General features: G+C 35.5%; 12 protein-coding genes and 2 long non-coding RNA genes across 38 annotated transcripts; 7 read left to right on the forward strand and 7 right to left on the reverse strand.

Annotated features, from left to right (window-relative positions):
• The first annotated feature begins 1,588 nt into the window (after positions 1–1,588).
• Positions 1,589–53,428, forward strand: LOC138710513 (zinc finger protein 569-like). The gene is made up of 11 exons (XM_069841462.1): positions 1,589–1,902; positions 2,964–3,086; positions 3,194–3,577; positions 10,329–10,434; positions 15,323–15,436; positions 16,645–16,791; positions 23,980–24,218; positions 25,465–25,677; positions 34,146–34,307; positions 39,054–39,304; positions 49,857–53,428. The coding sequence occupies exons 1-11, from the start codon at positions 1,840–1,842 to the stop codon at positions 50,521–50,523; spliced, it is 2,469 nt and encodes an 822-aa protein (XP_069697563.1). The 5' UTR covers positions 1,589–1,839; the 3' UTR covers positions 50,524–53,428.
• A 3,125-nt stretch (positions 53,429–56,553) lies between these two features.
• MED15 (mediator complex subunit 15) lies at positions 56,554–148,706 on the forward strand. Of its 4 annotated transcripts, XR_011335251.1 has the most exons (15): positions 56,554–56,842; positions 77,806–77,893; positions 85,871–85,922; positions 90,564–90,659; positions 93,348–93,428; positions 116,714–116,808; positions 121,849–122,115; positions 136,583–136,725; positions 138,856–138,938; positions 141,760–141,924; positions 142,188–142,309; positions 142,496–142,668; positions 143,168–143,270; positions 144,644–144,737; positions 148,284–148,424. XR_011335251.1 is itself a non-coding variant. In XM_069841463.1 (14 exons), exons 1-14 carry the CDS (start codon positions 56,781–56,783, stop codon positions 148,614–148,616), a joined length of 1,863 nt encoding a protein of 620 aa, XP_069697564.1. In that variant the 5' UTR covers positions 56,555–56,780; the 3' UTR covers positions 148,617–148,706. The 4 variants fall into 4 exon arrangements, 3 of the variants coding, with proteins under 3 accessions (XP_069697564.1, XP_069697565.1, XP_069697566.1); XM_069841463.1 differs by lacking the exon at positions 144,644–144,737 and having other exon boundaries at positions 56,555–56,842; positions 148,284–148,706; XM_069841464.1 differs by lacking the exons at positions 77,806–77,893; positions 144,644–144,737 and having other exon boundaries at positions 56,555–56,842; positions 148,284–148,706.
• A 9,279-nt stretch (positions 148,707–157,985) lies between these two features.
• Positions 157,986–173,511, forward strand: LOC138710516 (uncharacterized). Of its 2 annotated transcripts, none has more exons than XM_069841467.1 (3): positions 157,986–158,337; positions 158,688–158,828; positions 171,498–173,511. In XM_069841467.1, exons 2-3 carry the CDS (start codon positions 158,703–158,705, stop codon positions 173,013–173,015), a joined length of 1,644 nt encoding a protein of 547 aa, XP_069697568.1. In that variant the 5' UTR covers positions 157,986–158,337; positions 158,688–158,702; the 3' UTR covers positions 173,016–173,511. The 2 variants fall into 2 exon arrangements, with proteins under 2 accessions (XP_069697568.1, XP_069697567.1); XM_069841466.1 differs by having other exon boundaries at positions 157,987–158,337; positions 158,612–158,828.
• A 7,936-nt stretch (positions 173,512–181,447) lies between these two features.
• Positions 181,448–195,164, reverse strand: LOC138710523 (zinc transporter Slc39a7-like). The gene is made up of 4 exons (XM_069841475.1): positions 194,224–195,164; positions 190,435–190,637; positions 188,422–188,491; positions 181,448–186,547 (listed from the first exon to the last, which is right to left on the reverse strand). Exons 1-4 carry the CDS (start codon positions 195,044–195,046, stop codon positions 186,372–186,374), a joined length of 1,272 nt encoding a protein of 423 aa, XP_069697576.1. The 5' UTR covers positions 195,047–195,164; the 3' UTR covers positions 181,448–186,371.
• Positions 195,165–195,366: 202 nt separating this feature from the next.
• neb (kinesin family member nebbish) lies at positions 195,367–524,003 on the forward strand. Its single transcript, XM_069841473.1, has 17 exons — positions 195,367–195,426; positions 196,019–196,087; positions 199,580–200,383; positions 207,903–208,218; positions 209,914–210,021; positions 214,291–214,407; positions 220,724–220,852; positions 482,736–482,896; positions 488,133–488,339; positions 495,925–496,194; positions 498,553–498,789; positions 501,829–501,940; positions 506,391–506,540; positions 506,626–506,787; positions 508,692–508,832; positions 516,422–516,533; positions 523,540–524,003. Exons 2-17 carry the CDS (start codon positions 196,035–196,037, stop codon positions 523,920–523,922), a joined length of 3,462 nt encoding a protein of 1,153 aa, XP_069697574.1. The 5' UTR covers positions 195,367–195,426; positions 196,019–196,034; the 3' UTR covers positions 523,923–524,003.
• LOC138710517 (uncharacterized) lies at positions 228,886–248,235 on the reverse strand. The gene is made up of 2 exons (XR_011335252.1): positions 247,837–248,235; positions 228,886–233,101 (listed from the first exon to the last, which is right to left on the reverse strand). It is a non-coding gene; the product is annotated as an uncharacterized lncRNA (long non-coding RNA).
• Positions 350,964–412,897, reverse strand: LOC138710518 (uncharacterized). Its single transcript, XM_069841468.1, has 2 exons — positions 412,450–412,897; positions 350,964–357,493 (listed from the first exon to the last, which is right to left on the reverse strand). The coding sequence occupies exons 1-2, from the start codon at positions 412,547–412,549 to the stop codon at positions 357,216–357,218; spliced, it is 378 nt and encodes a 125-aa protein (XP_069697569.1). The 5' UTR covers positions 412,550–412,897; the 3' UTR covers positions 350,964–357,215.
• Positions 413,500–416,779, reverse strand: LOC138710042 (uncharacterized). The gene is made up of 3 exons (XR_011335033.1): positions 416,600–416,779; positions 415,812–415,876; positions 413,500–413,578 (listed from the first exon to the last, which is right to left on the reverse strand). It is a non-coding gene; the product is annotated as an uncharacterized lncRNA (long non-coding RNA).
• On the reverse strand, positions 522,489–527,186 carry Pyroxd1 (pyridine nucleotide-disulfide oxidoreductase domain 1). The gene has a single exon (XM_069841474.1). The coding sequence runs from the start codon at positions 527,184–527,186 to the stop codon at positions 525,747–525,749; it is 1,440 nt and encodes a 479-aa protein (XP_069697575.1). The 3' UTR covers positions 522,489–525,746.
• mRpS18B (mitochondrial ribosomal protein S18B) lies at positions 522,489–533,531 on the reverse strand. 2 transcript variants are annotated; one of them, XM_069841477.1, is made up of 6 exons: positions 533,390–533,531; positions 529,485–529,629; positions 529,101–529,198; positions 527,435–527,565; positions 527,213–527,348; positions 526,716–526,855 (listed from the first exon to the last, which is right to left on the reverse strand). In XM_069841477.1, the coding sequence occupies exons 1-5, from the start codon at positions 533,492–533,494 to the stop codon at positions 527,219–527,221; spliced, it is 609 nt and encodes a 202-aa protein (XP_069697578.1). In that variant the 5' UTR covers positions 533,495–533,531; the 3' UTR covers positions 526,716–526,855; positions 527,213–527,218. The 2 variants fall into 2 exon arrangements, with proteins under 2 accessions (XP_069697577.1, XP_069697578.1); XM_069841476.1 differs by having other exon boundaries at positions 522,489–527,348.
• A 174-nt stretch (positions 533,532–533,705) lies between these two features.
• Positions 533,706–732,903, forward strand: PNUTS (Phosphatase 1 nuclear targeting subunit). 4 transcript variants are annotated; one of them, XM_069841469.1, is made up of 15 exons: positions 533,706–533,845; positions 533,951–534,105; positions 534,722–534,804; positions 635,014–635,111; positions 657,104–657,190; positions 657,348–657,535; positions 658,195–659,748; positions 719,436–719,662; positions 721,163–721,292; positions 721,415–721,687; positions 722,075–722,158; positions 722,529–722,691; positions 725,847–726,204; positions 729,510–729,933; positions 731,731–732,903. In XM_069841469.1, exons 3-15 carry the CDS (start codon positions 534,802–534,804, stop codon positions 731,844–731,846), a joined length of 3,705 nt encoding a protein of 1,234 aa, XP_069697570.1. In that variant the 5' UTR covers positions 533,706–533,845; positions 533,951–534,105; positions 534,722–534,801; the 3' UTR covers positions 731,847–732,903. The 4 variants fall into 4 exon arrangements, with proteins under 4 accessions (XP_069697570.1, XP_069697573.1, XP_069697572.1 ...); XM_069841472.1 differs by having other exon boundaries at positions 722,532–722,691; XM_069841471.1 differs by lacking the exons at positions 533,706–533,845; positions 533,951–534,105 and adding an exon at positions 534,206–534,550.
• An 8,556-nt stretch (positions 732,904–741,459) lies between these two features.
• Positions 741,460–1,020,590, forward strand: LOC138710526 (glycerophosphocholine phosphodiesterase GPCPD1-like). 11 transcript variants are annotated; one of them, XM_069841478.1, is made up of 21 exons: positions 741,460–741,579; positions 846,178–846,491; positions 853,388–853,554; positions 853,638–853,798; positions 859,713–859,856; positions 861,000–861,110; positions 871,346–871,511; positions 873,445–873,586; positions 883,488–883,713; positions 898,819–898,896; positions 921,213–921,368; positions 924,270–924,400; positions 931,332–931,467; positions 936,476–936,636; positions 947,025–947,172; positions 953,444–953,590; positions 987,050–987,210; positions 992,315–992,525; positions 1,000,892–1,001,007; positions 1,005,201–1,005,341; positions 1,020,121–1,020,590. In XM_069841478.1, the coding sequence occupies exons 2-21, from the start codon at positions 846,337–846,339 to the stop codon at positions 1,020,224–1,020,226; spliced, it is 2,964 nt and encodes a 987-aa protein (XP_069697579.1). In that variant the 5' UTR covers positions 741,460–741,579; positions 846,178–846,336; the 3' UTR covers positions 1,020,227–1,020,590. The 11 variants fall into 11 exon arrangements, 10 of the variants coding, with proteins under 10 accessions (XP_069697579.1, XP_069697586.1, XP_069697587.1 ...); XM_069841484.1 differs by having other exon boundaries at positions 741,505–741,579; positions 846,316–846,491; XM_069841479.1 differs by lacking the exon at positions 741,460–741,579 and adding an exon at positions 763,090–763,347.
• Positions 1,020,264–1,025,052, reverse strand: LOC138710528 (tetratricopeptide repeat protein 19 homolog, mitochondrial-like). 3 transcript variants are annotated; one of them, XM_069841490.1, is made up of 4 exons: positions 1,024,960–1,025,042; positions 1,024,672–1,024,760; positions 1,023,340–1,023,602; positions 1,020,264–1,021,104 (listed from the first exon to the last, which is right to left on the reverse strand). In XM_069841490.1, exons 3-4 carry the CDS (start codon positions 1,023,573–1,023,575, stop codon positions 1,020,597–1,020,599), a joined length of 744 nt encoding a protein of 247 aa, XP_069697591.1. In that variant the 5' UTR covers positions 1,023,576–1,023,602; positions 1,024,672–1,024,760; positions 1,024,960–1,025,042; the 3' UTR covers positions 1,020,264–1,020,596. The 3 variants fall into 3 exon arrangements, with proteins under 3 accessions (XP_069697591.1, XP_069697589.1, XP_069697590.1); XM_069841488.1 differs by having other exon boundaries at positions 1,024,672–1,025,052; XM_069841489.1 differs by lacking the exon at positions 1,024,672–1,024,760 and having other exon boundaries at positions 1,024,960–1,025,038.
• Positions 1,025,053–1,025,121: 69 nt separating this feature from the next.
• LOC138710529 (transmembrane protein 268) lies at positions 1,025,122–1,117,267 on the forward strand. 5 transcript variants are annotated; one of them, XM_069841495.1, is made up of 9 exons: positions 1,025,124–1,025,340; positions 1,025,491–1,026,043; positions 1,034,034–1,034,149; positions 1,041,403–1,041,636; positions 1,045,395–1,045,541; positions 1,046,085–1,046,255; positions 1,060,470–1,060,656; positions 1,088,161–1,088,217; positions 1,102,666–1,117,267. In XM_069841495.1, the coding sequence occupies exons 2-8, from the start codon at positions 1,025,500–1,025,502 to the stop codon at positions 1,088,202–1,088,204; spliced, it is 1,443 nt and encodes a 480-aa protein (XP_069697596.1). In that variant the 5' UTR covers positions 1,025,124–1,025,340; positions 1,025,491–1,025,499; the 3' UTR covers positions 1,088,205–1,088,217; positions 1,102,666–1,117,267. The 5 variants fall into 5 exon arrangements, with proteins under 5 accessions (XP_069697594.1, XP_069697596.1, XP_069697595.1 ...); XM_069841494.1 differs by having other exon boundaries at positions 1,102,669–1,117,267; XM_069841491.1 differs by lacking the exon at positions 1,088,161–1,088,217 and having other exon boundaries at positions 1,102,669–1,117,267.
• Positions 1,117,268–1,127,796: the final 10,529 nt, after the last annotated feature.

Genomic DNA, 1,127,796 nt, shown 5'->3' on the forward strand with positions numbered 1-1,127,796 from the left:
TGAAAATAAGGGGCATCAAACGTAAATCATGTTAATTCACTCCGTGTCCCTGAACGTTATGTTCTTCCGAACTTTCGAAGCATTTCTCACAAGCCGACAACAATGATGGGCAACTTATTTGGCTAAACTAACTTTGAGATAGTTTCCTTCGTATTCCCCTTATACACCTTGCATATACGAATCTGTGACAGGTCAGGTTTGGTTGGTTTAAGCTTCTATTATGCCTAGACATATACGATCAACGACTAAACTAGCGTTGAGGTAGTTCCCTTCGTACTACGCATATACACCTTGCATATACGAATCTGTGACAGGTTAGCTTTGGTTAGTTTAGTATTTGTTATGCCTCGGATATACGATCAACTGCATCTCCTCAAAAAATCAAAGTCGACGACTTTCACTTCCGAAACTACCTCAGCGCTAGTTTAACCCAAGCAGCTGTCTCTCCACAAAAAAAAAAAAAATCCTTACAAATGCAACGATTTTCACATCCGAAATCGCCGAAACTACTTCAACGCTAGTTTCACCATCTTATTATGAATGATATAGTGATTATACGATTAAATAATAATACCATTGGTTACCAATACTTTATCTTGTGTAAAATTCTGTCTGAACAACCGTTTTGTTTTGTAATTATTTTCCATTGTTTTTCCGAATACTTATGTTTCGTTAATTTTTATTATGACTCAGCATTATGATGTTAATGCACGACTTAGAATAATTTATCCATTATATTATATACAATAAAAAGGATCAATTTTTAAAACGATTAGGATAATCACATAACCTCAATTTCTCCATACCCACCTACATTAAAAAATTATCAATTGATTCTATATCTACAATCAATTACGATATAACATCTTGGTATATGAGGTTAACTTTTTACATGTTACTGTTCAGTTAGATTAGTATTTATTTGTTAATAGTACATGTACATAAGTTATTTGTTGGATTTTCCCATATATACCACTTATATGTGGCGTGTATAGAGAAATCGTATTCACATTGCACTGCTCTTCAATATTTCCTGTTAATTTTTATCGGTGTGACAAAATATCGGTGTAATTCATGCATATTGTGCTTACTTATCGATATAAAATATCGGTGTGACAAAATCACAGGTAAAAGTCACAGATATTTAATTGTCACAGTCACAGTTGTCACAGATACTTGAAAATATCGTTTAAGCTCAACCACAGTATAGAGAACATATGTTCTCTATACTGTGGCTCAACTCTAGTACTGTCATTCAAATTATGAACATGGAGACAAATAAGTGTACACTAAATGAAACATTCTGTAGGGCAAATCTAATTTTTTAAGTGGTCATGCAGTGTTATGTTAATTTGCTGTGTATATATAATGAACAAAAAAGCGAATACTGGCATTTAATTAAAACATCGTTTAAGGAAATAGCCCAAATTAATTATTATGTGTGGAATAAATTTTTAATGATTAATTTTCCCTAAATTTTTACTTTTAGTGTCTTTTAGGTGCCTAGAATTCAATTTTTAGTTCCTTTTTAGGAGCCTAAAATATCACTTTTAGTGTCTTTTAGGAGCCTAAAACACCATTTTTATAGTGCCTTAACTTCCGATCTCTAATAATAAGCCATGATCTAGGTAATAAGTTATGAAGCCTGTTTTTCATTTTTAGCGGATTTTTAACGGAATTTCACCAACATTTTAGCGGGAAAAATTTAATGTGTTGGCAACACTGTCAGTCCTGGAGCCATATTGAGTATTGACGTATCGAGGAGTGGTATTGTTTTTATTATAATAGCTTGACTACATTATTCCGATTTAATATTGTTACAAATAAATCTCTTAAATTATGACAATTTGGAGCGAAATGACCCAAGAGTTACTGAATTTCTTTGACAGATTTCTTTCGTTTGTGAGTATGTGCATTGGTACATTCCTAACCTAACCTGACCATATTGCTATAAGCAATTGAACAGTGTTATTCACAAACTTTTTCGTAGTCTTCAGTATCATTCAAATGGTTGAGCAGTTTGTCAGTAATCGTTTTGCGTTTGTACATTTTTACATTTCAATGTTATTACCGTACTATTGTTAAAATAGGCCTATTCTGAAATATGCAATTAGTAACCGATGTAAAGTTTATACTGCATTGGCATAAAGATGCCTATCGTCCTGAAATAAAAGTTACTTAGTGGACTGACTTTGTCTTCGACTTTTCCGTAAATTAATATAAATAGCCTATGACTTAACTTCATTTTCTGTGAGGCTACCATTGCTTAACTGGATGGAATGTTACTGAATAGCTTGTATTGCGTGTGTTGAGGGAACTGAAATTACGTACCTATTGCTAAGAAATTTTCTATTCATTTAAACTTGATCAAACGAGCAAATGCTGGGTAACTTTCGGTGCTGGACCCCGGACTCATTTCACCGGCATTATCACCATTTAATTCAGACGCTAAATAACCTAGATATTGATACAGCGTCGTAAAATAACCCAATAAAATAAAAAAATAAATAAAACTTGATCAGCTTACTTAATCAGGGAGATAATTTAAAAAATAATGGAATGTCATCTGTTAAGAGACAACGGCAAATTGGGATTTTGGTATTTTGTACCGATTTAATAGTTACGTAATATTGAATTACCAATATCACAGCCAAGTCATTTCTGCAAATTTATCTGGGATAATAAATTTTCACTTAGAGAATTATCAAGAACCGAAAATCAGAATGTTAGCCTAAATACCATAAAACCATATACCGGTATTATCAATCCCTTATAAAGAAATTCGGAACTAGCTCGTTTTACCATAAATTGTATGTAATATTGACTTATGTGAATGGTAACATACCGGTACCTAATAAACCTCAAAATAAATTGGATGAACGAGCATTAATAAGTGCTAAAATTAATTTTAGTGTCTTTTTTATTACACTCTCTTGTGTCATCATTTTACTCTGTGTTTGCAGTTAAAAGATGCAGAAGTATTGCAGTCTTACTCCTTTTCTCATTCAACAATTGTTTCTATTTTGGAAACACGTAAAGAAGAAGAATTCTTAACAAGATTTATTTCATTTATGGAATGTTTGAAGGTGAGGTTATTAGGCCTACAGTTGTTACACTTTTCCCGTAAAGCACTTGCATGAAATTCATATTTCTACAAATAAATATATGTTGCATTTCTCTTTGTACTTGGTAGACTACTCTTCGGAAATGTGAGAGAATACAGTCTGCTGCCAAGCCTGTGGATGAAGACGTGATAACTTTTGAAACAGATATGAGGGAGAACATTGAATGGCCTCTGAATAAAACTGATAGAGATGAACCGAAGATTATCAACTTGGATGAAAAAAGTCATACCACTTGGTCAGAATTTGCAGATCATAGTAATGATAGTTTCCAGAATCACCAAGAAGACAAAGATAAACGTGAAGATAATATTGATCCGAACAAGTCAGATTTACCAGAGCTCGACATGGTGGTTATGGCTAGTGCCCACAACGAAAATCTCGAAGAATTAGACTGCATAGAAAATTCTTCTTCTGAAGCAAACAGGACACCCAGCATTGAATCAAAGCAAAAGGTAAATTGAACGCAAGTGTTGTTTATTGCTTTTGCTTTTATAATGGCATGCATAAAACTCGGACATGGTACCAACTGTAGGCACATTGTGGTCGCTTGCTCCATAGAATAGTCATTGTAGGTATATCATGCCAGTTAATCGACCTAGACCTACTTACTGTCCGACTAGTCAACTAACTGATAAGGTAGCAGATCAATGAACAAACAAACCAACTGACCAACCAGGTGACTTGTTTAAGTATTGATTTATTGATTGTTTTTTTTTCTCATACTCGTATTCGTTCGAAGGTCCCGCACTCTAAGGCATTTCCTTTGAGTGAGAAGTGCTCTAAATCATGCTGATGATCGCATGGAAGGAGATTAGCAGGAAGCAACTGGGTAATTCCATGATAACAAACGTAACATTTGCAAACCAATTTGCAGCACTTATTTACTAAAATGTTGCAGATAGAATGTTTGTTGTCCACACCTGTGGAGTAACAGTCAACGCGTCTGGCCGCAAAACCAGGTGGCCCGGGTTCGATTCCCGGTCGGGGCAGGTTACCTGGTTGAGGTTTTTTCCGGGGTTTTCCCTCAACCCAATATGAGCAAATGCTGGGTAACTTTCGGTGTTGGACCCTGGACTCATTTCACCGGCATTATCACCTTCATCTCATTCAGACGCTAAATAACCTAAGATGTTGATAAAGCGTCGTAAAATAACCTACTAAAATAAAAAAAAGGAATGTTTGTTTACCACTTTTTGCATGTAGTCGTGAAAATTAAAAATTCTTGCATCTAACAGTGTAATAGACACTAACAATTTTCATGCACATCTCAACAATCAAGTCACTTAAGTCTGTGTAATAAATGTAACAAATTTTGCCACTAAAATTTTGTAGTTTCAAGAATGACTAACAGTTAAGGTCATGTGCATATATTCTGCTGAATTTTTTCACTTTGCTGTTGTGATTCTTGCTCATCTTTTCACAGTGGTCAAGGTGAAAAATATCATAAGGTCCCAAAGTTATAAGACTTAATGTAACGAATGTAACAGTCAAGACACAAACAGTTTATTAAGGAATTCAGAGAATATTGACATTTATTCATTGTAAGAATGTGTTACATAACAAGTACCGTAAATCTATGATAGGAAGTTTGTATGTCTCTTTATTAAACTCGTTTTTTTTTTAGGAATATGTTTCATAAATGATGACATTTTAGTGGATAAAAAATTAAAGTTAATAATATGTACCATTATTTAAACAAAAATAATTGAAATAGCCCTAATATAATAAATTCATGTATACACTTAACACACATGTTATGGTAAGCCTATCTAGTATGCTTCAAATATCAGAAAATCTTAAGCAACTTTGTGCATTAGCCAATATCGGTGGAGCAGTCTTCTTTATAACGTCACATTTAGAATAGAATATTTCATTTCTCACAGTAGGCCATCTGAAGAAGTCACCAGATTTCACCATTTTGGAAACCTTTGTGCCCACAGTGGTGGAAACATCAGTGATCTCTCCTGGGTAATGAACTTTTGTCACATAACACAACACATCATTTCCCAACATTCAATAGCTTGTCTGTGACAGGTTGGAAAGTTTGTGTATCGTCTTCATGGTCAGAACTCCTAGAATCTGCTGTTTGCTCTGATAAATAAGCAAAGGACACAATGGATGTTGCGTTTTCATCACTTGTATTGTTATACAAACCAATGGAATTGTGGTTGCAATGCTGAACACATCGGGTTTTCAAAATGCCATAGATTGGTGGAATATTCTTCCATGCATCTCTCAAAAAAACAGTTTCCTGCTCAATTTCTGATTTTGACATACAGTAAAATCCCTTGTATCCGGCACCTAAATGACCGGCAATACCGAAACAATGGCACTTCTGGCTAGGCCAAAAGAAAATAGTCGTTCCTGCAAAAGGGAAGAGTCGGACGAAGATGTGAGTGGTTTTCGTGGATCGCACATGCTGCATATTGTGTTTACTGTTTATGTTATTTACGCATGAAAACAAGACTGAAAATCCCGTTATGTCCCTGAAGTAGATCGGGTAGCATCGGTAAGCCTTGCAAACTTGGGCCTTGCAAACAATGTGCAAAGACGATATCTTTAAATTTACCACTTGAAGTTGTTCGTTTCAAAGAGGTGTTGAATGAGTCTAAATAGAAAGTGAAATTCTCTGTTCCTACAGCACGTAAAAGTTTCATTTGAGTGATAGATAATATATATGAACAAGTAGATATTAGAGTATGTTAAAGAGATTCAAATCATCAAGTGCTACATTATCATCTTCATAGTTGCGACATTGGCTACACTGTTCTTCACGTCACATGGCAGCTCTTTAAAATTGTCACAAGATTATGAAAACTTCTAGTATTTTTTATGCTATTATGTATTACTGTATTACAATAATTTTGAACTGATGAATGTATATTACCGTATTCAGTACTAAAGATAAACATTGTACGTATTTTAAAACTTTATTTTTAAATATCTATATGGAAATTACTAAATTTCAACATGGAAAAAAATGTTCGTGCAGTACAGTATGTCTTTACCTATAAACGTATTTTCCAATTAGCCCTATCTGACAAACCGTGTGTTTTTAAAGCACTTCAGTAAAGTGCTTCACGCCTTTGCTGCAGCAAAATGAGGGTCGAAAAAAACGCAATTAGGTCAGCTGACTGCAAAATGGTGGACAGTTAATATTGGCTTCTATTACTGCAGTAATAAATTTAACCCTAAAAGAACTGAACATAATTAAATAGTTTCGACTTCCATGATAATGACATGGAATTATTATTACTAACGATTTTAACAATAATAAACGTTACAAAAGACCAAAACACGCATTCTGCCATGATGGATCATCCAGCAAACTCGTAAAGCGATGTTTTGATTTGCAGCATGGTTGCTGCAGTGACGGTGAAGCAAATGTAATAAAAGAATGGTCTTGCTGCAATGCTTTATGTCTTGCTTACAAAAAAACGCACAGAAAATGAGTTATCCGGCACTGGCTTTGTCCCACAGTAGCTGGATACTAGAAATTCTACTGTATATTATGTGTTTACAGTGTGATTTTCAACACGATGGAAGAAGTCCAAAGCATTTCTCACAACTGCTTTTCCTGTAAGAATGGACTTCCAGACTTCTCTTTTCAAAGTAGCTCCAACTCCATCATGGGTACCCTTTCCGTGACAGAATTCAAAGAAGTCATGGTTGCCAAGGTGTAGCAATTTTTAAAATGTGCAGCAGTCCCATCATTCCAAATAATTATTTTCACAGTCGCCTGAGAAGTTATTTCAGAGAAGTGGTGTATGATCTTCCTGTGGAAAACAGCAACTTCTGTAGAAGTGTGTTTTTGAATATCTGAAATCATAGCAAAACTTTTACTTCATTGTTGGGTACACTTTTACATTTCAGTTTATCATCGATGTCATCCCTGTAATATATGAAGATGTGTAGATTGTTACAGATGATGTGAAAATGGCAGATGTAGTCCAGTGTGCCGCCATGACAACGTTGATGTTTAATAAAAATGTTTTCTGCAAAGTCAGTCAGCATTATGATTGTGACAGGTTGTAAGTTTTCTTTCGGACAGTGAACCTCAGATGCTTGTCTGGATATATTGTACATGTGACTTTTCATTTTAATGATCTGACTAAACAATTCCTTCTTAGCTTCTGTTAATAGCCATTGTTTCTTCTCTCCAAGACCTCCCACACCACTGATTACATGTAACAATTACCTGTTCCTCCTGGTTATCCTCAGTTTCCAAATATTTTGAATTTGTAACTTCAAATGTGATCTGTTCGATGAAGTCATCAACCCTGCTCAAGCATTCATTACAATCAGAGCTTTTCATACAAGAAGAGGATTCTGTACTGCACACCAAAAAATTAATCACTGCTTGTAAACTGTTTGTATTTATATCATGAACATTGTCGACTACTTCCTTTAATAATAATTTCATGTTCTCGCAGTGTGACAACAGCACACTTTCTGCCAGTGTGACCCAGTGAGTTGGACTTCATCTGATCGCAAGCTGCAAAATGTAGACAACCCTATTTTCGTCTCTGGAGATCCTTACAAAACAGTTCATATCCCTCTTTCAAGCCTTTTCTGAACTAGTACTTTCTTTTTGGTTGTACAACTGTTTTAAAATCTTTCCATTTTGGAGAAACACGGGACAATGTCTGCTCTATAAAAATCTTTCACTTTCTTCTTCACTTCATCATTATCACAATCGGATCTCGTTTTGCAACTATATTGGGATGAAGATGGAAACAGTTCACGAATTACTCTGGTTTTCTTCCTTGGGCTTGTTGGAAAAGCCTCCTGCACTCGCCTGACAGCTCTTTTAAGGAATCTCATGGATTTGTATGGTGATAATGAAGCTGCAAATGAGGGTGCTTTTTGTGCCTTCCTCTTTGTCCTTGTCTTTTGCATTCGTAATTTTGATGCTTCCTTTGCTTTCTTATGGTAGGCCTTGTCATTCTTTCTCTGGTCATGTAGCCTTTTTATTTGTAACCTGGCATATTCCTTTTCTTTTCAGTTTCTTCATATCATTTTGTTTTTCCCCCATTTTCTTCATACAATCTTTTGCCGATACTGAAGCCAACTGGCATGAAAGGATCATAATCGTCAACATTATTTAAAGCATGATAGAACAAGAATATTAACTAAGGATTAATCTACTGTCCAAATCATTGCTGTATGGCCAATGTAGTGTACTAAGGGTGCATTTCTCAGTATAAAGCAGCCTAAATATGGTGGCTAACGAATGTAACTACTTTATTCTCTTACATTCATTACATATATATATGCTACATTAGTCACGTCCGACCAGCCGGCTGCTGGCCTCACGTTCACATGCGGAAACAGAGGTGGACGATCATCCAATCAGAATGGAGGTATCGTGTGGTTAGCACGATGATCCCCCCAGCCGTTATAGCTGGTTTGCTGAACCGGATTTTCGCTACCTATCGTAGCTCCCAAAGTGCATCACAATGCTGGGTGGGCACTGGTCCCACACACTGGCCGAAATTTCATGAGAAAATTTCTTCCCCCATGAGGACTCAAACCAGCGTGCATTCCGTAATGCGAGTCCTAGGCAGGATGCCTTAGACCGCAATGCCATGGCGCGGGACACAATTTGTTTGTATGAATATAAAAAACTGCTTATATTCGTAACGAATGTAACAACTGTGGACAGCATACTTTATTTCATGGTACAGGAGGGCACTGTTGACTAAATTAATTCATATGTATTTTAAAACAATCCTCACAATTCTGTGAACATATCAATACTCAAAACATCAACAATTAAACTGTATTCTGTTTACCTTTTCTAACAAAGTTGTTAACAAATTCCCATAAAAAATTACGTTGTACAACAGTCAGACTTCAATTCCCTCTCAATTGGTGGTGACCATTTTATTTCAAGTTAGGATGCCAAATACCAATAGTAGAGAAATTTCACTTTCCAATGATATATTACAAGCCATAGTACACTCTCTTTTAAAATTCACTATCTAGTGTCCATTTACCATGGAAATACCCAACTAGGAATAATTAAAATTTTTACTTGGAAACGCACGTAGCCTACAGCACTCTTTACTATGACCTAATGAATTAGATATGTTGTGTGAGATAACGAAGGATAAAATAATAGAATAATATTTGCGTTCGTTCTGACTCGTCATTCTATTTACTATGTTTTGTGTTCAATTTTACTTCTCATATTTCAAATGCTGTATCAGTGAAAATTAATTGTACATTTTCATCTTGTACATTACACGAAACTTAAATAATTTCTACATATTAAATTGTCTTTGGATCAAAAATAGAAATGATATACGAATAAATACCAAATACCATACTAAATTGTGCCTTTGGTTCTAAAATAAAAAATAATAATACAAGAATAACTGAGAGCAATGAGATTAAATAATGATTTACATTTTGTTCTGTAACTAATTTTTCCCCACACACCATTTGTGAGGTCTAATAATTTGTATTTGTAGCTTAAAAGTTTAGCCTTCACAAACTGTCTAGTTTCCCCATTCATTTTTACTGGGGCAACTGCCACAAGTGTGTTTCACTTGGCTCAAGCGTCACTGGCTCTAAGTTTAGTGACAAGTGATAACGATTCATACACTCGCAACATATAGCAGTTTAATAGCCAACCAAATGATTTTGTTTCTCACGCTCTAATAAAATTAGTAAATGCAGGACTCTGACTCGCAAGATACTCGTGAAGTAATCTCTCGGACATTCACTCTTCATTTCTGACACAGTTCAGGCAGTTTTCTTCTGAAAAATGAATATATTCCTGGTCTTGGGGATCTCTTCCAAATGGACCTTTTCCCAGTTCTATTCTCGTCTGTCTTGTGTTCTATTGAATGAGTGTCACTGAACATTTAAACAAAGAACTTTCCTGTTTCTTGGACAAGAAAGATTTTCCATCTTTTTACTTTCTCTTCTGATCCATATTTGTACCATGTCACAGATATAGAGATATCCAACGTTTCAGAGCTACTTACTTGGTCCTTCATCAGGGAAGGCAGGGAAAGGGGCAGAATGGCTCTTGGAGAACAGATCCAACAAATCTGTTTCCTGTTTCTCTACATCTGTGACATGATAAAAGCTTCTAAATTTCTGACACCATGTCGAACACATTGAAAGTCGTAAATCATATATAATTTAAATTTGTCTATCTAGTAGATCTTTCAATGATATTATTTCTTGCAGTGCATAAAATTTGTGCGTCTCCCAAATGGAATGTATAGCTGTCCAGCATGTGATAAAACATTCAACACTCGATCTGCAATTGTTCGACATTACCGAACTCATACTGGTAAGTTCTAATGCAATATGTCATTTGAACTAGAAATGACAGTTTATATGTTGGTTTATGTAACAAATAATAAGTAATTGATTATATGGCGATCTTATGTTAATTATGTAAGCATGTGCAGTGCAGTATGTGTGGTTAGCATTAGTTATGTGTTCAGCATAGAATAACATACAATAACATAAATACAGACATGAAAATCCTACACATACAACCCAAAAATCAAAAACTCAACACACTAGAACAATATGAAATATACAGACACACTAAAACATACCCTAATCAAATTCTCAACACAGATCAATTTCAGAACACACACACTATTTGACACAACTCTTCATCACACGAACGCACCCACACAACAGGCAGCGAAGTTGAGATAGCGCCGAGATCTAGTAGGCTCTGAGGATTGCGTCAAGTAGCACCGAAACAGCTGTAAGCCTCACATGCTTACATAATTAACACGAGTAAGATCGCCATTTAATCAATTATTTATATTCAAGTGTTAAAAGTAGTGTACGAAAGATTCAACATGAAATAATAAGTTTTCAACTCATTATTTTTTTTTTAGGAAAGATGCATTAATATTCGGTATTTAAAATTCATATAATTACTATATTTACTTCCCATGCGAAAGTGGTCCTCACTGAGTATGATCTTGTTTTTGTAATATTAATTAATGCACACATTAACACTGCTTTTAAAAAAAGTATAAAATACTGAAAATTAAAAATAAATGTCGCCAAAACCATTCTGGAGCCATTAGAGCATGAAAGATGTATCTGTACATGAGAGTGAACTTTATTTTGTTCATGAGTAAGACAGCGATATATTTGTGATATGACAACCCAAATTTTCTACCAGGTGAAGCCCAGTTTCAGAAGCAAGAGTATTTACTTTTCTGACACTCACTACATAAAAGATCGCAAAAAAAGATCAAAACAAGACCAAAAATAGGCAAACTTACAAAAAAATAGATGAAGACTGGCTGTCATTGGCTAAGGCAGTCTACATTACTTTTTTCAGATTAAAGTAACATCTGGTCATACAGACGTACTTTTTATTATCTGTCTTTCCATCCATATGTGTAAATCTGTCTCTCTCAAACTATGAGACGAATTTTGTTTATATTCATAGGGTGACCAGACTTACTCTTTTGTCCGGACATGTCCTTTTCTTTAGGTCTTTGTCAGGGTACAGGTGAATTTTAAAAAAATCAAGAAATGTCCTACTTTTCGTAACTTGTATGCCTGATATTTTGAAATTATCTGAGTTGATGCTTTTTCAAGTAATTTGCCTCTAGGTCGCAGCAGCATCGACAGAATATACTCTTTGCCAATGATCATAACTCTATTTGCTTACAAAGTAATATTAAATTAACATTTTGTGCGGTCTTTTTGATGTATTTTGATAATAATTATAGTTCACTTGGCTTTCATGTAGTTAACTGTAAAATCGTTTTATATTATTTTTATCATAAGTATACTATAATAAAGTAGATATTAACGTAATTTTAAGTATAATATAGGCCTAAGCCTAAATCTAAATAGATATTTTCTGTCCTCTTTAATAATTATAGTTCCCTTGACTTTTATATGTAGCTAACTGTAAAATCATTATTATCAAGTTGTACCATAATTATTTTGTAATATTAACATACTTTTAAGTGTGATATAAGCCTAAATCTGTACTGTAAATATTTTGTAAGAAAATAGATATTGACGTAATTTATAGCATAATATAGTCCTAGTCCTAAATCTACAGTAGTTTCTGTCCTCTTTCTTCGAACAATGACCTTTTTGAAGCTTTGTGTCCTCTTTTCTATCGATGTGAATATGGTCATCCTATATATTCAGTATCTACATACTATATTATTCTCATGAAACATAGTACGGTAATTTTAGTAAAAATGAATAGTCTTTTATTCAAGATCAAAATGGCGATGAAATCTAAATTGGCTAAATTATATCATCATGAACCAATTTGCCTTAGGTCCTCCAAGACCTGTTCCATAAAACTCTTGAAAATGTTTCTGTTCTTTCCTTTGTTGCTGTGATCTTCCTAAGTCTCTCTTGCCCATAGGTTTATATTGTAGAGCTAATTTTGGGATGCAATGTGAGTCCATTCTTTATTTTATATATTATATTTTTTGAAGAGAGAAATTAAAAAAGGCTAGGCAGATGCCTCCAGATTCGTATATTTCGGAGAAACTGTTTTAGAGAAATTAGTTTTATTAAACACAGAATTATTTTTATCTTTCGTTGTGAATTGTATTAGAGTTCCAAAATTCCCTAGATCTCACCAGGCCAAGCCAGATAGTCAGTCACAACCAGTAATGAAGAGCTGTTCATTGTTACATTATTAGCAGTTGTTACATTTGAGTGAACAGCTGGTCTTGTGTGCAATCCAGAAAACGCAAGTTGGGTGCATAACATTTATTTATATATTTCGAATAATTCAGTAAAATACCATATTTTATTGTATAATCGTCGCCATCGCATAGTGGTCGCACCCTTTTATAGACATGCTGATCAGGATTTCAAAATTTCACCGCATAATTGTTGCATGGATATTTCTGTTTCTCACGATCAAGAATTTTTTAAAAATAACGTGCCACTGCTACAACACAAAGTATCTTTATGCTCAAGGTCGAATATGCGAAGAACAGTAGTGGCAGTTTACGAAAGTGAATGGACTGTATAAGCGAGATGTTAGCACCAAGCCAATAGCCATAAATACCTTCAGTTCAGTACAATTGAATAAGGGTCTAAGTACATAGGGAAATAATGTACCATGTACCCTTATTCGGGGGGAGGGGGTATTCAATTGTTGGCTCTGAGTGGCTGTTTAGGATATTAAAATATTTTTTAGACCTAAATCAAAATTATCTTTCTGTGGACTGGTCCAGTATCAGATGTACCGATACATGTGATTCAACAATACTGTGACTGTTTTTAGGCAATAAAAAAGTGTTTTTAGTTTAATAAAACAGTAATTTTAATTTTTTAAGGTATTAATTATGTTAAGATTCCAGCATCATACACTAATACGAATTCTCCTCCTTCCTCTTCTGCTATGAATCACCCAACTTGGCCTTGGTTGCCCACACACACTCCCATTATATGGAAGCTGATCACTGAAAGTTCATGTGACCAGTCATTACCATTTTAATTTATTTTTCACATAATGATGACACAATATATTTTCACGCCAAAAAAGTAATAAAAAATGCGACGATTATGCGATGAAATACGGTATACTATAAATAGTAATATCATTCATTGCCTGACAAGGAACTGAATTGTCAAATCTACATGAAACTCTTAATAAGGAAGTATGTGCAACTTTGTGACACTCATTTTTTATGGTGTGTAAATAATGTTATCCATATTTTTAGTGTATATATTGTAACTTTTTATACTGAACAACAATGTAACTTTTATTTAAAGCAACAATAATAATCACTTTCTACAGTTTAATTCTGCTCCCGTCAACAATGGGATTTCCACTCCACACAGTATTCGTTATTGCACTCCACAGACGACAATGACAATTTACTTGGATTATTGAGAACAACAATGTACTGCTAATTTTAACTAATGTTCACAAAGCACTATTTACAAATCAGACTGTCAGTTCTCAGTTCACAGTTCGTTTGCCTTGGCTAGTTCTTCTAGCTCAGTCACTCGAGTTCACAGTATCTCGAACCCCAGACCTTCAGAGACAATCCGCTGAACTTCGAACTCAGGTCCCCCAACTGCGGTCCACTGCACTCAAACTCAGGACTTCCGGCTCCACAGTTACGGACACAACTCAAGTCGAACTTCGGTCCCAAAGCTGGCTTCACTGCTACCCAAGACTGGCTGGCTTGCTGTCCACTGACTTTAACAATACTGCTCCTACTAACTTGCGTCTCTTCTTATATAACCAAACCATAGTTACGAGAAAGTTCGCGGTCAGTCAACAGATGCATAGAAGATTTCCATGGATGTCAGGCTGGCATTCTCGAATAATCTGGATATCTCCCCTCTTTGCCGCGGTCGCTCTCTCTCCTCTCCCCCCTCCTTTCTACACCACAGCACATGCCACAGGAAGCAGAGGCGCGCGCACTTGAGCCGGACTACGGCCGACCTTGTAATCCTTCTGCCGGTCGTGAGATCGTATCCCAGCTCTGTCACAATATTTTAAGTTTTTTAATTTATTGGAATAAATTAGGCTACAAAATTATACATATTTAAAATATTCCTACAGTTTGTACCCAAAAGAGCAAAATGCTCTTACTGTGGGACAGTTTCAGTTGCATCATAATATACTACAAGTTAAATGACATAGGCTAATTAAAATTTTAAGCCGAATTCAGAAAAAAAACAGTTAAAAAAAAGAAAAGAAAGAAAATATATATATACGAAAAAAGTTAAATAGGACATTTTCGGTTTAAAGAAATATAATATTTAATTTTCTTACTGAAAATGTTGTTGTTAAAGTTACCTAATTCTGGATTTACTTTAATAAACTGATTGTATAAATCTTGGTCTGTAATATTAAGAATGAATGAATGTGCCCAGATTTTGTATTGTAGTTTGGTTCAAGTAAAAGAGGAAACATATTTCTCCTAGTAATTATGAAATGTTTCTTCCAACTCATCTTGGAAATAATGCATTTCTTTCACATCCAAATAGTTCCTTGATGATAAACGAGCATTATTGTATGAGTGTAAGTTTGCCAAGGTTGCCACAGCCCCTTAAAGTTAACATTGTCTGTGAATGCCACTGTCTGAATTTGTAAGTATGTCAATTGTTATAGATATAATGAAAAAGATAAGTTAAATAGTAGATTTTATAGAATAAGTGCAGGCATCTGCCGACAGTAAAGACCATGTTTCATGTTGCAGGGGAGAGACCTTTCCCATGTGAATACTGCCACAAGATGTTTGCGTCGAAATCCAGTGTGGAATCTCACCTTCTGCGGCAGCACAATGTGAACACAGAATCTGCATTGGCTTGCCGTGAGTTTGTTAGTTGACAGGTGACTGTGCCTGAACACATGTGTTTTTTAATTGCTAAAGAGGTTACAGTCATGATTGATCGGAAGTTGCTGAAAGAAATTTATCATCAGAAATCATACATAGAAGCCTAATATCCATTGACTTGGTCTGGTTGTACAAAATGTGGGTTAATTAAAATCTGTTCTCTCCTGTAACTTCTATATTCGTTAACATTGTTGTGCATTATAAATAGGATCCGCTATAGTTCCATAACCAGTAATGTGCATGCCAATTCAGTTTGAATTCTGTAAAGCTAAAGTGAACCAAATGAAGAATGCATGGGGAAAAATAATCGGTCACAATTTTCATAAGGGTGATGTTATCACCTAATTCAGTATATTACTGCAGATTTTAATGTTTTTCTTGTCAAAACCAGTAAAGGACAGATGACCATGGATACAGTCATCCTTTTCTTTTCCTACTTTTTATTAGGAACAGCTATAAATTTTGCAGTAATTTACTGTATTTGAAGATGACATCACCATTAAGAGAATTGTGACTTTGATTGTTTCTCCCCTGTACTCTTCAAATGCATGTGTCACATTTTAAGGCAGCATTTCAATGTATGTATCTATTGAAAATTCGTAGAATAGAGTAGATTAAAGGCTCTTGTGATTACTTCTCTCTTCAAATATCTGCAAACTGTTGCATTTTCTCAGAAATAAATTCGTGAATATGCATACTTTCAAATATTACATATTACACAATCCTATTATTATATCTTATTTAATCGCTTATTCTTCATTATCTTCTTCATCCTGGTACAATATAAATCTGTCTTGCATGATGTACCACGAACACCAGCTGACTGCAAACATTACTACAGTTTCAGTTTGCCACTCCCAGAGAGAGGCAGTTGTTCGTGTAACTGTTACAAGTTAAATTATCTTACAGTAACAGGCAGAAACATTAATGGTTAAAAGATAAATGTTCTTTATTAGTGATTCACAAAGACAACGTGAAGAAAAACACATAGGTATAAACAGATAACTATTCTCTGCCATTCGTCTTAAACTAACTTGTTTTAGTGTAATGGAAAACTACAAGATCATAGTCTGTAGAGTAGTGCCATAAAGTCAATTCAGAAAGGCTTGGAGTGGGGCATTACCTATGAAAAATTGTTTTTAGCGTAATGTGATTTATAACAGTGTTTCCACATTTTATTTCAGCGGATTGTGGGAAACTGTTTGCTCGTCGTAATTCTCTGGATGTTCATCTGGTGACCCACAGAAAAGAAAAACCATTTCCTTGTGATATTTGTGGAAAAACATTTTCACAGAAAGTGACTCGTGACATTCACTTGGCTACACATACAGGTATGGCTATATAATCATAGCACTAGAGTCATTTGATAATACTGGAATATATGTGATGCTAATGGAAATATTTATAGACATACAGTCTTTGTATGTGACTCTAGTTGTCAAGAGGGGTAAAGGATATGTACCAGTATGTTTAATATACGAGGCAATTAAAGCTTGAAAAGTAAACTAGCTTAAGTGTTTACATAATACATGTATGACTGCCAAAATCGTCCCATCACAGTATTATCGATGTATTTTTCATTTAGGAGGATGTTATAACTGCATACAAAAATTATTTAAAATAAATGTCATAGCACTATTATTACTTACCACTTGCTTTGTATTCATTCTGGAACTTCTAGCATTGAAAATTAATGAGAATATGTCATTGTAGATTGTACTTAATTAATGAGAACAACTTTCATAGCATCACAGCACTATTCATATTTATCATTTGCTTTGAATTCATTCAAAATTGTTACATGAACTTTTACAGGTTTGAAAAACTCTCTGCAAGACAAGTTGAAATCTGTAACAATTTGTAATTCAGCCTCAACTTCTGTTACTTACATCAGTCCACTTGTTACTCATAATTGAAAACAACCTTTTTATGGACATGGAATGCTCATTACAAAACACAACACTTTTTAAAAAAATGGCACATTAATTCCTCTGTTGCTACATTCATAAAAAAGAGCCACCCACCTCTGTGAAACATTACATGCAAGATTAACTCTAGAATTTTATTCAAAATTTTTCTGACACTACACAATTTATTATACATTTCATCTTCATTGAGCTGAAATTCATACATTTTTTAAATAACCTGTAATTCACTGAATTGAATTTCTTTGTTAAGGCAAAAAGGAAAAAAAAAAAATTAATATTCATATTTTGTAATATATACAGAGTGGAAGTGAAATAACCTTGCAGATTGAAAGGGACAATAAGGTATACTTCAATGAATAGAAAACCTATGTTACGTTTTGTAATTAAATGCACAATTAATTAGAAAATTAAGTTCGAAGTTTCAGCAGTCTGGCAACATCGCCGCTAACACACTCTACTCGTGATACAGATGTAAGAGGTCAACGAACTCGGTGTGTCTTGGTAGGTGAGCTGCTCTCTGCCACAATGTTGCCACTTGCTAGCATTGTGCAGTGGCTTGAAATTAGAGGTTTTTAAAATTAAATTTACACGAAAACCGTTCACACTATTGAAATATGCAAAAAGGATAAATTATTATTTATTAGATTTTCTATCGATATGGGCAAAAATCACGATCCTACTCGCAATAGTTACCAAATAAGAGGTTGTTAAACATTTGCGGGGGAGGAAACATTTTTTTGCTGAAGAAACTATTAACTTTCCACCAATATGATATTATAGTTTTTTGTTACATACAACATGAGCTATTCGCTCTGAAAATCTTTAAGGCTATTTCACTTCCACCCTGTATATATTTTTTTTACTAATGCTGGGTATCCATGTATTGTGGTTCCCTATCACCACAGCATGGCACGTCCTCAGGTTGCAGATAGAGAGGAGACGGCCTCCAGATATGCGAATATATTGAATTAGCAGTCGCGGACAGCCAATAAGGGGTGGTCCTCCAGCTTGGGGGTTGGGTGAAGGGCCAACAACCCATCACCATAAAAAAATAGCTTGTTATGAAACCACACAATAAGCCTCGGAATGGGACTGATTCTCTGGCATGAACACAGCAAAGGAATAAGGCTATGAGATTTGGTACTTGGAATGTTACAAGTCTGTATAGAACAGGAGGTGTAACATTAGTAGCAAAAGAACTCGCTAGATATAGAATAGACTTTGTGGGAGTACAGGAGGTTAGATTAGATGGGAACAGCATATCACAAATAGGAGATTACTTGGGGAAGGAAACAGTAATCACCAATTAGGAACAGGATTCTTTATCCATAAAAAAAAGTAAAATTAGCAGTAAAAAGGTCGAATTTATTAGTGACAGGTTATTGTATTTAGTACTTAAGGGTAGATGGTGCGATATATTTATAAATCTCACACCCCTACAGAAGAGAAAGACGACCATATAAAGGAGAGCTTCTATGAGGAATTGGCACACACTTTTGATCAGTTATCTAGATATGGTGAGGATTACGTAAGTGTAGTTCCTAAAAGTCTAATTTGGCCGTCTCTTCAGTGTTGCCAACTAATACCAGTTATCACCAAAGAGGAAAAATCACAATGCTACGTACTGAAATAATAATATAATAATAATAATAATAATAATAATAATAATAATAATAATGATAATAATAATAAAGTAATTAACAATAACTACATATCTTACTTATTTATCACATCTCATCTTTATGTTGCGAGGTGTTTTCTATATTATTCAATAATTTATGAAATAGGATATTTTCCTTCTGGAATTCTCGCATATTATGTTGGTAATTAGGCTGGCCATATGAAATTCAGTGCTTTAACTAAACAGTTTACGATTCACGAGACTTAACCTAAAAATGGAATTTGATCACGTGAAATGATTAGTATGAATTGCGAAAACAGAACACCACTTTAAAATGTATAGCTTACTTAAAATACTTTCAACATTTTAATAAAAATATAAATACGAAAGAATTTCATTAAAATGTCAATATATTTACATACATGCATGTTTCATATGAAGTAGGTCTATAAGTTATTTCTTATTTAATTACACTTACCTGAATATAGAGTTGTATTGGAATCACAACGAATGAATTGTGTATTGATATTAATATTAGTAGCGGTATTACTAATTAATTATTAATTCACAAGCCTAGGTACTTGCATTTTCATCAGTTTACTTTACTGCAAACCGAAGTTATAGTCAGAGGCACCGATTTTGGCAGATGACCTCGATGACATTTCCAGTAGGCGAGCCAATATTGTTTGTGTAAGCTGCGAGAATGAGATGCGATAACATTCTGAGTCGTTCATATTTTCATAACAGTAGCTCATATCAATTATCCTTATTATGAAACACACCACAGTACAGTCCTACTCAAAGAATACCTTTAATAAATGTAAATGATTTCCGTTCACAATGATTTTACAATACGTCTCCTACATTTTCTAAATTAAATTAATTCTTAATTAAAAGGAAAAAGCATTGCATTGCGCATATATATATATATATATATATATATATATATATATATAATCCTACCCTTACCAGATCAATATACAAGATTTGTCCAGTAATAATCTAGGGATCGCCTACTGGTGGTGCGACAATTCAAGTTAATAAAATTACAATTCTTCTTAATAATCAAAATATAATTTGGTTAATTGGGTAAAATTGCATGTTGCGGAAGTTAGATTTATATAAGAGTATAATAAATAGGATTGTAATGGATATTACAAGGGCAATAATTTCTTCACACAGAAGAATAGAATAGAACAGAGAAGAAAGCATTTTAAAATTTTCGAAATCGTACAAAATATCGGAGAAACCAATTTTCCCTGCACAAATTGCACCAATTGAAAAATATAATTACCATTCACAATAAATACTGTATTTTATGGATTCTAAAAAGTTGTTTATTAATCTAGAGATATTGGCTGATGACTATACTAAATTCCAGCACAACATTCATTCAGAATATGTAAAAATTACACTTTGGATTTTACTAAATGTATAGGCCTACTATCAAAAGGTGTTACATACCCCCTTAAATACTGTACATGTGTTACCTGTGCTATATCCGATGTTTAATTTTTTTAAATATAATTCATAGTACTGAAACTGCCATATTGAATTCGCACAAATTGTATTATTCGTAATTTTCGTCTCGAAAACACCTAAGATATCTAATTTAATTTTTCACCCATTTTTGTCCCACTCCACCTCTTTGGGAACAAAGTCGGACTAAATAATACCTTATTCATATTCTGTGATCACAAAGATCCCCAGATATCGACTTTCATCGAGATCGGATGACATGAGATTTCTCACTCCCTTCTGCCTTTTCATCAGTACCTTAGGATATGGTATTTAAAAAATCTAAGAATGTTTAACCAATATTGTAGAGAGTAACCTTCATTTTAAATTTTACGTCTCTAGTTAAATATAGTTCAGTGAATTTTTTAAATCATCGACTTCTTTCTCTCTCCTCTCTGCTCGGAAGTAAAAAAAAAAAAAAAAAAACTGAAGTTATTTCAAGGGAGTAGCCTACATGAAAGTGAATTTTTTTACTTTCCTTATACATTTTAGAAACAATTCTGAGAGATGAGATGAATAGTCTAACCCAATTTTATAAGTGAATCTTTTTTTTAAATTTAAAGGCTGCATGTCTGCTGGTTAAAAAAAATAAATTAGTATAATTATTTTGATCATTACTGCCTCCCATTTTCCATCCCTTAATGTTCGTATTTCGTAAAACTCAGTCTTATCTATTTACTAAGGATTAACATATTTCCATATAGATATATATTTCCATATATATAACAGATTATATTTCCATTTCGTACAATATTCTGGTCACGAGACATAATCATATACTTTGTCTTTTCGGGATTTACTACCAAACCTATCGCTTTATTTGCTTCAAGTAAAATTTCTGTGTTTTCCCTAATCGTTTGTGGAGTTTTTCCTAACATATCCACGTCATCCGCATAGACAAAAAGCTGATGTAATCCGTTCAATTCCAAACCCTCTCTATTATCCTGAACTTTCCTAATGGCATATTCTAGAGCGAAGTTAAAAAGTAAAGGTGATAGTGCATCTCCTTGCTTTAGCCCGCAGTGAATTGGAAAAGCATCAGATAGAAACTGGCCTATATGGACTCTGCTGTAAGTTTCATTGAGACACATTTTAATTAATCGAACAAGTTTCTTGGGAATACCAAAGACACATATAGACTACTGTAATATTTGTTTAGTTTTTGGAGGTGACTGTCCAGAGTGCACAAATACTCGGGCGTGCATGTTTACTCTTATGTCCTACCCATTCCACTGCGACAGAGATAACAGCCGATCTTGCAGCGGTGAGGAACTCGCTCTCCAGTTCACATTAAGAAAATCCATCTGCCAAAATCCCTGGTGCGACCTATACTGATGCCAACATAACAGTTAGAAAATAACTGCCAGTTGTAATATTTTTCAGTACCTGAAATTCGAAACGAAGTTGGTGAAAGAAAATTCAACATGAGAGCTAGAAAATCACTATAATCCATCAGCATATGTAGTAATAGGGAAAAAGTAGTTAGGTTTCATCCTTAGGGTATTAAGTAAGCTGACCCAGACTATATCATCTGAAAATTCTATTGGGGGATTTCAATGCTAAAGTAGGACAGGAGGATATTTTTAAACCGACTATTGGAAAAGAGAGCTTACACTTGACTAGTAATGATAATGACATTAGGTTAGTCAACTTTGCCAAATCAAAAAATTTAATTGTCAAAAGTACAACATTCCCCCATAAGGATATACACAAATATACTTGGACTTCTCCAGATGGATTGACACACAACCAAATAGATCACATCTTGATAGATAAACGAAGACATACTAGTATAGTAGACATTCGAACTTTCAGGAGGACAGAATGTAATTCTGACTATTATTTGGTAATTGGAGAATCAGTAGCCAAGCAAGTAAAGCAGCAAGTTAATATTAGGAGATTCAGTATTCCGAAATTAAAGGACAAAGAAACTAAGCGATATTATCAGGTTGAAATTTCAAATAGGTTTGCCGCTTTAGAAAGTTCTGGAAGTTCTGACGAAGTTGAGGAAGAATTAGATGTTAATAGTGTGTGGGAAAATATCAAACATAATATCAAAATTGCAGCCGAGCAAAGCATAGGTTATTATGAAACTAAGAAAAAGAAACTGTGGTTTGATGAAGATAATATAGTAGCAGAAAGAAGAAAACAGGCAAAATTGAAATTCTTACAGTATCCAGTTGAGGTGAATAAAGATATTTATTTCAATGAAAGACGGGAAGCAAGTCATATATTTAGGAATAAAAAGAGAGATTACTTGAAGGAAAAACTCAATGAGGTAGAAAAAAATAGTAAGAATAAAATCATTAGAGATTTATATAAGGGCATAAAGGAATTTAAGAATGGATATCAGAGAGGGTTTGGAATTGAATGTGTTACATGATTATGTCTCGTGACCAGAATATTGTACGAAATGTAAATATAAAAATTGGAAATTTATCCTTTGAAGAGGTGGAAAAATTGAAATATCTTGGAGCAACAGTAACTCGGGAGAAAATTAAACCCAGAATAAATATGGGAAATGTGTGTTATTATTCGGTTGAGAAGCTTTTATCATCCAGTCTGCTCTCAAAAAAGCTGAAAGTTAGAATTTATAAAACAATTATATTACCGGTTCTTCTGTATGGTTGTGAAACTTGGACTCTCACTTTGAGAGAGGAACAGAGGTTAAGGGTATTTGAGAATAATATGCTTAGGAAAACATTTGGGGCTAAGAGGGATGAAGTTACAGGAGAATGGAGAAAGTTACACAATGCAGAACTGCATTTTATTCATAATTAGGAACATTAAATCCAGACATTTGAGATGGGCAGGGCATGTAGTGCATATGGGCGAATCCAGAAATGCATATACTGTAGAGTGTTAGTTGGAAGGTCTGAGGGAATAAGACCTTTGGGGAGGCCGAGACGTAGATGGGAGGATAATATAAAAATGGATTTGAGGGAGATGGGATATGATGATAGAGACTGGATTAATCTTGGACTGATGGCGGGCTTATTTGAGGGCGGCAATGAACCTCCGGGTTCCTTACAAGCCATAAGTAAGTAATGCTGGGTATTTGACTTATCTTAATTCACTCATTTTTGGTAAAATATTCAGGTGCTGAATTAAGTATGTAAAGTGGTGTAAAATATTGTGTTTCGGGAATGATATAGAATTTTTAGCTATAAAATTTAATCATGAATAATAAAAATAAATAAATTAATACAAATTTATGAAATACTGGGGAAAAAAGCAGTATCAAATGCTTGAGATTGAAGATTGGAGAAAATGTTGGTAAAATATGGGAGAACCCATAAAATACATAAGGCCTGGCAACCTTACCCTGCATGTAGACACATAAATATATACATGTGCATGCACACATACATACACACATAGATTTATGCATATGCACATATGTATGATGTTAAACATAATATGATGCTAGCGGCAGTGTTTTTCCTTTCAAGGTAACTATGAATATTGTTGTAACATCTGCAACAAAAAATTCGCATCTCGTGCTAAACTTAATGATCACATGCATCAACACCGCAGTCCAAGATTCAGTTGTGAGGAGTGTGGGAAACAGTTCATACGTCAAGATGCCCTTCTTACTCATAAAAGGGTGCACACAGGAGAGCGTCCTTACCAGTGTCCTCTCTGTGACAAATCATTTCACACAGCTTCGAACCTTCGTCTTCATGAGCAGGTATATATGATCTTTTTGTACCTAGAAAACTTTCTTAAATTTTCAAATGGTTTATTTTCATGTACGTAAATGTTGTTACTACATCTTATATTTTCCATATGGATAAATATGCGAAGATAGTTTACAGACAATAGAGACCAATAAAATGACACCTTATGAGCCTTTAAAACATCAACAAGTCATTATTTAAAATGCCAAATACAAGTAAAAAGTATTACTGATATCTCTCGTATTTCTGAAGAACAATGTAGTGCGATATTAGTGGTATTATTTACGCAAATAGCACACATTTACAATTACAGTTACGCCAATATAATTTAATTTTCACACATTCTGACACATAACCAGTAAATAATTTTCATAAATATTGTAAATATTTTAAAGCAAATCATTTAACCCACACTGTAAAAACAATTCCGAAAATAAAATCTAGCCACATATAAACTTCTTTCTCTTAGGTTATATCATTCCTTAACATTGTCACATTGATTTAATTTAATGACAAATTTAAATCCATTACATGTCTCTTAGGACTTCAACAGAAAAGCTTAATAAATGCTGAAAATTCAATAGTCATCGAATTGTGTGTTTTGATGGGACACCATGTTTGTTTACCAACTTCGAAATTGAAATTAATACTTAAAATGCTTTTAGATGACTATATCACAAGGATAGTGGGCTCTGAAATGAAACACTTAGGTGCATGATTGTATACTTGAGACTGTGAATTCTAGTAATTCCAAAGATATGTACCAGTGCGTGATGTAATGAAAACGATTATTAATGGGTAGAATTTTGACGATAATCATATTTAATGGCATTCTGTAGTCAATGGCTGTTGGTAGAAACTACTGTAGTCCAAGATGATATTCGGAGCTCAACTGTATTGACAAAAAATATGTGATTGAATGATAGTAATGTTATGTGTAATATCTGAAAGTGTACTTATTCACAAATTCATTTTGAGAAAATACAAAACAGAGGAAATTATTTCTGGCTGGGAGAACAGTTCATTAATAGAGACGGTTTTTTTTTTTTTTAATTGTGCAGGAAAAGCTTCCCTCATCCTCACTCCACAAATCACAACTGAGTCACAGGCCTGGTGGTGTCCTTTGTTGCAAATCTCATTTCTGTGAAAGTAGAAATACTGTACAGTATGCTATGCAAATATTAGTAGTCTTACATTCTTAAATTACAAATGAAAGTGAAACTCTTTCTTATATTCCAATTTGATTTTTTTTTGCAGACACACAGTGAAGCATCTAACTATAAGTGCCATCAATGTGGATCCAAGTTCAAGCATAAGTCGAGTCTCTCTGCACATGCGAAATGTCATGAAAGTTCAGGACTCTTACCCTGTCCAGTGATTGGTTGTCGACGGGCTGAGAGAGGATTTCTCCTTCCTCGTAGTGTACAGGCTCATCTTCGCAACCAACATCAAAGATTCTTGTGTGCCAATGTAAGCACTCACTTCTCTGTATTTAGTAAGAAACTAACTTGAAATTAATTTAGTGTGGATTTTGAAAGAACAGACAGTAAGGCCATCCTTGCATCTTTATATCTTCATTATCATTCTTACACATATATTGTTTTTAGGTTTAAAATGATCAGAGGACTTTTGATTTTTAAGAATAATAAAAATTCTTACTGTGGTTTTCTTCATTAAGAAAAATGAAGAGTCCAGCTTTTGTCATAGATTTGTGGCACACAAAAGAGTCCTATTTATTTTGAAATTGTTAACAACTACATGCACTGATAGGCAGGAGAATGTACCTCAGAGGTAACATATGACAAATCCAAATTGTTCAATTTTGAGATTATAACACAATTGAATTCCTTAGGATGAGATTTATCTGAAGATATACTGCGTTAAGTCCTAGTTACAACTGATGTAGAATTGAATGCGTTTTTTAAGATGATCATATGTTAGGAACATACTATGATAAATCCCAAAGAAGTCTATTTACTTCTGTGTGTGTCTTATAATTTTTAAAGTATACTATGGTTTCACTATACCAAAATTAGAAGGCATAGGTTCGTAACTTTACCAGCTATGAAAGAAAAAGAAAACAGTAATTTGTTTTTTGTCTGTATCTTAAAGTTTATAAAATGGACTTATTATACAGTATCTTTGAGGTACAGCTGTCAAAAAAAAAAAAAAAAAAAAAAGTGGCTGCACTCGTGCAAATATTTTCTAAATCCACTTCAGGTCACAGCAATGTTACATTATGCATGTGCTTGTAGAAGCAGTTCCGGAAGTATGGAATTATTCTGTATATGCATCTCTTAGACCAGCGGTAGAGTGCTCGCTTAATGATTTGAAGGTTGTGAATTTGGGTCTTGGTTCAAGTTTTCATTTTATTTTTTAATCATTATTTAGCAATATAAATAATATTCAAGTTATCATTCATATTCTGTTATCTTTCTTTAGTGATATAAATAATATTCAAGTTATCATTTGTATTCTGTTATTCTTTAGCAATGTAAATAATATTCAAATTATCATTTATATTCTCTTATTGTTCTTTAACGATATAGATAATATTCATGTTATTTATATTCTGTTATCGTTCTTTAGCGATATAAATAATATTCCAGTTATCATTTATATTCTGTTATCGTTCTTTAGCAATATAAATAATATTTGAGTTATCATTTATATTCTGTTATCATTCTTTAGCGATATAAATAATATTCAAGTTATCATTTGTATTCTGTTATCATTCTTTAGCGACATAAATAATATTCAAATTATCATTTGTATTCTGTTATCATTCTTTAACAATAGAAATAATATTCACGTTATTTATATTCTGTTATCGTTCTTTAGTGATATAAATAATATTCAAGTTATCATTTGTAGTCTGTTATCGTTCTGTAGCAATGTAAATAATATTCAAGCTATCATTTATATTCTGTTATCGTTCTTTAGTGATATAAATAACATAAATTCAATATTAGGTTTGGAACAATACAGTTGCATAATACTGATGATAGTTTTTTCTTTTTATATTATTACATTATACTATCTTGAAACAATAAAATGAAGAGGAGTGACAAGGAATTGAACCTGAGACTTTGACATCTAAATTCCTATGTTCTTTGGACTGAGCTAAGAGGGCACAAGTATAAACACATTTGCGGAGAAATTGGCCCCATGTCCCTCCAAGATTTTCTGATGATTTGTAGAAGCTCGTCCAGGATGTGGGGGTCAAGGGCTAATTGGGATTTCCCGGTCTCTGATCGGATCAGAAATCCTGATAGAACTAATATTTAACCCTTGCAGTGAATTTCGGTGAAGTCCGGAGGGCCCAATTAGTCAAATCCTCTCTCCTCACCTCCACGCTTGGGCACTCTGGGATCTATTAAGATGCAAAAGAGACAGTGGTGTGTGGAAAGCAACGGGAAGTTACTGCATTTATCCTTCCCAAGAAAAACTGCAAACATGAGCAAAGGAAGCTTTTAATAGAAAAAGGAGCATGTTCTGCAGACCTCTGGAAAAAGAACTAAGGAAGAGACTAGCGAAGTGCTTTGTGTGGAGTGATATTGTATGGTGAAGAAACATTACGACGAAATGAAGAGAAACGAATAAAAGCATTTGAAATGTGGATGTGGAGAAGAATGGAGCGTGTGAAGTGGAAAGACAGAATAAGAAATGAAGTTGTGTTGGAAAAAGTGGGTGAAGGAAGAATGATGCTGAAACTAATTAGAAAGAGAAAAAGGAATTGGTTGGATCACTAGTTGAGAAGAAACTGCCTACTGAAGGATGCACTGGAAGGAATGGTGAACGGGAAAAGAGTTCGGGCAGAAGAAGATATCAAATAATAGACGACATTAAGATATGTGGATCATATGCGGAGACTAAGAGGAAGGCAGAAAATAGGAAAGACTGGAGAATGCCGGGTTTGCAGTGAAAGACCTGCTCATGGGCAGAACACGTATGCATGTATGTATGTATGTCAAAGATGCCTGGGATGTCGTGGCTGAGAACAGTCGCTATTTGAAAAGACTACTCGATTCCTTGCCCACTCGACTACAAGATGTGATCGAGATGTGGGGAAGATAGACTAAATATTGAATCGTGGCTTTTTATTTTGTTTTTTGAACGCATAATTGTTTGAATGTTCCAAGGCAGACACCAGTAAATTTGTTTTGTTTATGGCACAAAAGATATTTTTGTTGAGAATAAATTTTTTTTTCTTTCCATTTGCAGCCATAATGTCATAATAAATAATAATAAAGTCATGGCATAATACATTCATGAACTGATCAGTCAATCTTCTTAATGTATCCAGCTGTTTGCTGACAACATAAAGTCCACTGTAGTCTATTCAGTTGTTTTTCACGAGAAATGAGGGGTATTTTGATCGGTGTTCATTATAGATGCCTGCTGCTAGTAGCCAGAGTTGGGGTGTAGTCAATATAATATACTGCAGGGCTGTGTCTTCTGCAACTGGTACTGATGATTTTAATTTACTTCTTTTGTGGTTTATGGATGGACAGTATAGAAGAATGTGTTCCAGATCTTCATCATGATTATTACACCACAGACAAGTAGGATTATCAGAAATGTGAAATTGGTGTAGGTACAATTGAGTGACAATGTGACCTGTTCTGGCTCTTGTTAAAAATGTTTGAACATGTCTGGGCAAGTTTTTGTACATTTCTAGGTCATTTGGTTTCTTTTGTATAGACTGTAAAATTTTTCTTTTGTCAGAAGAGAGCCCATTGTTGATCCATAAGTTTGTAAAATGAGACTTTACTGAAGCAAAAGCACTGGATAGAGACATCACTTGAAGAGGTCTTGGTTGCAAATATGTTGCCTGTTTTGCAATATTATCGACTTTCTCGTTTCCAGGTATACCACAATGACTAGATATCCTTTGAAATGTTATTTTCTTTTGGAGTTTTTTTAGTTTACTTAGTTGTTTCTGAATTGGAATAATTCTATATGTATATAGGTTTGGTACATATTTAATTATATTAAATATAGTCCCCTTGGAGTCGGTAAGTATGCAAATAGATTTTTCAGAAATTTGAGTAACACACTGAAGAGCAGCATCAATAGCTAGCAATTCAGTGTCAAGACTGGAGGAGGATGAACATGGTATGAAATAACTTTCTTGATATTTTGGAATATAATACCTGCTCCTGATGTCCCATTATTAGGATTTAGAGATCCATCTGTATAAATTTGAAGGTGATCCTTATATATGCTAGAGAGTAGTTCCATGGCATCTAACTTAAGAATGTATGGAGGATCATTTTTGGAATGATTTCCTGGAATTTGTATGCTATGTTCTGGAATCATCCATTTCCATGGAGGAATTTCGTTCACAACTGGAGTTTTAGCAATGAGTGTGTCTGTGATATAGATTGGTATTTCTTTTTTTTTTATTTTATAGAAATTACACAGGATATCATATGACAGTTTGAAGAACATCTGAGATCTGGATGAGGCTTTCAATTTTAAATGTATTATTAGATCCTTTTGTAATATATAGTGTCTGATTGGTTGTAGGGCAACAGTTGATATGGTGTTTGGTACTCCTAGGCATAATCTTAAGGCTGAGTTTTGAAGAACAGAAATTTTTTGTAGATGAGTTGCTGATGCTCCTCCCCATATTTCACATCCATAGGTAAATTTTGATCGTATATAAGAACTGATGTTAATTACTAAAATAATCATAAAAGAGACAGGGGCAATTATGTATATTTTCTCTCTCTCTCTTAAAAACAAAACATAAAAAGCACTAGGTTGTGTTCGAACGCAGGACCTCACGAATACCAGGCCAGAACGCTACCATTACGCTATAAAGTAATACACAGAATACTTTAATTATAACTGTAGATATCAAGCAACGTGGTCCAACAACATGTAACATCACCTTTCTCCGAATTGTAGTGAAGATACCCGAAGGGAACTTTGCTTCTAGAGAGTGGCCACTTTTTCTGTTGACAACTGTACATTTGAGGGCAACAGCTGTAGTATGAATAATAATTAACAAGAGCCATAGATAAATATTTAACAACTTCATAAATGAAGGGTGTATCATAGGAAGTGTAAAATTGTAATCTGTTATCACTTACGATTTTCTCTTAATACAGCTTGTCTACATTTGATTCACACTGATATACACTAATTTCAGAATTTCTTCTCTTGTTCACCATCATGTTCAACATGTGAAAGAAATCTTTCCTTGTGGTGTGCAGAACTTGGATGCACATTTCTTGTGGAATTGCTGAAATTACATTCATTATTCTCTCTTGCAGATCATCAATATTACATGGTTTGGTTCCATATACACGGTCTTTCAACATACCCTACAACCAAAAACCGTAGGGAGTAACATCTGGCGAACATGTTGGCCATTGCATTGGTCGTCCTCATTAAAATATTTTAAGATATGTTCGGACATCCCGAGTAAAATGCAGTGGAGCACCATCCAAGATTTTCCATTCAGTTGACCTGGAAAAACCAATCTCATGTACAGCATCTATATTTTCAAAGAATCAGCCTGTACTTGATCGACCGCTGTTCATTTTCTTATCAGCAACTGAGCCGGTTTCGACGAACTTGTCATAAATGTGGTAAATGGTTAATGTAGATGGTGAATCACTGTTAAAGAAGGTTTAATCTTTTTTGTGAGAGACTGAGACACTTTGTCTGGCCATTGTCATGAAGCAACACAACACTCTAAGCATGATACATTTTTGTTCTGAATTGCACGACACAGTTTATTTATTGTTTCACAATAGATGTTTCTGTTGATTGTTGTGTCTATAGACAAGAATTAAACAACCTAAACATCTTGTCTGTCCCAAAACACTGTAAACATGATCTCACGAGTTGAAATGATCTGTTTGGCTTTTGTCTTCACTGGTAATTATATGTGCCCCCACTCCATGGCCTGCTGCTTCGATTTAGGAGTCATATGCTACACATCTCGTTACCTATAGCTATGTAGCTTAAGAACTCATCATCTTGCTCACTGTATCGTATGTTTCTCGGTGAGCAATTTCGCCACTCAGCAGGAGCACAATTTCCGAAAATCTGGGTGATCTGACACAATTTCGTAAGAAGCAACCATGAAATTTGTGGCAAATGCAGGAAAAGTGACGAAATTGTGAATCGTCTTTCCTCATGAACTTTCTCTTCGACCGCATGCACCAAAACATTATTGACCATAAACAGTCAGCTGCGGATCATCATGCACAGTTTCACGACATTCATTAAAGTTCCTAATCCAACTCCTTACAATTGAATCACTTATATCATATTTTTCGTACACTTCACGAAGTTTATGAATGTCTGCCAGTTTCACATATATTGGAGAGCAAGAGAATTAATGGATTTATTGCGAAGAGCTTAGCATTAGTTAACAACTTTTTTTTGCATTCAGAAAACAATAATAATGGATTGCATTTCAAAGGCGGCATGCCACTCGATTGACTTGAACATTTTAAACACACAGAATAATGTGTCCATGCAATCTGCAATTGGAACTCACTTTGTGGACACGCTTCGTATGAAGAGTACTAGATGTTCCTTCTGGTTTGAAGGATTCAAGTTTCCTTGTTTAAAAAGATTTTTTTTTATCTAGTAGTGAATAATTGAAATAATTGATTTTGCACAATTCACCGAAGCATCTTCGTCTAAGAGTGGTGAGCCGAAGCTGTGGTTCTTTTTGCCGCTGTAGGTGTTGCTTTCAGTACACTGTGAGAGACTAACTACACAGCACTGCACGATAATGATGATTAATGGAGCAGTAGTGGGCTGCTAGTAGGGGAAATGGGAGTACCCCACAAAAACATACCACCATCTTTGGACTCCCCAGGATAGAACTCTGGTTACTAGTGTGGAAAGCCAATGCTTTAGCCTTTTGGCTAATGATAGTCTGCAGCATCATGTCTGTGTTACAATGAGATGGGAATATTATTGAATAAAAATAATGTAGTGACATTAAAAAACAATTAAATTCATTGTGTGACAACCATGAAGGGCCAAGACTGACCAGTCAGCTGCTGGCCTCACGTGTCTCAGCAAAGATTAATGATGATCTAACCAGAATGGAGGTAACATGTGGTTACCATGGTCCTCCCAGCAGTTATGGTAGGTTTTCATAACTGGATTTCACTGCCATTCTAGCTCCCAAATTCATCATGATACTGCATAGGCATCAGTCCCATACATTCCTTCCCCGTGAGAACTCGAACCAGCACTCATTCTGTATCGCAAGTCGTAGACATGATGCCTTAGACCAGTGGTTCCCAACCTTTTTTGACTGATGACACACTTTACTGAACGCCCATGATATTGCAACACACTTATTTGTTTTTATTATTAATAATAATAATAATAATAATAATAATAATAATCATCATCATCAGTGCATTTCTTCTTTCTTCTGGAGAAAAAGGTGATAGAAGTCTGTAGAATATTTTATAGCAGATGGGGAGATGATTACTGTTCACTGCACGAGAATTTTGTCGTTTTTATCCTCCTTTTCGTCCAAGTAAAACTTTCAAAGTCTAAGCGGAATTCAAAGAAAAATTATATTAAAAACGTAGATATTCACACATATTTCGGTTCCATGTTGAAGAATGCAACAAAAGGAGCTGGAACGCCATTACAGTGCGTTCCACAAGAAAAAAAGCCCTGATAACTTGTACCTAGTGTCGGACATCCAGTGTTGTAGATAGGTTGATGTTAGCACGCAATCGAAAAAAAAAAAAAAAGCAGCAAATTGATTGGCATTAGAAAAAAACAAAGGTAAGTATCAAAAATCCCAACCTATCTATGCTGGATGTCTGATAAAAGATTTTTATTATCGTTTTTGACAACTCACCTATTTGAATTGATATGAAGTCAGCACTTTGTGGATTGCACACAGTTGCTATATATGTGGTCTTTTGGTTGACAGGCCAATACATAAATCATCTTCAAGATGCGGCAGTCTGTTTCTTTGTTTAGATTTCACTATTCTATGGAATTGGAATATATCAGTCCCCTAACTGCCCATTGTGCAACTCAAACTAAGCAATGGATTCGGAACACCTCAAAATCTGTGCTTCGTTGGCTGACGATAATATCTTTGAAAAGTATTGGAGTGCAAGAGGTCAAATGACTTTATTGTCAAATGTCTGGCATTAGAAAACAACAACTATTTCTATGGTAGAAAAATGCTGATTTACACAAGTATGACGTTGAAAACGGCAGTTCTAAATATATTTCTAGTTTATTCGGCACCATCGACTAATTTGACGAAACATTTCCATATATAAGACACTAGGGATTTTGTTTATATTCCTCTCCACGACACATAAAACCATATTGCAAGTATTCATCACTATATTAACGAAACGCAGGGAATATTCACTCACATTATTTGAATTAGCAGTGCTGTCATCTAACCCAGAACTTGATTCAGATTGTCTTTTTCTAATTAAAAATTTGTTCATGATAAAATCTAATTAAAGCACTTTTGATAAAAAGTCGCACTCGCACTATTGCCCGCTCAGACTCATATACTGAAACTGACCAAAATGTTTGGACGATTTTAAACTCTGTTTATTACTAAGTGGGGAGAATAAACGAATTACTACGCATTGTTACAGGTGTTGACGTTTCATTGGTAAAGTCTGTCTCAAAATAAAATGTACCATATCGAAGACTTCGTTGTAAATAAAAACTGCGTTGTAAAGAAACTTTCTGGAGGGCATAAAATTTATTTTTCGATTCCAAAATTTCGTGACACACCAGTGTGTTGCGACACACCGGTTGGGAACCACTGCCTTAGACCATGATGCTACAGCATGGGACAGTATAGTGACATAGCAGAGGAAAATACGCTAACTGATCAAAGAAGTGCACCTACATATAATTTTGCTTGATTCACATTAGAAATATTGGAATTTTTATTTCAGTGTGGGCGTGAGTTTGGAAGCAAGCAAAGCTTGCTAGAGCACGAGAAACTACACAGCAGTCAAGTACCTCTGGAAGAGAGCAGATTGCATGTTTGTCACCTTTGTCCTAAGAGATTTTCTCAGAAGACAAAACTAAGTGCACACATCAAGACGCACTTACAGGTCAGTTCTACTTGTTACAAATTCCTCTTAAAAACACCATATTGTTATGCAGTAGCCATCATGTGTGAACATTTGTAAGTTCAGCTCCAATGAAATTTCAAGCCTATTAATCTTTTTAGCATAGAGGTATAGTATTAACTGTTTAATTTTATACGAATTTCTTCTTACCAAATATTTTTAAACACAATAATTTGAATAATTCAATTTATTTAGCGTTTTTATAGGATACACCTGACTTTCATTTATAGTGCTGCTTTTTATAAAATATGTTCCGAATTTTTGTTTTGTTGAGATTTGTTATTTGAACTAACCTTTTGATACCTTTCTTTTGTTATTATTATAATCCTATTATAATCATCTTCATCATCATTATCATCATAATCATCATCATAATTATCATAATATCTCGTTCTTACTAAGGAGATTATTATTCCTATGAATCTTTTTTCCGTTAGTTATTTAATAATGCCCTATCAACTGCTCGATTAACTAGTATTTGTGGAACAATTGATGATGAGATGGTATTTGATAAGATGAGCTCAAGGATTCATCATGAGATTATCTCACGTTCGCCTTACATTTTGAAAAAACTCCAAATAATCTGAACCAAGTAAAATCAGCCCAGTAGGAACTCGCACAACAACATGATACAAGAATTGGGAAGTGGAATAATTATATATAATAATATTGTATTTACTTTCAACAATAATACCAGAAGTGTTGATAGTCTCCTGGTAATTCAATTTAGCTGAATGAAAGTTTCTTGTTATGATAATTATTTTAAGATTTCAGGTCGAGAAATAACTACCTCATAACAAGAAACATGCAGCTTAAAAGCAAAATTAAATTCATCATCACCATCATCATGGTCAATAGACGTTTCTACTCAGTTGTGGATCGTCTTAGAATGTATCTCCCCCACAAAGTCCTGTCTTACCACATTAAATTACTGGTGAAAACTATTTTGCATATGTGAAATTTGGCGAGATAACTCCTAATGGAAACAACTGGATCCTAGTACATGCAAATGAATGCATTCAAATATTTTCTCTGTGTAAGCGGAGATTATAAACACATTCCAGTCTCCTGCAAATATGAAATTCTTTCGTAAACATTTGAGGTTATAATATCATAACTCTTTATTGTGAAATAGGCATTATTAATTTATTTTTCAAAGTATTAATATTATTGTGAACTCATTTTCGGTAAAACTCAGTGTATGGATTGCTCACTTCTCCTATACCATCACCACTTACTTTTCTCTTTATTCTACCTGAAGCTGTAATTAGCTTTCCTTCTCCCACCTACACCCATTCTCACATGATCTCAGCTATCACGGGATATCCCATGTTCACTGTAAGTTGACTCCCGCAGTAATCTGTATACTGAAGCTTTTATCCTCATTTACTTCTTTTAGTGTTAATTTATATTTTCACATCCAAATCTTGTCATGTTTGCATAACACTTTGTGTTAACCACTAATAACTTCGAGAGCATAATCGAGAAAGTACCTTGGAATAAAACAGATGAACATAAGATAAAGTACAGAGCATTGAAGCCAAGATGTCCACTCACTACCGGTGGCCACGCGGCCTCTGCATGCTATATGGGTCGCCTGTCTCCCGCCAATCAACCGTAATTTGCGGCAAAATGAAACTCATAATACTGAAATAAAAGGCTTACCTTATTGTAGTAATTGCTGAAAATGATGACCTTCGGCATTCAAGCATGCTCGACATCGCTTCAGCACATTCTGGACAGTTTCTGTAGTTCCTTTTCACTTATGTGATGCACTACACTGGTTTTTGTACGGTTTTAACTTCAATTTAGTGGCATGTTGAACTGAGGTTTTTGACATCCCTACTTCCTGGGCTAATCTGTGTAAAGATTTCTGAGGGCTGTGTTCTGAACAAAAACCTATTTCATCTAATGTTTCCTCAGTTAAGATCTGTTTATTCACTCGACACTTCCTATTTTGAACTGAACCTGTCTCATTAAATTTCTTTATGAGTGTGTTTATTGTTTTCTTATTTGCCACAGGACCATCAGGGAAACGACATCTGAATTTAATGGCAACACTTTCTCCACATATAATTCACGGAAATCTTGCATATATAAATGCGTTGTTCTATACTATACATCACAACACAAACGTGCACAACAGAGAAGCACTGAATATTGACTTGAGAGCTGTGGAAATCTGCCATAACTAGCGAGAGCATAACACTGGGATTTGCATCATTCCCACCCGCCAACCAGTTTTCATGGTGGTGGGGGACATCTTCACTCGGACACTCTGTACTATCAAATAATATTTTTTGCACGATCGTGTTTTTTTTTTTTGTTGTTGTATTTATAGCTATTGTTGTTAGGCCTTGAATGTTAGAATTCCCACACAGAAACTTGTTGCTAGGGAAACCATTCTTCATAACATAAAACTATATTGAAATAGACCCATTACAGTGCACTTATTGTTACTTAGTTACTATTGCATATACTAATGGAAACACTAGTGTTGCCCCACTTTGATTATTTATTGACTGACCTCAATGTTAACCAGTCGAAAAGATTACAATGTGTTCATAATTCTTGTGTTTGCTTCGTCTACAATGTCTGTCGCTCTGACCGCATTACCCCATCCTTTCAAACTCTAAACTGGCTATGGCTTAACGAACATAGAAATTTTCATTCCCTAGTCTCCTTTTCCAAGTCCTTCACATTTCTACACCTACCTACCTTGCCTCCTGCTTCAGTTACCTATCATCATACCACAATCTCTTCACATGCATGCAAAATAGCTGCATACTAGCCATACCAACACACAAAACTTCATCGTATTCATCATTCACTATCTCACTATTGTACTTGTGGAATACCCTGCCCAGTGACATCAGAGAGTGTCGGAACTTAACAGTATTCAAAAACAAACTTATTAACCATTTTCTTTACTGCATAGAGTGCAATGCAGTAAACTGAGTATTCTAACTTATTGCAAATGTTTCGAAATTGTTATTGTTTCGTTCTGCATCATATTTGCACAGTGTGCTAATTATTTCTAGATATTTGATCATTTTTCTTAATCACTAATACATCAGGTAGACAATATATTGTATTAGTACCTTTTGTGTCCATTGTGATCTTATCTTCCTACTAATATACATACTTTTTTTTATTCTCTCATTCTTTTTGCATTTGTGCGTTCTGTATTTGTATCTGTAATTTTATTTCTATTTCTTATTTGCTTCTTCTGTCTGCATTTGTTTCTTGTATATGTGTGTTTGTATTCTGGTGGTGTGGTAGAGAAGACCTGATGGCCTTAACTCCGCCAGATTAAATAAATAAATAAATAATATTACAGTTCAGTTTTGTGAATGTTTGGAAATAATATTGCTATAAATTCTCAATGCAAAATATATTGTATTTGCAATTTTAAAAATATGATCGTGCAAAAAATGTTGTACAATACAAGTTTGTGAAGTGCATTACAAAATCTAGGAGATTGAAAAATTCAAACTTTTCCTCAATTTTGTAAAAAGCACTTACCAACCTTGTATCGCAATATTATACTATTTTAGCACTGCGTTTGGGACTTTCTGTGTAGTATGATTCTCATTTGCCATTGATTTCACGTGGAATTATCACATTAATATTCCTCCTAAATCCTTTGTCAACCATTAGAAAAATAGACAATCGCCTTGCAGTCAACAGTGTAATCAGAAAGCTACTATAGTCTGAACTATGGCCAACGAGATGATTGTGCCTGTACATACAGGTAATATTTATAGTCTATTGTGTGATACAACATCACATCCATTTTCTGATGTCTCACAGAAACCTGGATTAAAATATAGTATTATCCGCAATAAAGAGGTACTTTGATTAAACAATAAATCTTCCTCTACTAATAGGGATGATAGAATCTAATTTAAGGATAAAAAACTATAGTGCTTGTTCCCCAACCACTCTGTATTATCATTATTATTTTCTTCTTTACAAGATATTAGCCATTGAAAACAGAAGTGGTGTGAGTAGAAAATGGATAATGAGGGTTAAAATAAGTTTCGTAAAATACAGTGCAAGGTAGCAATTTATATCTCCTTTGTATATTTATATCTCCTGACTACTAATAGTTCAAGTAAAATTGACGATTTTACTTAAAAAAAAAAGTGTTTTTATCATGTTAATCCAGACTGTCAAAGAAATTACCTATGCCTCTTCTGCTTTAAATGGCTCTTATATAATAATCTTATGTGTTTATTCGAAGTGTATTTTACTTTACAGTATATAAAACATTTTTGTACACATATTCTTTTACAGCACTTCAATATAGGAGAAGTAGCAATTCAGGTTTATTGTATGCATTCAAATATTAGTCCTAGTGAATACAAATTTAAGAGTTGTAAATTCTTCTATATTCAAAAGTTCTCTTGTCATGTAGCATGCATTTATTATGACTACTCTCTGTACTTCAAATCTTTGTTCTTGACCCCTATATGATTTCACTATTAAGATTATTGTAACCAGTTCCTGTTTCTAAATTCGTCTTAGCTCTTTTGTTAGTGTGATAAGTTGTTATTCTGCTAAACATAATATGGAGTTAAGTACAGATGTGTTTATGAGATCCACTGCAGATCTGTATTGTCTTCAGTATGATATCTAGTCGATCATTTACTTCTTATGTATATAAACACTCGGTTTTCAAAAATTTTGGGATGACAGTGATTCAGACTTCTTACATTTTTCCAGGAGCCCAGTCACGCATGTAATATTTGTGGCAAGCGCTTTCATCGTAAAGATGTCCAAACAAATCACATGTTTCTGCATTCTGGACAGAGGCCATTCAGTTGTGCTCACTGTGGTAAAGCATTTGCATTTAAATCCAACTTGAGCACACATCTGGCAACCCATCCAAGTGATGCTGGTCATCAACAAGTCGAGTTTGTATGTCCCGAATGTGGCAAGAAGTTCCGACATCGCAGTTCTCTCACCCTTCACAGGTATGATGTTCAGCACGACTCACATATTTCGCATAGAGGTGACTTTTATTTGCATTTAATACATGGCAGATTACATCATAGCATTGCTTCATAAAATTAGAGAAGATACAGGAATGCTATGTTGTAATCTGCCATCTTACTTGTCAATCTTGCCAATATAATTGACAGTCATTTTTGACAAGCTTGTTAAATTTTAAGAAACAAAATTTACTCACCTTGTCACTTATCACTGATTTCCTTGCCAGCCTGTCACAAGTTAAAGTAAGTAGTCATTTTTAAGAAGCAGGCCCCATGGGGTAATCGCTCTTTAGAAAGAACTTTCTGTTCTAGATTTGCATATAGTGGAAATATAAATAAATATAACATCATAGGGTAATATATATTCATATATGAGGTCTCGCCGTCCTCATTGACTACAAGTAACCATACTGTAGATATATCTATGAAATTGAGAAAAATTCGTTCCGGCACCAGGAATCGAACCCGGAACCTCTCAGCTCTGCGCACTGAATGCTCTTTCCAACTGAGCTATGCCGGGACATAATCCACGATGCAGGCCAAACTCTTCTCATTCATATCATCAATAGCCTACTATCTGCATTTTTATGACATGCAAGTCACATATGCAGGAGCGCATATTTAAATGACTTTCTGGCCATTTTCGACAACAGTTTATGAATACTGTTAACGTTTGACATATACATATATATTCATATATGAGGTCTCGCCGTCCTCATTGAATACATTGACTACAAGCAGCCATACTGTAGATATATGTATTAAATGATAAAATACACATATTTGGTCAATAACACAGTGTTCATGAAGTCGATAAAATACATTAAAGGAGATATATCACAGTTATATGAACACATAAGTTTATTGAAGATGTTATTCAGACATGTTTCGGAGAATGCTTCTCCACCTTCTGTGATAAGTTACTTCGACAAAGAGGTTCAGATGTTCGAACTGCGTTCTTGCTTGGCTTAAAGTGGATTGACTTTATCATAGTATAAGTTGACCAACTTTTCTTCACTAGCCATATTTAAAGATAAAATACACATATTTGGTCAATAACGCAGTGTTCATGAAGTCGATAAAATACATTAAAGGAGATATTATGTCACAGTTATATGAACACATATATATCTATGAAATTGAGAAAAATTCGTTCCGGCACCGGGAATCGAATCCGGAACCTCTTAGCTCTGTGCTCTGAGCGCTCTTTCCAACTGAGCTATGCTGGAACACGATCTGTGATGCAGGCCGAACTCTTCTCATTCATATTATCAATAGCCTGCTACCTGCATTTTTAAGACATACAAGTCACATATGCAGGAGCACCTATTTAAATAACTCTGGCCATTTTGGACAATAGTTTATGAATACTGTTAATGTTTGACATATACATATACTGTATATTCATATATGAGGTCTCGCCATCCTCATTGAATACATTGACTACAAGTAGCCATATTGTAGATATATCTATTGAATTGAGAAAAATTTGTTCTAGCACTGGGAATCGAACCCGGGACCTCTCAGCTCTGTGCGCTAAGTGCTCTTTCCAACTGAGCTATGCCGGGACACGATTCACGGTGCCAGCCGAACTCTTCTCATTCATATCATCAATAATAGCCTACTACCTGCATTTTTTAAGACATACAAGTCACGTGTGCAGGAACGCATATTTAAATGACTTTCTGGCCATTTTCGACAACAGTCTCATATGAATATGTATGTATATGTCAAACATTAACAGCAGTATTTCCCAACCTTTTTAAGTTCGCGGCACCCTTGGGAATAACATTAAAAACTGGGGGCACTCTTTCTTGCATTAAAAGAAAAATTGAAGAGTAATATATTCATTTATTGAAAGATGAAATAATAAGTGACATAGATCATAACAAAATAACTTTACTACAATCCCTGAGTAAAAATACGTCAATAGAGTTTTGTTCGATTAATCATTAATGTGAAACTTGTGATTGATGCTTAGAGCACAGATACGTGATATTGGGCCTTACACTTGACAATGAAACACACACATCATCCTCAAGGTTATTCAGTCTATTTCTTGCTTTGCATCTTGTCACCATAGCATAGAAGGCTTGCTCACATAGATAGGATGTTGAAAAGGGCAAAAGTGCCTTAATTGCTTTCTTCATTAGGTTAGGATACTCCTATCTCAGTCGAAGCCAAAAAGCAGCAACCGACGCCTCACTCTTGGTGAACTTATCTTTGAGTGTGGAATCAGCGCAAAGATCAATAAATTCATCTTCGTTCGCAAGCACTGAAATCTATTTTCTCTGCACTATCTACGAAATCAAATGGTGAGACAACCCAGTCGAGATTCATAGTGGAAATAGATGGAAAATACATCTTGCAATCTTGATAAGTTATCACAAATGTGGTCTTTCAGCTTACCCATATCTTTATCTCCTGCCAGATTAAGAAGAGATGGAAAGTTCGACAGATCTCCTTTCTGAACTGTAGATCTTCAAGAACTAAGTTTTCTTTTAAAACCTTTCATTTTATTGGTTGAGGAAATTGTTGTTTCCTGTCGACCCCGCATTGCAACATTCAGTTCATTCAGTTTATGAAAAATATCTGCCAGATACGACAGTTCCAAACATCAAGAATCACTTAGTAACAGCTCATGAAATGTGTCTTGATTTTCATCATTTAAAAAAGTTTTCACCTGTTCTTTGAGTTCGAGAAATCGGTTCAATACATGACCCCGCGATAACCACCTTACTTCTGTGTGAAGTAACAAAGAGGTATGAGCTGCATCAGTTGCGCGACATAACTGTTAAAAAATCCTGCACTTTAAAGGTCGAGACTTCATGTAGTTCACCATTTTCATAACTTGGTTAAACACTGGAGTAAAATCTTCATTACACGCTTTCATGACTAATGTCTCTCTGTGCAAAAAAACAGTGAGTTATAATTATGGATGGATTTTCATTGAGAGCTCTGGCAGTAAAATATTTAAATTTCCCAGACATAGATAGTGTACCAACTAAACATATACCACAACAGTCTTTCCATGAAAGATCATGGTCATTGAGAAAGGAATTAATAGAAACGAAAATATCGTGGCCTGTGGTTATAATCTCCAGCGGTCTACAGAACAGAAACTGCTTACTAATATCTTCATCATCACTATATCTGATAAAACCAAGGAGTTGCGGTTTGTCACCAATATCGATACTCTCATCTACTTGCAAAGCAAATATTCTATCAGTTTTTTTATTTTCTCCAGATTTGTTCGTTGATATTGCATGACACTTCAGATATCCTGCGGCTGATTATATTGTTGGAGAGAGGAATTTTCGAAACTTGATCAGCTGATCCTTTGTCAAGAATTGTTGAAATTATAACTTTACATGCAGGGCCTATGATTTTCTCTCCAAGAGTATGAGGTTTCTTTTTTTTTTTTTAGCTATCAGTTCTGCTACTTTAAACGAGGTTTCAAGAGCAGTGTCAACTATGGTCAGAAAAACACATCACACTTTTCTGTGACACACGAGGATGCTTAGTTGTAAGATGCTGCTTCAGTTTGCTAGGTACCATGGACTCGTTGCTGAGTGTTTCGCCACAAACTAAACACACAGGGATAGGGTTTTCCTTCATACGCTTAGTAACTGACCAGGTATGATCTTTTCTTTCATTTGTCTTCTTTATGTGTTGCATTTGACAGTCTGGGAGAAACTGTAGCTGAAGGAGCCGACTGTTCACTTTCACTGTCCTGGCGTTAATAACAACAATAAACTTATCCATAGCAAAACTCTGTGAATCAACGCGAAGAAAACAACTGAAAGCGGCGGCAGAACTCGTACAATTTTATTATATATTGTTCTGTCGAAGTCTCGGGAATGTTCGTGAGGAAACGAGTAGTCTATACTAGTATACTGAATCTGGAATGTTCGGCAGAGATTGGCTGTAATGCCATCTGCCCGAGCTGGATACAAGTATAATTGAATCATTGAAAAGAATCGGTCTGTAGTGCATGAGAGTAATTAATTTGACTTATTTTATTTCAAGACCTTACAAGACTTAAGTAGACAGTAATTTTTTTTTTTTTTGTTTATTTCAATATCTCGTGGCACTCTAGGGTGCCGGGGCACACTGGTTGGGAACCACTGGTTAACAGTATTCATAAACTGTTGTCGAAAATGGCCAGAAAGTCATTTAAATATGCGCTCCTGCATACATGACTTGTATGTCTTAAAAATGCAGGTAGTAGGCTATTGATGATATTAATGAAAGTAGTTCGGCCAGCACTGTGGATTGGTTACCAACAGCATAGCTCAGTTGGAAAGAGCGCTCAGTACACATAGCTGAGAGGTCCTGGATTCGATTCCCAGTGCCAGAACGAGTTTTTCTCAATTTAATTGATATATCATAGGGTAACTGAAGTGATGGCTGAAAAATGTGCACATAGATGGAAACCATGTTTTGAAATAAATAACAGTGGAATTTCTCTTTATTTATTTATTTATCTATTTATTTATTCATTTATTTATTTATCTATTTATTTATTTATCTATTTATCTATGTATCTATGTATCTATCTATCTATGTATCTATCTATTTATCTGTGTATCTATCTGTATCTATCTATATCTATCTATCTATATCTATCTATATCTATCTATCTATCTATCTATCTATCTATCTATCTATATCTATCTATCTATCTATCTATCTATCTATCTATCTATCTATCTATCTATCTATCTGTCTGTCTGTCTGTCTGTCTGTCTGTCTGTCTGTCTGTCGTGCGTTACAATGTTGAATGACAGCATTGACATCCGGTCATATAGCTATCACTCACTTATCAACATACAATTTATTTATCGTCCTATTGTTAGTAAAACCATTTAAGACCAGTAATACAAGTTTTGTAAAAACAGGAATTAAAACTTTATTAATGCACGAAAAATCATAATAAATTCTTCAAATAAAGTAATTGGTTTGTTGCCTGTATGCAACATTTCGGACTTATTTCATTTTAGTAGAATACAGAGCACGGAAAGACAAGTCGGGGACTGTACTTAACTTATTTTACACAAAAAGTGGATTTAATTGGCTTTACTAGTCATCATCATCATCATCCTTCACGAATTAGGCCTCTGTAGACCTGTTTCGGCCCCATCTAGCAGTCTTCTTAACGGTCTTCCTGGTCGACGATGTCCTCTAGGTTTATATTGCATCATAATTTTTGGGATTCTTGAATTTTCCATTCTTCTTACATGATCTTTACTAGTAATAGGACGATATATACATAGGTAGACCTTACATTATATGCACACATACATTTTGAAATTTATTTTACATGTCTTTTAATTTATTTATTTCCTTCATTCATTTTTCTCTTACTTTCTAAAGGTATGTTCCTAAGGATTTTATTATCTGTTCATTTGTAATTCTTGATAGCGTATTGTATACCTGCCGCCGCGAGAATAAATGTTGATGCAGCCGAGCATAACTAGAATGTCATGACCGCACTGGTAGAAAAGGTGGATGGGGTAAGAAAGGGGAGTAAAGCAGTCGCTTTCAGGAGTTACAGTTCTGCAGGTCTGGACTACACCAACCCAGAACTCACCACGAGGAGGGGGTTGCAAACGAATTCCAGCCATCCCTCCCACCCAACTTATTTTTTGCTAATTTAGAAGTTATTTCACTTTATTTTCTCTACTTTCTGGAGAAATAACTCTCTTTGTTTCTTAAGAAGGTAGATCTTTCCTTGCATCCAGTCTTGCTCATATTTGTAAGTCTCACGCTTTTGCGCCACACACTGTAACTGAATCATCACTCACAACTTTCACCAGCCTCTCAGCTCCTTGAGTGTGGCATGGAAATGGAGGGATAATTTTGTGAGCTACATTTCTATCAACAGTTACTTCTTCCAGGACTTGAGAACTAACATAGTGAAGTCTCTATGGTTCTGTGACTTCACACATATTTCAATATACACTATTAAACTGGCATAATCATCTGCTTCAAAATTTATTGTAGGTACCTTAAAAAGGCGGACTGAATGAGGAATTTCTATTGCATAAGTTCTAGCATCCAATATTCTTCTGACAGCTGTTTCCCTTGCATGCTTCCTCTCATCAGCTAATAATAATAATAATAATAATAATAATAATAATAATAATAATAATAATAATAAATATCCGTGGCACCATAGCCCTTGAAGGGCCCAGACCGACCAGCTGGCTGCTGGCCTTACATTCACATGCCGAAGCAGAGGTGGACGATCATCTAACCAGAATGGAGGTATCATGTGGTTAGTTCGAAAGCAGTTATAGCTGGCTTTCGCAACCAGATTTCGCTAGCTATTGTAGCTCCCCAAGTGCATCACGATGCTGTGTGGGCACCGGTCCGATACACTGGCCGAAATTTCATGAGAAAATTTCTTCCCCCATGAGGACTGTAGCGGATTCTGTAATGCGAGTCCTAGGCAGGATGCCTTAGACCACGACACCACAATGCGGGACCTCTCATCAGCTAGCATTGTAATTAATAGATTTTCAGGGTGACTGTAACATGCATTTCTTTCTATTACTTTGTTTGTGACTTTTCTTAAATTTCCCTCTAGAAATTGTGATAATTTGATAATTGAAAACAGCTGTTGGGAACCATCTTTGCAGGTTGATATAGATTTAATTACAAACCAGACTGGTGCATAAACAAGAATTACATAATTGTCTGTAGACACACATAATCGAAGAATGCAACTAACAGTGGTCAGTCAGCGTGCATAGGATAATTTACCTGGTTTCTCATTTGCTAAGTTTGTCTTATATCTTCCATTTACGATGGCTTTACTTATTTCCAATAAATATCTCTAATCTGTGCTTGTCCGTTGTATTAACATCAGGGATGTCAGAAGAAGTAGCTTCAAAATCGATTACGAGGAGGTCTTCACAATTCTGTAACAAATTTCCAATAGGTCCTGAAAATAAATATGGACCTTTTATTTGTCCATCAAGTTTCCGCAATAGGTGACGAAATGATAGCTCATTCATGTGAAGCAAACAAATACACCATAGCAATTGAGATGGATTTCAAGTCGACTTATGATTCCATTTTGCACTCCCACATTAGTGTTTGTTCCATCGCACCTACTGCAAACAAATTTGTTAATTCAACGTTATTGTACTCTAAAACCTTTAACATAGCCAAAGATATATTGTTAGCAGTTGATGGTCCACTTATTGATGCATGTCCTGTGTATTTACAACCAGGTTCTTCCACAATCACATAGTGTTCTTCCTTAGTCACACACCTATCTTCTTTCACTTTCTTCCTTCTAGAAATAGCATATCATCCTTTTTACCATCAAACTATAGTCCTTTAAATGCATTTACTCTATTGTGCTCTTTCCGGTATACAATTTCTCGGGTTTTCTTAACTTCCTTTTGAATATTAGATTTATCAATTACATTAACGTCATCTTCCCTTGAAATTAAATTGAAATCTTGCAATACAGCAGAGGCAATAGCTGCAACTTTCCGCACTGATGCCCCTGTTGTGTCTACAGTTTTTGCCACGTTAGGTAAGTGCTTCCTCATTTACGAACTATCAGAATCCTTTTGTTTCGATTTTCTTTTCTTTGCTTCTACAGGGTACGACCACGTGAAATCACTATCAGAAGGCTACTTCACTTCTGTACTGCTATTTCCTGTTTGAGTTTCCAATGACTCTTGTAATGTTTCGGACCATTTTCGTTTTCTCGTCTTCCTTTCACTTCAATGCAGAATTTGTTTCGTTGCAACAACGTCCACACCACTGATAACCGTTCTCCTGTCAGTCCTCTGATTGTTAAGGAAAAGTTTCTCTTCTTTTGGCACTTTTCGTTGTTTATCACATCTACAAAGATTGAAGTCTACACATTTGCACGCAGCAAGATCAAATAATTTCTTGGCTTCTGATTGAACATTCTGAAATTTTTCCTGATTCTCCTGTTTGTTTTTCAAAAGAATTCTATCTTGTCATGATGTGTAGTAACTCGAAACATTGAAACTGTTGGTATTGAAGCATGTGACCAGACTTTCTGAAGTTTATCGGCCACCTCTTCCGCAATTTTCCATGCAGCAGGCTCTTTAGCTTTATCACCTCTCAGCTCTAGTCGCGTAAATGAGTAACATCTCATTACATCCGAATAAGTTGGTAGATTTCTGATACTGAAGTCACATGGTGGACTAAAAAGACTTTAATAACTAATTGCTGTCTTCTGTCTTGTCTGCACTGATGATTCTGTCATCTCGATTCACAAAACACATCCTTCGTACAACACTTAGCTGTCGCAACTCACATATAAATGAGAGCCTGTATTGTATTTGCAGTGAGGACAAGGAAATATAAACAGTCCCCTCCAACCCATTGTATTCTAAGGCCGGGTGCACACAGAATGAGACTACGTGGTGAGGCGAGATGCGATGTTTTGCTTTAAAATGCCTCGCGACAGCTTAACACATTCTGCTCGCGACAACTGATTTGCTGGCTGTGTGGGTTTGGAAAACTGGCCTAGGCTAGAAAATGTCGTCAATGAAAGAGGACTGTCTATATGAGAAATTCCATTGTATTTTTGGTTATTATTTCCTAAGATGCCTAATATGCCTAAAAATTTATAGAATTGAAAGAATTTTAAAATTAAATATTACTAATGTAGTGCACAAATGTCATTTTGTATGTTTATGACTACTTCACGACTCACAATAAAGAAAAATAGTATATTAAATCAATAATGAATGAAAGTATAGAGCATAGAAGTAGGCCTACTACAAATTATTATTATCTATATTATTATCCACCTGGTGCTTTCATCTCATTTGCAATTTCTCACATATTTTTGGAAACCACATTATTGTCGTGATATTGTTACAAAGATTTTATAAAATGTACATTTCCTGTACTAAAACAACTAATTTATCCACATCGAGCTCCATTATGAATAATGTGCACTACACGACAACAATAGTGTCTGTATATGGTGAAAGTGTACAATCATAGCCACTGCTAACGCATGTGCAGCATACTGCAGCTATCAGACAGTCTTCTCGCGACGAACTTCTAGCAGTCATTCAATGTTGTCTCTCTGTGTCTCCTTGTGTCTGCTCGCGACCGTCGCGCCGCATCTGATTCTGTGTGCACCACATAATAAGAAATCAATGGGAGACAAGTACCATGAGACAAAATGTCGCGTCACTCTGCGCCGCGTCTGATTCTGTGTGCACCCGGCCTAAGCCGTATTATTTTCCATACACTCAGATAGTGCCATAAAGTTTACTGTTGGCATGCCCTCTTTATTCCAGCACACACATTTAGTTTATGTTATCGCATTATACTTGTTAAAGCTTTAAAACTTTAGCAGCCTAGAGGCTCGGTGAAAAATTACATAAAAATCCCCTCCAACCCACTGTATTGTAAGTCATATTTATTTTCCAGACACTCAGATAGTGCCATGAAACATACTTTTGGCATGCCCTCTTTATTCCAACACCCATATTTAGTTAATCAATGTTATCGCATTATACTTCGAAATATTGTTAAAGCTTTAAAGTCTACGCCTGTGGAGTAACGGTTAGCACGTCTAGCCGCGAAACCAGGTGGCCCTGGTTCGATTCCCGGTTGGGACAAGTTACCTGGCTGAGATTTTTTCTGGGGTTTTCCCTCAACCCAATATGAGCAAATGCTGGGTAACTTACGGTGTTGGACCCTGGACTCATTTCACCGGCATCATCACCTTCATCTCATTCAGATGCTAAATAACCAAAGCTGTTGATAAAGTGTCGTAAAATAACCTACCAAAATAAAAAATAAAGCTTTAAAACTTTAGTAGCCCAGAGGCTCGGCGAAAAATTAAATTAAAATTCTGAAAAAATTACCACTTTCAATTCAAATAGTAAGGCAAATTTTAAGCCCTATAATTTTCTGAATTTCCAAAAAAGAAATTTTCGATACATCCTAATTATAAGTTCCTAAAACATGAAATAGTCCTGAAGGATAAGTAACTACCATCATTCTGCAGCAGAAATTAGCTGCTGCTTGATTAAAACAGAAATTACAGAGATTATATACAAAAGTATGGCAGATAATTTAAACTGATGAGTGGAAAAAATGCACTTAAGTTTATGTGGCTTTTTCCAGTCACCACCTGAATTGTTCTTTAGGAAGGATTTCTGTATTAGGAAATCCTAATCAGGCACTTTCAGTATTGTTTCTCGGACTCATTTCCCCATGTCATTATCATATTACACCCCGGGTTAAGTTCATGGTGCAGCATGCTGTGTAATTGTTTGGCAACAACAGTCATTCATAGGATCGAAAATGGTAACTACAATGAGCTTCAGGCTGAGATGCAAGCCTTTGAATCCCTCCTTCGTAGAAAAAAATGGCATCCTACAAACTCTTTAACAAGCAAGGAAATATTTAAAAGAGGAAGATTTTTTACGTACAAATTTTAATTAATGGAAATATCAGCTTCAAAATAAATCATGGAATAGTAAATTTACTTTCCTCTTCCCTTTCGTTTTAGGAAAGCACATTCCGGCCAGTTCAACCACACTTGTGCTGCTTGTGGTAAGAAGTTCATGAAGAAGAGTCACTATGAGGGACATTTGCGCAGCCATGACCCAGAACGTCCATTTCAATGTCCGACTTGCGGTAAAGGTTACAAGGAACGCAAACATTGCCGAGAACATATTCGAAGATTACATCCAAACGACTTCAACTTGGAGACTCTGTTTGCTTCAATCACGAGTGAAGATGCTCAGGTTGCCGATATGCTCTGTTCAGAGCAGTCTGTGACGACTTTGCACACAGATCAGCACACTCAACAGAATTCAGAGCAGCATCCTGCAGCATCAAACCTTCATTCAGATTTCATGCTGGACCGACAGTCTTCCTCGTCTTTGAATCAGGCTTCATTAGTAATAAACACATCCACTGTACCTTCTCCAGGCCTTCACCTATTCCCACCTGTTGCGCTGTCAAACTTTGAACCTATTTTACAAGAAATGGGTCAGTTGCATCCTCAGCCAACCCAGTTTTTAATCTCAACAGTGGATGAAAGACAGGGAATGGCTGGATCTGAGACTGTAGTCCAAAATATGCAGTGCCAAACAAACAACAGTGCCCAGACTTTGGCAGTTCTTTCAAGTGAAGAAACCACATCTGTTTTATCTCAGGGATTGGAACCATAAAGTAATAAAATGTAATAAGTTTTTTTTTTAATTCACTGATATGTAAAGAATAATGAAATTCCTCTCTCATGTAGACTTAGAAATTTAGTAATTACATTTACAAGGATGGTCAAAAAGAATAAAGAAGATTTTTACTATTTTTAAGTCTAAACAGTGCAGCCTGGTGAAACTAACCATCATAAGAAAAAATCTGTAGGAATGATATTCACATCATGCAACAGATGGCAGCACTTTGAAACTTACTGATGAACATCCTCTCAGGAAATTGTGTGTTACAGAAGCAGCATGCTGTTGTCAGAGAAAGTAAAACTCAGGAATATTCAATTCATACAGAAAAGTTAAGTAGCAAAGTAGTGAGAAGTGTTTAATAGAAGGAAAGGCTATCAATGTGTAGAAAGATTTAAAGAAGGGAGAATGTCCCTGACACCATAATGTACCCTATTGCTCTTCTTTTATACATTTTCCTAAAGAGGTGGCTATGAAGTTAATAATAGTTCTGTTATTTGCTTCAGAAGATTCATGTCATTTTTACAAATGCCTTACATGCCATATCAGGTTCACAAACTTGCATTTATCTGCTTGAAACTAAAGAATGGAGAATATTTTGTTCCTTTTTATCAAGTATTTTGCATTGCGTAAAATTGGAGAAAGAAATAATGACTTTACTAAAGTAGACATAGAACACTTTTATTTTAATTCTCTAGTCGGAAATTAACGGTTTTATTAACACAAAAAAATCTTCATCGTGTGACTTAAAAAGTAATCCTCTTATAAATCAAGCATATAAATTATTCATCACATGAAGTGAAGAAAGTATGTGCAAATCACAGTTAATCTGGATGTTCCACCACAAAAGTGTACAGTTATTTTCACTTCAGGTTTTATTCTAAGATCTGTTACAAAATGCACTATTGTCATGTTAATTAAGGTTTAATAAAATTCAGTTTTATATGTTGGGCTTTCAAATCCCTGGAAGTATTGAATTACAAAATATGTTTTAAGTTTTGTATGTTAGTGCACCATTAGCTGAATGACTGATTAGATCGTCATTTTCCATTTCCAAAAACATCAGTTCAAGTTCTGGCAGTCCACACCTGTGGAGTAACAGCTAGAGCATCTGGCCGCAAAACCAGGTGGCCTGGGTTCGATTCCCAGTCGGGGCAAGTTACCTGGTTGAGGTTTTTTCCGGGGTTTTCCCTCAATCCAATATGAGCAAATGCTGGGTAACTTTCGGTGCTGGACCCCGGACTCATTTCACCGCCGTTATCACCTTCATCTCATTTAGACGCTAAATAACCTAAGATGTTGATAAAGTGTCGTAAAATAACCTACTAAAAAAAAGTTCTGGCAAATTCAGATGTGAACATAGATGGTATTTTGGGCAGAGTTGCTCAAAGTTCTCTCATTTATTTTGCCAAAACTGAAATATTTCTTCATTAATCATCATCATCCGCAATCAATGGTACATCATGGACAATATCTGAAGATGGTAAAGTGATCTAGTCAGCACATTACATTAAATGATAAGCACAGGAATGTCATTTTGTAAAATCACTCAAGTAACCTAGAAAATGGAGCTGCTCCAATTAGCCACAGTAGTGTGTATTTCAGTCATCTTATCACAAATTTGATCCACGTAAAATACCAATTTTTATTCCATTTGTATTTTATTTTCTTCTGGAACAAAAATACAATACAATAGAATAAAAATAATGCACTGTGAAGGTCAAAGCACTATGAATACTTGGGTCAGTTGTGATCAGTTGGAATCCGACATTTTCGTCAAATTTTTCGACATGCGGAATTTTCGCCATACATTACATTTTCGACACAGACCTCATCGTCACACATTACATTTTCGACACTTAGTACTTTATTGTTACTATTTACTACAAATTAAATGCTTCTAATAAGGGTAATGGCACCGCTACTCACTTTATGAAGAATGTGACAATAGGGCAGAGCTCAGAAAATTATAAATTTTACAATAAGCCTGCCTGTGAAAGTTCTACTGAATGTGATAAATATGACAATGATTTTTTTTGTCTGTAATCCTTAACTATGTTGAAGATAACTATCAGAGGTCGTAGATGCGATAGAGGATACCAACAATCAGTTTTCCCTCCAAATATCTGGAACTGTTATCAACGTACTCTTTACAATTTACCAAGAACAACTAATACTTGTAAAGCATGGCATAGGAGAATTAATATCTTGATGTGAAAACCACATCCTTCATTTTTTCATGTTCTTCAACAGCTATAGGTCGAGGTAAGGTAATTGATCGGGACATCAAAAGATTGCAGTCTGGCTTCTCACCCACGAAGAAGAAGAGAAAGTATATTAACATAGATGCCAGGATTTCTAGGATTGTGAAACACTATGAGAATTATAAGAATAGTGACGATATTCTTGGTTATCTGCAAGCGATTGGCCACAATATTGCTGGAAATTTTTAGTTGTAAAATGTACAACCCACTCTGAAACAGTATAAATATTTATCTGTGACCATCTATGCCTGTGTTGAATTTTCCTGTGACGAAAAACAACAAACAACATTGTGCCTATTTTACAATGTAACTACTTGCCCAACGTGACCAAAACACACAGTGTGACCACAGTCTACTATATACAGTCGCGAAGCTTGAGGTGATTTTTTGCAACTCTCGTGATAAAGCGCTCCAAGCGGTTAGCAACTAGAAACAATAGACTGTCCACGGTCGACTTTGGACTGTGTTGTATTTCCATCGAGTGCTAGCTCGTTGGGTATTTCACATTGATGCTTGTGAAATGTTCGTTATTGGTTGTAATGAAAATGTTAATGGCTAAAATACAATAATTGCAATAATATTTTACTAGAGACGTAGAAAAATTAAGTTTGTTTTAATGAAATTTATTGATCACGTTTTATTTTCAATTCTGGTGGGATTATTATTGCTTAGCCCTACTTTTTTTTTCAAAGGATGTTTTTAATTATAGCTGTTAATTTTGTTGTTATTTTTATTTGTTACTTTACTAGAGATTTAGAAAAAGTCTGTTACAATAAAATTTATTGATCACGTTTTATTTCCAATTCTGGTGTATTGCTTAACCTCATCCCACTTTGTTAACTACGTAAGCCTACACTACAAGTACCGGTACACGTAAGTTACTCCATTAATTCATATTTCCATTATTATTACTGTAAAGGGAAATTCAAATTAATATTTATTGGTTTCATAGTTAATTATCGCTATAATCTCGAATTAGTGAAGCGATTATAGTACATTTCAGTTCGTTTTGCACAAACAAAAATAATATTAACCTATTTCTTGCAGGTATCTTCGAGTTTATGGTGGAATTTAATATACTTAATTAAAATAATAAATTAACTTCATGCATTTAATATTTCAATAATGGAAGGAAGGTGTTAATATTTCCAAAAGAACACAACGAAAGTGTAACATATTTTATCGTCTACTAGGAGAGAGATCTGCGATGATGAGGCGATAGTAGCGATCGGCAACTACCCATGTTTGCATTTTTACTACATATTGAGCTTCACGACTGTATATAGTAGACTGTGGTGTGACCATATATACCTACTTACTTACTGGCTTTTAAGGAACTTGGAGGTTCATTGCCGCCCTCACATAAGCCCGCCATTGGTCCCTATTCTGAGCAAGATTAATTCAGTCTCTATCATCATATCCCACCTCCCTCAAATCCATTTATATTATCTTCCTATCTACGTCTCGGCCTCCCCAAAGGTCTTTTTCCCTCAGGTCTCCCAACTAACACTATATGCATTTCTGGATTCGCCCATACGTGCTACATGCCCTGCCCATCTCAAACATCTGGATTTAATGTTCCTAATTATGTCAGGTGAAGAATACAATGCGTGCAGTTCTGTGTTGTCTTTCTCCATTCTCCTGTAACTTCATCCCTCTTAGCCCCAAATATTTTCCTAAGCACCTTATTCTCAAACACCCTTAATCTATGTTCCTCTCTCAGAGTGAGAGTCCAAGTTTCACAACCATAAAGAACAACAGGTAATATAACTGTTTTATAAATTCTAACTTTCAGATTTTTTGACAGTAGACTGGATGATAAAATCTTCTCAACCAAATAATAACAGGCATTTCCCATATTTATTCTGTGTTTAATTTCCTCCCGAGTATCATTTATATTTGTTACTGTTGCTCCCAGGTATTTGAATTTTTCCACCTCTTCAAAAGATAAATTTCCAATTTTTATATTTCCATTTCGTACAATATTCTCGTCACGAGACATAATCATATGCTTTGTCTTTTCGGGATTTACTTCCAAATCTGTGTGACCATACATACTGTGACTAAAACAATGTGTCTGTCTATACCTGTGACAAAATTTCCGGTGGCAGAAACCCCTAGATCCGATCAATTAAGTAACTGAGTGACATCTTCCTCATGTGACATTAATGGAATTACACCCAGGACAGACAGTAGAGATACAGTATATGAAACAAAGCTGTATCCATTATTTTTACAAGTTAACTTATGAATCAAGATAAATCAAGATCAATTAAGCTTAAGTAATGTACGATTTCACTTCTGCCCTGGAATTCCTCACATTAGTGCTTTGCACAGTTGCCAGATTTTAAGGAACAATCCTATATACAAGAGAAATGTACAGTATCCTTTGTAATACATTCATGGAAAATGCAGAGATGTATGGGGAGGAATATGTATGTCCATAGCCCTTTTCTTTTAGGGCTTATCCCGACATTTATCATAGTGAATTAGGAAAACCACGAAAAACAATAGGCACAGGATGAGTTGTCTCAATTTAGGAGACTAGCCAATTTGCTGTGAGACGATTCTAGTAAACTATGGCCCAATTGACCCTGACGGCATAATGTGGGGTAGAATGGGTGTTATCTCAAGGCACAAGACTCTGTCAACAGATGCATAGCATTATATAGCACTACTTGTGGATGCATTATTATGGTCTTCAGAAACACTTTAAATTAAGTTTCCTTACTCGAACAACATATAAAACATTTATAAGGCCCAATCTGATGTACAGCTCTGAATTGTGGATTGTGTTGCAGGCCAACATGCCATGTCTACTTAGTACATTTGAAAGTAAGATCTTAAGAAAATTTTTGGTACAGTCCAAGAACATGGAAAATTGTGAATAAGATATAATTGTGATTCATTAAATATGTGAAATTTATATGTCACCTATTGTAAGAGCTATTGAGGTGAGCAGGTCATGTGAAAAGAATGGTAGAAACGGAACTATTCAGAAGGATTGCTGTGTCGCAGAAGTAGTAATGTGTCACCATACTTAAAATGGTTGGATGGAGTGGTGGAAGATCAGAGTTGAATCGAAGTTGAAGATGATGGATGGTTAATAATTATATATAATAAATTTTCAGTCAAATACACTTTTCAGTTTGTGAGGTCAGAATTTGACTGAAAATTTATTATATATAATTATTAATTGCATTCACACTTTTCTGAACCAACATGTCTTTTAAATTCATTGATGGATGGTTGCCAGAGAGGGAATCCTGGAAGAAGTTCTTTAAGAAAGCTGAGGCTCAAACAGGGCTGTAGAGCTGCTACTATAATAACAACAACAACATTGATCTTTTATTCAATCCTTTTAATTGAGCTTGTCACAAGTAGTTTAAACTTCAGTAATCCATAAGTATCTGTAATTCCAGTAATGGAGGGGAATTATGAGCTCTGGATTCATCTGATTGCAAAAAAATGCTAGAGGGCTGGATAACAATAAATTTATATCATTTTAAAATTATTTTTGGTGGTTTACAAAATGTTGGTATGTCGCAGTTAATTTGTATAGGTTGCCAATGCGATAGTGAAATATAAATTTAGTCTCTTAAATTTTTTTTCGTGGTGACATCTAGTGGTGAAACTGTAAACTATGTCTTCTGCAACACGGCCGACTTGATGTTACCTTCGCTTAGCGAAGCGAGCATCAAGTCGGCCGTGTCTGCAAAATTATCTATAATTCTTTATTTGGTAGCACTGAAGCTGAAGTTAAGCAGTTGGCAGCAAGGGCAATTGTCACTTGTCAGGTCTGGTGGTTGCATGTTTGCAATTTTGGTAGATGTTGGTTTTGTGTTGTGTTGCAATACGCGTAGTTGCGGTGATTAGCTATAGTTTATGTCAACAGTTGTAAATGGTGCTTATGGTGAGATAGGACAATAGTAGAGTGTCTTAATCAGATTTATAGCAGCAAAGCACAGGAAACAATTGTGACAAATAATGGCGACCGATGAAAGTTCATGGAGGACCCCAGCTTTTCGTCAAAGTGTAGTTGCAAAAATGTGAGTACAGCATGTAATAATATGTCCTAAGTATGCTAATTAGTTTAGGTTGCATCTAAATAAACTGCTGGTGAAACTAGCGCTGAGGTAGTTCCAGTGATTTCGGAAGTGAAAGTCGTTGAATTTCTAATTTGTGGAGATATAGTTGAAGCAAGGCATAACAAAACGGGCTGAAATGTGAAGCCGGAACGGGCGACATGCCTGCACCTTAAAAAGTTGTGATGATGATAATAATAATAATAATAATAATAACAACAACAACAATAATAACCTAAACTTAGCCTGTCAGGTTCGTGTATGCAAGATGTATAAGCAGAGTACGAAGAGAACTACCTCAACACTAGTTTAGCCGCAACTATATACCATGTCAATTTGAAATTAATGTAGGCCGTGAAAAAAATTCCTACATTTCATGTTACCAGATTATTCGAATGAGAACAACTCAAAAATCCTTAACAAACCAAACCTAACCTTAGTCACATTAACCAACGCTTCCTACCGAATTTAGTATTTAGAGAATTATTATACATATTAACATTACTTTTGACGACTTGATTATGTTAGCGACATTGATTACATACAATTGCGTACAAAAGCGGCATAACTGCAGTAGTGGCAAATGGTCTGAAGAATACCCCCGACTGCTCCTATGTAGCCTAAATTGCAATAAATCGTCCAATCTGGTAACCCAGCTCAGAGGTCGGGGCAGGCAGAACAATGTAAGAAAATAAGTAAGAATTGTCGATTTTCAAATATAGAAAATAATACGGTTAAAATTAAACCATCGCTAAACTTAGTTTCATTTATAAGCTAAATAATGTCCTGTTGCTGCTTACATAGATAATTTAATGTTCTGCCAAATGGCAGGTCTTTCACTACAAACCCAGAATTCTCCAATCTTAGCCTATTTTCTGCATCCTTTTTAGTGTTGCTGTATAGTGAGTTAATATTAACATAATATGGTGCAATCAAATCGACAATTGCGAATATAAGGAAGGGAGGCGGTTGACGACCATTGTTGCGTGAAGCATAATTACTTGCAGGTTAATTTCAACAAAAGGAAGAGGTAAAAGGTATCATTGAAATACATTGTTGTATTTATGCCACTTTAAACAGAGACTTACTGTATATTTAAATGATTTTCCGAGCGAGTTATCCGTGTCAGAATTAATTACATCGTTCTAAATTATAGTGGTTACAATATTCAAGGTTTTGTCCAAGTTATTCAACTTAAAATTAATTCTAAAACACACTTCAGTAGAATTTTAAAATGATCTCAAGTAATTGGCTATATAGGCTATTAATTATCGTTATTGAAGGTTGGAATTTCGGAGAAGATAGCCTGTTCCCACAGTCTAGTATATACAGTAACGAAGCTTGGGATGATTTTTTGCAATTCTCGCGATAGTTGCTAGCCGCTTGGAGCGCTGTGAGTACTAGGAACAATAGACTGTGCCACTGCCATTGTGATCTAATCGTTGCTTACGAGATTATACAGCCCTGTACAGGCCGTAAGGCAGACCATGTAACTCGCTTAACCCGATCACGAAGGGCGGTGTTTCAACCATATAAATTAGTTGGAATGCATAAACAATAACATATGTTTCTCTAAAATGTAGTGTAATTCCATTAATAAAATTTAAAACAATGATTATGAGACACTTCAGACATAATTCACTTGCGAGTTAAGATGTAATATTATTTATGGTGTGAAAATTACGTTGTTCGTATGTGTAATACCAGCCTTTATTTCGATCAAATATTGCGAAATTCTTGTACATTCATTTATGCTCGATTCAATAATTTTCAATTGCACCGCACGGATATTTAGATATGTTGAAATTATAGCTATGTTTACTGTACCAGTTGCCCCTTTCTGTCTAAATTTAGTGATCTCCAGTGCTTGCCATTCAAATGAAAATTATAAGTTTATTCTTACTATATTTAACTTATATTCCTAAATTCGCAATCATACCTTATAATTAAGCATAATGTCATGTATGATACCCCGGACATTCAGTTTGTCTGTATTTTAATACTACAATTGAGTACTGAATTATTGTATTTATCTACTACTTAAGAGACGAAGTGACACAATTGTACGTAGACTAATTTCATAGGAGTGATATGGTAAATGTTTGTCTAAAATTAAGGAAGGTAGATGTGCTAAATTGAAATCACAATATAAATTCTTTTTTATTAAACCTCAAAATAGCTTCCATTCTAAACTTAAAATGTTGACGCGAACAGATTATGTTAACATGTAAAATTCTCTTCACATTAAAATAACACAGTTTTGTAATTATTTCTGCAACATATTATGCAACAAGAAGTAAACGGAACTTATGGACACATTATACTAAATAAAGCTTAGCAATGATAAGCAATAAAGTTATAATATTTCACCGAGCTCCATACACTGAAATAGAAAACCCCCAACAAACATTACGGCCTGGTCTAGATCGAAAAAAGCATTGACTGTGCCGTATTTCGCATTTTTGTGAAAAGCTATGTAAACTGTGAAATGTTCGTTATCGGTTGTAATAACTGTAAATGGCTAAAATACAATAATTTAAATAATAATGTGGGACAAGGGGACGTTTGTAGTACTATAAATTGTAAGAAAAATAGGTTAGAGTTATCCTTTTTCTGAAAGATCCAGGAAGGTTAGTTTATAGAATATAATATATATTTTATGAAAATAATATATAAACCTTATGTATTTCATATTTCAATAGTGGAAGAAAGGTGTTCATGTTTTCAAAAGAACACGATATCGAAAGTACAATACATTTTATGGTCTGCTAGAGAAAGAGTCTGTGATGAGGCGATAGTAGCGATCCTGGTGAGCAACTGTGTATGGGATGCATATTTCAACTGTCTATGTTTGCATATTTAGTAAGTATTAAGCTTCGTGACTGTATAGAGGGTGTTTAAAAAATACAGGGCTTAATTTCAGGTATGTATTTCCCACATGTAGACAGTCAAAATAGTTCATTACAACATGTGTCCGGAAATGCTTTATTTCCGAGTTATGACCTTCACAACATTGAAATTAATTCACTGGAACATTTTTTTTTTTCCGCAGGTCGTTGCCATCAAAGAAGACATTAAGAGGGCACTCTGACAGTTCATTCAGAGGCGAAGGTTACATTCAGTGTTGTGTAGGCGTTAGACTGTGCGACATGTATTCAAATCAAGAGCTGGCAGAGATACACTTCATGTACGGTAAGGCGGACGGCAATGCTGCGCTGGCTCGTCGTTTGTACCAGGAGAGGTACCCACAGTGACAATGTTCAGATCGGAAGACATTTATACGTCTCCATTACCGTCTGTGCGAGTATGGAAAATTTAACTCTCCTGGTTTGGGAAGGGGACGACCAAGATCTACAACTCCAGAAGTACAGGAGGAGATTCTGGAGGCTGTGAACATGACTCCTTCTATCAGCACATGAAGGGTAGCGTTGCAAGTCAATGTTCCTCATACGACTGTCTGGAGACTGTTGAAAGAGTATCAATTGTATCCTTATCATTTGCAACGTGTACAGGCCCTGTCACCAGCAGATTACCCTGCACGAGTTAGGTTCTGTCAGTGGTTCTTGCAGCAGTGTGGTGTAAATCCGAACTAGTATTATTTACAGATGAAGCACAGTTCACACGAGATGGCATAACAAATTTCCACAATCAGCACGTATGGGCGTATGAAAACCCACGTGCAACTGTTCCATCTCATCATCAGGTGCGGTTCTCCCTCAACATGTGGGCCGGTATCATTGGTGATCGATTAGTTGAACCCCATGTACTTGTAAACAGACTTACGGGGCAGGCATACACAAACTTACTGGAAAACACCATACCTCATGTTTTAGAAGACACTCCACTGATCAATCGTCAACACATTCACTTCTTGCATGATGGCGCTCCTGCACACTTCAGTCGTACAGCTCGCCGATACTTGGATCGAAGGTTTCCTGATCGATGGATAGATAGAGGTGGCCCAATTGCTAGGCCTCCATGCTCACCTGATCTGAACCCTCTCGATTTAAAATCATTGGTTTATTCGTCTCCGGTGCCTGATTTGGAATCCCTTCGGAATCGAATTGTGGCATGTTCTGAGGACATACGCAATACTGCTGGAGTTTGGGATCGTGTTCGCAGGTCAATGAGATATCGATGTGAGGTCTGTATTCAAGCAGGAGGTGGACATTTTGAACATCTTCTGTGGTGACAACGACCTGCGGAAAGAAAAATGTTCCGGTGAATTTCAGTGTTGTGAAAGCCATAACTCGGAAATGAATCATTTCTGGACACATGTTGTAATGAACTATTTTGATTGTCTACATGTGGGAAATACATACCTGAAATTATGCCGCATATTTTTTTAAACACCCTGTATAGTATACTGTGCTATTCCTTTGACACTATTTTCATTATTCTTTCTCTAATGCAGTGTTCCACATCCTTTTTATACTCACAGCACACCGTAGATGGGCCTGGACTCAACACGGCACACTAAAATGTTAATCCCCTCAAAAATATATGATGTGACTCTCTTAATGTAATTACGTAATGTAGTCAAATTTATTATTATTATTATTATTATTATTATTATTATTATTATTATTATTATTATAAAACAGAAATCGACTCTTGCATTTATTAAGAATTTATGAACTGTAATTTACTGTAGAAAATACATTTCTATTACTAATATTAAAGTGAATACTCACACTTTCAATGTGATACTTGGGCCTGCTTAGCTGCATACAGGTGGCTGATGTGTGTCGGAGTAGTTAACAGTGCAAGCCTCATTTCTTCATCGATGAATTTGAGTCTCTCCCTCTTTGATGTTTTAATTTTCAGTTAATGTCGAGAAGCCCAGTTCACACACATATGTAGTTGAAAATGGCAATAACATATTAACTGCCATCTCGAATATAGCCGCGTATTCACTTCTTATTGACAACCAAAATGTTTCCAAAGGCACTTCGAGAAGTTTTAATTTCAATATTCTGTCTGCTTTTAAGTCTGCTAGTTCCTCTTGTACCAGTATATTATTCGGAAGATGTTTTGAATTCACAGTGAATGGATCACGAACCCAGTAAAAATCTTGTACACTTTCTCCGAAATAATTCTTGCACTTCTGCTGCAAGATTACTAAATGTTCTTTAATTAAGTCCATCAACACTTTATTACCGTCAGCAAGGGGCCATACAGTTGGGAAAATCTGAAACTACCCATTTTCATGCATTAACAATGTTTCAGCTATTATGTGTGTGTGTTTTTTTTTACGATAAGTTCGGCTACTTTATAGCTAGCTTTCTATACTTTTTGTGAAACCTGTGCTGACATTGACATGAGCGTCACTTGTTTTTTTTTTTTTTTGTTCCAATAACCGACGATAATAATATACATCTTTGTTTGACAGAAAGGAATGTTTTGTTAACAAATGTAGTTTCAATCTACTGGGAACCATAGCATTAAGACCCATTCACAATGAAAATTAAACATAACCATAACATAAACACAGAAGTTTGCGGCCAGGTTATCAAATGGAATCTTTCACAATGATTCACATAAACATTGCGGTTAGACGTTAACATGAAAGTTTGCAAACTCCAAACTTTCATGCTTATGCTTACGTGATTTGCAAACAGTACACAATCGTGGAGCGCTGATGTATACGACAGAATATGAGGAAATGGCGTCGTTGTTATGTTTTCATGGTTACCAAGTATCTTAGTGGTTATGCTTATGTTCCCATCGTGAATGTTCTTGATTTTACCGTTACATTTTTAAGTTAACGCTTACGTTATGTTCAATTTTCATTGTGAATGAGCCTGTACTGTGATTTTCACAGTGTGCCACGGCACATCGGTTGCGGAACACTGATCCAATGTATTGGAATATACGTACAATTAAGTAACCTGTATTCAAATACGGCTTACCAATCTGTGTCTACAATTTCCTTCTTGTGGGTATCTCTGTATTTTTTTGAACTCATATCGTACAATGTAGGATGATTGGAAACATGGTTAATTAAAGTTTCATAATTTATTTGTAAGAAATTGCTAAATACACTATGTTTTGCAGCCATATTTGTGATATCGGCACTCGTTTGTTTTCTAAATGAACGACGAATATCGCTGTCCATTTGAAGCCAAGTCAATCCAGAGCGATGAGCGTCAACGTAGATTCCTGCAGCCGACACAGGACATAGTAAAGAAACCAGCTCCATTTATTTATATGTAGAGGTAATCAAGCGGTGATGATCGCCGTAGCGGAACCATACCAAGACAGGGATGCAAAACTGTTCTACAATTGAAGCACATATGTCATAAGCTGGAACAAGTAACTCATCTCTTCCCTTCAATCCTCGCGTCATTGTATGGTAAGGGGAGAAGACGAGAGAGAACTTGGAGCGTATTCTGAATCTCAGCACCGAGCAATCTGATGGCATCACGGTGTTCCGAATTTCAACGATGACGTCACTGATGCTCTACCGGTTCCATCAGCTTGCAGAGGTGGTGGCAGTATCCATCAGCCGCTATCAGTGAATCTGATTGGTTCTTGTATAGGGCGAGAATTAGCAAACGAATGACAGCATGCACTGGTGTCATGGCGGTGTGTTCTGCTGTATTGTTTGTAATGTGCACAACGTAAAAAAATGACTTATGAACGAACATGTCAACAGACCAGTTTACTACTGATTAAAGAAATAAATTGTTTATGCTCTTTATTCTTTGACCGAGATGACAATATGGAAATTTGGAAAATCTTGCTACGTAGCACGTACAACAACTTTTACAGCCGCCATGATAGCCATCCAACCTTTCAACAGTTTTGTTTCTATTTCGCTGCAACGTGACGTCATTGATGTCCACCAGTCCGGTGAGATTCGGAAGACGCTGAGTGTGTGTGCCAAACATCACACAAATATCATTGAAGGCTCCGGCCTTGTGGATGGGGGAACGAACTCTTTCCCCAGCTTTCACCTCTCTGTTCCCCAGTTTTGCAACCCTGGCCTAAGACTACATAATATGTTTGTCTGAAAACCATTGTATGTCGTAGTACACATATAATATAATGAAAATTATGCGTGTGTTCCATCAGAGCCTTCTTCAGTTACAAGCCTAGCATGGGTAGGTTTGGCAACGCTGAGTGGAGGCGGGCGGAGGTGAAATAAAGGCATGACGTTTGTTGTTTTAATGGTTTGATTTCGTTGTCACATGTGCATTTTCGACATTAATTGATACAAAATTAAGTGCATATGATCAAGATTCACTGTATTCATGTACTGTACGTAATTTATTACGGAAACCGAAATGGTATTTTGAGTTTCAGAATACCGCGTAAGTACTTGCATACAGCCTCTTATTAACTTAAAAAAAAATTAAAAGCATACGTGTTTTTTACTTATGGTACAAGGCAAAATAAATAAATATTTAAAATTTAAAGAAATGTTACTTGTACCAAGAATAAATAAAATAACGACGTACTTTCGCAATACCCTATTCCAATCAATTAACCATTATGTGGCTAGTAAATTGACAATGTTTTTCCGCTTAATGTTGTTTTATCTCTGACGTGAAAGGTCTAGGATAACATATAAATTTTAATTTCATGTGATTATCTGTCGTGCTTTTCTATAAATATTTCAGATGCCCAAGAAGCCAGTTTTAGCTTGAACCTGGCCAGTCACCATAACAATACTTTTATACTTTATTGTTTGTTATAAACTTTTTAAAATATGGTATAATTTTAAATGAATATAACTACAGATAACAAGCTAAGAGTGTAAATTATGCAAATAAAATAAAAATGTAAACAGAGGAAACTATTGACATATTATAATAAAGTATGAGGATGTAAATACAGTTAGGCCAAGTATAAAGACCTATGAAAAAATGCAGAAACATACCTTCAACATAATACGTAACAAAACAACACATTATCTAGTAAGTATGTGCCAATTAGCGTAAACTCAGTGAACTTTAAATCCTGTAAATACGAAGTGAAAAGAAACATGTTTATAACTAATTTATTACAAAAGAAATATTAATAAACAAACCTTGAAAACCAACAAATTGAGTGTATGCACCTACAAATTATAGGTAGTTCTGACGTATAGCAGGCATTCCGAATCTTCAACAAAACTGCAACATTTATGGGATCACAAAACAGCTGTTTACAATGAACTTGAAAATGAACGGCATAACTATTGATATAGCAGGCGAGACCCAACAATTTGGCCAGAATTCTGATACAACACAAACCACAAGTAAGACTATAAAAATGTAGTTTATACAAATATTTAATATTTGTAAGCATTCTGGTTTTTGTATTGTGTTTGTGTTTAGTAAAAGATTTTAGATAAGGGCGCAAGTAGCCATAGTAGCTGACGCGCCCTTTTTAAACCCCACTAACTAACTAACTCAATAATAACCGTAAAAATTGCAAACGACTGCAGCCATATTTTCATTTATTGTCTTGTTTTTATCGCCAACACGCACGCACTTTATAATATATCAACAATTAACGTTTGATACGACCGCGAACATAATTCCCTCGACACACACTTATATTGTAACATTAATTTACATTGAAAATCGGCATTAGCACAAACGCGTGTTCTGGAAAGTAGGCCTCCGGTTGACAGTTAATTACAGTGTTGCCGACGTATGGCTTCGGCTAGTAACTTAAGAAGAATCTGGTTCCATCCATTACAAAGTATGATGCCCCACCCATACGCTTTAAAAAGCCTTTAAATAATAGTTTTCTTAAAGTAAACCTATAACCCATCAACAAAACCTTACTTTTAGAAAGTTGCATGATTTTGTACCCATTCATTTTGTAAATATTAAAACTTGTATACTTTTTTTTTTGTTATGGTTGGGACACACAAATCATAAATTTTCTAAAATTTAATAATAATCTTTTAAGATCCATCAGAACAAAATTATTTGCACAGGTAAATAAGTAATTGTCTCCCTTTCTTTAGGAACATACGTATCAGTTGATTCTTAATGCAGGAAGGTTGCCAAATTAGCCAAACATATTCACAGGGTATATTTACCTGACGTATAAGTCGAAATGTTTAATTTTTTAGTGAAAATTATGAACTAAAACAACTGACTCATGTCAGTTGACATTTTAAATTAGTGTCAGAAGATATTTTTTTAATTAGTTTTATTTTTTTCATTAAGGTTAATATTTAGGCCTGTATGGAATGGCTGTATTACTGTCTAGAGTGGACGGACTTTCTTTAGGCAGTACTGTTGCATTTGATGAAACTAGAACCTGCGTCACAACCTAACATAACCCACCTTTATCATTTCGCATATAATGCGAGACTTGCCTCGCTCTTTCGTAACCGTACAAAGATATTCTGTAAATGCATAGATATATAAACATTATTTTACTGGACATTTAATAGAAGCACTTGCCATTGTATTAGAGAGATCGGAGTCTGTCCTGTAGTGTGGTGGACTCTACACAGGCAGCAACATAAGAGTTAAGATGACTGCGTAATACAATTTTCATTTAGTTATCAAATGTTTATTTACCCCCACATTGTTCGTGTGTGGAAAAATTGGACTAATCATCAACAAGGTACTATAAAAAATTCATTACTTTATAGAATCTAATGCCTAGTAACCAGTAGCGGACGGTGGGTTTGAAAGTTGAGGAGGCCAAGACATGAATGATGAGAATATAAAAATATAAGGCCTGTGACGTACCTCATTACCAAGCGCAGAATTTATAGATTTTAAGGAATTAAAATTAGGTTTTCCAATTTATGTTTTAGAATTTTAAATCTTATGTTTAGGAATTTACATGATTTTAGGGAAAAAAATAAATATAAACAAAATACTGTTAATATATTACAACGGCTTGGTAAAGATTGCCACTCTTTGGGACACTTTAAGTCCTAACTTACGAATTAGGTCTTTTTTTAGGTCATATTGCATTTAAGAATGTTACTCTTTGCTACATAAAACGAACAAGAAAAACAATATTTCCACAGTAACGATATAGCAACAAAATTGATTCGAACCTAAGAATCTGGGGCTTGCTCATTTCTATTACTTAGCCTAATTGTACAGCAAATTAACTGGACGTTCCTCTTTCTTCGCAAACCGATCAAATAGGCCACAACATATTGAATAACTGCTACTAGAAGAAGCTAGAGACAAATCTGCATTTGTTTCTAAACTCTCGATATATTTAAAATACTGTATAAGTAAATACATCTCGTAACATAAAAGAATAAAATAACAAGAACACCCGCAAACAAGAGAAAATCTAACAACATAAATGAAAACTTTTATGCAGGGAGAGAAAACTAACAACACGTGACTCAATTTTCTAAAACCAAGAACAGAGAAAGCTTCCGAAACCGGCCGTGACTAAGCAGTACAGTTATCAGCGGTGGGTAGGACGTCTCCAAATCGGCTTCCTTCTCGCGTTCTAGTCAAGTTTAAACACTCTTCTAACCAGCTATCTTATTGGTTGAAGTGCTGTTGTCATGGTTACTGGGGAGTAGCGTCATGTAGTCGACTCCTCTCTCCCGCTCTCACATAGACACTGCAGGCTGCTAGATATCGACTATGCAGGTTACAGCGCTATCTGTTATTTTCTAGTACGAATTATTTGTACTATGTACAGTATAGTGAGCAGGTATCACCAACTGGATGTGGTCGACTTTACGTAACTTACATCTTAGTCGTAGTGAATAATAAGATTAATATAAAAGGAAAAATGTTCGTCATTTGCTGTAACTTGTCTGTGATCTTAATTCAGCTGAAATTATTACTGCCATATTGTGTTCTGTTAAAATATTAGGGGAGGCTCGGCCTCCCTTGCCTCCCATGAAAATCCGCCGCTGCTAGTAACTAAAAGTAATTTCGTAATTCCCATATTAACAGACTGTACCAAACGCACATGGAGAGTTCGCGCTCTGTAATAAGATGACAAATCACGTTACGTATCACAGCGGCATAATATTGTACATTTTACATAAAGTGTCGGTTTACATCAATTTTCTTGTCTGAAATTTAGTAGGCCATAGTATCTCGTTTTGTTTACCTTTCATTACTTCGAACCCGGAACATGTACCTTCTCTCTATTCCTTTGCACAGAACATCCTTCTACTGAAATCTGATAAGAAAAATATTCAGGTAAACAGACATTTGATGCCAAATGTATTATGCCGCTGTGATAGTTGACATGATTTGTTATATTATTTGCAGCACAGGAACTCTATGTGCGTTCGATACATTCTATTAATATGGAAATTAGTTTCGGTTAATATGAAGGAAGACATGCACTGAATTCTATACTGCATTTTTTATAATACCTTGTTAATGATTATTCCGATTTTTCCATACAAGAACAATGCGGAGGTAAATAAACATCTGATAATGTATGAAAATTGTCGTCTTAATACTATTGCCTGTACAGGGTCCACCACGTTACAACACATTCCGACTTCTCTAATACAGTGACAAGAAGTGTCCTGTTCATTGTTTATGTTCAGTATAATATTAAATGCATCTTGATTACACAACTTTCAACACTATCACTTCGGAATATGTAGTTTGTTTTCGCGTGTTAAATATTAGGTATGGTACCTTGTTGACTAGTTTCAGCATGTTCTGGGCTATTTTCAGAATTGGTTGGTCCTGGTCTTTGCGCCTTCTGTTTGCTTTCCCTTGGGGGTGTATTTGTATAGCGACTTCACATTACACTACACAGACACACCCCCACAGGAAAAGCAAACAGAAGGCGCGAAGACCAGGACCAACCAGTTCTAGAGATAGCCCACAACAGGCTGAAACTAGACAACAAGGTACCATACCTAATATTTAACACCCGAAAGCAATAAACTACATATTCCGAAATAATATTAATATTACATTAATATTACGTATTATATTTCATAGTGACACAAGTAACATTTTCGAAGTAACTGTGATCTTCGCAGGATATTTAGGCTGTGTCTCAAAGCTACATTTTCAGTTGAACACTGACATTGTATTGTATTACCTTCTGTACAATGTTTCAAACATTGTACAGAAAATACTAACAATGTCAGTGTTGAAAGTTAATGTGTTATTCTACATTATATTTACATTATTTAACTTCCAAAGCATTTTCAGTTTTCATAACCCCAATTGCTGATGAGGCATCCATGTTTGTTTAGTGAACAAGCCAACAATCAAGCAAACATTTTCGTTTACTAGCTACTACGGACTTGATTGCTATGCACTATGTAGCTTTGGATCATAACTTCTGACGTCACATCCGGCTATTTAGTCAGCAATCTAGTTCACTTCAGCTGAAAATGTAGCTTTGAGACACGGCCTTAGCAGTTCATGACAAAGACATTACTGTCTTTTAACATAAGCATTCCTATATATAAACACAAATTCTTAATGAAAAGAAACAATAAGGCCAATAGAGAAATATGAAATATTATATGGTGGGACACACGAACATTTTCTTGCCACTTAATTTATTACCAAAATGGAAAATGTTCATATTATTGTGCCAAATGACATAAATGCATTCAGTTGTTTTCCAAACAATTAAGACACGTATGTAGTACATGTAACTGCTAAATCACAAACTTTAAAAAAAATAACTGTGCCATTAACAAAATATTACAAATATTTTGTGACTGACGAACATTTCTGTCATGTTGATTACCAATTCTTTTAAATGCACTATAATACATAACTTGTGAAAGACTTAATACACTGTGCCTACAGTTCTTATTATACAAAACAACTTATACTAAAATACACTTTCAGATTTGAAATATTCACGGTTATTCACAACCATACGTGGTGATATCTCCTGTGTAATGTCATGTGACGAATATACCAATAGGTCCGCTTTTTCTGCCATTTGTAGTACTTCCCTTCCTTGAACATCACAGACACTTTAAATTCTTCGCCACCATAAGCTTTGTAACTTCTCCTGATTATTTGAGGCCTTTTTTTACTTGCTCATTTAACGACACTGTATCAACTACAATACTAGGTTATTTAATGTCAATGGGATTAGTGACAGCGAATTGGTATTTGGGGAAATGAGGCTGAGGATTCGCCATAGATTGCCTGACATTCACCAAACGATTGTGGAAAACCTTGGGAAAAAAACCCAACCAGGTAATTAGTGGGAATCGAACAGTATCTATTCTTAAAATGTGCGGCTGCATGATCCCTTCCAGGCAGTTACTTTCTTTATTGTTCTATTACTGCAAAAATCATCAAGTGTTGCTTTGTTCAAAATTTATGCCTAAGATGTATATTTCGAAACATTAGATATAACTGCGTAACACTGAGTGCATAGTTCATCATGTTGCCCCATGTTTTTGTAGTAGAGTATGCCTACTGCACCGTTAATGGTAACTGAAGAAGTTGGGTCAGTGATCCAGTGGGCTGAGATTACCTCATTTTTTGTGTTACCTCAAACTAAATTTATCTAACTTAAATTCTTGAAAATACTATTATAAAAACGTTCAAAAGTTATAAATATTTATGACATCAATAGAACAACTAATAATCAAGTTGTGTAATCAAGATGTATAACTAATATAGATTTTAAAAAGCTACATTTTAGAATTGCTAAATGATATCTAGGGTAAGTTAATTAATATTATTAAATAAAACAATTTTAAATTAATATCAGAAATTTAGTACCATTCACCTGATGTGCAAATATATACACCAAATTATTTATACGTAGACCTACATGGTGGCTACCTACATACCATAAATAGGGGCAGCGGCATTTCTCTAAGGTTAGAGCCCAGTTCAGGTATGTGTGTGTATTAATCGAAAAAAAATGTCATATAAACATGCATCCTATTCTCAATATTTTCTAGCCCTTAATTTTCGATTAACACACACACACACACACACACCTAAACTGGGCTCTATGCTGCCACCCCTACAAGGAGGCGTGCCCACTTTTTTTTACATGAAATAAATTAACATAACCAATTTTTGTAATAGGTTTGGAAGCTTTTAATTGAAGAAATTAAAAATAATAAATATTTTATACAAACTTAGGCATAAATTAAATGTTTTATATGAATTTTAGGCCTAGACACTATTATTTTTACAACAATTGTTGTTGTTTGGTAACTGTTCGAAGACAGGTGTGAACCTCACAAGTGATACCAAGAAGGCACCACTTATGAGCCAACTAAACCAGAAGATAATAGGGTAGGGTGGCCAATTCCTTTCCCCCTTACAGCAATTATTGAACACAAATTTTCAAGAATGTTTAATCTACAGTATATGTACTTAAACCATGTATTGTGGGTCCCTATCACCACGGCATGGCACGTCCTCAGGTTGTGGATAGAGGAGACGGCCTCCAGATATGGAGGGTAGCTGCGAATATATTGAATAAGCAGTCGTGGACAGCTGATAAGGGATGGTCCTCCAGCTTGGAGGTTGGGCGAAGGGCTAACAACCCATCACCATAAAAAACAGCTTGTTATGAAACCTAACAGTAAGCCTTGGAATGGGACTGATTCTCCGGCACGATCACAGCAAAGGAATAAGGTTATAAGATTTGGTACGTGGAACGTAACTAGTCTTTATAGAACAGGACGGGTAACATTTGTAGCAAAAGAACTCGCTAGATATAGAATAGATTTAGTGGGAGTACAAGAGGTTAGGTTAGATGGGAATGGCATATCACAAATAGGCGATTACTTATTGTATTATGGGGAAGGAAATGATAATCACCAATTAGGAACAGGATTCATTGTACATAAAAGAATAAAGTCAGCAGTAAAAAAGGCCGAATTTATCAGTGACAGGTTATCGTATTTAGTACTTAAGGGTAGATGGTGCGATATCATAGTTATAAATGCTCACGCCCCAACAGAAGAGAAAGACGACCATATAAAGGATAGCTTCTATGAGGAATTGGAACACACTTTTGATCAGTTACCTAGATATCACATGAAAGTTTTATTGGGGGATTTCAATGCTAAAGTAGGCCGGGAGGATATTTTTAAACCAACAATTGGAAAAGAGAGCCTACACGTAAGTAGTAATGACAATGGAGTTAGGTTAGTCAACTTTGCCACATCAAAAAATTTAATTGTCAAGAGTACAACATTCCCCCATAAGGATATACATAAATATACTTGGACTTCTCCAGACGGAATGACACAAGCAGATAGATCACATCTTGATAGATAAAAGAAGGCACACTAGTATAGTAGACATTTGAACTTTCAGGGAGGCAGACTGTAATTCTGACCATTATTTGGTAATTGGAGAATTAAGAGAAAGAGTATCAGTAGCCAAGCGAGTAGAGCAACAAGCTAATATTAGTAGATTCAATATTCTGAAATTAAAGGACGAGGAAACTAAGCAATGTTATCAGGTTGAAATTTCAAATAGGTTTGCTGCTTTAGCAACTGCTGACGAAGCTGAGGAAGAGTTAGATGTTAATAGCGTGTGGGACAATATCCCAGATAATATCACAATTGCAGCTGAGCAGAACATAGGTTACCATGAAACTAAGAAAAAGAAACCATGGTTTGATGAAGATTGTTCCATTGTAGTAGATAGAAGGAAACAGGCAAAATTGAAATTCTTACAGGATCCAATCGTGGAGAATAGAGATAATTATTTCAATGAAAGACGGGAAGCAAGTCGTACACTTAGGAATAAAAATAGAGATTACTTGAAGGAAAAACTGAATGAGATAGAAACAAATAGTAAGAATAAAAACATTCGAGATTTATATAAGGGTATAAAGGAATTTAAAAACGGATATCATGCAAGGGTAAACGTGATCAAGGATGAGAATGGTGACTTGCTTGCAGACTCTCATTCAATCCTGAACAGATGGAAAAACTATTTTGGGCAATTACTAAATATACATAGGCCAAATAGAAATGATCGGGACGAAATTGAAATACAAACTGCTGAGCCATTTATACCGGAACCCACACTTTGTGACGTCGAAATTGCGATAGAAAATCTGAAAAAGTACAAGTCTCCAGGTATTGATCAAATTCTAGCAGAATTAACACAAGAGGGTGGAAGGGCATTATCTAGCGAAATTTATAAACTTGTACTTGCAATTTGGGAAAAGGAAATTGTACCAGAACAATGGAAGGAGTACATAATCGTACCTATTTTTAAAAAGGGGGACAAGACTAACTGTAGTAACTTTCGAGGAATACTATTTTTGTTGACGTCGTACAAAATTTTGTCGATTATCCTTTTGAGAAGATTAACTCCATATGTAGATGAAATTATTGGGGATCACCAGTGTGGTTTTGGGTGTAATAGATCGACTATTGATCAGATTTTTTGTATTCGACAGATATTGGAGAAAAAATGGGAGTATAAGGGTACAGTACATCAGTTATTCATAGATTTCAAAAAGGCGTATGACTCGGTTAAGAGAGAAGTTTTATATAATATCCTTATTGAATTTGGTATTCCCAAGAAACTAGTTCGATTAATTAAAATGTGTCTTAGTGAAACTTACAGCATAATCCGTATAGGCCATTTTCTGTCTGATGCTTTTCCAATTCACTGCGGGCTAAAGCAGGGAGATGTGCTATCACCTTTACTTTTTAACTTCACTCTGGAATATGCCATTAGGAAAGTTCAGGATAACACAGAGGGTTTGGAATTGAACGGGTTACATCAGCTTCTTGTCTATGCGGATGACGTGAATATGTTTGGAGAAAATCCACAAACGATTAGGGGAAACGCTAAAAATTCTAGTTGAAGCAAGTAAAGCGATTGGGTTGGAAGTAAATCCCGAAAAGACTAAGTATATGATTATGTCTCGTGACCAGAATATATTATGAAATGGAACTATAAAAATTGGAGATTTATCCTTCGAAGAGGTGGAAAAATTCAAATATCTTGGAGCAACAGTAACAAACATAAATGACACTCGGGAGGAAATTACACGCAGAATAAATATGGGAAATGCCTGTTATTATTTGGTTGAGAAGCTTTTGTCATCTAGTCTTCTGTCAAAAAATCTGAAAGTTAGAATTTATAAAACAGTTATATTATCGGTTCTGTATGGTTGTGAAACTTGGACTCTCACTTTGAGAGAGGAACAGAGATTAAGGTTCTTAGGAAAATATTTGGGGCTAAGAGGGATGAAGTTACAGGAGAATGGAGAAAGTTACACAACACAGAGCTAGGACCATAAAATCCAGACGTTTGAAATGGGCAGGACATGTAGCTCGTATGGGCGAATCCAGAAATGCATATAGAGTGTTAGTTGGGAGGCCAGAGGGCAAAAGACCTTTGGGGAGGCCGAGACGTAGATGGGAAGATAATATTAAAATGGATTTGAGGGAGGTAGGATATGATGGTAGAGATTGGATTAATCTTGCTCAGGATAGGGACCAATGGCGGGCTTATGTGAGGGCGGCAATGAACCTCAGAGTTCCTTAAAAGCCAGTAAGTAAGTATATGTACTTAAAAAAACGCACAGGTGCGTGTACACACACAGAATTATCTAAATCAACAATAAGAATTTCAAATACTTAGTGTTGATTTAGATTAGCTAATGATGTTTAGGCGTAAAGACTTCCAATAACAATAAAAATTGTAACTGGATTTGAGGATAAACTTTAGTGACACATGAACAAAAATGTTATGTTTCTTATGTCACAGTCATTGCGTTACGTGTGTCACGAGTTTTTCTTGTAGAATTTGTACATAAATCAAAATGTTGTCCATATAAGAAGTTGATTGTTATGTGATGTCTCACTTTTACATTTATAAAATATTAAAAAATGAAATGGTTTTGAAGAAATATAAACAAATGTCCATTTGAGTGTGACACACGAACTCTCAACCATTCTTTGTAATAATTGTAATCAAGCACGAAATAATCATTATATTACAGTTCCTATGCATTATAATTATAAACAAAGGTCAGCACTTCATAATTAATTGAATTTAACATACAGGAGTATTTGCCTTAAATGTGTTTTCAAATATGTGATTTCTAATCGATAATTTCGCGCACTTAAATCACAGACTTCTTTATGCTTTTTCTTCCACATATGTGTTGTTACACAATAAGTATTGTCAGATTAAAAAAAAATTCTGATCATAACGAATAAAATTACATAATATCGGTTTCCCCCGTTAAAAATCATCGACATGACACTTGAGGGCTCCGGGATTTGCGTGAAATATGTTTCCGTCGCTTGTACCGAACACATTCAATAGGCTTGTCCTCTTAACTACCAACCCCTGCCGGCCCACCGCAATTTGCTAGTGGACTCTCCCAAATCCAAGGCGGAGGATTACATTTCCTTTTCAATAGGGCCTACATAGTGTTTCGTGGAGAAACTTTCGTCTTTTCGTTGTCATTTGTCTAGTAAATTCTGTTCATTAGTGTTACCAGTGGACAATGGACACGTAGAAGCATAAGTCAGGAGCTGAGAAGCGCAAGGTGAGACAGAAAAATTGGAAGATATTAAGAAAGGGAGTAGAACTTTGTTTGAACTTGGTGTGAAATTGAGCGACCTTGGAAAACTAAAAAGTAGCAGACAAATTGTGTCATTGAATGTGTTGTTCGAAAACAAGAGCCTTTCCAAAAACAGTATTGCAGTATTTTCAAAACTCAAGAATAGAGAATGTATTCCTAGAGACTGGCTAGTGTGGAGTGAAACAAATCAGGGAAAATAGTACAGTGACTGATTTGTTTCGCTCCACACTAGCCAGTCTCTGGGAACACATTCTCCATTCTTGAGTTTTGAAAATAATACTGGAAAGGCTCTTGTTCCGTCACATAGAATGTTATTAGGCAGGTTGGGAGTAATTTTTCGAACAACACATTCAATGACACAATTTGTCTGCCACTTTTTAGTTTTCCAAGGTCGCATGTTACTTGCTATGACTCAGAGTTAGGAACTGGTGTGTGTAAATTTGTTTCACTTGCACATATTAACACATCATTTTTACTATTGTTTGCTTGTTCTGATTCAATACTACTGTTATCAGAATTTTTTTTTCTAAACAGCCACAACCATCACTGATGGTCCATCAGTATTCACTTCTAAGCATGAACTGTCTTCATTTTTGACTACCTGAAGAGACAGACTTGAGATTGGTTTATTTTCTGCACAGTCACTAGCAACACTCAAGTTCACACCAACTTGAAATAAAATGAAGGAAATAAAAATGTATTCAGAGCAACAATGTGTCAAGAAAGATTGAGTAACCTTGGCCTCCTTAGTCTGTAGAGCTATCTTGCTAGGTCTTTAAATTTTGATATAATTGATGATTTTGCATCACTGAAGTCAAGGAAAGTTGTTTGTTAATGTTGGTCTGCAAGTCGGAAATTACAGCTGTTTAAGAATAGTGTTTTATGAAAACGAAACGAAAAAAACGACAATGAAAAGACGAAAGTTTCGTCACGAAATACTATGTAGGCCCTACTGAAAAAGAAGCGTGATGACTATAAAATATTGTGCTAATGTGAAATTTTGCTAAATGTTTTCAATGTAACAAAAGTGTATATTTTTAGATTCATATAGGTGTATAGTGTTATCTTTTATTTATTTTGTAAATAATTATTATGGTCAGAAAAATTGGTAACTTGTCATTTTTAACTTTTTTTTTTCAATGGGGCCCGAGCACAATATTGCACAGGGGCCCATAAATCCTGTCGGCGGCCCTAGCAGTGAGGGTAGTCCTCTTTTCCTAGCAGAAGATGGTCGGTAGAAAGTGGAGTGAGGTGGGAGTTTTGTAAAGTTATGATAGAAAACATAGTTCCCTAAAACTGATGTATAGTTTCAAATTGTAAGATTTATTTTATTTTACGTGTGTAGCCTTAATGAAATGAAATAAATATTGAAAGAATAATAGTTGAGAATTTTAAGATCACATTAGTGTAATATAATACTAGAAAGCTAAGTAATGATATATTGTGGTTTGGTAGTAACACAGTGTGAGAGGTAACTTGATAGCACGACAACCACCTTTATACTAACCCATACACTCCTATTCTATCCCAAAAAGTAGGATGGTCCCTAAGGAAGACAAAATGGGTACTTAGTGGATGCCATCATTTCAGAATTGGATTACTTATTATACATAGATACCCATAGCAGATTGACAAATATGACAAATTAGCTGCCTATACTGACAGTACCGGCAAGATTGCGAAATTGAAGCTTGAGTGAATGTAAAGTAAAAACTGAGCAGGCCCTGTTCTTGAGTGGATAGTGCTCATTGAGCTGGTGCAACACATTGTGTGCTTCACATGCCATGTGACAGTGTAGAAATTCATGGAAAAAGCCAATCAGCTACTCACTCTGTCCAAGTATGTGACATTGTTTCTTAATATAGCATTTCAAGAAAGTTTTCAAATCATTACAGTTAATTTTTTATATTGTCAATCTGCTCTGGAGGTCTGTGCCCGTTATTTGAGATGAGTTTCTGACATGAACTCATTGAGAGTGAAATTGAGATCTTTTCCTACAGGTAAGATGGAGTTACAGTATTCTTAAATGGATAAGATATGAGAAACAAGAAATTATTATAATTATTAACTCTTAAGACCTCCCACTCCAGTGGATCCATTGTGCCCTCTTCAATATTAGGACAGAGTTAATAACCTTAATCATTTTGAAAATCTTAGAAAAACGTATATTTCGTTGATATTCTGAGTTCTGAAATTATGATCCCAACCAATTCATACCTCTGACGATATTTAATAATATTATTTGAGTACACACCAGGCAGTCGCACTTTATTCGTAATTATAGATGCTGGCTGGCGCTGTTATTGGTAAGTTCAAAATGTAATATTTGTGAACGTGTTGAGACCTTGCCCAGTGAATACTTATGTCATGTGTTATGTATTACCCAAAAAGGATACTATATACATTATAATTTTACTGTATAAGGTCTTATGTTTCATGTTTTTCAGAGAGGAAGCTATTCGCAATTCTGGTATGCCAACAACCAAAAATAGCATGGAGATGGAGAGTCATGTTTTTCAGAAAGCTAAATCAAAGGTTAGATCATGTAATAACTTGTTATTTAAGTTTTCCATTCCTGTTACATTTGGTACAACATGAAGTAGGTCTTCTTGAATTTTACGTATTTTCTTTGAAGAATTTTCATCCCATAGCTAGGCCTACTGTGTTTACATTAATTACTGCTTTACACTGATGGTAGTGGTACATAACTTATTTTTACTTTCTCAGTATACGGAGTGTAGATAATAAGATGAAACTTAATGTTGCGAAAAGTAGCCTACACCGGATGGAGTCTTCTTTGCCTTCATTTTACGAATTTCTCTATTCACGCATATTTATACTCGATTTTCATAAACTCAGTAGGGCATACTTGCAGTCAGATCAGAAATGCAAAAGGCAGTAGTGTGCCTGATATATTAGCTCAAATAGTTAAGATGTCCAACCAATATGGGTTATGGGTTCAAGTCTTACACCATGTATGTTTTTTAATGTGAAAACGAAGATTTCTTTAGTGTTAATTCTATATTACCATATTTCAAAACGTCATATGTATTATAAATTCCATTGGATTGATATGATTAGACTTCGTAGAATTGCCACATGCAGCATACAATCAGGTTGCCGATGTAGAGGAGGTGAGCGACCTCCCGGTTTCGTAGTACAGCAGTTCATGTTAAGAGTTATGACCGGTCCAAATAGATAGAGCAGCTGCAGCTAATGTATACCTATGTAAGCACTTGTTTTTGCATTACTGTGGTTGGAGTAGTCAAAGTTTAACATTTGTTCAGTGCAGACAAGAATTCAATCAAACATACTAAAATGAGAGTGTTGCTGTTCCAAACAATTGCTCCTGGAATACCCTTACCCCCACAGCCAGTCTTGACCTGTTAGGGAACGTGGTTGGATGCTGTTAATTATTATGCAGAACATTACGGAAAAATAATGGAGGTAATTGATGCATTGGATAGCACAGAGAGGTTTCGCTGTTGCAGCTGTAAAATCATTGCTTTCTGAACAGCTATTGGAAGATATTCTGTTCATTGATTCTAATTTTAAAATCGTGTCCAAAAGCAACAGCTTGTTAGAATCGTCTAAACTACAACTCTCAGAAGCCCTTAATATAGTGGATAAGGTATCACAAACCGTTATCCAAAATAACAATTCACTAACTTCAGAAAAAGTGAAATGTAAGTTGAGAAACATCATTGCTAAAAATTCTCCTATTCACAACTTCGTATTATAAATGATGTACTATCAGGTCACCACAAGATGTCTGAAGTTGGTGTACTAAAAAGTAGTGACTTTCCGTTCTTCAAATATGCACGTATTACATCGTGTGATGTTGAACGTACATTTTCCCTATATAAAAACTGTTTAAGTGACCATTGGAGGAGGTTACTTTGCAGTCGCTCAAAATGTATGTAACTCTTCACTGCAATGCACATATTCAAGAATGATGTATCTTACATTATATTTTAAGAGTTAATATATCTCACTATAAAATAATTGTGTATTTACATGTTTAGACATTTCCTACTTCATTGATCATTCATTATATTTCTTGAATGCAGGATACAGGTTTTATTGTAACCACAGTATACTGCTCAGTGTTTACATTAGAGGCATACTCCGTCCGTTGCACGCCCCCTTCTCATACAGTCTATACCGCGTGCACAGTAAACCTTGCGAATCTCGTGGAAATTCCACGAAGTCTAGATATGATTAATTAAATTTAAAGAACAATGTTAAGCAACGAAAATACCTGGGCATTTGTGGTACTTTAAAAGACGCAATTTAAGTACAGAGGCTGACTGCAGAATGTGCAACGTTTAAAAGAAGACACTATTGCTGCTTGCAATTACATTGGGGTTTACACCCTGTGGTTTTTCAGGTGCAATATTCTGGTGAAGTGTTATAAACGTATTATAGAACAAGGCCAGTGGAATGTGGAACAACTAAAAGAAGACACTACTGCTGCTCGTAATTCCATTGGGGTTGACACACTGTGGTTTTTGAGGTGCAATATTCTGCGGAAGTGTTATAAATGTATTATAGCACAAGGCCAGTGGAATGTGAAACATTTAAAAGAAGACAATACTGCTGCTTGCAATTCCATTGGGGTTGACACATTGTGGTTTTTCAGGTGCAATATTCTGGTGAAGTGTTATAAATGTATTATAGAACAAGGCCAGTGGAATGTGGAACATTTAAAAGAAGACAATACTGCTGCTTGCAATTCCATTGGGGTTGACACATTGTGGTTTTTCAGGTGCAATATTCTGGTGAAGTGTTATAAATGTATTATAGAACAAGGCCAGTGGAATGTGGAACATTTAAAAGAAGACACTACTGCTGCTTGCAATTCCATTGGGGTTGACACACTGTGGTTTTTCAGGTGCAATATTCTGATGAAGTGTTATAAATGTATTATGGAACAAGGCCAGTGGAATGTGGAACATTTAAAAGAAGACACTACTGCTGCTTGCAATTCCATTGGGGTTGACACATTGTGGTTTTTCAGGTGCAATATTCTGGTGAAGTGTTATAAATGTATTATAGAACAAGGCCAGTGGAATGTGGAACATTTAAAAGAAGACAATACTGCTGCTTGCAATTCCATTGGGGTTGACACACAGTGGTTTTTCAGGTGCAATATTCTGATGAAGTGTTATAAATGTATTATGGAACAAGGCCAGTGGAATGTGGAACATTTAGAAGAAGACACTACTGCTGCTTGCAATTCTATTGGGGTTGACACACTGTGGTTTTTCAGATGCAATATTCTGATGAAGTGTTATAAATGTTTTATAGAACAAGGCCAGTGGAATTTGGAACATTTAAAAGAAGACACTACTGCTGCTTGCAATTCCATTGGGGTTGACACATTGTGGTTTTTCAGGTGCAGTATTCTGATGAAGTGTTATAAATGTATTATAGAACAAGGCCACCAGAATGTGAAACATTTAAAAGAAGAAACCTTTGTTGTCGTTCTATTGAGGTCGAGACTTTGTAGCTTGTCAAGTGCAGTATGCTGAAGAGATGTAAATGCAATATATAACGAGGCCAGCTGCTGTTGTTCAAATGCCTAGGCATTTGACAACGAAGCTCTTAATCCTCTTGCACTTCAGTATTTCTGAGATAGAGAATCTTGTTTTCGTAGTGTTCTACATCTTCCTAAATGTTCTAAGTTATTGGTTCATTTGAATTGCATAACACACAAAAGGGAGAGTTAAGTATTCCAATTCTATGTATATGTTCTGCCAGACAGTCATGGCCAGTAATTAATCGCTACATTGTAACTGCACATTTTCGTGGTAATTGAGAAACAATTCCTGGATTAGATATAAGAATTTGCCACTTCTTCCCTTCATCATTGTGTTTTCAGTTTTCTATGTACAGTACATAGATTGAAATTTTCTCTTGATTAACGGTTTATATAATGGTAAGAAAAACTTTGTGGATGAAGGATGGGTGGAGCGGAGAAAAATTCTCTCCGGCACCGGAACTCGAACCCGGGTTTTCAGCTCTACGTGCTAATGCTTTATCCACTAAGCCACACCAGATTCCAGTTCTGATGCAGAATTTAATCCTCTGAGTTTAAGTTCCATCTCCAACACACACTATGTGCAGAGGTACACTCATTATTAGTGACTAAGTGGTGGGGATCCGATGAAATGAGCGCTGTCTTAAATCACTAAGTGATTATTTATGCATATCATATTATTTTGATGTACCGAAATACATATATTTCCATGCAGGAATTCTGCATTACCATATGATGAAGGATGGGTGAAGCGGGATGGTAACGCAGAATTCCTGCATGGAAATATATATACTTCGGTACATCACAATAATATGATATACGTAAATAATCACTTAGTGATTTAAGACGGTGCTCATTCCGTGGGATCCTAGCCACTTCGTCATTTGTAATGAGTGCACTTCTGCACATAATATGTGTTGGACATTGCGTCACTGTCACACATCTGTGACACAGTAGACTATATGAGGGTTGTCCACTAAAAGGGAAACTGAGAGGTGGAACCAGGGCTGCCGAGAAGGAGGGGAAAAGGGGACGAGTGCATATGGGCCCATGAGCAATAAGGACCCGTCAGATTGAGTCTGATTACTTTTTATTATCATAAATAATTATTCGGAGATACATATGGGTACTATAAAATTTTGTAAAAACATGTATTACATAAATTTGACATATTAACTCAACAATAGTATAATTAATATAAATTATCACTTCATATGTAAATATTTGACTTTTATATAATAAAATAATATTTTCCCATATTAACGTTACCGACACGACACTTGACGGCCCCGTCATTTGCCTGAACTTTGTTCCCATCACTTGTACCGAACACGTTCAATTATGTGTTGGCTTGCCCCTTTTAACTACGCTGGCCCACCGCAATATGCTAGTGGACTCTCCCAAACCGAAGTCACAGGATCATGTTTCCTTTTCAGTACATTGTATATTTCATGTCGAAACTTTCGTCTTTTCATTGTTGTTTGTCTAGTAAATTCTGTTCATTAGTGTTACTGGTTATAGTTTAACTACACAATGGACAAGTATAAGCATAAGTTGGGATCTGAGAAGCACAAGGAGAGACAGAAAAAATAGGAAGATATTAATATGGGTGCTAGATTTTGTAAAAAATATTATGAAGACATTAACAAAGCGATCAGTGATGAACCGAAATATTTAAAATCAATTCATGCCTCTAACTTAGGGTAGTTCCCACTGAAACCTATGAATCTCCTAAATAGTCTGAGGGAATTAAAACTGGACAGTTTATTTCCAAATATCTGTACAGCCAATAGTAGGGTGACCAGATTCAAATTGATAAAAAAGAAAAAAGTTTGAAAAAGGAGGATATTGTTCGATAAAAGAGGACAAAAAATATGTATTTAGATTTAGGCTTATTATACTTTAAATTACGTCATTATCTATTAAATACAAAATATTTACAGTACAGATTTAGGCTTATGTAATACTTAAATATATATTAATATCTATTTTATTACAAAATAATTATGAACAAATTTAATAATAATGATTTCACAGTTGGCTACATATGAAAGTCAAGGGAACTATAATTATTACAGAGGACAGATAATATCAATTTAGATTTAGGCTTAGGCCTATATTATACTTAAAATTATGTCAATATCTATTTTATTACAGCATACTTACGATAAAACTTAATAATATAAAATGATTTTACAATTAATGAAGGCAACGGCCGTAACAAGTAGGAGTAAAGAGATTTATGATCGTTGGCAAAGAGTATATTCCGTCGATGCTGCTATCACCTACAGACAAATTACTTGAGAAAGGCGTCAAATCAGATAATTTCAAAATATCAGACATACAAGTTACGAAAAAAAAAACGTTTCTTTATTTTTTAAAAATCCTCCCGGACCCCAGACAAAGGCCTGAAAAGGAGGGCATGTCCGGACAAAAGAGGATATCTGGTCATCCTAGCCATTAGAATATTCTATACAATTCCTGTGACAGTTGCTGATGCTTAAAGATCCTTCAGAAAAATGAAGGAAATACATAATGTATTCAGATAAACAATGTGTCAAGAACGACTGAGTAACCTTGACCTCCTTAGTTTTCTTTTTTATTTTATTAGTTTATTTTACGACGCTTTATCAACATTTTATGTTATTTAACGTCTGAATAAGATGAAGGTGATAATGCCGATAAAATGAGTCTAGAGTCCAGCACTGAAAGTTACCCAGCATTTGCTCATATTGGGTTGAGGGAAAACCCTGGAAAAAACCTCAACCAGATAACTTGCCCCGACCGGGAATCAAACCGGGCCACCTGGTTTCGCAGCCAGATGCTCTAACATTACTCCACAGGTGTGGACGCCTCCTTAGTCTGGAGAGTGATCTTGGTAGGTCTTTAAATTTTAATGATGTAATTGATGATTTTGCGTCAATGAAGTCAAGGAGAGTTGTTTGTTGATGTTGGACTGCAAGTTAGAAATTACAGGTGTTCAGGAATAATGTTTTATGAATATAATATATTGTGCTAATGTGAAGTTTTGCTAAAAGTTTTCAATGTAATAAAAGTGTATATTTTTAGGTTCGTATTTGTGTATGGAGTTATCTTTTATTATTTTGTAAATAATTATTATGATTAGAATAACTGGTAACTTGTAACTGTTACTTTTTTTCAACGGGGGTCCGAGTACAGTATTGCATAGGGGCCCATAAATTCTGTCGGCGGCCCTGGGTGGAACTTAAACTCAGAGGATTCAATCCGGCATCGGAACTGGAATATGGTGTGGCTTAGTGGATAAAGCATCAGCACGTAGAGCTGAAAACCTGGGTTCGAGTCCATCCTTCATCATATGGTAATGCAGAATTCATGCACAGAAGTATCATGTACTTCAGTACATCACAATAATATACATACATACATACATACATACATACATACATACATACATACATACATACATACATACATACATACATACATACGTCCTGCATCTCCCTATAGGGAGCATAGGGTCACAACAAAAGAGCGCCATTTTGACCTATTTGTGGCCAAGGCTTTCACTTCTCTCCAGTTCTTCCCTAGATTTTGGGCTTCTTCTTGAAAAGACCGCCATGTTATCCTGGGTCTTCCTCTTCTCTTACTCCCCTGAAGATTCCATTCAAGTCCTTCTTTAGGAATGTTTCCTTCTGGATGTCTCAGGATGTGTCCAATCCAGCACCATTTTCTTCTTTTTATCTCCAGATCAATGGGCTTCTGTTGCATCATCTTCCAGAGAGAGAGGGAGGGAGGAGAGAGAGAGAGAGAAAGATATTGATTTTGTTCAATATGGCCAGAAGTCTAATACCTTTCTAATTATCACACAGTGTTCTATCACCTTTCTTTGGAAGCTTGATAAGGAGGCCTTTGTTCCATTCTCTTGGTATTTCTTCTGTATTCCAGATGTTTGTCAAGAGTGGATGAAGTATATCCGCATAGTTTTTGTGGTCTACTTTCAGAACCTCTGGGAGTATATTATCCAATCCTGGTGCTTTTCCATTTTTCAATTGTTTCATGGCTTGTATGATTTCCTTCTTGGTAGGAGGATCAATGTTGATAACTTCATCTAGCTGTCCTTCTTCTTCTTCTTCTTCTTCTTGACCTTATGTTTCTTTAACAGCATCGTCCAATCACAATAATTTGATATGCATAAATAATCACTTAGTGATTTAAGACAGCGCTCATTCCGTCGGATCCCGCCTACTTTGTCACTCGTAATGAGTGCACCTCTGCACATAATGTGTTGGACATTGCGCAACTGTCACACATCTGTGACACAGTGCATGAGGATTGGCCACTAAAAGTGAAACTGAGAGGATTCAACCCAGCATTGGAACTGGAATCTGGTGTGGCTTAGTGGATAAAGCATCAGCACGTAGAGCTGAAAACCCGGGTTCAAGTGCTGGTGCTGGAGAGAATTTTCTCCACTCCACCCATCCTTCATCATATGATGGTAACGCAGAATTCCTGCACGGAAATATTATATGTACTTCGGTACATCACAGTCATATAAACTTCGTTGATTTTTTTAGTAGAATTTCTGTGCATTTCTTAGCCAGCTGTTGAGCTTATGTATTATTATAACTTCGGTGTACTTTCGATATTGATATCTTAAATACTTAGAAATAAACATAATATGTTATTAAAATTTATTATTCTTTCATTAGCACTTTTAAAGCTAAACAAGTGCTAACATTCTTTGGTCACCCAAAGAAATGTGTAGTTGTATTGAAATACTGAAATTTCGAGGACATGCTATAAATTGTAGCACTGCATAAAACTGAAAGAAGGGACAAGTGAATCACTCTGTTTTTCGATGTTTTGTACATTAACTCATTCAGCATTAATGACACCCACTTTCACTTCACGGATTTACTTATACATTTGCTTGTTATTTATTTCTTCTTTTTCTTTCCATGCTAAGTGAATAATGGTTTTGATTGCAGGAAGAATATCTTGGATTTGTGGCACGGTTGATCCTTCATGTTCGAGAAATGAGTAAGTTAAAAGGAATGCTTTAAAAGTATTAGCTAACACTCCAGTATTTATATGAAAAATAGTGTATTGCTGCTTTGTAGTATTATGTCTTCTCAACTTAAATAATTTCACTTCAGTTGAACATAGTTTAACAGAATTTCTAGTCCGGAAGTCATGAAAATTGTAGAGAGATCATAGCATTGAGTACTAACAGTATATCATACATACCTCATAGGTTGAAAATTCTAATTTAGGCACTTCATATTCGAGTCCTATAGTTCCAAAACCTGCCTTGTCTGCTTTTTCAATTTTTCATGTATTTTAGAAAAACTGTTTCACCATATTTTCTATTGAATCTTAATGAAGGATTGTGTTGTTTTGAAAGATATAATATTAAAAACAAATATTCCGAAGTGAAAATGAGGGTAATATCAATAATATAGACACAAGAGAGAAATTAAATATGGAAAAGGTACTGTAACTTTTGGGATGGACTGTTGGATAACGCAACATTTGGAATAAACACATCAGAATAAGGCAAGTTTTGGAACTGATGTAGAAACTTAAAGATTAAAACTAGTGTCCGTAAGGAGAACAGTATAATAAAAATACCATGTCTTGGGATTGATCTAAACTTTTATGTGTAGGCCTAACTTTTGCGAATAACAATTAACACACAATACTGCACCAAGCTACTGAAAAATGCATTACAAGAAAATCATCTACTGTACAAAGAATGATCAGGGAATCTGTATGAAAAAGTCATTATTATACAGTACATGACATTTCCAACTTCATAAGGCCAATCTGACAATATCATTTTTGACCGAATTTCATTGGGAAGTTGCTGTTTTCTCTGTAGTTTATAAAATACTCTGTCAACCCTCAGCCACTCTTTAATTTAAAATAATGGCAGCACTTTTTATTTAAGGGACCTTTAGTAGAAACATTTTATTCACATTTTCAGATTACCAACTTCGTCTTCACATCCACTTTCACACAAATCATCATTGCCATTACTGGAACTCATGTAACTGCATGAATCATTACAAAAGAATTGCTCCTCCCTGATAACTACTTTATAAAATGAAATCCATATTCTTTTAAACAGAATAAATAGCTGTAATATAGGTATATGTAGCATAGTAATCTGTGGATAAGGCATGCTATGGAATAAACAAGCCAGATGACTGAATCCATCTGTAAGAATAAGGCAGCTTTGAAACGGGCCTGGTATAGGCAAGTTTTGGAACAGTCCTATTGAGGATAAGGCAGCTTGTGGAATAAAACTAAATTTTTCATCTTAGTTTTAAATAGGATCAGATTTTTTTGGAACAGAAACGAGATTAAAATGCTCGATTTTATAATCAGGGTGTTTTAGGAGGAATAGTAAATATTTTAGGGGGTGATAGTATGGACTGTTCTGAGTAAATAAAGTTCATATAAACATGTATCCAATTTTTATTGGGTCCAGAAATACAGCTGTTAGAATGTAACCCAAGAAGGTGTTAAGCAAAGTCACATGATATAGTTCAGTGTACTTTCGTTTTGTGCGTTGCTACTCCAGTTACTATGGGCTTACTTATCGATTGTCATTTTTGTTTTGAAGGTCAAGTTGTGAAGTTGTGCTTTAGTTTACATAATTGAATTTTTCAACTGTGATTGTGATTTGTTGGCCAATTTTACTGTATTGTTTAAGCATGCTGCACATATTTACAAATGCTGAATATGCCGATATGGTATTTGTGTATGGGTTTTATAATGGAAACGCTGTTGCTGCTTGTAAAGAATATGGCAGACGATTTCCTAACCGTAGAGTTCCAGATTCAAGAGCGTATATTTGTGTTTTCACTAAACTGTGTGAGACTGGTGCAGTGCCCAGCAGTCATATTTCATCTGAATGTGTAAATGAACAGAATGTGGATGAAGTAGACATTATTCAGTTGGTAGTACGTAGTCCTGCAACAAGCACACACAGAATTTCTGAACATATTGGTGTTCCACATACAAGAGTATGACTGACATTACATGTGCATGGGTTCTATCCTTATCATTTACAGCAGATTCAACACCTTCGAGCAGGAGATGAAGGTAGACGATTCGAATTTTGTCGTTGGCTACTTGTAAATTGCCGAGTAATCCCATTCTTACGCTTCACTGATGAAGCCACTTTCACTCGTGATGGTATCAATAATACTCGTAACTCACATCAGTGATCCGAAGAAAACCCATATGCCATTGTGGAGACACATTTTCTAGAATGCTTCTCTGTAAATGTGTGGTGTGGTATGATAGACAATCAGTTGCTTGGGCCTGTTGTGTTATCGCATCGTCTTACAGGGCCCTGTTATCTAGATTTTCTTCGAAATGAGTTTCCAGCATTATTGGAAGAGGTCCTTTGACTACAAGGATGGATATGTTCTTACAGCATGATGGAGCCCCTCACATTCTAGTCGTCGAGTGATACATCATCTAAACCTAACATTCCCCAGAAGATGGATTGGCAGATATGGTCACGTTTCTTAGCCACGAAGGTCCCCGGACCTTATCCCTTTAGATTTTTGTCTGTGGGGATGGTTGAAAGGCGAAGTCTACAAAGAAAAAGTAAACACGAGAGCTGATTTAATCGTTCGGATTATGAATAATGCTGCCCTCATAAAAGGACGCCAAGATGACCTCAGAAGAGCTACACATGGTGTTGTCAAGAGAAGTCGAAAGTGCATTGAAGTCGGTGGTAGAATTTATGAAAATGAACTTTGAACATAATCATTTGCCTTTGTTTAACACCTTCTTGGGTTACATTCTAACAGCTGTATCTCTGTACCCAATAAAAATTGGACACATGTTATATGGAATTTTTTAACAGCTGTATCTCTGTACCCAATTAAAATTGGTCACATATTTATATGAACTTTTTTACTCAGAACAGTCCATACCTCCTAAAATGTTTACTATTCTTCCTGAAACACCTGTAGAATGCACTGGCATTGTTAACTCATTTTCTGATTTTTGAGGAGAAGACAGGTTTTGGAACTATAGGACTCATATATAACATAATCAATTAAGTGATATCTAAAATTATGATTTTACGTTCTTAAAATTAGATTTATCTGTTGAAATAATATATACCAATACCATTAAAATTCGAATTTCGAAATCTTTGTGCAAATATAATTTAAATATCTTGAATGGAATTACTACCTATTATATTTATAGTTTTGTGTGCAGTGTAATACTAGCATTTTCCCAAAGTTGTATACGATAAAACTTTGCCATTTCTGTGTTAAAATAATTTTGTGTGAAGAAAATTATCTTTCTGCAGAAGCCAAAATTAGCGAGGCATGCTGTAAACTGAATTATGTTAGATAGTTTGACGTCTTGGGAAACATCTGTGTCATCTCCTTCATAGCCAATGAATATTTCAATATGGAAAGTCCTGAGCTCTTTTCTAACACATTAACCACTTTTCCTTGACTTTACCCTAACTTCATTGTCTGCCAGCACTTCATCCAGAACAGAGACAATGTGTCATGTAAAGGCCATTTGTTATCTCATGAAACTTATCTGGGTGTTAGTGGACTTGAAAGCTTCCCTCCCTCTTTCTTCATCCACCCTTTCCAACACAGCTTCATTTCCTATTCTGTCCATTTCACATGCTCTGTTCCTCTCTATATCCACATTTCAAATGCTTCTATTCGCTTCTCTTCAATTCGTCGTAATGTCTATGTTTCTGCCCAATACAATGCCACTTCACACAAAGCATTTTACTAGTCTCTTCCTTAGTTCTTTTTCCAGATGTTCGCAGAAGATGCCCCTTTTTCTATTTTCTATTAAAAGCTTCCTTTGCCATAGCTATTCTCCTCTTGATTTCCTGGCAGCAGCTCATGTTATTACTTATAATACACCCCAAGTATTTGAAGCTGTTCACTTGCTCTACTGTCTCGTTTAAAATTCGCATGTTAACTTTTTTTTTTTTTTTTTTCCCAATAACCATGGTCTTCGTCTTGTTTGCATTTATCCTCATCCAACACTGTTCACAGCTGTTATTTAGCTCCTGTAGCATATCCCTTAATATCATCACCCCTTCTGCTAACAGTGCTATGTCATCAGCAAATCTTATGCACTTTATTCTTCTGTGAACAAGATACAAGAAGGAATGTAATATGACCCAAAGACATCATAATTTAGAAATCTGGAGCAAAAATTCGTAATTCAGAGTTTGAACTTAGAAGCACCTGTCTGTCAGTGTTTTTATTATATTTTCTTCTTTATTTAAGAGAACAGATTTTATTTGCAGCAATCAAGTTTCTTTAATTCTTCAAACACATTTTAAATTAAGAAACAAGCTGTCCTTAGAATCTCTCGAAGCACTTCAGAAAATATGACTTTATTCATAAAAAATGTGGAGTCATATAAAGAGTGTGATGTAATTGATTTTAATGTTAGGCCTGCAATAAACATCAGCACATGAAAGGTTCCTCCCCCCCCCACTTACATAGTGGTTCCAATATTATTGTATACTGCAAACTTTTTCTTTCCCCCTTTTTTATATAAATGAACTTATAAAATCTTGAATGTTATCTTTAGAAAGAGTGACGATGATGATAATTTTATGATGCTAAAATTTTGTTTCTTATACTTTACATAATTTTTTCATTGCAGATTCAAAGAAAGGGGCAGGAATGAATGTGCCGGGTGGTGGAGGTGGACAAGCTGCACAGGATCCTATTGGTGCTCTTCAAACTCTGGCCCGGCAAGGTATGCTAAATGTGTGCATGCCTGCAGACATGCAGGTGGCTTTAAATGTATGTTTTCTAAGATATTATTGTGAATTATCACTGCTCTTTTATTGCTGCGAGGCCAGCTTTTATAAATGTAGTTTTGTTATCAGTAATGTAAAGTGTTTGGAAAGCAACTGTCTCACTATTTTTCATATTATAGACAGGTTTTCTTATCAAAATCATTTCAGGGTTTCCAAAATCTATCCCAACTAAACAGTTTTGCAGAAGTTTATGGTGAATTCCCATTGCGAAATCCTTGGTAATGATAATGTACATGCTTGCCAGAAAAGTTTCCACATCCCACAAGAACTATACATTTATTGCAGTCTTATCATATATGTAAGCACAGGAGGTGTGGGTTTGTATGCATCCTCCCCCCCCCCCCTTACAGGATCTGATTTTCTCTATATGTAGGATAGAACACTTAAAAAAAAAAATGTAAAAAATTGCACAAAATTGTAAAAATTGTAGAAAATTACTAAATTGTAAAACTATAAAAATTTGTAAAAATTGTAATTGTAATATTGTAAAATGTTGACTTGTTCCACATCTTAAAGCTTCATTGCTCATGTAAGATCTATGGAATAAAATAAATGAATGAATGAATGAATAACAAATTTGTGTACCCCTAAAAATGAAAAATTTTATTCGAAAATATTGATAAAAATGCGAATAATTTAATCATTAATAGTACATTCACATCAGAAACCACCATTCAATACATTTTCCACTTCCTGCTTTCCCTCCTCTCTCTCAAAACTTTCATGACCTCGGCATTAGGGTGTGATCTGATAAGCATTGGCCTCGTTAGTGTTGGCATATAATATTGTAACATCAGCAAACTAAGCTTTGACATTTACATTATGTAAGTTGTTTCCAAATTGTCTTGTTTATCTGGAATGTAATTTTTGCTATACATATCCAGATGGTGTAAGCATTTCTTCTGGAAAATTATTTGTTGAGGTGGGAAATTCAATATGTTCGTTTGTGCCCCCCATTCAAATTTGTCCTCTTCTCCCCTATTTCCGTGAATTATAGTTTCTATATTGTTAATTATTGAATTTAGATTATTAATTATCATTATAAATACTGATGTATTTTGCATTCATTCTGGGACACTCTGTATATCCAGAAATGTATTAAAATTATAATAACAATAATTCTTTCCATTACCCCAACAAATTGTATTAGATATCAAAAAAAAATAATCAAACAAATTAACTGTGATATAATTTCTTCTACATCCCAAAAAACTGAAGCCATAATTTCTGAGCTGATTTCTGTGCTTTGTACTTTTTCCTTATTGGAGAAGAATTGTACCACTGTTTGATTTATTCTTTGTTTCATGGTCTAAGTAGTGGACCCTTATTTGGTCCTCTCCAAAAATGTTTCAATCGTGTCGTCTACGGAAGTGCATTCAGAAAACTCATTGAAACCAAGGGGTGACCGATGCCTAGCAATAACTGATTTATTTTATTTTCTTTCGAATTTATTTTAAATAGTTTTTAACTGCTTATTAGGCCTAATTTTTGGTCCTAACAAGGTCATGATGAATAATAAAATAATGTAATTTACACAGGCTGCCTTGCAGTGTCCAGGCCGTCCCATGTGCATATGTAGGAAGATGTGTTCCCAAGAAAGTCATTCAGCGTAAACCTGTAGGGAAAAGGAATGTAGGCAGCCAAGGTTGAATTCACTTAGCTCATAGTAAAATGTAGCTTCAGGCTTAAAAATTTCTGTCACCAATAGGAAAAGATAATATAAAAGACTGTTAACATTTATATTCCTTAAAGGACAACTATTCAACTAATACACAGTAAATAAGATAGCTTGATTATTACTAAGGCTTGCAACTTAAAATATTTTAACAGTATACTCAACCTGATATGTGAAGGTTGCTGATTGGTTTTTTTAATTCCAATGACTGGAAGAAAGAGAAAGTGTGTTTGTAACTGACTTTTTGTTTGTAAAATAATCACATGTATAAAATAAGTTTGTGTGTGTGCGTGCGTGTGTGCTTGCGCATACATATACACATATATATGTACAGTGAAATGCCGCTATTATGAATGCCACAATTACGAATTTTTCAGAATAACGAAATAATTTTTTAGTCACGGCCATTGTACTATTAATTTACATGTTAAAATTGTTCTGTTTAAAGAATGCATAAGTAACGAACTATTCAGTTTAACGTAATAATAATTCATCCTGCTACAAAAAAATGCTAATTTAACGAAATTAGTTTCATTTCTTCTCACCATCATCATCAGCAGAACTGAAGTCCAATTTGAGTCTTTGCTTGGTGAATCTGGCCCTTACAGCTCCAAAACCTGTCTTCTCCTCAAAAATCAAAACTGGAAATACAGTACTTCCATGAAGAAATCTAATTTTCATAAACTTCTTTAGGCTTCCTTATTTTTGGTAACCATCCAACATCGTTTAATTCCAAGCATTCTCAGATCTTCCAATACTCTGTCATCCTTCACAACCTTGGCTGGTCGGAGGCAGGAAAGGATAAACTGTTGTCTTGAGATTGTCCAATGTTTCAGAAAGATGTTTTTCACTAGTAGGAGATGTATGTATACATTTTAATTGTGTTTATTAATTTCGATAGCTTTGAATGGAATAGATGAGGTACTTTAAATGTGAAATTCTTTTACAGGAACTGGGAATCAAATAATGGGATTGGGAGGACCTCCAGGAGGAGGAATGGTCCAGCCTTCATCAATTGCTGCATCAAATTGTGAGTGTGCCTTTTAATATAACATCTGTTTAACACATTCTTATCCACTAAATAAATTTCTTATGAATGTTAATGTGTTAAGTTTGTACATCTTTTGTGTATTGTATGTTCAATGTAACATATTGAAGAAGCTGCAAGTCTCGTTACATTTTGGGGCTATCATTTTACTTTAGTCTGACAGTGGTAAATTTTCGTATTTCTAACGGACTAATCATTGAACCATGAAACACCTACAAGTAAGATCTTACATTCTACATCAGTATATTATCTTACTGTATTTACTCGCTTATTGGATCCCTTCGCATATAAGATTTCTCCTCTACTTTAAGAGCAAAATGTAATATATAGAGTATATCTGCATATTAGATGTGCTCATGTAAAGATTGTAAGGCAAAACCTACTTCCGAAATCATCCTCTGTCCTGTTACTCCTTCAATTGTCTCCATGCTGACTAAGAGGTAAAACACTCTCTTTCTTTATCATCATACTACCTACTGTACTCTCTGTCTTGTTAGTTCTTCCATTGTCACAGCACAGACGGAGAAACAAATTCTCTTTCTTCTACTGATGGTATTGGTTTCCGAAGTTAGTCATTCAGAGATAGAAATCAGTGTGAAGATTAGTAACAAACGAATGAGTTATTCTGTGTAATTTAAATTTAATGTGATTGACTTCACAGAGAAAAATGGATTGAATGCTGCTGGTCGCGAATTTTCAGTGTAACTCAATATGACTCGGTACTGGAGAAATCAAAAAGAAAAACTTCCCATTACAACTTCGAAAAGAGAGCCATTGGCATAGCTCAGTCGGCAAAGGTGTTTGTCTTATGATCTGGAGCTGCACTCGGATGTGGGTTCAATTCTCACTTAGGCTGATAACCTGATTGGATTTTTTCCGAGGTTGTCTCCAGTCATAAAACGAATTTCAGGTAATCTATGGCAATTCCTTGACCTCATCTTGCCAAAATACCATAATTCACTTTTACTTATGAAACTTAACTTCTGTGATCATTTTGACTGAAAAAAGGTTCAGAAAGGTGATGTGCACTAGTAACTAGTTTCTTCAAAATTTTTTGGTTGACTTCATGTGAGGACTATCTTTTCAAGACATTTCAAATGTTATTTCAGCAGGATGGTGTACCAGCACACAATGCAGCAGTTACCATATTTTCTCGAATACCTCGCACACTTTTTTTTCTTTTTTCCAGAAATAAAGTAAAAATTGGGGGCGCGGCTTATTCAAAATGAAATTGGCAACATTGCCTAGTTTTCCTCCTGTGCAATTCCTAAAGTGGTAGCATATGCCATTATCTTCCTGTGTGGGTATTTTAGTTGTTAACATGTTAAATGGCATTTGGATTGGCAGTACATGTGTCAGAATCAAGTCCAAGTGTGATAAGTGTATAATTTGTGCGTCTTATATTTTCAACTCTGAAAATGAATACCACTAAAGGTATGAGATTGCGATCCTTTACTTGCAGCATAAAAAAATTTAAAAAACTAGAAAAGATCCTGAGGAACATGGAAATCGTGCTACAGTCCATAAACTTGATGTAAGTGAAAGTTGCATGAGAAACTTGATTATCATGTTATTGTTAACTGAACTGTATTTGTGTTTATTTGTTTTTAATTTGTCTTGAAAGAATTTGTTTAATTTAATTTTCTTTCTTTGTCTCTCCTTTAAAAGTGGGGTGCATGGGGTATTCGAGCAAATACGGTATTTGTGAATATCTGGGCAAGGAATTACTACGAAGGTGGATTGGAACCAGTGATAATAAACATACCTGATCATTGCATTGTTACAATGTTCAGTTAAATAATTGTAGTTGTGTTGCCAAATAAAGAAAAACAAACAAAAATCATGGAGCTGTAAAAAAAAATTGGAAGTTATACATTGAGGATGACTCACTTTGCTATAACAATATAGCACTGAATGAACATTCATGTTTAAATTGAACTGCAATCGGCAATTGTTATAATTAAAAATCAACAGTCGAAATATTACAAACAGCTGACGCCTTCCTTCACCCCTGCCTGGGAATGATAACCATGTCCATCCATGTCAGAGAGTATCACAGTTTAAACTCTCTGATACACGTGCTTAGCAAATGAAAACACAAATCAATATTGCACATGTACTGTTCACAGTATACCAGACTCCACAAAAGTGAAGTTCCAGCCATGTCCTAAAGAACGAAACAAAATTTGAAAAATTGACCCAACTTGAAATTTTAAAAAAAATATTATGCATTCTACGAAATGTTGTGTAGTTCACAGAAAATACAATTTATCGCAGTAATGTCAATTTATAGAATTAATTGGCAATAATGAAATTGGCTTCAAATGGTTGCAGTGTTCTGAAATGTAAATAAAACTGAAAAAAGAAGCAAAAAGCATGCTTCTTATTTTTATTGTGTTTATCACAATTGTGATAGTTTCATGTCTCTGTAACGTTACTACAAAACTAATTTTAGGGACACTGTAATACACTAGTTATAGGCTCCATGCTTATAGCAATGTGCTGCTACAGGCGGATACTATGAGAACTGCTTGTAGGTTTGTCATCAACAGCTGTGTGTGCTCTGTGTTGACAGCTGACTGCTGACTGCTGGAAGATTCGAATAGGAGTAATTTTATGTGCATTTATTCAATCTTTCATACAGTGTTGGCTTTAGATTAGTATTTTGAAAATGCCAAAGCAGTCCAGCAAAATTATGTGCTGTGTTTTTGGCTATAATAATAAATATTGTAATATAGAACAAACTGTGAAGTTTTATCGTTTTCCATCACGAACTCACTAAATGGATTTGAAAAGACGGATATTAGGAGTAAATCGGAATGAGTAAATTTAAATTAAGTATTTGGGATTTAAGTATCCTAACTAATAGTAACTATTACATGAATTGTCTAGATTCAATTTTTACACATTTTCATGTTTTTATACCATTTGAATCTGTATAATGAATTCTAATACCGTTTTAAATATTGAGGTTGAAAACCTGCTCAATTTGGCTGAAATAGAACGATGAAAATTGACTTTAGTTTCAAAATCCTTTATAGAACGTAAAACTTACAAAGTTGTTAGAATCAAAATCCACTATGAACAAAAGAACCAATCGGTGATGGTGATGGTGATGATGATGATGATAATGATGATGAAGATGCGGTTACATGCCATTATGGCGGTCATGCATTCTGTTGTAGCTTAAATACGATCCTGTTGTGAAAACGTAGTTATGTTTTTCGTTGAAAATCGCAGTAAAAATGAGCGAATTTAGTGCACATGCTTCTCTTGTTCCACTGGATAGATCCATAAAGCGACAGAATCAAAGAGAAAACTGGAAAAGAAATAGAATGCGCCAAGATAGGTAATTAATACAACCTCCAAGTTTGTTTACATTCGTATTTTTATGTACCTACTATTATTGCAGTCAACATCGATGCGGTAATTATTTGGCATTTTAATTGTCACAGGTTTTCTCCCGTTCCAAGCACAAGACGAAAATATTCTGGTGTATAACATTATGAATGACTGATATAATGCAGTTCCATAAGATATTTTATCATTCTAAAGAAAAATACAAGAGGATAATTGTATTACTACTCGTGTAAAAAAATTCAAAGAGTGGATTAACATTTAAATACAATATTCGTTGTTCGTTTGCAGGTTCCCTAATTCCTATTTGGAAGATAAAGGTTTCCCCGGAATAAAAACTGTATTGGAGCAGAGCAATGCAATTTTGATAATGCCACTTTTTATGAATGAAGGTCAACCTTGAATCATTGTTATATGTGGGGATCCGCGTGAAACTGCACACTGTGCTGCTAGATGATCAATATCTTTTGGGTCCTTTCTAACAGTGATCTAATGTTGCCCAATTTCACTTGTTAAAATAGCCCTTCTCCTGTTTGCTTCCTTGTGCAACACCAAAGCAGTACCAGTAGTGCAAAACTTCTTATGAAGTCTATTGACTAGTACATTTAGGCTGGTATTCATAGTCGACACTTTCGATTAAAGTGTCCTTTGGAAGACGCAAAGTATCACTTTTCCGTTGCACAGTCGACACTTTGGTGCAAAGGAACACTTTGGATGAAAATGTAGTTCCGACCACACTTTGAGCCGAAAGTGGCACTTTGTATAAAAATGGCGGACGTCTTGGAAGTTGTCGAATTATTAGAACGTGCGGAAGAGATGGCACAATTAGTGGACAATGTACAAATTAGAGATAGGCCTAAAGACAATCCCGTGGAATTTTATAATGATATAGAATTAAAAAAAACGGTTCCAATTTGATAAAGAAACTTATTGAGATTGCTTATATTTTCGATGACTGGTTGACAAAAACGAATAATAGACGTTTGCCAGTGCCTCCAATAATACAGTTATTGACTGCATTAAAATTCTATGCTACAGATATGTACCATACATATATATATATATATATATATATATATATATATATATATATAATATTATAGTTCAGGTATTTCTGTAGTAACATTCGTATATTTATAACCTCAATTCGATGAAGTGATATGTAGGTAAATATGCCTATATAACCTACTTTTTATTACTGAAACGAATTTTTTAACTTAAATAATATTAAACTAACTTCAATCTAATGTAGGCATAATTATTTTAAATTAGCATTGAGAGACCTCACGTGCCTGCCTTCTAAGCAGATTCCATAATTATATTGGGTTTAAAATGATTTTGATTTTTGTTGACTACCTGTATTTTGAGATAAGATTTATCTTGATGTTGATATAATCATTACTGTTTTGATACCGGTAATATATATTTTCACGCCGGTAAGCAATACATCTACTGTCTCTAGTTCATGTGCAGTCATAACCTCACCATGAAAAGAGATCTCATACTATTAGGCCTATTTTGTTTTGCATTATAGAAACATTTGGCATTCAAAATATTCCTGAAGGGCAGGCAATAATGGAAACGAGAGAGAGAAAATAGTAGTAGTAGTAGTAGTAGTAATAATAATAATAATAATAATAATAATAATAATAATAATAATAATAATAATAGGAGTAGTAATGTGTTTATCTCATTCTTTTTTTACTTCTATTCACTATTCACGAAAAAGACAAAAATGAAAATAACGGAAATAACACGATATATCAATGAAGCAGATACGTATAAAACCTAACCTAACGATATAAATTTAATGATTATATATATATATATAAACTTAACCTACTCAGTCCAACTTAACCTAACTATATAAACTAATAGAAGATATGTAGGCTACAAAATCTAACCGAACTGTATAAATCAGTGGAACGGATACATACATAATCTAACTTAGCGACATAAATCAATGAAAAAGATATGTACAGAACCTAATCTAACTATATAAATTAATGGATCAGTTATGTACTGTACAAAACCTAACCTAATTTCACCAGCAGTATCACTAACTATTTAATAAAATGTTATATATCTGAACTGACTGAAATAATCTAAACTATCGGCAACAAAAACTAGAAACTGAAATAAAACAACTTTAAATATATATTTTCTTCCTCGCGCAATCAATAGGCTCCCAATTCAAATCACAAGCATTGTAATTTGTAGGTTATACGTAATTAATTTGTTATTGTTTGTTCACTTGTTTTGAAAGGCATTGTGGGACTTCTATTACCAACCAAATTTTAACTCTACACTTTGCTGGCGTAAAGTGACACTTTGTGAAGTGCACTTCTTCAATCGTCTATGAATACCACTAATATGAAAGAGCCACTTTCGTCAAAAGTGTCACTTTGCAAAGTGGTGATATAAAGTGTCGACTATGAATACCAGCCTTACATCAGAAAATGTTCTTATTCTGTAACTTATATGATCTATACTTAGCAATTAATAATACGCGCTGTTCCTAATTTTTAACCAAAGAATGGAATGTAGCCGTTCGATCTTGGTGCACTCCTCAATGTATAAAGTACTTATATGTATCGAATATGAATGAGGTCTCGCCCACCTCATTGCATATTACATGACTAGTGTGAACTAGTCAGTTTGTTTTATTATCATTAAGTACGAGAAAAATTCGTACCGGCACCGGGAAACGAACCCAGGACCTCTCAGCTGTGCGCGCTGAGTGCTCTTAACCAACTGAGCCATGCCGGGACATGATCCACGACACCGGCCGAACTCCTCTCGTAGTATTATGTTACGGCCTTACTACCTGCATTCAAGACGATACACATCATGTATATACAGGAGCGCATATTAAATGACTTTATGGCCATATTCAACAACAGTTTCTGAAAACTGTTAACATTATATATATGTATCGAATATGAATGAGGTCTCGCCCACCTCAGTGCATATTACATGACTAGTGTGAACTAGTCAGTTTGTTTTATTACCATTAAGTACGTGGATCGTGTCCCGGCATGGCTCAGTTGGTTAAGAGCACTCAGCGCACACAGCTGAGAGGTCCTGGGTTCGATTCCTGGTGCCGGTACGAATTTATCTCGTACTTAATGGTTATAAAGTACTTACATGAGTAATTATCTGTGCAGAGTAATGATGTGTTGTAGCCTGCCTCCCTCCCTACTTGTTACAAATATACGTAACACTTGAGAAATATGTTAATGAGGTTTGGTGAAATTGGCCAACAATTAGAAATATTAAAACACATATTAATGAAATCATTTTATATTCAAACTCATATTATTGAAATTGATTTGTTTACTTTTTCATTGTTTGAAGTTTGAAAACAAATATATATGTATTTTTATATTTTGCAATAATTCATATTTTTATTTCACATTTCCCTGAGGTACCACTGGTAGGGCTCATACACCACTAATGGTACGCGTACCATAATTTTAGAATTGCTGCATTACACTATTAACTTGTTGCTTGTAGCTTTGTAATGTTTATGAAACAGGCCCCTGAATGCAGTACTAGGGAAACTGACCATTTCTCTAGTGATTCGTCCTGGACTTCTCGATTGTTATGTTGGTAATTATAACTAGTGGGGAGGGGGGTATAAAATGTGTTATACACTTTCACTCCTTGATGCAGCGTTCAATGTGGATCCGCACACTAGCAATATTATAAGTATCATCAACTTGATCATGTGTTAATGACCTTTATTCATAAAGGGTGGCATTACCAAAATTGCATTGCTCTCCTCCAATAGAGTTTTTATTCCAGGGAAACCTTTACCTTCTATAATTTGATCTCCTGGTTCTATGCGTTTCAAAATTCCACAGTCATTTGTGATAAAACTATCACTGGCTCTACCTCAATAATATTTGGAAATTAATGTTACCATACCACAAGATGCAATTCCAATAAGAACTTTTGCAGTATATGCAGACTTATAATTAGAGTATCTATATACACGCTGACTGATTTCAGGAGGTTGTTCTGTTTTAACTTCAATGCAGTCAACAAGAGCTCTACAGTTTGGATAATTATCCTTGAAAGCAGTAGGCAATGTTGCATTAATAGTATATTTGCTGGGCCAGAACGCAAACTTTTTAGTTACCTGTGCAAGTATAGGTAAAACAGATTGGAACATTATAGAAATAGTACTACAGTGAACATTGAAAATTACAGAAATGGCAGAAAATGGCAAGGCTGACATAAAAGTCTATTTTATTTACTAATTTTGCGTTGAGCAGTGTCTAACAGTAAGTTCAAAAATAAATTTAAAAGGTCTGTGTTAACACCAGTCAGGACATTTAATTATGATTCATTAGCAATTTAACTATAACCACTATATTCTCTTTCTTCATATGGGGAGTCAGGTTCATACAGTTTACTAGCATACTAGGTTTAGCATATAAAGTGTGGAAAGCTCATATACATGGTTGTGTGCTGAAAATGTTCACGTAGAACTGTTGTTCTTGTAAATTCAATACATGACCACTTTATGCAAGTAAACGACCTTTCTTAGAAGATTACTGTCATATAAAATACTTTGAAATACCAATGATATTGTGACTTTTAATTCAAAACAATAATGTAACTTTTATTGTCACAACAATAATGACTTTCTATAATTGAATTTAAACACTCCCGTCAACAATGGGTATTCCACTCCCCACAGCAATACAGTATTCGTTATTGCACTCCACAGACGACAATGACAGTTCACTTGGATTATTGAGAACAACAATGTACTCCTAATCTCAACTAATGTTCACAAAGCACTATTTACAAACAAAACTGTCAGTTCACAGTTCGTTTGCCTTGGCTAGTTCTTCTAGCTCAGTCACTCAAATTCACAGTATATCGAACCCAAGACTTCCAGAGACAGTCCACTGCACTCGAACTCAGGTCCCCCAACTGCGGTCCACTACACGTCGAACCAAAGACTCCGGATACGCCGCATTCGCCAGGACGCTCCCACAGTTGCAGACGCACTCAAGTCAAACCCAAGACTTCTGGAAACGCCGCACTCGCCTGGTCGCTCCCACAGTTGCGGTCGTCCTCACGTCGAACTCCGGTCTCGAAGGCTGGTTTCCACGCTCGCTCATGGCTGCTCCACAAACGCTGTATTAGTCCCAAATGAATACTTTGATATGAAAAACATAATATCCCTTAAGGGGACCAGGAACCTCTATCTTAACACATGTTAAATTAGTGATATTTACTGTACCTTTTCTTTAAAACTGTTGGGAGTAGAACAATGGAACTTTTACAGCTTATTTCTGACACTGTTATAAGTAATCTGATGGAAGGATTTTCAAAAATAATACTATTTTATAAATTTATGAATTTTTTTAATATGTGAATTTTTACCTCATTTTTTACTATATTATTTTTCAAGAAATCTGCTTTAAAAAACAATTATTAAAAAAAAAAACTCCTGTGTCAATTTATGCTACAAAACCAACTAAATACACACAGAAAATATGAAATAAATCTAACCATTAGAAGCTGTGAAATTATAGTACACTTTATAGAGAAAAATGCAAACTTTCGGAAAATGGCTACCAAAGTTGTCAAAACACCTCAGCTGCATAATCTTGATCTTAGATAAACATTTTAAAAATGTATTTCCATAATAATAATGTACAGTAGTAGCAAAAAAACCGAACCGACCCTTGTAGCTGATTTCAGAGCCTTGTTCACTCCAGAGCATGATAGACTGGTAACTAAAATTTTCGTGGTTTGAATCCTGCCTGGGAAGGAAACTTTTTTTTTGTTCCTAATTCAAATTTATTTCCAATATTTTTCGAATCCAGCGATATTTTACTACTTAATTAACTTATTATTCCCATAACATGAATTTTACGAGCAGTAGAAAAGTATTGGGAATAAATTTGAATAAGGAACAAAAAAAGAAATTTCCTTCTCAGGCAGGATTCGAACCACGAAAGTCTTAGTTACCAGTCTGTCGTGCTCTGGAGTGAACAAGGCTCTGAAATCAGCTACATGGGTCGGTCCGGTTTTTTTTTTTCGCTACTGTACATAAATGATATACCGCTGGATTTTTCAGAAAATATAAATCAATAAAAAAAATAAAAAAAAGCAGAAATTGAAATTTTGAGCATATTACAGGATCCCATTCCCCTTAAATGTTCTATTCAACGACAATAACAATTCTGATTTTTACTCTTATCATTAGAGAAAATATTTTACAATTAGTTTTCTTATGGATTGAACTCAAAATATTTTCATTATATTACAGAAAATGATAATGAGTTACTGTATTTACAAGAATGTAAGACGATCCCTTATTTTAAAGCAACTTCCTAAGAATTTTCTTTATTTATTTATTTTTACTCAGCAACCTGGCTATATACTATGTAATGTAAAAATACTGATTTTGAGGGAGGGTAACAATATTCCTTAATCTGCTATTTTAAGATGTCCCCCCTCCCCCCAGATTTTCGGATTCGAAAATTCGGAAACAACCTCGTCTTACATTTGGGTAAATACAGTATCCCTTTGCAGTTTTTCGATAGAATGGATGGCTTTGTTGCAAATTAAATAAGATTTTTTTCCTGCCATTACGAAGTCTGGCAACACTATCAGCAGTTAATAAAGGGACAGAATGCTGCTATTCATATCTGAGTTCGGTGTATTTGTAGGTGAGCCAGTGATGTGCTGTTCCTGACTATGTAGACTTTTAGCCTAATTTTCTAATTAACCATACACTTAATCACAAAACGTATAGTAACTTTTTAAAATTCAATGTAAAGTACTATTCTATTGTCCCCTTCAATCTGCGCAGTTATCATTTCTGCCCTGTAGATGTAAAGGCTCATTTTTCAAATGATTTGTGGAGGCCCTTGTAGCTCTTTCTCTAGTTGGTTGTACATCACAAGTTAATTTGTTAGTGTACTCTGATCCTTTCTTTCTGCGTGGCTTTTCGATTTAATTTTTAAGGTGATGATTTTCATTAATAATATTTTCTACATTCAGCCCCTGTGGGATGTTTTTTTTTTTTTATGAGGTCCAATAATGTACATTTCCTGTTAATGCTTTAATAAACTCGTTTCAGCTGTCTGTTGTCCTTTTAGTTGCATGTTTCAAAGCATATGGTAATTCTGAGAGAGTCAACGTGTTCAGAATTTTAAAATAGTTTTTGATCTTACATTTCTGACTAATATTCTCTTTCTATTATGCCTGTGAGCTGCAGGAATTAGGTAGTTTAGTTTATTCTTTATTGAGGAAATATACGAGCTAAAGTAGTCAGTGAAGTTTAATTGTTCATGAATTTGTTTCTTTATTGCAATGTTTATTCTCATTGACGTCAACCCTAAGAAGAAGATCATGTCATAACTTCAGTTTTGTTAGTACATAATTTTATTTTATATTGATTTTGTCCATATCTTGTACACTCCATTGTATATAGACTATGTTACTCTCATCTGAGAAATTGTGGATATTAAGGGGAAACTCAACAAAGAATCTCGTTTGCAAGTTTGCTTCTAATATTCTCAGTATCTCATTTACGTACAGTAACATAATCTAGTTGACAGTTAATTAGTAACAAAAGCAATATTTCTTGTCCCTAACTGAGAGTGTGTGGTGTGATGCCATTATACGTGTTAACTGCAGTAGGAACCACATTCGATGTATGCAAGATAAGCTAATACAACCTGGACTGATATAATAGTTTTTTTTTCTAATGATGTGTACTAGATTGTTCATCATTTTCCCATATGTAGCCCATTGTGCAGACCAATTTACTGACAGAGTTGTTGTCCAGGGTGTGCCATAGAAGACTGGTCTACGTTACATCCACGATGAGATATAATGTGAATGTTTGTTAGGAAGCCACAGGAGAACCGGAGTTCCTGGAGAAAACCCTTGTGTTACCTGATCATGGGTTTGCCCAACACAAGTTATAAATCAGGAGTATGCCAGGGATCCACAGGATTATAAATCCAGCACTCTAGCCACTGGACCATCATGGTGACTGACATAATGCATTTTACTATGATGTACCGAAGTACATATGGAGTTTCAGTGCAGTAATTCTGCATTTCCATATGGTGAAGAATCTGTAGAATAGAGAAACGGAGAACCCCGGCCACTTAGTCATTCTTAATGAGTGCACCTCTGTACTTGGACATTGGGACACATACTGTGACATGGTACGCGAGGGCAAGTCAACAAAGGGGAACACGGTAGGACTTAAATAAGAGGGATTCAATCCAGCATCAGAACTTGAATCTGCTGTGGCTTAGTGGACAAAGTGCCAGCACATAAAACTGGAAACCCGGCTTCAAGCCTTGGTGCTGAAGAGAATTTTTCTCTATTCTACCAATTCTTCACTTCATGATATAATACATTTTAATGAATTAATCTTCACTTTAATTTTTATTGCTTCATAAGAGTTTTCAAGTATTCGAAGTATACATTGGCTCATTAGCTGAGAGCTTCTTCAGCAGGTCTGCTGTTATCGTTTTTATCTCCTCCATGGACTCAAAAATGTGTCTCTTTTAATAAACTCTAATATTTGGAAATTATGAGAGAAGTTCAGTGCCCGCCATTTTATATATACAGTGAAATGCCAGTATAACGAACTTAAGGGGATACTGTAATTAATTTCGTTTTAGTGAAATTTCGTTAAACAGAAAATTGATTAAATTTGCCTACAAATTGTGTCCCATATTATACAGGGTGTAAGGGGTACAAGTGCTGTCCTTTTCACAGTCGTCGGGGACTGTCTACAGGATCAAAACTTAGGTTCAAAACTTGATAGTTTTCCCAGAAAAAAATATTTCTTCTCTTATTTTATTTGCATTATACTGCTTATATCGTTAGTAAAGTTACGAAAACAATTACATCAGTAGGTATATCTAGCAAAGAGTTAATATTAATTTAAATACATATTTGTGTGTTCTATTACATTTTCGTGAAATTAAATAAAATTGCATGCTTAAATTTGTTAATATTCTGAGGTGAGAGACGTGGCAACGTGTTCAGCACGCAGTACTCTGCACAGACATACATACATGTCATCTGAGTTCAAGCTCCCTGTCCATAGGTCTACTGCTGAGCGGATGACAGTTCAGTACCAGGTATTCGATAAATAACTTGCAATGTCATTCACAGTTTAGGAATATCATATGTTATTAATGCATGGAGAAAGGCGTCATAATTCAAGTGAGGCAAGAAGGTGTACTGTCAATGTTTTCCGCAATGAAGGTTACCTGATCGACGAACTATTGTAGCGGTTTCTCAACAATTATTAGAAACTAGGAGTCTCTTATCTCGTTTCGAAAATCACACAAACAGAAATTTCTTTAAAAATGATACTGCTTTATGGAAGTGGGAGAGATTAAAATGTTGCATTTAAAAAAAAGTTTGTGTGATTTTGTGCAGCACGTTCAAATTATGTCAATACTATGTTTATTATAGAGAGACCTACTGCCTAGTACCAACCTTGTAATAAAATGAAGCTGATACAATATGAAATTTATCTTGTTGGTTGTTAAAAAGTGGATGGCTGTGAAAAAATTACGTTTCAAAGATTTTATAACGATATTAATAAATATACCATAACATAATAACAATAATAATAATAATAATACAAAAAATTAAAATACCGATAATGTAAATTGTAAACAATTTTAATAATAACCCCCCCCCTTGACAAATTTCTGCGTATAAGACAGTCTGTTTTCTACAGCAAGTCATATAGTCTCGTTGATGTGAATGGCAGGCACTACTATAACGTTTAATTAATAAATCAGTGCTATGTAAAATCATCTGTATCCATGCATGAAGATGCACGCATGATTTTTATCTCTTAAAAAGCTGTTTAGATTTTGATGACCTTTACACTTTTGAACTTCGTACTCTTATCTATGCACATGCTAAAGAATGAAATTGGTGTCAGTCTTTGAATGTTCAGTGACCTATGTGTAGCATTGCTAATAGAAAAACATTTGGAAGCTCATCAGTTCCAATTCATAAAGAAATATACAAACCAGGAATGGCGTTTCTAATCCCAAGTATGTTAAGCATTTTAGTACAGAACTTTAGAATGCTAATTGAACATCCAGGATTTGTGTTCTGTGTGTGCACTTTTCATGCATACATTGCCTCCCATCATGTGCCATCTTGCAGCACGCTTTCAAGATCTATCTCAGTGATGTAAATAGTTGATAAACATGTGAAACTTAGTTTTGTTACATCAAAGCTCTAGGTGGTGTTGGTCATGCAGTCTTAATATAGACCGTCAGCCTCTCTTCAGTTTTTGGATTGATTTTGAAATGCTAATTTTTAGAATGCTTTTGTCTTGTTCTTCATTCACTGTAAGTGTTGTGCCCTCATTTTTATGAGACATTTTCTCTTTCACATAGTTTTAATGTTTTCCTTACAATGTGATTTCTTCAGTGTTCTGATCTTGTGAATACTAATAATGATCTCAGAAATCTTAACTTTTCAGTTCTGGTTTTTAAATATTCCCTTGAAATAAAACACATCTGTATTGTTTTTAAAATTTATTCTGTGATCTTAATTTTGTGCTATACCGGTTAATGTGTTTTCCATAACTACACTTAATAAAATTGTTCCATTGATTTTGTCGAACTTCTGTAATTCCACATCACAGTTATTTGTTTTGAGTAATGTCATATTTGCCACTGACTAATGTCAGGAATTTTTTCTGATGTTTGATTTTCAGTTCCTTTGTATGCTTTTACCACTTTAGTCTTGGAAGTGCAACTTTCACCTATATACTTACTATATGTATTATGTGGAAGTGTACAGTACAAATGTACTTGTTATTTTTTGTTGTTTGTGTGTCTTTTATAACATATATTTCTAGAGGACAGTGATTCTACTTTAATTTCAGATTTGATATGTAGTTTACTCAATCCTCGAACTGACGTGTTACATTAAATTATTATTTTTTAACTGTATTTTGCTAAACACGTGGTAAAAAGAAATAAACACACTGTACTTCTGTATCCTGTTTGCTGTATCTGTTCTCGCCTTCGAAAGAAAGAGAAAGAGCTACTCACCCCTCTCTTATGGTGAAAGCAGGAGTGTAGCAATGTCACCTGTGGACATAGTGATAGATTGTGACTAGCTGTCGATCATTTCATCTTCATTGGTGAGGAGAGAGTCTTGTCAATTTCGTATGTCCTACATTTATCTTTAATGCCTTTAGTGATTTCATACAACATGGGTTTAATAGAACAGGAATCATAATCGCAGTTGTGTTTACTAAGCATTTCTGCATAACTGTTTTTAGAGTGGAAGAAATTTGAGCCTTATTTAGTTTAGCTGAATTGTAGGGGACATTGTGCATTATGATAACTGAACTGTGAGGTATGTTTGGAAGAATGCATTTAAGATCTTGTTTTTAAAGGCATTTCCGTCCATTTCTTCGTGAATGTCTTTTGTTGGCTTCTATTCGGAGAACAACAAGTTGTTTGGGACAAATCCATACTCTGACCCAACATGAAGCACTATAAATCTTTCGCCTTCACCTAGAGGAGGCATGTAAGGGTGACTTTAACTCTCTATCACAATTTTCACACATTCATATTTTTCCTTTGGTGTATGTATGTATGTATTTATTTAACTGCAAGTGGGCAAGCACTTGGTGGCAGTGGTACAAACAATATAAACAATACACAATACAATTATACCACACACAATACAATTAGGTGTGTTGTCATTGATTCAGCCTCGTCTAAATAGGTAATTAATCATTATGAATTACTTAAATCTTTCATTCTTCTCAAGAAATAAAATTGTTTCACAACACGTCACTCCTTTCCAGCAACATTTTCGTTATTTGATTGTTTTTTCACATACCGAAATTCATTTTATATATACAGTAAAATCTCTTATAACTGGCACCCAGTTAACTGTCAATACCTAAACAACAGCACTTTTGACTGGGAGAAAAAAACATGTTTAAATCTGTCACATTGTCTGGCCATCAGTGTTGCCACATTAGGAAGTTGCACGAACTTTCATGTTCAGTGAATATTTGAACCTAAAATCAGTTTATTACTTGTATTATGTATATCACATAATACAAGTAATAAACTGATTTTTAATAAAGAAAATCCACACAGTTTTAATGTTATTTAGTTATAATCAAATGATTGAAAAACAATTTTCACATGGCTGCAGTTTCAGCAGTTGGCATTATAAAATACAAACAGGTAATTTCTTTAATATCTATTCAATTATCCAGCAAATCTCGTATTCGGAACTAGCCTGGTCCCTTTTATACTGCTTGAGAGGGATTCTGCTATATACATATTTCACAGAGAGCTCATTTGCAACCGTCAAACAATCCTGCTTTCTGGCTTAGCACACCACCACTCTACCGACTGAGCTGCCTAGGAATTACACCCGACACCATCTCAATTTTTCTCTTTATATCCACACACCTCAAATAGGCTGACAAGATGCCAGAAACAACTTTAAGTGCACACTAACTCTTTGTTACTTGAATTGTGGCTTTCTGTTAACGTATTTACAGTGATGTATATATTATGCAAATCTGGCTTTCAGGTATAGCTCCCTGTGAAACAGACTTGATACCCAGCTCCAGAACAATTTTTCCCTTGAAATTATTCAAGTCTGCTTCACAGAGAACTATACCTGAAAGCCAGATTTGCAGAATCCTGCTTATCTTAAACTCTCAGTCATATCATCCAGACTTACAAAAATTGTGATTTATATAAATCCTCAATTCTGCAACAAATAGCAGATTTGGTAAATGAATCTGTTGTTTTCTTTTATGTTCTGTTGGGTCTTTTCTTTTCCAGGGGTTATCAAACCAGTTTCACTTTCTTTCCAATTTCTAAGGATGATGATGATGATGAAAATAGCAAATATACAGGATCTGGTGTCTGCAGTTAACTCTTTATGTTATGTGGAAAATTTAAAACAAGCTTTGATGAAATAGAACCTCTATATCGCCCTCATTTGAGTATTAGGCTGGACTATTGATGACAAAAATAATTTAAATATTGATTTATTGATACTGCACAACATATTTTATATATCTTTCGTGCCAGGGACTAATAAGTATAAAAAAAAAACAGTTTTCATGAGTCTTCACAATAGAAGTAATATAACAATAAGTAGAATTAAAAAAAAAATGCTGTGCAGTGCAAATAAATCATATTCACAAAATATTTTGGCATTTTATTCATTTCAAATCCTCACGAATTGTGTTGTCACTGATTTGGAAACTTCTCTGTCCTGAAAACAAGCTGTTGTTTACTTATACTCTTCCTGGCATGAAAGATATATTGCAAGAAATACATCAGTGTATTGCATATAGATGTATCTATATTTTCCCACTGTTAATCATTAAACTAGTTACTAAAATGTTCAGTACAAAATTATTATTATTAAACTGAAACACATAAATTTTAATGTTCCTGTTGAACTTTTAATTTCACAATCATCATACAAGTGAAAATGATGTTAAATAAAACGTTACACTGAATGTGGTTTATGATCAGCCTCCAAATATCTTTTTTTCAACAGAAATAAAAATGACGTAAAAATTTAATAATCTTAAAGAAGAGTGAAACAACATGTAGGATTTTACAAGTTCGTACATAGATAAGCTCATGGGCGTCATGGCCATGGGTAACAAGGCCCCCTCCCCCAATAATTTTCCATAAAACAATTCCGAGGAAAACAAATTACTTGGTAAAAATAAAATAAAAAGTACGTTTTTAATTGGAGGCACAGTGATTTGAAGAGAATAGTTCGTCCAAACCTTGTTTCATAGGATTTTCCCAAATGCTTTAACCACTGGTGAGGCCATAGTATCACTCATTTGAGATGCTATCACTAGTTTACACCGGTCGAGGTGGGTTCCTCCAAGTTTGTGACCAGGGGGTGCAATGGTGGCTCTCATGCTCTTCTTTTCGGCCATTTTTCGTCTTATCGCCAACCCCCCCCCCCTTTTCGTTCTCTCGTCTTTGTCATTACTCTGTTTCTCTCCACCAGCCACCATTGCATGCGGAACACCCACCACATCATCACAGCCATTTTCACCTCTCCATCCCCGCTGTTCGTTTTGCCACGTCTGCCACCGTGACGGGATTTTGTTAAGGATACCTTGTTAGGTTTCATTCCTCTTCCTCTTTAGTTTTTTATATACATTATTAGGTTAAGTCTCTTAGGCTTATAACTCCCGTCTCACCAGCGGGGATCTTTCCTATCTCCATGGCCCTGTCCCACAGTTTCCAGCGCAACTTCCAACTTCTGCGGCCCGACAGAGCACCCAGCAACGAAGCAATAGTGAACCCTTCATACTGCCCCTATTTGCAAGTTTAGGTGCCGAACCCGGACCAGAGATCAAATACATTCACGTAAAGCCCCAATGGGGGACCGGGGCGATTTAGACTTCCCGGTGACCGACTCTGCTCGCCGGGCCGGATATATCGCTCTGACGTGTTGCTGCTGACTGATGGGTGTCGCAGTGTAATCAACCACAAGTCCCCTAAAGCTGCGTGTGGTCTCGGATTGCTCCGGCTTTGGTGGGTGGGTCGGAGTTTGCCGAGTAATCTGGCAGTTGTGTTCAGTGTAGAGTGGGGAGCCACAGGTGGTTATTCCCATGGTAGGGGCATAAAACTGCGACATGCCTCTGGTGTAGTCTACAAAAGTTAGACCAATAACAGAAAGAACAGTTTCGTTAATAAAGCATGTTTCAAAATTTTGCTTTAATCCTACTAATAAAGCCGTGACTAATGTAAACTTAAACTGCATGACCAATGTAGGCCTAACTTGTGAGCCTAGTGAGCAACACTTGCTGAATTCTCTTGGACATTTGAGTTGAGTGGTTAATATTAATCATATTTATTTGAACTGTCAGCAATAGGGCTTTCTCTTACACTCAGCCAGTTATTAATCTTTCAAGTAGACATATAAATTATATTTTAATTGAAAATGTAATAGGTCTATTATTAAAAAGTAGTAATAATAGTAAATGTTAAGCATTATAATTAATTATACAATATACGTCTAAATGCTACATTGATATCCTTACATTTATACAAAGTAAGAAAGACAGTAGACCTTATTACAGTAACAGGAATCATGTTAACTAAAGCAAAACCCTGTTTAAATTATTTACATGATCATACATTTAAGTCAGTTTCGTTACTAAAGGAAGGTGGATATCTGTCCATATCCACCTATCGACCAAAATGTGTATGTACAAGGCTTACCAAAATCTGAATTAATCACACCTAACCTGTCACTGACACTCAATCTTACAGAAACGTGCTTTCTATTTATCTGCTACATACCAAGGAGCTTAAATGCAGGGCATGTGATCCTGTCTCTCTGCCGACCACCACTTTCACAGCAACTTCCCACTCTTATTCCAGTGCGAAATTTGTGGTGCCCCTCAATTTCGCTTTTATTTACGATACATATGACTTTACTAGATGCCAAGTACATAAATACATGCTACCTGTTTTGGTAACGCAATTGTAAAGACATACCAAAGTCAGTATTAATGTTACCTATATTATTTTACAAATATAAGTATAACTTACCAAATATATCTCATATGAGAGCTCACAAGGGTCCGAAAACAATTAATACTAATTCCTCCTTTTTCCATTTTATACCAGATCATTTCCCTATTGATTGATTTGAATGCTTTCTCTGCACCTATGAAGCACTAATACTTATTATATCCTTTCAGAATTCAGATATTATTTGTCATTAACATTCTTTGATCAATTTGGAAGCTAGAATGAAAAATTATTGTACAGCAACCAACTTGCTTCATACACTGAAATTGGGTGATTAGTAGTGTCGTATGGTTGTGTGAAAGCTAGCACTACCAGGTGAAGTCACAATTGATTGTAGCCAGAAGTAAGTAGGGGCTTCAATGAGGATTGTATGTGTATCTTACTTCAAATGGCCTTAGTCAAAAGATAAAGTCTTTACAAAGAAAAAAAAGTGGATCCTCCAATAGTTGCTAATGACAGAGGTTATTTTACATTTCTTGATGAAATTTAAATGGGTGTTATGCATTTTTATTGTTATATGCCTTCAATCATTTTCTATCATTTATAAAAGTAATTTATAACGTATTAAATGATCTTATGATACATTCTAATAGTGTTATCACAGTCTAGTATATACATCACGAAGCTTGGGATGATTTTTTGCATTTCTCGCGATAGTTGCTAGCCACTTGGAGCGCTGTGAGTACTAGGAATAATAGACTGTGCCACTGCCATTGTGATCTAATACAGGCCATAAGGCAGACCATGTGACTCGCTTAACCTGATCATGAAGGGCGGCGTTTCAACCATATAAATTAGTTGGAATGCATAAAGAGTAACATATATTTCTCTAAAATGTAGTGTAATTGCATTAATAAAATTTAAAACAATAATTATGAGATACTTCAGACATAATTCACTTGCGAGTTAAGGTGTAATATTATTTTTGGTGTGAAAATTACGTTGTTCGTATGTGTAATAGGGCAACCTGCCTTTATTTCGATTAATATTGCGAAATTCTTGTACATTCATTTATGCACGATTCAATAATTTTCAGTTGCACTGCACAGATATTTAGATATGTTGAAATTATAGGTTTTGTTTACTGTACCACTACTTCAATATTCGCATTTATACATTATAATTAAGCATAATGTCATGTATGATACCCCACACATTCAATTTGTCTGTATTTGAATATTACAGTTGAGTATTGAATTATTGTATTCATCTACTACCTAAGAGACGAAGTAACACAATTGTACGTACACTAATTTCATAGGAGTGGTATGGTAAATTTTCTATCTACAATTAAGGAAGGTAGATGTGCTAAATTAAAATCACAATATAAATTCTTTTTTATTAATCCTTAAAATAGCTTCCATTCTAAACTTAAAATGTTGATGCGAACAGATTATGTTCACATATAAAATTCTCTTCACATTAGAATAACACAGTTTTGTAATTATTTCTGCGACATATTATGCAACAAGAAGTAAACGGAACTTATGGACACATTACACTAAATAAAACTTAGCAATGATACGCAATAAAGTTATAATATTTCACTGAGCTCCATACACTGAAATAGAAAACCCCAACATACATTACGGCCTGGTCTAGCTCAAAAAAGGCATGGACTCTCCCGTATTTCGCATTGTTGTGAAAAGTTGTGTAAACTGTGAAATGTTCGTTATTGGTTGTAATAACTTTAAATGGCTAAAATACAATAATTTGAATAATAATAATATGGGACAAGGAGACGTTTGTAGTACTATAAATTGTAAGAAAAAGAGGTCAGAGTTATCTTTCTTCCTAAAGATCCAGGAAGATGAGTTTATAAAATATAATATATACTTTATGAAAATAATAATAAACCTTATGTATTCATATTTCAATAGTGCAAGGAAAGTGTTAATTTTTTCAAAAGAACACAATATCGAAAGTATACATTTTGTCGTCTGCTAGGGAAAGATCTGTGATGAGGCGATAGTAGTGATCCTGATGGTTAGCAACTATCAATGGATGCATATTTATTAAGTATTGAGCTTCGTGACTGTATATACTAGACTATGGTGTTATTTTAGAGTGCATGATGTTACATTAGTCACGTTCGATAGTCACAACCCTATGTCAGAATATAATTTTTTTTTTATTGTATTATAATTTGTTTCACGTCTTAAGACTGTGTTTTAATAGTTTAGACATTAAATTAATTACTGAAAAAGTCTGTACTAATTTGAATAATAGGCGTTTCATTACTAAACTATTTCATTGGAGTAAGCTTAGCATAAAATGTTACATTTGTCAAATTAACAAAATAGGATATTAAATGAAATGAATATATTTTTTCCTGCATTGTTGAAAATGTTCATAGCATGAACTGTATGTGTTGATTATTATTAAAGAGTTAAAAATGTTTAACATTTATAAAATCAGTGTATATAACCCTTTATCTCTTAAATGGATACTTCAGTTTGTTACATTAGTCACCATGGAATGACCTAATAGCCTTTTTGAGATCGGATGATTCATCTTCAGAGTGGCAGTTGCACCACCTCTGAAGGCACTGATGTTATCAGACACATACTTCATTCCCAACCTGTACAATGCTACAGGGTCTTGAAAATATAATTTTCTTAATCTTGGATCCAAAAGTGTGGATGAGGCCAGCAAAAAGGACTATTGCTGTAACTAATTTGAAGCTCAACCCAATCAAGCTATGGAATGAAATTATTGTTATGCGTTAGATTATGCATTCTGTTTGAAAATAGTTGTCCTCAGTGTGCAGTAGTCGGATTGAATTATTTTAAAGTGATGAAAGGCAAAGTAGACATAGACCGTTTTCGTTATGAAAGTTATCGCCACTAAAAAAGTGCCACTGCATAAGCCTGTCATTTTCAAAATAGTATTAATATTGTTATGTATTTTATTAAATTTCGTTTCCTGAAAACAATTTTAAATTTAATTACAATTGCAAAGGCCGCTAAAAAGTTAATCTCCACTAATCTGGTTACTTCCACATATGTCGAAACAACTAACTAAACCAACTCGGCCACTTCTCCTTTGATAGATTTTCACTTTCATGATCCCATGTTGCCAAAAGCTTCTCATCAGATGTAAAGTGCAAGCCTTTCAGCTTCATCTTCATTTCTAAGAAGAGTCCGAAGTCTTCAAGACAGGGTCAGGACTGTAGTGAGGATGAGCAAGCACAGTGAGACCTGAACTTGCAAAAAGTCCATTGTTTGACGGCATGATGAGCTGTCTGTGACCTGTGGCAGACAAGTCTCACTATACCACTTGGCAGTCACTATGCACTGAGTTTCTAGCACAAATCGAGTGATGATGCCCCATGCAGTGAAGAACACCACAATTTTATTACTCCCTTCTTTGCTGATTTTGATTTTTTCACAGTCACAAGAGCACACTCATCATCAAATAACCACACTTTGTTCTGAGCTTTTATTGGGATGTCATAATTAAAGAATTAAGTTTAGTTTCATGACCTGTAACAGTACTCTTCACATTGCAGGAATTTCCATTCTAAAACTATTTTTGAAACCATTCCACACAATTGCCCTTTGTTCCTATAAAAGTGATTGGGACATCCATAGAGAACAAACAATTGTAACACTGAGATGATCATGTGGAATTGAATGTTTAACTGGTGCAGAGATGTGCAGGGCCTCTTCTATCTGTTGATATGTCAGACTTCTTTCCTGCTGCAATATTTTCCTCACGGCCTCTTTGTTTTCTTGGGTAACTGATTTAGAGAGTGTCCGGAACATGAATCATCTTCAGTTTTAACATTTCTCCTCTGGAACTCTCTGTGTCAGTGGAAAATCGTTGTCTGATGTGAACAGTCTTTCCCCGGCACAAAATCATTTCCTTCAGTCACTGATCAACAGTAAATTCTCGGGCAAAATTGTAGCTGAAAATGAATGATATTCACTCTTAGATCACTTTCACTTGCACTGCTCGACTAGAAATTCTGTAGGTTGTATCCTATTGTCTTGGAACCAGTTTTCACTCTTCTTTCCATCCCTCACGATGTCAGGGGTGTCTGGCCAACTGTTCCGTGTACTACAGAACTGGAACTGTCACTTTATAGCCTCCGGAAAAACATGAAGTTGCTGTTCGAAATACAGAGGTGGACTGAAGATCAGGGAAGATGGGAGTGTCTAGTTTTCTTTAACCTCTCAAAGTTTTTTTTTTTTAACCTAAAGATGACCCAATCCAGGATGTTAAATGTATTTTTTTTATATAAATCCGAACTCTTTGTATTATTTATTGTGAACTGGTTGTACTATCTCATATAAATATGACTTTCAGTGTTGCAGACCTTAAACAGACCACAAGGCATTTCAGGCATGCAACCCATGCAAAATAAAATGCCACCTGACATGGGAATGGGTCCAGGACCACAGGTAGGTGCAGTCACAGTAATGTAAATAGGTCATTCTGACGAAACCCGTCACTTTTGGAGCCCAAAAAGACAACAACTGAAATTGTTAGGAGATTATTGATTATAGGTGTGAAAGGTAAGTGAGGTGTGTTAGCGACCATGTTTAAATCTTCGTGTGCTACGAACAATAAAACAAATTCAATTTTCAGATTCCATGGTGTCCACAGAACCTCCACGGTGTCTACAGTTTGAATCTGGGAATTATCCCTATGGCTTGGTAAAGACAATTTGATTTACACACTGACTTGAAACCAATATTGTAAATGAAATAAGTCACAAAATTATGATTCAGAATAATATTAACTGATTTCTATTAGATATAATGCTTTTGAGCCATATTACAAATGAACTAAGTATTATTCAATTAATAATGTGAATGGTATCACTAACAATGATACAGACATTAATTTATATGTTTATAAATAATAATACAATCTAGATTACACTGATTCCATCAAGATATTTAAATAGAACTAAAAAAATGATTCACAGTATATAATGTCTGAAACATAATTGTTTCAAGTACCAGTAACAGAAATATTATTAATTCTTTTTTTGCATTAACAGACAGCATTTTATACAATAAATATTATAATAATAGTAGTAATAACAATATTGATAAATATATGTAATCAATTACCCTTCAAGTCTGATTGTTTCATAAGTATATACACACATACACACACTTATACACACTTTATATTTATATATATACACACACACACATACACACACTTATACACACTTATGCCGTACAAGAAAACAAGCTCTTCTTTAAGACACAAACCAACTCCTCTAAACAACTGGAAATTTCCAATGACCCATACCATAGTGAACACATTAAAATTTAAAGATATAACAACTCAGTTCATTGAAAAATAACATATTTGGATTATCTTCACACCATTGATATTGATATACCTCCACTGTGCCATGGAATGCTTATACTCTAAACTGTGGCTGTTCTTTTGTCTGTAGGGATTATTCTGATGAACAGCTGTGCGAGAAACTATTCTCTTACAATGCTGCAGCACTCTATATTTCTTAATTATTCTGTCACTTAAGATATTTGTTTACTTTTATATCCTCCATAAGAAAATTAAGATTTTAATTGTTGTTCTAGCACCTCTCCAAGAATCATTTTCTTCATTATATCAGAAGGAACTGGACGCACTTTTAGAAAAGTGCGAATTGCAGTGCAGTAGTACAAAATGGAGTAGAGCATAGGACCATTTCAGTTTTTTTCTTTATACATGAATAACGCTTTTTTCATTTTTCTGCTAAACATTTAAGCTTAATGTTTTCTACGTTTAGTTTTCGAATAACTTCATAGGCCTACTTTTTTATTAGCAGGAAGTGTTTTTACATCCTTTCTCAAATTAATATGATTACATCGTTGAATACGTTTATTCTTAATTTTCTTCCGATATTCTCTCATCCATTCTCGTTTTTTCCTTCGTTTTCTTAATTCTCTATTAGTCATGATCGAAACTGTCTTAATTGTTCTTAATTCTCTATTACTCATGACCGAAACTGTCTTAATTTATCTTAATTCTCTATTAGTCATCATGGTCAAAACTGTCTTAATTTTTCCTTGCTTCTTCTTCTCAGCCCATCTTTTACACTCCAACGCTAAGTAAGCAGCGTGCTTTTCACAATCTGCTATCATTTTTTTCTGTCGTAAACGTTCTGCTTCTCTTTTCTTTGCAAGTTGCACGTTTCGACTTCTGACATTTTTTGAATCTCCAGATTTTTTACTTTTTAAAATGTTTGTCTTTAAGCATTCCTTTCTTGCCCTTTTGTTATTTTCATTATTGTTTTTCCGTTCCCTAGTTAGTCTACCATCACTCATCCTGTAATTCAATTACATGATACAGTCGGAATATTGTATCCATATAGAATTACGAAATTCTAGAAATAGTATATATTTCCACCTACATTATAGACATCACGTCAGTAATAATTATCATTCCCTGTGAATTAAATATCCCGTCCTAAATAAATGCATGGTGTCCGCTTCCGCGGTGTCCACATTTCAGACTTTGCACTAGTGTGTTCTAATTACTTTCAAACATATTAATTTTTTCGAACATAATTGAGAAGTAGCCTATGAATTCATTACTTAACCAGCAGTTGATAATTTCCCCTTACGTAGTTGAGCTGGCACTTTATCCACTTAAAAAATGAACACTTACTATTCGATGTTGCTTTTGAACTTGACATGCAAGTACTGATTGCTGTATGTCTGAGAAAGCACTGGCAATTCACCGTTCATTCATTCATTCATTTATTTTATTCCATAGATCTTACATGAGCAATGAAGCTTTAAGATGTGGAACATGTCAACATTTTACAATATTACAATTACAATTTTTACAAATTTTTATAGTTTTACAATTTAGTAATTTTCTACAATTTTTACAATTTTGTACAATTTTTTTACATTTTTTTACATTTTGGCGAGATGTAGTAAGATGAGATGAGGTCCGAGGATTCGCCAAAATATTACCCGGCATTTGCCTTTTCGGTGGGGGAAACCTCGGAAAAACCCAACCAGGTAATCAAATCAAAGGGGGTAATCAAATCAAAGGGGTTGATGCCAAGGACTCGCCATAGACCATCCGGCTTCAGTCCCACGGCTGGGGAAAACCTCCGAAGAAACCAAAGTCCAAAAGGGGATCCAACCCAAGCCCGAACGCAGCTCCGGATCAGCACCCCAGCGAGTCTGTCGACTGAGCTACATCGATGGCTCTACTAAAAGTATACAATACATAGCCAATCAGATTATTAAATTTACAAACGCAAACGATCATTCATAAGTTGAGCTATATTATAATACAAAACAATTTAATTAAATTTAAGGCATAAACAATTCAACCAGTTGTGATATACAGAAATTGATAATACATATCATGCAAACTACTTCAAATTACAAACACAAACAATTTATCAGTAGAGCTATATAGATTACTATTCAATTTAAAGCATATACAATTCATCGGCCAAAACTATACAAATATATACAATACAAAGTAGCATACTTTCATTAAGCTATACAAATTTGTGCAATTAATATCAAGTAGATTAATTCAATTTATAATCATAAACAATTCATCAGTTGAGCTATACATATTACCATTCAACTTACAGTAGGTCTATATACAATTCATCAGTAGAGCTACACAGACTAGTAATCATTTTAAGAACATATACAATTCATCAGCCAAACTATACAAACATATACAATCAAATTAGTTCAATTTACAAACTTATTTTCGTTAAGCTATACAATTCATATGAAGTAGATTAATTCAATTTATAAGCTTAAACAATTCATCAGTTGACCTATACAGTATACTATTCAATTTACAGTACATACAATTCATCAGTTATGCTAAACAAAAAATACAATACATAGTAAACAGATTAAGTCAATATAAAAACATATTTTAGTTGAGCTATATAAAATTGTACATGTCATTTAAGTAGAATAATTCAATTCACAAGCATAAACAGTTCATCAATTGTGTAGAAGGTATGAGTATGTAGAAATTTGGTTAATTCTTTTCTGAACCTTTTCTCGTTGTTCTTCAAATCTTTAAGATAATTAGGCAGTGCATTGAAGACTGTTATACATGAATAGCGAACTCCTTTTTTAAAACAGCTTAGACTAACAGAGGGTAGATGAAGATCTGATTTATGTCTTGTATTAAAATGATGAATGTCTTGATTAGTACTGAATTTATCTTGGTTCTTAATATACAGCATCATTAGGGAAAGAATGTATTCACAAGGTAAAGTCAAGATTTCTAAGTTTCGGAAACCGTCTTTATCTCCCGAATGTTCTGGTCGCACCACATTGAACTTCTTTTTCAAAGCGGAAAATTTAAAACGAAAAATCATCCATTCCATGGCAAAGCCTAAAACTCGTGGACAAAACTGCACTCCTGTAGTGACACTGAACACTTTGATGAAGTGGTTGTATATGAGATGTTTATTTCCTTCAACATACTTTTCAATACAATGTGTTTCATTAGAATCGGATTTATAGTTTAAAGATGATAGTTATTCAAATTTACATTTTGTAGTGCAGGACATCCACGGTGTCCACATGTTTGGGTATTCCTAGCTATGCATGGTAGTAAGAAAATGTAATATCGACCTATGTTTAGGGTGGGTAACTAGGTGTAGTAGTCCTATATTACTTCCAAAGGAAACATTTTTCAAGTTACAAACCATTACAGAAATATATCCAAGGGAAAGAAATGTGATGGGTTTCGTGAGATTGACCCAAATCTTTTGTTTGGTTATGATGTTTTTATTCCTGTACATAATTACAGGATTTTGTAGGTTTACTGTTCTTCTGATGTAGGCCTAATCATATAAGAATATGTCAGCTGTTGATTTCAAAGTCTGTAAACAAGCACTGCTTCTCAGCAAAACCTAGAATTTAGTGATCATTGAGTTTTACAACATTTACTGAACTTGTTCGTTAAAGTTCTATAAGAAATGTACTGCATTTAATCATGTTTTATTAAATTAAATCAATGTGATAGTGTTAAATGATGATACTTCATGTAATACATAATGTTGATCAAAGTTACAATCTGAAATAAAACTGTTTCTATGTGGCTGTTTTGTTTTCGAAATAGATTGTTGCTATAACTTGGACTTAATGATTAGATTAATATTTCAATGACCTTCGTAATGTGGTGGAACGAATTAATAATGATAATTGAAGTTTTATTGTATGTATTTAATTCTGAACATGGCCAAAAGAAGTTATATGTTTCATTAAGAGTAGTAGAATTGCAGCTGCAGGAGATGCCACTGGTTGTTTCTGTTTAAAAAAATTGTCATAGTCATAGGAATTCGTGGGTTATACCAAATATGCATCAATTCCTTGCGAAAATACCAATTTTCTTTACTTTTTATCAAGCACTTTATCTCCCATAACATATTCCTTGTTGTTTGACTAAATAGTGTGTTTCTTCCCACATAGGTTGGACCACCTATGGTTGGATTGCCTGGACAGATGCAGACTGGACCAATCCCAAATGTTCCTTGTCCAAATCAGATGCCTGGTCAAATTCCCACCCAGATGAGAGTTCAGCTTCCTGGACAAATGGGTGGGCAGTTACCAAACCAAATCCAAAGTCAATCTTTGGGTCAAATGTCTCAGATCCCAGGGCAAATGGGTGGTCAAATGGCACCAGGCCAGATGCCAGGTCAGATGGGTCATATGCCTCAGATGCAACAGGCAAGAAAGGTAAGATACTACCATTATCATGATTATTTTATTTCATCCTTAACAAGGGTATCCCATAGGACTGTAGCACGCTTTCCTCTTAAGGCTTTTTTAAAACTTATTTACAACATGTTTAAACTTAAACTGATAGTCCTATGTACAAATTATATTAATTGTATTTTATTTGGTGATTAGAATAGCTCAGGCAATAATGAGTTTGCCTATTGATCAGAGACTGCTTTTGAGCCTGGTTCGAATCCCACTGGTCAGTGACTGTGACAAAATCTTGTTACTGCTGTTTCATGGTCGAAACAAGATGGAGTGGGGATAAGTTATTTTAAGGTTTGAAAGATCTCCATGAGTACCAGACAATGTGTTGAGTTTCTCTTGTTAAAGTTACACAGTAATGAAATGGCGGCAACCTCCAAATGGATGTGGTGTTACCTGTTCAGGGATATATCTCCAGTGTCCACACCTGTGGAGTAACGGTCTGCGCGTCTGGCCGCGAAACCAGGTGGCCAGGGTTCGAATCCCGGTCGGGGCAAGTTATCTGGTTGAGGTTTTTTCCGGGGTTTTCCCTCAATCCAATATGAGCAAATGCTGGGTAACTTTCGGTGCTGGACCCCGGACTCATTTCACCGGCATTATCACCTTCATATCATTCAGACGCTAAATAACCTAGATGTTGATACAGCGTCGTAAAATAACCCAATAAAAAAAATATATATATATATATATATATATCTCCAGAATGAGTGACATAGCTCAATGAACCAAAAACGAAATCGTAGGGAATGAATGTCTTTATTGTTTAAAAGAATTAAAATTTGGGTTTGAAAAAAAAAAAAAAAAAAAAAAAATGTGTATATTAAGAAGAAATATTTTCATAGGACCACAAAGTTAAAATGACTAGCAAAATAGTAAAAGAAAAGCAGCGAACATACCAGAAATGTAAAGAACAGGGAGAAGGGAAGCCAAAAAGATGGGGAAAAAAAAAATTTCAAAGACTAGCGCAGAAAGTTCAAGAGAGTGGAGAGCCCACAAGAAGATGCACGCTTGAGACACCTCAGCCAGCTCAGCCTATTAAAATGGATACATATACAGCAGAACTGGCTTAAATTGATGAAACTACTGAGGCCGTCGCCCTGTCTCGGCATCTACGTCGCGTTAGGTGACTAGGCTGGAAACCTAACTCACGCGACGATTGGTGCCTCTAGTTTCCGCTCCGGCTGCCAGTTCCACTTCTGCTGGAGAAGCTGACTCGAGGTGGCGAAAATGGTGTTGTTTTGTTGTAGTTGGGCGCCAGCCCCCTCGAATCAACTGCAGTAGATCTGAGATCTCAGGTGGCTAAGGGAATGGTTGGGACGAGGAATTCAGAAGACCGTAACATAACGTGAGAAATTATGAGATTAACACGTATATGAGTTTATGTCCATACTCCCAATGGGACGTTTATTCTCAATTATGTGATGTTAATTAGCGTAGCTGAACGCGTATCCAAGACTGTTAATTTCACTTGTAATATCAATCGACAAATTTACGGTGAGCGTAGCTAGACGGGTGATAATAATGGTAGTGTTCGTCGAATTATCAAAGACGTTGATCATAGAAAAAAAATACTTGTATGATTCGTTATCAACAATACTAATATCTCGGTGGCGTGCGCGCTGCTTATTCAAGTATATTCCCGAACTTATATGACGTTGATTCTTCTTCCAAATACAATTCAGAGTTCGTACTTAATATTGTACGGAGCCTGCAGATTCTATAATTACACTAATTACGCGACTTTATGGTTAACTTGTACACTCTCTTGACGTATGCACTATTCACTGTTTCAGTAGATTATCGCACGCGTATATATTTCTTCCTACACAAAATTAATAAATCGAGCGATGTATTATCTCACCGACGACTTTCTCGGACTGACTTGCTCACCCGTCGACGACTATCCTACAAGTAGTGACTTGTTCACCCTCCAACGACTATCCGAGAGAATGACTTGTTCTCCATCCTACGACTATCTGAAAAGTGACGCTACACACACCTAGCAGCTCTGAATATATCAAAATTACCCACGCTATTACTAGATCATCTGATCTCTCTATAGCCCCCTCTAGGCTTACAAGAGCCCTACGTCATCTCGACGCTTACTCAAAGAAAAATATCCGTTGTAGTGACGCTATAACTCCACTAATGGCTACTCTATAAATTCTTAGAATTTGGAAATTCCCCCTGCTCGGACAAAGATGTAGCTTGGTTTTCCTACGGACGCTTTCTGGAGGTTACTTGAGTTCAGTCCAGCTCAATAGCCGATTTCACGCTTGAGTACGTAGGCTCCTCAAGTCTGCTCGTAACAACACACTCATGCTTAACACCTTTTGTCCCATTGTCCTCATAGCGTGGCTACCATGCTACAACTAACGCTATGGGTTTAACTTATGAAATCTCAACCTAAACTATATATGTAAAACTAATACGATAAAATATCCTAACATCTAATCCTACATATAAAAACTAATTGAACCAATAATCGAACTATACCTACGCTATGTGGAATGAACAGTCTCAGTCTTAAAAGCATTTGGCATTGAGGGCGATTGCATTTTCTCATATGTTTAATTTCAAGGTTCATTATTATTATTATTATTATTATTATTATTATTATTATTATTATTATTATTCATCACTACCATCATCATCATCGCTATTCATTCATTCATAGTGTTCTGCCCAAGGGCAGGTCTTACTTTGAAAACCCAATATTCTTCAATCTCTCCTGTTTTCTTGCTTCCTCTTAGTCTCCACATATGATCCATATATCTTAACCTTGTCTATCATCTGATGTCTTCTTCTGCCCCGAACTTTTTTTCCATTCACCATACCTTCCAGTGCATTCTTCAGTTGGTAGTGTCTTCCTAGCCAGTGGCTCAGTCAATTTCTTTTTCTCTTTTTGATCATTTTAAGCATTATTCTTTTTTTAAGCACTCCTTTTAGCACAGCTTCATTTCTTATTTTGTTTGTCGATTTCCATTCTTCTCCATTGTAATGAGTAATTTAATGGCGCTGTATTAACTGCAGAGTTACTGTATTGGCTAATTTCAATTTCGGAAAAAGTATATACAATTTCGGAGAAAGTAATTTCAGGAAAAGGAAATTGTTTCGGGAAAGATAATCTAATTTTGGAAAGCTTTAATATTATTTAAATTATTTTTATTTTGAATAATGTTTTAAATTAGATGTAATTGCACAAAATTAATATAATTTATTATAATATTGTCAGTAAACATTCATTGAATGGCTGTGCAGTTACATACAGTATTTCTGTTCTCTTGAGAGAATATGGAGAACGAATTGTATTTTAACTTACTTACTTATGCCTTTTAAGGAACCCGGAGGTTCATTGCCACTCTCACATGAGCCTGCCATCAGTCCCTATCCTGAGCAAGATTAATTCAGTCTCTGTCATCATATCCCACCTCCCTCAAATCCATTTTAATATTATCCTCTCATCTACATCTCGGCCTTCCCAAAGACCTATTCCCTCCGGTCTCCCATCTAACACTCTATATGCATTTCTGGATTCGCCCATATGTGCTACATGCCCAGCCCATCTCAAACGTCTGGATTTAATGTTCCTAATTATGTCAGGTGAAGAATAAAATGCATGCAGTTCTGTGTTATGTAACTTTCTCCGTTTTCCTGTAACTTCATCCCTCTTAGCCCCAAAATTTTCCTGAGCACCTTATTCTCAAACAACCTTAACCTCTGTTCCTCTCTCAAAGTGAGAATCCAAGTTTCACAACTATACAGAGGAACTAGTAATATAATATTGTTTTATAAATTCTAACTTTCAGTTTTTTTGAGAGCAGACTGGAGAATAAAACCTTCTCAATCGAACAATAACAGGCATTTCCCATATTTATTCTGCCTTTAATTTCCTCCTGAGTATCATTTATATTTGTTACTATTCCTCCAATATGTCTGAATTTCCCCACCTCTTCGAAGGATAAATTTTCAATTTTTATATTTACATTTTGTACAATAAATATTCTGGTCATGAGACATAATCATATACTTTGTCTTTTCGGGATTTACAGTACTTCCAGACCTGTCTCTCTACTTGCTTCAAGTAAAATTTCCGTGTTTTCCCTAATACTTTGTGGATTTTCTCCTAACATAGTCATGTCATCCGCATAAACAAGGAGCTGTTATAACCTATTCATTCCAAACCCTCTCTGTTATCCTGGACTTTGCTAATGGCATATTCTAGAGCAAAGTTAAAAAGTAAAGGTGATAGTGCATCTCCTTGCTTTAGCCCGCTGTAAATTGGAAAAGCATCTCACAGAAAGTGGCCTATACAGACTCTTCTGTACGTTTCACTGATACACATTTTAATTAATCGAATTAATTCCTTGGAAATGCCAAATTCAATAAGAATATTATATAAAACTTCTCTCTTAACCAAGTCATATGCCTTTTTGAAATCTATGCATAACTGATGTACTTTTTTTTCCAATATCTGTTGAATACAAAAAATCTATCAATAGTGGATCTATTACACCTGAAACCACACTGATGATCACCAATAATTTTATCTAGATATGGAATTAATCTTCTCAAAAAAATATTGGACAAAATTTTGTACGACATCAACAAAAGTGATATTTGTCGAAAGTTACTACAGTTCGTCTAGTCCCCCTTTTTAAAGGTAGGTACAATTAACATGTAATAATAATCTGTGGCACTACAGCCCTTGAAGGGCCCAGACCGACCAGCTGACTGCTGGCCTCATGTTCACATGCCGAAGCAGAGGTGAATGATTATCCAACCATAATGGAGGTATCGTGTGGTTAGAATGATGATCCCCCCCCCCCCCAGCCATTACAGCTGGCTTTTGCAACCGAATTTTGCTACCTATCATAGCTCCCCAAATGCATCACAATGGTGGGTGGGCACCAGTCCCATACACTGGTCTTCCCCCCCTGAGGATTCGAACCAGCACGCATTCCGTAACGCGAGTTTCTAGGCAGGATGCCTTAGACCATGATGCCATGGCATGGAACATTTTAACATGTATATAACAAAATTATATGCAGGGTGTGTCTTGCTTTCTGGTCTGTTTCCGTGTGGGTCGAGATGCATAGAAGAAGAGTGAGAGATTGTGTAATGTGTACTGCATGTGCAGTTAGTACTGCTGTATGTTCAACACATCCTTTTCAATATTGCTTCCGTTAACTATGGAGTAAAGTCAGCCATTGATAAGCCATTAATTTTATAAACTTAAAAAAATATATATATGATAAACATTTTGGCTGTTACATTTTATTAGTATTTAATAATATTAGTAAATGACTGAGTTGACTCAGACAGTAGTGTTTGAGATTCGCATTCAGAATGTCCTTTGGCCAACCAATCTGACTGGAGTTTTTCATGGTTTCCCTCAGTCAGAAAGGCAAGTGCTGGATTGTAAATTTACATGCCATAATTCATCACTGCCTCAATCACCAATATCATAAGCATTCATCAAAATCTATAATCAGTTTCATAAACACAAGCCATCTACAACACATGATAGAAACAGGAACTCAACAGTAGTAAAAACGACCTACTGGTATACCCACATATCCTAAACACGTGATATGAGCATAGATGTTAAAGTGTGTATAAATAAACTTGACAAAAAAAATACATACATACACAAGTGAGAACTAGTATTTCAATAATTCTGTTCAGTGGGATGAATGTATTTGTTTTTCAAGTCTGCAGAATTTATATATATATATTTGGTTTTATGACGGAAAGTTGTAGCCTCATTTCTGCTTCTGCATATACTCGTAGTTTATTTCAGTGGACACATACACAGAAAATCCAGAAGTGATAAATATTATTTTCCGTTTTAGATGTTTAATAATAATAATAATAATCATCATCATCATCATCATCATCATCATCATCCTCATCCTCATCATCATTTCCACATATTAGACCTAGTGGTCTGTTACAGTCTCTGTCGATTGTTTTTTTAGGTCTTCTAAGTTTCTGCGACCTCTTGGAATGTAGGATAGGATTTGTTTTGGTAAACGAGTATAATTGAGTCCATTTTTAATTCCTCATTCCTTCTGTGGTCGAGCAGGGAATAGCCATCAGTTCTTCTCAGAAACCGTATTTCCGCCGCTGTAAGTCTTCCTTCATCTGCCCTCCTGATAATCCATGCCTCTCTGCCATATGTAAGAATTGGTCTTGCAAGAGTTTTGTAGATCCTAAATCTGGTGTGTCTTTGCACTTGAAAAGTTTTGAAAACTTGCCACTGGGCAAGTATATTTCGAAATGGAAATTTGGAAGTGCTGGTATACTTTATGAAGATAAAATTAGGTTATACCATACTCGGTTACTTAGGTCTACAACAGATCTATGTAACAAAAATATAAACATATACAATACAGTATATTGAAATGCAGTTACACTTGTACAGCCATAGCAGTGCTTTATATAGCTTCCATTCTAGGGATGTCTTCCGACTTCCTATTTCATTGAGCCGTGATCTGCTAGTTGTGGCAACATTATGGCATCTTCCTTGTCCTTTCAAGATCGTTACATGTCCCTCTGGATGAAGGGACGGAGAAGGTGTTCATTATTTTGGAGAAATATTAAATTTGCTATGGTCTGCAATAGTGCAGAATTTCTTCTTGGTGTACACACTTCATGGTATTCCTAAGAAACTAGTTCGATTAATTAAAATACGTCTCAGCAAAACGTACATCAGAGCCCGTATAAGCCAGTTTCTGTCGAATGCTTTTCCAATTCACTGTGGGCTAAAGCAAGGAGATGCTCTATCACCTTTACTTTTTAACTTTGATCTAGATACAATGGTCTCCAAAAGTCTACTCGTGAATAAGCCCCTGAATGGAACCAAAGCCAGTACGTAATGAGCACGCTCCACCTCACCTATCCCCACCTATACTATACTCTATAAGTATATTCTATTATCCATGTGCTAAAAAGGATAAATGTTCATCTCCCCTCTTGCTTAAAAAAGTCCCTTGTGCAGACACTTGCATTTCCCTATTTCGACTATGCGGACATTTTACTGACTGACCTCTCCAGCGACAACAAAATGAAACTTCAACGTGCTCATAATTTGTGTGTACGTTTTGTAAGCAATGTTCGTAAATATGATCATATTACCCCATCCCTGGAAGCAATAGGTTGGCTTAAACTAGATAAGAAAAGAAATTTACATTCACTTCTCTTTCTCTTCGAAATCTTGAACTCTTCTATTCCTTTGTACCTGTCGTCTCGCTTCACTTACCTTTCTTCCCACCATAATCTGAACACACGCTCTCGTCATGAAACAATACTAACAATACCATCCCATCGCACCTCCTCATACTCATCTTCTTTCACAATAGCCCTGCCAAGATTCTGGAATTCGCTTAGCATCAGGGACTGTCGAAATAAAATTGAATTCAAACGAAAACTTACTAGGCACTTGGTCAGTAATTGATTACTTGTAAATAGTTTCTTTAATCTATCACAAAATATTTCAATATTCAGTAATTTCATCACTATACGATTTTGTTATTCTAGATTTAATTTGTAATTCAGTAAATATAAAATATTCTTTGTTTCTCTATGATAAATTATCTAGCTTTAATTATTCAGGTAATCTTTTCGTACTTTGATTTTATTGTAATTGTAAATTTAATACTAATTGTAATATTATTTGTAATTGTAATTGTAAATTTAATACTAATTGTAATTTTATTGTTGATATTGTAGTTGGAATCTCCTGGTAGAGGGGCAGAGAAGGCCTGACGGCCTTATCTCTACCAGGTTAAATAAATAAATACTAAATACTAATACTCAATGTTTATGCACAAACGAAGAGCAGTGGTGGACTGCCATTACCATTGTGTTGGTTGGTATGTTCGACCGTTTCACAATGTCTTGTAATCAAGGACGTAGTACATTCAAGGATGAACAGGAAGAAAAATATTTCTTTTGTTATCTGTCATACGGGATCTTTCACATGATTTTATGTTGGTTACTTTAAAAAAAAAAAACTGTTCACAAATATATGTGGAACCAAACATAGCTGAGATTTTCAAAGCAAAGGACATTAAACACGGATATTTACATGCATCAATATTCCTAGTGAAGAGGCTCATTCGCCATCGATCTGAAGAAATGCGACTTCGATTCCGAGGAAGAGATAAACAGACAACAGTTACAAGCTCCGAGTCTTTGCACCACTGGGAACAGTAGTCAAGCAGTGCGGATTCTGACTTCGAATCAAAGCCTTCTGTTGCTCAGGCTCGCTTGTCTCTACCAAAATTACCTTCAGCAGCCTTCAGGACAGGCTCAAAGCCTGGGACAGAAGTTACAGATCTGCCATGTTACACTCAGGCCGTTGAAAGATGTGTAAAAGTGGTAACTGATGCAGGTAAATCGGTGTGTGGACAAGAAGCTAGAGGGCAAGACTGCAATCAAGAAAAGAAATGCCATGTTTCGAAATGGAGTCTAACTATTCAGTGTAAAACTAACAGTTGACACCGCAATATACCTACTACTATGGGTGGGTGGAGAGATGGGGCTGTAAGTACAGTCACCTCCTCGTGGTGAGCCCTGGGTTATTTCTGAGTGCAAATTTAATGATATGATCGAAGAGCTGCACTACAAAAAAGAAATCTGAAAAAACACAATATGCGTTAGGCTCACGAAACTTTGCGGAGAGACAGATTATTGTCAAATTACTTTTTTTTTTTTTCTGCGGTCTTTCTGCCACAAGTCGCAATTTTTCCGCACTAAGCCACCTTCATTTTTTTTTCGAAAAAAAAAAAGTAGAAGAAGAAAAGAAAAAAAAAAAAGAAAGAAAGAAAAATTCGATACACCCTAATGTGGGTACTCACCATGAATTTATTTTTGTCCCCAATGATCAATTTGGCCCTGTGTGGTGATTTCATTTATGTTATATACTTATATTCTAGATTTGAAAGCTGCAGTAGTATAGCATTAGAGTTTGTTTTACATAATATCACTTCAACCTGTGATCTCTCGCGTCATTAGATAAAATCTAACAATTTTAATTTTTATGTTGTTACTTAATTATTGTTGGAAATGTGAAGCTATTGCTCCAACAATACCTTCTTCCATGCCTCTATTTTTATTGTTGCTAATTTTGTACCCAGGATTTAATTACAAGCTTGTTGGCAGCATTATTTATATGACGCACCAAGTTAGATTTTTTTAACACAGGAGTTATTGCGTTAATCTTTCTTGAAGTTCAGTTCAATGCTGGTAAATGATTATTATTTGCATTTTTGATGTCTTGAACACGAATCATTGGTGGTTTATTCTTCGTCTGTTGTCTTTACGTTGAATGGAAGTATATACGTTGTCCCCTCTGTGGCTCAAGTACTAGCACGCTGTTGTTCCATCCAGATGTTAGGTTTCGATTCCCGGCCATGTAATGATGAAATTCGTTTTGGTCAAAGACCTTTCAGAGGTTTTTCTCGAGATACTTCCGTTTCCCTCTGTCATTCCACCAAGAATCTCCACTTCTTCCTGATTTCATATATCATATGCAATGGTAAAAATAGGCTGGAATGAAGTCTTGGGGATAGTAAGTGTTTCCAATGCTAATATAGTAAGGGCTTGGGGCTCCGTGCCCCTGGGGCTTATCAGACTGGCTTTATCAGAGACTGAGGCAGGATGGCCTATCTATTAGTATCAAGTCAGGAGATGGTGCTGGTCATGCCACAGAACCCCATTTCCCAATCCATCACCCAGAGAAGAGCTGATTGGCTGTATCACGTACCACGAAAGCGAAATGAACTGGGCATCCATCCTGCTAAAGCCACATTACTGCTCGTATCGCCAGTGGTACGTCCTCCAAAAGCTGATTGAGGATGTTCTTAAGAAATTCAGCATACATGACACTATTCAGAGCTCCTTCAAAGAAATAAGGTCCAATGATTCAGTGTCCGAACATGCCACACCAGACATTGACACTCCACCTATGCTGGTTGTCCACTTCTCTCAGCCAGAGATGATTGACTTGAGACCAGTAGTGAGCATATTATGGATATTGACATTTCCATTGCTTTTAAATGTCACTGCATCTGTGCAAAAAATACTGCAATGAACCCGACAGTTTTTACCTGACAATCAATAGCAGAAAACCACAAGACTCTGAAAATCTTCTCCTTCAAGTTGCTGGTGCATATTGATGTGGTAAGGATGGTACTCACTGCCATTCAGAATCCTCCACACCAATATCTGACTAATATCAGATTCCCTAGCAATTCTCCTGGTCGAATTGTGAGGATTGACAAGAATGGCAGCAATGCCATCAGCTGATCTCTCGTCTTGCACAGGTCGTCTGTTACATCTATTTTGATTATGGTTAGGCTGCAGCTGTCCAGTTGCGTGTACACAAGCAGCAAGATGCATGAAAACATTGAAAGATTGACAAGCACTTTGCGGGTACAGACGCTTGGCAGTCCGGAAGTTTCTACGAGATTCGCCCAATATCATCATCATATCAAAACCTTGTGTAAACCATTACAGTTTGCAGTACTAGGAGGTATTTGTAATCACTCTTAACTTTTAGGTACTTATTTTATTAGTCACAAAAGTAATTGGAAAACTTGAAAAATGTATATACGTAGGTACAGAGAAAACAAAACACATCTTTCTGAATTGCCCTACTTTGTTGGGCAATTCCACCTGAGCTTATTACCTGGCTAAGTACATATATACTGTAGGTACTGTAGGCCTATTGCGGTTACTAAAGGAAATGCTGTTGGGCGAGCAAAGGGGAAGAGTTAATTTACTTGTATTCATCCCTCGACGGTGCTGCCGGTCACCAGGTCTACATTCAGCCAGGTAATTGTGCGTGTGTACTATGTCAACATTAAATGGACGTATCTTGTTTATATTTTCTTCCTGTAACATTTCTCAATATTAATGACATTGCCTTCTCGTACGTTTTTTCATTGAATGAGTAGGAATTAATAAAAACGTTTCTTATTAAAGTTGTTTGTTTTGAAGAGCTCTATCAAATGGTACCTACCCTATTTGGCCTGACTTCCATTTGAAATGTTAAAGTGATACGACACTGACTACTTCCTCTTAGAGTTGATTGATGAAATCAAGCTCAAGTGAAAGTTTACATGTGGTTTCGTTATAAATATTTTTGTCTCGAAAATTTTAAAGCACTAGTTTCCGAAATAAATGACTTACGGATGGTCCAATCACCCATTGCTTTTCGTACGTTTTCTGAATGAAAGAGTAGGAATTAATAAAAACATTTCCTATGAAAGTTGTTCGTTTTGAAGAGCTCTATCAAATGGTAGGCCTACCCTATTTAACCCCGACTCCCATTTGAAATTTTAAAGTAATACGCCACTGACCTTACTTCCTGTTAGAGCTGATTTATGAAATCAAGCTTAAGTGAAAGTTCACATGTGGTTTAGTTATATATTTTTCTAAATTATAGACATCAGCTCAAAGAATTTGAGTGACCACAAGGGTCCTGAATACAATAAACATGTACAATATAATGTGATGTGATACATTAAAGAAAAAATAAAGTTAATTGTTGAAGACAAATATAAGTGGATTAATTGAAATAGAGATGGTGATGTAATATTTGAAGAGAATCCTTGATAATATTTATAAGAATAGACATTACATAATCAAAAGGAATGTGAAGTTTCTTAAGATAATTCCATGTGAATTTTGTAATTGAACCTCTACTGCCAAACAGCAAACCAATGACAGACCATTGTTTAAGAGGGACGTTGTACTTTTGAGAAAGATATGGCAGACAAGGGTCATATATAGATTTCTTCTCAATATCAACTTCGGTGGCCTGATTGAGGTTTCTTTCGAAACAGATAGTAGGGTCAAGAACAAGAGCCCGTTTTAAGCGTCTGTTGATAGCAATAATGTCTGCCCATCTAAAAGAACCGTCTAATGATACGCAATGCACTTCCTCATGAATCTCCCAATTTAAAGTTTTTAACGATGTCGCCAAAGTATGTCGTACATGATGATGTCTAGCATTGATCAGCAGCTCGCCTTTAGGGCATTGTCTCGAAAATTTTCAAGTACTAATTTCCGAAATATATGACTGTTACAAGTGGTCTGAATCACCCTGTATTATATTTGTGATTGAACCAGTAAGTAATAGGATTATTATTATTATTATTATTATTATTATTATTATTATTATTATTATTATTATTATTATTATTATTATTATTATTATTATTATTATTAGGTGCATTGGTATTATCACACAGTAAACAGGTTTTGTGAATATTCAGAATATGTTAAAACTTGCTTTCATTCCATTGACGGAAATTTACAAACTATATAACATTTATCCAAGATAATTGATTATTGTATTTGACGTAGAACATATTCAAATTTCATTTGCTTTAGTTAGGCCAGCAGTTCCCAACGTTTTCAATGTGACGGACTCCTTAAAGCTCATCCTTCATTTTCACGGACTCCCTAAAATGTATTACATATTTAGGCTGATTACATGTTATATTCATTAAATAGTTTGGTAATGTAGTGAATTAAACATCTCTATCAAATTGATGGCTATTTAAATTTTAGTTTTTGTTTTGAAGGAAATCTGAAAATGTATAAATAGAAAGTTATGTTACGTTGTAGCATGTCTTTGCTAGGGAAAATAAAACCAGTTTTTCAGACTCACAATAAAGTTGCCAATGGGATGATTAGTCTTACCTTGCAATTGTCCACTTTCCAAGTTTGGTTGAATTGTAGATACTGTGTATCACAAGTCTGACTCCACATTAAGTTTACGTCTATATTATTTTGCTCTTCAAGAAAATCAAAGCAGGTAATTCACACAAGTATGTTGATGTATATGACATTGAGTGTTTTATTGCAATTCGAGAAACATCGTGCATTCAAACAAAAATCAATAGGGCCATCGTAGAAACACAATTTTAAGCAAGAATTAGAAGATAGTCCTAACAGCTCTTCTTCTTTGACGGGCAGAAAGAGGGTTTTCATCCAGTTATTTTTTCCATTGCAGGAAGATAGATAATCTTTAATTTTAATGTCCATGAATCAATGCTGTCTGACAAGAGAGCATCATTTGAGTCCACCTTGGTAGCGCAGTTGGTATAGTGCTGGCATTCTGTGCTGAAGGTTGCGAGTTCAATCCCGGCCCAGGTTTATGGCATTTAGGTGTGCTTAAATGCCACAGGCTGATGTTAGTAGATTTACTGGCATGTAAAAGAACTCCTGTGTGACAACATTCCGGCACACTGGTGACACTGATACAACCTCGACAATTGCGAGCGTCGTTAAATAAACCATAATTTAATTTTCTAAAAAGTCATTGATAATGCAAAATTAATGGAATGCTCGATTGATAACTTACTGAGAATAAAAGTTTAATTTCTTTAGCATTGTTTCAATCTTATCCTGAATGGTGAACACTGTTGAAGTTGGGCCTTGAAGATTGCAATTTAGACAATTTTAAGAACTGAAATATCAGATAGTTAGGAAATCTTTCAAGCCAAAAAAAAAAATCCCTCAGGCAATCTCATTCGTGTTAAAATCTGTCTTGAAAAGTCTGAGATAAGTAAATGTATTCCAACAATCTGAGATAAATGAGAGAACTTGATAAAGTTCAGCTTAATTGAAATACCATTTGAAAACACACCGTGGTTCCACAGACCACAGCTTGGGAACCGCTGTTAGACTATCAAACTGCGTGGAACAATCCTAGAAAAATCTATTTGCAAACTTTATGAATATATTTAATCATAACACAACATATGAATTTTACTTTTGTTCTCGAGTCATGGTGCAATTTCAATTTCTTACCTTTTACTTATCATGCAAGTTTTATCTTTCCAGAATAAAATGGTATCAGTTGCATAAGAATTGTTACTTAACCCTTGGCTCATCTGATTGAATTTTTGTCTTTGTCATGTTTTCTGTCAAATGCTGCTTACACATGCGTCCTGTTTTAAGATCCATAACCAGCACGAGAGAAATATTCGCTTATTTATACTGATAATAATGAGTAATGTTTATAATTGAGTCTTGGAGTAGCTGTTAACAGTAGTTTTCCACGTTACATATTTGCGAGAACATTCTTTCCAGTGAGTCAATAAATTGGTGAAAGCAATACAAATGTGCTGTACTTCTAATTTATTTTCGAAATCAGAATATTTCATGATAGTACTTAAACTAACATTTCACAATTTTGGTGTGTGTGTTTTCCGCAGTTCCACTCCAAAATTAGTACAGTATTTTATTCTCATATGTTAGTATAGCATATCATGTATAAAATGTATTAATGCTTCACTATTTAAAAAAAAACTATAAAAATAGAACACAGCAATCTAGGATATGTCATATGCTAAATCATAGGTCCAAAATAGATGGTATATTTTTGTTGACATGAATTGCGTTTTCGTTTATTTTTCAGGGAGGTGAAACAATCATGATGACTGGTCAGAATGCAGGATTCTCTGGTCCACGCAATGTTGCTTCCAATGCTTTTTTGCGGCAAAGTCCATCACCATCTGCTTTACAGGCATCTCCAGCAGGCCTAGGTGCAGCCCCACCTAGGTAAGAAATATGTACATATTAGGTCATTCAGCAAATAGACGAACGTATGTTATATCTCTATTATTACTGAGAGCCATTTGTCTCTGAAGTTATTGAATGGCCTACATAGTTTGGCTTGAAGATCAGTATTATTAGCATCTAGGAACAGGTGGCACGACTTTTTTCTCCCATGAACTCCAATTTATCTGTAAAAAATATATATATATATATATTTAAAATTTTTTAATTCTTTAATCTGTGTTATATGTACACTTAACGGCAAACAGAATGGGCCGACTCTTGGTCGATAGAAATGCTAAGTTCTATTGCTTGGTTCACTCATGTAAATGCATTACACTTCAGGCATTGCTGTGATGTCTCTTCATTGTAAGTCGTCCATCTACAATGTATTCAACCTTACGAGCTTTGTGTGGCCCAGTGGTAAGGTGCCTGACATGCGTACCAGAGGTTGTGAGTTCGCCTCCCGGTACGGTAAAATTATTTTTTTTTACTTTAGTTTTTAATTCATAAAATATGAAGTGGTATTTTTTTCATAAACTTCGTTATGCCTGCTTTGTAAAAATATTATTGCTCATCACGTGTGAGCTATTAATAGATTAGACCTGGCCTGTATAAACAAAACCACCTGCGTCAACAACTGCCCTCATTCTGCGCGGCATGGAATCCATAAGATTATGGAACAGGTCTAAATTCATGGCCACCACCTCCCACGCATCTAGAACTCTGTCCCACAATTCGTCAGCTGTTCAAATGGGTGGTTGTTCTGCCCAATTAGAGCGTAGGATCCATTTGACTGTAGCCCACAAATTTTCAATCGGATTCATATCTGGTGATTTTGGAGGCAAGTCGACCAAGTGATTATCCTGCTGGAAGAAAAGTGTTCCTTCTGGATATTGTTCTCGGGCGGAAGGTATCATTACATTTGCCAAAATGTGTTCATTTACTTCTGCTGTAAACCGACTGTGAATGTGTTCCAGAAATCCTGTCCCATCGTAAGACATCCACCCCCAACACGCGACGCAATAGCTTGTTGACGGATTTTTTTGTCTCTCTGCCATCTTCAAGGGTAATGACGAGACAGAACGTTTTATTAACAGACAAGAGTATTTCTTGAAAGAGAGAGGGAAGTTTATTATTTATTAGAGTTTGGGCATATTCTAAAAGATGTCGCCACATAAATATAGCTTTGCAAGACATATGTGGTGGCAAATTTGTAATTAAAAAAAATAAGATTGTGGGAGATTCGAACCTTGAAGTACTACTATTAACTCGTTTAATAGATCCATGCCGTAACGACTTACACTACCAAGACTGTTGATATTGTTTCGGCATAATATGTGGTTTTCCTGTTCGTATTCACTTCGGTTGACTTTGTATTTAACAATTTTATTATAATTTCACTCTTCAGAGGCACCGATTTATCTAGAATCAACTCTCCATTCGATTTTATAACATATTTTAGATTCTTAAACAAAATACAGCAAATTTAAATGGCTTAATTATGTGCTACCTGGTGAAATACGGCTTTGACGAGACGAACATGCGCAATGTTATGTGTCTGGGACTTTTAAATTGTCGGCGGCCCATTCTTTTTGCCGTTAAGTGTTGTTGTTGTTTTCTAATGCCAGGCATTTCACAATGAAGTTAAGTGTATTGTTGTCTATCCCTCTTATAGCTGCAGCAGACTGCTGACATTTTTACACCTATGTTACACCATAACAGATTTTGTTGTTTTGGGAGTGATATGTGAGAGGCACAATAACCTCATGACTGATAGTTATGTTAGGTTGTAATCAAGTGATTCACGATTTGAGTCGATTTTTCATACATTGCTGTGCTTTTGTTCAGAAGTGCAAGTGGTTTTTCACGCAGGTCATTTCTCTCTATTCTCTGTTTAATGGTACTCGATGTTTTCTACACAATAGTCATGGAAGTATTGGGTATATGGATTATATAGTTACATGAATATCAAACAAAATACACTACATTTCAGTGTTAAAGAATGTATATATTGTGTTTTATTACTTCTATTCGAGTATAACATTTCACGCAATCATTGGGATTTCCTTAAATTCCCTGTCACTTTTCTTTCAAGACATGTTACTTACTAGACTAAAAATTGCATTCCAGCAACCAAATGGCCGCATCACCAGCTCTGGTCCCATCACCAAGTTCACAGCTGACTCCTATGTCCACAGCACAGCGATCTGGTGGTGAGTTGTTTTGTTTTTCCTATTCTGTATATGTGGTAAATTTCATTATTTCTTATGACTCCTAACCATAAGAGAAGTGTACCATTGAGAGACGTTATATTAAAAATTAGGTCCATATTAGAAGGCATAGACTTAGTGTGTTACCTACATGATACTCCTTTGTTTGATTTGTTTCATGCTATGAATAACCTTTTTTATTTTACATTATTGTGTAGTTTTTGTATTCACAATTTTTAAACATAATGAAATTTAGTAAAATAGTATATATCAGTATGCAGGTAATGAAAATCATAAAGTAAAAATAATCATACAAATAGGCCTGTTTGATCAAGCATACATGTTTACGTTTTTATCTATTCAACCACCCTGACTGCTGACTAACAAGCTGCGCTTTTTGTGTAGTTATAAAACCTGATGACACCTTATCTTGTATGGCTGATCATTTACATTTCCAACTTAAAACTTAGGCTAATTGTCTTCACATCCTATAATTTGTTGTGGATGTGGATTTCATTAAAACGTGACTCTTCTGTTTGTGGCATCCCCTTTTGAGAGGTAACTATTGAACACATAGTATATAACTACTAAAATTGAAGAGAAAAGAAGAAAATATCTCAAGCAAGAAAATTGTTCTGCCATAGTAAGATTATATTGTGGAGTGTCCTATATGAAAATGAGCTGACAAGAAATAAAATGAAATTACACTTCATTTAGTGTTTTGCCTAAGGGCAGATCTTTCACTGCAAACCCAGCATTCTCCAATCTTTCCTATTTTCTGCCGTCCTCTTTGTTTCCTCATATGATTCATATATATCTTAATGTTGTCTATCATCTGATATCTTCTTCTACCTCAAACTCTTCTCCCTTTCACCATTCCTTCCAGTGCATCCTTCAGTAGGCTATTTCTTCTCAGCCAGTGACTCAACCAATTCCTTTTCCTATTCCTGATCAATTTCAGCGTCATTCTTTCTTCCAACACAGCTTCATTTCTTATTCTGTCTGTCCACTTCACACGTTCCAGTCTTCTCCATATCTACATTTCAAATGCTTCTAATCGCGTCTCTTCACTTCATCGTAATGTCTATGTTTCTGCCCCATACAATGCCATACTCCATACAAAGCACTTCACTGGTCTCTTCCTTAGTTCTTTTCCCAGAGGTCCGCAGAAGATGCTCCTTTTTCTATTAAAAGCTTCCTTTGCCATTGCTATCCTCCTTTTGATTTCCTGATAGCAGCTCATGTTACTGCTTATAGTACACCCCAAGTATTTGAAGCTGTCCACTTGCTCTACACTCTCATTTAGATTTCGCAATTTTATCTTCTGTATTTTTCTTTCTATGACCATACTCTTTGTCTTATATGTATTTATCTTCATCCCATATTGCTCACAACTGTCATTTAGCACCTATCAGTTTGTAATATGAATATATTACAGAAGACATACTAAAACACTGGACTTTTTATATTTTAATATTTTCGTTGTTATATTTTATTTACTTTACATTCTTAAAATGTTCGTTTTAGAAAGTGATTCTCATTAATCCTGCTTAGCGCCAGTAAGTCAGAGAACTGTAGAATATATAGGCCTACCATATTATGTATCTAAAGGGTGTCCTAACAGAATCGCAAGATTTAATTTTGTAATAAAACTCGTAACATATTCAAAAAGTGTTGATATTTTATTTTAGTATAAACATACACTGTGATTAATAATTATTGTGAAACACAGAATCTGACAAATGTTTCCATGACTTTGCTGACACACTCTTCCTCTTTTAACGAAATTGCTGCATAATTGCACGTCGAATCTGCACCTTGAGCTCGGGAATTCTTTGTGGTTTGTTGACATAGACACAAGGGTTCATAGAAAGAAGCCACTCATGTCAAATTGCACGACTTCAGTGACCAGTTTTATTTCTCTCCTAACAATTCATTGTTTTATATACAGATGTCTTGCTGAAACCACATGTTGCAATAACACACACTGTTCACTGCTGGTGCATTTTCGGTCTCATTTTCCAAAAAGTATGGCCCAATTACTCCGCCAGCCCAAAATCCGCACAAAACATTGGCTTTTGTGCATGCACTGGATTCTCAATGCCCCAAATCTTGACAGTTTTGTTTGTTCATATACATATTAAATTAAAACTGTGCCTTATTACTAAAGAGAATTTTCTTCGAAAAATTGCTGTCCACTTCTTGGTTTTTCAACACCCAGTTGACAAATTTTTGGCACTGGAAATGGCCTGTTTGCTTTTATTTTTGCGTCAGTTGAATCTTGTAAGCATGCAGATGCAGATCATTTGCTACATCGTACTTCTCGAAATGTCCAATTTTATTATTGTTTGTGTAGTCAATGACTCCATTGGTCATGTACTAGTCATTTGTAAATTAAATAATAAAATATTGTGAACGATGGTGAATTGAGGTTTCTGGACTCTCAGCAACACTTCCAGTCACCACTGCATTTGTCGAGAGATCAGGCTGTACAATGATGCACAGATGATTTAATGTTCATAATCGAATTTATTAATAAGTCTTTAAACTGTTGACTGATCTGGTGCATTTCATCAACCGAAATTACCACTTACTCTGGGAACTCTTTATACATAACTTTCCCCATATTCATAATGCGTTTTCACAATAATAACTTGTTCTTCCTTCATGTAGCATCCCATAACTACTAATAGCAATGTGCCTACATTTTCAGAGCAGAATGACACTGATATGCAATTTAAATCTTATGCTCTTGTTGGGATTCTCTTCAAAAACGAAAGAAGTAGAGTGCATGAACATACAGAACATGTATTGTGAATTGAAGGAATGGCTCCATCACCAAGCAGTTCGTTGAATACTCCTGGCCCTGCAGTTCCTACTCCTAGTCCGTGTAGTTTGCAGGAAGACCAGGCCTACAGGGAGAAAGTTCGCCAGCTTAGCAAATACATTGAGCCCCTACGACGTATGATCAACAGGATGGGAAATGATGGTAAATATGTTATTTTATAATGGCGTAAATAGTAATTTCTTCTTGTTTTTGCCAATATAATGCAGCATTTTATATTTTCTTTGTCGAAATTTCCACACTCATACACACAAGATTGTTTATATTTAGAAATTGTGGTATTATTCCTTTCCTACTGGGAGATTCATAACTATCTCCCTGGTTGTGGGATCATTTACCAGATCTGATATGTCATGTTTGTTTTCTGCTTGAGCATGATTAATGTTCATTTGTTCTGGTATTTGCAGATGTGGAAAAGCTGAGTAAGATGAAAAAGCTGCTGGAAATTCTGTCAAATCCTAGCAAGAGGATGCCATTGGAAACTTTACTCAAATGTGAAGTTGTTCTGGAGAAATTGGATCTCAAACGGGTAAAATTAAAAAAAAAAAATGTATACATACATACATACATATTTTCATATTGAATATTTTGTTCAGAAGTGAGATTGAAATGTTTAAATTGTATTTTTGGAACTCTAGTAATGTGAATTGATTTGGTACTGTTATACTTCTGAAAATGATCTATTACAATAACTTTGATTAATTTTCTGGTCCAGGGAGAAGGTAGTGTTGCACCACAAGCAACCCATTTGATTCCCTTAAAGGAGCATCACATCTTCAATCCACTGCTAGAAGCTGTGAATAATACTCTACAGAGTCCTGTGGCAAATCATACACTCCAGCGCACTTTTGGTCCTTGTCTTGAAGCATTATTTGGTCCAGAGATAAAGTACGAAGAAGTAGTAGCAGTAGTAGTATTTAGTAGTATTTATTTATTTAACCTGTTAGAGATAAGGCTGTCAGGCCTTCTCTGCCCCTCTACCAGGGGATTACAACTATAATATGAAGAATAAAATTACAATTAATATTAAATTTACAATTACAATTACAATAAAAATTTAAGTACGACAATATTACCTGATTAATGAAAGCTAGACATTTTATCATAGAAGTTAAGAACAAAGAATATTTTTGTATTTACTGAATTACACAATTGTAAAGAAATACATACATGTGTTAACTTTTTCTGAAGTGGAAATATAGTCCACAACTAGAAATGTTGACATTCCTCTATTTCGTAATAAGCTATAGAAAGTAACAACATTTCTTGCATGCTGTTGTTTCTCTGCATTTATATAGGGAAAGTATTGATGACAGTGAAGTGTGGTATATACTGTCTATGTGCTGTGGCAATAATATGGAAAAGTTGATTAATTTTCTTGTTGCAGGATGCTTCCTCCTCCACTCAAGAAGAAAAAAGTGGAGGAAACACCAAACGACATACCTGATGTATTGCAAGGGGAAATTGCCCGTCTTGATCAGAGATTTAAGGTATGTTCTCTTTCAAGAATATAAAAGTAGAGCATTGACTTTGTAAAAATTACATGAACATAGACTTGACAGAAAAATGATTACTATTGTTAAAATTTCTCTCTGTTTTTATTCCATCTACCTAGAATTAACCTTTTCATTACCACAAAGTTTGAGTGCTCATTCACCCATATGAAGCCAGTTGGATAGACGAGCGTTTTTCAACCTTCTTCAACATGTGGCACACTGAAGGTGTAATGTAAAATCCCATGGCATACTCGTATAATCTAAACCAGTGGTTCCCAACCAGTAAGGAGTATTTGAGAGTTTTTATAGGGAATGTTTTACTGAATGTTGACTCTTGTGGACTCACTTTTTTACTACTTTTTCACTTTGATTTTTTCAATTTAATACAACAACTTTTGCTATTTTTATTTTCTCGCGGCACACCAGTTGAAAATGGCTGGTATAGACCAATTTACCAACAGTTCTTGCCCAGAATGTGCCATAGGAGGCTGATCTACACTACAGATGAGATGATGGAGATTTGTTGGGATGTCACAGGGAACCGGAGCTTCTGGAGAAAACCTTGTGTTACCTGGACCACAGGCTTTTCCAACACAAGTTATAAATTGGGGGTATGTCGGGGATCGAACTCGTGTTAACAGGATTAAAAATCCAGTGCTCTAGCCACTAGGCCACTGTGGTGGCTCTGTGCATGAAATATTATAATTGTTTATAAAAAAAGTTGGTTATTTATTTGAAATGAGAGGTATAAATAAGTACACTTTTCAAAATATTTAAGTTAAGCATTGGAGATTGAAGTTAAAATTCCCTTTTATTCAATACACGGAGAGTGTGTGTGTGTGTGTGTGTGTTACTCAAACAGGTGCTGCATTCTAGTGGTGTAAAGAAAAACTACTTCATCAGGCATCTCTTTGGTTTGGAGTACAAGGAATATGTCGCAGTTATATTCATTGTGCTCCATTATTGCAGTTTGTTTCGATCTACAAAAAAATCTCCAGTGCCAGTTTCGAGCTGTTACAGAGCTTACTATGCTCGGCATTTATTGACGTAAAGATGGAAATGCAATAATTGTGTTAGTATGGCATGAAAGCCAAGAGACAAGAGGTTGCAAAGAAATTGCTTCCTATTTGTTTAAATTCATTACGACCTTGTCATGCAATGTCACTTTCATGTTTAGCGATAATGCAGGGGGAAAAAAAGAAGAACCATTTCATTGTCAAATTGTGGCTCTATGTTGTCCTTAACATCAATATTCAGGATGTAAATAACAAATCCATAATTTCTGTAACTCATTCAAGGAATGTGACCAGAATTTGGAATAATAGAAAATGCTAAGAAGAATAGTGATTGAAAGGTGTTTGTTCCAGAACACATAGTGTAGCTCCCATGGATAGATAGCACCTTGGTGAATCGCAGAATCTGCGGTGGTGCAGTCTTTGGGGTCAAAGGATGCAGCAGAACGTAAGCATGTGAATTGCGAACAATTTACATCAGTCTGAGGAGGCAGCATATTTACAGGGAAATGGAGGGGCATTTGCGGACTTCATCAGAACTGTATGCCATAATCAAATCGATAAGATGGCACCAAGCAGTGAATCACGTACTTGATTCTAAGGACTTCAAAATCATTCCAATGAAAGAAGGTTGCACAATAAGATAAGGCTGCAGTTCTTGCCTATGGGTCCTCCTCCAGGGGAAAAAAAAGTTTATTCTTGCTTTTCCATGTACATTTAAATTTTTTAATCGACTTTCACTAACTACCTTACTTTTCTCATCTTTTGTTTTATGTTTTGTTTCTCTTTCTTCTCTCCCTCCCCCCTCTCCTATCTCCTGCTCCCTCACTCTCCCTCTCTCTTTCAATGAATCAAAACATATCGAGTGCTTGGCCATATTGTTTTGTATTTTTAGTTGAACATTATAAGTGACATCAATAAGGCAACTAAGCCAGGAGTTAATGAGGGAGGGTGACCAGTTCCTTTCTCCCTCCATTGCTGACTAGTAACATAGTAGTTCACTAATCAGACATCAGATGTATACAAACAAGTTCTTCCTCTGACACATATCGTCAAGTGAGATGTACTGTCTGATAATAGATGTATGAGCCAGAACCTTAATCAGAGGTATTGGCCATATTAAAGTAGTTAAAAATATATTATAAAAATTCAAACAAATAAATTTGGCAATGGGATGGATTTGCTATTGAAGTACAGTAAAGTTTCATTTATATTTTCACTTATATGTTTTTCATACTTACACGTTTTTCACACATACGTTTCTTCTAAAGTCCCGCCAAAATTCCTATACTTGCCATGTTAATTTATTTCAGTTATATGTTTTTCGTTTATAAATTTTTCTAATGTATACAATCATATTTTAAACCCCAAGAGGTACAAAACTTCATTTATACATTCTAATTAAATTTTACTTGAAATTAGGTTTGCCGTGAAAATGTAAGAACAGGAAAATACCGTATTTACATAATCGAATATAATATGCACCTGTATTAAAAACCACTCAAGATTAAAATTATAGTATCAAGATTGGTTATAAAGGCACTCCCTTACCTCTAACTGTACATTCGTCCTCATTTGCAGTACCAGAACTAGAAATTGCGTTCAATAGGAGTGGGTTGGTGTCAGAACATTGATTGAAAATGACTAACGTCATGCTACTCTTTTGTAATAATTGGTAAACTCTTTTGGTTTAATTACAGATGCGCAGTTGTTGAGAGTTGTATTTATGAAATCTCACAATAAAAGAAAAATATGTTATTAAGTCATTTTAGTAGTTCAAAATATTATTTTTATTAGTGATTGTTGTCAAAAATAGAAAAAAATTACTAATAAAAAGTCCGCAGTAGACGAGAAAACACAAACTTATGGTGGCTATTTCTGTCAGTTGTTTCCCACCATATCTCATAACTAGAGACGAGAATTCCATGCAAATGCATGTTTTTATAGGAACATAGCTCAAACTTAGTACATACCCATTTCATTACTTTACAGTTCCAAATATGTGTACTTTTTCCGTGCATATTTGCATGTTTTGGTTTTTTTTGGGATAAAAACATCCATAATGCATATTTAAACAATTTTTAGCTTAATCATGCATATAATATACATTATATTCAGTTTAAATGCATATTTTAATGATTTTGAGTGGACACCTCAGTTTCTCGATTTCTGTGTTCTTATTTTAGCTTCAGGAATCAGGAGTGAAGAAGGAAAAGAAATAAAAGAACTAAATAACAGAAAAAGGTTCATTTACATTTGCACCCATAACTTTTTGCGATGTAGAGAGGTCATTCTCTACCTATACCTAGAAACATTTTGACTGACAAGCGCAGAAACCTCACAGAAACCAATTTAGAAATGTTGATATTTGTTAACTATGCAAAAAAAGTGAAGTGAAATAAGAAATTTAGAACAAAAATTAAAGTGCATATTTTAGTGTATTTTTTGCTTGATTGTTCATGTTTCTTTGTTTGATAGTACATGAATGCGTGCATATTTTGGGATTTTATAGTGCATTAAATTCTCGTCTCTACTCATAACATAAATAGAGAGTTAATTTTAATTTGTTCGAGTCCTAGTGTGAATATAATACACACCCCAGTTTTCAAGACGAAATTTAAAAAAAAAAAATTATAATTACGTAAATACGGTACAGTATGTGTTCATTGTTAAAATGTGGCTGATTTTGAAATTCCTGGAAATTCAAAGCTGCCTTTTCTTGTCTCCACATGTACTAGTTTCAGTAAATCAGTTATGTGCCTATGGGAAAATTCAGAAAGGGGAGAGAAGTATGTGCAGAGGAAAGAAATTGAACATTTTAAACAATGAGAATCCAGGTCCAAAGCTATGACCGCACCAAATATAACTATCCTAACACTCCTCCAAACTGAAAACATTTTGACAGTAGTCTCAACGTGATATGACGAGAAGGTTGCTCATTGGGTTTTTAATTCCATTGAGCGGAAGAAAGAGGAAGTGTGTTTGTAACCGACTCTCTGGCTGGCCACATCTTACATCGTCATCTCTGTCTCTTGTTCCCTTGTTCTACCTACTAACGTTTTACCTGTAGGCATATATTTGAGCACATGTTTTGGCATCTGACAGTCTTTCATTCTGTTAACGTGATCCAGTCAACTTTTTTTGCCCCTTGCCATTATTTGCCCCAATTCTACTAGTGTGGCTCGTAGATGCAGCTAGTAATCACACACCACTTAGTCCGTCAGAGACTATCCAGAGTGCACCACAGGCAGTGTGTCTACATTACACTTGTAATGAATGACTATGGAGAATTGTTGGGATGTTACAAGGGAACGAAAGTACCTTTGTTGCCTGAACCACAGGCTTTCCCAATGCAGGGTGGAACAACCAGGATTTGAATTGAGAGGGGTTGACTGGGATTTGAACCTGGGCCCTCTGGCTTGTAAGCCCAGCACACTATCACTGAGCCACCATGGCAGTTGCACTTCTTAATTGTGTCCATTAGCTTAAATATATTTAGTTGTGCTCTAATTTTATTCTACTTTTTAATCCCTAAGTGTACAGCAGACTGCACTTCTAAGGAATTTCATGTTCACTGTTTATGTCCTTTAGACATAGTCCAAAATTCAGAGCTATAAAGAAGTTTTCGAACTGTCATTACTTTATGTTTTCTTTATTGTTCCGTATAGGTGATAGATTGTATTAAATTGATTTAACATTTTTATCTTTATTATATTTTTGGGCAAATTATATTTAACTTTCTGAAAGCTATTAATTTTGTTTTGGTTATGGACAGTTTCATATTATAATTTGTACTTATATTGTGTTGCTGATTCATAGTCCATCTTTTGAGTTTGCTATAATAATTTGGTCATCCGTGAATAAAACTATATCTAAACATGTACCATCTTGAACGATGTTGAAGTTAAATGTTCTTTCAGTTTTATCTGCTAAACTCCACCTTATGCTACTCATTTAAATGCATGTGCACAAGAATGCTTCTTCATTGTTACAGGTTAGTCTCGACCCAACTCAGCAGCCTGGCTCCCGTTCTGTACAGCTGTTATGTTGGTTGGATGATCGTCATCTGCCTTGTGTCCCACCTGTCTCTCTCTCTGTTCCTGAGGATTATCCACGCACACCACCACGATGTCACATGGCACCACACGAACATAGTTCCACCCAATTCTTGAGTGCAGTGCAGAAAGCTCTAGCATCTAGAATACGGAAGCTTCCAAGTCGTTTCTCTGTGTCACAGCTGCTGGACACATGGGAAATGAGTGTCCGTCAAGCGTCTGCTCCAACCCAGACTCCAGTGTCTGCTGCCACCGTTCTCATGGGACTGTGATATGTACTGTACATATGCTTTTATAAAAAGCTTCTCATTTAAAATAATAAATATAACAGCTGAAAAACTTGTTTTTGTTATCTATGTCAATAGGCTTTCGATTTTGAATCATTTGTTCCCTTTCCAATATTCCCTCCAAGTTTGGTAAGCATATGTCTGTATAATTATCCATGGCACTACAGCCTTTTAAGGACTCAGACTGACCAGCCGGCTGCTGGCCTCACGTTCACATGCCGAATCAGAGGTGAACGATCATGCAACCAAAATGAAGGTATCGTGTGTTAGCACAATAATCCTCCAGTTGTTATAGTTGGTTTTTGTAACCAGCTTTCACTACCTATCAAAGCTCTCCAAGTGCATCACGATGCTGAGTGTGCATTGGTCCGATACACTGGCCAAAATTTCTTTCCTCATGAAGACTTGAACCAGCACACATTCCGTAATGCAAGTTGTAAGCAGGATGTCTTAGACCACAACGGTATGGTGTGGGATGGCATGTGTCTATACAGGGATTTAAATGCTTCTATGAACACACAACTTTTTCCTTGCAGCTGGAATGTTATTTTAGAATATTATGCGTGCATGCAATCGAATTACTTTTGTCAAACTTATACAGCACTTCTCAGATTGAAACAGGTCACATTTGCTTAAATAAATATCTTCGAAGAATGGGGATAGTCTCAGGAACAGAGAGGATGTAGCTTCAAACAAGGAACACCTGTTACACTGTAAATGACTGTAGCCAGGGAAAAATACCGAAAATACCTAGTGGGATTTACTGGGGAGCACGAGAACCAGTGATGTGAAACCAAGCTCCAGCCATTTGAAAACAACATTTGTACGAGGGGTGTTCCATATTGATTTACACTTTCAAATTTCCCACCATCCATGGGCTGGCATTTGGCGTGTCATTACAGTTGCAAGCATGTAAGGAGTGTCCCAGTCTTCAGTAAGAAATTTAAATAATAATAATTTTAAAAAACATGCGTTACAATCTGATAAGAAAGGAAAATGTGGCCAAACCGAGATTCGACAAAATGTTTTGGAAAACCAAAAAAGTTAATCAAGAAGATTATACAGTAGACAATAATGGAGTAACAGTTTCTTCCTGAATTCTACAGAGAAGATTCAAGGAAATGGGGATATAATGTTTTCGATTTTTAAAGAAAACAATGAAGCAGAACAGGTAGTATAACAGAAGAAGAATGAAATAATATAAGTGCATATGGCTGCATATAGCTCCTGTTCTTCATTGCAGCATATTGAATATTTAGTAGTATATAAATTCTTTTGACAAGTTGTATGAGTGACAAGCTTTTGATTCCATTTTTCTGTCAAACAACTTATTTTGAATTTGTAGATGTTAAGGAATAATAAAAAAAAATGCTCTATAATTGCAATTTAATTGAAAGCATTGCAGCATTACTACTGTATGATTTGAATTTGTTGTTTCTGAGGTTAAGAGTAGTTCAAGGACTTCAATAAAGTCACTAATTTGAAGTAGCCAAATTTCAATTGATGTTGATATGTATGTAACATTTCAAGCTTCAAGTGCTGAATGCATATGTAGGTTTAGTGTCAAGAATATGATAAAGTCAGATCTGTAGAAACAGACTGGAAGGTTAACATTTAGATTATCTTCATAGAATTAAGGCATCTTTCAACTTAACAATGTTTACAGGTATAGTGAATGAATTTTTCATAAGAACAGAGAGGAAAAGTGAAACTTTTTTATTATGTTGTATTTTTATTTTACCATTTAAATGATAAAACCAGATAAAAATAAATATGCGGTTTTGCAATATAAACCTCTGATTAGTTCTGTCAAGATTCTTATTGGTTAAATCATGTTATGGTGTCCATTTCAAAGACATTCTCTAGTAATGCTTTGGATAATTGAGGACCGTTTTTGCAAAACTTGCTAACTGCAAAATTTGCAAAATTGAGATTTTGATGGATTCGTTAATATAAGGCAGGCATGATGTTAAAGGGGTCTTAGTAAAATTGGATTATTTCTCTTCATTGTAGTGTGCCAAAGTGTGATCAAAACTTGCTTTCTCCTAAGTGAGAGTTAGCAGCAAAATTTGATTACTACAGTGTTTTGTCTCTCCTGTAAAATTTAGTTTTTTCAGTTAGCAAGTTTTGCAAAAACGGTCCTCAATTGAAAATTATGGTGTCTGAAGTATTTCCTTGAAACAGAAAAACTAAAAATGAATTTGATTTTATAATTCAAGGTGAACGCCATAGAAATATGAACATATAAACCTCAGTGAGATTTCTCTTTTAAGATTCCATCGACAAGTTGTGCTCCAAAGAGAAGTTTTCCTGTTTAAAAGAGGTTTTAAACGTATCTCAGGAATAGTTTGTGCAACAGCATGTTGACATCACGTCAACGCAAACGCTAGCAGACGACCGCCTTCCGAATTGCCGTCGACTCTACATTATGTCAATCATGTAGTGATAACGTACTGATTGAAAATAAAGATTAGAAACCTCTGTAGAAGTCAAAACTTTTTCAAATAATAATACAATACAGTAGAAATATGTTACATCTTGTTTGCACAACTTTTAACATTATATCACTTCGGAATATATACTGTACCGGTACTGTATTTCTTTCACGTGTTAAAATTATAGGTATCTTGTTGACTAGTTTCAACCTATTGTTATCTTCAGAACTGAGTGTTCGAGCACATTATTTCCAGCAAGCGAGCACGCAGGGGAGCCATCAGCGCTGCCAGCTTGGAATCCGTCACAGAAACAAGCACCGTGGGAACCGGTTTATTTAGAAGAGGGATGGATGTATGACTGAGTAGTCTAATGATTCATATGTGAAAGCCTGATCTCATATATTCGTGATCAGTGATCAGGAGTGAAAGATGCTGATTCAATGATTCTCACAGGTTAGGCCTCTCCCTCAAAGTTACTGCTCCAACACCCATAAACGATGGCAACTTTGATTGACACGTGACGAGTCGCGAGCTACAGCTACAGTAATATAATCTTGGTTCTTCCCCGCAACGCGGAGATTTTCCACTCCGAACAGACCCAAGGCAATTGAGTTTTGGAATTTTGTGCCAACAGTTCGTGTGAAGCAAATAAGACTGAAGTTTTTGCTGGTTTTAATATATTTTTATATATTTAAAAGTCCACACCTGTGGAGTAACGGTCAGCGTGTCTAGCCGCCAAACCATGTGGCCCGGGTTCGATTCCCAGTCGGGGCAAGTTACCTGGTTGAGATTTTTTCCGGGGTTTTCCCTCAACCCAATACGAGCAAACTCTGGTAACTATCGGTGCTGGACCCCGGACTCATTTCACCGGCATTATCACCTTCATATCATTCAAACGCTAAATAACCTGAGATGTTGATACAGCGTCGTAAAATAACCCGATTAATATATATATATATATATATATATATATATATATATACACCGTGTTCCGCTTATAAGTATAATAAAAGAAATAGTTATAATTTCATAACAATGCATGCAAATGGGTTAAGATTGGTACCATTGTAAAGAGGAAATTGGGAAGTTTTAATCCATTGTTGTTACTTATTTTTAGAAGACTCACGCATGCGCAGATCATTAAATAAGAGAATTCGTATCGTATCTTTAGTCAGTCAGCATGTGGACGCCACAGCAGAAAGCCTTTTGTGTGCTGTCATTAGCAGAACATAGATCCATAATTCGTGTACAGCGCTTGTTTCGCCGTCAGTACAATCTTAGACCGAGGGAAGCTGTACCGACGTACGTCTCAATAATGAAATGGGATAGGCAGCTCAGAGAAACAGGAAGTTTGTTGTCTAATGCAGGTAAACATTCCAAGCGTAAAGTGTCTGACGAAAATGTCGAACGCATTCGCGAGGCATTTCAGAGAAGCCCGCGGAAATCCATTCGACAGGCTAGTGTGCAGTTGAACATCCCACCAACAACAGTGCATACAGTGCTCCATAAAAGATTGCGTTTGCGAGCGTACAAGCTGCAACTTCATCAGATGATTACGCCGAATGATAAACTGGAACAAAAACGCTTTGCAGAAACAATGTTGGATAAAGTGGACGATGACGACACATTTCTAACTCGAGTCTGTTTCTCAGATGAGGCAACCTTCCACGTCAGTGGAAAAGTAAACCGACACAATTGTCGCATCTGGGGGTCGGAAAATCCAAGTGTCGTAATTGAACACCAACGGGATTCCCCTAAATGGAATGTTTGGTGTGGGATCATGCGTGACAGAATCATTGGTCCCTATTTCTTTGCTGAAAAGACAGTCACTGCAAACACGTACCTGGATATGTTGCAACTGTATGCTGTGCCACAACTCCCAGATGGAGCAATTTTCCAGCAAGATGGGGCTCCACCACACTTTGCCAACATGGTTCGCACATTCTTAGACGAACAATTCCCTGCAAGATGGATCGGAAGAGGATCACCGTACATCACATGGCCTGCCAGATCACCAGATCTAACACCACCTGATTTTTTCCTGTGGGGGTTTGTTAAGGACCAGGTCTACAGGACGCCAGTACGTGATTTGGCAGACTTACAAGAAAGAATTTATGCTGCTGTCAACAATGTTACACCACAGATGCTTCATAACACTTGGGTCGAGGTTGAATACCGGTTGGATATTTCCCGTGCCACCAATGGAAGCCATGTTGAGGTTTATGGAACATAAGGTAACAAAAATTCCCAGTTTTCATTCTTTGTAGCAGTTGGTTTCAACTATATACTTGTATTAATTCAGAAGTTATAGCTATTTCTTTTGTTATACTTATAAGCGGAACACTCTGTATATATATATATTGTGAATTTTATTAGTAACAACAATGTAATTTATTCGTCACAACAATAATTCCTTTCTACAATTCACCTTAAACGCTCTCGTCAACAATTGGATCTTCACTCAACACAGTATTCGTTATAGCACTCCACCGACGACAATGATAATTTACTTGGACTATTACGCACAACAATGAACTGTTAATCCTAACTAATATTTACAAAGCACTATTTACAAATCAGAACTATCAGTTCTCAGTTCACAGTTCTTCTATCTCAGTCACTCGAGTTCACAGTATCTCGAACCACAGACCTTCAGAGACAGTTCACTGTATTCGAACTCGGGTCCCTCCAACTGCGGTCCACTGCACTCGAACTCAGGTCCCTCCAACTGCGGTCCACTGCACTCGAACTCAGGCCTTCGGATGCTGACGCAGATGCGGACGCACACTCGAGTCGAACTCCGGCACACAAGTCTGGCTTGCTTGCCCTGGCTTACTCACTGACTGAATAACTGAAAACTCTAAACTACTGTCGTTCCTTCGCGTCCGTAATTTATAACCACAGCGACGTAGCCTCGAAGGTTCCACGCGTCTCTAGAGATGGCACTCCAGAAAAAGCCAGAGCCCTCTCCTCTCTACCAGCACCAGATGCGCGCGCACTCTCGCTCCACTCTCTCGCCGCGTTGGCCCTTTCCCCTCTTCGCCGCGCGCCATTCCACCGTGCTCCGCGCGATCTGCTTTCTTGCGGGACGCTGGTCGTGAGTTCGAATCTCACGTCGCTGTCACATTGCCCCCTCCTTAGGACTGCTCGTCTCGGGCAGTCCCTTGGTAGGCTGCTAGTCGGTCCAACGTTTGGGTCCTCCGGCTGCTCCCTCCTTAGGTGGTGCCACCCCATCCTTGGCTTGGCTGGGCAGCACTCGTACTGCGTGGGCGCCATCTTGCTTTTCCACTTGGCCCTCCAAGGAGAGCTCGCTGGCCACGGGTTGGTCCTCGGCGTCCATCAGGAACACTTCATCCCGACCAAGACGGAGTATACGGCGCCGGACGTCCACCGTCGCGTCGAGTAACCGCATGGCGTCGAGTCCCAGGACGACGTCCTCGGTGATGTTGGCGACGAACACCCACATCTCCAGTGTCCTCTTCCCCAAGGTCAGGTCCAGGAAGACCTCTCTCTGGATGGGCAAGCTCTCGCCTGAAGCAGTCCGTAGCTCGTATTGGCGCAGCGGCGTCCTCCCAGGCAGGCCCCGCACGACGTCTGGTCTGGCGATAGTGAGCATCGCCCCGGTGTCCACCAGTACTCTGCATGGACGGCCTCTTATCCGTCCTTCAGCAATCAGCCCATCGTCGCACCTTCTGTCGACCGGTTTCAGCACGAGCCGAGGGGACGGTGATGACGGCGCCGACGTGCTCCTCCGAACATCGGCCCCCTCTGTCTCCTGACTGTAGCCAGGTCGGTCGCAACTCCTCCGCAAGTGCCCAGGTTCACCGCAGGACCAGCAGGTGGGCACCCGTCGTCCCCGTTGCTCAGGCGACTGTTGACTCCTCTCGGTGTCAGCCACCTCTCTCTCCGGCCGGTGGCCAGAGCGGTCGCAGTCCCTCCTTAGGTATTCCGGTCTGCCGCAGGACCAGCAGGTGGGCGCCCGTCGTTTCCGCCGCTCCGTTGACTGCTGGCGCTCCTCGACGTCGGCCACCTCTCTCTCCTGCCTGTGGCCGGATTGGTCACAGTCCCTTCTCAAATGTCCCGGTCTGCCGCAGGACCAGCAGGTGGGCGCCCGTCGTTTCCGCCGCTCCGTTGACTGCTGGCGCTCCTCGACGTCGGCCACCTCTCTCTCCTGCCTGTGGCCGGATTGGTCACAGTCCCTTCTCAAGTGTCCCGGTTTGCCACAGGACCAGCAGGTGGGCGCCCGTCGCCTCCGCCGCTCCGTTGACTGCCGCTCGGGTGGCTTCGGTTGGCGCCCCCCAGCATCCGTCGCCGTGACGCTCCTGATCCAGTGCGGTGCTGAGACTCCCGCCGCCGACTTGGCCGCCTCCATCCTGAGGGCCGCCGCCAGAGCTGCGTTGATGGTACGATGCTCTGCCAGGAGTAGCTGTTGTCTTATTTCCGGGTCTCGAACTCCGCTGCCGAAGGTGTAGGCCGCCTCTCCAGCGATGAAGTCAGTAGGCAGGCCCCTGAGGGCCTTATGGGCCAGTTGTTCCACCGCCATCGCGAATTCTTGCAGGGACTCGCCTGACTGTTGGACCCTCGTTTTCAGTTGGGTCCTGAATGCTGCAGCAAGTTGATGGTCACCATAACGTCCCTCCAAGGCCGCCATTATCTCAGCGGCTGTCCCATCTTCTGGAACGCTGTGAAGAATCTCCGACGCCTGTCCCTGAAGCGCGGTCAGCAGCTGAGTAGTCTTCTCCGCTGGGGTCCACCCATTATGTGCTGCGGTGGCCTCGAACTGGCGACGGAATATCGCCCAAGACGTCGTACCGTCGAACTTCGGCGTCTTGACGTTATGATGTCTGGCTGAAGGCGATGATTCCGCAGGGCCACTATATGGAGTCCTCAACTCTGTGGCCGCTTCTTGCATGGCACGTCGAACCTCCTCGGCAACTATCTGTTTTTGTTCTCTAGCCTGGCGATCCACCAACGCGAGGATGTGCTTGTTTTCTTCGGCATGTTTTTCCGTCACCTCACTCGTCTTGTCCAGCAACTCGCTCGTCTGCTCTTGACGGCGCTCGAGATCGCGGATTTTGCCGTCGAAATGGTCTACCTCCTGTCTCAATTCGGTTACTGCCTCGTTTATAGTTATAAAATTCTTGTTTAGGTTGTCAAGGTCGACTTTGAGTTCGTCTTTCACGATGGCGACAATTCCATCTACGTGGGCTGAAACGCTTTCAATTTGCGTAGTGACGTCATCTTTCACTCCGCTTATGTCGCCCTTCACTTCACTTATGTCACTTTTCATCTCCGTTTTCACTTCACTTATGTCGTTCTTAACCTCACTGATGTGCCTGTTCATGTTATCTTTTACTTCACTAATGTGCATGTTCATTTCTGCGATGGCTTGCAGGATCTGCTGTAGGTTCTCCATTGTCGATAATATCCCACTTCTGACACCAATGTGAATTTTATTAGTAACAACAATGTAATTTATTCGTCACAACAATAATTCCTTTCTACAATTCACCTTAAACGCTCTCGTCAACAATTGGATCTTCACTCAACACAGTATTCGTTATAGCACTCCACCGACGACAATGACAATTTACTTGGACTATTACGCACAACAATGAACTGTTAATCCTAACTAATATTTACAAAGCACTATTTACAAATCAGAACTATCAGTTCTCAGTTCACAGTTCTTCTATCTCAGTCACTCGAGTTCACAGTATCTCGAACCACAGACCTTCAGAGACAGTTCACTGTATTCGAACTCGGGTCCCTCCAACTGCGGTCCACTGCACTCGAACTCCGGTCCCTCCAACTGCGGTCCACTGCACTCGAACTCAGGCCTTCGGATGCTGATGCAGATGCGGACGCACACTCGAGTCGAACTCCGGCACACAAGTCTGGCTTGCTTGCCCTGGCTTACTCACTGACTGAATAACTGAAAACTCTAAACTACTGTCGTTCCTTCGCGTCCGTAATTTATAACCACAGCGACGTAGCCTCGAAGGTTCCACGCGTCTCTAGAGATGGCACTCCAGAAAAAGCCAGAGCCCTCTCCTCTCTACCAGCACCAGATGCGCGCGCACTCTCGCTCCACTCTCTCGCCGCGTTGGCCCTTTCCCCTCTTCGCCGCGCGCCATTCCACCGTGCTCCGCGCGATCTGCTTTCTTGCGGGACGCTGGTCGTGAGTTCGAATCTCACGTCGCTGTCACAATATATATATATATATATATATATATATATATATATATATATATATATATATATATATATAAAGTGTTAGATTTCACAAACAAATTTGTGGTCAACCTGTTTTTTCTGAAGACGGGACATGACAGTTGTGCTGCGATCGGAGAAACAGTGTCACAAAGCGTGGGAAGCTTGTTGCTATGGAAACCACAGTTGTGTTGCCAACAGTTCGCACGTGTTGAGATCTTACGAGCTCTCTTGGAACTATTTGTTGTGCACAAAATGTTAGCATTAATGCGTTTCGTGTTTCATTCTCTGTCGATTTTTGTACTGTTTTTTGCTTTCGCGTCAATTGTCAAGGAATGTTTTAATATCAGCCATCTAACGAAAACTGCTATACTTGTTGTTTTGAAAGATGGGACATGACAGTTAAGCGGCCGAACTTGGAACTACAGTGCCAAGTTGCCAATATGGACTACCACGCTGCCAGCTGATGGAAGCCAGCAATTGTCGTGAAGATGGCTGACGTTAAAACATTCATTGACAATTCACGCGGAGGTAAGAAAACAATACAAAAATCGACAGAGAATCAAAGACGAAACGTATCAATGCCAACATTGTGTGCACAATAAATGTCGCCAAGCGAGTTGTTAAGCACTCGCCAAGGGGAAGTGTAAGTTGGCAACTCAACCTTTGTTACCATAGCAACAGGCCCACCACGCTATGTGACATTCAGTTGCTTTTTCGATCGCAACGCTCCTGTCATGTCCCATCTTTCAAAAAAAGTTTTTTTTATAGCTCACATCAGCTGATCGCGTGATAGTCTGTTTTGACAACATAGCGCTGTAGTTCTAAGCTCGGCCGCTTAATTATCATGTCCCATCTTTAAAAAGAAACAGGTATAGGTGAAAATTTCCACACGTACAATTTGCCAGAAAGTGTAGTGTCAATTATTGGATCAATTGTAGTGTATTCACAATCAGCTGTTCCCACACCTTTCACCTCAACATCACAGCCGCCAACAATACAACCAGACTCCGCAGAAAAGAGTGACGACGAGGAAATGATAATTTTTCTGCGAATATGTATGTTTTTTTACTTCTATTTAGTGATATTTATTATTAATTTTAGCGACATTTCTGAGGATTTCTTAACAAACTTTGCAGAGATTTAGCTACTTTTTGTTGAAAAGTTGGCGAGATTGTAGGGCGATATGTTGGCTACAGTGTTAGGGGATCTAAAAAGCTTTCTGTACCGTAAGCAACGTTCTGTACATCTGTAAGATGTAATCTGAAAGTTGTGGGGTGTTGCAGTTACATTGAGTAAAAATGCATGATTTTGAAATTTATTCTGTTTTAGAGAGAAAATTATACAATAATGAATAGGATATTGCTCAGTGTTTGAGATGCTTATTAAAAAGCATCGAATGTTGCAGAAATAGTTCTTCATAATGGAACATGGGCATGTAATAGATTCAACAATTTGTCAAAGAGAGAATGTAATGGAAGTTGGCGAAAATATTTCGCATCTTGAGACGCTGCAGGTAGAAGATGAAAATTATTTCAGAGTGAACAAGGTAGGCCTAACCATATTATATTATTGTTCTTTTGTAGGTTATGGCTACTTTGCTCAAGAATAATGGTTTCGTTACTGAGACATAATTGTCCAATACGTGGATGTTACAGAAAATATTTGCCTAAATTAGCACTGAGGTAGTTCCCTTCGTACTCCACTTATACACCTTGCATATACGAATCTGTGACGGTTAAACGACCGCTAAGATAGTTCCCCCCCCCCTCACTTCGCTTATGCACCTTGTATAGTGTCTTACCTTTCATACCAACGTTAGTGACATTACGAAAGTTTCACGCTAATGTACAGTCACACTATGCCTTGCATATACGTGTGACAGGTTAGGCTTTTGTTATGCCTTGTACGAGTATATACCAATATGTGACAGGTTAGATTAGGTTAGTTTAGGCGTTTGTTTTGCCTTGCATATAAGAATCTTTGTAGGATTTTCATAGTCGGGTGGTTTTTGTTCAGTGATGTTTGTCAGTATGATCTAGCGTAATGACGGACTTGGAAACGAAGTTAAAATATACCAACTGGGCGCGCTTTCGTATAGGGGCAGTAGCATTTCCTCTAAGGTTAGAGCCCAGTTTAGGTGTGTCTGTATTAATCGAAAATTAAGGGCTAGCAAATATTGAGAATAGGATGCATGTTTATATGACATTTTTTTCGATTAATACACACACACCTAAACTGGGCTCTAAACTTAGAGGAAATGCCACTGCCCCTGTACGGAAACGCGCCCGGGAATCAATTTCTCAGGGAAAATTGTAAACATTTCATTTGACATTTTGAATAGAGAGTTGCATTTTCTTCGTTTCATCTCGCTATCTTCCGTGAAGTCATATAGGCTATTTTTTTTATCAAGCAAAAAATCTCATGAAAAAATAAAGAACAATAATAGGCTGTCTCTTCAAGTTTTTCTTTCTCTGGAGGAGATATCAGCAATATACATTCCATAGATATCTTTTGAATGATACTCCAGGTACTGAGATATTCAACAGCATTTCTATAAACATAATTATGATAATTAACACTGAAAGTCGGGATAAATTGGGGAACATTCTGGAGATGAGTTTTGTACAGGTACAAAAGCAAACTTCGGGGATGACTGATGATAACCTTACCATATTATTGCTTGATGTTAGTATTCATGGTCAGTTGCTAACATAAGCATTACAATTTAGTATTAGGTTACAAGTAATTTTAGTAAAAATACATGTACATCCTGACTCTTTAATGAAAATTCTCTTGCTGACCCTGTTGGCAGTAAACTGCTGTGACATCAAAATCATTCAGAAAAAATTTCTAAGGGTCTTTCGAAGGTAATCTTCTGTTATAAAGGCTCCAAGTGTATGTTGACCTGGTGAAAAACAGCTATGACATGAGAGTGGCAGGAAAGATGATATCGGAGGGAACTACTACTTCTGCTTTACACATTTCCTAATACTTAGAAAGATCAAATATAATTAACTTTGGTGAAACGCTATTAGCATCCCATTAGGAATTAGTATGGTCACCTATAAAAACAATCAATACAAAATCTGACTGATAATTCTGTTTCATTGCTAGCTTTGTAATAGCCTATATTAGTAGAAACATTTGTTTTGCATTTTATCTATTTTATATAATACCAGTATAGGGTACTTAATCTTTTTGTAAGGTATAAGAAAATATACAAACGAAACAAATATTATAGAAAATAAGAACGCAAGTAATTAGACAAACGAGGAGCCTAATTTTGGATCATAACATAAAATCGAACAATAATGTAACAACATGACATATAATCTCAACCAGAGATAACATTTTTCACGAACCAAGGTAAATAATGTTCAATCATTTCATTCGTAGTATCAAGATAATAGCTGAAGCACTTAACACCTTTGTGTTACATACACAAACAATGTTCACTCAAAATTTTCTCGGGCTTCCAACCAGGTCATAAGTTGGTGATCCACCAACGTTTCGAGGATGTTCATCTTCCTCATCATCAGGGTTAAATGATAACTAAGGGTACCCAGCTCCTTAATTTATAGTGTCAGAGAGAGAGCCCATCACGGACTCACAAGAAGCGGAAAAACCAGCCATAGCCTGTCTACCATTCACAGGGAAGTTGTCGGGAAAGATAAGCTGACTGCTCTACAAGCATGGAATAAAAACAATCAACAAACCTCCGCCAAAAATTAGGAACAAGGTCAGATCAGTAAAAGACGATCTAGGCCTCAGAGTACCAGGGATCTACCGCATTCCTTGTGAATGTGAGGCTGCTTACATAGGACAGACGGGACGCACAATAACTATGCGTCTTTCGGAACATCAAGGAAGCATAAGATTAATGCCTCCTGAAAAATCCGGATTGGCTGAACACTGTATTAAAAAAAGCCATAGGGTTAATTTTAATAACACCGAGATCCTGGCGAAGTGTTTGGGCTACTGGGATAGAAGAGTAAAGGAAACCCTGGCCATAGCGGCGGAACGCGGTAACCTGAATCGGGACTCGGTTCTCGAACTAAGCGCGGGGTGGGCACCAGCTATTAAATTTCTCAACGCACAGACGATGGGCCATCATCAACGGAGGACACATAAGAACTCGTCCGCCGAGCCCATCGTGAGACCCGTGGTCAATCAACCGAACAGCACAAAACAAGACGACACGTCGGCCGCTTTCATGCCATGGTGCACACTAATAAGAGCCAATCAGCGCACAGCTCCTCAGCTGACTACTCCCTCTGACGCTATAAATTAAGGAGCTGCGTACCCTTAGTTATCATTTAACCCTGAAGATGAGGAAGATGAACATCCTCGAAATGTCGATGGATCACCAACTTATGACCTGGCTGGAAGCCCGAGAAAATTTTGAGTTATCACGTCACCAGGAAAGCTTCAGTAGTTATTTCAATGTTCAGTTTCATTGTACTGGATACTTTACTATCCTAGGAACTGTTAATGAGTTCAAGTCGAAATCTCCTCTCAAATTGTGCATTGAGTAGCTTAATATCAAAGACGGACATCTGACCTCAATCGAAATTTAAATAGCTGTGGTTTTTTATACAATTTTTCATGCTCTTTCCAGTTATAGTGAAACCATATGCAAACTCTAACACTATATTTATAAAATAAATTATGTTAAATATTGCAAAGAACACTGTGAATTAAAAAATTGCCTCTAGATCAAAACTATGGAGACGACAGATGTCCGTCTTTGATATTAAGCTAATGTGTCTCCACAGCAGATAGACAAAATAAAATAATCAGCTGCCCTTATGAACACCAAGGTTGTGAAATTGAAGCTTCAATAAAAGATATCAATAATCAGCTGCCCTTATGAACACCAAGGCTGTGAAGTTGAAGCTTCAATAAAAGATTAGTGAAAGATTTTAATAGTCAGCTGCCTTTATGAACACCAAGGTTGTGAAATTGAAACTTCAATAAAAGATTAGCGAAAGATTTTAATAATCAGCTGCCCTTATGAGCACCATGGTTGTGAAATTGAAGCTTCAATAAAAGATTATCAAAAGATTTTAATATCAGCTGCTCTTATGAACACCAAGGTTGTGAAATTGAAGCTTCAATAAAAGATTAGGGAAAGATTGAACACCAAGGTTGTGAAATTGAAGCTTCAATAAAAGATTAGCTAAAGATTTTAATAATCAGTGCCCTTATGAACACCAAGGTTGTGAAATTGAAGCTTCAATAAAAGATTATCGAAAGATTTGAATAGTCCTGAGGCTATGGCAACACCAAATGAGGCTTGCTTATCGCCTGGTGGTTCGGTAGTCACGTAGGTAGAATACATGGTAATCACCAGACTGCAGCCTAGAGTCGAGTCACCAGATTGAAGTTTGGAACACACGGAATATAAATGACATCATGACCCATGGGGTGAGGTGGCATTGTGAGAGTGCTGTTGGTTTCGTAACAAAGTGCATTACCATTTTTCCTATTGTTGCTTGCTCTTAAGTTTCGACATATTATTCCTCAGTACAGTGTATTACAAAACAGTGAAATAGGCCTATTAACACTGACGCAAATATGGATTCATAAATAATTAAATACATAAATGAAATACGATAAAATATAGATCCCCCCTACTTGTTTACTCATAGGATCTCAAGTAGGTATGGTGCTTTTCTTTTGATACATTGCAAATGTGCCTTGTAATTCGGCCCAATGAATTGTGAAGAAATGTATTTTACGTACTGTATATTTTTCCTTTTCTTCTCACACACAAAAATGAATATTTTAGATTGTTTAAACATGCATAGTATAATGTAAATTGAAAAATGTAATGTAAAGCAATTATTTTCTGTACTAGAAATGCACTGCATATATTATATCTGCAAACGTGAACATTTATTTTATGCCCTACTGTCACAGAATATTTACATGTTGAGGAAACGAGAAACTGCATGCTCCATCTCCCATTGCCCTCATACACGTAACACAGTTGTCTGTGTGTTCGTAACTTCATACGTTTTGGTACCCAGGACTGCAGTCTGGTGATCACAGTCCATGCTAGGTGCCTAGTGGCCAGTCTGTCCTTGCTTGTTTGTTCAACAGTGCGAATATTCATATGCCTCTTTTAAAACTGACTAAAAAATTAATTGTTACAGAAAATACTTTAAAACGTGATTTTCTGTAATAGCTGTCATGCATGGATGCATGATGTTAACCTTTCGTGAGATACACAGAATTGTGAGGAAAACTTTGTTGAGTGTTTACGAATGACTATAAAAACGTTCGATATTTTATTATAGATTTATTAATTTGTCCTACAGAATAATATCTGTGATATTGACAATTAATATTTGAGGAGAAAAATTCGCTCCGGCACCGGGGATCGAACCTGGGTCCTTGGTTCTATGTATCAAGCGCTCTAACCACTGAGCTACGCCGAATTCAATCCACAGCACCGGACCGAACCCCTCTCCTTCATTGTTTCCCGGAATCCCGGCCAAACAAGTCAGTCAGCTGAGTGCGCTCCTAGTATAATGGCAGTTGACATTGGACATATACGTCAACATGTATGCCTAACTTGGAGTCAGGCCACAAAGAGAAACAATGAAGGAGAGGGGTTCGGTCCAGTGCTGTGGATTGAATTCTGCTTAGCTCAGTGGTTAGAGTGCTTGATATGTAGAACCAAGGACCGGGGTTCGATCCCTGGTGCCGGAGCGAATTTTTCTCCTCAAATATTAATTGTTCGATATTTTGTCAACTAAAATTGAAGAAAAAATACGAAACCAGAATACTAGCTATGGAGTATGCCTATCACCTCAAGGACAAGTCATTGTTACTCTGAGGTAAATAAAAGTCCAACATATTTATTTGTTTTATAGATTTTATTAATAAATGTACACTTAAATTGGAGTACGAAAATTTAATATCATTTGGAATTCTGGACATATATGAAGTTAATGTATGTGGTGACACATCCAATGCTTGTCCAGATCATGTAGGTATGAAAAAAATACTGTTAGCTGCCTGGTGGCTATCCAGAGAAAACAGATGAGTTTGTTTGCTTTGATAGTAGCTAGTAGTGTTGGGGTGTGATTTCAAGACCTGTGATTTTGTTGCTGTGACAGATTTGTTGCTGGTTCCGACTGTGACTATAGTTCCAAAATCACAGCTCCGAGAAATTGCCATCTCTGACTGATATGCGACTCATAGTAATGGCGACTGATGTACGTATATGTTACAGCTCCAAAATCCGGACAACTGCAAATCAGAAGGTTAACTTGGACAACATAACTGGGATCTAATTCACTTTCGTCCCACTCAAAGATTAATGTCGGTACTATTTGGTACTCAAACTACACTTGCTATATTCTTCCACGAATTATTGACCCAATCATTCGTAAACATTCTTGAGCAGATGTATGCACCCACACATCGTGATAACACAGTGCAGAGCATGTATGTTTTTACTAATTAGTAATCTTGATAATAAGTCATGGCACTGTACATCAATTCACAGAAAAGTGATGAACATAAACATTGTCAGATCGTGATGAGAAACATCCACAAATGCCAAGAATCATCTGAATACAGAAAGCACACTGTGACAAAATCGTTATTATCTGTCAGCCATTTTTCCGAAGCTGTCACAGTTTGAAGCTGTGATCGCAAAACATTGCCACACTCCCCAACTAAAGATTGAAGTAGACATAAACAAAACCGAAATGTATTACTCCGCAATTGCAAGATAGCTACCAAAGCAGCCACCAGGGCGCATTATTTTCAGCAAGTGAGCACGCAGGGCAGCCACCGTCTGATATATTGCAGACATTTCAACACATTCATTGAACTAACCCGTAAAATGCTCACAGAGGGTTAATATTTATTATTTCTCTACTGGGAATAGTGGATTTTCTTTTTCTGTAGATTCGTGATTGAATGTTATTCTTTGAAGAGTGGAGAATTTCTTTAATTCTACAGAAATTTATTTGAGGTTGGCAACACTGAATCTCGCACTGTGTTATACCAGCTGTACTGATGTGCTCTGTGAAGCTGCAAGTCACCTTGGGAGGGATTTAATGCCTATTACGCATGCGCGTTGCCATAATACACATTACAATGATTTAATACGTAATGTCTGAAACTACTAATATAAACATGTTGTTTAAATCTTAAGAAAGCGTTCTTATAAGCATATTTAATTCACTCGTATTCCATGTATATTATACATTTTATTATTTTAGAAGGAACTATTTTAATATGAGGAAGAAGATGACAAGCATGAGTTTGGAGGCGTTGTGCGTCCAATAGCCAACCAGGAACCATTATGCCACGTGCATTTATTTACATTTACTTCAATCTTTAGCTGGAAAGAGAGTAGTTGCTAGGCCAGATTGCAGACCATGTGGTGCAGCCAATCCTGACTGTTTAGGCTACTTGGATTACTTATCCACGCAACAACCCAGTCATTAAGTGATAAGCAAGCCTCCTTCATATATAATCCTCAGCTGGTGCTGTACATGACACTCGACTTTCCTTTGCAGATCACTTGACAGGGTATGGATTCACATAGTTATTGTCCTTAGTGGTGTTGTGGTTTCCATGTTGGCCATTGGGTCCTAGGTTCGCGAGATGAAACTTAGCTGAAGATGATGGACTTCGAAGGGTTATAAAATCCTTAACATGGCTTCCTCTGAAGAAAGGGAGGGTGAAACTAAGAGGCCCTTGTCATAGAGTTACAGCATGTAGAAGAACTGTGTCCCACATAGTGGACCTGAAGCAAAATTTTTTCTTTATTTTTCGCTCACATTACATTTTAATACTGAACAGAGTCTGCAATTACAAGTGTCCTTATATAAAATATTGTCTTCCCATATCATTCACAGAGAAAAGCAACTATCCTCGATAAGTACACAGCATTGTTTCTTAATGCAACAGTCCAAATAAATTTTTACCCCCATGTAGTTAATATGTTTGTATAAATATGTGCTGTGGAGATCTTTATGCGCATTTTGAATGGAAAGGCTTCAACCTAAGCTTAATAACAGTTCCCTTGTAAGTATGCAGTAAATTATAGCAGAAGTCCTCTTCAAGACACATGAAATTTTATTTAGTGACGTTAATGCAAATATGCACATCCTATTATTTATTCGTAAATCATTTTAACGAGTCTGGATACAACTACTGCGGTAACATTGATAGTGCTGAATTCATGAAGTTGTATGTTTTGAACAATGTGAGGGAAGTATAATGAAATATGTTTGCCATTGTTTTAACGTGAAACATTTACCCTATATGTGTGACATTCGAGAAATCTGACCACACTTTTTGTTAATATTGTGAACTTTATTAGTAACAACAATGTAATTTATTCGTCACAACAATAATTCCTTTCTACAATTGACCTTAAACGCTCTCGTCAACAATTGGATCTTCACTCAACACAGTATTCGTTATAGCACTCCACCGACGACAATGACAATTTACTTGGACTATTACGCACAACAATGAACTGTTAATCCTAACTAATATTTACAAAGCACTATTTACAAATCAGAACTATCAGTTCTCAGTTCACAGTTCTTCTATCTCAGTCACTCGAGTTCACAGTATCTCGAACCACAGACCTTCAGAGACAGTTCACTGTATTCGAACTCGGGTCCCTCCAACTGCGGTCCACTGCACTCGAACTCAGGTCCCTCCAACTGCGGTCCACTGCACTCGAACTCAGGCCTTCGGATGCTGACGCAGATGCGGACGCACACTCGAGTCGAACTCCGGCACACAAGTCTGGCTTGCTTGCTCTGGCTTACTCACTGACTGAATAACTGAAAACTCTAAACTGCTGTCGTTCCTTCGCGTCCGTAATTTATAACCACAGCGACGTAGCCTCGAAAGTTCGAATTCGCGAGTCTTCCATTTCGACGGATTTCTCGGCCTCTCTAGGCAAGCAGAAGATGCGCGCGCAAACTCTCTCCACTCTCTCGCCGCGTTGGCCCTCTCCCCTCTCAGCCGCGCGCCATTCCAAAGTGCTCCGCGCGATCTTCTCTCTTGCGGGACGCTGGTCGTGAGTTCGAATCTCACGTCGCTGTCACATTGCTCCCTCCTTAGGACTGCTCGTCTCGGGCAGTCCCTTGGTAGGCTGCTAGTCGGTCCAACGTTTGGGGTCCTCCGGCTGCTCCCTCCTTATGGTGGCGCCATCCCATCCTTGGCTTGGCTGGGCAGCGATACTCGTACTGCGTGGGCGCCATCTTGCTTTTCTCCTTGGCCCTCCAAGGAGAGCTCGCTGGCCACGGGTTGGTCCTCGGCGTCCATCAGGAACATTTCATCCCGACCAAGACGGAGTATACGGCGCCGGACGTCCACCGTCGCATCGAGTAAACGCATGGCGTCGAGTCCCAGGACGACGTCCTCGGTGATGTTGGCGACGAACACCCACATCTCCAGTTTCCTCTTCCCCAAGGTCAGGTCCAGGAAGACCTCTCTCTGGATGGGCAAGCTCTCGCCTGAAGCAGTCCGTAGCTCGTATTGGCGCAGCGGCGTCCTCCCAGGTAGGCCCCGCACGACGTCTGGTCTGGCGATAGTGAGCATCGCCCCGGTGTCCACCAGTACTCTGCATGGACGGCCTCTTATCCGTCCTTCAGCAATCAGCCCATCGTCGCATCTTCTGTCGACTGGTTTCAGGACGAGCCGAGGGGACGGTGATGATGGCGCCGACGTGCTCCTCCTAGCATCGGCCCCCTCTCTCTCCTGACTGTTGCCAGGTCGGTCGCAACTCCTCCGCAGGTGCCCAGGTTCACCGCAGGACCAGCAGGTGGGCATCCGTTGCTCAGGCGACTGTTGGTTTCTCTCGGTGTCAGCCACCTCTCTCTCCTGCCGGTGGCCGGAGCGGTTGCAGTCCCTCCTTAGGTGTCCCGGTCTCCCGCAGGACCAGCAGTTGGGCGTCCGTCGTCTCCGCCGCTCCGTTGACTGTTGGCGCTCCTCGACGTCGGCCACCTCTCTCTCCTGCCTGTGGCCGGATTGGTCACAGTCCCTTCTCAAGTGTCCCGGTTTGCCACAGGACCAGCAGGTGGGCGCCCGTCGCCTCCGCCGCTCCGTTGACTGCCGCTCGGGTGGCTTCGGTTGGCGCCCCCCAGCATCCGTCGCCGTGACGCTCCTGATCCAGTGCGGTGCTGAGACTCCCGCCGCCGACTTGGCCGCCTCCATCCTGAGGGCCGCCGCCAAAGCTGCGTTGATGGTACGATGCTCTGCCAGGAGTAGTTGTCTTATTTCCGGGTCTCGAACCCCGCTGCCGAAGGTGTAGGCCGCCTCTCCAGCGATGAAGTCATTAGGTAGGCCCCTGAGGGCCTTATGGGCAAGTTGTTCCACCGCCATCGCGAATTCTTGTAGGGACTCGCCTGACTGTTGGACCCTCGTTTTTAGTTGGGTCCTAAATGCTGCAGCAAGTTGATGGTCACCATAACATCCCTTCAGGGCCGCCATTATCTCAGCGGCTGTCCCATCTTCTGGAACGCTGTGAAGAATCTCCGACGCCTGTCCCTGAAGCGCGGCCAGCAGCTGTGTGGTTTTCTCTGCTGGCGTCCACCCATTGTGCTCTGCGATGGCCTCGAACTGGCGACGGAATATCGCCCAAGACGTCGTACCGTCGAACTTCGGCGTCTTGACGTTGTGATGTCTGGCTGAAGGCGATGATTCCGCAGGGCCACTATATGGAGTCCTCAACTCTGTGGCCGCTTCTTGCATGGCACGTCGAACCTCCTCGGCAACTATCTGTTTATGTTCTCTAGCCTGGCGATCCACCAACGCGAGAATGTGCTTGTTTTCCTCAGCATGTCGGTCCATCAACGTGAGTATGTGCTTGTTTTCTTCAGCATGTCGGTCCATCACCTCAGTCGACTGCTCTTGACGACGCTCGAGATCGCGGATTTTTCCATCGAAATGGTCTACATCCTGTCTCAACTCGGCTACTGTCTCGTTTATAGTTGTAAAATTCTGGTTTAGTTTATCCAGATCGGCCTTAAGTTCGTCTCTCACAATGGCGACAATTCCATCTACGTGGGCCGAAACACCTTCGATTTGTGTAGTGACGTCATCTTTCACTCCGCTTATGTCGCCTTTCACTCCGCTTATGTCGCCTTTCACTTCACTTATGTCGCTTTTCACCTCACTGATGTGCTTGTTCATGTCGTTCATGTCGTCTTTCATTTCTGCTTTTACTGCACTTAAGTCGTTTTTCAGTTCCGCGATGGCTTGCAGGATCAGCTGTAGGTTCTCCATTGTCGATAATATCCCGGTTCTGACACCAGTGTGAACTTTATTAGTAACAACAATGTAATTTATTCGTCACAACAATAATTCCTTTCTACAATTGACCTTAAACGCTCTCGTCAACAATTGGATCTTCACTCAACACAGTATTCGTTATAGCACTCCACCGACGACAATGACAATTTACTTGGACTATTACGCACAACAATGAACTGTTAATCCGAACTAATATTTACAAAGCACTATTTACAAATCAGAACTATCAGTTCTCAGTTCACAGTTCTTCTATCTCAGTCACTCGAGTTCACAGTATCTCGAACCACAGACCTTCAGAGACAGTTCACTGTATTCGAACTCGGGTCCCTCCAACTGCGGTCCACTGCACTCGAACTCAGGTCCCTCCAACTGCGGTCCACTGCACTCGAACTCAGGCCTTCGGATGCTGATGCAGATGCGGACGCACACTCGAGTCGAACTCCGGCACACAAGTCTGGCTTGCTTGCTCTGGCTTACTCACTGACTGAATAACTGAAAACTCTAAACTGCTGTCGTTCCTTCGCGTCCGTAATTTATAACCACAGCGACGTAGCCTCGAAAGTTCGAATTCGCGAGTCTTCCATTTCGACGGATTTCTCGGCCTCTCTAGGCAAGCAGAAGATGCGCGCGCAAACTCTCTCCACTCTCTCGCCGCGTTGGCCCTCTCCCCTCTCAGCCGCGCGCCATTCCAAAGTGCTCCGCGCGATCTTCTCTCTTGCGGGACGCTGGTCGTGAGTTCGAATCTCACGTCACTGTCACAATATGTTGACGTCATTAATTTTATTACAGTAGACCCTTGATTACTCACCACTGCTCCAAGGTAATCATAAATTTTAATTCATGAGTGCTGTAAATAATTAATTGTGGATGAACTTAATGAGTTGCTCCAGAATTACGATATCATGTGGATGAATAATATTCTAATATGGACGTGCAGAAACAAAGAGAAAGTGATGCGGTATATAAAATATCCTAGCCCAAGACCTTAGGTTTTTTATTATTATGCATATAAAACAAAGTATAATAGTTCCGAATCCAGCCAACTGTGATAAAATATAGAAGGGAAACAAATAAATGTGACATAGGTAATGCGTTTTTTAAACATAAATGTAAGAGCTTAATAAAATATCCAACATAATTTTAATTTAATAAACAATTATTACAGTATTTGTACCCAGAGTCGGATGAATGTAGGAGTGAGAATGATATAGTCCTAAGCCACACACAAAATTTTACAGAAGAGCATATTTAAGGTTTAGAGACCAATGCTATTAGGTGCAATATTATAATTTCTTCGACATACTTATGGCAGTTGTTGAGTAATTTTTATAATATTTTACTAGTAGTTTCCCCATACGTGTAAGAAATGAACTTGCACAAAAACGATTTCTGTTAAAAGTGTTACTTTGGACTATCTTGTTCTCACCCCTTCAGTTAATAAATGTGAGGAGTATAAAGGCAGAAATAACTAATTTAACTTAGTCTAATTCTGAAGTACTTAATTGCATGGCATTAATTTCCAAATCAATTCCCTTCTCTGTAATGACATATTATTATTATTATTATTATTATTATTATTATTATTAATTTATTATAAATTTCAAATTACTCATTGGTGTCATATTGATGTGTGAATTGTTTCGACTATCAGTTGCATTGGCATCTCGACATTAGGCCTCATAAAATGAGGAAGTAATTAAGTGAAGGCTCCAGCTTGTTAAATTTAATTGCTGAGAGTATAAAGACAAATGAAAAGCAATATCAAAATGTTATTTAAAATCCCAAACATCCTTACAGTTCAGCCATGCTCACAATAACAGTCACGAACATCATAAATGTTTAACGCAAATTACAGTAGTGAATCATCTGTCACTTTTCAAATAGGTGATTAATGTACTTCTCCTTGTTTCAGGCAATATCCAATCATTGCTTGATCTGTGATGTTACCTTATGTGAAAATACTGACACTTCACATAATATATTTGGCCAACTGAAAACGTCAGATTCTTCTAGAACATCCGTTTTTGAGAAGGTGGGTCAAGTACTGAGCAGAAATCTTCATAGTATAAATCTCCATAGTGAAGTGGTCTGCAGTCGATGCTTTAGTCTCCTCATAGACTACGAAGAGACAAAATTCAAATTACAAACAATACGTTTGGATTTAATAACCAAGTTTGATACAACAGCAAATAACCATTTAGAAGAAACTGTAACAAAAACTACAGAAGTAGAAGAAGTTGAAAGAGGTGATGAAAACAAAACAGTGAAACAAAATGATGCGCCATTGTTGGTTATTACTGAAGAAGGAAAGGTTGTTGATAGAGACGGAAAAGAGAAAGAAATGCCGGTTAAAAGAAGAAGAGTTAAAAGTAAGATGAAGTTGAATCTTGTCAGTGGTGTTAAACCAAAACCTTACGTATGTTCAGTGTGTGGGAAAGGATTTCGTGCTTTCAGTCATAGAGTCGAGCATATGTTGATCCACCTTGGTGAGAAACCCTGGAGTTGTGGTGAGTGCAAGAAGACATTTCGTACAAAGAGCGCTTTAAGGGTCCACCGCACGAAGCACTCTGGGGAACGACCATACTCTTGTCAGCATTGTGGCAAATCATTTCTTGACAGATATTATTTTGAGGAACACTGCCGCATCCATTCGGGCGAGAGACCCTTTGTCTGTACTTTCTGTCAAAGGCCGTTTGCACGCAAGAAGGACCTCGCAATTCACACCAAGAATCACACGGGTGATAAACCTTACAAATGTACTTCCTGCCCAAAGACTTTTGCTGTGAAATCACGTTTAGACAGACATTTGCGAATACACTCTGGAGAAAAACCTCATCACTGCGAATATTGTGGTAAATCATTCGCTAGGCGGGATGACTACAAAGTGCACGTACGTCTTCATACCGGGGAGCGTCCGTTTCGCTGTGCTGTCTGCAGTAGGACGTTCACAAACCAGTCGAATTGTTTAGTACACGTTCGGATACATGAAGGTACTAAACAGCGCTATTCGTGTTCAGTGTGTGAGGAGAGTTTTGATCGACGTGGCAAATTGGATAGGCACATAAATACACAACATAATGGAGTATTGAATAAGAATGAGTCAGAGACCAAGCAGCAGGATTCAACAGAATCTCCTGTAATAACAGTGGACACCCAGATTCAGAGTCTTCCACCAGTATCCATCCAACCTATCGCTCCAATTCAAGTAGAAGCATTAGAGCCTCAGCCAGAGAGTGTGAATCAGTCTATTCCACAGCCATTGCTTCATACAGAAACTCTGCAGAGTTTAACAGTAGCAGACCTTCACACTCTTCAGACATTGCCAATAACTCAGGTTGCGCAGCTGGAATGGAGTGATGGAACAGCAGCTGGAACTACCACCACTTATGTGAACATCACTCCAGGGACTTATGTTAACATTATAAATTGATATAAAAACACGTGCTGCATAGATAGTTATGTTTCAAATATACATTTTATTAAGCTCATTTTGCAGTAATTTGTGATAAGCATTGAGAGTCACAGGTGAATTAATTAAAACGATTTATTTCATTACTTTGGTTCTTGTCTGCTTGGTTCCATGATTACATCAACATTCCCTGCACAGTTAGTGGCCAAGTGATTGCTGAACCATTGGCTGATGTCTTCTAACCAGAGGAAACGTAATTTATCTCTAACTAGTCCTATGAGATAAGTGCCAAAGGTATGAAGGCAGACTTTCTGTTCCCGTGCTATTATCATTCAACAGTTGCTCCATTATTCTGTATAATTTTACTGGCTATAGACTCTATAGCAGTATTCGGCAACTCTCCTACCCACAGTGGGCTTTGTGCCTCCACTGTGTGGGTATTCTGTAGTCATGACAATCTGTAAGTTCAATGAATTATTTATTTATTCATTCATTCATTGGTTCATTCATTACCCTATTTAATAAAAAGGTAAAAAAAAAGGTATCCCTGTAACAAGCCATGAAGGCACTTGGGGGACATGGAGGTAGAGCCCCATGCTTTCCATGACCTCGGCATTAGAATGAGGTGGTGTGGTCGGCACCACGCTCTGACCGCCTTTTACCCCCGGGAAAGACCCGATACTCAATTTTATAGGAGGCTGAGTGAACCTCGGGGCCATTCTGAAAGTTTGGCAACGAGAAAAAATCCTGTCACCACCTGGGATCGAACCCCAGACCTTCCAGTCCATAGCCAGCTGCTCTACCAACTGAGCTACCTGGCCGCCATTACCCTATTTAATACTATCCTTAAACGGGGATTGCCTAGAAGACAGAGGAGTCATTTCAATTCAAATCAACACACTGATTCTGACTGGTGTTTTGGGATTTTGATGAAACTTGCTGTGTCAAATGATCTTACATAGTTATGAATTGAAATGATAAGAACATTTTTTTTTTGTTCTGTGTTCAAAAGTTATTAAGTACTATTTTTTTTTATCAAAAATTGCCATGTCCTGAAGTAGTTAATTATTTTCTCCGGAACTAGATCAGATGGGATACAGACGACCTGGGCAATGTCTCATTTAAATCTCCTTTAATGAGCTTTAATTTGATGTATAACATGACAGGGGTTACAATATAAAAATTATTCTTAAAATCATATAACATTTTTAAATTAAAATTTCTCAGATAATTGTATTTTTAAAATTTTGAAAAATTCACAGAACTACTTCATATTATCATCTTATGCAGTATATTCTATGTTCCATATTCTTCTCGTATGGCACAACACTGTGGCAGTTCACTTTTTTCAGAAAAAACTTATTCAGTTTTTAACGTCAAAATTTAATGAAAAAGTGAAGAAGACTCAGATGGCTCAAATGCCCAATATAAAAATAAAGAGGACTTTTTAAGCCTTTGCTATCAGAAAAATGATTCTGGACTTGAAGCAGATTGACATTTTTCAGCTACAGCTCACAATAAAGGCCCATATGATGAGGTGGAGGGTGCAGTTAAGAGGAAAGCAGTAAAGACAAGTCTGCAAAGGCCATTCTAAAATCACATCAAGACACCTTTGCAGCTCCATGAATGGGCAAAACTTGAACTTTGCAAGACCATGGACTTTACATATTGTATCTTGGGAAGAAGATGGTCATAAGTACAAAAACTGTACTAATGAGATATTTGAAGTTTAATGTGTAATAGGTCCATTTGATTTGCAGTAGTACCATATGAACACATTACACCCTGGCTCCAAATTTTAACTTATTGCTTGTGGCATATAGAAACAAACAGAGAAGTTTTTCTCTATTAGGCAGCAGTGGTATTTCAATTCACGAAATTTTTGCACTTGTGGCCCTTTTCTTCCCAAGGTGTAATATGTATGTAAAAAGAATACAAAGAATATAATTGACAGTTGGCACAATCGTTTATAAAGTGTATGGAAATTTCAGGAACTCAAAAACTCCATGCTTTCATTCCCTCAAGGTGCAGATCAAAAATGTATGCTAAGTTGTTTATTTTTACCCCATTATCAACTAGAGTAAAACCCTGATAAGATGCTGTTCAAGGGACCGGGTGTAAACCGCGTATTAACCAGGACCGCGTATTAGGTTTTCTTTATTGAAATACATGATTCATAAAAGGTAATATAGTATTACTCCATTATGTAATTACTGTACTGTACGTCAAAGACATTTACAGTATGTACTGTACTTAATTCTTTCGGAAGAAAAGTCATTTATAGTTGTTTGCCGTGTGCGTGTTCTCCAAGTCCTCATGTTTACCACACTTCAGTTTCCTCCGATTATAACCTCCCAACGACGTTGCAACTGTAGTGATTGAGTCACGATTTTTTATTATCGTTCTTAATATCGATGATGGGATTCCTAATGAATCAGAGTTGTTTCTGAGTAAGAGTACTGTTCTCATCGTACTTTAGTAAGATTTCCAAATTTTCTGACACAGAAAGCGCTTTTTGTTTAACACTCATTGTCATTGTAATCACATTCACAGACACTTCAATACACTAAAGGACAACAAACTGCCCAGCAAAAATTTCCAGAATGTTATTACGGCTGAGTGAGGAATGCTGTTTGAGAGAGAGGTTTAGCAAGAGGGTGAGGTATTGTAACTGTATGTAGGCTTTAAGCGCGCAGGTAAAGAGTCGAATAAGAGAGCGTAACAAGAGGGTGGGGTATACTAAGGTATGAAGTATGAAGGTTTAAATGTGCAGGTAAAGGTTTGAATACCAATACTTTTCAGATTAATGGCACCAGTGAGTTCAGTGACCAAGATGTTCCATTGCTGTTACAGTACATTGCGAAAATTACATCGAAAATATTCCACAAAAACGGTGTATTATGCGGGACTTGATCGCAACAAGCGGGGTATTTTATAAAGGCATTATATATGAAATGTACAGGGACTGGACAAAAAAAGCGTATTACACAGGATAGCGTAATAAGCGGGTGCGTCTTATCGAGGTTTTACTGTACCTATTTAATCATCCCTCATGGAGAGATATTAGACTTTGGTAAACTGAATGATTACAGGTATCTAATTTCTATATACAATGGTAGATGGTGGTTGAGCTATGTTTTAGGAAAAATGGAGAAGAAAATGAAGTAAAAGTTACATTTCTTCACCCTTGAGAACCTTCTCATTCTTCAAATAGCTCTCAATGCCCGATGTACTTTGGACACTTCTACTCATGTAATTTGCAAAGTGAATCAGACACTAACTTGTCTGGCTTATGTTGTACCTGACAATGAAAAGAAGAAGATTGCTGAGGTTATGAAGCACTTCCTGCACTAAACAGAAGACCGATAGACATGAGTTAGCAGCAGTCACCACCTCCAGCATATCAGACAAATACTATGTTGATATCATGGGGTAAACTGGTAAAAGAAATCTTTTCTTCTTGTAAATTAAATTAAATTAATTTTTTTAGTTAACATATACTAAAAATAGCATTTGTATTAACCAATATCATATTGTTTAAACCGCTGTTAATGTCAGCTAGATCTGTTTCACACTAGACTTCTGTCAAAAGCTAGAACAAATATGCTGGCTATTTCTCCTTACATGTGAAACTTATACTCCTTGTATCATCTGATCCCATTATGATTCAAAGATGGAACTCTGCAAGATGTAAGATAATAGTATGAAGTATCTTAGTTCGTGATTTTTTTTCTTCAAACTTAAAAAAAAAATACGGTTTTCTCAGAAATTTTAACTTTTAAATTTTATTGTAACCCCTGTCATGTTACACATCAAAAGAGCATTAAAGTGAGACATTGCCCAAGTCTGTATTTCATCTTGTTCTGGAGAAAATTGTAATTAACTACTTCAGAATGCTGAAATTTTTGATAAATATAAAAATTAATAACTTTCGAACACAGGACAAAAATTTTTTTTCTTAGCATTTCAATTCATAACTATGTAAGGTCACTTGATATAGCAAGTTTCATCAAATCTGAGAGGTCAAGGAAGATTTAAATTCGAAACTGTGTTGATTTGACATGGAATGACTCAAAATACACTATTTACAAAAGAAAATTCGAATATAGTTAGTGCATATGGGTAGTTCTGTTATGAATAGTAAAGCAAAAGGAAGAGAAAAAAGGAAATAAAATTACAGATCTCAACAATGCAAAGATAACAATGTCTTATTTCAGGTGATTTCTTAACAATGCAATTGAGCCTTTGGCTTAAGTGCACAATACTAGAGCATATGGTAATTCTGTAGAAGCCGCCTGCTTTTCACGTATGCCACTTTTTGACTACACTCGCATCTTGCAGGCATTACTGTTAACACTGATACTCGCATCTATGTTTTGTTAAGCATTATGTCGGTTTTTTACGGTTTAGGCATAATGTAAACAGTTTATGCCGAAAATATAATGGGAGGCAAAGCCCCCTGTCCTCCCATAGTATTGTGTATGAAAATGGATATTGTTTTGCAGGTGGAGCAAGTATTAACGCATGAAGTATAATGGGGAACTTATGGGGGTTTATCGTATATGAAGTGGATATTATTTTTGCAAGTAGGGCAAGTATTAATATACAAAATATGCATATTATGTCACTGTAGTATTTTGTATTGTATCTTATTCATTGTCTTCACTTGTAGTGTTGAAATGTCAGTGTGGAGTTTTGAACTAATAAGTAGAGCCCGGATATTATGTAGTATGAAAACGAGAAATGTGTACATAAATATGAGCTAAAAATGGCAAAATATGTAGATAAATATATAATAAATTAAAAATAAGTAAGTTAAAATCTAAGCTTTTAATAGATGTATTTTTGCAAACTGATAAGAAAACAAAACTGAAAAAATTATAAGTTCACATGTGATTCAACCTCATTTAATTATTGTTTGGAGGCGCAATCAATAATTAAATATTTTTCCATGTTTACCATAAGTATGGTATCATGGGTTCACCTCCTAACTTTATAATTTCCGTGGGAATATCGTCTGAACCGCGCGATTTTCGGTTTTGAATGTTTATTCTGTTCCGAACACTTTTAGCCATTATTTCGAACATCTCTATGCATTCACCTTCTTCGATTATAATCTCTCCCTCTTTTTTATTGAAAACAGAAATAAATTTTGAGTTCAATAAATCTACTTTTTGTTTGTCCCCTGTAATTATTTGGTCATTAGTGTCTCAAAACTGGTATAGATTCCTGGTTTTCTCTTCTTCTGCGCATATAATTATAAAACCTATCCCAGTTATTTTCGCCTTTCAATAAATTTTGCAAGTTATTCTCTTTTGCCTTCTTTTTCCTTTCTAATTGTTTGGTTAGGTCCTTGAATTTCTGGTAATTTTCAGAACACACATTTCTTTTATTGTACACTCGCCTAGCCTTTTTCTTAAGTTGTCCAACATATCTCGTATAATATTCCAGGTCTGAATTACTTTTTACTGTTTTGTATGGCACATATTTGGAGGTGGCCTCGGTTATTATTCGTTTAAAATTTTCCCAAACTTGACACATGTTTTTGCCCTCGTGTAAGAATTTGTTATATTAATCTATAAGAAACCTTGCAAACCGTTAATGTCTGCTTTGTCATACTGCCATATTTTTCTAGTGACATCTGTACGGACATTTGTCTGAAGCCAATTTAGCTCGAGTTAAACACTGTTATGACCACTGATTCCAGGTAATGCTATGAAGAGTGAAAACTATCCCAGGGTCATATCAAAGACATCTAAAAGATTATTCCTTGTAGGTTTATTTGTGACTTGTGTGAATCCTTGTTTCCATACTAGGTAATTAATATTCTCAACACACAACTCAATTTCAAAACACATACACTCTTTGACTCTACACTTCGAACACACCCACACAGGAAACAAGAAGCGCCAAGACCAACAACGACCAGTTCCGAAGATGACCGAAAATAGGTCGAAACATGTTAACAAGGTACGTTAATAATATTTAACACAAGAAAGTTCTTATCATACATATTCCGAAGTGATACAGTGTTAAAAGTTGTGTAATCAAGATGTATAATTAATAAAGGTTTGTGAAAGGGTGTTTGTCTCTACCTGACCATTCCAGTTCGCTGCAGGTAGATTTAGATCCCCTAGTAACATAACCTTCCTTTCTAACAATATTGAGCACATTTTTTTCTTGCAACTTATTCAAAGTAAATATGTTTGTTTCGTTTGGAAGCCTATAGCATGCTAATATATATCCCACTTTTCACCATTGTATTTATTATTGACTAGCTGTACCCGTGCACTCCACTGCACCTTTAAAAATAAATATAAAGTAACTACATAATTAAAATAGGACAATTTTGATCCAGGGAACATTCGTGTTTGATAGAAGGATAAATCGTTTATTATGTTACTTAATTTAAATTGTATTTAAAAAATTAAAATGCAATCATTTTGATCCAGAGACCATTCATTTGGTCATAAAAATTATTTTAGGAAATACAGGAAACTAATGTACAGAATAGCCTATCAAGTTTTCTGTGCATAAGAAGCTATTTTAATCTTACCTGTCCTCGATTCACTCAGAAGTTACTGTAATACCATTATAGCATTATGTCCATCTAGAGAAACTACACTTCCCAATGGTGAATTAATAATTAATTATACAAATCGGTTAATTTAGCTTCCGATATTACTTCATACAAACACAGAAACATTCTCTGTAGGCTATGTTTCATAGCTTTTGATTGTTGTTGTCCAAGGCTCCTTATAGACTAAGTCATTTGTTTTTTATTTCATTACACCGCCTTAGATGGCGTTATTGTAGTTTTTAAACTCATTAAATATCAGTCCTATCAAAATTTTGCATAGAATAAAAAAACTTATCGGAAATTATTTTTAAAGAAACGTTTGTTATGTAATATTTTTCATGAAAATTAATAATAAGGGAGTTATTTCGATTTAATTCAAGCCCCCTTATAACCCCCTTTTAAATAAAATATTTTGAATGTCATATAGCCTAAATTCTAAGTTACAACGAACTTAATTTATATTCCAATTTTCATATCAATCGGTTCAGCCATTATCGCGTGAAAAGGTAACAAACATACAGACAGACAGACAGACATACAAACAAAAATTAAAAAAAAGCGGTTTTCGGTTTCAGGGCGGTTAATTATATATGTTAGAACCAATTATTTTTGGAAAATCGAAAATTACCAGAAAAATTTCGGCTACAGATTTATTATTAGTATAGATTTGTACCACTATAATTTCTGCTTATGCATGGTCGCAGTAATTGTATTGTCCTTTAAAAGTTCGTAAAACAGTCCAATGTAATACACCAACTTCACGGCTGATGTCATGGCTGCTACATCCTGGATTTTGTACCACCAAATTCAACATCTCGTCTTCCTTATTTACAAGTGAACAGCTGAGTGGAAAAACATTACAAACGTCAAATTGAAATTTTACAGGAAAAAAAAAAATTGATGCTTAGTATTGTAACGTTTTCCCACAACCTCCTAGTTTCTAGTCTAAATTGAAGGTTCTACTTTCATTTTCAATTAACACAGTTTACTGAAATATAAAACAGAGTATGTGCAACGTGATTAAATTAAAATATTGAAATAGGGAATAAAATGCTATTTGCAACAGACCCAGGAACAAAATTTGCTTACTGAGCATACACATTATGTTATAACTGAAACTTGGAAAATTTAGGTGGCCCAATTTTGTTTCTGGATCTGTACCATCTCAATTTCGACACTCTGGTATTACACTTCCTGTGTCACGAATATGCTGAAACACTGCAATAAATATCCATGCATTAGAAACAGTCCTATCTAGAAATCGTACTTCATACAGTCGCCGAGCTTCACAACTAATCAACGTTAGTGCAAAACTGCAAAGGAACAAAACATTCCTGTTTTTTTTTTTATTTAATTATTTAAGTAAAAATTAGAACTGTACGGCAAATACTTATCGAGTAAGGAGAATTTTAAAGTTTAGGGAGAACATTTTTATAAAAGTGTTCACTTGACACAAAAATGCTATTTGAACTTCTTTTTTGTATTCTAACCAAGGAATATGCTGTTCAAAACTGCGCACTTATAACGTAGACACACACACCGACGAAGGTGTAATACCAATGCCAAAATGGTGCTGTCCAGTTACCTAAGATATATTACCTTTCTTTAATACAATTTTAACATTGTTTAAAAGTTTTAAGGTTAATATCAAGTATTATAAACTGAATCTCAAGAAGAATGACACTACTTAATTTCTTCTCTGTTACTGATCAGGTTCTTGAAGTTCCACCATCTGCATACTTGAGCTAGGATGGGTGTAGATGTTATGGATCCCTCTGGCAGGATTAGAAGCAGGTAAAGAATGCCACCTATGATTGAGAATTCAGAAGAGGAAGATATCTTTAAGAATATGGCAGTGGGTGTGACGAGCCTCTTTTAACATAGCTACTATTTTAATTATTTCGATATGAGTACATAAAAAATACATATTATTCAGCGACATCCATTTCTAGAAAGCCTAGTCATAGAGTTTTCTGACTTCATGTAGACAGTTTTATATTTTAACCAGAGCAAAGAATCCACAATGTAGCTTCCATAAAAACTCGGAAATCAGCTTGAATTTAGACTTTCTGACGATAGATTTTATTATTGTTATTAAATATCATTAACATCATACTCTCTCGATTTCGCTAATTTCTTTGGCACAATCTCAATTCTAATCTGCCCAGAAGTTGTATAAGTGCATGTGTGTCAACTTTTGGCCCTTGAATAACATTTATATTTTAAGTTTCCGAAAAATTTTCTTGGCAGCATTTACATTGTACAGAAGGTGCATGTAATGTGCAACTCACATGTTTAATCTGCTAGAATAATAATTATCCTAACTCAGGATTACATATCTTTTACAGTCATTGCAAATATATGTGTGAAATATGAGAGAGAAAAAGCAAAGATAAATAAAAACGAGTAGGACTAGAATTAGGCAAGAAATGAAATTACTAGTGTTGTGGGATTTAATTGATCAATTTCTGTTGTAAGATTAATCAATCAAAAATATTTAATCAAATCCAATCAATTAAAATTATTCGGTTGTACTTGATATTAATTATTTTGTTAATGCAAACTTAGACTAAAAATTCCGACAATATTCGTCTCTAAGAAATTACTTCAAAACACAATAGTACCGTTATTTTGTAACTGCAAAGCAGGTAGTATAGGGCAAATCTTTGCACAAATACTTCAGGAGGAGATTGAGATATGAGGACAGTGACCTGGTCTACCCCTATTGAAAGTTGAAACACAATGTGAAACCCTTATTAAGTTTTATGGTTTTCCAAGAAAACTTCCACCTTGTCAGCTCGTCTTCCTAGCATATGAAATACTTATTTTTCTGGAATTTGCCCCCCTCACCCCTTAGCCATGGATACAATGTGTGCAAGTGAGAGAGTATCTATCTTCTTCTCTTTCTAAAATTTTGTAATCTGATTACAATAGGGGCCAGTCTGCTGTTTTGACCACTGCAGTTTCTTTACTGATTTTGTAGATGAAGCCTGTGTGCTTAGTTTGTTAAAGAAAAAAAATCAGATTTCTGTGGTCTGTGAAAACTCCATTATGTCATATGAGATGTAAACTCTGTGAAACATTTGGATTTAAATTGAACAATCATAAAGAAGTGCTTAACAGAAAAAGTTCTTTTGTGTTTAGTGATGGAGGAAACGTTGTTAGTAAACATAGAGCGGCACATAATTCGGAGCATGTAAATGCACTCACATGTTTAAAATCATGAATGAAGCAGTATTAATTAGCTGAGTCTTCATAACTTTTTATTTGTGTTTGTCTAAAAAATCCCCGGAAAAATTGACACAGTAAATTATAAGCCTACATAATAAATATGTTAGTAAATAATAAAATAGTATTGTTTTGTAATACAGTATAATGATACAGTATAAACAGATATATTGTACAACATTTTATACTTATGCAATTCACCAAACACAAATTAAATTTAACAATAATTGTGTATTACAGTATATCAGAATTTTTTTCAAATCGATCAAAGCTCGATTAAATTCAAATCGTTAATCGATTAAATAATTTGATCGATCAACAGCATTAGAAATTACGTTTTATTTTTATCATCAAACTGTGACAGTGACAATTCAAACAGACCATTCATCCACTGTAACATATACAAATGATAATTTACCAGTATACACTTATTAGCGTTATTTACTAATCTTTGAAAACGAATCTTCACAAAATAGAGAGAGCACACTGTAACAACGGAAACACAAACCACATTATCAGACATTCATGACAACAGCAAAATAATATTGCACTCAGTTTCTATAGGAAGTTGAAAGAGTACATACTGAAGTGAAACCAGACAAGGCTGATTGTTTTTCCTGATCACGTGATCAATTATAATAAAAGTGTGCTTATCACAGTCAATCTTCACTTCTGCTTTGTTTACATTTCCATAGCAATCTATTGCCGTATTTAATCCTTTAGTTTTTAAATATTCACGTGCTTTGGTTATCTGTCTTCCTGTACTTTAATAGAACTTAAATAGAACATTAATAACTTTTAAAAATAAATTAGTGCATTTTTATGTTATTTAGATTAATCTTTAGGTAATGCACAGGCTGATAGTTGCAAATTTTACATTACTTTTAAGATCATAGTGTAATTTTATATGGATATAAAACAATAGCCTATATGATGATGATGATTATTATTATTATTATAATATTTGTATATTAGGCACACACATATGCTGTTCAAAGTTGCAACAGAACTTCTGAACCACTGCTGATAAAGGCAATTTCAACTCAAAACCTAAACAGCCCACCACGTGTTCTACCTGTAAGATTTGGCAATATTGACTATTGTCAGGTATCAACTCTTGCTGGTCCCACGCTATAACACGCAGAACTACATACACTGTTTATCTGAACATTACACAAGCACACCAGTTTTTTAAAGCATTATGTTTTAATTCAAATCTAATGTGATGCATTTTTATTATTTTACAATGACCAGTCACATTCAACATTTTTAACACACCAAAATTTTCCATATGGTCATTTAAGGTCGAAAGAAAAGTTTTTATTATATCTAACACTGAGTTATTTGGAATGATTTCATTATGCTAATACAAGAACCATTAAAAAAATACATTTGAAACATTTATTGGTCCGAAAATAAGTTTCATCATAGTCTTCCATCTTGAATTAATTTAAATATCAACTATCCAGATCTATTCCTAACCTATGAGAAATTAAAGTACAATAGTTAAGCAAGCACAATATAGTCTGCATTTTTTTTATTAAATATCTACACTTCTAGATAGCTTCTCTTCGTTAAAGAACATGTCTTCGTTAGGTTCCATCTCTGATTCCTAACACTGCTGTAAGGTAGTTCTGCTTAATTCAAATAATGTAGAATCTTCATGCCACAGCTTCATGTTAATGGATTGTGCTAAACACAAATGCGTCCACACACAGTGCATATATATAAAGTGCAAAAACTACCTGACAAATGAAAACTATGCTGCATACAGTTATAAATGCTATAAAAGAATAACAAACCCTATTTACTTTTCAGTGATAGCCCCAGTAATTCCCATCATGATGTATGTCGTTAGTCATATTTGATATGAGGATCACTCTAAAATTTATCAGTATTTTTATTCATCCTTCATTCTATTATTTTGCTATTTGCACAATGTAAGTAACCTTAGGAATAAAAATGTCATTTTTTTATATCTTAGTCTCTGTCACCAGCCTTGTGCCATCTCAGAAGAAGAATCTTCAAACCATCACCAGTTGAAGTGACATTATTTGAATTCTCGAACAAAAAAATAAATTCAAATCTGTACCTCTGACAACAATTTTACTACATTCTTGCTCATCTACATTGTGCCAAATGAAAACATCAGTAATTCTTATGTTTATATTGAGGAGCTAATGAAATTTCCATTTTTGACTGTATCATGTATGACTGCATTGGCAGACAGAAGTTATTTTTGTTTTGTTGCTTCATTAGAATATTTTCTCCTGAAGGTTTTTTCCTCTCTCTTGTATGGAGGAGAGACCCGAAAGCTTACACTGCAGCCTGAGACTTATTGTGGTTACCACTCCTATTCTGTGAATGATTGGGTAGCCGAATGGCCACACTCTTGTACAAGTACAACACACAGCACCGTGAACTTAACCCGGGCTATGGTATGAATGATGATATGTGAATTAATGATAGCAAAAAAAGTCTGAGAGCCAATGCCGAAAGGTACTCAAGAATTCTGCTTCAATTAGTTGAGAGAAAATTCCAGAAAGAACCCCAACCAGGATTTGAACCTGGGCCCACTCGTTTCAAGGTCAGATGTGCTAACAGTTACTCCATTACTTTTTCCCAGAGGTTAGTCTGGAAATTGTGCTAGTCACAAAAATAGCGTGCATTGTTCCCACTCTCTCCTCATAGTCCCTATTGATACGACTAGATTATCATCTATATTCTGTTAGACACATAGACTACATTCGTGCAATATTTAAGGATTCCATTGCAACAGCTATGAAAAAAAATGGACTCAAAATAACAGATTCAATTTTACAGTGCAGTCATGCATATTGTTGCTTTAAGATAGAAATGGAGATAAAATATAAAGACATTTTGTTCATGAAGGATGTATCAGTACATTGCACAAATAGAAATTTGTAGTATAATAAAGAAATGTGGTGCATTACTTTGTAAAGACTCTCAGAATTAACTTTTGAGAAGACCAGAAGTGTCTTAATTATTTTCAGTCTTATTGATCAGATTCCATTTGAATGAAAGACTGTGCAACTGCTCTACTTTTGTCCCAGGCTATAAATTTATAAGATCTCTTACAGAATATTCACAATTTAAAAAATAGCCGACTGAAAACTATATACACAATGGCAATAATACTTACACATATCTCACATAACCTAAGCTCATATTTCTAAACACATCATACTTCTATACAGTTTCAGTAATATCTCTACTGCAGATAATTTCATAAACACAAGTAGCTCTTCTGGATTCTGTAAACAGTTTCCTTACTTCTTTGTCTTACTTTGTATTGGCTTTGTAACAAGTTGAGATACGAAATTAATTGCGCCATTTAGAATTGTGCATCAGCATCCATTTTATTGAAAAACCTCGCTACTTTCTCTTTCATTAACATACCAATAATAACAACATTCATTATGTACATCTTGTACAATGATATGCTGCTTGAAACTCTCATGATTCCATCACAATTAAACAAGAATAGTAACTATGTAAAGTAAGTACTCCAATAAAGGCATTTCAAAGTAAGTGTTTTATTCACACACTCATTCATATTCTGCAATCAACACCATCATGTACACGCCAAAGAGTAAAGCAATGATTTCCTTTACAGACTGCCACAGCTTCGTGTCAGCCAAAAGCTCGGGAATCACAGACACTGTTGCGATGTAAATAAACCCTCCTGCAGTGAAAGGTAAAATCCACGTGGTAGCCACTTCACCTAGAAACAAAAAAAAGAAAAGGGACATTGAGATTGAGATGAATCTAAAGTGGCATCTAAATACATAGACAATTAAAAAGTGAATTGATTCTAAAGATTACAAATTTATTGATTTAATTATTCGAAATTTCAGAACTTGTTTCCCAGTGCCTCCAATAGTGGTCAACTTTTAACATTTATGGAATTCTGCTAGTCTTCCGGAAATTCATTTCTGAGTGGTGGTACCTGAAAGACAGAATTCACTAACTCACAAGGAAACTATTAATGAACTTCTGTCGAAACCTTCCTTCAAACAGCGCATTTTGTTAGATCAATATAGCAGAGAAACAAGTATAAAAATGATCTGTAAGGTTGCGAAATTAGAGCGTAAGTAAAAAATTGTCGAAAAATGATGTAGCCCCTAGCTGTATGTATGTAGATAGTACTCACTCAGCTGACCAAGTGCATTGAGTAAACAAGATCATTTCGCATATTACGTGACAGCATAGGCATTCATGAAGGATGGCAAACAACTATTACTCTCTTCAAGTATGTGCTCTTCTTTCTTTTTTATCAGTTATTTTCAGACGCTGTAAAAACTGTGAAGTTATTTAGTGAGATGAGACAGATTTGCCATGAGATTTTTTTACAAGATTAGAAAGAATTGATTTGTATTAGGTTTGTAAAGAATTTTTTTGTTGTAGAAAGTTTGTAGATCAAATCTCAATATGTTTATGATCATTTGTTTCCAAGCCTATGGGCCATTTAGACACATTGAATTATTTATTACTGCTTGGTCAAAATCAGCACTGACCTACATCAATACCCAGAAAGTTTGTCTATTCATTTGGATCCATTGTACCTAGTTAGATCAAAGAACTACTGTAATCATCTTTTAATTATTGTGTTAGGCCCAATTGTGTGTGTGTGTGTATCTAATGCTCTGGATTTAACAATGAAGTCATCATCCTTCTTGCTTTCCAATATTTTGATGGAAGGTCCACAAATGTCCTAAGAGTTTCACAATTAGCCAGGTGCTCCATCTCCATGTCCTCTTCTCTGGTGCACACTCAGCTCATGAAAATGTTAGGCCCAATTGTTTGAACTACCCATACATACTTACAAATGGCTTTTACAGAACCCAGGGGTTCATTGCCACCCTTACATAAGCCCGCTGAGCAAGATTAATCCTGGCCCTAGCATCATATCCAATCTTCCTCAAATCCATTTTAATATTATCCTCCCATCTACGTCTTGACCTCCCCAAAGATCTTTTTCCCTCAGATCTTCCAACTAATGCTCTATATGCATTTTTGGATTCAACCATACGTGCTACATGCCCTGCCCATTTCAAACATCTGGATTTAATGTTACTAATTATGTTACGTGAAAAATGCAATGTGTACAGTTCTGCATTGTTTAACTTTCTCCATTCTTGTGTAACTTCATCCCTTTTAGTCCAAATATTTTCCAAAGCATCTTATTCTCAAACACCCTTAACCTCTGTTCCTCTCTCAAAGTGAGAGTTCAAGTTTTACAGCCATACAGAAAATATAACTGTTTTATACATTCTAAGTTTCAATTCTTTTAAAGCTGGCTGGATGACAAAATCTTCTCAACCGAATAATAGCAGGCATTTCCCATATTTATTCTGAACTATCCATACATAACAGACCCAATTGAGTAGACAAATCTGTGAAGTGTAACTGTGGTGATGAAATAGTTTACAGTCTGAAATATTGGCGATATTACATTTCAACACAAATGCCAAAGAACTTAAATTCAATTGCTGTGTAAGCCCGAAATTTATTATGGAAATGGCTGATAATTTCTACTGAATAATCAAGCCAATCTATTTTCTCAGAATGACACACAATTTTCTACAATACACTCACCCTCTACAAGCAGAGAGACGACTGTTCCTGTAAGAGCGCCTACTGCAGTACTCAGTTGCAGAAAAATTGCCTGAAAATTTTAAAACACGATTATTACTTTAGAGTTGCACTTTTAAAAATCCTCTCTCCTGGAGTATCTTCTGTACAGATAAGTTGATCATGTAATGAATTACACGAATTCTTCTTAGTTTATATATATATATATATATATATATATATATTGCAAAGCCTACTATACAAATTATTCATGAAGAACAGCCGAATCTTATTTAGATTATTTGAGTAATTAAAAAAAGTTGATTTGAACATAGGTTCGTAATTATGCAATAGCTTAACATTTTAAAAAGTGCATTACTGCACCAAGCTGTGTATTCTCATTGCCAAGAATATGGAACCCTCGTTTACAATCAACAAGAGTAGGCCAGATACATGCAGAGATCTTACGCTCACAGTGTGGCAGTTTTATCACTTACAAGAAGAAAAGAATAAATAATAAAAGATACTATGTAAAGCTTTTGTAGAAGTGGCAACATGTATTTTTTTAAAGACTCAAATATAGGCTTTTCTTGCAGTCCTCTAAGAAGAAAACAAAGTTCGTTACCTTAGGAAAGGTGAGCCGTTCAGAGCAAAAGTGGTGTAAGTCAAAATTGGGTAATGAGGTTTAAAGTAAAAATTCTGTAAAATACAACACAAAGTAGCAGTTAATATGTCCTTCGTGCTATCCACCGACTACTAGTAGTTTAAATAAATTGAATATTAATTGCTACTTTGCATTGTATTTCACAGAATTCATTCATTTATTTTATTCCATAGATCTTACATGAGCAATGAAGCTTTAAGATATGGAACATGTCAACATTTTACAATATTACAATTACAATTTTTACAAATTTTTATAGTTTTACAATTTAGTAATTTTTTACAATTTTGTACAATTTTTTTACATTTTTTTTTACATTTTGGCGAGATGTAGTGAGATGAGATGAGGTCCGAGGATTCGCCAAAATATTACCCGGCATTTGCCTTTTCGGTGGGGGAAACCTCGGAAAAACCCAACCCGGTAATCAAATCAAAGGGGGTAATCAAATCAAAGGGGTTGATGCCAAGGAATGTTTACTTTAACCCTCATTACCCATTTTTTACTTACACCACTTCTGCTCTGAACGGCTCATGTAATTGTAATTGAATTGTAAATTAGGAGTTTTTAATCCTGGTACAGAAAATAGCTCTGCATCTATGCAGTCTTATCAAACGCAATTTATTTAGACATGTGTAATGCAAAGTACAGGCATCAGCTGGTAGATTAGCATTTCTTTGGAGAACATCTGGAGAAGCAAGTCACACAAGTGGCAACATGCATGAAAGTGGAAAGTGACATTCTTAAAATCCTGCTGCATATATTGTTTAAGTAATGTTTACATAGGTGATTCTTTGCAGGACCATGCCTCGTTAAATATCCTGTAGTTATCCCAATCTGATACGTGCTGAAAAACAACAGGACACTAAGAAACCCCTGAAATCAACCTTACGCTTATATGTTATAAGATATACAATGATTCACTTGCTGCCAATCCTAACATCATTCTTGTCAACAATAATATAATATGACCATAAGGATGAATAGTGGAATAATGATAATGGCTGGGATAGCTGAGTGTTCAGAGAAATCCTGCCCAAATCTGTCTGCTAAAAAACTACCCCATGGCTTGTGCAAGGGAATTACTGTGTAAATAAGGGACATTAAACATGCTAATATCTGTGGTGCGTGGTAAAAAAACATGTAAGTCATAGGTTGAAAATTTTGAGTAGAGCAAAAGCAAAATTTGAAATGAGAACTAATATCATTATGATGGGCTGGAAATCTAAAGCTCTACAACATTATGGAAGAGAATACATGTATGTCCTGAAGAAGTACATTTTTTTTATATTCACATGAAGGTCATAACTCAAACCACCAATTTCTGACTTACGCCCTTTTTACCATGCACCATTGATATATTCACTTAATTTTACCTTCCTTCTGTTGCAGCCAGACTGAATCAGAATTGCGAAGTCGCCAATTTCATGAGGTACTTCGTGTAATAGGATAGTGATTGTAGTGATAATACCAATATTTTTTCCAGCAAGGTAGGAAGCACCAATAGCTAGACCATCAGTAAAGTTGTGGGTAAAATCGGCAGCCAAGTTCAGGTAACCAGACACTTTAATATCCTCTTCTGTGAACAGTAATCACAGTTTTACATTAGTCCACAAGGATCATTAAATACGTCCGAAACAGAATTGTCAAGACTTATCTCAAAAGTGTATTCTTGTTCGATTTTGGAGGATGGGAGGGGGGGGAAGAGGTAAAATAGGTTCAATGTAAAGCTGATGACAGTGAGATCAATTGCTGCAGTTCTTGTAGCACCCATATGAACGTGATATAATCCAAATATTTACTTAAATTATTAAGGCGTGCACTGCAATTCACAACCTAGTTATTCATTGGGTGCTGTTCCAAGTCTCCAGCTGTATGACTCATGCACTAACAGTTGGCTATATCACAGGATATATCTCCTTGTATCGTGCATCAATAGAGTTTGTAGACAATTTTCACACAGATTGTGTGCACTCGATGTGGGTCTCTGGCGTTTCGTCAGTCCACGCGAGTTGTGTGGATATAAAGGGGAAAGTTGAGACGGTGTCGGGTGGAGTTCCTGGGTAGCTCAGTTGGCAGAGTGCTGGTATGTTCAACCAGAGGTCCCGGGATCGATACCCCGCCCGGAACAATTTTTTCCTTGAAATTATTCAAATCTGCTTTACAGGAAGCTTCACCTGAAAGACTAGATTTGCAAGTCTTATCTTCTTTCTTAAGGGAGCATATAGAATTCCGCAGATTGGTTCGCACTTGACTTTAAATGTGCGTACACACTTAGCGAACGAACAACGAATGAATGATGAAGCAAAACGTCGTTGTTCGTTCGCTGTTTGGAGCAACGTACAAATCGTCAGCAAATTGTCAGAAAACATTCACGTTCGCTGATTATCCGCAATAAAGGCAGACGAAAATATAACTATAGCAAGCGCAGCCGTTATTATTATAGGCAGTTTAACAAAAAGAAAGTTAAAAACCAAAAGGCGATGGTGGCAGATGCCACTCTACGAAAGTCACAATCAATATAGAGGCACTGACTTGCTTCATGATTTACGTTGAATGGAATTGGGACAGTTTCACAACTTCTGTTGCATTTCAGAAACAGACTTCGAAATATTACTGTGCAAAATAGGGCCAAAAATTTCCAAGAAAGACACAGGCTGGCGAAAAGCAATACCTATTCAGGAAAGACTAGCATTAACACTTCGATATCTCGCTACAGGAAATTCGTATACAAGTTTAATGTATTTATTCGAAGTGTCGAAACAGCTGATTACCAGGATTGTTCCAGAAGTATGTACAGCTATAATTGAGGAACTGGAAGATTTTATTAAGGGACGACTGCAAGGCAGGGGAAAGTTTCAGTACACGGATACCTCACTGACAATAACTATCTTAAAATACTAAAAAGAGAGATTTGTCTGTGTTTGTCGAATGCGCATCATGCTTACGAAAAGGCACTTTTCAGTGCCAATAATTTATTTTGTGTGCACAAGGTTGGAACTTTGTTTTTTTCTGGGCGTAAATTTGTCCAAAAGGAACGACATACAGTATGTTTACACGCGAACCAAGTTGACTCGTACTCATCACTCCCCATTCCAGAGACTTCTGTCTTTCCGTCCGGAATGATGTCAGTAGGAACTCAATTTTCTTTTTGACTTCTGCTCCCTACAATAAACAACAAACATGTATCCAGTGAAAATAAATAAACAAAGATAATTTTCAAATTTTGCACGTGTTTGACTCTTGCAGCTGAACATCTTTCCAATAGCTTTCCAAACATCATGTTCTCTTACTTTATTGTGGTAAGTAGGATGCTTGGGAGTCCACAAAGTTTCCTGCTCCCTATATGCATTAATAAGATTTATAAAGCGTCTTCCGTCCACTCCAGTTTCGGCATCCTGTTGGTGAAATTGAACTAAGCGCTGCATTCTGCTACGAACTACAGGGTTGGGCAGATAAAACCGATCCGTGTTATGACATTGATAGGTACTAACGATTTGAAGCAAACTTCAAATGGAATGAAAATAAAATGCATTTACCTTCATAATAAATGTTGGAAGTGCCCTCCATCTGCATCTAGACACTTCTGTGCACGTTTTAACAGGTTCATGAAAACACGTGTTTGAATTTAAAACACTTCAACACACGTCCGCAAGTTCTCCTACTCACATGAACCTGTTGAGCCAATCTCGTGGTAGACTTTCGAGGACTCCTAGTCAAAAATTCATTAATTCGCGCCGTAAGTTGAGGAGTCCGGACAGAAGGAGTTCTGTTCCTTGTTACATTTTTTATGGATCCAGTCGTACGCCATTTTCGCACCAAATCTTGAATGCTGCTTTTCGCTGGTACTGAGCGAAGCGGATATTTGTCTCTGAATAATTGTTGTGTTTCCTTAATGGAGCCGGTCTGTACGTACGCCTCCACAATGAATATTCGCTCTGGTATTGAATAAGTCATGCTTATTTAAAGAACAACTCTTTACATGTGTTTAGAACGTCTGACCAGCGAATAGGGATTATAAAGAATGGACACTTCGCGTCGGTACCTTTGATGTAGCCGGACTGATTTCAATGACCTTAAGCCAGCTAAAGCGTGAGATTCTGCTTTCTCCCTAGAGTTGGCGCTGACATCACACCAGCTAGCAGTCGACACATATAATTAATACATCTAGGTACATTATGTACTCAAATAAAATAAATTGGATCCATAAAATAATAAATCCGTCATTAACTGTAATGTCTAGACTCTAGAGTTCCTTTATAATGACAGTTGAGACGTTGACCCCAACAACAATTAAAATATGTATTGATTTGATAGCACTGAAAATGGAAAAACAAAACTCTTACGAAAAGTAAAACCATATACCTATATCATATTATATACAAATATTAAACGAATTCGATACTTAATTTTATAATGTATTATATTATTTTATAATATAATTTATGATATCTGAAATATAAAATATTATTATTACAACTAGTTTGTCACTGAGAAATAAGGAATTTATTTGAAGCAAAGCGTTACTGGATTATGCAATAAGGTAGGCGATGTTTGGATCCTGTGTCTCAACTCTATTCTCAATAATTATCTTAGCGTATGCTCGATTACACTAACCTCTAGCGCTTGAAAGTGGAACTATACGCTGGCGCACAGAGAAACAAAACACAGGAAAATTCGCTCAGTGTCCATTCTTTATAATCCCTATTCGCTGGTCTGACTTTTAAACAGCAACCAGAAGAGGTTATAAGCAACAATGGCGCAACAACAATGACACAAAACACGCGGAAGATACAGTATAGCCAACATAATTACATTTTCAAGAAAAAAAGAAAGAAAAGAAATCAATACCCTACATAATTTATTTTCCAAATCATATGACATGAGATGGGGCCGGTTTTATCTGCCCAACCCTGTACAAACTAGTGACATATCCCGTCCACAACGAATGTACCGACAAGCGACGGATCACTTCCGAAGGCAAACCAAACGATCGGTTTGCTTTTGCTGCGACGTACACACGTACATATTTCAATCAACGAATGTATTCGTTTGTCGTTCGTTCGTTGTTCGTTCGCTAAGTGTGTACGCACCTTAACAGAGTGATAGGCTTATAATCTTATTTTGATTTGAGGAAAAATATTCACATAAAGAATGCAGTGTACCTTCATTTTCTGGTGGTTTATGGTCTTTTTTCTTCTTTTCGTTTACTTCTTCTCCTTCACTCTTCTTCTTACTAGATTTATTGGTTTCGTCGGTTTCTTCCTTAGCTTTTGATTGTAAACCGTGTGAATGACCACTATGAGAATGACTGTGACCACCTTTAACTAACCTCACAAATTTCTCCACCATTAAAAATGCAATGATCCCAAATAATACCCAGAAACCTACAACCATATCGTGTCCATGAGATTCGCCTTCACCCCCATGAGAATGAGAATGGGCGTGGGAATGAGTATGTGCCTGAGAATGGTCATGATCGTGAGAATGAGCCACTAAAGCATGTGGTATCAAATGAAGAAACGCATCACCAAGCAAACTTCCAGATGCAAAACTGAGAAGTATTTTTAGTAAAGGTTCTTTCTCTTTAGTATTGTCTAATGGTACTAAAAACAGAATCAAGAAAGGTGCTGCACTTATAAGCACTGTTGATCCAATTGCTTGTGCCCATAAAGTATAAGTGTCAACTTTCCCAACATTATCACTATGTCGTTCCGGCTTTTGTTGCGGCTCAGAATATTTTACGTTAGCTGCCTTAGAGTATTTGAATGATGGTGATTCGTCATGCCTAAATTCATGCGAATGTCCATGATGATCATGTACAGCATCATGTGAATGATCATTATTAAATTCTTCATGTACGTGGCCATGATGGGAGTGACCCTGACTTTCACATAACAAAGGTAAGTCTAAGAAAATCAATACAAATATTATCCCTAAACATATAGTTGCAACAAATGATTTACTAAACACTAGTTCTGCAGTCATTGCTCTGGCTTCCTGAAAACTTTCGTTCACTTAACTCTGCTCACAGCTGATTGGAACAGCAACTAAACAACACTTTACACATGTCAAAACGTGGCTAGGCTCGCCGGTTAGATCATGCTACCTACCATCCATTTTCTATGTTTCATGTTTATAGCTATTTAAGTGCATAACACGAATAATTGTATTGACATTATTAATTAATATCGTGTATGTTGCTACAGATTAATTTTAATCTCAATGTTAGTTTCATAAAAAAGAGAAACAAGATTTGTGAAGTTTCCTATTGGTGTGGTGGTAGAAGAGAGTTTAGTACAAACTCTTGACCAATCAGATTTATTTGACACTCGAGATGTAGTTTGTTTGGTGATTTTGAATGTAAGGTGAGGTACATTTCAATGCATTTCTTATATTTAATATAAAATATCAATTCTATGCGTAAAAGTTGCTATGAAGATATTTGGTTTTATTGGCTTGTTTTTGTTCTCGTAGTCAATTTCATAAAATGCTCTATACTTTCCTATTACATTACTTAAATAAACGTAGCCGGTAAAAGTTGTAAAGTGACAGTTAGGTTACAAATAGTTTGCAGAATTTTACAGTGAAATACGGAAACGTAAAATATATAGGCTATGCAAGTGATTAGTTGACATATAACTTAAATATTACTGTAGTATATAAAAAAAACGAAGTTGGGTGCACCTACTGACGAGTTTTCGTAATGTTTTATTCGTATGGCTACAGTTTTTCATAAATTTCTGAGGTGAAGTGTTATTAGCCCTGCCAATCTGTATTATGGGCCCTTATTTAACTACGATGAAACAGGCTATAGACCTACAATGTAATTGTGGAATGAGAACGATATTAATGTTAGAGATTGTCCGATTTTATTACTGCCTACCTTTTGAACTGATAAACGCATGAACGTAATTACTTCTTGAATAAGATTTCTAAAACAATTTCTGTTTATTCCAGATAAATATGTTAGAAAATGAAGAGAGCAACACCATTATTTCAGAGGATAGATGATGCGGATGTTAATTAGTAAGTGTGTAATTTATAATAACCAGAATATAACATTATTTCTATTAATAGTACCGGTAAGCATGCTTTTACTGGTTTAAAGTTTAGCAATCTTCGTTGTGAATGAAAGTGTGTCCAGCTTCTCTTTAAGGGTCATTAGCCGGATAAATTTCAGAACACGGATTCCTTCCTTTCCCTCTTACTTCAAAATTCCAACCTTGTGCACACAAAATAAATTATTGGCACTGAAAGGTGCCTTTTCGTAAGGATGATGCGCATTCGACAAACGCAGACAAATCTGTTCTTCTTAGTATTTTAAGATATAATTGTCAGTGAGAAATCCGTATACTGAAATTTCCCGATTTTTTTTTAATAAACTACCTTTTTTTTGCCTTAGTCTTTACTAACTTTATTAAACTAATTGGTGAATTTTGGTATTTTAGCATTAAATCAACTTTAAATATTTTGCGTGCCTGCTTACGTGACAGGAGCCCTTCTCGTGTTCAACTTTTCACATTCTCTTCTTTTATCCGTCTTCCGCAGTTTCTAAATATTTTAATCTACGAATAAGAGAAAAATTTATGCTTACATGACAGAAGCCCTTCTCGTGTTCAACTTTTCACATTCTCTTCTTTTATCCGTCTTTCTCAGTATCTAAATATTTTAATCTACAAATAAGAGAAAAATTTATGCAAAAGAAAATGTACAAAATCCATTAATTGATCCTAACGTTTTACAACTCTTGTTTAAAACAGCTCAAGTTTCGTCCTAATTTACTCAATTGGAGTTTTCTATAGCAGGCGACACTTGAAGTTTTTGACGTATGTGAAGAATTCATATAGGACGTCAGTTGACTTAGAAACATACTAAAATACTAGAAAATTGAAAAGAATTGATCGGTATAGGTAACCTGAAAGTGATTATTTAACACTTGAAATAAAAAGTAGAATACACTTCAAAATGAACGCGAAACGCACATTTTACTTCACTTGGTATATGCAAAGCATAACGAAAGCTTAAACTAACCTAACCTGTCACAGATTTGTATATGCAAAAAAAAGGTACCTGCAAGGCATACCAAGAGCCTGAACTAACCTTACCTAACTTAACTTAGTATAACTAAGTGTAATCTGTCACAGATTACCGAACTTAGAAAAATTCAACTTGGAAGTTTGTGTCACATGCTATACAAAAGCAAAGCCTTCAACCCTTCTATTTAAAAACCCTGAACTAACGAAATTCATCAATGGCAAATTAAAAAAAAATAAGTATATTATTTCGTTTATTTTACGTGATTCTTTTAAAATATGCCTTCCTGTAAATAATGTGTTTTCATTATGTAGCGATTAATATCTGTAAATTTTATGTTTTGTAATTTCTTACAAGCTGTCAATGTTTCTTATGTCGTTTTTGCACTTTCCTTACTATGTTGTATTCTCGTCTTCCGTGTCTCATGCTGTACTGTAGCCTATTAGTTGTCTTCTTCTTCTAAATCTGCAGCAGTTCCAACTTTTCCATATCCGGGGTAGGCCTATATGCTTACAATGATTTTTATGAACCGGATGAACTGATAGGCATTTAGAACAAACAAATGCCCGGATCTCTCCTGCAGTGCCAGCGTGATTCTTACCTAGATTTATTTTTGCGTGCACATTCCAGATAGTTCCCTTCATGCTCCGGTTACACATTTTGCATGTAGGCCTACGAAGGGTAGGTTTGGTTAGTTCAAGTTTTTATTAACCCATTCCGCGCATATGCAGTTATCATCTCACAACTGACAATGTAGGGTACATATTTTGTCTGAACGATTAGTGATATTAGTATCCTCTTTTGTTTCACTTTTTAAACTTATACAAGAGAACGGAAACATACAGTACAGTAAGTTCAAAAACGACAGCTGGGTCTATTAAACCGCTTCATAATGTAGTGATAAAGCATTCGACTACGAATCGAAAGGTTATTGGATGAAATCCTGGTGACTGCATATGTGTTGAATTGAAATAAAAATGTGTAGTGAAATTAAATATAAGATAAGTGAAAGTAGAGTGATATAAGAGGGATACAGAAAGAAAGGAACGAGATAAAGTGAAAAGATATAGAAGATGGGGAAAGAAGGGAGAGATAATATAAACAAAAAATTGTATTTTAATTTCTTATTGACAAACACAATCTCACGTAAGTGCAAAAATTTCCTATGGAACATCGACAGCTTATAAGAAATTATCTATGAAAGCTTTATGTTGTTCGTTTGTAAATTTACCTCTATGTTGTTATTATTATTATTATTATTATTGTTGTTGTGTGTCAACTGTCTGAAGACAGGTCTGAATCTCTCAAGTGAAACCAACATAGCACCATTTATGAGGCGACTAGACCAGGAGATAATGGAGTAGGGTGGCCAGTTCTTTTCCCCCTCCATTGTATACATTACGATTAACTATGTAGTAAATTAATTAGACTTCAGATGCATACAAGCAATTGTTCTTTCTCTGACACATATCGTCAAGTGAGGTGTACTGCCTGATAAAAGATGTATATATCAACCAGAACCTCAATCAGAGTTATCTACTTCTATAATAACCCATAATTAAATAAATTTCAAATTTATTAAAATTAGTGTTTATAGTCACGTCCAATGATTAACTGTCACATTCGTATCTATGGATATTATGTCCAGACATGATTATAATATTCCGTGAATCTAGCAATTTTGAGGTCATAAAGTTTTTAATGTCAAGTAATGTCTAAACCCATTTACTCTACTTACCTATATGTAAAATTAACTGTTTATTTCATATTTAGAAAACTCACATGTCCACAGATGTGACAGGATGATCTTAGCAAAATCAAAATCCAGTATTTCAATAGAAATTATCTCGCCAGTATGTATTAAACAATAACAAAAGCAATATGCTTCCAATACAATAAGGCTAGCCGGTAATAACCAAGGCGTGGATTAGTCATTCATCTGCATTCTAGTGGTTTTTCTGTAGAGTAATTGATTTGTTCACCAACGTGACTGAAATTTTTGTGACAAGTATTTCGTCTGTTGTAAAACTCATTGTTTTGATATCACCTTCTTACTTCAAGTTTTCAGGCTTACTTTGGTGTATTTACATCTCAAATAATGCAGTTTTGGTTTATAATTTACTTTCTGTTACGATTTACAACCTTGTTTATTAATCTGATTGAGTATTTTGAAAGGCCATGGATGTGACTTCTTGCGTTTTTTGACAACATTTAATTGTAGCAAATAACATAAATTAATTTACAATTTTAACTATATTTGTATGTTATCTAGTTTTACTTTTAATTTTAGTATAAGTACTGAGGGCTTATGGTTATTATTTGTAGAGAAACATTGCTGTAACAGTAAAATGTATCCTTTCAGGTGAATGACCCATAAGCCTAATTCGTCGCTTTTTGAATTGTCCAATAACTAACTGAATTTGTTTACTAGACTTTTATTTTTGTATTTATTTTTGGACTAATGCTCCTGTGATCTTTTTCTAGCATTTGTGGTGCTCCAAGCTCTGGGAGATCTAGTATGCCTGAAAAAAACAGTGTTCGTGAAACTGATTCCACTAACCAGAATGTTAGTGATTTGTCCATTCCATTTTATTCAAGTAGTGAAAAATTAAAATGTCAGTCACGAACTCCTAACTCACGAGGTGGTCCTTTGATACGGTCCCGATCAATACCTTCTATAAAAGGTAGCAATGAAGATAAAGGTGGAAATAAATTTACTTTGCCAAAACCAGGGGATAGAACCCCTGTTACACATTTTTGTACGCCGCGTCGAAGTGGTAGTGGACATCCAGATGAATATATAAAGTCAAAACAGCATGGGAAGCAGGCTTCTGATCAGACTATGAGGACACCATTAAAACGCTTCAATAGTGAAGTAAATCTACATAAGCCATTGGCTACACCAGATTGTTTCAGCAAGGTTCATATGGAGACGCCAAGAAACAAAGTGGAATCAGAGGGTGTTCCGGGTCTTCTTGGAGAAGAGACAAGCAACCTTACTGTTGGAATACGTGTAAGACCATTGAGCCTGAAGGAACAGAATGATGCTGCTGTGGTCAATGTTGTAAGCGTGGAAGGCAGTGAAATACGAGTCCTGTGTGAATCTGGAACAACACACACCTTTACATATGACCACTGTTTTTGGTCATGTGATCAAAATCATCCCCAGTTCGCGAGTCAAGAAATGGTGTTCACTGCAATGGTCCAGCCACTGATAGATAAAGCTTTTGAAGGATACAATGCCTGTTTGTTTGCTTATGGTCAAACTGGATCTGGTAAAAGCTACAGGTTTGTATAATTACTTACACGCGTTTTATTTGATTTCATATTCTCCATTATTTTTCAAACTGAGGATTACCTTTAAATAGGTAATTCGACAATGTCTTGTGCTTTTACTGCCACTGTCATGAACTAATAGCGCACTTCATCTTGTATCGCAAAATTGAACTCGTGAATTAATTTTTTATATGATTATAGGGAACTAGATTGTATGAAATTTCTTGTAATTTTAAAGATACAATGATGGAAAAGTATGATGTCGTTGATGACGTCACTACTACCGAAACATGACTATTTAATTAAAATCTCTCCTCTCCTCTCTCTCCCCCCTTCCCCTCCTCCTCCCCCTCCTTTCTCTCTTCCCCTCTCCCTCTCTCTTTTCCCCCCTTCCCCTCCTCCCCCCTCTCTCTCTCGGGTATTTTCCTGAGGTTTTCCTCAACCATAAGGCAAATGTCAGGTAATCTATGGTGAGTCCTCAAACTCATCTCGCCAAGTACCATCTTGCTGGCACCAAATTCATTGACATTAGATAATCTAATACCGTAGTTGATACAGTGGTCATTAAATAACCAACTAAAAAATATTCTCTTTGACAAGATTAAAGGACCCTCTTTTAATGTAAGTTAGCATTCTGTAGTGTTCATAACAACTTAAGGTAACGAAATCTTTGTTTCCCCGTTAAATAAATAAAAGAAAGAAATATGTTGTTTTCGAAAATTGCTTTGCCATTTCTACTATTCTTTAGTATGTACTCCTTTCTTTCTTTAAATCATAAGATTGCCACATAGGGAAAGTGTGCCATGAATGTAAGACCTCCGTACGTATCTTCTCTACTCTTGTTGGTTAGTTGTTACTATTCATGGATGGTATAATAAAGATTATTAGTTGGTTGTAAATAAGAGTTCTCTACTCTGGTACGGAGAATCCTGTAAGTAGTTAAATATCTGAGAAATATGTTAACATGCAGTTCAAAGAATCAATTTTTTTTTTTTTTTCAAATCAGTGTGCCGGTCAGAAATCTCATAAAGAACTTATTGTGTCCTTGATTTTAAATTTGAAGGTACTGACCATGCAAATAGTCCTGAGCATAGATTGACGTGTAAGGAGAAATAATGAGGTGAGGGAATCACGTGATTGTGATGTCACTGCCCGAGGAAGCACTGTTGTTGCATGTACACAAAAGTTTGGTTTTACCTGAAGGTTAAGTTGTGAAGTAATGCTCTTGGTTGTAGAACATTTTTGGTTTTAATACAGTACATGATATACGCAGCACAAACATTATATATATATATATAATCATTAATCTACTGCTAATTTAATATGCTATTTACTAATGAAAATATAATTGTCACTATTGTTTTTTTTTACAAGATTTAGATCGGATATAGGCATCTAACAGAAATTCTTGCTCACTTTCATCATGATGGATGATTATAGTTCCTTTATTTTCATAACTGACTTGATCTGTGTCCCTGGCACAACTGCTCCTTTCATGGACTGAAATACGTTCGCAATTACCTCGTGTGTGCAGTACTTTTCCTTGTAATTTTCTTTGTATTGGTGGCATGTTTCCACTATTAGCACAATGAATGACGCACATACACATTTATCCTAATACTGTGCAGGGAATCCACTCACTTCAAGGCAAGTCCGCTGCACATAGTGTTTGTTGTGATCAAGACTGTTTGCATGGATGGTCACAGATATTTAAAAGTTTGTGTTGTTTTTAAGCCATTTACAGTTACTCACTTTCAATTTCATTGTTATATATTTCAGTGATATCCTGTTGATTGTGTTCATAGACTAATTTCATTGTGTTAGAACTATTGTAACACCATAGATTATTAAATTTCACAGTGGAAAGTGAATATATTAGGTATCAGGTCTCTTTTTTTTAGGCATGTTACAAGGGTTGGTTTTCTCCGTTCATTACTACTTAGAGTGGGAATAAGGCAACACATATCCAACATTACTGCAATATACGAAAGTAATGCTGAAGATTGTGGAGTGTATCTATACCTGTTTTTTTTTTTTTTTCAAAAGATGGGACATGGCAGTTAAGCAGCTATATTTGGAACTACAGTGCTACATTGCCAATTTGGGCGACCATGCAATCAGCTGATGCAAGTTACCATCTGATGTCAGATGGCAGACGTTAAAACATTGATTGACGAATGACATGAAGTTATAAGGTCGGATGCACACAGAATCAGACGTGGTTTTTCGCGACACGAAGTTTTGCTTTTTAGTTTTTCCGTGCCTCACGACAGCTTAACACTATCTGCTTGCGACAACTGATTTGCTGGCTATGTGGGTTTGGAAAACTGGCCTAGGCTAGAAAATGTCTTCAATGGATGAGAACTGTCTGTATCAGAAATTCTATTGTATTTAGTTATTATTTCCTAAAGACTCCTAATATACTTAAAAATCTATACAGTTGAAAGCATCTTAAAATTAAATACTACTAATGTAGTGCACAAACATCATTTTGTTTATTTGCAACTACTTCACGAGTCACAATAACGAAAATATATATTAAATCAATAATGAGTGATAATATAGAGCAGAGAAGTAGACCTACTACAAATTATTATTAGTTATTATGATATTACTCAACTCCTTTGAAATTTCTCGCATATTTTTAGAAACCTCATTATTGTCTTGATATTGTCACAAAGTGAGATTGGATTGTACAGGACGTATCTGTCCTGCACTAAAATAACTAATTTATCCGCATTGAGCTCCATTCTGAATAATGCGCACTACACAACATGAGGCCATGACATATCAAACAGCTGTCTGTTCTGTCATTTATTACAAGATATCTATATTAGCGATTTAATATTAGTAGATACTTCATTTATGTATTATAATTGACAATAATGTTTCAAGATGTTCTGTGAATATTCGGATAAATGTGCATTATGAATTTGGTGTGTAATTCAAGATTTTTGTGATGTCTTCAGATACATCTGTAGTTACGGATAAACAACAGCACTCAGAAACTGATATTGACATCATTGAATGAAGTATTTGTAATGATTTAGTTAATAACTGTGACTCTCATTCTCAGACCCCATGCATTTACTGTGGAAAATTATTCAAATCCACTAAAGGTGTTAATATTCATATCACAAGAGCGCATCCAGAGCTACATTGCATAAGGTTTATTGAACAGACAGATAAATGGGCCATCTGATAATTCTGTTATTTCTAAATCAGCAGTGACGGTATCATTACCCTTTGAACAGAAAGTCAGTAATGAAGTTAAGTCTAACAATAATAGTCAACAACAAAATTCAGAATATCAAAAGCAAAGGTAATATGGAGAAGTAAGTTAAATAGCGATATTGATGATATGTTTTTCTCATTAGTAGACGAATTTGTAGTTTTTTTTTAGCTAAAGCCATTGATTTTCTGCCTGGACCTAAACATCCAGCGAAAAAATTTTATGAGGCATGTCAAAGGAAAACTATTGTTATTACAGAGAGATCATATGCACATCATTCAAATCCTGAGAGAGCAACTAAAAGAGGTAGAGAGAAAAGGAGGGGTAAATACCTTTATCAACTAACACAATACCAATTTTATAATCAGTGTAGAAAAGCTATTAGAACAGCAGGAATTCCTAAAAAAAAAAAAAAAAAAAAACTGTTGGAATTAATAATAAATCTACGAACTGATAACTGTACTCGAACAGAAACAAGCAGTGGGAAAATGGCTGAATTATATATCAGAAGAGGTGTTATGCAAGGCTCGCCCCTTTTGCCTATTCTGTATAATTTGTCAACAGATCATATTTTAGATAAACTAACTGAAGATGGAATGACTTCTCACTGCGGGTTTTCGCTGGTACCCAATCTGGCGCCTTTAACAATAATGGGATTTACTGATGATCTGGCTTTAATAGGGAATAGTCAAAAGGCAGCTCTTGAACTCTCAAAAATCGTCACAAGATTCCAGGAAATAAGTATTTCTATCAATCCCAACAAATCCACAGCAATTTGTATTGAGCAGGGGAAATTGAATGAAGATCCATTTGAATTTCGGAATAGTGAAATTACATCTTTGCAAGCTGGAGAAGCAATTCGTTACTTGGGTGTAAATTATTCCAATGAAATTACTTTTAAACAGCTCAAATACTTCAGGGACTGCAAAATAAAATAGAAAAACTCACTTCTTCTCATTATTACAGGCAGACCAAAAATTCATTCTAATTAATACCGTCATTTGTCCTAGACTAATTTACCCATTCCAAACCATCAGGCCACAATAAATTCCTAAAAAATTCTTAACTGATATTGACATTTTGATAGGAAATATTTCAGGTACCTGCAGACATCCCTAATGGAATGGAGTGTGTGGAAAGAAAGAATAAAGGTTTGGGACTCTTCTGTGCTAAATGGGAAGCGTATCTCCAACATATTAACATGTGTAAAATGTTAACCCTCTCAAAGAATGATTATATATATGACACAAGAAATCTGGAAGAAGAAATATATCTATCATTACAATCACTTGATATCCCACCATCCGATCATCTTAAACATTCTCGCCTCGATATTATCGATGCAAGGAAAGTGAGAACAGAGCTAAGAAGAAGAGCATTCGAAGAGTGGAGTAATTTTGAGCATAAAGGGAAAGGTGTATGTCTATACAAGGAGTATACACCCACTAACTCATGGATCCGAGACCATCGTGGCTTGTCATGCAGTGAATGGCGAGAAACTATCAAGATGACAGCAAATGTTTCTGGAGTTAGATCTGTACCGGGATGATCTCAAAACGAGTACCTCTGTAGGCACTGCCACAGAGCGATAGAAACCCTTGCGCATGTTTTGGGATCCTGCTCTCACAGTGATTTATTAAGGAATATGCGTCATCATAACATTCGCTCTATTATAGCTGCAGCACTAAAAGATAATTACTTCAAGGTTTTCGAAGAAGTCCACTGCTTAGTAGAAAATGAAAGCCACAGAAGAATCGATATAATTGCCTTTAAAAACAAAAGCAAAGGTTATATTATTAACCTAACAGTCAGGTTTGAAAGCCATCAGTCCCAGTCTTTAGAAGTCCATTAAGAAAAGCAGAGCATTTATACATCCACCATTTCATATTATAAAGAAAAATACGAACTCGACGATATAGAGGTAGTGGGCCTACTCATTGACGCTAGAGGAATAATTCCATGCTTCCTAGCAAAATTTTGGAAATCTCTTTCCCTTCCAACATCTTCTTTAAAAGAAATAACTATTGCCACTATCAGAGGTTCCTTACAAATTTTTAAAAACCATTGCTATTATTTACCTTAATTACTGAAATTTTCAGGATTTTTCACTGTTGTAAACTTTAATTGACTTTAACTGAACATTGTATTTAATGCATTATATCAATTTATTATTATCATCTGGTATGCTTTGTCTATGGGCAACCTCAAAATTTGAGGAAGAAAAAAATAAACCTAGATGGTGGAAGCATGCAATCATGGACATGGCTACTCATGTATGTGCAGTACACTGCAGGCATCAGACCATTTGCTCGCAACCAAGTTCAAGCAGTAATCCTATGTTATCTCCTTGTATCTGCCGCGACCGTCTAGTTGAGTCTGATTCTGTATCCACCCCATCATAAGAAATAAATGGGAGACAAGTACCATCAGACAAAATGTTCCCTCGTATCGCATCTGATTCTGTGTGCACCAGCCTAAAACAATACGAAAATCAAAACAGAATGAAACACAAAACATATTAATATCTGACATTGTATGCACAACAAGTAGCACCAAGAGAGCTATTGTGCACTCACCACGTGGCTGTAAATTTGACAACTCAACTGTTGTTTTTTTATTTTATTGGGTTATTTTATGACGCTGTATCAACATCTAGGTTATTTAGCATCTGAATGAAATGAAGGTGATAATGCCGGTGAAATGACTCCGGGGTCCAGCACCGAAAGTTACCCAGCATTTGCTCGTATTGGGTTGAGGGAAAACCCTGGAAAAAACCTCAACCAGGTAACTTGCCCCGACCGGGATTCAAACCCGGGCCACTTGGTTTTGCGGCCAGACGCGCTGACCGTTACTCCACATGTGTGGATTCAACTGTTGTTATCACAGCAACTGGCCTCCCACACTGTGTGATATTCAGTTGTTTTTCTGTTCACAGCGTTAATATCATGTCTCATCTTTAGAAAAAAAAACAGGTATAGAGTTTTGCTTTCTTGTTCTTCTTTTGCCTCAAGTAGCAACAGTATATTTCTGTCCCAATCATATTCCTGTGTGCCAATTACTTACAAACAAAATAGTTCTCATATTATTAAATTGGATTACTTCTCTTTTTAAAAAGATAATTCTCCTCTTTTTTTTTTATCTAATGTTGATCTATGTCATTTATCTAAGCATACCCAACTGTGAGTGATGCACTGAAGCTGTAGATCTTTTAGCTGTCATAGGTATTGCCCTTGGTGCACCATCATAGACGAACTACATATCTGCTTCAGTAGGTATAATATAAAACAAAACATTTGTTTTGAACACTTTTGGTCAGTCACTTCTATAGATAGAATATTCTTTCTGATTGGTGTGTGTGGGGAGGGACAGAGGAATTGATTGTATCAGTATTAGGAGTATACTTTCTTCTTCTGATCCCCATTTTAGAATCCACCCTCAGATGTCTGTCCTAATAGTGAGCTACGCTTGCAGCTATTTGGCTACTTTGGTTAGTGACAAACTGACAAATAAATCTGAGACAACTGACAAGTTAGTAAATTTTATTTCTGCAATTTTTTCTTTTTTTGACAAACTTGTGAAGTGGTTGTCAGTTGTTGACAAGTAAGATCGCAGATTACAATATAGCATTGCTTTATAAAATTAGAGAAGAAAAAGAAATTTTTTTATACATTTTCGCCAAAAATAACAGAATATTGAAAAAGATTGAATAAAAAAATGGAAGGAAATTGCTCTATTGGCTGGTAAAGCATTAATTCGACCATGGTTTCGTTTAAGTTCACTCTAGTTACAATTAAGAGCTGTTCCATTTTTGTTGAGATTAACCTGAATCGCTCTTTAAGTTTAGTGCATTTTTCATACCAGAATGAACAACTCTTTTCCTGTATATTCTTATCTTTTTAATGTTTTGTCTTACAATTTCCCCTTCTGATTCACTTGAGTAGAATGCTTAAGTTCGGCGATTGTCTTGGACTTGTTAAAATAATCTGAAAGTTAAAATCAAATGTGACAATTAAATTTCTTCAAGAAATGGAACATTGGTCAGACTAGTAAAATTCACTCATAAATTGCATGTCCATTGTCGCAAGTCACTTGTCTCTGTGTTTAGGAGATATAAAAATCTAAGATAGTGCTTTCAAAATAGTCATTTTATGTAATAGGCCTCTTTTTGTTGATATTCTTACAGACCACAAAAGAGAGAAATTAAACAAATACCATCCCTCAAAATTTGCTACTGTAGCCTGTCCTGTCGTACATTGTAAAACCATTTTGTATTTTTTTTTTTTCTTTTCTTTTTTTCAGCATGATGGGAATGGATGTTGATACTGGAAGTACACTTGGGAAAGAGGTTGGAATCATACCTCGTTTCTGTCATGAGCTTTTTGAACGTATTGCTTCCCTGGAAGACTCCAATGTAGGCTCAGGGAACTCGACTTGTAGCAGTGCCAATGTTGAAATTAGTTATTTTGAAATATACAATGAAAAGATTCACGACCTTCTGGGAGGCTCATCAGATGGAGGGAGGCGTGCTCCTCTCAAGGTTCGAGAGCATCCAGTGTTTGGACCCTATGTTGTTGATCTTTCTGTTCATGGAGTTACATCATATGAAGATCTCCAGGTTAGTAAATAAATTAGGTGGTTGCTAATATTATGCCACCATATTAAATCTATGTCCCAGGAGGAAGAATTTCGTGGTACTGTCGAACCTTTTTGCCAGATGGTTGGTGAACAAAATCCCGTATTTTCTCGAATACCCTGCATCCTCTAATAAATCATGCACCCCACTTTCGAAAGGAAGAAAAACGCAAATTATAAAAATAAAATATCCAACAAATGTATTCACGACAAATTAGAAACAAACACAAACACATTTCAATTAATTTTAAGTTTTTTTGCTGCAAATAAAAGGTCGACATCTCATACCTTTAGTGGCACTCATTTCCAGAATTGAAATTAAAAGATGTGCACATTATACATTTACCACACTTCAGCTTTGAATAAACTGCGCATCTGTAATTTTTACTTGTATGTTCCAGAAAATAAGGGCTCAGGATATTTGAGAAAATACGGTAATATTTTAAGCGAATGAGTAAATTTTAAGTTAAAACTTCAATTCCTTATTGTATGGTACGAACAACTTTCGTAATTTTGCTGCTTTAGCACCAATTTTTGCTAGTGCGATAAAGCGTGAAAAGACAGGTTAAATTGACATATCGCTAGTTGGCTGTTTACTTCTGCTCTGTACACATCCTGAATAGAATATAATTGAAAAAATGTGTTCCCTTCCTTGACATCGAGATGCCTGTATGTTTCATAATTAGTGTACTGTATAAAATGGTGATCATGTCTAATTTGAATAGTAAGCAATTGTTAGGGACCCTCAAATTTTTTAAATAAAATTGCCTACATTTTTTGAGTGACAGATAAAAATTCTTGAGTGAAAAAGGAAAATTCTTGTGTTCTGTGATCATCTATACCCAAATTAAAACAGCTCAGTATGGCAAGAGGTACTGTTTACAGTTTTATTAGTATGCATGGGGAAAAAATAAATAGTAGTTTCTTAATGACTAGAATGACAAACTCTATTTAATTTTAATTCAGGTAACAATAAAAAACCACATGTTTGCTTAATCTACTCACTAATTATTATAAACAAAAATTATAAGCCTACATTAACAATCTCTGTTTACTTTCATAGTTATATCTTCGTAGTGTATCCAGCTATTTGCTGACAACACGTGTTCCACTATGTTTCACTATGAATTTCCTCTTCTTACAAATGATGGGTAAAAGCACTTTCATAGTTATGAGATGACAAGAATTCCAAGTTTGTCATGCTAAGGTTTGTTCTCTGGTCAGTTAAAACACAAGTAAATTTGGAAAAGAATCTTTCACAGTTCACCACATTTCACATGGGAATCCAAAGAGCTCTTAGTGCACCATTAACAAAGGGTCGATGATCTTCACACATTGCCTCAAGAGCATCTTCCACAGAGATTTATAACTCGAACATATTTATTTTGTTTTGGTACTTTGTTAATAAATTGCTGACTGTGGAGGGGGGGAAACACGGGGGGAATAACAACTTCAATTTAAAATTTTTTGCTAGATGCTATTAAATGTCTCGAGTAAAAGTAGGAATTCGTTGATAGAGGCAAATTTTAAAAAATTCGCGGGTACTTGATGTATCAAAATACACGTAAATATGTTACAAATTACCTAAAAACATGTTTCTCATCATTTTACAATGTTTTTCATTTTTGCAAGCTGCAAAATTTGAGTGTATCTAGCAATTGTGTCTGAATTGTTGCAGGGATGGCTTACAGTTGGAAACAGTCAGAGAGCCACTGCAGCAACTGGAATGAATGAGAAGAGCTCTCGTTCCCACTCCATCTTCAGCATAATTCTCACACAGACACAGGTGAAATAAGCATAAAAGACACCCTGCATCAGCTATTAGAGAGACTATGCTTAAATTTAGGGTATGGAAGGATCGTGTACTTTCCACACTGGAGACTGGGTTTAGATCTTGTTTAGTCCAAATTAAATTTGTGATGAATAAGAATGCTATTGGTCAGACTCTCTTGAAGTAATACTATTTTTTTTTGTAGTCCGTTCATAATTCACTCCCATCTTATCAATACAGAAAACGATAAAAAGTAACATTTCCTAGTACATTTTACAGAAATGAACTCGGTGGTGAATGTTTCATGGATTAAGTAAGCAAGCAGCTGTTTTGGTAGTCAACATTTGTAAATTTCACAAGTACTGCCTAGATTCACCTTGCTCTATATATTTTTCTGTGAAAATTAGTATTCAAGGTTAACATTATTTTTATTGTAAAACCATCAGAATGACGCCATTATACTTCAGTGACAATTTATTAATAGTGGTATAATGATTATCATTTCTACTTTTCATTTGGGAGGTTTGAAGTTTGATCCCGGAGGCCGGCTACTCGAAATCTGTTATTGGCAATTTGCTCAAAGCTTTCGATGCTAATTTCTTTTGCTCGAATTGCTAAAATATTTGCATAGTTATTTCGTAAACGATTCGTCCGGTCTTCCCACTCTTATTAAGTCTCTGAATTTTGTCTTGCCGTCAGGCAGAAGTGTTTCGGTACAACTGAGCCTTTTGTTTTAGCATTTTCAAGTATACCACAGGCCTGTCTGCCTAACGTTAATGTATAGAACCTTTTTTTCAGGGAATACTATCCCATATTATTAATGTCCAACTTATACTTACCCGTTAAATAAACAAAACACAAATCTAATTCAAAAGTATAACACTCCATATTGAATAATTAGCAAAGCAACATCTTTAGCACGACTTGTGGCTTGTAAGCCATCCCAAACCCCGAACTTCACCCCTCTGAGCATGAGACCATATGTACTGGGTCAGTTATGGCCTACTGTTATAAATAAAAACAGTTAACAATAGGTATCTTAATGATATCGTCATACAATATCATATGAATGTATGAAGCAATTACATCATTCAAGTACGACTGTTTGGTCCAGGGAGCATCCGATTTTGGGGCAGGAATAATCTCGAATACATTGCTTAACAAATCACTCCAACCCATTATGAATATAGCGTGGATTTTGTGTACAAAGGTAATTTTGTTGTGTTGGCCCCATTGTGCATTTTTGTTTATGTAAATAAAAAACACATTCAAGTTAACATGGCACATAAATATTATTTTAAGACCCACAGGAAACAAATGTGGGTAAATGATGAGCAGTTTGTAAAATGACTTGACTAATCTAGAAAATGAACCGTTCCAGTTAGCTCTAAGGTAAAATACTAATTTTTACTCCATTTGTATTTCATTTTTGGTCCAGGGCAAATACAACATTTATGACAACATTCCTAAAAGTACGATTATGTTCCATGGACAAAAAAATAAAATGTAATAAAAAAAATAGTATTTTATGTGGCCCGAATAAAGTAGCTCACCAAAACATATGCTGAGCAATAAAAATATGTACTGGTGTCTTACTGAATAATTGATACTTCATATTATTAGTATAGATATAAACTATAAAAATTGGAAATTTATCCTTTGAAGAGGTGGAAAAATTCAAATATCTTGGAGCAGCAGTAACAAATATAAATGATACTCGGGAGGAAATTAAACACGGAACAAATATGGGAAATGTATGTTATTATTTGGTTGAGAAGCTTTTATCATCCAGTCTGCTCTCAAAAAAGCTGAAAGTTAGAATTTATAAAATAATTTATATTACCAGTTCTTTTGTATGGTTGTGAAACTTGGACTCTCACTTTGAGAGAGGAACAGAGGTTAAGGGCATTTGAAAATAAGGTGCTTAGGAAAATATTTGAGTCTAGGAGGGATGAATTTACGAGAGAATGGAGAAAGTTACATAATGCAGAACTGCATGCATTTTATTCTTTACCTGACATAATTAGGAACATTAAATCCAGATGTTTGAGATGGGCAGGGCATTTGAAAATAAGGTACTTAAGAAAATATTTGGGTCTAGGAGGGATGAATTTACAAGAGAATGGAGAAAGTTACATAATGCAGAACTGCATGCATTTTATTCTTTACCTGACAATTAGGAACATTAAATCCAGATGTTTGAGATGGGCAGGGCATGTAGCACATATGGGCGAATCTAGAAATGCATATAGAGTGTTAGTTGGGAGGCCAGAGGGAAAAAGACCTTTGGGGTGTCCGAGACGTAGATGGGAGAATAATATTAAAATGGATTTGAGGGAGGTGGAATATGATAATAGAGACTGGATTAATCTTGCTGAGGATAGGGACCGATGTTGGGCTTATGTGAAGGTGGCAATGAACCTCTGTGTTCCTTAAAAGTCATAAGTAAGTAAGTATAGATTTAAACTGGGGTTTTACTGTACTAATATTTGCAATCCCTCCTATTTTTACAGTTTTTTTTTTTTTTAATATTTTTATCATATAAGATGACTATTGAGAGTTGGTCATGTAAAATGAAGTACTTTTACACGAAGATTTAGGAAGGAGAACAATGATCGAATTTCTTTGACACTCAGAAGAGTTTTTGTTATTAGCAAATAATGAGAAGAGAGTTGTCTAAATAAATTTAAAAAAGCAAATTTTAAATGTATTTAGCATAATTATGTACAGGTTTACAACAATTATTTTATCATGAATTTTTTTAGGATTTGTCTTGCATTAAAAAAGAAGAGTTATAATTTTACCCAAAACGTGACAAACCTATATTTTTCTTGTTTGTGTGTGGCAAGTTTGCAATCATTTCATTTACTTACTTACAAATGGCTTTTAGAGAACCTAGAGGTTAATTGTCCCCTCACATAAGCCTGCCATCGATCCCTATCATGAGCAAGATTAATCCACTCCCTATCATCATGTTCCACCTCCCTCAAATCCATTTTAATATCCCCCCATCTACGTCTCGGGCTCCCCAAAAGTCTTTTTCTCTAGGGCTTTTCAACTAACACTCTATATGCATTTCTGGATTCGCCCATATGTTCTACATGTCCTGCCCATCTCAAACTTCTGGATTTAATGTTCCTAATTATGTCAGGTGAAAAATACAATGCATGCAGTTCTGCATTATGTAACTTTCTCCATTCTCCTGTAACTTCATCCCTCTTAGCCCCATATATTTTTCTATGCACCTTATTCTCAAACATCCTTAACCTCTGTTTCTCTCTCAAAGTGAGAGTCCAAATTTCACAACCCTCAGGTTGTGGATAGAGGAGACGGCCTCCAGATACAGATATATTGAATAATCAGTCGCGGACAGCTGATAAGGGGTGGTCCTCCAACTTGGGGGTTGGGCAAAGGGCTAACAACGCATCACCATAAAAACAGCTTGTTACGAAATCTTACCAGAAGGCTGAGAATAGAACTGCAATAATTTCATTACTCTCCTTAACATGACTCTGCAAAATCGTTAGTCATCCATGTCAAAATGCTGATAGAGATTTTCTCTCTGTCTTTTTCTAACTATTGAGCAACACATTGAAGCTGGTAGTTCTTTCAGCTGCCATGAATGTAGTGCCCTTGGTGCACCATTGGAGATGAACTACATAACACCGTATGATGGTGATTATAATACAGCAATGGTGGAATGTTGGTCGAGGAAACGGGAGTACCCTGCAAAAACTGACCACCAAATACTGAATATGTCCTCCATAAATTCCAGTTTGACCCTCTAGGATTCGAAACCGTGTTACCAGTGTGGAAAGCTTTCTCTAAATATAAATTTGTTATAATACATGGAAGGAAGAAATGTCGAAACTTGTTTCTTTGAATTTGATAATCAGAATAGTCTAAACATGTTTTAAAAATCAGCATTACAGTGTTGTTGTGTTGATCTGAGTAAATTTATTCACATTTGTTGACAATCATAAGTGAAATGTTCACCCATATGCTAATGAAAAAATTATCTCGAAATTAATGTGAATTTATAAATTTTTAATATAAAATACGACTGATTTAGTCAATTAATGGGAATATTATAAAAATTATCACCAAAAAACGCTTGCCTCATTGATTTAATTGTTTCATAATGAGCCATTATCAATTTGAATGTTAACATCCTGCAGAATGCGTGCAGCAGAGAATTCAGAGTGGTTTGAAGAAGTGATTTTGATTTTTTTTCTTTCTGAGTTTTCTTGGGTAATATAGAACAGTTATTTTCTCATTTTACAGGAAGAAATTGTAGATGATGAGGTCCATAAGCAATGCCGCAGAAGTAAGATCAACCTGGTGGACTTGGCTGGTAGTGAACGCTTGTCACACACTTGCACTAGTGCAGACAGACTCAGAGTAAGTGGTGCTACACTATGATTCTCATTTATTTTTCATTATCGCATGTTTCAATTATTATTGTCACTTTTGTAACAATGTTGTTTATTATTACAATGTACCGAAGTACATATGATATTTCCATGCAGAAATTCTGCGTCATCATATGATGAAAGATGAGTGAAACGGAGAAAAATTCTTTCCAGCACCGGGATTTGAACTCAGGTTTTCAGCTCTACATGCTGACGCTCTATCCACTAAGCCACACCAGATTCCCATTCCGATGTCGGATTGAATTCTCTCAGTTTAAGTTCCACCTCTTGTGTTCCCTCATATGATGACGCAGAATTTCTGCACGGAAATATCATATGTACTTCGGTACATCGTAATAATATATGATATGCGAAAAATAATCACTTAGTGATTTATGACGGCGCTTATTCCGTTGGATCCTGGCCACTTAGTCACTCATAACGAGTGCACCTCTGCACATGTGTGGACATTGTGCCACTGTCATACATCTATGACGCAGTGCATTAGGGTAGGCCACTAGAGGGAACCCAAGAGGTGGAACTTAAACTAAGAGGATTCAATCCGACATTGGGATGGGAATCTGGTGTGGCTTAGTGGATAGAGCGTTAGCACGTAGAGCTGAAAACCCAGGTTTAAATCCTGGTGCCGGAGAGAATTTTTCTCCGTTCCACTAATCTTTCATCAAATGTTGGTGTTTCCTAATACCGAATTTCATAAAGAAGTAATTTGTTACCTTGCACTCAAGTATTTTTCGTAGATATTTTTATTCTGGAGGATTGGACATTTTGTGAAGTGATTATGATCCATTTCTTAATTTAGTCTACATAATGGGCAGAAAGGCGAGACTGAAGGATTCCAGTTCTGTGTAGATGCTTTGTCATGCAGTCATGGACTGTGATTAGTGTGAAAGCTGTTACTACCGATATTCTTGGTGCATTTGGTATTAGGTATTATGTTTGAGTTCTGATGTCTATTCCCATTTCTTCCCTTCGGAGCTCTCTATATACCTGCTCCTTTTTTTTAACAGTAATTTTATTAATCATTTGATTGAATGGAAGGGTAAAGTTTTTCTACAGGTAGATAGATGTGCTGCCTTTTTTGGCTAATTTATCTTCTACTTCGTTTTCAAGTATGTTCAATGCACAAGTAGAGCAACTTTTTTTGTTCAGATTTGCAAATTGTGACAGCATTTTGGTTCATTCTGTGGTTCTGGTAGATTTTATTTACCTTTCGGCTGTGATTGCTAAGATTGCTGCTTGGAAGTCTGACAGTATCACTGTGTTGTGGAATTTGTCAATCTGGTATAATAAGTTTTCGAGTAGCACTAAGATAGCTTCCAGTTCTTCATCAAAATTTGTTGTCCCATATTGTAATTGTTTGTAAAAGAAAAACAATTTGCTTGTGGCTCCAGCTCCATCACCTTTCGGCTTTGATATTATGAATCCATCTGTAAATATATTTCTTCATTCTTGTTTCGCGTACCTTACGTGAATTGTGTTGTATGGAGGATTTCATTTGATCCACATTTTTATTATCTTCTTAATTTGCTTCTATCAGGGTTATGTAATGTTTCGTGGATACTTACAGTGAATTATGAAATTAATGGTGTTAGGTTTTCTTTTAGAGTGTGGATGTTTGATCACTGTTGCAGTGCTCTAGCTTCTGTAATTATTTTGGGTCTTCAGTCTGACCAATCAGATTTTCATACTGTATTTTATATTTAAGCTCGTTCTTCTAGTTTCATATTAATGCTGGGGAATAATAGTCAAGATCTCCATTGCTTCCATCGAAGTTGTCTTGACTGCTTCAGTGATTAATCTTAAGGCTGCGCATGTACAGAGAGCAACCGGTGATGGAAACCAGAGTTGCTAGTTTCTTGTAACTGGTATACATGGGTGTTTGTACGAAAGAAATGCCAGTTTATGTGTAGTCATCTCAAAAGGACATTGTTTCTAATCTACAGTTTTTGCAGTCTTTGGTGTGTCATCCTCATAGGAGGACGCTATTCTTATACATTGTAAAGAAAAGGCGGTGAAGACCTGTAGAAAGACATTTTAATGTCCGCCCGAACAGTGTTATGAATATGATCCAGATTTAGTTGCATACTGTACCAAATTTTTTAAATTATCCAGGACAGATTTTCTTAAAATTATTTTCGAATGAGTAAAATTAGTTATGATTTCCTTTTTCATTTGTTATCCCAAAGCATCCAGAATAGGACAGCCAATTGGCGAGAACAAGCTTCCTGTTCAGGTGACATCATTTGAAAAAATACGTTTGATCACAACAAAGATGTATGAGCAACTGATGCAACTGGATAACGAGTTTACAACATATTGTGACTGGAGCAACTTCAGTTGCTACGTTGCTCACCAGTTGCGTTGCCATCATCTTTGAGTTGCTGATGTATAATCATCAACATTCAACTGTGTATGCTGTTACAGAGTAACTCCAGTTTCCATTGCATATTCGTCATTGGTTCCTGTCTGTATAAACGTGGCCTAAAGCTTGGTTTTGTATGTAATCCTCTATTTTTTTAATTAAAATTTCGTTACAATATGTAAGACTTTATGTACAGTTTCCCTGGAAAAGAATGAGATGATTGAATATTCCTAAGTCTCAGATGTAAGACACTGCGCATGATCGGAGACAAGAGCACTGATACATAAGATAACGAATATTGAGTTACTTAAATTCAGGCTATTTGGTTTGTTACTAGCATCGTTCCGAAATTCACTTCAAAAACTGCAAAAAATATGATAATATTACGTAAATAAAAGATAAATATATACACAAATCGTGTAGTTAAATCGACACTGGACCTCCTGACTAGATCGACACTCCACCCGGAAAGGAAAGCTTTCGTGTCGTTTCAATAGCTCAGACACTAAGACTTCTGCATGTTGTGTAGTAGAGAGCGAGTTCGATTCTTAATCTACAACGATTTTTTTTTTTGTCTAAATAACGTTGAAATAGCTAAGTAACGTTGAAATAGAGTTTTACAAAGTCCTCAGATTAAGTAATGTATGTATGTATGTATTTATTCACACTGCAAATGGGTATATACCCGGTGGCAGTGGTAACTAATTACACTCAATAATAATTAATAATAATGATAAATAATAATAGTAGTAATAATAATAATAATAAAAAAAGGTAAAGGTATCCCTGTAACATGCCATGAAGGCACTTGGGGGGGGGGGGATATGCTTTCCATGATCCTGGCACTAGAATGAGGTGGTGTGGTCGGCACCATGCTCTGACCACCTTTTACCCCCGGGAAAGACCCAGTACTCAATTTTACAGGAGGCTGAGTGAACCTCGGGGCCATTCTGAAAGTTTGGCAACGAGAATAATAATAATAATAATAACAACAAGGAGCATCCTAAATTAAATGAAGCACGATCACTTAAAATAACATTTAAAGTAAATCTAATTTGTATCTTAACCCAGAATTCATACCTGCACAAATACCTTTCGGCACTACACTTATTTCACTATCAATTCCCTCACTGCACTGATTCTATCCTGATTTCACTAACACTTCAAAACCATTTCACTGTTCAAATACTTTGCACAGCCACTGTGAACTATAGAACTTCACTGACACAAACACACTTCACTTACACAATAGACTTCACTGACACTACACACTTCCTTACTGATACAACACTTCAGATAATAAAACATCAATTACACCCTTTAAATAGTGGGTATAATATACTACCGTCTATTAGTAAAGTCCTTAAGCCTTTAGTAAAATCACAGACAATACAAAATTACAAGTTACAATATTATAAACGTTAATCTAATGAATGTATTTACACACACACACACACACATACACACACACAATGTAAATGCATATATATTAAAAAGTAACAGTTAAAATTAAATTTAAAAATATTCCTAAGCCACTAAGCCACACAGACAAACTTTTACAAAAGTTTAGAGTCCTTAGGCTGTGTCATTTGCTGAGTAATTATTACAATATTTTATTAGTAGCTTTCCCATATGTGTAAGAAATGCACTCGCACAAAACAATTTTTGTTAAAAGTGTGGCTTTGGATTATTTCATTCTCACCCCTTCAGTTGATTTTAACTATTTTATCTACGTGTTTGCAATAGTGTTTAATTTAATGTGCATTCAATTTTATTCATGTTATGATTGAATGAAAAAGTAATGTTGCAGTTATTCACTAATTACATATATTAATACTAATTATTAAATTCATCTGTTAAGTAACCAATTGCAGTATCTTTTGCAAAATCTTGAATGTTTAAGTTGTCAATAATATTTCTGTACTATATACTATAAGATGTTAAAAGAATTTGCAATAGATTTGGGATCCTCTACTTTATAATCACTGGTTTTAATGAGAAAATATTTTCTTTCTTAGGATATCTACAAGTTTAACTTTAATGATGTTCCGAATAGCTTTAATTGCATTATCTGAATTTTGTACTTTTCTATTCAAATATATTCTATTTCCCTCTTTCATAATTTTTGATAAACACAACTTATATAAGCATATAATAACCAGAAAAAAAAGAAAATAACGAACTCGAAAATCAACAAAAAAGTTTGTTGTATCACAGACAACAGCAACTGCCGTATTGATATTGTGTTATGCATTATTGGTAGCAGGGGGGGGGGGGGAGGACCGAAGGTCTACATCCTGACGTCCTCTTCGAACCTTCTCATACAATCATAGGAAGTTAATGCTGAAAAACGAAGTGTCTAAAAGAGTCAAACTGTTCATTATTACCAAGATAAATACAAATAATACTGAAATATATTAATCAAGTTTCAGTTATAGATCTCCCCTTTGGTCCAAGAGGCATCATATCAAAATATTTTATGAATAGCGGGGAAAATATAAATTTTAAGAACTCTCTAGTGACAGAGATAGTGACGAGTACAATCCTAAATCATATATGTAACATATAGGTCGGGCTTATTGGCTTTGACGTTAACAACTTTTGTCAGATTTACTATGCTGCCATCTAGTTGTTACATAAGGAGTCACGTCATAATTCCCATTTGAATTGCATTAGCGACTGTACTGGCATCTCTGTTTGTTTACGGTGGACGGGTGGCGATCCTGGTGGTTGTTCTCTTCAAAGTGCTGCCGATTTTAACATAGCGATGAGTTATCTGTTACATATATGATCTAGGGTACAATCAAGTATAGTCTTGAAGCAAAGCCTCATATATATATATATATATATATATATATATATATATCGTTAACAATAATTCAAAAACTGTTGTTGAAAATGGCCATAAAGTCGTTTAAATATGTGCTCCTACATATATGACTTACATGTCTCTAATGCAGGTAGTGAATCGGGTCTTGGCGTAGCTCAGATTGAAAGAGCGCTCACCGCGCAAAGCTGAGAGGTCTGGTTTCGATTCCCGGTGCCAGAGCTAATTTTTCCGGTGACTACATAATATAGTCTTGATTATTCAATGAGGACAGCGAGGCCTCATATGAATATATATAAAAGAAACTTCAGTTTTGCATCTTAAAATTAAACTTAGATAATTCTCTCAGAATGATCAAAAGCTAAAGACCATGTAAAAACCTATTTGTCCTATGTTTTCTGACGAAAAAATAAACTCATTGTTCAGAAAACAACAAAGACAACGATAGTAGCAGTGGCTGCAGCAGCAGGAGGATGAGGAGGCTGCTAAATGACTATTATTATTATTATTATTATTATTATTATCATCATTATTGAATTATGCTTATGATTTTGATAGATTTAGATACCGGTACTGTAAAAAAAGATTTTGAAATTTTGATATAGAAAGGTTATGATGTCTCATGCCTTTAATTGAACACCGAAGTTGCTATGTTAAGAAATGATTTGTGTTGCAATTTATTTTATTTACAATCGTTAAGAGAAAGAGACCATCACAGTAATGTCATTAGGAATGTGAAGTGTCATGTTTCAATAGAGCACAATGACTGTTAAGGTCTTTTTAGTCATGAATTTATATTGTCTGATTTTAATTTTACGTAGGATATGTCTTCCGTCATAGAATTGAAAGCTAAATATTATGTTTAAATTATAATCTGACTGAAGCAAAAAAAAAAAAAAGAAAGAAACCAGTAAATCACTTCTCAATTAGACATAAGAAATGGACATTTTTCAAACACAAACATACTTATGGTAAGAAATAAATAGTCTGAGGACTTAAAAAAAAAGCTTAAATATTTGTTTTCTTTTTTCATGCAATTTGTTTGCACAAATTATTTTTCTTACGTTCCTATGTGCAATATTCTGTACTTCACAGGAAGGAGTCAGCATTAATCGTTCTTTGCTAACTCTTGGAAAAGTGATAGCTGCGTTGGCTGATAATGGTAACAGTAAGAAGAAAGCTTTTGTTCCATACCGGGATTCCATCCTTACTTGGCTGTTAAGAGTGAGTACTGACAACATTTATACTGTAGAACGTTTAATTTGTGAAGAGAAAGCTGAAGTGTCAAAGCTTATAAAGTTCTCTCTCATTGGAAATTTTTGTGCAAAGTGGAGTAGATCTTCGATTTTAACATTTTTCTGTATTTAACGTTAAATTTTCATGGTCCCAATAATTATTACATACAATTAATATATATTTTAGATTCGATTTAATGTTATCTCTATGCTGTCAAACTTGTATTTTATGTTGAAAAGCGTTTTTAAATGCTTTTGTTTAATCTCTACTAACACAAAATACATTTTGATTCAACGCATAAAATACAAATGTTTTGAAGTCAACGACTTGACAACGCTGCTGCATCACTACCACGCGATAATGATGTGGACCACGTGAGCTACCTTTCTTTCCTGCGCCTAGACAAAGCTGTGTGCCTGTGTAAAGCCGGCCACATATTGAAGGCGGGCCAGTGCAGAGCACCACAAACCAGTCTAGCCAAGAAATCTGTGAACAATAGGGTGGAATGAGGCACCGCAGGTTGGACCCAGTGCAGGTACAGAATAGAGGGTGGCAGACAAGGACCTAGGTCTAGTTGTGGGATGAACACAATTTTCTCTATGGAGTCGATGTGAAAACATTCAAGTATAGAAGTTGTGAGAGAATACCCAGTGTTATATGACACCACCCATGGAGATTACAAAGAAAGTAGCTAAAAGTTGAGATTGAAACAAAACAGCCAGTGAACTTCATTTCCGTAAAGGCAAGTTTTAAAGAAATTTATTAAAAAGAAAAGTATAGTTGCCATCAGACTTTCCATTTACGCAACACTGTAAATCAGACAAACAATGTATATTATGTTTTCTTTTCTCTTATCAAACACATTAGAATGTTGATTCATTATCACCATTTTGAACAGACAAACAAATTAATTTTTCTTTATCTTACTCACTAGTCAACAATTCTCAAAATGTGTTCCGCGTAACCTCAGGAAGGGGTGTTTTACATTTTATTATGTAGGAGTACTTAAAATTTACTATAAATGTATACAAAAATTACGAAAACGTGAATAAAAAATATAAAGCATCACCAGTGATTATAATGATAGTATGAAAACTAACAATTATTATTATCATTATTATTATTATTATTATTATTATTATTATTATTATTATTACCACCATTGAACATATAAAATGTAAATAATATGCCCTGTATCACTTTTATCGCTGGAGTTTTTACTATGTGTCCACTAAAAAGAAAACACGGAAACGGACTAAATTCAGAAGCAGAAATGGGGCCATAATCTTCCACCATAAAACCAGACATAAAAATAATTTGCAGGCGTAAGAAAGAAGCATATTTATCCCACTGGGCTATTGAGGTACTAGCTTTCATACTTGTTAATTATTAAATATTATTAAAATTACAATAAATTTTGTACCATAAAGATTATTTTTATATTCGTATACAATTTTTATAGTACCAGTACTGCTTATACCAAATGTGTAATTTCAATGAAAATGCAAGATTTTGATAGTGAATATCATTATTAACCCAATTCCAATTTCGTTGTTACACCCACTTCAATAAATAAATAAAAATAAAATGATAATAATAATAATAATAATCTTGCACAGGTTAGGGACTGATGGCGGGCTTATGTGAGGGCGGCAATGAACCTCCGGGTTTCTTAAAAGCCATTAGTACAATAATAATAATAATAATAATAATACAAAAACAAAGAAAATGGATTACAGCCATCAGCATAGTTCAGTCGATTAAGGTGCTTGCCTGCCGATCCGGAGTTGCACTCTGGCGCAGGTTCGATTCCCGCTTGGGCTGATTACCTGGTTGGGTTTTCCCGAGGTTTTCCCCAACCGTAAGGCAAATGTCAGGTAATCAATGGCGAATCCTCTGCCTCATCTCGCCAAATATCTCGCCATCATCAATTCCATCGATGCTAAATAACCTCGTAGTTGATACAGCGTCATTAAATAACCAAGTTAAAAAAATGGCTTACACTCTACACCATTACACTAGAAAAGGTAGATAAAATTTGAGAAACACTGCACTAGATAAATAATGTCCTCGTTCTTTTTCTTTTGTCCCAATAGACTGCTGAGCATTGCATCCACTTCCTTTGATATAGCTTTCAATGAAATTGTGAATTTTATCTAATTGAGTTTTATTTAAACGAAAATATGCCAGAAATTCTGCATCAGAAAATTCATTACTTAAAACGAACTTGCCATGAGTATCCCTTTTCTTTAAAAAATTACTTCTCGCTCTAGTTTTTCTTTTCTTTGGCCACTAATTAAAGTCATAAAATTTAACCAGTCGTCATCTGATTCGGACTCCAAATCCAAGCAGAGAGAATGAATACCTGCCATCTCTCTTGAAGGCTCTGCCTGGACTGGCGTCAATATGTGGTCGTTGCTCCCAGCCCTATTCCTCTTATCATAAAGATCTGTACCCTCAACTATGTTGTGCTATCCTACACTATCTTCAATATGCTGCCGGCCTAACAATCGTAACTTACAGCGTCAGTTGCTTCTTGTCTCTCTGAGGTGTTAGTGCTACTGCAGTGAAGAGACGGAATTGTTTTCACCATTACATATTGCTAGAAAGCAATGACTGCAAAAAGAGAAATGCTTTCTCCTGCAGAAAAAGTTAATTTAATTCATGAAATGAAAAAAAAAATCAAATGTGGTGATATCCGAGATTGCATGAAGATTTGCTTGGTACCCAGCTTCTACTTAATATTTTATTTTATTTTATTTGTACAGTATTATTTATAACTTACTTATTGTAGCTTCTTTTTGCAAGTTGATTGAATTTAAAAACAAACTTTCAACATTTTTAAAATAAAAATAGGAAACTCCTATTCAGTATCAACCCCCATTTAAGACCAATTATTCTGTCTCCAGAAACAAAAAACATTAAATAGGAGTTACATTGTAGTCGAATATATGTATTACTAGCAAGACAGTTAAGTTGGTACACTTTTATTGACTCCAACTTCATCCAGATTTGCTTTTGACTACAACTCTTTAGTCATACTTTTATTGATATTTTCTCAGATATATTAAGAAAGCAGCATCTGTTTTGTAGAAATGACTATTGAAAAAAGTCTCATTCGTTATAATGCTAGATGATTACATACATTTAGCGACTTTGCCTTCTTCAGTTTCGATAGTTGAGTAAGTAGAGGTTGGAATTTGTATTCAAACCCTTTGTCTCATCAACACATATTCTATGAATATGATGTACAATGTTCAACATGATCTTAATCTAATATACACCCAAAAGACTTAAAGAGAAACTGTACTACAACTTATGCTGTTCTTATATATACCGACAAATAAGGTTTTGTAAGTTTCAATTTAAAATCATTTAATTTCGTCACTTAGCTTCCCCTCACTTTGTGAATGAATTTGGGGAGTCATAAACTAAATGGTACACATATAGTGTAGTGAGTGTATTAGGGGTGTTAGAGCAGTGAATAACAAATTGTGTGAACTCTACGTCTATAGGCTACTTGCCTTACTTCATGAGTCGCTGTCCCAAAAATCCTCATTCCATTCAAAAATACTTTGCATGTAAACAAATGCACATGTCCGAAGCCCATCCTATTGGTGGCAGGACAAGGAACTTCTTTATTGCATCTAGAACGCGACATTAATTAACCTGTTTGAAAACACTACCTATTGTATATTTTGAAGATTTAGTAGGAGATATGCTATTTTTATAAATACGAAAAAGAAATACGTTATATGAAGTGGTTGGAAAACTAGCAGAGCCTGCGAACAAGGAATGTGATTTGTAGGCTGGGACAAACACTGACTCACTGACAGTTGGTAATGGGGTGTGATTAGATATAAGCAGGTTGTGTAATTTGGATGCTTCAAAACTCACACATAACCTAAACATGGAGATGGGAATGGTGGTCAATCTGTTTCTGTATGCTCTTTGTGCTGTGCAGAATACGGTATCGGTACTGTGATGTTCTAAAATTGCGTGTTGTTAACGTCCTGCGACATAAGTGATGGTGTAGGCCGGTGGTCGTCAGCATTTGCTGAAATGGGTAGAGTGCATAGAGGGTAAGGAACTCTGCTCCGTCGTGCACAAGAGATAGACAGCATACCCACCAGCAGCGACGATTGCACGCTAGGGCAGTGTCTTGTCTGCAGGTAAGAGACGCTAGCCCGAGCGTGCAGTGTTTTGATGACCGCTGGTGTAGGCTAGAATAGTTGAAATGGCTGCATTCCATAGTTTCTTTTTATTATATCTGAAAATAAATTGATGGTTGATGAAGGATTCAATTCAGGAAGGAGAAATCCAATAATCTTTCGCATCTAAATTTATATTTTATGGTAAGTGTTTTCATAAAAGAGAATTATTGCTTCATGTCTGCCAAATTTCGAGACACAAGTACAACAAGCAACTGGTATGCACTGTTTTTCAATCATTAATTTTGATTGAGAATGACTTCAATTAAAATTTGACTCTCTTATTTATAACATTAAACAGTGCTGGTAGAGAAAATTTTGTGGACTATGTTATTGAATACATCCAAGTCGAGCAAGAAAGTGGCAAGTGTATTCTGAGGCGAAAAATGTGTCCTGGGCAGCTGTGACAAATGTGTTGTTGCACTGTGGCACAATACATCGCACACAATATTTTGTGTGCAACTTTTCAACAAAAATAGCGATTATAGCAGATTTTTACAAAATGACGAACATTGATAAACAAGCAACTTGCAGAAATGAAAACAAGAAGCGTAGGAAGATATATGCCTACTATATCTGACTTGACACAGTTGTTTTGAAACAATAAGATTTTATGTCAACAGTGAAATAGCATTTTATATTCGTGTCATTTTTTCTACTGTATTTTATCGCATTTTATTTGAACAAGATGACGAGCAGTAATGAATAAGCAACTGCCAGGAATAGAAGCAAGAAGAGCAGGAAGATGTAGGTCTACTATATCTCACTTGATGACAGCTGTTCTGAAACAGTAAGATTTTATGTCAGGAATGAAATGGCGTTTTTTTTTCACAGTTCTTTATTTTGTCGCATTTTCTTATTTTGTTGCATTTTATTTGCATTTTATCAAGAAAGATACACGTTTCTTAAGTTTTTGAATACATATTAATAGATTATAACATTTTTTTCCACTAAAAGAATTTAGTTTCAATGGAAAATGAAATCATAATATACGAGGTGTGATCAAAAAGTTTTCGGAATGTCTCCATAAAAGCAACACAACGCTTCGATTTGCCTATTCCACACTTTCACCCTCGAATTAGTCTTCTTGGGAGTTGATATATCTGTCCCAGCGCTGTTGCCACTGATCGAAGCACTTCTGCAAGTCTTTCTGTTGAAATACCTCCAAAGCTTTTTGCGATTTGCATTGGATAACAGTAATATCCTCGAAGTAGAGTCCCTGGGGTCTCATTTTAAGTCGTGGGAACAAAAAGAAGTCAGCTGGAGCCAGATCTGGAGAGTAGGCGGGGTGAGGAACAGTAGACATTCTATTCTTTATGATGAAGAATCAGTAGAATGGAAAAAAATTCTCTCCAGCACTGGGACTCGAACCTGGGTTTCAATCTTTACATGCTGGCGCTTTATCCACTAAATCACACTGGATTCAAGTTCTGATGCCGGATTGAATACCTCTCATTTTAAGTTCTACCTACAGTGCCTTCTTGGTATCACTTGTGAGGTTCAGACCTGTCTTCAAACAGTTGATTAAATAACAACTACTGTGTTCCCTTTGTTGGCCTACCATTGTGTACCATGTCACAGTATGTGACAGTAGACAATGTCCAACCCCAAGTAGAGATGCACTCATTACAAGTGACTAGGTAGCCGGTGTCTGACGGAACATGGCACTGTCTTGAATCACAAAGTGATTACTTATGCTTTATAATATTACTATGATGTACCGAAGTATATATGCAGTAATTCTGCATTTCCATATGATGAAGAATCTGTAGAACAGAGAAAAATTTTCTCCAGCACCGCGACTCGAACTTGTGTTTCCAGCTTTTTCATGCTGGCGCTTTATCCACTAAGCCACACGGGAAACTGTACTGAAACTCCATATGTACTTCGGTACATCATAGTAAATATGATAAAACATAAGTAATTCTAATCACTTTGCAATTCAAGACAGCGCCATGTTCTGTCGGACTAGTCACCTAGACACTCGTAATGAGTGTATCTCTGTACTTGTGGTTGGACACTGTCTACTGTCACACATACTGTGGCCAACAAAGGGGAACACAGTAGGTAGAACTGGAAACCCAGGCTCGAGAGAATTTTTTTCCATTCTACCGATTCTTCATCATATGGAAATGCAAAATAACTGCACTGAAACTCCATATGTACTTCGGTACATCATAGTAATCTTATTCTTTGCCAAAAACTGGCGGACAGAAATGGCTTTGTGTGTAGGCACATTGTCATAATGCAAGAACCAGTCACCAGTCTTCCATTTCTCCGACCGTTTGCATCACACATTCTCCCTTAATCTTTGTAACATTTGATTCATTCTTTGACCCTGAACCAAAATTTCATCATGTTCTGATATTAGATGGTGTTGGTAAGTCAATAAGGGCATTGTTAGCAATTTTAAATAAAGGGTGTCTAATTCGTATGGGTTTATTTATTAATTTATTTGCCGTAGTGGTTCTTTTGAAATATTCATAATTTTTACTATTACAATTAATTAGGTACACAATTAGGTAAACAATACCTTTAATGTCGAAAAAAACAATAATCATTGACTTCACATTGGCTCGAACTTGTCTGGCTTTTTTGAGCATGGAGATGGACTCTTTCATTGCGAAGATTGCTGCTTCGTTTGTGGATCGTATCCAAAAATCCACGTTTTAACGCCTGTAATGACCTTCTCCATAAACTGTGGGTCTTTCTGAAACTGTGCCACACGGCTTTCCTTTTGGCCATCTGAAAGAAGGTAAGGCACAAACTTTGAGGAAATTCTTCTCGTATTCAAAATGCTTTGAACACTTTCAAATGCATAAAAAATTTCGCATATTGTAACACACCTGTCACTTAACACAATTTCCCTTACCCGAGCAATATTTTCATTAGTTTTGTTTGAACAGGGTCATTCTGAACGATTTGCATCCTGAACTGACGTCACACCAATTCTAAATTTATAAAACCACTGAAATGCTTGAGATTTGCCAATTGCTTCCTCCCCATAAGGTGGTCTTAGCATTTGATAGGTTTCTGTTGTACTTTGTTCAAGTTTGAAGCAAAATTTGATGCATGTTCGTTGTTATTCGTAATTCTGCATTTTCGCTAGACATAGAAATGCCGCATGTATAAAACATGTGTTTATTTCATATTTTGTAACTCTGCACTGGAAGGTCGGAGGAGTTCGAATGATCCCCCCCCCCCAAACCCTATTTTAAATAGAAGGGAGTGCTGCATGTATAGTTTTGGAAGGAATAAAAGACAGCTCAGTGACAAATTCATTCTGAAGTCATCTCGAAAACTATTTGTATATTCTTCAAACAAAAGATCGATTAACATGGCAGAATTAGTGGCTAAGAAAGGGGTGACAATAATAGAAATAAATGTATCAGAATTGAACTTAACATTTTTTCGATGAAAGAGTAGTGGAACGGAGGTAAATTCTCTCCGGCACCAGGATTTGAACCCGGGTTTTCAGCTCTACGTGCTGATGCTTTATCCACTAAGCCACACTGGATTCCCATCCCGGTGTCGGATCAAATTGTCTCAGTGTAAGTTCCACCTCTTGGGTTCCGTCTAGTGGCCAAATCCCACTTGGCTTCATTATCTAGTTATGTTTTGTTCGACGTTTTCCCCAACTATAACAGGAATGCGAGGTAATTCATAACGAATCCTGAACTGACGTCTTTAACATTTCTTTGGAGGCAGAATGGTCTACTAAAACCAAACCATGATGTGTAGATTATTATAACGATGATAGTAATGGAGAGGGGAACATCAAATTGTGTTTGAGAAATAAGATGAAAGTGGTTAGTAAAAAAAATACAATGTTTATTGTATAAAATTGTACAGAATAATAATAATATAATAATCACAAGAACATAAATAATGACATTCTCCTCAAATCATACACACTTCACTCTTTAATTTAGTCGCATAATTATAATTTAAACTGGTTAAAATGCAGAATAAAAATATTGTTAGTTGTCAGTGTAAAATAGAAAACAGTAGCATCCAATTCGAGAAATGTATCTGTACTATTTTATTTACTTTCATATGTTTAAAAATATGTAATTTCTTTTTCATTTTGATTTTCCAAGCAAAATAGGATTTCTATGTTTTGAGCTAACTTTAATATTTCTCATCATATGAATGACAAAATTTTATATGAATCACATGTAGTTGATTGACAGTTGAATAGTTCCACACTACTCAAGTATTTTATTTATGAAATATTCATATGCAATGACTGCTGAGAACCCTATATTGTTCTGCATTGAGCAATTAATAGCAATCTTAATGTGTCTTCTTTCAAACAGGTTTTGATTTTATTATTCTTCGTTATATAAAGCTGTATTTCGAACTAAATTTGAATACTCATATTAGTAATTTACAGATTTTATAAGGTATCTCCCAAGTATTAGCATTGATTTTGTGCATGTTACAAGTTTATAAATACAGTAAAACCTCGTTAATCCAGACCCCAATAAGCTGCACTTTGCTTAAACCGGACAGGCAAAAAAAAAAAAAAATCTTGTTTTAAGACTTACCTTACTTCTATACATTAGAACTATGAAATTACAATATTACATCCATAGTATTAAAAATGAAGAAAATCCATTAAGTTTGCATTAAAGTAATTAAGCTATATAAACAAATATTAGGCTTATTATCGATTACACATTTTACTGTACTGTATAGTGTATTTAGGTCTATGGCCTTTAAATATACCATAATAAACTTTTGTTGCTATAAACGGATTTTTAATGCACTTTCTACTTTTCTTTTAGGTTATTTCAGTTAATCTGGACTTTCGTTAAACCGATCAACTTATCTTCCCAATTAGTTCGGATTAACGAGGTTTTACTGTAGCAATAATTGCAAAAATCATCAGTCTTATTTAGTTGGTACTGTGATAGAGAATTTTTAAAAGTATTTTTTCCTCATATAAAAATGATCATAGTAAATATTTTATAATCTTCATCTTACGATGTTTGGATGACGTATATACGTCCGTTGATATTCAAATATTTTATGTTATTCTTACACGAACATTATTAATGTGTAAAGATTATATTCACATATTCATGTAGTGTAGTACATGAGGTATGTGGTATCATTGACAATTTCAATTTTGATCATCTAACATGGAACATACTCTGTCTTTGTGACTTCATTCTATATTTGGACAGATAGGAGCAAATAATGAGTCTTAAAATTGAAGTTTGTATTGGAATTGTCCAATTGTGTCGACAATCTTTTCAGCTTTCTTGAAAAATTCATATCTGAAATGTCAGAGTTTGTAAGTATACGTGTTGGTCTATATATTTATGTATGCACAAAAAACACACACACAGATAGACCTTGATTTGAGTTACATTTGACAAGTGCATCAGAAGTTGAAAGGTTATATTATACAGTATAGTATGTCGGATGTTAAATATACAGGACACATTACTTAGTCACATTATGTGTAAACACTTTTAAAAGTATGCAGAATTATTACGTGCTCAAAATGTAGTACATCATTTAAATAACCATAGTACAGCTCTATAGAGTTTTCATCATAAATACAAATTATTGTAAGTAGAGGGCTATCTGTGTATAATTCTCAAGGGAGTTTTTCTCTCTTTGTTCTATCAATCTTGCATTCCATTTCTTACAAAATTACGATAATCGAGCCACATAATAGGCGTAAGTTTAGAATCTAATGTTGAAAAGTAAAACTGACTTTCTGAACATTTTGTGCATTACAGTAAAATTTTGTAATTTTATTTAAAAAGTAATTATTGAAAATAATAAAAGAATTATAAAAATATTTTTTAATAAAATAGTCACTTAAGCATTTTCCAGATATTGCTTTTAATGTTTTTTTACATTGTGCATATAAAAATAAGTACAATACCAGTATACGAAGTTCATTTTATAATATATAGCAGGTAACCATTTCAGCTAAGTAGTCAGGTACAAATACATTTAAATTAATGACAACTGTGGGTACAGTAATCCCCTGTAATTACGAACAGTAAGACATTAGGAAAAGCAAATAATAATACTATAATAATAATAATAATAATAATAATAATAATAATAATAAATTTTGTACATTATTGCACTTGTGAACACGTGGATACACATTCTGTGGATAATGGTGGATTATTATATATATTTTTTCTCAATTTAAATTGTTTCTGTGGAAATTAGCATTTTTTTTTAACTTAGATGAAAATATTTGGAAAAGGAGGACTACGGAAAGATTATTGTAATGTCAATTGTGGTATAGTTTGATATACTTTTATAAATTTTTAAATAACAGAAAATTAAGGGAGGGGAAATCCGTTTACATGTGATCAACATTTCAGTCATGAGGCTTGTGCGAGTAACTACTTTCAAAGTTTTTTCTTGATTTCTACATTTGCAAAGTCTCCGTAAAATGGCTGCTCATTGTCATTATGTGATTTGTTAGAAATCAAGGTTTAAGAATATAATATAGTTGCTTTCAGTGAAAAATTATGTAAGTCAGCATTGATAGTTATACTACTTTCTTTCTTTAGAAATCACCACATTCATGTGCATGTGTGTGATCATGCTCTTTGTAATTGATTTGATGAAAAACATATTACAATACTCTGCGCAAATAAAGCAAACTATGTCACATTAGAATAACAGATATAAAAAGAAATTGTGTAGATATTTTGCTGAATTTATTTTACGTAAATATTAAAATTAAAGGTCAGAGACAATTGAGTAGTCCACATAGAGTATATTAAAACCACAGTCTAATATCATACATTCACAAAGCTTGAGGTGATTTCTTGCGTTTCTCATGATACAGCGCTCCAAGCTGTTAGCAACTGAGAGTACTAGGAACAATAGACTGTGCGATAGTAGCAATCCTAATGGCTAGCAACTAAAGTTCAACTGTCATTGGTTGAATATTGCTTTGTGACTGTATGTACTAGAATGTGTTAAAACGTCAAGATTATCATACAAACTTAAAATTACAAATTAATTGGTAAAAACGAATATTAAACATCCAAAAAAAAGTTTGACTGAAGAAACCATGTCTAGTACTTAAAAGTACTGCAAGCAAAGGATAATGTTTTCAAGAAGTTGTTAGGATATACAAAAAAAAATAGTTGAGAGAAAGATATTCGAGAAGAATTTAAAAGGTCTTACTTGATGATAAAATAAAAAAAAGAAATAACTGATTATCTAATGCATAGAGTATGAAAGCTTCAAGACAACCAAAGAAATGTTGGACTGAAGAAATAATACTCGTAGATGTCTAATGCATGCTATCAAGTAATCAATCAAATGAAGTTTTCAAGAAGTGTTTTAGGAGATGAATGATAGATAAGAAGAGGGATAAAGATATTCGAAAGTACTATAAATACCTTATTTGATAAAAATAAGAGAGGTGATTGGTTATCTCATGCACAGACAATGAAAGTTTCAAGGCTACCACATAGTTTTACGAACTTAAACTAATTGCTGTGTATAATATAGTGTGATTATTTCTTCATGATCACTGACATGCCGCATACAGAACACAAGCAAACACAGCCTCCAAGAAATAATAGCAGGCCTATTAAAGAAGATGTAGGTGCTCAAAGACGAGAGAATTTTAATTCTCTTTTCGTGTTTTTCTTTACTTTTTCTCTTCTTGTTGCTTGTCTTCATAATGTATCAGATGTCTGCTGAAAACTCAAAGTAGTAGGGAATCACCATTAAGGTATAAACTTGTATGTAGCTGATAATTTTCTTTTTTCTAACAGTATCACATAGTGCTTTATATGTTGAATTTCTAGTAGCTATATTTCACGGAGCTAAATATTGCCATTTTTATTTAATATTGGAAATACGAAGTTTTGAGTTTCGATTCGTTAGTGCATCATGTCTGTGTAGTATGTGAAGAGTGGTACGCGAATCACTCTATGCCGACACTTGCAGGTCGTTGCACAGCTCTTGCAACAGCCATGTTCCTTGCACATTGCACATGGTTTCTTAATCTTCTCATCTTTACCTGTAACCAAAATGTTTGTATTTAGACTCTCAAAAGAAAAGAAAAGATGACAGGATGCTTAGAATGTTTAAGTCATACGTTGGCAGCCAGCCAGCCAGCCCCTGGAAAACAAAGCAAGTGAAGGGGAGTAGTACAGACTATACCCCCACTCTTAATGGACTTGCAGTTCGTTGTACACAACGTAACTAATATCACTGATGGCTTGGCTTCATAGTATCATGTCATTATCAAGACCATTGAAAATCTCACAGAAACGTGACCAGAATATCGATCCTTGTAAAAGACATATCAATTATTGTTATAATTATGCTAAAACTTATTATTTATTTCTCTGTAATTTCACAATTAAACATTGATAATAATATAGATTTCATCCATTCTATAATTCACTAAGAAGCACTATGGAGCAAAACAAGAAATATGAAAAATGTTGTGGAGTTGGTTGTTGACACCATGAACCAAATAAAATCGTAGTAATTAAAATATCGACAGTTTCGAAAACTCCTACAGAATATGGAGGAAGAATACCAGATTCGCCATATTATACAGCTGTAAGGTGGCTTAGCCTTGGAGAAATGCTTTGTCGGTTTTTTGACAAACAGAAAACTTCTGCTTTTATGAAAGAAAAGGTGTAGTAATTATTGTTTTTAAGTACCGGTAATTGTTGCCTATGTTTTAAATATATTACCCTGCCCTAAGATTTCAATATGTTGATAAAATAATTATTAACTGTTATAGGACACAGAAATTCCCGAGTTGGAGGACGAAAATTGGCTGCTAGATTTGTCATTCCTTTACGAAATTTGAGAACACTTCAACAACAAATTAAATCGATAGCTTCAAGGGAAGAATAAAAATGTAGGCCTAGTTCATATGTATGACAGCATCAATTATTTCCTTTTACTTACTACAGATTTATGGAATCAAAATTTATTAGAAAAGACGACATTTAATTTTCCTTGTTTACACTCATTTGGCAATATTGTATATATGAGATATCAAATTGCAATATTACATTGACCTCTTGAATGAATTACAAATAGATTTTCATAACAAAAGATTTGTTCAATTAAAAAAAATTTAAACTGATTTCCTATTGCATGGAAATCCATTTGGCTTAGAAATAATGATAGTAAGACCTGAATTACAATAGGAAGTTGCATATCTCTTAAATTACTTTTTTTTTTTTTCTCTCCCAGTATAAAGATTCGGAAGGTGTTAATATTTTCAAATTGCTGAACAAATTAAAATAAGCTAGTCTCAAATCTTATGCAAAAAGATTCAGAAGGTGTTAATATTTTCAAATTACTGAACAAATTAAAATAAGCTAATCTGAAGTCTTACTCAGCCAAAATCACAGCCATGCATGGCTCCACATTATATTATATGTGAACTATTTTTTTTTTTTTTTACAAAAATGAACATTGCAAAATCAAAAAGAAGAACTCTTATTACAGATGAGCATCTTACTTTACAGTTAAAATTAGCCATATGTAATTTTACTCCTGACAAATCAGTTACTCAAATATCATTTCTCTTTGAATTACTATTCCGGTTTTGTTCTGTTATATTTTATCAGTTATTGTTCTACGAAATTCGTGAAAAGTGACGAAAATAAATGAAAACATATCAATAATAATTACGGTGATCAACATTGTAATTCTAAGATTACACATTAAATACTGTGATAAGGGAAAGCGTACTCATCCCTTTTCTTTCCTTCCATTTGAGTGCTGAGCTTGTTGCGTTCTGCTGGTGTATTAGGAAAGTGCATTTTGCTGATTTATAGTTTAAGTAGTTGTTACTTCTGTGATTGTATGGGTTTGGATGTTTGTAAGTTATGGTGTGTATGAACTGAAGATCAGTGCATGTTGCATTATTAAGAATTATTTTATTTGTAGCCTTTATGCAACAAGTGGAAAATGTGAATATTGAATGCAATGGAACAAGGCCAGAACACATTAGTTTCTACGAGTACCTGGACACTGATAACACAAGATGGAAAAATTGAAAAGTAATTAACAGAAAATAAGATGAATGGCACTCATTATCAACTCAAACAATGTGTGGGAAAACAGAAGTGAAGCCAAAACCAAGCTCCAGATAGCCTATATAACTCTGTACTTGAACATATTCTTCCAGATGGAAGTGAGAATTGGTCTGTCAGAGACCGAAAAGTTAGCCAGATCGAGGCTGCCTAAATGAAGTGCATGAGGAGACTGCTATCTACACCAGAAGAGACCAGATCCACAACGAACGTGTGTTAGAAGATCTTTGGCAGCAACCAATGAAGCAGGAACTGGAAATGAGGCAGCTAAGGTGGTTCAGTCATGTGTTTCGAATAGATGAAGACGAATCCCGAAAAAAATTGTGGGAGTTAAGACGGAGAAAAGTAGATTGAAGCAAAGACCCCAGGAAGACATACATCAATAATCTAGAAGACATAAACTGACGAAGGGAAAGACCATGGTAGAGATGCAAAGGGCAGCAATAGAAAGGAAAAATTGGACTGCATGGACAAAGGTTCCCCGATGCTTTAATGCAAAACCGGGCAAACAAAGAAGTAGTATTCTTTATAGTATGTTGTGGATTCCATCGGCATGCCCTTGCTAAGGAGCAGTGATATGTTGCTGGTTACATTGTAACACTCTTGCTAAGGAGCAAAATGCTTGTAGAGTATTACAGAAATAGTAACATATATTTTTGTTTTTTCGAATATGTACTTGTTTAACCATTCCATGTTAAAAGAAATACTGTCAGGGAGGTAACACATACTTCCCCTTTGTACAATTTGTGTTTTGCAACAAATTAGTTTCTTTATCATATGGCAAATAATACTACTATTTATAAATGTTTAGGTGAGGGGTTTGGACTTTTTCCATTGCTGGTTGTCACAATCAAAAATTAAAACACAACGTTTCGAAGGGTGGTTCTCCCTTCGTCTTCAGGTGGAAGGAAGGAGAGAAAGGGAAGAACCTACTGTTGGGATCGTTACATACAGTTATTCTGTATGACTGATCGTTGATTCCTGGCTTCGGTAGAGATTCTAATCTAAGCCAGGAATCAATGATTAGTCATACAGAATAGCTGTACGTAACGATCCCATCAGTAGGTTTTTTCCTTTCTCTCCTTCCTTCCACCTGGGTTGATTTCCAGCTCATGGGGTGCACAATTGGCCATTTGTGCCTAAGTGCTATAGTTGAAATATACACTTTAAATAAGGAGATGACAACATTTGACTTCATCAATAAATTGTACAGGTGAAATAGGTATTATGCAATTTAATTTTTGAAAAATTACATAAAATAGCTATATGGTATATTGCAATCATTTTTAACATTTATCTATTTAATAAAATCAGCATTTGAAATATATATTAGATTTATATGAATTTACCGAAGCACAGTTATAAAAAAAACTTTTGACATGACCTAACAATTTGTGATGACACGAAATCGATATTGTACTTAGATGAGACTTGCGTAAATCAAAATTACATGTTAAAATTAATCTGGCAAGATTCCTCTAACAATGGTGGACTGAAGGTACCCATCAGGAAGGCTGATCCACTTATTTGCTTTATTGTATCGTACCTGAGGGCAAATGAATATTTCAGTCAAAGATCAAGAAATAGACAATGTGATGTATTATCCAAAACTGGAAATAAGTTAATATTTGCCAATGCTATAATTTCATTGTTGTCATAGCAACCTCTTCATAGACTATGAAATCAAACTTCCTATCATTACGAATCTGATGTTATTTCTTTATTAAGTATTTTATAATGCTGTCATACAAAAAATAGTGTATGAAACACGTTTATAATGTTATACAATTATTATGTTATAATCCTTTTTTTCCCCCGCTGTTATTTATACTCGCTTTAACATCTCTGGTCATATCGTGAGTTAATCTTCTCTGTGAATTTCGAAGGTCTGTGTACTATTGTTGCGACTGGTTCTGTTGTTGTGAACTAGATGCCGACTGTATATGTATTACTGATTTGTTATGAATATGATTTCGATGATGAATGAGGTCGGTGATATTCAGGGATGTTGTGGCCCGAATTTCCTGGCATTTGCCTTAAGGTTGAGGGAAAACCCTGAAAAAACCTAAACCAGAAAAATTAAACCCGACCAGGAATCGAACCCGGGCCCTCTGCGTAAGAGACCAGCATGCTGATCTCTACACCACAGAGGTGGTCGTTATAATTTACTTTCATAATATACTATTATTGCTACAAACTATCCTTATTAAAGGGTTGTCACAAGGAGAAATTGTTATAAACAATTAAATTTAGTGAATATAAAATGTTTCATTCAGAAACTAAAATATGAGATTTCCAATTTCTTTTAAATTATACAATTATATAATCTTCAATCAACCCTTAAATAAAACAAATTAATTGTTAAATCCATAAAGATGGTTTCTCAAAATTTAAACAGACCTTTTAAAAGTGATAATGCTCTATCTAAGCAGGAGTGCTTCGTCTAATCCCATTGATGTCCAGAAATTAGCGAACAATTTTGGAATGTTTCCCTGTGGTTCAATCATTAAGCCCGTTACTGTCAAATTGTGTTGATTGTAATTAACATTTATTTTTAAAATAAGCTTGTTTTTAGGAAGTGGTAGGAGTGAGTGTTTTCCTAAAAGAAGAGTATTTTTCCTGAACCAAAAATACCATATGGCTTTGCTATAAAGTGGTGGTGATGATGTGCTGAACATTTTGCTGAAGTACTGATATTCTCAGAACTTGATGTTTTGCACTATTGCCAGCGATTTACCATTGTGGTTACATGCTCCATGTTAAAGTTAATGTGCTTTCCGTCAGTGCGAACGTGAGTGAGACAGAGAAACAGAAGCAGTGACGTGGCAACACTATGTAAGTATTTATGTTTCATCGACTTTCGCAAAAATCGTTTCTCATCTGAAAAGAACTGTGATTTAAAATATCCGTATACAGTATACATATATACAATCATGTATATTCCTCAGAGCTTCAAAAAATTGCTTTGAGAGCACAATATAATTACAAGAATTTAATTTTTTATTGCTGTCACCATTCTTACTAGTATCTTATAACTTCAAGTGTACATTTTATACAACATGAAGTATCAATAGCATCTTAATGGCGACGTTAGGCTGACTGGAGGAATGGAGTGAACTTACTAACGTGACATTTTATGTTCAAAAACACGCTATATACAGGATGAACACCTCTGAAGCAAACCACAAGTGTAGACTTCGTGGTCTAGATAAACAGACTGTCAATCTTGTAAGCCTTGAATGTGATCCATTAAGTTTCAGAAGTTATCAGTTGTTTGATATCATAAATCCGGACAGAGATTACCACAAAAAGGATTGTAAGCTTCTGAAACTGATTAAAATTTTCATGTAGAATAAACTGTGCCTTTATATATATATATATATATATATATATATATATATAAGAGGCACGCAGTACAAAAAGAGAGAGAGAGAGAGAGAGAGAACATAGATCTTCGAATTTCAGAGAAGATTAACTCGCGATATGACCAGAGATGTTAAAGCAAGTATAAATAACAGCGAAACAAAATGAATTCATTATAGCATTTGTTTCCCTCATGTTTTAGCACGGCTGGTTGGATTCTAAACAATTTTGTTTTAAACACAACATCATAATTTTTTTTTACTGCCTTCGTGGTCTGGTGGTCAGCATGCTAGCTTCCATATCTGGAGGTCCTAGGTTCAATTCCTGGGCTCGACTCTCGGGGTCTCTAGAGTCTGGAAATTTGTATGAATGTGAGTGTAATTCCAAATTTGCCGGATTATTAATTAATCAGTTACACGACGCAGAACTGCACGCATTGTATTCTTCACCTGACATAATTAGGAACATTAAATCCAGACGTTTGAGATGGGCAGGGCATGTAGCACGTATGGGCGAATCCAGAAATGCATATAGAGTATTAGTTGGGAGACCGGAGGGAAAAAGACCTTTGAGGAGGCCGAGACGTAGATGGGAGGATAATATTAAAATGGATTTGAGGGAGGTGGGATATGATGATAGAGACTGGATTAATCTTGCACAGGATAGGGACTGATGGCAGGTTTATGTGAGGGCGGCAATGAACCTTCGGGTTCCTTGAAAGCCATTTGTAAGTAAGTATTAATTAATCAGTCTTAAAAAATAGAATAGAAAATATCAGGACTTGGCAACGTGATTATACAGATAGAACTTTGCAGTAACACATTTTCAGACATGAAGAACAATATTTTGAGAGACATAAGCTTATATTTTAGAATTAATATAGTATTATTTTCAGTCGGCTTATGGTACATTCACATACGATATTAGCAACATGACAAAAATGTCACTGAATTGCTTTTTGATAAGTATAATTTTTTTTTTGTCCATTCCTTTGTATAAAATATTATTGAGAATGTGAAAAACACGCAGTTTTTAAGTTAATGTCTGCAACTTTGAGCGACTGTCCTTGAGCTTCATTTTAATATGGCCATTACAAATGCCAGCCGCACTGAAATTGCAGTTGCTTAAAATCGAAAGGCATGTTAGTGGTTATCATAGGAGTACGTGGGATAAAAACATTTTCTCCTTTCGTTTTGCCAGTTAATATTGTCACTTATATTACATTTTGCATGAGTTTTTTTCACACCAATTCTTCTTCCATTGCATAATTTTGGTGGGTCAATATTTCGCAAAAGTAGGCTACTACTATTGGTGATTCAATATTAAGTATTAAATTATGTTGTAACAATCCTTATGGTTTCAAAGAATTCAAGAATTCAGTTGAATGAAACACAGCTTGCTCACTATCTACAACTGCAACGAGAAATTCATAATACAGTCTTGGACTGCGTAAAAGGATGTTATGGCCCGAATTTCCTGGCATTTGCCTTACGGTTGAGGAAAAACCCTGAAAAAACCTGAACCAGGAAATTCAATCCGACCGGGAATCGAACCCGGCCCCTCTGTGTAAGAGACCAGCATACTGATCTCTACACCACAGAGGTAGTCTATCAACAATGTTATTTTTACTTTCACGTTATATTTTCCATGGCCTTGTGAAAGTCGATATTGAATATAACTGACAATAATAAAGAACATTTGACTGCAGAAAATTTCATTTTAATACAGAGTACGCCAAAAAAATATACACAATGTCAGACTGTATCGGGATATTATTGCATTATCCCAACATTTTGAACATAATATAAAGTAACCATGTGCTTAACCGAAGACAGTACTACATGTGAGATCAGTATTTAAATGTAAAACAAACACATAATAAATCATTTTTGTTGCTTAAAGACTGTATACATTTTTTTGGCCGACTCTGTATTATACATGATTGTTTCATGGTATTTATTTTTAGTTTTTATTTGTTTAATTAATTTAACATCCATTTTCACAATTTTAATATAGTCTTTGTTTTTCTCCTGGTTATGAAGGTTAAATGTGCACATCAGTCAAAGCATGTAGATTTGTATAGAGAAACATACATACATACATACATACATACATATTATATACATACGCTATATACATGCATACTCACATTCACTTTTATATATTAAGATATATGTATAATTATTTGTTCATTACATAATACTGTTTTATTGTAAACTTATTTGTTAATTTCATAATATTGTCCATGTGTTCAAAATTAAACTTCTGTAACAAATAGTTTTTGAAAGGAGGTGATTACAGGAGTCCCACTTGTGGCTATTGCTATTTATTATGGTAATCATCCTATATACGATATGCGTGCGTGCATTGTCATTGAGATATTGTTATGTAAGTTTACACATACGAGGTTTGGAATTACGTAATCATCAGTTCTAGAAACATCGAAACATTTCTTGTGAAGGAAAACACACTATATGAACAAAAAGATGGCCTTATTGTTGGAATATGAAATAAATTATTGTTAGCACCCTAGGTAGTGACATAAAACTCCGATAGTATTTTAGGCCTCATTTAATACAACGCGAAATATTCGTAATAACTTATTGCTACCAATTGTTAGTTTTTGTAAATAATTTAGGCCTAGATTAGATTAAATTTCGATTATAACTGGAAATGTGATTTTTAAAACGCGATTTGCATAAATAAACTGGAATGCTAAGCATCACTGAGCACAGATAGTCAATCTTTCTGAATTGAAGTTTGCTGGCAAGGAGGTAACACAAATAATGTTTTACATTATGGTTAAAAAACAGAAAGTAAATTTCCACGTTAAAAACAATGGTGCATCATTAATCATTATCATAGATTTTTGCCATCTCTGATAATGAGAACTTTATAATTCAAGCTACATGCTTCAGATAATGTTTATCACTGACTTACTCTTTGTATTACACATTCTTTACGTATATGCTCTCAGAAAGTATGGTATATAGGTATATGTGCCTTACGTAAACATTTTGTATACGGTATACATAAATTTTATGAAAAATTAGTCAGCTACAGTCCATACAGAGTTAACAGTAAGTAATAACATTAATTTCAGGAAGTTGTTCCTTGATATATTTCAAACAAAAAGTTTAATACAATTTTGCTTGTTTTCACTTCCTTTTTGAGAAAAATAGTTTTATATGAAACATTTCATAGTGTGTTTCGGGAAAGCCATTGATTTAATTTCCAATATGCTCAGTCAGTTTAAGAGAACAGTGTATTATGATAATAAATAATAGAAAGAATTTTAATTTTGTCTTTTAAATGTGCAGAAAATTGCTCTGAACAAAATGTAAAATTTTAAAATTCCTTTTCAGAACAAAAAGCTACATTTGTTCGGATCAAATTTCTGTGCATTTAAAGGACAAGACTGAAATTCTTTCAGATATTTATTATCAATATATGTTAATACACTGCAGTCTTAAAATTACTGAGCTTACTGGGGAATTAAATCAATGGCTTTCCCAAAACACACTATGAAATGTTTAATATAAAATAATTTTTTTTCTCGAAAAGGAAGTGAAAATGAGCAAAATTGTATTAAACTTTTTTGTCTGAAATATCTCAAAGAATAACTCCCTGAAATTAATGACTTTACTTACTGTTCACTCTGTATACTGTGTGTTTGTATGGATATAGAATAGAGATTTAATATTGTCATTAGAAACCTATGTATAAAAGGAATGAAGTAACTTAACAATTTAAAGGTTTCTATGAAAGTCAAACCTGATGTTCTCTTGTACAAATTGTCAAATATAGGTTTCTTATGGCAATATTAAATTCCTATAATCTGCAGATGTGTCAAAACTCAATTGGACCGCAGGCCATTTCGTATATTACCAAACCTCTCGCAGGCCACACATGATCTATAGACCTTGCCATTGCTAAACTTATCAATGTATTTTAATTGGCTGAGTTCTTGCTTGTTATCGATTCATACATTTTATAGCTGATTATGCATTAAGAACTGTTTCAATGGAAATATGTTAAAATAATACGTTTAATTATAATGAATATATTATGAAAAACAAGTTTAATCCAGGTTATTTATTTCAATTTACAAAGGAACAAATTAACAAAAGTTATTAAACACACACAATATTTCGCCAGAAAAACAAAGCAATAAAAAGAAAGTTTAATCTGGATTATATATTTCAATTTACAAAACAACAAAATATAGAAGAAAAGTTATAAAAGACTCCATTTTACCAGAAACACAACCGACCAATTGAAAATATTTTATGACTTTTTGCCAGATACTTAGCATTTCTTGTTTACAATCATTTTCACAAATTTTGGAGTAAGAAATTCCGAAGACACAACCTTCATTATGGAAGAATGATTGGCATCTGTTAGCTTTGATCTGTGAGCTTTCGTCAGCTTTCATACATGAAAACAGCTATTCTCATGAATATATGCTCTCAAACTAACTCAGGATTTCTGCTGCAAACTTTCACATCTGTGGATAATTTTGCCGTAATTATGAGTGTTTTTCTTTTAAAATTTAATCATTTTTCAGATCACTTAGTTCCATTTGTAAGGAAATAGGTGCACTGTTGACATTACAAGAAAAGGGACCAGTGAAAAGAGTAAAGTCATCCTCGAGCATCTTGATATCTTTAAAGCACTGCTTATATTCTTTGTTGAATTTTTGTATTCTCTCACAATATTTTGAAAAACGACAATTCTGATTTTGAATTTTGAACAGTTCACATGCCGGTCTGGGTGGCGCAGTCGGTAGAGTACTGGCATTCTGTACCCGAGGTTGCAGGTTCGAGCCCTGCCCAGGTCGACCATGTCGACTTAAATGCTACAGGCTCATGTCCATAGATTTACTGAAATGTAAAAGAACTCTTGCGGGACAAAATCTGGCACACCAACAATATTGATATAACCTCGGCAGTTGCGAGTGTCGTCAAATAAAACATAATTTAAAATAGTTCACATGCAGGAAAGTAAGCCAGATTACCCTTCATTTAAATTATTTTCCCATAAGATCCAACTTTTTTGAAAACTAGCCAGTGTGTCAGAACATGTGAGTAATCAGTTGGTCTCTCCCTTCTAATTTGATGTTTAGATCATATAAGTGCCCTGTTATATCTACTAGGACAGTCAGATCTTGTATCCATGACAGCTCCTTAATAAGAAATACATCCTCGTCTTTCATTTCCAGGAACAGTATTATTTCTTCTAAATGTAAATTAAACCTCTTTAGTACATTGTGGTAAGATAACCAGTGAACCTCTGGGTAGCCCTTCAAATTCACTGTCCAGATCCTGAAAGACTTGAGCAAACTGGTGGTGGTAAAGTCTTCCAGATCGAATAAAGTTCACAGTTTTGTACACTGTCTTGAGAACATTGTCCATTTTCAGCACTTTGAAACAAAGGTGCTGCTGATGAATAAGGCAGTGGAAAGTTTGCAGTTTTAGTTTTTCTGGGTACTCGTCTTTCAGCTTTTTTCCTAATGTTGCTGCAAGTCCTTTGTATCTCTTCATCATTGCTGGAGCATCATCAGTAGTCACAGTTACAAGCCTCTGGAGAGAAAGTTTGTATATTGTAAATTTCCTTCACCATCACAAATGTCTTTCCCAGTAGTAGTTCCATGGATGGGAATCAATTCCAAAAACTCTTCAGTTACTTTCAAACTATTGTCGAAGGCTTGAAGGAACACTGGAGTTTGTGCCACATCAAGAATGTCATTACTTTCGTCAAGTGCTATTGAAAAATATTGAAACTATGAAGATATTTCTTGTGATTGTTCACGCAAGTCATCAGTTATTTCAGTTTTCTTTGAGCCACTGTATTTTTTGACAACGAAATTTCTTGGAATGCTTTAACTTTTTCGCGAAAAAAGTTTTCTGCCTCTTCTATCATATATTCCTTAACCGTGGAGCCTTTACTAAAAGATTTGGAATGTTTTGCCAGTAAACAGTTAATTTCATAATTGGCTTTCATTGCTGACTCACAACTGTTATTCATGTTTATAAATACTTTGCTGCCTTTGCAATTTAATTTTCATTTCCTTTAGTTTTTCTTCTCTTAATTTACCCTCAATGCAGGAAAAAGTTTCATTATGAGCCGTATCATATTGTCGTTTAACAATGTACTCTTTGACAATGCTTGTAGATGCATTGCAAATTACACATACAATTTTACCTTCCACATCCGAGCAAAAATAACTGAGTTCCAATCTTTCTTGGAATTTTCTCCCTTCATCAACAATCTTTCATTTTCTGGATGGTTTGGGAAGCGACATCACACCAGAATTCCGTAAATATGACTAAATATAACTCAAAATGTAACGAGTTCATTAAATTGTCAGTTAACTACCTTTATAAGTTACTATCCGATATGAAAGCCGCACTAGAACTGTCTCTTAGTATGGGAAAGTTATTTATATAAGGCAATAGAACATTAGAACTCGTTAGAATTTTCTCATTTGAGAAACTAAATGTAGTTAACATGCCGGGAAACATGTCTTGCTCGCCTGGATAATCAATCTTAAATATTTCTGTTTTGAGGCATAAGTGTTGTTTCGGATAGGTGGCAGGCATATCGAGAATCGTCACAGCTACTTCTATACGTCCACTGGGGTTTGAGCGATAAATATAAAATTAAACTGTGATTATATTTCTTCATGAAAGTGGGACAGGCCGCAAAATAACATGCAGCAGGCCGCCAGTTTCACACATTTGATCCACACGATTCAACTATCCATGCGTATATGCATGTAATCTGGGAAGGATATTGAAAGATGTAAATTGAAACTGCACATTAAATTAATACGCATGCAAATTTTGTTTACATGGTATGCCATGTTGAACTTCACATACATACATACATACATACATACATACATCTTACGTGTTCTGCCCATAGGCAGGTCTTTCACTGCAAACCCAGCATTCTCCAATCTTTCCCATTTTCTGCCTTCCTCTTAGCCTCCGCATATGAGCTACATATCTTAATGTCGTTTATCATCTGATATCTTCTTCTGCCCCGAACTTTTCTCCTGTTCACATTTCTTCCAGTGCATCCTTCAGTAGACAGCTTCTTCTCAGGCAATGACCCATCCAATTCCTTATTCTCTTTCTGATCAGTTTCAGCATCATTCTTTCTTCACCCACTCTTTCCAACACAACTTCATTTCTTATTCTGTCTGTTAATTTCACACGTTCCATTTTTCTCCATATCCACATTGCAAATGCTTCTATTGTTTCCCTTCACTTCGTCGTAATGTCCATGTTTCTACCCCATACAATGCCACGCTCCACACAAAGCACGTCACTAGTATCTTCCTTAGTTCTTTTTCCAGAGGTCCGCGGAAGATTATCCTTTTTCTTTTAAAGGTGCCTTTGCCATTGCTATCCTCCTTTTGACTTCCTGGCTGCAGTTCATGTTACTGCTTATAGTACATCCCAAATATTTGAAGTTCGTTCACTTGCTCTATTGCCTCATTTAGAATTCGCAAGTTTACCTTCTTTATTTTTCTTGCGAGAACCGGGCTCTTCGTCTTGTTTGCATTTATCTTCATTCCATACTGCTCACAGCTGTCATTTAGCTCCAGTAGCATATCCCTTAGTATCATCTCCTCTTATGCTAACAACGCCATAACAGAAAATCTTACGCAGTTTATTCACACACAGAGAGAGAGAGAGAGAGAGAGAGAGAAACCGCAACTTAGAGCTTATTTCCGAAGACATTTTGAGCAAATGGTGTCATATAAACATCCTATTATCGATATTTTCAGAGTTACACTAATTTGAAATTGTTTGTAAAATACCTAGTATCTGGTATTCTGATGTAAAAAATGTGTTGTCAATTCCAAAATTGCTTTGTACATAATTTGTTTTTAAATTTTAAATTAGAAAATTACATTTTTTACGCACCTATCACAATAATTGTTAAAAATCACACAACTTCTAACAAATTGGTTCTTTAGAGTTCAATTTTGCATTCTAATGTACAGTCTTAAAGCGTTTACAAGAATGGCCTGACTTGTAACGTAATGTTGTTATAAGTGCGTTAGAAAAATGTAATTTTGTAGTTAAAATCGAAATAAAAAAATTCTGTAGCGTTTGAATACTAGCCAGTTGAAAGTATAGGCCTACTTTTGAATAATTCATTCTCTATTTGTAATATTCTTTTTACCTTTAAAACTAAATAAAAACGGTACCGTAAAATGGGGTGAATAGGATCAGTGGGGGTGAATAGGATCAAAACTTTATTCTTGGTTATAAAGTTTGTTATAAACTGTACTTGAGCGGGATCACAGTCATTGCTTACTATTATTGTTCTAGTAAGCAATGACTCTCTTCCCGCTCAATTGCAGTTTATAACAAACTTTATAACCAAGAATAAAGTTTTGATCCTATTCACCCCCACTGATCCTATTCACCCCATTTTACGATATTTTACAAAAAAAAAAAAAAATTCAAATTATTTTAACTCAGAAAATATTGAGAATAGGACCCATGTTTATATGACATTGTTTGCTCAAAATGACTTCGGAAATAAGCTTCATAAGTGGCGGGTAACACTTCGTGAATCATTGAGTTCCTATGAAAATAGCCAATGAAGAACCCAATGAAATCCAATTAAAAGGCGTAAACTGAAGTGGAGTGATCATTCTTTAAGAAAGCAGACTGATGCAATTGAACGACAGACTTTGGAGTGGAACCCCAGGGTGTTCGGAAGGTAGGACACCCAAGAGGATCTTGGAGGAAATATGTAAACAAAGAGGTGGACAGTATGGGAAAAACATGGAATGAGACTAAAGCTACTGCAGCCAATCTGGTCAGATGGGGAGCTCTCATTGACGCCCTATGCTCCACCAAGGAGCGAAAGGGACTACAACCCTGCTTCGTGTATTGTGTTATGTTATGTTTTATTTAACGACGCTCGCAACTGCAGAGGTTATATCAGCGTTGCCGGATGTGCCGGAATTTTGTCCCGCAGGAGTTATTTTACATGCCAGTAAATCTACTGACATGAGCCTGTCGCATTTAAGCACACTTAAATGCCATCGACCTGGCCCGGGATCGAACCCACAACCTTGGGCATAGAAGGCCAGCGCTATACCAACTCGCCAGCCAGGTAGACTCGTGTATTGTGAATCGAGCAGTATTTATAATGTATTATTATAATATTGGTAGCGCTCAGTTATTTCTGAACTAAGAATACGTACAGAATATATATTTAATTATTTTCGTACAAATTTTAATGTATGTTTTCTAATATAATGACAGATTACATACAAGGCACAAGGCAGTCTTACCTTCAGAGGACTTGTTCCCTTCCTTAGGATTCCTAATAGAGCTGAAGATAGGCCACACCATTGTTCCTATTGATACTTTTAGCGCGCAGTTGAATACACGCGAACCAACCAGTGGCGCTTCTTATAGCATTTCCTGCCCTTTGCACCACGTTGCGTAATGAATAGTAGCACACGGCGCTAATCGGCACACGACGCGCATTTTGCACTCCTTTCAGACCGTGTGTAAGGTGATGGAGTTGATCTGCACACGGAGAGTGCTTAGATCTAACAAATGAAACGCGTTAAGGTGTAGGAAATACGAACGTCTATAGTGCGCATGCGTTGCAGGACTTCACTATTATTTTCTCCAAATCTACTTAATATATTTGGTTCAAATTTTAAGTGCATGGACACAGTACTCTTTCCTATAATGTTACAGATTATCTGCAGTGACTTAAGCCGTTGTTGCAAGATAGTCGTTAGGAAAAAATGGAAGTATTGAGTAATATATGTTTGTATTACCATTTGTTCAAGTACGTACGTGTGAGATAGGGTTACCAGGTTTTCAGAATGGAAATAAGAGACACAATATTTACGGACGAGGAACTTCTAAAAAAAGAGAGAAATTCTATAAGCATGATCTGCGAGCTTATATTAGCATGTGAAAGCATAGTTGTTGAATAAATACCTTAGTCTTACACCATTAAAACTTATATTATTATTAACCGTCAGTTTATTCTTATAACTGTTTAGAACACATCCATAATATTTAGGGTAATTGCAAAGTTTGTGTTCATTGTTATTCAGTCTGTTTACAGAGTATAGTAACGTTATCTGACAGACAAATCCGTAAATTTCTCTACTGCAAGAAACCACTCTCTCCTCTCTAACCATTGTCCTTCTCTTAACTGTCATTTTTCCATCGCTTCTAAGTATGGGTTCATACAAATGTTAAATGAAACTGTTCTATTTTCTAAATGCGTTCTTCTTTGTTTCATGCGGAGGAGAAATACACGTTTTGGTTTGAAACAATTTTCACAATTTAATACTACACACAGTCCAGCAACAATTACTATACCAATAACCTTGCACGGCTAATGCTTAAGGATATTTACTTAACTGGAACAGAGGGAACTATTTAGGAGTTTAAATTTATTTGCTTCGTTGCCAATGTTTTTATTTTAGTAGGTTATTTTACGACGCTTTATCAACATCTTAGGTTATTTCGCGTCTGAATGAGATGAAGGTGATAATGCTAGTGAAATGAGTCCGAGGTCCAGCACCGAAAGTTATCCAGCATTTGCTCATATTGGGTTGAGGGAAAACCCCGGAGAAAACCTCAACCAGATAACTTGCCCCGACCGGGAATCGAACCCAGGCCACCTGGTTTCACGGCCAGACGCGCTGTCCGTTACTCCACAGGTGTGGACTTGCCAATGTTTGTAAAGACATTCATGTTAATATAAATAACTGTTTTATCATAATTCTATAACACGATATCCGTAAAAACAGTAGGGAAAATAATAAAAAAAAAACCGTTAGCCATCTATGACATAATACCCATATATACGGGATGAATGACAAGTTTTCTCCAGCGTCAGTACAGGCATCCCGTGCAATACAGAACATCTGGTACGCCTAGCCTGTAAGATTCAGATCATTACTTTTTTCTTATTCTTATTACGTATGATAAGGCGCGAATACCTCCTGATCCGGAGATGTCATCGGACGTGGGTTTGAGATTCCCGCTTGGGGTTTTCCCCAACTGTAAGGCGAATATCAGGTAACAGTGATCATCATAAGCGCACATCTTATCCTTTTGTTATTCAAAAGCGCACATTTAAATCAGAAGCGCACTCGTAAACAAGGCAGATTCTTACATTTTCCTTCCCACTTCACCAAATTTAGGACTGGGTATGAAATGTAATATATCGGACCTGCGGTTAGAAATGTTGTTTGCATATTATTCATCAGGACGTTGTAAACTGATAGCTACGTTAAAATGATGCAGGTAATGACTATTTAGACTTGTAATTTTATTTTTTCTTTACTTAGTTGAACAGTTTTTTTTTTTTTTTTTTTTTTTTTTTTTTTTTTTTTTTTTTTTTTTTTTTTCCCCACTGATAGGCATTTCTCATAGATACTACATTTATTTAGTTTCAGATACGTTTCAAGCTGCACTTTTTGCAGTAAGTCTTTTAAGGAAGGAATTGATGTTTTTATGCATAAAAATTTGTGAAATATTTAGAATGTTCTGAATATTTAGAATGTAATCAGTAAAATCCTGTAAGTGGTTATCTGGAGCGTCTGACATTAATTCAGTGAATGCATTTCTCTCCGACTAATTATGTTTCAAGAAGCGAAGTCCAAAACATTGCTTCATCACCGTACTGTTCGCATCAACTATATAGCCCCAATTCAGAAATTTTCATATAGGCCTATGCTAGCTTTGTCTAAGTTGAAATCGGCAACATTTAAAAAATTTGTGTTAGGAAAGTGTCTTTCCATGGCAATATGTGGAATTAAAACCTTTCGTTAAGAGTGCTCTTTTAATTAATTTAAAATATGCGCTTTCAAAACACTGTAAAATGACAAGATGTGCGCTTAGGATACACCCTTCAGGTAATAATATGGCAGTTCCTCAATCTCATATTACCAAACAGAATCTCGCTTTCACCAATTTCATCGGCACTAAATAATCTAGCAATTATACAGCTTCGTTAAATGACAGATTTAACAATCTTGCCGCTAAAAAGATACATGTATGTAAAAGGTGCAGTTTTCAGAAAATCGAAGTGAAAGATTGAACCAACATTACACAAATATGGTTAGTCTAGTAGGGTAAAGTTGCCTAATTCCGTGATACTTTTTTTTTTTCACTGAATGTCACGGGATTGGGTATCTTGCTAGAAAATTCACCGTTGTCTCAAAAGTAGGTGAAAAATGCACTCTTTCAAGAAAGATAGGCCTATCTGGCGCTATGGTCGAACGGCAAAGCTTTGACATTCAATGTAAAAAAAGTATCACGGGATTTGGCAACTTTTTTATTTATTTATTTATTTATTTCTATAACACGGCAAAGCCCCAATTACAATAGACAGTACAAATATTTGCTTAGAACGTAAAATTGGAGATGATATGAAAAAAAAGAGATAAAACAGATACAAATACAAGATACAAGTGAAAATACAAATGGAAAATGGAAAAAAAAAAATATACAAATAGATACTCCCTAATAAAAGACACAGATGTAGATTTAAATGAAAAATACAAAATAAAAATTAATTAAAAATAGATAAATATAGCTATTATAACTAAAATATGTAAAATGCACTATAAATGGCAAATTGCAGAGTAACAAATATATAGTAATAGATACCCTACATGCTGAATGCGATACCCACTTCAAAAGGGGGGGGGGAGTATAAAAGGGCATCATGGTGCACTATGCATGTTAACCAGCAGCCATTGATGAAACAAACAAAATTTATTCAGCAATTTTAAACATTTGGGGAAAATAAAATTTTAAAGTAACATTTAAAGTTTCAAAACGTGCGTGTTTTCTGTAAATACATTTTAATATGAAAAAAAAAAAAACAATCTCACTAATATTCAGAAATATTCAAAGAATTAATATTAATAAGCTGGATATTTTAAAATATATTACACATCCTGCTTAATTTAATTGGAATAATACATGTAAATCATTTTCAAATCCTCAGTGTACGGAATGTAGTATTGTCATACGACAAAAGTTATATTTAGAAATTTTCGCAGAAGAAATGTTTTTATCGTCTTAATACCGCAGAAATGGTTTTTGTCATGCAGTCTGTGTATACAGAACAGTTTCTCCAAAAATACTGGACATATTTATTTGTGTCAGTATTTATGAAGTAGTTTATCTTCTCAATTTACGTACAGCTGTCAAAAAAAAAAGTGGCCGCACTCGTGAACAGCGAATATTTTCAAAGTCCACTTCGGGTCGCGGCGATGTTACACGATGCATGTGCTTGTACAAGCAGTTCCGGAACTATGAAAGTGTTCCATATATGCGCCTCGTAGACCGGCGGTAGAGTGCTTCTTTAATGATTCAAAGGGCGTGGGTTCGGGCCTTCTTTAAGTTTTCATTTTATTTTTTAATCGTTCTTTAGCGATGTAAATGATATTCAAATTATCATTTATATCCAGTTATCGTTCTTTATGGATATCACGTTATTTATATTTTGTTATCGTTCTTTAGAGATATGAATAAAATTCAGGTCATCATTTGTATTCTGTTATCGTATTATAACGATATGAATAATAATAATTATTATTATTGTATCTCCAATGGGGGTTAGCTCTATTTTACATATGTATGTTAGGGCTATAGTTTTATACACAAAAAAGATAAGCATAAAGAGAAAAGGAAAAGAAAATTAAATTAGCTTACGCGATGTAAACAAAACATAAGCAATCCGTAAATTAGGCATTGCGATTGCAAAACAAATATCAGGTATCAATTTGAAACATACAAAAACATTAACAACACACATACGTAACACTTCTATAACACAAATATGCAGCTTTCCGTACCATACATCATAAATTAATACACAATAGTCACACAAACACAATCAAACTATAATTACGACATTGCGACGACATCAAGCATCCCATAACTGACTCACATACATAACAAATCAAGCATCCGTTACAACACATACACTTCAACATAGTAACCACACTTTTGAAAGTTACAAATTTGGCTCCAAGAAGAATAAATAGGACACTGTTACTAATTACTATTCTTCTACAATTTCTTAAATACATCTGTAATAAATCTGTGAAATTCCGATATGAATAATATTCACGTTTTTTATATTGTTATCGTTCTTTAGCGATTTAAATAATATTCAAGTTATCATTTATATTGTTTTCCTTCATTAGCATTATAAAACAATATTCAAGTTATTTATATTGTTTTTGTTCTTTCGCAAAATATTAATTAAACAAACCGATATTTATCATTTATATTCTGTTATCGTTCTTTAGTGATACTGTATAAATAATATTCAAGTTATTTATATTGTAATCGTTCTTCAGCGATATAAATAACATAAATTTAATATTAGGTTTGGAAAAATCCAGTTGCATAATACTGGTATTAGTTTTTCTTTTTGTATTATTACATTATACTATCTTGAACCACAATAAAATGAAAAGGAGTAACGAGGAATTGAACCTGAGACGTTGACATCTAAATTCCGACGTTCGTCCGCTGAGCTACGAGGGCAAAAGTGTGGAAACATTTTCGGAAAAATTGGCCCAATCACACTCTAAGATTTTCTGATGATTCGTAGAAGCTAGTCCAGGATGCGGGGGGCAAAGGCTAATTGAGATTTCCCGGTCTCTGACCGGGTCAAACATCCTGATAGAATTAATATTTAACCCTTGCCGTGACTTTCGGTGAAGTCCGGAGGGCCCAATTAGTCAAATCCACTCTCGTCATCTCCACGCTTGGGCCCCCTGGAATTTAATAAGATGCGAAAGAGATAGTGGTGTGCGGAAAGCAACGGGATGTTACCGCATTTAGGCCTAACCTTTCCAAGGAAAACTGCAAACATGAACAAAGGAAGATTTTAATAGAAGAAGAAGGATCTTGTGCGGACCTCTGGAAAAAGAACTAAGGAAGAGACTAGTGAAGTGCTTTGTGTGGAGTGTGGCATTGTATGGGGAAAGAACATGGACATTACGACGAAATGAAGAGAAACGAATTGAAGCATTTGAAATGTGGATGTGGAGAAGAACGGTGCGTGTGAAGTGGACAGACAGAATAAGAAATAAAATTGTGTTTGAAAAAGTGAGTGAAGAAAGAATGATGCTGAAACTGAATAGAAAGAGAAAAAGGAATTGGTTGGGTCTCTGGTTGAAAAGAATAATAGACGACATTAGGATATGTGGATCATATGCGGAGACTAAGAGGAAGGCAGAAAATAGGAAAGATTGGAGATTGCTGTGTTTGCAATGAAAGACCTGCCCATGGACAGAACATTTATGTGTGTATGTTCAGAATGCCTGGAATATCGTGTCTAAGAACAGTCGCTATTTGCATGCCCACTCGACTGCAAGATGATCGAGATAAGAGGAAGATAGACTAAATATTGAACTGTGGCTTTTTGTTTTGTTTTTTGAACGCTTAATTGTTTGAATGTTTTAAGGCCGACGCCAGTAAATTTGTTATGTTTATGCCACGAAAGATATTTTATTGAGAATAAAATCTTTTTTCTTTCCATTTGCAGCCACAATATCATAATGATAATGATAAAGTCATGGCATAATACATTAATGAACCTGATGTTAATTACTAAAATAATCATAAAAGAGAAAGGAGCCATTATATCTAGTTTGTCTCTCTCAAAAACAGAACAAAAAAGGACATAAAAAGCACGAGGTTGTAGTCGAACGCAGGATCTCATGAATAAGAGGCCTGAACGCTACCATTATGCTATCGAATAACATACAGTATACTTCAATTATAAGTGTAGATATCAGGCAACGTGGTCCAACAACATGTAACATCGCCTGGCTCCGAATTGTAGCGAAGATACCCGAAGGGAACTTTGTTTGAGGAGAGCGGCCACTTTTTCTTTTGACAGCTGTACATCAAATACATATAATGCAAATAATAATAATAATGTATATTCGAAAATAATTCAAAATTATTGCTTAGATTTTCTGTTAGGATCGAGGATGATCTTCAAAGAGCAGTCTGTAACTTGCAGAACGTAGGTTCGTGTGCACTTAGCCATGCAACTACAGTATATTCTACTAACATCAAAATTGATATTTAAAGAGAAGGAGCCAGTTAGAAGTAAAATATACATTAACAATACTACTCTTATTGCAATTGAATGAGTGATTGCCGGAACATTTTAATACAGTAGATTCTTGCAAATCGGAACCCCGTAATGCGAAATTTCGGTTAATCCGAACTGAGAGCGTTGGGGAAATTAATGGAAATGTTAGTCGATCTTGTCACATTGCTAGCATTCTTCGAAAAGTTAATGAAAGCGTTAAAAAACACTCTTAAGTATTGCCATGAGGTTGGGAACGAATTTTTTTACATTCAGTTTCGAGTACTATAAATGAATAATTAGCCAATTACTGTTTAATAAGCACTACATGATGTTAAATTGCAGTAAAAAATAGATAATACACGGTGTATTGTGGCAATATAAACATGAAGTAATACATCGGGAAATAGAATTTCGATAATCCGAACAAGTTCTGACCCAAATCAGTTTCTGGTTAGCGAGGTTTTATTTCATTTATGTTCCAACTTCCTATTCATTGAAGTGAAAGGTACTGTATCTTAACTTACTTACAAATGGCTTTTAATGAACCCGAAGGTTCATTGCCGCCCTCACATAAGCCCGCCATCGGTCCCTCTCCTGTGCAAGATTAATCCAGTCTCTACCATCATATCCCACCTCCCTCAAATCCATTTTAATATTATCCTCCCATCTACGTCTCGGCCTCCCTAAAGGTCTTTTTCCCTCCGGTCTCCAAACTAACACTCTATATGCATTTCTGGATTCGCCCATACGTGCTACATGCCCTGCCCATCTCAAACGTCTGGATTTAATGTTCCTAATTATGTCAGGTGAAGAATACAATGCGTGCAGTTCGGCGTTGTGTAACTTTCTCCATTCTCCTGTAACTTCATCCCGCTTAGCCCCAAATATTTTCCTAAGCACCTTATTCTCAAACACCCTTAACCTATGTTCCTCTCTCAGAGTGAGAGTCCAAGTTTCACAACCATAAGAACAACCGGTAATATAACTGTTTTATAAATTCTAACTTTCAGATTTTTGGACAGCAGACTGGATGATAAGAGCTTCTCAACCGAATAATAACACGCATTTCCCATATTTATTCTGCGTTTAATTTCCTCCCGAGTGTAATTTATATTTGTTACTGTTGCTCCAAGATATTTGAATTTTTCCACCTCTTCGAAGGATAAATCTCCAATTTTTATATTTCCATTTCGTATCTTAAAAATGTCAAAATTTGTTAAAGTTATAGGTACAATTAACATAATTTTTTGACCATCCAATGTACGGTACAGAGAACCGCTAGACTAAAAATACTAAGTTCACGCACGACCTGTTCTAGCTTATGGAGTGGGGCATGGTCGATAAATAAAGCAGATGAAAGTTGATTGACAGCTGCGGAAATGAGATTGTTGAGGTTTATGAGACAGCGCAGGAATTTAGAAGGCCTAAGAAGAGATAAGCAAAGACTTTAAAAAGTCACTGAGACATAATACTTGTTCAGTACTACCGGTACATTTATGAACCCATCAAAATTTATTTGATAGAACCGTTATTAATATAATAAAGGAAATTGTGATTCTGGAACTTTATTCTAACATACATATTCAAATGAATTGACAGACAGTTTAGCCAATGAAGGAACAAAAGTGACTGATATTGTAACAGGAATCTGACATACTGTATTTGGAAATACACTCATTTTACTTTCATGTCTTCTATTCTTAATGATTTTTGTCTGTTTGATCTGCGTTCTGCATTACGAAGCTGCATTTACTGTTGAACCTACTCCCACCCCATAATTCAGTGCAAACATCACCTTCACAGTTTAAGTATGATCGTGGCTATTTGTGCCAATGGTGCAAATTTGAATTTCTGTGTGTTTCCATTCTGTTGGTTTCTGGGATGAAATGAAATAGCCTACCAGCATTCCAACACTAGTAGACTAGTGATTTCACGTAAAAATAGCCTACCACGGAATAACTTTGAAACAAGACTATAACTAACACTAATTAATCTGTGCTGACCTGTTCTTTTTATTGGGGTTTTTAGATTACCGTGGATCATAGTATGAATTTGCCTAACTTTATGATATGCTTGGTAATGGTCTTTCATGGCGGTACGCGTCAGTGACAGTTTTCAAACTGTTTACACCAGTGGTTCTGAAACTTTTGGGGGATACTTTTCTTTGCGACTCCTCCCCTCCAATTATCGTACTCGTACTTAATCCCATTCGAAAAATAAAAATCTCTGTAAAATCGAAAACAACACTTTTACTCAAAATCAATAGATACCACCCAAAGAACGACCAAAAATAGAAACATATTATGATGCAACGATGACACGAAATATTATGTAAAGATAATTTCTAGTACTTCAAACTATCACTGCCGTGGCGTTCATTGGGTAAGAGTTCAGTATAAATCGAAAATATGCTTGCGTTATCTGGACTTTCCAGCCTGTTCGAGAGCGCACGATATTCGTAGCTACATAGCACTGGAATCTTCTGGAAATAATTGAGCTGTACATATGCAGCGAAGCTATATGCATTTTATTAAAGATGGTTACATCTTTTTTAAATATTGTTGCGACCTTTTACATCTAGAACTGAAAATAATAATAATAATAATAATAATAATAATAATAATAATAATAATAGAATAGACAGTATAGCGATTATTATCTCAAATATGGTTTTACTGTTATTTGCAATAAACCCCAATGTCTAGTTTCTTGAGAATTGTTGTCACACGGAAGTATGAAGTCGTCAAAGCTATTTCGACATTTAAGTACCAAACATCCAGACATAAGAGACTAAATGTACTGATGGCACCAAGCAAATGACGTGACATTGAAGTGTTGTCTTTTAGAACAAAAATCGTTATCTGAAATGGATTGCTTTTTAAAAAGTAGTAAATTCCATCTAAGGAAAATCATTGCAAACTCGTATTTTCAGCAAAATTTGTGAAGACGTGGGTTTCTTATGTAAAAAAAAAAATCATCACACTGAAGTAAGATGACTTTCATAGGGTAACGCGTTGAAAAGAATTTTCCAGTTAAGAATAGAATTTTTAATTTACCGGTAGCTGTACTTAAGAGACGAGAAATCGAAATATGCAACGGTATTTAACAATTTTAAATACAAAATAAATGCATGTTAATAAGGCATTTTTGTTTTATTTTGTAAATCATCTTGCGACCATCCTCAGCGCTTTACACGATCCCCCGCGGGGTCGCGATCCACACTTTTCGAACCACTGGTTTACACCAATGATCGATAGCTGGACGTGACATTGCATTTTACCAGACACTGCTGATATTTCACGATAGATTTCGGAGCGAATAAAACGTTTCGCCCATAAAAAACATACCGTTACACCAGTATCCAACTTTAAATATGCTGCTAGTTCACCCACATACAAAGAAAGAGTGAGCACATAGTGAACTACATGGCCTATTTCTGACAGTTGTTTCGCTTACGCATTAAGAGATGGCAGTGAGTATAACTTTCTTTTTACTCCAAAAACCTGGCAAAAAGAAGTTTCTATCTTGAAAATTTGAAACTAGTTACACTTTTGAATTCAAATTGTAAAATGCTAGAAAAGAATTATACTGATATTCATTCAAAAATTTGACCGATATATCATATAATCATCTCTGCTGAACCTCACTCATATCCGCAACCAGACTTTTATTTGAGTATTCCATACTACATATCATTATTCTATGCCAAGGGTGTTAACTACGGTATGATTATCTGATAGTCTGCTGTATTGTAGGGCAGAGAAATGCATTACCATAAATGGACGTCACATTGAGCACCTTCTATGAACAAGTGTTCAGATCTCAGAAAGTATGTGTTGTAGGGCCCATGTTTATTAGACATTATTTTCTTGTTTTGATGCATGCTATCACCTCCTAAAATATTGGATATTTTTTAACTCCTGTATATGGACTTTAGGCCTAGTGTACAGAACAATTTCTTATCTATTTATTCATAATAAGATTGACTTAGTTAAATGTTGTCTTACAATTGTTTTATGTGAACCAAAATACAAGGCATTCATTTCAAAACTTTTCGGTCTAAATAACTAATTATTTAAATTGAGTTCGAGTTAAACAAAAAAAAACATCATTTTAGATTTCACGCCCCACCCATCATCCACTCCCACTTTGAAAATTCAAATACCACTCATTATTTGTATACTTAAATATGAAAAAGCATTCAGTTGTTTATACACCTCATTAAATTATTTCACATCTTTGTTTGCCTGGCAACCCCGATTGTTGTTACTGTTGTTTAGAGCTGAAGCTACAAATACTATTGAACATTTCTTGTAATAGTTGTGTTCGTGTATTAAATTATTGTAAAATGGTGTATGTGTGTGTACAGTATGTATTTATTCATACTGCAAATAGGTATTTATACCCGGTGGCAGTGGTAACTAATTACACTGTAAACTGTGTAAACTGTAGACCATTCAAGAGAGAGAACAGAAATCATATTTATTTATGGAGATGAAAATCGTTGAGCTCATAGAACTGCTAGAGCAGCGGTCGTCATCACAGAGCACAGAGCGTCTCTTACCCGCAGAGAACACAGTGCACCATGGTGCACTCGTAGCTGCTAGCGGGTATGCTCTCTACTTCTTCCTGCTGCACGACGGTGCACACGGGACGGCTCCGCTTACCCTTTGCACATTTCAGCGAATGCTGACGGCCACTGTGCTAGAGCTTTCAACGAGAGGCATTCTGAGAAAAACATAAGTCACCGATATGTCATAGATCTAATACGCAAATTTGAAGAAACTGGTTCTATGGCCAACCTAGAAAACTCGATGAAACTTTGCAGATTGAAATACTAGGTCATTTCATTAATGAACGCACCACCTCCATTCCAAAAGTAGCTGCTGTAACAAACATTTCGGTTGTTTCCATACATAAAGTGCTGAAAACGAATAATTTTTTCCCTTACAAAATACAGTCATCAACAGCTCAGCGAAGACGATTTTGATAGAAGTGTAGAATTTTGTGAACAGATGTCTCAGAAAATTGAAGATGATTCAAATTTGACAAAAAATATTTGCTTTAGTGATGAAGCGACTTTTTTCTTAAATGAGTTTGTCAACAAGCACAATTGTAGGTACTGGGACATTGAAAATCCTCATTTGTTTCGTGAAGATACTATCCAGTTTCCTCATAAGATCAGTGTGTGGGCTGGAATTTTTGGGGATGATAGTGTTGGACCGATTTTTAATGAAGAAAACCTGACTGGAGAATTGTATCTTAACATATTAGAAAATGTAATTGATCCATTTATCACACTGTCACTAGAGAACCAAGTCAATGAAGGAAACCTGGTGTTGGACGAACAAAATTTGCATTTTCAACAGGACGGAGCTCCCCCACACTATGCAGTACCTGTGCGACAATGGCTAGATAGAAGATTTCCTGGAAAATGGATTGGTAGGAGAAGTGCTGTAGAATGTGCCGGCGAGATCTCCAGATCTGACGCCACTTGACTTCTTTCTATGGGATCATTTGAAATCATTTGTTTATACTCCTCCGCCTGAGAATATTCAAGAAATGAAAAATGGAATAACCCAAGAATGCAATCAGATTAGTAAGAAAACACGCCAAAACGATCGTGAGGCGTTCCAAAGTAGACACTATTACTCTTTTACTCAACATTGGAGCACATTTTGAACACTTGGTTCAGTGCAAAATAAACTATTTCTTGTTAGGTTTGCCAGACAAAAGATGTGAAATAAATGAATAAAGTGTATAAATAATTGAATGCTCTTTCATAATATTTAAGTATAAACATATAGGCATGTCGTTTCAAATTTCAAAGTGGGGTGGCTGGAAGTTGGGGGTGAAATCTAAAATGCATTTAACACTGGTTTCAACTTCCTTCTCAATATCTAAATTGATGTGTTCTTTGTTCAAAATGAATTCAGTTTAAATAATTAGTTATTTAGACTGGGAAGTTTTGAAATGAAAGCTCTGTATGTTCCTGTAATTGTGGAAAAACTATAGAAATGTTAAACTGTTGCATCACTTTGTTTTTCACACGATGTAACACAGGACCCTTGGGGGATGTCTTTGTTCTCTATCAACATCTGTGTAATAGCTGTTTAACTTAAGCGGCATATTTTTATAATTTCAGAAATGGTATGACAAGGCTCCCACCATTCTTTCATAAAGATGAGATTCTGTTCGCTGGAAGTTCAAAAGAACCACATCGCCTCCGATTCTCGAAACATTGAGATTTATTATTATTATTATTATTATTATTATTATTATTATTATTATTATAGTGCGATTGGAGTTTAAAAAGTACCATTTGGGAATATAGACTTCTCTTTGTAACAAAACTTATAAACTTATAAATAATTTATTTAAAATTATTTCTACATTTTCTAACGTATACAGGGTGGAAGTGAAATAACCCTGCATATGTACTTCGGTACATCATAATAATCATGTTGTATGTAAAAAAAAATGTAATACCTTATTGGTGGCAAGTTCATAGTTTTTTTTTTTTCAGAAAAAAAAATTCCCCGAAATGTTTAACAACCTCTTATTAGGAACTATTGCGAGTAAGATCGTAATTTTTGTCCGTATCGATAGAAAATGTAATAAAGAATCATTTATTTCTCTGGCGTATTTCCATAGTGTGGATAATTTTCGTGTAAATTTAATTTAAAAACCACAAATCTTAAGCCATTGAACGATGCGAGTAGAATGCAACATTGCCAGAGAAGTAGATGTTCACCAGGGGCAGTCTTGTCAAGGTCACTCGCGACTACGAGAGGGTTGTGGCTCGCGTGGCAATTGTAGCAGCTGTCTCCCATGAAAATAATCTACTACGGACTACAACGTTGGAATACTTAAAACGTTACGACGTTTTTAAGTTAAATGTCAAGTTTATGATACTACTCGTATACGTAAAATTCAGAACCTTGTGTGCAATATGTTCGTATTGAAATATATTCATGCGAGCGGTTTACTCCGAAACTGTAATATTGAAATGCTTATTGAAAAATATTTAATTAGCTAATTATACAATATATTATTCCCCCCTCACATAATACATTATAACTATTGCTGTTTTTAATATTCTGAAGTATGGAAAACATGTTTATAAACATTTGAGTTTTGAAATCACTGAAATTAATTATCTCAGACTTAAAATACTGCACAAGAAAATGTCTACTTCGTAAGTATTGTGCAACATGTAATTGTACTTAAAAACAAACCTTTCGATATTCACAAATTGTCAAGGTTGTACTTTTTGCTTTCACTAGAAAACTTTATTATAACATTACAATAATGATGCACGTCAAAAAAAGTAAACTCAATGAATAATGAAACAATAACAAAAAATACAACCTATGCTTTTAGTATGTTTACTACGACAAGAGACTAACAACTTCGAGCAATTGAACTCTGGCCACTGTAGAAAACACGAACCGTGAAAAATGTGTTGTTATTGTTTTGTACAGATTTTGTTTTTCAATGTTTAACTAAAAATTACATTATTCTTACGCACTTATCACAACATTTGTTACAAATCATACGACTTTAGGAATTTGATTCTTTACAGTTTAATTATGTATCCTAATGTGCAGTCTTGAAGAATTTACAAGAGTGGCGTGATTTGTAACAATTGTGTGATAAATGTGTAAGAAAAATATAGTTTTGTAGTTAAAAATTGAAAAAAAAAAATCTGTACGAAGCAACTATGGAATTCACAACACATTTTTAGCTTCAGAATATTAGCTAATTAAAGAAATGATACTCCTCAATAGTTCATTATTTTCCTGTAATATTTTTTACCCTTAAAACTAGAGAATAATGGTATTTTACAAACAGCTGTAACTCTGAAAATATTATATATTATTTATATTACATTTTTTGCTCAGAATGTCTTCGGAAATAAGCTCCGTAAGTGACGGTAAATCCTCGTGAATCGCCCTGTATAGGATGTTCTGAAAAAAGTTCCAAAATTTAGAGAGGAGGTAGCACGCATCAAAACAAGAAATAGAAGTCCTGTAAATATAGGTCCTAAAATTAATATCTTCTGAGTAATGAGCAAATGTTTACCATTATTATTGTAAGAACAGATTACTGTATCTCACACTGTGAGCTCTTCGGCAAGGAATAAATAAAACAGAATATAACCGTTTATCATCACATAATATTAGTTTCGTATCTGATGAATAGGAACATGTTTTGTTTCTTTCCCAAGAGCTCACAGTAGAAGATATTAATTTTAGGATTCATGTTACTATTACAACAAAACATGATCCGATTCACAGATACGAAACTAACTTACCCAACTGATACAGTAATAGTTACTGCCTGCAGTGTAGAGTCAATTTGCGTATAATAGTACGATTACGAATTCTAACATACTGTCGTCTGTTTAACATCCGCTTGAAACAAACACAAACAGAAGTATGCTGTGTAATACATAGTGACAAACGGCTGCATTCTATTTCTTGGCAAAGAGTTCACAATATATGAGATACGCTGCTCTTACAGTTATGGTAAACATTTGCTCATTTGTCAGAAGATATTAATTTTAGGACTCATGTTTATAGGACTTCTATTTCTTGTTTTGATGCATACTACATCCTCTCTAAATATTGGAACTTTTTTTTTCCAGACCACTCTCTGTATATTATATAGTTATAGTCCTCCATATGTATCTACAATTTATTCGCTCAGTAAGTAATCATCCAAATCCTTTTTTTTTTTTTTCTTTTAATGCAATAATTCTGACCTTCAACAAGTCCAATCTCATTTCCTAATTCCACAAGGCAATATATGAAATGCTTGAGCAACAAGAAATACTTTATCGGCTCTTCATTTTATCTCAAATAAGAGTCAAAAGCGCAGACTTTATCTCTGCATTCCAATAATTTAATGCGGCAAGATGCTGGCTGTACTCACCCACGTACTATAACAGTTCAACAACGTTTCCTTATTCTCGAAAGTTAAAGTTAGCTGCAGGAAGTATCTTCGTACATTAATCTTATCTATCAATAGGGTTATGTTGGGGCGTGTCTCCCTTCACGACCTCAAACAGTATTCCTTCCTCATTCTTCACTCTTATGTCAATCCATTTATTGTCCATACTCTTCCCATTATTTTGTTTTATATTTCAGCAAGACTTTTCATGTTGAAAATTCTGTTCATTAGTGATTTTTGTGGCTTCTGATTGGAATTTGTGCTTATATTTTCTTTCTTGCAAAGTTCTTTATGTAATTTATCTAGTTCAATTGAAATGTACCGGTAGGCCTACAAGGGTGCTTCAAAAAGTAAGGTAATAAGAGCTCTCATGGACAAACTTTCTTTCATAGCCAGATATACTGATACACAGTAGTAGGGCATTTGGTACGCATTACTTTCCAACATAGTCATCATGCTTGTCCAAACACTTGTTCCAAGGGATCTATGCCGTCATAAAGGAAATATACGTCAAGTCTCTGAAGCCACGTCATGACGGCTTGCTGAACGGCCGTATCGGTGTTGAATCCCTTGCCACCCGGGTCCTTCAACAGTCCGAAGAGATGGAAACCACTGGTTTCCAGGTTGGGGCTGTAGGGAGGATGATCCAGTGCCTTCCACCAGCCACTGACAATGTCCATAGTAACACCTTGTCGTTTTATGACAGTAAAGTATCTTGAATTTTAAGGCGCTTGCCTGCCGATCCGGAGTTGCGATCGGGCGAGTGTTCGATTCCCACTTGAGTTGGGTTTTTCTGAGATTTTCGTCAACTGTAATGCTAATGTCAGGTAATCTATGGAGAATCCTCGGCTTCATCTCGATATCACCAATCCCATCGACGTTAGATATCCGAGTAGTTTATACAGCGTTAAATTGCCGACTAAAAAGTACCTCCCACCGTAAGCGCCGTTTCCGTGACATGACATTCGCACCATATACCTCAACAAGTTGACAATGAATTTCTGCTGGTGAGGTGCCCTTCAGACGCAAAAACCGGACCACACTACGCATTTCCACGTTTAACCATGTTTCCGTGCATGCAGCCATGTAACAACTGATATTGCGAGAGTCTGACGGAACATATACGCCATCTAAAGACTGCGTGATGAAGCTGTGGTCTGGTGCTGCGGCCCTACCTGAAAATTCGAAGAAGATAGGGAATATGTATCCCGTGAGAGCTCTTGTTACCTTACTTGTTTAATCATCCTCATAATTAAAAGCTATTGTGCATTATTTGTTGAATTTCTATCAAATATGCTTGAACTGCTTCCACACTGTTGGGAATTATGTTCCTCGTTTAATGCTAGTTGTCAAGTCCTAATGTGATCTTTATTCCATCAAATTGTTTAGTGTAACGTATGTTATTTATGACCTCACACAGGAATGGAACGAAGCTGAAAGTAGAATAAATTCTTTTCTGTCGTAAAGCAGACTCCTTTCACACATTTGAAACAGTGCGAACTATTCATTATTCAGAAACATATCTACTCTAAGGATATATTGTTCTTTTTACTTGCATTACTCCATTGGGATGTATGAGTGGTGAAATTCATAATCTGTAAGTTTGATTATAATCATTCATTATACATTTAATTCTTCTGTTTTAGTTCTTTCCATTTTATTAAACCAAATGAGTAGGCCTACCTGAATCCCGTTGTGGCAAATGTATTAACAATTTTCTTTTTAGTTTCGTCTTTATTTGTTTTTAATTTTTTGGACAGTTATTTTTTAAAGCGTTTTTAAGATTAAGCGTGTTAAAAACCGTGGTGGGAATATAATGGTGAAGCAGTGCGCAGCCTCGCCCGTTCTCCTACTACGTGATGACGTCACGCGGGAAGCATTGCAGTCTCTCTCGCAGCTTGCTAGCTTAGCTCAGCTCAGCTCAGTAAGGTTTTGGAAGTGGGGTAGGTTAATTGATTATAAATACCAAGAAGCCGTATTAACTAATCCCTTCCCTACTAACGTCTTGTGATGCGCTCCCAAAGCATAGCCGTCTAGACATGACGTCTTTGTGACCCTGCGACTTTTATTGACAGTTTTCAAATGCAGTTTTTTCAAGCTGTCTATTTAGAGGGTTGTTGTATGTTGTAAAACGATCTTTCGTGAAGAAGAGGAGTTATTTTCCTCTAAATATACGCGAAAGGTTTTCCACAATTCTAACTGTTTGAATAAAAGTGCATTGAAGTTCTGTCCTGCATTCCAAGTGGAATGAACAAAGTTTAAGAAAGGGAATCAGAGTCGAGGTCTTGTAAGAGTTATTGGCAGTAAAGTGACATGACATTCACATGGTCAACATAAAGGAAAAAAGGGTAACAATGAAGGGGAATAAACAGTGGTGAAACTGAAGGGCGTAATGGAGTATAATAACGTTATGTTGTGGGTTGACTGTCAGGTCAGTGTCAGAATGAAGTCTTATATCCCTTCTCCATTATGGGAAAATACGTAAAAAAAAACTACAGAAATGTTTCTTCAATATAATGTTTATGGTACTTTTCAGCTTTTCAATGTCTACGTAATTGCATGTAAGACCGTGGAGGGAAGCAAACCCAGGAAGGAAAGGGTCTATACAAATCTTCGACTTGACCTGGAAGCAGGCATTTTATAGAAGGTTAACCTTGTCTAACTGAAGTGTTAGTGAAAGGGGAGGAGATGCTGGAGTTACGACGACAATATTACAAACAAGCTGTTGGGCTTATTCCCCCCCCCCCTCCCATCATATACCTACCGCCCACAGAAAAAGAAGCCAGCGAGAACCTGCAAAGTTTGTAAATCTCACAAGAAATGTTTTGTACTGGAATCTTTCGAAACTTAACATACTGTTCAAACTGTTACCAAATTATGAGTATAATATCACAATTTGTAGTAAAAGACCCATGTTTATTGCAAACGACCTCCACCTGCCTTTAAATGCCACTTACCGCACACCACCAATTCACTGTCTGCGCGTGGAGATTTAAATAAAGATTCCAGACAATAAACCCGTCCTTTTAAATCTTACTGCATGAACTTAAAGGTAGCAACAAGCAAACTTTAGAAAAGAGTCAATAAAGAACATTTGTTAAAGGCAGGTGTCGAATTAATTACGTTCATTCTGGTGTACTGCTTTCGTTAGAAGATATCTTTAAGTTCATGGACTCAACTCGGTTTGATCCATTCAGGATGGACAGAATACGTTCTGAATCAGACCTTCGATTTCAGGCTGGCTTTAAAGAGGCTGAAAATGTAAATTGCAACAAATGTCAAGTGTAGCATGATGGAGTGTCCCTAAAAGAAGGCAAATTCGAAAAAAAAAAAAATGCATTCTCGATAAAATGTGGACTTAACGCGTTTTGATTCCGAGCTGCTCAAATACGTTCAATAAAGTTTCATCGTCAACATTTTTACATTACTTAAAAAAACACACATCAGTTTTTCATTCCAGTGATTCTGCATATTTCTTTTAGTAAAATGCTCCTGCACACAATTTTAATATCTGAATATTTTTTACACAAATTAAGTCCACAATTTCCACATCTGACATTAATTTTCGTAATGTGAACGGCTTTCTTGTTAGCAGCTACAGTAGTACTTGAAATAGATCTTGATTCACCCTCACCAACCACTTCTGTATTATCTTCCTCACTACCACTTTCTTTCTTCAACTCCGCCGGTAAATCAATTTCCAATAGCACTATAATATCACTTTCACCCAAAACATTAAGGCTGCTATTATCCACAAAACAACTCATGTCTATGTTCTGTATCCCTGAATACAACTAGATTTGAATAAACACCAATAAAGAAAGAACAAATTTACCAACTCAAGTTTCTACACTGCAAGTAAATGGTAAAGTGGAGAATTGAAACAGTAAACGACTTTAACGGCATTACAAACAGTTACAACAATGGACAAAAATCACAGAATTCAAACTAGAAAATGTTTAAAAGTATAGGTCATATGAAATGCCAAGGGTGGGTAAAATCTGTCCACTAACAAATACTTCAAATTATTAGTCTGCTATATTTGAAATCTAAAACAGTACACATGTGTGCATACTTTATCATGTTAGAGACAAAGAGAGTAAAGGTGAAAGCTGTCAGATTTCATTAATTCAAAACAATTTAGAAAATAAAAAGGGTGGGCAATTTTTTCCCAACCTTGATAATGCTAGGGTTAAGCGAGAAAATAATTATTTTATGCCCATTGATTGACGCATTTTTTGCTCCTCTATTGACATTCGAGACGATTGAATCCTTCCATTTACTGAAACCTTTTCTGTCTGGAAGTTGTTAAAAGATACCACAGCTTTAACATTTTATGAGACATGTAATTAAGTCCTTTTAGCTTAGAAAGTTTTGAAGAACTATGAGAAAATTATTCCCTTCTGTGGAGCGACTCATGTGAAAAATTTTAACAATATGATACACAGGAACATACCAGTTAATAGTTATTATAATTAATGTTGTAATTACTCACGTTTCGTTATTTAGGTTTAATGCACTATCCTCTGATACATGTTCGTCTGAATTGGTTTTGGAAGTGGCCTGAACAGTACATGAACTATTTGGCAATGATGTCATGAATTTCTTTCCTCCTTCTCCGTTTTTGACATCTGTCCAATCTCAGATTATCTGTTGATTTTCGTTTCAAGCAAGACTGCGATAGAGCTTTTGTGGGTACAGCGTCTACTTTCAGATTACGACTGCTTTTTGGTTCATAATTTAGGAGTTTCTGATTTAAAGGTACTTCGTAACTTGACTCCTCAAAATGAAGTGAACATATTCGAACTGAAACAACATTAAGTCTTAAGATTTTTATCCCCTTTCTTTTCCCTCAAAGCAATCTATGGAATAAGTCAGACAATCAGTTTAACATGAAAATATATTTTGCAAATGAGTTGCGAAGCAAATAAAATTTAGTAACATGCGAGAAAACTCATCGTGCTGTAAACTGACTTCATCCTCCCATCTACAAGCATGCAGCCATTGTCTTGCCAAGTCTTCATTCTTCGGAAACCTATAATAGTTTACGTCAGTTCCTTTTGTTTTTCGATTGTAAGTCAAACAACCAGATACTGCACATCCAGGCATACTAATAGCATGTGTCACATTAATAGCATTACTGATACAAGAATAACATTCAATATAATATATATAAACAAAGAATTAACACCGTGCACGTACACACAACAGCTTTTTGTTTTGTTCCTCGAGCTCTGCGGCGCGAATTAGCGCGCCGCTGCTGCTTCCCAAGTGACGACATGTGCAGTAGGAAACGAGTTTGAGTCAACCGTCTGCTACACCATTATATTCCCACCACGTTAAAAACGTATTTGCTCGCGTAATTTGCGCACTTTTTAATTAACTTTGGCCACTGAAAAATTGGGGTGCGTAAAATACGCGGATTTTTCAAATAATAGGTCCTGTTCTGAGTTTATCTCAATTAGTACATGCATAGGTAAGTATTTACGGTAGGGCTAATTTTCTATACCGGTAACTTGTCTCTACCAAGGACAAGCATTGTTAAAGTAGCGGGACTTTGGGGTTTATTTCTGAAGCAGGTACTTCAGTTGCTGGTGAATGACCTACGATGGACTGTAGGGAAGGAAAATCCCTACTACACTGAAAAAAATATGTACGTAAAATGTGTGCGCAAAATACACGGAGCAAAAATAAAGTTCAAAATAATCCCTTAAAAAGTAGGGTGCGCAAAATACGTGGGGGCGCAAATTACGCGAGCAAATACGGTATTACGCAGAAGCGTGCAAGAAGTACTTTTAGCATTAGTAAATGGTAATAGGAAATGAAATGTAAAGAATCGATTTAATGTAACATTATCAACAATAAAACCGCCTCAAACACATTGTACTGTACATTTTTAACAATACAATATGTTTAAGTTATAATGATAGACAGTGCTGATGCTGAGTTTGATGTGTATTTCACAACAGGTGACCATAAAATTATCACACCTTTTAAAATGTAGCTTGGTGAGTGGGAACGATCATTGTCAATTCTTCTTTCAATTCATGGATTGGCAAGCAGCAAGAAGCGGAAAGCAGTCCTGAAACGAATATTGTCTCCTTTGGCATCCCCAGACATGCTCTGTCGAGTTCAAGTCTGAGCTTCGTGCAGACCATCTAACACGCTGAATACCATCGTCATCAAGATATTCTGAAACAATGAGCCACGTACGCACAGCATAATCGTGCAACAAAAGGAAATCGTCACCGATAAATGGAATAAAAGAAATCATGTGATCTGCCAGTATTTCTTCAACATCGCTCGGTAGTCAAGAAATCCATTTTGAATCATAACTAAAGCGGTTTTGGCCTCTGGAAATTTCTGCTCAGAACATAATGGAAGCTCCATTCTAATGTTCTGGCCGATAGTGTACAAGATGCAGAACACTCACTTCGCCTTCTCTACATTCATCTGGTGAAACTTGGAGGAAAATTGTGGTTGAGCCCAAAAACCTTCTGATGTTTGCGCCACAGTGATAGATTGATCTAGTAGTTTCACACAGAAACGGGACTCATTGGTGAAGAGCAATTTCCCCCAGTGCTCAGCAGTCCAATCGACATTTTCTTTGATAAATTGCGGTCTAGCAAGATCTTGTCCTCTAAGAGCTTAGATTCAGTTGCCGGCCTTCCTGCAGATTTGCATCTTAACATTTTCGCCTGTCCTTTTGCGTATGTTGATATACTGTTAGGCCTACTTGCTTCTTCCAATTGACTTCGGGGTCTACAACTGTTGTGTCCCCATTGCGAAGAACTGGCGTGATTATAAAATTATCGTCATTCTCAGAGGTTTTTATTTTACGGCCTGAACCTGGTTTACTGTCATAGATATTGAGTTCCCTGAATCGTTTTAGTGCCTGTACCTATATGCACTTGAAGAAGATGTTCCCAACATTTCTGCTCCATAGCAGACTAGGCGACAACAGCCCTTGCAAGATTTGGAGCACTTATCGTCATCGTGAATAATAAGAAAATTTGGACAAATCACGCAAATTGCACTAACAACAATATGAATTTTCAGCAATAACCTCAACTACCATATCAAAAACATAATCATTTCAAGTTAGATTTCTAGTGATTGAAGACCTTATCTTTGGTAATCTTTGTATCACATTTTCAGTAGGCTATTGACACTGCTACCTAGACGTCATTATCGGCTAAATACCTTGGAATAAGAGCTAGTAGGATAATTTTAAAATAACCTTAAATTCGGACAAATATAGCAAAATATTTCTGTTTATCGTTTTTTTCTGATATCCCCTTTCCCCTTTTATGCTGTAACTATTAGGCTACGGCCATTTTTTGGCTTTCCTACTTCAAAATTCTCTAGAGGTCCTTCATTGGAACTGCGATACTCAGAGTGAGACAAGTGGCCAACAAGCTTGGAGCTCACATATTCAATTTTTCTCAGCTCCAACTCCCTTGCAAGGACGCGATTTCGTGTACGTTTTAATGTTGCTCCTCCCATTTCCCCCCTTTATTTCATTCGTGCATTGCCGGCGAGTGTTTTTTTTTAATAACAAAAAAGAAATTTGTAGCAAAATAGATATTTAAACAAAATTACAGGAAATTACTAAGATATATTCAAAATCATCCGTCCTCGAGTGAGGTTAACCAGTGAGATCCGGAATTACAAACATGAAAATATAATATGGATGTTATTGCGTTATTTTTTTGTAGTCTGTCACTGTTAAAGATACCAGTTTGAGGCAAAGTTTTTACAATTTGTTTGTTCGAGACTCTTGATGAGGTCGCATTTCCAGTCCATCTTAAGCCAGAACCAACCCTCCTTCCCTATTCCTGCCATCTTTCCACCCCTATCCTATTTGAGCTGACGACCCGGAATAAGCGTTTGGAGCCAGCCCGAAGTGGCAAACAACTTCCGAGGCTCAGGATCAAGACTCATCCTCAGCTCATCTTATGCCAGAAACATCCCTAAATGCTGTCTTGTGGTGAAATTCAACTCGGCCTATTAAAATAACAAGGGCCTATTAAAATAACAATAACACCAACACTTCCAAAATAATGCCTTCAGGATCAATCAAGCCATACTTCAATAGACTCACCAAGAGCCAATTGGCTAGTCTCCTAAGTTGAGACAATCCTGCCTGTGGTTTTTCCGTGATTTTCCTAAGGCGCTAAGACAAATGTCGGGATGAACCCTAAAAGAAATGGGCCACGGACCTATATCCTCCTCCCCACAAAAGTTTCGTCATTTTTTCAAGTTAAGGCCTTCGAAATAGGCGCTTTGGAATTCGCATATTCGGTATATTGCCTTTGGTACATGGGCGAGTTTACTCGAGTTTCACTCGCAGATTGGAAGACCTCGGTACCTTTCATTGTGCATACTTTTATATTTTTCGGCTTTCCTTGTCTTGATACTGTTCTGTCATGCTTCTCTTCCTCTTCTCTCCTTTTATATGGTAGCTAATGGGTTACGTCCATTTTCGACTTTTCCTTCAAAATTCTGTACAGTTCCTTCAGTGAAACGGCGAAACTCGGAGTGAGACAAGTAGCCGACAGCTTGAAGCTCAAATATTCATTTTTTCTTAACCCCAAACTCCTTTGCAAAGGACGCGTTTTTGGCTATATTTTTAATGTTTCTCCTCATATTTCCTCCAATTCATTCATACAGTTCTTTCGATAAAAGGATAAATGTTTTTTCCGAAACCGGTCATACTAGAGTGGGGATTAAGTTATTTGTCTTAAAGAGTAAGATTCTGCTGCTATGAAATACGATTTACTCTAGATAGTGTAATATAGCATTGTTGTATTCCTACTACATTGAGTATTTTAGGGTAATCTGAAAATGTAAAATAGCGTACCTCTCTGTCACATACGATATCATGCACTAAGCAGGAGAGAAGCGCTGTGTTTAGTCTGTTACAGGTTTTTCGCTTCTATGTGATAAAATGAAATGTTTTCGTTTATATTCTGATACCTTCCCATGTTGTAAATGATTTCTCCGGATCTCATTTTCATTAGTAAAGCGTGCCTCTTTTATTCATTTCCTTGCCGCTAAGCAGCTCTACTTCCCCAGTTTTGTGAGTTTTCTTCACATGTCTCTGTCTCTACGCTGACAAGTATAAAGACCTGAGATAACAAAATAACACAGTGCAAACACAAAACAATTAGACTTACTCAATCCCTATGAAAGGGAGTTAAGTTTCGTTTTGACAGTCACTACGAGCAAGATTTTTGTGATGAACGTGTGATTGGAATGGCTGTGTCTCGGTTTGCTGTACAACAGTGAGTGAATGTTTCTCAAGTAGTCTGCTTGGGAAGTACAGAGAATGTTCCATGTATGAGCAGGACCGGATTTAAGGGGGCGATAACCCGCCCCGGGGCCCATGCAGATTGGGGTCCCCCGCAATCCCCCCTTAAGAAAGAAAAAGTTAACTCTAATCGACGGGCCAGTTCAAAAGGAAAACAACTCAAAATGTAAAGTTTTGATGAACCTGCATTTTAAAGCTTAATTTTTCTGTAAGTTTCAAATTAGATTGTGTTAATCGGTTTTTTTTTTCAAGCAGTATGAAGCTTTAAAGTGCAGTCTTCTCAAAACTTTAAATTCTGAGTTGTTTTCCTTTTGAACTGTCCCGTCGTAATATTTTCTATTGAACGATTTACGAGGAAAATCCATTTTGGTAATTCAATACATTTGCTTCCCTTTCGTCGTACTGTGGCTATTCCTGTCAAAGTATTTCCAAGAACCGGCAGATACTGGGTTCTGAAATCTCAGGCAACTTTTCGTGTGGCAGTTGACAGTAAATCTCTACATACGAGAATCGATAACATTTATTTGAAGAACTAGCCGTACCCGTGCGCTCCGCTGCACCCGTTAGAAATAAATATAAAGTAATTACATAATTAAATTAGGACATTTGATCCAGGGAACATTCGTGTTTGATAGAAAAATAAATCGTTTAATATGTTACTTAATTTAAATTGTATTTAAAATGTTAAAATGCGATCATTTTTCCCCAGAGACCACTCATTTGGTGCAATGACAATTCCTTTAACATGTTTCTTAATTGTTATTACAAATTATTTTTGGAAAACCGAAAATTAACAGAAAAATTTTGGCTACAGATTTATTATTATGTTTATATTATATTATATTATATTATATTATATTATATTATATTATATTATATTATATTATATTATATTATGTAAAAAGTGTGTTGATAACGGATGTACTCGAATTAGAAAGTTTTTAATTTGTTGTGGGAGCTCTTGAATCTCAGAAGGAACAGCTTTTACAACAGCGCAACATAATCTGCTTGGCTCATTACCCAATTTTTTTTGTATTGCATTTATTGCATATATATTATGTATTTTAACACGATTCAATTGAGCATAGCCAAAATTTGAATGATAAAATAATGGATTGCTAAGCTAACGTACTATTACTGCATACTAAATCAATACACTCTCGTTGTTCGTTAATTCTCTGAGATAAAAATGAATGTGTTCATAAACATTATTTTAAGAAATACAGGAAATAAATGTACAGAATAACCTATCAAGTTTTCTGTGCATAAGAAGCTATTTTAATCTTACCTGTCCTCAATTCACTCACAAGTTACTGTAATAACATTATAGCATTATGTCCATCCAGAAAAACTACACTTTCCAATGATGAAATAATAATTAATTATACAAATCGGTTAATTTATCTTCCGATATTACTTCATACAAACACAGAAACATTGTCTGTAGGCTATGTTTCATAGCTTTCGATTGTTGTGTCCAAGGCCCCTTATAGACGAAGTCATTTGTTTTTTATTTCATTACACCACCTTAGATGGCTGTTATTTTAATTTTAAAACTCATTTATCTCATTAAATATCAGTCCTATCAAAATTTTTCAAAGAATAAAACCTATCAAATCAGTTTTAAAGAAACTTTTGTCATGTAACATTTTTCACAAAAGTCAATAATAAGCGAAATATTTCGATTTATTTAATTCAGGTCCCCTTATAACTCCCCTTTTAAATAACGTACTTTGAATGCCATATAGCCTAAAATCTAAGTTATATCGAACTTAATTTATATTCCAATTTCCATTGAAATCCGTTCAGCCATTATCGCGTGAAAAGGTAACAGACAGACAGACAGACAGACATACATACATACATACAAACAAAAATTTCAAAAAAGCGATTTTCGGTTTCAGGATGGTTAATTATACATGTTAGGACCAATTATTTTTGGAAAATCGAAAATTACCAGAAAAATTTCGGCTACAGATTTGTTATTAGTATAGTATGAGGAAAATGCTCAGGAAATTAAGTTAGCCAAACAAAAGAGTATGCTGAAGAATGTACACACCAGCGAACAAAAAATGTTAGACTTATTCCTCGAGCTCTATAATACGGCAAAGCACCAGAAACACATCTATTACAAAGGGAGCGATTTGGGGTATAAAGTTTCATTTCCGTAATTGATGAACTTTCATCATCTTTGTTTGAGAGACTGTCTGCTTATGATGCTGTCATAAAACTGTCTGGATTTCTGAGCCAGCTTGATGTTTTAAATCCAACCGAGATTATTTACAGCTACCAATTTTGTCACTGAACACAAGAATGACCTCGAAGGTCCTTGGCGAATGAACTAATACAGTTTTCAGCACTAACAGTAGACATGAAAGAAAACTACAAGGACTATCTTACAAATTAAGTGTTCTATGAAATCCACAATGAACAGAATTTTAGAACAACTTTTTCCAGCGTTGAAATACTTTTAAGAATGTATTTAGTACTTATGGTGTCAAACTGTAGTGGGGAAAGGTCACTTTCAAAAATGAAATTGATGAATTCGACTCCATATAACCATTATCAAGATCGCCTAACATACATTTCCTTACTCATCGTGGAAAGTGATATTCTTCAGGAAATAGACTTTAAATTAATTATTGACATGTTTTCTGCAAAGAAAGTAAGGAGAGTTTGTAATTACAAAATTTGTATAAAAACAAACAGTTGCTTAATTTTTACATTTCTCCTTATACGCTGTGACGTAATTTGTGTTACTGGAGTCACCCACATGCATGCCGCCTCGGGGGCCCACACACGTAAATCCGGCGCTGTGTGTAGTCTTCTTAGTCCATAATGTTGTTAGAAAATAGACGCACACTGAAAGTGTGCACGACAAAAGTGTCGGAGAAGGCAAAATGGTTTTTTTTTTTTTCAAAAAACCCTAAACACTATACCACTTCGTACAGGTCGTATTTTATTTATTTATTTTTTTAAAGTAATAACAATTAGCAGTAATGGTACGACTGCTCAAGGGATTCTTTTACGTGCGGCATGACGGGAGCCTGGTAAGGATGTATTGTGGTCATTCTCGCACAAAGCATATGAACCTATATAGGCCTATTCTATAAAGTGATATTCTTAACTAGACCTAATAGTCCCGTATTTTCCTTTCACGTTGTCCTGATCGGAAAACCTGGGCATTAAATGGTCCCTACTGATTTCTACTTGTAAATCTTTTGTGCTTACTGATGGCTCCAAAATATGAGTAACTGCCGGAGCTGGTAAATATGGCCTTAGAACTCCAAGGCTTAAATATAAAATTTCGTTTTACTTGGTTTATGTACAGTAGTTTTATCAGGATGAGTTTTTGCTATTTTAACCTATGTTTTGGAAAATCTGAGGTGTCCATGAAAAAATATGAATACTACTGGGTGTTCAGTTCAAAATGTGTCTTGGCTCGCTGTATGCCGTCTTGTGGCTAGCTGATGAGCCTAGAGAATTCAATCTTCCTACACTTCCGCAGCTCAGGTGTATAATCTAAGAGGCAGAGAAGTTGGCTAGCAAGTACGGCGTTAATTCTGAAGAGTACGTGCCGATACGTACGGTAACGCCGGTAGTGGCAGGAATGTGAACTGTTTGGAAATACGTACTGTCGGGATATGGGGAGAGGGTTAAGACGATTACTTACGTATTTGTTGACATTAACTTCGACGGTCAACATGGACACGGAGCATTTGATTTGTGTTGTGGAATGTTACCGTACACAACCGATGATAACAAATACCCTGCGTACGACTTGCCGGCGCAAAACACAGTTCGAAAGAGGTTATGGTAGCACACAGACCGTACAGACCGCCATCCGTTGCTACGACGTTCAAGTTATACCGTACACGTTCTCAAGTTCAGATTGAAGAACGCCTTAAATAATAGGCAACTTCTCTAACATATGAGCTGAAACTCGCTTCAAATCGGTGACCCAACAACAGTGACGTCATGACACACTTTGAAATGAACACCCAGTAGTATGTGCAATGTTTAGGGCAGGTATTTTTGATGACATTTTTTTTTTTTTTCAAAATTCTCGTAAAAATTAATAAAATGTCGTACTTATGTTTAAAATGTGACAGTAATCTCGTGAAAATGTGATATTTTTTTTCAACATGTAATGTCATACATTCACACAGTATTAATTAGCAATAGTCTGATATACGGCATTGTATTTGCAACATTCATGGTGAAATAAAACTGTTAGTAGTAGCAATAATAACAATTTTATCATTTGTAAATCAGCTTTATTGTTATATAAATGTTTTATACAAAAACCCAGTGAAATAGAATTTTCAAATAAGTTGTCCTATAACGCCGTCAGTGTTTGCTTGACACCGGGAGTAGGGCAGACATGTGCAGTGATCTTGCTCTCACAGAGTTGCCACTTCTTTCTGTCTTATGTCTCCTTTACAAAGTGCACGCAAGACTGGTGTTACAGTTATTCATAAAAAGTGGCAACGTCGTATTACTACAATGCATACACTAATGATTGTGGAAATTGCAAGACCAAGAAGGATACATATGACTGAAATGAAATTGATACCATAGATTAAGTACATGACAATACACAAATGATTAGAATTACAGAACTGTACCTGATCTGTAACCGTGAGATTTCAGTATAGTGTGAAGCCTCCATGCGCTGCAATCAGTTGTGGTTTCGCGTGTTGCTTAGCTATTCGCTGCGCGGATACAGATCCCAGAGTTTAGTCAACAAAGGCTGCCGACAGTTTTCATCATGTGCACCTTATCACTGTTGTCGGCGTATCATTTCAAGGACAGAAGAAATGAAAACCGAATATAAAGAGCTCGGATGAATTACCGCAAGTAATAGTACACGCTGGTAGACTAGGAACTTGAGTAAGAATGTAACACTTTGTTTATTTAAAGTATTACAGCAAGTCTTGAATTTGTGGCCTATTACATTTTTTTACATTTTACAAATTACGCATTTATGAGTATTTTACGCGTTGTGTAAAATTAATATTTTACGCATAATTTGACAATTCTGGTCACTACTAACAAAAGTAGAAAGTCTCCAACCAGAATTCAAAAATATTTAAAATTCATAGAACACTGGCTTAACAATTGGAGAATAAAAATCAATGCAGCTAAAAATTCAAGCATAATCTTCACACAATGACGTCCTTAAGAACCTTTTCACTTAAGCTATTCAATGAAATTATTCGAACGAAAAAAGAAATCAAACATTTAGGTATTCATCTGGACAGCAGACTCACATTTCAAAAACATATTCACGTGTCAACAAGCCAAGGATATATTCACCTTCTCAATCACATTATCTAAGTTAATGGACAAAGAAAACTTTCTACTTCATGTTAACCAGAACAGGTATCCTTTATGCCTACCAGCTGGTTATCACAAAATAAAATCTTCAAATGAGACTATGAGGAGTACAAAGGGCCGCCCTTCGCCTGAACAGACACCATATCAAACGAATTCCTACATTAACGTCGCAACATTGAATCCATCTGTAAACATAAACATTTTTTAATATCAATTGAAAATCATCCCAACCAGCTATTGCAGTATCGCTATCATCACTAGAATTCTGCTCAATATCTAGTCACATCTAGCAGTACATTTATTAAAAATAACTATCAGGAAAACTAGTTTCTACGCGATACAAATTATATGTAATTCACGTAAAATGTGTCACGTACCAACCCTAGTAGTGACTCTACGTTGAATTCAGAGAACTGAAAGCTTCAAGATTTGGCATTGCTGTATTGAACTGCAAGATCCGAAATAATTAATTACATTTTGAAGTATGATGTAATCTGGTGCATTTCTTACTAAAGCCCCTATAGCGGAGCCTATACATTGCAATGTTTTGTCGAGTTCATAGCTGAATGTGTTCCATGTGGGTGAACTTTATGGACTGTGACTCACGACGTGAAACTGTGTACGTGCTGATAGGCCGCGCTGCAAGTATTGTCCATGGGAGGGCATTACTGACAGTCGCTGAGGAAGCGGCACCCAGTTCCATCTCGTGACGTTGTGCGGGCTCTCTTTGGAGGCCACAGTCTTCAGATATTTTACGCGCTTCGTAACAATTTGGCTTTCTGTTATGTAACAGGCTATATTATTGTGCACTTAGGCATTTTGTTATCCTTATTATTTAAAATACAAATGTAAACCCATTCCATTTTCTTGTATCTAAATAATGAGATAACATTTTCGTCTTCTCTAACGGAGTAAGACAAAGAAAGACAGTCCACTGAATTTGTAAATCGTATTATTTATTTATGTATTTATTTATTTATTTAACTAGGTGTAAGTAGATATACATTCATTAAAACTGAAAAAAAAAAAATCACAAAACACCTATTCACATCTTATAATAATTCTAATATTTTACTTTCTTATTGTACGAAGTATAAAGAGAAAGTGTTGCGATGCTGTAAACAGTTAATTTCGCTATTTTCGCGAAAGAAATACGTTTCAGCTCCCATGATACGAAAATGTGATTTTAGACCATGTCCCATATTTGTCGGTTCAGCGCATTTTGTTCATATTGAGTATCTGCGAGTCACTTATTCGGAAATTATGTATACAATTAACAGTGTTTGGTTGCAGTTAGATATTTATTGGTTCTGTAACCCTTAATGAACTAAAAATCACATTCTGAGATTATATAATTTAAGCAATGTGCATTTAATTATGCCCCTGATCCGTTGGGGGACACTTTTCTTCTAGTAGGTGAGGAAAACTACAGCATATTAATGATTATATGTACTATAAACATTCAGAGAGAAATGGAAGTAGCCTACATAATGGAATTGCAGACGCAGATTTGTGTGCTGCGCTCGTGCAGTAACTTCAAGTAGCAGAAACGGCACACATGCTTTTCTATATTCACATGTTCAGATTTAGAAGAGACAGAGGCCCTGAAAATTATTGCGAATGTGAAAAGTTCAGCAGCTGAACATCCTGAAGCATCATAAGCACAAATTTTAAGTAGTACCATCCGATATTTTAGCAGAACTCCCTGATCGTCAAAATTTGAGGAAAGAGAACGTCTGAAAAACATGCCTCGAAACTCTGTGAGCATAGAAGAACTGAACGAATTATCTGGAAATTTTAAACAAACAGTAGCTGGAGATAACCTTTTACTTTATGGTTCCTTTCAAAATCGTTCATTTAACCTACACTTTGGAAGAATAATCTTCATGGGAACAAGAGGAAATGTGAGAAGGGTTTTTAATAGTGAAATGTGGTTCATTGATGGAATCTTTTCGGTTGCACCCAATATTTTTCTGCAGTTATTTACTATACTTGGATCTGTTAAATAGTTTACATTGTAAAAATTACATTATTGGGAAGATACATAATTTGGAAAAAATGTTTTAGATATTTACGAGGGCTATTCATAAAGTAACTTCCGTTTATTTTTTACAAACTTGTGAATGACGTTACAGAATTGGGTTAAAATACGTTTGAAAGTATACACTCTAATTTATTTTTCCACATAGTTTCCAGTCCATTGAGACACTTGTAGCGTTTGACGAGCTTTGAAATTCCGCAATCGTAGAATTCGGCCGCCTGCGACTGAAGCCAAGCCACGTCTTCATGTGCATGAAGAGATGGTAATCGCTAGGCGCAAAATGTGATGCTTTTCTCGATCAGATTGTGACAGGAGATGAGACTTGGGTGCGGTATGTGAATGCAGAAACAAAGCTTCAATCAAAGCAATGGAGCCATACTCGCTCGCCGAAAAAAAAAAACCCACAAAGTGTCGCCAAACACTTTCCACGACGAAACTCATGGCAACTGTCTTCTGGGACACAAAAGGACTTTTGCTAGTGGAGTTCTTGGAGAGGAATGCCACAATTGACGCTGAGCGTTACTGTAACACATTAACAAACTTGAAAAGGGCCATTCAAAACAAACGTCGTGACATGTTGAACCCTGGGGTGATTTTCCTGCATGACCACGCCCGGTCGCATACAGCGCGTCGTACTGCGACCAAACTGCAAGAGTTCAGCTGGAAAGTATTGGATCATCCTCCCTGTAGCCCAGATTTTGCGCCTAGCGATTACCATCTCTTCATGCACATGAAGACGTGGCTTGGCTCGAAACGCTTTGACGATGACGAAGAGTTGAAAACTAGCGTCGTAAGTTGGCTTCAGTCGCAGGCGGCCGAATTCTACGATTGTGGCATTTCAAAGCTCGTCAAACGCTACGACAAGTGTCTCAATGTGACTGGAAACTATGTGGAAAAATAAATTAGAGTGTATACTTTCAAACGTATTGTAACCCAATCCTGTAACGTCATTCACAGGTTTGTGAAAAATAAACTGAAGTTACTTTATGAATAGCCCTCGTATATTGACTGGGAAAAAAGTCTTCGGAACTTTTATTACATTATTGATAAAACAATAAATTGGTAATGATTAGTTTTTGGAAAAAATATTTTGGACATTTGTAATGATTGGGAAATGAGTCCTTGGAACTTCAATTTTTTTAGAATCACTTTTGGGGAAAGTGTACCCCAATTCTCCGATCACATAATAGATAGATCAGCTAATAGACTTTCAAGACAATCACTTTTATCAATTTCACTATGCTGCCATTTAGCGACTACAAAAGAAGTCACATTACAACCCTTATGGAATTGCATGGAGCAACTGTACTTCCATCTAGTGGTCGTTACCAAAAATGCCTTTTCGACAGTGGAAGCTCTGATGGTTGTTCTCTTTTTATTTTGCTATTTCATAACATGGGAATGGCCAATCTGATACATATACAAGGGAGAGTAAAAAAAGTAAACTTAATAATTGTTTTATTAATTGAATATGTACAGTAAAACTACAAACACTTCATCACTTTTCATAGTATAACAAGAACATTTGCATTGAACGTAGTGGGCACTATGTTGAAAAGTTATCACGTGTTTGTAGTCTTATCGTACATATTCAATTAATAAAACAATTAAGGTTACTTTTTGACTCTCCCTCGTGTCGTGTGTGTATGTATACATACATACATACGTGATCAGAATTAGACACACAGTGGCGTAAACTAGACCTTTCTACAGCTAATGGTTTCCGAATAAAGGCTGGTTCACAATAAATCGGGAACGGAAACGACAACGAGAACGGAAATAATGTTAAAATAAATGTATTTAAATGTGAGCATTCATAATAGTTAATTGTGAATGCTCACATTTAAATACATTTATTTTGACAATATTTCCGTTCTCGTTGTCGTTTCCGTTCCCGGTTTATTGTGAATCAGCCTTAAGTCTCTAAACGTGGATATCGGTACTGCCGATGCGTGTGACTTCACACTGCTGCGTCGCACCGCAGCGAGTTCATTCTTGGTTTAATTATTTATTACATTCACTAAAATTCATGTCCAAATCGCGAAAAATACCGTTCTTCTTTTCATAACAAAGCGTTATGCAGCTGCGAGCTTACACAACGCTTACGGATGCGGCAACGTGACGTAGGCAGCAATGATGGACAAAATTTCTTCCCTCTTATATTCAGAACCATTTGATATTTTGAGTTACGGTTTTGAGTGCTGTCATCAGCTCCCTGTTGTCTACAACATACGAATATACAGTATATATTGTGCAGTGTTCCTTCAACGTAACTATATTATGTAGGCCTACTACTGCGAAGCTGGAAGAGCGTTCACACTAACGTTAATGATTCACAAAAAATATTCTCTATGTTGTAGGCCTATTTGAATTTAGTACCGTATTCTAAGAAATCAATGCTTCGTTAATACCTTTGAGATGTAAATATACTACCAACTTTCCGAAAATAAAATGTCAAGCTTGGATTCTCTATAGGTTATTTCAAGGTTATGTAGATAATAAATTGGGATTTGATTATAAGTGTTAAAGCGAATTACAGCTTATCGTTATACATGGTATACAAAAATGTTATATTTACGAAAAATATTAAAGTTACTTTATTCGCTTATTATTAAATTTATTATTAAGAATATAGATGGACAACTACGAGCAGAAGGTACAGACATCTAATGGCAAAGTTAGCGATGCTACAATACAGTCGGCCATTTGCAAGGGCTCAAAAAGTAGAATGACAGTATTGATGTAGGCTATGTCGGTTTAGGCTACCGAAGCCCTATGTATAGGCCTACGTTTATGGACTAGGTTTAGTGACAACTTTTCGGGATTGGTGTTGGATACAGTTGGGAGGGATAAATAAAATTAAATAATAGTCTACGTACATATATAAAGAAACTAATTTATTTTTCACATGATTAAGCATACTCTTTTTCTGACTTGTACATGCCAGCAGGTTCTTATTTTTCAAAATGTAGCCATAAAATTCACTACAACTGAAGCTTTTCGTGTTATACTTTAATCTTTAATAACAAGATTGCTTTAATCAGTGAAACTTTTAATCTATTATGCTCACCAGACTATTGAGTATTCATGGGAGAAAATACCCTCTCCACGTTAGCATTATGGCTAAGAATGCTAAAATAATGCTCAGCTAATTTCAGTAGTTTTGAAAACTTCTCGGTAGATTTGCGTGATTGAAAAAACGACACCTACTTTGCGTCAACTTGCCTCTTTTTGTAACTGTCATCTGCCTCCGCATCTAACTCTTTTTGCACATATTGTTTCTAGCATATTGACTGTCCGAATAATAAAGAATCATTAAACTGATGTCCTGTATTACAAATAAATTCGACAGGCTTTGCAAAGGTTTGCCACTCAGGAATCTAGTAAAAAATCATCCACTTAAAACGATTTAAAACTTCAAAATATGCCACCCATTTTTGAACATATGGACAACATAAATGATAAAAGATTGTGATTTCTTTCTTGAAAGAGTTTAATTCGCAATCTGACAAATTATTTAAAACATGTTTGACGTTAATATCGTGTTTGTCTTGACAATTCACAGTGAAGGTCGGAATGTTTGTAATATTTATAGATTTCTGGCGGGACACTTTTCTTGGCACACAAAATCGAGACAATACAGATTTTTCTGGTCGTATGGCAACCCTAACTAGGTGCCATCTTTGGTGGAATTTGGGTGAATATAACGGGCGATGTAGGTTCGCTATAAATACAGAGATAAAAGCCAAACGGATAACACATCTTCATGATTATATTAATATATCAGCACGCTCACATTCCTTTTGATAGATTTTTCACTCGGAGAGAACAGTATTTCTAACAAATGTTTATCATCATCATCATCATCATCTTCATCATCATCAACAACAACAACATGAAACGCTTATGTTCAAAGGTGAGTTGGAAAAAAAATATTAACGTATACTTGAACATTTGACGTCACTTGCTTATCAACGGATCAGATTCTTGCATTGATATGAGATAGACTTAAGCCTACTTTTTTACATTAATTATATTTCCTTATTTCTCTTATCTCAGATCCAGACTAACTCCTCTCCTGCAAACCAATTCAGATGAAATAAAGTAATATCCATTATAAATACTTGTACATCTATATGGTATGTATTCAGTAAAGAAGTAAAAGAAAAATAATCATTATTAATACATTCATGAATTACATTGGATTTATTTCACTTTCAATCATATATATATTAGAGAGTCAGTCAAACCTTTACGGGACCACCTGTATGGACTCTAATTCAGTGTACTGAAAAAACTGACGCACCATTATCATTTTTCTTTTTCTTATTAGCTTTACTTGTAACTTTTTTTTCTTACTCTGTTATCTTTCATCATCTATTTGTTCTTGTATTGTTTTGTATGCTTTTTCTAATGACAGCCTCTAATTTGAGGAAGCTCAATAAAATAATATATATATATATATATATATATATATATATATATTAGTCGCCACTCAGTAAATTATAGAAATGAAGATCTAATTAAGATATTCTCTGCATATTCTCTACATTTACTTATACAACCCCAAAACGTTTCACTTTGATATCATCAATATAGCATTAGTATGTATAATTAACGAAAAACAGTCACATCATGGCATTAACTACAATAATATTTAATTTCTAATAGTAATAATGTCATCAAACCACCTGAAGTTTGTAGATTTTAATATCCAATACACAGCTGTACTCAGAAAATTACACACCGCAGAATTAGACCTTAATAAAAATAATTAAGAAATAAGAAAATAATTTACATTTTTATTAAATCTTGAAGTTTTTAATACCGGTAACCAATTGAATTTGAACTCTAAATATGTCAGCAATCCTTCGTGTAATAGCCTATTGTAATGTGTGTTTTGTTTTATTCTGAAATGCTTATTAGTTCTCAAAAATGACGAAACATGAATTTTGGAAAATGTACAGAATAGCCTATCAAGTTTTCTATGCATAAGAAGCTATTTTAATCTTACCTGTCCTCGATTCACTCAGAAGTTACTGTAATAACATTATAACATTATGTCCATCTAGAGAAACTACACTTTCCAATGGTGAAATAATAATTAATTATACAAATCGGTTAATTTAGCTTCCGATATTACTTCATAGCTTTCGATTGTTGTTATGCAAGCCCCTTATAGACGAAGTCATTTGTTTTTTATTTCATTGCACCACCTTAGATGGCAATTATTTTAATTGTAAAATCATTTATCTCGTTAAATATCAGTCCTATCAAACTTTTTCAAAGAATAAAACTTATCGAAAATCATTTTTAAAGAAACTTTTGTTATGTAACATTTTTCACAAAAATCAATAATAAGCTATATATTTCGATTTATTTAATTCAGGCTCCCTTATAACCCCCCTCCCCCTTTTAAATAACGTATTTTGAATGCCATATAGCCTAAAATCTAAGTTACAACGAACTTAATTTATATTCCAATTTTCATCGAAATCCATTCAGTCATTATCGCGTGAAATGGTAACAAACATCCAGGCAGACAGACAGACAGACATGGAAACGAAAATTTCAAAAAAGCTATTTTCGGTGTCAGGATGGTTAATTATACGTCATGTTAACACCAATTATTTTTGGAAAATCGAAAATTACCACAAAAATTTTGACTACAGATTTATTAGAAGATATATATATATATATATATATATATATATATATATATATATATATATATATAAAACTACAGAACTTAAGTAAGATAATAATGTTGTTATTAAAAATCAAATCAAATATTTTTATAGTTATTAATCAAGTGGGGTTGGGTCTTTTTCATATTGTTAATGGCGGTGTGGTGTAGATACTTATATGCGTCATTCTCTTCAGTATTGGCTCGAGAGAGCGCAAAAGTTACAGTTCCTAAGGAAAGACCAAAAGGTATTTACTTACTGATAAAATAAGAGGCCTACAAAATTTTGTAGTCTCCCGATCGTTTCAGCAAGATCCCCTAGCAGGATAAAATGATTTTACCCTCTACATTTCAAGCTCCACATGCCACAGCTATACCAAGATGCTATGTCAGTAGTATACAAAGTGGACTGACGTCAAGGGTTGGAGGGTAGTGAGGGTCGGAGGGGGCGTGGCCAAAGGAGGGGTAGGGGAAGGGGGCGTGACCAAATGAGGGATAGGGGAAACGGGGTGTGGTCAAAAGAGGGATAGGGGAAAGGGGGCGTGGTCAAAGGAGGGATAAGGGGAGCTGGTTTGTGATTGGTGAATGGGTATTTGCAAGCGAGTGGTGTGGGAAAGCGATTGACGAATGAGCATGGAGAGAATGTTGAAATGAAGTGAAAGCTGTGTTACATAAGTTTCAAGGTCCATTGTTTGTTATGAAAGCTCTTGTTACGTAAGAGCCAAGGTAAATCACTCGATATGCGTGGATGTTTCGAATACACATGTTCCTGTAGGTCTTATTTGACACTTGTATTATTTTTTTTCGACCACCGCCTGTTCCCTGGCCAGTTGAAAATAATTTTCTGTTGTGAAATATGTATGAGTATGTATTACGCAGTCGGTTTAGCCATCTGTGTGAGAGGTGAATCCCGCACGTGGAAGTGAAAGTGAGTCCTCGACTATATGACATTGACTGGACGCAGCTGTCTGAAGCAGCGCCCAAGCAGTTCACCGCAGTTGAAAGAGAAAGTGTATCACCTTGGTGGAAGTAAAACAATGCATCAAATCGAATTCAAAAAGATGAAATAGCGGAATGGTGAGTAGAAATAAATAAAATTACTCAAATATGTGGAGAAAACTCAATTCTCACTTCAGAAATTACGTATGATTACTAGAAGTGAATAAAATGTACAGCATAATAACAATGAAGAAAACTCACTTCAACAGTCACCTGGTTGCTGTATTTAAAGAGGCATAAATAGCATGATTTATACTCTATCTATGGCTGGAAGTAAACATCTTTTACCTGATTCCAAACATTCGCGGAGCGGACTGGAAGTAAACATCTTTTACCTGATTCCAGACATTCGCGGAGCGGACTGTAATTTCTCACATCAGTTGTTAAAGTACAAAGGGATATACATAAAAAGACTTGGACTTTTGAAGATAGATTGACGCATAACCAGTCAGAGGAAGTAAAATCTTTCACCTTACTCCTTCCTCAGAAAATTTAATAATAATAATAAAAATAAAATAATAATAATAAATCCTTTTCCAAAAAATAAATGGTGTTTACATTTATAATTACACGTCGTGATGCATAGATCTAACGCATGATTCTTATCAAAATGTACATCATTAATTACATTAATCAGTGCATCACATTCAGTTTTTTTAAAAACGTGACATTCATTTTTGAATAATTTTTTTATGATCCGCGGTTGCTCTTGCTCTAACAAATGTTACTTTACTGTTATTATTTCATTGTTGTGATTATCACGATAGCGTTATTAATAATGTGATGCATAGGCCTAAATCTAACCATGATTCTTATCAAAGTGCACATCATTAATTACATTAATCAGTGCATCACATTCAGTTTTTCAATCATTAACTAGATTGTGGGCTTATTTTCATTTAATTGTTGTAATTACATGACGTTCCTGCACTCATAATTTACCCATACTATTCGTTTCCCATGTTTCTTAAAATAATATTTATGTACCTAATTTCATCTTAATTTATTTTATTTACATAAACAGTGATGCAGAATCGAGAGAGTTTGAGACTCGCATTGAGGTCATGGGTTCAAATTCTGTGGCCGACCATAAAGACAACTGCCAAATTGGAAATTTACATGTCATGATTCATCACCACCTCAATTGCCAATACGATAAACATTAATCAAAATCTATAATTAGTTACATGAACACAAGCCATCTATGCAAAAGGATGAGACAGTTCCAGAGATTCAAAGAATGCTGTTTAACATGTCTGTTTCGTGTGCTCATTTAATAACTGAGGGAGTAGCTCAATTGGTAGAGCGTTCGCAGTGCATCACATTCAGTTTTTTTAATCATTTAACTAGATTGTGGGCTTATTTTCATTTAATTGTTGTAATTACATGACGTTCCTGCGCTCATAATTTTCCCATACTATTCGTTTCCCATATCGCTGTAAAAACAACTCATTACGAAAATGACTCCATCTATTCAATGTGGCCTTGCACAACGAACAGGGAATATTATCCATTTAACACTATTGTTATATGATATAATTAGTACAATAATTAATGCAAGGTTTCATTAAATGGATCATTGAATAAATATACGCACTTAAAGAGGAAGTGCTAGTTTCCTCCCGCGAAGGAGATGAATTGTGTAACGTCATCACATCGATTGTTAAAAGTACAATACAATAATTAATGCAAGGTTTCATTAAATGGAAAATACTATCACTATTAATGATTAATTAATACAATTTGTTAAAACTACAATACAATAACTAATGCAAGGTTTCATTAAATGGAAAATACTATCAGCATTAATGATTAATTAATACAATAAAACTAATGCCAGGTTTCATTAAGGATCTACCTGCCGCGAGTCAACAACCTACAATGCATGCAAGTAAACTTATTGTATCGGGTCCAAAGTCTCGAAGCCTGCTTATAAGTGAATCTAACATTGCAACATACGATTAGCTGTGTGTCTTTTAATGTTGCAATACTCTATCAATCATCTCACGTTACAATAAGCTCAGTTATAGTATGTGAAAACTACATCACAATAATTCTCGTTATATTTAATATGGTATTTGAGTTAAATATAAAAAAGAATCTGATCAAATTCTCCCTGTTGGCTTAAAATATAAGTCTTTAAATGGAAATTATTGAATTATAAATAGATTATGATACACAACCGAGAGAGTTTGAGATTCGCTTCCGGGAGATCATGGGTTCAAAGTTTGTGGCCAACCAATCTGACTGAACTTTTTCATGGTTTCCTTAGATGTATATTACTATTGAGCTCACTGGAGCGGAGTTATTTTACAAAGGACTAATTTTATCTATATGAGTCGGGTACAAGTGAAGATTGAATTTACAGTACGTAAGGTACTCTTTTACAGAGTGGAATTATTTCAACCTGAGTTACTAGTACGAAGGACGAAACTGGTAATTGGAATTAGATGCAATAGTCTGTAGTGCGATAATATGCACAAAAGAACTGAAGACTGTATCGAAATGAAAGGTCACAATTTCCAAAAATTTGTTTAAATACCGGTAACCATATAATGATTATTTTTTAATTTAACTTCATATCTGTCTATCGGGATGTTTGTTACCTTTTACACACAATAATGGCCGAACCGATAATATTAACATTGGAATATTATTTCGTTTTTTGCACTGTCTTTGTTGATTACTCCGAGTACACATATAACAGATTATTGACTGCTGATTAGATGTAATGAACTTACATTAGCCTACTGCATAATCATGTTGACGCTCACATCCCAGCCACTCGACTGTGAAAGAGACACGTGTGAGAGTACCACATAACCCATGACCTTCCTTTAGATTTCTCAGTATGGTATTGAGTTCTCAAGGTCCATGTGTGCGTTGACTTTTACTTTCACCGCGCTAACCATGATTGAGAAATGGATAGAGAAAGTAAAATAACGAACTGTTGCATTAGCGACAATTTTGAATGCTATCGTTAAATATAAAAAAGAAGTGGATCCAATGCAACAAGTTGTCTATAGCAAAGAATAGTTGGTTTGATGAGGATGATGTATTGAAATAAAAACAAGTTTATGCACAAGTACTGTAAGTTTATTATGAGTAAATAAAAAGTATATAAAATATACTATTATTATTTAAAGATCTCTTGCACACGTCTTCTTTTACATGGGGGTTCATAAAATCCATGTGGCACTCTATTAACACCATATTGTAATACAACACAATCACATATCCAACTACCACAATTTAAATCTGATTATTGTTTCATGAAAATAAAGTCCCCACCTCTGGGGATTTTTTGTTAAGACTAAAGTACTTTAAGTAATTACAGTCACATTTCCAGCTATCACAACCACAATTTATCACAGTTCTGGAATTTGACGTTTCTTCTTTCTCATCCTCCTCCACATTCCAAGTACGTATAATCATATTACCCTTTCCTACATTCCAGGTATCTGATACAACATTCGCTTTTCCTTTCAATGCTTCTGGTTGACACCGACTGTATCTAACGCTACTGAAAACACTGTGGTAGCTCCTTTATTTATTGCTCAGGTGTTTCCTTAGATGCATACGATAATATATATGTACCTAATTTCATTTTAATTTATTTTATTTACATAAAAATGATGCAGAACCGAGAGAGTATGAGACCCGCATCGAGGAGGTCACGGGTTCAAATTCTGTGACCGAGTATAAAGACAACTGCCCTTCTGCTCCACTCCTAAGATGTTAATTCCAACATTATCGAATACAACCATCATCTACACATCATTACCTATGTTAAAATAAAACATTTCTGACACCGATTGTATCTAACGCTACTGAATATGTACCTAATTTCATTTTAATTTATTTTATTTACATAAACAATGATGCAGAACCGAGAGAGTATGAGACTCACATTGAGGAGGTCACGGGTTCAAATTCTGTGGTCGACTATAAAGACAACTGCCCTTCCGCTCCACTCCTAAGATGTTAATTCCAACATTATCGAATACAACCATCATCTACACCTTATTACCTATGTTAAAATAAAACATGTTTGACACCGATTGTATCTAACGCTATTGAAAACACTGTGGTAGCTCCTTTATTTATTGCTCTGGTGTTTCCTTAGATTCATATGAGCAATTTAGCATTGAGCTCACTATTTTAAAAAGTGTCACGAAATAACGTTCCTGCGCTTATAATTTACCCAAACTATTCGTTTCCCATGTTCCTTAAAATAATATATATGTACCTAATTTCATTTTAATTCATTTTATTTACATAAAAAATGATGGTTATTGCTCTGGTGTTTCCTTAGATGCATAAGAGTAATTCAGCATTGAGCTCACTATTTTAAAAAGTGTCACGAAATAACGTTCCTGCGCTGATAATTTACCCACACTATTCGTTTCCCATGTTCCTTGAAATAATATATATGTACCTAATTTCATTTTAATTAATTTTATTTACATAAAAAATTATGGTTATTGCTCTGGTGTTTCCTTAGATGTATATGAGTAATTTAGCATTGAGCTCACTATTTTAAAAAGTGTCACGAAATAACGTTCCTGCGCTCATAATTTACCCACACTATTCGTTTCCCATGTTCCTTAAAATAATATATATGTACCTAATTTCATCTTAATTTATTTTATTTACATAAACAATGATGCGCAACCGAGAGAGTATGAGACTCGCATTGAGGAGGTCACGGGTTCAAATTCTGTGGCCGAATATAAAGACGACTGCCAGATTGGAATTTACATGTCATGATTCATCACCACCTCAATTACCAATACGATAAACATTAATCAAAATCTATAATTAGTTATGGTTACGTCACCTTTCTCGGGGTTGGTTGCTATCCCAACATGAACATCTGGCATGGTTGCACAACCGACCTCTGGAGCGGATGCTGTCCCAATGGTGGCGCCAACATCCAGTCAAGTATGTTCTGGATCTGTGTTTGCGTTATCGGATAGAGCTTTCAAAAATCGTTTGAAGACTTATATTGCTCTAAATCTAACAAATCATGAGAGTGAATTAAAAGATATTTGAGACTGCATCACTGATGAAATCCGAGACATTTTAAAGAGACATTTAAGTGAGTACTCTGCTTTAACATTTAACATATTTGTTGAGCAAAATATAAAAAAACGTAATGATATTTCAATAAATGTTTTTGCACTTGACGAGAATGATTATGTATTTCCTCTCAGGATGTGCGAAATGGAATTACCAAATCACAGGGCTTTGTTATACATTAGTAATGATAGAGAGTTTTGGATTTGAAATACACAAGTTCATTATATGTTTGTATGACGAATGGTATAAAACCTGAGGATATGGAAGCATGATTGAGAGTCATGAATGTCACAATTGTGTGAATGTTAATGATTAAACTGAACCTAGTCATTGTGGATTGAGGATGGGGATGTGCTTGTTAAAAGAAAATAGTAACAAAATAACATTATATGTATATATTGATTCATAAAAAAAATAACATGTAGTGAGTATTCAAATACTTTTTCAGTTAGTGAATTCCAAGACAATCCATTTCTTCCAAATTATACACATAACTGGTGATAAATTGTTCCAAGAATTCTTTCTTTTCCACACCCTTTGTATAAATACACTGAATCAGCATCATTGTAATTAACATAACCAATACGATTAGTTTCACGGCGTCCAGTGACGGGGTGGTTTCAGCATAAAACAGCATCCTTGCTGTAAATTCCCGTGGAGACGGCAAGTTCTTTTAAAATACAGTGTTGTTTATTCAAGCTTCTTGGAAACCTTGTACGTCAGTTATCATAATGGACGTCCTGAAACAAAATAAAAGCGGCGTAGCATGATACCTATTGTAAATTGTATAATGTCACAGAAAAGAAAAACGCAAACACATATACTTACATTTTTAAACATATGATATGAATAAAAGCACTTTATACATAACCCAATAAGACACTTTGAACATTGTGTTCGAACAATGCTCTTACACCCTTTTTGAGCACATCTCTTCCTCCCTTTCAATGGGATATATTGAACCCAATGATTTATACAATCATATCGAGATACTCCATCATATGTAATCGGGGAAGAAGTTAGTTGCACACCCAGTTTCTCTGTCCCCATCATTGCAAATGATGCGAAAATGGAATTCTTGTTACATATATACAACAACTTGTCGAAAATGTGACCTATATTTTACAATATGTTGAAAATGTGACATGTATGCAACAACTTGTTGAAAATGTGACCTATATGTAACAATATGTTGAAAAATGTGACATGTATGCAACACCTTGTCGAAAATGTGACCTATATGTAACAATATGTTGAAAATGTGACATGTATGCAACAACTTGTCGAAAATGTGACCTATATGTAACAATATGTTGAAAATGTGACCTATATGTAACAATTTGTCGAAAATGTGACCTATATGTAACAATATGTTGAAAATGTGACATGTATGCAACAACTTGTCGAAAATGTGACCTATATGTAACAATATGTTGAAAATGTGACATGTATACAACAACTTGTCGAAAATGTGACCTATATGTAACAATATGTTGAAAATGTGACATGTATGCAACAACTTGTCGAAAATGTGACCTATATGTAACAATATGTTGAAAATGTGACATGTATGCAACAACTTGTCCAAAATGTGACGTACATGTAACAATATGTTGAAAATGTAACATGTATGGAACAACTTGTAGAAAATGTGACCTATACGTAACAAAATGATGAAAATGTGACCTATATGTAACAACTTGTCGAAAATGTGACCTATATGTAACAATATGTTGAAAATGTGACATGTTTGCAAAAACTTGTCGAAAATGTGACCTATATGTAACAAGAATTCCATTTTCGCATCATTTGCAATGATGGGGACAGAGAAACTGGGTGTGCAACTAACTTCTTCCCCGATTACATATGATGGAGTATCTCGATATGATTGTATAAATCATTGGGTTCAATATATCCCATTGAAAGGGAGGAAGAGATGTGCTCAAAAAGGGTGTAAGAGCATTGTTCGAACACAATGTTCAAAGTGTCTTATTGGGTTATGTATAAAGTGCTTTTATTCATATCATATGTTTAAAAATGTAAGTATATGTGTTTGCGTTTTTCTTTTCTGTGACATTATACAATTTACAATAGGTATCATGCTACGCCGCTTTTATTTTGTTTCAGGACGTCCATTATGATAACTGACGTACAAGGTTTCCAAGAAGCTTGAATAAACAACACTGTATTTTAAAAGAACTTGCCGTCTCCACGGGAATTTACAGCAAGGATGCTGTTTTATGCTGAAACCACCCCGTCACTGGACGCCGTGAAACTAATCGTATTGGTTATGTTAATTACAATGATGCTGATTCAGTGTATTTATACAAAGGGTGTGGAAAAGAAAGAATTCTTGGAACAATTTATCACCAGTTATGTGTATAATTTGGAAGAAATGGATTGTCTTGGAATTCACTAACTGAAAAAGTATTTGAATACTCACTACATGTTATTTTTTTTTATGAATCAATATATACATATAATGTTATTTTGTTACTATTTTCTTTTAACAAGCACATCCCCATCCTCAATCCACAATGACTAGGTTCAGTTTAATCATTAACATTCACACAATTGTGACATTCATGACTCTCAATCATGCTTCCATATCCTCAGGTTTTATACCATTCGTCATACAAACATATAATGAACTTGTGTATTTCAAATCCAAAACTCTCTATCATTACTAATGTATAACAAAGCCCTGTGATTTGGTAATTCCATTTCGCACATCCTGAGAGGAAATACATAATCATTCTCGTCAAGTGCAAAAACATTTATTGAAATATCATTACGTTTTTTTATATTTTGCTCAACAAATATGTTAAATGTTAAAGCAGAGTACTCACTTAAATGTCTCTTTAAAATGTCTCGGATTTCATCAGTGATGCAGTCTCAAATATCTTTTAATTCACTCTCATGATTTGTTAGATTTAGAGCAATATAAGTCTTCAAACGATTTTTGAAAGCTCTATCCGATAACGCAAACACAGATCCAGAACATACTTGACTGGATGTTGGCGCCACCATTGGGACAGCATCCGCTCCAGAGGTCGGTTGTGCAACCATGCCAGATGTTCATGTTGGGATAGCAACCAACCCCGAGAAAGGTGACGTAACCATAACTAATTATAGATTTTGATTAATGTTTATCGTATTGGTAATTGAGGTGGTGATGAATCATGACATGTAAATTCCAATCTGGCAGTCGTCTTTATATTCGGCCACAGAATTTGAACCCGTGACCTCCTCAATGCGAGTCTCATACTCTCTCGGTTGCGCATCATTGTTTATGTAAATAAAATAAATTAAGATGAAATTAGGTACATATATATTATTTTAAGGAACATGGGAAACGAATAGTGTGGGTAAATTATGAGCGCAGGAACGTTATTTCGTGACACTTTTTAAAATAGTGAGCTCAATGCTAAATTACTCATATGCATCTAAGGAAACACCAGAGCAATAACCATAATTTTTTATGTAAATAAAATTAATTAAAATGAAATTAGGTACATATATATTATTTCAAGGAACATGGGAAACGAATAGTGTGGGTAAATTATAAGCGCAGGAACGTTATTTCGTGACACTTTTTAAAATAGTGAGCTCAATGCTAAATTGCTCATATGAATCTAAGGAAACACCAGAGCAATAAATAAAGGAGCTACCACAGTGTTTTCAATAGCGTTAGATACAATCGGTGTCAAACATGTTTTATTTTAACATAGGTAATAAGGTGTAGATGATGGTTGTATTCGATAATGTTGGAATTAACATCTTAGGAGTGGAGCGGAAGGGCAGTTGTCTTTATAGTCGACCACAGAATTTGAACCCGTGACCTCCTCAATGTGAGTCTCATACTCTCTCGGTTCTGCATCATTGTTTATGTAAATAAAATAAATTAAAATGAAATTAGGTACATATTCAGTAGCGTTAGATACAATCGGTGTCAGAAATGTTTTATTTTAACATAGGTAATGATGTGTAGATGATGGTTGTATTCGATAATGTTGGAATTAACATCTTAGGAGTGGAGCAGAAGGGCAGTTGTCTTTATACTCGGTCACAGAATTTGAACCCGTGACCTCCTCGATGCGGGTCTCATACTCTCTCGGTTCTGCATCATTTTTATGTAAATAAAATAAATTAAAATGAAATTAGGTACATATATATTATCGTATGCATCTAAGGAAACACCTGAGCAATAAATAAAGGAGCTACCACAGTGTTTTCAGTAGCGTTAGATACAGTCGGTGTCAACCAGAAGCATTGAAAGGAAAAGCGAATGTTGTATCAGATACCTGGAATGTAGGAAAGGGTAATATGATTATACGTACTTGGAATGTGGAGGATGAGAAAGAAGAAACGTCAAATTCCAGAACTGTGATAAATTGTGGTTGTGATAGCTGGAAATGTGACTGTAATTACTTAAAGTACTTTAGTCTTAACAAAAAATCCCCAAACAGAGGTGGGGACTTTATTTTCATGAAACAATAATCAGATTTAAATTGTGGTAGTTGGATATGTGATTGTGTTGTATTACAATATGGTGTTAATAGAGTGCCACATGGATTTTATGAACCCCCATGTAAAAGAAGACGTGTGCAAGAGATCTTTAAATAATAATAGTATATTTTATATACTTTTTATTTACTCATAATAAACTTACAGTACTTGTGCATAAACTTGTTTTTATTTCAATACATCATCCTCATCAAACCAACTATTCTTTGCTATAGACAACTTGTTGCATTGGATCCACTTCTTTTTTATATTTAACGATAGCATTCAAAATTGTCGCTAATGCAACAGTTCGTTATTTTACTTTCTCTATCCATTTCTCAATCATGGTTAGCGCGGTGAAAGTAAAAGTCAACGCACACATGGACCTTGAGAACTCAATACCATACTGAGAAATCTAAAGGAAGGTCATGGGTTATGTGGTACTCTCACACGTGTCTCTTTCACAGTCGAGTGGCTGGGATGTGAGCGTCAACATGATTATGCAGTAGGCTAATGTAAGTTCATTACATCTAATCAGCAGTCATTAATCTGTTATATGTGTACTCGGAGTAATCAACAAAGACAGTGCAAAAAACGAAATAATATTCCAATGTTAATATTATCGGTTCGGCCATTATTGTGTGTAAAAGGTAACAAACATCCCGATAGACAGATATGAAGTTAAATTGAAAAATAATCATTATATGGTTACCGGTATTTAAACAAATTTTTGGAAATTGTGACCTTTCATTTCGATACAGTCTTCAGTTCTTTTGTGCATATTATCGCACTACAGACTATTGCATCTAATTCCAATTACCAGTTTCGTCCTTCGTACTAGTAACTCAGGTTGAAATAATTCCACTCTGTAAAAGAGTACCTTACGTACTGTAAATTCAATCTTCACTTGTACCCGACTCATATAGATAAAATTAGTCCTTTGTAAAATAACTCCGCTCCAGTGAGCTCAATAGTAATATACATCTAAGGAAACCATGAAAAAGTTCAGTCAGATTGGTTGGCCACAAACTTTGAACCCATGATCTCCCGGAAGCGAATCTCAAACTCTCTCGGTTGTGTATCATAATCTATTTATAATTCAATAATTTCCATTTAAAGACTTATATTTTAAGCCAACAGGGAGAATTTGATCAGATTCTTTTTTATATTTAACTCAAATACCATATTAAATATAACGAGAATTATTGTGATGTAGTTTTCACATACTATAACTGAGCTTATTGTAACGTGAGATGATTGATAGAGTATTGCAACATTAAAAGACACACAGCTAATCGTATGTTGCAATGTTAGATTCACTTATAAGCAGGCTTCGAGACTTTGGACCCGATACAATAAGTTTACTTGCATGCATTGTAGGTTGTTGACTCGCGGCAGGTAGATCCTTAATGAAACCTGGCATTAGTTTTATTGTATTAATTAATCATTAATGCTGATAGTATTTTCCATTTAATGAAACCTTGCATTAGTTATTGTATTGTAGTTTTAACAAATTGTATTAATTAATCATTAATAGTGATAGTATTTTCCATTTAATGAAACCTTGCATTAATTATTGTATTGTACTTTTAACAATCGATGTGATGACGTTACACAATTCATCTCCTTCGCGGGAGGAAACTAGCACTTCCTCTTTAAGTGCGTATATTTATTCAATGATCCATTTAATGAAACCTTGCATTAATTATTGTACTAATTATATCATATAACAATAGTGTTAAATGGATAATATTCCCTGTTCGTTGTGCAAGGCCACATTGAATAGATGGAGTCATTTTCGTAATGAGTTGTTTTTACAGCGATATGGGAAACGAATAGTATGGGAAAATTATGAGCGCAGGAACGTCATGTAATTACAACAATTAAATGAAAATAAGCCCACAATCTAGTTAAATGATTAAAAAAACTGAATGTGATGCACTGCGAACGCTCTACCAATTGAGCTACTCCCTCAGTTATTAAATGAGCACACGAAACAGACATGTTAAACAGCATTCTTTGAATCTCTGGAACTGTCTCATCCTTTTGCATAGATGGCTTGTGTTCATGTAACTAATTATAGATTTTGATTAATGTTTATCGTATTGGCAATTGAGGTGGTGATGAATCATGACATGTAAATTTCCAATTTGGCAGTTGTCTTTATGGTCGGCCACAGAATTTGAACCCATGACCTCAATGCGAGTCTCAAACTCTCTCGATTCTGCATCACTGTTTATGTAAATAAAATAAATTAAGATGAAATTAGGTACATAAATATTATTTTAAGAAACATGGGAAACGAATAGTATGGGTAAATTATGAGTGCAGGAACGTCATGTAATTACAACAATTAAATGAAAATAAGCCCACAATCTAGTTAAATGATTGAAAAACTGAATGTGATGCACTGATTAATGTAATTAATGATGTGCACTTTGATAAGAATCATGGTTAGATTTAGGCCTATGCATCACATTATTAATAACGCTATCGTGATAATCACAACAATGAAATAATAACAGTAAAGTAACATTTGTTAGAGCAAGAGCAACCGCGGATCATAAAAAAATTATTCAAAAATGAATGTCACGTTTTTAAAAAAACTGAATGTGATGCACTGATTAATGTAATTAATGATGTACATTTTGATAAGAATCATGCGTTAGATCTATGCATCACGACGTGTAATTATAAATGTAAACACCATTTATTTTTTGGAAAAGGATTTATTATTATTATTTTATTTTTATTATTATTATTAAATTTTCTGAGGAAGGAGTAAGGTGAAAGATTTTACTTCCTCTGACTGGTTATGCGTCAATCTATCTTCAAAAGTCCAAGTCTTTTTATGTATATCCCTTTGTACTTTAACAACTGATGTGAGAAATTACAGTCCGCTCCGCGAATGTCTGGAATCAGGTAACTTCCAGTCCGCTCCGCGAATGTTTGGAATCAGGTAAAAGATGTTTACTTCCAGCCATAGATAGAGTATAAATCATGCTATTTATGCCTCTTTAAATACAGCAACCAGGTGACTGTTGAAGTGAGTTTTCTTCATTGTTATTATGCTGTACATTTTATTCACTTCTAGTAATCATACGTAATTTCTGAAGTGAGAATTGAGTTTTCTCCACATATTTGAGTAATTTTATTTATTTCTACTCACCATTCCGCTATTTCATCTTTTTGAATTCGATTTGATGCATTGTTTTACTTCCACCAAGGTGATACACTTTCTCTTTCAACTGCGGTGAACTGCTTGGGCGCTGCTTCAGACAGCTGCGTCCAGTCAATGTCATATAGTCGAGGACTCACTTTCACTTCCACGTGCGGGATTCACCTCTCACACAGATGGCTAAACCGACTGCGTAATACATACTCATACATATTTCACAACAGAAAATTATTTTCAACTGGCCAGGGAACAGGCGGTGGTCGAAAAAAAAAATAATACAAGTGTCAAATAAGACCTACAGGAACATGTGTATTCGAAACATCCACGCATATCGAGTGATTTACCTTGGCTCTTACGTAACAAGAGCTTTCATAACAAACAATGGACCTTGAAACTTATGTAACACAGCTTTCACTTCATTTCAACATTCTCTCCATGCTCATTCGTCAATCGCTTTCCCACACCACTCGCTTGCAAATACCCATTCACCAATCACAAACCAGCTCCCCTTATCCCTCCTTTGACCACGCCCCCTTTCCCCTATCCCTCTTTTGACCACACCCCGTTTCCCCTATCCCTCATTTGGTCACGCCCCTTCCCCTACCCCTCCTTTGGCCACGCCCCCTCCGACCCTCACTACCCTCCAACCCTTGACGTCAGTCCACTTTGTATACTACTTATGTCTATTGTTCGAAAGCATAGCAAACCTGACTTTTTTAACTTTCACCTACAATCCACAATGACCTGAAATAACTAATGTTTTACTCCCACATGAAAAACCCACTGATCATTCTGACATTGTTACTTGCGTTTTCGCGTTGAAATTCAAAAACTGAAGGTGAATAAGTTAAAAAAATATATTTGGCATAAAAAAACTATTCAGAGGGAATATGTTTCATTATTATGGAATCAAATAACTTTCAAAATATCTGGTATTCTTCAGTGAAAATAAATCTGAAAAATTTTTATTTGAACGTCTCATGAACGTAGTGTGCAGCATTTGCTGTACAAGCCATTAGTTCGTAATATAAATAAGACAGAATTCATATACATCACATATTCATATTCATATTCATATTCTCGAATTAATAGGTGAAGACAGAATTCCTTGAATATTTTATACCACTGTACATCCAATCAAAAGAATAAACGTTTAATGCAGGGGTCATCAGCACAGAGCACCCTGGAACTAGCGTCTCTTACCCGCGGAGAACACACTGCACTATGGTGCATTCGTAGCTGCTAGCGGGTATGCTCTCTACCTCTTCCTGCTGCACGACGCGACGGGGCACACGGGACGGCTGCGCTTATCCTTTACCCATTTCAGCGAGTGCTGACGACCACTGGTTTACTGCAGTTACTGGGATCCTACGAATTCCCTGTCACTTTATAATAATAATAATTATTATTATTATTATTATTATTATTATTATTATTATTATTATTCCCGCTAAATTAACAATTTACAATCGTACTGATATAGGCCTTCTTCCAATCACGAATTCATAAAGATTTCATGTCATTTTCTGAGTTATCTAAATATTGAAGTCTTGGTCTTCTCAGTGCCTGCATCCATGTGGTACATCTTCCAAAACTCTTTATTTTTTTTCCTTCTGGGACTCTTATTATATATCCTATTCACTTTAGCCTTTTAGTTTTGAAGTTTGCAACAATTTTGAGTTCCCCATATAGACTATAAACTCCATTCTTTGTTAACCATCTTCATTTTGTACTGACTGGATCGAATATTGCACTAAATATTTTCCTCAAAATTTTACATTCAAAGATTTTTAAAAAAAATCTCTTTCCGTCATTGCCCAGATTTCAGAAGCATGTCATTAGAGACGCAGTCAACAATTGCATATGAAGAGTCCACTGCAAGAATGATGGATGTCATTTGGAATACATTTTGCAGGAGAAGCAATTGGAAGTTTGAAATGCTTAGCGCTCAAAGCTCAACTGTGATTTTCCGATCATTACTGGACAATGACTATCAGTGTTAATGCCATATAACTCTCTATGTACATTCTGTATGTCTTAAGCTATGCATTGACAGTCTTGGTTCATTTTCGACAAAAAAGGGACATCCATCATTCTTGCAGTGGACTCTTCATATATTATGTAGTTTCTTGACATTAATTTACTTCTTAGAATGTTTGATAAAGCATAACATAATCGATTTTCATTCTCAATTCCAATGCTTATTTTTTCTTTTACATTGTTAATCGAATTTATTTGTGTCCCTAAATATGTAAAATAATCAGTTCAATTGACTAGTAATTTAAATGTTTAGTTCAAACTTTAGAGCAGTTATGAGTAATCTATATTACTATTGACTGAATGCTAGACCGATTAATTTGCAAGTGAAATATTAGAAAATAATCTTTTCACATTTGCTTACTTCCGAGAAGAGTTAGAAGAAAGTTTTCTTTCAACTGTTCTATCTGTTGCGGTTCACGTGAAATATCAGGTTTCAAAAGGTTCTCAATTAACAGTTTGATCTTAAAACTGTGAACCGGGACTATTAGTATGTCCTCTGAGAAGCATTTCAAGAAGTTTGCATGATGTAATGTATCTTTACTTAATTTCTTAGGAAGGTACAACGTTCTCACCGTGACAGTTTATAATCTAAGATGTATATGTTTGGTTGTATTTAATATGGGATTATACAGGGTGATTCAAAAGGTTGCGCACACAGTTAAGGAGCTTATAGAAGGGTCGAAATACAGCTACTTTCGAACAGGAACTTATGGTGTAAGAAATAATCCTGAGTCAGTGCACGCTTGGGAATGTCAGGAACTACATTACAGATGTAAGATTACTTTGCAATGAGGCACTTGGTTCGATACACTATGAAATGATGAAGACTTTCCTCTGCCACCACGTTTGAATGGGGTGAGGTACAAGGTCTTCATACGAGACGTTCTTCCAGAACTGGTAGACAATGTACCATTTATCATGCGTCGTCAGATGTGGATGCAACTAGACCTGCACACTTTCTGTTCAAGTACGTGGCATACTACTGTTCGCGCAACTTACCTGGGCAGCTAAAAGAGCTGGGAAGCGGGGTGTAGCGGGGTTGCTTGTTGAGAGAAAGGGAAGGATGTTCTACTAGGCGGGTAAAATACATTTGCTTGCTTAGTGTGATCTGTACTTACAATAATTTTGCGTTCTGTGAAGACATATTTATGCAATGGCCGGTAGTAATATGAGATGCAACAAGATTATACGCGCCTTCTATACTCGAGATTGCCGGTTCGATCCCGGCCGAGGTCGATGGCATTTAAGTGTGTGTAAATGCGACAAGCTCATTTCGTAGATTTACTGGCATGTAAAAGGACTCCTGCAGGACAAAATTCCGGCACACCGGCGACGCTGATATAACGTCTGCTGTTGCGAGCGTCGTTAAATAAACCATAATTTAATTTTAATATATCGTACAGTAAGTAGAGGGAGATAATAAGGTCAGTGGTTGTTTGTTGCGATCAAGAGGCAAAAGAGAAATATCTTACTTACGGCTTTTAAGAAACCCGGATGTTCATTGCCGCCCTTACATAAGCCCGCCATCGGTCCCTATCCTGAGCAAGATTAATCCAGTCTCTACAGTAATCATATTCCACCTCCTTCAAATCTGTTTTAATATTACCCTCCCATCAATGTCTCAGCTTCCCCAAAGGTATTTTCCCTCCAGCATCCCACTAACAGTCTATATACATTTCTGGATTCGCCCATACGTGCTACATGTCCTGCCAATCTCAAAGGTTTGAATTTAATGTTTCTATTTATGTCAGGTGAAGAATAAAATGCGTCCAGTTCTGTGTTGTGTAACTTTCTCTACTCTCTTGTAACTTCACCCATGTTAGCCCCAAATATTTTCCTAAGCACCTTATTCTCAAACACCCTTAACCTCTGTTTCTCTCTCAAAGTGAGAGTCCAAGTTTCACAACCATACAGAACAACGGATACTGTTTTATAAATTCTGACTTTCAGCTTTTTTGAGAGCTGACTGGATGACAAAATCTTCAACCTAATAATAGCAGGCATTTCCTCTATTTATTCTGCTTTTAATTTCCTCCGAATGTCATTTACATTTGTTACTGTTGCTGTACTATGTTCTAGTCACGAGACGTAATCATATACTTTGTCTTTTCGGGATTTATTTGGAAACGAATCTCTTTACTTCTTCAAGTGTTTTCCCTAATAATTTATGGATTTTATAATACGTCTAGACGACACCAGCAGTGATGACTATGATGATGATGATGATGATGATAATGAAGAAGGGAAGAGGAGGAGGAGGAAGAAGAAGAAGAATACTGATAATGACTGTATGTGAAAATGAACTTTTTGGAAACCCAACAACACAGACCTGTGCTTCTACTTAAAGACTTCATGCATCGCTTACCATCAGTAGCTGACGGTCAGATACGAATATTGTAATAATTGGAGTTGTGATCATACTGTATAGCACACAGAAGAAGAAAAATGTAATTTATTTATGTTTGTTATTTTGTGAAACCATATACTTTCACCTACCATATCCAATGGAATGGACTGAAATTAAATACCGCATAATGTTTTTGTAACTGTACGTACAACTGAGGCAGCGACGGTCAGGAGCCAGCAGACAGCTACGGGGCAGCGAGAGAGCACTAGGGAATCCAGGAGCCTAGATAAGTTGCGCGGACAATAAATGACACATCCCGGGCGTTGGATAGGAAGGGAAGGTCCAATTGATTGGCCATCCCGCTCCCGACCAAGAAACACTTCTCGTCAGGATACTTGCAGCATTTTATGAGGTTCGTGAGATGCGTGATGTACTTGGTACAGTGCGCCAAAATTTCCTATGACGCTGTTATGCCTGTATTGTATGTGATGATCGCCAATTTGAATAACTTTTGTAAAAAAAAATCATCTGTGCTTAACTTAAATGTGTGATTTTCCATTATGTAGTTCCTGATATCTCCAGGCTTGCACTGACCCAAGATTACTTCCTAGACCATAAATTCCTATTCTAAAGTTGTTGTATTTCGATCCCTCTTTAAGCTCCTTAAGTTTGTGTGCAACCTTTTGAATCACCGTGTACAATATGGAGGAAAAAGGAGAACCCACCTCATACTTGGATAAAAAGAATTCGTGGGCGTGCAGACAAGAACGGAGAAGAATAAAGAAAAATAAGAATGATAGACAACTTGTAATGATAGTCTCAGGAAAATCTAAACATTTCTAAATCGGAGCCATTCAAGTGCGCGGTGGTGGTTGCCATGTGCGAGTATAGTATCATGTTACTAAGAAAAATCCCAGGATCATAGAAATTACTACAAATTCTGTTAATAATGTGTTGTTTTAGCCTATAGTATAAGTTTCAAATTAGAGTGATGTTGATTGGATTTTTTTTTTTTTTTTTTTTTTTTTTTGCAATATGAAACTTTAAAACGCAGTATTATCACCGATTTAAATTTCAAGTTGATTCCTTTCTGAACTGGCCGATCAGATTTGATCTCGTATTCAGCACATTACACGTAAGGTTTTTATATATGATTTTTCTAGTTAGACAAATATACAAAAATTGCGTGACGGATATAATTGGTCGTACCCTTCAAAATACCAAAGGTCAACACTATCGTTGTTTACGTCTTCTCGATATTACATTAACTCAACCTTCAAGTACGTACACAAAGTCAGAAATATGTTGCGTAGGTAATGTTTCGCAGAGTCGTTGGGTTTCTTTCCTGTCAATTACTGCATGAGTAACGTCTAGGCTTACGTCATGTATTGTATTTAGATAAACGAATGTCCTGCAATAGAATGTCGACATCTGAACTAGATGTTGCTGACAAGTGGAATCATTTCGAGTAGAAAATTTTAATCATCCTAGTTTCGATCCGCAACTGTTTTATCAACAGTGCGAAATTAGCGTTTACCATTTTCTAGTTTACTGATTACTGATTGTTGTTGTTGTTGTTATTGTTATTATTATTATTATTATTATTATTATTATTATTATTATTATTATTATTATTATTATTATATCCCTTGGAACATACGCAACTTTTCCTACATTATGAGTAGGTTCCTTGTAAAACTGAATTGCAGTACCGGTAGTGGTGTATATTTAATGACAGTTTCAAATACAGAGGTTATTCAGCATTGGGCGAGATGTGATCGATATATTTTTCCTAAAGCCCTCAATCAGGGATCAGGTTACTTTATGCGCTTTAAATGACGACACCGGACTCACAATTTTACTTCCCTCCCGTAGGAAGCCATGCTAAGGATTTTATTGCCCTTCAAATACGTACCCTTCTGCCAGGTTTGAACCTTCGAACCTTTGAACTTCCGGCTTGCATGGAAACTACGGTACCACCGAGGACGATGATTATTATTATTATTATTATTATTATTATTATTATTATTATTATTATTTTGGTAGTAGCATTCACGTTCAGTTGAAATGTAAACAAAGAATTAGACTACTATCAATCTAAAAACATAGTATTTTGCAAATTAGAAATAAAATAAGAAATAATTAAATTTTATTTCCGAACTATTGTGTGTTATTTTTGCATTTGAATTATACTGTAGCTCTAGTCAAATAATTTGTGTCAGGAACCAGATTTTAATGACCAAAAACTGCTTTAAATGCACAATGAAAATGAGTGCAATGTCAAAAAACATAATGCATAATTAAATTTAATAACAATTTTGTATCCTTCAATTATTTTATTATGCGTAAGACCTGTCATAACGTTCAGTTCAATCATAATTTGAAAATAAAAATTGTCCTTTATGATTGCATTGCTAAAAAATAACTTAAAATGTGATTCTGAACGATCACTATTTAACATAGATTACTATTGTAAAGATATTTAAATATTGGATCATAAAATGAAAACAAAAATTATAATATGCCTACTTTTTATCATTACCGTAGATTACTGTAAACTTATCTGCCAGGTTATTGTCTTTTTATGGAGAAGCTCTTCTGCATAAAATGTGCGCTTACCATTATCTGCAAAGATAACACTAAAACAGTTGTTGAAATTCGAGTCTAAATAAAAATAAACAAGATAATTTACTGTCAATTTTGGTAAAATACATAATTTATAACTTAGACACTGATCTAAAACTTGAAAAATAACTTAAATATAGACTCAGACTCGTACAATTACGAAAAATTGGAAAATGGTGAAGTATAATACAAGTTATTTAGCTATAAATATTGTGCATTTTTTAATGTGGAAATCATATACGGAATGTATCAACAAACGAGGAATTTCTCTGACTTAAAGAAGAAAAGTCATCAAGATCCGGGCTCTGTTGATTATTGTACCGCAAAATATTGTTGGATTCTTGTTGTTCGTAGTAATTGAATGTGTCTTTAAATTGGTATCGAAGTGGATGTTACTAATGTACTGCATTTTGCTTAGCAATTGATCTTGTTCTTTAGGGCAAGACTGGGGTTTATAATACTAACCCTACTTTATGTTGTTATGCTTATATTATTAAGATTTTACTCAGCCGAGATAAGGATGTGAATGTTGGGGATGACTTGTTTCATTCCCCCATAATCGCCGATGATCAGGTGATTAATCCCCAGGAAGAGTAGACATAATATACTATGTGATTATATAATTGGTAGGAGATGAAGTCGGCTTGAAATTTAATTTATAAAAATATATATACTTAGTTGTCGGAGTCGAAGTACATTATTCTGTAAAACAATTGAAATATTCAGGATCCTTCGTTCATACTGAAGGACTTTGTGAGACTGACGTCTTACAAAGAATAAAGCAAACCAGAACTTCAAAAGCAGAACTTGGTGATGAATCTGAGTATTTCCAAGCTCACAATAGAAAGTCACCTTTAAAACTATTTGTTTACCAATGACAGGGCCCTTAACTTGCCGATTTCCGCCTTGATTCTACGAGCGTGCTTATACACTAATGTTTGTGGAAATTGCAACACCAAGAAAAATACATGTGACTGAAATGAACTTGATATCACAGATTAGGTACATGGCAGTACACAAATGATTAGAATTACAGAACTGTACCTGATCTGCGACAGTGAGATTTCAGTATGGTGTGAAGCCTCCATGCGCTGCAATCAGAGCCTCTAAGTGTCGTGGCATGGAATCAAAGAAGGCCTGGATATGTTCCTGGGGAATCTCCCTACACGCAGTTTGTATGCGAATCCATAAAGCGTCAAGAGTGGGTGCTGGAGGACCATGACGAACAGGTTGCCGACCAATCGTATCCCAGACATGTTCGATGGACTTGTCTGGCTAACGTGCAGACCAGGAAAACAGTGATACCCGTCGTTCTTCAAATAAGGCTTATATAATCCTCGCCTCTTGTGACAGGGCATTATCCTGCTGAAATATGACACGTGGAGTTTTCCTGAAGGAGGGGCAGTACCTCGGGCTCTAAAACCTCCCTAATGTAGCGGTTGCTGTTCAGATTGCCCTGAATACGTAGGAGGTGAGATCGCATATTGTATCCATTGGCGCCCCAAACCATCATACCAGGCGTTTGTCCGCTATTCCGCTCAACAATGCAAATTGCGTTCACCACGGTAGCGGCTAACACGTATATGCGACCATCATTGTAGGACAAGTTGAAGTGGGACTCGTCCGAAAACACATTTTGCCATTCAGCACGCCAGTGACGGCGTTCACGTGCCCATTGCTGTCTGAGGCATTGGTGGTTTTTGGACACTGGAAACCGACGCAACGGCATACGAGCCACTAGTGTAGTCCTCAAAAGACGGTGACGAACCGTTGACGCAGACAGGTCTACACCCGTTGCAGCACTCCAACGTCGACTCGACACTGTGGATGAAGCTGTACGGTCCGTCACGCCATGCGGACAAGATGGCGGTCATACCGTGCTGTGGTCATATTACGTGGTCTAGTACCCGCTCGTCTCTGCGTACGACCCTCTTCTATCCACTGGTTCCACACACGCATCACTGTTGTAGCAGCATGCCCTGTACGAGCCGAAATGTCACAATATGACAAACCTGCTTCCCGAAGACCAACCATTCTGCCCCGTTAGAACTCATTCACGTACTGATATTGCGCCCTTCCACGTCGACGAGGCATACCTGCACTAGCTTTCACGTTTCCACTTCGTTTGGAAGCTCTGCACTGACTGAGCAAGGCATAACACTGAGCTTACTCGTGACACAAGAGACGTCATTGTAGGGCCTATGTGTACGCCATCTCTCTGGAAACGTAATCGGGTTGGTGGTACACTGTTCTACACATCTTCCGAGTTTGGAACCGTTCGGCCATTCTTTCTGGGTGTTGCACTTTTCACGAACAGTAGTGTATAAGCGTAAATCACTTAGTTCGTAGAGATTGTCTAGAGTGCATCACAAGCTGTGGACCTACATTACACACGTAAAGAATGAATGACGATGGTGATGGAGAATTGTTGGAATGTCACAGGGGAACCGAAGTAGGCCTACCCTGAAAAAACCTCGTGTTGCCTGGATCCCGGACCCCTGACATATACGCAGCACTGAGCTGGCTGTTATCTTTGAAAGTATTTGAGAGTATTTTAACATACGGAGAAGGATAGACTCTTTCCGCATCCTAACAGCAACAACTTAGTGTAGTAGAAATGGACGAACTCCGCAAAAGTATGAGTATTTCAAGGTTAGAAGTCAAAAGAAACGCAGCCATCAGAGATATTAGGTTCACCTCCTTAGATTACAAGCATTACAGTTGTATGGGTATTTATAATGGATGCCGAAAGAAAGGATTCCAAAAAGAATATTAAATTTGATCGGTTCCTGCAAGGAAGACGGAAACATAGGAAATCCCGTATATGGTGAGGTTCACGTAAGATTATTTCCTAAGAAGCTAATACAGCCATTTTTTCAATGTTGCCAGTTGGTACCACATATCACCAAAGCAGGTAAAAATCACATTGGTATAGGCCTACCTTTAGTGAAACAATCATACTAATTGTTATCTATTTATTATTGATTGATACAATTTTAAAATATATTTTGTCTGGCAACATTAAATTCATTGGTTTGATTAAACAGTTTACGATTCATCAGACCGAACTTGAAAATTTATTTTGTTTCACCACATGAAATGATTAGTTCGAGTACCAGTTTAAAAAATGTATCCTGTTCATTTATTAATTATTACTGAGTTATTAATACGAATATTATTAATTACGTTCGAATTTCAAGTGAAACTCGCTGATAACTTTCGTATCATGAACGTTGGCAGCTTTTTCAAAGGCAAATGTTGCTGTCAACATAGCTACATAAATTTCAAAGTAATTGCTGGTTGTAATATTTGCCAGTATTAAAATTCGAAACAAGGTTGGCAAAAGAAAATTCATTCTCACTAGAGAATCTCCATAATTCACTAGCATGTGTAATAGTCGGGGGGGAAATGGTTAGGTTTCACCCTTACGGTATAAAGTAAGAAGACCCGGACTATATAGCATGGCGAGGACGTATGAGTCGAGCAATCCGGACAAGGCAACTTCATTTCTGGAGAAACAGAGACGAATGGAGAAAGGGAATAAAAGACAATTACTGAAAAAATGGATAGACTCTAAAAGTTATTGAAGTATACGACGAATGATTGCACACGTTAACATAAAGGCAGATTGTTGTAATTTTATAATTATTAGGATGAAGTCCTGTCTTTAGATTGTTCATCGAAAATGCCAGTATGACTCGCCGGAATTTAATTTCACATCTTCAGTTGTTTCATCATCATAACGCAAGGCCGATAGACGTAGAAACACTAGAAATCTCTATTAACACAATGAATGTTATGTTTAATGTTCTAGAATGATACGATTTTATTTGTGGTGCTTGTGATAAAGGTTTATTTTGTCCTAAAACCATTATCAACCTGCTTTATCTTATTTTGAAGAACGACACGAATAGTAACCCACGTAATGGCGTTTTATCTATGTCGCAGACCATTTAAGTAAGACGTCCTGTCTCTCAAAACGACTTTGTTTTTCATGCACTTGCAGATAAGCCTCTTATAGTTTATTGCACTTCTCGTATTATTTATTAACCACTGCTACTGCACGGAAGTGTCCAAGGATATTAGGCCTACATAAACTGTTTTTCTGAAGCTAGGGGAAATTGTATAATATAACGTAATGATTTATATTTGTATAATAATGTAATAAATATAAAAAAATGAAGGATTAATGTGAAAAGTAAAACGTTAATACATATCATTGTTACATAATTGAAGCGTTGGGCCGAATAACTGTCTATATTACAATCTGCTAACTGTGCAGGAGGACCAAAAATGTTACATCGTAATTTCGCACATAAATTTACTATCGTACGGGCAACATAGACCGTTATTCTATCAATATGTTCTGTACACTACGTGAAGTGTATGTTATTGAAAGTTATGTTACACATGATAGAAGTTTGTAACATTTTTAACTCCATAGAAATGCTATTGGGGAATACAGACAATAAACAGTTTTATACAATCAGAATATTATGAAATATACAAAATCAATAAAAAGTTTGAATTATGAACAAAATGATTATGACATTTATTTTTAAATGCTATATATTAATATGAATTAACACCATGTAATTTATTAAAGTTACACTCACTATCATATTATGAAGAAACATACAACATTGATCAAATAATAGCACTATTATTTGAAAATAACTGCAGTACTGAGATGTAGGGACACCATTAAATTAATTAATGTTGTAACAATATAGTTTAGAAATTTTTGGGAGAAGAAATTTGAACCTCTGTCCCGAATATACAGTATCCATCCCAACAGATGGCTTATCTGTTAAGTATAAATTTTATTAATAATGAAGACAAGAACAATCACAGTTTTTAAATGCTTACTGTAAGAGAGTGATATATTTTAAACAGCTCCTTTTTGGCATCAAGAGTAAGCTGTGAGCACATCTCTTTATAAGAAATTCCACAAATCTGTTCTGAAACGAAATACCTTGGTAAAATTCTAAGATAAACTATAATGGCAAAACACAACATAGATCATCTAACACTAGGTAAAGGATAAATTAAAATACAGCTAATAAAAGCTGCAAATATAACAGACAGGAACTTACATTACTGGGGGGGATCTTTCGCACTAACTTGCGACTTCGCCTTCCTTGTTGTATACCAAAACCACTATCTCTCAGCGACTTTCATGACACATCTTTCCATTTATTAATATTAATTTGATTGGATCTTTTTTTTTTTATTTTTAGCCGGTCAATATCTACCGTAGAAATCGTCACTGTCTTGCAGTCGTCCATTTTACGTAATAGATCAGCCGAAACCTTATATATAGAGTCAGGTACCCAGTATTCGTAGAGAGAACAAACTCCCGTGCCGTCCCCATACGATGTAAACAACTGATTACGCTAGAAGTGACTAGTGACATAGACCGTTGTTCCAACCAGAAATAATTCATGGTTGTAACTCGTGTAGAAGCGCCTCTGATACAGATATTGAAAAAGAATTTTTGTGACAGTTGTGTAAGACTATACAGAGTATTATCCATTAAAAACTCTATTTTGAAAAATTTTAACATAGACCGTTATGCAGCCCAACGCTTCAATTATAACCTGGTTATTGTGACACGTTGAATCTTTTAGACCTAGATATCGTTTCGTCTGCTACTGCCTAGAAATTCTCTTACAAGAGGAGTAGAATCTAATCCACTCTTCTTGTTCTCTTATTGCCACTGTTTGCTACAGCTATAAGCTTTTTGCTGTTAAGTTGCAATCTCCTTTCGCGATTAAGTATACACATTGGGAATCATGGCAGTTAGGACTCCTGAGCGGTGTGTCTGTGTGCATATGTGCTTATCCTGAGGGAGCGAGGAATGTTTACTTATGTGTGGACAACATAATTTGGTCCATTACGTGTAGTGCAATTCGCGGGAGGTAGAGATAAAATGAATGAACGTTCTTGCGGGCTATTTTTTACCTCAGAAGACACAACGGAGCCGACACAGGTCCGTAACAGTCACTAGATTTACACAGGTTGCTTCCCGAACCGTCAGAGCTACCGGCATAGCTCAGGCGGTGTCACGATTGGCTGCAGATTCAGCGCTGTGCACAGGCGTGGTTGCTGTTCCCGCTTGGGCTGATTAAAGCTCCCGCAGGGAGAGAAGCAACTTTCGACAGTTCCATAACGTATATTTTTTAAATCTCAATCGCTCTCCGATTCCCTCAGCCAATGGGAACTGTATACCTCACTTGACTTTCTGGCGCCACACACATACACACACATCGGAGTGAGGGATGGGAGAATGCTGCTTAGTTACGTCGCGCTTTGGCTCTCTGCATTCCACGTACTCAACTAAAAAATATCAGACGTTGCAGTTTTCTCCGCTACTGCGTGTTTGGGTTTTTTCCCGAGGTTTTCTTCAACTTGAAGGTGAATGCCAGATAATCCTGTGGTGAATCTTGAGCCTGATCTCACCAAATACCATCTTGCTATCACAAATTCCATCGACGCTAAATATAATCTAGCAGTTCAAACAGCGTCGTTAAATAAAAAAAAAACACCAGCAGGAAGCCGCCGGCATAGTTCAGGGTTAAGAGCCAAGCTTCTGATCCCAGGCTGCACTTGGCAAGGATTCGAATCTTGCTTGGACTGATTGCCTAGTTGGGTTTTTCCGAGGTCTTCCGGAAGGCGAATGTCGGATAGTCTGTGGCGGATCACTTTGGTACTTCGCTAAATTAAATTTCGCCGTCACGAATTCCACCGACGCTAGATGACCTTTCAGTAGATACAGCGTCGTTAAATAAGTTATTAAAGAAAATCAACAAGGGTCACAGCAAATGTCTCGCGTTATGAATTGATACCAATCGTAATAGCGTCCTCTCAACAATAACTCTGGCCCCCTGTCGTTCGTATAGTGGCTCATTCACAAGTTATTAGTAAGGGCTGGTTCATAATAAACCGGGAAAGGAAACGACAACGAGAACAAGAACGGAAATAATGTTAAATACATTTATTTTAACGATATTTCCGTTCTAGTTGTCGTTTTCGTTCCCGGTTTATTGTGAACCAGCCTTAAGTAGGCCTAACTGGCTGTTGGTCTCCTCGGCATCATCGAAGTTCGTACTAGTGTCCTGCGAAGTTCGAATGTGAGAGAGGCAACCAAGATATTAAAAAATTCGTTTTATACTATATGAAGAACTAATCGCAAGATCTGTGCTATAATCCTTAAGCGGTTAAAATATGAAGGGGTGGGAGTGGAGAACAGCGAATATTTTCATAACAATTCCGAATAAAGACGACAGGCCTCCTCCTGCTGAGCGAACGTCGGCGAATATCGAACTTTGCACCTGTATAGTGCATGACGTTAGTTCGTACATCTACCCTGAAACCGTATTTTTCTATGAAATGAATTAGGCTATATTGTTCGATATGGTGTCCGTCTATTCCCAATTTCCCGACATACCACAGCACACACAAATTCTATTGCCGTAATACTTGCATACTTCTCTTCTTATATCGTCTCTAAGCTCATACATTAAAAAATTCTTTGCACAAGTGTGAACTTGTGGAGTGGCATTTTAAAAGAATTTTTGCTAATGGCCGTTGTTCGTCATTCACCCATATGAAGTCAGTTATATAAATTTACCGACAGAGTTTTTGCCCAAGGTGCGCCATAGGTGGCTGGTCTACGCTTCACCCGCGATGAGATGAGATGATACGATGGAGATTTGTTGGGATGCCACAGGGAAGCTGGAGCTCCCGGATAAAACTCCTGTGTTAGCTGGACCACGGGCTTGCTCGGGGATACTCCGGGGATGGAACTCAGGTCCACAAGATTATAAGTCCAGCGCTCTAGCCACTAGATCACCGTGGCGGAACTTTTCAACTTATCCGACTGTAAACTAGATATCGACTGATCTATGAAGTACCTAAATACGTATCTGATCTGACCTTTAGCCTAGTGAAAGGTAGCATAACTATTATAATGTTTCTGGATTCTTCGTCCATGAACGCAAACACCTCTGATGCTCGTGTTTCGGGCCGGGAATCGAGCTAAGCGCTCCTACAGAGAAATTAATGCGACAATACCAATTACAGTATATGGGTAAAGGGAGATGTCATAAAATGAGTTTGAAGATAATTGAAAATTAAACTTGGAACCCTTATTTCAAATAATTTTCTACACAAATAAATAACATCAACTGCTAGTATTCTTTTTATTTTTTTTTTCACACTAATTTAACTTGTGTGTTCAACTGGGGAACAAAATTCCATCTGCATAAAAAAACTTACCTATCCCCCTTTCCCCGAACGCCACAGAATTATGTCCTCTGGTTCAAATTCGACTTCTTATGTGGGTTGAATAAATATGCAATTGTACTATACATAAGTGTGATTATTTTTCTTTCGTGTTACGCGTTAGTTCTCACTTGTATTGAGCTGCCAATCAGTATTTCTTTAACTCCAGATAGACCTAACATAGCACTAGGGCCAGACTTTTATATAATTCTTACATTTCTTCAAAGCGTTAATATTTCCATATTATTAGAGCATCACTTTTGAAACCAAGTCTACACGTAGTATATTAAAGTTTAACATTACACACTTTTATACGTTTTATACGAATTAAATATTTTAAAGTGCTTACGCATAAAACTACAGGTTTTGTTTTCTGGCTTTATGTTACATTTTTAAAGACGCAGTGAAGTTAATTTTGGAACAACTATTGCTTCACTTCCATCTGAATATGGTCATCAATATCCTTTTCCTTTGTTTACATTGAAAGACACGTTTGTGCCTCATATGGGGAAAGAACGTGATATTGGAACCTTTAGCCACTAAAGCCACACGTTTCCGTTCTTCCTAGAAGTAGTTGCATTACTTAGAGCTGATGTTTCGGGCACGTTTTTTAATTCATCGGTGAGTTTAACAGTAACATCCCGCTTTCATGAAGTCATTCTTAGCCACGAGCTGTCGGAAATGAATACAGTCTTTACTTTGGCTGCCCAGCTGTTCATTTGAAGTTATAATAATAATAATAATAATAATAATAATAATAATAATAATAATAATAATAATAATAATAATGGTTATAATTGAACTAGGGAAGAGGCTTTATCTGGAATGTGGCACTATATTGGGCAAAAACATGGACCTACGACGAAGTGAAATGTGGGTCTGGAGAAGAATGGAGCGTGTGAAATGGACAGACAGAATAAGGAATGAAGTTATGCTAGAAGAAGTTGACAGAATAATTCTGAAACTGATCACGAAGAGAAAAAGGAATTGGCTAAGAAGGAACTGTCTGCTAAAGGATGCACCGGAAGGAATGTGAAAGAGAGAAAAGTTCGGGATAGAAGAAGATATCAGATGATAGAAAACATTAAGATAATTTGGATCGTATGCGGAGAATAAGAGAAAGGCGGAAAATAGGGGAGATTGGAAAATGCTAGATCTGCAATGAAAGACCTACTCTTGGGGAGAAAGCTAAGAAAGAACGATTTAAAATCTTAAGTACCTAGAATAATGTTGCCAGGAATGTAACGGGACCGCCACTTAGAAGTTTCATAGAGCTACATATGCGTTTCAGAATACATAATTTTACTGTATTATATATTATATTATACAAGCTGAAAGCACCCGGCGTTGCTCACGTTGTCCTTTTCGGTTCTATTTTTAATTAAACTAGTTATTAGGCTTTTCGGAATTCTTAGAAACTCAACTATAGAAACCAATATGATTTGGGAAATTATATTTCACAAATTCAGAACATATTAATTATACTATTTTTAAATTTATATACAGAAAACATAAATACAGTGTAATTTCACAAGAAGTCATTGTTTAACATTTCATTCATTCATTCGTTCATTCATAGTGTTCCGTTGAAGGACAGGTCTTTCATTGTAAAGCCAGCTTTCTCCAATTTTTCCTATTTTCTGCCTTCCTCTTTGTCTCCGCATGTGATCCATATATCTTAATGTCGTCTATCATCTGATATTTTCTGCCCTGAATTCTTCTCCCGTTCACTATCCAGAATCTTTTACCGTGGAAAAACTCATCATGCCATGTTTGCAATTTTTCTTGGAAAAGATAAATATGGTAGCTTCCCGTTGCTTTCCGCACACCACTCTCTCTTTCACATCTTAAAAGATCCGTGACCCCAGCATGGAGGTGAGGAGAATAGATTTGACTAATCAGGTTCTCTGGACTTCACCGAAATTCACCGCAAGGGTTAAATATCAGTTCTATCAGGGTTTTTGACCCGATCAGAGACCGGGAAATCCCAATTAGCCTTTATAAAGAATAATATGCTGAGAGACATATATTTGAGAAATTAAGAAATTGTTCTTTCCACAACGCTTAACATACTACATTGGTAACATGATTATACAGATATATCGTAGGGACACATTTTTGGACATGAACAACAATATTTTGAGAGATATATGTTTTCAATGGACTAACATATGTTCACATACCACACATTAGGAACATGGCAAAAGTATAATTGAATCGCTTATATATATTGAACAGTGTCCTTGTTATGAAGGTTAAATGTGCAAACTTTCGCACATATCGGTCAAAGCGTGTAGATTTGTATAGAGAACATACATATATACATACATACCCACATTCACCTTTATATTATATTATATTATATTATGTCAGCACAAGAAAATCATATTCTCAAAATTTGAGCGTGTATAAGTTTTAAGAGTTATAACAAATCTCATATTGATTTAATTCATCAACATTTTCTTAAATTCAGCCGTGTTTGCTAATTCATCGGAACAGATTGTGATGTCACTTGTATTCATCGACGAAAAAGTCCGAAAAATTACCATCTACATACAAACGTGCCTTCGGGTTGACTTGATCACTCGTGTAACAGCGGAAGTGGAAGTGGAGTCATCTTGGTACAAGAGGACTATATTATGTCTTAGTATAACAGTGATGAGGGTTCGGTGATATTGAATGAGCCAATAATGATCAAGTAGAATAGCTTAAAATAAGACATTTGCGTTCTGGAAAAAGATATCTCCGTTTTTCTATTCTATAATGTTGAAAACATCCCTATTAATGGAGCATGGATTCCCATAACATAATTCGCATTGCTCTGGCCATTATCATCCATTCTTTGTAAACGACTATAATAGTCAGCTCATGAATCATCGAGGAAGCTAAAAACGCCTATAGGCTAGACTGTGTCTTAGTATGTCGTTACTATTATGGTCTCGTGTTGTACCAGCCAGCCATGTTTCTCAGAAGTCGCATTACCTGCTGCCTTCAGTGAATTCTCATTTGCTGTAAGTGTCCATGTTCCACTTCCATACAGATCCGTTGGAATCCATAATACTTCTACCATCATCAATATCCACTCCGTGCTCACGTGTGTGGAGATATGAACCAGCATTTCACATTCACAAGTAACCGGAGTGTCTGGTTGTGTGTTCAACGTAGCACAAAATCGCTGCTTAAAAAAAAGACAAGATAAAATATCCAGTAGAATGGTTTAGAAATAAATATCCGGGTATCGAACTCAGGTTCATTGAGTTTTCTGCTATAAATGCTACCGCTTGAAGTAAACCATAGGTCTTGCCATTTATCTCGCTCGCGGCCGAGTGGTAAGCCTCTTTGTCTTCCACCCTGGCGACCTGGGTCCGATCTCCGTCTGGGTCACGAAGGCGGACACATCCAATTGCACATTGCGCACAGTGTGCAAAAACACAAATTTATCTGACAAAAATAACTTCTCTGCATTTTAACGAATTGTTGTGAAACTTTGTACAGACCTTATAGGCAGCACATATTCTTTGTATACGAACTCTGATTACGTTTATGTAAGAGGAACTACCACTTTATAGGGGTGAATTTAGACAAAATTAGTAAGTCTCGTTTATTTAACAAAATATTTTTATGAAACTTTATGCATATATTTTTGTGTACAAACTCTAATTACGTTTGTATAAGAAAAACGATCTCTTCATTGGGGTTAGACAAAATTAGTAAATTCTTTCCTATATAACAGATTTTTACAAAATTTTGTACAGGAATTGCAGATAACGTAGGCTATATTTTTGAGCAGGAACATTTATTACATTTGTATAAGAGAAAATGCTCTGTTATAGGGGTGGATTTAGATACAAGTAATTACTATACTTAACTCCTATATAACAGCTTTTTGTGAAACATTGTACGGGAGTTACAGGAAGCATATATAGGCCTATTTTGTGTACAAACTATATTTACGGTTTTAGAGTGACATCAAAGATTTTTTTCTTGCATTTTTAACTAGTGCTGATTGTACCTATGCAGCATAAAATATTACCATGGCAACTAAAACTTGCCATTAAGCAAAGCCTGCATAGTAGCCTATAGTCAAAAAACAAGGTACAATAAAAATGTAAGGAAGAAGTTTTTGATGTCACTCATTCAGTTATCCATCCATCCATCCATCGACTCATTGATTCATTCATCCATCCAAGTATTACAGTTGGGTATCGTAAAGAGCAACAACTTATATTGGGCTTATGTATAAGAGGAACTATCACTATCTAGAAAATACATTTACACAAAATTAACAACTTTTCTCCTACATAAGATTTTTACAAAACTTTGTACAGGGGTTACAGGTAGCATAGTTATAAGAAATTATAAAATGTTGAAACGTAAGTTCTTCTACCGTTCCAGAATCTTTTACCGTGGACTCATCATGCCATATTTGCAGTTTTTCTTGGCAAAAGATAAATGCGGTAGCTTCCCGTTGCTTTGCATACAACACTCTCTCTTTCACATCTTAAAAGATCCGTGGTCCCAGGATGGAGGTGAGGAGAATAGATTTGACTAATTAGACCCTTCGGACTGATACATAATGAGGGGGATAGAAGCAAAGGGTTACAAGTGACATTTCTAAGAACATGAGTTAAGTGCATCCAGGGCAAGCTAAAATACTTAAAATTTTAATGGCAAAAGGATACATCTTTTAACCACACTACACAGTAAAATTGAAATAAATTTCACGGAATTTACAAAATCCTAAGTACTTTCAACTACATTTTATCACAAATAACTTAAGTGCACTTATATCCCTTTGCTTCTGACCCTCTCACTGTATACTATGTACCGCTTTTTCTTGTACAGAGTTTCATAAAATATATAGGAGAGAAGTTATTGTCTAAATGCAAGACTGTAAAAGGGCATTTCCTGTTATAGAAACATAATCATATTTTGTAGACAAAAAATATATGCTACCTGTAACTTCTGTATAAAAATTCATACAAATCTATTAGATAAGAGAGAAGTTATTAATTTTGTCTAAATACGCCATCTATAAAGGGGTGGTTTTTCTAGTACAAACGTAATAAGAGTTTCTACACAAAGAAGTACAGTAATTAATTTTGTTCAGCTACTAGATTTTCGTTCTGAACCATGGTGCGTTTCTTAAGGTTAGATAAAAATGTGTTCAGTGTATTTTTTAACCTGATGTTCCATGTCATACGAATAATTTTGCCGGCCTGTAACACTCACACAGTGATTAAAAACTTCCTCATTCCATGATTCTTCTCTGCTGTTAAGTCAAACATGTTGCCGGCGCGTTAGCGTGTGCCCCATCATTGAAGAAGAAAAAAAATCATTAATGCGCAAGAACGTGCAAACTTTAAAACAGATTTCAACACTCTAAAGTGTTAAAGCATAAATAATTTCCACAGAAGGCAGAAATGGCAACCCCCCCCCAAAAAAAAAAATTAACCACTATCTAGTTTCAGAGTTTCCATTGCAATATTCGTTACACAAGCCTATATTTCCTATTTTACGGTACCATGATTGACCCAGATGAAATCGACATCCGCGAACACTTGTAGTGAGGAAAAATACGTTTTTGCACGATAATGTTTTTTTCTCGTCGTTACAGCAAACGGCCGCCGCACTTGAAAGTTGATTTTACTGAATTCAGAGTTGCCAAATTACCAACAAGTAAGCAAAAAATGCATTACAAAATAAAAAATTACCAACGTAGATAAGTATATTGAAATATTACAAATAACTGCTCTAGAGTTGTAAAGTCTAAATGATGCTATATTAAATGGTAAAAGAATTGTTGTAACCGGATATGACTGGCTGTATTAAAACTCATATTATATTTGGAGAACTTTAAAAAACAAATTACTGCATTTGAAATGTACTGAACTTTATTTAAACAATTCAAACTTCACTTAACAAAAATTATTCCAATTGAACATGAAATATTACAAATACCTGAATCATTTTTACTCCTTCACATTGAAGTTGATGGTGAAGTTTGTATGTTGCAACGCGTTGACCAGATTGCTAACCTTCAGTCAGCTGTTCATAGATAATGTACTTTACGTACTGTATATTAACATTTTTTAAAATATCACTTTCAAAATATACTATCGTCCAAAATATAATGTACAATACACGTTTGTGAAGTGCATTACAAAATCTCAGAAAATGAAAAACTCGTTCTGCTCGTTTTTCAAACCTTTCCTCGATTTTGTAAAAAGCACTTCCCAACCTTGTATCGTAATATAATATTGACTGCTACATGTGCACTATATTCATAGTCCAAGAGCACTGTTTTTGGTGTAACTTTATTATCACATAGTGTAAGTATCAGTGACCATAGTTTTTCTAACATTTCGTAATTTTCGAAGGCAATAAGGAAAAAATTACTTGTACATATCGCCCTTTAGTCATCATCATCATCATCATCCTTCACGAATTAGGCCTCTGTAGACCTGTTTCGGCCCCATCTAGCAGTCTTCTTAACGGTCTTCCTGGTCGACGATGTCCTCTAGGTTTATATTGCATCATAATTTTTGGGATTCTTGAATTTTCCATTCTTCTTACATGATCTAGCCAATTGAATTTGTATCTGGTGATTTTTTCTTCTACTGACTCTACTTCTAATTGTTCTAAAATTTCTTCATTCCTTTTTCGGTCTAAAAGAGTATATCCTGCTGTTCTCCTGAAAAATTTCATTTCCGTTGCTTTGATTCTGTTCATGTCTTTTTTCTTTAATGTCCAAATCTCGCTTCCGTATAGAAGGGTGGGTAATGCTAGTGTATTATATATTTTTATTCTTGTAGATTTTTGTACTAATTTAGCTTTTAATGTATTGTTTATTATTCCTAGAATTTGTGTAAATTTGGTAATTTTCTTGTTCACATCTTTTTCATTTTGATAAGATATTTCACAACCCAGATAATTGAAATTTTGCACTTGTTCGAGGCATTGGTTATTGTGTATTATCTTACTTCTCACTGGGTCTTGTCCTAAAAATGTCATTACTTTTGATTTTTGTGCTGAAATTTCCATCCCAAAATCTTTTAATATTTCATTTAATGTATACAATCCTCTTTGTAAATTATCCTCTGAATTGGAAATTATGACTTGATCATCGGCATAGAGTAAGGTATTTAATGTTAGAGCACTGGTTATTTTGATTCCTGATGTGTAGATTTGGTTCCATTTTAAAATAATTTCATTTATATAAATATTAAATAAAGTTGGTGATAGTGGACAACCTTGTCGAACTCCATTATTAACTAATTTTCTTTCGGATATACAGTTATTTATTTTGACACTTATTTTGCTGTCCGTGTAGATTTCTATTATATTTTGGAATAGCAAATTTGGAATATTTTTTTCTTGTAATATGTCGAATAAAAGGTCTCTTCGGACTTTATCGAAAGCTTTCACAAAATCAATAAAAGCTATATGGGTTTCTAAATTAAATTCTCTTCTTTTTTCCAACAATAGTTTGATACTAAATAATGGATCTACACATGATCTTCCTTTTCTAAAGCCATTTTGACACTCCAGAAGGAAAGTTTCAGCATGTACACATTGCCCTTTAGTGTACACATAAATTGTATATAACTGTGCGAAATATTTTGAACAGACGTAAAAGATCCCATCTGTTAAGACGACTTTTTCAGTATTACTTAAAATCGCCAAGTTACTGTTACATGTAAATAAGACAATTTTACTGTTTTCGGCAATATGAATAAAACTTTCACCATTATTAGTTGTTAAATCAAGAATTCCCAGCTGCCTTATAGCTTCGTCAATTGATTTAGGTTCTGGACCCATTGCCTCTCTTCTCTTTCTATATAGGACCTTTGGGAAGTTTGTCAAGTCCGTATCTAAGAGCTCAGTAGAACCATGCAGACACAAAACTGTTGCCTAATAATCTTTAGAGGCCTTTCACTAATATTTTCAATGGTTTTTCGTTTACCCTTCTAATAATATTGCACTCAATCGTCCTATTTGGTTTACTTTCATGGTCGTGCCTATCGTTTGTACTCAATATTTCCATAGAATCCACATTTGTCTTTATTGTAGCTCAGCATTTCCTAATCGTGCACTTTCAAAAAATATTTCTGTCTGCTAATATTCTTTGTTTGCTAAATGTATTATTTTGAAATATTGTACGCTCTGTTCCTTTATTAGTTACAGCAGCCGTATCAATTGATGCCTGCAGGCGCAAGTGCGCGCTTTAGAGCTTATTGTGCACGCTGCTCTCTTCGGGAGATTAGACAAGAACATACTAAACGAACGGGGTAGTCTACTAATAGAGGTTAGATGTACAACGCGTACGTAGATTACATGCAAGATAACATACAGTAAATTTAACCCAGAATGGAGACATATTTTAATAAAAAAGGAAGTGGTGAGGACACAAAAGAAAAGTCATCACAAAAAATTTAACTCGGAAAGACATTGGGAAAAATTTAACGAAGAAATTTATAAAAATATTGAAGGTGACCAGAAACTGTAACTTAACAAAGCATTTACTTCTGCTGTATGTATTTGTAATTAAATAACGAATTGTATTAAATTTTAATTTCTGATTTTTAAATATCAATCATCTCATAACAGTTTACTATGCACTTTCCTTATTTTTCAGACTGCAATATCTTATGAAATCTGTATGACATTATCAGTTAGTTATGATATGTTCCTCAAAATTGCAAAGAAGTGTCATTCTTTCTCTGATGGATCTTTTATTAAGAGTTGTAATAAGAAAGGACGAAGAAATATATTTTAATCCAGAAACATTATAGCCAAGAGGATACAAGAATTGCCAGGGGATACTGAAGAAAAGAAGTAAATACTTACGTATTTTGTTTCTCATTGTTTCTTGATTAAAAAAACACAGACGTGTCTGACACCTCGCAGCTTGTAGCTTTTGTTCGTGGTATAAATTAAAACCTAATGCTTACAGAAGAACTATTACTGTATTTGGAAATCGGTGGAAAAACATAATTTAAATTTTAGGTAGTAGAAATATATAACTGGGTGTTAAACAGAGTGTTGCTTTAAAGTGCCTGTTATGTTATAATGTGGCATTATACTTTTTGAGAGAAAGTTGTTTGTTACTAATTTCAATCGTGTCATATTCAACTATTATATTTTCACAAAAGCAATGTAGAAATGCTGTTGTTCATATCACATTTCGTCTATACGCATGACGCCCGCCTAGTGTTTGTAGACCACTTATTTCCTATCCCTCTGCAATCAGCAGGTATATACACGATTCACCTTATCAATCTCCTGGCTGTGTCCTAGCGCCTGGCGCCCGCTAGTAATTTCAAGGTCATAAAATGTGCTTGTTTTTGACATCGCTAAGTTACAGTCTTCACAAAGTCCATTGCTGTATACTATACATGGGACGGCAAAGACACAACACGGGTGTAGGCACGGCACGGTATGGTATGAAGCTCCTGCAGCGTTGCCATTTGTCGAGCTCAAACAGTCCCTGAAGTAGGGACGAAAGGACAAAGATTTGTGCTGTTTTATCCCACTGAAACTTTTAGGTAAATTTTATGTTTATGTCCATCTCCGCGTACAATACGGGACACCTGTCAATCCTAATTACAAGAAATATCCCTTAACACTACCACATTGATTAATATAATAAAATGATTAAATCTCTTACGTTTCTTGTAGAACTAATGTTCGGTTTCTGGAAAGACAGTTCTTGTACATTGAGTTATCTACGATTTAACGTGCTAATATGTTTAAATGAGTTTCCGAAACATGTCATCGTTACCTTTACAGTTTATGACTTGAGGCTTTTTCCCGGCGTTTGATGTAGAAAAATTCTTCTCGGGTTCTCAGCCAGGTGAGTTGGAGATTTGCTTCGAAGCTTTCGATGGCTAGCTCTGCCATCTTCTTCAGGGAATGAAGTGATCTGGGACCATGTCCCTATATATACAATAGTAGGGCTTCCCGCTGCGGACCAATTAGGAACTAGTTCCTAGTTCCGATCGCCAGGCGCATTCTGGTTGGTGGAAGCGGTGGCCAATCAGGAGCTAGTTGCTGGTCCCGACTGTCTGTCGTGTGCTGGTGATCGAAGCGTATTGATGGCAGATTTCCGTGCTGTACTCAGCTGTCTCTGTTGAAATTATTGTCATGTAACTGGATTTCGATGGCAACCTTGATAACCAAGTCCCTTAACCTGATGTCTTGTTTCGTAAACTATAACTGACATTAAGTAATAATATAGACGACAATAAATTCATTTAGGTCTACTATATTATTGGCATAATTTTAAACATTTAGCGTTTTATTTACATAACTTAACGTAAATGTTCTATTCTCTATGACATATTAGGATAATACTGTGTTTGTAAAGACAATTACAAATATCTCAAGCTTAATTTTCGTTATCAACTTTAGATTATATGTCGTCAATCAAGGGATATTTATTACTGAGTGCTCTACCAATGCCAATCGTATTTCGGGCTCCGAAAAGTTCATTTAAACGCATGAAAACATTCATATGGAGAATGTAAAATATTTTCACATGTTTATCAATATGGCTGCCATAGCCTCTACAGCTGACTACGGTTGCAGTTTTGTAGCAGAAGTTACGTCTAGTTATCTCTCCACTCGAATATCACGCCAAATATCAACAATTTTTGCTTTTTTAAGCGTATTACGATTCAGATGTAAGTGTATATGTATGCTATCTCTTATCACACGGTTCTTTAATTAAAAAGCCTTGCACCCACTAGTACAGAGCTGTGTACCCATCAGACATAATTATTACTTTTGCAAACAAAAGTAACTGTAAATAATTACAAAAATCACTAACAAAATACTAGTGGAGACATCTATGGACGACAGTTGGTAAAGGCTTAAGAGTTGGTCATATTATAGACCCTCTCTACGCAACAAGAACAAATTAGCTTAAGGAACGTCACGAAATGCCCTGATCACGTACAGAAATAAAAAGCTGTTAACCAAACATAAGATTTGCATTACGGTGATTGCAATCCATAAAACTAATGTCCCATAAATATAATTGAAAACTGTGCTTGTATAAATGGACGTAGCCATTCTACTTAAGTAACGACAGTTGGTACTACAGTATTGCTATAGAAACGGCGACAGTCGTAGTCGAAAATGACAATCGTGTAAGCTCCACCGTAATTCTAATTCATCATCACTGTTACGAAGTTGACTCATACATTCCCATTATATTTTAATGTCGTCGTCAGTCGTTTCATGGTTACAATGCTAACACTTGAGGTTCGCGGGTTCCATCAGGAGATGGATTTAATGGGCGATAAAATCATTAGCTTGGCTTCCTCCGAGACGGAAGTAGGCTTAAGAATTGGTGTCGTAGACTTGCATTATAGTATGTGCTATGTTTGGTCCACTGCTGTGAAGTAACAGCATGTCTGACCGTGGACGTGCGGGCCCCGGTTCAAATACTGGTTGGGACAAGTTACATAGTTGGGGTTTTTCCGAGGTTTTCTCTTCACCAATTGAAGCAAAATTGTTGGGTAATTTTCGGATCATTTCGTCATCATTAGGGACACTCGATTTTCGCGAATGATTTTTTCACGAATTTCTCTTTCATACCTATAATAATTTCAATTCTCTCTACTTATTTAGCAGAAATTCATTAAAAAAATCAGGTGTCTCTAGTCATTGTCATTTCCATAGCCCGGGTTAACTTCACAGGGCAGCGTGCTGTGTTCGAACAAGAACGCGGCCGTTCGCCGATAAAAGTATTCATAGAACAGGCAGGAGTGGTAAGCAGAATAAGTCTCTGGCTGCGGTGCAAGCTTCAGGTCCCTCCTTCATAGAAAAAGTGCCGTGTTAAAAAAAAGGGGGGGAAAAAAAAGTAACAAGAGATTAATGAAATTGCTATAATTGCATGAAACGTTTATGCGTTCGTGGTTTATTGTTATTACGAGCATGGTTGGAGTTATATGGATGTTTGGGATTTGAAATAAAAGTTTTATATTTCTGTCTTCATACTTCCCGCATTTAAAGGAGGCGGATCCTTCTCATGAACTACTTCATAATCGCTACCTCATTCCATGAGGCCAGGTCTCGACATAAAAAATGCTCTAATTGATATTCGAAACGATTCACACATCATTGAAATGACGCCAATGAGTTGTATGAACAGAGAACTGAATTCAGTTGGAAATTTTTTAGAATTAGACTATGTTAAATTATTTCTGTCTTTATACTTACCCATTTGTGTACGAATAATCACAGTACCCAACATGAAATTTACCTCCGTGAAGGCAATACATTTTTTAGTCCATTTTCGCGCGTAGATTCTGAAAACAATACTTAAAATGTTACATCACGTCACAATTTTTTTTAGATATTTTGGATATTCTACATCGAAAACGAGTTCGCGTGCCACCTGGTAACACGCGTGTCATAAGTTGGCACACCTGTCCTACACGACACTTACGTACAAAATGTAAAGATGAAAATGTGTTATTTGTTATACCATCTAACCAAGCCTTTGTCAGTTATCAGGATACCGGTAATAAATCTGTCTTTTTCTAGAAGTAGACATTACAAAGAGATAAACTTAGGTAGAGACCAGTCTGGCACTTCTAATGAAGTTGTAAAGTAATATTATTTTCTGCATAAAACGTGGTGGAACTTACGTTATTTACATTTCTGCTTACTAAATCAGAACCGGAAATTTGTCAGTAAACAAAAATATTTGAAGAAATACTTTATTTTATTTATTTCAGGACACTGCATTATGTTAGCCGGAGGTTGAATATGATACCTGGGTGGTGATGTCTACCAGTTTAAAATACACGTACTCCACCTGTGATACGAATTGTCAGTCTCATTGTGAATGTGTTGACAGCAGTGTAATATATTGTGAAGTTTATTTTTCACTTAGTGTAATTTTTATCAGAAATATTTGAGTGTTTTAGTGGTGCAATGCAAAGGGCTAGTTCACATCGGAAGTGCAGAAATAATCCGGATAATTTTTGTTTCGTTTGTGGATGGTTTACTCCAAAAATCAGAGGAAAAAAAACTTATAACATTACTAAACGTGCATATTCTTTATACTTCTGGTGTGAAATTGGTGACCAGGAAAAACAATGGTCACTTTATCAATGTTGTATCACTTGTACGACAGATCTTAGATTGTGGTTACATGACAAACTCAGAGCGTTACTATTTGCTGTATATACCTATGTGTGGTGAGAACCAACAAATCATATTGATTGTTACTTCTATTTTGACAAATATATCTGGCATGTCTAGCATTAATCAATTGAGTAATAGATTTCGCGTTTCTTGCCGATATATCGGAACATCATAACAACATAAATCGCCTTTTGCATGTGAATATCTAAAACGTTAATACCGGTACATATAAACTCTTTCGTCGGCCGTGAAACGAACGGGATCGGGTTCAAATCCTGGTTGTGGCAAGTTAACTAGTTCAGGTTTTTCCCGGGGGTTTCCCTCAACCTACTAAGAGCAAATGCTGGGTAACTTTCGACATTGGACCCTGGACTCATTTCGCCGTCATGATCATCTCCAACTCATTCAGACGCTAAAGAACCATAGCTGTAGACAAAGCGTTGTAAAATAACTAATTAAAAAAGAAATTCATTCTTATGTCTGATAAACTCTTTTTTTATTAAACATCTGTCAATTTCCTTGTGTGCAGTCACTCTTGCGACCTCTTGAATGAGCTGAAAATATATTTTAATAACAAACGATTTAATGATTTTAAAAATATGGAGATTGATTTTCAATTATATGGAAATCCCTTTAATGTGGATATAATGAAGCTGAGGCCATATCTGTAAGCAGAAGTCGCAGATCTATTAAATTGCACTTATGTGAAAAGTCAATGTAAAGACTTGTCAGGGGTAGATATTTTCAAAATGCTTAAAAACTGAAAATTCCCTATTCTTAGGTCATTTACCGACAATATCACGGTTATTTTTGTTATATACTGTACATGTAAATTATAATATATATGTGAACAATTTGTTTCCGAAATGAAAGTTTTAAAATCGAAGAGAATTTCGCGTATCACAGACAAATATCTTGTTGCTCAGTTAAAATTGGCTACATGCTACACGGAGCTTGACTCCTAATTTTAATGAGTTAATTACACATCCATCATAATGTTTAAATTGCGTATAAAATAATAGTAAAAAGAAACAAAATGAAATAAAACTAAAAAAAAAAGAAGAAATGAATAAATATAGGCCTACACTGACATAAACTTAATTGAACTTCTCCTTAATATGAGTATGTTTACTGTCCGTCTCTGCGCACTGAAAACTTGCAATACTGAAGGTGTTCCCCGCCCCCAATTTCTCCTCTGACACCACCTACCTTCTCCTTTGCTATGTTTTGCGGGCTGCATTTTATATTATGTCATTGCCGACCACTACTCTAAATATATTAGTCTTTCATATTGGGGTTGGAACTACGTTGCTTACTTGTCAACCAACCAACAGCATTACCAAGCAGACAATAGAGAGAGAATAAATTTGTATTGTGGAAATTCGTCCTTGGACGTTGGGAATGTGAAAAACTCTCTCTTGATAAAGAACTACGTACTCTGAATAGTCGTGCTATTTTGTCTGGCCTTCAAATAATTTATGGCGACAAGAGAATTTTGACTATACATTTGCGACTTCTACAGGAAAGTAAAATTTTTATAGAAAAATTAGTCTTCATTTTCTCTATTTTCGTGACCATTGTGTCGATGTTAATTTTACAGAGTAGCTCATATATAGACATAATATTCATGATCTTTGTCTGAAGATGTTTTTGACCCGTGACATTGTAATTCTAAAGACAATTTTTACAGACTTTTTTTTTTTTATCTATATGCTGTGGTCGGTATGGCATAGTTGCTCCCCGCGGTCAATTGGAAGGCCTAGGCATGGCATAATAGCGCCCCGAAGAAATCAGGTAGCAGATGGGACATGGCATATTTGCGCCCCGAATAAATCAGGTAGCAGAATGGACATGGCATAGTTGCGCCCCGATGGGCATAGTACACGCGAAAGTGATTATCATAAAATAAATAAATTACTTAAAAATATTACAGTGATAGCTGCATTGAAATCAGGTACGCCTAGCGTATGATCAATTTTGATATTTAAAATAACACTTTTTTTATTGATCACACACAATAAATGAACTGTATTTTTTGTATGTACATCGATATCTTAACCCTGCGGTACAAGGTTTCGAAAATTGAACCTTAGAACCATTGTGAATTATTAACTCTTCACCCTTTTCACTAAACTTAACATTCATTTTAAATTAACCTCACTATACGTCACAGACGGTGTGAAAATCACTAATAAAATGTCAAGACTGCTGAGGCCCCATATTCCAACGGCTCACTCATTTGAATATGTCAGTTAATAAAGTACTGCCAACTTCATGGTGTTCATTTTAACGGTAGGCTATCAATAATCACTGCATAAACAGTAGAAAAACAGTTAATAAAATATTGCCAACTTCATGGTGTTCATTTTAACGGTATCGATAATGAATATTAAATCGAATAAGAAATCAATAAGGTTGGTTGATTACGAGGCACGAGTTTCCGTAGTGTCTTTTTCTCTACCTATTTCATCGGGGCGCAACTATGCCATTCCCTTTTCTCTACCTGATGGGAACGAGGCGCAACTATGCCATGCCCTTTTCTCTACCTCATGGGAACGGGGCGCAACTATGCCCACAAAACAGGGACCCTTTTTTATACACTGCATTTTAACTGACCGTGGGACGCAACTATGCCCTGCCCGCTGTGGTTACTTAAATTTTAAGAATTCAATTATTTTTATTTTCCAGAAGAATTTTTCCATCTGCTCCATGGTGGAATAGTGGTAATATAAACGTTTCTTGACCAGACACCCGGAGTTTCATTCCCGACGTTTTGAAGACATTTATCATCATAACACAGGACTGGGTTTGTGTCCCTTGTCTTGTGATTGTTCTTTTTTGTCTCGGCGGTGCCTTTCATTGTGCTAACCCCAGGTCTAGGGAGGCTGTCTAATGTTTGGTTCATAAACGAAATAATATACATAGAGAAATAAGGGAAAGCAAAACTAATTTTCTCTTGTAGGAATAATTATGAAAATAATTTCACTGACAAGTTCGTCTTTGGAGATGCACAGTCTGCAACATTTCACAAGCATCATTTCAAGTAAGAAAATAATTTAATTGAAGAAACCAGAAGCAGGGGAGTTCGGTGTTTCTAAGGCCTCTGGCATGTCATACGGTATTGGACATTAGAAAAGTGATTTAATTCGTCAAAAGTTGAACTTTGAACACAAAAGCTATTCTCTGTAACCACAAAATGAAGATATTTGACTTAATATACAGTACATACATACACCCGCACAGACGTACGTACGTATGTACTTTGTGCGTAATCGCTTTTTCACAAATTTGCACAAAATAGCTGTATGTAGGCCTATGTTGTACTCATTTATAATATCATTTTTCTATTTGCGAAAATTTACATTTAAAAGTGATGTACCTATATTTTAAAATATATTAAGACTCCTTTCTTTTAATTCTAAATATTTAAGAACGTGGCTTTAATGGTTCATCCACCCGTAATAAATGTATTGACAAGGGATGATAAAGCCTGGCAGTGAGCCCGCTCCTCAGGCTCTGAATACTAGAATCCATTCACAATGAAAAGTAAAGGCAAACGCAACGCGAACACAAAAGATTGCATTCCGATTATTTAACAGAGGCATTCACAATGACTTATATATACTTAAATTTTAACAATAACTTGCACGCTAACGCGAGAATTTGCAAACTGCAAATCTCATAAGTGGTGCCTTTTTGATATCACTTGTAAGTTTCAGACCTGTCTTCGAACAGTTGACTAAACAATAACCTTTCATGTTTGCGTGGACGTGATTTGAGAAAAATACTATCGCACTGCGCAGAAACAAGAGAACAACGTATCAAAATTGATTCATTTGATAAGAAATTGATAATTTTGTTTCAGAGTCATCGTTGTATTTATAAGAAAAAAAATCACAAATCAAGTAAAGATAACTTGTTCAAAGAAAATAATTATATGAGGACAAATACCGGTAGCTTATGAAATGAAATCTGATGGTAGAGTTTAAGTATAATATTATTAATATAGTATATTTTCATGTTATGCGAAAAATACATTTTGTAGGTTATACGTTATTTTTATAAGATATTTTTTTTTTCTTTAATATGTGGAATACATGAACATTAAAGCATCAAATGTAGCACACCGCATAAGAAGTCAACACATCTTGCAGGAACATAAATTGTACTGCTACATCGTCATTCATTGTTGAAGCATCCATTTTTATATGCCACTCTCTTCAGTTTATTGTTTTGTTTTGACATTAGCGTTCTGTTGGCATTGTGAATGGTAAGGTGAATCTTATGGTCATATCATACGGTATGTCCTCGCGTTATTGTTAACGTTTTCATTGTGAATGGACCTTTGATCTGAATTCGCAACGAAAAGTAAAAATAATTCTGTGTAAGTTATAATTCTAATAAATTATTAATTTCTCGCAATCAAACGCATTTCCGTTGATAGCTATCTTATTTTTCAAATTATTCTGCGTAATAAAACTTACATCAAACTGGATCAGTTTCTTGTATTACGATGACGTCACTCATATGGAAACAGAAGTGTAAATTGTTTTCCACGCTGTCCGTCTCGCTCTAATCACTAATGTGCCTCGATATTTCCCCTCATCTGCTAGCTGTTAGGGTATATCCGTTTTCGGTTTTTCTCATTCAGAAATTATCCAATGTTCCTTCAATCGAACGACGAAAACCGGAATGAGACAAGTGACTAACAGGCTTGGAGCTCACATATAACTTCCTCACTGCCTCAATTTCCTCTAGACACTTCTTCTCAGCCCCAGTTTCCCTTGCAAAGATGCATTAGCGTACCTTTTAAATGTGTCTCCTTCAATATCCTCATTTATTCATAGTCATGGAAATGTTAGGTGTAGAGTTTATGTAGTTTTTGTGTGTGTGTACTACTAATAATAAAACTGTAACCTAAATTATTCTTGTAATTTTGCTTCTTACAAAAATAATTGGTGTTAACTTGTATAGTGAACTGTCCTGGAGACCAAAAATAGCATTTTTGAAATTTTTATTTTATGTCTCTATGTTTGTTACTTTTTCACGCGATAATGGCTGAACTGATTTCCACGGAAATTGGTATGTAAAATAAATTAGGTTCTACTTAGATTTTGGGCTGTATAACATTCAAAATGCTTCCTTTAAAAGGGGGATTATAAGGGAGACTGAAGTAAATAAATCGAAATATCTAGTTTATTATTCATTTTTTGGGATAGTATTACATATCAAAAGTTGCTTCCGACAAGTTTTATTGTAAACAAAATTTTTATAAGACCGACATTTAACGAGATATGTGTTTTATAATAACAATATCGCTTTGTATCCGTGCCGCTTCAATCAGGCTGATATGTATATATACACGAGTAATAAAATGAAAGTAAATGACTGAGTTTATTTAAGGTGGCCTTGTACAACAAGCGTAAGATATTAATTTAACACTTTTTTTTAATTTATTAAGTATGCTGGAATGAGTAAAACTCATATTAAGGGCTATACAAGAACAAATACATAATATGTTGTACTTGTTCTTGTATAATATAACATATATAACATGGTAAAAATTAAAGAAAAGAATAATAAAGTATCACTGAAGATTTAGAGAGAAAGAAGAATAAGTTTGAAACCATCAAATAAATAAACCAATCGAGAATTAAAATAAATAATCTTGCCATAAAAGGTTTTCTTAAACATTTCTTAAAACATTGGCAATTGATAAAACTTTGTATTCTAATAGAAGTTGACTATAAGTTGTTAAAAATGCTTAATCACTTTCGCACCATACCTTACCGAGCCATTCTGAGAAAAAAAAATTGTAGCAAGTGCAGCGAAGCGCATGGATATGGCTAGTGCATTAATATCAAATATAATGAACTAAGTAGCCTACATTGTTAAAAAAGTGCATACTGTATTTTATTACCTTAATTCTAGTACCTTACAGATGTTTCACGCAATCATAAGGATTGCTTAAAACCCCCTATCACTTTTTTTTTCTTTACTGATATGATTATTTCACATTCATCATTCCGAGGTAAAATGACTCGTAGATATTGAATATGAACAACATCTATATCGTTACATCACAGTGCTTTCTCCAATGAGATGCGAAGATTGTAACATTAAATGTTAATATATCAGGTGTAATACCGTAATTGGCAGATATCCTTTCGGATAAAATGGATAGAATACTTATTACTTAAAGTCTGGTCTCTTCTCTTAAGAGTACGGCTTTGGGCATCGTTTGTAATGTAAGAACCTTGTTTGCCAGGAGCTCATGTAATAAAATCTTCAAGATAGAATTACTCTCACGTCGAGGCCGTTGCGTTCGTACATTATGTAATCTTTTGCGCGCGCATTTTCCGTTTTGTTCTTTGTGTTCGGATATGTGAGCAATGAAACGTTAATATAATGAATTTATAATATTTGTACTTGTCGGAGAATTTATTCTGTCCATTATTACTCTAGGTCATCTGAATGTTACAGAACACATCTCTCTTAAACTCTGGTTGAACGTCCCACATTTCAGTGCCATGCTGATTTATACAGGTTGAATAGGAGGAAAGGGTCATACATTGAGAGGTGATACTATGGGCGATTCTAAAGGAGAAATTCTGTATAAACATAAGGTCTTATTCTCAATGGTTTTGGAGGAAACCATAGGAACGCGAACAGTGCAGGTAATAGTAAATTAAAATAGCATTTATTGGAAAGAAAGCTGATGTGTGTAGCGCAGGGAGTTTCCCGAGCTCTAGCTGTAGTGCGAGGAAGAACCAACCCTCTGTCCCCAGACATATGGACGGTACAGCCCGCATTCATAGCTTTCTGCTCAAGGACAGGTCCTTCACAGCAAACCCAGTATTCTCCAATCTTCCTCTTTTCGCCTTTCTCTTAGTGTATGCATACTATAGTAGTACATTATTTTGCAGTATTTTGTCCCACCTACCCGTGTGTTTGTTGGTCATTATGCAGGTCACCTTCCGATATACCGCGAGTAAGCTCTAACTCGGGGGTTAATTATAGTATGTCTCCCAACACCGCGTTATAACTAGATTATACTGTATTTAGAATTAATTGTCAGTTTGTGTTTTCATATAGAATAAAGACTATATTCTTTTTGGTTCTAGTTGAGTGGAAGAGATGGCCTGATAGCCTTAACTTCGCCACAATAAATAACTTAATTAAAAATCTTTCGGTATTATTTTGTTACTCAAATTCATGTGCATAATTCACGGATAAATTGACGCGGAGTACTGAATAAGAATAAAATTTTTCCATTAGTTTACAGGAAAAATTCTTGTACACAAACTGCATGACCAAAACCATTTTTCGGTGTCAGTGGTGTTTAAAACATAAATGCGCATTTCGTTAAAATCTTGAAATCAATATTTTGCACCGTCGTAATGTTGTCTGTAATACTTCGTACATTGAGGAAGGGGGAAAAAAAAACTCCACCTCTCAACATACAGTGATAAAAATACGACCGAAAAACTCAGGAATAATGACTTAAGGGTTACATACACTTTCCATCTTTAAACATTTTTATGTTTCATAAATTTCATTCCTTCGTATCCTTAAGCCCTATATTGATGAAATTATATAATATATCCTTAATGTCTGAAAATTCCTTTTCGATCTAAAAGAAAAGATATTTGCCAACATAGGAATCGTGAATATTTTAAATTTTCATTTTACGATTTGTATCAAACTGTAATTAAAAAATTTCTGCCAAGATTTTTAATATTTTGTAGTTTTCTTTTTCTTCTCTAAAAGGTAAAATTCATGTTAAGAAGCCCTAGCTCATTGGTTAGAATATGTGCACTGCAAGAGGAAGAAAACATTTTTTTCTTCACATATTAACATTTTTAAGACTTTTTTTTATTTTTATTAAAGATGGGTTGAATATTGAGCTATATATTAAGAAAGAGGGCCGTTCGAAATTGTGGAAGATATGATTTAAACAATTTATTTAAAAAAAATGCATTTTTGAGAAAATTATCGATAGAACTGCTGGCTAGTATTGTGTTTCCAGGGTAGACCTAGGACATTTTAACGCATAAGTTCTATTCCGTGGTAGGACATTGATACAGATGATGACTGGTATTGGGTTTGCATGGGACGATATTATTTTAGTGCACAACTTTGTCAATTTTGTAGATACCTTAAAATTTCTTTTAAAGGTATAAAGCTAAGAGTTAATATTGAATTAATATGAGGAAAATGAAAAATAAATTTTTGACTGTCGAAGGTGTATGTAGCGGCGTAAGAACGATAGAAAGCGAGGAGAATGTTGCAGGGAAAGTAGGAAAGCTATATTTGAAATAGTTTAATATGTTCTACATACGAAAGGACACAGATTGCTGAAAGTTCTATATTGTGGAAACCTTCAAGGAAAAGGAAGGCCACCACGTGAATGAATAGTGGAGCGAGATTGTGAAGAGGGTCAAGGAGGTGACATTTAGTCATTATAGCCTATCGTATAAAACCTTTTGCTACATACCATTTACAAAGTCTGTAATAAATTCAATTACCCAGATGATACAATTTATAGAACTTAAAGTGACCTTGAAAACTCTAGTAAATTAATGGTTGAAGTTGGTATCCGTCTGAATGGCTTCGTATTTTGATCAGTGAGAATGAACTCGAACGAAAATAGAGGAAACCGAAATTAGAAAATGCCGACTTGGTATTTGAATTGATAGAGCGCTGGTTTACGGTGACTAGGTCCGGTTTCGAATTCCGGTGATGGTAGTGTCGTATTTGTGTTGGACAAAGTCACAGTTCCTACGGTTTTTCTCCGGGTCTCACATTTCTTTCCATAATTTCACTGCCACTCTCCATTTCATTATCATCATTCACTGTCATGTGGATCTATTACGCTCTCAAGCCAGCGATTTCTAGGTTTTCCCAAATTTCGGCGTCCTCTTGGAACATACGATAGAATTAGTTTTGGTCATCTAGCAAGATCTATCATCACCACATGTTCTTTCCACTGAAGCCTATACTGGTTGGTATATCGGACAATGGGATTAATTTCATTTCCAGTTTCTCCAGAATCTCTTCATTTCTCCTGTGTTCGAGTAACGAGCATCCTGCAGTTCTCCTCATGAATATCATCTCGGCTGTTTGTAAACTATTTTCGTCAGCTCTTCTAATATTCCACGCCTCACTGCCATAGTCCAATATTGGATGTGTGTTTCATATATACGGATTCTTCATTATCCATTATCATTACGGTGCCAGAGTCATGTAGTATTGTGACTAGGGTACAAATGGCACTACATAGCTAAGTCATGACATCTGTGAAAGTACGACCGTTCGAATTTCGACATCACATCATTGCTTTGAAAGAATAGGTGAGGCACAATAAGTCTACTTGAGGTTGCATTGCAAACCTTCAGGCCCCACCTCCTTAACCAGAAAGATATACACAGAATGTTCCGAAATTCGCACACACGGACTAGGGCTACATAGTGTGAATCGTGGGTGAAAATGGAGATCATCCGAAGAATTTTTAATTATACAATGTAGCAACACTGCATTTTTAAATGAATGTTACTCTGTGATCGTAGCTCAACTTATTCGTACTTTGCTTTAGAACTAAACGTTCATGTTTCAAACCAGTTTACTCGCTTTTTATTTTAATTTTTTTAATTAGCTTTCTGTAATACACGAATTATTTCTATATTAGATTATATTCCTTCATACTTTATTAATAAATTACTATTTATTCATTACATTCGAGGGCCATTTCATAAATAATGCACACAGGTTTTTTTTTTTTTGCTTGTTTATTTATTTATTTTTGCAGTATCTCTTTGCAATCCTTCAATATACATAGTCTCTCTGCTTCTCAATGACTGAATCCCAACGTCTAGGAAGCTTTAATATTCCATTCAAGGCACCACTTCTATTCATTTGTCGAATGGTTTGGGTAACGGTGGCAGAAAACTCTTCCAGAGAAGCAAAACAACCTCCACGCATAGTTTCTTTCAACTTTGGAAACAAGTCGAAGTCTCGTGGTCCCATGTCCGGACTGTAAGGAGAATGAGGTAACACTTTCCGTCCATATTTGCGCAGCTTTTGGATTAAAACGTTCCCGATGTGCGGGCGACCATTGTCGTGGAAAATCAGTGTGGGCGAGCATTGTCATGGAGAATCAGTGGCCCAGCTTCGAGCAACTGAGATCGGTTTTTGTGCATTTTTCTTCGCAGATTTTGCATGAAGTTACGATAGTACACTGCTGTGACACTTGTTCCACATGGGACTTTATCTGTCATGATGATTCCTTCGTGATCATAAGCAAAGATCATTTGCTTCATCTTTGAGTGAGGTCCACGATTTTTTTTGTCGTGGGAAAACTGTACCTCTCCACTCGTTGGACTGTGATTTCAGCTCCGGCTCAAAGTCTCTAACCCAAGTTTCATCAATAGCGGCAATTCGATGCAAGAATGCTTGATCTTCAGCGTCGAATCTTTGTTTCAGCAAGGTTGCAATGCCCAGGTGTTTCTGCTTTTGTTCGACAGTCTCTTCTTTAAATCGTTTGTCAGAATACGGAATACTGACGTTGGTGGAATCCCCGTGGCTTCAGAAGGATCCCCACATGTCGCACGACGATCTTCTTCAAGAGCATCTGCCACAAATTTCGCATTTCATTCATCTGTTGATGTTTTCAGCCTTCCTGGTCTTAGATCATCGTATATGCTCATACGACCACCACGAGAACGATGAGCCCAACGAGAAACTGTGCTAGGGTCCACTGTTAACTCACCACAGACTTCACTTCAAGCACTGTGGATTTCTGTGGGATTTTTGCCACGTAAATTTAATGTACGACCCTTGATCTTCAACAGTAACAGTACAGGAGACACGTACAGGCTCCATTTCTAGCTCCCGTTTTTTGAACACAGAGTACGCTGAGGATGAAACAAAACACGTGCTTCTTCATGAAGCTTTCAACTGCAACGGACGTAATTTTCACTGTTGTTGCGTCACTCAATGTGCAGTACTGCCAACCTGTGCATTATTTATGAAATTACCGTCGTATTTTATTGTTAGTTACAATGATAAATACAGTGGATATCAAGTTACAATATAGTACACTACTAAGACATTTTATGTTGTGCAGTGTTGTCCACTTGTGCAATTAAAAATTCTTTGAACAAAATTTTGTCACTAATATTTTCATCTCCATTTTCATCGAGGATTTTCACGATGTAGCCCGTGTACGCCTCGGGACAATCTCTACAACATGTTACATGAGACTTTTACAGTGCCGCTACAGGAAGAGTCGAGGAATTTATTAGAGGTAAAAGATCAATTCAGTGTTAAATAAGTAGCCTATGATTTAACGCCGCACAAACTCTTTCGGGTGCAATATTAAACATAATTCTTCTGCTTAAACTTAAAACCTTTTAGTTAAACGACAGTAAATAGACGGAAGAAGCGCTGATTGTATAGGCTACTGTCATCCCCCATAACACCTCAACGAACGTTGTAAATTTAAGCAGCGTTTATTATTATTATTATTATTATTATTATTATTATTATTATGTCATAACTAGGGTCCGAAAGTTCAATGAATAATTTTTCCTAAAGGGTGTAACCAGTCCTGGTATAACTATATGCTTACACATTATCTATACGAGTTTTGTGATATTCGAGACATTTTTGGAGTAAAATCATCACACCAAAAGACTTGTCTCTCTGTGGAACAATTATTTAAATATGCCCCAACATCCTCATGTAAGTTCATACTCAATAGCATTTGTATTGTTACAGAAAGCGTAATTTCTCTTCATTTATTAGTGCATATTTATTGGCATATTTTGCACTTCTTAAGAGCATATTTGGTATCTATAGGGCATGAACTTCCGGAACCTAATCATAACTAACCATTGGTATCGTCATGCTGAATTATAGTATGCCTTACCGGATGCTACCGTCCTTCCAAAGAAGCTTATTCTGACCTCGTTATTTCTGAGCATGTCTTCAGTGATGATAACTGTTGCTAATTTTCCTTTTAAGATTCAATGAACGGCATCCGGCTGACGGATCTTCAGCTAAACGAGATTGATGCATACTGCATGTTTCCGATTTAAGATGCGTTCTAAGGTTTCTTTGATCTGCGTTACAAGTTTAGCGGATGAAGTTGGAATTTCGTTTTGCAGTGCGTTGCCTAAATTTTTATTGCTGCAATACAAGGAATAGATAAACAATGAACTATAAATTAAATATATGATACAAAATATAAAATCCATTTAGACCTATATTGTCTTAAAATAAAAACTTCTCGATATGTACATTCATTCACTCATTCATTCATAGTGTTCTGCCCAAGGGCAGGCCTTTCACTGCAAACCCAGCGTTCTCCAGTCTTTACTATTTTTGCCCTCCTCTTAGTCTTCGCATATGAACCACACATCTTAATATCGTCTATCATCTGATATCTTCTTCTACCCCGAACTCTTCCGTCCACCATTCCTTCCAGTGCATCCTTCAGTAAGCAATTTCTTCTCGGCCAGTGATCCAACGAATTCGTCTTTCTCTTCCTGATCAGTTTCAGCATTATTCTTTCTTCACCCACACTTTCAACACAGCTTCGTTTCTTATTCTGTCTGTCCATTTCACACGCTCCATTCTTCTTCAAGTGCTTCTATTCGCTTCTCTTCACTTCGTCATAATATCCATGTTTCTGTCTCATACAAGCTACACTCCACACAAAACACTTCACTAGTCTCCTTAGTTCTTTTTCCAGACATCCGCAGAAGAAGCTCCTTTTTCTATTTAAAACTTCTTTGGTCATTGTTATTCTCCTTTTGACTTCCTGGCAGCAGCTCATGTTACTGCTTAAAGTACATCCCAAGAATTTGCAGTTTGTTCACTTGCTCTACTGCCTCATTTAGAATTCGCAAGTTTACCGTCTTTATTCTTCTTGCGAGAACCATGGTCTTCGTCTTCTTGGCATTTATCTTCATTCCATACTGCTCACAGCTGTCATTTAGCTCCATTAGTATATATCTTAGTATCATCTCCTCTTCTGCTAACAACGCCGTATCACAGCAAATCTTATGCACTTCATTCTTCTCCCTCCTACTGTCACTCCTTGTTCTGAAAACAGTTTTTCATTAATTCCTCCAAGTAAATGTTGTACAGGGTAAGTGATAAAGAGCATCCTTGACGTACTCTCCCTATTTCATTTTCTTCAGACATTTCTTTTCCTATTCTGAATTTGATTCGTTTCATATAAAGAGTCTCCTCTCTGTCCAATCCACGCCATTTTCTGTAGGATCCCCATAAGTTTATTCTAATCCACTCTGTGAAATGCCTTTTCTAAGTCCACAAATATTGTATTCACTTCTTTATTCTTCTCTAGGTTTCTTGCGCCGATTGTTCGTAGCAGTTCAATTGCATCTCTCGTATCTTTTTCCTTCCTGAAGTCAAACTCTTTCAACTGTTCTTGTATCTTAGAATATAAAAGTCGATTCAGTATTCACAGGAGAATCTTCGCCGAGTGTGACATCAGGCTGATAGTCCTGAACTCGTTAAATTTCTTGGCATTATTTTTCTTCGGTATTGGAATATGCATTTTATAAATAAAATACTCTGTGGTAGCTTATTCATATTAGATCGTCTCATAAGTAGTAATGTCGTTTTTTTTTATTTGGTGTTTTGTAATATTTGAATGATTTTCTTTAGTTGCACAATTAAATTTACATGACGCTATAATTTGCTTGCTTATTATGAGCATGTGACTGTCATCAATTATTAATACAAAGAATATGAAATAGAAGTGATAAAATCTGAGATAAAAGTCCTTCTCAAGCATTGCTAGAAACAAGATTATAAAGCTGCTGCCACGGCTCGAAGAATATGTGAAGTCAAGAGTGAAGGTATCGTTAATGAAAGTGTGGAAGGATGGTCCCAGCGTTTCAATAGTGAATAATGTCCTGGAAGATGTAATATGTGGGATATTGAGAATAGACGCAGGGTTTTGGGAGGAAATCCACAAAAATAGTACTCGGTTGTTTGAAGAACTTGGTGCTTGAAAAGATACAAATACACTGCCATATTAAGACGCTAGGAAAATCGTACAGAGGTTGTAGATTTAGTACATTGTAAATATAATTGACATCTGAACACGCTCAACGCAGATTGGATATCTGTCATCACTCGTCAGTTTATCGCTAATTCCATGGATGGTACATTTGTCAGAGGACTTGTTATACGTGGTGAAGAATGGGTGTATTACCGTAACCTTGACACCTGACGACAGTGGTTCGATTCCCGTCAGCTTGCCAAAATCATTCTTTAAAAGATCGGTTCGGCCCCAAAGTAAATGTTATGTGGCTGGTGAAATTTTGAAGGTGTGATTCACCGGGATCTTTATTCTCAACGAGTTCATGAACTTTTGAGAGGGAGGTGTCTGCAATTAGATAGTCGAAATAGAATTCTCTTGCAGCAGGACATTGCGAGACCAATATTACCTCTCGAACAACCATTAGAAGAAATCCAGAAATTCGGAGGAATTTAACTGCTACCACACGCGGCATATAGCCCTGATCTTGCGCCTTCAGATTACCATCTTTCGATTTTTGGTTCACTTCCTGCGAGGCCAAATGTATGTGCACGTTTCTTGCCAATTATAAATGATCTGTAGCAAAGTTATTTATGAATGATACAAGAAATAAGTGCATATTTCATGTAAATTATAAATGGTCTGTGTCGTTATTTTATGGACGTGAATAAGGTAAGAAGTATGTTAACATTTTTTTTTGTAAGTTATAAATGATTTGTAGCCAAATTATTTATGGGTAAGGCATGAAATATGTACACCTTTCTTGTAAATTAGGTTATCTTCGGCAAATGTAATTTATGGATGATGCAAGAAGTGTGTGCACATTTGTTGTAATTTATAAAGGTGATCTATATTTTGTAAATTATAAGTGATCTTGTGGCCAAGTTATTTATGGATGAAGCGAGAAATATGTGCAATTTCCATGTGCGTTGTAAATTATATTCTGTACATAAGTAATTTACGAGTGCGGCAAATATAATTTATAGGCCTAAAGTAAAAGTGGTTTGTGGCCAAGTCATGTATCTCGAAACCTGGGTACACAGAGAACCTTAGTGTGGTCACCTGGTGTGGATTTGGGAATTTGCCACTAGAAAGTTAGCGTAATAGATCCTAACAGGTCGCAGTGCTGGGCCATAGTGTCCTCCTCCGTAAATGCCATTCCAAGTTTGATGGTTTTTGTCATTGAGAGTGAAATGAAAATTTTCAAGGTCAGACTGATAATAGGGCTATCTGATGAGTAGAGAGCGGAATTTAGGCAAAAACCTATTTTTTTTCCTTGATACATACAGACTTGAGATTTAATATTTACATTTTTCATGGAAATATAGGTATAAATAAAAGGGTTTTATAGTGCCTAAAATGCCTATTTCGACGTTAGTGCCTGTTTTTAAGTTAAAAAAAATTGTGCATCGTTCTTCGTAACTGTTTACAGTTTTTCTTAACTGTTTACATTCCAAGACGGATAAGAACTCCTTCCTAGCAGTGAACAACACAATAGAGAAGTACCTCTGGGCCATTCCTTCTCATTCTTACAATCTTTCAATTTTAAAATTCCAACTTTCAGTCGGCCTGGGTAGCGTAGCCGGTATAGCGCTGGCCTTCTGTGCTCGAGGTTGCGGGTTCGATCCCGGCTCAGGTCAATGGCATTTAAGTGTGCTTAAATGCGACAGGCTCATGTCAGTAGATTTACTGGCATGTAAGAGAACTCCTGTCTGTCAGCAATTTAACACAAACTCGCTGGGTTGTACCCGAATAAGCATTCTCTTACATTCCAAGACAGATAACTTCTTTTTACTCACCATTTGTAAGTACAGCAGTGAGAGACACAATAGCCACAATAGGTGCTGATCATCTACTGTGAAGCAAACTATGAAAATGTGATCGATGAATGAAAAATACTAACTAAAACACAGAATGTCTTCATTTTGTGTATGCATATGTGCCCTTGTAAAATGTGAAATGTGTGGAAGTTTCTTTTAATCCAAGAATTTTGCAGTAAATAAATGCTGAATCTTATATTAGTGACATTCTTTAACAAACAAAAAAAAACTATTTTTTATTTTATAGAGCCTAAATAAAGGAGTTTAAGAGACTATTTTAAGCCCCTAAAATGCCACTTTTTAGGGCCTAAAATTCCGCTCTCTACTGATGAGACAGGAAGGCGACTCTTATTTCCAAAGTGAACAAAACGGCGAAGTATGCTTTCTCTGTTCACAACCACAGTTCCTCCACCAAGAGAGCTTGAGCAAAGAGATTGTTTATACGTACTCCGATTAACGTTGTGAGTTATTGAATGGAATTTTCGTCGTCACACTTTAAATACAAATTATCCTTTAAGTTTTCCCTGATTAGGATAGGAATTTTGAATCGAATATTCCACTCTCCTTGTAGACTTGGCTTGTTTGCGCAACAGAAGAAGACTGCGGTTACCGTGCTATTGCAAAATACCAGAGGTCCCAAGGCTACATGAAATAAAATGTTAACTAATAGGCTACTTCTCACCAATCTTAAGTAATTAAAAATTACATCATGTATAATTTGGAGTCGATTATTTAACGCTGATGTATCATATGCAAGGTTACCTGCATAAGTAAAATTGGTGATAGAAGATGTTTGGTGACATGAGTTCGAGGATTCGTCATAGGACTGACATTCGTTCACGTTACAGTCAAGGAAAACCCTCGGAAGAACGGGACCAAGTAATGAGTCCATTCGGGATTACAGCCCACACCCGAGAACAGCCTTTGGAACACGAGTCCCGCTCGTTACTACTGAGCTATAATTATGTTCGAAAATCATTCTTTCTCGATACATTCCTAATTTATGGACAACCGTTTGAATAAGGAAATTTTATAGAAGAATGTTCTGTTATCTGTCAGAAAATCAATGTTTATTGTGAAATCATTTTCGGTGAGGTTTGTGCGGTATTTGTCAAAATATTTGCACCTTCAGTAAAAATCGGAATATTAGCGCTAATTGATTGCTCTAGCGACGGCCACCTTATTCTGTTGCAGAATCTAATGTGAAAATTTGACATGCTTCAACTCACAAAAAGATTATTTAGTGAAATATATTATTGATTCAAAATAAATTATACAGGGTTTATCACGTACGACGCAATCACCTGCCCACATCTCCCACGGCACGTCTACCGCGTATGCCTAGCACAGTTGCCGCGTCACGGCCCGGCTTTCCGAGCAAGGCCGTAGACCGCGAGTTGCGTCATATGTAATAAACCTGTTAATATTATCGCCGCGGCCTCATGCTTAACATATCGACATCATACAATAACGTGCGGTGTGCTTTTAAAACATAATTTTGCCGACCGATTGTTGCTCTGTAGATTTCACTCTAAGCGTCACGTTGTCACGTCTGCTTCCTCGATGATGATGATAATAATAATCACTAGTTTGTTATATTGTTAAATGGCTATTATTATTATTATTATTATTATTATTATTATTATTATTATTTCATATACGAGTACGTTGACATTCTTAACTCTTAATAATAACTCTTTAATAATAATTTTTAATCACATACCTTAATGTTCGTCCTCAGCACAAGACATTGCAACCTCGGTTTTAGTCCACGTGGATTAGACAAGTAGGTGTCATTTAATACTGGAAGCAGCTTATTGATTGCAATATTGAAATTGAGGCGAGTGATTGGAGCGGCGACAGAAGAAATTGAAAACAATAATACAATTAAATTTCAAAGACCTGCCGAATGTTATGCACGAGGCCGCTCGAAGACCTGCCGAATGTTAACCATGAGAGCGCGGCGGTAATAATTGATGCCACGAGACGTTTTGATTTTCTGATAAATTTATGAACAGCCTTAGTTGTCAGTAAATTTGCCTAAGTATGTTCAAAACTTCAAGTGGTTTTTATTGAGGCTATTTAGCGATAAGAATAATAAATCTCTTGTAGGGAATATTTCTGACAGTATAATATTCTCACTGTTCATGGTATATGTATTTTTAATGTTTTACAACTAATTTATAAAAATCTGTCTGATTTTCACCAAAATAGTGACTTTCATACTTATGATACTCGTAACAAAAATAGTTTAACTATTCCAGTACACCATCTTACAAATATTAGCAGAACCTATATGGTTTTTGGCAGTGGCGGCTCGTGATTTTTTAAACGTATGTGCCACAATAATAATAATAATAATAATAATAATAATAATAATAATAATAGCACTCATCCTAATAACTGAAGTTGAAGTCCATTCTCCTTCCTGTTGGCGAACTTGTCTATCACCTTAGTATTGAAAAATGTTATGTTTTATTTAACGACGCTCGCAACTGCCTAGGTTATATCAGCGTCGCAGTGTGCCGGAATTTTGTCCCGCAGGAGTTCTTTTACATGCCAATAAATCTACTGACATGAGTCTGTCGCATTTAAGCACACTTAAATGCCATCGAGCTGGATATATGTCTAATTTTATGAACTACTAGAATTGAAAACGATGGCTAAAAACTACATTTCTAATAGAAAAAATAAATGTTTCGTATTTAAATAAATTTTTAATATATGAAGTTTTGGGTACTAAATACATAAGTTGGCTATTCTGTTCTGGCTACTGTTTGGTGAGCACAGAAGGGACAGCAGTTTTGATTAGGTTTTCGGTGCTTGCGGGGAAGTGAAAAGGGTAACTCAAGCACGCGCATTTCTCCATGTCGACATCTTTCCTGTGCTTAGCACATCTCGCACTACTGTGGAGGGTGAGGGTTGAAACTTGTCAAGGCGGACGATTCAAATGCTTTAACAATATAGAATGGAAACATACTTAGCTATTTAAATTAAACAAATATTTTTGAGGTTTTTAAAACAAAACCTATTTTTCTTTCTTACTTTTATTATGTGCTGTAGCACGAGCACCGGCCGCCCCTGGTTTTTGGTATCAAAATTTACATTAGTTTGCCTGTGGACACTAAATTTACAAAAAATATTCACAAATTTAGGAATTATATAAAAATGAAATTAATAAATTTGTGTCCCTACAATCTAGAGGATACACGCATGGGCCCTTGAAATGAAATGAATAATGTATTTTATATTTGACATATTTTAAATTTACTGTAATGTATATATTTGACCATGTCTATGCATATATTATGCCTTCGACAATAAAAGTTCTATCTATCTATCTATCTATCTATCTATCTATCTATCTATCTATCTATCTATCTATCTATCTATCTATCTATCTATCTATCTATCTATCTATCTATCTATCTATCTATCTATCTATCTATCTATCTATCTATCTATCTATCTATCTATCTATCTATCTATCTATCTATCTATCTATCTATCTATCTAATAAGTTATAATGTAGATACCGGTAAGCATATTATTGTTGTTGTTTAGCCAACTGTCCGAAGACAGGTCTCAACCTCATAACTGATACCAACAAAGCACCACTTATGAGGCAACTAGGCCAGGAGATAATTGAGTAGAATGGTCAGTTCCTTTCCCCATCCATTGCATACATCGCCGATTAGGACTTCAAACTTCAGATGCATACAAACAATTATTGTTCTTCCTTTGAAACACATCATCAAGTGAGATGTACTGCCTGATAATACTGTAGATCTACATATCTGACAGAACCTGAATGAGAGGTAACGCATATTATTGTTGTTATTAAATGTGATATTTAATTTAGTAACCTGGCCTCCTGGAATATGAAGTTGATGAGTAAACATTTGATAGTAGTTGTAGAAATTATAATTTTAATATTGAAACGCCGAAATTATTAGACAAATGTTTGAGGTTATAGGCCTAACTCGTGACAGGTAAAATATGAAAGTACAATATCAACCATTCCTGTTAGCAGTATGAGAACAAGGATTTTTACAATTCACTGTGTGAAATGTAGTTAACGCCAAAAAAATTTTATGTATCATAATTTTTGGTATACAATTTTCATATTTCTTTTTTTTTTTTTTTTTCACTGATTAATTTTATAACTTCTTTACTGTGTTAATATGAGGAAATTACCTGGCTGACTAGTTTCGAAGTGATATTCTTTATTGTCCCAAACATTTTGCACGATTATTTCCACCTCCATTAAATTAACATTTATATTAACTATCATTGAACCGGGTTTTCCAGACATTATAAGGAGCCAATAGAGAAGTTTCGCAGGGAAAACTTGAAAAATCCAACCTAACCATTCTACCAACATGCCAGGATTCCGAAGGACAAATGAAATCTCCAAATTCCCGTTTAGAGACTTCTAACTTGTAGTGTCAATGAATTCGAGAAGCCAAAACAAAATAAGTGGGTTATATTTCACTTTTGCTCATTTTTTCGAATCCAGTGAAAGTCTTTTCAATGCTGACATCTCTACATATACGTGTAAATTAAAATGTTTTAAACGGGTTCCAGACATCAATTTTGCTGTCCAGTTAAATTCTCTCTCTCTCTCTCTCTCTCTGAAACTTTTTCATCTTACAAAACAATATTAACTGACAGGTGTAATGTTTTGCCAGAAAATATAGCAAAATTACTGTAACCAGTGTTGATTGAATTCAGCCAATGTAAGATTTTTTTTTTTTTCGTCAGTGTAAAATATTGATTTACCTAGTCCTTGCGTTCAGTTAAGAATTTGATAATGCTGAAAAACTATTTAATTATGCAGATTTATTGCATTTTATTTGATAAAAAATCCTTGGCGCTATAGGCCATGAAGAGTCAAGACCGACCAGCCGGCTGCTGGTCTCACGTCCACATGCCGAAGCAGAGGTGGACGATCATCCAACCAGTATGGGGGTATCGTGTGGTTAGCTGGTTTGCGAAACCGGATTTTCGCTACCTATCGTAGCTCCCCAAGTGCATCACGATGCTGGGTGGGCACCGATCTCATACACTGGCCGAAATATCATGAGAAAATTTCTTCCCCCATGAGGACTCGAACCAGCGCGCATTCCGTAAGCGGGTCCTAGGCAGGATGCCTTAGACCGCGACGTCACGGCACGGGATATTTTATTTGGCAGCATATTAAATATAGAGGAAGCTATTAATCTCTGAAGAATTGTTTTGCAAAGAATGCTGTAAACCTACTCTAAATGGTTTCATATGTTGGCAAAATTTTCTTCATATTATGCCGGTGTCTATTATACCCCCAAGTTAAATTTGCGTCCCGTGAATGCAAGAGACGAGCCTAGTAGCTCTAATTGCTCTAGTTAGTATACAACCTACTGTTTCGTCTGCGAGTAAGGTTATGTTACAAGAGAATGCAATGAGTGAAGTAATATATATGTGAGCTATCAGCATAGTTCAGTCGGCTAAGGCGCTTGCCTGCCGATCCGGAGTTGCGTTCGGGTGCGGGTTCGATTCCCGCTTGGGCTGATTACCTGGTTGGGTTTTTTCCGAGGTTTTCCCCAACCATAAGGCAAATGTCAGGTAATCTATGGCGAATCCTCGGCCTCATCTCGCCAAATATCATCTCGTTATCACCAATTTCATCGACGCTAAATAACCTCGTAGTTGATACAACATCGTTAAATAACCAAGTAAAATAAAAAATATATAATGTGTGTAAGGAATACGGTGCATAATATTAACACTTTCACACTATTTGTACGGGTACAACGCCTTCAGCACCTATACACGTGTATTCACCACTATCTCATACAACTCGCTGGCACGAAAAGTAAGCACCTCTTTATGAGCTCAGTAGGCCTATTTACTCATAGGTCACAAAGGCCAGAGGGGTTATAACATTTAATTCTCAACTAGTAGGCCTACTTGTATTTAACCCTTTGTTGCCGGACATAAGAAAAAATTAAAATAAATCCGTTTTCTTTAGTGATGTTGTTAGAATATGAATTCAAAACATACAGTAATTTTTTCAGAAATTTTTTATTTTTTTTTATTAATTTTTTTTTAAAGGTCGTATTTCTATGTACAGTACTGTCAGTATCCTTGATGGATTTTATTTATCAGGTTGCACGTAATTTCTGGTGGTTTATTACTCTTCCAGGTCTTCCAGTATGCAAAATAAATCACGGTACTTCCAAGTACCGTCAGGAAACTAAGGGTTAATGACAGTATTAAAGAAGCTTATTCTTTGCTTGATGGTTCTTTAATTCTGTAATTTTTTTTGTTTTCCATGGTGTTAATTATTAGCGGCATGGTTGCCATAGTTTTCTAAATTGTCTACGTAGGATGAAACAATTGCCAAGCAGTTGCGATAAAACAAAAGTGATGTTTTAAAACAATAATATTACAGTGGTAAATGGCTATGATTGGTTGAAATCCAACAAATTTTTACACTCCGTTGATGAATAGGTACATGAATGAAACTCACCATACAAACGCAGCTCTGAATATACCGGTACCGTCTGTTTCTCATTAGGAAACAGTGAAGAAATAACTCAATCAATAGGTCATGTTTAGAAATTAGCAGAATGTGACAATTTGTAAAACAAAAGAACATCATTTATGGTTGATAAGTCAAAGCGTGATGTCCTTTTGTTTTACAAATTGTCGAAGCCTGCTACTCTCTAAACATGGCCCACTATTTAAGTTATTTCTTCATTGTTTTTTTTTTTAGAATGATAGTTCTCTTATGGCAATGTTAAATCCCTGTACTGTATCCACAGTGCATGTGGCCATAGGGAATGAGTTTTTCAGGGGAAGAGAAAAATAAACATATTTTTACACTTAATTTATTTATCTAATTTATACAAGTACATAAATAAAATTACATTTATGTGTTAAATAAAATAGCTTGATATGCTAATATAGTATAAAAATCAGAATAACTTCATAGGTAGTATTAATTTATAATATTTACATAGTAATATAATTATGACTTATTTCTAAATGCATCAGTCTTGATTCTTTAACGCAGCAGGTATAACGAAAGTCACTGGGTATATCTATACATATTGTTCTAATAACTGTGAGGTAAATTCATATGGTAAAATAAATTTATACGCAGACCAGTGAACATTATTTAATCTGTCTTTTCGTAGTAATCGGGTCGTCTTGATCTATATTTATCGCAACAGTGACTTTTAGTGAGGCTTTGTACATTCATTATATTCCATCATTTCAACCGTTTCCCATTGTTGGTTGGATATGTATTTCAATATCAGGGTTTTTCCAGAAATGGCGGATAGTATGAGGGCAGTATTTCTCCCTATGTCTATAAATTTTCTGACCTTTTCTTTCTCAATCGAAAATGAAGTACTGTACGTACGTATCTGAAGCCACAGTTACTGGGCGAAATCGTTGACAGAAACGTGCCACGGGTGGGAGGGAGGGGAGCGAGCCAGGCAACCGGCATGGCAACACTTGAAAATAATTCTCCTAAAACGTGATCAGTAGCGCGTTTGCTCCATGTGTGGGAGTCGAAGAAGTAGGAGTAGATTAAGTCCTTATGTATGCTTCTGTTCAGCGTTATTTTTTGTGGGAATTGTATACCATAACCAGAAATCTACGCTTTTTTTTGTCCTGGAATGGAAGTATCAACTATTACGGATTATCTGTAATTATTATGAATTTCCCCCACTATTACGGCATTACGGCCAAAGGGAAAATATTACGGAAAAGGAAAGTTATCACGGCAAAACATATTACACCGGTAGTTCTTCCTAGAAAGTGAAGAAAAAAATGTGTAAAGAAATATCCAGTTGAGGATGAATTTCTTCAGCGTGCAGACACAGAAAAAGTGTCTCATATTCATCTCTTCAATATTTTATTCAAAGATTCCTAAATTTGTTTAATGAAGGTGAACTTCACAAACTGAAAGAGGACTTCGCAGCTTACCAATTCGATGCATTTTCCTAAATGCTTATAACTGGATTTAAAATAGGTACAAGTAGGACCAAAATTTCATATCTCAATAATGAAAGTGGACAATGACTGTGTATCACAGTGACTCTCATACTGAAAGTGTTCAGTGTTATGAGGAACAATCAGACAGAATTAAAGGCCTACATTAAACACATCAACACGAGTCACTTTTGAACAAGAAGATAAAAAAAAAATTAAATTACTGTTTATTTAACGAAGCTCGCAACTGCCGAGGTTATATCAGCGTCGCCGGTGTGCCGGAATTTTGTCCTGCAGGAGTTCTTTTATATGCCAGTAAATCTACTGATATAAGCTTGTCGCATTTAAGCGCACTCAAATGTCATCGACTTCAGCCGGGATATCGAACCCGCAACCTATAGCACAGGAGGCCAGCGCTATACCGACTGCGCTACCCAGGCCGACACCAGAAGATCAAGATGCCAACTCAAAGAGAAGTATGCTTCAAGAAAAGATTTGCAGAAAAACAGCTAGATGCAAAACATTCCACAAAGCATTTTATTATTATTATTATTATTATTATTATTATTATTATTATTATTATTATTATTATTATTATTTTGCAGAAGAAGTGATAGGTAAAGTGTAATTATTGTATTATAATAACTTATGCTTTACCTCTGACTTTGCCAGAAGGTGGGAGGGTGGAACGCGTACTATGGGATTACTGATAATCCACTTAAAAATTTGGAATCTCTGCTGAAAATTTGTCAGGGTCAGTTCTCAGTGATATTAAACTCTATAGATTTTCTGTCAGTCACTTTGTAAAGTTGAGTTATTGGAAGTGAAATTTTCAAATGTGAGAAATGATTTTGTTATTTTCTCTGTGACCTTATAAGGGAAATAGTAGCATTCTACCATTGTAAATAGAATGATTTCAGTACTTGTAAACTATTGAGGGAAAGTGATGAACATAGTAGTGATAAGATTTCTTCATCTAGCCGCCATTTTTGGATTAACCTTACTATAATACAAACTTTTTGAATACGAAAAGACATCTTTAAATACTTTTATATATTTTTTAATCAGATTCTTCTTAGCGGTTTTATCAAATTTTGTTTGCATACAGCGAAATATATGTAATATTTCATAATAAATATACAATACTTCATGAAAAAAAAAGTTATTTTAATTAAATAATATCGATTTAATTTATGCTTATATCGGGAGTTGTTCTGGAGTAAAAGCAAGAAACAAATTGTGTCATTTCCTGTTCCATTTGGTTCATGGTTGCTGCACCATACCCAGAATGAATCACGCAGAGTCCATGTCAATCTACAATACCACTGAAATTGCCACCGATGTTTGTAGATCACTCAGGTCGACTACTTTCTGTGGGATTAAATGAAGGCCTGAGTGGATAAAGCCATACTTGATATTAGACGATCTGCTACGGCGAATTTTTGCGGCTGTATATACGAATGAACCATTCCAATTCCTTGCATCAGTTACCCAAAGATTAGATAAATATGTAGGAAGAAAGATGACACTATGAATGGCCTGTGAAATTAAAAGTCTAATTTAAAGTCTAGCACAGTATTTAAAATATTTGGTAGGCACAGTTCAGTAACAGGCACTCAACTGTTCTGCCCGATCATTTTACATAACGTATTGGAATGCGTAAGAAGTATAAGGTCAGTGATATGTATTGTGTTGAGTTAATATTGTTCCTTTATAATTATTAGTAATGTGAACTAAAAGCGTCAAAATAGCCCAAAATGCGCCGTATTGATCGTTACGTTATAAAAGAGACATAATATTAATCTCTCTTTCTGTTTAAGGGCATCAGTCAATTGACGAAAATTTTAGGAACACAACAAAAGAAAACACTATTAAGAGGTTTAAAAATGTTTTTTTTTTTCTTAATAATGTATGTGATACATTTTGAGAAAAATATGTAATGTATCAATGATTTATTTTTTATGAATTTTCTTAATTTTCATATGACGGAAATTAGTGACTGATGCCCTTTCAAAACAAATGGATTCAAATCTAAATTTAGGCCTACAGCAGCCCAGAACATAAGGGGACAAGGTAAAGGGATGGAAAAACCCCCGTCCATGTCATTTTTGCGTACACTGCCTTATAAACAAACGTGAAGTAAGTCTCTTTGCATCAATGGTGGATTTTAGGCAACCAGCGACAGCCTAAAGTTCGTAAAAGCTATGATGCCCACCTCATACAACCCGTCTCTTCTGACTTTCCTGCCTACCGCACCAAAACATTACTGTCTCAGCCGGGGAAGGTGGAGTGGGAAGTTAAGGAGTGATCTTCATGACTCAATCGAGTTAATGACAGTCTTTCTCCAGTAACAGTTTCCCCCGAATAGCTCTGCTACTCCTCGAATTCGGATGAAGGTATACCGTGTCAGATCGCTATATTTTAACCCAAACTACATTTTGCTGAAGTGTTGTACATTTTTTCTGCTGTAACACGTGTGCATTTGCTTTGATGTAATTTATTGTCAATGTTATTTAATACAGTTGTTTATCCTTTATTTTGTGACGGGGGTCTCACATTTGCATAGTTCTAATTCTCACTAATTCCGACAGTCGTTTCCATTAAGCTCCAAACACACTAGAGATCTTCACTTATAGCATGCCTATGTAAGCCCTGAAAAGTGGGACTAGTATTTCTCTACTCTCCTGGCAAAACTAGTTGCCATCTTATATATTCTGCGTAAATGTTTCGCTCTACATACCAACTAGTCGAGGTAGATAACAGCCTTGTTACTGTAATCTTACCTTCACTTATAGATGTTATAGAGCTTTCTGGTCTTCTCTGAGAGCATGTATGTTGCCATATATTATGCTACGAGTGCAACATCGTTGCACTAGTATTAGTGTAAAACGTTCGTGTATTTGTTTAGTTCAGTTTTTTTTAATTATTGACCATAGCGCCAATGAGATAGCAGTGGACCTCTGGCTGAATAAAGCTGGCAACAGAATGTAACGTGCACACATAAAGCCATCGCCATCTTTATAAAAAAAATCTCGGAAGATCTTCCAGTTTATAAAAAAGTATAAATATGGTCTCTTCTGAGAAGCTGGCATCCGCCTGATAGGTGGAGGAGGATGATGATGATGATGATACTACTACTACTACTCATAATAATAATTAATAATAATAATAATAATAATAATAATAATAATAATAATAATAATAATAGAGTGTGAATTTCAGTACTAGGAACTTACGAGACAATTTGTGATCGGGCTTCCTTCATTCCAGTTTATGGTATGTTCAACACGGTGTGCAAAATTTCGAAAACATCCACTAATATTGTTTTCAGTGCTTAATTTCCATTTTAACAAGATGCATTTTTTTAAATATGTTCTCTATTTTTTTAATTCTCACCATGTGACACACATAATCATAAGGGTGTTAACTGGAAGATTAGGGAGCACTATGGTTCCCAGTAACAAAGATTTTACTGACCTTTCAGAATATATACAGACAATCGAACCAACTTTTCCCAGAAAATAATCCAACCTTCTATGTATTTTGGAGATTGAATTCATGACATGAAAGTCGTCTTCATTAAAGACAGCATATTGTTTACACACAAACTCATACGTGCTTTAAATGTCCTGCAAAAGTAGGTTAATCATTCTGCTCTTTATTTCACGAAATAGCTCCACATCCACGTCACATATTTTTATATAACCTAAATACGAGTAAACACAAGCATGTTGGAACTGGTGGTTTTATATTACGGTGGGGTCCTAGTTACTTCTCTTGTTTTCAACCAAAAGTCTGATTATTGTTATTGTTGTTATTATTATTATTATTATTATTATTATTATTATTATTATTATTATTATTATTATTATTATTATTATTGGATAGGGAATATGTAAAGTATGTCGTTGTCATGACGTGGTTTTTGTTTTTTGTTTTTGTTTTTGTTTTTTTTTTGTACGTCATGATTGGCATACATTGCTTCCCCAATTGTGTTTCATATAAAATTATGAAGGCGTACATTCATGATATGGCACTAGACTAGACTTTCAGAGTATATTATTTTAAGATTCGCTTGGTTTTTAGATCATGTAACAATTCCTGTGATTGCACTAGAATCTTGTATTATAATCTTTCCTCAAACAAGATTTGTATAGAACACATCGTCAGGGAGTTACATTTCCACGCTGGGGACTCTAGTTTAAATCCCGGTAAGTCAAATAGGAACTTTAGGTTAACAATTGGACGGAATTATGTAACAAAAGACCAACCAGCAAAATCACTTTTAGAGATACTGAGATACTTAGTTGGAATTAATTATTACCTCATAGTATAAATTTTGTTCAAATTCAACTGGCTCGTGAATATGGAAGAAATTAGTCTAATACTAAAGAGGGCATTATTTACCATAATAATAAATACGATGTAAATTTTGCAATAACAAAGTAGACTATGTGTTGGTTTATCGTCGCAGAACACAAAATTGAGGAAAATCAAGTGAATAAGAACTAAAACTCAATAATGAGAGTGAAAAATAAGAAACCATGTGTTGAAGTATTTTTTTTACCATACCGGTAGTTTCAACTATTTGCCTACATATGACACCAAACTCTCATTTTTACAAAATTGCTAGTTGGTCTGTTGTTGCATAACTCTGTCCAATTATGATATCTGGCGCAGTTTTCTGTGAGTCTTTCCACTTCCCCTGCCAATATTCCACCACATATTCGAATCATTAGTTCAGTAGTCACACTCTTATATGTTAGCATTTTTCCCAGGCAATCAACTCTGTGGGACTCCCGATACGAGCAAGTGACCACGAACATCCCTGAGTTGGCGCCGAAGCCTGGATATGGCATCATACAAGTCAGCCACAAATTACGTTCCTAGCTGAACAGGCTAATGTGAGACCCCCTGCCGTCTGCAGTTCACGAACATTGTCTTTGGGAGATTGCGTGACACGCAGTAGAGATTGAGAAACAAGACTCGGACAGTATAAGACTATAAAATAATGTTTTACAGCACAATATAATATATAAATGGAAGTCTTGTTATTGCAACACTGTTTCCTCCACCGCAAAAATAAACACACACTGTATATGTCGATGTAAAAATGTTTTTCATTTCACTTGGAATTTCTCGTCTTCTGGAGGGTGGCTGAGGCCTCGTTCTTCTCGTCTGCTGCAAACTTGGAATCTTCTTCCAGAATCTCTTCGTCTTCGCACTCTTCTTCCAGAATGCTGTTGTCTTCCTTTCGGTCTTGTCGGGACTTACTCCTGATGTACGTTGCAAGCGGACGTCTCTGGCGCTCCTGGCAGATGGGACACGAATCCTTCGTGTCTTTGCAGGGCTCTCGTGGACTTTTCTTGGGCTTGTTGTACCCGCTTCGGGCTCTATTCGTATCTGTAACAGAATATGTCCCTAATTAAATTTCTTTATTTTGTGAATGGAAATCATAACACAAAAAGAAGAAAGGGAGAAAAATGATCTGCTGACAGAATATCATTACAATTATGTATACAAGTTCAAGACGCACAAGACAGACGAACGACCTTGCAGGATGTACAGGGGAAGATGACAATGACCGTATAACCACAATCTAGTACAGTGGTCGTCAGCACTCGCTGAAATGTGTAAAGGGTACGCGGTGCCGTCCCGTGTGCACCGTCGTGCAGCAGGGAGAGATAGAGAGCATACCCGCTAGCAGCTACGGAATGCACCATGGTGCACTGCGTTTTCTGCGAGACGCTGCTCTGTGCTGACGACCCCTGGTCTGGTACATACAGTCACGAAGCTCAATACGTAGTGAATATGCATCCAATGATATTTGAACTTTAGTTGCTAGCCATGAGGATCGCTACTATCGCCTCATCACAGACAATGCGAAATAGTACCGGCACAGTCTATTGTTCCTAGTACTCTCAGTTGCCAACCGCTTGGAGCGCTGTATCGCGAGAAATGCAAAAAATCACCTGAAACTTCGTGACTGTATGATATTAGACTGTGATATAATCTCTTTATTATGTATGCGTATATGTGTAATAAACAGGTAATGTAAAAACAATCTGTATACATTTGAATAGGCTACATTTTCATTATTATGAAACTATTAAGTATACCTTCAACGGGAAAATCAGATTGGTTAAAAATGCAACAAAAGTCGAATGTGACAGATTATCGAAAACAGTAACAAAACCAAACCATTTACAGGAGATTGGATTGAAGCAGATTTGAGAATGCATTCACGTTTTGAAGTTGTGTTTGCAGTCGGTATTGCATTCCCCTCCCACTGCTATGCTAGTAAGTATGTATGACTATACAAGAGGTACACAGATAGCCATTCCTACTAGCAGTGGTGTGTCGCTGCACTCTGAGATGTTGATATAGATCACAAACGAGTTCTAATTATGATGTCGGCGTAGCTACTACTCTAACATGAATACCACTGAAAATCGGAATACACAATTTAAGCGAGTCGGGGGTGAAGGACAGAGTTTCGTTTATCAGTACTGATGAACGACTAAGAATCGAGACGGCATTAATAGAATCCAGTGTATAACTGATGACGAAATCTAACATTCATAGTGTAACACGAAGTTAAGTAAGTTTCCTCTAGACGTTGTACATGCCAAAATGTATGCGCGTGCCATCTGTGGAGTGTTGTGTAATCAATTCGTAAGTGAATAAGCGACGAGTGTTAACTAACTAGTATGCTACTAATATAATAAAACAAAATCCCAAGGACGTATTCACGCAGTCATCAGGATTTTGTGAATCCTGTCGCTTTTTAAATAAAATTCTGGTCATTTTCATTTTTCGCCGTCTCTTTTGTATGTTTTTTTTTAATTTCAGTTACCCATATCCTACTATGATTAACTTGTTTCATAAGATAATGTAATAATGATTTATTAATGACTGTCAGGAGAGACCAGAAATGTCAAATGACAACCTGGTGGCATTGAGGAGACAATTTCCAACACATTTTGTATCACAGTACTGACGGAACTTCTTTTCATATTCATAAGATTTTTTTTTATCCAGTACCAAAGCGTATACTGTTTTATACGGTATATTATAAATAAAATAAAATGTTCATTAAAATTTTAATAGTAAAAAATTGCTAAGAGGATGGTAAATAACAATGGCTTTTGTTAATTGCATTCAACTCTTCGATATTTTATTAAATGCACTTTATCGTTTTTAATTATACATAGCATACTACTTATTTTTTGTCTTTGCCTCTTTACCTGTTCAGTATCGAGGTTTTAATTCTCTGGGCCATACATTGTCATCTCCTTTGGCAGGATTGCCAGAAGGTAAAAAATAAAATAATAGATTTTTCACGTAAAATGTACTATATTTTTCATAAAAATACTAGCGTAGTGGAAAATTAAAAAGAAATACTATATTTAGTACGAAGATACTAGCAGTGCCAACCCTGCTGAAGCAACACTGGACAGCATACGACAAAGGATAAACACCTAGATGGAAGATAAATCTACAGAATGTCCCAAAAGTCTCCATTCATAGGAAATGGCAGTTCAAGATTAAAATATCAAAATGTGCTCGATGTGGCCAACCCCAGATCTCACACCATTTGATTTTTACCTCTGAGGTCCATTAAGTCGCAAATCTATCAGGAAAAATTCCGGAACTCTCAACATCTGCAAGCCCAGATCGTCGACGGTTATGTGAGACGGACATGTTGTAGCGTAGTGTTTGCATCGGAACTGACTGGATTGTATTGCCTGACTTGTGTCTGACTCGAAGGCCGTCACATTGAGAACATTGTGACATATTTTGAACTAACATGTATGGGGACTTTCGGGTCACTCTACATTTCATTGCCCAAGCCGGAAATCTAACCACTGACAGCTTGGATGGGAAGCGCGTACTAGTAACAAGGTGATGAATATTATGATTACCATGTGTCACAAAAGAGTTCAGTTTCAGTGATTATGATAGGTTTTTAAATAGCAATTTCATTTAAAAGAATAGATGATGCTTAGATATTACCTGTACATACAGTATATATATTTTTATAAACTTTTCCAATGAAAACAATATTAGAGAAGCTAGTATTCTGTACATGTAGACTACATTCTAACACTAAAATTCCTAGGGTAGGTCTCCTCATAGTATACGAACGGGGCCTTCGCGATAAGATGCTAACTTATTATTAGCAACATGTCAGTTATTGCCTTAATAAGTAAACAAACGTATTATAGTTATCACTGATTTGGAAAGGACTGTGTAAACAACCGGAAGATGTAGTTGTACTCTTCAAATGCCAAGAAACGCAGCGTTTGGAAAGTACGCAGTTTGTTGAGTGTGGGAGAAAAGAGACGCTGCGCGGCATTGTAGTGTTGCTCACGGATAAAGCAGACTGGAACGAGGTCACACAACAAGATCTTCGCGCCGTTTATATTTAACGTTCTGTAAACAGATCGGCGCCGAGCTTGCATCACGCCGAGATTATAACTTTCCTGGGGTTTTAAAATCTCATCAGCTATCCAGCGAATTAATCATTTTTATACAAGGTGTTTCAGAATAACGATTCCTAATTTTCAGATTTCAAAGCGGTCATGTAATTAATATTTTTTTTTTATTATAAAATAGTGTCAATATTATGCCTTCGTATAAAGGTAATACGAGAAAAGTCAAAACTCTTCATTGACCTTATTATCGTCCAGGGCTTTCTTTAATATTGTGTTTCGGTTGTTACCATGAAAACAATATTGAAGTTACTGTAATTTGATCTCGTTCAATGTCACAAAATAACTTCTGTCAGATCTATAAATTTCCATTCATTAAAAATGAATCGGATTACAAATGTCGAATAAGCAGACATGCATACGGCATATGGAGCAGCAATGCTAATAACGGCCGTAATAATTTTTAGCTATTTTTTCAATACCATTTTCATAATATTTGAATAATTTACTATATAACTATTAAAAATAAATAATAAAGTTACTTTTCACGTAGAGCTTTTTTGAGTCCCCCACCCCACCCATCGATTTCGAGATTTTTTACAGGAAAGACTACTGGATGGGACAATAACAACAGGATACAATCGAAAAGGTCACAGGCGTAGACGAAAGACCATTGAAAACCTTATTAGACAGGCCTTCTGCTAGTGCAAACATCTAATTCGTGATTGATTTATTTATTTCAGAAAGAAGTGGTGAAGTAATTCATCTGGATTCATAGTAAAGTGTTGTCATTAAGTATCATTCCAGAATGTTCGAATATTTAAAGGCTCTTTGAGTATCTACAGTGACTTGAGAAAGTGATGAGTTTGAATATTGTGCAGTAAACGTCGTTTATTTCCGTTACGTCCTAAAAATGGTAAAATTATTTGCTTGGTCCTTGGAGATACAGTACATTAACACGGTGTGCTATGAGGTTTCCTTTTATTTTTCTTAGAAACTTATAAATCCGTAACTGTTCATTTAAAGGTATATAGTCTTACTCGTAAAACACAGGTCTAGAATAATAATAATAATAATAATAATAATAATAATGATAATAGTAGTAGTATATTATTATATTATTAAATTTTGTCTTGTAAATAGTCTAATAAATTGTTCGGTACGTTGTCATAGGTGTATGTACGCTGCAGTGTGCAATGTTAATCATACATTAGTGTAAAATTTACTCCATGATTAATCCTAAATTGTAGGTTGTTTACCTGCTGGGATGAGACATTTGTACAGCGCAGTTTTAAGATGTATTTAATTAACATTTATTTATAATTATTATTTTCTCGCATTTTTAGTTGTGTAACAAATTTACATGAAACTTATGTGCACCATGATTTCATTTTGTATTACAGTGGACTGTTCTTAAATCGAACTCTAAGGCCTGGTATTATAAATACAGTTAAGCTAATTAAATTAAACGGAAGTTAAACCTAACCGAGACTTTAACTCATTCTGCCTTATTACAGAGTCTCGGTTAGTTTAAATTGTAGTGGAATACGATTGGTATTACTGTTGGAAAAGAAAAAAGACGATCGCTGCTGTTTTATTATGCTATTGCTGTCGTAATTTTTGGAAATTATTTTCAATATCCAGGCAGCTATTGTAGTAAATATTGACCACTGCTCATTGAACGGCAGTATCGTTAGGATGGATGGAAATTCCATACGCATTTTTAATGAGTCTCTATGCATTAATTAATGTGTGTTTATAGTATATGTGATCATCTACAATACTCTACATCAGTGGTCGTCAACACTCGCTGAAATGGGTAACGGGTAAGCAGTGCGTCGTAATATGTCCCGTCATGCAGCAAGAAGAGGAAGAGAGCATACCCGCTAGCAGCCACGAATGCACCATAGTACAGTCTCTTATCCACGGGTAAGTGACGCTAGCCCGAGGGTGCACAGTGCTGATGACCGCTGTTGTACATGGTACGACGGATTGAGTCCTCAGAAGTCATCCCCCAGACAGAGTAATAATCCTATGTATTAATTTGTGTATACAACGGGTTAGCATGACTCGTCCTCTCAAAGCGCTCGGCCCTTCATGCATCGCTGCACAAGGTCAACATTTCGAGTTCACGAGTACAATATTTGCTATGCCACAGTAATTGTTACGTCCTGTCGTTGGAATTGGATAATTGATGTCTGCTTATCGAGCATGATTACATGACCCTACGTACATTTTTCTCCTCCATTTTTTCCTGCTTCTTTTCCTTCTCTTCGTCATGTTTCTATTTTTAATCTCTATCGTATGTTTTTCCTTTATCTCCTTTTTCTTATTCTCATTTTATTCTTCCTTCTTTACATTACTTTCCGCTTTATCTTTTATTTGTTCCAATTTTTGCCTTGCCTTTCTCATTCTTCTACTTTCTTTCCTTTTTAAAATCTTTTTAATTTATCCCTTCATTTCCTCTTCTTCACCTCCCTTTTCCTTGCATTTTATTTTTCTCTGAACTTTTTCTTAATTTTTCTTCAATTTAATTTGTCTTTGTGTTTTCTCCACTCTTTGCCATTTCCCGTTTTCTTGTCTTAATTTTACGAGTATTTATTTTTTCTCTGTTCTCTTCCCCTTTCTTCGTTTTTCCTCTTTAAAATATTCTCTATTTGTTTTTCTTTTCCACTTATTCAATCTCATTTTTCCTTTCATATCAGTTTACTTTCTTTTTCTGTCGTTTTCTCTCCATTCCTTATTTTTTCTCTTTTTAATTTTCGTTTTTTTCTCTCCATCATACCCCTTTGATTTTAATCTTCATGGGTTTTTAATTTTTTTTCTTCCCAAATCTGTTGTAATTTCCTTTTTATATCTTCTCTTCCCCATTCTTTTTTCTCTTTTTAACCTTTCTCTATTCATCTTTTTATTCTTCTCCTTAGCCTCATATCTTTCCTTCTCCATTATATATATTCTTTTCCCCTTTTCTTCTTTTTGTTATTTTCGTTCTTTCCTCCTTCCTTGCCTTGAGTTTTTATGATTTTTTTTCTTTTTCTCCTTCTCATTCTGTTTATTGTGGTCCCTTTCCCATTATTTGCTCCTTTTCCCGACTCCCGGTGTAGTTCAAGTGGCAGGCGCATTTGCTTGCTGACCCAGAGTTGCGTTCGGGCGTGGATTCGATACTAGCTTGCATTGATTACCTGGTTCAGTTTTCCCTGAGACTTTACGTAACTGTAAGGCTAATGTCAGGTAATAACATGGCGAATTCTCGGTCTAATCTCGCCAGATACTATTTTACTATCACCAATTTCATCAACGCTAAATAATATAGTTAGTACAGCGTCATTAAATAACCAACTTGTTAGTCAACTATCCGAAGACAGGTTTGAACCTCTTTAAGTGTCACCAATAAGGCATCACTTATAATGCAACTAAGCCAGGAGATAATGGGGTAGGGTGGCCAGTTCCTTTCCCCCTTCATTGCATACATCACCGACTACTAACATATTACACTAATCAGACTTCAGATGTACGGGTATACAAACAATTGTCCTTCCTCTGACGCATATCGTCAAGTGATATATAGCTAGGTCTACTGCCTGATTGATGATACAGTAGATGTACAGATACGAAATTAAAATTTCAAGCGAATCTTGATGGGAGTCCACCTGTATGTAGGCAACAGTTTCACACGACTGTACACAAGTAGCATATATACAGAGCCTCTTGTTTACTGCACATGCACAGTGGTTGTAAGCGAAACTTGTACAATAAGGTAGCTCCAAATATTTTATTTCCGTATCTGTACATCTCAGCCAGAACCTCAATCAGAGGTCATATAACCAACTAAGAAAATTAATTATGAAATCTCATTTTCCTTGTCTTTATTTTCTCCTTAATTCTCTTAATTGTCACTCATTTTCCTCCATTTTTTTTACTTTTTTCTACGTTCTTATCCTTCTATCTGTTCTCATGTTTCTCTTTCTCTTTTAACATATTTTTTCAGTCTCCTCCTGACCCATTTTTATTTTTCCTTCACTATTTTCTTTTCCTACTTCTTATCCTCATTTTTTCTCTTCCTTGTTTCTTCTCTTCAATGTTCTGTTCCAATTTCTCTCTTGATTATAATTATGTTTTTCTTTGCTTTTTTTATATTTCTTGTCCTACATTTTCCTCGTACTCTCTTGTTCTAAGAGCTCAATTGGTCGCTTTATTCTTCTAAATAACATGTTATAAACCAACATCAGACATGCCGAATAATAGGATTTTCTGATGATGTGCGATTGTGTCTAACAAGCCTTTAGTTGATTCTTACACGTAAGGCCTACTACGTACTGTCCGTTACTCAGGAGAAGACGAGCGGAAAGAATATGACCTTCTTGACTATCGCTGTTGATTATTATAAACATCGCTCAGATAAGCATCCCAGTAGCCAGGTTATTACTCGTGCAGAAAACATGAGTAACAATGCATATGGAAATTAAAGCTAAGTTGAACAGAAGGAGACCTAATGTTTCTGCTTACTTGTAGTACAAATATTGCACGTATTGTACGTTATCTGTTCACATCCCTTCCTCCTCAGTCCGCTCTCGTCTTCTCCTGAGTCACCGACAGTATGTATTGTACGTCAAATTTAGCACATACCTTATCCTTATATGTTATAGAGAAACAGTGACCTTGTAATGAACGATTGGACAGGGATAGTAGATTATAAGAAAAGCAAGAAGCTGGTACAGTGCGAAGTTGATGTGAATATAATAAAACAGGTCGTGAAAAGGACAACAATGAAAAAATTACTGCCATGTAGTGGTTAATGAAAAAAAAAAAACTTCTCTTACATTGTCTCATCCGTTTTCGAGTATACTTTCAGTTTTCTTTTACCTTTCAGTGTTTTTCTTTTCCTTTTTTGTTATCTTAGAACGCGCTTATGTTTCTTGTTCGTTAATCTATAACATCTCGCCTTCTGTTCACAGTCGCTGATGATCAGTCAGTCACATGAAGCTAATTACCCTAACTAGTAGAATGCCTTTTCCTCATACTTTGTTATATACAGTCACCTGAAAAGCAAAATAGATTTAACCTTCGAAACGTTGTTGACTTTATTCTCATGATGTTAAATGTAATTCTCTCATTGTAATATAATTATTCCATTGTGATTCACGAGTAATGACTAATGTTATAATCTCAAATATTACTTTATGACTGTTGTAAAATTTGCCTCCGTTCAAATAATTCATAAAGAGAGTTACATAATTACGCTTAAACTATGTCAGCATTGAGTTATTGTCTCAGTACTTTTCCACATATCCACGAACATAACATTCGATATCTCTTATCCATTAGATAACTGTTGCAAGGCACGCAGACGCGACTGCTCGCAACGCAGAAATTACATTTGAATTTGTTTGCGCTAAATACCTCGATAAGTAGCAGTACTAGTAGTACTTGTAGTTGTAATAGTGGTTGTACTAATAGCAGTTTGGATATTTTTATTATTTTATTTTATTTTATTTATTTTTATTTTGCTAATAATTGTAACATAAAAATATATTATATATACGGAAAAACTTTAGCTCGCCTCTGAAAGAGTACAACTCGTGCTCAGGGGCGGATTCCTGAATTGAAATTAATAAGTATACAATACAATTTGTCTTATGTCTACTATGCAATTATAATATATAAATTTAAATTTACAATTTTTCAATTTTTATAAAATCCATACATAATGTTTTAAATTTAATACTAGAACTATTAGAATTGACAAGATTAGGATATTTAAATATAAATTTTTTATATATTCTTGGGCCTAAATTACTACTATGATTAAATACTGTAACAGTGTTGCATTTTGGTTCAAACAATTTTAAAGAATTCATACATTTTGTTTCATAACTATGAGAATACAATTCAAAATTATTTCGATTTTTATGTATGAATTTTATTAATACAATAATATAATAAATTTGTCTTATGTTAAGTACATTGAATCTAAAAACAATTTTTAGATGGAAAATCAATAGGTTTATAAAGACATATTTTAATTATTTTCTTCTGTAATAAATAAAGTGGATTAAAATTGGATTTAAATGAGCTACCCCATCCTATAATTCTATACATAATTACCGATTGAAATAAGTTAAATATATTGTGCGTAATAAACTTATTGACAAGTAATTCTTAAATAAAACAAAATAATATAGGTCTATTATGTTACGTAATTTATTACAAAGGTAATTAATGTGTTGGTTCCATTTTAAATGGTTATCGAAAATGATGCCTAAATACTTAACTTCAGAGGACTCTTTAATAATCGGACATTTACACTGTATAAGACAACAATCAGAATTATGTAATTTAATACTTAATATAGATGTAGGAGGTTTGTTACGTTTTTCAGATAATGAGAATGGAATAATTATGGTTTTATTTTCGTTCATAGAAAGATATTTTATGTCAAACCACTTTTTTTATTAATTTAAGTCCATTATTTGAATTATTATATGCATCATACCAGATTTTTCCACCAAAAATTAAAACCGTGTCATCTGCATAAGAATAGTGAGCACCATTGTATTGTTGTAAGTCAATTTTTAATAAGTCATTAATATATATTAAAAATAGAATAGGGCTTAGAACTATGCCTTGGGGAACACCTATATTAATAATTGAAGGTTCACTTGAATAATTGTCAATTTTCGTTGTTTGAATTCTGTCGTTAAGATACGATTTTATTAAGTTTAAAGCATTACATTTGATTCCTAATAAGTCTAATTTCTCAATTAAGATATCATGTTTCACTGTATCAAATGCTTTTCTTATGTCCAGGAAAATACCAATATATTTGTTACCTTGATCAAATTCTCTAACAGTTTTTTTTAGTAACTTGATATAGTGCATTATCTGTACTGAATTTTTTCCGAAAACCAAATTGATTATCACTTAATATATTAGGTTTATCAAGATAATTCATTAATCGAACTTTAATACATTTTTCTAGTAATTTTGAAATACATGAAAGTAATGATATTGGTCTATAATTGTTCATATTTCTTTTGTCTCCTGTTTTAAAAATAGGTTTCACAATTGCATTTTTTTATTTATTTGCGAATTTGCCATTTAGAAAACATAAATTAAAAATATGAGTTAGAGGTTTGGCAATATAATTCATAACCATCTTATGTATTTTAACACTTATGTTATCAGGACCAGGTGATACATTATTTTTTAAAGTTTTGGCTATATTGATTATTTCGTCATCTGTTACGGGGTAAAGGTACATACAAACATTTACTGAAGTTGCATTGCTAAGAAAATTGTTATTTTTTATATAGCGCCTTGCCTTGAATTAAGTTGTTTTTCCACATATAATGAAAATGTACTTCTGTTCTCATATTACAAATTACAAAGACTACAGCTTGGGTCCTGCAACATTACATTTGCAGATAAACATCTTGATGAATAATTAATAAAATTAATAGGAAAACTAATTTTGCTCTTTCAACGGCGCTAGGCAGCCTGGTACCTCAGTTAATAAAGCAACTGCTACGGATGGGAAGTTACTGGGCTCAATTCCGGGTGATAGCGGAACTTTTCTCGTTGCCAAAACTTCCAGAACGACTCCGAGGTTCACTCAAGCTACTATAAAATCGAGTATCGCGTCTTTCCCTGGGGTGAAAGGCGGTCTTAGCGTGGTGCCAACCACACCACCTCATTCTAGTGGCGAGGTCAAGAAAGCTTCTAGTTCTACCTTTTGTCTCCCCTATCGCCTTTCATGGTGTATAGGACTCATATGGGATACTTCACCTTTACCCTGGCACCACCGCAGCGGATAACGTAGCATAGACGTTAGTAGGAGGAGGATGAAATTCTGTAACTACTAACCTGAGCTTAACTCTTAAATCACCGGCAATAATTTTTTAGTTCTACGACCTTCATGATACATTAAAGTTGTCATTAGCATTACTTGCATGTTATTGCTTATTGAATGGTCTTGCCATGTGTGTAATCACGTGACTTCAACAACCTGCTAAGTCCACAAAAGATAATGGCAGCTTAAAATTCATCTGACGTTCTTGGGTGGAATTCAGATTATAGCTATACTATAGCGTATGATTTTGTACTCCCGTCGCCATATAATGCTTGCTGTTATTTAAGCTTTCTACTTGATAAGTGCAACGGGACTTCCATTTCTTTTAACTTAGACTGCTATCTATACCTATCTAAATGAGTTGGAACAGGATGTCAGATGTGTAGGACGTATTCACGTAATGATTGGGTATATTAGCATTTTATTTATGACCATCTTGGTTTGTAACTAGCGACTCGACTTTACGTGAAAATGTGTGTGTTATGATAATAACTTACGAGGGGTAAATTGCCGTGCGATTTGAAATGTGTGCAAATTGTTTGAATTTAATTTTAAGCTATGTAGTGAATTAAAAATTAATCGTATGCCATGTTTTCAGTCATAATATAATAGATCCTCCTAACAATACTGGCTCCAGTGATGGTAAGTATTTCTCAAATTTTTCCCATTTCTTGAGTACAAATTCCCTTTCGGCACTCAATTATCCTCAAGTTAATATTGGGTCGGGACAAAACAGAAATAAAACAACGCAGCAGCCTAAATTTATGTACATGAAGTATATTTTTAAATAATTGTATTGACTTAGGTGAGAACGAATGTTAAAAACAAAACGTAGCTGTGCGTGTTTTAAACAAAGTCAGTTGTGCAAGTGTGAAAGACTTTGTATTCATGAAAAGACTTAATGCCTGGCTTGGTCAGATGTTGGGTGGTATCCAATATATGAAGGTAAAATATTTGCATTTTAATTTGTCAGAGATAATGGTTTGTTGTTTATGTTATAAAAAATATTTGCATTCGCTCAAACTATTAAATTTTCCTCCATTTAAGATCACCTTACCATCACTGATAGCCTTCACACAAGTAAGGAACACACTACTTCAAATATTGTGTATTAACAGGAAGTATAAATGAAACCTAACATTCTAAATGTGCTAAGTGCCAATTTTTTAAAATTTCATGTTATTGAATTTAAGCGAGTAACATCCATATGAGACTATCATGCTAAATTGTGTTTGTCGCAGTTCAGCTCTAAGCGACTCATTCATGCACCAAAAGACGGTGTTGTAGGTATCTCAACATGCATTTCGCAGTGTATTTTTCATCAATATCTCAAAGTTGTTTTTGGAAATTAGCATATTTAGAATGTTAGATAGTTTTAACTTTAAAATAAGTAATGGAAGTATACTGTGCCGATTAGGCGCATAGACATATTATTAGGGATACTATTGTACTATTTTATAATGAATAAGAATGTAAAATTTCGGTATAAATACTTGGTTAATTTTATTGTTATTTCACATTTAAAAAATATGACTTTTTATTTTTCGTCGTGTAAAATATATTACTGAATATTCCTGCAAAGACTGTAGCTTTGTATCATCGAGGGAATCTAAAGGATCTTTGTACATTTTAAAAATATTTAGAATATTTTACCGGCACTTAACTGTTGTTTAGAGAATTAATATAACAATGTCATATACTTTGCGTGAATAATATAAACTAATACGCACCACAAAACATTGAGGCTATTTCTCCTTTATATTTAAAAATAAAATCACTCGAAATCCGGTTTGAATAATATTAGATTCAATATTCTGTATTTAAATAGAGTTTGAATATTAAATTCAAAATTTTGTAGATAAATATCAATGCGAAACATATTTTGATCACAATTTTTAAGAAAATTCTGCTACTTAATTAAAACAAAATCGTAAATACAGCTAAGTCCAAACACTGCCATGCCTGCCAACTGTACAGCGGGCAGGGAACTTCGCTTTTCCAATAAATATACTTTGTGCACTTTAAATTAAAATTTCGTAAAACATGAAATACAAATTTATCTTAAAACACTAGTTCGGAATAAGTTGGTACTAAAAACAAAGATTTCGCGTCATTTCGTGAGTTTAAATTTGCTTCATCAGCTGAAAAATCGTATTTCACTAATCCGTGGTTTACGAAAACTAGGTTTCTCTACATATTATACGAATAATGATGACGTCTTAATGGTGGGGTAAGCCTATCCCCCAGCAATATGATTCCGTCTTGTCTCACACCACGGAAATCAGCCTGAAATCATCACAGAGGTAGACTTCCCACGTTTTCTGGACAACGGTACACGAAAGAATTGATACGGTCAGCACCGTGCTGCGGCCGCCTTATACCCCGGGTAAAAATTCTATCGATATTAGATGTTAACAGAAGGTTGAGTTGGCACTACAGCTGTTTTTTAAGTTACGACGAGACGTAAAATCCCGCTTTCAATAGGGCATGACCCGGGATTTTCCAGATCATAGTCTGTCTCTCTATCTAGAGCCAACACTGCTCCGTTACAACTCCAACTGCTATTTTGATCATTCGTCATGTTGTAAATTTTGCTCGTTATGCCATCTTATGAAATGTTATTCAGAAGCGAAAAGCATCTCATCCGTGAGAGATACTCATGGACCAACAGAGCTGGGCTAATAGCTCTGTCATGGACTCTATCCAGTGTACTGTAGGCACCTTAGAAAAATCACACTTTCGTTTTTTATTTTATTATAAAGTAACTGTTTCTGTAGAACTATTTAGCACGTATGTAAATATTTTAAGAGACGTTTTGATTTCGTTTGTCCTTGATTCTGACATACATAGTGTCTCAGAAATCGCTTAAGATAGGATGTATGTAACATTATTGTTGTTAGTATTATTATTATTATTATTATTTTTAATATTGATGTTGTTTTCAATGTTAAAATGACTTGCTACTGCTTCCAAGACACTTTACGCGTGATTTATATAGAGGTATATATTCATATTTTTAGCAGACATCAATCTATTTTCTGGTACTGGGATATGACATATTTAAGGATTCTCGCGATTTCTCGCACAGCTGCATTTGTGTGTTATAAACATGTTCATCTTTCGCATATCTACGTCTACTTAGGTGCATAAGGCAATACATAATACTGCGTCGAACTTGATCGAACTGTTCAACTGCGATTTATTTATTGCCTTTGTTAAACGCAATTTTGTACAACTTGTTCAACTTTTCAGTCATTTTCTTGGTCTGAAAACTCGGCCTGGAACTTTGTAAAGTGAAAGATGATTGTGGAGTAGATATATGAGGGGTTCACAACCAGTGGACTAAGTCCGTCTGGAATAGTTCTGAGATATTGAGTCTTAAAGTTCCTGGCTCACGCTTAGCAACCTTCATCTTCCACAGGAAATGCTGTCCTCTGTGGAGTAAGACATGAGTTATGGACTTGATTTGTTATAGCAATGTATAAAGCTAAATTTTCTTCATCCGAAATTGTATTAATCCACAAACTAACCACTGGTGGACTTGGTCCACTCTGGTTGTGAGCCCCTCATATAATGATAATATTACTTGTGAAGGGAAACAGACAAACTCCGTGGAAAAATCCCTTTGTACAGTTTTCACCTTGACACAGAAGGGGTTCGAACTCGGGTCCCCACATTTAATCATGTCAGTGGACACCGTCACCTCTCCCTATCGCTAACGATGTAGGCATATGTCACGGTTAATCTCGAAGAGTCCATTAGTCACGATAAGTGGCAATTGAAATATTACGGTTTCTTTGGGAATAAGTTTGAGTGAACTCGGTGGATATGGAGTGTCAGTCCAAATAAGTAAGGTAGACGCATTTTCTCCAGATAAATGATTTGCCATTCTAAAATTGAAACACTTCAAGTTTCATTTTTCTTAATGAAACCTTTCCATGACTACACTTCACTAGTCGCCACTGTATATTTCCTACATTATACTGTGTTACGTTTAAAGAATGATTTTTTGTCAGTCTTCATTTCCTTCTACCGCTTCTCAGTCGTTCATCAATGTGTTCTTTGCCGTCTCATGAACACTACTGTGCGGATAAAAGTATCCAGTAAACAGAACTTCATGGGCAAGAGAGACAGTGGCGGTTGCCTGAAGGCTTCTAATTTAGGGACGGATTCATTTTACATCCTTAAATCAAAATCACGAAATCCCCTGTTTTTACTGTTAATTATCCTCCGCCGGGTTTGAACTAATGAACTTAGGATCAAATGATGAGCAAGATACCACTTGACTACCCAGACTGACATAAAATTGGTTACCGCGTGGCAACATGTTTATTTTGTACGTATTATGAGCCCTGATAAATGATATCTGAAACCACTTGTACTGATTGTAATCTTTCTCTATTTTCTTTGGTCGTAATTGTTGGAGGAAAACAAAAATCTTTGAAAGAAACTACTAAGTTTACCTTACTTACTAAAGGCTGATCTACAATACACTGGGAATGGAAACGAGAACGGAAATAATGTTAAAATAAATGTATTTAAATGTGAGCATTCACAATTAATTATTGTGAATACTCGCATTTAAATAAATTTATTTTAACAATATTTCCGTTCTCGTTCTCGTTGTCGTTTCCGTTCTCGATTTATTGTGAACCAGCCTTTAGACTTAGAAATGACTTTTAAGGTACCCGGGGGTTCATTGCCGCCCTCACATAAGCTCACCATCGGTCCCTATCCTGAGCAAGATTAATCCAGTCTCTACCATTATATCCCACCTCCGTCAAATCTATTTTTATATTATCCTTGAATCTATGTCTCGGCCTCCCCAAAGGTCTTTTTCTCTCCGGCCTCCTAACTAACACTCTGTTTATATTATATTTTATGTTACAATTATTAGCAAAATAAATACGCATTTCTGGATTCGTGCATACATGCTACATGCCCTGCCCATCTCAAACGTCTGGATTTAATATTCCTAATTATATTAGGTGAAGAATACAAAGCTAAGTTTACCGTTTTTTTTTTAATAATATTTAATCATCTTCTTGGTCCCGAATAATCTCTGTAGTTAACCGTCGCTTTTACAATTTTGTGCATTAGCGTGCTAACATATATGGGAAATATCGTTCGTAATTATGCCACCTTGAAACCTTGCAGCCTGCGTAGTCAAGGATATTGGACAAAGCGTGACACGTGACAGTCGTTCAAACATGAATGTCAGCATCGCCATGAATAAAGTTGTTTTGATTTGCACGCCATGTGAATGCAAAAGCTTGTAAGAGATGGGAGAATCGTAGAGTTTGCGAGAAATAAGAGTTAGAAAATTTAACAAACATATGACACAATGTTTTAAGAGAAAACAAGTAAGGAAAGTAAAGAAACTTTTTAGAACCTAATAAGGCAATGACGACGTATGTGCTTTATGACACCAATTATGAAAATATGGTCTCAGTATTCAGCCATTGTGTATATTTGTTATTGAGGGAGGGATTGAAAGAGTACTAGCGATATATCGCGCAATCAATCATTGATCGAAGCCTTTTTAAGAACGAGACAAATATATGTCTATAGTACAAGGGAAAAAACTATATATATATATATATATATATATATATATATATATATATATATTAGAGACACACAATTTTAGGATTTCAGTGTTAACATTGTCATCTTGAACTGCCTACACCCCTAATTGTTTTACTGGAAGAGTTCAGTGAAGTTTTTTGTAAAGATAAACATTTTACATGTTCCTATTCTATTGCAAATGATTTTTGTTCTAGATCTAGATAATGTCTTTCTTTTTTTTACGATTGCTTATAAGTGTTGTAGTAAGCACTAAAACTGCACTCGCTTCTGATACGTGCTTATCACAGTAGACTGCGGGTCATTAAAAACAAATCTGGGCAATTACACTACCCAACATGAAATTTACCACCATGAACATAATGCATATTTTTAGTCCATTTTCACGTCTAGATTCTGAAAGCAATGCTTAAAATATCACATCACGTCACGATTTTTAGATATTTTAGATATCCTACATCGAAAACTACTTCGCGTGCCACCTAGTAATACGCGTCATATGTTGGCTACTCCTGTCCTACATGATTACTTACATACTTACAAAATGTAAAGATGAAAATGTGTTATTTGTTATACCATCAGTTATGAGGATCCTGGTAATAAATCTGTTTTTTCTTATAGAAGTAGACACCGCAAAGAGATAAACCCAGGTATAGACTGGTCTGGTATTTCTAATGGGGTTGTAAAGTAATATTATTTCCTACATAAAACGTGATGTAACTTATGTTATTCACATTTCTGCTTACTAAAACCAGAACCGGAAATTTGTCGGCAAACAAAAATATACGCTTATGTTATTACTTCCAGGACAATGCATTATGTTAGCTGGAGGTTGAATATACTATCTGGGTGGTGAATGTCGCCTACCAGTTTAAAATGCGCGCACTCCACCTGTGATACGAATCGTCAGTCTCATTGTAGATGTGTGGACAGCAGTATAATAGCTATATTGTGAAGTTTCTTTTTCACTTAGTGCAATTTTTTTAGAAGTAATTGAGTGTTTTAGTGGTGCAATGCAAAGGGCTAGTTCACATCGGAAGTGCAGATATAATCCGAATAATTTTTGTTACGTTTGTGGACGATTTGCTCCCAAAAATCTTAGGGAAAAAATTATAACATTACTAAACGTGCATATTCTTTATACTTCGGGTGTAAAATTGGTGACCATGAAAAAACAATGATCACCTCATCAATGTGTACCACTTGTACGACAAATCTCAGGTTGTGGTTACATGACAAGCTCAAAGCGTTACCATTTGCTGTACTTATGATGGGGCATAGAATAAAACTTATCGGAAATAATAATAATAAAAAAAAACTTTTGTTATGTAACATTTTTCACGAAAATCAATAATAAGCGAGATATTTCGATTTATTTAATTCAGACCCCCTTATAAGCCTCTTTTAAATAACGTATTTTGAATGCCATATAGCGTAAAATCTAAGTTACAACGAACTTAATTTATATTCCAATTTTCATCGAAATCCGTTCTGCCATTATTGCGTGAAAAGGTAACAAACATCCAGACAGGCATACAAACAAAAATTTCAAAAAAGCGATTTCGGTTTCAGGATGGTTAATTATACATGTTAACACCAATTATTTTTGTAAAATCGAAAAGTACCAGAAAAATTTTGGCTACAGATTTGTTATTAGTATAGATGATAACAGAAAGAAAAAAATGACTGACAAATGTGACGTCAATAGAATTTTATTACTACATAATAACAATGAAAATATCAATGTGTACATATTTCATGATAAATTACAATAAATCTTAAAATGTAACTTACTTCCTTGTGCTCCAGAACAATAACCCAATATGTTATAAAACTCTCGTCTAATATTTACTATGTTTGATAACCTGTCACATCCGTTATAGATAAAATAACACTATCTGTTAGGTCGAATGCTTTTGTGGAGGATTGTTGCTTTTGCAGTTTTAATAGTGTTTCAGTGTTCTCAAATGTAATGGTAATTCTAGGAAATGTTACATGATTAGATGCTGATCTAGCTGGATATTTCTCACTAAATATTTCACCTATTTTAAATGCACTATTTCAGGCATGGTACCATTCAGTAAATTTAATAATAATGTGTACTTTTCAATTCATTGAAATATTTTTCTTTGTAATTATTAAATCAATGGCAAACAAGGATGGCCTTTGTTAAATGCACTCATCTGTTTTTAACTGTCCGTATCTAACCACCATTAGTAACCTATGAGTTATAATTGAGTGTAGTTTTAGTGGTTATAATAATATTAATTGTTTTATTACATTATCTAGAAGAAATATTTTTACCTAATATAGGTAGAATGGTCGAATATCATTTTTTTCTCTATAAAAACAATTAATTTTTACAATAAAGCAAGGAAGCCAGTGTTGCCGTGTATAAAATTTAACCTGTGATGATTGCGTGATTTAGACCAGCGAGGACCAATTTCATATCGAGGGCATCATGTCAGAAGGGCGTATCAACAAAACTGCAAGCTTACATTAGAACTATTTAAATATAGAATAATTTTTCCTACTCTTGCCTACTTAACAGGATGCTTTCTTTGATTCTTCCTCTCAAATGGTTGTTTTCAAACATAAATAGATTCCGTTAAAATATTTCAATAACCCTGCATTTGTTGATACGCCCTTCTGGTATGATGCCCTCGATATGATATGCATATTGTCGGACTCCTCAACACATTAACTTTACAATTTACTTAGTACAAAATAATAAAATCTTGTTATGTATCGATATATAAACTATTTATGTTTATACTTCACTAGTTATTACAAAATCAAGTTTAGTTACGAACATTGCAAAGATTAGCTTTTTAATAGCCTATTAAGAAGTTATAATTGCAACATTTTTTTGTGAAAATTAAGACTCATTTACCGTATTGTTGGAATGATATGTATTTTTATGATATTTTTCCTGTGAAATAAATCAAATTTTAGTTTCAAAACTCGCTTGCGGACTCCCTGACTATTAGCTCTTATACTTCCAGGGATCGACGGATCACAGTTTAAGGATAACTGATTTAGGGGCCTATATCATAATGCTGATTGTCTGCAGTTCGAGTCTTGATGAAGTCTGCCTTTTTTCATTTGAAAAATTCATAGTGGCAAAATTGTGACGGACAATGTCGCAGTTGGAATTTTTTACTTGGAGTTCTAACACCTTCAGTAATCCCAACAATTTTGACATTGAACACTGGTCAGCAAGCTTTAAAAATTGTGTAGAAATATAAGAATTGCTTGTTAAGTTATTAATCGAAAAACATAATGAAACTTTTTTGTTAATGGCGAATACTTGATTCTTCGTCATTCACCCATATGAGGCCAGTTGTTGCTGTTGGTATTTATTAAGGCTAAGAAATACATGTGGGACTGTGTAGCAGTATTTATGAGAGAAAGATGCTTGAAATATCACTTTCGTCGTTTTAAGAGCGAGAAAATTGTGAAGGAAACCTGATGAAGAGGAAGTTTTGTCATTTATTTTTTCCCATAGAACAAAATAGGCCTTAAATCTCGGCTAAGAAGCAGTAGTACAGTGGAAGAACTGCGAATGAAAGTTTTCCATGCGTATAGCCATAATATTACGTGTTAATCACTTTGATTAGCGAGGTGAGTAGATTTACGGTCCCGTGTTACTATTCAAAATGCTGACGAAATATTCATGCTGCCTGTGGAACTAAGTTGATTCGTAATTCTCATGCCAGTGAGGACTTAGTATACCAAAGAACTCAGACTTTCATGACTTAACAACTGTTAGTGAGAAGAACTTTGACCTCGTTCACCTTTGTACCGTCGCAAAGTACGAGGTATTTATATACAGCAGTTAAGTAGCACGATTAAAAGAATGGTTGCAAATACATAGATACTAGTTCAAAATGTTGTTCATTTTTGCGTGTCTTTAAATTTCTTGTTGACTGTCACTATGGTAGCCATAAAAAGATAAAAATTGAAACGTAGCAAATAAGATACTTAAATTCCCTTTGGGAAGATATAAAATAACGCTGTAACACGAGAACTGTTGCTATTTATGTTTCAGTAATCTGTAAATACATTCTAAATCTAGAAGGATGGGAGTTTTGCCCTCATTAGACCTCAACATGCCACCATTGCGTATACAGTACAATTCATATGATGAGGCTTATTTCTCAGAGTATGATGTAACATCTGAGAGGAAGTTTTTCCAAAAGCTGAGACAGTCTTTGCTTTGAGATCATCAATATCTCTAGGTCATAGTGCATAGTCATTCTTCACAAAACCCCAAACAAAGAAATAGGGTGGCGTGAGGCTTATTTCTCTCATGTGTGATGTAACATCTCAGCAGTAGTTTTTGTATAAGCTGGGGCAATCTTTGCTTTGAGATCACCAATATCCCTGGGCGCTGTGCATAGATATTCCTCACAAAACCCTAAACAAAGAAATAGAGCAGGGATGTCAAAACGCCTGCACTGCGTGCTCTCAAGAACCCGCACAACATTTCCTTAACTGTGGTGTCTCGGGTTGCTGTTTAGCGAACTCTTATGTTGAAAGTGTCACGGAGAGACTTAATTTTGACTTTGACCATAACAGCACCGAATCCTTCAATGTTCATCTCACCAACAATGTCAGACAATGCCTTTTCGCGAGCATTTTTGTTCTTGTAAAGGTCGTGGTGCTGGTCCCACGAACGTCGCTTCTCTTTATACAGCTCAACGAATTTGATATTAATAGCGACACTCCATTTTGGGGCCATTATTACAACGGAAAAACAACTGAAAAATATGCGAGAAAACTCACTTCTCGGTTGACTCAAGAGACTAACCACAAAAACAGCGTAGCAACATGTCGCGTTGACATGAGCCAGTTGCCGCCAATGGGGTGCTCCCGATGGTGGTGGGGGCCATTGGACTGTCTTCAATCTACTATCGGGGACAATAGATTAGCTAGGCAGTTGGGCCGAAGTGTTCACACAAAGCCAATAATTTTATGCCAGTCAACTGTCTTCCAACTATTGTCTTATTGACTGGCATCGTGTAAATGCGGCTTAACAGCAGCTTCGATTTTGAGAACACGCCTACGTCCACCAGTGTATGGCGTGTTAACAGATTTATTTACTTCAGACGTGCGGTACGATAACCTTATCAACTTGTAATTCGGAGCGCTCCGAACATCATACTCATGTTAAAATGACGTTGAACTAATGTTACATTTCAAAATTTGCGAACCGTAACACACATTTCTCTAGTTAACTTGATGTAAACGACGTTTTGTTTATTCAATCGTTGCTAACTGACACTTTGACTTCTTTTAGTCGTAGAAACAATGATACAAAATTCCTGTCTTGTACCGTCATATTGTACTAAAACAACTTTTGTATGACTTCTGACATAAGATTCATAGCTATTTTATGTTTTCCCAAACGGATCATGCTGTATTATTCGAGATATGATACATCGCAAGAGAAACATTGTAACGTAAATACCTTCATAAGCCCTCACAATAGCTGCTAAATTAGACAAGGTAGTTCACCTCGGTAGACTTAACGAATCGACATCTGTCCATAGCTTTAGAAGTGCTTCCTAATCGGTTGCTTTATGACTTTTTATCAACTACGTTGTTCGCGAGATGTTATTTTATCGAGAAATTTGTCTTCTAGATGGAAAGCCCTGAAGAAAAACAATCAGTAATCAACCGCCCACTGACATAGCTCAATAGATAACGAGTTGACTTTAAGCTCTGAAGCTATGCTCCTGTGTGTTCAAATCCCGCTTGAGTAATTAATTACCTGGTTGGGTATTTTCGTAGGTTTTCCCCAGCTGTAAGGCAATGTCAGGTATAAGTATTCTGCCTCATTTCACTATTACCATTTCCGCCGACGCTAGGTAACTTCCCAAATGTTACAGAGTCATTAAATAACGAATTACATCATTGATGATGATGGCAATAACAATATATAGTAATAGTAGCAGGAGCAGCGGCAGTCTCGCACTGTAACTGCGTGGTCTAAGCCGTTATGCCTTGAACTACCGACACAATGAGTTCTGCTACGTAATCATGGGAAAGGAATTTTCTGTAAAATTTCGGCCAGGGTAAAGAACCGATGCCCACCCAGCATCGTAATGAATTTTAGGAGCTACAGTAAGTAGCAAACTCCGGTGCCATATGTGAGTTATAATGATTAGGGGATCGTTGTGCTGATTACACGTTACCCCCATAACCGTTGGATTATCGTTCACCTCGCCGAGATATATGGACGTGTGGCCAGCAATTGGCTGGACGGCTTCTGCCTTTGTGTGTTGCGCCACAGATTTAGACTACTTTTGTAATTTTTATTATTATTATTATTATTATTATTATTATTATTATTATTATTATTATTATTATTATCCTCTGATTGAGGTTCTGGCTGATGCATCTATTATCAGATAGTACATTTCATTTCACGATTTGTGAGAGGAAGAACAATTGTTGCATACATCTGAAGTCTGATTATTGAAACATGTTACTACGTATGTATACAATGAGGGGTAAAGTAATTGGCCACTCTACCCTATTATCTCCTGGCTTAGTTGCCTCATGAGTGATATCTGATTGGTGTCACAAGGTTCCAGCCAGTCTTCGAACTTCTGACTAAACATAGCCTATATTATTATTATTATTATTATTATTATTATTATTATTATTATTATTATTATTATTATTATTATTATTATTATTATTTTAGAAACAAACTACGTAACATTAAAACACAAAACAAAAATATTACAAAACAATTGCTCTGCCGAACCTCATCTATATCAGTAAGACGTGGGTCTTTGAATAGAAAGAAAAAGGTTAACTATACCTCGTCATCAGAAATGCACTTCCTAAGAAGTGTTAAAGGTTGCTGCAGAATCAGCAGAATAACAAACCGATGATGTAAATCAAGTACGCTACTCAATACCTACAGATTAGAGGACAAAGTGAATAACAGAAAAGTCATCATCGTCTATTGATAAAGATTGGGACCTTCGAGACGTTTTATCGTCACTCGTGTAGCAGCGAGATTTTTGGTCATTTGACCAGCATGACTGAAGGCCACCGCTTGAGAAAACAGGGTAAATTCAAGAAGAGCTATTATATAATCCCGTCTATATAAAATTAAGATAAATCTGTGTATATCGCTGGCTAACTTTAGAAATTGCGGATCCTTCTGAATGATAGTCATACAGCCTAAAACTGCAGGTGAACAGTTATACCATTTTTCTGTTAATCATACCTAATTGGGTTATATTATTCTTATCAAGTGTCACTGCCTTGCAGCGGACAAGGTACGGCACTTAATGGCCAGATGAACTTTCAACTAGTAGTAAACAAACATCGGCCAGCTGATGCCCAAGAGAAAATTAACTTGTGGAAAGGAATTTATTGCAGTAATAAAATTGGGTCACGTAAATAACACATACTTTCTCATTACACAGTTACGTGGTGCCTATTAAACAACTTGAGAAATTTTAAGTTAAGCTACTATTGTATCTACTAGTCATGATAAAAAGAAGGGTCTTTACGCTAATCTTCAGTCATCACATTTGGTAAATACCGGTGCAGAAAATGTTGAAATTACAGGGCGCATTTTGATTATAGTGTTATATGACCTTGGTCCTAGACTAATACTATGTTTTAAACCTGCTTTTGTAGAAAAATGTTTGCTCTCTTAATGGTAAATTAACGTTTCGTCTAGTATTGTGAACATAAGTAGTAATGGTATATAACGAAGTCGAAACCTTGGACATGAAACGATGAAAAAATCCACGCACAACACCACATTGAACTTAGTGAGAATCTTGTTTTATGTAGTATTCAACACTTTATTTGAAGGGATAGTGGGAAGTAGTCAGGAAGGTGAAGGTAAACGGCTGATTTGGGGCAAATCGTCGCTCTCCCTCCTTCACCCTTCTTGGGCTTTCGTTACTTTACATTAAAATTGTTTTCATGTTCATAGTTCTCGAATGAATGAGTCCGTGTGCAGGGGGATTCGGAATGTTGCGTTAATACGGTGGGAGGGGAGAAATCTGATGATTTGCAACAATTAAATATCACTTTTTCCGCATGTTTCACAGTTTCAAGTAGACAAACTTAAAAACACCATTTTGTGATGTAGATAAACAAACAAAGGCTTCGTTTCACGAGAAGTTACACTGAGACCCTTTTGATATGGACAGTTAAAAAAACTAATAGAGTGATCGAAGGTTTACTCTCTTTACTATGATCAGTTTATTTCATTAATTGGATACCGCTTTGATATAACTGAGTTACCTACTACAGCTGAAGCTACAGTTTTCTGAACAATAATAAAAATTTTTATATGATGAAAACTGAGTGTAATAGAAACAATTTGTATTTCCTCCCATACCCTTATGTACTGACAAATGTTTGAGTTACCCGAAGTGCGAGGAAATTGCTTCCAAGAGGTTAATGAGGAAATATTGCACATTTACAATAGTCATACAAAAATAGCTTTTTTAAATTCCGGAAACATATTTTCCTAAAGTTTGAAAACCATTGCAAATATCGTGTATTTTTCATCTCATAACTGCTATCAAAACGGTTTATGGATTCTGTTGACTTCCTATAAAAGTGATTATCCGATTTTAGCTATGGTAAAATGTGACCGAAACATGTTGCTTAATTGCTGATCACATTAGCTTCTAATACGAAAGTAAGAAATAATTTCTGCCTCTTGTGTGTTTGAATGGTTTATGCGAACAACTTAGCTATAGAACACTACGTCATGCTGTTCCTTCTTAGACACGTTTACGATTGTCATAGTTCGGTATTTTTGTTTTTTCAAGCAGTTTCAACTTAATACATACAGTACACTAAACAGACACGCGGCAAGATTACTGTGACTTCAGGTGAGCATTTAAGAGAATAAATAACTACACGTATATTAACTGACACATTCATGTCTGAGGCGGGACTAGAATCCATGAATTTGAGTTATATTACCCTCTGTCATATTTGTTGGGATGAATACTGTTCAGGAATAATGTGATGATAATGCGGTCACTCTTCGACTAGCCTTAATCGTAGATCTCGACGTAACCACGAAAATAATGCCAAGGTTATATTGTTATGTTGTTCTGTCGCCGCATCACTTCTGCAGCGGAAAATATCGGTACGTGCTGTTACAACAGAATTCCCGGTATCAGTTCGAAGAAAGACTAGAAACCATGGAGTAATGATTCATCTCACTAGAAGTAACAGTTTCATTCGTTCACAATGCTCGACTCCTCCCAGAAATAACAGCTTCATTCAGATCACTTGACTCATTTCACTAGAAGTAACAGCGTCATTCATCACGTTTACTTGATTCATCTCACCAGTAGTATCAGCTTCATTCTTAACGATTTGTCTCGTCTCACCAGAAGTAACATCTTAATTTAACCAGATTGCTTAACTCATATAACCGAAGTAACAGATTTATTCATCCCTGAATCATTACTCAGTTCACCAGAAGTACAACAGCTTCATTTATGCCAATTCCGAAACTCATCTCACCAAAAGTAATAGCTTTATTTATGCCGATTCCTTAACTCCTCTCACCAAAAGAACAGCTTCATTCCTCGCAATTGCTTTACTCGTCTCACCAGAACTACAGTTTACTTCATCTCGATTTCTTGACTCATCTTGCCAGAATTGACTAGCTTCGTTCATCGAGATTGTCTGATTATTAATTCAGTTCCTCTCAAGGTTTTTGCTTGTAAACATATTTCTGTTATACTCCCTTCCAAGATTTTACTTTAATATCCTTGAAAACCGGAAATCATTTGCCTTTCAATGCCCACTTACAGTATCTGCTTCCTTTTTTTTCCAAGTCCCTTTAAAACTACGATGCTATTCGGGGGACAATAAAGTAATGGCATATCGATATAACTATGGAGTGATAGCGTTACGGGAAACATACTTACTGGAAAAAAACATATCACACAGTTGCTCATTCTTCAGGTAGACTGTGTATGGCCTTACAGTACTCGACCAGCAATTAGGTTCATTATGTGCTTCATTTAAAGAATAAGTTCAAATATGCTAACGGTGTTTGTACCTCGCTCCATTCAATTCAAGACAGTAGAGTAAAATTTGTAAAGAAGATCCGTTTTCTTGTCCATATCGTCTGCACATGGAATGATCAGTGATACCCATATTGCGAGAAAGCTATCTCTGATTTCTTCAAAGCATGTCTATGTATATCTTTTATGAGTTGGGATTTTTGTTACGTCTCACAGTGTGCAAAACGCAAATCTAGCTGGACAAAATGAATAACTTCTCTGAATTCTAACGGATTGTTATGAACCTTTGTAGAGACTTTATAGGTAACATATTTTTTTGTGTACAAACACTTATTACGTTTGTGTAAGAGGAACTACCCCTTTATAGGGGGTGGTTTTAGGCAAAATTAATAACTTCTATCTAACAGATTTTAATGAAACATTGTACGAAAGTTACAGGTAGCATATATTTATTGTGTACAAACTCTGATTAGGCCTACATCTGTATGATACCTGTAGGCCTAATTGTTGTACAAAGTTTCATAAAAATGTATTACATAGGAGAGAAGTTATTAATTTTGTGTAAATGCACCAGTAGCCTATAAAGGGACAGTTCCTCTTATAGAAACATAATCTGACTTTGTATACGGAAAATACTGTAATATTGTACTTGTAACTTCTGTATACACACAAAATATGATATATACTATCTGTAACTTCCGTGCAATGTTTCATAAAAATCTGTTAGAAGACAAGTTATTAATAAATTCTGTCTGAATGTATCCGCTATGAAGGGGTAGTTTTTCTTGTGCAAACGTAATCAGAGATTTTTTTACACAAAAAATATGTGCCACAGGTAAGGCCTGTACAAAGTTTGATAACAAATCGTTAGAATGCAGAGAAGTTTTTAATTTTGTCCAGTTACTAAATTTGCGTTCTGATCCGTGGTGCGTTTGTTAAATTAGATAAAAATGTGTACAATATATTTTTAACCTGATGTTCGATGTGTGAATAATTTACAGGCCTAGAACACTCACACTGTAATTAAAAACTTCCTTATTCTATGATTCTATTCTGTTTTTAAGCTAAACGTGAAATAGTTGCCGCCGCATTACTGTATGCCCTACTACTGAAAAAAATTAATTACTGGTAAATGAGCAAAAAACACGCAAACTTTAAAACAATAATTCAGCACTTTAAATAATGCTGTATTAAATGGTGAAAAAATTGTTCTAACCGGACGTGACCTGCTATATTAAAACTCATATCTTCGGTTTAGAGTGTAACCCTGCTAACCGCCAAAAAGAAAATTTTACGAGGGAAGCAAAAAACTAAGTTTAAATTAACTCTGAAACTTTAGGACCAAATCCAAAGTACACGTGGCATTTGTACCTGTACTTGGATTTGGTCCAAAAGTTTCAGAGTTAATTTAAACTCAGTTTTTTGCTTCCCTTGTAAAATTTTCTTTTTGGCGGTTAGCAGGTTTACACTCTAAGCCGACGATATTATACTGTATTTGGACAAGTTTAAAAACGTATTTTTTTTTTCAATTGTAATATTTAAACCATACTGTAAGAAGAAAAACACTTTACAAGTTGAAATTGAAGTTACATTAGTAAGAACGTACCTATCTGAACACATTCCATATATCACAACACAATAGATCATCAACCATTGAACCATATAGTAAGCCCCTCTGTCTACTACTGAACACGAGCGAGAAGTTCCAGAGAGAACTCATTGTTCATACCCTTATAAAAATAGCTTGCCACTGATAACTGTGAAAGCTATTCCTCACATGTTAAAGAACATGGATTCATATTCACCTATGCCTAATTAAATAAGTCGAAATTTGATTTTTGTCCACCTAGATTGGTTGTAATAGATTAGTGGCGTGTTATCCCCAGTGTTGCCAAAACTCTCAATGAAAGAATAGGCAACCATAACTTTTTTTAATATAGTTAAGCTCCTATACTAACATTTCCAAACGATTTTAGTAGATAAAAAATCGAAAAATATAGCTGAACACTGTGTTTTTAACATAAAATGTAGGAATAGTAGCTAAATAGATATCTTTAAAAAGCTAGATCTTCCTACATAATAGCGAATTTGGCAATACTGGACTTATCCCAACGTTAACGAAAACATGTCCACGCGTCTGTCATGAATGGAGTAATTGCCGTCATCAGTTTCGTGGTGTTATTGCTACGTCTACGTTCATGAAATCACGTCCACGCATATCTCTCACGAGTGGGGGAATTGTTGCGTCTGTCATCAGTTTCGTGATGTTATTGCTACCTCTATGTTCATGAAATCATGTCCACGCATATCTCTCACGAGTGGGGCAATTGTTGCGTCTGTCGTCATCAGTTTCGTGATGTTATTGCTAATATTGCTACGTCTATGTTCATGAAATCACGTCCACGCATATCTCTCATGAGTGGGGGAATTGTTGCGTCTCACGTCATCAGTTTCTTGGAGTGTTATTCCTACTTCTACGTTCATGGAAGCACGTACATCTCTCATGAGTGCAGTAATTGCTGCGTTTGTCATAAATTTCCGTGGCGTGTTATCTCTACGTTAATGGAAGCACGGATATCTCTCATGGGTTTCACCATTGCCTCTGTCGTTATCAGATTCACTGCACATTGCATTGAAAATACGGAATTGTCTATAGAATTATAAATTTTCGTGGATGCAGTACTGGAGAACTTGTGGCAGGGGAAATATGAGTACGTGTCCCAACATTGTCCTTGTCTACCACAATGTGCAATTGAAATTGTCGGTTCTTTACTGCCGTTTTCTTACTAGTGTATATTATGTACATAATATGCATATAATACTCAAATTTAAACCTATTGTGAAATGGACAGACAGAATAAGAAACGAAGCTGTGTTGGAAAGAGTGGGTGAAGAAAGAATAATACTGAAACTGATCAGGAAGAGAAAAATGAATTGGTTGGATCATTGGCTGAGAAGAAAGTGTCTACTGAAGGATGCACTGGAAGGAATGGTGAACGGGAGAAGAGTTCGGGACAGAAGAAGATATCAGATGATAGACGACATTAAGATACTGTATATGAATCATTCGCGGAGACTAAGAGAAAGGCAGAAGATAGGAACGATTGGAAAATGCTGGGTTTGCAGTGGAAGATCTGTCATTTGGCAGAAAACTGTATGTAGGCTTATAGGCTATGTACATATAGTTATGTATGTTCATACTGAGTGTCAGAATGAAAGATGTCCTAAACATATAAATCTCGGAAAGTGTTTATTCACACTTTCTGTTTGCGCCATCGCAAAGGAATCTCTCAAAGTCTTATCCATACCTCATCAGGTAGTGACTTTTACTGACAAGCAAACGTTCTGATGGGGGCAGATAAAAAAGTTAATTTTTTTCCTTCCACCATGTCAAAAGAAGTGCTTATACAAATTTTGGCCACTCGACCGCAATTATGAGAGCCGTAAAAAAATAAGTTCGCCAGGGCTGTTACAGGAGAATGGAGAAAGTTTCACAACGCAGAACTGCACGCATTGTATTCATCACCTGACATAATTAGGAACATTAAATCCACACGTTTGAGATGGGCAGGACATGTAACACGTATGAGAATCCAGAAATGCATAAAGAATGTTAGTTGGGAGACCGGTGGGAAATAGACCTTTGGGGAGGCCGAGACGTAGATGGGAGACTGATTTGAGTGAGGTGGGATATGATGATAGAGGCTGGATTAATCTTGCACAGGATAGGGACCGATAGTGGGCTTATGTGAGGGCGGCAATGAACCTTCGGGTTCCTTAAAAGCTATTTGTAAGTAAGTAAGGAGCCGTTAACAGAAGAAAAAAACACAATTTCATTGGACAAATTTATTGTAATAGACACAGAAATTGTTGAGCTACTTTTCAACATATTTTTTCCATCGGAATTGAGACCTTTCTCATATCATGGGGTCGACAGAGAGAGGTGAAAACGTAGTCAAACGCTGGTTCCGATCTGAGGCGGCTGACTTCTACGACACAATTGATCCCATGGTATGACAAATGCCTGAATTCCAGTGGGGGATATGTTAACAAATAGCGCAACAATTGCTGTATCTGTTTCAATAAATATTTCATGCAATTGTGCTTTTTTCTATAGACGGCCCCAGGGAAAATCACTTTCTGGACGGCCTCGTAATTGCGGTCGAGTGACCAAAATTTGTATAAGCACTTCTTTTGACATTATTAACATGGTGGAAGAAAAAAATAAATAAATTTTTTATCTGCCCCCATCAGAACGTTTGCTTGTGAGCTTAGTAAACAATTTCGACACCGCAGGAGAAGGTTGCATACATACTGTGGTTAACAGAGTTAAAAGTCATTCATGGTGGTTCCGCATCGTTTTAGAACGCAATACGGATGTGAACCTTCAATACGGAATACGAATGGATAGAAAAGTGAAACACAAGTTATACATACATACATACATACATACATACATACATACATACATACATACATACATACACCATAAAGTTTAGGAATACCATATATGATTTCAATAAATGTGGCCCTTTGTATTTTTAGATAAAGTAAGAATGTTTTTAATGTTAATAAACTATGGAGAAGAGTACTTTTTAGTGTAAACTAGACTTTTTATGGCGGACTTTTACTTTTTTTTTTTTCATGAACAACATTCTAGCATTTTCAGCAATGGAATAGGTATACTGCAGAATAACTGGATTGTGTAATATTGAATTGTTGGTGGGCAATATAGAACATAATATTCTTTCAATAAGTTTTCAAAATAATAATAATTTCTAGGTTTTCAATAATAATAATAATAATAATAATAATAATAATAATAATAATAATAATAATAAAGCAGAAGGAAATCGTGGCAATGGTTGATAGATATAACTTCTGAATGAAGACACCCAGAGTGACGTGGTTTGCGCAGCTATATAGGCTACCAAGCTGGTCCCGAAACGCACGCACACACACACACACACATACATACATACATACATGCTGTACATACATATATACATACATAAATAAAATTACTATTATGTTTTCCTATCACTTTCTACATGAACGATGTCCTGTTACCCTGGAGATATTTTGAGAATCTCTGTTTATGGCGTAGTACTGGATATGAAAACCTGTTTGGTGAAGGTCGTCATGTATGCTTATTGCTCTAGCTTTTATTTTTAACTTGTACCATCTTAAAAAGAAGGAAAAAGCTAGCCTCAATGTAAGCTCGAAGAGTAATACGATGTTACTGGAGATTATGTAAGGCGGAATGTGGATTACGTTTACTCTGCCGCTTTCTCCAGTTGTGGCATGCTGGGTGGTTATTTACTACCGTTAATACTTTCACTCTATTTTTACGTTTCATATAATATTATCCTAACTTGATAATCACGCTTGTTCTGACATTGAACTCGGAAAAAGAATCCTAGGTAGTTTCATTTTAACTGCAAAGGCAGTCATACTCAGTTTAAAGGAGAAGATTGATTTATCACATGATCGTACTTGACTGAAACATGAAATAGGCCTATATGTGGCAGAGAGAAAATCGGTTCTCCATTTTCCTAAAAATGTAATTAAAAACTGATCGCAACAAATTACTTTTTGCACAACAGCAACACTGATTTGTGAAGTATGTAGGCGAGATAAAATTAGAAACGAGGTTATGGGGGAAAAAGAGAAAGTGCAGAACTCATATTGAGCAAAAACAAGTGTGGTATGCGCATGTTAAAATTAAATGCCAAGAAAAGTTCCAGTGAACGCTACCTGGAGGAATGAGTTGCTAGGATAAAAGTAGGCCTAATTAAAAATTTTGTGACTGGCAGGGACATAAAAGAGTTTGTAGGGAAGAGTGAATGTAAGGAATGGGGAATAAAGTGAGTGAATGTTAGGAAATGGGAATAAAGTGGCTTTGTAGGGAAAAATTTTGGGCACTGGAAGATTTCAGGAACAGCCACCGGCGTGATTTAGGGATTATCGAGCGGTACTCATACTTGTAGGCTGAGTTCAAGTATGGCTGCTGAAACCCATTTGAACTGATTGTCAGATTAGGCTTATTTTCCACATTTAGCTCAAATGCAGAGCGAATATCAAGTAATGTCATGACTAATCCTAGGAAACATCTTGTCAAATACCATCTCGCTACAACCAATTAAAAATCGTCTTCGCCTGTTATCCTGTTTTTGGGAGTAATGAATTCCGTATTAGACTACACCTGTATCAACTTAGGAAGCGACATTTTTCCCATAACCATCCCAGCTACAAGGTATATGATGAGTGTACTATATGGATTGGAGAAAAATTAGATTCGCAAACTTCGTACATTAGATCAAAGCAAATAATTTGATCAAACTCGTATTCGAAAATGTCACCCTTCGTTGATAAAGCGCCCGGATGGTTTTTTAATTTGATTATTTAATAACGCTGTATCAACTACTCGGTTATTTAGCGTCGATGGAATTGGTGATAGCGAGATGGTATTTGGCGAGATAAGGCACAGGATTCACCATAATGACATTCGGCTTACATTTGGGGAGAACCTCGGAAAAACCGCCCGGATGTTTGGGAAAATGCTTTTTACTACTGGGTTGATATATTATGTCAAAATTATATATAGATGTAAATGCATTTCGATATATTTAGGAGTGCTAGGGAAATTTTATTTTATATATTTAAGTTCGTGTTGCCTATTTACGAATAAGAGCTTATTTTTGCTTTTTTGTCTTTCCAGAAGAAATTGAAAGATTATATTTTGCTGTTCTAAGTTATTTTAACAACCAACCTTTCATTGTTTTCGATTTATCCTTCTCATGTGCAAGTTCAATATTGACATCCTACAGCTGTAATCCTTTATAAAACTTATTTCCATATATAGGCCTTTATAAAAACAGAATTACCAATAGGCTTAAATCTCCTCCCGCCCAGCCAAATGCCATTAGTGAAAATTGCAAACTGCATTGTCTCTAGATATTTGTTTACAGGAAATAAAATCTGTCAAATAATGAAAGGTAGAAAGACTTTTTTAACCTGTTCTTTTGTCAGTGGGCTGTACAGTATTATACCATCTGTTCGCTGTACTCTGCATTTGGAGATGTGCGGGGGGGGGGGGGGGGACTTGCGATGTTATTACTACATATAGTGTTTGTTTTCTCTTCTGAAACGTATTATGAAATTTAGTGAATTTCATACTCGTGTTATCTCCTAGTTTTCTTGCACGAAACAACTTTGTATGGGCAACCTTGCTACTAGCGACATAAATAGATCCATTATTGGAGGCGTCATTATAAGTATTATCTCGAAGTTAATTACTTAAGTTGGGGACAGATATAATGTTTATAAAAACATAACAACGTGGATTACATTTTTCAGTCATGTTTACTCTTGAATATTCCGAAATTCCTGACAACTCTGAACTTTTGTATTATTTGAAGCTCTAGTGCTCTTCTACTCTGTGGTCCGTAATCATAACACAAATTCTGCTTCAGTTCGTTTTTGTGATAGATGCGTTAGTTCTGATTAACGCTTACGACTGGGACAGTTCATGTAATAATTTTCTATTTTGTTCGAAGCACTGGGTATTTTTTAGTTCCTCTTAATTTCTGTATTTTTCGTAGGCTACATTCCATTCTTGTAACGTGGTGAATGAGTTCTGACACATTCTTATTACGCCCGCATATTGCTTCTAGTTGGCTTATAATTTCTTCCCTGTAATCCAACAGTCTATTGTCCGCTGGTGTGGTCTAGCGGTAACGAGCGGGACATTGTACTTCGGGTATGGGTTCGAATTATTCTTGGGCTTAACTAGTTCAGTTTTTTTCTGAAGTTCCCAACCGTAAGGCGAATGTCACGCAATTTCACGACGAATCCTCAGATTCATCGCCATTTCACTATCACCAATTCTATTTACGCTGAAATATGTTCAAGGTAGGAATAAAGTAATGTAGTAAATATATCATCGTGGTCTTGGCATCTCTGATTGGCTCTTGGACACATTACATGTTTTCTTCCATAAAATAGTCCTAGCGAAATGTTTCCATTTTATTTTATATATGTTTTAAAGATCGTTTATACACACACACACAATATAAAGAACGTTCTTCTTTCGTTTATTGTCATATGAACATATCTATTGTTATTGTTAAATATGGTGTCATAAATATTCAACTACGGTGGAATAATACATTCCGGTTTGTAATAATTATTATTGGTGTTTTGCGGTTTATATCACTTCATTCTTTCGCTGGATAGTTTAGATAGCATCGTTAAGGATCTTGTTAAAAGCAGTTTATAGATTGCGAGAACCTCTAGGGTGCTATGCATAGACATTCGCTAGCCCGCGCTACGAGCGTGCTAAACTAGCCCCGGCTATCGACTGATTACTTGTACAGGATTCATATCATATGATATCGCTAACACTGGTTTATGAATATACGAAAACGTTAGTTCGCTGATCATCCACCGGAAGCCCGCGCTAAGAATGTATATGAATATGGCTCTTTGTGTTGTTTCTCCGGCTTGGATATGTTTTATCTTCTATTTTGCTGGCGTCCAGAGTTCTGATATATATGATAGTAGTGGCGTAGCCAGGGATTTAAGATTGGGGAGGGGGAGAGGCAAGTTTTGGGAATATCACTTGGAAAATTTTCCCGTAACTTACATGCAACATATTTAAAAGACGACAAATTATTGTTTACTACTATGAAATTTAAATTCAATTTAGACTCCTCAAAAGTTGCTATAATACAAAATTCATTCTCCGTCATTGCAGAGTTAATCACTATAGATGCCGATCCTAAATTAATTACTTAATCTAGTTCCCCCCCCCCCAGAACGGAAGCTTCATAATATCTTAGAAAATAATCGGTCAATTTAAAACAACTTGCCAACAGAAATATAAAATATTTGTTACTAAATGTTGGTCATTATCGATAGAAACAAATATTTTTCTTTCAGCGTCGCACTTGCAATGTTAATGGTGGATTTTTTCGTCATGCTTTAAATGTACTACAATTTTAAAATATTTTTGAAACTGGGTGGAGGGCTTCAGCCTCTTGAGTCCCCCTAGCATACGCCACTGTATGGCAGCGGAAGTATTGTCATTGTTTTATAAAAATTGTAAAACATTATTTCCTGCGTAGTTTGTACGGTAGCGCGTTTGCCTACTGATCAGAGACTGCGTTCGGGTTATCTGTTTGGGATTTTTCTGAGATTTTCCCCAACTGTACGGCGAATGTCTGGTAATCCCATGGCGGATCCTCTCCCTCATCTCACTATAATCAATTCTATGAACGCTAGATAACTTAGGAGTTCATGTAACGTCGTTAAATAATCAAGAACGACCGGTGTAGGTCGGGCAGTAGTGCGTTTGCTGCTGTTCCGAAGTTACTCTCGGGCGTGGTTTCGATTCCCGCTTGGGAATTACGCGATTGGGGTTTTTTTTAGGTTTTCCTCAATCGCAAGACGAATGCCAGGTAATCTATGGCGAATTCTCGGTCTCATCTCGCCAATACCGTCAGGCTATCACCAATTTCACCGATACTAAACAACCTGGTAGTCGATACAGCATCGTTAAATAACTAAAAAAAAGTAAACCAACTAATAAAAACAGAAATATTAGCTTTCCCTAACATGTCCAACTAGACCTGTCTTCCTCTAAACAGAAGCTTATGTTTTACACTTCAAATCAAATTCATTATGCCCAAACCATATGGTGTGTCACTTTAAACAGTCATCGAATGAACGAGACAGATGACCTTCATTAGCAGGTCATATTCTGCACCAAAGCGAAGGGATATTTAAAGTTACTGTTTGGCTTTTGTGTCGATCTTATCAGGACTACTAATTTACGTAGATGTATATGGTACAATCACTTACTTTTTATACTTTGACGTAGGCATTGACGATATAGCGGTCAGGACGTTGGCCTTGTTAGATATCCTGAATATAATATGCAAATCTCTCCCGGAAGTGATTTCATTAGCTACGTCAATGCTTTTCTTCATGAAAATGTATTGGTACTAGTTTAGTCCTATAACCATATAATTTTCCTCTTCGTTCTCTTCTGTGGTCTTGCGGTTATCGTACTTGCAACTAGATCCGAGGTTCCTGACATAAATCTGAGACCAATTAATTTTTAAGGGTGAAGAAAATCCTTCAGAAGAAAAGTGTACCATATACTCTATTTACGGCATGTAAAGGAGTCCTGTCCTGAATAAGAGGGCTACAGGCAACCTTTAAGTCAGTCGTCACCCACGTTATAATTCAAGTATGAAGTCGCACTTGAACTCCATTGATGAATGTTTATAATTATAAGTAATTGATTTAATAACTTTTTCTTCTGATTCAGCAATACTTACTGCTGATCATTTTAAAGAAAAATGTTCTAAAAATTGCAATAAAACCCTTGCCAGTAGTATCTTTTCAGTATCTACGAGTAATCATTTTTATTATAACACATCATCGTAAAAAATGATTATAAAGTGATACATTATATCCAATAAACGTACCGTTAGCCGAACGACTAGAGCTTCGGTTTTTCACGACGCTAACTCAATAATGACAAAAAATACAGTTAATAATAATAATAATAAAAATAATAATAAAAATAATAATAAAGAGCATCCCAAAGTAAATGAAGCACGATCACTTAAAATATCATTTAAAATAAATCTAATTTGTATCGTAACCCTAAGTTCGAACCAAAACCCACGAGTATATGTTCATACATGCACCAGTACCTTTCAGCAGTACACTCATTTCGCTGTCAACTCACTCATTGCACTGGAACTGCGACACATTTCATTGATACTATCCTGATTTCACTAACACTTCAAAAACAGTGCTACACTGCTACAACCAAATAATAACATGAAGGTAATTCTAATTGATTAGTTGAGCGTCAAAATACAAGTGTATTCATATTGAAATTCATTATACGTTTATGTGTTTCTTTATTTTTTTAATGTGTCCTGAATTTTCTCCTCTAGAGTTGGAACCCTAATATTGAGAAAATGTGTGTCATCTTCGTACGGGTACCGATTTTTTTGTTTTCTGATTACTTCAGCTTTGTGATCTACGCGTTTATTTCAGTTGCTGGTATTTTATTTTTTGTATTTCTCATGGCTGCATCAATGTAATACACAGTTACACTAAAATGTGATATTCTAAAACAACAAATACAGTAAGTCTGTCATGTCTGTAAAATGTTTTAATAATTCCCGCCTAGCAGGAAGTAGCAGGACAGCTATGCAAGAGATTTTCTAAAAATAGAGCCCCGTTGATGGCCCCATCTGCCACGGCAGTTGCTGAACGTTTCAGATACGACGGCGGGGGTCGACGCCCCGTGTAAGGCCGACCGTGACCCTCCTCCGTCCATGTTCTTTGCTTGGAAGTCAAATTAACGATGCCTTCAGATTAAAAACTGTCCATGTCTCCGAATTACCATACTCCCGCGACTTTAGTACGCGAGGAATCCGAAGGTTAAAGGAGCCGTGTTTCTGGTGCAGACTCTCATGACCTAGTGTTCATCCATCCTGATTCACGTAAATCACTTCGCCCATATTGTGTATGCCACGGTGGCTTTATAAGTCACGGGGACCGTGTTCAAATTTCTGTAGATCCACCCTGAATTTATAACTCGTGTTTGTCGAGGCAACACAGCGGTTTTCTCCGGGCACTCTGTGACATACCTACAATTCTCCATCATTCATTAGAGTGCAATGTAGACCCACCACCTCAGGTGCACTCTGGACAGTCTCTGTCGAATCAAGTAGTTTACGCTTCTCGTAGATTCGGTGCCAATAGGGGCAAATTAAGTAAGAGGCAGGACCTATACAAAATAAAATTTGACCAAACATGACAGTTTTATTATTATTATTATTATTATTATTATTATTATTATTATTATTATTATTATTATTATTTGAAGGCCTATATAAACATCACTTCATCTATATACCTCTGGCAACTAGCGAAAGTGACAAATTAGCGAACCTAAACTTAAGGTCTATATTGTACTTTTTAAATAGTAAAATATAGACCTTAAGTGCAGGTTCGCTAATTTGTCACTTTCGCTAGTTTGCCAGAGGAGGGACGAATTAAAGACGACTACATCATGACGTGGCGCCAAACATCTGATCAGTTATTTTAAGTGACCATGCGCACACTCGAGACTCTTAACCGTAGAAACTTCTTTTCTCATTTCTGCGGAACAAAATGTTCTACATGTTTCAATCTTCAAAATGCACTGTTAAAGATATTCACTTGAAATCTGAATGATACTCGTAACGTAACTTAATGAATTATTCGGAGCCAGTTTTTTATATCTTTGTTTTTGTATGAAATAGATTTTTCAAGTTAAATATTAAAGTGATATTTGATATATTTTTTTAAATTCTCAATTAAGTATTCTCAAAATTTCCTCACTTACATTTGTTACGTGGTTCATAAGCTTTCATTTAAGTCCTACAATATAAGAGCCCTAATTAAATAAGGTGATATGTAATTACTTAAATTGGTAATAGTTGGGTGAAATAGAAGTACTTATAAGTTAGGTTTACTTTTGCTTATTATAGGCGTTATTATAGAATAGTTTTTATTATAGTCCTAAGTTTATTGGATCTATTTATTTATAGTTAGAAATAAATTTACGTTTATTTTATTTTATTTATTGCTGTAATTATTGTATTATTGTAATGGTATTATTGTATATTATATATCACTGCCACCGGGTGTATACCCAATTGTAGTGTTAATACATACATACATAAAATATGTTGGGTATAATTATCAGATTTGTTGATCTCTTTCAGAGTAGAAATGGCTAGGGCGAGTAACTTAAAGAAAAACCCTTTGGGTCGTCTGGATGTGCATCACGTTACGTAGGTGGTCCCGGCCAAGCCTGAGATTTTTCATTCAAAAATCCATAGCGATACTTGTGACGAACAAGATGACAGTGGAACTCCTGCGGGACAAAATTCCGGCACACCGGCATAACCTCGACAGTTGCGAGCGTCGTTAAATAAAACATAAAAAAATAGCTCTTGGGGTTCTCCAGTTCCCTAAGCTTTCACCTTTTATGTTTTTTTTTTTGCTTCCCCCCCCCCTTTTTTTTTTAGAATCCCGAATTCTTTCCTGCTTCCCTGTTTTGAGAAACTCGAATTCATAATTTTATTACGAGGAAGCTTGCTAAGATTTCAGCCCAGCACAGCAATAAACCATATGATTTTATACTTATTTACTTTTAGCATAATCCCATTTTAATTCATACTTTTTATAGTCATTCAAAAGCTCATTTATCCTCCTCAAATGAAGTTGAGAAATATCAGTGACTGCTTCATCGCATTATTTGTCGCTCTAGAATTTCCTTTCTTTCCAGTCCTGATTGAGGTTTGGAACAAAATTTTGTGAATATGGTGGATGACACAACAGTTCAAACCATAAGTCTTTCAATGTCACTTGAATTGCAAACTCTCTGTTGAATGATGGATGACTTCCTTGGTTTTCTTGCCTCTTGAAATTCGGTCCTCCTCGAAGTTGTCTTAGAAGATTAGAATAATATCAAGCATTGATAGTGGCATCATGTTCATTCTAAACATAATTTACCGAGCTGATTTCTACACTCCGCGACCAGCGAGAGCCGAAAACTATAATGCTTGCCTTTTGCAATCCGCCACTCAGCAATGCTTGCCTATTTGTATACTCCGAAACATAACTATCTCTACCGGGAAAGGTGGAGTGGGGAGTTAAGGGGTAGTCTGCAGTGATCCAGTGGAGTTAATAACTCCCAGACTTGCTCTATAGACTGAAGATTTTAACAACCACTTGCCCCTCGTATACCTGAGAGTATTTCGTTGCCGTTCTTTGGACATGGCTGTAGTAGCACTCGTTTTTATTTCCTTGTTTTTCTTTAATTTATATGAGTCAAGTCTGACATATCTTTTATACCCATAATTTCTCTTACTCTCGGGTTCCTTTTATCCTCACAAAATATGTTAACCAACATTAATACTGTGTGTACATTTCAGTAGATAATTAATTCATCTCTTACATACTGGCCTAGCATTTGCCAAGGCTTAATTCCGTGTGTTGTAATAACTAGTTACATAAGCATAAATTTGATCTATCGGTATATTGCTGTAATTTTATTTTACACAAGAGTACGTTAAGAGAATTTCCTTTCTTTGAATTATTCTATGGATTGTTTTCAGTCCATAAACTCTCGCCTTAACCGAACGCCCAGATCACATATAATAGACTGATCAGCTTATTGGACGTTCAAGACAACCACTTTTATCAATTTCACTATGTTGCCGTCTAGCGAATGCAAAAGAAGTCACGTTATGACCCTTACGAAATTGCATGGGGCAACTGTACTTCATCTAGCAGTCGTTACCAAAAAATGTATTTTCGACGATGGAGGCTCTGGTGGTTGTTCTCATTTTGTGTTGCCATTTCATAACGTGGGAATGTCCAATCTGGTACATATGTGATCAGGGCCGAACGGCTACAATGTTCACTGTATTTTTAATCCTGATGTCAAGAAATGCACGAGTACCTACTCTCTTGTCATTGGTAGGAGGATTTCTGCGACATTTGGTAGGCGTTGCTTCAGAGTATAAGCAGTTGCACATCTCAATGCGATCCTGCTTCGATGACTGTTGAGTTGAGTAGAAACTCTTCCATCTGAGACTTTTGATACCTTTCCATATGTCACTGCAGCTTAACGAGTTGCTTAGTCTGTAACTCGAAACTATGATCCACATTCAGGAATTGATGGAATTTCTTAACCCTGCAAAGGTCGCTATATGTAGTATCGTTCGGGCGGTCCCATACCCGGAATTCTGCCAAAACTAGCACAGCATTGGAGTTTCCCTGTTATAACTTTTGAGAGGAATGAATTATCGAGCTGGAATGAGAACATGTGTTCTTAAGACTTGGGGTTTTCTTTTGATGTATCACAATATATAATTTCTTTGAAAAATTGTCTATATTTGCTTTAATATTTCCCGGCCCCATTTATATTCAGTTGGTTTTTGTACTGGAAAATGCGTTTTTATTTTATTTTATTTTATTTTATTTTAGAAAGGATAAGTTGCCTGGTGAAATACTTGTATTCAGAAAAAGATATAGGAACTTTTAAAGGGAAATAATATACCCGAATAGGATTAGAAATCCACTGACTTTACGAAGACGGGACAGTAATTATTCCATCGTAACAGAGCTATTGGTCTGACAAATATTTTCTGTACAGAGTACTGTGTATTGTTGGAAGAAAATTCTTCTAGTGGGTGATAGCCAACACTTATAAGGTCAGCTAGAGAAAGGAATAAACTTGCAACCCGTTCCATTTTGGTGAGATTGTCATTTGAATTTGATACTTAGAAAAAAAGGCTCATAATAGCTACCAGCGCCGAGTTAACGTGTTCTAAGATTTCTAACATGTATCTCTCCGTTTAAGAACTAAATACGTGGGGACAGTATCGTGTGTATTCGATATAGGACCTATAACTTATGTATACACATGGCATATCACCCATATCCAGTGTTATTGTTCAATTACAGCTGTGTTTACTGATGAATACATTTTTTTGTTGACATCAGGATTATAAATACATACAGTGAACAGACTATAGCGTCGGATTTCTATATTGGTAACCCGGGTTCAAATCCCGGTGGTCCATGTAGAATTTGTTGTGGACAGTGACAATGTTAGTTGGTATATTTTCCATAGGTTCTCCAGTTTCTCCTACCGGTATTCCACCTTTGTTCCATTATCTTTTGTGCGCTGTAGACCACCTCCCATAGTGCACCAAGGGCAACGCTCTGCGGCAAAGTCAACGAAGTGCGGCATGTTTCTCCTAGAAGGGGACATTAAGGTAAAATGATGCAAAAAGGGGAAAAAATTACTCCATTATCAATAATAATAATAATAATAATAATAATAAATCTCTTCAAACCCAAAGAGAGACGCAATATTGTAAGAAAAAGTAAATTATTTACTATCTTTATCCATGTCAGCTTGCCACAGATAAATCCTGCAATTCTCCCTCATTATAAATTTATCAGCTTGAAAACGATACATTAACGACAGGCTTGGAAGACATTTCTTTGTATCTTCTAACGAGTTTACGATATCTTTGTATCATTTAAGTCTGTTAATGATTCACGTTTATCTATGTGGTTGTTTTTTTCGCACTTCATCATTTGTTTGTTTATTTTTATTCCTGTGACCTTGTTATCGAGACTTGGCAAATGGCAAATGGAAAGTGTTTATGAGCAGCAGATAACAGATGTGACAGTTATGGACAGATGAACTGCGCCGATTGTGATAATCTCATTTTGTTTGTGAACATGCACCGAAAGCTTTTGTCTTCATGGAATAAAGATAAAAGGAAACAAAAATGTCGTGAGCGAGGAACAAAGGGTACATGATCTGGTGGACTTAACGAACTCGAGGGGAGCACTGTTACTGGCAGGGTTATCGCACTCGTTTACTATAAGGATTGTCTATTTTAATCTTATCTACATATTCTGTTGCGAAACCCACACATTTGCTGTGACAGAACTCTAGATAGAGAGTGTAGATATGCAATTTATTACAAATGGAAAATTATTATTATTATTATTATTATTATTTTTACAATATATAGTAAACTATAATAACACACTAACATACAGTATGTATTACGATACTGGTTCCTTCTTTTACATTTGGGTTATTTAACGGCGCTGTAACAGCTGCGAAGCTATCTTCGATGGAATTGGTAATAGCGACAAGGTGACCTATCAATATGAGACGGAAGGATCGCCATGGGGAGACATTCTCCCTGCAGTTGAGGAAAACCCCAACTAGGTAATAAGCCCAGGTTGAGATACGAACTCACGCCCGAGCGCAGCCTTGTATCATCAAATGGCTGCCTGAAATATGCCGGTGACATTCATTTTGTTAATTTGTGCTCATGTAAATTCAATCACTTTTGTGGAATTATAAAGAGAATATTAAGAAATTAAACTTAAAAATAAAGTTAAAAATATATGAGGTGATAAATATGCCAGAATTTTTGTGCGAGATCGTGCGTATTTGCTTGTTTTCCGCACAGAACCAATACGCGGTAAGTGTGAAATACCACATTCAGTATTCCCAACGTAACACACATAACAATTATTTCCCTCTTCTTACCGCTTAAGCGCGACATTCATTTTACTGCTTTAGGCTTTTAACATATTATTTTTAGAGACGTTTAACATAGTAATAATTATAAATTGGAAACTTACCACTGCAATTTCACCTAAATTGCAATGTTAATTATTGTTTTTAAATATTTGCAAAAATTAAGTAAAGTCTACTACTCCACGAAACTTATTGCATTCCTGATACAAGTAACATTAAGGAAGCCGTGAAAAAATCAACAAGATTCCAGATGCCGATGTTATTACTGCAATATGTTATATAAATAATATTGTTAAAATATTAAAATGAAAAATAAATCATTACATAACCTTACCGTTTGTTTTAAGTTCGCATTTATAGACGGGGGGGGGGGGGGAAGACAGACGTATATCACGACCTGCTGGAGTATAGTAAACACAGAAAACATTTTATAGCAACAATGTTGAAGAAAGATATTTTGGTTTTCCGAAGTTGCCGTTATTAAACAGAAACCAACATGGAGATTTCATTGCAACTAATTAGAAATTCGTCTTTCAAGTATGTAATAAACGATCTTCGCACAAAATAATGTACGATACACGAGCGGTATGTTTGTTTTCATGTTCTCGGAAATTAAAAAAGCTCAACTACGTTTCGCTTTTTCAATCTTTTCCTCGAACATGAAAACGTCAACATACCACTCTTGTAACGTATATTACTATTACGTATACTACTCCAGAAATGTAAAATGTCTTAATTTACAGGTTATAAAATAATGTTCTTCTGAGTATGAAGCTGTGTTTTGTAATTATTATTATTATTATTATTATTATTATTATTATTATTATTATTATTATTATTATTATTTTGCAGGTTATACAGAGTGTTTCACATAAGCCGTTCATAAATTGTTTTAGGTATCACGTACAACAAACTAGGGGTAAACACTTTTCGTCGTTGAAATTCTCTCTCTGCGCTTATATTTTAGTTTTAATAATATTTAAAGACACCTAAAATAATAAATAGATATAATCGGGTTAACTGATTAATATATATTGATTCATATGATGCGTTTTAGTGAAGAAATATTAATTTCTAATACGCGGATCTCTCAAGGTAGTTGTCTATCAGCTGGAATAATGGGTTCTATGAATATTTCGATTACCTGTGAGGGTTCGATCCCCAGTTCTTTCTTCCTTACTCATTAATGTCGAACTTCGATAGCAGATGATTCTATAAAGTTCTAGTTAATAGTACTTTAAAACGTAAATGTCATTTTATCAATAATATCTTCCATGGCAATTATATTCTCCGAAATTTATAACTTGAAACTTTGAGATTTTGACTATCAAATGTGGTGAACCAGTATTAATTTACCATTAATGCTTAATAATAATAATAATAATAATAATAATAATAATAATAATAATAATAATGCGAAAGTGTCACCATCATTTTGAAAGACGGTGTATTTTATTAGCAAACTCGTTGTTTTTATTAGTTGATAGCAATAACTTTGTAATGCATTTATTTACTTTGCAAACAACTGGAAGTGAGCATTTGTGGACTTTTGTGATGTAATGAATAAGCAACCAATGTAGTTAGCGCAATTAGTAGCTGGTATACTTTCCTTGTATAAGAGTGTGTTCTAAAGTATAGCCTATCCGATGTAATGCGAAGGTATTGATATAGCGCTCTCTTTCCTGAATCATCCTATCTTTTCCTTAAATGTGCGGTATATGTCGTTAACTTCATCACTTCCTCTACTGCTACTAGACTACATTTAAAATGCGTTTATGTAAATGTACACCATAAAATACAAATACGTAACGCTTAAAAGCACCACCTTCTTTTCACTGGTAGGAAAATCCATGTAAGATACAACGTTTAGGCGGTAAGCGCGTTTGGCTGCTGCTGATTGAAGCTGAGATCGGGAGTGTCTTCTATACTAGTTTTTGCTGATTTTCTGGCTGGGTTTCTTCCGAGGTTTTTCCCAACTGTATGACGAATATGAGGTAATACTTTGAGTCATCTCGCAATCACAAATTCCACCGACGCTAGATAAACCCGTAGTTGATACAGCGTCATTAAATAGGCGATTAAAAACCACGGAAATAAGATTTCTGAGGCGCACTGAAGGTTATACCAAATGGAACCACAAAAGAAATGGTACAATAATGGAACAACTTCAGAAACTACAAATGAAAAGAAATAAAGAATTTGAAGTCAATCTAGAGCATCCACCAGCCACTGAACGAATATTGCACACTTTTTATCACAACCATAACACATTTCAAATCTTATTGTACCATATAGGCTATATAGAACTATTACTACATTAACACATTTAGTATATCACGAAACATGTAAAATGTAATTATTATGAAAGTCGCCATATTATTCTTTGAATTAGTACGATCCATTTCCACTAGATAGCAACCGACACGATTGGCAAGGCTGACAATACTTGAAAACGAAATGATACTAAATGTGAGGAATGTTACTACAGATGTGTAATATTATGTGACAGGTTAGGTTAGGTTTAATTAGGTGTGTATTATGTGATAGGTTAGGTTAGGTTTGATTAGGTGTATAGTAATATGAGAGAGGTTAGGTTAGGTTTGGTTAGGTGTGTTGCATTATTACTATGTTGGCAACACTGAAACCCACTGTTACTTTAAATAAATATGCCTGTATTCTTCGTTCAGGCACGAAGATTTTCGTACATAAGTAAGGTACGTATTTAGGGCGGGTTGGGTGTGCTCACAGCTCTCCCAGTAATCACATAAATTTCTACTAGTCAATACTATAAATCCAAGGCATTTTATCAAGTTCCTGTAGTGGCTGGGACATAAGAAAGATTTATTGAATTTGATTAACCGTGTTAACAAGAATAGACCCGGAGAAGACCCCCAAAACGACTCCTGAATTACCATCGAAGTAGCAGTAGAAGTAATGTTGGTCGATCGGCAGAGATGGCTCGAGACTAAGTTGGTAATAGTGATATGATACGCAATAGCCCTGCCTTCCCCTTTCTGCAAGGTACAACCATACAAATCATGCTGAGACCAATTTCGAATCGCATCGGATCAAAACCCACAGCATGAAGATAAGAAAGAAAATGTATATGGGTACACGTTTATATATATTTAACGTTAATAACCTGTATATGTTTTAGCTTTCAAAATGAGATTTTATGTAGAAAACTGTGAAAGAGATAGTAACTTGTATAAGAGCGAAATAAATTAGAAACAAGCACATTCCACGGCGGGAGCAGGAGCCGTATGTTCTGGAGGTGGCAGACTGGCGAGCTTTTTAAATTTTCTCTTCCATGCCCCACTTTCCACACTCGGTGTTTAGTTACATTCATCAGTGCTGTCACTGGTTACAACTGAACCTGGTTACGGCAGACAAGATTTGATATGTCGGTTGTGAGGTGGTGATAGAGCAAGCGGTCTAAATCCACGCTTTTTTTTTTTTTTTGTTCCTTTCACAATTATGATGTAATCAGGGATGATTAAATAATTATATGGAAAGCTTATGCTCTTAATTTTAGCAACTTAATCGTCAATGGCCTGTGACTAAAGAAGGAACTCGCTGTCGGTCATGTGAATACCGTTGATTGAAGTTTTTCGAGGTTTTCCACAAGTGTAAGGCAAATGTAAGATAATCTTATGGTGAATCCTCGGTCTCGTCTCGTTATCATCAATTTCATTGGTGCTAAATAACCGCACAGTTTATACATCTTCGTAAAATAGAAATATTTATGTAAATTTCAAGGTTTTTGCGCTTTCACTATTCTTAGAATTGATCCACACATAGTTATATCAAATTAAAGTTATTTATTTATTCACTTTGTTAAATATTATTTTCTGATAATATACAATCTATGTTTTAAAATAATATCGTATGCCTATTTATTTTAATTGTAACATTTTTTTAATTAATGTAATAAACTTCTTTCTGAAGTTTATTACCTGTTCTTTTGGATATCATTTTCTAGCTGATTAAAACCACTCTGCTCTCTAGCCTATAAATCAGTATTTAAAACTGTATTACGGTATCTATTTTTTTCATTCTTCCTTCTATCGACATAGGTTTAGATAATATATACAGTGGAAGGAAACGTATTGCGTTTTTTTGCTAATGCCATTAAATTGTTTAAGAATACGCGTTATTTTTTTCAGGGTAGTGTAGAGTAAGCCAGTTATGCTCATAATTTAGCAGTAATCTATTTATAAAAAGAAAATTTTTCTATTAATCGCCTAAGAAGGCTTGCAAATATCACTCGTCAACTGTAGTAACGTAGTTTGAAAGTCAGCAATGTAGATAGAACTACGCCTATCCTTCTGCAAGTCAGTAAAGTGAAGGCGTATGTGCTGCTATTATTTAAGCCTATGCTCTACAGGTTGCAACATGTTTCATTTAATTTTCTCCAACATCTCTAAATTCTCATATGGGTTGTATAAAAGACATAGTTTGACAAAATTTGCTTGTAATGACCTCATCTAACATGTATGAATGTACGCGTGTTTAAGTACGTTTCCTTCCACCGTTTATAATCAGTCGCTTTTCAAATTATATTTTGATAAGAGTATGAACGAGGAAGTTCCTATGTTCGACTTGTGGCTTCCCTGAGTTTCCTAACTTGTTTCCTCGGCTTAAGACGTTTGGATATCGGATGTTGCTGATTATAAAGGAATAGTAATCTGAATTGTTAATGGAATGCAACTACCAGGTTCACACCGTTCTACCTTGCTCAGTCATTGAAGCGGAACACGTGAAAGTTGGAATGTAGTAAGACTTAAACCTTGGAGACTAAACATTCAATCGTAAGTTAGTTACAGTGAATTTCTCAAGTCATTTGAGTCTGGTTTCCAACTACAACCATCATTAGCACCTAATGCGAAATTGTTTTTTTTTTTTTTTTTTTTTTTTTTGCAATCGTGTCATAAATGCAGAAGTATTCAATGTTTGGAATCGAAGTATGGACTCCATCGAAGACAAGGAAAAAGTAATCAATTTGTCGGACCCACTACCAAAAGCTACTCTCTAGGAGTGATGAAGACACGCATCCCCGAAACGTTGGATGTTTCTGCGTCTAAGACAAGAAACTAAAATATTTCGCACCATGCTGATGAACTAACGTGAATGTAACTATAATAATTACCATAACTTGTTGGCTTCTAGACCTAAAGTAACGAGTAGGCCTACGGGAGTCAGATTTTTTGTTTTTTCTTTGCTTTTTGATTGGTAGGTATTATTTCAGTAGTTTGTTAGAACTCTCTACCTTGTTAGACAGTTTACATGGGGTGTCCATTTTCTTTTGCAGTCACTTTTATAAAAAAAATAATACGACTGCTTTCAATTAATTCGCTAGTTTCACAGACTGTGCAAGGATAGCGATATCTTGCTATTCCCATAAGTTTCATATTTCATACTTTATTACTTTCTTTCATGTTTTTTTAGAATCTTATATGCATTACCAAATCAGAGTTTAAAAATCGATATTTTATTTTATTCTAGCTTTCTAAGAAAATTTCTATGATAGCCTTGAAGGGTTCTCTGCAGATTATACGGCGACACTTGTATTTCAATTCAAATTGAATTTTCTCGTTCTATTTTTGTCTGTATTTTTTTTACTGCAAATTTTCATTATGTGAAATATCTACTGTAAATTTTAGTCTATTGTAAACAGATTTCTTGTAAGACATTTTTAATGTCATCTTAAATGTTACTGTTTAACATTCTTTGTCAACCTTACCAAGTTGAGGAAAATTAAATATACCGGTACTCATACATATGTATTTAAAAGAATATATACATACAGGCCCGTACTGACACATGGGCCCAAGCCCAGGGCGGCAATCGAGCTATCTTGAATTCTGGACACACTGTGCAACCAGTTCAATGTGTTTTGCTTGCGATATTTTCCTGCTTCGCAGATGCCTGCTTTAACCAGTAGCAATATGTTAAATTGTTGTTACATACCGGTACCACTTATTTTTTTATACAATTTGACTGCTAAATATCTAATATTTGCCTAAGTTTGTTGGTGGGGGAAACGCAATTTTTTTTCGGGTCCATGGCGTGGCGCTACCTAAATACGCATACATACATACATACATACATACATACATACATACATACATACATACATACATACATACATACATACATACGACAATCATCTGTTGTGCTATAACATTTTCTTTTTAAATTATTACAAAGAATATAGAAATGGGTTATATTCAGGCGTAGGTATTTATAGAGATTAACTTTATCACCTGTGTTTCTTAATATTAGTGTCAACAGAGACAGGTAAAAGTTTTGATATGATCAAGAACAGTGGCGAAGCGTGGCATACTTACAAGGGTAGACAATGACAATTTAGTTTATCTTACCATCATTACAGAATATTTTAAATAGTAAAGTTATTAATAAAGTCTAAACTAATACTGTTGTTACTGCAGCTACCACTACTACTACTACTACTACTACTACTACTACTACTACTACTACTACTACTACTACTACTACTACTACTACTACTACTACGCTACTACTAATGATGATAATAATAATAATAAGCCAATATTATAGCCCTATATTATAATTACTATTTCAATGTATTATTTTTGTACCGGTAATGCAATTCCATTAATTTACTTTGCTATCTTTTGGCGAATCCTCGGGCCTTACCTCATCTCACTACATCTCGCCAAAATATTGAAAAAAATTGTAGAAAATTACAAAATTGTAAAACTGTAAAAATGGTAAAATATTGTGAAAATTGTAAAAATTTGTAAAAATTGTAATTGTAATATTGTAAAACTTTGACTTGTTCCACATCTTAAAGCTTCATTGCTCATGTAAGATCTATGGAATATAATAAATGAAATGAAAATGAAAAATGAAATACGCAATAATAAAATTGTGATGTCTGAATTTTGGCATCTCGCCTTAATTAATTGTCCTGTAAATACGTTTGATGCGCTTATCCTTCATTTCTGCAAAAGTGTCTATTACTCTGTCTTTGAATTCTGAAAGTCTGGAGAGTTCCACAATAGTTGTTTTTCTATAGAGAGCATGCTTAGATTTGTTTGTCATCTTATAGGCTACATAGTTCCTTAAGAGTGCTTTCAATCTTTCCAAAACATGCATTGCACGTTCACTAGAAGCAGAAGTAACCGGAACGGACAGACAACAGTTGCTTCAATAATTCAGCGGTTTCTTTGTAAATTTACGAATACATTTTCCATCTTTCTGGTACAAATGTAAACTGGGTTTGCTTATTTTATTTTTAACCTGATCTTTTCTTCAAGTGAATCGGTTTTTTAACAAAATTGAGTTTATTGATCATTCATTTCTATAGGGATAGATACTCTTGGTTTCACAAGTAAAGAACCTTTGTTGCAGGGTTGGGTTCAGGAAGCCATAAATCTGACTGACACGCTCCCCCAATTAGTGAAACTGTGGACAAAGATACCGCCGAGAATGCTGTGTTGTGAATTTTCCATTTTTGAAAGAATCCAACCAGTTGCAAAAGAAAATACATTTAAAGAGTCCAGCCAAGAGCAAACGTGGCAACAGCTTCCCCTAACTGGCCTGTCAATCACTGTCATCTGTGCAGAAGTGGTGTGAGGCCAGGGTTCTTTACTTGTGGAGCCGAGAGTATTTCATTCTGTAGAAAAATACCACAAGACAAACGGTATTTCTGTTGTGACATGTGCGCTTGAAAATTAGGTTCCATAGAGAAGGTCCATAAGTCAGTGACAAGATTGAAACAAAACTAGTATAGCCTAAGGTGTTGTGATTGATAAGTCAATTATTTTGTGTCTGAATTTTGAATTTGTTACAATAATGTTGTTGTCTTTTGTGTAATGTATTATTGTATTAGATTATTTCATGCAGAAATTTGTGTTTCCCCAAAACTGTGTATGTCGTGACTGAAGGGGTTTCTCAAAAAGCCGATTCAAGTGTTTAAGTAGAGAATCTGTTACTCAATAAATTGCCACAGAATCGAAATCAGGACTGTTAAAATCGCACGCCATCGCAAAACCAACCATTTCACATAAAAAGTTCGAAAGCTAACGGATTACTTTGAAAGTTTGGCGTCACTGACAAAAGGAAAGAGCGAAAAAATAAGCCAATAATATTTTAGTAGACACGTCTTTTGAGTGTCATAAACCGCGTGCTAGCATTACTGAAGCAGCGGGGTTTTGCGTACGAGACCTGCTTCTTTTTCATTAGGATTCGGGGGAGGATCGAGTTTCTCTTAGATATACGGAAATTTGTCTTTCTCACCGACTCACTGTCATAGGAATCTAGTTTCATCGAAGTAACTTAACTGAAAAAGTAAAATATATTATTATTATTATTATTATTATTATTATTATTATTATTATTATTATTATTATTATTATTACGCAGCGCACATTCTACTTTACTTCTAGGTCTAGGCCTACAGCGACATAGTACTGTAGGCCTATTAAATATTTTAGAGAGATATTACAGGATAGACGCACCGTCACCCGTACGCCTCGCTATTGACCAATTAAAAGATGATTGACTGCATTGCTGTAAATATTTTATTACAGTCACAGCCTCAGAACCATTATTATAAATTAACCTTTCAGATTCTGCATTGAAGAGGCAACCAACCATACTTACTGTATGCAGAAGTAGGAAATTTAGCAAACTTTTTTGTCCAGTTTTAAAAGCATTAAGACGTCTACATTTCCAGATTTCAATTGACATTGCAAAATATCTACAAAATATAACATAACAAAATACAGTATCTTCACAACAAATGAAAAAGGGAATTTGGGCTAGCATCCGCTTACTTTATTGTGATTGCAGTTTGTTGAAAGAGTAAAGCCTGAGTCAAGCACATCCAAATGAACAGCAGTTAACAAGTAACCGTATTCATTTTAAAAATTCAAAATTTGTATTTCGTTATAAAACGATACAGTAGTGATAATTCACGATTATGTTTATATTTCGCTATTATAATCCCATTATGAAATTTATCGCGACTGTTTTATGTATAGGCTATTAATAATATTATAATCCTTTTAATTCCTGAATATTAATGAAAATCAGTTGTATATTAAACATTTGTGATTATTGCGATCTCCATAAATACCCGGCTATGGTTATATTGCGAGGTTCTTCTAGACAACATTTGACTTAATACAAAATTTGAAGACCTCGGGGGTAAATAGTGATAACCCTCAAAATTGAGATTGACAGTTTTCTGGTTGTTAACAGCCTGTAAGCCACACTATCTTTGATTTTTGTTAAATAATTATGTAAATATGTTAACAAATGATTGGATTTATACTGCTTGAGAAAGATGGCAATCCTCTTGTGTTTGCAGTAAAAATTGAAATGTATGCAATTTGGATATATGGATTATCATTTACCCCCGAAGTCTTCAATTGTTGCTACTTGAAAGATTAAGGAAAGATATTATTTACACGAACAGAATCTATAGAATTTAAATTTATTTAAAAAACATTGCTAATTTTCCGTTCTTGATTAGGAAATGTAACAAGTAGATAGCAAAAGAACTAAACGTCACTAACAGTAAGTAATATGACAGACGCGTACAAAATGAATCTAAAATCTGATGTGAAATGTTCGTATATTTGCATCGTGTCACGAATACGGAGTCATGCAAGAATAAAAATAGATCATGGAACTACAGGCGTTGGCTGTCCTTCGACACGCGTCTCTATTCGTGTTTACAACCTTGTCATACGTACGTACCTACTATGAAGACGGAATAAGGTTATTATTAATGATATCTTAAAACTATCGACTGACGAATTTCAGTGCAACTGGAGACCTTTACAATAGTCTAGTGAGATGTGACACGCGTCTGTATTCGTGTTTAAAACGTTGTTACCTCATGTGAATAAAAACAGCATTCCATCAAACTGCGCGTGAATGTTAGGCACATATTTCCCGTTATAGACAAACCTCTTGTATATGGAAGACATACGAGAAAACCACACATTTAAGTATGCGTTAAAAGTTGTGTGTAGAGAACAAGTAACATAGCTATTTATTTCTATATACATGGTTATTTTACTTAGATACGATGCGAGTCTTCAACAAACTGTGCGGTTAGAGGCGCGGTCACATTTTACCAAAGGGTCGATCACATATTAAACATTTTGTTATGAATTAAGTGCTTGGTAATATGGAATTTAAACTCTTAATATCAGTAGGCTAGCTTGTGAACCATCTCCTGGAATTTATTCATTCACTCGGTTTTGCATGTTACCAATGATAGGCTCATGTATTATTCTTTTAATTTCAACTTTGCACCACAATTGTACAGGATTATATTAAGTAATTTCGTTCAGTTATGAAGATCACATTTTTCTGTAGTGTCAAAACTGCATTTATCTTGAAAATGTTAGAAAATAAATTAGCAGTATAGAAATCCTGTATATAATACATTTATTTTACGAGTATAAATAACAGAATCTTGTTGCCTCGGGTGAATAAGCTAATAAACATATTTAATCAGAATGCACTTGATTGTAAGGCATATGTTTACTGTTTTCATAGGTACGGTAATACTTTTGTGTGTAGCGAAAAGATCGCACATTCTCACATGATGGTTTTCTAAAGACATGACAGTCGTCTTAAATAATGATGCTGTTATAGGCGTGGCCAAGTTATTGGTGAAATACATTTTCCATATTTTAACTGTGAAAACTTGATATATTAAAAGTTAAATTATGAATTACAATATTTGTATATTACCCTTTCTGATTAATTCGCTTTATTTTGTTAAATATGGCATCTTCAAGAACAGGTTTGCATTTTCTTTATTTCATATTATGCTAGCTTTTGCAGTCTTTTTTTTTTATCCAGATACCCTGTGTGATTAGAAATATATTTTTTCTTTATAGTTTTGAAGCTACATTTATCTTGAATATGTTTAAAAGCATAATCATTTCAATATATTTGAATTTATAATTGACAAATCAATGAAACTTATTCACGAATAATGTAAAAAGAAAAAACAGTTGTAATAAGGACATAAAAAAAAGAGGTTACAACAATTATTACATGTTTACTTTAGTTTCTGTTACCAATATCTGAAATAACCAAGTGCACAGATAGTGTCAAAATATCGACGAAATAGCCTGTTCTCTTTTTAGTCAGATTATACTAAAAAATATAGTGTTTTATTAAGTCGGTGCAAATCGAAGCAGAATCTACGAACTTGGCCACGCCTGTGTAATGAAAGTATTTTATGTGGGAAGCCGATAACTATCGACACGCACCTTTATTTGCTGATTCGTTGAGCCACGAATTTTCATAGTTGTTGTGCCTCAGCGAATTGTAGGAGAAGACATCTGGCAGGTAGTTGAAGACCATATCCATGATGTTTGCTCGTTAATAAAATCTTGAGCTAGAAAAAGACGAAATGACACTCCTGAGCCTGTGCTGCTTCACTTCTTGTCGATGTTAGGCGACAGTTGCTTATAGCTGACATGAAATGCGCACAGAACTGTTTTCCCTGTGGCGTGTCTCGTCGCGTATATATTTGGGCGTTTGTTTTCCTGCGCACGTGTACAAGCGCTCGTAAACACAGCTCGCGCGTTCCCACCTTGGCCGAGAAATGTTGGTTTGAAAAGCTTTCTTCTCGGTGACGCCGTATCCATCCCCTCCCCACGCTGCCGTTGGCTGGGATGCTCCACGCCCACAAACTTGTTTTACGATTACAGCGAGGTTGCCATGCTATTCAGACGTCACTTCCGTAATGTCTGGGGGAACGTTGTGTATGTGCCTGTTGGAGTGGAGTGGTATCCCCCCCCCTTCTCACATTCGGTTCAACGGCAAGCTCTGCTGTCCCCGGAAACGAACATCCGTCCTCCAGACAGTTACAAAACGAAGTTAATGAAAGTCTCCGGACTTCCAGCATTGCATTATGCTACAGTATAATATGGAAAGCCCCTCCACGGAATGAATTTCTTGTCACTCAATGTACTGTTTGACAACATAAAGACAGATAAAAGTGGGTGTCATAAGGAAAAGGAAGATTGAGTAACAAAAAACACTGCAGTTGACTTTATAATTTGTTGAAGATCTTTAGATCTGACGTATGAAGGAAGTCTGCCAAGATCTGATTCATACATTTTCCTTTAAGACAAAGTAGTCCGTCTGATCTCTAACCTTGAAATAGTAAACTCACCCCTTAGTGTCACACTTGGCAACACTTTATATTTTGTACAATCACTGATAATCCTCCCTTACACCTGTTGTGACTAACAAGCCAACACAGCCGACTGCCAAGTTCCCATGAAGAGTTCACTCACCTCATTGTTTATAAACAACCCTTCTCCTCTGAATTTATTTGTTCAGAATATTTGAGAGCAGCGACATCTGTCTGTCTAGGGCAGCGGTCCCAACCTGTAGGGATCAAATAGCATTTTAATTAAATTTAACTACAGTAAATGTAGAAAGTATTGATACACCTAACGCAAGTTACAAAAATTGTGTTAATTACTCTTGCACGTGATATTTAGTGAAAACGTGAAACGGGTATAATCTATTACTCTTCATTTGATTGAATCTTGAAATAGGAACAAGGAATCTTGAAATAAATTTTGTTTTTTAATAGAAGAATCCGAAATGGTAGAAATACACAAAACAAATAGTATTGATACAGTACTACGTTTCAGTCATTAGCAAGTGTACGTGCAGTCGAGTGGGGGTGGTTCTGGTAGCGTTGTTATTCAGTCCGAGTACGTTGTTGTGCAGGTGTGTTGTTTCGTGGATGCAAATCAACGTTGTGAAGAGACGCAAAGGAAAAGAGACTACAGTCAAAGAGAGAGGATAATTATTCTCTTACATAATGAGTGTAAATCACTAAATAAAATTAGTAAAATACGAGGGGGATCCAGGAAATAACGACCGTTCGCGCATACCCGCCGCGCAGCTGACTCCCCTTCCTTGTTTGAAGGTCAACTGGCTTCCTTAACATGTGTTCTCATAATGTTGTGAGTACTGGTTGCAACAAGTCGCCATTGTGCATTTTGTTACTTCAAAATGAACGACGTGATTGATAATCCCGCCGACTGTGAGGTGAGGAATGTGATTCCATTTTTGAATGCCCGACATTTGAAACCTGCAGAAATTTACCGGCAATTGAAAGAAGTGTATGGTGATACTGTAATAAATGAAAGAAATGTGAGAAAATGGTGCGAAATGTTCAACAATGGGCGAACAAATGTCCATGATGAAACTCGACCCGGACGCCCATCACTCATCACAGAAGACCTGAAGATTAAAGTGAACGACAGAATCTTGAAAGACAGGCGCACATCACTCGACGAATTGTATATTGCCTTTCCTGACATTTCTCGTTCTTTGCTTGGTGAAATTATGTCGCAACATCTTGGCTACCACAATATCTGTGCACGATGGGTTCCACGGCAACTGAGTGACCAACACAAAACTCATAGAATGGCCTCAGCATTGATATTCTTGATGCGATATCACACAGATGGAGACGCCTTTCTTGATCAAATTGTGACTGGTGATGAGACCTGGGTGTCTCACAACACCCCAGAGACCAAGCGCCAATCACGTCAGTGGCATCATCCCTCATCACCCAAGAAACCGAGAAAATTCAAACAGACTCTCTCAACACAAAAAGTCATGGCTACTGTCTTTTAGGATCGTTTTGGAAGTGATGAAGAGTTGAAGAAGACAGTGAACACTTGGCTTAATGAACTGGCGGCAGAGGAGTATAACACGGGAATTCTAAAGCTAGTGAATAGATACGACAAATGTTTAAATGTAGGTGGTGATTATGTAGAGAAGTAAAGGAAGCTTCAGTTATGTAACAGACTTTGTTTTTTTTTTTTTTTTTTTCAAATAAATATATATATATTTTTAATTATTACAACAAAACGGTCGTTATTTCCTGGATCCCCCTCGTAATTGGAAGACCAAGAGCAACCATTCAGCATATAATTGATAGAGTCGGCGAACGAAAATCGTTGGAAAATAGCAACAGATCAGGACGTCCTAGAAAACTGGATGTATTTACTGAGAGAGCATTAACGAAGAGAGTAAAGCAAAATCCTCAAATCAGTGCACCGAAATTAGCAGCTAGTGTCAAGAATGACTTTAATATTAGTATTTCTGGTAGCAGTGTTCGTAACTATCTAAGAGCTAACGAACTACAGGGGAAAACAGCCCGACGAAAATGCTTTGTAAGCGAAAAAAACATAAAGAAGAGACTACACTTCGCTAAAGCACATATCAACACCACCCAAGAATTTTGGAACAAAGTCATTTTTACTGACGAATTTAAATTCAATATTTTTTCTTCAGATGGAAGAAGAAAAGTCTGGAGGACGAAAAATACAGGGCTACAAAAGCAAAATCTCCAACCGACTGTGAAACATGGTGGTGGTTCTGTAGTGGTATGAGACTCCATGAGTGCCTCTGGAGTAGGGACTTTGCATTTTATCGATGGCGTCACGGATCACCAACAGTATATAAACATGCTAAAGACCAATCTTCATACAACTTCACAGAGAAAATGGGGATTAGACAAGATTTTGTATTTATGCCGATAATGACCCCAAGCACACCGCTTTCAATACGCGCTTAAGGATTCTGTATAACTCACCAAAGTACATGGAAACGCCTGCACAGTCTCCAGACATTAATCCCATTGCGAAGTTATGGGAACATCTGAAAAAAAAAAAGAATTCGTTCAAGGCAAATTTGCAACAAGCAAGACATGAAATACGTTTCGGAAGAAGAATATAGACATATCCCTGCTTCAGTAACTTCAAAGTAAGTCGAGTCGATTCCACGCCGTTTGGAAGCCATCTTGAAATCCAAAGAGCTCCCAACCAAGTATGTAAAGGCAAAAATCAGCCATAATATGGTACTGTATCAATATTTTTTCTTTGTTGATTTTTGTTGTTAATGTATAAATTAATTTTACGTGTTATTTTCTAGGGTAAAACAGAGGAAACTGCGTTTATTTGACTTTATAGAATACAATTTATAGGTGCATATTTTTGTTACGTATATAATGAATAACTAATGATATTATTTACTTCTGTCTGTAATATTGTTAAGTGTACCAATACTTTCTACACTCACTGTATATCGCGTTCTCCAATTCTTCTCAGCTTGCAGGAATGTGTGTATGTATGTATGTATATGTGTGTATGTATATATATATACACATAGTACATGCATATATATATATATATATATATATATATATATACAGAGTGTTTCCGAGGTGGTGTTACAAACTTTCAGGGGTGATGGCGAAGGGCACATGTATCAATTTGAGATAAGGAACCATGGTCCAGAAATGACTGAGTCGAAAGTTATAAGCAAAAGTAGTTGTATGGAAATGGAATTGTAATTTGGCACGACGTGTCCTCCTTCCCTTACCTTTTGGAACAGTTGTGGAAAAATGGTATGGCCCGGATGTCTCCTACGTGGGTACTGGTAACGATACAATCTGTGAGCTTGTCTATTGTTCCATTGGCTCATCCGTATTCGAAAATCAGGTCTGCTTATTCCGCTTTCGTGTACTCCTCCATTTCACTAGGAGACTGATTGACTGGACACTGCAACTTGTACACATACACTGCTATCTACAGACGTGCATATCAGGACCGACCATGTCCGTTACACATTACGCTATTGCATTGCTTTAGTGTAGTTTCCTGTCCCCACCCCTCAGACAGCGCATTTAATAATTTAATAAAATTAATTTCCCACTATAAGTGACCTAGTAACAAATGATAATGAAATCTTGTTCAGTATCTTTGGAAAGATAAAGAACATCTTGATTTAATGAGATTAAAATTAAGGAAATATTTTTCTTCCTGCAGTTGATAAAAAAAACAATTTGGTGATGCAAAATCTTTGTATTTATGTATTTTAAGATTGCACTCAAAAGCTAGTACTGGAATAGGCCTAATTTAATATCGCTAGCAATTTATTAAGGATGCTTAATTTACTACATTATGCAAGTACGAGTATGTAATGAGTAGAACATATTTATGGGCCTAAATTTATGCAAAACATATTAGGGGGTCTTCCAAAATGAAGTTTGAACTTCAAGTAAGGGGTCCGTGACCCTCAAAGGTTGGGAACCACTGGTCTAGGGGACGGCTCCAATATCTGTTCGACGCCCTGAGATTTAGGGAGGGTGGGGGGGACTTGTTTCATCCCACTCTTGAAACGTTTCCCGCCATAGCTTCGAAAACCATGCATAGCTATTTCTGTCTTTACTCGCCAGACTCTCCTTGTATCGTCTTACCGCCTTAGGACGTAAATACTTGCTGTAAAATCCCTACGTCACGTCGTCTCAGACGTATTAGAAATAGTGGGTTAAACTGTTCCTTTTCTGGAGCAGTTTCAAAATAACTGTTCCAAAGTAACAGTTTCAAATGTGTGGCTACATTTTTTAATATGTAAACCGAAGCGTCTAATTGACCTAAGAAGATCATCACCAGGACCGAGTTTTTTTTTTTTTAATATAACAGCGATAAACACGAAATGCGACTGAGAGATGCATGAAGAATCATACGTATATGCAGGTTTTATGATAAATGTGACTGATTTATGACAGTAAATTTGTCATGAATTTTCGCGCAAATTGGCTGTTTCTGTGAAAAATCTTCATATATTATGCAATAAAAAAAACCAAAAAGGGCATATCTTTTAAAATCATTTTAAAGAAATACTGTATTATTAGTTCTGCAGATGTCAGCTGCAAAAGAACAGAGACAAATTATTTGGGATTGCGTGCGTTGCTATTAACCCGCGGATTTTTTTAGAGTAATTCGAGTTGTCGCCAGTATTTTTCATCTGTTCTTAATTCCGCGTTTAGAAGCAGAGCTACTCTCTCTATCCTGTTTTCACTGTTTAACTCTCCATTGTCCCGTGCCGTCGTGGTCTAAGGCATCTGCCTAGGACTCGCGTTATGGAATTTTCTCATGAAATTTCGGCCAGTGTATGTGACCGGTGCCCACCCAGCATCGTGATGCACTTGGGGAGCTACGGTAGGTAGCGAAATCCGGTTACGAAAGCCAGCTATAACGATTGGGGGGATCATCGTACTAACCACACGGTATCTCCATTCTGGTTGGATGATCGTCCACCTCTGCTTGGGCATGTGGATGTGAGGCAAGCAACCGGCTGGTTGGTCATGGTCCTTCATGGGCTGTCGTTCCTCGAATTATTATTATTATTATTATTATTATTATTATTATTATTATTATTATTATTATTTTTATTATGCTCAATTGCTTCTGTTACCAGATAAAAAACCGGAACGTCTTATCTTTAAAAGCAGATTTTCCGCACGAAACAGGACATGATAACGTGACACGTGATGTGACACTTGTTTTTAGTATTTTATATAAGGTGAATTGTTAGTATTAGTATAATAATAACATAGATGCAAAAGTATTAATAAACATTAATTAAATTATCTATAGCTATTTAACTATAAAGGTTATAAGTAAACGTATATCTTGTTTAATTTCCTGATTGTCGATACGTTTCTGTTCACTTTGTTTGAGTAAGGAATATAAATTATTATTGTCGTCTAGCATTTACTGTACTCGTGAAAATCCATACAAGATAGATGTCTTACATTAAGTTTTACAAAGATACAGTAATTTCTCTGATGGGCTCTCTTGGTAAACTGAGAATTGACTAGAGAAAAAAGCAGGACAATATTTCTAATTTTCTATAATAGGCCTACTTGTCCGGACGCAGGACACACCTAAAAAGCGGGACATCCGTCGAAATCCAGACGTCTGGTAACCTTAGTGAGAAGGAATCTGTAAGATCTGTGTTGCAGAATCCGCTATAACTATTAGCAACTATATAGCCTAAATTAAAATCTTATATATACTACAAACTAATAAGTAACTGAAATCTTTAAATCGGGATTAAAACGTTGAAAGAAGTAAAGAATATCACATCTTCTCTCTGTTTGGAGCTTAATTTCGTTTGAGTTAAAACTTAAATGTCATATTTCCTAGGAGTACATGTGCAGAAAATTTTTGCAGACAAACTTCGCGACATAACAGATAGGTCAAAGTTAGTATTTTTAATAATGAAACTTTTCCTTCCTAGTGGGTATCAAACTGGACGATAAAAGTGTCCCTTTAAATAGCCAACCCACTCCACATTTATTTTAATCTCTAGTTACAAGAACATTTCGGCATAAAGCTGAAGCTTTTCTTGTGGTGGCAAAGAAGCGTTGCACGAGAGCTTAAAATGCAGATATGCATGTACGGCACAAGTGCATAGTTGTAACGACACAATTTACAGGAAGAATTACTCCCACCATACCAGCTTCACGGGGATCAAGAGAAACTGGGTCTGGTGGAAAAGATTGTTGCTGCTGCAGGCTACTTAGGTAAACGCCTGGGGAGTATTTGAAGGAATTCGCCAATCGTGCTGCACCCGTGTGCAGTGCTTGCTTCCAAGCTGGTGGACTCCTGTTTGAACAATTATTATTATTATTATTATTATTATTATTATTATTATTATTATTATTATTATTATTATTATTATTATTATATTTTCAGTGTTCCATGCAAAATTTATCTGTGATTATTTTCCTTTAGGTTTTGAAAATTATATATTTCTCTTCGTTCTCGAATTTAAGTTTTATGATAAGCAGCGGACGTCCTTTGCGCACTGGATTCGTGAGGCCTGCTTGAAACGCGTATCATCTCAGGCGTATATCAAAATTGAACTCTATGTTATTGGATTCTATGCCTTCTACCGACGAACGATTACATTTTCTGATCGTGGTTTTATTGTTAAAAATTATTTCATTGACCTTATCTACTACTTTATGAAGTTTGTCTCTATTCTGTATGTGTAGGTGTGTGTGTGTTTATATATATATATATACACACTGTATATCCACACTGCTAAAGTTTAAATCTTAGGTCTAAACCTAAGCTTGAATACCGTCACTTGGCAAATGGTTATTTCTTTCTCTATCCTCCGAATATCAGTAACATTTTAAAATCTTGTTTAAGCTCTTCACTTTCGCCTCTAACTTTTTAGTTTATTTTCTGTTATTATATGTATCGTCTGTGTTCATTTTAAAACAATGTATGCCTACTTAATGTCTCGATATTTTTAATGACATGTTCTGTTCTCAGTCTATAACGTTCCCCCATATTTTCCATTTCTATTCTGCTCTAAATATAAGCGGCCTGATGATTTTCTGAAGAAGTGTCATTTCAACTCCTCGCCTGTTCTTCTCTTGTTTAAGGGTCTAAAATCCATTGTCATCCGGGAAACTGAGAAAAACAATTTTTTCTAGAAATGTTTAACACTACATTAGGTCAGCGTTCGTGACGTTTGTGTGTGCAAGTACTGTATATACTTTTATATACAGTAAGTTTCCTGGAGCCGTTTACAGATAGAAAAAACAATTTAATTGGACAAATTTATTGGAACAGAACAACTATTTTTCAACATATTACCCATTGGAATTGAGACATTTGTCATACCATGGGATTGACAAAGAGGTGCAAACGGTTGTCGCACACTGGTTCCGATCCCAGACTTCAGACTTCTACGACACAGAGATACAAAAGTTGATCCCAAGGTATGACAAATGTCTCAATTCCGGTGTGTAATAGGTTGAAAAATACCTCAACAATTGCTGTATTTGTTCCAATAAATCTTTCCATGAAATTATATTCTCTTTCTATAAATGCCCCAGGGAAACATTTTTACGGCCTTCGTAATTGCTCTCGAGAGGTCAAAATTTGTATAAGCACTTGTTTTGACATGATGGAAGGAAAAAAAATAATAATAATTTTTTTATCTGCCCCCCCCCCCATGAGAATGTTTTGCCTGTGAGACGTGAGTAATAGTTCATAAATTAATTATTTTTCGAAGTATTATGTGAGCTATAAAATTTATATTTAATATTATCTTGATAAATTTTCCGTGTTAGAAAATGATCCAGTAGAACTAGCTTTGTGAAATCTTTATGTAAGTATTGCAATATTGCTAAATATCCATTTCGAGATTTCACTGAAATGCACATTTTTATCATCCCTGATACTGAAAAAATGCTTATACTTTCTGTCCATGTCTAGCGTTTTCTCCTAACAATAGAACTTTTTTTATGTAATCAATATTTACGGTACGGCTTGAAATGTAACAATTTATTTTTACTAATGAAAATCTTTTGCGACCTCCGGGAAAATAACTAAGAAAGAGACTAGTGAAGTGGTTTGTATGGAGTGTGGCATTGTATGGGGAAGAAACTTTTAGAAAGTAAAGAGAAGCGACTAGAAGCTTTTGAAATATGGCTATGGAGAAGAATGGAGCATGTGAAATGAATAGACAATAAGAAATGAGGCTGTGCTAGAAAGAGTGGGTGAAGAATGATTAATGGTGAGACTGATCAGGAAAAGAAAAAGAAATTAAGTACTTTTCCTACAAGTAAAGTGATGAGTAAAATTCGTTGTAAGTTTAGAGATAAGTGTCGAAATTATTCAAATCAACTTTACAGGGAGTTATACCTGAAAGCTTGATTTGCATAATACACGTCGCTGTTCGTTAACAGAAACCCACAATTTAAGTCACACAGAGTTAGTGTGCACTCAAAGTTGGTTGCTTGACGGTTGACTTTGAGGTCTGTGGATATAGAGGAAAAAATTGGATCGGTGTCTGGTAGAGTTCCCGGGTAGCTCAGTTGGTAGAGCGTTGGTACGTTTAAACTAAGGTCCCGGTCGATGCCCGGCCCCGGAACAATTTTTTCCCTCGAAATTACTCAAATCTGCTTTACAGGGAGTTATACCTGAAAGCTTGATTTGAATATTTCGCGTATTATTTTATTACATGCATAGACCTAATACCATAATGCATTGTTGTATTTGGGTTTAGGCAATGTTATTTCCAGATTCCACTTTTCTTTATGTTTTTATGGTACAACTTCAGATTTGATAAATCTTTGTATTACTATTGTGTTGTGTGCTAGGAAGATCTTCAAATTGTTAAAAAAATGTTTTCTAACGCCATAAGTTATTGATGTTTTTATATAATTGTCCCATTGACTCATTAGGTCTCTAGCTTCCCAATAGCGATCACTTTCACAAGGGAACCACATGGACATTGTCGTAAATGTTCTCTGTCCATTTCTACTTGTAAGTCACACAGGAGGCATTATGGTTCAAGTGCCAGACAGTCATGTCCGGTGGTGAGTCAGAATGCCGCAACAGCTACTCTTCTTGGCCCATCAAGAATCTTCATTATAATGCCTCGCCATGGTTTTTTAAATGTCCTTATGACTAGTTAATTCTGCGAGCTCTTTTAAGATGAATTTTAATGTTGTTATAAGATACTTCTTTCTGGGTTATCAGCTGTACAGTTGTCACCTCCCCCCCCCCTCTTTTTGCCAATTCATCAGCCTTTTCATTTCCAAGAACAATTCTTTTGTTGTTTGTCAGTAATGTACTAATTTCTTGTATACAATCAGCGATTTCCTTTGAAATGTGAATTCTTAAGGAAGCCATTGATTGGAGTACTGCTTTAGAGTCGGAGAAGATTAGTGCTACTGCATTTTGGAAGGACTCGTATAGTAAATTGAGTTATGTAACGGCCAGTCCAATAGCTTCAATTTCACCTTCAAATGCTGATTTGTGGTGGCTCACTGGCGCATAAAAGCAGGAAAGGTCACAATAAACTCCTCTGTCTGCATTAATGTAGCTTATATCTGCGAACCATCCGTGTACACGTGAAGCCATTGGTCTTTTGAGAACTTAATATTGATGGTGTCTAATGCTATTATTTAAAAAAATTGTTTTCTATTTCCTTTTTTATTTCCGGCAGTTTTATTTGTGTTGAAAGAAAGAATAACATTACCGCTTTTTTTAGGAGCCGTTGTGGGTGGACGTCGTTATTGAGTTCCCACGTTGGACGCCATTTGAGGGTGAGTGGTTATTGTGACCACACGTTGGGCGCCATTTGAGGGTGGGTGCGTCTCGATGTTGCGTGAGATTCACTCAGGGTAGCCGAGGTACGGTTGTGGTATAGGTTGGTGTCGGGAATAATACCAAGCCGGCTACTTAAATAAAAGGCAGCGTAAACTTCAAAACTATGAGTTTATTGTCCTATCCACTTGGTAAACCCTAGAATATGTATTTCCGGCTGACATATAATTCAATCGTTGATCGCCTTTTGTATCGACTCTATGGCGGCTCTGAATAAGCTCTATCCGATACTACAAATTCAATACTCTGTCCAGTACACTATGACACGAAGCGAAATAGTAGTCCTGTCGACACCAAACGAAGTAGTTATTCTGCCCTGTATGTAGGGCCGCCGACACGAAGTAAAGTTGTTTCGATGATCTCCGCTCCGAAGCGGAATAGTAGTCCTGTCGACACCAAACGAAGTAGTTATTGTGCCCTGTATGTAGGGCCGCCGACACGATGCGAACTCGTTTTTATGATCTCCGCTCCGCGGCGGAATAGTAGTCGTCTTGGTGATCTCCGCTCCCCGTCACCCTTATTTATAAAAACCTATCCTACGCTAAAACTAACTATTCTATTGGTTAAAAACTACGTCACTAACTGGCCTAAAATCTATTCCCTATTGGTCCAAAGTGACCTCATAAGCGGGACCAAGATCTCTTCTTATTGGGCGCGAAATATGTCATCTCTAAATTTAAACTTTTGGATTTCCCATAACATCTAATTAGTTTGTATATCTCACAAGAATACCCGTTCTTTGGAAAACCCAAGCTTGGCAGTATCTTTCCCACGGGTCCAGTCTAACTCCGGCTTTATGCTTCATCGAGTCTCTATACGAAAACCCCGCTCAAGGTGGCCCTAAATCTGTCCGATGCTGACAAGTGACGAAACACCTGTGTGGGAAGCTAATTCTAACGAAGTCGCCAGAACATCCCCGCGAATACATGTAATAAAAATATGGAGGTATCACTTCGCTAATAAATCGGTCTCTCCCTCTCCTAATTACTGCTTCAAATGCCCATCTACATAACCATTGGAAATTCCCGAAAGAGTTTCCAATGTTATGAGATGTCCCCGCTTTCTGCCTATAACTAGCCTCATAGTTCCCCCGCGCGATCAGCCGGTAACACATTATTTACAATACAATGAGATTACAATGTCACTACAAACAATTACAATAAATATTACATATATCTTCACAAGCCTTTCTATGTACACAACTCTCACACAATAAGCACAACAATGTACAATTTATATCCACATTTACATATGTACAATACCATTCATTCACATATTTACATTTATTTATTAATTGATCAATTACACACTCTGCGTGCTTGGTTGTACCAGCCGCCCTGTACAGGTTCACCTAGCTGTACGCGTGAGACTAACCATCCTACTCTTTCTCATTCCTGCCTCCTAGCCTCTCCTGTTTGAAAGGCCGCAAGAGTTGCTTGTGGTACCTACCAACAGGTTTACTTTTTCCCCTTTCTACCAATTCGAAAGTATGGTCTCCGTATTTACTCTTAATTTCGTAGGGCCCCTTGTACAGTAGCTCCATGCGTGAGTAACGTCCTCTAAGGGCGGAAGATAACTTGACGTCCCTTAGCAATACCAAATCGCCGGGTGAGGGCTCCCATTTGTGGCGATATCTTTTAACTTTACCGAGTCTATACTCAGCCTTTTTCCTGATTCGGTCGAAAGCTAGTTTACACAGTAGTTCATCACTAGGAGGCTCACCCTCCTGTATGGCCTGCGGCAAACTCTTTATCATGGGATCGGGATCGATCCCTAACATAAGTTTGATCGGAGCTATTCCGGTCGTTGGATTGATAGAGTGGTTCATGACTCTCTCAATCACCTCACATTGCCTAAACCAGTCCTTATGGTTTCGGTGACACAGAATACGGAGGTACAATGATATATCCCTAAGCGCTCTTTCGCAGGGATTACCGCTGGGAAAGTATGCGGAGCAATTGTATAATTTCACGCCCGCATCTTCCAGCCTTTTGCAAAACACTTTCGATTTATGTACCGACACATTGTCACTGAGCACCGCCGTTACCGGACCGTAAGTCGGTATGTAATCTCTAACCAGCTTGTCAGCACACAATTTACTAGAGATATTTCTTAAAGGGTAAATCTTTACAAATTTTGTGAAGACATCGTACGTAACAAATATGTACCTGTGTCCGAAGGACGATGTGGGCATTGGACCGTGTTCGTCCACTGCTACAAGTTCATTCTTTTTACCCCTGATAATGACCTGTGGTACATTGTCATACCTTACATTTAGAGGTTTCGCCCTCTGGCAGACCTCGCAACGAGATATTACCCTTCTAACCTTCTTTGACAGTTGCTTAATATAAAATGATTCTGACATAGTTAAAATGATCCTATCACTCCCAGAGTGACACATAGATAGGTGAAAGTTATTTATAAGTTCATTCTCCATACTCGCAGGTATGTATATCTTCCACTTCTGGATATCCCTACCATGCAATTTATACAAGATACCAGAGCGCAATCCATACACTTCATCTTTCACCTCTGAGATTTCTCTAGCTTTGTCCATTAAGGCCCTTATCGTGGAATCCTCCTGCTGCAAATCTGCAATTCTCCGAAATTTTCCCGTCAGAGCTCCATTCCTCGTGGAATCAATTTTCATCACGGCAATTTCGTACGCGGGGGCGGTGATAGTTTCCGGTAGCCCCGATTTGGAATTCAAACGAGAGAGACAATCACCAAAGATATTGTCTGCCCCCGGAATATGTCTAATCGTCACATCATGAGCCAAAATTTCGTGCACATATCTAGATATTCTAGAGTTCGTCAATTTGCATCTACTCAGAAACGCTAGGCTCACATGGTCAGTAAATATGATTATCTGCCTATTAAAGATATACTGACGGAACTTCTGTAGTGCGAAGTACACAGCAGAAATCTCTAGTTCCGTGATTGATGCGTTGCTTTCGGTACGCGACAGTCCCCTAGAAGCTGTGGCAATCACATGTCGCTTATTATCTTCATCTGTCTGACATAGAATTGCTCCATATCCATATGAAGACGCATCAGTATAAATCTGAAAAGGTAGGCTGGCGTTAGGCCTTTCCAACAGAATTGAGTCGGCAAAAAGCAGTTTCGTTCGATCGAATGCTTCCTGCTCTGCCGACCCCCACCTGAAGGGTGTATCCTTCTTCAACAATGCTCTGAGTGGGGCTACATGCTTAGCATAATTGACGAGAAACCGATTCTGGTATTGTAGGATACCTAGATATCTACGAACCTGTTTCCGGTTCCGCGGCGGCGGGATCCTCGCAATGCTCTGAATTCTCTCTTTGTCCGGTCTAATTCCGTCAGACGAAATTACGTAACCCAGGAAAACTGTCTCAACTTTAAAAAATGCTGTTTTCCCCAGCTTGACTGTCTTACCAGCCTCTCTCAATTTAGTAAGTACAAAATCAATATCCCTAATATGCCTATCAACATTATTGCCATATATAAGAAAATCGTCAATGTACTGTGCCAGAAAACCTTTCGTCGAATCACCAAAAATTATGTCAAGTGCCCTTAGTAGCGCAGATCCAGAACTCGCGATGCCGAATGGGCATCGGGTATACTGATAAACTTTCCCGTTATGTAGGAACGCTGTGAATTTTCTCGAGTCCTCGTCCAGCGGAATCTGCCAATACGAACTGGTCAAGTCCAAACTAGTGAATATAGAACAGTCACTGATACGGCCTAACAAAGTGTCCACTGACTCCGTCCTGAAATTATCTTTAACTGAAAACGAGTTAACGTGTCGGGCATCGATCGTTACTCTTAAGCTTCCATTGGGCTTCCTAACCCAGCACAATGCATTTACATAAGGCGAGTCCGATACTTCTATAACTCCGTCTTTTAACATATCATTTATGACTTCGTCTGCCTGATCCCTTAAAGATAGGGGGATGGGTCTACATTTATGCCGAAATTCCTCCATTCCTACCACCTTAATTTTGTGTGTATACACTCTACACAGACCCGGCGCGTCTGAAAAGACATTTAAATGGCTACCTACAACATCCATTAAGCGTTTTCTTTCACTCTCACTCAGGCCGTGTGCCTGGCTAACTTTATCTCTCACTATTTCAAAAGTATCTGTCTTCCTATTGTTATACGCGTCTACCTGCCTAAGATCGCCAAGCGAAATCTCATTACAATATCTGGCCCTACCGCTAATGAGATTACGTCCTATTTGTCTCGCCTGGACTAATTCGCCGATACATAACTCGCATTCTCCGCAGCCTACTTGACACACTCCCCTAGTTACCTCGTTACCTTCCCAAGGATTAACCTCTATAATTACATTCTTACAAATTTTGAGGTGCTCTACAAAAAATAACTCTTCCTGTAATTCTATCTCTCCCGCGGTTCTCTCATCTAACTCAGCTCGAGCGTTATTGCTACTGAATGGGACATGGCCGACACTGCCGTTACCTGCCGTAACCCCTAGTCTGTTTTCCCTGAAATCTAATAGCGCGTGCCATTCATAGAAGCTTTCTACTCCAATAATGATGTCGGTAGTCAACCTTTGTATCACAAGAAAAATAGCCTTTAATTTCACGTCTCCGCACTCTAACTCGAACCATACTTGATATTTTACCTTTTCCTTCTTCTTGCTTAGGGCGCCTGCACAGTACAGTGAACATATGGGTAACGTTTGCAGTTTTATTCCTGAATCCCTAACCTTTTGAAAAAATTCCAAGCTGCATACATTATTTGTGGAGCCCGAGTCCAACAACACACAACACTTTATCCCAAATATTTTAGCATCTATATAAGGCAATACATAAGTCCCATTATTTTCTAACTCTGGGTTAGTAATCTCGCTCTGTCTCTTCACGCTTACCGCGTTGGTGGATTCTTTTGACAGCGGCTTACTGCACTTAGCTACAGAAATCTCCAAACCCTTGAGACTTCTGTCTAGCAGTTTCCCGAGTGCGATGCAGTCGGTTCCACTGCTACCTCGTCTCTATTTCTACAATTTATAGGCTCCCGGCCCATATTCATTCTGACCGGACTTTGCTGACGTCCGTTCATGTCTCTATTCCTGCTTTGTCCCACGTTACACTGTGTAGGTGGCCTATTGCACCCTTGTGAGGCCATTTCTTGTAGGACGTCTCGCCTATCTCTCTCCTGCTCCTGTCTCCTCCAATCACCTCGATTTTGCGGTCCCCTGCTAAAATTAGGCTGCCAGAATCCCTGTCTGTAATTTCTGTTCCTAAGCCAGTGTGGTTGGGTTCTAAGCCTATTATTTCCATTTTCTTGTCTTCCCGTGTACCATCGTATGTGGTTAACCCTACGCACGGGACCAACACCTCCTCGATCGTTCCTCATCCTGTTATGACTACTCTGGTTATTCCTACTATTATTGTAAGGACCCCCAAAGGGCGGGTCAATCCTTCTCTCCCTGTTGGGACTTTTCCCTCCGTTATGGCCATTATGGTATCGACTATATGCATTGTTGGGGCTCCTGTCACCACCCCAGTTACTCTGATTTTGGGCTCCTGTCCTCGGGGATGAAAAGGCCGTACTTGCCCCCTTCCCCGCTTTCTGGTCGGTGGGGCTTGAACCCTTTCCTTTGCCATGTTCATAATCTGCCTGTCCACTACATTCATAGTGCGTGGCGTCCGAACCATCCAGCGCAGTCAATAGATCTATTGTTTCCCCGAAGTCTCGGGGCCCTGCTACGATCAGATTATATCTTATGTTCTCGGGATACTGCGAAATCACAGTTTGGATCAGCTCTGAATCCGGTATTGGCGGATTGAGGCTTTTCCCTTTCTTAACAATTTCAAGAAAATAGTCTATCATAGAGACGCCTCTTCCCGCGTCAAACCTGCTCTGATTAATTTCCTTCCTAATTCTTTGTTGTTGTCTTTGTCCCCAGTATCTCTCCGAAAATTTTTCTCTGAATTCCTCATAAGTGACATTATCCCCTAGGGCCACTAACGCCCAGTTGAGTGGTCGGCTCTTTAGGCTCTTTCGTACGACAGTCATTTTTAAGTCATCCGGCACCCCTCTTACTCTAAAGTACGTTTCTAGCTCACTTATGTAGTTATGTGGGTTTGAAAATTCAACCTCATCAAAAATAGGGTAACCAATCTCATTCAAAATGTGAGTGGGGTACTGGGGACGGCCTAAATATGCCTTGTCGTTTACATTTATTAGCTCACTGCGCACGTCATCCCGTGAGGTCTGACATTCCTCACCAACACTATTGTTAACATGTCTTACATTTATGTTGCTACCTGATGCCGGGCTCTCACTTGTGCCCTCTTGTCTAGAAACTGCACGGTCCGAGCTGCTATGTCCGCTTAAATTTGCGGGACTACCCCCATTTAGTACGTCGTTTATTGAGTTCAGTTTACTTCTTAATTCTTCCAAACATTCGTTATCCGCCCTTTCTTTATTCTTTATGGCTCGCTTGAGACCGTCCACTTCCTGATCCATCTCACCTATTTTCTCTTCCACCGAATTCTGAATTTCTCGAACCTTCTCCACTATCGCTTCCTCAACAGCTGATTTTAGATCGCTATTCTCTCTAGTAGCGCTATCTCTAACTCTAACTTCCAAATCCTTCATACTTTCTGACATCCTATCCATAGCTATCTTCAATTGGTTCTCCATTCCGATCCCATTCTCGGCTAATTTCCCCTCTAGCTTCTCTATTTTGTCCTCCATCTTGTTTCCTCTCTCCGCTAATTTTGCAATCTGGTCTCTAATCTCTCTCGAACTTTCCCCCAATCTATTTTCCATTTGTTTTATTTGTTCTCTACTTTCCCTCAGAATCTGCTCTCTACTTTCCCTTGAGTTATTCTCTAATTTAGTTTCCATTTGTTTTATTTGTTCTTTACTTTCCCTCAGAATATGCTCTCTACTTTCCCTTGAATTATTTTCCATGAAGTGTCTCATCTGCTCCCACAACTGCTCTAGCGTCATTTCCCCTTTGCCACTTTCTCTACTCTGTTGCTTTTCCACTGTTCGCTCTCCCTCTATTTCTTGTCCTGCGTTATTCTCGACCTCCTCCCTAATTTCCATAATTTCCTCGTCCTTCCTTTGCTCCATGGTTCCCTTGTTTCTATTTCCTCGTCTTTCTCGTATTTTCCTAACTACCTTACTCCTATGGCTACGTAGTATCATCTATATGCTATTCTGTCATCTATCCGACGCTTGCTTTCCCAATAATAATCTAACTAGGCCTGTATTTGCACTCGACTCACTTCCAACAAATTACGCAATACACTTATTTCACTCTTTCCCCCAAAATATCACACACAATAAAAAATACATATATATACACCCGAAATATCACACCAGAAATTGAAACATAAACACTTTATACTTATTCCCCCAAAATATCATATACATATATACACATTTATGCGTCTTCTATTCATACTCGCCACCGCCTCTCCGAGTCGCCTTCTCTGGTGGTCCCCGTGTTGTCTTCTCTAGTGTTGTCGTGATGTCGCGATGGCTTGGTTATGTTCCCGCCTTCCAGCGTCGTTCCTCGGCTATGCAGGGCTGAAATGCTCCGTCCGGTCCTCCGCGTTGTTTGGTGCTGTGTTCGCACCCGGGGCCGGTCACTGGAACAGCTGTCTTCCTTCGAGCCCCACGTTGGGCGCCATTTGTGGGTGTATTGTCGTTATTGAGATCCCACGTTGGGCGCCATTTGTGGGTGGAATGTCGTTATTGAGCCCCCAAGTTGGACGCCATTTGAGGGTGAGTGGTTATTGTGGCCCCACGTTGGGCGCCATTTGTGGGTGGACGTCGTTATTGAGTTCCCACGTTGGACGCCATTTGAGGGTGAGTGGTTATTGTGACCACACGTTGGGCGCCATTTGAGGGTGGGTGCGTCTCGATGTTGCGTGAGATTCACTCAGGGTAGCCGAGGTACGGTTGTGGTATAGGTTGGTGTCGGGAATAATACCAAGCCGGCTACTTAAATAAAAGGCAGCGTAAACTTCAAAACTATGAGTTTATTGTCCTATCCACTTGGTAAACCCTAGAATATGTATTTCCGGCTGACATATAATTCAATCGTTGATCGCCTTTTGTATCGACTCTATGGCGGCTCTGAATAAGCTCTATCCGATACTACAAATTCAATACTCTGTCCAGTACACTATGACACGAAGCGAAATAGTAGTCCTGTCGACACCAAACGAAGTAGTTATTCTGCCCTGTATGTAGGGCCGCCGACACGAAGTAAAGTTGTTTCGATGATCTCCGCTCCGAAGCGGAATAGTAGTCCTGTCGACACCAAACGAAGTAGTTATTGTGCCCTGTATGTAGGGCCGCCGACACGATGCGAACTCGTTTTTATGATCTCCGCTCCGCGGCGGAATAGTAGTCGTCTTGGTGATCTCCGCTCCCCGTCACCCTTATTTATAAAAACCTATCCTACGCTAAAACTAACTATTCTATTGGTTAAAAACTACGTCACTAACTGGCCTAAAATCTATTCCCTATTGGTCCAAAGTGACCTCATAAGCGGGACCAAGATCTCTTCTTATTGGGCGCGAAATATGTCATCTCTAAATTTAAACTTTTGGATTTCCCATAACATCTAATTAGTTTGTATATCTCACAAGAATACCCGTTCTTTGGAAAACCCAAGCTTGGCAGTATCTTTCCCACGGGTCCAGTCTAACTCCGGCTTTATGCTTCATCGAGTCTCTATACGAAAACCCCGCTCAAGGTGGCCCTAAATCTGTCCGATGCTGACAAGTGACGAAACACCTGTGTGGGAAGCTAATTCTAACGAAGTCGCCAGAACATCCCCGCGAATACATGTAATAAAAATATGGAGGTATCACTTCGCTAATAAATCGGTCTCTCCCTCTCCTAATTACTGCTTCACCGTAAATAACATGGCAACCGTGTGAAATGTAATTTTTAGCTGTTCATTTATGTGAATGGGTAGAGTACACATTGTACGTATACCTACACATTCCTCTTCACAATCCATATACGATCCAACCAAAGAATCATTAAATTATTTTTCTTCGTTTCTTTTCTTTAATGTAGAATAAACTGACGAATGAGAAGGATTACTGAGTACAATCTGAGAAACTTTATCTGGGATACGATAATTATTATAGGTAACATCACAAGAGGTTGCCATCTTGTCAATATATACATGAGAGCTGAGGAAATAAAAACCTCGCGTGATACTCAGTAAGACTATTTTGTGAACAGAATAACAAAATAAATAATGAATAAAATAAAGATAACGCATACTATTAGTTACATATAGGGTAAAGGTTGGTAATATCGTGATAACTCAAAATAAAATGCAGTTTTCTTCAAAACAAAATTTCATAATATAACTAAATTGACACTGATGGAAGTTCAGAGTGTTCCTTACACATACATGATAGAATAAACATAAACAATTTTAAGACTTTGGAGGAAAAAGTTAATTGATTAAATGAAATTATACCTAGTAATATCGTGATATACAGAGTATTATCGTGATAGATGTTTGGTAATATCGTGATAATTCTTTTAACTTAGATTGCAAATATACAAATTCAAATTAAACTTAATTAAAGCTTGAAACATTACCTTTCAGTCAACATAGTATCTAATACAAAGTCCCTTTCAATCAAGTAATATTGCCAACCTTACAATTAAAGACACTGAAAGGTCCTTGGAAACTGAACACTTTAAGCACTAATCACTGTCGTCATCTGAGAATTCCACGGATTTGTCGCATTCAAAGCACATGAACTGGGGTGAATCATCAGCATTAGCACATAGTTAAAGATACCATCTTGTGCAAAATATGCACTGAATCCACTGTGCCACATTACGAGCTGCAACATCTCTTGAATACGTGCCATGACACTTTGCAAGCCGTTTCATTCTCTTCAGAACTAGACGATGAAGGCTCTGTTGAGGGAGCTGCGTTTGCTGCTTCTGTCTTCTTTGGTCTACCACGAAATCTTTTCTCTGGTAGTGGAGTAAGCACTCTGGCCTTTGTATCTACATTTCTGCGGCGCTTTTCAGCATTACCATCAGAGCATTTGGGCAAGCACAAGGTGTTCCCCACAATCCCGTTGGCAGTGTCTGATGGAAGTGTTGCTGTTCGAGTTTGACTGGAATCTCCATCTCCAGCTATTAGGCGAGAAGATGCAATTGCTTCAGATTGTACTGCATTGCGATTCATGGGATAAATTCCAGCTTTTCTAAACCCATCTCTAATCGTTTCTGCACTAAATTCAATTGCATACGGCACAGAAAACTTGCCGAAGTCGAATCTAGTGGGAGCACCTGCAGTATTGTTATGTTTGCAACGTTCAAGTTTGTTGGCCCATGCATTCTTCAATGATTTATAAACGCTCAGATCCTGTGGTTGAAGGATGTGGCTGCAATGACTCGGAAATGTCATCAAGTGGATATCATTTTCACGAGCAAAATCAACGACGCCTATTCCCACATGTGATGCGTGCGAATCTAATAATAGCAACACTAGTCTGGCTGGTGAAATGTTCCTTACAAAGTGATTCATCCATTTTAAGAAAAGTTCTGAACTTATCCAGCCATTCTTCGATGCACTGATTAGTGATCCTGTTGGAGCGTCTTTGTCCAAACCATTTACTAGTCTCACGCCATTAAACATTATCATAGGCGGAATTGCTGTTCCAGAGGCACTACAGCAACCTAATACAGTTTGTGTTACTCCCTTCTCCGCGAAAGTCTTGCTGTAAATTATTTTCTTTCCTGTTTCCGCGACGGTTTTCGAAGGCTTCACCACAAACGTGACTCCTGTCTCGTCACAGTTAAACATTATTTCTGGCTTCTGTTGCAGCTGAAGCTTGGCTACTTTCTGTTCCAGTTTATCGTAGAAGTCCTCAATGTTTTCTTTATTAGCTGTAACAGTTCGTCTTACTGCTAACTTTTCTGGTGCTCTCAATGATAAGCCATATCTTTCTCTGAATGACCACCACCAAAATGGTCCTGTTTTTTCTCTGTCTTCATTAAATGAAGACGTTTTTGAAGTGGCTTTCGACAACTCAAATCCAAGACGCTTTATTTGTGTCACATTCAGCCCAAAACCTAATTCTTGCATTTCAATTATATACTTCACTAACCTCAGTTCTACTAATTTAGGTACCGGTAGCATGAACGGACGCCTGAGTTTAGGAACTTCAAATGGCACGCCCTCTCCAACATCAGCATTTCCAACGTTACGACTAATATGAACCTTCAGTGTACTCCAGGGTACACCACACTCTTTTGCTGGCTTGTATATAGTCCAATTAACATTCAACACCTTTTTCACAGTATTTTGTAGATTGACAACACTGTACGTTCGTCTTTTGTTGACTTTCCTATCACCGTTGCTAGCAGAAGACGGAACGGAACTGTAAGGAAGAAGGCATAATTCGTAAGCCTCCCTCCGCCATATGTATCAAGCTACATAAACTGCTTGCACTCTAAAAAATCGAGAAGATGTTACACTTGTATAAAATCGTCAGAGTATGTGTCTATACAGCATATTAAAGACGTACTGCTAATATATCGACAGACACTAATTTTTATGTTTACTCATCTGGTTTTACAACACTTTTCATTCTTTGTTGAAGCCTGTACACTCATACGTGCCTTCTCCTGCGGCGCCATTATGCTCACTAAAGGGCCACTGCCTGTCGGTCGGACTGCCTTGACAAACGCGCTTCCATTCCGATTGGTAATCCCATGGTAGACCTTCAAACATGGTGTCACAATATTACTGCTATCACGATATTACCAACCTTTACCCTAGTATCTTTAAATTGCATTCGTAAACTGACAGACTGAAGTAATGAAAATATTTACAAATGCAACTAGACTCAAGCAATGTTAACTAAACTAACTACACATGAACGATACATTATAATAGAATGATGAAAATAGGCTATTAATTTTATTATAAGCAGTGAGATTTAAGAAGAAGGAACTGTTATTAGTAGGGGCCGTACTTTGTCCCAGGAGGCTACAAAGTTAAGTATTACTGGAGTTTTGTTGTAACGGATGAGTGCGTGCATGTAGCAAGCGAAGTACTTCTGTCTGCTCACGCGAATCCTGTTTTAAGTTGGGCAGAACAAAACATAGACCACTGTAACAATTACACTAATATTTTCAATTTATGTTGTTTAAGCTATGTACACTAGAATACGCTATTTTTACTATTTACATTATGGTAAAGAATTTAGGCCTACATTGATCAAACATTATTTACGCTATTATGTACAGTATTGTAATGAAAGGTATTTTATTTCATAATACTATAGCGTATTTATCATGTAAATAGTTTATAAAGGAGCTTCAAACATTGACTACTTTCTAAAGCCGACTTTTAAAAAGTCTGTTTTTCGTCTCCAGATCATGATCCTTCTTCAGATATAAATTTTGTGGAATATAATTTTTATTTTTCATATAGCTTATCAATTGTTCTTCATTATTAAATATTTATTTCATAAAAATTGTCGTATTTAACAGTAACTCTTCGAATTACATGTAACTAAACACATCTTCATTTCACTGTTATTATTATTATTATTATTATTATTATTATTATTATTATTATTATTAATATTATTATTATTATTATTATTATTATTATTATTCCATTTGTTTTATGTATCGCTGTTATTTATATTTGTTGTGCATTTTTATACTGATTGAGTGGAAGAGAAGGCCTTATAATATGACGTCACGTCAATATAGTCTATGGATATCAGTACGCCCTAGCACAAAATACGGTCCCTTTGTAGTTATTATATAGCTATACAATTACGGTAGTGATATTCCGTAAAAATATTAAATGGTTGTTTGATGCTGAGGAAATTTAAGACGGTAGATTATTGACAAATAGGTTATGATGTTTCTCATTGATTCCAATAAATAATTCCGAATCATCAGCGTCAAGACAAACGTGTCAGTATGAAATATTACAGTCTTAGATGGTTCCGATTGGTTGAAATTCGACGTGTTCTTACACTGAATTTGTAAAGTGGTATGTAAGGAAGATAGTCTTATACAATACTATTGCTACATTTCGTTGCGAATTAATTTTGAGCCCGGAAAACCCGATTATCGAGAGAAAGTTCCGCTAGATTTTAAAAACATGGTTTATACATAGTAAGAATATCTTTGAAGTTTTACGTAAAACGGAAAGAGAGGGATTTTATTGAAATCAACCACTGATAGACTTTTGATATTTATACCACATTTAAATGTCGATTAAATAGAAAAATAATATTAGACATCGTTATTTTGTATTTGCATATGGCTATTGTATGTACATTTGTGAAACATTAATTACGTAATTACTACATGTATACGAAGTTTTTGATTATATATAATGCATTATTTTGTGTGTAACCCAGAAAATAAAAGTTATCGTTTTATTGTTGTGTATATTAAATGATTTCGTTTAGGTATGTCTTTTGAACAGTAGTTTATTACTGAACTGTAAGCCTAAATGGTATCACGATATGATTAAATGAACTGAATTGCTACGAAACACGTCAAACGTGTAATGAGGAAATATGCGTCATTTTCGTGAAGTTCATTTTTTCTGTGTGCCAATCGCCTTTTAATATGATGCAAATATGACTATTGTGCGAGGGAGAGTCAGTAAGTTACAAGGTGAAGTAGCGACCTACATTTTTTTAATGAGAAACCTGAAATTATCACCTCAAGATATAAGTATTATCGATGAGCGCACAAGCGAAACAAAGAAGCAGCTGCTGCAATATGACGACACATCTGGACGAGTGTTGGCAACTTGATTGGACCATTGATGCACGCTTTAACTCCGGTTGGTAATGATGCATCCAGGACCCCACTTGTAACTTTCCGAACTGGCATATCATTCCTTTCATCCTGTCTGCTGGGATTAAGTCGTCAACCTGTTGCACATTTGTATCCTTGACAATCTCCACTGGCCGATCGACTTGGTATTCCATATTTGTCCACCCTTCAGAGAACTTCTACACTCATTTGTAGACAGCTTGATGCGACAGGCAATGTTCACCATACACAGACAGCATTTCTTTATAACTATTCTTTGCTTCAGACCTTTTCCCCAGAAAAATAATCTCACAACGGAGCGTTGCTTTACAATAATAGTATACTCGTATACAGGTATCGTCTTTCTGACACTGCTGCTTCTTTGTTTCGAGTCTACTGCTTTACACACATCAATGACCTTGACACCTAAATAATACTGCCTCCTAGCGTTGAGAGCTAGAGGCGTTTCACTAAAAAATGTAGGTCGCTACTTCATTCTGTAACTTACTTTCTGACTCGTCTTTGTATTTCATGGATCTAGGTCATTCCTCGCTTTCACTGCTCCTGGATGCACAATTTTGGCGTCAAGGATTCCTTTACAAAACATGTTTTCAGATAAGTTTGTAATTGGCTATGTAGAACTTGTTAACCTGTACTTTTTTTTTTTTTTTTTCAATTTTATAATGCTCTTATGAAGGGGACATATTTCAGATGATTTTCAAGGTTTTAAACCCAATATTAGTGATTCAGTATCATCATTATATTTTTGGAGTTTTATATGAATTACACTTTAAATTATATTAATATACAGGGTGTATAAAAAGGGAGACAGATTTCGATAGTGGAGAGTATTCAACAAAATAAATTATAGAAAAACTTCTGATTAATATAAACCCAAACACAACATTATTCATTGTCCTTGCTATAGCAAGTGATGTATGTAGTGTTCAGTCCTTCGTCGCAGAGAAGCACTCGTTTATTCCAGAATTCCTGTCATTGTGCTGCTTTGAGCCACTTTTTAATAAATTTTCCTCCTATATGGATACTGTCTTTTTGCTTTAGTAATTTCCCACGCAATTTCATAGGTCATCTCAATAATGTTTTTCCTCATAAATTTCGGCCCGTGTTGTATTTGGTTTATTGTTGGTTGTATTAGATATACACTGCTCCGTCGATATAGGAGCAAGTCAATGTTCACCCACTTTGATATAACACTCGGAGCAAGTCCCCTGCAATCGACAAGATCATGTTTAGATAGAGCTAGACTACATAGTCTGGTCAGGATGAAAGTCGAATATTATGGACACGACAACATCGATCATATGGGAACAGGTATTTAATTATTATAAAAAGGGAAACTGATACAACGTTAATACAAATTAATTTTATTTCCTAGAATATATCTATAAAATACAATAATAAATGACTAAATAAATAAATAAGCCAAGTAAATAAATAAAAAATACATATTTAAGTAAATAAATAATAAAAACAAATGAGCGAATGAATGAATGAATAAATAAATAAATAATTAATTAATACCTTAAACTTTCCAGCCGTTTTCCAGGCTTTGAATAATATTTATTTTGTCAACAATACTGAGACGTGAATGTTTTGTGACATGCCTTACCGGTATGCGGGGGCTTGGATTCTCGTCACTACAACAGACCACGCTGTAGGCCAGCGATGTCAGACAGGGACTAAACGGAGCGGAGCGCTCCACTAGACTGGTTGCGTGCTCCGGTGTTTCCACAGACATAATCAAGTTCAAGCTCCGGTCTAGCTCCACAACCGGTATTGGAGCTTACAACTCTGACACTACTGCTGTAGGCCTACTGTTTTCTGTTTTGTTTAGACCCAAACGCATTCTACTAAGTCGGCGGAGTTTTGTATTTCTACCAAAAAAATTACTTTCAGTTCTACCATTCGTTTAAGACGACTAGCACCTGCCAATGGATACATACATACATAAATGTTCTACCCATGAGCAGGTCTTTCATTGCAAACCCAGCATTCCCCAGTCTTTCCTATTTCCTGCCGTCTTCTTAGTCTCCGCATATCTTAATGTCGTCTATCATCTGATACCTTCTTCTGCCCCGAACTCTTCTCCTGTTCACCATTCCTTCCAGTGCATCCTTCAGTAGGCAGTTTCTTCTCAGCCAGTGACCCAATCAATTCCTTTTCCTCTACCTGATCAGCTTCAGCAGCATTCTTTCTTCACCCACTCTTTCCTACACAGCTTCATTTCTTATTCTGTCTATCCATTTCATACGCTTCATTCTTCTCCATATTCACATATCAAATGCTTCTAGTCGTTTCTCTTCACTTCGTCGTAATGTCCATGTTTCTGCCTCATACAATGCCACACTTCGCACAGAGCACTTCAATAGTCTCTTACTTAGTTCTTTTTCCAGAGGTCCACAGAAGATCCTTATTTTTCTATTAAAAGCTTCCTTTGCCATTGCTATCCTCCTTTTGAGTTCCTGGCTGCAGCTCATGTTACTGCTTATAGTACATCCCAAGTATTTGAAGCAATGGATAAAGTTTGTAAATGTAGTAGTGACTTATTGTGATTATGAATTTTATGTGAAAATTAATATGGATAGATGCGTAAATATAGAAATTATATATACAGGGTGGTCCATATAAAGTGTTAAAAGCTAATATCTCTTAAATGGATCAGTATAACTAAGTGCTGGCTTTTCCTGCAGTTTTCGGAGGAAAGAGCCTTCATGATAGTTTCATGGACAACATTTCAGCGTGCCCCAAGATGGGGTTCAGGGAATAAGTTCAGAATTTTAAATGGAACGATGATATAACTTTTAGATATTTTGATTGTTCTAAACACTTGTTTAAAACATTTTTTTTTCTATACTGAAATTCTGAAATTGTATAGGGTGTTTGAAACAAGACATATCCGATACAGGAAATAATAATAAACCATGCTATAACTTTAGATAATTTTATTACTCAAAATAATCTTAATTAACATCTAAACACATAGTAAAGCAAATTAAATAAAGAAATTATTATTAAATCTTTCTCAAAAAATTTCAGTTCCATTTATTTCAGTATTATGACTTCAAAGCCACCTCAACTCTCAAAATATGTGGCTGGCCATGTTCATTGTTTAGTGTGGCTCTTCTAGATTCAGAAATATTGCAGTTTATGATGTGGAAGTAAATATGTTAGTGCTAGGTGAATGCAGAAGAAACTATAGAATTGCAGCGGTAGTGTTCAATGAAAGATTGTTGTTTAATCAACTGTCCGATGACAGGTCTGAACCTCACAAGTTATACCAAGAAGGCGCCACTTATGAGGCAACTAGGCCAGGAAATATTCGAGTAGGATGGCCAGTTCTTTTCCCCCTCCATAGCAGACATCGCCGACTAGCTACATATTACACTAGTCAGACTCAATGAAAGATATGAGATGTACATGTCTCATATGAAATTCAAACGACTGGAAACACGTCTGCGTAACAATGGAAGTGTAAAGAACAAGAACCGCTTGAATGTGAAATCAAAAGTAAATCATGAAAATACTATCAATATTCTTGCCGCTGTAGAAGTAAATCCATAGATAAGTCACGTGAATTGGCCAAAGACAGTTGGATTAGCCGCACTTCAGTGCAGCGGATACTGAAGCATCATCATTACCATCCTTATCATATGTGTATCCATCAAGACCTCACACAAGGAGATTTTCAGCTTCGAGTTGTTTTTTGTGAGTGGCTACGTAATGCTATTGCAGAGAATAGTTCGTTCTTAGCAAACATATTATTTTCAGATAAAGCTACATTCTCAAACACTGGTCATGTTAATAGGCATAATGTGCATTATTGGGCACCTGAAAACCCCGAATGGATGAGAATTGTGCCTTTTCAGCATCGTTGGTCACTGAATGTTTGATGTGGAATCCTTGGTAACTTTGTAATCGGTCCTTACTTCTTTGAAGGCACAGTCACTGCTGACTCAAATTGCCATTTTCTCAGTCATAAATTACCTCCCCTCTTGGAAAACATTCCCTTGAATTCGAGAAGAGAAATGTATCAGGAGGATTGCGCACCACCACATTTTACAATACGAACTATTAAATGAGAAATTTGGTGATAGGTGGATTGGATATGCTGGACCTTTTGCATGGCCACATCGCTTACCCAATATAATACTATTGGACTATTTTGGGGGGGGGGGTACATAAAACAAATAATCATGTTTATACCAGCTATAACAAAAGAGGATATGAAAGTCAAATAAATTAAACTTGTCGCACTAATTTGGTGACAGGTGGATTGGATGTGCTGGACCTTTTGCATGGCCACATCGCTTACCCAATATAATACTATTGGACTATTTTTGCGGGGGGGGGGGGTACATAAAACAAATAATCATGTTTACACCACCTGTAACAAAAGAGGATATAAAACGTCAAATAAATTAAACTTGTCGCACTATTAGCCCCTTTATGTTGTTAAAAGTTAGAGAAAACCTTCCCACAGGAATTACCAAGTGCTTAGACATTAATGGAGGCTACTTTGAACACATTGGGTGCTATTCATAGACATTTCGCTAGCGCGCGCTACGAGCGTGTTAAACTAGCGCCGTCTATCGACTGGTTACTTGTACGGGATTCATATCATCATATATCATATCATATCATATCATATCATATTATATCATATATCGCTAACACTGGTTTATGAATACGAAAAACTTTAGTTCGCTGATCATCCACCGGAAGCCCGCGCTAGGAATGTCTATGAATAAGGTCCTTAATGACATGATGTAAAGTAAATACAGTACGATTATTTAGTCCTGACAGTCGCCGGCGATGTGCGCCTGGGTCAGGCGAGTCCATTTAGTTATGCCAAGAGGTGTTTGGGTTAGTCACTCGCTTGCCTTCGGAGCGATCGGATGTCATGCGCGCGTTAGAGCTGTATGTTTCTAGTACAATTAAGCTGTATTGCATTCTTTACCGACCGCTCGCCCTTATCTCTATTCCGGAGCTCTCCCCACTACTCCTATTACTTCCCCTCTTTCGCGTCGCCGAGCTGTCAGGACTAAATCGGTCTGTACCTTGGTATTTATTGATTTCCTTATTCATTTTGTAATATTTTCTGCTACTCTATACTTCAATTAAAACACCCTGTAACTGCTCAACAATTTATTTAAAAAAAACTTTTCAATAAAGTTGCTTAGTTTATTGAGGGGAACAAAATTATTTTAAAAAATCCGTGGTTTCATTTAAAAATCTGAAGATGCACTCCGGCACCCCCTAAAGGGAAATATTTTCCATATCACAGTTTGGAAGACCCCTTCCCCCAATAAAAATTAGAAGACAAAGCATTCGGTTTTATATATTCATTTAAGAGATATTAACTTCTTACACTTTATGTGGACCACTCTGTGTGTATACCATATATATATATATATATATATATATATATATATATATATATATATATTTCATTCATAATCAAAAAGAAAAGAGCTGCATGTTTCAGTAAAAGAGAATTACATTTTAATTAACAGATCCTTAACAAAAAATAAATTCTTAATCTCGGGCATAGACCTATCTACGCGCACAATGCATAGCCTATTATAAGAATGCCGCTGCACATTTCTTATTTTGGGAAGCTAGTAACATTCTTGGCACAGCTAAAATTCAATATTTTCCTCACAAAAAAATTGTTCTTCCCTATGCTTGTGCAAATAATATTTCCTTGCTTTCTTAGATTCAGTTACTTTGAAAGACATTTAGCATCTGATATGTACACGACTACATTGAAACATGTCTAGAAATCCTGGAGGTATAAGTGAACTAATGTATTATGTTGCCGACCGTTACCTCAGCGTACAGTAAGATTTAAATGCACGTAAGCGATGTCATATTTGTCCTACGTATTCTTTATGCTATAGCGTTAGCCAGTATTCGTCAAATGTTTTCTTGGATGTATGTTTATTATAAGTTTTCTTTTATTTATTTTGGTCAATACTGCCAACCACTTGGAAACCCAGCATTCTCCAGTAATTCCTATCGTGAATCTGTCAACTTTTCTAGACATTCTGTATGTAATGATCTTGTGAGTTTCTTTCTTTACACCCTACTGTCTAATAGAATTCTTGAAATCTGTTGCTTTCTCATTATTACATTGTACTTGCCGGGTAATACGACTGTAACTGTGTTTATTGATTGATTCTAAAGTAATGTTGTTTGCTTCGTAAGTTTCATCTATCTATTTATTTCTTATCAGTGTACGCATTTCAGCTTTGAGCTTCTTTATACACTTTCCTTATAGAACTTTTTACATTTGATTTTCCTCGTTTGTGGTGTTCTCATCGATGGTTACTTATATAGTTTGTAATGTATAAATTATGCATCTTTTCCTTATTTACCTCTCTGTTAGTGAAGTTATCCATAGTCTAAATATTCTTCCTGATTTCGTTATCGTGTTTTTGTATCCCTTTTCAGGAAATTGTCCAACCTTCCTTCTCACAAGCGTCGAACTTTGAAGATGAGTGGAATAGTCATTATACACTGATATAACTTAATTAAGAATTTGAGAGGAAAATAAGCTGACTAACAAAGCAACAGTAGGTTTTAAAATTTATTGAAATTTTTAATAAACGCGAATGTAGGTAGCTATTACCGCAGCAATGGATATCCCAGAGAATGTAAATACTCTGTAGTCTATTCCCTCACCCTATGTGCCAACCACATGCGACCTTGTGTGAATGTTTCCATTTTCCAGGTATCCTTTGCGCCAAATGTAACTTATATGGAATTGACATAAACATTAATCAATTATCCTTAAAATATAGAGGCACATGTATTTACATTGTTAGTGCTGTATTCATTTGTTTTTCTATTCCTAAATTGAAGTTGTTGCTATTTTAATAAGCGTTTGAAAATAGCGGAACAAATAAATATTTTGTCATTGGAGAGCCGCCGTTGTTCTATTGAATTTTTGTTTTGCTTTAGAAGCTTAGTTAAGAAAGTCTCTTTAAACAGGCCTCTAATGAAATTTCGCTAAAAAAAACTGCGGTTAGCAATAGAAACACTACAAAGGATGTGAAGGATGAATTGTTAGGAATGGAAGTGTGGTGACAGCACAAGATTTATTCCGCAAAAGAGAATCGGTGAGTGGTAGAACCAGAAGTTTCTTCCCTCCCATCTCTTACATATTTCCCCCACTAAGCTCCGTCAGATTTTTTTAAGTCTTGCAAACCACTAGGGTTTCTACCAAGTTATTAAGATCCGTTATTGTTCGCCAAACAAGTAAAGAAGCCGTTTAGGGTTTTCGGCAATTTGAATGGGTGGAGCGAGTGTCGCGAACAGATTGTAGAAAGCTAGTAAAGTGGGAAGAAATTCGAGTAACGGAAGGTTATATTTTAAGAACGACGGTGCTGCCTCATGACTCAAGAAAGATTGGGTGGACTGTACTATAGAAGACCGAAGATTGTCAGTACGAGAATTCTATGTATCATTATGAGTGATAGAAGAAAGAAAGAAAGAAAGAAAGAAAGAAAGAAAGAAAGAAAGGCTGACAGAAAAAGAGAGCTTATCGGATTGTAACCAAGTGCTGTGAGGTTTGTTTGTGTAAGATTTAAGATGATGTCGCTATCATAAACGAAAACAAGCCGAAATCTGTCATAATAAATCATATCCAAGGATATGTCCATTGGATGAAACATTTTGATGTAGAAATGTGGCAGTAGTTTTCAGTAGGTACAGAAAAACGCGGATTCTGTTTTTTGACGGTAGAAGTTATTATTCTACGACAGACAACTGGTATAGTATAGGTATGAGGAAGTGGACTTGTGCTTCGAGACTGCGTTTGGGTGTATTAACTTCATATCCCGCCTACACTGCTTAAGTGGTTGGATTTTTTCCGAGATTTTCTTCAGTCTTACGGCAAATGTCATGTAATTTCGTGGCGAATATTTGGACTTATCCCTCCAAATACCATTTACAGTAGACCCTCTATTACCCGTGATTATTGAAAGTAGAAAAGCCGCAGATAATCTAAAACCTTGGATAATCCGCAACTGAGATGATTTGGATGTTCAAGAATAAATTTGAATAATTTAATCATTAAAATACAAATGAACTATGAACTTAAATTAAGTAGAATACAAAACCTCTAATGGCTAAATACCATTACATTTCTATTATTCCCATCATATTGATATATTTTATATATATTTTGATCAATATATCATAGTTGCAGTAAACTACTACTAAACTAAGTTTCATATTTTAACCAACTAGTTAACTCGACCTAATTATAATTATTTATATATTGTATGTAAATTGAATTAAATCGTATTAGCTCATAAATTATTACTTTTTGGCATGGGCTTTATCTCTTAAGTAGATCTAATTAAATAAACATATAATTACTAGTCATTAAAATTTAACTCAGAATTGCTGCTGTAGAATCTGGTGTATTGCAAATATTTATAATTTAAATATGTACTATGTCGCTGCTTTATTGATTACCGTAACGCTGATTTATAGGAACAGAAGGCCTTATGGCCTTAACTCTGCCAGCGAAAATAAAACATTCAACATTCCTACCATATTGTAACTTTTATACAAAACAAGACTGTAACTTTTATTAAAAATAACAATAATCACTTTCTATAATTGAATGTAAACACTCCCGTGAACAATGGGATTTCCACTCCACACAGCAACACAGTATTCGTTATTGCACTCCACAGACGACAATGACAATTTACTTGGATTATTGAGAACAACAATGTACTGCTAACCTTAACTAATGTTCACAAAGCACTATTTACAACACAGAACTGTCATTTCTCAGTTCACAGTTCGTTCGCCTTGGCTAGTTCTTCTAGCTCAGTCACTCGTGTTCACAGTATTCGAACCCCAGACCCTCAGAGACAGTCCACTGAACTTTGAACTCAGGTCCCCCAACTGCGGTCCACTGCATTCACACAGCTGCGGACACACACAAATCGAACTCCGGTCTCGAAGCTGGCTTCACTGCTACACTGACTGGCTGACCAAAACTGACGACTGCAACTGCAACTAACTCACTGCTCTCATATTTTTAACTAACCCATAGTTTCCAGAAAGTACGATTTCTACAGATGCCGAGAATATGGCGCCTTTCTAGGCTTCTCTGGATTTCTCCCCTCAGTCGCAGGCGCATTACTTCCCCCTCTCTGCGCGGAACAGCGTGCTGTCGTTCCCCTTACGTCGTGCCGCACCGTAGGGACCACCGTTTCGTCTCCCCTCCGCGCCGCGCCCTCAGCGCTCCACGGAGTTCGCTTCTGCCGGCCGCGCACGAAGTTCCCCGAAGCGCCGAGATTATTCGGCCTGCCGTCACAATATCAATGCAATAGTCTGACCCGTTGCTAAGCAAGTGACGTCAGGTATTGAAACCTACATAACATTTTATCCAATTGACCCTCGAGCATAATCGTTTCACGTTAAAATGTTCACAATTGGGTGGCCATTGGACAAATGTAAATGAAAAATACTACAGTATACTACCCTGGAGCAGACTTTCGGGTATTTCATCGTGTGCTGGAATTTAACATCTATAACGTTTCGGAATTGCATACAGGTTTCATCTTCAGGGCAAATTTTTTTAGTCTACGACTTGAAGGGTCACCTACTTTGTTGCGACCGATATTCCTGGCGACTCCAAAGAACTGGGCCAGATCTTGCTAATTTGCACGGAAGGTAAAACCTGTATGTGGTTCCGAAACGTTGGAGATGTTAAAGTCTGGCACACAGTGACATACCAAAAGCGTATACTTCTGAACATAATCTCCGTGAAAACCTAGGATCTCATATTGTATCCTCCTGTGAGGAAATTTAAAAAACACACCGAGAAAGAGAAGGTTGGATTTTTTTCCCGAGCAAAGTAGTTTCTTCTTCAAATAACGCGAAGCCATTGGAGGAAGAGTGAAAGCTAAAGAAAGCTCATGAAATTGGTGATATATCTCATAGACATCTACCAAGGAGTGCGGATCTAGCACCTAACGATTTTTGTGAATTTCCAAACATGACAGATTTGTAAATTATGAATAGGTAAAAACGTCCTTATCTGTTATAATGAAACCTACGAGAAATGATCCACAGTATGTGTTTCAAAAGTGGGTAGAGCGTTGTCAGAAGTGTGTCGCTTCCGGAGGAATAAGTTATATTTCGGAAGAAAATTTCATCATGCCTACACCAATCTTTAGGCCTAGTTCTGAAGAATAATATGAACTCACTAACTTCTCGAGCTGCCTTTGTATTATTACCGTTTTTTATAGAATCCTATAAATATTTAATTTAATCTGCTGATTGAAGGTCAAAATGATAGCAGTCCTTCCGCATGATTAGTTGATTCAGCTATTAATTATCAAAATAAGGTTAGTCTTACTGATGTCAAGTATAATAATCACTGATAGGCCTAAGCTGAATATGAAATTTAATATTCTAACCCGTGCCTGCTAGCAGAATGGGAAGAAAGATTTTCACGATTCTCGATTTGAGGAATACAATTAAGTCCAAAAATATTTTCATGTTTCATAATATTTTGGTAAAATATTCATATTTCATAGAAGTCTTCACATTTGTTTCACATTTTCCGTTAATATTCCTGTAACTGCCACTCAGTCGGGCTTTCCAGTTACGATAAGGAGATAATATAGATGTGTCCCAGGAAGCACTTGAAAAGCACAAGCCACCCATTCCACTAACATATCGGGATTCCTAATGGCAAGTGAATTCTCTGAATTCCTCTTTAGAACAAATTAACTCGCAGTGCTAATAATTTCGAAAAGTCAAAACAAAATACGTGGTTCCTATTCCTCCTTTGCTCTTTCCTTCGAATCCAGCGAAAGACTTTCCAGTGTTGCATGTCTACTTACATACGTGAAAATTAATGTTTGAAACGGGTTTCAGCCATCAATTTTCCTATCTACTACTTAATTTCTCCTCTTTTTGCAACTTCATCTTTTTGGGTTTTCATCACACAAAACAATGTTAACAGGTCTTACCTTCCGCCAGAAAACATGAAAAAAGTTAACTTGTGTTGTATTGTAACCAGTGTTAAGTCCAGCCAATGTAAGATTTTTCTTCAACGTAAAAATTTAAGTTACCTAGTTTTTGTATCCAAGTTAGAATCTAATGATGCCGATAAACTGTTTAATTATGCAGATTTATTGTATTTTGTTTGGTAGTATATTAAATATATATAGACAAAGCTATTAATCTCTAAAAATTTATTTTATAAATAATGATGTTAACCTTCTTCAATTAGTTTATGAACATACTTTAGCTTTGAGATATTTATTTCATATTTATTTTTTATATTTTGAAAAACTTTTCTTCATATTGTTCCAGTCTCGAGTAAATACCTACAACCAAAGTCTCCTCTGTGATATAGCAGCATTTTAACCACATTCAAGGAACCTGTGTTGGATTGCCGACAGGAAAGTTAAGATCTTCTTGTTTTCATAGAGATCATAATATATGTCTCCTCTTATGTTAAAGATGTGGAGCTTGCGCTTTGCTGGTAATAGGAGATTCCTGCTATTTCTATGCACATCTAATAAAGTTTTTGTTCACAGTTATCATAAGATCGAGGACGGAATTGCTCAACAGGTCAGTTTAAGGCTTAGTAGTTGTGAATGCACCATACAGTTTTACAAGTTTTTCTAAAACAACGTAATGGCGTTCGAAGAACACCAAAATATGACTCGCTTAGCTGATAGCCGTGCATCGCAGCTTGAAAATGAGCGTGTTTACCTTCAACCTTGAAAACCGGTCGTCTTTATCTAAAGAAGTCTCTATGTAACCTTAGCACTGTTACATGCTTATCAACCTACATTCATTGTTTTATGGTGATGTGTTTTGTGCTTATACCTACTAACCGACGTGAGATAGTGAAAATTTTCCTAACTGGTAGTTCTAATATTAATATTACTTATTACTACTTCCATATTAGAACTCAGTTGACGCACACGAGGACGAAGGAGATACAAAATGCGTTGTTGCTATAGAAGAAATTGAAAACCATTTCAGGAGCAGTGTTGCCAACAGTTCGTATAATCCCGCTAGATGACTTTCAAAAACCCGCGATTTTCTAACAAATATCTCTAGATTTTAATGTATACTTATTATTCAATAATAATAATAATGGTCATGATAGAGCATCTACCCACCAATGTAACGACATCCGCCCGCCAATGTAACGAATATTGCACACTTTTTTTCATTCCCAATGTGGCGCTATAAAGCAATTTTGAACACTTTTATCACAGACACAACATATTTAAATTCTTATTGCAATATATATGTTACCGTTAAAACTCAAAATCCGACAAAACAGTTTCAACTAGTAAAAACTAATTTTAAAATATAGATACTGTAGACAGAAAGCGAATTTTCGTAAGATCTAGAATCAATGACAGGTTAGGTTTGGTTTGTATAGGTTTTTTTAGGCTTTTACCAAACAAAAACCTAAACAAACCAAACCTAACTTGACATTGATTCTAGATCATACGAAAACTCACCTTCTATCTTTATTTGCTTAAACTAGTTTTTACTAGTTGAAACTGGTTTTGACGGATTTCGGGTTTCAACGGTAACATAAATATAATATGGAATTATCACTATATTAACATATCCATTATTTCACAAAACACACACTGAACGAAATAAATGTAATTATGAAAGCCGCTTATAATGATAATATGAAGTTCATTTCAGAAACTTTAAAGATTAAAAACCGCCAGTATTCCCGCTAAGCGGGATAATATAATTTTACCCGCGAGACGGTTATCCAAAAAAGCTAGATTTAGAGGGAAAACCGCTGAATTGGCAACACTGTTCAGGAGTCACTCTACAAGTTTATGCAGTGCGTTCCTGAACTCGGTTAACTTCGCACTTAAGTAATCCATGTCTTCTTCAGACCGAAAGCAGCACGTGGGGAATTCCATGGTGTTCAATATGTTAGGGACGTGACATTTGTATTATTCAACATTATTTTTCGAAGCACTGAACAGACATAAAGTCAGTCTGTGTCTACGTGTCTTACATGAGTGATATGTAGTCTTTAATAGCATCATTAGTTGTGGTTCCACATAATTCCACTGTGTACAAGACGAAAATTTTATCTCTTCGGATTTCCTATCCCCGCACATTGGAGCGAGGCGAAGGGAAGCGACGTCGCGTGCTTGCTCATAGTAGGACAACCCAAAAGCATAACAGCACTTTAGACATATGGTTGCTACCCCAAACATGATTTTGGTTATCAAACTGTCTCGATGAAACAAATGTTAAAAGGATAATATTTAAAATAGAGCATAATTCTTGGAAAATGAACTGTCTACTTCAGTGCACGATTTATAACAATTGTGACTAACAATTAATATTAAAAATACTCACATTAATAATGAGAAGCCAGTGTTTCAACAATGGAAATTTCAAACTAAAAAATTTAAGTTATATTTTAAATACTTAACTACAGTTGTATTTATAGTTCTGTGAGGAACAGAACAATTAAAATATTATAGCATACAAGTTTAACGGTTTTATGGCCAGTTCACACTCTGGATCAGAAGGATCACATCTATTTGCTACCAGCATGCCGAAAAAATCTGTAACTGCGATACAAAGGATTCGAAAGTTTCCTACAGACAATTTTGTGGCTGAAAGGGGAAACTTTTGTATACCTTATGTTCAGAGTGTATTAATTTCGAAAAAAAAATCCATTTTGCAGAAACATGTGAAAAGTTTTAAGCATAGATATCGGAAACAGAGTGATGGACAGGGTTCAACTTCAGGTGGTCCTAGAAGCATACAAGCCAGTACGATATCTCAAGTATGGCAGCATATGAAAAAATCCAAGGATAATATGAAAGATCTTGTGGTAGCATTCACTTCTGCTGGTATTCCATTCCATGTCTTTCGTAAACAACGATTCGTCAGTGGATAGCAACAACTATATGTATGCAGCCGGTTTCCAATGAAACCACTCTAAGAGGGTATCTTACAAAGTGTGCTGAAGACGACTTTCAGGAAACTAAGTCAAAATGTGAGGGAAATTCTGTCTATCTAGTGGTTGGTGAAACAACAGATACAAAGAATCGTGAGGTGATGAGTGTTCTTGTTGTTCCACTGGTTGTTGTGAATGAAAAACATCGTCTTGTGAAAACCAAAGTTGTTGAACACTGCAATGCCGATGTTATAGTAAATTTAATACTTGATACACTAGATCTTATTGGTGTTCACAGTAGCAATTTTATTGTTTTAATATCAGACAATGCACCATATATGCTTCCTGTTGGCAGGCTATTGGCTGGAGTTGCACCTCAGCTTTTACATTCTATATGTTGGGCTCACGTACTGCATCTTTGTGCTGAAGAGATTAGATTTTCACAAAAAAAAAAAATGCTGATGAATTCATTGCAGCTGTTAAGGCTGCTTTAGCGAAAACTCTAGCCGGAAGGGAGAGATTGCTGGACTGTCTAAAAGAAGCAGGAACATTTGTTCTAGCCACCGGCGTAGCTCGGTCGGCTAAGGCGCTTGCCTCCGATCCGAAGTTGCGTTAGGGGGCGGGTTCGATTCCCGCTTGGGCTGATTACCTGGTTGGGTTTTTACCGAGGTTTTCCCCAACCATAAGGCAAATGTCAGGTAATCTATGGCGAATCCTCGGCCTCATTTCGCTATCACCAATTTCATCGACGCTAAATAACCTCGTAACTGATACAGCATCGTTAAATAACCAAGTAAAAAACATTTGTTCTACGTCCATTTCCTGTAATAACACGCTGGGAGACATGACTGAATGCAGGAAAATATCATTGCATCAATTTCAATGCAGTCAAACATTGGATTTATTTGGAAGATGGTGAAGGCAATGCTGCTGTAACAAACTTAAAGGGACTGGTTGAAAATAAAGAGCTTGTACTTCAACTCAGAGCTATATATAAAATTTCTGATGGACTCTGCAATCAAATACAGGTTTTGTAATCAGATAATCAAAATGCAACAAAGGTCTGGCTTCTTCTGTCATCAGTTCTTCATATGGTTCAAAGTTCAGGTGCAACGTGTAAAAAATTGGCAGAATATATGAATGTACGTCATCCTACTCTAAATTTCTGGAAGGAAGGTCAGAATTTAAATCCAACATTAGCTGTTCCTGAGAAGATTTCTTCGGTTTTTTACTTCAGATGAACTGAAACGTTTCTCTTCCATTGATGTTCCAGTGGAAGAAATATCAACATATCCAGCAATGGTACATGGACAAAATTTGTCTTCAACTTCTTCCTTATCCTTCTGGCAGAAACATTCCACCAAGATGCCTTTCCTAAGTAAGCTGGCAATGAAGCCGATTATGGTTCCTCCATCATCTGCTTCAGCTGAGAGAAGCTCTTCTACTCTCAGTTGGATTTTGAACTCTAAACGGTCATGTCTGACAAGAAAATCTAGTCTCACAACTTGCTTTTAATCAAAATCAACTTCAAGAAGGTGTTATTCATTTCGAGAGTGCTAGTGACAGTGGCAAGGATGACTAGATTTTCATTCATTGCATGACTAGATTGCTTACAGTGTATTATTTTATAAACTTAATACTTATCCTGCAAACTAACATTAGTGACAAAAAAAAATTCAGTTTTATGATACACATTAACAGAATTTGACTTAAGTTTATTGGTATAAAATATATTATTATACGTATTATTTATCTTAAAAGAAATTTAATATAAAGCATAATTATAAAAAAATAAAGCATAATGTGGGTTGCTCTACTCATCAGACTTCTCTTGAATTAATCTTCGCGTCACCTAAGTGGGTGCCAAGCTTAAACGTGTCTCTGAGATCCCAAACATTTTTCCATATGTCATCTAGGTGGGCAGGAAGTTCTGTTTTCACTGATTTTGCTACTAAATTTGAGTTTTGAGAACTTTAATAGAAACTTCAGTAAATGTAACGGCATCTATTACAGCACGTAACACATTGAACGAAATAAAGCCTTTCCCTTTGCTTTCTCGTTCTTTTTTCACACTTTTTTCTTACAATTTCCTTGTCCTGAGTACTCAGAGTTGCAGCTTTCTTTATTCTTTCCTTTTTTATGTTTTTTTCTTGTTCAAGAACACTGCCTTTAAATGTTGGTTTTATTCACTCTTCTTCCTTCATTTTGCTATCTTTCTTTTCCTGATGTTAGAGACATTATGAATGAGACTCATATTTTTTAAATTATTTTATACAGAGTTTTTCATACAGTAAGTAAGAAATAATTCAAGTGAAACTAAATTAAGTCATTTTTTAAAAAATGCTCGCATATGTGAAATTTAATATTTTGAAAGGAAAATTTTACGAAAAAGAAACAAAATTTTCGGTCATTATTGTACAGAATGTGACATTATCGACAACATTTTTAAATGGCAACATGTTTTTTAATTTTTTTTCTGAAAGGTTGCTATCTTATTTAGTTATTTATTTAGTTTCATTTGTCTCATTTGTTGCTATGGGATCAGTTTCATTGTTGACTTGTTTAACGCATGATGATGATGATGATGATGATGATGATGATGATGATGATGATGATGATGATGATGATGATGATAGGAGTTGACGACAGAAGACGTATGCATAATTTTTAATGAAACTCCTCCAGATCGGCAACCTATTTCACAAGCAACCTTGTGTAAAATAGAAAAAAATTCAACGAACATGGATGTATCAGGGATATAAAAAGACCCGGAAGACCGTCCACAGATGATGTGCAATTTGATGTTTTACTTTCAATTCAAGAGAAACCACATGCATCTCTCAAAGAATTAGAAACTGCATCTGCCTGGAGAATATTGTATGGAAATAAATACCACTGTTATAAAGTCCATCCAATGCAGGAGTTGATAGCAAATGACTTTCTGTGAAACAATGATTGATCTCTGCGATAGGAATCCGGACTTTGTATCAAATGTATTATTTTCTGATGAAGCTTCATTCTGTTTCAACGGAGAAGTAAACAGACAAAATAAATTGCCGGTATTGGTCAACCAAGAATCCACACTGCATGGTAGAAACGCACACACAGCATCCTCAGAAAGTAAATGTGTGAGCAGGAATTGTGGGAACAAGAATTTTAGGTCCTTATTTCTTTGATGGGACACAGGTGACCGCTACTTGGAATTATTGCGTGAAGTTCTAATACCATCCCTTGCTGTCTTGTATCCAAATCATGATGATCCAGACGTTCCTAATGATTCAATCTGGTTTCAACAAGACGGCGCTCCCCTCAGTATGCTATCAATATTCGAGAATATCTTGAAGATGATTTTACAAATAGATGGATCGGAAGAAGAGGATTTATAGGTTGGCCTGGAAATCACCAGATCTCTCTCTCCACTTGATTACTTTTTATGGGGATTTTTTTTAATGTAGAGTCTTTGTTACGAGGCCTGCTAATATGGAAGAGTTAAAAATGAGGATTAGGAAAGAATGCAGAGATATACCACCAGCAGTGATTGAAAATGTTCAACAAGAATTCACGCTTCGGCTTAGCCACTGCAGATTGTAAATGGGGAGCATTTTGAACACCTTGTTAAATAATAATTTAGAATTTCATTTGTTGCAGTAGGGGTAGTTGTGTAAATTGTGGAGAAAATGCGTTAAACAAGCCAACATTGAAACTGTTCCCATAGCAACCAAACGTTTTGTATGAAACAAATGAAACAACTAAATAAGATGCCAGTCTTTCAGAAAAAGAAAATGAAAAAGTAATATGTTGTCATTTAAAAATGTTGTCGATGATGTCACATTCTGTACCATTATGGCTGATTTTTTTTTTGTAAAATTTTCCTTTCAAAATATTAAATTTGACGTGTCCGAGCATTTAAAAAATGAGTTAATTTTAGTTTGATTTGCATTATTCCTTACTCATGAAAAACTCTGCATAAATATTTACCATCAAACGAAATCAGAGGAAACAAACTCTTTATCTGTAAAAATACAAGAAGTCACTTGAAATAGTAAAATGTTACTCTAGTAACAGGAAGCAGATATTTCAAACATATCGATCATGTTTGTCAATCATAAATGTAATATTATTACTCAAATGAAGACATCTATAGCAGATGGTGTTGATGTTTTCCTCAAAAAGATTTTTTTTTCCTCGTGCAATATCATTGTCCGGATTCTCCTCAACAGTGAGTCAGTCTAAACGATCGTAACAATGTACATTGACTTCTAAAACAACTTGAGGAATATACTGTTATGCATTCTTTTGCTACAGTATATAAAGAAAAACTGGAGAGATATTTATTTTTCTCATATTAGGTTTAATTTTCATGAAATGTTCCTCTAAACAGAGCAAACCGTTTTCCTTATTGCTTTCTGTTTCTTTTGAGGAGTTATTTAACAACGCTGTATCAACTAGGCTATTTAGCATATATAAATTGTAACAGCAACATAGTTTTTGGCGAGATGAGGCCGGGGATTCGTCGTGTGATTACCTTATATTCTCCTTATTGTTGGGAAAAACCTCGGAAAAAACCCAACCGGGGAATCGGACGCACGTCCGAACGTTACACAAGGAGTGTCATTAATAAATTCGGGAAGTATAAAGATAGAAATAGTGCATTTAACATAGTCTGTTTGTGCGACTGTAACCTTTGTATTATATCTGCACATGGTTTTACTTTGTTTGTAGTGTGATTCATTATGTTATTGTATTTATATTTCTGATGTTGTGGAATAAAGGACTAACGGCCTTAACTACACAAGAATAAGTAAATAAATATTATTAATTACAATTTCAAACAACTCATTGGTGTCATATGTGAATCGTTTCGACTATAGGCCTAAATTTTATTGCTTTGTTCTAGATCTCATGGAATGTGGAAGCAGTGATAAAGTAATTACCTAGAAGGCTACGCCGTTGTGTTAAATTTAAATACGAGGAGTATGAAGATGTAAATGAAAAGAAATATAAAATTTTGTTTCAAATCCCATACATCCTTACAACCGCAAGCATTCTCACAATAACAACCACGAACAGCGTAAGCGTTTCACGCAGTTTTAGTTTCGATTAAGCTCCTGTCACATAACCGGGCCTTAAGTAAATCCCTTATCTCCAGAGTATGACAGACTTCCTAACCACAACACCACTGTGTTTTACACTGTAACAGCACAGTTACTAAAAAAAATATTAATTCACTTGTGTAGTCATACTTAAAAGTTAAAAATTGCTCTTCTAAAATTAGCCATTAAATTGCAGTTAATGTTCTACACTTGATTGTTGTCTTTCAAAATGATTTTGTACCATGGAAAATTTTTTCCCACGTCATCTGTGTTACTACGATGTTACTACTAAATGACGCTAACCGTTCCACAGAGATAGATTCGCGCTGTATCTAAGTGACGTTAATTGTCCCAGAGACTCGAGAGATAAGTCTTTTTATATGATTTGATTTTCAGAACGTCTTGGTTTCCTTACATCAGTTGGTGTCCAGGAATTTTTAACATCACATTGATACACCATGTTGATTACAAAAGAAGTGACTACATAAAAAATGAATTATAAATCAATAATACGAGTATAGTACATAAAATATTACAATCTAGAGACAACTGGTTTTACATAATTAGCCTATACTGGGTGTTTCAGGGCTAGTATTCCGGGAGACTAGTATGTGCAAGGGCAGGTATTTATGGAGATTAATTTTATCATATGTGTTTTTTTAATATTGGTGTCGGCGGAGATTGTTGGAGATTGATTTGTACTCTTGGCGGAGATTAATGGAAATTTTGTAAAATACAATTATTTTGGAATTGGAGTATTAACTCAGTATAAATATTACTTTCCAAATAATAATTAACATTAAAGGTTCGTTGGATTCTGGTAAAGGTGCAGTATGGCCAATAGACAACATTTCTTTGATTAAGACTATATTTCACACACATTCATTCAAAACGAAAAAAAAAAAAAAAAAAAAACTTGCAGCCCTCAAATTAACACTTTCAAATTATTAGTGAAATGTTGAATTCTCTGTCTTGTGAGTTCACTAATGTAATCAGAACACCTGGAATACCATGTAATGTAGGCTACTTGGATATACAGTAGAGCATCGATTATCCGAAACAATTGGGGACGGGGGGTGTTCGGATAACCGATCATTTACGAAAACAAATTGTACCGGTGTCACAGGAGCAGTATGAAACAAAGAAACATTGATATTAAACACAAAACTGTACCTACAGTATATATTTTGTATCACACGTCTTACAAATAACACAGAGAACTGACTAGCCTAGTTTGACAAGTTCAAAATGGTCGTTAAAGTAGCCTACAGTTTAGTAAAGAAGTCCTTTTTTTTTTTCTTCAGAGCTGAGACTCAATTTTTTTCCTCTGGCGCTAGCAAAACTTCTACATGGGTCGTGCGCAAATTTGAATTTGCCGACTGAAACGCTTTCGATTAACCGATGTTTCGGTTGATCGGTATTCGGATAATCGATGCTCTACTGTATAATCACTTCAAGTGAAAAAAAAAAAAAAACTCAATATGAAATTCACTATAAAACGGAATAGTGATAATTCGCGAATGTGTTCATATTTCGCTGTTAGAATTCTATTTCACGATTTGTCGCGATTGTTTTATCCGTATATTATTAATCAGAATCATTTAATTCGTAGAGATAAGCAAAAATCTATTGTATATTTATTGTGTCATGATTTTCGCTATTTACATAAATACCCGGCCCTGAATATGTGTCATTTTGAACAAAAGTGTTCATATTAATTTGTGGTCTTTACCGAATGGTTTTTGAGATAGAACTGTTTGAATGTAAAACTTTGTATGTAATGTCTTAGACATGAAAAATGGCCGATCTCTTGTAGCATGAATTTGTCTAAATTCACTTCCGGGCAGTGCCGAGTTCATAGGACTAGGGAAAGAATGTTTATTTTGCACCAATTTACCCTTTGAATATATATTTGTTATAGATTAGTTTATAATACTTCATCTATTACCTCTGACTGAGGTTTATTATCAGGTAGTACATCTCACTTGAGGATGTGTCAGAGGGAGAACAATTATTGTTTGTATGCATCTGAAGTTTGATTAGTGTTATGTAGCTAGTCCGCGATGTATGCAATGGAGGGGGAAAGGAATTGGCCACTCCACCCCATTATCTTCTGGCTTAGTTACTTTATAAGTGGTGCCTTCTTGGTATCATTTATCAGGTTCAGACCTGTCTTCGTACACTTGACTAAATAATAACTTCATCTATAAACAGACAGAAAAGGCAACAAACAAACAAAACACAAGAAAATCGGAGCGTAGTCGTCCATAATGAATTCGTTCACGTGTAAACTTAAGCTCTCACGGAATCAACCGAAGTCTTCCTAAGGGGACTTCAACTTCACGTATGACAGCCGGCCACACACACACACACACACACACACACAATTTTGAATTTGGCACTGCGATGTAGATACTTTTACGTGGCCATGCATTGCCATGGAAACTTATTTAATAATAATAATAATGATAATAATAATAATAATGATGATGATGATGATGATTATGATGATTTATTTTAGCTGGCAGAGTTAAGGCCGTAAGGCCTTCTCTTCCACTCAACCAGCAAAAAAATACATACATATCTATGAACTTACAAAGAATTCAACAATTTGATTTAGATAAGAGTTACATGTATACAAGAGTTATTTACGAATTGAACAACAAAATACTATGAACTATTAATTAAACACTGAAATACAAACTATGTAGCAGTGTTAAGCTAAAATACATAGAATGTTAATATATTTCAATTAATGTTAGATAATAGAAAGAGATTATTATGAGACAATGTTGAAAATACAGCACTATCAGGATGCATATCTAAAGGAGGTCAGTGATAGTTTAAGTCAGTATGATTGGAGTGAAATGTTATCTTTTAAGCTGTTTTTAAAAGTGTTTATTGTCTTGCAGCCCCTAATACTTTGTGATAGGGAATTCCATTGTCGTGAGGTGGATACTGTAAAAGATGATAAATAACGAGATGTTCTATGAAGAGGTATACTTAACGCGCCACAGATAAGTGATCTGGTATTTACGTCGTGGTTAGAGCAGGGGCGTATTTTGCGGACAAGTAATTGTTAGATTTATGTGCGCTCTCTGCTCTCGAAAAGAAACAAGTTGTCAAAGCGGCATCGCTGGAGAAACCGCTTGCTGCGTGAGGTAGCCTGTGACCGTTCCGCTCACGCTGTCCTTCGCACAACTGCCCATCCCCCGCTCCCTACTGTTTCTATCGTGCAGTGTAGGCGTGTGAGTTGCCGCTCTCGTGATCGGTTTCTTCGCAGGCGCGAAGCAACAATATGCGTAGTACGCTAGCTCTGAATGTGATTGTGTTCTTGCAGTGCATTATTTTAAATCTGTGATTTGTTCGAGTGTCTAAGAGTTATATTAATTGTGAATTATTAAGTTTTTAATTTCCCAATTAAGTGATATTGTGAAAAATATGGCAGAACAAGTTTCTGGAGAGGTTTGTGTTGAAAATGACTGTGTAATAGAAGGTTTATTAAAAGTGCCTTTTAACCGTCGTACATAACAACGAGAAAGTTGAAATTGTGAAAATGGAAAGACCAACTCCTGAGTTAAATTTGTCCATGGACGTAAAAGAAAAACAGCGTGAGTACACACGCCATTTCACTTCAACATCATATGGTAAGTGGAATTGGTTGTGTGGTACTTCTAAACTGTCTAAACTATTTTGCTGGCCATGTTTGTTATTTAGCCGCGAAACTAATGTGTGGTCAAAAGAGGGGTTTTCTAATATGAACTCCCTTCGAACGGCAGTCCTAGAATACGACAAATCAAAAGCTCATATTTGTAGTAGCATGAACTTTGCAAACTTTGGAAAGACAAGAATTGATTTACAGTTAGATAAGCAAAAAGCTCTACACATCAAACAACACAATGCTCTTGTGAAAAAAAAAATCGGGAGATTTTACTGCGTCTTATTAACGCAGTCTGCTTTCTAGGAAAACAAGAATTGGCTTTTCAGGGTCATAACGAGAGTGTGGAATCAGACAATATAGGAAATTATATTGAATATTTAAGTTCCTTAAGTGAATTTGACCATTTACTGGCCAATCATCTTGAGAGTTCAACAGTATTTCGTGGTACTTCTCCCGCAATTCAGAATGACTTAATATTTTCTATAAGTGGGGTTATGATAAAGAACTTAAAACCTTTTGTGGCCATTGTTGTTGATGAAACAAGTGACAGCCCTAATCAGAGTCAATTGTCCACTGTTTTAAGATACGTCGACAGTACTGCCAATGTTCAAGAACGGTTTATAGGATTCACAAATGTCAGTTCGGACAAAACTACTGCTGCTTTGTTTCAGCATGTGGAAGGTGTTACAGCAGACTACAATGTCGGCAATAAGTTAATTGCACAGACATACGATATTGCTTCAGTTATGGCGGGAAATATTAATAGCTTGAAAACAAAAGTTCAAGAAAAGTATCCTCAAGCACTATTTGTCCATTGTTACAGCCATGTTCTCAATTTAGTTTTGCAACAAACTACTTCATCCATTCCAGAATGCCGCATTTTTTTTTTCAAAACACTATCGGGTTTAGCTGCATTTTTCTCATCATCTCCTAAAAGATCAGAAAACTCAAGGAATTTATGAACAAGAAACTCCCAAAAGTAACACCAACTAGATTGAATTTTACATCTCGGCTTGTAAATACAGTAAAGGAATACAGAGAAAAACGGACTGCTTTCTTTATAAATATCATTTGTAATTACTCTGAAGAAAACTGGGATGATGCTGTAATTGTGCAGGCTCAAGGATATTAGAATTTTTTCACACAGTTTCAGAATATATTTCTTCTTGAAGTCTATGCTAGAGTGTTCGCACATACAGATGTGCTCTACAATATTCTTCAGACAAAAAGTCTAGACATAGCATACTATTTGCAAGAGGTATCAAAGTTAAAAAAAATACTATATCCGAGTTCAGACGTAGTGGGTTTCCGTCCATATGGAGTAATATGGAAAATGAAAATTCTTCAGCCAATACAATGGAACCACCATTAAAGCGAAGAAAAGGAGATGATGAATTGAAATACAGGCAGCTGTACTACAGCATACTAGATCGTATGCACATGGAAATTACTGACAGATTTTCTGATTATGGAAAGCTTCAGTTCACACATCTTCTAAATTCTCAAAAATTTTCTGCTTATAGAGAAAACTTCCCGAATGAGGCACTAAACAAATTATTTCAGTCCTATAACAGTCACTTTGATGAAATACGTTTGAAAAATGAATTAAGTGTAATATATTCAGCAGAAGTCTTTGATTTTTCGAACAAACCTATCCATGAAATATTATCTGCCATATATGAAAACCAGCTGAACCAAGTTATTCCTGAAGTCCTTAAATTGGCAACATTAATTGTGACAATACCAGCTACGTCAGCATCGGTAGAAAGAACATTTTCTGCGTTGAAGAGAATAAAATCCTACTGTAGATCAACTCATACACAAGAACGTTTATCCGGCTTGGCACTGATGTCCATTGAAAAGTCATTTCTACAGAAACTTTGCAAGTGGCCCAACTGTAATTTCAATGACGAAGTCATCAACGTATTTTCGTCCCAATCAAGACGTCTGGAATTCACATAAATATGCAAGGAATTTTATTATAGGGATTTAAAAATATATTTTGTGTAATAATAGGGTCAGTGGTAGCCCAAACCCTTTAACCAGTATACGCCACTGGGTTAGAGTATAGATAAGAGAAACGAGACGAAAGGTAGTTTGGTTTTGAAGTGTGCAGAATTCGAAAGAGTAAAGACAAAGAGTGTAAAGTTCTACGTTCTTTAAATCCGAGCCACGAAAGACTTGCAAAGGACGGTGATTTACGTAGACCAGCGTTGTCAAACAGAGACTAAACGGAGCGGAGCGCTCCACTAGACTCGTTGCGTGCTCCGGTGTTTCCACAGACATAAGCAAGTTCAGCTCCGATCTAGTTCCACAACCGGTTTTGGAGCTTACAACTCTGACACTACTGACGTAGACAGTTGATTTTTTTATTGTCGATTGTGACTTGAGCGCTGCAGTTGACTATTGGCTGTGTTAATAAGACATTTCTTTGGCTACATGGCGTGTTATGTACTTTCAGCATGATGGGGCCCCTTCTCATTATTTCACCATGTACGGGCTCATCTCATTATTAAATTTCCAAAGCCATGGATTGGTAGTGACATTACCGCTCCTTGACCATCAAGATCTCCAGACCTTATTCTCTTGGATTTTTTTATTAAGGGGGTTAGATGAAGGGTGAAGTGTACATGAGGTAATTTAATATACTAGACGAACTGCTTGTTCCCATAATGGATGTTGTTGCCGCCATCAAGGAACGTCACGATGATCTTCGACGAACAACACGTCATCTCGAACGAGTTGAAAAATGTATTGAAGTTGACGATGGGATTTTTTATTATAAAATGTTTGTCGCTTGAACAATATATAACATGAAATAAAGCAAAAAAAAATGTTTTTGTAACTTTTACATTGAAATAGTTGTATCTCGAAAAGCGTTCGATATAGACCAAATATTCATATTAAATTTGTGTTGAAAATGACTGATAATACATATTATCTCCCAGAATATTGACCATTTCTCCTGACACGCCTGTATATAGACTATAACATAATAAAATTTGTTATAAAATCTTGGGAAACGAAATGTTGACAGACCTAGAAAATGGTGGAGAGAGCAATTTTAAAATTAAACAAAAAGCCCACCCCTTCTACTTACCATACATTCTCAAAGATCAATAACACTTACAGTTACTTGGTTGATAAGGTGTGAATCATATTGGAATTTTATAATTTTGGGAGAAATCTTTTCCAATTTTTCAATTTTGAAAACAGATCACGCCATTACAATTACAGTGCATGCCAAAGAGAAACAAAAGTTTCCGAGTGAAATTTTTATGCATCCGAGACGAATATATTCATATACAAATTTTGTAATGTGAGTGTAGATTGGGAGAAATGTTAAACAGTATCCAAACATCGTTTCAAGAACAAAGAATATTTGAGTCTAAAAAAGAAGAGCGAAAAAGTTTGTCATTATGTGTCTTAGAGATGAATATATTCATATGCAATTTTTAATGTAAATTTAGTTGAGGAGGGACGTTATACAATGTCCAAACATCGTTTCAAGAAAAAAAAAAAACGGGGTAGGGAGGCACAGGTACAAGTTTTATGCGTGGATACGTCTCTTGGAATAAGATGTTGAATGTATGATATTCGTTGCTTAAACATTCAATCCCCTTTGCGCTGCATTTGCCTGACATGAATTTTCTGTCTTCAATCAATTTCACCCGCGATTTTTTCCAATTTAACTTGACTGTTGCTCAATTGAGATTGTAGTCTGGTTCGTTATCAATTGAGATTGTAGCCTGGTTCGTTACGAATCGTTTGACACCACTGCAAACGTCCTATAGTTTCGCATTCTCAATTTACATTGCCTCGACTGCCTCGCTACTCTCCAATTCGTGCCTCAACTTCCCATCTCCCGCGTATCGCTAGATGGCGTCACTCTTTCGGAGTTCAAGGTCACGTTGGTACATTGATCTTTCTTCTGTCGATCGCTGTTTACTTCATTGGAGTATGTCGTGTAGATCAGAAATGTTACTATAGGCGCGACGAAACTCTCCTGAAAATGTATCGGTTGCCTTTCTGGGATGGAACCCTAGTACTGAACTGAATTTATAGACGTATTCACGTCAAAAACATTTGAGACTAAACGAGACGAATGTGGCTGTAAAAATACAAACGTCAGTAAAATTGAAGGTTCATTTGATTGTCACAGGAATGCCAAATAAGAGAAAAGAGATAATATTCCTTACATTCCAACATAAGTATGGTGCTTGAGTTATGCTAAATGTTTGCAATAATACGATAATTAATTCGCAATAGAATGCGAAATATAATATTTTTGTTGCGTTTTTTTAATTAAATGCGAAATTTTGTGCTCTCTAACTTAAAATTTGACATTAATTCATGTAGATAATTCACCAGTAAGAATTTATATACAGTAGTTACAGTTCTTAGAAAAAAACATGCAAATTGCGTGAACTTCGTCTCTAATTATTACAATAACCAAACATAACTAATAGTTGGGAAAAGTTTATTAGAGTTCTTATTTTAAGGCAAGTACAAGTATAACTTTCATTTTCACGTCATTACATAAAGAATGAAGTGCATTAAGTTCAATGCCACCTCGGCTTCAGTGCTATAATATTCATAAGAAGTTTTACGCGTATTATCATCACTCAAATTTCCTAAAAATTTGCAGTATCCAATCTGAAATTTGCCATCACTTTTATTAAAAGAAGTTTAATATAGATTCCTATAATAAAATAATAGGCCTAATAATAATATTAATGGCACTAGTACACAGGGAGCAGTGATCATATTATTATGCTCTGAGATATTACCCTACCAAAGATTAGTACCCTGTTTAGGGGACATTAACTTACTCAAAGTCTCCAGTAAATACATTCTCATTGGAGTTGGATCAGACGTTATGGCCAATACTGTACTGTAGGTGATTATGAAGATCATAGAGAGAAGAGTAATAACGCGTAATAATTATTACTTCTATGATTAGCGCACATTTTCAGATGAAGCTCCGCACAATACAAGGAAAGTTATTATGACGACGTTTGAGACGGAAGTGCGGTGGCCTTACAAGTGTGGGAAAAAGTTTGGGATTATTACTGAAGTGCGAATCCTCTTCGAGGAGCAAGAACTGTGCCAGAGTTGAATGACATGTCTGCGTGGGGGAGGGGGAACACGGAAGATGATGCCGAAGTGGCATTGAACTTAATGCACTTCATTCTTTATGTAATGACGTGAAAATGAAAGTTATACTTGTACTTGTCTTAAAATAAGAACTCTCATAGATGCTTTTTCACACGTCCCGTCAATGTGGATCAAGCAATGGTAAGCCGTTCTCTTGGATAATCATAGCGCGCCAGTTACGGCATTAAACTATAATGCTAACTCGGTACAATCTTCGCCACTTCCAGCATCACTATTACTACTATTACTACCACAACATCGTCCTAGATGGTCTAGCGCAGGCCTGCACAAACGGAGCTCATTGAGCGCGGCCTCTCCTTCGGAGCGGGGGAGTCGCCTAACAGCTCGCCGGAAAGTTACGTCGGAATGACGTAGGCCTGCGATAGGTATAGGATAGTCCACACAGCTATGTGGTGTAGTGTGTATTATCAGTAGCTATTTCACTTTGCCTATCTGCGGTTACATAGTGGAGGCAAATTCTTTCAATATTGCATGGGAAAATGCTTATTTTTTCACAGCAGCTGGCTGCATTACTCAGTGCCTTATCTCCCACAAAAGTTTTAAAGAAAGAGGAAAACATAATATGATGCGTCATTACTAGTCCACACATACATGGTTATGTTGGTGAAGATCGCAGTCAAAAGATTCAGGAGTTGAAAATTGCATTATTACATGAGGTAGGGTATGTTAGAATTTAACAATTTAAATGTCTCTCTTCGGGGAAAGGCCAGCTCATTGTTGATATGTTGAATAAATTACGGAATTTCAGTCGCAAACTTACGCTTTTCGTAAGTCAGTTTCGGGAAGGTAATATGGCTCACTTTCGAACGATAGAAGCCATGTTAAACGATTATGTGCAAATACTTATTTACTTAGTTACTTACAAAAGGCTTTTAAGGAACCCGAAGGTTCATTGTCGCCCTCACATAAGCCCGCCATCGGTCCCTATCCTGTGCAAGATTAATCCACTCTCTATCATCATATTCCATCTCCCTCAAATCCATTTTAATATTATCCTCCCATCTACGTCTCTGCCTCCCCAAAGGTCTTTTTCCCTCCGGCCTCCCAACTAACACTCTATATGCATTTCTGGATTCGCCCGTACGTGCTACATGCCCTGCCCATCTCAAACGTCTGGATTTAATGTTCCTAATTATGTCAGGTGAAGAATACAATGCATGAAGTTCTGCGTTGTGTAACTTTCTCCATTCTCCTGTAACTTCATCCCTCTTAGCCCCAAATATTTTCCTAAGCACCTTATTCTCAAACACCCTTAATCTCTGTTCCTCTTGCAAAGTAAGAGTCCAAGTTTCACAACCATACACAACAGCAGGTAATATAACTGTTTTATAATTTCTAACTTTCAAATTTTTTGACAGCAGACTAGATGACAAAAGCTTCTCAACCGAATAAAACACGCATTTCCCATATTTATTCTGCGTTTAATTTTCTTCCGAGGATTATGTGGAAATATTAATTGAAATTCAAAATGAATTTAATTCTAGGTTCCAAGATCTTGTCTTAATTGGAAAGAAGTTTAAAGTTACCGTAATAAATTCCTTCAACACCAGTTGAAACAATGTCATACGATTTACAGGTCGGCCTGGTTGGCGTAGTTGATATAGCGCTGGTCTTCTATGCCCGAGGTTGCGGGTTCGATTCCGGGCCAGGTCGATGGCATTTAAGTGTGCTTAAATGCGACAGGCTCATGTCAGTAGATTTACCGGCATGTAAAAACTCCTGCGGGACAGAATTCTGGCACACAGGAGACGCTGATATAATCTCGGCAGTTGCGAGCGTCGTTAAATAGAACATAACATTTAACTATTTACAGCTTGAAATTATTGATCTTCAATGTGGCTTAAGGGCTAAAGACTGTTTGAATAATATACTAGCCTAGTTGAGTTTTACAAGACTAAACCTCAGCAATAATATCCACGACTACACACGCTGACTGTGAAAATGATTGCTATGTTTGGCTCAACATTTACATATTTTGTGAGCAACTTCTATAACCAACTTTAATAAAAAGACAGGCATCGAACATCTTTAACTGATGTTTCATTAGAATCAGTACTGTTCCTTTCAGCTGCCAACAGCATAAAACCTCGTTATGATGTACTGATAAATAAAAATATAACAACATGATATTATATATTTAAATAGCTGTAGAATGTATATTATTTCTGTAAAATAAATATTTCTTTATTAATTAATAATAGTCCAAGATAGTCCTGTAAACACTGAACGGGAATTCATTTTATGAACACTCGTACTAGTACTTTCTTTTGTGTACATTTTGTACGAGATCACGCCTTCTTCCAGTCCACCCTTATACAGGGCCAATATCTGCATTTCGCTCGGAGAGCGCAAACCTTGTGCAGGAGCGATTACCATGTTAGCCGTTAGGTCTGAAATCCGGGAGTTCAAACCCGGATTAGATTAATGAATTTTTAAGGACAGTATCGTTGGTACCTCCTGTAGGGAAGTAAAGCTGTGGGCCCCGTGTCGTAGATTTACTGTACGACCACGGAAAATATGCCAACTAGCCGCAGCAGTTGACAATGCCCATGGGTGGGATTGAGATCTCAGGATAGGTGTAAAGTATGTATAGATAGTCTTCCCTATACCATGTGATTTACGCGTGTTAATGCTGTGAGAACTTCAAAAGAGAACAAAACATCAACAAATACCTCATTTCTATTGCCATGGTTGTCAAATAATAGGACATGTAATGAAGTTTTTTTGAAGAAGAAACGTCAATCGGGACATTAAAGTATCATTGATCCTATGCGGAAGAAAACAGGAAGGCGGAAACTAGGACAGATTGGATAATGCTGGTTTTTCATAATAGAAAATTGGGCAGAAAAATATGAATGAATGAATACATGCTATGCTGCTACTCGAAAGTCTGAATCCACGATTTGTAAAATATAACAGAATCAATGTTAAGCAAATGTTCATGACGAGATTATTAAATCTCCAGGAAAGAAACACCTACAAGCAGCTCTAAGAAAATTGAAGTAGATGAATTTGATTGCCTATTGCATCGTACTGGGAAAAATTTGTCTATATAAAGTATTTACCGTCAAATCAAGAACTCATCGATAATATTGCAGTCAGTCGTATTATCACTCGAGATGGCAATTCTAGGTGTAGTCGGAGTGCAATGTAGTGATGACCGGTGACATTGCCTTCAGGCAGACCTGCACGCACCTGCATCCTCCTCCCAGTAAGATGAACGTAAGTAAGCTTTTTTCTACTACATATCTATTTACCTGTAATTTTATTGTCGGACTCTGTTACTCATATTGATGAATTGCTGTCTAGTGTTAATAGGATGACAGCATTCTTTGAAGGACTGTACGGTTACTTTACTTTGTTTCATATCGCTTCTGCAACTCACAACGCTCTGCTTCCCTTCTCCGGATTGAAAGTTAGAACGGGTGAGTAATTACAGTACATAAAGCCAGATCCACATACTCGTACTCGCGTGATTTGCAAGCCCTATGTGTCTAGTCAGATTTGGAGTCGAGCTCGTCTGGTCTACGCCCATACTGATTTGTGTTGCTCACGAGGCTTTTATCTCGAAAGGATCCGACGATGAACCGTGACGAAGTTATAGCAACAAGCGCGTATTTCGTCGGGTGAGGGATCACTCAGAAAGTCCCGCCAAAAACATAGATGATGAGTATTGAATGTCTTCCGTTTTGTGCAGTCGGGAAATTTATAGTGGAAGTAACTTGTTAGAGGACTTGCGAATAGATAACTTACACTTCAATTTTTTTTTCGCATGTCACCATCAGATTTTGACGTGATAATAAATCTGGTCGGATAAGAAATCATGAAAAAAAAAACGGATGTCCGGACTAAAGAAATTCAGAAACACTTGCATATAATAAATCTTAACATCTATAAGGTTTATTAGATTCATTTTTCCTGTACTGTATAGAAGAATGGAAAAAGGTTTGTGTATGTTGATACACTTCAATAGGGGCACCATTTGTAGCTCGACAGAGATTAAAACGATACTCAAGCTCTTGCCAAGTGTTTACGTGCATTTAATGCGTTGTTAGAGCAACTGCTTCAACGATCCATTGTTTCAAAACGTCTGTATCTCTAACTTTCCTCTTGTACAGAACATCTGCAGTAGAGGCCCATGCAAAAAGTCCAATGGTGTCAATTGCGGAGATCTAGGCGACAGGTAGTTCGGCTCTCGCTTCGGATCCAATTCATTCTAAAACGTGGTAACATCTCGATGAAAGTGTGGTGGGACACCATCCAGCTGAAATGTGAAATCTGGGATAATATATACCGCACTTTACGCTGTGGCGATCACATCTTGACATGGAAAAAAGCTCGGCGCAAAAGTTTGTATGCAGTTCCTGCGCTTGCGTGACTAATTGAATCAACAGCACTAATGACCTTAAAATGTGACAGAACAAATCTAGAAGGTATTTTCAACAAAGCTTTACTTTGAAAAATGTCATTAATGTTTCTCGCATTATAAGCTGTTCTTTATGTATACCTCTAGCCCGAATTTTCTGTACTTCATTTCGTAAATGTATCCCAGTTACTGAGTGAGTGAGTAGCAGTCACTCACAGATGCCTAGTCTTCCACTTTTCCCACGTGCAAGTTTTTGGCGACTTTTATTTATGTCGCTAGCCATCTGATAATCTTCTTTAACTCGCTACACATATTCCGAGTTCTTTGGAAATGGCTTCCCACGTTTCGCTTTATTTTGTGTACCACTATATACAATATTTTGTGAGCACTGTCCCATAGAGGAGAAGGTGGGAATATGGGAGAAGGTTGTAATATGGCAATTGCTACAACTTTTGACATTCCAATGCTACCTAGCGGTGGCCCTCCGAACTACTTCTAAAGGATGCACCCTCGTCTCCCGGCCGAACAGCAACTCATACTCTGTGAGTGATGGGAAGGCAAGAGGGTAGAATCGCTTTCGCGGGAGTCAAATGTTTTTGTAAAGTAAGACTTGAGCTCATTTTTCTTTACTAAATAAATGGGGTACTTTAATGCTACCTAGTGCTTTATGTACTACTTAAATAGTACGTTAGAATGAGAGAGTTATTTCTCCAAATATCACATTGTTAGGTTAACATATTTTAGGTTGCAAATCTAGCTTTCAGGTAAAACTCCCTGTGAAGCAGACTTCAATAATTTCAAGGGAAAAATTGTTCCGGGGCCGGGTATCGATCCCGGTACCTTTGGCAGAACGCTACAACACACTTCCGACTGAGCTACCATGGAACTTCATCCGACACCGTCTCAATTTTTCCCTCCATTATTTTTGTTATGTTGGCAGAAAAACACTGATGTAATCATGCTGATTGCATATTCTTCGCCCACCGTTCTTGTTGCCCGGTACTCATTCCGAGTGGTTTCCACCTTTTGTGACCGTAAGGAAAACGCCAGAAGGAAAAAGTTGTCAAAATATCTGTTGAAAACAGTAGAGGGCAGATCGATACTCGTTTTTTTTTTTAATTTATCTATGTTTAAGGCTTTTCAGCGATTACTTTTTATTCTCAAGCTCTAACTACTTCGATATTATCACTGTCCACCCTTCAGTCCGCAGTCCTGCGTATCTTTTTTTTTTACACCGCTTTTCCAGGTGTTTTTTAGTTTTTCCCTTTTGCAGCTTCGAGGATGTGCCTAATACATTGTTCTGTAAGGCCATTCCTCTTCTGTCATTCTTTCCTTAGCAGTTTATTTTTACAAATCAGTCTTTATCATCCATTGACTCTTACGTTCTCATTTCTGACCTTTTTAAATTTAATTAATCTCGGACTTCTCCGAAATTCATACTGTACATTTCTACAGTTTTAATCCGCTGCTTTGCCCCCTCTCTCAAGATCCACATCTTACCTCCGTAAGTTATTTGCTTGTATGTTGTTATTATTATTATTATTATTATTATTATTATTATTATTATTATTATTATTATTCACTATTCGAAGAATGCTTTTCTTAGTCCCGTTTAAGATGTCTCTACTTCAGAAGATTCAGTTTAGAACCCGAATAATCACTATAGCCTGTGTTACTCTGTTAAGTGTAGCCTCTCCATCTACAGTCGAATGCTCTACCACTGAGCTATACTACCATCTGTTTTTGATGTAGTAAAGTTGGAGAGTCGGGAAAATATCCTTATAACAACACGTACGAATGACCATTTAGAAAATAGCGTATTGACATACATGTTTAAAAATATTTTATTTTGTTCGTATTGCTTGCTTCATTCGGCTTGCGGCCTCATTTCGCAAATATAACTACTCACAAAATAAAATGTCACTCTTATCAGAGCTATGCTCCAAACTAGATTCGGTACCAGTATTACACTTCGATTCAATTGGTGAGAGGAAAACAGTGTATCTTCTTTAGAGTAAGTATGATAATTTGACGAGTTTAATACTTATATCGTAAATAACTATTTATTTATGTATTTATTTATTTGTGTATGTATGTATTTATTTACTCAACACAATCGGCTTTAAACTCTTATGTCCTTAGCACAACGGTCATAATGTCATAAATGAATTCTAAGGGCCATATTCATAAACATTCTTAGCGCGGGCTTCCGGTGGATGGTCAGCGAAGTAACGTTTTTCGTATTCATAAACCAGTGTTAGCGATATGATAAGATATGAATCCTGTACAAGTAATCACTCGATAGTTGGGGCTAGTTTAGCACGCTCGTAGCGCGGGCTAGCGAAATGTCTATGCATAGCACCCTAAGTCTTTTAAAAATAATAATTGTTTCTCTTTGTCTGCAAACCACTTTTCCGCAATACTCATTATTGCTTCGTTCGATGAAAAACTCTTGCCTTTCAGTGTTTTTTTTTTTTTTTTTTTTTTTCCGGAAAATGGGTGATATACTGAGAAGGCTAAATCTGGTGGATATGGAGAGTAGTCAATCAATGCAAAGTCAACTTCATCATGAATTTCGTGCAACGCAATTAGGAACGCATACCGGTACGTTTGAAAATTTTATCACATCGTTTCCCCACAATTTTTCCCCGAAGCTTAGTTAGTAATGAAGAATAATACGCTACCGTCAAGTAGCCTATTACAGTACCTTGTTCTAAGTAGTCTGTCATAATAATTATTTGGTTTTTGTAAAAAAAAAAACTACTACTGAAAACTTTTTCCTATCAATTTTTTAACGCAATACAATCGTATTTCTTTGGGTTAGAAAGACCTTTTTTTTATTTTTTTTTTATTATTTTTTTTATGAATCATAATTATGGTTCCAGGTTTCGTCCATAGTTACAGTGCAATCCAAAAACTTAAAATAATCCTGTTCAAAGGGGCGGCAGAGCGACTTGTCATTCTGACTCTTCTGTTCAGCCTTCAGGCATTTGGGGATACATTTAGGAAATCATTTTTTCATACTTGTCATGATGTGAAAGACACGTTCATAGGAAATGTTGAAAGTCTCTGATACACTTTTGAGCTCAAATCGTCGATCCTCCAAAATCATGTCATGCACGGCATCGATATTTTCTGCAATAGTCACGTAAACAGGTCTTCCAGCACATCCTTCGATCTCCGTAAACTCCGCAATCCGATTTGTTACGGTGGCATACGAAGAACAACGATCCCTCAGTGTACCCACAATATCCGTATAAATTTCCTAGCTGGGCAACCCTTTCAGAAATAGATTATCACCGTCCGATATAGAATTGCATAAAAATTGAATTTATGTTACATACGGATTTCCTTTAAAATTCACAATATATCGGCTAAATTTTTTATCACGAAAGCTGGAATAAGTATTTATCGAACAACATACTAGGCCTATTTTCCATGATAACCGCTTTCGCATTTGTTTATGACGAAGGTCCAAGGCTGATTATCAATACTCCTTGTTATCTTAAATCTATTTGTTATATCGCCTTGCCCATTACCACACAAGGTCGAGAATACTGATAAAGTCGTTGGATGAATGGTATCGTTGCTTCAGCTATTTATATTCTTCTTAGAGCTGGTTATACCGTGTGTCCGACTTAAGAGTACATACATACATACATACATACATACATACATACATACATACATGTTCTGCCCATGGGCAGGTCTTTCACTACAAACCTAGCAGTCTACAATCTTTTCTATTTTCTGCCTTCCTCTTAGTCTCCGCATATGATCCACATATCTTAATGTCGTCTATCATCTGATATCTTATGCCCCGAGCTCTTCTCCCGTTCACCATTCCTTCCATTGGATCCTTCAGTAGGCAGTTTCTTCTTAGCCAGTGACGCAACCAATTCCTTTTTCTCTTTCTCATCAATTTCAGCATCATTCTTTCTTCACCCACTCTTTCCAACACAACTTCATTTCTTATTCTGCCTGTCCACTTCACACGCTCCATTCTTTTCCGTATCCACATTTTCAGATGCTTCTATTCTCGTCTCTTCACTTCGTCGTATTGTCCATGTTTCTGCTCCATACAATGTCACACTCCACACAAAGCACTTCAGTAGTATCTTCCTTAGTTCTTTTTCCAAAGGTCCGCAGAAGATGTTCCTTTTTTCTATTAAAAGCTTCCTTTGCCATTACTATCCTCCTTTTGACTTCCTGGCTGCAGCTCATTTTACTGCTTATAGTACATCCTAAGTATTTGAAGCCGTTCACTTGCTCTACTTCCTCATTTAGAATTCGCAAGTTTACCTTCTTTATTTTTCTTCCGACAACCATGGTCTTCATCTTGTTTGCATTTATCTTGATCCCATACTGCTCACAGATGTCATTTAGCTCCAGTAGTATATCCCTTAGTATCGTCTCCTCTTCCGCTAACAACGCCATATCAACAAATCTTATGGAATTTATTCTTCTTCCACCTACGTTTACCCCTCCCGTGTTCCGAAAACAGTTCTTCACCAAATCCTCCATGTAGATACTGAACAGAGTAGGTGATAAAGGACATCTTTGTACTCCTCTCCCTATTTCTCTTCCTTCAAACAATTCTTCTCCTATCCTGACTTTGACTCGTTGTTTCATATATAAGTTACTGAACGTCCTTCTCTCTTTCCAATCCATACTTTCTTTCTTCAGGATGTCCATCAGTTTGTTCCAATCCACTCTGTCAAACGCCTTTTCTAGGTCCACAAATGCTATATACACTTCTTTATTCTTCTCTAGGTAACTTTCGCCGATAGTTCGTAGTAGTCCAATTGTACCCCTTGTATCTTTTCCTTTTCTGAAGCCGAAGTACTATTCTTTCAACTGTCCTTCCATCTTAGAATATAAACGTCGATTCAGTATTCACAGGAGAATCTTCGCCGAGTGCGATATCAGGTTGATAGCCCTGATCTCTTGGCATTATTTTATTTTATTTTTTTTTTTTTCGGTATTGACAGCAACACCATTTCCGTAAAATCTTCAGGCCATTCGCCTTTCTCATATAGCCTACGTGGTATTTCGTTGCATAGTGATAGAATTTCCTTCTTGTCTTCACCCAAGAATTTTACTAACTTAATGGAGATTCCATCAACTCCTGTTGCTTTCCCATTCTTCATTTCCCTAAGCGCTATTTCAACTTCTTCTCTTAAAATGGAAAATCCGTTTTCGTTCTTTTGATACGGTTGCTTCGTCGTCTATGGCTAACTTATCTGGACGATTCCCTGTCTCATATAACTCTTCTAATAAAACAAAATTATAACTTATAAAATTATGAAGAAATTCCTAGCAATATCAACAAAATAACTCAGTGTTTTCTAGATATTAATACACCTCGAGTGCGCACGATTAGTGACAGACGTCCAATCTGTATTCAGTCTTCGCCCATGTGTTTGACAGCATTGTAGGTGTCACATTCTCGATAGCTTTACGAACGCAGTAGGGTAGATCAGGTAGATTACGTGCTGGTGTTTGGTTCATTTGAGTCTTGAAGAAACCCGACAGAAAAAAGAGCTAAGATCCGAAGTTCTAGAAGTTGAGCGATAAAATGAACACCTATCGCAATTCATCGTTCACGAAATCCTTCATCACGTTCGTACAATGGCACGGCGCTTCGCCTTATTGGAAGATTACACCACATGTAATGTTGAACACAGTGTAATTTTTCGACATGTCGAAGTACCAACGTTCACTGTTGGTTCTGCCACGTAGAATAGGCATATGACGATGTCCTTCATCTGGGCGCATCACACATTCACTTTACGGTACTCACGTTGCTGCTCGCCCACTGCTTGGGAGTGTTTACAGCTTCATATTCAATCCAGAAAAAGTGACATTAAGCGTATGCCCAACTCGTGATGGCGCTATGCAAGTGCTCGTTGCTAACGGTTTTGAGTGAAGGAATCAGCAGTGTTGGTAATGTGATCCCGAAGCCATGCAATTGTTTTTCTCATTTCTGTGGAAGACAATATAGATAACTGTACTATAGCAGAACGTGTGTTCGCAGTAGGAACTTACTTGGAGTTGAAATCGATCACTGGTGTGCAGATAAGATTTAGGATGGAATTTAATATCGAACGGCATGGAAGAATTCCGTCCCGAAATATTATCCTAAAGTGGGTGAGTAAATTTAACAATTCTGGCAATGTTTGTGATACATTTGTTGGTAGTGCAAAAACAGCCCGCTCGGCTGAGAACATTGCAAGAGTTAGACAAGCTGTGCAGCAAAGTCCAACTCACTCTGCAAGACGCCAGTTAATGGCTTTGAATCTGTCGGACAGAATTTTTCGCCGCATCCTACACTGCGACCTCAAATGTCATCTGCATGAAATTCAAGTTCTGCATGATGTTAAAAACACCGACAAACTTCCTCGATTACAGTTCTGTAGACAGTTTACTGACATTCTGAATACTAATTCGGATATTCTGAACAAACTGATGTCGGATGAGGCACATTTTCATCTTTCTGGTTATGTAAATAAACAGAATTTCCGCTACTGAAGCGATCAACACCCCTTTCAAGTGTGGAAAAACGACTACACAGTCCAAAAGTAACGGTCTATTGTGGTGTCTCTGCCTTAGGAATTATCGGCCCGTACTTTTTTCGAAGAAGATGATCGTACTGTGACCGTCAACTTAGAACGGTATCAATAAATGTTCACAATGTTGGAAATTCCTGATGAAATTAATTTTGATGACAAATTATGGTTCCAGCAAGATGGCGCCACAGTGCTCATGGTTCAATGAACTGTCGCGAAACATGTTTCCAGGACGAATAATTTCACGATCTGGAGACATTGCTTGGCCGCCAAGATCTCCTGATCAGCTGATTACTTCCTATGGGGTTATCTCAAAAGTAGGGTGTATCGCAACAAGCCTCGCTCCAGAAACAGAACATAAGGAATGAAATTAGTGCCATTGAGTTTTACTGGGGCGAGTTTATATAGCAGATTGCAGGAATGTATTCGTTGCCGTGGAGGCTACTTACGAAATGCTTTAAAAAAGTAATCAGACAGTAATAAATTGCATTGTTCTAGATTACTTCCAGTAGATCTATATGTGTTTTCTTTTAATTCGTCCTGAGTCTCCCACAACAGGGCTATAAAAACCGTCATATCCCACTGCCGCACCCTATATAAGCCTGTTCAAAGTTAATGGAATAATAATATTGCCACCGGCATAGCTCAGGGTTAGATATTGTTTTCTGATCCGTGGTCACACACAGTTGTGATTTCGAATTTCGCTTGGACTGATTGTACGATTGGGTTTTTTCCGTGGTTTTTCCTCACTGTAAGGCGAATGTGAGATAAGTGACACATTGCACAATCCTCGATCTCTTTTTCCAACAGTGTCATCTTTATCACAAATTCCACCAATGGTAAGTAACCTCGCAGCTGATACAAAGTCGTTAAATAACAGATGCAAATGCTATTGCTATTATAGAGGAACAATTGAATATCACGGAAAACTGAAGTAATCGGAGATACCCGTCCGCAACAAATGTCACAAGTAAACTTGGGCTTGCGCAGTGAGTGGATAATTTTGTAGAATGCAGTGGCCTCTTTAAGTACGGTATTTTAGGACAGTTATCTGGAAAATTAATCATAACATTCCTATTTTTCTAGTATTGTCCCTTGTTCTTTAACTGCAATATTTCGTACTAGTTTTCGACATGGCGAATATATTTTCTTGACGCAATTGGAGTATCTTATCTAGCGTTGACAATAGCTATTGTTCATGTAAACATTTTGCTGGCCACGTCACTTAGCAGAAACTTTCTAACAAGACAATAGTTCTATTGTGCCAAACAGAACCAATGAAATTACGTCTTACAGTGTTGCCATTGATTTTATTGTTTTTAATATATTACCTACTTAAATGAAATTATCGAATATACACCCACTCAAATAAGATGGAGGATTTTCACTTTCTCTGTTTTATGCAGTGACTTACTTTTAAAATTATTTTTTGTACTTGATTTGCTTCAGTTGAATTTATTGAAATTACAAATTACATGTAGGCTACGTACTTAAAATATATAGTTCGCATCAAAAAGAGCAAATGCTCGTGCTTGGGGCAGTTCCAGTTACATAACATCATAGCCTACTAGAAGTTAAGTAATATGATTAAAATTGTAAGTAGAAATTGGTATTTAATTATTTTATTGAACTGAGTAGGAATAGTACATCTTAAGTAGATAGATACTACTATATTATTTAATTATTTATTTATTTATTCATTCATTTATTTATACAGTATAACCAGTCATGACGAATTAGATACAGTCCAGTTCTCAATCCGCCAGCCCCAATAAATACAAATACAAAACAATTTACATAATGATATGAGCACACACCCGCTCTTCCAAGTATTACAATGATAAGCGAAATTACGCACAATAATAATTTTACCCTACCTCTGTCTCTCATGCAACTATTTCCTCTAAAATTAATTGTATTCTCTTTCTATTCTATATTTCCCCTACTACTATACAGGGTGATTCACGAGGAAAGGTAAAAAATTTAGGATGTTAATTCTGAAGTCATTCTGAGTCAAAAAGTTCATACGAATATAGGTCCGTTTTCGAACGGTTACGGAGATATGGCTCTTTGATTTCACAAAAACTTCTAAGATTCCATTTTACTAACTCGCATTTAGAGATAAATAACGGACAAATTTAAAGTTTATACATGCATATATACCTAATATTCTAGACGTCGGGGTCGATGTTTTCGTCCACACCAATGGAGTAACGGTCAGCGCGTCTGGCCGCGAAACCAGGTGGCCCGGGTTCGAATCCCGGTCGGGGCAAGTTATCTGGTTGAGGTTTTTCCGGGGTTTTCCCTCAACCCAATATGAGCAAATGCTGGGTAACTTTCGGTGCTGGACCGCGGACTCATTTCACCGGCATTATCACCTTCATTTCATTCAGACCCAATAAAAAAATCGATGTTTTCGCACATTTTCAAAGGTACCTCCTGCTTCAATGCACTGTTGCGCTCGGGCGTGAATCGCGCGGGAGAGTTGCACGTAACTGTTCTCTATGCCGCATCCACAATACGGTCGATTAGCGCCTCTCTCGTTTCCCCCTTCCTTTGTATACCAAGTTTTTCATCCAACTCCATAGACAGTAAGTACTCTTCAATATGGTACCTTCTGTTCGGAAAGCGTCGTTCATATTTAGCGACGGCACTCAAGGAACTTCCATCACACAAACCATAAACATACACAATATCGGCGTATTCTGTAGTCGAAAATTTATAAGGCATCTTGAAAAACACAACTTAACACTTCCGATAACTGTACCTGTATAACTACTGTACTGTATGTAGCAGACTGGACTGCTGTGAATTGATGATAGTGTATGCTATTTGTGTTATCTCCGAGTTCTGTCAGGCTATTGGACATTTGTAATACCCCACCACTCGGTTTCTTCCTCTTATCTACATTGTTCACAATGCAGATTCCAATGTTACGTCATTCATTGCGACCTTGACCTTGTCTCATGCCTCGTCTCACGTCAGCAGCATATGGTAACGTCTGATTCACATTGGAGCAATACGTTTTACCAAAAAAAATGCATCTAGCTCTGCCATCATTCGAAAACAGACCTATGTTCATATGAACTTTTTCACTCAAAATGGCCTAAGATATCGTATCCTAAATTTTTTACCTTTCCTCGTGAATCACCCTGTATTTGAACATTCGCTGCTCACATAATTAATTATATTAGCCTATATTAATGGCCAAGGAAGTTTTTAATAGAAAAAAGAGCATCTTCTGCTGACTTCTGGAAAAAGAACTAAGGAAGAGACTAGTGAAGTGCTTTGTGTGGAGTGTAACAATGTATGGGGCAGAAACATGGGCATTACGATGAAGTGAAGAGAAGCAATTAGAAGCATTTGAAATGTGGATAGGAGAAGGATGAAGCATGTGAAATGGACAGACAGAATAAGAAACGAAGCTGTGTTGGAAATAGTGGGTGAAGAAACAATGAAGCTAAAATTGATCAGAAAGAGGAAAAGGAATTGGCTTGATCACTGGTTAAGAAGAAACTGCCTTCTGAAGGATGCACTGGAAGGAATGGTGAACAGGAAAAGAGTTGGGGCAGAAGGAGATATCAGATGTTAGACGATATTAAAATAAATGGATCATATGCGGAGACTAACGGGAAATCAGAAAATATGAAAGACTGGAGAATGCTGGGTTTGCCGTGAAAGACCTGTCCTTGGCCAGAACACTTTGAATGAATTCTACTAACTAATCTAATGCCTATGCTGCTCACGATCTGCTCTAAAATAGCTTTATACTGAGTGAAGGATTCACACTTCATATCCATCTTTATCTTCTCTTCCAATCGTATTTTGACTCTAAATAGAAATTTCCCCATTTATCTTTGATTTGTGCCGTTTAAAGGACACTTAGCGTTTTATGTTTTCTTATCGCTCATATTCAAAATTTTTTTCTATATTCAGACAATTCTCAAGTCATTAGTTGCTGTGTAATTTAGAAGTATGTGGAGTGATACGAGTGCAGTAAATTTTGCACGAATTATTGTAAATGTCTACATTCATTCATTCTCCTGGTGCTACAGTCTATGAAGGACCCTGGCCTCTCCTACAGCTCTCGTCCAATCTTTCTTGTCCACATCACACCTCCTCCAATTCCTTATTGCCAGCACCTGCACATCTTCTCTGACATCATTCATCCACCTCTTCCTGGGTCGCCCTGCAAATATCTACAGATCCATTCAAACATTTGTAATCCAAGATGATCAAGCGGTTACCACACTAGCTCTTGCATCCCAGGTTTGCCTATACAAACAAAACTGAGGGCTATAAATAAAATTCTAGATCGCTTTTGAGAGTCTGTGTTGTAATTGGCAAGTAAAAGAACCTTGTGACTGAAAGAGGCCCCAGGCAAGATATGTCGTCTATTCATCGTCTAAGTTTAATTTCGCCACTTAATAACCTCTCCAGTTAGTCCATTAGTACATGGAGTATTGATGAACGTGTCCGACTACGAAATTAGTACACCCAAGTTCAAGTTTCCTGCTTGAATTTTTTTTTTCAGGGGTTTCCTTAACCAATTCGAAGCAAATGCGGGGCAATTTTCGATGTTGGAACCTCGGGCTCAATTCGCAGTAATTAATTTCAACTTCATTTTTCATCATTCAGTGGTTTCAGATCAACGAAAGGATGCAGCAGGACGTAGTACCGTTAATTTGCATGGGTATGGTATCAGTCTGTGATTACAGAACTCTCAAGGGGACATTAAACCAGGACTTCGTCGGAACTGACTGCTGTGTAAGCTGATTCAATAGATAGCACCACTGAGCGAGGTGGCTCAGGCAGTAACATTTGAGGCTCATATTCGGAAGGTCCCAAGTTCATACCCGTGGCTGGCAAACCTGACAAGTTTTTCTTGGTTTCCTCAGTCACAAGGGAAAATCCCGGATTGGAAATTTACATACCATAATTCACCATCGCCTCAATCACCAGTATCATAATCATAAACATTCAAACAAAATCTAAATCAGTTACATGAACACAAGCCATCTATAACACACGAGAATAGAAACAGAAACTAAACCATAGTCAAAGGCCAACTGATTACCCAAAATTCCTAAACATGTTGTATGACCATAGATGTTAAAGTGTGTAAATGCATAAAGAACAGATGGTACCAAATAATGAATCACGATACTTATAGGAATGCAGTCTACGGACTTCAACAATCATCACAATAGACCAGAGTTGCCAGATGTCCTGATTTGGTGGACATGTCCAGATTTTCGCATAAAAATCCTGTGTCCTGCTTCTAATTGAGACGGGACCCAAAAAGTCCCGCCTTTAGAAAATTAACATCACCTGTATAATTTTGTCATTACCTAATAACTATTTTCGTCTAAATAATTATATTAAATTTAAATTAATTTACGCAATAATGCAGAAAGATCAGTTCTTTAAAGAGTGGTGTAAGTAAAGAAGTAAATGATGTAATTAAGACGTAATTAAATTTTCTATATCACTGTGTCAAGTATTATCACAATTATTGTCGGCTGATTGTGTAGGATAATTATTTCGAGTTTCTAAGATGCCAGTAAATACAGTTGTGAGAGAACAAGGATGACAAAAATAGTTAAAAATGTCTTGCGGCCATTTTCAGTAGCAATGGCACCTTACTTCAGAATGTCAAAAAAAAAAAATAAATAAATAAAAATAGTTTGATGTTCAAACAGATGCACCAAAAAGAGAACATAAAACGTTTCCATTACTGTAAGTTGAAATAATTTACTAGTAAGAAGGAGTAGAAACAAAAATTATTGTGCTTTTATAATTTATACACTGAAGATTCGGCAACTATAAATAACTCCCCATCATAAATAAAAGAGATAAAACCGTAACTTATGTTTTACAAACAGTTGACGTTATTGTGCGATAAAGCTTCCATGAATTTTGAAAAGGACAAAATGCCTACACTGCTTTGAAAGAACATAATAAAAATATAGTTGCTATTGGTTGCCCAAAACATTTGATCAATAATTGTGTCAGACATGTTTAATACTTCTAAATACAAAATAAAATGTTTTGTAAGTAAACTATGTAATAAGTTTAGTAGATGAAATAACGAGATACATGTATCTATGAAAAAGTTTTTGAGCAGCTTGGTATGGACTGAACTTAGCTGTCATGTGTCCACAAGGTGACTGAGTATCTTTGGCTCCAGAAGTTGGAAGGCTGTTAAGGAGTTTTGGAGCTGTAAAATCTTATTTTCTGTCGCAAGAGAATCCAGCTAAATTACTCTAGACATGTTTTGAAGATGAACTTGCTCAGTGCTACCTAGGGTTTGTTGTAAATGTTGGAAGTATTACTTCAAGAATAAAACTTAAAACTGTAGTCAGAAAACTGCCTAATTGTAGAGCTATTGAGAAACAGCTTTATGAATCGTAGGAATGAGCAGTTTTATGGGTCTACTATTGCTGCTTCATTTATTGCCAGATCTTGTAATGTACTGCTGTTAACAGTTCAAGGAGGAAGCAGATTCTAGAATGTTTTTATTAAAATGGCAATTTTTGTAACCCTATTAGTTTTTAACTTCATTCAAAGGAATATATTTTTTTTCAATTATGACATTTCAACTATGCCCACACTCTTATCACTCTCAAAGACTGAACGTAAGTATTTATTAGATATGCTGGGAAAAGGATGTCCCTCCTTGGTAAATTTAAAATCTTACAACCCCGTAATAGACCCCAGACTGCTCCTCTGTGAATGAGAATCCCTCTTTGTAATTAAAATAAAATACTACTCCTACATATAAAATTCTGAACAGTTCTGATACATGAATCATTATTACAGACATGCTGATCTTGATTCTGTAGGAAGTTATTTGAGAAATATTGTGTTCTTTTATGATTTGTAGGAGAGCCTTGGAGGTAACTCGAGAACGACCATGCTGGCGACTATCAGTCCAGCTAACATACATCTTGATGAAACACTTGCTACTCTTCGTTACGCATGTCAGGCCCGGACCATCGTCAACAGAGTGAGAATCAACGAAGATCCCCATGACCGCCTCATCAGGTTAGTCGGTATGAGGTAGTCTAAACTGAATCAAAATTATCTGATGATACAAAGCTTCAGTTTTTATTAAAGTTTGCGACATGTAATCCGTCTTTTATGTGCCATACTAAAAAACTCATTAGCGCCAACTCCAAGTATCCCTGTAACTTACTAGCATTGTGTGAATGTTTGCTGTAGCAATACCATCAAATTGGTCAACTATTAAGATGTTATGGTTCTATACTTCATCCGTTCCTTTTTTTACAGATCATTAGGATATTTATAACTCATGAAGCAGTTGTGGAATGACAGGGAAACGGAAGTACTCCAACTATTTGCCTGTCTCCTCTTTCGCTTTTGACTCAAGGTCTCGGATCTGCCTCAATCCATCTCCGCCACTCCTCTCTATCCCTCGCCATTCTTCTCAGTTCCCCAGTTCCTTTCCCTCTTTTCCTTGCCATCCTCTCGATATTATCCATATACTTTGTCCCTGATCTTCCCTTCCCTCTTCTTCCATGCACGATATGACAGCAGATTGATGATAATTTAAAAAACTTTCAACACAAAGGGCCACTCCTAAATATTATTCAATTGAAAACATATTTCACATAATGTGTTTCCTCCGTAATTGGCACCAACTGGAACGGTGAGACCTAAAGTTTTTCGAACTTCATTTTTAAGGGCCACCCTATTGTAAATACAGCAAAAAACACGATCGTGCAAAAACATATTTTTCAATGGTTAATAAGGACAAATTAAAGAAGTACACAAGACACAGTTGTAGTTGTTAATAATGTACTGTATAAATAAAGAATTACACAAGAGAAGATTCATTTCTCTTTATTTTTAGAATAAATTTGAAAAGGCACATTTTCAGCAGTCAATAGGTAAAATAATAAAAATACACAAGATATAGATTTATTTGTTAATACCAATAATGTTAACATAAATAAGTAGGCCTACACAAGACAAGGCTTTTTTTAAGGGAAAATTGAAGGCGTACACACTCTAGTTGTTAACAATGTCAAAATAATATATAAGTACGCAAGACAAGGATCATTTTTCATTATTAAGGATACTGTCTCTTAAGTAATGTCGATTTTGGAGCAAAATTTTGGTTGGAGTGTGTTGAGACAAGAAATTAATCTAGTCTTCAAAGTAAAGATCATTAGATTCTATGCTCTTGAGCTACCTTTCAGCAAGGTTTGTTATCTCGCGACTTTATCAGTTTCTGGTTTTTGATGTGAAGTTTTTGGAAATTCCTTCCACGTAGGAAGTTGGCCATGGATCGAAACAGATGGTAATCTGAAGGCGCAAGATCAGGGTTATATGCCAGGTGTGGAGCATATTCAATCCTTCGAATTTCTGGATTTTTTTCATTTTTGTTCCAGCAATATGAGGGCTTGCTTTGTCCTGTTGCAAGAGAATTCTATTTCGATAAACCAGTGGCGAGCACCTCTCTCTTAAAACTTAATTAATTCGTTTTAACTGTCGAGAATAAAAATCCGCATCGACTGGATGCCCATTTGGAACAAACTTCTAGTGAATCACAACTTCAGTATTCCATCAGATACATAACATTACTATGGAGTCGAACTGATTGTATTTTAACGACGACTTTGGCAGGCTGACGGGGATCAAGCTACTGTTTTAGGTGTCAGGGTTGCGGTAATATATCCAGTTTCACCACATGTGACAATTCTCCTGATAAGTCTATTGTGCATAGGATTAGCGATAAATTGACTACTGATACATCTATCTACTCTCCGTTGAGCCTGTCAAGATGTCAGTTCGTGAGGTACAGATCATAAACTTTTGTATGATTTCTGTTTTTTATGTTGACAACTGTCACATGCTCACAATACATAATAATAACAACCATAGTGTCTTGTAAATTGTACTCTGATGTACACTTTTTCTTGTAGTTGTAGTTACATTTCTAGTGATATGGAAGAGAAGGCTTGAGTAAATAAGTAAATAAATAAATTATTGCATTAGCCAACTAAATAAAATATATTCCTAAGTAAATAAAATCATTAAAATATTACAAATCACCAAACTTAAAAACCCACATTACTTATGAGACGACCTAATATTGCAATAAAACTCGAGGAGTATGTACACAAGAAGAAAGACATTTCCAAGAAGTAGGCAAAACTAAAGGAATATATAAGACACATTTGCAGTTGTTCATAGTGAAAAACATAAAGAAATCCGCAAGACAAGGCCCATTTTTCATAATTATTATTAGGGGAAAATTGGAGTACTACAGTTCTTTTATTATATCTCTGCCTCTGTACAACGTCACAGTTTGCGGTGAGGGGAAAAAGATATAGCAGAAGTTTGCACTGCCTTTTAATGATCTGACGACCACGACCAAGATAACCCACTTGAAATTTAGCGGTTACTCACATGCAAAATTAGAGAATTCTACGAGGCACAAACGAACTCTAGAAAGGCAAAATTAAAGGGGTACCGGTACCCTACACAAGACAAGGCAAATTTTCAGTGGTTACTCCAATCAGTATTTGAAATAATTTGAAAAATTTTGTTCTGATATCTTCTCCAATGATTCTGATTTTTTTCATAAACATGTAACTTAGCTTGCGAGATAATTTACAAAATCCTTTTGCCTGCTGTATTCAGATAAGGAAGCTTCAACATGCCTCCAAGTACTTTCTATTGTATATTTTGTATGAGCGTCAGTAGCTTCATTGACAAATTCGTATTTGTGATTCACCGTGAGATGTTGATAACCATATTTCGATAAATTTTGATATCCCTTCCAGCCATCTGACATAATTTGTGTTCCTGGTGCAATCCATTCTTCGATAAAAAATCAATTTTCACTTCCCCTCTCGACTCCACCAAAACCCTACTGTCCTCCCACAAAATGATCTCTATTGTATTTCCTTCTACCAAATTTTGATTCGTCAATTTCAATAATTTTACCAATTCCTCCAATTTTGTCACTATGTAACTCAATGTATTCAACTATTACTTCTTCAATAAATTGTTTCCAGTCAATAACCGTATGGCTAGCTAAATAATATTCATTCATGATTTATATATTTATATAGCTATGTAATAAATCGAAAGTTAACAACAATTTCTGGCATTATTAATGTGCTCAGCACGAACCAGGTTGTATGCCTTATTGACTTTTTACGGCCACAAACCCTGTTTATTTTATTTTTTTTATGAAACAATCTCTTTTATCACTGCATTTCTTTAAAGTCATTTGAATATTACATTTTTCGCATATCGTTTCATTCTTGATGAGATGACTGTCACACAGAAATGCTTTAAATAAATTCTGACTCATTTTTAAATACATTAAAATGGTCTATTTATGATGCCATAGATTTGCATTTCATACCTACAGGCATTTTTTCTTTTATCAAATTCTGATATTTTACTATTACTACCGTTATTTCCATTTCGAATTATAAAGGTGAGCGCTCACTTACCAGAAAAAATACTTTTGGGTCAATGTAGAGTATCCACCGCCCACTGAACGAATATTGGTTAAAGGAGCGTTGAACAACTTCCACCGATTTTGGAATAGACACCAACGCACTTGGGTTAGGTTAGGTTAGTTTAGGTTTTTATTATCCCGTCAAGATGTTTAGGATTAGTGTAAAACTGACCTATGTCTCCTATAGTGGGCGGGATATAAGTAACATTCACCTTCGTTTGTTGCATTTGGATTTTTATTTATTATTTATTATTTGTCCGCATTTCCGAATGAATAATCAAATAGTGTTGTAATTTACTGCTAGAGCACATTATTTAATTTTAGTGTTCTAAACTGAACCGGAAATAAAATGAGTAGCTTGCAAATTAAATAAACTATGAAGGACATACCTGGTTAATTTAGTATTTTTCCAATCTCATCCCTTATGTTCTTTCTTCATATTACCACAGTCTAGTATATACAGTCACGAAGCTTGAGTTGTAGAGGGTGCTAGGAACAATAGATTGTGCTGGTAGTACCACAGTCTATTGTTCCTAGTATCACAGTCTATTGTTCCTAGCACCCTCAACAACTCAAGCTTCGTGACTGCATATATAAGACTGTGATATTACATTGCTTTAATTCTAATTTCATAAAGCTCTTCATACTGTTGAACTTAATAAAATAACCTATACCTTCAATATTACCGCGATTGGAGGCCTTGCAATCTATATAATTTGCTATGACATTCTATATTTCGATCTTGGACTGTACAGAAATCCGTTTAGAATTCTCTGGCAAGAATTCTGATCAGAATCCAGTGTTGCGGACAGAGACGATACAGCCAAGTGAACGATGCTCTATTTAAAATAATGCAAAGAATAAAAATCCGAACGTGGCATACAGATCAATTCCAGTACGTGGGCTCCTGTCTTTAGTGAGCAATATAAAATTGACTGTTAATTATTTAGAAGTTGGCAACATATTTTATATCGATTGTAACAATAATACATATATAAAAATGTGTTGTAACAATAAGGAGATATTGTAACGTTTATTTCAATTTGTGCCATTCTGGGACAAACAGTACAATTTAATTAATCACGATTTTCCTTTGTAAGGTCAGAAAGAAAGACGAAATGGATAATCGAGAGTTTGTATTGTAACATTAGGCTTTTACTGTATATTTTCTTTTGAGGACAATGTCATTTTAAAGTTTAGATTAATTGAGGAGCTTATTTTCAAAGCGACCCTTGCCCATTCCCATAACTTTGTGAAAAATCACGAAAAACGTTTTTAGGTTTAAAATTTCTTACCAGCTAGGCAAGAGACATTATGAAACCAAAGAGGTTGGGTACATTTAGAATCAAATGAAACCGTCAGAAACTTTTGATTCCAAAACTAGAACTAATATTTTGTCGCAATTTTTCTGTGGACAAGAGTCAGTTTGATTCCAACAGTCACTTTTAACGCAAGATTTTAGTGGTTTAGAGGGCATTCTGAAGCCAAATCATAATAGTTGTGTATAGAGTTATATTTGAAGAATGTGTGGACACAGGACGCTCATTTTCGTTATCAGGTGGACAAGAGATGTTTTGAAAATGAGCTCCTCAATTATCTAGTTACACATGGCATGAGTGTTCTATGTTGGTTATAATAGATTAAGATTTTAACTCGATACTTGATTATCTTTGACATGTTCAATTTAATTGTCATATAATATATAAAATGTACTGTGAATTTGTAATGATCCTTCATAAAAAATTAAAGCAATACTCATTATTTTCCTCTACTTTCTAGAGAACTGCGAGCTGAAGTGGATCGCTTGCGTGCTTTACGAGAAGATTACGAACGCCGTCTGAAAATAGGAGCACCCCGCAGACTGCTACAACAAGAAAAATTTGACTTGCAAGATAAAGATCAAGAGATTGAAAATCTCAGAGAACAGCTGAAGCACAGTGATGAACAACTTCGGCAGTGCGAAGAGCAGTTAACACAGGCTCAAAAGTATGTATATAGTTCCATTAGAATATCTTATTCATTGCTACTGATACCGCAGATGGAGGAGTTTTCTCATTTGACGATATATGTCAGTGGAAGATCAATATTGTTGCATACATCTTAAGCGTGATTAGTGAAATATTTTAATTACTGTTCGTTTTTTTGCACCAATATAAGCCAGCCAATATCCGAGCATAGAATGTATATAAAATGTTACCTAGATTATCTTGAGCGAGACCCTTCCAATAGGAACAAATGTGATCCACCAGCACTCCCTAAATACCGCAGCTTCTTTTATAGAAGAAGTATAAGCAAACTAGGACGAGCATCCATTAAAACTGTTGTAACTGGCTGCGTGAGACGAATATTATTAGAGCAGTCTTTAGCAAAAGTCATAGAAATAATGTTGCCAACATCTGAAAAGTTGTAGCTTGTTAATGATGGGAAATCTCGCCTCCTCTCACTTAACTATCCTCTCAACTAAACCAACCTAATCTTTTTACAGTCCTCGCCTCCTACCCTTTTGATCCAGGAAAAATGCTCATCTTTATTTACACGAACCATCATTATACTTTTGGTCCAGGAAAAATACTTGTCTTTATTTACTATAGACTGGAAGGAAATGTGTTATGGTGAATATTACCAGCACCAGGGGCAGCCCATCCTTAGGGGTCACCAAAGCCTTGCCCCAGAAATTTTCTTGTCGCATTTAAAATACGTAAGTTTTGTTCAAAACAGTGTACTGGATTCAGTCAACTTTGTCACATGATACGATGTGTCAGTAAAATATCAAAGATTGTATGTCACTAAATATTGTGAGCTTGAGCCTGCATCAAAGGGCCCCACAACTTGAATCACTTTAGCACTCAACTGCCATGGTGCCAGGTATGCAATGTTCGCTATTGACGAAGATTCGCGAAGTGTTAAGAGTATAATGCTTCACATTGGGGCCCAACGTGCCTGGCCTGCTTGCCGGATGGAAGCAACATTCGCAGTTATTTGTTGCTTTGGGTTAATTCTAGACATGTCCCTGTGAACTTTGAATAGTGCATGCGAGCGAAGTGTGTAAACATGAATAAAGTGAATTACTATTAAAAACATAGTTTTCTTCGTTAAAATTAGAAGATAAACTTGAAGTTAAATGACTAGGCACACATCAACATAATGATTTCAGTTTTACACAGGTGGATGACAAGAAAAGGAGAACTTCTGCAACTCGTGGTTTATAAAGAAGTCCTGCTTAACTGTAAGTCACGAAAGACAAAGTTTATTTTGTTTCTATTGTCTGTTATTTGTGGCGAGGGACTGTGGACGTCGACAGGTTGCAAAGATCAAAGACATTGAAGTGAACACATAAAAAAATATGAAGAAAGTGCATTACCGTACATTTAGGAAATGCTTGTAAGTTTAAACTATTTGGGACAGTAAATATCGCAACACAAATTGATTCCACAGTTAAAGTTTCAATCCAGAGACACAACGAACAGATCACAAAAAATAGGCATATACTGGGAAGAGTAATAATTAATTGATTCTTTAGTATTTTGCGGAACTCACGAATTATCACTGAGGGTCATAACAAAAATCAGGGATCTGCAAATCAGGAAAAATTTATTAGACTTGTTATCTTACTTGTCAGTCTTGATAATGTATTCAATGAACACTTAAACAGTATTTCTGTTTTTAAATATACTTCACATACTACACAAAATGAATTATTAGACAGTATGTATGAGGCATACGTCGAAGATCTGAAGCAGGACATTAATTCTACAGATTTTGTTGCTGTACAGGCTGACGAAACAACAGACATAACCTGCAAAAGCCAATTTGTTATTATTTTGAGGTACATAAAAGATTGCAAACCTGTGGAAAGGTTTCTTTCTTTCAAAAAGGTAAACAATCGCACGGCTAATGGTCTGAGCGAGGTTCTAAAACAAAGTCTACAACCTTTCAATTTAGAAAATAAACTAATAGCTCAAGCATATGATGGTGCTGCAGTAATGAGTGGAAATCAGGGTGGGATTCAGACTTTGATGCAGAAAACATTTTCTCATGCGAAATTTGTTCACTGCTATGCCCACCAACTTAATTTAGTTGTAAAAAGTGCATGTTCAAAACGCATTAAATCAGTGAAGTTGTTTTTTGCAAATATTACTGGGTTCACAACATTCTTCTCCACTTCACCTAAACACAGTGACCAACTGCGATCTGTGTGCAATAAGTGCATACCAATCGTTTCAGCAACACGATGGAACTTTCAGTCCAGAGTTGTATCCTCCGTTAAGGAAAATAAAGTGGAGCTATTGAAATGCTTCGAAAGGATTGAAGAGGAAGATGACTCAAATGAATGGGATAATATATAGTATCTTAGGTGAATAACAACACCACGTTGCTGCATCTCCTGGTCGACCTGAAACTATTGAAGATGACAGATGAAGTTGAAATTAATGAAAGTGAAAGTGAAGTGAAGTCCAACGTCGAAAGTTACCAGCACTTCTTCCAGTAGTTGAAGGGGGAAACCTCGAAAAGAAAACCAACTGGATAACTTGTTCTCACCAGATTTTGAATCACAAACCCACTCGTCTCAACTCTGGACATGCTGAAGCTGAAGGTCACGGATTCGATTCCCCATGGGTTCGTGAATTTTTCCCATTGATCTAATCCTTCCTGCTGTACTATGGTCCTGGGGTTTACTCAGCATCTAACAGAAATGTGTACAAAGGGTTTTTCCTTGAAGGATAGAACTGACATGCCTACTGCCATTAGTGCTGATTCTACAGGTGGGGTCGGTCTAGGTAGCGTATACTGCTGGCCTTCTGTGCTCGAGGTTGCGTGTTCGATCCCGGCCCAGGTCAATGACATTTAAGTGTGCTTAAATGCGACAGGCTTATGTCATTAGATTTACTGGCTTGTAAAAGAACTCCTGCGGGACAAAATTGCGGCACACCGGCAATACTGATATAACCTCTGCAGTTGCGAGCGTCGTTAAATAAACCATAATTTTTTCTACAGGTGGGAGCTTTGATCTCTTGCGAACATGTGGGCCTCCGTGACCTGTAACAGGATTCCTTTACCTTACTATATGTTTACTGAAAGTCAATGTGTAAAAAAAATTATCACAACATATTGGGACAAGGTAATTTCTGCTGACAGTATCTATTCGACCGACAATTAAGGAGCACTTTGTGAAAAAACAGTTGTAGCATATGAAGTCCTTAAATACCAGACTTCGAAATTTTCCCTTCTCACTAGAGTAAATACTGTGATGCTTCATGAAATCTATTTAGTGACTTTAGAGGAAATACATGTTTTCACCATCTCTGATGTTGAAAGTAGTTTTGGCTATGCCACATATCTATCAGTCTGTCTGTGTACAGTGATTTAACCTCAACTTTTGGGAGGATTTTGTTCACATTGTGTCTGCTAGTTAATTTATCCGGAAATGATGTATATGAAAAATAAATAATAGATCTTTACTTGAAATCAAAGGCACAAAATAGCAATGAATTCGAAATCCAGTCTATTTTATTTCTTATATAAGATGGAGTGATAAATAAAATTAACTGCCCGATATGTCTAGTCAGACATCTGTGTTTCGGAAAAAGTAATTATATGTATAATTATTTCTATTTTTCGTTGAGAATTTTCTCATGCCTAAAAGTTTCCAGGCCACCATGGTAGTCGCTATCCTTATTGAAGTATGTGTCATTGCTGTAGAAGTAACATCCCTTGTCATAAGCACATGTTTACGCATGTGTAAGCTTTTCGGGAAAAATGTATTATATTGACATATTGTACAGGATCGAGCAGAATGATCTCCTCGATTAGAAACATAAATAATAAGAGCAACATAGATCCTATTCAAAATTTTATTTTACCATCTTACAGAAGATTGTTTGCCATTTTGACATCACTTTGTTTTAAAGATAATATCGTCCAAATGCTTCCACTCACGAGCTGTACATTCTTCAAACAGTGACTGTGCGTCCTTCTTCCCCAAAAAAGCATGGTTCTATTATTCCAGATTGTGCAATAGGACACCAAACAGTAACACATTTGATGTGGAGAGGTCGCTGATGCATTACTTCGACATTTTCTATCTTCGGATTGTAAGACATTTTTCTATTGTAGACATTACTTTCAAGCCAGAAAACTAACGACAATTGTATCAAAATCTTGAGCATTAGATTAAATAAAATAAATAAAAATATGTATTTAAGAAAAAAGTTCGTGTTATGGCCAAAAATACGGCCTGGCTTTTTAATTATATGTAACGAGAAGTGAACACAGGTTGTGAGAGTACCTTCGAACTTATGTATAGAAAAATAAAATTCTTACCTAAGTTCATTTTATTTTACACTATTCTCTTATCAGTAAGGTTTTTGGGTCAATGTTATACGTAATTTGTATGTGCGTTTTTAAGCCCTAAAATTTGCGTCTGAAAAATTGTTTAATTTGAGTAATATTTGGTTTCATTATCAATTTTTAAACAAACTATTTACTCTCTTTTCAGTCTCTTTCTGTTCAGTTCTAGAACTATCTTGATTTTACAAACATCTAGTCTGAACAAGTTTTTGACTGAACAGAAACTTCAAAACAACAGTCTTTGGATACTGGTACATATTGTCTGTACTATTTAGTTCGACACTATTTTTGTAAGAAATATAATCAAGAACAACATCATAGAGGCGATTTTTTGTAATTTATTGCTATTTTGTTATATTGATTAATAAAAATGATATTTGTTTACATAATTTTATGGTGGCTTGACTTACAGATCTTTAATATAAACTAAATTCGTTTTGGAGCTCAGAGATTTCCTCTGTACGCATAGACAGAATGCCAAAAATTAGGTTTTCGGAAGTAGGAACACTGTAAACGTGCATTTCATTAACAATATCTAAATAAACATCTTGCAGCATTGCAATAACTCTCATTCTTACTACACTTCGCAGTCAAGACACAAGGTAAAGGGTACTAGAAAAAATGTGTAGGTAATTTCTAGGTCATGTTAAATTTCGACTTTGAGTCACTTGTGACGTTCAAACCTGTCTTTGGACAATTGACTGAACAACAACATCAAAACATTAACAACAACAATCATAACTTCAGTTGAAAGCATCATTAAATAAAACAATCTACTTACAGTACCTCTAGTGATGAACATTTTAAATCGGAAAATTTTCCCTTTATTAAGCAATTTATTAGTTTTATTAATTTTACTAAGTCTTATAACTTCACTAATATAATTATAAATTTTCCTCTTATTTGCTGATGATATGGCTTTGTTAGCAGAAGAGGAAATGATAATAAAGATATATGCTACGGAAGCTAAATGACGGTTGTGAAGAGATGGGATGAAGATAAATGCAAACAAGATGAAGGTGGTTATCGAAAGAGATGTAAAGAAGATGTGTTGTTGTTTAGTCAGTTGTTCGAAGACAGACAAGAAACACCAATAAAGCATGACTCATGAGACAACTAAACCAGGAGATACTGGGGTAGGGTGGTCAGTTCTTTTCTCCCTCCATTGTATTACATTGCTAGTAACATATTACATTAATCAGACTTCAGATTTGTACAAACAGTTGTTCTTCCTCTGACACTTATCGTCAGGTGAGATATAACTTACTGCCTGATAATAGATGTACATATCAGTCAGAACCATAATCAGAGGCAATAGAGAAGAAGGTAAATGTGCGAATTCGAAATGAGGCAGTGGAATAAATGGACAGCTTCAAATACTTGAGGTGTACCAGTAGCCTACTATAAGTAGTAACATGAGCTGCTGCCTGGAAGTCAGGAGGAGACAGAAGCAATGGCAATAAAGGTTTTAATCGAAAAAGGAGCATCTTCTGCGGCCCTCTGGGGAGGGGGGGCACTAAGGAAGAGACTAGTGAAGTGCTTTGTGTGGAGTATGACATTGTACTGGGCAGAAATATGGACATTACGATGAAGTAAAGAGAAACGACTATTGTAGAAGCATTTGAAATATGATTATGAAGAAGAATGGTCCGTGTGAAAAGGACAGACAAAATAAGAAATGAAGCTGTGCTACAAAGAGTGGGTGAAGAAAGAATAATGCTGAAACTAATGAGGAAGAGAAGAAGAAATTGCCTGGCCCACTGGCTAAGAAGAAGGATACACTGGACAGAATGGTGAACGGAAGATGTTGTCAGATGATAGACAACATTAAGATACATGGATCATATGCTGAGACCAAAAGGAAGGCGGGAAAGAGGGAAGATTGGAGAACACTGGGTTTGCAGTGAAAGACCTACTCTTGGGCAGATAACTATGAATAAATTAATAAGAAATGTTTTTAGCTTATTGATTTTGCTGTTTTATTTTATGATTGTTCTGATATGGTACTATAATTTTTTTGTAAAAATTTCTGTTATCAAGGAAGATTTTAGCTAATTGATTTTACCAAGTTTTAAAGTTTTATAATTGTATAGTATTATATACTGTAATTGTACATTTTTCTGTATACTTTTTTATTGATATTGATAAGTTCTATAATAATTGTACTGATATAGTTGCAAATCTAACTGAAAACTTTCCCCTTATTAAGCTTTTTTTTTTATTTTGTAATTGTACTGGTATAAAAAATTCGCTTCTTATTTTTATCTGTAGGTGACCTGATTGCTACTCAAATAGCCATTGTTTACACATGTGTTTTGTAATACATAATCACACACACAAACCAAAACAGATCAAGATTTAAAAATTAGTTTTATCTGGAAATTAATTACACAAAGCAATGATACAACGCAGAACTTCGCACTTGGTATGAGCAGTAATGAAGCGTGACAAAATTTTTGGGTAAGCTGAACTGACAACATGGTTCGGAAATAGTGATCTAAGCCGTTCTTTACGTCACTAAAAGGTAAACGAAACACGGAAACTCTCCTGTTTTTAATTAACTAAATTCTAAATTGATCTTGTCCCTTCTTCGAAAATGTTTGGGAAAGCTCAGCTTACCCTGCCTACCCTGAAGCTTTGCCACTGGTTATCAGTCTGGATGGCTGAGCTGTGAATGCATTATAAAAATGAAGTTGGGAGCTTACAGAAGTAACTAAGTCGGGTAACCATGAACCACACACCATATTTATGTTTCCTGCAGCCAAGAATAAGTGACTATTTTAAAATTATAGGCAATCATCAGACCATGTGGAGAAAATAGTGTGTGGCGATTTAGCTTAGATAAGGAAATATCTCAGATGTGATATTCATCAACATTTGTTTCTTAATCAGTATGAATGTTATGGTAAAGCAAAATAGACAATGGTATTGTTTTAGAGTCACTGTTTGAGCTATTAAAGGTTAGATGATTTATGAATTGGGGTCGTTTGATAAGCTGGTGGCAAATGAAGATACTGAATGAGTAACACATTGAGGCTATAAGCAAGGGAGCAAAGAAAGCAAACATTTTATAAGGCTTAAAATTTTTCATAAAAATGAAGGAGAAAATATTTTCCTTCTCATATCACTACTTGTCTTACTATAAGTCATTCTGAACATAATTTCGTCTCTGAAATTTATGTTTTATTTTTATCTGTCAAGAGCAAATCACCTGATTTTGCAGGTCATGGATAGAACGCCTTGAAGATTCTGGGAGGGTTAAATCTGCCGAACTGAATCATCTGCGTCACTGTGGAGTGGCAGTACAGTTTGATGGGACTCAACAGTCTCCTTGTCTGGTAAACCTAGCAGCTGATCCTAGTCTATCAGGCACCTTGCTTTATCTCCTGCCGCCTGGTGTTGTGAGTATTGGACGTCTACGTGCAACCATGTCAGAGTCAGGGCAAGGTCCTGACATTGCTTTGAGTGGCCCTCTTGTTCAGCCACATCATTGGTGTGTAAACATTTTAACTTTATTTATTTAATCATGACTAGAGACTGACAACATATGAAATTTCATGTTTTAAACCATTCCTGTTAGCTGTAAGCAAACAATGATTTTCACGATTTATGATGTGTAGAATGCAATTAACACCAAAAAAAGTTAATATTTTATAATATTTTGGTAAAATGTTCATATTTCATAAAAATCTACATATGCACGATTTTTTTCTCCTCCTTTAATATGTATATAATTACTAGGGGGCGGATTTTTAATATATTTGCAAGTTTTATTCATTAGTTGCAAATCACATGGTACCATTATATACAGTAAATGCATTATAAGTTATTTGTAACCAAAGATAAAGATTGTTTAGTGCATATATATGCATATTTAATGGGTTACTGCATATTTGAGCTTTCAGTGCATATAAAAGCATATTTCATTATTTTTTTTATCAGTCTGGTGTTTACACCAAGATTAAGAACACGAAAAATCTGAAAAAAAAAATGGAATAAAGAAGAACTCAGACATTAAATATTTTATTTATGGCAATCTGACAACATGCAGGCAATGCACTGTTGTTGGTGAATCATTGTGAGAATTCTGTGGCAATCAACAAAGCTCTCCATAATTAAATGCATTGCTGACTCTGTGCAAATGTATAATATCAGGAAGTTGAGATTAAAAGAACAGATAATCAAAACAAGAAGCCGTCTTATCTACTACTTCGTACGTGCATAACATTTTGACATTTGTTAGGAGAACACTGCAATATGAATATGATCGGCACAGACATGTCAAAGAAACTTCGACAGTGTGTTAAGAGTGCATTGTATTTTAGAACAGCTTAGCTGCATGAAAATTATTAATTTTGAATTAGTTTTATCAACTAAAAATATGATAGATGTATACTGCTTAAGCAGAGACATTGAGGACACGCAACTTTAACAACTGATGATATCTCAATATTATTATGTACCGGTGTAGCAGAAAAACTATCAATAATAGTAAATTCCTTAAAATTAAATGCTTTTTTTATTTTAATAGTACATATTTTGTTAATTTTAGTGCGTATATACTGGTTTTTAAATGCATACATGCATGCATATTTTGTAATTTTTAATGCATATGATTCCCCTCCTAATAATTACCACTGAACACTGTTTCCATATATTAAAAGGAGACAGCAGATATGTTTTCAGGAAACACTTGAAAAACCCAAGCCAAATTTCCACCAAAATTCACAAGGGCAAGTAAAATCTCCAAATTCTCCTATAAAGTTACTGAAGTCGTAGTGTCAATGAATTTATGAAGCCAAAACAGAATAAGTGGTTCCTATTCCTTCTTTGGTCATTCTTTCGAATCCAGTGAAAGGAGATTCAATGTTGCCATGTCTACTTTTGTATGTGTAAATTAATGTTTTATCCGGGTTCCAACCATCAATTTTGCTGATTAATTTCTCTTCTTTTTGCAACTTTCTGGGTTTTTGATTGTACAAAACAATATTAATTGACAGAAGGTGTAATATTTTGCCAGAAAATATAGAAAAGTTACTTGTTTTCTATTTATGGTTGGTAACCAGTGCTGAGTCCAGCCATTATAAGATTTTTTCTCTCCAATGTAAGAAAAATGAGTTCTGTAGCTTTTGCATTGAGGTAGAGATTTGATGATTCTGACAAGCTGTTCAATTATACAGATTTATTGTATTTTATTTGGTAAAAGTCAGTGAAGTGAAATTTCACTTCCATATCTCACAATAGATCCCACCAGTACCTTCCCAATATATTTCTTGTCCCCTTCTTTATATATTTTATAGGGTGAAACAACGCACAAGAAATAAAGTTTAAATTCATTTTGGTGAAACGAAGCATAGTGCAGTAACTTACACTACTATTAGCAATAGTAGAAACAGTAAAATTAACGTGAAAGAATGTGTTCTTGATTAGAAGAATGTAAATCTTCACTTCTCATTCTATTTTATGGCTGATAGTCACTTCCCTTTCTGTCTCTATCAACCTCAATATCTTTGCTCACAGTGTTCTTGCACACCTCAAATAGTTGGTTGAATGTCGACAAAAGAAACAGATATATGTTTCCTATGAAAATATGTTCTAATCACTGTCTTTTTTTAAACTGATGATCTGTTGTTGTCTGGTAATATATTATATGTACGTTAAAATGCACAGAACTGAGAATGGTAATCAAATGTAATATGAATGGGCGACATCTATAGGAAAGGCCAGGGTCCTACATGGACTATAGTGCCTGGGATTCATTGAATGAAATGTGAAGAGTGTGTTTTTACTGTAGTGCAAGACAAAGTCATACTTAACAACATGAGTACATTCTGTCTGTCATTGTTTTCAGTACAATTGAAAATAAAGATACAATATTAAGGCTCATTCAGGAATGCGATGCTGAAACATTTGTAAATGGGGAAAGACTACAGCACGATATTGTTCTTCATCATGGTGATCGCCTTGTGATAGGAGGAAATCATTACTTCAGAGTGTGCAACCCTTATGACTCCAGTGAATTGAGTCCTGAACAGCCAATAGACTATGAATTCGCCCATGAAGAAATCGTCAGAGTTCAAGAAGAGAAGTAAGTGTTTCGGATTAATTTTTTATGCTTATTCTGATTTCTTAAACATGCATTATGTGTCAAATAATATTTTCTGTACGAGTTAAGCGAAATACATTCTAACATTGCTGCTGCTGTTGTTATTGTTGTTGTCTAATGCTTGACATTTGCCAGTGAAGTCATTAGCACTCTTCCTCTCCATTATCTAACACTATCTACTACTTGACCTTGAATGTCATGTGTTACGATTTAATATTTTTTCAGGATGGAATTTGCCATTAATTTACTGTTAATTTTGACACTTGCCAACTTCTGTTCAATATTCGCATAATTTATATTTGCAAAAAAAAAAAATGAATTGAAAAGTTATTTATCTCGCAGACTGGATTGAACAGATAGGAGGATCATAATTTCCTATCCTTGATGTAACTATATGACTAATGATGCTCCAGAGTTTTAATACTAACTCTAAATTGCAAGAAATAATAATAATGATTTATTTTAGCTGGTAGAGATAAAGCCACTCAACTAGCAAAAAGTATACATACCGGTTCGTATAAATAAACTTACAAGTTACAAAGATTACAACAAATTGAGCTCAATGAAAGTTACGTGTATGCAAGAGTTCCTTACGAAATAAACAATAAAATACCTTAAATGATTAATTAAACAATGACATACAAACTGTGTAGCAAATTTAAACTAACATACATTCATACATACATACATACATACATACATACATACATACATACATAAGTGCATAGTGTTTGCCCAATGACAGGTCTTTCACTGCAAACTCAGCATTCTCCAATCTTTCCTTTTTTCTACCCTCCTCTTAGTCTCTACATATGATCATATACCTTAATGACGTCTTCTGATATCTTCTTCAGCATTATTCTTTCTTCACCCACTCTTTTCAACACAGCATCATTTCTTATTCTGTCTGTCCATTTCACATGCTCCATATCAACATTTCAAATGCTTCTAGATTCTTCTCTTCACTTCGTCGTAATGTCCTTCTTTCTGCGCCATACAGTGCCACACAAAACACTTCACTAGTCTCTTCCTTAGTAAGTTCTTTTTCCAGACGTCCGTAGAAGATGCTTCTATTTTTGTTAAAAGCTTCCTTTACCATTGTTATCCTCCTTTTGACTTCCTGGCAGCAGCTCATGTTATTGCTTATAGTACACCCCTATATATTTGAAGTTGTCTGCTTGCTCTATTGCCTCATTTAGTATTCACACGTTTACCTCCTTTTTTTTCCGACAACCATGGTCCTCGTCTTGTTGGCATTTATCTTCATCCCATACTGCTCACAGCTGTCATTTAGCTCCAGTAGCATATTCCTCTTCTTCTGCTGCTAACAACGCCATATTGTCAGAAGATCTTATGCACTTTATTCTTTTTCCTCCTACTATCACCGCTCCCATTTTCTGAAAACAGTTCTTCACAAAGTCCTCCAAGTAAATGTTGAACAGGGTAGGTAATAAAAGGGCATCCTTGACGTACATCTCTCCTTATTTCATTTCATTCAGACATTTCTTCTTCTATCCTGACGTTGCTACATATAAAGATTACTGAACAGCCTCCTCTCTTTCCAAACCACACCTATTTTTTTCAGGATCTCTATCATCAGTTTGTTCCAGTCCACTCTGTCAAATGCCTTTTCTATGTCCACAAATACTATATACACTTCTTTATTCTTCTCTAGGTATCTTTTGCCTATTCGTAGTTCCAGTTACATCCCTCATAGTACCTTTTCCCTTCCTGAAGCAAAACTGTTCTTCTTTCAACTGCCCTTCCATCTTAGAATATAAACGTCAATTCGTATTCACAGGGAATCTTTGCCAGGAATCTATCAAGCTGATAGTCCTGAACTTGTTACATTTCTTGGCATTATTTTTCTTCGGTATTGGCAGCAACATTGTCTCCGTAAAATATTCAGGGCAACTCGACTTTCTCGTATGTTTCGTTGCATAATGATAGAATTTGCTTTTTGTCTTCATCCAAGCATTTCACTAATTCAACGAGGATTCCAACAACTCCTGTTGTTTTCCCATTCTTCATTTCCCTAAGTGTTAGTTCAACTTCTTCCCTTAGAATAGAGAATCCTTTTTCGTCTTCTATAATTAAGTCATCTGCACGATTCCCAGTCCCATATAACCCTTCTACATATTTCGTTCATGTGTTCAGTATTCCTAGTTTGTCTGTTATTTCATTTCCGGTTTCGTTTTCTATCTACTACATGGATTTCCTGTTCTTATTTGTGAAGTCCAAAGATTTTACTTTTACTTTAGATCATATATTTTACATAATGCTAGATAATAGGAAGAAATTACAATGAGAATAATTGCGAATATTTAGAGTTATCAGAATTAGTGTAAAAAAGAATGAAATTACCAAGTAGCCAGTGACCATTAATGTCAGGATAATTAGATAAATTGCAAGAAATAAGAGTAAGCTCATGTTGAGTCTTGAAGCACCATGTAATAAGGTATGAATAGTTCTTCCATTATATTTTATACTTCTAGTTTGTCACGAGCATCATTCTGCTATGAAACAAGAATGGATTATCTTAAAATTACATGACTGTTGTATACAGTAATTTCCCCCTATCTGCGAATTCAGTTAAGCATGGTTAATCTCAGCAACAAATATTTTTACGTCATTTAGCGCCTAGCATCTTAATCTGGAAAAGTTTTATAGAAAATCTAGATGGCATGTATGCATGTTCAGAAACGTAATAATGTGCAATGTATTATTATTATTATTATTATTATTATTATTATTATTATTGTTGTTGTTGTTGTTGTTGTTGTTATTTGCTTCTCTTAATGTCTTGTTATTTCTAATTTTTCAATTAAACTATATCATAGGTATATGTGTTACCGAAAAAAAGAACACTTATTTATATGATTCGTTATTATTCACTGCAGATTTTGGAACACACTTCCCATGGATATGGGGGGGGGGGAATTACTGTATTTATGTATTAAGTTTACTAAATATTAAATGTAGAGATATTACTGTTAATTGCTGATTTCCTTAATCATTTAGACTTCGTGCAGAATTAGAAGAGGCTAAGAGAAAGATATTCCTTGAGCTAGAAGCAAGAAAGGAAGTAGATAGACAGCTCAGTTTCCAGAAGATGAATTACGAAGAAAAACTTGTAAGTTATTATTTAGTTGTATTTTGTTATCTTATATTTACAGAAGTTTCTTTGATTTCTGATTTCTGTTCGTTTTGTGTATTCTTTAATTTTCATTGTTTATCATATTCACTGATAATATTTTAGTTCTATAATAATTATATGAAAAAGTGACATGATATGTATTTCTTTATTCTCAAGATCTTTTCCAATCTTCATTTTATGTTCTGTCTCGGCATTTTTTATATGATGATCAGCTCTTGATTTAAGTAGCCCATGGGCCTGAAAAATGTTTCGCCCCCCCCCCCCCACCAACTAATTTGTTCAAATCTTGACATTTAGCAGTGAAGCTGTAAAAAAATGGCATATGCTATTACCTAAAGCAGGCATCTGCGAAGTAGGAAAATGTCGAAAATTTATTTTCAGCTCGAATTTCCCCCCCCCCCCCTAAACATTTTGCCCCTACGAATTTTTCACCATGGGCCTGGTGGCATGGGTTAGATGATAACTCTATCTTTTATTTTCTGTTTTAAAATGTAAAAGTTAAAGATTTTTTCTTTAGATACTTTAAAGGCACATAGCAGATAAGGAGGTAAAGCTCCATGCTCTCATAACTGAATGAGGTGCTGTGGTCAGCATCACATTCTCATCTCCGATTTATCCCCTGGGGAAAATCCATTGCTCAATTTGATCTCGGGACTATTCTGGAAGTGTGGCAACGAGAAAAATCCCACCATCACCCGGAATTGAACCCAGAACCTTCTGTTCTGTAGTCAGTTACTCTGTGAACTGATTTACCAGACTGCCCAAAATGTAAAAAATACTCATTCTTTAATGTTTTAAACATTGAAGTGTGAGATAGCATACAATACCTAAACTATGGTTACATGTTACTTTATGTGTTCAAACAATTTCCTCAGTTTTTGTTATCATTTTCGTCGATAAACTTCGAGAACTGACCATGCCAGTTAGAACTGTAGCAACATTATTATAGAGTGAATACAAATTTGAACACAAGCTCTTAATAATGTCATTCTCTGTAAAAGTTTAAGTAGATATTTATATTAAACTTATAACCTGTGACATTTAGTTTTCGAGGTACAAGTTACCATAAAATAGACTTATACATTTGCCTATGATGTTACCTATTATGAGATTTTTAGATGTAATCAAGACACGCACTATACAGCAGAGCTCAGCTGTAGTCAAATGCTAATGTAGTTGGCACAAGATAAGATAATACGTGACATGTTGTTAACTTTGGATGTCTCTTAACAGTCAAGCTGGTATTGAAGCTCAAAAATATATCATGTTCTATCTGGATCAGTGGTTGAACATGATACATCGACAAAGATGGATTGGAGGTGTGAAGCCAATCACATGGCCTTCTTCTTCTTCTTCTTCTTCTTCTTCTTCTTCTTCTTCTTCTTCTATTATAGGCTTATAGCCTATTCTTTCTTCATTTCGCATTGCCTCATTCCAAGTCGTCATACCATAATTTTCTGGATCGTCCCTGTCTTCTTCTACCTTTAGGAAGATTATTCCTGTTACTATCCATCCTGTTTATATGATTATTCCATTCTTGTTTTTTCCTATATACCGGTACCTATTCATTCATATTTTCAACCTCACATGTTTCTCTTATACTGTCACTTCTTTCTCTATTCCATAAAGTTTTTCCTACAATTTTGCGAAGTACTTTCATTTCTGCTGTTTCCAACAATCTTTTTGTTTTTGTTGTATCTGGTCTTGTTTCTGTCTGATAAACCATAATGGGTCTTACTGCTGTTTTGTAGAATCTGGCCTTGCATCATTAAGGCATCCAGCCATTTGATTTGCCTTAATAACCTGTTGTCTCTCCTCCTGATCTATGTTCCTATAATTTCTTAATTCAATTCCTAAATATCTTTTCTTATTGAATACTCTTACCATCAGTTTCTAGTTTGCATCTTTTAGGTTCTATGGATGTTTTCATACATCAAATTTAATCTTTTAGCTGTTGTATTGAATAAATGTAATAATCACTGAAGGTCATCTTCACCCTCTGCCAATAAAACTGCATCATCTGCATAATAAATTATTGTCAATTCTTTATTTCCCATTTTGTAACCTCTTCCATTATTAACATGATTAATTATTTCATCCATAATAATATTGAATAATGATGAACTCAAAGAATCACCCTGCCTAATTCCGTTATATACTGGTATGGGCTCTGTGAAAACGATTAACATGGTCTTTCAGTTGCCAAATATAATTCTAATGTATTTTTTCATATGAGGACATTTGAAGGAGCATGTATATACTATCATATGATTCAAAGATCAGGTGGCAAGGCTTCATGCAGTGCTGACAGTAGCCATTGCAAACATGTTTGAGAGAATGCTTTGAGGATAGTGGTCACATTTAATGGTTGTCTATTCAACAGAAGTTGTTACTCTTTATTTAAGACAGAGAGGCTGAATCTTGCTTGAGTAGGGATTTCAACGTTATATTAAGGTATATTCACACTATTGATTTTTATCTGTAACAAATATTCAAAATGGTAAAAGATTTTTTTTTAGATTTATTAAGAATCTATGTTGTGAATTTATGTAAGATACTAATAAATCGTGTATTCCTTATGCCTTTTCTCCCCCTCCCCCGCGAATTTTCCTATACCACTCTATTATGCAAACCTAAATTGATATAAGCACAAATGCCACATTATTAGTATAGTCACAAATGACAGTTGCTAAATAGGTGGTATGAACTGAACGTGGAAAATTGAATAGACTTACAAACACGTAAGTCAACTATATGAGCATATTGCATTACGTCTATATTTTGATGTGGGCGAGAAATGGCTGGTAAGTTTAGTCTAGAACCCTCTTAGACAGAGTTCTTTTACTTATTATAAATCTGTAACACAAGATTCACAGCTCTACATTTCATTTCCAAAGCAAAGAAAGGCATGCCAGATTTTTATCACTCTTAGCTAGGTTTAAGCGCAAGAAACTCGGACCTAATGGCAAGCAGAATAGCCAAAAATGGGTACGTGAATGTGCCAAGTCCAATACAATCTGTATTTATGCTTGACTTTGAATTGCCTGATGTCTCTTTAAAACATCTGTATTGGAATGTAATGTAAATGCACTTTCATTGTGGTAACATAAGATAACTTTACAATTTACATTGTACCATACTGCTAGAAAATTGATGGGTAAGTTTGACCTGTTAAAAACACTGAACACAATCCTTAAATCATTACTGTGCCATATTTATCATCGCTACTACAGTATTGGTATGGTATGTATAAAATAATTAGATTTGGTATTACGTTCGTCTTTTCAATGTGAGTTTACAACGGCTGTGCTTTAGCATTGACATCTATTGGGATCTGTATGCACAAAACTGAGTTACTTTGTTGGTGGAGACTTTCCTGTCTTGTCTAACATAGAAGGCCATAACATTAAAATATGTCTAACAGGCATTATTATTTTGTTAATGTTTTGATAATGTACAAAGTATTAACGAAATATACAGTAGAATTGTGCATTTAAACAATGTACACTGTGTCCACAAATTATCTTAATAATTTCAACTCTAAATAACAAAATAATGGAGCGAAGTATTACTCCTCCCTCCTATTTAAAAGACAATCTCAAAGCTTCGTTTATATTGATTTTGAGGTGTGCTGTGTAAGTGGTGAAGAGGTAAGATCACGTTTCCACAAAATGACTACTCCAGACCTCTAAATTCTACAGTTATACCTGTTCAATAATCTTGAAACATGAAATGTTGCCTCATCACTCAATACGACACACATACATGTTTATCTTTGTCTGCAGTAACTGCACTTTGTAAGCATACAGTCGAAAATTTTGCGCAACACCTTGTGTACAGTTGAATGCCTAGCTGCATTACGAACAGATTTTATAAGGCTACAAAAAAAAAAAAATAAATAAAAGTTTCACGAACACGTTAAACATCTCTTCTATTGTGCTTGGTTGCCAAAGCCCTTCGCTACCAGTTTCCATAAACTTTCTGTGACATTCACGGATTGTTGGTCTTGGTAGTGCTTCCCTTCACCCTATTTCGTCCAGACATTTCGTTGGACCTGTGTATCTGATCTTATCTCTATTAACCAGGAAACATACTGTGCCTTCTGTGAATGGAATATGATAGTCATTTTGCGGAAATTTGACCTCACCTCTTCACCATTTATTTAGCACACCTGAAAACCAACTTAAACAACAAATTTGAGTCTCTTATAAATGAAACAAACAAAACTGTGATACCTCACTTCCTTATTTTTTATTTAGAGTTAAAGTTGTAAACATAATTTGTGGACACTCTGTACATTAAATGAATTTCATAGAATGATGATTCCATAACTGTTGTAAATTTGTTGACAGTTTTTTTATTTTGTAACATTTTTTTTCTTTATAGTCTTAATGTACAATCATAATCATTCATGTATATTATGCAGGAACAACACAAAAATGCTCTCGCTGAGATGCAGGGGGAGAAAGATGAATTGGAGATCCAAAAGATTAAGCTAGAAGCTGAGGTTAAAAAATATCGTGAAGAATATAACAGTGACATTATTGTTACTCCTTATAAGAGCACCCTTCTGCAGGTAGGAATAATTGTACAATCAGTTTCAATACCTGGCATGAGCATTTTTGGTAAAATATATTATCTCCATATTATTGATTGTTTAGGAACTCGAAGCTGTGCTTAACGAAAGTGGAACAATGAATGACAGCATTGGAAAATTCGAAACTAGTCAGCTGTTAGATAACTCGGACTGCAGAGGTCTACATGAGCTCACTGTAGCAGTTCGTGAAGCCAATCAGCGTTGTAAAGAGCTGGATATAAATTTTGTAAGTAACATACTATGTGAAGCAACAGATACTTTTCTGATGTATATAACAGATTCATTTATTTCCATAAGTTCAGTCACACGGCTCCATGAATAGAGACATCACACTCGTATACACCAGCTTGAACAGGTTTTAAATTCCAGAATAGCACGGAAGAGAAGTAGGGGTTGTTTGAGTTACACTGCATGCTGGCCACTGTTTTTTACCTAAAGATATGGTCACACATCGCTACTTTTGCAGCGATGCAGTACAAAAAACTGTGTAACTCTTGTACTGCGACATGTGAACAACGGTGCAACCCGAAAAGTAGCGGCTGCCAAACCTGCTGCCCGCTACTTTTCCATGCTGTGCGCAGCTTAAAAGTAGCGACGTGTGAACAGGGTTCTCAGGGTTGCAGCCGCAGCATTTTTGATATCGGTTTTGTTGAAACTTTTGCTGCGGTTGCGACCAGTGTTACCACCCAAATGTGCCAATGATACTTCTATTGTTTGGATATATTTTAATGTTAAATGTGATGAAAATAAATTATTTGTAACAGTTATTAAATACACAACACAGTCTGAGCATAATTGCTGACGATATAATTCATTTTTTAAATTTTCCGTAGCGTACTTCCAAACAGGAGGGTTGCCAACATTGATTACGTGAATATACTGTTGGTTATCATTTAAGTATATATGCGTTTTTAAAAGCTTTATAGTAAAAAATAATGTCAATTTCTGAATACTAGATACGACAGAAAAGCAAATAATAGATAAGGAAGCTTTCGCATGAGTTTCTTAATAATGCGAACATAACCACAAAATGTATATTGAGAAGTCAACACGGAGATGGAAACCTGCAGCATGACTGCAGCTGCAAAAGTAGCGCCTTGTGTGTGAACAGACTTGCAACCTCCAGTTGCAACTTTTGCAGCACTCGGGTTGCGCAGCACGAAAAGTAGCGTGCAGCGTGCTACTTTTGGCTTACTTGTGAACACGACACGCAACTTTTGCAGCTGCAGTACAAAAGTTGCACTGCAAAAGTAGCGATGTGTGACCGTACCTTAAGGATCGACATGGACTGGAATGCAGGAATCTTTCCATTCCGTCTCATGAGAAATGGCTATTGTCTGTTGTGGTTTGTTTTAATTTGGTATTAATTAGATATATTTCAATACATTTTTCGGTTAAGAGTGAATTAAATTGTTAAAAATATTGATGGTACTGCTTTATTAATTATTATATTTGTATAAGCTCTCACTAATTTATAATACTTTTGCAGCATGCCTTTGATATATTTGATTCTGCATTGAGTATTGTTGAGGTTCTGAACAATGGTGCGACGTTAATGAAATTAAAAGAACCAAAACTCAGCACACTTTATCAATCTATATCGAGATAATAATCAGATGTTTTAGATCACTGCTAGGCAGCAAGTCTGATTTCTTATTGTTTAACTGCGACCTGAATGTTCATTTCAAAGACTTTGCGAAACAAATTCTCCTGTCATAAAAGTATTGTTAGAAATTATTCTTTTTCGCTAGTAATAAAATATGCATTGAAACAAATTATTTAAAATGTTTGTATTGTATTCAATTTTTTTTTTCGGTTGAATGACGTGATTAACATTCGTGATTTCGTCTGTATAAACATGATAAATGAATGAAAATTTTCGGAGACATATGTTCGAAAAAAAAAATATATATATATATCATGGTAATACTCTGTGTCATCTCACTGGTCATTAATGCCGTCATTGTGATCAGCATCACCGTATCCAAGAAAATAACAGAGCATTCTGGTTCGTGAAAACGTTGATTTTGAGTCTGGTTTTATCTCTTTCTAAAAACATTTTTTATGTTACCTCAGTGTATATAGCCTTTGAAGTTATTTGCCAATTATTTTTCTACTCTGTTTTTGCAGGAATTTAAGCAGCAGCACGTTTTTGACAAGTCAAGTAATGGACCAACAGTAAGAGTTCGTGATTTAAGCAAACATATGATTGCATATTGGACACCATCTTCTTTCCTCCAGTGGCTTCATCAATTGCGGGATTATGAGCCGGTTAGTTATTTTTATTTCTGTATAGAGTAATTTTACAATTTTACTCTCATTACTAATGTATGAGAAATGAAGGACTTGTAACTATTTGTGTATATGTTACTAATTTTCTTACTTTTTTAAGCATTGTATTCCTCAGTCTTCACCCTTCTTTCTTTCTATAATTTATATTATAGTGACCTGATGCTGGCCTGAGTACTAGGTAAATTTGTTTCAGATATTCTTCCTCTAAATGGACAGCATTCTCAGTTTCAAGAAATCAATTTGCCTTCAAAAGTACCATATTTGAGTCCATTCAGCATCAGTCGTGAACTTATTAACCTCTTACTTAATGCAATCTGTAGATCAGTGTAATTATAATTATATAATACAGAATTACTATCCAGTAATACCTCACTAAATGTAAGTGATAAAGATAGATCTTGTTATAAAGAGATACTTTATTAGTTAAATAAACACTTTGATGAAAATAAATTTGGTTACAACTGTAATATATGTTACCGGATAAGTGGCTTTCACAAGATAATAAAAAAAGTGTATGTTGAGACAGCCACAGTGTTTCCACACAGAATATATCGTCTGTCGGCTTACTTCTAAAACTCCAGAAGTCCAATTTTTACCGAATGTTAAATCTGTGTATATTTTCAAAAAGCATCTGCTGATAACACTTCATGAGTGTGCAAATCTTCCTATATTTTACAATTAAGAAATACATAACAGTTGTTAGCTGGGATATAAAAGGAATAAGTTATTTTGCTTTCTTGTACAATTTCCTCAAATGCATTTACGAGATTGTTCTTTATTATTGTCTGTTGTATTCAACATCGAGTTTCACGAGCCCATGGAAAAAAATAACACGAAATTGAATAACACTGTTGATACATCATGAAGGCCAAAATCTAGGCAATTCATGCAATAAGTATCTTTATGCAGTCCAGGACCGTATTATGAGTTTCTCGATACAGTTGTAGATAGTAAGCAGGTTGTGTTTATCCAACTGAATTCTTTGAAACAACAAGGATTTCTACCACATAATTTAATACTTAATATTGAATCATCAATAGTACTATTGCGGAATACTAATTCACCAAAATTATGCAGTGGAACAAGAATTAGTATCAAAAACTCGTGCAAAATGTAATAGAAGTGACAGTATTAACTGGAAAAACGAAAGATGTTTTTATCCCACATATTCCTATGACAGAAACATGTCTTTCGATTTTAAGCAACTGCAGTGTAACTAGCATTTGTAATGGCCTTATTCAAATAAAGTTCAAAATTGTAAGCATTAACTTACAAACGCTATATCTTGTCAATTATGTAACTTGCTTTCGAGTAAGCACACTTAAACATATACAGAGGGTGCCAAAAAAATGTATACACACTTCAAGCAAAGAAAAAACTATGTTAACATAACAAAGCTGAATTCACACAAATAGAAAATGATGAGCACTAATCATCTTAGACTTTTACAGTTACAACAGTTGCTCAAAATGTCCACCATGGGCGTCGACCAGGCGCGGCTCCTTAAGGTTGTAGCAAGTTTGCGCTACACTTAAAAAAATTTACGGATATTTTGGTTTAAAATACAAGTTAAATTATAGTGGTCTAACAAGTAAGTACAGGATTAGTATGATCAGCTGTAGTAAGTTTCTCATCCAACTATAATCGTTTGTAGGAGCCTCATCATTGACTTTCCAAAGTAAACGACCGTACTTCTTATGGAGACTGGCTTGATCTTGGGTATCTCTTCGGGGCGAGGGGATGAGAAGGGTGTTGTCCAGCGTGGATTTTAAGTTGTTGATAAACGAACAGGGAGGTAAACGAGCTTTGAAAATGGAAACAGATGGCAGTAGCTCACAGAGCTACTGATGAGTGACAATGAATGAGGCAGAGACAGAACATGCCCGCCCTGCGACTGCAGTTAGGCGCGAAAACAAGTTTTTCTTTTAGGGTAGAGGGTGAGCTTGTATTTTATTGGTGTTTTTGCTTTCCATTTTACTGCTGTTACTTGAGTAGAGTTGGTTGAGAGCACGTGGTGGTGCGTAAGAAGCTGTTTTAATAAATTGTGTTGTTTGTGTTATTCTACTATATTAAATAGGCCCTAGTTAAGATGAATACAATTCAATCTTTAATAGAAGATGCATTTTCATCGCGCAGCTTAGAAGAGAAGTGGGAAATTAAGCGTCTTGGTAGGTCGACTCCGAACCTTGAAATTTTGCAGTGTGTGAAAACCAAAACCAGGTCGTTTAACAGAAAATTCAATTCTGACATGTACAAGAAGTTTCAGTGGTTATGTTACTGTGAAATAAGAAAATCTTTGTCCTGTTTTCCTTGTGTTTTGTTCGGAGGAGAGCAGGAAAACATCTTTCATCCTCTAAAGTCGTCATAGAGATAGTTAGTAAAATTTCTAGTAATTTTGTACACTCGCCGAAAGTTGAACATAAATTGTTGTCTCTGAAAAATTCCATTAGAGACACACAGCCTGAAATGTTTCTGAACTTGTCAGTGCCATAAATAACTGAAAGTTCAGTGCGAATATTCCTTTCATTTATGAACGGATACGCTCTAATGACACTACGAAGAGATTCTTCTGGGAAAATATTGTGGAAATAAATAGGTGAGTTTTTGCAAATTTTTACGACTGTAGCATGATAGGCCAAATATTTTGTAGTAAGAAAGTAAACGAACAAAATTTTTAAGCACCAGCCGCCACTGGCATCGACACACTTCTAAGTATGTTGAACTACTGTTTGAGCAATGTTTGTGAAAGTGTCCTCAGCGATTGCAGCACATGCATTTCAATTTCTTCCCGAAGTGCTGCCAGTGTAGCTGATTTTCTATGGTATACAACATTCTTATGAGTTCCCCATAGGTAAGAGTCCAACAGAGTTAGATCCGGAGAACGTGGTGGAAACTCAATCAGACCTCTTCGTCCTATCCAGTGCCCTGGAAGATTGTCATCAAGGTACACACGTACATCTCTGTGGTAATGTGGTGGAAGTAAAAGTTCTCATTTCCATAGAGTGTGCGAATGGCAGCTAAGACGGATGTGCGTAACATGTTCAGGTACACTTGGCCAGTTATTGTTCCATCAAAAAAGAATGGTCCTATTAGACCCCTACATGACAACCCACACCAAACATTAATTCCAGGTAAATTAACAGCCTTTCCACAAAAACATGTGGATTGTTTGCACACCAGTAGACACAGTTATGCTGGTTAACAGTTCCGTTCAACTTAAATTGTGGACCAAACAACTCCCCATACAAAGGCCTCATCCTCTTGCATCGTGTTCCGAAACCGTTCACAGTACTGCATTCTCCAATCAGGCTCATCTTCATTTAATGCATCCAAAAGACTTGCGATGAAAACTTTCAACTTTGCTGTTTTAATAATACGACATACGCTGGTTCTGCTAATCCCAGTCTCACATGCACATTGCTTTGTAGATTTCTGCGGTGAGAGCTCAAAACGTTCCAAAACTATAGCCAAGGACGGAAGTGAAATAACCCTGCAAATTTTTAGAGCGAATAGCTCATGTTGTATGTAACAAAAAACTGTAATACCATATTGATGGAAAGTTAGTAGTTTTCTCAGAAAAAAATCTTTTTTCCCAAATGTTTAATATCCTCTTATTCGGTAACAATTGCGAATTGGATCGTGATTTTTGTCCATATCAATAGAAAATCTAATTAAGAATCATTTACTCTCTGTCATATTTCAATAAAGTGGGCAGAATTCGTGTAAATTTAATTTAAAGACCACTAATTTCAAGCCACTGAACGATGCAATCCACATCACAACATTGTAGCTAGAGTAGGGAGCGCGAGACAGTACATGTACACTGCGTTTGTTGACCTCATATCTGTATTGCATTACAAAGGAGACTTTTAGCTGCGAGGTTGCCAGGCTGCTGGAACTTCGAACCTAATTTTCTAATTAACCGTGCATTTAACCACAAAATGTAACATAGGTTTTCTATTCATTTAAACATACCCTATTCTCCCTTTCATTCTGCAAAGTTATTTCACATCCACCCTGTATATATACACACACACACAGTACTTTTTTTTTTCTGGAGAAAAAAGTTGTGGAACTCTGTGTAGAATATATACTCTGTATAGCAGATGAGGAGAAGATTACTGTCCAGTGGACAGAATTTTGTCGTTTTTAACCTCTTTTTCGTCCAACTTGACTTTCTAAGCATAAGCAGAATTCAAAGAAAAATTTTGCTAAAAACATTTAATTATTATCACAGTTATTGGTCCCGTGATGAAAAATGCAACACAGAGAAGGTGGCGGTATGTGAGCCCACTGAAAACAACACTGTATTAATTCTAAAATATATATCTCTCAAAATATTGTTTTTCATGTCCAAAACTGTGTTATTGCGAAATTATATGTTAAGCTTTGTGGAAAGAACAATCTCTTAATATGTCTCTCAGAATATTATTCTTTATGTTAAATAATGAATTCTTGCGAAATTATACTGTATCTGTATTCTGTATATAAAAAAATAAAATAATCAACAAATCGCAGCTCTCCAAATACTATTGGGACGTCCGCAGGAGAATGGAAGAAATCCAAGAACCTTAGCATTGGTCAACAGCAACAACAACATATGTTCTGAATTTGTGAGATACAAGTTTTCAAGTCATAGTCTATTTAAAAAAAAACCGAGTTTGATATAATCAGGCATACGGCTGTCAAGTGGCAGTACTAGTTAAATTATATACGTATAGATTGATTCTTGGGTATGACCGATAGAGAGATAAATTTCAGCTCATGATGACACCCCAACGGGTTCAGACTGAGAACAAGGGAATTCCCTATTTATCGTCAGCTATCTCTGTAATTCAAGTCAAAGCACACATAGACATGAAATTACGAGAAAGGCACGTTAAAACAGCTTCAGATCAATGCACAAATCTTATAATTATTTTATATATGCCTCTGTACAATGTCACATTTGCGGGCGGGAGGAAAGGAGACAGTAGAAAGGTTGTAATGTGTTTTAATACGCTGACGCCCACAACTAAGATAAGGCACTTGAAATTTAACGTCACTGACTGGCAGAGATAAAATGTAAGATCTGTAGAACATTGAGACAAAGCTAAGTGGGTGTATAGGGACTGAGGGTTGTGTTTTTGTTTTGCTGAACTTCAAAACAATGCATACTGTATATTTTCGTTTTACTTTATTTATAGTTTGAATTTTTTATTATTTTATTTGTATTTCTGGTGGTGTGGAAGAGAAGGCTTGATGGGCTTACTACACCACAATAAATAAGTAAATAAATAAATATATATATATATATATACACACACACACACACACACACACCACATACATATATATGCGTCATCTAGTCTGCTGTCAAAAAATCTTAAAGTTAGAATTTATAAAACAGTTAAATTACAGGTTGTTCTGTATGGGTGTGACACTTGGACTCTCACTTTGAGAGAGGAACAGAGATTAAGAGTGTTTGAAAATAAGGTTCTTAGGAAAATATTTGGGGCTAAGAGGGATGAAGTTACAAGAGAATGGAGAAAGTTACACAAAACAGAACTGCAAGCATTGTATTCTTCACCTGCCATAATTAGGAACATTAAATCTAGACGTTTGAAATGGGCAGGGCATGTAGCATGTACGGGCGAATCGAAAAATGCATAGAGAGTGTTACTTGGGAAGCCGGAAGGGAAAAGGACCTTTGGGGAGGCCGAGGCGTAGATGGGAGGATAATATTAAAATTGATTTGAGGGAGGTGGGATATGATTGTAGAGACTGGATTAATCTTACACAGGATAGGAACCGATGGCGGGCTTATATGAGGGCGGCAATGAATCTGCGGATTTCCTAAAAGCCATTTGTAAGTAAGTAAGATCTACAGCTGTTTTAAATTGAGTGAAACTTGACAGACATTTGACTAAGAAGTTCATTAATTCATGTAGGTGGCGCTTTGTAAAGATTCATCTTTATTCAACGGTATGTTTGGCTGGCTTCCCTTGTAATCCGGCAGAATGTAATACTTATGTTTAGAAAACGACTTTCGGTGTAGCAGTTTCTGATTATTTCTGTGCGCATGCGTCGATCGCCTTCCGCCCTCACCTGGATGGTGGAGGCGGGAGTGGGGGGTTGAGCATGCTCAGAGCGAGCAGAGGAAAAAAAAGGTTGTTTTGATACGGCTGCTGGAGCAGACATATTCAGCTAACGTGGTAAGATGGACTGTGGGCCGAGTTTGTGCTAGGCAGTAATCAAGTTAAACCGGAGGTCTGGAGCTTGCAATGCTTGGTATGGATTATGTTTGATTGAGAGAGTCTAATGGATAACGTGATAAATGTGTTGTGGTGTGACACAAAGGGAATCTTAAATACTGTATTCCAATTGGTTATTAATTGTTTAAATTCAAGTTTTGGTTGTCAGATTTATTTTAATGTTGTTGTTAATTCTGTTCAGGAAATAAATTAAAAAAAAAGAGAGAATAAAGGGGGACATAATAAAAAAAATTTGGTATTTTGAAGTCATTAAAGATTCCAAAGAAACACTAATATAGTGAGGAAATGCTTCAAAAGACAATTCGTTTTGGTTGTCTATAGTTGAGTTTCTGAGATTTCCAAAAAGTCTAATAACCAGTTTAATTAAAAACAGAAGCGTCAGGTGCTTATAGCTAGTCTTCTTATAAAAGCCATCATCACTTTTGTTTGTGACATATAAATTTTGAATCCGTAACTGTCACTTAATTTTTAAATGTCAAACATAATTTTCTGGAGGAAATTTTTACTTTCTTGTTCAATAAGCAAAGAGTAGGATATTGACTCTGTTATTATAGTTAAATTTGATACCAGGATGTATTTTCTTATTTAAATTTATTAATATATTATCCATATAAATGTTGAAAAGCAAGGGGGATAATCACCAGCCCTGTTTGTAACACTGAAAAGCACATTATTCTGTGTTTAACATTATAAGACCAACACAATACAACCACTGTTGTCTGCATGTTATGCAGGATTATGCTAGATAAACATAACTGCCGATGCATAAAAATAAGGAAGAATGAAAATGTCAGTTTATTTGCGTTATTTACAAAACTTCTTTCCATATCTAAACTCTCTGCATAGCATTCTCAGTAACTTTTTTTTCTGTATCTTTATTTTAATTTCGTTTTATATTCATTCACATTTTGTAGATGGCAAGAAAGTCAGAGAAAGGTACTGTCTGAAATTGAACAATGAAATGCTTGTAAGGGAAGACTCTTTTCGGCAACTCTATAATGGTACAGACCCAGAAACAGAATTCAGGTGGCACAAATTCTGTTTCTGGGTCTGTACAAGTTATTAACATCGACAAAGTATTGTACATTGTACCATTGTCGTTACCCAAACCCGTTCCTTGATACATAGCTGAATTGCTGCCAACACAAAAAAAAAATAAATAAATAAAGAAAAACTTATAATAATTCGTCAGTCAGTTAGTTAGTAAACAAATAATTGGGGTTATATTGCATTGAAAAATGAACTGCATACAAATTTAAAGTTGTTACACTATAAATAACAAGTACAAGCTTTTTTCTTATTATTCTTCTCCAGAATGATAGTTTGAAGGAATTGTCCAATATTGATGTGTCATGGGAAGATGAAGATGCAGTGCTGGGAAGTTCGCCTGATGGTTCTTCAGTGATGGATAATACTAGTACAGCAGGTACGTTGGATAAACTCATATCAACAGAAAGTCAAACTGGCTTGTAAATAAGAATAACTGCCGATTACACAATTGAATGGAAGACCAAATAAAGGCACAGACTGTAAAATTCGGTTCATGAAATAATCTCACTGTAGATCTAATTCATTGTATTGTATTTACAACATTAAAAATAGATCTGAACACATTATTCAGAGTAAGATATAGGGGAAAGTCGTGTGATATCGGACGGTGATAAGTTCTCGACTGTAACAATTGGCCACCCCTTGTCCTGTCGACCTCCCACTGAGACATATGTAGGGGTCAGTGCAAGTCAGGTTGCTGTGAGTTCTAGACTTGTAGCAAGTTCTAACTTATTTTGTTCCTTCCTGTGCCAAAATATTGGTGCATGAAGATAGTTGTTGCCTCTGATTGATGTTTTGGCTAATATATATATATATCTATTATCAGGCAGTACATCTCATTTGACGATATGTGTCAGAAGAAGAACAATTGTTTGTATGCATCTGATGTCTGATTAGTGTAATATGTAGCTAATCGATGATGTAAGCAATGGAGGAAGAAAGCAACTGCTAGCCTACCCCATTATCTCCTGGCCTAGTTGCCTCATAAGTGGTGCCTTGTTAATATCACTTGTGAGGTTCAGATCTGTCTTCAGACAGTTGACTAAACAACAAAATAGTTCGGTGATATCAGACACATAATAAGAGGGTGATACCAGACGGTTGCATTTAAATAATAAAGTGTTGTAATTTTTGTTTTATTATTTCCACAGGTAAAAATGAAAGAAATAGAGGAAAGCAGAATGATGACAATATGAAACTAGCTGCTCAAAAAGTTATGTGCATGATAACGTCAATTAGGGAAACCACATAATGGTTTTCTGTATTGAAAAGTTCATTAGGTTGGAAGTTCATACCGAAACAGTAGATCTCAGTTGAGTACAGTGAGGAGTATAGATGTTTCATCCTGCTCGCGCTATAGCGATATACAGTTCACATAAACAATGCATAGTATCATTCTGAGGAGCTGTGTACAGTCGTGAATAGTTAGCGATTCTGTTATTATTGTATTATATACATAATGTTAATGTTACACATGATTCCAAAAAAAGTAAACTCATCTGTTATTAAATAATTATGCAAACAGGAGTGTGCAACACATTAATTTTTTCTCGGATTATTCTTCGTTAAATGTTGATATCTCATGCTGCTATGCATTTGGTTGCGTTACAGTCCAAGTTCAACATCAGAATTACAGTACGAACTTCCTAGCCGTCATTACAATAGAAATGAAAAATTTTCTTGAAAATCATTATAGGTTTAATATGTGCCACATACGAGATGCACTAGATTAGATTCACAAAGTAGTTGTTCACTTGATAATAGTAAGAAATTCTGTATCATATTTGAGATTTGCTCCAGTAACGTCTTGTGACATAGAACGAATATTTTCAGAGTACAAGGAGTATTTCTTTTGATAAAATGAAAATATTAATTATTCAATATAATGAGGCTAGAATCATAATTGTATACTTTGTATGTTACTTTTATATGTATGGGTAAATTATTTTAGATTGGGAATTACGAAATTTATAATTACAAATTCCTTTTTTTTTTTAAATATATTATTCGTTTATTATTTTTTTTGTTCTAAGGCCGTGGACGATTGGAGCAAATGTTTGGTTACCATCCGGCTGTACACATTTGTCATTCTGGTTCAATGACATTGAGAGCTGTGCTACTACTTTTCATTTGCTAGAAATATAGTCCAAGCTCATACAACTTAACAGTCTTGGTACCAACTTCCTAGCTCTGGTGACCACGTTAAAAATCTTAAAGATGGAAAAGAGTCTGTTCTGAGTTCCGATATGGACACATATAAAACTACTTTCACCGAGGATCAGGAAATGCAGCCGTACTTCCATATCCAATGTCTCGACAGTCAACTCATGTCCATGACAAAAAATGAATTTCTCAAACTAGTGTTTGAATTTGCAGAGCATCTCAAAATACCTCATCATTTCAATAAGGATAAATACAAGGCAGAAAAAGATTTTTATTATTCATGAAGAGATGCCCTGAACTATCCTTTAGAACAGCTGAAAGCAGTAGCTTACAGCAAGCTGGAGGTTTCGGAAAGGAACAAGTTGATCTACTTTTTAACAAATTAGAAGAACTAATGGACAATTTTGCATTCAGCCAGTCCAGAATTTTCAATGCGGATGAAACTGGGGTGTCTGGAGTTCATCAAAACCAGTTGAAGGTTCTGGCTGTAAAGGGGAAAAAACAAGTATGAAAATTGACCTCCGGTGAAAGGAGTAAAAATGTGACTGTCCTGTGTCTTAATGCATCCGGAAAGCAGTTCATTTCTCCTCTGAGCACGAGTAGACAATGATCTCACCAAAGACACACCTGAGGGAAGTGCGTTTGATGCAAAGAAGGCTTTTTGAAATGGCTTAAGCTTTTCACATAATGCATAAATCCATGTGAAGACAATCCAGTGTTGCTGATTGTCGACAGACACTGTAGTCACAAAAACTTGGATGTAATTCTGTATGCTCGCGCACACCATATTCGCATGCCGAGTCTACCACTGTACACTACACATACGCTCCAGCCCCTGGACAGAGCTTTGATGAAACACATTTAAAAATGTGTACAATGATGTTGTGCAGCATGGATAAGGAGGTACCCTAGACTGAAAACATCCATCAAAGACGTTTCTGGACTTGTGAATGCTGCACTCACCAAAGTGTGCAGGATGGAGATAGCTCAGTCTGCATTTCGATGCATTGAGATATATCCACTGAATTGAAATGTGTTCCAGCCTCTATCCTCAACACATCTGAAACATCCATACGAATTGAAGCCCCTGATGAAGCACAAGCAAGCACTTCTTTGGCAGTACAGAAAGAAACTTCCAGAATGTCAGTTGGAAGTCCTGTCTGTAGCATGAGCCCTAAACCACAGTCCAATGCCAACATTCTCAATACCAAATCTCCTCTTCCCAGTATGGCAGTTGAAAAGATGAACAAGAGAAAGTGTCAGGGAGCACAGAGTGAAATTCTACTTCAAGCCCATACATGAACACAATAGACCTGAAAAGAGGACGCATGGACAAACAACATGTCAACAAAATGAAAGAGAAAAATGTCAAAGCGAAAAGATCATTACAACTGGACACTGAGAAAGAAGAAAAACAACAGAAAAATGTAAAGCTAAGCAAGTAAAGTGACTAGGGAAAAACTAAGTGCGTCATTTGTGGTGAAACATTCGATGAAGAGTGGCTACAGTGCAATTTCTGCAAAGGCGGGGCCCACATTGGATGTTCAGTGTTTTACAAATGTGACGACTGCAAAACGAAATGATGTTATTTCAGAAACATTTCATACGAAAATAAAAGTGTCTGGTATAACCCGCCACTATTTTGAAACAACAAAAATCAGTGACTTTAACAATAGTGACTTAATGATTGTTCAATATTTCTGTATTCTTTGATAGTATATAGGATCGTAGGAGGCCTAGGCAAGGAAGTATTGTGATCCTTCTTATAAGTTATATTTCGGGAATATTGACTAAGTGCTTCATAAATACAGAGCCATTATTATCAATGGTTTCAAAAAACAGAGGCCGGCCACGCCCTGCATGGTTTCCGCTGAACACGTAACCTTTCCTCTGGCACTTCTATAACACATAACAGTACTAACAATAAATGTTCAATAATTTGGACTTACATGCTCCTGATAAATTAATGAACAACACTCTGAAGTTCCACATCATTGATAGCCTCGATTTCTTCTCCTATATAATCTTTTAGCTCATCTATAGAATGAAGATTTTTCCTATAAACCCTACCTTTCAGTGTTCCCCATAAATAAAAATCACAGGGTGTTAGATCTGGACTTCGTGGAGCCCAGTTTCAATAATTTTATTGCATTTCTTGCAGAAAACTGAGATATTTCAGTTTCATGTGCTAAATGCTTTAGAGATTTTTGAGGGGTATGTTCTAATCTTTCACCAGTCTCATCTAATTTTTCTTCTGTAAGAACACTATGTTTTCTGTTTGATTTTCGATTTTTCACTGAGCCTGTTTATTTAAATCTTTCAGCAAATCTTTTCATTGTTTTGGAGAAGGCACAGGTCTGTTTGGAAACTTTATTCGAGATTTTAGTCTTGTTTTCGCATATGAGCTTCTGCCTTTTATGTACGTATTGAACATATACACATGTTCACACAATGAGAATTACCTAAATACACAATAATCACTAAACTTTATACACTCAACATTGTACATTCGAATTGAGAGTTTCATAACATGACTTCTAAGTGCACCAAATGTCATATGGCTACTGGAGGTCGATTGCACGGGAGAAATGGTTACATGCACGCTGGAAACCATGCAGGGCACGGTTGGCTACTGTTTACTGAGACCATTGATAATAATGGCTCTGTACATTCACTTTTTTGTTTAAATATTGTTCGTGTTCATGTACAAGTGTTAGGAAAGTGAATTTGAATTTTTGTGATACAGGATTATTGTAACTGTGAAGACATCAAATTTGTGTCTGTTTCATTGGTTGTTGATTCTGCCTGGTTACCATCCATTCTTTAGAAATATCTACATACTTATACACTATTAGAAAATTATTTATTACTAATTCTAAATCAATATTATCTACTCATTCTACATAATTAATGTGTATGAAGTCATCATTCCGGACTTATTTACTACAGTTAGTAGTTTGGATACGAATAATATAATAAATTACTTTATAATTTTGTGATTCCATGTCCTCTAATCAAAATATAAATGTAGTTGCTGCTGAATGCCCTATGTGTAAGAAGATATGTAAATCTACTGCAGGTGTTAACATACATTTAGGAAAGGCACATCCTGAATATCAAAGGATAAAGTAGTTGAACATTATTCTTCAACCAGCTCCCAGCAGATAATACTAAATTCTCCATCGACTTCCAGCCAACCTGATGAAAATAATACTTCTATAAATACTCCTCTTATTCAAAATGCACCAGTTACGAATCCTGATTCTGTAGAAAACTCGTAGTAGACTGTAGAAGATATTCATAAAGCTTTATACAACATTAAAGCAGACACATCTCCAAGTCTGGATAAAATAACTGTTAGTATCTTAAAGACATTTAAAAACTGAGAGGTTTCTATCATTAATGGTGAATACTATTCTTTATTTTAACTATGTTTCTAAATCATTGAGATCCGCACGAACAATTTTAATATACAGAGGAGGAGATGTCAATAACATCAAGGAATGGAGACCTATTTCAGTCTTTTCAGTAATTAGAAGAATTATTGAACGAGTTTTTTTGTTCAAAACTTCGCTCTTACATTATCCTAAATACTCAACAAAGAGATTTGTAAACTTGCCAGGAATACACATTAACTCTTCTCTAGTTAATGGATGTTTTAAATATGCTAAATTGAAAAAGAAGAATTGCTGCATTGTATTTTTTAATGTTTCGGAAGCTTTTGATTCGTGGGAACAGTAAGTTTGGCAACTCAACCATTGTTACCATACCAACAGGCCTACCACATATGAAGGGTACACGCGAAAAATGATCAAGGTCCATCAAAAATCGAAATTGAGTTAATAATGCCATATTATAGTGGAAAGGAAGTACTATCATGTGGTCTAGCTAGTAATAAGAAATAATCGTTCTTGACATTCCACTACGTCAATTTCTGTTAAATACACACATAAGAAAGTATTAAGTGCTTAAACTTTAAAATTCGTTTTTCTCGAAACTTTCTAAAATGGACCTTGATCGTTATTCCCGTGTATCCTTCATATGTGATATTCAACTTTCCTGTCTTATCCCATCTTTAAAAAAAAAAACAGGTATAGGATAGTTGTACACATTCTTTGTATGAATAATGAACCCAGAGGAGAATGAGGGAACATTAAAAACTTGAAAATTTTCTGATTTTATTCTTTAATTTTTCACACATCAATACAAAATTGTAGATAGGAGTATATAAATTAGGTAGTACCCAACAAGTTTTTAAATTCTTAGGCAATCTCATAATTTTATATATTTGGATTAACTTCGAACTTTTGCTTAAATAAAAATGTTACATAATTTTCATCATACATAATTTGTCAATGATGTGATTATAGCAGTGATAAACATTGATCTATCCTCTCAAAGTCACAAGAATGTTTTCAATCATTTAATATTTTTCAATTTTAACATTTTATGGTATGGGTACATATTATCTGTAGCTTGAACTTGTGAATACACAATCACATAATTATATGGAACTTTTACGTGTTGTTAAATTATGTTATCAGGAATTTTTTTTAACCCAAGCCACCAGGTTGTCATTTGACATTTCTGGTCCTCCTGGCAATGGCTTATTTGTAACTCACTTCTGGGGTTGGGGCACCTGGAAGGCAGAGTTACACTGCCCCGATGATATGATAGGATGATTATGAAGTGCCAGGTGAGATCTTAAATTTAACCCTAACCTAATTTCCAGACCATGGACGAAGACAGGAACATTCCCCTTTAAGAAAAAATTTCTGTGTTCTAACCGGGAATCGAAGCTCTGACCACTAGCCCATGAGGCTGGTCAGATGTGAGAGATATTAAGTGTTTGATTTCACTAATTATAACTTTCTTAATTTGGTCATGACGAGCTGAAGACCTTGATCTGAACTATTGTAAAGAAATCCACTGTTTTCATTTTTCAAAAGAACAATCCACTATGCTCTCAAGATTTCGTCTAAATTTATTACTTGTACATGGAATGTATTAAAAATGTATATTTTAAATTGTGAAAATTTAATCCTTTTCAATATAGAACAATGCAAAATGTTCTCAAGAGTTAGATTTTAAATTTGTGACTTCGAAAACAAAACTGTTAAAACAACAGTATCACTAATAAATTGTGAAAATTCACCCTTTCTTTTTAGACGTGGACTGAATTTCAAATTACAGTGTATATGTTTGCTTATATGTTACAGACTCTACTCTAGATACTGAAGATATAAACAATTGCCTGCAACAAATGGAGACAGCAACCCACAGATTAGACAAGCTGTGCAAGTCCTGGAGAGGATATGACAAAGTGAATACTATAGTGGAGTCACTGCATCATCTTATCAAAGATTTGAGATCCACATTTGATTCTGACCATGAAACGTCACAACTACTTAAAGATAGTTCACAAGATAGTCAACTGCTTGGTGATTTAAGTCCAGATAAATACTTTCATCACCCCCTTTCAGATTGTGCAATCCCAAGTAGATCAATTCTACAATCTCCTTGTCGTAATGCATCATCTCGGACTCAGAAGGCAGTGAGGTTTTTTCTTACTACCAGTCAGCAGTGTCAATATCCTGACTGACATTCAACATGGAGTAAAAGTTGAGTGCTTTCATATTGTTTTAATGTTCTAAAATATAAATAAACTGCAACATTTATTGTTGATGTGTTGTGTTATTGTAAAGGTATGGTCATATGTCACTATGTCTGCTGTGCAACACAAGAGCTGCAAAATTTGCGAGTCTGTTTACATACAAGACGCTACTTTTCAGCCACAATTCAACTGTAACTTTGTGTCTGCTATATGGATTTCTACACTTTCACACAGTGACTGAATTAGGCTTTTGAATATTCTACCCGTGTCCTGGAACTTGACATTTCCAACACCTCGGCAGATAGGTAAGACCAGAGGGCTTGTTATCCCAGGCTAATCAGGGCTAGTGTTTATACAGGGAAATTAATAATTGCTGAAATCAAATGAAGCAAGTGTATGTGGGAACATAGGCTGAGAGAGAACTGTTTCCTTGAGGGGGACAAAGCAAAACCATAGAATCCCCATATAACAGGGTTATGGGGGACATCATTTATCTCCTCCCCCTATTATAGCTTGACATGGTACAGTATATCCGAATATAATAATTTAATAAAGGTATTTTCGGGGGGCATGTTTCTTACAGTGTTACATCTATATCCACTATGTTTCGAACAGTTGTATAGGATTTGACCTGTAGATTTACTAAAAATTATAATAGGGCATAACTTAAAAACAATCTCCTCTTTTTTTTCTCTCATACAGAAACCCATGCATATATCAATAACACTACGCCACAGTGCTAACAGAAACTTTTTTATATGAAGCTTACCTTCCTGAAGATATCATGAAATGCAAACTCTATTATTTTATTATAATCTCGTCTTTAAGTTTACATATTATATCAGGATCACTTTTCTTTTTTCTGTATTATTGTGCAGTGTTATTCATATCTCCAAGTGGTGGCCTGAAAACCTGCACACTTCTAACACATGAGTATAGGCTGTTACAAAAGAAACATTGCAGTGCCTCCATTCCTCAAATGAGGTATACAAATTCTTATACATTGAGAAATTTTGATCTGAAGACATTAATTCATCAATTTAAGCACAGAAACTTAATCATAAAGAAAACCAGAGATCTTTTGAATTCAATATTTTCTAACATTAATAGAAAAAAGGAAAGTTTAGACAAGTTTGGGGGGGGGCAGCCTCCCCCTCCCCATAACTCTGCCTATGTGTGGGAACTATAAATAATTGATTCTGGATTAATAAAAGTATGTATGTAGTTTCGAAACATCGGAAATGTCATATTCCAGGACACAATGGAATACCCAAAAGCCTAACATCACAGTCTACTATATACAGTCACGAAGCTCGAGTTTTGAGGGTGCTAGAAACAATAGACTGTGCATTGCCTGTAATGAGGCGATATTAGTGATCCTAGCATGAGCAACTATCTAATGTTTGCATATTTACTACGTATTATTTTTTTCTGTCCCAATTGTTACTGAAAGTTAACATTCTTATTATAAAGCTGTCAGAAAGAACTGTAGTATTAATAATCAATGGTACTATTCTCGTAATGTTGGCAACTCTGCTCGTCTCTATTGCACAGGCTCTTGGATGACTTCCATTTGCCTTCTCTTTGAAACTATGCTATGTTGTACATTAGGAATTGTCACAAATCGTTTGACGTGATGAAAACCATTTGAAGTACAGTATTAATGGTACATTTGCGTGACAAAACTACTGCAAAAGATTCAACAAAACCAATATAAAAAAAAGTGGCTGTAACCCTAATCCTGTTCATAAGTGAGTTGCGCAGTTTTTCATACTGCAGTGACATGTAACCATACTTTAAAATCTGTAATAACTAATCAAAGTAGTCCTCAATGTCAATATTAGGGTTTAGAAGGTCTTCTCCATATGCACTGAGATCAAGCTGGTTTAATATTAAGTTCTCACACATTTCCTCCAAATCAGTTTCTCCTATAAGGACTGCTCCCTGCATTTTTCCATCCTTCATTACCAACTTTATATATTCTGTATCCTTAGTAATTCTGAGAAGAACCTCGTATTGTCTATTGAGTGTTTGACCATTGAAAAGACCTAGTAACACAACTTTGTATCCGAAAAAACGTGTGACATGTGAGAATAATTCGAAACAGAAATCCTGAAGCACTTCCTCGCCTGCTAATGATCCTGCCATGCTCTTAGCTGCGTACATCCCCATCTGCCGAGCCTGTGTCCATAACCTCATCTGAAACCAATGGGCAGCACAATCCCACGATGCAGTACAGACGTCTCCTGCGGCAAATATATCAGGCAGGGATGATTCCATCTTCCAGTTCACCTTAATTCCTCCATCTTCTGCAAGAGCCAGTCCCTCATTTTTTTCAAACAAGGAGCTGTTTGGCACAACACCAGTAGCAGAGACAATGAAGTCACATCCGTATGTTTTACCATTGGTCAGCTGAACATACACAGGCCATGATTCGCCACACACATCTGTCGAGTCAGTTCTATGAGTGATATCCTTAACTTCAGTTTCATATTCCACTGTGACTTTGGTTCTGCTGGTGTAACTCCCATGAATATTGAAATTGGAATGCCAGTCTGGACCCAATGCTGCTCCTCTTGGCGCATCTTTTAGGTTAGAGGACCCCTCCAAGGTAAATTGCATTCTTTTTACAACTGATGATTTTTCAGCAATTTCTTTGTCGCCTCCTTTCATGAGCTTTGTTTGAAAAAACTCAGCAGCCCCCGGATCCACAAATGTGGCTGATATATGCTTATCTTTAATGGACCATATTATCTCTACACCTTCTACTTCATGCACGAGCTCTGTTGCTATACCACCATTTCCCACAACGACAATCCTGCGAGCTTCCTTTATCCTATTCTGAAATTCTTCTACAGATTCGGTATCACGTATTCCAAGAATGTATGGATTTTCTTCGCCTATTAACTTTGGACTTCCACCTGTACAAATACAAAGTTTCTCATATTTGAAACATTTCCCTTGAGATGTGGAAACTGTATGTTCTACACTGTCTATGGATGTTACAGTATCTTGTATTACAGAAACCATTGGATGTGTATCTGCAAATGCTTCAGCTTTAAGTTCTTTGACATCAAATTGACAGAGAGTTTTTGACAAATGAATAATGTTGGTGGTAGCCTTAACAAGCGGGGAAGCTGTAAGGAGGAGTACTTGCTTGTCAGGACACAAAAATTCCAATCCTTCCACACAAGATACACCAGCAATTCCACCTCCCACTACAATAAACGTGTAGTTCTCCATCTTCTGCATTTATGGGTGAAACTAAATATACTTACTAACAACTATGGTTTGTAATAGAGAGAGTAATTGTATGCACGGAAAGGAACATCAAATGTAATGTAACCGTAGTCTTTTGCCCTTTCTATTGCTACCAGTAGTTCTTTGTGACGCTTCTGGCACAGTCCTGTTTTCCTGTTGAAACAGAAATAATATTACAGTACTAATTTTATAAATACATCGCACAATAAGCAGCTCATTATTTCAACAATCATACTTACGAAAAACTGAGTACTTCTCCAGTATGTGGTGAGATGAACTGTTTTAGCAAGTCTACATTCTCGTGATGTAACACCAAGTACTCGTCTCTACAAACTGGACATGGGTTGCCAGTAGATATTTGTCCAGCTCTCTGAAAATTGACACCAATTCTTATACATCCAACAGTGACTATACTGATTAATCAATTGTCATGGGAAAGATGACAGAAAACACTATCTACATTTGTTACAGAATAGTACACACTAGATACATCTCTGCATCAAAATCCACAGTTAATTCCCGATTTACCACGAAAATCGTCTGTAGCTGCATTTAGATTGGCAACAGGCCATGATTGTTTGGCTAAACACCTGTATAGAATTGGAATATATCAGTCCCCTAACTGCCCATTGTGCAACTCAAACGAAGAAATGGATTCGGAACACCTCAAAATCTGTGCTTCATTGGCTGGTCATGATAATATCTTTGAAAAATATTGGAGTGCAAGAGGTCAAATAACTTTATTGTCAAGCTCCTGGCATTAGAAAACAACAACAAAGGAAGCAGGATGGCTGCACATAGTAGTTGATGCCAATGAAGCAGAATTGGACAGCATACAACAAAGGACACATATTAAAGTATATAATGTCCCAACCATTTCTTCTTGGCACAATATGGTAAAATTTACATTTTATATTCCCATTATGTCCATATGCAGAGGCTAAGAGATGTCTTCCAGTTCAACTGATGATTTTAGTCCTCTTTGAAAAGTCAAAAGGAAAAAGTTTCGACTTTTATAAAACAAATCACAGCAGCAAAAATACGTAAATAAATATCATCTTACTTTTAAGAGTACTTTGAAATTTTCATTTATGCACGATTGTTTTTTATGTACTAGGCCTTGAAAGTTATGAAACCATTCTTCATAACATAAAACTATACTGAAATAGACCCATTAGAGTGCACTTATTGTTACTTAGTTACTATTACAGTGCAGTTTTGCGAAGGCTTTGGAATAATATTGCTCTAAATTTTCATTGCAAAATACATGATTGTGCAAAAAAAAATGTTGTACAATACACTCACTCTGCTCGTTTTTCAAACTTTTCCTCGGTTTTGTAAAAAAGCACTTCTCAACCGTGTATCATAATATACTATTACAGAACTCTTAGAATTATTCTAATTTATTGCTATAAAACGTAATGTTATGATATTGAGTTCATTCACATATTATATGATAAATGAGTGAATGAAATTTGTTTGCTTTTGAAACGTTGGTTTTTCAGTTTAATGCATTTTTTTTACATCCCCCCCCCCTAAAAACTGTCTTATTTTAAAATGCATCTCTTCTGTCAGGGAATACTGTAGTTATTGACCCATTACATTATATATTTCTAGAACATATTATTTTCAGGTTATTTTGAGATATTTATTGCAGACCTTTCATTACTAAAAGCTTCACAATCCATTTCAATTTCCCAATTATTTAAATGTTTGGTGTGGTCACAGGTCAGAAAGAATTAACTTTCCATCCAACATATTTAATGGAATGGAGATAAATCCAAATATGTTTGTTTTGCATTCAACCCCTTTTGGTATGACCAATATCCACTCTGATTAGTGCAAACTGCCTGTGTTCAAATAACTTCATTTGTGTAATCCACTCATAGACCATATTATACTTACGATGCAAGTTTTTCTAGTCTTTCTTGGAGGAAAAGCACCTTTATGATTTCTTCTATATTCAGTCCAAACTGGTTTATCACCGTAAGTTATCTTGTATGCTGAAATGAAATCATTTAGGCTAATTAAATTTAAATAGATACATTTGTTTACAATTTAGATACAAACACCCTCACTTCATCATAATGTAAACTTTGATAACTCAAATTAAGATCTCTTTTCATATTATTACATTAAACAAGTATAAGAAAACAGAAATGCATCTTGACTGTTCAGGATATTATCTTGATGGTTTGTTTCGAAACAACAAATATTTATGATTCCTTCATGCACCATATTACCTGAAAACTTCGGATTAAAATTTCTTCTTTCCAATGCCATACATACCTTCACTTTTCAAGTATTTCATACTAGTTTCTACAGGAATGATTTTGGTGCGATCACGTGATGGATCAATTTTTTCAGGATCATCTTTTACTTCCTTGTCACAGTGCAATGGAACACTAAGTGTTAAAGTGCGCACAGAAATATCCTGCATTAAAGAAGAAAGAAGACAAGAAGTAATGCTAGCAAGTCACAACGTAATAAAAAAGATTAATTAAAAATTCTGACTATTGTTTACTTTTTCTTTTCTTCTTCTTTTAAGTAAAGTGTGCTCTTCACATCATAACCAATCTTATTATTATATAAATTATAAAGAAAAATTATCGTGATACTGAAAAATAACCTGTGTCGAAATTTTTGCAGTAATACATGTTTTCAGCATCCATAATACCGAAGAAGTGGTTTTTGGCATGCTGTCTGTTAATCTGTCTGTGTACAGCTATTTTTCCTATTGGACAGATTTCGTTCAAAATCAATATCTACAGTCCTCAAAGAAATTGTTGCAATAAACTAATACTAGTGGCTTGTGCAGCAAATGTTGCAAGCTAAGTTCATTAGAAGTTCAAATAAACATTTTTTAGATTTATTTTCCAGAAAGAATACCAGACATTTTGAATGATGATGTAACATTCAAAGCAATGTAATAACTCAATGAACTGCCTTGAAATTAGAGGACGGTATCACTAATTTTCCTGCTAAAAGATCTTGTTGAAGTCATCAGCAGATTACAAAATCTTATACACCTCGTATTTTATCAGTAAGTGAGATCTCTTGGTTTTTCCTTAAAAACTGTAACCATTGCACTTCTTCCCGGCAATACTGGTCCACTAAACATTGCTGTATTAACTTGTGTGAGTAATGAATATGTGACATACACATTAAAATTTCTAACTGCATTGGTTGAATAGAATTTCTCTAATTACTGTAAGTGAAAGAAAACATAACCTCGGCTATATAATAATTACCTGATTATGTTGGTGTAGCTATGAAAGAGTGATGGAAAAGATACAAAAATTGATATGAGCAATGACCCTTGCCCGTGTAGTAACATACCGTAATTTGAACTCCGCGAGTGCATTATTTCCTGGGTTCGAGGCTTGTATAGAGATAATTACTATGCATATGAAAGTGTTAAAAAAGTCAAAATTTACATACATAATGATTTTTGATCATAGTAATAAGCCAACTTTGTAAAGGAATTATTTCCTGAGTTCGAATCTTATAAAATTAGCCTATAAGACGTAATTAGGGTTTGGTGTAGGGCTCTTGTGTCTAACTATGGAGTTAAAAATTTGTATTACTGACTACAAAAAATTCTTTACGAGAATGGAAGAAGGTAAGAATTTGTTAATTCAAATGTATTACTGCAATATTATCTTAAGAAGGTAAGAATATTGTAATTCAAACGTAGCCTTTTACAGCAAAGGAAAAGTGAAAGAAGTTACCGGGATTTAACTGTTGCCAGTTAAGCATTACCCACCAAGTGCAGCACTCCATAATGATTTAAGGATTACGTACGTAGTTATGTGTTGAAAGTTGTGGTAGATAATTATTAGGCCCTCTTTGTACACCTAGGTAGTTAGGCCTACAATTAGTAGTCTACATCGGATATATAGTGAACACATTTTTAATTATAACATGTTACCTCGAATTCTTGTTTATTAAATGTTTCCTTGATGTATTTTACAACATATTGTGATCCAAGATGATTATGAAGAAACAGAATAAAGGTAAGCACTTGGCTAATAGTATGTTTTACTTCAATCATGAACACTGCAATTTTATATGTATTAAAAAAGTGAATTTTCATTAGGCCTACATAATAAGACAAATATCACTACAGAACAAATGAGTAATTACAACAGTCATTACAAAATTTCATCTGAAAGTTTAGCATGTCTGAACAGCTGATTGCTAAAATCAGCTGTTAGCTCTGCCGATACTAGCGACATGGTTGGATTAATTAAGAATTAGATCTCCCTGAGCTTGATTTTAGTACCAACAACAAGAGTTGTCTCTACTGTATCTTCTTTATACTGTGGCCTGTCTTTCTCATTAACCACAATGTGAGTTCTAAATATGTAAGCAATTCTGCAGGTCATGGCCTACAGGTATATGGTTTATTGTAGTGTGTTTTTTTGTCTTTTCCTGAAAAGCCATTAGTTCTCAAAACTGACATGTGAATTTTGGAAAATTATGCAAGGATAATTGACATTTCACTGAAAACTGTTATTTTTTCGCATATCCTTGGATGCCAAGCTTCAAAATGAGGGGTCATTCATTAAAATCCATTCAGCCATTTTCCCGTAATTTCCATTACCACTTCAAATTATTATATACATTTTATGAGAAAAAAAAAAAAAGATCGCATGTTTCATAAGTTTGCAATAAAATAATATGCAATAATTTTTGAGCACTATATAAGTAAATTTATCCAGAAATGATGCAAAGAAAATGTACCGGTAATACGTAAATTTTCAATTAGTACATACAGTCATGAAGCTCAATATGTAGGGAATATGCATCCAATGACAGTTGAACTTAAGTTGCTAGCCACTAGGATCGCTACTATCACACAGTCTATTGTTCCTAGTACTCTGTTGCTAACCACTTGGAGCATTGTATCGCGAGAAATACAAAAAAATCAACTCAAGCTTCGTGACTTTATGTACTAGAATATATTAGTTTTTTAATTTTCTTCGACACAAGTCATAACGTAGGGAACAATTGCACCAATAGTTGCAGTACTATACCCTAGTGCCTATGATGATAGGCTAGTAGGCTAAATATGTTGGAATCACTGCCTGCTGGATCACATCCTATGGCTGCTTATACTGCCTGCTCAATCAAAGTTATTTTACCGCTAGGTGGCAGGCAGTGCCCACCGCTATTAACATTACCAGTATATGCAAATGTCATTACCTGCCACCTAGCGGCTGTTCGCGCATAATCGTTGATTGGGCAGGCAGTTTACGCAGCTATAGGATGCGATCCAGCAGGCAGTGGTTGGAATACACTTCCCATCTTTTTTTTTTTTTTTAATTAGTTACTCGATTGTTTCTTTCACCGTATTCTTTTGTACTTAATATGTAGGCTGACCAGATGTCCCCAATTTCCAGGGACAGTATCCGATTTTGAGTTGCTTTCCCTGGGGAGCAAATGTCCCCGTTCTTGTCCCCGGAAATTAATTTTGTCCCCAGAAGCTTTGATTTTGTTTCAGTAACATTTTACACGTAAATATTTAAGTATTTTGATGGAACTGCTGTGATTCATGCACATTTCTGAACGCTTCTCATATTTTGCACTGTTTGAGAAGAACATAGCACCTTTTTCTTTGGTCATCTTAGCATTCCCATTGAGCGGAAGCATTAGAACTGCTGCAGCATCCATTTGTAAGTAGTTCAAAAAATGAGAAATTTTGTGGCAAACCAACAAGTGAAAAGTGGTATGATGTTTTTCAACATTTCAAAAAAAAAAAAAAATTGGGAAAATTTTAGAACACGGATTGCACCTACCAAATTATGTCTTAAAATACTAAAAAGAGTAGATTTGTCTGCGTTTGTCGAATGCGCATCATTATATTTACGAAAAGGCACTTTTCAGTGCCAATAATTTATTTTGTGTGCACAAGATTGGAATTTTGAAGTAAGAGGGGAAAGGGTGCAATCCGTGTTCTGGAGTTTATCCTTTTGCTCAATGATACATACCGCACCACATGCAAAACACAAAATCTGTATACAAAAGGAACGTCTTATAAATACACTTGATCTAGTATCAGCAGAAAAGTGTCTTTGGGATTCATTTTAGAGTTCCGTCTAACCTTAAAAGTACTGATAGTTTTACGAAATCCTGTTCCTCCCTTCTATTATCCAACAAAAGAACATATGCATTAATTTAGTTGAATTTACCTTTATATCTGTACTGCGTGCACACGTCTGTGCCAATGCATTATGCGCTGCTGTTCGATAATAATAGCAATTTCGAATACCTCGCAATACGATAGAGAACACCATATTGGACCAAAGAGCCCTCTGCCAGTTGTGCCACCACTGCCATCAGGAACATTAGTCTCAAACCAAAGAAGATAGGAGTTGCGAATATAGACTCTGTGGTAAATACTGGTTACACTCATCTATCATATAATATGTGAACGGACTCAATTTCATAATATTAAGTTTTATAGTAATAAATTTGAATAATTATAAGTATTTTGTAGATGAAAATTTCAAAGTACTCTTAAAAATAGATTAATTTGTAATATTTTTATTTACTTATTTGAAGCACTGGTGTTTTCTCTGAGTGGGGGGAGGGGAATGACGCTACTGTGACGCAACGTCGTTAGTCTGATGGTTTCTGTAGCGTAGGTAGGTGTGTTGTGTTAAATTTTAATAAGTATGGTATTGTGTTTCTCTATTATATTTGAGAATCGTCTTTTTGGTGTGGTATTTATATATTGTTTTTATTTTCAGATGCCTAATCAAGAGTGGGATTCATGAGGATTCACTTTCCCAAACAACCAATTCAACTTTTTCTGTCCGTGTAGATAGTGCATAGGACTATTTTACTGTCGAACATGTTCAGTTAACTTTTCTTTTTTAATATTTGGACAGTTTATGAGCATGATGTAAGTGGCTTAAGCCAAATATGTAAATATATATTTTCAATGATCTCTCGAGAATTAGGCTGTTATTGTTACATATAATAAATACAAATAACGTGACGTAGGTAAAATGCACAATGGCGTGAAATGTATGTAGGATGACTTTTTTTTTTTTTATATCGATACTTCCTGTATGACGTAGTAGGGTGGGGTATGCGCAGAAGATTTGCGCATAGTTTGCCAACTTCGTGCTTAGGAGGGCTGCACCTTGTTCGCGTTGAATGCTCCGTGTTTCAATATTATATATGCCACAATAATTCGGATAACTTGAAATTATAGTATGTAAATGATTGTCAAGGAGCTGGGGAATGTAGCCTTGGAAGTTTAGTTTTATATGACCCGTTACTAAAATAGCGTAATATGACCTGGAAAATGAACAAACATTATATAATATAAATGAAGTTTTGGGGTTAGTCCACATTAAAAGTATATAGCAATACTGTGTAAAGACGACGTAGTGATTTTTGTGATAATTGTAGTGTAAATATATCTGAGATAGTGAATTGTGTTATGGACTATTTTGCACCACGCATTTGTTTCTACGGAAGTAGACCTTAATGCGAGACTTCTGTGTTTTCAGATTCAGAACAGTTAAAAGATTTACTTATTTCATGAAGAATTGTGGTTTAATGTGAATTTGGCGTGATAATATTCTCAACTATGGTAAGTTCATATTCATTCCATCGAAAATACAAAATGGCTACCAAGGTCAAATGAAGGGTATTGCATGACAACTCGCTTGATAGAAAGTCTAGAAGCTCTCGGGGAAGGTAATTTTAGTTACGGTTAATGTGAATTGGAATATGTAATACATACTGTGTTGAATTGTAAGTAGCATACTGGAAATAGCTTGCAATTTTTTTTTCGTGTTTCGATCAGCCCAAGGTTGCTAATTTTTTTTTCATGTTTCGATCAGTCCAAGTGATCCAATATGGCTGAAGTTGGGGTTCAATAGGAAGGCAATGGCTGAAGTTGGGGGGGTGCAGAGGGAAGGCATAGGTTCAATATACAATGCAGTATTCATATTTATCGTGACAATAAGGAAATAGATTATTGTAATTCGTAGGATATAATTCTGTTTACTAAAATTTCCTTATTTTGTACTTTTAATCCTGTCTGGAAGTTATATCAAGGAAGTGCTGCTATCTATAGTTAGTTGTAGACATTAGACTTGACTCCATTTCATGAGCTCGATACACCGATGTGATCAAAATCATTACATTAACTCTAAGCTGGAAGGATTTGAAGAGCAACGGTTTCAAGAACAATAGAATTCGTTTTTTTTTTTTTTTTTTTTTCTGGAGTCCTGTATGAAATGAAGTTATCCTCATGAATATTCTGAACTGTGGAATTATGACCACAGTTCATTACCGCGTCTCGCAGACTACGCACTCCATGATTTTGCTACACAGGGAAGGGTAAAAAAAAAAAAGTAGGCCTACTAGTTACAATGATTGATAATTGAGAGGATTTTAAGTATTGGACTGAAAAAAAATATCAGTCTGCTCGAATATGACGTGGGGTTCTATTATTAAAATTTCATGCAAATATTAATGAGACTAGTCGGCCTCGGTAGCGTAGTTTGTAAAGCGCTGGCCTTCTATGGTCGAGGTTACGGGTTCGATCCCGGCACAGGTCAATGATAATTGTGTTTAATTGTAACAGGCTCATGTCCAGTAGATTTACTGGCATGTAAAAGAACTGCGAGACAAAATTCCGGCGACTCTGATATAACGTTTGCAGTTGCGAGCGTATTTAAATAAACCATAATTTAAAATTAAAAATTTTTCAATGTGACTAATTACGATAATTGAAGGTAAACCAGCAATAGCCTATGGGTGCATGTACACGGGCCATCGGATAAATTTCAGAACACGGATTTCTTCCTTTCTCTCTTCAAAATTCCAACCTTGTTTGCACACACAATAAATTATTGGTACTGAAAAGTTTTCATAAGCATGATGGTGCGCAGTCGACAGACGCAGACAAATCTGCACTTTTTAGTATTTTAAGATATAGGTTAATTGTCAGTGAGGAATCCATATGACAAAGTCTTAATGCATCTTAAGCTCGCATTTTAAACTTGATTCTTTAAATGTTCTAACCAGATTGCATGCCTACACGCACAGAAAATTGAACAGTGTAGCAAGTAGCCTAGATAAAAGCTTATTTGGCCATTCGTATTGAAGTTGAGGATTGAGACGCTTCCGAACTGAGCAACTCTTTCTTCTGGTTTGATCACAGGTGATGATGAATATAGATAGCCTATTTGACAGACAGGATTGCAGAAAATGCTTAATGTAGGGATCTGAGTAAATAAAGTGAATATAAGAAGAACTAAATGTGTCTGGTAGAATATATGTTTGAATAATTGGTAATTTCCAAGAAGCTGTCGAGGTCCCTTTTCTCAGTTTTGCACTTAACATACTATGTTGCATTTCCGTCTTCTGTATTGCACGCGTAATCCTTGGATTTATTTTGGCAGCACTTTTCACATTAAATCAAGAAGTACCCCTCGTGCTCCGGTTACGCACTTTGCATTTACGAAGGTCAGGTTTGGTTTAGGTTTTTAACCAAGTTCACGCATGCGCAGCCAACATGTAATACATAGCTGACAATGTACATTTCATCTGAAGATTAGTGATATTAGTGCCGTCTTTTGTTTCATTTTTTTAAATTCATACTATAGAAAGGAAAGCATACAGTACAGTAAGTTCAAAAACGACAGCTGGGTGTACCAAACCGCTTCATAGCTTAGTGATAAAGCGTCTTACTATAAATCGATAATTATCGAATCGAATCCCGGCGACTGAATATGTGGTACCGTAAATTAAGATAAAAATGTGTACTGAAATTAAATATAAGAACACAAAAGTAGAATAATAAAAGAGGGATACGAGAGAAAGGAGAGATAAGTTGAAAGGAAACAGAAGGTGGAGAAAAAAGGGAGAGCTAATAGAAACAAAAAAATTGTGTTTTAATTTGACAAACAACGTAAATGCGAAAACGACCTATGGAATATTGACATCTAGAAAATTACCGAATAATTAATCTAAAATACAATTTGTAACAGTATTTGTATAATTAAAATTTCTTCCTTAGGTTCTCCCTTTTTTAATGTAACTCCTTTTTCCTCCAGTATATATTCCACTTCGTACAGAAGGTTAACAAATTTCCTCGGTGAAGGGAGCTCTAGTATCTCAACAGGACATTGTTGGATTTTAATACTTGATTCTATACTAACAATAGGTCTTCGAAGTAATAAGGCACTGGAAAATAAAAGCATTTTATTAAATAAAAAAAAAAATTGAAATCCGTACGGTGCCTTTTGTCTTGTTACGATTCAGATTTTACCACATTTAATAAGTTCGCTGTGAACATCCTGCACCTTGGGAACCGATGTTAATGTTTTAAATAACAGGTAAGCTGTGGGATATTGGGCCAATATCGCACAATCTGTTGAGACTAATTCCGTCAGAAACACAGCCCACATATTTACAGCTGAGTCGTGTTAAATCGAAACGGGTTATGTTAAATGTTGAGATTTATAGCTGTAAAATTTATGCTAATGCGTACGTTCACTGTTATGTGCCTGTACATAACGTATATTTTGTCTAAATGTTGTATGCTAGATCTAGAAACAGTACTTGTATTGCAATAACAGCTTGAAAACCCCCGAAGTACTTTTGATTATAACGATACTCCAATGCTGAGCAAGCAATAGGATAAAATTTAAAACGTCCAGAAGCTTGCAAAGTAAAAACATTGTTGTTCATAGTGCTCCGGCTTTAAAGTTAGTCGTAGAAAAGTAAATCAAATAGGTACTATTGCAAACTGATCAATGTACTAAACGCATATTTGATGTATTTATAAACTGAAAAGCCAAGTAAGGACAATGGACATAAGTAAGGACAATGGACATAAATTATTTGCATAATAAGAAAATTCATTTTACCTTGGTTGCCATTTTAATTATGTGTGAAAGTGACTCATTATTTTTGCGTTCTGCTATTATTGTTAAATAATTTATTTTATTAATCATTGTTAGCATTGTAGGTAATTCTCCAGAGGAAACACTAAAGGGACTCATCTGTCTTCTCCCTCTCCTAATAACCAGCATAACATGCGAAAATTCAACACAAATGGTCCATTTCCCTAGTATTGCGTCCTGGATCTGTTTTCCAATGACCACTTTTGGGATCATTTAACCTATTTTGCTTTGTGTCCTGGATCTCTCGAGTGTTACATTGGTAACAAGTAGAGAGGAGAGATGGTGGTTACAACAGTGCATTAGAATATATGCAGGTAAATATCGAACGATTTTTATGTGCTAGCAAAAAAAAATCTTTGTCACCTACATCTCGCAGAAACCAGTGGGGTGGGGGGGATAAAGTGCTTCCTTTAGTGTAGCTTTTCTGGAGAATTACTGTATTGTATCTTACTATTATTAGGCTTGTTCTAATTTTAGGAGTATTCTTTCACCTCTGAATACCGTTCTGTTTTTGTTAAGCTTGTGTTTAGCGTAATTTCCGTACACTTTAGCGATTAATGAAGAAAATTCTTGTTCCCAACTATCGAAAAAAATATTGAGATACCGGCACTACATTAGAATTGTGCATGAAAAAAAAAAGGAGCGTTTTAAAGAGCTTTGTAATGATTTATTATACCTCGCATCCTGTACAGAGTGCGTTAATGCATGGTAGCATAAGACATTAATTAATGAAAGTAAAGTCATAAAAATTGAAGTGTTTGTACTGAAATGTAGTGTCCAGTGTTTATTGCAGATGGTACTCTTAGATACGTTGAATATGCCCAAGTTAATCTGTGTTGCATTTTATTTTCACTTTGTTCAGTATTCCATATAAATATACAGTCTGTAAGGGGTATAAGTGCCGTCCTTTCCACAGCCGTCGGGGACGGTCTACAGGATCAAAAAATGTCCATACAACATAGGGTCAAAACTTGATAGTTTTCCCAGAAAAAAATATTCTTATTTTATTCGCGTTATACTGCATGTATCGTTAGTAAAATTATGAAAACATTACATCAGTAGGTATATCTAGCAAAGAGTTAATATTAGTTTAAATAAACATTTGTGTGTTCAGTTACGTTTTCGTGAAATTAAAATTGCATGCTTAAATTTGTTAATATTCTGGCGTGAGAGTCGTGGTAACGTATTCAGCAGGCAGTACCAAGCTGAGTTCAAGCTCCCTGTCCACAGGTCTATTGCCGAGCAGCGGATAACAGTTCGGTACCAGGTATTCGATAAACAACATACAATGTCATTCACAAATCACAGTTTAGGAATATTATACTGTATGTTATTAATTTATGAAGAAAGTCGTAATTCAAGTGAGGCAAGAAGGGTGTACACCGTCAATGTTTTCTGCAATGAAGGTTACCTAATCTGCGGAATTTTGTAGCCTGTTCTCAACGGTTATTAGAAACTAGGGAGTCTCTTACCTCATTTCAAAATTCACACTGCTTTATGGAAGCGGGAGAGATTAAAATGTTGCATTAAAAAAAAAGTTAGTGTGATTTTGTGCTGTAAAACATTGTTTATTTTTAGACGTACAATAAAAAAATTGATCAATATTGCTAATATTGTTAAATAAAATGGAAATTTACCATAAACTTCTATTAATGAGATTGAAAGTTTGTATTTGCTTTCGTTTTATGTAAACAACGGTCCGCCTCTGCATTAGAAGAGAGCATCTGTTTTGTACCGATATGTCTGTATCCACTTGAGCTGTACTGTGTACTTATAAATTCCCTCCTCCCCATCCAGCAACGTTGCCAAACGCCTAATATTGTAAACTTTAATAATTAGTTAAATATTGCAATTAGAAAAAAATTGTGAGGACTTTTTTCTTCTTTATGACATGAACAGTCGGTTAAAATAATAGCACTTATGCCCCTTACACCCTGTACGGGTATATTTGCTCCTAAATTTGCTGCGAAGTTGAGATTTTTTCCCAGCTTTCACATCTGCCACGTTATTCGATCATGATGTGAAGTTTTGCCTACTTGAACATGATGTTGCATTATTGCATTTGTGTAAAGCAGGATGCAGAAATCTGGAGTTGGAATTATTTAAACGCTGTACTCATATAAACTAAAATACAAGAGTGTTAATATATCAGTTGCTAAATTTGTCGTGACATAATTTTCATCAATACACTGAACATTCCATAGTTTTCAGCGGTTCTCCAAAACTGTGTCAGAGAAAGGAGGAGCTTGCATGCAGTGTAACAATTTATTGAAAGATAACTGACTCATCGTCACATTTTGTGATGGAGCCAAGTTCTTTTGTATGAAATTTATGGCCGGCAAATGGGAGATGATTTTCTGACTTCTCCAAGAATGAATATAGGTGCTGTGAGTTTTTTTTTTTTTCACTTATAGAAAAAAAAAATTCGTAATAAAGTTTACTGCCATTAAGACTGTCGCATAATATAATAGTCTTTTAATAAACACAAATGTGTGCAACTTTCAGCAATTTATTTGTTATGGAAGTCTGGCTCGGAACCTCGCAGAGTGAGGGAAATTGTGAAGTCTTGGTGGAATGATAGTTGTGAGAAGAATCTGGAAATCCCCGAGAAAACCCCTCGCACCTGCTGTACACAAATTTCTTAATAACCTATACTGGGATCGAATCCAGATGGCCACGGTGGAAGGCAGAGAGGAGACTGTCATACACAACGTGCACGGCCTCTCGAAAGATTTTCTTCAGACCAGTGGTAATTTTTAGACTTAGTAAACCCCTTGATGTAATTACGTTGTTCAACGTTGTCATGGCAGTAACAGTATGTTCGATTAGCCTCTGTAAGAGAGATTAGAGGAAAACTGCAATTGAAGTTACCCATCGTATATAGGCTAATAGCCGGGCTAGCAAGGGCAGGTGGCGAACGAGAAATGTGATATATTGAAACGCATACTAAGTTTGAGGAAAGTGTATTTGGAGCTTCCATTATCACAGTTTTCGACTGTTGTCTTGTCGTTCGTCATAGTAATAATTTATTTTATTTTACCTGATAGATTTATAGTACCATTAAATTATGTTAGTGTCGAAATTCTACTATCGGTCTTTATGTCCTATCACAAGCCTGTGCGCTAGTAACTCGATTGAGTCACTGCAGGGCACCCTATCATGTACCGGTTCCATTTTTTCTAGATGAACTAAGACCCGGTGCACACAGAATCAGACGCGGCACGGCGCAACATTTTGTCTTATGGTAATGGAGACCCATTGATATTTTTATTATTTCATGCACACACAATCAGACGCGACAAGACGGTCTCGAGTAGACGCGAGGAGACATTGGAAGACTGCTTGAACTTGGTCGGGAGCAGACGGTCTAGTTGGTGCAGTGTAATGCACATGCGTGATTAGCCATGTCCACGAACTCGACCTAGAAATTTTTCAACATAACCCATTCATTTATACTTATATGGCAAATTTACGCAATCACGATAAGTGCGGAATGTGCCCAACTGCTGTCAAAATAAGTAATTTTATGTTTAAAAGCATGTTGAACATATTTGTGTAGTTTTTAAACAGCGTTAAAAATATGTGATATGACATATATCAAACATTTTGCCTGTTTATTCTGCTCTTCTTCGTCTCCTGAAATATTGAACATGCACCGTGACACCATTTTCTAGGCCAGGACAGCTTTCCAAACCTACACAACCAGCAGATCAGTTGTGAACAGAGGCTGTCACGAGGGGCTGTGAGACTGTAAAGCAAACTGTCGCGTCACGAAGAACCGTGCCGCATCTGATTCTTCAGCACCCGATTTAGAGGTGTTTCTTTTCTTTCAACTTCGAGCATTCTAGTAATACATGCAAGAGTGAACAAAACGCATTCAATTGTGCATGCTTTTTTTCATTAAAAATGAGAGCGCATGTGACATTTGAATGCTACCCATCACCAGTGGTTATCTTGTGCGTATTTCGTTCAACAGCAACATGTAGCGAGCAGCTGATTGTTTCAGGTGGCCTTGAATAAACTGACAATTCTGTTGTTTGGTGATGGTGGACCTTTTAAGATGAAAATACCTTTTAAGCTGAAAATGGCAACAAGTACGATACTTTAATGGGTGGTAAGAATAAACGAGTATAGGCTGTAGTATTTACTGGACTTTTTTTTTTAGTAAATACTCTTGTTAGTAAGAATAAAAACATTTGAGTATCTACTCATTTTTTTATTATATCCTCATAAGGCTGGCCGTCCACTGGAACCGAATTCGGCCGAATAACAACTCGGCCGTTTACGGTCGTACACGACCGAATGATCCCACAACAAGAGAATGCATTGGCGCGCGTCCATTACACTCGTCCTATTCGGCCGTTTGCGGCCGAAGACAGCCGAATGTCGATTTGATCCAATTCAGATGGGATTTTCCGGTCTCCTTCGGCCGAACAGGGCAACATGTGATGACTGTTTCCATAAATTTCGCCATGAACGCCGAAAAATTAATTAGTTCTTGTGTGTTTCTTTTTTTTTTTTTTTTCTTTTTTTTTTCGTTAAACAAGTGAAATAAAATTTTTAAGGCTTAACAAATTATTAGGCCTATTCATGTACTACTTACCTTAAGATCACTGAAAAACGTTTCTCAGGTGGTACAACTTCTCTGAAATTTGACCATTTTGAGATTGAGGGACGAATTACATTTAAAATATAGCTATTGAAATGTATCAACATTCATCCGATAGTAATCGAAAAACATAGTACTAGGCTCTAGAAGTTTATTGTGTAGGCGTAGATGATGAAAATTACCCAGGCGACACCTTTCTCTAAGCATCGGATATACCCTATATTTTCGTCATTCCTTAAAAGCCATTTGTACGTATGTATGTGTGTATGTATGCATGCATGCATGTATGTATGTATGCATGTATGTATGTAATTTTTAGTTGATTATTTAATGACTCTGTATCAACTACAAGGTTATATAGCGTCGATGAGATTTGTGATAGCGAGATGATATTTGGCGAGATAAGCCGAGGATTTGCCATAGATTACCTGGCATTCAAGTTACGGTTGGGGAAAACCTCGGAAAAGTCCAGCCAGGTAATCAGCCCAAGCGGGGATCGAACGGCGCCAGAGCGCAACTTCAGACCGGCAGGCAAGCGCCTTAACCGACTGATCCACGCCGTTGGCTGTATGTATGTATGTATCACGAGGACATACAACTGGTAATTGACGGCCGAAGCGTCGGCTCCAGTGGACGATCGATCGGCTCTTCTGCCGGTCGTCCGGTATTCGGCCGTATACGGCCTAACAAATATTCGGCCGTTCACGGTGCCAATGGACGGCTAGGCTAACACGGAAGCATAGTAGAATATACAGTTCTCGTGTCCATCTTGTACAGAATATATACTCCTCCTTGATAAGGTCGTTTTCATGTTATTCTGAGTATGTTTTGTGGCAGGCTCAGTTCTGAGTATTTGTTGATTTGTGTTCAGTTTAAAGTTAAATTAAAAAAAGGCAGAATTTATGAACGATCTGGTGTCTTATGGAAAAATATAGAAAAATACGTGAACTTCAGAAGCCTTCAACGCGTTACAAAAGTGAATGTGAAATTTGTTAAACACTTATTTGTTATTCACAAAAACATGACCTATAAAAATATGAATGGCTGTCACATAAGGTTAGATTGTATTGTTAATTGTAATTAACAATTAGTTTATTTTGTAAAATTTGAATTGCAAAATGCAGTTACTTGTAACTTTAAAATCATATATATATATATATATATATATATATATATATATATATATATATAATATGAAACTGCTCCATAATAAAAAATACAATTAGCATACCTGGAATTCTATAAATGGATTGCAATCTCCATCCAACATCACGTAATGACGATTTTCCAGTATTATTTTCTTCCTGTTTTATTAACGTCACTTTTCTGATTCACACTCTTTTTCATAGTTATTTATTTATCTATTATCAAAATTTACAAAAAGCAAAAAACAAACCACTACAGCATGCCGATAGCATATGAAAGTCTATAAAAAAAAAAAAACTGAGCATCACGGTGCAATGTGGTGAAAGAGGATATGTAGCACGAGTATACATACTGTACTACCTTTTAAATGATCAAAAAGGCTGTTGAGATGAGTATATTTTCGCGTTAGGTAGAATGTTTTTATTCTTACGAAAATAACTACGTATTTGCTAGTGGTTAGGAGTATATAGTCACAGAAAGTGTTCATACTCATAAGTACAAACATTGAGACAGTACTTAAGCTTTATTCTTACTATCCATTGAACATTATCGCAAATACAAGTGCCTATGGAGTGTTCAACCACAATTTTGCGAATCAAGTAGACCTAAGTATTGAATTGATATTATATATATACACACACATACATACAGGGTGTATCCGAGGTGGTGTTACAAACTTTCAGGGATGATGGCGAATGGCACATATATCAATTTGATATAGGAACCATGGTCCGGGTTAGAGCGTCTAGCCGCGAAACCAGGTGGCCCGGGTTCGATTCCCGGTTGGGGCAAGTTACCTGGTTGAGGTTTTTTCCGGGGTTTTCCCTCAACCCAATATGGGCAAATGCTGGGTAACTTTCGGTGTTGGCCTCCGGATTCATTTCACCGGCATTATCACCTTCATCTCATTCAGATGCTAAATAACCTGAGATGTTGATAAAGCGTCGTAAAATAACATAATAATAATAATAATAATAATAATAATAATAATAACCATGGTCCGGAAATGACTGTCGAAAGTTATAAGCAAAAATAGTTGTGTGGAAATGGAATTGTAATTTGGCACCACGTGCCTTCCTTTCCTTAACCTTTGGAACAGTCGTGGAAAGATGGTATGGGCCGGATGTCTCCTACGTGGGTACTTAACCCGATACAACATGTGAGCTTGTCTACTGTTCCCATTGGCTCATCTGTATTCGAAAATCAGGTCTGCTTATTCCGCTCTCGTGTACTCCTCCATTTCACTAGGACTGATCTACTGGACACTGCAGCTTATACACACACACTGCTGTCTACAGACGTGCATATCAGGACCGACCATGTCCGTTACACATTACGCTACCTGCATTGCTTTAGTGTAGTTTCCTGTCCCCACCCCTCAGACAGCCCACTGAATGGAATACTGTAAGTAAACAACGTCAGATGAATACAGTATGTGTAAGATGTACAGATAAATACACATAAATAAGGGGTATAGAGGAATAAAATTATTCATTTCCACAGAACTATTTTTGCTTGTAACTTTCGACTCGGTCATTTTCGAACCAAGTTTCCTTATCTCAAATTGATACATGTGCCCTTCGCCATCATCCCTGAAAGTTTGTAACACCACTCGGAAACAACCTGTATATATGTATGTGTGTGTGTGTGTATATATATATATATATATATATACATACATACACACATGCATGCATACATACATATGTGTGTGTGCGTGCGTGTGTGGAGCTTGTTTCCAAAAGGTACTAAATCCAACAGATCTAATTTTACAGGAAATGAAAGAAACTGCTCATAGCTGTAAAAAATATTAGGCCTATATATTATTGTTATGGCTTCATGTCACTATTCTTTGTCATCAACCATATTTAGGCATATATTTAATATATTTCACACATATTCAAGAAGTTATTAATGGTTTTAGTTTGGATTTGGTACATTTTGGCAACAAAATTGGATGTGGTACATATTGGCATGAAATAATTCAGTATTATGGAGATGTACAGGAATTATTTACCATCACTGTAAAAGTGAATACATAATTGAACATTTTTCAGTTCACAAATTTAGGCTATGTTTGTTCTAATAATCATAATTAACATCAATGTTATCCTCATCCTCTGTTCTAACAACAGACTCAAATTTATAATATTACTGTAAAATGGGAATTTGTTAATGTCACAATAGCCCATGGAGCTAACAAAACCTTCAAATCTTTTTTCTTAGTCTCCTGGACATGACTTTAATATTGGCATGGAATAACTCTCTACCGGTATTATGAATGGGGATGTACAGGAATTATTTATTCAACAGCACTATAAAATTAAATACATATTATTAAACATTCTTCATTAAATTTTACAAAATGGAGGCTATGTTTGTTTTAATCATCATAATTAACATCAGTGTTATCCTCATCCTCTGTTCTAACAACAGACTCAGAATTTCTATAATTACTGTAAAATGGAATTCGTTACTATTACAATAGCCAAACAACTAACACGTCACCACAATAGCCATTGAAATTGCTGCATGACGCATGAGTGACGCAAAGTCAAGAACCAATAGGAACACGCTTGAGATTTTGTATCTTTTGGCATCAAATACAGCATGGATGTGGTGGTATTTTCTGCTGTAAAAACTGTTTTCAGTGACTTCTGTAGACATGATTTGGCACTTTTTCGAAAGAAATGATTAGTGTTTCCATTCTGGAGGTAGCTAAGAATGTGTTGCCATCTGTAACTCATTTTTCGAAAATTGTGGATTTGGTACCTTTTAGAAACAAGCTCCACACACACACACACACACACACACACACACACACAACCTGATAAACGAATCGGTATGGGATACCGTTAATAAAACTAATAAAATACCTATAAGGTCACATCCACTCCAAACAGTTTATTTTATTTAGTTTAGTACAGTAATTAATTATATATTACGAATACTACGAAAGCCCCTTCATTCAATTTTAATGCAATTTTTAAACATGAATGTTTCATGTAAAGGATCAGCAACTTCTAATAATTCGGGATGGACAAGATTCCTATAACCAAAAGTAATTCTAATTCAGCCCTGGGCATAAAAGGTGGGGGCCATGTCCTTTCCGCTTTAGAAACAAGGACATAGACAGTGTGCATCAGTGGTGGACTTGGGGGGACCAGCGAGAGCCGAAAGCTGTGATCCCTGCCTTCTACAGTCAGTCACTCAGCAATGCTTGCCTACCTGTGTACTCGTATCTGTCCGGAACACAATTAATGTCTCAGCCTAGGAAGTTGGAGTGGGGAGTTACGGTTTTATTTCTCTTGTACGGAAGGAGGGACCCGAAGGCTTGCACTCAGCCTGTGCTTACCACTCCTATTCTGTAAACGATCGCGCTCTTGTACAAGTACAGCTCGCCACACCTTGAACTTAACCCGGTCTATTGTATGGATGATGATGATGATGATGATGATGATGATGATGAAGAAGAAATGTGAATTAATTATGGCGAAATGTGTCCGAGGTCCAACGCCGAAAGTTGCCCAGCAATTTTGCTTGAATTGTTTGAGGGAAAACCCCGGAAAAACAACCAGATAACTTGTCCCAACCAGGATTTGAACCCGGGCCCGCTCGTTTCATGGCCAAACGTGCTAACCATTACACCAGCGATGGACGAATTAAGGGGTAGCCTGCAGTTACTTAATCGAGTTAATAACGCTCGGACCTGCTCTGTACTGAATGTGAAATTTCGGAGATAGTTTCTTTTAAATATTGTTGAAATGTTTGTTTTTGTTAAATGGTTATGTTTCAATTTTCATTATTTATATTTCGTAAGAATTATATAGGTATATTGCTCATTCTGCTTACATTCTGGTTGCATGATCGTTCATCTCTGCTTCGGCATGTGGCCTTGAGGCCAGCAGCCGGTTGGTCGATCTGAGCTATAGTGCCACGGATGATATTATCATTATTAATATTATTATTATTATTATTATTATTATTATTATTATTATTATTATTATTATTATTATTATTGCCCATTCTGACATGGTCTGGCCCACTGGAATTGACGAGCATTCATGCGTAACTTTTCTAGTAAGATATTAAGGGCCGTATTCATAGACATTCTTAGCGCGGGCTTTCGGTGGATCATCAGCGAACTAACGTTTTTCGTATTCATAAACCAGTGTTAGCGATATGATTTGATATGAATCCTGTTTAGCACGCTCGTAGCCCGGGCTAGCGAAATGTCTATGAATAGCACCCTAAGGTACTACAAGGTGGATTTAAGGTCGGAAAACAAAGACATTATGAATGTAGGAAACTGATAAGATCAGTGAATGTGTAAAAGAATAAAAGTAAAACATGTTAGGTACGAGGACTTATAAAATAAATACAGGACATGTATTTAAACGCTGAAATTTTAATTGAAATTGGCTGCTTTGTTCAAAATACGTGTAATGTCCATCGGTTCTATTAAGAAGAAAACTGCTGCTCTTGACCGATAAAATGCTGACTTGCGGATTTTGAACAGAACCATTGCATAAACACATGTCGAATAATACTCTACTAATTTTTTATGCAAGTATGGAATATAGCGGCACCAAAGCAAGTCATATAAACAAATTTGCAAGAACCTCTAATAAAACTTAAAAAGACTAACGGCGTGTGTTATGTAAAGTGTAGATAATATTCAGCCTATAATATGAGGGGCTCAGAACACAAATTGTGTAACTCCATCTGGACTTCTGTGAAAAATGTGTGTTTCTAAATATGAATATGTCTAGAGAATATTCAGTAAACAAATGAAGTGCTGACATTTGAGTATTGTGATAATTTCTATACGAGTACGTAATTCCTTGTAACTTCGAAAATTATGAATATTTTACAGATTCTCGAAAGCGCTTCGTTTAAAACGTGCATTTTACTAAACATTCTATGTATAATAAATTGTCACTTGCGTATATTCGTTCTCTTTTAGTATGTGATTTCCTCTTTTCCATCTCTCTGATGTGTTTTATAGCGTCCGTTTCCTCTGTTTGTTACGGAATTTGTTGGTAGATTGTATGTCATATTTCTTAATATTCGCACTTTGTGGAAAACGCAGTTTTATTCTAACAAATCCAGAACTGTTACGCTTTCTAGTATGCTGCCACATCCTAACACTCGAAGAATTCCTCTATTTACGTGTTCGCTGATTCTATAGAGGATTTTTTCTCTTATATGATACGATGAAATTCTTCAGTGCTAAAGTTACAAATAGAGCTCGGAATTGCAAAAAAAAAAAAAAAAAAAGTTTCTGAAAAACTTGTCAGTGCTTAAAAAATTCTGGTTACCATACTGTATGTAAGGTAGCAAAATTGTTACGTGGTGAAGCAGCAGCACTGGAAGAGGAATTGACACAGAAGTATGGAGTTTATCCCATGCACCTTTGACTTGTGATGTGGAGTGGTCATTCTCATTGTATAAAAATCTATTTTCTGATAGGCATAGGAGCTTCACCATGGAAAAACACGAAGTTGATATAGTTTTCTGCAATTTTCAGTTTTAATGTGGGTAAAAGATAGAAATTTTATACTTAAGTAATGTAGTGAAACTGTAGATATTTATAATACGGAAATGCGCACAAGTTGTACATATGACTAACTAAAGTTACTTTCACTACACTACGCTTTTGTTTCAGTTTCACAGTCTATGATTCCGTGCAGGTCTCAATGATTTGTATCGGTTTTCTTTTTCATGATGTGACGTGGTATCGGTCACAAGCGAGTTCACACACGCATGTCTCGTTCGGGTCGTGGTAGGTCTTCACTTTACGCACTTCGTGGTGGTAGCTGTGCGTTGCCATAGAGTTCACAAAGTGGCGCAGGTCTTGATTGGTTTCTATCCATGTTCTATTTACCATGGCCTCGGTTGTATAGAATTCGGGCCAAATCTGTGTTGTTTTCTGTCTTCTTATTTCCATTTGCTTTTTCCAGTTCTCTGTAAATGGCAGGCTATACTTGATCCTGAGGTCTTCCATTAGAAAGGTTTCTCTAGCCAGAACATAGACGAGTCGCGAGTGGGTGTGTTTTGATACTCCAAGGGCGGTCTTCAGGAATCGTGCCTTCACGGGCTCCATGTTGATAGATATTTTATTCCTAGTTTTTCCCAGATTATTTCTATTCCGTACGTTAGGATGAGTATGATCTTGGCGTCGAAGAGTTTCGTGGCGGTTTTTAGAGACAGTCTAGATAGAGATGTTATGTCAAAGATTGCCTTTGTGGCTGCCACCGCTCTTGCTTTAATGTGGATGCTGAAGGATTTTATGGTTGTCTGGAGTGTCACGCCCAGGTATTTGAAGGAGTTGACCGTTTGGAGGGGTTCGCTCTTGTATTGGATTCTGTCTTGGGGGTTCTCCCTTCCGCCTTTCCTGAAACTCATCGGGACCGTTTTCTTAGCATTAATTTGAAGTTTATTTTCGTCGGCCCAGGTTTATGGTGTATTGATTGCCTTTTGTAGTTCTGTTTTGTCTGGTGATCTGATGGCCGTATCGTCTGCATAGATGTACAGGTTGATTTTGTTTGTTGCTTTTAATTTGTCGGCTGTAGTGGGCTGAGCAGGTCTCCTTGTATCCCGTTTGTCTATATAACTTCTTTAGAGATAGTTACGTTGTCTGCTATGTGTATTGTGTTGCTCTCCAACATGTTGTGGATTAGAACTGCTCTTTTTTTTCTGTCAGGGCTTCTAATTTTGTTGATGATATTCCTATTTAGTGTATCGAACACTTTCATGTAATCCACAAATACTACATTCAATTTTCCTTGTGGGACCCTGAGAATATTTTCAATGTCTTCTATGAGAGTCCGAACTGTTTGAAGGGTGTTTCTCCCTTTTCGGAAACCGAACTGTTCCTCTGGGAGTTTGCCGTCGATTTCATTTGTTAGTCTGCTTGTCATTAGTCTCGTGAGTAGTTTTAAGAAGTTATTCTCCAGTGCAATTTCTCTATAGGAGTTTGGATCCGTCCTGTCACCGTTTCCCTTATAGAGGACTCTTAATGGTGGAGGCTTTCCATCTGTTTGGTATGCTGTCGTTTTTTAGGCATAGGTTTATCATTTCTGTGAGTGCTGGAAGCAGAACCTCAGCTGATTCTTTAAGGTATTCGTTGTAGATTCCGTCTGGACCTGGTGCTTTTTTATTTTTCAAGCTTCTTATTGTTTGTTGGACTTCCTCTTCGGGGAATAGTTCTACGTTTGTGCCTAGTATCTCTGGTGTTCTTGGCTCGTATGCTGTAGACTTGTTCTCTGGGTTCAGAATATTGTGGAAGTACTTCTCCCAGATTTCCATGCTTATCTTTCCTGTGGTTTGCGTTCTTCGGCCCTCAAGGCTAAGAAGGGGTCTGTTCTCTCCTCAATCAGTTTTGTGGCTTCGGCTTCTATGTAGTCCTTCCGTTTTTGTTTTATTAAAAGCTTTGTATTTTTTCCGGGCGTTGTTATAGAGCTTCAGGTTTTCTGCTGTTGGATGTCCTTGCTTGACATAGAGCTTGTAGGACTAGTCTTCTCTCCTTGACACATTTGGCGTCAAACCATTTCTTGGCTTTTCGTTTGGTTCTGGGGATGGTTGCTGTCTTGATAATATTTTCTAGCGCTGTCGTTGCTGACTCGATGTTTCCTTCCTTTACGCAGTTTTCTAGGTGCTGTACTTGCACCTTGTTTTCTTTTATTTGCATTATATCCAGTTTTCTTGAGTTAAAGTTTCTGTTGTGGGTGTTGTTCTCTTTTGGGTATTCTACTGTAGTGAGAAGCTTGCTGATACAGGGCAGTGTTTCTTCATTAGTGCTTCCGCTGATGAGTAGCAGACGTTGTGGGAGGCCAGCTGTATTTTCGGGCCTTTGTAGAAGATCAGATCGATGGTACTCCTGCCGTTGTGTGAGTAGTAGGTCCGGTTTTTTGGCTCGTTGACGAGCTCGAATCCTTCTTCTGCCATCGTTTGTAGTAGTACCTGGCTCCGGTGGTGCACTTGGTCTATTCTGCAATTTAAGTCTCCGACAATGACGATGTTGAATCTTCTTGCTGTCTGTTTTAACGCTGTTAATATTGTTAAGATGTCCTCTATTGGCATCAGGGGCTCAATATATAACCCTATCACTGTCATTTTTTCCGCTATGATTATTACTGAATCTTCTCGAAGTACGCTGATTACTTTGCCTATTTTTGGCTTGACGAAGCAGGAGATTCCCGTCATTGGTCGTCCTCTTGGTCCCTGTGTTGCTAGGATGTGTTTCGAGTAGTATCCTGGAATGTCTATGGGTTCTGTACTGAAGGTTTCTGTCAGGATTAATACATCTTGCTTTTTTAGAAGATCGCTACTGGCAAATTGTAGGGCGGTTTTTAACCCTTCTACGTTTCAAAGTAGTAGTTTAATGTTTAAGTTTGCTTCCTTGTTACTTGCTGGGTTTATTTTTCTGTCTTCCAGTCCTCCCGCGTTGCTCAATTTTGTCCGTTTAGATTCTTGCGCCTTTTGTCCTCTCCCTGCGAAAAACATATTTCTTCACTAGGACTCCTGTTGGCCAGGGTTCAGTTTTATTGACGTCCTCTAGCGATTCGTAGGGGATTTCTAGTTTGAATGCTTTTGGTCGTCCCCATATATTTAACTCTTGGCATTCCATATCTTCTTTGATTCCTTTGTTATGCACATATTCTTTTAATTTCTCCGCTGTGGTGGTTTTGTGGAGTCTTCCTCTGTAGAGCCAGTATGTACGTTATCCTGCTTTCATTTTGGAGGTTTCGGTCATGTTCCCTGTGACTTGTGGCCCCTGTCATCTTCTCCTTCTGTCTTCCACGAGTGGGTCATCTGTTTCTATTATCTCGTTTGTTGCATGTTGTGCCCCTTTTTCTGTGATTTCTCTTTCTGTTGTGTCTTTCTGTTTTTCTTCTTTCGCTGTTGCCTCAGTTGCCTCTTTGTTGTTTTCATTTTTTGTTTGTTTTATGACTGTTGAGCGGAACTGATGTAGCACTGTCATAATTTCTGTTTGCTACAGCTGTGTTTCTAGTAGGAAGATCATTTTCTGCATTAGTGCTTCACTTATAATGTCCATATTTTTGTTTAGCTCCTCGCAGGTTTGTTTGGTGTCGTTTGCTACGCTTATTGCTGTGTCTTGTAGGTTGATTTTTTTCTCAATGATATGTATTTTGCACTCTGTTCATAGCCAAGTCAGTTTGCACCGGCTCTCTTAAGCATTTGGAATTCGCCGGCGGTGAGATCTGCACATTTGCTGTGCTGCCTTCTGTCGCAGAATTCGCATTCTACAGCGCCATTGTCTCGCATAGGTTGCATTGCTCACTGTAATCTCTGGTTCTGCTGCTTACCATGTGGTCTGCGGTTTTCTTTGGTATCATAGTTCTAGTGTCGTCGAGTTCGTGTTTGTACTTCACTTCCGGTCGTGTCGACGATCTTTGACGTCCCTTATGATTTTCCTTTTTCTAATATGGCGGCCCTCTCTTGGGTCCACGTGTGCTCTCGTATATGTTCTTGTTCTCCTCTCTGCTTTTCCTGATTTTGATGCGAACACTTTTGTGGGTAGGTTGTCACCTTTGGTCCTGTGTGCTTTGTTGTATTTTCTTCTGCTCTTCGTATTTGTCAAATTACCGTTACATTCACAACAATTCAAAAGAAGCTTGTCACTAGGTCGCAGCACTACACAATTAGTAACTAACTGTAGTTATTTAACCGTATTTTATTACAGTGTACAGGATTTTTCACAACATTCAACAAGTTGTGCACGCATTGAGGTTTAAAAAGACGAGTCGCAACGCTACGCAGATATTGTTAAACACTCTTTCCTCCCACTTTCTGTTTGCGAGTCCTGAACTGAGCAAAAATTTCGGAACGTGTTGAATATAAGTAAACCTGCATTATTTGTCAGCCATTTCAATTCGCTGTAGCAACTCGATTGTTGAATGTTTTGAAAAGTCTCCGAAAAAGTTCGGAAAGTTGTTATCCTTTGTTAGACTACCAGTGTGCTGGCTGTGTGAACAGAATGGAGTATTTCTGCATTCTCAAGAAATTGATGCACAGTAGGATCGAAGGAGGAAAGTCAATGAGAAGACCCACGAAACAATTGATGTGCAAAAGGACGCAGCAAATTATTATGAAAAAATAGTGGATGTTTGCAGCAAATGATAGGGAGATGTGGTGGCAGTTGATTATAGAGGCCAAAGTTTGACTTCAAGCTGTCAGCCATAAGAATTGTGCATCCCAACATTTGTTGATAAGAAAAATATACCAAAAGTACGATACAAATTTAATGTATTATTCCAAAATTTGATTTTGATTACATCTGGCAGAGGTGGAACTAACCTGTCCGCACTTAAACCGTCCGGGCATGTGGACCCATTTCGCTGCCCTAAACTTTTGACGTGAAGGCGAAATGAGTTGTGAATTTTGCCTTCCAGCTTCCGAAGGAAGCCGTGCTGAGATTTATCGCCTTCGACCTCTCCCAGGTTTGAACCCGCGAAATACGGACCTGATTTCAAGCGTTTCAACATTTAAGTCACCAAAGACGACAAAAATTTGACCGATGACGAATAATGACTGTCATCTTTTATATAAACTGCAAAAATTTGAATAAACTTAAGCCTTGAAAATAAAAACAAATATGGGGAAGAGAATGACAAAATAGAATTCTGAGCCTTAGTCATTAGTTACAGAGATATTACCACTGAATCATTGGTAAAAAAAAAGTGTACAAGTATTCGAGTTCCGCTTCTTTGTATAATTAAAAAAAACGCAAATAATATGGTTATCTCCTACCACTCAGTACGGATATCTCGAGGTCGACAACATTGTTCTTGGAAGTAATTCTACCTTATTTGGTGTAGCTTGTCTCAGAGGCAATAAAACGAAAGACTCAGAGAGTGGGTGGAGGTTGGGAAAGCCGATTTCGTGGAGGGTTCAAAACATAAGTGGTCCCTTTTAAATGGTCACTTATTCTGAATGTTTTGTCCAGTGACGGAACTTGGATAGTGTGTGCTGCCGAGTTGATTGTCCGAAATGTTTCTAAAAGTAGAGGATTATTTTTAATTTAATTATATTATTTGTGATTTTGATTTCGATATTACTAGCTGGTGTAGGCAAGCAAGGAAAACCATTACAGTATGATGCTAGGGAAATAATATGTAAAGTCCATAAATTCTTTGAAGAAGAATTTGATACATTAAAGTGTGCAAGAGAAACAATATCAGTAACAAATGTGCTGGGAAGAACGGCAGTTGCGACTGGCGTGTCAAGGAGAACAGTTTCACGTATTTTAAATGAAGCAAAATTAGCAGAAGAAGAGGTCCAATAGGACACCAACTAAAAGGGTTATTCATTGGCTTATAGGGACTGCTATTTGCCGTAAAATTGATAACTTATATAAATCACAGTTCTTGTCGAGTCTCGATGATATGAGGGAGGCTTTGAAGAAGGCAGAATTAATTGATATAGCAAATGGGCTCGTAACTGGATTAATCTTGCGCAGGATAGGGACCGATGGCGGACTACGTAAGGGCGGCAGTGAACCTCCGGGTTCCTTAAAAGTCGTAAGTAAGCAAGCAATCAAATGGACTCTTAGTCAAATATTTAAAAATATGAAATTTTGCTACGTAAAAAATAATCAAGAGCGAAAAACGTTAATACAAAGGAGTAACATTGAAAAACGATTTCACATCTTGAAAAAAATTAAGAAATTACTATCTACAAACCATACTGAAGATAAGATATGGATGTATGAAAACCCTGACGGCGAAGTTGATTCTCCACTGAATGTCCCCATAGGTAAAGGCCAAAGATTCATAGTGCTTCATGTTGGATCGAAGACTGGATTTGTTCCAAATGACTTATTGTGCTTCAAATCCAAATCAACAAAATATTACCATGAGGAAATGGACGGTAGAGCTTTTAAGAACTGGTTCCTAAACTCACTCCTTCCAATAGTCTATACCACAACACTCAATAATAGTAATGGATAATGCATCGTATCACTCAATAAAGCTCCAATCTGATCTACTTCGAAATCAGTGATCCGTCGTTAATGATTATTAGTATGATTCGCGTTCAACTAAACCAGTTTTGTACCACGTTATTAAAGGCTTAAAGGATAAATTTAGAACGTATGAAATTTACACAAATTGCTTCACAACATGGACACACACTATTGCGTTTGCCGCCATATCACTGCGATTTTAATTCAATAGAGATGATATGGGTACAGATAAAAAATGACGTACCGAAACACAATATACAATTTAAAATTAATAACACTACGGTATTGTTTACAGCCGCGGTAGAAAAAGTGACAGCAGAAAATTGGAAAAATGCTTGTGAACACATTAAGAATATTGAAGATTTTGGAGAGGGTGAGAACATTTCTCTTTCTCTTCAGACAGGGAAAAGATACAGCAAATAGGGTATAGTATGAGTTACAGTTCAAGGAATATACTACGCGCCCAAGTTAAGTCCGGAAAGAATGTGAATCGCCGTTTCCTCTCCCTCTGGCCTTTGTGACCTATGAGTAAATATTAAGCTAATAAAGAGGTGTTTACAGTTCGTGCCAGCGATTTGTATGAGATAGTGAATACACGTGTTTAAGAGGTGCTGAAAGTGTTGTACCCGTATAAATGCTGTGAAAGTGTTAATATTATGCACCGTATTTCTTACACACATATGTATTATCTCACTCATTGCATTCTCTTGTAACATGACCTCACTCTCAGACGAAACAGTAGGTTGTATAGTAACAACTATAGCAATTAGAGCTACTAGCCCTCGTCTCTTGCATTTACGGGACTCAAATTTAACTTGGGGGTTTATGGAAAGTGATATCGTTAGTGATGGAAAACCTGAACTTCAAAGGTACCGCTAAATGTTTTTTAGTATCACCTACCATTAAATTTTAAAGACTTGGCCCCGTACAAATCCGGACTACACGAGAGATAATGAGTAGTTTCTATAGCTGCGAGGTGCGCAGACCTCGCACCTTGCAGCTATAGAAACCACTCTCTATCTCTCGTGTAGTCCGGATTTGTCTGAGCCGGCCTGGCACCTCGCATGTGTCGATTCAGAAAAACCAAGGCTTAAGATCAGCAACAGACCATTCAAGTCAATGACGAAAAGAAATCCGTCTACAGCCCATGCATTCTTCGCTTAAGTGAGAGATACGGAATTGCAAGTACAACATGGGAGGTAAACGATGCAAGAGAAACTATTAAATTCACTAAAACCAAGCTTCTCACCCTCAACTTCACATGTAAAGATTTAAAGAGAATTTGATAGTGAGGCATTCGTTATCCATTTTGCACAATCATTTATATAGGCTAGGATCTAAATTACTTTCATATATGAAGAGGTCAGTTTTAAGCAAGTTGTAGAGGAAGTCGGTTCGCTTTGTGCAAGTCAGGGGATAGTAACGTGTAGTAGAGGCGTCGACTTGTATTAAACCGGTGAATAAGTGTGCGTAATAGTGAAATGGAGGACAGTGCAGTGAAACAAGTCATAATGGAAATGAAAGAGAGCATGGCAGACCTAAGGAAGAAGATGGAAGAAATTCAACTGGAAAACGAAATTCTGAAAAGCAAATGGGATCAATTTGAGGAGGAAAAACTTGTTTTTCGGGATAAAAGAAAAAGATAGAGAACGGAGTATCGATACATATGAGAAGGTATTAAGGAGTGTGTTGGGAATGTTTTGTTATGGACGTGAGCGATGGACAAGTACAGGAAGCATTTAGGGTAGGAAAGGAGGAGTTTCTAATAAATTTTTCTCAAACTTCATATATTCAAAACAATGCTTGGATATCCGACATTTCATCTGTGCGCTCCGATGACATCAGACTGGTGGGTGTATGTTTTGCTACAACTCATGACAAAAATACAGTTTAAGCAGGCACTCATTGCGTTGGTTTCGGAAGAGGAATGTATGTTTTATTAATTATTCTCAAAATTTGATTTCTTCTTGTTTTATTTTAATATTGTTTAGTGAACTGTCCGAAGACAGGTCTGAACCTCACAAGTGATATCAAGAAAGCACCACTTATGAGGCAACTAGGCCAGGAGATAATGGGGTAGGGTGGCCAGTTCCTTTCCCCCTTATTTTAATATATGATACTTAAAATGGTACAATTATGTTTTTTTTTTTTTAATTTCAACAAATGTTGTTTCTGGTAATGTAATTAACTGGCAAGAGTGTTGTTTTACTCATGCGCCAGTCTTCCCATCCCTTTATTCTTATTCCTCTGTCCTGGTCCATGTCCATTTTATATGCAGATTTCACACATTCTCAAGAAATTGTCATTGAATTTATTCATTGTTTACTTTTTATAACCCCAATTACAAAAATTAAGCCTGCGATTGTATTCTTGGGGTTGTAATTCATGATTAGACCTCGGATTTTAGATTAAATGCCTATTTTTTCTGTACGGATAAACTAAAACTAGTTAAATATCTTCTCATTTTATATAAAGCGTGAATTAAAGCGGTTTTATGGTGCCTAAAATGCCTATTTTGCCCACAGAGACCTAATTGTAAGGTTTTTAAGCCTATAATTGCCTATTTCTATTTGTTACGTATATATTTTTAAATTTTCATGTAGCAGTGAAAGAAGAAATGTAGAATGTCATGGGGTAGGTTTGATTAAAATCTCCTGTAATAGTTTGGTTGTAGGAATGAATAAATTCCTGGAAGGTGTCTGGTTTTGTTGAGCACTTGAGCAGGCAGTAAGAATTTGATGAATCGAGAGGATGTAGTTCTCCCTAAAGAAATCAGCATGGCAAATATTGCTACTTCTAAATATGCATCCATTACTTCGGTATCATTGGGAAGAATTTTTTTCATCGCTTATAAAATGGTTTTGTTTAAGAAAAGGCAAAATTTCACGATATAAAATTAGAGAAAAACGTTATGCATTGCAGTGCCAATTATGAATGTGTGTATTGTAAATACATTGGTAAATTAATTAATTTAATTTTAAAATGAGCACTTACGTATTAGCAGCCTTAGAGCAGTGAGGCCGATGAATTAATAACAAATTACGTACCGATATTCATAATTTAAGACTTAACAAAAATAAAGTGCAATATTTTTTTTACTGTCTTGCCACTGTATACGGCAACGCTTAATACTCGCTAATTAATATAATTTTTATAGTTCTTGTAGTTTGTGTGGATAGAAATTACATATTAGCTGCATAAAATAGTATTTTTAGCTACTTGAAATTGTATTTTTAGGTGTCTAAATCAATGTTTTTAGTCTCTGTTTTGATAAATTCAGGGTCTATTTTAGGTGCCTAAAAGTTAGTTTTTAAGTGCCTAAAAATCCTAGATCTATTCATGACATGATGGAATTCTGTAGGATTTTAGTTTCAGTAATTTTGTTACCACTCCCGCAGATGATTTAGTAATCTCTATCTGCTGTGCTAAACGTCTTAGACTTGCGTGGGCTATGCTCTAATGCCGCACCAATTTTTCTTCCATAAGAACACAGCGCTTTTGTCTTTTACTTTCATTTACAGAACCTGTTTCATTGAAACTATTAAATAACCTTAGTTTTTTTTTCTAGAGGTGTGAATTTTCGCCTCGTTGAAGCACACGATTTTCTATTCTTTATGTAGGCTACGTGTTATATATGTAAATACGTTCCCTTAATGAATATCTCTTTGCCATGACGAAATGATCTGCTCTGCATCTCAGCTAAACGAATACTGTCAGAAGTCAAGTTACAGATGAACTTATATTTATAGACGTAGGTTGATATGAATGGGAATGATCTTAACTAGCTGCGCCAGCATACTGTCCAAATTTCACGAGAGGATCCCTGCGAAGGGAATATTCTCCTTGCGGGGTAAGAGGAGAGTAAGCTAGTAACTCGGCGTTCTTGAAGGAGCAGGTGGATGAGAATGATGCCATTGGCCGGCTGGGACAAACAAGGCTCAGTCAATGGCCGGCCGGTTCAGTGTCGGGGATAGGTTATAAGAGTGGGGGGAAAACTCGCATTCCTCGCTCGGATCTTCTCGTGAAATGCGGACTGTACATGTCTCAGCGGCAGAAGCGCGGCCTCTCACCGGCAAGCTGCTAGTCAATCATCGCGGACATGTGGCCCAGACGTACTGTTATTTTGTTTTTGCACCGCGTTAGATGTAGAACAGGTAAGATTTCGGAGCTACAGTACGTATCGGTTTCATCGTGATGAAAGGCAGACGTTAAAAAAAATAGGAGCGTTTCTAGGATTAATTACCAACAGATTTTCTCAAAAACATCTCTGAATAATAAAGAGAATCGACAACCAGTGCTAGAGATTTGAATTTGAAAGGCGGATGTTTTGGAGGTATCATTTATTCTGAGTAAGCCCCATTTATTTTTGTTGAGAGGAGATCCCTAATCAAGACTGTCGGAATTCACGAATACAGGAATTTCCAGGTAATGCGTGCTATTTACGTAGCAGGAAAATGAAAACTGAAAATAGCAATAGCCTACTTTCCTTTCTTGCCATAAATGAGGGTCGCATTGTTTGAAAATCAGTCCGTGTGTATACACATATACAGCCTATTTGTATTGCCCCTATTTTTCGGGATGTAGGTAACACTGCATTTTAAGGAATGATAATAGAATTCAGGTGATCTTCCTATAGTGAAATCTCCCTGCATACAACTCAGACCCTTTACCCGTACACTACTGGTGACTTTGATAAACAAGGGCACAGTTGTACGCACGAAACTGCCTCCACAAATGATACGCACACCGGCTCAAGGAGCACAAGTTTGTATTTATGCAGTGTCTGTGAATGTGCGGGACTATATAACTTCAAAAAATATGGGCAAGGGTTACACCCGATATAACCTACGTTTTCTGTATGCTTGCGTAATTTTATTGAAAATATCTTTTAAGTATTAAGTGTGAGAAAATTAATTTGATACAAGAAAGTGTTGATACATAAAAGCGAGTATTCATAATGCTCACTCGATCGAATCTCAATTTGTCAGCGTTGATTCTGCTACAAGCCACGTGACTAAAAATTAAGCTACATACAGAATTCGGTCATTGTCAGTACCCTGAACTGTACAGTATACTGGACACTGGATCTAATATTTTATTGGATAATTTGAACACGGTATGATATTGAGTACGGGTATGATGTATGTTATTCGTCCTTTAAGAAAAATCGAAGCTCGTCTCCAGAACTCTCCAGTAAATCGGAAATACATCAGGAGTAGGTCAGAATTGGAAACTATGAAGAAATATGAAGATTTCTTCTTGATTTTACTCGTAGCAAAACATAAAATGTATGATTCCCAATACTCTGCGATCAATGCTGTAAAATTTATATTTTATATTTTTCCGTTCTCTGCTCATTAAACCCCACCATTCATTCTCGGAGGCTCTGTATAATCGATTCTCACTTCATTTTATTTTCAAACAGTTCAATTATACGCCGTGTCCGAAAATGATTTTATTCAATTTTTAAGAATACTCTTTCTCGGCCCTGTGATATGAAACGAGGATGTTTTTCGTAAAGTAAGATCGTCTCTAATTTTTAGCATCATGCAAGTGAAGTGGGTAGGCATTAGTTACATAGATACAAAGACTTTGGGCCCTTCGTGACACGACATATAGACCTATCTAGTCGATATTCCATTGATCCGCTCTCTCAGCTCCAGCAGATTTCGAGGCAACTGTTGGATAAAGACCTTCGACGAATCCCCACAAGAAAAAAATCACACTGGCATGTCTGGGGACCTTGGAGGCCATCTCAGTAATGTTTGGTCGTCAGGATCAGTACGACCTATCCAACGTAGAAATATTCATTGAGAGGAACCTTTTCATTTTCCGTGATAGTGAGGCAGAACTTTATCTTGCTGGAAAACGTAATTGTGAGAGTCCTCTTCAGGTTGGGACTTCATCCAAAGCTGGAGCAAGTAAAGATACGAGGGTCTATTTACGGTCTACAAAGAAAAATTGCCCGTAAAGCTTCCTTCTGCTTATGGCACCAAAAGGTTTCACTTTTGAGAATCTCTTTCGTATTCAATTACCTGATACCAAATTCTCCAAAATTGCGTTGAACTGTGATGACAGACGTTTTCATATATTGTAAAACACAGAGTGCTTTCTGTTTGGTCCGTGCAGTTTTGAAAAAAAAACTGCGCATGCACGTGGCGAATAAATCAAATCAATTAAACTTTTGTAGGTTAGTTGCAACCAGTGTTTGTTACAAATCTCTCCACACACACACCAAATAGTTCTTTGTATAGATCTGAAGTACATCAGTGTAATATGTTACTAGTCAGCGATGTATGCAAAATGGAGGGGGAAAGGAACTGGCCACCCTACCCCATTATATCGTGGCTTAGTTGCCTCATGAGTGATGTCTTATTTGTGTCTCTTATGAGATTCAAATCTGTCTTCAGACAGTTGATTAAACAACTGTTAGCAGCAAGTAACATGCTCTTTTTCAGCTTCTCATTATACGAAGTGTAGAGAGAAAGTATTGCGATGCTTCAAAACATGGATTTGAACATGTATCTAATGGTACACGTACTTCCAGCGTCTCTGATGGAAAAAAGGTTGTTTTGGACATGTCATGGATAGCGATTTCTGTTATACTTACTTACTATTGGATGGATTTTGTTCGTTTGCGGTATCTGCGAGTCAGTTTATCCAAGAATGAGGCACATGAAAGATAATTTTATTAAGGAATTAATGGACCTTTACTTTGTAACATCACAATGAGGAATTAGTCCCAGTCATATTCAGATGTATTTTAGTGGTTTTTAATTACATCGAAAAAACTGATAAATGAGACAGTGAAGTTAGCACAGATGTTCTGCTGTATTTTTATTGCAAATACAACTTCAGTAAGTAAAGAGGACCTCAGCTTCACATTCCTAATAGTACTTCTGTTACGCGAGGGTGAACCGTTAAGACAAGGTCTTAAGTTTGACATGTTCCATATTCTAGCGATGTACGAATACCATGGAATGTAAATAAATACAATACAAAGAATGTTTACAGAGTCAAATTATAAATTAATATTTTCTTAGCATATTTGTAGCAATTCATTGGATTGATGCAGTAGTTTGTAGCGTTTTTTCCCTATGATAAAAGTTTTGAGGTGAATAGAAGAAATAAATCAGTAATACTCGTATATACTCTACTCCTACATTATCTGTGACTGCTAATGCTAGGGTAGTTTTTCGGTTCTACGTCTGAAAAAATCTGCTGGTTTGGAGTTAAAGAAGTTGTCAAGCCAAGTTTTTAAAGTATCTTCGTTACCCCAATGATTGTTGAATAGAAAACGGAAAAGGTGGAAATCTTAGGGCGCAAGATCGGGAGAATATGGAGGATGTGGAATTGCCTCCCAACTAAGCTCTTGGATAGCTGGTTTGTTATGTTAGTGGAGTACGAGAGTGCATTATCGTGTTGCAGCAGCACTTCAGTTAATGCAGTCTTCAAAGTCGTTTTTCTTCATTTGCTGCCGCAAGACGTCTGAGTTGTTGACAATGAATGTCAGCAATTATGATTACATTACCAGGAAGCAATTCGTGGTACAAGATGCGACGCCTTCTTTATCTCACCAGATGCATATCTTAATCTTCTGTGGATGAACAACTACTTTTGTACGCGGTGTTGTGTGTTGAATCGACAGAACCATTATCTTGCAGTGCTTTCTCCGATGACATTCTCCTCGTACGCGGCACAAATGTTTCGAGCTGCGTTTGGTCCTCTATTAAACTAAAAAGAATAATACTTATGTCGGAAGTTTTCACTTTTTCCACTTTGGCACTTCATCTTGTTTATCTCACAAATAGCATAAACTTTCTTCAGATTCGCAAAAATCAAGGCGTATTTACAAGCACAACACTCCAAATAATAAAATATGATAAATCTCCTAGTAACAACGCAGTGTTGTGATGAACAAAAACGCCACGAACTGACGCTTCAACCAAATAGGTAGATGCTAATACAAAAGTGCTTCGAACTTATGCATCACCGTAATAGATGCCGACTTTCGTAAGAAAATTAGTCATTCATTATTTTCTGCCCAAGGTCAGGTCCTTCACTGCAAACCCAGTAGTCCCAATCTTTCCTATTTTGCAGTCTTCCTCTTAGTCTCGACATACGATCCATTTATCTTAGTTGTCTACCATCTGATATTTTCTTCTGCCCCGAACTTTTTTCCCGTACACCATTCTTTCTAGTGCATCCTTTAGTAGGCAGTTTTTTTGAATGCAGCTACCCAGCCTATTAATTCCTTTTTCTCTGTCTGTTTAATTTGAGTATTATTTCTTCGCCATTCTTTCTAGCACAGCTCAATTCTTATTATTTCTATTTCACACGCTCCATTCTTCTCCATATCCAGATTTCAAATCCTTCTAGTCGCTTCTCTTTACTTCGTCTATTGTCCATGATGCTACCCCATACAATACCACACTCCATTTAAAGCAATCTCTTCCTTAGTTCTTTTTCTAAAGGTCCGCAGAAGATGCTTCTTTTCTGTGGTAAAAAGCTTCCTGTGCATTGCTATCCTTCTTTTGAATTCCTGGCAGCAGTTCATGTTAATGCTTGTACTACATCCGAAGTATTTGAAGCTGTCCACTTGTTCACTACTGCATTTCAAATTCGCACGTTTATCTCCTTTATTTTTCTTCCTATAACCATGGTCTTCGTCTTGTTTGCATTTACATTTATCCCATACTGCTTAGCCTACAGCTGTCATTTAAATCCATTAGCATATCCTTTAGTATCATCTCCTCTTCTGCCAACAACGTCATATTACTGTATGGTCTGCAAATCTTGCCCACTTTATCATCCGTCTGATGTTCTGAAAACTGTTTGTAATTAATTACGGTATAGGTGTAGCTGCTTTGTGTAAACAGTGCAAAATTAATTATACAGTATTTACAGTACTTCATACAGTCTTATATTATTTGAGATTGTAAAGGTTGTTTTTAGTATGAAATCCAGAAAACCAAGGTCCTTCTTAATTTGGATACATATAAATGATTTCATTTGTTATGTACTTTGAGTACCGGGTCTTTCCCGGGGGTAAAAGGCGGTCAGAGCGTGATGCCGACCACACCACCTCATTCTAGTGCCGAGGTCATGGAAAGCATGGGGCTCTACCTCCATGCCCCCCAAGTGCCTTCATGGCATGTTACGGGGATACCTTTACCTTTTTTTACTTTTGAGTAACAGTTCCAAGATAATAAATTTTGGATTGTAATATAATTTGCATTGTGATGAAGGAACTAAACTGTTAACGAACTTATGAAACTTGTCAGAAAGATGTGACATTATATAGACAGTCCACTATACATTTTTCTTCACGCCAGATGGTATTTATGGTAGCGGATAGCATTATGTAATATGCGCGTCTCAGGTAATTGTCTTTATTATTGTAACTTTTATTTGTTGAGAAACTAGGACTTTAATGTAGGGCGTCGAAGTGTTATTACGCTTTCCCTAGCTGACCTGATGTATCATATTATACAGCAACCTCAGGTTGTCATTAATTGGATCGTGGGTCAGTTCGTAGACAATAGATATATACAGTAGAACCCCGATTATCCGTCACCCTATTAACCCGATTGGCGGATTATCCGACTGTCTTTCTCTCGCTCTTTTTTTGCTACAGAAACATATGAATATGTATTTTTTTCTACAGAATGTTATTACAAGCATTTACACTTACACAGTTTTGGTCTACTGTTCGAGTTGCCGTACTCTACAACTTCTATGTAAAATGAATTCCATGAGTGCCAAAATAAAACGTGTTGTGCTAAGTATCGAACAAAATGCAAATAATTAAGTGGTTTGGGGATAGAGAAATTGTGGGTCATTTCGCATCACAATACGAGACTGATGTTACAACTGAGCACGATTTAATAAAAGTGTATACAGTATGTAAATCTACAACATGAGACCTTTACTATTCCTATTTTTCCGCTGACAGCCATTAAAAGTACAGAAACGCTGTGATTATGGTTACTATGGTAACACTGTTGATATATTTGGTTGATCCCTTCTTATGAAATCAGTTTTATTAATGAAATCAACATAAAAGAATATGTATGTTTAATAGAAAATGATCGTTTTATGTCTGACATGTCCATGTTCTCTGAATTTCGCTTCTATTCTACTCACAGTTGACTGAGAAATAGGTGGCCGATTTGGATGAGTTTAGTTACAGAGTATGCATAGGTCTACCTCTTGTGTACGTTTTGTCACCAAGGCCTACCACAATCAGTAGCTCAATTCTCTCATTTTTTTTTATTGAAACATCTTGTTTTATATTAATTTCATCAATAAAACTTTTTTATAATACTGAGACTAACAAAATACATCAATAATAAAATTGTTACCATAGTAACCATAATCATAGTGCTATATATACAGTTGTCAATTACTACAAACTTCCCTTATTAAAGGGTTGCCACAAGGACAAAGTTATATAAAACAATTAAATTTAGTCATGTAAAATGTTTGTTTACAAATTAAAATTTGAGGTTTACAATTTTTAAATTATATCACAAACTTCAATCTTAAATAAGACATTAGTTATTAAACCAATAAAGATGATTTCTCAAAATTGAAACCGACTCCTTAATAGCGATAATAGCCAGTCGAAGTAGGAGTGCTTTATGTAATCCCGTTGATGTTCAGAAACTATCAAACAATTTTGGAATGGTTCCCCTTGCTCCAATCATGAATACCGTTACCGTCAAATTGTCTATATTGTATTTTAGTTTGTAATAATCGGTTGTGGATCATGTATAGTTTTTTTTTTCCTCCTTAAAATTGACCTCTTCTGGCTAGCCACTATAAGACTCAAACCGGACTGTAGTGTGCAGGATTATTCCAGATTTGGAATTATATCTATGCACGGAGTACTGCCTTTTGTGGTCAGACGAGAAGCCTCCTCATAGACAGTGTAGCCATGATCCTCAGAGCCTGAACCATCTTGTCCCCCCGAATGCGATGGTGCCTTACTATTGTGCAGTATCTCCCTATACGGACAGGCACCCAAGATGTGTGCAAGAGTTTCGTGCTCTCTGGGGCAACGTCTACAGAGGATACTGTCTTGAGACATACACGGCAGGGAACGCATCACAGATATACCTGCTGTCATTTTAATTGCTTCTGTACATTCGGAGCATGGTAAACCCTTACGATCACGAATCACTTGTTCGCTGGTGTATATTCCCCGTATAGTGCAATATCTTTGCCTTTGTGAAAAAGTAGGCTCCACAGAATTGCTTCTTGTTTTGGAATTCTTGCATCAGTAGATGGTTGCGAGAATTGTGATTGGCGGTAGTAAGTTGGAGACCAAGTTCTTCTAGACAACTCAAGCATTCATAATTGAGGTTACGAATGTGATTAGTATATATATATATATATATATATATATATATATATATATATATATATATATATATTATTGTTGCGGTGAAGAACATGAAACACATTAATATGGTGTAGTCTTGAATTTCAGGCTGTACTGTACAAAAGAGTCCTAACCCTTTAAGACGATGTTCAGTATACATCATGTGGTCAGGGACGTCCGTAGTAAGATGTAAAATTTCTTTAAGTGCACTCTTCAGAATTTTGTCACTATTGTGTAAAAAGGTTCTAGAAATTTTACTTAATGGAATTAATTGTAGAGGGTGTGTAACCGTTGGAGATATTGAATAACTTAAAACTATAAATTTCTGATCAGGGAATAGTAGCGGTGAAATAGTGACGTCATAACTCTCGATAAAAATATTCCTTTCTAAATACAATCAATCATCTCGTCTCATCGCGGTATAGCATAGACCAGACTCCTATGACCCACCTTGGGCAACGACTTCATATGGGTGAACAGTCAAATACCCATCATTAGTTAAAAACAAAAAATGTACTTATGCGTTACTTAAAAAAAAAACATGAGATTTCAGTCTCTAATTATTGTGAATTGCGAAAAAAAAAAACACAATTTTTCATTCGTGCGTCGGTGTTCAATGTAACTCTCATTACGCCATTACAAACAATTTCCATCGTTAGGAGTCATATCGTCCGTCTAATAATCTTTTGGATTTTTTAGAGGTTGGAGGGGGATGACTAGGGAAGAAATATAACCAGCAAAACAGAATAGACTATTTTTCCAGTTCTTGGTCGCTACTATCCTGAGGATGAAAACTTTTAAATGGTGTCGAAGCGTCAGAAAAATGTATCTCAGTACTTACTTGAAGCCTCCTTAACCAACGTCGTCTGTTTTTTTTTTCTTCCAGAAATGTCAAGCCTCTCTCTCTTATTTTTACTTTTAACCCTGCCTTTCCTGAAACTAATGAAATTGTTCAATTCTAGATTATCCTTACAGCTAAGCCAAGCTTCTGTGAAACACACTATATCTAGAGAGTTTAACAAAGTTCATAAATCGCTCACATGATACTTTTTGAAACCTTCAGTATTGAAGGCTGCAATGCTGAGGGGGGTGAGGTATCTCTACTTCTTCCCCTAACCTACTTGCGATGCCATGGAGCTCCTCAAGTTCCTCCGTAGGGGTGTGACATCCGCCCTCTCCTCGGCTGGCTGCTGTCCGCGCTCCCCTCTCCAACGCTCCGACGTAGTTGACATCGAAGCCACGACCCTCGGGCTGGTGCTAGACAGCTTGTCCACCCTCGTCTGTAGGCTCGCTTGCCGCTTCTTGTACAGGGACCTCATTTTATTTTTACTTCCAATTTTTATTGTACCTGAGTTTTTTAATGTACTTAATTCCAACCCTTCTACTAATGAAGTTCAACCGTTCTCCACACAGATCCAAGACCGCATATACAGTCATAGTAGCCCTACGGTCATAGTAAACAGCACGTTCCAAAAATATCTTCGCGTTTTCCAGTGACGAAAGAGCTTTCAATATTGAATCATTTTCTCACAGGTACTGTCGTCCATTTGCCTACGTCGTATCCCGGTTTCGCCCACTAGCTTTTATTCGCCAGCTAGTGGCTGGGCTGTCTTAGCTCTTTTCTGAGAATATTAATTTCTGTTAGGAATTTGACGTCTGCGTAATATTATAAACTGTTTAGAATAACTTAAATAAAAGGACCTCGTGAAGTAATTAACTGTCACGTGATTTCCTTCCTTTCTACGACCCTACGACATAATCACCTGCACGGACAGTAGATAGTATGTCTGAGTAGTTTTATCTTTTCGGATCGGACAGAAGTGAAGATTGAATTTACAGTAAGGTACTCTTTTATAGAGTAGGTACAGAATTATTTCAACATGAGTTACTAGTACGAAGAACGAAACTGGTAATTGGGATTAGGTACAGTAGTCTATAGTGCGTTAATATGCACATTAGAACTGAAATCTGTGTCGAAATGAACGGCCACCATTTTCAAAAATGTGTTTAAATATCCATATTATGATTATTTTTCAATTTAACTTCATTCTCTATATTGTACGCTAATGTGCTGTAGACAGTATAATATATACTGCATAATGAATACGTCCACATGGACAGCTCAGTTCGTGAGTAAAAACACTCATTGTTAATACTGTACTGTATTTTGATTAAACAAAAACCTAATGCAAATGATCAAACTCAAAAGCGCGATATTTCCTAGTTTACCTAAATGGATGAACTACTTTTCTTCCCTCCTATACCCAGTAAAGTGATTTGTTTGTATATTATGCCAGTATCATCGAACTCCAGTCGTGGAAGGGGGTAACAAACGGCGTTGATCCAGCGGTATAGCCAGGTTAATATTAAAAATGTTAGTAAAAATAAAATTATGTCCCTGTACTTAGAGATGAAGAATCAATATACCATATGAAATCCGCAGAAATTTCCTACAACAAAATTAATAGAGTAGTGTACTCGACTTATGTTCTTTATATCTTAAATATTTGTAAGAAAAGATAGCGAAATGTCATTCATCTTTACCAGTTCAATTGCGATATTAAATTTAGAGATAAGTACACGTAAATTGCTTGCACAATAGCGGGTGCTCGTTGACTTACATGTTGAGCATGAAAGATGTTTGCTTTGTCAACCTTCTGGAAGTCAACGCCGTTGTTAGTAGGCTGATCTAGTTTCTTTGCTGTTTGGATTTAAAACACTGTTACACATGTCTTTTTCATTATCCATTTTGTATTCGTAGGCAAAGTACTGGTACGCTTGCTTCTTGACCCAAATATCACTACAGACAGCTTTGGATTTCGTAGTGTCACTCCGCAATCCTAGTTTGCTACTTTCATACGTTGAGAAAGTAAAGGATTTTTTTTTATCAACTGCGATGTGTTATCTAGTGTCTGAGTGAAATGAAAGTGATGATGTCAGCGAAATGAGACAGAGTCCACCACCGAAAGTTACCCAGCATTTGCTCATAACGGGTTGAGGGAAAACCTGAACCAGCTAATAATAAAAATAATAATTGTTATTACTATTATTATTATTATTATTATTATTATTAATTTATACTGGCAGAGTTAAGGCCATATGGCCTTCTCTTACTCTCTACCAGGTCACAAAGTATACAAGCAGTGAAAATTTAACAAAAAGTTAAAGAACAGAGTACTAACATATTACAAAAAATGTGTCAATCGTGATTTGAATCCGTACATGCTCGTTTCGCGATCAGTCATGCTAACCGTTAGTCCAGAATGGTGAATGTAAATCGTTTTATCAAAATAATTGATAAGGGTGCCGCCTCATAAAGGATAGGAAGGCCATGAAATTGCATACTTCCATGCAAAGAAGGGCGTAGATCCAAGATTCATTGATCCCGGACATGTTTTGCTCCTTACTGCAAGGGTAGTAAGCAAACTTATCAGCAAGGAATTCCTTAAGAAACAAGTCATTCTGTGCAAGGACACGAATGGTCAAAGACAAGCCCAGGAGCTCATTCCATAACATCCATTATAGCAGTGGTCATTAATTGATTTGCACTGTGATCTCCCTAGCTCGCTTGCTTGCCCTGAACAACCGAGTGTGCGGTAACGAAACAGAGGTGCAGTGGCGATGTGTCTGTATTTTAATGAGCAAGACAGTGGACGTTATTTGAATAAATGAACATTAACTTTATTATGGCATTGGAATATTTAACTTATGCAAACGGAATAAAGTATTAATTAACAGCAGGACAATTGTTACAGATTACGGACACAATTTCAATTAAATACTTAATACGGTATTAAAATTAATAAAAACCGTGTATGTATTTCTAAATTAAACACTGATATGCATTAACTAAACCATGAACATAATGAATGGTACTTTTTTAGGTTTGAAAGGAGATAAATAATTGAAATGAGAAACTATAAATTGTTTATGAAAGAAACAGAGTGAACATAAATATTGCTGCTATTTGTGTAACACGAATAGAAGTTAACTCAACGATGATAACGATTTTTCGGGATTTTTGATCCTCTTTTCACCCATCAACTTCTCAATGTTTGGAAACACTGAGTGGTGCACAGTCTCAGTGCACATTTTAAATCGTGACCTGGCAGTTGAATTTTATGTCGATATTTGTTAATTTTCATCAGAGAAAAAAAAACTGCTCTCTAATGTATGATCTAAGGAAGCACAAGATTCGAATAGCATGTCTGTGCAATCATGGAAATCGGACATGTGAAAGATAGTTATAAACGTCACACGAACTTTTCTTGGTTGCAAATTTCTTCAATTCGCGATTACATTGTAGAGCTAAGAGATCCAACTACAATTCAGTTAAAGCACGGTCAACCTCCATGGAATATGGAGTCGCGAATATTTCAAAATTACATTCAAGACTTTCCAAATCCTGGAATCTTGAGTGCAATTCCTGATTTCGTTCTCCTAGTATTTGCGCATATTCTTGCAAATCTGCGGTCGTTACAGAAATGTGAACCGTCCTTAGTTTTGAAAAGTTCTCTGTCATGCATTTAGATGACTATTTGACCTTCACCTTGAATAGAGAGGTTCAAAACATTCAAATGGATTTTTAAATCTGTTAGAAATGCTAAGTCACAAGTCCATTTAACATTATTGTCAGTTCCGGAATAGGTTTATTCAGTTGTTTCATGAATAAAGCTCTTCTCGTAGTTAAAGAAACCGATCCAGCAACGTGCCACGGCACCTGACATGTTTGCATTTTATGAAACCGTCGAGCCGCCTCTGTCTCTCAGAAGACCTCGACGCGTACTGCTGTGCTGCTCGCTCCTGCAACGCACTTGCCCCGGAACTCTGCCCGCGCACCAATACACAGCAGTTGACGACCACTGCATTATAGCCTAGATCATAATATGATAATATATTATATATGAGATAGCTCATCCCTATGTTAAAATCGGTAGCACTTGGAAGAGGACAACCGCCAGGATCGCCACTCGTCCACCGTAAACGAACACGAGATGCAGCACAGTCACTAATGCAATTCAAATGGGAGTTATGACGTGACTCCTTATGTAACAACTAGATGGCAGCATAGTAAACCTAACAAAAGTTGTTATCGTCAAAGCCTATAAGGCCGAACAATCTGGGTATATATGATCTAGGATTATAGGAACAAGAAACTTTTAGAGCTCTCTAAGAAACTGTCATAGCAACTCTTGGTTTCTTACCAGGACAGTCACCGAGATAGCTCAGGCGGTAGCATGTTTGCCTGATGATCCGGAGTTGCACTCGGACGTGTGTTCGATTTCCGCTTGCGTTGTGATTACTTGTTATGTCAAGAGAGGAGACCTGTCATGTGAGCTGTGAGATAGGGGAAAGAATTAACTATGAGAAAGAGAGTTTGTTTCATGATATTATAGTATATGAATCTACCGACATGGAAGTTCATCTCAGACTAAAACCTATCTTCCCCTCCATACCCATTGGTGATATAGCCACGGCATATGATAAGGTTACAGAACTGGCGAACGAATTGCATGCTACAGTTTGCTAAGAGGTATCCGAATTGCGTGCCATTACGTTCACCGGTATAAATTTGTGAGCAGCATTTTCCTTCCCATTTTTCAGACTAGGACTGTCAGTTACAGCTTCTCGAAGCTGAAACTGGTATGGTTAAAAATGCTACATATATATATATTGGTATATAATATCGTTATTTCACAGTTTGTAATTCCATCATTATATTGAAAATTTTTGAACATGCATGTATATTGGTATGGTAAAAAAATGTAATGTTAAGTAAAACTGCTATGGATAAAAAATGTAATTTTAAGTTTTTGAAATACAGATAACATGCTTTTTTTTAGGAACTGGAATGTCGTTATTTCACAGTTTTTGTAATTACACCATTATATTGAAAATTGCACTTCCTCTTCCGCGGGTGTTTGGTCGTTTTCAAGCCTGATTCCAAACGCATTTTTATCTATGTTTCTGTTTGAATATCTATTAAAGTGTCTAGTAATTGGTAAATATTTGGATGGGAAGAGTAAAACAAACTGTTCAAATGGGAATGAAAAGATTCGCATGCATTGATTGTACGCATTGAAGACAAGGAGAACTCGGCCCATAAGATTGGTGTCATCGTTCTGTCATGCATGATATAATTTAGTAAAATAAAATGACAAAAATCATCCACTCGTCTGTCATTTTGTTTTATTGTCATTATGTCGTCGGTGAAGCAATCTTCTACTTGGTTGGGGTTTAGGAATGATTATCCGAAGAAAAGTGTAAGGAAATTAATGATTTCGGAGTCCTTTTGTTTGTGTACATTCTACTGAGACCAGTATCTACTGAATCTTTCTAAAAAAAATTGTTTGGGTGAAATCGACAACCTTTTCGGTTTGCATTTGGTAACAGTTTAGAAATGGCCATATGCAACGCCGACAGGTCAGTTTTGTACACACAATTTGGAAGTAGCACAAATTGGTCCATTTGAGTGATCTAAGTGCACGTAGGTTTTCCCATATTCTACCAATCTGCCTATGGTCCATAACAATCAGTATTCCCGCCTTAATGTTAGTTTTCCAATTATGGATAGATATTTGTTTGGTTACTGTCATACTCTAGGCAAAGTATATCAGTTTTTTATATACAGAATAGTGCATTTTAGTGACCCATTAATTATGTTAAAGCAACTGCAGTGACCAAACATGATTTTTTCTAAGATAGTGTGTAAAGTTGCATTTTACCCAGTGTTATCGGTGTCTAAAGTGAGTCTTAGTGCCTGAAAAAAGTATTCACTTTAGGCACTCCTATTCATTTTACGCCCTGGCCAAAGAAAATGCAATATTCAATGTACAAATTCCATTCTGTAAGAAATTAGTGCGTTTCCTTGATCTTTCATAATGTAAATATTACACCTAATACAAATAAGTAACAAATTTAACATTAGTATTTACATTTTAGTCATTATTCTGAGGTTAATATGTAGTTCTGCGATTATAGATAGAGATTTGTTTGATTACTGCCATATGTAGACGTCCAGGGTATATCTCCGAAAAGAGAAATTACACGTCCCGGAAATAATCCTCGCACTGTGTCCATACTCCAGCGAGCAATGTGGACCATAGATGTGGGCTTTGGCATCATCTTGTTGGAGCCTCAAGTTTTATCGCCAGAAATCTTCTAAAAGCACGCTGGACATCAGCAAAACTGTTGGTTCTTATCAGACACTCCGTACAAAATGTACGCTGTTTCTCTATGTTTCGTAAAGTCTCTCTTCTCTTCTCTTCTCTTCTCTTCTCTTCTCTTCTCTTCTCTTCTCTTCTCTTCTCTTCTCTTCTCTTCTCTTCTCTTCTCTTCTCTTCTCTTCTCTTCTCGTCTCGTCTCGTCTCGTCTCGTCTCGTCTCGTCTCTTCTCTTAACTGGTCATTTATTTCATCGCTCGATATAGTGGTGTCGGAGTATGCATTTTCGCTCAATATTTCTACAGTTTGTCTTGTGACCACTTTTGTTTCTATTTCTGTTTCCCCCGTGACACCTCGTGCTGCTGATTGAAAGCCTTGGTCCGGTCCTCGTCTAAAATAAAACAAATATAACTGTGCACTAGAACGAACAATGGTTAGATAATCAGAAAAAACAAAGGTAGAGCTCTAAAAGTACCTTTTTTTAAGAAACTTCACCTACCGCATTCGCTGTTGGTAAAAACATGCACATCTGTTGTCTTCTTCATCCTCGTTTTCTTGGTTTCTTTCATCGTGCTATTAACTGGAGTAAGTAGTTATTGGGGGAGATGCTGAATCATCATCAGTCCGACAGAAGATTCTCCAATAATCCTTCATTTGGCTGCAAACTTGGACTAGGACTTGACTATTAGAAAAAAAAAGTTAAAGTTACTGTCTTATTTTACGCTGTGAGTTCAGGATGATAATGATATACGAGGATCATATCATAAATAATGCACACGTTGGTAGAACTGTGAAGTGGATGAAGCAACACCGATGCAAATTACGTCAGTTGAAATTGAAGGCTTGAGGAACCAGCACGTGTGTTCGTTTCGTCCATAGCATACTCCGTGTTTAGGCAACGAGAGCTTGAAATGGAGCCTACATGTGTCTCGGGTATTGTAATAATTTATTGAAGATTAAAGATAGAATCTTTTACATGACAAAAACTCCACAGAAATTCACAGTGCTTTAATTGCAGTTTGTGGTGAATTACAGTGGATCGTAGTACAGTTTCTCGTTGGACTACTTGTTTTCATAATGGTCGTCTCAGCATAGACCAGGAGGGCCGAAAACTTCAACAGATGAACAAAGTGTGAAACTTTGGCGGATGCTCTTGAAGATCGAGGGACATGTGAAGAACTTTCAGAAGCTACGGAGATTTCACTTACTTCAGAATTCAGTATTTTGACAAATGATTTGAAGAAGAGAAATTTCTGCGCGAATAGTCCCTCACTGTTTGCTGAACGTAAGCAGAAACGCCTGAACATTGCAAACTTGCGTAAACAAAGATTCGACATTGAAGGTAAAGCATTTTTTTTATAATTGTCGCTATTGATGACACGTGATTAGACACTTCGAGCCGGAGCTGAAGTCACAGTGAAATGAATTTTTGCCACATAAAGATTCGATCTTAATGTACGATCTCTGATCTTCAATCGTCATAGTGCCCAAGACCTATGTAGGCTCCATTTCTAACTCTCGTTGCCTAACACAGAATATACTATGGACGAAACGAACACAAGTCCTTTTTCGTTAAGCCTTCAACTGCAACTGCCACGTTTTTCATTGATGTTGCGTCATACACTTCACAGTTCTACCAACTATTACTCTCGTATTAAAATCCGATTGTTATTAATACCGACAATTTAAGAGGTTCTGATTAATACTCTGTGGATAAAACATCCACAAATAGCGAAATAAGGTCCTGAAAACGGGCGCATCGTTAGCGAACGACTAGACAGAGCGTCAGCTTTCGACGTTGGTAACAAGGATTAGAATCTGGCGTATCCAAGTGCAATTTATGGTGGACAGAGCTATGCTTAGTGGTAGTTTTTCGTGAGATATCCTAATTTCTCCTACCGCATTCCATCATTTTGATGAATCATACGGTGCTATGTAGTTCGCCTTCCATGGTGCACCTAGAAGAACGCCGACGGGACGGTGAGGTAAGAACTGCAGCTTCGGCGTGCCACTCCTAGATCAGGACGTTTAGATGATGACGTGAAGTCGGGTACTTGTTATTGAATAAAAATATCTCCTGATAACGAAATACGAACACGATTTATTGCGAAACGAAAGTTTTCTCGTTTTATTGCTTTTTATTTCATATGAACTCGAAAGCATTACAAGTCCCTTGTATTCTTGGACCCGTTATATTGACCAAAATTCGTATAAGCTCAAAGGTTAGGATTTTCTTCGATCGCCAGTGGAGGAAGGGAAATCTCTTGCTGGTTGAATATAGGCTTATGTTAGTTGGTAAAATATAGATAGATTTCTTCCATGTGTGAATTTTCGACTCTGTAGTTTGAAGCACTTTCGCTTCTGTTAGCCTGGACGTATAACTTCAGGTCTTCTTTAGGTATCAAAGTTTCAGAAAGTACTTGCATAAAAATCTTTATTTTTGTAAAATCACGACGTATTATAAATTTATATTATAACTGTTTACCTACATTTTGTAATATATGTACTGAAATTCTTGGTTATATATCCATCAATATTGCTGTCTACTTAAATACAGGTTTTTGTTTATTTTACAAATAGTTTTTGAAAAGCTAATTTTTAAAGAGTTTTTGAAAAGCTAATTTTTAAAGAATAGCTACAAGCGGTTCTTTTATTTGCTTTTTAGACCAGTTATTTAAATACTTCGACGCATTATCGAACCGATATTCATTCATCAACAATACTGTAACTTTACCAGTCACTCATTTGGATGGTTCCATCCACTTTGAGTTCCTGTCACAGAACACAATGCCCTGTGGGAATGGAGGGTGGGATCCTCTCTTAGATGTTGGCCCAAAGTTCAGGTACAGAACTCTCACGTACATCAGGGTAATTCTGTGACAGTTTCTCCAGCATCTGGACTTCGCACGGATGCGAATTTATTTATTAGTGTGAAGAATCCGTACAACACTCTTGTCCCACTTCCTCCCATGAGACGACGTGTACTGCGTTTTGAACTCCAGACAATTGACGCCAAGACCAGTGTTGTGGTTCCCTTGTCGGTTGCAGTTTTCTGTGGACCACTGCGTGGATTGGACTGTACAGTCCCATCTGCTCTAATGTTGGATATCGGGGATTCCTCAGTGCAGTGTGAAACTGATTTTCCTCAATGCCGGTTCTTTAGATCTGCGACTATATTACGGCAGCTGCTTTCTCTAAGGCTGGTATTCATAGTCGACACTTTCGATTAAAGTGTCCTTTGGAAGACGCAAAGTATCACTTTTCCGTTGCACAGTCGACACTTTGGTGCAAAGGAACACTTTGGATGAAAGTGTACTTCCGACCACACTTTGAGCCGAAAGTGTCACTTTGTAGAAAAATGGCGGACGTCTTGGAAGTTGTCGAATTATTTATTAGAACATGCAGAAGAGGTGGCAAAATTAGTGGACAATGTTCGAAAGCGCTACATTATGGATAGGCCTAAAGACAATCCCGTGGAATTTTATAATGATATAGAATTTAAAAAAATGGTTCCGATTTGATAAAAAGACTGTTATTGAGATTACTCATCTTTTCAATGACCTGCTGACAAAAACGAATAATAGAGGTTTGCCAGTGCCTCCAATAATACAGTTATTGACTGCATTAAAATTCTATGCTATTGATATGTACCATATATTAATATCTATAATATTATAGTTCAGGTATTTCTGTAGTAACATTCGCATATTTATAACCTCAATTCGATGAAGTGATAAGTAGGTAGATATTCCTAAACTAACTTCAAGCTAATGTAGGCGTAGCTATCTTAAATTAGCATTGAGAGACCTCACGTGCCTGCAATCTAAGCAGATTCCATAATTATATTGGGTTTAAAACGATTTTGATTTTCGTTGACTACCTGTATTTTGATTTAAGATTTATCTTGATGTTCATATAATCATTATTTTGATAATATATATTTTCATGCCGGTAAGCAATACATCTGATATGGCTGCTTTTGCTGAGATACTGTCTCTAGTTCGTGTGCAGTCATAACCTCACCATGAAAAAAGATCTCATACCATTAGGCCTATTTTGTTTTGCATTGTAGAAAAATTTGGCATTAAAATATTCCTGAAAAGCAGCCAATAATGGAAACAGAGAGAGATAAAATAATAATAATAATAATAATAATAATAATAATAATAATAATAATAATAATAATAATAGCAATAGGCCTAATGTGTTTATTTCATTCTTTTGACTTCTATTCACTATTCACGAAAAAGACAAAAATGAAAATAAAGGGAATAAAACGATATATCAATAAAACTAACCTAACTACATAAACCAATAGAAGATATGTACAAAATCTAACCTAACTATATAAATCAATGGAACTGATACATACAGAACCTAACTTAACGATATAAATCAATGAGAAAAATATGTACAAAACCTAACCTAATTTCACCAGCAGTATCACTACCTATTTAATAAAATATATATCTGAACTGACTGAAATAATCTAGACTATCGGCAGCGAAAACTAGAAACTGAAATAAAACAACTTTAAATATATATTTTCTTTCTCGTGCGATAAATTAGGCTCCCAACTCAAATCACAAGCATTATAATCTGTGGGTTACACATTAATTTGTTATTGTTTGTTCACTTGTTTTGCAAGGCATTGTGGGACTTCTGTTACCAACCAAATTGCAACTCTGCACTTTGCTGGCGTAAAGTAACCTTTGTAAAGTGCACTTCTTCAATCGTCTGTGAATACCACTAATATGAAAGAGCCACTTTCGTCAAAAGTGTCACTTTGCAAAGTGATGATATAAAGTGTCGACTATGAATACCAGCCTAAGATGACCTCAATCATCCCTTCCGTGAGTGTCATTTCCAGTTGCCTGAAACATCACCGATGATTTCAGATTTCTGTGTTAATAACTTTTCAACCACAATAAATGTCAAATCTGATTATGGCAATAAACTCTCGAGTAAATTTTGGTCTTAATTGACATCATACGACCCTCCATTTCCATTTGATCACTTTGATCCAAGATGGCGGCCATGTTCCGGAAATACCAACAAAGATTGTCCCCTTAACCACTGGCGTACGCAGAATTTTGTCAAGGAGGGGGTCATTATTAAAATTGTTTACAATTTGCATTATCGGATTTTAATTTTTACGGTATATTTATTAATATTATATTATGTTCTGACAGAACATATTCATGAATAACCTGATAAAATCTTTGAAACCTGATTTTTTTCACAGCATTCAATTTTTAATAAATTTTAACTTGTGTAATTGAAGATGCTCGTCATTGTTACACTTGCATATTATATATATATATTTGTAGGCCTCTATGATATGCAAGACACTTTACATAACAGGGAAATCCATAGAGACAATCAAATATACTGAAATATATGTAATTTTTTAGTTCAAGAGTGGGGGTTCGAACTCGGTAACCCCTCTCGCATACGTCCTTGCCCCTTACCCATTCTTTCATGGTGCACTCAGAGATTTAATTTTCCCTTCCGTCTCTGAAATAAAAGGGTGTCATGGGACTTATTACTCGTGGTAGAGCAAGAATCTGAAAATATTACGTGATGAATAATAATAGTCTAGAAACACAAAATTGTAGGCACAATACAAAACAGTTATCTAAACAAAAGCGGCCGTTATTTTCTTACGCAAGGAATTGTGCCAGAAGAATATTTGCAAGCAGTAATTAAGTTATTTGTGTGCATCTTATGATGACATTGATGTTGTTGATTCCTAATAACCAAGCCGTTCTGAAAATCGATTGGCTGCTGTAGCCTAGACATACAACTTCAGGTCTTATAAGGTATCAAGGTTTCAGAAAGCACTTGCATAAAAATCTTTATTTTTTGTAAAATCACGGCGTATTATAAATTTATATTACAACTGTTTGCCTACTTTTTGTATTATATGTACTGCAATTCTTGGTTATGTATTTATCCGTACTGCTGTCTACTAAAATACAGATCCCCCCCCCTCCCCCCAATTTTGTATGGTAGTGAAGAATATGTATTTTATGTACATTCTTCTAGCTTCGGAGAAATCGCTGTTCACACAAGACGACATGCCGAGGACAGTCTCCCCCCCCCCTTAATATGAATGCTGAAAATTTATAATAAAGAGAGGCACAGTAGACTGTGCCAGTTGTCTGTGGTCTCCGTTGTTTGCACATGGAAGGGCACTTCATTGTTGAGTAGTTAACACCTCTGTTGTGAGATCATAGTTATGGTATTGCCAATAAATGTAGGTTCACAGACTGTACAGTTAAGTTACTGCAAATCTTCCTCCACCGGCCAGATTCGACCGTATTTGAAACCTTTTCAGTAAAAAAATTATAGTAGTACTTACAGTACATATAACCTGTTAAATTTCGTAGACACCTTCTAGCTATCACTGTAAATAAGTTACATTTTAGATCAGTTTGTACAAGACGATCCATATACGCCTGTATACCATTTTAATGAGTTAGGCCTATAATTTCTCTTGGAGGTTAGTATAAACTTGAAATTGAGTAATATGATCTCCGTGGCCTGGTAGAATTTATATTGGTACCCAGAATATGATTGTCCATTGTAGAGATGGGAAAAGTTATACTCTCGTAACAGTTCTAACTGTTCCAGTTCCTTGAAAATACTAGGTTCCAAATAACAGTTCCGAAATAATAATACCATATAGCCTATAACTAAAGAGGTGTACAGTGGTATTTTGTAACATGTACTTAAGACTATAGTATCTAACGGAACAGTGGTATTTTGGAACATGCACATACGACTAGTATGTAATGTAACAGTGGTGTTTTGGACGCAGAATAACCACATACTTCCCTGTATGCCATGTGATGTATTATGACTTCATAATAAGCTGAGATGTGAGTTCGTGGAAAAGATGTTTTCTACTGAATTCATACTTCAGGGGCCTGTTTCATAAACACAGTAATAATATTAAGTAATATTATTACAGTCATGAAAATAATTTTATTAAGTGACTAAATTCTGTTTCATAAATGTTTTACACAACTCATAAAATACGTACAGTAATATTATGAATTTATTAATGAGTGCATTCTATATGACTCTTAAGTCGTGGATGGTCATGCGTGATAAACAGTAGTTATAGTGTGTTCATATCGTTTGCAGCCATCGGAAATAAATGATTTGAGGTTAAGACTGATAAACTTAACCAAGTATTGGTCTACAGCTTTTTAAATTATCCGAAATACTCTCTAACAATTAGAGAGCATTTGATTATCCTCTCTGTTAACTTGTACAAATATTGAATAAAATAGGTTTCGATGTACTTTGTTTAATAGCAACAATAGAGTAGATCATAATATGTATAAAAGAAGACAATTTATTTCAGACAGGATTGTAAATAATTGCAACTCGAAGATATTGTTTCTGCTATTTGTTACGCAGTTGATCTATTTAAAGGAAACAATTTGATAAATCTAAAATTGTGAACAGACATTTGTCATTCCTAATTGTTCACATCTCTGCTGGTGCAAAGTTCGAAATCAGTGTATCGGTCACAGAAACTTGTTAACTAAGGACCATATCAAAATGTTAAGTAGTGAAAGCTTTTGATGACAATGTTGTAGCTGCCGTAGGAAGTTAAACGATAGGCTTAGTAGTCCTTGCAAAGCGTCTTACCGCAATTTCAATTGTTACACTTCGGAATACTGCGCAAGTACTTATCGGTATATAAAAAATACTTTAAAGTTTGAAAAAAAATATATTGGTGCAAGAATAAATAAATAAATAAACAAACAAAAATAATTCTTGCTCCAAAAATAAATAATTCAGTAATGCAATAACGACATAGGTACTTATGCGGTGAAATCGTTCCTAGAAAATATTTAGGAGTTTGAAGGTATTGAAGATTAAGGTTATAATGAAATGAATAAAAATACTCATTGTCTTAATTTTTTTATTCCTGATTATGTTATAAATAATGCTGTCAAAAAGTTGCCTGACTGTACAAAATGCAAATAATGTTCTAGTTAAAGATTGTGATGTGGAATTGAAGATACCCTAAAGATTTCGTTAGTTAGCCTACTTTTAGATGATCAGTAGGTTTAAAGTAGCCGGCGTTCCTGCACATGTGGAACATAGTACATGAGTGGCTGAATTAGTAAATCCTCTCGTTTTTATTTGTCAGTTACTTTGGCTCACCGAGATCTTCACAATGTTAATTAGTGAAGAGTATGTACAATTTTAGAGATTTAGGTTGTCATATACATTGAAAGAGATTTCAATACAGAACATGTTAATATTATTTTATGATGTAGATATCACATGTTCTTTTAAAAATACTCTTAAAACAATAAAATTGGAGAAACGTTTTTGTGAACAATAGGCTTGGGCATATTATTATAATTTTTAAAATGAGAACTTGAAAGGAAGGAAAAACGTTAAGTCAAATAACATAAAATAATGTAAAACATAATTGCTTTATAATAGTTCTATACTGTAATTTAATTTAGGTTTCATCCTTTCCAGTTGTTCCTCTTTCCCAATTAGATAAAAAAAATCAGTATTTTTAAGAGCTTGAAGAGACATCACTATTTGAGTCAGAATTATCCATTTCAAATGTTTTCACGGTTTTATCTTCAACATCTAACCCTACATTGGCATTTACTTTTTACAAAAAAAAATTAATTAAAATACACTCATGGAACTAATATTAATAATATTAATATCTTTGCTGCTTAGCAATATTATGAGCGTTTACAGTAATAAATGATATTAACTGGCACTTTTATGAAGCAGAACAATAATAATATTGCTTAATGTTATTACCCACTTACTAGTAATATTAATGTATTACTTTTATGAAACAGACCCCAGGTTTGAAGCAGGGAATTTAATGTACTTTTAAATTATTTTTAAATGGATAGCAAAATCGAAGTGGATCTCAATGATTAATAAAACCTAATATATTCTTCCTTTCATACTGGTGTTCAGTTTCTCCAAAAATTAATAAATAAAAAGTTATAATTATTTCGGCCGTGCTAAAATCCTAATACCATCATGAAGAGTAATAATCTCATTGTAATAAAACGGAAATATTTACAATCTTTGTACTTGTAAATAAAATATCTTCAACATTCTCTGCTGTCAATAGTCATGTTTGAGCAGAACTTAGTTTAACTTCAAGAATTGGTAATGAAACTAAAAATAATGAGAAAGTCTGTAAGTAAAACTTAATCTACGGTAAATATTTTCATCTTTCTTGATAGAATTCCATACTCAGTAACATCAGTTTCAAGATAATGTCAATTTTTTCAAACAAGTTCTTCGTATCTTTACTGTTTATCTTTTACTTTAGTTCCCAACATTTCTTTCAGTGTGACGAACGGATTCCCATTTCTGCTTTCAATAGTGCCATAGAGGTTCCGTTTTGTGGTACAGGTGTTGTCATAGTAGTACCAAAGTGAATCGAGTATTTTGTACTAGCTCAGAGCAACACTTACTTTGAAATGTATTGCGATGTGCGTTATTTTTTTCTCCATCTCTAGTCCATTTTGTTGATATTGGTATTGATATTGACTATTATTGCAGACCGTATGTAGTGATTATATGGCACACATGCAGTGCTGACTTACACATCGAGTTTTGGCAATAACGCACTCACGTGTGCAAGTCTAGTTTCTTCAATTTCTGCACAATATGCTCGTAACGCGATTTCTTTGATCTCCCGACGTTTCATATGAGTAACCTGTCTCGTGGATTCCTTGGTTAGTTCAGTAAACGTTCTCGAACATCATCTACACAAGCTTGAGGCATTGCAGGTCTATATTATCCACTCTCGCTAAGAAGGGAGTCAGTAGTCACCAGCATTGTCACTATCGACAAAATTGTTGGCTTGGTGGGAACATTGCGCACATCGAATTCTGTTCGAAATGCCCGTTGCGTTTTAACCCGGGAATTTGTAATCCACTACGTTTTCAACACAATACCTTCGAACGCCTTCAATTATAGCCTAACCAGAACGTATAGAAATGCACTAATGTTTGTGAAAATTGCAACCCCAAGAAGGATACATGTGACTGAAATGAAATTGATACCACATATTAGGTACATGACAATACACAAATGATTAGAATTACATAACTGTACCTGATCTGTAACCGTGAGATTTTAGTATGGTGTGAAGCCTCCATGCGCTGCAATCAGAGCTTCTAAGCTTCGGTGCCATGTAATCAAAGATGGCAAAGATGGCCTGGATATGTTTCTGGGGAGTCTCCCTCCACGCATTTTGTATGCGAGTCCACAAAGCGTCAAGAGTGGGTGTTGGAGGACCATGACGAACAAGTTGCCGATCAACCATATCCCAGACATGTTCGGTGGGCAACATGTCTGGCGAACGTGCAGCCCAGAGAAGCAGTGATACCCGTCGTTCTTCGAAGAATGCTTGCACAATCCTCGCCACATGTGGCCGGGCATTGTTCTGTTGAAGTATGACATGTGGAGTTGTCTGAAAGAGGGGCAGTACCTTGGGCTCTAAAACCTCCCTAATGTAGCGGTTGCGTTTCAGATCGCTCTGAATACGGAGGTGAGATCGCATATTGTATTCAATGGCGCCCCAAACCATCACACTAGGCGTTTGTCCGCTATGCCTCTCAACAATGCAGGTTCTCAGATAGTGTTCACCGCGGTAGCGTCTAACACGTACATGCGGCCATCATTGTAGGGCAAGTTGAAGCGAGGACTCGTCCGAAAACATTACATTTTGCCACTCAGCACGCCAGTGATGGCGTTCACGTTCCCATTGCAGTCTGAAGCGTTGGTGGTTTCTGGACAGTGGAAGCCGACGCAACGGTATGTGAGCCACTAGTTCAACCCTCAAAAGACGGCGACGAACCGTTAACGCAGACAGGTCCACACCCGTTGCAGTACTCCAATGTCCACTCAACATTGTGGATGAAGCTGTACGGTCCGTCACGCCATGCGGACAAGATGGCGGTCATCCCATGCTGTGGTCGCATTACGTGGTCCAGTACCCGCTCATCTTTGCATACGACCCTCTTCTATCCACTGGTTTCACACACGCATCATTGTTGTAGCAGCATGCCCTGTACGAGCCGAAATGTCACAATATGACAAACCTGCTTCCCGGAGACCAACCTTTCTTCCCCGTTAGAACTCATTCACGTGCTGATATTGCGCCCTTCCACGTCGACGAGGCATACCTGCACTAGCTTTCACGTTTCCACTTCTTTGGAAGCTCTGCACTGACTGAGCAAGGCATAACACTGAGCTTACTCGTAACACAAGAGACGTCGCTGTAGGGCCTATGTGTACGCAATCTCTCTGGAAACGTAATCAGGTTGGTGGTACACTGTTCTACACACATCCCGAGTTTGGAGTCGTTCGGGCCATTCTTTCTGGGTGTTGCACTTTTCACAAACGGTAGTGTATAGGCCCTAAATAGTGTCCTGACTCACTGTTAACGCACGGGATCGCCGCAGCGCGGCGCTTGTGTACTTTTGGCCTGTTAAAACATCTGATTAATGATTATGACATTCTTGCTGTGTACACTAATGTGCACTATTATTGTAAGTTTTTGCTATTTGCCAACATTTGAAAAAAATATTTCTATAACATATTATTATTATTATTATTATTATTATTAGTAGTAGTAGTAGTAGTAGTAGTAGTAGTATTACTATTATTATTAACAGTAGGGTAATTCCATGCAAAACAGTATGACGAAAAACATATCTCGAAATTTGTTAAAAGTTGTACATTCAACTCTTTATGTCGTATCGAATATTTCAATTCACATAAAAAAAATGAATGACAATTTACTGAGCATTTCCATTAGGCTGTCAAATTTTCATAATGGGATCTTCAAAAATAAGGAAGTTATAAATTAAAACAACTCGCCGTGTAAAGGGTGATCTATGCCGATGCGCCATGCGCCATCACTGCTGCTGGTCACTGCGAGAAGCGTTTCCGCGTTGACCGGTGCGCGTCACATGTCTAATTTCAACTAGTTTCGGTACTTCTGATGAAGCAGAATAGGGTTTTATTGGTAACTTTCGATTAAGTGGAACCACACAGTGAACACTTCTTGTTCCGGGAACAGTCTTCAGGCCGGCAAATCTTTGAGGATTTAGATTTTGTAACTACTTCTTCATGTTTTTCAGTGGATGTGAATGACACAATAATTCCCTGTATATTGCATTTTGACCAATGATACAGTCCTTTAGGAGTTGAAATTAGAGTTCCTGGCTTTTCAGCGAGTCACTTGATTGTACCCCTTACACTGTCACAGGGCCCTTTACCGTGACTAGTTCCAAAGAAATGCCACTCCGCGGGTATTTGAAAATCGTATTCATGAATGAGTAGATTAGCGGAGTTTTTTCGTTCTTGTATTCGCTAGCTGCGCCATCACTGAAATCATATATTTTAGATATTTCGGTATGTGTTTGTTTCATATGTTCTATCATTTTCCTTCAAAAAACATGAACTGTTGCACTATCGTGAACTAAGCATTCTCAAATTACTGAAAAACAAAAGTTCTCTAAATTACCACGAACTGAATTTCTGTAATATACTATGAATGGGTGTATTGTTGCTTGAGAAGTACTCCAGTGATGACCTTGTGTAGCATCCTGAATAATGAAACTGTAAGTCTCTGAAAAATCACCAATGATAATGAACTCACCGGGCTTTGTTTCATTTTTCAGCTACTTTAAATAATTTGCTTGGGACTTTGCAGTGAAGTTGTGTACAGTCTCTTGAATGTTTTAACCCAACCAATGAAGTTATTAATGAAATGTACACAGTCATTTTTTACTAAAATCATTTTGGCCCTGTCAGTTGTTCATTCCTTGTACTAAATTTCTCTGTAACAATTACGTCAGTATTTCTGATAGATTTCTAATATATACATTTATAGTTCCTTACGTTCAGGAGCATATGCTTCTTCACTTGTTGAATTTCCCGCCTCTGTTTGTAAACATTCTTCTTCGCTTGTTGATTTGTCGACCTTACTTTGTCCCAGCAACTTCACTAATTATTTCAATTTTTTTAAAATCTTATGGCAAAAGCGTTTTCAAATAGCATCACCTACCACTAAATGCGGGACCTTTTTACACATGCTACTTGTCACTTTTCTTTTACAGACTTGTGACGAATGTTTTTAAAGTCCGAAAGTGTTGCAATACCACAGATGACTCCAACTTTTCGTCTTTAATTTAGGCATATTGAACACTTACAACTTACAATGACAGAACAGATCAAAATCGCCGTCTAAACTGAAGGGAAAAAGTTACAATGACAGAACAGAGCAAAATCACCCTCTAAACTGAAGGAAAAAAATTGTGCTGAGATTATAACAGGGGAAAAAAAAAACAAACTTTCATGTGAAATCTATTAGCGTACAGTTGAGCGGATGTCGCAACATCTGGCATTTGTCATATCGATCGCTAAGCACGCGTGTGGGTGTCTGGTATGAGCGCGTGACGTAATGCACTGCACGCGACTTTGATCCTTAATGGCAACATTTGGAATTCTGGTTTATTTAATATTTCCCAAAGTATTAGAGATCCCATCGTAAAATTTTTGTAATAGATTAAGAAATTGTTTATCTCACCGTAAAAAATAGAGCATGGTAAAAAAAAAATATTCGATTTGAAAATATTAACATTTCTTTATTTTACTGTAAGTTTTAATACATGCTCGAAGTAAAAATCCATAACAACTCAGAAGTAAGTTTAAATATATAGAGTCATCATTGTATTGGCACAATTTTTACGTTCATACAATGAAGCATGCCATTTTAATAATATTTTTTACAATAGTCTACATATCAACTCCACGAATATTTCACCTTTCATTACTTTTCAACAGTTGGTGAGATGAAGTTCATATTAGGCCATTTAACTATTTATTATTATGACATTCATTTACTAGAATATTGAAAAAATCCAGAACTTGACGTTACAAAATTTTAAAATTTTGTATGGAATGACCCAGTTATTAGTCACCACTGACTATTTGTATGAAATTTTCGATAATTTTTTTCGTTAACTTCGCTGATTTCGAAGCTTACAGTTCTGCGAATTTCTTTCACTCAGAAGAAGAATCTGCACTTGATGTAATGAAATAATAGTTTTGGAATTGCGTCTTTATATGTTTTAAACTGCAACCTACTTCAGAGGACCGAATCACAATATTATCGATACTGTCTAAGCACTAAAAACGTCACTCCACATTTCACTTTCAGAATGCAGCTTTTCTTCTATTTTTATTTCAGTCTGAAAAAAAAAAAAACTTCTTAAACACTTCGGGAAGGCCTAGTTAAGAAGGAAGTGCCCCTATTGGATCCAAAATCTGTCATTTCAGTAAGGATGGAATCACTTGTGGACACGTGACTTCGTTCACGAAAAAACTGGGCGCGTAGTTTGCAATGAATAAATTTAGTAAAATGTTTTAGAACGTATCCGGTCAAATAGTAACATTCTCTCTAGTATCAAGCTCAAACAGTAGGTATTTCTATTTCAGATTCATGGTTCTCCCAATGTTGGTAATGTGGATTCGATTCCTGAATTATAATCTTTCAGTGATGATTCCACATATCTTACAAGTTCTTGTTACGATCCTCTTCTTTTCTAGCAAGTAGTCGCATTTGATTTATATAAGAATTGAATGGTGAATCAACACTAAATTCACAGTTCCTTCTAGATGACAAAGTTTGCTTAATAGGGACGTAAATACACTGCAGTAAATGTAAATGAAGAAAGTCTACTTGTATACCTTATTTTATTTCAAGGAGTGCAGTTCGGTGTTCAAATAAGCCACCGAACTGCACTCCTGCGTGGCGTTCCACGGGATCTTGGCTAACTAGTAAACATTCTAATGGGGGCAGATAAAGTTATTTTTTTTTCTTCCACCATGTTAATAATGTCGAAAGAAGTGCATATACAAATTTTTTTATTGTTTTTATTTATCTGGCTCCCATCACACGTAAAACTCGTGCGCCAACAGCTTCTAATTGTAAAATTACCTGGACAAGAATTTTTTCGAGAATGCCTGCATGTGTTGCATTTCTACTGCCATAAATAGCCACTGGTTGGACCCAGTTGTGCAGAAAAGGAACAATCATAATAGTACATTATGCAACGAGCCTATAATGATAGTAATTAAGAAGCTTGCGCTCGTTTCATAATTTTCATACGAGCTTCTTAATTACCATTATAGGCTAGTTTCATACGACTTTTTATGCTCGACCATATTTCTAACTTGAAAGTGTTCAAAATTATGGTTATGTGCGAACTGTGAGATGTGAGATGTAAAGTTAATTTGAATAATTTCGAAATTATTCAAATTAACTTTACAGGGAGTTATTCCTGAGAGCTTAATTTGCATAATACACGTCACTGTACGTAACAGAAAACCACAATTTAAAGTCACACAGAGTTAGTGTGCACTCAAATGTTGGTAGCTTGACGGTTGTCAGCCCACTTTGAGGTCTGTGGATATAGAGGAAAAAATTGGATCGGTGTCGGGTAGAGTTCCCGGGTAGCTCAGTGGGAGAGCGTTGGTACGTTCAACCAAAGGTCCCGGGTTCGATACCCGGCCCCGGAACAATTTTTCCTGAGAGCTTAATTTGCGAAGCAAATCTTGTTAAACAGAAAGTTTGTTAATATTTTTGTCGGAAATTCATTGCAGTTGGTAGACTTTATTTTGTCATGTTAATGTACTATTTTTGAAATGGTTCTAGTAAAAAAGTACTGTTTATTTTGAAAAGGTATCCAAGTCAGATTTGTAAAATTATACATTTATGCTGTTTAAAATGACAGTTGTTAAAAATACTATTAAAGATGTATTTATCAACGTGACGACAATGTTTTTCACTACATTTTAAAGCCTGTACTTCTTAGTTGTTAGCCCTAAACAGTTTTTTCAACTTCCTGAAAACTTTTCATTTAATGACTTAGCCCCCTTTCAAAATGAATGATTCAATTTGTCTTTTTACAAGTGCATTTTTCTTCAAAGGGTCTACTTTAATCAAACTTTCTTTGTTTGAAGAAGTAGATTCAGTGGTTACGTAGTTCTCCTCACCGAAATGGGATAGGAGGCCTTTTATGTTATTTGGTATGCTCTTGTCTTCATTCTTCCTCCTCCTTTTTGTAGGCACTTCATGTCTGATCACTGTCTTTTTCGGGACTTAATCGGAGCTAACAAATATTCAGGCAAATTGGGAATATATGAGAGAATGCTCCTGGTTTCAATTTCTACCTTTTTCACCACTCACAGTGAAATAATCTGTTTTAATTATCAACTCTTCGCTAAAATGTAAATCACAGACCCTACTTATCTGAAAGCCGCATATCTTTTCGAGGAATCGCTCTAACCCGTTTTGAAAAATTTTCTGTCTTTCGGTGTTCTGAAGAAAACGTCGGTTACTGATCTTATTGTAATCTGACTACTGAGATTAGAATTTTTTGTTCCAAATAAGTTCCTGAATCACCTCCTTAAGGATTGACCTGACCTTTTAATACACTCTGTATATTAATTAATTTCCAAAGCTAACGTAATTGTTGGCGCAATGAAAACGGGGCTTGAATTTGAATTTGGTACTACTTAAATATAAGTTGATGCAGTATATGTTTATTCTCGATATTTTTCATACTAATTCTCAAAATGTATACAATAAATTCGTTTCTCGTCATATAATTTAGAATGCCATGGAATATTACTTTATTGTAATATAAGAACTGATATGCCAGTATATAGGGTGGAAGTGAAATAACCCTGCAGCTTTGCACACTGATTTGGTCATATGGAATACTAGCCATACCCGTGCGCTTCGCTGCACTTGTTATAAATAAATATCATTGACTTAAATCTGTTATATTTCCAAATGCAGCTTTGTTATTGTTAGTGAATTAATTTATCAGTTATAAATCGTTTGCTCCTCAATTACTTTCAAAGTTGTATTTAGAACTATGAATGTAACTGTTATTACCATGCAATAGTTTCTGGAGTTCGATTAATTCTACTTCCAAGCTTGGTATTATGTTAGACCTAACAGCGTCTGAAGTAGAATATATTTGTAAGAACTGAAGGTTGTTACTCTCTGCTGGAAGAAGGTTTTGTCACCAAACGATACCATTTGAAATAAGATGTTGTACTGCCCTATATTATTCAAACGTGTTTTGATAAGTGATGTACTACTGTAAGTACCTACCTAAGATTTTAATTGGTTGTGGGGGTTCTTGAATCTTAAGGGGGGGGGGGAACTTTTCCAGCGCGCAATGTATTCAAGACTAATTTACAAACATGTTGCAATGTATTCAAGACTAATTTACAAACATGCTAAACGAATTATTCTTGAATCGAAAAGCTGCTACTGATTGTGTCTTTTTATTTTCGATTCATGTTTCTGTATTTTTCCACATTTCATCCTGTGCTATTTGTCTCATTGTTATGTTTTTAATTTTATTAATCCGACGGACCTGAAGACATTCATATTCATTTCAGTAGAATTCGGTTTCCTTAGTCGTTGATATTTGCATAGTGTCAGTCCTGAGTAACGATTTCAGTTAAATTATAAGCAAGTTAGCGATTTATTTTCAGTTTACCATTCCATGGTATAGTTTTACTTGTTTCTTCTATTCGTCCTGCTTGTAGTCTTTGTTCCAGTAGTAAAAGTTTTTGTGCCTTAATCATACGTAGCTTCTCTATGACGGTGTCAGTATTTGACCGCCTGAATATGGTACACAGTGTTAAAATAAAAGTTCCGCATTAATGACGCTGTGTGGAGTTTGGAACTTGGGGCGTGTTTGAAGGTAAATGATTATGGATTCTGAGAGCATATTGCGGCCTTGCCTGCCTAGGAGAAAATGTTAACATAAAAATAAGAACAAAGTTATTTTTATTCGACACAGTTTCCGTAACGCTGGGTTACGTACTGTAAAATTTATAGTCTTACATGCACATATCGCCTGACAAGTAATTTTGTCTGAAGTTATCGATAGGAGGTGTATAATTCCAGAAATAGTCATTATTTGTTCATTAAAAAAACTGTTTAGTTTCGGGGATATAGCAGTTTACATTATTTCATATTATTTATTTATTTATTTATGTATTTAACCTGTTGGAGATAAGGCCATAAGGCCTTCTCTTCCCCTCTACCAGAGGATTACAACTACAGTATTAAGAATACAATTACAATTATAATTGCAATTGATATTAAATTTACAAGTATAATAAAAATCAAAGTACTAAAAGATTAACTGATTAATAAAGCCAGACAGTTTATTGTAGAATTTAAGAAGAAAGACATTTTTTTATTAATTAAGTAAAAATTAAATCTACTGTACACAGTAAGAAAATGCCTAATAAGTTTGTTTTTGAACACTGCCAAATTCTCAGATATTATATCTTACGTTATGATCTTATAGTCGTCCACAAGCATTTATGGTTGCCAAGGTCACATACTTTCCCTTCTTCTTACTGCAAACTTACTCACTCTCTTGCCACCCTAATGGGCTGGGGACCGGTTCTACTGTAAAAAATTTGAACTTCCTACACTGCAAAGACAAAGACAGTTTCAGTATCTTGTCTAACCTTGTGCTGTGCTCTTCTGTGTTGAATGTATAGCTGAGTGTTGTAGATGGGAATGGCATATCACAAATAGGAGATTACTTGTTGTATTATGGGGAAGGAAACAATAATCACCAATTAGGAACAGGATTCTTTGTTCATAAAAGAATAAAATCAGCAGTAAAAGAGGTCGAATTTATCAGTGACAGGTTATCATATTTAGTACTTAAGGGTAGATGGTGCGACATCATAGTTATAAATGCTCACGCCCCTACAGAAGAGAAAGACGACCATATAAAGAATAGCTTCTATGAGGAATTGGAACATACTTTTGATCAGTTCCCTAGATATCACATGAAAATTTTATTGGGGGATTTCAATGCTAAAGTAGGACGGGAGGATATTTTTAGACCAACTATTGGAAAAGAGAGCCTACACGCAATTAGTAGTGACAATGGAGTTAGATTAGTCAACTTTGCCACATCGAAAAATTTAATTGTCAAAAGTACAACATTCCCCCATAAGGATATACATAAATATACTTGGACTTCTCCAGATGGATTGACACACAACCAAATAGATCACATCTTGATAGATAAACGGAGACATACTAGTATAGTAGATATTCGAACTTTCAGGGGTGCAGACTGTAATTCTGACCATTATTTGGTGATTGGAGAATTAAGAGAAAGATTATCAGTAGCTAAGCGAGTAGAGCAACAAGTTAATATTACTAAATTCAATATTTTGAAATTGAAGGACGAGGAAACTAAGCAACATTATCAGGTCGAAATTTCAAATAGGTTTGCCGTATTAGCAAGTTCCGACGAAGTTGACAAAGAGTTAGATGTTAATAGCATGTGGGAAAATATCCGAGACAATATCAAAATTGCAGCTGAACAGAGCATAGGTTATTATGAAACTAAGAAAAAGAAACCGTGGTTTGATGAAGATTGTTGCATGGTAGTAGAAAGAAGGAAACAGGCAAAATTGAAATTCTTACAGGATCCAGTTGAGGAGAAGAGAGATAATTATTTCAATGAAAGACGGGAAGCAAGTCGTACACTTAGGATTAAAAAGAGAGGTTACTTGAAGGAAAAACTGAATGAGGTAGAAACAAATAGTAAGAATAAAAACATTCGAGATTTATATAAGGGTATAAAGGAATTTAAGAACGGATATCAGCCAAGGGTAAACGTGATCAAGGATGAGAATGGTGACTTGCTTGCAGACTCTCCATCAATCCTAAACAGATGGAAAAACTATTTTGCGCAACTACTAAATGTACATAGGCCAAATAGAAATGATCGGGACGAAATTGAAATACAAACTGCTGAGCCATTTATACCCGAACCCACGCTTTCAGAAGTCGAAATTGCGATAGAAAATCTGAAAAAGTACAAGTCTCCAGGTATCGATCAAATTCCAGCAGAATTAATACAAGAGGGTGGGAGTGCATTATATAGCGAAATTTATAAACTTGTACTTGCTATTTGGGAAAAGGAAATTGTACCAGAACAATGGAAGGAGTCCATAATTGTACCTATTTTTAAAAAGGGGGACAAAACCAACTGTGGTAACTTTCGAGGAATATCACTTTTGTTGACGTACAAAATTTTGTCCAATATTCTTTTGAGAAGATTAACTCCGTACGTAGATGAAATTATTGGGGATCATCAGTGCGGTTTTCGGCGTAATAGATCGACTATTGATCAGATTTTTTGTATTCGACAGATAATGGAGAAAAAATGGGAGTATAAGGGTACAGTACACAGTTATTCATAGATTTCAAAAAGGCATATGACTCGGTTAAGAGGGAAGTATTATATGATATTCTTATTGAATTTGGTATTCCCAAGAAACTAGTTCGATTAATTAAAATGTGTCTCAGTGAAACATACAGCAGAGTCCGTATAGGTCAGTTTCTATCTGATGCTTTTCCAATTCACTGCGGGCTAAAGCAGGGAGATGCACTATCACCTTTACTTTTTAACTTCGCTCTAGAATATGCCATTAGGAAAGTTCAGGATAACAGGCAGGGTTTGGAATTGAACGGGTTACATCAGCTTCTTGTCTATGCGGATGACGTGAATATGTTAGGAGAAAATACACAAACGATTAGGGAAAACACGGAAATTTTACTTGAAGCAAGTAGAGCGATCGGTTTGGAAGTAAATCCCGAAAAGACAAAGTATATGATTATGTCTCGTGACCAGAATATTGTACGAAATGGAAATATAAAAATTGGAGATTTATCCTTCGAAGAGGTGGAAAAATTCAAATATCTTGGAGCAACAGTAACAAATATAAATGACACTCGGGAGGAAATTAAACGCAGAATAAATATGGGAAATGCCTGTTATTATTCGGTTGAGAAGCTCTTATCATCCAGTCTGCTGTCCAAAAATCTGAAAGTTAGAATTTATAAAACAGTTATATTACCGGTTCTTCTGTATGGTTGTGAAACTTGGACTCTCACTCTGAGAGAGGAACATAGGTTCAGGGTGCTTGAGAATAAGGTGCTAAGGAAAATATTTGGGGCTAAGCGGGATGAAGTTACAGGAGAATGGAGAAAGTTACACAACACAGAACTGCACGCATTGTATTCTTCACCTGACATAATTAGGAACATAAAATCGAGACGTTTAAGATGGGCAGGGCATGTAGCACGTATGGGCGAATCCAGAAATGCATATAGAGTGTTAGTTGGGAGACCGGAGGGAAAAAGACCTTTGGGGAGGCCGAGACGTAGATGGGAGGATAATATTAAAATGGATTTGAGGGAGGTGGGGTATGATGATAGAGACTGGATTAATCTTGCACAGGATAGGGACCGCTGGCGGGCTTATGTGAGGGCGGCAATGAACCTTCGGGTTCCTTAAAAGCCATTTGTAAGTAAGTAAGTTGTCTAAAATTAAGCTGTGATATTCTGTTTTATATGTAGACACTTTTTCAAGCATTCAATAACCTGTGGTTGAGTGATTAGTCTCTCTGCCTTGCACCGTGGCGACCCGGGTTCGATCCCCATCTGGGTGGTGAACAAAGTGGACACAAGGGTTTTTTTTATCGGAGTTCTCCCATTTCCCCTCATCATTGTCATTCCACCAATGTTCCATAATCACCGTCACTCTGCGAGATCCCAAGCCAAGTGTCCAGGACAAAATAAAAAGAAGTCTGAAAGTTGTATAATTTGTGTTTAATAAATACTATTATGCTTCGAGTATGCTTCGCAGTCTAAATATGCGTAGCCAGACAAAAGAGGTTATATTTTATGTTTACAAATATTTTTAATATCTTTCTAGCAGTGAGTCATCCTCTATTTCTTCAATGTACAATAAAACTCAGAGTTATGGCAACAGCTTTTGGTGTTAGTTTAAACATTTTAAGAAATGTTTGTATTGACGCGATTGAGTCCCTACAAAATGATCCATATCCACCTTTCCTTTCTCCTAACAGTCTCATGATTCATTTTCCGTTTCATGGTCTCGTCCATTATCTAATTTTCCTCTTGATCGTCCCTTCAATCAGTTTATTAGGTCTCGTCAATCTTTTTTTTTTCTTCCCTTTATTTTACCTGTAGTTGTTTTGTTTCTTCATTAATTTTTCTTTAATCAAATTAATTCAGTTCTGATTGTCCTTTCAGCTATTTCCCTATTAAAATGTTCTCAGCAATCTGTTATTTCACCCCGTATCGTCAGTCGTTCTACCCTAATAGTCCCGGATTTTATTTTTCTTCTCATTGCCTTAAATCTTTTTTATCATCTCTTCTCATTTTCGTCCCAATCATTTAATCACTCCTGATCGTCTTATCAGCTTTCTCCTGATTATCTCGTGTTACTACAACACTATTTCATAAGCCTTCTTTCACAAATGACGAGACGCTAGTTTATAGTTTCTTGAGAATACCAAATTCAATAAGAATATTATATAAAACTTCGCTCTTAACCGAGTCATGTACCTTTTTTAAATCTATGAATAACTTATTTACTATGCCTTTACACTCCCATTTCTCTCCACTATCTGTCGAATACAAAAAATCTTATCAATAGTCCATGTATTACGTCTAAAGCTACATTGATGATCCTCAATAAGTTCATCTACGAGGGCTATTCATAAAGTAACTTCCGTTTATTTTTTACAAACCTGTAAATGACATTACAGAATTGGGTTACAATACATTTGAAAGTATACACTCTATTTCTCCACATAGTTTCCAGTCACATTGAGACACTTGTAGCGTTTGACGAGCTTTGAAATTCCACAATGGTAGAATTCGGACGCCTGCGACTGAAGCCAACCTACGGCGCTGGTTTTCAACTCTTCGTCATCGTCAAAGCGCTTCGAGCCAAGCCACGTCTTCATGTGCATGAAGAGATGGTGATCGCTAGGCGCCAAATATGGGCTATAGGGAGGGTAATCCAATACTTCCCAGTTGAACTCTTCCAGTTCTCGCGCTGTATGCGGAAGGGCGTTGTGATGCAGGAAAATTACCCCAGAGCTCAACATGTCACGACGTTTGTTTTCAATGGCCCTTTTCAAGTTTGTTAGTGTATTACAGTAACGCTCAGCGTTAATTGTGGCATTCCTTTTCAAGAACTCCACTAGCAAAATTCCTTTTCTGTTCCAGAAGACATTTGCCATGAGTTTCCTCATGGAAAGTGTTTGACGACACTTTGTGGGGTTTTTCGGGAGTGAGTCTGGCCCCACTGCTTTGATTGAAGCTTTATTTCTGCATTTACATAGCGCACCCAAGTCTCGTCTCCTGTCACAATCTGATCGAGAAAAGTATCACCTTTTCTTTCGTAACGCTCAAGAAAGGACAGTGCTGCTCCCATCCGCTGAGCCTTTTGTTCCTCAGAAAGGAGTTTAGGCACCAATCTGGCAGAAAGTTTCCGGTAGCCCAAATCTTCGGTAATCATTTTGTACAGAAGAGTACGACTAATCTGTGGAAAATTCTCACTAAGCTCCGACATGGTGAATCTGCGGTTTGCTCTAATCCTTTCGTCAACCAAACGAATCAGATCTGCATTCACGATACTCGATCGACCACTTCTCTCTTCATCATGGACATTGGTTCGCCCATTTTTGAACATACGGCATCATTGTCTTACACCACCTTCACTCATTTACGTCTGGCCCATAAACTTTACAAAGTTGGCGATGGATTTCACTAGCTTTACAGTTTTTGGCCACAAGAAATCTTATTACAGAACGTACCTCACACCTGGCGGGACTTGCGATTGCAGCGCACATTTTGACAGCACGTGGCTCAGAGAGGAACAAAGACACGACCTTGACTACTGCTGCTCGACGCGTACTGCTTCAAGGTACACTCCACCGCAAGAGCGGCGCCACTGTCTCTGTTGTTACGCACGCTATATGAAAGTTACTTTATGAATAGCCCTCGTACATACAGAGTTCATGTTCTCAAAGGAATATTGGACAAATTTTGTATGACCTCAATAAGAGTAATATTGCTTAAACTTTACTTCCACAAAATTAATGTGTATGAGCTTAATTTACATGCCTACCGTATAAAACCTTGATGCAACATTATTTACAAAATGCTTACAAAGTTGTGGTTAATTTAATGGCAACACTAATCTAGGCTACAAATTAATTGGAAATGTTTTGTTTAAATTTTAAAATATTCAAGTAACAAAATAGTTCAACGATTTGTAATGACTCATGACATACACAGAACTCTTTTTACGCTGTGAATCCACAGGTAATTTCAGCATCTGTGTAATTTTTATGCGTTTTTAGGCACACGACGTACGACACTTTGCATAGATTATTCAGAACTTTAAGAAGTTTACATTGTCAGTATTACCACATTTGAATTGGGCGAAAATAGTGTTGTTCCTTTTATTTTATGATTTACCTAGCAAAGCTTGGAATTTTAAAATTTTGAAGGTAAATATGATATTTAAAAATCAACGCTTCATATTTACACAGACGTTTGACATGAATTTAGATGCATTTTCAAAGTTCTTTCATGTCCTCCAATTTTATTATTTTTATTCCACGTCATCACTGCCCTTTCGCCCTTTTTTTCCTTTTATAAGAAGTAGGAATGTCCAGCGAGTCCTGTTTTGCGTTGTATCCTCATTTCTAACGTTATTATGTAAAAAACGAATTATTTAAATTACTAAAGAGTGGGCCTTACACTTTCCGGAACATAAATCTTACACAAGGCGAAGTTGTACTCTTTCTTTAGAAATTACAGTAGAGATTTCTAAAGCTGGCATCGAAACAAATTATTCCGATAGCTGTTGATTGTATTGCAAAGAGCTTTCGTGCTTTCTAACCTAACTAGGTCGAGCAGAAAACATAACATCGATTTCTGTACCATTAATTCTCTCCCAAAAGAAAGTTTTCAATGGCCGCATTATTTTTCAGTTAGTTGTATTGTTCTTCAAGGTATACGTAGCGGTCAAGAGACGCAATCAGCTTTCATCTTGCATGGCAGACACGATGGCGAATCTCGAATTCTTCTTTAAGGGTTATCTTGTAATGGATGTACACTTAACTTCGAATAGAGTCTCAAGATAACACTTCGGATCTGAGAGAACATAATTATAGTTAACAGGATATCTACGCTTTGGAGCCAAAAATTTTTAATGGTGCAGTTTCGTATTGAAGTTAAAGATGTGAAACTAAGTGTAACATATCCTATTTGCACGATATTCATACGTTGTCTACATCCAGTGTATCTGCACAAAAGCTTGCAGGTCTTCCATCTTTTTAGTTTCTGAGTACCGCTATAGGCCTAGTACAACATATGAAGATGAATGTAAGTATTGGCCGGTTGTTGTTCCTATCTTCTACGAGATATTTTATCCGATAATGATGCACATGAAATATAAGAATTGTTTGTAAATAAGAAATATGAATTATACTACGTGATTCTTATCAGTTGAAAAACCATTTATTTGGAGAATATAATAGTAATAAGAGGCCTAATATTCTACCTGACAAAGTTGAGGCTTTTAGACCTATGCCGAGACTAACTGTACTTGATCTGTCCTACTTCTACGAGGTCATTTCACGCCACTTCCTCTTTGTTGATATTTTAGCGCGTCTTGGATATCTTGAAGGTAGCATCCTCGTTGTATGTTTCTTCCATTTCTTTCGATATTATTTTCTCTGCTCTGCAATTTTATTTCTCCTAATTTTGTTGTGATATCGTTTCTCAGTCTCTCTCCTAGTCGCACCACATTCGGATCTCATAAATATAATTTGAGCAGCCTCAAATCGCTGTTTATCCGTGCTGTCATTGTCCACGTTTCTTTGACTTATTCAGTAGCTGGTTTCGATACTACATAGGCCTATTGTATAATCTGTTTTATGTTTCTCCTCATACCGAAATTTCTTTCAATACAGTCGTTTAATTTATTGTAATTGCTTATACTCTCTTCTAGGTCCACATTAATTTCTGTTGCGGAAATTTTATAGCCTAAATACTTAAAAATGTGAAACCTGATCAATAATCTCGTTGTCAATGACTATTTTTACTCTCTTTATTCTCATCCTAATATTGCCATACTCTTAGTTTTCTTGCAGATTTTCATATTATAGTTTTAAATTTAATTACTACTACTACTACTACTACTACTACTACTACTACTAATAATAATAATAATAATAATAATAATAATCCTTAGCGTGATAGCCCTTGGAGCGCCATGACCGATCCAGCCGACTGCTGTCATGTCCACATCTTAGCAAAAAATGAACGATAAGCGAACCATTATAGGGATTTCGTGTGGTGAACTCGATGACTCTCCCATTCATTATAGCTGGCTTATGAAATCAGGTTTCGCTAGTCACTGTAGGTCTCCAAATTCATCACGATACTGGGTGGGCATTGGTTCTATGCACTGGTCAGAATTTTATAAGAAAATGTCTTCTCTCATGCGGACTCGAATAAGCGTTCATTCCATATGACTGGTCCAAGACATGTCTTTGACCATGCAGCTACGACACGGGACATTGCAGTGTCATTGCTTATAAATTTGGCAAATTTTGCTATAGTCTACATCAATTGAATATTCACTTCAAGGTCAATGGATAGTTGCCGCTTTGATTCAGTCTTAATATGTTTACGGGAAGAGAAGTTACAGCGAACTTCATGCGCTGTGTGCTATACCCATGAATGAAAACATTGGTCTAATATTCTTTGCTACATAAGTTATACCTGCATAAAACAGATTAATCCCGAGTACAATATAACCGTCCTTGAAGAAATATATCCATTATGAAAATATTGCATATATCTGCATAATATAGTTTAGTCTCTGTCCAATAACCGTTCTTTAAAATAATGAGAAATATGCATATTATGCAAATGTTGGCATTAGACACTTTGAACACCTGTCACTTGTCAGCAAACATACTTGCAAATAATATATTTCGTAATTATTGTTAATGTAACCTGGAGGTTGATTGCCATCCACACATAAGCCCCCCCGTCGGTCCCTGTCCTGAGTACGATTAATCCAGTCTCTAGCATCATAGTTCACCTCCCTAAAATCCATTTTAATATTCTCCCATCTATGTATCGCCCTCCCCAAGATCTTTTTCCTCTCAGGCCATCCAACTAACACTCTATATGCCTTTCTGGATTCACCCATACGTGCTATATACCTACCCCATCTCAAACGTCTGGATTTAATGTTTCTAATTATGTTAGTGGAACACTACAATGCGTGCAGGCCTCATTATCTAACTTTCTTCATTCCCCTGTAACTTCATCCCTCTTAGCCCCAAATATTTTCCTAAGCACCTATCTCGAACACCCTAAACTCTGTTCCTCTCTCATAACCGACAATATAACTGTTTTATAAATTCTAACTTTTAGTTGTTTTTAGAGCGAACTGGATGGCAAAAACTTCTCAACCGAATAGCAAGCATTTCCCATATTTATTCTGCGTTTAATTTCCTTTAGAGTGTAATTTATATTTGTTACCATTGGTCCACCTTTTCAAAGGATAAATATCCAATTTTTATATTTCCATTTTGTACTATGTTCCGGTCACGAGATATAATCTTATATTATGTTTTTTCGGCATTTACTTCCACACCTATATCATAACCAGACAGAGGATTTTCGGCCCCTACTCAGCGACAAGACGTCACGTCCCTTGGCTTACGGAAGAAATGTAGCAATGAGTTCAGTGATCTCCCTGCAGCTGACGTACACTTTACATTGAGTGTCGAGACCGAAAATCCGCTGTCTGCTCATTACTTCAAGTAAAATTCCCGTATCTTCCCTAATTTGTTGTAGATTTTCTCCCAACATATTCACGTTATTCGCATAAACAAACAGCTGATGTAACCCGTTCAATTCCAAACCCTTTTTTCTTGGACTTTTTCTAGATCAAAGTTAAAAAGTATAGGTGATAGTGTATCGCGTTGCTTTAGCCCGCAGTGGATTGGAAAAGCGTTAGATAAAAACTGGCCTATACGGATTCTGCTGTACGTTTCACTGGACACATTTTTAATAATCGAACTAGTTTATTGGGAATACCAAATTCAATAATAATATTATATAAAAATTCTCTCTTAACAGAGTCATATGCCTTTTTCAAATCTATGAATAAATTACATACTATGCCCTTATACTCCCATTTTTTTTTCTACAATATTGTAAAAAAAATCTGATCAATAGCCGATCTGTTGCGCCTAAAACCACATTGATGATTCGCAATAATTTCATCTATGTATGTAGTTAATGATAAAAAAGATAAAAGCGATATTCCTCGAAAGTTATTATGGTTAGTCTTTTCCCCTTCTTAAAGATAAGTACAATTTTATTATGGACTCCTATTGTTTTTGTAGAATTTTCTTTTCCCAAATACAGAGTACAAGCTTATAAATTTCCCTAGATAATGCGTTTACACCCTGTTGTATTAATTGTGCTGAAATTTGATGGATATCTAGAGACTTGTGCTTTTTGAGCTTTTCGATCACAATTTCGACTTCAGAAAGTTCTAGTATAAATGGCTCAGCAGTTTGTATTTGAAAATCGTCCCGATCATTTCTCTTTGGCGTATGTACATTTACAATCGCACTCAAACCCTCTGACGTTTGCAGGTGTGTCCGCTTATCGGCGATAGCCAATAGCGGCAGTGCTGCGTTGCAACATATGGGCAAGCAGACTCGCCGCTTAGAAAGTCTCAAAATCAAATAAGTGCGATCGGAAAATTGATATGTTGTAAGGACCCTGCATATATATGATGAATGTTTAGTGTTTTCTGAACACACAGGGACAAAAATCACTTTTCTACCTCCAGTGGTTCCAATTGTATGGGTTAAGGGAATGAACAGGTGAAATATTCAAATTATGCATTTGTGATGCTAATGGACTGAAATTTTTACCACAGAGTGCTGATATGTATTTAAAACATCCCTATAAATTTCATCAATGTATCTTAATTAGTTTTGAAGAAATTAATTATTTACCAATTAATACTAATTAATATTTAAAAAATGCTGCATGATGAACGCTTAACATTATGAATTTAAAAAAATATAGAACAGTTCCTCTAACAATAATAAAACATCTATCACATGATTTTTAGTTAGCACTTCTTAGTTACTGAGAAAAAAATTCAAAACTGGGTGAGTGCCAATTTAAAGAAAAAAATTAATTTCATGCATCTTAATCAATTTATATCTTGGCAAATAATAAATATTTTAAAAATCCATGTGACAGTCTTTTTCCTTTAGGTAATGTGGGCTTGTGGTAAAAATTTCATCACTATTGGTTAAGAAATGCATCATATGGAGCAATTTGAACATGTTAAAATGTAATAAAATTTAAAAGGGAGAAAATCAAGTTTTAAAGTACAACACTATGTTTGAGTACTTACACATTATGGAAATTGCTTAAAACCCTCCTGCCTGATATGTTGACCCCTCCTGCTGCTTTTTCCTACTTTCAGTGACACTTTTTGACAAACGTAGCTTCTTCCTGCTTGTTTTGAAGTTCTCACTGGTTGAAGTAGCCGCTTGCTGCAGTCGACGCTTGTCTCTCCTATTGCCAATTTTGTATGCTGCAGGAGATAATTTCACTGTTGACACTAAATCTCTCATGGAAATGTTTGCTGTACAACCCATGTTAAATTCAGTCACAGCAGAAGTAACAGCCACTTCAAGTTTTTTTTTTTTATACAAAAATTTCTTTTGGGCACTTCCGCCATATCACACTATGAACACTTTCATTCACATTTTGAGTTTTTCCTGCAGTGCACTTGCTAAGAAGTTCATCACTAGCTAGTCTACAGTACACTGGCATGATTTTAGCCACAACATCAGGTCGCAACACTGTCTTCATGGTTTTCAAGTCATGCTTCGGAACAGCTTCTTGCTTCGCAATGGCCCGGTTGAAGAAGCACCATGACTTTTCACCACTAGGGCATCTTGAATGCAGGGGCTTGTCATCCGTGGACATTGCATGGTCAAGTGTTGCATAGATGGCTTTCTTCATCTTGTTTACATCGGGGATATTATCAATAATGGCCTTTCTGTAGTAATTTTGCAGTCGAGGTATCATTTCTGCAGTCAGACTTCCCTTTTTTTTGCCTCCGATTGAGGAATCTGTCCCTCTCCATTCCCTAACAATATTCTGTAGACCTTTACCTACTCTCTTAGCAACGTGGTTCACACATTCTTCTTTTCTAATGTCAATGCCTTCACCATAAACTTGAAGCTGCTGAAGGTGATGGTGTGTTTTTGCATCCCCGTCAGACAATAAGGTTGTGTACCTCATATTACACAACCTAATGGACCGGGTCCAGAGAATTTCTGCAGCTTTCATCTCCATGGCATTTGAAGATCCATCAAAATTTTTCTCACAAACACCAGCATCTTTGTGACTTTGATACCACTGTTTATATTCGTCACTTGCAACATCCATTTTTTTTTTCTGTCTTTTCACAAGTACTGCAATATTTTGACATTATTTCAAAATCTAACACTAGCCCTGTTAAAATATCTATGACTAAACCTAAACCATACTTTGATGTATGTCCACGCTTCATCCATGTGCCATCGTATGACACACCAATATTTATAACATCACTATCACTAATAGAACTGTCCACTTCCATGTGAGCTCGTCTAACTCCAGAGTGAGCATTTCTCAACACATGTTGTCTAACAAGTTTGTTTTCTTCCGTCAGTTTTATCAGGTGAGAGTTGAAGGATGGTGAGCTCAAACCTGCCATACCCATAGCCATACAATGTTGTTCCATAGCAGAGTGTCCTTTTCCCATGGTAACAAAGGCGTTGACCATTCTCCTATTTACATCGAAGGGAGGTCGAGTTGACTCAGTGTTACCTACTTTAGGGCTTGTATACATTTCATTCAACACTGTGTTGCAATTATAACACTTCACTATCACTTTAAATGCAAAGCCTGATGGTTCAGTAAGCTCAGCTTTTGCACTATCCATTCCACATTCACCACATTTTACTCCTTTATACAGTTCACTCCACAAACTTACATGCACTAATGTGTAGTCTTCACTACACTGGGGGGCACTTATATTTGAATTCTCCTGCAAGTTGCCATATTTTATCAACTTTATCTCACTAGCACTTTGTTTATTATTTGTTTCTTTTGACACTTGATCTTCATTATCACCAACTAGGCCTAACACATTTTCTTGTTGCACACATTCCACAATAGTTTTGGCATTCTTCCACCTTATATTTGCTAAATTTTTAGCCCTATTAGCATATTTTGATCGTTTCTTGCCCTTATTATGAATGTCACTTAGTCTATTCATGTTTAGAAAACTAAAACTATGCCTAAAATGCTAAATGTTGAGTTATACACGTGGTCTTGAATGTTATTGTGACGATTCCTAACCTAATGCACTTATACTAACTTATTCACACTAATATATACAACTAATTGAATACAAAATTAGTGTAAAACTTTAATAACATCCTAAATAACACGAAATCAGCAAAACAAGTATGAATATTCACGTACAAACGCACAAACTCGAGAAGAAACGGTCCACAAACAATATTTTGCCGTTCAGTTTCAAAACGAAGTATTTGCAGGGCTGACAGGCAAGCTGATAGTATATTCAGGAGTGACAACAAACTTAATTTCACTAGATACACACCAGAAAAAAAACTAGCCCGCTTTATTCAAATTACAAAGCTCAACATAAACTTTAGAGCTGACAGCTCGTTTAAAGGGCAACGAAGCACGTGCAAGCAGACATTTAAACGTCATGTGACACGGTTTAAAGGGCTCCCAAATAAAAAATGAGGCCATATTATGAAAGTAGAAGGTTTAAATAAAATTATGAACATAAAAACAAAAATTTGTATTTTTTTCCATTTTTCCACATTTTTCACCTGTTCGTTCCCACTCGCCGCTTAGAAAGTCTCAAAATCAAATAAGTGCGATCGGAAAATTGATATGTTGTAAGGACCCTGCATATATATGATGAATGTTTAGTGTTTTCTGAACACACAGGGACAAAAATCACTTTTCTACCTCCAGTGGTTCCAATTGTATGGGTTAATACAGTAAAACCCCGATAAGACGCTGTTCAAGGGACCGCGTGTAAACCGCGTATTAGGTGGATATATTAATGTTGACTTATATACAGTATCTATTAGCATTTTTCTTTATTGAAATACATGATTCATGAGAGGTAATATAGTATTACTGTATTACTTCATTATATAATTACTGTACTGTACGTCAAAGATATTTACAGTATGTACTGTACTTGAATTGTTTCGAAAAAAAAGTCATTTATAGTTGTTAGCTGTGTGCGTGTTCTCCAAGTCATGTTTACCACACTTCACTTTCCTGCGCTTACATCCTTCCGACGTCGCAGCTGCAGTGATTGAGTCAAGAGTTTTTATTATCGATGATGTGATTCCTAATAAATCAGAGTTGTTTCTGATTAAGAGTACTGTTTTCATCGTACTTTCATAAGATTTCCATTTCTTCCGACACAGAAAGCGCTTTTCATATAACACTCATTGTAATCACACTCACAGACACTTCAATACACTGAAAGACAACAAACTGACCAGCAGAAATTTCCATTCAATGACAAAAATGTTTCATTGCTGAAAATTACATCGAAAATATTCCACAAAAACAGCATATTATTATGCGGGACTTGAGCGCAACAAACGGGGTATTTTATAAAGGCGTTATACTATATGAAATGTGTAGCCATATAATAACCGCTATTTTTGCAAGAATATTATGCTTTGACAGCATGCCCATAATGCTATTTAGGACCATGTCAATTCATTTGCACAGAAATTATTATTTCAAATTAAGCATATCATTCAATATATTTTAACACACTGCGCCTTTGTATTATTCGACAACTTTATTAACCCTAAAAAAAGTAAAACTATTATAAAAATTGATATAAACTCAGCGAGTATGATTATTTACGTCTGACTCAACCTATTTTTCTGTATTTTGTGGCTTTTAATTTCATTCGATGATATTATTATTATTATTATTATTATTATTATTATTATTATTATTATTATTATTATTATTATTATTATTATTATTAAGCCTTCTGTACCTCCCTATCAAACCAATCTGAGGTAAAGGGTCGCGCTCCACAGTTTTAAAACTACTGCCGCTGAGAGACAGACGTATAGCGTAGTTGTGATAACGTTGCGCTCGCATGTTACTGGCACTCGCGAAACGTCAGGAGGTTTGAGCCCGGCTGTAGTAGTTGCCCATAATTTTGCATCAGTTCAGGATGGAATGAGAGTCTGCAACCAAGTCACATTCTTCTCCTTGATCACGTTTACCCTTGACTGTTATCGTTTTTGAAATTCCTTTATGATCTTATATAAATCTCTAATGCTTTTATTCGTGCTATTTGTTTCTACCTCATTTAGTTTTTCCTTCAAATAATCTCTTTGTTTCTAAGTGTACGATTTATTTCCCGTCTTTCAGTGAAATAGGCTAATAATCTCTTCGCCTAGACTGGATCCTGTAAAAATAATTTCAATTTTGCCTGTTTCCTTCTTTCAACTACCGTGGAACTGTCTTAATCAAACCACTGTTTCCTTTCCTTAGTATTATAATAATCTCTGCTCTTCTCAGCTGCAATTTTGATATTATCTCTGATATTTTCCTCACTCTCTTAATATCCAACTCCTCTCAACTTCGCCGAAACTTCCTAAAGGGACAAACCTATTTGAAATTTCGACCTGATTGATAATTTGCTTAGTTTCTACGTCTTTAATTTCGGAATTTTGTATCTCCTAATACTAACTTGTTGCTATATTCGCTTAGCTACTGATAGTCTTTCTCTTAATTTTTCAATCACGAAATAATGTTCAGAATCACAGTCTGCCCCCCCCCCCCAGAAGGATCAAATGTAACTCTATTAGTATTTCTTTCTTTATAAAGATGTGATCTATTTGGTTGTGTCAATCCAGCTGAAGAATCAAAGTATATTTGTGTGTATTCTTATGCGGGATTGTTGTATTTTTCAGAATTAAATTTTTTGTTTTGACAAAGTTGATTAACCTAACTCCATTAACATTACTAGTTACGTTTAAGCTCCCTTTTCCGATAGTCGGTTTAAAAATATCCTCCCTAGCATTGAAATCTCCGAATAAAATGTTCATGTGATGTCTGTAGATTGTCATATAACGGAATAAAATTAAAAAACAACTATTCAATATGTACATATTAATATGTTAGATTCGCAAGAATAGTTTTCATAAAATGCAACTGATCAAATAGAGATGTAAAGAGACAAGATTGATATAATAACGCATTGATGTAAGTCATGTACTATAGAGAACATGTTTAATGGGTCATTTGTACAGAGTGTCCGACTCTAGCCGTTCATAAATTGTTTTAGGCATCACGCACAACACGACTATGGATGAACAGAATACTTTCCGTTGTTGAAATTCTCTTAACTCGCAGCGTTTGTATTTCAGTTTAAGTTCAGCTCCCTTTTGTGCAGGAGGCTTTAGTTCGATGGGGTGAGGTTTCCAATAACTCTGATCCTCCATCTTTTCCTGCGGTTCAAAAGCATTGGAATGAAATACTAATTTCTCTTGTTAAGGAATCCCTTCAGTCATCTTTTTCTTCAGATACAGATCGTGATCGCTTTTTGGCTCTCCAACAAAACGTTTCAGGGATCTTGGCTTCATGCAATTCCTTCCCCCTAACATCGGTACCCTTATGGATCGCAGATCCTTTCAAGTTTCCGTGGATTTACGCCTTGGTTGCAAAATTTGTCACATTCATAAATGTATTAGTGGCAATATTGTAGATTGCTTTAAGTTGTGTCATGAGTAAGGGACGTGTCTCTCGTCATTCATCGCTTAATGATATCATTAAAAGAGCATTAACATCCTCAGGGGTTCCATCCATCTTAGAACCTTACGGGATCAGCCGTTCAGACAGCAAGAGACCCGGTGCTCTGACTCTAGTCCCGTGGCGTGTAGGTAAATCCTTAATTTGGGATTCCATATGTGTGGATACACTGGCCCCTTTCCATCTGTCTTCAACCTCTAAGACACCAGGATCTGCAGCAGAAAATGCCGCTGTCATTATACATCATAAATATAAACATCTTACAGATAATTATATTTTTATCACTTTTGCGGTTGAAACGTTTGGATCATGGTGTAGTGAAGCCAAAGCTCTTATCTACACATAGGCAGAAATTTAGTGCAGCTTTCTGGGGACCCTCGAAGCAGTCAATATCTACGGCAGCACATTGGTATCTCCATTCAGCGCGGTAATGCAACAAGTATTCTTGTATCCTTCCCTGAGTCCTCTTATTTAGATGAAATTTTCTCACTTTAAATAATAAATTAAAAAAGAAATCAGAAAGTAGTGATTGAGAACAGCTAAAATAATGGGCATAAGTTCGGATGACTAATTGATACATTAATTCATACGATGCATCTGAGTAAAGAAAGAAACATTTATAATAAGCGGATCTCTCGAGGGTAGTTATTTTAGCTAGAGTGATGTGTTCGTAGGAATGTTTCGACTGCCTGAGAGGGTTGGATATTTGGTTCTTCCTTTCTTTTCAATTTCGAACTTCGATTCCAGGTAATTATATTGTAGAACACAATATTCTAATTAATACTACTTTAAAATAGAAATACGCAATCCATCGCAACATATGAACCAGAATGTTCCACTGCAATAGTTACAGAAGCTCGAATTCTACCGTCGGTAATCATTCACGGTTCGAATCTCTGAAGCTCGTAACAGCAAAAGTGAAAGATAGCGGAAGAAGAATCAAATATAAGATGTTCCAGCAAGCAAACTACGTCGACATTGTCCAGACTCCATGCGGGTTATCGATCGCGATCTCGTATTTCTTAGACAATATGGTCTGTCACAGTCTGAATCCACAACTTTTTTCTTGATCTATCCAGGTTTTGACGTTCTCATAGTAGTGTCAGTAGGCGTGACATATTCAAAATATGTTGAAATAGTTGTGTTAAAATTCTGCGCTGTCTGTTCTTTAAAGATTCGTTGCTTATTCCGAATGAAACAAAACAAATTAATTTTGAGGATTGGATATAACTTACGTATTAAGAAAACGATGTTAATAGAAACTGTAGGAAGAGCAAATGACTCGATAGAACGTTATCCAAGACTGGAATAAACATTGGAAGGGAGAAAGAAAGTAAATAATTAACATAACAGATTGATAGCACGTGTTTAACATAAAATTATCATACGAAGACTAAAATTTGTAACATTCACGTGATGATGTCGGTGAACGTTATACTCTAGATCATGATCTCGACTGTTATTTGGGCTACCTAAACAAAAATTAACGGCTTAAATCAGACACTCTGTATATTCACAATACCTACACATTTTATGTTATTAAGATATGAGAGAATATATTATTATTATTATTATTATATTTATTTATTTATTTTTAATGTAGATTCAGGAAAATATATTTTACAGTAGTCTTGACATGTAATCATAATGCCATAAATGTGTGTTAACGTCTTGCAGCATTTTACAGTATCATATAACAAAATTATTTAGATACTGTATTCACACGTCTGAAGATGCCATAAGGTGAAAACATTTACGTATAAACCAGCTTCAATAAATATTAATATTAATATTATAGCTTTGTTATTCAAGTCGTATTGACGGAAACATTTCAACATTAAGAAGCGGCGATTTTGTTAAAAAAAAAAAAGTACCCCATTATAACGACCGAAGAAATAACGTCTTGAGAAATTCAAATTTTTTAACATTTCAAGTATTTTTCACATGCTGTACAGTGACAGTAGAATAGGAGAAATGGGGTTTGATAATGCAAGTCAATTAGAAATTAAAATAAAAACATCTAATTGTAGTTTTTGTTTGCATTAGATGAAAGCACTGATGTTAGCAACACTTCGCAATTAACCGTATGTATTATAGGGGAATTCATTCCAATTTTAATATCCATGAAGAATTGTTAAATCTTGTGATATTCGTTGAAACCTGACAGATTTTCATATGGTTTGGTTTCTCAGACTTTCACTGACAGCTCATGAACCAAGCAAATTGTTTAATGCCGCGCATTTTCATGAGAGTTTGAATACCATTGAATAATATAGTATTTTAATAGGGCTGAAGTATTTTCAGTTTGTGCTCCCAAGTCGTCAACTGTAGCTTAAGAGAAGGATTTTATTTCTTTTGTCTAGTTTTTATTAAAATGGGATAGGTGCTTTTAGTTACAAAAGAACTTAGAAATCGCTTTTATTTTGTAGTCACGGTTTCTTCTATGAAATATGGACTGAAATTGAGGTTTATTAAATATATGACTTCCTTCATTGATGCAACTATAAATACGTTACAGTGATGTAACTAGTTTTTACTCGTAAAGAAAGAGAAGGAAAAGAAGGAAACTCACTTTCCTTCTCGGCTTATTAGTCCCCAGTGCTGTTCAAGAGAGTGATACTTGTTAGGAATTAATAAACTAAAGGAAAGAACATTTAAGCTACGTCTATGTTATTACTGATTCGAAGTACCAGACAGATATGGAAATAATATCAAATGCCATTGCGTGATACTATTATCATAGCTTTTACGAATTGTCGGCTCTTGCTTGCCGCTTGAAATCCGCATGACGCAGACAGTGTTTTAGTGTGCGTTTATGAGGCTGTGTAAGGAAAGGAGGATGTGGATGGAGTTTTTCTGTTTCCATCCACTTCCCCTTCACTGCCCTATACCATCGTGTAGAAAAGTATGGTTACTACATTTCGGTCTTAGGTACTTTACATTAAAACCACATACTGAAATTGCGAAAGCTTGATATACGTAATTGTAGGCAGTGTTGCCTTAACTGCGGATCACATTGTCCTTTGTGGCTAGTGCTTGCTATTGGTGGCGTCGCATCCTGCCTAGGGATGTTCATATTTAAAGACAATAATAATATGTCTTTTAAACGGACATGAAGTTGTCCAGCTGTTTCTTATCCCATCCAGTCCCTCTCCCCTTTCCTTTCAGACATGCATCTCTGCGGACCACTGATTTGAATTTGATGCTCTCATTTTTTTAATTGTGATGTAGATTTTGGTGTGTTTGGACTGTCGTAATTTTGTACCTTAAGTCCAACGTTTTGGAATTAACTAATTTCATCTTAAATAATTTGTTCAATACCTGAAGGCTCTTCATATTTGTTACGTTACTCCGGTTCATCTTGCAGTTTGCCACTGACGTAATTTCAGGACAGCGAGCTTTATTCGTTATCGAGGATGTGTTGGAATCCCGCTTGGGTTTGATTTAACCTTCGTTTTTTCTCGACTTTTCCTCAATAATAAGGTGAAAGTTGGGTAATTATATTTCGAATGCATAGGGCACATTTTACTAAAATATCACCTTGCTTCGCTAGATGACAATGCATATTTTTATACATCGTCGTTAAATTACTTATTTAAAAATCATCTTACAGTTATTTCTGTGCTTTAGTGTTTAATTTTAACGAGCTTAGTAAGCAGGGATAGCGATTGAGATAGAGTATTTTGTGTTCACTGGTTATCCTGTGCACAGAACTCGAGCAGTATCACTGTCTTTACAAATTACAACACATACAAAAGTGATAAAAGTGATTTTAGATATAAAATAGTTCGAAAATAGCTATTTACTTCTAGTGCAAAAGAAATTGTTTCGAATTGTGAACTCCAAGTCAGTCCGGTCTTCTGAATTTTAAAATCCTGGATGAGAGAATTAATTTCCGTGTAAAATAAGTATACAGTGATGGACAAAAGTATTCGGAAAAGTAATGATTAATGTTTTAATTACTTGTGGGTGGGAATGTAATGAAGAGAAAAGAGAATGCTTGTAAAAATATATAATTGTATTGTCATATGTTATAAATGTATACAGAAAATAATCAATTCATCAACTCTTCAATAAAAGAAAAAAACATTGTACGATTCGGCTACAAGAAGCTTCGTCAAAAGTATTCGAAAATAGACACAAAATACAAACAAAACAACCTTTAGTACTTAATTGCCCACCCTCTCCTGAGAATGACTTCTTTCAATCGCGCAGGCAAAGCAACTAATTTTTCAACGATATTCTGCCCTATTTCATGCCATTCCTCATGAAGTTCCTGTTTGAGATCATTCTTGTTGGATATTCGATGTTTCCGGACTCATTTCTCCAGTTCAAACAGCAAGAGTTCGATTGGTGGAGTGTACAAAGTAATCAATCCACAAACGAACAATTTCTGCGGTATGTTTTGGATCATTATCTTGTTGAAAATAATAATCCCCTGAAAGACCAAGTTTATCTGCACTCTTCTTAAGATTTTCCTGCAAATATCTGCTTATACTTGAACTTGTCCATGGGTAAATTGTTAATAAATACCTAGTTGTCCTACACCATTGGCCAAAATGCACTCCAACCTCCATGCTTAACTGCTGATAGAATATTCTTTTGTCCAATTCTGTGTTCGGTTTTCTCCAGACCAAAAGTCGTCCATCAGTATGAAATATATTAAATGTACTTTCATACGAAAATATAATCTTGTTCCAGAACCCTATATCTTTGTCGGCAAATTCATTTGCGAACAGAAATCTCTTCTTTTTATTTACCTTGCTTATTCAGTTTCCTCCTTGGCACCCTGGCATTGTACCCGGCCCGATGAAGAGTTCTAGTTACCGTTTTAGGATCAACAATTGTACCAAAATCGTCCTGCAATTAGCTGCTATTTCTGATGCACTCACCTTTGGGTTTTTCTTTACTGTCCAAATAATCTCTCTTTCTTCCCTGTTGCTCAGCTTTCGTGAACGACCTATGCGCTCTCTATATATTAATGTCTTCCGCTCTCCAATTTTTTTATGATACTATACACTGTAGAACAGCTTCTGTTGACAGCCTTAGCAATTTCGTTATTCGTCTTTTGTTGTTTGTGTAAATTTATAATAATTTCTTCTTTCTTCAATAATTGTCCCATTATACTAGCACGTGTTACAGCTTTGCGTATCAGGAGAATACTATGACTCATTCGACTATCGACTACATCAAAACGATGCGGTTTGAAGCACTAGCGAATGTATACACAGATGCTTACTGTATAGTTTGTCTCCACGACCGCAATATTCGAAAACTTCTGTCCTAGCATACTATGGTTCAAACGGTTGCCAGTTGCTTTATGTTCTGTTTGAGATCGATTTTTCAGTGTAAACACAAACAATAAGGAATTATGTTATGATACAAAGAAAAAAGAATACAATTATAATGTTTATTTCATCAGAATGTTGAATTTAATATCGATTAAGGGTTCATACGAATACTTCTGTCCATCACTGTATTATTTCCCGGTGCCACTTGCGACCTGCGAGATGATTTTATTTCGCCTGTCGGCGGGTAAATTAATACTATCGACAAATAACTTTGCAGTGCTCGGGAAAAGTGACATAAGTCAGTTTCCACAAACCTTTTTTGATAATTTATTGACAACTTACGGTACATCTGCTGGCTTGGAAAAAAATACATACCGGTAAGTATTTCTCCCATTACAATAATTCATAGAGAAAAAAATCAAATCGACGTAAACTAGTGTAAGTTGTCAATAAATTATCAAAAAAGGTTTGTGGAAACTGACTTATGTCATTTTTCCCGAGCACTGCAGAACTATAGAACCGGATGCCGAAAATTTATCTAGACAAGCTGCTTGTGTGGTACAAATACAGTAAGTATATTGTGTTCAAGTAAGCAGTTGCTTCCTTGCAAGGTTCCAGCTTCAAATAGCAATTGTGATCTATTCATCTTATTTGAAATGCAACACTCCCCAAATTGAACATCTATGTACTAGTCAGGGCGCACAGTGGACATATAGATAAGCCTATAAGTTTTAACATTTACAGCTTTGGACAAAACATTGTGGCCATATCTTCTACTGCACCACACCACGCAGTGAACAGTTCCGATTTTGCAGTGAACAGTTCCGATTGCAGTGAACAGTTCCGATCTGCAGTGAACAGTTCCGATCAGTGATAATTTATAGCGTCAATGAAATGTGTTCTATAGTGTCAGTGAAATGAGTTACAGAGTGTCAGTGAAATGTGTGCTAAAGTGTCAGTGAAATGCGTCATAGTGCCACTACAGGGAATGAGATGAGAGTAAAGCGAAAGACTATTGAAACTTATGTAGGACCTATAGATAATTATGTAGGTTGTATTGTAAAATTAGGTATTTTATTTTATGTTTTATTATTATTGTGTTAAATTGTATTGTGTATTATTATTTATTGTGTGTAAAATTGTATATGTGTTGTAAAATTGTATTGTGTATTGTAAATTTTATTGTGTATTGGTTATCATTTTATTGTGTATTGTTAATATTGTATATACCACTGCCACCGGGTGCTTGCCCACTTGCAGTGTAAATAAATACATACATACAATTAATAAAGTAGAATGAATTTTGATATTTAAACATTCGATATCATGCTGCGTTCATGGTCATATTTTATCAAATAACGTTCGAATCACTACTGGCTTACAAGGAGTACTCCTTGGCTGCTCAGAAGTGTTTTCGAATCCCGCATGGGATGATTACTCGTTGAGTTGTTTACTATGTTTTCCTCAACTGCGAGGCAGATATCCTCGGAGAATCCTCGGACTCATCTTGCCAAAATACTCCTGGAAGTCAGTATGCAATGATTTTACACTTAATAGTTCAGTCTGTATTAATGCCATAACGATACCTTTTTGTTTTAAATTTGTAATGAAATTGTTCCACGTGTTGAGAGTTCACTCTTCTGTTATGTACTTTAGCTCATTAAAATTAATAATGTTTGTTCAATCTTATCTCCTTGGTTTCTTCAATGTATTTACTTTTGTCCTGTGACATTACGAATGCAACACTGTTATAAAATATTATAACTAGGGCTGGGTTTTTTATGACTTAAAAATCTCCTAAATATGCAGTATAAAATATGCACTTATGACCTAAAAATTCCAGAAATATGTACTATAACATGAAACATATAACCTAACAATCTTATAATTAGGTAATAACTCCAGTTGTAAAATAAATTAGTAAGTCAGTTTATGACAATGAACTATTTATTTATTTAAGAATAACATGCACAAGAGAAGCAAGCTAAAGTATGGAATTTGATATTGTAATATGTTTTTTATTTTATTAAAATTATCAGTAGTTGGCGTATGTTATGATTTTTTTCGCATGCTTCTTTTAGTTCAGTTTACGAGTCCTGAGTTGCAATGTACAATGAATGAATATTTTCAAATAAGAAAGATTTCCTATTGTCAACCAACAAAGCCTTGTACTTCGAAAAACTTCTTTCTACTTTAGCTGACACAAGAGAAGCATATTTAAAATGGACAATATCATTTGAATCTAATTGTGAGTCATTAAGAGAAAATTTTTACCCGACAAAATCATTGAAATGGAACACAATGTATGATAACCTTTGTTTTTTTCTAACACCTTTTCTATTTTCTTTGACACTTCTTGCCCTACTTTACCACAAACAACACCAAAGTTATTCACAGTTTTTTTCACTAGTTCTATCTGCTTCACTAGTGGCACGTCTGATTGCCCCAAAGCTTATAGCAGCAGGAAGAAACCCAAAATAGGATTTGATATATGAAAGTTGGCCTGAAATGTCGGAATTAGAGATTAATTCTTGGGTTAGTCTAATTGAAGCGGCTTCCCTGCTGTCAAATGAATCAATTATGTTTTTCACATCCTTGAAGTTCTGACAGTAATAGTTGCAGGCATCAGTCCATTAGTTTTGTGAAAATGGGATAAGGCGGCAAGGAAATGTCTGGAGCTACCACTTAAATGATACAACACGTGAAGGGGCTTTCAAGAAGACCTTTTTGACACGCCCAATTAATTTATCAACCTCACTGAATTGACTACGAATCTCTTCTGCAACTCTGTGTAAGGCGTGAGCCAAACAAGTCACATGCACCATTTTACTATATAATGCTTTGAGTGAATCTGCAGCTTTCACCATATAAGGCGTAGCATCCGTTACAAAGAGTAGTACATTGTCATGCTGAACGCCTTCGGGCCGTATGACACCCATATGTCTGTCGAATAGTTTACTAATGGTAGAAAAATTGGCTTTTTCTAAATGTTCACAGTTTATCAGAAAACTTTCATTTGGACCTTTTTCCAAAGTTCCCAAAATAACGTTTTCAATGTATCTTCCCATAGAGCCTGGGGTTTCATGAATTGAAACCCATATTTTTTTTATTTGCAACTCGTCTGATCTGTTGCTTAGTTTTTTCGTAGTTTCGGCTGTTGTAGTCCTTTCTTATGGTGGAAAAACGGGAAGAGATTTGTCTGTATGTTTGTCTGAGAATTCACGAAGTTTTGGATGATCCAGATTTCTTAGGGGAATGTCGGCACAAAGGAAGGCTGTACAAAGTTCTTCACAGAATGGTGAATACGATTGGCGGGATTCCCCTAGGAGCATTTACTGTAGTGTTTTTCCATTTTCAATTCGTTGTACACGTTTGTATGTTTCTGTTCTCGCATGTTTTTTAACATTAAATATTTTCTCTGCGGTTACTCTTATGTCGCACAGTTTACAATACAGCAATTTAATTACAATTAAATTTGTTGGTTGATTATATAATTCTGTTAACGAATTTATGATTTCATTTTGTCTATTGTAAATGTTTTCGTGAATTATAATTTCTTTATTATTAATTCTATTTATTATACCCATATGTAATTCAAACTTCCGAAGCATACAATTTTATCCTATCAACCAAATTATATTCTGATTAATAACAAATATTGTAATTCTATTAACATGGATTGGAGCACTTTCTCACCATATCGAGACATTAATGACCGGTTTCACCAAGCTTCTTTAAATCAGCACAAACGACTTGTCAACAAACGGGTTGTTTAATTTTAACGAGATCTTTAAAACTTAACTGTTTCACAAACCCTCGTTTCTTTAAAATTAGCATGCTTTTATTAACGTGGGGATTTTGTACATGTAGCTTACATGTTTTATTTCTCATACGACCATGCCTTCAAAAAAGCGAATTTCATTGGTTACATATGATCATGGCTGACTTTGTTTGGTATGAGGAAACAACGAGTTAGAAGGAGGCTCTTCTAACTCTTGGGAAACAAACATAGACAAACGGGTAAGAGGCAGTATGGGTAATTTTAAGAATATCTAATAGTTCTTAGTTCTTGATATTCTTCTAAATACAGTATGTTGTCATACCGTAATTAAAAACAAAAACAAAAAGATGGTTTCAAATGTAAATAAGAGGAATGTAGAGCAGTTAAATTGTAACTTCTAAAGGAAATGTAAGAACATTTTGCTGACGATAAGGTCGACAACTTCAGAATTGATACTTACTTACCAGGTGGCCCGGGTTCAATTCCCAGTCGGGACAAGTTACCTGGTTGAGGTTTTTTCAAAGGTTTTCCCTCAACCCAATATGAGCGAATGCTGGGTAACTTTCGGTGTTGGACTCCGGATTCATTTCACCGACATTATCACCTTCATCTCATTCAGACGCTAAATAACCTAAGCTGTTGATAAAGCGTCGTAAAATAACCTACTAAAATAAAAGAAGATATTTACTTACAAATGGCTTTTAAGGAACCCGTAGGTTCATGTGGCCCTCACATAAGCCCGCCATCTGTCCCTATCCTGTGCAAGATTAATCCAGTCTCTATCATCATATCCCATTTCCCTCAAATCCATTTTAATATTATCCTCCCATCTACTTCTCGGCCTCCCCAAAGGTCTTTTTCCCTCCGGTCTCCCAACTAAAACATTATATGCATTTCTGGATTCGCCCATATGTGCTACATGCCCTCCCCATCACAAACGTCTGGATTTAATGTTCCTAATTATGCCAGATGAAGAATACAATGCGTGCAGTTCTGCGTTGTGTAACTTTCTCCATTCTCCTGTAACTTCATCCCTCTTAGCCCCAAATATTTTCCTAAGAACTTATTCTCAAATGCCCTTAATCTCTGTTCCTCTCTCAAAGTGAGAGTTCAAGTTTCACAACCATACAGAACAACCAGTAATATAATTGTTTTATGAATTCTAACTTTCGGATTTTTTGACAGCAGACTAGATGATAAAAGCTTCTCAACCGAATAATAACACGCATTTCCCATATTTATTCTGAGTTTAATTTCCTCCCGAGTGTCATTTATATTTGTTACTATTGCTCCAAGATAATTGAATTTTTCCATCTCTTCGAAGAATAAATCTTCAATTTTTATATTTCCATTTCGTACAATATTCTGGTCACGAGACATAATCATATACTTCGTCTTTTCGGGAATTACTTTCAAACCTATCGCTGCAAGTAAAATTTCCGTGTTTTACCTAATTGTTTGTGGATTATCTCCTAACATATTCACGTCATCCGCATAGACAAGAAGCTGATGTAACCCGTTTAATTCCAAACCCTCTCAGTTATCCTGAACTTTTATAATGGCATATTCTAGAGCGAAGTTACAAAGTAAAGGTGATAATGCATCTCTGGAACCGAACTGTTGCGCACGCTTGCTTTGTAGTTGTGCTGTTAGGTGGTATTAGTTTGGGGTCTCCCGCGACCGTTAGTGAGCTGGCGTCAGTCTGAGTTAAGTGTTTTGTGGTCTTGCGTTGTTTGCGTTCCTGTTTCAACCGTTTGGCGATTAGTGAGATGGCCGACTACAAGGAACAAAGAATGTGTATAAAATTTTGTTTTCTGTTCGGGAAAACTGCAGCCGAGACCGTTGGGATGCTTCGGCAAGCCATTAATGATGATGCTTTGGGAAAATCACAGGTTTACGAGTGGTTTTCCCGTTTCAAATCTGGCAACATGTCAACTGAGACATGCCACGCCCCGGGCGTCCTTCGACAAGAAGAAATGACGAAAACATTGCCAAAATCAAACATGCAATTGATGAAGATTGTCGAAAGACCATTGACGAAGTTTCTGAGCAAACGAACCTGTCATGGAGCACGGTCCAGCGAATTTTAACCGAAGATTTGCACATGAGACGGGTGTCTGCGAAATTTGTTCCTCGCTTGCTCACAGATGACCGCGTGAGAGTTTGCCGCGACTTGAAGAGTGAAGTGCAGAACGATCCAAAGTTTCTTAAAAGATTTGTGACTGGGGATGAGTCTTGGTGCTATGGGTACGATCCAGAATCAAAGCAAGCATCGAGCCAGTGGAAAACTCCAAATTCACCACGACCCAAGAAAGCACGTCATGTGCGATTCAATGTGAAAACAATGTTGATTTTTTTTATGTGAATGGCATTGTCCACAAATAGTTCGTTCCGCCAGGACAAACAGTGAACCAACATTTCTATTTGGATGTGTTACGAAGACTACGAGAGAGTGTGCGACGAAAAAGGCCCGAAATGTGGAGAAATGGGAACTGGTTGCTTCACCACGACAATGCTCGAGCCCACACAGCTCTGACGGTCCGACAGTTTTTGACACACAACAACATAGTGTTTGTGCCTCACCCACCCTACTCACCCGATCTGGCTCCGTCGGACTTTTTTTGTTTCACGGATGAAGAAATGTCTGAAAGGAAAGCACTTCAGTAGTGATGTGGATGACGTCAAAGGAAACACGCTAACGGTTTTGAACAGTATCCTACCTCAAGAGTTGCAGCACTGTTTTCAGCAGTGGCAAAAGCGTTGGGACAAGTGCATTAATGCACATGGACAATACTAAGAAGAGGACTAAAGTACTGTGAATGTAGAATTCAATAAAAATGCAAAAATAAAAAAACATTCCGGTTATTTTTGGGTCTCCCCTCGTATATTGGAAAAGCATCAGATAGAAACTGGCCTATACGGGCTCTGCTGTAAGTTTCACTGAGACACATTTTAATTAATCGAACTAGTTTCTTGGGAGTACCAAATTCAATAAGAATATTATACAAAACTTATCTCTTAACTGAGTCATATGTCTTTTTGAAGTCTATGAATAACTGATGTACTGTACCGTTATGCTCCCATTTTTTTCTCCAAATCTGTGGAATACAAAAAATCTGATCAATAGTCGACCTATTATGCGTAAAACCGCATTGATGATCCCCAATAATTTCATCTACGTACGGAGTTAATCTTCTCAAAAGAATATTGGACAAAATTTTGTACGACGTCAATAAAAGTGATATTCCTCGAAAGTTAGTACAGTTAGTCTTGTCCCTCTTCTTAAAAATAGATACAATTATGGACTCCTATTGTTCTGGTACAGTTTCCTTTTCCCAAATAGGAAGTAGAAGTTTATAAATTTCGCTAGATAATGCGCTTCTACCCTCTTATATTAATTCTGCTGGAATTTGATCGATACCTGGAGACTTGTATTTTTCAGATTTTCTATCGCAATTTCGACTTCAGAAAGTGTGGGTTCGGGTATAAATGGCTCACAAGCAAACGTTCTCATGGTAGCAGATAAAAAAGTTAATTTTGCTTCTTCCACCATGTTAATGTCAAAAGATTTGTTTATACAAATTTTGGCCGCTCGACCGCAATTATGAGGTAAGTTTGCCAGGGTCCGTTAACAGAAAAAGAACACAATTTCATTACGCACAAATTTATTGAAACAGACACAGCAATTGTTCAGCTATCTTTCAACATATTTTCCATCGGAATTGAGACATTTCTCATATGGGATCGACAGAGAGAGGTGCAGACGCAGTCAAACGCTGGTTCCGATCTGAGGCGGCTGACTTCTACGGCACAAAAATTAATCCCATAGTATGACAAATGGCTCAATGCCAGTGGGGGATATGTTGACAAATAGCGTAACAATTGCTGTATGTTTCAATAAGTATTTCCATGCAATTGTGTTTTTTTATATAAACGGCCCCAGGGAAAATCACTTTCTGGACGGTCGAGTGGCCAAAATTTGTATAAGCACTTCTTTTGACATTATTAACATGGTGGAAGAAAAAAATTTAACTTTTTTATCTGCCCCCATCAGAACGTTTGCTTGTCACCAGTTTGTATTTCAATTTCGTCCCAATCATTTCTGTTTGGCCTATGTACATTTAGTAGTTGCCCAAAGTAGTTTTTCCATCTGTTCAGGATTAATGAGAGTCTGCAAGCAAAGCACCATTCTCATTCTTGATCACGTTTCCCCTTGCCTGAATTCCGTTCTTAAATATCTTTATACCCTTATATAAATCTCGAATGTTTTTATTCTTACTATTTGTGTTTCTGCCTCATTCAGTTTTTCCTTCAAATAACCTCTCTTTTTATTCCTAAGTGTACGACTTGCTTTCCATCTTTCATTGAAATAATTATCTCTATTCTCCTCAACTGGATCTTGTAAGAATTTAAATTTTGCCTGTTTCCTTCTTTCTACTACCATGGAACAATCTTCATCAAACCACGGTTTCTTTTTCTTAGTTTCATGATAACCTATGCTTTGCTCAGCTGCAATTTTGATACTATCTCTGATATTTTCCCACACGCTATTAACATCTAACTCTCAACTTCGTCGGAACTTATGTAAGTGGCAAACCTATTCGAAATTTCGACCTGATAATGCTGCTTAGTTTTCTCGTCCTATAGTTTCAGAATATTGAATTTACTAACATTTACTTGTTGCTCTACTCGCTTGGCTACTGATAGTCTTTCTCTTAATTCTCCAATTACCAAATAATGGTCAGAATTAGTCTGCCGCCCTGAAAGTTCGAGTGTCTATTATACTAGAATGTCTCCATTTATCTATCAAGACGTGATCTATTTGGTTGTGTGTCAATCCATCTGGAGAAGTTTCCAAGCATATTTATGTATGTTCTTATGGAGGAATGTTGTACTTTGGCAATTAAATTTTTTGATGTCGCAAAGTTGACTAACCTAACTCCATTGTCTTTATTTTACGTGTGGGCTCTCGTTTCCAATAATTGGTTTAAAAATTTCTCCCATCCTACTTTAGCGTTGAAATCCCCCAATAAAATTTTCATGTGATATCTAGATAACTGATCAAAAGTATGTTCCTTCAGAATTTATGCCAATTTTAATTACCACACAATGCATTATAAGCAGTTCTTGGGCCTAAATTTAGGACGGAAAATTGTCTCTCCCATCAGTTGTATACTACTTTTCCGCTGTATTTCATGCAAATTTATGTACCCTTTAACAATTTTGCCATGGTTATGTGGCAGGATTCTGGACAGCCGTCATTAAATTGGACTTTAAGAGGTACCTACTGTCTCCTAAAAGAAAACCTGTTAAAAAGGCACCCTCCTTTGGAATGTTGTGCTATCGTGTATTGACCGTAACATTATCTTAAAGCGAGAAGAATCTGTTGAAGAGGCGTTAAGTGGGTGATTCTTATCTATCGTATTCTAACTTATTACAATTTCAGTAAACTAGCGCTGAGGTAGTTCTGCTGGTTTCGGAAGTGAATCGTTGAATTTATAAGGGATTTTTTTGTGGAGATGCAGTTAATCGTATATGCAAGGTATAACAAAAACTTCAACTAACAAAACCTAACCTGCTACAGAATCGTAAGTGCAAGGTGTATAAGCAAAGTACAAAGGAAACTACCTCAACGCTACCACAATTTTTCTATGCGGAGCTTTACATGGGCCTATGAAATTGTTTGAATAGTGAATGAAAAATAGGATCTTCTGTTGCAGAATCTTTTGGCCATGTTACTGCCAGGAGATACGATTGGAACATGTACACAGTCTATTGTGTCAATTAAGACAGGAAATTTAGCTATATTATAGAAATACTTAATGAATGTATTGTGGTCATAATGTTGATAGTACGTCTGATACTTTATTCACATGTCTAGACACTAGAGCTTTTGACACCCCGTTCATAACACTAATTACTATTTCAAAACTTCCCGTAACATTATCTTAAAGCGAGAAGAATCTGTTGAATAGGTGTTACGTGGGTGATTTTTATCTATCGTATTCTAACCTATATTGTTTCTTCTAGAATCATTCGTATTACTTATTTCCTTAATGTGTAGCTTTCGTATCTCTTAATATACGCTATTGTAAAAAATTTAAACAAAGTGAACATGTAGATTTGGTTTATTTTTATTAAATACTGTGATTGAAATAGATTGTCTGTTTTTGAAGAAATTTGAGAGCATCCCAAAATCTGTTTTTATGCAGTCACATATGTACTAAGCTACATTAAACATTTTCATTATTGATACTAAGCCTACTGTATAAAGCATTATTTCATTTATCGAATTGTGTTAATTAAAGATTGTTTCCTTATTTAAATGTACAAATACTTCCTGCTTTTCGTAGTATCTGAAATAAAAACAAGATAGTAACATCCTTAGATAGATTGATTCTTTTGTCCTGATATATTTCGTCTTTTAGGGAAATTGTTTTTTTTTTTTTTTTTACGGTAAAGACAACGAACTGATTTCAAGCCGTTTTTAAAGCAAAGTTCTTCACATTTACCAGTTACATTGACTCTCTAAGCTTTTAGCAAGAACAAAATCCGGTCTTAAAGGACACTTAAGGACTTAAAGGCTGAGTTTTTACACAAAAAAATCATTTTTCGCTTTTTTGCACGAAAGTGTTCCTTGGAAACTTAAAGTTGGCAGAAAACTGTTTTTTGTCTCTACGACTTCTTTGTACTTCAGGAGCGATTTTCATATAGGCCTGCTCCATATATCAGTATTGTATCTCTTTTTACAAATTTGCCATTTTCTCGAAACTGCATATTTCATATTCAGAATGCTCCATCCGCATGCAGTTTTCACCAAACTCAATGAGAATATTCGTACGTGTTCCATGCACACATCTGACATATAACGTTGAGATGTTTTAAGTATCTTGAAAATTGGGAGGTAAAAAAAATTATGAAAATAAAAAGTGTGAATAAATAAATGCCCGATTTAAAAAATGTCTAATCTAAACTAGATATCACGAATTTCTCAACATTAAAATATTGCCCGTAAATATCTGGGTCCGTACGAAAACAATATGAAACTGCTCTATTTGAATGTAAGATAAATGCGCATGGAACATTTTATTTACATCACTAATTTGCATAATTAAAATAAAATTAACTTCCAAACTAGCAGTCCGATTGACCTCAAAATTTGCACACAACTTGTTCCTAATGCATCTAACGAACATTTAAAAAATTTAACATTTAATTAAAATTTCAAAATTCAGTCCTGTTGTCCCTTAATTCTAGGAGAAAAGACTGTACAATATGGAATGCCACACAAGCTATAGTACATTAGCAGTACCAGAGAAGTCTAGATATTGTGCTATTCATGTCATTGTGTAAATGCACTTATACTGTAGGTACAATCATAGCTTGGAACTTCACGGCCTCTCCTACATACAGTTTGCACACTATAATGCTCAGTATTGTACTTTCTGCTCTCCCTACTTCGGTTCCTGGAACACCTGGTCTGTTGACAAAGTTGTACTCTCTTCAATAGCCTACTTTCATCTAAAATTTCAAAGAAAGCTTAGCGTCATTTGGCGACGTGTGGCCCATTTCCATAGCGTACTTTAAAGTTGAACTTTATTGAGGAACCTAAATGTTAATGATTTAGCTGCAAGTTAATTAATGGGATGTATTAAAGTATATAAGACTATGTGTATTATAGTTATCGTGACTGTGAACTTCGCATATTAGGTATGTCGTAAAGTTACATTTGTTTCTAGAAAATCAGTATTGCATATATTTATATACGAGAATTTCTCTTTGCTCTCGTTTAAAGGAAAACAACAGCTTTAAAAAAAGTGTTAAATATTCGACTCTATGAAGGATTTCTTTGGCCAAGAATGGTGAATTAGAAAGGTATATTTAACCCAGATATACCTATTGTCCTTTTAAAAGGACAGTGGTCAATGTTTCAAATTACCCTCTCTACAGTTGACGCGTTTGCTTTTTCACAGGTGTCACTATTACTGATATTAATTAGGGGCTTCCTAGGTGTGGTAAACTGGTAATGTGAGTTTTGGTCATTGTTGAGTTTGAGATGTGGCCTTGAGCGTGGTTCATTTATTTCAGCTATGGCATCCGAAACGCAAATCAGATATTAAAGCTAAATATTGTTACAATTCGAAATTATTTTACGAATTGTTACAGATCAAATGACTCCTAATAAACACGTATTACGTGAAACCACAATACGTTTGAGATATCTATTCATTGTGACATTTTACAATGACGAAAACTTGTGTCCTTTTAAAAGGACAGTAGGAATATCCCGAGACATTTTGAAATTGTCTCTTTTTCAAATTTTAGTGGATTTTCCCTGCAGGAAATGCTATCCATGTTTGAAAATTATGCTACGGGCGAAATTTCGCCTACAAATGCCAATGAAGACGTAACAGACGCGGATTCAGGTGCAAACATGATGTAACACCTAATCTGTCTGCGGCAGGAGCAGAAATATTTCAGCATAGCCTTCTTGAAGAGGAGGGATAGGGGAACTAGGAATAGGGTGACAAATTTGTTGCGTGTGGAGAGCAGACACAAGGTCATAGCAATGTTTCTGCGAACACGGTAAGATCTGAATAATTTCAAGGGAAAAAATTGTTCTCAGGCCGGATATCGATCCCGGAACCTTTGGCTTAGCGCACCAAAGCTCTGCCGACTGAGCTACCCAGGAACTACATCCGACACCGTCTCAACTTTTCCTTTTATATCCACACCTCATGTGGGCTGACAAGACTCCAGAAACCCAACTTTGAGTGCACACAAACTCTGTGTGACTGGAATTGTGGTTTTCTGGGGTTCGATCCTGGTTGGTGACGGAATTTTCTCGTTGCCAAACTTCAGAACTGCCCTGAGCTTCACTCAGCCTTCTGTCAAATTGAGTACCGTAAAATGGGGTGAATAGGAACGAAGTTTTATTATTTTTTATTTCTTTGTGTCAAAGATTAAAATAATATAATAAGAGTGTTTATGTTTTCATTCATAATGAGTGAAGAAATAAACACTCTTATTATATTTTCTCTTTGATACTAAGAAATAAAAAATAATAAAACTTCATCCCTATTCATCCCATTTTACGATACCAGGTCTTTCCCGAGAATCAGCGGATCGGAGCGTGGTGTCGACAACACCAGCTCGTTCTCAATGCCGTAGTCAAGAAAGAAGCATGGAGATCTACCTCCATGACCCCCAGTATCTTCATGGCATGTATAACTTCATCTTTACATGTTTTAATCGCACTGAAAAATAATAGAGGAATATCAAACAAATTGTGGAAATCCCTATATCATTATGTAAACTTCATTACGTGATAAGCGAAGCTTATTTGTCTTGCTATTATTTCTTCAGCGACTAAAGGCGTCCATGGCTAATAAGCATACTAATAATGGTAAATAATTCTCGTATATCGAATTTTGTATAGACCGGAAAACAAAATTGGGCCAGTTAATTCCAGTTATAACAATGCTCATGCTCAGTAAGCTATAATTAAGGTGGCCCAAATGTTGTTTCTGGGTCTGTACATTAATAGGTCAGGTTATTTTATACTGTCACATACCTACTAAATGTGTAAAATGTAGTAGCAACCATAGGCTTGAAGATTGTCCAGTGAAAGGACCATCACTTATACCTACTTTCGCAAATTTCGGTGAATCTCTCACACTGCTAATTACCGGTACCGACAATGTAACATCGCTCTTCAACATCGAAGTATACTGCAACAAAAACAAGATCTGAAAGAACAGTGACTACGAAATAGAGGAATAGGTTATACATTTAATCAACATGATTTCCCAAGTCTACCTAAAGTTGCATCCAATCCCTCTTTGACAAAAACGAACTCCAACACAGACACTACTAAAAATTCACTCATGGAAGATATTAAAGAACTCTATACTTTTCTTCAAAGTATTGGCTTTACCAAAATTATTAATCAAATTAAACGAACTACATTAAAATTGCAAGAGGCATTAGTTACATTCTCTAAACTGTTCATAATATTTGAATTAGTTGTAACAATACTGACTCCAGAAACAAATATTCCTTAAGCTAACACAAATTAAAAACGTTCGTATAATTAATTTCAACGCTAATGACAGTAAATGACATAATTCAGTATCTCTTAAACATAATCGACATCGCCCTCATCACAGAAAGCCATTTGGAACCCACTGATCGTTGCACTGTACGTAACTACATCATTCGCTCTGATAGGTCTTACAGACATGGAGGAAGTACGGTTATAATTATGAAGCGAAATATATTATCTTATGCTCCAGTCCAAATACTTGGCTTAACTTGTGGTAAAATCACAGCTATGATAATCCTCCTCGATGAAAAGAAAAGAGGTAATGATTGTATCCTTATACTCCTAATTCAAATCTCACCCCTAATGAACAAGACAAAATCATCAGTGCACATCCTAGATTTATCATTGGTGGTGATTTAAATACATCCTGGTATTCAAAATAAATAAATGCTGAAGGACTCCACGCACATGCAGAACAACACAATTATTACATTCTCGCCCAAACATTTCCAACTTATTACCCCTATCAAAAAGATAAATTACTTGATGTTCTACATATACTTCTTCTCAAAACATATTAGATGCTCCCGTTATTATTGAACCACTAAACGCTCATAATTCATATGGGAGGAATGAAAAATTACAAGTCTGTTCTGTCTGGTAACTTACCGTAATGGAAGGGCTGGAACCCAATATATATTTCAAAATCTTTAATAACGAACGTTTCCAACAATATTGGATCATCTTCAGGTTAATATTACATAATAGAATAATGGAATATAGTGAACAATACTCTTATTGAGTTAATACAATATAATATATATAATTTCAAAATATTTATGTATTAACTCAGAGTAATGTTAACTATATTCCAATGTGATTGAAAACGTTTGTTATTAAATACTTTTAAATATACAGATTGGGTTCCAGCCCTTCCATTACGATAAGTTACTAGACAGAACAGACTTGCAATTTTTCATTGCTCCCATATTTAATTGACTTTCCTCAAAACATGTCCTTGAAAAGCTCTTAATTCAGATCATCTACCTGTTCTTATACTTCTTAATACAACCAGTTCATCTTCATGTCAAAAACCACATAATAAGTATTATACTGATTGGAACTTATTTGGAAATAGGCTATGTACCTTAATACAGACTCTGCCAGGAAATCCAAATCTAGTTACTAATAGTATCCATGACAATTACAGAAATTCTTCCCATTGCATAGAGCCATTGAAGATCATGATCTCGATTTACAAGAAAATAATGAACCTTTCTCTCTTAATAAAGCGAAACATAAAGCAAGAAAGAATTGACATGAAACTGGTAACCCACAAGCAAAACGATGCTATAACCGACTTGATAAAGCTCTTCAAAGAAAAATAAAATCTTACCGTATATAAGAGTTTGAATCCGCGTTGGAAGAAATAACAGAAAAACCAGAACAGGTTTGGTTCTCAAGTAAGAAAATTCAAGGCACACCGAAGAAAATTTCAAATACAGAAATTGTTGAATACAATGGTGCGATTACATTACAACACAATTGACAAAGCGAATGTCGTTTACAACTTCATTAGAACAGAAATTCTGGTCAAACAGCACTCCAGTAAATATACAATGATAAAGAATCCCAAATAGAAAACTTCATAAGTCTTCCCGTCAAACATGATATTGCTCAAATTTCGCCCACAGAAGTAAAATGTATAATCTCCGAAAATATCACTTGAACCAGATAAAATCACAACTGAAATGCTAACTTATCTTCTACAATTGGCCCTAACACATCTCACAAAACATTATAATGTTTGCTTGCGACATAAATATTTCCCCAGATTCTGAAAACGTGCTCACTTGTTACATTTCGTAAACCAAAGAAAAGATTAAACTATTCCTAATAACAGTCGATTTATTATTTCATCGACCCAGTTTATTTTAGAGTGCATTATGTGTACGTTAACGTATTAATTGCATGTTATTGGCTGTGTCTGATTGAGGTTCTGACAGTTGACTAAACAACAATGGATGTCTTGGTTGGATCCAACCAGTCAGGAAGGAGTATGCTCATTGTCTCAACTCTTTATTCAATTAACACTGAAAGATTGATATAGTTATACAGTGTTATTTAAGTATTAATCTGTAATATTATTAACTTGTATAATTGCAACACTGTATACACTTCTGGTTGAGTGGAAGAGAAGGTCTGATGACTAAACTCCGTCAGAATAAATAAATAAATATTTTTCATTTTCGTTATATGCACTTCGTATGTGTATGTTGTAAAGTTACACACGGAAGACTGTGGACCACAGATATTTTGAACAGAAATGTCCGTTGTTCAATTATTAACGAGGGACTCTAGATTATGTATGTGACTAGCCGTACCCGTGCGCTCCACTGCACCCGTTAGAAATAAATATAAAGTAATTACATAATTAAAATAGACATTTAATCCAGGGAACATTCGTGTTTGATAGAAGGATAAATCGTTTAATATCTTACTTAATTTAAATTGCATCCAAATAATTAAAATGCAATCATTTTGGTCCAGAGACACTCATTTGGTGCAATGACAATTCCTTTAACATGTTTCTTAATTTTTATTACATGCAACCATAGTTTAATGAAGATTGACATAATTTAGATTTAATGTGGATATTTTATTTTACTTGTTATAGGTTTCCATTGAACTATGGTAATAACTTAATTTTAACCCTTGTTCTCTACGAATTCAGTAAATGGCGCTTGGCCCACTATGGTTCTGAACCCTTGAAATAACTTAAATTATATTATATAATATTACATATTATATTATATTACATTACATTATATCAGAAGTTACTGTAATAACATTATAGCATTATGTCCATCTAGAGAGAAACTACACTTTCCAATGGTGAAATAATAATTAATTATACAAATCGGTTAATTTAGCTTCCGATATTACTTCAAACAAACACAGGAACATTCGAACATTCTCTGTAGGCTATCTTTCATAGCTTTCGATGTTGCTGTTCAAGCCCCCTTATAGACGAAGTCATTTGTTTTTTAATTCATTGCACGGCCTTAGATGGCAGTTATTTTAATTTTAAAACTCATTTATCTCATTAAATATCAGTCCTATCAAAATTTTTCAAGGAATAAAACTTATCGCAAATTATTTTTAAAGAAACTTTTGTTATGTAACATTTTTCACAAAAATCAGTCATAAGCGAGATATTTCGATTTATTTAATTCAAACCCCCTTATAACCCCCCTTTTAAATTATGTATTTTGAATGCCATATAGCCTAAAATATAAGTTACAACGAACTTAATTTATATTCCAATTTTCATCGAAATCCGTTCAGCCATTATCGCGTGAAAAGGTAACAAACATACAGACAGACAGACAGACATACAAACAAAAATTAAAAAAAAAAAGCGATTCTCGGTTTCAGGGTGGTTAATTATATATGTTAGGACCAATTATTTTTGGAAAATCGAAAATTACCAGAAAAATTTCGGCTACAGATTTATTATTAGTATAGATGTATCTATTGCAAAAAGATTAGGAACATAGCTGACATAGCTTTGTCCATCTGAAAAATGAAGCAATAATTATGATTTATATCTTAAAATGAAAACAAATTTTAAATTAGCATAATTGTATGTTAAGCATAACTTAGTATGCAATCAGCTTTTAAAAATATCATTAGGCCTATCAGTATTTTTTTGTGATTAGAATTAATAGGCAGTATTTTTTGTGATCAGAATTAATAGGATAGACTGACATGTTCTCGTATAGACTACCTTTATATTGCGTGATTGACTATTATTGTACCTACTGTTCATTTAAACATACTGTACAAAATAAATGTTGAATTATTCAATTACTATATTTAATCCAATCTAAATGACCGTTTAAGATAAAGCTAACAGTAAAAAAACACTTTAAAATATACCGGGTGTTTCAGACTACCCGTATCAGCCTTTCTTCTCGAAAACCATATGATATGTTCATAAAAAAATTTGATAACCAAAACCTATGTAAAGAATCCCTTGGTGGTAGTACCATTTCCCGTAACAAACCGGAAGTAGGGGTACCATTGGGAACTGCATTTAAAAAGAAACAACTTTTACTGAACTTTTTTTTCTAACTTTTATTGTTTACTCACAAAGCAACGAAAATGGTATCTTCTGAGAAAGGATGATACGGGTGGTCTGAAACAACTGGTATATTGGCCTATTATTATTACCATTAATGGGAGAAGAAACAAAATTCTCAGATTGCATTACCGTACAATATAATTTGAAGTAATTATATATAGATTCATTAGGCAAAAACACCTTGTCATTGTAATGGTAGGTTCTGTAAATTTTAAGTGTGACATCTCCTGCTATAAAGGTAACGATAGAAGATACTGTATATACATGAACACATAGTGTCATACATGTGACACAAAATAACGTTAATTTTTTAGAAAATGATTAAAAAACTGCAATAAAATTAACAGTCCTATCTTAGTTCAGAAAGAACTAAAAGAAAATAGCGGCGTTTGTAACGTGCAACCATTAATTTGGCCAATAAATAAACTTTTTCATGGATGTGACACGGAAACCCTAAGTTACTCTATGTTAAATATCATAAAAACTACTTACCTTGAAAATTACTTGTAGTTTTCTTTTGCATAACTTCGCACAATGTCCAATGCAGTCCAATTTGGGTGACATCTTCCCAGATGATTTAACAGTGATATAAACTTGCACAATTTTCACGACTGTAATATAACAACTGATAGGTCATACTTTGCACCTCAGATAATTGATCTTATAATTTCGGAATTTATTTATTTAATATTGATTCATAAAATATAATTCATTTACTACAACAAAATATACTTATATGTATCAAACATTTATTTTTTTATTTTTTCTCAAAAGGCTCATTTTAAATAGAATAGCCCAATTGTAAAAAAAAAAATAACAAAAGTGACTGTATTTGACGAAATCCCTATGATTGCGTGCAACATCTATACAGAAATTAGGGTAATAGAAGTAGGATAAATAAATACAATTTGCTGTAAGATTTAAATGTATTTAATGAAGAGAAATTGAGTTGAGAACAGCCAATTTAATAATAATAGTAATAAATCCTTAAAATACAGTACTATTAAGAAAACAAGTGAACTGTTTCTGGACCACAGACAATTAGCAATTATTAACTTGTGCTTATAATACTACACATATTCCGTAAATATTATTATCCATCAGTATATGTACTCGTATTGTATTAGCTTTATATAGTCACATATGTATTGTGCATACGTCTGCTTCGTTAAAGCAGAACTGAATAACATTTCTAAAAATACTGTATATTGCAAACCATGGATTATAATAAACTATTCCAAGTAGGTTATGTAACAGGGTTGATGGCAACCTCTGCACTAAAATCTCTGGTAGTAGATTATGAGAGATTTGAAAAATATAAACAAGTTTTTTCTAACATTCACCGTTTTAGAGGAAATCGTTAAGTTTGTATAAAGCATTTGGCAACAACACGGCTACTGCAATAACTCTAGCAAGCTCCTTCACCCAGCTCTTGCCTTTCCCTCTCTGCTGTACTGCACTCTGCTGCACTCGGCAGTGCGCTGCGTTGCAAGATTTATTTTAACGATTTTTAAAATTCAGTTTAAATTCATGGCTAAACGGTTTAATTTGAAATCGACAGTGAAGTATATAAAGAAATGTCATCAATCAGATATTTGAAGAAACAGATACTATTAGGAACAATATTTCTGTTATTCAATATTGCAACAGATAGTGGTTTTAAAATATGGAAGCGAGGCGAGCTTCTCCAAATTAAAAATAAATTAGGAACCACTACAGAACGACGTATTAGAAAAAAAAGAGGTTATGAAATTCGTTAACAATTTTAGTGTTATTGAATCGATAATGGCATACGAGCGAAAATGGAAAGAACACCTAGTAAGGAAAGATGGAAAGTTACCCTCACCATTGAGTTAACCAAAAGGTCGACGAAGTACTGAGTGAGCAACGGCATGCTAGGAAGATTAAGAGCATGTTAAGATTCTATAGGAGCATCTTGATGATCCCAGGTACGATGGTTTTTCACTATTAACTTTATATTGGGAACCAGAATGTCTTTATTTCCCCGTTGTTTGTTGCTGCATTTCGCGGTTATGATAACATTACAGCAAATGCGAAAATACAGAAATTGAATTATTACTCAAAGTGTCCTACAAATGCGTTACATGTAAAATCATATTGGTAGAGATTTTTAATGTAGTGCCAAAGTCTTTCTTTCTGTTTTCTCTGAAATAATTGCAGTGTTCCCTATAACATACGATTCTGACGACTTCTCTTCAGTTTTTGCATAATGGGTGGTTGTATCAACATTATGAAGAGTTAATCATTACTTTAAATAATTGCCGTCTTTTCACAAACTTACTGAAAATCATTTTGTGCTAATCTTTATGTTTTTAATGTGTATCAGTTTTTAAATTTTAACATCCTCATATATTTTATTTCCTTGTTACAGCCACGTATCGATCCATTGCAGTTGCTCAAATGTTTGAGCGTGCTCTTGAGCCCTACAGGTGGTATTAAGAGCAAGGAAGAAGTTCAGAGGCTTGCAAGGTAAGAAAATACACATCATACCTTAAAGTTTGTCGAGACAAAATAAAGGATGTCTTCAGAAATGAATTGGTTGAACGTAAATTCTTTGAACGAAAGGCTGCTATAATTGCAGTTTCTACTTTGAAATCAGGTGATGTGTTTTTGATGGTGCTGATTTCTGTAATGAGTAAGAAATTTTTGCATTTTAAGGATACTGTGGTACTGAAGGTAATGCATTTTTTCATTGGTATAATTTCGCTTGGAAAGTATATTGTTGAATGTGTAATGATAGTAGGGCGTTTCTAAACGTCGAATTTTTATCTTTCCCCCTTCTCCTTTAAGAAAGGTTAGTGGACAGCAGTTTCAAATAAATTGTTTTTCCTCTTAATTCCCGCTTCCCCAGATGTTAGCTTACAGAAGTTTGTAATAATTTCAAACAATTGCAGTGTTTCCCTTCCTTACTATAGTGGAGGGGAAAGAGACATCTGGAGTCCGATTCTTAAAAATAATAAATTAATTAGGCCTACCTAACATTTAAATTTTTGGGAGTCCAAGAGAATTCTAGAACCAGATTTAATATTGCCTTAGGCAACAGTGGATGTTTGTTCACTTGCTTAAAAGCTTTTGCGGAGACTAAGAAGGCAGAAAATAGGCAAGATTGGAGGATGAGTTTGCAGTGAAAGACCTCCCCTTGGGCAGAAAACTATGAATAAATGAAATGATGTAGCACGTACTTCCAGTGATGATCATTTTGCTTTTTGCTGAAATTTCCGAATTTTGTTTCTCCCTTGACAAGTCAAATAACCTCGTTGCTTCGTTTATTGCCCAAAATGCTAGATCATCACTAATTTTACTCCTGGTCTAATTCTCTCATAGGTGGTGCCAAGTTGATATATCTTGAGAGTTTCAGACCTGTCTTCGGACAGTTAACTAAACAACAAAGAAATTTAAGTTACGCACTGGAAAAAAATCGAACTATGTGCAATGCTGTTCGCACGAAAGCGATTCGATTAAGTGCCCGTACCGTGTGAACGGGGACAAGTTTAATTCTGCGACGCACGTCCGTCAGTAGTCGTGACTGGTAAATCAGGAAACCGTACTTTCTGTTAAGTATTACTCCCTCTGTTCCAAAATATGGTATACATTGCTTAAAGTTCTCAGTAATATGTAACTTTAATACATCTTCTAGATACTTTTCATAAATTAACGTAAGAAAATCATAAAAATTAGGTACATTTCATTCTGTGTGATGTAAAATTAATAAAATAAAAAACAAACTTTGTTTTGAGAGAAGCCAATTAACATAAAAACTGCAGTAAATTACAATCCTTTTTGTACGACTGTTGAGTCTTAGATATTCTATTCAAAATTGACTTGATTGGTGTTACATTTTATGCAATAGGAACACCACAGCAGGTGCCCATTTGATTTCTATTCATAATGAACTATTTAAATATTATAGTTTGATGCACTACAGAAGATTAGAAACATTCACAACCGCACTGTCTGGTAGTCCCTTCACTGCTGTACAGAATACCCCGCGAAACATTTCGTGCGCGTATGAAAATAATCAAACTTGTTTTGTTTGTTACTATACCATATTTTGGAACGGAGGGAGTAGTTAGTTAATAACCTATTGTACAGATATATAAAACGCTTGTGTTATGTGCGCGTGTGTAAAATTTCTCAAATTTCTATATAGCTCGAGTACGGTACAAAAAATGTTAGTCCAAAAAAAATTCCGGTCCGGTCTATGGACATGTTGGCGTAAATACGGCCTGCCTCTCGCATATGTAGAGCTATTTAGAAAGAAACTGTCAATGAGCTCATATCGATTCCTTACTTCAAATTTCGCTGGCAGAAGGGACGTTTTGCTAGAGTGTGAACGCCAAAAGCCATCTGTGAGTCTCAATTGCAAGGTCCTGAGATCGAAGCTGCAATGTCGCCTGATATAGCAACCATGCAGCATCAATTGGACACCCCTCATCAGCAGTAATGGGGAGAGACTGGCCGTGCTGTGATATTCCGAGCGACCGTGCAGGGGTCCACAAACCCAGCATTAACCCCATGCTTTTCGCTAGTGTTTGAATAGGGATTGTTGTCTCGATATCGGGAACTTGCAGTTCGAACGCGCAGCTAATCTATGGTGTATTAGCTTTCTATAAGCTGTAGATTGTCAGCGAAATTTCAAGGTAGGTTGCAATATGAGCTCACCAACAGTTCCCCTGCTAATATTAATCTATACGCAATCTCCATTTAAAGCAGTGCTTCGCGAGTGGTGAAATGCTCACAAGGGCACTCTTAATGAGCTCATGTCGAAACCTTGCGTGGAATTGTGGACATAGAAATCTACTACAAAAAATAAATACCAACTTGCTTGGAATGTTGCATTAAGATACAACGCTTCCTATTTGCAGAAGGTAGTTGAGTGATCACATGTGAATGACTTTTTTGTATTAGTTAATTTCCTAAGGTGGTAAAACATTGTACGTAATTTGAGGAGGGGTTTGTTTCGACATGAGCACATTAAAAGTTTTCTTGTGAGAGGTACTATTTAGCAACGTGTTAGAAACGTCAGTTTGACGGACGACAGCATGTATTTTGCGAAAGGGGATATATTGTGTAACATTTCTGAAGAAAAAGCTGATACGCATAAACTATGCTGATATAAGTAACTTTTAAACTGTGCACTTACATTAATTTACGTAAGAGAGAAGATAGAAATTAAATTCGCTTCGATTTGTATTTTTCTATTTACACTATAGACTATCACAGTTTTCAGATCCAACAGATCTTGAATTCTATTCTGTAGGGGTTCATTGAAATTTGTTGCGAATTGCATAATAATTTATAGTTTATAATATAACTTGGGCTGGTGAATTGGGAGATTCAACTCTACACGTTTACTATCCTCAATGTCTGCGTTCTGAATTTTTTTTTTTTTCGAATTCCTATGTTTTCAGTTAATTTACCATTCTGTAGTTGCGTAATTCACATGTAAAATTAGTTTCAAAAATCAAAATGATCTCTCTTGAGGACACTGAGTTGTTAGAGGACTGCTTAGAGCACTTGTAAATTATATAATTTGAACCTTTGTATTTTAATACTACTGTAATTAAAGCAAACTTTACAAATATAAAACAATTTAAGAATATCTTTCCAAGGGCTGAATTCTGCCTCCCCCCCCCCCCACAGACATATTTAGATGCACTTTTGTCAGATACATTTGACCTATGATAGTAAAATTTGTTTATTGGATGCAAATAACTTTCAAAGCTTCTTAAATTACATGCACGAAGTTATTGTGTCATTAATACTTACTTTGTAATATTCATATGAAAGTGTTACCATAATTTTAAACACGGTGTATTTATGTTTGAGCAACACACATGTATAGTCTTAAGAAAAAAAGTTTTGCCGCACAGATAATTTGTCTCAGAAAGAAGGCAGTACGCATGATCAGACATACAACGAAACAAAACTAATTGTATTACCTCAACTAATCCTCTTGCGACCCAGGTCGCACGTCCTCTAATCATGCGCACTGCCTCCTTTCTGAAACTTATCTGTGCAACAAAACTCTTTTCCAAGACTGTACACTGCGAAATAATTAGTAACGAGCTAATGACAACAGCTGATTATATTAGTTGATGGTAGCCATAAGTTTCCTTCCATTACACCACCTTCCCTCATGTAACTCAATGTGTAGGCGCCATTGTGTTACGTAGGTCGTAAGTTCGAGACCGGACGATTGACAAGTATATTGAAGGGACTTGGAAAAAACAGCGGTACCGTAATTTTTACATTTTTGTAGATACGTACAGAGATACAATGGTAAATCTGCACCAAGCTAAATTAAGAATTCGAGAGTGATGATGATAATTGTACTGTGACCTACGTCATAATATTGAATTTATAATTTCATTAGCTTGGTGGAAGTTTACTACCGTCTTTCTGTATATTTATTTATATTAGTGTTATGGGATTTAATCGATTAATCGATCAATTTCTGTTATAAGATTAATGGATCAAAAATATTTAATCGAATAATCGAGTCGATTAAAATTAATCGGTTGTAGTTGATATTAATTATTATTTTGTTAATACAAACTCATACTAAAAATTCCGACAATGTTTCTCTCTCGGAAATTGGTTGCTTAAAAGCACAATAGTATTGTTCTTTTAACTGTAAACCAGGTAGCGTAGGGAAAATCTTTGCACAGACACTTCAGAAAGAGATGGAGATATGAGGACAGTGACCTAGTCTACCTCTATTGAAAGTTGAAACACAATGCGAAACCCTTACTAGGTTTTATGATTTTCCAAGAAAACTTCCACCTTGTTGTCAGCTCATCTTCTTAGCATATGAAATACATACTTCTCTGGGATTCGTCCCCCTCATCCCTTATGAAATAGCTATGTCTACACTGTGTGCAAGTGAGAGCGTAACTACCTTCTTCCCTTTCTAAAATCTGGTAATTCGATTACAATAGGGACCAATCTTCTGTTTCGACCGCTGTTCTTTTGCAGTTGCAGGTTCTGTACTGAGTTTGTATTATGAAGGTTGTGTGTTTAGTTTGATAAAGAAAAAAAATCAGTTTTCTGTGGTTTATGAAAAGTGTAAACTCCATTATGACATATGAGAATTTGAGAGGTAAATTCTGTGAAACGTTTGGATTCAAATTGTACAATCGTGGAGAAGTGCTTGACAGAAAAAAACGTTTTTCTTGTTTAGTGATGCAGGAAACTTTGTTACTAAACGTAGCGTGGCACTTAATTCGGAGCATGTGAATGCACTCACATGTTTAAAATCATGGATGAAGCGATATTAACTAGGTGAGTCTTCATATGTGATGCAGGAAACATTGTTACTAAACGTAGAGCGACACTTAATTCGGAGCATGTGAATGCACTCACATGTTTAAAATCATAGATGAAGCAGTATTAACTAGGTGAGTCTTCATACTTTTTGTTATTTATGTTTGTCTCAAAAATTCCCGGAGAAATTGACACAATAAATTATAAACGTCATAATAAATATTTTAGTAAGTACTTAAAATAGTTATGCTTATCACCGAACACAAGTTAAATTTAACAATAATTGTGTATTACAGTATATTAAAATATTTTTTCAACTCTATCAAAACTCGATTAAGCTATCGATTAATCGATTAAATTCAAATAGTTAATTGATTAAATATTTTGATCGATCAACAACACTAATTTATATGTGTACTACAACAGAGCAAGCTCCAATTACAGTAGCTACATGTAAGTTAAGATAAAACATGAAAATATCATAAAAAGAAAGAACTAAAACTAAAAACTAAACGATTAATGAGAGAGTATTACAATGACAAAAAAAATTAACTAAAACATCCGCAGGAATTTATAAGTGAAGGTTACCATTGTTTTCCTCCATACCCTTCAATTATAGATATATTTATGGACGTGTTTGTCTTATATTTCAAGTTACAGGAACAGGGATTTCGGTTTTTTTATTATTGTTTCTTTATTTTAATACAGCGAGCTTTATCGTTATCCTGTTTTTACGAGTCATAGACCTAGAGAAAAGGAACAAATTAGGTTTCGAACTCGTGATTTTCCTTTACTATTCCTACCATTAACCTCTGAGCTAACGGAGCTAAGATGAAAGCAGTGCGATGAAGGCAGGTAAATACAGGCAGCAGACTACAGCTTTCGTTGTCAGTATGTCGAAAATCATTTAGCATTGTATAATTTTGCTTCGTTTTAGATCATTAACTTCCATCCGAAACACTATCATTAAAATTATTGATCCCAAATACGAGTTCGTCATTGTGATTCGGAACTATTTAAAAATTTAATTGGATCTGGCAGATATTTTCATCTGCCAAAATTGCTTGAAAGACGAAAATTGAAAAAAACATACTGTACATGTGAAGGTGAATGGAAAATTGAAAACATCACTTGTGTCTTTTGAGGGTGGGTTTCAGTCCAGATTTAAGAAAATAATTTTCTAATCTTATTAGTAGAGATGAGAATTTCATGCACTGTAAAATCCCAAAATATGCATGCATTCATGCACTTTCAAACTATGAAACATGCACGATCAAGCGAAAAATACATTAAAATATGCACTTTCATTTTTGTTCTAAATTTCTTATTTCACTTCACTTTTTTATGCACAGTTAACAACTGACAACATTTCTAAATTGGTTTCTGCGTTTGTCAGTCAGTATGTTTTTGTAGGCAGAGAATGACCTCTCTACATTATAAGAAGTTATAGGTGCAAACTTGAATGAACCTTTTTCTGTTATTTAGTTTTTTTTTCTTTTTATTTTCCTTCAATCCTGATTCCTTAAGCTAAACTTAGTGACATAAAAATCGAGAAACTGAGATGTCCACTCAAAACCATTAAAACATGCATTTAAACTTAATATAATGTATGTTATATGCATGATTAAGCTAAAATTGCTTAAATATGCATTATGCATGTTTTTATCCCCAAAAAGGCCAATACATGCAAATATGCACAGAAAAAGTACAGATATATGGAACCGGAAAGTAATGAAATGAATAAGTACTATGTTTAAGCTATGTCCTGTATTCCTATGAAAACATGCATTTGCATGGAATTCTCGTCTCTACTTATTAGTAACAATAAAATTACAAAAAGAATACTAATGAGGGGACTGATTCTGCAGAAGTAGTTCTACATTTTTTCTTGTGTTTCTTTGGGTGTCCTAATTATATTTAATCAAGTTGGCCTTCATGCCGATTTAGATACTCTAAATAGAGCATTTCATCTTCAAAATTATCGTTGCCGAATGTTTCTGCCATCTTGTGCTCTTTCAAAGTAATTAACTATTGTTAACTAACTTAATTGGCCATTAATCATCAATTAAAATTTACAGCTGTTAATATTATAGATTTTTTTTTAATTTGTCCTACAGAATAATATCTGTGATATTTACAATTAATATTTGAGGAGAAAAATTCGCTTCGGCGCCGGGGATCGAACCCGGGTCCTTGGTTCTACGTACAAAGCGCTCTGACCACTAAGCTACGCCGAATTCAATCCACAGCACCGGACCGAACCCTCCTCCTTCAATGTTTCCCTTTGTGACCTGACTGCGGAATCCCGACCAAACAAGTCACTCAGCTGAGTGCGCTGCTAGTATAATGGCAGTTGACATTGGACATATACGTCAACATATACGTCTAACTTGGAGTCAGGATGTTGAAAACTGATCCATGGTTAATACGAACCTCATCAACAATAGCTTCGATAGGCATATGCCCATCCGAAATGCTTCAAACTTTTCTCCGAATAGCTTCAAACCTTTCTCCTGTGCCACAGTTCCCCGTTCCTCGGTGAGAGATGGTCGTCCACTTCGAGGTTCATCTTGGATTGTCTGGTCACACTGAAAGTGTTTTTCTATTCAACGGTGTTATAATTGTGCTTTTCCAACTTCCTGGTACACAGTGGTCAACTGGTCGTGGATCTCCTCAGATTTCCTTTGCAAATGCAGAACCCGTATCACAGCGCGATTCTCCGTTTTCTCAACTGATGCCGCCATGTTGCTTCTGTCTTCCGGCGGCTTCATCTGTGCACTTTGTTTAGGAACATTTGACCGTGCAGCAAGCTCAGGAAACAAATTGTACTATACATAGTTGTATCACACTGTAACAGTGCTACTTCACTGCAAAAGATATTTAACAAAAAAAAAAATAGGAAACGCACTCATTATCCGATTTTATTATTATATGGATCTTCTTTAGCTATATGGGGTTTTTTGTTTGGATTGATGCTCGTCGTCGCATACTAATTGACTTTATTTTCTCTACCAACCTTTATTTGCCTATGATTCCTCATTTAGCAGACTTGCGGCCTAGGGTCACCGATTCGCTAGACTTCAGTTTGGAACGCACGGAGTATACATGACGTAATGACCCATAGGGTGGAATGGCATTGTGAGAGTACAGTTGGTTTCGTAAGAAATTACATTACCGCACTACGGAAATAGAACAGAGATGAGGAAATGATATTGTTAAAAGAAAGTGTTGTTGAAACTTTCCCTCATAATTTTCTTGGTCGCGATATGGAATGATGGAATTTCCCGAGTTTCTCCCTTCGATTATTAATTTCTTGAATCCAGTTCTTCCGCTTGTTTTAAAGCCCATGCAGTTAACAACAATCCCTCTGGATTCATCTTTTTTGACCATCTTGCAGAAAATGTCTCTGATGAAGCATTATTATAGCATCCGGGCTATTCCATATGAAATCGATCAGTAAAAAACCTCGCATTTTTTAATACTCTAATTTTTCCCTATTTATACAAGGCGCTGAGGACAGTGCATTTTCAAAAATATACTATCGAATGTCAAACGATTTTCGTACTATTGAGCGACAAATTTAGCGTATTTTGTAAAAACAAGCCTCTTTCAGCTCTCAGAACTCTGGAACCATTTACTGCAGAACATTGAACGGGAGCTTATTTTGAAGCTGACATTTGGTTGTTAAGAAGTAATCCTTATTTTTATTGTATACAAAGAGACAGATAATCTGATTTTACTTTATTTTAGGCTTTTTACCAATTTGTAAAAATGTAAAAAATTTGAGAAAAAACCTTGCATTATTAAGAGGGATTCGGCATTGTTTGCTTAGTGGCTAGGCAATAAGTTTCGAGGGTATTAAATAAATTATTTTCACACGCCTGGACTTGAACGGCGCAGTACCGCACGCACTGGCCGAGAGCTGAAGATAAGCGAGCGTTGGGCGTCATTTTACTCATGTGTTTATGAAAACTTGTGATGAAGCTAGCCCAGCTATGCGCTACTAGACGTAAATCACGTGTTTGTCTCCTGGCCTTGCTTGTCTCGGCTAGCTCCCGCCTCACAATCAGCTGGTTACTTCACGCGCGTACTATTTATTTTCTTCATTTGATATTTTCAATTCTTTCTTATCAACGGTGCACCAGTAAAAAATATGTGTTTATTTGTACTTTCAATGCGGAATCTAACAATATATTTTAAAAATATTTTTTTCGTGGTCAAAGGTAAACACTATGAAGTTCTGATGCCTCAACCTTTGCACAAAGCATTGTATCACAGTTGTCAACGGACAGAAAAAGTTTCATTGTATTTACAAATTTCAAGGTCAATTTCCTCTATATTTCGGTCGATTTGAGATGGAATAGCCTATCTGGTGTGTGCCGGCCTTTTTTCAGTTGCCGATTTCAGTAAATATCAAAATATTAGGTAGGCTCATAAATAATGTCGGTTTTTCTGGCTTGGTGTTTTGTAAGATTTTAATGATTTTCTTTAATTGGGCAATGCAATTTACAGGACGCTATGATTATTACCGTGCATTGCGAGCATATGGCAATCGTTAGTTGTTGATATAACGGATATAAAATTGAAGAGGTAAAGTTTGATATTAGAATCCGTCTAAAGCTCTACTGGAAACAGAATTATAAACCTCATACTGCGGCTCGAAAAAATCAACTAGAGAGTGAAGGTGTCGTTTGTGAGTGTGTAACACAATGATGGTTCCAGCGTTTCAGTAATGGAGAATGAGATATTAAAGATTTATAACGTCCTGGAAGATCTAACTAAGGTATGGAATAATGAGAATACACACACAGTTTTAAAAGAAAATCCACAAGAAGTACTCCCAGATTGCCAGAAGAACTAGATGCTTCAAAAGTTACATTGCCACATTGCCTCATAAATTGACATCTGAGTAGGTTCAACTCAGAGCGGATAATGTCATCAACTTATTGTTAATCCCGTGGACGATAAATTTATCAGGTGAATTGTCACATGTGATGAAAAAGTGTATGTTACCACAATCCTGACACCTCAAAACAGTAGCTCGATCCCCGCCAGACTGTCAAAGTCGTTAAAATCGGTTCGGTCCCAAAGTAATGTGTGTATGGTGTAGTTTTGAAAGTGTGATTCATTGGGAGGTCGTTCCAAACGGACGTGCATTCGATGCGAATCTTTATTCTCAACAGCTAGAAAGAGTTCGTGAAGTTTTGAGAGGTACACGACATAAGTTGATCGAAGTGGAATTGCTTTGCAACAGGACAATGCGGGACCCCATACCTCTCAAACAACCATAGGAATTGGGAAAAATAGATTTGCTGCCACACCCGGCATATAGCCGTGATCCTTTCAGATTACCATCTGTCCCGATCCATGGCCCACTTCCTGCATGGAAGAAATTTCGAAAAATTGTAGGCTGTTGAAATGGGTGCCACCGAATTGTTTGTATCAAAAACCAGGAACTGGTACCAAACCTCGCTGACGGGTGGCTCAACCCATAGAATCTAATGGCCTTTACTTTGAAGATTAGATTAATTTCTTGTCACAGCATACTCCTTTTAAACTTTCGCTCCAAAACTGACATTATGAGTAGAGCTCGGATTTCTATGACATTTTTATTCTGGTCTACAAAATGAAGTTAAATTTAACACATTTCTAGTTTTTCTGAACATAATGACACAGTTTTTATTGGTCATATAAATGTATATTTTTGCTCATATTACAATAGTTTTGAAAGTTTTCAAAGTATTATATGTTTTGTGCCAGTAATGGAAAGAGATTTTATTTGCGTTTGGTTATTTATTTTGGATTTCCTAGAAATATTTTGTGATTAAATGAAGTTTGAAGGTAACTGGATTCGCCAGTAGTAAGTTATCAAAACAAAAGAACTAAAGAATGTTGGGAATATGGCCAGATTGTTGCTGGTCGGTCTTACCTTCGCTCTTTCACCTCACCCAAACATGTGACATTTAGCGAGGTTCCAAACCGCAGTTGCCAGATAGTAATTCATAAACAGTAGGTACCCTGTTTACATAGCTGTAAAAGAATTCTTCACGCAGAAGACAAACGTTGGACATTTTTCATCCCTCTCTTCTCCCATTTAAATTTTACAGGCTGAACAGTACACTATGGCCAATAAAAACTATTTTGGAGAATAGTGAATAAAAATGTTTTCTAAGTAATTTTTGGACAATTTTTATTTGTTTTGAGTTATATTTCCAAGTTTTTTATATCTGCAATGCCTGGGAAAAGTGACATTAGTCAGTTTCCACAAACCTTTTTTGATAATTTATTGACAACTTACGGAATATCTGCTCGCTTGGAAAAAGAGACATAAGTATTTCTCCCATTACAATAATTCATACACAAAAAAATCAAATCGACATAAACCAGTGTAAGTTGTCAATAAATAAATTATCAAAAACGGTTTGTGGAAACTGACTTATGTCACTGTTCCCAGCCACTGCAGATATCATTCTTGCATATTTAGGGCATAAGTGCATGCATATTTCCAATGTTTTTAGGTCATAGAAATCCGAGCTCTGTTTATGAGATAGTATCCGTAATCCCTTAGGCAGTATCTCTAATATCTAAAAGCGATTTATGTAGATACATATTGTACATGAATAATGTGCAACATTGTTATACAGCTGTGTCAGTGTATATTTATTTATATATTTTTTATTTAAGTAGGTTATTTTACGATGCTGTATCAACATCTAAGGTTATTTAGCGTCTGAATGAGGTAGTAATGCCGGTGAAATGAGTCCGGGGTCCAGCACCGAAAGTTACCCAGCATTTGCTCAAATTTAGTTGAGGGAAAACCCCCCAAAAACCTCAACCAGGTAACTTGTCCCGACCGGGATTCGAACCCGGGCCACCTCGTTTCGCGGCCAGACGTGCTAACCGTTACTCCACAGGTGTGGACTTTATTTATAAATGAAGGCGAGTATTTTAAATGTTTAATTATAAATATGCTACTGTGTGGAATGCAGAAAAAAAAGTTTGTCTTCACATTTAGATACAGAGTAAATGATTTCATTTATGTATAACTTATGAAGAATATTTCAAGAAAATAGATTGTAAAGATATACAGGGTCCAGCAGAATGATCTCCCCGGTTTGAATTGACCGCCATACAGGTTTCTTGATAGTTATGCTTGGCAACCACTGCTTGAGTTGCATATACTGTATCTTTGAGCAGTACAAGCCATCAAGGTTGCCAGATTTGGCGAAAAATCGCGGATTGGGCTACTACGAAGCCCTGTTTGCGACTGATTTTTACTTCGGGCGATTTGCGAATTTTTGGGCTAATAGAAATTTGGGCGGATGAAAATTTCTTGTAATTTTAAAAAAAATCTTATGTTTTTCTAATGTTATATATAGGCTATATTTGGCATGACATGGATTTTCGATCTCAAAATCAATTATTTCTTCATATAACTTATACGATAATTGAAACCCACATGAATCACCACCTACAGTAAGTTAAACCACGCCTCCACATGTATTTGAAAGAGTTTTGCCATCCCCACTACGTCACTTATCTGAGGAAACTTTAGTGCATAGACTAGACCCAGTGCAAGTTGCAATTTACATTCAAATACAAATTAGTTTGTAAGTTTTGTTATAGTTGAACAGCTTCTTTACTGTATTGTTCGCTGTCAGTATGAGCGTTAATTACAGCATTAATAGTTATAAGTAACCTATTGTCCGTCGCTATGGAGTAACGGTTAGCATGTCTGACGGTGAAACAAGTGGGGCCGGGTTCAAATTTTAGTTGAGACATGTCAACTAGTTGATATTTTTTCCAGTGTTTTCCGTCAACCCATTAAGAGCAAATGTTGGGTAGCTTTCCCTGGACTCATTTCACTGACATTATCACCTTCTCACTCAAACGCTAGATAATCATCGCAGTTGATAAAGCGTCGTAAAATGAATCAATTAAAAAAGTTGTTTTTAATTGTGCGTTTAATTATTTACAAGATAAGATGGCTATGAACAGTGAGTTCATTATTACTTCTTTCACAATGCGTATTGTAATATTTCTTTTTGTGATATTAATATTTTGTATAACTGCTTGGGAAAGTGGGAAAAGTGCAGTAAGAACTGTCGAGTGAAACTAAGAGCACAAAAATTAGATTTGGAAACAACATGCAGATTCATCAAAATGCAAAATTCAGCATCTATCATCTACCAATCTAAACTCAAAAATGTATTGTCAGTTGGTAAATCATTAACAAGATTTGAAATTCAATTGGCGGTTTTATGGCCAGTCATACCACGATAAAATATGTGGTTCATTTAAGGGAACTTACTGATTTAAATTGTCTAAGTGTAGGAATGTACACCCTTTGACATGGAAAATGGTCGCTCTCCTGTAATGTGAATTTGTCGAAGTGTCGATCGGCGTAACGCGCGATTCACACGGGGAATTAATAAGCATCGAGATCAAAGGATAAAGTCAAGTCGTAGCAGCGACGTATGTGTACGTCACAAAAACGACATACACCCTACGAAGCCTTTTTGGGTTAGCGATAGAATTCTTCTCCTAGTTCCAAAGAACGGGCTTCGAATCTCTCTATGTAAAACGCACGCGTGTAAACATAGTGTAGAACCCGAGCTATTCCGAGGTCGGACTTTTTCTCTAAACAGCGACCAATTTCCATGTCAAAGGGTGTACAATGTACGTCTTCAGCCTCATAGAACAAAGTGCACTGCAATAATAACTGTCATAGCCACTAATATCCTAAAGGAGCAAGTATAAAATATGAAAGAAGTGCCATTTTCATTAATTATTATTAACGAATCGTCAGATGTTGCGTGTATTATAAATACATCTTTGCGATGTATCGGTTGTAGATATAATAATAAACAGGATTTTTGTCTCTCCCTAAGGTGGAGAGTGTGAAATTAAAGTATTGGACGTTTTTTTTTTTTTTCCTTTAAAAAGCGATTTTTAAAGAAATAATTACGAATTTCTATGAAAACAATCTGACAACCCTGCAAGCCATGGCATTTCAGTTACCATCATGGCGTGGACAGGTGAACATCGTGCATTTTGTTGAGTTCTTTTTAAAACAAATGGGGACTGTGATTGCAACGCTGTGCAGTTTCGTGCCATTTTAGAGTATGTCAACACGAAAGAATTCCTTATAAGAAAACCCTACTGAAATGGATGATAAATATCAGACAAAAGGTTCAACTTTCAAACAGAAGTCTCCGATAGATGTGGCAACGTTCCGGCTCCCGAGAATATCGCAGCAATGAGGCATGCTGTTATCATATCTCCACGGCGACATTCAGCCATTAAACATGCTCTGGTATTGGGAGTATTTGATCGGTGTGTCAGACAAATCTTATATCTAGAAATCAAGTTTCATCCCTATCAAATTATGGTGGTTCAGGAACTTCGGCAACGTGACTGGCTCAACCGCCAAGATGCTTGCGAGATCATATTGGAAATTGTTCCAGGCGATACTGTTGTGCTCAGTAATGACTAAGGTCATTTTCATTTGTAGGGCTGCGTCAAGAAACAAAGCATTCCATATGAGTCCTCAGAAAACCCTCGAGAAATGCATCAGCGACCCTCCACAGCGAGCGTGGTACTGTTTGGTGTGCTGTTGCACAATTTGGAATAATAGAGCCGTACTTTTTTTTCTAGGAAGGAAGCACAGTCACTTTTTGAAGAATGTATAGCTCGTGAGGGCAAGCATTTGGACGATATTATCTTTAAAACAAAGTGATGTCAAACTGACAGACATTCTTCTGTAAGCTGGAAAAACAAACTTTTGAATAGGATCTATGTTGCTCTTGTTATTTAGTATGTTTCTAATCGGAGAGATCATTCTGCCAGACCCTGTATTTTCATTTGCAACATAATAAATAAAGAATTATTGCGAAACGCGAATATATATGTCATGTTAGTGACATGTTTTAAATAGAAAACAAAATTTGATTCATTGCATATGTTCACTTCATAAAATGAGACGTAATTATTCTTCCATAAATGTATAAGGATGACTGACAGGAAGACATGCACAATTTATTGCACAATGTTTATCTTATAACTTGTGATTTTGAAATGCAGATAACTCGCAGACTTTGTAACATGTTAGTTATTGCAAGGTTTTTTTAGTTTCTGTTCACGGATACGTACATTATTATCATAATTCCTTGTATTGTAGAGAATTGTACACTTTCTTAAATATATAACGTAAGTTCAGGTACTTAGTGTTAAAGCCACTTTCGAAATGGGATTGGATATTTCAGCATGGACGTACAGAATTCTTAATTAAACATTAACTCATTTTGTCTCTTTAAGTAGGTTTATAATTTATTAGAACCCGTTATTTTACGTCGAGATGCGTAATCATCAGATTTGCTAGGAAACGTTGTAAAGAAGTAATGGTGTATTCATGTTACAGGCTTCCTCATTTCATATTCTGTGCATGCATTAAATATGTTGCTTTATACGCAAAGTTGTGTCGAATTCATATGTGACATACAAAAAGTTGATTTTAATATATGTAGGCCTAGTAGTTTCAACACAAATTTGGAAATACGTGTGAAATTTTAAGTTGTCAATTTCAAAATACCTGTAAGTGGAATATACTGTTTAGTTTTATGCAGGTAGAATTAAGTACGAGATACGTATGTTGTATCTTGTGTACAGGGAGCCGTTTCGAAATTAATGACCAAAAACATAAAAGATATTTTATTAAGTTTATGTCTTGTAAGCATTACTTAAGTAATCATAACAGTCGAAAGTTTGCACCAGCGCAGTACCATAGCTGGTTTCAGTCCTTGTCATTCACGAAGCTCTGTGTTGTATGAAATATTTGAGATGTTGAAGGAGGTAGTAATCGTCGGGATGCAGGTCAGGGGTATACGGTGGTTACTGGACCAAATTCAACTTGAAATGACTGAAGTAGTTCAAAGAGTGCAATGTGTATGAGGGCTTGCGTTACCGTGCAAGAGAAACAACACCAAAAGTTAACAGACCACGTCTTTTGTTTCTGATTGACCACCGCAACTTTGCACTTAGCGGCATTTCGGATTGTATTGCTCATTTTGAACTAATATTACGAGTACAATGACAAATAATCACACGACCTCACAAGTAACAAATGGCTTTCCATTAATTCACTTCAACAGATTGCTCTTGAACGAACCTATACGAATTCGTGATCATCGGAAATATTCTGCCTGACACCCTTGATTTTTGTGAAGTGGTCTTTTACTGTTAATCTGACTTAACCACATTGAAGCTGGTGCTCATCCCAAAACAACAATAACTGAGCGTTTGAGACACATTGTCTACTGATTGAAGAAACCAATTACAATAAGTGATTCTGGCAGTGGGATCTCTAAGACTTGAACTTTGTTGTTGCTCTTGGAACAGAAGGATAATGAATATCGCATTGCTGTATCAGTTTTCTTAAGGATATTCTAGAAGATTATTCGAGATGTACACTAATGTCGCCCGTTAGCACTTGTAGGATTTTTCAGTCATTTTATTCAACACAATCTGTCATTTTAAATTTATTCACTAGTTTATGAATCCCTGAATGCGTTTGAATTCTCATTCAAGGAAATTGTTCACGGAACTCTTCTAACTCGTCTTGCAGATTTGTACGTAGGGTATCTGTACCTAATGAACTTGCAACACGAAAATACGCTGTTCACTAGTAGATGAAAAGCTATTAATTATAACACGATCACACGTAGGGCCTACATGTTACAAAAATGAACTGTCAGTCGTCAGTTACGTGAGTCATCAAGCAGGAGAGGAGAGCCACACTCGAGACCCAATGACCAAGGCCACTAGGATTTGAGTCACTATAGAGGATTCCACTTTAAGAAAATAGCATTGAACATATGGAGGCTGTTCCATCAACTGATTATAAGTATTTTTCTTGTGAACTGGGAATTAATTAGTTTCACTTAATTCATAGAACATAATTTCATTAAGAACTAGATCGATTTCATGTGCTAAAATTGTGTTACACTTCTAAAATTACCATATATTTACGAATAACGGGCTAACAACTAAATTGATGGAATAGTCCTCCGCTCTCTTGCCGAACATCTCCGCTGAAAAACTTAACAGACAAGTAGGGGTGGTACAGTTAATGCTAAGATATCACACTGTTAAAACATGTACACTCTTAGACAAAAAAAAAAGAATGATCGTGCTTCAGATTCTATGTCCGAATCGGAAGACTTCGGATGCATTCGTCAGAGCATGATACACACGCGGACGAATTTCTTCTGTCGTAAATGTTTCCAACACTCCACTGCCACCACTATATGATGATTATATAACATGCATCGTCTCTCTCGCATAGCGTAGTCGGTAGCATTGTGGTCTTGTATTCGAAAGGTTTCGAGTTCGAATCTCAGTCTATACTTTGTTTTTTCATTCTCATTATTTACTTCTTGTATACTCATAATAACCAGTATTGTGAAATATGTAACATAAAGTTAAATATTTACAAAGGGCAAGTTAGATACATTATAGCAATCCTTTCTCTTATATCTTGTATTTAAAGAGACTAAACGAAATCTTCTCGGATAGAAATAAACAAAAATAAACAAATAAAAGAAATCCTTCTCGGATAGGAATAAACAAACATAATCCTTTTCTTTGTATTAAACAAAATAAAGAAATACATCTCGGAGACCAATAAACAAAAATCAAAATAGACAAAAAATTCAATACCGGGTATGTAATCCCTCCTCATCTATAACCGCCTGCATCCTACGGGGTATGGATGCGATCAGGCGTCTCAGGTACTGACGACGTGAAGATACACGGTCCCAAGCGTCCTCGATAATGTTCCAGGGTGCATCTTTTGTGGATTGTATTTATCATCACGTTCACAGTTTTCTTTACCTCCGACCACACATTTTCTAGGACATTCAGATCTGGTGAACAGGGAGGCCATTCTATCAGTCTGATATATGTCCTCTCTGAAAACCATCTCATGACCTCGATACATGTGTGAACACGATGATTATCCTGTTGAAATATGAACTCATCATCATCAGGATATATCATCCTTACAGAGGGAAGCATAACATTTTCCAATAAGACCTTGTATTGTTGGGCATCAAGATTTCCGTCGAGCCGCCATAGAACACCCAGGCCGTCACTGGACATCCAGCCCCAACATGGAACAGATACACGGCCACTGCGAAAGCGAGTTGCCACATGCGTAGGATCGTATCGGGATCCCCGTGAATGGTAGACTATTTGCTGCCCGTAATTGTCAGAGGAAAAACTAACTTCGTCTGAAAATATTACCTTATTCCAATCGAAATTAACATTTTCCTCTGCAAATGCAAGGCGGAATAATCTGTGGTCATCAGTAATGCACCCTTTCATTGCTGCCACTCATGGATAACGTCCTACGTCCCGCAGACGCCTTATGACAATGCGAGAAGTTCCAGGGAAAAGGGCATTTACATTAATTGAATAAGCAGATTGATACGGGTTCGCTTCTACTTCTGCAACTAAAGCAGCGTCCTGTGCACGAGTTGAAACACGTCTTCTACCAGAACCTGGTTGACGATGTTCAATTCCTTCTCTGGATAATCTCACCCATCTTCTAGCTGTGGAATCGTGCACTCCTAGTCGCCTACCGGCTAGAACGCTGTACGTATTAGGAAGAGAGTGAGATAGAGATACTATACCTCACTCGTTCTACTAACAGAGGCACTTGCGGCAACAGTGTACTAGCACAGCCTGGTATAAACAGTCACGAAGCTTGAGTTGTGAGGGTGCTAGGAACAATTGACTGTGCCGATACTATTTCGCATTGTCTGTAATGAGGCGATATTAGCGATCCTAGTGGTTAGCAACTATTGAGCTTCGTGACTGTATATACTAGACCAGGCATGTCAAAAATCAGACACTGAAAGTGCAGTGTATGTGCGCGGAACGCCGGTCTGTGCAGATTGCGTCATTCACGTGTTGCTCTTACCAGTTCTTAGCCGGAGGGATGTACAAGAATCTATTCTGCGGTTCTAGTGTTCAATTAAATTGACATATGGACATTATAAACACACTTAGCAGAAGGAAAAAAAACACAATTATTGTCAGAGTCTATATTTGACAATAATTGTAACACAAGAAACAATATACTTACTCAGTTACAATTCACAAAGCAGTCGTTTGTAAAGAATCATTTATTTACATGATTTGTATAAAGTATTTGAAGAAAATATAAATATTGCAGTAATTTCGAAACAACAAAAAACGAACACAGTATTTCATTTTACGTAGTAGGTACTGATTATTTCAAAGTAATACTCTTTCATTGTTCGTCAAGCATTATTGGGACCATTAGTGCACAAATGTTAAAGAAAATATTTTACTCCCAATTACATGCAATAGGACATTGTGAGGCTTTTACACTGGAATCATTTCCTTCCTGTACATTAATATAAATTCACATTATTATTAATAAATTGGATAAATTAAGCTTGAATTTAAATTTATATATAGTTTATTTGGGAAACGTTGAGACCAAGTATCAGCAAGTTGGGAGCGTTACTGAATTGAGTTAAAAGAGTACTTCATAAACTGTGAAGCGAGGACATTTTCTTTATGTCAGGTTTAAAGATTTATTAACGTAAGTATATTAAGATAATATAGTAACGTGAGATGGAAAATTCGCCATTATGTATTATTTTCCCAGAAAATTTTTCTGCCTTACAAATAGCTGCTTTCTTCCTTCCCTTACAATCTCAAGACCCTCACATGTATTCTTCACTCAATATTCTCATCACTTATCAGCTTATCAAATAAAAGTTTATTTATTTTATTGCGTTATTTTACGACGCTGTATCAACATCTAGGTTATTTAGCGTCTGAATGATATGAAGGTGATAATGCCGGTGAAATGAGTCCGGGGTCCAGCACCGAAAGTTACCCAGCATTTGCTCGTTTAATAAAAGTTGTAAGTCGTCTAATCATTGATGGCTGTGTTAGTACAGACTCCAAAACAACAACATTGTCATGTTTGTCTTGCCGTGAGAGTACTAATTAAGAAATAAAAGCTGGCGAGTATCATATTTTGAGAACTTTACTAATCTGATTTAATTTCTCACATCGCTATTAGGTCCACATGGTATGATGAAAACCTTTCATTTTAAAATAATTACTGTTGGCTGAGGAAAACATAACAGTTACGTTATATAATTCGTGATTTATCTTCTTCGTTATATCTGTGGACTCCTCACTTTATTTTTCATAGCGCATTCACAATCACAGCTCAATGAGCACATCCGTACTGATCTGTATTACTGAAACCAAAGCTGTTCTGCTACTGCAGGTAATGTACAGCCCTGTCGAGTTCCCCTCCAAGCCGATTCACTCCCTCCAAGTAGGGGAATAGGAACTGCACATTGCACAGAGACCAGCGATTCAATAAACGAAATGAATCGAATCCTTCCTGAATCGAAAGCGGAATCGAACGTCTTCTCGGTTCTCACTCGTTATGAATCGTTCTCTACATTGTATCTTCTGAATCCAGGTTCCATTTCGGTCCGCTCACTAGCAGATAGATGTCTAGGTCCGCCCAGTAACAGACGTGTTTGTTTCATAAGCTGCGATATTTGCAACATCTGGTAGCTGGTAGAGGAACTTTCTTAAAATCACCTGTTATTAATCGTATAGAACGATGTATTTAAGTTATCAATGCCATGTTTGGATATAATGAATTGCTAAAGTAGAATATCTATTTCATTAATGTTTTAAAACGGGTAGAAAATAAAATTGTTCGCATTACAGCAACTATTTATATTTTAATTACCGGTACCATTCCAGTGTAATCCAATTATGATGGTCTTAGTTAAACTTATATAGTCTGACTTGTTCATATTCATACGTCTAAATTAATCACATGGATACGAAAGCTATTATTCCTTATCACATACTTAAAAAATATATTTGTCCTAAACAGAATAATACAAAATCGCCAGCCATTTATGAAATATAGAAAATGTAGCCTACCATAAGTTTAAAAATATGAAGTTAGGCCTACAGGAAAATTCAAAAACAAAACGTGTGAATATTATAACGCATAAACTGTACCATTTGTATAATATTTTTAGACAAAAAATGTAAAAGAGATAGGGAAAACACACACCAATTAAGTACATTTTCGTGGATTTTATGTTTTATTAAAATTTTCTCAACTTCCTTTTGGTGTTCAAACTGTAAAATCTGTGACCTGTTTAATTATTTTATCTCTTTTTCATTACTTACTAATGATTATGTAGTCTAAATATGACTTTATAACATTACAGTACAGTCACATAATGTAAGAGATATTAAACTTATTTTATATACTGGTACCCATTTCTCTATCTCTTTAAGTATTATGTTTTTAATACATCTTTGCAACCAGTGGACGACCGTGTCAATTTACCACTAATGCAGTGAACTGCATTGTGCTGTCATCTAGCAAGCAAAAAGTGGAAGTGAAGTAAATACTGTAGTAAAGAATGAAAGGTATCGCTGAATAGAAATGAAGATCCAATGTGTAATTCGTTCATACTTATATTGGAGCATCTGTGAATCAAATGAACGAATCATTTTAGGGAATTGTTCTTACTGAACCGATTCTTCAAAATGAATCGAACTTCCCATCTCTAATGTGCAGGGTTTTGACATGCCTGTACTAGACTGTGGTACTAGCCAAGACCCGTAAGAACAATGTTTTTTTCTTAAGGTGACATTCTCTATAGAGCACACACACTGTTGCCAGACTCTGAAAGAGCAATTATACCAACTGAGGAACTAATGCTATATTTTTCCAAATTGTGCTATATTTCTAATTATTATAGTTCTATTACTAATGCTTTCTAACTAATATGCCTTCCTGAAGATTTTTAAAGTCTATTGTCTCCATTCATCTTTCAGTTTCGCTTAAAAATTAATATTAAAATTTCAAGTTAGTAGTAATCGTATTATGCGTGTTTGTTACATAAGTTTTTGAAACATGCTAATCCTTCCACACTTAACCTTTCTTTTAAATTGTGTATCTAGGTAGTAGAGAATAATACCAACCAATTCCTAATACAGTCTGAAGGCACCCAAATTTTGGAATTAATTTGACATTCATAACAAATTAATGTATTGTGAGTTGCTTTCAGTGCATTGAAATATTAATGTCGATTATTTCTTTTCAGTTTAATGACGAAGTTTTCAAAAAAACTCGTGAGCAAATGTATCTACATACAAATATTGAAGACAACAAAGACCGATCTCCTAGGCATGTAAGTATGCATTTCATATGGTATGCTTGTCATGGTGTTACATTATTAGTAATGTATAACTAGACGCAAGTATTGGCAGAGATGTGTGTATCTACATTTTATTCACTTGTGTACCTTCACATTTTATTTATCCACAAATGTTTTACTTATATTTCAGGTTTATGGCTGCTGGAGGCTGGAACCTCACACACACATGGTTATCAGATGCCATTGTTGCCAAAAACTGGCCCCTCATACAAGAATTGCTAGAATTATTGTTGATGTGTCCAGTTGATGTAGAAAGATTAAAAACAAACAATTGCCCCAAACTTATTAAAGGCCTTTCTAAAGAAAGCAGTAATGAAAGTAAGTATCGCATAAGAAAACACTATCATTAAACTTCTGTGACTATAACAATTAATAATTTTCGTTTGGAAGACGTATGTTACTTAGAATTTTAGTGAGCTGTTACCACCAGATTTCCTGAGTCGTAAAAGTCTTAGTCGAGTGTGGGAAAGAAGGAAAGTGTATTTCAAGAATATGGTGTGTTCTTTACCGTTCTCTATAGAAGTTGAGAAAATTTGTTGAGTAGTTGTAGCTTTTTTTGCATAAATCTTTGTAAGATTAGATAATAAAGTTGTGTTTTCTGCAGATAATGCTTAAAATAATTACGTAACGCATATTTAACAAATCTATACGTCTCTTGAATTGAAAAGAAAAGTTGACTAATTTACAAAAGAAGACAAGTTTCATATCTTTCCTGAAGAAATACTATTGTGATCTTCGCTGTCACTTGCATTATAATCTGGCTAAAGACTATCTGTTCTCCTATCAAGGAAATTTCAGTCATAACAGTTGGAAACAGTATATCAATTTGAGCAAAGGCGAAAACGAGGGAAAACTGGTGCTTACAGAAATATGTTTTTGAAAACCATTTAGTGACCAAATAAAAGGTTAGAAGGTTTATTATAGAAATCCTAATTAAATTCGATTTTTTAATTTAAGAATATTTATGCTGTTTGCAGGTGTTAAGTTACTTGCAAGTAAATTGGTGGAGCAGTGGTTAAAAATAGTGAAGGGTGAGACTGAAGCAGTAAGGGCACATCAAATAGCAAATGCAGAAAATAAAGCTGTGGAAGTAGCTAGGGCAGACAATAGGGTGCCCACTCCAGATAGTGTGAGTGTAACAGTGACTGTGAAAGAGGAGGGAAGCAGGGTAGAACCAGCAAATCAACGATTGCAGGCTAGTAGTAGTGTTAGTGAGGAGACTAAGGTAGATGTACAGAAAGCACCAGCAGTATCACCGCCACCACCACCATCACAATCAGCAGCACCATTGCAACCTGTGAAGCAGGAGCCTGTTCAGCAAATAAAGAGTGAGAACTTGGAACCCAAAGTTGAAGTACAAAAATTAGTGATTAAGAGTGAAGATGGTTCTGATGAATCAAATGAAGATGCAAGCACGTGGGATGCTCCTATTGGACAGTTACCGGTGTATAGGATCACAATTCGAGATGGGAAACAAGTGTTAGCAAAAGTGTTTGCGGGCGAGAAATCAAATAAAAAGTTAAGTGCAGATAATTCAAATGTGACTTCTGTTGCAGAAAGTGTTAAAACACTGTCGAAATGTAGTGTTCTTGTACCCAAGGTGAATGATGCGATCCTTAAAAAAGAAGAGCTAAAAAAAGAAGCTGAAGAACTCCCTACAAAAATTAGCGCAGATTCACAAAGAAGTCCTGTTGCAAAATCGAAGATTAAAAGTGAAAAACCTGAAACAAACAGTGACGGAACAAAAACATCGAAAGAAGTGCAGAAAAAGTCTAAAGATGTTCAACAAAACACAAAAGCACCTGACAAAGACAAGAAGTCTAAAGTTGAATCTAGTAAGGAAAAGAGTAAAGAAAAAGATACTTCAAAAGAGAAGAACAAAGAGAAGTTGAAGGAAAAGGATAATGGTAAGGAAAGAGAAAATAATAAAATTAAGGATAGAAAGACAAGTACTGAAAAAAGTAATGCTCAGTCTGAAAAAGACAAAGCAGCTTTGGCCAAATTGATTCCTCCTGCAATTAGCAAATTGGGAAAGATACCCAAAAAGTCGAAACCTGAAGAAATGAAGTCAAATACTGATGTTAAGAAGCCCTCACCAAATGAGGAGGTTAAGAAACCCTCTTCAGAAGACGTCAAGAAGGTCTCTAATGAGGAAGTTAAGAAGCCTGAAATCAGAAGGCCTCCTATTCCAGATCTACCGACCAGCAGAAAACCTTCAATGTCCATAGAATCAAGGAAGTCGACGGATGCAGCTCGTCCCAAAACTGTGAAGACTTTCAATTCCAAGTTTCGTTCAACAGGGTTGGAAGAGGAAGCTAAGCCACCACCTGCAAGACCTATTAAGAAACCCATTATGCCTATAGAGAAGAAACCTGTTAAACTTCCATCCTTAAAACGTCCTTCCCCTCCAAAGGAATTGTCAACACCCCCAGAGAAGAAGCTGAAGCCCACAATTGCTGATGCAGCCAATGATGATGCAAAGAAGAACGAGAAGACTGGAGGCATAAAATTAATACCTCCGAGACCTAAACGTAAGTATGGGTAAACACGGTGGAGGGAAATAAAGGATGGGGTTGTTATCTTACAAAAATGAAATGAAAATTAAGAATAATTAATACATTTTTATTATTTCGTAATGTGACACTAGTAATGTAATAGCATAATCACATTCCTTATTTTATTTTTTTTTTCATATGATCTCGAACTTTCATTGCTCGAATTTTCGGTATCTCGAAGTTATTCCAATTCCCAAGTGTCATAGATATATTTATATAGTAGAGCTTCGACTATCGTCTTCGACCATAGCAATTTCTACTAACTGGTGTCCGTTATATTGTTAAATTCGATTATCGTCGAAATTCTACTAATTGTCGTTTTTGCCAGATTATATACCAGTACATTCCTCCTGCATAAGTGACATTCGCCCAGTCTCAAGTATCCAGTTTCGCGTCAGTGTGTTTAGTAATATTAGTCACACTGCCAATCAATGTTGCCAACTCAATTCGTGAAAACCTGCTATGAGACAGTGGAGAAGTCGTTGAATTGGTTATATTATCAGTGTAAACATAGAGTATTTTGCCGCTTTGAGGGTTAAGAAACCCGCTAAATCCCTGTACCAACAATACAAATTTGATAAGTTTTACCAACTAAACAAACACAAAAATGCATCCAATCTAGCATGAAAACTGCTACATTGGCAACGCTGTTACCAGTCCAGAACTTTGAGGATTTATGATTATTGAAAAGTTGAAACATGTCAGTAAAAAGGTAAAGGTATCCCCGTAACATGCCATGAAGGCACTTGGGGGGCATGGAGGTAGAGCCCCATGCTTTCCATGACCTTGGCACTAGAATGAGGTGGTGTGGTCGGCACCACGCTTTGACCGCCTTTTACCCCCGGGAAAGACCTGGTACTCAATTTTATAGGAGGCTGAGTGAACCTCGGGGCCGTTCTGAAAGTTTGGCAACAAGAAAAAATCCTGTCACCACCTGGGATCGAACCCCAGACCTTCCAGTCTGTAGCCAGCTGCTCTACCAACTGAGCTACCCGGCCGCCACATAATGTCAGTGTAAGGGAAAAGTGCTACAAGTGTGAAAACAATAAAGAGAGGAGAGAAGTTTTACCTCCTTATCATCATTATATAAACATAATGATTATGAGGCAGCTATAACCTTATAAGAATAGTGGACATAACCCATGCATACAAAATTACGTGTACAAGCATTATAGAACAGTACCAGAAGTTACATATTATGGTGCGCAAAAGTACTGTAATTAAGTCCACTGTATCATGTTGCTAGTATACCTACTGTTTTTAGCATTGAAATACAAAAATATGTTTTGTTTTCGTAATATTCCATGTGCTGTGCTGCTGAGAGCAATTTTTTTAATTTATAACTTGTGAAAGTGCTGAAGTTTCGTTTAGAAATGCCTTCGTTTTAGTATAAGAGCAAGAGAAACCCATGGACAGGAAACTGTGAATTCAATTAAGTAACATAAAATATTTTCCGATTTTATTTAATTACTGCGTATCAACAACAGTAAAGTTCCTTCGTTATTAACAGATCACATCTGGATTACAGTTAGGAGGTTTCTTTAATTTATTGTTCATGATTGTTTCGGCCAGTTAGTACTAACAGTTTGATGTAAGCAGATGGTTAAATTTATAGTTAGTTCGTAAGTTGCCTAAAAAGTTTAAAATCTAGACAAAGTTCTGCAAGAGAAAACAGTTTACACCCTCATCTAGTGTTGTGTTATGTTCCTCACATTTTAATGAAAAAGATTTTGAGGTGTCTTAACTTAAAAAAAAAAAACGAAAGATGAAAAGTTTAAGGGTTCCAGACTAAAATCAGGGGCAATTCCTATTGAAAAAATAAAGAGTAATTGCTGGTCCATCTCCTTCAAAACAGTCACGTATTGACAGATATGAAATGAAGAAAACAAAAGAGCTGGTTCGAGACATATTGGCAATGCATGAAACAAGTAGTATTATTCTGGAAAAAACTATAATAGAAATGACACATGAATACAACACACAACATGGTACTGAGTGTTCAGAAATTATTCTTCATTGCCCATGCTGCAGTCTGTTAGTGAGGTGATGACATAGATAACAGTTTTCATCTTGAAACTTGTGAAGAAGAAGGCGACAGCAAGTGTGGTGATGATGATGTAGAGAGTGACGTTGAAAAAAATTATGACTACTTTATTGTAGCATGGACTGGTTTATTATTATTAATTCAAGTTTGTGCTGTATGTAGAAATAGGGTTAAATCTATTAAACATTATGCAAATAGTACAATGCTTCATATTAAAACAGTTTCTGAGTATGGTGAAGTGTTTTCTTGGCCTTTGCAACCAGTGCAGTGGTGGGAAAATGACCACAAGCATCATATTTATTTGTTTCGTTCATTATGTAGAATACTGAACATGGCAATGATGTCCAGAACATTGTTTGATCAAATTGTGAAAACATTTATTGCCCCAGTATTAAGGCACCATTGGAAAAATGAGAGATGGGAGAAAATAAAATGTAAAGAATTCTGGAAAACATTTTATGGTGGCTGGAGATGGACAGTATGATTCTCTCGGATATTATGCAAAATATGTTGTTTATTTAGCCATGACTTACATACGGGTGCTATAATAGATTTTGAAATACTACAGAAGGGAGTGGTAAAAGCAAAGCAGAACTGGAGAGGCCAGCTTGTGAGGAATTACTGAATAGACCCATGAAAGAAGAAAAATGTGATATACACGTGTTTCTCTCAAACAGATATAGGGGTGTTCGTTATTTTCTTAGGACACAATACCCTCATATAGAACATGCTTTTGATGTGTGGCACTTATCTAAAACTCTAATGAAAAAAAATTAAAAAGGAACCCTGAATTATAGCAATGGAAGAAGAGTATAAACAATCATTTATGGTGGGCAGTCAAATCATTTAATGGAAATACCTCCATATTGATTGAAAATTTCACTTCTTTGTTGCATCGCGTAAAAAAACGAACATGAATGGATGGAAGGTGGCGAGGAGAAAAAATGTCAACATGATCTGCTTACTGAGCAAGAAAAAAGAAGAAAAGCCTGGTTCAAACCACAAAGTGATTCTTATTCAGTTTTGAAAAAAAATTATCCTAAATAAGAATTTTTTGGTGCAAAATATTATATTCATACAGACAATCTTGAAAGCTATTACAACTTTCGCCTGAAATATACTCCTAAAAGAATTCATTTTTCTTGTAGTGGTATGCTACTCTGATCCATAGTTACTATTCTTGACCATAACTCGAATTTAAACAAACAAAAATCAGGGTTCAAAACACAGTACTCAAAGACATCAGGTTCTTGGATCATGAAACAAAGCTACTCATCTGGTGATGGAAGCTGAATATAATGAAAAACATATTTGACTATTTTGAAAAGCGTACATCTGAATTACCAGAAGAAGAAGAAGAAGACAACTCAAACTGATAAGGTTTTATGCCATAAAAAGCCATTTCATATTATACGTGAACGAACTGTCAATCCCCTGCAAAATAATGTGCTTTCATGACAAGGTACTGAGTGAAGGAACATTGTGACATCACTGACTGTTTTGTTTTCCTTGTATAGTGCACGCCCTGTTTCACTTGACCAGAAGAGCATTACATTTCATAATATATCATAATCTACTTCCAACTAAACTTCGATTTTTGTGTTGTGATCTCCTTTAATTGCCCAAAGTCATTACCATTGCCATTGATTCTGTAGCTTATTTAGTGGTTGCTATCCCATCTTTACCCCTTTAAGGTCTGCTCTCACTTAGCAGAACCAAAATCAGCATGATTTTCCTTCCTGATGTATTTAAATCGAAGATAACAGAAACTGACACGTGGAATGGAATTGAATCTAAAAGTATTCATGTGCAGGAATAATCATCCGTTGTCGGAACAACTTTTTTTTTGTTTCGGTTGGGATTGTATGTTCTCGTGAGTCTTCTAGGAAAACCAAGGATAACGGGCCTATGCATTCTGGCAGTTTTATTGTTGCTAGTTAGTGAATTGAAGTTGTATTGTTACATTTTATTGGCGTATAATTGACTTAAATAACATGAATGAAGAAATATTAATCAGTTAATAGGTATGTTATGAATTCTATATTTCCTTCCCTTCATTTTGTTATTTAATGCTTCCCTTTCTGCCTCTTCACATAAATGGGCTAAAACTATTATGCGATCCATTTTAAACTGTAGCTATTTGTATGGTTTGGTTCCATTCGGTTCGATTCTTATAGATGGGGGCTAAAGAAGGCACTTAACTTAGATTCGATTCTGGTAAGTGTGAGCAAATCTCAAAGGTGGAAAGAATTCTGTGATTACGTGATCAGAGTTCTGTAAAGGTGAAATGCAACATTAGCTTTACATCTAGGAAGGACAATAGTTTGCTTGTTAACTTTCATAACTGGCGAGAATTTCGCTCGTGCAATTGGGTGGGGGGGGGGGGGAAGAAAAATGCAGGTAGTTGCCAGAAATACCGTTGTCAAGAATGACCCATTTAGGAGGAACAGAATGGTGAAGAATGGTTCAGTCAGTCAAATTGATGTTCATGCGAAACCCATTTACATAATTTTCATAACATGCTGTTATAAAATCTGATGGAGGGTAAAACAGAAGAGTTTTTGCAGTTCCCATGGCACTTCGAGATATCGAGGTTCGATTTGAACTACATTTTAAGATCTATTACCAGGGGTAGACAAATTCCAGGTGCCAGGTCGTCTTGGCACAAAAAAATTATGTGGTAGGTACCTGAATTTTTTTTATTGAGTTGAAAATTGTTTAAGACTTGAATATCTTTTATATTTCTATGACTAATAGGCCTACATAATGTTAACAAAAGCTATTGTAGGAAGAACTTCGAGTGTTTCTTTAGATTAAATTTATTTTCTTGCGCATTTCAAGGTAATTGTCTTCATATAGCTTCAGTGAACAGCACAGAGCATCTTGGTGTGTTTGCATTGCATAAATATCTAATATTGTTTAATATATTTCAGTAAATGTTTCTTAGTTCAATGAATTTCTCATTGCATAATTATGTGGATAAAATGTGCTAATTCCCGAAAAGAAAATGAGGGAGGGGGGCGCTTGCCCTGATAATTTATATTTTTTTCCTATCCCTGCATATTATTATGACTGAAATAATAATAATAGTATATAATAATAATAATAATAATAATAATAATAATAATAATAATAATAATAAGTTAATTTATCATGTTATTATTTGTATTGTGGACATCATATAGATACCTTAATGAATAAGTTTCATATAGGATGTAGGAAGTAGTAGTGAATTAGTTTGTAATAACATAATTACAAGGTGATATTTTGATAACTTCAAGTGCATTTCGTATTCAAAAGAATCATACGCGCTATAATAAGTATATAGATTGAAAACTATTAGTTTTAAGATGCCATTTTCAATGCATATGTGTTAAACTGTTTCACTTTCAGTTTTCAGACCTGTGGGAGATCTGCAAGTAACGCTGAAGTTCTTGACAAACGAGCAACTCAGCTTCTTCTCTGTTGTTTTATATTATTTTGTGTCCCTTCACTAATATTCTTTTCCATTCAGCAGTATAAAAATGATATTGAATCAATTATATCTAAAAAGACTTGCATTCACTCACAAAGACTCACCGTTAGATATGTTTTCCAGTGATTTTTAGTGAGAGGATGCAAGTTATTTCTGTAATTGATTTAGAAGAGAGGTTTGAATTACTGTTGGAGAGACCAACTGCACTTGACATGCAACTCTGAACAGGTATGGTATATTTCCAGATATTTTGTATGGTTGGGCTTGTTGAACAGCCACCGTTGTTTAATTTGCTTGAGCAATTTGTTTTTTTCATAGGCCATTCTTTAAAGGTTTTGAAATGTAGTAAGGAAGAAACAAAAATTGACAGCTGAGTAATGTTGCAGAATCAATGTTGGTGGCACCATCAGATTTTTTTCTTTCTTTTATCTTTTTTTCCTTTTTCATCATTCTTCAGTCTAATGATAATTCTTGTTTTTAGTTGTAATGTGTATTCTTTTAAGATTAGGTGTGTATGAATAGTGTTACTAGAATATTTCAATTTAAAGTGACTTTTGCTAATAGATAGGCCTATACTACTATACTTTTTTTTTTTTATTCAGCTTCATGTTCATTTGGGGCTTACTAGTTTGGCTATGTTGCAAACATTGCATATACAGAATTCATATTGTGTACTATCCCAATACATATTTTAAATACTATTTTCTGACAAAATCAAATCTTACCACTTTATTCACAAAATCAGATTATGCCATATATTCTGAAGCAGTTCTCATAATTACTTACAATCTGCTAAATGTTAGACTCATGCTTTCTAGAAATTTTTAGTAACATTTATTGCAGAAATTAATTTTATTTGATTGAGCATTAATATAGTCTGTAAATTTATAAGTATCACTTTCATTGCATGTAAGCATTAATGGAAGATACAATGAAACAGACATTTACTATTCATTAGTTTATCATCGACCATCGGCTTCAAACATTTTTTGCAGACTTCAGTTCCTGATGATACTTCTGACATGTTCATAACAAGTTTGTAATATTCATAATTTTGTGTTCAGTTCACTAATTGGAAGATTTTGCAGTAAGAGTTTTGTTTCGCTGCAAAAGAAGTTGTAATACATTGAAAATTCAGAATTTATATAGAATATACTAATCCTCAGTGTGAGGAACGTATGACTCTTAACTGTTTTTGGGCTTGTAGAGTAAGAGAGAGAGAGCCAAGCACATTGGAAGCTGGCTTGAGAGATTTAATTGTCTTTTAGTTTCCATTGTGAATGGTTTGCAAAATGAAAGTATAATATTTACAAGGAAGTAGCAACCTATAGGAATACGAAGAGCAACTGCAACAAGCCTGGCGAAAACCAGCGAAGATAGAATGGCAGCCTGTGATGACTTCAAGTTTACGAGAGGAAGCAAATTAATATCTTTAAGAAAGTTTTGGACTGTATTGTGATATTCTTGAGAATGTTTGTGTCAAGACTTTATTTGTTGTATTATGGAAACATAGACCTCTTAGCGTAAGTTATGGCTTGCACACCATAACTTAGAAATAATCTCGGAGACATATCTAATGGAGAAGTGGATCTGATCTTCAATTGGTGGTGCTAAACTAACACAACGATGAGATCGCCAGTTCGACACATAGTGTAATAATACCAGCTGCTTCTGAGGTAAGAGAGGATTCCTGTACCAGATTTCATGTATCTATGGTGATAATGAATAAATGCTTGGGTTATCCCTGAGTTACATGACATTCTCCTTGAAAAAGCGTAACAGTTAAAATACAGGCAAGCCTCCCATATTTCCAACTTCCTTGCCTGGATTATTTATTTTTTCTTTTCATTTTATTTCATACAGTGGCATATATATTCTGTGATCACATAGCCAAGGACAAGCACAGTGTAAACACAAGTCAAATAAACTGATATTTGATTGCCATTCTGCTTCATTGTATGTGTGTCACATGATGTGAGTCATTGAATATCTCTTTAGTAAGCCAAGGTGTAAGGTGAGGTCTGTATTCAAAATTTGTGAAAAATAAGCCGTCGGTATAACGTAATTATAAAGAACTTTCGTTTTGAAATTTAAATTTGTTACGAAATTTAATAATTTAATGTAGGTTAAGAGATGTAATTATAAAGATCGAAGGTCTGATATTTAGAAAAAGTAAATGTATATGTCGAATAGCACTGTCCATTCACATAAATTTAGTTATAGGATGAGCTGCTAATATCGTAACGTTTTTATTGTTGGCGTTTATCTTCGATTTTTAGCTAACAGAAATTATATTGATACTTGTTAAGTACTTATATGTTCTGATTCAATAAAATTTGAACGGATTGTTGACAGTAAGAACATCAGCAAATTTAAAATGTAGTTTCTAAGGTAATGACAACAAATGCAACTTTTGGTACCAGAACTACATAACTCAAAAGCAGAGATTTTTTCCTCCCCATTCGGAAGTTGATTTACAGTGCTGAACGTAATATTGCTATATGTATAAAATTTATACTCTTGGCTGTTCTAGTAACTGGAATTGTATGATTTAGTGGGATCTGAAAATGTTTAGGCCCATAGCTGCTTCGTTATGTAGCAACTTGGATAATTGTCAATAACTTTGAATCCTTACCAGTTATCACTCACCCTTTCTCCTTTAGTCCAGACCATCTTGTTTATTGAAAACACACACTTTGAATAGGAAAAATGCCTTTGTGTAGCTGGCGTATTATGCATAATTATTTTTCATCTTTTCCATGGCAAATATTTTCAGGCAAGTGCAGAGTAGTACAGTTTGCTGTAATTCAGTGTTTATATGCGCTATACTTAATGCAAAATAAACCTTTACATTGATTGAGATTTGCCTTTCTCATTGTCACTTATAGCATGTTGTAATGCTGTAAAGGATCTATTTTTAGACTTTCGCGAAAAAGAACTTTTCCAGGATCCCTGATACAAAAATGCCATCTGTCTGCCCACCTGCTTCATGCAACCTGTTTCACTCAGTTTTTTTTTAAGAAAAAATACATACAAAATGATTTTTATTAAAATTATTGGTTCTTTAATTTAAAAAATAGGAAATAACAAGCGTAAAATATTTTCGGCAATATAAAATATATATTGCTTTCTATTAATCCAGGTTATTATTTACATTTTCGTTACATAAAATTAGAGCCAGATTAGACCGAATATGTCCAAGAAACATACGAGTGGTTCAGAGCAATGATTTTCAGTACATACTGATACTTAAAATATAAAGCTATTTCGGGCAGAATTTTAAGTGTAAAAACACGTTGCTTTCAGAAATTTATGTAAAAACCATTTTGGACTGCAAGAAGTGATGTTCGTACCAAAACTACACTTGCAGCACCTAATACATAACAGTTACTAGGTTCCCCCCCTCCCTTGAGAGGATGACTCTCTTTAATATATGTTGAAAATATCTGGTTAGTGGTTGTAGAATATGGAGAACTCCAGCTGTCTTTACAAATACGAAAGGGGTGTGGAATAGTATGATTAGACGTGAAGAGAAAGAAATGTCTACTGTATATTATATAATTATAGGTTTAGGTAGAATGTCGCTTTACAGAACTCCATTCTATTTTCCTTTTTAAATGCTATAACAATATTCGCAAAACGGCAAAAATGAACATAGGTTACACGGACGTAAATATTAAGTTTTATTAATAACAATGAAGTAGTAATACTCCATATATTCATAAACATAAACTTTTCATTGTCTGAAGAACAAGAGTAGGATCGGAGTTTTAGGTAGTATTATAGAAAATGTCTGTTACATTCTACGCCATAATATAATTAGTTAAAGTGATTAATTTAAAAAAGTTAAGGACAATGTAGAGTACGAAAAATTACCTCTCCTGTAGCGTATGTGATATAGAAATAATATTTTGAAGTGCGATGCTTGTTCCCCTCACCTCGGAAATATTCTGCAGCCCCTCCTATCTCCGATTAGTGTGTGTGGACTGTTTTCCAAACAGTCTCATTGGAAAGCCCAGGCGCACTTAGGCTTATTACTTATTACTTGGAAAAAATGCCTAAAGGAATGTAATTGTTGAGTAGTGTTAGTGAATGTATTTCAGTCTGTATTTGTTTACTTGGAACTTCACTATCTACATTGGTGGCCGCAGTGACACACGCGCAGCCACGACCTTCGTAAGCCGTTTCTAATAGAAACGAGCTATCACATCTGGTAGCAGTTGGATGGATACACCACTGTCTCCTTGAAGAGTTGCATTGGTACACATCAAGACGTGCCAGTGTTGAGAATGTGTTCGTGTATCTGCTGACTGAAGCTTCAGATCAGGCCATGCGCCATTGAAGGTGATACTCCTAGGCACAGACGTGCACATAACATTTCATTAGTAATGTTCCCATATGAGAAAAGCATTCTTTTACGTCTATTGAATAGAATTTACAGTGTTATAGGCTGAAGTAGTGCTGATATGTATTTACAGTACAGACGCGCAAACTATGATGACGATGAGAGACAAACAAATTTAAACGTTGGCTATTGGATAATAATTTTGTCATTCTATTATTAAATTAATTATTAAGACTATGACATGTCATTACCTAATAATCTAACCAGCATGCGACATACAGAGTGAGCTGTCTTCTAAATCATATGTCCTAAATTTATGTATTACATCGTTAAGACGTAATCCAAAAGCCAGGTTGTACCAGAGGTGAGGTGAGAGTATCTAGACGAAGGAACATTTTACTTTAGAATTTCGTTTTGAAAAAGATCTTTCACTTTTTATAGTTTCTAGTAGCAACGAAACGTGAAATTGCCTTTTACGCCCCAAAACAAACAGGAATGAAAGATAAAGCTTTCCCATTGGAAAGTGGGATTCTGACACACATTTTCATTTAAATTGAACATTACTTATTCAGTCGTCCTAATTGGTCAAGCGGCCAATTAACATGACTTCCTCCTAGAGAAAAATCAATCCTGACAAAATTTGTGACTTCTTTGCCAGCGTTAAATTTCGATACTAACCTCTGCAGTTTAAATCGTCGTTAAATAAAAAACTACTTCTTACTGACTTTATATTTTATTGTCATATGCTGAAATAGCATATCTCCACCTTAGCAAGTTTTCTTCGGTTCGAGATCGAAATAACTAGATAGGCGCATAAAAATTAGAACCTAAAGGATTAGGTAGTGCCTGTGTACCATTCGTACACACGCCCATGGTCATACAATAGCTGCAGTGCTGGTTACACTATTGTTTGGGATTGATTGTGTATTTATACTTTTTCCCCGGTAGTCTAGGGATTATTGCGTTTGTCGCTAGGCCTAACTGCCTGAAAGTGATGTATATTTAGGCTGAAAAGCACGAAAGTTCGGCTTTCATCTGACAATAGCCAGTGAATTCATTTACAGCATGCATATGATATCTTTACTTAAATAAAGAATGGATGCAAGATTGTGTGGAAATCTGTGCTCTCCATTCTGAAAACTCATCATATATTGGATACATTTTATCTTTCCACTCTCGCGCAGGTAGAGTGGAGGCGGCAGTGCAGCGCATCTGCCCACGTGCGAGCGTGGAAAGATAAAATGTATGCACTATATTACCCCAATAACAATTGCGTAGTTCTCTGATAAAGAAGCGTAAATGTAAACTTTATTTAAATCCTACCAGTACGCAATCTTCAGTGTGTAGGGATGGTCGTCACGCACTAATATGAAATGTATTGATTTCATTTCATTTAGTGTCCTGCTCAAGGGCAGGTCTTTCACTGCAAACCCAGCTTTTTCCAGTCTTTCCTATTTTCTGCCTTCCTCTTTGTCTCCTCATATGAAATGTATTATTGACTTAAAAATAATGAGAACAATACTGATTCATTTCACTTTTCTCTCTTTTAGTCTATTTACTTATGTATTATTTAATAACCGTAACCATTCTGGAGTGGTGGTATTTAGAAATAGAGATGAAATATGTCTAGATACAGGATAGGGAATTGATGTGGCTCAATACAAAGATAATGTAAGGCGGGATTTTTCATCGCGTAACTTCCAGAATGGCTGAGGCGTTCACCTATTTTCCCAAAATATTAAACACCGGATATTTCCGGAGATACAAGATGGGCCTTGGGAAATAGTACAAATAAAAGGTCGCTCGGCGTTCACAGTGAGTGGACGTTCTGCGTCGTCTTCAAAAAAATGTCCGGCAATGCCAATGTAAACTCCAATAGCGCACCAGACTACGACCTTTTGACTGTGTAGATATTTCTCAAGAAGAAGTTGTGGGTTCCTGTCTGCATAGTAACGAAGATTTTTGCTTATTCACGAACCCGCTAAGGCGAAGGTTCGCTTCGTCAACATTGCCAGAGCAGACAAAATGGTCTCATCTTGCTGCACTCGTTCAAGAAATGTTATGCAGAATTGTAGCCTATTCTATCTTCCGGCCGCAGCTCTTGACACACCTGTAATTTGTAAGGGTGAAACTTCAAGTCATACTTCACAATGCTACGCAGGGAAGTCCGAGACATGCGTATTGTCCTTGTATGGTGACGAACCGATCGCTGCGGACTTCGTTGCAGAGCCACACGAACTGTTTGGTTGCGGCCTCTCATGTTTCGTATTCACGACTGAACCATTTGTTCTTCACTGATTCACCCACCTGGATATCGTCCTGTTCGGAATACGGTGATGACAGTTCTCTTCACGTCGTAACTCACGCTGCGCGAAAATATAACACCATTTCCACGAATATACATTTCCACATATATGTATGCTCCCACTGCCCTGACATGGATCTCTTGCGACCAACTGTTCATGGCTAACAAAATGGCAGTAATATTGTTTGGGCAAAACAATTGACAGAAGAATCAATTATTAACTGCATGATTACCAATATAAAATATACTATTTCCCGCGGCCCACTTTGTAGAAGTTGGCAAGGGTGTGGTTCGAACACGCATAATCCAGGAAAGAAAAGTACGGAAGAACACCTTCTGTTCGTGCGTCTCTTTGGCATGTAGACATACCTAAGCGGATTAGATTAGTCAAATGTATCATTTGTGCCTCTTCATAAAAGAGCAGAGGTAAATCTGAGGCCTTAAACGATTTCAGAGTCCTGTTATATTATTATACGCAGCAATATCATCTGAGACTCTACATGTAACTTTCATAATTATATTAAATGGACGTATCGTGGAAGTAAGCATTTCTGTTTGGTTCGTAACCACATTATTTTATAATATTTTCGTAATTCAGCGGATGTCCATTTGTAAACCAGTTTCCTTCATATGACTTGGAGTGAACATTGCATTATTACTGAACTTAAGCTGTGAAGGGATTCGTGTTGTAACGCTATATTATTCCCAAACATGGACCATGGACACTACAGTGTGGGACAACCGCATGGAATGCTGAAAAAGACGTCGAAAAAATGTATTGCTTACGTAAGTTAACCTTTTACCTCTACCTTCTCACTAAATTAGTTCGAGATATTTACGAATGATCTACACCTGTAGTATAGAATCGAGTTTTCTGTATGGTTGAAACGTATCTTTACAATGTGTTGAAATAAATGATCGATGTATGAAATATATAATTCAAAGCAAGGGTGCTCGATTTGGCTTGAGTCCAGTTTGCAGTAAAGAAACCAGATAGAATTTAAAAAGAAATAGTACTAGTTTCTGAACAGTTTTAAGATCGGGTGTTTATAGCTAGAAACTCAATTCGTTTAAAAGGAAGTAGCCTATGACGTATTAAAAGCGAATGTAGAACTGGTTATGTTTTGACAGTGACGTGTTCGAAAACGCACAGTCAACTTCTGAAGTTTTTCCACATGTTAGCAATGAACTTCATTAAATATAGCTAAATCGCCTCTTATGGCTATACAGACTAATAATTTAATGGAAGAAGGGAGCGAACTGTAAGAGAAATGGAATTAAATTGAACAACGGAAAGCTGGGTATCTTCTGGTAAGGAAGTTAACAAGACAGTGATAAGCGGGGAAGCTGAAAGCGAAATAAGATAATCGCAAGACAACCATTCAAACTAATGGAGTATCTATGTGAGCTCGAAGCCTTTCAGTCGTCTTGAGTCCATCCGTAGTCAGCCGTCCTGCTGAAGGAACTTCGGTAATTGAAGGAAATGGACGAAAATGAGTACGTGGTTTTTTAGAACACAAAAGAAAGGGTATGGAATGGGCAACATATTTTCGCAAAGCTTTAAGGAACGAAGATTATCTTCAGGGTCTGCTTAATTCTTTGGTGAATAGCGCCATCCCTGTCATCTAGAATCGCATGATTTAGTCTTTCATGAGTCTGGTTTCGAACCGTGGCTCTTAAGAACTTATATTTCATCGCTAAATGGGTCCATAGTTCACAAATTAATTGTAAATAGTGGTTAAATATAGAAAATAAATTCAGTATGTCTGAAAGTAGGTCCGTGTCCCATTTCTTCTAGTGCTCACTCCCACATAGGTCCTTGAGCCTTATTTAAATTACTAGAACTAAAGTACGGTGGGCAGTCTTTTGAGACTGAGCCAATTGGCTATTTTTGTTAATCCTAATGAAAGGTGGTTCACATGCGAGAGGAAGTCTTAGGAATTGGCAACAGCTCTGAGGAGAAATGCAATGTAAATTTCGACTTCATACTTCCTCTACTCTTAAATTCTTGGATTGCGCAAGAATATATTTTAATTATACTTACGGAGTAATTTTCACAAGTGTATAGATAGCGTTAAACACATTTAGTTCCGATACTGTTCTTCAATCGGTTTGGTCTGGAAGAAATATTTGGCATTCTGAACATTAGATCAGCCACCCCCCCCCCCCCAGTATCATATTTATGTCATTTGGAAAATTAAACGGCCGTATTTAATATATAGCGGTTGGGAAACATACAAAGATTTGGCTGAAATGTATTCATAACAACGTATTGACTCTAGTATTTGAAAATGTTTTGGTGTAGTAATCATCTTGTGTTTTTGTTTCTATGAAATATACCGGGTTCAGTTTTAAAATGCAGGTAATTACAGACTTCATCGTATATATTTTTGTGAGGGACACATAGACAAATAGGAAGTCAAAGCTTGTCATAGAACAGGAAATAAATATTTTATGTTGTACAATACATCAATTATCCGTTTTAACTGGCGAGACATAGCGAACGGTTAATCGAAGAAAACGTATAATCCATATTACCAATTCTAATGGACTTATGCCTATCTCGTGCATTTTAAGACTCTTAAAAATTCTATTTTTTTCTGCACTTTTCCGCAACCACTTTTATTTTTTTATATCCATTCTAAGTCTGCTGATTACTAATAAATATTCAAGCAAGTGGGTGCAAAGTGAAATTTATATGGTAATCCAAAGGGGTGGAAATGTTTATTTAAAATTGACACGGGAAAGAGCGAAAGTTAACGCTGATCATGGTAGGCACGATTTAGAAAGTAAGAAAGAGCATTCGTTGTGAGCCATTACTATATACCACGTAAAAAGAACTTCCTTTTTGTGACTAGTATCCACAGAATAGTTAATCGGGAGATGGATAATAGAGAGTCTGCTGTATGTAGCTAAATTTAGTATTTTGAGGCTGCGGCTTCTCATAAGTCCCGATACAATGCGCCTTAACCCTTTGAGGCATAATGGTTTCATTTGCATCCACCACACTTTCTAGTTTGTTCTAATGTGAAGTTGTACCACAGTGGCTTCAAATAAAGCCACCTAATTTATATGCAAATATATGAAAATGCAATTTGTTGGCAGATTTCGTCTCTATTTTATATATTTTATTTCATTTTACCAATATTCACTTCAAATTTGTTAATTAAGAGTTCTGTCTCTCAAATTGTTCTGGAGGCCTGGCTCGGGACCTCGCAGAGTGAGGGTGATAGTGGAGTATGGTGAAATGATGATAATGGTGAGGGGAAACGGGAGAACCCCGAGAAAACCCTCTCGCTCCCGCTTTGTACACACATTCTTTCGTGGCTCAGGCGGGGATCGAACCCGGGCTCCACGATGGAAGGCAGGCCCCCTTTATCCACCATAGATGCAGCCGCAAAGTTCGGCACATGTGAGGCGACCTGGAAATTTCTCCTGGAACTCTCAGTAAGTAGCAGGATACTTTTAAAGTGCTTTCAGTTTACGACTCGTTGATCTGCTTGATTGGTCGCGTTAGTACTCAAGAGCATGAAATATGACGAATATTAAAGTTTGAAGTAAATACATGTAAAAGACTTGGAAAGTTCTTTGCCTCGACTTTCGTGTGTTACGTTACAGTAATGGAATATGGACAACACAGGAAGTCTAACGTAAGTGTGATAAAACCAATAGAAATGGTTTTTCTTAATTTTCTTCTGTTCTATTAGGGGATAGTTAAATAATTCGTGAAATAATTGTGTAAATGCAGAGAAAAAAATAATCTAACGAAATATCCGAAATAACCACAGTTAACGTTACCTTTACCGTCTAACTTAAGTTTTGTCTCGGTCATACTTCGACTTGTGACAGACAAGGCATAGAGAGATTGAGCAAAAGTAGGGTATTCCGTAAGAAATGGATATGCGTCGAGTTGATAAGACATTCTTCTGTCTTCTGTGCATTCCTGCCAAAGTCCTTGTCACGTCTTGAGTACGGGCATTTCATAGGGTAGCTTTTATAGAGTACTTTAAAATGATGAGATTTTATAACTTGAAGTTCTGTTTCCGCAAGAATATTTCAAAAGCGTACTTAAGTTGTAGATTGAATTATCAGAGAAAAATTGGTTCATATATTTTCGTGCTTTAACACTATGGCAATACAGATCTCAACCAAAATCGTAAAATTAATTAAAAGTCACACGGTTGCCCCCCTTCCTCCTTCCAATAGCGTATACTTGTCCTTGCGTCATTTACCGAAGTGTGCCCAACTGTTGGCGACGAAACTGTAGTTATTTTGGCCGCCACTTTGGCGTTGTCGGTGCCCCATTGGAGGCGAACTGCATAGCACCGCATGGTGACTTGTGTAGCAGTGATGAAATGCCGGTAAGGAAAACGAAAGTACCCTGCAAAAACCTACTACCAAACCATCTTTGTCCATCATGAAGTCTACTTAGAGCGTCTTTAAATATTACGCATAGTTTTATCGCGAAGTATCCTATTTAAAGATATCGTTTGTCTAGATTGGTATACCAAAATGTTACCATTGGCCCTAGTAAGAGGATTACAGACATACATACGATATTCTTCGAATATAAATTGCCACGATTACATTAAATGTTTCAGAAAGTCCATTTCGAACGGCCGAGAAACACTTTTAGTAGGTATCGCGAAGAACATATACTGCATAATATGGGCAGCCATATGACATCGAATAGTACAAAAGTGATTCTGTAGAGTAGCTACTTGTATTCTAAACATTCCTTGCCATACCTGGAGACACGTCAGCACACGTAATGTTCATCAAATCTTAAAATTTGTTTCCATGCGGAGATATATAGCAATAATTACCCATTTCCCACCCTCGCACTGTGGTAAGGATTGTACAAGCAAGAGATGAAACTGTGACAGGAAATTGGGGTACTTGAACTCCCCAAAATTTTATTTGGACTCTCAAAAATTTAAACCTGGGTCTTTGGCGTGAAATGCTTATGTTCTATTAGGTGTTTATTATATTCGATACATCGGTGTACGTACTTGACTGTTACTCATTCAACCATTTAAACTAATTTACCGATAGAATTGTTGCCCAGGGTGCGTCATAGGCTGGTATACGGTATACCCGCAATGAGATGAGATGATGGAGATTTGTTGGGATACCACAGGGAAACCGAGAAAACCCATGTGTTGCCTGGACCACGGAATTGCCCAACATAAGTTGTAAAATGGGGATACTTCGAGGATCGAACCCAGGTGCATAGGATTATAATTCCAGCGCTCTAACCGGTAGCCCACCATAGGTAAAATGGATTGCCATTGATAATTCTATACACTGCTTTTCTTGGACGCTTCAATCACACATATATGTAATATGAAATTGAATCCCCCCCCCCCCGGTCGCTGGGATGAGAACTTTTAAATTCAACGACAAAAAAAAAATATGTTCCGTATGGTCAATAATTGCATTAGTATGTAGCCTATTTCGTACGCTGCTGCAAAAAGATCTATACACGTTGAATGCCGAAAACCTAGTTTGGAGCAGTGTGTACAACGATTTCTCGAAACTATTGGTCGGAGTGTGTTCAAATTCGACTGTATTCCAAACGTTTCAAGTACTATAGAAATCATAAAAATGATTTTAAGTAATTTAACAAATCGAACGCTTTTGAGTCTCAAACTTTGTGGCTGAAAATGTTATTAAAAGCGTTGGTTTATGTTCACTGTTACAGACTTTCAAGGTTATGTCAAAAGAAGCGTTACATTGATCGCGAATTGTGATCTTTTGTGTAATAAAAGGTACCGGGTTGTACCTTTATGGATATCGTTTCCGGTGACGTCAGTGAAAATTGTTTTCCAGTAATCGACTGAAATTTTGCACAGCGTTAACTCTGCGTTTTCGTTCGATACACCAAAATGGCTGTCCGGATATTTCAAAATTATATTGAAGAATAAGTTAAATTTAGGCTAAGTTTTGTTTCAAACTTTAGTTTTTCTCTTTCTTATTTTCTCGGATTTCGTCATGTTGAAAGTTAATATTATTTCTTCCCTAAAAGCCTAAGGTTTTGAACACACTAATAATTGAGGAGCTGAATTCCAAAAATGTCGTTATCCAAAACTTAAAAAATTGGGATTACTACTGGCACAGTGTTAATATATTTGTATCCACCGTTGTAGAGTAACGGTTAGCAAGCACATCTGACCTTGAAATCCTAGTTGGGACAAGGTAGTTAAGGTTTTTATGGAGGTTTTCCCCTCAGTCCATTAGAGCAGATGCTGGGAAAATTTCGGCGCTGGACCCCAGACTCATGTCGCTAACATCGCCTTCATTTCACTCAGACTCTAGATAAATAGCAGAGAGAAAAAAAAAAACTACAGAAATTAACAATATACTGCTTGCTACCGAGATCATCCATCCGTTGAAAGCTAAAGCCTGTTAAAAACAAACGAATATGATTGTGTTTGCAAGATTACTTTCGATTGCCAAGTAAAGCAACTTCAACTTCTCCTTAAAGTTCTACATCAAGCTGTGTATTATAACTTTATCAATACAATATGACTATTCGTGATGGATTCTAATAGTAAACAGAAGAAGGATACTATCAATATTTTCACCTGGTCTGAAAATGAGCTGAAGAAGGGTTAAAATGAAATAGCATTCATTGTTTACTATACTATTTTCTTTGTCAGAAAGATATTTCTGAATGCACCAACAACGGATTTTTTTCGGATAGATGCCCAGGGAAAAATAAAAAACATGCCATGATGGGAATGCTAGCTGATTTAATGAAACCACTCAAGAAACTCTTAACATCTGTTGGTACAGAAGTCCATCTTTATCACTGGAAAAAACTCAATAGCTGATATAGTGAAGTCTCCAGGACAGCTGCACTTCACCTGTAAATTTGCAGCATCAAAGAGGTTAACATTGAAGAAAACCCAACCAAAGAACATTGTTACCAAGGGAAAATTACGTAATTATATGGGTGACTTAATATAATTCAAACCGTTTCTTAAAGGAAAGGGTTTAAAAACGTTGCTGCTCCAGGTTTTCTCAAAGTTCCTGTTAAAAGGGAGAAAGTGCAAGATGTTGCTAAATTGCTCTAATGGAACATGAAAGAAAAAATCGTAACTTGTAAATTAACAGAATAGAGGAACCGGAAAAAAATTTGTAGCAATACTATGTATTATTTATAAGAGTGATTTTTTTTCAATACAGAGAGAGGATAAGATATGATATTAAAATTTTACCGAAATTCCGAAAGGACTTGTGAATATAGGTTTTTCGCGAACTATCAAAAAACTATTTTGGATGAGGCAACTTTTTTAACTCAGCTTCTCAATTACATGTTCTTACAGTGCTCTCATTTTACGAGGAAATTTCGCATCACTTCGCCCCCCGGCCGGCTTCCTGCACTCCCGACCGCAGCGTGGGAGCCAGTTCTACAAAACATCCCAGTAATTTGCTTCTGAGAATTGTACCGAAACTTGTGTGTGACTGTTGCTTATGTATTAAGTAATCAATTGGATAATGAAGTATACGGTTGAACAGCGAATTTATTTGGCGGAATGTTACGTAAAAAAAGATAACTATAGAAGATGCGCTCGGAGATTTGCTCGTAAATATTCTGGCTCTGGCATTTCCTACAAAATCTTGCGTTTCGAAGTTGATGAAAAATGAAGTACAATAGATTCAGTTTGTGATATGGAAGCGGAAAGTACCCATATTTAACTGAAAATAAACTTGGGGATATGCGGACGCAGTTAGAAGTCCTAGAAAATTCCATAATCTTCTAGCGCAGGAAACAAACATCCATGTGGTCGGCCCACAAACCAAAACGAAATTATAGAAAGTTGCAAATTATTTAATTAACGATATGAAGCATGTCTTACTGCGGAAGGAGGTCATTTTCATTGTATCTTAGATAAATGTTGAGTAATAAACCTGTATACATGTATTTTTAATAATAATTTAAATCCGTGGACTTATTTTATTCCGTAGGTCCTAAATGTCTTGATTTCCCGGTAGTAATGGAACACGCTCCCAGCCGATGCAAGCATGACACGCAGGAAAGTGTACGCTGGGATTCCGTTGTAACCTATACTATATTTGGCGAGTTCATGGACTCTGCTGCACCTTTGCAATGACTTCTAATTTCTGTAAAAGAAATCTTCTAGCCTAATCCGTCTGCAGAAGTTCTTGTTATAGTTTTCAAGCATCGTGTGGTTCTTCTCCTATTATTACCGCGTCACGTGACTACGGTTTAAAATTGACGCGGGCAGAATTTATCGACTGGTCAAACGGACTATAGTTTCCTCGTAAAATGAGAACACTGTATTACTACTTACAAAATAACGGAAGTCTTTATATGCGCAATTCATTATATTCACTCTGTATTTGTAGTTCCCTTTTAAACCGATATGCCACAGCACTTGTTAATGCTGCAAAATAATATGTTGGGTGACACATTTAAAAGTGCATGTTTAATTGGCGTTCAGTACCGTTTATAGGTTATCTCCCCTCCCACGTGCGTAATCTACTTTGCAAGATTTTTTCTCTAAATGTTACAAGTGTATCTAGTATGTCGTTTTATAGGAAACCAACAACGAGAAAAATGGTAACGAAGCAGATTCAATATTTCCAATTCGGAGTACACAAATTTAATATAAAGTCATCTACCAGCAAATTACAACCGAAGATTGATTGATTTATAGACGCGAGAATGTTCTTACCATTGTGGAAGTTTCTGACGCCATCTCTTCAGCATCACTCGTCACATTGCCGTCGTTCAAGCCGTTCCTGTTACGTTACTCCATTCGCTTTTCTTCACGGTCGGTAAAATTGTAAGATGTTTTGTGCTATTCAAGAACACGAGATAAACATTTAGCAATAATGTGTTTTCAGTTTTGCTAATTTCACATTACGCTACAATATGGAGATAGCACTCGTAAGAGAAAGTTGCATGAATACATAATATCGAGGACAATGTCTTTATTTGTGGAAACCTGACGACTGCACGAAGGTCAGGCGTACTCCATAAGTATCAGGGTTGCTATAGTAGATAAACATTCTTGCCGTGGCTTTTTTCAGAAGGCAAAACATACCGAAGGTCCCGTGTTAAATTTACGGCACATTGAGTACTCTGTAGCTGAAGATTTTCAGGCAAAATTATCGACCAACTGTTCTCATTCCACCCACTCCCTTATTTGTGGAGCAATGTCTGCTAGCCATGGCTCGATTGAAACCACAGATACATTTGCAGAATAACGTGTCGTGAGACCATAGAGGCCTCTTGCAAAAAAAGAAGGGGAGGGGGGCAGATGTAAGAGCGGTCAAGTAAGCTTGTAGTTTATGTTCATTAGCGAATTGATCATGGAGTATAATAGAATGTGTAAATGCAATGAAATTGAAGCGGAAAGTGTGAAATTAATGTGAAGGAAGTCAGTAGACTAATGAATTCGGATTAAGTAAGCGAAAATCATTTTACGGTACGAAGAACGCTTCTGCTCATGTATTCCCATGTGATATTGTGAATCAGTCGGCCCCTTCCTATTGGCAGATACTGAAGTAATTTTTATAAGTCACAGTGTGCTTCATTAGTGCTTGGGATAGAGTGTCACCTTTCATAACGTGGACACTTGACCATCCAATTTGATGTAAGAAATGCACAGTAGGCCATTCGGCGTAAAGAATATAATCTGATATATTTTTTTAATTTCAAATATATTTACCATAATATTACATAATTCCTTAGACTGTAGGACTTACGGGCTGTGATACTTACAGATGTGCTTCAGTTTCGAATGAAGTGGTCGATGGTATTTAAGTGTGCTTAAATGCGACAGGCTCATGTCAGTAGATTTACTGGCATGTAAAAGAACTCCTGCGGGACAAAATTCCGGCACATCCGGCGACGCTGACATAACCTCTGCAGTTGCTAGCGTCGTTAAATAAAACATAACATTTCGAATGAATTCATTCTAGACGGGTCTGTTGAATTGATCGGTTAACGAATAGTGGCTAGTGAATGATGTAATCTTATAGTAAATATATTTGAAAGATAATTATTTATTTAACATAGATTTTATTATTTTATAGCATTATTTACGAGTATTTGAAAATAAAGAATGAACTCTAAAATATAAAATACGATATTGGACTATATTCTTTACGTCTAAAGATGTAATTACTGTGGTAGACTCAATCATGAGACATCACAGCACTTGTATTTGTTGACATAAAGTTTCACTCTTGAGTTGGATAATAGAATGAAGTGTCTAAAACGTACTCCGCCCGCCTCCCTCGCCCGCGACAAGTATCCGGTACTCATTTTGATAGGCTGAATGGACCCTGGGTTTTTTCTGAAAGTTTTGGCAACGAAAAATCCTGCCACCATCAGAGATTGAACCCGAGACAATTCAGGCCGTGGACTTTTCCTACTAACAGAGCTACTCGTCCGTCTTGTTGGTTTTATGATTTTGCAGTTAGTATTTTTCCCTTGTTAGGGCCTGTCTGTAATAAAACTAAATCTGCGCATATTTTTCTCGTGAAACTTAATCTTCACAGACAAGCCAGAGAACTACAATGAATATACTGTATTTGTACAAGTAACAATGTAGTTGCATAGCAACGGACTGAAACATTGGCTTGTGTAAGCGCAGAAGCGTTTCTGAATTTGGCCGCTGTCGTAACTGATGGTCAGGAGAATAAGTTTACTGCAGCCGTGCTGTACGAAAACTGTTAAGCCTTTGTTTTTCTGAACCGACGCATGCGAGGTGCGAGGCCCGCCTCGCACAAATCCGGACTACACGAGAAATAGTGGTTTCTATAGCTGTGAGGTCTGAGGTCTGCGTACCTCGCAGCTATAGAAACCATTCACTATCTCTAGCATCCGTCGGTCAGAAAAGCCAAGGCTTTTTAAAGTGCTCAGTTTGAACATTACGCGAAAATCGCAGTTGCGGATTAAATTCCGCTTGGGTCATGGACATTTGTTATCAGTCCCAGAGGTTCTTTTTAGTTGAGGCCCGACGTCTCTTTTTTTTTTTTTTTACACTTCATAGTAATCGTGTCAGTATGTCTGATGTACAATATAAAGTTCGAATAGCAAAATAATAAATGTAGATTTAAATTATTTAACTTTGTTGATTGTTAGCAATGCATTACATCTGATACAAAAACCTGATATTCAAGGAACCAGTTATGTCGAAGTCACGGATATAGCGTGAGGGTCTCGATCAATTTAGAAAGAAATGCATTCGACAATTTTACTTCTACTTTCTTAACGCAAATGGTAATGTATAGGGAAAATTATATGACAATTAGTAACAATTTATGTAAGTGTATTCTGAAACACGAAATACAGTGAGAGGTGGTCATGAATTTTGAACAATTTTCCGTTCAAATATTCAAATTGCTTTGATATACTGTGCATAAATGTATACTAATGAGAGCTAACGGTGTAGCTAAGGCGTTTGTCGCGTTTTCCTCGTGATCCGGAGCTGCGCTTGATCGTAGGTTCGATTTCCGCTTGGGCTAACCACCTGGTTAGGGTTTTCCGAGGTTTTAGCCAAGTAAAGCGAATGTCGGGTAGTCTTTGATGAATTCTCGGCCTCATCTCACCACATGCCATCGACGCTAAATAACCTAGTTGATACAGCGTCGTTAAATAACCAAGTAAAAAAACTGAATTGTGATCTGATAATGGAATAAATTTAAAGACTCCAATGTCTTTTATCGGATTAAAATATTGCAATAGCGATTTATTATTATTATCATCATCATCATCATCATTATCATCATATTATCCGAATCTTTGAAAGTTTATTTTCCTCGTGAACTCTTGCTCCTGTCTTGTATTATACTAGATTTAGGATTTTAAGTTAGTCCAACAAAGTGTTGCGATATTTGCCTGCACATGTTATTCGACTTAAAGCTAGCTTATAAAACAAACTCGTCCAAGATTTTTTCATCGATGTGAAATTTATATTAAACCAGTCACGTTTCGACATAATGCACGAATAACAGTGGCTTCCCTTAATGTGAAAAAGGCGGAATGCCTAGTCTATATACCAAAGTTATACAAGTAAACAACTAAGAAAGACCACGACCGTTGTTTTCAACGCAGTGCTAAATATTGCACTAGCACACCAGGATTGGGTCGCGTAAATTACTTTTTACGTAATTTATGTCGCGCAGAGAAGTTAATATTTTACAAGATTTTCTATTCGGGGCAATAAATTATTTTCATGGAAGTAAATGAACAAGTTACATACTCATGTCTGCTTTAAGACTCTGTGTTGCTGAGTTTTTATTTTTATTTTCAAGTTTTGTGGAAATAAAACCAAGTTCATCATACTTGTTATGCAAAGGTTTTCCTGCATACGACACGTTAGGTTAAACTTTTATTTTTAATGCAGAATCTTATTTCAAAATCACTGATTATAATACTGAACGCTTGGAAACTATGCTGTGAACTGAAGTTGATTATGTCATTCCATCCTCTTAAAATGTATTGACTGTCAGATTACAATATGGTCATGAACAATCCAGAAGTTCGCAGTAAAAGTCCACAGAGTTCTGAAAAGCACAGCGAATTTAATGTTTTCTCTTTTAATATTCCCCTCTGTGAACAGGACTTCTACGGTTACCGGATAAAGGAAAATAACCTAAGTCAGCATTGTGCCTTAGCCACCGGCGTGGCTCGATCGGTTAAGACGCTTGCTTGCCGCGCTCGGGAGCTGGTTCGATCCCCGCTTGGGCTGATTACCTGGTTGGGTTTTTCCGAGGTTTTCCCCAACCGTGAGGTGAATGCCTGGTAATCTATGACGAATCCTCGGCCTCATTTCGCCAAATACCATTTCGCTATCACTAATCCCATCGGCGCTAAATAACTAATAGTTAATACAGCGTCGTTAAATAACCATCTAAAAATTAAAAAAAAAATCATTGTGCCCAAAGACACTATCCGTTACCACAATTATATATAGAATTCGGAAAAAAAAATGGAAGACAAAGGATTAAAAAAAATGACGAAAACTGACGGGAGCCAAAGACAACCTCTTGGTATTAGGAAATAGTAATATGCGTTACAAGAGCGGTATGTTGAAGTTTTCATGTTCGAGAAAAAGTTTGAAAAAGCGAAACGTAGTTGAGCTTTTTTAATTTCCGAGAATTGGAAGAAAACATACCGCTCGTGTATCGTACATTATTTTGTGCGAAGATCGTTTATTACATACCTGAAAGAGGAATTTCTAATTAGTTGCAATGAAATCTCCATCTTGGCTTCTGTTCAATGACGGCAAATTTGCAAAACAAAAATATCTATCTTCAACATTGTTGCTTTAAAATGTTTTCTGTGTTTACTATACTCCAGCAGGCCGTGATATACGTCTGTCTTCTTTTTCCCCCCAGTCTATAAATGCGAAGTTAAAACAAACGGCTTCCTTAATGTTACATGCATCACGAATGCAGTAATTTTAGTGGAGTTTTAGAGTTTACTTAATGTTTGCAAATATTTAAAAACAATATTTAACAGTGCAATTTAGGTGAAATTGCAGTGGTAAGTTTCCAATTTATAATTATTACTATATTGAACGTCTCTAAAAATAATAATATTATAAAAGCCTAAAGGAGTAAAATCAATATGTCACTTAAGCGGTAAGGAGAGGGAAATTGTTATGTGTGTTAGGTTGGGAATACTGAATGTGGAATTTTAGACTTACCGCGGATAGGGTTTGTGCGGAAACAAAGCAAATACGCACGATCTCGCACAAAAGAAGTATTCGTATATGTAATGTATATTACAGTATTCGTGTGCCAAAATTCGAGAGACACTACCATGGCAACAAGGACTGCAAATTAATATTAATCTTGCATGAACTAGACATACAAATTCGTCCCCTACGTTGCGGAATTATGATTATAACGCCATTGGTGTAGTCTAAGGTTATTGGCTTGGTCCAACAAAAGAAGGTAGTACATTTGTCCTTGTGCGAAGGAGGAAGTTATTTCGCCCAGGATTGAACTCTTGTACGCTGGGTTTGTAACGGAATAGAACACGAAATTTCTGTAAACATAGGTAGCTACTGTATATAACTCGTATGAATCTTGACATTGTAAGCAGAGTGACGTTCATTGTACGCACAACAGGAAAAGTACAGCTTCTTTGCATGGAGGCAGTGGACATCATAATATAGTTTGAGGATCTGTTAGTATTTTACAACAAAAATTGAAAAATAATTAGTACAGTATGGTTTCTTTTATTTCAATTTCCCGAAAGCTATTCACAGGTACCAGCGTATTTCAGGCGGCATGCTCGTTTGCTTACTGGTCCTTGGCTACTCTCGGACGTGGGTTTGATTCCCGCTTGGGTTGATTGTTTGGTTGGGTTTTCTTTTCAGAGGTTTTCCCCAACCGTAACGTGAATGCCGGTAATCTACGGCTTCATCTCGCTATCACAAATTCCATCGACGCTAAATGTCCTAGTAAATAACTGAATAAAAATATTAAATAACGAAATGGCAAGGTGACCATTATACCACTAATCTTATAATCACATTAAATAGAAGTTAAGAATTTCCAGATTTATAACGTCTTCGAACAGTCATTATTTCTCATTACATATTTGTTTTTATCGTCATTCCAACACGTGGTAGCTTCTTTATTTCTGAAAACCTCTGAGTTATCCTTGGATAATGGAGTGTTGTTCATAACATAACCCGTCTACGTACTTGAGTGTGACATTCTTATCTGATTTTAATTATACTTTGTGTTGATATGATTTTAATCTCCTTCAAAAGAAGTGTTAAATGGGCTAGTTGAACTATTTTATTACGTTTATGGGGTATATTGAAATAAAAGTAGTTCATTGTACGTGCCTTCGTGTTTTCTGCCTTGTTCTTACATTCCTTCTGCCAGTTGGTCTCCGGCTTTCAGGAGACGTTCTGTAGAAATACAATATATCCAATCTCTAGCAAGTTGTTATCCCGCAGAGATGTCTGTTCACTGAAATGAAGGGTGAGAAGAAACTGGCCAACAAATTTTCCGCTGAGCTTTCACATTTAAGAATAGGTTTCCTTAAAAGTTTAAATTATGCCACGAACCAGAGGAAGCCATGCTAGTGATTTCATCGTTCAAAACTGCATTGCTCATGGCAGGGTCTGAACCTGCAAGCTTCGGACCTAACGGGGATATTTCGCTAACCATCAGCGAACTGAGAAATACGGCCCTCATATGAGTGCTGAAAGGTATAATCGAGGTGGAGCTTGACCCCGTTGCGCATCAGTAATGTGTATTTATTCAATACATTTCGTATGATTATGAGGCGATTATTGGGTACAAGTCTTAGTTGGTGATTCAGCGCTTTTAAGCAGGTTTCTGTTTATTGATTGAGTCAACACGAATTCATATACGTGTCTTGATTCGATAGGCGAATGGACATCCGACTTATCTTTCCTTCAAAATATTCAACGATGACATTGTATAAATATGGGCATGTTCTTTGATCTGATGTTTGATGGAATTTATTACGGATAGAAATAACTTTATATGGAGCCCCGCAATGTTATTGAGAAGTTATTGTAGGATTTTTTTTATGCTAAGTAGAATTGATTCTGAAGTATTTTGGCTTATTTTACGACGTTTTATCAACTGCGATGGTTATATAACGTCTGTGTGAAATGAAGGTTGATAATGCAAGCGAAATGAGCCCAGGTCCAGTGCCGAAAGTTGCCCACATATGCTCTTAATAGGTTGAAGGAAGCTCCCGGAAAAAAAAAAAAACAACCAGGATTTTAAACCGGGGCAGCTCGTTTACGATCATACACGCTAATCGTTACTCAGCGTTGGACAATTTTTAAATTAAAATAAATCACTTGTAAAATAATAAATCATTAATTTTTAAATGAAATACGTTCACTACATATTCCAGTTCTAGTAATCCTTTCTTACAAATGGCTTTCAAAGAATCCGGAGGTTAATTGTTCCCCTCACATAAGCCCGCCATCGGTCCAAATTCTGAGCATGTCCAATGATCTTCCCTCTGGCCTCCCAACTAACACTCTATATTCATTTCTGGATTCGCTCATACGTGCTACATGCCCTGACCATTCTTAAACGTCTGGATTTAATATTCTTAATTATTGGTCGTGCCAGAGAATCAGTCCCATTCCGAGGCATGTTCTATTTCTGGGCGGTTTTTTTTTCCTAAGTGTGAGGAGGTGCCCGATGACTAGCACCGCAACCTGAGGCTTATTGTGCATTACGATTCTTAGTTATTACAGCGGATGCGGAATTATTTTCTCTAGAAGAGCATTTGTCTCTGACCTACTTTTGAATTTAATGAATGCGTGATTGTACAAAACAGTAAACAAATATATACGCTTGTGTGACAAATTTCGTATTTAATGCATTAAAACCCATTTTTATAATATTGTATATGATTCATATGACAGTTTTGAATCCTAACTATAAAGCCAGTTTAATTACGTAGTGCGTATTTTTCATTTCTTATGTTCATAGCCCTCGTAGAACCTTAGTTCGTAATCGGATTTTTTTACCCCCTATAATTGATAGTTTAATGGAGATGGCGAATCTCGCGAGAAATGAGGCGACCTTAGTGTTGCAAACAAGACTGGACATCATTTAGACAACGGTTATCTCATAATTTTCTTAAAACACCAGAGTTAAATAACGGTACCGCACAAAAAAGGAGAAGACAGTTGGAACAGATCTCTAAACTGTCTAGTATAAGTAGATGCTGTGGTCTGCTAGTCCGTTACAAGTAATTATTCCGGTGTTCTAAACATAATCGAAATCCTTCACGAACTTGAAAATAGGTGGTCTGTTTGTGCGAATAAATGGATGCCGCCTGTCTCAATTCTGGCTTCAAAGAGTTTGGCATTTCTGCGAGAGTTCTATCCTGAAGGGTCACCGAGTGGTACATTTGCCTTTTGAATAGGCTTGAAATGGCATTTCCTTCATTTTGAATATCCCACAGTGCTCTGGGGCACTGTCTCGATTAATCAGATTGCACCCCTTACAGCATGTATTATGAATACATATTAAAATTAATTTATTACTAAAATTGTTATTACTTACTGTAAACGAATTACTTAACAGCCATTGAACACTAATATTAGTGACTCTTAACGCTTCAATGCATAGAGAATGCCTATTTCTTTTATTTCGTTCCATCTGATTGGACATTGGTTGCGAGGCTCTCGAGAACAAATCTCTTGTCATTTGAAAAGCGTAGCAGTAGTCTGCGCAGTATAGTGTTAATTTCAAAACATAAATATATACATATTATATTCATATATGAGACCATGCCGTCCTCCTTGAATAATCAAGACTACCTATGTACATGTAGTCAACATGTAGATACCTATTATTGGAGAAAAATCCGTTCCGGCACCGGGAATCGAACCCAGGACAAAGGAGAGTTCGGCCGACACCGTGAATCGGGTCTCGGCATAGCTCAAATGGAAAGAGCGCTCAGCGCGCATAGCTGAGAGGTCCTGGATTCGATTCCCGGTACCAGAACGGATTTTTCTCCAATAATAGATATCCGAAACAAAGTATGAATTTGGTCGTATTGAAAGAATTCGTTACGAATCTTGGTCTTATTTTAAAATATTCGAACGGTTTTAGCCCGTCTATATTTCTAGATATATGTCGGAAGCACCGATTAGATAGGCTATGAGTATAAGGAAGTAGCCTACTTTCAACATTTCCAAACTTATTACGAAATTTAAAGACACTTTCGTAAAAGAAAAGCAGTTATCGTTATAAGGCAGCGGAAAGTGAACACTAAGTGTATACATTTTTAAGTCAGTTTTTATACTACACAGTCAAATTCACGTTTATCTATCGTCACTGCAATTGTGATAGCGAAATGGTATTCTGACGAGTAAATACCAGGATCTCCTTATAGTTTGGTAAAGACTCTGAAAAAAAAAGTATCCCACCGAGATTCGAACACGCTTGAGCGGAACTTTGGAGCACGAATTCCGCTCGTTACTTATTGTCTACGTAGGCGACTTTTATGTCTGTACATAAAGTTAATTTACTGCAGTTAAAAATGCTTGATGTTTAACATGCGTTCTTAAGAATAGAGTTGCTACTCCGTCAAAACCACCATTACGTGGCGAAGGTTTATTCCTTCTATTTATATTTTTTATTTATTTTTAGTAGGTTATTTTACGACGCTTTATCAACAGCTTAGGTTATTTAGCGTTTGAATGAGATGAAGGTGATAATGCCGGTGAAATGAGTCCGGGGTCCAACACCGAAAGCTACCCATTATTGCTCATATTGGATCGAGGGAAAACCCCGGAAAAAACCTCAACCAGGTAACTTGCTCCGATCGGGAATCGAACCCGGGCCACCTGATTTCGCGGCTAGACGCGCTAACAGTTACTCCACAGGTGTGGACTTCTATTTATATCTGTAACCGGTAAACACGCCCGTTCCCATGACAACCTAAAATAATACAGTGCGAATATTGGTTCTGAGAATAAGCTGCTGGACTTGAAGTATCCTGCACAGAGAGGGGATCAAAGGAAAGCATTTGCTAAGGAGTTGTAAGGTACTTAATTCCCGCACGAACTGTAAAGATTGTACTTCTCAAAAACATCTCTTTTTTTTTTACCTGTAATTTCTCACTTTTACTGTGAGCACCATATCTTTTTCACTGGCATACGTGTAGATGTTTGTAGCAGCCTATATAAAAACATTTATTTGGAAATTGGACTTATGAAACTAATTTTAAAGTTTGAAAAGAAAATTAGTTACACAGTTTTATAGAAGTACAACTTTTAATAATATTGCATTACTACAAAATACTTCTGGCAAACTGGTCTTGTCGAATTTAAAGAGCAACAAATAAAGTGGACGCTCTAGACTCCAGCATACACAATACACGTGTCGGCAATATTCCCCTTCAAGTGACGATCAGCAGCAGTGCAGATATAACACGATTTTATCTTCTCAAGTGGGAAAACTAGTTTAGATTCCAGAAGGATTTGTTAACACACTGGCGATTTCGAAGAAAGCTGTTCCTGAATGACGGAATGATGTAGATGCTTATATGAGGGAAACGGAAAAGAAACCCGAGGAAAACTCCAACTGCGACCAGTGTCACTAGATGAAAAATCCCAAGCCTGATAGAGATTCCAACCCGGACCTCCCGCGTGATAGGCTGAAGGTCTGACCACTCAACCACCTCAGAGGACAATACAAGAATGTACTCTGGCTTATTTACTTCGCTCTATTGATAGGCTGTGACCTGGCAGAATTCGGGTTAAAATTAAAGTGGTCATCGCCGTAGTTCAGACGGTAACACGTTTGACTGCTGATCTGGGTGTGGATTCGATTCCCATTTGGACTGATTATTTGGTTGAGTTTTTCCGAGGGTTTCCAAACTTAAGGCGAATGTCAAGTGATCTACGGCGAGTCCTCGGCCTCTTCTCGCTATCTCCATCCATTTCCATCGACGCTAAATGACCCCGTAGTTGAAACAGCGTCATTAAATAAATAAAGGACTACGTCTTGAAATTCGCATAATTTACAATTGACTACAGCTTTCGCTTACTTAGTAGGTGGTGCTCGCTTTTCTAAAACGAAAGTTCAACTGAACTATCTTAACCGTTATTTATAATTAATTAGCGCGCTTCACTAGATTCATCCTCCAGTCTGTGAGTGTGATCTAGCTCTCTTCTTGTTGGATTTTCGAGTGTTGTGAACAAGGCCTCAAAACTGTTCAACTTCCATCAACCACTAAAATACGCGGTGTCATTTTTTACATTTACTACCTAAAAATCCTGTCTGTCAATTACCACAACCCAAATCGAGTAAGCACAACTCTTTCCTTCGTTGTGTCAGTCGAATCTGTGTGACTGTACGTCTTAACCTTCGCCTTGTGCAGATAAGGTACTGAACAATGCACAAAGGTAATGTGTGTATAGCTTCGCGTGTCCTTGTTTCGAGTTACAATCTCAGCCATAAACCATATCGGGAATAGGAGAGCCAATAAAATGAACCTACACACGTGTGAAAATAGAATATAAATTTTACGAATGCTTGAAGGTCACGGTCTTCTTTAGAATATTACGCTAAGTCCTTCCAGTAGATGGCGAACCCGATGAGACAAATTTGGAGCGCACATTGAAATTTCAGTCAGTTACCTGACACTGCAGTGATGCGTTGTCATCCTCACTTCTGAATTTTTGTATTTGTAAAATAGAAATCCGAAGATTGCTCACAAAGGGAGCTCGCGATCTGGTATAAGACAGTATTAATATGAAGCAGTATTTATCAACGTTTTCTTTAAACGTACCTCCACTTAGGCCTTCAAAAGTTTTAAATACCACGAAATATAAATATAGGAAACTCTAATTCTAAAGCACCAGCCATTATGAAAGTTATTATATTATTTAATCAACATACTCATGTTACTTTTCAAGTCAAAAATATATGTTCGAGATATTTGTCCATATAATTGAATATAATATGACAGCTCAAAATAGATTAACCTCAATGAATTGGTATTGAAAAAATTATAAATGCATCGACTTGGGAAATTTAAGTACCCTAAATTAAAGATAAATATTTATGCAAGTTATATTTTTGGCACTTACAGGAATTCACACCGAAGATTTAATTATTTCCTTATTCCCTTTGCTCGTGCTCGTCTTCTTCACTTGCAGAATCTTCACTATCATTGTCCCTAACATTTATACTAATAATGCATTCAGTTGCACTATACCTGCTGCATTCCTTTAAAAAAATCCTCTTGTCCACACCTGTGGAGTAACGGTTAGCGCGTCTGGCCGCGAAACCAGTTGACCCGGGTTCGATTCCCGATCGGAGAAAGTTACTTGGTTGAGGTTTTTCCGGGGTTTTCCCCTCAATCCAAAATAAGCAAATGCTGGGTAACTTTCGGTACTGGATCCCGGACTCATTTCACCGGCATTATTACCTTCATCTCATTTAGACGCTAAATAACCTAAGATGTTGATAAAGCGTCGTAAATAATTTACTAAAAAAAATCATCTTGTTTAGACATATGCTGCACACATTTTTCCAGTCATCAACTGTCACATTGTAGATGGCTTCATTCATCAGTATTTTTACAGCTGCCAGTCTGAACGTGTTATTTCTTTCTGCAAGATACCCTTTGACTTAAACCCGTATAAGTTCTATTGGATTGTACTTGCAGTGGTAAGGGGGTATCAAATCACTCATGATTATGTTCATTTGCAGTGACATCTATTTCATATTGTTTATGGAAAGTCTTAAATGGTTCAACGAGCCGAAGCAACTCTGCTACCATATAAGATGGCTCTACAGAGATATTATTGCTGCTTTTCTTGTGTTACTGGACGGGATCTTATTTAACTGGACTGAGTGATAACTTGCATTATCCATTACTATTACTGAACCTTTTTCCGGATAACTCAAGAAATCATTCACGAACCACTCCTTGAACAGTTCTGTATTCATTTCTGAATGATAGTGTTGTTGTTTTTGGCATCAGATACCAATTTACTTTCGGGAACAAAACCAGTCCTGTTCGAGCCAGCATGGCATACAATAAGTCTTTCTCCTTTCCCAACAGGTATTCTCATTTCACCTGATCATTTTGAGTCCTGCTATATGTATTTTAACGAATGGTTTTTATTGACCCATGTTTCATGCAAATAAAATATGGGCCTAGTGTCGCCGATGATCGGATTTGTGCATTCTTCTCAAGAAAGCAGCCCTTGCCGCTACAATATTTGGACTTTCCATTAAAAATCTTCCATCGTTACATCTTCTGTATGTAAATCTCAGTTTCTTCAATATTCTTAAAATAGACTATTGTGATCCTTGAAACCCAATCTTCTGTGTCATGACTTTGCTTAATTTAGATTAAGTCGGATATTCACCCCTGTCATAAAATTCAAGTACTATACTGTCAGAGTGAAAAACAGGAGTACTCCGAGAAAACCCAGAACTACGACCTTTTCCGCCATAAGTGTCTATGACTTCTTTTCAAATAAACCCAGGTCTAACGGTTCTGGATCCCGGACCGCCTGCTCTGGGCCACGCAGCCACCTCGCCAGCATGGAGTAATTGTTAATGCCGTTAGACACCCCGGGATAATCCCCAAGAAAACCTGCCTCAACACCTTTCTTGTTCATCCCAAATTCCACTTGACTCATCAAGAGTTGGACCCTAGTCTTTGACGTAGACAGCCGACGCTCTAAACATTCGGCTGATGAAGTATCGCTTTTACAGATCTATTTAAGGTCTTTAAAATTACGGATGCACTATCTGCTGAATATCTAGGGCTTCATTTTTCAAAAATACAACGTGTGTGTCACATGGCACTATACATACCTTTCTCCTACTTGGTACATTATTCCTGTCCCTCGCTGCCTCGCTTATATCTGATCAGCCACTTGAACTTCAAACATATCAAGAGAAAATGAATAGTTTTGCTATCATGATGGGAGATTGCCACTATTTGGATATGAATCAATATTCCTAGAATCGATAATAGACCTTGCGGATAGAAACAAACCTCATTGCCGTCAGTTGGTCGTTTCTTTTACACTCCTTTCCAAAATATTGTAGACATTTCCACATGTGAATGACAAGTCCTCGTTGTGTTAGTGTTTGTTGTACTGCTTGTATAGCGTCGTCTTCGGGTTTCTTAAGCAATGAACCTTGATGGTGTATCATTGCCTTAATTTTGTCTCTTTCCATGTGAAGTATCTAGTATGCATCCGGGTTTTCCCTCATTCCATTAAGAGCAAATGCTAGGTAACGTTCGGCGCTGCACCCTGGACTCAATTCACTGGCACTACCACTTTCATTTCTTTTATACGCTAGATAACCATCGCAGTTAATGAAGAGTCGTAAAATCAAATCCACATAATATAGTAAGATAGTACTTGAAACTGCAGCAGGAATTGGGGAAAGCCATTACGACACCCTGTTTTCAATGGTTGCGCCTTCGACTTTATACACCCATTTAGCTGGGTGGTTGTTTCCCGCTACGGTATTATGCTATACCAAATTTTAAAGATAATCATCCACGCATGCGCATTGTGCTCGTTTTTATACCATATTTTGGAACAGAGGGATTATTTGTTATATCATTCTGTTTATCAAACACAATGCCACGTCTGTGGGTCAAGCTCTAGCGTGTTTTCCGTCAAATCGGCCCGGGTTCGATCCCCAGTGAAGTGATGCAAATTGTGACACGTTGCAGAGTTTTCTCAGCGTATTCCCGTTTCCCTCTTATTCCACCATTTCCTATCTTCCCCTCATTTCATATATCGCCTGTATTCCACAACTGTGGAGTAACGGCTAGCGCGTCTGGCCGCGAATCTAGGTGACTCGGGTTCGATTCCCGGTCGGGGCAAGTTACCTAATTGAAGGTTTTTCCGGGATTTTCCCTCAACTCGTTATGAGCAAATGCTGGATAACTATCGGTGCTGGACCCCGGACTCATTTCACCGGCATTATCACCTTCACCTCATTCAGACGCTATATAACCTGAGATGTTGATACAGCGTCGTAATATAACCCACTAAAACGTCTGTCGTCTGTAAGAGTTAAAAATAGGCTGGGGTAATGTTTGGAGGTAGTACGGGTTTCTAATATTGATAGCCTATATTATTGGGTTGGAGCTCCGGAAGCTGGATCATATAAGGTAGTCGTTTAAGGATGGGACCTAGCTCTGTCAGGACTGAGGCAGGGTGGTCCATCTATCAGCGTAGGATTCACGAATACCTCCCTAGTCACCTATCGGACTTTAACAATCATTACATATTATGGGGTTCTAAGTGGACTAAAGGAAGCTTCCGTCAAAGGATCCGTCCTAGGTTCCGTCCTCGAAACGACAAGCCAAATGCAGTGCATCATTTAGATAAGTAAGAATTTCCATCTACGGAAAATGTGCTGCAGCACGCTGACTTTCAGTGCTCTTTGTGCTGCGTGCGTCATACAAACGATGCTGGATAACTTCTGAAACCTTAGTCATGCCTGCAAAAGCCTTGGCGGGGGGGGGGGGGGGGGCGAAGTTTTTGTAAACTTAAGTCACTGGCTAATGCCGAGATATTTTTTAATTACTCAAAGACTATCAGCTATATTTCTATTTTTGTGGTGCTTTTTGATTAAAGGAACGAAGCTAGACATCACTGTATACTAAAATTTGAGGAAATGATTTAGTTTGTAGTCCACACCTGTGAAGTAAAGGTTAGCGCGTCTGGCCGCGAAACCAGGTGGCCCGGGTTCGATTCCCGGTCGGGACAAGTTACCTGATTGAGGTTTTTCCGGGGTTTTCCCTCAACCCAATATGAGCAAATGCTGGGTAACTTTCGGTGCTGGACCCCGGACTCATTTCACCGGCATTATCACCTTCATCTCATTCAGACGCTAAATAACCTAAGCTGTTGATAAAGCGTCGTAAAATAACCTACTAAAATTAAAATTAAATTTAGTTTGTACCGTCGTAGTGTGAGCCTTATTATATAAAGAGCATACTCTAATCTAAGTGATAAAAATGGTAATTTGTTATTTCCGGGTGACTTACTACGATTGTGCCTATTGAATAAATATTAACTTTTTGCCTTGTCCCGAAATAAAAACAGGTGAATCTAATTCGTGTATCCTGAATCTGAATTTTAAATAAAAAAACATCCCATCACCCACCATTTTCCAGGGAAATAAGATTACAGTGTTTTATTCCCTCAAACACTGTTTACATATGAAGACCTCCCTCAAAGAAGGTTGTATGTCATATACTTTTTCATATGATATACAACCTTTGAGGGAGGTCTTATTTTCCACAAGCTCGATATACAGAGACGAGTCAAATCTAAGTTATCGACATTCTTACCGAGCTATGAGAATGCCTTTTGACGGGCGGCGAGTTCGCTTTTCCTGGTCTCTTATTTGCTTTAAGCTTGGCAAAGGACACAGTATGTGGGTTTATCTTATCAGTTGTTGCACTAAGTCGACGACACAATTCTCATGTCAATATACATTGTCAATTAGTCATCTGAATTATAATTAGAAATTCAATATTTTTTCACGGTTAGGTACGCTGCACAAGTCTTCGAAGTTGTGTGCCTAAGTTTCGGCGGCGTTTTCCAGAGACTGCTCAAAACTCGAAACAGTGTTCCAGAATTTGCCTGACCTCAGAGTGTGTTCAAGACGTCAAATTATTGTATAATCTAATATATAGCTTGCTGATAACCGCATGTATTTCCTCCGCCGTGACTCACGTCTTCACAGTTTCAAGCTATACGTCTACCTAAAATGAGTTTCTGTTCCCTTCAGGGAAGCTGTTTTCATTTCCTTCCCATACGAACTGAGTGTCCCTATTTAGTGTTTGTCCTGTGCTATATCAAGCAGTAAACCTTGGCCATGTTTATCACGGGCTGAATAGATTTAGTTATTTGTTAATGTCTATAATGTACAGTTTCAGAAAAAAAAGTTGCCCGCCTAAGTTTACTAAGTTCCAGATACAATACATTTTGCATGTGCAGTCAACAGGAGCGCCTTTATGTATGTTACTTGTGGACAGTCGTGCGAAACTTGTTGCCTACATACAGGTGGACTCCCATCAAGACTCGGGGCATGTTTTTTTCTGTAACTACTTTAGTAGGACTTTCACACAACTAGCCAAGTAACGGGCCTAAGGGCCCGGTCATTGAAGATTATATTGATCATGGTGGTAGTAATGATGACGTTAATGATCTTCATTACTAGGAGGCGGATGTTGACCTAAAAATCTCCTTAAGGGGAGTCTGTACTGCCATCCCATCAATGTAAAGCAGAGTAATAAAAGATAAAGACCGTAATTTTAGCCTGTTACATACAATAATACTTGGAAGAATAACCCCTAAAAATTTCAAATGTGTACCTTATGTAAGTCCTGAGAAAAGTGCACCTAAATTAGATGAAATTTACATTGCTGGGATAGGCAGTACTGACTCCCCTTAAAATGATAATTAAAATGCCCTTAAACTAATAGAAGAATGACAAAATTGAAAGAAAATGACATTTAAATATTATTCGCCGTACTAGCATCACAACTTCTTAAAAATTAGTCACCTTGTTTCAATGACTGCCCTGCAAATCTCGGGAGAGAAGGCAACTTCCTGGAATTTGACTAAGATAAAGGAAACGAACATGTAACAAAATGAAGGTTTTAAGGGAAAACTATAGATTTTAATGAGGATTTACAATATCTTTCAATCGGGTGGTCCATGTCAGTACCTTCATTCTCCGTTTCCTCTTTCCGCGCTTCACTTTTGTTATCAGATCTCCCAGATGAGGGAGTGTGAATGACAAAACAAATTGTGGGCGCAGCGTGCATTCTTGCAATCTTTGTGTTAAAAAAATACTGTTTGTTACAATAGACATCCCTTTCGAACCATGTTGAGGACACAACGTCCTGTCCAGGACATGGCGAAAGTTCCCCACCTCCTTCCAAATTCAAATTCTAAAGACACTCTCGTACCGATAAAAGAACAGAAGCGGTCAAAGTCCTTACTTAAAGTAAGCTGCTGTCAAGCATTTTATATTACTTCCTTTGTGTGAAATGAAGCCTTCAGTGGAATGAGGGATGAAATTTAGAGTCTGTTCCAAACTATAAAACTGTTATTAACTTATTCAGTAGGTAATTACTACTGACCTCTTTCGTTAGAAAATGATTTAACGGACCTGTCGGTAAAGAAGAAAGTAAAATGCATTCCAAATGATCTAAAAGTTCTTCAAAGTACTAAAAATGACCGAAAAATGCCAAAAAATATATATAAAAATGGCCTATTAATTCAAAAAAAGGCAATATAAGAATTAATTTTTTACGTTGATGTTAACATAGAAAGGATTTCTATATTAATAAGCATCGTTTTAATGTGAAAAATAAGAAGATGACTTTTCATCAACATCCGCCCCCTAGTCATTACTATTGCATGAAATACCTATTATACTTTACGTCAGCTACGAAGGCTGCCCGAGTTATGACGCTTCTGTGCATGCACTGTCACGATCTCGCGAACCAATCTTTTTTAATCGCTAAATACATTGCTTGTAAACTACGTTTCAGAATATTGTGTGGAATTTCCTAGGCTTAGCTGTGAATATTGCCACATTTTGCTTCTATCTGGAAGAACTTGTATAACTTATATTACAATTATTATTAATAGTGAGCATCACGAGATGACGTGCCTCTGTATGCTCAGAATAGATCTAAGCTGGGCCGCCTTCATATCTGGAGGTTACTATAGTCCTCATAGCGATTTCCAAACGTATGATAGCCTTGAACATTATTCATCCTTTTCTCTTGTTTTATTTCACTTATATACGAAAATAGCCACAGGTAAGTTTGCACGTTTCCGTGGTTACCAAAGCCTAAGCAAAAAAAAATCTAGATGGCAAGAACTTAGGAGACATAAAATTACGAGTGGTACTCTTGGTCTGCTTTCCTCCGAATAAAAATATAGATGTCATGTTGTACATATGTTATATGGAATTGTGAAGGATAACATTTCGTATCAAGATAGCCTGAATTGGCGTGATGTTTAAAAGTCTGATCATCATTGCATTAAAGAAAGGGAACGTAGGCTTTAGTTTTTTCGCGCTAAACACACTATAGGGATGATTTTCATGCCTTTGAAGCTCTAAAAGTAATTCCGATGTTTGGAATTAGGCTTTTGGGTAATCCACCGTGTCCTGGAACTTGACATTTCCAACGTTTCGGAACTACGCACAGGTTCCATCATCGGGGTACTACGAGAGGTCGCCTACTCTGTTGGGCTCGTTATGCCAGGCTAATCTGGCTCAGTGGTCCGGATTAGCCTGGTGTAACAAGCCCAACAGAGTAGACAACCTCTCTGATCTTACCCTGATGGAACCCGTATGTAGTTATTTGCAATTAAAAGAAATTAGCTTTGAATGAAGTTAGCGATTCATATGTAAATGTCGTGTAAACAACCTCGATATTGTATTACCATTATGTATTCCCGAGAAATTTACGTGTCCATCGCTTATTTAGATGATGTTCGAAGACGTCTAAAATTTTCTTCTGAATACAGTAACTATATTCGTGAATTTTCTCATTCTAAAATAATTTGTAGAAGTTTAAATTTGGATGAAATAAATTTCTGCCAGCATATAAACTCGATCTCTTCAGCACAATCTGTCGTGATAACATTACGTTATCTAGAAAATGCCATAGTTATGCACTATCACGATTTCTTGGGTCATTGTTTGTGGAAGCATTTTTCAGGCGGGATTGCATGCTTTCGCAAATCAGAGAATAAGTTGAATCATTCTGTATATGGCGTCACTTTTTTTTAGCCCTTTTAGAACAACTTGTGGAATGAAACAACCAGTCTCCTACTTCGGAGCTTTCCCAAGGGATGAAGAGTGGCGAAGTTTTTGATATGCGGCACACCAAGCGGTTTTCTTCTTTTTCAACTAATGTTTAGTCTCTTAGATCAATGATTCTCTACTCGGAGGTTGCCGGCCCCGTAGGGGTCTGAAGAGCAGTTAATGGAGAGCCGCTAACAAAATAATAATAATTTTATTCAATGACTATTTAAACATAAGATTATTTTTCGTTTAATGAAGATATAATTAAAGTGTTTCCTTTTTAAATTTGTACCAAATCTCCCATTACTGTTCTTTATATCTTAGACAAGGGACTGCACTAAAAGGAAAAGGAGGGGTCTCATCAAAAAGGTAGTGAAGCACTGTCCTAGATTATACTAATTTGATATGCTATTAGGCTTCAATGTTCGCTTAATAAAAAATTATCTCTCACTGCGATCAAATCGTTTCCTTTATCAGTTTGTTTACGACTGATATTCGTTTTAAAGACTTTTGAAATGCAGATTATTCTGCATTGTTGAGATTATAGATATAATATAAAAATGTTAAGAAAAAGTGCGTGGTGGATTGTTACGTTATTTTGTTTGGATGTTAAAATCACAATAGTTTCGAAAACCTGAATATTACGCTAAACGTTACCCAAAGTTGCTGTAGCTTTTGCATATTTATAGGGAAATGTTTGTATTTCTCGTTGTAGCAAAGGTAGCTTCTCTAGCGTTATTGACGAGAAACACATGCAAAGCAAACGTGACTCACGTGACTACTTCCCCCTCACCTCACAAACATACACAAAAGGCTTAATATTGCGCAGAACTTGTAACGCGAATGAGATGAAAAACTTGCTTACTGAAAGGGTGCAAAATTGTGAAAACTTGCATGTGTATTAGTAGAGGAAGACAATCATAGTTGGCACGAACGGTTTGTGTTAGAACTGGTAGAGGTCAGTATGTTAACTTCTGCAGCTGACGGCAATTTTGTTATTTTCAATTTCTCCCTCTCTTCCGTGAGTTAATTTTTTAATAGTTCCGTCCGTTATTAAACTGTGTATCAAGAAAATGGCTGAAGAGAAGATTCCTTTTAAATGATGGACTTTGAAACGAAATTTTACATTCGGTAGGTTTTCGTGACATCGGTACGACAGCGTTGCACTTCTGTGCTCTTCATGTGATTACAAGACTGCCTCACAGAACGTCCAATTTTATTTATTCGAAGGAAACCATTATACGGATTTATACAGTATACATACATTTTATCTTTCCACACTAGCGAAAGTAGAGTGGAAGCAACAGTGCACAACTCATCTGCCCACGCGCTACCCGCTGAGCGCTCTGTTGAGAGTCTAGAACACGCGAGATAAACCTTAGAAATGAGAATCTTTTACAATTTGAAATTATGCAGGTGCTAAAAGAATGCTTGCCTTTTCAAAGAGACGTTGAAAGTGTTCCCCATTTGCTTCAAGGCAGGCGTTGTAGATCTAATTCATACGTTCAGCTCTACTTCCGAAATGTTTGCTATTCTTGTTTTTAGTAATTTTGTAGCACTGTGTGCTTATATACGGCTGGTTCCCGTTTGTGCTAACTTCGTGAGAGATTTTTACGGCGATTGTTCAAATCAAACACCGATACCATGCAACTTTTCCTCTGTTAAAACATAACACCTTCGTTTTCTTTTCTTGTCCAATAAAATAATATAGACAAAGAAATAAAACTCAGCACTGCACACAATAACATGTATTGCTCTGAAACTCAACTCAGTACTGCACACAATAATAGACAACCGCCTTATCAGCGACTGTGCGTTACCTTCAATGGCAGCGCGCGCAACTACTTACTGCCGATTCCGGTTCTGTACGCGAGAGTGAAAAGATAAAATGTATGCACTGTATTATAGCCTGGTAATAAATCTTTCAAAATGCGCAAAAACAAAGTGCCACTACCGGTCACACTGGAGTGGGGATTAAGTAATTTGTCATGCAACTCTTGAAGAGTAAGGTTGCCTCTCTCTCTGTCACGCCTCTTATTATCAGTTAGTGGGCGTGGAAGTTTGACATCATGCTATAAGCAGGGACGGAAGCACTACATTTATCTGTTGTCATCATATACTTAGTAATAATCCCTTTCTCTTATGCTGACTGCCGTAGAATAATATTGCGGACACTGTGATTCATTTTCAGATTTCGGTATGATCTCAAGAAATACCGCCAGCCGCGAAAGAATCTATGAATGATATCACAGACTGCTGTTAGCATTACGTTTACCAACCTTTCCAATCACGATTAACGTTTTATAATAAAATATGTATTCATTCTAAACCAGAGCAATTTTAGTCACGGTATACTTTTCCGGACACTGGGATTCAATGGTAGATTTTGTTGAGATACCGAGAAATTTCGTCGGCCGTACAGACACTGTCTTTCGTGGCAGTATTAAGTGGTAGATGGCATATGAAGTTTCCCTTCATGTAGCAGTAGTGAATTTGTTGCTGCACGGCATGAAGTTTCGTGAAAGTATTGGTCGAGGATTCGATGTCGCATAATAACTTTGGTAAGAAATGTTCAATTAGAAAAAGTCTTGGTTCGAATTCCAGTGATTTAGGGATAACCAAGGCGTGATTCGGCGCTGCGGCAGAGATCGCTGTGCTGTGGGAATTCTCTCGCCGCACCGAGTATGGGCACTCCGTTCCGGGATCCGAGGTGAAATAAAAAATTATAGAGCGTTGGTACGTTAAACCAAAGGTCCCGGGTTCGACACCTGGCCCCGAAACAATTTTTCCCTCGAAATTATTCAAAAAATGGTAAAATTCCAAATGTATCAAGACTACAAGCCACCGCCGAATGCAAATGTTATTAGTAGTTTGTAACTTCTGTGAACACGCCCAATGACTCAGCTCCCCTCGCTAAAGGCACGAGGGTGCTGAACTTGCATATAAAAATTAGTCGTGCCGTTCGGTATCGAGAGCAGCTACAGTCCTGTGCGACCACTCGTTTGAGTTACAATCGCAACCTCCGCAATATTATCGTAATATGTATGGTGCACTTTTGAGTGAACTACAGTGAAAAAATGAAACTAATTTTGCAATGTCGTTTCATATGAAGAGAGAATATATTTCATGCGTTTCATCAATTACTTCTCTCATCACAGACCCATACTCTTTCATTAGTAAACTGAGACAAACATAAAATATTCAAACTAATAACTGTAGTTTCTTTACGAAACTGGGTGCCATATTCTACCAAGAAATGAAGAGAAATGGCTGGAAACATTTGAAATGTAGATATGGAGAATAATGGAGCATGTGAAATGAAATGGACAGACAATAAGATATGAAACTGTGCTAGAAAAAGTGGGTGAAGAAAGAATAATCCCGAAACTGGTCAGAAGAGAAAAAGAAATTGACTGGGCCACTGATTAAGAAGAAACTGCTACTGAAGGATGCACTGAAAGGAATGGTGAACGGAAGAAAAAGATGATACAACATTAAGATACATGGATCATATGCGGAGACTAAGAGGAAGGCAGAAAATAGGAAAAATTGAAGAATGCTGGGTTTGCAGTTAAAGACCTGCCTTTGTGCAAAACACTTTGAATTGCATTTTTCTTAAGTGAGGCATACTGTAAAGTGAAACAAGTGGCCAGCAGGATTAAAGCTTTCGTAGATGATCAATCAATCCCGAGATCGCGCTACCTTGTAGATTTTCTCCTAACTTTCTCGTTGCCATTAATCTAGTTGGTGAAAGTTTCGTTCTATTTTGTCTTACAAGGAAACCATTCCAGATGGTGTAGCTTGAATTGAATGAAAATGCATATTTAAGCTAATTTTCGTTCGTTAAGAACGTAGTGATAGTCGTTCGTTTCGCTTTTTCCTCGTGTACGAAATATAATGACTTTATAATCGACGCTACTTATGCGCTCACTCGGATCCTCATAGTTCCGCGGCACCGTGTCACAGCTCCCGCATTAATGCTCTAGTCTATTTTCTTTTTTTCTTAACTCACATTAATATAGTACTTTTACTGAAATACAAATTCAATTTGAATTTAAAATATGTACTTACTTTGTGACTCACCTTAAATGTGATAGTGGAATTCGAAATGAAGTGGTCGGAACAAAGAGTCATTGAACAGTACAAACATTTTTCACACTCTTCTGTAACACGCACATTGTTTCCAACATGCAAAATTGTAGCAAGAACGTTATCAAATGTTCTCACATGTTTCTCCGTCACATATCCATACCTCTGTCACGGGTATATTAGCAAGTCTTTGAGGACAGGCGAATGAAACTGTTGATACATAACAGACTGGAATGTCCTTGTGAAGCCTCTATCGTGTAATGTGTCTGGAATGTTTCCACAGATAATTTTATGTCCGAAATAGCTACTCTTCTAGTTTTCGAATTACAATGTTATATTGCTTAAAAGAACACGCATCTAAGAGTTGCAAAAATCTTGTAGTTTTTAGAGGGATAATTTGTGTTTTAATTGTCTTACCATGTAACGTATTGTTTACTCCTTCAAAAGTAAATATAGTTTCATATATCTGACCACTCCAGGAATCCAGAAGTAGTAGTGTGTCTTTCTTAACATCCGGGAGAAATACATCCCTTAACCATCTTCTCACATGATTTTTTGTCAGTTTACCGGAACTACTTCGATCACGACAATAAATGGCTTATCATTGTCTACACGTTGTTTTACTTTAGGTCCAAATTCCCCTTTGGATTGTAGAAAGCATAGTATGTACAATCATGTTCCTAGACTTCCAATTGCGTACCTGTAGATTTTGACGGTGTACAAATGAGTGAAAGATGCCATGGCTTGCACTACTACTTTATTAATGTGAGTTAAAGAGAAAACAAATTGACTAGAGGATTAATGCGAGAGCTGTGATACAAAATAAATGAAACTACAGGGAAACCATATCTTCTTAGTATCTGTGTGTAAACTTGACTTCACTTCACGCATGACGTCAAGACGCACTGAAGCACTTCGTTCTAGTATCGGAAATGTCGTGAAAATCCGTTTTGTTTTTATTCTTACGCCTCTATAGAAAACTGTTGACTTATTTCGTTACACAGTAACACCATCCCTCTCACGATATGTGTTTTATGTCACGTGGGTTGTTTTGCTAGCTTTTTAATCTGGGAGCAGTATTGCGAAAAGAATTTGATAAAGTTAGTCATTTCATAGTGGATTTTTCTAGATCAGGTTATTTGACGGCACTACGTGAACTACTATGTTATTTAGCGTCGGTGGAATTGGTGATGGCGAGATTATGTGATTACCTGTCATTCGCCTTACAGTTTGGAAAACCTCGGAAAAGCCCTATTAGGTAATCGGTCCAAGCGAAATTCTAACCATGCTGGAACGCATCGTCGATCGGTAGACAAGCGCCCCTACCCCCTGGGCTACGCCGGTGGCTTGCTACATTCATGTCGCGATAAGTCCGTTTAATTTATAATTAATCAGATTGCAGGGTATCTGCTCGTGATGAAAGTAACCAAAAAGTAATTTAAGCAATTGTAATTAAAAAGACTCGAATGATCGTATGTAACGAAATTACGCATATTCTTCTGCTTCACTTATTTAATCTTGGCGCCATTGCTTGAGCTGCGGTGGTCGGAAATCGGCGAAAAAATCGTTAGAAAAATAGTTACAGACTGAATATAATAATATAATAATAATAATATGAATAATTAATGCATGTCAGCTGCAATTCAAATTATTTATGTAAAAGAGGAGATGAGCAGAAGGGTGGGCACTGTTAAGAAGGGTATACCCAAGTCCTCTGCTGTCATCACCCTGATCAAGAAGCTCTGTCATGTAAACTGTGTCTACTATCGGTAAAATGTTTTGTTATGCTGGAGCTCTTCGAAGGCTGTGAAAGATACAGAAAAAAAAATCCGTTTATTTATTGCTAATTTCACCTACCTTGATCTTGTACGCTTAATTAAAATGTCCTTGATATTATGCAGAGTTTCAGTCTGACCTAATGTAACCTGATAAATGACGTAGTACATTGTGAAACTCGGATCCGACTCATTGCAGCTTGTTTTCTTGATACAGTCAAGGACCTACGTATTTCTCCGTGGTCGTTCACTTTGACGCAATACGTCTTGGAATTGCTTCATGTACAGTACATACTCGTACGGAAGTGAGCGTGCTTTGTTTCAGCGATCTCCAGACTGTATATAATTCCATCGATCATTTTACGTAGGATGTAACGTTGGACATAAACCTTTGTGTAGGGTGCGACGTTGGACATACACATCATTGTAGCCTTATCTGGGGGGGGGGGGGGGGGAAACTGCACTGTATCACGGATACACCACGTAGAATACGTCATCCAGTTTCGGGAATGAAACTACAGTTGCGTTGATTTGAATGTGGTTTATTTTTGTTCGGGTTTACAAATGAAAAGTATGGATCTATGATAAAGAAGTAATTAATGAAGTGCATGCAATATAATATTTCCTCTTCGTGAAGCAACATTCCGAAATTAGTCCCAGCTCACAAACATTTCACTATGGTTCGCTTAAAGTGTCTATTATCACTTTACAATTGTAAAACTTCCAATTACAAATCGAACGAGTGGTCGCGTAGATCTGTAGCTGATCTCGATGCTGAGATATTACTGAGAGGAACTGCGGGGCACGGTTAATCCTCGTAGTGCGTACTAAGCTAGCCCAGGCTATCCACTGGTTACTAGTACAGAATTCAAATCATATCCTATCGCTAACACTGGTTTATGAATACGAAAAACGCTGATAATCCACCGAAAGCCCGCGCTAAAAATGTCTATGAATACGGCCCTAAGTCTTTAGCGAGGAGAAGTGGCGTCATTGGGCGTGGTTTAGATTGCCAAGGATGTCCCGTGTCTGAGACATGAAAAACTTGTCCCTTATGAAATGCATTCGGGACACTAAAAATCCCGTATTTACGAACATTATATCATAGACGGCGAACAGTTTTTTTTTATCCATTCCACGTGCTGTTCGTACGGATATCATGTTGTGGAAATTATGATAAGAAACAGCGAGTCTTTTATTAATGTCATTGTCTTTAGAAATGTGACAACGAAACAAATAAATTTAATCCTAGCTGCCTCTGTTTCAATTAAAAGTAATTTTATTCTCAAGAAATAGCTCTGCATAATTATTTGTTTACAGCAATTTTATTGGATTGTGTGTAGTTTGTATGAAGATATGAAAAGTGTTTACCTAAAATCAAAATGAGAATTTCTCCTCCGCAAGAAACAAAAAGGGTTGTGTTGCATTTAGAAAAATGGAACATTTATTTAATAATCCATATAAACAGAACTGTTGTAATTACCTCTTTCCAATCTGAATCCCAGATATTATTACTCCTTCTAAAGTTTAGTAATAAAAATTAACCGATGGTTAGTAACATAACAACTTTAATGATGTAAGACTAACGCATTTTTTTTTTATTCACTGTACTTTAACATGCTGAAATATGTCTCATAGATGGCGCTTACATGTGACCATGCCTAGGAGAAAGGACACCAATTCGGAACTCATAATTTTACAGGATAAAACAAATCTTGACTTGGGTGAAAATATTATTTCTGGAGCATAGAAAGATAATTTGTATCAAAATGTGAACTAAGTGATGACATGGCCCTGGATGTGATGGCAGTCGGCAATACAACGAAAATTTTATTTTTACGTTCAACACTACTCAACTTTAAAGCCGTTTCCCCAGAGAAGACCAGTTCATACTAACTTGAACTCGTTGTAAAATGTTCGATTTTTTTTTACAATAAACTTTTGTTTTAAATGTTCGAAATTAATTCTGAAGTAGAAACGAACAAAAACAGAAAATTGATTCTTCCGAATTGAGGACTCATTCCCTAGGCAGGCCACGTGTATGTATGTATGTCGGTCTCTCTCTCTCTCTCTTTTTTTATATAGAATTTCCTGATATTTTCTCGAGTTAATGTTGCAACTGCCTCTTATTTACATTCTGAAATCTGACAACGTGTTTACATAAGAAAATATTATTACAACAATTCACATTACAAAAATATAAGAAATAATTTTAAATTATTATATTGTCATCACTGATTAATTTTACTCATATATATAAATAATAAGTATATACCCTGCACACCATTGATTCATGACCTAACTACTAATAGCACTAACATTCCTATGGCTCATATTGTTGCAGTAATCATTTGAAATTCTGTAATTTTGTTTCACCATGGATTCCGGAAACGGTACCCCTACTTAGTGCGGGAAGAGACGTGTTCTACGTCGAAAGATTTGCACCTCATCATGGTTTCGAAACTGCTTCAGGTCCCACCTAGCCTTGTAAAATTAGGTACCTTCCTGCGAGGGTGGGAGAGAATTTTAATCTGTTTTGACGATGCTGTATCAACTGCACAATAATTAGCGCTGGTGTAATTTGTGATAAAGATAGGAGTCCGAGGATTCGCCATGGGATTAGCTACATACAGCTTACAATTGGAAAATCCCCAACCAGGTAATCAGTCGAAATGGGATTCGAATCCTCACCAGAGCGCAGTCTCGAAGAACGAGTCCAGCTCGGAAGGCACAGGACCTTCGCCTGTGTATAGCGGAAAGTAAAGAAAGTGATCAAATAAGAGAGATAAATTTCTCCCTGAAAGCTTACTTCCCCTCCGTCCACGAAGATAATTTTATTGTAATTACTGACATAATCAGATTTATGGCCCAACAGTTTCTCCACCGCACCGTTGTTATTAAGTGAATTGCGAGTTTGAAATTATACAATACAAATTTTACTCTAATTCAAAGTGGCTCTCCCGGATTACCCAAAGTAACCGTGTCGTCGTGCTGATGCTCCCTCCTATTTTGGTGCTCCAATTTCCGTGTCATTTTATCTCCATATCATCAGCACTTTGAATAGCATTTAAAGAGATAAGCCTTGTGAGGAATTATTACACTGGCTGTTATTATTATCAGACCAGTAGACACTGTCTCGGGGGTTCTAATTCAATCATCAACGCCAGCCATGTAATTAGAGAACGAGAATTATCGTGCTTCTGCTATTAGTATGAAAACATACAGAGAATACAAATTTGGGGACGGTTCTCTGAAATGGAAACTTGTAAAACAAAATGGCAAAAAATAATATTATTTCATTACGTATGCATTTCGTGGGATTATACAGGGTGATTGAAAAGAATGTTATGTTTGAAAATAGTGTATGAATCAGGCTGTGAGATTATAGAATCGACTGTAATAGTTTGGTTGGAAATTCGTTTTGACTATACATTTTTAATAAAGGTAATTCATTCAGTTATACGGACACTTAAGAGATACTTTTGAGTATAAACTTATATGAACATGGTTCGATTTCTTTCAATTATGACGCTGTAAAATTGGAATCCTGAAAGTATTAACAATAAATACACTATTCTAAAGAAACACGCTTGGAAGAGTAAGTGCCTACAATTCAAAATGTTACAAACTTTCTTTTTTTCTTTAGTTGTACAGTATTTCTGTGTATTTTAGTCAGAAAGAAGTGTAACTTAATTTCAGATATATACATGATTAGGTAGTGCGTTAAATCTATTTTATGTTTGTATTTAGTAGAGTTGATTCTCCCTGCTCTAAATGACGCTCATAGCAGAGAAGTACTTTTCACTTCAGTATACGTTAGAATTCCGCGTCCAGGTTATCTTTAACTGATCATGCATAAACCAGTGTCAGAAATATGATATGATATGAATTCTGTTTAGCACGCTCGTAGCGCGGGCTAGCGAAATGTCTATGCGTTTTACTTGAGGGAGGAGATTGGTGATAATTTGGTATTTTTTTAATCACATGTTTAGTTTTTTTGGTAGAAATTAAAGTTATGATGCCTACTTTACACTTTGACTAAGTTTTAGAACAGTACGCGGTTGTGTCATTACGCCATCTTTAAAAAGTCTGCGTTCGTTAAGTTTAAAATGCATTCGTACTTTTAAACTCCCCACTTCTCTGCATTCACGTTTATGCTAGGAAGCTGAAATTTTTACTGCATGTTCTTTAAGGAGTGCTTTACAAAGTTATGTTGGCATTTCTTTTTTTCATAAAAATTTTAATAAAAAATAAAATGTGTGCTTAGACTTTGCAAATTTTATAAGTTTGAATATGAATAAGTTTATCCCCCCCCCCCAATTTGTTTACAAGGTAAAACTAAAAATATGCGAGGACATAGGGACTTTCTAAGGAGATTAAAAGTATTATAGAAAAAATTTAAGACAGTGCTTGAAGTATGAGAGAGAAGAAATGTTTAGAAAATATGAAATTTATATTATTATTATTATTATTATTATTATTATTATTAATTCATTTTTTTTATTTATTTAAATAACTCTTAAATTACTGAACCTGTAACACATCATTACTGATATCAATAAGAGTATGTGTACAAAAATAATCGTCTCTGTTTTAAAAAGGTATAAAATAGAAATTTCACCCATCGCACCCCTTCACTGTATAGAGTTGATAATATTTTATATTAACTTTCCTACGCAAAATGATCCTGGACTTTAATTCCATTAATTGTGTGTGTTTTTAATTTTATAACTAGCCTTATATTATAGCCTAGTTATTGAGTGACAGTATGCCGAATGTTTCAGGAGTAGTAAATATTTTAGGGGGATGGTAGTAAGGAATATTTCGAGTAAAAAAAAAAGTTAATATAAATATTTGTCAAATTTTCAATGAGTTTGAAGATAACAGTTGTTTGAATGATGTATGAAAAGCCTTGCGAAATGTATGGGGGATGTGCAAATTACTTATTGATTTCATTTATTTATTGAGTGAAAACCTTACAAATTTCCAATATCGCTGCTCTGTACATGCGTGGTGTGGTGTGATCGACAGTCGAATGGGCCTACTGTGTTATCGGACAGTCTTACAGAGCAGACGTATTCTCTGAAAAACTATCTTCCACTATTGTACGAGGTTCCTTTGGCTGCAAGGATGGGCATAAATCTTCCAACATGACAAAGCTTCTGCACATTACAGCCGTCAGGTGACATCTAAATCTAGCGTTTCCCGAACGATGGATAGGCCGCGGTGTTCACGTTTATTGGCCACCAATGTCCCCATACCTTAGTCCTTTTCTCAAAATATTGATGAAGAGCGAAGTCTATGAAGAAAAAGTAAACACAAGAGACGAATTGGTCACTTGCATTATGAATAATGCTCTTATAAAAGAACGCCAAGACCTCAGAAGAGCTGCACATATTATTGTCAAGAGAATTGAAAGGTCCATTGAAATTGGTGGGATTTTTTTAAATATTACTTTGAACTGTTGCAAATTGTTGACATATCAATAAATGCAATCAATAAGCTATTTGCCTTTCCTGCATACCTTTTATAAACATTTCAACCAATAAATGCAATCAATAAGTAATTTCTCTCCTCCATACCTTTCCTACGGTAAGGTTTTTATGCGTAACATTCAAACGGCTGCACCTCCACACGTATTAAAAATTGGAAACATATTTAACTTATATGATTTTTTTTACTCGTAATAATCCATACTGCCCCCCTAAAATATTACTTTCTTTCTGAAACACCTTAGATATAAAATATTCAAAGCAATCTCTCTTAACCGTATTCCACTCACTCTGATGAGTAAAGAATTGATTGTTCTGCGAAGGGAGACTTTTCAAACTTTGAGCCGACTGCTGTGTGACTCGACAATTTCTGAGCAATGTTCAAATCTCTGGGATCAGTCCGAAAATAAGAAGAAAATGCTGGCCTTGTGAATTAAGGACATTCGAGAGTGACAAACATTCCCCTGCATATACAGAATTTACATGATTCATATATCCATAAAGTGTACACTACTGGAATAAATTGTTGCATCGAATTTACCTGTAAAGGACGCTGATGCACCGTCAGTATTGATTTTTGTGATCGCATATTGCGTCTTGTTCATTGCGCAGTCACCTGTTTTATATGGAAAGTCACGCAAGTCAAAATGACTTCGTATGTACATTCTTTATGTTGGTGGCAAGATTTCTGAGCCAGTGCAATGATCGATAAATTTTTTTCAGATGTCTACACAGTAATATGTTTGTAAATTTTACCGAAATACATCGGATCTCACCCACGTGAGGTATAAATTCGTAATCCTAAATGACATGACGTCTTCCATTTTCTGTGAAGAAAAACTATGACATCATATGAGATTTCTGTTGCTAATTACACATATATGCTATATACAGTAGGTCTACGTCTCAAGGAATCGTTGTAGCTTGTTCGTCAGTCTCTCGTTCTAACCTGCAATCTGAATTAGATTATTAGAACAAAATTAATAGTTTTTGTAAATGATTGTCGTATAATGAACAAATTCTAGGATCTCAGGAACGTTTTATATTAAATGAAGTTCACGCCTGTGGAGTAACGGTTAGCACGTCTAGCCGCGAAACCAGGTGGCCCGGATTCGATTCCCGGTCGGGACAAGTTACCTGGTTGAGGTTTTTTCCGGGGTTTTCCCTCAATCCAATATGAGCAAATGCTGGGTAACTTACGGTGTTTGACCCCGGACTCATTTCACCGGCATTATCACCTTCATTTCATTCAGACGCTAAATAACCAAAGCTGTTGATAAAGCGTCGTAAAATAATCTACTAAAATAAAAAATATATATATTAAATGAAATTTTCAGTTCTGGCTATGAGTAGTGCGGAGATGTGTAGTAATGTTTTCCACGTAGGAAGGTTATAAGTTCATTACGCATGATATTCGACAAGGACGAATTTTAACGCCCAGCGATTTTCTTTCATTGGTAAACAATATTATCAAAATTTTGAAAATATAATATTTTAGAACTATTCTAGTAAGAGTCGAAACGAAATATGTGAAAATAGGCGCATTCATTTTTACAACTGTAAACAGAATAGTAATCGAGAATGAACCATATTCTTGGGAACCCTAGTAACTTGCCTAAATAGTTATTTTTAATCCATTTACGCCTTAAGGCCCACCCCCATTTAGGGAAATCGAAACGAACCGAACCGATGCTTGTTGCAGTGAATGGATCGCATAATAGCTTTAGTATACCATTGGTTATTAATGGAATAAAATTCGCTCCGGCGCCGGGGATCGAACCCTGGACCCCCAGTTCTACGCACTGGGCGCTCTAACCACTGAACTCCGCCGAGGCTCAATCCACAGTATCGGATCGAATCTTTCTCCTTTGGTATTTTCCTTTAGTGGCCTTACTCCATGTTCGACATAATTATTACATTGACACATAATATTAAGTTAACTGTCAACACACAAGTAGCGCACTCATTTGAATGACTTGGTGGCCGGTATTTCATTAGGCGCTGTTGGACGAATGATCTACCTAAAGATTACTTATTTGGTCCTACAGAATTATCTGTTACAGTTATCATTGGTTATTTCGATCCAGTGCTGTGGATTGAGGCTCGATGTAGCTTAGTGGTTAGAGTGCACAGTGCGTAGAATTGGGGGATCCAGATTCGATCCCCGGCGCAGGAGCGATTCTTCCTCTCCATTAATAACCAATAGTAACCACAACAGATGATTCTGTAGAACCAAATAATTAATCTTTACGTAGGCCTAGTTTTTTTCGTATAGTTATGTGAAGAGGCGGAAAAAGAATAAATATCCAAAACAAGGAAAGAAAATATTTAATTCATGATATTTTTCCACTTTATTTAACTACTTCTGAGATAAAACAAATTTTCGTTCTTTTGCACTTCTTTGGATTTTTATTTTTAACTGTTGATTCCGTTAATTTATACTTATTTCGCTCACGTCATACAATAGTGAATAATTTTGAACAATATTTATTATTTTTTCTTCGTTCATATTATTAAAGTGTAATTTTCTGTATACGTACTGTTTCAGCATTAACTTTCGGTAAACAAATTACGCTATGTACAGTATATTGCTCATTTGGTTTTTCACGAAGGTTTCACGAGAACATACGATCATATCTGAAACAAGAAGTTCTATTCCAGCAGTTGAATAAAATATATTCTAGCTCATGAATTCGGTTCGATTCGACTTACCGATTTCTGCTGTCTTATATTGAAAATACATTGTGAAGATAAATCCTAAGATTCGGGTGCCATGCAGGAACGATTATTTCGAACGAATTATATTCGAATGACGCAAATAAAGTTTCCGCCAATGTGGGGAGGTGCTTTCATTCATATCCCGCTTTCGCATGCTCTCCCGTAATTTTTCACTCCGCGGACATTACGGTTTATATTTCTAATCTGAGATTACAGTTTTGGCATCCTTATTCTTATATAATATGTGTCAGCTGATAAAATTACTGCACATCATTAGTCTAGGCGTCATTGCTATATGCTTGTCTTACGGATTTGTATCAATTTTTTTTGTCAGTTTTGGAAAGTGCCACAGTATAGTGCTATTGTTTATTTTTATGGCAGTTTTGGTATTGTCCGAATACCAGGAGGTAGTGAAAAGAACAGTAATCTTCGTGGAGTTATGGAATAAGGGACAGTATACGAAAACGTGAAATGAATTACTGTCCGTTACTCAGGAGAAGACGAGCTGAAAGAATGTGACCTTCTTGGCTATCGCTGTTGATTATTATAAACATCGCTCAGATAAGGATCCCAGTAGCTAGATTATTACTCGTGCAGGAAACATGAGTAACAATGCGTATGGTAATTAAAGCTAAGTTGAACAGAAGGAGACCTAATGTTTCCGCTTACTGCAGTACAAATATTGGACGTGTTGTCATACGCTATCTGTTCACATCCCTTCCTCCTCAGTCTGCTCTCGTCTTCAGAGTCACCGACAGTAGATCCCCTCTCCAATGATGAGTACTTGACTTGCGTCATTCGGATATAATTCGTTACAAATAATCGTTGTTGTATGACGACATACTCGAATATTTAGCATTAGCACCATCTCCATAATTCTCGTGGTTAAGTAATAAATAAATAGAAGGTTCGTAGCAGAGATTTCGTTTCCTTTATGCGTATTGTCCGACTCTTGGCGGAATGATAATTTCTTACCATGTTACGCAACTCGGTTGGCCGTAGTGTATGCAGTAACACATGGAAGCCAAACTCGGCAAGCAGTAAAATCAATTATAACTTGACACATACTCTGTCATAACAAACTGACCGAAGTTCTTAATTTCGCTTAACCATTGATAGTACAGTTCTGGTCTTATTTTTTTAATGAGGCATAAGCAGCCCGACCCTTTGTAAAAATGAATTTGCGTGGCACTGAGATGGAGCCACCAGTATATTTGCTTAGTCACAAGGACATTGTAGGTTATGTCACCCCCCTTTTGATTCAACTTCATACATTTACGTGTGATATTAACTTTAGAGATAATTTCTATTATATGATTATCGTATATTAAATTATTTCGGTGTTATCTTATAGTTAGAGTTTTTTGCTCGATTATGTCATGCAGTAATTAGTCCGAAGACTACGGATTGATAAAACAATTCATTATTAATGACTGGGTTTGCTCTATGTTTTATCTTATCAGTTGATCGTATATTACATTTATGCCTTGTTAATAATCGTTGTTTGGAAATAAAGCTTAGTAACGTTTCTGAATCAGAATTTGAGATCAGTCCAGAATACAAACTTATTCATAAATAAATGAGACTAAAGAATTAACACTTTCACTATGGAATGTTACTATCCTGTAAAACATTGATTAGCGAGTTTTACTTTCCATAAGGACCTGTATATCTAAGATATTAATAACTGTAGGACACTTTTTAATCACATGTAAATATATTTAACTTGCTTTATGTAGCGGTATATTGTAAATATATTTGTATTGTTTTAACAAAATATTAAGTCAAAATTGGAAATGTAGAAATATACATCATTAATTTAGTTCGTTTCTCTGTTGGTTTGAATAATGTGTCTTTGTCTTGCAAATTTCTTCTCCTTTTTCCTTCTTTAGGGTTACCAGATGAAGAAATGAAAAGTGGAACTTCTATTTGAAAAAACAGGATTAAAAAGAAAATGGGCAGAACGTGTTAACGTGGCACATAACATGACACTTGAAAGTGATGCAAAAGTGTTAATTAAACAACTATTTAACTGCACAGATAAAAAGTAAATTCGTGCTTTGTTTAATTTCCTGATTATTAGTACTCTTTTTTTTTTAACCCAATTTGTTTGGACAAAGATGTTGTTTGTCATCCAGTAAATACTTGTGGCAGGATGGACGTCTTAAATTAAATTTTAAAAATATAATTCCTTTAATGAACTTGAGATTGAAATGGTTTCTCTCGTTGGTCCACTGAGAAATTGACGAGGGAGTAAAGCAGGACAATTTCATATTTGCTGAAATGCCCAGACAGACGCAGGACACACACTTAGGAAGCAGGACATGTCTGGCAGAATTCTGACATCTGGTAATCCTACCTCCAAACTAACTTAAATGCACCACTTATATGATAAATTCTCATTATGTATTCCTAGATGTGTCCACTGGAATGTTATCATAAAATGTATTTGTGTATTTGAATAATTTGTTTTTAATAAAGAATCTTTACTTCATTGCAAATTGTTTTCTTATCAACCTTTTTCCTGTTACAAAGGGAGAGACTGTCATTGCTTCAATAAAATGAAAGTTAGTGAAAGTGGGTTACTTCTTTCTAATTTCCATTTCAAAGATGTGGGTCTCTCTTGTTAGCTCAGTAATATTAAGAATAGAGAGGAAAAGTAGGGCCTAGCAGTGGCATCACAGTAGCCCCCGGAGTACCCATAAAGCAGTGGAGCACCTAAATTTCTGATATTTATTTTTATTTATTTCTTATTATTACTTTGTAGAACTGATATTAATCTGCATGATATGACAACTTGGATATGTCTGTTTGTTAATGAGGGTACAAAATGGCTGCAGGGGTTAGGGGCCGAATGTTTAGATGCACCACTGGGTCCTAGTGTATTTAGATGCTATATAAATTGATGATGACGATAGAAAATCTTGACTACTGATGTTTAAAAATATATATATTAAAATATAGTAAGGGTGATTCTCTTGGAATCCTGTGCTGGTCACTGGAATGATGAAATCTGTTGAAAGTAGGGAAATAAATTTCCTTTGCGTGGGGGGGGGGAAGGAGGATACAGATTAGAAATTTTACATTTTTATTATAACAGATATTAATGTTCTTAAACTCAACTTTGAAAAAAATTATGTAGAATTTTTATTACATTATAAATGACTTTACACAATGTATTATATTTTAAATTAATTAAAGTTATGTAGACGATTTGCTAATTTTCTGACTAATTGCATCCTAGAAACCATTTTTCTTAATAGATACTTACAGTAAGACTTCTTAAAACAATTAAGTTTTAAAGAACACTTAAATATATAATACATATATACTGTATTAATAATGTGAACATTTTACGAAACAGAACATATACAGTCAATTCGGTTACAGTATCAAATTGAAGGAAATGTGTGCTAATAAGGGCAGTGGTAAAAAAACTGCAATTGTTTATGTAAACACAATTTAGCTAAACTCTGGGTTATTGGTTTCAAAGCTGTTTTGTTACTATTTCAGAATTTCAATTTTATTCGTTCAAAAGCTGTTTTGTTTACTATTTCAGAATTTCAGTCTTATTTAATAATCACAAAACTGTACGATTCAAATTTCCGAAATTGTAGTTCATTCATTCCAAACGAACTGTCTTACAATTCATACCACTACAGAATTGCAATATTTAAGCACCAGTTGATTCCAGATAGTAAGTAATAATAATTTAATGATTTATTGTAGACTTCGTCTATGTTATCAGAAAAGGATAACAATTGGATTATTTTAATTATAGTATACCTAATGGCAGTACATTTTCATACAGGCAGAAGATACCTTAATCCCTTAGAGAATAATATCCTTATTCTTTGCCAAAAAATATATATAATATTGTCATATCTGAAAGAGAACTTTCTTCATGGCCATTATAAGCAAGAATGATGAAGTTGATGAACACATATCCACATAATATCTGGAAATACCTATAAAACAATATCCATCTGCCTAACATAGTACATAAAGCATACCATCGTTGTTCCTGCAATAACTTCTATGTGCAAAATATAAAATTTTTCAGTAGGAAGAAAAAAAAAAAAAAGCATTTATTCATTCTATGGCAGTGGTACATAGGAGATTGTGAATTCTTACATTTTCGAAAGAAAGAAATATAATTACATATAGGAGATTTTATTATTTGCTTTATCAATATTTAAGTTATTTAATAGAGCAAAAATTTGAAACTCTATAAATATGTCACCTAGGAGTTATTGCAGAAACTACGATGATATATTTATTTAATTTTTCTTACAAGTGTATGATAATTTAATTTAAAATATGTTGAAAAGAAATTACATAACTGATGTAAAAGATTTCAATTCTTTCTTTCCATGTCCATGGCAAGGTTACAATGGTTTCTTCCTTGAATGAATGACAATAATTCTGATATTTTCTGTTTTATTAGCAGATAATTGTTGCACTTCGAATTTTGGAAAAATCTGTTTTCCATTGGAACCAAGCATGTTTAAACCATTTCTTTTTTTATCTTAATATAAAATTAAAAGGGCTTTCCAGTCTTATTAATTTTGTATTTTTATAGGTGATTCTTATTTATAGTTCTGGTATTTCTGACAGAGGGCGCATAAGATGAACATACGTTATATTTTGTGTAAATGTTTTGCCAATTTTGTCCTAATTGTAATGAATGTTCGTACTATACTTTTCTTGATTCCTGTAGGTTTACTTCTCATGCTTTTGGAAATATTTAGACTAAGTAATATCTGACAGCTAGCTGGAATCAGTGACTTACTTGGTACTCAAGTCCATATTTTCTAAAATGTTACTGTTGATATATCCTCTACTTTATGGTCAAGTATATTCAGATTAATGTTTTTAGCAACATAGTAAAATTAGGTTTTACTTTAAAAATGTACCTAAAGTCGTTGATTCAGTTACACTCTTGACTTCCACATTTCAGGAGAAACATCATGATACCTGCTGAGTGAAAAGTTGCATTCTCCATCGTTTTAACATTTTGAAAGTATATGATGCCCTAATACTCATCAGAATTTTTTTATTTTGTTGTTACAGCGTCATTTCTCCAGGAAAGTGACATGTTTATGGATGCCTTGACGGCATCTACCAAGAAAGAGCCTCGAAAACGTAAGCGCAGAACAAGCAGTAGCAAGGATGGTCCTGATGCAAAGAAAGAATTAGCCACTGGAAAAGAAGATGATCTCAGTACAGAATCAACACAACCAGGATCTCCGACAAGCGAAGATAATAAATCACCTCCCATTGTCAGGCCTTTGCTCAGAGTAAGTGGTTGCATCACTTTGCGATTTGATATCTTCCCAGAAAGGGGGGGGGGAGCCATTCTCTCTCTTTCTGATAGAAAGATAATGTTAAGATCTGAACATTACATACATAGAAGTCTTTAAAAAAAAGTTACCTATGTGAATTTGAAATGTCACTCAAAATTCAAACTTTTTAATATCATTGCATTAGACTGGCCTCTCTAACTCATACTATGTTTTTAAGGACTTAAGAATTGTATTTCTATAACCAATAAGCTATTCAGTTAAATTAAGATTATTTAATTAGGTCCGAAAAATCTTACATGTTCATAAATAAATTGTTTTTCTCTCTCCCTGTAAATCTCATGCTGGATTCTATAATTACGGTGAAGTATGGCTAGAACAGAGAAAAATTCTCTCCAACACCGGAACTCGAACCCAGGTTTTCAGCTCTATGTGCTGACGCTTTATCCACTAAGCCACACCAGATTCCAGTTCCGATGCCAGTTTAAGTTCTACCTCTCTGTTTCCCTTTAGTGGCCTACCCTCATGTACTGTGACACAATATGTGACAGTGGCACAATGTCCAACACACTATGTACAGAGGTGCACTCGTTATGAGTGACTAAGTGGCTGGAATGCGATGGAATAAGCACTGTCTTGAAATCACGAAGTGATTATTTACGCATATCATATTACTATGGTGTACCGAAGTACATATAATATTTCGCTGCAGGAATTTTGCGTTACCATATGGTGAAGTATGGGTAGAACAGAGTACTTCAATACATCATAGTAATATGATACATGTATATAATCACTTCGTGATTCAAGATGGCACTTATTCCATCGGATCCCGGCCACTTAGTCACTCATAATGAGTGCATCTCTGTACATAGCGTGTTGGACATTGTGCCACTGTCACATATTCTGTGACACAGTACATAAGAGTAGGCCACCAAAAGGGGAAATAGAGAGGTAGAACTTAAACTGAGAAGGATTCAATCCAGCATCGGAACTGGAATCCAGTGTGGCTTAGTGTATAAAGCATCAGCATGTAGAGCTGAAAACCCGGTTCGAGCCCGGTGCTGGAGAGAATTTTTCTCTGTTCTATCCATACTTCACCATGTGGTAATGCAGAATTCCTACATGGAAATATCATATGTACTTCGGTACATCATAGTAATAGTTCTATAATTATGTTATCATTGAAAGATGTATATATTTGTTTGCTACTGAATGTCTTAAATTGGAGAAGAGTTATTATTATTATTATAGCATTTATTGCCTTAAAATATTTCTTCGTGGTAATGTTTTTCTTTGTCTGAAAACAGGTTGTTAGAGGACAAAATTGGATTGTAGCAAAATAGTTCTTTCTACATGTAAAACTTCGTAACTTAAGGATCCAATATACTGTATGTGTTGAGCCATATCTTACATGCATGTGTCATATATGTGAATACTTCCTTGCACCATCTGTAGATGCTAATAATTTTGAAATGATGAATTATTTTCTTACAGTTTTATCAGGAGACTTTGGGAACTAATGATGAGGACAAGGAAGGAGATGAAGACATGAAGGAAAATGAAAAGAATGGTGATAAAGATGTGTCAGAAACAAAGGCAAAGTCAGAAGAGCAAGATCAAAAATGTAAGTATAAATGTGTGTATGATATATTTAAAGACATGCTAAATAGATATTAAAATATTTGTTATCTTCTTTACATCCATATAACACTGTCAGGACTTAAATTATGTTCCTCTTTTCCGTAGCATCTGAGGATGGAGAGGAAGATAGTCCTAAAGACACAGCAGAAGGAATAGAGGAAAACAAGAGGAGGTCTTCCAAAGATGATAGTACGAATGAGAAAGAGGGATCTGATGATGCTAAAGAAAATGATTCAACAGACGAAATGGCAGGCAGATATCCACGAGGTGTACTTATCTATCATAAAACAAAGAAAGGTCCAAAAAAAATGGTTAGATGGAAACCGGAAAAGGACCTGGAAACTATCAAATATTTCGAGCTGGATGAAACTGAGAGAGGTTGGTGAATATTTATGATCTTTCGTTACCAGTACTCTGTATTAATACGTGAAAATTACTGAATTGAATTTGTCAAAATTTGTATATTAAAAACTTTTTTCCTGTGTCAACTCTTCCTTCATACGTGTTCAAGTTGAATTGTGTTGCTTTGCCCTTAAGTATTTGAGTATTTCAGTGAGGTGACTATTTGTGTGAAATTTATTTCTGAGTAGGCCTAATTATTTTTTTCTTTTATGTTAAATGAAAGCAACCTCATTCATTTATTCACTTGCAATAATAAACTCTAAAACACTTTTACATGTAAGGATATTTACAGTGTAATTATTTGTCTGGAATATCAATTAATACTGGTATTTTATTTTTATTTCCTTATTTCTCTTGTTTCAGTAAATGTAACGAAAAATTTCACGGATATGAAACAGATAGAAAGAAGTAATGAAAGAGAAGCCTTCTTGCTTGCAAGGAAAATCCGTAAGTATCACATAGAGTGTACACACGAGTCACTTACTTCAGACTTAATATAAGACGTACTACTACAAACATATGGAAATTGAAATTGAAGAATGTTAAACAATGTTTTTGATTTTATAAAACAGGATTTTGGTACCCGTTTTTATAAATTTGCATCAGAATTTTATTGTAACCCAGTTTTATGTATCTTCATGAAACTGTTACATATAAGATATAAATGTCCTAACAAAAGAGTGTCAGTATTCTTCTTATTTCTCGTGAAGGCACCTGATGGTAATAGGCTATAAATGATTTTGTTAACCTTATTTTACAGTAGGAAGTGTCTTGTATTCCAATATCTTGTTTAATGTTAAATTTTTTCACTCTAAAGCAGCCCAAGATGATGTCATGGAGGAGAAAACAACATGGCAGGCTTTGATTCCAATTGATCTTCCACCAAGCTTGGTTGAACCAGGTGCTCGGAGCAGAGAGAAGGATGTTCAATATGCAAGAGAGAAAGTGATTTTGCAAGCGCTGTACTTCAACAGGAGCATGTATGTTGATCATTATATACTGGTACATATATGGTGAAGTCATTAAGTATAATTTATCACACTTTTGCAGATATCATTTGGCATAGTCAGTTGTAGAAATAAAACTGTATTATGTCCTGTTATGTTTTATCTAAGAGTAAAGTTACATTATACCATAAAGAAAGCAATAAATTATACTAAAAAGAAAACACATATTAGATGAAGCTTCAGTCATATTATTGTTTTATTATTGTGCATTCATCCTTGAAAAATGTGTTTTAATTAATCGTGATACATTGATTCTGTATTTTTTAACTTCAGTCGAACAAATAATTATTACCAGTTGTTCCTAGAATGGTTTCAATCAAAATAACAGTGATTGTGCTAGTCTCAAATCATTACTTTAAATAACTGTTATATGGCAGTGAAGATTGCGTGGCACGATTAATGAAACTGCCTTTTTAATTGAATTACTTCCATTTTTAATGTTAACACAGCAGCATAATGTTAATCTAAGAATGAATTTTCGCAAATAAAAAATGCTGATATGCGAATAAAAATCAAAATTGAAGTATAAGTGTGGTATAATGGCTTGTACAGAATGAAGAAAGACTCTCTGAACGAAGTTTTGCAGCAATAGCATATATATTTTGTTAAGTAACCATTTGTTAGATTTCTGCTTATGGACATATATGTAAAGAATACCAATGAAGGATGAAATGCTCATATTGCAAAAGTAACAACGTCAGTAAACATATCCCTGCTGTGTCATTTGGACTTTTGCACCAGAGTTAGTTCTTGTGCATTTGAATATCCCAATATACCATAAAATGGATTATTAGCACATTTTCAGTGGTTATTAGTTACCATATACTACGTCCTTTTGGCTCTACCAACTCTATTATATGGTAGTGAAATCTGGACACTAAAGCAAAAAGATTGCATAAAGCTGAGATGAATTTTGACTGAAAAACCGCAGAGCATACACTTTTTGATTATAAGAAAATTTATATATCTTGAAAGAATTAACGTGATATCATCTGAAGAAGGAATTCAAAACTATAAAAACAATTGGTTACAACATGTTCATCAAATGAATAATAAGAGTCCTACTGGTTGGAGATGCCCAAAGAAGATCAATGAAAATACAACTAGACGAGGCCAACACAGAGATACATTAGGTCTGATTAATGATGATGACATCCAACTTGCAAACATTTTAATGACATATATTGAAGTGTATAAAGTAAAAAAAGGTTTTTGACAGAGTGGATTGGAATAAAGTGATGAAAATCCTGAAGAAAATTGGGGTGGATTGAAAAAGAGAAGCCTGTTCGGTAATTTTTATATGAAACAATGAGTCAAAACCAGGATAGGAGAAGAAATGTTAGAATTAAATGAAATAGGGAAAGCAGTACGTCAAAGATGCCCTTTATCACCTACCCTATTCAACATTTACTTGGAGGATTTAGTGAAGAACTGTTTTCAGAATATGGAAGGAGTGATAGTAGGAGGAAGAAGAATAAAGTGTATAAGATTTGCTGCTGATATAGCATTGTTAGCAGAAGAGGAGATGATACTAAAGAATATATTACTGGAGTTAAATGACAGCTGTGAGCAGTATGGGATGAAAATAAATGCAAATAAGACGAAGACCATGTTCATAGGAAGAAAAATAAAGAAGGTAAAATTGCGAATTCAAATGAGGCACAAGAGCAAGTGGACATCTTCAAATACTTGGGGTGTATTATAAGCAGTAATATAAATTGCTGCCAGGAAGTGAAAAGGATGATAGCAATGGCCATGGAAGCTTTTAATAGAAAAAGGAGCATCCTCTGCGGACCTCTAGAAAAAGAACTAAGGGAGAGACTAGTGAAGTGCTTTGTGTGGAGTGTGGCATTGAATGAAACAGAAACATGGACATTACGACGAAGTGAATAGAAGCATTTGAAATGTGGATATGGAGAAAAATGGAGCATGTGAAATGGACAGACAGAATAAGAATGAAGCTGTGTTGGAAAGAGTGGATGAAGAAAGAATGATGCTGAAACTGATCAGGAAAACGAAAAGGAATTGGTTGGGTCACTGGCTGAGAAGAAACTGCCTACTGAAGGATTCACTGGAGGGAATGGTGAACAGGAGAAGAGTTCAGGGCAGAAGAAGATATCAGATGTTAGACGACATTAAGATATATGAATCATATGCAGAGACAAAGAGGAAGGCAGAAAATAAGAAAGATTGAAGAAAGCTGGATTTACTGTGAAAGATCTGCTCTTGGGCAGAACATTATGAATGAATGTCCTAACCATGGTTACTTGACAAAATGTGCTTATTTTGATTCATATCCAGCACAAAAGTTTTGTTCAGGTAATTTTTCTTCACTCTATATAGAGATTGGAAATTATAAAACTGTGCAGATCGAAGGAGGCAATAGAGTATATTAAAATAAATATAAAAAAAAAAACTATTGTGCATTGCATAATTAAATCCATGGTTAATTAGAAAATTACGCTGAAAGTCTGTATAGTTTGACAACAGTGTACATTGGTTCCATCTGTGAACCTTTTAAAGTTCTGTACGAGTATTGAATGTCATAGATCCATAATCAGAAGCCACTCACACACTTGAAATGTACACTAGCATTTTTCTAAATTTCGCCTTTTCTGTATAGAAAATGCTATTTCACTAAAGTGTGTGTGTATCCAATGCCATCGGCCTGGGTAGCATAGTCGGTATAGTGGTCTTCTGTGCTCTAGGTTGCAGGTTCTAACGTGGCTCAGGTCGATGGCATTTAAGTGTGTTTAAATGCGACAGGAAAAGAACTTCTGTGGGACAAAATTCTGGCACACCGGCGATGCTGATATAACCTCGGCAGTTGCGAGCATCGTTAAATAAACCATAATTTAATTTTTTGTATCCAATGCTTACCTACTTCACTTATATGATTCAGGTTACTTCACTGAAGTTAAGTAGTTAATTATAAAAATTATCATTTGTTATACTAGATTTCTTCAGTTAGATTATTTGTAATTTAATGTCTGTTCGTTCTGCTATATTATTTTTGTTTTCTATGTTATATTTCAATTTCTTTGAAGTCTTACACAGTTGTAAGGTAGGATTTTGAATCCTCCCTTCCTGGAGATGTAATCATAATTATACCATTCTTGCTCTTACAGGATACCTGATACCGCTGCAGAACCGGAATTGGAGATTCACCCAACAACAGATCCTGTCATTATTCCTCTTGATGACGTTACAGGCAACCCTGATAGTGTTAATGATTTCCAGAACACGCCATGGCCTGAACCCAAACCTATTTTAATTCCTCAATCACCTCCACCACAGTTTCAACAACCACAGCCTTCATTTGGATCATATCCAAGCCAGTCCTTCCCAGGACCACAGATATATCCAAATCAGCCCTCAATGCCTAATCCCATGCCCATACAAGGGGGCATGATGATCCCCAACTCCATGAACAATATGAATCCAATGGGTGGCATAAATAATATGGGTGCTGGCGGAGACTGGAGGGTAAGAAAATATTACAGAACATTTTTATTGATTCCTCTTCCTGCTTGTTTTAACATCGTAGTTAAGTATCTGAATTTGTAGTCATCAAACAAACGCATTGATAATTCTTATTAGTAGTTAGAGATGATCATACTTATCATTAGAGCTCGGACACGGTTACCCTGCTTCACTATGTTAACTGAACATGGACCATTCTGCTCTATAGTAAGAAGGGGCTTACCTGTATGCTTGCTACAAACATACTGATTGTATGTACAGTTGAGTGAAAAATATAATATTTAAATTTACAAATGCAGCATGTCCCTAAATGATTATCGGAATTTCAAAGTTGTTTAATTAAGAACAAACCTTACATGGGAATAAAGAGCAGCTCTATGAGTTTTCTTACTGTACCTTATAAGTACTTAGTGTGAGCACCATTTGTCACATGGCAGACATCCAGCCGATAGTCACCATGTCTGCAGTGATAGTCTCAATAGTAGCAACAATCCCTCTTCTCAACTCTGACAGATCGGCAGGTGCACATGGTCCTTCATATACCCCCCACAGAAAGAAATCACTTGGTGTGAGGTAGATTGACTGTGGACTACGTACAAAAGTTGCTCTCACATTCTCGAGTCTTTCGTTGGGCACACGTGGACGTCCTGAACTCTTCCCTTTACAGATGCATTCAAGATAGATAGTTGATAGCCGTCCCAAGCAGGGTTTAATAATCGGCCTCCTAATCAATTCTAAATGAATATTTATATTTAATTTAATTTTTTCTTTAATAGAAACCCTAGTTAGGTAGGCTATCATTGAGAAATTTATTGGAAATGCAACAAACGATTTAGGCTACAGGACAAACTGTCTATACCAGCGGTTCCCAAACTTTTTCAGCCACGGAGCCCTTTTTGAAGCAAAAGTTTCTCGTGGAGCCCCAAGAAATGTTTACTTTTTAGTTAAAACTGTCTACCTTCTATGAAGCATATTTCACATGATACATAAACATATATATATATATATATATATATATATATATATAAATAAAGGGAACAATAGTAAAAAAGTACTGGATATAATTTATTTAAATCTACAAAATGATATTAACAAGTAGGATAAAATCAAAAAAGAAAAAAAAGAACTCATTAAATGTAATAATTTTCCAAATTTTGTATGGTAAAAGACTAAACATCAAAGAGTTGCGAAGCATGGCTCAATAGACTTTTTGTACATCAGAACATTAATATTAAATTCTGTTAATAAATGGAAGTAGTTAAGATATTTAAAAAATTTACAATGTTACATGTACACCCAAAGTTAATGTGAAGAATGTGCCTGTTTCTTGCGGCAGAGTTTGTCAATGTCCTGTGTCATAGAAGTCAGTTGAAGACGTATATCGTCTTCTGTGTCCAAACAAGTTCGATATTTTGTTTTTGTAGCCATGTACCTCGAAAAGGTCGTTTCACTGAGGTACACAGTACCAAAAGGCAGTGAGAGAAATTTAGCTTTTGAACTTAATATCAAAAGATCCTCTCCTAACTTAGCCCAAAATTTGGGAAATGGTTTGCTTTTAAATTATGCCTGACAGTGGCTGTTCGAAACCATGTCTATAACGACCTCATATCTGAAGCAGTGGGGGCTGCTGGTTTTGACATCACTGGAAATGGATCTACAATCCACTCATATTTCTTTAGAATTGATTCCTGAGTGTCCCCTGGAAAGTATGAATTCATATTTTGAAGCAAATTGTCAAGGTGTTCTTTTATTATTGCTATGAATGAGACATTCATTGTTATGTTATTTTCTTCTATAAAGTTTGAAGTCAATGAGAAATGTAAGATCCTTATTGTCGATGCTTTCTATGTAGAAAGCTATCTTTTTCTTCATTGCGACAATTTCGTCATCAGCATCGAATATAGTCTTCCGTTTACCTTGTTTTTTTTTTAAGTTGGTTATTTAATGACGCTGTATCAACTACTAGGTTATCCGTTTACCTTGTATGTATGTGCTGAATTCATTTTTGAAAAATTTTTGCCAAGTAACATAATTTGTACAACCATTCCTGATCATTCAAATAATCTGCTAGCAAACTGTTCTGGTAATTCAAAAGTAAAGACACTTCCGTTCGAAGTTCATGTAATCGGGACAACACTTTACCGCGCGACAACCATCGCACTTCTATGTGTAATATTACTAACAATGACTTGTGTATACTACCCATATCTTCACACAGGATTTTAAGTAGCCTACACTGCGAAGATCGTGCCTTAATGAAGTTGATAATTTTGACGGCGTTGTCTACTACCTGCTTTAATAACGCTGGCATTTTTTCGTTGTGAGAGCGTGTCGGTGTAGTACACAGTGACTACTTGTGCAGTTTTTAAAACTTTCTTGATCCTTGCAATAGCGCCAGCAACAGGACCTACCATGGCCTTTGCGCCATCTGTGCACACGTCAATGCAATTGTCCCATGGTATCGAGATTTCAATGAAGAAGAAAAAACTTCAATACCGCTTGTAGAGGATGGCAATGGCTGCAGAACAAAATATTGCATGAAATAACCTGAAAATTCATACCGCACAAACATCATTAACATAGCTAATCCGGCAAAGACCGTGGATTTGTCAAGTTGTAACGAAAATTTCGTTTAACTGATACGGGAAATCATGATATTTTTTACGTCTTTTCATAGATTCTGGATTCGATTATGCAATGTTATTTGATAAGGACACAGTGGAAATGAAGTTTGCAGTTTTCTCGTCCACCATGCACTTCACTACCATCACTAATAGTGGTTTCATAAGAGTTTCGGCAAGGGTGAGGTTCACCACCAAGAGTCTGGTCATGACTAACCAAGTACGATGTTTTCAATGCTTTCTCGTTGTTTGTTTTTACACGAGATAAAGTTTTGTCTGAACTGCATGGAGTTCGTCACTTTTTCTTTCGAAGTAGTCTGCAGTTTTATTTGTGAATTTTTGAATTGAGAAATGCCGTCTAAGCTTGGCAGGGAACATAGAACTATTGGGAAAAACATTGTTACATATCACACACTGTGGACGTTCATCAGCAAACGCAGTGAATCCCATGTCCAAATATAAATCACAATGAAATACATTAAAGGTGATATTTTACAGTTGTATGAACACTAATAAGTAGTGTTCATACAACTGTAACATATCACCTTTAATGTATTTCATAAAATCAATGAACACTGTATTATTGACCTAACATGTGTGTTTTATCATTAAATATAAATCACAATATTTTAGTGTTGAAGCACTAATAGCATTTCTCAGGATTCACTTCAGCATTTTTTGTTACAGACAGGAGATGGCAAGGTGCTTCCAGTCAATGACATGCCCATGCAAATGGACATGTACAACCAGGGTGGTCCACCTATGGGTATGGGCATGACCGGCATGGGTGGAATGGGTGGTCCAGCACCAGACATGAATTACAACATGATGGGAGGTGAAGAAATGGGTCCAGGTGTTCCCTACGGACCACAGAGATTTCCCATGGGCGGCCCACATCCAGGAATGTACCCGCCATATCGTGGGGGCCGGGGTCATAACATGGGTGGTGGAATGCGCAGTGGTAGAGCAGGCAGTAATCAGATGGGCCCCAGAGGGCCAGGTGGTGGACCTTGGTATCGTGGCAATGGACCTATAATGGGTAACAACTGGCAAGGTGGTGGTGGTGGTGGCAGCGGCGGCGGTGCCAATGCTGGAGGCGGTGGTCGTGGAGGTGAGTTGCATATAATAACATATTTCAGTGAATACTGGTAGGCCTACTTACTTACTGGTGTAATTTCCTCCTCTTTCTGAAAATTCACGAGGTGAAAACTGAAGGATGGGGAAATTATACGAGAACCACAAAATATCGAGAATAATCTGGTTATAAATAACTTCAAACAATTCACGTACTAGTCAAATCGATGTTCAATAATAAATAGTTACAAATATATGCATATAATTTGAGTATTTATGAACAATTTTGTGGATTTTTTGTACTGCTATATGTCAATTCTAATGCTGATAGCCTGACCTTGACTAATGACGGATCATGGTGTTAAACTTCCACGTATAATTTTCGTAATTATCAACAGACGACAAATCCAGATCATTTTCTGTGCCATTACGGAAATCATAGATTTTTTTCATTATAGAAGGGATGGATAATGACCTTGAGTTTTCCATCCTTAGTGTTTCGTTGCTTGAAATCTACACAAAAGACGCTGTTGTAAAGAAAAGGAGTGCCCCATTTTGCTTAATGTAAGAGGGGGAAATTACATGAGGAAAATAAAATTCTGAAAAACATGTTCTAAAAATCTTGGTGAGGAAATTACGCGAGTAAAGACAGTATATTAAGATTTTGATGATCAGAGCTCTGTCTGAAAAGGTATATAACTGGGTCAGGTTAATGTTGGTAATTAGATAGAGTATCAGGTTAGTAATTAGATACAGTATCAGCCAGAGATGTTTAATGTAAATAAAATCTTATTTTAAAAATTAACTCTGGTTCCTCACCCCGATATATAAATGGTTACCAACACATCTACTATTGGCATTCTACAAGCAGAACTCAGCTAGGATTCCTTGCGGCATGCATGCCATACCCCTCTTACTCCCCTGCAGTAGGCATGAGAGCATGTTGGAAATGGGAGCATATGTCATCTGCGCGAGACAGTCACGTCCACTGGTTTCTGTGCACTGAGTTTTCCTTGTTTGATGCCTATAACTATCCTGATTAATTTTTCAGTGCACTTACTTCAGAATATGAATTTAATAACAATAACACATGGATGCAATATTTTTTTAGTTACTGAATTAACAGAAATGATAAATTTAACATCAATGATGACAGAAAATAAAACCACATGAGTTATTGAATTAAATAAAAGTATGTTAAACATGAATACATAATGCACGTACATATTTCATGGTTTGTTTATTCTCAGAGACCTGTACACAGACAATAAACTTCACTGACATTTATGATTGAACTCTTCAATAATCATTTGTGACAATTATGAATCCTCCAACTTCTGGATACGTGACTCTCAGCATTAGGAAACATTTGGGCATATAAATGGATCCACTGAATTGGACGAATTTTAGTCACTTAGAAGAAATGTACCAGTATACAAACCAGCAAAAACGACGATTAGCAGAATTTTGATGTCAAAGGATGTAATGGTATTAAATAGCAACTACTGTTAATAGAAATTACGTTGTCGAAGCTTCACTGTAATTTCTCTCTTGTAACCCTGTCTGTTGTACTAAAAAATTTCGTGATGTGCATTCTGCTTAAATTTGTTGCTGACATCTAAAGTGGCTACATCTGGAACTGTATGGGAAAATCTTCCGTCTTTCTGTATATGTTCGAAATTTCTCTTTATATTCTGCTTTATTCACGTAAATTATCTTGAATGTTTTTCCATTGTTGTTCAATTTTTATGTACTATATTATGTATTTCCACATTTATAACCCAAAAATGTTTGTATACTTAATAAACTTATTGTTCTGTTTTGTAACTTTCAGGACGAAACTGGACTGGGCAGAATCGAACTGTCTGCAAGCATTTTGTGAATGGTTCTTGCTGGAATGCTGAGAAATGCCCATTCCTGCACCCAGGAGTTAATGGACCTCAGTACTGAAGCAGTTAATGCTGAGAGAGTGGCCAAGACTGAAATGTGCAATATTGTCGTCAAACTTTCGTTTTATTCGGTTTGCAGATCTTTTATGAACTAACTTATTGGTGGCATGGAGCAGTACACTTTATCTGACCACACTGGGGGGAAATGTCAGTGCTGGATGAACTGTTACGTAAACAATTTGATGTGTATCACGAGACATAGCTTATCACTTGCCCCATGTTATGGTCAGTAGATGCTCGAGACTTCGGATATCACGTATAAACAGCTGTACATATATTTTTTTAGTGTGTGAGAGAGAGTGCAAGTGTTAGTGTGTCGAATAACATGCTCATTCCGTGTGATGGCTGTAGAAAGCAACATGTCACCCGACTGAGTGACATTGGACTTCATAAATCCAGCTAGCATTTTCACATGATAAAAGTTCAAAGTAGAATAAGATTGATAGCTTAAATATCTGTTAAGTGTGTATGTATTGTACAATACTCGTTTAAAAGTGAGCATAAATTTGGTAGTACAATCTTTTATATATTTGTACATAGACTTGTTAATTTCTGTGGCAAGAGAGCAAAAGGATTATTTTCATGTTCATTTCCGGTAATGTGCAGTTATGAAGTTGCAAATAGCACACTTAGATTGCAATGCGACAATCACATTGACATCTCAACTTGAGGTGACGTGTGAGCTTGACCTGTAAGTACTGGACATTCATAGAAGAAAACTGGTCAGACAGTTAATTGTAAACTAGATTTACGTGTAAATCTTAAATTCATAATTAAAACATTGGCATAGCTTTCCCATATTTGGTATTCAAGAAGTTATTTATTAATTTTATATTTTCATTCTAACTATTGTTACCAAATCGAATTATGTTGCCCTATTGTAATAAGAATTTTTAAAGGAATGTACATAATTATGATTATTATTAAAAATCCTGTGAATATGTGTACAGAAGAAACTGTCGTAAGGCATTAGGGCTTTTGATTATGTTATTTTGTGCATCATTCCATCTTTGTACTTCAAATACTTTTCATAAAATACAAGAAAAAATATTTATATATCTGTGTCTTTTATTTATATAGATCTTGAACCTTCGTATATTTGTGTATTCTTTGTAATTACTACAATAGGGAAATTCATATCCTGTTCTCTTACACCATTATTCCTATCTCAACTCTATGTCCCTGGATGGAATGCAGATTACTTGATGCTAGGACTTTTAAAAAGTGGAGATGAATGGACTAGATGCTATTAGAAAAAAACACACTTTCTTTACTGTAGAACTATAGGGCTTACTTTGAGTGAACTTCATTGAGTGTTTCAATGCTGTTGGGTGAAGTTACTCCTTCACTTACCTTTGCTCTGATTGAGGTTCTGGCTGGTACATATATCTATTATCAGGCAGTACATCTCACTTGCCGATATGTGTCGGAGGAAGACCAATTGTTTGTATCATCTGAATTCTGATTAATGTAATATGTTACTCTGTATCAACATCTCAGGTTATTTGGCTTCTGAATGAAATAAAGGTGATAATTCCAGTGAAATGGGTCCAGGGTCCAGCACCATTTATTTATCTTACACATACACAGTAAATGTTAGTTTTCTTATTCAATGTATTGAAACACTCACACGTGAACAAACGAACTCGGGAAGTACTTGTTATAGACTGATTCTGATTGGTTCTACTGTACAAGCTTGTGACATCACATGCCAGAAATGCTACGGCACATGTAGCAGCTGACCGCCTTCCAAAGTGCCGTCTAGTCTAGCCATATGCAGAATGAATTATATGCTGTACTAAACTGGAAGTATGTATAGTCTGGGTCTTCTTACTTTATATCCTAATGGTGAAACCTAACCATTTTCCCCCTATTACTACACATGTCAGTGGATTATAGTGACTTTCTAGTTGTCAGGTTGAATTTGCCAACCTTGTTCAGAATTTCGGTATGCACAAATACTGAGCTGAATGACTTACTAACTATTATGTTGACAGCATCGTTTGCATTTGAAGAATCTGTCAACATTTATTAAACGAAAGTTACTGGCAAGTGTTATTTCAATTTTGATCGTAATTAATAATAATAATGATACAATAATTAATGGGGGCGCGCTGTAGAGTCGTAGTTAACGCATAATGCTGCAAGCCGTAAGGTCGCGAGTTCGATAGCCGATGAGGTCATGGATTTTTCCAATGATCTAATCCTTTCAGCCGCACTATGCCCTGGGGTCTACTCAGCCTCTAACAGGAGTGAGTACCAGGGGCATTTCCTTGGGGATAAAGGCAACAGGCACTTAGGATTGACACGCCTACTACCATTAACTTGCTGATTGTAAAAGTGGGAGCCTTAACCTCTTGCCATCCTCTGTGCCAATTTGGTCTATCATGGGTTTGACTTTACCTTTACAGTAATTAAAAAATAAACAGTATGATACTGTATATATTTTAAAGTGGTATTCGGTTTTTGGAGTTCATAATAACCATTTCATGTGTCCACCACTATGGAGGAACGGTTAGCATGTCTGACCATGAAACAAGCAGGTCTGGATTAAGATCCTGGTTGGAACAAATTACATGGTTGGGGTTTTTTCCGGGTTTTCGTTCAACCAATTGAAGGAGAATTGCTGGGTAATTTTCGGCGTTGGACCTCGGACTAATTTCGCCATCATTAATTCACATATCATCCATACTATAAGCCTGGGTGAAGTTAATGGTGTGGCATGCTGAACTTGTACAAGAGCGCAGCCATTTGGCTACCCAATCATTTGCAGAACAGGAGTGGAAAGCACAATAAGTCTGAGGCTCCAGTGTAAGCCTTCGGGTTCCTCCTCTGTACAAGAGAGAAAAAAATATTTCATGTGGTCAAACAAAATAAATATATTTTTAAGTTAGGTCTCATGAATCATAAATCGTTTATTCAAATCAATAAATTTCATGTTGCGAGACAAGTATATTTTAATATAAGATCAATCAATCATAAATAAATAATAGGCCTATATATTTTTTTTTCAGTACATAAAATTGTGATATTACCTGCTTTGGTGATATCTGGTAACAGTTGGCAACATTGAAAAGACGACCAGTTTAGCTTTTTAGGAACTAATATTACGTGAACCCCGTTATATGTGGATGTGGGTCAGTTGTAAGCGTATCCCGTAAAAATATGGGTCAGACTCCTCTTCTGGCCTAGATGTCTGGAATCCCCTTGATTTTTGTTGGGATACGCAAAAATCCCGTATTTTAGTCGAACTTTATTTCATAATGTAAAAATCGATAATTTCTTATGTTTACTTAATAAATTAGAGTTTAAATTATTTTTTTTATTTGTATAAATGTTCACAAATGTTTGAATGAACTGTATATGAAGGATACTGTCAGACAAAAAAATAAATGCAAAGTACTGCCAAGTGACGTAAATAAATTGACATGAGTAAATATCGTTTAAAAACAATAAGTGTTCTTTCCTTTTTTTAACTTCATTGTTTCAATCTTACTTAGGTCTAATACATTTTCAGTAACTTCGAACTTAAATTTCCTGTCCCGTATTTTCGTGAGACATTTATGGCAGACTTACCAGTTGCCTCCCGTGGACAGTTTTTCACAGGCACGTTCCCTCCTGTCGATAAGGCCCAATAGTTATTTATGTAATAAGGGAGTAAGTAGTTTGGACGAGTTAGGGCCCTAACGATAGCGAGGGCTGCAATTAAGTAGTCCGGACTAGCAAATTCACCGTAGGCCTAACTCACGAATTGCATATAATGTTTTTCCCACTCTCGCATTTTACGAATAAAAATATATTTTTTCATTTTGCATTATTTAATGCCAGAACTGGTGGGGGATTAACTTTTATTTTGTTTGTTGTTATGCGACTGTTGAACGAAACATATTTTCACTTACTTCCCTAGGGTAGTGATATTACTAAAGGTGCATCTACACGGTTCAATTTTCCATACGCGTAAGCATGCAATCTGGAAATAATATTGAAAGAATCAAGTTGAAAACGCACGTTCAATTAAGGCATTATTAAATATCAACCCAGTACTTAGGCCTTCTTGATTCTCAAAATTGTGGTAGAACACTCCATTAGCATTCGTCTTTGCGACAATCTTCAATAAAGCTAATCGTACTTGTCACCATTTTCAACTTAAAATGTCCACCATCACCAAATAAAACAAATATCAATTTATTCACGGCCACCAAAAGCAATTAGCTGCTCGCTACATTCTACCGTTGAACAAAATGACGCACAAGAAACCCACCGACAATGGATAGCTTTCAATTTCCGCATGCTCTATCATTTTAGTGGAAAGAGACATGCACACCTGAATGCATTTTGTGCACTACAGCTGTATCTACACGGTTCAATTTTCCATACGTGTACATTTGCAATCTGGGAAAGAATCAAGTTTAAAACTCACGTTCAATTAAAATACATGAAGATTTTGTGTCTACATGGTGCGCCATTTTGAACGTCATCTTCACTACACACGTGTATATATATATATATATATATATATATACATAAATTAATATTAAATATCAGTGTTGCATGCATTCCTTGAAAGCGCAAGGTTGAAAGAAAAGTTGAATTGTGTAGATGCACTTTATTGCATGCATTGCTCGAATGTTTAAAATTGAAAGCAAAGTGAAAGTATGTGGGACTATGATTTTTAATAATGGTTATTTAACGACGCTTTATCAACTACTAAAGATGCATCTATACGGTTCAACTTTTACGCATTCAACCAATGCATGCAAGAGTGAACGAAACGCAATCAATCAATTTTTTCTACTAAAAACGAGAGCGCATGCGGCAATTAAAAGCTATCCATCGCCAGTGGGTATCTTGTATTTTGTTCAACAGTAGCGTGTAGCGAGCAGCTACTATTTTAGGTAGACCTTTTAAGCTGAAAATGGCGACGAGTACGAATAGCTTTATTGAACATCATCGCAAATACGAGTGTCTATGGACTGTTAAAACCTTAATTTTGCAAATCAAGCAGGCCTAAGTATTGGATTGATATTTCATATTTATTAATTAATATATAATAGGCCTACGTTCAACATGCGTACTTTGTAGACACAAAATCTGCATGTATCTTAATTGAACGTCCGTTTTCAACTTGATTCTTTAATATTCTCCCAAACTGCATGTGTAAACAAACACATGGAAAGTTGAACCATGTAGATATACCTTAAGTTATTTAGCGTCGATGGAATTGGTGATAATGATATATTTGGCGAGATGAGGCCGAAGATTCGCCAGAGATTTTACCTGACATTCGACTTATGGTTGTGGGAAACCTCGGGAAAAAAACCCAATCAGGTAGCTAATTAGCCCAAGGGAGACTGGAAGCCAAGCTCGAGCACAACTCCCGACCAGCAGAAAAACGCGCTACCGCCTCAGTCAGGTCGGTGGCCTTGGTCTATGATAATAGATTTTATCTCGATGTGAAGCGACATTTAAAAATAAGCCACAGCTCAAAAAAAAATTTTCATCATGGTTAACTGAAAATATATCGTATGTGTCTACTTTACTATTGCAGAACTCGCGATTGCAAATCAAACGAGTGTTCGCAGTGACTGCGAACTTCGCACAGGTCTATAGCCTACTGTTCTCGATGCCGAGATATTATGAGAGAGGCCGCTCAACACGCCTAATTTTATAGGCTAATCAAATTCGGCGCTGTCATGCCCATAGCGAGGGGAGGTGGCGTCATTGGACGTGGTCACACAAGTTACATTGGTTCATGGCCTAACTACTAATAACATTATCATTCGGCTATGGCTCATGGTCTTGTTACAGTAAGCTTTATTTCGGTGTGCGTAAAGACGTCAAAAAAAGTTATGAATCAATTAAATTTGTTCACATATATACATAAATGTATTGTATTATTATATGTGTACATATAAGTAATATGGGGTGAAAATAAATTAAAACAAGATGAAGACCATGGTTATCGGAAGAAAACTAAAGAATTTAAACTTGGGGTATGCTTTAAATAGTAACATGTGCTGCTGCAAGGAAGTCAAAAGGAGGATAGCAATGGCAAAATAATCTTTCAATAGAAAAAGGAGTAGGCTATCTTCTGCGAAACTCTGAAAAAACTAAGGAAGAGACTAGTGAAGTGTTTTGTGTAGTGTGTGGCATTATATGTGAGGCAATTTAAGGACGCACTGAAAGGAATGGAGAACGGAAGGAACGTTCAGGGCAGAAGAAGATATCAGATTCAGATGATAGATAACATTAAGATATATGGATCGTGTGCGGAGATAAGAGGAAGGCGAAAAATAGAATATATTTATATGAACGCGCCGTAAGCCGTTCCGGCACCTTTTTGTTATTTCTTTTTTATCACGGGACCGAGAAATATTCGAATTTCGCGCCACCAAAACATTGTGAGGCTTCCCCTAACTCAACTTCATTGTGTCTCCACTGAGATCATCCCTGCTAGTTAACACCATGCGGTAGCTGCTTCTTATTAGAATTGTTGGTCCACTTTTGATCAACTTCAACCCTGACAAGTTATGTTAAATCTTCATCATCATCTACAGAGTTCGGACCTTCACAGTCCATTCCGTCCTCATAATCAAAATCACCTACTCAACTTCTCTTTTCCCAGGTAAATGATAATCCAACATAATTTTCGGCAGCCTGGAATGTTGTATTTTTTCTACATGGTTCTTCTAATATGATTTGTTCTTTTGAATTTTTTCGTATATATCTGTGTGTGTGTTTTTTTTTCGATTCATTCCTTATGTCTTCAATTCGTTTATGGTCATAATTTTATGCCTAGTGGTAGGTCATTCACTGTGAACCCAGCATTCTCCAATCTTCCCTGTTTTTCCCCTTTTTCTCAGTCTCCTCATATGATCCATATATTTTAATATCATCTATCATCTGATATCTTCTTTTTCACCGACGTTTTCTCCCGTTCACAATTCATTAGGCAGTTTCTTCTCAGCCAGTGATCCAGCCAATTCCTTTTTATCTTCCTGATCAGTTTCAGTTTTATTATTATTATTATTATTATTATTATTATTATTATTATTATTATTATTATTATTATTATTATATCACTCACTATTTCTAGCACAACTTCATTTCTTAATTTGTCTGTTCATTTCACACGCTCCATTCTTCTCCATATCCACATTTCAAATGCTTCTAGTCGTTTCTCTTCACTTCGTCGTAATGTCCATGTTTCTGCTCCCCATATAATGCCACACTCCACACAAACCAATTCATAATTTTTTATTTAGTTCTTTTTCCAGAGGTCCGCAGAAAATGTTCCCTTTTCTATTAAAAGCTTCGTTTGCAATTGGTATCTTCTTTTTGACTTCCTGGAAACAGCTCATGCTATTACACCTCAAGTATTTGAAGCTGTTCACTTGTTCCATTGCCTCATTTCAAATTCGCACGTTTATCTTCATTATTTTTCTTCCGATAGGCTAACCATCGTATTGTTTGCATTTATCTGTAACCTATACTGATTGCAGCTATCATTTAGTTCCAGTAGCATATCCCTTTGTCTCATCTTCTCTTCCATATCGTCAGCAAATCTTACACATTTTATTTTTCTTCCTCTTATTATCATTCCTCCCACGTTCTGAAAACAGTTCTTGAGATACAATGACTTAATAAATTCAGATCTTAAACTCATTTAGTTTGCATTCTGTTTCAATTTTAAAAGTAGCCCTTCTTTCTGCCACATCCTGTAAAATGTAATACGTGTCATTATGGCTTAACTCTGTTTTATACCGTATTATACTTAGTATGCTATAGGTACGTAAATATCACTTTTGTTGGCGTCGTACAAAATTTTGTCGAATATCCTTTTGAGAAAATTAACTTCATATGTAGATGAAATTATTGTGGACCATCAGTGTGGTTTTAGGCGTAATAGATCGACTATTGATAAGATTTTTTGTATTCGACAGATATTGGAGAAGAGTATAAGGGTACAGTACATCAGTTATTCATAGATTTCAAGAAAGCATATGACTCGGTTAAGAGAGAAGTTTTATATAATGTTCTTATTGAATTTGGTATTCCCAAGAAACTAGTTCGATTAATTAAAATGTGTCTCAGTGAAACGTACAGCAGAGTCCGTATAGGTCAGTTTCTGTCAGATGCGTTTCCAATTCACTGTGGGCTAAAGCAAGGTGATGCACTATCACCTTTACTTTTTAACTTTGTTCTAGAGTATGCCATTAGGAAAGTCCAGGATAACAGACAGGATTTAGAATTGAATGGGTTACACCAGCTGCTTGTCTATGCGGATGACGTGAATATGTTAGGAGAAAATCCACAAACGATTAGAGAAAATACGGGAATTTTACTTGAAGCAAGTAAAGAGATAGGTTTGGAAGTAAATCCCGAAAAGACAAAGTATATGATTCTTGTGACGAGAATATTGTACGAAATGGAAATATAAACTTTGGAATTTTATCCTTTGAAGAGGTGGAAAAATTCAAATACCTGGGAGCAACAGTAACAAATATAAATGATACTCGGGAAGAAATTAAACACAGAATAAATATGGGAAATACCTATTATTATTCGGTTGAGAAGCTCTTATCATCCAGTCTGCTATTAAAAAGTCTGAAAGTTAGAATTTATAAAACAGTTATATTACCGGTTGTTCTTTATGGTTGTGAAACTTGGACTCTCACTTTGAGAGAGGAACATAGGTGAAGGGTGTTTGAGAATAAGGTGCTTAGGAAAATATTTGGGGCTAAGAGGGTTGAAGTTACATGAGAATGGAGAAAGTTACACAACACAGAACTGCACGCATTGTATACTTCACCTGACATAATTAGGAACATTAAATCCAGACGTTTGAGATGGTCAGGGCATGTAGCACGTATGGGCGAATCCAGAAATGCATATAGAGTGTTAGTTGGGAGGCCGGAGGGAAGACAACCTTTGGGGAGCCCGAGACGTAGATGGGAGGATAGTATTAAAATGGATTTGAGAGTGGTGGGATATGATGATAGTAAAGTAAATCCATGGCGCTACAGCCCTGAAGGGCTAAGTCCGACCAGCCGGCTGCTGGCCTCACGTTCACATGCCGAAGCAGAGGTGGACGATCATCCAACCAGAATGGCGGTATCGTGTGGTTAGCACGATGATCCCCTAGCCGTTGTAGCTGGTTGGGATATGATCATAGAGACTGGATTAATCTTGCTCAGGATAGGGACCAATGACGGGCTTATGTGAAGGCGGCAATGAACCTCCGGATTCCTTAAAAGCCAGTAAGTAAGTATGATATATGTAAACCTGACTTTGTCTAATATGGCTATGTGCTGTCTAATGACAGTGAAGTAATGTAGTCTACTTCAGGTGATATAATAAAAATTATATCCTACTATTTAATGTTATACAACGCAACACGTTTCATTATGACGAGTTGAAATTTATATCATATTCATATTATGTTATATAATGCAATACGTTTCAGTATAATATTTCTAATAGCCAATTTGTGTGAAAATTGTTTGGTTTCTTAACTGTTCAAAAAAGATCTGCAATTTTTATCTGTGTCACTCATTGCCATTGGCAGCAGATAATAGAACCGAGCGGCTATTGGCCGGCTGTTGTGCCGTACAAGCAGTCCGATCAGTCAGCGCCTGTGACGATTGCGGTGAGTGAGCACTGTGAGCAGTTGTTATGCAGTTGGCTGTGAAGTGAGTTTGTTTACGGCACCAGTTGGTGCTGTCGTGCGCCAGGTAAGTAATACAATGAATGTATGTAGTTGTAACATCATGAAAATATGAGGAGATTTTGTACACATATTTTTCGCACGCATTTTGTCACGTCTTAAGTTTTTATACAGTTTGAAGTTCAGACTCTTGACACTTGCGTAGGTCTACTTCAACATAACATTAGTTCAATGAATTTGACAGTCTTTGAAATAAGGGCTACACTTCGGTCATCTTCACCGTAACCAGGAGCGAATGAACATGTCATTTGTGCTCTTAATCTAAAGTAACCAGCACCTTAGCCTTCAGAAGTATATATACAGGTAATTATATCGAGGTAAAATATTACTGCAAAATACACATTCTTACTTCATTTGTAGGGTATTGTAGTTATGATCCAAGGGAAAAAATCGTATTTTAGGAAAATAATAGTTATTATTCACAGATTTATAGTACAGTTTGGTGAATGTTACTTATGTCCCGCCCACTATAGGAGACAGGCCAGTTTTACACTAATCCTAAACATCTTGATGGGATAATGAAAACCTAAACTGACCTAACCTAACCTAAGTGCGTCGGTGTCTATTCCAAAATCGGCGGAAGTCGCTCAACGCTCGTTTAACCAATATTCGTTCAGTGGGCGGTGGATACTCTACATTGACCTTTTACGTATGCTCGGTGAGGGTAAACGATGTTTTACGAAAATAAGGGATGACTTTATAATACCCAATTGCATGACGACTATAATGGTGGTCATGATCTGCTTTAGTGTTTAGTAGATTAATAAGTTATCAAAGTAAAATGAAGACCACGCTTGATATTTAATAAGATTGTTTTGAGAATATGATACATAATTTGGTAATTGGTAATTTTACAGAAGAACTACAGCAAAGGAAGTGCATTGTTTTTTTTTCTTTAATAATTGAGTACTACGAATAGTACAGAAGGTATTTATTATGCACTATTGCGGTACTTTGCTAAGGTACGAAATGTATTTACATATGGTTTCTAGTCGAGTCATGTGTACCATAAACAAAAGAAAAATTGAGTGCCGACGCCAATTTTCACATCAAAATAAGGGTGGAAAGTTGCTGTAAAAGTGGTGGCTGGTGGAGAGGTTGGATCGCACGCCTTGCATGTAGGGCCTAAGTTTTTTTATAGGTACCCAGATAGAAAGCGAGTTTTCGTATGGTCGATCACAGTCACAGATGAGGTTTGGTTAGTAGAGGCTTTTCGTATGCCTTGCATAGGCTATACTACGCATTTTGGTCGGTAGTTGGATATGGATAGATATCTGCCTACCTTTGGTACCGCAATTGCAAAATATGATCCTGGCTTCTCTTTCCAGCATCCAGTATTTTCAAGAGAATACCCAGAACTATTCACCTGCTATACGTAGTAATGAATGAATGAATGAATGAATTGCCATCAACCATATTGTTCACACCAGATGTCACGAGCGAACGGATTGTCATTTAAATGTAAAATATGATTGTTAATTACGTCGAAATACAACTTATTTCAACAAAAATCTTCACTGACAAAAAAAAAATGCTTTCTTGCTGGTAAGGTCCTGGCCCCCAAACATCTATTGTCCAGCAATTTGCATCTGAACCTCTCGAGCAAACTTCAGTGTACTTAAATTACATCTCCTCATCACGTCCCATTATGGTGACATTACATCCATCTATCCATCACTACGCACAGCAGGTGAATAGTTCTAGGTTATTCTGTAGAAGGTATTGGGTGCCGAAATTAAAACAACGAAACGAACAGAGTCAATTACACGATGAAAGAGTAATGGAACGGAGAAAAATTCTCTCCGGGGCCGGGATTTGAACCCGGGTTTTCAGCTCTACGTGCTGATGCTTTATCCACTAAGCCACACCGGATACCCACCCCGGCGTCGGACAGAATTGTCTCAGATTAAGTTCCAACTCTTGGGTTCCCTCTAGTGGCCGCCCTCTGCACTACGTCATAGATGTCTATGAACGTAGGACTGAAGTCCACACATGTGCTGAGGTGCACTCATTATGAGTGACTAGTTGGCCGGGATCCGACGGAATAAGCGCCGTGTGGTTTAGTGAATAAAGCATCAGCACGTAGAGCTGAAAACCCGGGTTCAAATCCCGGCGCCGGAGAGAATTTTTTTCTCCGTTCCATTACTCTTTCATCGTATGATGACGCAGAATATCTGCATGAAAATACCATATGTACTTCGGTACATTAAAATAATATACCTATATGATATGCGAAAGACGGCGCTTATTCCGTCGGATCCCGGCCAACTAGTCACTCATAACGAGTGCACCTCAGCACATGTGTGGACTTCAGTCCTACGTTCATAGACATCTATGACGTAGTGCAGATGGCGGCCACTAGAGGGAACCCAAGAGTTGGAACTTAATCTGAGACGATTCTGTCCGACGCCGGGGTGGGTATCCGGTGTGGCTTAGTGGATAAAGCATCAACACGTAGAGCTGAAAACCCGGGTTCACATCCCGGCACCGGAGAGAATTTTTCTCCGTTCCATTACTCTTTCATCGTATGATGACGCAGAATATCTGCATGAAAATATCATAATTATGTACTTCGGTACATTAAAATAATATATAGAGTCAATTACGCTTAATGTCAACTAATAAAACTACACGTGAATGATACAGAAACAACGGAATAATGGAAATATTAATTTTATTACGGCCCTGTACATAATTAGATTTAAAAATAGGGAAATTTAATTAATGTAGGCCTGCAATATTGTGAAAGGTGACATTCCGTAAAGTACATTGAGTGCTCCTTCTTTCATCTCTGCTGAGGCGTGTGAATGTAAAGCCAAATACAAAGTTGAGTAAGAACCAAGTAATATTTTTTATAGTTCAGACCTGTCTTCGGACAGTTGACTAAACGACTAAACAACAACAATAAGTGTGAATTATCAGTAGGCCTATATAATATAATAGCAACGGAATTACTAATACATGTAATAATAGTAGGCCTAATAATAATAATAACGATAATGATGATGATAATAATAATACTAATAATAATAATAATAATAATAATAATAATATGATATACAGTATATAATTGGTTTAGAAAAAAACATTTTACAACATCAGTGAGTTTCTTCAAATACATCTCTGGATATTGTATTGTAATATTTTGTAAGTATTGCTTGTTGTATTATATATATATATATATATATATATATATATATATATATATATACAGCATTTTTTTCAAATTCTCATAACGGTAATCAACTGTTGTTTAGTCAGCTGTCGGAAGACAAGTCTAAGCTCACAAGTGATAATAAGAAGGGATCACTTATGAAGCAACTAGGCCAGGAGATAATGGGGTAAACTATCCTTCCCCCCTCCAGTAATCGACTAATAATATTCATTATAATAAAGCGAAGCGCCCTGGTATTATTTTATTTACGACAATACCCCAGTGTATTCGTTGACAAACCTAATGTTTTTTAGTTTCATGTATTTATAGTCGTTTTTAATTCCTAGATCATATCCCGACTGTCTTAGTTTATTATTGGGAATGCTTGTTGTTGTACTGTGTCTATTCGTGGTAATTAGGGTCCAATCTGGCATTCGTCTTTATTTTACTGAAAACTAATTAAATTCAGTAGAGGAAAACCACGCAAAAGCCTCGATCGAACTCGGGACCTCCTGAATGCGATTTCAGTGCGTTACCACAGAGCCATCTCGTTCGGTATCATTCTTTTATATGCAATAAAATAAACAAAAATTCGTAATTTATTTCACTTCGAAATTTAAATTTGTCCCCGTGGCAATTGAAGGTGAATTTAAACTGTCTCTACATTCAGTACACATATCAGAATATGATTTACAAATCTTTGGACCCAAGTCAGTGTCGAACCTAATATGTCGGCTATGTAGTTCTTACATTTTTTCATGTAGAGATAAGGGACACTAAAATGTATTCTTAATTTGGGAATAACATGCTTTTTCTTAGATAAAGATGCCTTGGACACGATGAAGAAATGAGTATAGACTCGCCTACATTCGAGTGAGCTAGCAAACCATTCACAGTTTAAGACCTGAGCGAAAATATTACAGCTATTAAGTATAATGTTAGTGTTAGTGATAGTGTTAGTGGCAATAGTAGTAGTAGTAGTAGTAGTAGTAGTAGTAGTAGTAGTAGTAGTAGTAGTAGTAGTAGTAGTAGTAGTAGTAGTAGCAGGAGTCAAAATATATGGAGCCTGCTCATTTCCAGGACCTCACACTCGAGCAAAATGCGTCCATAATTCACAAAAATGGGATCTCCACGACAGAGTCCCACAATTTGCAGATGTTTCCTGAAAATGTCCATGTCCAGTGATGAATGCAACCGCTCTCTTCAGTTTCTTCCTACTTAAATGTAGGAGAGACCGGTGCGAGCTAGGCTGGGACTCTCGACTAAATCTTTGCCAAGAGATTGATCAGGATAAGCTAACCATTTTCTTTGGTGTTCTTTCCTGGCCTTGCTTTTACTGCGGTTGTTACACCTGATTTGCTGATTCCGCAGATTGGTTCTGGCTCAATACAGTTTCTTGGTCAGTTTGTCTACTTGTTCACTTCCTTCAGTACCCTGATGTCCCGGCATCCATCGTAATTCTACGAAGTTATTACGTGACAATACCAGGAGGAAATGAAGGCATTCCCACACCAATTTTGATTTAAATTGGTGGGAGCCAAGTAATCTTTAGGGTGGCTTGGCTTAGTATGCCGGTACCATACTGTATTGCTTTTCGTCCAGAAACTTCGAGTAGAAATAAAAACGTAAAAGATATGAAATGTTATAATTTAATAAAATTTAGTGCATTGCTTCTACGCGTAGCAGATGTGTAACTTCGTAATCTTTTCGGTAATGTTACAGAAGAACTAGGCCAAATGAAACACAATTTTTTCTTAACAATTGCTAATTACGAATAATATCGAGTAGGCCTACTAGGAACGTGATTTTACTTTCCGGCACCCAATACTTTCCACAGGATAACCTAGAATTAGTCATCTATTGTACATACCCAGGCTGAGCATGCGCAGTATGTTATAATTGGAACTTGGAAAATTTAGGTAGCCCAAATTTTGTTTCTGGATCTGTACTTAGTCATCATCATCAGTAGCGCTACAGCCCGGGTCGAACCTTGGCTTCTCTCAGGATCCTTCGCTATGAGTCCATATCCTTGGCCACCGTCCACCAGTTCTTAACTCCAAGTTTTCTGATGTCCTTCGTGATACACACAGCTATTCTGTGCGGACGATGATTTGCTGTCTGGTTTTCTCTCATAGCCAAAGGGTCGCAATTACAGCGTCGGAACTCGTTTCTTCGCCCATATATGCTTAGTGCTAACCAGGGACCACGACGAGGACGTGCATATATTGAACTTGGTAGGAATAAATGGCTTTTTTCTGAGATTTTAAGTAGGTTTTAACCTTCGGCAGGTTAAAACCCCTCAGAAGCACATACTGCCCCTTAGGCTCCCTGTGTACTTAGTAATGAATTGATATATTGCCGCCATATTGTCCACATCAGTCGTTTACGATCGAACAGATCACCGTTTAAATGTAAAATACGATTGTTAATTACAGTACGTCGAAATAAAACCTCCTTCGATAATAATCTCTATCTCCACTGGCACTAAAAATGCTTTCTTGCTGGTGCGGTCCAGGCCCCCAAACATCCATTGTCCAGAAATTTGCATCTGGACCTCGAGAAAACTTAAGTATACTTAAATTAGATGTTTCCTCAGCACGTGTCTTTATGGTAGCGATACATCCATTCATTACTAAATACAACAGGTTATTCTGTGGAAAGCATTGAGTGCCGGAAAGTAAAACCACGTGCTTAGTACTCTATATTATTCGTAACAAGCAATTGTTAAAGAACAAAATTGTGCCTCCTTTGATCTAGTTCTTCTCTAGAATTGCCATCTTTTTAAATGATCGTGCAGTGAGAGTTATACCAGGTGCGTAATTTCACGTTTTGCTTGGGGAGGAGACAAGTTTCTACGCAGATTATCGCGTGGCTTACTTCCTCCGTATCTCCTCTGGAATTAACTATTTCCCGACCATAAACGGGGATAAACTTGACCGCTGGTGTTGACATACATCTAATATAGTCAAGTTAATCTCAAGATTTAAACTGAATGGCATTGTTGCTTTGAGAATGAGTCTTGTGATATGTTATGCAGCTAAATTGTAAAATTTAGTCTATCCAATACTGTATTTCCGTTTTAATTTACCCAAATTTTATTGTAAGTGGAACCTAAATATTTATTTTTCTACTGATGACGCCATGTACAAAAATTTTAATTTTATAAATTTAGAAATTAATGTAGAAACAATATGCCTACCTGTAAAATCCACGCCCAAGTGTAATTCAGCACCGTTTATTGCAGCTGCCCTGGTCTTTTCAAGGATTTACAGTAGTGCCATAACTCAGATATACTGTCTCAAAAATCTTTAAAAAATCGACGGTATTATTATTATTATTATTATTATTATTATTATTATTATTATTATTATTATTATTATTATTATTATTGTTAATGGAGCAATGATGGGGTGCCAGTAGAGAACACGGATGACACCACGAAAACCTAACATCAAGCACTGTCTTTGTCCACCACAAATTCCACTTTGACCTGCAGTGATTTGAGCCCGGCTACCTGCATGGCAACCTGACGCCTCTCTTAGAAAATATAATTTCCTTCGTTATAAACTGTGTGCTTAATTTGTTTTCTGGTTTGGTTTGAAGTTGGTCGCCATTGTAACCTGTGGTTTTCATTTGAAATAAATGCATACGACATTTATTATTTACTGAAATGATTACACTGTCTCTAATATACGTAATTTCCAGATAAATCGTCTTCTTGTGATAATGAATATGGCAAAATTCTCCCAATAGTTAATGAGAAATCGCTGTGCATAACTACACGGCATGGCGAAAATTGTCTTCTTTTGTAGGTCTATTAGCCCCGATTTCATATACATCAGATTAACCATCCCCATGTTATGAAATGGCAACATATAACGAATAACTATTACTAGGATCTTCAATCTCGAAAATGAATCTTTTTGGCAACTACCGCTAGATGGAAATTCGGTTGCAAGCTATTACTCCGGTTAAACTATAAAACGTCTTTGATTACTCCATGCAATTTCATCGGGGTTATAAGCGTTATAATATGACTTCTTTTGCAGTAGCTAGATGGCAGCATAGTGAAATTGATAAAAATTGTTGCCTTGAAAGTGCATTAGGCGAATCAATTTGTAATATGTGATCAGGAGTATCAGGGATGATAAAACGTGCATTTTTTGGTGAAAATCTTGAAATCATTGTTTTGCAGAATCACAATAATTCTCTTTTAATTCTTTGAGAAAATGAGAAAATAAACGATTTGCTTTAAACAACTTACGTTTAATAACATGTCACTTTAAGACGAATCGTAGTGTCAGTTCAAATATATTTTTATACTTTGTGCCTTCAATAAGCGCATGATTTAGGCTGAATTAACAGAAATATTGAATATTCATTTATGTACGCCACTTATTCTCCTCTTGTTCTTAACCTATCTGTGATTATTCAACGACAGTACCGAATGAAATGCATTGATTTATTGATAAGAGTCCCGTAGAAGTGGTTCCATTTTTTAGAATAGAAAATTCATTTTAAAATTCTAATATTTCTTATTATTGCCAATTTGGCGGTGTTTTTTTTTTTAAATTATATACAGGTTGTCTCACCTAACTCTGCGACCTCAAATATTTTCGAAATGAAACAAGATGTGAAAACTCTACTTGCGCAGGCATGTATCCATGTCAGGGGCACACAATGGGAGAGTATGCACAATCCAACAACTTAAAACAATAACACTTTCAATTCAAAGTTACCTTTTTTAAATGGAACATGTGTTTTTTCTAGCCAACTGAAAACTAGAGATACAGTTAGTGATAACAGAATTGTTCCACTTTTCTAAACCTCATGCCTTCTGAAATAACTAAACTTTAAAAGGTGGCAAAGGAGACACTGTTTGTGTTGTTATGCAAAGAGTGTAGTACTGTACAACAGTAAGGATTGCTTGCAGTGTCTCTGTACTAAAAGCATGCATTAAACAGAAGACGCTAGTGCACTAGTGTCTCCTGATCTGGTCTGCAGTACGTCTGTCAGTGTCAAAGAGATAAATACCGGAGTAATATTTTGTTTACGGATGAAGCTTCCTTCACAAATCATGGTAATGTGAATTTAAGGAATATGCACTACTGGTTCGTGTAAAATCCCAACTGGTTTCCCGAGGTTGCTCTTCCACAGCAGTGGAGTATCAATGTTTGGTGCGGTATCATTGGCAACCGTATTGTAGGTCCCTATTTTTTATCAAGGAACATTAAACGGATAACATTACATTACGCAGCATTTCTTCAATATACTCTACCCCTGTAAACTCGTCTATCAATGTAGTTTCAGCATAATGGGTGTCCCACACACTTCGCACATGTTTACAGAGAAATAGTGGATGCAAAGTTTTCAAATCTGTGGATAGGATGGGGTGATCCTGTTAGATGGCCAGCTCGATCCACCGACTTGACGCCATAAGACTTCTTTCTCTGGGACTCAGTGAAAGATAGTGTATCAGGAAGTTCCAACGACACTAGAGACTATGCAACAGCGTATTACTGCGGCTTGTGTTGCAATATAACACTTAATTACTTACTTACTTACTTACTTACTTACTGGCTTTTAAGGAACCCGTAGGTTCATTGCCGCCCTCACATAAGCCCGCCATTGGTCCCTATCCTGAGCAAGACTAATCCAGTCTCTGCCATCATATCCTACCTCCCTCAAATCCATTTTAATATTATCTTCCCATCTACGTCTCGGCCTCCCCAAAGGTCTTTTTCCCTCCGGCCTCCCAACTAACACTCTAAATGCTTTCTGGATTCGCCCATACGTGCTACATGTCCTGCCCATCTCAAACGTCTGGATTTTATGTTCCTTATTATGTCAGGTGAAGTATACAATGCGTGCAGTTCTGCGTTGTGTAACTTTCTCCATTCTCCTGTAACTTCATCTCTCTTAGCCCCAAATATTTTCCTAAGAACCTTATTCTCAAGCACCCTTAATCTCTGTTCCTCTCTCAAAGTGAGAGTCCAAGTTTCACAACCATACAGAACAACCGGTAATATAACTGTTTTATAAATTCTAACTTTCAGACTTTTTGACAGAAGACTAGATGACAAAAGCTTCTCAACCGAATAATAACAGGCATTTCCCATATTTATTCTGCGTTTAATTTCCTCCCGAGTGCCATTTAGATTTGTTACTGTTGCTCCAACATATTTGAATTTTTCCACCTCTTCGAAGGATAAATCTCCAATTTTTATAGTTCCATTTCGTACAATATTCCGGTCACGAGACATAATCATATACTTAGTCTTTTCGGGATTATTTCCAACCCTATCGCTCTACTTACTTCAACAAGAATTTCCGCGTTTTCCCTAATTGTTTGTGGATTTTCTCCTAACATATTCACGTCATCCGCATAGACAAGAAGCTGATGTAACCCGTTCAATTCCAAACCCTCTGTGTTATCCTGAACTTTCCTAATGGCATATTCTAGAGCGAAGTTAAAAAGTAAAGGTGATAGTGCATCTCCCTGCTTTAGCCCGCAGTGAATTGGAAAAGCATCAGATAGAAAATGGCCTATACGGACTCTGCTGTAAGTTTCACTAAGACACATTTTAATTAATCGAACTAGTTTCTTGGGAATACCAAATTCAATAAGAATATTATATAAAACTTCTCCCTTAACTGAGTCATACGCTTTTTTGAAATCTATGAATAACTGATGCACTGTACCCTTATACTCCCATTTTTTCTCCAATATCTGTCGAATACAAAAAATCTGATCAATAGTCGATCTATTACGCCTAAAACCACACTGATGGTCCCCAATAATTTCATCTACATATGGAGTTAATCTTCTCAAAAGGATATTCGACAAAATTTTGTACGACGTCAACAAAAGTGATAGTCCTCGAAAGTTACTACAGTTAGTCTTGTCCCCCTTCTTAAAAATAGGTACGATTATGGACTCCTTCCATTGTTCTGGTACAATTTCCTTTTCCCAAATTGCAAGTACAAGTTTATAAATTTCGCTAGATACTGCCCATCCACCCTCTTGTATTAATTCTGCTGGAATTTGATCAATACCTGGAGACTTGTACTTTTTCAGATTTTCTATCGCAATTTCGACTTCAGAAGGTTTGGGTTCCGGTATAAATGGCTCAGCAGTTTGTATTTCAATTTCGTCCCGATCATTTCTACTTGGCCTATGTATATTTAGTAGTTGCCCAAAATAGTTTTTCCATCTGTTCAGGATTGAATGAGAGTCTGCAAGCAAGTCACCATTCTTATCCTTGATCACGTTTACCCTTGCCTGATATCCATTTTTAAATTCCTTTATACCCTTATATAAATCTCGAATGTTTTTATTCTTACTATTTGTTTCTACCTCATTCAGTTTTTCCTTCAAGTAATCTCTCTTTTTATTCCTAAATGTATGACTTGCTTCCCGTCTTTCATTGAAATAATGATCTCTATTCTCCACAATTGGATCCTGTAAGAATTTCAATTTTGCCTGTTTCCTTCTATCTACTGCAATGGAACAATCTTCATCAAACCATGGTTGCAATATAACACTAGGCCTACTATCTGTGCAACGCTCTCTTGTTCACCATCTCTACAAGTGTATTGATGCAAACGGTGGAAAAGACATTACTGATTATTTGTGAGTGTGTTTTCCGTGCTGGATGTAATTTAGAAACGTGAAGTTTCTTTGAGCTATAGACCACTAGTATTTTGTTTAGGAAAGTAAAACTATTTTCGTTATCAGTAATTGTACCTCTAGTGTTCAGTTCGATAGAAAAATATACATGTTCCATTTAAAAAAAGGTAACTTTGAGTTAAAAGTGATATTGTTTTAAGTTTTTGGATTGTGCATACCCTTTCATTGTGTGAGCCTCTGACAAGGGTACATGCCTGCGCAAGTAGATTTTTCACATCTTGTTTCATTTCGAAAATATTTGAGATCGCAGAGTTAGGTGAGACACCTGTATATGCAGATTTAATAATTCTGGCTTAAGAATTTAAACACGATGAGATTGGTATAATAATAATAATAATAATAATAATAATAATAATAATAATAATAATAATAATAATAATAGTACTTTTCTTTGTCTTGCTTGAATAAACTCATGGATTAGGTTACATTGCAGTAATTTCGGCATGGTTCATGCTACCTTGCAGCATTTTCGGCATCAATTTTCGGTTTTTACGTATTTTTTATATGAATTTTAATAGATGTCTACATTCATTTGTTGAGAAAATTGCGAACGAAGTCTGCCATCAAAAGAAATAAATTGAAATTATGAAAATGTTATTTAAAAATATATACAGATTCCGCTAATGAAACAAGTATTGTGGAGTTCGTTTAAAATTTTCATTATGTCCCCCCCCCCCCGCATTATTATACGAACTTCTTTCTTACTTACTTTCTGTCTTTCTTTCTGAAAGAAACACGTTGAGAAAAATGTTGAGAGCAGTTAGAGATCCAGATACTTTGAAACAGAGGAAACTACGCAATATAGAAATTTACGTTTTTTACAATGAATTTGATATTGTAGCCAGATTAAGCAAGAAGACCGCGATGGATTGGGTTTGTGCTAAGAGTTCCAGAAGAAAGGAGAGTAAAAAGGGTATTCACAGAAACTCCTTTAGGGTAAATACTATTGCGAAGATCTACAGTTGGCTTAGATATTTGAATAATGTGGAGGGGAATTAAAATTTTTAGAAATCTATGTTAACTGAAAAATTGTATATACAGAGTGCAGTGGTATTATATTGTAAATTCAGCAATATTTTATAAAGTTTTGTAATAATAATAATAATAATAATAATAATAATAATAATAATAATAATAATAATAATAATAATAATAATAATAATAGCCACCGGCGTGGCTCAGTTAAGGCGCTTACCTGCTGGTCTGAAGTTGCGCTCGGGCGCGGGTTCGATCCCGCTTGGACTGATTACCTGGTTACGTTTCTTCCGAGGTTTTCCCCAACCGTAAAGTGAATGCCAGGTAATCTATGGCGAATCCTCGGTCTCATTTCGCCAAATAGCATCTATCACCAATCTCATCGACGCTAAATAACCTCGTAGTTGATACAGCGTCGTTAAATAACCAACTAAAATAATAATAATAATAATAATAATAATAATAATAATAATAATAATAATAATAAGAAGAAGAAGAAGAAGAACCCGCTTCATTTCGCAATTTAAAAGCGTGTTTTTTGGGTTATGAGAAGAAGTACTTGTAAAGAAATGGTTAGAAAACTGGCAATTAATAATAATAATAATAATAATAATAATAATAATAATAATAATAATAATAATAATAATAATAATAATTCGCGTTATCGCGTCTCTAGAATTTAAAGGATCTCTACATATTGAACACACTTGTGTGTCACGGAGGTGGGGTACCAGTTGTAAATTATGCATTAGCCTGCAGGTATTGAGGAAAATTGCAAATCAGGATATGGTAATCGGCCTTCTGGACTTCCCCGCTCAAATGCAGCTCACTATCTCGCCCATTTCTGGCACCAATACCTGATGTTGCTGGACTTCCCCCAGTAAGAAGTAGAACATCTGCTCTTTTACATTCACTTCCTTCTGACGCCGCACTTCTCGTAATCCTTCAGTAATTGAATTCAGCTCCAGTACATAAGAAATTGAGAAATGTAAAAATGGTAATTGTTTATTCTCCGCGTAAAACTTGTATTATACGATGTGGCCAACCAGACTTGATCTCTGATGTTTATTAACTACGCCGTAAAAATGTGCAATCATGAAGACGCCCTTGTACCTGATCCTGTTCCCGTTTCAGGTTCTTAACATCTCCAGTGCTTGGACTTTCCTGTCTGATTACGAGCTTGTTTCTCGTCGCACAAGCTATGCACTTACGATAGCTATAATAGTAATTTACATGATGTTGTGTAATATTTAGAAATGTATTACTTTTTTATTCGTTTATATTCTTTCATCCAAGTTATTCTTCAGGAAATACACTGTTTACAATTTGTAGTCGACCTTTTCTAGATTTAAAAATATTATAATTTTATAATACAGTATATTAATTTTGTTTGGATGTTAATATGAAATGATAATAATAATAATAATAATAATAATAATGACAACGATAACGTCTATAATTATTATTCGACATACTAATTGAAACTTTGTCCAATATTCTTTTGAGAAGATTAACTCCATATGTAGATGAAATTATTGGGGATCATCAGTGTGGTTTTAGGCGTAATAGATCAACTATTGATCAGATATTTTGTATTCGACAGATAATGGAGAAAAAATGGGAGCATAAGGGTACAGTGCATCAGTTATTCATAGATTTCAAAAAGGCATATGACTCGGTTAAGAGAGAAGTTTTATATGATATTCTTATTGAATTTGGTATTCCCAAGAAACTAGTTCGATTAATTAAAATGTGTCTCAGTGAAACGTACAGCAGAGTTCGTATGGGTCAGTTTCTGTCAGATGCGTTTCCAATTCACTGCGGGCTAAAGCAAGGAGATGCACTATCACCTTTACTTTTTAACTTTGCTCTAGAATATGCCATTAGGAAAGTCCAGGATAACAGAGAGGGCTTGGAATTGAACGGGTTACATCAGCTGCTTGCCTATGCGCATGACGTGAATATGTTAGGAGAAAATCCAAAAACAAATACGGAAAACACGGGAATTTTACTGAAAGCAAGTAAAGAGATAGGTTTGGAAGTAAATCCCGAAAAGACAAAGTATATGATTATGTCTCGTGACGAGAATATTGTACGAAATGGAAATATGAAAATTGGAAATTTATCTTTTGAAGAGGTGGAGAAGTTCAAATATCTTGGAGCAACAGTAACAAATATAAATGATATTCGGGAGGAAATTAAACACAGAATAAATATGGGAAATGTCTGTTATTATTCGGTTGAGAAGCTCTTATCATCCAGTCTGCTATTAAAAAATCTGAAAGTTATAATTTATAAAACAGTTATATTACCGGTTGTTCTTTATGGTTGTGAAACTTGGACTCTCACTTTGAGAGAGGAACATAAGTTAAGGGTGTTTGAGAATAAGTTGCTTAGGAAAATATTTGGGGCTAAGAGAAATGAAATTACAGGAGAATGGAGAAAGTTACACAACACAGAACTGCACGCATTGTATTCTTAACCTGACATAATTAGGAACATTAGATCCAGACGTTTGAGATGGGCAGGGCATGTAGCACGTATGGGCGAATCCAGAAAGCATATAGAGTGTTAGTTGGGAGGCCGGAGGGAAAAAGACCTTTGGGAAGGCCGAGACGTAGATGGGAGGATAATATTAAAATGGATTTGAGGGAGGTGGGATATAATGATAGAGAATGGATTAATCATGCTCAGGATAGGGACCAATGGCGGGCTTATGTGAGGGCGGCAATGAACCTCCGGGTTCCTTAAAAGCCAGTAAGTAAGTAAGTATACTAATTGAAACATTCTAACAAGAGATATATTTTTCGATGTGGACATCGATATAATTTTGTAGGCTATTTGTCGATATTTTCATAAGTAAAATATTGATCTAGATCTAACAATATTATATCGATATGCGATTTTCAGATTTTTGTCCATGCATGATTATCCATTTATAATCTGAATAGGAACGTAATTGTTTTCTTTTTCGATTGAGGAAAAGGCCAAAGAACTTGCTACTGTTCGTGTTATCAGCAATAGTTCTTCAGAAAAACTGCAGAGTGGGTGAGAAGTCACTCCCTATTTTTAAACACCTATTTCTCAAAAGGTTTACACAATAGAAACCCCATTTTTGCTCACACATTGCCATTGCATGTGCGAAAGTCACAACTCAATATGTGCTCCAGCATTTTCAAGACATTTCCTCAAACGGATAGGTACATTTTCCACACTTTTCTTAGGTACTCGGCGGGAGTAGCAGCTATGACTTCACGGATCCTATCTTCAAGCTCATCAAGAATTTGAGGTTTGCTCCGATACAATTCTTCTTTGGCCCATCCCCATAAAAAGAAGTCACATGAGGTCAGATCTGGACTTCGTGTTGTTGGACCATATCTGTTGCGAGACACCATGAATGGTGAACGTTACTTGACAATGTTACATTTTCTTCGGCCTACAATTTCTGCATGGGACGAAGCACATGAACTGCTATTTATGCAAGATTCTCGATTCTTTGTGAAAATACTTTTTTTTTTGTCGCTTGCGAAAGCTCCTTAGAAAGAGACATGTTTGTTACGTTAAAAGATACCTGTTCTACTACGACAGTCATGTCAACTGATGCCCACATTCGCAAGCGCGCGCTTTAGAGCTCAGGAGAGCCTGAGCGCTTTACAGCGGAAAGGAAAGAGACAGACGAAAGAGATAGTATATGCCGCTTGATCGAGCTATATACAGGGTTGGCCAGCACTAATTTAAAGGATAAAGGGAAGAGAGCTTATTAAAACTATATCCATGTTAATTTTTAGATTTTTCTGAGAAATATAAATGCATTACTATAACGTAAGTTTTAATTCTAACGCTCATTTTTCACAAATTTGCTTTTTATTGAAAAGGAATATTTCCTCAATTTTTTTTCTTTTTTAGAAAAATAAAATTTTCAGATATGTTTATTTAGGCCTAGTAGCCTTACAGGTAGCCTACTGAAACAATGTTTTCGTAAATACTTTTTACTGAAGATAGTGTACTAAAAAATTTGAAAATATTCACATGGAAAATGTTTGTAAGGAAATGAATTAACGAAGCAACTACTGTTACATCATAAACAAAAGATATGTGCTCATGTGTTGTAAAAACGATCGCTCTATAGCTTCAACAGATTTGGAGAAAATAATTTAATATTCTAATGATAGGAAGTTGCGCACCAATATCAACTTAAAAGCGTAACGCGATAAGAGTTTTGTTATGTAATATTAGTTACAGTTAAAACATAGCTTATACAGTACATAGGTAACTTTGCTTTGTACTAAAATATTATTTGGATTAGTTTATTGATTAATTTTATAAGGTTAAAGATACCATCAATTCCAACTTATCATGTCATACTCAATCTCTTTCTTTGGGATATCACTTTCTTTATGAATGATGTGCTTCATTCACTTATTACAGTATTGTTGTACTACTATGGAATTTAAGTGAATATTCCTTCTTAACTCTTTATTATGTTATTAACGTTTAAAATACAATATCAGGATTAAGAAACTGGTATTAGTACTTCTGTTTTACAGACAATATAGATAGGCCTAATATCAAACAGAAAGAAGCTGTATAAAAATAACGACATAAAATTTCACGTTCCGTTTGAAGGTTGTACAACACTGTTTTCTTAACCCAACAGGCTGCTTATTCATATACATAATCCTTCCTCCTTCCATACCTAGCTCTTGATGCCCGCGCACGACGTCAAGGTCAGAAAAATGCGCTTGCTTTGACATCATTATACTACGAGACGCTACTGAGATACAGCATTGAGTACAGTAAACATGTCAATCATCCTGTAGGGAGGGGTGATTTTCAGGACTCGAACCGAGTGCGACGAGTTTGGCCATAGTTGCCCTAAAATATTTACTATTTCTCATGAACCATTCTGTATATAAAGGAGAGCTCTTATCGATGAGAATTGCTGGATAGAAGTGTAAGGTATAATAATACCTTATATACATCAAATTATGACGTTAGATCACGTCTTTCACGGCACATAATGCTCCGAGCAACCTGAGATTAATGATTACAGCGATGTTACAATAAAGTTAATAAACTTCCAGGTAGTTATTTTCAAAAATGAATATTTTACCAAACAACTTCATGAGACTACTAGGAACATGTCACCTTTTAAATCTCTGGTTTGGTGTAGCGAAACTTACTTAAGAAATTAAGTGAGAAATCTTTCACATGTACCGACAGTTATGAAGGATAATTTATTATGTATGTATATAATATTTTAATCCAATGCCACCAGGTTGCAGTGGCGTATACTGGTTAAAAGGTTTGGGCTACCGCTGACCCTATTATTACACAAAATATATCTAACAATTGCTTTAATTTTAATTACTATGGTAAAACTAATAATACAAAATTATTACATTATGTTATATTATAAACTTTTTCTTTTGTAATTTCCTTGGGCTACCGCCGGTAGCCCCGGTAGCCCGCAAAATACGCCCCTGCCAGGTTGTCATTTGACATTTCTGGTCTCTCCTGGCAATGGCTGATTTGTAACCCACTTCTGAGGTTGGGGCGCCTAGAAGGCGGAGTTACGCTGCCCCGATAATTTATTATATTGTTTCATTAATTTTAAAGAACAATGAAACTTTTACACATGCAGTTATACTGTATGGAAATACTGCTTTAGCAGGTGCTTAACAATAATTTATAGTGTAGGCCTATAGCATTTATGACAATTTAGTCGATACGTGTTTTACCTTTTGTGAATTAGGAAACATTGTCTTTCTTGCAATCTTCTTCCGTAAGTGCCTGACCAGAATGATCGTAAGCGATCCTGCAGCTACCAGACTGCTAGGAAATGGAAAGACAAATTACCTAATGATTAGGCTACATTTATTGTTTATTTAGATTGTATCAGTATATTTAAATAGTTCAAAATAATGGTTCAAAATTCCACTACCGGCTTCAATGCACTTTTCCGCTCTGCTGACAAGTGTTGCCCTTTTGAGGTTGTCTTGTTTCTTTATGAGGGCAGCACTATTCATAATGCGAGCGACCATTGTTCCTTGTGAGTTGTGCTTATTTCGTTAGTAGCATTCAAACGCCTCATTTCCACACCCTTTGAAAGTTGTACACATATTTATATGAACTTTTTGCTCAGAATAGTCCATACTACCACACCATAAAATATTTACTATTTCTCTTGAATCACCCCCCCCTCTCTCTCTCTCTCTCTCTCTGTATGTGTGTTTTTTCGTCTTACTTCTAAAAACCCAAGTTCAATTTTTTTTTCCCAGTTTCGAAATCTGTGTATATTTTCAAAATGAGTCTACGGATAATACCTCGTAGGCTAAATCCACAAATGTTTCTATATTTTATAAATAACAAATGCATAATAGTTGTTAGATGGGGATAAAAAGAATTATGAAGTTATTTTGCTCTCTTGTACAATTTTCTCAAATGCAGCTACGAGGTTTTACAAGTAAGCCAACGGTGTGTAGGCCTATTCATGTGTGCATGCGTGTAAGCATGTGTAGCGTATAAAGGGTATACGGTTAGAACGTATCTCATGTTTGATATTTATTTAGGTATATTAAATGACATAGGAAATATAAAAAAATCAGGAACACTCACCCTTATGAGCAAAGCTCGTGTTTGGATGAAGTTACTCTCTCTCTCTCTCTCTCTCTAAATAACTTACAAGAAATACAAGTTATATATTCATTCATTCATAGTGTTCTCCCCAAAGGCAGGTCTTTCACTGCAAACCCAGCATTCTCCAGTCTTTTCTATTTTCTGCCTTCCTCTTTGTCTCCTCATATGATCCATATATATCTTAATGTCGTCTATCATCTGATATCTTCTCCTGCCCCGAACTCTTCTCCCGTTCACCATTCCTTCGAGTTCATCTTTCAGTAGGCAGTTTCTTCTCAGCCAGTGACCCAATCAATTCCTTTTTCTCTTTCTGATCAGTTTCAGCATCATTCTTTCTTCATCCACTCTTTCCAACACAGCTTCGAAGTTATATATATATATATATATATATATATATATATATATATATATATATATATAAACAAACAAAAAGACTAATTTCATACATGCTATCGATTTAAATATCATTTATAGGCAGTTGTCTAATTTTTAAATTGAAATTGATAACGGAAAATGTTGAAAATTTGGGTCCATTTTGATTATGGAGCTATCTATATGAGCTTGCTCCCAGACTAATACTGTTTCTTAATGGTAAATTAACATTTCGCCTAGTATTGTAAACATAAGTAAATGTTAGATTATCTTTGAGGTATTTGTGATTTTGTATAATTGTTTAAACTTGTGCAATATTTAAATGAAATATGAGTTTACAAGGGTAATGAATACGTTTAAAGCAGATTTTGAGTATCCTTTTTTTTTTTTTTTTTTTGTAGAAAGAAATGGAGGATCTAAAGAAATTTCTTAACTTCTATCTCACGCAATAATGCCCATATTGGATGGTGGACTAAGAAAGGGCTTAATAAACTGTACACATAATACTGATTGGCAAAATACTACAAGGAATATCAAATTTACAAATTAAGTATTGGCGTAGGTTTCCGCGGCCGATGTCCTTGGGTCGCTGGTTTCTGGACTTTCACCGCGTCATCTCGGTTGTTGGAGCTGAAGTTTCAACCCTCTCGCTATGACCACAGCAAGATGGTCGAAACGCCAGCTCCAGCAACCGAGGCGACCCGACAGAAGCCCGGAAACAAACAACCCACCGAATGTATTGATGAGGGGCGGTCGTCCTGAGAGGCCACCCCAATATTTCTTCCCCCATAAATTCTTTTTTCGCATTTAAAATACCTTAATTTTGTTCAGGACAGTGTACTGGATTCATAATTGTTTCAGTGAATTTCGTCACATTAAGCGATGTGTGTCGGTGAAACGTCACAGATTGTATGACACTAAATATTGTGAGCTTGAGCCCGCGTCAAAGGGCCCCACAATTTGAGTCACTTTAGCACTCAACTGCCATGCCGATGGAAATTCACGAAGTGTTACGAAGTTACCGTTACGAGTATATGCTTCGTTTGGGGCCCGTCCAAGCTGGCCCGCCTGACGGACGGAAGCAACTGTCGCAGATATTTGTTGTTCTGTGAGTCGCAGTGAGTTAATTCTAGAAAATGCTTTAAGTTTAAAATATGTGGGATAGTAAATATCGCAGCACAAATTGATTCCGCGGTCAAAATTTAAATTCAGAAACACAACGTACAGGTCACAAAAAAAAAAAAGCATATAGGCCTTACTGGTCACAAAAAAGGCATATAGGCCTACTAGGGAGAATAATAATTGATGCTTTACTATTTTGCGGAACTCACGAATTATCACTGAGGGATCATAGCGAAAATCAAGGATCTGCAAATCACAGAAATTTGTTAGACTTATCTTTATTTGCCAGCCTTGATAATCCATTGGATGAACACTTAAACAGTATTTCTTTTTTAAATATACTTCACAACTATACAAAATGAATTATTAGACAGTATGTATGAGGCATACATCGAAGATCTGAAGCAGGACATTAATTCTACAGATCTTGTTGCTGTGCAGGCTGACGAAAAAACAGACATAACCTGCAAAAGCCAATTTGTTATTATTTTGAGGTACACAAAAGGTTGTAAACTTGTGAAAAGATTTCTTTCTTTCAAAGAGGTAAACAATCGTACGGCTAACGTTCTGAGCGATGTTCTAAAACAAAGTCTACAACCTTTCAATTTAGAAAATAAACTCATAGCTCAAGCATATGCTGGTGCTGCAGTAATGAGTGGAAATCAGGGCGGGGTCCAGACTTTGGTGCAGAAAACATTTCCTTATGCGAAATTTGTTCATTACTACGCCCACCAACTTAATTTAGTTATAAAAAGTGCATGTTCAAAACTCATTAAATCAGTGAAGTTGTTTTTTGCAAATATTACTGGCTTCACAAATTCTTCTCCACTTCACCTAAACGCAGTGATCTATTGCGATCTGTGTGCAGTAAGCGCATATAAACCATTTTAGCAATAGGATGGAATTTTCAGTCCCGAGTTGTATCCTCTGTTAAGAAAAATAAAGAGGAGCTATTGAAATGCTTCGAAAGGATTGAAGAGGGAGATAACTCAAATGAATGGGAAGATATAACAGTGGGAGAAGCTTTTGACCTAAAAACTTGTTAAATAATAATGCATTTTTGTTTTTGTTTCAATTTCTTTTATAACTTGATGAAACATGTTGGTATATTATACAATATAATACAGATGCAAACTGCAAATAGATTGAGCATATCTGACGCATTACAACATTTTGAGTCAGCTGTAATGGAAATCAGAAAGAACACTAACAGATATGAAATAAATGTCGATGATGAAGAAGAATATTCGTTTCCGCCAAGAAAAAGGCTGAAACTCAGTAGGCAAGTAAATCTGTCGGGAGATGACAAAGAAGTATGCGATATCATTATCAACTAATTCAATGGATGTTTCTTGCAGTCACATATATTTGACAACTTTAATGTAATCTACTTGATCCAAAGAAATTCCCTTCATACAGATATAAGTTCCCAACCATCCTGGCTAATGTTTTCATAAAAATTACAGTTCATTAATTTCGAAAGAAAAATTTATTAACGAATGATCAGTTATCTGTCGAAATGATACATTTAAAGACAATTCCTCTGTGTGTGATTTTTTTCATTTGAAGTGAGCAAAGCCCTTCGAATCTCACTAACAACACCTATTTCAACAGCTGAGTCAGAATGAAGTTTCAGCACATTAAACAGGATAAAAACATTTCTCAGAAACACCATGGGTCAAGATAGGCTGAATTTGTTGGCTTTCTGTTTTAACCATAAGAAGCATCTCCATCAATTTCCGAACTTGAACATGATCATCGAAAAGTTTGCCAGCCAGAAGGACAGACGAGCACATCTTCTTTATAAATAACTCTACAAATTGGTGAGTTTAATGTTGAATTTGCGTTATTATGTAGTTGGTAGTTTTAGTTGTATTATGCTGAAATTAACTAAAATGAAATAAAAAAAATCTTGGTGCATTATTTAACGTATAGTACCGCACAACTTGTAAAATATCTGGCCTTACCAACAAAAATGTTCACGAGCCGCCACTGGTATGGATTGTTTTACATAATCTGCTGCATAGGTAAGACATATGAGAATACCATCTCACATGCTGATTTGTACTGATGCTCAGATATTTGACAACTGCAGCTTATTTCAAAAGGGAGACATTTACAATTAAAATTAGAAGGACTACATTTATTATGTATTATTAAATTTAAATTACTACAATGATCCAAAGATGGTTGACGCTAAGAGAAAGGAATTTTCGCTTTACGCCATCGCAAAGTGATTCTCTCCAAATGTTATCCGTACCTCGCTCAAGCGCGTGCGTCAGCTGGTGATCTTGACAGAGCTCGGTAAATGATTTCGACACCTCAAGCCAAGGTTGCATGTTTGTGTGTTGGGGCTATCCGAGTTGATCTGTTACAGCTGTTCAGCGTGGTGTAGAACGCAGTATGGACGTGAACTTTCCTCACAGAAAAGCGTTCGGTACTGGGGCAACAAACTGACTACAAGGGGCATGTTTTTCTTTTATTTTGGTTACCTCTTAGATATTTAAATCTACTGGCGACAACACATAGCCTACAGTATTATGCAACCTCCTTCTGAGCTCCGCCAAGGCCGTCATGTGGCGCATGCGGTTGCGTAGGTTGTGCAGAGAACTTCTGAGAGATATCCTTTCCAATGGCTCAAACCGGAAGTGCGTACAGAGGTATTTGTTTATCTAATTTTTCCCTTAAGTTCGCATAGATAAAGCACGATTTACTATCAAAACAACTTTATCACTTAAATTAACAAAGACTCTCCGCTTTGGTAAAACACAAATGAATCTACACACATAGTACCTAAGTAGAACAAAAAACATTTCTAACGTGTCATTTATATTTCGTCCATTCAATAAGCACAAAAACCACACTGAAAATTTGCAGGCCAGATACCATAACCTAAAACCAATAACTGGTACATTAAAATTACATTCTTTCATTCCGTTGTCAAAAACTGAAGATTTAGTAAAACAATTTTCTTTCAAGAAAGAAGGTAGACGAATGAAAATTTAAAGTGTGAATGAAAATAAAAATTTAAAAAGCATAATGTACAATTATTTGAAGATATCATAATAAGTAAATTAGCAGTGTTTCCTCGAGTGACTTGATCCGTACTGGGTGCAACGTTCAGTCAATCATCCAGCGCCGATAAACCTCCCAGCGCGCTTTAACTCTTCCCGTCCACTGCTGCTGCTGCGCCGACCGCTACACATTCTGTCATAAGTAATCAAATTTCCATTAAACTATTGGAGATCCCATTCTGATTTTTTCTGGAATTATTAAGAATACTTCAGTGCACCTAGTAGGAATTTTTTTTAGATTTTTAATAGAGCTATTTCACATTGATATATATATATATATATATATATATATATATATATATATATATATGTTTTAAAAATTGAATTATAAAAAAAAATATTTGTAATAATTATATTGAAATTAGTTAGTAAATATTTAATAAAAGACAGTACTTTAAGCTTTTAAATGCATTTTTCAAAAAAATTTTAACATCAATATCGTCAGAAGTATGACGCTTTAAATGTTGCATTGTGCGACATTTTTAACGAATTTTAACATGTAATATTTTAAAAACATGTGGACTTAGGAGGAAATAAAAACACACTTGTTGGTTTATTAGACCCATAGAGTTGGTAAAAAAATATAAACGCAATCATAAATATGAAGGTCAAAATTTGTATACTGTAATTTTTGTGCGATTTGACGTGGAATGACAAGGTAAGAAGGAAAACTAAGCCAAGTATATATATATATATATATATATATATATATATATGTATAAAGCTACAGGGATATCATTTTATTTATACTAACATTTCTAATATTAACCTGGCTATACCTTTGGATCAACGATTAAGAACCGCAAATACTGTTTGCTACCCCCTTCCACGACTGAAGTTCGATGATACTGGCGTAATATACAAACAAATCACTTTACTAGGTATAAGAAAAGCAGTTCATCCATTTACGTAAACTAGGAAATATCGCGATTTTGAGTTCGATAATTTTCATTAGGTTTTTGTTTAATCAAAATACAGTACAGTATTAACAATAAGTATTTTTACTCACGAACTGAGCTGTCCATGCGGACGTATTCATTATGCAGTGTATATTATACTGTCTACAGCACATTAGCGTTCTCTATAGAGAATGAAGTTAAATTGAAAAATAATCATAATAGCCTATGCATATTTAAACACTTTTTGAAAATGGTGGCCGTTCATTTCGATACAGGCTTCAGTTCTAATGTGCATATTATCGCACTATAGACTATTGTCCTAATTCCAATTACCAGGTTCGTACTTCGTATCATGTTGAAATAATTCTGTACCTACTCTATAAAAGAGACCTTACGCACTGTAAATTCAATCTTCACTTCTGCCCGATCCGAAAAGATAAAATTACTCAGACATGCTATCTACTGTCCGTCCAAGTGGTTACGTCGCAGCGTCGTAGAAAGGGAGGAAATCACATGACAGTTAATTACTTAACGAGGCCCTTTTATTTAAGTTATTGTAAACAATTGTATGGGTATAATATTACGTAGACGTCCAATTCCTAACAGAAATTAATGTTCTCAGAAAAGAGCTAAGACAGTCCAGCCACTAGTATTTACAGAGAGGCGAATAGAAGCAGGTGGGGGAAACCGGGATGCGACGTAGGCAAATGGAAAATGATGCAATATTGAAAGCTCTTTCGTCACTGGAATACGCGAACATATTTTTGGAACGTACTGTTTACTATGACCGTAAGGCTACTATAACTGTATATGCGGCTTTGGTTCTGTGTGGAGAACGGTTGAATTTCATTAGTAGAAGGGGTGGGAGTGAAGTACATTCAAAAACTCAGGTACAATAAAAATTGAAGTAAAAATAAAATGATGTCCCTGTATAATAGAAAGTATATATACCTATGGATCTGAAACTTGGGAAATGAGAGACAGGATGAAGAAGAAATTGTTGGCTCTAGAAATGGATTACTGGCGCCATAGTTGTCAAATTTCGAGGATGGACCACATTAGGAATCAGGATGTCCGAAATATAATGCAGGTATCAGGAGATATCTTACAATCAGTGGAAACTAAACGCCTGATATGGTATGGACATCTCCAGACAATGTCAGCCGACCGCTGGCCTAATAAGGTCTTCAACTGGACTCCCCCGGAAAAAAAAAAGAAAAGAGGAAGGCCAATGAAAAAATGGAGCAAGGAGGTTCAGGAGGATATGGTCTGCAGGGGTCTACAAATGGGCGATTGGCAAAACCGGAGTACCTGGAAGTTGAGAAGCGGGAGACTGCGACAGCCGTAAAATTACTCGCAATACAGACATACATACATACATACATACATACATACATACATACATACATACATAACACAGTAAAGATATCAAAATTATTCAGCAATTCTAAAGAGTCAAACAAGTACAATTTAGTATTAAATAAGATAATTTGGATAGAAGGAATGATTAAAATAATGAAGGAAAATTGATTATATTAAAATTAAATATTCTACAAAAGTAATATTTGAATAAAGTTCGTATTCTAGAGACGAAAAGCAGCCTTTCTGACAATCGGCTTTGAAAGTAGTCAATGTCTGACAGCCATTTACATTATGTACAGTACACTGAACTACGCTATTTTCACAATTTACACTATCATAAAGAATGAAGATTTATATTGATCAAACATTATTTACACTATTGCACACAATTTACAAAATAAGTAGGCTATAGTATTATGAAATAAAATAGCTTGCATTACAATATACAACACTGTACATAAGCTTAATAGTGTAAATAATGTGTGATCTATGTTGGCCTACATTCTTTATTATTTTGTAAATGGTAAAAATAGCTTATTCTAATGTACATAGTGTAATTCAAATTGTAAATATTAGTGCAATTGTTAAAGTAGTCCATGTTTTGTTCTGCTCATTTTACGGTACGAAACAAGAGTCGCGTGAGCCGCCAGACAAGTACTTCGCTTGCCTGATGCACGCGTTCGTCCACTTAAAAACTTAGTAATACTTAATCTTGTAGCCTCCTGGGACAAAGTACGCTCCCTAGTGATGACTTAACTAAAAGAGAGTAACTGCGGTGCAAGAAAATTTCCTAATGTTGCAGTTTCACATAGCAACAGCAGCAAAAGACCACGGTGGTCAAACCGTTTGAAATTTCAGCGTAAGCTTCCTCTGTATGAAAACAGAATATAATAGACAAACACTTTGATATATTATACTCTAGCATTAATTTTTTCATGAATGAATGACAAGTTTCCAACATCAGAGTACTATCACGTTCACTCCATTATGCTTGGGCCTGGATATTTTGAAGTCTTTGTTACACTTACGCAAAACAAGCTTTCGTCTATCCGTTCCAAATAACTTAAATTTCCATTTTCGGGGAAAACACTTTTTCAAAACTCTATCGTTTTATTCATAAACTTTCTGGAAAACTCTATTCTCTTTGGCCTGTTTGATTCGCTTATAATGTCTTCCTTCTAGTTATTACTGTTCCATTTATATCAACCTCTTATAAAACATGGCGAACAGTTAGCTCAATTACGCGTATAGCCAATGTTGCTTCTACATGATTTGCCAATTCCTTAGTAGAAATAGAGAGTCCAACGTCACAATCTGTCGTCGTTCCTTTGTGTTCAGTATTCCTGGATGGACCGTTCTATATTTTTACTTGCTGTAGTGTTGCTTTTGTCATATCTCTTAATTACGTAACGTAGTGTAGAAAAATGCAAATTCAGTATTTTTCCCATTTCACGAATGCTCTTACCTCCTATAGAAACAAGTGTAATCTAATCGCGTACTGACTCTATTAACTCTTGTCTCTTCAGTGACGTGATGAAGTAGGCCTACAGCGAATTGCGGTTATCTTGAAACGTAAAACAGTCCCTCTCCAATACTTACCCCACCTACACCACATTGCAGTACTGGGAACTGTCTGTAAAGGTATAGAGTGAAGAGTGAAAAGCCATTTTCTACTTGCAGTTTTTGTGAGTTGTAATATATTTATTCATTTTATTCATACGTTTTGCAGTGCAATAATGTTCATAACAGATCAGCATAATAAGATACTGTAGTGTCTTCATATTTGTAATTTATAGTGGATAAGTAGATAAATTATGTGTGCAAACAGTTTGTGAAACTATAGTGTAATAAATAGTTTCCTTTTTTTTTTTTTTTTTTTTTTTTTATTCTGGACAACTTTTATCCGGATACCTGGATATGGATTGCACATGAACCTGTTGTTTTGTATTGCAGTGCAATGCATCGCATTGTATTATACTACGTTGTTTGTATTGCATTAATAATTTATTTACTAATAAATCGGTGTGATCTCACATCACTGAGGTAACGCATTCACTGCCACGTACGGCTTGAGCAGGAGAATGTATTTTAGTACGTGTGTGAATCATAAGAATAATAATACTACTGTGTTACATAGCCACTAGTAGCAGACTTAAGGGAATCATCGTCTTATTTCTTTTCTTGTTTTTTTCCTCCCGTTTTGGTACAATGTTGTAGTAGTAGTAGTAGTAGTAGTAGTAGTAGTAGTAGTAGTAGTAGTAGTAGTAGTAGTAGGCCTAGGTTATTTTACGACGCTTTATCAACAGCTTTGGTTATTTAGCGTCTGAATGAGATGAAGATGATAATGCCGGTGAAATGAGTCCGGGGTCCAACACCGAAAGTTACCCAGCATTTGCTCATATTGGATTGAGGGAAAACCCCGGAAAAAACCTCAACCAGGTAACTTGCCCCGACCGGGAATGAACCCGGGCCACCTGGTTTCGTGGCTAGACGTGCTAACCGTTACTCCACAGGCGTGGACCGATAAAATGTATCTATAGCGATATTTCACTTTAGGCGTTCTATTCGGCGTTTTAATGACATGTTAAAAAGAGAAAGTTTACAAGATTTACAGGATTTTTCAAAATTACTGCATAATTGCAGTTAAAATTAAACAAGATTTTGGACAAAAAGCTCAGACATGTCGAACTTTAGAAAGGAATATTTTTATCAACAGTAATCGCACTAGAGGTTTTGATTTATCTAGGGAAAATAAAAACTCTAGTGAGATTTAATTGACTATTACACGATTAGAAGAAAGTATATAAAGATTAGAAGAAATAAAGTACCCATAAAATATTAATTGACTTACTGAAATTCTATTTCACAATGTTAGCATAGTCTAGTTTATACAATCACGAAGCTTGAGTTGTTGAGGGTACTGGGAACAATAGACTGTGCCGGTATTATTTTGCATTGTCTATAATGGGGCGATATTAGCGATCCTAGTAGTTAGCAACTATCTATGGATGCATATTTCCTACATATTGAGCTTCGTGACTGTATATCGTCGTTGTTCCTGCAATAATTCCTATGTGACATATTTATCGATTTTCAGATTTTTACTCTATTAAATAACTTAAATAGTGATACAGAAAATAATAAAATCTCCTATATGTAATTATATTTCTTTCTTTCAAAAATGTAAGAATTCACAATCTTCTATGTACGGCTGCCATAGGATGAATAAATATATTTTTCTTCCTACTGAAAAATTTTATATATTGCACATAGGAGTTATTGCAGAAACGACGACGATATACTAGACTGTGATGTTAGCTTCACCAAAACGTTTGAACGGAGGCGCCATTTTCAGTTGACTGTCTATGCTGTAAACAAATGACGATTGCAAAACGTGTTTTATAGTACCGTAAAGAATTTGGAGTTTGAAATGTTGGCAAAAAAAAAACAAATGGTAGGGAGGTGATAAAAACAGAAGAAAGTATATAAAAATGAGAAGAAATGAAGTATTCTAATACAATAAAGTAGAAATTAATTGACGTATTAAATTCTATTTCACTAATGTTACCTTCACCAAAATGTTTGAACGAAGTCGCCATTTTCAGTCGGCTATCTATGCGGGAAACAAATTACGATCGCAGAGTATGTTTTATAGTGCCGTAAAGAATTTGCAGTTTGAAACGTTGGCAAACAAAGAAACAAATGCTAGGGTGGTGATAAAAACAAATGCTAGGGAAGCAATAAAATTAAATAAATGCTAGGGAAGCGATAAAATTGTGCCATAAGCAGCCATGATTGGTTGAAAGACGTCCTTTCGTACCGTTTTATTGGTCAAAAATAGTATGACGTAGTAAAAGTGTAATAGTAAAAAAATAAAAGTTTTGCGATTATTATTGTGCGAGTTATGACGTCATCGAGAATATGTTTAAATTACACCTTATAGTTGCTTAATATAATCCCTCTAAGAGCATAATTTTATGTAATGGGAAAGTGAAGATTCTGATGATGATAGAATTTGATGACAGGAGATGTACACAACTAGAGGTATGCACACTTTTTAACGAAACTCATCCAAATCAGCCACCTATTTCTTAGTCAACTGTGATTATAGTAGAAGTGTAATTCAGAGATCCTGGACATGTCAAAGATAATTTCCTGGACATCTGCCTTTTTAACTAATAGCCTAATTAGGTGTATGGTTGAGTTTATAGTACATGTTATAGAGTGGACACGGGTGGCTTCTTCGGCTGATCATTTGCAGATACCATGTCATACATTTTTTGTCTCAGGGAAAGAGTGACACATGTAAACATTTTATTTCAGAGTAATTCTACATTGTCTTCGTAGGCTTATTGGGAATAATTTATGGTTCGATCGCGATAACTTGTTAAGTACAGTGATAGTTGTTTTACTCGTTGTAGAGACATAAAGAGAAATTATGGAAAACTGTAAAAAAAAAAAAATAGAGAAGTACGTGTTGTATGCATTTCTGATATCTGATGAAGTCCGGTTTTGTTGAATTATTTACAGAATTATGTGCCTGCTCATATTGAAGTCCGGTTGTTCAGCGACAATTGTGCTGGACAGAATGAAAATCATCCTTTTTCCAGGCTGCTCCTACCATTAACTGACGCAAAAAGATTCTTTTCCATTATGAGGCATAGTTTTCTTTCTTGCGATCGTGATTTCAGCATAGTGAAGAGGAGGTTAAGAAAGATCGAATTTACACTGCACACCAATTAACTGAACTAATAATAGAAAGTAGCACCCCACAAAGCATTTACTGTAAAAGAAGTAGATAGAGCCACTGAAATTTTAAACTTTAAAGACTCGTGGACCAAGTATTATTAGAGAACAGCTTTCTCTTTCGAAAGTTCATCGAAACAGAAGATGAGAGGGTCCATTTTTGCATAACTTTACTGCATCACTTCAAATATGATTCAGATAATCCTGGCTATATTACGGAATTCGCATTCATCAGTGGTCTAGTCAAACATACCTTCAATGTTGGTGTACAACAAATTGAAATGCCTAAAAATTTACGCTATCCTACAGGTAAAGTGCCCTTAAAAAAGGAAAAAGTAGAACACCTTCAAACAATTATTCACTATGTGGAAGGTATTCACCGGGAATTTTATATAGACAATCTGCAGAGTCCTGTTATTAAGTGAGGAAACAGCTGCTAGAAATCTTCCTGAAGATTATGAACATTGAGGAAATATGTATAATCTTTAATTATTTAACCTTCCTATTATGTTCGAAACTTTGTCACACATGTTGTGAATGGGTCAGTTTGACCCAGGATTTGAAAAATGGATATAATAGTTAAATATCTTCTTTTATTTATGCCTTGGTTCAAAAAAAGCAAATAATGTCTTATTTTCCAAACACAAAATAATTACCGATTTAGTCTATGCAAATGTTGCATTAGGCCTAAAATGTTTGCATGATCTTGGTAGAGGAATGCTTTACACCTATTGCATTTTTGATAGGCTTTGGTCTTTCTTCGGTCTACATTCCTTTTTGTTGCACTTTCTCCTGAACTAGTTCCTGGAACATTTTCCAAACTTAGTTTTATATTCTGAGGCAGGCTTCATTTTTTTTCTCGCATTGCTTGTGTTAATTTTAGGCCTAGTCCAATTCCTTCAGGAACAATCTTCATCTGTACAATTTATTTGGATTGTACTCGCATGAATATATAATACATAAGCATTTATTCCTTCAATATCGAGTACATTATAAAACATACAATCAGACCATCTTTTGGTACTCGTTTTGCAAGAGTAGGTACTAGCACGTTTATCTGTGGTGTCAATCCCTCCTTCGTTTTGTTGTAATGTAATATGACTTCAGGCTTTCTGTGCTCTTCTGAAGATAGACTGCAATCGTGATGCACTGTGGACAGCAAAATCACTGATTTATTCTTCTAAGACACATATGACACCATAGTTACGTCGGGCTGAAATCCTAAAACGCTTGGACACCCTGGTCTCATACAGTTTAGCTGCATATCTTATGGTTTGTTTTTTCTCAGAGCTCTGACTAAAGTTAGATTCCTTTTGAGAAGTTCCTCGGCCAAAATATAATAATCCGTGGCGCTACAGCCCACGATGGGCCTCACGGCCGCATGCCGAAGCAGAGGTGCACGATCATCCAACCAAAATGGAGGTATCGTGTGGTTAGCCCCCCAGCCGTTATAGGTGGTTTGTGTAACCGGATTTCGCTAGCTATCATAGCTCCCAAGTGCATCACGATGCTGGGTGGGCACCGGCCCCATACCCTGGGCGAAATTTCATGAGAAAATGTCTTCCCCCATGAGGACTCGAACCAGCGCGCATTCCGTAACGCGAGTCCTAGGCAGGATGCCTTAGACCACGACGCCACGGCGTGGGACCGGTCAAAATATAGCTGGTGAAAAAATTGTCCGTGGTGATGTTTCGATCAGTCTTTTCAATGCTACCAACATTTCTGCCTTGGTTTGTTTCTCGTGGTCCAGTTTCTGGCTTTGCTTTGCACACTTCTGCTGCACAACCATATTATGCTGTTTTTACATCACAATTTTATACCATACTTCCCTCTGGATTTTGAAAGTGTGTACTAGCGGAAGGGACATTTGTCTCGAAATGGCACCAACTGCTCATATACTGTGACATCTTAGTAGGGTAAGAATATTTTTGGCATTTGTTCCACAAACATGTAGGAAAAAGATATAATAGCAGCCAATTTATCATAACGTCATCTCACTGGTCGGACTGATTTGTTGTCAAACCTGAGAAACCTGCTAGTAGTTTGGAAAAATTGAAGTGATACTGTTGCACAGAAAACAGGTCTACCATACATACTGCCCCACAGTTCTTGAAGTGATTATCCAGCAGATCTGTACACACCGGCTAATATCAGTGTGAGTGAGTGAGTGAGTGAGTTTGTGAGAGTGTGAATGTGTAAGTGTGAGAGTTTGTGAAAGTGTGAGAGTGTGTGAGTGTGTCAGAGTGTGAGAGTATGAGAGAGTGTGAGTGTCAGAGAGAGTGTGAGAATGTGTATCGGAACACAACAGTACGTAACTCATAATTAAAATCAAAATCCGTGACTGGGTCTAAATGACCCAAACACAATAGATGTGTCAAAGTGAAATATATGACGAAATACTATATTTTTGTGGATAAAAGTAATAGGAAATATTCGTAATGATGTTTTTTTTAGGATTACTCAAAGCCATGTAACATTATTGCTATTTTTGTACGATTTGTGTTAATTTTAGTAAATGCAATGGGTCATTTAGACCCATTCACAATAGGAAGGTTAACAGAGAGTTATTGTTGCAAAAACTTTATAAAACCAAGAAATAAGAGTCTTTTAAAATGATTTTATTGTTGCAAGAAGTTCAGGAAACAAATAAATGGGTCTTTGAAATTGATGACCGTTGTAACTTTTTTTTTTAACATTTGTTAAAAAGGCAGAAGTCCGGAGGTTTTAAATTGTAATTGAGGTGTCAATTTGTCGAATTTAAGACGTTTAAAATTCATGGTCATTACCAAGAAGATAAATATTATGTTCTGAGATGTACAGTTACCCTTAAAAAGAATGAGACGATTCTTGGTCGTCGGAAGTTAAAGTTCTACAGCGCGGTTCACTCGATATCACGTAACGATACATACCATGACAAATAGTACAAGAATTGTTACAAGGACCACAACAAGGACAAGGACCAGAATAAGGATCACGAAGAAGACTGCCATTTAAGGCCAGGATTTCACAACATAGCTCGAGTCACAAAATATCATTGCTTCACTGTACCGAATGGCAAATGCCTGCTAAGGGATCTACATTCTGGACTGCTGCTGTCACTGTCTTGTCTCGGTAGCTCATATAGTAGCGTGTCGGTTCCAATGTATAACCGAAACGTCTCGTGTTCGATCCCGGGTAAGACATTTTTTTTTTGAGGTGTAATTAATTTGTTCAGAGATCCTCGACTGTCTAATTTGTCGAAAAATATGGAATAATTTATGCCCAATTTCTGGGTCTTACAAGTGGGCTGAACCTCGTCAAAAAAAATAAATCTTACTTGGATGTTAAAACTATTCTTCCTCAAACAAAAATCATAAGAAACAAAAAGAGATCTGTTAACTTAAAATCTTGTCCACATGCCATCAGCTTCTATTACAGCTCTAAGTCGATCCGGCATAGATGTCACGAGATTGTGGAATAAGTTCTGATCCCCGGCGAGATCTTCCCAGGTGTCAACAACTTGATCCCACAATTCGTCTCGATTTCGAGGGCGTCGGTGGGCATAGGTGGCTATTCTTCTCTTTTTCAATTCCGCCCATAAATTTTCGATGACATTCAAATCAGATGACTTCGGAAGCCAATTAATGATTTCGATCTCGGGTCTCCTTTGAAACCATCTTTGAATGCTTGCAGCATAGTGCACGAGATGGTTATCCTGCTGGAACAGCAATGTTACTTCGGGAAAACGTTCTCGGGCGGAGGGAAGGAATATATTTTCCAGAATGTGCTTGTAAGTTCCCGCATTAAACCGGCCATCGGTTCGTTCTATAACGCCAGGTCCATCGTAAGACATCCACCCCCAACACGATATGCTAAAGCGCCCCGATCTTTCACGTCGGTGCACATAGCGCTGGTCATGTCGGAGACCATCCTCACGATAGACACGGACAGGACCATCGTAATCACTCGAGATGGTTGTTTCGTCCGAGAAAATTACATTTCTCCAACCGAAATCCACTCGATTGGTAGCGAAGGCAAAACGGTCGACAGCTTGTGCTTCCCCCAATATTTCCATTTGCGCAGCCCTCCGGCTCCTAATACCGCGGTTCCTCAACCTGCTGATCACAGTCTGTAAAGAGCCGGGAATGTTAGATGCTGCGCTTATTTCGTTAGCAGTCAGAAAGGGGTCCTGTCGAACTGTCTCGAATAAGAGAGCATCCTCTTCCAATGAAGAAATCCGCGGACGCCCAGGAATAGGGCGATTTTTGACCTCCCCTAAATTTTGGCAACGATGAACCCACCCCGCGGCTGTACTTCTAGGAGCACCGACCAAACGGCCAGCAGATCTAGCCCCATATCCAGCCTCAACTAAAACTATAACTCGCTGTCTCATGTCACGTCGGTTCGCCATTACGATGAGAAATGAGGGATGACGATAATACTTTAGTGTAGACAATGACTATTTAACGTGATATAGAATTATTGAAATAAGAGGCATCTTGCATAGTAAGAGTTAATAAATCAACCCTAAATTAAATATCTAAATAACAGGATATAACAGGAAGTCCAATTGTTGCGAAACTAATCAAATTAAATCTAATTACATTAAGTAAACAAACCCCAAGTTATGACACCACATTGCTACAGCTAAATTGTAGGTTATTAACATAAGCATTGAATAGGTCCGTGGTTGTGCGTTGGACGGCAAAACCAAACATCGAAAGTTCGAATATTGCCGAGGAATGTAACTTCTTGCTTTTTATAATGTAAATCAGACTTATAACTACAATCATTCGTATTTCTTACATTATTTATTAATATTTATAGCCAACACTGAATTTGTAAAGAAAATGCTTTAGAAATCTCATATGGAATTTGTGATCTGTAGTGACATAAACATAGATTATCTCTCGGAACTTTTCCGTAAAAGTAAATTAAATTCACTCCTTGAAACTGGGAACCTTAGTCGTAGAGTCATTTTTCCACAGCATACAAACTGAAGCAGCACAGCCATTGATAAATGTTTTGTACACAGAATTAGACAGTACCTATAATCAATGGCTTGTCTGAACATGTTAAACAAATCCTAAGTGTTTCCAATGTCACTGAACAATTTCAAAATATTAATTTAAAAACTAAGAAAGGATCGTAAATGCTGTATCTAGTGATTATTTACATTTATGTCTACAAAATGAATCTTGGAAAAACATATATGATACTGGTACTACTGATATTAAGAGTAAATATATTGAATTTTTCACTTAACTTCAGTGGATGTTCTCCACTCAATGTTGTGAAAAAAATCAAAAGTAAAAACATATAGATAACGCAGGGACTTCAAAATCTCATATATTAAAAAGAAGAATCTATATGTAATGAGTTGCAATGTAATGATCCTCTTAAATATTGCAAGAGGTACAGTGTAATTTATCAAAAATTGTGAAAGAGGGAAATAGAATATATTTGAATAGAAAAGTACAAAATTCAGATAATGCAATTAAACCTATTCGGAATATTATTAAATTTATACTTGTAGATATCCTAAGAAAGAAAATATTTTTTCATTAAGACCAATGATTATAAAGTAGACGATCCCAAATCTATTGCAAATTCTCTTAACGTATTATAGTATAGAAATATTATTGACAACTTAAACATTCAAGATTTTGCAAAAGATACTGCAATTGGTTACTTAACAGATGCATTTAATAATTAGTATTAATATATGTAATTAGTCAATAATTGCAACAGTGCTTTTTCATTCAATCATAACATGAATAAAATTGAATGCACATTAAATGAAACACTATTGCAAACACGTAGATAAAATAGTTAAAATTAAATGAAGGGGTGAGAATGAAATAATCCAAAGCCACACTTTTAACAAAAATTGTTTTGTGCGAGTGCATTTCTTACACATTACACATATGGGAAAGCTATTAATAAAATATTGTAATAATTACTCAAGAAATGACATAGCCTAAAGACTCTAAACCTTTGTAAAAGTTTGTCTATTATATATATTTTTTAATTTCATTTTAATTGTTAGTTTTTAATATATATGCATTTACATTGTATATGTGTGTGTGTGTGTATAAATGCATTCATTAGATTAACATTTATAATATTATAACTTGTAATTTTGTATTGTTTGCGATCATTAACACTTAATCTCAGGACTTTGTAAAACTCTATTTCACACGTTACTTAGCTATTTCAACGTTATTTAGACAAAAAAAAATCGTTGTGTAGACTAAGAATCGAACTCGCTCTCTTCTACACTACACGCAGAAGTCTTACCATCTGAGCTATTGAAACGACATGAAAGCTTTCCTTCCTGTGCGGAGTGTCGATCTAGTCATGAAGGTCCATTGTCGATTTAACTACACGATTTATGTATATATTTATCTTTTATATACGTAATATTATCACATTTTTTGCAGTTTTTGAAGTGAATTTCGGAACGATGCTAGTAACAAACCAAATAGCCTGAATTTAAGTAACTCAATATTCGTTATCTTGTGTATCAGTGCTCTGGTCTCCGATCATGCGCAGTGTCTTACATCTGAGACTTAGGAATATTCAATGTCTCATCCTTTTTCAGGGAAACTGTACAATAACTAAGAAACTTGAAAATTATGGATAGAAATAAGTTTTTTTGTTATTACTGAAAAGTTTAGTCTGATGGACATCTGCCCTTTTAACAAATGCTTATTCGTTTGTTTCATCTTGATTTTACCAATTAAACTGCTTTCATAACACAAGGACTAGCACAGTATATCAACAATAAAATTAAATTGTTTTTTTTTATTTAGTTGTTTAACTTCTCTGTATCAACTACTCATTATTTAGCGTCGATGAGATTGGTTATAGCGCGATGGTATTTGGCGAGATGAGGCCGAAGATTCGCCATAGATTATATGACATTCGCCTTACGATTGGAGAAGCGCTCGGAAAAACTCAATTAAGTAATCCAGCCCCAGCGGGAATCGAACCCAAGCCCGAGTTAACTCCGGATCAGCATATAAAATTATCATAGTAACCATAACCATAGTGCTTCTATACAAAAACAAATGAAATATTACAGAAAATGAGAGAATTGAGATTCTAATGAAGGGATTTGGTGACAGAAGAGGTACACAACTAGAGGTATGCACACTAATTTTTATCAAAACTCACCCAAATAGGCCATCTATTTCTCAACCAACTGTGAGTGGAATAGAAGAGAAATTCAGAGAACATAGGATGTTAGAGATATATGAAGATCATTTTCTGTTAATAACATCATGTTTTATTTTGATTTCTTCCACATACCTACTTTTAGAAAGTATATGTATGTTTTCTCCTCCGCCTTTAATCATAGAGTTCTTCAGCAAGTAACACATTCAGTACCATATTCTGCAAGATTAAAGAAATATCTCAATGAAATAAATATAGAAATCACTCGAATATCGTCTGGAGAAATACAAACAAATATACCACCTTGGAGGATCAAAGTACCATATATAAATACAGAATTATGCAAATATCCAAAAGAACAAATTAATAAAAACATTTATCAACTACTATTCAACGAAATCTGTGGAAAATATCCTAATTATTTTCATATTTATACGGATGGTTCCAAAACTGAAGACGGCACTGCATGTGCAATAGTTTATCCTACTCACATCATGCTGCGTACCGTACCAACATTTTATACAGTTTACTCTTCTGAACTGTATGCAATTAAAAAGACCTTTGAGAATGTACTGAAACATCCTGATAGCGATCGGTATCTGCTCTTTACGGATTCTCAATCTGCCATAAAAGCCGTACATAACTCATCCTCTAAATCTCCATTGATCAACGAAATTCAACGTCATTACACTGAGATCTACAATCAATCAAAGCAAATTATCGTTATCTGGACTCCTTCCCATCAAGGTCTGCATGGAAATGAACAGGCCGATATGGCAGCGAAAGAAGCAACTCGTCTTCCTATACAGGATATGGACATTGACACTTGGAATAATGATATAGCCATTCACCTTAAAACAAAGTTAAATGATCTATGGTACTCCAATTGGCTTCAAACATCTGCTACCAAACTCAGGGAAATTAGAACTGCTTCCAGTTTATGCTATCCAACTAAACATCTATTACGCAGGAATGAAGTTCTCATCAACCGACTACGTATTGGACATACCAAGCTCACACATTGTTATTTACTAAAAAGAAACCTCCTCCAGTTTGTAACACTGGCAGTGAAACTCTTTCCGTGAAGCACATCATCCAGGACTGTCTTCAATGTAATCAGTTTTCGACAACAACTAAAAATCTCCAACGACATAGCAAGATCTCTTGGTGAACCTTCTTACTGCAAGTGTCATAAAGTTTTTCAAGTTAACTGGATTGTTTGATAAAATTGTGTAATATTTATTGTAATGAATTAACTTGCTAAATATTATGTTATTGTTAAAATTGATTCGTATCGCGATATGACTTTTATTATAAGTTAAAAGACAAATACATAAATGAAAAAAAAAAACTTCTTTCATAACAAAATGTATCATCAATTAAATTGTTACCATAGAAACCATGTTTCCAAGGTATGTTTCTGTATAAAACAAATTAAGTATTGCATGACCATAGAAAGAGCTCTTTCAGATGATAATTATTAAAAAGGCTATAGGGTGTCATTTAAGAATGTTCTTGATGACTTCATAACTCGCACAGAAATAATCACTAAAATATTTTGTTTCCATAAAAATATTCCTTTCTAAATACAAGGTTTGCATGTCTGAGACTTTTCTCCCAAATCCCCTCATTCAATTTTAAATGCAATATTATGCGTTACTTTTGAAATGTCTTGTGTACACATACACATGCATATGTAGGGTACATACATGTATGCACACATGCAGTAGTGTATCCACACGAGCTATGCTAACGTTCAGTAACAGAATTCGTTGCCAACAGATCCGGATTTGATCCAAACTCCGAAATAGCCTTATCTAACCTCTTGATTGAGTATTCCTCATCTTCAGCCATGAGCTGTCTAAGTCGCTGTTTATCACATGTGCAAGGGGTTTTGAAGGTCTAAAATCAGATGGAGTATCAAAGGTCTCAAAGTTTTTTTCAATAGGCTTGATGATGACGTATCTATAACGATTTGATGCAATTCCATGTGACGTACACCAGCTGTAACTATCTTCGTCGTTACTTGTATCTGACGTGCTACTCCACAGAACTCCTTTACAAGAAGAGGACACGCTTTTGATGACTTATATTATTATCGGCGCAATTAACTACTATTACTACTACTACTACCACCACCACCACCACCACCACCACCACCACCACTACTACTATTATACTACTACCACCACTACTACTACTACTACTACTACTACTACTACTACTACTACTACTACTACTACTACTACTACTACTACTACTACTACTACTGTCACCTTTGTAATTTCCCATTTCCGGACACTTTCTCTGAATAGACAAATCAAGACGTGAGATTTATGAAATTACTTACCTTATTGTAATATCGAAACCAAAAGATTTACAGAAAACTGAAATCGATAAATTTTTGCAGAATTCGAATCTCCCAAATAACATACCTGTATCGCATCGTGGCGTCGTGGTCTCAGGCAGGGGTGCCGAACTGAGGCTCCCGACAGAGCCGCTAGTGTTGCAGTTGCTGTCAAGGACGCACTGCTTTGACCGAAGGTAGCCGAATGGTTCTCATCAGCGCGAAGGTAGGGAAAGCCTTCGAACGCGCGATATTGAAAGACTAGTCAGCTCTGTATGAACAAGCGCTCTTTTTGTTCAGGAATGAATTATGTGAGAGAGAATGTTTTCCGTTAAAGGGAAAAATGCTTATCAGAATAATAAATACGTCTTTGCATCAAATAGATTTATTTACATCTTATACAGGATGATTCACGAGGAAAGGTAAACAATTTAGAATGCGAATTCTCAAGTCATTCTGAGTCAAAAAGTTCATATGAATATAGGTCCGTTTTCGAACGGTTACGGAGATATAGCTCTTTGATTTCACAAAAACTTCTGATATTCCATTGTACTAACTCTCATTTAGAGACAGATAACGGACAAATTTAAAATCTATATTCACGTATGCATACATACCTAATATTCTAGACGTCGGGGTCGATGTTTTCGTATTGCACGACAAGGCCTTTTTCTCACAGTTTAATATTGATATGTTTGGAGACCACATGGTTATCAGCATCTGCAAGAAGTTTGGAATTGCCAACGATTTTGTAAAGAGAGACAGCTGTTCGACGTGTATTTCGCTTTTTCTTGTATACAAGGACAAAGACAAAGGTAAGGACAACGTAATCGTTGTATAAATTACGGAAGCAGTGACTATTTTTATATTATTTTTAACGTAGGGAATGAAGTAATATAACAAGAACGATTGTAATTCTAAACGTATAATAAAACGTTAAAAGAAAAAAAATCAAAGCATACTAGTGCCGAATTCGGGCCTTGTCTAACCGTTCGCTAATTAATTATCACAGATTAATGAAAAAACAGGGAAGGAAGTACATAAAAACAGTAGACAGCAAATTTCGTTGTCAATGATTCGACACTCTTTGGGAGTTGTATAATTCAGCTTTACTATACTTATTCGTACTTTTACATAATTTCTAATCCCAAATACATGGATAATTCTCTTAATGCTTGGTAATCTTTGTCGGACATTCGAAGTTCAGATCTCAGAAAAGAAAACCCTTTTTGTGCGAGATCGTGCGTATTTGCTTGGTTTCCGCACAAAACCAATCCGCGGAAAGTGTGAAATTCCACATTCAGTATTCCCAACCTAACACACATAACAATTTCCCTCTTCTTACCGCTTAAGTGACATATTGATTTTACTGCTTTAGGCTTTTAACATATTATTTTTAGAGACGTTGAATATAGTAATAATTATAAATTGGAAACTTACCACTGCAATTTCACCTAAATTGCACTGTTAATTGTTTTTAAATATTTGCAAAAATTAAGTAAACTCTACAACTCCACTAAAGTTACTGCATTCGTGATGCAAGTAACATTAAGGAAGCCGTGAAAAAATCAACAAGATTCCAGACTCATCATAGACTGGGGGGAAAAAAAGACACGTATATCACGGCCTGCTGGAGTATAGTAAACACAGAAAACATTTTAAAGCAACAATGTTGAAGATAGATATTTTTGTTTTGCAAATTTGCCGTCATTGAACAGAAACTAAAATAGAGATTTCATTGCAACTAATTAGAAATTACCCTTTCAGTTATGTAATAAACGATCTTCGCACAAAATAATGTACGATACACGAGCGGTATGTTTTCTTTCAATTCTCGGAAATTAAAAAAACTCAACTACGTTTCGCTTTTTCAAACTTTTCCTCGAACATGAAAACTTTAACATACCGCTCTTGTAACTCATATTGCTATTAATGAATGGATTACTTTTTCCATTCACCAAGCTTGGTGCTTGCACCTGGCGGACGAATTTTGAGTTTCTTCTCAAATATTTTCCCAAAAAAAATAATGGATAACTCAAAATGAGTTCACGTTAATCACCTCTTAATGTTCTATTTAACAATTTGTTTTGAAGAAATTTCAAAATTTAATGTAACTTTCATTGAAGTTGATTTGTATATATCTTTGGTCATTGTAAAAATATTCTTAGCATTTACATTTTTCTAGCTTTCTCTGTTTTTTAACTGAATATCAGGACAGTTTGCAATCTGAGGTATTTAACTTTCAAATGCACTACGTAAAACTAGTTCGTAAATGTGATGGCGGCAAGAGAAAAAAAAAACAATAAAATTTTCTGTCAAATGTTTGTTTAATTAATATGCATGCACCATGGTAAACATTTACCGTTCCAATGAACTGCCACAAATTCTTATTTTTCGCCGGGATCGTTGGATGGTAGACCGGTTGAAAGAGTTCATCAACATTATGGCCAAGGGCTTCAGCTGTTACCTGAAGCACATATACTGCGTTACTTACATTTAATCGACATCTGCCTAATATAATCCACAGCTTTGGTGTAAAGAAATTTTGTTGTGATGTGTCTTTTGAGGTTTTGAAAATAGTGTCACTATTAGTCTACTTGTTTCTTGTGAACTGGAAAATGTCTCACTGAATTCTTCAGAATATAAAAAAACCACAAGGAGGAGATAATGTTTGTGCTAATGTTTGATATTTACGTCGCTTTTCTTCCTCTCTTATTTTTTTTTTGTTACATCCTTTCCTCCCTCTCCAAAAATTTGCAATCCAGAAATTGCGCAGCAAGTCTGAACACGTGCGATTCACAGCAGAAACAACTTGGCTGTGAGATCAAACTGCGCATGCGCGGACTTGGTTAATAAAAACCTGAACTAACCAAACCTAACCCTCGTATATGCAGGATGTGTAACCGGAATACAAGGGAACTTCTTGATTTTCTCTGGAATGTGCACGCGAAAATAAATCCAGGTAAGGATCACGTTGGCACTCATGAGAAGTATGCGCATGCGTAGTTTGATCTCAAGCCAAGTTCTTCTTGTCGCGAGCCCCTCCTGTCTGAACAAGTTCAAGGTAAATTCAGCACTGCTTAACTTGGTTTCATCATTGAGATATGTATTTATATGAACAATGTTTTATATTAGAAGGAACGAAATTAGCGGGTATGTGTTCCAAAATTTAAAATCCAAGAAATAAGGGGTATCCTAGTAGGTCTATACATACATTTAGGTTTATAAAAATATTCCGAAATGAGAGAGTACAAATATAATGTAGACTGATTGATTTACACACATAGGCTATAAATTTACTTAAATTGAAGACATTAACATGTCTTTAATTTTCTTATTATATTTTGGTGGGTTACGTATTAGAAGTCCTGGGTGTAATTTAGCCACATAATTTTACAACTGGCGACCAAAATTAATACTGTGCTTTAGACCAGCAGATGTGAAATATTTAGATTCTACTAACGTTGAATTATTTCGTTTTGCTTCATGAATATGTGCCTGTGCGTATAGGTCTAATGCAAACATTGCGATTATTATTTTAAAATTTTAACAGCGTGTATTTATAAATTTATTCAGTTTTAAACACATTAAATTCAGAATAAGTTAATTTAGTTGGATAATCGAAACGTTTCTTTACATAAATTTTAATTATTCGTTTATGTAGTAAATTTAATGGATTAAGATTAATTTTTGTGCCTGTACACCAAATAATAATGCCATATTGAAAAATATACTGAAAAGGACTAATAAACATTACTTAGAACTCTAATGCGTAGGAGCATCGAAGATTAACAAATTTATGAATTGATTTACGAAACCACTTACAAAGACAAGTAATGTCATAAGACCATTTAAATTCTGATCAATAATGATAGTTCACATACGTGGCTTTTCAATCGTAAATATTTATAACTCTTAGGATCTAAACAATTCTCATTGTGTAGGCTATTATTAGTGTATCGTCATCACGAATTTTTACATTTTGAATGCTGACATTTGTTAATGAAAAAAGTACCTATGGTTGATTTGGATACATTTAATGAAAATAAGTTGGAATCAAGCCATTTTTTAAAATATTAATAAGTTATTTAGGCCTATATTAGCATTTCTAAATGTGTCTTGTCAAGATAAACAACTGAACTGTATCATCTGCATATGAATATATAGATTCATTAATTTTTTCTAAATTTGTATTTAACAAGTCATTAACTTAACGTCACTATTTTTGCTGCGCAACTTTTTTACTGCAGCTGCGAAAGTTGCGTATCGTGTTCACACGCACGCCAAAAGTAGCGCGCTGCACGCTACTTTTCGTGCTGTGCAGTCCGAGCGCTGCAGAAGTTGTGACTGGAGTTGCGAGTCTGTTCACACACAAGGCGCTACTTTTGTAGTCGCAGTTTAGCTGTAGCTTTGCATATGCGTGTTCATTCAATACATTTTGTGGTTATATTCACATCAGAGTTTAAGATTATGAAGCTCATCATCTGTTTTAATTATAAAAATTGAGAAGAAAACTACACAAAACAGACGATGCTGGAAGAATAGAAATACAAAACAATTTGAAGTTACGATCTCCGAGAACTACGATGAAGGGATGAATAGGCCCTAATGTTACGATATGCAAACTCTTTGCGAATATTAGGAGGATTATTATTTTTTAACCTTTCTCCATTGTATTGGTCCTGATGAGAGTACATTATTTTTTACATTGCTTTTTAAAATTTGCATTTTACTAGCACTTTCTGCTAAAAGCCTTTTACTTTTTGTTGTGGGGATCAGTATTTGCAAATTCCCCAGGCATTCTCTTGGTTCAAATATGTCTAGTATTTATATTTCTGTCCTAACTAGTTTTCAGAAATTTACATTTTTTGTTATAAAGCTATTACAAAAACGCGTATATATTTTACTTCAATGATAACCAATAACATATTCTCGTAAACGATGTTGGCAACCCCCCCCCCCCCGTTTGAAACTACGCTACGAAAAAAAATAATTATATCATCAACAAATATAAACTCTGACTGCGCAGTACATTTAGTTACTGTTACAAATCACTTATTTTTTATCATGTCAAACGTTAAAATATATCCAAACAATATAAAGTATCATTGGTACGTTTTGATGGCAGCACTGTTCGCATCCGCAGCAAAAGTTTCAACAAAACCGATATGCTGCGGCTGCAACCCTGAGAATCCTGCAGCATGAAAAAGTAGCGAGCAGCAGGTTCGGCAGCCGCTATTTTTCAGGTTGCACTGTTGTTCACACGTCGCAATACGAGAGTTGCGCGGTATTTTGCACTTCAGCGCTGCAAAAGTAGCGACTTTTGACCGTACTTTTATAATAAAAACAAAATTGGTCCCAGAAATGTTCCTTGTGGTACTCCTATATCAGTATTTTTATATTGCCTAATTTGATCTCCAGTTTCGGTCATTTATCTTCTATTACTAAAATATGATCTGTAGTAATGTCACGAGCGGTCTGAGATTTGCCGATAAATCCACGAGTGACATTTATTAGGACTATTTCGTGAATAAAATAAAAATGTAAATAATATGTCCCTAAAATTCGATCACAAAATGTTAATAATTGTATATTTACAAATACTTAACCTATTCAGACATTGTGAAGTTGAATTAGATGAATATCAATTACTGCAATAAAAACATTCGATGTTATTATTCAGTAATGCCATTGCGAAAAGCGAAATACAGGTTTAACAATGTTAATTACATGTACTGCGCTTTTCTCTTATTATTATAACATAAATACATTTTCATTATCTGTTGAAATCATAATTTAATTTAAAATTTTATAATATAATTACAGTAACCTGATTAATACATTAATTAAATAAAGAATTGTTGAAAACGCAGTTATCAAATCTGAATGAAGAAATGCAATTTTTTCAGATAGCCTACAATGGACATGGAATTAGAAGATGAAGATGTAGATGTGGAAGTAGAATTTCGCAATTTATTTAGTACTTCATCATTACATTACACACTACACCGAGAACTAAGAACTGTGTAATATGTGTGCGGACAGCTATATAGCAATGCTTATGTATTCACAGCGAGACGTGTTGCTACACAGTGAAGCCATATCTGTATAGATAATTAAAACACGAATATTATTACGCCATACGGAAGGCAGTTTGATAAAAAACCTTGTATATATTACTATGCAAGGTCTTTGGGTTTGATATGCGATGATGTTACATAAATTTGAACATCTGACTTTCTATTAATTGTTTAATTTCATTCACAAAATACAAATTTTATAGGCTACAATTATAGGTTAGGCCTAAGTTACCTGTGGGAGCAAGACCTATGTCAGCTGTGCCTTATTTTGACCGTTATTCAGTGCTGCAGGAAAGCATTTTTTATAACTCGACAAACGCATTCTCGCTGTAGTGTGTAACAGAACTAAAGCTGCATCTACACAGTTCAATATTTCAATCGCGTATGCGTGCAGTCTGGGAAGAATATTGAAAGAATCAAGTTTAAAAGGTACGTTCAATTAAGATGCATGAAGATTTTGTGTCTACATTGTGCGCCGTTTTGAACATCGTCTTCACTGCGTAAATATATTAATTAATATTAAATATCAATCTTGCATCCATTGCTTTAGAGTTGAAAGAAAAGTTTAACCGTGTAGTGGCATCTTAATGTATTCATGATCTTCAATTTACGGGGAAACAGTTGGCGACAACGACTAAACAAAAGAACGACCATGCGATAAATTGATAGCGATAAATCTAGCTGCAAAAATTATCGCAAAGTGTGACTGTGATTGGTTGGAATTCAACATTTCATTACACTTCATTGGTCGAAAATGGAATGACGTCATATAAACGAAATAGTCGGAATAATGTTAAAACAAAGCACTTGAAATATTAATACACGGTGTCCAGGAACGATATTCAAATGCATATTTGTGTCGTAGCTGCATATCTTAATGAAACTTAGTATAATTACATGTTTCATGTTTAATTAAGATGATTGACGCATGGTTGTTCGTGCATATATGTGCATATTTTGGACGTTTGTGCATATTTCGACATTACAAGCATATTTCATGCATATTTTTGTTTTGGCATAAATTGTTTTATAATTATCTGGGCTTTGCTAAAACATATAGTAATTATTTACTTTAGCTGATGGCGAGTTTTCTCGACAAAATTTATTCAGAACGCCTTGATTTGACTTGGGGAATACATAGAAACTACCAAAATTGAGCGGAAAGCAATAATTTTCCTTTTACCTTGTTATTTTGTAACGACTTCAAAATATACATTGTTGCTTACGCCAACTGTACTTCAACAGGAGGCGACTGAAATTGATGTGTTTTGTTCTTTGTTCCTTGTATAGAGAGCGTTGGGATGTAGGCCTATTAATGAGTTGGTCTGCCATTTTTCCTTGTACAAGTTAAAAACTTGTGGTTTCCACTCAGTGTCAGTAGTTTGTACGTTTTCTACAAGTCAGATCAAGAACTTCTGAATGAATTTTATTGAGAAAATGCGTCGTCAGCTGACGTAAAGAACGATTGATCTGAAGTAAAGTGCTGAAGGATACGATAGTGATGTAGGCGTTAATAATATCGTGTTACCGAATTATAAGCTTTGACCCTTTACTTCATGTGATATAGAAATATCTTTTTCTATGCACAAGTTTATTTTTACGGACAAGAGGAACAGGTTGGATTCTTGAACTGAACAATATTATTGTGCCACATTTCATACAGTGATGAAAGAAAATGAATTGCCTATCAAATTGGTTTTAATGAAATTAGTAATAGCCAATAAGACAATAACTAAGAAATTAAAGTGTATGTGTTTCTCTTTGTGCCCAATAAATAGAATATTTCTCATTACGTGGCTACTGTTTTGTTTTTCGTGGAATTCTATACTATGCTGGCTTTTCACATTTTAGTACATATAAATGCATATTTGCATGCATATTTTTGGGATTTGAGTGCATAATAATTCTCAACAATAGTCATGATTCCTATTAGGCCGAGCGCGATTAAAATGTCTCGGAAGCCCTAGAAGTCAGCTTTGGACGAAGATAATACACGAAAGTGTTATTTTGATATTACTATGATATACCGAAGTACATATGATATTTTCATGCAGGAATTATGCATTAGCATGTGTTATTTTGACATGGTAGTCAATAACAAAAATAATAATACAATTTCTAAGTACATTGAGATTGATGATGCCAAATTTGAGACAGTCCAGAGCTTTGTATATCTTGGATCACTAGTTAATAGTAACAATGATATCTCAGAGGAAATAAGAAGAATACAAAGCGCCAATAGGTGTTATTATGGGCTGCAAAAACAAATTAAATCAAGATTGCTATCTCGTGGCACAAAATGTAGACTATATAAGACCCTAATAAAACCAGTGTTGACCTATGCATCAGATACATGGCCTCTTAGTGAAAGGGATAAATTTAGATTGGCCGCATTCGAAAGGAAGATATTGCGAAGGATTTTTGGACCTGTAAGGGATGGTGAAACTTGGAGAATAAGATATAATAACGAATTATACCAGCTTTATGAGTCTCCCGATATAATAACATCCATTAAGATTGCTCGTCTGAGATGGGCAGGGCATATTAAGAGAATGGATGAATGTGAAATACCTAGGAAGGTTATGGAATATGGGATTGATGGAGGAAGAAGAGTTGGAAGGCCAAAGCTACGATGGATGGACTGTGTTATGGACGACATTAAGAGGCTTGGAGTGAAGAACTGGTGGACGGTGGCTAAAGATCGAGACCGATGGAGAAGAATTCTTAAGGAAGCCGAGGCCCGATCCGGGCTGTAGCGCTATGGATGATGATGATGATGATGATGATGATGATGATGATGATGATGATGATGTGTTATTTTGACTTTGAATGTGAAATAAGTTGCGTACATTATTTACCAATAGCCTAGGTACACTTTTGTATGCTTTTACTTAGTTATCAGTTCATTTTACAGCGCAGGGAGCCGTAAAAGCATGTTGATAATGTGCAGGTATGATAATAAAAAGCGACGCTGAAACAAGTAATGTGGAATAGCGTCTGTGCTTAACAGAACAGAAATGTGCTACTAATGCTTGAAGATGAACCCAATCTCTGTTCGATTTTCCTGATATTTATATTATTATGTAATATAGTAGGAGATGGGCAGGGTATGTAGCACGTATGGGCGAATCCAGAAATGCATATAGAGTGTTAGTTGGGAGGCCGGCGGGAAAAAGACCTTTGGGAAGGCCGAGACGTAGATGGGAAGATAATATTAAAATGGATTTGTGGGAGGTAGGATATGATGGTAGAGACTGGATTAATCTTTCTCAGGATAGGGATCAATGGCGGGCTTATGTGAGAGCGGCAATGAACCTCCGGGTTCCTTAAAAGCCAATAAGTAAGTAAGTAGTATGTAATATAGTAGGCCTAAATAGTCTAGTCCAGTTGTATTCAATATTTTTTGCTAGTGTACCCCCAAAATACATTTGCTTTACCTGGAATTGATATTGTAAAGTAAAATATCTAAACTGGAATAATATTATAAAAAAATATCATAAAATGAATATGTCAGCATTTTTACATGCCTAGTCAGTAGAATGCGTATCCCTTGAGGCAACCCCCCCCTAATCCCTGGGTGTATGCGTATCATAGATTGAAAACCACTGGTCTAGTCTAGTTTCCTGTATGGTACTGAAGTTTGACTTGAAAATAGACCTAGTGATTGATAAAACAAAACAAATTCGTTGTGCGACAGCCCATAGAGGGCCAAGGCGCGACTAAACGACTGCTGGCTTCACGTCCACGTGCATTAGCAGAGGTAAACGATCATTCAAGCACTACGAGGGTAACGTGTGGTTAGTACGGTGGTTATCCATTCCAAACCGTTATAGTTGACTGTCGAAATCGGATTTCACTACTCACCGTAGCTACCCAAATTCATCACGATGCTGGATAGGCACCGGTCCCATGAGAAAATTTCTTCCCTCTTGAAGAATCTAACCAGCGCTCATTCCTTAAAACTAGCCCAAAACATAATGCTTTAGACTACACAGCTCCGATGTGAGACAGTGGTTGACAAATCGAAAATTTTAAAACATGATTGGATTGAACATGTTTCGGCATTATTTTATAGTGAAATTAAAACAACCGACTTGTAACGTTTGAAGGCTTCCAAGGGTTTCCATGGTGACGTCTCTTCCCCTCTCTTCGTGGCCAATAAGATCCTAAAATACTATTCCTTCTCCCCTTCACCTACAATCTTTGAGAAGGTAGAGGGGACGGTAGCGTATTATTGGTCATAAAGAGACGGAAATGTGGCGCCTTCGAATGTCTCAAGTTGCTTGTTGTTTTAATTCTCCTTAACCCATTGAAGCACAAATTAATTTTTTATGTTTTTCATATCATGGATCATACCGAAGCTTCAATCAATTTTTTTTTCAGCATTTTAACTCTGCACACAATTTCAAAACACAGATAGAACCTCTATGTATACTCAAGAGGTGGTTCCTTGGTGGAATATCTGTGCCATAAAATTCAGAAAGAAAGAAAACGGTGGTTCTTCTGAATAACCACTATGCTGCAAACGGTTAAAAGTGTTATGAATGTTAAAATGTAATGATATGATACTTTATGGAGATTCCTGAGTATCCCAAGCATTAGATCCATTTGCCTGATTATCTGAAGCTTTCTTCGGTCACGAGTTCAACTGATTACCAGGTTAGGTTTTTTCGAGTTTTCCTAATTGTAAGGCATTATATCAGGTAATCACATAGCGAATTATCGACAGTATGTCGAATATCATCTCGCTATCATCAATTCCGTCGACGCTAATTTAACCTACTAATTAATACAGCGCAGTTAACTGACCTATTAAAAAAGATTTTGCTTCTTTTGTTCACCCATGCGTAATATAGGCTATATTTCACTACAGGAAACTGAAATTCTCTCGATAATCTTCTTCTCCAAGTAGTTGATACAGCGTCGTTAAATAACCAAAAGAAGGGGGGCTACAACAGTGCATTAGAATATACTGGGAAGCATAAAACGATTTAGCCTATATTTTGAAAGTATTTGTACCTGCAAACTAAAGCCACTTGTTTATCATTATATATATACCACAGAAGCCAGTTAACCTAAAGAACATTTTGCCTTCTTAGATGTAGCTTTCCTGGAGAATTACCACTAATATTTACCGTATGTTGTAGTAGTTTAACCATACTATAACTGTGGAATGTGTATTAGAAAGAAAGGAGGCTAGAGTTATTAAGGTTGATGTAACAATGCAGGCCTACAAAATATCACTTTGTGCTGTTTTCAATTCTGTTTGAATAAATACGTCACATAGCTTGGGAGGGATGAGTTAAAAAAAAAACTGACGTTCCTACCTGATCGGTAGTCTTTGATTTGGGTGAGAGCTGGACAATGTTTAGACCTATTACATTCCTGTCGAAAGGCACAGAGGGTACACGCAATAAACTTAGAGGAATACGAAAATCATGTATTCTGCAATATAAATGGTCGTAAAATTAGAAGCACTGGTAAATATATGTATAGGAATCGAAGTATTTTTAATTAAGGATTATAGAATTATATAAAAACCAAAGGCCTGGAAGCTTGTTATGAGTGTTATACCATAAATTTATAGCGCTGCAGTTTTTATTGGTATGAACGGTAATTTTGGTATAGCCTATGTGTAAGGTAAGAAACAGGTATTTAGCTTAAAAGTTCTAGACTTGTGTAAAGATTGACATGTTTAGTGTATTATGTGGCCGGTTATGTAATAAATCATTCCTCACTGGCAACTGGAAATCACCTCTAATCACAGAATCACTTATTAAAATCACCGTGATCGAAAATGAGCTGTCACTACTTCACCGGTGAGTGAAAAATCACGTTTTACCAAATCTCTAAAAGGGAGCTATTGAGGAAATAGCGCTGTCAGCTTATACTGGTACCAGGACGAATAGTGTCGCCAAAGGTCTCAAATTTTATCGAGAAGTAGGGTAATCGGGTTTCGAAGGCAGTGAGGGCACTGAAGAATTTACAAGGAATTTTAAACTATATTGCCGCCCCATTAAATTCACACATTTCTGCTAAGACTCTTTATAAAGACTTTTCTGATCACAAATTCCTTACTGATTTTCTTCAGTATCTCACAACTACAACCAACACCTTTGCGTCTGCTACAACAATGTTTAGTAGTAACCTTGCAGAGTACCTTAGAAATGAGCGAATGGCTCTGGAGCAAAGGATACAATTTTGTTATAAAAATGTGTGTGATTGTTCAAGAGAAGTAACACAAAAATTGAATTAAAGAAAAGATTAGCTTAGCGAATGCAATGTGAGATGACATCTATCTTGACACCATTGACTCTCTTTCGATCCAATCTTTGGGAGCAGGTTGTTGCAGAAAACACATCATCGATATTATTCCTAAATTAGTCTACCACTATTTAAAGTGCCGATTCTGCTTCAGGACAAAGTAAATCCGAAGATTTTTACAAGCTCGTAAATCCATCAAGTCTCTCGCAAACTCTTAAAGGTAGCAGGCAACTAATCATAGTGAGTAATTTAATTAATTTATAGGCACGTAAAATATCATTCAACTCTTTATTTACTAACATTTTGTAGGTTTTTCTGTCCCCGAATTCGCAACTTGTTACGAAAAGATTATTTAAATACTGAACTTATAATGGTTGCTTTCACAACGTTTCAGATCCCATTGTATTTTCTGTTACGAACGTTCATAATAGTAATACCTGATAGAAGATTATTAATTATAAATATGGGACTATAAAGGTATTTCTTAAGTTACGAATAGCCGGGTTAAATGGAAGAAATTTGCTTTTAAAAAGGACTACATTCAGCGTAACAAGTACTGTGAATTCCTTCCGAGTCCGCTCATACAGAGTCCGTGCGCTCATAGCAGTAATAGCGCCGCGTTGCGGCGGATACGTGTGAACTCACAGAGTGCATACACTATTTCTTCTATTCGTCCTGGTATACTTCGAAGAGGTGGAAAAATTCAAATATCTTGGAGCAACAGTAACAAATATAAATGACACTCGGGAGGAAATTAAACGCAGAATAAATATGGGAAATACCTGTTATTATTCGGCTGAGAAGCTCTTGTCATCTAGTCTGCTGTCAAAAAATCTGAAAGTTAGAATTTATAAAACAGTTATATTACCGGTTGTTCTGTATGGCTGTGAAACTTGGACTCTCACTTCGAGAGAGGAACAGAGATTGAGGATTTTTAAGAATAAGGTACTTAGGAAAATATTTGGGGCTAAAAGGGATGAAGTTACAGGAGAATAGAGAAAGTTACACAACGCAGAGCTGCACGAATTGTATCCTTCACCTGACATAATTACGAACATTAAATCCAGACGTTTGAGTTGGGCATGGCATGTAGCACGTATGGGCGAATCCAGAAATCCATATAGAGTGTTAGTTGGGAAGACAGAGGGGAAAAGACCTTTGGGGAGGCCGAGACGTAGATGGGAAGATAATATTAAAATTGATTTGAGGGAGGTAGGATATGATGATAGAGACTGGATTAATCTTGCTCAGGATAGGGACCAATGGCGGGCTTATGTGAGGGCGGCAATGAACCCCCGGGTTCCTTAAAAGCCAGTAAATAAGTAAGTATAACCTTGTAGGCCACTGGCGTGGCTCAGTCGTTTAAGGCCTTGCCTGCCGGTCTGAAGTTGCGCTCGGGCGCGGTTTCGATCCCCGCTTGGGCTGATTACCTGGTTGGGTTTTTTCCGAGGTTTTCCCTAACCGTAAGGTGAATGCCAGGTAATCTATGGCGAACCCTCGGCCTCATCTCGCCAAATACCATCTCGCTATCACCAATCTCATCGACGTTAAATAACCTTGTAGTTGATACAGTGTCGTTAAATAACCAATTAAAAAAACTTGTATGCGGAAAAACTGCGTTCTACATCGTCTGCAACCAAGGACATATGTAAAATATTTCACATCATCCATTTATACATCAAGTTTATAACAATCGCACTTGTCATCTGACAAAACTCTTGCAATTTTGCATAATGCATTGAAAGCACAGTTTTTTTTTTTTTTTTTTTTTTTTTTTTTGTGTGTGTTCACACCTTTTTGCTTATATCGTCATGCGTCATATACGTTTTCGGCGTTACAAAACTGTAATGCAAAATTCCAAATATATATATATATATATATATATATATATATATATATATATATTAGTAGGTTATTTTACGGCGCTTTATCAACAGCTTAGGTTATGTAGCGTCTGAATGAGATGAAGTGATAATGCCGTTGAAATGAGTCCGGGGTCCTGCACCGAAAGTTACCCAGCATTTGCTCATATTGGGTTGAGGGAAAACCCCGGAAAAACCTCAACCAGGTAACTTGCCTTCACCGGGAATTGAACCCGGGCCACTTGGTTTCGCGGCCAGACGCGCTAACCGTTACTCCACAGGTGTGGACTTCCAAATATAAAAAAAGAAAAAAAAAAAGAACACATCTTTTCAGACTTACGTTTTACCATATTTGTGACAATTTAAGTATGATTTCAAACAATTATTCTCAACCTTAACATTTTAGATCTTTCCGATGTTTACCCTTATATACTATGATTGTATTGTCTTGATTTTATAATACTCAATAATCGTATACAAAACACGGAACGTGCTTGCTTAGGCGTGTGTCAAATTCACTTCCGCTGCCTACTTTAAACACGTCGACTACATTCTGTCCGGCGTCGTGTGTTCGCCTTCAAACGAATACAAATATACCGATCTCACGGCCCTATTCATGACCCACTGATAATATTAGCGTTCGGCTGTGGCTCATAGTCTTGTAGTAAGCATTTGAAATTCTGTCATTCTTTTTTCATCACGGATCCCGGAAGGGGTGTCCATACTCGGTGCGGAAAAGACGTAAATAAAAAATCGCGAAAGCTTATTATATTTCATGTGCATCATTCCCCGATGAATTGTAGACACTTAATATAAACAAGTTAAAGTTATGTTTTATTTAACGACGCTCGCAACTGCAGAGGTTATATCAGCGTCGCCGGATGTGCCGGAATTTTGTCCGCAGGAGTTCTTTTACATGCCAGTAAATCTACTGACATGAGTCTGTCGCATTTAAGCACACTTAAATGCCATCGACCTAGCCCGGGATCGAACCCGCAACCTTAATATAAACAAAATCCGTCCAAAAGTTTCCGAAGAAATCCCTATAGAGACATATCGATGGACGGCATGCTGAAAACCACTTTCTTGGTACCATAGATGCTGAAAATGTGTATTTCTATGAAAATCTCGAAATTTGTTTTGTTGCACCACCACCATATTTTCTCTGTATTTCTTAGAAACACTTTTAAAGGGACGGATGACTGAATATTGAAACTTCATTCAGTTTTTTTGAAATTTATATTATTCATTTGCTGTGTTTCATGTAATAGTGTACAGAGTATTATTTTTTAATTTTGTTAAATAGTTTTGGAGACATTTTTAAAATGTCTTATTATCCAATAAAAAGTTTTCTATGAAACAATTTTCAACTTCTTAAGTCTATACTTTTTCTTAAGGTTTCTCATAGATACAGTTTTCAAATTTATGCTGGCATTTAATTTCACATGTTTAGTTATTGTTGAGGAATTTTTAAAATTTCATTAAATCAAAAATTCTTTAGAGAAATTATTTTTGAAATTGAAAAAGTAACAATTATGTGGTTATATTTATTAGCAGAATTTCCATTCATAACATATTTATCTTCTGATTGAGGTTTTGGTTGATAAGTACATCTACTATCAGGCAGTACATCTCACTTGACGATATGTATCAGAGGAAGAACAATTGTTTCTATGATGCAAATCTGGCTTTCAGGTAGGTGTTCCCTGTGAAGCAAGTTTGAATGATTTCAAGGGAAAAATTTTTCCGAGGCTGGGTATCGATCCCGGGACCTTTCGATTAGCGCACGAATGCTCTACCGACTCAGCTACCCAGGAACTATACACGACACCGTCACAATTGTTTGTATGCATCTGAAGTCTGACTAGTGTAATATGTACCTAGTCGGCGATGTACGTATGCAATGGAGAGGGAAAGGAACTGCCACCCTACCCCATTATCTCCTGGCCTAGTTGCCTCATAAGTGGTGCCTTCTTGGTGTCACTTATGAGGTTCAGACCTGTCTTCGGACAGTTGACTAAGCAAAACCAACAACAACAAAATCATGTTTTTCTGCACCCGCACCAAATTTCAAAGAAAGAGGTTAAGAATTGTTTTGAAATTAGCATTATGCATGCAATGAACGTTGGAAAAATTAAGTGCGAGAGTACAGTGAAGAGGTGGACGTACCGAATCCAGGTATTTAAATGCCGGACTATTTAAAAATGGCTACTGTGAAGTCAAAAGGCCTTCCAAATTGCGAAACTTTATATTTTTTTCGAAATAACAAAGATTGTAGACCTTAACAGCAAAAAGCGAAAGTTGGGTTGAATTCATCCTCTGCGTTACTTACAGATACCTGTACTCCGGCTGTGTAAGTTCAGAATTCAAATCCAGTCGAAAGCGAAGCAATATATTATTACTAATACATTATTATCGCATATGAAGTCTGATTAGTGGAATATACAGGGTGTTTCAAAAATACGGGGCATAATTTCAGGTATGTATTTCCCGCATGTAGACAATCAAAATAGTTCATTACAACATGTGTCCGGAAATGCTTTATTTCCGAGTTATGGCCTTCACAACATTGAAATTCACCGGAACGTTTTTCTTCCCGCAGGTCGTTGCCGTCAAAGGAGACATTAAGAGGGCACTCTGACAGTTCATTCCGAGGCGAAGGTTACATTCAGCGTTGTGTAGGTACTTGGATCGAAGGTTTCCTTATCGATGGATAGGTAGAGGTGGCCCAATTGCTTGGCCTCCACGCTCACCTGATCTGAACCCTCTCGATTTCTACTTGTGGGACCATTTAAAATCATTGGTTTATTCGTCTCCGGTACCTAATTTGGAATCCCTTCGGAATCGAATTGTGGCATGTTCTGAGGACATACGCAATACTCCTGGAGTTTGGGATCGTGTTCGCAGGTCAATGAGACATCGATGTGAGGTCTGTATTCAAGCAGGAGGTGGACATTTTGAACATCTTCTGTAATGACAACGACCTGCGGAAAGAAAAACGTTCCGGTGAATTTCAATGTTGTGAAGGCCATAACTCGGAAATGAAGCATTTCCGGACACATGTTGTAATGAACTATTTTGATTGTCTACATGTGGGAAATACATACCTGAAATTATGCCCCGTATTTTTTAAACACCCTGTATAGCTAATCGGCGATATATGCATTGGAGAGAGAAAGGAACTGGCTACCCCATAATCGCCTGGCCTAGTTGCCTCATGAGTGATGCCTTATTGGTGTTACTTAAGAGGTTCAAACCTGTCCTCGGACACTTGACTAAACAACAACACAATATTATCATCAGTCATGAACATGATCTGATTAGGCCAGGTTCAAGAACATTTTGGTTTCTAGAACATGAAAATGAATTTATTCATTACAATAAATATAGGCGTAGGCTACTTAAGGAGACGGATAACTGAATTTTGATTAAAGTTCATGAACAATTTTTATTTCTTGATTTTGTATTTTAAACAGAAATAAAAATCGTAATGAATAAATTAATTTTCACGTTCTAGAAACCAAAATTCGATTCGCTTTCGACTGGATTTGAATTCTGGACTCATATAGCCAGAGTACGGGTATCTGTATGTAATGTAGAGGATGAATTGAACCCAACCTTCGATTTTTGCTGTTAAGTCATAATGCTATACAGTATACATAGCTCAAGTTGCAGTGAAGCAGTCTGCTGCATGGGACATCTGTTACATGTGCGTAATATGAGAACGTCGCGTCGCCGCTCGACTTCCCAGCATTTCCTGTTTTCAGTTTTGCTGCGCAGCAAGTGTGCATAACTGAAGTCAAGTGTAGTTTGCATCTTGTCACGAGATTCCAGGAACTTGAACTAGGATTTCTGTGTAAATAAATATTGTGTTTCTCGTCATGTATATGCTCAGAAAATTAAATATGTCGGGATCACTATACTAGAATTATTATATCGATTTCTCTTATTACATATTTTTATATATTGCGATAATTTTACATATTTCACATGATTTTACATAAAAGTTAGGCTACATATTTTGTTCTACGTAAAGATTAATTTTTTGATCCTACAGAATACGTCTGTTACGATAAAAATTAATATTAAAGGATCAAAAAATTAATCTTTACGTAGATTCTTCGAGCAGCTCTGCATATTACTGTGGAATCCCGGCTACCAAACTGAGTGCGCTCCTTGTATAATGGCAGTTGACTTCATATACAAAAATGTCAACATATGTCGAACTTGGAGTCATGCCACGAAGGGAAAACCACTGGAGGAGAGGGATTCGGTCCGGTAATGTGGCTTGAACTTCGGCGTAGCTGAATGGTTGGAGAGCTTGGTACGTAAAACCAAGGACCCGTGTTCGATCCCCGGTGTCGGAGCGAATTTTTTTCCTCTAATATTAATTAATACATATTTTGTTGTGTTTGCTGTATTTGTGTATTAATTACAAATTTGTTGACTTATTAAACATAGTTTGGGTGGATATTACAGCCGAAAGGAATGTGCCATGAAGTATAGAAAAAATTAAGATCGGCTATGGTAGTTCAAGGCTTATCCAAAAGACTAATAACAAGAAAACACTCTACTTGGGTTGCAGAGTAACCTCTCAACTCCTATACTCAAGTTTACTTAAAATTAACTTTGTGATGAATATTTTTTTTAAGTTTTTGAAAGCAGGTAAGGGGTACAGAACTTTTATCTTTTATTAGTAAATACACCTTCTCCCAGCATTCCTGTCAAATCAGACTTACGGCCTGCATTCTTGTCCTCTAATCTCTCAAAATCATATTCATTCTTTATGATCGATTGGAAGTAAAGTAAGTTACTATCAGAGTTTTTTTTTCCTACAACACCAGTCGCGTTTTCGCTGACCACGAAACTAAAATCGTTGACTGCAATCAACAACTCCTTCAGAACTCACGGTAAATTTAAAATTTGTCAAAATTAAAAAAAAATGGACGTTTCATGAAATCATAATTGCAGCAAGATGTACGGAGCATACTTCATAAGAAAAATAAACGAGTTCTTCGAAAATCCAGGTGCTTGTTACACAAATGTAGTTAAAAAAATAAACAACTTTTGTAAGAACTGATCTATTGCTATGGTCGCTCCAAACCCCAGGATATTATATGTTCGACAGTGCGCTCCACGTACTCATAAGAAATTCCTCTGTTAAAATTCGTCCCAGTGACATCCTGTGTCGTGAAAAGGATATCTTATGCCTACAGGCATATTATTCTGTCTGACAAGCGTCAATCACTGACCTCAGAAAATATAAATTTATCATCTTTATCATTTTCATCTTCATAATCATTATCTTCGTTGTCAACAACAATTTCACTACAGACTAATACGGGTCTCGGCTTCCTTCAGAACTTTCATGCAGGACTTTTCCTGGCTATCATTCACTAATAAAGTTCTTAGACTTAAGCCTCTTCAGACTGTCCGTTACGCCTTCCATCCATCGAGCCGTCCGTTCGTCTATCCATTTGAACTTGGGTCGTCCAGTTCTCCTTAGTTGTCCTTCCTTCCAGTATACATTCCATGACTCGCCTAGGTACCGTGTTCTCATACATTCTTTTTTGCAGGATATTCCCAATTATTGCCCATCGCAGTTTTCCTACTTGCATTGCTGTACTGATATCTACGGATGTATGAAGTTGGTTAGATCTTTGTTGTATCCAGACAAGAAATTTTTGGTGATTTTTTTTTTTTACGTTTCGTGAAAAACATTAATATACTGTATTGTGTTTATGTTAAAAATGTGACGGTAATTTCGTGAAAATTTTATGGTTTCTTTTCACCATGAAATGTTACACACTCATACACAATCTTAATTAGCAATAATTAGTTATACACGGTATTTTATTTCATGGATAAATAAAGCTGTAAATAAATAAATAATAATAATAATAATAATAATAATAATAATAATAATAATGCATTAAAACAGAATCTACTATTAAGAGGACGAATAAAGAACTGCTTATGAACCACAGACAATCCTTGGCGCGAACAGTACATGAACGGCCAAGGTTCACCAGCCGGCTGCTGGCCTCACGTAGAGGTGAACGATCATCCAACCAGAACTAAAATACCGTGTTGTCAGCATGATGATCCCCTCAGCCGTTATAGTCAGTTTCGAAACCTGATTTCGCTACCTATCGTAGCTCCCCAAATCCATCATAATGCTGGATGGGCACCGGTTCCATACACTGACCGAAATTTCACTAGAAAATTCCTTTCCCATAAGAGCTCGAACCAGCGCTCATTCCATAACACGAGTCCAGATAATGAAGCCTTAGACCACGACGCTATGGCGCGGGACTTACAGACCATAGAGGTCCACAGGATGGTGGGAGGTTAAGGATCCCACCTGTAGAGATATCCGGTATTAATGGCAGTAGGGATGTCCGCCGCCTATATCTTCAGAATTAACTGGTATACTGTTGTATAAGCACATGAGGATATCCTTTAAATGTTACTTATTCATCTGTATGTGAGTAATGTCTTGTATTAACTTTATAAGTATAGTAACATATGTATTGTATTAATATACACGCGTATGTTTCGCGTTCATGTCAAATATATATTTTTTAATATATTGAAACCACCCCCACCCATGGATTAGAATAAACTACAAGTAGGTTATGTAGGCCTATACAGAGTGTAAAGGTATAAATGCCGTCCTTTTCACAGTCGTCGTCGTAGACGGTCTACAGAATCAAAAAATGTTTATACAACATAGAGTCAAAACTTAATAGTTTTCCCAGAAAAAAATTCTTTCCTTATTTTATTTGCGTTATACTGCTTATATTGCTAGTAAAATTACGAAAACAATTACATCAGTAGGTATATCTAGCAAAGAGTTAATATTAGTTTAAATACATATTTGTGTGTTCTAGTTTTCGTGAAATTAAATATAATGCATCCTTAAATTTGTTAATATTCTGTGTGAGAGACGTGGCAACATGTTCAGCAAGATTCATGCAGCAGACGTACAGCTCAGCTGAGTTCAAGCTCCCTGTCCATAGGTGTCCTACCGAGCGGATGGCAGTTCTCAGTACAGGTATTCGATAAACAACTTACAATGCCATTCACAGTTCATATGTTATTAATTTGTGGAGAAAGTCGTCGTAATTCAAGTGCGGCAAGAAGGATGCACCGTCAACGTTTTCCGCAAAGAAGATTAATGGGCGAGCTTTTTTAGCAGTTTCTCAACTATTATTAGAAACTGGGAGTCTTTTATCCCGTTTCGAAATTCACACAACCAGACATTTCTTTAAAAATTACAGTGAATGCAAAAAGTGTTCGTACACTTAGAAAATTCAGGTTATAATACACTTTAAGGAGAATCGCAGGATTTCAGAATACAATAATGCACTAATTATGAATAGTGAGTTCTGACGCTCACAAATATGCTGTCTATAAAACAACAAAAGTAGTACAATATTTGGAAAATTAAATAAAGCTCAATAATGATACATAAGTCGGCACAACAAGTGATCGTACACCTGAAGTAATCATCCTAAAAGAAGAGTTGGAGGGGGTAGTGTTGCCAGTACTCGTGTGTGTGTGTGTGTGTGTGTGTGCGTGCGTGCGTGCGTGCGTGCGTGCGTGCGCGCGCTCTCCGTCAGCAGTGAATGAAGAGCTGAAACGTCAAAATGGGCTGCAATCGTAGAGAAACAAGTAAGGAGACAAGAAAAGTTATTATTAAACTGCACAACCAGTGCAAATCGTTATGTGAAATATCTGAACTTGTTGGGAGACCTCGGTCAATTTATGATAGGTTCTGCGCATCAAAGACTGTGTAAAACAGCCAAGAACTGGACGACCTAAAGTCCCAACAGAACATGATGAGAGCGTGATTATTAGGAAAATTAAGAAAGTTGCAAAGATTAGTGCAGTAAAGGTTATCGCAGATCTGGAAAGACGACGTATGAAAGTTTCAGCCAGCACAGCCATGGTTATCATGGTCGCATAGCCAGGAAAAAGTGTTGAGTGAGTAAGAAAAATCGCACAAATGATTTAATTTCGCGAAAGAATACCGAGATAAAGGAATGGAGTATTGGAAAAAAGTAATTATTTCGGACGAAAGCAGATTTAATGTTTTTGGTTCGGATGGGAGAAGTAGGTGTGACGACAAAAGAATACAGAGATGAATCCTCAACACCTAGTGGCTACAGTAAAACATAGAAGCGGGTCAGTGCTACTTTGGGGTGTATGAGGCCTCGGGCATGGGTAGACTGCATTTTATCGACAGTGTGATGGACCGCAAAAGGTATGTGAACATTTTAAAGCAGAATCTCCATGCTAGAGCTGAATCTTGAAAGTACTTTCGTTTTCCAGCAAGATAATGACTCCAAGCATACTGCGGAAAACATTCGATTGTGGCTGCTCTACAATACTCCAAAACAACTTCACACACATCCTCAGCCACCTGACACTAACGTCATCGAGCATCTTTGGGCTATTCTAGAAAAAAGCATAAGAAAGCACCATTTCTCAAATAAAGAATGTCTTAAGTAAGCTCTTCAAAAAGAATGGGGCTTAATTCATTCCACAATTACAGAAAAATTAATAGAATCAATGCCACAAAGACTGGAGACAATAATCGCTGAAAAGGGCAATCCTACAAGGTACTGAAATGCAATATAGGTTTGTAAAGACTTCTTGATAGCAGGTGTACGATAACTTATTGTGTGTATGAAAATAGGAGTGATTTAATTTTGTTAAATATATTATAGAAATTAATAGATTTTTTCACTTTTTTGCTACACTCAATAAAATATGTAGAGTTTTCAGTCACAATATTGTTATTTGCAAACATTTCAGACGTCTCATTTGTCCTCAGAAACTATTTTTACTTACGTTTTGTAGATGTACGAACACTTTGTGCAGTCACTGTATACTGCTTTACGGAAGCGGGAGAGATTAAAATTTTGCATTAGAAAAAAAAGTTCGTGTGATTTTGTGCAGTAAACCATTATTGTTTCTTTTTTAGACGTACAATAAAAAATGGAGCATTGGAAATTTTCCATAATGTTCTATTAATAAGATTGAAAGTTTGTATTTGCTGCTCGTTTTTTGTAAACAAGAGTTGGCCTGGTCCGCCCCTGCATTAGAACAGAGCATCTGTTTTTTGTACCGGTATGTCTGTACCCGCTTGAGCTGTACTGTGTACTTGTAAACTCCCTCCTCCCCATCCAGCAACGTTGTCAAACGTCTAATATTGTAAACTTTAATAATTAGTTAAATATTGCAATTATAAAAAATTGTAAGGACTTTTATCTTCCTTGTGATATGAATAATCATCAGTTACAATAAACCCCTTACACCTTGTATATACAGAATCCCCTTGTGTATAGGAATTGACCCGTTCGTCGCTCAGTTTATCGAATATGACATAACCATTTTAATGGCAGACGAAGTCTAATTTCCGTTCCACAAAATCCTTTCATTTTTTCTATTGATGTGGGTGAAATATAGACGTTACACGTAAAAAATGGAAGATATTCTGCAAGATTTTCTTCTGAATGCTGTTCATTTCCAATGGTAGACGAGAAAAGTAATGACCATATCTGAATGTACTGAAATTGGTTTATACGTGAACCACGTTCTTTTATGAACAAAACTATAAACATAGCGTATGCTTAACAAAGTTAGAGGGAGGACTTTCAAATCTTTCCTGACTTGGTAATAATAGTAATAGCCCTATAAATTATTCCAGCGCCATAATATCTCTTTCTTTATACAGTAAGTCGTGCAAAGCGAAATGAGTTTCGGCGACAGTTGAACCAGTAGTCTTGAAGAGTTAGACCCTTCAACAACTCAGAATTGCCTGGCCCACAACACGCTATGAAAGCACGAGGTTGCTTCAATGTGCATCCGCTGTTCGAAGGGGAGCAACAGGGGCATCACGAAACCTCAATTCACCCTCCTACTGTATATCGATGAAATGAACTCAAGGTTAATAACAGCAATGTTAACGTTAACAAAGGACCTCTTGAAAGAGAACCATCGGTGCAGCGAAGGTGACACACTGTTTGTACGCATTTCTTTCCAAGGAAATTTATAAACAAAATTTGTACAGTGGCGAAGCCAAGGTGTAAATACTGGGTAGACTGAAAAAATCTGCTTACCTTGTATCTTTTTATATAACAGATGTTTCTCAGCTTTTCTATCAAAATTTTTTGTGACATAGACCCCACAAGAAGATAATGACCACTTATTTTCACCCCAAACAGAATGCAGGTATAACAATATGACTTATTTGTCTCAGAGCACCCTGTTAGCCTATGATATTTCTTATACCATGAAAATTGAAATTTATTACTTTGTCCTTCTCCATCCACTATTTTAATATGTAAATGTAGTATCGATCTCCTATTCACGAGTATGTAAGCTAATTTTATTTCATACGCTCAACTTGAAAACAATTTCTCTTTTAATACTGCAAATAATGACTTCAATGTTCTCTCAGTACAATTTTGACACAAAATTAGTATGTAACACATACTCGCATGCAGTCTTGTTTGAACTAACACTCAACAATGCAGTGCATTCACAGAAAATCAACATAGCGCTTTCTATTATATCGCTGTTGAGGCTAGCCCCACATTCTGCTACTGAGTCGTAGCGAATCGATACCTCCTCCTCCCCGGTCACCCCTCAAGCTTGAAAGTGCCATTGCCTGTGAGGGAGGCCGCCGCTACGAGGCTTCTGTCACAAGCCTCTTGCAGTGGAATGACTGCCAACAGTCAATTTAATATATGGAAGAATCGGAGTGAAACCAAGTGTTATGAAAAATCGTTTTTACGAACTTATACTGTTATTACATATATCTCAATTTGGGGGGGAGGGGTAATCTAAGCCTCAAAAGCCTCTTATAAGCTTCGCCGCTGATAGAATACTAAATATGATGTTTTGACTTTATTTTTAGGTCCAAAACGTGCAAATATGTTAAGTGTAAGTAACCTTAAGGATCGTCAGAGTATTCAAGAGAATAAACATAGACAATATGATGGAACATTATTAGCTAGTTCAGTTATATAAGTTCTTGGAATTTCGCCTGTGATTTAAAACTGTTCAGTGACGGAGAAACAATAATGAGATTTATAATTTGAAAACAAGGTTCTTTAAATATGTAATGTAGATGGAAAAATTAATTTTAAAGGATTTAGCCTATTTATAACAATAAATTATTGCAGTCAATGATTGAATAAACGTATATCCTTGTTTAGTTAAATGGTTGTGATAGTAAATAGGGCCTGAGGAAATATGTCCCTAATATTATTTTCCTTTATCCTGAAACATGAATTACAGTTTTGTTGGTTACATCTTTATTCCGGGGAGATCTTCAATTAAAAATATCAAATTAAATTTTCCAAATTAAATAAAATTTTTCGATAGTTTTACGTTGTCCAGGAGCTTTCCTAATACTGACCGCCTTAGCGATTACCATAAGGTGACGCTGATCAAAGTTTATATTTCCCATTTTCCTCTACTCTCCTACATAAACATATTCTGGGTGCCTCACGTAACGGAAAATTATGCCCATGGCTGTGATACAGGGTCATGACTTAATTTCAGCCGGGGCTTTCCGGGGCTCATCTCTGGAACATGTCACCAATGATGGAAAAAACTAATATCGGTTTTAAACAGTGTTGCAATCTCAACTGTTGAATGTGAGATGGAGTTTTTCGCAATGAGCCACATAATCACTCCGTTAAGAGCTTCTCTTCATGTGAAAAGCGTGCGTCATTTACCCCTTATAAGACTTGTAGAAGCTCCGGTAAATACTGTAAATGCCAACCAACTCGGTATGTAAAATCATGGCTAACAAGGGGACGGACTACACTCCTCCCTAGACACTAAATTCAAAGAACGATCACAGAAAGAATACGGTAAAGACAATTGAAGCGTCGGCTGGAACAACGTTGTAAGTTACAAAATTTTCATTCCGCGTGTTTCCGTGTAATAATGTTGTATGTCATGTTACCTTGCTATACTCTTTGGCTTGCAACTGCCCATCAATGCAGTACGTGAAATCTGTCCACTCAAAAGTTTGCTACCCTATAAGAACAACGTTGTACGTGTACACATTTTTGCAGCTCCTGTAAATTTTACCAAATGTAACTTACAACGTTGTTCCAGCCGACGCTTCAATTATGTACTATGGAAATGTTTTTCATTAACTTTGTTTATTTCCTTGTGAACCAGTAACATATGTGTTAGTATCTGGTCCTTGCGTAACAATAATTATTTCGTAGCTTACTTATATCATAAATTCTTAATGTTTTTTTTTTTTTTTTCCATATCTGTGACTATAGTGGTTAAATCATTTAATTCCCACCAGCTACAAACAAGTTTTATTGGCAAATAGTACGAAATAATGAAAACATACAGTAACCTTTTTTTTTTTTTTTGGTCATGCATAAAATACTAATTAATACTGAATGTTTAATAGTACTTCGAAATATGTATGATAAAACTTTCTTGTGTTTAATAGTAATAAAATAAAATAGTAGTATAGAAATAGTATAAAATAGTATAAAATATTTTAAAAATATAACTCTAATATTCCTGGATTTACTAGCATTTTTCATGTAAATCATTTCTAGACCCTATTTCATAACTAAATGGGAAAGACTATTTGGAGAGGGACACCTCCTGGACTCATCTCCATCGGGGCCAGATTTGAGAGCCCCAGTACCTTCGATTTTGCAAATTCAGCACTGTACGAGGTACATACGTCTTCATCAATCTGTTTTACTCATATACACTCAACAATTCATTTCCTTATCATGTTGTGAATGATATGTCCGCTTATAGGTCATTTTCCTAAACTATTATTCCAAATATATACATAAAAGAAATCATTATTTAATAATACTAAATAATTACTTCATAGGGTGCATTTAAAATGCGCTTCTGTTGTACTCACAAGGCACAACATACAGAGTGCACTGTAAGTAATGTAATTAATTTCAGGGGGTTAATCTTTGACATATTTCAAACAGAAAAGTTAAAAATAATGTTGGTTCCTTTTGCTAACGTTTCGAGAAAAAAAAGTATGTTTAACATGAAACGTTTTAGAAAAACTCTTTACTAAATTTACAATATCCGAATTCAACTTTAAGGAACAGTAAATTCTGATAATGAATGATTGAACGAATTTTACTTTTGTCCCTCGAAATTGTATAAATTTGATCCGAACAAATTTAAATTTTCCTTCCTCAGAGCAATTTTAAATTGTATGCAACCGTGACAGTGCTGTAAAAGGTTATTTCCTGAAGACAGCAGATACACAAGCGACTACTGTGCATTCGGCCATTGAATGGAACATTGCACGACAGCACCATTCACCTGTTTAAAATGGCACATTTTTCTGGAAAACTATCCAAAACACAGCAAAATGGTACTTTACTCTTTGTTGCTCAATAAAGGAATCATTCGCCAAAATTAGGCATGACTAACGATTCACCCTGTATACACCTTTAATTCTGAAAGTAAGAATCTTATTTTTATTCATAAACTGTATTGTTTATAATAGCTAAATGCATTATGCAATAATTTGTGATATTTTTATATTTACGGAAATTGGTATTAAAGTGATAGAAATGCTTAAAATATATTAGTAATTTGTAGTGAGATTCTAGGCGTATTCATTTAAGCCTTATTTTGAAATAACGAGCAGTACTGACCATTGAAGGCGTTACTACGCCTCGCACAGTTATCGCGAAATCGGCCGCTCTTTTTACAGTACTAAGTTTAGTCTTAAAAACATGTTTAACAGGGAAAATTTTTATAAACAACTTAAAAATGAATATAAGTGCATCTTATCAGTGTAGCAACAGATGTTCAAAGTGTCCTCTTCCTGCTTCAGTACATTTTTTACATCTCCGAAGATAGATCTGAAATACTCGACTAATATTTTCTTGTGAAATGTTCGAAATGACTTGTCGGATATTTTGTTACACTTTTTGCGTAACATAAAACCACCACTTTTAACTGCATACTTTACTGACAGCTATAATTAAACTCTATAATAATCAATTGTGAAAAACGTGAATACTCAAAGTGCAGGTCTGGTCGCGTGACTCACATTACGAAAAACACGTGCACGTGGTTGATGCTCGAGATTGCGCGAACATTAGTCACTTAGGATAAATGTACTGGAACACGATACGGAAAAAATGACGATTAGTTTAATTTTGACGAGAGTTTCGCTCATACAATTTATTAATAGTTCACAAATATAGTACATACACTGAATAATTAAAACTAATCTATACACAATTAGTAATTTCACATAATAAATATACAATTTCATAACACAATTTCTATAATTTAAATATTTAATTTATGTTGTCTTATCCTGCACTTACATCTACTTTTAGTGCAAGATTCAACCACTCTAGTTTATTCTACAGGGACATCATTTTATTTTTACTTCAACTTTTATTGTACCTGAGTTTTTTAATGTACTTCACTCCCACCCCTTCTACTAACGAAGTTCCAACTGTCCTCCACACAGAACCAAAGCCGCAGTACTGAGTTAGTGATTATAGTACATTTCAGAAATATGTTCGCGTTTTCCAGTGACGAAAACTTCCTTATATTGAATCATATTTTCGCACAGATACTGTCGTCCGTTTGCCTACGTCGCATCCCTATTTCCCCCATCTGCTTCTGCTCGCTCCACTGTAAAGACTAGTGGCTGGGCTTTCTTAGCTCTTTTCTGAAAACATTAATTTCTGTTAGGAATTAATTGGACGTCTACGTAATATTATGCAACTGTTTAAAATAACTTAAATAGAAGGGCCTCGTTAAGTAATTAACTATCACGTGATTCCCGCCCTTTCTACGATCCTGCGACATAACCACTTGGACGGACAGTAGATAGCATGTCTGAGTAATTTTATCTGTGCGGGTCGGGCAGAAGTGAAGACTGAATTTACAATACGTAAGGTACTCTTTTATAGAGTAGGTACAGAATTATTTTAACATGAGTTACTAAGTATGAAGGACGAAACTGGTAATTGGAATTAGATGCAATAGTCTATAGTGCGATAATAGGCACAAAAGAACTGAAGCCTGTATCGAAATGAACGGCCACCATTTTCAAAAATGTGTTGAAATATCCATATTATGATTATTTTTCATTTTAACTTCATTCTCTATATCGTAAGCTAATGTGCTGTAGACAGTATAATATACACTGCATAATGAATACGTCCGAATAGATAACTCAGTTCGTGAGTAAAAACACTTACTGTTAATACTGTACTGTATTTTGATTAAACAAAACCGAATGAAAATTATCACACTCAAAATCGCGATATTTCATACTTTACGTAAATAGATGAACTACTTTTCTTCCCTCCTGTACCTAGTAAAGTGATCTGTTTGTATTTTACGCCAGTATCATCGAACTCCAGTCGTGGAAAGAGGTAGCAAACGGTGTTTCCGGGTCTCAATCATTAATCCAAAGGTATAGCCAGGTTAATATTAAAAATGTTAGTAAAAATAAAATGATGTCCCTGTACAATGTGCAGCCAGTATATACTCGTATAAATCATTCATTATACTGATTTCTTCCACTCCTCTTTCACAACAGAAATATTTATACAGTTCATACAATTCTACATCTATCACATAGAACAAGCATAATCATTCATATTATATAAAACATATTTGTATAATTATTTCTTATTATGTCATATGACTATCAATTTTTCTTACCTAAGATTTACTCATTCATTACCGGTTTTTCATTAATTTTATTATTGCATTTCTTTTATTTTTAACAAAAAAAGATAAAGACCTATTTGTTTTTGTAAATTCTTGCAATTTCTTTATTCATTAAGATTTTTTCTTTATTAATTTTTCTCGAATTTCTTTAGTAAAATGACATTTTAGAATAATATTAATGTCATCTTCTCTTTTTCCGCATAAAGGGCATATACCTTGAGGAAAATTACCTCTTTTAATTCTTAACCTCCAAATCCCAAGTCTGAACCAAGCTAGTCCAAATCTTTCATCTTCATATTATCAATATATTCACTTCGTCCCCATACTTTTTTAAATCATTACAAAAATATTGGTGATTGCATTTCATTAATACTGCTGAAGTCATTTTGTCTTGTTATATTTTTACATCTTGATTTTATTGATTTAAAGTGGCTTCACTGTTTCTAGTTGCTAAATTATTCCATAACCAACCTAATCCAATATTATAAATGTTATTTTTTATTTTTAAAATGGCTTTATTTGTAGTATTTGCTATTTGATTCAATAAATATGTTTTCATAAACTTATTTTGATCACCTTGTATTCTTTTAATTAAATATTTCATGTTTCTAACTAGAATTTTACTCGTGATATTACCCATTCCCATTTATATTCTTGCCGCACTATTTGATGAATTTAAACTAATATTTAGTACTTTTTTGCAATATGTAGCTCTTATTCTATTCAAATATATCAATGCTTTTTCTTCTAATCCTCACAGTTCACATCCATATAGTAATCTTGATTCAACAATCATGGAGTAACGGTCAGCGCGTCTGGCCGCGAAACCAGGTGGCCCGGGTTCGAATCCCGGTCGGGGCAAGTTACCTGGTTGAGGTTTTTCCGGGGTTTTCCCTCAACCCAATACGAGAAAATGCTGGGTAACTTTCGGTGCTGGACCCCGGACTCATTTCACCGGCATTATCACCTTCATTTCATTCAGACGCTAAATAACCTAGATGTTGATACAGCGTCGTAAAATAACCCAATAAAATAACAATCATAAAATAAATTCTATTCAGCATTTTAATATTGATGTTAGGCAATTTGTACGTAATTTTATCAATAATTTTCAGTGTTTCCCTACCAATATTATAAACATTATTAATATGATTTATCCAGTCTCCTTTGTAGTTTCTATTTATTCCTAAATCATACACTTTTTCGTCAATTGAGTGTAAGAATCTGTTGAAATTTAATCAATACGAACTATCTATCACTGCAATAATGTCAATTTCATATTGTCACTTTTGTCTTGTCGCTGATAATTCACCATTGTTTCCACTAATCGATTAGAACACCATAACCTGATTATCAGCAAACTTATAAATAATCATTAATAATAATTATTCTTCCTCTTAACACTGATAAAACTATAATTATTCCTTTTTAATTAACTAATAAAATGTAATAAATTGTCTAATTCTCTCCTAAACATTAAACTACACAATTCGGCTTGTTCCGCAATTAGCTATAATTGTCTAATCATAGATGAATCACCCGAAGATAAATATTTAAGGATCATAATTGATAAATATAGGAATAGAACAAACATAACTATCTTTGTAACAAATCACGCAAAATTATATATACTATTTTGTTCAGTTGCAAATTTACATACCAATAGATGTACAGTACTACGTACAGTTTACCGTGCCTTATTTCATTCTATAACCCAATACGGAATATTAGGATGGGGTAGTAGTTATAAAACTCACCTTATTTCCACTGGATTTTATAGAAAAAAATAATTAAAATCTGCCTTAAAAACTATTGGTTATCCTGTTGAACAATTTTATAAATAATTTAAATTCTTGAAAGTTTATCAAATTTATATCAATGTATTATTAAATTTTATACATAAAAATCACACAACTGTCGAATCACATAGCATGCTTACAAGCACAAAACCAAAGGCATGGATACAATACATTGTCTGAACCCAAGTGTTAACGAGCACTGCCTTCAATCATAGTATTAATATTTGCCCTAGAATTTATAACAAATTAATAAAGAAATACCATAATCTATTTAACTCAAACAGTAAGCATTTTGTTATGATCAAATATTAATTTTGAAGTTGTTATTTATTGTAAATTTATAATGTAGGCCTATTGAATCCTCCCCTGAGCTCGAGATCACTCTCTTTCAGGGGAGTGCTAGAATTTTGATATATTTACAATTTCTTTGTATATTTTTCTAGTAATAATAATAATAATAATAATAATAATAATAATATACTATTGTAATTATTATTATTATTATTATTATTATTATTATTATTAATAATAATAATCAACCAATATCAACTTTCTCAGCAACAGATACATCCAATAAATTTACTTTTACTGAATGTCAGTATTACTCGACCGAGGTCAGTGGAGTCCTGCAGTCCGGAGCCGTGGCGCTACTGCTCCTACGTTCGTAATAGCGCATCGCGATGGTTCACATTACACCCGCGGCTCCACTCGCCTCGGTCGGGTAATACCATAATTGTAGGCTATACCTATTAATTTGAGAAAAATTCGTTCCGGCACCGGGTATCGAATCCGGGACCTCTCAGCTCTGTGCCCTGAGACCTGATATATGAGTGTGTGTGTGCGTGTGTGCGTGCGCGCGCGTGCTATATTTAATTAAATTTCCATTTTTTTATTTCGTAGTGTATATAACACAAATTAATATTTCTGTTAGGCCTATAACATTGTTTCTGTCATTCATGTGTAGGTTCATTATAGTTAAAATACTAGATGATGTATTTGTAAGTAAATATTTTCATATGCTATGATGTAAATAAATCAAATTGTCCATTAATAATACAGGCTAAGCTTTATGATATTCATTTCATTAATGAAGTACAGTATTATCCTATTTGCGAAGTAATCTTCTTAAATATCACGCGAGGTTTTCACCGGGAACAAAAACGACAACGAGAACGAGAACGGAAATATTGTTAAAATAAATGCATATAAATGTGAGTATTCACAATTAACTATTGTGAATGCTCACATTTAAATACATTCATTTTAACATTATTTCCGTTCTCGTTTTTGTTGTCGTTTACGTTTCCGGTTTATTGTGAACCAACCTTAACTTTGGATAAAATAAAATCCTCTTGTCGTATTAGTCGATCTATGATAGTGTAATAAAATTGTATTGTGTTTAATAGCGAAAAGACCGTTGTTAGAAACGGCCATACTCTAAGACGATAATACTTGAAGCTCCATTATGTTATAAACTTCCTAATCTACTTCTATAGTAATATAGGAACTTGAAATGATTAATGTTTTCTGGATTTCGTGGCTGAAAAAAAAATAAAACAAAAAAACTCACCAACAGCATTCCGTAAACTGCTCTCAAATTGAAGATCATTCATACATTTGCGATGTTAAACTTGGTTTAATTTCTGTCAAATTTATAGTGTGGCAACTTTTTCTACTTGCGTAACCTAGACCTGATTTCTGAGTAGGAAGTACGGTATACGTTGCTTATACTATATCCTGTTGAAAGCGAGATTGATTGCTGAGTACGAGACAGAGATTTCTAACGTGCTTTGACCTTATTCCTAAATATAACAGGACAGGAAAATAGCCATCACTAATTGTATGTGGACTACACAGCCACGACGCAATGTTTACATCGCAAAAATATAGTAGGTCTGCATACCTACAGCTCGGAGTAAAAACTCGTTTCTCGTATAACGGAACAATGAACTTCTCTTCCTCATAATAATGAGTGACATCTGCAGGTTAGATCTTTTCAACTGCATTTTTGAGTATGCTGAAAGCAATATTATCATATCATCATATATGATAGTGTTCGTGACTTTTTATGGATTTAGACTTCACAGGTTTCAGTAAACGAAAATGAAATTCACTGAAATGTATGTCTGCTTTCTGATTATGACCTCTTACTGAAAAATTTTCCGACGATGTTGTTTGTATCCAAAGCACGTACTTATGCAGTATAATATGTGTTAATTACTAATAATGCATTTTTGTTAATTTTGTTCAGATTGTAACAATTGGTACGTAAATTTAAACTATTCCCTCTATCACAGTATGGATTGCGACTCTCTGGAGGGTGACTTACTCAGCTGTCCTTCTGACCTATGCATTTATGTAATCAAATAATCATGTATGTTTAGTATAATTTCAGTTATGCAAAGAATTGTATTATTTTTTTAGACAAGTGAAAGAAATAAAAATTAAAATACATTTTGTATATATACCGGTATTTTATTTGGAGGGGGCATAATGACTCTTAAATACGGCCCTGTGTGTATCCATACAAATCATTATCAATGAACTTGGAAAGAGCATCATCAATTATTTCCTCAACACTAGTTACATCCAATAAATTTATTTGTACGGAATGTCGCTTTCATAAATATTGTATTCATTTACTTAAATAGGTACCCATATTTTTAAATTTAATTTTGTCTATAATAAAAATGAATAATTCCATTATTATGTTAGAGCTGTACTAAATATTTCACTCTTTCTGTAGGGCTGCAATAGGCTTCAACAACGAATGAAATACGATATCTACAATAGTAATTAAATATCTTATTGAATAATATTGTACGTTTTAGCTTTATTTTACCAATTATTTATTTATTATTCTAGTTTTCTTCAATACCATACGAAATTATAATTTATTTTGTGTAAATTCATGCCTACTTTAATATTGACCTTTGTAAACCAGCTACGTTTTTATTTCCATAATGTTTTTAACTTTGGACCAGGGAAAACTCGTATCCTCGAACAAAATTATACAGGATCAGATGACAGGAAAATTGAACGGTATTGACAAAATTGTAGCTTATTGTTGAAATGTTAAAATAACTATTTTTGAGCTATATATATATATATATATATATATATATATATATATATATATATATAGTAGAAATATACACATATTTCACATTTGTTATTAATTTTGCGTTTTCATTTAATTCACATCGACAAGTCTACATATGATTAAAAATGAGAATAATTTGGGATAATTTCGCGTTTATCGTCTTTTTTTTATTTACGATATACAATACAAGCATAATATAAATTGTCCATGTTAGTTTAATATCTCATTGATCCATTCTGTTACCACTTGAAATGTTAATATTTATTGACAGCATGGATACCGTGTGTATACCGACAACTTACCACATGATATTAATGTGTTATCTATTAAACCAGGATGTGCATCGACGAATAAACAAATACTGGATATTATGACTATGAGATAGTATTCATGAACAGATGTGTCGTGACTCGCTTTTCTGGTTCATTTGAGTTGTAGACGGCAAGCCACTGTTTGCGTGTTATTGACTCTTCATGTCTACATGCGAGTCACTTTATTGGCTGTGTTAGACTTGCTTTTTCAGTGGTATTTTGTCGCGCTAATTTGCAATCGGCACTCTTTGAAGTCCAATATTTGAGACGTCTAGGTCAATCCCATTCTTTAGTGAGAGTCTTTGCAACGAATAAAAGCAATGACAGTATAAATTATTAAATATTATCAGTATCACGTATGTCTGTATGCATGTATGTATGTATGTATGTATGTATGTATGTATGTATGTATGTATGTATGTATGTATGTATGTATGTATGTATGTATGTATGTATGTATGTATGTATGTATATTTATGTATGTCACCAAAATCATGTTACAATTTGTATATCTTTCGTTAATGGTGGTCCTGTTACACTTCTGTTTTCCAGGAAACCACCCTTAACTACATTTTACTATTAATAACTATTAGCTGCTATATATTCCACACTAGACTACATATAATCATTCTAGTTTAACAAATACTCTTTCCCTTCAATTAATATTTCTTATATACATATGTTTATACATTAGTTTTCCCTTTCCATTTTTTCTTTACTATATACAAAAATTTTCCGAGTCCTCTCAATTTTTTTTTTTTCCGTTTACTGTTCTATACAATTTCCTATATGCTATTTCTACGTTTAGTTTTAGTAATGCCTCCTGAATAAAATATATTCTCATTGTTTCATTTTCTGGGCAAGATAGAAGAATGTATAATGCGTCTTCTTTTTTATTACATGCGAGTAAGGGGCATATGTATTTTCCTACGTCTCCTCTTCTATTTTTAACCTCCAAATTCCCAATCTCTACCACTCAAGTACCATCCTTTATTCCTTGTTGTCAACTTTTGTATATTCTTCCTGTCCCCATATGATTTTCATTTCTTTGTAATTTATTAATGATGTTAGACCATTTAACTTGCTGAACATTTCTTGTCTCACTATCTCGTTACTTTCTCCATTATAATTTTACCTATATAATTTATATTCATTTCACAAATTTCTTCATCATCATCATCATTGGCATTACGGCCCTTATAGTTTAGCCTTAGCCTCCCTCAGAACATCCGACCAATCACTCCTGTCTAATGCTCGTCACAAATTTCTTGCTATAACCAATTTAGTCCTAAACTGTTTACATTATTTTCTAATTCTTTTAACCAAAGACTTAGTTTTCATCGTTTGTAGGAATCTTAAACATTTTTCATTATATCATTTTCTTCTTTCTCTACAATATAACCCAAAAATTTAATTTTCCTAACTAATATTGTTCCCCTACTACCCTCCATCTCCATTTCCAAACTGGCTTCTATATTTGAGCATTCCATGAGATTCCCAAATATTTGTTTACAAAATTTAGATCTTATTCTATCTATATTTACTTCTCATAAGTAATTTCCTCATATCTCAACATTATATAATATCTTTGCTTCAATCATCGCTCTGTAAATATCATTTAATCTTTTGCTATCTGTGTTGGGCCATTTATTTAAACATTTGTCTATTGCTGTTAGTGTTACGTTTCCTTTATTTACGGTATTTTCATTTTGTTCTTTCCAATCTCCCTTTCTGTCTAATATTACACCTAAATATGTAAATTTAGTCACACTTTCAATTTGAATATTGCTTAGGTACCACTTTTCTTTTTTACTCTGCACTTCTTCTTTCTTGCATATTAGCACTTTCGTTTTCTTCCCGTTAATTCTCAAGTCCCAATTGAAACAAAACTTCGTAATTTCGTCTATAGCCTTTTGTAAACGTACTATGGTAAATGACTCCATCGCGCAATCATCAGCAAGAAGTAATCCCGGAATTTACACATTTAAAATGAATGGGCAGTGACAATTTGTTTTACAAATATTATCTAATATATCGTTAATGTACAATTGTACATATTAAACACATAAGGGCTCAGCGTGAAAAATCTAAGGAAGAACCGCATGTTTATTCTACCAGAACAAATTTCGCATGTCCCTTAGCTGAACGTAAATGTTACACAAACACTGGAGTAAATTACAGCCAGAGTTACGGGCCAAGGTTATTAAACTCCATATTGATAATAAATCCAGACCTGGGTAATTTTAATTTTGATAAATTTAACTACAAAAGTATTGTTTAATATTCGGTCATAAGCGCCAATCTGTGGGAAGAAAGATTGCATAAGGGCCAATGACTGTATTACAAAAGCGCCAATGACAGTATTGAAAAGTATTAACGTCAACATACTTGAAATACCACAGTGAAATAAGTGAAAAATACATAGAAATTAAAATTTGATAACATAGCTGCAGAAATAGGCTAATATTCTATTCACTATTGGTTAGTATTGTATGATAAATATGATCTAAAATAAAAAGATTGTTCTTTCACATAGTACAGTTGCGGAAAAAATGGACATACGTACATAGGTGTGTCATCTACTAAAATATCGATTTGCTCATTGGATAAAAATTTGTTTTTGTTGTTGACGTAACGATTTCACTATCAATATGAATATACAGAAATTGCTCGCATTTATTAGTCAGAACTTGCATATATTTTTTTTCCAATTCGTGGGTGCGCGGACAAAAGGGGATGTCACCAAAACTAAGTTTTGAGATAATTGCAAAACCCACTTTGACAAAATATGTAGGATCGTTGAAACAATTTTTTAACTCCTTACTCACAATAAAATTCTCTTTCATCTTTAATTTCAAAGCTATACTTAACGCATTCTAAACAATGTTCTTCTAACATTTCTCTATCGAAATGTTGCTTAACTCAATTTTGGCTCAAAGGTGACTTATTCCCTTTTGTCCGCGCACCCACGAATTGTAATACAGCGTCGTTCAAGTCTTTGGGAGTAACAGGAAGTGATTTCCTTCTTTTCCTGTACATATTTATTTATTTGCTTATTTATTTATTTATTTATTTATTTATTTATTTATTTATTTATTTATTTATTTATTTATTTATTTATTTATTTATTTATTTATTTTGCTAATAATTGTAACCTAAAATATAATATATATATATAGAAAAACTTTAGCTCGTCCCTGAAAGAGTAGAACTCGTGCTCAGGGGCGGATTCCTGAATTGAAATTAATAATTATACAATACAATTTGTCTGCACGCATTGTATTCTTCACCTGACATAATTAGGAACATTAAATCCAGACGTTTGAGATGGGCAGGGCATGTAGCACGTATGGGCGAATCCAGAAATGCATATAGAGTGTTAATTGGGAGGCCGGAGGGAAAAAGACCTTTAGGGAGGCCGAGACGTAGATGGGAAGATAATATTAAAATGGATTTGACGGAGGTGGGATATGATGATAGAGAATGGATTAATCTTGCTCAGGATAGGGACCAATGGCGGGCTTATGTGAGGGCGGCAATGAACCTCCGGATTTCTTAAAAGTAAGTAAGTACAATACAATTTGTCTTATGTCTACTATGCAATTATAGTATATAAATTTAAATTTACAATTTTTCAATTTTTATAAAATCCATACATAACTTTTTAAATTTAATACTAGAGCTATTAGAATTGACAAGATTAGGATATTTAAATATAAATTTGTTATATATTCTTGGGCCTAAATTACTACTATGGTTAAATACTGTAACAGTATTGCATTTTGGTTCAAACAATCTTAAAGAATTCATATACATTCGAACATTCAAAATTGCTATCGACTTCAACGAAGTATTTTCTATCGAACTCCTGTTCTATTAACTTCTTAGGTTCCTCATTTAACTACATTCTGTTTATGCTTACAACTATTTCGTAAAACATGACTGTCCAGTACCTGAACGTTCAGTGCTTAATGTGCATGATTTCCAGACGCTTAAAATATCTTTAATTTTGTCGTTAGTTAAAATTCTACTTGAACAAGCTTCATAAACACACCGCCATGATATTTCACCATTGCCCATTATAGGCCTATAGTATCATACGTGTTTTTCGATAATTGTAACTTCCTCGCACTATGCACTCCATAACTTTTTAGCGGTGTTGCCAAATCTTTCTTAGGGGTCATTTAATTTTTCGCCATTGGTATGTTTAAGTTGGCGCTTTAGTTATGTCACCATTGGCGCTTATGATAGCCCTTACAATGGTTGGAGCAAACGTAATCCACCGTAGTATTCATGTCCCTTTTTATTTTTTTTCTTTCTCTTAATAAACTTAGGCTATATATCCATAGGATGAACCGTAAGTAATTCCATTAATTTCTGGAGTTACTCTTTGACATGTTTAAAAAAAAATATTTAATATAATTTTGCTCGTTTTTGCTTCCTTTATGAGATAAAAATTATTTTATATTAAACATTTCATAGTGTTTTTTGGGAAACCCATTGATTTAATTCCCAATATGCTCATTCAATTTGAGAGCAGTATATTATGATAATAAATGATTGAATGAATTTTAGTTTTGTCCTTTAAATGTGCAGAAATTTGATCCGAACTAATGTAACGTTTCGTTGTGCAAAGGAATTTTATAGTGTGATATTTGTTAGGACCAAATTTCTGCACATTTGAAGGAGGGGGAAAAAAAAAACAAAATTCTTTGAATCATGTATTATCATAATACACTGCTCTCTTAAACTGATTGACCATATTGGGAATTAAATCAGTGGCTTGCACGTGAAACGGGGGTTCATGTTCAAATTCTGCTTGAGGCTCTTTCCGAGGGTTTCCCTCAACCAATTGAAGCAGAATTGGTGGGTAACTTTCGACGTTGGACCTCAGACTCATTTCGTCATCATTAATTCACTTATCATTATCATCATTACCATAGCCTGGGTTAAGTTCACAGTGTGGCGTGCTGTATTCATACAATAGCGCGGTAGTTCGGCGACAAATATTATTCACAGAGCAGAAGTGGTAAACACAATAAGCTTCAGGCCTAGGTGCAAGCCTTCGGGCTCCTCCGTAAAAAAATCAAAACACGTATTCATTCAAACTTATATTATGTTCTTGATTTGATTCCCTTTTTATCTTAGTTATTCGTTTTGTAATTAATAATTATTGTATTACATTTTGTAATTGTATTGCATTTTTGTTATACTGTATTTTAGCAAATTGTTATTTTTAGGAACTGCCTCCGAACACGAGATTGCTCAGATGGTTGTGCGCTATGTTTTGTTTATTCTACGCCAGGGGTGCCCAACTGGGTATCGTGATTACAGCGTGTAATCGAAGACATTCATACTATACTAAAAGCCAGGTTATGAACCGACTAAACCGGAAGCAAAGTTCTGTTGCTCTCTTTCTGAACTCTGTTGCCACATAGTGGCGCGAGATTCAAAGCGTGTTCAGCGTTTATGACCGATATGTTTAAAATAACTACTATATATAGTTCTCATAACACTATCAACAATATTAGTAATTAAAATTACTGTTTTTAAGAAAGCACGAGCTAATGACGCTGGTACGAAATGCGACTCGTAATGCACGTGGTATTGCAACACTGTCTCCGTGATTACGTTGCCAGATTTTCGTTAGCAGACGACATTTTCACGTGAGGTCCAATGAAAAGCTCCGTTCTTCTTTTTCCCTCCAACCCCCCTCACTCAACGTGTCATCGCTGCACCGGCAACCCCTCTAACCCGCACTTTCCTCTCGCCATACCAACTACTTCCTGTTTAGTCGGTTCATAACCTGGCTTTTAGTATAGTAAGGGGAGTTTCCTGCACACTGCTCTCTGTCTCGCTCACATATTGATGGTAAGCAGTGTCGGTACCATGTCGCTCTACAAATCCTCTGTTTCTACGAGCAGGAACAGAAGGTTTCGTACGGAATGGGAAGAGGAATTTATTCGCTGTTCTATCGGAGAAAATTGCTCAACAGTTCAATTAGTAGTAGTATATAGAAGCGACACATTACAGGGCATTACGCTGAATACACAGGCATAACAGGTATTATTATTATTATTATTATTATTATTATTATTACTATTATTATTATTTATCAGCAAGTGTTACCATAAATTCGTATATACGTGCCTCAAAATATAGGCCTACATTTTCCATTGAGTGATAAAATAATTACTACGCTATATCTCCATTTTAATTTCTTTTTTTAACCTTTTGGTGATTATCAGTTATTTACTAGTTATTGATTTAATAATAATAATAATAATAATAATAATAATAATAATAATAATAATAATAATAATAACAATACTGATAGCTTTGTCACTGGCAGTAATAATAATAATAATAATAATAATAATAATAATAATAATAATAATAATAATATAGAGAAATTGATTGAATATTACGTGCTAGTGTAGTAATGAAGTGAGCTATTAAACTCCAAGAACTGAAATCAGCCTTCAATCATCTTCATGAAGAGAAAGATGACAAATAAATGTAAGGAAGCCAGCTATCTAGTGGCGAACGAAATAGCTCATTCTCTTAAGCTTTCCAACGAAGGAAAGTTTTATAAAAGCGTAATGATCACGGTGGCTGAAATAATTTGTCCAATGAAAGTTGTTAATAATTTTGAAAAACTGCGCATTTCTCGACTAAATATCCAGAAGAGAATACAAGAAATTTCTGATTGTGTTCATTGAGGAATATTAAAAAAAAAAAAAAGCAAGAAAATTTGTATATATTTTGTATTGGTCTTGATAACAGTAGTGACATTACTGATACAGCAAATCTTGCTATTTTTATTCGCGGGGTTGATGCACGAACCACCACTGCACTGGCTGTAGTTTTCATGCCATGTAACTCCCCCCCCCCCCCCGGTCTCCTTACTTCTTACTTCTTACTCTGTCTCTTGCATGTAATCACTGTCGTTCGAGTTTTGGTCACCACTGTTCTACGCATTCATTTTGTTATATACGAGTAGTAACCTATCTATGTAGCAATAAATATACGGACATCATTTTATTTTTACTTCAATTTTTATTGTACCTGAGTTTTTGAATGTACTTTACTCCCACCCCCTCTACTAGTAAACTTCCAACCGTCCTCCACACAGAACCAAGGCCGCGTATGCAGTACTGAGTTAGTGAGTATAGTACGTTCCAGAAATATGTTCGCGTTTTCCAGTGACGAAAGAGCTTTCAATATTGAATCATATTTTCGCACAGGTACTGCCGTCCGGAAACACCGCTTGCTTCCCCTTCCAAGACTGGAGTTCGATGATACTGGCGTAAAATACAAATCACTTTACTATGTATAGGAGGGAAGAAAAATAGCTCATCCCTTTATGTAAACTAGGAAATATCGCAATTTTGAGTTTGATAATTTTCATTGGGTTTTTGTTTAATCAAAATACAGTACTGTATTAACAACAAGTGGTTTTTACTCACGAATTGAGCTGTCCATGTGGACGTATTCATTATGCAGTGTATGTTATACTGTCTACAGCACATTAGAGTACAATATAGAGAATGAAGTTAAATTGAAAAGTAATCATAATATGGATATTTAAACACATTTTTGAAAATGGTGGCCGTTCATTTCGATACAGGCTTCAGTTCTTTTGCGCATATTATCGCACAATAGACTATTGTACCTAATTCCAATTACCAGTTTCGTCCTTCGTACTAGTAACTCACGTTGAAATAATTCTGTACCTACTCTATAAAAGAGTACCTTACGTACTGTAAATTTAATCTTCACTTCTGCCCGATCCGAAAAGATAAAATTACTCACACATGCTATCTACTGTCCGTTCAAGTGGTTTTGTCGCAGGGTCGTAGAAAGGGGGAGGGGAAATCACGTTACAGTTAATTACTTAACGAGGCCCTTTTATTTAAGTTATTTTAAACAGTTGTATAATATTACATAGACGTCCAATTCCTAACAGAAATTAATGTTTTTCAGAAAAGAACTAAGACAGCCCAGCTACTAGACTTTACAGAGGGGCGAACATTAAGCAGGTGGGGGAAACCGGGATGCGACGTAGGGAAACGGACGACAGTACCTGTGCGAAAATATGACTCAATATTGAAAGTTCTTTCGTCACTGGAAAACGCGAACATATTTCTGGAACGTACTATACTCACTAACTCAGTACTGCATACGCGGCCTTGGTTCTGTGCGGTGAACGGTTGGAAGTTTACTAGTAGAGGGGATGGAAGTGAAGTACATTAAAAAACTCAGGTACAATAAAAATTGAAGTAAAAATAAAATAATGTCCCTGTATATATAGAGCATTTTAAAGACGTACTTTACTTGAATAAATCAATCCGCATGACATAATTCCATGATTCCACGGTTGTGTCCCTTTGCTGCTGAGGAGAGGGGAGACGAGATAATCGGTAAGAGATCCGGGGTTACAAAGGAGATCCTTATTCTTAGGTTCAATTTTTTTAAATTCTCCTGGGAGAGGGCGAACCACTCCACTGCGATAAGTTCACATCGAGACTGTCTCTTGTACTAACCCCTTAATTAGGTGCACTTTCATCCCACTGACTTTGCTGAAATCCGCTACGCATCCAGATTAGAGTCGTGCACAACCGCTTACGAAAAATAAAAATTATATATTGCTATTGAACTCCTGGCGCTATAGTCACTATGCAGAGCTCTCTGTCTCGCAGAGTGTCTCAGGTTCGGTTTATCGAATATTCGAGTTATTTCTTGCTCTTTGTGGGTGGACGGCAAAGGCAGACCACATTGAGCCATATAGGAGTTACAAGAGCCATTTAATTGACAGTTTTTCCTTTCTCAGTACATTCAATCAGTCAATCAATGAATCAATCATACATCAATCCATCCATCATCCGTTCATCCATCCATCGACTTATTGGTTCATTCATACATCGATTCATTGATTCACTCATCTATGGATTGATTCATTCATTCGTTTATCTATGGATTGATTTATTCATTCATTGATTCACTGATTGATTTATTGATTCATTAGTTGATTCATTCGTAGCTTCATTGATTGGTTCATTCATCCAGTCCAGGTATTACAGTTGGGTACCTTCAAGGGCAGCAACATACTTCATGAAAGTAAAAGCATTTGAGCTTCAGAGTACTTTTCTTTTTGTTACTAACATTCTATCTTCTTAAAAAAATTATTTATTAATGAAATAATAATGCAGCTCTTTAGAGTAATTAGAAGGCGTTACTTGTATATATTAACAACTACTGTTTAGAGGTATGTATTTTGAGTTTAAAATGTAAATATTACAGTAGAACAGCAGTTCCCAACCTTTTTAGACTCGCGAACCCCTTCCACAACGATCTGAGTCGGGTGAACCTCTGACTTTTAAATATACATACAGTAGACATGCATAAAATTTAATTCCAAAATAAAGGTTTAATAACCTTAAATTAACTTAACCCTTAACGGTTAAAACCTATAGTTACTCTAGTTACGACTTAAAAGTTACACAACGTGTAGGCCTAGTTGCAATAATAAATACAAGTTTTCATTGTAATTACTCACCTCTTCCTTGGAATTCAGTGAGAAGGTTGCGCCTGCTTTCCATAGCACAGAGCTTTGAAGTCAGGAACCACAGAAGTTAAATAAAGTCTCAAGTCACTTTCAGCACAAAGTCTGTTTCTGTATTTATTTTTTAAATAGGCATATGAAGAAAACGACTTTTCGCACAAATATGTGGATGAAAAGGGTAATAAAGCCGTTATGGCTCTGTTCGCTAACACTGGGAACTCCTTCAAACTCAACCAAAAACCAATTAATGACAAAGATTTATAACTTTTTTGTAACTGAAAATCAGTGTAAATTTCAAGAAGCTGCTCTTTTTCATCTACGCTTAATGTGGATTCTAAAATTGTTGACTCTTCGAAGGGATTGCGAGTCCAATTGTTATTATTGGACATAGCAGGGAAATATTCTCTGAAGGTTTTTCCAAGTCCCTTCAAATGTTCTTTAAGCATGTTCTTGACATTTTCGTCCAAAGAAAAATGATTGTCCACCAGGAAGTCGTGAAGGGTATCAAACCACTCGGTTTGATTGCTATTGCAACACGTTTCCCAAAAATTAAGTTTTTTAATGAATGATTCGATACGGTCTTCCACGATATAAACGTTTATATTTGACCCCTGAAGAGATAAGTTTAAACTGTTAATTTTTTAGAAAATGTCTGCCAAATAAGCTAAAGTCTAAAGCCAGATTTCATCTTCCATGCACTTTGCTTGGTGAAAGGCATGGCTAGTGAGAAAAACCTAAACTTCGTCTTAAAGCTCATACAGTCTGAAAATAGTTCTACCTCGAGATAGCCACCTAACTTCAGTGTGAGACAATAAACACTTATAAATGCTTCCAATTTCCTCACAAAGCACTGCAAAGATGCGGGAATTTGTAGGGTGGGCCTTAATAAAATTAATTACATCACTGCATCGTCCAGCACACATTTCAATCCTTCCGGCATGCGTTTAGAAACAAGAGCCTATCTATGAATGCAACAATGTGTCCAAGAAGCTTTCGGCGCTACCGATTTCACTTTGGCAACAAACCCAGCATAACACCCTGTCATAGATTTCGCACCATCTGAACAAATGCCTACACAGCGAGTCCAGTCTATTGAATTTTCGCGAAAGTAGTCTATTCGTCGGTTAACTTAAATATATCTCCTCACGTAGTTCTCTCTTTTAAGAGTATGCAGAATAGTAGCTCTCCTTCTACAGATTCCCTATTAATATAACGGACGAAAAGTAACAAAATGGCTAAATTGGCAACATGTTAGAAAGTGATTATTATTATGTTGTAATTATAATTGTTGTCATTACTATTGTATTTGTTTACATTACTATTACTATTGCATTAACATGTAATTGTTATCTGACGATGCCATGAATCCTTGTACTCTGACGGCTAATACATACATACATGCATACATACATACATACATACATACATACATACATACATACATACATACATACATACATACATACATACATACATACATACATACAACATCAGTCGATTCGTCAAGTTGAAGGACTGGCACGAACTCTTTCCAAAATTTCATTTTCGACATAATATGCCATGTCTTTAATCTGGCGGTTGATCGTATTGTCGGACAACGGTACCGTATTGACTTTTTTTTTATGAAAGATTCTCCAAGCATGCACTGTACTACATTTATACATGGCCGCACTAAATCTTCAGCTATTGAATGAGGTTTTGCAGTTTTAGCAATTCTGTAGCTAACGTGATAAGACGCTTCAAGAGCATTCTCATTGTCACTGTTTGCAGCGGATACAAAAGTAGTTAAATCATTTTTCCACTCGTTAGCTTTTCGTGTAAAAAAAATCAGTAGATTTATTTACGTGGGTGGGGTGTTTAGTTTCTAAATGCCGTTTAAGTAGAGAAGGTTTCAGACTACTGTTAGCAAGAATGTCGCCACAAACTGTGGTCTTGGACAGTCCTTGTCACCTATATATGAAAATCCAAACCTAATGTAATTATCATCGTACTTACCCACGGTTCACTTTTGTCGGATTTACACACATCACTAGAAGCTGAATGACACAACACTAATTTGCGATTTTGTTAAACCCTGTTTCCCTTTCAAACTTCCACTTTTCAACCAGTTATCCAGTTTAATGTGAACGGAAACGATTCTGATACACAACTGACAACTTACTGCATTTGCCACAAGAAAAGAAGAAGTAGGCTACTGTTGAAAATACGAAATTAAATATAAGTTTGTTGAAATTCCACATTAACATCTAAAATCAAAGGCCTGACCGCCATGTAACCGTTCCTTAGTCGGGTCGCGGTACTTTTGTGAGTATTGTTAGAACACAAAGAAGCTGGAAGACTAAATTTTCACTGTAGCGAAATCAAATGCATTCCTAACGTTGTTACATAACTGTAAATCAGGCATTCGCGGTAAATATTAATTTATTGTGGAAATAATGTGATAAATTCCCGATGTTACATATATGTAACAAGAGGCATTATAGTGTTAATTTAATTTTTAAATAATGATGATGATAATAATAATAATAATAATAATAATAATAATAATAATAATAACAATAATAATAATAATACGGAAAAGTTTTGGCGAACTCCTTGAAATATTTTGCGAACCCCCTGGGTTCGCACCAGATTCTATATTCTGCATTACACTTATTTCTTTTGTTGTTACCGGTGTCCATTTATTCATTTATGTATTAGTTATGAAAATAAGTGTATTAAAGTGTCCAATCAATAATAATTGTAGATTTGTATGAAGCAAACACATTTTTTAATACGACAAAGTAAATTTCCTTCAATTGTTACTCCGTTTGTGTACTCAGAAAATGTCGGTTTCATATATGATGAAGTGCGCCTGGTGTTCTGTGTAACCGGTCTAATCTAAACCTGTTGTAAGTGCTATTTTGCAGCTCTCTAATTCAGGTCCCGTATAGACAACCCCACACTCCACTAGCCAGACCCCTCCGTGCATTGCCAGCCGGCAATCGAAGACTGCTATGGAATGAGAACCTAGTAAAGAGCTGATGGAACGATGTAAATACCTGTACAGTCAAATATCAATATAACGAAATTTTAGGGACCTTTGAAATTTCGTTATATTGACATAGGCTATGTCATTTTTCTAAAGGAAAATCATGCTTATTCATTTATCTCTACTTAAGCCGTAAATTCTTCATATTTTGCATTTAGGTCTGAAAAATCTGATAAAATGAACTTGTATTGCAATTGAAAAGGTTAAAGAAAGGCGCAGGAAAAGTACAAATACAAGATTTATGAAGTAATTTGTAGGATAAGGAGTGTCACGTCGAGAGATTAGTTGGACTGTGATTGTAAGCATCATATTGCGAGATTAGTGTATTGTGATTGGTAGAAGGAAACTAAATGGGTAGAACTAAGAACAACTGTATGAAAGAAGTAACACAATATTCAGATACTTCTGTTTCATAGTAAACATAGCCTACTACGTCAACTAAATATTTAATGATCATGTGTTCACTATACAGTTACAATATTAGTGTAGGTCTAACATAAAATATTGCACTGCTTGCTAATGAAATGTAATTTAAAATATTTTTCGTTAAAAAAAATTTCGGGAACAGAGCGAAATTTTTATTTCGATATACTGTTTTTTTAAGCGAAATTCGTTAAATTTGAACATTTTAACATTATGGGAAAAAGGCAGTCAATAGAAATAATTTCACAATACTGAATATTTCATTATATTGGCGTTCGTTATAACGACATTTTACTGTATTGGGAAAAGAAGAGAACTCTGGGAAAACTCCAACTGCGATTTTGTCCGTCATAAATGTTACTATGGATTCTTCATGTGAAAAATCCCAGGACTCAAACCCGGGCCTCCTGCGTAACGCGCCGAAAGTCTGGTCACCCAGTCACCGCAGGCAGTTGTTCATACCACTAGCGTCGTGCATTACAGGCGCTATGTACGGTTCAAGTTTGTCAAGTATGGTGAAGTTCGATATTCACCGTGTTCGCTCTATAGAGGCTCGTCACGTTTGTTCCACCTCATAAAATATTCGCTGTCTTCCACTCCCAACTCTACATTCTTAACCCCTTAAGAATTTAGCACAGATCTTGCGATTACTTTTTCATGTGAAATAAGATGAAGTTGGTTGACTCTCATGTTCGAACATTATTGGTACTTTGTTGCTATTTACTGCACTGCATTTGAATCTGCTTTGCAGCAGGGTTGGCGCCAGTAGGCCTATTCGTAATTTGAAGGTGCAATCAGGTGGGCAGAACTTAGCAAGTTGTGCAACACTATCAGTAGTTTGATTATTATTGGTCAAGACTATAGTTTCTAACATTAGTGCTGAATAGTATCCACGTAATTGTTTTTTGCGCATCACCTACATAAAGTAGATTTGAAACTCGACACTGAATAACTATTGCAATTCAGAGCGTCGTTAAATAAAATGCTACCCTACTACTACAGCTGCTGTTAGTACTACTACTACTACTACTACTACTACTACTACTACTACTACTACTCTACCGCTTTAGCGGTCCCTAGACGATCCCTCTTGACATCTCAATCCGGAATTAACATTACTCCACAGTAATTTAGTTTTCTTCGAAATGTTGAACGATCAAGACACTGCTGCTGTTGCTATCCCTCTGCTTTGCTGTTAGAGGGAGAAAAAGTAAAGCCGATGAAGTTGTATGCATTCAGTAATAAATATTCTTTTTTCTCTTTTCGCCCTCATATCGTATTAAAAAGAAAAAAAGCACGACCTGGAAACAAAACAAAGAACTAAACTAACAACGGAAAAAAAAAAAAAAATCGTGATGTGGCTCTGTCGGAGACACGGCTGTCAGTTTTACATCAATATATCTCGCTTAAATTGACAGATCTAGACAAGATCTTTCGTTTTCCACCAAAATCAGCGCACTAGCACATCGCAGTCAAGAGATATATCGTAACGTACTGCTTGGAAATTTTCGCTCACGTCCAAAATGGCCGCCAGTCGCACCCAATCGCGCCTCGTGCATGTGCGGCGCAAACTCAAGGTCATGCTCGCATCGTAGCCGTATACCCGATCGAACGAGACCACATTTATTTTAATCGTATTATTAGTCACGAAGTTATAGTGTCGGAATGGATCACCCTGCAAATGTTACATCGCCGTTTCCGTCCTGGTACACCGTCTGTCTGATTTTAAAGACGTTTTCACGTCAAAATAAAATAAAAATTTCTGAAACAAAGAACGAAGGCGATGTTCTGTGACAAAGGCGAACGCTTGTACTACACGCTTCTGAACAACTGACGGGCTATTACGCAATGATACCTACAGACGGCACAATATTTTTCAGATTGCACAATAATTATATTTTTAAAAGTTTTAATATACTCATTAATATTGCGTATATTTTATCTTTTCAATCTAACTTGCACACGCTCAGTATTATTGTGCAATAATATTGATCGTCTAGGCCTCTAGGGGCCGCTTAAGGATTTTATTACCCTTTAAAATTCATAGCCACCGGCCGGGCATGTTATCTGCTGTGCTATCGAGGACGGCTTACGATTAGATTAGGTCACCATATTCATACGGAATACATTAAATACGCATGCATATGAAGAGGATTGAACATTTGGTTTTTTCTCAAGGAAAACCCTGACCAAACAACGCATATCACCAACCTAATAAACCAGTAATTGACTGGCTATCTTGTTATAATTATCTGTTCTACCTAGCTCTACCTAGCTTACTTTGTGGTTTTCAGTTACGAATAAGAGGTTTGAAATTAAGATAGGGTAAATTAGGGTCTGTTGGACAGTCGGACATGTTGGACACTTTGTACTTTAACGTGTTACCTCGCCACTTGTGGGCACCACATTCTGCTAGAAGTCAATGACAGAAGTAGCCAACATGGGTTGGGGAAAAACCGCGGAAAAACCTCAACCAGGTAACTTGTCCCAACTAGGATTAGAACTCGGGTCCGCTCGTTTCACTACTGATTGGTGTTACCTCATGATACGGGGTAGATCTAATACCGATCACTTATATAGTTTATCGGGACCGATGTTAAACAAGTGTTGAGGTGTGACCGAGCACAATTTGAAGTTTTAAAAAATATTTTCAAAACAACATCAATTAAAAAATAAGTATTTATTTAGGCTTCAAATTTTCTTCCCTGTAATCAAACATTTCATTATTATTATTATTATTATTATTATTATTATTATTATTATTATTACTACTACTACTACTACTACTACTACTACTACTACTACTACTACTACTACTACTACTACTACTACTACTGCTGCTGCTATTATTATTATTATTATTATTATTATTATTATTATTATTATTATTATTATTATATTTAACATTTTTTAATGTAACAGTTTTTCCAATTTTCATATTTTATTTACAGCACATCATTTAGCCTAATGCACTACTCTACTTCAATCGCTATTAAATTTGAGAAATTAAATTTTCTTCCTCTGTAAGTCAACTGAATCACTTGTTTACGAATTTTATTCTTTTCTATTTCTGTGACGTCTATATTGTCTGGCAAGTCAAAATAAAATGTCCGATTATCTGACACTATCTCTATAAGACAATTTATTTCGTACTCACGATTTTCTTTTATTTTCTGAATTTTCTCTTCATATTAATGTTTTCTTCGTTAGAAATCTGACAAAATCATTTATAGGAATTGATTCTTATATCAAAGCTGCAGCGGAAGCCAGTTTCTCTGTATTGGGAGAAAATTTCCCATCTGCATATCTAGAGCCACTTTCTAAGGAAGTTGAGTCTTCGTCGTTCCTGTCGGCTTATATTCTAGATTTGATTACCCCTGACGTAACAATTTCAGAAATGAAAGCCTGTAATTGAAATATTTCACGTACAATTTAAAAGCGCAGTTTTAAATTATTCCTGCAAAATGTTACGTTGATCACTTACCATCAATGAAAAAACAAAATTCCTACACAGCTGACGTTTCCCTTGATAGAATGAAACACACACAAAATGTCAAGCTGATATGTTAATTTAAAGACCACTGTTTCAGCAACACGCATGTGAAGCATGCATTCATGTTGACTATGATCTTAGTTTTGTGTGCATTAAGCTTAATAACATAATTGGAGACGCGGTAACGCAGCGACATTGTTTTTACTCGTAAAAAGAAGAGATGCAAAGACAGTATGGGATGAAGATAAATGCAAACAAGACGGAGACCATAGTTATCGGAAGAAAAATAAAGACGGTAAACTTGCGAATTCGAAACGAGGCAGTGGAACAAGTGAATAGCTTCAAATACTTGGGGTGTACTACAAATAGTAACATAGCTGCTGCCAAGAAGTCAAAAGAAGGATAGCAATGGCAAAGGAAGTTTTTAATAGAAAAAGGAGCATCTTCTGTGGATTTCTGAGAAAAACAAGTAAGAAAGAAAGTAGTGAAGTGCTTTGTGTGGATTGTGGCATTATGTGGGGCAGAAACATGGACATTACGACGAAGTAAAGAGAAATGACTAGAAGAATTTGAAATGTGGATATGGAGAAGAATGGAGCGTGTGAAATGGATAGACAGAACAGGAAAATAAATGGTGAAAAAGTGGTTAAGAAAAAATAATGCTGAAACTGATTAGGAAGAGAAATTGACTGGGTCACTGGCCGAGACGAAACTGTCTACTGAAGGATGCACTGGAAGGAATGGTGAACGGGAGAAGAGTTCGGGGCAGAAGAAGATTTCAAATAATAGACGACATTAAGATATATGGATCATATATGGAGACCGAGGAAGACAGAAAATAGGAGAAACTGGAGAAAGCTGGGTTTGCGGTGAAATATCTGCCTTCGGGCAGAAAACTATGAATAAATGAAAATAAATATTTATATTTTTTGTTGCGATCTTTGTCAAAATGTTATCATCACTCAAACTAGAAGAAGCATGTAGTGGAGATCTTGAGCGGAGAGTTTCTTGTCATGTGAACCGGTCCCAAACGTTTGTAACAGCTATGAAGTCCCTGCGATGACTGCGTGGTCTAGGCCAGGGGTTCTGACTCTCTTTTGGCCAAGACCCAAAGTCAATTACGCGGTCAAATTCCGCTACCATGGGTCTATTTTGAAGTTATACAGCGCTCATGTGCTAATGTAATTATACCGTATAAATAAAGGTACGGTCACACGTCGCTACTTTTGCTGCGCAACTTTTGTACTGCTGCTGCAAAAGTTGCGTATCGTGTTCACACACAAGCCAAAAGTAGCGCGCTGCACGCTACTTTTCGTGCTGCGCAACCTGAGCGCTGCAAAAGTTACAACTGGATGTTGCAAGTCTGTTCACACACAAGGCGCTACTTTTGCAGCCGCAGTCTAACTGCACTTTCCATCTCCGTGTTGACTTTTCAATATACATTTTGTGGTTATGTTCGCATTAGAGTTTCAGATTATGAAACTCATGCGATAGCTTACTTTCTATTATTTGCTTTTCTGTCCTAACTAGTATTAAGATATTGACATTATTTTTACTACAAAGCTATTAAAAACGCCTATATACTTAAATAATAACTAACAGCATATTCACGTCATCAATGTTGACAACCCTCCTGTTTGAAACTACGGTACGGAAAATTAAAAAAAAAAATGAATTATATCATCAGAAAATAATATACTCTGACTGTGATGTACATTTAGAAACTGTTACAAATAATTTCTTTTCATCACATTTAACATTAAAATATATCCAAATAATAAAAGTATCATTGACACATTTGGTCGCAACAGCTCCAAAAGATATTGACATTATTTTTACTACAAAGCTATTAAAAACGCCTATATACTTAAATAATAACTAACAGCATATTCACGTCATCAATGTTGACAACCCTCCTGTTTGAAACTACGGTACGGAAAATTAAAAAAAAAAAAAAAATGAATTATATCATCAGAAAATAATATACTCTGACTGTGATGTACATTTAGAAACTGTTACAAATAATTTCTTTTCATCACATTTAACATTAAAATATATCCAAATAATAAAAGTATCATTGGCATATCATTGACACATTTGGTCGCAACAGCTCCAAAAGTTTCAACGAAACCGATACCAAAAATGCTGCGGCTGCAACTCTGTTCACACATCGCTACTTTAAAGCTGCGCGCAGCATGAAAAAGTAGCAGGCAGCAGGTTCGGCAGCCACTATTTTTCGGGTTGCACCGTTGTTCACACGTCGCAGTATTTTGTACTGCAGCGCTTCAAAAGTAGCGATGTGTGACCTACCTTAAGTGCTTATATTATTAGGTTATTTTACGACGGTTTATCAACAGCTTAGGTTATTTAGCCTCTGAGTGAGATGGTGATAATGCCGGTGAAATGAGTCCGGGGTCCAACACCGAAAGTTACCCAGCATTTGCTCATATTGGGTTGAGGGAAAACCCCGGAAAAAACCTCAACCAGGTAACTTGCCCCGACCGGGAATCGAACCCGGGCCACCTGGTTTCGTGGCCAGATGCGCTAACCGTTACTCCACAGGCACTATGTATAATTATTGTTCGTGAAAACGTAGTACATACAAAAAAGTTTATTATTTTACTTCAATTAACGTTTTCTTATATATATTTTTTTCTGGGAAACTACTGCGACCCACTGCGAAAGCCACGGCGAACTATGTACAGTTACAGAAAAAAAAAAAAGAAAGGACTGCCTAATTTTAGTGTTCCAGATACAATGCATTACGCATGCACATGTGCAGTAAAAGAGTTCCTGTACACAGTGGCGACTCTTGATATTTTTTGTATGTGGGATATGAGATTGACGACTGATGACCAAGACAGAAACTAATAATAATAATAATAATAATAATAATAATAATAATAATAATAATAATAATAATAATAATAGAGCATGCAAAATGAATACAAGTAGGCCTATGTTAGTCTTTGACTCGCCATTCTGGAACTGGCAATTTATTAGGAGTAAAGTTCGATTCTCCTCCCCTTTTTGGTTGCGAATATGGCTCCTAAGCCATTGTGCTGCTCGATATTTACCGATGTTCCGTCGTATGTTTGCGGAATTAATTTCTTGTTACAGTTAAATCTAAATGATCAAATACAACTTCAGGTATTCTTTCGGCTGTCCTGTCATCGGAAAGTCCTGTTAATTCTTGTATTTATTATAGCTTATTTTATTTATTTTTATGTAATTTTGTTTTCTATTCATTTTGTTTTTTATATTATATCATTTAAGGAGGCTATAAGGGTACTTGAAAATTCTTATTGTAGTCTCTACCACCCAGAAAGAAGGGTTGTAGTATTAGGATGCATGGACATATCCTCAAACACGGTTAAACACAAGCCGTACCCCACCCTCCACACCCTCCCCTGTCCACTAACTTCACTGCTAGAAATACCGTTTGCTGTAAGATATTTGGATGGTTCCTCGGAAATTATTTCTGAGCTGTGCAGTGGTGACAACTCACGACAGAAAGTGGAAGCTTAAAGGAAATTAATACGTCGGGACGTATTGAAAATCAAAATCTGTAATTAAAATGTTTTTATCCTCAGAGGCACGAAATTAAACTGTAGGATCATCCTCATATCCTTCATGGAGGAATCGCCACTGCCTGTACATGGGCTACTTGTGGACAGCCATGCGAAACTTTTTGCCTACATGACTGCCACCAAGACTCGACCCATTTCTTCTTTCTGGTGCTGTACATAATTAGAAAATAAGTAAATAATTAACAAAATAAATACCGGTAAATAAATAATTAAGAAAATAGGAAAATGAATATGTAAATAATTAAGAAAATAAAATAAGTAAAAAATAAGAAAATAAATAAGTAAAAATAAGAGAATAAGTAAATAATTAAGAGAAATAAGTAAATAAAATTATAGAAAAGAACAATTATGATGTGACATGTTCTAAATACTGAATTGGTACATAGGTACTACATAGGTATTCAAAGTATCAATCTTAAATGATACCTATCTTTTCGGGTCCGAACAATTTCTCTGAATTAAACTACCAAATCTCAAATGTAAAACACGGTTTAAATTTCAACGTTAACAATATGAAGGGCAGTAAACTCAAACACCAGTTAAATAAAAGAATACAGCAAAATGATATCTTTACGTCAAAACTCTAGTAAAGCAATATTGTACTGCAATGCATCTTGCTGTAACATAGTCGAAAATGAAGTTGTGGATCATCTTACAAATAAGGGATCTATTTATATATTATTTTGTAGTTCTTACTGCTGCTACTACCACTGCTGCTCTGAAAGCTGTCACTATTTCCTCCTTTTATAAAATCTAAAATGTATGGTGTAGCTGTAAAAAAAATTCGACATTGCCACGAAAATCAAAGGCTTTTTTTTATTAAACAAAACTTAAAATTGTTTAATGACACGTTAAAAGTGTTAAAATTTTTAAAAAAGGTTATGTACCTTAGACAGTTCTGCGTCATCTTCAGTGTCCTACGAACTACTCTGGTTTGTAGTGCGTCATCTTCAGTGTCCTACGAACTACGAACTACAAACTAGAGTAGTTCGTAGGACACTGAAGATGACGCAGAACCGGCACCAAGGTCTGTCTAAGGTACATAACCTTTTTTAAACAAAGTGTTAACGTGAACCAGAATCAATGCTTTTTTATATCTATGTTATCAAGAATATGGTTTCTGGCGTAGAAACGTAGGTACCCTAGTGAACAAAAGATTAAGTCCAAGAATTATACTAGGCCTCCCTACTTTTTATACAGAAGGAAACTTCCTGCCAGCGCCGTTGAGTTTAAACATTAGGGCGAACTTTCCCAATCAATAACAAGAGGGGTTGGGGGTGTGTACTTATTACCGTATACCTGTTTGACAGGGTACACGTTAACATTCTTTGTTATCTTCCCTCAGTCTAGGCCTGATGATAACCTAGTCATTTGCAATTATTCTTAATTCAAGATTATGGATACTATGATTAATGGGTTACACTTACAAAGTCGATGACATCAGTACTTTTGTGTTCAAAATGTGTGTCTATAAGTATGGATTCCGAAATTCGTAAAATCTATGTTTCCAACAAAAAGTGACAAAAAGTACCTTTCTGCAATGACACATTCAATTACACTTAAAATTTCTCCGCAGTATGTCAGCACTGGCTGTATAAACATTTTGTATGTAGTGTTCAAAGTATCCCTAAAGCAACCCCATTTCTTTCCTGCTAGTCTTTTTAGAAGGGAGAATCTTTTACGAGCTTTTTTCAGAAATGTATTTCAAATGTTCCATGTTAACTTACTATCGAAAATAACTCCAAGATATTTGGATTCTTAAGTCCTAGGAAGGTGTTGGCCATTGTATTGGATATTGAATTCTCTTTCTTTTTTACCGAGTGAAAATATTTGGTAGTTACTTTTGCTTAAATTGAGTGTCATCAAATTTGATGTATTCCATTCATGTAGTTGATTTAGAGCTTTAAGAGCAGAATTTTGAATTTTGTCTCTATGTCTGTAAAATCCGGAAGTTCACAAAACTATATCATCTGCAAATAGTGCTGTTTTCATGTTTGATTCCTCTAATAGGGAGGGTAAGTCATTTACATAAATATTGAATACAGTTGTGCTGAGGACAGCGCCTTGAGGTAGACCTCGATATGTTTGTAACTAGAAAGTGAGTTATTGAATTTAGTGGCAATGAATTTTTGACTAAGAAATTCTGATATCCATCTGAACATATTGCTGGAGATACCTAATTTCTGGAGTTTCAGTAATAATTTATTTCTCCAAACAGAGTCATATGCTAACTGAAAGTCAATAAATATTGCCAAGGTATCTTCTTTCTTGTTAAAACTGTCTTTATTTCTTGGCCGAGGCATATGACTTGTTCATTGGTAGAGTGTAGTTGTCGAAAACTGGCTTGTCTTGGTGATAAAAGATTTTGGGATTTTAAATACCAAGTTAATCTGTTGGAGATCATGGACTCCATGGTTTTTGCTATCATGCTTAATAGTGCTATTGGTCGATAACTATTAACATCATGAGCAGGTTTCCCTTTTTTGTGAATTGGTACAATGATTGCTTTTTTTTCCAAGCTGCAGGAATTGAGGTGTTCCATGATAAATTGAAAATGGATAAAAGTACAGACTTGGCTTTTTCCCCCAGATGTTAAAAAAATTCGGAATGAATGTTGTCGGGACCAGAAGATTTCTTGGTTTTTAAATTTTGTATAGCTAGAGTTAATTCTTTGGAAGTAAAATTTTGATGAAATATTTCAGGTTTTGTACTAGTAATATTCCGTTTTAATTGGTTGAGGGAAAACTTCGGAAAAATCCCCAACCAGATAACCTGTCCAACTGAGATTTGAATCTGGGCCCTCTCTTTTCACAGTCACAGTTACTCCATAGTGGTGAACTATTCCTAGACAAAATTTAAGAACCCTGTGAAGAAAATTTCTATGTAAGTTGTCTCCTATTAATTTACCAGTAATATTTATTTTATATGAGGTATTCATTCAGTGCAAGGCATATTAGGCTACTATTAAGTTTTGAACATGTGCATAAGAAAAACATTTTAATTTTTCTTTCCTCCCCTAGAATTAAGAGCTTTCTTTTTTCATTCTTGGTATCTTGTCTTTTCTTTTTCATTCTAGGAGTTGTCCCATCTTCCAACCCTAATCCGTAACATACCACATCGTGAGCTAAATATAACAATACATACTGGTACTGTTAATTTAAGTAATGAGTAAATTGGATTGATTGTGTTCTGCCGTATTTTCAATAATTACCTGTATTATATGTGTGGATTGAGCCAGAAGAGTAGGTCTATAATAGCATACATAGTATACTCTAGTGACTAGCCTACAAGTCCCATACTTATCCATTCTTCAAGCGAACCTAATCCTCTGAACAGAGAACATGCGCTCAATACAAAGGGGTATTATTAATTTTTTTCTATTATAGTTTTTACATTTTTCTCAAATGATAACGAGGGACAAAAGCCCAGTTCCCACGGTGCTTGTTTCTGTGATGAATTGCAAGCTGGCGCTGATGGCAGCTCTGCGTGATTGCTTACTGGAAATCCTGCACCCCTGGTGTTAGCTATCATACTGGATATCCAGATTAGGTTGCTTGCTATTTTTCGTGTTGGTTTACAAGCTAGAATTAAAGATGATATAGTATCACTGCTGAAACCATGTTGCTACGTTCCTTGTTTTCCAACTAAATCTGTTTTTTCTATATTCTTTAGTTTCTAAGAATTTACACTTCTAGTTTAACTATTTTTATAACATTTACTAGGTATTGTTGTTCACACCTGTGGAGTAACAGCGCGTCTGGCCGCGAAACCAGGTGGCCCGGGTTCGATTCCTGCTCGGAGCAAGTTACCTGGTTGGGGTTTTTTCCGGGAGTTTTCCTCAACCCAATATGAGCAAAAACTGGGTAACTTTCGGTGCTGGACTCCTGGACTCATTTCATCAGCATTTCACCTTCATCTCATTCAGACGCTAAATAACCTAAGATGTTGATAAAGCGTCGTAAAATAACCTACTAAAAATTACTAATGTTAATGTAGAACTTTAGTTGTTTTCCACTCACGGATTAGTTTCTTTTTCAAAATGAGTGTTGGGAACAGATGAAGCAGCATATGATTTTCCAATTTGAATTGTGAAAAGAGCCAGCATATGAAACAGTAACCAGCATAGTACCAAACACGGGAGCCAGCAGTTTACCCATAAGAGCACAAAGCAAGGAAACAAGCACCGTGGGACTTGGGCTTTAGGGAACATTTTGGATTGATTACGTATACCCTATATACCGGTACGTAATCAGGGTGAAGGTAAGGGGAAAGAAGGTAACCGGGTTCTGAATCTGAAGTTCAATTTTTTTTACATTGTACGAGAAGTTTGGTCGAAGTGCGAGAATTTTATTAGGTTGGCACGAGATTTTTTCCTGTGCACAGGTGGACTTAGCAGAGTCGGCAAAACAAGGAATTACAAATTCCGTATGTTTGCCGGATTGGGCTCGACGGCTCGAGTAGTTGGTGGATGATAACGAATTCCTTATGCGTAATGTAGGCTAGAGGAATTGGCAGCAATATATTTGACAGTCGATCTTATATTGGGTAAAGTATAATGTCAACTTACGTCTTCAAGAAAATTAGGGGCTTGCGGGACACGAAATGCAGTTTTTCATTTAAGTTTGTTTAGTGTGTATTTAATTGGACAAAAGTGTTAATGATAAACTTTCATTGACTGTTGTTACAAACACAGTACCAGTTTGTCGACTACCATTGTCGGGAAAATTTTAGACAGGTAATTCACAAATGAAAAAGCCCCCTTTATTTATTACATAATTTATTTGACATGACAGTCTTATAATTTTAATTCATCCCATTCTCACTAAAGACTTCCTATCAGCTGAATAGATGGCTTTTATGTTAAAGATTAAAGAAATATGCTCGAAAACAACGAAAAGTAAAGTTAGGTTAGAATTTAGTGAAGTTTGATTTGAAATGATGTGATACAGGTTTTGCTTATAGGGCCTATTTGGAAGTTCTCGAAGTTACTATTAATAATATTGCGGTTTGGCTAAGATTACCAAATGATTAAAGATTCCATACATTCAAATATTTTAATTTCGACCTCATAAGGGTATGTATAATATCTATTGGTATTAACATTTAATAATACGGTCTTTTCATTGTTCAGTTCTTGTTCGCGTAGAGCACAGTTTCGGGAGGTCCTTGTTATCCCAGCGGTTTTATGTAAATAGCTGTCACAGAAACGTCCTGTTGCAGAGTATATTATTGCTGTTGAATACATTGTGAAATGACACTATAGTTTATAATTCCGAATTACCTGGTACTGATTTTATTGTAAAATATTTAATTTTATAAAGTGTGTACGTCAGCACATGAAACTATTCAGTTCAGTCGCATTTAGAAAATGTTACAGAATAATTTACATTCTAAAATGAAAAGTCGCCTGATTCGTTTAGTTTGGAACACACATATCATTAATCCAAGGTTTCTAAAAAAAAAAAAACTGTTAGTGCACCATGGTCTTCATAAATTTACAAGACCTTCTAAATCAATTTATTTCGATTGTTAAGAATAACTTAATAACTTATTTATTTGTGGTGTTGATGATGCATGATGTCTGAAACCGGTGGTGATATTCAAAAAGTTTAACAACCAGTTCTCTCATGTCTACCTCTATTAAACATATACGGTATAGCCTATGTCCATGGTAATTGCAAATACTACTTAGAAATAATTTAACAACTGGTTCGTCTGAACCGGCCAAATATCACCACTGTCTGAAACTGAAGCGATAAGAGGGCATTAGTCCACACCTGTGGAGTAATGGTTAGCGCGTCTGGCCACGGAACCAGGTGGCCCGGGTTTTTTTCCCAGTTGGGGCAAGTTACCTGGTTGAGGTTTTTTTCCGGGGTTTTCCTTCAACCCAATATGAGCAAATACTGGGTAACTTTCAGTGCTGGACTCCGGACTCATTTCACCGGCATTATCACCATCTCATTCAGACGCTAAATAGTAACCTAAAATGTTGATAAAGCGTCGTAAAATAACCTAACTTACTTAAAAAAAAAAAGAGGGCATCATGTATCCTGAAATTGATTTATATCCTGCATTAAACTTTATTGCTCCTTGCTAACTGAATGTATGTTTTTAGAGTAAAAAGTACATTTGAAGAGTGGGTACAGGGAAAGAATAAGCTTTGTCCATATTTTTTTTTTCCAAAAATGAGTTAGGCATATTGTGTGAAGTAGGATTACATGTAATTAATCTGTAAAACTTTCTAAAATCGGCAGAATCGCTCAGCTCTCGTTTCTCCCATTTTTCTTCACTTTTAACGTTTAATTTTAGAAAGTTTTACATAATTATATGTGTCAAAGTGAACAACAAATACAAAAAAATGTAAATAGTCCTATGAATGAAACACTGTGATAAAGTGAACAGTCTTAAGTGTTATGACAGCTTTTAGATTTGGCATACAAGAAAAGAATATGCTAAAGACAAAAGACAGACTTTAAATTGCTCTCCGTAATAGTTTCCTAAAGTGGACAATGCTTGTTCTTTCCTTGTATCTTTAATTTGCTATGAACACTTTCTGTAAAATTTGTGCAATTTGCAGTAACACAGAATGTAAATGACTGAATGAAAGAAGTATGATGCACAAAATTATCTCGAACAGTTTGAGTAGGAGGCCTACAATCCATTTCTTTGGTTCAGTTTCAAAAAATTATAGATGGATTTTAAATTTTGCTAGAAATGACTTTTGTTGTAAAATACAGACTTATAATTTTTGTAGACAAAATAAAGTTGTTCTTATTGTTTATAGGTACCGGTATTTTGTTTTTGTTATGAATTTGCTTTTGAGGTTCTGAATATTTCAATTAATTTAAAATTCTGTTCAGTTCAGTCATTTAGTAAGAGAATTACTGCACAAATATTATTTTGAATTTCACTGTACTTAACTATATTTATGAACTGGATTCAAGAGGTTGCCCAAAAATAATTACAATTTTTACACTGCCTTGTGTAGCTATATTATGACCTTTGTTAAAAGAGTAATATTTTTGTATTAATTAACTAAGCATATTTTATGCTAGTGTTTGTTTTAATATGAATAAAAATCAATGTAATAAGACAGTATAGGGTACCAGTTCAGTATTCTGGCACCACTCGTAAAAACACAAAATGTAGAAGAATAAACTTTTATGAATGCAGTACAGAAGTGAGGACGAGAGTTGTTTTTTCGTGACAGCAGGTATCCCACTTCACCCACCCCAAGCTGAGTCTCCCTTTAAATACCTCAAAATGAAGTGGAGGCTACAAAGAACATCTTATCATTTAATTTATAATGGTTCAAGGCTCATACATTTGATTTGTGCTAGACAGAAATCAGTCATTCAGTGCATAGTGAAACAGTTTTCTTATCAAATACTAATGAATTGGTCTGTTTCTGTTAATCTTTGTATTACAATAGGTAGCAACTTAAGAAAAAAATTGCGAAATCTTTTACAATAAACAATAGAAAAATCCGACAGTTAAATTTTTGTAGTCTTGTAACTTCTAATTAAAAATATATTCGTCCAAATATTGTCATAATTATATAATGGAGTTTAATAAAGAAGAAATATTGCTTGGAGATGAATCACTGAGAGTGTTACATAGGCCTACATGTTACAAAGAAGAAATGTGGTCTGGTTACTTCAAACGGGCGCGCTTCCGTACAGGGGCAGTGCCAAAATGGCGCCAAAAAAAAAAAAAGAAAGAAACTACATAGGCCTAATATAGCAATGAAATATCCTGAACGATTTTGAAGAGAAACGCACCCTTTCCGAGAAAAAAAAAAAAATATCACAGCACCTCAAAAAACGCTCAAGGCAGAAACAAAAAAAAAAAAAAGAAGTATTTATCTCATATCCTCTCTTTCCACTCCCTTTACCTCCCTCGCACACTCTTCTACACTCTCATTCTTCCATCCTTTTTCCCCTTTCTCTGCACACAACTACTTTATTTCTACTACCTAATTTTATGCCTACATTACATACCTTATCATTAACACACATTTTTACTTACCTTGCCAGTGACGAGACTCGAACCACCGACGATCATTTCTATTCTCCAGAGCCTTAACCATTAGGCTACAATAACACTTGCGAAAAATACGCTTGAAACTTACACAAAACCTCAACCCAATCACAAATCTCAAAATTTACGTCATATACTACGTCACCCACTACGTCACATCTTACAAAGAAAGACATTCCTCTCCACCAGTCGCTTAATAACAAGGTATTCGACTAACCTACCATCGATATATCTCGAAAACACTGTCACTACCACTCTTCAAATGCCGACTTCAAATGACATAACTCACAAACACACCGACCATCGATCAACATGACACAAACTGACGTCTAACCTTTCCAAAAAACCCTAAACTAACCTTTTTCAAACCTAACCTAACCTAATCTAATCTAACCTAACCTAACCTAAACTAACATTTTTCAAATACACACACCTAAACTGACGTCTAACCTTTCCAAAAAATCCTAAACTAACATCTAACCTAACCTAATCTAACCTAACCTAACCTAAACTAACATTTTTCAAATACACACACCTAAACTGACGTCTAACCTTTCCAAAAAACCCTAAACTAACGTCTAACCTAACCTAACCTAACCTAAACTAACATTTTTCAAATACACACACCTAAACTGACGTCTAACCTTTCCAAAAAAAAAACCCTGAACTGACTTCTAACCTTTCCAAAAACACTAAAGTAACATTTTTCAAATACACACACCTAAAGTGACGTCTAACCTTTCCGAGAAACCCTAAACTAACATTTTTCAAATACATACACCTAAATTGACGTCTAACCTTTCCAAAAAAAACCCTCAACTGACGTCTAAGATTTCCAAAAAAAACCTAAACTAACATTTTTCAAATACACACACCAAAACTGACGTCTAACCTTTCCAAAAAAAACCCTAAACTGACGTCTAACCTTTCCAAAAAAACCCTAAACTAACATTTTTCAAATACACACACCAAAACTCACGTCTAACCTTCCCAAAAACCCTAAACTAACACCTTTCAAATACACACACCTAAACTCACGTCTAACCCTAAACTAACATGTAACTTATCACTAATCTATGTCAAATTTCTTTAGTCTAAAATCTAACTAATCAACGATAGGCTATGTGGAAACCAGACTTAAATAATTTAGCGTTCTTACACACTTCAAACTCCCCATGACGTCAACTGACGTCATCACATTCGATCTGTGTACACCATTCCTAACAACAGTCAATTCGTGTACACAGCTCTACGAACGCCATTCCAGATAACAGTCAATCCGTGTATACAGCTCTACGTAAAGAACATACAACAAGAACCAACGTCATTACACAAGCCGTCAATAAAACAACAAAAGCTTAAAAGGTACGTAAAGTAATATCACCTGCTAAGATAAAAAATAATCTGATAGCTACATTATATTCGCAACACGAAAATGGCATCCCATTACAACCGTCTCGTAACCTCTCTGTACCATAACATAACCACGTTCAATATTATAATATACCGTGTCAAAAGCACTTGATCCTCGTAAAAAAAAATACGCTTATCAATATTAAGTAACTATTAAATCAGTACAAAGTACCATAATCCCAATTTGGTGCTGCCCCTGTACGGAAGCGTGTCCAATAAACTAATACCCAATATAGTTTAAGTAGGTATTGTTATTTTTGTTGATTACATTGATATTCAAACTTGTTAATAAATGAGAATATTTTTCATTTCTGAGCAGTAACTGTTATAGTGCATGTTTTTTTTCCAGACATTCAGTATACCTGCTATATTTTTTCACATGATAAAATTTAAAATAAATATTGTGTAATGCTGGAAATCATTACACGTGGAAGGCAGTGAAAGAGAGCTCTTGAAACAGACACTGTGACAGTCGAGTTTTCCACAGGCAAGGCACATCGTCCATAGAATGAAGGGAGAGAGAAAGGATTGGAAGTTTCGTGTGACTGTGAACACGCTTCTACGTGAAACAGTATTTGTGGTGGGCAGCTGCCGAGAACTAGGGAGCTGGAACAGTTCCGGTGCTTTGCAGCTCACCTGTGAAAATGCATCAAGTAATGATGGGTAAGATTGGATTAATGTTAAATTTTGACATAGCTGCTCCCAAAACTTTTGCAGCAAAGTGCACTTCCTCTTGGATCTTAAATTTATCAAGTAATGATACACCTCATTAGAGTCTGTATATTTTTTTCTATGGGAGTCATTTCATAGATCTGGGTGTGACATAGTAGAGTTTAATCATTATGTTTATAATAAATTATGAATTATTAATGCTTTTGTAATTATGGTGTCATACCCATGATAGCCACAAATAATATTCCTCACAAGATTTCAAATCTCTATAGAATAGATACTAAAGGAGGAGGCAAAACTGTATTATTCTAGATGTGACCAAATTGTCCTGTAAAAATAAAAGGTGAAACTTTTTGTAAGCAGCCTTTGATATTGACGTAAGTAACGAACTAGCTTGTTGCACCTTATTAAAACATTCTTGAATAGTGCTTTTATGTGACACTGGATGTCCAGGAAACTTTCTTTGTATTTTTTTTTAATGCATCAATGCTTAACATTAAGCAAAATATACTGACCTAATTAGCTACAAATCTTAATGAACATCAAGAGACACTGACCATCAACTAATGATCGAGTCTCACATTCACTAAAAAAATCTCTGTTTAATAACTCATTTTATGGATATCCGAGATTGTGGGACCGATTACAAATGAGAGATTCTGTTATGTATATGAAGTTTCTGGGAGGAATTATATAAAAGATCTGAATGTAGTATTATACTTAGTAGGTCTAGGCCTAATTAGTCAAATCCACTCTCCTCACTTTCACACTGCCCCCCCCCCCCCAGGATCTTTTTAGGATGCAAAAGAGAGAGCGAAAAGCAACGGGAAGCTACAACATTTATCTTTCCCAAGAAAAACTGCAAACATGGCATGATGGGTCTTTCCACAGTAAAAGATTCCGGACGTAATCTATCTCCCCATTTGGATGTCCAGGCGGAGGATGCTGGGGAAGGACACATTATGAAGCAAAGAAAGTTGAGCATTGGAACATGGAATGTAAGGACTCTTCTGCAAGCATGTAAGTTGGGAAACTTGAAGGAAGAAGTGAGAAGAAACAAAGTGGATGTGATGGGAATATCGGAAGTGAGGTGGGAAAGTAGTGGTGAGTTGGTGAATGATGAATTTAGGTTTTATTTAAATGGTGAGTGCAAAAGAAGTCATGGTGTTGGTGTATTACTGGGACCACGTATGAAAAATAAAGTGATAGGCCTATAGGCGTTATGTAGATGACTGGATGATAATGGTGAGACTACCAAAGGAAAAAATGGATTTTGTGCTAGTGCAAGTTTATATGCGACATAGTGGATTAGCAGACGAAGTGGAAGAAAGCTATGACAAGACAGAAGAGATAGTAGAGAAGGAGAAGAAGGGAGCATGTGTAATCCTAATGGGTGACTGAAACGCAGTTGTAGGAGAAGGGCAAGATGGAAGAACAGTTGGAAAATATGGATTGGGAAAAAGAAATAATAGAGGAGAATATTTGGTGAATTTCTGTAAAAGAAATGCAATGATTGTTGGAAATACATTATTTAAACAACATAAACGAAGAAGATACACATGGACATGCCCAAGGGACAAAAGGAGGTATCAGATGGACTATATACTGGTATAGGAAAGATTCCGAAATTGCTTAAAAAATGCAAAGACTCTACCAGGAGTGGATATTAACTTAGATCATGTCCTGCTGATAGGCAGTAGATATTCGTCTGAAGAAGATAAGTGGGAGACAGGTGATGAAGAAATAGAACATTAAAAAACTGGAGAACAAAGAGGACAGAAGAATCAATCTTCTTAATGTATCCAGCTGTTTGCTGACAACATAAAGTCCACTGTAGTCTATTCAGTTGTTGTTTTTCACGAGAAATGAGGGGTATTTTGATCGGTGTTCATTATAGATGCCTGTTGCTAGTAGCCAGAGTTGGGGTGTAGTCAATATATACTGCAGGGCTGTGTCTTCTGCAACTGGTACTGATGATTTTAATTTACTTCTTTTGTGGTTTAGAGGACAGAAAAAAATTTGAAACAAATTTTCAAGAGGAAGCCACTACATTAGAATCCACATCTGAGAATAGTAATGAGTACTGGACTCGTTAAAAAAGTTGTATAAAGACAACAGCAGAAGAAACAATAGGATGCACAGAAAGTGTGAGAATTAAGAAACCTTGGGTCACAGGGAAAATGTTGGAGAAGATGGAGGAGAGGAAAAAATGGAAAAACATCAACACAGAAGAAGGTAGATGAAACTACAGGAAACTAAACAACGAACTAAGAAGAGGAACTGATAAAGCAAAAGAAGACTGGATGAAAGATATGTGAAGAAATAGAGAATCTAGAGAGAAAAGGAAGATATGATTTAATGTACCGCGAAGTAAAATGTTTGGATTCCACAAATAAGAACAGGAAATCCATGTGGTTGATAGAGAATGACATTGGAAATGAAATAACAAACAAGGGAAACTAAACAGATGGACGAAATATATAGAAGAGTTATATGAGACAAGAAATCGTCCAGATGACTTAGCTATAGAAAACGAAGAAGCCGTATCAAAAAATGAAAAAGGATTTTCAATTTTAAGGGAAAAAGTTGAACTAGTGCTTAAGGAAATGAAAAATGGGAAAGAAACAGTTTGATGGAATCCCCATTGAATTAGTGGAATGCTTGAGTGAAGACAAGAAGTAAATTCTATCATTATGCAACGAAATATATGAGAAAGGCAAATGACCTGAAGATTTTACGGAGACAGTGTTGATTCTAATACCGAAGAAAAATAATGCCAAGAAATGTAAGGAGTTCAGGATTATAAGTCTTAATATTGCACTTGGCGAAGATTCTCTAGTGAATACTGAATCGATGTTTATATTCTAAGACGGAAGAACAGTTGGAAAAAGAGCAGTTTGGCTTCAGGAAGTGAAAAGGTGCGAGAGATGCAATTGGACTACTATAGACAACTATTAAAAGATACCTAGAGAAGAATAAAGAAGTGTATGTAGTATTTGTGGACCTAAAAAAGGCTTTTGACAGAGTGGATTGGAATAAACTGATGTGGATTCTAAAGAAAATTGGCGTGGATTGGAAAGAGAGAAGACTATTTAGTAATCTTTATATGAAACAGCAAGTGAAAGTCAGGATAGGAGAAGAAATGTCAGAAGCAAAGTGAAATTGGGAGAGGAGTACATAAAGGATGTCCTTTATCACCTACCCTGTTCAACATCTACATGGAGTATTTAATAAAGAACTGTTTTCAGAACATGGGAGAAGTGATAGTAGGAGGAAGATGAATAAAGTGCATAAGATTTGCTGATGATATGGCGTTGTTAGAAGAAGAGGAAATGATACTAAAAGATATGCTAGTGGAGCTAAATAACAGCTGTGAGCAGTATGGGATGAAGATAAATGCAAATAAGACGAAGATGAAGAAAAATACAGAAGATACACTTGCGAATTCTAAATGAGGCAGTAGAGCAAGTGGACAGTTTCAAATACTTGGGGTCGACCTGGTTGGCGAGTTGGTATAGCGCTGGCCTTCTATGTCCAAGGTTGCGGGTTCGATCCCGGGCCAGGTCGATGGCATTTAAGTGTGTTTAAATGCGACAGGCTCATGTCAGTAGATTTACTGGCATGTAAAAGAACTCCTGCGGGACAAAATTCCAGAACATCCAGCGACGCTGATATAACCTCTGCAGTTGCGAGCGTCGTTAAATAAAACATAACATTTTTTTCAAATACTTGGGGTGTTCTATAAGCAATAACATGAGCTGCTGCCAGGAAGTCAAAAGGAGAATAGCAATGGCCAAGGAAGCTTTTAATAGAAAAAGGAGCATCTTCTGCGGACCTCTGAAAAAATAACTAAGGAAGAGACTAGTGAAGTGCTTTGTATGGAGTGTAGCATTGTATGGGGCAGAAACATGGACATTACGACGAAGTGAAGAGAAGCAAATAGAAGCATTTGAAATGTGGATATGGAGAAGAATGGAACGTTTGAAGTGGACAGACAGAATAAGAAAAGAAGCTTTTTGGAAAGAGTGAGTGAAGAGAGGATGATGCTGAAACTGATCAGGAAGAGGAAAAGGAATTGGTTGGGTCATTGGCTGAGAAGAAACTGCCTACTGAAGGATGCACTGGAAGGGATAGTGAAAGGGAGAAGAGTTCGGAGTGGAAGAAGATTCAGATGATAGACGACATTAAGATATATGGTTCATATGAGGAAACAAAGAGAAAGGCAAGAAATAGGAAAGACTGGCGAAATCTGGATTTGCTGTGAAAGACCTGCTCTTGGGGAGAACACTAAATGAATGAATACATAATTTTGAAAATTTTCTGACTTGACAAGAAAGAACACTTAGTGATGAGACATATCAAATCCTGCGAATCTTGAAAAAGATTCGTGATTCGAAAACTCGAATCTTCTCTCTGTTTTTGTCATTCGAATCTTTCGATTTCTAACGTAAGCTGTTAAAATTTGGGAATATTAGTTTTAACTCCATTGACGTCCAAGAGAAGTGTTCAAAAAAATAAAGAAAGGCAATGTTGTTACACATTTTTCTGAGTCTATAATTAGAAATTACGTGCTTTTATTCTTCTCGTCCATTCTTGTCTATCTGCCCATAAATTTTCTTCGAAGTCTCTCTTCCCAATTGGTGTATCAATTCCATATATCCAGTTGTCAAAGGATCTTCCCCTTTTCCTTTGTCTTCTTTAGTAGTAATCCTGAAAAGGTTTTGGAATTCTTTTTGACCAATATAGAATATGTAGAATATTTTAAAATAAAGCTTGTATTTTAGTTTCATTTTATTTTTTCGCTTTGCTATAGAGAACTGAAGGCCAGTATTGTAATCTCTATTGGACTTATTTTGCCTAACCGCTCCTGTAGTTTGAATGATTTTTGAAATCTGAACAGTCGCAATTTTGTGAGTATTGTGACTCAGCTGTGTGGTGCCATTTGTCTATTATGCCTGCATGTCTTAAGGTTCCAATGAGTCCTGCAAGAGTGCCCTTCCACCCTCCCCCCCTAAAAGTAGGTTTACTATACCTCGTGGAACTGATGTCTTCTGTGCTGAAGTCACAATACTACATCATTGGGTGAATGTTATTGAAATGATAATGAAAAGGAGAGTGATGTGGAGTGGAGGGAAACTGGAGAATTTCCCCCAAAAAAAAAAAAAAACACACATTTCGGGAACCTTGCTGTAGGCTCAAATACCGTGATTAAAATTATGTTTTTCACACGTATTGAACTCAATATATTTAAAGAAAATATTAACAGACACACAACATAAAAACTGAGCTGATTACTAAGTTAAAATATAGAAAATAATGCTGCAGCCTTTGGCTTTGTCCACCACAAAGAACAACCTTGCCATCCCAGGGATTCGAATGTGATTCTGCAGTCATTGTAACAGTTGTTAAAAGTAACCTCCAGTATCACGGACCAACTGCCACCTCTGAGATGCAACAGATGTCATCCACTGCGTCACTTTGATCTAAGATTCTAATTGAAAGCTCTACATCTGTTGTAATGGTCTGTCATTTCTAAAGTGTACCCCTCTCAGTGGTTATTTCATCTTTTGGAAAAGGTCGTAGTTGCAGGGACTCAGATCCGGAGAATACAAAGATAACCTAGAATTTCCTAGTTTCACCTGTTAAATAATTAACCATTTGGGCAGCCACGTGAGCATCATTGTGAAGCACATTGGGGTGGGTATTCAAGAGACTTAGTACTTGCTGTGCATTACTTGTTGAAAATGACTAATATGCAGCATCTCAAGCATTTCAATTGGAACAGAATGAGTGATTAATATACCTTCATAATCATACTGTAAACAATAAACATAATTTTGAGAGGGTCCTACTTTTGCATATATTTTTTGGCATTACGGCATTGCAGATGACAGTCTTACTATTGCAGCCAATATGTATGTAGTACCCTTAAATGAGATTATTACCTTATAACAGTTACAGTATAACTTCAGATAACACACATCAGGCACCACTCTACCTCATACTGCCATCTTACATTAGTCGTCTCTAGGGGAGTTGAATACTAGCAGTGTTGCCACTAATTTTTGAATGGCATATGTATTACGTCTACATTAAGTTGAAGACAATGTGTTGTTCATGTCGCTTAAGATTAAGGGGCAGGACCTATATAAAAAACATAATTTGACCATATATGACAAATTTTTTTAAATAAAAAAAATCGACTTATGTATGTAAATATAATTATAGAAAAACCGCACCATGGTGTGATGCCAAACAGCTGATCTGTTGTAATTTTTAAGTGGTTATGTATGCTCTCCTGACATTTAACTGTGGAAACTTCTTTTCTCATTTCTGCAGAATAACATTTTCTACATTTTTAAATCTTCATATGCATGATATGTGTAACGTAACTTAATAATTTCAAGTGAGGAAATTTTTATATCTTCATTTTTGTGTGAAATACAAAGTTTTGAATTCCCTTTTTTTTTTTTTAAAAAAAAAAGTTTGATATTACACTGATATTTGGTAATTTAAAAAATGTTCAATGAGAGTTTTCAATATTTCCTCACATAAATTTATGTGGTTCATAAACTTTCGAGTCCTAGAACGTGCAATTATGTCAAAGGGTGATGAATATAACTCATTTTATAACATAATATTTTATTTATTTTTTTCATTTTTTATTTATTTATTTAATTGTTTACTTATTTTACGAGCTCTGGTTTGTCCAAAAATTGAAACTGACATTTTAATCTTAATTTCCCAGATCTCTCATTATTTCTACCCATTTAAATCATTTACAGATACAAAAAAATAAAAATAAAAAAAGTGCATTTATAGGTCCTGCCCCTTGATTAAGGGAACTCCTAGAACATACGAGTAATTCAGAACATTTCTTATGTTAGGGAGACTGTGTGGTCAGCAGTGATCAGTATTCCCAGTGATTGTGACGTCCAGTTTCGTTATTTTGTGGGTATATTATTCGAACCTGATGAGGAGAAATACCCTTCAAGGCAAGTTGTAGTTCGAAGATGGGAAACAAACTTAAATCCTCGTCTTATACGTAAGGAAGGTATGTACTGTATTTGCTGTGTTGTACTGTATGTTTTATTCTTTTATGAGAATGGATATAAACTTCTGAACATTTTGCTCCAGTGTGTTCAAATAATCATCAAGATGTGGAGCCGGATATTTTTGGTCTGTATGACAGTGGCAAGATGATAGACCGAGGATGGCTGACATCAGAAACAGTTGTACAGTTCAAGCTAGTTGAAGATGCAATTCAATTGTGGAAACAAAAATTTCAAGGTAGAGAGGTGAGTATCACAGATGATCACTGTAACTGAAGCTTATAGAGAGGTGGTCAGAAGGGACAGTGGAGTAGTTCACTGTTTGTAAAGTACTTTAAACAAATACAGAGAGTTAATATGCAAACTAGTCACACTCCAACCCCTACCTAACGAAATTCCTTTGTTGGATGGCAAGCGGACATGTGCCAGCGTAAGGACAGGTCTCCGCAGACTGGTTCTATTTTAAACAATAGATACATATGCCATAAAGGACACTAATATTTCTTAAGTCTGTAAAAATAAAACTGTAAATTTATTTCTTTTTCATATGCAGTAAAACTTGTTCAAGGCAAAATGTGAATAAGGCAGAAACTTGTCAACATGAACACTTTTTTAGTCTCTGATAGAATAGGAATTATAGTGTTATTGTGGTTGTACCGGAAGGTAAATAATGATAATTCATTAATAATGATTAAATCTTTGTAGATAAGAATTTCACTTACACCGAAGAATTCGATATGATCTGAAATTATATCAATCATTTTTTTTTCATTTTGTTACTTGTGTTAAAATTAATTTACTGTTTTTATATATGTTATGGATTGAAATGTTTACATTATGGTTTATTTTTACTGTATGGGATATATTTTTTAATTTATAAAAGTAGATTTTTGTTGTAGTTTGTGTAGGCTATCAGGGTTTATTGAATTTTATATTATATATTTTTATTTTACGATTTTGATGGATTTAAATAATTATTTTAGTTATTGCTTTATAATTATTAATAATATTTATTTGGTAGTAATATGTTATTCGACTTTAATGGTTTCTGGTTTTTCAAGAAATGAATTTAATTAATATATTGCTATTTATATTTCTATCTTTTTAAATTTGTATTTTATCAATATTTTTTTTTTTTTGTCCAATATAGTGATGATTTTTTCTACCTTTATTATAATTTATAATGTTTTAAAATTTGCAGTGACTTTTGAATGAACTTATGTAATATGAAGTACAATTTAATAGAAAATGATGTTAGATAGTATGTAATTTTTTTTGTACACCAGCATTATAAATAGTCTTTATCATAGTGAAAATCATATGTAATATGCCACATTATTGTAGAAGTGCCATAAAATATTACCATGCCAACTAAAATGTTATGTCTTTTGTTATCACGACATAATTTGTGCCACAAAGTTAATATTATGAAACAGTTTTTCGTGCTATTTTCCAATCATATTTCATTTTATTTTACTGTTTCTTCATATATTAGCTCATGCGATAAGTATAACATTGTAAACTAATTTCATAATAATGGTCCATGGGCGTGAATTTGAACTGCCACTGGGGGAGACCCTGGTGTACCAGCATCATGCGGAAGTACTGCGTGAAGTCTGCAGCCAGGTAGTGCCACTCGAAACTTCTGTCCAGCAGCCAGATCTTGGGGTCCTCTCGTTTTAGATCGGATTCGCACTCGCTCTTGTGAAGGTACACCAGACACACCTTTCCGATGCCTTGGCAAGCGTCCAGTTCGAAGATCTTGCACTTGACGCCGAAGTTGGGGCGCTGCCTGGGGTCGTCCTGCTCGCTGCAGTGTTATTTATACTATATAATGCAGAATCTACCCAAGGCGGAAACAGAGGGCAGTGTTTCAGGAATTTATTAAAAACAACAGGGGCTTTCTCCAGGAGCTCCAGTTCCTCTGTGACATTCCAACAAATCTCCATCTCATTATATAGTGGGTGTATTGTAGACCAGCCTCCTACTGTGTGCCCTGGGCAATGATTTATCAGTAAATTGGCCTACAAAATTGGTTACATAAAGGTGAATGATAAACAGTCAAGTACCTGCCATGAGAGGGGGAGGGAATGTGTAATGTAGAAAAATATGATCTGTTTTGTACTCCATATCTTTCATCACTCAGTCTGGTTATTAATGCCAGTCAGTTATTATTCGAACTTCATACCGCTCAAACTTGAACAAGGTAGAGTATTATCATTTCAAAAGAAGGGGAGTTATTTGCCATGGGTTTTCTCAGAAAATTGCAAAAGAGGATTAAGAAACAGGTAGATACACTATACTAGAAATAAACTGCAAATTAATAGTTAACTACGAATCATTGACTATGCCGAGATTCAATATGCTAACAGTAAAAGGCGAAGGAGCACGAGAAAGAGCGAGAGAGGGCATTAAAGCTTCCAATTCGTGGAAAAAAAAGTTATTACTGGTCCAAAATTTTTAACAAAACAAGTCAGTCATTATTTCGCTTTGGTAACAGTGAACATAATGACGAAATTCTATGTGACACTGTCACTGAATGGAAAAAAAAAAGTCATTAAAGCAAAGGAAAAAGATAACCTCTCAGTACGGGAAATAACTACATGGTTCAAGTATGGCAAAACGAAAATTTACAACATGCTTAAACAAAAGGATAAAATAATGAAGAGTGGCTGCAAGGAGATGGTCAAATAGAAAGGAAGGCGAAATTACTAGGAACAAAGAATTGAAACCAGTGAGGTAGTGTGGGAGTAGCTTACCCATTCAAGATCCAAAATCATCCATGTACAATAATTAATAACAGAAATGCATTGCCTATATTCACCAGCATCACCGAGGTTCACTCACAAACAATGATGCCTATGTAGTTAGTGACAATTTTGTTATACAGGTTCTTAATAAAATTTAAGATTTGAGTCATTTTTTATTATGTGGAAACTTGTCCATTTCGGAAAGAATGTTTGTCCCTTGCAATTTTGCTTTGAAAGGTTTTGCTGTGCTTTGTGTATATATTGAAACTGTTATCCTCGGTGGCACAGCAGTTATCATGAGAGCTATTGGATCCAAAGTTTGTGGCTTGAAACCTGGTCAGTAGCATGGATGATAAAATCTTTCACATACCTTCCTTCGGGAGGATGGTAAAGTTGTGGGTCTTGTGTCATAGATTTATGGCATGTAAACATATAGTAGTGTATTTAGTATAGTTGATGGATGCGATGTCGGTTAGGTAGGTTTTTGAGTCCGGTTCACAAGACTCCGAAATATAATAACAGAGAACTTAGTCGCATGGACTAGACACTGCATCTTATAAGCCATGAGTGGTTAGGATTAAAGACTGTTAACATTACCAAAGAGAAATACGAATGATTTCTAAAAGGAATGGGAGGAGAACTATGGCTTATATGTTCATTAACTATACTGAGTAACAATATTAACTTTTAGTACATAAAAACTTGGACTCTAATACTAAGTCTGGTAGATGCTTTGATTTTGACACCACTTATACTGTTAATTTGGCGTTTGTTTTTATGTCTGTGTGTAATTTATTGTTTTTGTAAGAGGGAAGTCTCTTAATTTTTCCTCTATTTCGATGTTTTGTCAACTTTTATGCTTTGATTTTGAAATGCTTGTATTTTTTTCAGTTTACAATCACCATTATTTTCTTGGAACCACTTATGATTTTGTTAATTAGTGCCCAACTTTTCGTTCTGTAAGTGGTGCTCATCTTTCGTTGAAATAGTGTTTGTAGCTGTATATAGTGCTATGACAGGGGAAGATTTTATTGTCCCCATTATTATTCTCAATATGTTGTTTTCGCTTATTTCTATAACTGCTGTGTTCTTCTTGATATACCGTATATGTGAATACTCCACGCTATCAAATAATCTGTGCACCCTAATTTTAGGAGAGGAAAAATTGGCTGTAATTTGTATTTTATTTACAAGAAATTAATCCTATATAATGTACTCCAAAACTAGATAAAATATAAATTTGTTTTAAGAAATGCGTCATGATCTTCACATGCTGTTGTAGAAGCATCCAGGACTCTACCTACAATAGCCCAAATTAGGAAATATTACTGTGGATAATTTTGTAGACTAATGGTGGTCATGATGAATGGTTCCAGCCAATCAGAAAGAGATTATTCAATGTTTCACTTCTTATCCATCTATGTGAGAGATGTAGAATGTTTGTGTTCTACCCGTGGTTTGCAAAGGGAAGAATTCTGTGAGTCATTCATTGACAATTCAAAAGAATAGTTGATATCATAGACAGGGAAGAATTGTGAATGAATTGTTAGAATCAATTCGTAATGTATGATTGAATCATTGAAAAAAGAATCATGTTGTTCAACTCTATGCCACACAGACTGAGGCACAAGGCACCGGACAATGCTATGGTATAATGGGATCCAGTGTTTGAAGCAAAGTGGTACCAACGTTATTTCAAATAATGTATGCACCCAAGTTTTTCTTCGCTAAATTCTGGAAAAGATATGCGTGACGTATTCGCGTATATACAGTAATTTTTACCTCAATTTTTTAAGTGTTGGTTTAACATAAGATAAGTTTGTTCTTTTAGGTCTTACTTGTAGCTTCTCCATTTGCATCCTGCTAGTCTTTTTAGAATGTTTGATTTCTTTTTTTTTTTTTTGTTTTTGTTACCTGCTTTTCTTTATATTAGTTAAGTGATATCTTGTTGTTCAGGCATAATTCCTAAGTATGTTGTACAATTACTTTTCTTAATTTGATTACAGTTGACTGTTATTGTTGGGATCATCTAATTTGTTCTTTAAAAAAAATATCTCATAAACTGTTTTGTCTGTCTTAATTTTAATACACAGGTGTTTCCGTCTATATGGCTTATCAAAATAAAACTTTAATATTGAAACAAATAAATGCTTTGCATTAATTATACTATTTCTTCTTATTAAAGCTAATATACACATGAACACTTTTGCCTTACGGCATCATCAGACATGTAATTACGATATCTAAATAATTTGTGGTTACTTATTAAAATACTGAAAGTTAAAATACAACCACGTAATTTAGTATGAGGTGTACAGTTCCAAAATTCCAACCTAAATCCACTTTTTCACCAAAATGGTTTTTTTATCTCTTATTTACTCATACATCAGTAATCAGTATAGTTTTGGCCGATGAATTGCATATGCTTTAAATTGAATAGTAATCTATATAGCTCTACTGATAAATTGTTTGTGTTTTTAATTTGAAGTAGTTTGCATGATATGTACTATCAATTTCTGTATATCACAACTGGTTGAATTGTTTATGCCTTAAATTTAATTAACTTGTTTTGTATTATACATATAGCTCAACTTATGAATGATCGTTTGCGTTTGTAAATTTAATAATCTGATTGGTTATGTATTGTATACTTTTAGTAGAGCCATCGATGTAGCTCAGTCGGCAGACTCGCTGGGCTGCTGATCCGGAGCTGCGTTCGGGCTTGGGTTGGATCCCCCTTTGGTTTCTTCCGAGGTTTTCCCCAGCCGTGGGACTGAAGCCGGATGGTCTATGGCGAGTCCTTGGCATCAACCCCTTTGATTTGATTACCCCCCTTTGATTTGATTACCTGGTTGGGTTTTTCCGAGGTTTCCCCCACCAAAAGGCAAATGCCGGGTAATATTTTGGCGAATCCTCGGACCTCATCTCATCTCACTACATCTCGCCAAAATGTAAAAAAGAAAAAAATGTAAGAAATTGCACAAAATTGTAAAAATTGTAGAAAATTACTAAATTGTAAAACTATAAAAATTTGTAAAAATTGTAATTGTAATATTGTAAAATGTTGACTTGTTCCACATCTTTAAGCTTCATTGCTCATGTAAGATCTATGGAATAAAATACATGAATGAATGAATGAATGAATGTTCCAAAGAGCTCTACATATAGTGAAAAAGCTCATCTGAAAAATAGTTATTTTCCAATATCCTTTAAATATCTAGTTCATCTCAGAATAATAACAAAAGCAGTAAAAGTTTTTTTTCTAAAAAATTTTCTCGAATTGATTTAGAGGGTTTTGGAACTGCACGCCTAAATATGTAATTGTGTAATATATGTATGTGCGTATGTATAATCATTTGTATTAAATTCTAAGTTGAAGCTTTTATAATTATAACATTTTTGTTTCATAGGTTTATGTAAAACTGACACCAATGCTCTTGTCAAGAAAAAAGACATTTCCAGAATTCACACCATCATCAGATGTTTTTGAGGAGAGCATGGATACGCAGGATGTAGCTGAGCCACTAGACAGGTGGCCAATTACAGAGATATCTGTAAGTACTATATTAATTCTTTGTGTTTTTGGAATGTTTACTGCTTTTGAATTTTTCTTCTACTTACCATCATGTATTAGACTTTTGAAGTCTTACATGACAAAAGTAACTCTGGCACTGGTGGGATGAGGCGCGAATATAGAAACTAGTAAAAATGATGTCACCAGTAATTGCTGTCAGAGATAACAAGTTGCTTTATGTTAAAAATGTCAAAGTCTGCAAACGAAATATTGTGTCTTCTTCAAGTACCTTTATTTTAGAAGTTCATGAAGTCTCTAAGAAGGTACAAAGCATTGTCTTTGAAAAACGTAATTTAGGAGTTAATATTATTGTCATGTATAAACTAAAGAAAAGGACTTGCAAAATTTGCTGTAATTTTAATATCTTTCTCAAGAAATTTATGCATGACAGTAGTAATGTGGGGTATTGCACGAAGAAATTTGGTTGCCTTTCAAGCAGAGTAAAACTAATTTTAAACTATTCCATGTTATGAAAGCCATATTAGTATTTTTTTATTTATTAAATATGTAATAAGAAAGTTCTTCACAAAAGTCATTGCCTGGTGCTTGTTCACAGATACTATTTCATAGAACAATGAGCTGACTGCTGGTAAATTGAAATTCACTTTCATGATCAAATATCTTTTTTGATGTAGCTACTTGAAATAGTGACCATTTGCTTGTATGTGTACCTCATGTCTCTTGAAACTCGTTGGGAGTTTTTCACGTGAAATCTTAAGAATTTTTTTCTGATACCTCTTTTTTTAGTTCATCAGTGAAATGAGTATTATTGTCTTCCTCTTTGCCTTTGAGTTTTTCAAGTATAGATAAAAATTACATAGGCCTACATTCGAATTAGAGGACCACGAAGGACACCGTTATTCTCAGTGTGATGACATATTGTCTCGGTTAGAGTCCTGGTTTGATTTTTTCCAGGTTCTCGCCAATATCAGGTAATGTTTGGTAAATCCTCGACTTCATCTTGCCAAATACCATCTCTTTATCAACAGTTCCCTTGATGCTAAATAATCTAGTTAGTTGATAAAGGTCGTTAAATAACCAACTGGAAAGATAGCATTTTTATACAGATTTTTCCTCAATAAAGTAAATACAGGTAATTATTTTAACTCAATTAAATCTGCAGGTAATGAACAAGGATGAATGGGAATTTCGACTCCAAGATCAGTTTGGGCATGTTTATAATCCAGAAGACTGTATAATCTTCAATGTGAGCATGCATTTTCCTGAAGCTGTGGTAAGTATGAATATTGTGCAGATTGAAATTAATTTTCTGATTGTGCATTTAAATTTAATTTCGTAGCAACTTATAATTTCGCTAAAAGTTGTTGAACTACAAATCACAGCTGACAGCAGCCACTGTGTTGAGTGGTATGATTGGATTTTGCATTGAATCAAATTTCAAAGAAATATAATAATAATAATAATAATAGAAAGAATTGACAGCTTGTTATACCATAGTATCTCTGTTTCATTATATCATGTAGACCATATATTTATGTACAACACAGTATGATTGGTTGTATAAATAATGTAGCAGTTGTATCTGGATGTGATAATTTTGTGTGGATTTTCTTTTAGGTAGTTGCCATGATTATACTGGTACCAGGTATGGTACTATGAGAAACATTTGTAAATTTCATTTATTCTGAGTGAACTAAAACATTGTTATAATGTAAGCTGTGTGTATTTATAAATGTCTCATTTCAGTATGATTAGACAATTATGATTTTGAAAAGTCTGGTTTGTCAGAAGGCGTTTATTTGGAAATCTAAAATTGTATGACCATTGTTTGAGGTCTGCAACACAATTTTCATTCTTATGTGGATGCAAATTTTGCAGTATAAGAATAAAACTAGTGTTTAGGTATTGGCAATATATATTCTTGTGTGTATGCTACATACATGTATATGTAGGCTATATCTTCTCAGTCTCAATTTCGGAAAATGTTCAATACTCGGAAGATATAACATTTATTTCTGTTTCGCAAAATGTAATTTCCGAAAGCTTTACATACTTACTTACAATGGCTTTTAAGGAACCTGGAGGTTCATTGCCATCCTCACATCAGCCCACCATTGTTCTCTATCCTGAGCAAGATTAATCCAGTCCCTACCATCATAACCCACCTCTCTCAAATCCATTTTTATATTATCCTCCCATCTACGTCTCGGCCTCCCCAAAGATCTTTTTCCCTCTGGCATCCCAAGTAACACTATTTGCATTTCTGGATTTGCCCATACGTGCTATGTGCCCTGCCCATCTCAAACGTTTAGATTTAATATTCCTAATTATGTCATGTGAAGAATACAATGTGTGCAGTTCTATGTTTTGTAACTTTCTCCATTCTCCTATAACTTCATCCCTCTTAGCCGCAAATATTTTCCTAAGCACCTTATTCTCAAACACCCTTAACCTCTGTTCCTCTCTCAAAGTGAGAGTCCAAGTTTCACAATCATACTGATAATATAACTGTTTTATACATTTTAACTTTTAGGTTTTTTGAGAGCGGACTGGATGACAAAAGCTTCTCAACCGAATAGTAACAGACATTTCCATTATTTATTCTGTGTTTAATTTTCTCCCGAGTGTCATTTATATTTGTTACTATTGTTCCAAGATATTTCAACTTTTCCAGCTTTTCAAAGGATAAATTTCCAATTTTTATACTACTTCCCTGGTAAAGGGGCAGAGAAGGCCTGACGGCCTTATCTCTGCCAGGTTAAATAAATAAATATATAATTTATTTCAAGAAATAGTCTGCCCAGGCATCCTGGGTTGCCAAAAACACAGAATAACACACATATAAGAATAGTAATGATTACAGTAAGATAGATGTTCAGGTCATGAGACATAATCATATACTTTGTCTTTTTGGGATTTACTTCTAAACCTATCTCTTTACTTGCTTCAAGTAAAATTCCCGTGTTTTCCTTAATAGTTTGTGGATTTTCTCCTAACATATTCACTTCATACGCATAGACAAATAGCTGTTGTAACCCATTCACTTCCAAACCCTGTTTTCCTGGACTTTTCTAATGACATATTTTAGAGAAAAGTTAAAAAGTAAAGGTAATAGTGCATTTCCTTGCTTTAGCCTGCAGTGAATTGGAAAAGCATTAATTAGAAAGTGGCCTGCATGAGCTCTGGTGTACGTTTCACTGAGACACATTTTAATTAAACTAGTTTCTTGGGGATACCAATTCAATGAGAATATTATTTAAAACTTCTCTCTTAACCGAGTTATATGCCTTTTTGAAATCTATGAGTAACTGATGTACTGTACCCATATACTCCCATTTTTTTCTCCAATATCAGAAAGTGTTACTATATTTTAATTATTTTTTTTTTAATTTTGAATAATATTGTATTAAATTGTATGTAGTTGCACTAAATTAATATACATTATGATGATTGCAACAGTTCTTGTTGCCATGTACAAATATTGTTAATAAATGTTCATTGAATGGCTGTGTAGCTACAATATTTTTGTTCTTTTGAAAGAATATGAAGAATCAATTGTAGTATAAGAAATATAATAAAATTATATGCACATACACAAAAACACACACACACACACACACTCACTTACTTACTCACACGTGCATGCATACACACTCACGTGCACGCACATACACACAGATGGATGGACAGACTGACTGGGATGGGACAAGCTCTAAAATTTGTGTTCAAACTTATGGAGCATATAGTGTGGTTCATATACAACATTTTATCATTTGTTGAATAGGAACAAATTGTCTGTTGTCTGGGAAGTAATCCTGAGCCAGTACAAGACTATGAAAGTTAGGAAGTACATGATGGACAACATACCAGTGAAATAATAATAGTGTATTGAATAAAGTAGGCATACCATTTACACATCAACATAACAATGTTGAAATAAAATTATTTATCTTGTTTATACAAACTTTTTGATTGGAAGTCAAATATACTAATTATATTAGATAAATTATATTATTATCTTCCTCATCAATAATAATACAGTACATTACAGCTAAAAGTTTTTGAAATGGCGATCACCATTTTCAATAAAGATATTGTATCTTCTAAGGAAATTCTGGCTTCACTTTTCCAAATATCCCAGGCATTTTCCGAATCCTATTAGATGCTGCAAGTATTGATGTTAGGTTTTCCGAAATTGTTTATTTTTTCTGAATAATGAATTAATCATTTCCGAAATTGAGGTTAGCTTTTCCGAAATTGAGATTGAAACGATATAGTTTATTACATATATGATAATTTTTGTAGTAGTACAGATTAAGATGCTGTCATTCTCTGCAATCTCCCTTTGGCGAAGAATGTGGGTATGGGTCTGTGATTCCTTATTGCAAGTGGAATGTATATGTTGTGAGAGGAAATTTTTTTCATCAGTGGAATGTACAACGTGCAGACACAAACAAGTAATGCTATAAACAGGTACAAATACTGAGCATTACAACAGGATCATAGTAACTACTGCATTAGACTGCCCTTTATAACAAGGGGCTCTATGTTGTGATATAATAATAATAATTAATTCTATTATACATACTGTTTAAACTGAGGCAGTGTTGATGGCTAATGTTAGAAATTAAAAATATAACAACAAACAGTGATAAAATTATTTTTTACATTTGGAAATTTCGTTCAGAAACATTTAATGATCTTAAGACAGTGCACAGATGTGGCATCTGTAGTTTCTTAGTGGTTTGTCATATTTGACAATAGCAGATTTTTATATCTTAAATTGAGTATCTCAGTTTTAAAGAAGGAGGAAAACTTGAATTAACTTCAAATTAATAAGTATTTACCATTAGACTTTCAGAGCATATTATATCTATACAACTTTGCTCATATCTTAACATTGTATTTTATTTCTTAATGTCAATACATTGCATTGTATGATTATCTTCCATTCAGCCTCTCCTATGGTAGTTGATAATATTATCTTTTCGTACACTTAAACAATTGGATGAAGTGGTGGTTATACTGGTAGATAAATGTCAATTTGTGTATTAGTTACAGTGTCAGAAATCTTCAAGTATAAGTCACTCCTGCTAGTGTACATATGAAGGCTTACGTCACTGGCTTAGCTGTACATAAGGTTTATATTACACAACTAACTCTAAGCTTCCATTTGTAATTTTCAGAGGCAAGTAAAATGGTAAGTGTTCATCTGCATTTTCTGTGCTGCGAGATGATGTGGAGTTGGAGAGGAGAATGCTGTGGAAGACTGCTACACCCGATTACACCCGTTTTCAACATTATTGTTTTCTCAAATAATTCCCCCTATTTTGCAGTGTTTACATGTTGGCTTTCCATGTGCTCTGCCGCTTTTGGTTTCGTACCTGTCATATTCACTGGAATGAGTTGAGACATCTTTATAGTCGGCTATCATTCAAAATTTTCTTGCAAGATGAGGAATTTTGTGGCACAAAGAGAAATTTTGGTTTCTTATTTTTATGAAAGAAACTTTGCTCTTAACAGGTGTCAAATATTTTGTTATATCAGTCAGATATACCTGTAATAAAGGCTCAAATAAATAATATACACACCTTCATGATGATGATATTGAAGACTGTCATGTAATAATAGTAATATTAATAATTATATACTAAATTTTTAAGGGATGATATAGCTGTATACACTGTCTGTGAATTTAAATTCTTAGAACAAGTGGATTACGTCCCTTCAGTCTTCATCTGCAAACTGAGGTCGTAAATAATGTGCACCTACTTTCAAAGCATTATTTATGTTTCTTTTTTCGTGTATCTGTGTTTACAGTGCAGTAGTATTTGCTACAGGCTTACATGAAGATAAGTTGTATTGTATGCTTAAAAAACAGTGTTATTGTTTGTGTATTACTCATGTGGTAAAAGAAAACCTAAATATAAACTGTCTCTCTTAATAAAAGACTCTGGTGAGGTCAACCCTACAAACCTTTCGGAAATATTTTTATTAACATCATGGGTTCTGCAATTTAATGAGTTCTTGTTCTGTACAGTCGTTATATTTGGGAAATGTGTTAGGAATTATTGATAAGACTACAGAATGTTTTTGGAAAGCGTAGTAGCATAGGCGAGTCTTGCAGGGTACAGATTGAGAAATTATCAGTTGGAGTGTTTAATCGGTTGAAGGGACTGGGAAGTGTCACTGTAATCCAAGTAGAGACAAAATTTCTTCAAATAGTCTTTCTGTTGTGACATAACATTGGCATCCTCTCTCCTACATATGTTTCATTAGGGCATTGTTTGCATTATTTTTTCCTGTGAATTTAAAACATCTATTGATGTGTTTAAACTGACTTCACAGGAATTGTGAACTTGCCATAGATCTGTTTGCAGCACAGAAGGAAGCACTGATTTTATTTACAAACAGTTAAATTAGCACAGGCCTGTTCATGTGAAGTATTCATATGGTGAAATAATAAGTTATTTCATTGTTCTAGGTACCTATTTATCATTTCCCTAGGCGGTTAGAGCTTATTTTTGTCCTCACTTTGGTTAAAACAAAATCTTCCCAGATTTTAACACAGTTTGTTTTCAAATTAAATATAAGAAATTTCTGAATGTGAATATGGAACTTATTTTATTACGTAAGTAGATATATTGTGTTAAGTACATATATTCAGAAGTTAATTCGTTTATTTTTTAAGTCAAAACAGTAACCTTACAGTTCAGATCATTTTAAATATAATATTTATGAAGAATATTTTTCATGGTAGATTATTTCTCATTTCTGTATTTCTTCTTTAAAATATATTTTTTCCATTTTTCACCTAGTTGAAAGTTCATTGAATATGTACACTTTGAGACCAACATCTTTTTGGAATTAGCAGACAATTAATTTCTTGTATTGTATCATGTCAGTCATTGTCATGGAAAAAAATTACTTATTATTTGTTTTTAATAAATAAATTACTGTAGTTCGACAATTCCCATGTGCAGTTCTAAAGTTTTATAAGATTTACCCATTTGAGAACAGCTTGTCTAAATTATGAAGTAGAAGTGAATTCACGAAAGTTGTCTGGCCACTAATCATAGTTGTATTTATTTCCACTGGAAATGACCTCAAAATGCAGGAATATTTATGCTGGTTACCTCATATTACTCACGACACTTCATTTTATTGAAAGGATCATGGAAGGTTTTTTGACATTTGTAAAATATTATTTTTTGTTAATTCAAAATAATATGAATACTATAAAGATGCTCAGCAGAAAGCAATGTGTTAGTTGATTGAGAGCAGCTCTTGAGCTTTCGAACCAAATTATGTCCCTTTATATTGCAACACATACATTTCATTTTGTTAATTTTTTTTTATGAAGCAAGACTCCTTTATATCGTCATATAATTTGCCTTGCCTTGTGATAGGTATGCAATGTCATTAGCCAGTGAGTTGTTTGTTACTTATATTTGTTTTGCCAGATCTGATCATATTTAGTCATTGTCTTCTACTCGAAATGATACAATGCCATTCACTGTTCTACAGTATGATACACTCTAATTCAAGCAATCTTAATGCTTGTTGAGCTATCTTCTGTCGTATAAAATACATATAATAAATCTCAATTAACTAAATACATTGCTGCAGGTGATCGAATGGCTGGTGCTCTGTTACCAATAGAATTAAATTATAACAAAAATTCTACTTACATCGCATGATGGGGTTCTTGTTTGAGAAAGCATAGCACAAGAGCAGTAGTCGTGAATATAATTATTGTATTCTATTTTCGTGGTTGAGTTTTGAACAAAGTAGTGAAAAGGGAAAGCAATAGTAGAGCAAGATAAAGAATCAGAAACTGTGTTATTATCTTGCTTGTAATGGCCATTTTCGTATTTCATTGCATGACATACTAATAGCATGCTATGTTACATTGTGATGTTACGTGACTTAATGCTTTTGATCAGTTATGTTTGTAGAGCTGGCGAGAATAATAGTTTTAGCCTAGTATATTTAGAACTGAAATTTAAAATGATCTTTATATGCAGAGTAGTTCACCTGAGATTACAGTCTTCAATTATTTCATGTGCGAGCTATTATTTCATGTCTTAAAATAAAAACTCACTTATAAAGTAAAATTAAATGCTGTTTCATAGACATATATACAACTGAGAAAATATTTAAAATCACTAGGTTTTTAATTAAATTTGCTAATTATTTAGACGAAATTAGGGTGTTCTAAAATTTTAAGTCTTAAGTAATACTAATTTCATACATAACACTCATACAGTTACAGGGCATGCATTTGGTTTCTAAAGTACCTATTTATTTTTCACATAGTCTCTTATCAATTAGCAATAAATTAATAAAACAATAATGTCACTCCATTAGTTAGTGTAAAACATTATTTAAGTATATAATGACAAATTTACTACACAGAATCGTACAGTACTACGGTAATCAAATAAAGAACAAAAATAATATATGCTCCATTTAAACAGTCACATAGTATTACAGTGGTATTTAAGATTACACATCACTAATATCTTAATATCTCTGTTGAAGTATTCACTTAAAACACTGAGATAAATGTTACTAATACAGTATTTCCCTCAATTTGCAAGTTTGCTTGAAAATTAGCTTTAACATTTTAAAAAATCTTCCTTTTTAGTATTTTTTTTATATATATTTTTTCGTAAGTGTTCTTAGTTTGTTATTTGGCTAGAATTCCCAGACATTCCAGAAAATACAGGAATGTCCCTTTTTCATTAGTGTCTCTCTTTGTCCCGAAAGAGGTCTTCAGGACATGATTTTGTCCTGTATTTAAAAATTAGTGACTGAAGAAACAAAACTGGGAATATCAACTGTTATTTTATTATAAAATCAATTTCCGACCCAGTTGATGACACTGGTATTTGCTACATTGACAATGTGGAAGGGGAACAGTTTTAAAATTGTTCATACTTTGAAGCAAACTATTACTAGATCAAATATTGTAGAATCTCACTTGTTTGATGAGATCATACATACATATATACATGCATACATAGTGTTCTGCCAAATTACAGGTCTTTCAATGCAAACCCAGCATTCTCCAATCTTTCCTATTTTCTGCCTTCCCTTTAGTCTCCGTGTAAGATTCATATATCTTAATATCGTCTGTCATCTGATATCTTCTTCTGCCCCAAACTTTTCTCCCATTCACCATTCCTTCCAGTGCATCCTTGCAGTGTTTCTTGGGAAAGATAAATGCGGTAGCTTCACATTCCTTTCCACACACCACTCTCTTTTTTGCGTCTTAAAAGATTTCAGGGGGCCCCAACATGGAGGTGAGGAGAGTGGATTTGACTAATTACAATCTCCGGACTTCACTGAAATTCACTGCAAGGGTTAAATATTAGTTCTATCAGGGTTTTTGACTCAATCAGAGACCGGGAAATTCCAATTAGCCTTTGAGACCATAATAAGTGAAAATGTTCTGAATTGCAAAAGATACCAGTAGTACAATTGAAGAAAATTCTTAAATGAAATCTGGGTGGATTTGTTCAGAAGTGTACTTTATTACTGCTGTTATTTTTGGAGAATTTGATTTAATTGTATTGTTTTAATCTGTTCAAAGACAACATGGATAAGCACAGTGGAAAATATACACTAAAGCGCAATTTAAAATTAGTGCTGAGTGTCCAGTATTTTTTTCTGATGATTCTGGTAACTGATATTTTGCAAGACCTTAGAAGTTTTCTTATGTTTATAAATTATGTCTTAAAATATTTACATATGTTGGAAATCTAAGTGACATTAGGGTTAAGTGAATTGCTCTGTACGTCCTTTCTGCAGTACCTTTCAGTGCTTGATGAATCCTAATTTTAGATAAGTGTTAATGCCTGACTTTTTATTTAACTTTTTATTTATAAATTAGTTATATCTTTATTACACCTACATGATTGCGAATTTTTCAATAATAATTGTATTGTTGGCTTTAAATTAATAATAATACTAAACATTCTATTTTCTCCATCTGTTTTCCAATGCGCCAGTATAAGTTTGTGATGTTATTAACACTTATATCTGAAATGTTGATAGCTTTGTAGTTTACTATGTGCTGCAAGTTCATAATTGATTCTTCTTCTCTGCAGAGAACACATTTTGGAGATGTATAAATTCCAATTCTGAAGAGATGCACTGCCAAACAGTCATATTCAGTTACTAATCTGAAGATAGCCATTGCTGTTCTTTTTGGGGAATTAAGACTCAAATTTTCATTTTTTAAATTTCGTATCAGTATTTATATTCGCCAACTTTTTGTTATTATGTAATATTATCTGTTTATAATTTTTCTTTATTAATAATTTTATTTTAGATGAAGGCTGATATGCTCACTCCATGTCATAAGAGTTTCATGAGGTTGAAAATTAAGAAGGGCTACTGAATAACATGACGTGTATGAAAAATCCTCGTACTTAATTTATAAGTTTAATTTTGTAAATAAGTACTGGAACTCGTGAAAAATTTATTCGGGAACCTTTATAGTGCGCTATGCTCTAGATCCTTGGAAACGATTGTGAGTGTAAATAATGATGATAAATATGATACAATAATACAAACAAGAACGTGAAAGAATAAACGTTTTCATGTCACCGTCATAATGTTGAACAGTTTTAAATTGATACTAATACTTGTAAGACCCAAAAAGCTCATGATTTAATTCTTCACTCTTATATTTCAAAAATAAATTTAATCTTTCGTCTTGTTGCATGACCAACGTGCCTCTTTTATGAACTCTGTAATTCTTCATTCCATGGAACTGTGTTACTTTCTAACTTGTTTTTCTACTATAAATAGTTTATTTTAAGTGTGTTTCTTTTTTATCTTCAACTACAGAAATCTGTAAACATGCTTGCTAATATACATATTTAATTCTTAGTAGTCCTGCTACCATTAATATAAATATCTGTAATATTACAAGTAGAATTAATTCCACAGTAAATTACTTCCTGATTCCAGAATGGCATATGCGTGATGTTAGGTTGTATGCTGGCTACAATATTGACAAAACCCTCTAACATAGTTTCTATTCTTTCCTGAGCTCTTGTGTGCCATTGCTCTCCTTACCTAGTTGAGACTACTGCTCTGTTAATGCTCGGTTCTCAAGGCTTTGTGGAAGCAGGAGAGTCCCTGTGGTGTTCAAGAGGATTGCTGCAGACGTGGAGATCTTCCTTCAGATAAGCCAACTTTGGTGTTCATTTCCATCAATATATCCTTTCATCATAGTCCATGTTCACGTATTCCCTGGGCCCAAAGTTGCTTATTGCAAGTGTTATAAATATCAACGATAAAGATGGTGAGCTTTAGTTGTCTTATTTTTGTACTGTTTAGACTCTTAAGGATACCAATTGCATTATCATAATAGCTTTAGGTAAGGAAACTACTGTTTCAGATGGAAATGCTGTGAATTCTCCGTCTGGTTACTTAGCTGCTAGAACTGGTTTTCAGTGTGACTTTATTTCAATTATTGTGTGTTTGTTCCAGGCCTATATGATGGATTACTACATATACAGCTCAAGAACAGCTGAGGGTGAACCTCCCTATCATGTGGGCTTCAGTTACATCTTACCCAGTATGCTGACTTCAAGCGAGGGACAAGCCATTGTGTCAATCACAAGCAACAGGCACCGTGCTATTGGTCAACTGCGGTGTTAGTATCGACCTTATTTTCCATTACTAATTTGTATGTTTAAATTTAGACGTTCTCGACCTTCTCTTGCACTTTTTCTATCTTATTTGTTGTTTCCTCATCTTATTTTTCATCTTTAGCTTCATTTTATTATTTATTTTTTCCCTATTTCCTTTTGTTTTCACTTTCATCCTTTACTTTCTTTCTCTTTATGCTCCTCTTACCCTTCCACTTTCCTCATCATCTTCCTCCTAATCTTTATCCTTTATATACTTCTCATTGTCCTCTCCCTGCTTCTCTTTGTCCTTTCCCTGCTTCTCATTGTCATCTCTCTGTTTCTCTTTGTCATCTCCCTGCTTCTCATTGTCCTCTCCCTGCTTCCTTTTTCCTCTCCTTGCTTCTCTTTATCCCCTCCCTGCTCTTTGTCTTCTCCCTGCTTCTCCTGGTCCTCTCCTTGCTCTTCCTTGTCGTCTCCCTGCTCCTTGTCATTTTTCTGCTCCTCCTTGTCTCCCTCTTCTTGTATTCTTGCTCCTTGCTTCTCCTTATCTTTTGTTCCTTCTTATGGTCTACCTGTTCCTCCTTATCATCGTCCTGATCCTCTTTGTCGTCGTCCTGCTCCTCTTTGTCGTCATCCTGCTCCTCCTTGTAGTTCTGCTCCTCTTTGTCATCTTCCTGCTCCTCTTTGTCTTCTTCCTGTTCTTTTTCTTCTCTCGTTCCTCTTCCTGCTTCAGTGTTGTTTTCTTATGCTCTTTTGTCGTCTTCTTGCATTCTTTTGTCGTCTTTCTGCTCTTTTTTGTTGTCTTCTTCCTGTGTTCTTTTGTCGCTTTCTTCCTGTGCTCTTTTGTGGCCTCCCTGTACTCTATCTCCTTCCTGTGCTCTTTTGTCACTTTCTTGCACTTTTTTGTTACCTTCCTGCGCTCTTTTGTTGCCTTCTTCCTGCGCTCTTTTGTCACCTTTCTGTGCTCTTTTGTCGCCTTCTTCCTGTACTCTTTTGTTACCTTCCTGCACTCTTTTGTTGTGTTCCTCCTGCACTCTTTTGTTGCCTTCTTCCTGCGCTCTTTTGTTGCCTTCTTCCTGCGCTCTTTTGTCACCTTTCTGTGCTCTTTTGTTGCGTTCTTCCTGCACTCTTTTGTTGCCTTTTTCCTGTGCTCTTTTGTCACCATCCTGCTTTCTTTTGTCAAATTCCTGAACTTTTTTGCTGCCTTCTTCCTGTGCTGTTTTGTCGCTTTTCTGCAGTCTTTTATCACTCTTGTGCTCTTTTGTCGCCTTCTTCCTAAGCTTTTTTGTCACCTTCCTGCGCTCTTTTGTCAGCTTCCTGTGCTCTTCTGTCCTATTCCTGTTTCTTTACCTCTTCATTTTCTTTTGTCCTCTTCCTGCTCCTTTATCTTCCTGCTCTTTTTTCTCTTACTGCTCCTTTTTCTCTTCCTGCTCCTTTGTGTTCGTGATCTTTCTCCTCTTTCTGTTCCTTGATCCTCTTCCTGCCCCTTTGTGTTCTTCCTTATCTTTTTCTTGTTCCTATGCCTTGGTTCTCTTCCTGCTCATTTTCTTTCTTCCTGTTCTTTTGCTCTCTTATTGGTCCTTTTTTCCTCTACTTTCTGCTTCTTTTTTTCCCTCTTTGTTTTGCCTTTCTCTTGTGCCTCTCCTCATACTCTTCTTCCTTTTTCATGTCCCATTGCCACATTGTCACTAAACTGTGTTCAGTCACTATCATAAGTGACTCTGAGCATCCCAAGGTCTATGCAGACCATACCATAGGAGATTCAGTGAAAAACAATAAATGAAAAGAAAAAAAAAAAATTTGTTTTGTTTCATTGGAGAAAGGAGATGATGCATGTAACTGAAAGAAATAGTGACCAGTTATTTTACATTGCACCAAACTTAATAATTAACATTTCTCAGATTCCCATACCTCCTTTTACAGCTATGAAATAGATTGATGAATGTTTGTTTACAGTTGATTACTTAGTGGTACAACCCATCAAAGACTTCGAGTGTGATATGAGTGTTTCATACAGTCGCATATGGAAGAAGACATGGCATGGTCTTGATGTGGGACATCGGGGTCTTGGAACATCCTTCAAGCTTGAAGTAGCAGAGTAAGTGTTTGTTTGTTTATTAGTTACTTATTTATTTATCTATCTATTTATCAGGGCAAAGCCCAATTACAATAGACAGTATAGATACTTGTTTAAAAAAACATAGAATTGCATATCACATGAAAAAAGAGATAAAACAGATACAAATGCAAGATACAAGTGTAATTACAAATTAAAATTAAAAAAAAAACAAACAAAAACAAATAGATACTACCTAAATAAAAGAGACAGATATGAAAAATACCAAATAAAAATAAATTAAAAAGAGTTAAGTATAGATATCATAGCCAAAAATGTAAAATGTAGCTATAATTGGCAAATTACAGAGTAAATATAACACTATGTTAATAAATTCAATATACAGTATTATATAGTAGGCCTAATAGGCTTAATTTATTTATTTAAGAAATTCACTACTACAGAACATGTGTTCCAATTAGGAGGATATCTGATTATAACTATAACATGCAACTAGAATTTAACATATCATGAAACTATTGCTGTGTATATATAGATACATATATTGTTCTTTATAACATAAGATATACATTTAAATATTTAAGCATGATAAAGTACGAATCAGCTCTAATAATTCTTAACAGTACTTAAATCATTGACATCAAGTAATGCTTTACATAACTTTTTCTTGTACATATAATACGATAACGAAAAATCTAAATCCTGTTTATTTGATAGATGATTGTAGGTTCGAAGCATTAATAAAAGTGGAGACATTTTATGAGATTGTGTTTTTGATGTCTGTAAATAAAAGAGAGATCGCTTTCTCAAATTTGATTTGCCAATATTGAAACTAATTAGCTGTAGAAGATCAGGGTTGTCTATTAAACCATTTATGGTTTTCAACAAATACATTTGTTATGCTCTTATCCTGCGACTACTGAGAGATGGTACATTAAATTCAACCAGCATGGATTCATAAGATTGGAATATATTGTAATGTGAATGTTTTTTCATATATAGCAGTTTTAGGATTTTATTCTGTACTCTCTCTAGAATGAAAATAAGTATAATAAATCCTTCAATAATTGTCTATTTTTAACCTAATGAGTAGTACAAGAATTACATTAGGTTATACACATAAAATTATGACCTAATGTAATTCTTGTACTACTCATTAGGTTAAAAATAGACAGTTATTGAAGGATTTATTATACTTATTTTCATTTAGATGCTAACTTGTCGGACCAACATGCCTTTTAAATCTCTCTAGAATGACAGAGTGCGAGTGATAGTGAGGGTTCCAAACTATAGATGCATACTCTAATTTACTTCGTATTAAACTACCGTATTATATATTTTTAAGACAATTTCAACATTCCTGAAATCTTTTGAGTTTCTGTAGATTAAACCTACCAGTTTGGAGGCTCTATTCGCAATTGTTTTTATATGTGTTAAAAAGGATAGGTCATGAGAGATTACCACTCCTAAATCATTTACTGAAGTGACCCTTTCTAATTTTGTGTTATTTATGCTATACGTGTAATCCAGAGAGTTAGTATTATGAGTGAAGGTAATGTGTGAGCATTTTTTTTTATATTAAAGTTGAATTTGTTAACAGTGCTTCACCTAAAAATACTATTAATATCTTCTTGTAGCTCAAATGAGTCAGATTGTTATAGTGTCTTCTGTTTCAATAATGAAATGAAAATTTGTTCTTGCAAGAAATATATTATGTAGATCTTCGTACATAAAAAAAAAAAAACTTCTGTTTGAAAATATATAAAAACCAATTTTGAACAGCTTGTCTTGTACAATTCCCCTAAAAGCTTAAAAAAAATAGTTTTGCTATTCAAATAAATTTCTTCAAAGTGATAAAACATAATTCTCAGGTCAGCATCACTTAAGATCTGGAGAGGTCGCCTACTCTGATCTACATGATTACTTCAAACAAATGGGAAAATTAAATCTCAACATATTGTTCAAAAACCCAATTTTTTTTTTTTTACTGCTAAGCAATGACATTGAAAGCTTAGTAAGCTAATGTAGATTATATAAAGTTGCAAGCTAAAAATGAACTTTTTATCATTAGGAATGCCGAAAACGTGTCAAAACTGAAAAAAAAAAAATTTTTTTCTTTCTCGAAATATTTTGTAAGGTGACAAAGTAAAGATTGAGCTTTAGAGAAATTATTGAAATAAACTGAAAATTCTCTATAAAATAATAATAGAAATTGGAAGCGGAAGCCTAATATATATATGATTCCAATAAATGAAATTCCTTAAAGTCTGAAATGTCACAGAGACTTCATCAGTTTTAATTATTGATTTGTCAGAATGGAATCAGTGACAGATGTCTACTACAGTGGAACCTCGATTTATTGTTCCCGGACGTATCATTTTCCGGGATCCATCATTCAAATTCATTGGTCCCTGAACATATTCTATTTAAACTACGATTATAAAGCCCGCATCTATCGTTCCTCGATTTATCGTTTTCCCACATCATTGGCCAGATTTTTTAGCCCTGAAGTTTGTAAATCCCGGATTGATCAGTTTTAAGAAATAGCAACAAGCTTACAAATGTTTGTAGCAGTTGATATCTTCAGAATGTTGTGCTGCAAGCTCCAATTGTGAAGTTTTATGGTTATTGGCCTGCTTACGCACCGACCTTCCTCACAGCTTGCCTGGCAAGACAATGTAGAAGGGTCCATGTGTCCTATCAATCGTTTTCTATTGTAAAACATTCCAGTCCGTGTTTCCACCAAGTTGTGTATGCAGTCTATCACACGTGTTCGATTCTCGACACTTCGTATTTTTAACTTGGCAGTTTCTAATCTGATTTTCTCAGATATGGCGTTTCCATGTAAAAAAGTTCGGACTTTAGAAGAACGACTTCGTATCATAGTAGAGGTGGAGAAAAATCCAACGGAGAAGAGGATTGACATAGCTAAGCGTCTTGGCCTGCCACCTTCAACTCTAAATTGCATAATGGCAAAGAAAATAGAAATCAGACCGCAGGCTGATAAGTGTGGTACAGCAGCCAAAAAGAGGAAGACAGGCAAGGAGTCAACTTACAGCGAGCTCGAAAATGTCCTCTTTTCCTGGTAGCATCAGGCATTCCTGTTGATGGGACCATCTTGAAGGAGAAATCTCTGAAAATAACTGAAACAATGGGGATTGAGAACTTTTCTGCATCGAACGGCTGGATCTCTCGTTTCAAACAATGCCATGGCTTGGTGTTTAAGAAACTGGCTGGGGAAAGTGCTGCTGTGGACACAAACACCACGGATCTCTGGTTTCAAAGACTCCTGGAGCTGCTGGAAGAGTACGAGCCTCGGGACATCTATAATGCAGATGAAACAGGCCTCTTCTTCAACTGTCTTCCAGACCGTACGCTGGCACTTAAAGGAGAATCCTGCCACGGATGCAAAAGTGCGAAGGAGCGACTGACTGTACTGCTGTGCACAAACTCCGATGGCTCAGACAAACAAGTTCCCATCGTTATTGGCAAGTCTGCAAAACCACGGTGTTTCAAAAACGTGAAGAAACTACCTGTGAAATACTATGCTAATTCCAAAGCATGGATGACATCGGCGATTTTCAGAGACATTCTTCATGCTCTTGATAAATTCTTTGGTGCAAAAGGCAGGAAAATCCTCCTTTTTATTGATAATTGTGCTGCACATTCTCCAGACACATCCTCTTTGAAGAATGTGAAGGTGATGTTTTATCCCCCAAACTGCACCAGTGTTGTACAGCCACTTGATTTAGGAGTTATAAAGAACTTCAAGCAGGTGTATAGGAAGCAGCTAGTACAGAGGGCTTTATGTTTGATGGATGAAAGGAAAGAGGTAAAAATGAAGATAGACATACTACAGGCAATTCACTTTATTGTTTCGCCATGGCAATAAGTGACTCAGTTCACAATTCGGAACTGTTTTGTAAAATGTGGTTATGGGGACAGAAATGAAGAGCCAGACATGTCGGAAGTCAACAGAAATGATGAAGACGAAGACTGGACTCAGCTGGAGACAGGAACTGCTGGCGTTGATTTCGACGCTTATGTGTCTGTGGACCAAGAACTCACGACATGTGGTGTGCTGTCTGTGGAAGAAATGTGTGAGGAAGTGGCGAGTGGAAGTTCCATGGAGGAGGGAAAGTCGACAGTGATGATAATGATGAAGTTGATCCCAAACAAGTGCCGAGTTTTCAAGAAGCACTAAGTGCGTTCGAGACCATGAGAGCGTTCATATATGCTCACAAGATCACCGACAGAGACCAAGTGAACATTATTAATATTGAGAAGCTACTGTTTAGCTTAAAAAGTAAAGGTGCAAGTAAGCAAATGAAAATTAGTGACTTTTTTTTTTTTTAACAAGAAATGAAATGAGTTAATCAAAAAATCATTCATGTACCACCATGTATATGAATACATGTGTGTATTATAAGTAAATTTGATTGCTTATATTCATTTTAGACAGGTTCCCGTATCAATCTCAATCGTTTTCCCATTTCCACCATTTTTTTTCAGAAGTCCAGAACAAAATGATGAATCAAGGTTTCACTGTACTACTAATTCCACAATTTGGGACATCTGGCCGACATCTACAGCTGACCACTAAGAACCAGAATACAAAGTAGAGGTTAAATTAAAATTCTTTTTCTTTTTAGCCTGTGCCTAAGAAACGTACATGATGTTTTAGTGGCCATATTACCAACTTCGAGGTTTGGAAGAAGCCGTCACTTCTAAATATTGATTTGTATAAATAGAAAAGTAATTGATTTCAGTATATATAGCTATTTTATGTAAATTGGCAGACATTTACTTCCATTAATGGTATTTAATTAAATTTTCCATTTTATAAATGAAGCCAAATATCTTAACTTATGGATTATAGAGAATGCCTCTTGTAATTAATCCAGAAAGTGAAAGGTTGGAATATTTAACAGAAAGACTAGAAAATTTAGTAAAAGTTGGACAGTGAAGACAGTGACCTTATTTATGTCTTTATTAAGATTACAGAACCGGCATTTAGGAGATTGTGCAATACTAGTTCTTTGTAATAGTTCCTTGTTTACAATTGGGTTCAAAAAGAATGAGCCGACACTTTATAGTTTAAATATAAAGTTTTTAAGTCAGGTTCACATGAGTAAACTCATTCGTTCAAAGGCAATTCTGTGATGTTTGTTCCGGTTGATTCTTTGATAGTGATTTGTCCACAATGCAGCAAGTGCTACGAGGTGGTGTACTGTAGGGGTAAGGATACGGCCACACAAGCTACTTTTTTAGCAAGTTTTCTGCTACAAATGTAGCTGCCATAATTGTCGCAAAATGGGTGGCCACACGGGCGCTACAATTACTGCTAGTTTCTGCGTTAAATGTCGCTATGTGTAGCCACATGACATTCCACACATAGTGATATTTGTAGCTAGTTCTTTTGCTTTTTGCAGCACTCAGCAGTACTGTAGTGGAAGCTTTCTTCTGAGATGGAGTATGAAACCAAAGTCGCTTTGTGTGTGTTGTTAGTGTACATTATTACGGTCACACACAATTGTAATGCGCATGAGAAGAAAATTTATAGCAGAGCCATAAAGTTAACTTTTATTCCTGTGTCGATTTTACAACAGGCAATATTGTTCGTCAGTAACAATCGGAAGTACGGTGTGGGTGAAGGGTTTGCTGAAAGGCTGTATGAAGACCTAATTTCTCGTGGTTCTTTAGAAGGGTCATTGGGATTGTGCGACAGATTAGACATGCTCTTCCCCTGTCAATACACGAATTTCTGAAGCATCTCCAAGTAAAAAGAAGTTTTAAACATGACCCAAAACATAACTCAAAGAGGCAATCTGTTTGTAACATATTTGAGAGATGTCTTGTAAAATAATTGTGTTTTTTCTTTTTTTTTTTACCAAATGAAGTCGCTGTGAAGGGTTTACTGGAACGCTATTGTATAGATTTTATTATTGAAGGAAACCTTTGGTCGAAAATGAAAGAAAAAAAAATTTGTACTCTCAAAGAACGGTATTTTGAAGAGTATAAGTAAATACATCTATCATAAAAGTTCTCTTTTTCTTGGTTTTGCAGAATTCTTATTGGAAGTTGCGGCAATTTAAACTTGACCCTTATATCCCAAAATACAACTCAAAGTGGAAATGTCTTTATAACACAAAAATATTTATAAACAATACTGATTTGTGAGGTCTGTCCCGCAAAAAATTGTACGTTATTTTACCAAACAAAATTGCTGTGAAGGGTTTTGCTAGAATGCTTTTGTATACAATTTATTATTGAAGAATTCTTTAGGTCGAAATTGAAAAAAGGAAAATGTATGTACTTTTTAAAGAAAGATATTTTGAAGAGAGTTAAAAAATAGGGCAACTTAGCTGGACTATACATAAACGAAGCAATATTTATTGACATCATATTGTTAGTAACAAAATATGTCATATAGGTCTATATTGGCATCGTATTGTTATAAATCTGTAATTTTCCATCTAATAGTCAATCTCCCTCTCTACTTCACTCCCTCATAAACACAAGTTGATTCTGTTGTTATGATTATATATACATACTGAGAATTTCAGCCATTAAAAAAATGGGTTTTCCTTCAAATTAGAGAATGCCCTTCTGCCATTGTACATCTTATCCAATAGAAAACAGAGTTTACATTCTCTTAAACATGATAGATCACTTTTCTCAGATTATTAAATTTCGGGGAAGGGAGAAACTGAAAGGTGAATCTTAGGGTATGTTACAGTCTCAGTGTCTCATAAAGTTTTGACAAACAAAATATATTCTAACGCTATAAGGTAAGCGGGGCGGTACAAATTGCGATATCTTATAGCTAATTCGAGAGACAAATTTCACTACACTCATCAGTGTCACTTGTTTTATTTTTTCATACATTAGGCCTGAATAAAATGCCAAGGTGTTGTATGCCTGACTGCAAATTCATTTACCAGAAGAGAACTTAGTGACGATATTTACTTTTCCTTCTGGTGAAGTAACAAAAGCAGGAGTAAGATTAAGAAAATAGTATTTAAAATTAGCTTACGCGTGTATCCATACGCATTTGTAAATTTACATTGCACTAAATTATTGTAATTCTCTACTGTAAAATGAATAACTTTGATTTGTTATTTCACTGTTTTTAAAGTCTTAATCAGTGTGTCCTTTACATGACATTTGATTTTCGCTTTCTATCTCATTCCTAAAAAATTAAAGCATGCCCATTCATTTTACACGGTTGTTTGTACTTTTATTACAATTATTTTTGTTTTCTTTTGTATGATATTTATTCTTTATTTATTGTCAGTTAGTAGATAAAAGTCTTTTGACTTGTATATTCTTTGGCTCGCTGAGTCTCATCTGGGAATTACTGAAGTGGAAATAAATATTAATATGAATTTAAAATTTAAAAATATGGATTTCATAATAAGAAATTCCCAGTAACTAACAACAATTTTAATTTGTTTAAGGTGGAAAATTATTGGTCACGAATAGGCCTAACATGTCAGACATTTGCCCCTAAGTTTTATTTTATTATTACTATAATTATTCGTTGTTTCTAAAATTAATTTTTCCTAATAAAAAATTGTTAATATGTGCGGGTAGTCTACTGAGAGGGAATTTTTGTAGAATAACTTTACAGCATATTTAAATAACTTGAAAGTTTTTCGTTGAATAAAGAGACACACGAATATCACTATATTAATGACTTTATCGCTGATCATTGCTTGCTATTATTATTATTATTATTATTATTATTATTATTATTATTGTTGTTGTTGTTGTTGTTGTTGTTGTTGTTATTTATTTATTTTTTTCTTTTTTTTTCCTTTATTGTGCTAAAACAGCATGTTCCATTGCATACAATATTTGCAATACTACATGCTATGTTTATGTTACATATTTCATAGTTCATAATTCATATTATTATTGTTATTGTTATTATTATTATTATTATTATTATTATTATTATTATTATTATTATTATTATTATTGTTATTATTGTTGTTGTTGTAAAATTAAAAAATTTATATAAAAAAGTTTATACCTATTTTTCTACAAATGCCAAATTGTGCAGTGTTCGGATGCAACAATTATGCGAATAAAACCAAAGGCAGAGAAGTAAAATACTTCCAGGTTACAAGAAATGATGACCTGGCAACAATATGTAAACGAAATGACAAACATACAGACACACTGCACATCGCAGTGATATTTGTAGCTGCACGTGTAGCCACCCATGTCGCTACGTGTGGCCAGCCGACAGCAGTAAATGTCGCAGAAAAAATGGACCCGGACCCATTCGAGTTGCGACACGACCTTGGGATGCACAAAAGTTGCTACATTTACTGCTCCGTGTGGCCGCTTCCATTTAACTCAATGCAGTCTATAATTCCAGCTACATTTGTCGCAGAAAACTTGCTACAAATGTAGCTCGTATGGCCGTACCCTTAGGCTTCTGATTTCAGAACCAGAGGTTGTAAGTTCGCTTCCTGGCAGGGTTGATTTTTTTTTTTTTGTATTATTTTATATTTTTAATGACAAGTGTTAGTGGAATTTGTCAATAAACTTGGTTACACAAGTCTTGCAAAAATATTATAGCCCATCATTCATGGGCTATTATTAGGCACAACCTGGCCCGTATACAAAATTAATAGTTTATTTGCTTCCTCAAAAATCAGAAGCATCAAATATAAATAAATTATGCAAAAACATAAATAAACAAAAGAAAAAAGCCTGTGGTAGGGATTAGTATTTCGTCCACAAACCACCTGCATCAACAACTGCTCTCATTCTGCATGGCATGAAGTCCACAAGATTATGGAATAGGTCTACATCCATGGCCACCTCCTCCCACGCATCTAGTACTATGTCCCACAATTCGTCTGCTGTTTGTACGGGTAATTTTTCCCAATTACGGCGTAGGATCCTTTTCAATCAACCTAGAGTAATGGCGAGACATACTGTAACAATGTCAGTGCTCCTTGTGAAGAATACAGAAAGCTAAACTCCAATATGAACTGAAACATGGTAAACAGTATCACTTCAGTATTGCCATTATTAAAACAAATAGAACTAAATTCTATGTATACAATGGTAACATGTTTTAATGTTGTAGTTAAACATATTTTTAAAAGCTATAAATCAGATATAAATGCAGATGGCTTTATTAACAGACAGAAGTGTTGCCTGGGGAGGGGTTGTGCTATTTACTAAACATTCAATTGACTTCCAGGCAATGTCGCCACTTGGTACTTGTGTAAATGGTGTTTATAAAAACTTATTATGGTAAATTTGCGATGTGAAAAATTAAGACTAACGGAGATTCGAACCTACAATAACCAATGCTATCTGGTTTAGACCCATGCTTAAGCCACCTACGCTACAATGGCTCATACTTTAATCCAGCATATTACGTATCTTTCTCATCCATCTTCGTTTCGATAGATTTAGTGTTTATCAATTTTATTGCTATTTCACTCTTCAGCAGCCCTGATGCAGCTAGAATCAACCCTTCGTTTTATTTTATAACACATTTTAGAACAAAATACAGCACATTTACATGGTTCATTTGTGTCATCTTGTGAACTGGAGCTTCAAGGAGATGGGCATGTGCACTGTTCTGTTTCTGGAACTTAGATATTTGTCGGCGGCTCATAAGAACTTATTGTATATAATAAACGAAAGTTAAAATAACATATGAATGATGGTATCATCCACAACATGATAAAGGAACTGAATTGTTGACATAAAAATTATGAGAAAATGTGCCGCTTTTTTCTTCGTGACAGTACATCTTGTGTTTCTCTACACGTGCAGAAACTAGTATAGCTTGTTTCACAAGTCTTTGAATGTCGTCCATAATATTATCTCATTTTATCAGAGTTCCAGAAACAACTTGGTGAGTCCAGACGGGAACTTCTTGTTATAGATGTGCAGAAGTTCGTGAAAATACGATAGCTTCACTGAAGAATGCAGCATCTGCTGGAGCAGATCTAGTGGAGTTCGATGTGCAACTTTCCAAGGACCTAGTGCCTGTCTTGTATCACGACTTTCATGTATGCATTGCAATGAAGCGCAAGAAACAGCTGGCAGAGCATGACATGCTGGAGTTACCAGTGAAGGATCTTACATTGGAACAATTGCAACATTTAAAGGTAATAGCATTTTTATGCAACCAAAACTTGAGATATCGTTGAAGCATGATTTGTTTAAGACCCAGAGAAGAATGTGGTTTAATATCAAGACAGAGTTTAGTTGGCCATTATAACGTACAGCTCTCAAAATTTAAATACTGTACAAAATTTATTAATTTGTTTATTTATTTGATATTCCAAGATGCATTATATCGAAAGCAGTAAAATATCTGGACTTGGATGCAGGAAATAGTATGGCATTATTAGTGGTAAGTCTCTGCATATGAGAATATAAAAAATTTTCCTCTCTTTTGATGGAAGGGACATTTACATGATCACTATTATACGTGGTTTCTATAGAAATAATGCATTGAAACTGTAAATCATGCTGTCATCTTATATAAAAGATGATTCGAAAGTTCGTGAAAAATATGAAACTTTCTTAAAGATTAATTTTATTTATATTTTTATAATAAGTGTTAAAGTGAACAGTAAAGACAAATGATTCGTGAAAAAGTTTTAAGAGGTGGCAGAAAGGAGCACAATGAATACTTTTTGTTAGAGAAAATGGGCAGTATTGCATCATTAACTCAGTAGGTGATTGGAAAATCGGAAATGCTGCACCGCATATAACACATCCTGCTGGATACAGCTGTCACCTACCCACGCAGTGTGCAGTTACAGGAGTGCTCTATGTGGCCACCATTGACCTCTAAATAGTGCACAGAATGGTATATCATGGATTGTCAGACTCTCACAAAGATTCTAGGAGTAGTATTAATCATGTCCACTAGCAGCCGCAATTCTGTACCTTATTTGATGGTCGTCAGTTAAGGTGAGGTCAGAGGTAAAATTTTGATTTTGATTTTTTGTTCCAAATAATTATTTTGAATTTTCTGCGTAATTTGATATATAACTTGTTGAAACATTCTAATTCTAAGTGCTATTAATTACATAATACGAGGGTTGGTCAGAAAGTAATGCCTCCTACTGTTTTCTCCTTACATAAGTTGGTGAGGTGAAAAATTTGAATTTTGCGCGATTTCTCAAACTTTCTTTTACAGTCCACTGCAGTAACAGCTTCCTAAGTCAACAGATGGCAGCATTGCATCAGTTTCATAAATGGTGGACATCGATGTACATATAATACAGTGTGCTGTGATAGAATTCCTGAATGTGGAATGTGAAACACCCATTTGCATTCATGAAAGGCTGAAGGAGGTTTATGGAGATGACATTGTCACTGTTAGATGTTGGGTTTGTCCCTGTACAGAAGCTGAAGGGTAAACTAATGAAAAGCAAAGCTGCCGGCTGGCGACTGCAGTGATTCCATGCAATATTCAACGAGTCGACAAAATCATTCATGATGACCGCCAGGTAATAACAGATGAATTGTGTCTCATGCTCACCATCTACTCTAAAGTTTGTACATGCTGTACCAAAAATGTTGACCGACCAGAATAAAGAGGCAAGGAAAACAATAGCCTCTGATCTGCTGCTTGTTTCAGTGTGGAAGGATAGGAGTTCTTGGCGAAAATTGAGACTGGAGATGAGACTTAGATTCATTTTTTTGAACTTGAGTCGAAGAGGCAGTCGATGGAATGGCATCACATAATATTGCCAAAGAAGAAAAAATTCAAAACTCTGCAATCTGCGGGGAAAGTTATGGTGACAGTCTTTTGGGATGTGAAGGTGTGATTCTAATTGATTTTTTGGAGTAGGGTGCACAATAAATTCTGTCCAATACATCGTTACCCTCAAGAAACTTAATGCACGTCTTAGACAAATTCACCCATCAAAAGCTACTGCAGATATTCTCCTTTTGCACGACAATGCAAGATCACACATCCATCATACAGCCCTGACCTAGCACCATCAGACTTCTTTCTGTTTGGTCCACTAAAAGAAGCTCATCGCGGGCATCACTTTGAAGATGAGGATACCCGAAAAATTTCTTGCACCAATGGCTGAGGAAGAAGGACAGTGATTTTTACCACACTGGATTGTTTCAAGGTGGACAAAAACTGTGAAAAAAGACTGAGATTATATTGGAAAGTGACAAATTAATCGTGAATGTTGTGACTGTTATGCTATGTAAATTTCATTTAATTTTCTTTTAAATTAAAAGAGAAAATAAATAGGAAGAATTACATTCTGATTGCCCCTAGTACGTTTTAATGTGTCAAACTTCTTTTTTTTTTTTTTTCCTCATCCCGCACTATTGCATAAAACTATAAATATTTCTGAAACTATTTGGCAAAAAAAAGGTTGTGGTTTAGTGTGTTTTGTAGTTGAATGTTTGTTTCATATGTTGGCAGTATTGTTGAAGACTGTAATGGCTGACTTTGTTGTGAATTTTCAAAACAAATTTAGTATCTGTGTTTGTGAAAATGTAAGTTTCCTTAACGTTTAATTTGTCGCTCATTTTCTCAGAAGTAAAAAAAATTATAACGTGTACTTTTTTCTCATGATCTAAGATAGCTAGAAGCATGACATTTTTATAGCTTATCTACAGTATTGCATTGATTGCTGAGCTCTAGTTCAGGTCATTTGGATAAAAATTTTTGTGCATGAATATTAATGTAATTTCATTTTTCTTAAAAAGTAATCGGGTACAAAGAAAATCATAACTTACTATTTTCACAATGAACACTTTATAAATAAAAGCTCAGCACTTCTAAGATAATAAAGAATTGGAAGTAAAATTGTTATAGAGATGTCTGTAATACTTTTTGATATAAAGGTTCTAAAAGATTATTAATTTAACATGGTAGAGTCTCTGATCTCACCTTAATGGCATGTCGTACAGTAGCATACCTAAGTGACCCCATAGGAAAAAATTCAGGCTGGTAAGGTCTGCTGAGCAGAGCATAGGTTATTTTGAAACTAAGAAAAAGAAACCGTGGTTTGATGATTGTTGCACAGTAGTAGAAAGAAGGAAACGGGCAAAATCGAAATTCTTACAGGATCCAGTTGAGGAGAATAGAGATAATTATTTCAATGAAAGACGGGAAGCAAGTCGTACAATTAGGATTAAAAAGAGATTACTTGAAGGAAAAACTGAATGAGGTAGAAACAAATAGTAAGAATGAAAAAATTCGATATATAAGGGTATGAAGGAATTTAAGAACGGATATCAGACAAGGGTAAACGTGATAAAGAATGAGAATGGTGACTTGCTTGCAGGCTCTCATTCAATCCTGAACAGATGGAAAAACTATTTTGGCCAACTACTAAATGTACATAGTCCAAGTAGAAATGATCGGGATGAAATTCAAATACAAACTGCTGAGTCATTTATACTCGAACCCACACTTTCTGAAGTCGAAATTGAGATAGAAAATCTGAAAAAGTACAAGTCTCCAGGTATCGATCAAATTCCAGCAGAATTAATACAAGAGGGTGGAAGCGCATTATCTAAAGAAATTTATAAACTTGTACTTGCTATTTGGGAAAAGAAAATTGTACCAGAACAATGGAAAGGGCCATAATTGTACCTATTTTTAAGCAGAGGACAAGACTAACTGTAATAACCTTCGAGGATTATCACTTTTGTTGACGTCATACAAAATTTTGTCCAATATTCTTTTGAGAAGATTAACTCCACATGTAGATGAAATTATTGGGGATCATCAGTGTGGTTTTAGGTGTAATAGATCAACTATTGATCAGATATTTTGTATTTGACAGATAATAGAGAAAAAATGGGAGTATAAGGGTACAGTGCATCAGTTATTCATAGATTTCAAAAAAGGCATATGACTCGGTTAAGAGAGAAGTTTTATATGATACTCTTATTGAATTTGGTATTCCCAAGAAACTGGTTCGATTAATTAAATGTGTCTCAGTGAAACGTACAGCAGAGTCCGTATAGGTCAGTTTCTGTCAGATGCATTTCCAATTCACTGTGGGCTAAAGCAAGGAGATGCACTATCACCTTTACTTTTTAACTTCACTTTAGAATATGCCATTAGGAAAGTTCAGGAAAACAGAGAGGATTTGGAATTGGAACGGATTACATCAGCTTCTTGTCTATGCAGATGACGTGAATATGTTAGGAGAAAATCCACAAATGATTAGGGAAAACTCGGAAATTTTACTTGAAGCAAGTAAAACGATAGGTTTGGAAGTAAACCTCGAAAAGACAAAGTATATGATTATGTCTCGTGACCAGAATATTCTACGAAATGGAAATATAAAAATTGGAGATTTATCTTTCAAAGAGGTAGAAAAATTCAAATATCTTGGAGCAACAGTAACAAATACAAATGGCACTAGGGAGGAAATTAAACGCAGAATAAATATTGGAAATGCATGTTATTATTCGGTTGAGAAGCTTTTGTCATCTAGTCTGCTGTCAAAAATCTGAAAGTTAGAATTTATAAAACAGTTATATTACCAGTTGTTCTGTATGGTTGTGAAACTTGGACTCTAACTTTGAGAGAGGAATAGAGATTAAGGGTGTTTGAGAATAGGGTTCTTAGGAAAATATTTGGGGCTAAGAGGGATAAAATTACAGGAGAATGGAGAAAGTTACACAACACAGAACTGCACGTATTGTATTCTTCATCTAGCATAATTAGGAACATTAAATCCAGATGTTTGTGATTGGGAGGGCATGTAGCATGTATAGGCGAATCCAGAAATGCATATAGTGTTTTAGTTGGGAGACCGGAGGGAAAAAGACCTTTGGGGAGGCCGAGACGTAGATGGGAGGATAATATTAAAATGGATTTGAGGAAAATGGGATATGATGATAGAGACTGGATTAATCTTGCACAGGATAGGGACCGAAGGTGAGCTTATGTGAGGGAGGCAGTGAACCTCCAGGTTCCTTAAAAGCTATTTATAACCAAGGTCTGGTGATCGTGATAGCTAAGCAGGCCTGCCACAGCCAATCCACCTGTATGGAAAAATACTATGCTGGAAGTCATGAATGAAAAATGTGAAATGTTCTGGACAGCCATCATGTTGAAACTGTGTGTTTTGCCTCACTGCCATGGGAAACTCCTCCAGGTACAGCGTTGATGTAATACCAGCCCCACGTTGCATGTTCTTTGTGCTCCTCTCTGTCATCTCTTAAAACTTTTTGCATGGTATTTTGAATCACCCAGAACACTTTTCACAAGACATTATGAAAAAAAATCCCTTACCTTTAGTCAGGTTTGAACCCATGGTACTTGGATATAGAGAATTAAATAACCTGTATAACAATGCATCACAGTGTTGTGCAAATCAAAATCATCTTACACTGAAGTCATTCAGCTGAAGAGGCAAATGGCATAATATCCAATCTTTATACATTTTCACTACCTTTAATGTAGTACTTAATGCAGGAAAAGACAGAAAGAATATAGAGGTTAAATTTACAGGTTTTGTCACTATATTTATATCTTTCTTGCAGAAACTGTCCATCTTCTCTGGGATATGCAGTAGGAGTGTAGAATATTAATTGTGCACTTCTAGTATTACTCGTGTTAGCTCTCACATTTTATAAACATACCGTAGTCGTTGTTTATTTTATATTTTAAATTTTGTAATGAAAGTAGTTCTATAATATGTACAATGTAGTTGTATGAGTTTATATATTATAATTTCTGACTCTTTACATGGAATATCTTCATTTATGTTTCTTTATGCAAATTTAAATGGCTGAGTGGTAGGTAAGTGAGCTTATGTTTGCAGTTATATTTTTTCTATGTACAATACTTATGTACGTGCTTATGATGCTGCTATTCCAAGTTTTAGTTCAGTGCTTTTGTACTCCTGCAGCTGCTCTTGCTACTGGTACATTACCTGTTTCTTCTAAATGTAATTTTTACCAACTTACTTTTCATTTTAAATATTGCGACAACAATTTATGTGTTCATTAATACTTTGAAAGTAAAATCAAAAGTTATTAATCAATACATGAATTAGATTTAAGAATGTGCGAAAAGCAGATTAACAGCATCTAATCAAAGCTTCAGAGCTTTTATCTGTCTTTTCTTTTAAGACATGTTATATGCCACTGCTAGCTACAAGTCCCTGTCTGAAAAATCTGTTACAAGTATTTAAGATACAATTTTTACCAAAATCTTTACTGTGTTATAAATGTACTAATTTGTTTAGCAAGCCCTGTTTCTGTGGCAGACAATAATGCCTTGTGACGGAGTTGATGAAAATGTTGTGGCACAAAATATTACTTTGCCTCACCCCACCGCAGTCATACACACAGAAATTAATAAGTGTTGGTGAAAATATTTTTGAATGAGATGAATAGTATTGTGACAGAAATATTTATACAAACCTACCTTGTTTTTTGGAGTGTTAAATGTTCTGTCACCTTCAATAATCAGATTGTATTAACAGCTGATTTCTCACAGAGGGTTCATAGATCACAGGGAATGATTTCAAATTTCTTTACTTTTCTGTCAATGTACAGGATAAGTCAGAAAGTAAGACTGATTGTAAACAAGTTACAATGAAGAACATATGATAGATAGATTTATTGATATTAGTTCACAAAAGTACAAACTTAATAATTTAAAAAATGATCTATATACAAAAGTAGTTATACTTAATAAATATACAATTTCCTAAACTAATTAATTTATCGCAAATCTCAGTAATTAATTGTTCAAACTTGCACTTACGTCTAGTTTTAGTGCATGTTTAAACCAATCGTAATAACTATTAAAACTTTAAAACTTATTTATCTGCTCCTTTTCACAATTTTCTACCATGAACATTTTTAAATTAATTATTCTTCTTTATCTTCTTTTTTTTTTACTTTAAACATCTAAATTTATTCTATAACTTTCATATTTATGTTTAATTATAGGTTCACTTATGCCTATTAACTAATTCTTCCATGTCATCATACCGTACTGCATCCAGGTTAGCAATTGTTGACATATAGCCACCACACTGCAATAGCTGAATCGGTATTTCTCAGTGAGTACAGTAGGTCAGTCTAAATTCCTGCTACATGCTTGTCAGCAAGTTACTTGCTTATTTATACATCTTGCATCATACATGTAAAACATACTTGACATATTAATTACATAAATCAATATCAATTACAGTTACAACATTCTTTTCCATGCTCACATTTTCGTTTAATTCTATTCTACTTTTTATTAAATTTATTTTATGTGTAATCTTATTGAAATTTAAAATCTTGAAATATACAAATTAATTTGATGTTGTCTTTATAAACAAAGAATTTTACTACTAAATACATCATTCTTGTTCAGTTTTTTTTTTTATAGGAAAGTTAAGTTTTTGTTGTTGCAATGAAGAACATATGAAAAATAACGTTTTTTGTTTTTTATTAATGGCAAGCTCATGCTTTTAGACTGTTTGCCGTCCTGCATTTCAGTACAAAGCTGTCTTTGGTTAAATTTACATGTTAGTAGATGGTTCTTTGTCATAGCTGTGTTGACTTTCTTACCAGTAAAAGGAAGTGAAATTTAATGAAAGTGTATGAAATAATGGTAATGAGAAAAATGTTTAAATAGTAGAAAATATTAAATTTTTTTCTGCTGATGCTGGTGTACTACATGGACGGGATTTTCCATCATGTCCATGCTGCACTGTTAAGCACAGTTCATAATTTAAACTGTTGTTACGTCTACGAATCAAGATATTTTTTAAATAATGGTATATGTTTCTAAATGAAGGTTCAACATTTCCGTTTCTATAAACAGTTTTAATTTTGTTATGTTCTGCGTAGTATTTCTCATTTATATTTCTGAGTGGAACATTGATAATAGTGATCTATTTTGATGCAGCATTGCAGATTTTATAAAATTTCGAGGTTTCTTTTCTTTTAATATGAATGGCACATTCAGCTCCAAGCTGAAGTTCTCTGCTATCGATTTGTATATGAATCATGGTACTGCTTTGGTCTTTTTCGATTTCTAAGAGAACGTGTTAGTTTACATCTCATTTGCCTCTAGAATTCATGATTTCGATTTGTGCTGCCATTAGAGGCAAAATTTATACTATTACTAAAACTACACGCGGTCTGGACTTAAATTACGAAGGCGAGTATATGCTGTCGCTTGCTATGAATGAAACTTTTGTGTTAATATTTGTTAGCTCCCCCTTCCCATCTTAGTTTTCATGTAATCTAAGTCTGATGTGCGCAATTCACTTGTCGCCATGAAGAGGGAACAAGTTAATACAAGTGAAATGTGCCATTTGTAAAGTGACGAAATTGGGGAAATTTTATTAGAAAAAACAGACGAATCTAGTGACTGAGATAATAAAGTTGAATTGTTTATGATTTTTCACTCCCTGATAAAAAGATTCTGTGTTTTTCTGCCATATTTCCGATGTAGATCTCTGTGTAGAAGGATGTTTTGAGGTGTATCTTACTAAGGAAAATGTTTAAGACAATGTGGTTTCCATAATATTATTTTACAAAGCATAATTAACATTATAGAGGGGGGGAAAGGAACTGGCCACCCTATCTCCTGATTTAGTTGTCTCATTCCACGAGTGATGCCTTATTGACGCCACTTATGAGGTTGAAACCTGTCTTCGAACAGTTGACTAAACAACAGCAATTAATATAATGTGAAATTAAAAAAAAAAAAAATAGTTTCCCCACCGCCCGCTAGTTAGTTGGAGCCGTCTTAATAAACTACTGCATTTATCTCGTTCATGCGTTTCCTTTATTGTAACTTGTCTACATAAAAAAAAAAACTTACTCTCTGTTTCCAATTTGCATTTCTGTAAGAATGATGAATGAAACAGATGTTAAAATTTTATGTTATTGTTATTAAATATAGTAATAGTTACTTCACATCAAGAATAACCTCAAACAATGAAAGCATAATAATAACCTACATATGGAAAGGAGAAAAGGATACAATTAAGACCATGATACAAAAACAAATTACAGTAAAACCTCTACTTCACGAAGTCTCTTACAGTGAAAAACTCCATATTTCGGAATGAACCTTCAGTTCTGCTAAAATTATATGCATAATAATGTACTTTTACCCCTATTAATGAACATATTTTTGCCTTCAATATAACGAAACCCTTCTTAAACGAAGTAAAAAAAAAACCAGTCAACTATACTGTCCTCCAATTAGCGAATTCTCGTTAAGAACAGTAATTTCATTTTCATTTGGCATAATATTTAATGTAATGACCGGCAGACTACTCATACTTTTCCACTTGCACACACTGTTGATAAAGGCAAAGAGGCTCGCACTAAAACAAACTTGATTCTTAACCATGCTAGCATTACATTTCTCTGTCAGTATTTTATTCTGAGTGTATGTTACTGTTAACAGTATTTTTCTCTGACTGTGTAATAATTAAGGTAAATGAAGTAAAAATCATAATTTCTCATTTAACAAAGTTTCGCCAAAAATTCTGTGTTGGTCTATAGCAGTGGTTCCCAAAGTGGGGGTCGTGTAAAGAGTTGAGGGGTTTCGCGAGATTATTTACAAAATAAAACAAAAACGTCCTTTAACATAGGCTACTTGATACATTTTGTATTTACAAACATAAACAACGTTGAATATAAAAATAAAAAATTGTTTTAGTAGTTGTAAAGTATTCTTGCAATAAATGTGCCCTTTTCAGAAAGTAGCTTCTCAAATCTGGATTCTCTATTCGGTACACACAGTGATACCATTTTCAAGTTCAAGGAGATTTCTCGCTTTTGTTTCCATGGTAATTATAGATGAGCATAGGAAGAGTTATGGGGGGGGGGCACTGCCCCCCAAACTTGGCCGAACTCTTTTTTTTTTTTTTTTTTTTCTATTAACGTTAGAAAATATTTAATTCAAAAGATTTTTCTTGCTTTTGTTTATGATTAAGTTTCTGTGCTTAAATTGACAAATTAATGTCTTCAGACCATGTTTCTGGACTGCAGTGTTTACTGGTACAGTATTTTAAATTTTTGAATGTGTAAGAATTTTTATACCTCATCTGAGGAATGAAAGCACAGTATGTTTTTTTTTATAACAGCATGTACTGATGTGTTAGAACTCTGCAGGTATTCAGGCAGCCACTTGGAGAAATATGAATGACATACTGCACAACAATGCAGAAAAAAGAAAAGTGATCCCGGTGTAATATGTAAACTGAGATTAAATAAAATAATTAGAATTTACATGTCATATATCTTTCTTTTTTTTTTTTAAATAAGCAGATAAAGTAAATGTAAAATTGGTCCACTGCTGTGAAGTAATGGTTAGCACATCTGGCCATGAAACGAGTGGGCCCAGGTTCAAAACTTGGTTGGGATAAGTTACTTGGTTGGGGTTTTTCCTCAACCAATTGAAGCAGAATTGCTGGGTAATTTTCGGTGTTGGACCTCGGACTCATTTTGCCATCATTAATTCACATTTCACCATCCATACAATTGCCCGGGTTAAGTTCACGGTGTGGCGTGCTGCAATTGTACAAGAGCGCAGTCTTTTGGCTACCCAATCATTCACAGAATAGGAATGGTAAGCACAATAAGTCTGAGGCTGCAGTGCAAGCCTTTGGATCCTTCCTCCATACAAGCGGAAAGAAAAAAAGTAAAATTGTCTGTATATTTTGTTACAATTTTACTTTATTTTACAATACGGTACCTTTATTAAATGATCATATTCCGATATACTGTAACAAGGTCAAGCTATAATAGGGGGAGGAGATAAATGATGTCCCCCATAATCTCGTTATATTGGATTCTATGGTTTTGCTTTACCCCTGACAAGAACTCCTCGTAGCTCGGTTGGTAGCTTGCCACGGGGCTCGACCAACCGTCTCTGCTTAAAATCCTCCAATCAGAAGACAATGGTTGGCTCCGCAGAGAACAAGAAAAGGATGCATTCATAAATAATCTGCAGCAACAATATAAATATGATACACTGTTTCAATATGGGGTCTATCCGATTAAGACACGACATGACCATTATTCACTGCAATATCAGGCACCTGTACAACAACCGCACAGAACTCTATGACTTAATACAAGAAATGGAACCCGACGTTGTAAGTTTAAACGAAACTTGCCTGAAACCAACGGACAAATTCAACATAAAAGGTTATACAATCTACAGATACGATCGACCACCCACCCGCATACCACGAGGAGGAGCCATGTTAATGACTAAACAAGACTTACACGTGAGACAAATCGCACTACCACCATACCTCGACGACAATGAATGCGTCATAATCCGAATAGACGACGGAAATACCCATGTGCATGTGGCTTCACTGTACTCCCCTCCAACAAGCCGCCTCCCCATACTCCTACTGCAATATCTGAACACTCTCCCAAACATAGTTATAACAACAGACATCAATGCTCACCATGAACTCCTCCATGACAACCGCAGAAACCCCAAGGGCACACAATTAGCCACCCTACTTCCAAACCTATCCATCCAAATACCACTACCAGCCCCCACAAGAACACCCTACCTCAATCAAAACTTCACCACACCTGATAAAATATTCACTTCCCACCGCCTACAACACCGTATAACTGACATCAAAGTTCTTGCCCCACTCAATACAGACCATTCACCAATCATCTTCAAACTGGCCGCCACCACCTACCGCCCAACTCCTGACAAGGAGACCATACTTACGAGAGATTTTCGCAACGCAGACTGGATCCAATTCAAGACGCACATTACACTGACACTACCCGACATCGACATATCAAAACCAGAAGACATAGACCACGCCGACGAAACGTTCGTACAGGTGCTTGAAGCTGCAATGAATATATCCATACCGACAAGAAAACGCACCACGGATACACGCAGGCGACTACCACCAAACATAATCAAACTAATAAAGACAAAGAGAGCAGCGCACAGACTATTCACACGGACACACGCAGACGAAGACAGACGACTGTACCGTTCCCTTCAACAGGATGTACGAGAAACCATACAACGTTTTGAGGTGCACAGATGGAAAAGATTTATAGACAGACTTGACCACAATAGAACTCACAATCCCAAACTTTTCTGGGACGTGATCAAACGGATACGAGGAAAACACGCAAACTCAAACCACCCACTACGCGACGGACAACACATAGTATACGACACGCCTGGTAAACTAGATCTTCTCAGCCGCACACTAGAAAATATACACACCACACCAAATCACCCATCTTTCGACCCCCAACATCTAGCATACATTACACATCACATCACACAGAATCCTGATCTCTACGAGCCGCTTCCAGCGCCACTTCCTCGATTGACCGACGATCCACTCACTGACAACATCACTCCGCTAGACATATCATTGGAACTAAGATACATAGAAAACTCTTCCCCCGGACCAGACCAAATCACTTACAACATACTATGCCAACTGCCTCCCAAAGCACTAAATTATCTTGCAGAACTTTACACAGGATCACTCAGACTAGGACACACACCAAAGCGCTGGAAACACTCTCACATTCTTCTCTTTCCTAAACCAGGCAAAGATGCGTCTGACCCACAAAACTACCGACCGATCAGTTTGACATCAACATTAGCCAAATTAATGGAGAAAGTTCTCGTGTCACGACTACACGTCTATATGCGCAACCGCAATCTACTCCCGACCACTCAAGCTGGATTCCGACCGGGAGCGCAGCTACACGACCAGCTGATACGAGTGCTCACTCCCATTGAAGAGGCTTATACACGCAGACACTACAGCATCCTTATTGCCTTAGACGCCAAGAGAGCCTTTGACACAGTTTGGATAGACGCCCTAAAATATAAACTCACATCCTTAAACCTGCCAAACGAAATCACACGTTGGCTCTCCAGCTTCATATCGAACCGAACAGGACAGGTGAGACTCGGAAGGAACGAACTTTCTCGGACCTTCCGAATAGAAGCTGGGGTCCCCCAAGGCAGTGTCATATCTCCCACTCTGTATAACATCTATGTGGCAGATATTCCCCTACCTAATAACCCGCTAGTAGGACTGGCACAATATGCAGACGACGTCGCATATTGGGCAACACACCCCCGACTCCCCTCCGCTAGGAAGTTACTAAACGCAACACTCAGGCAGTATCTAAATTGGACCAACACGTGGCGGATCACAGTCAACACAGACAAAACACAGATATGCGTCTTCCGCCCAAAACTCCGGACTCGGGTCCTCCAGAACAACCCAATCACAATAGCCAACACTCAACTTCCACTCCAGCGGAATCTCACATATCTAGGAATACCCCTCACCTCCAAACTCTCCTGGACCGAAGTAGCTAAAGAAACCTGGAGGAAATATAATGCAGCCACCAGAGCAATAAGCTACCTAAGTGGCATCAATCGACCCGGTTGTATAACCGAAACACTCCTCCACCTATACAAAGCATTGGTTAGATCCCTATGCATATACCCCTCCATTTTCCTCGCACAAGCCCCTCCAACGACCCAATTGAAATTTGAAGCACGCGAAAGAAGAATTCTCCGCCAAATCTTCCACCTGCACAGACGCACCAGAAATAACACAGTTTACACTACCACAAAAACAAAGCCACTCTTCACACACCTAAACAACATAAACAGGAAATACACACATTCGGCAGTAAATCGCGTATATACACAACACATCTTCGCAAATCCCCCGAACACAAACAACAGAACAACACTGGAGAAACTCCTCTACAACTACCACCAGCCCCCACCACCAAACTAAAACACACAAACAAAACCACAAACACGTGTTGGAAATTTGAATACTGTCTGAGAGGACACACGACAGCAACAGAGAGGCAGATGAATAAAATAACACCACACCATGAAAGTCTCCATAACGATGCAGACGCTTCTGCCACCGGAAGGGGAAACTCAAAAATGTATGTATGTATGCACAGTGTTCTGCCCAAGAGCAGGTCTTTAACTGCAAACCCAGCATTTCCCTTTCTTGCTTTCCTCTTAATCTCCCCATATAATACTTTAATGCTGTCTATCAACTGATATCTTTTACCCCGAACTCTTGTCCCGTTCACCATTCCTTAAGCATTCCAAATTAACAAATTAGGCCTACACCAAAATAATTAAAACAAAAAAAATAAAGTAAAAAATAAAATAAAATAAAATAAATAAAAAGCCAATCACCGCACTCACACACCTACTGGCACTTAAGCCAGAAATAGTATATAAGTATGTAAATATATATTTATTGTTATTTATGTACAATGGCTGGAGAGGGCATCCTGCGCATATAAGACCCTAAAACGGCCTCTGGCTCAAAGCCAGTAAAGTCAATAAACATCACACTGTTTAGCCACCAAAGTAACAACAAACATATACCATAATGAGCAGCAAAAACCATATCTAAATAATAAGCAGAAATTAACTTAATGGCAGAAAATAAGTGAAAGTGTATACCACAGCATGTAAGGAAAAACTGTGGTAACTATACCACAGCTCTTAACTGGAAAACTCTATTACCTCACAGCACTAATTGTTTGAAATACAAGAAATTATATTTGCGTAATATTTTGTGTCGCTATTGCATGATATACTTGTATTTTGGCCGTTCTGTGGGTGGTGTCCACTGGTTTTGAGTAAAAGTATTATCGTTGTTTTAAATTTTATAGGGATTTTTATTTTAATAATGGGTTTAAATACTGGTATGGTAATGGGGGGGTTTCTAACAAAAGTTTCGCTCAAAAGTGGGTTATGCCTTCAGAAAGTTTGGGAACCACTGGCTTACAGTATTATATTTGTTTTTTTAGGATCAATGAAAAATAGAAAAAGGGGAATGATTTCATTCGCTACAAAGCTAGAAATTTTGCAAGTGTTGACTGGGGGCAGAAAAAGTGTGAGATAGCAAAGGAATTTGGAATTCCTGCATTATCAACAATAATTTATTGTGTGTATTGAGAAATATATGTAGCTGAATTTTAACCCTTTATAAAAAAACTCTTACAACAAAAGTACCTAAATTTTGTCCTATCAGTTCGTTACATGGAGATTTTACTGTATTGTTATTGTGATTTATTATTTGTGTTGTGATTTCATAGCATTGTATAACACACTAATTACTTCACCCTTTCCGAGAAGTCCGCTAACAACACATACAGTGGTAAGGAAGAAGAAATGGGAATGTTATTTTTATGATTAGTGATTACACCATTATTAATTCCTGCAGGGCATTTCACCCAATGGTGAGTTGAGCAAAGTTCTACATTTTTGCGACTGTGACCCTGAGGTGGTGGTGTGTTGTGGGGTAAGCAGTGGACAAGGCTTGGACATGGCATGGTTCTGCTTATTGTTCCCATACACTTTTACACTTTGCTCTACTGTATGCCTTGAACGAGACTGATTTACTGACAAGAAGTTTCTCTGATGTAAAATGTGTCTTAAAACGTAGTTAAGTTACGATAAAATTACATTAATTGGTAGTTACATTTGTTCAGGAGTTTCGAATATGAATACTGAAATTTTATCTAATTAATGTAAAACATTGTTGACAATTTACATCTATACACACATATTTCACATTTCCACAGTGAACAGGAGAGAACCATAATTCTGATTTCTGATTATTAATTTCACAATGCATATACAGGGTGATTCACGAGGATTTACCGTCACTTACAGAGCTTATTTCTAAAGACATTCTGAGCAAAAAAGTCATGTAAACATTTGTCCTAATCTCAATATTTTCAGAATGACATTAATTTGAAGTTGTTTGTAACATACCAATATTATTTAGTTTTAAGGGTAAAAAAAATATTACAGGAAAAGAATGAACTATTCAGGAGTATCATTTCTTTAATTGGCTAATATTCTGAAGCTAAAAATTTGTTGTAAATTCCATAGTTGCTTCGTACAGAATTTTTTTTCTATTTGTAACTACAAAATTACATTTTTATTACGCATTTATCACACAAATCACGTCACTCTTGTAAATTCTTTAAGATTGTACATTAGGATGCATAATTAAACTGTAAAGAATCAAGTTTCTAAAGTAGTATGATTTGTAAGAATTTTTGCGATAAGTGTGAAAGAATAATGTAATTTTTAGTTGAAATTTTAAAAAGAAAATCTGTAAACAACAACACATTTTTAGCTTCAGAATACTAGCCAATTAAAGAAATGAAAATTATGAATAGTTCATACTCTATTTGCAATATTTTTTTTACCCTTAAAACTAAAGAAAAAAGGTATTTACTAACAAGTTCAAATTAGTGTAACTCTGAAAATATTGAGATTAGGACACATGTTTATATGACACTTTTTGCTCAGAATGTCTTCAGAAATAAGCTCTGTGAGTGACGGTAAATCCTCGTGAATCATCCTGTATATTTTAACTACTATATCATATCCTTATATATTTTAACTGTTTATCATCTCCTTGCATAAGTACCTAATATTTTAAACTGAGCAAATTTTTATCTATTTAAACTGGAAAAGAATTAGGTACACGGTAATGTTTTCTTCATTCATTTCTGATTGATAACAGTTGTGACACTGTATTGCAAGTAGTGAATGCTCTAGTGGGCTTCAGTATGTGGTCTAGTATTAAATTCCCGAGGTTAGTTATGATGTTTAATTCTTTCAGCTAGATAATATGCTCAATTCCCTATGAATTTCTTTTCCTTCAATTCCTAATATCAACACACCCTTGCAATTCTAAGCATAATTGATTAGGAAACATAGATTCTTGCATGCATAATTCCTTCTTTTTTATGCATTCCTTTGTTTGGTAATGTATTTCATAGATTGTTTGTTCTTGTTTGAACAATCATTTATAGCCTATATTTGTTTATTCCTGTGTTATATTAAGTGTATTTGTTTATTCGTGTATATGTTTATTTATACATACATAGATATGTTTATTCGTTTATATGTTTACTTGTTTATTTGTTAATATATTTGTATAATCATTTATGTGTGATCATTAAGTTCCGAGACCTGTCACATAAATGGAAATAAAATTACCCAATTTAAATTTGGCTGCCATCCCCTTCAAAGTAGTCCCCTTGGGCAGCTATACACTGATCCCAGCACATCTGCCATTTTTGGAATGCCTCCTGGAATTCACGTTCCAAAAGCCTGTCAAGCACCTTTTGCTATTTGCGTCAGATCTCCTCCACAGTGCCAAAACAGCTACCCTTTAGCTTGAATTTCATCTTCGGAAACAAAGAATTGCAGGGGGCGAATCTGGTGAATACGAGGAGTGAGGAATGACAACGATCTTGTAACAGGTGCAAAACTGTTGCGAGAGCTGTGTGAGCTGGTGAATTGTTGTCATGGAGCATCCGTTTGGATGTGGACGTGAGGATCACTTGAACCTCTCCAAATGACATGTTGACGATGTCAGCAATTTCTTTGATGGTGATGTGTCAATCATGATGCACAATTTGTCGAACTTTTTCGATTTTTTCGGCAGTGTTGCACATGTGTTGTCGACCTGGCCTATCGTTGTCCTCCAGCGATGTTCTGCCATTTCTGAAATGCGAATGCCACTCAAAACCAGTGACGACTCATATCTGAAAATAATAGCGTGCTACAAAATATTTTGAGACTCACCTAATTTTTGAAGATGAAATCCATCTGTTGACATTTTGAATCAATTTAGAAGTGTCTTTAAACACTTTGTTATTTTCAGTGTGTTCTCTCATTGCACTGTCCATGCTGTTTCTCAGATTAGTAAGACCTATGAAAACACCAGGATTATCTGACTTTTCTATCTTATCGTGGCCACGCAGCGCTAGTTCGAATTTAATACAATCAATTATTTTCGATAAAATTTATTGATTCTTTTCAACTTTCTCATGTTTCTGGACTGATTCTTGATGAGCTCTACATAGCTGCATTGCAATATTTACGGTGACAATTGTACAAAGATCCAACGAGCTTGTAAAACAGTATGTTTCTTGCTGTGTGAATGTTTCTTTATATATTCATTCAGGTGACCAAGATCTTTGACACTTGTCATAGACCATGAATCACCGCTACTGAATAGGAGGCAAGGGAAGCAGAACAGAATGTTTTGTATTTCGCATCCAGATATCCAGTCACTGTTGGCAGAATCCCAATATTAAAACTACCTCTGGATTAACACTCACTAAACTTATATGTTGCACTAGACACAAAATATAGACATACAGCAGAGGTACATTTAAAATGCCTACAGTACAAGATGATGAACCCCATAAATCTGCACACACTGTTTTTAAAGTGGAAAATAACCTCTATTTTCTATTTTAACAGATTCCCGAGAAAAGATTTGCCAACATAGATCCGTAACTTGTAGATAATAAACTTAAAGCTATCTGCTGAGATTATGTACACAAAAATTAAAGATATATTTTAAAAATGTATGTTGTAATTGACTATATTTATGAAAAACACAAAGAGCAAAAATAGGCTACATATTATAAATAAAACATTTTTTATTTCAAAGTTATATCTTCAGCGGTGTCTAGGCAACACTGTTCTGTTGACTGCTATGAACCAAAGAGTATAATAGGGAAGAGAGAAAGTTTCACCAAAATAAAGTGAAGAAGAGCATACCGGGCTGCACAATAATGAGCAGGACAAAATATCCTGGAGAGGCAAGATGAAGTGTGCATGAGCAGACACTTTTACCCGTGCTGAATTGGGATCAGCACATCTGAAACGTTTGAGAGTAAGGATGGATTCCATTGAGTCTGTAGCACCATTTTATCAAAATAGTGAACTATTATAAGTAGAATTTATATTTTGTCAATTTTTTTAATATCATTTCGACGATAATTTTATGGCATGCTACAGCATTTTAGCACATAGGAAGAAGCCACCACTACTCAAAACACTTCGCCCGACTCACTGCTTCATTCCCATAGGCTTGCTTCAACATTCTATGGGTTTTGGTTGCCGATTTCCCGAAGAATTTGATGCTGGCTGTCTGCTCCAGTTTAGAGTCTTATCGTGATTTCACAAATGCACTGATGTGCTAACAAAACCTTGTGTAACACAAGTCTCAATGAAGATAGCGCTTTGAAAATGTGTTGCGTCTCTTCAAGGTCGTCTAGTGTCATTGCTGTGCGCACGTGTCAATCATGTGATTCCTTAGCCCACAGCAGACACAGTCTCGAAATTTAATGATCACACCTCGTACTTTTGCATTCATTTATATACGAGTCGATTCATTTTCATTCCTATAGATTGGCCTATATACTCGTGCAGTCATTTATATATCCGTGCATTCATATTTATATACTTGTTTATTCTTATTATCCATGCATTGTGTATATATTCATTTGTTCATTGTTTACATAGGGTATTTATTCATTCGTTTACAAATTCGTGCGTTGTTTATGTAGGGTACTTGTTCATTCGTTTACATATTCGTGCATAATTTATATATTTGTCCATTCATTTATATACTCGTTCATTCTTTTATAATATTCGTGCATTGCTTACTAGAATACTTGTTCATCCGTTTACATATTCATGCATCATTTATATAGAGTGGAAGTGAAATAATCTTGCAGATTTTCAGAGCAAATGGCTCATGTTGTATATAACAAAAAACTGTAATATCATATTGGTGGAAAGTTAATAGTTTTTTTTTTTTTCAGAAAAAAAAGTTTTTTCCCAAATCTTTAACAATCTTTTATTCAGTAACTATTGCGAGTAGGATCGTGATTTTTGTTCGTATCATTAGGAAATCTAATAAAGAATAATTTATCCCTCTGGTGTATTTCAATAGCGTGCACAGTTTTCGTGTAAATTTAATTTTAAAAATCCCTAAATTCAAGCCATTGCATGATGCTAGCAAGTGGCAACGTCTTGGCAGAGAGCAACTCGCCTACTGAGACACTGAGTTTGTTGACCTCTTACATGTGTATCATGAGTAGAGTGTGTTAGCGCCAATGTTGCCGGACTGCAGAAACTTCAAACTTAATTTTCTAATTGACCCTGCATTTAATCACAAAACATAATATAGGTTTTCTATTCATTTACATGTACCCAATCGTCTCTTTCAATCTGCAAGGTTATTTCACTTCCACTCTGTATATTTGTTCATTCATTTATATACTCGTTCATTATTTTATATATTCGTGCATTGCTTACATAGGGTACTTGTTCATTCATTTACATATTCGTGCATCATTTATATATTTGTTAATTTATATATTCGTTCATATATTCATGCAGTCATTTATATATTCATGCATTCATTTATATACTTGTTCATTCTTTTATATATTCGTACATCATTTATATATTCATGCATCTTTTATGTATTTGTTCATTCATGCATCATTTATACAGGCTACTTGTTCATTCATTCACATATTTGTACATCATTTTTATAATTGCGCATGTGTATTCATTTACATATTCGTGCATTGTTTGTATAGTGTACTTGTTCGTTCATTTACATATCCGTGCATTGTTTATATAATTATGCATTAATTTATATACTCATTAATTATTACCGAGTTTCCCCTTATCCCTTCCTCATCGCCACTCATAGCCACCGGAGTGGCTCAGTCGGCTAAGGCGCTTGCCTGCCGGTCTGAAGTTGCACTCGGGCGCGGGTTCGATCCCCACTTGAGCTGATTACTTGGTTGGGTTTTTTCCAAGGTTTTCCCCCCAACGGTAAGGTGAATGCCAGATAATCTATGGCGAATCCTCGGCCTCATCTCGCCAAATACCATCTCGCTATCACCAATCTCATCGACGCTAAATAACCTAGTAGTTGATACAGCGTCGTTAAATAACCAACTAAAAAAATCACCACTCATTCCATACACTACACTTACACGGACACTTACACATACACTCACCCTAGTTCACGATATAATTCTCCACAGATACATATCATGTACAGCGTGGCTTGCTGAAGTGGTGTGCAACTAGAAAATGGGTCACAATCCTGCCATCCATCCGCATTATGCAGAACCCGAATCACGTAAAGTGAAGTGGGTAGGTTTTGGATGCATACATACATATATTCGTGCATCGTTCATATAGGGTACCAGTAGGCCTACTAGTTCATTTGTTCACATATCCCTACATCATTTATATATTTGTGCATTCATCTTTGTACTAATTCATTCTTTCTTTTTTTTTTTTTTTTCTTTTTTTTTTTTTGTAGATATTTGTGTTCATTTATATAGGGTACTTGTTCATTCATTTACATATTCGTGCATCATTTATATACCCATAATTCTGCATTCATGTATACTCATCCATTATTTTATATATTTGTGCATCGTTTATAAGGTACTTATTCATTCATTTACATATTCGCATATTGTAATTTATATATTTGTGCATTCGATTTCATACTCGTTAATTTGTTTATGCAGAATATTTGGTTTAGGTCTGGGCTGATAAAGCACATGTGAGCAGTGCGCAATGTAAACAGCAGCAATTTGGCCTGTAATCTCCCTGGTAGTTCCCATAGTGCGCTATGTAGAGAGCGGAAAATTCAGTCTTTAATGCCAGAGAATTTCTCCCTAAATTGTTTACACATGAGTCTGATTTCACATGTGATTTTACATACATAAAAATTCTTTATTTTGGTGTGAAATTTTCAGCTGGAATTTCTGTGGTCTAAGAATCAAATTTAATCACACAGAAATTATATTTGAAAGAAGAACTAGCACAAGAACGAATGTCATATCTTGATCTTTAAGAGACACATTCCATGCATACATCCGTGTTACGTGGCCTTGAGGTGGCGTGACAACAGCTGACTGCAATTCGGCCTGCTCTCTTGGCCCAGACCTAAAGCAAATGTTTGGTGAATTCGTGCATTCGTTTGTATAATATTTGTTTATCCATGTATACATATTCCTTTATCCTTGTATACATATTTATTTATCCGTGTGTACATATGCATTTAGCTATGTATACATTTTAATTTATTCATATAGACATCTTCCTTTATCCATGTATACATATTCGTTGGAGGGGGAAAGGGAATGGCCACTCTACCCCATTATCTTCTGGCTTAGTTGCTTCATGAGTGAGGTTCAAATTGTCGTCGGACAGTTGATGAAACAACAACATATTCGTTTAACCATGTGTGTATATTTGTTTATCCATGCTTGTGTATTCGTTTATTCGTGTTGTATACAGTATTTATTTATTCATGTGTATATATTCGTTTATCTGCGTGCATATTCGTTTATTCATGATTATGTATTCGTTCATTCGTTTATAGACTACATGTATTTGTTTGTTTATTCATTCATCATTTGCATAAGTGTAAAACATAATTTCTTTTAAAATGCCCAGAAAGAACATATAATATAGACAAAAAAGTTGTATGCGTCATTTGGTCTAAAATGCGAACATATTGATGTTCTTTCCTTTTATTATATATATTTTCTTTGTGTGAAATAATGTGTGTAATACTAGTTAGCGCTGATATTTGAGAAAGGTATGAGCAGGCGTCACAGCTCATGTGTAAGAGATTCACTAAGATCACTGTAATAAGATATTCTATTTTAGTTCGCAAATAATTAAAATCTCTGTGGATGATGAAGTATAATAATGGTCATTATTCCTTTGCGTGAAAAATTCTTTCAAATCATCTCATGGGGACTTCGCAACTCTAATAATGGTAAATCAACAATTAGATGTTCGTTTTGATTACTGAAAAGTCCTGTTATTACAATTCACGTACCGGTATTTAACATCATGTCAACAAGTCTGATTCCTAATAGTATTGCAGATTTAGCCAAAATTACAAAATCATTATTATGATAACAAAAAGAAGATAAATAATAAAATTTATAGTGTTTTGTGTATTAATATATACCAGTATTTGCATTTTGAATGGAAGGCAACATAATATTTTCCAAAATTCCGCTGATAAAGACTGTACAGTTCGTGTGCAAAGATACCGTATTATTTTTTCCAATGGTGGGGCACTTAACTTTGTAATTATTCACCCCGACTCTAGAGCATAGCTCACAGATATCGCTGTGTCAAGAAGCATAGATCACTTAGCTTGTCAGAGACTATCCAGATTGCATCACAAGTGGTGAATCTACATTGCATCTATAGTGGATGATGATAATGGAGAATTGTTGTGATGACACAAGGGAACCAGAGTACCTGGAGATAACCCCTGTGTTGCCTAGTGGTACTGCGGTGGTTTAGATGCTGTATTATTATTTGTTGCATATACCGTAGCTTTTCAAATTTATGCCTTTGTTTACAGCTGTCTGTCTGCACATTGAGAGGAGGGAAAACTATGAGGGAACTCAAACAAAATATACAAATCAACTGTTTACTGCTTCACAGATATTTTGTTGGGCATCATCTTGAATGAAAGATTCATATATGTCTGCTAAACTATGCCTTGTGAGACCACATAGCTTTATTATGGATAAGAAACAAAGCCAAAAATATGAGGGCGGACATGATAATTCAATAGGTTGCAATGTATCCAGAGTTTAATAGTTAATAGATCCTCGAAGTAACACAAATGCCTAATTATTTCCTTTGAACTTGCATTGTACTTTTATCATATATCGTATTGAGACACAGTAGTAACAAATAGGAACTTCTTGAAATCAGTCTGTTCACTTTGCGAGTCTTACACACATGTGCTGTAATATCATAAAAGATTTGCCACTTTAGTATACAGAATTTAAGGTGCTTAATCACTGCACATCTGTGACACCTGAACAAAATGCGAACTGTAGTATTCAAACCAATTTGAAATGTTGCACCAGCAGGTACTCTTCTTGGAAATTGTTACGCAATCATCATCTCTCTTCTTATGAACTGTTCCTTGCTTGATACCTTTTTTTTTTCCAGTTGTAGGAATGCTTCAACCATACTTTGCTTTATGCCACATTCAGTGAATAAACTGACCAGCACGTATGTGACGTAATGTCACTGTTATGTATGCCTATTGCTTTGTTCCAGTGTTACCAGTTGCATTGCTTTAGTAGATAAACTGACAGGAAACAAAATGTGCAAATTGTTTTGCACTGACTCACTTTGTTATTGGCTTTCTCTACAAATATCCGTCCATCTTTTACTTCCAACTCCAATTATTTGCCTTTGTTTGCCCACTAGAAAATATTCTCACTTTCCATCCACCAGCTAGAAGCAAAACAGTAGTTCTGCTTGAGACTCTGAACTCTGAACTTCAGCATTTAATGTTATGTATTAGTATTGTTCTTTGAATTCTTGAAGACCATTCAATAAACATCTATTGTTTCTTTGTTAATAATCATCACAGTTTTTTTAATTTTAAATATGCCCTAAGTAGCATATCCCTTAATCTAGTGGTGAGCAACTAAGCTGCTCATATGAAGCAGTGTGTGCACTCACGAGTAAAAAAAGAGCAACATTGGCATTGCAAGCAAGCCATGTGCAAGAATCCAATCATTGGAGTAATAATTATATGGACAAAAAGAGACGAGGAGCTCTATGTGTTATCGCTCGCTCCCATGTTGCCAAAACATTTTGAACATGTGCAGCTCGAGCTTTGTCTTTGTCACTGCAACTTGGGGAGAAGGAATATAAATATTGATATAATATATAGTGAACTATACCGACATGTACTGATTAGCATGGTGAGTAACAAATGCAGGAAATGGTATAAGCTTGAGTATCAAATGGTTGCTGACGCTAATGTTTTGAGTGGAGCAGTCTGCTCTTGCATACTGTTTGTGTGCAGTGAAGAGTTCTCTTGCACAAAGAGCACGAGTTGGTCACCAGTGCCTTAATCTAAAGCTTTATTTGGATAATGGTATAAAATTGAAGGGACACTTGCCTCTGTGTTTTTGCTAATACAATTTAGATGATAAAATAATTGTTTGAAAATTATGTCACTTCTGTGTTTAATCTCATATTGCGCACAGATTTTCAACTCTATCCTCATACCTATATTGTGTATATTTTTATAATGTATGATAGTATTAGTACTGGTGACTTTAGTAAAAGATAATTATTGGAAAATGATTTATGAGACTTTAAAACATTTTTAAGTTTTTTTTATTGTATTTCAGTGTTGAAACATTTAGCTTTAGATAACAATGAACAACAAATTTTTACTTTTTGTCTTGCTCCGAAATAAAAATAGGTGAATATTACTAATATGTGTGCCCTAAATCTGAATTCAAAATCCAAATTGCCCTATCATGTACCATTTTCCGGGGAAAATGAATTGAATTTTTTTATGACAAAACTTGTTTGTTTTTAATTTTTCGCTGCTACTGATAAAATTACAACACACTAGGGATTCAGAATTCCTCATAATACTTGAAAAATGTGTACTGGATACAAAAATGATGTAACATAGTTTAAAACACAACAATAAAAATATTTCATGCATATAATGAGAAAAATCTCGGAATTTGAACTTACATTTAAAATAATTTTCTGGATGACTTCTGTTTATAACTAGACCAGGGACTGTACTTTATAAGGAACCAACAATAGGCTGCAAGCATGCTGGATGATGATCTTCCTTTATATCGCCTTTCCATTTCAGATATTTCTTGATGAAGTCTTTCCCCATGCTCGTCGTTTACCGCTCCAAAGTTAGGAGGAAAGAAATCCAAATGAGAATGTAAAAAGTGTATTTTGAGAGACATATTACACTCCATTTTGTCATGTGCACTTAACATGATTTTCACAACAAGTTCTATGTAGTTCTCTGCCCTAGAATTTCCAAGGAAATTTGAGCAAATGTCTTTGAAAGCTCGCCATGCCATTCTTTCTGTAATGGAAAGTTTTTCCTCAAATAAAGGGTCAGCCATAACTTTGTGAATTTGTGGACCGATGACAATGCCCTCTTTTAATTTTCCTTCACTCAAACTGGTAAACTTTTCCTTTAAATACTGAAAACCAAACCCGTGTTTGTTCATTGCATAGACCTCACTTTGAACTGTTATGAAATTTACTTAATAGAAGGGACCAATATCTGTTTATTTATTAGAAATACAAAATAACATGCCAACAACCATAATAAATCGTAAATAAGTCAAACTCATAAAATGCATTTGCTTTTGTTTTGGTTTATACCCCCAACCCACGCCAGAGGTTCCTGGGGGAGCGCTTATCGAAAAGTGAAATCATAGTATATCTTAAAAACCTTATATGATACGAAGAAGAGAGATGCATTTTCAGATTCAGCGCACATCAGAGCATAAGGGACACATTGTTTTAAGTCGGAGCAAAATTCTTGTTGTTCAGTGTAATCAAATAAAGACTCATCTCTTGCTTATGTGATTTTTTCAAGAAATAAAACATATAGTACATCTACAGTATTAATTTTGTAAAATGTATTTGTTCTGGCAGTAAAAATTACTTTATTAGAGAATGAAATATCACTATAATTATGGAGGTAATTTCAAGACATAACAGCACTTCTCTAGTAATATTAACTTTATTGATATAATTCATGCTTGTCAGAACATTTACCAGTGATTTTTCTTTTCCTTTGTACAAATGAGGGGTCTGAAAGCTGGCACTACAGTCTCAAATGGACTTACTGTGCATTACCATTCCTTTACGTAGGAATGATTGTTGAAGTCCAAACAGCCACTTTCTTTGTAGATATCGTGACTCAGCATGTGGACTTGAATTTCTGATGAAGTCCCACTAGAGTTTCCTTTTACCCCCCCCCCCCTCCAAAAGCATACTCTGCCTCCTCAGACCGTGACATCTGTACACACAATATTATGGATACATGGCACTGATACAGTTTTTGATTAATGTATTGTAATTGTTATAATGAATATTTAAATGAAGAGTGAAAATGAAATGATGGAAGGGGACGGAAGAATCCCTAGAAAAACTCTCATGAACCTTGACTTTGTCCGAACTCCATCACCACTCTGATTCGAAACTGGGTCTGCAGTCATAAGTCATTACTTTTACAGTTGAGCTATAAAGGTGGCTTAGCAGTGAGTTATTGTGGTCGCAAGGAAAGAAGCAAGTTTTTAACAGCTCCATAATGTTTCTGTTTGAACTCCCATCTGCTTCCTGAATCCCTCAGTATGGTTCCAGGTTTTTTGTCGGAAAAAAAAAAGGAAGAATTTTCACGACATCTGATAATCAACACACACTAATAAAACACTCTTACTATTACAAAATTACTCGTACAGTTCATAAAGGTTCACAGCTTCTTGCAAGTTCACCACGTCAACAGCTTATTCAAAGGTAATATTTCACTAAACTTTGAATACGGATTTTTCTGTGAAGTTTTAGCATTTTTCAAGGTGACACACAACATTAATATAAAAATCACAAAGTTCACTGGTAATTTTATTCTGTTTTGGTTGAGGTAGAGATTTCAAGAGTTGTCTAGTAGCATTTCCAAAATAATTACCTTTGATTCTTTGCTCAATTTTGTTCTTTAAGGATGTCATGCATTTAAAGGACTCAAACACACTCAAGCTGCTCTCCCACAGAAACAAGTTGAAAACACTGTTAAAATAAGGCAAGACAATCTAAGTAAGTGTAACTACAATTTTCTGTGAATTAAAAAAAATAAGATAAAATTCTGATATGAGTATGTGAGAAAAACATAAGAAATGGTCTTATGGGGAAAGAAAAAATGTAATCCGTAAAATGTAAGGAACAACATAAAGCTTATGAGAAAAACGTAAGACCTGGCAACCCTATCTCTCAGCACTCAGCCGATGGGAATGGGATACATCACTTGTCTTTCTGGCACCACACATGAAGTGGACACGACGTCACATAAATATATTCCCTAATTTTCTTTCCAAGCTTACTTGGCTGTCCACCCACCCACTCTCCAGTTGACTGCCATCATAGTGAGGGAAAGAAGAATGCTGTTTAAAAGTTGAAATATTGTGCTTTGGCTCTGTATGTTCTATGTGCTTTACTAAGAATATCAAAAGTTGCATTTTCTCTGCTTCCACAATAGTGCCACTCTTTCACTTGTCATGCTTTTAACAAATGCAAAAAGTAAATTACTATTTAATAATAAATACACATTACATTCTGTGTTAAAACCAGACTTATATTCTTCTAAAGGTAGGTGCACACTTACTGGAAAAAATTAGTTCATTACGTTTGGATTTTTATTATAGTATCGTTCACTTGTTCACATTTCCGAATTAATTATCAAATAGTGTTGCAATTTACTGCTAGAGTGGATTATTTCATTGTAATGTTCTGAGCTGAACCTGGAAATAAAATTAATAGCTTTGAAGATTAAATAAATTATGAAGGACATACCTGGTTAATTTAGTATTTTCACAATCTCATCCCATACATTCTTACTACATATTATATTGCTATAATTCTAATTTAATAAATTATAAAGCTCTTCATCTGTTAGACTTAATATAAAATAAGCTTCTCGTCATCCATTTGAATAAATAATAAATTATAGACATCAACTCAAAGAATTTTGAGTGACCACAAGGGTCCTGAATACAATAAACATGTACAATATAATGTGATGTGATACATTAAAGAAAAAAGAAAGTTAATTGTTGAAGGCAAATATACGTTGATTAATTGAAATAGAGATGATGATGTAATATTTGAAGAGAATCCTTGATAATATTTATAAGAATAGACATTGCATAATCAAAAGGAATGTGAAGTTCCTTAAGATAATTCCACGTGAATTTTGTGATTGAACCTCTACTGCCAAACAGCAAACCAATGACGGACCATTGTTTAAGAGGGACGTTGTACTTTTGAGAAAGATACGGCAGACAAGGTTCATATATGGACTTCTTCTCAATATCAACTTCGGTGGCCTGATTGAGGTTTCTTTCGAAACGGATAGTAGGGTCAAGAACAAGAGCCCGTTTTAAGCGTCCGTTGATAGCAATAATGTCTGCCCGTCTAAAAGAACCATCTGATGATACACAATGTACTTCCTCATGAATCTCCCAATTTAAAGTTTTTAACGATATCGCCAAAGCATGTCATACACGATGATGTCTAGCATTGATCAGCAGCTCGCCTTTGGGGCATTGTCCAGGCACATGTCCAAGTGTTTCAATATTACCGCATTTGGAGGCCTTGCAATCGATATATTTGCCATGACATTCTTTATTTCGATCTTGGACTGTACGGAAATCTGTTTAGAACTATCTGGCCAGAATTCTGAACGAAATCTGGTCATACAGACAGGCAATACAACCAAGTGGGCGATGCTCCATTTAAAATAATGCAAAGAATAAAAATCCGAATGCAGCAAACTAATTTTTTCTGGTAAGTGAGCGCCTATCTTTAATGACTTTATTGTGGTTGGTTTACACTTCAAATATTACCCTCAAAAAAAAAAAAAAAAAAGTTGCTGTTGTGTATCATAGTTGCAAAAAAAAACATCAGTAGCTTGATAGAGACGGACATTAATGCATGCAACACATACTTCACACTAAAATCTTTATTTCATTTTTTATAAGAAAATAAACCCTGCGAGAGGTCCACCACTATGGATTACAGAAAACATGTCTGAATATGAAATGAGTGAACCCAGGTTCAAATTCTGGTTGGGAGAAGTTACCTCGGGATTTTTTTCCGAGGTTTCCCCTCAACCACTGCAACAGAATTGCTGGGTAACTTTCGGCATTGGATCTCAGAATTATTTTGACATAATTGAGTTAACATGTGAGTGTCATCATTACCATAGCCCGGGTTAGGTTCATGGTACAGCTTGCTGTATTCATATAAGAGCATGACCATTTGGCGATAAATATCATTCACAAGCATTTCTCAAACACTGGCTGATGATGCACAGAGGGAACTGGCCTAGGGACAGGCTCGAAACCTGGCTATGCAGTGAACCTTATTGTAGTCGGCCAGTGTGGTTTGGGAATGCATCCAGTTTGAGAGTTAATGCAGTGGATCATCTAGGTTGCATGCCATATTGTAGTGCCCCCTCCTGAAATTCATTTCATTTCAATTCAATTTAGAGTCCATGGGAGAGGAAGCTGGGATACGTGTCCTCTTATTTTCAATGTAATTTCATAAAAATGGCGGAAACAAATCTGTGACATCAAAGTGATATTTTCTCTTTCTTAATCAAGCAGGCAGCATAGTATTTTTTTTTTCTTTTGAGCATAAATAACACCTTTGATAAATGATAGATTAATAAAATTTATAAGTAAAAATATGACTTTGGGAGTTGATAGGGAGGAAAAGAGAGAAATTTAAACTGAAATTCTGTTTGTAATTTTCAACTCTGAAATGACCATAGTTCCCGGAATAATGACAAATATAACTCTTATAACCCGAAGTCTGCATCCTTTGTTTATGGACAGATAAATGGAAATTTCCAGAATCATGAAACCTACTATAATAATTATTCTTGATCATAGTTCACGTGTAATTTGACTGGTAAGGATTGCAATGTGACAACTTAGAAGATTTTTAGTTATTGAAAGTTACCTCCTTTTCCTTTTTCTTCTTCTTTTCTTCTTCTTCTTTTTCTTCTTATTATTGTTATTATTATTGTTATTATTATTATTATTATTATTATTATTATTATTATTATTATTATTATTCAGTGACCTTCATAAACCTCTTAACAGTTCAATCTCTACCTTGTGTGATTGATTGGTTTTATATTATGTTTAAACAGATATTCTCATTTTTACATATGTACATGATCAACATCCAAGGATTGCATGGGTTTAGGAAGATGATATAAAGAAAGAAGGAAGGAAAAAAAATGTGCTCTGAAGGATACATTGGCATGTAGAATATGTCGCCCAGTTTCGGGAATGAAACTACAGTTGTGTTGTTTGAATGTTTTATTTTTGTTTATTTGGTTTACAAATGGAGAGTATGGGTCTAGGTTGAAAGAAGTAATTAATGATGATGGGCTTGCAGTTTATTTTCTTTTCATATGAAACAACATTCCGAACTTAGTCTCAGCTCACAAAAAATGTTCGACTATTTTTCACGCACAAGGTGTATCGTAGGTGTCTATTATCATTTTAAAATTGCAAAACTCGCGATTACAAATCAAACAAGTGCTCGCACAGGTCTATAGCTCTCTTGATGCCAAGATGTTACCGGTAGAAGCTGCTTGACATTGCTAGTTTTATATGTAACTAGGTGCTCTCATGCCCATAGTGAGGGGAGGTGACGTCATTGGGCGTGTTCATTCAAGTTTCATTGGCTCATGACCTAACTACTAATAACATTATTATTTAGCTGTGACTCATAGTGTTTTTACAGTAAACATTCGAAATTCTGACATTTTTTGTTTCACCACGAATCTCAGAACAGGTGCCCATACTTTATGTGGGGAAAGACGTATTCTCCGTCAAAATTAAAAGAAGCATAAATTAATACCGTAAAACCTCGTTAATCCGGACTGATTGGGGGAATAAGTTGGCCAGATTAATTCAAAGAACCTAAAAGGACAGTAGAAAGTGCATTAAAACTCAGTTTATAGCAACAAAACACGTTTATTATTGTGCATTTAAAGGGCATAGGCCTAAATATACACTATACAGTAAAGTAAAAAATAAGTCTTAAAACAAGGTTCTTTAATTTTTCCAAACTTTTTTTTTTTTTTGCACCTGTCCAGATATTAAGCGAAGTCTGGCTTATTGGGGTCCGGATTAACGAAGTTTTACTGTATATTGAAAAAGCTTAACACATACACATACTTGCATATAAATGAAACTCCAATAGATTCTATGAGATTCCTCACTAATATTAACAGCATCAAAATGACAATAGAAAAAAAAGCACTGATCCAATATGAAAAACTTATCACATTACCAGGAAACAGTTGGCATTCATACAGTCCTCTCTGAAGATTAAAAACTCAAAAAGGTTTCATATCCATGGTTCAAGAATTAAAACAGAAAATCAACATCCCGAATTTAAAAGAAAACTTACAAATTAAACCAAACCCTTCAACTCTATTAAATATGTTGTTGTTTGTTGTTTTCTAATGCCAGGCGTTTGACAATAAAGTCATTTGACCTCTTGCACTCCAATAATTTTCAAAGATATTATCATGACCAGCCACTGAAGCACAGATTTTGAGGTGTTCCGAATCCATTTCTTGGTTTGAGTTGCACAATGGACAGTTAGAGTATAATCTAAATTTAACAGAAGAAATACTGAAATCAGAAGTAAACACTGAAATAATGAAACAATTGTCTTTAGAGACAATTAATATTAGGTACCCTCCACAAAACTGGCTTCATTTATACACCGATGGATCCTTGATCTCCAGGGAACAAGGTGCAGGTGCAGGTGTTACGTGCTGTCTCTTCTCACTTTATAGATCTCTTGGATATGGAACACCAAGTTTTGATGGAGAAATCGTTGCAATAAGTGAAAGTTTTAGGAATCTTCTATGCCACATCAGTAAATTTAAAAATGCAGTTATATTGTCAGACTCCAAAGCAGCTATTCTATCAATAGTCTCTAGACACACACCTTCACCTCAAACAGCAGAAATAACTAAAATGCTCTCTCAATTAATATCACTCAATAAAATAATTGTATTCCAATGGATACCATCCCATTGTGGAATCCTGGGAAACGAGAATGAGGTTACTTTAGCAAAGAAGGGCAGCACTGCTACTTACAGACCTTTTACTAAATCTACGTGTTACTCTGTGAAAAGATTTATTAAATCTACATACTTAGACTTCAACAAACAAAATTTGATAACACAATCTCAAGGGAAAAAATGAAACTCTCTGCATCATAATCCACAGTTGATTCCCGATTTACCATGCAAATCGTCTGTAGCTGGATTTAGATTGGCAACAGACCATGACTTTTTGGCCAAGCATCTGCATGGAATTGGAATATATCAGTCCCGTAACTGTTCATTGTGCAACTCAAATCAAGAAAAGGATTCAGAACACCTCAAAATCTGTACATCAGTGGCTGACCATGACAGTATCTTTGAAAAATATTGGAGTGCAAGAAGTCAAATGACTTTGTCAAACGCCTGGCATTAGAAAACAACATATAAATACATTAAAAATAATTAAATAAAGTGCATCTCATTCTGTAAAGCACGTTTACATATTTAATGAATACTAATACAACTACACACAGGATGCTAATGAGGACACAGTTTTAAATTACATAATGTATTATGCTGACAAAAGAAGAAGCTGATATTAATGTCTACATATTTAAATGACATCTTGAATAATGTACTACTTTCATAATTACATGAAATAGCACATTTTAATATAAATTATGTTGTTCTAAACCCAAAGCATACTTTGGTGCAAAAACTCACTTATTCTCGCACTATTATTTACAGTTTCACTGTATCTTTACATGTCTTACAAATGTTTTTCCTCTCGCACATTTTCCGAAGTTACCTATTTCTACCTAGTTAGCTACTACTTCTGTTTCTAAAACATCGATTTCGTACAATTATGTTCCAAACAATTGTGGCTGAAAAGTTGGAGGGACAGAAATACAAGATTTCTTAAATGTCTCGCCTCTCCCCCACTCCACCAACTCCAACAATAGAGAACTATATTGTCTTGGGTAATGCATCCACATTTAATTGTTCTAGATTCTTTTCTTGTGTAATAAAGTTTAAAGTATTGAAAGTAATGCAATAAATTTTATGTGTAGTACGTTCATTTTGCATGCTTTCATGTTACAGCTTGGAGGTTATTTTCTGTCAGTATTCTGAATGTTGATGTTAGATTCTCCTGAGTGTAAGTGAACAGTCTTTCTATCCCCCATATAACTAGGAAATTGTCTTCAGTAAGACATTTATTTGCTATTGAATAACTCAAAAATATATTGTAGTATTTTCATGAGAGACAGTAATGGAATAACCTGTCAGGGTCATCAGAAAATTGATCTTGGTCTTGATAAACACTCAAGTGAGGAATGCGATGGACTTCATTATACAACAGTTAATTCTAGTCAGTTGATACCACTCTTGTATATTTACCCCATGGAAGATTTGTACTACCATAATTTCAATCCAGATAACTTGTAACTGTTAACTTGTTTCAAACTGAAATTTATTTCACATAATCATTACCACTGTGTGGTGTGTGTAGGTTCTTATAGAAATAGTTTCTGTTCTTTAAACGATTTTTTCTACCCTTACACAAACCACCAAGAGCACGGAGGTCCTACAATTTCATCACTATTGATTATGTACCCTCTTCACCAAGACACCATTTCCTGTAATATTTTATCCAAGTCTACAGGCATCTTTTCATTTGTTGGGGAATATCCAGTATTTTATAACAAGATTTGTCATCACTTCTGATGCTACATTTTGAAGTTATTTTGAAGAATTCCAGTGGAAGGTTATGAGTTTACCCATGATGAGATTCACTTTGTTATGCCAACTTCATGATCATCATCTTCAACATCAAGGTTTGGGTCCTTATGACCCATTTCCGATTTCAAACTAAAAGCTATGTTCCCCCCCCCCCCCCATTGTTTTTCCAGGCACCCTCTACTTCGTCATCCACGTGTTGGGTTGTAGTGAAGAAGAATATATAAGTGTCTATTTGTATCCATCCTTAAAACATGATTTAAATATTCTTCTTGATTATTGTTAATCTTTTCATTTAAATTAAATATACTGAGCTCTGATCTAATTACTTCATTTGAAATTTGTCTGCGAGTCTTCTGCCTGCTACTGGACGCAAAAATTTCATCTTGACTTTTTTAATTCTTTGTTGTTGTTGTTTCGACAATACCCATCTTTATAGAATTTCATCAGTGTTCTCTTCCTTGCTCTCTTCAGAAGGATTCGTTTTAATGTGTCTTATAGTCCTTGAAATAATGATAGTTTTATATCAATATCATCTTGTTTATTTAGTGCTAAATTAAAACCTAGGTTAAATACCAAGTGTCCCACTTGTTCTGAAGGAGAATTATACCACACAAGTTTTGTTCTTATCTGATTTTTTCCGCAAAACGCTATAACTTTAGTTTTTTTCTTTTGAGATTTTATTTCTTCATTATTTTAGAGTTATGCCAACTTTTGGGAAGAAATAGTGTACTGTGAAGATAAGGGACAAGCCGTATTGGAAGCATAATGATGTTGTAGGTTTGTTGTCATTAGTTCATGATTAAATTACAAACCTACCAACTTTCATGCATAATGTGTGAGTCACCCACAATTAGCTCACGACTTATTAATATTTAAAAAGATCCCCTATTAAATTCCCATCTTATGCATTTCTTCTCTCGTAGATTGGCAGTCTGATGTTACATTTGCTCTGTGATTGTCAAGAATGACATAAGACTTCTAGTTCAGTATTTCGTTGATATAGCTGAACAGTTGGTTGCACTGTATACACAATTCATTTCAGTTCAGCGACCTTGTATTAGTACCTTAACAGAATTACAAGTTCTTGTACTCATGTTTTGATTCTGAGAAAGCTAACAGTAGTACATTTGCAACTGTTCTATTGCAAGATGTCGAATAGGGATATCTGGCATTATAACTTTGACTCCCATTTGTAATTAATCTAGGATGACCCATTCACTGGAGAGAGTTATCTAGAGAATCAGAATACTGTGTTTTACTCCAAATAATTCTATATTGGAAATTCAGATTATATTGATCCTATTGGGACTGTACAGACTGTTGATGCTATGAATTGACCAGAACGAGTTTTAATAGTGGAAAGAATTCGTGATATGAATTGAATTGCCGTGGTATGAATGGCAGGAACAAATTGCCATTAATCCAGTGTCTTATTGATGGGACTCTGTATCCTTATTAAATTGACAGTAGATTCATAGAATTCTGTAAATGCGTGAAACTTTTATGCTGTTGATTGGGTGATATTATGATATTTCGATTTTTAAGGAATTAGTTCTTATTTAAAAGTATTGTAAATATGATTGAGAGTAAAATAAATTTATTGCAGTTTACGTGTTTTATTATTAATGATCATTTATTTATTGAAAATATACCATATATTTATTTTGTACAAGTATTTACAATGGAATTACTGTGTTTCATCTGCTGTAGAACCATTAGTATGGATCTGTGATAAGAGAAATAATATAAATTCATGCAAAAAAAGTAAGCCCATCCTTCTAGCAAACACTGTCTGATATACAAATCAAGCTTTCAGGTATAACTCCCTGTAAAGTTGATTTGAATAATTTCGAGGGGAAAATTGTTCTGGGGCCGGGTATCGAACCCGGGACCTTTGGTTTAACGTACCAACGCTCTACCAACTGAGCTACTCGGGAACTCTACCAGACACCGATCCAATTTTTCACCCTCTATATCCACAGACCTCAAAATGGGCTGACAACCGTCAAGCAACGAACATTGAGTGCACACTAACTCCGTGTGACTTAAATTGTGGCTTTCTGTTAACGAACAGTGACGTGCATTATGCAAATCAAGCTTTCAGGTATAACTCCATGTAAAGTTGATTTGAATAATTTCGAAATTATTCAAATCAACTTTACAGGAAGTTATACCTGAAAGCTTGATTTGCATAATGCACGTCACTGTTCATTATTTATTTATTTAACAGAAAGCCACAATTTAAGTCACACAGAGTTAGTGTGCACTCAGTGTTGGTTGCTTGACGGTTGTCAGCCCACTTTGAGGTCTGTGGATATAGAGGAAAAAATTGGATCGGTGTCTGGTAGAGTTCCCAGGTAGCTCAGTTTGTAGAGCATTGGTACGTTAAACCAAAGGTCCCGGGTTTGATACCCGGCCCCGGAACAATTTTTCCCTCGAAATTATTCACTGTCTGATCTGTTGCTAAGCAAGTGACATCACAATATCGTGACTATGGTTAATGAGAAAGAGAAGCTACAGCACGACATCACATTCTTAGTCTTAACATGGCCAACATTGAACAAGTTTATATATAACATGAGTTTGATATAGCAATTCCTATGTTTTTTTAAAAACTTTGAACATGTATTTATAGTAGGCAGTTGTCACCATGGCCATGACTAGACTGAGATAACCATGTGACTCCAGTTCGTGCCATGCCTGTCTTTCTTGTTAGCCATGATTGTGATGTACAAACTCATTGCCGTTTCTAAGCAAGTGACGTCAGATGTTGAAAATTTCATAATAATTATTCCATTTGATTCTCGAGCATAAACGTTTCACATTAAAAAATCATAAAAAGGACGGGAATCTGTGATAGAAACTTCAAATATAGGCTTTGTGGCGTAAATTAAGAGATTGCTTGCCATGAATCTGTGAATATGATTCATTGAGAATTTGAAGATATAAATTTTTGTTGTAAATTCAAGGAACATATTACTGCCAAAAAGGAATGAGAATAGGTTTCTGAAACTGATATACGTTTTAAATCTAGTTAATGAAATTTATGTTTGATGTTAGGAAGTGCACTCAGTGTCTTGTCTGATGTGCTCTGGACTGTTCTTAGTGCCTGTCTAAATATTATTTGTATTTCTTAATGGTTGAGCTGTTTTGTTTTCTGAATATGTGAATATTTTGAAAGTAAGTTAATTGTTTAAGGTATTCATTATTTTATAATTTTGTCTATATCAGTATTTCGCCTATCTGTGTTTGACGAAAATTGTGCATGACTTTGCATTTACGAAATCTCAGAAAAATTAAAATGCGCTAATGTTAACTTTGATCTATAGGTGTATCATCTAGCAGAAGGCAAGGAGAAGAACCAGCGTTTCTTTGATGAAGAGCTCGAGGAACATCAACCATTTCCCACTTTGCGCCAGGCATTAGACTCACTCGAACCGCATGTTGGGTTTAATGTTGAAATAAAATGGACCATGCAGTTGAAGGTATGTTGTGTTGATTTGTTTTGATTTTTATTAGTGGTAGGAACTACAAACATTCATGACATCGTCAATACACATTAAAAATTACATAATTTAATATATAAAACAATGCAATTCAATTTTAAGTAACAAAAGTACATTTCATTTAAATATAAATTGGAAGTGAAGCACAGTATAAAGGATGGATTACATAAATTCAAATTCAAATTCAAATTTACTTACAATTTATATTTGAATATACATTTGGATAGATACCCGAAATGAACATATGCTCGTGCTCGGGTACAGTCCAGTAGCCTACATAAATTTTACAGGATTCAAATAATAATGCTGATGATATAAAATAATAGTAATAATAATAATAATAATAATAATAATAATAATAATAATAATATAATAATCGTGACAGAAATGAGACAAAAATTGTAATACAAAATAATTCATTAATAATAATAATAATAATAATAATAATAATAATAATAGTAATAAAACAAAAATATTTACAATAGTAAAATAAATACTAAGACAGATAAAATAAAATATAAAACCACTTAGCGAGAGTTAACACAACTTAAATATGCATATAATAACCAGAAAAAAAAAATGAACTCGAAAATCAACAGAAAAGTTCGTTGTATCGCAGACGACAGCAACCACCGTATTTACATTGCATTGTGCATTAATGGTAGTAGTGGGGAGCTGAATGTCTACGTAACTGCCGTTCTCTTCGAATCTTCTCGTACAATCATGGGAAGTTAATGCTGTAAAAACAAAATATCTACGAGTCAAACTGTTCATTATTACCAGGATAAATACAAATAATACTGAAATATATTAATCGAGTTTCAGTTATAGATCTCCCCTTTTGTGCAAGAGGTATCATATCAAAATATTTTATGAATAGCGGGGAAAATATAAATTTCAATAACTTTCTAGTGACAAGTACAATCAAGTGTATCTGTGGTGATGCTAAGGAATCATTTATTGAAGATATACACTGTTATTAATTAAGAAAATGATCTATTTATATTTATTACAATGTTTTATCTTATAGATTACATGCATCAGATACATACAATAAAAATAAGATAGTATATTTTGCAATACAGACTTAGTAATAAGTAACATGCTGCCTTTGGTTACAAAGCCCGTCCAGGAGCGCTCAGCTTGACCACTTCTTCTAGTCTCCATGTGTGTGTGTGTGGCACTGTCCTTTTCAGACTCGCTGTTTCCTTTCTCCGTCCTAGACCTTCACTCTGGCAACCTGGGACATAAATGTGTTAGTTTATTGTATAAATTGCTGCCTATTATGTGAGATACTGTTAAGACTTCTGATAAGCCTGTTGTAATTCAAGTCTGTGTTTTGGGATGTTCTTGTACTATAGTTACTATAGGTTGAATTTGTTTTAAAGGAATCGATATTTTTATTAATATTGCATTGTTTGTAAAATATATATGTAGGGTACAAATACAATTTTAAGTTCTCTGAAAATGTTTATATACTTTCAGTTCGAATAGGGACTTGCTTAATAATTTTAAGTAAGTATTCTTTTTCTGCAATTTGAGTATTTGTGTTGATTTTGGTGAAAATCTCCAAGTTATGTCATATGACAATATTGAATGTACATAGCCAAAGTAGACAGATTTTTTGAAGTTCCATGGATGATATTTTTACAAGAACTCGAAAAGCACAGTACAAGCGACTGAGCTTCTCAGATGTTGTATATGCTTTTCCCATGTCATATTGAAATTTGTCCATATTCCTAAAAATTATTGTATTCTGTTTACTTAATTATGGAATTATTAATTATTGTATAAATTTGACAACATGGATGTTGATTAAATGGCATAGACAGTTAACTTAAGGTCATTTTTTGCTAGTCATTGTTCTAATTTTGTCGATGTTTGATTAATTTTTATTTGCAAGTTTTCTTCCCTGATGTCATTCAGTATTATGTTTGTGTCATCTGCAAATAAGACAGTTTTTCTATCAGTTATATTTAAAGGTTTCACATGAGTGAATGACGAAAAGTCAAGCACCCGCCATTAGTAAAATATATATATATATATATATATATATATATATATATATATATACCTGGTGTATATATGAGCAGATTATTTACATATATAATGAGATCTGACCAAGAATTGAACATACAGTATTCAACATAGAGGTTGAGACAAGCCCATCCTCATGTATGAACTTATTTGTGCTACTTCCTAGCCAGCTTCTCAGTTACTTGAACGTCCTTCAAGCCATCCAAGATGCTGGATGAACTTAATGTTCGAAATTGATGTGCTATTGATGATGACCATAAGGTCAAAAATGTCTGTTAATAGGTGACTGTATACAATCTTTAGAAAATAATGATTTTGTGCTGAAATATATAAGAAAATTTAAGTTTAAAATGTAATATAATTAAAATAGTTTTTCTATTATTAATGCACGAAAAGATAGTTTTTCACGTTTGTGTAAAAACTGTTTTTCTATGCAAAGTAAATGACTAATTTACGTAAAAAAAACGTAACGAGTAAACTACCTTGCCAAGCGTGGCTGATTGAAGGAACATGTACAGGGGCACATGTAAATTGCGAGTTAATTAGTCCCAATACTAATTCCTTTGAATTGTACGTTTCTTAAAAACAACCCTGAAAAAAAATACCAAAATTATTATTGTCATCATCCTCTTCATCTTCCTTTTCCCGCTCTTTCCTTTCTTCTCCTCTTCCTCCAGAATCTCGACGTTTCTAATAGTATTATAGTATGAATAGTAGAAGTATTTTTAAAATATCTAAAATGTTCCCTACAATGTAGTGCTGGACTCTCTGCTGGTCACATGAAATGTTACGTGTTTTAATGTGTATTATATACATCGTGGTTGCAAAATAATTGTGTTGCAGGATGGAACATACGAACTGAATCATCCATTTGACCTGAACATGTATCTGGATACAGTTCTGAAAGTGGTGCTGGATGCTGCTGGCAGTCGTAAGATTGTGTTTTCTTGTTTCCATCCTGATATATGCACAATGTGAGTAAAATTCGTTATAACTTAACACATTAAGTTCCATCAAGATTGCAAATCTTAATTAAATACCTACTTTCTTAATGCAAATGATTTGTTTATAGTAATAAACTTTGCTAAATGCTCGTCATTAATAGATGCCATCTGTTTGTATTATGCTTAATGCAAATTTCATTAATGTCCTGATACTTCACAGCAAATGGAGGCAATGTTCAAACACAGGCAGTGTTGCCACGTTGTGTAGTAACCATTCAACTTCTTATTTGAGTTGTGTAAGCAATGGACACCTAATAAATTTTATAGGGCAATTTAGGCATCTCTTAAAAAGAACAGCCATAGCCTAAAATTGATTACCATTTTACATTCATCTCCTGAATTAAACATTAATTACCAACAGAATTAATTAATTTAAGTCAAGTAATGGGCGTAGTAGTTGTCTGTTATATATGTTCTCCAACATAACTCAAGTTCAGTTTTAGAAAATATTCGAAGACAAGTCTGGAAACGGGTAATAAAGATTGTATACACCATGTGTTCATTTCAAAACTTCGGGCCTTGAATAATTGAATAGCCGTCCAGAACAAGGTTGTAACTCTCATTTCTCATAAGTAGGATTTATCATGAATAATGGTTGTTAATGATGCAGTATATGTAATGCTTGTACTCATATTAAAATCAGCACACATGTCTGATTGTCAGCCTTGCTCTAAAAAATTAAAAGTATGTACAGCACAATGTGTCAGACTGTAATTCTGACCATTATTTGGTAATTGGAGAACTAAGAGAAAGACTATCAGTAGCCAAGCGAGTAGAGCAACAAGTTAATATAAGATGATTCAGTATTCCGAAATTGAAGGACGAGGAAACTAAGCGACATTATCAGGTAGAAATTTCAAATAGGTTTGCCGTATTGGCAAGTTCCAACAAAGTTGAGGAAGAGTTAGATGTTAATAGTGTGTGGGGAAAATATCCGAGATAATATCAAAATTGCAGCTGAATAGAGCATAGGTTATTATGAAACTAAGAAAAAGAAACCGTGGTTTGATGAAGATTGTTGCATGGTAGTAGAAAGAAGGAAACAGGCAAAATTGAAATTCTTACAGGATCCAGTTGAGGTGAATAGAGATAATACCGGTAATTATTTCAATAAAAGACTGGAAACAAATCGTACACTTAGGAATAAAAAGAGAGATTACTTGAAGGAAAAACTGAATGAGGTAGAAACAAATAGTAAAAATAAAAACATTAGAGATTTATATAAGGGCATAAAGGAATTTAAGAATGGATATCAGGCAAGGGTAAATGTGTTCAAGGATGAGAATGGTGACTTGCTTGGAGACTCTCATTCAATCCTGAACAGATGGAAAAACTATTTCGGGCAACTACTACATATACATAGGCCAAATAGAAATGATCAGGACGAAATTGAAATACAAACTGCTGAGCCATTTATACCCAAACCCACACTTTCTGAAGCAATATTGCGATAGAAAATCTGAAAAATCATAAGTCGCCAGGTATCAATCAAATTCCAGCAGAATTAATACAAGAGGGTGGAAGCACATTATCTAGCGAAATTTATAAACTTGTGCTTGCTATTTGGGAAAAGGAAATTGTACCAGAACAATGGAAGGAGTCCATAATCATACCTATCTTTAAGAAGGGGGAACTTTCGAGGAATATCACTTTTGTTGACATCGTACAAAATTTTGTCCAATATTCTTTTGAGAAGATTAACTCCATATGTAGATGAAATTATTGGGGATCATCAGTGTGGTTTTAGGCGTAATAGATCAACTATTGATCAGATATTTTATATTCGACAGATAATGGAGAAAAAATGAGAGTATAAGGGTACAGTACATCAGTTATTCATAGATTTCAAAAAGTTGTATGACTCGGTTAAGAGAGAAGTTTTATATGATATTCTTACTGAATTTGGCATTCCCAAGAAACTAGTTCGATTAATTGAAATGTGTCTCAGTGAAACATACAGCAGAATCTGTATAGGTCAGTTTCTGTCAGATGCGTTTCCAATTCATTGTGGGCTAAAGCAAGGAGCTGCACTATCACCTTTACTTTTGAACTTTGCTGTAGAGTATGCCATTAGGAAAGTCCAGGATAACAGAGAGGGTTTGGAATTGAATGGGTTACATCAGCTTCTTGTCTATGCAGGTGACGTGAATATGTTAGGAGAAAATCCACAAACGATTAGGGAAAATACGGGAATTTTATTTGAAGCAAGTAAAGAGATAGGTTTGAAAGTAAATCCTGAAAAGACAAAGTATATGATTATGTCTCGTGACGACAATATTGTACGAAATGGAAATATAAAAATTGGAAGTTTACCCTTTGAAGAGGTGGAAAAATTCAAATACCTGGGAGCAACAGTAACAAATATAAATGACACTCGGGAGGAAATTAAACACAGAATAAATATGGGAAATGCGTGTTATTATTTGATTGAGAAGCTTTTATCATCCAGTCTACTGTCAAAAAATCTGAAAGTTAGAATTTATAAAAAGTTATATTATCGGTTGTTCATTATGGTTGTGAAACTTGGACTCTCTCTTTGAGAGAGGAACAAGGTTAAGGGTGTTTGAGAATAAGGTACTTAGGAAAATATTTGGGGCTAAGAGGAATGAAGTTAGTTACAGGAGAATGGAGAAAGTTACACAACACAGAACTACACGCATTGTATTCTTCACATAATTAGGAACATTAAATCCAGACGTTTGAGATGGACAGGGCATGTAGCACATATGGGGGAATCCAGAAATGCATATAAAGTGTTAGTTTGGAGGCCGGAGGGAAAAAGACCTTTGACCAGGCCGAGACGTAGATGGGAAGATAATATTAAAATGGATTTGAGGGAGGTGGATATGATGGTAGAGACTGGATTAATCTTGTTCAGGATAGGGACCAATGGCGGGCTTATGTGAGGGCGGCATTGAACCTCCAGGTTCCTTAAAAGCTAGTAAGTAAGTATAGCACAATGTGTTTTTCCCCATTTTTGAAGAATTTCGTATTTGCTGGTTACAGCCTTGTTCTGGATGGCTATTCAATTTTAGATGTACAGGGGACATGATTTTGAGGAAAAACACGTTGATTTAGTTTTCGAAGGGGAAGTTCAAAACCATTGCTGACTGAATTTTCTGTTCTACCCCTTCACTCCCTCACTCTCATTATTGAATTTCAAATTGTACCTCTTAACTTCAGACATCATTTTAAAGGGGATGATCCATTCATTTCTGAGATGCAGCTAAAAGTGTATTATGTAATGAATTAAAGTTCATTTGATATTAGACCGTATTATGAAGGTACTGTGTGTACTAGGAAACAATTGTGTTGTTTGCCTGAAGTTCCTGGTGACATGGATTTGTCCAGCATCTTTTATTTTAATTTTAATTTTTTTTTTTATTTTATTTTTTTACATACTTCAATATCTAAACTCATGTCACATGTGTAAGATCTTTGAGTATTTATCAGTAGGCCATGAACTATTGTGATTCTGTTTCTATTGTCATTTGTTATAAATGGCTTGTATTCATTTTTAGCCCTTCAAATCATATTATTATTCTTCATGAAATTATAAAAAAAAAATAATTTGGTCCATCGGTTTCTGAGAAAGAGCCATCGACATACGCGATATGATCTAAGATATTCAAGTGTGTATAAATTAGAGATGGGAGAAAAAATTACTAGCAGCGATTTTTCACCGGTGATTAAAAAATCACTTTCACTCCAGTGAGTGAACTGTTCGTTAAACAGTGAAGTGATTAAGCGGTGATTTACTAATTGCACCAAAAACAACTGTAACGAATCACTATTTCCTCAGTGATTTCAACCCTTGATCTAGGTTTCAACATACAGCTCAATGTCTTACATTGCAGTCCTCTGCCACCTGTTGAGCAATTTTTGAACTGCTTGACATTACATGAATTTTTGTTCTTTGTAAGCTTGTATGATTTGTGATGAAAGAAAATACTGTACTGCAATTTCAGTGCTGAGTTGAACAACTTAGTGATGTGGCATAACTCTCTTTAGTAGATTTTTAAGAACTAGGTTACTTTCAACATAAAAATAGTTGTCGACCTGGTTGGCGAGTTGGTATAGCACTGGCCTTCTATGCCCAAGGTTGCGGGTTCGATCCTGGGTCAGGTCGATGACATTTAAGTGTGCTTAAATGCGACAGGCTTATGTCAGTAGATTTACTGGCATGTAAAAGAACTCCTGCGGGACAAAATTCTGGCACATCTGGCGATGCTGATATAACCTCTGCAGTTGCGAGCGTCGTTAAATAAAACATAACATAAAAATAGTTCTATAGTTAGCTATATATTCTAATGCACTGTTATAGCCCTTCGGCCCCCTACTTGTTTCAAATATAACACTCTAGAGGTCCATGACGTAATTCTAGAGAAATGACCATTTCTCTATTAATTCGTCCTGGACCTCTCTCATGTTTTCTTGGTAATTAGCGGGGCTTTAAAAATGTTATGGTGGCTTACCAGTGAGACAACTAGTCAGCTTGGTGAAATTACAGAAGCACAATTAAAAAATCGGTTTTTTTTTTAATTCAAGAAAAAATTAATCGGCCCTAGTAACAAGAAATTGGTCACCGGCGTAGCTCAGGCAGTAGCGCGTTTGCTTGCTGGTCCGGAGTTGCGCTCGGGTGTGAGTTCGATTCCCGCTTGGACTGATTCCCAGATTTTTCAACCATAAGGCGAATGTCAGGCAACTTATGGCAGATCCTCGAATTCATCTCGCCAAATACCATCTCATCACCAATACCATCGACACTAAATAACCAAGTAATTGATACGGCGTCGTTAAATAACCAAAAGATGGTGGGCTACAACACAACAGTGTATTAGAATATACTAACAAGCATACAACGATTTATATTTTGAAAGTATTTGTACCTGCAAACTGAAGTCACTTGTTTATCATTATATATAGACCTATATCACGGAAGCCAGTTAAGCTAAAGAACATTTTGCCTTCGTAGATTCCTGGAGAATTACCACTAATATTTACCGTATATTGTAGTAGTTTAACCATACTATAACTGTGGAATGTGTGAATAAAAAGAAGGAAGAGGCTAGAATTATGCAGGCCTACAAATAACACTTTGTTCAACCACACTTATGAGTTTATCACCTTTATTATACATGCAGCCAAATGAAAATTACATAATGCCGGTATTTAAGTTAAATATTCTTATTTTTAAAATCCGCAAATAATCTCAACTATGTGTCCGATTTCATTATAATATATTTCTTCTGCGTTAGTTCTGTTTTTTCTCTGCACTGTCAATGCACCCATAATATCGTAGGCCTATTCCTTTCATTATTTTAACACTAATGCATCTACGATCATAATCACATTCACCAATAATTCAAAACAGTTTATTGCTCGCATTTAGTAGTGATAAATCACTTCCAATCGCCCCCACTCGCTAGATCACTGCTCTACTAGTGATCAGCTGGTCCGGTCTCTCGTCGTCATCACTGGTAACTGGAAATCACCTCTAATCACTGGATCACTGGTTAAAATCACCGTGATCGAAAATGAGCTGTCACTGCTTCACCGGTGAGTGAAAAATCACGTTTTACCCCATCTCTAGTATAAATAAACTTTAAAAAAATTCAAAAGTGGGGTGGTGGTAAATGGGTGGAAAAAAAATTCAATCAGCAGTGGTTTTGAACTTCCCTGCATAAACTAAATTCATGTGTTTTTCTTCAAAATCGTATCTTTTGCACATCTAAAATTATTCAAGATGGGAGGTTCTGAAATGAACACACAATATATTGGTGGCCCACTGAAGTGGTATGCAACTTGAAAATGGGTCACAGTCCTGCCATCCTGCCATCTATCCGGAATATGCGAAACCCGAATCACGCAAGTGAAGTGGATAGGCATTAGATACACACACACACTCACACACACACACACACACACACACACACACACACACACACACACACACACACTCACACACACAATTACAAAATATTAGTGCATACTGCTGGATCTCATAAACACGAGTATTTGCAGTGCCCATGTATTTCTTAGCTATGTTGTTCCTTATTCCTTGATCTATCAGACAGTTTTTAGTGTTTTTATTATTTTCTAGGGGTTCTTTAGACGATAGTTTTTTTTTTTTAGATGCAGTTAGTCCAGAATGTGTTGATGGTTGGCTTCTTTTCTTTTACAATTTGTGCAACAGGGAAATTTCTTTCCTTCATTGTCATTTTCCATTTCTTTCATATGACCAGTTTTTATCTTAGATAAAACAGCTTGTTTTAGCTTGCTAGCTTCTCAACAGATAAGAGGTTGATGGAAATAAATAGCCTACATCAGTAGTGTACGCACCTAGATTGGGAGTTGCAAACTCTGGGATGGTATATTTTAAACAACATGCATTAAATTATACACAATGGCGCAAACTAGACCTTTCTACGATTAATGGTTTCCAAGTAACATACCTCTAAATGTGGATACTGGCAATGCATGTGACATCCCATTGCTATGCCACACTGCAGCAAGTCCATTGTTGCTTTAGTTAATTACGTTACAATCACTATAATTCATGTCCAGATCACGATAAATATCGTTTTTCTTTGCATAACAAAGTGTTAAGCAGCTGCGAGCTTACACAACTCAACCCACAGGTTCAGCAATGTGATATCAGTAGCAGTGGTGGACGAAATTCCTTCGCTCGTATATTGAAACTGATATTTTGAGTTGTGATTTTTCAGAGCTGTACTCAGCTCCCTGTTGTCTACAACATATGAATTTTTTTTTTTTTTTTTTTTTTTTTTTTTGAGTGCCCCTTTATGTTTTTCCTCTTTTGTGGGATAATGTCGCAAGAAATATTCATTGTTTAACTGTCGAGTCCCAGAGTCTGATGAAAATGGATGTATTGTTACAGGATCCGCCTTAAGCAGAACAAGTATCCTGTTATGTTTTTGACTCAGGGAGTCACCCAAAAGTATCCAGCATACAGAGATCCTCGGACACAGTCTATTCCCATGGCTGTGCATTATGCTAACAGTGCTGGGATATTGGTAAGTTATTGGATGTGCATGTGATGTCTAGAGATAGATGTGTATGTGTGTGTGTGCACGGTGCATATATAATAATGTATTAGTTTGGCCTACAGAGTATTTCACGGCTATATAATGTTAATAATACAATGCAATGTAAACATTATTACTGGTGCAAATCAAGCTTTCAGGTATAACTCCCTGTAAAGTTGATTTGAATAATTTCTAGGGAAAAATTGTTCCGGGGCCGGACATCGAACCCGGGACCTTTGGTTAAACATACCAATGCTCTATGTACGTTTAACCAAAGGTCCCGGGTTCGATGCCCGGCCCCGGAACAATTTTTCCCTCGAAATTATTCAAATCAATTTTACAGGGAGTTATACCTGGAAGCTTGATTTGCATAATACATGTTACTGTTCGTTAACAGAAAACCACAATTTAAGTCACACAGAGTTAGTGTGCACTTGATGTTGGTTGCTTGACGATAGCCTAGATCATATATGTAACAGATATGTCGGGGTTATAGGCTTTGAGGTTAACAACGTTTGTCAGGTTTACTATGCTGCCATCTAGTTGTTACATAAGGAGTCACGTCATAATACCCATTTGAATTGCATTAGCGACTGTGCTGCCATCTCGTATTTGTTTACGGCGGACAGGTGGCGATCCTGGCGGTTGTTCTCTTCAAAGTAATGCCGATTTTAACGTAGAGAGGAGTTATCTGTTACATATATGATCTAGGACGGTAGTCAGCCCACTTTGAGGTCTGTGGATATAGAGGGAAAAATTGGATCAGTAGTACGTGTAACCAAAGGTCCCGGGTTCGATGCCGGCCCCGGAACAATTTTTCCCTCGAAATTATTAATTATTACTGGTATTTTTTGTTCACTCTCTCTCTCTCTCTTTCTCTCTCTCTCTCTCTCTTCTTCATTATTTTAATACCCATCATATTTGTTGTCTTCAGTATGCCATCAGTATAGCTCATGTGCTAGGCATGTTTGCCTGCTGATCTGGAGTTGCACTCAGGCATGAGTTTGATTTTAGCTTGAATTGATTACATGTTTGGTTTTTCGCGAGGTTTTGTCAAACTGTAAGGCAAGTGTGAGATAATCACATGGCAAATCTTGTATCTCATCTTGCTAAATACCATCTCACTGTCACCAGTAGTTCGTACAGCATCGTTAAATAAAAAACTAAAAAAAATTTGTCCTTGTTGCTCTGTGTTTTTTGTGTTTGCCTTTGGATTCGAGTATCACAAGTTCAAACTTGAATGAATGCAATGGATTTTTCAGATAAAATAATCAGAAGTGTGGCATTCTTCTAAAAGAGAAGTAATGCTGGACAGCCTATATCACACTGAGTTTGTGACATACAAAATACTTAAAACATTCTGTTAATTATCATAAACAAAATTCTCAGAGAAGCCAGTGATACTGTCCACTTATAGTTTTTATTTTCAGGTGTAGATGTCACTGCTTCTAACTTTCAGAAGGGCCTTCTGGTGTTTAAAAATAAAAATGATATGAAAATCGTTTAGTAATGCCTGTTGCAGATACTATGGGACTCGTAGCCCGACAGATTTGTGTGTGAACATTGTGTAATGTTAATGACTTAAAATACACATTAACAGGTTGCGAAATTATAGCTTGAATAAAAGATTATCAAAAACTTGAATAGCCCTTGATTGTGTTTAAGCACATTGAGTGCACGAGATTATCTCATACTTCACATGATAATGTAATCTTTCACAAAAGATGGCAACTCAGCTCTTCTCTTTCCAACTATGTGCCATTGTTTCCTAACTACAACATTTTTATATTTTGACGTGAATACGTCTATTAAGTTCGGTCCAATACTAGTGCCATTCTAAAAAGTCGACTGACACATTTTAAGGCCAATTTTGTCGCGCCTTCAGTTTCTAAACTACATAGCATATTGCAGTGAAGTAAACAGCGATCGACAGACGAAGGACCAATGTAGCCAACATGACCTTAAGTTGAAACATGTGATGTCATCTAGTGATTCTTGAGGGGGAGGAAATTGCATGAATTGATGGGTCACGCAGTAGCCAAGGCAATGTAAGTCGAGAATGCAAAGTGATAGTATGTTTGCAATAGTGTTAAACAATTTATATTGAACCAGGCTACAATCTCAGTTGATCAACAATTAGTAGCTGACAAGTTAAATTGGAAAAATTAGCGAATGAATAGAGAAAATCACAATGTCGAGGCATATGTACCATTATCATCAGCAGCAGCAGCTAAAAAGTCTTGACTGAGCATTCTGTCTCCAAGGAGAAATGTCCAAAATTGGTGCAAAGCGTAATAAAATTGGTCTTCCTCTTGATCTCACTCACAAACACACTCTCTCTTCTCTCTCTCTCTCTCTCTCTCTCTCTCTCTCTCTCTCTCTCTATCCCTCCCCCCTCCCTCCTCCCTCCCCTCTCTCTCTCTTTTTTCAAATAACAAAACATCAATTACACCCTTATTATTCCGTAGAATTGTACTTACTATATTAACCTCAAATCTCTAGCCTAGATCCTATTACAAGCAATTCAGGATGTTCACTATAATTCACACCCTTTCACTATAAATCTATCTCATTTTACTACCACTATAACTCTCAGAATTTACTTTTAAGCTCAACACCCAATATAAATCACTGGAGATTCACTATGTTTCTCTGCTTACTATACTTTTAAAACCACAAAATAGTGTGCATAATATGTTACCACCTATTAGTAAAGTCCTTAAGCCTATTTTTAAATACATTTTTGGTTATTGGTAAAGCCTTTAGTAGGTCTGTCTGCAAGTAGAGCATTCCAGTCCCTGATAGTATGATTGAGAAAAGAGAACTTTCCATTGTCCGTCAATTTATGTGAGTAGTCGTTCCTTGAAGAGTAATTTGGTGGCTACAATCTATTCTTTATTTCTCTCCAGGCGGCTCACCCCTGTATGTTTAGTACATTGCGCATAATCGAATTCGTGTTCTTCTGTCCGTGATTGTGTCCCATTTTAATGGTGAATTATTACGACAATGCTTGAGAGCCCGTTTTTTAATCTTTTCCAATGTCTTAAGGATCCCAACATGCAGCACTATATTCCATTACTTGAAATTTCTGTGTTGGAATTTCTCCTAAATAAATTGGCTGATGTAGAATGTGTCTATTGTCATGCTTCTAGATTCTCTGCTTGCCACTGTCTGTGACATTTATGCTACTGTTTAAATACTGTTAGTGTAACAATTATTACTGTCTTCCAAATTAGATAAAGAAAATATGAAAACATTGTCCTTTCATTCCTGAAATTAAATATGAAAATAGACACAAAGTATATTAGTATATTGTTCCTGTGTAATTATTAAGTACGAGGGTGGATCGGAAAGTAATGAACAATAATTAAAAAAAAAGTTTAATAGGTAAACAAAAATAAAAAATACACAAATGAACTAGCATCTTTTAGCTACTTTTCTACATAGGCGCCAAGTTTCTCAGCACATTTCTTCCATCGTGGCACCAGTTTCAGTATACCCTGTTCATACAAGTCCATTCGGTTGGAGTATAGTCATCTGCGGACAGTTGATTGCACTTCTGCATTGGTCGCAAAGCAATGGCCAGCCAGGAATTTCTTCATGAGACTGAACAGATGAAACTCCGATTGTACAAGGTCTGGACTGTATAGTGGATGCTGGAGCACCTCCTATCCAAATGTGTTGATTTTCTCACGAACAGAAGCCACAACATGGGAGCGAGCATTGTCATGAAGAAGTTTGACATCGTCAGCATTAATGTTACCAGTACTGCATTTGTCACGAAGGGCATGATGCAACTTTACCAACTTTTGAATGTAGGCTGCAGCATTCACAGTGGTCCCGTGTTTAGCAAAGTCCACCAACAAAACACAGGCATATCCCAGAACACTGTCATAAGCACTTTCTTAGCAGATTGCGTCAATTTTTTTTTTTTTTTATTGGGCAAACAGCATATTTCCAGAGAGGCTTGCTTTGTTTCGGACATGTAGTGGTATGCCCAGGACTCATCACCAGTGACAATTCCTTTCAGAAAGTCATGCCCTTCTGCAGTGTAATGTCTTAAGTGGTCTAAGCATGTCATCATTTCGTTTGCCCTTGTGGTCGTCTGTCAGGTTCTTAGGCACCCAGCGGGTGCTAACTTTATGAAATTTCTATGTGTCATGCACGATATTGTACAATTGTATTGTATGAAATGTTGAACTGCTGAGATAAGGTTCGCAGTTGGATCTGCTTGTCGTTCAAAATTACTGCCTCAATGCTTGTGACATTCCGCTGGGTTGCAGCTGTTACTGGCCACCCGGAATGTGGCAAATCACGAAGGTTCTCATGGCCGTCTCTGAAGAATGCGCACCATCTGGAGATGTTGCTACAGTCCATACAGTCTTCCCCATACATGCCAGACATGTCCCTGTGAATTTCTCTCTGGTTATGTCCTTTAGCCCACAAAAATCGCACAACACTTCGCTGCTGTTCACAAGTTGACGACAGTAACATGCACGCCATCTTTGTTGCGTAGTTTACACTTCTCTCGCTAGAGCTGCACATGCAAAACAAATTGTGTCTGTAGTGAAAACTTCAAACTATATCTCGGTGAAATGTCAACATCCCAGCCGCAATACCAATGCTGAAAAAATTATTGTGCGTTACTTTCTGATCCACTCTTGTACAATTCAAAATTTGGTACCCTGCAGATACACTCTAAAAATATTCCAGGTTATGATGTGTCTGGATAGTGAATGGCGATCATTGTGTAAGGGGGCAGGATGGATTGGCTAAACTATACAGTAGATGAAGTGATACAATGATGTGGCAGTGGTGCAATAGAATTTGCAAGGGAATTGAAGTACTGTATTCTCAGAAAACATATTATACCTCATTTCTGATTTGTTTATTAAAATGTTGAACTACATGGGATCGAATTCAGTTCCATTTTGTGATGCCAGAAAACTGACAATGTGATCATGTAAGTATTATAGTGTTCACTTTTTCTTGCAAGGGTATCAATGTACACACAGAAGACATCTTGCGAGACTCGACACAAGTGAAATTGGTAATGGATGCTGGACTTGTCATCTTTTGTTGGGGTGATGATAACAACAGCCCTGTCACGATCAAGCATCTCAAGCAGCTTGGTATTCATGGCGTCATCTACGACAAGTAAGAAAGGAAATTATTATGGTGTAATTTCACAGTGTTTGAAAATATATTCTTTCAATATTTGTAATTTTATTATTTTGCGGATTACCATCTGTTACATTATTTTAAGTGCATGCTTTATAATCTGGTTAATGACACAGTATGTTAGATTAAGGATAGAGACTAAGTATGATGCCATATCAATACAGTACTACCAATATTTATGGCGAAGTGCATCAACCTCGGTTAAAAACGCAGTAATCATGGGTTATGAAACGACAGTTAAACAGTAATTATGGTTAAAATTAATTTCTGTGCACCATTCATAATCATCGATTACTTAAACATGGTTAGCTGACATCTCATTTAACCAGAGTACACTTTTTCTACAAAATAACTAAAGGAAAGCATCCATTCCTCTGCAAAGATAATAGTCATGTCTAAAAATGACTGAGCTTACTCCATTCTACATCGAAACGAACATGTCCTATATTTTAGCGTTGTATTTGTTAGCTCTTGGGCGCTGTTATGTTTGTGAATTGCATTTCTCCGTTTTTCAGTGCTGTTAGGTTAAAATTGTACAAAATGGAAAATTAAATGCAAAATGATTGTATCCCAAGGTGAGTTTGAAGTATTGATAGATTTAATTACGATATTTAAATATATATGAAAAAGATGGCATATCCATAAAGGAAAAGGATGAAAAAGATTAGTACGAATGTGTGTACGATCCAAGACCCCATTTATACCAGGGAACTATGCATTATCCTAAGATCCATCCATAACCTCTCTTTGTTCAGCCAGTGATGTAAAGAAAGAGATACTCGAGTATTCCCTTTTAAAATACAGAAAATATCAGTTGCATAGAATCATAATATAAGCAGCTGATCGGTAGGAGAAATACGACTGTTTCTTTGTTATTTCTGTGATACTGTAGATTTTTTTCAAAGGCATATTGGTTCCGTTAAGTTCAATGTTAATTGAAAAATGAATTCTATTCAGTCAATACTTAACATAAACACAATAAAACATGTTATAATAACATTTACACAGATTTTAAAAACAAACGTTTTCGCCAATTTTGATTGGCATCTTCAGGTCGTGTAGGTCGAATGGAACATGTTATAAAAAGTGAACACTTTCGTCATACGCTACCACTTAATGTACAGATCAGTCGTGTCGCCGTCCTCATGGATTTCAAGACGTTCTTCCATTTTTTGTAAGTATTGTTTTAGAAGATTTAAATAATACTTAAATGCTTCTAAATATTCTTTCATTCTATCCTTACAATTTGCAGGATTTTCCTGCTCTCCATAACGGCCACACGACCGACCTGTTCGTAGCATCTTCAAATCTATCTTGAAAACTGTATCTGCAATGACAGAAGAGTTTTGCTGTTTCCTTGGTTCACACACGCCTCTTTCAACACAGTGATTCTACACACATCGTGGAGGCTTTTTGCTATATTCTATTCTCTGTTTTTAAGTGATATTACAGTTGTAACTTTGGTTTTTAACGTCATATACCAAGTGTTCACTTTTTATAACATGTTCCATTCGACCTACACGACCTGAGGATGCCAATCAAAATTGGCGAAAACGTTTGTTTTTAAAATCTGTGTAAATGTTATTATAACATGTTTTATTGTGTTTATGTTAAGTATTGACTGAATAGAATTCATTTTTCAATTAACTGTAGATTTTGATAAACGAATCCCTCGCGAAATTTTTTGTCACCTAATTCCTCGTAAGAATTCTCTCTTTCCACTAAAGAAACTTCACGCTCACCATCATCTATATCCAAGTAATTGAAGTACTGTACAATAACAATCATCTTCGAAATAATCACCTGTGGATCTGGCTGCCATTCTGTTTTACTTGGCCTACTAATCACTGGTTATCTCCTTTAACCGCTCGAATATGGGCGATTAGAGATTACCATGGGTAACCTTCTATTTAAGTCCTAACTGAGGCCGATGCACTGTAAAAATGCTTAACCAGGGGTTAGGTGACAATTTTAACTGGTGGTTAAACTAATGAACATTAAAATCTTATAGTTTACGAAGTCTTATATATTATGATTAATGCATTTTTCGTGTTACAGAAAACAGTTTCGGATGTAGAAATTCATAATTTATGAAAATAGTAAAATACATTCTCTATTTCGAACTAAACAATCTGTTTTATTACAAAACGGTCAGTCATAGTTGGCAAGAGTGGGAATTATACTACAACTTGTTTGGCTGTTCGTGTAATGAATGAAAGACCTGCTCCTTCATGACTTAGCCGATAATGGTTAATTATTTTTGTTGTACATATAGGGCCATGTTATTATCAGTATTTAATTGTTTGTGATCATATACGTACAATCAACAGAAAAACGAGCACTGAGGTAGTTCCTGTGATTTTTTAATTGAAAATGGTCGAATTTATAAGAGATTTTTTGTGGAGATGGATTTTAAAAGTTAAGGATTCTATTTGTAATTGTTTCAAGAAAAGAAAATTGTTCGGAAATGTAATAAATTACCTGTGAAATGAGACGTGCGTCGTAATGGAAGTGAAAACGTTGTGGTTTCTAGCACAGAAAAGCAACATAGGGATATGAAACAATGATGTGATGTAATGTGAAGAATGTAGAACTTTTATTAATTGAATAGCACTGAAAAATACTGATGTAGAACAAATAATAGTGGAATAAAGTCACAAATATAACTTAACTTTGTTTCAAAGTCCGCCATTATGGTAGGCACTGATACACTTGTACTGCCACATACCACACCAAAAATCACTAGATTTTTTCGAGCGCTGCACTCAATCACTATCATATTCATCTGCACATACACCGCTGGGATAGAGTGCCTTGACATCTTCTATAATAGCTTAGAAAGGATCTCAGGGGAGCCGTGAGCAATCCTTCCACCATAAATATTCACAGAGGTGATTACTCAGGTCAACCTTGCTCATACCTCCCTGAGACAGACGTTATTTAAGTCCACGTCAAGCATTTTCGATCAGATTAGTGCATGCACTAGTCGCTGTAATTAACTGTCATATGACGGACTTCCTGAAAAAAAAAACATAGGAAGCCTAAACTAATCTAACCTATCACAGTTTCGTATATGCAATGCATAATAAAAGCCTTAACTAACCTAACCTAACCTGTCACAGATTGGTTTATGCAAGGTATAATAAAAGCCGAAACTAACCTAACCTGTTAAAGTTTCGTATATGCAAGGCATAATAAAAACCTAAACTAATCTAACCTCGCACAGATTCGTGTATGCAAGGCATAACAAAGGCCTAAACTAACCTAACCTAACCTGTCAGTTTCGTATTTGCAAAGCATAATAAAAGTCTAAATTAACCTAACCTAATGTAACATTCCATTTTCTTACCTGTACACAAAGTGGACACTCCCAATGCTATAATTGTTCTTCTTCAGTTTTAATAATGCTCAGCGAAGTAAGATTAACATAACCACCTATGGCAGCCATTTCGATAATGCATATAACTATCAATAATCCCGCCCTACCAATAAACCTGTGGGCATCGTCATATTACAAGTGATTATATATATATTTTAAAATTCCAGCTGAAAAATTGGACACTAGCGTGAACGTTTTGTTACGTCACGTAAGTTATGTTGCTATGAAGGTGCATATCTGCAGTGGGAAGGGAACTTCCTTAGTGCTCATTGAACCCAATCAACAGTATAATTAGTTTACAAAGCAAGGCAAAATTACTTCACAGTTTTATTGGATGTGTCGAGTTCTGTTAAAAGAAATCCACCTACTATTGCAGTTAATAGTTAAATTAGTTGAGTTTATTAGGAGAGACGAATTTCTAGATGTTAGAACTTCTATAAATATAGTGCTCAAATCTTAGATTTCTTTCTTTAGTTCCTTAATTAGATTAACTAAGACTACTTTTTGTGTACTACGTCATCATTAGCCTCGAAATCAGCTGACTTGTTGCTGCGTTTCCTGGAACTGGAGGAGGATACCATTTACCCAAACATTCTTCAGCTGAGAAAACTAAGAATGGACATGAATAAAAAATTAAATGCAGCCAAAGTGCAGAAGAAAGTAAGACTCTTTTAAAATGGCTCATGGTTAGTTCTTAATTAAAAAAAAAAAAAAACACTGTTGTAAAGCAACATTGAACTCTAGTATTGTCTGTCTAGGTAAAGCAGGTTATCTGTCATTTCGGTTAACTGTGAACCCTATATTTAATTTTTCCCTCAGAACTTAAGTTTATGAAAAGAGTATTATCTGAACAGAAACATAAAAAAATGCAACAGAAAATTAAAGGAATACAATTTGAATATCTAAATAGACACAAATTCTTGTGACGAAGCCAAGAAAAATAGGTTAGCTCAATTTCGATTACTGTGATATAATTGTTTTCCGGAATATGTCTTCAGAATGAAACTAATTAAGGATAAGTACTGTCCATTGCACAGGGGTCAAAATGCAACTTTAAATAAAGAACACCTATTGGAGTATAGTGAACTTGACAGTAATAAACAGAAGAATGATAACATTTAGTAGTCTTATATTGGAAATGATTATCAGTATCCCAGATTGCCACTGCTAATCAATCAACTATATGTTTATGCAATACATATGTTGGGAGTTCACCCTAATTGCACATTTTATGGGATTTCAGTTAAAGAGTTTATCTGTAAGTGACGTGTTCAAATTTTGATTTGTTGCACTTGAAGATAGCAGACAACACGATTATCTTTTGAGAATACTTTTCTTGGAGAAGTGAAGACCCTAAAATTGGTAGTACTGGATAAAAGATTTGACAACTTTTAAGAAACTACGTTTTTATAATTTTTGTTGGCAGTAATGGCCCTTACACCAAGAAATTCCACCTATTTCCTTTCAAAACCAACCCCAACTCCAAATTACTGAAGTCAGTGGGATTTTGATGTACAGGGTGTAACTAAAATGTATGCCAAAACTTTAAGGGCATATTCCTCTCATACAGAGGATGAATAATTATTACATGAACATTGGGTGGAAACGCTTTATTTTCTTGTTATAGGCCTTCTTCTGCAAGTCTGATTACATTGTATGATACAGTACATTAAGAAATAAAAATAGCATACCACATGGAAATCTCAAGAGGTGCCCAAAATTTAACGTGATCAGATTTGAATTTTCACAATCACTACTTATAGGCAGACGAGAATCCTAATGCAGTTGTTCAATCATGTCATCAACAAAGATTCTCTGTCATTGTTTGGGCCTGCACTGTTGGTGACACTTCAGTGAGATCTCACGTTCTTCCACCCAGGCACAATGGAGAAAAATGCAAAGTTTCCTTAGAGTACATCTTACCTGTTTTGTTTAATTATGTGCCATTAGCAATATGACGAAACACGTACTTCATGCATGATGAATCTCCTGCTCATTTCAGTGTCAATGTTGGTCGACTTCTAAATCAAAGGTTCCTTGAAGGATAGATAGAGGTGAATCAATTTCTTGGCCATTGAACTATTTGTAGGGCCATTTAAAAGAGCTTGTGTACATGGAAACAGGTGCAAGGTGAAGAAAGTCTTGGAATAAAAACATGTTCATCTTGCCTCTCCGAGTAATGCATCTTGCCATTCATCTCGCCATGCCTCTTGCCTCAGCAGAACATAGTGAAGCAGTTCACCTCACCACACTTCTCGTCGTTTAATATTGTGGGAAAAATTCAATCAGCTACTTAGTTCCTTTCAGAGAATACAATGTAATAAACATTAATATATGGGTTGTAAGAAACACACCAGACTTGGTGAATTGTGTCACTTGTGTCAGCAACTAAAGATATTTCCAGTTAGATCGTACGAATATTTAATGGTGCCTCAGTCAATTTTCAATTATATCTCGACCCTAGCAGAATCTAAAATCCATATACAGTACATACTCGTAAACAATCATTTACTGCTGAAGAGAAGTGACAGCATCTCTCAGGTAACAATTATATCTAATAGGAATAATGTACTATAATTAAATTGTAGCAGTATGGGATGAAGATAAATGCAAATAAGACGAAGACCATGGTCATAGGAAGAAAGATAAAGAAGGTAAACTTGCGAATTCTAAATGAGGCAGTAGAGCAAGTCGACAGCTTCAAAAACTTGTGGTGTACTATAAGCAGTAACATGAGCTGCTGCCAGAAAGTCAAAAGGAGGATAGCAATGGCCAAGGTAGCTTTTAATAGAATAAAGGAGCATCTTCTGCAGACCTCTTGAAAAATAACTAAAGAAGAGACTAGTGAAGTGTTTTGTGTGGTGTGTGGCTTTGTATGGGGCAGAAACATGGACATTACGACGAAGTGAAGAGAAGCAATTAGGATTTGAAATGTGGATATGGAGAAGGATAGAACGTGTGACATGGACAGACAGAATAAGAAATGAAGCTATGTTGAAAAGAGTGGGTGAAGAAACAATGATGTTCAAACTGATCAGGAAGAGGAAAAGGAATTCGTTGGGTCACTGCTGAGAAGAAACTGCCTACTGAAGAATGCACTGGAAGGGATGATGAACGGGAGAAGAATTTGTGACGAAAGAATATATCAGATGATAGACGACATTAAGATAAATGGATCATATGAGGAGACAAAGAGGAAGGCAGAAAATAGGAAAAATTGGAGAAAGCTGGGTTTGCAGTGAAAGACCTGCCCTTGGGCAAAACACATGAATGAATGAATAAATTAAATTTTATTATTTATCATTAGCAAAAAATTCCACTTTTCATTTTCATAGTTTTCTGTCCAAGGGCAGGCCTTTCACTACAAACCAAGCATTTTTCCAATTTTTCGTCTTCTTCTTCTACAATTCAAATATCTTAATGTTGCCTATCATCTGATACCTTCTTCTATCCCGAACTTTTCTCCTGTTCACCATTCCTTCCAGTGTATCCTTAAATTTAAATACTCACGATTAACTTGGAAACCTTAAGCAATGGAAAGATTCTGAAAACAAATTTGAAATCAGCATGAGTATTTCTATGAGAATCCATGGAACAGTTTAGTCTCTCTACATACGGAAGTCTGCCAGGCACTCCTTTGTTTAACTCCCCGAAACTCGAACACCAGTAAGAATTTTGAGTAGCAGCCATTTCTCTTGCTTTGATCCCCATCTAAAGTGAAATATAAAAAATTTGTCGCTTATCAACTTCTGAGGGTGTCAATGCTTATTTTGAACTGATCACTTCGAAGTTAGTTTTTTTTTTTTTTCACTTCCCAAAAAATATATTGATTTCTAATTTTTTTCTATGCCTTTCTTAGACATTTTATATATGAATCCTAAAAATTACAGTGTGATTGATTGACTATCATAAGAGCTACGACGTGATAATGTTTAACACGGTGAAGATTGCTCTCTGCTTGCTAGTCTTTACAAAGCTTTAGATAGAATAATGACGTTTTGTTGCGACACCCAACCAATCAGAGAGTTAGTTTCAGGCAGCTGCATCCTGAAAATCAAATCACTTTGATTCCTGCTGAATGGCGAGATGCGTGGTGAGATGCATGACGAGGTGAATGGCTTCAGCATATTTTTACCCATTATGTATCGTTGGTTTGTTTCCTAATCGCCACACGGCAAGATGCATGGCGAGGTGAACTACTCCAGCATGTTTTTACGCTTATTGCCCGTATTTTGGAAGGCTGCAAGACAATACGATATTCTTCAGGATATATCAGTGCGAGGTTCAATACGATGGCAGGTTGATGCATGTATCCGTGCTAACGGGGCCATTTTGAGCACTTTCTGTGAAACAGACTTCCATGTGGTATGCTATTTTTAAGTCATTATATTCATCATCATACAATGTAAGCAGAGTTGTAGAAAATATTCATGTTCATATAACATTTTTTCATCCTCTATATCGTTGACCTAGTTGGCGAGTTGGTATAGCACTGGCCTTCTATGCCCAAGGTTGCGGGTTCGATCCTGGGCCAGGTCGATGGCATTTAAGTGTGCTTAAATGCGACAGGCTCATGTCAGTAGATTTACTGGCATGTAAAAGAACTCCTATGGGACAAAAATTCCAGCACATCCGGCGATGCTGATATAACCTCGGCAGTTGCAAGTGTCGTTAAATATAACATTTAACATCCTCTGTATCAGAGGAATATGCCTCTAAAGCAGTGGTCATCAGCACAGTGCACCCTTGGGCTAGTGTCTCTTACCTGTGGATAAGAGATGCACTAGCATACATCCATGGCTGCTGGCGAGTATGCTTTCTCCCTCTCCCTTCTGCATGATTGTGCATATTTTGATACACTACTTACCCGTTACCCATTTCAGCAAGTGCTAACGACCATTGCTCGTAAAATTTTGGCATACATTTTAGTTACACCCTGTAGAATTTTAAACATTACACGCTTTTTTTGTGATTTCCAATCCAAACAGGAATGAAGATTTTAAAATATTTTTAATCTATTGTTTTCATTACATTATAAAACAGTTTGTTGCACAGAAAAGCAATATGTTACAAAACACACTGTTGCAACATGACTTATGACTTATTCCTGTATTTCGGGTACACAACATATGGAACAACTTATTCCTGTATTCTGGGTACACAACATATGAACAATCAGCATCACTGTTCTATTAAAAGAAGCAGTAAACAGAGTGAACCATCATTCTGGTCCATCTGTAAAATCCTGACTTGAAAAGTTTTTATCAGGGTTTTATTGAAACAAAGTAAATTTTAATAATAATTAAAATAGTATATGAAAAATTGATTTGGTCTTTTATGTTAAATCATGTGAGATCTTATCAAAATGCTGGACTCTGCAATAACATTATCAATAAAAATTATATTAAGTATCTTGCCTAAAAATAACGAATCTTTTGTTAAGGATTGTGTGAAGACCATGAAACTTATATTGGAAAGAAAACTGGAATAAAAATATTCTGGGATGTGAAAAAGTCAAATGTCTGACTTAATGTGTCTTCATAACATCACATGTCCAGTAATCTAAATCTGTTCATGAAACTTTCAATATGCATTGTGCGTTTCTGAAATATTTTAGAATGATTCTTCAATGATAGCAATGTGACTTTATCAAATTCCTTTTGTTTTTCTTTTTTCCAAGCTTGAAATATACAGGCTGATTGACGAAGTATTAGCACACTTTTAGAATAATAATAAAATCCGCCTGTCATAACAAGTGACCATATAGGTCCGGAAAACAATTTAAAATAGGCATATATGGAATAGAGAGAAAAATCAATACAGTAGGTAGCAATCATAGTACAATATGCAATTTAGAAAGTTTAAAAGATTAAACATTATATAAATGATTATGTAAAATGCCTATGGATTTCTTCAAGATATTTAAACAAATATTTTTAATATCTTGGGATGTCATATGATATTATTTTAAAATGTCAGTAGTATATTTATATGCTGATCCACAGGCACTAAAAAGCAAACCCCTCACCTCCCATGAGTAATCTCTCACTCATGTGAGGAACACATAGGCGATAAATGAATTTTCTTGATCAACTGCTAATGCTTGAGATATATCCTTTTAGAACCATACAGTTAGGTCCAATATTACAGTTCTATAGGTAATTTTGAGTAAAAAGATATCGGTCAGATTATTGTTCAAATCCTAAGAAAGTAAAAGTGATTGTGAGCGGAATTAAAGAGAATTGATTAAAAATACACAGAAAGATTATTAAAAAATACTGTATAAAACAGAAAATAAGCATACCACAGTTTGAAAACAGATTTTCAAATATTCTCACTTGAAGGCACTTGGCTCCACAGATGTGAATCATGCATATAACTGTTGAGTGCAGGAGCATTCACAATATGGGCAAGTAATTGTTCTGTTCTTCATACTTTCGTGTGGTACACAAGATGAGCTGCACGAGAAGAATAAGGGAAGGAACCGTTATGTTGATAATATTGTAATATGTCGCCTAGTCTCTAAGGGACATCTTTCCAATATAAGATTGCGAAATGTTAGACAGCTTATGTCACGAGACCTGACCTATCCTGCCTTTCCTCTTGTACTTCATTTCATAACAGAGCCCCACTTCCCCTAGTGCAGGCACCATTGTTTCTATTAAGACGAAAACAAACTGTAAGCCTGGGTCAGAGTACGACATTCGGGTTTTTAAAAATAAATAAAAAACTGATAATAATTGGACTCATGTTTGTATTACATTTCTTGCTCAAAATAACCTATAGAACTTATTCCTAAAGGTCTTGTTATGCTTCGTGAATCACCCTGTATAATCAAAAGGCGAATTTATGTAGTAGCCCAAAACAACTAGAAATGCGAAAATGCATAGTTTATTGCATTAATGCATATAATTCCTTGCCTTGCATATTGTTATTTTTTTGGGTACATATTTGTACAATGTAGACTACATTATCTCTTAACTAGGATTGACAAATACAGCTCCAAAGAAGTGAAGGAGAGTATATTCTTGGCAGAAGCAAGGGAGATGCAGAGTGAACTTCGGAAAGCGGTAGAACTGGGTCACAATAGTATTCAAACTCCACTTTCTCCAATCGCAGTTACTTCAGCTCCAGTAAGTATAATAGAAAGATTTCATTATACGAACATAGTTGTTAATGGCATACAGAAATTTTAAATGTATTTCGTGAAATTGTATTTATGAGATCACATTAAAGAATAAAATATGAACATTTATGGTGTGAAGAAATGTTATAGAACAGTTTTCTTTGGCCACAAGAGTAGTTCAGGCAGCAGTCACTTTGCTTGCTGATTTAGACCTGTACTCGGGCATGGGTTCGATTGTTTGTTGGGTTTTTTCTGATGTTTTTCCCAACAATAAGGTGTCGGGTAAACTATGGCCAGTCCTCGGTTTCATCCATTTCACTATCACCAATTTAATCGATGTTAAATACCTAGTAGTTGATACAACATCGTTAAATAACCGACTAAAAAAAAAAACAGTTTTCTTGAACTGAACATTACAATTCTGTACCTGAGAGGTGTTGTACGATAAGGTAATTTTATCAACTGTAGAATACAGGCAAAAAACAAATTTCAGGATTGTTTTTCTTTCATAGCTGGTAAAGTTACAAACATATTTATTTTATATTTGATATAGCGGAACTTTGAAAATTATAAGATATGTATAGAAGTAAACAGATTTATGCGGAATTTTTAGTATACTCCTAATATATGACCATGTTCTTTTAAAAAAAATGCATTAAATTAGGAATCAGTCATTCCAGGATTTAACACGATATACCTTCAGATATATCTCACCCTTAGAATTTCAGTAGTGCTATAATCTCAAAATTGATGAATTTGTCAGTCTTGGTGGTTTAGTGGTTGATGCGTCTAGAGTGGGAACATCCTCAGTAGCCATGCAGTTACTATGCTTGCCATTGTATCTAAGGTTTGTGGGTTCAAATTCGGCCGAGGGTGACGGATTTTAAAGTACGAGAAAGCCAACAACATGTGAGGGAGGTAAAGTTGTGGGTCCCATGTCCCATGTAAATGAACCCTATCCCTAATGGAGGGCTTCAGGCAAAATTCGCCTGCCATTTCTCGCCCATGTTGATGTGGAATTACTTCTGCAGTGAAAGCATTGTTAAATAAAACAAAACTACTGGTTCCAAGGTATTCAGATTAAATTCTGGTTAAAAGTTATGGTAGATGACTTTCAATAGATGAAGAAGTAAAGTCGTTTCTCTCATGCAATATATTTATTGCATGTAAAAGATATGATTTTTCATGAATAAAGACAAAATTCTATGTTTAATCAGACTAGGCTATTATTCTATTCTGCACTCTCAGTAAAATATGACCATGATAATGATAGTGAAGGCTTCTGACGGAAAATAATGGAGATACAGTAAAATCCCCTGTATCCGGCACCCAAATAACTGGCAATACCAAAACAACGGCACTTTTGGTTAGGGCAAAAAGAAAAATAGTCATTCATGCGAAAAGGAAGAATCAGACGAAGATGTGAGTTGTTTTCATGGATCGTACATGGTGCATATTGTGCTTACTCTTTACATTGTTCACGCGTGAAAACATAGACAAAAAACCCTCTATGTCCCTGGAGTACATCGGGTAGCATTGGTAAGCTGTCACGTGCATCTTGCAAACAATGTGCAAAGATGATATCTTTAAATTTACCACTTGAATCCGCCCATTTCAAAGGGGTGTTTGATGAGTCTAAATAGACTCTGTTCCTACAGCGTGCAAAAATTTCATTCGAGTGATAGATAGTATCATGGCTATTACTGCTAAGCGCTGCTGTTGCTCAATATATTCCATAAAACACAAGCAAAATGTTCTTACACTCAAATCATCGAGCGCTACTTCATCGTCTTCATAGTAGCGATGTTGGCTACACTGCTCTTGCTACACATGATTCACATGACCGCCATTTAAAATTGTCATAAGGTTACGAAAACTGTTAGTATTTTTTACGCTATTATGTATTACTGTATTACAATAATTATGAACTGATGAATGTACATTACCATATTCAGTACTAAAAGTAAACATTGTACGTATTTCAAAACTTTATTTTTAAATATCTATATGAAAACTACTAATTTTCAACATAGAAAAAAATGTTTGTGCAGTATAATATATCTTTACATAACCTATTAAAGTATTTTTCAATTATCCGGCAAAATCAATTATCCAGCACTGGCTTTGTCCCACAGTTGCTGGATACGAGAAATTCTACTGTACTGGTATGCCAATTCAAAATCTTTCTGTTTTGTAGTTTTGTGGGTGTTAATGAAACCTGTAACTTACATTAATATCTTATCAATTTGTCATTTACGTCAAAACCAGTCGAGAAGAACCACTGACTTCATTGTCAGGTACTCGACATTGGAAACAAAGCCGTCTGTACGATTTATTTCAACTATGCAATGCATTTGACACAAATTTTTATGAAATACCAATTCAATATTTATCACATAAAATGTACACAGTGCGGAAATTGTAAAACAGAACTGATATTGCAGGGCAAGAACTAGTGCTGTCATCTACCACAAAATAATGACTGTCTAAAGAAGAATTGTCTCGGAGAAGTACATTGAAGATTCAAACATGGTCGCAATTTGAAAGAGTAATGTAAGCTGAACTACATTTCTTTCTTTTGTGTGTTCAAAGCAAGAATGGTACAAAGAGCGACACCAAGGTTTCAAATAATGAAGCAAGGAAATGGATATAATTGTTGATCTTGTTCATGTCTTTTTGAGTGAGTGGTATAACTATTTTCGTCCTTAAAGAAAATCACTGGGTGACATTAAACATCCTGTTCTAGGAGAAGCTGTTTTAATGCCAGGGTTATTGAAATGTTCTGGAAATAATCACCAATGGCTGATATATAATATTCCAAATAATTTCAGAGGATCTTTCTATTAATAACAAAACCATTCGACAAATAATAATTCAGGATTTGAAGATAATTAAGGTGATTTGTTCCACATTTAGTAATATGATGTTGAATGCTGAACAAAACTCATTATGATCACAGAAAATGAACCTACTGTATCTTCCTGAATTTGATCATTATGGTGTCGAGAGGTTACCTTTTCAGTATGACACTGAAACAAAGCAACACAATGTAGAATGGGGGTCAGCAAACACTCCACAAGTTCATTAAAGATGAAAATCAAAATTACTGATAATTTTCTATTAATGGAGATTGAATAGTGCACAAAGAATTCGCACCCAGTGGCCAAAAGATATTGCTGTCTGTTACCTGGACATTATGAAATAAATTCGACCTGTACAGCCTCAGTTTCGAGAAGAAGGCAGTTGGTTTCTGTTTCATGACAACAAACCAAACCATAGGACTCTTGTTGTTGGGGAGTCTTTGCCAGCAAAAAGCTGTGAGCTGCAGCAGCTACTATTTGCACCCAACTTAGCATCATATGACTTCTTTTTGTTCCCAAAACTCAAAGCACCAGTGAAAGACTGTTATTTTGATTTTGATTTTTTTATATATAACTAATGGCAAGCATTGACTTGTGTCATTCACCAAGTGTTTCCATCTAGTGGGCGACACACTGAAGCTTGTAGTTCATTCAGCTGCCATGAAGACATTACCCTTAATGCACCATAGAAGATGAACTACATAACACCAGATAATGATGATGATGATGATGATGATTAATGGAACTATGGTGAAATACCAGCAGGGGAATGAGAGTACCCTGCGAAAACTTACCACCAAGCACCATCTTTATCCACCACAAATTCCAGTTGGACCTGCTGATATTCGAACCTGGGTTACTAGCATGGAAAGCCAATGTTATAGCCATTCAGCTAATGGTGCTCCATTTTGAAAATGTAAATACCATTCAAAAAACTGCCACATATTGAATATATATATATATATATATATATATATATATATATATATATATATGTATATATATATATATATAGACACACACACACGGTGTTCCATTATTCCTTCTATTTTATTCATTTTCATTTCATTTATTATATTTCATAGATCTTGCATCATCATTGTAGCTTTGAGATATGGAACATGTCAAAAGTTATACAAAAATATGCAATTCATGGTAAGCAGATTAATTCATTTACAGACATAAACAATTCACCAGTTGAGTAGAAGGTATGAGCCTGGAGAAATTTTGTTAATTCTGGTCTGAACCTTTTCTCTTGGTATTTCAAAATTTCAAAATAATTAAGCAGTGCATTGAAGACACTAATACATGAATAGTGAACTCCTTTTTTTATAACAGTTGAGACTAATGGAGGGTAGATTGAGTCTGATTTGTGTCTTGTATTAATAATTATGAATGCTTTGATTAGTGTTAAATGTATCTTGGTTTATGACATAAAACATCATCAGGAAAATAATGTATTTACAAGGCGAGATCAGTATTTCTAAGTTTTGGTAAATATTTTTACATATTGTCCTTTTGTGCACACCTGGCATTATCCTTAGGAAATTATTTTGTAAAACAAAAATATGTTTAACTTCAGATGAGTTGCCCCAGAATATTAATCTATATTTCATTATAGAATGAAAGTAAGTATGCAAAGTATGCGGTATAAACGTGTTTATATAATCAGTACAAGATATAACAGGCAGAGTTAAATTTAGGACTAACATACGAGTATTCTGTGCGTGTTTCCTAGTTCAATGATTATCCAATTCCAAATCAAGAAACTTTGTGCTTATAGATTCTTTGAGCTCATTTAATCTAATAGTGTAGGAAAACTGAACACTTCTGTGAGTACTAAGTTTGATTACACTGATTTTATCAACATTAAATACCTACTAGTTGATTTGCACTAAACCATTTGTGCAGTAGATTTAACATTATAATACAGGGCTACTACAGAGGCTTTACCCGATCCCATAGCCTTGTATTATGAAAAGTATGAGACATACATTATTGAAAGTTATACCAATAAAAAGAGAAACTCATCAAGTTTTTGGTCCATCAACTGCTACAAGTGCTCGATGTGACCTCCTCGCGTCACCCGACAAACATCCACTCGGTAGTCTAACTCCTGCCACACCCGCTGGAGCATATCACGATCAACTCTAGCCACTGCCGCACGGATCCAGTTATTAAATTCTTCAAGATTAACTGGCAGAGGAGGTACATACACTTGATCTTTGACAAACCCCCATAGAAAAGAATCACAGGGAGTCAGATCTGGCGATCGAGGAGGCCAACGGAGAACAGACCGATCGTTGTTAGAAGCCCGTCCACACCAACGTTGTGGTAGATGCTCATTAAGATACTGACGCACTTCCAGATGGAAATGTGGTGGAGCCCCATCTTGTTGAAATAAAAACCCTGGTTTATCTTCATATAACTGAGGCATCAACCACATCAACGGGCTTCTAACAATGATCGGTGTGTTCTCCATTGGCCTCCTCGGTCGCCAGATCTGACTCCCTGTGATTTTTTTCTATGGGGGTTTGTCAAAGATCAAGTGTATGTCCCTCCTTTGCCAGTTAATCTTGAAGAACTTAATAACCTGATCCGTGTGGCAGTGGCTAGAGTTGATCGTGATATGCTCCAGCGGGTGTGGCAGGAGTTAGACTGCCGAGTGGATGTTTGTCGCATGACGCGAGGAGGTCACATCAAGCACTTGTAGCAGTTGATGGACCAAAAACTTGATGAGTTTCTTTTTTTAGTGGTATAACTTTCAATAATATATATCTCATACTTTTCATAATACAAGGCTAAGGAATCGGGTAAAGCCTTTGTAGTAGCCCTGTATATTGGAAGTGTTCATATAGTTTACTTGAAATAATCACACTTGTATCATCTGGAAATAAGATTACCTGGGATAAATTATTTATGGTTGAGGCTAAATTATTAATATAAACTAGAAACATTAATTAATTGATCAGTGAGGCACTCCATATTTAATATTTATAAATTCTGAGTGATTAATCTTGTGACTATTTGGTATATTTATTTATACTTTTTGTTTTCTTTTTGATAAGGTGTAACCAACGTAAGGTCTCATCTTTAAATATAAAACTTTAATTTGTTTATCAACATACAGTCAAATGCTTCAGTTGAATCACAAAATACCCCTCCAACATGTAATTTCGAATTTAAAGAATTGAGTACTTTATCTACCAAGCTAAAATGATTGTTCTATGCAATATGTAGGTGCAAGAGATGTTACTTTAAATGAGCAATACCCAGATTGTTCATAAAAGAACATTGATTTTGTTTCAACATCAGTTCCATTTTCCAGTTTTAGCTCTGTGTATTATAATAATAAAATGTTACATTTGCAGTGCACTACTATTTATTCATAATATTATTTGTCTTGCTTTTTGTCAGGCATTTGAATTGGAAGATGTGGAGAATGCCAGAAAGGGATTGTCCACCGTGTCTACGACGTCCATTTTGTCCTCGTGGCCTGTTAGTCCAATTACAAGTTCAGTGCCTAGCCTTGCAGGATCTTCTATTGGGGAAGGAGATGCCAAGGCAAGTTGATGTCAGCTTGCTCACACTTTAGTGTGGCAATTCTTATTTTGTTACTGTTTTTCAAAAGTTATCTCAACTGACAACACTGTACACAGAGTAATTATTATAAAAAGTATTGTTTCATATTACATTAATTACAAAATAATGTAGTATGTTCAGTAGTGCAATGTGATTTTGAACTTATAGGAATGTAGGAAAGATATCATTAGCATATGTTTATGTTTTTTTTATTTATGTGAGAAATTGGAAAGAAAAGGCGGATACAAGAAAATTGAGCAAACTTTTGTATATATATGTGTGTATGTGTGCATTCTGAAATGCTCTAAATCCGAGGACTTTCGTTGTATATTGTAAAATTACATTCCTCAGTTCTGTGTGATGTTAAGGGCACAGATAAATTGAGATTTTAATTTAAAAAAAGGTCATTGAAGAGACAAAGATACAGATGCTTCAATAATGTTGTAATGGACTTAAGTTGGAATGTAACTTTTAAGGACAATAATGATGAAATCGAATGGCATAGGAGAAGTCTGCGATATAACTTTGGACTTCTTAAATAACATGAACTTACTGAATAGTGAGATATGAATGACTATTTCTTCTTCTATCAATCTACTTGCTAGAGTAGAACAGATCAGTATTGGTTCATGGCACGTAAATAATGACACATTGTAAATAGTAATTGAAAATCTCAATTTCAGCTGTGCACTTCGATAAAAAAAAAAAATTAATAATTATGCTGCAGTTACTTTAACAGGAAAGCATAATATTTGCAGTTCCCCTCCTCCATTTCTTTTTTCTTCTCATTCTCTATAAAATTACTGCAAATACCAGTATTTATTCTTTCTAAGTCACAGTTGAAATGAGGTGAACAGGGTGCATGAATGAAGCTTTCCACCACCTTTACTGTTAAACAGATTGGAAATTGGGTCTCAGAGAATGAACTAACATTAATGCTTTGTGTTGTTTTTAATCGGCAAACCATTTCTTATATACCTTTCTTCAGATCCTGCAAGTGTGCACATAGTTTATCCAATGAAAGGTGCAGATTGTTAAGTACGTATACAGGGTATAAGGTTATTGAGTGTCTTAATGCTAACAGGTGATAGTGGATGATAATTGGATCAAAAAATTCTTAATACAAATTTTTTATGTATCCATCCCCCCCCCCCTTAAAAATTTACGTTTTTAAAAAAGTCCATATTTTCAGTTTAGTAGTATACTGTACTCGTATATTTTGGTGTCGCCATTTACTTCCTTTGTTTGCCATATAAATTTAGTTGCTATTACACACAAAACTCGACCCCATTCTGGTGAAGGTACGTCTTATGATCAATTGATTTTTATCAGTGCATGTCAGTTCAAAGAAACCAGTAAGTACTACAGTATAATTTCTGTAATAGAGTTTCCCCTAAACAAATAGGCTGATATAAAAAAATAAATATAAAGGAAAAGATGGCAGAGGATTCGTAGAATCCTATTAACATATAATACACTAATCAGACTTCAGATGTATACAAACAATTGTTCTTCCTCTGACACTAAACTTATCGTCAGGTGAGATGTATTGCCTGATAATAGATGTACATATCAGCCAGAACCTCAGTTAGAGGTAATTTAGTTGCTGTCACAAACACAACTCTACCCCATTCTGGTCTTATGATCAGTTGATTTTGATCATTGCATGTTAGTCCAAAGTAATCACCAAGTACTATAATTTCTGTAAAGGAGTTTCCCCTAAACAAGTTGGCTGATATAAAAAAAAATATTTAAAAAAAAAGGAAAAGATGCAGGAGATTCGTAGAATTTCTATAATTGCATGGAACATTTACAGTAAGTGAGTGGTGATTGTGTGATTTCAAATAATCATAGGTCACCATTTGATGAGTCATATCAGCATAATCATAAAGCAAAGAACTTGAACTTTTAATAAATATCGTAACCGGTGCAAGAAAATAAATACAGCCACAGGCATAGCTCAGTTGGCTGAGGTGCTTGCCTGCCGATCCTGAGTTGCGCTCGGGCGTGAGTTCGATTCCCGCTTGGGCTGATTACCTGGTTGGGTTTTTTCGAGGTTTTCTCCAGCTGTAAGGCGAATATCAGGTAATTTTTGGCGAATCCTGGGCCTCCTCTCGCAAAATACCATCTTGCTGTTACCAATTTCATTGATGCTAAATAACCCAGTAATTAACACAGCATCGTTAAATAACCAAGTAAATAAATTAAATAAAAAATAAATGCAGCATTCTCTAACTGTAATACATACACGATGATATTCAAACTTCATTTATTTTTCCAATAATATGTTGTGGGTTGTATTGGCCTGCTGCAGCTAAGAATGTGTATAGAGTATTACAGAAATGATAATGGGCATTTTTAGGTGCCTGCTTAAACATTCCACGTTAAAAAAATTGTTTGCTTCCTTAAATTAAATGTGAATATAGACACCAAGCATATTGATTTTTTGTTCCAAATATTATCCCCTGTTACCCATTAATGTAAAAGCACTTAATGCCCCTACAATCTGTAAAATGTAAAGACTTCATAAGCAAATTCTAAGAATTGGAGTGCTATTGCCATCATTATGTAGCATGAAGGCTTTTTGTGGTTAACACGCATGTTTGTTGAGAGATTTAATATCACTGCAGTTCACAGCTGTTTCGAACAATGTATTAAATGAGTAACTCGTAAGTGAACTGATTTATTTAGACTACACCTGAACTCTGGGTCACAGAACATATAATTATGGTTATGGAAAATAACTTCCAGTTGAAAACTGAAAAATTCGATTCCTGTGTGTTATATGTAATCCAGAAATGCGTAATATTAACACACAATAAGTGGATTTTTTAAAGAGAATTTGACCATTGTGCGTGAACATATAGTTCAATCTGTTATACTTAAGGGTACAGAGAAAAAACGAACAGTCACAGTTTTCTTAAGGGTGATATCATCTAATTCAGTATATTACTGCAAAATTTATTGCTGTTCCTAGTGAAAAAGTAAGAAAGGATGACTGTATCTGTAGTGATAATTTTCCTTTACCAGTTTTGATAAGAAAAACACATACATTTTGCAGTAATATACTAAATTAAATGATGTCGTCACCCTTATGAGAAGTGTGACTCTGTTCGTTTTTTCTCTGTACCCTTCTTATTAACAAGTGACAGTAGCAGTGTATAAATGCAATGTTGGAACAGTAATTGAATGAAAGGTCAAAGAATAAATAGGCAAATAATTCAATATGATAATTTATAGAGAAAAATTGAAGTTGAGATTTTAGTGAGTAGTAGTTAGAGGAAAAGGGGGGTGTGAAAGGAGTATATAATATTATATATATTAGGATTAATGAACAAATAGAGAATAGCAAATGAAATGTAGGGAAATACTGAAGGGGAGATTGACCAAGTAATAAAAAAAGGTACATAGCGGAATTGGGAGTATGTGTGTAGACATGTACTGCAAATAATGTGTTATTGTAATAATATGTTAATGGTGGCACTGGATACAGAAATGTGAGGTACACCATTACATGTAAAGAAGTGGTGTGAAGAAATATATATCAATATCAATATCAAAAATGCAATGTTTATCGAAATCCATACCAAATTGAAAGGTTTGAAGGGAAGCCTCAAGCACACTTAGGTTGTGGGCATAGATAGTGAGCTGTTTTGCAGGAAAACTTTTTAAAACAGTGTCGCCAGTTTCATGATTGTACATTAGTTGGAGCTTATTTGTTACAAATAGCATGGCCTGATGTGTATTGGTGCAGACTAGTATGTGAGAAAACCCAAGTTAAAATGTCCGTACTTTCACTTTATTATATTATTTTATTCATTCCCCTTGTTACTGTTTTAATTACTGTATCATGATAGTGATATTGTTTCATTGGATTTCAAATATGTTTAAACACATGTATTGTGTATGTCAGGCTTCTGAATTTCATAGATTAATGTAATGAAAAGTGTGTTCGAGTATTCAGTAAAAGCATGTCTTAAAAAATCTTCATTATTAGTGAATATTAATTCAGTGAAATAATTTCGCTTCTACAGTGAGATTTCTTTTTTCCCGTGCTACATATCCTCGAAAATCCGAACATAAAAGGATATTACTTTCTTCCAGATACTATGAGAATGCTCAGCAATTAAAGATGATGTTTAACTACTATATTTTATGTTTCATAGGAAAGAAGATGTTTAAATTATAAGTTTTTTTTATTTCTGTATTTAACAATATAAAATTACATATGGTAATACATCATGCTGTAGTCTTTTCCCCATTTTCCCACTCCATTATTTATCAATTACTCTACAGGTAGGTTTTTAGAATACAAGTAATGGACAATTGAACTCGAAAATACGAGTAACTTCAGAGAGACAGAAATCTGTAATCAGCATTTTGGAGCATGTATTACCATGTTAAAGCACAGGATGACGAAAAAATGCATTAGCCTTAACCATTGTTTTTTATATTACTCGTCAGTTCCCCCTGCCCCCCCTTAAAATTCATGTCACATTCATGATACCTGAGAAGCATAGGCAGAGTTATGGGAGGGGGCAACCCCCCAAACTTCTCTGAGCTCTTTTTTTTTTTTTCTATTAACGTTGGAAAATATTGAATTCAAAAGATCTCCATGTTGAATCTTTCGTACACTACTTTTAACACTTTAATATAAATAATTGATTAAATGGCGATCTTACTCGTGTTAATTATGTAAGCATGTGTGTCAAGTAGCACTGAAACAGCTGTAAGCCACACATGCTTACATAATTAACATGAGTAAGATCGCCATTTAATCAATTATTCAAAAGATCTATTTTGCTTTTGTTTGTGATTAAGTTTCTGTGCTTAAGTTGATGAATTAATGTCTTCATATCATGTGTCTGGACTACAATATTTATTTCAAATTTCTGAATGTATAAGAATTTCTATAGGCCTACCTCATTTGAGGAATGGAAGTACTGTAATGTTTCTTTTGTAACAGCCTGTACTCAAGTGTTAGAAGTCTGCAGGTGTTCAGGTTGCCACTTGGAGATATATGAATAACATACTGCACAAGAATGCAGAAAAAAGAAACGTGATTCCAGTATAATGTGTAAACTTGAAGACGAAATAAAATAAAATAGAGTTTACATTCCATATATAGGTAAGCTTCATATAAAAAAAGTTTCTGTTAGCACTATTACGTAGTTTTATTGATGCATGCATATTTTTCTGTATGAGAGAGAAAAAGAGGGAGATTGTTTTAAGTTAGACTATGCCCTATTATAATTTGTAGTTACCTACAGTTCAAGCCCTATACAACTTGGTCCGAAACATCGCGGATATTTGTGTAACACTATAAAAAACATGCCCATAGAAAATACCTTTATTAAAATGATCATATTCCGATATACTGTACCATGGCCAAGCTATAATGGGGGGAGAAGGTAAATGTCCTTCATAACCCTATTATATGGGGATTCTATGGTTTTGCTTTGCCCCCCCCCCCCCCCAAAGAAACAGTTCTCTCTCCGCCTGTGCGAGAAGATGTACTAGCAGAGGTTGTATTCATATAAATAGTAAAATGTTTTGTTTTTGTAAATACACACACGTCCTCTTTATTTCATGTGGAGAAGGATCATTAATTTTGAGTTCAAATTTTCTCGTCTTTGCAATACTATGCATAATTCAACAAGAATTACAAATAATTATGCACAGTTATTGGTTGGAAATAAAATTACATATATATTCCGTTTCTACAGGAGACTAATGTCTCCTTCCAGTTCCTAGTTGCTATCTCCTTCTGTCCATTCAATCTCCATCCCTAAGACCTCTCTTTGACATGGTATGGCACTCTGGATTCCTTGTATTAAAGTAGCCCATGGACATCCTCTCCTTCTACCTGGTGCATTCCATGTTAAAACATTCATTCATGCCCATATCAACTTAGCCGTTTTCTGTCATCATCATCCTTTCAAGTAGTATGCCTAGTGGCCATGTTTCGGTCTCCATCTCTTATAAGGTCTTCTAGCAAGTGTTTTTCCTTGTGATGTATAGTGAAGCATCTGTCTATGTAGTCTGATACACTCTATTCCTTCTGGTTTTTTTTTTAAATACCTTCCATTACTGTAGTATCTGTACTCTTTATGTACTTTGTGTCTAATTTCTTCATTTCTGACTCTCTCCTATCTTTACTTCATAGCTGATCTTCAGAAAAAGACCATTTCTGTTGATGATAATTTATTTTTTTTTATTTTTTCCATTAATTTGTTCTATCATAGATATTTATTTTATTTTTGATTCTGATATCCTTCTGCCATAAAGTGGAATTTAACGTACCTATATTTATTCTTATATTTATTATATTATCAAAAGTTCCTCTATTATTAAATTTAGCTCCTAAATAAGTAAATTCAGTACATGCTCTTATTTTTAACATTTCTATCGAAATTTAAATCTTGAATATCACCTCTTGTGGACATATATTCTGTTTTATCCCAATCAAGTTTTTTAAAGGATAAGCCCACTCTCATAGGTGCTGTAGTTTGCCGCTAGAAGACAGTAGTAGCAAATATGGCATTCAGCAAACATGAGTAGTAATTTTGTGTGTTGCAATTTCTACTCAAGGGCCTCGTCCATTATGACTATACACCAATGATTTCGAACAGAATTTCAGAATCTGTTTTAAACATTAACAAGAAATTATGTGAGAAATTCCAGATTTACATGAACATGTTGCAAAACTGGCTGATATCACAGCTGAATAAAGACAGGGTAATGATTACATCTTTCACTGAGGCAGCTGTCCGGCTCACTGTCACACGTGCAAGAGTATTGCAATCAAAATTTACCATAAAGGATAGGATGCACAGAACAAGAAGATGATGCATTAATGACGTGACCACACCAGTCCCCGGACTTAAATCTGAGACTTTTTCTTGTTTGGTTTTGTGAAGGATACTGTCTTTGTGCCTCTGCTTCCACTATTCTTCAACTGTATCACCACTGCTATGGATCTGGTCGACTGTGCTGACACACATGTGGAACTATTATGGATTATCAGTTATCACATAGATGTCTGGCGTATCAGCAGAGGTGGAAAGATTGAGCATCTGTGAAATGTGTAAAAGAAACTTGATGAGTTTGCCTCTGTTCCAGTATAATAAAATTTGATGTCCGTTGCATGGTTTATTTGTGGTGAATTTTTTTAATGTTTTATGGACTTACAAAAGACGGTGTATTATTAGAATAAATTTACAAATTACAAGTTCCTAATACCTATCATTTCTGTTGCATAATACCCATCTTTAACCAATATTATTAGTGATTTTTTTGCTAGAAAAATTTTACTATTAAAAGTTCGTCAGAGAACCATAGGCATGTCACAGCCTCTTGGACTATATCTGCATAAATTATTTATTTAATCTGGCGGAGTTAAGGCCATTAGGCCTTCTCTATCACATCACCAGGATACAAATAAGCCTATATACAGAAAATAAATGCAGAAAGAAGAAGTAAATAAGAAATATAAATAGAATTACAAAATATACAAAAGGCACAAATTAAAAAAAAGTGAAATAAAAAAAAATACAAGTAGATAAGATCACAATGGACACAAAAAGTACTAATGCAGTATATTGATTGCCTAATATATTAGTGATTAAAAAATGATTAAATATCTATAAATAAGTAACTGATTGTACAAATATCAAGAGAAACAAAACAGTAATTATTTCGAAACATTTGCAGTATGTTAGTATACTCAGTTTACTGCATTGCATTCTACGCAGTAAGAAAATGCTTAATAAGTTTGTTTTTGAATACCGTTAAATTCTGACAGTCTCTGATGTCGGTAGGGTATTCCACAAATGCGATAGCAAGATTGTGTATGATGATGAATACGATGTCTTATGTGTTGGTATGGCTAGTATGTGGCTATATTAGTGCCATGTCCATAATCTGAGTATTGCAACTGTAGATTTTCGTGATTCTAATCCTGAGGTCACACAACACAAAGTTATTGTTCAATCTAACTGCGACTAACTGATGTTTCATTTGATGACATGGCATGGCTTGGATATGCAGTGGCAAGGTGCGCATCACGTAGCAGTGAGATTCAAGACAGAAAACACTTCTAGAATATACAGGCATGTTATAAAATGAATAAAATTGCAACTAAGCATGGAAATATTAATAAACATGTACTTAAGAGTAAAATATGTGAGAATATGTACTTTCAAGTTTACATTTTTAAGGTCTAATTGGCATGAAACTCCAACATATCACAAATCTAATAGCTTAATGTTAATAGAAAAAAACATACATAATTATCTGGGCCCTGATTATTACGTTGTTGTTTTCTAATGCCAGGCGTTTGACAATAAAGTCATTTGACCTCTTGCACTCCAATATTTTTCAAAGATATTATCATGGCCAGCCACTGAAGCACAGATTTTGAGGTGTTCCGAATCCATTTCTTGGTTTAAACTAAATATTTCGTTACATATGCGTCCTTTAAACTGAAGCATCCAATTCCAAAACTGTCTAAATCCATTTTTTATAAATATTGAGGTATTGGTGGTTTTGTCATCTACCTAAATGTCTCTAGCAATTTTCTAATGAATGTGTGCCTAAATTCCCTCTTTCCTTCCATAAATAAGCTTCAAATATGACGAACACTGCAAACAATTAGGAAAAAAAGTTATCAGTTTTTGGCGTTTCCTGAATATTGTTAAGAATGGATGTAGACATCTTTGGAATTCGAGGCTTCAACTGAACATTTTTAACATGCAAATTAATAGTAAAATGGCTGGAACAAAAAAAGATTTCGTTATTCTGAAAAATTCGTAATAGCGATATTTCACTGTACAAATTCTTGAAAAACAAAGTAATACATTTTCAGTGGATACCATCGTATATTGGTATCGAAAAAAATGAACAAGCAGATATTTTAGCAAAGACGAGCAAGATTACAGCATTCTGAAAAAAATAGAGAGATTCGAATTGCTGCTATTTCACATACTATTCCATCTATTAAGTCATTCTTATTTGGGCAAACAATTTATAATTGACAGGCAGTCAGAAAACTTGATGACAACATTATTTATTATTATTATTATTATTACTACTACTACTACTACTACTACTACTACTACTACTACTACTACTACTACTACTACTATTAATATGTTATTACTACTACTACTATTAATATGTTATTATTACTACTACTACTACTACTACTACTACTACTACTACTACTACTACTACTGCTACTACTATTAATATGTTGTTATTATTACTACTACTACTACTCCTGCTGCTGATGATGATTGTGATTATGATGATAATCTAGGTGTATATGCATCTACTCTTCAAACCTTACAGTTTGGTGTGGCTTCATCATTCATTCCTCATTCATGCTTGATTTGCATTGCATTTCGATATCATGATGGCCATTGTACAGTTTGTGTGCTTTCGTTGTAAAAGATAGAAATTGTGTAACCAAAGCATGGTTAATGTGAGCTGTGTCTGTGGCTCCAGTGCTAGTGCGCTGGTCTTCCATCCAGGCAGCCCAGGTTTCATCCCCAAGCATACCATGATGTGAATCATAGTGGGCAAAGCAGATATTGCATAGGGTTTTTCTCAGGGTACTTCGATCTCCCTTTATAATTTCACGAATACTCTCCACCTCCCTGCTCATTTCATCTATAATCTACAATAGTAAAAATAGGCTGAGGTGAAGTCTTTGGCTAGTATGGGTTTCTGATGCTGATGAGGGAAGGGCTTGGGGCTCTGGGCTCCTGGGTCTTATCAGGATACTTTTGTGCGGATGTAACCTGGTTCTATCAGGGACTGAGCCAGGATTGCTCATTTATCAGCGTCGGATTTACGAATGCCATCCAGGCTACCTGTCGAACTTGGACAGTCATCAACATATAAGGCACACAATGGGCCAAAGCATATCTAAATGTACAGACCCGTCTGGTTCCAGTCCTCATAAAGCCAAGCCAACAGTTAATGTGTGCTAATGAAGAAGGAAAAATGGAGAGTTAGCTCAGAATAGCATTGGCAAAATAACGATGTGTTTTTTCTTTTCCTTTCGACTGAAATATCACAAGCTTAAACAATAGAGAGTATAAGCTTTCTCCAGGAGAAAGGTAAAGCTCTGTATGAAATATTGCACTGAGTTTGTGAAATATAAGAAAAATTGCGATCTTCACCCAATCAATGTTGTAAACAAAATTCTCAAAGAATGACCATTGTATCACCTGCCTACAGTCCCTACTCTGTTCCAGTTAGCTTTATCAACTTAACCCTGTGATACTCTCTGGCATCTAAGAGTAGAAATATGAAAATTCCTTAGCAATTCAATATTGCAGGTACCATGAGATTCAGAGCTAGCATGCATTTATATTCCATTGTATCTTAAAAGTTTTTCATACAGTGAACATATTATATTTGAGGGGAAAGGTAATGCTAATGAAGTAATATAAAACATGATATTTCGAAAGATGGAAATTTATTTGTCTTCAGATGGAGAGAGGTCACTAATTAAGGCTGAACCACATAAGCTGACAACCTAAAACTTTGATTGATACTGATAGTTATGTTCAAATATTTCATCAGCGATAGAAAAGGTACAATCCAAATCTCTTTCTCTTCATAAACTGACATTGATTGCCCTCTTTAAACTATTGAATGCTCATGTACAGCCTTAGCTCCGTCCTCTTCCTCCACCCCCTCCCCCCCAAAAAAAGAAGCTTTTTCAAAAACTCATTTCAGCCTACTCCTATTATAGCTCGTTTCTTCTTCATCTTCTTTTTTCTATCCTAGCTTGTTTTCTTCTCCATTTTTTCCTATGATAGCTCGTTTCTTTCTCCATTTTGTTCTATTCTTGCCTCATTTTCTTCTTCATCTTTTTACTAATCTAGCTCGTTTTCTTCTAGTAATTTTCCTATTCCAGCTCGTTTTATTCTTATTCTTTTTCCAATTCTAACTCTTTTATTCTTCGTCATTTTCATATTCTAGCTCGTTTCTTCTTATTCATAATCTTTTTTTCTATTTTAGCTCGTTTTCATCTTCTCATTTTTTTATTCTAGCGTGTTTTCTTCTTCATAATTTTAGCTCGTTTAATTCTTCTTTTTTTGTTCTAGCTTCTATTCTTCATCGTTTTTCTATTCCAGCTCGTTTTCTTCTTCATCATAATCTGTTTTCTATTTTTGCTCCTTTTCTTCATCATTTCTTTACTCTAGCTCGTTTTCTTCTTCTTTATCATCTTTTTCCTATTCTAGCTCACCTCTGCGGTGGCTGAATGATCAGACCTTCAGACTGTCACGCAGGCGGCCCGGGTTCGATTCCTGGTCAGGTCTGGGATTTTTTCATTGAAAAAATCCAATGAAAAAATCCATAGTGACACTTGTGGCGAACAAGGTCGCAGTTGGGGTTTTTTCCCGGGGTTCTCCTGTTTTTCCCCAAATTAGGGTTTACATCATTCCGTCACCATTTCTCCATTTCATTATCATTCTGTAGCGTTCCCCAAATGCTGGCTGGCGACACATGGAGGGATGAATGGGGTTGCCTGCTCGAAACCTGGACCAGAGAACTTTAGTGTGGTCAGTCAGTGTGAGTTTGGGAATGCGTCACCAGAGGGCTAGCGCAATAGTTCTGAACAAGGTCGCAGTGCTGGACCGTAGTGCCCCCCTCCGTTCAATTCAATTCCTATTCTAGCTAGTTTTCTTCGTATTCTTCAATATCTTTTTCCTATTCTAGCTCGTTTTCTTCTTCTTCATCATCCTTTTCCTTTTCTAGCTCGTTTTCTTCTTCATTACCACCTTTTTCCTATTCTAGCTCATTTTCTGCTTTTTTATAATTTTTTTCCTATTTTTTAAACAACTAAGTAAACTAAAAGAACTCCAAAAGGAAATAATATTTCAATGGATACTTGGTCATTGTGGTATACCTGGAAACGAGAAAGTCTATAATATTGAAAAACAGGCAACATATTTGCAACCAAGACCTCTTCAAGTGATATCTCTATCCAGTCTTATTTTATAAATCTATGGATCGACAATTGGCTCTCTTCTGACAAAGGAAAAATTTTACAGTCTGTTCAAGAGAAACAAAATGACTTGGAAATGTACAAAAACTTGCCCAGACATGTTCAAACATTTTTAACAAGAGCCAGAACATTGTCACACAATATTGTATTGGGGGGGGGGGGGGAGCAAAGTGAAATAGTGAACATTGTATTACAGGTGATGAATATGAATTAACTTGTTACTTTATGATCCACAGAGTTGCTGATAATGGAGCATTCAGCGTTGTCACAGAGCAGAGGCTGTGTGCTATAAGGCTTTGCATGTCTGGACTCTATTTATAAGATATCAGTACTTGTAAAAAATTAGTTGTAGAGGTTCAAATGCATGCATATATTTTTTAAAGTTCATGTTCTTGTAACTACAGTGCATGAACCTTGGGGATCATTACAGAGGTGCAATAGAATGTTTGTCTTGTCATGCTCTTATTTGTCTCGTGGAGTTTATTCTATTATGTCTCCATCCTGAACTGCTGGTTCGGACAGGGTGGTGTATACACAGACGACCAGACGACAGGTGTTATTGAGTTAATTGTGAAATTCTGCTGGACAGGCTGAAATGTTGGAAATCTTTACAATGTTTTTAATTGTGAGATTATTTTGCCAGTCTTACATTAAGACCTGCCTTACATGATACCTATTTAAATCGATAAAAAGTGCAAGCAGTAGTTTTTAGTATCGAATTTGTATCATAAGAATCTACTAGAGCTGCAGAAAATTTACCAGATTGGAAAATTTAAGTTCTCACGTCTATGTGCTGGATGATATTGTTCGTAGTTTTTGTATGGTTAATTTAAAATAATTAGGAAGTGTAAATTTAAATCTAAATACAAAAACACAGCAGCCCAGATTTTTCTTTGTCTCTCATCAATTTTTAAAGCTATCCATTTGAAATGTTTAATCTTGCGAAAAAAAAAGCTGAAAACACAGAGAGATGTGTCAATTTTTCTCATAAACTCTTGGAAGGATTTGAATGAATTACAGACATCATTTAATTTTGGTAACTAGAAATCTTTTACTATGTTAGTCTGGAAATAAGATTTTTTTTTAGACTGTGTAAAAAAATTAATTGAAATCCTTTCATTAGTTTATGAGAAAAATTGACACTTTCCGGTATATCCCCCTTTTTTTTCTACAAGGTTATTAAAATTTGTATATGTTCACTGAGATATTAAAATTGACAGGTTATGTTCATCAGTGTTTTCTTAAAAATTGACAGGTTGTATTCATCAGAGGTTTCTTAATCTGTCTTAAAAATTTTAAATGGATAGCTTTAAAAGTTGATGAGGTACAGAGCAAAATGTGGGTTGCTGTATTTTATTTTGTAGCAGATTCACATTTCGTGGTTACCTTGAAAGAACACGTTGAGAGTTAAGATGCAGAAAATAAAATCAAATGTCGTAATATTTATAGAAGCTTTAATAACTGCGAGAAAATTGCACTTGTTTCTGAAAATGAACTCTATTCTGACAACATTGTGTTTCAGTAGTAGAGATTGTGATACGTATTTTTAGCTTAGTTATTTTTTTAATGCGCAGTATGATAATGTATATAGGACACATCTGCATCATTTATGTGTGTTTTAGCTGATTAAATATTTTTCGATATTTAAAATTTGTTTAAAAAGTTTCCTGATAGCAATGATACAATATCAGAGTCATTAAAGGAAGAATATTAGTGTTTTAAGCTTTGAGAAAAATTTTGTCTCTAGAGCTTAGATACGTAATTTTATTTATAAATTGAACACGACATAAAATTATAAAATAAAAGTTGCTGTTCAGATAAATCTTCTATGGTGTTCGACATGGTGTGATGTTGAGCTTCTGTACTGTGTTAGGATATGGATGTATAAGCAGCTAACAGTTTGCAGTTATAACCTCTGCAATGAAGTTGAAATGCAACTGTGAAATGTTGGATGATTTTACATTTTACATCCATGGCGCAATGCAAAAACCGAAGAATCTCGTGCGAAATTGCTGTTTCTTTTAAATCAGGCTAAAATTAATAACTGATACTAAAGCGCTTAAATATCTCAAACACATGAAAATGCTCCAAATTCATACACAGCTTTATTAATATTATTTCTTAATTCGAATGTAGTGGAAGCCTATTAATAGTATGTACTTTCACTGCTTCTATGTTTATCATCATTATACCCTACAGTAAGTCCCAGCGAATTTTCCTTGTTTCTGTTAGCCTACCAGTGGTAAGTTCCCCTGCTACCTCCACTGCTTACATCCATGAACTCACAGTGATTCACCGAATTACAACATACGTAATTGTTTTATTAATAGCATTCATTACTCTCTCTCCTCACAGTAGCTGCCTACTTGTGTGATACATAATTCACATTTCATCATTCACAGAAATTGTCTCATTAAACCTCCTCACTAAATTTAGTGTTGCTTTTCTACACGGAACTGTGCAACCAGGAAATTTACGTTTAAAGTTTTCTTTAAGGGCTCGCTGCAGGTTGGCAGGCTGATAACTCCACATCTTAGATGTGCCAGTCTATCCTTGATAAGAATATGTGCAGTTTATTCTCTTATAGTATGTTGTATTTTTCACTGGATAGATATTCAGTGCTTGAACAGGTATATATTTTGAAAATGTACATACAAAAAATGAAATTGTATGGCAGAACAAGGGAAAACTTTAGACGTAAATTTCCTGGTCCCCAAGTTCCATGTATAAAAACAATACTAAATTTAGTGAATAGTGAAACAGGTTCTGTGAATTATGTATCACACAAGATGGACAACACTTCCAGCAACTGCTGTGAGGAAAGTGAGTACCGAATGTTATTAATATAACATAGGACATAAGTTTTAATCTGGTGAAGTGCTGAGAGTTTACGGATGCAAGAAGCAGTGGTAGCCAGGGAATCTGCCTCTGGTCAGTTGACAGAAACACTAGGAACATTTGCTGGGAATCACTGTATAAGAAACTTTTGATATCGTAAAAATCATAATTTAATATTTAATCCAGAGTTGACTTGATCTGTATTTAATTATGCCTATTTGGCATTTCAGTTAATGATAGTTACAGGTAGTAATAATAATAATAATAATAATAATAATAATAATAATACGCATAATTATACCAAATTGTTAAAAAATTTAAATTAATTAAAAATGAAAATTCCAGCATAATTTAATATTTATAACCTATTAGTATATGCTTTTGCAAAACTCCTAATTGAGTTTCTCAACTACACCCAATTCAGTTACCGATATTACAAAAGCTGCATATCGATGAATAAGAAGAGATGCCTCATTTCTCTAAATTTGCAAATGAATAAAAAAAAATGTTTAAAAATTAATTTTTCTCAAAATAGACAAACTCTTTATAATATGTGTCTGCTTTGCAAGATCTACTCTAGGACAAAATATTAGTTAACTGTTCAATTTTGTGACTATAATAATAACGTAGTTATTCTAAATAATAATGTTGTTAAATCAAATTAACATTTTTGAAGATATGAGGTATCACTTCTTAGCCATCGATATAATGGCCAATTCAAACAATGTAGATGCCTTAATTGTTCAGTTTAATGAATCTCATTTCAAACAAAATCATGACTCGAAATGGACATTTTCACGAACCAAAATGCGCTGTTATTTTCATGGACACAGTGCTGTTGATGATAACAACGGAATTAATGACCAGTGAGATGATGCCAAGTATTGCAATCTTAGACCTACATCCTACATATTAACATTGAAATATTTCTGTGGTGCGCCTTAAAAAGGTCATAAGTCATAAATTGCAAGTTTTTGAGTAGAGCAAAAGCAGACCAATATCATTATGATGGGCTGGAACTTTGATGTCCTACATCACTGATCATCAACTCAGGTGCTCTTTCGAGACGAGCAAGCAAGCCAGCTGTGTGCAAGATTCCAAAGATATTTGAGAGATAGAAGGAGACACTTGGCATGCGAAAACTTGAAGCCGGTTTGAAGGAGGGACATAGCAATATTAGAGATTTATAGTGCACATATTGCCAAGCAGGCTGCAGAAATTGGCGTATTTGGTAGTCTGAATGATCAATCGCTTGATTTTGATCCTTTTACAATTGACTTTAAAAGCCTTGTATTTGCAGTAGCTTTTGTGTACCGTACAATCAGGGCAACCTACGAAGTGAATGAGTGTAACCTCTATGAAGATTACTATAACAAACTGAGCACTGTAAAATTATATTTATTTTGCCAAACAACAGGAATAAGTCCCACTATGCATAATTGTGCTGTATAATGCAAAACAAAATACATAAACTTATTAAGTCTGAGGATAAAGAAAAATTTTATACCTAAATAAAGTCACAAATTTTAATCAAATGGCGTGCACAAAAGTTCATAAAGCAATTTTGTATAGAGTAGGTTGTAATGATAAGCCAAAATCCGGAAGGTTATTTTTAAGAGATAGAGAATTAAAAATAAGTTATACATGTGAATTAAAAGTGAGCATTTTAGTACCGTTATTGTTGATTAAAATTGGAAATATGCAGTAATTGTATATTTCTTCAATTGAGGACCGTTTTTGCAAAACTTGCTAACTGAAAAAACTAAATTTTACAGGAGAGACAAAACACTGTAGTAAGCAAATTTTGCTGTAACTCTTACTTAAAGGAGAAAGCAAGTTTTGAAAAAACGATCACACTTTGACACACTATAATGAAGAGAAATAATCCAATTTTACTAAGACGCCTTTTACATCATGCCTTATGTTAACGAATCCATCAAAATCTCAATTTTGCAAATTTTGCAGTTAGCAAGTTTTGCAAAATCGGTCCTCAGTTTCTTTTCACTGCATTAAAATTAATAAGATATAATAGTTCCTTACTCATAATTATTACACTATTAACGATTTTATATAGGCCTAAAAATAATTGAATTACCCTCCTCCCCCGGAATAAGGGTCTGTACATAGGGAAACAATGTAATAGAGTCAACAGCAATTCGAAAGGCGATAGTCTGCTAGCGTTTGCATCGAGAGAGACAGATAGAGAGAGCAAGGCAGCGTACAACATTGCCACATCATACTCACGAGCATGTGCAATACAAATAGCGCAGGAGAGAATTTAAATTATCAAAAGACAATTATGGTCTTAGCGGTTGATTACTGTAAGCATGACACCAAACAAACCCTCTTTCCTTCACTAACAAAATTCTTTGCACGGTTCTCAATCCCAGACCACATGCTTCTGCAGTCGTTTCTTGCGCGGTGGCAACGTTGCAGCCAGCATCAAGATGGCTGGCAGGATTCTGCTCGTCAACTTTTTAAAATAATTATACACCTTAAACAATATTTTCCGCGCCTGCCTGTGCAATACTTGTCTTTTACAGTCTCTTCTTCCATTTATTTATCTTACATACACACAGTAAATGTTAGTTTTACTTATTCAATGTATTGAAACACTCACACGTGAACAAACGAACTCGGGAAGTACTTGTTACAGACTGATTCCGATTGGTTCTACTGTACAAGCTTGTGATGTCACATACCAAAAATGCTACGGCGCATATAGCAGCCAACCACATTCCGAACTGCCGTCTAGTATATGTACTCTTATTTCGGGGGGGGGGGGGATATTCACTTGTTGTGTGAACAATCTTCTACCAATAGGTAATTGAAGTTAGATCTGAAATTCCTTTAATAATGCATTATAAGAGTAAAAATTATTGTTATTAATTACTACCATATTTATTTTCTTAAAATACACATATCGAAAGAAACGCTTTTGAATTTGTTTCTATATGTGGTAATTAATAATTATTTTTATATAAAGGTTTCAGCATAATTGAAGCATGTTCTAATTTTCTATATACTAAACTGTTATAAAGTAATTTTAAAACATGTTCATCCTTAAAATATTTCTTGAATTACGAAAAATAAATTCTGGTTGTCCATATACTTCATCTATAATCTCATAATTTGGTTTTCAGAATTTAAATTGTGTGTAAGGATTAAACCTAGATCTTTAATAGGAAAAGCACACGCGATATTTCCAGAATTCCTACTGTATTGAACATTTGGTTGTAGAGAAACTCTATGAAAACTTATGAAACAGCATTTTTAACATTCAATGAAAAATTATTTAGTATGAGTAATAGGACAGGTAATAAGACTGTTTATGTCATGTGACGCAATTAAAATTATACCATAGGCTATACATTAATATCTGCAATAAAGATTAGTAATTACATGCCTTAACTGTTTCTCAATTCATTAAAACACATATTCCATATATCTAACTTTAGATTCCATGCTATTGTTTTATTGATACAACCAAGAAAGGTTAATAAATATAAAATGTAAATAGCATTTTCACTCGGTACAGAATAGAGTATGTAGCCTCATAGTGAAGGACTGGTGGCAAAGGTATTTCAATGCTTAGCCACAGTAGCCTATCTATGCCTCGAATGTCTTTGGATCCGCTCTTGCAAACTGCTCAGGTGCAGTGGAGAGCGCTCTTGCACAAAGAACACAGGTTGCTGATCACTGCTTTACATTATTATGGAAGAGAATAGACATATGCTTTTTATACCATTTAAAAAAGTACATTTTTTGTACTCATATGGCGGTTATAACTCAAAACCACCAATTTCAAACTTACGCCCTTTTACCGCGCGCAATAGATTTATGTACACATCAATATTAATATAAAAATTTCGGAAATTTTCGCCCCTTCATCATATTTACACAGACAGAAACCATGAACGGTAATCACTTCATTTAGCTGAAGAAAAGCTATATTGAATAAAGTACACATTTATTTTCTTCACGTATATTATTACTAGCAAAAGAAAGTGATTTCCGGCCATTCACTTGTGACTGTAATTGTTGTTTTACAAAGTCATTGAAATGAATAGGTCTGCTCTGGTCGCAGTTTGAACAATAAGAAATTCGACTTGCTGCCTAGCAGTGGCCTATGACATCTGATCATTAGCTTGATATGGAGTGATAAAGTGTTGCTGAGTCCCGGTCCTTTTTTAATTTCATTAATGTTCTGCCATGGTTCAGAACCTCAATGATACTCAATGCAGAATCAAGCATATAAAAAACAGTACCGGTATTATAAATTAGTGAGAGCTTATATGAATACTATAATGCCTACAATAAACCAGTACCAACAGTGTCGATAGTGTCTTGTCAGTATTTTTAACAATTTAATTCACACTAATTGAAAAATGTATTAAAATATCATTTATATAATTAATACCAAATTAAAATGATCCGGAATGGACAAAAGCTATTTCTTATGAGATAGGATGGAAAAGTTACTGAAATTCACGAACCAGAATGCTATTCTGGTCTGCTCTGGTCCATTTCGATCCCTGAACAAAATTGTTATGTAACATTTAATTTTATGTATCGTTCAGGAAACAGCTGTGTTTGTAATGAAACATCTCACAGAGCTAATAATATTGCAATCTTCTTCATGGTACAATTCATTTCACTCATTGTCCACTTTAATTAGATCTCTCTCCTCTCCTCTCCTCTCCTCTCCTCTCCTCTCCTCTCCTCTCCTCTCCTCTCCTCTCTCTGTCACCCTACCCTCCCTCTCTCTCTCTCTCTCTCTCTCTCTCTATATATATATATATATATATATCTTTCTATAGCTCTCACTATCTCTCTCTCCCCCTCCCCCCCTCTCCCTTTCTCTAAATACTGTAGTTTTGTTTTGTGCCTTCCTTTTGCTTCTATGTTGATTTGATTGAGCAATTCCATTACGAGTTTTGCAGCATCAAAATTTTATTGTTGAGACACTGCGAACTACTTTATCATCTCATTTCTTTATTTATGCAGACACATACAATTGGAATATGTGTAAGCATCTGTTATATGTTGAGTTGCACTCTTGTATTCAATGCAGTTTTATGAGGGAAAAAAGACTTGTTAAATATTATTTATTATTAATCTGTTAAAATCAGTATGTGAAATTAATGAGGAGATTGTTAGCATTCGATGTATTTGTTTACAAATTACAAAATGGTGTAGCATTAATTTTCTTTACCAAATAATGGCTTTTAGTTATAAGCCATATTAGCAGAGTGACTTAACTTTTATGTGTAGGATATAGTTTATAGTTTATTATGTAACAACAAATCATGTTAAATAGAAATGATTGTAAAAGCTGAATCTTTGTTCACCATGAAGTGTTACATTCATATTATATTCTTTTGCAAAAATTTCCACTCTTCTTTGCAAAGTTCTGTTTGTCAGTGGGAATTGTACAGTTTTTTTCCTAAATAGAAATAGACTGTTAGTGAGGACACTGCTAGCATGGTCAACAGTATTCCTGTGTATAACGTATCATTTTATGTTATTTGCGAACTCGTGTTTCTGCTGTGAGTTTGGTACATTATTGTATGTAATCATTTGTAGTGATATAACTGCAGACCAAATATCTTGTGGGATAAGTAATCGTAAGCCCTTAGAGTAAGCAACAAGCTTTGGATTTTTTTTTTCTCTTATAAAACACTATTTCATAAATAAGAAATGTTTAATTATGAAAGGAATTAGTATATGGTTTAAAAGAGCATGCTGTTACATATTCAGAAGACACGTGATTGTTCAAATCACTAACTCAGCAGGCATTCATAATTTGGGACTTTGCACAGATGCGAAACTACAATTTTATTGTGAGGGATCATTCTCGGTGGTGTAGTGGTTACCATGTTGAATTCTGAGGCTCACAGGTTCAATCTTGGCCTAGGCCATTGGATTTAAAAGACAATAACATCCTCAGTATGATTTCCTCCAATGGGGGAAGTAAAGCTGAGAGTTGTAAGTTTTAGATTTACAGCACATAAAAAACCCCGTTTGTGGTAGAAAACTCCAGGCAAAATTTTATGGACCATTCCTAGCCCACACTGAATTTTGATAGTGAATTATCTGTACATTTGAAAGTATCATTAATTAAAAATATTAGTATACTAGTTATTGTTACGGAACTGTCAGCATGTGCCTATAATACCATATTTTGATGTAGAATACGTCTTTGTTCGCACAGTATATATGGAGCTAAATTCTCTGTGTGTGTCACGAAATTAGACGAGATTAGAAACTCTTACTGTGAGAGAACATTAGAGATATCCACATGAATCAAATTGCACTTCAGAGTATAGGGACTAAAGTTTTTGACATGTAGTCTGAGCAATGAGTCATCGCTGTATGTGTGGTGGGAATAGCAACAGTATAGTAGGAGAAGTTGTGTCGCACACCAATAAACAACCATAACTCGGAAACGATACATTGTACGACTTTGATTTTGTCATTTGATTCAGAATTAAAAGTTCTGTAATAATGCCAATTTCCTAAGTTTTGAAGAGGTTTAAACGAAAATAATTTTTAAATAGTTGTGCTCAAGAGATACTTTTAGTGAAATGTCGAAGCATATGATCATATCACAGACATGTTAGCCAATGTAATTTTTAATTGGTTTATTTTACGATGCTTTTATCGATTGAGATGGTTGTCTGATGTGAGTGAAATGAAGGTGATAAGATCAGTGAAATGAGCCCAGGGTCCTAGCGCCAAAAGTTACCTTGCATTTGTTCTTAATGGGTTAAGGGAAAACCGGGAACAAACCTCAACCAGATAACTTGTCCCAACCAAGATTTGAACGTGGGTCCGCTCATTTCACTGTCAGACATGCTAACCATTACTCCAGGTGAACTTAAAAAAAACCTCTACATATTTTGTTACTATTAGAGATTTATATCTTATATCCCACACATTGCAGATTATGTGGTGTATTTTACCTGCCCTCATGTTTTCATACTTTGTTATGTTCCTGCAGTCTCGCGACATGACATGACTGCAAAGTTTGTAGCTCCATGATCGAAAAATAGCCGACAAGTGAATATTGTCTAGAGTCTTCTCATTCAGAGACAAGCTTCCTTTACAAGCTGAAATCTATAACATGGAATTCCCAGATATACTTTACAGAGGATTTTTATCACCCTTGTCAGAGCTTAAATTCGCGAACTTTGAATTTGCTAAGTGTATTACTAATCTTTTATTTTAGTTATTAAATATGGTGAAAGCAGAGAATATACTATTGCCCTAGTAATTAATCAGGATTTTAGGTATCTCTCACTACTTTTTCTTATAGGAAATCTTTCCTCTTACCAAGTACTTCAGATGTCTATTCAAGTTTAGCTATTTTAGTGTACAATGTTTATATTGTCAAAATGAAACATTCATAAGAAAGAAAATGGAACAGTTCCATATGCAAGTTATATATTATTTTTCAGCATTTTTTAGTGCTGCAAAATATTTTGCTGCTTTAATTTATTTGAAAAGAATAATCATCACTTCAGTTTTGTAGACGTTAAATAAAAATATATTAATTTTTATCAGTGAAGCTTGAACCCCCGACCAATCAACTAAGGAACTGTATGATATACTCAGCATAAGGTTGTACTGATAAAACAATGTCGAAATAATATTTTGAAAGTAAACAGACCATGAACATTTATTGAACTCCCTATCAGTAATAAGCTTAACTGCTTTCAACAGAAGTAAAATTTAGTAGTGAACATCTATTTTTGGTTGCGGTATTTACGTACGAATGCTTATCTTTCGTCTTATCAGATGTGTGTTGTTTAATAATTAATCCAGAAAGGATTACTTCAGTATCCTACGTGTGTTTCTGTACCTATACTGTTATCAAAGTACAATTCAGTTGTAACAGTTGTCGTCATAGTAGTATCTCCAGGTCTACTGGGGAAACCAACAAGCTAGTTAAATACCTACACAGTAGGTTAATACGTTGAGAGTTCACAGAAAAGAGTTTTAAGAGTCTTTATTCCAGAAAATTTTATTATAACACTTGCGTTTAGTATCGTATTATAATAGGTGTAAGTATATTTCATGGTGCACTGCAAAATTTAATTGCTATAAAACATACAAGTCAACGAACATAACCACAGTCAAATTACGACAACCACGTGACAGTACATACTGTAAACAGACAAGATCGTAGACAGTTCTGGTCCCCACCTCTTTTATATAGTATGTTAGTACAAACTTAAAACTACGTGACAAAAATTTGACTCCTTAATGCGTAATTCACACTATTTCACGGACTTGGCTAGAAGGACAATTCCATTCCCCTCCCCTTTTTCTTTTGAGAGTAAGAGAGAGCGAAACTGGAAAGTAAAACTCTTGGTTGTTCCCTTTCCCATTTAATACGTGTAATATGGCTAATTACAGTAAAATGTTGTTATGACGAACGCCAGTGTAACGAAATATTCAGTATTAAGAAATTATTTTCTGTCCCCTGCCTTTTTCCCATAATTTAATGTTGAAATATTTCGATTTCGTTTTTGCAAAAAAAAATAAAATCTGTACTGGTATAACGAAATAAAAATGTTGCTTTCTTGCAAAAAAAAATCTATTTTTAGCGAAAAAAATTTTTATGTAGGGTTAGCAAGTAGAAACATGTTGTATATTATAATAATATTGCAATTGCATACGTGGTCATTAACTATCTAGCTAATGCAGATTTCTCTGAATTTTGTGTTAGATTTTTCATGCAGTTGTTTCCTTTTTCTCCTTCTACCAATCATGGTTCATTAATTTCGCAACATGGCGCCTCCAATCACAGCTTACTAATCTCACAACATGACTTTCCCAAACAATATGATACCTCTTGTGCTTCATAAAACTTGAATTTTGTATTTTTCGTATGCCTTTCTTTAAACTTTTTCTTTTCAAATGCAGTGCAAGTTCAGCTTTTTGGCTTATTTAAGGATATTTTCTAGACCTGTATGCAAAATATGTGGAATTTACGGTGTAAGTAGAGGTAAATAAAAATGTATGATTTTTTTCTTCATAAAATAATGTACCAAGTAGGCCTATTTTGATATAACGAAGTAATTTCAGAGGTCCCTAGGATTTCAACATATTGGTATTTCACTGTACAAATAAAACTTGAACAACAAAACGTAGCATGTTTAGAGAAACTTTCAACAATAAATTTAGGTAATCTTGCGGCACATCATTTGTTCGTTAATTCATTCATTCGAAACAAAAGAAGTGATGATCCAACTATTCGAAGTGTTAATAGTTTCCTTCCTTTGATTTATGAGAATTACATAAGTGACTTACAACCAGAAACATTCATCTCTCACCTTACATAAATATTTGGTTTACTGTCTTATAAAGTACTAATGAATTGTTTAAATATTGTTGGAAATGTGTACACTCAAAAGACAAGTAAGAACCATACATATGGCGTACAGTTTTCTATCCCGTATGTTAATAACAGTGGATAGTTAAAAGACAAATAGCAAATGAAGCATGCAGATTATTTATTTCGGCCATTAACGGCTTTGGTGCATGTATTATACATTGTACTTTACAGTATTGTTTACATTTTAGCCATTAATTTTAATCAGTGGTTTTAATACAGTGTAGTTTAATTTTATTATACAGGGAATATCTTGGTTATGAAAACTTATATTCTGCGGTTGTTCAGTGGTTTGAAAGCTTTGTTTCTTGCAGAAAATTTTCCCTGTTCGTGTAACTATGGTATTTAATACCAAAGATAATCCCTGTATAATTTGGTGGTGATATTTAATTATGTCCTAAGCAGTATTAGTTATCTTCTTATTAAGGTGGACAGGGTCATGGAACTTCTGTTTTGATAATTAACACTGTAACAGTTCCACAAATACGGATTATGTTGCAATAAAACTGTGATAATAAAATGGTTGTTTTATTTATATGTGAGACTTAATGTGTTAACCCTATAAATCATTGGGAGTTTAGAGCTTTAAAAGCATGCAAAGTTTTTCATTTGGTGTGTAGTTAATGTATGGTTAATAAATATTAAGGAATATATCTGGGAGTCGTGCCTAATGTGCATTGTAACAAACAGAAAGAATAAAGTGTTATATGAAGTACACAAATATTTCAAGTCTCAAATTTATTTTCTTGTTTTTACTTTGTGAGGATTAAAAAAAAAAAAGTTTGTTCAAGATTTTTATGAGCACTCACGTTTTCAAAATCTGTGATAAAAGAAATAGATATTGCTAAACATCCTTAATGCTATGCGATTAAAGTTTGATTCTTTCATATCCTGTACAAATTAGCTCTTAAAATGTAACACAGTTCACCAAAGTAAAACCAGGATCTAATCAGTGATAATTTAAACACTGAGTACTCAATATAATCTGTTTAAACACCTTCATGCTCACATCATACATGTCATTGCTTTGATTTATCTTAAAGACTGGAAAATTCGATTTTTTATGCACATTGAAAAATGTTGCAACATTCCATTCTAAGAAACGATGATTAAAGAGAGATCTCTAGCAGACGACATTACAATTTTAATATTTATAATATACAGTATAACTCCTATTTAACGAATCGTTGGGGACCACTGTTTCCTTTTTTTTTTTTTTGAACTGAGGTTTTCACTAAATGGGGGTTAGCCATAAAAAGTACATGGAAGCTTCGAGATTTGTTATTTACTTTTGAGATTTGTTAGTATTTGTTATTTGCTATTGTATTTGTGGTCCAAATGTATTCGAATCAGGAAATGGCAAATATGAACCTTATGTATGGACATGCTAATTGAAATAAGAAAGATTCAAAGACTTTATGCTGAACAGTTTCCTAACAGACGTTTACTCAACAAGACCTTCCAGAGAATAAGGTGTAGAAATAAAGTTGTAATAAGGAAACATGTATGAACTAAAAAATGCCTGTAATTTAAAAACAAAGTGAAATTGACTACCTATATATTTACATGAACATTTCTTTCTATTTCCCAAAGGCTTTCCATATATTAGTTAACACACTATATAAGGGATTTAGAAATCATTAATGCCTGGATGTTAGGTTTTCCAGGCAAACCCTAACACTACATCCAAGAGAACTTTTATGCTGACGCACATTCCCAACCCATAACCAGTTGACCATACTAAGTATCTAGCTTTCGAGCAGGTAACTCGTCCCTTGACCAGCCCCCTCTGGATGTGGTCAGCCAGTGATTGGGGATTACTTTGTAATGATAATGTAATGGAGATAGGTCAGAATGATGTTGATGAGGTCAGAATGATGTTGATGCCTGATGTGGGGAAGTGAGAAAGCCCCAAGAAAAACCCCAGCAGCAATCTTGTCTGCCGTAAGTGTCACTGGATTTTTTAATAAAAAATTTCAGGCCTGACCGGGGTCAATGTTTGTCTGACTATTATATGGCAATGAAATATTAGTATTTCGTACACATTCCAGTAATATATAAATTTCTATTTTGCTTTTGGTGCAGAAGAAATTCTTATTTTCCTTCCAAAAAGATCATAATAGTCTATGAAAATGGAAATCAAGGAATGTCGGATCTTAATCAAGATTAATCACAATCACTGACAAACCACCAATACTAGTAAATGGCAATTAATGTGTATTTTTACTATGTAGAGTACTCCCTAAATAGCTCATATGTAACCAGCTGTCATGTAAGCAACAATACTGACGAACTTTAAACTAATATAATTAGTAAAGCAGCCTTAAGTTTGACATATATTGTCCAACTTCTGCTTACAACTAGAAAATAGTGCTTTACTTTTGTATTTTGATATATTGAAATAATCGTTTTTACAAATTTGAGATCCAGCATTAAAATATGTATACCTTAGAAGTGACTTACACATTTTAAAATTTATCTCAAGGATCCATCTGTCTGCGTACAGCTTACACAACTTCTCCCCTCCTCCCTCCTCCCAAACTATTAGACAATTTGTCCACATTAATCATCATCATATCCGTCATGTATTAGACCCTACAGGATCTGTTACGGTCTCATGCCAGCGCTTTCGTGGTCTTCCCAATTTCCTCTTTCCTCTTGGTACATAAGTAAGAATCTGTTTAGGCCATCTAGTGCGATCCATCCTTTCGACATGTTTTTTCCACTGAAGTCGATATTGTTGAACAAAATTAACTATAGGATCCATTTTTAGTTCCTGCAATATGTCCACATTTTTACGGTGTTCCAGCAAAGAGCATCCCGCTGTTCGTCACATGAACCTCATTTCAGCTGTCGTCAGCCTTTGCTCATCAGCTTTTCTGATTGTCCATGCCTCGCTGTCCACATTGAAAATATGCAAAACAGTTCATTTGGAAAGTGTATGTAAAATGTAACAGTTTTTGCCTTAGTAATGTTATGAAATAATTTGTAGCTCCTATGCCAAAATTGAAAAATGTTTTGCTTTGCTCAAAATCTGTTGTGGCAATTTCATTCTTACATGTCTTATTACATAGGAAATAGTGTGTCAAATGAAACAAGGTAACTTTTATATCCCAAAATGTTTGATTCCAAATACCTGTACGTCGATATACTTTAAACAACTTATTATTAGCTGGCCTGTCACATCAGCAAGCTCATGATTAGAGTTTGAGACAGAGGTGGAAAGCATATTGACTATTATGGCTGACATTTTTTGTTACTGCGAGTTACTTGGACACATATTGTGACGTGCAGAATCTTTGTGTCGTTTCCTGGATCTGTAAATATTATTTAAATCACTATAATCTGTATCATTCCACACAAGTTTTTCACGAGAAAGTAATAAACAAAGGCACAGAAGAAGTTTACTTATCCCTACACATCTACAGTCAATTTTATCATCATTAACAACACAGAAGTTCCCGGTTCGGCAATCTTACCTGCAGATACGATTCTTAAATCGCGTAGGCCAGCGTTTCTCAAACTTTTTTGAAGTGGGGACCATTTTTTTAAGTCACAACAGTTCCACGGACCACCTTACTCTTGTTCCCTTCGAAAGCAAATTTGTCATTTTTGTAGCATATTTTAATACCAGTATACTTATATTTTAAAATAGAATTAATTAATTATAATACTTTTGTAATTTGATATTTTCGTAGCCAATTACAAGTAACTTATAACAAATTCTGTGCATTGTTGATTCATCGCTTGCCTGTTAGCAGTTGGTTGTTTGAAATCGTCTTACTGTGGTACACGCAGTAGATGTCCATGTCTCTGTTAAATAGTGCCCATTATAAATAATGGAAAACTGACTTCGATCCGGATCTTTGAAAATAAAGAAACATGAAGATATAGTCCGACCATCGGATCTATGCCCCCGTAAGATATCGAATTGAATCTTAATTCCTTTTCAGCCTCGGCAATTTATTTCTCCCCCTGTATTCCTATTTCTCTCTTTTCTATCCCTGTCTCTTTCTCTCCCCACTACTCACAATTTTGAGCCTTCTTGCGGGACAGTTTATTTGCACTTGCAGTCCAGTGTTGTCAACTCAACATGAATACTGTAGCACGGAGTGGTGAAAGAAATATTATTAAGCAAGTAATAGCATTTTGCATAAGTCAATCAGCGTCATTAGACCTACTTAAATTAAATTATGAATAAGTAATAATTAACCTTACAGTATTATAAGCAATATTCAAGAGACATGATACTGATGAATTTAAATACTATTATAGTCACAATCATGCCATGGTATGAAAGAAAAATTTCATAACCTCGAGTGGGATACGAACCTGCGACTTCCTGTACCCCCGCTCGAGGTTATGAAATTTTTCTTTCATACCATGGCATGATTGTGACTATAATAGTATTTAAATTCATAAATATGCCACATCAACGGACGTTCATACGTCACCAACATCGTAAGATGAAGATAGACATGATACTGTTTGACGGAAGTTTGGCAACATCCCTATTCGGCAAGGTTCGTGGCCTGGTATTTGACGTAGTGGGAGAGAAACGGGTGGAATGGGGTGAGTAGAGGTGTTAACTTTTCCAAGAACGACTGCAGCTCTGAAGGGGCATAGATCCGATGGTCCGACAATATGCTTCATTTAGGCAGTGCTAATATCAGAAGCTGTGTGTGAAGAAATATATTAATTATAGTGCAATTAAAGAAATGTCTAGTCCTAGTGGTAGTATTCAAAGAAAAAATACTTTCGTAAATACGTATGACAAGAGTTATTTGGAACTTGGATTTATTTGGTGTGGCAATGAAAGTGAACCAAAACCTCTGTGCGTTGTTTGTTACGAAGTGCTTTAAACGAGTGTATGAAACCAGCGAAATTGAAACGGCACTTAGAGACGAAACAAGCAAGTGGAAAAAGTAAATCTGTCGGATTTTAAAATAGGAGGAGTCTAAAATTTCTTATATCGTCATCTGAAAAAATAAATAAAAAAATTAATGCAGGAACATGCCCGATTTTCAACAAGTAAAGATGCAATTTGGCACGTTCTTTTTTGGTGTACGACGTACAGTACGTGCACATTTCAGTGTGCATATTGGGTGTCGGCAAAACTATTAAGAAAGTCATCAATACATGATAAGGTTCCTCTGTTACTTTGGTCTTGGTACATTCAGAAATGCAGATACAATAAAAATGCAAGTAAAAATAAAGTGATGTCCCTGTATAACTGCCAGAGAGTGCTCAAAACTTCACCTCAGTCACCAGATCTAAATGTGATTGAAAATCTCTGGGCCAAACTGGACAGAGAAATTCGAAAACGTCCCATTTCGAACAAAGAAGATCTGAAGAAGGCTTTAGCAGAAGAATGGGAAAAAATGAGTCCCCAATACATAGAAAAGGTAGTGGAATCAATGCCGAACCGTCTGAAAGATGTAATAGCAAATCGAGGGTTACCAACAAGGTACGGTACTAAATGCATATAATTCGGTTAGTTTGCATTGTCGTAGTGGGACTGTATCATTTTCACTGTGAGCTTCATTATTGTACGTGTTTATTTATTATTTGCATCGTATTTGTGTTTACTATTATTGTATTATTTTGTTATATTTGTCAGATAAAAGGAAGCTACCTGAACAAATAAATGACTAATTAAGTTTGCACTGTTGGTAACATTTTGTTATAAACAACTATTTTAGCTACGAGTGTCAGGTGTACCATTTTCACTGTGAGCCACTGTACGTATAATTTAACATTAGCTCACTCCATGTCATATTTAGAGAAATCACAATATTAACGGAAAATAGGTACAGTGTTAATATAATTACATCAATCAACGTTAATCTTTATCAGAAAATTATTTTTGACTACATAAATTAGTGTCACGAACTGTTATTTCACTCATTTATAATATCACCCACAGTGCACACTTCAAATGAACACAACTCACAAAAGGGATAACTCGGAAGCTAAATTCTTTCCAATGCCAAAGCTAGCTTCATGCGAGCCTTGCGAGCCTTGGTAGTTCAGTTAGAAAGGGATGGAAAATCTGCGGGGTGAGTTACATAGAAGAATGCGTGAAAGAAACGAGTCTGCTTGTAGTGCAGTGGAGGGGATTGGAAGCTGGTGTGTACAGGCTTCATGTTTCCTGCTGCGTCACAAATCATCCTGAGCTGCCGCATCACAACATTTAACGCGTAAATATAAATTGTATTAAAATTAATAAGTAATTTTGTTCATGAACTGCAGGTTTATTATGGAGTGCTTAACTGGGGAAGCTGAGCTTTTTAGCTTACTTTGACACTACGCCATATATATATATATATATATATATATATAGATATATATAGTTTATGACGTTCAAAACGGCGCCCCATGTACACACAAAATCTTAATTGAACGCCCGTTTTAATCTTGATTCTTTCAATATTCTTTCCAGATTGCAAGCATACGCGCATGGAAAATTGAACCGTGTAGATGCAACTTTAGAAAGAGAAAATACTACTGTATCTCTCTGTCTCCCTTTTCCCCAGCAACACATTGTGACAAGCAAATATATTAATTGGAAGCTATTAGCATCTCACATCACTCGCGTGTTTAAACCAGAAAGATGGCTCTGGTTCAAACTTGTCCCGAGTCAAAACGTTGTATAAACACGAGATAACATAATATATAAACAAACGAATATGGTAATTACCTCATCTGTATACAAATAAAAAAAGACTGTCCTCTAAAAATAAAAGGGGAAGCAATGCTTCCACCACATCCATGGACCTGTCTCCTTGGTAAGTAAACTTGCAATTATCAACAAATAAATTATGATGAAAAAAGGAATTTTCATTTGACTGTCTATTTATTATGAATCGTTCAATAAGTGAATAGCATGTAAAAACGAGTAGTGGCTACAAGTACTTTTGCCTTATCTGGCGTCATCAGGTATAGACATTCAACAAGGAAAACTAAGTGCTTAGAAACTAGCGGGCATGATTGTCTCGCGCAGATGACTTATGCTCCCGTTCCCAGCATGCTCTCACGCCTGCTGCAGGGGGGTGGGGGAAGAGGGGTATAGCATGAGCGCCGCGAGGAGTTTGAGTTGAGTTTTGCTTGTAGGTTACCTATAGCATAAGAAATTAAATATGCATGAACGTAAAAAAAGCAAGTGCACCAAATAGACATCTTAAAGTATCATAAAAACATATTAAAAGAGCATAAACAATACTGAGTTAATAAATTAATTAATTTTAACTTGTCTCACCTGATATATCACGTTATATGTAGGCTACACAATTTTATATGTTTCATCGTTCTTGTACACATTTATTAACTTAATATTGTTTATGCTCTTTTAATATGTTTTTACAGAGCCTTCTAAAGATGGCTCTGGTTTTTAAGATATTTCAGATGCCTATTTGGTGCGCTTGTATTATTATGTTCATGCATATTTTAATTTCTTATGCTACCTGATGATGCAGGATGAGGCATTTGTAGCCACTACTTGTTTTACATTTTACATGCTATTCACTTATTTAATGTTTCATAATAAATAGACAGTCAAATGAAGGTTCCTTTTATCATCATTTATTTGTTAATATTGACTTTTCGTTATCATTACTTTTATCATCATTTATTTGTTAGTATTGACTTTTCGTTATAATATGTTTTGTGAATTGCAGAAATTAGTTAATTAAGATGGGACATTGTGGGTTGTAGCAAGGGAAGAAAATGGACAACTATTTTGAAGTAATTTTACAATAAACTTTAAAGAGGAATATAAAACATATAATATATTCCTTTCTCGTGTTAAAGTAATATATTACATACCGGTACGTGCCGGTACTTTATATTTCTCACTGGTATAGTGTTAAAAGTTGTGTAATCAAAATGTATAAACATTGAAGGTCCGTGTTGAACGCAATAAGGGTGTTTTTAAAGTATCGTCATGGATAAATATATAATTATAATATAATATATTATATTGAACTTATCCATGATATCGTGTTAAATGCAATAAAAGTGCTTTACCTTCCGGTTTTGAAAAATTCAGAAACGTCTATTTCTAGCTAAAATATTTTCCGTAAATGTCGAACTTAACACGAATACAGCCTGTACATTCTCATGCCCAATATTGTCTCAATTACAGATAGCGTATTGCCAGTCTGCAATTTCAATAAAATCTATTCTAAAATAATTTAAAGCAATACGTATTTGAATATTTTCCTTTATAATAATCATAACCGTCATGTATTGTGGCTTCATCTGTACAACGAGAAGTAGAACGAACCATATTAGTTTCTTCCTCCCTTGGGTTTCTAAACGCACGAGACACATGGCAGTGGCACCACAGATAACACTCATAACACAGAACACACGCGTGGAGCATTTCAATTTGCGGGCGTACACATGTCAGTCATGCTATGCAGGTGCAAAAATATGAACATATAAACAAGCATAGTAGCCCTCTTCAACATAAAGTACATGGGAGCTAACTTTAAAAAAAATCGAAGCATTTTGTACGTAGATAGAAATTAACTTTACACTATAACAACAGTCACAAATGTGTACCTGTGTAATTGACTGTAAAGCCTCTAAACATGTGTGTTGCTAATTGGTACCTATAGGTCTACTTGTGTACTTAACTACGAACTTGTGTATCATTATGTAATCTAATCTCTCGTAGAAGAGGTTATTGTTGGTTTTAGTTTTAGTTGATAAAGTGGATAAGGGTTACTTGCATGCGCACCCCGTAACGACCTATTAGGAGTACAGTGACTGTAGTTCCGAGAATACGTCAGTGGTTCACGAAAACGACGAAAACGTTTGGATATACTTGTTGAATAGCCAAGTGAAGTATGAGCTTTCATTATTTTGAAGCTGCAGCGCATGCTACCGTTTATAACAAATTTCGACCCAGGCCACCTGAAGAGCTTGCAAATCGAATAGTAAATTTTATTACAGAAAAGGTATTATAAATAAAACAATAAATGATAAGAATTGTTTCCAAATACGTCTTCTTTACAGTATTGAAATGATCCATATAGGTTAGTTATTTCAAGAAGAGATTATTGTGGTATAAGTGACAATTGCTGCAAAGCTACCCCCCGGAATAGGGGTATATGACTCTTGGTTTCTCCAGCGTATATTATTAAGCGTTAACACGTTTTCACTTCTGTTTCAGATATCACCACCTTTAGAAGAAGCAATTGATGTGGGATGTGGAGGTGGCCAAAGTACAGAAATTCTGTCACCATTTTTCAAGAAAGTACAAGGTTTTGATCCGAGTGAATCACAAATTACAGAAGCATTGAGAAAGAATAAAATTCATAATATAACTTACAGGTGAAACATGTAATTTTTATATTGACGAGACGAAGTTCAGTAATTTATTGAATGTAGACAGTAGAATGCCGCCTATAATATATTATGTTCAAAAATATTATGAGATTTTCATTGTATATTTATAACAGTGTTACATTTAAAGTAAGCGCTCTGTAATTATTGTAACGTAAATTAAAAATATGTTTTATGTACCTATCTGTCTATTTTGCATGCGGACTTATTTATAATGTAACATAAGGATGTGCACTACACTAAAGAACGTGTTTGCATTTGTTAGCATTAGACCTAAGTATAAACTGTAGGTGGATGCACAGAGGATGGATTTCCATTCATGAAACTTTACAGGAGAGGTAAAAAACCATTCTTACGGCAATATGTCTGTCACTTTCAGACATATAGTTACTGTAATTGTTTACCTGCCTTTATTAGTTAAACATGTAACAGAATACAGTAGCTCAGATTTACTGGCCTCTATTGGTCCAAGAGATAATTATAATTTTGTTTTGCCAGTTTATAAAATTAGTAACGGATTTCCATCTTCTGAACCCCAAATTAAATATGATTACCTACAAGAATTGAAGATATTGTACGAAATGGAAATATAAAAATTGGAAATTTGTCTTTTGAAGAGGTGGAAAGGTTCAAATATCTGGGAGCAACAGTAACAAATATAACTTTTATCATCCAGTCTGCTGTCGAAAAATCTGAAAGTTAGAATTTATAAAACAGTTATATTACCGGTTGTTCTGTATGGTTGTGAAACTTGGACTCTCACTTTGAGAGAGGAACAGAGATTATGGGTGTTTGAGAATAAGGTTCTTAGGAAAATATTTGGGGCTAAGAGGGATGAAGTTACAGGAGAATGGAGAAAGTTACACAACACAGAACTGCACGCATTGTATTCTTCACCTGACATAATTAGGAACATAAAATCCAGATGTTTGAGATGGGCAGGGTATGTAGCACGTATGGGCGAATCCAGAAATGCATATAGAGTGTTAGTTGGGAGGCCGGAGGGAAAAAGACCTTTAGGGACGCCGAGACGTAGGTGGGAAGGTAATATTAAAATGGATTTGAGGGAGGTGGGATATGATGATAGAGAATGGATTAATATTGCTCAGGATAGGGACCAATGGCGGGCTTATGTGAGGGCGGCAATGAACCTCCGGGTTCCTTAAAAGCCAGTAAGTAAGTAAGTACAAGAATTGAAGTCCATTTTTCCATAGTAAAAAGTACATTTTCACTTGGTCTACAATGGCTTTAAGGTCATCTCGTAATAAAGCATATTGCATAAAAATATGACAGTGGAAAAAAATACATTTTAAAAATAAATGCATAAAACATTACAACACAACACTGAAACCAGAAAAAGAAATCTTGTAAGTGCCAAGTACTATAGAAATCCGTAATAATAATTAATTTTGAAATAATCACAATAAAATTACATGCTGAAAAGTTTTCATTGCGTGAACTAGATCACACTAGGCCTATCATTTTTACTCACTTGTAGAGAGAGTTATTATGAAGACTGGTCCCAAGTAGTAATGTTCTGTCAGCTTAACGACGGTAGTGTGAAGTGCCTGGTCCAAGGAAGCTATGCAGTAAGGGGTGGAATGGGACTGGTCTGCACAGGAAAGCATGCACGGACCTGTATGGTTTTACATTCCCTGTCTCACACATTTAGAAACTGTCATATCCTGGTCCTAAGTATTTCTTCTGTGTCTTCTCTCTCAAATAATGGCTTTTGTAGCATGGGAAACATTTAGGTTTTTCCACACGCTGTTTTTCTCACATTTTGGAAGTTTATTATAGCTGCCAGTGGGTCTTCTAACACATATTGCTCCTGCAGAATGATTTGAAGTCTTGTAGTGTTTGACTTTTTGCACAAACATCTCATTTACTGACACAATGCTCTTTAACATCACTTTACATACATACACCTCCATCGTATTGGAGTACTGAATTCACCTAAATGCTTACTGTGCACCAGAGAAGAGGACATGGAGATGGAGCACCTGGCTAATTGTGAAACTCTTAGGACATTTGTGGACCTTTCATCAAAATATTGGGAAGCAAGAAGGATGATGACGTCATTGTTAAATCCAGAGCATTACACACACACGCGCACGCACACGCACGCACGCACACACACACGCACGCACGCACACTTTCCATTCAGTGTAAAGTAAGAGAAATGTCTTCTGTCTTCTTGGGTTCCAGTTCAGCACCTAATATGCGTTATAACAATGCATATGGCTGAAAATTTCTTTTTTGATTCCATAAAATTCTATTACTCCAGAACTGACTATGTATTATCAGGGCTGGATTTAGGTATAGTTCCTTCCCTAAGCAGTGCTAAAATATGCCGCACCCAACTCCCACAAACAATTTATGAGCAGCTATTATACCGGTCATGTTTAGTTTAAATTAGTTTTAAATGAAATGTTACAATTCAGTAAACAATAAATTACTGGAATCAAAATACATGCATCTTGTGAAGTATAAATATTTCCTTCGCATTTCTTCACAGAGAAAGCATTGATACTTACTTCTTAATATGTATGTCCACTGTAAGCTGCGGATTGGTGGGAATTTCATGTAATGAGTGATTTTTCATTCTTTCCTGCAGTTTATGGTTTGTGTTATTACATTGAAGTAGAATGTGTTCTGTTGATGCTTCTTCTGTTAAACATTTTTGACATAGTGGTGACTCTGATAATTTAAAGCAATATAGATAAGATTCCATAACAAGGTGTCCAATTCTAGCCTGTGCAGCAAAAGTTTGTATCTGTCTGGGAATATCACAGTAGATTTTAATATTGCTGGGTTGTTTCAAAATTTTCCATAGTGCTTTTCCTGTTTGTCCACTTACCCAATCTTCTGTCCATTGCTTGTTTATCATGTTATGAAACAAATAGAAAGCCTTGATGATGTCATCAAGTCGATCTGATGAAGCACATCAGACTCGATGCAAAGAAACATATTCAAACTTATTCATTTTTTAAACAAAATTGATTTGTGAAAGGCAGACTGTGGTTTATTTTTAAGCATTGGTTTTGTTGGTGGTATAATTATAACGGTATTTCTTACTTCTATAGGAAGTATAAAGTAAATTGAAAAATAAACTCCAATTCTTTGCAGAATAAACTTTTCGTAATGAATTATATACGGTAGTGCAATGCTGGAAAGTGATTAAATAGTATTGTTGACAATACAGTATAATTATATTGGAAATGTAACTGAGAGTTGTGGTTACTATCCATAGCGATAAATAGCTAATAAATACACATCCAATTTGATTTTTAACAATGCATTCTTATTTATACAAGCAGTTAAATTTAAGCAGTTCCATACAACTAGTATAATAACGTGATACCAGCATTACAATATAACTATGCAGCTGCACACTTTCCTTTTACTCTCACCGCGATTGCGACAATGCGATAACGAAACAATATCTGACTTCTACATGGTGTTCAAGAACAAACTTCAGAAAAGATTTACCAACAAGTTTTTTAAAAACAAATTTTACTGTAAAGAAAAAAAAAGGAAGAGAAAAAGAAAAAGAAAATGCTGCCCCCCTGGAAATAGCCGCCCTAGGTTGCCTAGGTCTAAATCCAGCACTGTATATTATTGACAATCCTTTTCTGTTTTTTCTTAGTATATTCTTTCTTGCAGTTGCAAGGAGCACGCATTTCTTTCTTGACAATGTATTTTCCATAACGATTCATGTAAGATTCTCCTGCTAGTCTATTTTTTTGTCACGTTTCTTATCCATGTCTCAGGATATGCCCTCTGTTTCCTTCCCTTCTTTTCAGATCTTGGGAATGTACTCGTATTTCAACTTCATCAAAAGATACTATTTCTTTTTGAGAATGTTGTTCTTGTAGATCCTGGACATCTTCATTTTTCATTTCTGATACAGAAATATTATCACAATCTGATTCACGTCCCTTGTTACAGCGTCGTTCATTGTTTCCTTGTGGGTTGTAATCTGGGTCAAAACTGCTTTTTCCATCTGCTTCATATTTCTGAATTAGGTCTATATTGTCAGAAATTACATTCGAATCATGACAACATAGGAATTACTACTCTCATTATTTATCACGTCCCTAATATCTAACATTGTCAGCACATGTTCCAAGATTAAAACTGTTTGGCCATCCCACTTCATATTGACTTGGAGATTTCACTACAGCAGTAGCGTACGTGTTATTAAAACATTGCAATCTTCCATATGATCCAAAACCAAAAGATTTTCATCAAGTAAAATAATGGATGCATCTACATTTTCCTCACTTGGAGTAAGGTTGATATTGAATCTGGAAATTAGGAATAATGAGACAAGATTTGTTCCTACTCTGCAATATGATATAACATTCTACTTCAAGTTCTTCGTTTCTAACAGAAAAATTGCTCTTCTAGTGATCTAGTAAACAACGGGAGGTATCGGTAGTAGGTCTACATTAACTCCAGTTTTACATAAACAAATCAGTAATACTTTAAATATTGTGATACTGATTACATAAATAATAAAAATATATTATGTCACTTTTCTGCATGAACATTGTTGATCACTTTCAGGTTTTGTCGTGAAATAAACTAATTAGTGACGTCTAGAAATAATTACCGTAACTGATTCAGCTTCTATTTCTGTAGATTTATCATTACATTGTTTCATGATGTGGAATGCTCTTTAAGAAAACAATAATTACTGATATTATTATAAGTTAACTTATTTGCACCACACATACTATAAACCAACATGGACTTCCATCTTTTAATACAGAATTCCACCATATGACAGCACTCTTGATATGACGAAAGATGGATGTGGACAACCATCCCCTGTACAGAGCTAAATAAATATTTGTAAAAGATGAAAGGCATCTTTTGTGCAAACTGATATAGGCTATGTGACTTCATCCTTTGTGAACTTGTATTTTCCTAGGCTTAGCTTACATAGGGCTTCCATCTTTTTGCAACACATAAAGCAGATAAATACGAGATCATTGATACATACATCACAATATTACCAAAAAATGGACTTCCATCTTTTGTGCAGCCATCTACAGTATTGTCTAAATGAAATTGATATTTTCAGGGTAGGTTGTGCTGAGAAGATAGATTGTCCAGATTCATCAGTGCAGCTAGTCACTGCTTCTCAAGCATGTCATTGGTTTGATCTGCCAAAGTTTTACTCAGAAGTGTGCAGAGTTTTAGTACCTAATGGGGTGCTTGTAATGTATGGCTACCTCCTGCCAAGACCGAAGTATGGAAATAAACACGAGAAATTGCGCCATATTGTGGAAAAGGTGCTTCAAATTTCCTAACGTTATTCATGTAAAATTGTGTTCGGATTAGATATAGAATACTTACTGTTTGATGTGTTTAGTGTATAAATTACTTGTGGTCTTTCATCTTTGACAGGTTAAACTTGAGTATGAATTTGCAGACTTGCAGCACACGACAAATCACTTAAATACTTAAATAACATATTAAAATGAAATAGGCTTTGTTTTTTATTAATTATGTTATATATGTCCACTGTAATTGCATGCCGTACAAATTGAATGGAGTTGGTATAAAATACGTGCAAAACAACCCCCATAGGACACCTTTCATCATCATCATCATCATCATCATCATCATCATCATCATCATCATCATCAATTCATGTGGAATATGCTGTGCATAATATATCCGAACTATTATGGTGTAGCAAACTATCTGCTGGACGAATTCTTCCTATATAAGAAACAATAGTATTTGTGGTGGTCGAGTGGCCACCCAGTTTTCACAATGTTCACATCATCTTCCTTACAGACTGCTGCCTTCATTGGTTGTTTTAGAGATGTCATGACGTTTCTCATGTACTGCGATGTCACTTACCCCTGTCGAAGTTTCACCAGAAAGTAATTATGTTGTCCATTCACAAAACATTTAAAAATATAAGCAATATTCAATAAATTATATTTAACTACGGGAGAAGATTTATATTCTGTTTTGAAAGCTATTGTCTTGTACAGTACATTAAGCATCTCATCATCGTCATTTTGCAGATCATGTATTAGACCAGCGGTCATAGCACAGAGCATGCTCGGGCTAGTGTCTCTTACCCGCAGGTAAGAGACTGCACGATGGTGCACTATATAGTCCCGACGCTGTTATTTCCAGCGTGACGCCGCCTCTTTGCTTATGTCTTAGAAAGAGAAGGCTCTATAAAGTCTAGGTAGGTAGTATCATTCGCCATTTTTGTTCTTACATTGCCGAGCTACCATACGAGGAATCTATTTGCCACACCGTTAAACATTATCATGTCGTAGCTCCTATGATAATAAATCAAACGCAATGTAATTCAGCAAATAATTGAGCGGCAAATAACATCTTCGTGTGCTTTCTGCGAACGCCAATGAAAGAGCTAAAATGGCGGGCGATTATATTAAGTATTTATCGAGCCTTAAGAAATGAATCAGCGAATCACAAGACGCACACTTTAAATGTAGCCGACCTACAACGCGATTGGCTGCCGGAAATTAGAGCGACGGGACTATAGCTGCTGGCGGGTATGCTCTATCCCTCTCTGTCTGCTGCATGATGGTGCACTTGATGTTGCTTGGAATATCCTTTGCCCATTTCAGCGAGTGCTGACGACCACTGTATTAGACCCTAGTGGATCTGTTACTGTCTCCAGCCAACGCTTCATAGAATGTCCCAAATTTCTGTGACCTCGTGGAGCATAGGACAGGATCTGTTTAGGTATTATGCTTGGAGGCATTTGTTCGACATGTGATTTCCAATTTGCATGATATTATTGGATGTACTTGATAATTGGATCCATGTTGAGGTCTTTAATGATGTCAGCATTCCTTCGATGTTCAAACAACCTGTGATTCTCATCATGAACCTCATTTCTGCTGCCATCAAATGTTTCTCATCATTTTCTTGATGGTGCATGCCTCACTATCATATGTTAGAACGGGTCTAGCAAGTGTCTTATAGAATTGGAGTCTGGTGTGTTTCTGTACTTGTGATGGTTTAAATACTTGATTTATTACTTCAGTGACTTTAATATATTTTGATATTTTGTTTGCCATATCTTCATCTGTACTGAATAACATCACTAGCTTGTAACCAGTCATAGGGAAATTCTATATACATTCAAGTCTTCAAACAAACAAACATAGTATCTCATTAGCAGGGAACGGATTTATATGGACTAAAAATATATGAAATATGTAAATATATATGTAGTTATTTTTACCAAAATATGGAATTAAATATGGATTTTTACCAAAATATGGAATTAAATATGGACTTAAAATTATAAAAAAATGACTATGTACGTTAAATATTGGTACATTTTAATCAAACTAAACAAAAAATATAATGGACGTACCTTATCTTCCAATGTAGTTTCAACAAAACACAATTTTTATTGTCTGTTACCATAACAATAGGTTACAAACATTTCTTTCAAGTGCTGAAAAGTGAATCTTCTTCTATTGTCTCTGAGGATAGATTTATACTGACTAAAAGAGCGTTCGACGTCACAAGAAGTAACTGGTACATAATTCAATTTCACAATGTCTGCTGGGGATAAGTCCAAGTTAATCTTCACTGTTGATTCACCACTCATCACAGCAACAACCTTTTGTAGTTCTTCATATCCAGGGTTTTTTGAAAGTACAGTGTCCACCTTAGCTCTTACTGCATCTGCAACTTTACCTCTACCACGATTCAGTTGTTCCACAGTACTATTTATAATTTCAAAACTTTCAGATAGTGAAAGGTGCCTATTTTGGAGACTTTTGAGCGTTTTTATGATGCATGAAAATGTATGCTGAATGTGAGCTAAGTCATTCTTTACACTTATGTCACAGGTAACTGTTTTCGCAGTATCAATTGAGACTGCATCTTCAGAGTCCAATGCAAGGAGAACATTGTTAATAGAGTCTATATGTTTGGCATAATATTCAACTGCTTCTAGCCATGTACCCCATCTAGTTAAAATTGGCTTTGGTGGCAATGGAATTTCAGGGTACATTTCTTTCAACACGTTAACTCTACTGGGAGCTTTGAGAAATACTTTTTTCACTGATGAAATCAACAAATCTACTTTAGGGAAATTGTCTCTGACCACTTCTGCCACACGATGAAATGCATGCGCCACACAAGTAAAATGAGTCAATTTAGGATATACAACAGATAATGCTTGTCCAGCTTTGACCATATAAGGGGCAGCATCGCTAATAAAGAATAACACATTATCGTACATAATACCCTTTGGCCACAGGATACCCATAGCTTCGTTGAACAGTTTAACTATAGTTTTGTTATTGCACTTTTCTAGAACATCACAATGTAAAAGAATTCGTTCAGAATATTGTTCACTTAACAAACCGATAACTACATTACCAACAAGTCTACCTTCTTTGTCGGGAGTCTCATCAATGGAAACCCAAATTGAACCATCTTTAATTTCATCTCTTATCTTCTGTATTGTCTCATCGTAGATGGATGGAGCATACGTCTTCCTAAGTGTTGACTCATCCGGGATTGTATGTTGAGTATATTTTTCAAGGAATTCCCTGAAGACCTTATTCTTTAGTTTGTAGAGAGGAATATCAGCAGAGATGAGAGAACGGCACAGGTCGATGTTAAACTCAGATCTTACATTCGATGTTGTTGGTTGTGTTAAAAACAATTGTCTCTGCTTGGAATTTAGTTGTTTGTTGGCCTGATGTTTACTAGTTGTAATGTGTTGTTGCACCAGGAACTTTTGTGTAGATGATACTGCACACTGACACAAATTACAAAATAATATTTTATTGTCAGTTGATAAACCATCTTCTTTAAATTCTGAAATGTAACTTGTTAGTTTTGATTTTAAATTGACTGAATGACGTACTTTTGGCATATTTACCGTCTTTATAGTATGATTTACAAAACTGAACCTATGTGTACTCTGACTGGCATTTAACTGTTGAGCTGCACAACTGAAGTCTGTTAAAAATTTTAAATTAAATTAATACAGTTTTGTAACTTACTTTCCCATTGTTGATAGGACTGCTAATTTTCAAATAACTCTGATGTTAAAGGGATTACTGAACATGTGTTTAAATCTCTATTGTTGAAATGTATTTTTAAAAGTTAATGGAATTTTGTTTTGTTTTATTGTTAAACCTAATATAATATGGACTGTTTTATATGAAATATGGAAAATATATGGAAATTAACGAAAATATGTACTAAACTCTAAAATATGGAAAAATATGGAAAATAAAAGTAGGATTTTTCAACCCTACACATTGTGAAACATAAAGATAATGCAAAATATAAATTATATTAGCTTTATAAGTAAATATGTATTTACATATAAATCCTTTCCCTGCTCATTAGTGTTAGAAAACTAATAGCTTGCAACTGTACATAATTTAACACATTTCGTATGTAGATACATTTTTGGCTAGCATTTAATGCAAGGTTTCCACTCTCGAGTGCCCCAACACATACTGATCATTTTCCGACCTCTTGCTAACTTTTCACTTGCCATAATAGGACCTGCTTTTACCGTGAAGTAACATACAGAGACTACTCTTCGTTTGTGATTAACATACAAGATTAAGTGTATAATTACCACTGTGTTTAATCTTACCTTTAATTACAACAAATATATGAAATTGTGTCCATCTCCTCATCAACAAACGTCAATAAATTGTTGAAGACTAGCCTCGGTTTTCTTGTGCGATGTCGTGAAGAACATTTTGAATGTCATGTAATGGGTGCTTATGTAACTGATGAGTTTTTTTTAAGTTGGTTATTTAACGATGCTGTATCAACTACTAGGTTATTTAGCGTCGATGAGATTGGTGATAGCGAGATGGTATTTGGCGAGATGAGGCCAAGGATTCACCGTAGATTACCTTGCATTCACATTATGGTTGGGGAAAACCTCGGAAAAAACTCAAACAGGTAATCAGCCCAAGCAGGGATCGAAGCCATGCCCGAACGCAACATCAGACCAGCAGGCAATCACCTTAATCGACTGAGCCACACCGGTGGCCTAACTGATGAGGTGCTTCCGAACTCCAGTAAATATTGTTTTACGAATTTACATATCTCAATAAATGAGGCCATGCTTCATGCTTCATCATTCTTGGATACACTCTTTGGTTGAGGTTTTTTCCGGGGTTTTCCCTCAACTCAATATGAGCAAATGCTGGGTAACTTTCGGTGCTGGACCCCGGACTTATTTCACCGGCATTATCACCTTTATCTCATTCAGACGCTAAATAACCTAAGCTGTTGATAAAGCGTCGTAAAATAACCTACTAAAAAAAAAGATACACTCTTTTAACGCTTGTATAATCACTGAATAAGTAATAACTTCTTTACTGTGTTGTTACTATTATGATTATGATGATGATTATTATTATTATTATTATTATTATTATTATTATTATTATTATTGTTATTGTTGTTATATAAAGGGCTTTCATTTCAAAACTTCCCAGTCTAAATAACCAATTATTTAAATTGAATTCAATTTAAACAAAACACGTCAATTGAAATATTGAGGGGGAAGTCTGAAATTAGGCTTAATTGCATTTTAGATTTCATCTCTCACACCTTCCAGCCACTCCCACTTTGAAATTTCAGATGGCACCCCTATCTTTTTATACTGAAGTATGAAAGAGCATTCAATTGTTTATACACATTCATTTATTTCACATTTTTTTTGCCTGGCAACCTGAAAAGAAACAGTTTATTTTGCACTAAATCAACTGTTCAAAATGTGCTCCATTGTTGGTTAAACAGTGATACAGTCTATTTTCGAACTCCTCACGAGCGTTTTGGTGTGTTCTCTTACTAATCCGATTGCATTCTTGGGTTATTTTATTTTTCATTCTTGAATATTCTCAGGCAGAGTATAAACAGCTGATTTCAAATGACCCCATAGGGAGAAGTCAAGCGGCGTCAGGTCTGGAGATCTCGCCAGCCATTCTACAGCACACCTCCTACCAATCCATTTTTCAGGAAACCTTCTGTCCAGCCATTGTTGCACAGGTACTGCATAGTGTGGGGGAGCTCTGTCCTTTGAAAATGCAAATTTTGTTCTTCCAACACCAGTTTCCTTCATTGACTTGGTTCTCTAGAGACTGTGTGATAAGTGGAGCATTAAATTTTCTAATATGTTCAGATACAATTCTCTGGTTAGGTTTTCTTCAATTGATCCAGCAATATTATTGTCAAAAATTTGAGTCCACACATTGATCTTCTAAGGAAATTGGGTGTTATCTTCACGCAACACATGAAGATTTTCAGTGTGTGTGTTTGTTGACAAATTCATTTAAGAAGAAAGTTGCTTCATCACTAAAGCAAATAATTTGTGTCAAATTTGAATCATCTTCAATTCTCTGAGACATCTTTCACAAAATTCTACTCTTCTATCAAAATCGTCTTTGCTGAGCTATTGGTGACTTCGTGTTTTGTAATGAAAAAATTTGTTCATTTTCAGCACTTTATGTATGGAACCAACGGAAATGTTTGTTACAGCAGCTACTTTTGAAATGGAGGTGGTGCGTTCATTAATGAAATGACCTAGTATTTCAATCTGGGAAGTTTTTGACTGTCTCATAGTTTGTTAATTTTCCATAAACTCATTTGGATGCTGACATAATATACCTGTTCAACTTCATGTATCTTGCAGAGGAAATTACATGAGTTTAATAATTTAATTAATAAATGTGAATAATAATAATGATAATAATAGGCCACCAGCATAGTTCAGTCAGCTGAGGAGCTTACCTCCTGATCCAGAATTCCGCTCGGATGTAGGTTCGATTCCCACTTGAGTTGTTTACCTGGTTGGCTTTTTTTTTTTTTTTTTCGATGTTTTCCCCAACCATAAGACGAATGTCAGGTAATCTGTGGCGAATCCTTGGCCTCATCTCGCCAAATACCATATCATTATCATCAATCCCATCGACACTAAATAATCCAGTAGTTCAGACCTGCACAACGTTTGTGCTCTCCGAGTTGGCTCATAGCTCGAGAACGGAATGCAGATATTGACTGTGCTCTGTATAAGGATTGACTGGAAGAAGGGGTTATCTCGTACAAAATTTACACATAAGTACTAGTATGAATGTTCATGAAATGAATTCCCATTCATTGTTTGTAAAACTATCTTGGACTATTATTAATTAATAAAGAAATATTCATTTTACAGAAATAATAGAAACCCTATAACTACTTAAATATACAATATCATTTTGTTATATTTTTGTTTATCAGTACATCAAAACGGGGTTTTATGTTGTTGGCAGTTGAAAGGAACAGTACTGATCGTAATGAAATATCAGTTACAGATGTTCGATGTCTGCCTTTATTAAAGTTGATAAGAGAAAACAGTTGCTCACAAATATAAATGTTGAGCTAAACATAGCAATCATTTTCACAGCCAGCTTGTGTAATCGTGGATATTATTGCTGAGATTTAGTCTTGTAAAACTCAACGAGACTAGTAGTATTATTCAAACGTCTTTAGTCCTTAGGCCACATTGAAGATCAATAAGTTCAAGCTGTGAATCGTATAACACTCTTTCAACTAGTGTTGAAGGAATTTATTATGATTACCATACTTTAAACTTCTTTCCAATTAAGACAAGATCTTGGAACCTAGAATTAAATTCATTTTGAATTTCAATTAATATTTGCACATAATAGTTTAACATGGATTCATCACAAGCAGTTTCTATCGTTCGAAAGTGAGCCATATTACCTTCCCGAAACTGACTTACGAAAAGTGTAACTTCACGACTGAAATCCCGTAATTTATTGAACATATCAACAATGAGCTGGCCTTTTTCCTGAAGAGAGATATTTAAATTGTTAAAGATTAATAAATTCTAACACACCCTACCTCATGTAATAATGGAACTTTCAACTCCAGAACCTGTTTACTGCGATCTTCACCAACAAAACCATCGTATCTCTATGTGTGGACTAGTAATGACGCATTATATTATGTTTTCCTCTGTCTTTCAAACTTCTGTGGCAGATGAGTATTGACTCCAGCTGCTGTGAAAAAATAAGCATTTTCCCATGCAATATTGAAAGAATTTGCCTGATGATCACTTTTTCGTCGTTTAGATTCCTCCATTATGTAGCCGTAGATAGGCAAAGTGAAATAGCTACTGATAATACACACTACACCAGATATCTGCGTGGACTATCCTCTATCTATAGCAGGCTTACGTCATTCTGATGTACCTTTCTGGCAAGCTGTTAGACAGCTCTCCCACTCCGGCTGCACTCAATGAGCGCCATTTGTGCAGGCCTGCAGTAGTTGCTACAGCGTCATTAAATAACCAACTAAAAATAATAATAATAATAATAATAATAATAATAATAACAGCAAGAGATATGGTGCTTGATATGCAAAAACAATGATATTATGGTCATTCCATATTACAGTGAAGTTTCCCAACATTGCCTGAGAATCTGTATGTGATTTGGCATAAGAAATCTGCCAGAGAAAGTGGTACTCTCACAGGAAAATTAATATTAATACACTAGTTCTTATGATGATGGTGGTAGTGATGTAGTGGTGGTGGGCCACCAAATGTTACCTTAATTGTTTGATTGATTACTCAATTAGTAACTTTATCTTTCAGTACTACAGTATTACATTAGGCAACTACGTGTTTCCAGAAAGCAAGAAGGTGTACTTGGATAATTACAGGACTGAAGAATTCACAAAAATTCCATTCATAAATGGACCTCTTGTAAGGTAAGAAGACACATAATTATATATTGTAAAATGTAAGTACAGTAGAGTTTCGATCGTTGTCAATTTCTACCACAAAACTGTAACACTTATCAGAATGGCAATAATTTAATCTTATAACTCGTGTTATAGCAATAATTCATTCTGAAAATAACCAACATCATCAAAAAAATGTATGTTGTAACTTTGAAAAAAAATTTACAATGAAACCATGGCTTTCTGTAGTCTGACATAAATCAATCAATCTTCTTAATGTATCCAGCTGTTTGCTGATAACATAAAATCCACTATAGTCTATTCAGTTGTTGTTTTTCACGAGAAATGAGGGGTATTTTGATCGGTGTTCATTATAGATGCCTGTTGCTAGTAGCCAGAGTTGGGGTGTAGTCAATATATACTGCAGGGCTGTGTCTTCTGCAACTGGTACTGATGATTTTAATTTACTTCTTTTGTGGTTTATGGATGGACAGTATAGAAGAATGTGTTCCAGATCTTCATCATGATTATTACACCACAGACAAGTAGGATTATCAGAAATAATGTGAAATCGATGTAGGAACAATTGTGTGACATTGTGACCTGTTCTGGCTCTTGTTAAAAATGTTTGAACATGTCTGGGCAAGTTTTTGTACATTTCCAGGTCATTTGGTTTCTTTTGCATAGACTGTAAAATTTTTCCTTTGTCAGAAGAGAGCCAATTGTTGATCCATATGTTTGTAAAATGAGACTTTACTGACGCAAAAGCACTGGATAGAGATATCACTTGAAGAGGTCTTGGTTGCAAATACGTTGTTGTTTAAGCTAACAAGTAACAAAGAGGTACCCACATAAGCTGCATTAACACCAACACAGTCCGACTATATTTTTCACTGCTTATGATTCATGGAGTCCCTCAGTGTAAAATTGTCCAGAGGTAAAATAGTCCCTCAATCAGATCTCCGGGTAGGGCCTGCACTGAGAGATGCCAAGAATCGTACTAAAGTACTTATTGACATAAATACATTTACAAATGTAGCTTATATTTAGGCAATAAACAGAGCCCTTTTTTTTTTTGGTACTAATGATAAACGCGAAAAATGATATCCAGCTGTGATTAGAGTTCATGTATGACAGTACAGTATTGTTCACTAGAATTTTCGCGAATTTTACGTTTTCTTGCAAAAGTCATAATTTGCGTGATAAACATGAGAAATGGTGCTTTTTTTTTTTAATTTTTCTTTTTTTAAAAAAAGCAAGTGGTATCTAATTTTTTGTGGAAGTACTTATGACATACTTAAATCTTTTGGGATTCATTGTCATTGACACAAATTACTTTTATCTGCCAGTTAATAGCCTGACCACTCCTTGTGAACATTGCTTTCGGCTAGTATGAACATAAAAGAGGGATTTTAATGATACTTCATACAATGAGTGTTTATCAAACAACTTCGAACATTTCAACATAAAAGAGGGAATTTAACAGTACTGTACTCCAGACAAAAGAATCTTTGCAAACTGTTTTCATTCTGTTGGTAGGTTTAACAGTTAGTTTCCAAAGTGAAGTGAGGTGTGAAGATGGAGCGAAAAACAGAAATAACTGCGTCCTCTCATGTGGTGGAATAACATAATCATGGGTTTTATTCAAGTAATAATGATATTTTTCTGTTCAAATTTGTAACGTTAGAATTGAATGGAAATGTCACGACTCATGTGAAAAATATGTAAAGACTAAATCTCATGTAAAACGTGTGGAAGAATGCTCAAAAGATACAAAGTCCTAAAGAGGCATCTAGGACTTCCGAGCACCTTCGAAATCCGAAAAATGGCTAAAATTGCAAAATGGAATTCATCATGGATACTATAGAAATGTTATAAAAATATATTTATAATTGTTATAAGAAATTGTACGTCGAATGTGAAATACACAACTGATATTAATGCTATGTAAGTTAGTACGTCAAAGGCAAAGAAAGTGCATAAAATGTTGACTTGAATATTTACACTAATAATAACTCACACATTATTTTATTGCGAGAATATTGCGAAAATTTGATACTTCATTCAATATCAAAAACCAAATTTTTAAAAATGATATGCGAAATTTTAAGAAAATTATCATAATAAAAATGGCTTTGGCAATAAGTAAATTCAAATGCAATATAAATATTTACTTTATTTTTCATATACACAATTATTTTTATTAATACAGTATTTTGGAAGTGGTCACACTTAAGATGGGTTTGTGTTAATTGAAATGCTGTATATTATAAAGTTTTACACTTTAGAGTTTCGACATTGTGTGCATGTAGCTGCACCACATTGAAAGTTTGACATGAGCTTTAAACAAAACGTTTCATGTATAAATGTTACAAAGTTTTAATTTTCCTCCTTCAATTCTAACATAACGCTGTTTTTGTTAAATGATCCTTTTACATAGACGTATTTACGTCAAAAAGTACTTGTATTTTCTAAACCAGTGTTTCCCAGAGTATGGATCACTATCCCCTTGAGGGTCGTGTAGAGTTGAGGGGAGTAGCAAGATGATTTACAAAATACAACAAAAAAAAACCCCTTATTAACAGACATTTTATTTTGTATACATTAACAAAGTTAAAAATAAAAAAAGATGTTACAATACCAACAGTTCATTCTAGGTCAATTCGTCCACAGCAAAAAGTCCTATATATAGATAATCCACTACAAAAATGTCCACAACCAAAATGTCCAATCAAATAAAACCACTAGTCAAAATGTCCAATATCCAGAAATGTCTACAATTCAAAAGTCAAAATGTTCATTATACACAAATGTCCACAAATCAATATGTCCAATACACAGAAATGTGCAATATATCGTATGTATACTAATGATTATTCAACATTCTTTTCGGAGAGCTACACCGCCAAGATTCCCATCTCCTATGTGGAATTCCTAGGAAAAAATATTGCAAGATGGTCATAGAACCAATAATGTAGTGGAAGGTCTTCACTCTAAATTAAAAAAACTGGTTGCTGGACATCACGTCAGTATTTGGAGATTTTATAGGAAACATAACATAAGAACAGAATGACTGAAACAGAGAATACTACAATCCAAATTTGCTATGATCATATAAAACACAAGACACCCCCTAAACAAGAAATATATTACAAATCAACGACGAATTGAAGGGATTATACTCTGATACAATCAATGTAAGGACAAGAATAATGTGAAACAATATTGTGGGTACTTTCATATCATATGAAGTTGCATGCTGACCTCAGTGGAGAAGGAAATTAGAAAATAAAATTAGTTACAGAATGTTGTAAATTAGCTTACATTTCATTGTTAAACTATTAATTTAACTGTATATTCTTCTGGACATTCGTGATACTGTACATGTAATAACTCCGGACATTTTTTGATAATGGCCTTTAATGACTGTGCACATTTTTGATACATGACATTTAGTGGTAGTGGACGTTTCTGATTATGGTCATTTAATGACTGTGGACGTTTTTTATACTGGATGAAGATAGAATCAATCTCCCAAACGTGATTTATTTTTCAATTAATGATAAAGTTCCAATCTACACATTTTCCAAACAATTCATCATTGCTTTCTCATTCATTTAGACCTCGAAATAATAGCTTACTTTTGTCTCTTCACTAATATTATGAATGGAATAGAGAATTTTCCAATGCTCGAGAAGTTGTAGAACATTAATAGAATTCTGTTTTGAATGCTGTGCAGAAGAGAAACTAGCAATGATAGAACAAGAAAATGTATATTTGAATTCTATATTAATCACTTCTTACATAGGTTGACCAGATGTCTGAGTAAAGGAGTTATTACGATATATTTGTGTGTAAATCATTTTGAAAGGTCTTATGTTACTGGTACAAATAGCAATTCACATAACAATAAGAGACTGGTTTGTTTTATGAACAAGTATAAATGAGGAAAGATAGTATATTACATGAATATAGTGGAAATACTGTTTTTAGTACTAAATTGCGAACCAGGATGACAAGTATTGTTCTTAACTTCTATGATAAAATGCCTAGCTTTCATTAATCAGGTAATCTTGTCGTACTTAATTTTTATTGTTCATATTATAGTTGTAATCCCCTGGTAGAGGGGCAGAGAAGGCCTGACGGCCTTATCTCTACCAGGTTAAATAAATAAATACTAAATACTAAATAAATACTAAGTATGGAATCATTACTTTCAGAGATGACTCATTGTTTAGTAACCAGAAAGCAACTGTATCTGATTTGGTTGGCTACGTGAGCAGCTGGTCTGCATTTCAGAACTACCAGAAGCAAGAAGGAGAAGAAAAAGCTTCGGTTATTCTTCAAAATTTTGAACAAGAGTAAGTAAAGTGTTCAATAGGAATCTTTACCTTAAAAGCAGTGCTGGGCAACTGAACATTCCGTGGAGCAGCAGAGAGCAGCTCTTAATCACGAAATACTACTGCTAGCTATCCAGTGCAAAATAGCTGTGCAGAGGCGGATTATATCTATCCAATGCTTACCCACTTCACTTATATGATTTGGGTTCAGGGGCGGATTATAAATTACAGATATCTATTATGCATGAATATGATAGGAATCATATTCACTCTCTCAGCAATTAATAGGCTTTAAATAGGATTGAAATAAAACATATTTCAAATAATTATAATGGTCGTATTTGAGAAAATAAACTTACATAATTGGTATATATAACCTTTAATGAGTACATATTGGTAGCTAACAAGGAGTCATTGTCAGACCGATATCACAGATTGAACAGGGAATTTTTGAAGTGAAAGTACATTGAAAATAAAAATACCCATGCTTCGGCTTTCTCTCCCATAGGCCCCCGTTAGACCGACAAAAAAACATTTTTTTGCAAATTTACTCACAGTCGCATGTTCCTTCGTCCTAGCTATTTCAGATTTTGTATAATAAAAGAATGTGTAAAATAGCATATGTTTTGCCTCTTGAGGTTTTCTCCTAGATGTGCCCAATCTGAGAAAAAAAATGAAAACTATCAATGCTTGGTTTCTCTCTAATGCTTAATGTACCATACAAGGAGTGCATGTTAGGACAGTTATGCACGCAGAGCCTAGATCCAACAGCCTACTTGCTGCATGGCACTTGTTTATGCTTGCTCATGTTTAGCACCATACAATGTATATAGTGTACGGTATGCAGGTTATCTTTCACTTCCTGTCTCCTGTTGGATTTTGTATGATGTGCTTGTGTGTCGGTGTTCGTTTAAAATACAGTATACAGAAGAAAATATTATAATGAACAGCAATCCAATTGCTGGATCATCTATACATGGGGCCAAGATGTTAGCTGATAGCACAAACTTCATCAGTCAGTCTATCTGATCAAGAAAGAAAATATGCGACAGGAGCAGTCCGATATTTTCAAAGTAAATGTACGTTAATTCTGTTTTGTACTATTGTAAAATAAGTACATGATACTACATATAAAATAACAACTCATTCCTTATTTATTTACATTCAATGAATAACATAAATGAAACCCTTATCATTCTAGTACGAGTATATTAAAATACCATTAACAGTTATGCATTCTGCTTATAATATTTTTAACCTCCACTTTTAGATCAGCTCTTAAGCATTGGGATTATTGGAACTCCAACTAATGCGGAAATAAGTATTAGCTCACAAGTGATTGGGGAGGAAGTTATTAAAATATTTATGGAAACTCTAGACTTCAGGTGTAATGAAACTGAAGAACTGTTCCATGAACCACTCGTTCGCAGAACTTTCCACGAGTGAATTAGAAGAACAATATGTCATGTCTGATGAAAGTTCCACTCCTTCAGGAGAAAGTGACCTCTCCGACTTCCAACCTACTCTGGGTAAACAAGCAAAATATGAACATGCTCCCCTTGACGTGAAAATGAAAGTGGTGAATATGGCCAGAGAACATCCTAATAGGAGCCTGATCACATCGCAGCATCAGGAGCCTGCAGCATTAAAGCATAAAGAGCTTTTAAGCATATGGGAGCAGGAAATACAAACAGGAGGGACTCAATACAACAAAAACATGATAGACAGTTGAGGGTGTGATAGATTTGTGGAAGTGAGGGTAGAAATGAACAAGTAACAACTAGGACATTACAAGAATGGGGTCTAGCTGCTGCAAATCAACATTTGTTATCTAATTTCGAATTTACTGCCAATGATAGTTGGACCATTACAGTACATTTAAAAAACGTCACCATATCCACAACACAAAGTGACAAAGCTAGTTTCCTCCAAGGAAGTCTACTATATGGAAGAAATACGCAAATCTGCGGATCATTTCCAGAAGCAGACAACTGCTTTGATTCCTAATTTTGATAAAAAATTTATTATCAATACAAACCAGACCGGTTGCTCTTATAGAAGTGACATAAAAAGAACATTAACGAACACAGGTGAAAAAAATGTGCTAGTTGCAGTTGGAGACGTGAATAAAGTTACTCATTCATATACGACACAGTATTCCATTACTGCAGCTGGTAATTTACTGCATAATGTGTTTCTGTGTTTGCAAGAACCTGGAGATAAATTAGGTCCGAAAGTTAGCATTGCTGTTAGTGCCTTTGAGGCAAAATGCAAATATGGCAGTCATGTGCTCTACATCTGGCAAACTGACCTCTAGTTTGTTCAAGCAGTATCTTGATACTGTCCTCAAACCTTATGTAGGGACAAACAAATGTCTCCTTCTGATTGATTCCTGGGGAGGACAAACTAATGGAGCAGTGTAAGATGAGCTGTTTGTGGATGATGATAATATGCCAACTTGCACTGTGGAAGTTATTCCACCTAAATGTATTCCATTGTGTCAGCCTTACAATGTATATTTTTACAGGCAAGTTAAACATTTCATTTCTCGTCTGCAGAACTGCACTTACTTGTTGTAACAAAAATGGCAAATAACATTGAGGGACGATGCCATTACAATTCATTCTCTAATTCATAACCAGTTGTCTGCCCCTTTGTTTAATCATATGCTTCAATATGCATGGTGTGCCTCAAAACTTATACAGGAAAGAAATTATGTGTTTACAAATGTGCGTGAAGTGTGTTTTCCTCCAGACATTCGAAAGAAAAAGTGCAAATGCAAAAATTTATTATAGCTTCCTAAAATGTGCTTGGTGTAGAACATTTTTGTGTTTTGTATGTTTCTGCGCTAATTTTCACCCAGAAGCCTCAGGCAGTTGTTAACAATAAGTACAGGTTAATGATTAGTGCAAAGATCTTAAATGTCTGGGAAAGGAAAGTATTACGAAAAATCTTTGGGCCTACTTATGAGCAAGGGTTTTGGCGAATCAGAACAAATGCCGAGTTATATGAATTATATAAAGATATTAACATTGTTGTTGATATAAAACTCAGAAGGTTAGAGTGGCTGGGACACGTAGCCAGGATGGAGAACAATCGCACACCCAAAGCTCTACTAGATGCATTGCCAGTAGGAAGAAGGAAAGTCGGATGACCTAAATTGAGATGGCTGGATGACGTTCAGGCTGACCTAACAAAAGTTGGAATTAGAAGATGGAGAACACGAGCATTAGACAGGAGTGATTGGTCGGATGTTCTGAGGGAGGCTAAGTCTAAACTACAAGGGCCGTAATGCCAATGATGATGATGAATGACTAATGCAACGAAAAAGCATAACATCATAGACATATGACATATGATTGCTACTCCAAACAGGATTTTGGTTATCAGACTGTCTCGATGAAACAAATGTCAGAAGCACAATAAAGCATAATTTTTAAAAATAAAGTATAAAAGCATAATATTTAAAATAGAGCTTAATTCTTGGAAAATGAACTACCTGTTTCAATGCACTATTTATAACAATTGTGACCAACAATTACTATTAAAAGTACATTAACAATGAGAAGCTAGTTTTTCAACAATGGAAATTTCAAACTTAAGAATTTAAGTTATATTTTAAATTCTTAACTACAGTTATATTTGTAGTTCTGTGAGGAACAGGACAACAATTAAAATAACATTACATAGTACAAGTTTAATGGTTTTATGGCCAGTTCACACTCTGAATCAGAAGGATCACGTCTATTTGTTACCAGCAAGCCGAAAACATCTGTAACTGTGATACATAGGGTTCATAAAAGAGTTGCCAATCGTCTGGAATTTTTCTGGATTGTCAGGAAATCAGTCCTCTATGCAGGAACAAAATTAAATTGTTTTCAGGACACTTAATGTCCGGAATTTTGTTCATTGCAATATTATATTCTGAAATTTCATATTAATATTTCATTGTAGTTTGCAATGGCTACCAAAGACATTTTATAATTATACTATATACTTTTTGATGAATAGAAGCAACGAGTTTGTAAGTATTATAAGCTCTTTGGATAGAACACAGAAGCGAGTTCATGGCGCTCATTGGTGACATGGCTTGTAGTAAATCAGCATTTGAATAACTTGAGTGATTCTGATGTGCATCTCTTTAAGAAGGAAGCACTGAATGTGTATCAGAAAGCTATTGACTATTTGCAAAAAATGGTTTTGATTAAGATTCTTCACTTCTTAAGAAAATCAGTTTTCTAAGCCTTAATGATACTTTCACAATCAGTGTTCTTACTGAAATTGTGAATATTGCACATGGTGATGCATTGTATCAAGAGGTTGCCTACTGAAATAGATAATGCTGATACTGAAAGTTCTATCAACTCCTTGAGAATGAGGGACACTGTTTTGAAGACATGTATTGTGCAAACTTAAAGAAAATTGCTGAACACATACATGCTCTTCCAATTAGCAATGCTCATGTGGAGCGAGTTTTAAAAAAAATGACTAATCTGTAAACTGATGAGAGGAACCAGGTGAGGCCAAAACTTATAAAATCAGAACTCTTAGTAAAGACGAACTTTAATATGTCATGTAGAGAATTTTTTGATAATATGTCAACAAATAAGAACTAATAAACAAAAGCAAAGCAAGCAAGAAGTATTCTTTCAAACAATGTTAATGTAGTGAGTGTAGAGACATGTATACTTATCAACCCTGTGTTTTTAAATGTGTACAGCCTTATGGCATGTTCTTTAATATAGGGCTACTCTGCTACAACCAAATAACATGAAGGCAATGCTAATTGATTAATTGAACGTCAAAATACAAATGTATTTACATTGAAATGCAGTATAAGTTTTTGTGCTTTTTAATTTTTTTAATGTGTCCTGAATTTCCGTCTTCTAGAGTTGGCAATCCTATTTCGCGAGTTTCTACATATGATTTTGTGGCTGAAAAGGGGAAACTTTTGTGTACCTTATGTTCAGAATGTATTGATTTCGAAAAAAAAAAAGTTATGCAGAAACATGTGGAAAGTTTTAAGCATAGATCTCGGAAACAGAATGATGGACAGGGTTCAACTTCAAGTGGTCCTAGTAGCATAAGTGCCAGTACGATACCTCAAGTATGGCAGCGTATAGAAAAATTCAAGGATAATATGAAAATCTTGTGGATGTATTCATTTCTGCTGGTATTCCATTGCATGTCTTTTGTAACCAACGATTTTGTCAGTGGATAACAACAACTACATATATGCAGCTGGCTCCCAGGGAAACCACTCTAAGAAGGTATCTTGCAAAGTGTGCTGAAGACGACTTTCAGGAAACTAACAAGGAGAGGACACGCTCTGTATATCACCGAATTAAATAAGATTGTGTGAGATGAAAGTGCAAGACGTACTGTTTAAAGTCACACCTGGTATGGGTGGCCAATGACCCCTTGTTTTGGAAATATTGGCCATTGTTTGTGACGTGACATACTTCCGTTAGGTGCGTAATAGAGAAGCATTAGACTGTGTAACAGCATAGCTCATATGATTAGATGCTGAGTTGTCATCCAGGCAACGAGTTTGAATCCTAATGGCTTCTCATTTTTTAAAGCTTGATATGATTATTATGACATGATGATGATGATGATGATGATGATGATGATGATGATGGTTATTGTTATCATTATTATTATTATTATTATCATCATCATTATTGTTCTGTTTTCATTCATGTTGCAATATTTCTGTTTTTGTTTGTATATGATAAATTACCTGGTACTGAGCGCATTGGTCTCTATGCACATACAAATATTAAATTCCAAACGTGTGTTTACGACTTTTATCTATGCAATCACAGAGTTTGGAAGATATTCACCCTGCCCCCAACAAATTGCGGCTTCCTACAGCATAGTGTATACAAACAGCACCCTCAAGGCCAAGAGTAATAACAACATTCTGGTCAAGTAAATCAATCTATCCACGCTCTAACAGTTTTAGCAGAATGGCTGAAGAAGCAGAACCTTCTTACAGTAACAAAGAAGACAGGCATATTAGCAAACATATTGCAACTAGTGGTTTTCAAGTATGCAAGAAGTTGTTGCAGAAAGATAATATTATTGATGACTACTATGCACTTCCAATTAAAAAGACAACCAAAGCATTCATTAGCACTTGGGAAGTGTATGGCAAAAGCAATAACCGAAGTTGTGGAAGATGGAGAATTTATATCTACAGAACTATTTCTCGATAAGGAAGATGATGGCTACCCAATTGACAGCTGCAGTGACGAAGTTAGTGCAAGTGAATTTTCGTCTGGAACTGAATATGGATCTGCAAAGAAGAAATTCAAGATGAAATACGTGCCCATCACTGCGAAAACAAAAGTAGTGAAGCTTGCACACCTGCATCCAAACTGGAACCTACAAACATTAGGGAAACACGGAAGTAAACATTTACGTAGCAAAAGTCAGCTTTCTCGGTGGGAGAAATAAGTTGCAGGTGGTGGTACTGTGTATGATAAATATGAAACAGTTGATGTATGGACATATGATAGATTCTGTGAAGCCAGATCTGACAAACGTCCCGTTACAACTAGGGATATTCAGCAGTGGGCAACATCTGCAGCTCTGGGATACAAGTGCGACAGTTTTAATTTTGTGGCTTCTAACTCGTGGGTCAAGAAGTTCAAAAAAGCGTCATAACATTCGACAACATGCAGTGACCAAATATTTGAAAACAAGTGGAAACTGGACACCTGAAAGCATTATGTCTTCAGCAGAAAAATTCAGCAGTCAGTGTTCTTCAGCAATAAGACAATATAATTTAGATTATGTAATCAGTACAGATTAAACAGGATGTGAGTATAGGGTGAATGTAAAATTAACCCTAACCCATAAGGGAGAAAAGACAGTTGAGGTATCAGTTGGTGATATAAACAAAGTAACACATTCTTACACTGCACAATATGCATTAACAGGATCTGGAAAGTTAGTACCATCAGTTTTCTTGTGCATGGAAGAACCAAAAGGACAATTTGGCCCAAGAGTGGAACGTCAAGTAGATGAACTCACTTCTAAATTCGGAAATATATGTGTAACATGTTCTTCATCAGAAAAGCTGACATCTCAACTCTATAAGCAATACCTGGAGAAAGTAATAAATACATATGTGAAAGAGCAGCCATTTCTTCTAATTCTGGACTCGTGGGGAGGGCAGGTAAATCCTTCTTTGTATGATGAAATATTTACAAATGAAGAAAATGAAGTAACTTGCAGCCTTAAAGTGATTCCACCCAACTGTACTGGATTATGCCAACCCTATGATGTTTATCTTTTTTTAGACAGAAGAAGATTTTTATCAAATATTTGTAAAATAAGTCTTTCTTTTTACAAACTGGACGATAAATTGCTTCAAGGAAGGATTCCCTCAAAATTCACTCCTTAATTCACTTTCAGTTTTCAGCTCCTATATTCAAAGCCATGTTGAAATATGCGTGGTATATGCATCAAAATTAATAAACTAACTAGAAGTGTTTGTGAACGTGAAGGATGTCTGTTTCGCAGCAGAAGTGCGGAAAAATGTGTGTGAATGTGGACAAATTTCTTTTATTTGCTGTGCATGGCGCAGGAAATTTGTATATTTTGTGTGTTTTTATGACATTTATCATAATGAATCATGTACAAAATGAAGTGGAATAGATGCTACAGAAACAGAACAGACACCAGTGACATATCTTAACTGCCTATGTGAGCAGTATTTCATTGTTTATCCTTTACAATACAATGTTAATTAATTAGTAATTTGTTTAAAACATGAAGCATTCAATACATTGAGAAATATGATATATGTAAATAGATAACTGTGATCACACTATTAATCATTATTAAAAGAAAAAATATATAGGATCAGTTAAGATTCGAACTCAGGTTGCCTGGATAACAACTCAGCATCCAACCATATGAGCTACGCTGTTACACAGTCTAATGCTTCCCTATTAGGCACCTAACGGAAGTATGTCACAAACAATAGCCAATATTTTCAAAACGAGGGATCATTGGCCATCTATACTAGGTATGACTTTAAACAGTATGTCTTGTACTTTCATCTCACACAATCTTATTTCATTCGGTGACATACAGTGTGTGTCCTCTCCTTGTAAGTCAAAATGTAAGGGAAATTCTGTCTATCTAGTGGTTTGATGAAACAATAGATATAAAGAATCGTAAGGTGGTGAGTGTTCTTGTTGCTCCACTGGGTATTGTGAATGAAAAACCCCGTCTTGTAAAAACCAAAATTGTTGAACACTGCAATGCCAATGTTATAGTAAATTTAATACTTAATACACTAGATCTTATTGGTGTTCACAGAAGCAATTTTATTGTTTTTATCTCAGACAATGCACCATATTTGCTTTCTGTTGGCAGGCGACTAGCTGGAGTTGCACTTCAGCTTTTACATTCTACATGTTAGGCTCACTTATTGCATCTTTGTGCTGAAGAGATTAGATTTTCACTAAAAATTGCTGATGAATTCATTGCAGCTGTTAAGGCTGCTTTAGCAAAAACTCTAGCCAGAAGGGAGAGATTGCTGGACTGCCTAAAAGAAGCAGGAACATCTACCTCCAGTTTCTGTAATAACTTGCTGGGGGACATGGCTGAAGGCAGGAAAATATCATTGCATCAGTTTCAATGCAATCAAACATTGGATTGATTTGGAAGATGAAGGCGGTGCTGCTATAACAAACTTAAAGCAACTGGTTGAAAATAAAAAAAAAACTTTTACTTCAACTCAGAGCTAGAGTATATCTAACATTTTTGATGGACTCTGCAATCAAATACAGGTTCTGGAATCAGATAATCAAGATGTAACAAAGGTCGTCTGGCTTCTTCTATCATCAGTTCTTCAGATGGTTCAAAGTTCAGGTGCAACGTGTAAAAAATTGGCAGAATATATGAATGAATGTCATCCTGCTCTAAATTTCTGGAAGGAAGTTCAGAATTTAGATCCAACATTAGCTGTTCCTGAGAAGATTTCTTCGGTTTTTAATATATATATATATATATATATATATATATATATATATATTTTACGTGGAGTTAGGTTATTTTTGCAACCAGTTCTAAAAAATTGCTACTTGATAAAAAAATATATATCCACATTCTTTAAATCATAAATAAATTTCAATGAAATCATAAGAAAATAGGTTAGTAAACATTTCCATTGTATTAACACTACACTTTTTACATTATGTTGTTATTAAATTTATTATATGAATTTTGTTAGCAACTGAACATTGACAGAAACTTTTTTTCTGTTCAAAGACCTTAGGATACACACACTACAAAATTAATATTAAACAAAATACATTCTATGTATTTTAACACGTTACACAACAGCTGTTGGCCATGCCAGTATTTCACTGCAGAAAGAAGATGATTCATCATCAGGGACATATTGAACATACTTTCTAATGTCTCCCAGTTTCTTTGCACATAATGGTACTCTTCCATCTGTGTAGGCTTATTTTGTTGGTAGCTCTGGTTTTCTCTTGGGATCTATTTTCAAGGAAAAGCTGTGATTTTGAAGACATGAATGAATTCCTTAGCCACAGCAACTCCTGGTGTTGACATGTTATAGCAAAAATGATGAAATGATATGTTCATTTGGATCTTGTTGGCCCTTGGTACATCTCTTGTTGGAGTCTCCACAGAAAAGCAAGTTTTCTTGTACACAGTGGGCCACCATGTCTTCAAGTCTATTATTTCATGTCCATCCACTATATGGACAGTGAATTTATTACTACAATGCATCACAAGTTCCATAAACTCTCTTACTGTGTAGAGTCTGTCTACTTTCTTGAGGGCTCTCTTTATTACACCAAACACCCTGTCATGGGACAAAAATGAATGTCCTCGAATAGGATAGAAGTGTTCTGTCATGTCAAATCTTCATAACACCATCAGGGCTACATTCAGTCTTGTCAAGGTATGGTTTTAATCTTGAACCTGAGCAAAAAAGAAGTAGCTCTCTCACACTCTAGTCAATTCTGTCATCTTCACAAATTTTTTTAAAACACTCTTTCCCACATAAACAGCCTTCACCAGTTACTTTTTTTGAGACTTTCTTACCACTATGGTTTATATGTTCTTCACCATGAATTCTGGCCTGTTTTTATTAAATTTCTTCGATATTCCGAAGAATGTTTTGCTCTTTTCTTGGAATATAAACTACTGAACTCTTCCATTGTGAAGATACAAACAACTTGACTTGAATTACAATGAAGGCAGTGATAAAGCACAATAAATTGCTATTCTCCAGTTGAGTCAACTGCTACATGTAGATTGTAAAAACAACTGAAATCCAGCACTTCGGGTGTTTTTACACTCAATGCAATATTGATTCCGCTTCTTCACTGTATTATTATTGTCATTTTGGTTGTTTTTCTACTCAGACTGATGCATCTATATGTGAGGTAGTGTTTACAGTGAATAACTCATTTTTCACCAAAATGTGACTTGGGGTGTTTTTGCAATCAGCGATTCAATTATGATTCCTTCATCAACTGCTTCAGTTGAGAGACGCTTTTCTACTCTCAATTGGATTTTCAACTCTAAACGGTCATGTCTGACAGAAGAAAATCTGCTGTCTCACTTACAATTTGCAATTAATCAAAATCAACTTCAAGAGGATGTTGTTCATCTGGAGAGTGCGAGTGACAGTGACAAGGATGACTAGATTTTCATCCATTTCATGACTAGATTGCTTACAGTGTATTTTTTTTATAAACTTAATACCTATCCTGCAAACTAACATTAGTGACAAAAAATTCAGTTTGATGATATACATAAACAGTACCTGACTTAAGTTTATTGGTATTAAAGACATTATTACGTATTATTTATGTTAAAAGAAATTTAAAATAAAGCATAATTTGAAAAAAGATAAAGCATAAATGTCAAAAAAGTAAAGCATAATGTGGGTTGCTCTATTAATGACATATTTTCTAGTGTATTGTATTTTGTGATTCTTTTATGCCTCTTATTAATGAACATGTTCACATTATGTAACATTACAAACGTAGAATTCAAACACATTAATATACATAATATTAATTATTATATTAATGAGTATACATTTTTACGCTTCACGAACAGTATTTATTGCGAATTGTTAAGACAGCCTTACATGTCACGAAGTGTAGTATAACGATTCAATAACTTGAAAAGTATTCTTTCACTCTTGCTTTGTATAAAGTGCATGCACAGGAAATGGTATGAGTGGATTACAGGTGTGTAGTGTGAAAGCCTTCGAAGGAAAGTGCTGCCTGTATTTATGCAACTTCAAGACTGGGATGCAATGCTTATTGCCATTATACTAGGTTTCAATGGAAGAAGGATCTACATCCACTTCAATAATTTTTTCAGGTCAAACGGGGGCCTATGGGAGAGAAAGCTGAAGCATGGGTATTTTTATTTTCAATGTACTTTCACTTCAAAAATTCCCTCTTTGATCTGTGACATCGGTCTGACAATGGCTTCTTGTAAGTAGTGATAACTCGTACCTACAAAAATGGTCATTTATTTTAACTACATTATTATTACGTTCACAAAATTGGACAGTTAACTAGTATTTTGTCCTCTAGTAAAAGATCTTGCAAAGCAGGAACATATATAAAAAGTTTGTCTACTGTGAGAAAAATTAATTTTTAAAACATTTTTTTTATTCACCTGCAAATTTACAGATTACGAGGCATCACTTCTCAGTCATCGATATATAGTACGAATATTATAATAATGCTCAACTATATGTATGCATACATGATTTATTTCGTATATAACTACCATCAGACTTTGTCCTGGTGACATACAGTAATTCACTACTGTGCAACAAAATACAAAACACTAAGAATAGTCAATATATTATATTATTAATATCCATGGTATTTGGTAGGTCTGTTGTCTTATTTAACGACGCTTTTCGACAACTGGGTTATGTAGCATCATTAATTTTTGCCAGGTGGTTCGTGAGTTATTAAATTTGGGGTTCAGAATGGTATATGAATAATGAAAGAAAAGAACTACTGTTTAAATGTTATCCTTTTCTTACATACTTTTAATTTCCAATAATTTAAGACAAGTATTTTCAAAATACTGGAAATAAAATTCATTTTGAAAAGGTCTGACACTGAATTTAAATAATAAATATGAAGACTACTACAGGGAAAAATCAAATTATTGTAGTAACGAGTGAAAGCTTATAAGTCTCTGAAAATGTATTTTGTAAGTTGTTTTCTATGACTAACTGCAGAAGACCGATTGCGCCACTCATATTCTGACAGTAGCATTGGTAAGGTGATTCCTAGCCACCGATGTAGCTGTCAGCAAAGGCGCCTGTCTACTGATCTGGAGCTGCACTCAGATGTGGGTTCAATTTCCGCTTGGGCTAATTAACAGACTGTGATTTTTCCAAGGTTTTCCCTAAATGTAAGGTGAATGTCAGGTAATCTATAGCGAATCCTCGGCCTAATCTCGCCAAATACCATCAATCACCAATTCCATCGACACTAACTAATCCAGTAGTTGATACAGCATCGTTAAATAACCAAGGAAAAAAAATATATATATATATATATATATAGTCCCTTAAAGAAGCATCTAACTCTGCCGAGAAGTTGAGGAGGACTTTAAAAACACCTGGATTGCTCGAATCTGCACTTTAATCATGGCCCCAAAGTGCTAGTTCGAATGTACTGCAGAATTTAATGCAGTCAACAATTTTAGAAACCACATAACGATTTTCCGAGATTTGTTCTTATATATCTTTATGTTCAGGCCATAAGCACTATTTAGCTGTGGGTGAATGTCCACTTTCTTAAAATATTGAACTCTAGGAGAGAATAAAGGTGTGACTGCGCATTTTCATATTTATCTATTTTATGACTTAAGTTTGCCAGTATCACTGACACCAAGCTTTACCCAATTAGGTTTGTCACCTTCTTTCTCAAATAACAAGCATGGAAACAGTACAAATGATTAGTCGCCTGACAATCACAAATCCAGGTATTTCTTTCATGAAATCATACTCCCAGCAAGAAGTTAGAAAACAGCAGTTTTTCAACTTGCTAACTTTACTAGCCATTCTCGCAGCATGCCTTGGCACGAATGACATGTCCTCAATGGTAGCTTATAGGGAAGCTATCCTCACCATCTCGCTTCTAAGAGTCGGCCAGTCTTTCTCCCACTGACATGTCATAGTAGATGACAAATGCAATCTTTCTGCTGCAGTACAAGAATGTTTATTCTTTCTCTTAGAGCGCTCGGAAGCAAATCATTCTATGACATTCTTTTTCTATTGCTATAATATACCCTGTGTGTGTGTATCTATATATATATATATTCTACTGCATTTTTACTGGGGATTCACGTGCTCAAGAGCTCTAATAGAATAATCGCCACTGGCTAGGATTATCTCACTCTTGCATGTATGTAGGAGAGAGAAAACCCTAGAAATTAATAAGAATTGTTTTCTGATAAGGATCATTTCAGTTTTAATACAGTACTACATATGATTGGGAACATACAATTAATACGATTTTAAAGAAATTAGAAAGAAAGAGTAGAAAAGGGCATAATAATGAGCATGTAAACTGAATAGTTTTCTTGATTCCCTGGTGTTGCATTGTGAATATTTATATTTCTGTAATGGGTACATTTGTAAGTCAGAATAATTTTACTCCAATGATAAGCTGATGGGCGAGAATTTAATTAGCAAATTTGAATTTTGCCTGGAATCCTTTCTTTCATGAACTATATATTGCATTCTACAAATCTATGATATAGGCCTATCAGATTTACCCTTCTTATTCTTCTTTGTTTCCAATGGCATCAGACTAGTGGCATTTAAACCATTCTCCTTTGAGCACCTCAATACATTGCTGTTATATCTCTGTTTACATTATTCAGTGCAGTGCATTGACTGAGGTGTTCAAATCCATTATGGAGTTTGGTAGTCCACATGAGGCACAGTTGTCAGCATCTAAAATTCTGAATCTATGTAAGTGCTGTGCTAGAGAGTCATGCCCGTCGAAAAGCTGCTATTGCTTCTTTTCTTGTTTTCCTTTCTGATTTTCGATTTTATAACATTTCTACATTTTTCCAAATTTTATTCTGTGCTATTTCAGTTTGTTGCCATTTTCTTTTCTGATCTGTTGTTTTGACTACTGTTTTTAGTGAGATGAAATTAAATGTACATTGTTTTATTAGAGGTGATAAGAATATTATCTCCATTAAAAATGCATCTTACTCGGCCAGATGTTTGAATCTAGAAACCTAGACACTAATGTCAACCATGGTAAAACAGGACTAAATGTTGACATAATTGAATCTCTTTTTTCTCAAAGGACATTAGTCAATTGACGTCGGTTCGAGAAAAAAAAAAAGTTAAAAAAAATAATTATTGTACTTTTTTCTGTTTCTTAATAATGTACATGATATTTTGAGAAGAATTTGTAATGTATTAATGATTTAATTTTTTATTAATTTTCTTAATTTTTATATGATATAAATTAGTGACTGATGCCCTTTCAAAACAAATGGATTCAATATCCAATTTTGTTGTGTCTAGAAGAGGTAATACTTTGACTTTCTCCTTTACTGATGGGAATACAGGAATTCACAATGTTCCAAGGGTTCGGTGCACCTTTGTTATGTCGTGCACACCTATATTTATCAGTACTAATGGAAAAAGTCCCAAGTCTTAGGCCTATCTCCACCATTGCTTTTTCTGTCATCAAGAATAATACATTCTAATGAGTCTTTTTTTTTTTAACAGAATAATGAATGAAATTGGTGTTACCACTTCTCCAATGGAAACAGAATTAGAGATTCAATACAATTACTTCCTGCTAATGGGACGGAAGCCATCAGAAGTTTCGTGATTATGATGGAATAAAGTTATGTTGTGTGACCTCAGACTCGATGTTTTACTTGAGATATATTTGTACATTAAATATAATACATTCGATTTAAATTACAGCCCATAAAATAATTACAGATGATTTTATCTTTTTAAATTGTATAGAGTCACTTAAGTATGTACATTAATTTCAGTTTATGTTGTTATAAACATTGTATATAATTATTAACAAATATTTCTTACAATGAATTAATATATAAATTCATAGACACTACAACACTTTATAAAAAATTAAATAATTATATATCATAGACACACGAATTTGTATGACCTTTTCATATTAATACAATGATTTCAATTAAAATTACTGTGTGCTACAATGTAAACTGTTGCTATCCAGTTTTTGCATGGTGCAATTCATCCATACATGAGCTGACTTCTTTGAGGACTTCACTATTTTTGTGTTGTTTAGCATTTTTCCATGCTGCTTCATAAGATTGCTTGGCTTCCTCTACCATTCCCTTTTTCATATAGACTGTTCCAAGGTTCAGCAAAACCGAACTGAAGTCTTTCATATCTGGAAGTTTGTTTCCGATGGCAATGGCTTGTTTCAAGAAAGACACTGCTTTATCTAAGTCATTCTGAATGAAACAAATTGTTCCAAGATCATTTAACAATACAACAATTTCCTCGTTTTCTTCCCCATTTATTTCCACACATAAGTCATAAGCCTTCTGAAAACAAATAAATGCTTCTGGTAGACGAGCTGCATCTACCAAAAACCTTGCATAGCCATCCAAGGCCATTGCCCATAGTAACACTGTATCTTCATCTTTTTTTCCACTTTCAACGCTAGCTTGGAGATGGTTCTTACAAAATTTGAAACCCTCTTCTGCTTTTCTGCAAATAGAAGAAAGTAACAGAATAGTAAGTTTGAGTTTTGATGTCTTTAACACAGTTACGCTTCAGAATTTTAATTAGAAGTACACATGAGAAAGATGGTTCAGTTAATGAGCAAGTGAATTAATTTAGACTGTGAAATATCATATGATGAAAAAGAGACGTAAAAAATACCAATATTCGTAAAGATTTCAAGCATTTTAAATTCTGTATTTAAATCCTTCTCAGTACAAAAATATACTCTTATTTAAGATCTGCAAAACATTAGAAGATACGATTTTGACAACAGCAATGATAAGGTACCGGTATCACAAGAATCACTCGATATTCAGTTGTGAACTATAAATAGAATTTAGATAATTCCAGAATTAAAAATGCAACAAATTTTTATTCTAATGATTGACTTGGAAATATGTCGAGAGCTTAGAGAATGATAAAATTCCAAAACATTTAACATAAATGGCAAAGGATAAGACAAGTTTCAACGTGAAACATAAAAATTCTTTTTAATCAGCATTGGTCGTTATATGATTTTTTTTTCTGTTTTTCTAAAGAGTGTATTTAATTGGTTTATCATAACAGATAGAGGTTCCCTCCTTCTTCTAGCTGGGTTTCTGACCTTTATCAATATGCTAAATTGCTTTTGAATCGTGAAAATCCCATTACTTTGATTACAAATAGGGCTTATTTACAGCAGCATGTCAGGTATGAAACTTTCTCTCAATCAGCGACCATTGCCATTAGTATTAGATTATTGAGTAAAATTTCAAGTTGTCGTGAGTGATATTTTCACTATAAGCCGAGGAAGATTTTTTGTTCAGTTAACACTTCAAGGTCTACAAAATCCTGGTAAGTTTCATATGTATTCATTGATTTATTTATTTCATGTATACTGTTTATTACTAGCTTTAATGTTGATTTTATTACTAATATTGCTACTGATATTATTATTTCGTGAATTTGTGAATAATATAATGAACAAAAAATGATCAATTCTATATTTTCTTATTCATAGGAATAAATGCATGACATCAAGAATGCCATACCTTGGAAGTTTATCACACAATAGCAATCAAAGTTAGATGATCGAAAGTTGTAAAAGTGATACAGTGTATTTAGCAATCACTCAGGTATCTACACAGATACCTAACATCTATTCATGACTATGTGGAACAGGAAAAACTTCTATGTTATTTTGTGAAAGGAATTAAGTGCCAGAAAGTAAAACCACGTGTTTAGTAGGTACTCTACACTTTTTGTAGTACGTAACAGTAAAAGACAAATAATGCCTTTGGTCAACCATTTCTGTAAAATTACAGCAGCATCTTCGAAACCACTGACTGATAGGTATAAAACACTTTTGCCATCAATTTGCATCAAATCAGAACTGACCGTGAGTATCCACACTAAAGTTAATGAACTTGTTGGGAAACAATGCTAGTGAAACAATTGAGGCATTGCGAATATTAGGCGTGAACTCACAAACAAGATTCTTTGTCTTATCTGCAGCACCTCAATTTTGTAAAAGTTGTGGAAGATACGCAAAATCTGAGTGCACATTTAAACTCTGTGCAACAAAAAGGTACTAGTAATACATTTCGTGTAAGAAGACTTTTTTTTTAAGATTAAATTTATTGTTTAGTGTTAAGGAGAGATTATGGAAAGGGAAATAATAAACTCCCAAAAAGTCTTTCACATTGCCATTTTTGTCCAGCAGGCAAATTCTGAAAGGACTCTTCTAGATGTGAGTCTGGTCTTTGTATTGAAAAGCTGATGCTCAGTTGTTGGATAAAAGTGCGCCAATATGTCCAGCATGGAGGGAATGTAATATATATATATAAAGCAAATAATAGATTATAATATGAAAGTGAGTTATTTGTAAGGAGAAGTCTTCATACTGTGTCCCAGTCTCGTTTCTTCCAAAGAGGTGAAGAAGAAAAAGTAACCTATCCTTAACTAATCAAGAGAACTTCTTTCACGACTCTTATTAAACGTAAGTTATGTTAATTTTATCATTCACCTCAAATGCTCAGCAATACCTCTTTTTTTTTTTTTTTTTTTTTCTCTCAAGTCTTGTCAATGAATGTAGCTGCTCAGAATTAAGTCATGGTCATGGGTTGGAGAATATTTTCATAACGTTTCAGAAACTGTATATATATATACCTAAAATCTTTTTGGATCTTGTAAATATTTGCCAACTTAAGACTTAATGTTTCAAAAACTGTGTATATGTACCTGAAATCTTTTTGGATCTTGTAAATATTTGCCAACTTGAGACTTATGTGAATAACTTTGTTATCTGTAGTGGATACTCCTGTAGACAACAAACGTTGAATTACACTCACAAACAGTTTTTCAGCTTTTTGATATTCTTCTTGATCATAAGCCAGATTTGCCAGCATATCATAGATGAAAGTAATGCCATCGTAATTTTGTTGCTCTTGAGCCAACTTTAAAGCAAGATGGAACATTTGTTCAGCTTTTTTAAATTCTTCTTTCTGCAACATAGAATATGAATAACATTAATACTGTTGTGAGCAAATAGTACTACCATTACATATTATGCATACTTAGTGTAGAAATAAAATAAAATTAACTGCCCTCTATGTGCATTCATTCCTTTTACATATACAGTACGATTATTTAGTCCTGACAGTCGCTGGAGATGTGTGCCTGAGTCAGGCGAGTCCATTTAGTTATGCCAAGGGGTATTTGGGTTATTCACTTGATTGTCTTCGAAGTGATCGGATGTCATGCGTGCGGTAGAGCGGTATGTTTGCTGTACAATTAAGCTGTACTGCATTCCTTTAATGACCGCTCGCCCTCGTCTCTACTCTGGAACTCTCCCCACTCCTATTACTTCCCTTCTTTCGCGTCGCTGAGCTGTCAGGACTAAATAATCTGCCTGCACCCATGTTTTTGTATGTAACAGTTTTGACTGATTATATGGAAGTGACACATATTGACATAATATTTTTACTTGGTTATTTAACAACGCTGTATTAAGTATTGTACAAGTTATTCAGCGTCGATAAAATTGGTGTAGTCAGTCCAAGTGGGAATTGAATCCACGTCTGAGTGTAGCTCTGGATCCGCAAGTAAATACGCCTACTGTTTGAAGTAAGCTGGTGGCCATACATAATATTCAAAGACTAGGCCGATTAACCAACTGCAGGCCTCATGTTCATATGCCTCAGCAGATGTGAATAATCATTCAACCAGCATGGGGAGGGAAGGGGAGTATCGTGTAGTTACCACGATGATCCTCCTAACTGTTACAGCTATGAACCGGATTGTGCTACTTATCATACCTTACCAAAATCATGACTCGTGGGCACTGGTCCCATACACTGAACGGAATTTCATGAATCCATGTGGACTCGAACCAGTGCTCATTCCGTAACTCTAGTCCAGACGTGACGCTTTAAACAAGCACGCTACAGTGCGTACTATAATGGCTAATTTTCACTTTCGAAATCACGAGAAGCAACTCAGCCCTAGTTTTATCCATTATACCTATTTACAAAATAACTTGATTTTACGTATTTTTCGCGGGGAAGTAATTACCTGTGTAAGAAGAACACCCCTTTTAATGGTTGTTATCAATTCGGATTCCTTTTCGTCATCTTTTTCCAGACCGAAGAAGCTCAGAATTCCTGCTGACAAAAATAATGAGCTACTTTTTAGAAAAAAGTCATTTTGTTCGCTGTGGGTAACTTTGTATGAGGTTATGCTGCTCTGGTAATTGCGAAGAGGATTATATCGTAGATTTAAAGTTGTTACATTGTTACGATTAACTGCATTTATTTCAGAGAAAGGTGTGTATTTTCTAAGATCATTACCGAAAATACGTACTATTTTAAATACACGTTCACCAAAATGTCTTGCGAAAATTGACATGTTTAAAAGACGCAATTTATCGTCTGCTATCAGTGTCGCCAACATATCGTGAATTTTTAATAGTTGGTTGTTCTGAATAATATTACGTGAACCGGTGAACGTGATCATAGATGCAAATAATATGGTTGGGAGAATATTGAAGCTACAGGACACACCTTAACTCGTGGACGAAACACCTGCAACCGCCCTCTGTTACGAAAACTATGCTTGCAACGATAACGGGAGCAGTTGGGTAACAAGAAAAACAGGTGATTTAGTTGTATCTAACAGGTGAAAACAATTTTGTTAAGAAATTTGAGTTATAAGCAAGGGCCCGAAAAGTCAAATGCATGCCAGGTAAGGAATAAATTAGAAGTTAAATATCTTACATTGGTATTTACTTACATAATAATGTATTTAGTACCACAATCAGTAAACAAGCTGTAAACTCATGCCTGACAAATTCAGTAGGAATTCTAATATGATTATACTTATTTGTAATTTTAGATTACAATTATGACCTCAACTACGGCACCCGAAGATTCTGTGAGAGGCGATGGAAATCAGTCAAGTAGTTGGGTTCGTTTCGAAGAGGATGACAGTGTTAAGAACATTACACAATCTAAGGAATCTGCGACAACTCAAGCACAGCCAATAGCTGCGGCAATATTGGCTGCAGATGATTACAGTGGAGCAGTTATTAATCCAGAAACTGTGCATATAAGCGTGAACCGAAATGCTAGTCGTTCAGTGTCCCCAGAAAAGCCAGATGTATCACTTAGTAAATCATTGTCACCCAGTTCCAACAGCCCTCAGCAGTACAGTGGTGCGGTTATAAACACAGAATCAGTACATCTCAATCTAGATCGCAGCAGTTTGAGTCGTTCTCTAGGAGAGGACCAGCAACAATCTGATACAAACGCGACTGCTGCAACTAATAAACCGCAAGATTCTCGAATTGGCATGCGAAATGTGGATCTGAGGGAGACAAATAATGGTCGACCTGTACCGAGTTCAAGAATCTCAACTCTTGGCAATTCTGTCATCAGACAAGGTTTTGGTAAGCTCAGAAATATCGTTATCCGTTACTCTTATCAGTAGTCTAAAGGGCTACATTAAATTCTGTTTGATCTACTGTCATAGTAGTGGATTTTCAGCTAGTCTGATAAGGGAAACATCAAACTGGGACGCATCTCGGGCGCGCTTCCGAACAGGGGCAGCGGCATTTCGCCTAAGGTTAGAGCCCAGTTTAGGTGTGTGTGTATTAATCGGAAAAAATGTCATAGAAACATGCGTCTTATTCTCAATATTTTCTAGCCCCTAATTTTCTATTAATATACACACACCTAAACTGGGCTCTAACCTTAGGGGAAATGCCGCTGCCTCTAAGGTTAGAGCCCAGTTTAGGTGTGTGTGTATTAATCGGAAAAAATGTCATAGAAACATGCGTCCTATTCGCAATATTTTCTAGCCCCTAATTTTCGAGTAAAGCAAATTTTCAGTGGAAAATGTTTGAATTGATTGCACTGCTATTCGTATAAATGTATTTAAGGTCCAAGGGAATTCTTCAAAGGACTGTGAAATAAATTCATTTGTTAGCAGTGCTGCAATGTACATTTGGAGAGAATGCATTTCAAGGGTTATTCAGTTGCAAACATGGGGTGCTCAGGATGCTAGCCTACATGAGGTTATGTGCGTAAGAAAATTTAAGACGAAGTACTAGTAGTGGATTTTCAATCTCAAATCGGCTTTGCCCTCAATTTTTCTTTTGTTGTCGATACTTATAACTCAACTAGAGGCCCTATACCCAAAGTTAAAACGCCAACTACCCCCAACGACTATCGACCTATTAGTATTCTATCTACCTTATCGAAGGTGTTAGAGAGGATAGTACACAGACAACTCATCGACTACCTAAACAGATATGAACTCTTGGACACATATTAGTCAGGTTTTAGGACTTGACACAGTACAGTGACTGCACTAAGTAACAGAAGACATCCGAAAAGCTATGGACAGAATGTAAAATTACAATACTGACACTACTAGACTTCAGTAAAGCATTTGACACTGTAAATATCGACTTACTGACGAGAAAATTACGATCACTCCAACTATCAGAAAGCACAGTTTCTTGGTTCTCCTCTTATCTCAGCGAACGTCAGCAGTGTGTCTACATTGGAAGTCGAACTTCCTCATGGCGTATCGTTGATTCTGGAATCCCACAGGGATCTGTTCTATCACCACTACTGTTCACTATTTACGTAAATGACATCCTCTCGACTCTACAGCACTGTAAGCATCACCTCTACGCAGACGATTTACAAATCTATATCCATACAACCCCTGACTCACTCAATGACACAATACAAAATCTTAACGAGGACCTTGAATCTATATCTGCATGGGCCAGAAAGTTTGGTTTGACTCTCAATGCAAGAAAATCACAAGCAATCCTAGTGGGACATCAATGTCTATTATGCAATATTACTCCTGCTCTTCCAGTCAAGTTAAACGACGCAATAATCCCTTTTGCTTCCTGTGTTAAAAACCTTGGAGTTTACTTTCATACGCATTTAAACTGGAATAACCAAGTAACCCATATTACCAAAAAAGTGCTTTCCATACTACATTCCTTAAACAGCATTCGAAAATTCCTTCCGCTATCACGCAAGAAAATACTAGTGGAAACACTAGTAATGCCCCACTTCGATTATTGTGATTTTCTACTGACTGACCTCAATGTCAACCAGTCGCAAAAATTACAATGTGTTCATAATTCTTGTGTTCGCTTCATATGCGATGTCTGTCGCGCTGACCACATTACCCCATCCTTCCAAACTCTAAACTGGCTACGGCTTAAGGGTACGGCCACATGAGCTACATTTGTAGCAAGTTTTCTGCTACAAATGTAGCTGCCGTAATTGTCGCAAAATTGGTGGCCACACGGGTACTACAATTACTGCTAGTTTCTGCATTAAATGTCGCTACATGTGGCCACATGACATGCCACACATAGCGACATTTGTAGCTAGTTCTTTTGCGTTTTGCAGCACTCAGCAGTAATGTAATGGAAACTTTCTTCGAGATGGATTATGAAGCCAAAGTCGCTTTTCAATGTGTTGTTAGTGTACATTATTACGGTGACACACAATTTTAATGCACATGAGAAGAAAATTTATAGCAGTGCCATAAAGTTAACTTTTATTCCGGCGTCGATTTTACAACAGGCAATATTGTTTGTCAGTAACAATCGGAAGTACGGTGTGGGTGAAGGGTTTGCTGAAAGGCTGTATGAAGACCTAATTTCTCGTGGTTCTGTAGAAGGGTCATTGGGATTGTGCGACAGATTAGACATGCTCTTCCCCTGTCAATATACGAATTTCTGAAGCATTTCGAAGTAAAAAGGAGTTTTAAACATGACCCAAAATACAACTCAAAGAGGCAATCTGTTTGTAACATATTTGAGAGATCTGTCTTGTAAAATAATTGTTTTTTTTTTTTTTTTAACCAAATGAAGTCACTGTGAAGGGTTTACTGGAACGCTATTGTATAGATTTTATTATTGAAGGGAACCTTTGGTCGAAAATGAAAGAAAAAAAATGTGTACTCTCAAAGAACGGTATTTTGAAAAGAGTATAAGTAAACACAGCTATCATGAAAGTTCTCTTTTTCTTGGTTTTGCAGAATGCTTATTGGACCTTGCGGCAATTTAAACTTCACCCTTATATCCCAAAATACAACTCAAAGTGGAAATGCCTTTATAAACAATACTGATTTGTGAGGTCTGCCTGAAAAAGAATTGTACGTTTTTTTACCTAACAAAATTGCTGTGAAGGGTTTGCTAGAACTATATTTTATTATTGAAGAATTCTTTAGGTCGAAATTGAAAGAAGAAAAATGTATGTACTTTTTAAAGAAAGATAATTTGAAGAGAGTTAAAAAATAGGGCAACTCAGCTTGACTATACATAAGCAAAGCAATATTTATTGGCACCGTATTGTTAGTAACAAAATATGTTATATATATTGGCATCGTATTGTTATAAATCTGTCATGATAATAATTTCCCATCTAAAAGTCAATCTCCCTCTCTACTTCAGTCCCTCATAAACACAAGTTAATTCTGTTGTTATGATTACGTATACATACTGAGAATTTCAACCATTAGAAAAACGGGTTTTCTTCAAATTTGAGAATGCCTTTCTCCCATTGTAGGCCTACATTTTATCCAATAGAAAACAGAGTTTACGTTCTCTTAAACATGATAGATCACGTTTCTCAGATTATTAAATTTCGGGGGAGGGGGAAACTGAAAGGTGAATCTTAGGGTATGTTACAGTTTAATGTCTCATAAAGTTTTTTACCAACAAAAGAAAATTTTAATGCTAAAAGATAAGCGGGGTGGTACAAATTGCGATATCTTATAGCTAATTCGAGAGACAAATTTGACTGCGCTCATCAGTGTCACTTGTTTTATTTTTAAATACATTAGGCCTGAATAAAATGCCAAGGTGTTGTATGCCTGGCTGCAAATTCAATTACCAGAAAGGAACTTAGTGGCGATATTTACTTTTCCTTCTGGTGAAGTAACAAAAAACAGGAGTAAGATTAAGAAAATAAATATTTAAAATTAGCTTACGCGTGTATCCATACGCATTTGTAAATTTACATTGCGCTAAATTATTGTAATTCTCTACTGTAAAATGAATAACTTTGATTTGTTATTTCACTCTTTTTAAAGTACCGGTATTAATCTGTGTGTCCTTTACATGACATTTGATTTTTGCTTTCTGTCTCGTTCTTAAAAAATTAAAGCATAACCATTCATTTTACACGGTTGTTTGTACTTTTATTACAATTTTTTTGTTTTCTTTTGCATGATATTTATTCTTTATTTATTGTCAGTTAGTAGATAAAAGTCTTTTGACATGTATATTCTTTGACTCACTGAGTCTCCTCTGGGAATTAGTAAAGCGGAAATAAATATTAATATAAATTTAAAGTTTAAAAATATGGATTTCATAATAAGAAATTCCCAGTAACTAACAACAGTGTTAATTCGTTTAAGGTGGTCATGAATAGACCTAACATGTCAGACGGCGCAAAACTTGCTACATTTACTGCTCCGTGTGGCCGCTTCCATTTAACTCAATGGGGTCTATAATTCCAGCTACATTTGTCGCAGAAAACTTGCTACAAATGTAGCTGCACGTGTAGCCACCTATGTTGCTATGTGTGGCCACCCAACAGCAGTAAATGTCTCAGAAAAAATGGACCCGGACCCATTCGAGTTGTGACACGACCTTGGGATGCGCCAAACTTGCTACATTTACTGCTCCGTGTGGCCGCTTCCATTTAACTCAATGCTGCCTATAATTCCAGCTACATTTGTCGCAGAAAACTTGCTACAAATGTAGCTCGTGTGGCCGTACCCTAACAAACGTAGAAATTTTCATTCTCTTGTTCTCCTTTTTCAAGTCCTTCACACTTCTACACCTACCTATCTTGCCTCCCGTTTCAGTTACCTGTCATCATATCATAATCTCTTCACATGCACGCAAAATAGCCGCATACTAGCCATACGAACAATAAGACATCATCGTATTCATCATCATACACAAGCTCGCTCTCACGCTTGTGGAATACCCTACCCAGTGACATCAGAGACTGTCGGAATTTAGTAGCGTTTAAAAGCAAGCTTATTAAGCATTTTCTTACTGCATAGAGTAGGTTTAATTTTTACTTAATCAATAAAAGAAATGCTTCTCTCTTCTTAACTTTTACAATAAACTTTGATTTTTATTGTATTTGTAAATTTAATATTAATTGTAATTGTAATTGTATTCTGAATATTGTAGTTGTAATCCGCTGGTAGAGGGGAAGAGAAGGCCTGATGGCCTTATCTCTACCAGGTTAAATAAATAAATAAAAAAAAATGTAGGCAAATAAATCATGCCTTCCTTTGGTAGTGATCTTGTATAGAGAAATACTGGTACTCATTTACATTAGTGACACTAAGTTAACTACCTATCACCTCATCTGACCAACTCTAATCTTGTCAGAGTTCTCGGTCTTCTCTCTATAGCTATCCCCTTATGAAACCCACTCTTTGTCACATTTCTCGGACTCATGTTATTTAGGTATCTCCCCATTTAACCTATTCAGATAGCAATCCACCACTGCCCATTCAAACAGCAATGTTTTCTTTCCTTCACAGACTACCTGTCTCCTTTTCCCCCATCCTCTTACAACCACCTACCTATAATGTTTGGTGTGTTGTATAGGAAACTGTGGTAATTCTGGAGGACAACCACTCCACGATTTTCGAACTTTTTTCACAAACGACGATTTTATGCTCGATTTTCGAAAGGTAACACAAAAAAAATTAAGGAAACACATTTCGACTGTAACCTAATAAGTATAACCTATCACAACCTAAATTAACCTAACTTTAACTATACTTTATTTTTTTTCATGGAGTGCAGTTTCATAGAAAGGACTTTGCCGACAGACCTTCTACTGCCACCTACTAATTGGTTGTCATAAATAAATGTCTTCCTTACTATGACGGAAATCTTGTCTTCTCTTGTTAGTAACCAATCACAACCCTCGTTCAGAAGAATTGACAGGTGCCCGTCAAATCCACGTGGAGGCAGAGTTGCCGCATTGTTTCCGAATTCCAAGAATCCCGTCAGTTTCACTGCATAATTTCGAAGGTCATCAGGATTGTGACAACTGTGCAATGTTGGGACTAGGGGACAGGATGGAATTGTCAGAGCTGTTGTGTAGAAAGTCATAAATCTGTAAATGGGTGTTCAAAAGAGCCACCGAACTGCACTCCTTGAAATAAAATAAGGTATACATACTAACTTTAACTTTTACTGCAAACCCAGCATTCTCCAGTCTTTCCTATATTCTGCCTTCCTCTTAGTCTCTGTATATAATCCATATATCTTAATGTCGTCTATCATCTGATACCATCTTCTGCCTGATCTCTTCTCCCATTCACCATTCCTTCCAGTGCATCCTTTAGTAGGCAATTTCTTCTCAGCCAGTGACTCAACCAATTCCTTTTTCTCCTCCTAATCGGTTTCAGCATCATTTTTTTTTTCATCAACTCTTTTCAACATAGCTTCATTTCTTATTCTGTCTGTTCATTTCACATGTTCCATCCTTCTCCATATCCACATTTCAAATGCTTCTAGTAACTTCTCTTCACTTCATTGTAATGTCGGACATGTTTCTGACCCATAAAATGCCACACTCCACACAAAGCACTTCACTAGTCTCTTTCTTAGTTCATTTTCTGAGGTCCGTAGAAGATACTGCTTTTTCTATTAAAAACTTCCTTTGCCTTTGCTGTCCTCATTTGAGTACGGTACCTGGGAGCAGCTCATGTTACTGCTTATAGTAAGTACACCCTAAGTATTTGAAGCTGTTCACTTGCTCTACTGCCTCATTTAGTATTTGCATGTTTACCTCCTTTATTTTTCTTCCAACACCCGTCTTTGTCTTGTTTGCTTTTATCTTCATCCCATCACAGCTGTCATTTAGCTTCACTAGCATATCCCTTAGTATCACCTCTTCTTCTGCTAACAATGCCATATCATCCAGCAAATCTTGTGTACTTTATTCTTCTTAACTAACCCAAGCAAAACTAAGCTAAACTAACCAACAAACATAACATTACGCTGTCATTCAAAACTACATAAAACTTTAAAAATTCAAAACATGTAAAACCATAGTCTTCGTGGAACAATCTACGCATATAAATGATTGAAATTTAATATAGAATAATTATATATGCTCAAGACTTCTAAAATCCATAGAGGGGTTTTTCCTCTAGAATTATAAACTGTTTGTTGGTGTAGAATATAAAATTAATATATTATGCACATAGCCTATGTATATTTCCTTTTATTTAGTAGGTAACCAACTGAAGTGTGATGCTTGAGAGTTGTTCTTAAAATGCTAAAGCAATGAAATTGAAGGATGCAGGGAAAAGACGAGCTTTGTTCACTTTAGCAAATTGTTCAGGAGAGCGGTTTAAAGTCTGCCTTTAGTATATTCTCTCTTTGTATGCCAAATCTAAAATCTGTCATAGCATTTAGACTCTTAATATTATCACGGTGTTTCATTCATAGGATTAAAGTGCATGGAATTCTACTCCACACAACATAGGCCTACATAACTTATTTTTGAAAAAAAAGAAAAAAAGTGGCTGAAGCTCGTTCTTTCCTTGTACTCTTCATTGCGTAGCAAAATTTGTAAACAGATAATTTAAAGTCAGAAGGGGTAGGTTACATGTCCGCAAAAAATTGCATAGTTCGAATTTATTGTGTTAATGCTCTGGCGAAAATGCAATCAGAAAATTCAGACTTTGAAACAAAACACTTCACTCGATGATTATGGGAAAATGTAATGTTTTATTTAGAACTCTGCTTGTAGGTCACACATTCCATGTCATTTGGGATGGTGGTGTAACCTGTGCCATAAATAAACACATTTATAGTGTTAATTTGCTTCTGGAAGAAATACATTTTGGCTGGTTTCAAGCTGTTGGTTAGATTCTTTTCCAGAATTAAATTAGGCTCATCTCCAGTTATTTTGAAGACACAAAATCTTTCTCAAAGGTAACTATAGGATCTGAAAAATAAGTTTATATTTATTTTTACAAAAAAAAAAAAAATGTGATTAATAAGAATTATAAATTTAAAAATGTTGCATTTATGTTCTGAAATGTTAAATTTTATACAACCAGGTATGAAGTGGTTAAAAATACACTAGATACTTATTTAAAAGTTGGCACTGATGACAAGAATGTACATAAACTAGAATATATGTATGTAGATTATTACGTAAGTTAGGGAGTTACTATATTCGTATTGTTTTAAGTAAATAACTTGATGACAATTGCAGTCCATTATTCAGTAAGATTCTAACATCTGATGTGAAATTACAATAGATGATGATAGTGAGAATTGAAGCAAGAAATAACAGTTTGTGTAACAGACTGTACATACAGTTGTTATTTCTTTGTTGTTACAGCAAATGGCGATATTATTGTGACTCTGCTCCCTGTCAATACAAGATGGCCTTGGATCACACCTGCACAATTCCGTCCTGAGCTTGTACCAGAGGAACTTATGGCACAAGGGCTTACGGTAATCAGCTCATTTAATAGTTATAATAAATTATGCCTACTAATTGGTGTTACATCTAATAATTTGGTATAACATCAGTGTCTAACTACAGGGAAGTAGATCTTCTTCACAGACAGTGTTGAATACTCATAGTTACTTTCACTTACATGGCCTGTCAAAAAGTTGTAAACTTGAAAGTATTGTCGCCAATTTAGCTTTTATCCCATGAAATCTAGCTTTTTCAAAGTTTAGTCTGACAGCAAAATATTTTTATTTTCCCTGAGCAGATATTTATCTTTTTTATTTTTCATTCCTTTAGAAGGAGAGAAAACGTCTGATTATTCGAAAAACATTAGTAATTTTTAGTAATTTAGAAAGAGTAACAAAATAATGTGTAAATATTTTCTTACACTGACTGAGTTATTTGTACATTCGTGCAAACATACTGGTAACTGTGATTCTCTGTATTACAACTGTAGTTGTGTTTGACTGTAAATTACCATTTACACACACATAAATTTATGCAAACTGGCCTGTACATATGCATATGGAGGCCTACATTCAGATGTTTATACAAATCGTATATTTTTTAATTCTCTCTCCTAATATCAACTGATGCCACAGATGTTCCAGTGGGGAGAAAACTCTTGCTTAGGAATGCATTTTCTGAAATCCAGTAGTATTTGGAAAGAATTTCCCTGTAAAAAGAATTCGAAGACTTGTACAAATTTAAAAATAACTTGTGCTATATTTATGCTATTTCTTTTTCTTGTTCTTCAAATTCGATTTTACTTAGACATATAGATGCTTCTTCTTCTATGGCGCGTCTGCCCATTTTCAGGTCATGGCCTCCCCAGTTGGACTCCACCAAACTTGTCAATCCTGTGCTGCGACTCTCCAATTCCGGATTTTGAAGATTTGTAGTGCATCCTGACATACACCATCTTCCCATCTGTTATGTGGTCTTCCCACCGGCCTTCCTCCTCCGAAATCTCCTGAAAATACCGACATATAGATGCAGTGCTCTTAAATGGCATGACTGAACTTTTTGAATGTTTATGTTGACCAGCAACATGGTCTAGTGGTCAGAGTTTCTGGCCACAGCTCATTAAGTCCCGGGTTTGATTCCTAGTTAGAGTACAGGGATTTTTTCTTAAAAGGAACTGTTCTTGTGTTCGTCCATGGTCTGGAATTTAGATAAAGTTTGGTGCTACATAATCTACATGATCATCCTACCATGTCATTGGGACAATGTAACTCTGCCTTTCAGGCACCCCAACCTCTGAAGTGGGTTATATATAAAGTACTGCCAAAAGGGAAGACCAGAAATGTCGAAAGACAATTGGTGGCATTGGGAGAGGGGAGAAGCAATTACCTGAAGCAAAGATTGCAAGTAGCAATCTTCTGAATCAAATTTGATGAGATTGAAAGCTCACATATGGCGGGTGAATAAAAATGTTAGATAACACAGAATGAATAATGTTTCTTCTGTATGCATTTCACTAAATAAGGCACTAACCACTAGATTCTTTTTAGGCCCTCTTTCTGTCTCCATAGTCAATCATTATCAGTATTTCATTTTGTTCTCTTTCTGTAAGATTCGCCATGATCATGAAATAACCATTATTCATTTGATTTTGATTAGCTTTTGTCTTTGATTATTTAATTCATGGCGCCCTTTATTTTCCATAGTGATAAATTGATATACTAACGCATTTCTCTTTGTTATGTACACATCACAGCCATCTATATATAAAGCCAGAGCATTAGGTCGGCAACACTGTAATTAACTGTCAAGCGGAGGTCTACGATTTGTAGCACGTGTTTATGTTAATGTCGATTTTCAATGTAAATGAATGTTATAACAAGTGTGTGTTGATGAAATCATGTTTGCAGTCATACCAAACGTCCATTGTTTATGTATTATAAACTAAGTGCATATTGGCGATAAAAGCAAGACAATAAATGAAAATAAAATGGTAGCAGTCTTTGGAAATTTTTACGGTTAATGATGACAAAGTAATTGACAATTTTTCTAGATATTAAAGAATTGTTGTTCTAGCCAAATTGTTATGCCATTCATTTTCAAGTTCATTGTAAACAGCTGTTTTGTGATCCCATAAATGTTGCAGTTTTGTTGAAGATTCTGAATGCCTGCTATTCCTCAGAATTACCTATAATTTGTAGATGCACACACTCGCTTTGTTGGGTTTCAAGGTTTGTTTATTAATATTGTTTTTTTGTAATAAATTAGTTATAAACATGTTTCTTTTCACTTCGTATTTAGAGGATTTAAAGCTCACTGAGCTTACACTAATTGACACGTACTTAATAGATAATGATGTGTTTTGTTATGTATTATATTAAAGGCATGTTTCTGCATTTTTTCATAGATCTTTATATTTGGCCTAACTGTATTTGCACCCTCATACTTTATTATAATATGTCAGTTGTTTCCTCTGTTTATATTTTTATTTTACTTGCATAGTTTATATTCTTTGCTTCTTTTTTGTAGTTATATTTATTTAAAATTATATTTTAAAAAGTTTATAACCAATAATTCAGGATAACAGTATTATTACGGTGACTGGCCACGTTGAAACTAAAATGGCTTCCTAGGCATCTGAAATATTTATAGAAAACCACGACAGATAATCACATGACATTAAAATGTATATGATATCCTCGACCTTTCACATTAGAGTTGAAACAACATAAATCGGCAAACATTGTCAATTTACTAGCTACATAATGGTTAATTGATTGGAATAGGGTATTTTATTTATTTTTGGTACAAGTAACATTTCTTTAAATATTTATTTGTTTTTCTTTGTACTATCAATAAAAGACACGTATGCTTTTAATTTTTTAAAGTTATTTTAAGTGGCTGTATGCAAGTACTTTGCAGTATTCTGAAACTCAAATAAATTACTATTTCGGATTCCGTAATAAATTACATACATCAACACACTGAATCTTGATCATATCCACTTCCTTTTGTTATAAATTAATGTCGAAAATGTACTCGTTACAACGAAACCAAAGCGCTATAATGTCAAACATTGTGGCTTATTTCGCCTCCGCTCAGCATTGCCAAATGTACGCATGCTCCAGCTTGTAACTGAAGGTGGCTCTGGTACACATACATTGGGGGTCATAAATTAGAGGCATTTTTTTTTCAAAACAGTAGTTTATAAATGGTAAAAAATATAAGTTCGTACAGTTAGCGCTCAAAAGTATTTTGTAGTTAAGGTTTTATATTGTCAGTACTGTTTGCATGCAGTTATAATAATGCAAAGCACACAGCTGTGTTATTCTATGAGTAGCGTCATGTTGCTGTGATTACTTATCTAGGAAACAAGCAAGTTCATAGAATAACAATATAAATGTATATTCCAGTAGCTCATAAGTATTTTGTGGTTTGATTTGGTGGCATGGTATACATTAAATATTGGTGGTAAGTATTTAGACAGTGCTTGTTTATTTGTACACACCATTGCAAGCATGCCAAAACAAAAGGAATGCTCTGTGGATGTGAGACAAGCTGTTTTCAACTCTTTGAAGAAGGGAAAATCGCAGTCTAGCATTGCTAAAGATTTTGGTATATCACAACTCATAAGTATGTGGAGTCGATGGCAAAAACAAGAAGAATATTATAGATTTATTAATTTGTCCTACAGAATAATATCTGTAATATTGACAATTAATATTTGAGGAGAAAAATTCGCTCCGGCGCCGGGGATCGAACCCGGGTCCTTGGTTCTACGTACCAAGCGCTCTGACCACTAAGCTATGCCGAATTCAATCCACAGTACCGGACTGAACCCCTCTCCTTCAATGTTTCCCTTTGTGGCCTGACTCCAAGTTAGGCATATATGTTGACGTATATGTCCAATGTCAACTGCCATTATACTAGGAGCGCACTCAGTTGATCAATGTGTTCATTGTAGAAGTTAGTCAAATAAGGATCAGTTCTTTGCTGCCTTATTGGAAGAATGGTCACAACTTCCACTTGAGCGATTGCAAAATCTTGTGAATTCAATGCCAAACAGATGTGCTGCTGTGATCAAAGCTCGGGGGTATGCAACGAAATACTGATTTTTCCTCAGAGTCCAAAATATTTTTGTTTTATTATTACATACTTGAACTTACAAATTACTTTTGATCCAGACGAATTTTCAATTATTTTTTATGCAAGATAACTCTGTTTAAAGTAAATGTATTTTCGTACTAAATGGATTAGAAATACATACTTTTCAATTATCCACTGGCATTTTTTCTATTCAATACTTATCTTTATGTAATTGTGACGTATGCTTTCTACAAAATACTTTTGAGCGCTACTGTATGTTTTGAAGTCTGAAGAATCCAAATATGTAGTCTGAAGAATCCAAATGTGTAAAAATAAGTGCATGTTGCCGTGTAAGAAAAATAGAGTCCTTGACAAACTTTTTATAAATTAAAAATATGGTTTTTGAAAGCATGTTAAAATATTTTGTATATAGACTTTTTTCATAAAATTAAAAATAGAAAAGCTACAAGCAGTATTCCATAGGCCTACTTTTTAGTCACCATGTATTTTAACATAGTAAGCACTTTTCAGTGCTGATTTTCGTAAATAGAGAAGTAATATTAGAAGTGATTACAATAAGGGCCATTTTATGTAAATCTGTGTAAAACTAATTATGTATATCTTCTTAAAAGTTGTAGAATTTATGAGTGAAATGGGTTTTAGGAACTTTCTTTAATTGTGTAGTCCATTGAATGTAAGTTTATCTTTTTATTTGAGTGCATATTGCGTAGGTACATCTTTTAAATAATGGTTCAAGAAAATAAACTATAAACAGCAATATCATCCACACCACGATAAGGGAACTGAATTGTTGGGAAATGTGTAAAACGATTATCAGAGACATGGCCCCTTCCTACAAGAGTCAATATGCACAAATGTCTCGTTTGGTAATGCCCATGTTAAAAAAATGTCCATTGTTCAAAAGGTCCTACAGTTATATATTCCCAGTCTACAAAGTCCAACATACTAAAATGACCTGCGTTTCATAAGGACCACTTTCATAAAATATCCTTTTTTCGGAGAAGTCAGTATTAAATTATGTTAGGTTTTTAAATGTTCTAAGTGTTAAAAAGGGACATTTAGCTTCACTAAAAATTCCGAACCAGTAAATAAAAAAGGAATATAATTAATAAATGAAATTAAATGTACAAGATACTGACAACGTAAACCTTCCAGGTATTAATTCCAGTCACTCATCATTTGGAACTTCTTCTTGGGGGTCACTATAGGGCTTCATGTGGTACACTATGGCTCTAAGGTAGCGAGGTATGTCATTGTTGTCTTTATACCGTTCATAATTTCGTACTATGTTGGAAATTCTCCTCTGGTTATTCATATACGTTTTATTTACATTTGTGTGACCTGCTAAGACCTGAGTGATTTGTTATTCTGTGTCAGATTATTGTTCCTTTAGGTAGTGGATAAAACTCCATATGTTCACATGATGTGCTACTACTAGTCTTTGGAATTGGGAATGGAACCCCTCTCCCATATTATTGATTCATTGTCTTCCGTTCAATACCAAATCATAAACATTCCACGTGTCAGAAGGATATCTGGGAGGAACAGCTCGCCTTCGTCCTCGTGCAGAATGTCCTGTAATGTATGGGTATCTTACTTCAACATATGATGTCAGTTTTAACACTTCTTCCACAAACTTATCACTCAAGTCCACACCTGTGGAGTAGCGGTTAGCTCGTCTGGCCACGAAACTGGGTGGCCCGGGTTCGATTCCTGGTTGAGGATTTTTCCAGGATTTTCCCTCAACCCAATATGAGCAAATGCTGGACTCATTTTACCGGCATTATCACCTTCATCTCATTATGTGTAGGACATTAAATGTGGGAGTATTTGGTGTGGGTCCTTCTTGGTTGGACATTTTTTGATGACCTTTTTCTCTTGGAAGCATGTGAAACGTATAATAAGAAAATACTTTTCATCTCAGAGATTTTATTATTATTTATTTGGAATCTTGTCAATGAAAGCCATTCTCATGTCACCATTTATACAGTAGTAGAGGAAGCAAGACCTGTCCTGTGACCTTATCATGTGTCGTGGCTTTATCACCAGTGGATTTGGAGGAGGAAGATAGGTTTTAGTCTGAGATGAACTTCTGTGTTGGTAGATTCGTATAGTATCATGAAACAAACTCTCTTTCTGATAGCTTATTCTTTCCCCATCGCACACATGCCAGGTCCCACCTCCTCATCTATACTTCCCCATACCCTGTTGTCTTAGCATTATTTCTAAATAGAATTGATAGCCACATGGACAGAATCATTTACAAAAATATAATTACGCGAAATATTTGTACTGTTCGTGATTGTTGTGAGTATTGTTGAAGTTGTAAGGATGTTTGGGATTTGAAATAAAATTGTGATATTTCTCTTCATTTCTGCATTTAAATTTAACAAAGATCTGTCTGCTTGTTAATTACTTCTGCTTCCTCATTCCATGAGACCTAGTCTCGAGACAACAATGCAAATGATAATTGGAACAATTCGCAAATGAGTTGTTTGAAATCGTAATGAATAATAATATCTCATTACAGAAAATTATTGGATTTATTTTGATAATAATACAACAATTAAGTACTTTAGAATTATACTATGTTAAATTAAGTATTTGTGTCTTTATATTTCTTGCATTTATTAATCACCCCCCATTTGTGTACGACTAATAATGCATTTATAATGGTGTCACATTAATTTGTTTCTCCTTTATGTTTTATGAAGGCTGACTGGATTCAAAACTACTTTGTTTTAAACACATAATAAGTTCAGTCATTCAAGGCTGGTTGTAATTAATGATGTCACTGTGACCAGATTTTTCATATGCTAAGCCCATAAACATTTCATGTTAAAAAAACTTACACATTTGAGAGAATGTCATGCAGTGCATGATGATAGACATGAAAATATGGAATCTGGTGCACAGTCCGTTTTCTTTAGCTACAGAGGAAGTGAAGAAATGAAGAATGTAGCTTAGATTGAGTGTGGAGCTCGTGAAGAGTTTGATATACTCGTAGAAACAAAAGGCAGTGGAAGTGCCTCTCTGTTTGATTGCCACTTCTGACTGGCTCTGTTTTAGATGTGATATAATGAGCTCATGTTTTGCTGTTATGACATTCACATAAGTTTTTCTTCCACTGTGTAGGATCATTATGTATTGAAGATATTAATGTGTGTGTTTTTTTCAACAGCTTACTGTTGAGGACTATGTACATGTGATGGAGATTCTAACAAATGATGTACGTTTCAATGTGTATAATGTCTGCTACAAGCGCATCCTTGTAGCCTGGATCTTCACTGCATTCATAGTCCTCCTTGGTCTTCTGTTCTCTGGAGTCACAGGACTGACATTGTTTGGACTAGGAGTAATGTGGCTTGTTCTGAATGCTGCTGCTATTTTCTTATGTATGTGGATCAAGATTAAAGTGAGTATTATTTAACAGAATTTCACCTAATTTTCCTGATTAATAAATCTGAGTTTTAAAAATAACAAATATCAATAAAAATATACAGTAGAATCCCTTCTTAACGAATCTCTGAGGGATTTTTTTTCTTAAATAGGGGTTTTTCTTTAAAAGGAGGTTTACATAAAATGGGAAGGAAAGGCTAAAATAACTAGTACTAACGTGTGTTATATATACCAAACATTATAATTATTTAATTAGGCTTACAATTATTATTTACAATACATTTCATTATAATATTTTCTAACTCTTCAAATGGTGAGGCAAGAATGTTTTTCCGTTTGGTTGAACCCGAACCACACTGAAACTCGGCATTGAAAATTTCTTCTTTCTTCTTCATTATTTCCCATAATGAAGTAATTGACAAACCCATGTTGAATCTTTCGTACACTACTTTTAACACTTGAATATAAATAATTGATTAAATGGCGATCTTACTCGTGTTAATTATGTAAGCATGTGTGGCTTACAGCTATTTCGGTGCTACTTGACACCATCCTCAGAGCCTACTAGATCTCGGCGCTATCTCAACTTCGCTGCCTGTTGTGTGGGTGCATTCGTGTGATGAAGAGTTGTGTCAAATAGTGTGTGTGTTCTGAAATTGATCTGTGTGTTGAGAATTTGATTAGGGTGTGTTTTAGTGTGTCTGTATATTTCATATTTTTCTAGTGTGTTGAGTTTTTGGTTTTTGGGTTGTATGTGTAGGATTTCAATGTCTGTATTTATGTTACTGTATGTGCTTATTAATCCTGGCTGTAGGTAGTAATCACGTGTTCAAAAATCATTGTTGTATCCACTTTGTATCGTCATCCATTTAAAAAATAGTCTAGTTATAAAACTGACAAATGCACGAGGCAGTGCATATAAGACTTATGAACTTCATGCGATACAAAATATATACATACAGGCCTAGTCTCCTCTGATTGACGTTCTGGCTGATATGTACATCTATTATCAGGCAGTACATCTCACTTGACGATATGTGTCAGAGGAAGAACAATTGTTTGTATGCATCTGAAGTCTGACTAGTGTAATACGTAGCTAGTTGGTGATGTATACAATGGAGGGGGAAAGGAGCTGGTTACCTTACCCCATTATTTCCTGGCCTAGTTGCCTCATGAGAGGTGCCTTCTTGGTATCGCTTGTGAGGTTCAGACCTGTCTTTGGACAGTTGACTAAACAACAGCAGGCCTAGTAAATTTATTAGGGTTTTGTAAAAGTAAAGAAAATCAAATTCATAAAACTAACCTCTACACAAGCAATAGAAATAGAGTATTAAATCTGGACCTGATTGAAGATCCCAAAAAGAGTGACACTCCAAAGATGTTTTAAAATTGATAGCATTGGAAACTATTCATAGAGATTCCCTAAGGAAGATTGGCTCCATATTTTCACTGATGGATCCATATTATCCAACCAAAATGGAACAGATGCTGGTGCTACATGTCCACTTTTCTCGTTTTAAAAATGTTATGTTTTATTTAACGACACTCGCAACTGCAGAGGTTATATCAGCGTCGCTGGATGTGCCGGAATTTTGTCCCGCAGGAGTTCTTTTACATGCCAGTAAATCTACTGACATGAGCCTGTCACATTTAAGCACACTTAAATGCCATCGACCTGACCCAGGATCGAACCCGCAACCTCGAGCATAGAAGGCCAGCGCTATACCAACTTGCCAATCAGGTCGACTTCTCGTTTTATAAATCGTTAGGTTATGGAGTTACAAATTGTGATGGGGAAATTGAAACTATTTGACACTTCAAAATCTGCTGTATCGGATCTTTTATTTTCAACAAGTTGTTATATTCAATTATTCTAAAGCAGCTATTACTGCTGTAACAATCAGTCTGTTACCTAAAGGTAAAAAAATAACATTGTTGGAAAATTATACTCCATCTGCTGAAGTTTAACAAAATGATAGTTTTTCAGTGGGTACTGGCACACTGTGAATTATCTGGTAATGAAGCTGCTGACTGACCGTCTTGCTAAGAGGGAAGTAAAATCTTACAAAACCCCATGTCATTATTATAATTTTCAACAGTTAAAACACCGGCATAGCTCAGTCAGCAGAGGTGCTTGCCTTCTGATCCAGAGCTGTGCTCAGATGTGGGTTTGATTTACACTTCGACTGATAACCTGAATGAGTTTTTTCTGAGATTTTCCAACTGTAAGGTGAACGTCAGGTAATCTATGTTGAACCCTCGGCCTCTTCTCTCCAAATACCATCTCGCTATCACCGGTTCCATTGATGCTAAAAGTCAACACCTGTGGAGTAACGGTTAGTACATCTGGCCGCGAAATAAGGTGGCCTGGGTTCGATTCCTGGTCGGGGCAAGTTACCTGGTTGAGGTTTTTTCCGGGATTTTCCTTCAACCCATTACGAGCAAATGCTGGGTAACTATCGGTGCTGGACCCCAGACTCATTTCACCGACATTATCACCTTCATCTCATTCAGATGCTAAATAACCTAAGCTGTTGGTAAAGCGTCGTAAAATAACTTACTAAAAAAATTGATGCTAAATAATCTATTAGTTGATACAGCATCGTTAAATAAACAACTAAAAAACAGTTAAAAGATTAATCAACTTATAATATCAAGATACAGTATCATAAGATTTCACAAAATTTCAAATAATAAAAGTTGCAAGTGTCGCATTGCACAACAAAATTTAATTTCTGAGTGTTCAAGGAAAGTGCAGTTTCATTTTTTCGATTACTCACAGGGCATGATTGTTTGTTAAAACAAACAAAATTGGAATTATTTCTTCATCACTTTGTCCACTGTGCGGTCTTCTGGAAGAAATGGGTCAGAATCATCTTCAGTGATAACCAACCCTTTCCTCTAAACTCACTGTGTGTGAGAAATATTGGAGAGCAAGAGAGTTTTTTTTAGTAGGTTATTTTACGACACTGTATCAACATCTCAGGTTATTTAGCATCTGAATGAAATGAAGGTGATAAAATGAGTCCGGGATCAGCACCAATAGTTACCCAGCATTTTCTCATATTGGGTTGAGGGGAAACCCTGGAAAAAACATCAACCAGGTAACTTGCCCTGACCGGGAATCGAACCTGTGCCACCTTGGTTTCACGGCCAGACGCGCTAGCCATTACTCGACAGGTGTGGACGCAAGAGAGTTAATGACAATTACATTGCAATAAAGCGTATACAATATAATACAATAAATAACCATAAAAGTTTGTACCATTGTAGCAACTGTTCATAAAATGTTATAAAACTGCAAATCTACTTTATCCTATTTAAATTTTGTGTTATACTAAGTGATTGGCATATTTGTAGAATAGTTAAATTGTCGTAAAACCTGAAGAATTACAGTACATAATTTTTAATTACAGTATTTTGAGGTAACAATTGAAGTGTTGTACTAAAATGAGTGTTACTCATTTAAACTGAAAACTACAGGTAGTTGAAGCTTATATTGAATTAAACATAATATTTCATTGCAAACGTATATCATTATATATAACTTTCTGAATAGATTATACACAAAATATAGATTGGGTATACATTCATGTGTTCAGGAACTTAATTTTTCCTGCAGTTTTCGAGTGATTTGAATTGTATGACACTGGGAATAAATAAGTTATTGTTATGTCTCATTATGTTAAATGGTAATGTTGCAAATCTTAAATATGAGTACATAGCACTACTTCCCTTCATTTGCAAAATGCTCGCAATTTTGTATGCTTTCAGCTGAATCACAATCTGGAACGATGTATGGCCCAAGTAAACAAACACTTATTACGCCATAAGATCATCTTGGGTTTGGATGATAGGGGAAAACTGTCATGCCACAAAGTGAATCTTTGCTTCATCTACTTCGACACTGTGGATTGTATTGTAAGTTTGTTGGGTTCATTCTGTACGAGTGTTATTATAGAGTTTAATTCACAATATATGTTACACATCAGTATAAGATTGGGAGAAGGTTATCTGATTTGTGCAGATTGACTTGTACATTAATAGATGCTGTTCTGTAGTATTTTTATTATATCTCTGAAATTAATTAGCTTTTACTTGTAAGATTTGGTGATGATCTCTTCTGTCAGGAATCAACTGACTGATCCTGTTGTAGTAAAATGTTGTGTGTGTTTTTTTTTTTAAGTAAATTATTAGTTAGCTTAGCATTAGACATTGTCTGCTGAGCTTATATTTATGCTTTGCATGATAGGGTAGTACCTATTGGGAATGAAAGTAAAAGGATTTCTTATTTAATAATTTATGTGTAACACACACAACTTTGAAATAAGTCTCTATTGGAAACTGTAAGAAGCCTCTTTTAAAATTTTAGTTCTCATTAGACTTAATTACAGCAAACAAACATCATTTGTTCATCTTAAAGCAAAGTAGTATTAATGAATTCTGTTTTATTTTGGTGGGAAGAAAAAACTTCAAGAGGTGATAGAACGTGAAGAACGTGAGGGTCGACCTGTGAATCGGGAGGAGACATCTGAAGAAAGACGACAGAGGCAGCAGTTCCAGCAACGAATGGACATTGAGGATAGGGATATCATAATACAAGGCAGCAACACTACACGCTTATCTCGTAAGCAGGTGAGAGTTCACACTCATTATTTCATTTGAAATATAGTGGGAAATCAGCAAAGAAGCATTATGGCATAGGACTAGTAGACACCTCATGGAATGACAATGATTGGAAATTTACCCTGTAATATTTTTGTCCATTGGATATCTTACTGATACTAGACTTCATATACATATATATTGATTAATTTAACCCTTAAAAGTCCTGAAACACTAAATAAGGGTTATTAATGTCATTGGTTCACTGAACAGACTTCTAACTTAAGGGTCTGATTTTGGTCCTCTAAGAAGTTAACAGTACATTAGTAAGTTGTAAATAAGCTACCACCTTTCGAAAATAAAAAGAAAAACTTCGATTCTTTGTATTTCATGGTTAGCTAGGAAACAAATTGGCAATTGAGCATAATTGATAAAATAAATTACAGTCTATTGTCTTTGTACATGTACAGTATAAGGAAATTGTATATTTATGGAAACAAATTTTACATTATTTATTAGCTTGTTAATATAGGTGGTTAACTACAGTAGACAATGGGAACATCTAATGGTGAAACTTATAACTACCTGCTCCAAGACTGTCTGCCATTTTTCACGACTATGCTCCAGGATTATTCAGGTCTGATCTGATAGAAATGTATGACAATATTGATTTTTTATGTTGGGTTAATTGGTGCAGATTATTAAAGGGTATGTTTATGGCCAGTTCACATTCGGTTGTATATTTATGGTGGTGTCATCTTAATGAAATGATAGCTAACAGCCCGTAAATTGTCACTTAAGTAAAGCTGTACAATTTATTCGCTTTAAAGATTCGTTACCTAATGATAGATTAACTTGTTAATTTTTCTGAGGTTTGAGTCCTGTGCATCTTTTTTTGAGACTGGTTACCAAAGGGACAAGTGTGTTACGGAGAAGTGGTTCTTGTCATGTTGCTGTTGTTTATAATTCTGTATATAGTATTTTGAAGGAATTCCTCTTAGGTTCTAAGGTCTTACTATCATGTACAGGATGATTCCTAAGTTATACTGGCACTTACACCTCATTCACTATGCATGATTAACATAAATGACGTGAATGGTAAAAACCATTTCATTGTATGCGACCATTTAGAGAAACTGTATTCATGTAGACACAATCATATTGACTTATAAGTAGAAGCATAATAACTAAGTACTTGAAAAGAAATTAGTTAATTATAAGAAAGGAGTGATGGAAGTTCGAATTGAAGCATGAGATAAACCTATTGTCATAATTTTCAGCATATTGAATTGTTATATGGAATTGGTCACTGATTGCATGAACGAAATGGTCGTGGAAATTTTATTAATTGTCGTTTTTATTGGATGATGTACTGGTAGATTTCTTTTGGATCGCTAATGTTCTCATAATTTTGAGTATCCAGTCATGCTTCCAAGTCACACAGCCAGGCCTATACTTCGGGGATTTACAGCTATCACAGTAATTTATTATTAAAGAGTAGAATCATAGCTTTCAGTGAGTTCTTTGACTGTTTGCAGCTGGAATGATGATTTTATCTTATGCAAAATGTCTCCCAAAAATGTGCTACAAGTGTGCAAGTCATGACGACTAAAAGTGTTATTTTTGTTTTAAGTTGAATTAAATATTATTAGTCATTTTGAGGCAGCTTAATAAATTTTGGAAGGGACCAACATAGGTCAGACAGTAGTGCATTTGCCTATTGGTCTGGAGCCGCACTCAGATGTGGGTTCGATTCCCACTTGAGCTGATTATCTGGTTGGGCTTTCTCAAAGGTTTTCACTAACTGCAAGGAGAATGTCGGTGTCACCTCACCAAATACTGTACCATCTCGCTATCACCAATTCCATTGATGATAAATAACCTAATTGTTGATAGAGACTCGTTAAAAATAGCTGATTTAAAAATATCCTAGCATAGAAAATTGCATGCACAGCTATTAGAACAATCATCAATAATAAAAAAAAAAAAACATCGATAATTTTATTATCACTGTCTAGAAATTATTAAAGTAGTTAAAACTCATGGTGACGTTATAGTGGAAATGTAGCATTTACTTTCAGTATGGATAAGTGAATAACAGGCTAAAGTAAATTGACCCTCTTCATCTTTCTGTTAACATTCTGTGCATGTAGCATCTGTCTTCCAAATTATTGTAAGTAAAATAGCTACAGCTGTGATAATTTTTAGTCATCTTTATTGCACGTTAGTTTCATTGCCTGCAGTTACTGTAATGTAAATCTTTTATTTGGGTACAAGTAAATTTCTGTATATGACGACGGCATTCTTTAGCATTCTGTATGCCCACTGGTCTCGTTATGTAAACATGTAAGAGTATGTCAGCTGTTACATTTCATTGTTAAAGTCTCTAAGCAAACTTGGCATTCCATCGAAATATGTGATTTAGTATTTATTGAGGAACAAGTAATAATGAACCATTATAATCTGTGCTGAAACCGTTTTACCACAAATTTGGTTTGCGGCAAAATATTAATTTTTATTCTATTTATTCTATTGTATTTTTGGTCCAGGAAAAATACTTGTCATTTACGAAAACACTCATCTTTTATTCACTAATTTATAGTGTATCATAACTCACTGTAGGATAGCCTTCATTGAATTTTACATTATTTATTAAGTTTTTCTGTTAAAGTCCTTTAAGAAATGTAATGAATTGAATAATTATTTTATTAAATTAAACATTGTGATAGTATTAAACAATGATATATTTTATAATAATTTTGTTGAAGTTGTACCTAAAAGAAAGATGTTTTTAAATGATTAATTTGTTATCACTTCGTTAACTGTTACAGTTTTGTGGAACAAATTAGCCTGCCAATCGAAGTTCCATTGTAGTAGTATTGATATCAGTATTCCACGTAAAAATTAAACATTTCTGGCATCATTTTATCTATATCAAATCATGCGAATTATTTAGGAAATCATCAAATTCTTCCTTTTGTAAGACTGTGTAAATTGGGTTCTATATAATCTATATTATTTATTAACTTTAGTTTAATCATACTTCAACTTACTGTTAATTTTAAAATTCTTAAAAGTGTGAACAGTCAATTCCAGGCCTTTGAATTCACAGTTAATACATTAGTATTGTTACAAGTGGCTTTTCTTTCACTGTAATCCGTATAAATTCCATGTTGGGTCATAGGCAAGAGGAGAGCAGTTACTGACTCGTTACATTCAACGCTGGTCTAAGGACTTTCTTCGTCGTCGTCTGGATTGGACTGTGGATGAGGAGGGTGGCAACCCCATGGATCCACGCCATCTTGTTTCAGCTCTTTGTCCTTGTCAGTACATAGAAGAGTACTTAAAAAACAAGCCTCGATCAGATCACCGTGCCTTCTGTCCTTGCTGTGCCTCGTGGCTTGTTGAGCGTGGAATTGATTAAACATCACATACCTCTTTATTCGTTTCCCTTGAAGGCATTCCAACTTTGTTATACTAATGTGTCCATTCCACTTCTATAATTATAATGCCTTGAATTTTGTTATTTCTAGGCTGCACATGATATATTTTGCACCAGATTTGCTATACATATTTAACATGTGACTTTAGTTTGGATGTAGTCCTTATGACTAGTCTTTCATGGTTATTCAAACTCGTGCATTTGTTGAGAATTTCAGCATCTTGAGAGTAGTGAATGGAATATACACGTTGTCATAAAATTGTAATGACAAACTTATAGGACGTATTTGGCTGTAAAAACTGGTTAAAAATTATGGAAAGAAATAGTGTCCTAATTCTTATCATTTTCGAGATATCCTGGAACAAGATATGTGCCAAGTTATGATTTGGGCAGTCCAGGCTTTGAGCAAGAGAGGTGAGAAAACAATAGCTGAGGTAGGATGTCATTTTCCAATGAAATGGAAGTGAAAGTATCAATCAGTGGTAAACCCTGTGAAATAGACAATATCAGATACTGTGAATCTCAGGTTGTGCATTATGATAAATGAAGTTGACCACTATTTGGCTATTCTTCTTCTTCGTCTTCTTCTTCTTCCCTCCTGCCTCCATACTTCGAAAATGATGAGTCCTAGAACATTACTTCTTTTTCTTTCAACATTTTTGACTTCGTGTTTTCAAGCACTTCAAGCTTGTTAGTGGAATTTTGTGACAACCTTTATATTCGTCACTTAATTTAATAAACCATGTGTAATTATTTTACTAGAGGAGTTAATATGGTAGAATAAGTCCACTTAATATTCTAAACAATTTTTACTAGCTAAAAACAGGTGTACATGTATAAGGGCGATTCAAATGAAACCTGGCTGACATTAATAACTTTGAACACAGATAGCCTTGAATATTAAAATACACTGTAGCAGTTTACACACTGATCCCTTTGCAAGGTTGAATGATTGATCACAGTTTGAATAAAGGCTACTGGTTGTGCTTGGAAACATTGTTCGCATTTTTTCTGTACCTGGCCATCCAAATTATTTTTTTGTCCATTTAATGCCTTCTTCAGAGCTGTGATGATAAGTTCTTCTGACAGAATTTTCCATTTCGTTACACCTTTTATGCTAGAATTTTTCTCTCAATATTAACTCCAGCCTGGTGGAGTTTTGTGGAGATATATTAATAACTTATTTCATTGAACATAATGCGTTGGAACCAATCAAAATCTCATTAGAATAATGATGTTAGAGCTAATAGTGTGCTTATCCAGTCTGATAAATTTATTATATTGGTTTATTGGATTAAATATTGAAAACAAACTTATTGTCTTTCATTTATTACTTTATTATGCAATATTTTATATTTTTAGTTAAAATATTGGTTATAAATAATTTTTTGTGCCATTAACTCTAGCACACAGATAGTAAAATTATATAAAGATAAAATCAGTGTTATAGGTAAATACTTCGAAATTAATTTAATTGTTCTGCTTTGTCAAAGATAATATATTGTTGACGTTATAAATGTTGTTACATATTCGCAAACTATAAATCTTTTCCCTGAACGTTAGGCAAAATATTCAATATTTTCCCTTTTCCATGGAAACATTGACAAAAATTCCCTTAAAAAATAGGGAAGTTCATCTTATCATCACTACTTCTTTCTGTGGTCCAAAACCATGAAAATCAGACTGCAACATATCTGGCCTATTAGGAGGATATTGATGCATCTCCTGTAACAAGTTTTGAATTAAGTTTGTCATGATATGAGTGATATGTAATTCTATGTTATTATGAAGGAGAATTATGTCCTAGATGATGAGACCTGGGAATTTGTTTTTGTTTATGTGGTCCACGCATATTCTTCACTGTTTCATAGTATTTGTTAACATTGTTTGTGTGACTATGTTCCAAGATACCAATGAGGCAGACCTCCATGATGGTCGAAAAACATGGCGCATTTCAAGTCGTCTGCTATTGTTTGCTTCTTGAATATTTTGAATGTGTCAGCACTTGCCAACACACTTTGATTCTGGCCCAAAATTATCTCTCAGTATCTCATCATTATTCATAGTACTTTCGACCTTTTCATATTCTTCACCGTTGACTTCCCCAGGCTACGATCCCCACACACACCAATACGTCACTGATGTATCTCTGCTAGTTGAATCCCCCTCTACAGCAAGAAAATGGTTTACTGCATGATGTTACTCCTGGAGCGCTTTCAGGAGTTCAAGATATGTCTTTATTGCTAATAGACAATTGATCATAGGAACTAAGTAGTATTTCTGAAATACATATGTTCACATTGATGTATTGCACTTACAGTATGTGTAGATTACATCATCACCAAGGACTGTAATCCTGTCCTGGTTTCATTTGACTCGCCCTCATACATTCAATTATATGAAGTAGTTTGAATATAAGTAGCAATGAAATATAGTTTAGTATAGTTCATAATCTATTACATTTGTCATATTTTTCAAAATGGGGAGCACAATCAAACATAAAATAATATAAATATAACAAATCTAACACCGTATGCTTAAGTTTTGCCATGGTCTTCAAGACATATCTTTATGGATTCTAGAGTTCATATTCAAAATATTTTTACGTTCACTTGTTTGTACTGTAATTTATTCTTATTTCCTTAATCTTTGCCTGGAATTATAGTTACAGCAATTGTAACATGGGCTACTAACTACTCTGACATAAAGGTACAGATGCAAACAACATGTAAACCTGTATCATTTAAGCAACAAAACTACACATTGCTGTGGGAATGAATTATCTCATTGCTTCTTTGCAAATATCACTTCACTTAATTCAAGATTATGACGAGAGAACGGGGAATAGAACGTACAAGGAGGAAGTTGTCAGCTGATCTGTTTGGAAATTTGTTTGGTGAAACTACATCGAAAATAAAAGGACATATGTCTCAGCTTTCTTGTCCACAGGTTCTAGTTTCCCAGTAAAAAAAGAATAAAATTAGATATTTAATACACTTGAGTCTTTTGCATGTCCTACTGTATGCCCTGCCATAATCGCAGCAGGTCACACTGATCCTGATTTTATTTTTAATTTACCATAATAGATATTGTTTTGAGGGTGATATGTGAGGCATAACCACACATAATGTTGGCATGTGTTAGGACAATCAAGTGATTCAGAATTTAAGTCTGGTCTTGATACAGTTCTTTGTGAGTGTTTAACTTTTTGACTCCTAATGTCAACTTCAGTCTACAGTAAATATAGTATTGAAAAAAAAAAAAAACGAAAATCAATTTAAGTAGCCACTGCATGCATACTTTAAAATGGGATATTACGACATTTAAATCGTATGTATCACAGAGATATTTAAATTCCAGCGTCAAAAGGTTAATGTTAATGAAAGTTTTTGCTTGTTTTAGCTATTAAAAGTAAAGCAAGTGACAACTATGGTACTAGATTATTTGCTGGATCTGTACTTTGAGTACAATATATGCCAGTAAGGCTGATATTGTATTACTGAAACTTTGCAGTAAGAAGATATTACTGCTGTTATGTCTTGAATTTAACAACACAATATTACTTTCATTTTGTAATAATTCATTAATTGTAATTCGTTCGTACTACTAGTTGAAATATGTTTACTAATACAAATAGTTAGAAAATTAATAATGTAGACATTTTATTTTGTTTAACTACCAGACCAGAAGTAGTGAATTATTTGATCAACTGATGTTAAAAGTTTAATATCCATACTATTAAATAATAAATTATAATTATGTTCTCAAATAGAGAATGACCCTGAGGATTCAGAAATATCAGACAATTTAAAAAATATACAAAAATAAAATTTATGAAATAGTGAACTTGGCAAAATTTATCAGATCAGAAATAGTGAATCCTTATTTGATTAACTAATGTTAAAAGTTTAATATCCATACTATTAAATAATAAATTATAATTATGTTGTCAAATAGAGAATGACTCTGGGGACTCAGAAATAATAATTTTTAAAAATATAAAGAAATAAAACTTATAAAATAGTGAACTTGACTTAATTTTTACACTTTGGTATGACCCATGAAAAACATTTTACATAATTATATAATTGACAGATACGAATTAACTATTAAAATATAAGTCATACTGTAGGTACAATTTTCAATGAGTACGTGAGAATTTTGAATGCAATTTGGTCAATCTCAAACATTGTAATTTTTAACGATTTTAGAGTACTGACAGTAAGTTTTGAAACTGAATCTCTAGCCACAAGTAATAATCCAGTAACTGTGCAGTTAGATAGAGGAATTTGAAACTTATGTGCAAGATATGGCAAACAAAGTTAATATATTGTCTTATTCTCTTGATCTACTAGGATAGCCTGCTGCATATTCCATACAAAACGGACAGTGGGCTCTAATATTAACAAATTTATTAGTATTTATTGTATAGTGAACAAATACCACCCAAACATCATATTGTTACAATTCAGTACTACAATGCTGGAGTTAGTAGACATCCATCTTATTTTGTATACATGATGTTGTATATAAGAAGATATTATGTGCAACAATGACATCATGATTTTTTAATTATTGTTTTGCCAAATCTAAGATATATATTAGCAAAAACACCAAGACACATGTCTCTTCATTTTTCAAATACTGTTACCCAAAAGTATTCCCAGGTCCTGGATTAAAGGAAATGTTATTGAAATATGTTTAAAATCCGAAAAATTGGCCTGAATATATTTTGTTTCAGAAGAACGAGGGCCTTTGAGAGAGGAAACTGGAACATATATCCTCTTTATTTTCAGTGTGCTTTCACCAAAAATATTTCTAAATAAATCAGTGACATGAATGTGACAACTTCTTGTTAATTCTTGCAAAGGAAAATACAATGGGAGTTGACAAGTACTACACTAATGCTGACAAGAGTTGTGCTTTGACAGTTTGTATGTGCAGGAGTTGGAAGATCATGTGGTGGTGTAGAAGCCAATAATTGCGTATCATTTTTACATGTGTGTATTATAGAATTGTCTTCGTATCACGATACTGGTTAAATATATTGTATCTTACGAATCTCATGTACTAGCTTCTGTTCTTTCTTCATCAAGATTATAACAATAAGTCGTATGTTTTACTGTTTTTATCAGATGTACTGTATGTGGACTGTGCATATAATACTTGAGGTTTGCATATAACGCCGTTAGTTCACGTAGCTGATTTGACTCCAATCATAGTGAACTGTCAGAGCTCTTCTCTTTTCAACTGTCCTTTAACATGTGTACTTCTTTTTTTTCAGAATACTCTATTAACATTTTTCTTATTCTTTGTAGATAATCCTGTGCTGTTTTGTAGTATGCTGTGTTGAACTATTAGAATAACAATAACCTATCTCTTTTTTACATTTGTTGGGATATAGTATTCTCTTGTATATACAAACTGAATACTTGGGCAGGCATTTTCATTGTGATATTGAAATCAAGCCCCCCTTATTTATAAACACACATCCACTACTGAAAAATGCTTACTTCTCAGAATGTAAACTTATGTAAAGGATTTAATATACAGAATATCTCAGCTCCAATGGGATCATATGTTATAGATTGTAGAAGAGTCAAATTTGAGTCTTTTGAGATAGTGAACATATCATCAGAAGGCAGTTTGTGGTCCCAAATGTACAATTGAAGCATACTGTAATAAATATATGAAACATTTCCACACACTGTTAGAGGAAACCATTTTATGGGAAATTGTACAGATGCTAATTGAACATACTTCTGTCACATAAGCTAGCACCTCCTCAAAATATGATGTTCAAAATATTCTTCCACCATGACATCAATAAAAACAATAATACCATGGCATTACAACCTTCAAAGAGCCTTGGCCTCTGTGACAAGTTTCTTTCATTCTGGTTGATCCTTTGCCTTTATCCTCTACCTTCTAATATCCAGCTTCTTGATATCATCTTCTTCAGTATCATCCAGCCACTTCTTCCTGGGTTTTCCAACTTTCCCTCCTCCCCCCCCCACTTTAGCTTTTCTTTGTGGGTTTTATAGTGATATCTTCTCAATTCTGCCTGGCCAACGAAGTTGTACTCTTTAACTTCAGTGACCGAATCTGGTTGATCAAACATATCACATATCATTTTTTGCTTCCATCATTATGCCTCTCTGTCTGTGACAATTCTCTCCTCTGTAAATGCCTAACTATGAAGACAAATGTCTTTCAAATAGAGCGACTTATGCTGGGAAACTGTTGTCATTAAAATTGTTAAACTGATTCCGTATATGTATACCAAATGAATGTCTTCCAGTTCTACATTCTTGGAATCTTCCATTCCAACACTGTGAAACTGGTCTATTGTATAGACAATATACAGTCAAATATTGATATAATGAACACCATTTCAACAAATTTTTTAGTTTAACGAAAATATTTGTAATGCCCACCCATGTCTCCATAAGGCATAATGTTAAATAATGACATTTGTACGAACACCAATATATGAATATTTTGTTAGAACAAAAAAAAAAAGTTTCTTCATCAAAATATTACCCATTGTGCGAATTTATTTAGTATATTTTCACTTCAATTCCGTAAATGCAGATCAATTCGCGGGCTGTTTACCTGTACTCTCTGAACAGTATTTCCTTGCCTAGACCAGTAACTCATGTGTGTATCTGTATTGAGCTTTTGTGTTTTGCCCATTTGCTGAAGAAGATTCATTATTGTATTGCATGACTTCAATGTTATATTGCTATGTTACTTGTTCAGTTTAATGAAAATAATATAATTGTCCCTAGAATTTCTTTATATAGATATTTGATTGTAATAAGTATCACATGACTTCCAGTTAGTGCCACCATGTCTATTACCCATTCTTTTGATTCTACCCCAGACTCTTAGTGTTTAATTAGCTCCCTAAGATAACTGATCTTAAAGTACTTGTCTTGGAATTGACTACACCTGCATCATTTTGATGATGTTGAGCTGAGACACTCTGTTTATTTCAACGTTCATTAACTACAAAATAATTGTTTATAAAAAATAATTCGTTATTGTTATGAAACAAGTATTTTAATCATGTTATAAAAGTTGAAAGATTTTAAGCTTTTGGTGATGGAGTTGTGATGACATTTTTTAGTTTTGTGGTACTTTTTTTCAAAATTAAAATCCCCAGTGTGTTACTTGATGATTCTGTCTTCAGGGTTATATCATTTCAGATCTGTCAGGATTCATCCACTCACATATTGATTTAGTACATCTTGAATAATTACATCCAGTGCAGGCTTAATAGAAGTCACAGAAAATGTGAATTTACCGTATTTTTACTGACACAACCTTCATTTCATTTAACATATTGTGTATGTTTGAGGTTTTTTTTTAATTCACGATTGGAACTCCCAAAAACTTCATTAATCCATCTTAGAAAAGTGTTTTTGTAATGAATTTTCTTTGCGGAGTGGCTTACCATGGTGCCAGTCATAACTTCATAATTTGAATGCTTATAATTAACGTATTGTTAAGTGGTATAGTAGTGTGCAAATTAATTGAAGCAAACGTAAAATTAAAACGTTATCTTCCTTACATTTATTGAATTTAATTTCTGTGTAATAAGATCTGCATTAGCCAAAAGGAGTTCCCCCCCCTCCCCCCACACTGACCTTAATGTAACAAGATTGTTCTTTTTTTCGTTTGTTTTCTCTCTGTCTGTCGAGATTGTTGCCCATAGATTCTCATTCAGGTTGAAATCTGGTGAGTTTATTGCCAATATCCTAAATTCATTTTGATTGAGAAAGATGGTTAATTTCGGGAATTTTGCAAGATCTTGCTGAAAGATCTAGTTCTACTTAAAAATTCTTCTTCCATTGTTGGTAGCACTATTTCTACTTAAAAATTCTTCTTCCATTGTTGGTAGCATCTCTCCTGACAGTCTTAACATATTTGCAGCCATTCATTGTCCCTTCAACCTACTCTGTGCCAGTGAATGTTTCATAGTTTGCTGACTCACTAATCAACCTGTTCATTTTATCCTTAGAACATAATGTTACTGTTATCATTGTCATCATCTAAAAATTATCTTCCTCTACTTCCTGTAGTCTTCAACTTAAATGAGGCTGATGTTTGATAATCCTTCCTATATACTCAGGTCATTTCTCTTCATATTTCCTTGATCAGTATTAGTATTGGTGTTTTTTAATTTGCAATTTTGGAGCTTTCCAGTGAATAAATTTCCACATTGGCTGCTTTACGAATTTTTATGCAAGACCACTAGCAAGCTAGAACACATGCATCATGGTCAATCTTTCGCTTCTCCGTGATAAGCATTATTTTCATATTTGTAACTTCTAACCACATTGGGGAGAATTGAACCATGATTATTGTTAAGTGGCGCTGTTCATAAATACTTTAATTAATATTTCTAATTGAAAAACTTAAAAAGTAACTTGAAATATTAGGGTAATTTATGAGCTCTTTCTTCTAGTGATATATTTTTGGTAAAATAAAACACATTTCAGCAGTATTACCAGAACATTTGACTAATAAGAAAATACAACTAGGTATAAATTTGAACTATTGGAAAAACTACATATTAAAGTAGAATAAAATAATTTACAACAAACTAAAGTGCTTTCTGATGGACAGATAAGGTAAAAGAGGAGTATACTTAACACGTTATCATATGACACAGCACAAGCAAGCAACAAAATAAATTTTGGTACAAAACAAAAACCATATATTTTTATTTAGTTAATTCACGCTTAGGCTCACAAAGTTCAGCAAAGCTGTCATTCCGGTAGACAAGAAGACTGATCAAAGCAATAGAAGGTTTATAAAAGAATTTACATTGAGTGGATATTCCTATGTGCTAGCTTACTAGTAGACGACGCTACAGACAAATTAGCACTGTTTATGAAATTACACAGTGGATATAGTGGAATATTCAGTACCACAGCAATCACAAATGCCATCTACGCCAACTATTCAAATTTCATTTTCTGCTACAATGGATGGTGTCTGATGCTGCGAAGTGAACAGGCTGTATGTATTCTAGTTTGATGGTGGCAAGCCTAAGTTTTGGTGATGGGATGTTTACCTCTCTGCCTCCAAGAAGAATGAAAAAATAATCCTGTTTCATTTAATTTGCACACCACTGTATTTTGAATCTTTCATTCCATATCATATGACTGTTGCAGACTACAGTCAAGTAATGAGTTGAACTAATACTCATTCCATACAAGAAGACTCTGCATATCAACATACATAACGCAAAATCCTTCCACATCCCAACTACTGATTATCCTATGTTGTGCTGAGGCTTGCATCAGCACATGTGGAGCAATTTCAGAAAATGTGATGTAATAGATCATTATTTTAAGATTATGTGCAACAGAGTTTCGAAATTTCCATAATTTTAATTTAATTTAAATTAAATTTTAATCACTTATTGGTTTTCATTAAGGTTAGATGGTGTTGAACATTCAGATTTTTTTTTTTGTTTGTAAATTTGATTCATAAAAAATTAAATAGAAAAATGCATATCTTACCAATAAAACAGATTACATATGAATAAAGATTTTTTTCTAATTTCATAGTCTAACATGTAATTGGATAATTGAGTAATGGGATTGTGTACCTATTTGTTTTTGTTATCATTTATGGTTTGGAATAAAATAAAAATATTGTTGAACTTTTTGAAATTTTTTTCTTAAGGCCATACATAAAAATTATATACTGACTGTATTTTTCAAGTGACATACAAGATAATATATATTTCCATAGAATATAGTTTTTAAATGTGTGGTAAAAAGTCATTGCATTATCTGAGAAATCAAATTGCTAGATTGAAAAATGTTATATGTAATGTCCAGGAAACTGCATTTAAAGGTACTACCTGACAGGTCAGATTAGCCTATAGCCCTTTAAAATATTTCGTTTTAGGCCACCTACAATTCGAATAATGAAATGAAACTTTGCACAAATATTTCTCACAGACCAAATGATTTTTTGGTAAAAAAAAAAAAAAAAAAAAACAGTGAAATTTGAAATATTTTCACGAGAACTCAGTAGCACATACCCTTAAATTAACAACATAACATAATGCCTCGAATGTATGCGGAATTTTTACAGAAATGTACTTGAATTATGAAGCTCCATGTCAGGTAACTGACTGTTACTAAAGCGTTTCCCATTAATGATGTTCAAGCCCTGAATTACTGGCAAGTGACTCAGTCATTATAATTTGCACTATTACTGTACATATGTCGCAGGACGTTAATTTCACGTGATTTAACACTCATAGCACCGACACCATGTTGTAATACAGCATAGAGGTAAATAGTAACAAAACTGATTGAGTGGTCATGGAGCCATAGATAAATTACCTTTTTTATGTTATCTTCATGCCCCATTTTCAATCATCCATCGTCAACTCTGCCTACAAATCATATTCTTTCTTGACAGCCTTAATTAGTTTTGCAACTGCTTCAAATATCTTATTTCCTTCTCGTGTTTAGAAAAAAAAAAGCAGATTTTCCATTAAGATTTCGAAAAACATAATATGCTTTCAAACGGAACTAATTAACATTGCATTCTAGGCGCTATACTGATCAAAGCAATACAACCAATGGGAAGGGCTTCAGACACGTGCATTTGTTTACATGCAGTGTCTTCTGTATGGAATGAAGATTAAAAGCTGCCTCGTCTTGTCCCTGCATTAGTAGCGCTAACACTTTGCATTTGATTATGATGGTACTTGTCTGCCCAGTAGACAGTGGCTCACTCAGGTGGTGGGTGTTGTCTGTGTTGCACAGGAACGTGCTGAGATGGTTTTCCTTCGCTACTCCCAACGCTGGGCTAAAGAATATGTGCGCAGGCATCTGGAGCTGTCAGTGGACGGTGCGGAGCGTGGAGGCTTCTCCATGGCACCCCCCCGTCACTGCATCTCTGCCCGCTGTCCTTGTCAGTTCATAGAGGAGCACCTCAAGTATAAACCCCGAGGCAAGTGTTCCATCAAAGACTACTTCCTGCTACCCAACTTCAATTTCAAGTGAAGGAACTTACCTTCCTCATTGTGGCTGTGGTTATACCTTTGTTTTCTCTCTTTTTCTAGTCTTTATGTATAATATAACAATATATTGGGGCTTTGGGCTAAAGAACATTTGCACTGTCCTCCTACCATGTAAGTGCATCACATGTGGTTGCTTGTGCAGTATCCAGTGTAAATGGGACAATAACAAATGCAAAGGAATCAGGCACGAGAAGAAGGGTTTTTATATTATCTGCTGATCTTGTTTCTTTGAGACACTCTGTTCATGCTGATTGGTCCACCACATAGCCAATCATTGTGCGTAGACTGTTGGAAATAGCAAGAAACTGTCCTTATATTTCATAGTATTCTTTACTTACTAATTTATTGTGGTTTGTTTTATTTTTATTTGATCATACTCCCACTTTTTTTTTTCTGTACGTTTATAATTTATTTTATTGTGTGCACTTTTCCTCTGTAATTAATTAAAACATGTCGGTTCTAAACTGGATAATTTAAGTTGTGATATTTTTTTCTTCAAAATAATTAAATTTTGAACAGTATGGTTTTAAAACTAATCTCATCTTAGAGATTCGATTGAATAATTTCTGTCCAAATATTTAACAAGACTTTCATGAATTCAGAATGAGTAGAACTCGTTTTGTATTAGAACATAATGTCAAAATTTACCAAATCTGGAATTGTCCGATTTTGAAATTAGAAGCCTCAGTTTTTATCATTGACCAAATCTGAATTTGGTAAAGGGTGGTCATTGGTAATATAATAAGCTTGTAATTTGAGGTGTCCTATTATTCTGGGTACTTTTCTTTATAAATAAGAGAAATGCCATTTTTTTGTCACCTAAGCTTCTGCCTGACAATGAACATATTGCTTTGGTAGTTGGGTTACTTTTACATAACATACAGGATTTCTTTTTATTACTAAAGTATTCTTCGCAGCTAGTATTGTTAAACATTAATTTCTATTAGAGAAGAAGCTCCCTGTTATAACATTGGCAATTCAGTTTTCAAGGCAACCATTTAGATACACATACTTTTTATTGTACCTGACTACTAATGGCAAAACTAGGTTTTTGTTTTGCATCAGGTGTTAGATGAAATGAAATATAACTGCACAGTGAAGGTGCGTATATAGCTAATGTACATATTACTTTACTGTTATGTACAGTGAAACATCTAGTTATGATGAGTGAAATCAGTTGGTTATTGTAGTTGACTGTGTAGGTTGTGTGAACATGAATAATGTACTTAAAAGAATAACAGATTAATGTTCGTAATATGTTTAGAGGTGATATGAAATACTTTTCTAAGCATATGGCTTAGTTGTCAATAATGTGGTTAGTGTGGAAATATGTGTGATCATTTCAGAATTTTGTCTGTTAGCAGTATGAAATATTCATTTTTGAAGTTTTTTTTTTCCTTAGTTTTAATTTTAAAGTAGTGGTTTCCAAAATTTTCAATTACAACAGAGTTGTTGGTGATGTTAACCAACGAATATAAGATATGTAGTCGAACCTCGATATCTCGAGATACAATGGGTGTTAAAAGTGGTCTTGGTCGGAAGATACATCAGCTTACCTAAAGTTCGAGATACAGAGAATGAACTTATTCACCATATTGATATCTGTATAATAGCACATTAATCAATTGATTTTTACTGGCATTTTTGTTATTTTAACCTCAAGAAAATATTTCAACAACAAAATGCGATGAATTCTATGTGATTGTATTAATTGTAATAATGAAAAGGAACAAAATTAATGTCTAAATATAACAATGTATATTCTTACTAATATTAATACATTTTAATACTCTTATTCTGCTCCTTGTTGCTATAAAAACCGAACTTTTGTTGTAAATTCGTTTCTGTGAATGTCAACATTACTATGTATATCTTATTTGCTCTATACCAGCATTCTTTCCTTTTTTTTCAAATCTTTCTCTTTTGCTTCTTAGTGGACCTCTCTTAAAAGGAGGATTTCTTTGAATGTATTTATCTGCATTTCTTGTGGTACCTTTCAAGATTGCTACTGACTTTCAGTGAGCAGCATCAACATTTTTGTAAACCTTCATGCAATTTTGACCACATAGCCTACTTAGAGTTATATAATTATTTCTCTTCAAGGGATGATGATGTTTCGAAATATAGAGAACTTCGAGTAATAAAGAAATAGGTAAAACTTTGGTGACCTTAACAGTAACTAAGGAAATTAATTAACATATGTCATTTTTGCTTAAGTTACCAGCACTGTTGCCCTTGGAAGTGTACTGCTGCTAATCATATGGAGGGAAAATATTCCATTTTTATTATTATTTTGGTTCATGATAGAATAATAAATTTTACTTCATTTTTATTGTATTTTTGGTCCATGGAAAATACTCTTTTTTAAAGAAAATACTCGTCTTTAATACAAATAAGACCTAATGTATTGTACACTTTAACCTATAGCACGGTGAAGGTCAATGAAATTTTACGAAAAATGTTACTGTCTTTGACTAGTTTCTGCAACTTTGAAAAAAGTGTCTAATGGCTCTACTATGAACTCACCCACTTCATTGTTGTTGCGGGTCAAAGGAAACTTTTGTTCCTACTGGCAATGAAAACATTTCATTCACCAGTGATGCTACTGATATTATGAGTAATTAAAACTCGCTGAACAGCAGATACTGCACAAACTGATTGATAGATCATAAAAAGTGACAGTGGATTTATGAAATTCCTTGGGATTGTATGAAACGTCTTTATTCTTGGTATGTAATTTTTCGGTTAAGTAAGGATGAATTTAAGGATTAAATAAATACTACCACAGGCAGGATGAGTACACTCTATCCAATAATTAGATAATAAGACGAGATTGGTGAAGCACATTCTTGGTATGTAATTTTTAGGTTAAGTAAGGATGGATTTAAGGATTAAATAAATACTACCACAGGCAGGATGAGTACACCCTAATCCAGTAATTAGATAATAAGACGAGATTGGTGAAGCACATTCTTGGTATGTAATTTTTAGGTTAGGTAAGAATGAGTTTAAGGGTTAAATAAATAATACAGTAGAACTCCAATTATCCGTCACCCTATTAACCATTTGTCGGATTATCAGACCTTTTCTTCTAGCTCCTATTTTTTTTTTCTTTGCAGAAATATGAAGTGCTGTATGTTATGTTTCTACGCAGTTTTTCTACAGAGAGTTAATACAATCCTTTATTCTTAGCCTACACAGTAATATGTGGTAGGAATGCTTTGCTGTTGGAAACAGAAACAGTTACTTGTAAAATAGTCACTACCAGCTTCCAAAGAAATTACCTCAAGAACTTCCACAAACCTGTGCATCATTCGAGTGGCTGTACTGTATAACTTCTATGCAAAATGTCCTCCATATGTGTCAAAAGAAAACATATTGTGTTAATTATCGAAAAAAAAAAATACAAATAATTGAGAGGTTTGAGGAAGGAGAAACTGTGGTTAATGTTGCTTCAGAGTAGGAGATTGGCATTACAACTGTATGTGATTTAATAAAAGAAATAGGATAAAGTGTATAAAGTATGTATATCTATAACATGAGACTTCTACTATTCTTATCTTTTCGGAAACAATAATCAACCATCAATCCTTAGCATTCAAGAACCTTCATTGACAACCGAACTTTTAATGAACATAGCACGTTAAACACAAGCCCATGAAGGAAATTACGAGATTATAAGTCAAAGTAGGCTATCATGCACATAATTTATGAAAATATTTTATAGTACGGATTATCCGATTTTTTCAATTAACAGTTCAGTCCACCTCCTTCATTACCATGGATAATAGAGGTTCTACTGTATTACCACAGGCAGGATGAGTACACCCTATCCAATAATTAGATAATGGGACGAGATTGGTGAAGGACATTAAATAGAGAATGGAGCGAGATGAACTGTGTGGAAAACCACAAGGCACGAACTTCATCTTACATTTATTTTTTTATGGTACCACAAGTGATGTCAGATTAAACCTTTCGTGTCGAAACGTTACAGTTTTTCTTACTTGTAGGTTATATACTGATGTTAAAATCAATACTCCTCTTGTTTCTTTACTCCTAACTTTCTACAACCCTAAAACTGCAGTTTTTAGTCACTGACAATAAATATTTAGTGTAAAATAATTATTTCGAGATATCGAGAACTCTAATAACGGAAGTTCGACTGTTTTTTGTGTGATAATTTATTTCTTTTGTTTAACATAAATACTGTGTACAAACTTACTGCAAAAGAAGCGAAAGTAATGTTCAAAGTACTTATTTCATTACGAAATTTGGAGTTGGGAGCCACTGACTTTTGAATGGATTAATAATCTAATTTTTGTTGTAACTTTATTTTATGTAAAGGTGTAATGTTCTTTTATACTTCTGTATCACTTATGCATTTACAATGATTTGTACTTACTTGGATATTGTTAGTGTATTACATATTCCGTCCATTGCTTCAAGGAAAGTTTCATGAAATCTGACCTACTTCACAGTATTGACATATTTTTACACATTAAGGTAACTGTCTCATAAACAGTCCTGTTTCTACATTATTTCTTAGTATTTAGACAGTATACATACCTGCCAATGCTCGAGTACTTGTTAGTAATGAGTGTGTAGAATTTTGCGTTATTATTCACACTCATATTCCCGAGAGAGTAAAAGTGCACTTTGCCTCAGAGAGAGCTCCCATTTGCATTAGAGATTAGTAACTTTTTGACATTATAGTATGATTTCATCATTCATGTACAGTGGCGGCTTTTTTACCTTTGGACTAGTTAGGGCCCAAAAAAGAAGATATTTAAAAAAAATAATAATCAAAGGTAAATAGCTCACCTATAACTTATGGTTTTGGCAGGCCTAACTCCTTTGCGAAAAGTCTGTCCTCATAGCATAGAACTTAATTTAGTAAATATTTTACTTAATTTTGAACCACAACACTTATTATCAATCACTTTGAAAATAGATTTTCACTCATAACTGATTAAAAAAACTATATTGTTGATCTCTCGATTGATATAATTGATCATTCATGTTAATTAAAATTAGATGTCACGTCGTCACTTAATAGTAAAACTCGACTTCACTCAGAGTATCTCACAAAAAAACTGGCTAAGGAAACATGCAATGTCCTGTTCTTTCTTAAATTGGTGGCAAATCTTTATGACCAGGACTGGACTGACAACTTCGAAATTTCTTTTCACACCCCTGCCATGCCATGCTTTAAAAAATTTGTTGAAATACTTATGCTGTTCGATAGCACTGTCTGCCGGAGGGTTTACATACTAGGGAAACTATTCTAAACATTTTATTTTGGCACAGTGTAGATAGTGGCACCATTGGGTGGTAAATAGTGGTACTTTTTGAAGTTTTAGTTTTTTAAAGTTCTCAGCACATTACTTCTGTGACCGAGTACTAGCATTTAGTGTCTCCACCACCCGCACGAGATGAGTATTCATTGTAAAACGATGTTGACAGTTTGCAGTGGAAATGTGACCACACAATGTTGCCATATTGCTACAAGTGTCAGTCATGAATCGATAGTAAAGGAAAGAAGGTTCAAATGAAAAAATTCAAAACTAAATAAAATCTGGTCAGTTTACAACTGGGAGGACACGTGACCATGTGACCTTATGGGAGAGCCGCTGCTGTTCATGTATATTCGAATTGAACTTCAGTCACTACTACGGAATTGAGAACTGCTTTAATTTGGTGTCATTCCATTTATGCTGTAATCTTCACTTAAAATTTAAATACTGTAAAATGGGGCGAATAGGGATGCAGGGGGTGAATAGGGATGAAGTTTTATTATTTTTTATTTCTTTGTGTCACTCATTATGAATGAAAACATAAACACTCTTATTGTTATATTTAATCTTTGACACAAAGAAATAAAAAATAATAAAACTTCATCCCTATTCACCACCTGCATTCCTATTCACCCCATTTTACGGATATAGTTTTTTCTTATTATATTTTCTCATAGTTAAGGTTTATATGAATGTTTTTGTATTATAAAAGTTATTGAAATTATGGATCTGTAATGATGGTGATGGTGTCCTAGTCTTCTAGTTAGAAAATACTAGATTTAAAACCAGTCAGTCAATATGTATTAGTATTTTTCTCTTGCTCTGATACGGAGAATATTGTTTTATTAATCAGAGTTCATGACATGTGAAACATCTCTTTTTGTAGGCATAAAATCTTCTTAATGGATTTGTACATTGTAAATTATAAGTTTCAGAAACAAATCTTTTCATTTTTGGGCAAATAGAGATCATAAATTCATTCACAGCATAATCAGTGATTGTGAACAGACTGTAATTTAAATACTTCCTAACTTGGGCAGCTATTATGAAAAACATTTACATTAAGGATATTAAGGTAGATATTTCCTGGTAGGTGTGCAAAGCAATTCATGTCAAGAATTAAAGTGTATTTGAAAACCAAGCATCTTTGAAATTAACATCACTTTTTATATGCATAATGTGAAGAATTAGATGAATATATATTTGAAGGCTACTGTATCTGAAATGTTTCAACAAAACATATATATTCATGAAGAGTGATGTTTTGTATATTGTATACAAGATAAATCATTGTATTTTGTATGTTTTAACATATAACTTTTTGAAATATACTTATTCAATAATTTTATGGTCACAGATTGCAGTTTATTAACAAAATATTCTACTAGCATTAGGTGTTAACTAATTTATTTCTTTTCCAGAAAAGACTTCTATACTTATTATCAGTAATCAAGGAATTTTTGAGTGTTATATAGATAGGTATTTACCAAACTAAAATTCACTCTGATAAATTCATACTCAGATATTACCTGTCATTTTTTCTGTACATCAGTGATGTATTCAAATGAATATTTTGTATATTTATTCTTAAATTGGGAATGAGTGCTTACCTAAAATTGGTGATGAAGGAATTTTCACCATACATGTTTCGGGAATAGTATTCAGAATGATATGCAAGAGAAGCAGAAGTTATTATACCTATATACCAAAGCTCTATTCAAAGGTAAAGGTATCCTTCCTTCAAATATCATTAAGGCATATAGAGGACAGTTGGAGATTGAGCTCCTCCATGCTTTCATGACCTCAGGATTGAAACAATGTGGTGTGGTCAGCACCACTATCCAACAGACTCCTGTGAAAGACACAGTACTCAATTTGACAGGAGGTTCAATGAACCCCTGGGTCATTATGGAAATTTTGGTATAGTTCAACTTCCATACAATAAAAATCTATATAACAATAAACCATGTTGCAGTGATAAATTTTATCAATCTTGGAATATTTCTTATATTTTTAATATGTTTTATCCACCATCACAATGACGGTAAAATTTTGTAGAAACCCCAATGAAATGATAAAATCATTATATTAATTTTTTTAATTTACTTGGTTTTCATGTTCAGTATTTCACTTCTCACGTGGTATTGCCCTCTTAAAGATTTTTCCTCGTTATTTCGCCTACCCTCTTTCATACTTCTTTTAACTGATCTTGGCATTCTGTGCAAGGAGTGTGTTACAATAGAACTCTACTTGCTTCAAGGGCGTACAATCCTTAACAGGATTTGCTTTCATGGTTTCTGCCACTAGCACCTTTTACATTCGTGTGTTAGTTGATGATGGCAGATGTAACACGAAGACAAGTTAGTGTGGAGGCTATATTAGCTGCATTTAGTGATTCAGATAAGAGGATGAAGCAGACTGAAGTGGCTAAAAAGTATGGGCTAAAGAAATGCAAGGAAATGGAGGACTGTGTCGCAAGTAGTAAAATTAATCCTAAACGTAAGTGTTTGAAAACTGTGACAGCAGAAGACGTTGACATTGCTACCTTAAAGTGGTTTAATGAAATGAGAGCACTTAACATTGTTATAACAGGCATCTATTGTGTGTCAAAATGCTCCTAATTTTGCCAGTGTACTTGATTCGAACTTCGAAGCAAGCAACAGTTGGCTACAATGTTTTAAAGACAGATATGGGATTGCTTTCATTAAAGTGGTAGCAGGAGAAGATAAATCAAATAGGGTAATCAAATGGGAAGTATATGTTATTTCATAATATGTAATGTTACTATATTCTCTTTCAGAATATAAATTTGGGCAAACTTTCTTATCCCCTCAATACAACAGTAACCCTGATACAATGATATAATTTATCTAGTCCTGAGAAAATTGTTGTAGCAAGATTTGACTGTGTTGAGTAAAATCCTTCCACCATCCGTGATTGAACCTGAGTTCTATTTGCGTGTCCTATTTCCCTATTTCTAACACAGATGAATATGCAGAATTGCTTTGCTAATTAAAACATACACTTATTAAAAAGTGTTCTCAAAAAGTTCAGTTTTAAATCGTCTAATGCAGTGATGACAAACTTGAGCTCTTTGTGCAAGAGCACTCTTCACTGCACGTGAACAGTATCTAAAAACAAATCATCTCACTCAATGTCTGAGGGCTGCTCACAGCGTGTTTATTACTTGTGTGTTCGTTATTCACTGTGCTAATCAGTATAGTTCATATAATACTTACATATATTTCTTCTCCCACATGTTGCTGCTACAAAGACGAAACTCGAACTGTGTGTTCAAAATGTTTTGGATACATGGGTGCGAGCAATAACACATAGAACTCCTCATCTCTTATCACTAGTAATGTGGATTATGTGCATTATAAAGTAATATTGCTATGATTCCTGCACACAGCTTGCTTGCTTGCTTGCTGTGCCAACACAATGCTTTGTGAGAGCAGTTGAGTTGGTCACCACTAATCTAGTGAATGAGTGAAATTGACAAGCATATTTTATGTTCTTGGAATAAGTGCACTGCACTGTTTGAGAAATGCTGATCTAGACCATCATTTGTTAACCAAATTCCCTGTTGATGATGTTCGTTTTTAGTTATATACAGAAAAAAATTGTACTGAGATTCAGCCTTTGCACAATTAATTTTAATCATAATGTATTATTAAAAATGTTTAAATGGAGTGATTGCATGGTGAATGTGGACATACTGCTATGTCAGACATTCCTGTTTTATGAAGAAATAAAATAGCATAAAGAAAACATTCTTAGATAAAAGGTGACATTATGTGACATTTTAGTTTCTCATTTTGATCGTCTAGCTATATGAAATTATGTATCCATTATTTATGGCAAGGATTTGTAGTTTGATATTTACGAAACAACCAACTTAAACCTGGAAAGTACTCAGTGGAATTTCAGAAAAGGTTCACTTTTACGAAATGAGATGTTTAAAGTAGGCCTAATCTGTTATAAGCAAGCTTAATATTGGATTATGTAATGTGTTAAATACGATTTTATCCTGCAGTAGTAAGTGGTGATGAAAATACAACATTTGAGACCAAAATGTTCAAGTTATCAGATACGACTCTATCAATTATTACTTTTTAAAGACATGGTGATACTAGATGAGAGATTGCCATGATTGTCATCTAGGCTTTTGATGGAAATGAAGTTTCTTATGCTTTTTTATGTAGATTATTTAAGTGGGTACCTATTCGGGAAACATGTCCATTATCGTTTCTGTAATACTTTATGCAAATCTGCTCCTTAGTAGTGGACGAATACAACCCGAAACATTGCATAAAGGATACAAATATAATACCTCTTAATAATACATCATGTATAATGAATCTTTGATTTATTTCATACATATTATAACCTACAATCAACTAAACCCATACAATCACACAGCCACCAACCACTTAAATATTCCATGAAATTATAGGGATTCTATGAATCCCCTGCCATCTCTTTAAGTCGACTTTCTTTTTACATTTTCAAAATAGGCCATGCTTAAAAGAAAGATAACAAAAAATAGTGTCATGTCATAACATAGGTATGAACATTTTCACAGTGTTCAACATGATGCGAGATTTTGGGAATAAATTATTTTAAAAGTACAGTGGCTACTGTCTCCACACTCCTTCCCCCCCATCACAAATCAATATTTTATATTAAACTATTTAAGTAATCATAATCAAAATGTAATAATTCTTACTTACTGGCTTTTAAGGAACCCGGAGGTTCATTGCCGCCCTCACATAAGCCCGCCATTGGTCCCTATCCTGAGCAAGATTAATCCAGTCTCTACCATCATATCCCACCTCCCTCAAATCCATTTTAATATTATCTTCCCACCTACGTCTCGGCCTCACCAAAGGTTTTTTTTCCCCTCCGGCCTCCCAACTAACACTCTATATGCATTTCTGGATTCGCCCATACGTGCTACATGTCCTGCCCATCTCAAACGTCTGGATTTTATGTTCCTAATTATGTCAGGTGAGGTATACAATGTGTGCAGCTCTGCATTGTGTAACTTTCTCCATTCTCCTGTAACTTCATCCCTCTTAGCCCCAAATATTTTCCTAAGAACCTTATTCTCAAACACCCTTAACCTATGTTCCTCTCTCAAAGTGAGAGTCCAAGTTTCACAACTATACAGAACAACCGGTAATATAACTGTTCTATAAATTCTAACTTTCAGATTTTTTGACAGAAGACTAGATGACAAAAGCTTCTCAACTGAATAATAACACGCATTTCCCATATTTATTCTGCGTTTAATTTCCTCCCGAGTGTCATTTATATTTGTTACTGTTGCTCCAAGATATTTGAATTTTTCCACCTCTTCGAAGGATAAATCTCCCAATTTTTATAGTTCCATTTCGTACAATATTCTGGTCACGAGACATAATCATATACTTTGTCTTTTCGGGACTTACTTCCAACCCTATGTCGACCTGGTTGGCGAGTTGGTATAGTGCTGGCCTTCTATGCCCAAGGTTGCGGGTTCGATCCCAGGCCATGTTGATGGCATTTAAATGGGCTTAAATGCGACATGCTCATATCAGTAGATTTACTGGCATGTAAAAGAACTCCTGCGGGACAAAATTTCGGCACTTTCAGCGACGCTGATATAACCTCTGCAGTTGCGAATGTCGTTAAATAAAACATATTTATTTTTCCAACCCTATCGCTTTACTTGCTTCAAGTAGAATTTCCGCGTTTTCCCTAATCGTTTGTGGATTTTCTCCTAACATATTCACGTCATCTGCATAGACAAGAAGCTGATGTAACCCGTTCAACTCCAAGCCCTGTCTATTATCCTGAACTTTCCTAATGGCATATTCTAGAGCGAAGTTAAAAAGTTAAAAAGTGCATCTCCCTGCTTTAGCCTGCAGTAATGTAATAATATTATTATTAAAAATTAATAAATTTAAAGAAAATCAATGTAAAAATAGTAAATACTGGTATTCACGAGAATATCCTAAAGAACAGGAATAAACACCAGAATAATATATTTCATGTTCTCTATAAAAATATAAATATGAAGTATAAGCAGCAATAAAAAAAAGATAAAACATTGAAGGTATATATAGTTAAACTTGATTAACCTACTAAACTATTTAATATAATTAAGGTGTGGCAGCAATGTTGCAAGATCTTAATAAGAATCACCATATAGTAGTCATTTCGGATATAAATCCTATTAAACCTTTATTAATTAATAAACCTCGTCAACCTAAGCCAGAAATGAGACACTGAATGTGCAGTTATGTGCGTGGATTGCTGGTCTGTGCGGACTGCATCATTCAAGTGTTGATCTTACCAGTTCTTAGCTGAAGGGGTGTACAATAATCTATTCTGTGCTTCTAGTATTGGATTAAATAGGCATTTGGACATTATAAACACACTTACCAGACACTTATCAGTGTCTATATTTGATAATTGTAATACAAGAAACATTAGACTTACTCAGTTATACTTCACAAAGTAGTGTTTTGTAAAGCATAATGTATTAACATGATTTTTATATATAGTATTTGAAGAAAAAAAATATTGCAGTAATTTCGAAACAACAAAACACGAACACAGTATTTCATTTTACGTAGAAGGTACTAATTGTTTTAAAGTAATAGACCTTATTCTTTCATTGTTCGTCAAGCATTATTATTTATTGGGACCATTGGTACACAAATATTGAAGAAAATATTATACTTCCAATTAATTACAAGCATTGGACATTGTGAAGTTTTTTACACAGAAATCATTTTCTTGCTGTATGTCAATATAAATTAACATTAATATTAATAAACAATATAAATTAAGCTTAGAATTTAAATTCACATATAATTTATTTGGAAAACTTTGAAAGCAAGTATCGACAAATTGTGAGCGTTACTGAAAGAAATTAAAAGTGTCGTTCACAAGCTGTGAAGCGATGACATTCTCTTTATGTCAGATTTAAAGATTTATTAATGTAAGTATATTAACATAATATAGTGACGTGAGATGGAAAATTTGCCATTATATATTTTTCCAGAAAATTTTTCCACCTTGCAAATAGTTGCTTTCTTCGCTCCTTACAACCTAAGAGCCTCACATGTATTCCTTACTATATTCTCATCACTTAACAGCTTATGAAATGGAAGTCGTAAGTCGTCTAACCTTTGATGGCTGTGTTACTACGGACTCCAAAACAAGGTCATTGTTAAGTTTGTTTTGCCATGAGAGTACTGATTAAAAAATAAGTACTGGCAAATATCATATTTTGAGAACTTCAGTAATCTGATCTAAACTGTCACAAGACTATTACCTCGACATGGGCTGATGAAAGCCTTTCATTTTAAAATAATTATTATTGGCTGAGAAAAACATTATAACAATTATGTTACATCATTCGTAATTTCTCTTCTTCGTTATATCTGTGAAATACTCACTTTATTTTTCATAATGCATTCACAGTCACAGCTCAATCAGCACCATTACTGATCTGTGTTACTGAAACAAAAGCTGATCTGTTACTGCAGGTACTGTATTGCCCTGACGCGCTCCCGTCGAAGCCGATTTACTCCCTCCAGTAGGGGAATAGGAACTGCACATCGCACAGAGACAACTGCACAATGTGCAGGGTTTTGGAATGCCTGACCTAAATGCTCATAAGATATATTAACTAATTAAAATAAACCACAAGAACATTAACCATGAGCAGTTATTAAAACATAAGATCCACAAAATCTCCAGTAACTTTAAGTTATTAACCCTCTAATAATAATTGAAGACCTCAGGGGAAAACATAATGCGCCATTTTCCCCTTTTTCAGGAGAGCAATTTTAAAGTTGAAAACTCTCTCAAACAGATCCATGTAATCCAGTCTGTTTTGTTTTTTGGTTTTATGGTTAAGTATGTGTTGTTGTAATCCTGTGAAACATTGAAATAATTTTCTTATTCATAACATGAGTTATATCTTAGTTTTGTTAGGAAAGTGTCCTGGACTTATCAGCTTTTTTCCTCGTATATAATCATTTTTATCTCTTACTCTTCAACATTTATCAGGTAACTTTATTTAGCCTGATTTCAGTGAAATTCAGTAGAGCTGGAGTATTATCTGAGGATACCTTAATGACATTATCATTTATTTTTTATTATATAACTGGATATTAGCATAGTTCTCAATCAATGGCACATCATCATTATTTAAGCCTATGAAGTAGTGAAACTGAAATAGATCAACCAATCACAGAACACTTTCAGATCTTTTAAATACTTGTACACATCCCTGGAAATCTTCAGTAGCTCTGTTTGGGCAGACAGAGGAAAGAAATGCATAAAATTTATTTTCTGATACTAGAAACTTGTCTATTTTAGATTTACCACAGGGGTCCCAGATTATAGTCAGTTCCTCCACTACTGATTCAAGAAAATGAGTGACAAATTGATGAATGAATAAAGATACTTAACCACTTCCCTTTTTGGCTAGTTTCATCATATATGTAAAAGTAACTCGTCCCCATAGACAAAATACTGATACACTGATATTGAACATGTACACTGAAAGTTGAAGCTTGTAATATACATAATTTGTTGTGATGTTTGGGCACAGGAAGTTCTTGCAGAAGCCTATATAAATTGCTTATTTCAAAGGAGTTTTCGTGCATCTTCTCTTGCTGTTATAAACATTTCTGCTACATTTTCAAGTGCATATTCTACTTCTAGTTTCTCAATTTTCTTCAAAACTTTACTTGTAACCTCTTTCCAGTTTGGTGCAATACTGTAATGATCAAGTTTGATTTTATCAAGTAATTACTTGCCACAACAACTACAAATATCGCTCCTAGAATAGCCAAAGCTCATGTTAAACACAGACCTGTAACTCTCATAGGAGACTTCGAGCTCACAACATTAATTTTGTGCTTGTATATATGAATAGTACATTTCTGCACTTTTTAACTCTTCAGGAAGGCAAGCTCCGTTAGTTTTCTAAGACTGTAATGGCTGTGGTCGTGTATAGTAGCCAATGTTTCCTCCTTTATGGGTGGGGGCAGTTTCTTTTTATTCCTTTTCGAATTTCCTTTGTGTACACATTCACTGCTTTCCAGGGTCATGGGATTGAAATCTGGTTTCCTTTTAAACATCTTTAATTCTGCAAATGATGCAGACCATTGTATGCTAAGCCATGAGCTGATTCATCTTGTAGGTCTTCTGACTGTTCACTGTGATGCCTAAACATCCACAATCACACAAAACGCTGTAAAAATGTAACACTAACTTGAGTTTGCTGATCAGTGACAATAAAAACAAAGTAATCACTCTTAAAAGTCATGGATACAGCAATATTCCACATAACCTTGACACCAATTCACCAAATTTGAAGTATAATGCCAGTTGTAGCCAGCGTATGACAAGAAAACTAGGTGCTTTTGATGAACTTACCGATTTCTTATTCTGTTGCACCTGGACTTGTCAAGTTATTCCCCTGTACAGTCATATTTCAAATCCCTACATATTCTGACTCTTCAATTTTTTCCCCAGTTCAATTATACCACCTAAAAATACTCACATTCAGCCGTCAGATGGCATCATAATCCTAAAATTAACAAAAATGGATTTATCATGTTTTCCCCCTATGGTCTTCAATTCCTGTATGAGCCACAAAAGAATAAGCAATTAAAGACGTTAAATCAGTTTGATGTATGGTAGCTAAACTTAGAGTTATAACACTAAATAATCTAATAGAAATTCAGATATAATTAAATACAGAGAAAGTTAATAAAGTTATAAATATACACAACAATCCATATCTACCAAGCTTCAATAATACATCAGTTAAAATTATTGAACCCGAAACTGGAGCTTCAACATGAGCTTTAGGTAATCGCAGATGCATTAAGAATATTGGAATTTTAACTAAAAATGCTGAAAGGACGTTTAATTTTCTTCACAGTTAAATTTTCGAACATGAGTATATTTGATTATAAATATACACAACAATCCATATCTACCAAGCTTCAATAATACATCAGTTAAAATTATTGAACCCGAAACTGGAGCTTCAACATGAGCTTTAGGTAATCGCAGATGCATTAAGAATATTGGAATTTTAACTAAAAATGCTGAAAGGACGTTTAATTTTCTTCACAGTTAAATTTTCGAACATGAGTATATTTGATGCAGTGTGTGCAGTATTACAGTTCAAGGATATGAGCAAACAGGATGGTCCACTAAACTTTGCAACCACTTACATTTTCCACATATGTCGATTTGTTAATATGTTGTTTTATAGATAAGCACACGAAGGGATATACAAAATTATATCCTATGAATTGATTGAATGACCGAAAAACATACTACACATTTCCCGAAGTATTAACGAAATTGTAACATCAGTGCAGTGATTGTTTACATGTATTTATTTTGTTAGATGATTATACTTCTTCTTTTTCTATGGCACTATGGCCCTTTCAGTATAAACTTGGCTTCTTATGATTGTATTTAACTAAAAGAATTATATTTTTATTGCTTATAAATCAATTTCGTGATAATATTTTTACTTCCTCATCAAAGATAACATTGTGATGCTGCAAAAAAGAATCGATTTTGAGATATGTGCGGACACATTTTCTAGCATCCCTGATACTAACAAATGGTTTGCCATGTCTGTCTCTTTGTACAGAGATTTTTCTAAACTGTTGAACTGATTAGGTTCATGTTCAGTGTATACAAGTCAGTTGATATGGGATGAAGTATTTATTTTGTTGGTTATACTTCTTCTTTTTCTATGGCACTATGGTCCTTTTAGTATAACCTAGGCCTCTTTATGATTGTATTTAACTAAAGGAATTACATTTTTATTGTTTATAACTCAATTTCGTGATAATATTTTTACTTCCTCATCAAAGATAATGTTGTGATGCTGCAAAAAAAAAATCAATTTTGAGATATGTGCGGAAATACACATTTTCCAGCATCCCTGATACTAACAAGTGGTTTGGCCTTGTACAGAAACTTCTTCTAAACTGTTTAACAGGTAAGATTCATATTCAGTGTATACAAGTCAGTTGATATGGGATGAAGTATATTTTATGTAATAATTTTTAATAAAAAATTAATGAGTGTTATTTGAAATCAGAACCATGCACTGATGCTCAACTTCAAGGACCATCATAAGATTTTTTAAATAATCTTTTATATTACTCAGAATAAAGTAATAAATGAGGCAATAACTTAGTATCTGTGGACAGCTTCAAATACTTGGAGTGTACTATAAATAGTAACATGAGCTGCTACCAGAAAGTCAGGAGGAGGATAACAATGGCAAAGGAAGCTTTTAATAGAAAAAGAAGTATCTTCTGGGGATCTCTGGAAAAATAACTAAGAAAGACCAGTGAAATGCTTTGTGTGGAGTGTAGCATTGTATAGGGCAGAAACATGGACATTGTGATGAATAGAAGAGGAATGACTGGAAGCTTTCGAAATGTGGATGAAGAGAAGAATGGTGCGTGTGAAATGGACAGACAAAATAAGAAATGAAGCTGTGCTAGAAACAGTGAGTGAAGAAAAATAATGCTGGAACTATTCAGGAAGAGAAAAAGAAATTCACTGGGCCACTGACTGAGAAGAAACTGCCTTCTTAAGGGTGCACTGGAAAGAATGGTAAACGGTAGAAAAGTTCAGGGCAGAAGAATGTATCAGATGGTAGATAACATCGAGATATATGGATTGTATGTGGAGACAAAGAGAAAAACAGAAGAGGGAAGATTGGTGAATGAATGAATCAGCTTAGCATCGATAGGAAGATATTTGGTTAAGAGAAATTAATTATGATATACAGATTTATTTCTAATTTTCGTTGCGAATTGAGGTTAAGTTTTCAAAGTCTGAGGTCACAATGTAGGAGGGCATAGGTATATTCAAGAGAAGGGTAAAGCAGGATTTACCATCCAATTTTTGTAAATAGAAAAGCAACTTGGAAATCTAACAGTATACATACAGATATTGTAAGTAAATTTGTGAAAGTTAATTACGGATACTCACCTAAGCCTTGAAATTTATAAATTAAATAAAATGTCTTAATTTTAGGATTACAGAAGATGTCTTTTGTATGCAATTCAGGAAACGAAACTTCATTTTCATTTTTGAGTGCATATTATGCATGCATTTTACTAATAGTTCAAGGAAATAATCTGCAACATGATAAAGAAAGCATCAGAAATGAAATTTATATGAAAAACGGCAAAATATATATGGCAGGATCACAAACATTATCAAGACATTCATAGTGATTTAAAAAATGAATCCATTTTAACAAAAATTAATAAATACCAGACTAACTGGATATAACATGAACGGAGAATGAACAGGGACAGAATTCTGCAGTTAACTCTCAAATACAGACCATAGGGCAGAAGAAATCAAGGGCATCCTCTGAAGAGACTTCTGGATTATTGAGGCTCTGGAACAGGTTACATGGCCCAACTCCATGATAGTTTGATAATGATGATGATATGTTAAAGAATCTGAATAATTTTTGCGATATGTGTAATGATATAATAATTATAGGTGTTTGAAAATGGTTTAATTTTTTTAATTTAGCTATTTAAAATGCAAAATATGGTTTTACTTGGTTTTGTGTTTTGGTGCCATACCTCCCATCATTGTTACACACTTGGTCATGTAATGTACTGAATCTGTAACTGTAACCTCAATCTATTCGTGATCAATATGAAAAGTATTGTGTCCAGAATTCACACAGTTAACTCCATTCACTGACTCTAGTACTATGGAAACTCGTCCTGTTTTTTTTTTTTTCCTTTCAAATTGTCACACATTTGTTTTTAATGATTATTCTTTATGAATTGATTAGTAGGCCGATCTATTCGAACCCTTATTTAGGGCGGCTTTTGTTAATACAAATTATTTCTCTAATGGTACTGATGGCCTGAGTGATATGTTAAATATAGACTACAGCTTCCATTTTTGTCTGTGATTTCGTCACAAAACAGAAACACACCACTGTCTTTCAGTTCTTCCTTAAATTCATTCTTCCTCTTTCCTCCTAGTAGCAGTAAATAATGTCAAATTCTGTTGGTAGAAGGCAAATCGTCACTACCGTGAACATATTTTCACAATCATTCCTTCATTTTAAGATGATCGAATTTTTCAACAGAAATATTACATTTCAAAGGTGTCCAATATAAACAGAATTCTTCTTTCACTTTCTTATTTACTTTTTCATCGTTCGTAATTTTTCTTCTAATCTTTCTAATCTAGCTTATTTTTGTTTCTGGATTCTTGTCGCTTCAACTGCTTTTCCAACAGGCATTGCTTCAAGCTTATCTCCTACTATTGATATTGGATCCCTATGACCACCTATAGGTATTTATCCATTTAATCCATTACAAATTCCATTATTAAATACAGCTACTTTATTAGCATCAGGAGTTACTGTAACATGAGCCCTCATGGTCTCCTGGAAAATAATTATAATCAGGCACTACAAGGCTTATTCCAGTCCATCCTTTCATTGTTAATTAAATCGACGATAGCAATATTTACTGGTTAATATACTGCTAGACACTACAAACCCATACAATTTGAACTCTGCAGCTCGTTCTGTTAAACTTAGCTTACATTATAAATATTGAAAGAACAGGAATTGGTGTTATTTCGCAAATAGAATTTTTTCATTGAAAACAAATTTCGTTTTACTTCGCTATTTAGATTTGCAGTATATGAATGTATTTGGTATATACAAATAATGTTAGGCCTATACTCCATCCACCCAGGGATATATTTAGGCCCAGGCAGACTACACAGCTGCGTAGGATGGCAGATTACTAGCAGATAGCTATTACTGTTATTTTTTTAATTATATTTTTTAAATTTTATTCACAACTCTTTAAAAGAGTGCATGAACTTAAACACACAAAGAAAAGGACATGAATAACATTGGCAACAATCAATTCAAATTTAATCAACATTTGCCAACGGAAAAAGGACAGTTTTCCAATAATAGTGTCACAATGCGATCATAGCACTTTTTTTTCAATGTTATACCCTCTCACTGTGAGAGTCTCACGTGATAACATTAAAGAACTTACTGATATTATATTATGATACGTTAGGAAGGCAAATCTCATTGCTCGCAGTCATAAGCTTTGTGATGAGAAACGCCGCTAACTCTGTTATAAGAGTAACCAGTATCAACACTCAATAATGCCCATTCAGACTTGAATTCAAAGAAAATACCGCCAGCCATTGTAGCAGTCTGACGCTGGGCACTTCAGTTTAATTTGAAACGGTAAAGAGTGAAGTTGTTTTGTACCGAGGTGATTCACATTTTAATATTCATTATAATGAGTGTCGACCTGGTTGGTGAGTTGGTATAGCGCTGGCCTTCTATGCCCAAGGTTGCGGGTTTGATCCCAGGCCAGGTCGATGGCATTTAAGTGTGCTTAAATACGACAGGCTCATGTCAGTAGATTTACTGGCATGTAAAAGAACTCCTGCGGGACAAAATTCCTGCACATCCAGCGATACTGATATAACCTCTGCAGTTGCTAGCATCGTTAAATAAAATATAACATTTCTAACATTTATAATGAGTGACAATCGGAAAAAGTTAAGTAGTTGTCAATACCAGAAACACCTCTGATTGAGGTTCTGGCTGATATGTAAGTCTATCTCAGTACATCTCACTTGATATATGTCAGAGGAAGAACTGCATCTGAAATCTGATTAGTGTAGGCCTAAGAAAAAGTGCAAAAATAGATGTGCTATTTAAAAAACAAGCACAGCCAGCTTGTTCCAGTTCGAGTCCAGATACATCAGAGTGTAACAGTAGGTACCGAAATAGTGGCGTGTGTGGTATATCTGAGTCAGGCGTTTCCAATATTAGAAACAGTAATAACGCGGAATCAATTATTATTTCACTTGATCCAAATGACGCATATAGGGCGAAATAAGGAGCGGAAATATTTTTCTCTACTTAGAGGCGCCAAGTAGCTAGATTTGCCCCTGCATCCACCTAAATGCAACATGTAGTTTATCGCTAATAAAATTAACAAAAACAGAAGTCTCTGTATAATGAATGAGAAAGTATATGTGTGCACCCTTCATGACAATAATTTTTTTCTTAATCTTATCGAGTACAGTATGTGAAAAATAAATTTCAGCAACTTCAAATGTAATATTGCAATGGCAGTTACATTGATACAATGTAAATACATGGCATTACAGTTAGGTTGCATATAATTATAATGGAAACAAGCTTCATTAATACCATTGTATTGTTTGTTAAAAATGTGTATTTCTGTTTTAAATATAATTTCCTTGGTCACTTAAAGGATCATATGCATGTCTCTTGAAATGTTAAAATTTAATGTACCATGTTTGTTGGTGTATAGGCTGCACTTTTTCAAAAATAGATCTGAAAAACAGAGTGCGTCTTATATGCCAATAATCAGTTTGTGAACAAGTCAAAGCTTCGTGAGATGCTGTGAAAACTGAGACGTGGTTAAATCATTTAAGAAGTGTGACAGTAATATGCACTGGATGGTAGCATACAAAGTATAATTTATTGTATAAGGACTTCTCTGATTTAGAAGAGGTTTCAAGTGACACTCTGTTTAGCTCTAGAGATGAATTTCTGGGTTTTGACGAACATTGAAAGGTATTCTTTTCTAGTTAGATTAGGTCTGTGTTGAAAGTAGATATATGTATTACTTTATATTTTAAATACTGTAAATTTATTATACTATTCAGCGATAATTCGTTTCTCTCAAAAATGTGTCCACTAATCGCAAATACAATATATAAAATAACAAGTATCTTGATGTATTGATCTCTATGGAAAATATAATTTGTCACAATGCTGAATGGATCACATTGTATATTACTTTTCACGTTATCAGATTTTAGGCTTAAAGATGTGACCCCAAATAGTTCATTGTTGTGAACAGCACCCAGCTTCCTTCATGATGAGAACTGTTCACTGACAACATGCAACACAAATGTATACAGTAGACATCGTGAATAGTAAAAATTGTATATGGACTCACAACGTAAAATTCATAGTATTTGACTGTGTTGTCAGAAGTCTTAAATTTGAATTTTCATTTTAGAAATTAATTCTTCTGAGATGTCGAAAATTTAACTGAAAAAGAATTATACAGAGATAATACATTTTAATTCACTTTCATTACATTAGTATTGTTCGAAAGTAGACGATTTTGAGAAATTATTTCTTCTCAATTTGCAAAACTATTTCATATTTAAGTTAGGCTGATCAGATTTTTTTATGATCCAGCAGGGGGCATCGGCAATTTCAAGAAAAACCACAAACTCTTACCTAGTCACTCTCTGTTGGAAGTCTTTCACATAATATTGTATACACTGAACTCTAACACACATTTTACAAGTACTTGCCTGAGGAATGTATCTTTTTAAGGATATGTTCATTTCCATACAGCTTCACACTAAGTTCTTCACATGAGAAATGAAAGTTTGTTTTCACTTGTAACAAAGCTTTAACTGTTTCAACTTTCATTCTTGACTTTTGATCAGTCAAGACTGAGTTCATTGTGAAGAAAAGTGTTTCAACTGATGAATTACTGCCTGGAAGACACATGATCAATGACACCATTTTGAGAAGATTTTCAAATGGAATGGAATTTTTTTTAATGTTGAAAAACATCATACCACTTTTCACCTGTTGGTTTGTCACAAAATTCCTCATTTTTTTAACTACTCAAAAGATGAACGCTGCGGCAGTTCTAACGCTTCAGCACAATGCAAATACTAAGATGACCAAAGACAAAGATGCTATGTTCTTCTAAAAGAGTGCAAAATATCCCATACTGTGCTCGCTGGTTCTTTTGTTTGATACTGAGAACTGTTAAAAAATGTGCATGAATTGCAGCAGTTCCAGTAAAATGTTATTGAAACAAAATCAAAGCTTCTGGGGATAAAATTAATTTCCAGGGACAAAAAATGGGGACTTTTCTCCCCGGAGACAGCAACTCAAAACAGGGGACTGTCCCCGGAAATCGGGGATGTCTGGTCAGCTTAATTTAAGTAGGCCTAATAAATTATGAAGGCCAATATTGGCAGAATATTTCACAGTTAAATTATATCATTCTGTTGTTTTTACTTTTTAGATTATAATATTTGTTATATTTTTTTGCATTTACTTTGAATTCAACTTGGTTTAAAAAAATGTAATCAATGTAGTCAAAATTCTTATTATAGTTTTGATAGTTTGCTGTACTGTGCATATACACAGACAGACAAAAAATCTCCATTAGTTACAAGAGATATAAAAAAATGTATTTCCGTCAGTATTAAAGAATATAATTATTTTTCCATAAAATTTTCCTCGCCTCTTCATATGATATAAAAGTAACGAGTCTATTATAGGCAGATATTTTATATGTGATTAAGAGAACACATTCAGAAGGTCTGGAGATATTCTTCATGATTGGGCAACATGGTATATTATTATTATTATTATTATTATTATTATTATTATTATTATTATTATCTTCTTTTAAACAGAAGTATGGAAAAATAAAAATTGTGACATATGTCTTCTGATTTTTTTTTTTCAAATATAAAATGATCGTCCTAAACGAAAAAGAAAATGGCCATTTTTAAATATATATTTTCATCATGCGTAAGATACATACGGAGTGGAAGAAAACTTAATACTCTTCTTGATATAAATTACGTAATTATATGAAAATAATGAGGAACTTATTCTTATGCTCAACATTTAATGTCAAATTTTTTATTTTTTCGTAAAAATTAATGAACAACATGACAGTGTGAGAAATAATGACTTTTTTTTTTTTAGAACTTAATAACAGCATTTCGCGGTTTTTCTCCCCCCACCCCCTTCCCAAGGCCTATAGGGCATCAAGTGATTAGAGAATTGCAAAGAAGTAGGTCTTTCCAGAGTATGTCTTGATCCAAGACGATTTTTTTATGTTTACTCTGAATTTTATCGACGTTATTGCAGGAGTGAACGTAATGGGAGTGCCAATGTATTTATGCTAATTAATCCAGGAAAACAAGATCCACGAAAATCCTTCATCTGTGGCAACAATGTGAAGACGACACAAAGTTCGTGACTGACCTACCATTCTTATTATTTTATAAATTGGTACTGGTATATAACAATGTTTTCATTGTCTTATGTGTTTCTACATATTATTTGAAAATACTGGTAGTTTTTGTGATGAATATTTTAATGTAAACTTTAATAATGTCTTGAAACAAAATATTGATTGTAGGATAATATTAAATATTACATTCTGTAAGCCAAGTGGGTAGTAAATATTAAATTATCGGTTTTCTTATGTTTACAGAACTATTATTAATATTATTTTTCATGTGGAATACAAATTTTCCTTCAGTATTGTACTATAATTTAAGCATTTCCTCTGTAGTGGCATAATAATAAATACGAAAGAATAATTTTATTACTGATATTAGTTAGGTATTATTGTCGATATATTAGGCTGTAACAGATTGTTAGATTATAAATATCAGTAACATTATAATGATAATTACACATAAGTATAATACAGGAACAGCAATGTTAATCAAACTATATGTACAACATGTTACAAATTGTCCAGTGTCTAGAACTTTTATGATAATTTATAAGTTAATCAGTGAAAACTTATATGTCGGTAGTACTGCAATTACATTGCTAATTTCATATTTTGATGGCTTAGTGTCAAAGGACACTAACTCCAAAAATCGACTTTTTGAGTTATTTATAGTATCATGTTGTACAAAGTAGCCTTTATATAGTGTGAAAGTAATATGTCTCTACAAATAATAGTTTTATTGTTTTTTTTTCTTGGAGATAGTGTTGTGTTAATTTAGACAGATATGAGTGTCAAACAACACTATCTAGACTTAGTTTTCTTTGACAGTAACAAAATATAGACTAGAAGAACACTAAGTCGAGAGAGTGTTCTTTGTCTCTAAATTATTTAACATTTCTGAGATTTTATGGGTGACACTGTCTCAGAACATACAACCAAGAATATAATACAATCAGCATACTCTTAATTGTTAGAGAATTGATAATTTTTTAATTAATAGAACAAGCATTCTTAAATCAATCCAGTTTGTAAGAAGTTTACAGTTTGTAAGAAATGCAGCACAGGATTGCTCTGATAATTTGATACTCTTTTATTAGAGCTAAGAAATACTCAGTACGAATACTAGGGGCAGGTTATGGTGAAGTTGGCTTTAGCGGCATCTAAAATTTCACAAGGAATGAGTGATGAAGCTAATAAGAGCATAGTGTTAGTAGTCCATGTTCAACACTGGATAACAGGGAAAGTCCACTAGTCCTTAAATGGTGGAAAGAAATTGCTGGTAAAAAAAGTTCTAGACAAAGATTGTACAAAATGTCCCCTTAAATGCAACCTCTCATTTAGTGCTGAAGACAGACATGAAATTCATAAACAATATTGGAATATTGAGAATAACGATTTGAAGTGGCAATTTTTGATGGGCCTTACGGAAGTGAAGGAAATCCAAATCCAAAAAGGATGAATCTAGAAGACAAAACACAATTTTTTCTGGTGAAAAATAAAGAAAAGATATGGATATGGAGGTTTTTTTTTTCGCCATCTTTGATATATCCAACACAATAATAGAACATATTTTGAAAAAAGTGACAATAACATAGTGGATACTGATCAAAGAGGAAAGCATGAGCCCGGATTAAAGAAATCTGAAAGTACTCGTGAATATATAGTGAACCACACTGCTTCATTTCCTATAGTACCATCCAATAAGAGTAGAAGAAACGATACTGCAAGAGAATATCTGTCTTGTGATTTAAATTTACAAAAAAATGCATGAATTGTACGAAGAAAAATTCAGGAATGCTAATGTTCAGGCAGAAAAGCTTTCATATTATAATCATATTTTCAAAAATAATTTTAATATAACTTTTCATAAACCCATAAAGGATCAATGCGATAAATGTTATAAATATGATCACATGTGTGAACGTAAGAAGATAGAGATGGAGGCAGTTCATCAGTCCCACATTGAAAGAAAAGAAGCAGCTCGTATAGTAAAAAAAAGATTACAAAATCAGGGCATCAGTAAACGATGTTTACTTTTTTTAAATTTGATTTCGAACTGAGCACTACAGTCCAATGTTAAAATGGAATGAGTGTTTTATAAACGTAGATTAGCTGTATATAATTTGATCGTGTATGATGTAGCCAACAGAACAGCAGAAAATTTTATATGGAACGAGGGAATTGCAGAAAGGGGAGCTGCAAAGGTAGCATTATGTCTCTTTCCTCAAATGAAAAAATTGCAGAATGGTAAAAGGTTCTGTTTCATGTCCGATACCTGTGGAGGACAAAACCGGAATGTGTTTATATCAACCATGCTCCCCTATGCTGTGAATGTTTTGGACGTACCTCAAATTGAACATATTTTTTTTTTAACCAGGATATTCACAAATGGACACAGTCCACGCACACATTAAAAAAAAAAAAAAAGCAAAATGTATAGAAATATTTGATCCATCAGGGTGGTATGCTATAGTTGGAGTTGTATCAAAAATAGAAGTAGAACAGAGTGATGTAATGATGTACGAGACATTAATAAAGAACAAGAAAGTTGACACTAATGGAAACATTGTAAGATGGCTGGATATAGTGTGGTTCCAGTATCGGAAAAGTGACAAGGAACACGTATTTTGTAAATACAACTATGATGAAGAATTCCATAAATTCAAGATACAGAGGAAGATTACACGTGGATTTAGGCTGGATAATCTTCAGCTTAAAAGCATCATGGGGCACTGAAAATATACAAGATTAGAAAATGAAAAATGTATTGCAACTTTGTAAACAGAACATTATACCAGGAAATTACCATTTCTTTAAAACAGTTTAAAAATGGAGAACAGGAAATCGTAGTAGAAAATACTCAAAATGAAGAGCAATGAGTGATTATGAAGTTAAAAGGACATTTTAATTTTTTATATGAGAGGTGTGATTATTGATACTATTCAAAACATAAAATACTGAAACAAATAAAATATAATATATTCAGATTATAATTTTATTCAATGTAATTTAGGGCATAAAATCTGAGTTAAGTGTGTATTTTTTTTTTCATTACGTGCAGACAGACTTTTAAATCAACTGAATTTGTAGGCTTTGCCATTTTTTAAAATAAATTGATCATTAATTAAATAACTTTTTCGTCCAAACCCCTCATCAGCTGTGGTAAATTAACATTAGCAACTATTTAAAAACACTGTTGTTCTAAAATGCAATGTAAAAATGAAGATAATTTAGCTCTTTTATTATTTTATAAGTGCACTGTTAAAATTATTATTTCAGATAATAGTATAAATTGATTTAATAATGATAATATTATGCTTTTATGCTTTATAAATAATATTAACTGGTACTTTTATAATAATGCTGATATGTTCTGAGTTTAGATAATGTTCCTTTACGAAGAAATATGATAATTGCTGCTCACCACAATAAGTTAAATTTATTAATTTGCATTGTCAAATAGACCTATAATTATTTTGTTAAAGTATTTAAATTCAATATTTTAGCATTATTTTTAACACTATCTACTAAATTGAACACTTCATGTTAGTAACAAAGAACACTATCTCCAAAATGTTTTCATTTTTAAGACAATATTAAATATTTCTAGAAAATATATGTTGTATTGTCTTTAGGGTTATATTCTATATTTATGGTTTAAATTTTATCAACATATCTCTTAAATTAAAGCAGTAACATAAGAAAATGTACACAATTAAACTGTTTTTTGGCTCTCCTGTAAAGTTGTGATTTTGGAGTTAGTGTTCTTTGACATTAAGCCGTCAATTATACTTTTTCAAAATTTCGTATGGTCATTCTTTGACATATCAGGTCACTTACCATTGATTATCAATATAGAGAATTCTATTATGTAATTCTGTAAGATTGTGTGTTGTGAATTTTACAGTTCTAATGTCAAAATTTATATGATCAGAGTTTAAACCAGAAAGGAGATTTGGGATGTTACTATATTTAATTATATATAACAATTCTCGATGCTTCTTGCATGCAGCTGGTGGGCGCAAGCCATGTGTGGCATTGGTGGGATCTTCGTAGTCATTCTACTATAGTGAGTATTTTTGTTGCTATCTAATACAGGGTCTGTTTTATTAGTTCATTGTATGCATGTTTTATAACTCGTACCATTGCATTTACTAGTAAAGTATGCATATTACGCAGTAAAGCAGTTTTCATTATCAGTTCACGTTTATAAAATTAGGCTTTTTTTATTTTAATTTGTCTAAATATTGTGTTTTCAAAATGGACCCTGAAGCAGATAGTTACTCTTGTTGGTTGATTTTCTTATTCTCTACAGCACTTTCGATTTCTTTTTAAGTCTGCACCTGCATCCACACCACTCAGGTTAATCTTGCTTGTCTCTAATATGACACTTCAAATCTTCATAATATATTTTCTTGTAAGTATTAAAATTTTCTGTTATATATGAAGTTGTATTTGTGTTAGAATATTGCATTTTCTGACTCTAAAGAAAATTGTGCATGATTTTGGAGTAATATGTCACCACGTGTCAGTATTTTATCAGATAAATTATCGTAGTTACTTTGAACTCACAAGCAAACATTTAGGAGTGTCAAATAAAAATGTTAGATTTTATTGCACTAGCTGATGCATCACACTTATATTAATAGTTAACCAGAATTTTATAACCCGGGCAGAATTACAATAAGTGCTCTAATGGTTTAAAGATGACAATATTAGATCATCAGCAGGTGAACCTGTTTTGTTATCTTGTGTGTCAAAATGAATTTTCTAAATGTAGTTAGAATACTTGTGACAAAATTTCAAGACAAAGGCTATGCAGACAGTTTAAATTACAGAAAAACCAACAGAATTGGCAAATGAAATGCACAGAGTGATTAAAATGTTTGCATCGGAAAATGTTGAAATAGACTGCACTCTTGATATTGAAGTAAATGAACCTGAAGAAGAAGACTGTATGTATTATGAACAAGAACGTAGAATATTAGAATCAGGATCTTCTTCTGACAATGAAACAGGTAATGAATCCTGTACTTCACAGCAATCTGGATCACAATACACACCATCTCCAGAGAGAAAACCAAGAGAAATTTCATTTGAAGAGAAGATTAAAATGATTAACTACTGGTTATTTCCTGGACCTCCAAAACATCATAGACAGAAGTTCAACCACAGAACCTGGTCGTTCATGAAACATCATTTTACTTGACTTACAAATGAACGACAATTGTATAAGATGAAAGAACAAGTTGAACATCACCAAAAACTCCTAGACCAGATTAAAGAAGTGCATAAATACACATTTAATGAATTTATGAAATGGAGATCAATGAAAGAAATAGTTAAAGATCGTGATTTAAAGAAAATCACTATGGTTAAAGCACATGAACTAGGAATGGATGTCTTCAAAGCAAGGTATTCAGCTTCAAACAGCATTATAATATAATTAGTTGGAAAGTGGCATCGTTTGTAACAAACTAAGAAATACAGGATGAGGCTCAGCATGATGCCATAATGCAATCTTTTAGAAGTGAATGCAGTGAAACTATTGACTACTTTCTATGATGACCAAATATATAATGCTGATGAATGTGGATTTAATAAGAAAATACCTATGGGAAGGACATTAGAAATTAAAAGAATAGACAATGTTTATGGCAGAATGCAGTCTAATGAGGCAACGACACATTTATACACCATCATGCCCGTAATGTCACGAAGTGGAAAACTTTTACCAAAATTGTTTGTCATGCTCCATGAGTTCGATGGTGGTAGTTCTAATGTTCAGGAAAAGATGTTTAAAGCAGGAAATTTAATTGTTAAATGGATTCATCAGGTAAGATGACACAGCAATTATTCGCTTCATTTCTAAAAGAAGCATTTCTTCCATTTTCAAGTATTCGCAACCTGCTTTTGCTTGATTCTTATGGCGTCCACAATAATAAAGAGTATATTACACAAATACTGGAGGAAGAGCATCACAATCCTGAAAATCTGTTAATAAAGATTATACCTTCGAATACTACGTATGAACTACAATCTTTAGATCGTTATTTCTTCTGAATGTACAAGTATATGATATGGAAGATGTCTCACAATGTGGCTTTCGACGATTCATCCTGCACTCTATAACAACGTGACAGCATATTGAAGCTACAGTCTTTGGCATTTGAACAGTTCCTGTCTCCAAGGTTTGAGCGTGCCCATCAGTACGGATGGGTGTTAGCTGGATTGGAACAAGAAGAGAAGGACATTTCCAAAGCACCACTGATTATTGTTTCAAAGATTTAGAAGGGAACTGCCATATGTGCAAAACAGTATTTGTTATCAGGTGTGCGTTAGTGCACACAGAAATTGTGTTTCACACACTTTTTTGTAAATTATCATTACTGCATTGAATATGTTGCGGGATGATGTGAATATCGAGAATATTTAACTCGACTGGACTATTTTGTGTACAAGAAAGACGATTTTCTGCCTGTTTTACTACCGCAATATTGCGTTAGCAGTATCTTGTTTAATGGCAAATATGGCGGAAAATAAGAATGCTTGGGTGGAAAAGAAGGTGAATATATATATTCTAAATGTATTTTAAAATAGAAATTCAACATTTTTATTTGACACTCCTGAATGTTTGCTTGTCAGCTGACAGCATGTATTCTCATAAAATTTGTATATTTTTATTATCACCTTTAAAACCTATACTATTTTTATAAAAAGATATATAGTGTGTACCAAAATATCAAGATGTGACTGATCAGACTTCCTGTTTTTGAGAATGTAGAAGTACTATATATATATATATATATATATATATATATATATATATATATATATATATTAATAACTATTAAATATCATAGACGACATTAAGATATGTGGATCATATGCGGAGACTAAGAGGAAGGCAGAAAAAAGGAAAGATTGGAGAATGCTAGGTTTGCAGTGAAAGACCTGCCCATGGACAGAACATTTATGTATGTATGTATGTATTAAATATCAATCCAATACTTAGGCCTATTTTATTCGAAAAATTGTGGTTGAACACACTATAGGCACTCGTATTTGCGATTATTTTTAATAATGCTAATCATACTTGCCACCATTTTCAGCTTAAAAGGTCCACTATCATCAAACAAAACAATTTTCGGTTTATTCACAGCCACCTAAAACAGTCATCTGCTCGCTACATGTTACTGTTGAATGAAATATGCACAAGATACTCACCGGTAATGGGTAACTTTCAGTTGCCGCTTGCGCTCTCATTTTAGTGGAAAAAAGTATGTGCAATTGAATGTGTTTCGTTTACTCTTGCATGCAATGTTTGAATGCTTAAAGTTTAAAGAAAAGTTGAACCATGCAGATGCAACTTATGAATGTGCTTATGCTTAATTTATGTAGTGTACCTACATAAAGTGCTACATTATTAATAATTTAATGTCATTGACATAATGGCCAAGAGTGTCTAAGTCTTGGAAATATCAATGTTAACTTTGTTCCTGATAATATATAGTGCGTCTGTACAGATGCCGAATTAAAATTTGGAGCGAGTCTTAATGGGAGTCCACCTGTATGTAGGCAACAATTTCGCATGACTGTCCACAATAGCATATATACAGGGGCTCTTATTCATTGCACATGCACAGTGTGTTGTAAGCAAAACTCATACAATAAGTGAGCTTCAAATTTTATTTCCGTATCTGTACATACAAGACACTATAAGAAATTAATGTCTCTCAAATGAATACAAAAGTAGGTATTCGCGAGTTTGTGTATACTATACAGTGTGTTCACAGAAACATTCCATGATTATAAACTGCTATAATTTTGTAACTATGCATATATGAAATTCATACCAGTGCCGTTAGAAAGAATGGCTCATAGAATTTCAGGGGATGTGTAATATTGTAATTGTTGGTTGAAAACAATAGATGGCATCATAAGAAAAAAGAAAAACAAATACGCTGTTGTCACTCTTTCGCTTGTCATTGTAGCATTGTTGGAGAGAAGCAAATTGTGTTAATTGGTGTGAATGTTTACATTTCAACTCAGTGTGAATTCTGCAGCATTTAGAGAGTTATGGCGAATCCACAGGAACGTAGTTGGTGTGTATTATACCACCTCAGAATCGTCTTGCCAATAGCTGCCACATGTTGAAACTCCCATCTGAAGGCATGTTGAACTCTCACTACACTCCGTGTGCTATGGTATTCCAATACACACCAACTGTGTTCCTGTCGGTTCGCCATAACTCTCTAAATGCTACAGAATGCTCATTGAGTTGAAATGTAAACATTCACACCATTTAACACAATTTGCTTCTATGCAGCAATGCCACAATGACAAGCGAAAGAGAGGAAAGAGGCTTTTTTTCTCTTTTTTCTTAAGGTGGCATCTATTGTTTTCCGCCAACAATTACAATTATACATCCCCTGAAATTCTTTGAGTCATTCTTGCTAATGGTATGAATTTTTTTGTAACACACATAGTTACAAAATTATATTGTGGAGTATTATAGACGTCAGACTGCTAATAATTCATGGAACTAATGTGAATTTCAGTATAAATTAATAAATATCCAACTCTCTCGGACTATAAAAGACAACATAATACTTTTTTCTGGAATAGTTAGTAATAGAAATTAAAAATTATGCACCAAGAAAGAAGTGAACATAAAACTGCTTGCTTGTTGTTTTCCAATGGCATTACCCTTGATGATCTCATTTACCATTCCGGCCTTTAGATCCAAGGTTTGTGGGTTTAATACCACCACAATCACTACTACTACTGCTACTGCCACTGCTGCTACCACAATCATTACTGCTGCTACTACTACTACTACTATCACTTACTGTTACTACTACTACCACCACCACCACCACCACTACTACTACTACTACTGTAATTACTACTACTACCACCATCACTTACTGTTATTACTACCACATCTGCTACTACTGTTACTAACACAATCACTGCTACTACCACCACCACCACCATCACTTACTGTTACTACTATCACATCTGCTACTACTATTACTACCACAATTACTACTACTACTACCACCACCACCACCACCACAACACTCACTACTACTACCACCACCACCACTACTACTACTACTACTACTACTACTACTACTACTACCACCACCACCATCACTGACTGTTACTACTACCACATCTGCTACTATTGTTACTATCACAATCACTATTAATACTACTGTTACTATTATTACCACCACCACCACCACCACCACATCTGCTACTACTGTTACTAACACAATCACTGCTATTACTACTAACCATCATCTCTACTATAACTTTACTATCACCACTCTACTATTACTGCTACTACTATAACAACCACTACTACTTTCACCATCACTAGTATTGTTACTATCACCACCTCTACTACAACTCCTACTACTACCACCACTACAATATTACGACTATCACTACTACTACTACTACTACTACTACTACTACTACTACTACTACTACTACTACTACTACTACTACTACCACTACCACCACACCACCACCACCACCACCACCACCACCACCACTGCTACTACTATTACTACTTTATACCACCATCTCTATTACTGTTACTACCAATTAATTTTACTACTACCACTACCACCACCACCACCACCACCACCACCACCACCACATCTTTTTCTGTCTTATGAAGAAGGGATCCAGAGGCTTGCACTATAGTCTGAGACTTATTGTGCTTACTATTCATTTCAGTTAACGCCCTGCGTCTGTCTAAGAATTCTGTATCATCCTCAAAAGTTGCCATCTTTATGCAGGTTCACAGTACTACATCCTGCTGCATCACCACGTGATATGACACTATTGAATGATGATAGATGAAGTTGAAATTAATGATGATGAAATGAGCTGAGAGTATAACTCCAAAAATTGCCCAATATTTTCTTTGAATTGGTTGAGGAAAAAGCCTCAACCAGGCAATTTGTCTCAACCAAAATTCGAACCTGGGCCCGCTAATTTCGTAGTCAGATATGCTAACCACTACTCCACAACGGTAATGTCTTTTGGAATTATAAAGAGTACCTTTTGTGTTATATGTATGTCTTTTGAAAGTAGGAAATTGAACTATGAGCAGTACAATGTTATTCATGTGATAAATAAACTAATTTATTGCAAAACGCGTAAAACTTATGAGGAAATTATGTATCATCTTCGGGACATGCTCATGCCAATTTTCCTCTTTGTTTCCGAGTAAGTTATATCTCTATTGCTGACTATCATTGAGATTTCTGCCATATAGTAAATGCTCTTTATTCATAGTTGTTTTCACTGTAATAACTAACCATAAACTGCAGGAAAGAATGAAAAACCACTAGCTACATGAAATTCTTACCAGTCCACAGCTATGGAAAATTGCATATTTGATTTACTGTGGACATCATGTAATCAGCTTATAGCTGGACACAAGTATTAAGAATTAGGAGTTTACCGGTACATTGTTGTTGCAGGGAGTGCACAATTGATTTATAGAAAATCATATTCTTTTCAGATATTTATGAAGACAGTCTTGGCTTGTCTCCAGTTTGATTAGTGCTATTTTATCCTTTTTATTTGTGTGGAGAATTGTTTTATTATATTGTAATTTTTAATTCAAACAATAATGTAACTTTTATTGTCACAACAATAATCACTTTCTATAATTGAATTTAAACACTCCCGTCAACAATGGGATTTCCACTCCACACAGCAACACAGTATTCGTTATTGCACTCCACAGACGACAATGATTATTCACTTGGATTATTGAGAACAACAATGTACTGCTAATCTCAACTAATGTTCACAAAGCACTATTTACAAAACAAAACTGTCAGTTCGTTTGCCTTAGCTAGTTCTTCTAGCTCATTCACTCAAGTTCACCGTATATCGAACCAAAGTCTTCCAGAGACAATCCATTGAACTTCGAACTCAACACTTCTGGAGACAGTCCACTGCACTTGAACTCGAGACTTCCAACTGTGTTGCTTCCGCCTGGACGCTGCTCTAGTTCACTTGCGTGTCGAACCCTAGACTGCTGGTTCACAAGCTGAACTCACTGTCCAACAACTGACTGGCTCCTTCTTCGCGTCTCCTATTTATCACTAAACCATAGTTTCCAGAAACTACGATTTCGCGAACAATTTACAGATGCCGAGAGGATGATGCTTCCTGAAACTTCTCGCAATCGCTTTACTTCCCCCTCTCTGCCGTGGCCCAGCATGCCTTCGTTCCCCTTACGTCCATCCCCTCCAGTTTGCGTGGCTGCAGCGTCCTTTGCTGCGTCGCCTGTCTTCTCGCGCGCCCCGCCCTCTGTGGGACGCGTGATCGACTCTCGGCTGCCACAATATTATCCAGTTTATTTACGTAGTTTTTCAATGATTGATGCATTTTATTTATGTAGTTTTACAATGATTGATGCGTTTTTCAGTACCATCGCTGAAAATAAGTCCGTATTCAAACCCATTATCCAATATTTCACCACTTGGTGAACTCATCATTGCAGAGCAGTATTGTATGGACTGAGAAACTTAAAAAAATGAGAAGCATAAAAATAAAAAAGACGTGAGCTTTAAGAAGTAATAATAAAAGCATTGTTTTTCTATTCTAATGACTAAGACTTAGATAAGCAATATGATTTTATTGCGTAACACTACTCAGCACATTGCTCTATCTACTCGTGAGTGATTTTACTGTAACTATTGAAAAATTGTTATGATCCCTTCCAGTCTTGGACACACTTTTTTGTTCCACCACCTAAGGAAATTTTTCGATAGATATTTTACTGCAGGTTAGGAAGTTCATCAGATAGTGTTTTCATCAGTGAGTTTGGACATTCACTTTTTCGGTAGGTAGGCTACTACCTCAGCCCTTCAGTAACTAAGCAGACAAATGATGTAACACACCATAATTTGCTTTGCTATGTACCATGTTTGTGAATACATTGGCAACTTTTTGCTATTGTTGCACAGTATGCACCAACACATATAATACATTAATTGTGAAAGATATTGTGTCCACGTGATATGCACACTAATTGAACAATTATCAGCATTACTTTTCTTGTAACAGAAGGTTTAAAATCTGTAGATATCTCTTTAATAATGTGTAAAAAAAATATGGCATCAATTTTATGAACCATGCCAATTTCTATGAATGGGTTGATAAGTTTAAAAATGGTTGAACAAAGTGTGTCTAGGAAGACCAGTTGAAGTTTCAGTGCCATTGCATGAAAAGAGTATTGATAAGATGATTGGGAAAACAGGGGATAACTATTCAAGATATGACTTTAAAATTTAATTTAAGTGTGGGGGCTGAGCATTCACTTATCCATAACCGTCAGAACTATCTAGTTCTAGATGGTTTCCAAAGGAACTTGCAGATGAAAACAAAGAAACGAGGCTTAGATTGTGCTGTGATCTGTGATCTGAAGGATTATTATTTGTTTGAAAGAAATAAGTTTCTGGAAAGAATTGTGACGTGTGATGAAACATGGATGCATACATTTCGAACCAGAGTCTAGGAGGCAGAACATGGAGTGGAGACATCCATCCTCACATGTTAAGAAAAAATATAAATCTCAACCATCTGCAGGTAAAGTACCATAAAGATGAAAAGTTAAAGAATTTATTTATTATGACTCTTTGGAAAATCGTTGTAGTGTGAATAGCATGTATTGAAAAGTGATGAAAGTTATAGATTTATAAAATACATACAGGTACTGAATTATTTTAAACTTCTCTCTCTCTGTTTATTGAATATCTTAGTATTATTGATAAATGGTCAGTAGTTGGAAAAAGTGCATAAAACGTGTGGAGATAATATGGAGAGCTAATTGATGTTTACTTTTTTCCTTGGTGTATAGTTTGAACTTCCTGCAACTAAGTACAGTACTAAACATTATCAAGGAGAAAAATGTGTTATGGTACCTTACATTTTGAAAAACTGATTATTCTTTTAGATGTACAGTACTGAGAACTACAACTCCATGTTTATGGTAACTTGATTTGTAACAATGAGAACGGCCTTTACTGTGTATATTTAAATTAAGTGCTGCTGCTATTTGCTTTAATATCTGAGAAGTATTGGTTTACTTTGCCATTCAGAATTCAAACAACTCAATAACTTACTTTCAATGTCATTCGATTTATTAAGTTGTGTTTACAACAGACAAAAATTTAATACAACAAGTAACTTTTGACCTGATTACGTCTTTATTGGAGGTACAAACGGAAAAGAAGTCACATTTTATGTGTAACAGATAACTTTAGCGTCATGAAGTGATAAATAGAAATTGGAATAATTCATTACTACGAATTTAACTAATTTTGAAAAACTCTATGTAACTTGAGATCTAAGGGAAACAATATTTGACCTTGTCCGAAGGTTTTTGAAGTCACGACAAACCACGAGTTTGGGGTTTATCACAAAAAAAAAACTTCACGACTCGAACCAAATTTACGAAAAAGTTTTTGAAACTTAATTTCAAAATCTTTTTTTTTTTCAATTTATTTCGAAATTCTATAGCGTGAGGACATATTTATCGATGTTCATTAATAATAATAATAATAATAATAATAATAATAATAATAATAATAATAATAATGCTTTATTTTATCTGGCAGAGTTAAGGCTTTAAAGCCTTCATTTGCACTCAACCAGAAATTAGAAAATGTAATTACGCAAAATAAAAAAAAAATTCATTAGCAATTTTATCATTTATGACCTGAGGATCAGGATGTCAGCCTTAAATCTGTCACTGTTGAATGAAAACAATCGATTATCGAAAAACATTCGTGAAATTTAGTTTTATTTTTTTTTTTTAACAAGTTTTTCTTTTTGCAATTTATTTCGAAGTTCCTCAGTGTAAGGAGGATGTATTTATCGATGTTCATTAGCACTCTAACCTACCATCGAATGAAAACAATTGAGTGCGCTATAATGTTAATAAATTGCATTTTATCTCTCTTTGTTGGTAATTGTAAGTCGTGTTGATAATTTTTTTTTGATATGTCCCCCATCTTTGAAGTCACACATTTTCGCATATACAGATAGGCCTACTGATTTTCACATTTCAGAGTACCATTTTCCATACTTTCAAGTTACTGAAAAATTTCAGTTAGTAGTGATAAGATAGTCCCGCACCGTGGATTCGTGGTCTAAGGCATCCTGCCTAGGACTCGTGTTATGGAATACACGCTGGTTTGAGTCCTCACGAGGGAAGAAATTTTTTCATGAAATTTCGGCCAGTGTATGGGACTGGTGCCCACCCAGCATTCTGATGTACTTGGGGAGCTACGATAGGTGCGAAAATCCTGTTTCGAAAACCAGCTATAACGGCTGGAGGGATCATCATATTAATCACACGATATCTCCATTCTGGATGGATAATCGTCCACTTCTGCTTCGGCATGAGTACGTGAGGCCAGCAGCCAGCTGGTTGCTCTTGGCCCTTTATGGACTGTAGCACCACGGATTTACTTTACTTTTAGTGACAAGATAACAGCACACATTGTCGGACTTTGTAACAGGAGCATAGCTACAAGCAGGAGGTAGTGACGTAATGTAACTAAACAAAGAAAAGCATAGGTTGAGTCCATATCATACGAGGGAGAAGTCTCAAATTGCTAAATAACTAAAGTATAAATTAATCGAACATATTTCGTGCTGTATATTATCTGCACAGTCATATCATAATATTCTATCAATAAATAATTTACAACAGAGTACCAGTATTTTATTAATATCATTTAATCCTCATAATTCTCTCATTACCTGAAGTCTGATTAGTGTAATATGTTGCTAGTTAGCGGTGTATGCAATGAAGGGGGGAAGAAACTGACCACCCTACCCCATTATCTGTTGTTTAGTTGCCTCATGAGTGATGCCTTGTGGGTGTCACTTATAAGATTCAAACCTGCCTAAGGACAATTGACTAAACAATAACAATCCTCACATTGAAATTAAGTACAATATAATATAAAATTAATAAAATAACAACCCAAAAAATAAAGACATAGTCATGCAATTGGTGGGATGTAAATATCGCCTGTCACTTTTTTAAAATAATTTTTGGTAATAAAGTGGAATTGTAATTGGCTTAGCATACATTATTATAAAAATCATCTTGCAAGGCATTGTTCACTGTGACTTATTGATTTAACTATAAAACAAAGTTGCATTGTGGTATGCATTTGCAGATATTCGATTAGTTATGCTTTAATTTATGATCATTGTAATGAATCTCAAATATGTAGATTGAAATAAGAGAGTTTTTGTACCCTCGTCACCCGCTAAATGTTTAATGCTATGTTGACATCATTGATGAAAGAGTCAATCAGAGTCATTCACCTCACGTTATTTCAATAGTGGAACCTGCTATCTCTGGCCGAATAACGTGGACGTGAATGAAGTTTACCGTAGGCCTAATTCGATGTTAAAATATGGTATCTTGTTTGAAATTTACCACTATGAATGACATTCATCTACTTAGAACAGCTTAAGATGAATAAAATATTTAGGCCGAAGTACAAAAAGGCTTAGGAAAGTACTTTTCGTTGCGATTCCAACAGATAAAAAGGTTGATTCAGAGTATTATGCCAAGTGAAAACGCTCCTTTGTTTAACTCGCCACAACTTAGAAATCAGTAAAGATTTTGAGTAGCGACCACTTTTAGAAGTAATTTTCATTCATTCTCAACATTTCTCTCGCTTTGAACCCCCATCTAACGTAAAAAACAAAAATGTTTACCGCCTATCAACTTTTGAAGGTGTAAATATCTATTCTGAACAGATCACATCGAAGTTGGTACCTTTTTTTTCGTAATTTTCAAAAAAAAATTTTCATTTAGGATTTTTTTCTGTCTTCCTAAGACATTGAGCGATCAATTAAAAAATTACAGCACGATTGATTATCATAGGAGCTACAACATAATGAATGTTAAGGAGCAGAAAATATCGTATAATGATTCTTTTCGAAGTTTTATGAATGTTAACGTACGTCACCAAATATATTACTACTGACGTCAAGACAGTGTTAAGGTGTGTCTACACAGTTCAACTTTTCTTTCAACTTTTACGCATTCAGTAATGCATGCAAGAGTGAACGAAACGCATTCAGTTGTGCATAATTTTTCCATTAAAAATGAGAGCGCATGCGGAAATTGAAAGCTAACTGTTGCCGGTGGGTATGTTGTGCATATTTCGTTCAACAGCAGCATGTAGTGAGCAGCTGGTTATTCTAGGTAGCCTTGAATAAACTGAAAATTGTTTTGTTTGGTGATGGTGGACCTTTTAAAGCTGAAAATGATGGCAAGTACGATTAGCTTTATTGAAGATTATCGCAAATACAAATGCCTATGGAGTGTTCAACCACAATTTTGCGTATCAAGTAGGCCTAAGTATTGCATTGATATTTAATATTTATTAATTATTATATAGTATGTACGTAGTGAAGATGACATTCAACACAGCGCACCGTGTAGACACAAAATCTGCATACATCTTAATTGAATGTTCGTTTTCAACTTGATTCTTTCAATATTCTCCCCAGATTGCATGCAAAAACGCATGGAAAATTGAACCATGTAGATGCACCTTTAGATGTTTAGCAGGCAACCAGGGGCCTATTTCATAAAACGTGACAATTGTAAATATGTCATTCAGACAAGTAACAAATGACGACTCTACTAATTGTCAAATTTTTGTTTTATAAAACATTCCGTCCGTTAGGAAAAATCGTGACAAATTGTCAGATTCCTGTTTCATAAAAGTTTTACCATAACAGGCAAAATTTTATAATTTGTCAAGACTTTTCTGACATATTTCATTTTATGAAACAGAAAAGGTCAATTCATTTGTTGACAATTCTACATATTTGTAGAATTGTCATGAAATTCTGACACCTCGTGTTTTGTATGTCATAGGAAGTTGACAATTTATTGTTGCAGTTGTTGGGCTATATTGTAATTGGGGCTATTAAATATTGGTATGGATTTGAGGGAAATACTTTATTCTGAGTAAGTTATGTTAAGTACTAGCAGCAGTAGAGAAAGTAATGATTAGGGGGATACCACGAAGGACAAAGATGTGTAAAGAAAGAATAAATCTAAATTTTACATTTTCAGTGAGTTTGTGTTCATAGATAAATTTCGTATTAGTGGAACATCAGCTGAAAATATAATGAGCAAAATAGGAGAGTTGCTGCACAAAACAAAAAGAAACACTTGACCCAAAATAATTATTATGTGTTCTTACACTGGATGGAAATGGAGCTCAGTATCACTTAACTGCTGATGCATATCACTTATTGAAATCATCCCACAGTTCATGAGAGCAGCCAGTTTGCCAAGAATTGATGAAATTATTGATGGGTCCTTGATAAAAAAAAAATGGATGCTTCCTCTGAAAATAAGCCTATATTTGTTGATAGGAATGTTATTGCTTTCTTAGTCAGATTTAGAATTAACTTTAATTTTCTCATTGTTCATAATTGAATTTCTAATGGTGGTTACTAATCTCAACAAATTCAGTAATAGTGTGCATTATAGATCATCCGATCAGCTTGTTTTATATTGATTACTTTTATAAAAATATAAAATGAATGAGAAGAAATAATTTGCTATCGATCTTATATACTTTATCTGTCATTGTCATGTTCATGAAACGCTGTTTACAGACAATTCACAAATTGTATTTGTCAGAGCAGGTAAGAATTGTTAGAAAACAAATGCTACAATATTCTGACATATTTATAGAATTGGCATGATTGTAGGACTTGTCACCTTTATGAAACAGGGTCCAGGGTGTGAAAACTCTGTTATATCTTTGTACATCACTGGTAAACTGGAATATGTAATGTAGCTTAAACAAGTTGTGGTTCGAGAACATACTCCGTGCTTTTTGTATTTTTCATTTAGTACTTCAACAGAAACTTTTGTTGAAATATAATTATAGGCTAATGTGCATATTTTTGTAAATGCTGTATATAGGAAAATTTAAATGTCGAAGATGAATAAATTGTTTTAAAGAGAGAATCACAGAATCGAGCACAATTTTATTGTTTGCAATAGATTTTAAAATGAACCATGCAATGCAGAGTTTATAATTTCTGGTTCAAAATCTGCATTAATAAAATATCTCTACAAAAAGTATACATTTTTATTTATTTGTACTGGAATGAAACTAAATAATGTTTCATACTTCAAAACTGTTTTTATTTAAATATCATATTAGGGATATCACAAAGTTGCAACCATTATTTCCTTTGGAAAAATGTCAGGTGATAAATCATAATAAAATTAACGTGAGATGATAGTTCAGTATTTAGAACAAGTGAAGCCTTCAATAAATACGGTATATTGAATATTAGATGTTTATATAAATTTAGCATTTCATTATTTTCTAATAATATTTTCACATTAAGAAACATAATATATTATAAAGAACATTACTTGATTTATGTGTATGTTTTCTACTTTCAGCAGAAGCTTGCAGCTTATGTGCGTACATGAGTGACCAACATTTCAATTTACAGTTTTGAGTTTTGAAGAAATGGTGGTAACTGTTTGTAATAGCTCTGAAGCTGGATAGAACATGGGATCAGATGAAAATATGTTAAAACAACACCAAAAACTTATTGTGTACTGTATTGTTCTAAATGTAAGAAATCAAAATATATAATACATTAGTTATCCTTGACTGTCAGTATTAAGTAATGACTAACACTTCTTTCTAAGATGATGCTAATTATGATGATTGTGTTGGTGATGCTCTCTGATGCAACATTAGATATTTCATTTGGTGTATTATAGGAATTATGACGTGTGTTGACAGAGTGTTACACTGATATTAATTATTCATATAATTGTTTTTTTATGTTTTTACGAACCAGTAAAATTAATTCGAAAAAGCACCGTGTTTTCGTTATTATTTTCAAGATAGAAATCTTATAATGTTGTATATCGTAATAATGAGACTTCTGTTGATAAGCGTAAATAATAAATTGGATTCATGATGTAAGCATAACCAGGAACTAGACTTCACTAACTTAACGACACTTCTCATCGTTTCTGAATTCAGGCATGCTAAATATAAATGAAAAGATTTCTCATACTGTGCGCTTCGTTGGAATTTCTCTCAAGCAGGCTGCTTTATTTTATCTTTTATTTTACGTGCAAACGTCCAAATCCAAAATACTGGTACCCACTTTTTTTTTTTTTTTAGCAAGGATATAGACTTTCAAGAATTCTAATTTTATAGTGTTCTTATGTGAGTGATCTCGAGTATTGGATAAACACAATCTTAACTTTTTAACCTTTTTTATTTTGATATGTAGTTTTCTGTAGCTCAGGACATTGAGATTTTCTCTGCTGTGTTAAAATATAGTTAGAAAGATTCATACATTCCGTTCTAGTTGACATAAATTCGTTTACTTTGATGGTCGTTGAATTGATGTAGTTTAGATTAACAAAACAGTTGTTTTGTAAATTCACAGACTAGGCACAAATTCGTAACAGAAGCTGGTAAATAGGACTCTCTAATTGCCAACAGCAAAAAGGAAATTGTGTGATACCTTTTTGAAACACTCCATAATTTAGTTTTGTATTTAATGTTTTTGTTGTCTTTTTTTTTTTTATTTTCAAATACTTTTTTTCAATATTTAATTTATTCTTGACATTATAAGTCGTTGGTAGATATGCAATTTACTAATATTTTAGGAAAATTACAGCCGGTAGAAAAATTGTAACTAAATTTGTTCTTGTATCAGTATTAATATATTTGAGGGAAATTAGTGGAATAATAATAATAATAATAATAATAATAATAATAATAATAATAATAATAATAATAGTTGACTAAACAAACAATAATAATAAAATGTGTACGTATTTAACATTGAAGCGTGATGTTATTCAGTTTAAACGAGTTTATTATTATTCCTTTAAACACAGCGAAATAGATTTAATTTTTCTACATTTTATGAAGTTATAAAATTATGTATATAAACCACACTCAGTTAAAAAAAATTAATATGTGAGTACCATCTTCTGTAATTTAAATACTTCATATAACTCGCTTGAATAAACATAATAAATTAACTTAACAAATTTGCTATTTAAATTCTGTATATAGGATCGTTATTAAACTAAAACACTTTTTAAAGCAATAATTTTGATTTTGATCATATAAATGATTTCTTGCTATGATAAAGAAATGCATCCTTTTCACCAATTAAAAAATTCATAATAGATATTAATTTCTGTTTACCATAATAATCTTAACTGTTTTCAGGCAATCTTGAGCAAGCCATGGAAGTTTCTTATGACCATTGTCCTTTTCTTAGGCTATACCAAGTGTCACGGATTTAAATTTTTTCATACTGACTGTACATCATCTTAAGATTTGCACTTGTCAGTTTTCTTTGTATTAGAACTTAAGTAATATGACGTCACCGTCTTACCATTAATTGAAGACCTTTCTGGAATAAGGATGTAACCAACTAATCTATAATACACGTTTACATTTCAGGAGAAAAGAAAATAATTTAAGGGTCCTATTTCGTTTGGCTCACATTTACTAGAAAAACTATTTGATTAATCAAAGATACAAGTTTGAATAAATGATTGTTTCAAAATTACTTTTTCCACCAAAATCATATTTAATTAATTTGATGTTACACCCTTTTTCTGGGGAGGTTTTCAATTATATTTGAAAATTTAATAATGGACGTCATTCTTTTACAGTTTGTTTCTTTATCTACCAAGCACTAGTAGTGGCAGCAATATGTCACTCATTGATTTAGTAAAATTTATCATTCCAAAATTTGAATTTCTGAATTATTATTTTAAAATAAAAGTGTGGTGTGACTGACCACAAACTACATCATATATCTCGAATATGACGTCATAACTCTAAAATAATAAAACTGTAACAGTACTCAGCAAGTAGAGGGAACAGAACAAAGTAAATGGGTCCACTCTTGAAAGAAGAAAAAATAGTCATATACCGGTACCTGAAATTTCAGTGATGAAATTGTATTGCAAAGCAAGGTCAAAATGGGGACAGATAACTAGTAGTGCTTACATTTTGAACAATATGGTACACTGGTACACTAAATGCTACGACAGGAATTGTCAACAGATTCCGTCCTTCATGCGCTTAACTAGTAGATATATTATACCAAGGTTATGGAACTTGATAAAAGGTATGAATAATCTCTTCCTATTATAGTATTATAAAGCAATAATTTTGAAGTGAGAGATTTGTTATTGCTTAAATTACATCGTTATTTCCATCAGTGACCTTTGTAATTTGCCATTTGATATTACATTGGTTTATTTTCTAGCTCTCAATTAAATATGGGACATATAAAAATGTATCATCATACAGAAAACGCGAAAGAGATTCTTTCATTGAGAGTTTTTTAATGATGATGATGATGATGATGATGATGATGATGCAGTATGATTCACAACATAATTGTTAATCAAATCAATTTTTTATTTTGGAATTTGTGTCCAGTTAGGTACAAAAAAGTAGCCTTTTTATATAATATTAGTAAAAATATCTCGAAGTCTGAACCAACGAAAATAATATAGGCTATATTTATATATTTCTTTTTTTTTGCTAAATTTATATCAGAAGTGAGATTGTTTTCCTCCATGATTTTTGTGTAATTTATGGTATACATTTGAAATGTGTAATGGAAAATGTATCATATATTACGTCTTTAGGCAGAATAGTGAATCAGTAGACCACAAGAAACACATTATTTCAGAAAGCGAACCTGATATTGAAAAGTATGTATAATTCTAGGATTATATTAGTTTGTTTAATGATGATGAATTGATTATAATTATGACGATTTAGCACTTTTAATGAAATTTTGAATATTTAATTTGTACTATGCTACAAATGAAGTGGAATGAATACCCAGAAACTTTACACACTGCAAATGATGCATTTACCAAAATTGAATATTTTTAACAATGCAAATCTCATTATGTTTTTATTTTCCTGTGCATGTTTTCATGCATGCATTCCGTATCTTTATGTAGGTTCGAATTTAGTTCTTCACAGTCTTAACTATACTATATTGTAGAGATGGTCCATTCCATTAGCTTTGCATTGGGGTGATGATCATATAGTCACATTTTACAATTTGTGCGAAAACTATAATAAATACAGTATTAGTTTAATTTGCAATTGTATAGGTTTCAGATATATTTTCCTGTAAATGAGTTCTGTTTGTCAAAAACATCAAAGTGTAAATCACGATTCAGCGCTACAGTACTAATTACAAACAATAAATACACTGAATATAATTTAAAATATTTGCAATAAGTGTCATCACATCTTGGTCTTCGGAACAACAGAAGCAAAATGTAACAAAAAACTAATGTCAAGGAAGAAAGGGTCTGCTTCTGCCATACAACAATTATGGAAAAAAAGCCCGTATAAACCAAGAAAATCAATAACTATTTCTGATTAGAAGTAGTACAGAATTATCTTGTTTAACATTTATTGCAAAGCGAAAATTTTGATTTAACTATTAATGCGACTATGATCAAGTACCACCTGTTAACGCGTGATGATTTAAATCACACTTCATACAGATCTTACAGCTTTAAACTGAGATGCCAGAAGAGAAATAATTTAAATCTGCAAGTCTGACGCCATTGAAAAACAAACAACTATGACAGTATTTTACAGTTCTGTGTTTAATTATCTAATATATTAAAGTCAGAGAGAATAGACATTTGTCCAATGGAATAGCATCTTACACTTAAAGAGGCCTTAGTGCACTGTGTTTCTAACTGTATGTTTCCTGAAATGAAATGCGTCTTTTTTAGTCGCAAAACTATTCTTCCTTTGCCATAGGAAATTCCTACACTCTATGTCTACTATTACTTTGATTTTAGTGTTGTTAACAATGGTTGCAAAATTTTTCTTCTTCAGTATTATGTATGTCGAACAGATATAATAACAGAGGTTTGATAGAACTTCAGTCAGTGCTAAAGATTTGAATTATGTTTCTTTCTCTGTAGAAACAACAAAATTGAATATGGAGAACCTAATATCTGAAACTGTCAAATGGTACTTGTGGGTTTATGACATAAAATTTGTCACCAAGGAACAGTAATCGTACAGAAATTACAAAGCATGGCAATTCGCTCTCAGTCAGTTGTAATTATATTTTTTTCTTAGTTTTTTTAGCATTTTTGTGATATTCCTGAAGTATACTTAGAGGCAATACATTCTCATAGTCTTCTTTGCAGAAATTGTTTTTACAAGTATGCAAACTGAATATAAGCAGTTTTTATTTGTATGATTATGATTAAGAGAAGAAGTGTTTCCCACATAAATTGCTGATAACAGCGACACCTGTTTTATAATATAATGTATAGTTTTTTAAACATATATGTTGATTTGTTTCACATGAATAAGCTAGGAACTAGGCACCTAATCTCCTAGCCAATAGTACGAGGTGCTAGACGAAATTTTCCGGACTTACACTATAAAAATATGTTAGGCTTATTTTATTTACAATTGCATTCCATCCCCTTCTGACTTCATATACAGCAATCCTGAAAGTTCCACCTGTTTCAAACACTCCCTGGAAATCATTTTGCTGTAGCATTTCAAGTACCTTCTGTGATTTTGTCTCGATCTCTTGTACCACCTAGAAACATAACTCCTTCACCTTCAGTTTCATTTTCGGGAAAAAAAGAAGTCACAAGGAGCTAAATCTGGCGAGTATGGAGGGTGCAGAGCAACTGGCATGTTGGTGGTTGTGAAAAACTGTTGCAATTTTAGAGCCATGTGAATAGCAGCATTGTTGTGGTGAAGCAGCCAATTGGGGTTGTGCCACAATTGCAGTATTGCGCTGAACATTCTCTCTCAGCCTCTTCAAAATGTGTTTCACTGTTGTTGCAAATGTCAAGGATGGTACAGCAATGGTCCTTGAGAAGGGTATTTTTTAAACATTTTCGGGAGTTGTGTTGATACACGGCCATCTTGTGTGCTTGTCATCGTTGACCAATGTTTTGCCCTTTTTGAAGTGTGTATGGCCTAAATCGTCATTGCCAAAAGCCTGAAAAATCATTTTGAGAGTCTCTATGGCAGATTTTCCGAGCTTAACACAATACTTGATGGATATTCTTTGTTCATGATTGTCTGCCATCGCAGAATCATAGCACAAATGCTTGGACACAAAAATATGTTTAGTACAAGTCACATTATACCTAGATTCCAGTTGCTTGACATACTGACTCACGAAGCATGCAGCTAGTGACACCTAGTGCGGAAACTGTGTATCTCTCAAGGTTGCTGCAATCACTACAGTTCGGAAAATTTCCGATAGCACCTCATATTACTACACATCATAATACATATGTCTTAAAGCTGATTAATAATACCTGTGGGAACTTACAGCACAATGCAGCATTGCAGCACCCCTATCTTGTCTGGTAGTTAACGCCCTTGCTACTAGATGGTAGGTGCTTGGCTTGACCCTGGCCTCTCATATTGCTGTAGCGTCATGGAGTTCAGTTTAGTATATCTAAGTTTTTTTAATTGATGTGTCTGAAGCTCATGAAGGACGACAGAATTTACAAACAAAATACTTGTTTGGTTTTTAAATTGTTATTGTTGTACCTTTACTAATTGTAAAAAAAAGTAACTACCAATAACCTTAATTTTCAACAGTATCAGGGTGACCAGGCATCCAGCTTTTGGAGGACATGTCCTCCTGTTCTTTAGGCGTTTGAAAATTTGACAAACTTTCGAACTACTAAAAACTGAACTCTTTGTAACTCCTATTATTTATTGCTCTAAACGTGGTACCAGCTTATTTCATGGTGTACAAGTATAATGTTCTATTGATAAAGAGTATCTTTTAGTTTTTGTTTTGATCTTCGTTGGTAATATTGTTCCGGAATTTCCATTTTGTAAAGCAAATATTGAGGTTCTTGCCCATTAAGGTCAAATTTTTATTGCCTAATAGAGTTAAATGAGAATGGTTGGGTAGAAGTTTGTAAATCTTTTGTTCATGAGGTATTAGCAATATATCAATCTTGTGATTATTTGGAGAAATGAGCAGTACTTTTGCAAGAATTTTGTTTTGAGTGGATTTAGTTTAACAAATATGCTGTTATTTCCAGTATTGATGAATTACATGCTTGCTTAAGTATATGAAACAGACATTGAAATTGATGACATCAAGTTGTTTGGTCAGTATCAAGGAACTGAAAGCATTTTTAAGTGTTGAGAGTGACAATTTATTCTTGATGAGAAATGGATTCTCAATGAAGTGAATTCTTTCTTTAATTTAAGAATAAGGATAAAATTGTTTTTCCGAACTTTTGAAAGCTTATGAATTTTATTTTTCATTGTCTGGTTCCAATTCAAATATTTAAAGAGAGTCTTAAGTGACAGGGATGTAGTGGTCAAATGAAAGAAATCGACTGTTACCCACTTTTGTGAGGAGAGTACTTCTTGTACAGTACAACTTTGAAAACATGACAGCAACGAGCATAGATGTTTATAATTATCTATAAAAAAAGCAATCCAATTCGTCTTAAACAAATTTTAGCAAATAAAATATTACAAGACAGGAAATTAAAAACAAAAGAAAGTACTGTAATTCTTTTTCCATGAATGGTTTGTAAACACTTAAAACACTCACCTGAAAAAAGTTCTTGCAAATTGTTATTCATATGCTTAAATAAAATTACTATTCCACATGAAACTTAATACTTTGGATAATTGTACAAGGATATCACATATATATAATGAGAGGAAGAAATGATAATTCTTCCTTTTTCCCTCTTTCATTAATCCATTGGTGATGTTATTAGATTTTCTTTTAATTGAGAACTGAGATATCTAGAACGTTCACAGAAAACCTCCGTGATTATAAATGGGTATATCTTCTCTGTTAGTAGTCGTATGTACATGAAAATAATGACACCACAAAGAGCAACTAAAAAATTGTATAGTACAGACCTCAAATACTCAATGTGCACCTTGTGTGTCATACAGCAGACATCAAGGCTAATTCCCACTCATGCCACACATGCTCCAAAATCTCTACTGGAATGGATTCAGTGGCATTGCAGATATGATGTCTTGCAGAATATGAGGCAGTGGAGGTACATAAATTATACCTTTATATAATCCCTTAAGAAGAAGTTACAAACTTTCAATTTGGGGGACCTTGGCGGCCACTTACAGAGGACATCTTGGTCTCCTGAGGCCCAGTCCACATTCTTGCCAGTTGTTTGTTAAGATGGTTACGAACATTTGATACTATCCAATAATGCAAAAGTAACAAAAAACTGGTAACCCATATTAACAGCTTTTTTTTCTCTTCTGCTGTCATCAATTGTTTTTGCCGGCAATTAGACATACTGCAATATTCAAAACAGGAATTTTTTGAGCCATCCTTTATGACACTAGTATAAAGTTGTAATGTACACCATTATGAAATTACACCCGTTTGTAATCATGGAGGGTTTTTGTGGACATACTGTATTGTCACATCAACGACATGCAAGCAAAAATATACTCTACACAACATTTAAGTGTACAAAATAGTGCCATTACACGAGGACGTCGTAGAATTACCTGTTGCTTTTTTTTTTAATTTTCTCCACCTTTTTGTCTTCCAAAGGTATTTCAGCATCTGGTCACCCTGCACAGTATAGAAGCTACATTTCACAAAACACAGAAAACCTAACAAGTTGTTAGAATTGAAGTTCTTTTTGTAATTAAGAAGTTAATAACTAGAAATAAGTAATTGTGCGGAAAACCTTTAATATTATTTGGTAGGTTGTTTATTTGCATTTAGAGCTGTTTATGCATACTTGCCTATGCAGAATAAATGATGTCGTAGGTCACTGAAATTAAATGTGACAATTTTCGTACTCTTATGGTAGGATACTCCTATCACTGTAGAAATGTAGCTTACTTATTACAATAAATAAATAAGGATGAGCATTTGCCTAAGTTCTAACCTATAATATACACTGTAAACTAGGATACAGTATGCATTCAAAAGCCATCATACAATAAAAGTAATCGTAAATGAAGTTTGAATTGCGAACTATGTTGTTAATGGAAGATCATAAGCTACTACCATCTAATACTAAAGGTTGGCTCAATTTACTTCCATATACATTTGTTGCTCGTATCGTAATGTATACGTAGAATATAATTTTTCTCATTTCATATGCACCCATACATGTTTGATTGATATTGGGTGTATTCTTCGTTCACTGATGTTTCAGTCAGTAGGAAGGGGTAGTATCTGTCCCAGTTGGAGCCAGTGAAGCATATCAGATCAGCACACGACAGTTAGAAGAAAGTAAACGTGGTTGCAACATATTACTTAAAGAAGTTAATACTCTTTGCTTACAAGTGAAAACTAACATTCATGTTGGGATTAGTTAAAATATAAAATGATATGGGGACCTGTATTCAGTACTCATTGTTTTACTGCAGAGAGCGCTAAGAATTTTTGTCTATGGTCTGAGTGGTTTGATTTGCATAAAATTCATACACTGTTATTCGAATTAAGTCACGACTAAATTAATCGATTCCACACAGATCTATTCTGTTTTGGACACACTTTTTTTTGCAGGAATATTTTACTGTATCTAGTGCAACTATTTACTTCAACATTGAGTGTGGTACTCCTTTTGTAACTATAGTTTTTGCAAAAGGGTCATGGCATTGTCCTCCTTCCTCTGTACAATACAAGTATATACAGAGCGGTCTATGACATTCTCTACGGCACTCGACGGTAAGGAGGTCTGGCATCAGCGCTTCTCATTCCCAGTAAACTGGGTCCGCTACAGCCTTTCTCTCTCTGTTCCTGCCTTCAAGGACACAGTACATGGTCACATTGCAATTGATAACTGATGTTCAGTTGCCTATGAGCTCTGTTGACGTTTGTATTGATGTACGTATGTCTTAGTTGAAGATTATGGCTTAATATGGCACCACAAGAGTTTACATTACAACAAAGTATGTATCTTGTCGAGTGTTACTTGATAACGAAGAATTGTAGAACAGTGCGACGATGTTTTGTAACGCAATTTCCTGGTGTTTCCGTTCCACATAGGACGACTATATTAAAGCTCGTAAAAAGTTTAGAGAAACGAGGTCAGTTCTGAATGAACGTGGAAAGAGAAACCCAACTGTACTTACTGAGGAAAAACTCGATGCAATAGGAGAAAATCTCTCTGCAGTCTCTCAGAAGACCATAGCAATTAGAGCCATAAATTCTTAAATTTAAGCCCTACAGAGTGACAATAGTGCATGAATTACAGCCTAGAGATAATCTGAGTTGTGTGAATTTTTGTAACTGGGTTTTACAAAGTGTTGCTGATGGTGTTGTGGATCCTACAGTAATTATTTTCACAGATGAAGCATGATTTCACTTACATGGCCATGCTATAACGCAAAACAATAGATACTGGAGTACAGAAAATCCTCATCTCATTCATGAAACTCCTTTACATGATGAGAAGGTTGGTGTATGGTGCACTGTAACTGCACATAGGATTGTAAGCCCTATATTTTTTGATGATACAATCAATACAGAACACAAATACTCAACCCATTTTTTGAACAGCTAACCGATATCGAATGTCGGAGTACTTATTTCTAGCAGGATTCAGCATCTGCCCATACAGCAGCCAAAGCATTGAATTTGATAAGCGAATTATTCGAGGACATTGTTATTAGTAGAGGATTATGGCCCCTAGGTCCCGCGATTAGTCAGCCTGCGATTTTTATTGATGGAAAAATCTAAAAAATAATGTATACAAAGATAATCCACACAAATCCATGAGTTAAAAACAGTATTGTACGAGAAATCGGGAGAATTATAGAAGACGAACTTGCACGTGGAGATGTCAGGAATATGTTGCAGCTGAGGGACATCATTTTCAACACTTATGTAGTCATGTTAGTAAACAAAATGAATACTGTAATTTTAATAGCCGACTCCAGCAACTGTAGTGGACCCCATTCACCGGGGATAACAATATAAATTCTGAATGATTTTAGCTGCCTGTGTATGCATGGGTTTACCATGTCCAATTTGTGACAAATAACGTTCATTTTCATCATCACTATCAATATTTCGAGAGGCAGAATGTTAAGGGCGTCACACGATAACAACTGATCTACACTTAACCAGTCCCAACACACAACTTAATTTCAACTCATAAGTGAAGAATATACTAACCTCTTTTTCAAATAATGTGTTGCCACCACACTTTCTTTCTTCTAGCTGTTGTGTGCCAATATGCTTCACTTGCTCCAACCTGAATAGCTATTACCTCTTTTCACTGGCTAAAACGTCAGTGGAAGCAGAATAATTTTAGCATGTTTGCGTGCGCGCATGTGTGTGTGTGTGTGTGTGTGTGTGTGTGCTTGTATGGAAGAGGAATAGTGAGAAATTGAATCAAGTTGTAATATTGTTACTGACAAGTGATATCAAATGGCAATTTTTTAGATAGTTTACTTGAAGTTATTATGTAATACATGTCTGAATGCTTCTTGATATTTCAGAAACTTTGCTACCTCTAAAATGCCATCATTCAACTTTAATTTACATGGCATAAGATCCAAACTCCAATCTAGATCTATTCATAGATTCTGTTGTGTAGGGTTATGCGAGGGATTTCTGATTATCATTGATACGTATACAAACAATTTTAAATGTGCCTTGTAATTACTGTCAATTTCCTTGTAGATGATGTACCATCAGGATAGATAGCATACCATTATAATCCAATAAAATAAAAGCATATCGAAATCAGTTAAGAAATTGAAGTGTGCCACATTTATTCATATACTCGCGAGCTTTATACAATTGGCAGAAAATAAGAATGACCGCTTTAATATAGACCTTTTCAATTTATTTGTATGTTCATATTAACTAAATTATCTGCAGTTTGCATTGAAAATGAACAGATTTCCTGTTTATGATAAAAATCGCCATTCCAGATGTTTGACAAATACTAAATAACTGTAGTAGATGTGATTGTCATTTTGTTACTTTGTCTTCTTTTACAATTCATATTTGAGATTGTTTCAGATAAGTCAGCAATCGGAGAAATTCAATATGTAGTGATTTATTTTCAATCTGAATGACTTATCAAAAATGTACTTGCTTGCTACAATGGGCTAAACAGAAAGTTTTCATAATTCCGGAAAATGTTTTTAGAAACATTAATTGCGACAGGGTACAATAACATTATGAAATATGAGTTGCATTTTTTTTCCTCCACATTAGGCCCGTCATTTCTTCGAATGCACCACAGCCTTAGGCTTATTGTGCTATCTATGTTAATTTAATACCGATTCATCAGCCCTGTTTCCTTAATTAAAATTAGTTAAACTGGAAGGTCCGGGGTTCGATCCCAAGTGGTGACGGGATTTTTCTCGTTGCCAAACTTCCAGAATGGCCCCGAGGTTCACTCAGTCTCCTATAAAATTGAGTACCGGATCTTTCCTGGGAGTAAAAGGCGGTCAGAGCGTGGTGCCGACCACACCACCTCATTCTAGTGCCGAGGGCATGGAAAGCATGGGGCTCTACCTCCATGCCCCCCAAGTGCCTTCATGGCATGTGACGGGGATACCTTTACCTTTTTTTTTTTTTTTTTTTTTTTTTTTTTTTTTAAGGTCCAAATATAGAACTCAGTTCAAAAATCTTTTGATTCTAGAGATTCTTTCCCAGAGATAAAGTATCTTCTGCAAGCAAATGATGTGCTGGGTTGTTTCAGTTTCCTTCCCATAGATTACCTTGAAGTATACCCATTATATTGAGATGCTTTTTCACAGGAACATGACCTGTGAGAAAAGCTGTAATTGCTCTCAGCTGAAACTATTACATTAAAGTAATATTTCAGCTCTTTTGTTGCATGGTCTAATATTAAATTGTTTCCCATGATTGATACCTGGTGTCTTAATCCAGATTTTGTAATGTTGAGTCTTGGACCACTTTTTAATTGCCTCTCTGACAGAGCACCTAGGTATTCCGAGAATCAGCTCTGATCCAATATATTTTGTAGCCTCTCCTTGTTTTTGCAAGTTCGTCAGCTTTTTCGGAGTTGCATCTTAGTCATTGTTAAATGAAGCATAACAAATTGTAAAGGATCATGTTGCGAGATTTTTGGGTATTTCCACCATGTCCTAGATGAAACTTCAAAACGTTGAATGTCTCTACATCTCAAAAAAACCGCATCAAGTTCATCACCTTAAAAATTCCAGTCATATGTAGAGGATCAGTTTTTCTTTAGCACAGGAATTTTTGTTTTACGTAAATTAAATTAATTTTACTATTCATTTACTATACATTTTCATATGGGAAAAAGAAAATCCTTTTACTTGAAGGGAATTAAATATCAAACACAATTTTCTCGGCTAGAACTACGACATAGTTAAAATTCTTCTTCTGTGGCACTATGGTCCTTTTAGTGTAACCTTGGCTTCCCTAATGACATTCCTACATTCTTGGCGATCCTGGGCCTTATTTCTTCATATTCAAGCCCAATTTTTCCTTACATCTTTCTGTACATCATTAAGCCAGCATAAATGAGATCTTCCGACTTTATTTGAACCTTCCATTTTGGCATCTAAAGATGTTTTTGGCATTCTACTATCATTCCAGACTATACAGTCCAGCTTCTGAGTTTGTCAGGGATGATATCTATAGTTGTTTATCATAGCTAAATATAGTACCGTGTCCACACCTGTGGAGTAATGGTCAGCGTGTCTGGCAGCGAAACCAGGTAGCCCGGGTTCGAATCCCGGTCGGGGCAAGTTACCTGATTGAGGTTTTTTCCGTGGTTTTTGAGGTTTTTTCCGTGGTTTTCCCTCAACCCAATACGAGCAAATGCTGGGTAACTTTCAGTGCTGGACCCCGGACTCATTTCACCAGTATTATCACCTTCATTTCATTCAGACACTAAATAACCTAGATGTTGATACAGCATTGTAAAATAACCAAAGGAAAAAATATAGTACTGTAAATGGATTTCCTTTTTTAACTAAAGCATGCAATGAAATTGTGAAGAAACTCTAAATTTCATTTCTAGTTTGAATAAATACTAAGCATTATACCAAAATCCAAAGCTTTGTTCATATTCATATGCAATGCAATGTCATTGCTGAACTCCATAAAAACAACAAACAGTAATTGTGCCCTTGATTCTACGAGCAGATCGCGTAAAACCATGTAAGTTCATAGATATTTTTTCTGTTCGTGATATAATAATGAATATCAATTAAAAATTAACTTCTTTCATTCATTCATAGTGTTCTGCTCAAGAGCAGGTCTTTCACTCAAACCCAGAATTCTCCAGTCCTTCCTATTTTCTGCCTTCCTCTTTGTCTCTTCATATGATCCACATATCTTAATGTTGTCTATCATCTAATATTTTCTTCTGGCCCGAACTCTTCTCCCGTTCATCATTCCTTCCAGTACATCCTTCAGAAAGCAGTTTATTCTCAACCAGTGACCCAGCCAATTCTTTTTTCTCTTCCTGATCAGTTTCAGCATATCATTCTTTCTTCATTCACTTTTTCCGACACAACTTCGTTTCTTATTCTGTCTGTCCACTTCACACGCTCAATCCTTCCACGGATTAATAAATTAACTTTGGATCAGTTATTCGGTATTTGTTAAATTGCGTTTTAATATTTAATTAAATTTGATCTAACATCCTTGAACATTGATAAATGTGGCAAACACTTCTATATACCAGTATGTTTGATTCTCAGAATCATTCAATCATTTCAGTGTGTTGTCTGTCTATAACTAACTTAATTTATCTGTCCATTCAGTAAAAACAGCAGTTTAATTTACACATTTATTACATATTAGTCACTTAAATGTTCACATTTTTACATGTTCAAAATTTTATATTCATAGGGGAGGGGCCATAATAATTAAATAGAGGTACAGATGTATGCACATACTTTTTCATATGATGTGCTTTGGAAGTTGTAATCTAATAATACTTTGTAAATGCTATAATATTAAAAATAAATATATGTGAATAAATATATTGGATAAATAGTAAATTCTTCCTGAATGTTACATAACATAATATTCCACTCTAAGCATAATGCGAAAAGTGGGAAATTACTGCATATCATTAAACTTACCAGATAAATGTTATACATAATCTTTTGTAACTGAATATACTGGAGTACTGTACTCTTCTTATTAAAAAATTGTGCAGTCATTCAGTAGATCATTTACCATTATTTCATATTGTTATAAAGTTTTGATTTCAAAGATGTGTGTGTGTGTGTGTGTGTGCAGTTTACTCGTATGCTCCTAGGACCATCTTTCATGGATGGATTATTGTTGCATCTGCCATTGATCATCATATCCATTGGCACATCATAGTGCATAGTGGTAGTCTGACTTGGCCCATAATTTCATTTAAAAAATACACTGAAATGTCGCTATAACGAATGCCAGTATAACGAAATATTGGGTGTTATGAAATTATTTTCTGTTCTCTGACATTTTTTTCTGTATAATTTAATGTTAAAATGTTTCAATTCAACAAATTTAATTTTTACAAAAAAAAAAAAAAAATCAATATACCGTAACGAAATAAAGCTTTCACTCCCTTGGAAAAAAAAATCACTTTAATAAAGAAAAATAATGTAAATATTGGGTACAATTCGTTAGCAAATAGGGGCATACAGTATATTACAATAATATTGCAATTGGATAGTTGCCACGTGGTCATTATATATCTAGTGTCTCTGAATTTTGTGTCAACTTTTTATGCAGTTCCCTTGTTCTCCTTATTTAGTTTCCTTCTACCAATCACAGCTTACTAATGTCGCAATATGGCGGCTCCAATCACAGCTCACTAATCTCACAAAATGACTTCCCAAACAATATGGCACCTGTTGTTCTACCAAGTGCTTAAAAAAACTTTAATTTTGTATTTTCTCTGTACTTTCTTTAAACTTTTTTATATTTAAATGCACTGCAAGTTCAACTTTTTACTTTATTTAAGGATGTTTCCCAAACCTACGTGTAAAATATGCGAAATTTACGGCGTAAGTAGAGAGAAATGAACAAGATGCTTTTTTTTTTTTTACCTATTATTGAAGAAACCAGGACCTCTCAGCTTTTGCGCACTGAGCGCTCTTTCCATTTGAGCTATGCTGAGACTACATATAGTCAGTGATTATTCAATGAAAACAGCGAGGTCCTTATATATGAATATAAAGTATATGCTTTTTTTCTTTAGAAAAATAACATATTGATATTTTAATATAACAAAGTAATTTCAGAGGTTCCTAGAATTTCGTTATACTGGTATTTTACTGTAATAGTGACTGGAAAAATGGTAAAATATTGGCGACGGAAATGAGAGTACTTCGAGAAAACCTGATCAAACATGTCTTGAATTTGAATTATGGTCTCCAGTATAAAAAGCTGATGTGGAGTTCTTTAGCTAATGGTGCACCTTTCAAGAAACAAATAAGTGTTACTGAACTAGGCTCAGATGCACATTTATTTTCGTGGCAGGTATAAAATTCATATTCAATAGGAGACTGAGAAACTATTAGTTGCATAGCAGTAATAGAGAAGCGCAGACAATGCTTTGTCTGCTGGCAGTTTCTTATTGAAGGATATAATTATTATAGTTCTATCTCCAGCAGATTTATATGGACATGGCAACTAGAACTTTGGTTTCCCTGCTATTCTTATTGTAAAATTGCTCTCCAATAGTAATATTGCCACTTCCGAATAGCTTCTATCATAAAATATATGTTACATGAGCTCCCTTTTTGTGTAGCTTATCAGGATCTGGATTTTGATGACCTTAATATCGCTAAAAATTCTGTAATGCACGAACAAGATCTGAACTTTACTGTCGAACTTTGGGCACTTTCATAAAGCTTGCCATCCCCAAATGTCGTCTTGGCGATTTAGTGTCCATTTGAGCTGAAGTTCGTGGTTTGCAACCTGAGGGAGATAGATTTGGATTTTTTAAGGGTGATAGAAAATCTTAGCATGGATTCCTTTGGGCTAGAAGTAAAGTTGGATGTCCCATGTCACAGATTTATGGCATGTAAAAGAAGTCTGCTCCTGACTGAAGGCTCCAGACAAAATTTGTTCCACTCACAGTCTATAGGCTGTAGGCTACTATAAACCTACACACATTATTTTCACCATTATTTCCAGTTATGTCTACACACTGCTAATTACTCCTAGCTTCAGATTCTTTTGTGGTATTACACCTTGGTATTTTGAGTTGACTAATCTTTTAACTGTTGAAAATGAAAAAGTTGACCACAGTGTGCCGGTACCCATTGAAAAACTATCCTATTGTTAAGCTTTATCAGATAATGTATAATTTTTTGACAGTTATTTTTTTACTCTTAGGTCATATACTGGTTGTTACGGCAGTAATAGCTGCTTTAGAATCAGTCAATAACGACTTGTTCAAAATAGAAGATCTGGTACAACAAATTTTGAAGTGTCATATAGATGGCTCCATAACTTAAGGATTTATAAAACGAGAAAAGTGGACATGTAGCACCAGCACCTACTCCATTTTGGTTGGATAGTAGGGATCAATCAGTGAAAATATGGTGCCAATCTTTTTTAGGGAATCTACTATGAACAGTTACCAATGCTATCAATTTTAGAACATCTTTTGGAGAGTCATTTTTTTTGGTTTCTTCAACCAGGTCCACAAAATACGCTATATCTATTGCTTGTGTATTGATAGTTTTATTAATTAGATTTTCTTTACTTGTTGGGAGATTTATCTTTTTCTTAATTTCATGTTCTTTACAGAGAAAGCTCGCCTGAGATTTAAAGTTTACTCTGAAGTTTCTTAGCTCTGAATTACTAAATGGAGGTCTCGTCAATTTTTTGTATTGAACACTAGCATCCTCTTCTACTTCATATACACTACCAAAAAGTAATTGGGCACTGTTTTGCCCCTTTAGAACCTCGTGGTACCACCTCTTGTTGCTATAACAACAGCTACCCTGTCAGGCATGCTCTCCACTAGTTTGTGTAGGATATCCACTGGAATGCGTCGCCATTCCTCTTGCAATATGGCACTCAGTTGGACAATGGAAGTAGGCTGCATCTCCTGAGACCTCAATCGCCAGTCCAATTCGTCCCAAAGGTGCTCAATAGGATTGAGATCAGGACTATGTGCAGGCTAGTCCAACTGGTGAACATTATTGTCTGCATACCACTGCATAGTAGCTGCTGAAACATGGGGCTCAACTTCCCTTGTCCAACTGAGTGTCATGTTGCAAGAGAAATGGCAATGCATTCCAGTGAATATCCTACACAAACTAATGGAGAGCATGCCTGACAGGGTGGCTGCTGTTATAGCAACAAGAGGTGGTACCATGAGGTTCTAAAGGGGAAAAAACAGTGCCCAATTGCTTCTTGGTAGATAGTATACAATAGGAGACTGAGGAACTATTAGTTGCATAGCAGGTATTGTAATTAATTGGAGATTTTGATTTGCTAATCATTTTATGTTTTTAAGATTTATTATTGAAACTTCACTGCAGTATGTTGTTAGTATTGAAACTTTTCTAACATGACGAGGAGCTCAGGAAAGGGATTACATAAAATGTGTAATTAATTTATAGAAAAATGTAAGTTAGAAGTCGCTGAAGATGCCCAATCCCTTTCTCAGTGTTTTGCAGAAAACTGATTTCAATGTTTCTATAACTGTTTACGTTTTCAGCATCCATAACTGAAAAATGGTTTTTGATAAGCTATGTGTGTACAGAAAAAAGTCTCCTAACTATTTAATTTTCTTTGTATTCAAAATTTACGAGTAATTTCAATCAGGAATGCACAGTGAGTCTCTAAGCTCACTCAATGACTAACAAACATGTCTGCTTCAGCTCAAGCTGGTATTCCCCTCAGTTAAATTGGTCCCATAACCATGGCAAGAAAAAAAACACACTTACCTTATTTATTTACTGGTTTTCATTCATAAGATGCTGAAAATGCTCTGCATCGTGTGGTGCATAATTGCAATCTCCAGAAGAAATTTCCATTCACATGTCAAAGAAGATTAGCTGTAATATTTCTAATTCCTATTCTAATTTATTCTTGCAGATCGAGTAGGGTTGCCAGATGTATGGTTTTAGCTCTCTTTATTTCACATACGGTGTGAATGTTGAACCGTATGCCAAATGTTCTGTGTTAAAATTCCAAATTCCGTGCGCAGTACCTACGTCACATTTGCAGTGTGGTTGGTGGCGGCATAGTAATATATATGACAGATCCAAAAAAATTGACGTATTTTGTGGATTAAACTGGTGCACAAAAACCGAACAATATTGTATTTGTAATAAAGTTCTTGCTAAGCTTTTGATTATTTTCAGTAATGGCTATAAACTGGAAGGATGAAAAAAAATAGAATACTGACTTTTGTATAATTCAACAATGACGAAAACTGTAGTGAATTTTACAAGAAGATTTTTTTTTTATACATATGTAAATAGTTCCATGTATTGTGGGTCCCTATCACCATGGCATGGTGCGTCCTGAGGTTGCGGATAGAGGAGACGGCCTCCAGATATGGAGGGTAGCTGTGAATATATTGAATAAGCCGTCGTGGACAGCTGATAAGGGGTGGTCCTCCAGCTTGGGGATTAGGCGAAGGGCTAACAACTCATCACTGTAAAAAACAGCTTGTTACGAATCCATACAATAAGCCTTGGAATGGGACTGATTCCCTCTGGCACGACCACAGCAAAGGAATAAGGTTATGAGATTTGGTACGTGGAACGTAACTAGTCTTTTTAGAACAGGAGGGGTAACATTAGTAGCAAAAGAACTCGCTAGATATAGAATAGACTTCGTGGGAGTACAAGAGGTTAGGTTAGATGGGAATGGCATACCTATCACAAATAGGAGATTACTTGTTGTATTATGAGGAAGGAAACAACAATCACCAATCAGGAACAGGATTCTTTGTTCATAAAAGAATATGATCAGCAGTAAAAAGGTCGAATTTATCAGTGAGAGGTTATCATATTTAGTACTTAAGGATAGATGGTGCGATATCGTAGTTATAAATGCTCACGCCCCTACAGAAGAGAAGACAATATAAAGGATAGCTTCTATGAGGAATTGCAACATACTTTTGATCAGTTATTTAGATTCACATGAAAATTTTATTGGGGGATTTCAACGCTAAAGTAGGATGGCAGGATATTTTTAAACCAACTATTGGAAAAAAGAGCCTACACGTAACTAGTAATGACAATGGAGTTAGGTTAATCAACTTTGCGACATCAAAAAATTTAATTGTGAAAAGTACAACATTCCCCCATAAGGATATACATAAATATACTTGGAGTCCACACCTGTGGAGTAACGGTCAGCCCGTCTGGCTGCGAAACCAGGTGGCCCGGGTTCGAATCCTGGTCGGGGCAAGGTACCTGGTTGAGGTTTTTTCCGGGGTTTTCCCTCAACCCAATACGAGCAAATGCTGGGTAACTTTCGGTGCTGGACCCCGGACTCATTTCACCGGCATTATCACCTTCATATCATTCAGACGCTAAATAACCTAGATGTTGATACAGCATCATAAAATAACCCAATAAAAATAAAAAAATATATACTTGGACTTCTCCAGATGGATTGACACACAACCAAATAGATCACATCTTGATAGATAAACGGATACATACTAGTAATGTAGACATTCGAACTTTCAGGGGGGCAGACTACAATTCGGACCATTATTTGGTAATTGGAGAATTAAGAGAAAGACTATCAGTAGCCAAGTGAGTAGAGCAACAAGTTAATATTTGTAAATTCAATATTCTGAAATTAAAGGATGAGAAACTAAGCAACATTATCAGGTCGAAATTTCGAATAGGTTTGCCATTTTAGGAAGTTGAGAAAGAGTTAGATGTTAATAGTGTGTGGGAAAATATAAGAGATGGTATCAAAATTGCAGCTGAACAAAGCATAGGTTATTATGAAACTAAGAAAAAGAAACCGTGGTTTGATGGAGATTGTAGCATGGTATTGGAAGAAGGAAACAGGCAAAATTGAAATTCTTACGGGATCCAGTTGAGAAGAATAGAGATAATTATTTCAATGAAAGACGGGAAGCAAGTTGTACACTTAGGAATAAAAAGAGAGGTTACTTGAAGGAAAAACTGAATGAGGTAGAAACAAATAGTAAGAATAAAAACATTCGAGATTTATATAAAGGCAAAAAGGAATGAAAGAACGGATATCAGGCAATGGTAAACGTGATCAAGGATGAGAATGGTGACTTGCTTGCAGACTCTCATTCAATCCTGAACAGACGGAAAAACTATTTTGGGCAACTACTGAATCGTGAGCTTACAAGGAAAAGGTATTAAGTCCAAAAATGCGAAAAATGAGTTATTAATGGTAATAAGTAGAACAAATTGTGCTTTGTCTACTGGGAAAACGAATTAAGTCTTAACTCTTATAGTTCCTTAGTAATGAAACCTCCATAAATTATTAAGTCCATTATAAACAAAATGTTGACAGGAAAAGAGTATTAAGTGCGCTTAATACCTTTTGCCTGTACACCTCAATATCACTTTCAGAATATCTGTACAGGCAGAATGATTTTAGCTCATAACCTGATGAGGTACACAGTGATCTATGCTAGTGATTAACATTGATTGCATATGTTTTACTCATAAACATGAACAATTATATGACAAGAGGAAGGAAATTATTACAGCTAGCTTTGCAGAAAAATGCTGAAGTGATTGCTAGTAAAAATATTCATGCTAGCCAGAACAAATAAATACTGTAATTACTTTAACATTTTGAGATGAAGTTGCTGTTTTTATGTTGTACCCTATATCATATATGTAACAGATATGTCGGGGTTATAGGCTTTGAGGTTAACAACTTTTGTCAGGTTTACTACGCTGCCATCTAGTTGTTACACAAGGAGTCACATCATAATACCCATTTGCATTGCATTAGCGACTGTGCTGCCATCTCATGTTCGTTTACGGCGGACGGGTGGCAATCCTGGCGGTTGTTCTCTTCAAAGTGCTGCCGATTTTAACGTAGTGAGGAGTTATCTGTTATATATATGATCTAGGGCTGTACCTAATGATTTTTTAAAATCTTGTTTTGGGATCCAGTAGATTCATTATTAAAACTATGAACGCTAATGTCTTCGTTGCCAAAGGCCAGCATTAGATAACAACTTATTAAAACTATTTAAATAACATATTATAGCGTTAAAAAACAATACCAAAACAATAAATTCTAAACGTAGACCACCTAATGACAACAAGGTAGTAAATATTTAAAATTTTACTTGGATATTCCATTTCTTATTAAAAATGTTTGATTAATAAATTAAATTTGATGTGATCTGACAACAGAACTGTGAGAAGGGTGTAACCAAAAGTATAGAATTACTCGTCTTGAATGAGTGGAACTGCAGATAGGCGAAATAAATTAAATAAAACATATAGAATAAACATAATGATTTTAATTTATTATAACAACAATTATTATTCTGGGTGCAATAAATAAAATGATCATTTACCAGCAGGAACCTCATTAGTCATAAGTGAACAAGATGTGTTAGAGAAAATTGATAATGCTTTCGGAAGTGGTTTTACAGATTTATACTCTCATTACCATCCTAACTCTGAGTATTCAGAACACAATGAATGTGCGGCACCTGGGGAATCAATTCAAGAAAGTGGTAGATAGTGAAAAAGGAATCCAAGGAAATGGAAACGCAATGTGAAAAAAATTAACTTAGGGATGGCTTGACATATAAAATAAAAAAAAATCACAAGATGCTAAAATTCCTAAAACCTCTAAATTGTAATGTGTGGATTTAAGTGCACTGAAAACATTTCTGAAGAGCAACGAAAGGAGGTTTGTTCAACCTATTGGAAGGCAGAAAGACTTCATTCTCCATTGAATCATCAGCAGCACTTCAGGAAGGAGGAATTATAATAATATTGACGAAGGCCACTGTTTTTACGATTCCTCCTCCTTTGTGTTTGGAAGCAGTCGGAACTGCCTTCCTTCTGTGTTTCAGAAAAAAATTATTCGTAAACTCTGAACCTTCTCTCTGAAAGAAATACTTCAAACTACAGCAGGTGGCAAAAATGTTTGTGAAAAAGAAATCTAAAGATGAGAATGAGGATGTTGTTAATTGGCTCAAAGTAAAGTATTTCAATCACACAAGAGAAACATTTTGGGTTCTGCAATATAAGTATAAGTATTTTGATGAATATAGAGCAATCTAAATTCGTGGAGAGGGACGACCATTTATTTGTCTAAAACAACCGCTAGCAGAATACTGAAATCATTGCCAATAAGCTCAGCAAAGAAGAATAATCTCCTAAAAGTCTGTCGAGCAAGTATCATTTCTGAAGAGTTGCATGGCTGGTACAACACTCTGCCAACATGTGACACTGCAGTTGACAAGGTTCCAGTACCTGCTTGGATAACAGTGGAAATGATAAGTGATGATTCTGAAGATGATTCTTAGTAAGCTTGTGATTTAGCCTCTAAAAAAGATCGATCATTTAATGCACTCTTTATATTATGAAGTTCAAAATCTGTGAATAAATAGTTTCATTCAATTGAATTCAAGCTGTGTTAAAACCATAATTCAATCTACAAAACATGCTAATATGTAACTTAATACATGTATTATTTCACAAGAAGGAGTAGATGAGTTTAAAGGCAAAACCAGATTTTTCATAAACGTTCAAACTTTCAAGTTCATTTATCTCAATACTTTCTTTTTGGACTTAATACTTTTTCCTTGTAAGCCCACGAAATGTTGTTATTTTCTAATGCCAGGCGTTTGACAATAAAGTCATTTGACCTCTTGCACTCCAATACTTTTCAAAGATATTATCATGGTCAGCCACTGAAGCACAGATTTTGAGGTGTTCCGAATCCATTTCTTGGTTTGAGTTGCATAATGGGCAGTTAGGGGACTGATATATTCCAATTCTATGCAGGTGTTTGGCTAAACAATCATGACCTGTTGCCAAACTAAATGCAGCTATAGACGATTTTCGTGGTAAATCGGGAATTAACTGTGGATTATGATGCAGAGAGTTCCATTTTTTCCCTTGAGATTGTGTTATCAAATTTTGTTTGTTTTGAAGTCTAGGTATGTAGATTTAATAAATCTTTTCACAGAGTAATACGTAGATTTAGTAACAGGTCTGTAAGTAGCAGTGCTGCCCTTCTTTGCTAAAGCATCTGCATTCTCGTTTCCCAGAATTCCACAATGGGATGGTATCCATTGGAATACAATTCTTTTATTGAGTGATATTAATTGAGAGAGCATTTTAGTTATTTCTGCTGTTTGAGATGAAGATGTGTGTTTAGAGACTATTGATAGAATAGCTGCTTTGGAGTCTGACAATATAACTGCATTCTTAAATTTATTGATGTGGCATAGAAGATTCCTGAGACATTCACTTATTGCAATGATTCTCCATCAAAACTTGTTGTTTCACATCCAAGAGATCTATAAAGTGAGAAGAGACAGTACGTAACACTTGCACAGGCACCTTGTTCTCTGGAGATCAAGGATCTGTCGGTGTATAAATGAAGCCAGTTTTGTGGAGGGTACCTAATATTAAATGTCTCTAGACAATTAGGGTGTTTGAGAATAAGGTGCTTAGGAAAATATTTGGGGCTAAGCAGGATGAAGTTACAGGAGAATGGAGAAAGTTACACAACACAGAACTGCACGCATTGTATTCTTCACCTGACATAATTAGGAACATTAAATCCAGACGTTTGAGATGGGCAGGGCATGTAGCACGTATGGGCGAATCCAGAAATGCATATAGAGTGTTAGTTGGGAGACCGGAGGGAAAAAGACCTTTAGGGAGGCCGAGACGTAGATGGGAGGATAATATTAAAATGGATTTGAGGGAGGTGGGGTATGATGATAGAGACTGGATTAATCTTGCACAGGATAGGGACCGCTGGCGGGCTTATGTGAGGGCGGCGATGAGCCTTCGGGTTCCTTAAAAGCCATTTGTAAGTAAGTAAGACAATTGTTTAATTATTTCAGTGTTTACTTCTGATTTCAGTATTTCTACTGTTAAATTTAGATCATATTCTATATTTAATAGAGTTAAAGGTTAGAGTTTGGTTTAATTTGTAAGTTTTCTTTTAAATTCGGGATATTGATTTTCTGTTTTAATTCTTGAACCATGGATATGAAACTTTTTTGAGTTTTCAATCTACAGAGAGGACTGTATGAATGCCAATTGTTTCCTGGTAATCTGATTTGATATTGAACCAGTGCTTTTTCTTCTATTGTCATTTTGATGCTGTTAACATTAGTGAGGAATCTCATAGAATCTATTGGAGTTGTTTTGATTCCACCAGTAATGAGTCTGAGAGCTTGGTTTTGAACATATTCTATGTCGTTTATGAAAGGTGAAGTAATTAAAATTTCTCCGCAGTATGTCAGCACTGGCTGTATAAACATTTTATATGTAGTGTTCAAAGTATTCCTAGAGCATCCCTATTTCTTTCCTGCTAGTCTTTTTAGAAG

Source organism: Periplaneta americana, chromosome 12, assembly GCF_040183065.1.
Source record: "Periplaneta americana isolate PAMFEO1 chromosome 12, P.americana_PAMFEO1_priV1, whole genome shotgun sequence".
NCBI classification, from domain to species: Eukaryota; Metazoa; Arthropoda; class Insecta; order Blattodea; family Blattidae; genus Periplaneta; species Periplaneta americana.

What these genes read in the sequence shown, in the direction of transcription:
- LOC138710513 (XM_069841462.1), top strand. Translation starts at nt 1,840, where the DNA reads ATGACAATTTGGAGCGAAATGACCCAAGAGTTACTGAATTTCTTTGAC. An exon ending in ACATTACCGAACTCATACTG is followed by an intron (nt 10,435 to 15,322) that starts GTAAGTTCTAAT and finishes TTCATGTTGCAG; the next exon opens with GGGAGAGACCTTTCCCATGT. An exon ending in ACATCAAGACGCACTTACAG is followed by an intron (nt 34,308 to 39,053) that starts GTCAGTTCTACT and finishes ACATTTTTCCAG; the next exon opens with GAGCCCAGTCACGCATGTAA.
- MED15 (XM_069841463.1), top strand. Translation starts at nt 56,781, where the DNA reads ATGGCGACCGATGAAAGTTCATGGAGGACCCCAGCTTTTCGTCAAAGT. An exon ending in TTATTTGGTCCAGAGATAAA is followed by an intron (nt 142,669 to 143,167) that starts GTACGAAGAAGT and finishes TTCTTGTTGCAG; the next exon opens with GATGCTTCCTCCTCCACTCA. An exon ending in GTCTTGATCAGAGATTTAAG is followed by an intron (nt 143,271 to 148,283) that starts GTATGTTCTCTT and finishes TCATTGTTACAG; the next exon opens with GTTAGTCTCGACCCAACTCA.
- LOC138710516 (XM_069841467.1), top strand. Translation starts at nt 158,703, where the DNA reads ATGGAACATGGGCATGTAATAGATTCAACAATTTGTCAAAGAGAGAAT. An exon ending in ATTATTTCAGAGTGAACAAG is followed by an intron (nt 158,829 to 171,497) that starts GTAGGCCTAACC and finishes TCCTTGTTTCAG; the next exon opens with GCAATATCCAATCATTGCTT.
- LOC138710523 (XM_069841475.1), bottom strand. Translation starts at nt 195,046, where the DNA reads ATGACTGCAGAACTAGTGTTTAGTAAATCATTTGTTGCAACTATATGT. An exon ending in CTGGCTGCAACAGAAGGAAG is followed by an intron (nt 188,492 to 190,434) that starts GTAAAATTAAGT and finishes TAAAATTTTCAG; the next exon opens with GCAATTTTTCTGCAACTGAG. An exon ending in CGTCTCTCTGCTTGTAGAGG is followed by an intron (nt 186,548 to 188,421) that starts GTGAGTGTATTG and finishes TTTTGTTTCTAG; the next exon opens with GTGAAGTGGCTACCACGTGG.
- neb (XM_069841473.1), top strand. Translation starts at nt 196,035, where the DNA reads ATGAAGAGAGCAACACCATTATTTCAGAGGATAGATGATGCGGATGTT. An exon ending in CTTGTTCAGCCACATCATTG is followed by an intron (nt 496,195 to 498,552) that starts GTGTGTAAACAT and finishes CATTGTTTTCAG; the next exon opens with TACAATTGAAAATAAAGATA. An exon ending in AAGAGCTGGATATAAATTTT is followed by an intron (nt 506,788 to 508,691) that starts GTAAGTAACATA and finishes CTGTTTTTGCAG; the next exon opens with GAATTTAAGCAGCAGCACGT.
- LOC138710518 (XM_069841468.1), bottom strand. Translation starts at nt 412,549, where the DNA reads ATGGATATGGTCTTCAACTACCTGCCAGATGTCTTCTCCTACAATTCG. An exon ending in CAACGAATCAGCAAATAAAG is followed by an intron (nt 357,494 to 412,449) that starts GTGCGTGTCGAT and finishes ATTCTGTTACAG; the next exon opens with ATACGAATAGAGCCCGAAGC.
- Pyroxd1 (XM_069841474.1), bottom strand. Translation starts at nt 527,186, where the DNA reads ATGCAGAAGATGGAGAACTACACGTTTATTGTAGTGGGAGGTGGAATT.
- mRpS18B (XM_069841476.1), bottom strand. Translation starts at nt 533,494, where the DNA reads ATGGTGTTCTCTATCGTATTGCGAGGTATTCGAAATTGCTATTATTAT. An exon ending in AGACTAGAAAAACTTGCATC is followed by an intron (nt 527,566 to 529,100) that starts GTAAGTATAATA and finishes GTCAATTTTCAG; the next exon opens with AGAGCTGGACAAATATCTAC. An exon ending in GGAGAAGTACTCAGTTTTTC is followed by an intron (nt 527,349 to 527,434) that starts GTAAGTATGATT and finishes CTGTTTCAACAG; the next exon opens with GAAAACAGGACTGTGCCAGA.
- PNUTS (XM_069841469.1), top strand. An exon ending in TAAAGAAAGCAGTAATGAAA is followed by an intron (nt 657,536 to 658,194) that starts GTAAGTATCGCA and finishes TGCTGTTTGCAG; the next exon opens with GTGTTAAGTTACTTGCAAGT. An exon ending in TGGAGGCGGTGGTCGTGGAG is followed by an intron (nt 729,934 to 731,730) that starts GTGAGTTGCATA and finishes TGTAACTTTCAG; the next exon opens with GACGAAACTGGACTGGGCAG.
- LOC138710526 (XM_069841478.1), top strand. Translation starts at nt 846,337, where the DNA reads ATGAAGGGAGAGAGAAAGGATTGGAAGTTTCGTGTGACTGTGAACACG. An exon ending in CATGGCGTCATCTACGACAA is followed by an intron (nt 936,637 to 947,024) that starts GTAAGAAAGGAA and finishes TCTCTTAACTAG; the next exon opens with GATTGACAAATACAGCTCCA. An exon ending in TCGCAGTTACTTCAGCTCCA is followed by an intron (nt 947,173 to 953,443) that starts GTAAGTATAATA and finishes GCTTTTTGTCAG; the next exon opens with GCATTTGAATTGGAAGATGT.
- LOC138710528 (XM_069841488.1), bottom strand. Translation starts at nt 1,025,049, where the DNA reads ATGTTGGCGACACTGATAGCAGACGATAAATTGCGTCTTTTAAACATG. An exon ending in GGGGTGTTCTTCTTACACAG is followed by an intron (nt 1,023,603 to 1,024,671) that starts GTAATTACTTCC and finishes TCTATGTTGCAG; the next exon opens with AAAGAAGAATTTAAAAAAGC. An exon ending in AAGATCCAAAAAGATTTCAG is followed by an intron (nt 1,021,105 to 1,023,339) that starts GTACATATACAC and finishes TTCTATTTGCAG; the next exon opens with AAAAGCAGAAGAGGGTTTCA.
- LOC138710529 (XM_069841491.1), top strand. Translation starts at nt 1,025,500, where the DNA reads ATGACCTCAACTACGGCACCCGAAGATTCTGTGAGAGGCGATGGAAAT. An exon ending in TTATGGCACAAGGGCTTACG is followed by an intron (nt 1,034,150 to 1,041,402) that starts GTAATCAGCTCA and finishes TTTTTTCAACAG; the next exon opens with CTTACTGTTGAGGACTATGT. An exon ending in CCTCAAGTATAAACCCCGAG is followed by an intron (nt 1,060,657 to 1,102,668) that starts GCAAGTGTTCCA and finishes TACTTTCAGCAG; the next exon opens with AAGCTTGCAGCTTATGTGCG.